Consider the following 1,153,433-nt stretch of genomic DNA (forward strand, 5'->3'; position numbering starts at 1 on the left):
AATTGATCATTAAAGACCTCACAGCTATAAGAGTCAAATAAGATAATGCATGTGCAAGAAATAAGGTGTTAGTATTATCAGAAGAGATTAATCGTAAGGGAAGATAGAAAGTGGATGAGCTGGTGAGACAACAGAAAAGCTAAGAAAATTGATGTAAAATGGAAATGGACAACCAAAAATCAATGAAAAATGGAGATTAAAGATAAAGAAGGAAAGTGAAAAAAAATAAAATATTAAGAGAGGGAAATTATAGTAGAAAAAGCAGGACACAGGTTTCCTAGCTTTGCAGAAATACTATTTTTGTATTGTGTTGGCTTTTTTATAGAGTGACTGATTTCAATGTCAGAATTCCTTTCTCTGTCTCCTTATAAGCTGAACTTTCAACGTATTAGCTACATGACCTTGGAGAAATCATTTACATTCTCAGTTTTACCAACAGAAAAATTGGGAGCTGGACCAAATGAAGTTTAAGTTCTGTTACTGCTTTAAATTCCTATTAGCTACACCTTTGGGTAGTGCAAATTTGTACTCCTTTTTGATTTGAAAACAAATAATCTTTTGATTTCTCTTTATCACACTGATGGATAACCTAGGTGGTGAAATGGATAGAATTCCTGGGCTGGAATCTTTAAGATGAATTTTCCTGAGTTCAAAGTTGGCCTCAGACTTGGTATGTGACTCCAGGCAAGTCACTAACCCTATTTGCCTCCGTTTCCTCATCTGTAAAATGAGCTGGTGAAGGAAATGGTAAACCACTTTAATATCTTTGCCAAAAAAACTTCAAATGGGGTCACAAAGAACCTGACATTTCTGAAACACTGAACAACAAGAAAAGCTACATTTTTGTACTTTTTTAAATCAAAAAGCACCTTTTGATTTCTATCACAGTGACACCAGGCAATCAAGCTCTCTACTCTTGGAGTATGCCTTTAAGATCAGAAGCTCAAAAAAGCTCAGATATTTAAAGTAAGTTCAAGAACCCATCCAAGTATGGCTAAATGAATGACTCTGAACCAACATCCATAAAAAATCAGACACATCCTCTGAGAACCACCCACCCAGATCCTTAGAACACACTATGTTAGTCATCAGTATTTCCTATAATTAAGACAGAAATATCAGATCTCAAAGAAAAACAAGTGAGAATGTAGGTCCATTAATGAATGAAGTTAGTGAAGAATCACAGTGATACTTAATTAGCTCCTGAATTATCATTTTGGGGGGCAGGGGGATGAGAAGGGAAAGAAGCTGGGGAATAGGGGAGATCTGTATTTTCATCAATTTCCTCTCTTCTTTGCCCATGGTCTTAAAGTTGGAGTGTGTCAGAAACAGGTCTTTATCCCAAGTCTCCTTAGCAATTTGCCAGAATTTTTCAGCATCGGAGTAGTGATCTGAAAACATTTATATAATACATAGATTTATGTAACTATAAGATAGGTAAAGTGTGTTGGCTGTCAGGTCAGAAAAAAAATAAAGGTTGGAATATTGACTATGACACTAACTGTATGAACATGAACTGGTCATTTAAACTGTCTGAGCCTGAATTCAGAATTTGAAGTTCATCTTCAAAATAAGACTGGAGGGACTGAAGTTAGAAAAGGACAAAAATTCAGAAGAATGAATTATATTGGATCTTGGTGGTCCTGGATGCCTTTGTATTGTTCAAATTTATCATCACCCAATTTCCTGAGGAAAAGTCTACTGAAAGAAGGCCCCTCCTGTCTTTAAAACAGCAAAATTTGAGTGTGAATAGGAAAAGAATTGTTTAGTTTGAATGGCTTTTTGGAAATGACAATGCAACTGAACAAACAGTTCTCAGTACCTTGATTAGAGTTGTAGCCAGCTAGTTGAATGTTTGGCATGAGAGACGCAGATAGAGAGAGAATGAAAACCAAGGCAAATCCCTGGAATTTTAAGATTGTCCAACAGCTATGGAAGTTGCTGATGTGATCAAAAAGGATGACCAGCTAGGGGCAGTGGAACAAGCCACCAAGGAAATGGCCTAAGTCACAACAGCTGGAATTGCTATTATTAGTTTACAGATGAGGAAGTTGGGGCTCAGAGCAGGTTAAATGATATGTCCAGGGTCACTTAGCTGTTAAGTGGTAGAGCTGGGACTGGAGCTTAGGATTTCTAACTCTCAGGCAGCACTCTTTCCATTGCAGCACATTGTAGTTTCCATTGTTTTACAATATTTACTAGAGAGGAATGGTCTAATATACTTTTCTATGCTTCTCTACTGGAACAACTAGGTGGTGCAGTGGATAGAGCACTGGACCTTAAGTTAGGGAGACCTGAGTTCAATTCCAGCCTCAGACACTTACTAGCTGTGTGACTCTGGACAAGTCACTTACCCCTGTTTGCCTCAGTTTGCTTATCTTTAAAATGAGCTGGAGAAGAAAATGACAAATTACTTCAGTCTCTTTGCCAAGAAAATCCCAAATGGCGGTCACAAAGAGTTAGACGTGACTGAATAACAAACATTCCTCTATATCCTACCACCCATTCTGATGTTATCTGTATCCTTTTATCCTTTCTTATCTACTTTTCTTGTATCTTATCTATATATTTTCTTCCAAATTTCTTTTGCTTCTCATTTTCTTGTCTCTACAATTTCTTCCTTTCCCCACATTCCCTACCCCACTTCTCTTCTGAAGCATAAGGTCCCCCAAAAAGGAAAATGATCATCTCATCATACCTTAACCATGGCAAGAAGCCATCTAGAGTATCTCGCTCAGTCCTGAACACATTGTTTTTGAAAATCATTTACAAACCGGAGCATATACAGAGAAAGGTGCCTGGAATGGCAAGTGGAATATGGAATATCCCAGAGGAGGGTCATTCAATGGAACTATAGATATATATCATAAGGAAGAGAATATTTATGGGAAAGATGATACCTATCCTCAAGTATTTGAAGGGCTGTCATGTGGAAGAAACACAACGGTCCCAGAAGACAAGTCTAGGTAAGCTAAGAATGTGGCTCCTCTGAAAACAGAACATTGCCATTCACTAGTGTAGTGCAGTGTAGTGTAGTGTAGAAGACTGCTTTCTACAAGGTACAGGTGGAGCTAGGTGATCCCTGAGGTCCCTTTCCATTTTTTTCTCTATTTTGTCTGCTTAATGTACTTTTGTCTATTTACATTCTGACCCTCTCTGCCAATGTGCTGCTTATCTACTCCTCAACCATTTTCATTTCTAACAATAAGATCAAACATCTCAGTTCATCTACTTTTTTACATGTATTCAATTTTCTCCTGCCATCCTTTTTCCTGTATGGTTTAATTTCATATTTTCTTTCTGGCCTTTTCCTTTCACACTGTCTTTTTCAACATGCTCTGTTCTCTTATTTCTTTTGGTATGACCTTCATTTTTAGAAAGCAAGGAAAGTAGCGGTGGCCAGGAGGGTTTGCACCTGGTAAAACTGCCAATTCAATGTCCACTACAAAATTCTTTTTTTTTTTGCACATACAAAATTCTTTTATCTCCTAATAAATGGGAAGAAATAGACAGCATAAAACTTGAAGAAAGAAGTGTCAGGGAGAGCAGTACAGATTTTAAAAGATGAAGATAAGGAAGTAGCATAGTAGAGAGGAAAAATAAACAAGCATTTATTAGACCCTGTGTTCCAGGAACTATGTTATGTAATGAGAATTTAAAGAAAGACAAAAAAATCAGTTCCTACCATGAAAGAGCTCACATTGAAAAGAAAAGGTAGGATTGATAGAAAAGAAAGGATAGAGACAGCGAAGGGTCAATAAAACCACTGCCCAGTCTGGTTACTTCAGAGTCCCCAGTGGTGGACCAATCTTATTTCACTCTTCAGATTTCTAGATTCATAAGAGTCTACAGAGTTCTGGGGTTAGAGAAATGATTGCTTAAGGAAATTACAGTGAAGAGAACGCATATGAGAGTGAAAAAAGCATCTGAGTCTTTTAAAGTATTGAACCTGAAGAGATCAGAGGCAAGACAGTGCAGAAACAGAATTTAAAGCTAAAGATAAAAGGAATATTGGTAAAAGTTTATCAATACTGATTAATCTCTGTCATCAGGTAAGTGGATTCTTTTGTAAAGTCACTTATATTTGATAAGACTCTCTGACCAGAGGCTGGGAAGTAGGAAGATTTTATTTTTTTGTGTAACTAACAGATAACTGAGCATATACCTTGTGCTTCTGAAAATAAATTATCCCAAATTTGTTTTGCTAGTACATATCTAGGGTGTTTTTATCTCCATATTCTGTCTTATCCCAAAAAAGAAGCAATGTATATTATGATGACTATTCTTCCAATCCTACATTTCCTCTCTTTTCTCCAATGTTTTCGGAGGTTTTGAATTAAACCCTCTTATAATAAAGTCTATATGATGTCCATGATAGTTAGAAGCAACATGGTATACTAAAAAGAGTGCTAGACTTCTGACTGAGTTCAAGTCATAACAATTTCATTTACTAGCTGTATGATTGTGAGCAAGTCAATTAGCCTATCAAGGCCCCTTTCCAGTAAAATAACATTGGTGCTGCCTATCTCATAGGTTATCATGAGAAAAGCAATATGTTCCATTAATATGAGATATATTTTTTCTAAATTATTTTGTTTCAGTGAGATCTTGTTAAGATGAACATCACTAAAATAATAATATTCAAGACTTGGGGACAGAACAAAACTGACACCAAATTTGTTTCATTTCTGCTAAGAAAGTTAACAAATAAAAGGGAGGAAAGAAGAAAGTGTCAGGTGCGTATCACCTGTAATGCCATTCCACTCTCCTAACTGAAAATTTCTATATTTCTTTGAGTGGCTGGCATAGAAGGTCAGGTGACTTTATTTTCAGCAAATCTTGAGGAAATAAAGAGATTGAAAGCTACTGGCTATTGTCCGGCAAAATGATAATAAAGATACATAAAGCTTCCTATTAAGGACAAAATGAGACAATACAGGTAATGTACTTTTCAAACTTTAAACTACTACAAAAATTCTCTACTATTGTTGTTGTTACAGGTTCCTTTGTCTATTAGTGGGGCCACCACCTTTTGATTCTAACTGCACAGTCCTGAAATAGTGGACAAAATGACAGTAAAGAAGGTAAAAATGGGAAAACCAGCAATACTAAATCAATTATTCACAGAGTAAGTCCTAGCTAGAGGTGACACAATATTAATGCGTCAAGTTTCAAGATAAATGAAAGACAGGAGATATCAAATGCTGGGAGGGGGGTTAGGGGAAACTACTTGACCCTTAGTATTACTAAAAAAAGAGTGTGGCCAAGCCTCCTACCAATTACTACTGGCAGTACTTTTTATTCTCTAGAAAATCTTTGTGAAAATAGTCTACCTACTCATCTAGGGTATCCTTGATGGTCTCAGAAGGAAATAGGCAAAGCATTCAACGATACTTTTATCTAATCCACATCTTTACAGCCAAACACTGACAGCAAATAAAAGATCCCACCATACTTATTTTCTGCTGATCATAAAAATTGTTTCTGTAGAACAGTGATCTTGAAGGTAATTGATAGACATTGGAGTTTGCTGAGAAAGATGGGGAAGGAGAGTGTGACATGGTACTTTGGCAGATATACAGAGGATGGACTGAGATGGGGAGCAATTTGGAGAAAGGTGACCACCCACAAGGACACAGCAATAATTCAGGCAAGAGGTAATGAGGGCTTGAATTCAGGTGGTGAATGTATGAGTTGAGACAAGGAAATGTATACTAAAAGTACTGCAAAAGTAAAAAATCAATGGTGTATATAGAAGGGTTAACATTGGCAAGCAAAAGGGCTGTGTAAAAAGTGGAGATTATGTCAGTGAGATGTCAGATGAGAAGAAGGAGAGGAGTGGGAGTTCTTACCATATGGCCTCAATTTTTTCAGTGACATATGAGGAAAGTGAACGGGTAGAGGTAGGTCCAGGGGGAGCTACGGGAGGCTTGAAGAGAAATGAAAAGGTTTGCAACAGTCACTGTATTCAATGGGATAGACCAGAGAATCAACTGCAGAGGAGTAACCTTGCTGCTGTGAGGCCTCAGTTGACTTAGCATAAATTTGCAGAAAAGTCAATCATCAACGTAGTTGTAATTTTCTCCAGATCTCTTCAGCAGCATATGAACGGGAGTGAAGGAGGTATTTGGTGGGAGTAATTCAGGACTGGGGTTTGGTAAGGCATGATCAGTGATAGGACAGGGGAGAAGGGAATTCAAGGCTAATGACAGCATAGCACTGAACTGGTTACCAAGGGGCTTGAGATCGCAAAGGGATGAGAATGCAGGGGTGATGGCCCGGGAAAGAGCTAGGGTTAGAGGGAATAGAGGTCATAATGGAAACAAGGAACAGGTTTGAGGGAGGGTCAGAAATCATGGGAAAAGACAGAGTAATAAAAAACTATGATCAGATAAAGGAATCCTAGAGTTCGTGAACATGGAAGAGGAACACTTGTGGATGAGAATCATAATATGAGATGTATGACTGGAAAAGACTGGTAGTGAGAGTGATGGATAAGCAACTTCTTGCTTGTTCTTTTGTTTTCAAAAAGGAATAATGACTTCACAGAATGATGTCTTGACTTGTGCAAATGGGATTTAAGTGAGGCAGAGTTGCACAAATTCATCAGCCTCACTCTGTCTTCCAAAGTCACTGAAGTCTAGTGGCAAGGCAAAAGTCAGGATGACTGGCACTGGCCTGGGATGTAGTGGATGGCCTTGGCATATTTGATGTCTGATCAAAACACTCTGTAGCTATCTTCATGGCTGTTGGAACAAATTGTTCTCATCTGCCCATTCTGCTGGTGGAAGTCTTCACAGATTTAGAGCAGACATCCCCTTAACTCACCGTTTGAGGCCTTTTGTTTACCCTCAACATGGTTTAGCTCTTTTATTGAGACAGTTTGCTGAGATGTGGCTACTACGTGTGCTTTAGCTTCTTGGAATTATAGGGTGAATATGGACACCAAAGGTAGATGAGCAGCCGCAAAAAGGATTTGGCGAGTCCTCACCCCAGAGGTGCTAGTTCTCCCTGAGCTCCCTATCATTACATACACTCCTCTCCCTAGAGTGGTGAGAAGTTAAATGATTTGCTCAGGGTCACACAGCCAATATGAAGTCGAACTTGAATTGCTGTCTTCCTTTATGACCTGATCCCTTCCTATGATTCCAGTCTTCTTCCACTGTACTTGTCTCCACATATTCTGCAATCGGACTCCTTATATTGGATTCTTTACACAACCCACTTACTCTGGGCCCTTTCACTGACTGACTGTTGCCTGGAATGCCCTCCTTCCTCCTCTCCAACTCCAGACTTCCCTGGCTTCCTTGAGGTCTCAGCTAAAATCCTATCTTCTGTAATAAGCCTTTCCTAGTCCTTCTTAAGTGCTTTCCCTTTGAGCACATCTCCAGTTTACTCTGTATATATATTGTCTATATATAGTCATGTATATGTTGTCTCTTCCATTAGACCATCTTGAGAGCAGAAAGTATCTTTTGCCTTCCTTTGTGTCCTCGGGGCTTAGAACAGTGACTGGTACATAGTAGGTACTTAGTATATTCCCCCTTTTACCTCTTGCTCATTTTCTCTCCATGATTTTCTAAAGAATTGCTCTTTTAAACATTTTTGGGTTTGAAGTGACATTTCTTTTAATGTGGAATCTCTACTGATAACATTGTAGTATGAAAGATAGCATGGTATAGTGGATGAAGAGCTAGTCTTGGGGCCAGGAAGTTCAATCATAAGCAGCATATATGCTTCATTTGTATTCACACTATAAGAGACCAGTGGGAAGACCATCAACAGGTTACAGGGACCGAATATGGAGAATTGATTGAAGAACATGGACAAGAGTCTCATAGGATGAGAAGTTATGGATGGGTTATGATCTACTCTGTTGGAAGGAGTAACACATGATGAGACTGTTGATCCATCATAACCTTAAAGTAGGCAAAATAAACAAGAATAACAAGTCTATCTTTCCAGTCCACTAACAACATAATTTTAAATTCTTTTCCTTCTTTAGAGAATAGCCAGAAGCATTCTACCACACCACACTGTTTCAAGCTAAGCCTCATCTATGCTTTGGTGGGATCATCATGGGTCCAGTACTCAAGTTTTGTATGCTCAAGAATGTACCCAGGAGAAAGAATTTTTGCAACTAGTATCTGTGATAAAGGCCTCATTTCTAAAATATATAGAGAACTGAGTCAAATTTACAAGAATATCAGTCATTCCTCCAATTGATAAATGGTCAAAAGATATGAATAGGCAGTTTTCAGAGGAAGAAATTAAAACTATCTATAGTCATATGAAAAAGTACTCTAAATCACTATTGATTAGATAGATACAAATCAAAACAACTCTGAGGTACCACATCATACCTATCAGATTGGCTAACATGACAAAACAGGAAGATGATAGATGTTGGAGAACATGTGGGAGAATTGGAACACTAATTCATTGTTGGTGGAGCTGTGAGTTGATCCAACCATTCAGGAGAGCAATTTGGAACTATGCCCAAAGGGCTACAAAAATGTGCATACCCTTTAACCCAGCAATAGCATTTCTAGGACTGTATCCCAAAGAGATCATAAAAATAAAAAAGGGTCCCACATGTACAAAAATATTTATAGCAGCTCTCTTTGTGGTGGCCAAGAGCTGGAAATCAAGGGGATGCCCATCAGTTGGGGAATGGTTGAACAAGATGTGGTATATGAATGTAATGGAAAACTATTGTGCTATAAGAAATGATGAACAGGAAGACTTCAGAGAGGCCTGGAAGGACTTATATGAACTGATGCTGAGTGAAAGGAGCAGAACCAGGAGAACTTTGTACATAGCAACAACCACAGCGTGTGAGGAACTTTTATGGTAGACTTAGTCCTTCATAGCAATGGAAGGACCTAAAAAATTCCCAATGGACTTTTGAGGCAAAATGCCTTCCACATCCAGAGAAAGAACTATGGAATTGGATCGCAGAATGAAGCAGGCCATTTTCTTTTGCTTTAAGTTTTGTTTTGTTTTGTTTTACGATTTCTCCCATTCATTTTAATTCTTCTATGCAACATGACTACGGTGAAAATGTATTTAATAGGAATGTATGTGTAGAACCTATACAAGACTGCACACCATCTCGTGGAGGGAGTGGGGAAGGGGAGGAGATCTAAGATAAAAGAAAGTGATTGTAGAACACTGAAAACAAATCAAATAATTTGAAGAAAAAAAAAAAAAAGAATACACCCAGGAATGGGACTCAACTCTGGGTAACTGATTCACAATCACCAAACGCATGAGTTGAATGATAAGACTATCACTTTATTCATTCAACTCACTCTGCTCCTGCCCAGAACATTGGCAGGGTTTTTTGTTTTGTTTTGTTTTGACATAGGTATTAGGACTCTCTAGAAGTCTTGGGACACCTGGATCTCCTCTACACCCTCCCTTATTAACGCTGATAAAAGTTACTGGGAAGGAATGTGGCCAAATAACTAGTAATCACACAAATGTCTTGCTTCATTTTTCAGCCCCCACAACCATCATAGATCACTGCCCTGACCACCCACCTTGCATGACTGGTCGGATGCCAAAATTCTCAAGGGGTCTTCCTTCCCCAGCCCTAACCCCCATAGTGCCCCCAGGTCAAAATATACTTCAACTCTAATATCCACTCTATAAAAGAGGGGTAAACTTATTTTTCACAACAGAATAAATATATTTGGGTGAAGGACAAATAAGAAAGTAGTAGTCATAGAAACAATTCATGAAGTAGCAGCAAGCAGAAAATTACAGACCAGTTAGAGGAAAAAGAAAACTGATTCTTAAAAGGGTGTGGGAGTAACTGACTACAACTAGGAGGTATCCTCTGAATCAAATTATTAGCTGATAATAAACTTCCTCCTCAGCCTTCATACAGTACTTTGTCTTGGAAATCTTATATAGCATATTAGTTTTTAAGAGTCTCTATGTATGTGTGAATACATAGACAGACATATAAATTAATGGGGCACTTCAAACATACTATACTTGGGCAGCTAGAGGGTACAATGGATATAACATCATGCCTGGAGTCAGAGTTAAAATCTGCTGTGTAACACTGAGCAAATAATTTAACCCAGTTTGCCTCAGTTTCCTCATCTGTAAAATGGAGATAACAGTAGCGTCTACCTCCCAAGGTTGTCACAAGGATCAAAGGAGATAATTATAAAGTGCTTAGCACAGTGGCTGGAATACAGTCAGTGCATATAAATGCTAGCTATTATTATTAATATGTTGGACATCTCAAGTACCATTTCTTGTAACACCTTCAAAAAGACCATGCTCCAGGAAAATGAAAGAATCACTTTTCCATTGTTTAACTCACATACACTTTTGGGTGCTTCATCTCAAATGACTTGATGCTTTCCATTCCACTGTAATTAAAATTTCACTCTTAAACCCTTTCATTTCTACAACTTTTTGTAAATGTACAAAAATGTTTCTACGTTGGCTACCTTCTTCATCCCTAGCTGACTGAATAACCAACCATCCCCCACCAACAGGACACAGACCTTCAATTGCAGGGAAGTGGAATCTAGCCTTCTGTGATGGGCTGATGGCTGTACCACTTCAAATACTTAACATTTTTAATAGAGTTTCTTCCCCAACTTCATAAACCCAGTTGTGAAACGGCAGTATGTAATTTAAAGTATTAATTGGCAGGTTAGTAAAATCACTAGTTGGTGGTTCTGATCTCAGTTATGACAATATAGCTTCTTTACGTGGCAGAACTCCAAAAGGTTATGGATCTTGAGATGATTCACATCTCAGCCATGAAAAATAATAAATGCATGCAAAACCTTTTTTTTCTTTTCACAAGAGTTCATAACTCCCACCCCAGGATTATGACTAATTCTACTTACCTCATCTGATTACCATGAAGAGTAACTTAAAAAAAATAATCACATGTAAAAGAAATAGAGGAGTAGGGCAAACCAAGGCACCACCATTTTAAAAACACCCTCCAAGATGAGACTTCCATTTTAATTTGTACAAAGCCCCACTGACTATCAAGAACAGCAATAACTGGTAATGACTGGTTTGCAACAGGAAGGTGAGTTCTGTAGGAACTCAGGGTATAAACAAAGTGATCAGGGTAAGGTCCGAGCCGCCAGACTGTAATAATGGAAGGGTAAGGCCAAATGAATTTCAAGCTAGGTTTGAAAGACTGCTCTACCTTTGTGAGAGGTTACTAAGGCTCCAGGATTGGGTTTCCCATATATAATGTCAATGATTCAACCTTAAGAGTAGGAAGAAAAACATGTCCTCGAATATTCATTTTACTGCTTGTTGCTCCAACATTATAGTTTTATTCCTTTAGGCCTGTACATTTGCATCTATAATCTTTAAATATTTTTCCTTCCTCTTCAAGAGACTTCTTGCAATTAAATTCTTTTTTTTCCCCTAGACTCTCAAGGACTACCAACCTATTAAAATGCAAATACTACAGAAAGGCTTATCAACTAACACCTTTATCAGCTAACACTTTAGTTGACAGCTAGCTGAGAGCAAAACCCTTGGGAAAATGAGACACAGGATAGGTGTCTGGGAGGTAGGAATTGAAAGGAGGAGAAGGCCTAGGACCCAGGAAGTTGGGAGCATCAAAGACAAACTAGTCAAATTCAGAATTTTGCCTGTGGCTAGCACTGGTCAGCTTACCCAGAGGTGATAACAGAAAACAAGGGGCAACCAGGTGGTGCAGTGGATAGAGCACTAGTGCAGGAGTCAGGAGGACCTGAGTTCAAATCTCACCTCAGATACTTGACACTCACTAGCTGTGTGACCTTGGGCAAGTCACTTAACCCCAACTGTCTCATCTTGGGTCATCTCCAGTCATTCTGATGAATATTTGGTCACTGGATTCAGATGGCCCTGGAGGAGAAGTGAGGCTGGTGACCTACACAGCCCTCCCTCACTCAAACCAGTGGAGTGCAAGTCATGTCATTATTTCTCTGATGGCATGGTCTTCTCCAATAACGAAGAATGAACACACATATAGAACAGAAAACAAGCTCATACCTCTAAATTTGGACCAAATGCCAATTGAATACAAAATTTTGAAATGAAAAAAAGAAAAGATTATTTTGAACTTAATTGGTTAGTCCTGTTCATCCATTAGCTTTTCCAGCAAGAAAAACTGCAGGAGAAATACAATTAGAAGAGAAGGATCAAGGCAAAGGAATTTGGATGATACTGTAAGCTATTTTTCTTACGTGCAGAGTCACATTTTTCCACTACAAGGATACATGAAGATCAAATATTTTTGTCAGGCAGCTAGGGTACCCTTTCCATATTATTTCAACAGCATTATTTTCTTTCCTTTGACCCTATCCTGTCTCACATTACCCCAAGAATTTTCTCTTGTACTTTAGAAAAAACAAACTCTGATTATGAAATATAGAGCATAGAGTTTTGCACCTGGAGCCTGAGGGGGCAGTGGGGAGAGGCGTACTTGGGATGCTTACTTGCTATATTACTTTCCCTTGTACAAACTCTATGATACAGTGACGCTGGACTTCCCGTTCCTCAAACAAGATAGCTCATATCTCAATTACATGGATGTCTCCCTCCTATACCTGGAATTCTTTCCCTCCTCATTTTTACCATGTTGTTTCTTTGGTTTTCTTCAAGTCTCAGCTAAAATTCCACTTTCTGCATTAAACTTTTCCCTTGAATAGTATTGCCTTCCCCCTGAGAATAGCTATAATTCATTCTGGATGTAACTTGTTTCAATAATTGTTTTCATGTTGTCTCCCCCATTAGGCCATGAGCTCCTTGAGAGAAGGGGCTAATTTTTTATATTTTTATATTTTGTTTTTCTTTGTATCCCTGGTACTTCACAAATGCTTGTTGATTTGACTTTGGACAAGTCAATTAAGCTTTGCTTTGTTTCTTTACCTGTATAATCTACAGCACAGTGTTGTTAATACAGACATACACTTTATAATTTTATAATTATATAACTCTCCTTTATACTATACTCTGTGGAGATCACTATCCTTATTTTAGCATTTGAAGTTACCTCTCCCATCTTTTTTTTTTTAGTATGCTCTCATATCAGCTTATGATTCAAAGTATGTAAGTTTTTTGTTGGTTTCACATAAATTTGGTTATTTTTAATGTTATACAATGAAACATACTAATGTTGTTAGCAAAATGTTTCAAAATCTCTGGATTATTTTTGGTAAGTCTTGAATAGAGAATGTAAAAAAACAATAAATAGGTGACATAAAAATGTGAACAAAATTATACACTTTTCTGAAAGGTAGTATGGTATAGTGGAAAGATAGCTAGATTTAGGAGTGCTGGATGGAATTTTGTCTTCTTGGGCAAGTCAGTTAGCTTCTATGAATCTCAGTTTCCTCAGTTGTAAAATGGGAGCATTAGTGTTTACACTACTATCCAAGCTGTTGTAAAGGAAGTGTTTTTCAAACCTTAGAGTGACAAATAAGTATACTTCAAAAAAAATAATTAGTCCTAAGTCCTTCATTTCTCCTTGAAGACTAGGCAGATATCATCTACTTAAACAATTCTGCTTCAAAATGAATTACCTAAAAGAAAGCCACAACATTTTACTGGAATGTTATTGATTGCTAGTAAACTAGAGTTTATTTGGCACTTAGTTAGTAAAAATCACAAAACCTTTTCCCAAAGGGTATCTCCTCTCCTTTCCTTTAAAATCAGAGCTGTCCATTCAAATTAGATCGCGATTTGGAATGGAAGAATCTCTTGGAAAAACCTACTAGAATGATTGCAAATCTTTATCAATTAGCCTTGTCAAATGGTTTCTATCATTTTACTGAAAAGTAAAAGCTCTATACTGCACATTTCTAAGATATTATATCTGAATCAGTAGAAATTAAACAAAATAGAGAACTTCTCTGAGAGATTGAAGGATCACTAAAAATCAGCACCTACTGACTAGACTTTATTCACCAAACAAGAGAGAAGAAAAAAAAATCTTCCTTAAGTGTTCAGGCTATAACTGTAAATGAGATTTTCATTAGTCCATAAGTCAGGAACTAACTTCTGATACTCAAAAACTGCATGACTATGCCCATTATTCGTCTAAATTTCCTTTTTCAAAAAGCAGACCCAAAAAGTCTTATTCTACCAAACTCATGTTGTTGCTGTTAGGATAAAAAGACATGGATATAATCTGTGCCCATGCATTGCTCTTTTATGTACAGTCAGTTATGCTACAATTCAATACGGATATTGCTAAAAATCGTCCCCCAATGTAAAAGTTGAGCAATAAAAACCATAGGGCTTGTGGGGAAAATGGGGCTAGCCATAACTGCTGAAGACTGAGATTCTATCTGTAATCACCTGGATCAGAGGAGAACACACAAAGGGAAATAATATGAAATTTGCCTGGAAAGGAAGGTAGGATACAGATCGTAAAGGGTTTTGAATACCAACCTGAGAATTTGGTGCTATGTCCTAGAAATGGAAAGGAGTCACTTACAATTTTTGAGCGATGGTAAGATCTGTTTTAGAAAAATCAATTGGGCAGCGTTTGAGAAGACAAATGGGAAAGCAGAGATTGGAAGCAGAGAGATCGATTAGGATCTAAATCAAGAATGTCAATTAAGAAAAAAACTAACAAAAACAAAAAAAGTAATATGTTATGACTCAGATTATCTCTAGACATTCTCTTCCTTCTTTGAATTACAATCAACTGGGGAAAAAGTCTTTGTGGCAAGTTTCTCCAAGAAAGTTCTAATTTTCAAGATATATAAGGAACAGATTCAAATTTATAAGAAAAAGATCCATTTCCCAACTGATAAATGGTTTAAGGATATAAACAGACAGTTCTCTTGGGAAGAAACCTAGACTATCAATAGCCTTTTGGAAAAATGCTCCAAATCACCATTAATTAGAGAAATGCAAATTAAAACAATTCTGGGATTCTACCTCACAAGCATCAGTGTGGAACAAATATTGAAGGAACTGTGGGAAAACAGGCTCATTGATGAAATATTGGTGGACCTGTGAATGGATACAGCTATTCTGGAAAGCAATTTGGAATTATACACAAAAAGTGACCATCTGTATCACTGCTAGCTCTATACCCAAAGGGATTAAAGAAAGAGGAAAAGGTCTGCAATGTGTTAATATTAATATTACATTAATTACATAATACATTACATAATACATTAATACAAAAATATTAAAAGCAGATATTTTGGGGAGAAAAAACTGGAAACTGAGAGGATGTCCAACAATTGAGAAATGGCTGAATAAGTTGCGGCATTCCAATGCAATGGAATATCATTGAGCTGTAAGAAATAAGAAAATAGATGATTTCAGAAGACATGGAAAAAAACATGAATGGATACAGAGTGAAGTGAGTAGAATCACAAAAAAACCCTTTTATTCTATAACATCAATATTATCAAAATGAACAATTCTGAAGATGTTTATAAGCCAAGAGAATAATTCATACAATGAAAATGACACTTTAAAAACAAACAGTTTTGAAAGCTCTTAGAATTATGATCAATACAATGACCATTTGTGATTCTAGAGGGCAAGTGGTGAAAATATGTTATCCAACTAGGAAAAAGTGATGAATTTTGGAGGAAGAATGAGACATACGTCTATTTTTGTTTATAACCAGTGGGGCAAACGGGATTGTTTTTCTTGAAAATTCATATTTATTAAAAGATATTTGTTTTCTTCTTTTCCAGTGGAACAGAAGGAAAAATAGGGAGGGAAAGAAAATAGATTTCCATTACTTAAAGAAAAAGGGGGTGGAGTATTATAGATGTGAAATGTTCCATTTCCTTTCAGATGAGGTCACCTCATTATAAGTTTTAGTTAACTGTTTTATGCTATAAGAGACTTCACACAAAGTAGAAATGATCTGTAAATACATGTAATGTAAAAACAATATATATAAATAAAACTGAAAGTGACCTCTCCCCAAAAGGAATTCCTAGCAATTCAAGTTCTGCTTTCTCACTCACTTAAACAGCTACATGGGCCAGGGAGACTTCCATCTTTCACTAATCTGACAGAAGTACTCTCTGTAAAGGGTTTATCAAGAAAGGGTCATATTATTACAAGAAAGAATGGTTTTTCTGTTGGGAATCATAGTAATAAAATAATATTGTTTCAGATCCATGAGCTGGAACTTCCTTTACAAGACAGTATTGCTCCAGATGGGAATATAAAGGTAGAGAAGGGTTAAGTGACAAAGTGAAGGTCAACAGCATTGCCCACTCCCTTCTGTCCATACAAAAGAAGGAAATTCTGTTTTTCTGATATATTTACAACTTTCTGGGTAAGATGTCCACTTAATGGCATTTGCTCTACAAAGGTCTCTGAGCAATTCAGCAAGAGATATAGAAGTCTCTCATTATCTACGGGATCTGAATACCTACTTTAATAAGTTTATTTTAAGACCTTGCCCCCACTAAATTCCAATGAGACATATGTTGGCACAACATCTTTCTTCATCTTTAAATTATCTTAAAAACACGATCCAGTTAAAAATAGGAATCCATTAGTACTGAGATTTCAATAACTCTATGGTAACAATGGCTATGGGAAAAGCATTCAGAGACTTTGCAGATTCTCTCTACACTCTGACTTCAAAGAGTAAAGTATATTCATGGTGCTGTCTGTCTTCTTTCTAAGGAACTTGGTTCAAGTTTAAAGCCTCTGAAGTAGAACCCTGGGCAGTATTCAAGCCTGTACCATCAAAGCTTTAGTGAATCCCACCCCCTGTCTTTAAGTTTGATTCCTCCAGATCACATGGCAACATAACATGTTTCTGCTCAATGACCATGGCACTAGATGTAAGTGATATGTATAAATAGCTCGGTGGCTAAATTATAGAAATCGTCTTATAAACATGTGATTGTAAAAGATACTGTTCAATATGTGGTAAATATATACACATGCACACATATGTATACACACATACATGCATACACATATGTTAGACAAGCATGAACAGGCACAAGTCAATACACATGCACACACTCAAGAATAACATTACATAGGCAGCACATCTAGATTTCCATAGCAGATCCAGCCATATGTTTCTTGTCTAGGCTGCTGCCTAGCAAATTCATGCATGTGGACAACAGTTCGTGGAAACAGGCAGTAAGCCATATAAACAGATAACATAATACATAATGAAATAGGCAAACCAATAGCAAATTATATCATCACAGAACGTTAACTCAACTAACTTTGCCCTTGACAAACAAAGATAGAATGTAATGGAATAAAAATGTTGAAAAAATTAATCAAAAGTTTGATGACAATTTTTTATGAATTCCTATATATGTTACAAGTATAAATGCTATATTTTTCAAATTTTTAAAACATTTTTTTTTAAAGTTTTGAGTTCCAAACTCTACGCCTCCCTGAGATGGTAAGCAATCAGATATACATGTGCAATTATGTAAAACAATTCTTGTATTTTCTAGAGTGTCTATTACACAGTCATTTTAACTATAATCTACTTGAGGGATAATGGTAAGCAGCCTGCCAAAAGAGGGGGTAAACCTCTTCCTTCACCCAGACCAGTTGCCTCTTCCTTTCCCACCCAGCTACACCCTTCTGGGATGGCTCAAGAGGAGGTTGGTGACCTTGCACAACTCTCCCTCTCTGGAAACAAAGTCAAGTGCAAGTCATGTCATCATTTCTCTGATGTCATGGTTTTCTTTGAAAACAAAGGATGAACACAACCTGTGAGTAGACCAGGCTGCCTGAGTGGGGACTTGGCTAGCTGGGTAACTCAGCTCATCCTCTCCCTTCTGTCTCCCTCTCCCCTTCCTTCTCCTCTCCAAATGAAGGTAAATTTAGATGTCCAGAGGCTGCCCAGTTAACTTGGGATTTACTGGCTAGACTTTCTTTCTTTCTTTCTTTCCTTCCTTCCTTTCTCTTTCTTTCTTATCTTTCCCCAAACCTTAAACCCAGTGTACTCTGAAGCCCATAGATTGGACAACAATAAGTCCCTGCCCAAGCTCCACTTAATGGCTCTTCTCTGGACCCTCCTGGCTTAGTGATTATCAATAGTAACTGTTTAACTTTCCCTTCCAGCTTGATTTAGTTATTTTTTCTTCTGTTCATTAAAGGGGCCATTCCCTAACTAATTCTTACAGAGGTCTTCTATTCACTGAATGGGCATTACCTCCCTCTAAGTGAGTAACTGAAAAGGCCTTAGCCAAAAAAGGCCAAGGTCTCACACTGCATCCTGGGTTGTCTCCAGTCATCCCGATGAATATCCAGTCTTTGGATCCAGATGGTTCAGGAGGAGAAAGTGAGGCTGCTGACCTCGCACAACCCTCCCTCACTCAAAATAAAGTCAAGTGTCTCTGATGTCATGGTCTTCTTCAAAAATGAAGGATGAACAAACAACATCCTTCTGGACTTCTTTTTCACACCCCAGGTCAAAAACCTTTCCCTTTCCCCCCTACTTCACTGTCTCATCCCTATCCCTGTTGGGGATCACAAAACACTGTGCACATTTTTAACCTATTTATCATACACTGTTTTTACTGACAGACTGTTTCATGAAGATAGGGAATCATGTCTTTTCGAAACTTTATGACTTCCCTAGTACTGAGAACAGTGCTCTGTAGACACAATATGCTTAATAAAGGTTTTTTATTTTATTAAACCAAATGCATTTGGCAAGAGGTTTCAATAACTCTCCACCCCTACTGAATCCAGTAGAGTATAGAACTGCTAAAATTTTTCCCACTGGTGCATTATAAGAGGAAACAGAAATCTTCAGCTTCAAAGGGGTAAAAAAGAATGGAACTTGAATTCTTTTCCTTTCTCTTTATGTTGTGAATATAGGGTATAAATCATTCTGGAGTGTTTATAACAGTTTGTTTATAGGAGGCAGTATTCTGCATTTTCATCTTCAGAGTAAATCTTGAGTTCCACCTGTTATCTGTTCTTTTCTATTTATAAAATCTTGCCTTCCTACTTAATTCAATGAGGAAACTATTTAATAATTGATGAGGATTTTTGGAGTTGAAATATTGTAAACAAAGTAGTATTTCAATATAGCAGTATAACAAAAACTAAGCAGCTTCCCTCAGTGATATTTACAATTTCTTTAGCACCTATCATCCTAATACCTAGACAGTGCTGTGTTAGATATAGAATAAGAAAAATATCTTCTCATCATTATTCCTCTAACCTCCAAGTGTGGTCTACCATAGTATAGTCTTCACAAACACATAGATTTTTAGAGTTCCTTTCTTTCCTCCAAATGACTGGGGGGTAGAGGGAAGGGCATTAATTATGTAATAAAAAAGGAGGGTCAAGAATTTCCTGATCCTCCTTCTTATGACAGTCTTGATCTGGGACTCCTCTGATGTCCCCCTTTACATTTATACAGAACTATGCAATGTTTAATGTAAAAGAAATAGGTAGGCTATATTTCTTATAGTGATAAATTAAATCAGCATGTTATCTAAGTACAATTAATACATAGTTTCAAAGCAGCTAAAAGGCATATATCCCACTTTTCCTTATTTATAGTCTCATTCTTATCTTGTAAGAGTCCTTCTTGATTCCTCTTTGCTTTAGTCTTGAGTAAAATAGTGGAGAAACTAAGACACATCGTCAGCTGGTGATACTAACAAGCTGCTATAAGCCAAGAGAAGCCATATGGGAATGGTTTATGTTGTAACAGCTAATGACAAATCACATAAAAAGGACACAGTTGTAGCTTATGGGATACAGTGATAGGATAGAGAGTATGAAGTGGGAGGGGAATTGGGGTTTGGAACAGTTTAACTGGTATGCTATTTTTAGGGAAATTTGGAGTTCTTGCTGATAGCTTTTCTTCAGTTTTTTTTTTCTTTTTGAATTCTTTTCCAGGTAGCAGAGTCCTTCTTATATGTTGCATAGAGAGTTCTGCATAGAAAGCAATTTGTGAAAAGGGTGAACAAAAAATACTGTGGGTTCTAACTAGGGCTCTGATGAAGGAGTCATCCTACATACTTATTCCTGTGGTGCCCAGCACCTAGCACAGAGTCTGGTACTTGGGAGATGCTTTAGTGAACACTTGTTGATTGCAAAGTTCACTATTGAGACAGGGAGGAGAAAGCAATTTTTTCTATTAAGTTATCAGCTCTTTATTGATTATATCCCAGTTCTGGTTTTTGTTATTTGCATTTCATGAGTAGTACTCTAAATATGGGGGGAAAAGTCAGTCAAAGGAAAACTATTTAAAAATTGGAATACATTGGATGAGAAAAATAGAATTAATTTTGCTCTTATTTCCTACTACAACACATTATCCTGATGTGCTGAGAACTCCTTAGGTTACTGAGGTTTCGTCAGTGCAGAGTAAGCCTTGACCTATCTTAGCCAGTTTAAAGTACTAAGCTGGTGTTTGCATACATGTTGTCTAATGCCTACCAGTTACATTATGAGGCCTGATATGATGGCAGTTTTTCCCCCTGACAGTAAAGAAGTAGAAGGCCATAGAATCTGAATCTGTAGAGGCAATATCCATCATGATAAAAACAGATCTTTAAGGAACTGAAATATGAAGTTAAGTACCATATAGTACCAGCCTCCTGGCCTGGCTTGGACTTATTACAGAGAAAGGGCAGAAAAGTCATTCCTGATCCCCTCATCTGAGGGTCCTAGTGTCCTGAGGCAGGCTAAACCCACAGGCAGATTTAAACCTACCTGAACTCATGCCCAGATTAACAGACACCCACCCAGTCATACCCTATCCAACCCAATTGGGCTGCCATCATTCAAACCCTTTTCTCAATCTCTCACTGCATGTTTCCTTTACTACCAGGCCCTTCCCCTCCCTCCACCTTTCATATCTCACTTTAAAAGTACCCATCCCTTCCACAATGTTCTGGAATGAATATTCTATCCACAAGTTATAAATTGCTTTCTTCTAAACATCTTTTCCTTTCATCTTTAGCCTCTGATGAGGCCTGATACCCTCTTGATCATGTATTTTTTTTGGTCACCCTTTCCAGCACTGGTTGTACTTCCACTCATTTCCCCTTCCCTCACTCTGCAATTCACTAGTTGAGAAGTAGGGGGGGGGGGGGGGGAAGAGAGAGAGAGAGAGAGAGAGAGAAAGTGTGTGTGTGTGTCTTACTCCTTCGTCCCCTCTAGCACCATTACTCAGTAACCCTCCCCTTTTGAGGTTTATTCAATCCATAGTTACCATTTAATCAAAATTCTGGAAGGTACTCTCTGACCTTCAGGACACTCTTCATTTTTCTTCATTCCATGGTTTGAAGTCTTTCTCTCTTCCCTAATTTTTATCTGCATAGTTGGGGATTTCAACATGAATACTGATACTCTCTCAACTCCCAGTTCCTCAACTTATTCATTTCCCATGACCTACTTCTCCACCCTACCACAGCCACACACAGATGTTCATACCCTTGATTTTGCCACCACCCACAAATACACCACTTCTACATTCAGGAATTCTTAAATCCCCTTACCTCATCGAAATCTGTTATTAAGATTGTTGTCAAAATCTCTGCCTTGCAACCCCCAAACCCTGTTCTTTGTCATCATTGTAGCCTCAAATTCCTAGACCCCAATTCTTTCCCAATCTATTACCCTAGCATTGGTTAAACTCTCCTCCCTTCCCTATCTTTAATTCTTATAGAACCAGTTGAACTCTATTTTTCTCTTGAGTTTCTTGCTTCCTTATTCAATGGATGACCTTGCCCTGCCCATCCCCAGTCCTGGATTACTCCAACCTTTTGCTGTCTTTACTCCTACTCATGTGCTGCTGAAAGAAATTGGAGAAAATGACAAAATTCTACTAACAAGGTAAACTACACATTTATGTTACATGATCTTCATTGGGTTCTCATTGCAAGGTAGTTCTTACATCTCCCTAATTGATTCACAAATGTAAAAGGTGATACTCAGTTTTAAGTAGTCATACCCATGAGACTTTGTTTTTGCAGGACCACGGTTCATTATTTCTAGGTTTATATTATTCATGTGTAGCACCACATCCAAGCTGCTCCCCGAAGCTTGCTGTCCTATTTGAGGATTACAGATTCAGTCCCAAACAGAGGGACTCTTAAGGATAACTGTGTGTCTGTACTACTAACGCCATAGTCTTAGAAACCACCAAGGTTGTGTTTCTTTTAAAAATCAGCCATTAGACACAATTACCTCTCAGTAAAGGTATTTATTGCGATGGTACAGTAAACACAGCATCAACAAAGCACTCCTCACTCTCCCACAAGAAATAAACACAGGAACCATGGGAAAATCAGTATCAAAATTAGAACCCTATTAGGGTGTTTCTTCTGGACAGGTGGACTTCTCTGGACTTGCTTCATGATAGATAGCTGAAAGCTCCACAACCTTCATCTATATCTACAGTATTCCTCTGGTGGAATGTTGTTGTAGTCCTTCAGAGAGACATGGCACCCATAGTCTGCTTAGGACTTGGCAGAAACCTCTCCAGTTAAGGATGTCCACTGTCTACATGGGAGATGAATCAGGGTTTATTATGGATCTACTAAGTCTATCACAGAAGATATAGGAAAAAAATCAAGACAAGCATCTGCTCTCATGGAGCTCACAATCTAAAATTTCACCTACTGCTCAATCCTAATACATATCCTCAACATGGTCTCCCAATATAATTGTGGAAATGGTTAGTTTTCCAGGAATGATGACTATGCCAGTGTTAAAAAGGTAAAGTGACTTGGCAGCAGCATACACAACTTCAAGAGCTATACTTAAGTATCCATGTATACCTTACTATTTCTTTCCTCTCTTTCTCTTCCCTAAAAGATTGAATCTCTTGCAGAAAAGATTCTTGGCTGCAGTATAGGGTATAATTAAGAGTATTATAAATATGACATAACTTGATAGGGTACTTCTATTGATGAATCAATATCACTGGTCAAACATGAAGGGGTTTGTTAAAAAATTCACAGGCAACGCTTTAGATAAACATTTTTAAAATAAGGGGCAAGGTGTTTACTTTCATATCTGATACAGAACATAAATTACTCAGTTTTAATTTAATTATGCTAATTAGCTGAAAATGACTTTTTTGGGGGGCAGTTCAGTTTGTTATTCTTTGGCTATGTTTGGGTGAGTGAAAAGTTGAATGGAACATAGATTTATCTTGATAACTCAAAACATTACATCAAAATAACTTTTATTCTTAAATTCATCACCATCACTTTTTTTCTCAGTACTCAGAATTCAAGTCACTGAAAATGTAAATTAAGAAAGGTAGAGAAATGAAAAAGGTGAGTTGTTTCTACATGCTTTTCTTCAGGGATGGCCCAATGCTTTCCTCAGTTCCTTTGGACTAGAGACCATGACTCTGCATACAATATTTCTGCCACCTGAATTTTTTTCTATAATTTCCCTTCTGATTATATTATGTTAATCTCTGAACACGTAAGATAAAGAAACAAATTCTTACTCTGAGTAAGGACATGTCGAGTTTCACACATGGATTCAGAAAGATATAGATTCAAACTGTCTAAAATAGTTATCAACTGTGTGAGTGACTTTTCACAAGTAACATTTCTGTGCCTCAGTTTCCTTATCTTGAATATAAGGGAGTTGAAGTAGATGGCCTTAAATGTCCCTTCCAACTCTGCTCTAATGCTTCTTTCCTTTCATGTTTTAGTCAACTGTGATAGTCCAAGTAGTAGATGGGTTCATATGAGATGAGGTGGAAATAAGTATGAATTTAAATAATTCCTCCGTATTCTTTCTAATCTCCCTTAGAACACAAAGGAATTAAATCTCCCTTTATTTTCCTCTTTTCTCTCATCACAGGGCACATAAATAGAATATTTTATCACTATCTCAAATCTCTACCATTCTTCTTTCTCAGTTTTCTTCCCTGCCTTTAAATCTAGGGAGTTGCCTTAATTCAATAATTCCATTCTTTCTTATATAGCACCATGATTTTTTAACTGCCAAGAATTCCCCCCCCTTAAATCCCCATGCTCTTCCCTCTCCCATCCTTACCATCCAGACTCCAGATATTAACTTCGACCTCCCTCTAATTCTCTTACCCTCTGGACTAGATTTTTATATTTTATTTTCTGTCTGTCACCATTTTATTAACATGCCCATGTCACTGTAGCCCCTAGCATAGGAATGAAGTGCAGCCTGTTATTCTGGATGCAGAAGCATTTCACGTAAGATACATTTCCAGAACTGTGCACTACACTTCACTGTCTCTGAGGAAAATCTGCTATTAGAAAAAACTGCCTGGTTGGCATAATTTCTTACACAGCCCTACTCCAGCTACCTTTGACTTCTTTCTCCCTGGAGGAGCTGGGGAGAATCTCCTCCCCCAACCCCACTGGACGACCTAAAGCTATTTATTTAGTGCACAAAGTTTTCGCCCTCAGTAGTATGTGGGGCTCTAAAAGTTACATCCTTAATTCTCCTTTCCTTCACTTTGGGATAGAACACATATTATCTGACCCCAAATGAAGAAGGACAGCAGGGGCCAAACCCTCAGCCACCAATATTCATCTCAGAAAGGTGGCAACTCATCCCTATGTGTCTCCTGCCTACTTTTTTCATTCAATGTTCAAGCTCCTCTAGGAATATAAGGGTCTCTCTGTTTTCTTTTTATTAGGTTCAGGCTGCTTGCTTGGAACTCAATGATTTGCTCTTCTGGGGACCCTTACCCTTTAATTCTCACAACCATGTTGCGATGTCCCAGTCTAAATTTAGAGTAGCTAATGAGTTTGCATAGTTAGCAAGTAGGATGTTCAGCTTCTTCACGGTACATCGGTGAATTCCAGTGTTGGAAGGGACCTGGGGGAGGAGGGGAGGGCTTTCTAGCCCAATTCCACACGAGCCAAGGCTCTCCTTCACAACATGGCCAAGTGGTCTTCCAGAGGATCTCCTGAGAAATACGAGGAAGATATTCCTACAGCTAGGCTCCTGGTTTTAATTAATCCGTGTCACACAGATAAAAAGTGTTTAGAACATGCCAAAAAGCTATCTAAATGTCCAACTCGACTTTCATTCATTCAGCCTTCCCCCCTTTCTGCTTTGCTCTCCTGCTTTGTGGGTGAACCCGCGCCCCCACAAAGTGTCTTCTTCTCCCCACCCTGACTTAGGTCACGTTACTGAAATCAACATGAAATGTTCCTCTCGTCCTAGAAAACTTTCGGATGTCTCGCTCCCCGGCGTGTCGGGGAGCTGTCCTACGCGGTGACTTCCAGGAGAGCAGCTCTTGGGCGGCTTTGCGGGGCCGCACGCCAGGCTGGAACGCACGGATTGGAGGCTCAGCTCACCTGGGTCGGGCTAGAAGCGGCCAATACGCTCGGCAACAATCGATGCCTTAGTCCTCTTTTCTGGCCCCCCCCCCCCCCCCAGTCCGCTTCCGCTCCTCTCCCCTCCCCCGGACCCCCAGTCCCCCGCCCCGCGCTGCTCCGAGGACCCGGAGCCCCGGGAGAGGAAGCATCGCTGCGGGGCCACGTTGGCTTCAGCCTCCTCCCTCCCCCGCCCAGAATCCCGCGGACAAACTGCCCGGGGCGCCGAGGGAGGGGGGCCGAGGGAAAGGGGAAGAACACTCTTCTAGGACTCCGCTCGAGGTCCGGGTCCTGCTGCTCCAGGCTGCAAGTCTGGGGTGCCCTCTCCCCCTTCCGTTTGTATTCCCTTCTAAAAGTGCGTCTGGTCTGCTAAATAAGCGGGAGATGAGCCGGTGCACGACGTCCCCTCTCTCCTCTCCATAACAAAGGTTAAATGGGCCGAAGGAGGAAGGAGAGTCGTCTACACCCTCACAGCCGCGGGTTTCGTCTAGGACCCAAACGCTCCTTGCCTTGGCTTTGCCCCCTCCCCCACTGGCACAGATCCGCAGGCCGCCGCTCTTCTGGCTCGGGGCGCCCCGGCCCCAACCCCACGGTGGCCATCTGCAGGCGATGCCCCCCGCCCAGGGGCCGGGTCCCCGAGCGAGGCCGGCTGGGCCACGCAGGCTCCACGCACACCCCGGGGCCGCCGGCTCCGCCCACACCTTTCCAAGTTGGCCCGCTCGTGAGCCGGCCAGCCCCGGGGAACGCAGCCGGCTTAGCTCCCTCCCCCCGCCAGCTCCACCCCGCTCCACCCCTCCCGAGCCCCCCGCCCGGGCGGAATGCTTCAGCTCGCAGCTTTATTTGTTCCTTCCCAAAATCTCGTCCGAACCGCGGGCAGACACAAAAGGGGAGACTTTCTCCGGGCCCGGCCCAAGTCCTGGGCTGGAGCTTGGAGCCCGCGGGGGTGGCACGAAGGTGGCTGCTGCTTTGCTTTGCTTTCTTTCCCCGGGAAGCCCACGGGTCTCCTCCTCGCCACGGGTCCGAACGGACCCCCGTTTAAACACACATACGCCTACATTTCGGCTTCCCCGGGGCTGGTGACCAGGGACAGAGGCTTCAGCCAGACTGGGGAGCGAGGAGCAGGCAGGCTGGGGAGGGCCTCCCCCCAGTCTCGCCGGGCTCGGCTCTGCCTGGCCCAGCCCAGCCCTGCCCTGCCCTGCCCAACCCAGCCCCAGCACCTCGCCCGCAGAAAGCAGGCAGACGTAGCGCGGAGCTGTGGGTGTTTCCTTCTACCTCCGAGGACGGGGAGGGGTTCATTTCCCACAGGGGATTTTAACCATCACACACAGATCCCTCCTCCTAATCCTCCGGTGGAGCGGTTTGGGGGACACATTTTATGGCAATAAAGCGACTTAGCGCCTGCTGATCGAACCCCTCCCATCCTACCTCCCCCGCCCCCAAACCCCACCCCGGGACTCGCCTGCATTGGCTTTGCTTTGTTTCTGGGTTGGAGGAACGGGAGCTCTTTTGTTTGGGGGTTTGGTTCTCTCAGCCCCCTCCACCCCTCCTCCTTTGGCCTCTCCGGTTTCCTGAGCTCAGTGCAGCAAGGGTAGGAGAAGCGCCGTCTTGCAAACCCCCCTCGGCTGGGCCCCAATGTAATTGGATGCGGGCCTGGTAAGACTCCCCACGCTACATTGTGTCCGCTCTGGTTTCGGAAGCCTCCACCCACCGGCCCACCCTACATTTAGCACATCATGTGATCCGGGTAAGTCATTTGCAAGTACAACAGTTCTCTGTGTTGCCCCCCATTCATTTCCTGAGAACTGCATAGAGCAGCTGAGAGAGACTCTGTATGTGTGTGTGTGTGCGTGCGTGTGTGTGTATGTGTGTGTGCGCGTGTGTGAGTGTGTATGTGTGACACTGTGTGTATGTGTGTGTATGAGAAAGGGAGCGAAAGAGGGAGAGAGAGAGAGAGAGAGAGGGGGACTGTATAAGGGAAAGAAAACAATTTCTCCTGCTCTGCAGCTTCTGCTCAGGTCTGTGCCTATTCCGTTTCTTATCAAAATAAACAAACCTTTTTTTTTTTTTTTGCCATCCCAAATCAGACCGTATTCTCTTAACATGTTTTATTTTCCTTCTGTCATCTGCTCAAGTTAAATCATTTTGGTTGGTCTGCCTTCTTAAAAGGGGAAAGTGTTGTTGGGAAACGGGAGGGGGAGAGGGCGAGGGGGATGCTATTGCAAAGCAAGTAGCTCTGGTCAGATTCGCGGAGAAGAAAGAAGAACGTTTGGTTTTTTTTTTTCACTCCCGCAAAACTTATCAAGTAACGTGTATTAAGCAAATGTTTTTTTTTCTACCCAGAGTGGGATTGTTTGGTTTACAACGTTTGTCTGACAGTTGCCATGGATTAAAAATAAAACATTAGCTCTGAATTGGGGGGTCTGGTTGAACAAGTTTCCCCTCGGAAACCTTTTTTTTTAGATGTGTATATGCCAAAATTGGGTTTCTGTGTGTGTGTTTTCGAGAGGGTTTCGGAGGGTAAGGGGTTAAGGTGGAGATGACACTGCTGGCATTAATAGCGGTCCTAGTGCTACATTCATTATTGTCTGTGGTAGTAATGATGTCTAACTGTCACTTGCAACAGTGTATAGTTCATGGAAGTGGCCGGGGGCTGGCCTATGGCTGTTATTTTCAATTAAGGTGGACCTCCGTAGAGTTGACAAGGGAGAACTTTGCATTTCGACCCAGTCGTGAAAAAGCTCTGAGAACCAGTTTGGGAACCACTTCTTGCCTTATAAGCTTGCTGTAAAGTGACGACTGAGTACTGACCTCCGTGACATTAGTTTGTGTGAATGTTAAACACTATTATATGAGAAGAATCAATTCCGCCTTTGTTCGGTGCAGAACTGACTATTAGAACTTTGCAAACTTTTATCTTTGGGGAGAAGGGTGGGGTACAGTCAGCGCTACATTTTAGGTTCAGTGCATTTAAAAGTACCAATTCCTTTGTTATAAGCCCTGCAGCTTTCCCAGCCCCTCTCACCCTGGGCTTTTTGGGTTCTGCATACTTAATAATAATAGCTTTATTTAATTCAGTTGATAAAAGCTGACTTGTGTTGAGTTAGAAGTATTAGTACACCGGAATGTGTAATCTGGATAAACAGTTTGTGTGGTTGGTATTGTCATTCTCCCTAATTTAACTGTGCAGACTGTTAAGGTACGGTTCTGTATAGACGGTTTAAAACAATTCTGCTAATAGAATTCTCTGCAAAGTGGTGAGATAGTTTCTTTTACATCAGCTTTAATATTCCATCAGTTTTACCCTCACACCAGGGAGATGAACAGCTCTATTTACATCTATGTACATGTGCATCTAGTTGCTTCTGTAGACATGTGCCAATCAAATGGACGTCATTCTGTAAATCCACCTAGACTGTTTCATCCCCTTTTCTTACTGGAGGAAGGAGTTGTTTAGATAAGTCAATGGTAAGATATGAATTTGGTGGCTTATGGCTGGCTGAGTGGTGCAGGAGCTTGTGATGTGAATAGGAGTGGTCACTTTTAAAGAGTGGGTGTATTCCATGGAGTGAGGAATGCTTCTTAGAATTGGCATTTAATAATAACAGTGACTTAAAAAAAAAAAAACCAAACCAAACAAAAACGCAGTGGTGAGTGGCATTTGCAAACCTCCTTCTCATGGTGTTTACATTTTCTTAAACCCCACAGAAATTGGTTAAAGTAGAGTGAGATATTTTTAGGTTTTGAAATTAAGAAGCAGAGAGTTAGGAATAGGATGTTAAAGGACAAACATTTCACCTACCTAAGTTATCTCTTTATTTTTGCACGCTGGTCATTCTTGACAACAGGCATGGCAGAGTGAGTATATTTAGTTTTATATGAATTGGGGGATGGATTGATTTGGGCATAAAGGTATTGGCATATAGTTGCAATAAATCTAGTGAATGATTTATTTTTTTTGCACCTTCTCTAAGCTATCAGTATGAAGATGTACTTAATGCACAGACAACTTGATACTCTGAAATATAAAATGTAATAATTGAAATCATGTCATTAACAGTTACGATTGTTTGATATTCACTTCACAACACATTTTAAAAGCAGACAAGTCAGCTAAACTTTACTTAGGTAAGGTTCCTATTACTTTTTAATAATGAAAATAAATGTGTTAATGGTTCCTTGATGGTTCTTGAAAAATTTCCTTTCTAAGAAATTAAATCTCATTTAGGGGAAAACTGGTATTGGTACATCATTTGAGACCTTGACCTTCTCAACTCTTGGCTAGTGGTTGTTTACTACAGCTGCAGTGTGTATGTGTACAGAAGGGGGAAGGACTGAAAACCAAGTACACACACTGACTTTCCCTAGGCTAAGGGAAAAACAAATCAGTAGGCTTGACACTTTCTCCAAGCATCAGGGAAGTAATATCAATACTTATCTGGCAGATTTAAAAATATGTATTCCTGAGGGGTTTCTTTCAGTCTTATGGGAAAAGCATATATGCTCTTTAACAGTTTCAAAAGTGAATTTCAGATGTTACCTCATAAAGCAGTCTGCCATCACAATAATAAAAGAAATCTTCCTTAAAAACAGAGGATTGTATTATCTTAGTAAAGACAACTTACAGTGCCCAGGCTTCTAGGCCTGTACTGAGGAAATTTTAACCCAGGCCAATGTTAGTCAGTCAGTCTAGAGTACTGTGTAATCTAACCCAGTGAGATGATACTGCTAAATAGCTGAACTTATGAAGATACTGTTTTCTCTACTGGATAAAATAGAGAGCTTGTAGTTTTATATTTATGTTGATGAGGAAAAAAAGCGGTCAGTAAAATTGAGATGTCTAAGCTATTAGTCTTTTTTTTTTTATAAATAAAAATTCAATTTATACCTAGTTCAAAATGGTTTCTTTCCAGCATGGTTTGATAGTTCAGGATAGACAGTGGGGCACCTTCATCTACAAGAGGGATTCTTAACCTGAGGTCTGTGATGTTTTTTATTTTTATATATATTTTTTAAATTGATAACTATTTTCAGTATAATCAGTTTCCTTTTGTATTCCTATGTATTTCATTTGATACATTTAAAAACAACATTCTGAGAAGGGGTCCATAAGCTTCGCCAGACTGCCAAAGGGGTCTATGACACAAAAAAGATGTTATGGCCCCCTGATCTGGAGAGGTTTACAGTGTTTTCATAGGTGAGTTTTCGCAGTTATTGTTTGTTCATGGGGAATAAAGATCACACAAAAGTTTTATTGAAGATTTGTAACTTAATTTTTTTTGTCTTTAAGTAAACCATTTTTTTGTCAGTATTCTTTTCAAAAACCAGATTGGCATTCTGAAACTGGTGAGAGGAAAGAGTGTTTTTGTCATTTAACTGTTCATAAAATTTTTGGATTCTCAATGGAAAATTTGCATATATCAGCTTATCTTAAACCTAATGTTTCTCTATTTTTTCTTTTTAAAGCCTTTTCCTTTTTCCCACATGAGAAGTATACAAAACTTTAAGGCTCTTCTGTATTTATAAGAACAAAATAATAATTTAGACCAAATTGTTGGCAACACCCCATAACCACAGCCTTAACTCATCTACCACAGCTACCCCTCCCTAAGGCAAAATACTGAGTAAACAGATGGGCCTTGCACTCTGCCCTGAAGGTCAACAAATTTAGGCTTTGTCAGCCCGAGGGGGAGGACGAATTCTAGATTGTAAGCCTTTCCAAAGAGTGGTCTTGTTTTAGTCCACCAGAGTTTATTGTGTTTAAGAGCAGCCGCACCCCTTCTGATCCCAACTACTGCATTCTTGTGGTAAAGGACCTAGGCTGTGTGATTAAATGGTTACTTTCTGTATACATTTTCAGTAATTATATCACAAAAGGATTTTTCAATGTTTGGTGTCTATTGTCATAAAAGTGGTTGACTTGAGTCGTCATGTCCCTGCTTAAAAATTTGTTTTGGTCTGTCAATAGATTATAGGGTAAGTCATACCAAAGTGTTCCGCTTCGGGTAAGCTTGTCTTAAAGTAGTTTTCTTTTTCAAAAATGGACAATTTTTACTTATTTATAATAACCTCAGAGCAGATTTTGAAGTGATGAGAGGTTTAAGAGTAGCAGCCTAAGTACTCTAATTTTCCTGTTACATAGAGATAGTGAAAGTTTCTATTGGAGAATACAGTGCAGTTGCAAGAGAAGGAGAGAGATGAGAATTTTGCAAGAGACCTGGAAGTAGCATCTTCTCTTGTTCCATACCAGGGCTCACAGAAGTAGGCGGTATGATCATCAGAACAGAACATTCTAGTATTCTGTTAGAATTTAAGGTCCTTGAGAGTTAGGATTGGTTATTCTTTATCTCTGAATTCCTACTTTAGTAGATCACGATTGTATGACTTTGTTTGTATAGAGTACCACCAGATGAGGAAACTCCCTCTACCAAATCAGGTAGAACCTTAGAGTTTTATAGAATTGCTTAGAACATTGAGAGGTTAAATGAAACCTCTCTGTGTCAGAGTTGGGAAATCACACCCAGATCTTTCTTGTTTTAAGTCTAGATCTCTAATCAACATGCCGTGCTGCCTCTTATTTAATTACTTTTAGGAGCAAAACAGAAAGCCATAAACTTCCTACCTATATCACAAAAGAATAACATTAGCAGTACCACTGGCATTCACTTAAAGATCAAACAAACACACACACATATAACCTAGGACAAATAATATTTTAAAAAATGACCCTCAAAAGCCCTTTTCTAATATCATGCCCAGGTGACTTACAAGTACACTCTTCCTTAGGTTTCCTCTAAGTTGTTCATCAGTTTTCTTGAAAAGTTAAGGCCCTGCCTAACCTCTCCTCCTGAACATATATGCTATATTTAGGGAGAAAGAATTTTCTGGGGTGAGTAGAAAACTTTTCTGGCTTTCAGAGGTCATAGATTCCATTTCTGTGTCACTAGCTGTTTGTTCTGTGATCTTGGAAAAGCTTCTGTACTGTAGTTTCTATGCAGTTCTTATAAGGTTTACAATATTATTTTTGTAAAGTATCTGAGCTTCTTGGGAAAAAAGGAATTTAATAATAATGAATGGTGATAGGGTGCAGTAGATAGAGTGCTGGTCTTGGAGTCAGGAAGACTCATCTTCCTGAGTTCAAATCTGGACTCAGACACAGCTGTGTGACCCTGGGCAAGTCACTTAACCCTGCTTGCTTCAGTTTTCTCATCTGTAAAATGAGTTGGAGAAGGAAATGGCAAACTGCTCCAGTATTTTTGCCAAGAAAACCCCAAATGGGGTCACAAAGAGTCGGGCCCAACTGAAAAACTGACTCAACAATAGTAATAAAAATACAAATGAACAGTTCATTCTGCCTCTTCTAATAAATTGGAAGGCATTAATAAACATCAGCAATTTATATAGATAATGACAAGTCTGATTGCAACTTATGTAAATGAGCTGTGAAAAAATGGTGATGTTTCACATGGTACCATTAAAACTTGGGAAAGTGAAATATAGCCCACTGGAACTTACAATATATCAGTGACCTATCAGCAAATTAAGTTTGGCCAAAGATCATATAGATTAAGTTTTGCCTAAATTTTGGTTGAAGTAAAACAAGTTTGATGAGACTTCCGTGTTGGTTATGCTGATTCAGAAAAAGGAAAGTGCCACTAGAAGTCATTAAAAACTATAAAATAAAGGACTCTTTGGTTAATACATGAAGATAGTGGATGATGATTTGTAAAGCTATTGAACACAAACTATTTTTTTTTTTTGGTATATATTCTCTTCCTAGGTATTTTCCTCCACATATATGTTTGAAAAGCTCAAAAAAAAAGTTTTCTTCATAATTTCCCCTACTACTTTCCCTCCTTCCTTCATTTGAAACAGAAACTTCATTGGCAGCAGAGGCACTCTTAAACACTAGGCCCTTGTTAGGGGTAGACAGAAAGTTAAATTGACTAGCCACAGCCCTGCCACTAACTGGAATGATGGGGAGATCTAGTAAGGACTTGCTCTGTTAGCCTTACATCGTTTCCTCCCACTCTAGATCTCTTTCCTTCATACCTTGTATGTATTGTAGTTACACTGGACTTTTGGGGCTTTCCAGTGTATCTTCAAATGTATTAGAAATGACTGTTTGATCTGGGGCTGTACAAGAGGTCTGACCCTTCTCCTAGAATTCTTGGTACTTAAACTGTAAACCTGAATTCTGAGCATTAAAAAATACAGACTATAACCCTTTCTTCCCATTCCCTTTCAATATCTTGCATGCCAGTTTCCATTCATTTTTCCTTCTACCAACTGAGAAAGTAATTTCTGCCAAGTTTAGGCATCAACACTTAACTTTCCATTATGGATTGATAGAGAAATTAGCATAATTCAAAATATTAACATGAAAAAATTTTTTAGCAAATAACTGCTACAAAGATAAGTTGAGATTGAGCCAGTAGACTAGCTCCTCTCTAATTTAATATTACTAATATGAACCCTTCTTTTGGAATTACTGGATCTGGATTCAGATCCTGTCTTTGTTACTTTAAACCCCCTTCTGTCCTTGGGCACGTCACTTATCTTCAGCAGGCCTTAGATTCCTCATCAGTATAATGAAGGGGTTGAACAAGATCAATTCTGAGGTCTTTTCCAATTCTAGATCTATGATTCTTTTATCATAATATAAAGATAGGTCTTGCTTATCTATAAATATATTTGGTCATTGGACAAATAGACATGTACCACATGTATGTAAGACACTGCTGAATTCTTTGGAGTTTACAGAGATGATTAAATCAGGGTTGGCAGTATGGTGTAGTGAAATAAAAACAAAAACAAAATCTGACATGGATCAAGAAAGGAGAGCTGGATTTGAGCCCTGAGCCTGAAATTCCCTTCCTGTAGGATGCTGGCCAATCTTTCTGGGCCTTAGTCTTCTCATCTGTGCCACAGAGACGTTGGACTGCTTCATTCTAAGGTCCTTCTAAAATACTTTGATTCTGTAATTTCTGTCCTCAAGAAACTTAAGGTTTAGTAGAAAAGATTTGTCATTGATACTAATATAAGGCCAAGTGACGAAACAAGGGTCACCAAGAAAGGGTAGTAGAAATTCAGAAGCAGGAGATGGAGGTCATTTTCTCGATGGAGAAATCAGGGAAAGTTGTATAGACATGGTGATATTTAGTAGAAGTTTTATTTTAAAATTGTATAGTAATTAAATGACTATGTTTACTTTCTCCTGCCTCCCACTTTCTCAAGGAAGGATCTTGCAAACTCAAACCTCACTACTTGATGTCATCTCATCGTGTCTCCCTGGCAACTTGTTTAGTCACTCATTCCCTCTCTCCACTTAATTTCAGTCTCTTCCTTTTCACTAACACTTTTCCTATTGTTTAAAACATACCCTGATCTCCTTCATTCTTAAATTTTCACTTGATCCTACCATTCTCTCCAGCAACCATCATATATCAAGCTATCTACACACATTCTTACTACTTCCTGTGCTCTCAACCCTTTGCAGTCTGGCTTCTGACTTTATCACTCAACTGAAATTATCTTTACAAGGTTTTCAGTGATCTCTTAGTTTACAAATCTGATGGCCTTTTCTTATCCCTCATCCTTTTTGACCAGTCTATAGCATTTTATGTTGTTGACTGCCATTGCCTGGATTTCTGTACCTCTGTTTCTCCTAGTTCTTCTACCTGTCTATTTGATTCTGAACCCCATGCCCCATCCTCTATATATGGATTAACCCCAGAGTTCAGTCCTGTACCCTTTTTCCTTCTTTCTTTAGAGACTTTTTCTTAGTGATCTCATCAATTCCTGTGGGGTTAGCAATAATTTCCATGAGATGACCCACCCCACCCCCAACACACATCCAGTCCCTCTATTGAGTTTTAATCCCAGAGTACCAGATATTTATTGTATATATCCAACTGGATCCAACCCATAGCTGTAAAAACTTCTACTCAATATCACCTTGTCTATGAAGCCTTCTCTGATTCCTCTACTATGTTTAAAACAGAGCTTATTATCTTTTCTTCTAAATCATCCCCTCTTCCTAACTTTCTTATTTCCAGTAGGTACTGCAGCGTCCTTCCAGTTGCCCAACTTTGCAGCCTCAGAGTCATACTTTACTCTTTTGTCTCCCTTACTCCATACATCCAGTCACTTGCCAAGCCTTGTTAATTTTGTCTCTATAGTATATTGCACATTTATCTTCACTTATAAGGTCACCACTTTCTCAGACCCTGATCCCTTCTTGCCTAGACTGTTGCAATAGCCACCTGAGAGGTCAGCTTCATCTAGGCTCTCCACTCTTCAGTCTGACACTAGAAGCCAAATAGATACTGCTAAAGCATAGGTGCTGCTCTTGTGCTTAAGAAGCTCCAGTGACTTTTTGCCTCTGGAATAAAATAAAAGCTACTATATAGGTGGTTTTTAAAGCCTTTGGTCAGCCTTTCACATTGTTCTCTTTCACACCCTACACATTTCATCCCAAATAATGTTATTATTGTTCATGATATGTAGTATTCCGCTGTATTGGTACCTTTATACATAATATTCCCCCTGCCTGGGATGCGTGGCCTCATGGCCTCTCTCTCATGAAATTCTTGACCTCATTCAAGACTTACGTCTCATCTCCTGATTGAGGGCTTTCCCAAACCTTCCTTCTTTGTATAGATTTGTTTTCCACCATTAGAGTGTAAGTACCTCGAGGACAGGGACTGATTTTTATTTTCTCTTGTTGCCTAACATATAGCATACATAGTACATAGTTAATAAATGCTTATCGAATTGATTGAGTCTAATGGCTCTTTTCCTGCTGCCAATAAACATGCCCAGATTTCTGTCATCTTAAGAAAAAATCCTTCACTTTACTCAAGCTATGACTGGAGAAAGAAATGGCAAAACACTCCAGTATCTTTGCCAAGAAAACCCTATGGACAGTATTGGGCTGATATGGTCCACGGAGTCATGGGCAGTATTGGGCTGATACGGTCCACGGAGTCATGGACAGTATTGTCCTGATATGGTCCATGGAGTCTTGGACAGTATTGTGCTGATATGGTCCACGGAGTCAGAGTCAGACAGGACTGAAAACTCGACAGCAGCAACAGCAGCAAGCTGTCCTATACCCTATCTTGCCTCTTACAAACTCCTAGACTCATCTATACTCATTGCGACCATTTCCACATTTCCCACTCAGTTTTCAAGATCTTCTAGCCTAACCTGGAACTGCACTTTCTGAGGTTATAAAGCTTTTCTTAATTGCTAAACCATCAAATCAGATGAGGACTTCTTTTATTTTACTTTTTTTGGGGGGGATATTTATTACTTATTCATTGAATTATTTGAGACTGGGACTCCCTATCTTGCCAGACTGGAAGTACAATGACTACTCACAGGCCCGATCCCTAGTTTTTTTTGGTGCAATAACCTTGATCTACTTCATTTTTGACCTGTTCCAGCTCATCTGGTACAGACTACCTGGTATTCCCCTGCCCTTGGAAGCTAGCCACATTGGTGACAGAGTTAGCAGGCTTGTTTGGCTTAGCCGTCTAGTAGCTCAGAGCTCCCAAGTTCAAATGATCCACTACCTCAACCTTTCCAGTAGTAGGGAGTATAAGCATGTGTGGTGAGAACTACTTTTAGTAGTCTCACTGGTCCCTTTTATTTCTTAGATGGTTTCACGTCTCAACTATTATAGCATTGTTTTGCCTTGTGTCTCTTTCTTTTTTGATTCCTTGGTTTGGAAGTAATAAGAGGAACTCTAGCTGTGGAGTCTGTGGACCCAGATTCAGATCTTTTCTCTGGAACTGCTGGCATGACCTTGATGACGTTAATAAACAAACCTCTTTGGGCCTCAGCTTTCTCGACTGTAAAATGAGGGTGTTACATAAGATGAACTGTCTAGCTTTGTTTTTTGTCATTTAGTCATGCCCTTTTCATTTGAGGTTTTCTTGGCAAAGATACTGAAGTGGTTTGTCATTTCTTTCCCCAGATCATTTTGCAGATGAGGAAACTGAGGCAAATAGGGTTAAGTGACTTGTCCAGGGTCACACAGCTAGTAAATGTCTGGTGCTGAATTTGAACTCTGTCTTTCTGACCCCAGGCCCAACCCTCTCTTTGGTGTTCCCCTAGCTGCTCTAACTGCTCTACGTCTAGGTCTATGATCCTTTGGTCATTTTCTATCATTTTCCTCCCCAAACTCTGTTGTATATTACATACTCTCACTTTGGTCTGGGTTCAGCGATCATATATGTGCAGTTCACTGAGGCATCTCCATATACAGTCTTCCTCTCGTAAATTCTGGTCCCACATTATCAACTAATTGCCTGTTGTACATCTGTAAGCAGTTATCCTTTTTATATCTCAATCTTTTTTTGAAAAATAGGTTTTTATTTTTTTTCTTTTACAGTTCTTCACTCTTTCCCCTCCCTGAGAACCATCCTTTATAACAAAGATTTTATTTTTATTTATTTATTTATTTAACTTTTAACATTCATTTTCACAAAATTTTGGGTTCCAAATTTTCTCCCCATTTCTCCTTCCCCCCACCCCAAAATGCCGAGCATTCTAATTGCCCCATCACCGATCTGCCCTGTCTTCTAACATCCCTCCCTTCCCTTGTCCCCATCTTCTCTTTTGTCCTGTAGGGCCAGATAACTTTCTATACCCCATTACTTGTATTTCTTATTTCCTAATAGTAAGAACAGTACTCAACAGTTGTTCCTAAAACTTTGACTTCCAACTTCTCTTCATCCCTCCCTCCCCACCCATTCCCTTTGGGAAGCAAGCAATTCAATATAGGCCATATCTGTGTAGTTTAGCAAATAATTTCCATAATAGTCGTGTTGTGTAAGACTATCTTTATTTCCCTCCATCCTATCCTGCCCCCCATTGCTTCTATTCTCTCTTTTGATCCTGTCCCTCCCCAAGAGTGTTGACTTCAAATTGCTCCCTCCTCCTACTGCCCTCCCTTCCATCATCCCCCCCACCCTGCTTATCCCCTTCTCCCCCACTTTCCTGAATTGTAAGATAGGTTTTCATATCAAAATGAGTGTGCATTTTATTTCTTCCTTTAGTCAAATGTGATGAGAGTAAGCTTCATGTTTTTCTTTCACCTCCCCTCTTTTTCCCTTCACTGAAAAGTCTTTTACTTGCTGCTTTTATGAGAGATAATTTGCCTCATTCCATTTCTCCCTTTCTCCTCCCAATATATTTCTTTCTCACTGCTTAATTTTATTTTTTTAAGATACGATCCCATCCTATTCAGTTCACTCTGTGCTGTGTGTGTGTGTGTGCATGTGTGTGTGTGTGTGTGTGTATGTAATCCCACCCACTACCCAGATACTGAAAAGTTTCAAGAGTTACAAATATCGTCTTTCCATGTAGAAATGTAAACAGTTCAACTTTAGTAAGTCCCTTATGACTTCTCTTTGCTGTTCACCTTTTCTTGCTTCTCTTCATTCTTGTGTTTGAAGGTCAAATTTTCTTTTCAGCTCTGGTCTTTTCATCAAGAATGCTTGAAAGTCCTCTATTTCTTTGAAAGACCATTTTTTCCCCTGAAGTATTATACTCAGTTTTGTTGGGTAGGTGATTCTTGGTTTTAGTCCTAGTTCCTTTGACTTCTGGAATATTCTATTTCACGCCCTTCGATCCCTTAATGTGGAAGCTGCTAGATCTTGTGTTATCCTGCTAGGGTTGGAAGCTCAATTCCATGTGGACAGTCTCGGGCGGGTAAAGGTGGGAACTTCTAAATCTTAGAGTTCTCACGAGACCCCCCAGGAAACGGCTGGGAATCGAGGTGAACCGAGCTATCTCGTGTATTTCCGCCTCTTCCCGTGAGAAACGTGATGGGAGAGAGCTCTCCCCGCCCTCGAGATTGTCCCGGATTGGAGCACACCTAGTTACTTAACAGGCACGGTATTCAGATGCAAACTATGCCGCTGCAGAGCTTAAGTAGGATCAGGAAAGCCTGAAAGCTCTCTTGGGCGGGAGGGGCGCGGAGTGGACAGGACAACAAGGCTCCGCTTTTCCTCTCTCCTCTCTCCCCTCCCCCTCTCTCCCCACTTACACTTCTACTTCCAATCTCTTATTGTAAGATCTTTGCCTCCTTGGGAGATTCTTCGCTCCCGCCTAAGGAAGAATTCCCCTGCACTTGTAACTAGACCCTGAAATAAAGCTCAACCCTTGTTCGACTCTGGGAACGTCCTTTCTCTCATATGAGCATCCGGTTTGGCCAGCCGAAGACCTTGAGAGGTGAGGTAAGCAGACTCGGGTAGCCCTCAGGCCTCTAGGCCTGGCATTATCCTGATTGTATTTCCACAATACTTGAATTGTTTCTTTCTAGCTGCTTGCAATATTTTCTCCTTGACCAGGGAACTCTGGAATTTGGCCACAATGTTCCTAGGAGTTTCTCTTTTTGGATCTCTTTCAGGAGGTGATAGGTGGATTCTTTCAATATTTATTTTGCCCTCTGGTTCTAGAATATCAGGGCAGTTTTTCTTGATAATTTCATGAAAGATGATGTCTAGGCTCTTTTTTTGATCATGGCTTTCAGATAGTCCTATAATTTTTAAATTGTCTCTCCTGGATCTATTTTCCAGGCCAGTTGTTTTTCCAATGAGATATTTCCCATTATCTTCCATTTTTTTATTCTTTTGGTTTTGTTTTGTGATTTCTTGGTTTCTCATAAAGTCATTAGCCTCCATCTGTTCCATTCTAATTTTTAAAGAACTATTTTCTTCAGTGAACTTTTGGACCTCCTTTTCCATTTGGCTAATTCTGCTTTTTAAAGCCTTCTTCTCCTCATTGGCTTTTTGAACCTCTTTTGCCAATTGAGTTAGCCTATTTTTCAAGGTGTTATTTTCTTAAGCATTTTTTTATTTCTCCTTTAACAAGGTGTTGACCTGCTTTTCATGCTTTTCTTGCATCTCTCTTGTTTCTCTTCCCAGTTTTTCCTCCACCTCTCTAACTTGATTTTCAAAATCCTTTTTGAGCTCTTCCATGAACTGAGCCCACTGAATATTTATTTTGGATGTGTAGGATACAGAAGCCTTGACTTTTATGTCTTTCCTTCTTCTTGTTCTTCCTCATCCAAAAGGATGGAAGGAGATATCTGTTCACCAAGAGAATAACCTTCTATAGTCTTATTTTTTTCCCCTTTTTGGGGCAATTTCCCAACCAGTTACTTTACTTTTGGGTCCTTTGTCAAGAGTAGGGTATACTCTGGGAATCTGTGAGATCTCAGTTCCTCCAAGGTGGCACAATCAAGCGTGTACTGGTCTGGACACAGAGAGGGATTTTTGTGCCCAGAATTTTAGCAGATACCTCTCCACAGCCACATGGCCTCCAGTTCCCCCAAGTCAGCACTGGGGGCTGATTTTCAGATAAGGTGGATGGGCAGGGCTGCTATTCAGTGTGAGACAAAGACCAGCTCTCCCAGAGCTTCCACCCAGGGCTGAGGTTAAGACTCAGCTCTTCAATGCCCCCAGGGGTTTTTACGCTCCAACAATGGAGCTTCCTTTTGGGCTGCTGTGCTGCCTCTGTGTCTGCTGCCTGCTGCTGGAGCTATGGGAAAGCCCTTCTCCCTTCCTGGCCTGCTGATAAAACCTCATCACTGACTTTTGGCACCTGTGGGCCGAGGGATCTGAGGACCTGCTGCTGCGACTGGAGATTCTGCCCCTGAGGTGTCCTCCTCCCAGAGTCTTGTCTCGGCAAGGCTGGGCTGGGCTCTGTGCTCAACTCAGCGTTGGGTGCAACCAGTGTTTCCGTGGGCCTTTCAGGTCACCTTGGGCTGGAAATCTCCACTCTGTCGTTCTCCACTTCTGATACTCCAAAATTTGTTGAGAGTCCCTCTCCGCAGGTATTTTATGGGCTGTGGGGAGGACCCTGCACAAGTGTGTCTTTCTAGTCCGCCATCTTGGCTCCGACCCCCAATTTTTTTTTTAAGAGGAAAAAAACCCCAGCAAAATTATTAGAGCATTGAAAAATACGGGATTACATGTAATTTTCTATCCTTATAGTTGTTGTCATCTAGGTAACTCAGTGGATAGAAGGCTGGCATTGAGTCAGGAAGACCTGAGTTCAAATCCAATCTCAAACACTAACTGTGTGACCCTGGGCAAGTTATTAACCTATCTGTCTCAGTTTCCTGAATTGTAAAATGGGGATAATTACAACAGCTACCTCCCAGGATTGTTGTGACGATCAAATGAGGTATTTGTACATAATACATAGTAGACATCTGACATTTCTTCCTTCTCTTCCTCCCTCCATTTCTTTCTGCTCTCCCTCCCTCCCCATCAGTAACAGAGGGATGTCTCTCCTTAAGTCTTTTCTTTGAGGTGAAGCTTGTTCTTTATAATTTTACAACATTCATTTTAGGTTGTTTTGTGGTGGTTGCTCTGTTTACATTGTAGTAGAAATGCTCAATATTTTCCCTCCTGACTTCACTTACTTCGCTTTGTATCAGTTCGTGCCAGTTTTTCCAAGCTTCTTTGGATTAATCATGTGTATCATTGATTACAGTAATATTCCGATACATTCATGTACCACAATTGATAGTTATTGACTTTGTTTACAATCCTTTGTTACCACAAAAAGTGCTGCTATAAATGTTTCGTCAGTGATCTCTCTGGCTACATACTTAGCAGTGGAATCCCAGGATCAAAGCATATGAACATTTTAATCATTTTATTTTCCTCATTCCAAGTTGTTCATGCAGAGTCACAGTTCCACCAACAATGCATTAGTGCACCTTTCCTTCAGCATTGATTATTTCTTTATTTTTGTCATCTTTGAGAATTTTCTGGATGTGAAGTGAGACCTCATGTTTATTTTGATTTGTGTTTATTTTATTACCAGTGATTTGGAGCAGTCTTCCATATGTTATCAATTGTTAACAGCTCTTCTTTTGAAAACATAGTGGAGAATGACTTTCATCTTATAATTTATCATTGTAAAATCTCAATCTTAACATGTTTAAAATGAAACTCATCATCTTTCTTCCTAAACTCATCTGTCTTCCAAGCCACCTTATTTTTTGTTGCAAGCACCACCAACCTTGTAGTCACCCAGATTGAGTTATCCTTTACATTTTTCTCACACTGAGGATCTATGTCCAGCCTCTTTCCAAGCACTGTTAATTTTACTTTTAGAAATCTCTTGCATTATCCTCTCTGTTTATACAGCCAGCATCCTTGTTCAAACCCTTTTTACGTCTTGCCTACACTGTTATAGTTCTGACTTGTTTAGTTTTCTGCTTCTAGGATCACTTTGATAACATTCAGACTTTCCACAGTTGCCCAATTAATAATCCACAAACATAGGACCAACCGTGTAACTTAACTGATCAAAAATTTTCCTTTGCTCACACTTGATCACTTAATTTTCCCTGGCTCACACTTGATCACTTAATTTTCCCTGGCTCACACTTGATCACTTGATTCTGATTAGAAACTCTTTGACCTGGCATTTAAAGTCCTGTATATAATGCCTCCCACCTGCTTTTCTAGAATTAATTCACATCACCCAGTCTATGTATTTATCACTCCAGCCCAGCAGACCATTACCTCTTTCTTAACTCATTCCATCTCTAATGACCATGCCTTTTCAGTGACTTTGCCCCATGCCTAGAGCATACCTCATCCTTATCTATACCTCTGAATTCTCTCTAGCTCCCTTCAGGGCTGAGCTCAGGTGTTAATTTCTAATTGAAACTTTTCTTGGGACGGGCTGAATGTTTAATAAGTACTAATTGATTAACGCTATTGCCTTTCCTCAAATTTTCTTATACTTATTTGTCTGCATCTTTTCTTTCCTACCCGCAATAGACTATAAGATCCTTCAGGGTAGGGTCTGTTTTGTTTTTATCTTTGTATCTTCACCATCTCACACATTGATTGCTTTGTACATAAAAGACAACAGATGAGTTCTGGATTAAGGTATAAAGGCAAAACAATAATTTAATAAAGGAAAAGCCATCTATAGGAGAACATCTCATGAAATCTTTCTTGCCAATGGGTATCTCACACTTATTAACTCTTAATGATCGATATTTCAGCTTGAATTACAAAATATGAAATCTGAGAAATATGCCCACATATACATACATATGTGCATATTTGTGTATAAATTATGCATTCATCTAGGTTAAGGAATTTTAAATTAGGATGAAGTTTATAAAAAATACTAGAATTCATTACAAATTCATTATTAGTAGCATATGCCAACTTTGAAAGACTTGTTTCTGAGAAGGATAATAAAGAAATAAAGGACAGTAAAAGAGAGTAAAGAGCAACTCTTTTGTTCCGAGTGGGCAATACAGTTCAATTTTTCAAATATTTTTTTGAGCCCTTACTCTCCCATACTATGTTTGGTGTTAAGGATGGTGAGTGGCATAACGAAAGATAAAGAACATATGATTTCCAACTTCATCGAGTTTATTAGGAAGGAGAAAGAGAAAGAAGGCTTGTATCCAAATAAATACAAAAGTCAGAATGTCAGCATGCATCAAAAAACAAATTACTGTGAAAATTCACAGAAGGGTAGAATCCTGTTTACCTTAGTGATTAGGAGAATTTTTGATTTAGAGTCATGGGATGATAGATTTATTTTCTTCGTTTTACAGATGAGGAAACAGAGACTGAAGGATAGAAGAATTTCCGCTGGCAGAGATGAGAGACAGGGCATACGAGACATTGGCAATAACATAAGTAAGGGAGGGCACAAAGGTGCAAAAGACAGAATTTGGCAAGGAAAATAGAACAGTGTAAGATGAAACTTGAAAGTGAAATTGGAGCCAGGTTGTGAATGACCTTGAATACTATGCTTTGAATGCCAGATCAAATGTTTGGATTTTATTTATTAGGTAGTAGGGAGCTATTGAAGATTTTCTTATGGAGGGAGAAAGGGAGGGAGGGACAGAGAACTGTCCTTTGGAAAGATTAATATGGCAGCAAGAACACATTTAATAGTAATGCAAACTAAGAGTAGTTCATGTAACAGATACTGTTTGCACTGCTTTGAAGTACAAATGTGGAAAATACAAGTTTTTTCAATTATTTTGGATATTAAGAAGATAGAAATTCCTTAAAATAGTTAAGGCTTTGGTTTGAGAGTTTATTGTGTTCTGATCATACTATGTGCTCCTAAAATATTGCCCACCTTTATTTATGCAGTATCTTATGGGGACAGTCACTTTATGTAGTTTTTAATGTACTTTCCATAGTAAGACTTATTCCTTTGGATGATAAAAATACTTAACTTGACTTTTGCTGAACAAACTGGTGACTAAGACAAGCACTAACTTCATGAAGTTTGTAGTCTGATGTGGTAGTTACAGATGGAAGGTGAGAGGTGAGAAATAGGGTTAGTGGATACAGTGTGTTTGAGACTCTAGAAGTAACTGCAAATTTGGGAGAACTTAGTGAACCCACAGGAAAGAACTGTGTAAGCTGAGATGATCCAATGTTCTCTGGTAGATAATCGAGGAAGGGATTTCATGGAGGCTCAGTGACTTTTTCAGTTCAGTTTGTTCTGTTGAGTTAATTATTAATTTTTCTCTTAGACCTTTAAGCTATTATGTGAAATAGAAATAACCTACTTTCCATTCAAATTTTACAACTTATTCTGAGTACTATTGATTTTAAGAGAAAATTGTTTTTCCTTTAAACCTGTACTTTTAAAAGATTTGCTGTAGTCTAATCTACAGTTTTATTATTTGTAATGGCCTTTTCTCCTCCTCAGAGCAATAGTCAGTGGGAAAATAATATTCATTGTATAGAAATTCACTTTGCAGACAGTATCCAGGAACACATCTCTTTCATAAAATAAAGCAAACCTGTACCCTTAGTATTTCCACATCATTTTGCATTTCCATTACATTTTCATCCATTTCACCCTTATCTTGATTGTCATCCAGTTCACTTTCATTCAGTGTCCTAACACCAACTCAGCTAAAACCAAGGTAAATTGCAAAACTACATGGTCAGGGAACCATATATGATAGGTTTGCAGTTCAAATGCCTTTCTATTCAAAGAGATTTCTGTAAATACTGAGTAGGATGGGTTCAGTCATCTCTGAAGATGAAATCACTTAAGAGTCTCCAAAAAAATAGTTCTTGGCCTATTGTACTCAAATCTTAATGGGATGATATTCTTTTATAGTCGAAGTTGTAGAAAAATTGTATTTTTCAGAAATTTCCGAATTAATAACCAATGATAAGAAAAACTGTTGGAACCAATTTGACTTGATCCACATTTAATTCTAAAATAAGATTATTCAGAATTGAGTGAATAAAAGAGGCCTAGATGCATATAAAGTACTGTCTCTTTTCCCCATATTAAATCTGTCACTTCCCCACTTTCCTCAAAAAAAGAAAAAAGTCATAATGTACAGATTATGACTATAAAAATAACAGTTGCAAAAGATGGTCTCAGGAATGTATGCCTAATAGTTGCCACTTTCATGACTATTTTGTATTGTTACTTTCTCTTCCTAGAATTAAATCAGTATCATGCCCAGTTGCTTCCCATATGTTAGTAGATAGTATAGATTTTAGCTATTTATCAGCAAACTTTTATTGAGCACTGAGATGGTAGGCACTGTACTAAGCCCTGGAAATACCATGCCCCTTCCTTTCCCCTCCAAAAAAGAAAGCCAAAACCAAAAATAAAAATAGACGTTGCACACAAGGGGCTTCTATTTTAATGGAAGGTATCTATTTAGATGGAAGGTAACTTTAGAGGCAGTGGCACCGGGCGTGAGGAATGGCAGGAGGGAGAGAGGGATAAAGAAAAGCCTTCAGGAGAAGGGGCATTTAGGCTGAGTCTTCAAGTCAGAGATTCTAAGACTTGGCATTTGCAAGGGAGAGGGCGTTCAAGTCATGAGGAGTAGCCAGTGCAGAGACACAGAGAAACAAGATACAGTATCCTGGCAAAGGATCAATAAGTAGACTATGGATGAGCTGTAGCATGGGTGGAGGAAAGTACAATGTAAACTGGAAACATCTGAAGAGGCCAGGTTATGACAAACTTTAAGTGGCAAACAAAGGACTAGTTTTGATCTTGAAGGTAACGGGCAGCCACTGGAATTTACTGAGCAAGGGATTGATGTGATAAGAAGAATTATGTTTTATTAAAATCACTTTGGCAGTTGATTGGAGTGGAGAGAAAATTGAGGCAGAGAGATCCATTATAAGGCTATTACAAGAGTCCAGGTAGGTTATGAAGTACTGAAATAGGGTGATGGCTGTGTGAGTGGGGAGGAGACGATGTATGCTAGAGTTGTGGTAGATGTACAACTGATTGGGTGTATGGGGTGGGTGAGGTAGAGATGGCAAGAATGAAACCAACTTTGAAACCTGACAAATGGGAAGGATGCTGGTTCCCTTGTTAGTAGAGGGAACTTCAGAAGCTGAGGTGTTTAGGGTAAAGATAATGAGTTCTGTTTTGGACATGTTGATTTTGAAGTACCTCTAGGCTATCAGTTTTGAAATGTCTAACAGGTAGTTGGTGAGAGAGACAGGGTTTGGATTTATAATAGCTCTAGGGGTCAGATTCATAGAGATGATAGTTGAACCACTGGAGATCACCAAGTGAGAGGATATTAAGAATGGAGAGAGGACCAAGGACAGAGCCTTGAGGGACACTCAGAGTTTGTGACTGTAACATGGATGAAGATCCTGCGAAGGAGTGATCATATAGGCACGAGGAAGGCTAAGAGAAGTAGTCACAAAACCCAGGGAGGCATGAGTATCTATGAGGAGAGGTCAGGAAGGATAAGGATCAGGAAGAGGCTGTTTGATTCAGCAAATAAGAGATCGTAGGTAACTTTGGAGAGAGTAGCCCCAATTGAATGATGAGGTTGGAAGCCAGATGGCATAGAATATCTGGAAAGGGCATGTTAATGCCAAGTGCTTAGAAGCAAATGAGAAGAGGGAGAGTGGAGACACCAATTATGGATGACTTTGTTGGGGAGTTTAGTTGGAAAAGGGGAAGAAAAATATAGGACCGTAACTGGCAGGTTATAGTTGGATCTAATGAGGGTTTAAAAAAATAATAGCTAGCATTTACAGAGTGCTTTGTGGTTGACAAAGGGCTTTTCACATATTATTTCATCTTATCCTTACAACTGTGGGAGAAAGGTGATACGGGAGAGTCTAGGGTATGTTTGTAGGCAGGAAGGGAGGGACCAGTAGATAGAAGAAATAAATGCTGATTTTTCTTCTACTCTTTCAAACCCAAGTGTTGTAGAACATCTTTCTTTATTGCTGGTTCTATGACCTATTTACCCCACTTAGAGCAATCATGTATTCCTGTAAGCTCTAATAATTTCAAAAATGAAAATGAATAATAACATCTATTTAAAAGCATAAAACAGCTACACACTTGGAAACTTCAGCTACTTTCCTTTTATTTCAAAAAGATGAATTAAACCACCAAGTAAACTTACAAAGCAGTTGTCTCTAATTTGATTCAACAGACATTTATTAAGAATCTATTACGTGGAGAGTAGTTTCCCACCAACTGGAGAAAGAGACAGAGTTTACATAAGACAGCCTCGTGGAGCTTATCGTCTAATAGATAGCTTGGTACTGTTATTAATTATCTGATTTGTTCAAAAACAGTTCACTTCTCTGAACAATTAAAAAAAAATACCACAAGACCTGTATTTGAAAAAGAAACCAAGTGATGAAGTAGTCACATCTGTTCTAGATGTGACCTTAGAATGTAGTATGGTAGAAGTGATATGCCCTGCATGCTTGTCTTTGCTATTGAGTTTTTGTACCTTATAATTTCTCTGTGACCTCAGCATGGCATATCTGGAAAGTGTGTATTATTGAAGGTTCTTCAGTGGTAATTAAATAACAGAAGGAGGGGTGTGTGTGTGTGTGTGTGTGTGTGTGTGTGTGTGTGTGCGTGCGTGTGTGCGTGCGTGTGTATAGTGATTGCATAACCCACAATAGATCTCTCTTTTAGTACATCACCCTCTTTGAATTGACCAACATGATAGATCCTTAATCTTGAGTAGAAATAGTTTATAAATACTGATTATAACCCAGATAAGATGGTGGTTGGAAGAGGGCAAGAAAGTGTATTTTCTTACACTCTAAAGTTTTCAACTCTGATTTAGAGATACTCTCCAATGTGTGATCTCTAAAAGGGTAAAAACCCCTTGCCCAAAATCCCATAAGTTACCTTGGAATTACCACTTAGTCAACAAAAACTTTCATCACTGTGATGTCATCAATATCTTGAAACAAAATAGAAGAGTAAACATTTTTACATGGGCATACCTTCTGGGATTTTTAGTGGATTTCAAGAAATCTAGTAAAGGAAGTGAATGTGAAATGAGTCCAGCAAATGAGGTCAGCAAGTCCCAGAACCAAATCATAGATATAATTGATAAATTATTTGAATATCTGGTATCTACATAGAACTGTGCTAAATGACATGTGATATGGAGGAATGAATACTCAGTTTTGAGTAGGAGAGTCTGTGTTCAAATCCTAGCTTTTCTTTAGATAATTATATATTACCACATATCCTCATGTCTTAAAACATCTTTAAAGTGAGGGAGTTGGACTCTTTGATCTCTAAGGTCCTTTCCAACTCTAAATCTATGACCCTATAGATTAGGATATAAGATAGGATATAAAATGTCAATTTAACTGGAATGTAGACCTAGTGAAATAGGTCTACTAGTGAAGTATTATTTACTGTTAGAATAACAGGATCACATAATTTTAGAGACTGAGAGTCAACAGTGTAGTGGATAGAGAGAGCCTGTCTCTAAGTCAAGAAAACCTGAATTGAAGTTCTGTCTCTCATGTTTACTTTCTCTACGACCCTGTGCAAGTCTCTTAACTCCTCAGTTCAGTGTTCCAGGTGATTCTGATTCTCTCAGGCTACAAATTTCTTAATAGTTGCTAATCCACATTTGTGGAAGGAGTTTTGGGTGGAAGAATTCCTTACAATAATGTAATCACAGGTTCACTTCCTCCTCCTGTTTTTAAAATTAAATTTTGTAGTTTTAATCAAGTATTTCTCTTGTTTTGCTCCCTTCTCTCACCTAAAACACAGAGAACTAAACAACCCTTGTAACAAAAATATATGTTAAAGCAAAACAAATTACAACCTTGTCAATTTAATATTTTGTCAGTTTTCTCTTTTTCTTTTCCAACTTTGCCAATCTGATTAGTATGAAGTGGAACCTTGGAGTTGCTTTAATTTGTATTTCTCTAATTGTTGATGCTTTGGAACATTTCTAAATTTCTCTACAGTTAGCTTGGATTTCTTCCTTTAAAACTGCTATTCATATTCCTTTACCATGTATAAATTGGGGAATAACTCTTATTCTTATAAATTTGAATCAGTTCATTATATATCTTGGAAATGAGACCTTTTTCAAGAAAACTTACCAAAAAAAACTTCCCTCAAAATAAATTGAAAATTATAATAGTCTGTATCTGAATTAATTCAACTACACCATCTAATAGGGAGGAAAATCTCATTTGATCCTCCCAACAAGCCTGGGAAGTAGATACTCTTATTATCCACATTTGACTGTTGAGGAAAGTGAAGCAAACAGGTTTTTTGACTTGTTCAGGATTATATAGCTAACAAAGATCTGAAGTCATATTTAGTCTTCCCAATTCCAGGCCCGGTGTAACCTAGCTGCTTGTAATATAGAATAGGAAACGAAACTCAAAAACAACATGGTCCTATGTAGTGGCTGAAGATGGGATACAACCCAGATTCTCTGATGTTTAATCCAGTGCTCTTTCCACTACATCACATTATTAGGTAATCTTCCTGATTTTGTTGTGCATTGGAGATGAAAGTGCCATAAAAGTTTTATAGCTTTGTGTAAAGAAGTGATAAGAATAATAAATGGATACTTCCCTGTGGGATCAGAGAAGCTCCTGGCATCAATACTCTGCTTCCATGATCCTTGGGTTACAGAGAAGGGCCTTGAGCATCGTTCTAATAGCAAAGCAATGGTCTCTAAGGACCTTCAGAAGATACCCTGGAGACAAAATAGTCTGATTATGGTTTAGTGGTTCTTAGCCCAAACTAGAAGTGAACCATGTTTCTGACATGGAAATCAGAGAAAAAGGTAAAAAGTTTCTTTCTATTAACATTCCTGAAGAACAAACTGTTACGTATTGTAGAGCTAGAGGGGGAAAAATGAACAGGTTATTTGATGGTAGTCGTGGTTGGCAGTGGTTGGTGATAAGTATCAAATACAATTTAGTTTAAGGGAGTAAGCCTTTATCATGTAGCAGTTTATTTTCCACTAATAATGAACCCCCCCCCCCCATCCTTCCCTTATTCTTATATAAGGCACATGTCTTCAATAAAGGATCAGCATTCTCTGTAAATTTCATACAACTCCAAATGCCCCTGTGTATATACCTTCTGATAATTGTATATATTAGCTGCATCCCTCCATTTTCAATCTCTCAGGAGCCTGTCAAGTTCATCATCAAGGCTGCAGGTGAAGAATACAGAAAAAATACAGAAAAAATAATACAGAAAACATAGAGAAAAAGGAGGCAAGGGGAGTCTCTCAGATATGGTCAGGATATAGACTTGGAGGCTGGAGAGGGAGAGGTCTATTATTCTACCTACTGAAGGTAGGTAAATTCAAATTAAGTAAATTCAGAAATTCAAACAGTAACTATTTCCAGTATTTGCTGTGTGCCAAGGCCCTGTGTGAGTTACAGCAAAGAAGGTAGAAGAAATTTTTTGCTCATGAGGCATTTATAGTGTAATTAGGACATTTGGAAGGTCAAATAAGAAAAAAAACATAAAATAACATTTAAACAATGACAATTGAAAAAATGTCATGAGTTGCTAAGTAAATGATTACTTGCTAAATTGATTACATAAACATTAAGTGATTTAGAAATTAAAAGGACAGAATTCTTGAAGGAGGTATACATCTAAAAAGTAAGTAGAGAGGAAGAATGAGGGAATTTAATATGAATTACATGGCAGCTAGTTGCTACAGTGGAAAGAGCTCTGGGCCAGAAGTCAGGAAGACCCATCTTCCTGAGTTCAAATCTGGTCTCAGACACTTACTAGCTGTGTGACCCTGGGCAAGTCACTTAACCCTGTTTGCCTCAGTTCCTCATCTATAAAATGAGCTGGAGGGAGAAATGGTGAGCCATTCCAGTACCTTTGCCAAGAAAACCCCAAATGGGATCACATAGAGTTGGACAAAACTGAACACCAAGAGCTGTACAATAATGACAAGATATGACAATAGCAAATAATAACAATACCAAAGAAAATCATAAAGGAAAAATGTAGAGTGGTGCATATGAAAGCCATATTTCTGAGAAGAGTAGTTGAGCCTCCTTTCTCTCCTAGGACAAGGAGTACATTTTCCAAAAGGGAGGAATCATTTTTGGGGTAAAATTATATAGCTTGCAATTTGCCATTGTTATCCACCTGATTCAGTTAACATTTGTTAATATCTGCTATATGGAAAGCATGGTAGTTGATACTGAAAAAGGTCTGAAGAAAATTAAGATAGACCACAACCTTCATAGAACTTATGATTAGCGGGGAGGAGCTGACATAAACAAATATATAATAATTGTGGTGAAAAATAGGACATGGGGAAGTACAAGTTGTACTATAAGGTTTGAAGAAGAAACCATCCAGTCCCACCCCCTTCATTTTACACATGAGGAGACTGAATGCTTTATAATGGGGGAGGCTGTAAGAATAGGCTTCACAGAAGAGGTGATATTTGTACTTGACCTTGAAGGATGGGGTAGGGTTTAAATAGAAGACTGTGGGGCAAAAGCATTCTAGGAATAGGGTATGGGTAATGGCAAAGGAGCAGACCTTGAACGCGAGGAGTTTAATCTTTTAGGAACATTCTTTTCTGTATCTTTCTCCTGCATTCCTGAAGAATAACATGCTTTCATGCTGCTTTCTGGCTGCTGCAAGTTCTCCAATTTTGATGTCCAGTGAAGATCTGCCTTTTTTCTCTACTCCTACCCTGCCTGATGTCTATGCTTCTGAATCACCTCTCACCTTTCCATCCCCCCACCCTGCATCAAAATTACCATTCCCTCTTGGAGATCTCTGATGTTAAGTTGGAAAGTAATTTGATTAAACAAATTCACTTTAAGCATAGTAAGAAATGAGAGAGGTTTCTCTTAGCCCTCCCTGGGGCATTTATTTGCCTTACATGGCTATCCTGGATGGCAACTTCACTGGAGGTTTTTATCTTGGCAGCAGGGTTGGTTGGGATCAGAGAGTTGAACTATTCACATAGCTATTCCCTTCCCTAAGCCACTTATTTAACTGAGTTCGTGTGTAATTTTTCTCGTGATCAGAATTGCCTGGGGCACAGAGAGCCTACCCAAGGTCAACTAAATAGTGTGTACCAGAGACTGGATTGGAACCTAAGATTTCCTCATCTTGCCATGTTCTACCTCATATGCTATCCTACCAGGAGGGTCTGACTTAGAAATGGAATAATTAGTGAAATGAAGACTAAATTCAATGGCCACTGTTTTTTCCCCTTCCTGACCCAGCCCTACCTAGGAAAGTTTAAATAAGGCAAGAGTTGCCAGCACAAAGCAACTGAAAGTGTCCCAGAATCTTTAGCCAGCAAAGCTTAATCTCCTTGTTAAAAAGAGAGATTAGCATAGCCATGGTAGTCAAGGGAGACCAGTTTATAGTACAAGCTCTGTTACAGAATATACAGAGGAGGTGGACAGAATATTATAATCTATATCACCTCACAAAGCAACAAAAAAACAGTTGAAGGGGAATTAAAACCATAGGCTAGGTTGGTGGGACATCCAGCTATGCCAAGCTATTCCACAAGAATTTCCAGAATAAACTAGATTGAGAGCAACAAACAGATATGAAATGGAACAGATCTAATGATTTTTTACAATTACTTGTTCTTGTTTGTAATCATGGCGGAATACCCTTACTTGTTCTCTGCTTCCTCTATAGGAAGCTGCCTTACGATAGAGTAGTGGCAATGGCATTTAAGATGATGAAGCTGTAAAGAGCAGTTGAATGGAAAATAATAAAAAAATGGAAAATAAAATAAAACTTTTATAAAGAATAAAAGAATAAATGTAAGATTCTTGTTGCTTTTAAGAAAACGTTTGATCTTAATACAGTAAAATGCATCCAGTGAAGTCTCTTAATAGATAAAATAGCCCACTTTGTTTTATAAAGCTCCAAACTGGTCAGAAGAATGCTGTAGATACAGTTTACCTAGATTGGGTGAAATTTAAAAAAGTGTAGCATGGTATTTTGGGGGAATAATAGAGATGTGGGCTAATTGATAATACGATTAGATGGACTGGAACTTAAATGTCTGGATTCAAAGAGGTTCAGTTTCATCTTAGAAGGTATTCAGTGGAGTGTCCAAGGGATGTATATGTGTGTGTGTGTGTGTGTGTATGTGTGTGTCCTTTTTACCATTTACCATTTTTATTGGGGACTTGGATAAAGGAATTGCTGCCACCTTTATCAAATATTTAGCTGATTAAAAGATTGGAGGGAGTTCAGTTGTCGACTCTTCATTAATTCTTCCTTGACAATGCTTATTTTCAACTTAATTTCTATCTCGGTGTCTTCCTTTGAATTTTTTTTTTTTTTGCTGTTATTCCATGACTTCTGGGTCATCTTCTGAACTGTCTTTATTATTGGGAATTTTTTGTTCATTTCCTTAATAGTATAATAATTGCTCAATGTTCAATTTTAATTTTAAATTTCTTACTCAATTCTTTTTCTTTGTGAATCTCACTGTTCCTTTATCTGCTAGGCTCATACTTAGACTTTCGCTAGCGGATTTTTTGTCTTACTGCCTTTTTCTTGTAGATGTAGAAACTTGTTTTCTTGTTATTCTTAGTTCTTCTGCTGCCATCTACTTTTTAACACCTTTTAACCTAAACAGACCTTTGAGGTTGGCTATCCTCAGCTTCATTCCCTTTAGTTGAAAGGTGTGATGACGCTTCTGGCTCCTTACTCAAAGTAAATTCATAGAAAATGAACTGATAACCAGGATGGTGTCTAGCCCCCTCTCACCTCAGCACAGAATGGCCTTCCTCTTTAACAGGATTGATGCTGCTGCTTCTCCCACCAACCCTCTCTACTCCCATCCCAGTTGCATTCTCTTTGCTTCATGTGACTGGGCAAAATAGATGTCTTTTTCCTCTTGTGTGGCATATGATATGTTGTGGGGTGTGTGTGTGTGTGTGTGTGTGTGTGTGTGTGTGTGTGTGTGTGTGTGTGTGTTAGATATACACAAAGTCAGAGAGACAAAGAGAAAAAGATATGTATACACATATAAATATATACATATATGTGTACATTTATACATATGTGTGTGTTTATGTGTGTGTGTATGGAAAGAGAAAGAAGGGGGGCAGGGAAGTTAGAGAGAGAGAGAGAGAGAGAGAGAGAGAGAGAGAGAGAAAGAGAGAGAGAGACTTCAAATGCATATGTTGGATTGAACCAGTGCCATGAGGTAAGGGTGCTTGTAATCAGACCTGTAAACAGAAGCTTGCGAACTCAGGCTCCACCCAGCCCACCGATTGAGCTGAGGTAGAAGCAGTGAGTGGGAGTTTTAAGTAAATACTGCTCTGATGTTATGTCATGAGACTTCTGCCTTATGTTATATTCCTGTCGTTTTATATATTTAGCATTGAAACTCAAGATGTGATACATATTTCTTTCTCTTGAGGTTCTTAAGTTGGAAACTTATGTGGAAAATAATTACTCTTTTATCTCTCTTATCATGACCCCATCCATTGACATAAACTTAATAGGGACAAGTAGAAATGTCTTACTCTTGAATTCCTAAAATTGACTTCATAAATGCAGATGGGGGAGGTAGTTTTTCTGGAAAGGCTTTGTGAAGTTTAATGGATAAGCCCAGTGTACTTCAATAATATGTTCTGGCTTCCAGGAAAGCTTCCCCAGTCTTGGGTTCTATTAAATGAGGCGTAGCTACTGGAAACGAAAAAGGTGATAGTTCCATAGTATTATGCCCAGGGCAGAACATATTGGAAGTGTTGTGTTGAGTTCTGGTTTAGGAGGGAAATTGACAAAACACAGAGTATACAGAGGAAAAGGGATGTGTCCAGTAGCCAGGAAAGTTATGGACCTGGAGTCCATGCTGTATAAGGATCAGTTGAAGGAACTGAGAATCTTGTCTGAGGATATGATAACTCTTTTGAAGTATATTTTAAGGCAATCATGAAAAGATATTTTTCTTTTTACTTTTGCCAGTTTTCCATGTGTCTTTGCAGAAGACAATATGTAAATTTCATCAATCCCTTGAAGACTGCAAAAGTAGCTCAAAAGAGATAGGTCTAAAGAACATATCACAGTAGACAAACGAAACTGCTGAAAAATTCTCATTGCCCGGACAGTGAAACTTAAATGTATGGGCAGCACTTTGAACTAGTCAATCAGTATGAATGCTCTGAATAAAGAGTACAGATGGACTATAAGCTAGGTCCAAAATTGTGCTAGAGAAGGCAACTGTGATATTTTGGAATCATGATGTCAGTAGTCAGTGAACATTGAGTGCCTACTGTGTGCCAGATGCTGTGCTAACAACAGCATAATTGTTGTATGAATCAAGTGGTCAAACAACTGACATTACACAATGATTAGGAAGAATGGAATATGATGTATGATACATATTCGGATCTAAACAATGTGTCATATTTCTTTTAAGAGGAGAGCTGTGTATTTGTGCCATAAAACAATTGCAAATAGGTATCAAATCTCAAAAACAGTAAAAGATCTGACTAGAGTTCAAAGGATTGGAATTCATGGCTAACTATTGTTTTTTAAATATAAAAATAGTGGGTGAATTTCCAGATTTGCTCTAACGTTCTTGCCATCTGTAAGAAAACTTGGATGAGTAGTAAATTAAAAAAAAAAAAAGAAAACAAGATTGTTGTCACATTCTAATAACACTTTAAAGGACTTTTTTTATTGGACTCTTTTCATTGGAAGTGAATTGTATTCTATCTAGAATGTTCTGCAGAGAATTTTGAAAGAAACTTAAGTAAAATAGAATTATTTGGAGTGAATTGTATAATTTAATATTTGTTATTCGAGGGAGGAGCCTTGGGTATTAGATCTGAGTCCTGCTTCCCAAAACAAACAATTTATTCCTTTAGGTATTTGCTAATAAATTTAATTAAAATTTTTCTAAATTCCTTTGAGATTTAGTTTTCTTTGGTATTTCCAAGATGATACAACTTTAACAAAGAAAAATTAAAAAAACTGGGCATACATATAAATTGGACCAAGTATCAAATTCAGAAGATTTTTTATCCCCTCTAAAATTCTTTTAATTTGATCCTTTAAAAAAAAAGCTAAAATTGGGAGAAAGGCCTGGGGAAAAGTTATTGAAATAAAATCTTCCACTTTAAAAAAAATCCTTATGAGATGATACTTTCATTATGAGATTATTTGATAAAATGGGACGTTTTACACAGAAGGATAGTCCCCAAGCAGGCTCCTTCAGTTTGATTTCCTATTTTAGTGAAGATAATATTATATATTTTGCTGGCACCACCCAAAGACATATTTTTTCTGTTCCTTCAAAGACATTCTTGGGTCTTATTCAACTCAACCCAACTGTACTAACTCTTGTACTCTGCTAACACTTAGTCACATGCCTACTGCCATGAAAAAAAAACATTGTATTAGGTTCTAAGTCATGGACTTTAATTACTTTTTATTTTTTGACACTATCTTTCTTCTAGCTAGTCAGTTCGCTTTAGTCATCTAATACATAGAGTTCAAATGCACAATTAACATTGATGGCAACTCAAGGGAATTAAGAGGTACAAACTTTGTAACTGAGCTAAATTAAAAACAGTCACATATTAGTTACTTAGCTTGGTAGTGGCATAAAAGATTAAATCGTCTGTCAGGCGACTTCTCCCCACCTCTATCTAACCGTCACCCACTTTTCTCCCGATTGGGTTTTCTCTAGACTTCTGTATCTCTTCACTAGCTATCTTTCTACCCTTCCCCCTCACCATTTTCTAGCTCTTCTTATGTATTGTTGTTTTTTCTTAGAATATAAACTCCTTGAGGGTAGAAACTGTCTTGTTTGTATTTACATACCAAATGCTTAGCACTATATAAATGCTTCATAGATTGTTCTCTAAGTCTCTCTACTCTTGGGATTATGATTCTTTTTTATAGTCCATCCAACTTCCCACTCTCCATTGTGTAATTGGCATTAACCAGCCTACTATCTTAGCTGATGTTCCCTTGAACTCTGTACTTAGAAAATTGATTCTTTTTTTGTCTTCTCTCTCTTTCCCTGACCTCATCAGTCCATCCACTGGGCTATAGTCCTTCCTCTGTGCTCTCTAGTGTCTTCCTACAACTTGTTAAGACTCCATAGAAAGTCTGACTGCTAGTGTTAGAAACCATTTGGCTCAAACTAGGCGTCATTTTCACTCCCCAGTATCCTACTCCCTTTACCAAATTCTCTCTCCCAGATACACAATACCAGGAATATGCTAAATATAATACTCTGGGCCTGGTAAGTCCTTTTATTGTTCTTTTTTTCTTGTTGTCCAGGAGTCTGATGGGAGGTCTCTTTGGGTCTTCATTTCTTTGTCTGTAAGATGAAAGGATGACACCTGAGATCCTTTCCACCTTTGAAATTCTGTGTTTGAGGAGCAATGAGTATCCAGTTTAGCTAAAGTATACTTGTCTCTGTTGGGGAATAATGATAGATAGACTAGGGAAGAAGAGTTGAAACCACACTGTTGTTTGGGTGAAGAGTTTCATCTTAATTTGATAAGTGTTTGGAAGATTTTTGGAAGTGATAGTGGCCTGTGCTTTAGGAATAAAAGATGCGTTTGATTAGAAGAGAGACTGAATGGATGTGGGAAGAACAGTTGAGCCGAATAGTAGTTTAGGGAAGATACAATAATAATAATTGACATTTATAGAATGTTTTATGGTTTGCAGAATGTTTTACATGTTATCTCATTGGATTCCTCATCATAGTTCTATGATCATTAGAATGAATTTTTCCATTTTGCCAGTGAGGACAATGAAGCTTAAAGAGATTAAATAACTTGCCCAGGGACACAGGGATAGTAAGTTCCTGAGGCAGGTTTCAAACCCACAATTTTGTGATTCCATGTTCAGGGCTGTGACCTCTCATTGAGATCCTGAAGTAGTGAAAGGCGAGAATAGGCATGATGAGAGAAACATGTAAGGAGATTATTCTGTAGGACTTGTCCACCTTATATATTGAGGAGAAGGAAAAAGGATGAGTTAAAGATGACTTTAAAGTTTTGAACTTAGCTGAATGGGAGAAGTGTGGTCTTTGATAGAAAGAACTTAGAAAGTTGTAAGGAGATGCTTTCCCTTGGGAGAGGTGGGCAGTGGATTTCAGTTTTTGGCAGGTTGAATTTGAAGAGCAGGCAAGGAAAATACAGGTGGAAATGTCTAGCAAGCAAAGAGAGAATCAAATTGGGGAGAGAAATCTGGCACAAACTATAGTTAGTAAAAAGCTGCTGCACTGGGTAGTTTCCCAGGTAAAAAGTATCACCTGGAGAGAAAAAAGCAGGGTTTGAAACCTTTGGAGAGTCATAGCTATAAATTCTGGTTGCAAATTTAACATGAGAGTGAGAGAAAGCAGTAGAAAGAGGAAGTGTGTTTGTACATTACCTCCTCTCCTCTCCCTTTAAAAAAGGTCCCTGGGAAAAATTGAGTTATATACTGTGCCCTAGATGGTAGCAGCCAGTAGAAGCAAATCCATTTTCTATGAATCTCCTTGAAATTAAACACCAATGTGATCATCAAAAGCTTCTTAACTTTTCTCACCTCTTGCAGAAGAATACTAGAAAAGAAGCATCTGTAAACCATAAGCAATTTCAAAATGAGAAACTAAGCCAACAAAGTCAGAAAAATAATGTTATTAGGTTCATAATTATCCACTTAGGAGCTATAATACCCTGTTGATAACATCACTAAGTAATTAAGTGGCCATCATAAGTAGTAGCAGTCTAATTCACTTTTTTCCTTGTCTCCATACTTCCCCAATCATGCATTTCTGAGGGATTGTTTTTAACAGAACTTTACTGAACTTATTGGAGAAAGAAACTATGTAAATGAAAGTTATCTTTATTATGTAATTAGACAGTTCCCCTTCATGGTGTATGCAAGTATAGAAGCACAAGAAATAGCAGATAATTTGCTAATTAAATTAGACCATGGACACAGTTTTCTAGTAGACTGATTTCATTGCAAATGAATACCCAAACGCATTGACCCAGTATCATGTAACCAAGATATAGACACCCTGAAAAAGAAGAATTCTGATGTTGAGGAAGGCACAGCTCTAACCTAATTGGAAAAGGGTTTTTCAGTCTACTGACGGTTCTGTGTACATGTTATATTGCTTCTAAAATGAAGGGTAAATTCCTCTGCCTAGCTTATAAAGCACTTCACAACCTGGCCTCCATTATTCTTCCTGTCCTCATTGTACATAACAGTTCACTCTCTGTTCCTCACTAGGACCATGCGTCTCCCATCTCTTTGAATTGTCTCCCTTCCCTGGAGTAGTCTCCCTTTGCCTTATCTCAGCCTCATAGTATCCCTGTGTTTGTGATGTAGCTCAAGCATCACCTTCTACAAAAATTCTTCCCTCTTTTCCCCAAATTAGTCATAACTTCCCTCTCAGAATACCCTATTTATTTTCTCTCTCTCTCCCCCACCCTCTCCCTCTTTCTATATATGTTTCCACATATGTATATACTTATTATCTCCCCCATTACAATAATTTTCAGTCACGGATTGCTTCCTTCACTGTAATTGTATCTTCAGTGCCTAACACAGTGCCTGCCACATAGTAGGAACTAATTTTTTAAATTTTATTTTAAAATTAAATTTATCCAAATTTAAAATTTAAATTTTCTCTCCCTCTCCCTCTCCCCCACCATTAAAAAGAAAAAATGAAGAAAATCATTGTAAGAAATATGTATAATCAAAGTGAATTCCCACATTGAACATGCTGAATCCATCATTTTCTCTGCCAGGATGAGGGTAGTATTGATTATTGTCAATCATTTGGAATGATAATTGGTCATAGAATTATTCAGAGTCATCTTAAGTTTATCAAAGTTGTTTCTCTTTAAACTCTTACTGTCATTGCATTAATTGTTCTACTAGTTATCCATTCATATGTCTTCCTATATTTCTCTGAATCCATATGCATCATTTGTTATAGTACAGTAGTATTCCATTCATTCATATACCACAGTTTATTTAACTGTTCCCCAGTTGATGGGTAATTATCTCCAATTTTGTCAATACAAAAAGAAACTATAAATATTTTTTGTTCATATGAGTCATTTTCTTCTTTCTTTGATCTTATTGGGATATGTAAATCTAATGGTGGTTGATACCTCTAGGTCGAAGAGTGTACACAATTTAATGTGACTTTTGGGGCATGGTTTCAGAACATCACAATAGCAGCACCAACTCACAGCTCCATTAAGATGCAGCAAAATGTCTGTTTTGCCCCATCCTCTTCAATATTTTTCATTTTGTCAGCTTTGCCAATCTGATGGATGTTAATAAGAACCTGAGAGTTGCTTTAAACTTATATTTCTCTCATTGTTAGTGATTTAGAGTAGTATTCTTGTGACTTTTGATAGCTTGGATGTCAAACATTTGATAAATGCATGTTGATTTGTTGATTAATAACATTCTATCTCCTGTCTTTGTATCTTTGGCTCTCTCCTGTGTCTAGAAGAGTCTTACTTCTCATCTAAGTCTTGTAGAATCTCTAGCTTCCTTCAAAGAATAACTCTTTTGCTATCTCCTACCTAAGTATTCTCCTAGTTGTTTAGTACTCTCCTTGAAATTACCTAGTATATGCTTAACTATGTATAGGAGGATTCCCTGTCCCCCTTCTCCCTTCCTGTCCATCCCATGTTATTTATAAAAAAGAGAAATCTTTTCCCATAAATTTTCTCTCGTTTCTTAATATCAAACTCCAGCATCATAGGCTTAGACAAGCATCACTATTACTGGTGATATAATTAATTAATAGTAACAGATAATGCAAAGATAAATGTTTCAGCAGAGTTATCCGCTATGACAAAAGCCATCACTTGAATGAACTCTGACCATCCACTACAACCGCTGATTCTTCCACAGAAACCAGAACCACAGTCCAACAATTCAGCTCTGTCAGGATGGGCAATCAAAGTCTCTTAAGAATTCTCCTCAGGATATCTTCTCCACAGCATGTCTTCACCACAGGATGTTTTCTTAAGACTTCTCTTAAGATGACAGTTAACTCCCTCAGTCTCAGCCTCTTTTAGAGAATGAAAGTTAAACTTCCCCAGGTTTGGTCTCTCTGAAGATCCTTCCTAGAATGATGGTTAGTGTCTTTAAAGATCACAGTCAGACTTTTCCCTCACTATTTGGTTCTTTCTTCCTTAAAACTATAGTAACAAACTTTCCATATGATGAGGCAGGGGCATTTAAGCTAGGGCTGTGTGTGTGTGTATCTATGTATCTATATCTACATATATGCTTGTGTATGTGTATGAGTAACTGAACTGATTTGTACCTGTAAATGTCCTTAGATGACACGTGCCAGGAAAGCTTGAAGCTTTACTGTTGTATCAATACAATATAAAGCTGTCAGAAGCAAGAGAGCACTAGATCACTATTGTTGGAAAATAAAATATTAAGTATAAAAAATGTAGATCTTTAATAATACTGCACATAAGAGCCAGCCACTTTCCATTCAATGGAAACTTAAGCATTACCAAAATACTTTATTGATCTGATATATATCCCCAAATTATGTTAACTAACATGACACCTTGTGACTAAACATTGTGGCCTGGCCAAATTATTTAAGCAAATGTTTATTTCCCTTTGTAACCTCAAGAAAAATATAATCATTCACAGCTATCTCTTAACTTACTATGATTCCTGTTTGATTTCTTAAAGCTGGAAACTTGAGGCTAGAGCCCTAGTATTTTTTCTTTTAGTTCTTATCTTTGTAATTCTCTGAACTTTTACCCCGACAGAGCTTTAGTGCATCTACCTACAGGGGACACTGTCAGACTTTTTTGTTCAGCTTTACTTGACTTATGGTATCTTCTTCATGGTTTGTTTTTTTTTAAGTTATTTTGAATTGTTTAAATTGGTACATATACTGGGAGACCTCTGTGATGTGTATTTAAGCAAGTTAAATACATATTGATAAAAAAAGTAAACAGGAAAAGTGACAAAAAAGATTCTTTATAGATAAAAGTGTCCCATTTTAAAATTTATGTTATTCTTTTGTTACATGAGCAGTTATGCAAAACATTTCCATATTAGTCATTTTGCATAAGAAGATTCAAATAAGAGAAAAAAATGAAAGAAAGAAAGTGAAAAATGGCGTGCTTCTGTTTGTATTCAGTCTATGTCAGTTCTTTCTCTGGGGGTGGATAGTATGCTTCATTATGAGTCCTTTGGGATTGTCTTAGATCACTGTGTTGCTGAGAATAGCTAAGTCATTCACAGTTCTTCGTTGAACAGTGTTGCTGTTATTGTCTGCAACATTCTCCTTGTTCTGTTACTTTGTTATGCATCAGTTCATGGAAGTCTTTCCAGGTTTTTCTAAAATTATCCTGCTTGTCATTTCTTATAGCACAACAGTAATCTGTTACAATGATATACCATGGCTTATTTAGCCATTCCCCAATTGATGGACATCCCTTTATTTCCAATTCTTAGTCATCACACAAAGAGCTGCTATACATCCTTTTGTGCAAATAGGTCCTTTGCCCTTTTTTTGGATACCTTTGGAATATAGACCGAGCAGTGGTATTGCTGGATGAAAATGTATGCAGAGTTTTATAGTCGTTTGGGCATAGTTCCAAATTACTCTCCAGAAAGGGTAGATCAGTTCACAGCTCCACTAACAGTGTAGTAGTGTCCCAATTTTCCAATATGCAGTATTTTTCTTTTTTGTAATAATAGCTAAGTATAAGGTGGTACCTCAGAGTTGTTTTAATTTGCATTTCTCTGATCAATAGTGATTTTTAGAGCATTTTTTATTAAAAATAGAGCATTTTTTCATGTGACTTAGATAGCTTTGATTTCTTTGTCTGAAAACTGCCTGTTCAATATGCTTTGACCATTTATCAATTGGGGAATGATTTATATTTTTATGCTTTTAACTCTGTTCTCCAAATATTTGAGAAATGAGGCCTTTATCAGAGTTACTTGTAAATCTCCCCTCCCTCCCTCAGTTTTCTGCTTTCCTTATAATTTTGGTTGTGAGATGGTGGTTTATACCTCATTTTTGCCGTACTGTTTTCCACCTCCTAATGGTTTTTGTCAGATCATGAGGTTTTGTTCCAAAACTTCGAGTCTTTGGGTTTATCATATAATAGATTACTATTGTCATTTACTCTAATGTATTTTGTACCTGTTCTGGACCATTGATCCACCACTCTATTTCTTAGTCCAGTACCAGATGGTTTTGATAATTACTTTTTTTTTTTTAATTTTGTGGTTTTTTTTTAAAATTTATTTATTTAACTTCTAACATTCATTTTCACAAAATTTTGGGTTCCAAATTTTCTCCCCGTTTCTCCCCTCCACCCACTCCAAAATGCCAAGCATTCTAATTGCCCCTATCACCAATCTGCCCTCTCTTCTTAACATCTCTCCCTTCCCTTGTCCCCATCTTCTCTTTTGTCCTGTAGGGCCAGATAACTTTCTATGTCCCATCACCTGTATTTCTTATTTCCTAGTAGCAAGAACAATACTTGACAGTTGTTCCTAAAACTTTGAGTTCCAACTTCTCTTCATCTCTCCCTCCCCTCCCATTCCCTTTGGGAAGGCAAGCAATTCAGTATAGGCCATATCTGTGTAGTTTTGCAAATGATTTCCATAATAGTCATGTTGTGTAAGACTAACTGTATTTCCCTCCATCCTATCCTGCCCCCCATTGCTTCTATTCTCTCTTTTGATCCTGTCCCTCCCCAAGAGTGTTGACTTCAAATTGCTCCCTCCTCCCACTCCCCTCCCTTCCATCATCCCCCCCACCCTGCTTATCTCCTTCTCCCCCACTTTCCTTAATTGTAAGATAGGTTTTCATACCAGAATGAGTGTGCATTTTATTCCTTCCTTTAGTCAAATGTGATGAGAGTAAGCTTCCTGTTTTTCTCTCACCTCCCCTCTTTTTGCCTTCACTGAAAAGTCATTTGCTTGCCTCTTTTATGAGAGATAATTTGCCTTATTCCATTTCTCCCTTTCTCCTCCCAATATATTTCTCTCTCACTGCTTGATTTCATTTTTTTAAGATATGATTCCATCCTCTTCAATTCATTCTGTGCACTCTGTCTCTATGTGTGTGTGCATCTGTGTGTGCATGTGTGTGTGTGTCACCCAGTACCCAGATACTGAATAGTTTCAAGAGTTACAAATATTGCCTTTCCATGTAGGAATGTAAACAGTTCAACTTCAGCAAGTCCCTTAAGACTTCCCTTTGCTGTTTACCTTTTCATGCTTCTCTTCATTCCTGTGTTTGAAAGTCAAATTTTCTTCTCAGCTCTGGTCTTTTCATCAAGAATGCTTGAAAGTCCTCTATTTCATTGAAAGACCAATTTTTCCCCTGAAGTATTATACTCAGTTTTGCTGGGTAGGTGATTCTTTGTTTTAGTCCTAGTTCCTTTGACTTCTGGAATACCCTATTCCACGCCCTTCGATCCCTTAATGTAGAAGCTGCCAGATCTTGTGTTATCCTGATTGTATTTCCACAATACTTGAATTGTTTCTTTCTAGCTGCTTGCAATATTTTCTCCTTGACCAGGGAACTCTGGAATTTGGCCACAATGTTCCTAGAAGTTTCTCCTTTTGGATCTCTTTCAGGCGGTGATCGGTGGATTCTTTGGATACTTAATTTGCTCTCTGGTTCTAGAATCTCAGGGCAGTTTTCCTTGATAATTTCATGAAAGATGATGTCTAGGCTCTTTTTTTGACCATGGCTTTCAGGTAGGCCCATAATTTTTAAATTGTCTCTCCTGGATCTATTTTCTAGGTCAGTTGTTTTTCCAATGAGATATTCCCATTATCTTCCATTTTTTCATCCTTTTGGTTTTGTTTTGTGATTTCTTGGTTTCTCATAAAGTCATTAGCCTCCATCTGTTCCATTCTAATTTTTAAAGAACTGTTTTCTTCAGTGAGCTTTTGGACCTCCTTTTCCATTTGGCTAATTCTGCTTTTGAAAGCATTCTTCTCCTCATTGGCATTTTGAACCTCCTTTGCCAGTTGAGTTACCCTATTTTTCAAGGTGTTATTTTCTTCAGCATTTTTTGGGTCTCCTTTAGCAAGGTGTTGACCTGCTTTTCATGCTTTTCTTGCATCTCTCTCATTTCTCTTCCCAGTTTTTCCTCCACCTCTCTAACTTGATTTTCAAATTCCTTTTTGAGCTCTTCCATGGCCTGAGCCCACTGAATATTTATTTTGGATGTTTGGGATACTGAAGCCTTGACTTCTATGTCTTTCCCTGATGGTAAGCATTGTTCTTCCTCATCTGAAAGGATGGGAGGAGATATCTGTTCACCAAGAAAGTAACCTTCTATGGTCTTGTTTTTTTTTTCCCTTTTTGGGGCATTTTCCCGACCAGTTACTTGACTTTTGGGTTCTTTGGCAAGAGTAGGGTACACTCTGGGAATCCGTGAGATCTCAGTTCCTCCAAGGTGGCACGATCAAGCATGTGCTGGTCTGGACGCAGAGAGGGATTTTTATGCCCAGAATCTTAGCATTTACCTCTCCCCAGCCACGTGGCCTCCAGTTCCACTAAGTCAGCACTGGGGGCTGGTTTTCAGATAAGCTGGATGGGCAGAGCCTCCATTCAGTGTGAGACAAAGACCAGCTCAGCCAGAGCCTCCACCCAGGACTGAGGTAAGATATGAGGTAAGTATATGATCCTTATGATATATTGCTGTAATCTCTTTGCTAGTATTTTATTTAAAATTTTTGCATCAATATTCATTATAGAAATTGGTTTATAATTTTCTTTCTCTGTTTTGATTGTTCCTGATTTTTGGGTCAATACCATCTTTGTGTTACAAAAAGAATTTGGTAGGACTTCTCCTTCATTGTTTTTTCAAATAGTTTATTTAGTATTGGGATTAATTGTTCTTTAAATGTTTGGTAGATTTCACTTCTTAATCTGTCTGTTCCCAGGGATTTTTCTTAGCAAGTTCATTGATGCCTTCTTCAGTTTCTTTTTCTAAAACTGTGTTATTTATCTACTAATTTGGGTAATTTATAGATAGATATTTATATGTATATGGATAGATACTTATATGTAGATATGTATATATATATGTCTATATATTTATAGATATTCATCCATTTCATTTGGATTGTCAAATTTATTGACATTTAATTGGGGAAAATAGCTCATAACAATTTTCTTAATTTCTTCTTCATTCTTGGTGAATTCACTCTTAAATTTTGATACTTGTAACTAGGTTTTCTTCTTTCCTTTTTAAAGTCAAATTACAGTGGTTTATGTATTTTATTGTTTTTCTTATAAAACCAGATTCTAGTTTTATTTATTGTTTCAGTAGTCTTCTTACTTTCAGTTTTATTAGTTTCTCCTTTTATTTTCAGAATTTTCAATTTGATGTTTAATTGGGGATTTTCAATTTTTTTTTTTCTCCTTTTTTTAGTTGCATGTCCAATTCATTGATCTACTTTTTCTCTATTTTTTGATGTAAGCACTTAGAGATGTAAAATTTTCCCTAAGTATCACTTTGGCTATATCCCATAAATTTTGGTATGTTGTCTCATTGTTGTCCTTTAATGAAATTATCAATTTTTTCTATGATTTTTTTCTTTGACCCACTTGTTTTTTAGGATTAGATTATTTAATTTCCAGGTAATTTTTAATTTCTTTTTCCTTGTCCTTTATGATCTGAAAAGGATGAATTTACTATTTCTGGCTTTCTGCATTTGAATGTGAGGTTTTTATGTCATGTTATACCCTAATTTTGTCCTTTGTCTTAATATGTGGTCAGTTTTTGTGTAGGTGCCATGTACTGCAAAGAATAGATACATTCCTTTCTATTTCCATTCAGTTTAATCCAGAGTAACTTTTCCGGAAATGTATTCACTTCCTCAACTTATTTCTTGTTTATATTTTGGTTAGATTTATCCAGTTTTGAGAGGGGAAAGTTGGGGTCCTTTGCTAGTATAGTTTTATTATCTATTTTCTTCTTTAACTTATTCATTTTCTCCTTCAAAAATTCAGATGCTATACCATTTGGTACATATATATTTATTATTTATATGACTTTATTATCTATGGTACCTTTCAGTAAGATACAGTTTTCTTCTTTATCTTTTTAAATTAGATCTGTTTTTGCTTTTGCTTTGTCTGAGGTCATGATTGGCTACCCTGGTTTTCTTTGCTTTGGTTGAAGCATAATAGATTTTACTCTAGCCCCTTATCTTTACCCTATGTGTATCTCTCTGCTTCAGTTGTGTTTCTTGTGAATACTATATTGTACAATTATGGTTTTCAGTCCATTATGCCATCTACTTCCATTTTATGGGTGAATTCATCCCATTCACATTTATAGTTATGATAACTAACTGTATTTCTCTCTATTCTGTTTTTTGCTTGTTTATACCTCTCTCTCTCTCTCTCTTAACCTCTCCCCCTCTACTCTTTCCTTTTCACAATGGTTTTCCCTCTGATTATTGTCCTTCCCAACATACCTTCCCTTTCATCAGTCACTCCTCCCCCTTCTGTTATCCTCATTCTTTTTTATTTCTTTATAGGGTAAGATAGAGTTCTGTATCCAACTGAGTGTATGTTATTTCCTCTTTGAATCAGTTTTGAGGAGAGTATGGTTTTTAAGCTTTGCCTCTCATTCCTCCATTGTAATAGCTCTTTTATGCCTCTTTTATGTGCAATAATTTACCTCATTCAGTCTCCCCCTTCCTTCTTTTTCTTGTGCAGTTTTCTTTTTCACTACTTCATTTTGTTTTTTGGAGGTATCATCCTATCACAGTCAACTTATATTCACATGCTCTGTCTACATATACTCCTTCTAATTGCTCTGAAATAATAAAGTTGTTAAGAGTTACAAATATTTTCTTGCCCAGTAGAAACATAAACAGTTTAACCTTATTGAATTTCTTACGTTTTCTCATTCTTTTTTCTTTTGTACATTTTTATGTTTTCCTTGAGTCTTGTATTTGAAGGTCAGAGGTTTTTTTTTTCAGCTTTAGTCTTTTGATTAGAAATGCTTGAAGGTCTACTATTTAGTTAAATGTCCGTTGCCTCCCTGCCCCCTGAAAAAAAAATTCTATTCACTTTTGTTGAATAGGTGATTCTTGGTTGTAATCCTAACTTTTTTTTTTTGTCTTCTAGTGTATCATATTCAATGCCCTTTGGTTCTTTTATGTGGAAGCTGCCAGATCATGTATAATCCTGACTGTAGTTCCACGATATTTGAATTCTTTTTGGTTACTTGCAGTATTTTCTCCTTGCTTTGTGAGCTCTGGGATTTGGCTATGATTTTCCTGGGAGTTTTCATTTTGGGATATCATTCAGGAGGTAATTGGTGGATTCTTTAAATGTCTGTTTTGCCCTCCAGTTCTAAGATATTAGGGCAGTTTTCACTGATAATTTTTTGAAAGATATTGTCCAGGCCTTTTTTTTTTTTTTTTGATCATGGCTTTCAAGTAGTCCAATAATTCTTACATTATCTCTCCTGAATCTATTTTCTAGGTCAGTTGTTTTTCCACTGAACAATTTCACATTTTTTTCTATTTTTTTTACTTTTTAAACTTTATTTTGTCTTATCTTGATGTCTCACAGAGTCATTAATTTCTCCTTGTTCAAATCTAATTTTTAAGTACTTATTTTCTTCAGTGAGCTTTTGTACTTCCTTTTCCATTTGGCCAATTCTAATTTTTAGGGAGTTATTTTTTTCTGTTTGTGTATGTATTTTTCCTTGCTATTGGCTCTTTTTTCATGATTGTCTTGCATTGCTCTCATTCCTTTTCCCAATTGTTATTCTACTTCTCTAATTTGCTTTTTAAAATCCTTTTTAAGATCTTCCAGGGATTCTTTTTGGGCCTGAGACCAAATTACATTTTTCTTTGAGGCTTCCTGTGTAGCCATTTTGACACTGTTGTCCTCTTCTAAATTTATGCCTTGATATTTCCTATAATAGTAACTTTTTATCCTCAAGCTCTTTTGTTTATTTGTTTTTTTGCTCACTTTTTGACCTTTTTTTGTAAGTTGGAATTTGTTTGTCCTGCCCTATCCCAAGATTTCTGTGCTGGGGCTCGGTCTTACTGCTGGTTTTCGCTGGGCTTTTGGGCCTAGCTGCTTGCTTTCTCCAGAGGATAGTCTTCCCTTCTTGTTTGTCCTGGGGGCTGACCTCCCCCGAGTGTGGGGCTTAGCTGATGTTCTGTGCCAGGGGTGGGGCCTTGCTGGGTTGCTGTGGTAACAGAGTCTTTCTGCTTGCCGGCCCTGGAGAAGGGATCTTGAGGCTGGCCTGCCCCAAGGGTGGGCCTTGCTGCTTGGTTGCTATGGAAACAAGATCTCTCTGCTTGCAGACCCTAGAGGAATAATTTCAGTGCTGATCTTCCCAAGGGATGGGGCCCTGCTGTTAGGTTGCTATGGAAGCCTGGCCTCTCTGCTTGTAGGCCAGGGGTGGGGTCCCCCTGTTGGCCAGCCTGGGGAGGGATAATCAATGGGTCTAGGCCTTGCCTGTGACGTATGCCGGGGGTGGAGTTGCTGGGTTGGGACCTGGCTGCCTTGCACAGATTGTTCATGACTAGGGGACTGCTGGTTTGCAGGAGGGTGAGGGTCTCCTTTGTGGATTGCTCCAGACTTGGAACCTTGCTGCAGGCCCCCATTTCTGAGGAGGACTGCTGCTTTGGACATTTTTTTCCTCCCACCCCAGTGAGAGAGACCTCTCCTTTCAGGCTGGTTAGCTGCTTTCCTGCTCTTAGATAAACTTGGAGACAGTTTTCCAGTTGTTTGAAGGGGAATTTGGAAGGACATCAGAAGCTTCCTTCCTCTCTCTGCTACCTTGGCATTGGAATTCATATTATTCTTTTCCTTCTGCAGAGTTAGATTCTACTTACAATTTTTGGTCAGAGAACTTGGCAATGATTTGCTCATCCAGTGACCCAACCAGGGGTGATACTTCTTATTAGAAACTGATCCCTCCATCTACTGGTAACCCACAGAGAAATCTGTTTTTTTTCCTGTAACCATTTCTGAGCTGGAACTAACTAACTCCTTTGATGGGGACTTTGTGCCATGGTGTGGGAACAATGAAATGACAATCTTGCTTGAATAGCAGTCTGAGCACTTTATGTCTAGAAAAACAAAATTGTGCACAGTGGAAAACTGCATCTGAGTCATTAATAAATTCAACTAGTCATAGATATAGTGGTGGGACTTTATAATACTAGTGTTGAGGAGCAAGGAGACAGAAGTAACATATACCTTTCAGCTCAATCATTTCTATTGGCCTTTTTTCCTAATGTAGTTATGATTTAATACAGGCCTGATAAAACTGTTCATACACCTGAAGAAATTCTTTGAGCACAGCAGATGATGTTAGACCATGATTGTAGAGTAAGAAAAAATACCATGATTCGATCCTATAATTTACCAAAATTAACGGTACTACTAACTTCAAAAACATTTTTTGAAGCTTATGTCTTAAAACATAATTCTAAATAAAAGTCAGTTGGAAAGTACCACAGATTTTTCTTATCATCTTTCAGAAACCATTACCTTTCTCTAGTAGTTAAATATATTGCTGTCATTTGTGATTTTGAAACAATGAATTTAGTTATTAGAATTTTTACTAAAAAGAAATATAACTACTGAAAAACTTTGAGACCTCTCTCTGCCTTGTAGAGGGGCAAGTAAGTTAGAATGTTGGCAGAGATAACACTTGAAATACAAATACAGTCAGAAATGCCAACTTTAGATTGGCATTTATAATATGTAGGTGTTACCTAATTTTAAGTAAACTATCTTGGGATGAAATCCTAAATAACGAGCAGGTATCAGCAGGGTAATTATGGAATATTTGTTAATTGACTGAAGTTGAAAGCTGAAAAATAAAGTATACCTTTGGAAAAGGGAGAAATTAAATGATTGAAAATGATCCCATGTTTCCAACTTAAAAAAAATAATCTCCTTTAAGCAAAATTATGAGTAATCCTAAATTATAGGGTGTTCGTACTGCTTTAATGCTTTGAGTTCTGTGATCTTTCATGTATGAATTAATAACTCATTTATTTAGCATTTTTAAGATTTGTAAAATACTTTTTTTTCTAAACAACTCTGTGACTTAGGTAGTAAAAATGTTTAATTTCTGTTTTATGTGGAAGTTGAAACTCAGGCTTAACAAGGTCAAGTAACTTACATAGGGTCACACAGCTGGTATCTGGGATTTGACTAAATGTGTCTGAGAAAGGAGACCATTAGCACATGGTATCTAATGAAAGAAGAGATGAAGTATTTTATATCCAGGCCATTTCAATTTTTCTGTTTCTTAACTTTGCCACACTACTGTTTGAAAACAATTACTTGTTATCGAATTATTGACTCAAGAAATAAATAGCTTACTAACAGTCATAGTTGTCAAAAATGTTCTGTCTCATGAATAGGTTGTTTAAGAAGACACTGCAGAATGACTTGTTAGGGACAGTTGGAGAGGGGATATCTTTTTAAAGTATGGTTGGATTAGGTAACTCCAAAGGCCCTTTCTGGTTTTAAGAGTGATACAATGGAGAGACCTCTTGCTTTGGAGACAGAGCATTTGTTCTGAAACCCTGATATTTACTATATGTAAGAGCTTGGGCAAGTTATTAAATCTCCCTTGACCTCACTTGGTTTCATCATCTGTAAAATGAAAAATTTCAGTACCAGAGAAACTCAGGAGATGTCATCCAGCTCTAGATAGATGATGTGAGAGTTTGACTTAAGTCAGGAGGACCTGAGTTCAAATCTCACCTCAGACACTTGACACTCACTAGTTGTATGACCTTGGATAAGTCACTTAACTCCAATTGCCTCATCCTGGGTCATCTCCAGTCATCCTGATGGATATCTGGTCACTGGATTCAGATGGCTCTGGAGGAGAAGTGAGGCTGGTGACCTGCACAGCCCTCCCTCACTCAAAACAAAGTCAAGTGCAAGTCATGTCATCATTTCTCTGATGGCATGATCATCTTCGGCAACAAAGGACGAACACACATCATTGATTAGAACTAGTGTACTTTTCTGCTGGAAATCTATTGGATGAACAGTTGAATTTTTGGTTGTTTTGATATTGCCTTTGCCTTCATTGTGATTCCTTTTCAGAAGTGTCGTGCTAGAATAGTTTATATAATGTTTTCTAGTCAGAGCAATGACCCTAAGGTTCTTTCTGGTGCCCATTTTTATATCCACTGTCCTAACATTGGACAATTTTATAACTGTATACTTCTCATTTGCTGGAGGAGAGTATCAGATGTAGACAGTGCTAAAAGATATTCTTTTATTTTCAATACTTGAATATTTCCTTGTTCCAAGACCTTAGTTATCTTTCTCTGGAAAGGTTTTGCTACAGAAGACTCTTCTGAAAATGTAGTGTGCTGTTACCTGACTATTACTACCCCCAGCTAGTCATTAACATCTTGGGGCTACTAGAAGAACTGTCTACCTGTTAGATTAATTTGTCCTTCAGAACAACAACAATCAAACAAATAGTTTTCTCCTTTACTGACCCTGAATTCCTCCTTTTCTTCCTCCTCTTATTCCTTCTTTCTTTTTATATGAAGTTGTCCAGGATGAAAATGATATAATATTAGATAGTAAATTTTTTTCCTCCTCCTGCTTCATTAATTAAACCTTTTAGAAATGAAAATGAATCGCTGTTGAACCTATTTTGAAGAAAAAGGTTTTTTTAATGCCTCTACCTCTGGGAACCACCGCACTTTTGCATCTGTTCTTAAATTACTAAACCAGCAAATATTTGAATGACTGAAATCCCTTCACAATCAACCTTCTAACCTTTTTTTTTTTTTTTTTAACAAACCTTCTTGAAGTGAATAAATATGTCCTCATTTTGCTCAGGAGATTTATAAATGCATCCTATGATCTTTTTTTATTTGCCTTGTAAAGTAGACATTTCTGTGTTTTTTTCCCAAAACCATTCTTTTTCTTAAGGTGTTAGTGTAAGTATCCCCTGTTCCCTAAAAATCATGTAGATTTCATGATGCTCACCCACAACACGCTACTTATCATTGTTGTGACATGTGTTTGACAAGTAGGTAGTCACCAGAGAAGAAAGTCTAGATGTATTCTAGGTGTATTCATGAATACATGCTCTAAGGCCACAAACCAAAAATAGTGTTGACTCATAAAGAAAGTCTTTTAAAGAGGGTGATTTGCAAGTTATATTTTGACAATTCACTATTCAAGGCTACTTTGCAGGTATCTGTTGAGCACCTATTATAAATCTAGGATTGTGTTAGTTGTCATAGGGAACACTAGAGACATGCCAAACCCGATTCCTGTCTTCAAGAAACTTATAATCTAGTTTAGGGGACAAGTTTACACAATCCTTAAATACTTCAAGACTTGTTGATATCACCCATGTGAGTATTTTCTCCAGCAAGGTAGATCATAATCTCTATGATATGGTTCATGGTCTTCAAGAAATGCTTGGCCAAAACTTTGTTATCCTACTGCCAACAAGGTGATGAAACTTTGCAAGTTAGCTATACCAAATTATCCTTCAGATAAGATCTGTACAGTCTATTACTGGGCTCTGCCAAAGCCTGTGTCCCATGTAACCTTCTTATTACAAGGAGTAGGATGTTAGCAGAAGTATGATACAGATATGATTTTTTTATTTTAGAGAGACCTGTAGTTTCATTTGTGTAAGGTACTCTGTGATGCAGAATGACCCCTGTTCTGCAGTATAGACTTAAAAGAGTTGGGTAGGGGACTGTGTTGTTCAGTGATTTACCAAGGGTCATACAGCTGTATGTGAGAGGCATGATTTGATCCTGACTTCAAGGTTTGCACTCTATCCACTATACCACCCTGATGCCTTTTACACATATGATAACCTTAAATAATAAATTTAGTGCCAAGATGATAGGGGCAACCTGTAAGTCAACAGAATTTCAGATAAGGGAGAGATTAATGAATTACAGAACTGGAAAACTTTAGAGTTGGAAGGGACCTCTGAGTCTAGTCTAGCTCTTACATATACCTGAAAAAGAATCCTCTCTACACCAATTTCAAATGGTTATCTAGTTCTTGCTTGAAGTTTTCCAATGCAGGGAGACCCACCAAGTCTTGGAGAGGTCGCCTTGAGTTTTGGATGACTTACATTGTTTGGATTTGGTTTTATTTTACTTAGGTCAAAATTTGCCCTCTTTACAACTCCTTCTCATTGCTCCTAATTGTACTTTTGGGGACAAGCAGAATAGTTTAATCCATATTCCACATGAAACCTCTTCAAATACTTGAAGACGACTGTGTTCTCCCTAAATCTTATCTTTCCTTGGTTAAACATTCCCCATTCCTACCATCGATATCACATGGCATAATCTCAAGGCTGGTTGCCCTCCTTTGGACATTCTCCCTCTTATCAATGTCCATCCTAAAAATGTCATAGCCAGAACTGAACATGAAACTCCACATGTTGCCTGGCCAAGATAAATTGTAATGTGACTATCACTTTCCTGGTCGTGGACATTATTCATTTGTTCTTGTAGCCTAAAACCCCATTAGCTGTAGTAACAGAGCAAGTTTTGTAGGAGTAGGAAGGAAGCAAGGATTGGTAGGACTTGTGTAGACTGAAAGAAGAGGGAGCACATGCATGAAGTGAAATGAGAAGTGTGTTTGTAGGACACTCAGGAGGCTGGTTCCACCATATTAGAGAGTTTGCTTTTGGGGGTGGAGAAGAAGGTTGGATAATTGAGGTGAGTCAGATTATGCATGTCCTTTCTAGACAGGCAGAGGAGTTCGGACTTTATCTTGAAGCAGATGTAATTGTTCTAAGTTTCTGAGCAGAGGGAAAGCATTATTTTAAGAAACGTAAGCAAATGGCAATACACAGTGCTAATTGGATTTTCCAAAAATGCTGGAATCAGAGAGATCTATAAGAGGTTGTTGAAAGTTTTCCAGGTATGTGGTGATAAGGGTTGAACCAGGGTGCTAGCCCAAGGTGTTTCTTTTTATTTTTTCAAATGTAATAATTGTTGTAATCAGCTTATTATACAGATTAATCATTCTTACACATAGAACATAGAAGCTCCAGAGAAGAAATACAGAAATATTTCTTTGAAACTGATCTTTACCTTTATGTCCAGATAGATCTGAGCAGTAAAAAATAAGAAAAATGAAGAGCTATTAGCTATGTATTAACGAAGAAGCAACATGCAGAACAAAAAGTTCTGGGGGGAAGGGAAGTGATGGAGAAGAACTGGAAAAAAATGGATAGGCAACTGAATATGAAGGGTGAAAGAGAAAGAAGAATAAAAATTGGCTTCAAAATTTCAAGCCTGTAAGGCTCAGATAATAATCGTGTGGTTGGCAAAAAGAGAGACTTTCCAAGGGAGAAGTCACTTGGGTATAGAGAGCTACACCGATTTTTAAGTTCAAATGCATTTCCACTTTAATATCTGACATGAGAAGGGCTAATCTAATTTTTCAAACCTTTATCTATTAGTATATACATTTTCAAGAGCTAAAATATAGTAGCATACATTAAAATTAAAACAATGCTGGGCATAATTTAATATTTGATGATTCTGAAGGTACTTCAGGAAGCTATACTATTTGAATAAATGAATTAGCAAATAAGCATTTATTATACTATATGTCAGGCACTGGAGATAGAAATACAGTAAGTGAAACCATCTTCAGCTGCAGGGGTTTACATTTTAGCAGGGGAGTGGGAGGCAGACAACTAAGACTTATGTAAGTAAATGCAGTATGAATATAGACAAAAATTAAAGTAAATGCAAAGTGACTACAAGACGGTTAGTAGAGAGCCCTAGCAGTTGTAAGGCTCAGTAAAGACTTCCTGAAGAAGGTGGTGCTTGAGATGAGGAAGGAATGCATCCACTCTTGGAAGGCAGATGGCAAAATATACAGACACAGGAGATGGACCGTAATGGGTGAAAAACAGAGAAGTAGGTCTTCATCCTGAACCATGATCTGTGTGAATGAATGGGCAAAATTCATATGCCAGTTCACAGACCTAGGTCTGCTTGACAGAGTGCTGGATAATGGAATTTCAGGGAATTCAAACTTCCCTCAACATTCTTCCTCGTTAAAGAGAAACAGTGATGTAACACTCAGCTGCTCTGGAATAAAATACACAGGTGATTTAATGGAGTGTACTAAAAGAATATTCAGGTAAAAAGGAGACTCAAAGTAAAAAAGAAATCAACTTGTCTTTATACCTTAGAGGGCTGTGAAAATCAGGGTATGTTTATCTTTTTTTTTTTTTAAAGGTGCAGTATAAAACAAATTTTATACCGCTCTACTGAAAAGCTAATTACTCCATTGGGAAAATGCTTATCACCTTTCTAAAATTAAATCGACCTTTTTCTGATGTATTACGATACTGACTATTAGCCTATCTCATAGCCTTCTAACAAAATTCCTTTCATTTTGCTGCTGTATGAGGATTTAAGCTCCACGAAATACTCAAACAGGGCCTATGTTGGGATGGGGAGTTCCTGCTATTCATGATCTGTGTGCTTTATAGACTGAGGACTGTATGAAATGGAATGTTTTAGAACTAAACTTTGGTGAATCTAAGGCTTGTCAGCACATTCTCGCTAGTGCTTTTGAAATTGGTCCCTTAGTTATTAATCATTTCAAGGGAAAAAATAGAGAAAGTTCTCTTAATTTCAGTTATTGTTTATTTTTGTTTTCCTATAAAACATGAACAAGATACTACTATAGATATAATAGTGGCTGACTTTATATGGCTTTTTAAGATTCACAAAGCACTTTACATTCTCTCATTTGATCCTTTCAACATCCACATGAGGTTTGTACTAACAATATGATTATTCCTATTTTGAATATGATGAAAGGGAAATTCAGAGATGTTTTGCCTACGGTTAGACAGAGCATGGTGCGGTAGAAAGAGTGCTTGATTTGGAATCCATAGATCTGGCTTCAGATCTTGGCTCTACCTTGGACAAGTTGCTTAACTTCTCTGGTCTTTAGTTTCTGTAACATGAGGGTAAAGACTAGTTGACTGATATCAAACTCAAACAGAAATGGGGCCACTGATCCCTATATACAATCTCTGCAGCCTGTATATTGACTTAGTCTAAAATGTAATGTTCTATGTTTTTTAAAAGTATTTTTTACATATTTTGTTAAATATTTCCCAATTCCATTTTAATCTGGTTGGGCTGCAGTTGGAAGTGTTGTCGGTCCATTGGTTCTGTGTTTGGCATCTCTGAACTAGATTTGTAAGGGTGTTTCCAGCTCTGAATCTTTAATCCTGTGATATAATCTGGGGTTATATAAAGTATCTATATGAATATGTGGCTCTCTAAGTCCTCAAGTGTGGCTCTTTGACTGAATTGAAACTTCACGGAACAAATCCCCTTAATAAAGGGATTAGTTCTGTAAAATTTGGGCTCAGTCAAAAGGTCCCACCCAAGGACTTAAAAGGCCACATATGGCCTCTAGGCCACAGGTTCCCAGCTCCTGATCTGTATGATCCTGCTATGGGCAAGATTTGAACTCAGGCAAGTTCAGCCGCTTTCTAGTAGCATAGTACAAAATCCAGCCATGACCAAATGCCATGCAATTATTGGTACTAACCTTGAGCTATGGAACACTTTTTTGGTTTGGGCCTAGTTAATAGCTGAACTGTTACTACTGTTGTTGAAAGTTGAGTTAATTCACTGTTCTGATGATCCATGGTTAGGAATCTAAACTGAACATATTCTGTAGAAAGCTCTTGGGAAGGTGCTAGGTTTCTGGACCACTCTTGTGTAACAACATTCCAGCTTTAAAAAAAAAAAATCTTTTCATAGTGTACAGCATTTAAAATTTATTCCCTTCTCAGTGGAGAAATACATTTTCAGAGAGAGGAAATCAGGTCTGTTTTATACTGGAAATATGCCACATATAACAAGTGTTTTTGTGATATATATTCAAAAGCCTTACTCTGATGCTTCCTTGTGGTGTGACATTGATCTTAGCTGCTCCAAGGCTATCAATCAGTCAGTCAGTAAATCAACAAGTATTTCTTAAACACCTACCATGTGTCAGGCATTTGGAAGAACAGGCTGTCAGATCCTACCAGGAATTTAGACTTGTTGCTCAAGTACTAGCCTAGCTTTGTTCTAAGAGGGTCATCATTAGAAAACTAGAAGTTTGTGGGGTTTTTTCCCCCAACCATCTCATGAAACTTTATTAGAACAAGCTGGTCTATGATCTGTGTCTGTGTCTTTGGAGAGAAATTAGTGAAATTATGTGCCTTTTTTGACATGAAAAAAGACTAGTCAAGTCATAGAACAATTAATTAATTAGCTGGAAGGCAATATCTTTTGATTGTATTGTGCTATTTTTTTCATCTTTGTATTTGCAGCAACTAACCCAATCTCTTGCAAAAATCAGGGCTTTACTGTCTGTTGAAATGAATTAATTGTTGCTTTTTTGTGTTTTTATATTTGTTATGCTTTGCACAGAGACTGGAAGATAGTGTTTAATAAATGTTTATAGACTATGAACCATTATCTATATCTGTCTTGAAATCTTACCTGTGGTTTGGTAGCTTGAGCATATTGTTTCAAAACATGAATTTTTTAAAAACCAAAAAAATTTCAGATTAGAAAGCAACACTTCTTTGACTCTCCTCAAATATTCTTATCTCTTTAAATTAGAAGATTAACTGCAAGAATTAATTGGCATTTATGGTACATTTTTTTCATGTGTGGCCAGATATAAACTTGGCTGAAAGAATGAATATGAAAATTCCAGAATCTTAGAAAAAATGGAAAAAGAGCTACACTATTCTCTTCCCCAGTCTTTTTTTTTTCTCTTTCCAAGAACCCAGTGTCCTGTTTTGACCCTCTAACATTGTGCCTACCCCCCAGGGTATCTCCACAGCTGTCCATCTTGTCTTGACTTCTCCAAGTCTTCTTGGACTATCCAGTTTCCCTAATTAGTTATTTCTATGGAATGACTTTTTTTTTCTACTAACTCAATAGAGAATTCTTGCAGAATTTTAGATATATTGGTCAGTAAGTGGAATACTAGAATCTGCTCAACTCAAAAACTCTCTAAGTCATGGATTCCCCCAAGGAATTAAAATGTGTTGACTGTTGGCCAAATTGAATAGCTGACATAGTTGTATTTTCTTGTTCTCTCTTACTTACATTCTTTCACCACCAAGTCTTTAAGAAGAAAAGTCTTAGGAAAGAGAAGATGGGAATGTCAAAAAAATTTTCGAACAAGTTTTTAATGTATGTAATTAAAACTAGTCATTTTAATGATTATGTATAGGATATACATGGTGTAAAATATACTACTCTAGTTTCTAATACTGTTTTTTTCTTTTTTCTGTATTAGCTTATAACTAAAGATGAAGATTTAAGAGGTTTTTACTTTTTTAGAGATGTCACTTCATAGAGTACTGTTTAAGCATATTTTACTGAATAACTGATTTTCTAGGTTTTAAAAAATTTTAGTGGCTTTAATTTTATATTTAAAATTCCTTTCTAGGTCAGAGCAGCTAGTTTTGGTTTAACTCTGGATAGGAGAGGTAATATTTCATATTTCTAGGAAAGCCAAAATGCTTATGAGATAGTTTTTGTTATATATGTAGTACCATAAAAGGTTTATGGGCATCTAGGTGGTGCATAAGAGTGCTGGGGTAGAATGTCAGGTCTGAAGTCAATGAGACTCATTTACTGAGTTCAGATACAACCTCATACTAACTAACTGTGTGACCCTGGGCAAGTCACTTAACCATGTTTGTCTCCATTTTCTTCATTTATAGAATAAGCTGGAGGAGGAAATGACAAGCTATTATTTTTGCCAAGAAAACCCCAAATGGGGTCATGGAGTGTTGGAAAGGACTGAAACAACTGAACACCACCAACAAAACAAAAAGTTGATATGCTTATAAGAATGGAGGCCAGGGCCAAAGAATTCTTGCCTGGCTTCTAGAAGAAAGCCAACCAGGAATAATAAGTCTATTAGTAAAGGAAGAGATAACCAAAATTATTCTTTCCTAACCTTCAGAAAACAAACACAGTATAGTAGGGCAATTCTAATTTGTGCCACAGAATACATGCTGCAAAATACATAAGAACATTAGAATATTGAAAAGGTTTAAAGCATTGCATAAAATGAACTTATTTAATTATTTATCTGAATATGTGTTTTTTAAGTGTGAGAATAATTGTTTAGTAATAGTGGAGTATTATAATATTCCAGCAACATATTTACCAAAGCTTCAATATAATTTACTGTGTGAACAAATGTAAAACCGAAAACTTTACATTAAATTTTGGTCTTACTTACTGAGGTGTCATATGGGCAGCTAATAGTGACAAATACTTTTTTTTTTTAACATCTTGTATTTCATATGTTAGCATTTCCTAAACTAGTTTTATTATGGGACACAGTTGGTTATGAAGTATATAAGAAAAATCTATGGTGTGGGAGTATGAAATAGCACTAGGAGAAGGTGGGAGAGGAAGTGTTAAGAAAATTTGGGAGCAAAATAGAGGAAATAAAGTATTTTATGCTGAAAAAGTGACACATATAACAAATATATTTTTCTGAATATGTATTTCACGTTTATTATTTTAGAAGGAAAAATCATTGGATTTTTCTAGTGGAAAACCTTTTTGAGATCATACAGAAAATAGGAAAACATTTTTGTATACATGAAACTTAAAAAATCAGATACTATCGATGATGATACAAAGTCAGTGCCATCAGCTAATATTAAGTGTCCATAATCCAATGAGCTTCAGTGAATATTTATCAAGATCCACTGTGTTCAGAGACCTGTTCTGGGCTAGGGCGAAATAAAATAAAACTGAAATAACAGCGGGTTCCTTGTATTCATGGAACTTACAGTCTAGTAGGGGGGTGTTATGTAATTTCAGTTCATAATAAGGTCACAAGAGAGATGCAGACTTAGTACTTACTGAATGTAGCCAAAGAGAGTTTAGGCAGGGGAATATTAAAAGAATGGGGTGGGATTTATTGAGATTTATAGGTTGGCTTGAATTCAGTAGGTCAGAGTCATGGGACAGGAAATCAAGCTGTTTAGGTGTAAGAAGTAGGGTGAGGAGATTTGGTTAGGGATGAAAGCCCAATCTTGTTTAGAGAGGTGCTGAATATGCTAATATGTATGAATATATACTTTGTCTCTAGTGGAGGGCGTGTAGAAATGGGTAACGTAATGAAGCTATGATGGGAGAATGGTACCAGATTATTTTGGGCAGTCCTGAATTCTAGGCTTAGGAATTGGAATTGTAGGCTATAGGGGGCCGTTGCAGAGTTCCAAGCAGGACAGTGATGTGACCAGGACTCTTTCGACCCAGAGATTAGATATACTTCTGGTTGTACTGATGCTCCACTCAGACCTCCTCGTGATGAACTCACGTTTACTTTTGGGGAAATTTCTCCAAAAATCTCTCTGGCTTATGACCCCATTTAGGGAAAACCTGAGAGCATATATTTGAATTCACCTCTTTGCTGTCTTTTACAAGGCTCACAAAATCTCATCACTTCCCTGTAAAAAGTCAAGCTAACCAGACATTGAATATGTTTTACTTAACCTAAGGTGGATGGTGGGGAAGGAAGAAGAAAAAGAGAGGGAAACAGGACAAACTCATACCTGAGTCCAGTGATCATAAAGAACATTTTCCTCCCTTCTCTGGAGCGTGTCAAGCAACTCTCCCCTTTGGGCAGATCCTTCCTTTCTTCATGATGTGGACTGTACCTATTTTTCCCGTTGTCAAAGAAGGAACTTGTATGAATGACTCTTGGGTGCCCTAGGTTCCTTACAGTTCCTAGTACTAGCAATTATGAGGTCCAAGTGTCCATTTCTTTCCATCATGGCTAAGGGTTCCCTGCATCACCAGTTGCTTTGCTATGAGTAAAGTCAAGATCCAGTTCTGAAGGTTTGTTTCCTCTTTCTTGTAAATTTTCCCTTCTTCAGTGCTTTATTTAGTTCTGGTTTCTTGTTGCATGTGGTTCACATGGGAGTTGTTTGTGTGACAATAATAGTTGAAGTTGTGTGAATGAATGAGGTTTCTAAGGGGGAAAAGATAGAGAGAGAGAGAGGGGAGACAGCAGCCAAGTGTGGTACTCCTCAGGAACACTCATCTTAACTAGTGAGGAGGAAGATCCAGTCATCCATAATAGTTGAAGCATTGTGAAGGAGTATAATAATATTAATAGCACCTTATAATTTGTGTAACTGCAGTTTAGAAAGAGCTTTCACCTGCACTGTCTTCTTGGATCCTTATAATAATACCCTGTTAAGACTGGGTAGTGGGATACTGCGAATTGTTCCTCCAGTTCCTCCAATTTGACCAGGCAAAACCAGCAGATTTTGACACATTTGTTCTTCACAGTGTAGTGACATCATGGGTAATGAATTGAGTACTTGGCTTGTAGTCAGGAGGACCTGGTTTTGAAAACTAGACCTCTGACTCTTACTAGCTTTGTGACTTAAGGAAATGGGAAAGGTGGGATAATGGGTAGTCTTCATGTGCCTCAGGAAATCCCCTGAAATTTATTTAATAAAATCAGAGCCTGGGCTGTAATCTGTAATAGTTAAAAGAGTTCTCATAGGAGGCACTTCTCTGGTTCTTATAGCAAATGATAAAAAAATGAATGAATTAAAATATTTTCAAAGAAGCCACTTTGAAAAATTCTGGTTCCTTCTGGCTTAAATATGCCCATAGTAGGAAGTTCAAGATGGAGGAAACAATTGATTCTCTAGTCTGTCTGTGGATCTTTCATGACAGGTACACATCACTAACAGCTGTATATATCACATGTATTGATAAGTAAGAACTCGGATGGCTCAATGTATTTTCTAGCACACAGACACAATCCTTTCTCTTCATCAGCATGTAGCCCGGTCATCACAGCACATTGTGGTCAATGGTAGCTCTATATGGTAAATTGGAACCAGAGTTGTTTTAAGAAAATTTCTGAAATAGGCTCAGGGCTTCTGGGACTTAATGGGGGAACAAGTATGGTATCCAAGGACTTGTGAACACAGTTGCTGATGTCAGCTACAAGTGGTATGAAAGAACTTTGAGCTTATATGAATGAAGTAAATTGACTGTCTTTACTTCCCGCATCCCTTTTCTCTCAGAAGTTACATGATGATGGAGCATCAGAAATGTTTGGTAGTGGCAGTGGAGACACATTGGCAAGATAAAAGCCAACGATTGTTTTTAAAGCAAAGAAACTGGGTAGAAGAATAGAAAATCACGGTTTTTGAACCATTAGGCTTTTAATAGGACATATTTAAACCACAATAACCAAACTTTTTCAGAGCAGCTTTTTTGGAAATATTTGAATTTATTCTTGTTATCATACTTTGCTATAAGATTTTTATTTCAACTTTGTAATTTTATAAAAGTTGTTGGATCCTACATTTGCATCTTGATAAGCAGTGATGCCCAGGTTGGTTGTTTATTCTGCTACTGCTACTACTATCATTCTACTATACATGTTGTCTTCTTTTAGAATTTAAGTTCCTTAAGGATAGAGACTATTTCAGTCTTGTACTCCTTGAAGGAGTAAGAAAGGCTTTTAAGTGACTACTGTGTACTGTGCTAAGTGCTTTGCAGATACCTCATTTGATGCTTAGTACAACCCTGGGAGGAATGTTATTCCCATTTCACAGCTAAGGAAACAGGAAGACAGAGGTTAAGTCACATAAGCAGTAAGTCTGTGAAGTCAGGTTTTCTTAACTCCAGGTCCAGTGCTTTAATCTGTCATATATATGTATATCTGACATATAGTAGGTGCTTAATGGGGGGTGGGTAAGTGGTACAGTGGAGTGAAGAAGACTCATTTTTGTGAGTTCAAATCTGGCCTCAGACACTTCTAGGTGTGTGGTGCTGGGGTGGTCACTTAACCCTATTTGCCTCAGTTCTTGATCTGTAAAATGAGCTGGAGAAGGAAATGGCAAACCATGCTAATTACCTTTGCCAAGAAAATCCCAAATGGAATCACGAAGAGTAAGATATGGCAGAAACAACTGAATGACAACAAAAGGCACTTAATATTTAATTGTTAGTTAATTTCTCACTTATATGGAGATTTATATACTTCACAAAGTACCATTACAGACATTATATTGTTTGAACTTCACAGTAACCTAGGAAATAGATGCTGTTTTTATTCCCATTTTACAAAGGAAGAAGAAAAGTGGGTTCCATTTGAGGTTGAGTGATTTGCCCCAGGTCCCAAAGCCAGTTAAGTTTCTTAGGTAGGATTTGAACTTGGACCTTCTTTGCCATCAGCCATGATGGTCCACTGCTTCCCATGTAGTGTTCCAGCACAGATTATGACCAAAGGTAAGGTAGTGATAAATTATTTTGCCATGCATAAAATTTTGCAAAACTTGTGAAACTCACAAAATCATGCCATATACCTATGAATAAATTTTATTAATAATGTTTCCTATTTTTCCCTTTGTCTTGTTTGGTAGTTGATGAGAAGAAAGTGGGGCAGACTTGGAAATGTAGGCGTGTTGGTCTGCTGAAGAAGTATACTGGGGAAAAAGTCACAGATTCAGAAAAGAACTGGTCGTGTGCAGAAGCAATCAAGATGGGAGATTAGGAGGAGTTTAATCTAAAAATGCCGTTTTCATGGAAACCCTCCAAAGATGTTTCCAGAAAGAAAACTTATTTATGCTAGGCATAAGGTTCCTCAGAATCTAAATAATGGTTTTATAGTAAAGAGAGTTTTGTAAGATAGTGTAATTAAAATATGTGAATATAATTTTACAACAACATAACATAATATAATATCATGATTATATAGTTAAAGAGTCAGGAACTCCTAGGTTCAGATCTTACTGACATTTACTAGCTGTTCAAGACTGTGTAAATCATGTCAGTTTTCTTTGCCTTAGTTTCTTTATCTGTCAAATGAGGGAATTGGACCGAATGACCTGTAAAATCCCTTCCAGCTCTAAATCTATGATCCTTGGTCTTTTCAACAACAACAACAAAAAAAAAAAGATTTCCAAAGAAAGATTTTGAACTTGGAATGGCATATTATTAAGGCAAGGAATAAAAAGGTGTAAAGATGACAAGTTTCGTTACCAGTCCAGGGTTTAAGCCCTTTTTCCTTTGATTATTCATATCATAAATTGAATTGGACATTACTATTAAGCAAGTCACTGTGGACTGCCCACTATGTGGTCTCCATGGCCCATTAACAATACAAGAGATCCTAAAAATTAGGATTCTTCTCTGTTATCTTGGGATAACACAACTAGCAAATTCCTGGGTCAAGCAAAGGAAATGGGCCCTTGAGTCAGCTTTGTTATTTATGATGTGAAAATAATACAAGAAACCATTAAGACAAGTCCATTTAAGTTGGAGAGGAAGTTAGTCACTATAGCCCAGGGATTCTTAACCTTTTCTTGTGTGATGCATCCCTTTGGTGATTTGTTGAAGCCTATGGACCCCTTCTTAGGATAGCACTTTAAATGCATAGAATTAAAATGCAAAAGGAGACTTATGAAAAAAAATCCATCTTATTTTTGTTTATATATCCACATCCACATCCACACACATTCACACACACACCTATACACATATACACACATGCTTATATACATATACATGCATATATTTATACATGTACACGTGCACACATGTTAATGGACCCCAGGTTGGGAATCCTTGCCTCTAGTGTCTTGTGGAAGGGTGTTATGTACTATGTGTATTATCTGGAAGCTTCCTAATTTAACTAATTATTGTTATTGTTACTAATTAATTTTATATAATATTTGAATGGCAGCTTTTTTCTCTTTTTAATAAGCTATAACCGTGTCCATGAGTCAGGGATAAAAAAGATAATGACACTGGTGGAGTTTCCTTGCAGTAGGCATTACCTACTCGGTTTCCTTGGTAACATGAAACATGACTTACAAATATTGATTTGAAAAGCTGCAGCTTAAGAGAGATCCCAAGTTATTGTTTTAGGCTTTAACTCTGAAGAGTTTCTGGGTAGAGCAAAAGAATCTTGAATGAATTGTTTAGACAACTTTAGATTTGAGAGAGGCATGGTGGTATAGTAGATAGAGAACTGGTTTTGGACTCAGGAAGAACTAGGCTCAAATCTTGCCTCTAAAACCCTGATTGGGTGACCTTTGTCGGATTTCTTAAGATCTTAGGGATGACTCTCTGAGGCTAGAAGGAGCCAGCCTGAATTGGTAGAAGACATTCTTCCCTGGGAGCTCCCTGCACTGCAGATAAAAAATGACAGGTGTGGTAAAAACAAAACCAAAAAAACTTTAGTTTTACTATGAAGTGATTGAATTTAGTTTGGATGATTAAGTTCTGTGAGTAGTAGATGACTTTAACTGGTTCATACATGTAAGAAAACATATGACTTTTTTTTTTCTGTAACTGCATGTTGCTTCTTCTGGTTGAGAGACTCCAAATGAGTAAATCAATAAAGATTTATTAAATACTAATTGTGCTAATTATAATACAAAGGCCTGTGGCAAGTAAAAGAGACATACGGAAGGTAAGACCTTATGCCTGCTCTTGAGCAGCTCAAAGCCTTGGTAGATATGGTTTCCTTCTCTCTCTCTCTCTCTCTCTCTCTCTCTGTTGCTCTCCCTCTCTCTCTCTGTTGCTCTCCCTCTCTCTCTCTGTCCCTCTCCCTCTCCCTCTTGCACACTCTCTCTCTCTCTCTTCATTGCTGCTATAGGTTGAGCCTTTCAATGCTCTACCCTGATTGATAGTCAATCCAGGGCAAGTGGGAGACCATTCTTTGGAAACTTGAGGCTTCCCATTAGCTCAGGACCCAGAAGTAGTTAAAGCAAAGCTCTTTGGTGCTAGAGAAATAGTCTCTGAACGCCCAGCAGTAAGCAGACACAGCTGAGGAGCTGAAGACAGGAAAGATTTCATGTCTTTCCTTGTGATTTATCATTTTACTCCATGAAGGAAAGGCCTGCTTTAGTTGATGAGTAAGGTCCACAAAAAGGCCAACTTATACATGTAATAGTCAAAAAGTATGCGAGAAGCCACAGGTGAACCAAGGAACAAAAATTCAATTCATATGAATTCATCAGATATTTATTTAGCGTTTACATCATCCAAGAAAGCTATTGACTGAAAAAGAAGGTGGACTGGTCATGTTTATTGTGGGTGCCTAGAGCAAAAGAGGTAGAGTGATGGAAGGTTATAGTTAAGCAGTGTAACTTAAAAGTTTTCAATCTTGTAAATGGCATGATTCTGGGGTGTGGTAAAGTCTAAGGTGTGGCTGTGTTGGTATGTGACTGAAGTGGGTTGGATAAGGAGGTCATTGGAGTTGGCAGAATTGAAGAATCATGTGGTCAGGCAGTTAGAGGTGCTCTCAAAATGAAAATTTCCCTCTCATATCACAGCAGGAGAAGGGGTAGAGAAGATTGCCTTATTAAGGTCAAAAAAAGTTGCAGAATGAACTGGAGGGAGAGAGATAACCACAAGAATAGTGATAGGTTGGTCCTAGTAGATTGCATAGTCCTTAATTCCAGAGAGTGAAATGATGGGTGGCATGAGGGAGCTGGTGGCTAGCAAACTCTATATGGCACAGAACAGATGGGGGCCAGCAGAAGAGAGGCAGAAAATGAAACCCTTTGGTACTCTGGGGTGTGTATCCAAATACCCACCTGTACCTCAGCATTTAAGAGTTGGGAGGCAAAAGACTTTACCTCCTCCTTACCTGGAAATGAGGTAGAAAAGAAAAACAGCTCCCTTCACCGCATCTCAGAAATTCTTAAAGGTCTTAATGTACCATGATGAAAGCAAGCCAACCTCCAATTTATAGTACTCTGTAGTCTTGGGAGGAAATTCATCGGAAGTAACAATAGTGGATGTTCGTAAAGACCACTCTGAGCCATTAAGAAGAGGTTTAATCATTTTCAGCATAATTGGAAACAGGGCAGGGGTCTGAATATAGATTAGGGAAACTGCCATAACAAAGAGAATCTGTTGGCACCTAAAAATGTTTTACCTTTCAGCTTTCTGTCTAGAAGAGAATGTCATTTGTAGTGTGTTTGTACCTAAAATAGTATGTGTAATTCTGGCTCTTGTCCCTCAAAGAAAACCATGTACCTAGAGAAGGTAACTAAAGGGTAGAAAATCATTGTGAAGACTGACTTTAAAAGACTGAGCCTCTTTAAAGAGGATGTGATGGAAGTCTATAATACTTTGCACGTAGTAGACTCTTAAGTATTAAACAAGTACGTGAGTGAATGACTTGATCGTAAAGTCCTGAGTCTTATGATAGAATATGGAATATTTGCTTTAGACCTAGAAAGCAGTAAGTTTAGGACAAATAATAGGAAGCACTTCAGTACAGCACTAAAGTGATGCAGTTCATTATGCCAAGAGGTGGTAAAAGCTGAAAATATAAATAGCTTCAAATAAAGCATTTCTGGATGAATTAATGGAAGGATAGCTCTATAGTGGCATGAAAGATGTTTATTGTTAATAAGACTCCATTCACAAAATGAAGTATTTTTTCCCTTAAGGATTTTTTGGGAGGGCTTTTTAAAAGCCAAAGACCTTGATTCACTAGGTGTTTGCTGAGATGTAGACTTGTAGTTCATATGAAAGCCCCTCTGTCCCTTTTGCAGCCAGGAGGAGTCTGTACTATATAGGGTTTATATAAGTAAAGATTCACAGATTTTCATCGTATGAGGAATGGCCTGTATAAAGGGCATTCCTGTGAATTGCAAACCGACTTTGCCTTCCTGAACACATAATTGTATGACTGCAAAGGTAGTAGTTAATATGGAATGCTTTCATTTACCTTAATCCAATTCATGTAAGACTGTGATCTATTGATACATTTTAGTGAGCTTTGAAATGTTTGAATGAAGTAGTTGAAATGGTAGAGGAAGGATTCATTCTAACTTTTTTGGGAATCACTTAAGGTCTGAGTCAGTGTTCATTGTGATCTTATAGGTCACTATCAGAAGACTTTACGTATACTCTTCTGGAATTTCCTTAGATAAACAGCCTAGTTGAAGTATATTGATTTCAACCCTTGCCTTTCAGGCAATATCCTATCAGACATTAGAAACTGGAGGAGGAGGGGTAGAAAAGGGAAACAGCTCTCTTCACTGGAGGTTAAAACTCTTAAAGGTTTTAGTGTGCTGTGATAAACCAACCCAGTATTCTGCAGTCTTGGGAAGAAATTCCCTCTAATCAACAATTCATAAAAGCCACTCTTGAGTCATTTAAGAAGAGGTTTCATCATATTCAGTATACCGTGTTAGAGGGCAAACATTATTAATTAGTACTGCAAAAAAAGTGGCTTAGGGAAATCATTTTTCAGGTTTCAGGTAGTTCCAGAACAAGAAAAAGACTCTACCAACTTAGTGAAGAGTGATGTTCCTTGAGATTCTCCTCACTGTAATATGTTAAGATGTAATTTAAGATTACAGGTCTTAGGTGAGTTTGGACATCCAAAATCAGACTCGGGAATGGGCTTTTGTATATTCATAGAATTTGAAGAGGAAAGGAATTTTATGCGAGATTTTGTTGTAAACCAAAAAATGTTTCTCCTTTTCCCTCTTAAACCGGTCATACTTTAATCAGAAAATCAGATCAATAACCAGAAGAGGTCAGTGTCCAGGGAATTACAGTTTTTATTGGAAAGAGGAAGGAAAGTTTTAAATCAAGGGGAACTTCTGGGAGATGACAGGCCAAGGCAAATTGGATAGGCTGAGGGTATCCTGAGGGCATTGAGTGCCTGGTTACAGGGGACAGGAAGGGAGAGTGGAATTCAGAAAGTGAGGGAAATGGAATCAAAGATAAATTTTTCTGTCTTTGCATTTTTGTGTCCTAAAACCAAGGCAGTGGCAAACATAGTACCCTTCATTCCCCCAAAACATCTCACAGGTCCCTTTGGTACCCATTGCTGCTATCTGAGTTAATAGGACTAATTTGGAAAAATACAAAATTTGACTTAACCCAGTTTAGTCAGATATGCATCTATTTAGGATAGATGGTTGATAGTTGTGTAACATAAATATACTCCTGGCCCATGTGTGACAGGATAAATATATGATCTCGTATCTCATCTAACTTGCGTCTAGTGGAGACTGTGATTTCTGCCTTTGTGAGAGAGGACCAATTGGGTTGCTTGCAACACCAGTAGTCTAGGATGGGAAGGAGCAAGCAGAATCCAAGGCTAACTACTTGGGCAATCTCTCCTACTTTATCTCATCTCCAAGAAGGGTATCAGGATAGAATTAGATCTGTTTGTTTGGACAGTTACATATCTGATACCTGTAGTCTTAGGCATACAGTCAAGGGATTAAGAATAAACTAAAGTGAAGAATAAAAGTCAGTTCCATAGTTGTTTTTAAATAGAAGGTAATGCTTAACTTACTATAAGCAGCATAATGCTCTACCACCAAATACTGGTTTCATAAAAGATCATCACAGAAAGCCAGTACGCAGTAAATAGAAATCAGGGAAGTTATACAGACTATAATAGGCAAATACATAAACACACACATATCACACACAAGAATAAAGAAGGTCTTTGGATGGTAGTGAGAGAAGGTCTTAGCTCATAAGGAGAATGATCACACCTGGAGGAGTCTGCTCTTAGCAGTTTTTAGGGTTAGAGGCACTAAAAGTCAAGGAACATGTTGGATCTGGCCTTCCACATGTCTACAACTCTAGAGAGATGTCCCATTTGTCATTCAAAAGCCCGCACTTACCTGTCTGTCTCATCCTTCTTCATATCTCTTTCCCCTGTGCAGACGTGTGGTGTTTTAGGTTAAGGGAGGTCTCTTGCTCATTTAGGAAGCACATTTCCTTCTGCCTGTACCACACAAAACCTCATAGGACTGTTTCTCAGAGGAACCATCCCAGGATTGAGAGGAATTGGAGTTATATGTTGCATTGAGTTGTTCACCCTTCCCAAATAGTCAAATCTTTCCAGCTTAGTATCTCCAAATTCAGTGTCCCTTTTGCCTCACAGTGAAATATGGAGAAACGAAGAGGCACATAAATAGACCTTCCAGCTGAGGGAAGCAAGTCAGAGTTGACTTCCTTATCCTTCTCTTCATGTGCAGCCATCTTCTTTCCTTTCATCTTAATTATCAGTATAGTATCTAAGTATTTCCTTCTTCTTAGGGACATATAGAACACTAAGGGTTTTGAACACTGAATGTTGGTAAAACTGTTTATAGTGAGCTCTGTGCGTTGCAAAATAGACTAGTGTGTAACTGTCAACCTTTTCACATTGAGTAAAAATGAATTACCTTTTGGTTTATCACTACAAACTGAATATTTGAAAAGTTGCTCATTTAGTAACTTTTGATTATTCATTCAGCAGATATTTGTTGAACCTCAACTATGTATAAAACACTGCATTTTCTAGGTGTTAAGGGGTGAGGGAGCTAAAGAAATGTTAGGGCTCCTGCCATTCAAGAATTGACTAACTACTTTTAAGAAACAAGGAATAACATAAAACACTTCAGTAATAATATAAAATACCAGCATTTATTAAGCACCTATTTGTTGTGCTTAATTCTTTGGATGGGAGTTAGGTCAGCGTTAGGCCCTGTGCAAGTTCTTGGGATACAGTGACAAAAAAGAAACAGTCCCTGATTTCAGGTCAGGAATGAAGGAATAAGGTATTGGATCAGGTGAAAAGTACTGGGAAAGGAGAAAAAGGAGGACATGCAAAAAACTTTGAGGTAAGAATGGATAGTCTTGTTGACTGAAGAATTCGAGGAGAAGGAAAAGTTAAAAATTACAAATGTCCAGGTGTAGGTAACTTGGAATATGTTAGTAAGATGGATTGCGATAGGAGAGCTGGTTTGTGGAAAAAAGCAATGAGTCTTTTTGGATATAGTGAATTTGAGTTGAAGGTGGAGTATCCAAATGGAGCTTTCTTGTGGGCAGTTGGAGTTCGGATTGTGATTAAGATAGTGGTAATATGAAAATCTCCAATTGGATGTCTGACAGTACAGGTAATGTGGTTTGGATAAGTGTTGCTGCTGAAAATTTAGATGTGAAACTTGTAACATAGAAATAATAGTTGAAGCTGGGAGACAGGATCAGTTCACTAAAGGAAACACTGTCACACTATGTTTGCCTTTGCTTGAAAATACTTTCCCTGACGCTGTTAGCTTTCAGTGTGATAGAAATCCTAATATTCTACACTCATGTCATGCAGCTCCAGGCTCTGCTTGGTTGTGTTCTGTTAGCATTTATTCCCTTGTCTCCCAATATGGCTCAACATGTTGCCAGTTGTGTTGATAGCAGGCCTTAAGATATTGAGTGGGAGGAAGTGCCATGCTGGTCGATTGACTAGGTTCTAATGTCTTTTGAGTGAACATCTCTTGTTATTTGATTTATTGGAGGTGACAGTGAGGACTCATGCTGGGTTTAAGAGTTCTAAGACACAGATTCATGTTCTGATGTTCTAGCTCCACCACTTGATCAAATCAATTAAAATCTTGTTTGTCAATACAACTGATGAAAGTACTTGCTCTGGAGACAATATCTCTAGGAAACGTTGTGAATTGGGGATATCTGTTACTATTTTCAAGGAAAGGAGGAAACCACCAAGACAGAAGTGGGTGGAATCATTACTGGAGCATCCAGGAGTTTCTGGCCTAAGCTGCAGAGACTTGATCTGATAATAAAGGAGGAATGAAAAAGTTTAATATATAGTACAGGAATTCTTATACCAAACCCCAGACATATAGAATAAAGCCTAGGAATGAATGGCAAATAACAAAGTTCTGATGTGGAGACGCAAACATAGATCATTGGTACCATGAGTTACGTAGACTATCTAGTTCCAGTGGAAGGGTTTTGGTGCTTGAGGCCCTCCCATTTCTGTACTCGAATACTAGTATGAGTCTGGAACACTTAGGTCTGTAGGTGAGGTGGGACCCACTGAAGAAATGGATTATATGTGACTCCCTAGCAAGATTTAGTTGATTTCTTGGTTGGAGGCGAAGTGTTTAAACTACAGGGTAGTACTATAAATAGTGAGGACATTATGCATTCCTGAGAGAGGTGGGATTCTCTAGAGAGGGAAGGTGAAGTACTTTGACTATTTGTGAACCTATGTTTTGCAGTTTTGTCAGTTTAAATAAAATCTGCCCTGTATTCTTAATGTTGTTAAACTCAGTACTTGCATAGTGGCTAAACACTAAGAATTTTCTTTAGAGAGGTAAACCTAGAATAAGCAAAAATTTATGCTGCCAGGGAGAAACCTTGAATGGGACCACAAGCCAGAGAAGGATTGTCTGAGATTAAATTTGGTTTGTGTAAACTCAAAGCTTTAGAACGAGCCCTCAGGTTATATCTCCAAGAATTTGAGGAAGTTGGCAAAGCTACTTTAGTTCTTTCTTTTAAAATCTGTGTTCTCATGAGGAATGCACTTAGGTAAAACCAACAGGAAATGTCGTCTGTCCATCACATTAGGAATATGTGCATGCTTAGGTCCCTTTACAGCAACACAAACCTAAATACTCCCTTATAGGCATTGGAAAGCATGCCTTAAATTGCACTTTGGTTTCGTTTATCTGAAGGACTCTGAGCTTTCTATCAGTGACCCCGATTCTTCGTGCTTTACCTCTAGTAAGGAATTAACAACACATAGAAGGGAAAAAATACTGTCCTTTTTCCACTTTACTTTTTCTAGCTTGGGTTAGTCCTACCAGAAGAGTTTCATTAATGTTCACTTTGTAGTGGACTTAACAGAGTTCCTATGGAAAGCTCAGTGAGTAGCTGCTGTGCATTGAGCAAAATTGATATTGCAGTGTGAACTAATTCTCCATCTCCAAAACTACTTGGACCACAGACTCATTGATGGCTGCATGTGTGGTTGTAATTCATCAAAGTTGGAAACACCACTTAATGTAATGGCCGTTTTCTAACTCCTATCAATTTCTCAAAAGTATGATGCTTTTTAGAACTTTTTGATTAATGACACCACAAAAAAAAAAAAAGAAATTTATCCAGATATAGGAGAATAGAAAATTTTTCTTGGTTTTTGCCTTGTCATAGACAATTATAAAATACTTCAATGGAAGTGTCATTTCTATACTTATACTGGTCATAAGATTACAGGTTCATAGATTTTGGGCTGGAAGGGACATCAGAAGGTCATCTCATCCCATCTACTCGTTTTTACAAATGGGGAAAATGACAACCAGAAAAGTGAGCTGACTTGCTAATGTTTTCACAGATAATATGTAGCTGAGCTGGTATTAGAACCCAGGTTCCTCTGAAAGAAACCCAGAGTTCTTTCTGCAACATGTGACTTTTCTCATCATTTTTACTAATTATTTTTGAAAGTGGACAAATGACTGTTACAATTTTTTAGTTACTTTTTTAGCTGAAAAAGAAACCCCAAAGAAATCATCTAGTAAGTTTATAATAAATTTGTATTTTCTAAAATTCTAAAGCCAACAAATAAGCATAAAGCACATGAAAAGTGATTTTATAAGGTAGACTATTATAATAGGAACTCACTGCAATTAATTATTTGCCTGAAATATCATTTCAGTAGGCATTCAAAGTTTGACTCTAGTAGAAAACATTTCTCCCATCATACAAATGGCAAAACAGGCAATAGTATTTAGAATTTTGCATCATTAAGTTCAGAGCAGTATTGCGGTATAATTTGAAACATGTGCTAGATTGGGAGTCAGAGGAACCAGGTTCGAGTTTTGGTTTGAGTCCTTACTAGCTCTGTGACCTTGGGAAGGTCCTGTCCTCGTCCCCGTGTCTCAATTTGCTCCTCTGTAAAGTGCGAATAATAATATTTATATTGCTTACCCTACAGAGTTGTTAGGAGTTTTAAATGAGGTAACAAATGTGAAAGTTTCTTTATAATCATGCAAGTACTTTTTTAGTGGACGATGTTATTATTAAATTTCCATGAAAAAAACCTTTGAGTTATTTCCTAAATAACATGCCATACCATAAAGATGTCTTTTTCTAGGACCCCTGCATACATGATTGCTTATAAGAGTGGAGGAGACTGTCAATTGCTGCATGTCAAAAAAGTGAGAGGCGTCCTGGAGTAGTGGACAGAGTTGACCTCATAGACACTGGAGTGGGCAAGTCTTTTACTCTCTCAGTATCCCAGATATCTCTCAGATCCTACCTATAGATGTGGTACCTTTTTTTGAATAATTAGGCAGTTTACATATTGCTCATTACACGAGAACTGCAGATACTATACTGCTAGCCTTCTTACTTCTGGCACTTCCACAACCTAACCCAGGACCTCTACTCTGATGAAAATTTCCTGCCATTACCTCTCCTATTTTACGAGGGGAAATGGAAGTGACCTGGATAGGGGAAGGGTTTTTGAACAGTTTAGTGGGAGAGGAAGGTACGCTGAAGAATTTCACTCTAGGTAGTGGGGAGTACCTTTCAGATTGATAAGAGGAGAAAGGCTCATAAGACTCAGGTGATCTACAATAATTTTCTGTAGTGGCATCTAAGAACTCATTATCCTTCCTCTTCCATCGCCTCTAAATTAAGAAGTAGGAAGGAAACCAGTGACCACAAATTAAAAACACACACATGCATCTTGCATTAAGATAGCACAACAGTAATATAAAGTAAATTGAGTTACTGTTATTTATAATTCATTCAGTATAGCTTGGTCCTTGAAGTGAAGAATAATGCTGTAAGAAAGTATAATCAGTTACTTCTCATAGGGTTTTTTTTTTAAAGATGATGGAATATTATTGACCAAAGAAATTTTATATTGCTCTCCCTTTTTGTGACAAGCAAAATTAATTTGTTTTTTTCACATTGTACTACTTTTGATTTTATCATTATAAATCATGATTTATTCTGTTTTGAAAGCCCCTTTTAGACTTGCTTCTAAGAAACATGTAGTTATTTATCTGCATGACCCTGGGCAAGTTACCTAACTTCTGTTTACCTCAGTTTCCTTATCTACAAAATTTCTTCAACCTCCAAAAATAACACCTACCTCACAGGGTGGTTGTGAGGATCAAATGGGATTAGAATTGTAAAATGCTTAGCATAGTGTCTGGCATGTAGTATGGGCTGTACAATTGTTAACCTTTTTTATTTTAGAAATATATTACAAACTCCCTTCCCAGCTCTAGTGTTAAGATAGGAAACAGGTGCAGAGCTAACCTTTAATTGAATTGCATTAATTCCCTGGAGCAAGTACCAGGACAAGATTCTTTGAGCCTTTATAGTTGCAGAAAAACAGAGGTGCTAAAAGTCTTTGGTCATTATATTCTAAAAGGCCACAGATAGGGAAGCAGATCATCTACATCTGATTTTATTAATCTTTTTCTCTGCCTATGTGCATATATTTGAATCTCTCACTTCCCATGACTTCATTTCCTATTACTACTAATAACAATTTATAATTATATAGCATTTTAAGGTTTGCAAATGTCCTTCCTCTCAACATCACTAGAAAGGAAGTACAGCAATGAATATTATTCCTATTTTAGGTGAAATGACTTGTCTTTTATCACACAGGTACTTTGCAGGGAGCTGAAACGAGGGCTCCCAGTTCTTCTCCCTGTGCTATACAACTTCTCACCCCCATTCTCTCTTTCTTCCCTTTTCTGTCTTCCTTCTCTCTTAATTGGTCAAAATATGAAATTGGAAGATTTCAAAAATTGCATTTACTAAACAGTTCCATGTTTCCCATTCAGAATTCATTTAGTAGATGAGGAATACATTTTATAGTTCTCTCTTTAAAAACCTGTACAGCAGCATTCTGAATTAAATTACTTTTCGGTTCTGTGAAGTTCATGTGATTTTAGCAAAGTTGATTAGTGACCTCTGATAGAGAAAAAGTTCTCCACCCCTGCTTTCCAGTCTCTCTGTGTCGACAGAAGAGGATGCTTTATTGTTTGATGAAATAGATAACATTTCCCTTCTGTTTCCTACTCATTCTAAATTTGGAATACACCTACATGACATTCTTAGGTTTTATTGTTTCCTAAACTATTTATTTAAATGTAAGGCCTAAGTTTAGATGAAACAGTTATTATGGCCAAGAATAATGTGTGTAATTCAGCAGTGCATTAGATTCTCATTGCCAGCTTGATTTCTATCTGAAAGAAACACAAAGCAGAATAAAACAAACAAACAAACCAACCAGGAAGGCTGGGTCTGCCTAAGGCTAGAGTGCAAATATCACAGGGACCTAATTGTTTGTTTTCATGACAAGCTTTTTCCAAGTGAAAAAGGTGTCATGAGGGTTGGTGGTACACAGAGAAAGTGAGTGAGAATGAATGAGAGGGTGGTTGTATTTAGATGTTCCATTATCCCCTTTAATTTGTCATCTGTAACACATAGTACAAGTCAGATTTTTGAAACTGAAGGAGTTTCATTTCTGGCAGTGGCTGTGCTTGTGCAAATTGATAGTCATGGACAGAGTATGCTGCTGCCACGAAAAAGAAAAGTAAAGGGGCGAGTTCTAGTGGTGTCTGATCCGTGGATAAAGCAGTGGAAAGTATTCGCCTTTTCAAATTACTGCAGAATGTGTCTATAACACAGATGTAGGTGACTCTCACATACTTAAAGTGTTTTCTTTTATATCATGGTTATTTCTCCCCTAGTCCTAGTGTACCCAGTAGATTGAGTAAAGCTCTATTAGCATAGCTGAATTCATTTGAAGGAACATTTCTTATGTGTCTGCTATACCTTGGGAGCCCTGAGACAAAAACTAGACTCCTTGTCTGTCCTTAAGGAGTTTTTGTATTTATTCAAATGAAAGGGAATCCCACTGAATTAAGAATAGCTTTTGCAAATCACTCATCTACCTGTTTTGATTACATATTGGACATCTAGAAAGAATGCTAGTTTTTTAAAGAAAATTTCTGTATTATTAATATTCTGAGAAAAGGGCCATTTTCCCCCAAGACAGTCTGATTTGCCCATCCCTTGTAATCACCATTTTCATATGACTAAAGTTTAACTTCCTACTTCAGTATGGCTACACTTTAACGTCTTCATGGAAACTTAATCCTCTTCCTATATTTTATATTTTTTTCTAGTATTCCTTGGAGGTACATGCATATTCATGTATGTACATAAACATGTGCTTATCTATGCCTATGTACATATAAACACATGTAAATATACACATGTACATATCAGTGACTATACATAAGAGAACTGGAAAATAAATTAGGCTGTATAAAAATCAAATAAAGGTGAGGAGGTGTGTTTATGTGTGTGTACATATATACATGTACACACCTGTGGCTGTACATATACATTCACACAATACATCTGTGACACACATGTATCTGTAAATGCACATATGTGTCCAAGTATAAGTCTATGGATGTATCTGTACATCCACAGATGTGCACTACATGCATGCATATATGTACATGTATATTCCTATATGCATAAACATACATGCTTACCTTGTCTTGCTTTTAGTATTGTTTAATTTATTTTCCCCTTTTCCTCTCTTGATTCTTTGAACCAACTTAGCCTAGGGCTGGGTTATATTTTTCTTAACAAATTTGTTTTCCACTTTTATAAAATGCCATCTCTTTTTTATTTTTTTTAACCTTTCAAAAAAAAAAAAATTTCCGCTCCTCCCTTTGAACTTGTTAGCCATAGTTCACACAGTTCTTGCTAAATCACAACAGGATATAAGGTGCATACACATATGCCCATAAACTCCTGGCTACTTCTCAGAAAATATGGTTGTTCATCTATTTCAAAACTAGGCTTGTTTCTTCCAATTGAAAAAATACTGCCTGGTATTCAACCAGTTATCCTGAAAAGACTGAAGGGCTGTGTCCGCATATGGTACAAAGTTAAGGATTGGGTATGGTTCTGATAGAGGCATAATGAAAGGAAGTATATTTTCTGTTCTCTTGTGGTATACTTTTCTGTTTTTCGTGTTCCTGTTCAAATCGTGAAGGCAGCATGAGACTGCAGAAAGCTGTTGAAGGACTTAGGTTTGCATGTCAGTTCTATTACTTACTGACAACCTGTGTTACCTTGGCCAAGTAACTTAACCTCCCTAGACCTCAGCTTCTTTATCTGTAATATGAGAAGACTTTGACTAGAAAGCCACCAAAGTCCCTTTCAGTTCCAAAGCAAGTTTTTTCTTAGCTACTTGTAATATGATATAATTAGCTAAAGGCATCTTTTCATAGATTAAACACTTTTTAATTTTTTATGAAAGAGAGAGAATTGTCTATGTCAAAAGGATTACTTTAAGTTGAACATGTGTGGGAAAACCTCAAAGCATATGCATATTTCATTAATACGAGTTCCGTCATAGAGTTGAGTAAGCAATTGAAGATCATGTTCAGTACAACAGTACCTGAACTGGAAACCCATTTACAATTCATGCTTATTCAGTTTCTGCTTTAAGCCATTAAGTAGTGGTGAATACACTAGCTTCTCAGCCCCTTCATCCAACGATGTAGGCAGCACATTCTCTTTTAGAGTTGGCGAGATGCTGCAGCAGATAGATCCTTGTGTCTGGAGTCAGGAGGAGCTGAGTTCAGATTTGAACTCAGATACTTATGTCTTGGCTCTGTGATCTTTGCAAGTCACTAAACCTTTTATCTACCTTCATTTTCTCAGTTGTAAAATGAGGATAATGATAACGTCCATCTCCCAGGATTGCTGTGAGGATCAAATGATATCCTATTTGTAAAGGAACTTAGCACAATGCCTTGTACGTAATAGGCACTTAATAATTGCCTGTTCCTTTTCCTTTCCTTTTAAATAACTAATTATCAGAGAGATTTTCCTAAAACTGCTCCTCTACCCATTGCTTGTTTCTCCTGCTCTCTGGGATCAAATAAAAGAAGTCTAATCCATCTCTCAGGGTAGTCTTCTCTCCTGTTAAATAAAAAATTCTGAATGCCTTCAATTAATCTGCATGGGTACTGTTTCCTAGTCTCCTCACCCTCCTAGGCCTGTTATTCTGGAAACACTTCAGTTTGGCAATAAACTTCCTAAAACATAGTACTCAGAAGCTGAAGATAATATTCCAGAAGCTGTCTAAATAGAGCAGGATATAGTAGGACTGTCACCTTCCTCTTTCTGAATGTCGTGTCTTTATAGCACTTCATTAAATATCACATTACTTTGGGGGGGGGGTGCTGTTTCACACCAGTGACTCTTATTGTACTTACATGTCACTAAAACTCGAACTTTTTAACATGAGCTGTTATCTAGCCATTCTTCCCCCATCTTACACTTTTGTTATTGAATTTTGGAACTTAAATTCCTAACTTCACATTTATCCCTATCAAATTGCATTTTATTAGATTTCCCTTCTTTCTCTCCCTCTCTATATTCCAAACCTGGATCTTTGCAAATCTCTAAATCCCAGTTTGGTTGCCTAACATTTTAGCCATCTCTCTCAGGTTAGTGTTACACATATGTTAGAAAAAGCCATTTCGCCTTTATTCAAGTCATTAATCAAAACTGTTCCAGGAAGAGAACTATGGACCATTCCAAAAGAAATCTTTTCCCAAGTTGATATTGATCAATTAATGCCTCCTCTTTTGGTCTAGCCATTCAGTGAGTTCCACATCCATTTAACTGTATATAATCTAGGCTATAGTTTATATATCCTTTATACAGTGATAGAATTGCTGCCAAATGTCTTGACAAAATTCAGTTTTATTATGTCTATAATGTTTTTGTGGTCTAGTCTAGGAATTCTGTCAACAAAAGGAAATGGACTAAGTTTGGGATGAATTGTATTCTGGCTCTTAACCTTTCTAACTGCTTGCCAACCATATCTTTAATAATCCATTATACAATTTTGTCAGAATTTTAAGTCCATCTAACTAATATACTGTTTGAATAATATACCTAACTTCCACATTTGGAAAATGTATTCCTCTCTTTTGGTACCTTTTTCCTGTTTAGGAGTTTTCCAGAGATCACCAGCAGTGGTTCTCAGGGTATATCCATAAGTTCTTTGACTTATCTTATCTTCCGTAGTCATTTCACCATAGTGTTTTGAACTTATTTAGGACATCTGGGTGTTCTCTTACTATCGTCTCACTGATTTGAGGTTTTAGTTCCTTGTTGATGTTTTTTTTTTTCTTCTTTTTTTTGTCATAGCATTTCCAGTCGTAAGATCATTCTTCTTGGAAATAGCTAGCTACTACAATGTTTTAAATTTTGAAAAGCACTTTATTATATACAGCGTCTAATAACCTTGCAAAGCAGGTACAATGGGCATTATTATCCTTACTGATGCTACGGATATTGTTATCCTTACTGATAAGGATTTTGAGGCTCAGAGAGATGAAATGACTTGTCAATGGTCACATAGTTAGTATAATGGAGGCAGAATTGAAATCTTAGATCTTCCTTTCTAGAAATTAGTTTTCTTTCCATTCTAATAACCCAGAGAAAACAAAGGCAAACTAAAAGTTGAGTAGTTCTGCCTTCTCTCTTTCATTGTTGTACACTCTGACTAATATTTACTTCCTCTTCTTGAGCTTTTGTCTCCAGCATAGCTAAAAAAAATCATTTTTTATCTTGATAAAAATCAATGATATTATGATTATTAGAATTGTTCTTTTAGTTTTGATAAAATTGATAACATGATTCTGTTAGAATTTTTCTTTTAGTCTTGAGGAAATAATGGTTACAGCATTCTCTTGTAATTTATTCATGAAGTCAATAGGTATATAAACCAGAAGTGGCTTAGTTTGGATGAAGTCAAATGCTTCATTTTTGCAACCTTAATTGTGTGATTTCCATCCATGCAGAACTAAGGTATCTTCTCGACTCTGGAGGGGAGAACATTTGTTGTTGTCATCCTTGTTATTTTACTTCTGGATCTCTTACTTAGCAGAATAAACTACGATAATTGATTATCGTCCTTCATGCTGCCGTTCTCTCCCCCTTCCAATCTAAACTTTACACCACTGCCAAACTAACCTTTTTTTCTGCATAGTTTGGTCCTGCTACTTCTCTGTTTCAAAAGTCTCTAGTGGCTTTCTCCTTTCTTCAATGTACTAAGGGATGTAATGTGAATAAGATCAATAATTAAGAGATATTTTCAAGAGGGTGTAAAGAGCAGTAAGGACTAGGAGCATCAGTAAAAACTTCCTGCAGGAGGTGGTTGGTCCCTGAGCCAGGATTCCACAGCAAGCTGTTCCCTCTAATCCCCAGGTCTCCTTTCCAACTTTCTTTGAATTCTCAGACATTACAGGAGCAAGTCCAGCCATCACATCTGTATATCTTTTCAGTACCCTGGGATGTAATAGATAAGGGCTGGGGTTTTGAACTCATATGCTCTTGAATTCACATGCGACCTGCTCTTTCACATTTCCTCAGTGACCATGATTTGTAGTTAGTTACCTGCTGCTAGGCATTTTTATTCTGTTTTCTGCCCATTCCAAAGATGTTTTTCTTAGTTGAGGCAGCTGAAATAAATTGGAGTTGAGCAGTTCTGCCTTCTCTTTTATGGCCTGTTATTATCCCTCTGTCTGTAAGCAAGGGGTTATTCCCTTGGCTCTCAACCTAGCTAAAAAACCCTATTATTTTACTGTTTATCATTTATTGCAAGCCTCAGATAATTCTAGGCTTTAGCTTTCTTGACATTATTCTTACAGACTATGCCACTGCTTTGCATTTAAACTCAGTTACCTGCCCATTTGCAGGCTTTTGTATATGTGCTTTTTAACTCTGATTTTGTTAAATTTTTTGTGTAGTTGCATTGGTTTCATTGGGCATCTCTGCCTTCTTCCTCAGTGGAATTATTTGTCATTACATTATTATAATTTTGTTTCTAATCCTCATGGGCCAACTTCTTTTTTAGAGTCTTAAACTAGGAGATCCTTCATATCTTTTTTATCAACTTCTTGAAATTGTTCCATTTAAAGTCAGACTATGCTGAGTATTCCCCTCTTTTTTTAATGTTACAAGCTTCAAGATGGCTCAAGGAATTCTACCCAAGCTTTCAGTCGTTCGCATTACCCCAAACAGTTTCTTCTCATCAAGTCCTCAGTAGTGTCCATTGTTACCTCAACCTTCTGAAAGAAGAAGTTATCAACAAAGTAAATCAAGAATTTGTTGACTGTCCTACTTTTAGCAGAGAACTCCGTGTTCAGATACTTGAAGTCTTCAACTGTAGTGCCAATGCAACATTCACAGTGCCTGCAGTGGCCAATATGCTGATGCAGTTCTGAATTGTGCAATACAACAGTCTCTCCACATGAAAGATAGAACCAGAACATTTATTCAGACACCAGAAAAGCCAAATCCATCATAGTAACAAAGAAATCTATACAAAGTAACAATGCAGAGGGTAACACCAACCCTAAGCCTTCCCTCTGTTTGGGTTCCCACAAACCAGTTCCATTAAACAAATCACAAACAGGCTCCCTTAAACAAAATGCCCTTTCACTAACAGCCAGCTGCCTGCTTGGCTACGTCCTTCAGTTCTGACTGCTCTCTGACCAATTTCCCATCAGCTCTGCTCTAGCTCTGCCTCTTCTGGTTCTACCCTGCCTGTTCCACCCATTCAGCAAACTCTTCCCACCATATGTGACTTGGGCTTCTGTGTGATTTAAGCAGGTCACATAGGCCTATTAATGAATGAGAAAGATCTTCTGATTTAAAATACCATTACAACAGTAGAAACTATATGATGCTAACCTTAATAGTACTAAGAATTCATCATCTATTTGCTTCCATTTTTGCCAAGAGCATATTTCTACTTACTTTATATTGACAGTCCTAGTTTTTTCCTTAATTTCATGGTTTTTCATGCAGGCACATCTGAAAGTATGTAGTCTTTTAAAAGATTCACATTTAAGGTTAGAACTAAGTGTGGTGGTACACAGGTGTAATCTGTGCTACCTGAAATTGCTAGATCACTTGAGCTGAAGAGTTCTAAACTGCTGTGGGCTCAGGGGAACAGATGTATGTGCTAATTCCATCACAAATATGGTGTACCTCTGGGAGGAGAGGTTGGGGGTGGGGTGCCCACCAGGGCTACTTAAAGAAGGATGAACCAGTGCAGATTGGAGATAGAGAAGGTCAAGGTCTCTTACCAATCGGTAATGGGATTGGAGCCATAAATAGTTACTACACTTTCAACCTGGGAGAAATAGGGAGGAGCAATTTTTTTAAAAAAAAAACAAAAGACAGAAAAAGTAAGAATTTTAAAATGTTTTTGTTTTTGTTGCACATAAAGATATGAAACTGACTCACGTAAAATTAATTGATGTTGAACCCCTCTTTTGTCAGGATGCCAGATAAATTGGATAATGCATAAAACAGTATTTGTCCTCAAGGAGATTATAATCTATTTAGAGAGATAACAAAAAAGTGTGAAACGTTCAAATAACAATTGCTGCCAACTCACTGACAGTATATTTTTCAGTGAATTACTGTAATTTTTAACCAAGAAAGTTCATAAAAAGTTGGTTAAAACTCTTTCCAGAAAAGACTTTGAACTAGATTTGTTCAGATTAAATTAAAATCTTAATTTCTCATTAGTCTGGTAAATAATTCATAATTTTAATTGGATGAAATTCACTGCAGAATAATAACACAGATGTAAGTGGTCCTTTTAGCAGGAACTGATCGTGAAAATAATAATGCTTTAGAGGTACTGCAAAATGATTTCTAGTATCTAAGTTTTTTATTTTGATTAGAGATGAGAGAAGCTATCAATATGCTGTATATTTTTATCTTTAGTATTAGATTATATTTATTTTGCTTCTGAATACTTTATATTCAGTAACAAAGAGTAAAAGTGTCTCATTAAAAATGGCTGAGATGGGGGTATGTATATGTTACTTATATGTGTATGTGAATAATGTGCTTACATATGTGTCATGATAAAGATAATGTAATATAAACATTTCTCTTAAAAAGAATTGAAGTTTTAATGAATCCTTCAATATTTCATGATTTTGTAATTTCACTGGTATTAGTGATCTTTCCACCAACTCAGATCACAGCAGTTTTACAATTTATTAGATGTTCTAAGAGTTGTCATGACCAAAACATTTGTCACCCTGCCACAAACCTGGTAATGAGTCTTTTTTGATCTTAGCTCAATCCTCTGACAGTATGTACATACATACATACATACATACATACATACATATTTATACACACATATATTTATATATACATGTATATGTATGTGTATGTATGTGTATGTATATGCAATATATATACATACATACATATATCACATGCCTGTTACAAAGTGTTAATGGAATAACAATGTGAAAATCCAAGGGGATTTACTGAGCTTGTTCATCTGCAAAATTAGAGCATTGAAACAGGATTACAAGATCATTGATTTAGAGCCAGAAGTGACCTTAGAGGCCATTGAGTCCAGCACCCTCATTTTATAGATGAGTAATAGATAGTTTCTAATGTCCCTTCTAGTTCTAAATCCTTTGATTTCATGGTTGAGCCTTAGAACAGTTGTAACATGTCAAAAAACAAGTTGTAGAAATGTTAATATTTTCCAGGAACCTTGTATCTTCTATCTCCAGAGAGGAAATATTGCATTTTTTTCTTCCATTATCATTATGATGATATGCTTCTAAGGAAATTACATCTGTATATTGATTTATGGCTACCAAATATGCAGGATTTCACTGCTATAGAACTCATAAAAGAGGAAACACATTTGGCATATGTTAGGTTAAATCCATTGTTGTGGAAGTTTGAATTTGATCTTCCAATGTGCATGTGATATCTCCCTGCTCTACATTTCTATGCACCTCTCTCCCCCTTATAATAATTCACCTTTCTGTCTCCAGTGCTTTTTTTTCTAGTAACCCCCTCTTCCTTCTGACTGTCAGAAACTAAACAAGACATTCAGGCTATTCAGTAAGAAAAAGGAATAGGAAACTTTGTGCCTCCAAAGGGCCAAGAGGCATTTGAAGAAAGCCTGGATACTGGCTTGTTTCCTCAGCTGCCTCAGCATTAACACTCCAAAGCAAAGAAAAGAGACTGACTTTTTTTCGTGTTAGAACTTTTAAAAAGACAAATAAACATTTGCTTCTTCATTTTGGAGATGGAAAAGGATGCCAGTAAGGAAAGATTCAGATGTTTGACTCAGTTCTGCAGAGTTGTGAGGGGGGTACATAAAAAAGGAGGAATCAGACTCTTTTGAAACACTTAAAGACTTAAAGTTTCAAACTCCCTTTCTGAATCATTTGGCAACAGAACCTGAGTGAACAATACATTGATAGAGAATTTTAACATATGTGGACTTTTTTTTTACGTAATCTTATTTAATTCTCCTTGAAAGAAGGGATTTTTTCATCCTTTGCATTTGTTTCCTAGTACCTGTCACAGTGCCTTGTAAGGCACAGTAGGGACTTACTGATTGATTACTGATTGATTAATTGATTCTCAAAACAACCATATGGAATAAGAAGAGAATATGTTAATGGCCTCATTTTGTTGTTATTCAGTCTTTTCCAACTCTTTGTGACTCCATATGGAGTTTTTTTCACAAAGATACTGGAGTGATTTGCCATTTTTTGTCTCTAGCTCATTTTACAGATGAGGAAACTGATGCAAACAGGGTTAAGTGACTTGCCCAGGGTCAAGCAACTGCTAAGTATCTGAACCTAGATTTGAACTCAGGTCTTCTTAACTCTAGGTCTGGCACTCTATCCACTGCACCACCTAGCTGCCCTCATCTTCTTTTACAAAGGAAGAAAATAAGGTTAAGTCATTTGTTTCAGATGAATTCATTCATTCATTGATCAAAAGATTTTATTAAGCACTTACTGTACGCCAGACACTGTATTGACACTGCAGATATAAAGACACAGATGAAAACAAAAACACTCCTTCAGAATATAAATTTTACTGGGGAAAACAGGACATATACAGATAAATAAATTTATAACCTATGCTAAATAAAAACAAAGTAATATCAGTGGGTAGTTTATGGAACAGTGATAGAGTGCTGGGCCTGGAGTCAGAAAGACTTCCTGAGTTTAAATCAGGTACTTAATAGCTGTGTGACCCTAGGCAAGTCAATTAACCCTTGTGCCTCAGTTTCCTCATCTGTAAAATGAGCTGGAGAAGAAATTAGAAGTCACTCTAATATCTTGAAATGAAAATGACCCACTGACTGCAACGATAATATCAGTGGGGAGTGAGGAGTGGCCTGCCAACTTTTTGTAAATGGTAAAATTAGAATTCATTATCTGTGGTATAGCGGAAACCATCAGTCAACAACTCTTTATGAAGCACCTACTGTGTGCCGGATAGTGTGCTAGATGCTGGGGATAGAGATAAAAAAATGAAGCAGCCCCTGTCCTCAAGCAGCTTTTGTACTGTCAAGGGAATATAGAAGTATGCACAAAACCTGTATCCAGTAATTACAAAGTAATTTTGAGGGAGAAAGCTCTAGCAGTTGGGTGGATCAGGAAGGATGGGATTCTAAGGGGAAGAATGCATTCTACACACTAGAGGGAGCGCGGGAGAGACAGCCCATGTAAATCATAGAGAGGAAAGATAGAACATGATGTGTGCAACAGCAAGGAGGCCAGTTTGGAAGGTGTATAATGCATAATATAATAATATATTATTAATGTAATATAAACCAAATATGCATAATATAGAATAGACAATATATTAATAATAGATTTCATTATTATTGTATAATTAATAATCAAATTCATAATAATGTAAAGGTATATAATGCATAATAATTCTGGAAAAAATATATGGAAAAGACTCGACCATTGATCATAATTGGGGGATGAGGAAGAATGAGGAGTTGATAAGAAATTCAAGATTATAAACTCAGGTGGTAGTGGGACCAAAAAATAGGACATTCAAAAGAGGTTAAATGATAATGGTAATGAGTTTGTTTTGGGCACTCTAAGTCTGAGATACATACAGGACATCTGGTCTAATATCACTCTAGGTAGTTGATGCTGCAGGATTGGTGCTCAGCAAAAAGACCAGGGCTGGATGATCCACAGCTAGGAGTCATTTGCATAGAAATAATTGAATTCATGGGTATTGATGAAATCAGAGATGGTAAGCAGAGAAGGGGAAAGGGCCAGAAGAGAGGCTTTAGGTATTTAGGGGCCAGGACATGGATGATTATCTAGTAAAGGAGAAGGAGAGGTAAGAGTAGATACGTGAGTTATCAGCGTCATGAAAACTCTTAGAGGAGAGAGCTTCCAGAGGTGGGTGATCAACAGTGTCAAGTGCTGCAGAGAGGTCAAGAAGGATAAGAAGCTAAGAAGCCATGATATTTCACAATTAAAAAATGACTCATAATTTTGGAGACTAGTTTCAGTGGAATGATGAGGTTAGAAATCAGACTGCAAAGGTTTAAGAAGTGAGAGGAGAAGAATGAACATGGATTCTTTCTAAATCTCCTGTTCTATGACGTTTTTTGAATGCAAATTCATTTTCCACCCACAGTACCATGTTGAGGTCATGGTTTGTAGGGACAGGGGATGCTCTAAATGAGTTTTCTTCTCCTGTATCTAATTAAATCACAGAATTTATGAGTTAGAAAAGTCCTCAACAGGCACATAGGCTAATTTATTACACCAGCAAATGTGGAAAACTCAACAGTGGCCACTAGATTGGAAAAGTTCAGTTTATGTCTCAATCCTGTAGAAGGGCAATGCCAAAGAATGTTCTTATTACCAAACAATTGCATTCATTTCACCTGCCAGGCTATGGTTAAGATTCTGAAAGCTAGCATTCAACTGTTGTTGTTGTTTATCCTTTATTTCCTTTTAAAAAAATTTTATTTATTTGTTTTTAGTGTTCAACATTCACTTCTATAAGATTTTGAGTTCTAAATTTTCTTCCTCTCCCTCTGATCCCCCCCTTTCCAAGACAGCATGCATTCTGATATAGGCTATAAATGTATTATCGTAGTAAACATATTTGTACATTAGCCATGTTGTAAAGAAGAATTAGAATCAAAGGGGAAAAACCATAAGAAAGAAGGAAAAAAAAAAGAGAAAATAGTATGCTTCAATTTACATTCAGACTCCATAGTTCTTTCTGGATATGGATAGTATTTTCCATCATGAGTCTTTTGGAACTGCCTTAGATCCTTGTATTGCTGAGAAGAGTTAAGTCCTTTGGAGTTTCAGTGTTGCTGTTACTGTGTACAGTGTTTTCCTGGTTCTACCTGCTGGACTCTGCATCAGTTCATATAAGTCTTTCCAGGTTTTTCTGATATGTGCCTGCTCATTATTTCTTATGGAACAATAGTATTCCATTACATAAATATATATATATACCACAACTTGTTCAGCCATTCCCCAATTGATAGGCATCCCCTCAATTTCCAGTTCTTTACTACCACAAAAATACCTGCTATAAATATTTTTGTGCATGTGGGTCCTTTTCCCGTTTTTATGATCCCATTGGGATACTGACCTAGAAGAAATGTTGCTGGGTCAAAGGACATACACAACTTTTATAGCCCTTTGGACATAGTTCCAAATTGTTCTCCAGAATGGTTGGATCAGTTCACAGCTCCACCACCAATGCATTAGTGTTCCAATTTTCTTACATCGTCTTCAGTATGTATCATTTTCCTTTTTTTGTCATGTTAGCCAATTTGATAGGTGTGTGTCCTTCATTTTTGAAGAGGACCAGTGACATCACAGGTAATGTCTTGACTGCCAGGCACTTTGGATTTAAGTGAGGTACAGTTGTGAAAAGTTGTCAGTCTTACTCTCTCTTCCAGAGTCATCAAAGTTCAGTGGCAGGGCAAAAGTTAAGATGACTGGCAGTGGCCTAGGATGCAGTGGATGACATTGGTGTCTTTGAGGTCTGACCAAAAAGGGATGAGCAACATTGAAAAGGCCTTCCCCTCATACCAGAGGTGCTAGTCCTCCCTGAACACCCCATGCACCCAGAGTTCAGCAGTATATGAACAGAGAATTACCAGAAGAATTGGCTTATTTTCAGAGAGGAAGAGGAACTAGAGACCAAATTGCCAACATTTGCTCAATTATGAAGAAAAACAAGGGAGTTCCAGAAAAAGTGTCTCCTTTTGCTTCATTGATTACCCTAAAGCCTTTGACAGTGTAGATGAAAACAAAATGTGACAAGCCTTCAAAGAGATGGGAGTATCAGATCATCTTTCTTGTCTCCTGAGGAACTGGTACATGCTCCAAGAAGCGAACATGGAACAACTATTTAGTTTAAGACTGGAAAAGTAGTAGTATGACAAAGCAGATATTGTCTCCTTATTTATTTAATTTATATGAAGAGTATATCATGAGCCATGCTAGGCTGGCTAAATCAAAAGCTGGTATTATAGTTGCTGGGAGAAATATCAACAATCCCAGATACACAGACAATACCATTGTGATGGCAGAAAGTGAAGAAGAATTATGAAACTTCTTAATGGAGGTTTTAAAAGAGGAGCGTGTAAAAGCTGACTTGAATCTTAACATCAAAAAAAAAACCAAACAACAACCCAAAGAGCTTGGCAACTGGTCCCATCAATTCCTGGCCAATAGAAGGAGAAGAAATGGAAGCAGTATCAGATTTTATATTCATGAGCTCAGAGATCATTGCAGATGGTGACTTTAGCCATAAAATGAAAAAAAACCAAAACATTGCTCCTTGGAAGGAAAGCTACATCAGATCTGGGTGGCATGCTGAAAAACAGACATCACCTTGCCGACAAAGAACTGTATGGTGAAAGTTATGGTTTTTGTAGTAGGAATGTATGGCTGCGAGAACTGGTCTATAAGGAAAGCTGAGTGCCACAGAATCAGTGCTTTCAAATTGTGCTGGAAAAGAGTTGCTTGGACAGCAAGGAGATCAAATCAGTCAATACTTAAAGATATTAACTCAGACTATTCACTGAAAGGTCAAATACTGAAGCTGAACCTTAAATATTTTGGCCACATAATGAGAAGATGGGACTCATTAGAAAAGACCCTGATGTTGGGAAAGATTAAGAGCAAAAGGAAAAGGGGACAGCAGAGGTTGAGATGGATAGATAGTGTCATGAACATGAGCATAGAAGGACCTGGAGTACTATGGTCCATGGGATCTTGAAGAGTAGGACACAACTAACTGAGCACCTGCAAAATAATAATTTTTAGAAAAATTAGAATTTTTGATAAAATATAATTTTAAAAGATTTTCTGTATTCTGAAGGGATGAAAATTCTTTCTCTCATTACATACAATAGATGCCAATGGGAAAATAAGATTTGCTGTGTAAATATTTTCTTTTGCAGTCATTTAAGAGGAATTGTCTACTTCATATAGTTATAGATACTTATCATTTTATAGCTGTACATATGAATCTAAGCTCTCAATAGTGCTGTACAGTAGTACAATTGTAATAGAACATAGCAAAATAGTTGACATCCAAATAACAAAATTTTATGTGATTGAGTCATGTTAAATAATAAGAATCATTTTTCTTATAGCTGTTTTGCTACATATGTTAAACCTATATTTCCTAATCAGGGTTAGGACAGATTCTTAAATAAAGAGGATCTGTTTGTTGTGGGATGAACCTAGTCTTCTTCACTCCTCTGCCAGTTTTTAACCATAGAGGTGGAAGGAATGATATCTATTTAAATATATGTACATTTATTTGTTGGATCCAGGGGTTTTGAATATATTTGGCTGAATCACTGAGTAGCTCTAATATGGAATAGTTGCACTCTTGAATATGGGAAGGAAGAGAACGTGTCCTGCCAAGTTCATAAGAGCATCATGGGCTGACCAGATTAAAAAAAAATCAATTTAGCTCAGTTAGTTCAATTAAGGTCACCTAATACTTATTAACATGTAAGACACTGCTAATAGAATGATACTATAAGATAATTCAGTGATGTAAGTTTGTGTCTTGATATGTTTCTTTAGCATTGCCTTCTTGGCAAGAAGAAGGACTCAGATTCCAGTTGACAAAAAAAAAGTCAGTGACTCAGTCAGTGTCTAGTAATGTCAAAGTTGAAAGGGATCTCAGTGGACATCTAGTTCAACTGATAGCTGAACAAGAATCCCTTATTCAGAATGCCCAGGAGATCATTTAATTTTTGTTGAAATACTTCCATTTGGGTGGAACCAACTACCTCCCAAAGGAGCCCATTCTATTTTTGGATAACTCTATTAGGAAATTTTCCCATTTTATCAGGTGGAAATATCTTTCCTTTTGTAGTTCTTACTTTTTGCTCCTAGTTCTGCCCTCCAGGATCAAGCAGAAAAGTCCATTCTCTCTTTAACATCTTAAAAAATGAAATAATGTATGTGTGTATGTATATATATGTATATAGATTGTGTGTATGTACATTATATATATATATATATATATATATATATATCACTTTGCAAAATTTAAGGGGATGTAAATAAGCTAGTTATTTTTAATTCATTATGATAATCAACATGACTGTCCTTCAATTACTTCAGGAGCATTATTTGATTTCTTTTTCATGTCCCTCCCCACAAATTTGTCTTCTCCAGGGTAAATATCCATTCATGTATAGCATGGTTTTGAGGTCCTTGATCATCCTGGTCACTTTCCTCTAAATGCTTTCTAGGTGATTACTATCTTTCTTAAAATCTGACTAGGACAGGTATAATGGGACTCATTGGACATCATGTCCTTAAAAGTATTCTAAGGCTATAAAATGTTTTATAATTGTCGAGAGGCATTTTACAGTCAGGATGAACATGGTTCAGGTCCTGTCTCTGACAAATATTAGAATCTGTGTGACTTTGGGTAAAGTCATTTAAACTTTCAGTATCCCAGGAAACTTTAAGTTACAGATGAGTCTTGAACCTTTATGAATGGAGGGAGTTTCTCTACTGAGATTTCCTTGTACTAATGAGTTCATTGATCCAGATCTCTCCTTCCCCCTTCCCTCACCCCCTCAGCTATAACTTCTACTGAGTTTGTAGTGAAGAGCCAGCCATGTCTGACCATATATATCACTTTCTCCCTGCCCTCAAACATTCCAGTGGCTTCCTGTTTTGTGCAGGATCAGATATAAAATCCTCTTTCTTGATTTTTTTTTTCCCTTTGCAGTTCTTACACTTTACATATTCAGTGATCCAGTGACACTGTCTTCCGTGATCTTGTTCCATCTTCATTCATTTTCTCTGGCTGTCCCCTTTTCTTGGGATTCTTTCCCTCCTCATCTCTACCTTCTGGCTTCCTTGACTTTCTTCCAGGCCCAGCCTTTCCTGGACCCCCTAAATGCTAGTGTCTTTCCTCTGATGTTATTTCCAATTTATCCTGTATATATCTTGTTTGTATATTATTATTTGCATGTTTTCTTCCCCATTTGGCTGTGATCTCCTGATCTCCTTGTGAGCTTGGGCTATTTTTACCTTTCGCTATTTATTACTATAATTGTTTATAGTATGTTAACTCTATAGTATATAATACTATAATTTAGTATATAGTACATATATGAGTAAATATATCACATATATTTGCTATTTATAGTATTAAATAGTATTGAGTAGTTTTTAGTATTGTCTAGATAACAAGTATTTATTGTTTACTGTGTTGCAGGCACTGTGCTAAAGTTCTGTGGGATACATAGGAAGACATAAAACATGATCTCATGAGTTGCTATAGGTTAAAGAACTTCTCTGCTTCTTGGCATACAGTAGGCATTTAATAAACGTTTGTCAACTTGACCTGATTGATCACTTGCTCACTAACCTTTTGTGATGTTCTGTTTTCACAATGTTCATGTTGAAAGGGAAGAAACTTTTTCAGCTTAATAGGACCTGGAGAATATTCGCATTGATTAACATGGTGTGTGAAGCATAACGGGCACTTAAATGTTAGTTTACTGACTAACTGACCTGTCACAACTGGCTCTCTGCTGGAGTGGCTTATATAGAGAGAACTCTGGGTCACCATGATGGGGCACTGGAGGAGGACTTTGGTATAGAAATTATATTATAATGTACATATAAGTCTACATTAGCCATATGACATGTTATTGAGTGCACAGCAATCTTACCTTGAATACATTTTTTCCTCCTGGAAAAAGTTTGATTAAATTAGTCACTGAGAATCTCCTTGCCACTCATACATGTATCTAATCTCTGAGTACCTTTGGCTGACAAAGTATTCATTCACCTGGTTAAAGCATTTCTAGGGTGATTTTCTCTATTCATTTAGACTATGTGGTTATATTTTGCAAGATTTGGTCATTTGTGAACTGCTAAGTATAGTGAGGGAGCTTCTGTGTGGCCACATTTGTAACAAAGCTTTCTAATTTTAGTGCCATTAAGCTAACAGCTAGTTCAACCAAATTCACAGGAACAGATGTATATTTAGACCCTTTCCTCTAAAAACAGTCGAAGAGAAGCAATGTTGGTCATAGGTTGCAACTTTCTATACCTTAAAAAACTTCCCAGAGAGTTTTACAGAAGTACAGATATGAATATTTGTTTTGAAGGCTCTTTTCTTGCTAGTCTAAGGCAAGTTATATCTTAAAAAAAGATCATGGTACTTGAAATAGCAAGTAAAAAAATTCAGAAAATAAAAATATATTTAAAATACATAGCTATAATAGTTGTTCAGACTTAAATAGCAGTTACAAAATTTAGCTTTAATCCTAGATTTCTTGGGGTATTTTTTTGTTTTGTTTTTACATGGAAGCAGCATAGCATAATGTTTAGAATGGTGCACTTGACATGTGGAAAACCTGGTTTCAAATGTTATGTCCCAAACTTGGCAGCACTTCATTACTTTAGTTTTGCCATCTGTAAAATGGGCAGTAATACTTGCATTATTTAATTAACAGAATCGTTGGATGTCTGTTTGGTTTTTGTATAGGTGTCAGCTCTTACAATTTCTGGAGGGAGAAATTGAGATTTGAGCGGATTCAAAATTGGGTTAGTTGATTTAAAAAGCCAAATTAGAGAAATGATTAGGGAATATGGCCTTAGAATATTTTTAAAAATCACAAGTTTAAGTAAAATCTGGGTTGTGATGTTTTGTACATAACCAGGACGTATAGAAAGGTGGTGTATAGGATGGACTTCAATACATGCATACTTTCTTCAGCTTGGTCCATCAGGTGATCTGGGTTACAAAAGTAGATAATACCTCGGAACGTTTGATTCTGATTCTCTCTGTTACCAAAAGTTTCCTTTGCTTAGTAAGGAAAGGGAGCAGGTAAAGAGGGGCTGTGGCCCTGGCCCTGGAGGTGGTAGGAAGGCCTGTGTTCAAATCCAGACTCAGACCTTCTAGCGAAATGACTGGTCAGCTCATTTAAACCTTTTTTTGCCTCAGTTTCCTCATCTGTAAAATGAAGATAATAGCATTGACGTCTTAAAATTATTATAAGGATGAGATGAAGTAAGGTTTGTAAAACCCTTTGCAAACTTTAAGGCATTCCATAGATGCTACGGTGAGGATGAGGATGAGGATGAGGATGGTGATAATGTTGTCTTCTTCCTTTACAGTTACGTAGGCAGGATTTGTGCCGAAGTCCTCAAACTTCTCAGCTGGTGAAGAGCTCCTGCACCACACTGGCCATATCAAATAATTCCCAATAAGAACGTAGAACCAGTGGGCCAATTTTCCTGAGAACACTCACTCATTTAATTGATGTTTATGACCTAATTTAGATGTGAAACAAGATCTTCATTAGTGAAAGGCTAGTGTATTAACCATTAATAGCTATTCTAAACCTCATTTAAAATTTTTACTTCTATCATGGTAAATTGAATCCGAAAGCATTTGTGGTTGAAAGGAAGTTATTTAATTGATTCTTTCAATTCTGTATTTATATAAACTCTACACATAACCCTTTTTTATGGTAAGTCTTTCAAGTATGTGGACCATTGCAATTGCTTTCCACTACTGGTTCTGGTTTTTTTTTTTTCTTTTTTCTTTTTTTTTTAGAATTTTCATTGTAGAGGACTTCATTTCTTGTGTTTATTTTATGCACTCATTCAGTCAGAAGCAATTTTAAGCACTTACAGTGTGCTTATTTGATGTCCTTAGAGTACTGTCATGTGACCGTGATAACTTTGAATATGCACCATGTCAAATTAAGGAACATGTAACAATTTAAAAATAAATGTAGCTTATTGTTTCAGTAACTATCAGTTATTTTGACTATTACCATATGTTCCCTTTAGTCCTGATTTAGACGTTTTATTTTATTTTAAAAATTAATTAATTCTTTTGTTTTCAGTTTTCTACAATCACTTCTATATATCTTAGATTTCTTCCCCCTCCCTCCCTCATCTTCTCCCTTCCTTCTCCCTTCCCTTCCTCCTCCCTCCCTGAGATGGCATGCAGTCTTATATAGATTCTACACATACATTCTTACTAAATACATTTTCACTTCAGTCATGTTGCACAGAAGAATTAAAATGAATGGGAGAAACCATAAAACAAAACATGACACAAGAGAAAATGGTCTGCTTCATTCTGCAATCCAATTCCATAGTTCTTTCTCTGGATGTGGAAGGCATTTTGCCTCATCCATTGGGAATTTTTTAAGTCCTTGCATTTCTATGAAGGCCTGAGTCTGCTAGAAAAAGGCCTCGCACAGTGTGGTTGTTGCTGTGCACACACTTCTCCTGGTTCTGCTCCTTTCGCTCAGCATCAGTTCATATAAGTCTTTCCAGGCCTCTCTGAAGTCTTCCTGTTCATCATTTCTTATGGCACAATAGTATTTCATTACATTTATATCTACAACTTGTTTAGCCATTCCCCAATTGATGGACATCCCCTCAATGTCCAGTTCTTGGCCACCACAAAGAGAGCTGCTATAAATATTTTTGTACATGTGGGACCCTTTCCCATTTTTATGATCTCTTTGGAATACAGTCCTAGAAGCGATATTGCTGGGTTAAAGGGTATGCACATTTTTGTAGCCCTTTGGACATAGTTCCAAATTGCTCTGCAGAATGATTGGATCAGCTCACATCTTCACCAACAATGAATTAGCGTTCCAACTCTCTCATATCTTCTCCAGCATTTATCATCTTCCTGTTAAGTCATGTTAGCCAATCTGATAGGTGTGATGTGGTACCTCAGAGTTGTTTTGATTTGCATCTCTCTAATCAACAGTGATTTAGAGCAGTTTTTCATATGACTATAGATAGCTTTAATTTCTTCCTCTGAAAACTGCCTGTACATATCATTTGGCCATTTATCAATTGGGGATATGTTCCCTTTTCTTAAGGAAAATTGTTGAAGGAAATAAAAATCAAATATAAGTAAATGATTAAGTGCTGGAATAAGTGACACATATAATATTAAATATAAATGATATATTAAATTATAACATAATATTAAAGAAAACTTATATGATCTGTGCTGGTCCCAGAAGGATGAATTGGATTTGGAGGGACAAAAGGTAGAGCCAATTTCCTGCAGTCAAGAAGGATGAGACATAATCAGGGGACAGTAAGGGAATCAGTTTTACTGGCAGATGTATCTTAAAGGGTAAGAGAATTATAACTGTGAAGGGCTTTTAACATGAATTTTGTAACTATAGATAATATGGAGGAGTCATTGCGGTTTTTGATCAAGGACATGTGACCTGATGAATTCATTTCTTAAAGAGTAAATTGAGTGAAAAGACTGTATGTAGGGAGACTTTTTAGGAGGCTGTCTATGAGAAAGTCACTAGCTATTCAGTCAGGGGATCTGGCTCATATATAACTTTTGTGTGACCTTGGACAATTCCTTACCCCTTGCTTAACCTGAATTTACTTATGTATGAAATGATGCATTATACTAGGTGGGCTCCAAGGTCCTTTCCAGCTTGCCTTCCTGTCATTCTACTTTGAGAAGGAATAGTGAGAGTTTGGATTTGAGTTCTGTGATGTGGCTGGAAATGAACAACAGTGGGGGTAGGGGAATTCAGATCATCAGTGGTAAATACAGTATTTAGAACATATTTCTTTCTTTGAATTTAAGACCCAGGTAACTGTTGCCATTGTCCACTTTTCACCTTCATGGCATGCTAACATAGTCCAGTAGAACTAACATAAGGAAGTTTTATTGTAATGGAAAGACAACAGAACTGGAAGTTAGGAGATCATTAATTAGCTGTCTGATTCTGCCACTAAAAAGCCATGAACTTTGGTCACTTTCCTGGATTTTCAGATCTTCTATAAAATAAGGGAATTGGACTAGATTATTCCTCCAGATTCTCAAATTCTGTGCTTTATCAATCAGTCAACAAGTATTTATTTAACACTTAACATATGCCAGGCAATGTGCTAGGCTCTGGGATATGATGCAAAAAAAGAAAAAAGTGCCTACCCTCCAGGGATGTATAATTTATAGGGGGAGATATGTAAACACATGAGAATATAGAATAAAAAATACAAGGGAATTTGACGGTGGAGGTGAGGAGTGGTTCTAGCAGTTGAGTAAACCAGAAAAGGCCTTGTACAACTATGTTTATTTGATTTAAATTCTTTAACGGTTAAGAGAAAATGGAAGTGTAAGAGATACTGGTGGTCTGTCTTAAGTTGACTCTCAGATCATAGCATGGTTTATATGCCTCAGGCTAGTCTCTTTTTTTCTAAATAGCAAGATTCTACTCATTAACGTACTTACGACATAAATTTGCTGTTCTGGATCAAGATTAGATACAGCCAGTATCCTGTCTTTGACCTTGTTATCAAAGGTTGTATTCTGACACAGTAGAGGTGTACCTCACAATCATGCTAGTTTCCCTGAAATAACCAGTCATGGATCTGTCATCCACCTGTTTATTCCCTGCTATCTTGATGAGTTGCGTATTTTTACTATCTGCCATATAAGATCATTGCATCATAGAGCTGGGGCTGGAAGGGGATTCAGAGAACATCTCATCCAAATCTCCCTCGTTTTGGTGATGAAATTGAGTCCTAGGGAGGTTTGGTGATTTGCCAGAGGTCACATAGATTGTGTCAGAGTTGGGTTTGCTAAAGTAGTACATTTTATACTCGATATGTGACAAGAACTAGAATTACATGTTTACCAGTCAGTCATCTAGCATTTATTAAACCGCTACTGTGTGTCTGGGGCAGCTAGGTGATAGGGTGAATTAGAGCTCTCTGAAATCAGGAAGACTCAATCTTCTACCCAAGACACTTACTGACTGTATGACTCTGGACACTTAACCTTGTTTACCTCAGTTTCCTCATCTGTAAAATAAACTGGAGAGGGAAATGGCAAACCACTCCATTATTTTTGCCAAAAAAAACCCCAAATGGGTTACAAAGAGTTGGATATTACTGAAATGATTGGACAACAACATATGCCTAGCACTGTGCTAAGCACTGGATGAGAGCCATTGCTAGTTTTCCTTACTTATATCTTGCCACTGGACTAATGACTATAGGAAAGAGTGAGGTTGATGACTAGACACAGTCCTACCTCCCTTAAATGCAGTTCACTTGCAAGTCAAGCCATCTCCTGATATTGTCGATCCTCTTTGAGAATGAAGGATGAACAACACTAAGGACTGAGTGTCCAATGAAAGGCAAAAGACCAACTTTGATGTCAAGAGCTCATAATTTAATGGGGGAAACAACATGGAAAGAGCTAAACTTAAATAAGAAATATGTGGAATAAATTGGGGATAGTCTCAGAGGGAAGGCACAAAGATCAAGGAGGACTGGGAAAGACTTCTTGCAGAAGATGGAACTTTAGCTGGAACTTCAAGGAAGACAGGAACTGGAGATGAAGATGGGGAGCGTTCCAGGCAATAGTAAAGACCATTAAAAGTGCAGAGAGTCAGGAGATGATGTTATGCTATGTTTTGTTCAAGAAACAGCAGCAGTTCAAGTGTCATTAGATTGGAGAGTATATGGAGAGGAAGTAAGGCATCAGAAGATTGGAAAGGTAGGAAGGGACCAAGTTATGAAGGATTCTAAAAGCCAAAGGGAGAATTTTGTATTTGATATTGAAAGTGACAGGGAGTTGTTGGTCATTATTGAATGTTTGGGGGATGGAGGGCATTTAATACGGTCACAACTGCACTTTAGGAAGATCAGTTGACAGCTTGATTGATCGGAGGACATAGAATGGACTGGAGCGGGGAGAGACGAGGTGGGGAGACCAACCAGCAGACTACTGCAGTAGTCCAGGTGTGAGGCAGAAAGGGTCTATGACAGGGTGATTACAGTGTCAGAGGACAAAAGGGGGGCATATATGAGAATGTTGGAGGGAAAGCCCTCTTTCTTGGTCTATATAATTCTTATTATGGTCATATTATTTTTTATATATTGCCATTTATTTTTGCCATAAGTTCTCCATTGGAAAAAATATTTTCTACATGCTGGAGACTCTTCGTCCTTTTTATATGTTCTAATTTTACCTATTTCTCCCTAGTTTTAGTCTATAAGTATTTGATAAAAGTACATGTTGACACTATTTATTTCCTTTATCCTTTTATAAACTTTCAGACTTGATTAGGCTCATAATCCACTAAAAGTAGACTTGTCTTCTTCAGCATCATCCATTACCTATTCTGATAATTAATTGTGGGTTTTTTTTGGATCTTCTTCAGTTCCTTTTTCATTCTTGAAATACATTTGGAAGCACAATCCCCAACATCTTATTGTGTATATTTTTCTTGCCCTAGAAATATCCATTCATTCCCTCCTTTTGTTTTGTGTCTTTAAGCCAGTTATGCATCCATGGCAAAACAGCTCCCCAACTCAACAACTCCATTTTTGAAAGATAGTTTTTGTCATGAAACTGTTATAGGCTTTTAAGAGTCTAAATATATTTCATCCCTTATCCTTTAAAAAGATTAGACGTTACTTTCTGTTACAAAAACTATGTTATTTTCTCCAAGAAGGTCATTTTTTTAAGTGTTCAGAAAGCTTTTGCCTTATTTTGTACTCCTCACTGATCCAAGGTTCCTGGAATCACTTTGGAAACTTCGTATGGCTGGGCATCATTTTTGAAATCTGCCATTGCTCCAGAAGGATGACCGTTTGTAACATTACATGTTTTCATCAACAATGTCCTTGTTTCTGTTTCCTCAGAAGTCTGGTAAAAATAATAATGGTGGTGTAATACCCATGTCAGGTTCCTGTATGGGAACTCCCTCTAGCAATTGAGACTATAACTCATCGGTAATTCATAATCCTTGAAAGTTGCCTCAGGTGATAATAATCATAATGGTAGCTGGCATTTATATAGAGCACTGTGGTATACAGTGTTAAAATATCAATATCCTCATTTTGTAGATCAGGAAACTAAGGCCTGGAGATGTGAAGGGTCCTATCCAAGGTCACATAGCTTTGGAATTTGAATCCAGGTCACAATTTCTGCTATAGAATAACTATGTTTTTATGCTTTCTTTTCCTGATGATTTATCTATACCTAGTTGATCCTTCAGGCCTAGATGTTTGCTAATACTTTCCAATTACATCTATTATTTCTGCCCTGTCTGCCTCAAAAGATCACTTGGGAGTAGGACTTTTCCTAGCATCGTCCTCAGTAAAGAATGAGGAAAAGCGTTCCTTCACTTTGTTTTTGGGTTTCCTTTTCATCACTGAGCATACCTTTTACATATTGATCATTAATTGGTTCCATAGAATACAGCTTGGCTTTCCCCCTTTGGTGTATTCAAAGAACCTCTTATTAATAGAAAAAAATTTTGGCAGGCCTAATTTTTAGCTGGTACCTGATCTGCTACATTCAGTGGACTTACTCTTTTTCAGCTTTTTGTAGAGCTACCTCCCTATTGCCCCCTTTTAATCTTGCGTGTTTTTCCAGTGAAGCTATGTGTTTTGTTCCCCTTCTCTTTGCCTTCCTAAGGTTTTTTATCCATGACTCACATATACTCTGAGGTATTGATAGGATGTCTTGAGGCTTCATGTAGATAATTTATTTTTTAATCTTTTTCTTTTATCTTTTCTGATTAGTGTTGTTTTAAAAAATCATGCTTCTCACTTTTAAAATTGAAATGCCCTGTGACATAGCTACTCAACTTTCAAGGAGGAAATGATGGTGACATGCGATTCAGCATTTCCTTTCTCAACAGGCTTGGTTTCCTTAGTGTTAAGGGCTGAATTTCGACATATGTTTGTGTATATTTCATTGGCTTTACTGTTCTTATTACACATTAAACACCTCATTATTCACTGAGAAAGGGGGGGGGGAATGTGTATATAGATTCAACATAGAAGAATTACTTGATTTCCTGTGTGTAAAGCATACATTTTAGCAGTTGATAAATTTATAATGAAAATTACGATGCTAGACTATTAAACTCGCAGCTTAAGGTCCTAAAAATTCTAAACATTCACTTCATTTACTTTAAAAGTGTTTTTGAGAGCTCTGCATGCCATGAGGTGTCGTGCACATTTTCATTGTTTCAGTCTTCCCCCTCAGCTCAACAAATCTTCCAGGTAAAGGAGTATATAGATGACCTTAGTCCTAATTTTACCATGAAACCTTAAGATGGTTGCATGTGTTGATGATTCATACTGGAATTCATATTTTCAATATATGTATATTTCACTAACACTTCTAGTTCTAAACAGTGGTTTCAGAGTCATTTATGTTGCTAAGACATGAGACCTAATTCTGCCATTTTGAATTTTTGCTTTGGGATTAGTCTATCAGTAAGTGTTTATTAAATGCTTGCTATGTGTCAGGCACCTAACTGCTGAGGATAAAAATTAAAAAGTAAAAATATTTTCTGTGCTGGAGGAACTTCTATCTTAATACAAATTAGTACATTAACCACACATTTACATATGAGAATATACAGTTTGTTCAAAAAGAATGCTAGGTAGTTTGAGGAAGAGAGCAACCATTAGCATTTGCCCAGAATGGAGAAAATAAAGGGGTTAATGAAGAAGATGGTGCTTGAACTGAGATTCAAAGAGAATTAAGGATCTTAGGCAGTCGACCTGAGAAGGTAGTATGTTTCATGTATGGAGAATGGGCAATGAAAAGATGTCTTTGCAAAGCATAGTGTACCACAGAGTATGAGGGAAGAGTACAAGAAGACTGGAAGGACAAGAAGGGACAAGCTTGTAAAGAACTTTAAATATTCTTATGTGTTCCTTGCTGGAATTTGTTGAATGGGCAGTTGGTTGTGATATGATTAGATGGTCTTCAGTAACCATGAGTAGGAATCATAGAATTAGTCTCAGAAGTAGAAAGCAGATCCCTTAGAGATTGTTTAGTCCAAGGGTGGGGAATTTGTGACCTTGAGGCCACATGTGCCCCTCTAGGTCCTCAGGTACATTCCTTTGATTGAATCCAAACTTGACAAAACAAATCCCCATAATAAAAGGATTTCTTCTGTAAAATTTGGACTTTGTGAAAAGACCACACTTGAGGCCCTAGAGGGCCACATGTGGCCTTGAGGCCTCAAATTGCTCACCCCGATTTAGTTATTGCCACCCCCCATATATATCTGAGTAACCTAAGAACTAAATGATGTTCTCGTCTCAAAGCTTTGCCAGCAGTACTCATGGTTTTTTTATTTCATAATTAAATAGCATTCATTATACCCAGGATATACCATCAAAACCAGTTTTTTCCATTTAGCAGATAAAGCTAACCAACAGGCATTTTGGCAATTCATTTCCAATTTTGATGAAGCCGCTGAGCACTGTACAGAAAGCTTCCACCATGAGAGAGAAGAGATAGGTTTTAAAAGTCTTTGCTTAGTACTTATTCCCTCTCCCATTATCATCACAGGGTCAAGGTGATGGCCAACCAGGGTTGTTTTACGTGCCATCCTTCACCTACTGTCAGATATTGACTGGGTAGGGGGCAGTGATGGGAAAAGAAAGTTAACGTTCCTCTTATCCCCATTCAATCCCCCTAGGAGTCTTCGAAAACCATTGTGCACAGATTTCCTGGAAAGGGGTAGCACCATTTTCGGAGGAACCCTCTTAAACCAGTGGACCAAGTTATTTCATTAGCTCTATGTCCATAGCACCATATGGGAACTTTTTTTCTGGGCATAAATCTTGTGTCCATAGGGCACTGAAGCAGTTAATCTAAATGCTCTCAAATGGAATCAGACTGCACTGCAGACACAGGAGTGAGTTATGATATGAGACCATCAGGAGGTTCAACTTTGCTAGAATAACCTCTGGTAAGCTTGTGGTAAATGCTACTAAAGGGAGTGAAAAACTCTGAAAGAAAAAAATTGTAGACATTAAAAGAAAGCTGGTTAGGCTTGTAGACAAGGCCACTTAAAATATTATAAGTGAGGATCAAATAGTTTTCATTTTATAAATCCATTTGAGCATTAATCACTGAAGTTTGCTGGGATGGCAAAAAAATGTGTTTAAAGGTCTTCTGTCAGCCTTTGCTGATTAGATGTAGTGGTAATTAATTTTTGGTGTGATTCTCTACTTTGTCTCTTCTACTGCTAGAAGGGGAAGAATCTTGAGATGTAGCTTTTTTTTTTTTTTAAATTGGACTGGATGTCACTAAAATATGAGGAGAACTTGTCTTATTCTGATATGAAGCTAAGGTAGCACATGAGCTTAGGTCTCTTAACAGTTCTGATGACCTTGGGATAGTGCTTCAGGAAATTATTTATAACAGTACAGATGGGGTTTTTATGTACTAGTGATGTTTTCAGGTTAGCTCATTTTTGTGTGTGTGTGCAAGCCTTAAGTGCTTTGATATTTCTCCAGTCGGGTTCTGCTTAATTTAATCTCAGAAAGACTTTTTTTTTTCCACACTCAGAATGAAACTAAATATTCATATGGGAGGGGTGGGGGGAACCTTCTACTCAGGAGCAGACTGCATTAGAGTTCTGCCAACTGGCCTGTTTGTGAGAGCTAGTGAAGTCATCAAGCCAATTCTATTTTAATACACAGACACAGTGCTCCAAGGCAGCTGGAGGTGCAGGCACACAGAGAGAACGAGAGAGAGAAAGACAGAGAGAGATGTTTTTCAGAAGCAGAAATTTTCCCTGGTGACTGACAGCATCCCCATTTCAAACCTGCTGGGGTTTTGAAATCTCAAGGAATCATAAGGAGAATTGTGTATTGGTCCCAAGCAGAAAATGTTGAAGAGGAGACCTAGCCATTACAGGTTATCTGAAGCTGTATCTTTGTGCAACATATGGATGGCCCACTGTCAAGCTATGGTGACTCTGTCCATCGAACAGAATAGGTTGCCCTGGGTAAGCAAAATGGTGACTGTAAAGAGCTGTGGATGGAATCTTTTGTTTATATAGCAGGCAGTAACTTTTTTTTGGTTAAAAATGATCAGAAATGCAAAGCCTGCCATTTAATGACACCATCCTATAGAGGATTATGAAAGAAGTATTACTGAGAGAAGTAGGACACACATCCTATATAATTTATGAGCATATTGAAAACAAATTTAATATTATGCTGGGCAATAAATGAATCCATGAGGACAGCAAGAAGGCAAAAAGAAATATACATATGACTAAGATGCAGGTTTCACAGTTTCTACAAAAACAGATCCAGTACCCCTAAATATTTTGGTAATCTAGAATGATGTTTTAGTTTTCTGGGTTAGAAACTTTGGGGGTTTATTCATTAAAGATCCAGGCTTTGGTGAAGAAAAAAATTTGATTAATGAATCATGAACCAGGATCTATTTTCAATACCTCTGAAATGATGCCAAAGTGAACACTAAGCCTCTGTTTTAAAAGACTGACTACGTAAATAAGAATACACCAATCAGTTTTTTAAAGTTAACTTTTGAGCTTAACTTGAAGATGCCTGTTAGCCCAGGATAACTTGAGGAGGGGCAGTTTGATGATTTGAAGAGGGGAAATACTTTAGATATTCTTCTAAAAGCAGAAGGTGGCCTCTAATGGGAAATACTAGCTCTCTGCAATAAGGAGTTAATCAAACTAGAGACTCTTCTAGCCAGAGTGCACTCTGGGGTCACGACTATCAAAGCTGCCATGATTCAACCTGATTTAGCAATGGGAACTCTGAGACAGGAAGTTGCCTTGTTTATAAGAAGCAGGGTAACCACAGTACAATCTCAAGCAACCGAGAAAGATTCCACTGGTGCTTTCATTCTGAATAGCAGGCAGAGGTGCTAGAAAAAAAAGAAACAAAACTTTGAATTTACTTATTATGAAATATTGGTTAAAGAATTAAGATGCCTTTTTGCAAGGTCTGCAGTCAGAAGGGGTCAACTTTGCATGTCTGAAGGGCTTCAAATTGTACACTTGTGACATTCGTCATGTATTTAAATGTGTAAACTTTCTTTGGATATCAAAGAATGGGGGCCCTCGTTTTTTTACAGTAATCTGATTTTAAGGTGGGGTGTGTGTGTGTGTGTGTGTGTGTGTGTGTGTGTGTGTGTGTGTGTATTCCATTGTGGCTTATTATAGAGAGGTAGCCTTGGAATCAGAAGACCTGAATCCTTAACCTCCCCCTGCCCAGACCCCTTCACCCCCAAGACTTGTATGATTGGAAGTTGTCAAGAAAGTGCTGATCTACATTAGTAGAGGGGATTTTCTCACAGTGAGTTCCCCATATTGAATGAAATCTCAAGGGTGCATTTGTGTCTTCATTTTACATGAGTCTTACACATGCAGGTACCTCATTTATAATTATCTAAAATAAATGTTAATCCTTCCCCCTTGACACTGCAGGAGGATAAATGTGAGAATGACACAGAGATTACCAAGGATTCTTCTGTGTAGGAAACCCTTTATTTATCCATAGAGCCATAGGAATTTTAGAGCTGGAAGGGACTATAGAGACCATTAAAATCAACTTCCTTAATTTTCAGATGAGGAAACTGAGACCTAGAATACTTAAGTGACTTTTTCCCAGCTCAACAATCAAGAGTAGTAGGGAACAGAGTATTTTGATTAATTGATTATGCTAATTAATAGAGAGTATTGTATATAACACATGAATTATCAATTTTTTAGGGAATTAAAATTTTGTTTGTATTTACATACCTATATATATAAAATTTCTGAAAGAAAATTTTGAATATAATTTGTTCCTTTTTTTGTCCTGTATGAACTGAAACAATTGGATTAGATCAGTAGGAAATTTTTAGAATTTGTGGTGCTTTAAGATAATCGTTATGAAAGTCATTTACTATTTATATATGGTAGATGGGGAAAGGTATAGAATCAAGGCAGGAGAATTTTTCTTTCTGCTTGTTATCCTCAAGTCCTTGGGGTAATATATGACTCTAGTTACTTATACTATCCTCTGGAGATTATTTTTCCCCAAAACTGTTAGATATTTCATTCAGAAAAAAAGCTTAATAATTAGAGCTAGTGAAGAGATATAGCTCTAGTAATTCAGTTACTTAACATTTCAAAGGGCAGTAGATAAATAATAGATAATAATATTTTGAAGTCTGTAGCCCAGACCATACAGAGAATGGCTCTTTATTTAGTAAATTAAAAAATCTATTGAACATATCTCCTCCCTGTATTTGTCTCCCTTTGCTATTTTCTTTTTTTTATTCTCTTTCCCTCTCTTCTTTCTCTCACTTTTACTTTTTTCTTTCACAGATTCTTGTTCATTTATTGTGTTGTTCTCCTTACTGTTGTTCTACTCCTCTTTACACTGATCTGTTTCTCTACCACTTCCTAACTCCTTTTCTCTGATTCCTCATAATACTTTTTTGGGGAATGAATTTCACATTTCAGAATGATTTCTCTTAAAAAACAAAACAGAAACCTACATTAAATTGCTTTTCTTACATATGGCCATTGTTGGGAATGGAGCAGCAAGGTAGTACAGAAGATAGAATGCCAGGCCTCCAGTTGGGAAGACCCATCTTCTTGAGTTTAGAGCTGAAGTCAGATACTTACTAGCTGTGTGACCCTGGGCAAGTCACTTTATCCTGTTTGCCTCAGTTTCCTCATCTGTGACATGAGCTGGAAAAGGAAATGATAAACCACTCTAGTATCATAGCCAAGGAAACCCCAAATGAGGTCATGAAAAAGCAAAAAACTACTGAACCTAACAAACATTTTGGGGGATCTCACCTGGATATGGGTCGGTGGGCTTTAACCTGAAAAAATAGAAACAAAAACAAAAAACGATTCCTTCGTTCAGCTGTAAGAGGTAGGATTAAATCTCTTTTGACTTCGTAACATATTGTGGAAGCTTTTCATAAATTTGGATACTATTCTGTTTACTGAGTTCATCTCATTTTTCTCTTCTAATACCAGTGTGAAGAATTAAGTCAAAAAACTGTATTCTGGATATTTAAGATTTTGGTTGCTTGGATTCTGAATAATATGGAGTTTCTTCAGCATATTTGTTCTAGTTTCAGTGTAGAGTAAGAAAATAAATATTTCATTTCCACAGGATATTTTGCCAAACTAGAGTACGTGAAATCAAACTTTCACTTTTCTGCGTGCGTGGAGTTGCTCATGTCAAGTAGGATTCCTGTGTATACCTTAAGGAGAGAATGTACCACTATGGTTATATACTCAGTGCCATGGAAGACAACTTTTTTCCCCCATAAAACACCATGTGCAATGTTATTAATCTTTACAGTAAACAAAATGACAAGTGAGCAATTAAAGGCAGGCCTTGAGAAACATTCACACATACACACATACATACACACATGCACACACACACACACACACACACACACACATACACACACACAATTTCCTCCCTCCCTCCCCTTCCCCCCAGCACAGCCCCTAACAGATGCTTGTGGGAAAAGTGCTATGACATAATTTGCATATAGATTTAATGGTTTATATATTCCGACTGTTGTCCTGCGTTTTCACTTCACCTCTTGGCGATTTCTTCCATGTCTATTGGTGTATTTTCCTAGTTTTCTAGCATGGGCTTCAGGCAGTACTGCATTATTTTTGGTTCACAATAATAACTCACTTTTTTATACTAATTTTGCCTTTAAAAGGCATGTTTCTTACCACAGCCCTGGGAGATAAGAAGTACAAAGTTCTAGTATTATGCCCATTTTACAGATGATGACACTGATTCTTGCCCCATCAGTCAGTCATACAAAAGTGTTCAGAGCTAGAGTTCAAACTCTAGCATGCTGACCTGAGATCTAATCTACTTTCCCCTGTGGCTGGCTGCCTTTCTGAGGTAGCTCAAGAGCACGACCCCCAACCTCTCAGCTTCCTTACTCTTGTCAGGTGCCTGGGCATTTTCATGGGGGAAGGAGGATGTCCATTTTCAGTTGTGGGAACATTTTAAGAGCCCAGGTAATTTGTCCAGCTTCCTGTCCCTGAGTGGCTTCTTAAAGCTTCAGCTACCTCCTTTTCTACTCAGCGGCTGACTCTTGGCTTTGACTCCTTCCTGATGTATGTGTTGGCCCTCTTGGCTGCTCATTTCTTTTGTCCCTGGATGTTGTTATAGTCTCCAGGTTTAAGCTCAACCCTGTCTAGCCAAATACTTTGCTAATTTACTGCTTTTTATCATGAATTTTGAAAATTATAAACATGCTATTTTTTTCCAGGCCCTCTTCTATTTGTATGTCAAATGGAGACTTTTTTTTTTCTGGTAGGATTACTTCGTTCCACCCCACAGTTCCCAGCCATGGCAAATGCTACTTGGAGGAAAGGAAGAGGGCTGAGACAGGGAAAGGATGTTCATTTGGCCCTGTGTTTGCAGCCTGCAGTTTGATTTCCCTGTCAAGTCTGTGGCATGAACATCACACATGTAATGTGATACATGGATGGAAACTACTCTGCCATAATGCCCGTTCTTGTACGCAGCCAAGAGAATACAATTTACAAGTATCCTCAGATACCTTTGATCGCAAAGTAAATGCTTCGTATTGATTTGTTATTGTGGCACATCAGCACAGGCTTTATTTTTTCCCTTTAATAAATTGCTTTGCAGCCAAAGGGTTTCCCCCCACTTCTAAATATTTCCAAAGTATTTCTTCCCTTCTAGGTATCTATAAACGAATGGGATGGATTGCTAGCAATAGATGGCCAGATTTTTAACTTGTTCAGCATCCTGTAGACATGAGGAGAGTTCAGAAGGTTGGGTGATAGGGTACAATTTAACTCATAAAAATTCTGTTACTTTTAAATTTTTTCTTTCTTGTTTCTTTTTTAACTGTGATTTAATTTTCTGCTCTCTGTATCTACTACTACTATTACTGCTACTGCTACTGTTACTACTAAGGTTTGCAAAGCACTTTACAGATATTATCTCATTTGATAATATGTGTGTCATATATATGCACAAATATACAACAAATAAGCGTAGTATAAGTACTTACGCTGCATTTAAGGGAATTCATGATTGAGGAAAGCAACAATTTCTAACGATAAGGAGCCCCAGGACTCAACTTATTCAGTTGAGTGAAGATTATACTTTCTAGCCTTTGTTTTACTTTCTTTGTAGTCATAAGGAAAATATATATTTATAGATAGTATGATTCAGTAGGAAATGTACTAGTCATGGGTTCCATTTTCACTTGTAATGTGTACTGACTGCATGATCTTGGACAAGTTACTTCAGCTCTGTACCCTCCTCTGTAAAATGGTGATAATGTTTGGACTGATTACCTCGCAGGAAGACCCTTTTTATATTCCCCAATGATTGGTCTCCCTCACCTCCCTCCATCCTTACAGTACTTTGGATTTAGACTCTACTTCTCTGACTTACTTGTGTACACTTGTTTCCTTTTAGTAGAGTTTAAATTCCTTGAGGACAGAGATTCATTTTTCTTTCCTTTTGTCTTTCTTTTTCTTTGTCTTGGTATATTCTTGCCTATAGTAGCTGTTTTAGTACATGCTGTCTGGATAAATGAATGAATTGTGAATGCAACATATGGTGAAGGTATCTCTGTTACATGTACCTCAACGTACTCCTTTATAATTGGAGTTTAATAGGTTTAAGATAGTAGAAGACGCTGATACACAGCAGCGGGGTTCATGCTTTTGTCTTGGAAGTTGGAACTGCATAGCTCGGTGACTTTCAAGGATGGAAAGGCATATGAGGTGATAGTATACTATTTATATCTCTTGTAAATCTCCTGAAGTTAATATAGTTATTTGAATTCCTAGTTATTTCTAAAGGAGGTCATTATGTAATGATGTCACTAAATTTTAAGTCAGTAAAGGACAACTTTTTAAAATACCATTTAGTCACATGACACTCACAGAGGTACATTCTTCATTCTCACTTGATATCTTGGCGATGGCAAGAGAAAGGCAAGAAAGTTTCCTTCCATCTCCCTCTTCTGTCTCCCACAATACCCTGGAATTATAAGAGGACATGGGAAAGAGTCACCCATGATGGACAGTATGGCTGGATCTGTATTATTTTGGGGAATTTCTAAATTGATGAGGTCACAGATCTGTTGGTATATTGTTGGATCTTAAAATAACAGCATAGCATTTACTAGTTAAAAAAGTAAAACATATCAAACAGTAAACATCTGTTAAGTACAACACTGTGCTCTGGCTCCTAAGGAGGTATGGGTTGCAGCAACAGTATAGGTGCTTTACTGTTGAATCTCCACATAGGTGGCTTGTCTGGACAATGTCTGTAGGGGCTGGGCTGGTAGAAGATTTGATGGTATGGCGGGTACTACTATGGCTGGGGCTCTTGGATTTGGTTGCCATCATTGGCAGTTGGTCAGGAGTTAGTATTGGTTGTGACAGGGTTGGTTTTCCACAACGGTTGCTCCCTTCAATGGTGACTTATGGTCTGGAGTACCTCAATTCCTGTGATTCTTGGGGCTCTGGGCCCTAGGTTGTTTCTACCAGGGTCTGAGAGGAGGTGGTAGACAAGAATATGGTGGTAGTTTGGCACATGCAACCCCATAGCTCTTCCTTATGATATCTTGTTGCTTTAGCTGAATGGTATATTTAGTCTTCCCTACTGATGGTAGTTGGTTTGCGACCTGGTATTGGTAGGGAGGCAGTGGATCCATTCTCCATAGGATATAATGGTTGCAGCACCCAGGCTGGAAAATCTTCACTGAACCCATGACTAATCAAGTCATTAAGTGATAGAGTATAGATAGAAGAAAGAAGAGGACCCAGGACAGAGCCTTGGGCTGTACACCCCATTTGGGGAAGTAGCACAAGGATGATGATCTAGCAAAGGAGACTGATGAATCTCTTTTTCTCAGAAGTTACATACATACCAATACTCCAGTAGATATGTGATCACTATCACAAATTGGCCATTTGTAAACCAAGCATTCCCTGTTAAGCCCCATGCCTTTTCAAGAGCATATTTAAGTATTTTTATGAGGTTTGATGCTGTTTATAGTTTTAGATAAAAGACACAATGGAAGTACACAGTTGCAACAGGATTAGCAGATTCTGTAAATCTCTTCTAGTGATTTACGCTTACTTCAACCTGGTGATTTTCAAACTTTGCATCTTGTGACAGAAACTTTCTATATAGCTTTTTTTAGTGTATTTTGAAATCTTAATGTTTCAATCAACAGGATGTCCAATGGCTTTTCAGGTTGGAGTATTAATAGGGATGAGCAGAATGAGACTTGAAAATTTTCAAATGAATTCCAGTGAAAGAGTACATGGTATAGTGTAAAAAGCCTAAACTTGGAAGTCCTGGGTTCTAATTCTGGTTCTGCTACTTACTACCTGTGTGACCTTTGGGAAGTCACCTAACCTCCCTGGGCCTCAGAATAAAATGGTTCTATCACTAGATAATCTGTAAGGCCCATCGCAATCTTAAATCCTGTGTCTTCTCTTATTCTACTTTATTTTAGGAAATGTATAGATAGCTATTGAGTGACATAGGATTACAGTTTGGAGATCACTCTGCAAATGCCTTTTCTTAAATTGTATATCTTGTTACCGTACTCCATATTGGTCTGTCAACCAAATGAATTCCTTTCATTTTTTTCCAAGATGGCAAATAATAATAACCTGTATTTACCTTGCATGTGAAGGTCTACAAAGCACTTTCCTCAGTGCAACCTTATGGGGTTAGATAATGTAGATATTCACACACTCGTATTACTGATTAGAAAACTCAGATAATCTTCCCTGGGTCATAAGGAAGGATAGGAGTTTTGGACTTTGAGATCACTGTTGGTTGCATTATATCATGATGTCCCTCACCATTACCGTAGGCTATTTTTTTCCTAATTGCAACCACTAGTACCTTTCTGAGACAAAAGTGCTATAGTAAAACAATTTCTTTTTCTCTTATAGTTAATATGTACCTTTTTTTTTACTGGACTGATTCCAACGTTGCAGTCATGGAATTTCCACATTTTGTGAGCCATTTGTGACCCTGTACATTGGGCACCATACAAGACTCTGGGAATATACGGACAAAAATGAAGCAAGGAGTGTCTTCCTCTAAGGACTTTATATTCTACAGGGGGAGACACGATGGATAAATAAGTATATACAAAAATAGGGAATTTTTTTTTTGGATTGCACATGTGATTTCATTGATTCAGCTTCCTGTAACTCCCACTCCTGGTGAGTACAGATCTGCACTGTCTCTGCAACTTAATCTTAAGGAGTTGCCTATGTTGCTGAGAGGTTGTGATAGGGCACTGAAGTAGGGGGAAAGAACATGTAGGAAATCTTGGAGCCAGGAGCGTGGAAATGGGGGAAGTGCAGCAAGGAGGTTTTCTTAGATTATGGCAAATCTGTCTCTCTCTTTTTTTAATTCCACCCTCTTTGGATGCTTGGGATAGGTGGCATGGGTGGAGGGCATTAAAATGGAGAGGAAAGGAACCATGATCATGAATCAAAAGTCGGAAATTATCCTTCCTTCCTCTGACCTAGAATTACACTTTTGTACTTCTCTCATGCTTTGGTTATATTGTATTCTGAATTATAGTTGTTGTACTTTTATTGTATACCATGCAATCTTACTTACAAATTTTTGTATGTTTGACATGCTTTTTACCCTTCTAGACGATAAGTTCCATGAGGGCAGGCAGGTGCCATGCCTGAATTATCTGTGTTTGTTCCCCAGAGCCTACTTAGTTCTAGTGTTTTTCAATAGCAATTGGATAATAAATAGCTTTAATGAAAAGCAATAATAGGTGGCATTTATATTAGGCTTTAAGATTTGGAAAGTGCTTTACAAATATTATCTCATTTGATCCTCACAACAGTACTGGAGGGGAGATAGTCTATTTTTATTATTCTCATTTTACAGACTAAAAAAAAATGAAACTGTGAGAGGTTGTGATTTGTTATGGGTCCCACAGCAAATCAGTGAGTGAGACAGAATTCGCACTTAGGTCTTCTGGATTCCAAATCCAGCACTCTACCCACTATACCACCTCATTTCTTAGCAATGAATGAACAGAATTCTAAGGGGATAGATATCTTCTCTTGGCTTCTTCAAGAAGAGCATGCCAATAAAACAATAGCTAACATTTATGTAGAGCTTACGGGTTTGAAAAGCACTGTATCTGTTTTCTTATTTAATCTTCATACTCTATATGGGGAAGGAAGGAGATAACTTCCATTTTACAAATGAGGAAACTGAGACAGACAGAGGTTAAGTGACTTGCTCAGGGTCACAAAGCTAGTTAGCGTTTGAGGCCAAGCTTGAGTAAGTCTTTACTCCAGGGGGAACCTGCAGCCTTGAGGCCACATGTGACCCTCTAGGTCCTTAAGAGCAGCCCCTGAATCTAAACTGGATTCAGTCAAAGGGCTGCCCAAATGTGAACCTGGATGCAAACGTACAAAGTATAGAAAATTGCTTCAAGGAAATAATTTTTATAATTTCCTAATGATCTGATTCTCTTTGAGGGGACCAGAAGGAAGGAGGGTATAGAGCTTTATCTGAATGGAGAATTTGCTGACTTGACTAAATTCTAAATTATTTTAAATCCTTTAGTTGCAATGCTTCTCCCTCCTCCCCTATCCAGAATTTTGATATGTATTTGTTTATATGTGTATTTTCAGTTGGAGACACAGCATGGCATTGTTGGTCTGGGGTTCAAGATGTTTTAGGTTCAAGTTCTGCTTTTTTGACTTGTACTGGCTGTATTATTGAACCTCACAGTATCTTCTTTGGTAGAGGAAATTCCTCACCTGGAATGAGCTTTCCCTTTGCTAAGGAAGTTACAGAGCTGATTCAAAAGAAATCTAACTGATTCCTTTTTGGACCATCGTATTAATTTCTCAACATGTCATCCTCCTCCCATTCAGTTAGCCTTCTCTTCTCTTTTAACAAAGATTATTAAAGCAGTTCAGCAAAACTAACCAATGTTCCCATAGATCCCCTTAGACTGCATCTGAGAGTATAAGGAATATGGAACTTATTGAGAACATCATCCACAGTAAGAGCCACAGTGTGCAAGGAGTGTATCTGATAAACTTAGCCCTTCACAGCAGTGCAAGGACCTAAAACATTTCCAAAGGACTCATGATGCAAAATACCATCCATATTCAGAGAAAAAAACTGTAGAGTCAGAACACAGAATGAAGCAGACTATTTTCTCTTTTGTAGTGTTTTGTTTAGGTTTTTCTCATGGTTTCTCTCATTCATTTTAATTCTTCTGTGCAACATGACTAATATGAAATTATGTTTCATAAGAATGTATGTGTAATGTATAAGATTGGATGCCATCAGAGGGAGGAGGAGAAAATTTAAAACTTATGAAAGTGATTGTTGAAAATTGAAAACAAATTAATTTATTTAAAAAAGGACTAAAAATATTCTTTTACAAACATGATAGTAGAAGATGAATTAATTATAACTCAGCAGTATTAATTTCAGTCATGGAGGTAAAAATTGTTTCGTGCCTTAAGGGTCTAAATCTGGGCCCACATAATTGAATCCAATTGCTTATTGGTAGCAGTTGAGAGAAGTAGGAAAGACCATAGAACAGGGCTTAATCAGTCTTTTCCCATATAGGAACTCATGCGTTGTGTGCCCTGATAACAGACAAGGGACCCCCTTCAGGACATTTCCTCAGCTGCTGCTCTGATCCCTGTCTCCTTTTGGAGTTAAAATGAGAGTTCACTTTGAAGTTGGTCATTGGCAATAACTGCCTCACTTTGAGGAGCTCTTGCACCTACACCTGTGTTCATGTGCTGAGATTCTTTTCTAGCTTTATTTTCACCGTTTCAATTTTATCTTCAGCGAAATTGGAGATTTAGATGGTTGATGTACTTGACAAAAGCATTGTACTGATTTGTGATATGCTCCACCAGAACTATCATTGTGATGCCACTTCAGGTTTCTTCCTTACTTTCTTTTTACATATTTAAGACAAAAATGACTCCAGGCAAGTTTTCCTTTGGCTGGGTTGTAGTGTGTAGGGGCTCGAAGTAGGGCTTCATTTGCTATCGTGTGCAGAGCCAATACATAAGCCCGTTTCCTGATTTTCCAGATTTGTTTTTGGTAATTACTCTTCTCCAAGGAAACCAACAGAAATAGGAAAGGCAATATGCTGGACGAATAATAGCGGAAATTTGCTTTGTATTTTTCTTTATAAGTACAAGTACCTATCAGAGAATGAACTATAAAGGTGCAGAAAAGAAAATAAATGTACAGTGGTGTGGCAAAGTCAACACATGGTATCCTCTGTCTTTTAAAGTACAGTAATAAGATTATTAAATAAAAACATCTGTAAGTACAGCAGTAGGTCTTAGCCTTGTACGAAATGAAACAACTGTCCTTATAATAATGTCTTTTTTCTAAGTGGATAAAATTTCTTTTCCTGGTAAATGAGGGTATTTTATTATAGTCATCACAGTGCATCTAAAGAAACTCTCTGGAACTGCAGTTTTATAGCTCTTACTCAAGAAGATGGAGTGACTTCACAGTAGGAAAAAAACAAGCATCCTCCTGTAAAAGCTTCTTTATTGGATGGTAAGCCTCTTGAGAGCAGGGCCTTTTGCCTCTTTTTTTGTATCCCCAAAACTTAGAGCAATGCCTGACACATAATAGGCCCTTAACCAACATTCATTGATTGATTGATACTCTTCCATTTCTGCAGTCCTGACTTTGAGCCATCTTTTAATCCCCTGCTGGCCACACCCAGCCAAGTAGTTTACCACAGCTTCCTTTTAAATCTTCTTTTACAGAATCTCAAAGAACCATCCAAAATGCAACATCCTACAGCACTTCCTTTGTAAAGTAAATTTAGACTATTATGGTATTTTTAAAAAAAAGCAAGGTATTTAAGTATTGTGTGTGGTTTGTGGGGTCTGGCTGATTTTTAAAAACTGTTTATCTGTCAGAACTACCCCCTGTCACTGTGATGAGTCATTAATTTATGCAAAGTATAATGGAGTTTTCACTAACGACATGACTAGAGTTTATTCATTGATAGGTTCAGCAAAAAGCTGTGGAAATGGAATATAATCCATTAATGTCTGAAATTCTCGGTATTTATATTTAGAACACATTATCAGACATGAAATTTCCCACTGGGATAGGCTATAAAGATGTATCCCACTTTGAAATGTTCCTCTTACAGTTGTTTAATAGATTGAACTATGTCTTTCTCTCCCCTCTTCATGTAATTGCTTTAGCTGAAGCCTCTGATGTGTGGGAAAGATGCTTTTGCCATACTTCAACTGTGTTATTTTTGAAAAAGTTAATTTTATCTTGGGTAAATGTAGTCAGTAAATGTTTATTAAGTTCCTACTATGTGCCAGGCACTGTGCTGATACGGAGGAATATGTTTGTGGATAATATGTATTATATACTATTCTGCTGATGCCCCAGTGACTTATAACCCATCATCTAAGTAACCTTGGAGTCATCATTAATTCTTCTTCTCCTTTTCCTCACCCCTTATGTAGCTAGTTGCCAAGTCTTGCCAGTCTTACCTTGAGAACACCTGCTGCATTGGTCCCTTTCTCTTTAATCACACTTGCTTCACCCTAGCTCAGCCCCTCATCACTTTGCCAGGACGATTGCAATACCCTTTTAATTGGTCTCTCTGCTGCCAGACGCTGCCCTTTCCAACCTCTTCTTTATGTAGTTCCCAAAACAATCTTTCCAAGGCATGTCTCATCATTTCACTCCGGTGCTCAAAACCCTTCAAGACTCTGCATTATCTCAAGATAAAATAGAAATGCCTTAATTAGGCTTTTATTAAACTCCTCCACAATCTAGCTTTTAGTTATCTGTCATCTACCTTTATCTACACCTCCCATCTACTTCTCACCTTCATCTCAATTTCCACCCAAATGTACTATTAACTTTTCCCAACCTCTGTGTTTGATCTCTTGCCTTTACACAGGCTGACTGACCTCTATTGGTTAAATGCCCTTTCTCAAAAAGCAGGATCCTTGCTGCCTCCTGGACTTTTCTCATCTCCCTCTCTTCATAGCCCTTGGTTGTTAGTGCTCTGTCCAGCCCCAGTTTTCTTCGTACTATCTTAATCTGTATACCTTTTGTATGTTCCCAGTGGGAGAGTAGGTTCTTTGAGGCCAAGGACAATTTGTTTCATTTTTGTGTTGTTTGTACGGTGACTTATAATGCTGTTCAGTATTTTCAGTCATGTCTTGCTCTTTGTGAACCCATTTGAGGTTTTTTTGGCAAAGTGGTGTGACGTTTCTTTCCTAGGTCATTTTATAGCCAAGGAAATTGAGGCAAATGCAGTTAAGTGACTTTCCTAGGGTCACACAGTTAGTAAGTGTGTGAGGTCAGATCTTTTCTTCCTGATTGCAGGCTCAGTGCTCTACCTCGTGACTGCACCCAACTTGCAAAGAAGTAGGTGCGAAATAAATTTTTGTTGAATTTAGTAGATAGAGAGTTCCTACCTTTTGCCATTTCCTAATTTTTTTTTCCTACCAGTCATTTTTAGTGAGGGATTGGATAGGTGAGAAACTCAAATTAAGAAAGGTAATTGAAAGTTGTGATGAAAAGGATGATGCTTTATGTTCTCCTTACTATTTTTTAAAATTAAAATTGTCAGAGAAAATATAGAAACCATGATGAAGTCTAGTATTGGACATTGGTTATAAAGGCTGTTAAGCCCTTGGAGGCAGTTCTCACTGTTGTCCTTTTGTACTCTTCTACCCCTGAAGGCCAGGAAGAAGCCACATTTTTTCTTTTTAAAGTACATATGAAAATAACAGCTCAGTTTGGCAGTGGAAATGTAGCCAGAGAGGCATTAATGGATGAATGAATGATTGAAAAAACATTCATTAAGTACTTACTATGTGAAAAGCACTGTGCTATGCTCTGGGGAGACAAATAAACATTTATGGATACAAATAAACTAAGGCAGTCCCTACCTTTATAATTCTAGTAGGAAGAGGGGTCCCATTCAAGGAAGCTGTGGCCAGGAAATAATAATTTTATTGATATAATAAATAATTATTGTTGATTTATTATTAAATTATTGATATAATAAATAATAAATAATTTTGTTTAGTGATAGTGGGAGGAGCTATAGGGGCGTAGATTAACATACTCTTTTCAGTAGAAATGCCAATATTAACTTAATTATGGTTCCAGAACTGGAAAAGGAAAAATGGGGAGAGGGAAGAGGATGAGAAAAAGAGGCAGAAAGTTATGTGAGTGCTGATAAGATCATAGGCTCATCGATCTAAGAGCTGGAAGAGACCTGAGAGACCATTTACTGCAACCTCCCCTTTTTATAGTTGAAGAAGCTGAAGGAGGCCAGGGTACAAAGTAAAGTGTGGTTGGAGTCACTTAGATGTAGTAAAATGCTAGGACAAGAGACCTAAAACCGGAAAGGTTAAGTCCTTCAAGGCATAGGCTGAGGTCTGTCAAGATGGCAGGCTGAGCAGCATTGTCTTGAGGTGTATTATTCTGGTCTCAATCACAACTGGACACCTCTGTATACTTTCCTCTTTCTTCCAAGCATTGGAATAGACCCGCATTTGATGTTGGAATCAGTGTAATCTGTCACGGATGAGACTGTTGAGTTTATGTCTCCCTTAGATATTCTGACAGGATAAATAGGAAAGTTTAATCATCTGAATCACTGATGGATTCTTTTCTATTCAAAACTGTAGCTCTTCAGATTGACTATAAAACAGTCTAGAAAGGTCATGCCCGTCAGGATGAGTAGCAGGATGCAGTCATATATAGGAACTTTGTGCCTGGGGCAGGCATGTACCACCAGTCATGACAATAGCTTGGAGTATTTTCTCAATTGAGTAGGCATGGAGGTGGAACTCGCTCCAACTCACTGACTGATAGCTTCCTGTTGGCACTAATCATTTTGTAGGTATTAGTTTTTCTAGGGCTGCTGAAGGACAGCAAAAGTTATCCATGCCCTGGGGATAATGCTACATGGCCCCTCATGTGTAATGACTCACTGGCCTCCAGTGGGGAGAGCATTGGATTTTAGAAGTAGAAAGGTCTCTGGTCTAGTCTCAGCTTAAACAACGAGTCAAGGTTGTGTGACCTTGAGTAAGTCACTGAAGTACTCATAGACTCAGTTTCCTCATCTGTAAAATAACACCTTTGACCTAGATGCTCTCCAAGTTTCTAAACTGTTCATTTCTCTCTGTGTGGTTTCTCCCAATTCTAGCCAGCCCTTACTTCTCTGTCATGAAATTTCACTTCCTCTGGCCTTTTTTTTTGACATTTCTGTGGCCTTGAAAAGAAAATAATAACTACCATTTGTTGATGATTGAGTTTTTGCTTCCTAATTGTGCTTACTGTCAATAATTTGGCAAACCATGGCACCCTGCAAGATCCCACTGAACCTTTAGGCTTTGCAGAGTTTGCCTACCAATAATCGCCCAGTGTGCCACCTCAGTTTAGTTTGTGTTAAGAGTTCCTATTTTCTCCCTTTCCTTCCAAATACTTTCTGAGTACCTGCTGTTTTAGTACCTGCTATTGGTTTGATTGAATGACACATTACAGATATTTAATATTACATATTTATGAGGGCCTTCTGAATTACTTTGTCTTCCTATTGGGCATATTTGTTAGGCCTTCCTTAATTGATGTGAAGACTAGGGAAGTCTTTAAAAAAAAAAGTCTTTCAGTCAATCAGAGTACTTACTTTGTGCTCTGCAAGGCTTCTTTTAGTCCAAACTTTAACAATATTTAACACATCTGAATCAAAATAGAGATGTTGGCCTGTGTTTGTTTCTTTTTAACCGTCTGTGGTTCCATCTGGCTTCCTGATATTATGACCGTCTTTCACCAGTTCTTTAAAAATTGAAAACATGGCATTCTGCCTGGTAGCATGGTATGTCTCTGGGTCAGTCACTTTTTCAGGAGTGGTTTCTCATTGAGCTAATTTCACTGGAGACTTTCCGTATTATGAATTAGTCAATGAATTATGGAAAGTCCTATTACAAGGAGGTGATGGTTTTTATTTTTTAAAATCACATTTTCACCTGTCATATTGGAGGCCCCCCCTTCTCCATTTTTATCAAGTTCAGCTGTGCATGTTGGCAATTAAGGAGGGGAGGGTTAATGAGTTTTAAGAAGGAAATGGTCATTGTGGTATATGTCATAGAGACATAGCTTTTTTTTTTCACCCCTGTCTTTTCAACCACATTCAGCCAGTGACTTCCTTTTGTGGTAAAGCCAAGCTTTTTCGATGACAATTCAGGGTTAAAACTATATTTCTACTGCTCCCCAGTCTGTTGTTTTTTTTTTTTTCTGAAGCAAGGGTTATTTTGACATTCTGATATGGACATGTCCTGACTGTGTCAGCTCTTGAAGAACAGACATATTATTTAATAATAGACATTGGGATGGATCTCCAAAAGCATCTCAGAGAAAATAATAAGAGCTGGGATTCGTGGAACACTTGAAAGTTTGCACAGTGCTCTATATACACGATCTCATTTGATACTCCCAATACCACAATGGGGTAATTCCTCTTGATATTATTAAGCCCATTTCTTAAATGAATAAAATGTGGTTTAAGGAGGTTAAGTGACTTGCTGACTACTCATACAGTTCATGTCAGAGCCAGTGTATGAATCCAGTTTTTCTCTGGATTCCACATTCAGTGCCCTTACCCCAAACCAATTAGACCATGTATCTGTGATTATCTAGCTACACAATGCTGTATTTGATTTCCTAAGTTAGCCATGTCAGGTGTTATCCATGAAATCTTTTAAAAAATAAATTTATATTGATATCTTTTGTCTTTATGTCACCTAAATTTCTGCTAGTAAATTCTTTCTTGTCTCCCTTTCCAGGGATCAGTTCCAATGACAATACACATACACACACACACACACACACACACACACACACACACACACACACATATACACATTTATGAAAAGAAAAAATCAACCAACGAAATCAATAAATTAAAGACAAATCAGAAAAATCTATTCAGTGTGTACTTTCACCTGTGCAAATGAGAGGAGGTTCCTTCTTGTATCTCTTCTTTGGGGTCATGACTGCTCTTTATAATGTGTCAGTGTTCACTTTTGATTTTTTTTTTTTTTTTGTGGTTCTTCAGTCCATTTGCATGTTCCTTCATTATTGTTTATATTGTTTCCTTAGCTCTGCTTACTTAATTTTATATCAGGTCACATAAGTCTTGTCATACATAATATTCTTTCTTAAGTAATTTAACATTTCTTACAGCATTGTGCTATTCAGTTACATTCATGTATTATCTAGCCATTCCCCATTTGAATGCATTTATTTTATTTCCAGTTCTTTGCTATCCAGAAAAGTGCCGCTGTAAAGATTTTGGTGTATTTGAACCCTTCTTATTAATGATCTCCATAGAATATATGCCTAGTAGTGGAATCTTTGAGTCAGAGGGTATGGATATTTTAGTCACTTTATTTGCATAATTCCACATTGTTTTCCAGAATGGTTACATTCACAGCTGCATCAACAGTGCGCTCTAGTGGGCCTGTCCTTAACTCTCTCAACGTTGACTAGTCTCATTTTTTTTTTGTTATCTTGGTCAAACATCAGTAGCATTTTGGTTTGCATTTCTTTTGTTACTTAATATTTAAAGCATTATTTTATGTAATTCTTAATAGTTTGCACTTCTTTCAAGAACTGTTTATTCTTTTGAGAACTTTTGACCATTTATCAAGTGGGGAATAGCTTTTGGTTTTATATACATACATATGTACATACATACATGCATACATGCATACTTGCATATGTGTAGGTATATTTTTAGTTCACAGTATATCTTGAATACCAAAACGTTATCTGAAAAGTTTGATACAAAGATTTTTTTTCCTGTTCACCTGCTTCCCGATGCATTAGTTTTGGGTGATAACTTTTCAATTTTATGTAATCAAAATTATCTCTTTTATCTTTTGTAATTGCCTCTGTCCCTTGTTTGGTTAAGAGTACATCTCCTATCCATAATCAGTTAAGTCAGTATCATAGAGAATGGAGATATAAATTTGTTAAAAATAGAAAGGTACAGAACCAAAAGAATGATGTATATAACGATGTAACTATAGTAACATAAAAGAGAGGAAGACTAAAAGAAAGTCAAACTAGGTAGTTGTAACAGTTAATTTGATTCCAGAGAACATAAAGGTAAAAATGGAAATGGTGTCTAGAATGTTTCATACATTGGAGACTGTAGGACTTTTTGCTCAATTATTTTTCTTTGTTTTAGGACCACATCCAGAAATGACTGATATAAAGTTGAAGACAGTCATTGATCAAACGGTTTAAAAATAGGAAGTTACCAAATGGCCTTCACCAAATGGCCTACTCAGCATTTCTTAATCTGTCGGTTGCAACCCATATATATAGATGCCTGTTAACTTTATATTTACACAGTATGTTTTTTATATGTGTTGTCCTCTCTCCCATTAGCATGTAAATGCCTGGAGGAGAGTAGTATTTGTTTCATTCTTTGTAGTTCTACCCCCAATGCTTAAGCACAATGCTTGGTACCTTGTAGGTACTCAATAAATACTTGTTAATTGATTGTAAAGCTTACCTCAGCTGTGAAAAATATTAGTTACAACTCTTTTTTTATGGAATATTGAATACACTAATGAAACTCTCTTGCCGTGGTAGAAGTCATAGGAGATCCTTAAGATTCCTATGAGACTGTGCCAGGATTGTGGGCATTCAGTGAGACCAAGGGTGGCATCCAACTCCCATGGGCATGATGTATAGACTGGCTAAATGGTTCTATGTCCCAAACTCATATAGCAGATTGAATATTTTTGTTTTACGGTATGGCATATGTTAAATCACTTAAAGCTGATTAAAAAAACAACAGCTTCTCATTTAATAACTTAAGTACCTCAAGGAATGTCAAGCATAAAGTTCAAGAGGTAGTGGATTAAATCACTATTTAATGCTTGTGGAGAGAATGACTCCCTTAGTTTACATGCTGAATTTCTATTCATGTGTCATTGGCATTTTTTGCTATTGAGTTAATAGATAGACTTTCTTTTAATAACATCTTCAGTTTCTATAGTCTTCTTCTAATGAGATTTTCCAATATATTATCTCATCTTCATAACATATCTGTGAATAAAGTGGGCATATCGTTTCTCATCCAGATTTTTACAAATGGAGAAACTGAGTTTTCAGAGGGGTAAAGTGAGTTCTGTAGCTTACTGTTTAATCCTCTGCAGTGCGTGGGGCACTTCCAGATAGTCTTCCAGAATTCCAGACCTGTTTTCTTTCCACTTGACAAGTGGATTTCAGCTTATTTTTTTTTTTTGAAGATGGCGAAATTATTTATAGTCTTTTAATGTTCTGGAACTCAAGCCCTTTATTTGGGATCAGAGAGAATCTGACAGACAGAAATTCACTATGTCTGCCTACGCTGGTCACACTTTATTCTAAAGAATCTTTCAAAATTCCTCATGCAGTCTTTCAGTGTTATAACATTTGAAAAATATTGTACTAAAATGCGCCTCTGATTTCCTTGGGTATATCATATGTACTAAATGGTATAGCTATTATGTTCGTCCTTCGTTGCCAAAGAAGGCCATGCCATCAGAGAAATGATGACATGACTTGCACTTGACTTTGTTTTGAGTGAGGGTGGTCTGTGCAGATCACCAGGCTCACTTCTCCTTCAGAGCCATCTGAATTCAGTGACTGGATATTCATCAGGATGACTGGAGATAATCCAGGATGCACTGGGAAACCTTGGGCCCTTTAGACCAAAGTCTTTGCAGGGTGAGACAAAGCCCATTCACTAAATAGGCCTGTTTAAGAAGTAGCCAGGGCATGGCCCTTTTAATGAGGTCAAGAAAAAGAAAGACATCAGGCTGGGTGGGAAACAACAACAGTTTACTATTGATAATCACTCTAAAGCTAGGAGGGTCCAGAGGAGCCCATTGGCACCCCAGTTTTAGAGTGCAGTAGGTTTAAGGTTTTGGGAGAGGACAGGACAGAACAGGAGAATGGGAAAGGAAGGGAAAGGAGGGGAAAGGAAAGGGGCCAGTAAAACCCAAGTCAACTGGGCATCTTTTGGCCATCCAAATTTACCGTCCTTTAGAGTGGACAAGGAAGGGGAGGGGGAAGCAGAAAGGAGAGGTGGAGTTGAGTTACCCAGCTAGCTGGGTCCCCATTCAGCCAGCTGCATCTACCCACAGGATTGTGTTCATCCTTCATTGCCAAAGAAGACCATGCCATCAGAGAAATGATGACATGATTTGCACTTGACTTTGTTTTGAGTGAGGGAGGGCTGTGCAGGTCACCAGCCTCTCTTCTCCTTCAAAGCCATCTGAATACAATGGTATAGGCATATACTTAAAATAAAAGGCATCAGGTGAGAAAAATCCTTAAGGCTTCTAAAATCTAAGCTTTGAGCTAGGTGTAAAAAACTAGAAAATTTAATTAATTAAATTGCAGTGAAAACAATAACAATATTTCTTAATAACATGGACGTTTAAAATATACATATCAACTCATTTTGTAGCTGCTCCTTATTATGTAGCTTATTATGCCAGGGCGGGTGAAGGAGTTTAATCACTTTTTGTTGATTGTTATGTAGGTTGGTTATTATATGTCCTTTATAGGATAGGAAATTGGTTAAGCAGAAATGGATAGATTAGAGTCTAGACTGGAGTCTAGAAATTGATAGATTAGATCCCTTCCAACTGTTAAATTCTGATTCTGTGATATTTCCTGGTGTGCTTTGTACCTGTGGTAGTTCTAGGCATTGTATTTAACTTTCAGTATAAGTTAATGTAGATATGTTCTTTAATTTATAACAGATATATTTAAATGGGTATTCTTGGAATCTACACAGTATTCTTTTTATGGCATTGAGAAATACTCTTTAGTTTGTTTTTTTTTAATTTTTAAAGATACGATCTTAGGCAAGGGATAGTAGGATTCATTGACTTGCCCAGTTTACAGTGAATCACTACTGGAATTGAAAATGTTGTCTTAACTTCTTTTTGCTGTTTTCCATAGAATGAAAACAACAATGCAGTGATCACCAATTAAAACATTTAGGTAGCATACACAATGACCTCCGTAATGGAGTGTAGCTGATAATTAAATATAAAATCTGCCCTCATAGGATCAATACTTAGGGGAACATAATGACTTTTTCATTATAAAGCCTAATTTGCTAGAGGCAGGGAGTAGAAGGGAGGGCAGAGGGAAAGAATGATTATGGATAAATGAAATCTACTGATTACCCCAACTTGGACTTTAGCTTTGCTTTTTGTGCTCTTAGGAGAGCTGTTAACAGCTTGCACAATCTACAAATTTTCCCCTTTCTTTCCTCTTTCTCCTCTTTCTTCTGCTCCTGTGGAGGTGCTAATGAGTAGTGAAATGGTAAAAGGTGGTGAGGATAATGGGAAGAAAAAGGAGAAGCAAAGGTTACCAAAGATTTTAGATTCAAATAATTAGCCTCTAAGTAATAAAGAAAACAGCGTATTTCTTGGTGCACAGTTATTTTTTAAGGCAGTCGTTTTTAACTGTAGGCTGTATTTGAAGGGTTCTTAGAATCATTGAGTATAAGCTCAGCTTCCACCAACTCAGGATGAGATGACTTGCGTTGTTAGAGTTAGGCACTGCCTAGCTTGTTTTAGAGCAGGGACTGGGACCCAGATCTTTGAGTGCTCTTGCCTCCGTCCCACACTGCTCATTTTGTTAAGATGGGGAAGCATTATGTGTGATGTATGTCATGTCAGAAAACCTGGGTTTAAGTCCTGATACTGGCAGTTGTTCAATGTGTGATCTTGGGCCAGTTCCCATATTTTTCTAGGCTGTGTCACTGGCCTCGTCTGTAAAAATGAAGTAGCTAAATGGGGCTGGATGACCCACTTGTTGGATCCGTTATAACGGGCATTCCTTTCATGCATGAGTTGGACTTATAAGGTGACTGAGGTCCCTTCTGACTTGCAGTTTTTGTGATTCTGCTTATAAAGATGATTTCTGTAAAGTTCTAACATTTTTATGATAAAATATTTTTATTTATTATGAATAAAAAATTGTTAAGACAGAAACTCCTAAGGTCCAAGTTAAACAGGTGCAGCAGGTGGCAACCAGGAGTATTTTGTAGGTGCCACAGTAGTTTCTCCTGCCACAGAATATCAAACCTATGCCCATGACCTTTCAGAAATTTTCTGAGGGGAATGTATTTTTAAGATCCAATTTATTCTCTGAAGGGGAGAGAATTTGATGTCAGTCATCATCATTCTTAGTAGTAATTATTAATGATTCATGAGTTGTAGTGTGATAGAGAGCTAGCTTCAAACATAGGAGGGCCTGAGTTTAGATTTCAGCCTCTGACACGTAGTAGCACTGCGATATGGAGAAGGTTACTTAACTTTGTACTGGCTACTGGCACCTCTCCCTAGGACTGTAAGTTATAGAAAGTTGCTGATCTACTAATGCAGAGGGAGTTTGGAGAACTCCTTATAGTGAAGAAATCACAGGTTCTAAGACATTTAAAAAAATAATGACTTGTTACTGATTAAAAAAAAATTATCACCTACTGGTCAAATTTCTTGTGAAAACCTCTCTCTTTGATGCTGAATGGGTAATTCTGTTTAAAGACATGATGTATTGCGCAACATTGGATGAGAAATGTTGAGATGACTTGGAATCTGCCCAGCCCATGGAAACGTTAACATAATTGTTAATGTCCAAATGATATCAGACACAGAAAGCACTTGAATGCACTTGAAGGAAGATGAGAGGACATATGATCCACTGGAAAGCATGCTGTATTTGGAGTCAAAGGTGGTTGGCATTGAATCGTTTCAGTCATGTCTGACTCTCCATGACCACATGAGGGGTTTTCTAGGGCAAAGATACTGGAGTGGTTTGCCATTTCCTTCTCTAGCTCATTTTACAGATAAGGAACTGAGGCAAACAGGGCTAAGTGACTTGCCCAGGGTCACACAGCTAGGTCAGTGTTTGAGGTGAAATTTGAACTGAGGTCCTCCTGCTTCCAGGACTAGTGCCCTGTCACTGTGTCACCTAGCTGTCAGGAATAAAAGGACCCGAGTTCAAATTCTTACCCTGGCATTTACTACTTGTATCACTTCTTCCTTCAGTTTCCTTATATCTAAAAATGTGTGTGTGTGGGGGGGGATTGAAGTAGATGGCCTCCATACTCTCTTCCAGCCCTGAATCCATGGTTCTCTGAAGGGAAAGTTTAATTAGAAGTATAGTGAAAAGGGAAAGGTGGTTTTGGAGCAAGGAAACAATGGCAAACCTGGCTAGGTGGTTGGTGAGGGTTTAATAAGTGATTAAGGAAAGAGGACCCAGGATAGGACAGAGGGATGATAAAGATAGATGGGAACTGCTGCAAAAGTTTTTTTTTGTTTTTTTTTTTTTTTAGTTATCTGCAATTTTTCTTAGAGACTTTGGCACAAGCAGTAAACAATCATACACTCTCTTTGAGATGTGTGCTTTGGGTTATGTGTTTGTATGATGCCTGACCATTCAAATTCTTGTCGTATTTAGGGACTCCTTTTTATTTACCTTTGAAGTGAAGTGTCAGTAGCACTGGATTTGGAGTCAAAGGACCTGAGTTCAAATCCTGTAAGTCATTTAACCTAGAAGCTTCAGTTTTCTAAATTATAAAACGAGAGGGTTGGATTCAGTGGCCACTGAACCACCTTCCAGCATGAATTATATGTTCCTATGACCTGGCAGGCATTGGAATAGCCATTATTGAATGTTGATCCTAATAGGAAATATGTGTGAAGTTGTTCAGAGAGTGACCTTCAGAGGTGTTTTTTTTAGAAATTAGTCAGCCTGGTAAATATTAATTTCTATAGAGCAAGTTATAAATCCTGAAAAAATAACTGATTGCCAAGTTTCCACATAATTACCATATAGTTCTAACCTCATTATATCAAGGAACAAACTTTTAAATGCTAACTGAGTAAAATCTGGAGTCTTTAGTTTATATTTGCTCATTTCCCATGTTATGTAGTGTCATTGTGATTGATGCAAACTCCGTATACCAATTCATTATTCATTATTGACAAAGAACTCCTTATAACAAGTAGGGGATGATTTTTTTTGGTAAATATTTTCTTTGTTTAAAAATAAAAATCATAACACATGCTTCAGTATGAATTCACGTGTATAGTGACAGTATTTTAAAACTCACTTCAATGGTGTTATGACACATGCCTAACCAGTATCATACTACTGATTCAATTCAGTTTAATTCAACAGATATTTGTTAAAATTCTCTTCTGGGTTAGGTTCCATAAAGATCAGTTCCCTAACAACTGGGGCAGGGAACTCTGGCTTGGAGGCCGCATGCAGCACTCTAAGTCTTCAAGTGCAGCCCTGTGACTGAATCCAGACTTCTTAGAACAAATCCCTTTAATAAAAGGATTTGTTTTGTAAAACTTGGACTCAGTCAAAAGGGTGCATCCAAGGACTTAGAAGGCCACATGTGGCCTCGAGGCTGCACACAAGTTCGCCATCCCTGGCTAAGAGTTTAGAGTTGGAATAAAATGAGACGTTGATAGGTCATCGAATAGTTAGCAAAGAGATATATTTAGCTAAAGAAGGATTTTTAAGAAGGATAGGAACTGAGGAAACTTCTAATTGATTCAGCCAGTAAAAGTTGCATGAGTTTGTGATTTGACAACGAAATATCCTGTCGTCTTTGTTTTCAGACGATGATGAAGTGATGTCCACAGTCAGAGTTTATAGTTCCCTGAGCTAACCGAGTCTTAAGGAAGGTCTCAATAACTTTTAAGGGAAAATTAGCCTGACTTGCATGGGGGGAGGAGGAAGGCTATTGTTCCTACCACAAATGCTTCTTACCTGCTAGGCATTTGCTATTCTTTGGGGATGCCAGAATAATACCTACCCTCAAAAAGCTTTTCCACATAAATGGACTGCACCAATAACTGTAATGTGACAGCAGTTAATCTTTTTGAACTTAATTTTGTGAATTACCTTTGTAAAAAAAAAAAATGAATGACCGAGACAGATGATGCTCTGTGAAAATCCTTCACATTGCTGATGTGATTTGTGGACTTTTCTCCTAACCTGTTCCAGTCCTGGCTCCCTCTCCCATCTTGTGCTCACAGCCTTGTCTCCTCTATCCTGCTCTTGTGGCTTCTCATTTACTTTTGTCCCTCTCTGACTCCCACAGTGGTTTATCATATGGGAATGTCTCCAAATGACACAGAAGAAAGTTGTGATTTAAAATATTGTGAGCTTATTTTTTTAAATTAGAAACAATATAGAAATGAAAAGCTTATTTCCCATAAAACAATTTTTCACACCATGAAGATTTACGCACAAAAATATTCATTTAGCGCACATAGATATAAACCTGGGCCATTCACTTCAACTTTTTATGCTCCAGGCAAGATTATACATTTCCATCAACTGATCGATATGAGTTTATTAAGAGCCTATTACATGTCAGGTATTATGTTTCACCCTGGTGATACAAAAGCAGAAGAGAAGAAGTGAACCAGGCAGGCCCTGACCTTAAGGATCTTAAATTCCAATAAGGGAGAAACATTGTGTGTGTGTGTGTGTGTGTGTGTGTGTGTGTGTGTGTGTTTATCTCATATTGATCCTTAAGTGTGACCTTTTGACTGAATTCAAATTTTACAGAACAAATCCTAAACTAATTTTTTTTTTCCTAAGGAGAACACTAGTAGCTGGGACAGGACAATTAGGAAAAGCTTCATGTACATGGTGCTTGATTGTGTGTTTGTCCTTCGTTGCCAAAGAAGACCATGCCATCAGAGAAATAATGACATGACTTGCACTTGGCTTTGTTTTGAGTCAGAGAGGGCTGACTTGATTATAGGATTTAAGAAAACAAGATTTTTTTTTAAGGGAGAGAGGTTATATGAGAGTGCACTTAGGGCAGTGAGAAACCAAGGAGGTGAAGGATGGAATACCACATGTGGAGAACAGTAAGAAGGCCATTTTAACTAGCCCATAGATTTCAGGTGGGAAAGGTACATTGGGACCAGGTTATAAAGGACTTTAAAAGCTAAACAGAGGAGTTTATGTTTGATATTTAGAAACAATAAGGAATTTTTGGTGTTTGTTGAATGGCATGATCATATCTGTGGTTTAGGAAAATCCTTTTGCTAGTTTTATATAAAATGTATTGGAGAAGAAGGGGAGATTGGTGGTAGGGAGACCAGTTACCGGGCTCTTGCCACAGGAATGTGGTATCAGGCAAACATGTTAACTATCTTCAATATTTGAAGAGTTGTCATGATAAAGAACGATTAGACTTGTTCTTGTTACCAAAGGGCAAAATTAGGAATAATAGGTGGAAATTACAGAAAGATAGATTTAGTGTTGAAATAGCAATTAGAGCTGTTTTCCAAAGTAGAATGGACTTATCTAGGCTGTAGTGGATCACCTTTCATTAGAGGTTTTCCAGCAAAGAATGACGGTTGTACGGGTATTCTGGTTCAAGTATTGAAGGAATTGGATGGCTTCTGAGGTCCCTTCCAATGATAAAGATCTAGTTCAGACCATCCTTATGGCTTGCCTTGTCAATTTCAAATCTTTCTTTTTTCATCCTATATATGATCCTTTGAATCGTTTCTTGATAATTCTGTCAGAGCCATCTTCTTTATACATAGATATGGTCATGTTAGTCCTTTACTCAAAAATCTTCATTGACTCCTCATTGAATATTGAATATGATTCAAACTTGTATTCCTAGCATTCAAGGCCATACCCTTAGCACCACCCTACCTTTAACCAGGTAGTCTTCTAAGGAGATTTTGGAATTTTTTTTTGCTCCAACATGGTTGTGATTCTTTTCATCTTTGCCTTTGTTCATGCTGTTTCTTTAGTAGTATTTTTTAGTATTATTTTTTTTATCCAATTACATGTAAAGGTAGTTTTCAACATTCACTTTCATAAAGATTCTGAGTTACAGATTTTTTTCTCCCACCCTTCCTCCCCCAACACAAGCCAGGAGTCTATTATAGGCTATACATGTATGATCTTATTAAACATTTTTCCATGTTCCTCAGATTGTGTAAGAAGAATAGGAACAAAATGGGGAAAGCATGAGAAAGAAAAAAACAACAACAAAAAAAGAGAAAATAGTCTGCTTCCATCTACATTCAGACTCCACAGTTCTTTCTCTGGATGTGGATAGCATTTTTTATCATGAGTCTTTTAGAATTGTCTTAGATCATTTTATTGCTGAGAAGCGTTAAATCTATCAGAGGTGATCATCATACAGTGTTGCTGTTACTACGTACTGTGTTCTTCTGGTTCTGCTCATTTTACTCTGCATCAGTTCATGTAAGTCTTTCCAGGTTTTTCTGAAATCTGCCTACTCATCATTTCTTATGGAACAATAGTATTCCATTACGTTCATATACTGCAGCTTGTTCATCCATTCCCCGATTGATTGGCATCCCTTCAATTTCTAATTCTTTAACCACCATAAAAAAAGCTGCCACAATTATTTTGTACATGTGGGTCCTTTTTCCTTTTTTATGATGTCTTTGGATGTTTTCCCTTTCCCTCTTTGTCCATGGATTTCCTATGCAGCCTTCAAACCCCAAATCAAATGCTACGTCCTCCATAAAACCATCCTTGATTCTTCTACAGTAGGGGTTCTTAATGGGTTCCCATGGACCCCATTGTCAGTCTGGTGATGCCCATTTTTGAAATACATTTATCAAAACATTTTTCAAAAACATGTACAGAGACCAAACATTAAGAACTCCTACTCTAGTTTGTAATAAACTTTTCTTTCTCAGACTGCACATAGAATTTTGTTTCCACCTTGTTAATAATACTTTTATTATGCAATATTTTGCATTACAGTCATCTGTGTATGTCATATCTCTGAAGAATAAGACACATCTTTTCTCAAGTTTGTGTATGACCCGTTACTCTACATGTAGAGATACAGGAACTCTTTGCAATATTGAATATAGGTGACTTGACTGTATTTCTTTAGCCTAAAGAAAGGATGTCTGAGAGGGGATAATAATGGTTTTTATTACATGCAGTCAAAAATGGATAGATTTCATTTGCTTCAACTGACAATTGGATTAAGACAACATAAGTAGAAATCTAAATTATATTTTAGCAGCTAAGTGATGAAGTAGATAGAGCATCAGCCCTGGAGTCAGGAGCACTTGAGTTCAAATCTGGCTTCAGATACTTATTTGCTGTGTGACCCTGGGCAAGTCACTTAACCTCTATTGGCTTCTTCCCCATGCCCCCTCCAAAATAATTCCACAGCAAGTATATGGTGTAAGCAGGATGTGCACCCAGGTCGTCCTTACTCCAAGAACTGCTTTTGATCTACTATGACATATTCCTTTTTAGTCTAAGAATTAGCACCATTTTACAGATGAAATAGCTGAGGGTCAAAGAGGTTAGGTATCTTTCTCCAAATCATATCTCTTAACTGATAGGGCTGGCCCTAGTCTTTTGGTTCGTGTTCCAAGTTGTCTGCTCCACTAGACTTGCACCATATCTCCATGTATGCACAAGCACAGCACTCTTGTAGTGTTTTTATGTTTGTATGTTTCATTGTCAGGATTCAGTTTTTTCATATTAAAGTTCGTTAATTCATTAAAGTCGATGAAGACGTATTATTGTGGAGCAGTTCAGACTTTTTTTAGGGTTAATTATCTATCTGTGTTCACTACTTTTTAACTGAATTGTAAATATTTTCTTAGGACAGAAATTTGGCATAGAAAATTTTTGTAACATTTCCAAAAATCCTGTTTTCAGGAAAGGTTGATCTTTTAAGTTAAATTCCAACCCCTTTCTATTATGAAGACAAACAATTGTGTATTGAATTGACCTGCATTTCTGGACTTTTGTAATGTTAAGAATGAGGTCATTTAAAACCTCTTCTCTCTTCCCTGCAGGACTGAAGTTTAAATCTCATGCTAGTAGAACTGCTTTACATTTTGAGTCATGTTTAAACAGTGAGTTTGTTTCCTGTACAGATCAGTAATTGGCAAGCATATTTATTTTAATGTATAGTTACAGCATGGATCTCCAGAAGCATCAGGCTTTTCCTCAGTAAATAGCACTAAATGACTTTGTTCCCTCTGTTATGCAATATCATAAGAAGTTCAGGGAAGATATCATTTCCTTTCAGCTAAGTATTTATTAAAGTTGCCTTTAAAGCAATATCTTTATCCCTCCTTGTGACATAGAGGGGATACTGGTTTCTCAAAGGTTGTTCCCCAGTGCTACCAAACTGGAAATGATTGAAGTATGGGTTTGGTGATGGAATGTGTGCCTCTTATCCAAGAACAAACCTAGCTAAACTCAGAGACCACCAGCATCATTTTGGCTGTAAGGCAATGTGTTAGCAGTCAAAGGCAGTCAATCAGTAAACATTTATGAAGCGCCTACTATGTGCACTGTGATAATTATTGGAGATACAAAATCAAAATACAGCTTTCTGTATTCTTAAGGAATTTGTCAGGGGAAATGACTCGCATAAAATAAATACAAAGTGTATATGAGTTAAAGACAAAGTATATTTTAAAGAGCATCATGAGCTTAGGGGATGGGATTTGTAAAGGTCCCCCTGTAGGAGATGGCCCTTATGTAGAATTTTGAAGAGAATTAGGGATTCTAAAAGATGGAGGTGAGGCATGACAAAACCATTGAGACAGCAGGTGAATTGTTCGGTAGGAGTTATAGTAAGTCTGCCCGTTTGGATGGACCATTGATTACTTGTAGAGGAGTACAGATAGGCTATACATAGCCTAGAAAATTAAGTTTACACTTGATTGTGATGGGTTTTAAATGCCAACCAGAGGAATTTGTATTTTATCCTGGAGGTAGTTGGGAACCACCAGGGCTTTTTCAGCAGAAGGATGACATGTTTGGAATTGTCCTTTAGGAACATCAGTTAGACACCTGGGTGGATAATGTTTAGAGAGACCAGTAGTTGAAGTGAGAGGCAATAAGGGCCTCGAGTAGGATGGTGTCTGTGTGACTGGAAAGACAGATGTAAATGATGTAGTGAAAGTAGAGTTCTACAAGATTTAGCAGCTATAGGCAAAGATGGAGAGTGATGAGTTAATGAAGACTGAAGTTGTAAACCTGGATGACTGGAATATAATTTTGTTATTGATAGAAATTAGGAAATTAGGAAGAAGGATAAGTATGAGGGGGAAAAGTTGAGTTCTGTGTTGGACATTGAGAAATTTGAGACAAATTTAGCATATTTGTTACATAATGTCCAATAGACAATTGGTGACTGGAACTTGAGAATGAGATTAAGGTGACAGATAGATAGACAGATAGACAGATAGACAGATAGATAGATAGATAGATAGATAGATAGATAGATAGATAGATAGATAGATAGATAGATGATAAATCCTAGAGTCATCTTCATAGGGATGTTAATTGAACCCATGGGAGCTGGTGAGATCTTTGGGGAGGGACAGTGTAGAGAAAGAAGGTCCAGAATAGAGAGTTTGGGTACTTCCACAGTTAGGTGGTGCAATGATCCAGCAAAGGGGACTGAGAAGAAGCAGTCAGGTAGGAGAAAAACCAAGAAAGATCAGTCTCACATAAACCCAGAAATGCGAGAGTATCTTGGAGGAGAAAATGGGGAATGATGACAAGCAGTCTTGGGTGATGTAGAATAAAGGAGAATGGAGAGAGAGGACTTATAAGCATGAGTAGACTCTACTTTCTCAGTAGAATATGAAGCAAGGCCCTCAGTTAAGAGGAAAGAGGAAGAGACAGGTTGGATGGCTTAAGGAGATAAGAGAAGATTTGAAATAGCTCTCATGGGGAATGGGAATGTGTCAGGAAAAAAAAACCCACAGCAACCCAGAATGATTGCTTTTGTTCAAAGAGGCCTCAGTTGAGATTAATAAGTATAAATTTATAATACAATTTTTTGTATTAATTCCTCCTCTTCTTCCAGCACTGTTCAGTAGCTTATGACTATGAGCAGAGGAGGCAGATGTTGGTGAAGAATGTTTTAGGTAGTAGAACACTTGCTATCTTCATTGGTTAAAAGACCAACCAAAGATACGCTTGCTGAGCACCCATTTGGTACCTAACTTTGTGCTGAATGACATGGTGTGTAAAAGAAGTATAAAGCATGCCCTTATGATTATAAGGAGCTTTGGTCTTGGTAAAAAAAAAAATAGCAGGAAGAAAAGCTTAGGATTCTAGTTATTGCCACCCTTTCCAGTCATCAGTAAGATTGCCTTCCTCTAACCTCTGTTCTAGTATGAGCTCCAAGAACCAGTGTAGCAAATTATGTACTAATCAAAATATCATCTCCTTGAGCGCATATCTTTCTGGATTGCTAACTCCAAAAATACAGAAACTGAATCATTTAAAAAATTTTTAAATTAATGTCTATATTTTTACACTACTTTCATTTTTCTGTATGTCCTACCTAATAAAACCTGCATTGTAAAAAAGAAAAAGCCAAGCGAAGCTGATCAGTACCATGAATGCATTACTGTTTGTGTATACATGCCACATTGAAGATATGTAGACATGTGATAGTTGGATACAATATCACTAATGGTATTTATTCACTTGCAACTGAATTCAGTTACCTTTTTGTATAGTTCTTGTTCGCCAGTATTGTAGTTTTAGATATACTCTTCTCCTGATTCTGCTTATTTGCTCTGCATGAATCAGTACAAGTCTTTACATCTTTCTTTGATTTACTTACACTTGTCTTTTCTTATATTTCAACAGTGTTCCAGCACATTCATATACCATAAATTGTTCAACCATTATCCAGTCAATTGATACCCACTCTCTTTCCCGTCTCCAACGTCTATTTTTTGTTGTTGTTGTTGGCTATCACAAAAAATACTGCTGCAGACATCTTGGTGTATATGTGAACTTTTTGTCTTATATTTCTTTGGGTGCATGTTCCCAGTAATGGTGTTGTGTCAGAGGGTATGAAGACACTTTTCATTTCCCCCATTGCGTAGCACACAGAAATTTAACAATGAGCTATAAATAACTGATAACTTACTGACCATATGAAGATGATCCTGGGAGTTGGTTGTGACTGCATATCTGCTATTTGGGGAAATTTATTAGCAAGAACAAAAATTGATCAGATTATCAGCAATTGCAAAATAATAGATGGGAAAATGTAATATATAAAAGGGCTAGGGTGGGAGGCACACGGCAGAAGAAAAAGTCAGTGAGAGTAAGCCCGGCTGTCTGTAGAGGCTTGAAGCTGAAGGGGGAAAAACTAGTTTACTCTTATTTCCTATAACTATGACAATTCTCAAAAAGGCAAAGTTCATCATACCTAGCCTGTAAAACCCTGTTTCTGGCCTAGAAATGACCTTTAAACAGCAGTCCATAAATCCAGGCAGAAGATAAAACAACACTTTGTATTTTCTTCTTATAATTTTTTTGTACTCAGGGAGCTGGGTTCCCTTTCCAATGACACTTATTAGTAGATTAGTCTCTCCCTCCAGAATCTCTAGATCTTTTCTCTAAGAGCAAAAACCTCACTTCCTCTTCCTTAGTTTGGAGTCAAAGTTTACAAAACTCCTAAGACTCATGATTCTCAGCTGACTCTTAAACCTCAAAGTGTTTGCATGTTTGTATATGTAGGTGAGTTTGTATATGTGTAGGGAGTGTGTGTGTGTATGGGGCAGGGGCAGTTTATCAAGGTTATTCTAAAATTAACCTTGCATGTTAAATTGTGTTAGACTAATTTATTTGTTTTGGAGTGGGGAGGGGCAGGGAGGTGGCTGGAGGAGGCCCTATCCTTAGGTAACTTAGTCATTTATTGAGCTTTTACTGTATCTTTTGAGTATTTCACTAAGTCCTTGGTAGAGTGGTCAAGATCTAGAAGTTATAGACCCTGTTCCTGAGGCATTTGCAGTCTAATTGGGGATTTATTAGGAGACACAAACATCGATCATATTTCAACATAAGTGAAGTTATAGACCTTTTAGTACATCAGAAAATAATGAATAAGGTAAGGAGATAAAGTTGGTCTAATTGTAAGCTCTCAGGAGACAGGAACCATGCTTCTTTGTTCTCATCACTTCATCTGTGCATTGCCTAAGAGTAGGTGCTTCCCAAGTGGTTGTCTGATCAGTGAGAAATGTCTTTGGAAGAATTTGACTTCTGGGTATGGTCTTAAAGCAGAGCAGAAATGATTTGTAAATGAGGAAAGGATGAGAGGAATGAAGTGTGAAAAATCAAGAGATGATAGTTAGAAATTAGAGAAATGTAGAAGTTCAGACCTTGGCTCTTAAAGCACTGGAAAAGGGTAGGTATAGCTAGAGTCTTGGAGAAGAGGGTGGGAAATACCAAGAGATGAATAGGATAGCAGAGAAAAAGTCTTCAATGATGTTCTGAGGGCTTTCTGATTTGATAAAAGAGAGAGCCTTGGAAAGACCTTAAGTGAGGGCAACGACATTATGAATCTCTGAGACTTCATTTATTGGGGCAGTTCTCATGAAATGTATTAGAATGGAAAGAGTCTGGAAGTAGAGAAACCACAATTTAGGAAGCCGTTGTAACAATGTGGACAGTGTCAAGGACCTGAACCTACAGTTGTGGAAAGGAGAGGGAAGGAGTGAATCTGAGATTACCAAAGAGGAAAGATTCAGCAGAATTTGGTCAGGAACTCCCATATCATGGTGCTTCCATCAATAGTTTTGGTCAACCATGAATTGTTTGGTATCAGTTGTAGAATGTGTGTTTTCAGCCTAGTCATCCTTCCAGAATCCATAAGAATACCATGTATCATGAATCCACAAATAAACATGTTATAAAACTATAAGAGGGATTCTGATCAACATCAGAATATACCACATGGATATTAATAAAGTATGCTATTTTAATAAGGGTGTTTTATACTGGAAAAACTTTTGTATGTAGTTATAATATTGTCTTAGGTTTTAAGATGAGATCTTTTTTCCTTTTTTTATGTTAACCCATTAAATGTGACACTAAATTGCACAAATTTTACTTTTTTTTGGCTAAAATTAAATTAAGACAGTAACTTCTTGGTACACTTGACAAGGTGTTTTTTTCTATTTTAACTGTAATGGAAGTAGTGAGAAATTTAATGGCTTTGGTGTGCATAAATTTAATAATATCTTTTTTTTAAGGAGTAGATTGTATAGTTTAGAGTAGTTTGTGCTTAACTGAAATGTCATTGTTTAAAACCTCATAATTAAATGAGAAATTGGAACATGACAATCTGCTTTTGCTTATTGAAGTAGTACCATGAATTTTTATAAGGGTACTTAAAGAATGTTCATTTTTTTCTGAACAAGTCAAAGTGCAGATGAATTCTTAAATATCAATTAAAAATAATTAAAAGTTCACACACATATATAAAGATTCAGATATCACAGTTATTATCAACTTAAAAATAATGATTGTAAAACTTTGTGTACCTTATTTTACTGAAAGGTTAAGTTTTAGGATTTTTTTTCCTCCTTTAAGGAGTATTATATACTTATCCTTCCATGCCCTGCAGGGTTAGGGGTACAGTGCCCCAATGATCAGGAAAATCCATGAAAAAATTTTGACCCTCTCTTCATAACCAGAGAAGAAGTCTGAATTTTTTCTTTTAATTTCATGGGATGTTTATAGTACCTAATTTAAAAATTTGTGTTGATATTATATAATACCATACATATATTTTATGCATTTCTGAATTTCTAAACTTTTCCTGTATTGTCAGCTGGTCATTGCGTGTCATCTGTGGCTTCTGTGAAACTCCCAAAACATTCCCATTCAATTTCTTTTAAAATTTTTAAAAATTAAAAAAAAAATTTTCCTCCCTTTGCTTTGTTATGCCGATCTGTGATATGTCAAATGCTCCACAGAGAAAGTTGTGATGTGGAAGGGAAAACTATAATTTTCTAAAATGTCCTAAAATATTGTAGTAACTAATGGTGTAGGGGATAGACCACTCAGCTTGCAATCTGGAAGAAATGAATTCAAATTCTGCTTGTGAGACTTAATAGCTTTATGAACCTGGGCAAATTACTCCCCTTTTCTGGGTCTGATTCCCTCATCTATAAAATCAGAGATTTGGACTTCATGGCCCCTAAAGTCCCTTACGTCTTTAAATCTATGATCCTTGGAGTACCAGGGGGGAATACACACCTTCTTTTTCCATCTAGTCCATGTATTTTATTGTAATATTCCAAACTTTTTTTTAAATCAATAATTATTTGCATTTACTTAAAAATGTATTGAACTCTTAAAATGTTTTGTAATTTTTTTCATTCCCCCCCCCATTTTAAAGCTATCTTATTTAACCAGGATTTCTAAGGACTTAAAATAATATGGAAAAAATGAATCAATCCACAGATAATGTTAAGATAAAATACCTCACTCTTTCCTCCTTTCGTTCTCTCAGAAAAATAATGGGATGGTTTTTTGAGCATGGTTATATTTTCTATTGACTTTTCTCAGAATAGAACTTTCCAAGGGTAAAAATGGTTGCCCCCAAGGAAATATGTTGGAGCAGCCTTCTATTTGACAGAAATATGACTTTTATATTTCCATTAAAACAAAACGCTTACTTTAAATGAGTACCAGAAAGAGTGTCCGTTCCAGGCAGGTATATCGGATGTGCCTGTTTGTACTACTTAGTGCTGGCAGCTTAGATGCTTTATCAACCTTAACACAGTGCTTTGGCTAGGTATTATTCATGGTTCTTTTAGAGAGGCTCAGAAAGCTGCTTCAGGATCACAAATATATATGCTTTTAGTGTTTCATTACGTAAGAAGGTTGATTTGCTGTTGGTTTTACTTAGGGTTAAGTTTGTAATTGTCATATACATAGTGAGTTTCAAAGGTTCAGACATTGCTATTTTTAACTCATGGACAATGTGTGCATAGTTTGACTTGGTTAGAAAAAAGTACACATGAAAACCGTGTGAACTATTTGCATAGAGAGCTGGCAGTTTTAATGGTTCCCGTGAACAGGTTTGTATATTAGACCCTTGGTCAACAACATCTATTGAGCACTTACAGGGGGAGATAAAAATCAGTATTTTCAAGGATGGAAAATGTATTTGTACATTCATAATTTTTTTTCAGCTAAAGCCCTTCTTGTAAAATGAGAAGAGAAACCAAAATCTATTTAAAGAGAGTTTGAATTTAACCACCAGTCAGCCGGCGAGTAGTTTGAGAGAGATGGAAGAAATATAAGATGGAATCTTTATTCTTAAGAAACCATAACCTGGTAGAGTCACTGAAGCTTTCAACTCAACAAAACATTGACAAATGATATAAGATATTTATAATTATATACTCTATTTTGTCCTGTGGGCTCTAAATTCAGTAGGAATTGAAAGGAAGGGAGATAGTTCCATGTAAGATTTGATGGATGTGGGTGTGTCCACACACACACACACACACACACACATGCGCACAAAATATAGTCTGTGGTATAAATTGAACTTGAATATAGTCTATAGTACAACTTGAACTTGAACTCAAATGACCTAGATAGGGAAAGAGCGTTCTAAGCAGTGGAGAAAGCATGAGGAAAAGTATGTAAGTAGGGAATTAGATTGAGAAAACATGCTAGGTCTAACTGAATAGAAGACCTTGGAAGCTAAATGGAGGAAATTTTACCTGATGAAGGGAGACACTGGGTAGTCCTTGGTAGATTCTTAAGCAAGTTGTTACATGATCAAAAAATTTTTTTTAAGTAAAAATATACCTGACATCAGTAGACATGATGAATTAGTCTGGCAGAAATATGCAGAGGTTAGAGTCAAGGGCTCAACAGAGAAAGTACGTGAATATAATTATATAATTTGGGGAGTCAAGGAGGGAGGGAGAGAGAGAGAATGATAGCTTAAGGGTATGACTGGGTAAGGGAAGGACAGGTTGAGAGAAATGATTTATGAAGCAACATCTTGGAGGATGGTGAAGGGATAGAATCTAAGGTCTAAGGGGAAAGAAGGAAACTTAGCCGGAAAGAGGGCTGCCTCTTCCTCTCAGTCTTAAGAGAAGGAGAAGTCCAGACACTAATAGGTTCAGAGAAGTGTGTGTGTGTGTATGTATGTGCATACATACATACACACACACACATACATATTTTTATACCTATATGTGTGCATATATAGGCATATATGTATGTGTACCCACACACAGGTGAATATGTGCATGTGTGTATATATTGTATGTGTGTATATATGCACACATATTGTTTTGTTTCCTTAAGTAAATTCATAGGGGGCATGGACTATTTTCTGAGATTGCAGAATAATATTTCTTTGCATTCCCTATAATCCTGGGGAATACAAAGAAATATTGTTCTGTGATGGGTGCTGGGAATTTAGTAGGTACTCAGCATAAAGGAGAAGAAACATTTTTTGTACATTCTACTTGGAGAGCTCCAATAGCCCATGACTCCAGTGGATGTATTCTTACTTCTGTGACATTTCCTTCCTTGGAGAGCAGTCAGGATAAATTCTTTTGGGGAAGTTAAAGGAAGTGGAAGACAAGCAAGCTGTACTTTGTTCACTTGGCCAGGACTCTTTTCCAGGAAAGATGTGTGTTGATCTGTTAGAAGGAAGAATGATTTTGCTCAATATTATTTTGTATGTTGTTTTCATTCTTAGTTCCAAGTCTCATAGCTAAGTGGCACAGTGGGTAGAGTGCTGGGCTTAGAATAGGAAGACCTCAGTTTAAATCTCATGGCAGATACTGCTAGCTGTGGGACACCTGGGTAAATCATGCAACCTCTGCCTCAGTTTCCTCAACTGCAAAATCGGGTTACTAATATCACCTACCTCACAGAGTTATTGTGAAGATTCAGTAAAATAACATTTCTAAAAACCGCTTAGCACAGTGCTGATCACATAGTAGTTGCTATAAAATACTTTTTCTCTCCCCTTCCCAGTTTGCAGAGACTGTTGAAGTGTGGGTATTTATCATTCCCAGAAAAATATGAAGCTATTATTGGTGCTAAGTAAATGAAAGCCACTACAAGGCAGCATGTTGTATCTTTTTATTTTGATGAATCTGTATACATATCTCTCCAAAAGCCCCTCTGTGATGCCTTACTAGGGGTATGCCAATGGAATACAAGTTCTACCGTCTTTGGAAATGCATTGAGTATCAGTGAGTAACTTAGCATGTCTGTTTTTTGAGGGCCACTTCAGGTAAGTATGGAGAAGCAGATCACTACTATGGAAGTTCCAGTTAGCTAATTAGTCGTGAATTCTTTGTCCTTGGAAACCTGTAGAACTGCATCTTCACAGTAAAATTAAAAAACAAAAAACTAGCTCTGTTTGGTAGACAAATTACCAAGAAATTTTAATCATAAAAAAGACTGTAATAATGGTATTCCAGATTTGTAGATTTATTCACCAAATTATTAAACCAGATTTAAGATGAAACTAATAATTAAAGTATTAGTAATGTTATTAATACCATTTTCATTGTTTACTGACTAATGAACATTTGAAAACTGTTTTGAGTTTTCATTGGACATTTAACAATAGAATTAGGATACATTTTTTCTTGAGTTTTATCTAAAAACTGACTCCAGAATGCACTTCTGAACACTATGGCCACCCGCTTTCTAACTCGACTTCAGACAGAACAGGTTTTAGTTTTCTAAGCCATGATTTGAGCCTCTCCCATTGTGTTCCCTCTACTGAAGACAGAAGCTGAGAATGATAGATGGACAGATGCAAAAAAAGAGGAAATTTCCTGGGGATGTGACATTATGTGATGAAGACAGTGTGGGCAACCCAGAGAAGAACACAAAGCAAAAGGCGGAAGGAGGAAAATGGGAAATCTCAAATTTTGATTGATTCTGGTTCCTATGACCAATTATTTTCCTTATTTTGTAAAAGTGGGTTAGCTTTCTCATGACTTCAGTGTAGCTGTACGTATGATTTGTATTGTGGATGAAACCTGCTTTTCTTCTTTTGGTATACCTGAGTGAGTGAGTGAGTGTGTGTGTGTGTGTGTGTGTATGTGTGTTTAAAAGAAAAGCATTATAAAAGTCTCCAGGACTCTTTTCCTATTTCTACTGCCCAGAAACTTCCCCACTGTGTGATTTCACACTTAAGTGGCAAAGCTTCCTGTTGCTAACTGATGGGCGGCCTGGTTTTCTTTGGTGGGGATTCTCACAGGAAAGGACCTGTAAAGCTGCATTAGATTTTCAGACTTTGGCATACAGCCTTTTAATAAGATAGAAGGTATATTATTTCATAATCATAGAATATTAGAGTTGGAAGGGACTCTGAAAAGTCAGCATACCCACTCACTCAAGTCAGTGAATCCTTTTTCAAAGCAGGGACTCCTACCTTGGAAGGGGGCCTCTGCTTTAGAATAAATCTGTAGCATTGATCTGCTAGTGACTACTGTCTGTGGCCTCTTTCCATTCAAAATACCAAATGTTACAAAATACTAAACCTTAACCCGAAAATGAACAAAAGTTATATATAATCTTGTACTCTTTCAGGTTTCAGAAACGATTGACTTTTGTTACCTTGATTTAAAGTATGATGATTTGAGGAGCTATTGGCTTCAGAAGTGAAATAGAGAACCGATTGCTTTCTATTCTTGGTTCTTGGTCAGTAAGAGAACATGTAACTAAAATAGGGTGAGAGTTTTCTCCTTCCTATCTCCTTTTTTTTCACTACTCAAAATAGCTTCCCTTTCTCTTTCTTTTTCACAAATATATTTTAGTAATTGGAGGGTGCTGAGCTCTTTCAAAAGTATTTTCCTTTTATATGTCTGGGAGTACAAAGGATTTTTTTTCATTAAATAAAAATAGATGATTAACAAGTAATTATTTTTTAATGATGAATACCATACACTCTTTTGTAAACATTCTGATAACTAGGATGAGAAAGAATCTGACAGAATGACTGGCAATCATCAGTAAAGTCAAATTTTTGTTTTAGGGATCCTAACAACTTACCTGCTAGATTGCCACAAACTTAGTAGCTTAAATCATTTACTGAAGTAGTATTTGCATATTTTCTAAATAAAGTTTTTAGGCCTGTTAGGGAAGGGACTCTAGAGGTATGATTGTCTGGCAGTAATCAAGCCCTAGGAAATTTAGATGCATGTAACATGTACCCAGCCTCATCATAAAGCAATATCATCAGTCATTTGATTGTCTCTTGAGATCTGGCTAATGAATTTTCTTTGTCTTATTGTCAGTTGAAACAATTTACATTATACTGTATTTGGATTGACTGTGCTTCTGCTTATGGAAAAGTAGCTTCTTACAGGCCTGAAATTATTGGGCATTTTGGGTACTTAATCAATGTTTATAAATAATCATTTTGATTATGCTGGAGAGACCTAGGATAATGAACAGTGCTAAAACGGCTGCTCTATCTTGACTTCATTTTGATTAAAGAAAAATCTGAGAAAAGGACATTACACTTTAATTTCACAAGTATTCACAATCAATTAATACAACAATTCAAGGTCCTTTATTATGACCTTATAATAGAATAGTAATGTGGGGCTCCAAAGAATCTGGGACCTCCATCTGAGTAGATTAATAACTGAGTTTTCTCTTGTCAGAAAATAGATCTAGTAGGGAAGGAGTGACATTAAAGGCACTTCCTTTTGTCACCCTCAGGTTTTTTTTAGAAGTATGGTTTAATCTTGCTCCTGTGTTAAATTGCTTTCAACTTCTTTTTAAGTATCACAGCCAAATGAAAGGATTTATTTTCCTCCTTGTATTTTAAAACTTTACTGTCATGCAAGATAAGCAACTGACAGGTGATAGAGATGTTTTCCCCCTCTTACTTTGTTTGTTTGATTTTACTCATGCCTTTTTAGGTATCTTAAATCCAAAAAACAAAACAAAACAAGTTGGGTTGCCTTAAAATCTATTTAATATAAATGTTTTCAAGAAAAGGTTGGTCATAGTGAGCATCTTTTCAAAGTGAATAGGATTGATTTTTCCTCCCTTTACTGTAGCATGGATGCGGATTTCTCTTTGCCCAATTGACATTTCTAAGTTCAGCAGATTAGGAAGCATCCCGGTAATATTGCTTTGTTGAAGTTGAGAGGACAACAAAAGTGAAGTATTCTTTAGTAGAGGGTCAAATGTTTGGCTTATGAAATGGCTTAAATTATCAAGTATTAATTGGCTTTGGGCATCTTATTGAAATTCTTTAGAATGTCTTTTTTTTTTTTTCCCCCCTGAAATTCTTCTCAGTTCTGTTGTGGAGTGAGGAGCAGAACAGGACTGGGGAGGGAGAGTGGGAGTGGGTGGAGTTGGAACGTGGAACTCGGACTGGAAGTCCTGTGATAGAGGGGGGGCTTTCAGGGATCCCTGAGCCTTGCCAAAGAAGATCCCTCCCTAAACTGGCATTAGGGGAAGGTAAGAATAAGGAACTTTGATTAGTAAATAGCATCAGGTGGGTCTTAGTGGAGGTGAATTATATCATTTTGAGGGGAGGAGATAGAAATACAAAGCCTCAGAAATATAGAAGGAACCAGAGTTCCCGTTATCCATCCCTAAATGGGAATGACTTTTGTTCAAAAGGGACAAGCATGAGTTTGGTTCACCTGAGCTGGAAGCTGCCATTGTGTGTGTGTGTGTGTGTGTGTGTGTGTGTGAACATATATCTATGCATGATACATGTATATATCCATGTTTATGGAGACATATTCATATAAGTTATGACCAATTACATATTCAAGAAAATTATGCTGAATGTCTTTGTGGCTTTTGGGTTCTGAAATTACTGCTGCAATTGTTGGCGCTATTCATTCACAAAACATTTAATCACTTATAAGACAGTGTCCCCAAAAGACTGATGTTGGAACCGCATCCTAAGCATATGTAAATATTGTCATTTGGTTAGTTCTTATAGCTACAGTTTCACCAAAAGATCTGCTTTTAACTCTGAGTCTTTGCTTCACAAGTGACCAAGTAAATAATGAATACCATACATTCTTTTGTAAACGTTCTGATAACTAGGATGAGAAAAAAGCATCTGACAATCCTCAGTAAATCAAATTTCAAAGACTGACCTTTGTGCAAAATGAGACACCTTGTTTTTGATTACTGGTTATTGGACTGGGTTGATTTTCCAGCAAATCAAAGTTAAATCATACTTCATGGTCACTTTGTAGAGTTTCTTCTGATCATTTGGTTGCTTAGATACTATTTACTTTCTTTTTAAAGCTGTTTGTTGGCCCTGGTGCTCCCTTTTCTATATTCTAGTTCTGTCATCTTATACTAAAGGATGTTAGAATGAAAAGGTCAGATTTACTCAGAAGTAATATAGAGTGGTGGATTGGACATGAGACAAGAGTCAGAAGACTTAGGTTTGAATTCTGCCTCCGACGCTGTATTGTCAGAGGCAAGTCACTTAAATTTTCAGAACATCAGTTTCCTCATATGTGAAGTAAATAATTGTACTTGCTTTAACCACCTACAGAGTGGTCATGAGAATAACATTCATTCTAGTATCAAAGTGCTATCAAAATGGGAATTATGATTGAAGCAGATTTTAGTGTTGTCCCAATTCCATTTAGAATGTAAATGATCTCCACTTTATTGACCTCCATATTGAATTGGAGTTTGATGCCGTGCACTTCATGCATTCACTCAGAAAGAATTTTTTAAGTGCCTATTATTTACTGGACACTTTGCCAGGCACTGGAGATATACAGAGATAAAACAAAATAGTGTTTTCCTTCAGGGAACTTAGATTCTATTGGAAGCTTCTTGGTAGACTTGCTGATATGTTCATGCTTTCTGCTTCACTATTGGGCAGTCTGTGGGCTGCTTTATTGATACCAGAGAATGCAAGAACTACTCAGCATTATTTGTGGAAGGCTTAAGTAGTGCTTAGTGTTTCTTGAATGACCACTGGTGCATGAAATTCATTTACTTCTGGATGGTCCTGCAAAGTGATGATATGTTTGTATGTGGATTTTGGGAGAAGAGCTTATACATAACTATTCTAATTCTGAAAATATTTGTTAATTACCTTGGTTAGTCAATCATCAAGTCAGTAAGCATTTGTTAAGTGCTTACTATGTGCTGGGTACTTAGCTAAGCACAAAGGATACAGAAGCAAAAAAAGGCAAGAACAGTCACTGCTCTTAGAAAGCTTGTATTCTAATGGAGCAGACAGCACAGAAGCAAGCTGGTACCTAATAGAAGAGAACCTTGCAGGCATAGAGCCAGGAGATGGAGCGTCATGCAAGTTGGCCTCTGTTGTAGGGATGGAGAGGAGAGGAGAGAATAACATGTCAGAAGACTCGAAAGAGGGAGTGCAGGCCAGGTTATGAAGAGCGTTTACATCAGTCCCATGGAGAACTGAATGTGTAGTCTAGGACCAGCTTTCAGGGCTCATGTTCCCTTCAGCATGAAAGAGATTAGATTGAGTTCAATTGGACCTATTATGCAATTCTCCTTCACCCCCCCCCCCCAGCCTCTCAATAGGAAATGTGTCAGGAGGCCATCAAGTGAAACAAGTGGCCACTCCATCACTGAGTAGCCTTAGGATCTTAGTGAGCATCTTAGGGCTGACAAATCTCATGTTTACTCCGGGCATGCAAGGCTTATGTGAGTTTAGTTTAGAGTTTTGATAGCTTTCTTGTACATCTCCTTTCTCTGTCTATCATGTAGAGTTGTAGCCTGAAGCTGCCTTGTGATTGGGGTAGTATGTGTTAACATTTGGTGACCAGCTAGCCCGCAAGGCTTCTGAGTATCAATGGAGATCAAATGCCATGGGAGTCACCAACTATTTCTCCTGAAAATTGGAAAGGTTGTGGCAATATTTGAAATTCTGTGCCATCTCCCATGCCTTTCATGTTTTGTGGAAATGTCATGTTTCATTAAGTACATGCCTCATTCCTTCATCCCCACAGATTTCTCTTCTCTTGCCTGTAAATCTCAGGAGGTATGTTAGCCTAGGGAGAGCTCCTTTTTTTCCCCCTTGACTCTGACCACAGCATTAATTTCCTCCATAATGGGAGTGAGCATTGCTGTGTTTCAATTTTGTGGTTTCTTTTTACTCATGATGGACCTCATCCATAAGGTAAAGGAAGCATGTGGTCATAGAATTTTAGCCCTGTGATATTAAAGATTAAACACCATATGGTGATAGAGGAAAAGGCATATTAGTAAGAACTAGAGAACCAGAACTCAGTGCCTAACTCTGCTTAATCGTAACACGCTGGGCCAGTTTCTTAATCTGTATGTCTCATTCTTCTCTTCTGTGAATAGAGGAGAGCCAGCTTTAAGGTTTAATTCTGCTTTAAATCTGTGATCTAGCCCCTAAACTCTTTTGGGGGGATTTGGGGTACCATACTTGTGATTACATTGGCATAGAGATCTCCTCTACCAATTTAAGTAGATACCTATTCTGTGACTGACGGTGTTAGAATTGCCTGAGAGATGCAGAGATTTATTTAGTAACTTGCAGAGTCACCTAGGAAGTATGTGTCGAAAGCAGGATTTTTGACTCTCTTTCTGCTAGTCCATTCTTCCAACCTAGATCTTTTACAGATGACACTGAGACCTAGGTTGGTCAAGTGAGATGCTAAGGTCTCACACAACCTATTAGGAGCAGACCTAGGGTAAGAACTTAGGTCTCCTGAATCCCAAACCAAAGATCCTTCCACTGCACTCTAAATAATAAGCCAATACAATGTTGCTTCCATCTCCTGAGAATCTGCCATTCCTCAATTATATAGAATTGTATGTTCTCTAAGATTATCACCAAATTGATTATTGTTTCTACTTTAAAGCAAGTCTTTGAAATAGTTTCTTATCATGTTTCCATTCTCTCTGTTACATATTAAGCACCTACTGGATGTGAAGGTATTTATTTCAGGGAATATGACTATGGCAGGTAATGTTTCTTTCACATGAAGGCTTATAATAGAGAAGCTTAGAACCAAAGCCAGACTGGATTAATGGCCTCTTCAGCAAGGTTTTTTTTTTTTGGGGGGGGGGGGTGAGGATTGGAGGGAGGAGGGCCCTGGGAGGTGGTGGTGGTGTTTCTTTCCCAGCATGTCAAACCTCTTTAAGACGTGGCAGCAGGCCATGGGATTTCCCACACAAGAGAATGTCGTTTTATATTTGATACCCTAAAGATTCAGGAACTGTCGAGATTTCCTGACTGCTTGACACTTATATTTTAACATGCATGCTGTGACCACTGAGACATGAAAGCAGACGGAAAGAGGCATCAGCAGTCGGAGCTTATGGTTATTGTTACAGGGGTTAGTTGAATGAAAAGACCAAAAGGTTTAAATGTTATTTGTAGTTTAGATGGGGTATTTTCCTTGCTGAGGAAGTAGTTAAACTAGTGCATTTTATTTTATTTTTTTTAAGGACTAAGATTGTGAGAAAATTCTACAGATGGAGAAGAAGTTTCCAAGGTTAAGCTTTTATTCCTTTATGTAACTGCAGCAAGAGATGGCAAAGTGATATTGATCCAGTGTCTAGTTTGTGCTTTGGTATTTGATGTTAAATCTTTGATCCCAAGGGATTAGTAAATTAAAAGGATCCATTATGAGGAATGAGCTTTGTGATAACAAAATCTGATTTTCTAACATGAAAAGCCAAATGTGAACTGTTCTGTTTCTTTTATGCATGTGTATTAATTGTTTTGATTTATTAAGAGAAGTCTTATTATTCAAAGACCTGAGAGAAAAATGAAGTTAAAAAAATTAGATTATAGCCACTAATTGTTTGAGATCTTACTCTTCTCTTTGTATTTACATAATATAGGGGCAGCTAGGTGGTGCAGTGGATAGAGGACCTGAGTTCAAATCTCACCTCAGACACTTGACACTCACTAGCTGTGTGACCTTGCACAAGTCACTTAACCCCAATTGCCTCATCCTGGGTCATCTCCAGTCATCCCGATAAATATCAGGTCACTGGATTCAGATGGCTCTGGAAGAGAAGTGAGGCTGGTGACCTGCACAGCCCTCCTTCATTGAAAACAAAGTCAAGTGCAAGTCATGTCATTATTTCTCTGGTGGCGTGGTCTTCTTTGGCAATGAAGGATGAACACATATAACATAGAACCGAAAAGTGTTTTGTTTCTGGAGATCATAGGGGTGCATAGGCACCCCTCCCCATCAGTGAGGACATGTTACGTTCACTTTATACATGCATGTACACACATGTGTTTATATATGCACACACTCATATATGTTACAACTCACATACATATATATATATCAAATTAAGGTTAAAAAATGTCCTCTTAACAGCTTTATATGGTAAGGTAGTATAAGTTTTATTATCCTCATTTTACAGATGTCTCATTGACACAGTCTCAGGGAGGTGTAGCACTTAGCATGGTTCCTGACACATAGTAGGTGCTTAAAAAACCGTTGGTAAAGTGGTTAAGTGACTTAATCAGGATCACAGAAGTAGTAGGTAAGTATCAGAATTGGCATCTCATCCAAGTTTCTGCCAACTCTAATTATAATAGGCTTTTAAAAAGTCTACGTCATGGTTACCTAGAGTTTTAGAAACATCGTATTTAGACTTGAGAGTTTAGAAATGGCCTAATCTAATCCCACCATTTTACAGATAGAGAGATCTAGAGATGAAGTGACCTTCCCAAGGTCACAGTGGGAGTTAGTTGAAGAGCTGAGATTGGGTTTCTTAACTTCCTCTGGCTACACTGTATTTAGGTATTAAATAAAATAAAGATGGATTTAGTCTACAGCATTTGCATGTACAGGGTCCAGTTCATCACAATAAAACTTTTAGGAAACCCGATCTGTAAGCTTAGGGCTATAGATCCCTTTTGAAAGACATTGGTATCTATACACAGAAATAATTGCGTATTAATTATTAATTAAATTAATTTAAATAAAACTAATTTTTAATTAATTAAAACAGAATGTATTCTGCAAGATTTTAAGAAATGATATTCCTTGTATTAAGTGATTACATGATATAAGATTTTTAAGAAATAGCATCCCTACTGGTAAGTCAGTGATTTGGGTGTGGGGTTTTTTTTGCATATTTTGATACAGACCTGTAATTTATCGAAGGAACTTCCAGTGAATAAACTCTTGTTATTAATGTAGATCAGTACCTGCTCTGAAACTTGCAGGCTTAGTTACCCGAGTCACTGATAGGTGAAATAATTTGCCTGGGGTGTGTCGGAGATAGGAACTGAACCCTGATCTTTTTGACCCAGAGGCCAGCTTTCTAACACCTGTACCTTGCAGTTTCTGGGAGAAGTGGTAGCTGTGATAATACTGGTAATAAAAATAATAATGATAGCTAGACTTTATATAGTGCTTTAAGATTTTTAATTTGTTCTGATCAGGAACTCTGAGAGTCTTCCCCTCCCAGATAGATTCTTTTGTGAAGGCAAAGATGGCCAACTTTTGCCTCTGTTCTTACCTAGCCTCTAATTACTGAGAGGGTGTTGCCTGAGACTCAAGACATCACCCTCCTGATTTCATTGGTCCTCTTCTGGAATGAAGGACGAACAATAACCACACACACACACACACACACACACACACACACACACAACCTTATTTGATTCTCACAATGACTGTGTGTGAAAAGTTGCAATTATTATCTTCAACTTACAAATGAGGAAATTGAGGCACAGAGAGTTGTTTCAGTGACTTGCCAGGTTCATTTCCTACCAGGTCATTTTCCTGGACTTAACAATCTCTAGAAACTCATTCTGCAAGATAAAATTGACTCTTAAACTCATACCTTCACAACACTCTCTGCCTTGGGAGTGGGGACACTCTCTCCTCTTGGTTGGAGAGGGTGTGTGTATGGGGGAATGGTGGGGGTGGACATCTTGGAGTTCTTGATCTCCAGTTTGAAGGGGGGTACCCTGGCTACTTTCCTGAATGTCATGATCTTCAGAAACTCATCATTCTGCAAGGTGAAATCAATTCTGAAACTTTTGCTTCCTCTGATCATTTCCCACCTGGGCTGCAGGTCTTCATCACACCTCAGCACTGAGTAACTTCCTCTTGGCCCCCATGTTTTTCAACTTCTTTTTATGTGTTATCTGAATTTCTTGAGACCAGGGATTGCTTCATGCATTTCTTTGAATCCTTAGTGCTTATAAGGCGCAGTGCCTGGTACTTAGTAGGTGCTTAATAAATGTTAATTGTCTGACTGTTGACAGGGTTATAAAGCTAGTCACACTTGCTGTTTCCCCTTCTGTTCCTAACAGCCGTGAGTCTGTAATGAGTAGGTGTTATCACCTGGTGGAAAGAAACAGAAACTATAATCCAGACTTGCTTTCCTACCACCTGTATGCATACACTATTCTACTTTCAGTTTTCTTGTCCTTATATACTCACAGTTTGAGTTACATTATTTCCCTTGGACTCGTTCTCCTTAAACGTAAAATGAGAGGATCAGACTAGTTGACCCCTTTGCTTTCTGTGATCTTAGATAATTCAACATTAAGCAGTAGCTTTATTTTATATGTTTATATGCATATATATGCATGTGTATATGTATGTATGTGTGCACATATATGTAATCTGATAATAAATAATAATAAGTATCACAACTATGGTACATCTGTCTATGAAAAATGAAGCAATAGTAATTAATTGAAGTTAAACTTTTCAAGAATTAGTTTTATCACCCAGTAAAGGCTATGAAAAAATTTCAATGAGTTTATAGACCTATTTATTGTCTTCTAATTAAGCCACTTTTTTTCAGATACTAGTTTGATAAATCAAAAAAATTCTTTGTAAAATTTTTTGCCTTTGTTTAGTTAGCAGAAATTAATTTTATATTTTTCCTTGACAGTGAACAATATTTAATTTATTCTAGGAACTAGATAGGTTTTTTTTTTCAGTCTAACCTGAGAACCCATTCACCATTAATAACATTATTTCAATGGGGAAATGCTTTTTCAGCTATTTTAAAAAAATTAGAAATTAGACATTTTTAAAAAATTCAAACAGTGTTATACTTGGGAATATTACAGTCTGTATGCTTGCAGTCTATATGCTTCTAATTAATATTCAGATTATAACTCTAATGTAAGTTCCTTCAGGTCAGAAACCATGTCATTGATTTCTTCTGTAATACTCAGCATGTACTTTATATTTAATGAGGGTTCAGTAAATAATTGCTGAATTGAACCAAAACAACTCTTTCTAACTCTTCTTTCTCTGTCTTGAGGGAGAAAACTAACTACAGAAAGACACTGACAAGGTCAGTATGCTCCTTGAAATGAAAGTTAAGGTTTTTCTGTACTTAAAAAAAATTATTATATTCCAGCACTACAATGTTGAATCTATTTTGAGCCTATTTTTTTTTCTCTTGGGAATTCAGCTATGAAATTATAATAGAGGTCAATTGGAAAGCATAATTTAATATATAATATTTTGCTTTACATGAGACTCTTCAGTCATTTATCTAATATGTAACTATACTGAAGTCCTACTCCATGCCTCTTGATGATATGGAGGTGACCCTGGATTCTTGAAAGTTATACTGTAATACAGCAGTTCTGGGAGGTTCCACACATAGAGGAAAGGTTTTGTATATGAGCCAGGATTGTCTGTTACCTATGGGACATCCTGGCTAAGTTTGGAGAGAATCATCCTCAGAAGTCTGATCACCAAGTGTTGAAATTTGGTAGGGGAAGCCCTTTAGCAGCTCATGAAGATTAACTAAAGCATTGACAGGGTACCTCTCCTGATAATTTAACTGAATTATTTCAGAGATTCTTAATTTTAAGTGATATTAGAGTTTTATTTTTGTTTTTTTAGATTATTTCAACCTCTCTCTCAAACCAGAGAACTTGGACATTTATGGTTCCATCTTTATACGGGATAATAATCATCCTTACTTAAAGAGGGAAATGAAGAGCATGATGAAATCAGAACTCACTTTTTTCTGTTTCAAGTAACCCAAAACACCATAGAGTGCAATAATATCAAATAAGATCTGTACAAATTACAGTTCATGATGGATAGAGGCTGACATAGCCTGATATGCACCCCTAGATTTTGGGTGACTGAATTTCAGAGTATTTATAGCAAAGGAGAGAACCCTAAAGTTCTGTAGAGGAAACCATCTCATGAGGCATGAATTATATTCAAGGATGAAATTCTAATAATACAAGGTCAAATGATTAAAATGAGGAAGAAAGGGGACTGTTTAGAAAACAGTATGAATTCATCGGTAACTAAGTGAACAATTTAGTTTCTAAAAAGACCATTCAAGAATATAGAAGCAAGGGCAGGTAACTGAGGATAAATAAAAAGTAGTAGCATGATCTCATCATTCTAAGAATAGTGTTAAGAATGCTAAAAGCCAGAATGAACTAGGACCTGTGAAAAGTACTTCACCAAAAGGACATTTTGAGCTTAACTGGGGACAAAAGAATGATCAAAGAAAGGACAGAATAACTGTACAGATGATGGATGATGAGGAAGAGGCATATGTCAACTCCTCTTTTGCTTCTACTTTCTCTACCAAGGAAAATGATTCTAAGAATTCTGATTCTAAGAATCTGATTCTTATTCCCTGTGTGTTTGGACAAATTGCGTTGTTTCTCACAGCCTCAGTTTCCTCATATGTAAAATGAGGAAGAGATTCTACAAGATGTCTTAAATTCCCTTCCCATTTCTAATCTGTGGTCCTATGAACAAAAATGCCTGTCGGAGAATCACAACCCAAGAAATGTTAAGGTGAGAAGAGAGTACCTGCCTGTCTAAAAGGAATTCTGGCCACCAGACCTAGAAGGTGAGGCAAACTGAAATTCAGAATTTGCTTACACTAGCCCTTCCTTTGTGGTTATTATTTGTCCGTCCTTCTCAAAGAGGACCGTGACATCAGGGTGGTGATGCCATGACTTAGATTTAAGTGAGGGAGGGCTGTGCAAAGTCACCAGCCTCACTCTTTCCTCTAGAGCTGTCTGGGTCCAGTGGCAAGATAGAAGATCAGCATGACTGGAGATGGCCCCAGTGCAGTGGGAGACTTTGGCCTTTTTAATCTAACGTCTTTCCTAGGTCTCAGTTTGACTGAGATAATGCCCATTCAGTGATCAAGGCTAGGTAAGAAATGAGGCAAAAAATGGCCTCCTTTACCTAGTAAAAAAAAAAAAAATCAATCTGGGAAGGGAAGACCCTCTTGTTTTCTGGTCAAAACAGAAATAATTGCTATTTACACTCATTCAGAACCATCAGAGCCCAAACAGTGACCAAATGAGGTTTGGGCTGTGAGAGCCAGAGTGAATTTATTGTGAATACCATTGTCCTACCTCCTGTCTCTGATTCCTTTCCAACATGGGCTCTTTCCAGTCCTTTGAACATTCTTCCTGTTTCCTCATATTGGTATGTTGCACCATACTGGGATATGCATGAGCATATAGCGCTCGTGACGAGAAAAGTAGGGAGTTTGCTTGAATTGCAAGTACAGTTTGAGCCAACTATGTGACATGGTAACCAAAAAAAAGGTAATATGTTATTACTGGATATGATGGAGTCCAAAAGAAGGAAATGATGGTTCCACTGTCGTCTGCCAGTACAGTAGATTGATACGTCTTATTGATGAGTTTTCCAACTTCTCAAGGTTTTACAAGCTATGTTGAATCACTAAAAAAGGAATCATGATTCCAATTTGTGAGATGGTTTGTTGTCATTGAGTTATTTTAGTTGTGTTTGACTCTTCCTGACCCCGTTGGGGGTTTTCTTGGCAAAGATATTACAGTGGTTTTCCATTTTCTTCTGCTCATTTTACATATGAGGAAAGTGAGGCAGACATTATTAAGTATTGTCCAGAATTACACAGCTAGTAAGTGTCTAAAACTGGGTTTGAATTCAGGTCCTCCTGCTTCCAGGCCCAGTACTCTTTCCTCTGCTCCACGTAGCTGCCCTGCTACAGTCAATCAAAAGTACTTACTGAACACAAGTATGGGCAAAGGAGGAAATAAAAGGAAGTAGAAAACCTGATTCAGAAAACCCACTAGATTGTGAACCCCTTGAGGACAGGCACTGTCTTTACTTCTTTGTTTAACACTGTGCCTATCACATAGTAGTCACTTAATACATGTTTATTGATTGATTTTTAATACATAATAATTTGTAATCAGACAAAATAAAGATATCTCCCCTAAATACCTCAAAATTCAGTGGATAGAAATATATATTAGAATAAAAGTGTTGGGTATCATATTGGATGATAATTGTAAGGTTTTTACTACTGTACCTGGGATATGGTATGTGATATATTATTATTTTTATGTTTAAATATAATAGATGTAAATCTTGATTTAAATCATGAATCAAAATGGATAATTTCTTGTCTCCAGAAAATTTCCTGATATAAAAACTCATGACAGTACATATTCTTCATAATTCCAAAACCGTGGCAGTTTTTAGAAGGTGTTTACTATGCATTTTACAGCTATGATTTTTACTAAAGAAATTTTTCAAATTATCTCCACAGCTACATCCAAAACCTGATTGTACTAATTGAAGTAGCTACTTGTGAAGTCATTGGGAGGTGAATAGTTTCCAATTTGCAAAGGCTTAATTACCAAAAATTGGGGAATATTCTTGCCACACTCTATTTAGAAAGACCATATTGGGAGCTGTCAAAGCAGGAAAGCTTTTTCTAAATGGAGCCAAGGGAAGTTATTCAGGATCTTCTTCCTAGACCAGGTGAAAACCTGGACAGTCCTAATGGCAGGAAGGACACAGCTTGACTGGGGACAAAAAGAGAGTATCTGGTAGGGGATGTGGCAGCCTGGGAACTGGAGAAGTCAGACTTCATAGTTTTTGCCTAGCTGAAATGGGATTAGAAGAGAGCATTTGGTAAAAGAGTCTCACAGTTTTTAATCTCATCTTCCACATCTTATCCTTAATTCACACACCCATCCCATTTGAAGTTTCCTAAGGTAATGAGAAACATTTTGAGAATTTAAAGGTTATCTCTTGTCCTGTCCTAAACTTACCCCCCCCCAAAAAGGATGGAAGTTACAAATAGTCCCTAATAGGGTTCTTTCTTCCCTGGGCTAGGTGGTGCAATGGATAGGGTGCTTGACTTGGAGTCAGCAAGAACCGACTTCAAATATTTCCTCAGACAATTACTAGTTGTGTGATCCTGGACAAGTTATTTAACCTATCTTTTCCTCAGCTTCCCCAACTATGTAAAATGGAATAATAATCATAGTATTAACACCTACCTCCTCGGGTGGTTGTGAAGGTAAATTAAGTTCATATTTACAAAATGCTTTGAAAATCTTATTTTTTTAAATTTTATTTTAGTCATTTTTTGTGTTACATTTTAAGTTCCTAACTGCCTTTCTCCCTTCCTTCCTCCCCACCCTGCACCAGAGAAAGCCACCCTTTGACACAGATTTATAAATATCTGTAAAACCATACTATGCATATTTCTATTTATCTGGAGGTGGGAAGCATCTTCCTTCATAGGTCATCCTTTGTAGCTGACTGGAGTATTTATTATACTCAGAATAACTTGGTTGTTCACAGTTCTTCAGACAATATTGCTGTCTCTGTGTATAACATTCTCTTGGTTCTGCCGATTTTGCTTTTCATTATTTCATATAAGTCTTTCCATGTTTTTCTAAAATTAACTAGCTCATCATTTCTTATAGCACAGTAATCGTCTATCACAATCGTATACCACTACATATTTAGTCATTCCCCTCAATTTCCAAAGAGAGCTGCAGGGATGGTTTAACATAAGGAAAACTATGAACATAATTCATTTTATCATTAACAGAAGTAACAAATCATATGATTATATCAATAGATGCAGAAAAAGCTTTTGATATTTAGAAAAGGTTTGGGATACATAGTTTCTGGGTAATTTAATCATTTTATTCATAAGACCAGCAGGTTATTAATAAAAGAAGAGTCATTTGGCTGTCTCTAAACCAAAGACAATCATGGAGGCAGGCTCAAGGTTTATGTATTATTCCACTAGAGACTCCCCACCTTGGACTGTCTAGACAAAAGGATCTGTTTCCACCCAAGTTTGAGTAGAACACAGTTGGACTTCCTCATCTTAGATTAAATTCCTTGCTAGATTGGAGTCTTAACCAGATCTTGGAGAATTAATGCAATTTCATTTTCAGTAATGTCCTTTAAGAAAGATGAACTTTTAAAGGACGTTAGATGAAAGGGAGAGCTCCGAATCTCCCCCTCAAATTATGGTTATTAATAATCATTTCTCACATCGAAAACACTGGAAAGCATAGGTATAAATAGATTTTTTTCCTTAAAATGATAAGAAACATCTTTCTGAAACTATCAGCAATCATTATTTCTAATAGGGATAAGCTAGAAGCCTTCCCGATAAGATCAGGAGTGAAATAAGGATGCCCATTATGACCAGTATTATTCAATATTGTATTGGAAAAAACTAGCAATAGCAATAAAAGAAGAAAAAGAAATTGAAGGAGTCAGAATGGGCAACGAGGTAATAACACTATCTCTTTTTGTAGACGATATAATGATAGACTTGGGAAATCCAAAGATTCAACTAAAAAATTAGTTGAGACAATTAATTTTAGCAGACTTTCAGGATCTAAAATAAGCCTACATAAATCATCAGCATTTTTGTATATCCCCAACAAAACCCTTCAAGAAGAGATACTCCATTCAAAATAACTGTAGATTTTGCTAAAGCACTACGTACATGCCAGATATTATTATTTTAACTTTCACAAAATATTAAATGAAATATTCCTTCACAGGAAAAGAAGATAACTGCATGTTTTATTACAAAGTTAGAGGAAGCATTTCTGGAGTGGGCAGTGGCAATATCTATTGAGTAGACAAAGGTAATTAGATTAACACTGGAAGTGAATTTGTTGTTGTTGAGTTCTAGGTTGGACATAGGGAAGAACAGTGATGAGTGAAAGGGTGAAGCAATCTGCAATCTTTTGTTGCTGGCTATTTAGATTCATCAGTGATTATATTGATCTGACTGTCAACTTTCAAGTTGGAAGGGTCCCAATATGTGATCTGATTCAAACTTTATAGATGAAGAAACAGAGGAGGCTACAAACAGAGTTTGTGATTTGCCTGAATTTCACATAGTGGGGCAGAGCTTTAATTGCAACCAAAGCCATGTGCAATGTCATATCTAACAATTTTTTCATGGCACCCTTGGGCCATTAATATCTCACCTAGAGTAGCCCACGGGGGAAGAAGAATCTGGACCAGAATATAATGGGGAAACTGAGAAGAATTTGTCTCTAGTCCATCAAATTGAGGGGAAACTCACTATAGTGTGAGTGGGGAGAGTGCTGGATTTAGATCGTGAAAGGCTCAGTCCTGCATTCAGAACTTTGCAGCTGTGTGAGCTTAGGTGACTTACTTGACTTTTCTCAAGGTAAATTCCCTTACTTGTAAAATCAGAACAATAATATTTTCAATATCTATGTCACATGGCTGTTGTGAGCAAAGTGTTTCATAAACTCTGAGGTGCTCTGTAAATTCAGATGATTGGAAGCCTTTCCCCTTCTTGTAGTTGGAAATTCTTGGCTGGCTGACTGTACCTTATCTAAATTTTCTATCTTCCTGAAATCTTGACATGGTTCTCTGTGTTGAATAGCACTTCATACGTGTTTGTTGTTGAATATTATAAAGGGGAAGGAAGTGGGGAGCACTGGAGAAGCTGAGGGAAGGGAAAGAAGGGAGGGAAGAGAATTCTCAATCAATGGCCGCACAGTTGGAAGGGAGTTCTTTATTTGGTCACTTGGTTGGCTGGGGTGACTATTCATGTGTAAGGGACATACCTAGGTTGGACATGTGTGAATTAGGTATTGACTGTGTGGCTGATTCCATCTGTCTCTGATAGTTAAGATCATTCTTACACAGTCTTGTCCATTCTACAGAGGACATCGAGTTCTTTCCTTTTTTGCCATGGCTTTTTTTTGCTTCTCATCCTGTCTCTAGCCTAAGAAAACCAAGTCTGCTGATAACAAGTACATTAATAAATGCAGTTGCTGTGAAAAACCTAAAAAAAATTTAATGATAATAGTGAGGCAAGGTCATTCCGTTCCATTTTGACTCCTACCCAAGTTACCAAGATTTGCCCTGATTTGTTTTTATTTGTGCATACATATCTATGTGCAAATTCATCTGATTTGATTAGATACATTTCTGTCCTGAGGCAGGGCGATGCAAAGGGTGGCCCAGAGTGCCTGTCACATCCGTTCTTCTAAGATTTGTTGGTTCAGTGAGAAGAGCCTATAGGGCATTTTGCCCTTAATTATTTTTTTTTCTTGAAAGTTTCAATCTGTTTAATAACATATTGAAATAAATTTTCACTTGCAGAAGGACCTTGTAAAAGTACATCGAGTTTGGGCCTGCAGAAAATTTTAGAATTGAATTGAAGTCACTGAAAATAGAGGCTTATAATTGAAATGTCAGCAAATATAACTTTAACAGTTCCAGAAGGTACTACTCTAATATTAAATTTACCTGTTAAATACATTTTTTTCTTCCCAGTATATAAATTTTCATATGCATTGCATATCTCTACAGCCACATTTCCTATATCAATAGTCCCCTGTGGCAACTTTATCTTTGAATAGAAACTATCCTTGTTCAATATTTGAGTGGTGATAATGGATTTTATTTTTATAAATAACAGCCTTAGTATCCCAAACTGCAGCCAATCTAACCTTACCATTTGTAAGAACTGCAGTGCTTTATATTCCAAATGGCAATCTTAATGTTTTATTCATAAAATGAGAAAACACAGTGAAAATGTAGAAAAGATAGTATTGGGCAGAAAAAACAGTAAAAGAATATAAAACTTGTTGCCCCTAGGGATGCCAAGCCCTACTGTGTGCATACTCGCTGAGTGGCTATGTTTACTGGAGGAGGTATTGGTTCCCTGCTGACAGTGGACTGGCATACTTTCAAATGCCTCATGACTGTCTCTTCAGACCAATTTTAGGATTCTAGCTTGGTGCAGTAGAATCAGAAACCATCCTAGACAGACCTAGGGAACCCACAAAACAGAGGACCTCAGGCAAACAGACGTTGCCCTGTGTTGACTTTAACCATTCCAATATATTCTCCTTAGTGATTCTAGGTGAGCGATCCTTTTTTTTTTTTTAATAATACAATTTCATTGATATCTTTTGTTTTTACATTGCCTAAATTCCCCCTATATTCCTTCTCTTCCTCCCTCCAAGAGAGACATCTCATTTGGCAAAATATATTAATAACAATAAAAGTGAAAAGGAAGAGAAATCAGCAAAATTGATAAATATATCCCCCCCCAATCTAAAAATATATGCAATTTATAACTTCTATCTCTGCAAAGGAGTTGGGAGGGAAAGTGCTTTCTTATATCCTTTTTTGGTGGGGGGGGTATGCTTGTTCTTTTTAATTTTTCAGCATTTCATTTTGATTGTGATGTGTATTTTTTCCATTTGCGTTGTGATAGTCACTGTATATATTGTTTTCTTGGCTCTGCTTACTTCATTCTGCACCAATTCATGTAACTCTTTCCTGGCTTCTCTGTAGTCATCATACTTGGCTTTTTACAGCACAGTAATATTTCATGTACCATAATTTGTTCATCCATTTCCTGGTTAATGGGTATCTACTTGGTTTCTAGTTCTTTGCTGCCATAAGAAAAGTTTGGCTCTTAACATTTTGGCGTATAAGGGGACTTTGCTTTTACCCGTATCCTTCTTGGGGTATATGCCTCATAATGGAATCTGTAGATCAAGGATATGGACATTTCACCATGTGAGGTAAAAGCTCCAATTGTTTTGGTTGACATTCTCTTATAATTTTTGATTGGAGCAGTTCTACATATGGTTTTTAATAGGTTGCAGTTCTTCATTTGAAAACTGTTCACTTCCTTTGACAGCTTGGTGGTTTGGGGTCAGACATATATATATGCATAACATATGTATGCATGTCTGTGTATATACACATGCAGCAGTATGTATATATTATGTGTGTATGTGAGAGAGAGACATGTTAGAATCCAGAATTCTTAATCTGGAATATAAGAACTTTAAACATATCTTTTGATAATTACATTTCAGTATAATTTATTTCTCTTACAATCCTGTGTATTTTATTTCATTCATTTTTACTTTGAAAAGGGATGCGCAGGTTTTATCAGACTGCCAAAGGGACCTATGACACACAAAAATGGTCAAGAACCCCTGGTTTAGACGAGCTTATGACTCTTTATTTGCAGTTTCCAGTTGGCTATCTCTTGGACTTCCAAGGGTTTTCTGGTGTGAAGGTCAGAACGTGGGATTCGAGTACATCTCCAAGAAGTCCTTTTCCCAGCCAGCACCTGTGGGGTGATGTGGAGTATGGGCTCAAAGTGTTGCTTCATTGAAGTGCCACTCCTAAACTGTTGTATTCTGTTCAGCCGTGGAAGGCATCTAAAGAGTCTACTGATTATTTAATGAGGCCAGTGTCTCTGTGAAATCAGAGGCAGACCAAACTATCCTTGACAGTGGTATAGCTTACATCACTTTGTGTCTAAGCATATAGCATAGTTGCTTAGATAACCCTGATTCTCATAGGCACTTAGATGGCAGAGAAAAGTTTAAGTCATTTGCCTAAAGTTACCAAGCTAGTTAGTGGGAGAGCCAAGCCTTGAACCCAGATTCATAGACTTGTAAGTGCAGTGTTCTTTTCATTGTACCATACTTTCCCCAAAATGCCATTAATGACGAATAGGAGCCTTAAAGCCTTAGTAGGAACTTTAAAAGAAGGTAAGATTTCAGGAGAGGGGACATTCCGTGCATGATCGATAGTTTAGAGACAAGAATTAGTATGGCATTTGTGGTACAGAGAGGAGACCTTTTGGACTTAAATGGAGGGGAAGTTCATTATACATTATGAAAATAGGGTTCAGTGCATAAGATGAGAGTAACATGATAAAACTGTTCTTTCCAGACTAGTCCAACAATCAGATATAATATGTTTTAGAGACTGAAAGAAGAAACACCATCAAGCTAAGAGGCTATTGTGGTAATACAAACATGAAATAAGTGATGAATACCTAAAGTGAGAATAGAAATGGAAAATAATAGGTGAATCTGAAAGACATTTTGAAGGAAGAAACAACAGGATATTTTTGTAAATTATCACTGATGATGATGGAGAAAGATGAGATTTGAATCCAAAGATTTCAACCTAGAAAACTAAAAGAGTGGTAACTCCACTTAAAGAAACTAGGGTGTTTGGAAGAGGTATCAGTTTAAAGGAAAATATTGTTTCATATTGGGATGTGGAAGTTTTGGAGACAACAGAAATCCCAATTTAGAAACAGGAGAATGTGGGTGAAAATTCAAGGACAGTGATGTAGATTTGGAAGCTGTTTGTACAGAAGTGTTAGGTGAAGTACCTCTATCCTTTTTTTATTATTAGATTGTGAGCTCCTCAAGGTCATTAGACTGTTTCTTACATTTCTTTATATCCCCAACACGCAACACAGTGGCTGAAATGTAGTAGGCTCTAAATATGTGTTTATTAACTTAATGTTTGAATAAAGTAGAGCAAAGAATTAAAGATAAAGAGCCTGGGTTGGGGGGATGGTACCCACACTTATAAAGTAGGGAAAAAGGAAGAGATCATAGTAAAAGAGATAGAGAGGGAACATTCTGAAAGAGAACCAATAAGAAAGATTGTCTCAAGTTGAAGGAGATGAATTTCAAAGAGTCCTTAGTCTGTGGTCTCAAATTCCACTCTGGTGCTCCAATACTCCACAGATTTGTGATTTTATTAATGTCGATATTCCTTTAGTGATACATAATGCATTTCATCCATACCTGCTCATCCTGTGCACTTTTCATTCATGCACTTAATCCAGTAAATTTGAAGCAAGGGGTACAGAAGTTTAAAAAAGATAACCGAGAAAAGATCATTGTGTTTAATAAAGTGGCCATTTGTAATTTGGGGTTAGCAGTTTCAGGAGAGCATTGAATTCTAAGATGGGAAGCAGATTTACAGGGTTAAAATGGGAAGAATTTGATGGGAGGTGAAGGCAATAGGTGGAGATCACATATCTGAAGAATGTGGCAGAAAAAAAGAAGTAGATTAATTGTCTCATACTGAGAAGGGGTAGCAGCAGGGTGAAGTGAAGACTTTTTTTCCATCAGACTACCTAAATGTATTTGATTTCAGAAGGAAACCAGTCCATCAAGAGAGAAAGTTGAAGATGTCAGGTATAGAAGGGATAGTTGTGGGTTTGAAGTCACAGAATAGTCCAGAAGGTGTACTATCTAGGGTTCAGGTATAGGAATTAGCTTTATAAGTTAAAAAAAAAAGTCTTTTTTTCTGAGATTTTCAGGAAGAGAGGAGAAAATAAATAGAGGCAAAATAAAAGGCTAAAGCAAATACAGAATTCTACCAGGGAGCTAATGCTCAGTAGCTTCATATTCTCTGTGAAGTAGAAGTGACTTCTTTTTCTGAATGTTCACAAATGCAATTAAACATTTAAACATCAGAAATGGCATTTTTCAAATGCGGTTGTATCATAGGATGATTTTAGTTGATTATTAATTAATTTTAGTAACTTCTGTAGATTTAGGGAATAATATTAATTATATGCCTGTTCATAAATTTCAATTGCTATTCATGGTGATACCAGCTTTAGTTTCATCCAAGAGGTTGCATTGCCTTAAAGGAAGTTAAATCTGAAGAGAAGAGCTCGCCATCTCCTTGGCAACCACTAGGCTTGTATAATGTATTAGTGACAAGGGAATTAATTAATAAGCAATTGGAAAATACTTCTATATTTAAAAAGTATTGAAGTTTTATTCATAGTTTTACAGATTATTACAGAAAATTCCACCTTTTTCATGCTGCTAGCTTAAATCTTCCTTGCTTAAAACAGTAATGCCAAAAAAGTTGTATTCTTTCAACAGATTTACTTAATTTCTTTGGATAATTTTTGTTATTGTTGTTGAGTTGTTTTAGTCATGTCTGGCTCTTCCTGACTCTTAGTTGGGGTTTTCTTGGTAAAGATACTGGAACAGTTTGCCATTTCTTTCTCCTGATTTTAGAGATGAGGAAACTGAGGCAAATAGGGTCTAAGGGCTTTACCCAGAGTCACACAAGTGGGAAGTGTCTGTGGGAAGTTCCATTTTTGAACTCAGAAAGAAGAGTCTTCCTGACTTCAGGGTTGGCACTGTATCCACTGGGCCACCCTGACTAAAAATGGGACAATATCAGTCTTTATCTTCCCCTGACTTTACTGAGCTCTTCATGCATTAGCCTTAGTGTTGTTCCCATCATCAAGTTCTCCAAATGACAAGTTAGTGTCATTTCTTTTTGAGATCAGAAGTGTGATTTCAGTGGTAGAGGACACTCCTGATGAGAAAATGCCCTCTCCCAATGCAGCTCTGTCCCTTCTCTGCAGTTATAGTCTTTAAGAGTTCCCTAAAGAATAGAAAGTTATGTATGTGACAGGGTTGCATACCTAGTATGTTTCAAAGGCAGGACATATCTTCTTCTCATTAAGATCATCTCTCTATTATGCCAGGCTGGTTCTCCACAATCATTATGATTATGTTATGTTACATTGTTATTTTATTACCATTAGTAACAATATTAATGAAAACAAACTCTTTCTCTGGAATGTCACTTTTGGCAAATGGCCAACCATTCAGTTTTCAGATACAATCTGAAATCTCACTTGTTCCATAAATTCTTCTTTATGTAAGGTAAAGCAGAATCATTTACCCTGATGCTTTCTGGACACGTTCTGGCTCAATTCCATAAGTAACTAAGGGTACCAGACAATTTCTTGTATATCTAGTGCTGATTTTATGTATGTTATGCAAAAAGACTGCATTTTGCAATTATTTGTTTTAGAGAAGAATACTTAGGACACTTATTGACCTGGGTTCTATTTTAATTCTGAAAAAGATATTTGTTTACTACTTTTAATATTAACTCATATATTGATTAAAGATGTGCTCATAGGAAGATGTTTGAGACTAGGTCTGTTTTCAGATTAAAGGTACTTAAAACAAATTGTAATAAATAATCACTTTCATGGAACCAGATTATTTTTAAAATAAGGACATTATCAGAAGTATAAATAAAAGTTTTTGAAAACTTCCTAATTTTTTCCCATGTGGTAGTCTATATCTTCCCTCCTATTTAGCAGCTCTTTGGCGATGATTTTCAAGTCTGACTTTTCTACCCCAACATCTCAGTTGACCTCTAGTTCTCCTATTTCAGATTTGATAGCTTTTTTAACATTGTGGTAGTGTATAGCTTATATACTTTTTCCCTTTACTTAGAGAAGAACAATTTTCTCCTAAGATTTATGTGCTACTAATTTTATTTATTTGCATAATAATTTTTGGACCTGCAGTTAGGTAGGTGGTATGAATAAAAGACTTCTTTTGAAAGCACATTTCATCTTTTTCCTTTATATTTTGTAATATATTTAATTTGAAATGTAAAAAATACTTTTCTTATTCTTTGGTGAAAATAATAGAACACTTAAACTTGTCTGTTGCCACTTAGATGTTGGTACATGGATGATTATTCAACAAACGAGACTGGAGGAATTGATTAGACATGCTGGCTAGCTAGTTGTATTTCACTTAAAGTCTGACAAAGTGCTACACATAGATATTCTCATTTTATTCTTATCAACACTTGGAGGCAGGTGCCTTTATTATTTCCACTTTACAGATGAGGAAACTGCAGAGATTGAGAGAGAGGGATTAAGTGTACTCCCCAGAGTCACATGGCTACTAAGTATTAGATACAGGATTTGAACTCACAGCTCCTTGACATCAACTCCACAATGGACTCTATCAATTGTGGCACTGAACTGCTTACACACACCGGAAGAAAACTGGGAGAGAGCAATACCATTAAAGCCAGAGACTAGAATGCTTGTTGATTTGATTGACTTTTACCATGCCAGTCTTCACAGAAAACTGGAGAAGCATATGGTGGCTCTCAGCTAATTTCCTGGCTCCACAAATATAGCACCATTGTTATATAGCCCTGCACTGCAATGGAAAGGCTGCATTGAATAGTGACATCATAATTCTGTGCAGGAGGCAATCTGGCCTTGATTCTTTGATCTGCAACCTCATATACCTGAGATCATTGATGCTGCATTTACTATATTCTCTCTCTCTCTCTCTCTCTCTCTCTCTCTCTCTCTCTCTCTCTCTGTGTATATATATATATGTATATATATATGTATATAGACATACGACATAGACATCCAGTTGGTTGCCCCTTACTCACCTTTGAAAACAGTGTGAATAGATGTCTTTCAAAAACAAATGTCTTCTTTTTTCCTTTACATTTTACAGTATACTTAGTTGATTTAAAATGTACAAGTACTTTTCTCATTCTTGGATGAAAATAATGGAACACTTAAACTTGTCCACTGCCAGTAAGTTTTTGACAAGCTTATTTCAAATTTGACAGCTGTTCTACCATTATGGGAGTGTATAGCTTATATATTACTTACAGAAGTAAGAACAATTTTCTCCTAAGATTTATGTGCTGCTACTTTTATTTATTTACAGAATCATTTTTGAGCCCGCAATTAGGCAAATTTTGTTTTGAAACTACTGTTCATGAGTGCCTTTCTAACACTTCATGCCTATTATACTTTTTTTAGAGTAATTTTAACGTTTTGAACAACTTAAAAGGAAAAAAAAACATGACTGGCTGTATCTAACCTACAGAATATGTCACCATTTCTTTGATTTTTCTGTCTATTCAGAATTTTCCATTATTGGAAAATATATAGTCTGTTGTATGACATTTTTCTTCCACTTGCCAGGCACATATGTAATGGCTCTATTAAATTCTTAGCAAGGATTAAAAAATATTTTTGATTGAATTTTATATTCATACTGCTAAAGGTACAGATAGAATCCTTGAAAAATGATATTTCATTGAGGATCTTTCATTTTATAGGTAGAGTTACTCTTTCTATGAGGAGAGATTGCAACTCTCTTCCTGCCATAATTGATCATCTTTATGGATTGCTGTGATTTAAACATTTCATTACTTCATGACCAAATGTCTGGTTATGAGCTAGGCTGGCCTTTAGACAAGTGAGTAAATAAGTAAAAAAAAAACTTCTACTATAAAAAAGACATGAGGGTCTGTCTTTATAAAAATAACATTCTTGAGAATTTCTTTTTGAAAGAAATGTCATATGTTCTGTCAGGTATATAAGAAAGAATCATTCATCACTATAGTCCCCAGTGTCCTTTACTTAGACTATATCATTAAATTTTGAGTCATAGTGTGTCACCAAGACAGTGGAAGAAGTGTCATTAAATATGGATATTAGGACTAGTTTCACTATATATTTCATTTGTAACTTTCATGCTGTAGATAGTACAGTTGTTAGAGTCCTCTGCCTGGAATCAGGAAGACTTGAGTTCAAATTTGACCTCAGACAGTTGCTGGCTGTGTGACCTTGATCAAGTCACTTAACTTTTGTCTGCCTCAGTTTCCTCAACTGTAAAACGGTGGTCATAATAGCACCTATCTTTCAAAGTTGTTATGAAGATCAGATATTTGTAAAGTTCTTAGCACAGTGCCTGGCACATAGTAGGCACTTACTAAATGGTTATTGATTGACTGATAACTTCTTCTGAAGGTCTTTGCTTGTTTTCTGAGGAAAAATTAGGCTATTTTCCTTAATATTTTATGATTTCTTAGCCTTGTTTTTTCATTTTCTACCATACTTTCCTTTGTACTTTGGTATATCTGTGGGTTTAAGTGACATTTGAAACTCTTGATTTCTTTTACCTTAATAACCACTGCAGTTATCTCTAACAGTTATTGATGTGTGCTCTTTAAGAGCTACAACAATTTCATTTTTCCTTGGAGTAGTTACTTATTTTTTAAAATAGCAGAATTTAAAATAACTTTAAAAGAAAAAAATAATGTAACGTACATATAGAACAGAATCTAGGACTCAATTGGAAGAATGCTAACTAAAGGGGAAACCAACACAATCTTGTAATGCATATGTGTGGCATGATTATTGTTGTCACAAAATGAAACAATAACATATGATTGCTTATTACAAGTAATTCACACACTACTGCAGATAGGCCTATTGGTTTAATCCATGGGCACACACATATGCCTTAGATGCACACTGCATATACATTAAGCAGGATTGCATTTGGGAAATTATATAAAATTCAAAATTTATTGTCATCTTTTAATTTTGCATCCTTTTTTATTTCTAACTATATTCTTTCCCTCTCCACCACCCAGTGATCCATTCCATGAAAAAAGAATAAAAAAGAGAGCAAAAAAATAGTTCAGCAGAACTATCCAACAGGTTAAATTTATGTAATTTTCTGCACCCATAGCCTCTTCTTCTGCCAGTTCCTCCACATATTCAAAGAGGAGAGGAACATACATTTCCCCAACTTTTCTCAAAGCCTAAGTTTGGTAATTATAATTTACACAGTAATCTTTAAGAACATTTTTTCCATTTATATTGTTATTCTCATTGCACATGTTGTTTTCCTGGTTCTATTTACAGGTTCACTTTACAGCAGTTCATATAAATCTTACCAGGATTCTCTTATTCATATTCATCTTTCTCATAACGTGGTGGCATTCCGTTATGTTCATGCACCATAGTTTGGCCACTGTATAGTGCTTTCTTTTAAAAAAAATTTGTTTCTCTTAAAAATGTTTCATTGCTACCATTTTTTACATTACCATTATTTCCAAACAATTAACCCCCCCCCATTTCATACCCAGAGTCTGTCTGTTTCTTTGAATATAGACATATATACACACATGCATAGTCTATATATGTCCATATATAGAAACAAAGGCATATATCTATATATACATATGTATTCGAGCTTTGAATATAAAAAAGAAAGAAAAAATTACAAACAAAACTAACCAACATCCTTCCCCTTGTCTTCTCTTTGCAAAAAAGGGAGGGGGAAATGTTTTCTTTGCTCTTCCTCAGGGAAAGATTGGGTCGTTTTAGTTAGTGTTCTGCTGTTGGATTTTCGTAGTTTTAATTTCCATTTCCATTGCTAAAGTTGTATGTATTGTTTTCCTTGTTGTTTACATTGCTGTGTATACATTCTTAGAATTCTTTCCATGGACTTCTCAGTTCTTCAGTATTCATCATTTCAGTGTGATGCTGTGAAAAGGGCAGGGAACCTGGGTTCAAATCTTGTCTTCATCATTTACTGCTTGTGGGTCCTTGGGCAAGTTCTTGAACCTCTCTGGGCTTTGGCTTCGTCATTTATACAATTAGGATTGGACGGGTCAACACAAAAATCCATGATTTATGATTTAATGCTATCGTAGTCCATCACCAGGCCAATATACGAAAGTTTTTCTGTTTCCCCGGTACCATTTTATTCATCACAGGCATAGACTTAATGAGGTCAGAGTCACCTGGGTTCCATGATGAAGGAAATATATGTGTGTGTATACACATATATGTATCTATGTATTTATAGATACATATATACCTATACATGTGTGCGTATGTATAAACACAGATAGATACCATTTTCCTTGTTATTTTTGTCTAGTTATTTTCGGTTGTACCCAACTTTTCATGACTCCATTTGAGGTTTTCTTGGCAGAGATACTTGACTGATTTGCCGTTTCCTTTTCCAGTTCATTTTACATGTGAGGAAACTGAGGCAAATAGGGTTAAGGGACTTACCCAGGGTACATAGGTAGTTAAGTGTCTGAGGTCAGACTTGAATTCAGGTAGATGAGTCTTCCTGACTCCAGTTCTGACATTCTATCTACTGCACCACCTAGCTGTTGCCAAATAAACGTCTATCTGTGTTTATATCAATAGAGGCATCTCATTGGTAAACATAAAACATGAATCCCCTCAGCACCTTATTAGATTATATCTTTTCCCCCACCACTCCCCCCCACCCCCATGATTTGTGATTTTATTTAACTGCTCCTATGAGGGACTCTTAGTTCATTGAAAATGTGCTTAAAAATATACTCCCCAAACAAATGCCATTGGGAACAGAACAATAAACATCATTTATCACTTTGCCAGACTTACCAAATACCTTTTGATTTTCCAAGAACCCTTCATCATGAGGATAACCAATGGTTAAGAGTCATTTCATATTCTGTTAATTTTGCTCATCAAAAGAAAAGAATTGATTGTATTTCTGCCATATCCTTTTGCTTAGAGCAGATTTTGAATTTCACAAATATCAGGGCACTGTTTCCATATGCGGACCTAGGAGTTTGACATTTTAAAGCATTTTACTGATGCCTTTTGTCAGTACATCACAGTTATTTCCCACATTCTCCTCCAGACTGAAAACTCCCTCTTGACAAAGAAAAACAATTAAGTAAGAGCATGTGATATAGAGAAGCCAGAGGACATTGTTTGCAATATTCTCCTCTCACCAGCAGCAAGGGAGGAGAAATATTTTATCATTTCTTCTGTGGGACCTTCATTACTTTTTTTCAGTCTTCGAAACAACTTCAACTTTCAATTAATTTCTATTTTAATTCAAATTCAACTTTTAATTTTAATCAATTTATCTTTTAATTTTCACTGAGGTAGTGATTGTGTGTGGTTCTTTTGGTTCTGCATATTTTAATCTGCATCTGTTCATATGTGTTTTTTAACATTTCTTTGAATAACTTAGAAGATAATTCCTCTCTTCTTATACACCAATATCACATTATATTAAAATACTTTAAATTTTTTTAGCCATTCTCAAATTCTTTGGCACCCTCTTTAGGCCTTTGCCACTATGAATACTTAGGAATCTATTTGACCTTTATTTCTGTTTTCCACTTCATTGGAGTATATGTTCAGCAGTGTAATTGCTGAGTCAGACACGACTGACAGTTGAATTCTGCTAGCAGTGCATCCGTGTGCCTGTTTTCTCCTAGCAACATCCAGCATTGGCTGTTCCCACATTTATCCTGTATTTGCCAGTTTGGATGATGTGATATGTGAAATGTCAGAGTGGATCTGATTTTCATTTTCATTTCTCTTACTATAAGTGATTTGGAACATGCTTTCATTGTGGTTATTTATAGTTTGCAGTTCTTTGATAGACTTCTCCAAATTCTTTAACTCCTTTTTTGGGGGGGGGAGAATGATTTTTGATTTTATATTTGCATTAATCTAACTTTCCAAGGTCATCAGTAAATGGTAAAAATCTGTTTTAAAATGGAAATTCATTTTTAATGTCTAGTTATGGTTAAGATTCTGTGTTTCTGTGTTCTCTAGTTTGTGTAGACCCTAATCTTTTTTAAACAAAGGCTGTTCAGGACTGTATTTTTTCTTAAAAAACATGTATTAATTAAAAAAGTGTATTAACACTTAAATTTTCTAATATTTAGATGAGCATTATGATTACAAATGAAAATTTTTTAAAATAGTTAAAATAAGTAATAGTCTTGAGTGATTATAAAACACAGATCTCTGTATAAATGACAAAGACAGCTAAATATTTAGATCAATTTATGACTCATCATTTTTAGGTGACTTTTTCTTGGACGAACCCTTTCTGTCTTCATTTTGCTACTCTTTACTTTTTGACATTCAAGCATTCCTGGGGCAGTTATGGTCAATTATTTTCCAAGGAATACCATGAAATTCCTATGAGAGAAGGTTTTTGGGTTTTTTCCCCCTAATAAGTATAGAGAGTTTTTTGGGGGGTTGCAGGGGAGGGAGTCAGTCATTTTAATAGATATGTACTGATTGAGGTCTGAGTTTTCCAAGGAAGTACTTTTTCATTTTATGAATCATCTGTGACCATGGCTTTCTGTTTCTTTGATTCTTATATCATCTCATTTTGCTAGATTGTTACTTGTTAATAAGTTAGTCTGATAAAAAGTTTTGCTGGTGGATGAAGTTAGAGTGATGCTGGCTTAGCTTTCTGTAATAAAGTATAGTGGGTGGAATACTTGTTTCAAAATCAGAAGACACTGATTTGAGACCAATCTCTGACATAGACTAGCTATATGACCTTAGAGGAATCATTTACTTTCTGAAGTTCTCTTTTCTCCTGTATGAATTGGGAATATTTGCTTTTTTTTCCAAATAAGAATTTTTCCTTTTTTCAAGGTAAGGTAGAAAGAACACTTTGTAAACTGCTTTGAAGCTAAATTCACATGCATACACTATTATTATAATCATAATTAGTAGTAGTAGTAATTTTATATAGATGTCTAGCCCAAAGTCAAAATCTTGCAGGTTACTTTTTTAAATAGCCTGTTTTATAGCATTTTTCATTTATAAAATGGTTTTTTTAATATGCATTTGCTCATAGAATTTTTTAGAGAGAAAATTTCTTGAGTCCTACAGTGAAAAACCTCTCATCTTCATATGAAGGAACTTAACCGCAGAGAAGTTAAATGACTTTTTTGAGGTAACATAGATATTCACATTTCTGTATTCTCATAGGTAATGTAATTGTATATTGATCCATAACTGTTCTTTCATTGGCATGAGAAATTTCCAGTGTAGCAGTTCTCTCCTCTGATAAATACTATCAACTTAACTGTAATTTCTTTTGATAGAGAATGTGCTGGATTTCCAAAAGATAATGACTTATCCATGATCATACAGCCAATATGTGTCCGAGGCAAGATTTGAATCCGCATTTTCCTGACTCTAACCCTGGATTTCTAATCACAGCTCTGCAGTGTTTTTCAAGTTAAAACAGAACAAAGCACAACGTAAGATTTCATACTGAAAGCATATATCCTCTCACACAACTTACAGTATGAGTAAAGGAGCTTTGTTCTCTTACTCTGAGTAGTTATTACTTCAATCAGACTTTCTGGCAAGACATCGCTTTCAGCCTTCATAGGGCCTGCTTTAGAAAGGCAGTGACATCTGAACACTGTTGCTTTTCCTCAAGGAAAATGCATGTCCAAAGAAAACCTGTCTGTCATCTCTCAGTGTAGGACATGTCATCAGTCTCATACTGCATGAGTTCAGAACACTTACAGTAGGTATCACCTGTTACCTAGCAACAAACATCTTGCTTTGTGTCTTTTAGCTTTTTTCATTTTAAGTCAAAATAGCTGGGAAAACACCACATTTAGGATGGCAAATATCTTCAGGAATATTTAGATTCACCTTGAGATATTTCTGGTTCCCAAAATAGCTCAATGGAATAAAAATAACTTTTTTTTTTGAAAAAAAAAAAAAAGCTTCTTGTGTACCACAACTCTGTCTGAGAACAAGTCCAAACACTCAGCTATTATGTGCCATCTCAGAAATACACACATAAAACATGCCTTCTACATCTCCTGACAGGTTTGAAGATTTATGGTAACTTAATTGACATGTATGCACATATGTACATATATAATAATTCAATGACCATACATTTATATATGGACATTTATTACTTGATGTGTCATTAATACTGATAAATGTTTAAGATCATTGCTAATGGAACAGTCATTTGTAAAGACAGATCTAAACAGTTGGAATCAAAATCAGATTGTCATATTGGCCCAGGTAATTGCTTTACTTGGGTCAGAGACTCGATAGCTGTTTGGGAGGTAGTGGTGGTTGATGGTTAAATGATATGGATTACCTAATTTACCTTTAAAATAAAATGTTTCTCTGCCTTCCTTCAAATACACTAAATGGTAATCCCAGAGGATTGTACAATAAATGTATTTAAGTAGAGGAAAGTGTTGGAGCATGTAATACATTTAAGAATTGATTAAGAATGAATAGCCCTGGAGTAGAGTATGTATTATGATGTCTTAATTCTGAGATGGGATCCCTTAGTAGCAGAAGATTTTCTGTTTACTAGGTCAAGATCGACATCATTGATGATACGAAGTCTTTAAGCCTGAGGAGAGAAAGAGCCTAATACAACATTCTACAGGCCCTTCTACAATATTACCAAAGAAAAAGAGAGGCAGGTATTTTTTTTCTACCTGTTTTGAAGTTCTACCAATATAGGAAGGGTGCTAGGAAGAAATTTTTTTTCTTTAAGTAAATTTTTTATTAAAAATGGTGTATGCTGTTCGCTATTAATGATTTTTTAAAAAAGCAACTGGTGAAATCCAAATGACCAAAGGTTTGATTTTTTTAATCTAGTAAGGATTGGGAACCATTATTTCCCTGTACCAGACAACTTGGCACATCATGGCATATCTGATGAGCTATTTAATAAATGTTTTTTGATGATGACAATGGCCATTAAAACTTGTGTTCTTTGTGGGATTTGCCAGTTCATTCCGGAAGGACTCTCTGTGGAGTAGGGAGAAGTAATCTTATTAGTAAGTGGAGAGGCATCACCTTTTAATAGTATTGTTCTACTTCTCTACACTGTGTTTTTTGGTTCTGAGAGACTGTTGGGACAATTAAAGGCCCTGTTTTACTGTGAGTCTGAATAGGAATAGGTAATACTCATCTTTTGTACCCTATGATTAGTCTCTTTAAGCCAACTGTAGAGGAATCTTCTTTTCCTATTGAATTCCAGAACTGCCAGTTGAAGAGTGACATTTTTCTTGTGCTTCCTGCGTGTGTTCATCCTTCATTGCTGAAGAAGACCATGCCATCATAGAAATAATGACATGACTTGCACTTGATTTTGTTTTGAGTGAGGGAGGGCTGTGCAGGTCACCAGCCTCGCTTCTCCCCCAGAGCCATCTGAATCCAGTGACCAGATACTCATCAGGATGACTGGAGGTGACCCAGAATGAGGCAGTTGGGGTTAAGTGACTTGCCCAAGGTCATGCAGTTAGCTAGTGAGTGGCAAGTGTCTGAGGTGAGATTTGAACTCAGCTCCTCCTGACTCCTGCACTGGTGCTCTATCCACTGAACCACCTAGCTGCCCCTTGTGTTTTCTAACAATCAAAGAAACAAGAAGTAAGTTTCTGCCTTCCTTTCTTGTGGAAGGAAGATTATTTCACACATATGCATGTGTGTTCAAGCAAGATTATTTTACAGAAATGGTACGAAGTGTAAAAGTATCCTCAGTTGTCCCTGTTGGTTTGTTTCTTTAAAGATGACTACTAAATACTAATATCTGGGTCGTTTGTGTCAGTATCTAAATCAGTATCTATTTCATTGCTATAATACGAAGTGCTCAAATGTTTTGTATTATTTTAGTCATTTTCATTAGCAGGTCTGAAGTTGTTTCAGTGTATTCAAAGTGCAAAATTTCTTTAGTGAATTCAGGTTAGAAATTTTTTCTCTCATTTTTATCAAACCTTTTCCTTTTGCATCAATTTGCTTCTGAATACCTTATCCTCCCCCATATAGTAAGCCATCTTTTATAACCAAGATTAAAAAAAGATAGGGAAAAACCCCGTAATTTAGCAAAACAACCAACCCATTCACCATATCTGACAATGTTTCATTCTCACCATGCCCCACCTCTGCAATGAAGAGAAGGAGGTGTTTTGGTTCTATCTATGTACATTGAGCCAGTTTCTATGTGGCTTATTTGATTCTTCTGGTTGCATGCACTCTTTGGTAGTTCATGTGAGTTTCTGTGCTTCTCCGAATTCTTCATATTCCTAGTGTCCTAAAACATGATAAAATGAGAATTCATTGATCAATCAACAAACATTTATTAAATGCTTTGTGTGAGACACTGTGCTTCTAGGCACTTAGAAACAATTCCTACTCTCAGTGGATTTATATTCTAGCAGAAGAGACAACCTAGGAATATGTAAGTATGTACAGAAAAAATGTAATAAGAATAAATATAAAGTATTTGGGGAGGGAAGAATTGGGGAAATCAGGAAGAGCTTCCTATAAAAAGTGGTGCTTGAGCTGTGTCTTGAAGGAATATGAAGGGATATAAAGGAGGCAGAAGTGAGGAGGGATAAGTTTCCATTATTATTGATGGCCAGGGCAAAGGTACAAAGATGGGAGTGTGCCAGATAGAGAAAAGGCAGTTCAGGTTGCATCCTTCCATATGGCAGCAAAAGTAATGTCCTGTGAAACTGGAAATATAGGTTGGGGCAGTTCACCACGGGTTTTAGCAGTTCACCATGGCATTTATGTTATCCTGTATGGTAATAGGGAACCGCTAGAGTTGACTGAATTACAGGAGTGACATTTTATGCTTAAGTCACATTTATGCTTAAGGGAAATCATTTTGGCATCTTTATGGAGGAGAGACTAGAGTAGGGGCAAATCGTGAGATAGGGAAAATGACTAGGAGGCTCTTACAGTAATCTAGTAGAGCAATGATGAAGACTTATATGAAAGTAGTGGCTGTGTAAGAAGAGAGAAGGGAGCAGATGTAATTAATGTGCTACACAGTTAGCTGTATCATCCCCCAAAAAGTGTCGTCATAAATATTTTTATGTAGATGGGACCTTGCTTTTTTTTCTTTGACCTCCTTGAGAGAAAGACTAACAGTGAGATCTGTGGGTCAAAGGGTGTGGGTACATTAGTAATTTAAAAAAAAAAAAAAACATTGCAAAATACTCTTTTGAAGGTTGGACCAATTCAGAGCTCCAACAGCAGTTTATTAGTGTTCCTGAATCCCTGTAGCCTCTCAAACATTGCCTGTTTCATTTAGATCAGTTAAATGTATCTGAGTGGAAGCTTTGGAGTTGCTTTGATTTGCTTAACAGACTCTTGATTGACCTTTGTCTCTCTCTGCTCCATTCCATTCTACACATTGGCCAGAGTAGTTTTCTTCACGCACAGTTTTGACCATATGACTCCCCTATTCATTTAATTCCAGTGGCTCTCTATTACTTCTAGGGTAAAATATAAATTGTAAAGCCCTTTTTGATCTGGCTTTAATTTGTCCTTCTGGTATCATCGGACCTTTTTCGCTTCTCCCAATCTGGGATGCAGCCAAATTGGTGTTTGTATCTATATCCCAGGAAACTCCATTTCCCATCTCCATGACTTCGCACTTGACATTCTACATGCATTTCAGGTATTCCTTCCTTACTCCTGCTTGTAGAGTCCCTGTCTTCTGTTAAGATTCAATTCAAAGACTATCTTCTGTTTGAAGCCTTTATGCCTCTCTCTTACCCCTCCCCAAACCCACAGATTCTGTTGTATTTAAATTAACACTATTTTGTTTGTTTATTTTAGATTTTTGCTAGACAAACTCACATGTACTTGTCTGCTTCATATCAACTTCTTGTGAGTGAGGCTTGTGTACCTGTATCCTTAGCATAGTATGTGACACATTCATAAATGTTTGTTGATGGATCGATTTAGAAAAATCTTTTATATGGCTGTTAATAGTTTGAAGTTCTTTTGAGAACTGTCCCCTCCCCAGCCCCACCCCCATTGGGGAACCTAAGAAATTACTGAGGTAAGAAAAGTCTAGTTCTACAAGGAGACAAAGATATGTATGTTGTATGTATGTAGGCATGTATATGTGTACACACACACTTTGATGTGTAAATTTTTCACCATTTTAACCTCTATATATCATGATTGGATTCAGTGTGTTGTGAAAATTGGAAAGGAAGAAACAGATATGGTGAAATATCACATACATAATACCTGTCTGTCCAAGTTAGTCATTTGATGAAAACATAGTAGCAGGGCTACTATACTTAGTTTAAAAACTCTGATTGATAGGCTGCTTATATCTTGACCACTTGAAACAATTCCTACTGTAATCTCTCATCATAGTATGGTTGTGACCCTGAGTTCAGGAAAACTATACTAGAGGAACACATAGCAGGATCTCACGTAGATAGATACATAAATATACATAGAAATAAACTTATTTGTACATGTATGCATATATCTTATTTAATATGATTTCCAGTATTTAATCATTAGATGATATAATGTAAAATGTAATTTGGAAAATAATTGAAAAAATATTGAAAACTGACAACAGTTGTAGGTCAAAGGAGCTTTTGAATGTTGCTGCATTTTATTTCGTGGTCCTATGAGTGAGCTCTTTCTCAGTTATTTCAGATGTGTGCCATGGAAGCACATATTTTTTTACACACACACACACACACACACACACACACACACACACACACACACACACACACACACAGGAAACCTGGCCCAATTCTACAGTATATAGACATTGGCACAGGATGGGTGCTGCTAAGAACTGGAAGGCGTATCCCCTCCTGAGTGCAATTCCAAAAAGAAAAAAAAAAAATCAACGGTGTCTAATATGCTGGCTTAACTGGATGCCAAAGAAAATTTGCCTCATGAAATGGAAATTTTGAAGCAATTCGAATAATGCCAAGAAAGATTAAACAAAAAGGCTGTCTCCAAGATACATCAAAGATGGAGCAAATAGTCTACAGTAGTTAGGATGTGCCAATGTAGCAATATTTAATTGCACTCAATGAAGCCAGTGTTTCTGGGGAATTTTCAGCTTTTTATGAATCACACAAAATTTCATTTTAAATTATTTCAGCGTTTAAGAGACTGAATCAGAGTCATAGATGTGGTTTGTCAAAATTAAAGTATTTGTCAGTCTGTTACTAGCAATTAATATTCATATTAACTAAATCATACATTTTTGTTGCCTTCCTTCAGAGCAAAAAGAAGCATTTGCCCTGAAAAGCAGGAACCATTTAGAAATTTCTTCATTTTTTGACAGTTATATAAGTCATCTAATGCTCCAGCTGGTACTATTTGAGAAGTTGCTAACTTCTCTGTTTTATGCTCTGCATTCAATCATCAACTGTTCCTGCCAGTTTTTTCCTCTTCTTTGTCATATGTGTGTGTGTGTGTGTGTATAGAAGTGTGTATATATGTGTATATTTAATGCATGTATATGTGTATGCACATGCATGTGTACATACATACACACATACATATACACTTATATCCCTTCCTTTCTAATTTCCAGCCATCACCAAGATTATACTTTGATCATCTTTAATTCTGGACGACTATAGCAACCTTCTTTCTAATTGATTCCCTACTCTCTAGTTTGGCAGAGGGGATATTTTGTGGTTGACTTTTTCTCAGATATTTTTCATTGTGGCACTCTGCTATTGAAAAACCTACCACTACTCCTTATTCCATCAAGTCTAGATAAATCTTAGACTGGTTCTCAGAGTACTTCATCCTTTCATTGCTCGTTCTTCCTTTCAACAATTTGAATTTAACATTGCCACTCTTACGTGGGAGAGGTACCAAACCATCAGGCATTGTTATATGCAAATACAAAGAATGAAACAAAACTTACTCTCAAGTTCGAACAAAGCCATGACATCCACATGGTTCATTCATTCCTATCACCTCTCCTTCCTGAATCATTCTTGAGAAACTGCTCCTAAGTACTTATTCATTTATTCATTCAACAGATATTTATTGCAATATGTTATGTGCCTAGCTTGTTGCTGAGCATGACTGTGTCCTCTGGGAGGGCTCTTGTATATCTACTTAAGAAGAGTTAGTTTTCCATTAGGTGGTGTGCTTCTTGAAGGCAATCGACTTTGTTTGTAAACTTTCTTTGTGTCCCTATGACTTAGAACAATGTGGCACATAGTAAGCATTTAATAAATGCTTGGGGACATCCAGACAACCCACAATCCAGGTGAGCTTCTAGTTCATTTATTGAACAGAATCAGCCTTCGGCCTTTCTTGGAGCCCTTTAGATTATTAGACTAGACTGGACTGGACCTACATGAAATTATTTTATGCTAGAGTGTATTCCTGGACCTTTATCTAGACTCATGAGCTTAGGTGGGTCCTAGAGATTCTTGATTCTTTAGTATGTACCTTTATGACCTAAAGGGAGATATGAGATTAAGCAGATAGAATTATTCTCCTGAACACTTTAGTCTTGATTCACCTAAATATGGAAACTGAGCAATAATATCTTAGATTGTAAAGGTGCATTGTTATAATAAAGGGGTTTATTCTTGTGAATGCCACTCTCATCATTTTCTTTTTATGCATTTTTTCGGGCAGGATTGATGTGACTCCAGAAACAAATGGATGAATGAATATCTACATGAAGAGAAAAACAATAAAGGTTAGTTTGTAAAATCTATCAAAGGTACTAAACTACTGAGTGATACGTATTTGCTGTGATTCTCATAGGCACAAATTGCCTCATTCAGAACAAATCCGAATTTTATTCCTTACTATTGGCCAACTCTTTTTGAATAAAGCTTGGCAAGTTAAATAAAGACTAACTCATTTTTCTTTATGAATTTGCCTGTCTGAATACGGAATCAAAGGTCAATAAGAATCAATCCATGAAATACAATTCTCATTGTAACTGCTTAAATATAATTCTTGACAAAGGCAAAAAACGTTCTATGAAAATCAGTCAGCCGTTAGTGTCTAGTGTAGAAGTCAGCAATTGTTGCCTGTGTGCAGCAGCATTGTTTGTAAAAATGAGAACTCCAGTAAATCTTTGGGGGTGGGGAATTGGGAACACTTGCTACAACTGATCATTGGGAAAAAAAAGGCAGACTGTGTTTAACATACTCCAGCTTCTACTAGCGTGGTTCCAATATCAGCACCATATGGTGCGTGATTGCTGTCAAATGCGATCTTCTTACACCTGTAGTCAGTAATCCTAAGAGATCTGAGATGATTTGGAAATGCTTCTTTTATGCAAGTAGCAACTGAAACCAAAAAAAGCGTGAATTTCCAACTGTGTGAGCAAAATTCTGGGCATTTCTTCATTGTTGTTGTGGAATTCATCTGAATTTATACAATGTAAAAGATAGTAGTTTAATTATCCTGTGCATTGTCCAAGGATAGATACCATGTTCAGAAGTCAGGAATTCGATGAAATGCTTTTCACATTGGTAATGATCTGAATCCTGCTGCATTACTGCTTCCCATCTGAGCATCTCATTTGTCCCTTTTCTTCTCCTGCTTCCTATCTTGTCCCCTTTACCCTTCCCAAGCAAATCACCTTGTGTCCTTTTCATCCCTTTGTCCAGTTTATGCCATCTGCATGGAGTTCCCCTACCTCATACAGCCCTAGTCTTTCCTGTATTTGAGTATATGCAGAAATTTTATTTTGTCCCTGAAGCTTTCCTGACAAATACTGGGAACTCTCCTGGGATGCAAATTTTATGTTCTTCATTTTATGCATAATTTTAATATAAATTTTCTTCGGTGTTTTAATAGTATGTTCATTTGTCACCATGGTCTTATATATTTGTCTGCATCAATGGTTTGTTTCTGAGGTTCCGTATATTTCTGGGTAGGGAATATGTCTCTGACTTCCTTGATAATGACAATGACGGGAAGATAAAGGCAGAGAACATTCTTGTGTCATTGCCATTTTGTGAGAATATAGTTATGGGTAGTTTTTTATAGATTACAATGAAGGATTCCTTAATAGGTTGCCTGATGAATTTAAATTAATTACTTTAATAACTCTTCCTTTTCATGGAAGGAGAAGGGAGATTCTCCTTAATCTTTATCTCCCGCAATCACACCCGTGATTCCTCTGCTTTTTGCTGTTCTTTTTTCCATAATGTATACTCTACAAATTTAGTTCAGAACAGATAATACTTCGATTGCTGTTTATTTTTATTTGGAACTTAAATTTTGTTCATAGAATTAGTTTAGTATAGTATGGGGCCATAATAGATACTTCATAGATGCTTATTGATTAAATGTTGTTGACTAGAATGTAAGAGTTGAAAGAAACTTTATTACCCAATAATGTGAAAATTCTCCTCCTCGTTATTTGTGTTCTGAATGTGAAAGTATATTTAGAAACTGAATAATACTAGATACTCTCAACAAAACTCACTAACTAAGTGCTTAAATGAGCATTATATCACGGAGACATTAAACAAGCTAGAATTAGAATTCATATTTTGTAGTTTTAGAATTTCCCCATCTAAAGTTTGGCATTGATGCTTATATGGCTACATTGAGATCACAGTCCGTGAACTTGTTAATGTTCCTTGATGGTAAGAGAACCAGTGGATTGATTATATTTGCATCAGATGTAGTTAATTTGAGGGTTCATTTGTATTTGAGGAGAAAACTTCAGGGTTAATTTTCAAATCTGTTTACAATATAGAGAGGATATTTAAAGTATTTCCACAGAGTTAAGGAAAAGTGGAAGACCTGAAGTCATCAGGAAGGTTAGTTGGTATTATCACCTTCTCTATAAATGAAAGGGGCTGAGAATATCACTTTTAGTTCTTTTCTTAAGTGCTCATTAATCAGGAGTGTGATAAGGCCTTGCTGTATATCCCTATAATGCTCTACTGTGCCTTTCCACACAGGCACTGATGCTTTAGCTTCATTCTGGGGATTTATAAAATTTCAGTTATAGCTGCTGAGAAAACCTCATATTTAGCAGCCTCACTCCTGCCCCCAATTCATCATTTCACTGTACCTCGATGGAGCCTTAAAAATGTTTCCATTAAACTGCGTACTTCATCCAGCTTTAATGCATTTAACCTTCGTCCTTTTCCATCTGCCATTATAAAATAACAAATAAATTCTAAGAAAGTTTCAGCCATCCTGTTTGCCTTCTCCCAACCATCAGAATAAAACCTGGTCTATACCACTCTTCAGAAGTAGCTCTGCCATGGCTTTCATAGCCTAAATGGTTTCTTGTTTATGGGTCTGGATGTTGGCTTCACTCCATTTCCTTTTCAACTATTTCAGTGTGTTTACCCAGTTGCTCCTGTTCCTCAGCAGCTGGCTTAGGGCAGATATCCAAGACATACATATGCATGTACATTAACACAACTTATCAGAATCCATACTGAAAGTCTCACTTGATGATTATTACCGATGAGCTACAGCCTAAGCCAGGTGGATTTGTAGTTAGGTAATTTTCCCTTTTGGATTTGAAAACCAAAATGACAATTGCTACTCTTTCTAAGAAAGTTGTGCTGGTGTTTTTGTTTTTATTTCTAAATCATGTTCTGTTTTGTAGTGGTAAAGAATTTGCTGGCGTTAGACATCTTCTCCTTCATGATGGTGTTTCAGCACCAGGAAGGGCACCAGTCCAGGCATAACTTTTGATTGAACAAATCAGCCATAGTCCTTCATGATGACATGGCTTATGTAAATGAAATGTATGGACAGAATAGTCTGCGGCCTTAAGTGTTCATGTCAGTTAGCATGTATGTAATCTACTTAGTAGAATATCATTCTGGATCACTTTACATTTGTGTCAAGTCACTTAACCTTTGAATGTCTCACTTTTCTCTTCTGGCAAATAAGAAAAAAAGAACATTCTGACCTGGCACACAGGAATTTGGTGGTGGTTTAAGTCATTACTGAATACATTTATAAGGCACACCATTTCGTGTAGTATTTTAGGCTGTACTAGCTGTGGGTGGCAAGGGGAGCTAATTTCATCTGAGGGAAATTATCCTAGAGTATGGGCTGGCAGGATTTTAAAAATGATGTGCCAAAATTGTAATTTCCCCCTTCTTTATGAGATGTGGTGGGTGGGGTGTAAAGCATTGAAAAGGAAGAGAGAGCTGACTGTATCCCAGGCTCTGATACCATGAGAACAGGGAACTGAGGTGCTGCACATCCTCCTGAGTAAGGAAGGGAGAAGGAGCATTCTGGAATTCAGCTGCTGCTTTCATAGTGGGAGAGATGGGGGTGGGGTGTAGTATTGGCAGAGTTAGAGCTCCCTATAATATATGTTATAAGGCACAGGAGTAGTAGGTTGCCAGCCCTTGTCTTAAGACCTAACATTGTTCCAGGGAAGATACCAGCCACTAACAAAAGACAGTGCGTATCGTAGTTTGTTATTTTGTTATGTTTGTCCTTGACCATGACGTTAGGGAAATGATGACATGACTTGCAGTTGACTTTATTTGAGTGAGGGAGGGCTGTGCAAGGTCACCAGCCTCACTTTCTCCTTCAGAGCCATCTGGGTCCAGTGGCCAGATACTCATCAGGTTGACTGGAGATTGCCATTTTGTTATTTAAAGACAAAGGAGGAAAGCTTTTATGACTGAGAAACAAGGCTGCACAGCAAAATTGCCTTTTGAAATTAAAGGTGTGAGTAATCACAACATTTTGGCCAGCATCTATTGAAACTTATTTGTAATTGGAGAAAATGCTATATATTTTTTTTCACTAGCTGTTTATAGTTGTTCTTCACCTGAGCTTTTGTATGTTTTTCATTCATTTTACATTTCAGGCACAGTATCAGTGTAGCATAAATAATCCTTTGGGTGAAAAATATCAAGTGTCATAAAAATAATGCAAATATGCTCTAAACATGATATTAAATAATTTTGATGTAATGAAAAAATTTGAACAGGGACAAAATAGTAATTGATTATTAAGAGCTTTTACTGAGGTCTAGTAGCAGCCTGGTTTTATTGAATGTAGAACTGTAAAATCCCTGTTAAAATAAACTCTTTTTTTGTAGGTGCCATTGCTAGCAGAGAATTATTTTTAATGCTAATAATTTCCTACTGCTCTCTAAAGAGAACTTTGTGCTAATGAAAACATGAATAATTATTGACACAATTAAGTGCCCAACTTCTCAATCTCACACATTATTCAACACTTCTTTGCTATCTCTTTAAGTCTTACAGAAGGTTAATAAATATTTCTTATTTAAATGTCAGTTGATTATTAATGTCCAACACTATTTCAACTAAATGTGTCTCTATAACAAAAAAGTGAACTTATTCTTCTGTGGTGTATTAGAAGAATATTCACAACTCAGTGAAGTCATTAAAAGGAATACTCAGTATAAAATTGGAGGTTTTGGGAGAGTTTTATCTTCCTTTTTTTCCTTAACTTTCTTTAAAATTTGCTTCCGTATGTCAGGCTAAATCTAGTTAACCTTACCAAGAGGCAGTTCAGAAGGAGAACGAAGTCAGTTATTTTGAGGTGGAAACAAGTAAATGAGGTAAGTGAATAAATGTAACAATTTATGACATTAAAATCTAGGTCTTAAAGAAGAGTGATTCCCTTTTTGTATTATATACAATTTCAGTTTCTACTTGTTGCTTCTAGGGGAGGAGGAGCATGAGAGAGGAGACAAGGGCTTCAATTGAATAAAAAAGAAATAAATTGGGGTGATTTTGATGAAGAAGATCAAAGATTGAGTCCAGTGGGGGAATTGGGAACATTCTGAAGATATGCTGAAGTAGAAAAATGTGAATTGTAGACTCAGTCTGGAGGAAAAAGAGGAGGACTGAATAGGAAGGATGCCTAAGGAACCTCTCATAGATAAGGAAAAGGCAACTTCCATAATGGAGAGAAGGCTGCATTTAGAATGAGGAAGACATACTAATTTGTCCTGTGCCATTTGGTACATTTGTGACCTTAGGCAAGAACATTAGACTTTGAGCTTTACTTCCCTCAACTGTAAAATGTAGGTGCTAGATTAGGTGGCTTCTAAGGTCCTTTCCAGTACTTAATCCATGATCCTGTGATCCTAAAGTAATTGGCCAGGCAAGTTAAGTAGCAAATGGTAAATAAAACAAATTAGTAAAGTAAAGTAAATGGGTGTAACAGCAGGCACCCTGACACTTCCAGGATGTCCTGCTAGCACAAGTCCTTAATCTGCTTTTCTAAAAGGAAAGCAACTTTTGAGGGGTCAGCAATCTTCTTTCATCACATATACCAACAGAGAAAATACAAGCAGAGAAATAAAGAGCAACAGACAGGGCTGCTAACTGTCTGACCCTAAGCAATACATATGCCACAGATCAACAGACAGATCCAACTGTCTGACCATTACACACATACATAGTTACCAGAGAGAGGGAAGCACCAATATCTGGGTTTTCAGAGTGGGGGTAGGGGTCCTTAACAGCTACCCAGAGTCTCATCTGGCACATAAACCTTCTTCCAAAGAGAAAGCCCCCAAAGCAAAACCTCACTTCAGAGTATATACATATATATTTACATATATGTATGTGTGTGTATCTGCATATACACGCACACACACAGATATACACTTTTCAGAGCCAGAGGGCATCAGGACCCTCATGACCCAGTGTTTCATTCATAATTAACAAAAGGTGTGGGCTTTCCTACCAAACACACCTCCCCTAAACAAGCTTCCCTTAATGTCCACCTGAGACCTATTAATGGATGAGTGGGATAAAGGGGGGAGATTTTTAACTCTAATTAACATTACACTGCCTAAACCAAATAAAAAGTTAATGAGAAAAAGAAAAGGAAGTAGAGTTATGACTGTAAAGTTATTGCTGAAACACAGAAAAGGAACCTGGCTATGACTGTCAGCTTGATATGAGGTAATAGAAGGTTATACTTCTTTACTAAGTATTTAGACGGTGATGAGTAAATAACCACAGATTTTTAAAAATAAATCTGAGACTTTCAATTAGGAGAGAGAAGAAGATGAACTTTGTAGTGACTTTCATTACTTGTTCAATATTTGTATTTCTGTCCTTGCCAAGTAGCAGCTCACTATGTACTTTTCCAGTCTTGGCTGGTCTTCCTTTGAGACCAGAAAATGAAGGGCTTTGAGGAATCCCTGTCCAAACTTCAAGTTATCAGGGACAATGAAATGTAACTTTAAAAAATGGAATTGTAATGGAGTGCATCTAACAGATGCTTGTAAGAATTCATTCACTGAATGTCTTGCAAATTTAATCAAAAGAGCTAAAGGCTGAACATGTTGGGGGAAGAAGAAAAGTGGCTGTATATCTCCACTTAATCCAGTACCGTAGACAATAGCTACAATGAAGGAAGACTAGCAATTGAAATGCCTAGAATGTTAGAGGAAATAATATTCAAGAAAAGAGCCAATAGTAAAGCCCATGGCTTCAAACTTGCACATACCAATGCCAAGCAAGAGTATCCATAGGTCCCACTGCAAAATAACCAGTTTGACTCCACGACTGTCACTGAAACTAGGTAGGATAGAATGTTTGACCTGGTCATGGACTGTGGATGGAAGTATCATGGACTGTGGATGGAAGTATATTATGCAAAAACAATAGGTAAAAGGGAGGAAGGGAACATTAAGGAGGTAGTCTTACAGGAGGAAAACTAAGAACTAGAGGGGATATTGTTGGTGGATGATTTTTGTATGAAGATTCATGTAAGGAGAAACAGAAGCAATTTTATTACTACCATTTCTCTTCAGACTACCAGGACAGAAAGAAGAAATAAATAAGAAATTCAGGAAGCGGATGAGCCTAGCACTGAGGTATGGTGGTTTCCTATCATAGTGCTGATGGGGAACGCAAGTTACCTTAACATGTACTAAAGTATTAATTTTACCAAAAATAGGACAGCCAACAGTTTCCTAATTTGTCCCAGTGATAATTTCATTTTTTAAAAAGGTCATAAGGACCAGAAAGAGGGGAACGTTTCCTTCTGCTCAGATTCTCAGTAACCTAGAACTCCTTGAAGGGTTAGAAACATAGAACTTGTTGAAGTCAGGGGCAACAATGGAATTGGGGGAGGAAGTAGATTCCCTCCGAGTGTTTGTGATAGAGAGAGTGTGTGTATGTGTTCATCCTTCATTGCCAAAGAAGACCATGCCATCAGAGAAATAATGACATGACTTGCACTTGACTTTGTTTTGAGTGAGGGAGGGCTGTGCAGGTCACCAGCCTCACTTCTCCTCCAGAGCCATCTGAATCCAGTGACCAGATATTTATCAGGATGACTGGAGATGACCCAGGATGAGGCAACTGGGGTTAAGTGACTACTTGCCCAAGGTCACACAACTAGTGAGTGCCAAGTGTCTGAGGTAAGATTTGAACTCAGGTCCTCCTGACTCCTGCATTGGTGCTTCTATCCACTGCACCACCCAGCTGCCCTTGTGATAGAGGAGAGAAAAGCTGGGTTTAGTTTTATATGTAGTCTAGAATTTAGGAAAGTAGCTTTCAGAGTCACAGAAGAATTATTCTATCACATACAGGATATGCTTCTGCCTCCTCTGGACTGCCATCACTTTAGCTGGGATAATCTCTAGTTGTCCTTGTCACTGGACCCAAGTGGCTTTGGAGGAGAAAGTGAGGCTGGTGACCTTCCAGATAGAACATTTTGCTCTGTCGACTGCTCTAGCTACATCCCAGAGATTGTAGTATATTGTCTTATCGTTTTAATTCTCTTTCAGATATTAAGTATCTATTTAGGTATGTAAATCTTAGTTTTGTTTCTTCTATTAAATACTACTTTTATTGAATTATGGTCTGCAAAAGGCAGCTAATATTTTTCCTTTTTTAAAAAATATTCTAGTGTCTTCCATGGTGTTTCAGGTCTATATTTTATTTTTGTGTTTCATTTTTTCTTAAATTTGTCAAACTCTAAGAGATCTTTAAAGGCTTTTATAATTATTGTTTAATTATGTTTTTGTAATATAAATAGCTTTTCCTTTCTGAATTTAGATGCTATGCCAATTGATGTACTTTAATATTGATATTCATTACCTATAGTTCCATTAATCATAATGTAGTTACCTTGTTTCTTGATATTATGAATATTTATTTTTGCTTTTCTGGTAGCATAATTATAAACCTCTCTTTTTTTGATTCACCTGATGCAAAGTAAATTTTGTTTCAGCCTCTAATTTCCATTACGTATGTGACTATTTCTAATATGTTTCTTGTGTATAGTGGAAAATTGGATTTTGCTTTCTTATCTGTTTTGTCACTCTGTATTTTATTGGATTGTTTAATCCATTCACATTTAAAGTTATGATTGTTAGGTATGTTCTTCATTGATTTCTTTTATATTGCCTTTTTTGGTCCTTTTCCCCCTTTTAAGGGAGTATTTTTTCTGTGATATTTTGCTTATGTTAGTTATATTAGTCTGTTCCCACATCAGGTTCTTTGAATTACTTAAATTATTTGTTTCTTTTATGTAGTCATCCATTTCTCTCCCTTTTATTTCTTCTCTTGTCTCACCACTCAAGTTAGTAGTTCAGAGTCTTCTTTTTCTTCTTCCCCTACACATCCCTTATTTTTAATAACTTTAATTTGCTGCACCCTTTTCTAAGAAGTTTTGCTTTGCCTTTACCTTATTTTTTTCTTCACCTAAGTCTGTCCTGAATTATATCTTCTGATTTATGGAATGTTCCCTTACTTGGTCTGTCTTTATGCTGTCCATGACCTTCATTGGGAAAAAGCTTTTGAAGTACTAGAAGGCAGATTCCCATTACACAAATTGCCTTTAGATTACAAAGTGTGCCTCTTCCACCTCAGATGCATCCTTCCTTTCCCATGTTTTCCAGTATTATCAGTCCCTGGTGAAACTCCTCTGGTTCCAATCCCCTCCCCTCTTCTTCCAGCATTTTGTGATATTGTCAAGAATGAAAGTCTAAAGACAGAAAGGTAGTCAATTCTACTGAATGGGAATTTTCTGAAGAGATCAGTGTATATGTGCAGGGATTCACTCAAGCAACTTAAGATTTTAAGAAAATGTGCAAATGGTGAAAACAGGAACAGAAAACAGTAAGAATACAGGAGGATGATGTATTCCTATAAAAATATTGTTAGGGGTGCTTGTTATATTTAGAATTAAAAAAAAAGACTGGTCAAGAAACCTAAGAAAAACAAGAAAGTTTATTTTCTTTCCGTTTTGGATTAAAAAAAAAAGTTATTCTGGGAGGGAAAGGAAGATCAAAGGACAGAACCAAATTTTGAAATGGATAAGGTGATGATAACCAGCAGTGGAGAGAAGGCAGAACTGCTTGGTTTTTTGTTTTGCTTCTGTTTCCTCTGTCAAGGAAAGTAAGAGAACACTAAAGATGCCTTTGATGAGTTGGTCACCTCCATCGGATGTGTTACTTCCTAGGGTACTGACAGAACTGGTTGATATAATTCCTGAGTTCAAAATCATATCCTGATTTCCAAAAAGAGGAAAGAAGAAAATTGGCAAACTATAGACCCATGAGCTTGACTTCTCTTCTGGGGAAAATTCTAGCATGGATCATTAAAGAAATGGTTAGGGACCATAGAGAAGAGGAAATAGTGTTTGCAAAATTAGGATTCTGAAAGAGGCTGAAAGCTTTGGAACTTACTCCAAAAGAGATGATATTCAATAGGGATAAATAGTATAAAGAAGTAGATTAGGGTTTTAAAAAACAACAACAAACCAAGCAGTTTCACAAGTGCAGGCCAGTGCAAATGTGGTCAAACAGCAATTTGTCTGAAAAATAACAGTTTTGTTTGGGACTACTAGCTCAATGTGAAGGAGCTAGCGTGATGAGGCAGCCTGAAAAGGTAATGTAATTTGGGGATGCGTGAAGAAGGCTTCTTTGAAAAAGATGGTGATAATACTTCTCTACTGTGCTTTCATCAGAACTTATCTGGAATATTGTGTTTGTTGACAATCTGAAAGGCACTCGGACAAGGGCCTTAAGTCTGTTTTGTAGTGGGATTGTTTAAAGAACTGAGCATGTTTGTCCTGCAGAAAAGATGAGAAGATAAATGTTCTCGAGTAGTGGAAAAGAAATGATACTTATCTGATTTGACTTCAGAAGGAAGGACCACAGCAGTGGGTAGAAGTTAGTAAGGGGGCAAACCTAGACTTGAAATAAAGCAGAACATACTCACTTACTACTTCTGTTTAAATGGGATTTATAGATGCTTCTGCCCTCCCCCAGAATCAACATTTATATACCCATTTCTTGCTTCCTTAGATTTTTCTGTATATTGAAAACTTTGTCGCCTGACAGATTTCCATTTGATGGTGCAGTGAATTGAGTGATAGACTTGGAGTTAGAAAGACCTGAATTCAAATACAGCCTCAGATACTTACTAGGTTTGTGACCCTGGGCAAGTCACTTCACCTCTATGTACCCCAGTTTTCCCATCTGTAAAACTGAGATAATAATAATAATACCTACTTCTCAGAGTTGTTGTGAAGATCAAATACGATATTTGTAAAGCACTTTGCAAACCTTAAAGTATTATGTAAATCCTGTTTTTGTTTAATTAGAGAGTTCTGGTCAAAATATGGTGATTAAACTGAGGGTTTGATCACATTGATAAATATTAGTGAGAAAGATACAAAATTGTACCCAGGTATTTATTTCTTTAAAAAACGTTTCACTCCCCCCCCCCCCCCCGCCCCCAAAGATTACAGTTTGCTTTCTGTGTTAGTCTGTTTTTCTCACACATGAGAGTGAGCCTCCAAGATTCTGTGAAGATGAGTACCAGGTTTATGATATTGACCTCATTCTCAGGGAAAATTCATTCCTTGCACTTTGGACCACAGACCTACTCTTACCAGGTAGCACGCTCAGATTGCAGGGTTAGTTCTTTGGAATTTTTGAATAAACGTCTTAAAGATTAAGTTGACAAATTCAAAGTTGTAAAATGATGCAAATGTAATATGAAATATTTACTTTCAGAATGTCCCTTCCCTCTGGCCATCAATACCCTTCATGTAAATTCAGTATAAAATTGAGACAGGGGAGAAGCACAGGAACATCAGACGCTTATTGCCATCTGTGAAAATTCCCAGCTCTGTTTAGTGAACTCTGTACTTGGTGTCAAAGTTAATTAGAATATAGTTCTTCCAACATTTCTCCCTTCCATTGTCCCAGTCAAATGCTACAATAATTGAAAATAATTGAAAAATGACACATAGAGTGAAAATGAATAGATTGAGATGTTCTAATAAAGGCTTCATGAGCAAAGATGCCTGAGTATTTCAGTTCCTGTGTTTAGAGGCAAAAGTAAGTGGGATAAGGAAGGGAATAGGAGGGAGGGGGAGTGGAGGTCAGCGAAGAGCAGGAAAGGAAATTTACAAATTAATTTAAGCAAGTGTTTATATTTAGGACTTCTTTGAAGTTAGACATTGTGATTAAAATACCCACCTTTGTATGCAGTGGGTGAAATATCAGTCAGTTATGATAGTCATTAAGCAGTAATTCTTACAAAGTTTAAAGAGACCACAAGATACCCACAGGAGTCATTACTCTTCTTGTCTGTTAAAGGAAGTTCCTTGCTGTCTAAGTTTAGTGCCGATAATTCAGTGGAGAGGTCAGAAAGAGGCAAGATGTTTAAGTGGGAATAATACAGTCAGTGTTGACTTGTCCAGCTCCAGCTTCTACCAACGTTGTTGCTTTCTCTAGCTTACTTAATCATTTGTTGATCCTGCTGTGGACAAGATACCTTGAAATTAGTGCTTATTCATGGAAGAACTTAAGTAGAGTGAAAAATATCATAGAAATGCTTTGAGCAAATAATTGCTAGGCTCTTAGAGCATTATTTTTATACCTGTGGAACTGATTAATTTCCTTAAAGACCCACCAGTCATCAGTGGCAGCTGTGATTACATTTTCTAGTGGGAAAAATGTGCACATATATATTATTAAATCATGTGGAGAGAATATTTTTTTCTTATTATTTTTCTAAGATGTGGCAGATGCTGATAGTATTAGGTAGAAGAAAGATTACGTATAAAGGAGAGAAATACACAAGGAGTTTGGGTAATTTACTCTTGATATGAGGCTGATTTTGGTGAAGTATGTTGTGTAAAGAATGTGGTACATCGCATAGAGGCACCCAGTTTTTTAAAAAGCTCCCAATATTAATATTTGGATATAATTTGAATAAAAATAATAACTAAAAAGTCAAAATAGGTGGAATAAGATTGGAAAAAGCAAACTAATCCAGTTTTCTTTAAGATGATTTTAACCCAAGAATGATATAACACATAGGGAACATGACTGTTCAATCCAGTCTCCTTTTTCTCTTCTACAAAACCCAGGTGCTGACTTCCTAATTCCTTTAGTTGCTTTTATTGGTGTCAGGAACATTAGAACTCAGTAAATTTACTTCCTGATTTTTTAAGCAGCAAACTCCTCACTTCTGTATGTAGGTGGGAAAGGACAGATATATGACATGATAAATTAAATCCACAGGTAATATTTTTTTTAAAAATGTGGCAGAACTAGATGATCCCATCTCTCCCCTTTAACTCTTAACTTCAACATTTCTATGTAGGAAAAAAATAAACTCCCAAATTTTCTGTAAACAGAATTATCTCATAGATTTTTATAAAAACGCGCATGACAATGAGTACATTCAAAATTTTGAATGCTGAAACTTTTCATTTATTTTTTGTTATTTCCAGTTATTTAGGCACTCTGTTTTTCTAAATAAAATATTCTTTTCCTTTGGCTTTTTTTTGTTTTAGCATTCTAGTGTAGTACCCTCTTAGCTCTTTATTTTACATCATCATCTTAATAGCTGGATAGTGTAATAGAAGAGAGAGCTGGTTTTAGTGTCAGGAAGAGCTGACATTTTTTATTGTTGGTGTTGTTTACTCATGTCCAATGCTTCATGATCTCATTTGGTGTTTTCTTGGCAAAGATGTTGAAGTGGTTTGCCATTTCCTTTTCCAGCTCATTTTACAGGTGAGGAAACTGAGGCAAATGGGGTTAATTGACTTGCCCAGGGTCATATAGCTAGTAAATGTTTGAGGCTGGATTGAACTCAGGTCTTCCTGACTACAGGTCTTTCCTCTGTGCCACCTAGTTTTCCTGTATATACATGTAAACAAGTCACTTAACCTTTCCATGCCTCAGTTTCCTCATGTAAGACAGGTGAACATAGCACACAGGAGGGTTGCTAGCACAAGTTCACTCTTGATCTGATCAGAATCACAGGAAAGACAGTAAGACAGCTTCAAAGGGGTTAATAATCTTAATTTATTCTAGTCTAGTTTTCTCAGAAGAAGATTGCTGATAATAGGAGCACAACTCCTACCGCATTCCCTAATCACCCTTCTCTTAGGGGCCAACGAGAAGGGGGGACAATTACCCCTACATCCCGATGGGGTCAGTCGAGCTTGTGCATTCCCCTAAATCCCGTCAATCCTCAATGGGGGCCAGTTGAGGCACACACAGATTCCCTCCAAGCCTTGATGGAGGCTGATCGAGGCACTCACAGCTTTCCAGCTTGTACATTCAACCCTAAGGTTCCCCATTCACTGACCAATGACCACCTGCTTTATAGGGCAGCAGACAAAGAAGGCATATGGCCAGCTATAACCACACAAGATTACATCACCTCATCCCTGTATCTGTGAAGCCTCAGTGGATGTTTGTATTATTTATCATTATATAACGCTGCATAAGCGTAGTGAAGATATTTTGAACCATGAACCTGGGAAACTGAGATTGTTATGGACTTGGATCCTGGAAAACTGAACTCTAAGAAATAATAACAAAAATCTACTTTACACACACTAAAATCCACTTACACTAAAATCCACCTTATTTGCACCTCATTTACAAATGAGTTTGGACTCTGTGGCTTTTAAGGCCCATTCTAGGAATCTTATGAACCTGAGATCTATCTAGATTCATTGTTTATAGTCCTTTTTTTCCCACTTCTCCCCGAGACCAACAAAACCTACATATAAATTCAGAATAGATTATAATCAATGAAACAGAATGTGACTTGAAGTACAAGGAATTACTAACCTTGATTCCATTAACTACTCTTTTCCCCTATTATAGCAGGAGGAGAATATCAGAAATAAAAGCACCTAGGAACACTAGCTACAGTTCTTGGGTTGGGCTGGACTTCTCTGAACTTGCTGTAGATAAACCTGTACACCTCACCAGCTCTGTACACCTTGCTTATTACTAAAGCTGCTTTCTCCTAGACTTTTACCAAGCCCGCTCCTTTCCTTCCCTCAGCTGCTTACCTACATGTTGCTCTTTTCAAGACTTTCCCCAGCCTTTTAAAATCTAACATTTGGAATTCACACATAGCCTTACTGAAAATGTAATTTAAAAGAGAACTTGATATCAGTGCAATAGGTACCTAGATGTCATGTCCTCTTACAATAGTGTTTTATTATAAAAAGTACATTCTATAAGCACTTCGGTTAGAATAAGGGATCGGAAATATCCTTGAATGTGGCATCAAGCTAGTCTTTTCTTTCACTATAGAAGCTTTTTTCTTTTATGTTTCTTCTTGTCCATAACATAAGGTGAGGAGGGAAGTAGAATGATATGACATACCTTATAAAATATAATGCTGTCTTATGGTATAAAAGGCAATAACAGAAATGGAGTAAAAAGATGAGCTCATAAACCCATTAAATAAAAATGCATATCATTTAAATTTGCACATCATGATTTTAGAGAGATTCACTTTATTTCTAGCCTTTGGTTTTGCTTTGATATCACCAGAAAAGTAGCAATAACTTTTGACACTCCCTCCCCCCAAAACAAAACACAGGCTATTAATACTCTTTCTTAGGAAGAAGTCGTACCCAATCTTCTCGCCCAGTAGTTTCAAGTCTTTCAAAGACAGTAAGAGAACAAAATAGCTAACATAATGCCATTAGCAGAACTTCCCTTAAAATGCCTGACTTTCCTATCCTTAATTCACTTTAGAGCTAGAAGTAATAGCTGGTAGTATGGTTTCCCTCCCTCCTCCTTTTTTCTCATTTTTTTTATTATTTATTTTTAACACAGTTTATAACAGATAAAGCAATTGTAACTTTTGGTCAGGTGATACATCTTTTTAAAGCATTTACAATATGGACCACAAAAGAATTTTTTTTTTAAACATTGACCAGCTGAGACACAGATAATATTTATGCTGCTAACTTCACAAGCTCTTGACCTAATTGTCTCCATAGTATTACTAAGAATTAAAGGACCCTAGCTTATTGTTGTTGGTCTATAGTCCTATGCCTAATAGTGTGATATTAAACAACCTTGGATGTTCCCCTACCCATAATCTATAATTGAATAGATCTGGTATTAAGCTTACAAACCTTTTGACTATAGGAAATTGCCACCAATAGTAAGGACATTGGAGGGATACAATATCTCCCCAACTTCATGTCAATTCCAGGCAGGATTAGATTGTCCACTTGCATTCAGTCAGGCTTAAAGTCTGCCAGGTGTCAGTGGGGAAATTGAGTCAGGAGAATGCCACCTCAGCCCATGCTGAACAGCCACTGTCCTACCCTTCCCTTGAGATCACCTATGCAGTTCATACCAGCATCTCATCAGCTTACTGGCATCATGTATTGGAGGCTTCATTTTGTTTTTCTTAACCTGATTGTATAAGCCTTTGAAATACTGCTGAAAACCTGGATTTCTTTAGAAAGAAATTTTCAGGAAGTTTTATATGAAAATCATTACCAAATGCAATAGAATTAACTTCTGTGACTTTATTTGCTCTCTTAAAGCACTTAAACATGAATTACAGTTAGGTCTTGATTAATGCAAATCACAAATCTTGTGAAGTGGCCCCAGTTATTCACATTCACACTGTATATTTCCATTAGACTGGAGCCAGTTGCCATATTTTACATATCTTCAAATAGTGCAGATTCAGATAGATGCAACCACTTCATGGAAAGGCTGGTTTGCACTGATAGGTTGCTGTTCTGTGATTCCCAGCTCTTTTGTGACCTTGTGAACCATACTGTCAATGGGATTTTCTTGGCAAAGATGCTGGTGTGATTTTACCATTTCTTACTTCATTGGGTTGTCATACAGAGGGTCACACAGCCAGTAAATGTCTGAGGTCAGATCGGAACTTGAGTCTTTCTGATTCCAGGCTTAGCATTCTATCCACTGAGCTATCTAGCTTCTCCACCTGGTCTTCCTGATTCCAGGCTCAGCATTCTGTCCACTGAGCTATCTAGCTTCTCCACCTGGTCTTCCTGATTCCAGGCTCAGCATTCTATCCACTGAGCTATCTAGCTGGTCTTCCTGATTCCAGGCTCCGCATTCTGTCCACTGAGCTATCTAGCTCCTCCACCTGGTCTTCCTGATTCCAGGCTCCGCATTCTGTCCACTGAGCTATCTAGCTCCTCCACCTGGTCTTCCTGATTCCAGGCTCAGCATTCTATCCACTGAGCTGTCTAGCTTCTCCACCTGGTCTTCCTGATTCCAGGCTCAGCATTCTGTCCACTGAGCTGTCTAGCTTCTCCACCTGGTCTTCCTGATTCCAGGCTCAGCATTCTATCCACTGAGCTGTCTAGCTTCTCCACCTGGTCTTCCTGATTCCAGGCTCAGATTCTGTCCACTGAGCTGTCTAGCTTCTCCACCTGGTCTTCCTGATTCCAGGCTCAGCATTCTGTCCACTGAGCTGTCTAGCTTCTCCACCTGGTCTTCCTGATTCCAGGCTCAGCATTCTATCCACTGAGCTGTCTAGCTTCTCCACCTGGTCTTCCTGATTCCAGGCTCGGCATTCTATCCACTGAGCTGTCTAGCTGCTTCACTTAGTAAGTACCTGACTGTAATTATTATACTACTAATATAATTTAGGAAAAAGGAATAGATGAATATATGAAAAGACGTTGAAGATAATCATGAGTACATTTTAAGAGACACATTATTTCACCAAACACATTCTAAAAACTAAAGTGCTTCAGCAGAAACCAGATCTCATTTATGTAGTTACTCCCGTCACTAGCATTCACAGCATACCTGCAATAGCTTCTGTGGTGAATGGTGTAGTCCAGGGGTGGGGAACTTTGCGGTCTGGTGACCTCTGAGTCCTCAAGTGTGGCCCTTTGGCTGAATTCAAGCTTCACAGAACAGATCTCCTTAATGAAAGGATTTGACTACACTATAATCACTCAGTTAGAGACATATCAAAAGATTGCCTTCCTGAGATCACATAACACAGTTTCATAGTGCACCCTGTCAGCAGCAGCAACATTGTCATCCTCCTCCTCCTCCTTTGTGCTTTACGTTTTGTAAAGTACTTTACAAATGGTATCTAATTTTATCCTTGCAAAAACCCTGGGATGTAGCTGTGTGGTTTCTTCCTTTTCTCCAGCTCATGTCAATGCTGTGAATATTCACGGGAATAGGGGCAAAGACAGTGGGCAGCAGAGGTCAGGCTGGGACTTGACAAAGTGTGATTTGCAGTAGATTCTTGTGTTGAAGATATAGAATTGAGCTCATTCACCAAGGGATAGGGAATGGAGGGGGCATAACAGTGCAGGGGTGATGGCTTGGGAAAGAACCATGGAGGTCACCATGAGGACAGCAAATAGAGTGTGGGGTCATAAGGCAGAGGGAAATATAAAGTGGTAAAAGATTATTACTGGACAATAGATATTTCAGAGTTGATGAGCATGGAAGTGGAACTCTTGTGATTCATGGTGGCCATCTCTCTGTAACTGAAGTGAAGTAGAAGGTTAGGTCTTGGTAAATGAGTAGATTGAGGAATGCGAAAGTTAAGTTGTTTGAAGGAGTGTCAATGTATATGTTGAAATCTGTTATTGTAGTGGATAGATAGCATTTACATAGGGCCTGCTATGTACCTGGCCATCAAGTTATTGAGTGCTTTACAAATGCTATCTCATTTCATCCTTACTACAACTCTGGGAGGGAGATGCTGTTATTTTTCTCACCCTGCCATTGAATCTGAGGCCAGCAGAGGTCCAGGGACTTGCCTCCTGTCTGTTACTCAGCTATTAAGTGTCTGAGGCTAGATTTGAACTCTGATTTTTCTAATTGCTGGCCCACCGTTCCATCTATTCCCGACTCAGTTGGAGTTGATGTAAAGAGAAAGACCATGAGCCACACTGAACTCACTGAACGAGGAAGAAGAAATGGCCTGGCTCAGTAGATAACAGCTACCAGAATCTAGATTAGGTGATAAATTTGTATCTCATGATCAGTGATAGTGATCCTCGGCTGAGTCTGGAAGTGGCGGGGGGGGGAACAAGGAGTATTCCTCCTGTGATTAGAGGGGAGTGACTTAAAATACAATGAGTTATGAGAATGGATGAAGGATGCTCTATTGTGAGGAGAAAGAGAGAGCTTTCACAAAGTACAAGAAGTTGAAAGGAATGAGAAAGAAAAAGGTTTAAGATCAAAGTAAATTTGTTCCCTATAGAGCAGGCATTCCAGAGAGCGTTGTGAAAGGGCTGGATAGATCTCTAGTGGGACGTTTAGGTGGTTTAGTTAAGGAGGATGGGGTATAGGGTTTGTATGCAGAGGTACTTAGATTCACTGAGATGGTAAGAATCTGATTGGGTGGGAGTATGCTAACCACTGAGGAATGAGTCTAGAGGGAATATTAGAGGTCTATTAAAGGAAGCAGGTGATCAGACTATTCAAGACCTTCCCTTAATGCCTAGTCTTATGCTAAGTGTTGACTTTGTGCCCTGCTAGGCCCAGGAGACTGAACCTCCTAGTGATGAAGAGCATGGAAAGCTAGGACTTGGGAGAGTCCAGTCTGGTGTCAGGAATTAGCAGGAGGTGTGTCTGATGTGGGTAGGGTCTCCAGGGGAATGGCTAAAGCCCTTGCGAGGAAGGCAGAGGCCCAACACTTGAGGCCTGGATCTGAGGTCAATGGTAGGGCCCCCTGGGAAATCTTAAGGGTGAGGAGAACACAGGCAAAGAGTCTAGATCTGGGACTCATATGAATTTATTAACTTACTTTGAACCAGACTCTGATTTCTTTGATATAGGGAACTCCCAAATGAGGAAATTCCCTCAATCAATGTACATCACTGCTCTACAATTTTCAGTTATCATCCAGAGGCAGAGGCAAAGATATGTATATTTGGATCAACTGAAAAGCAAGTGCAGAAACAGAAGTATAAGGTGAGATAACATTAACAGTACAAGAACTGTAACAAAAAGTCTGAAGGAAAGTGGAGTAAAGGGGATTCCTTCATTAAAGGCTTCTTAAGGGAATAGGTTTTGAGCCAAACTTGGCATGAAGCAGTGGACATAGATTAATTTAAATAGGGATGAAGGATGCTCCAGATGGGGGAATCACATTACAGAATTGGAAACAAACAAAGCGTGCACAGAATGAAATCATTAGCACTAAATTAAAATTACGTAGAATCATAAAGTTATCCACTGTATCTGAGACCAGGATATTTATAAATCTGAATATTAGCTTACCTATTCTATGGCAGTGTAGCTGTAATTAATTTACTGTTTCATTTTTAAAAGCCAGATAAATTAGTTAGCTGTTAAAATTAGACTTTTCTGAGTTCCCCTACTGAGCATCAAAATAATTTCTAACATGTACTTTATTCTTTTTTGTCTCATAGTAGGAGGCATTGCCCATGTTAACTGTATTTCATTACTGATAAGTTCCTTTAGAATTAAAACAGGTTAATTAACAATTGTCTTCCCTCAATATTATGGGTAAACTAATTTTGTGATTCTGCGCTTTCAGCTTAAAATAGATACAGAGTATTTAAGATTATATTTCTGTGTACTCAAGAATATTTTCATAGTATTAATCACATCACATAAAATATTTCATAGAAATATGCAATTCTATAGTATGTTTTAATGAGACTCAGACCATTTCAACATTCTGTACTCAGCCAATAAAAGAGAGCTGTAATCTACAGTATTTGAGAGGTAAAAAAACAAACAAAACCCTTCCATTCTGATTCTTACTAGCTTTGAAATCTTAAGAGAATTTACTGTATCTCTCTTGGACCTTGGTCTTCTCATCTGTAAATTGGGATTTTTTATTTATACTACTTATATTTATACTACATATACATTTACACTACTTTTTTTAAAGGGTGATTGTAAGAAAAACATTTTGTAAACCTAAAACCTGATTTCTGTTATTTGAGTCAGTGACGCACGGTTTAGTGATAAATGTTTAACAGTTAGCTTTCTGAGGGGGAAAAATGTATGCATGGCATGCTTTTAAGTTTAGCTCACATTCTGGACATACTCTTGATCACTTTTTAAAGTTTAGCAGTCAAAAAAATACTAAATCAAAACCTTATGTGACAATATTTAACAGTCAGCTCTTGCCACCCCTTTTGAGCTGGTTCCAGTGCATCCGTGACTCAGCCCTACCTCCATAAAATCTCTCACTTCTTAAGTCTTTACTTGAGTTCAGGCACTTGTCACCTCTCACTGGGAACATTGCAGTGTTACTATTTGTGTTCAATTCTTCATGACCCCATTTGGGGTTTTCTTGGCAAAGACACTAAAGTGGTTTGCCATTTCTTTCTCCAGCTCCTTTTACAGATGAGGAAACTGAGTCACACAGGGCTCAGGGACTTGTCCAAGGTCGCACAGCTAGTAAAGTGTCTGAGACCAGATTTGAACTCAGAAAGTGAGTCTTCCTGACTCCAAGGTGGGTGCTCCATCCACTGTGCCACCTAGCTGTGGGAATATTTCAATAGACTCTTAAAAAAAGTATCTATTCCTCTAATCTAGGCGTAGGGAACCTGTGGTCTCAAGGCCACATATGGTCTTCTAGGTCCTCAAGTGAAGTCCTTTGACTGAATCCAAACATCACAGAACAAAACCTAATCTATAGGGCAGCTAGGTGGTGCAGGTGACAGAGTGCTGTGCTTCAAATCAGGAATACCTGAGTTTAAATCTGACCTCAGATACTTGCTGGGTGTATGATCTTGAGTAAATCACTTACCCCTCTGTGCCTCAGTTTCCTCATCTGTAAAATGAGCTGGAGAAAGAAATGGCAAATCACTCTAGTATCTTTGCCAAGAAAACCCTAAAAGAGGTCATAACAGTTGGACATGACTAAAATGGTGGAATAACAACAAATCTATTCTTCACATAGCTACCAAATTTATATTCTTAAAAAAGAGGCCCTTATCTATGCACCATTGAAAAAATGCTAATGACTCCTTATGGTCTCTAGGATAAAATGCAAATTCCTCCTGTCCTGGCATTTAAATCTATCTGCAAACTGGTTCCTGTGGACCTTTCTAGTCCTGCTTCATATTGCTCTCTTGCGAACTATTTATCCCGATCATATTGTACCCATGAACTAGCTGGACTCGTTGGATTTTGCAGAATAGTCCCCCATGTATGGAATGTACTTCATTTTCCTTTCTGATTTGCAGAATCCCTAGCTTCCCCCAAACATGGTTCTGGTGCCATCTCCTATGTTGTCTTATCTCCCTAATTTTTACCACTCTTTGCTTCTTGAAGTCACCCTGCAGACACTTTGTATTTCCTGTCTTGTGATACATTGTAACTCCCTGGAGACCGGTCTTTGCCGGCAGAGACTTATTTTTCCCTGTGTACTCTCAGAGGCTAGCAGAATGCCTTGCATACACATAATGGGCACTTTGATGTTTATTGAATGAAGTTGAATCCTATTTAAAATTGTTTCATTAATTGTCGCACAAACAACCTGTGCAGTAAAGTGCTGTATAGTCATAATACACATTTGCATAGCATTTTAAGACTTAACTAATACATTATCATGCCCGTTTTGCAGATGTGGAAACTGAGACTCTGACAGGTTAAGTGACTTACTTCTGAAGGGGAAAGAGAAGGCAACAAACATTTATTAAGCACCTGTGAGCCAGACATTGTATTAAATGCTTTACATGTATTACGTCATTTGATCCTCATAGCAGCCCTTAGAGGTAGAATATCATAACCCCCATTTTACAAGCAGATAGCTGTTAAGTGATTTGCCCACATGGCTTGTAAGCTTCCAAGGTTAGATCTGAACTCAGGTCATCCTCACTTCAGGCCAAGTGCTCTAACCACAGCTCTGCCTAGTTGCTCCTTTAGTATTGAACAGGAAATACCGTAAGTGAACTTCAAATCCGACTCTAATTCTAGCATTCTGTCCACCAAACAAAACTACCTTTGCAAATTTGCACCTACCAGAAAGACTTTGAAGGGATGTCAGGAATTTTTTTCTTCCTCAGAGACTCTCTCTGTGTGGAATGAACAGGTTGTCTTCATTAAGTGATGCCAGGTACATCTCATTCTTGATTGCTGATTGTTCTCACAACGTTTGGCTTTGTAGCATAGAAGTGACATATTCCTTTGGTATTTCTGTCCTTGGTCTTGTTAGACTCCTCCTGCATCACATTCAATATTTTATTTTAAATGATTATATGGTAAGTGGAATTTTTTCTAAATGAAAGAATCATATCTAAAACTGTTTAGAATCCCAGACTCATATTTCTCGCCACATGTATCTCATAAAAAGAGGACACTCTTCTCAGACGTGAGATACATACAGGTTGAAAATACACAATTTTCAGTGTGCTCCTGATGATTCATTAAGTCCTCAGTGTGCGCAGGGCTGAGCGCAGGTTTTCTGCTGAAAGGCTGTCACCTTGTATTGATTTGTCAGCAGTTTGTTTCATTTCTGGTTGACGGCCTTGCACCATTGCCACGATTGCTTCAGTAAGCCCTTTAATACCATCTGAAACTGACTTACCGGGAGGGAGACATAACCCTAAACTCATCAACTTTAGATGGAAACAAGAAAGTCGACTTGGTGGCCTGTCACAATCACAAATGTAATAAAACGCTATCGATGATGTGTAATCACTGTTGTATTTAAACCCCCAAAATAAAGATAAAGCAGCCTTTAAGAAATGCTTTCCGGGGCCGCAGCTGGTTTCCCTTCACCTTCCATCTCCCGGGTACTTCCATTGGAACTCGCAGCTGGGACCTGAGCCACACCTATGGCTGGGTCGTTCTTCTACCAGGTGCATTTGACCTTCACTGTGGGAGCGGTAGTCTGGGCCTGTTCCCTCCAGCTTTGGGATCAGCCCTAGGGGAGGGAGAGATCTCAACTTGTGGATCTCCACCACCTCGCCTCCCTCCCAGCCAGCAGCCCACTTTCCTGGTCTCCAGCACCCGACGACTAAGACTTTTAAAACTGGGAAACCTCTAATCCTAGGCACCTTGAGGAGAGAAAAGCCCCACAGCTGAGGGAAAGGGGAAAACAGCTACTTAGATGTGGCAAGACCTGCCTGAGACCCACCAGTCCCTTAAGTTGGAGACCAGTTCTTACCTTAAAAGTGTGTGTGTATGTATTATACATTGCCTTGCACAGATATAAAGCTTGAAGAATTATAATAATTGTTGAATAAATGTAACTTTATCCATTTGGCATTATAGGGATATTCTATTTCACCCAAGGAAGTAAATTTATCTTTGGAGGTCAAAAAAAAATGCTTCCCCTTGTGGATGGGAATTACAGTGATGTTTTTAAAATAACTAACTTGATTAGATTGATAATCTATCTCATTTTTAGGTTTATTTTTAATAGTTTGTCATTTTTTATTTTTTCAATGAACAAGTAGTTTTTTTTTTATTAATCTGTCTCTACTTCTACTCTACTTTAGAAAAACTTAAGGAAAAAATACCTTAATAACTACCTAGCCTCGCAAAAGAAATTCCCAGAGTACTGTGTCTGAAAATATGTCTCTTTATGCATTTTAAGTTCTTCACTTCTCTGTCAGGAGTGAGTGGCATGTTCTTCATTCTTTTGGAGGTATGCTTTTTCATCACCTTATCAGAGTTCTAAAGACTTTCAGATTTGTTTTTCTTCATAGTGCTGTTAGCATATATTTTTTTCTATTTCTGGTGATTTCATTTTGCGTCATTTTGCAAAGGTCTTCCTAGTTTCCTCTGAAATTGTCCCTTTCATCATTTCTTATGGTACAGTCATGTTCTATTACATTCATATAGTAGAGGCCCTCCCCCTCCTTCTCATTAAATAGCTCCTTCATTTCCAATTGGGGACTGCCATGACAATAAAAAAGAGAGCTGCTTTAAATATTTTTGTACTTTGAGATAATTTCCCATATTCTTTCATTTCTTTGAAGTGTTATCCTAATAGTGACATAGTTGGATAAAAGCATATAGATATTTTGATAATATTCTCAGTTTAGTTCCAAATTGCATTCCTGAATGACTGGACACATTCACTACTCTACCATCAGCATACTAGTATACCTGTTTTCTTCTCTGTGATTCATTCATTCATTCCATTTACTTATATTTATACGTATTATTCTTTTTAAATTTTGAGTTCTGCCTTCTCTTCTTTCATTTCTCCCTCACTCACTGAGAAGGCAAACAAGGTATCAGTTATACATATGAAATTATGTAAAACATATTTCCATGTTAGATGTATTACCGAAAAAAACTCCCAAGGAATTTATATCTTAATTTGCACTCAGATTTCATCAGTTCTTTCTCTTGAGAGAGATTGCATTTTTTCATTATGGATCATTTAGAATTATCTTGGAACATTGTATTGATCAGAGTAGCTGAGTCTTTAACAGTCAGTTGTCATCATCACAACATTGTTCTTACTGTGTACAATCATCTCCCAGTTCTTCTCACTTCGCTTTGCATCAGTTCATATAGGTCTTGCCATGTTTTTTTCTGAAACCATCCCCCTACCTCCACCCTTGTCATTTCTTATAGCACAATAATACTCCCTTACTATAATATGCCAAAACTTGTTTGGCCATTCCCAATTGATGGGCATCCCCACAATTTCTAATTCTTTGCCACTAAGGTCCCTTGCTCTCCTGCAGCTGAAAGTACTAGTGCTCTTCTTGGCTCTGGAAATATGATGAGGGTCTCTCATCCCTTGTAGCAAATCACAGGAGTTCCTCTCTGCCCTGAGGCTGAGATCTAGAACTGCTTATGGGCAGTAGAGTTACCAATCAATGTGAGCTATACCCAGTGCTAGCAAAGGTCCCTTGTAATCTCTTTCTGACCAGTTGTTCGACCTCCTTCCTGTGTCTGGGCTGAGAGTCACTGAAGCTACTGCTGCTATTGCGGTTGCCTCCAAGGTCTGTTCTGGGCCTGCACCCACCCCACTGTTACAGATCTCTCCTGTGGACCTCCTAAAGTGTTTTAGGCCTGAAAAATGTCTGCTTTTGATCTTTTTGCTGGTTCTGCTGCTCCAAAATCTGATTTGGGGCATTATTTTCAAGTTGTTTGAAGGGGAGTGTAGGGAAAGGTCAGCTGTACTCTGGTCTGTGTTTTGCCATCTTGGCTTCAGGTTTACCTGTTTTCCTGCAGCTCTTCCAACATTTGTCATTTTCTATTTTTCTCAATTATTGCCAGTCTGATAGGTGTGAGTTGTAAACTCAGACTTGATTTCATTTGAATTTCTATAATTATTAGTAATATAGAGCATTTTAAAATGTGCATCTTCATAGTTTAGATTTCTTCCTTTGAAAATTGACTAGTCCTATGTTCTGAACATTTATTGGGGGATGACTCTTAGTTATATAAATTTAAATCTATTTCTTGTATATGTTGGATATGAGACTTTGTTCAGAGAATCTTGTTGCAATTTCCCCCCTAAATTACCTGTTTCCTTTTGGTTTTTGTTATATTAGATTTGTTTGCACAAAAACTTTTAAATTTCTCGTAATCAACTTCTTTATTTTATGCTCTGTGAGCCTCTTTCACTTAGTCATGAACTTTTCTGTACCCATAGATCTGATAGGTAATTTCTTCCTTGCACCTCTGATTTATTTTGATGTTATCTTTTATATAGAGATTACATAGCCATTTGAATAAAGAGTAGCTAGGTGGTACAGTGGCTACAGCTCTGGGCCTGGAATCCGGAAGACCAGAGTTCTAATCCAGCCTCAGATCCTTAATAGCTGCATGGCTTTGGGCAAGATACTTCACCTATATTTGCTTCAGTTTTCTTATTTGCAAAATGGGAATAATAATTGCACCCACCTTGCATGGTTGCTATGAGCATCAAATAAGATAATAATTGCAAATAGTATGCTTTGATCTGCCCAATCATTTTAAAGATGACGACTTTGTAGTACAGTTTGAAATCTGTTACTGATATATTCCCTTCCTTCCCATTCTTTTTTTCATTTTTCTACTTGAGATTCTTGACCTTTTTTGTTCCTTTATATGAATTTTATTTATAAATAAAATGTCCTCACCCTATAAAATATTATTTTGGGAGTTTGTTACAGCACTGAATAAATAAGGTTAGATATTATTGTCATTTTTATTATAGTGCTATTCCGATCCCCGCTTTACACTTGAGAAAACTGAGGCAGAGATGAAGTGACTTGCCCAGACTCACATTGTTAGTGTCTGAGGCTGATTTTGATTTCAGGTCTTCCTGACTTGCAGCCCATCAGTCACTCTGCCATCTAGCCTAATCCATTGTCACAGAACAGCAAATATCAGAAGTGGATTGTATTGGTTTAACCTGCTCATGAGCAGTATCTCTAATTATTTATGGCTATCTTTATTTCTGCAAATAATATTTTATAATTAACTATACAGAGTCCCTTTGATGAATAATGGTATATATACTCTAAAATCTATTTATAGCTTCTGAAGTTATTTTGATAGGAATTTTTCTTCCTAATTTTTTTTCTGCTGGATATTATTGGTTACATATAAGAATACTGATAGTTTATGCAAATTTATCTTATTATGCTGCAGTTTTCTTGAATTTATTTCAGTTTTTTTTTAGGGTTCTCAAAATACACCATGATATTTGAAGGAAGAGATAATTTTGTTTCCTTTTGCTTATAGTTATCGTCTCAGTTTTTTTTCTTATCTTATGCTATAGCTAGCTTTTCTAGCACTATGTTAAATAGTAATAGTGATAATAGGCATCGTTGATTTACCCCTGATCTTAATGGAAGGGCCTGTAACTTCTCTCCATTTCATATAATGTTTGCTCTTAAATTTAGACAAATATTAAAAAAGGTCCAATTATTCCTAAAATTCTGGAGTTTTTAGTATGCTTACATTATTAGCACAATTTGTTATATTTATGGCCTTTCTTATGTGAAATCAAACCTGCATTCTTCTAATAAACCAAATTTGGTCACGCTACAGAATGTTTCTAATATTTTGTTGTAGTCTACTCTTTGAAACTTAAAAAAAAATCTGAATGTGACCATGTGTACTTGGATAAGAATATCTGCCGACATGATGGTAACATATCAGAATTACCTCAAAAGTTTATTTAATTGCCCTTGAACTTTGGTGGTCCAATGTCTGATGAACCAGAATGGATATACTTAGTGATAAAGCTATCTCTAGTGAAATAAGATAATTATCTTTTCTTGATTTTCAAGTATTATATACAGCAGTGCTTAAATACTGGTATGGGTTTTCTCCCCCTACCCACTTTGGGGGTTTTATACTCTGTGAATTGAAAGGTTTTTCAACTTTGGAACTTTTTAACTTATTTACCTAAGTATATTTTGTCTCTGTTTATGCAGCACCAAGACAATCATTTGATTTTATTAGTTCATAGTACTAACTAGCCATTTTGATGTAAAGAAATCAATAACAGTAGATGTTGGGCCAAACTAAGTATCTAATTCAAACCGAGTGGAGCCGATGAACTGTTTAGGGACAACACAAGATATGGAATTCTCAATGACATCCACAAAATCTCTTGGAGAATGAATGACTGTCAAACTGTTTTGCCTACTATTAATTAAGTCGCTTGTTTGCTTACACTAAGCCTCTAGAGAAAAGTTCAACATGTGTTTTTAAAATGAGGAACAATAACTAAGATTTAAAATTTGTAATCTAGTCATATTTGTTAGATGTGGAAAAGGTATTATGACAAATTCTAGTTTAAATAAAGTAGATGAATAAAGATGATGTATTCCATAGAAACTCTGTGTGCTGTCTTATTGGAGTAGGAACCAATAGACCTTCAATTTCTATAATCTGTGATAATAGCCATTTTAGAATTTGTCAGGTTGTTAGAGACTAAGTTTGACATTTGATTTCTTAAGTATATGGTGTTTAAATAGGCATGAGTTTGAATTGCATTATGACTTCTCTGAAATTTATATAACTCGGTAGAAAAGTTCTCAAATGTGTTTTTGATGGGTCATATATTAGAACTGTCTAGCCAGTGGTAGGGGGGGAAGGTTTAATTTACAATATCTGCCTTTTCCCTATGGTGCATCTGTTTTTAATGATGCAGTAAATAAATATACTTTAAGAGCACAGCTATTTCATTTTTTTGCCAGTGTCTCTAGTGACTTACTCCTTGCTTTCTTGTTCATGGTTTTTTATTTTTATTTTTTTTAGCATTTACATATATTTTAAAAATGCAACTTTTTGTCTCCCTAATTCTGACTTTTTCTGTTTTCCTTCAAAACTGCCCACAATCCCAGTAACTGTCTTTTGCTGTTTGTTCAATTTGCATCTTTTAAGGAAATTCGAATTATTCATCCTTCTGCTGCTTCTAGCCCTCAATTTAACCCTCTGGAAATGGGAGCTTTTGACAGCATCTGCACTGGGAAATGGTTTCCAAATAAAACATTTGTTTCAACACACAAACGTTTTATTTGGGTGCATCCTAAGAGCCTAAACATTTGCTTCAGCTGCCAGCATGTGTTCTGTTGGCTAATGTTTCTAAAATGTTTCCACATTTCCACAGGCCAGCTGCCAGGTTATACAATATTCTGGTGCCTCTTTAAGGGGGGGCAGGAGAAAAGAGAGTGCTACAACGTACCAGTATAGAGCAAATTGGCACATGATGGGAGCAGAAGCTAACTCCATAATCCTGGACCTGGCTTGATTCTGAATGATTCTTACAGTTCCAGAATTCTTTCCCTCCCTACTCTCAACACATCGATCCAGGCATATCAGAATACTCTAGTCAGACATAGAACCAACTTGTTCATTTGACCCTAACTAAACAGCCCTTCTGGAAATATGGAGAACATTTGATTGATAGACCAAGGCTAAAAGGTGAGTCTGCATTGTTACTGTCCAAACATATCCTGATTGATACCTTAGAAGATCCAGATAACCAACATAGCCTTTGGCTATTGACAGATAGTGTGACACTTAAGTGGTATCAACTGTAAAGAGGGGTGGTAATATCTTAAACTCATATCATAAATAACAAACCAACAAACCATTGAGTGCTATGGGATTTAGGATATTTTGCTTAGATGTGGTATTTTACCTCAAGGTACTCACAGTCTAATGGGGAATGCCACGGGTTAGCAAACAATAAGATTAACATAGGGTGCTACTGGGCTGCCTTTTTTTTTTTGCCTGTTAGATAGCTTCTTAGTAGGACCATTAATAGCCTCCACACCATGCAAGACAGAAAATGGCATAATCATAGAATTTTGTAAGAATTTTTCAATCCATTTTAAAGAAAAAAAACTTCTTTAGTTAACATGGATTTGTTTTCTCCATCCTGCCCTTCCACACTGGGAAGGAAAAGGGGGAGAGAACTGTCACCTTTGTAATTAATATGCATAATCAAGCAAAAGAAATTCCCACGTTGGCCATGTCTAAAAAATGTGTCTTATTCTGCATATTTAGTTCTTCAACTGTGTTAGAAAATGGATTGATTTCATTATTAGCCTCTGGAATCATGGTTGGTCACTGAACACTGCTCATGAAACTTAACGATGGGGGAAAATATCAAAGGTGTCCAGCCCCATCATTTTAGAAATGAGAGAACTGAGGTACATATTAGGGTAGGGATATACACAAATTCTCATACCCAGCAAAGGCAGGATTAGCACTCAGACCTTCCTATCCCATAGGCGTTTTTTCTGCTATATTGCTGTGTCCCTCATTCAGGGCATACTTTGGTTTGTTGGTATCTTTCCCACAGCAGAATTCCCAGAACTGAACATTATAATCTTTTTAAAAATGCCTGCTCAGAGCAGAAAACAGTGGGGTTTGTCATCTTCTGCGCTTTTGAAATTCTACCCCTCTTCCTACAATTGAATTTCATATTTAGTCTTTTGACCATCATATTGCCCCATTGACTCTTCTTGACCTTGTCCTGTTCTCTAGCCATATTTTCCATTTCTTTTTTCTTGCATAGTTTATGATTTGGACTTTCATATGGGACTTTACATTTGTCTCAACTAACAGAGATAGAAAATAGAACAGTGATTTTTATTAAGGTAGGGAACTCTCAAGACAGGAAGCTTTTGCTACCAATGTAGGTTAGCCCATTTTCTGCAATTTAGGGTGCTAGAGTTTCTTAGAGTGCTAAGACGGTGCTGGAACATAGCTTCTTGACTGTAGCCCAAGGATCATGTAACTAGTCTGTCAAAGGCAAAACTTGGACCCAGGTCTTCCTGGTTCTGATGCTTTATCCATTAGTACATGCTGCCTCCCATCTATGTTAAGTTTCATCTTGTAATAGTCTAAAAGGTATTGTTATTGTGACTCTAAGGCTTAGTCTTTGCTACTGAAGAGTTCATAAGTCTTGTTGGGGAAATAAGACTTCTTATATGAAGTAGTGAATAATATCTAACATTATATTATTTATTCAATAAATACATTTTGCAGTGACAGTTTATTTGCTGAGGAGTTCAGGAAAGGGAGAGATTATTCTAGGATAAAGTAGAATAAATTATTTAATGGCAATGTTGAATCACATCTCTAAAAATGTGCCTAACTATAGACGTGAGAGTTAGCTATAGCTTCTGAAGAAACCATAGCAACCAATAAACATACCAGTCAGGCGCAAATATTGGATTGTTCTTTTTGAGCAAAGGCACTTAAGAGGCAAAGCATTTAAGAGAGGCACTCTCAAATAAACCTCAGCTCTTGATACAGGGTGTCCCAAAAGTCATATGCACTTTTAGGCCTTTAATAGCTTAAAACTGCATGCAACTTTTGGGATACTTTATGTAAGAACAGCTACTATAATTCAATAGACCTTGCCTCCAGGCAGTGTAGCTAATAGTCACTGGCTTCAGTTACCTATTTAAATAATACGTGTGTAGAACATTGGGGGCACTTTGTTGGGGCACTCCATCCCTTGGATGGAGCACTGGGCCTGGAGTTAAGAGGACTTATCTTCATGAGTTCAGATGTTACCTCAGATACTTACCAACTTGGCTGCTTTAGACAAGTCATTTAACTCTGTTTTCCTCAGTTTCTCCAGCTAAAATGAGCTGGAGAAGGAAGTGGCAAACCACTTGAGTATCTCTGCCAAGAAAACCTCGTGAAGAATCAGGAGTGACTGAAATGACTCAACAGCAATGTAGAACCTTAAGTCTACACTACCATCATTGATTTCTCAGCATGTTTAAGGAGTATTAAAGGAATTTGAATTACCATTGTTTTTTACCTAGAAAAGTCATCTGGATAGGCTACCAATGGTACAATGTAGCCAGCAACTAATAGACTTAATTAAAAAAAAAATAGTAGCAATGAGGCCTAAACATTCCAAGTTCATTGGATTTCAGTTAGGGTGTTCTTATTTCCTTTTCTTGAATAAAGTGCAACATTTTGACCACTTTACATGTCTGTGGAAGGCTTTTCACCCTTAGTTTTTAAAGATGGAACGTCTGGGATTGCTTGTGGACAACAGGAAGGAACCTGTGCATAAAGAAAGTGAAGATTAGAAACTCTCATTATAAGATCTAAAATACTTTTTGAGGAAGTGAGAAGGGATAAGATTGAGTGTAAGTGTGAGAATTGACCTTGGAAGGGAGAATGACTACTTCTTTCTCTGAGACTAAAGCAGAGTAAGATAGAATGGGAAATGACACTGAAGGGATTATAGCTATAACGTTGGGAAGAATAGGGAGCTTCTGGGTTTTTAGTCAGCAAACATTTATGAACCACACACTGTGGTGCCAGGCATTGTGCCAGACCCTTAGGCTAAAAATACAGCAACGACAACAAAAAAGCAAACAGTTGCAACTAATCTGGAAGTTGTATTGGGGAATATGAGGAAGATAACACATACACAGAATAAATACAAAGAAAATAAATAGAAAGTAGTTAGCTACAAAGCACTTTGGGAAAACAGGTACATGAGACTGAAGGAACCAGGAAAGGCTTCCTGTGGAATGTGATGCTTGGTGTGCGTCTTGAAGGAAGAGAAGAGCTCCTGGGAGGTGGAGGTAAAGATTGAGTGTACTCCAAGAATGCATGGTGGATGGTGGATGGTGGATGGTGGATGGCCAGTGTGAAAGAATGGAATGGGAAATGGATTGTATATGAGGAATAGTGACAAGGCCAGTTTTACTTGGATTTCAGAGGAGGGGAGGGGGAATAATGTTTGTTGAGACTAGAAAGATAGATTGGGACTAGGTTGTAGAGGTCTTTAAAAACTAAAGATAAAAACATTTTATCTTTGAGGCAATAGGAAACCATCAGAGTTTATTGAGTAGCTGAGTGATATGGTCAGATCTGTGTTTAAGGAAAATCATTTTGATGTTAGATTGTAGGCTGGATTGTAGAAGGGAGAGATTTGAGGGAAGGAAGCCAACGAGGAGGAGGATGCAGTCATCCAGGCAAGCAAGGTAATGAGTTAATGGAAAATGCTGCCCACATCCAGAAAAAGAACTATGGAGTCTGAATAGATTGAAGCATATTATTTGTACTCTCTCTCTCATTTTTGATTCTTTCTTGTAGTTCTGATTCTTCTTTGCAATATGACTAATGTGAAAATGTTTAATATTAATGTATATCTAGAGACTATATTAGATTGCGTGCTGTCTTGGGGTGGGAGAAAAGGGAGGGGAGAAAATTTGGAACTCAAAATCTTATGGAGGTGAATGGTGACAACTAAAAATAAATTAAAATAATATTATATTATTATGTTATATATAATGAAATAATATATTATATGTTATAATAATAAAAAATAAGAGAAATACATACATGCATATATATATATAAAGGTAATGAGAACTTGAACTAAAGTTATAGTTCTAAGTGAGTGGAGAAGAAGGTATCAGAAACAAGAGATTTTGTTGAAATGGAAATGGCAAAATTTTTTAACTTATTGGATGTGTAGGGTGAATGAGATAGATAAGTCAAAGATAATACCAAGATTTTCTTGGTAATATATGAAGTGAGGGCCTCATCAGATCAGGGATAGGGAAAAGTTGATGAAGTTGACTTGATGAAAGAAGAAAAATTTGGGAGATACTATGGATATTGGAATAAGAAGTTATTCAGATTGATGGGCAGCAGTCAGGACTGAGAATTGAGATTCGACCACGTACATTTGTAGTAGATATAGGTATTACGAATGTATGGCTTCCTCCAGTGGCATTCAACAGAAATGAGTAGAAGCCCAGAAAGCAAATTGTGTGATTAATTTAGCCTTGAGATTCGAAAAGCTGAGCAAGTATACAATTCAAGGGAGCTAATAAGGTTTCAGTGCTAGAGTATGGGGTAAAGTTAAAACAGTTACTCATAGAATCAGGAATTCTGAAGGAGAAAAAAGTGACTACTGAAGCCAGAGCAGTGTTCATGGACTAGAATGCCTCCCTGCTTGAGAGAGACCAAAAGCTGCTGTGTGGAGGAAGGATACGTTATGAGTGATGCGGCACAGGGAGAGAGAGTAGAGTAGAAGGTGTGAGTCCGGTTAGAGAGGTTTCCAAGTGCTGAATTGTGAAACAGTAACTCCTTCGTTGAATCTTCATCTAGCTCACACGTTTGTGTCTTTCAAGGGTCTGACCATAGATAGCCCTCTTCTCCCTCTGTAGTTTCTGTCTTGGTGATCTCATCAGCTCCTATATATTCAAATATCATTTCTACAAGAATAATTCTTAGATATTCTTATTCAATCAGTCTTAACCTCTTTGTTGACCTTTAGTCTTGCACCACTACCTGCTGATTGGACATCTCAAATTGGATGTCCTATAGATACCTTAAATTCAATATACCCAAAACAGAACTAATTAATTATCTTTCCCCCAATCCTCCCCTCATTTGAGCTTTTCTCTTTTGGAAGAGAGCACCATTCTCCTAGTGCCTTCTCTCTGATATTCCTTTGCATTTGCCCTGTATATCTATCTATCTATCTATCTATCTATCTATCTATCTCTCTCTCTCTCTCTCTCTCTCTCTCTCTCTCTCTCTCTCTCTATCTATCTATCTATCTATCTATCTATCTATCTAGATATGTATATATATCTAGACTATGAGGACAAGGAGTGGGTATATGTAGTGGGGTGGGAAATTAACTTTCTTCCTATCTCTAGCACTTAGCACAGTGCCTGATACATATTAAATCATAAATGTTTGTTGACTGACTTACTGTGGGTGAGGATGACCATCTCTGAAAGTGTGGCGGGGTAGACTGAAGGTGCAGGTCATGGATATTGATGAACTAGGAAGCTGGATTATTTGGGGTGGTGATGGGGGGGATATCAGCCTGAAGTTCCCATGTATAAGTTCAGGAATTGGGGTAGAGAAGATAATTGTGATCCAGGTAGTGAACTCTTTGAAAAACAAGAATGTCCTGGGGGCTGGGAGATAGCTGTTCTGGGATGTTAGTAGAGTGATGACACTGTATGATGTGAACCTAAAAGGAGTAGATGTTGCTGAGTGATGGAATGCTCTTTTTCTTTATCTCAGCCTCTGGGCTTTCTTCAAGTCCCAGCTAAATCCTACACCTTCTTTAAAAAGAAACTTTTGCTAACCTCTCTCCCCTTAATACAAGTGCCTTCATTCTTTGGATTATTTCAAATATATACTCTCTGTAGCTTGCTTATATGTAGTTATTTGTATGATATCTCCCCCATTAGACCGAGCTCTTTGAGATCACGGACTGTTTTGGTCTTTCTTTGTATCCTCAACACAGTGCCTGGCACATAGTAGGCACTTATTAAATGTTTGCTGAGTGACTGAGCTGGCTGAAGACAACTGGAGTCAGTTCAATAAGAGGCAGTGACAAGTAGGGGCTATGCTCCTTTTTTTTTAGTCATATGTGTATTTTTGCGAGGTCAGAGTAAGAGACCCACAAGAGAAAGTGCATTTGATCCTGTAGAACATGGTGAGGGATGTAGTGTCTTCTGTGGGGAACCATTTCCATTTGTGTCAGAAGACAGAAGACTGCGAGAGGAAGAATTTAAGACGGACAGTTTGAATGAGGTTTCAGAGAACACATTAGAAAGGGAAGGCAGAGTGGGATATGTGCATGGTGTAAAGTGAAGGTAAATGGCATTGAGGACAGTTGGTGGTTGGTAGGGAAAGGGAATCATGATTTAGATAGTCTTAGGGGTCATGAATCACAGAGATCCAGAGTTTGCCAGCCATAGATTGTTATCTACTTTCCCGTAGCAAGGGGAAATGTTCCTTGAGCTGTGGCCAGGATCTTAATTGGATTTTAGAAAAAAGCACCTAAACTCTGGACCTGATCTGGACTCGGTGGCCAGAAGAGCTGGTGTTGAGTAAATGGTGAGAAGCCTGGTGTCTGGGCCTCTCCTGGCTTTGGGGCAGTTGATTTGTTCAACATGCATAGTGAGCAAGGATGACCCTATTCAGCTGTTCTTTTGATTGTCACTTGTCTTGGGCAAGAGAGGAAATGGGCTGAAATCCAGTGGTTCTGGGCCTAAGTTAGGAAGGTTTTTTGTTGTTGGGGACCAACAAAAGCTAGACCCTCCTAAAGCCTTCTCACTAAGACCTTTTTCTAAGACTCAGAAACACAAATGAGGAGAATCAGTCATCTTGATTTGTCAGGGAGCCAGGCCAAAAACCGGAGCTTGTCATTTTAGGTGTTTTGTCATGCTCTGGCTAAAGATGATGAAGGAAATTTTGGCAGCTCGCTGACTCTGCCATCATGATGTGTAAAACTTTTTGTTTTTACAATTAAAAAAAAATTCTATTCAAGTTGAAGAAAGTAGTGGAAAATTGGATTAGGATACCTTAACTTAAAATGGTTCTGCATAGATCCTTATAGTATAACCTGATTACATAGACATGTAAGCTGAAAGCTTTTCTGATACATTAGTTGTTTTTATTGTCAATTTATATGAAAGCACAGATGGTTCATTTTACCTAATTTGTGGATGTTATGCCAAAAGCAGTGGTGGGTAATACGTTGGGTGGCAGAATGAGAATCCTGAACCATCTTGATAGGATGGACTGATGGACTGAAACCTACAGGATAAAATATAATAAAAATAAATATAAAAATAGCAAAAACATCAAACATTTTGATCATATTTTGATTAATAGCGAAAATATCAAATCTGCACAATTACCAACTGTGTGTGATTTTAGTGTGTGAAACATGGCTGGAAAGACTTGTGTTTCACTGGAAAGTTGCAAGAGTCAGTGCAATAATGAGGCTTCCAAAAAAAGAAAAAAGCTAACCTAATTTAGGCCTCATTAATTTAGAGAGTTTGCTAGCTATAGATTATTACACACTTTCTGGTAGAAAGGGGAAATGTTTCCTAGGCCCCAGCCAGGATCTTGATTGGATTTTGGGAGTAGATTACTGGAACCTGGACCTAGTCTGCGCTTGCCAAGAGGCCTTGAGTTGAGAGTCTCCAGTAGATGTGAGGGGTCTGGTGTTTGGTCTTCTCTGGACAGTGGGGGTAGGGTGATTTACTGGGCATGTAATGTTAAGAACAAAAGAAAAATATTTTAAGAAAAAACGTTGAGGAGATGAAACATATCCAAAAGTTGACAACCAAAATAGCAAGGAAACTGGAAACCATGTCGCATGAAGAAATGAAGGATGTGTAGCTTAGGGAAGAGAACACTCAGGAGAGGAAGGAATAGTATCTGTTTTTGGACATTTAAACATTACTCAATGTGACTCTAAAGGACAGAATAATGAGTAAAACTTATAAGGTGGAAGATTTTGGCTCAGCAGAAAACTTTCTAGTGACTTAAGGCTATCTGAAGATGGAATGGGGCTGCTTCATGTGGATCATTTTTAGAGGTGATCAAGAGGAAGCTGGATAAACATTTATCACAGTGGTATTTTAGACAAGATTAATGTTTGAAGTAAGGATTCTGATCCTGGATGACACTTGGCAAGTCACTTAACCACTGCCTGCTTCGGTGTCCTCCCCTGTGATATGGGGATAATCATAGCCCCTGCCTTCCAGAGTTTTTGTGAGAATACGAGATTATATTTTAAAAAATTATTTATAAACCTTAAAGCACGATGCAAGTGCTTATTGTTATTATGACATCTGAGACTTTTATCTAGTCTGAGATCTTATAGGTTGGTGTTGAGATTTCATGTCCACATCTCTTAGTTATAGCAGGGAGAAATGGCAGGAATTAATTCCAGACCCATGGAGTTGCATAGCTGAAACTGCTCATTGTTAAGTTATTTTGTTCCTTGGGGGTTGTTAGGCAATGTTGATGTGTATGTTGAAAAACCAGGATTTCCCAGTTATTTTGGACTAAATAGAGTTGCATCTCATATCCATTAAATGAGTAAGATAAGCTGTAGTACCTAAGAACTTTTAAAAAAATTTTCTATTTAAAAAAATTAAGTGATTGAATAAATTTAAAGGCAGCATTTGATGTCCCATGGTGACTTTGAGGTAAATTTATTAACATTTCAGTTCATATTTGATGACTTAGTTTTTTTGTGTGTCACAATATCAAGAACTGTTTAATCTAGAACGATAAAGTAGACAATTTTTACATTGCTGATTTTATCTTCATGCTAAATATTGACCCAATTTATCTTTTAAAAATTGAATTATCTTGACTTTCATATACATAAAAAGTAAATTATTTTATAGAATTCCTTTTAGCAAAAGAAATGAATGATGGCAGTCAGATTCCTAGAAGTGCTCGCAAAAACTGATTTATTATTCTATGATAGAGAAGCAAAGATAAATAGAAGCTCTCATTTCTGTGATTTAAAAGCTTGCTCCAATCATTAAAGAATTTCCATAAAATGTCTGAAAGGAGATTGAGAAATGGAACATAGTCTCATGCCTAGGAAAGCAGCTCATACAGCGGACACCTCCAACCAAATTGATTACATTAAAGTGCTGGGAGCTACAAGAGAAGGCCAGCTTTTTATTTTACAGATGAGGAAACTGAGGTCCAGAGAGTTGAAATGACTGAAGTTAGGTAGTATTCTCTTTCGCTGGATATTGCTCTTTTGAAATTCAAATCATAGACTCAGAAATATATGCACTCTTAAAATGCCTTGTATTAAATTATTTAGGACAGAAAATTGATGGCTTCTGGAGAGTGGTTGGTGTGGTAAAGCGGAAGAAAATTCCATCTAGAGTCAGAAGAAATGGAATCCAGTCCAGACTCTTCCGCTTACTACTCATGACTTTGGGCCCAAGCTTCTTTATCTGTAAAATAAGTAAATTAGACTAGTTGGCCACTACTAAAGATTCTTCTTGCTCTAAATAAAGGATTCTATGATATCTTGCTTTGAAAAATAGTTTAATGTTAGTTAATATTTCCACTTGGTTCAGTAAAATTCATTAAGTTCTAGGTGCTGGTATACATACATACATACATACATACATATATATATATGTATATATAGTCAGCAGTTCCTGCCCTGAAGACAGTGGCACCAGACTGAAATAGAAAGAGATCTCTGCCCACATATTAAACTGAAAAGTCACAAATGAGCATTTTGTAGGGGTTTTTTTGCTTTATTTATTTTGCTAAACATTTTTCTAGTTACATTGTAATCTGGTTGAACTATGCTCCTGAGCTATAAGTTTGATACACAGTTAATGCAAGGTAGAATGTCAGTGAATAAATAGAGGTGGTTATTTTGGACAAGAATTTTGAGAAGGAAGAGCTTATTTTTTATCTGATATGTGCCAATTAAGGAATTTTGAAGAAGGTAGCATCTCATCTAGAACTGGAAATCAGGGAATATTTTTTTTACATTTAAACAATTGCTTTTATTCTGCATTTAAACAGTAACAAAAAAGATCATTTCCATATACTTCGTAGAACACAAAAGAGGTTCTCTATGAATCTATAAATATCCATTTCATGCCACTTGTTTTTTCAATAAAGTATATATTAAATGTTGTGGATACGTTCAACATTGCTGTGCTCTGTGCTTCCTTCTCTGCTGGGTGTTTTTTTGTTTTTTCGGTTTTTTTGCCATGACCCTCATTTTTTTGACATCTCTATTTCTAGCTCTACGAGCTTTCTCCTCCTTCAATTAAAAACATAAAAATGTAGGGATAACATGGCAGAACATCGTAGCAAATGAGCCACGCAAGTGGCTGTGTCCAAAAGTGTGTGTTTCTGCATCACGTACCCATTACCTCTCTGTCAGTAGGTGAGTAACATCCTTCATCGTAGGCCTTCTAGAGACATGATTGATCACTGCACTTACCATAGTTCCAAGTCATGCTTTTTAGGTTGGTTTTCTTTACAGTGTTACTGTCTGGTTTAAATTATTCCCCTGGTTCTACTCATTTTACTCTGCATAGTATTCAGGATTCCATAAAATCAGCTCTTACATAATTTCTTATGGCATGATAATATTATTTTACATTCACGAAGCACAATTTGTTTAGGCATTCCCCAGTTGTCTAATTCCCTTTGAGACAGATTGCACTTGTTAGAGTTACCCTCCCCTTGATTTTTGGAGATCTGTAGAATTACAATAATTTTTGATATTGATCAGTTTTTTTTTGGTTTACTGATCTCTTCTGATTTGTTTCCTCAACTAGACTTTTGTACTAGGAACAGGCTACATCTTCTGCAATTCTTTGGATAGGGTGATCAGCCTTATGTGTTGTCCCCTTGGGTTCCCTGAGTAGTTGCTCTGACCTCTCCCTCCTGGGTTTAAGTCCCAGTGGATCTCTATTTTCCATCAGGAATTTTACTTGCTTTCTATTATGTGGGGACCCTGAACATTTCCTTCTAAAGAATAAGCTGATCACCTGAAATCTTATCACTTTGCAGATAGACTCAGGTTTGATACTTATCATCTTCTCAATTCTAGCCTCAGTTGCTTCTTATCTCTGATTGGAGGGCTGAACAGTTAAGTATCTATGAAAGTCTTCATTTATAGAGAGCTCACAACCTTCCCACTAACTCCATTTCTCCATCATCACTTCTATTGTTGTTGTGTAATTCTGTTGGACTCTTTATGACCCCCTTGAGAATTTTCTTGGCAAAGACATTCAGCTGGTTTGCCCTTTCTTTCTTTAACTCATTTTATAGATGAGGAAACTGAGGAAAACAGAATTAAGTGACCTGCCCAGGGTCACACAGCTAGTAAGTGTCTGAGACCAGATTTAAACTGAGGAAGATGAGTTTTCCTGATTGTAGGTCTGACACTCTACCCACCATAGCACCCAAAAGCCCATCAGCACATTTGCTAGCTTTTAATTCTGTGGAACCACAGACCCCTGTGCCTTCTCCAGGTGTTCCCTGGTGCCTTCACCTACCTTTCAGCTTCCTTCTGTGTGTTATTTTCCTCTATTAGATTATAAACTCCTTGAGGGTAGGGATTGTCTCTTTGTTTCTTATTTGTATTCCCAGCTCTTAGCCCAGTGCCTGTTACATAGAAGACACCAAATAAATGGTTATTGAATTTCAGAGTGCTAGGGCTTCAGGATCCCTTCTGGTACCTTTAGTCTGCTGATAAGTTCAAAGTTTTGTTGGAGTAGGCATATTGGAGCTGGGCAGTCATCTTGGTTAGAATTCTCTTTATTATTGAATTGTTTTCAGTTGTGTCTGACTCCTTGTGATACCATTTGAGGTTTTCTTTGTAAAGATACTGGAGTCGTTAGCCATTTCTTTCTACAGCTCAATTTACAGATGATAAACTGAGACATATAGGATTAAGTGATTTGCCCAGCAAGTAAGAGTCTAAGGTTGGATTTGAGCTTACGAAGATGAGTCTTCCTGACTTCCCAACTCCCGGCCTGGTATTCTATCCATTTTGTCACTAACTGCCCCTTCTGGGTGTCTCAGAAGAATTTAAATGGGCACAGATGTATCTAGAACCTGTTCCAGGTATGGAAAGTGACTGGACTTGGATTCAGAAGACCATGGATTGAATCCTGGCTTTTCTGCTTGCTCTCTATGGAACTTTCCAAGTTACTTTTACCTCATTGCAAATAAGGAGGCTAGACTAGGCGATTGCTGAGATCTTTACAGGTCTATATTCTATGATCTTAGTTGTATGAATACATTGAGGTGGATAAGTTCATCTTTGGGGGGAAAATTCATTGGTTAAAATGTAGTAGGTATGAAGGAAATGTATGGTTTCTCTTTTATTTCTAAAAAAATTTTAATTTATATCTTTGTTTTGATACCATCTATATTTACCCATCTATTTCCCCTCCCTTCCCTTGCCCAGAGAACCATCAAGGAATAAAAAAGGGGAAAAAATTTCACAGAACTAGCCAACATGTCAAACATGCTTGACGTTATCCATGTGCAAACTGATTGTCCCCCACTTCTGCAAAGAAGAGACGCTTTTATTCCTAACAAGAACTGTTGGAGGTCATTTTATTTACTGGCAGTAGAGGATGATTAAGTCACCAAAGTATGTATTGCCCCTTTTATACTGATCATGTCTTTTCTTGATCTTGACAGGATACTTGTAATCTTGTGATAATGGAATAACATTTTAAGCATCTGTGAAAAGTGTATCTGTGGAAAAGAAAATCAAAATGGGAGTATTCTGCATTTCAGATTCCAAAGTAGGGAATGAAACTGTTGCCTCTTTTTAGTACTTTTTGGTACTCATACTTAATAATAGTAGTTACTTTTAGGGTCAAGTCTATGTTTTGATTTCCAGTAACCTTTGTACAAAGAAATACATGTCTGAGTTGTCCAGATTTTTTTCAGTTTGACTGATTACTTGGTAATTCTATACAGAATATCCATTTTTCATTTTTTAATAGAAAAAGGAATTTGTGGTTGAACTTGGAATAGAGAATATCTTAAATTCTTCCAAAATGCATTGTTTATTAGAGGGCAGTTTTCTTCCTGTGTAACTCTCTAGGAATTCTCTTGAATAATATTTTCCTATACTAGTGCATAATATGAATTTATGTCCCTTAATAAGTAAAAGTATGAAGGGAGTTTGATATGAAAAAAGGATATAAATTGAGATCTCATAATAATTTTAGAGTTCTCATAATAATTTCAGGGCAGTTAGTTGGCATGATGGATAGTGATAACATACTGGGCATGGAGTCAGGAAGACTCATTTTCCTGAGTTCAAATCTGACCTCTGACACTTGCTAGCTGTGTGACCCTGAGGAAGCCACTTAAATTTATTTGGCTCAGTTTCCTTACCTGTAAAAAGAGCTGGAAAAGGAAATGACAAACCTCTCCAGTGTCTTTGCTAAGAAATCCCCAAACGGGGTCACAAAAAGTCAGACATGACTGAATGACTGGGCAACAAAAAAAAAAATTTAGGAAAATATTTTCTAAAAAAGGATTAATGCTTCTTAGTATACATTTTTAGTCAGAAATAAAAAGCAAAGTTGATTTTGAGTGGAAAACAAAACCCTTGTCTTTATGTATCTCAGGCAGCAGATATGACATGAGATAAGAAAAACCAGAAGAAGCATTTGGCATATGAGTTTTCATATAATACTTAAATGCCCATTTGTTACTGCTTAACCACTTTAGTTTTGTAGTTTGTTCGTGAAAGCCCACAACTGTATTTACGGTTTATTAAACTTACACTAGGAGGTGTCCCTATTCCTAGTATGATAATCAAGGTAAAAATTTATAGGTTAGACTAGCAGATAAAATAAAAAGTCTACAAGAAGCATAATTATTAGAACAGATACATGACTAAAATATGTAATTATCCCTAGTATATTGATTATTTCTCTTTTCTTTTTAAATTAAAAAATTTTTAGCTTTCATATTTTTATAAATTTTGAGTTTTGGCTTCTTTTTCTGTCTTCACCCCTCTCTCATCCATTGTGAATGCAAGAAATATAATATTAATTAAAAATGTAAAATTATGCAAAACATATTACCATATTAGTCATATTACAAAAAAAAAAAACAAACCCAAAACCAAGAAAAATATAGTGGAAAAAATTTTCTTCCAAAACATTCAGACTTCAGCAGTGCTTTCTCTGGAGGTGAATATCATTTTAGGATTGTCTTGGATCATTGCATGGATCCGATTAGCTAAATTGTTAGATCGTTGTACAATATTGCTGTTACTGTGTTCTGGTGCTGCTCACTTCACTCAGCATCAGTTCATGTAAGTCTTCTGGGTTTTTCTGAAACCATCCTGCTTATCCTTTCTTAAAGCTCAGCAGTATTCCCTTACAATCATATACCACAACTTGTTTAGCCATTCCCTAGATGATGAACATACCCTCATTTTCTAGCTCTTTACCACCAAAAAAAGAGCTACTATAAACATTTTTGTATACATAGATCCTTTTCCTTTTCCTTTGATCTCTTTGGAATATAGACCTAGTAGTGGTATTATTGAATCAAAGAGTATACACAGTTTTACAGCCCTTTGGACATAGTTCCCAATGGCTCTCCATAATGGTTGAATCACTTCACAACTCCATCAACAATGTATTAGTGTTCCAATTTTTCGACAACCCCTCCAGCATTTGTCATTTCCCTTTTTTTGTCATAGTAGCCAATCTGATAGGTGTGAGATGGTACCTCAGAGTTGTTTTATTTTCATTTCTCTAAGCAGTAGCGATTTAGATTGTTTTTTAATGTGACTATAGATATAGCTTTGATTTCTTCTTCTGAAAACTGCCTGATCAGATTCTTTGAGCATTTATAAATCAGTTGGGGAATGACTGGTTTCCTTATAAATTTGACTCAGTTCTTTATGTATTTGAGAAATTACCTTTTTTGGAGAAACCTGCTGTGTTTTTTTTTTCTTCTTAGTTTCCTACTCTTCATCTAATTTTGGTTGCATTGGTTTCTTTGTGCAAAATCTTTTAAATTTAATGTTATCAGAATTATTCATTTTACTTCCCATGATCCTGTCTGTCCCTTTTTTGGTCATAAATTCTCTTATCCACATATCTGACAGGTAAACATGCTTCCATAATTTTCTTATTATATCAACCTTTATTTCTAAGTCATATACCCATTTTGATCATTCATTGGTTTATGGTATATGATACTGGTCTGTACCCAGTTTCTGCCAGACTGATTTCCATTTTCCCAGCAATTTTTATCACATAGTTACTTCTCATCCCAAAAGCTTGGATTTGGGGGTTTATCAAACACTGGATTGCTACAGTCATTTATTTCTGTGTATTGTGTACTTAATCTATTCTCCCATTCCACCAGTCTCTTTCCTAGTAGCCAATTTCAGATGTTATCATGATTACCACTTTGTAATACAGTTTGAGATCTGTTACTGCTATGCTATCTTCCTTCACTCTTTTTTTCATTGGTTCCCTTGATATCCTTGATCTTTTGTTCTTACAGTTGAATTTTTTTCTATCTGTATAAAATAGTTTTTTGATCATTTGATTCATATGGCACTGAATTAGTAAATTAATTTAGGTGGAATTGTCATTTTTATTATATTGGCTTGGCCTGCTTATGAGCAATTAATATTTATTTGGTTGTTTAGATTTGTTTTTAATTGCATAAAAATATTTTATAATTGTGTTTATATAATTCCTGGACTTGTCTTGGCATGTAAACTCCCAACTATTTTGTATTACCTATAATTATTTTAAATAGAAATTCCATCCCTTGCTCCTTCACATTGTTGATAATATATAGAAATGCTGATGATTTTTTGGGTTTATTTTACATCTTGCAAGTTTGCTAAAATTATTAATTGTTTCTACTTTTTTTTAGTTGATTCTCTCGGATGCTGTAAATGTACCATTAAAGAATAATAGCTTTGTTTCCTCATTGCCTATTTTGTGCCTTCAGTTTCTTTGTCTTATTGCTATAGGTAGCATCTCTAGTACAATGTTGAATGAAGGGCATCCTTATTTCACCTTTGATCTTATTAGGAAAGCTTCTAGCTTATCCCCATTACAGATAGTGTTTGCTGATGGCTTTAGATAGATATTACTTATCATTTTCAGAAAAGTTCCATTCACTTCTGTGCTTTCTAGAGTTTTTAATAGGAATGATTGTTGTATTTTGTCAAAAGCTTTTTTCTGTTGAAATAATCATAAGTTTTTTGTTGTTTTTGTTATTGATTTAGTCTGTTACACTAATAATTTTCCTAATGTTGAACCTGTTCTGCATTCCTGGAATAAATCATGCCTGCTAATTGTCTGTGATCTTTGTGATGTTTTGCTGTACCATTCTTGCTGGTACCTTATTTTAAATTTTTGCATCATTACTCATTAGGGAAATTGGTTTATCGTTTTCTTTCTTTACTTTTGCTCTCCCTGGTTTAGGTATCAGCACCATATTTGTGTTGTCAAAGGAATTTGTTAGGTCTCCTTCTTTGCCTGTTTTTCCACATAGTATGTAGGAAATATTTTCTTCAGTGAGCACCCATGCTTCCTTTTCCATTTGTCCAATTCTGGTTTTTGAAGGCATTCTCTTCACTCAATTTTTGCGCCTCTTTTATCAGACCTTGACTCTTCTTTCATAATTTTCTTGCATCACTTTCATTTCTTTTCCCATTTTTTCTTCTGCTACTATTATTTGATTTAAAAAATCTTTTTTTGAATTCTTTCAGGAATTCTTGGTGTGCTTGTTTCTAATTCATTTTTTCCCTTTGAGTCTTTGCTTGTAGCTATTTTGACAGTGTTCCTTCTTCTGGGTTATATCTTGATCTTACCTGGCCCCATGGTAGTTTTATTTGGTCAGAGTGCTTTTTTATTGAGGGTTTTTGGTCATTTGCTTCATTTATCTAGCCTATTTCTTGACTTAACTTTATATTAAAGTTGGGCTTCCAAGGTGGGGGCACTGTCCTAAGCTTCAGGTTTTTTGGTGCTGCTCTTTTCAGAGTTTTGGGGCTTTGTGATTTTTGATGCTTCCAAGGTGGTATGATCTAAGGAGTGCTGTGGTCCTTGCTTTCTTGGCTTGTGCTTCAGTTTTTACCCAGGATGAGTTTTTCCTCCTCTGTAGCCACAAGTATTAGTGTTCCTTTTGGCCTGGAACCCTGACCCACAACAGTGTACAGGCAGTACAACAAGTTCCCACAAAGGATCCAATGCCAGCAAAGGATCCGTTGTAATCTCTTTCTGACCAGTTGTCTGACCTACTTTCTGCCTCTGTGCTGAGAACTCCCATACCTTTTGCCACCGCTGTTGCAGATAACTTCAAGGCCTGCTACTAGTATTGACCTGGTGTATACTGAACTATGGGCTGACTTCCACTTCAGTGTCACACACCTTGCTGGCTGATTCTCCTAAGTTGTGAGACTTAGGTTGTGTAGTATAAGACATTTTGCCTGGAAAAATGTCTCGCCCTGGTTCCACGCCTCCAGATTTCAACTTGAGGTGTTATTTTGAAGTTGTTTGGAGGGACATGTTGGGAAAGCTCAGCTGAATTGCTGCCTGTACTCTGCCATCTTGGCTCCATCTTCCCATTTTTCTCTTCCAAATGTAATTTACCTTTTCTTGGCATTTTCATAAGTTGATACATCACTTGGTATCCCAGTTCAAGAAGCAGTCTCCAGCATTGGCCGTAGTCTGTCTAGATCTTAGGCAGGGTTACATTTCGTTACACTAACTAAGCAATGGGAAGGTACTAGTTCTACTTTTCTGACTTGTTACTAATCAGTTAAAATGCTTTTCTTCTTTCCCTTACTGTAGAAGCAGAAGAAAAAGCAAAAGAGAGAAAAAAGTCACCCAGGGTTCTGTGCTTGACTGTGTATCAGTCAACATTTTTGTCCTTGACTTGGAAAAGGTTAGTTGTCAATAAGTCAGGTGTACAGAAGATACCATGTTGGGAGAGACTGCCCACACCTGTATCTCTGCAGACTAAATTCTTTGCCCAAATCTAATAAATCAATGGAACTTAAGAAAGAAGTTGAAAATTTTATACTTTGAGAAGCTGATTTTTTAAAGCAAAATACACGATGTAAGAGACATGACTAGATAGCAAATAATCTAAAAACTGGTCTTGGGCTTCTAGATGACTGAGCTCACTTTTGAAATGGCAATCAGAAATGCTAATGCAATTTTAGGTTACGTTAAGTGACCCAGAATAACTAGGACTGGAGTTCTTAACCTGCCTTCCATGCACTTGTTTAAAAAAAATTGTTAAATATATTTAATAAAATTAATTTCCTTTGTAACATTACTTATTTTATCCATTTATAAGCATCATGCTGAAACAGGGTCCATAGGGCTTACCAGATTTCGGTAAGGGTCCATGACATAAAAATAAAGTGACGAAGAATCCATGATTTAGGACTAGGGGGGGATTATCCCTGCTGCATTCTTGTCCTATTTAATTACCTTCAGTATTATGTTCAGTTGTTAGTACTACAGTTTAGAAAGGACATTGATAAGCTTTAGAAGAACCAGAAGAGGGTAACAAGGATGCTGAAGGGCTTTGAGATCATGACTTAGATGAAAAATGATTAAAAGTATCTTTCATCATACTGGAATGATCTTGTCTTAAGAGACTGAGAGGTAGAAGCAGTGTAATGTAGTCAGCAGAGAGCTGGCTTTGACCTCAGGCACACCTGGTTTCTAACATTTCTTCAGATATTTACTTGCTCTGTGAACTCAGCCAAATTGCTTAAAATCTCTTTCCTTCAGTTTCCTTATCAGCAAAAATAGTGATAATAGTAGAACTCATCTCACAGCGTTGTTAGGAAGATCCAGTGAGATTAGCTACTCAGATCACTTGGCCAGACATTAAAAATCCATGTAATTGATACCTCACCTTCCTTCCTTTTTCCTCTTTCCATCCTTTGTAACACTTAAAAGTGATAAAACTTACTCCTTTTAGCCCCAGAAGGCGGAATTAGGAGCCCCAAGTTAAAGTTTAAAAAGAATCAAATAGAAGCTTCATATAAGGAGGAACTTCCTGACAATTAGAAATAACAGCATGTGATGAGTCACCTCTCAGATCATAGTGTCCCTCTCACTGGGTCTTGTTGCAAAGGCTGGATGATGACTTCTCAGGGCTGATGAATAGGAGGTGGATATGCAGGTCTTGGTTGGCCTCCGAGGTCCCTTCTAAGTCTTAGATTCCACAAGTGCTGTTTCCAAGTATACGGATCTTAGAAACTTGCTGCCCACTGTTAGGGGCAAGTATTCATGCTGTTGCCCACATTCACAATATAAAAAGAAAAAAGAACTCAGCAATCTCCTTTGCTAGTTTATTAGACTGGCTGTGGCTTAGTTAATGTATAACAGATTAGAGAGATGTCTCCTCAAAGCTAACCTCCAGTTAAATGTCTCAACTGTTTGGTTTCTACTGTGTCCCAGAAACTGACTTCCATCCTGCCCTTGAATAGCCAGGAACATTTCTTTATGTTATAATATCCCTAGTGTTAGAATAGGGAGTGGATTGTGTATATCAGCCAAATCGCCACACCCTATTTAAAATGTGTCCATATGCTAAATTCTGATACATTTATCAGATGAGAATACCTCTCAACCGCTTAGGACTGATAACAACTATCAGGTGAAAACACATGTCAGTTGTTGTCTAAGTATGACAGGAAACCTGTTTGGATTGGCTGAGGGATTTGGTCACACTCTCTGGGACATGTATAAAACCCCATGATTTGGGGTTTTGTGTGCTTGGCAAATGAAAAGAGAGAGGGTCCTCCAGCTAAACCTCAGAGACGGAATCTATTGTGGCATAAAAAGCAAAGCTCAAGGCTTCAGCCTCAGTCTTGGGCTCTCGTCTCTCCCCTTGGTTGCACTGGCTTCATGAAGGGTTGCAAAAATTTTTCCTATTAATGTCTGTATCTGTAGCCAAGAGCAGACTAGATGAAGATTTAAGGTTCTACCAAGAGCCTTGGAGAGAAATTACATCATATGTAAGGGAAACATCTTGAGGACTATGGTAAGAGGACTTCCTAGGGCTTTGAGATACCTCTTTGTCACATGCACTTTCTAAACCAGATCCTACTTCTCCTTTAACTTCGTATATGTTGATATGACAACATATCACATACTTATCAATAAGGTTTTTTTTGTGCCGAATATTCTTGCTCTGTAACCTTAATAAATACTAAGAACTAATTATCAATTTAGAAAGTACACTGGTGGGGGCTTATGAACTACAGAATTAATAAAGATACCCTATAATCTCACAGGTTACCCCAAAATCCCAAGGATTCATAGCTAAACTCTGGGGGCCTGGCTCATTAGGTCTGTTTCAACTGGTGATTTGTTGTTCAGTCATTTTCAGTCTTGTTTGACTCTCTGTGACCCCATTTGAGGTTTTCTTGGTAAACCTCCTGGAATGGTTTGCTGTTTCCTTCTCCAGCTCCTTTTATAGATGAAGACCTGAGGCAAACAGGGTTAAGTGACTTGCTCAGGGTCACAGAGCCAGAAAGTATCTGAAGTCAGATTGAAAGTCAGGAAGATGAATCTTCTTGATTTCAGACCCAGCACTCTATCTGCTATTCCAGCTAGCTGCCCATTTCAAATTGAGCTGGTAGTTTCAAAGTATATGCTGTGCTTAAAACAGAAAAATATTGAACAAAAATAAGTAAAATCTGTAAACTTGTTTCATTATACATAGTATTCAAGAGTTAAATATTTTTAATAACAGAAAAATCCAAAAGATTCATATTGAGATATATTCCACTTTCATAACACAGGTATCATGTCATGACAGTTAGCTGAAGGAAAGGCAATGTATAAAAGCTTGTTAGTGGAGCCAAGAACAAAAACTATAGCTCAGTTTCTAGTCTAATGCTTAACTATCAACCATGTAGCCTTATATCAGTTATTACAACTCAGTTCTCACATGGAACAGATTTTTTAAATTATCTATTCATTTGTTTTTGCTTCGGGGATTGTAGTCTAAAATTTTAAGCTCTTACTCCCTGGACCAGAAGCAGGGACATTGCTTTGTTCTGAATTTTTATTTTTATATTTAAAACCCTTGGGGATAAGCTTAATTTTCAGAAGGGGAATTTGTTGAGCCAAGGTGAAATTGGGCAGTATTCCAGATCCTCTAAAGGGTCTTTAAACAAAATAGCAAAGCTATTCTGTAAAACGTGGCATATATCCAGATCAAAATTCAAATACATTCCAAAATTAAATAGGACTGATTAAAAAAAAATTATGCCTTATTTTCTTCCGATGTGATTTAACATTTGTGTTTGCCTCTTTGCTAGTATGATTTGTTCTAAAATATAGTGTAAAAGCAAGGTTTCTCCCTAACTAGTTCAAGGATGAATTATATGTAAGTAATGTTTTGGTTACAGGCATACATTGGAGATATTGTGTGTTTGGTTTCAAGGCTACCGCAATAAAGCATATATTGCAATAAAGCAAGTTATTTGAATTATTTCATTTCCCAAAGCATTTAAAAGTTTGAATTATTTCATTTCCCAAAGCATTTAAAAGTTATGCTTACATTATACTGTAGTCTATTAAGTGTACCATAGTATTATGTCTAAAAAACCAATATACATACCTTAATTTAAAAATATTTTATTGCTAAAAATGCTATTCTAAGCCTTTAGCAAGTTGTAATCATTTTGCTGGTAGAGACTCTTGCCTCAATATTAATGGCTGCTGACTGATCGGAGTGGTTATGTGGTTTGTTCTTCATGCTTGAAGAGGATCATGACATCAGAAAGATGACATCATGAATTGGATTTAAGTGAGGGAGGGCTGTGCAAAGTCACCAGCCTCACTTTGTCCTCCAGAGTCATCTGGGGCTAGTGGCCAGATACAGATCAGAGTAGTGGTTGCTGTAGGTTGGGGTAGCTGTGGCAGTTTCTTAAAATAAGACATCAATGAAGTTTGCCATACAGATGGACTCTTCCTTTCACTTGAACACTTAGAGGCCATTGTAGAGTTATTAATTGGCCTAATTTCAATATCGTGACTCAGGGAATAGGAAGATTGAGGAGAGCAGAACTGCTGGTAGGTGGAGCAGTCAGAACATATACAATATTTTTCGATTAAGTTCACTGTCTTCCATGAGTGTGGTTTATGGCACTGCAAAACAATTAAAATGGAAACATCAATGATCACTGATCACAGATCACCATATCAGATATAATAATAATGATGGAGTTTGAAATACTATGAGAATTTCCAAAATGTGACACAGAGATATGATGTAATTACATGCTATTGGAAATATGCCCGCCAATAGACTTGCTTGACTTAGTATTGCCACAAACTGTCTTGTAAAAAAACCAAACCCAACAATATTTGTAAAGCACAATAAAATGAGGATGCCTGTATATTACTCGACTAGACATGAACAGCAGTCTCTGGGATTTTGGGCTTATGCCAGCAAGACATTTTGCCTACGTTAAGTGAGAAATCATCTCACTTTCTGTGTTTTCTTAAGTACAACAATATAGAAAATAAAGAAACTTTGAAGCCTAGAGATAATTTATTCCAACCCCTCCATTCTGTAGGTGATGGAAATGAAGCTCAGAGAGATGAGGGGACTTGATGATGGTCCAGAGCTAGTTAGTAGCTGAGCTGTGATTAAAATGCAGGTTCCCTGATTCCTAGATCAGAGCTCATTGCAGTGCATTGTGTTAAAGCTGGGTTATCCATACATCCATCCATCCATCCATCCATCCATCCATCTATTTTATTCTTTCATTGGTTTATTTACTTATTTACGTATTCATTCATTCATTTATTTATATGGGGAGTACGTATGTTTTTTGTTTTCAAATAGGCTAGACTTAATGTGATAATTGAAAATAGCAGGATGCCTAAACAAATGTTGTACAGCTGTCACTTGTTAGTTGATACAAATGATTTGAAAATTTTATTCAAGGAAGTCTATTCCTATTTACTCTGAGTATAAAATTATAAACAGAGTCCACTAAAGAGAATTTTAGCTTCTAAATGTAATAAAATTACATATAGAAATGCAGCTTACCTTATAAAATGATACATTCAAAGAAAAAATAACTCTGCTCAAGCATAATACTGTATTCTTAATCTTTTTTGGTAATTATTATAATGTCCAGTACTCAAAATAATAACTTCTGTGATATTTCAATATGTCATTGGACTTGTGATTTCTACCCTGCATAGGTAGAAGGGAAACCCATCCACACTTTCTTATTCTGTACACTTTTTTCCATGTTCTGCTACAGATTTTCCATAGTAGTTGCTTTATAAGCCCTAAATCTTTCTCTAAGTGTTTTTATATTCTTTTTTGTATAGGTAATAGTGCAGTAGCCTATAGAAAGGTCATTTATTATTTTTTGCTCATGATTAAACACTTCTTTTCCCTATCATACATTTCCTAGATGACATGACACAAAGCTTATCATTCGAAAATATACCTCACTATACTCATACCCTCCATTTGTCTCTCCATTTGCTATTTAATCAGATTCAACTTTGATTTATCAGAAATTGTGTAATTCAGTAATTTTTCAGACATCTAGCATCAGCATGAGAACATTTGTGTTCAAAATAAAGATTTTTTTTGTCGAGGAACAGTCTAGATTTTTGTATTGAGAGGTAAGATAGTATAGTGGATGGACAATTGGATTTCCAGTCTGAAGAGATCTGGTTTGAATGTTTCCTTGGATACTTATTAGCTGTGTGACTATGCACAAGTCAAATTCTTTCAGTTTTAACCCCCTGTCCATAAAAGGCAAATACTTATGTTATATTGAATTCCATGTGAATATTTGAATAGGACTGGAAGCCTAAAATTATATTGGAAAATATGATTAATGTTTAGGAAATTAAAGAGACCAAAGTCTGCTTGGAAATCTCATAGGACTACTATAAAACTCGAATGAGATACTAAATGAAAATTGCTTTGCAAACTTTATAAATATGAACTTTTATTATTTTTAAAGCACAATGTAACTCCTCAAATTCAGCCCAGCTTGCTCCTTTTCTCCTGTTCCCGTAGAGACCCAGCTCACTGTCTGTCTATAGTGTGTGTCCTAGAAAGAGATTCTGATGGACCAGTTCAGTTATCTGGTTGTTATAATCAGGGCAATAGAAATTCATCCAGTTGATTTTCCCCACATGAATGGTTAGAGCATTCTTTTTTGAGAAATCATGGATTTAATTAAAAAAAGTCTTCTGAGATGCTAGGATTTGATGCTTTTAGCAGCACAATACCATCTATAAACAGCAGCATGTGTCTTAAAGGTGACCTCACCTTAAGTAGGAAATCCTTCATCCATTTGGAGTCTGTGCAGCACATTTCAAAGGTAAAAAACAATGACTTTTGCAAACACGACTTGCTTGATAGTAAGAAGAGGCTTGGAACAGTCAGCTCTGTGGCCATACTTATCAAGGAATTTTTGATCCTAACATTTGCATTAAAAGTTCCATTTTGGATCACAGTCTTTAAGGCTGCATTTTTCTGAGCTGCTATTGTTTGTTTGTTTGTTTTGTTTTTTTTGGAAGGGTGGGGAAATTAACAAAAAATAACCATAGTGGAATCTTTTATTCTTTCTGCTGTTTTACTAACTGTGTGCCTAAAAAGATAGAGTTTAATGTCTGATATTTTCATTAGGAATATGTTTGTAATATTCATAGATTATTCTCATAAAGATTTTATAAAGATGAAGAAGAAGGCTTACAGACCTTTGTGCCATAATACCATTGCCTTATGGTTGTGTGGAAGGGATTTGGGGTTCTAAAAATCTCTGCTGGTATAGTATAAGTTCTGGTAGGGTGTACCAAGCTAAAAAGACTTCAAATATATAGTTCAGAAAACATAATATCTGCCATTCAAAACCAGTCTTCTTAGTTGTGGAGATGCCTATGACCTACCTATTGGGTCTAGATTTGCCATTTTGTCAACTTTTTGACCACTGGCAGGTTAAGAAACAAATAAAACATCGTAACATGACTATTATGGATATGTGCTACATGACTACATATGTATAGCCTATATCAAATTGCTTACCTTCTCAAGGAAGGGGAGTGGGGGGGGGGGAGGGAGAGAATTTGGAACTCAAAGTTTTAAAAACAAATGTTAAAAATTGTTTTTACATGTAACTAGGGAAAATAAAATACTAAATAAGTACAAAAAATATGCAAGGACCAAGTGTTACCATTTGGTTAAAATAATAAATATTAAAGTTAAAAAATATGCATAAACAAAAAAGAAAGAAGCAAATACAGCATTTTAAAAGTCCTTTAGTCTCATGGGACCACCTTCTGTTTCCACAGTGAAGTAACAGAAAGCAACAAAAGTAGAGGTGTACAATTATATCATTTTTACATTAGCAAGAAACAATAAATTGATCCCTCATGTCCCAAATATAAAATCTTTTCCCATTAACCAATAAATTGACATACTCTTTGAAGAATAGAGAAATATAAATGTTGTTACATCCAACTAAATGAAAACAGAAGACAAAGGAAGTTGAGGCAAACTAGACCTTTTTATAGCTTCCTCTTTAAGAGAAATAAACAAAGGAGTTGGTTTTTTTCATATACCCAAAGATAATAAAGGAACATTTCATGAGATATTTAGTCATTTCATTTGTGATGCTTATGATAACCAAATTAAAAAAAATACTATAAAAAATTGAAGTTGATGACCCAGCATCTGCTATAAAAGATGAAGAGTCAGAGAAATTGGAGAAATTGATAAGATGTCCAAATTAAGTCAACAGACACAGTAATTTTCAGTAACTTCATTGTAAATATGGATCCAGGTCTGGATGCTTACAATTATATTGGAAAATACGATTCAAACTTAGGCATCAAAAAAGGCCCAAGACTACTTGGAAGCCAAATGCCTATGTATTAGGAACTCCTCATTGACAGAGAATCAGGTAACCTTTCCCCCGCATGTGAGCTTCTTTCTACTTGCTACATATTCTACTTGTCACAGTATCCATTCAGAAACAGCTAGGGCCACTTTACTTCTGTTTGCCTTAGTTTCCTAAATTGAAAAATGTGGGTGGTAACAGTATTTGTAAAGGACTTAGCACATTGCATATGAGCATTTTATAAATCCTTCCTCCTTTCTTCCTTCCTTCCTTCCTTCCTTCCTTCCTTCCTTCCTTCCTTCCTTCCTTCCTTCCTTCCTTCCTTCCTTCCTTCTTTCCTTCCTTCCTTCTTTCCCTCCCTTCCTCCCTCCTTCTTTCCCTCTTATCTAGACTTTTGTAGTGGTTTACTTATAGGTCTCCTGGACTCTATTGTCATTCCTTTCCAATCTGTCCTACACATTACCACCATATTAATCTTCCTAATATGCTCATCTGATTATGTCACTATGCTGCTTAATCTTTTTCTGGTGGTTTCACATTGCCTAGTGCTGCTCCTTAGCCTGGCATTTGAAGACTCTCACATTCTGACTTTACTCTGTCTCTCCATCTTAAACTCACATTTCATCTGAGGTGGTTTTTGTGTCATAGCAGAATGTCTATTTTGTACAAACCTGTATGGAAGATGACAAACGTGAATCTTCTAGAAGTTAAAAAAACCCCAAAGTATCAGTTAATCAACAATCATTTATTGTGTTTGCTGTGCTAGGGACTGAGAAAAGAGCTGGGGATCCAAAGAAAAGACAAAAGCAGTCCCAGCTGAAAGGAGATTACAGTCTAGAAAATTGATGAGGAAGAATAAATGGGTTTGGCGTTTGATATAAGTTAATGGTTTAAAGGTATTGGGAATAAAACCTATTAAACTGAGCATGCTCTTTGACCTATCAGTGCTACTACTAAGGATCCATCCATACAAAAATAGTTCTCTCAGTGATAGCAAAGAATTGGAAACTGAGAGGATACCTCTCATGAATTTGGGAATGACTGAACAAGTTATGTTCTATGTGTGTGATAGAACGCTATTGTCCTGGAAGAAACAATAGAGAGAATGGTTCTGGAAAAACCTGGGAAAACTTGTATGAAGTGATACAGAGTGAAGTTAGCAGAACCAGGAGAACAATTAATACCCTAACAACAATACTGCAAAGACAAACAACTTTGAAGGACTTAGGATCTGATTAATACAATGGAACCAAGTACAATTCAGAGCACTTACGCAACATTGACTCAGAGTGCAATTAAAGGATGTCTGTCTCTCTCTCTGTCTCTCTCTCTCTCTGTCTCTCTGTCTCTCTCTCTCTATATATGTATACATATATATGTATACATATATACACACATAGACATATATATGTGTGTATGTCTATATGTAAAATGCCTGATTGTACATATTTCTAATAGGTTCTGTTTTTGTTGCTTTCTCAGTGTTAGTGGGAGGGGGAAGCTAGCAGGAGAAAATTCAGAATGATAAATTAAAGTGAATTTTAAAAAAAAGTATTTAGAGTGAGACAATTTCAAATTAATGCATGAGTTATATTTTAGGTAAATATGTTCTTACCATTTCAGCTAAAGATAGTCGATATTAGAGGAATTGGTAAAAGTAAAAATTGAAGGCACATGTATGTGTCCCTAAGATGGCCCTACTTTTTAGATTAGTGTAATTTTCTAGAATGTCCTTTTACTAATGCAAATGGTACATATGGACCTTGCCTGCCACTTGGTGCCAACCTATCTTCTTCCAGTGTCCTGTCCTCCAAATGCCACACAGGAAGGCAAGTGAGAACAGTGATGGCTCTTCTGGTGGTATGTGGCTGACTGCCCAGACAACTGAGAGCAATTTTATTCACACTGTTGTTGATTTAACCTTTGCAATACTACTCACGTAATTGTAGGATATATATATATATGTATATATGTATATATTTAAAACATGAAGGACTACATTTTATAACACTTTAACATGTTCTAATAACACTTTATAAACTGAGTAAACACAAAACGTCGTATGCATCAAGGTTTGATTTTCAAAATGCTTTTTTGAGAAGTAGTTTCATGCTGAAGGATGCAAAGGACATAAAAGTAAATGAGATCCTGCTTGGTGTGTGCATTTAACCAGGATCACGGACTTTGAAGTTGGAAGAGAACTTAGAAGTCATTTAGCCAATCTCTGTCATTTTATAGATGAGGAAAGGTCCAGAAAGATGAAATCACAACATCCCACACATGCAGGTGCCTCTAAAGCCATTTAGTCCAGCTAGGACCGGCAGGGAAATTTCCATTGCAATCATACCAGACAAATGATTGTTCAGCCCTTGATTGAAGAATTCTTGTGAGGTCTGCACAGAAGTTATCTTCTGAGGCAGTTCATTCTAGTTTTGTACTAGACTATGTGTTAAGAATTGTTTCCCTTTATATCAAGTCTAAATATGCCTCTTTGCAACTTCACTGGAATGCTTCTCGTTCTGCCCCTGGGGTCCAAGTAGAACAAGGTTAATCTCTCTTCCGTCTGTGATGCCTCTCCCAATGGCAGCTAGGTGGGACAGTGAGAAGAGAGCTCAGGAAGACCTGAGTTCATGTCTGGCCATAGACATTCACTAGCTGTTAAGTCACTTAACCTCTATCTGCCTGTTTCCTATTCCCTCTCTCTCTCTCTCTCTCTCTCTCTCTCTCTCTCTCTCTCTCTCTCTCTCTCTCTCCACACACACACACACATACACACACACACACCACACACCACAAACACACACACACGAAAGGTTGTTGTGAGGATCCAATGAAATATTTGCAAGGCAGTTAACACAGCACCTGGCACATAGTAGGTGCTCAATAAATATTGTCTCCTTCCTTCTTTGTACAAGATAATTCTTCAGATTCTCTTGAAGGTAGCAGTCAAGTTGTCTTTAAATCTTCTTTCCCCCAGGCTAAGCATCCCTGGTATTTTTCATCTGATCCTCACATAGCATGAACTCCAGGACATTCGCCATCCTCATTGCTGTTTGAATACTTTCCACCTTACTAGTGCCTTTCCTAAAATGTCATACCCAGAACAGACCACAGTACTGTTAAGGTGGTCTGACTAAGGTAGAGAAGACTCTCTAGATTTGGACAATATTCATCTTTTCAACCCCTGTAAGATGGCATTAGTATTCTTGGCATCTGTTTTGTGCTGTTAACTCATTTTGAGCTTTCAGTCAACTAAAAACCCCAGATATTTTTCAGTCAAATAGCAATCTGGCCACATCTCCATTTTATATTTGGGAGGTTGATTTTTTTTTAAACACAGTTGTAGGAGTACCTGTATACATGCGTATAGATATACACATACAGATAGATATAGGTATATAGATATTTATAGAGATATATCTGTTAGCATTCATCTTGTATGGATTTGGGCCAGTGTTTGATCTGTTAAGATCTTTTTCAATCTTGTCTATGTCACCTGGGTTAATAATCCCTCTTAGGTTTGTGTCATCTGACACTTGTTAAGGTAAGAGTGCCATCCTTGGCATTTTTTGAACCATGAAAGTAAAGGCTGGATTTTAATCCAGGTCTATTGCTCTCATATTATGGTTGAACCATGGACAGTATAAAGGCAAAGAAAGAACTGTATTGTAAAAAATAACAAAGCAATACTGTTTAACAGTTTTGAATTTTTCTTGTTCCTTTAAGACCCTTAAAATCTTAATATGATTTGAACATCAGAAGAAGAAAACAATTAAATGTCATTTTCTTTATGCCCTAAATTTTTACAATTACTTTCCATCTCACAGTGGCTATCTTTTCTTAAGGTGTTGCAATAAACAGAAACTAGACAGCCACCATTTCAAGATGGTAAATGACATTCAGGATTTGGTAAGGAACCACTTGACAAAAATTGTGGACTAGGAAAGGTAGAAATATAGATCAGTCATCATTTCCTTTGTTTCTTACCCAAAATGACTTAACACTTGATAGTAATCTTCATCTTTTCAAGCCGCAAAAGGCCTATAGTTGATTTATTTCATTTTTATATTCCATAAAATGTTATGGATGTTTTCCACTAAACTCCAACTGACTTTTCAGAAAGATTGATGACTAGATGGATATATTAAAGTACTTTCAAACTTGCACTTTGCCAACTATTTGTTCCTTTTATTAAGTTTTGATAACCATGATTGACTGTAGAACAGATAAAACTCAGGGGGAAAAAAGTAGTAAAAACAGAGCTTAGTGTTTTGTGATATTCAGTTAATGTTAGTGATCTTTCATTGAATCATCTCTTGACTCAGCTTTAGCCAAACATTTATTTCCAACTTTGTACAGATGCCACTTTGCATCTATCTCATGGTTTGCATATATTTTCAGTTGAACAGAATTTCCCACATGAAAATTGGCTAGATTGTTTAAAAGACCATACAGAAAAGTTTTTAAAAAATTACACAACATGCTTTGGTGAAAAAAAAAAAGTGCTAGATTTTCCCTAGCTCTGCAACAAATACGATGACATGCATCAAGTCACTCCTTCTCTCTGGGTGTCAGTTTCTTCATCTGTAAAATAAGGGGTTGAGTGAATATACTTCCCTATTAGATTGACATGTTGAATCAGAATGAAGTTTGATGTAAAAGATGTAATTTTTAAAATTTGTTTTAAATTAGAGGTTAGACTCCATGATCTCTGAGACCTTATGCTAAGCTCCCCTAAATGCTAGGGGAACTTACACTCAGCACCTTTATTCCTGCAATTTCATTTTTTATTATCATCATCTTTCTGTGTTAGGCATTTGATGTTGTAGTTAGTGTTGATAGCAAGGGGTCAGAATTGCTCGACCTTCCTTACTACAGTGTGTTCAAATAAAAATTGATGAAAACAGGTAGTTCGCCATGAAGAGCTTTTATTTCCTAGATGAAGTTGAGAAGTAAAATACATTTTGAAAATGATAGAATAAATGTATATGTTTTCATTTACACACACACACACATGCACACATGCACATGCACATATCATGGCCAAGAAGAATTCATTTAATGCCTACTGTGTGTAAAGTACTGGGCTGAGTACTTGCTTAGAGAAATTTAAAAAAAAACAACAATCCGTAATCCTGATCCTCAGGAAACTGATGATCAGTATGGGGTGGTGGGGATGCAAACAAAATACAAACAGTACAAGGTAGGGGATGATAAAGATGTAAAAGAAGGACAAAGTATTAGGAGAATTCTAAGGAAGGAAGGATCACTTGAAATGAATATCAACAAAAGCTTTCTGAAGGAAGTAATCTGAGTTGATTTTTACAGATTGTATCGCATTTTAAACAGGCAAAGATGGGGTAAATGAGGGCATTTTCTGAAAAGCTAAGTGTGTGTTTGGGGCAGCTAGGTGACTCATTGGATGGAGCACTGGACTTGAAGTGAGGAAGACTCATCTGCTTGAGTTCAAATCTGGCCTGAGACACTTACTAGCTGTGTGATCCTGGGCAAGTTGCTTAAACTTGTTTACCTCAATTTCCTCATCTGTAAAATGAGCTGGAGAAGGAAATGGCAAACCATTCTCTTTGCCAAGAAAATCCCAAATGGAGTCATGAGAAAATTCCCAAATGGAGTCATGGATAGTCCTACACAATTGAAAAACAAGTAAACGACAACAGTATGGGTTTAAAAAAACTAATGAGAAAGGGAAATCTGGAGAAGGAGGTTAGAGCCAGATTGTGGAAAGTCTTGAAAGCCAGGCTAAAGTAGACAATAATGAAGCATTAAAGAGTCCGGAGCAGAGGAGTGAAATAATCAGAACTTAATACAAGAAAGATTATGCTGGATGTAGAAAAGAATCAGTATGAAATTTACCAATGACCCACCCAGATGATAATGAAGTCATGAAGTAGAGAGAGGACAACACAACAGAGGTATTATGGAATTTAGAATTGATGTGATCAGTGGTCACATGATCAATTTGGAATCAATGATGATTCCAAATTTTGAAGCGTAAATGAGTCAAAAATAGGGGAGTAACAGAGAAGGGTGGGTCTTCAGTGAAAGATTTTGGACTGGTTAGTTTTAGGGTGGTGGGATCAGGTCAAGGTGGAGACATCTAATAGACAACAGAGATGATCAGTAGGCAGACCTGGGCTTCAGGATGGAAGTGAGGGCCAGAGATATAAATTTATAAGTAATTTCTGTAAAGATGAGAGTTGCAGCCACAATAGTAAATGAGATCAGAAAGGTCAAACGCATCAACCTTGCTGCTGCTGCTCCACCTTCTAATAGCATTATAATAGCATTTTTAAAGTGCCTTCTATATGCCAGTCCCTGCTAAGTTTTACAGGTATTATCTCACTTGATCCTCATTACAATACTGGGGGGAAAGTTGCTACGATTAACCCCATTTTATGGTTGAGTAAGCAGAATCCAAAGAGGTTAAATGACGTGCCCAACCTCACACAACTGGTAAATATTGGAGGCTAGATTTGAACTCAGGTTTTTCTGACTCCAGGTTTAAAGCTCTATCAATTTTGTTATCTAGCTATCTACATGGTTGCTGATCTGCTTCTGTTTCCTGCTTTGTATCTGTTTTGTTTGTATGCTGTGGTTCCCACCCAGTGTTGTCTCCGCTCAGAGCCTCTGCCTAAGTCAAAGTCACCAGCTTCACTTTCTCCTTTGGAGCCTTCTGGGTCCAGTGGCAAGATATAGATCAGGATGACTGGAAATAGTCCTAGATGCTTGACTGGACATTTTCGCTGGCTGTCCTCCATACTTGGAACGCCCTTTCTCCCTACTTCTGCCCCCTGATTTCCTTCAAGTTAGGTCCCAACTAAAATTCTACCTTGTACATGAAGCTCTCCTGATCCCTGAGATTCTAGTGTCTTCCATCTGTTAATTATTTATTTCCAATTTGTCTTGTATATAGATCCTCTGTGTGTATTTAATCTACATAGCCCTCCCTCACTCAAAAAAAAAAAGCAAAGTCAAGTGCAAGTCATGTCATTATTTCTCTGATGGCATGGTCTTCTTCAGCAACAAAGGATGAACACACTGGTATTTGATTATACGTTTTCACCTTTAGATTGTGATGCCCTTCAAAATGATATTTTGCCATTTTTTTGTATCATTGGTTCTTAGCACACGGTAGGCATTTAATAAATGCTTATTGATCTGTCTGTGTAATTTATCTACCTATCTATTCTAGGCAAACACTGCAAATGGGCCATTGAATTGGGTCCAGATATAAACAGGAAGAAGAAAGCTGTCTTAAATTGCCTTTGGGGAATTGAAAAGTTCCTTTAATCACCTCAAACTTTTCCCAGAAACAGACACCCATAAATTTAAAATCTGTATTCTACCATTGGTGTTATATGACTTGGATCATCAAATGCTAGTTTTCTAAGAATTAAAAATAAGTACCATTCAAGGTGAAGTGGAGAGGTTCTTGGGAACAGGCTGTACCACGCAACAAATAAGAAAGTACAAAGAAAAGAAAATGTAATTAAATAGGATCCTGAGCTTTCTACTTTCATGTGAACAAGGATAGCTTGGCTACATGGCTTCCAGTGAAGAGGAACTTTCAGATGGCACTTGAAAATTCCTCCCAGACTTTGTGAGCATAGTTCCTTGAAATGAAGTTTGCTGGGATTTGATTGATGAATGATAAAGTTTACAATGTCTTAGGGTAAAAAGGTGTGTATTATTAAACTGTAGGTATTCTTAATAAAAGTAAATTTTTGCTGATAATTTTATTTTGTGTATTTAAATTTTTTTAATTCATATTTTCCTTTTTGTTTGTTAGTTTATCCTTGTTCTTTTCCTCCTCTCCTTCAGTAAGCTTTTTACTCCTCTAGTGTTTTGGTACATTTGCTTTCTTATCATTTATACAAACACTTTTTTTTGCAAACTGTATTACTCTTAATATTTTAAAAATATTTTGGGTGTTTGGAAACATTTTTTATATTTTTGCATTCAACTTCTCCCAACTCGTTGCCCCCCAAAACAGCGAGGTAAAACTACATTTATTGCAAACACTGACTGAAAGGGAATTTTCCATTTCTTGCATTTGTATCCTCCAGGGTGAGTAGGATCATTTTATTTTTCTTTTGGTGTGTAGGATTTTGGTTGCACCTTTCTAGTTATTCAGTATCTGATGCCAGTCTACAGCCACCACTGTAGTAGCAACTTTATCATCACTGTGACAGGGCATACAGAAAATGTTCCAAACTCACTTTTAAAATACATATTTGTAACTTAATGATATCTGGTGTTTTCAATTTGTACAGAGTACTTAGTCTATTAAAGTTGTGAAACATGAAAAAAATGCCTGGCACATAGATAGCATTTAAGAAATACTTGTTGATTGCTTGATTGATCCCAGGCTAGTAGCAGAGCTTTTTCACAGCAAAGGGTATCATAGCTGTCTCTTTAATCCTGATTTAGATTTCAGCCTAGGAGACATCTTTAAAGGTATTAAGAACTCACTAACAACTTGAATAGTATGAACCCTCTCTGTGAAACTGCTATAGGGGAATGTGCTAATGAATACATTTACCAAGAATGGCCAGTCCGTGGCATGAAGGGTACATTTGACATCTCAACAGTTTTCCCATACAGTCCTAGAAACAAATGTGAAGAAAAACAAATTACTTTGCACATTTTATCAAAGTTGATATGTGAAGCAGTGATAGGACTTTTTGTAGGAATAAAAAACTCTTAACAAGATTGGGAGGCAAAAGGGCGTTTTAACTAACCAACAAACAAAAGGAGGGTTGGGGAGGTGGCATTTCCTTCATGTAGGGCTGTTTGCTAATGATAATGTTGAGTATCAGCTTCGACCATTAGGGTTAGTTACCCTTGTACTGAGCATTCATTATGATTTGAACAAGAATTTCCAAAAGATTTGTTTTATGGATACTTTTGTGGGAAACAATGATTGTAGCCTTTCCACCCCTTATTTGATTCTACAGTCTTATGAGTTTCTGTGGCCAAAAGAAAAGTTCTAGGTGCCTTATGATTGTGGAATTGAATTGGTGATGTGCCTGTCCACACTTGGCTAGCCTGATCTCCATCACTGGGTTTGCACTAAGTTTTTTAGCATACGCTAGCCTTCACTCCTCTTTGTCATAGCCTTGAGTACCCAGGGTCACCATTACAGCACCATAGATGACCCTACGAGTCAAAAACCAACATGGAACTTGTGCATGAAAAAATTCTGAAAATCTAGCTTATCATCTAAATTGGGTGAAGCTTCCAGTAGCAGTGTAAGAAGTTAATGAATCCTGGAGTAGAAGTGTAAATTGCAAGAGCATGTAAATTTCTGTAATGTAAACATGAGATTTTACTGGTTAAGCACATACGGTTGGCATTATAAATCTCACACATTTTGACAGAAGAATCTCTGTTTGAAGCTGCTATGTTGGAGACTTTTGGAAAGGGTTTCAGAATATATTATATGGAACATTTTAACACTAAAAGGGCATAAGAATAGAGCCTTATAGATCTCCTTTCTGGTACTTATTCCTCCTAGGAAGTGATTGCTTTTCTCCCTGCAAAAACTAGATGAAAACTCCAAAAAAATGAAAAAGAATTTTGAATTTTTTTTCTCATTTGAAAGCATTTTTATTAATACTTTTTGTTTATATCACCTTCATTTCTGAATATAGAGTGCTGGACCTGGAGTCAGAAAGACATGAATTCAAATCCAGACTTACACCCTTTATGGTAGTGTGACCTTAGTTGACTCACGTAACCTATGTCTGTTTGTTTTCATTTCCTAATAAAATATGAACATAAACACAAAATGAAGATAATAAATAAAACCACCTCTCAAGATTATTGAGGATAAAAACATTTGTGAATAATTTACAGAATTTAAAGTGCTGTATAGTTACTAGATATTATAGATTAACATAACATTTTCCCTACTCATATACCCAACAAGCCATGCCTTATAACAAAGATTAAAAAGCAAAGAGGAAAAACAACATTTCATCAAAATCTCAACCACATCTGACACTATCTTTTATTATATGATATCCTTGGGCCCCCAACCCTTCAAAGAAGGGAGAGAGAAATTTTCTCACTTATACTGTGGGAACTGCTATGGTTATTATATGGAATATATTTTTGAATCACTGTATGTCATTTTAAAAAATCATTACTAAATTCCTTCTCAGTCCTCAGTAAGAACTGGATACCGAAGTGAAGCTATGTATTTAACTTGGATGCTGCAGGCACCATCCATCAAGGATGCAAATCTCAACCCTTTTCACACCTTGCTTGATGGTTTTGATGAGTTACTGTGCCTGAAAAAGCAATAAGCACCAGCAGCTGGCCAAGTATCTTGTGATAAGCTTCTCTAATTTTCTTCGGCTGAACCTTTGGATAATGGAGATATCATCTATTGCTGAGTCCGTACTCCAACTAGGGATGGGCAAGCTGGCCTCGAGGCCATATGTGGTCCTCTAGTGCGACCCTTTGACTGAATCCAAACTTCACAGAACAGATACCCTTAATAAAAGGATTTGTTCTGTAAAACTTGGACTCATGCAAAAGGCTTCACCCAAGGACCTACGAGGCCACATGTACCTCGAGGTCCCAGGTTCCCCATCCCTGCATCCAAGTCTTTCCAGATTGGCATAGATCCTGTAAGAATCTGGGCCCCATTCTTCATACCCCTTGAGAATTCAGGGTCTCTTCTATCCTGGAGGAACTTCAGTAGGCACTTCTGTTTTAGCAGAAGAAAATTAAAAGGAAAAGCTGTATGTAAAGGGAGAAAATGCATTTCTGTTCTTTGTCTAAGTAACTGTAAAGTAAATATGAAGTCAAATTTATGTTTGTTAAGTTTTACATATATGTGTATACATATATTCCTTTCCTAAATACACAGATCGCTACATACCTAAAATTGCTAATTGGCATGGGGTATGAACTTACACTTTGGACAAAAGGCATACATACTAAGACCATTTTAAGGTTTGCAAAACACTTGACGTTGGATCTTCTTGGATCTCTCACTGAATCTTCACAACAACCTTGTATGGGATTATGCAATTATTATCCCATTTTACAGGTGAAGAAAACTGAGGCTTAGAGGAGTTAATTGACTTGCCCAGGGTCATACAGCTGGTAAATGACTGAGGTAGGATTTGAACTCAGGCTTTCCTGACACTAAGTGCTGCAGCCTACCTACTCTGCCACCTAGTTATCACTTATAATTAGCATTTATGTAACAATTTAAGGTTTGCAAAGAACTTTACAAATATTAACTCGTTTGGTCCTCACAACCCAAGAGGTAAGTGCTGGGATCATTCCCATTTTACAGATAAGTAAGTTGAAGGAGATAGGTAAAATGACTTGGCCAAAGTAATACAGCTAATACTTGTCTCAGGCAGGACTGAACTTCTGGATTCCAGGTCCAAGGCTCTATCTACTACAGTATCTGCCTCCTTTACACACTGACACATATACTCACACACCCACAGAAAGAAATGTATTGGAGAGAATTCAGATCTTTGATTTCATGATCAATGTGGAATGACAATTTGTCTGGGAATTAACGTCTTAGAAAAGTTTCCTGGTATTTGCTAGGTGACTTGATCATAGTTACACAGTATGTATCAGAGTTACAGCTTGAACTCCCTTGTTCTCATGATTCCACTTTGACACATCTCCTTTATACATATATTTTATATTTATATGTGTGTGTGTGTGTGTGTGTGTGTGTGTAACATTTACAAATATAACTTTTGTCAAGTTGGATTACCTTAAATCTGAAGTTAGGTGTCATCCCAGTAAGAAAACGCAGAATTTAGAGTTGAAATGACCTTATAGATTATGTTGTTCAGCCACATCAGTTATAAGGAAACTGAATCAAAAATAGGACAAATAATTTTCACAAGGCCATGTAGGTTAGAAGTGGCAAAGTCACAATTCTTACTGGGGCCTTTTAACTCCAGAAGTCCAGTGTTCTTTCCAGCATATTATAAAGGCTCTGTAATCACATAGTTGTTATTATAGGGGAGAAAAAGGGAACCATCAAGGATATGAAAATGTTCAAAGCTCATAGAGCAGATAAAATAGCCATGGCTTTCAGTCTGAGAATGACTTATTAAGTTAATTGCAAGATATTCCAGGAGAGAGGTGTACAGTCCCATCAAGTTAGAAAAAATATGAGAACTTGGCCATTTAAGAAGTCAACCATCTTAGAGACTAAAGAAGAAATTTATCATTACAAAGGAATGACCAAAAAGGTAGCACTTTCTCAATTGTAGTAACTGCTGCTCTGTATCCAAAATCCATATTTAAGGCCTCGGTATGGCTGACTGGTAAAGTCTCTTTTGCTTACGGCCAAAGGACTCTTGGTATTGACTCAGGCTTCAGGGCCTTCTCCATATACTCTGGGAGAGCAAGCTCTTGACTAATTATCTCCAATTTGTTCTGTGCAAATATTGTTTATACATAATTGTCCTCATATTGACTTCCGCATTAGATTCTAAGCTCCTTGAGAGCAGGACATGAAGTGGCTATCTGTGTTGTATCACACAAGGCATGTGCACACCCACTCTTGAGTTGCTGGTCTGACTCACTCGTCCCAACCTACCATCACAGATCTAGGTTCCCAGAGAAGGCCCACCACTATCCAGATATACTCAAAACTCTCTGGGTCTAAGGGGTACGCCTGCTTTGGAAAGAATACACTACCCTTTCTCAGCACTATAGCTTTGGAGCCCTATGTTGGAATTCCATTCAGTCCCTCACAGTGGTGACAAGATTTTAAACATGATCATTTACTTAATAATGAGACAGAATTAATAATAATGACACCACAGGTGCTATTGTATTAAAGAAAATGCAGGAATCATAAATATATCATTATCTACACGTAAACTTGGGTCACTGACACAGCCCTACCAATCAAATCTGAGTCAGTGGTGAAGAGTAGAAAAGGACTTACAGATACCTGTGAGGGAAATACATGATTGAGGAAACTCCATGTGCTTGGGGGAATTCTCAGCTTTGTATTAAAGGCTTTGGTATCATTGATCCATTTAGAAACACTTTGTACCTCCCAGAATTGCTTCTCTAACTACTCCTCTTCTGATTGACTCCACTTTCCAACTGGCCAGATTCTCTTTTACTCTAGGACATTTAAATATATTAGCTCTTTTCACTTAGTCACCCTTAAAATGACAACTGAGAATCAGTCTTAATTGGGGTGGCAGTTCTCCTCAAGCCAGAGAACTGCAAAACTCCTCACCTTGGCTTTTTTCTGGACAATTCAGAGAAGCCTAGTATGGTGGTGTTCACTCACCAGGGTGCCAATTTAACTCATCAAGTTGTAACAAACATAGCTCACTGCAAAACAGCCAAGGTTGACTCTCTGGGCTAGGCAGATAAACCTTCCCTCGGTGAAGTTTTGTCTCCCTTGAGTCCCAGGTGGCAGTTGTTGGTGAAACTCTCATCCAATGATATGGAACCTCTTTCGAAACAATCATCAATTTCACAGATGAAGCCTCTGTCAACTGATTGCCCTGGGTACCACTTCTTACTCAGCTCTTACAGAGCCAACCTTTCTAACCCTTCCTGTTTCCTCGATCTTTATTTTCACTTGCTGTGGTCTTCATCTCCTCTTCACGGCTTTCATGGGTCTGCATCAGAGCCATCTAGTATTCAGACTTACTTTGCACTTATGAGACATTAAAAACTCACCATATCTCACCTATAAAATCAATAGTTCTTATTTAATCATCTGCTGGTCTACAAACAATTACTTGATTTTTAAAGTTTTCTGTATTTTGCCTTCTTAAGCCTTAAAAATAGTTACATGCAAATGAGCTGAGGGACCACAATTCCCTGTAGTTTCAACCATTTCAGACTTCAAAGAGGTCTAATTTAACAGTCTATGTCTCTGACAACTGTTTCTTTACACTTACATTCTAGCAGTTTTTAACAAATAACCATTCTTTATCTGCTTGTTTAAACTATCAATCTGTTCACATTCAAAAGAGGTGTCACCCTACAACCTTTCAAGGTAATTTGAGCTCCTCTATTTATACCATAATTCTTTCTCTGCTCCCTTTTGCCAACCACGCTTGCTTGCAGCCTATGTGAAAACTAGGTTTTTTGGTACACATCTTAGCAATTTTATTAAACCAGAGTTTTTTCATACTCTTCACAGGCATGAAATGTTTCATCCATGAAAGAAGAATACCTTAAATCCTTTATTACTAGAGTTAGCATTTTTGAAAAATTCATTTAGAATGTCTCTGCTTGTGTTTGTTTTCCTCACACTCAGCACAGTGCTTGTCCCATAAATAGTTTTAGACTGACCAATACCAAAAAACTTTTTCTACCCCTTCAGAATTAAACTGCTCTATTTGAACCTTAAAGGGAAAGTACTTTACATTAATATTACCAATTGTAGCCAGACTTGAAAACTTGGGAGAATGGAGAGTCACAGCCATCAGGAGATATTTAAAGGACCGTTAAGTGAATTATGATTGTGTCTTTATAGCATTAAGCCAAGCTGAGAGGAATAGATAGAAGATAGAACAGAAAAGATTTGAGGGCGTATGAGGGAAGCCCCATTTTTCTTTTGGAATGAGCAGATTTTAGTGATCCACATCTGGTATTCAGAGACTCGCTTCTCACATATGAGATTAAAAAACTCACCAAATCCCACCTATGAAATCAATAGTTGTTATTTAATCATCTCTTTGTCCACACAGAATTTTTTGATTTTTCATTTAGTGTGTTTTACTTTCTTAAGCCTTAAACACAGTTACATGCAAATGAGTTGAGGGATTACAGTCCCTCCCCATCACTAGACACATTCAAGAAGAGTCCAGATAGACAACCTCTTAGAAATGTGATACAGGAGATAATTTTATTGGAGATGAGTAGATAGGAGGTTGAGCCAAGTAACCTTTGAGGATCTCTTGTAGATTTAACTATGTTTTATGAGGTGTATGAGATCTGCTATTCCAAATGAAGAGTAATTTTTCTTTTTAGTTGCTATATATATTCTCAGTACATTTTGCTGAACAGGTACTGTTTGACCTCTATTTCATAGAGACACTGTAGACCACACTGATATGTTGCACAGGCTGTGGAAAATGCTTCTTTGGCAAATGGTAGTATCTAGATGTGCCACACCCCAGTTGTGAACATGGAATTAGTCATCACTTAGCTGCTCAGATCATGTCCTGCTGGACCCAGATTTGCTGGGAAAATGATCTCTCAGTGATCAACATCATAGCTTATGAAATGAGTAACACACATTTTCTCTCTCTTTCTCTCTCTCTCTCTCTCTCCCTTTCTCTCTCTTTTTCTCTCTCTCTCACTGAGATAGAAACAGAGACAGAATGCAAATGCCAGAATATATTTTGACTGTGGTGTTTCATAAAGATTTTTACAATCTAAGTACCAGATAATCAGTACTGAGAGACTAAAATTGATGGCCCTGTGTAATTTCTATTTATCTCTTGAGGATCAATTGGATTATTGATTGAACTCCAAACATGTTTTGATTAAGTGCATGACAAGATGGGTTTGACAACACTCCCCTTTTATTGGACTACACTATATATTTAAATTCACATTTTCTGGGACTGTGTGTATCTAATCTTGACTTGCCTGGATACGTCTGTCAATGTTGTGTTCTAATGACCACCTCTTCAGAGCTCTGTAATTATATATGCTTCTGTGGATGGTTTCCATCATGCTGTACAGCTCAGTGCTTAAATTGATGCAAAACAGGGTTAAAAAGATGAAACTGAAGATTAATTTTTTTCCTTCACAAATGTTCAACCCAAAGACAGCTCAGCTCTTTCAAAATGTATACAAATGGGAACTGCACTTCAGGAAACAGTTCAGCTGTCAAGGTCTAGACCTCCAATGGTGCCCATTGTTATTAATGGAAGTGATTATGGTATGGCAGGGAGATTCTGGAAAACTCTGCTTTTGTGAGTAGTATCAAGAGAGGCTTGGTATCTTGGAAACAATGCCATACATCGTTTTGCTTTGTTCATGTCTATATTTGAGCTGGAAAGGTACATCATCATGCCTTTAGGATATGCAAATTTAAGCAACAAAAGAGAAAAAAAAGAAAGACCTCACCATGAAAATATAGTTAGATTTAAATGTGTTAAATGGTACATGAACCAGTCAGGTTTTCATGATTTATCAGTTTTTAACTTCAAAGACTCTGGTTAGCTTGCATTTTTTAAACTAATGAGTTTATCACAGCCAGTGGGAAAATGGTTAAAGTATATCAGCTGTAAATTGGTACAAAGTACTAAAAGGGACATTAGCCTCTAATCAGATTCTAACAGTTCATTAAACCTGCCTTTCTAGAATCGTTCTTTGTCTATTTCTTCCCCTGCTTCTGCGTGTGCCTTCTTTCCTTTTTCATCTGAGTAAGACCTCCTCAGGGATGTGAAGCAATATCAGCTCATCCTTCTTTGTCTACAAACTAAACAGCCTCCGGGATGCTTTATTATGGTAGATTCCTGATTTTGCTGTATAACCTAACTGTTCTTCTTATTAATCACAAAGGCAAGGGACTTCGTAGGTGGCTGGAGAGAGGCTTTCCAGAGCCTGGATGGTGGAATGCCAAGCTAGCTGAGATTGCAGCTCCACCCACTTCCAGCATCCAAACCACAGAAGTCATTGACGCCCTAGGACATGAGATCCATCCTTGATATGTAAACAAGAAACTGGCCTGGTGGGAAAGAGAAATTTCAAATTTGGAGCACAGTAACTTAGCTGGCCTGTATGACTATAATTTCTCATGCTCTAGGCTAAACATCAGGTGCAGAAACTTGGATAAACTAGAAAAGTCAAGAGTAAAGGCTTTTGAATGTTTCTTCCATGTCTTGCTTTTTAATTACTCTAGTTTTTATATCTCAGGTACATCTCCTAGGATCAAAACCAAATATGAGTTTTTGTTTGTTTCTAAAGGACAACAGACTCTGAGGCTGATTGAAGAAGCAGCCTCTACTTTTTAACTGTGCAGTGTGACATCACCAGAGTATCAAAGACAGGGGTCCCAAAGTGGCCATTAGAGAAGAGGTCCTTGTAAATGTCATTTTTCAAAGTTTCTTGAAAATTACCATGGTTTTTACAAAGAAATGTTCAAAACTGACATAGCAGCTTAGCTTAACTCTGTCTTGCCACATTCTCTGTTATTAATTGATGATAAACATGATGAAACAAGGACTTTCTATAACAAAAGTAAAAAAGAATTCTGTTAATCAGTTTAATTCAGTAAATATGTACTATGTGTTTGCTAAGTTTATCAGCTCTGTGCCCAGTGACTGACAGAAATAAAAAGTAAATAAAACAGGTACATGACTTCAAGACACTACCACGCTAATAGGAAAGTTAAGACCTGATGTGAATAATTATAATATGATATGTAATGTGATATGTTTAAGAGAAGTACAAAGTGATTTGAAAGTTCAGAGGAGGGAGAAATTTCTTCTGTCTATGAGAAGGGCTTCATAGAGAAGGTGATATTTGATTTGAGCCTTAATGGAGTTAGATTTTCCAAAGATAATGGCCAGGAAAGGAAGGCATTCTGGGCCTAAGAGTGAAGGTATAAGGGAACCAATGCCTTGGGTGGTTGTTGTCTTTGTCCTTCGTTTTCAAGGAACACTATGACATCAGAGAAATGATATAGTGAATTCCTCAATATCACACTGCTATGTGATGAAGAAATAACCCCAGGTAAAGCGGGGGTGGTCATTTGAAGCCAGGTGGTGGAGGATTTTGACCATGAGACTAAATAATTCAGTGCAACAAATACACATTGATTCAAATGTAATATTTTATTATTATAGCGAGAGCCAGCATGGCATAGTAAATATGGAGTCAGGAAGACTTGAGTAAAAGTCCTGTCTTTTACACATGGCTAGTTGGGTAATTATGGGCTGATCATTCTGTTATAAGCAACTCTCAAAGGCTCCTGAGTTGCAGATGTGTTTATTAAGTATTAGCATAGGGCATTTCCACACTGGGACACCAATCCAAATCATATAGACCTGTATCAATACCTCCCCCAAACACCAGCAACACTAACAGTAATAGTAGCATTAATTGTTTACTATGTACAAGGCAGAAGCTAAGGACTTTGGACAAGGCACAGTAAGGCTGAGGAGTGTGGAGGTTATTTTGTGGGGAATACACAACCATTGAGAATGTAGCACAATGGAGTGAGTTGATTAGTACTATACATTATGAAAATTATTTTAATCATTCAATTCTAGAATAGATTTAGGCCAAAGGAAGACTGGAGACTGGAGCCCTGGTTAGGAAGCTATTGCCATAGGGGTAGTGGTTTCACCTAAAGTGGTATTAGTGGGAGTGGAAAGTAAATGGGAGATATCTTGCAGAGGATAATTCAGTTCAATTCAGTAAATATACTACAAAAAGTGCCTACTGTGTGCTCGGGGGAATACAAAGGGAGACAAAAGGTATTGCCTGCTCTTAAGGATCTTACGATCCAGGGAAGAAAGAACATGCAATCCAGTATATACAAAGCAAGCTATATACTGGAGAAACAGGAAATTATTAACAGAAGGAAGGCACTAGAATTAAGAGAGTTTGGGAAGGCTTTGCTTTTTTTTTTTTTTTAGTTGGGACTTAAAGGGAGCCTGTGAGGTCAGTAATTTGAGCAGAGGAGGGAGAGCATTCCAGGCACCGGGGATAGCCAGAGAAACTACCTGGAGCTGAGAGATGAAGGGTTTTGTTCTTGGAACACCAGCAAGAGGCCAGTGTCATTGGAGTTAGCGGTACGTGGCAGGGAATAAAGTGTAAGAAGACTGGAAAGGTAGGAGGGAGCTAGGTTATGAAGGCTTTGAATGCCAAACAGTACATTTTGTATTTGCCCCTGGAGGCAACAGGAAGCTACTGGAATTTATTGAGGAGGTAGAGTTGGGAGTGATATGATCAGACCTTTAGTGGCTGGATGGAAAGTGGGAAGAGAGACTTGAGACAGGCACTTTCTAGCTGGTCATTGCAGTAATCAGGGTGTGAGGTGATAAAAGCCTGCCCTATAGTGGGGGCAGTGTCAGAGGAAAGAAGGGAGCATGATCCAGAGCCAGACCTTGGTGACAGCTTGGGATGGTAAGAGATAATAAGGAATCCAGGATGGCTTGTAGGGTGTGAGCCTGAGGGACTGGGAGCATGGGGGCTCCCTCTGCAGTAATAGGGAAGATAGGAGGGGGCATAAAAGACAGGATTTGGTCATCAATGGAATGTGAGTTGGTAATGGAAAGAGAACATTCAAAAATGATTGTAATGTTTGGATCATGGGTGGCAGGAAGATAGGGGTGCCTTTATTTAAAAAAATAGGGAATTTGCGAGTAAGAAACCTGCTAGAAGTCATGGACAATGATGAACTTGTACTGGGGAGGCATATTCTGGAACTCAGGAGAGAAGGTGGGGATGAAGATGAAGATTTTCTTAGTAGAAATTTGCGATAATCCAAGAAAAAAATACATCTAAAATTAGATTAAATTTTTTATAGACATGGATGTTTTATTTTCATATGTACTTTAATTCAGATTTTAATAATCAACATGCCATAGATGGCATGTTTTTCAAAATGCAAATGACACGAAGCTCAGAATAGGTAACATTTTAGATAAATGGCAGAATCTGAAAAGATCTCTCAACAGACTAGACTAAAGGGCCAAATCTAAATTTAAAAGGAATAAAAATAAAGGCCTATATATGAGTTCATAAAATAAACTTCGCAAAAATAATATAGGAGAGACAGGACTAGACATTTCATTAAAAAATATCTGAAGACCGTCGTAGGCTGCAATCTCAATATGAATCAACACAGTGATGGTTGGAAAAACTAATAAACTAAGGCTACATTAAGAGAAATATAAGGATCCCAAAAGAGGAGTTTGATAGCTACCTGATATTCTGTCCTAGTGAGACCACATTTGGAATACTGTGTTTAATTCTGGGTGATATCATGTAGAAAGGACATTGATGATGGAGACTACCTAGAGGAGAGCTAAAAGGATGACTAGAGAAGGATCCAGAAGGAGAGAAAAGGAAAGAGGAAAAAGAAAAGAAGGAAAAGGGGAAAACTTACAGAAGAGATAAGAGGAGTGTGATAGTTGACATATGGAAGAAATCCTAATCTTCTTCTTCACCTTAGAGGGGAGGAGAAAGAGCTATAGTACAAGCTAGAAAGAACTGGATTTTGGCTTGATAGAAGGGAAAAAACAAACCTAGTGACTACAAGAGGCATCCAAAAGTGAAAAGGGCATCCTCAGGAAGGACCAGGTTCTTCCTTATTGGAGTTTTTCAGACAGAGGCTGGATTCTTGCTAGCTACAGATTTTGTTTGTTAGAGGGAATTCCTATTCAAATACAGATTAGATCATATGAGTATCTTCCAGCTCTGAAATTCTATGATTAAAAAAAAAATCTCCTGTAACATTCAAAGGACTATACTAGGCTTTGGGGAGATACAAAGGTAAACATGACCCAGTCCTTGACTTTGAAGGGCATGCAGTCTAGCTGGAGATATAAGATATATATACAAATAATTAATATCATATAAAACCTAAATGCCTAAGAGAGATACAAAGAAAGTACTACCTTGATATACTGAGTGGATTTACCTCAATCATATTTGCATTTTTTTAAAAATCCTTGTCTGGTGAGGGAAGAAATATGTGAATATTCTTTGACTTTTTACAGCTTAATTATTTTTTCAACATATCAAGTACATTTGGGTAAAGGCTGCAATGAAAATGTGTGCCTATTGGAGGCAAATATTAGGAATTCTGGTAAAACAGAAACATGATCTCTTATGGCCATGCAACCCCTCAACATCTAACTTCCTTAAGAAAATGTAGAGATTGTAAGTATTAATAGAAAACAAATTTGGTTGATTTGATTCTTAAAAAGGAAAAAAAAACAGATGCCTGTTCTTAAATGATTTTTGTAAAGTGAAATTAACAATCATAAAAAATTAATTCAGAAAGGAAAATTTTGTTTCTAGGACCATGCCCTCATACTACTTAGCAATCCATTCTTACTTAGTCTTCTGAGACGTGTGCCATGAGATATGTTGGTAGGGTGTTTAAATTGTCAATAAACAAATGTTGGGGGACTTGTTTGAAGGAAGTTTGAATATGTTTAGAATTTATCATTATCAAAGTTATTTTATGCCTGGAATTTTGTACTCTGTGTTTTAAAATAATTTATACATTTCAGATAACTGATTATCATTTAGGTGTGATTTAGACCACCCGATTTTCCCTCTTATGCACTTTCCAGCTGAGGAATGGAAAAATCTTACTGACCCCTCCCTCTCCCACTCTTGCAGGAGTGAGATGAATTGTTCCAGCCCTACATAAATTGAGGGAGGGCTTCCCTACTCCGGTTTATTACAGCCTGACCTCCAACCAGAGGTCAGAAAATCAGACTGATTAATTCAACTTCCTGGTCATCATTTCAAATGAAATTTCAGATTAGGGAGGGATAATTGGTTATGCTGATATTCTCATTTAATTATACCTCATTGCTTTTAAAAAGTAGTTTAGCAGTGTGAGATGTACAGCATGGAAGGCACATGCCAGAAATATTCTTTCGTGTTTCCTAGTTTATTTCCTTTGCTCTTCTTTTTCTCTTTCCAGAAAATCAGCACCTTTGAGAACAGAATGTTAATGCTTGATGGGATGCCGGCAGTCAGAGTCAAAACCGAACTGTTGGAATCTGAACAAGGGGTAAGTTGAGGTTTCTAAACACCCTTCCCCCAACCCTTTTCCTGATAGAGATAATCATTTCCAGACCTAAGCCAAGGTCTCTAGCAGACACATATGTAACACTCCAGTATGCTGAATAATACCTACCCGTCTCTCCCTTCTAACACTACCCATTTGTGAGTGCAGGCAATCTGGCCTTTAGGAAGGTGTATTCATTCACCTCGTGGGAACCATATGGTCACTACTTAGATGTAGCTTGGTAAATGTTTTGAAAAGCCTAATAAAAATCCAAAACAAAGAAGAAAGAATTAAGTACCAAGAAAGGTAAGACTAGTCTCTCAATGTAGCGTCGGTCTTTAAAAATGGGAAATGGCAGAGGACAGGTAGAGGTATAGGGTAGTTCATGTTTGCAGGATGAATTTTCCTATTGACATTTCAATTTATCCTGTTTCACACCATAAGAAGAAGGGGATACTTGATCAAATTGAAGGTCAGTATATTTGAAGTGTCTGTGAAAGCAAGTGGAAATACTACTTTTAAACACATCTCCTAACTGTTGAATTAATTCATGGCTACTGAAAAATTTAAAGTCTGAGATTGCTGCTGGATTTTTTAAAAGGGCATGGATAATTTCACAACTGTTAACATTTATAGATCTGCTAGTTAAAATAATGATAAGGGAAGTGGGATTGCATCATCTTATAAGCTGATCACTTCATTGAGAAAGGAAGGAAATAACACCTTGTTTGCAGGGCTGTATATTGGCTATCTGAATTATGGAACAGTTATTTTTAAGTTAGTAGGGAAACAAAGAAATAGACAGATGATTTGATACTTGCATGGGGTTATCGCTTCTTCCAAAACCTGAATAAAATATTACGTACTGGACATTGGACAATCATAACAATTTTCAAAATAATACTCTGGAATCTCACCCTTTGTTACAAAACAAATACTTTTATTATAAAGCAATCAAACCTGCTATTAGCATGGTCTGCTACATAGAACAGATATGGTGGAGATGATAAAAATAATACTTCGAGTAAGAGGTGTGGGGGCAGATCCAGGGCTTAGCACAGTGTCTGGCATGTAGTTGGTACTTAATAAATGTTTATCGATTGATTCCAGTTCAGATGTTTACTATCCATGTGGCCATAGACAAGTAACTTCAACTTTCAGGGCTGTAGTTTCCTCCCCTAAAAATTAGGATAATGGTGTTTGCATTATTTACTTCTCTGGTTTGCTGTTTCTAAAACTTGAGATACTATGTAAGTAAAAGTGATTGTTTTTATGGTTGCCAGGACTTTGGTGAGGCTCTAGACCTTAGCCTTGTTTCTGAGACTTGCGTGTAAGGATTTATACCTATATTTAGAATTCACTTCTTTTCTAACTAAAACCACTGACAAAGTTGACTGCCTTGATTGAGGTTGCAGTGTGGGGCAGTGAGGGAGAAAAAACCGAAAACAATAATAAAGTCACTGATGATGAAGTAGGAGGGGCCAGGGACTCTGGGTTCACGTCTGCTCCCTGTTACTATCAGTGTGTTCTTGTTCAGTCGTTTTCAGCTGTGTTCGACTCATCGTGACCTCATTTGGGATTTTCTTTGCAGAGATATTGCAGTGCTTTGCCATTTCTTTCTCCAATTCATTTTATGGATGAAGATCATCAAACAGGGTTAAGTGACTTGCCCAAGGTCGCATAGCTAGTGTCTGACACCAGATTTAAACTTCCTGACTCCAGGCTCAGTGCTCCACCTAGCTGTCCCACTCTCAGTGTGACCCATAGGCAAACTTCCTCAGCCTTCAGTTCCTTCATACTTAAAATGAGGGAGATGCAACCTCTGACCTCTAGCTCTAATGAATCAACAGTCCTATTTATATAGTGCTCTAAAGTTTGCAAAGTGCATTATAAGTATTATTTGAACTTTATAACAAAATCTGGGAGATAAGTGCTGTCCTTAAATCCCATTTTACTGATAAGGAAACAGGCCAATGGAAGTTAAGTGACTTGCCTAGGTTCACACTGCCCATAAGTGTCATAGGCTGACCTTGAATGGAGATCTTCCTGACTCCAGGTCCAGTGGTCACCTACCACCCCTGATTTTCCTGGATGTTATTTATTATCCTGGTCATCTACATCAGAATGTCCATATTTCTATAAAGCATATGTCACCATTAGGGCAGTTTCCTACCACTTATAACTGCATATCAATGAGGAATACATCATGATCATCAAGTGAATCTGATCAACATTGATGTAAAATCCAGATTAAATAATACTAGAGAATGGAAATAGTTCAAAAGCAGAGATTATCTTGCTTTTTCATTTGCATACTTAGTATCTAGTTTAGTGACTTGAACACAATAGGTCCTTAATGAATACTTCTGCATTCCTTGATTGAATAAAGTGACTTTTCTGATCTGACTAGACTTATTATCCCATCCAAATTAATCAGATAACTGTCCACTCCCCCTCATTACTTTTTGCTGCATTTTTTTTCCTCTGGAGCATCTTTTGTTGGTTTATTCTGTGGTGCAAGGATCCTTTACATAAATATATAAAAATTATTTATAGCATATATATTTTGATCATAGATAAGTGAATATAGTCTAATATTTAATTTCCATTATGATTGTGTTTTTCCTTGTTGATGAAAAGGAAATGAAAAATCCACTTACATTTCATACCCTTAACTACGGAGTGACTCAGCACTTCCTTCGGCTCAAAAAGCAGTAAATGTATTCATTTGTGTATATGCCTATGTGCGAGCATGTGTATGAACGTGTGTGCATATGTGTGTGATGAAAAAGGTAATGGAAAAACTATTAAAAACAAGCCAGAGAATATTTGAACTACCAATGAAAAGCAGAAAGTATTGTGCCATCCTCAGGCATCATCTTCATCATTCTTATCCAATTTTGCAAGTGGAATTTTGATTAAGGTTTGAAGTTCAGAAAAGGCTAAGAACTCAAATGTATATAGCATGTTCAACCCAGCAAACCTGGGAGGGAAGTCATAGAAATATTGTTAATCTCCATCTTGCAGATGAGAAAACAGAGGCTTGAAAGTGACGAAATGAATTATCCTTCCACTAGAAGTTATCAAGGCAGAGTTGGAAGCCAGATTTGACTGAGTGCAGGGTTCTTACCATGACAGCACATTGTAAAAAGCCATCTTTTCATTGCTTTCATGGATTAAATAGAAACTCCATCTCATCTTTCCCCAGTAATTACTTTTTAATTTTTTAACTGGCAGAAACAGAATATTATCCTGAAAGTTTGACCAAATGTTGCTTTATTAAAAAGAATTATCCACTTAATATCCATGTGAAAATGGTCACTGCTTATATCTTGATATCATTTATTTTAAATTTGATTATGGATATTTGAAAGAAATTACTTATTTGATTATTTCTCAATTCCTTTTGTAATATATTTTACATACCTCTAACATAGCTGAAAAATTATGCCATTTTCATCCTCCTATTGAGTGAGATTTGAAAAACACTCTTATTATTTGAAGTTAACTTTTTTGTACATTCCTTTTAGTTTATAGATTTGTTCAAGTTATTCTTTTGTTCAGAAATCTTTATGGGTTCCCTGGTGACCACTGGGTAAAGTTTGAACTCCTTCATCTGCCATTCAGGTCTCTACAATTTGGTAGCACCCTGCTTGTCCAGTAATCAGCAATTTAATAGAAAACAGGGTTGGGGACCCGTTAAAGCAATCATAGTTAACATTTTCAGAACATTGCTTTTTCATACCTTTACATTTACTCTTATGAGTAAAACTTGAATAAACCTAAGGTGTCTCTGGTGATATGTAACACTGAACTATAATTTTAAGAGTCATTGGATTTTTACTCTTAGCAGCATCATCACTGTGTATCAAAAAAAAACCAAACCTTTTTAATCCATTGAATAGTAGAAACCATTGAAAACAAAGCTGATGGGTTTTATCATAGAGGGGTTACAGGACTTTGCACAAGGAAAGCAATATCTCTAAAATCTCAAAAGGGGCAGACTTAGAAATATGTTTGCTGTTATTTTATCTGACACTCAGCATATCTGTTGTTGTTCAGTCATTTCAGTTGTGTCCAACTCTTTGTGACCTCATTTTGGGTTTTCTTGGCAAAGATACTAAGAGTGGTTTGCCATTTCCTTCTTCAGCTCATTTTACAGATGAGGAAACTGAGGCAAACAAGGTTAATTGACTGTCTAGGGTCACACACAGTAAGTATCTGAGGGTGGATTTGAACTCAGGTCTTCCTGACTCTAGGCCTGGTACTCTATCTACTGTGCCACCTAGCTGCCCAATTCCTAGTCTTCGATGATGAAATTTTCATGATGAAAACAGTCAATTTTTGAAGGAGATACAAATTGATGTTAACCATATGGGGAAAAATGCTAAGAATCACTAATAATCAAGAGACTATCAATCAAGGCCATATTAAATACCCACATTATTATTCCCACTAAAGTTGTTAAAAATGACCAAAATCCATTATTAATTGAGTTATTGAGAAACAAGGATCATAAAGACATTGTTGGTAGTACTTTAAATTGTTGAAAATAGAACATTTTGAAGAACATTATGGAATACCACAAAATTGCTTATAATTTTGTACTCAACAATTCTGTTGTTGAGACTTTATTCCAAGATATTTTTATAGGCAAAAAAGATATTATCTATGCAAAAATATTCATAGCTGCTACATTTGTAATAGAAGGAAATGGGGGAAAAACCCTGTTGGTTCAGCATTTGGAGAATGACTGAATCAATTGTGGTATGTTAATATAATAGAGTATTATAGTGTTATAAAATGACAAATGTGAAGCATACAAGGAAATGTAGAAATAACACAGAGTAAAATCAATGGGACCAGGACTGTATATACATTGTTTACATTTGCATATGGATTTATTTAAACAGTCAAGTTAACAAGAATTTATTAAGTACCTACTCTGTGCTAGGCTTTCCTAAGCTCTGGGGATACTGAGAAGGGGAAATGACAGTTCTTATTCTTAAGAACCCAACAATCTGAATGAGAAAGCAACATGCAATTTTTTTGTATATTTAAAAGGAATAACAAGTTGAACATAATATATTAATACTTTCAAGTGCAATCATCTTTTTTATTTTATAATGTTATGGAAATGTTTGTTTTATTCCATAATTTAAAAATAAAACAATTATATACAAATAAGATGTATAAAAACAAATTGGAGATAATCTCCAAGGGAACATACTAAGATAAAGGAGGATTGTGAAGGACTTCTTGTAGAAGGCAGGACATTAGTTAAGATTTGAAGCAAGCCAGAGAAGCCAAGAGGTAGATATGATGAAGGGAGAGTGTTCTAGGCATGGAGGATAGCCAGTGAAAATGCACAAAGATGGAGGATGGTGTTTTTGTTCAAGGAATTGCCAAGCAGCCAGTGTCACTGGATTGCAGATTCATGGGGATGGGGAGGAGAATAAGGTCTAAAGAGATTAGAAAGGTAGAACAGGTTATGAAGGGCTTTAAACACTAAAGAGAACCACTGAAGTTTATTGAATAGGGGGTTGCTGGGTCAGACCTGTGCTTTAGGGAGATCAGTTTGACAGCTGGGGAGAGGTTGAACTAGAGTGGGGAGGGGAGAGAGACCAACCAGTGGCTAATACAGTAGCCTGTGCTTGAGGTGGTAAGGGTGGTGGCAGTTTTAGAGCAGAAAGGGAAACATAAGTGAGTGATGTTAGGAAGGTAGAAAGGACATGACTTGGAGACTGATTAGATACGTAGGATAAGAGAGAATGACAGTTACACCAATGGTGAGAGCCTGGTTGATTGGGAAGATGGTATTACTTAAACTGTAAGTTGTGTTGTTCAGAAGAAAGGAGGTTTTTGTCATGAAAGATGATGCACATATTTTAGACATGGTCAATTTGTGTGTGGTTTGTCCTTTGTTCTCAGAATCAGGGAGATGATGACATGACTTGCAATTAAATTTGATTTGAGGGAGGGAGGGCTTTGCAAAGCCATCAGCCTCACCTTTTCCTCTAGAGCCATCTGGGTCCAGTGGCCAGATATTGATCAGGAAGACTAGAGATGGCCCAGGATGCATTTAAGATGTGAATTTATGATTTATATGTAACATACAATTCCAGATATTTGGACAGAGATGTGAAAGTGAAAGCATAATTATATATGACAGATGTTTTAGATACCATGGAAAGACAAATATGGAAGCCTGATCTGTTCTTTGTAGGAAGTTTACAATTGCTTTTACTAACCATTGTACCTAGCTTAGTGCCTAGCCCAGTACCACGCTGTAAGTAGTGGTACTTCATAAAAATTTGCTGAATTAAATTGACTTGAATGTATAAGATGGTACAGACAAAAACAAAGAAATTTTAAGCCACCTAGATTATAAACTCTTAAAATATAGGTTCCTTGTTTTATGTCCCTTCCTCTTAGTCCAACACCATGCGTAGTAAATGTTCTTCATCTGAAGATATTTTGTGGAATTCCAGTCATAGATTTTCAGAGTTGGGCAGAGCCTCAGCAACCATCTACTGCTACCCATACCTGTGTTAAGGAATGTTAAGGGGTCCCCTGAACTTTTCTTTTTGAGTTGCCATATTTTCCACTTGAAAAAAGAATCCCTGACACAGCATGCCTCTAAGATGTCAAATACCTTCCAAAGCTTTTCAATCCACTCTTAGAAAACTCTTATTTAATGATAGAGCATTAATCTGGAATCTTAGGAATTGAGACAGATGAGGTATTGGGGTTCCAGACATATTGATATTTTTTTAAATAGTACTTCTGACAGGTAGATGACACACCTCTGTGCTAATCCTGGGTGAAATTGATGGAGTAAGTGGATGCCAGTGGCATATGCATGTTTTCCATCCTGTCCTCAATATAATTGTTGCCGGTATTTTGCCTCTGCTGTCCTGATTGTTGAGAGCCTACTATATCCAACTGGCTCCAAACCAACATAGTATTTCATTGTGGCCATCTTCCTTCCATGCCTCTGGAAATACCTCCCTCCTGCTTTAAATCTTTCACTCTGGTAAGAGTAAGCAATTGCATATGATCACTGTTTTTAAAAAGGGCTTGTCAGTGGATGGGTAGATGACTCCAGTCACCATCCTTGTGACTTCTCAGACTAAAACACTTCTCTAGCCAATATCAACCACCATGTTTTTTTTTTTTCTTCCTTTACTAGAATGTAAGTTTCCTGAGGAAAAGGATTATTTCTCTTTAGTATTGCAACTGCAGTACCAGGTTCAGCACCTGACTCATAGGGTTTAACAGATCCTTAGTCATTCACTCATTCATTCATTCATTCACGAAAACTCAAAAGATTAAAAGGAAGATAATTAATGTCTAATAGTCCAGGTGAGCCTTGAGATGTGTTGGGAAGTGGGCTTTTTAAAACTCTTTCTTGATTGTCATTGCATTAAAATACTTCGGTAGCAAACACTAAAAGATACTATTTTTTTTTTGCAGTGAACCGTTGTATTTAATTTTGCATGAAAGGTTTAGTGTAAATTCTTATGCAGAGTTTCAAGAAGACAGTGGAGTTTTAATGACTTTATCACAAGTGAAGAAATGGCATTATGAAAAAGCTACTTGAGGTGCCCTTTAACAAAGCTTCATTATTACTTCCCCTGCTGTGGAACAGGAGCTGGCATTGCTAATAAATTGGTAGAATTACCTTAGAAATATGAATTTGCTTATGATTTGATATTCTCTGGTGACCTACTGCTAGAAATCTTTTGATCTGCAGTGAAATCTTCATGTGTCAATACCTTGGCTTCAAAGAAAAACACTTAGCAGAGCTGTGTTCCTTCTTGTACGGGCAGAGCAAGGATTGTGGGGCAGGACCAGTATCTCTACTTGTAAAAGTCATATTGTGGGGGGAGGAGAAAGGGATTGCTTTGCATGAAAGTAAAATAGGAACTATGCTGATTTTAATAATGTCAGGATGGCCAATAAATGTATTAACAGAAAGAATTGGAAAGCAATGAGCTGTGTTAGGAATTTCAGATGGCCCCCAAGGGAAATAGAGCAGCAGACAAATGCTCCCCCAGGGGCCAGTCCCAGGCAAAGCTTTGTCCTTAGCTTCCTGTCTCCCCTTTCATCCTTTGCCTCCTCTCTATCTCTTCTACCCCTCCCCAAATCAGGTTCCTGTTACCCTCCTGCCGGGTCCTGATGCTGTGGGACGCTGACTACTACACTCTGCCTTTACAAATGTGCTTTCTCCAGCTCTTTGATGTTGTTTTTCTACCTGTACCTTCCTTCTAAAAATCTAGCTCTATTATTCCTGCTGGGGCCTGCTTAAGTCAGAAAGGAGCTAATAAGCTAATTCTCATTTTGGAGTTAACGACTGATAATAACTTATTGTGTCACCACTCCGAGATCTGTTTGCATTTTAACCTAGATGTGGATGACAACTCAGAGGATCCAGCTGAAGAATTTCAGGTCCTTTGCCTTTCTGTGAGAGTGATATTTTTGGGAGACTAAAAAGTGTTGGCAGGGATTTCTTCTGAGCCCCTGATTTGTTTGGTTTTACCAGAATGGAGAGCTGAGTGTCTGGGCTGGATTCAGAAATAGTCCTAGCACAGTGTTGAGGATATCTGAGCTTTGTACTGGACTGAAAAAACTCACTAAATTTACGCATGAATTTTACGGACAATGATTTGTCTGCATTCACAGTGCATATCTCTAACTCTCCCCTAATTTCTTTAATTGAAACTTCTAAAGTCATAGAAAGCAAAGAGCCAGCAAATATTGTTAATCTTTAAGTAAATGCTCAGCATAACTCAGTTTCTGTGTTCAGTCAATGAAACAGTCAGTCAGTCATTCAAAAACCATACATTAAGCATTTTACTAGAAGGTGTAGGCACTGTGGTAGGATCTGGAGATACCAATAAAGAGAACTAAACAACCCCTACTCATGAGAAGATTACAGTTCACAGTTTAGCAGCTGAGACAGAGCTGTCCTTTCACATCCAGGTCCAAAAATTAGCATGTATTCTGGCTGAGGACCTCAATATCCCCTCCCCCCATTTCCTTCATTTTCCTCTTCCCCTGTCAGACACCTCCCTGGGGTGGCTTTTCATAGCCTGAGACTTGTGAAGTGATTGTTAAGGGAAGGCTACCAAGAGGTGCTAGATCTTTGCTGGAGTCTGAGAGTTATGCTAGGTGTAATGTACCCAGCTGCAGATCAGACAGTGTGAACAGTTTAACAGATGACTGAATCAAACATAAGGTAAGCCGACATGTAAATGGTGCCTTACAACTTACAAAAGTTCCTAGTCCATAATCACTTTAGAAGGTAGTGAGTACAGGTGGTCATCACACCCATCTTAAAGATGAGAAAAACTGAGATTCAGAAAGATAAGTGGTTTTCCCCACAGTGACACACACAACGTGATCGAGGACTTGAAGGTAGGTAGGTCTTCTAGTACCCAGTATGGTGTTCTTTCTACTAAATCTTCCTCTCACCCCTAGTAACTTGAATCATTCCTTATAAAGATAAATGTGTGGGGGGACCTTGCTCTTCTCATGTTGCTCAGGCTGTCAGCATGACCAGGTTTGTAAAATAGAAATAAATGACATGTTGCCAAACTTAGAGGATCACAACTAATGTTCTAAAAACAGAATAGTATTCAGAAATAGAATATTAGGTCATTCTTACCCTGAGGTGGTTTACCCAAAGTGTATAATTTTCAAAATTGGATGAATAATGAAATGCCCATGTTGAGTCAAGTATTAAACAGAGCATAAAGAGAGACGCCATTTTACCCCTAAAAGATTGTGATCTAAAGGATATAGCATACCAGTCCAGATTGCAGCATGGTGTTGATTCACTATGCTTTACAAGCTCTTAATTTTCTTCTTTTTCTTGTCTTGTCTTTCTTTTTTGCCTATCAGACTTAGAATTCTTTTCTCCTAATAAAAATAAAACATGGTGAAGTAGAATGGTTGAACGGTGTAAAAGCTGATTGCAAAGAAGGAACACAGGAGAAATTATGGTTTCTGGGTGTGGGGTGATGGAGGTGTTGATTACACGTATTTTTCAAGGTTCTGTCCTGATTTTAGGAGTGTTCTTTTAGTGAGTGGATATGGAAAAATATTAGTAATTAACACATATTTATATCTTCTTTGTATCCATTGTGTATGAAAGAATAACAAAGGAAAAACTGGGAAGAAGTAGGGAGAGAGGAGATTTGGTATTCTTGGAGCATAAATCAAAGTATTCAGAATTGGGATAGTCCCTTAGAAAGGTGACATCTGGCTGTCCCCATGATGTACTAGCTCCATATGCTTACGAAAGACTTTTAATCACTCTGGCTTTCAGTCTAACCTTTTTTCCATAAGAACACTGCATTCTATTACCATTCGGAGATAATGGGTAGGACCATGGAGCCTCAGAAAGAAGGGTTAAAGTAACATAAAGGGGCAGATGAAAATGTATTTAATGTTCATTGAAATTTTAAAAAAAGCTGAAGAGATTAGGAACAGGAGTTCTGTGAAGGTAGAATCTCTGGTCCTATTCAACACTAATTGAACTCATCCCAGAAGCAAAATTGGACTTTATTTTGATGTTTGGCATAGGTCCACCGTAATCTAATTTATTATACTATCATAAACATGCATCTTAGCAAAAGCCTCTAAAATATATCTGTTTATCCAAAAAACAAAAACCAAATATGTTATCTGAACAAAGCAATCGTTCTAGCCAAGATGTTTTATTCTGAACCTCTTTTGGAGCTTGTATGTTAAATTTTATATTATTTAGACAAAGTTGTATTAGTTTTCATCTTTACACTTGCTTTTGACTTTGTCATCTTTTGGGTAAATCTCTTGTGGTGTTATTTCGTGGTAACCTTTTTATTTGTAATTTTCAGTGTGACCCAAAGAAGGACGAGGGAGCAGGGAGCCCAAGTGCCCTCTGTAGAGCAAGATTGGTTGGGAAGGGGGTGTAACTGCCATGTGTGGAAGAGGCAGGAACATGTCAGAACTATCAGAGTGGGGGCCTTCATGGTTAAAGACAGCCAGAGGTCAACCAGCATCTGTACATTTTGTGGGAAGAGAAGCTGGTCCATAGACATCAGAGAAATTTGAAAAAAGAAAGAAACATTTAAAACTGTTACTGGATTTATTTTTCCCTACATTTCTGTATGGAGGAAAGCTTATATAAATAATGTAAGGGATTTGGCTAGCCCTTCTTTTCTGCTGTTAGGATAAGCATTTAAATAAACTGTTATGTAGACTTCTGCTCTCTAGCTCTTTGCTCTCAGTGTCTTGTTACTTTTTGAATGTATAACTTGGAATTGTAATGGAATCATAGAAATTAAATGTGGAAAAGACTTATTAGCTCATTTTGACGGGATGGTCCCCAGTAGTGTATTCCTAATGCTTAAAGCCCGTTTAATCAGCCTTGTCAGTTCTGAGCCCAAGGGATTACTGTCCTATTTCTTGAAATGAAAAAGAAAGGATCTTGATGATCAGTCCTTTGCACGAGCTACTATTTTATTCCAAGAATCCCTTCTTATATTCATCAGCTCTTGTATTTTCATTGTTCAACCTGTGAAGTCTTTGTTCTTTAAAACAAAGAAACAAAAATTCTGACCCAATCCCCTCTGTCTTTTCTTTTATCTTCTTCTGTTCTTGTTCCAGTGTTTTCTGTGCCATGATATTTCCCAATTGTCCTTTCTTACCTGAGGCTGAGGTTCCCTAGATAAAGGGCCCTGATTGATCTTCATGGTAGAAAAAGAAAGGAATGAGTGAGCAGAGTGACTTCTTCTGGTCACTGGGGGCAAAGTTGAGTGCTTGTCAACAGTACCAAAAAGGCAAGGTGATTGTCATTTCATGGGACCACGGGTCAAAAGAACCAAAGATCAGAGGGCCATAATTGAGGGCAGGAGTCTGCCACCAAGGTTGGAGAAAGGCTTGGGCTAAAATTAGAGTCTCAGTTTAAAGTAACAGGGCAAGAATGACAAGATAAGGTGAATGTTGGGTCAAAGTCAAGGAATTTCTGAACTCATTGCGTCTAGTGGTTTGAGTTAAATCAGAGTTATGGCACTATAAGTTCAGGAAATTTGTGTAGTGTATAATTCATGTAAATGCTTGACTGTTTTCATGAAGGAAAAAAGGAGTTTATTCTTCTTTGTTTTATACATCTGGATATTCATGCTCTTTTATACATGTAATTTTTTGTGACTGGACGTCATTCTCTTTCTAAGCCTAACTTCACTGACTTCAGTGATTATTTTTGCCCAATCTACTTTGAATTTTTTTCCTTTTAGAATTTTAAGGCCATTTTTGTTGTGTTGTGGAGACCCCTCCAACCCAAATGGAAATTAGTAGTTCAAATGGATAAGACACAATGTGGCATATTAGTCAACCAACAAATCTTGGTGAATTGAATGCTATATGCTAGGAACAATTTGGGTAACACAGATACAAAAATGAAACTTCCTTTCCTCAAGGAGCTTACATTCTAATGGGGAAAATATACCATTTCGCATATATACATGTCAAGGGGAGTAATGTGGAATTAACTTTGAAAGAGACTGAGCCAGATTGCCAAGGACTTTAGATACTAAATGGAAGAGTTTATATTTCATTCCCCAACCAAGAGGAAACCACTGAACTTCTTGATTAAGGGGAAATTACATGTGTATTATGAATACCAGCTGTGTGAAAGAGTGATTAAGGAAGAGAAAGATAAGATTCAGGGATCTACCCCAGGAGACCATTGCAGTAGTCCAAATGAGAGATGATAATAGCATGAACTAGAGTTGTTATGGAATGAGTGTAGAGAAAGGGGAGGGAGGCTGAAAATATAGCACCTGTAAGACATAGCTACTGACATGGAGGAAGGGGGAGGTAAAGGAGTTGCTAAGTGAAAGGGAAGAATAGTTAGGTTATGATCCTGAGAGAATGAAAGATTGGTGGGGCCCTTGAGGAAAACAAAGAAGTTAAGAGAAGGGATAGATTTTTGGGGAAAAGATAATGAGTTTATAAGTTTAATGGCATAATGGATTTATCTTGTAAATGGGATCTCTGGTAGAGATATACAACAAGAGATGTTAAGGTAGAGTTCATGAGAGAGATAAAGACTGGATAACAAAATTTAAGGAGACATCTGCATGAAGACAGTAGTTAATGCCATAGTAGAAAGAGCCCTCAATTTGTAGTCAGAGCACTATACTTTGGATTGAAGCTCTGCACTATCACTAACTCCCTGAATGACCTTGAGTAATTCAGTTCTTTTCTCTGGGACTTATTTTCCTCATCTTTAAAATTCAGGGAGTTTAGACTAGACAATTTCTAAGGTTCCTTCTAGCTCTAAATCCTGGGCTCCTATATGAAACATTTTACCTTACCTTTATATTAGTCAGTATTTATTATGCACCTACTGTGTGCCATACACTGTGCTAAGTTCTGGGAATACAAAAAAAGTCAAAAGACAATCCCTGTCCTCAAGGAGCTTACAATCCAACAAGAGAGACCACAAGCAAACAGATATGTATAAACAAGTTATATACAGGACAGAAAAGAAGTAAATAAAAGAGGGAAGACACTAGAATTAGGTGTTGGGAAAGGCTTCCTATAGAAAATGAGATTTTAGTAGGCGGTAGAGAAGCATCCAGAAGAGAGAAAAGGATTGAAATTAAGTGGAAGAGTAGGAATGACAGAGGGTGCTATTTGCTGGAGGAGATGGGATGGAATGGGATCCCTTGAACAAATGGATGTGTTAGTATTGGGTAAGGAGAAAGACTACCTTAGTCATGTAGTCCAGGGGTGAAGGAGGAGAGAGGGAAGAAGGCATCTGAATGAGATGGGATAAGGAAGAAAGGAGAAAAGGGTGCTCATGGAGAATGACTTCAGTTTTTTTCTGTTACATATGAGGCAAGATTCTCAGCTGAAACTGGGGAGGGGAGCCACGGGAGGTTTATAAGGAAGGATAAAAAGGTTTAGAAGAACCATAAGCATAAAACATGCCAACAAACTAAATGGCTTCATGTGTTTTCTTTCTTTTACAAATCTGCAGAAATTTTGCATTCTCTATTTAAAAGCCATGTCTGGCCATTTACATAAGTATTGATAAAATGCTTAACATGAATGTCACCCTGCCGTTTCTAGCATTTACAGAGACCAGATTTCCAGAAGAAAAAAAAGGTCCTACATTGTCAGTCTTATACATGTGCAAATGAAGAGTAAGGGAGTGTTGGTATTGTGAATTATTCCTTTCTTGCTTTGTACCAATAATTGACATTTTAAAATAGGTGTCTGTAGTGCGGGGTCTTGGACTGCTGCCCAACACTCATGTTGAAATACTATGGTTAATCATGTGTAGACATCTTTCTTTAAATATGAAGCACATTGGGCAATTGCTACTAGAGAAAGCATTTGAAATGTTATTCATAAATATATATAGTAGTGACAGCTAAATGAGCACTGATTTTTAAAAAAATACACAAAAGAATACTTTTCCTTTCCCTATCCTTAAAAGCTATATTGCAGTATTCTAGTGAACATTCAAAATTTTATTTAAAATGTCCATTTCTGTGAAAATAAAATCATATTACTGCCATATAAATACATCACCATTGTCTCATAGGAAATGATCCTTACAAATGTAAAGGGGAACTAAGAGAGGCAGGAATAGTACTTGAAATATAATGTGGCCAGTCTCCTAAATTAATAGCTTTTGGTTTTATTTGTAGTGGAATAAAAAAATGGCTTCTAATCTCCCTTTCAGTTGGTTAAAAAATAATGCAATAATGTCCTAAAATTTAGTATTGCCCCAAACTGACAGACCAAAGAACAGCCATACTTTATTTTCACGTATGTTTACATTCTGATTCTTTCCTTACATCTAAAAAAGATTGGATATATCATGGTGTTTATTAGGGTATCTGCATTAAAAATTTATGGTTCTCCAAGTCTCTGTTGGAGAAGGTATAGTTTTGCCTTTTGATTTGCTGCTGGACATCTATATAGATAAGATTCATGATTTTTTTAGGAGGTTGGACTGGATTTCTACAGAGACGTCATCATTCGGAGTCTAGAATTAAATTTATGCAGTATCACCTGTTATGGCAATCTGGCCTCATTTCACGGCTCTGACATTACTGCCCATTTCTTTGCAGCCCATAACTTCTCCTGCAGTTGGGCAGATTTACTCACCATTCTAGAACACATGTTGTGTTCATTTCTTCCTCTGATTTCTACCTTTGATCATGTTTGCCCATCATCCTCTCCCTTCCTCACCCAGTGCTGAATGCCTTCCTTTTTTCTGCTTATACAGACTATATTCATCCCTCACGGTCATCTGAAGGTCTCTATCCTCCATGGAGCTTTCCCTGACTACTTGAACCCTCTGACTTCTTCTTTGTTTGACCTTCTTCCCTGGTGCAATATCAGTCACTGCTTAGCATAGTATCTCTCTCATTATTTCATATGTGTTCTATCTAGGCAGCTCTTAACCTCTTGGAAGACAGAAACTGTGAGAACTCCTTGAGAAAAGAAATAGTCTTGCTTTTCCTTTGTTATCCCTGAAAATTAGTACAGTGCTTTGCACATTGTAAGCACTCAATAAATGCTCTTTTTCACTCATTCTTTCATCCATTCTTTTTTTTTTTTTTGACCATAGTGTATTTGACACTTCTAGGCATATTCACCATTATTTTAAGCTGCTGAAATAGATTTTCTACATGGGATATGCAATTATTCTCATTATCTTATAGTTATACTTCATAGTAGGAAATATAATCAACATATAATTATTCCTTGGTTATGAATGCGTGTGATATTCCTGTTAGGACATCATTGTGTGGTTATGATTGCAGAGAGGATATTTCTGAGTATGTCTCTGACTTTGTTTTTACTGTTTAATTAATACTATCGGTTTACAGGTGCATAGCATATTACACTTTTCAAAGCACTTTCATATATAATATTCCATTTGATATTCATAAGTGCCATAATAGACCTTCAGGATGGGGCAAGATCATTAAGGGCTGCAGTCAAGGAAGACTACTTAGCTAGATGGAATTTGAGGTGATCTTTGAAGGCTGTGTAGTGTTTGGATACCAGGAGGGATGACATTTTAGCAACAGGAAGATCGTGAGCAAAATACACAAGGGTAAGAGCCAGCCACCATCAGGCAGACTGGATGTATAAAGAGTGAGAGTTCATTATCTATTTTAATTGGGTAACAGGTTTGTAGTGAACATGTGCATAAAGATGTACCTAGGCTCTTTGTAGGGAGCCTGAAAACCAATCGTGGTGTAAGGCCTTCTCCAACTTTGTAGGCAGCCCCTTCCCCTTGCTGGTTCTGTGGTGTCCCTACCTCATCTGTTAAAAAAAACACCGTATCTATGGCTATATCTGTATCTATATCTATATGTAGATATATAGGTATAGATAGATATACACACACATACATACATGCATATATATACATATACATACATACATCATACATACATACACACATCATTCATACATACATACATATATATATATATACACATATGCATGCCCTCTGGGAGCAGGGACTGCCTTGCTTCAGTTGTTTTCACCAACGCCTTGCTTGTTGTAGAATAGAAGCTCATTTTGGCAGGAGTCATTGCAAATTAATGAAAAGTCAGGAAGTGCTCTTTACATTTAATATTACGCTGCTGACATTTACGGATGTATCTGACCATTTTTCTATTCTTATGGACTTCATCGACATTGTGGTCTCTGTGTTTAGTGTTGTTTTTGTTTATTTCCATATATATGTATGTTTTCATTCATTTACTCAGTACTTGTGGCCATAGGTTTCTCCATGTTTTTCTCAAATCTACTTCTGCTTAATGTACAGTTATATTCCATTATGTTTATATAGCAAAGTTTGCTCTACTGTTCCCACGTTGGTCACATGTTATGGTTCCTGTTGTTACTATTACCCGTAGTGCCTACTAACCAGTGGTTGCCTCATCAGTTGGTTTGCGTTGCTTGTAGGGTACAGTCTTAGAGACACTCCACTAAAGCAAGTGGTCTATTGGAAAAATGCATGTAAGCTGTCATCATGCTCTCAGAATTGCCTGAGTAGTCTAAGAAGGGGAATACCTTTTGACTGCAATGCAGCTACCTTGGCTTACAAATCAGGACTCGATTACCACCCTGACTAGTTTTGCACAGTAAGAATTCTGCCTCCTCCAACTCCTTATCTTCAAAAAACAGGCAATGCCAGTGAACAGAGAGGTGATGAAGAAAGCACCTTCCAAATGTGCGGAAGTTATTTACAATTACAAATAGAAATGGTATATTACACCACGAAGCGGAGACTGGCAGCATTTCTACTGAGTGGCTGAAAATGCTGCAGTATCTTCCAGGGTTGTTGACTGTGCCAGGAGAGAGATCAAGAGGCAAATGGTAATGCCAGGTTGGAGTTGAAGAGCAGAACTGCCACCCTTAGGGTGGTGATATCTTTAGCATGTAGGGGGAGGCAGTTTTGACCTGTAAGTGATCCCATCACTTTATTTTTTTCCAATTTTTAAAAACAATTTTATTTAAAGTTTTGAGTTCCAATTATCTCCATCTCTCTCTCCTTCCTATCTACCTGTGACGATAAGCAATCAGAGATAGGTTATATGTGTGCAGATATGTAAAACATTCAATCAATATCAATTCTTTCTCTGAAAGCGATAGTATGCTTCAGCATTAGTCCTTGGGGATTGTTGTCTTGAATCATTGTATGGTCGAAAGTAGCTAAGTCATTCACAGTTGTTCATCGAACAGTATTGCTGTTACCATGTGCAGCATTCTCCTGGTTCTGTTCACTTTCCTGTGCATCAGTTCATGTAAGTCTTTTGAGGTTTTCTTGTGTAATGCTAATCAGAGACTTAAAGTTCTTCCCCACCCATTAATGGGCCTGCTCATTAAGGAAAGCTTGATTAGGGGAGGCCCACATCTTTTGTTAATTTCTAATGTGCTGGCTCTCAAGAGTTCTGATACTGTCTGGTTCTAAAAAATGTATAGATATTCTGAGGTAACGTTTTAGTTTGGGGTTTACTCACTGGACACATTTGTTTGTCCAGATGAAACTCTGGGCAGCCACCAAAGAGCCTCCCTGGCTTTACAAACCCAGATGTTGGGGCTTCTTACTCTGGTATAACTGTGTATGTATGGTCAGTTATCTGTCTGTTGATCTGTCAGGCAACTGGAAATTCTGTCTGTTGGTTTTGATTTCTCTGAAGTTCGGGGTGCTGACTTTTTCTCCTGAACTAAGTGAATGAATATGTGCTTCATTAAAGTGATTGCTAATCCCTCAAAAGTTGCTTTCCTTTTAGAAAAGGATCAGAGAAGCAGATCAAAGAACCTGTGATAGCAGGCCCTCCTGTGTATGTCAGGGTGCTTGCTTTTTACATCCTGAAATCATCCTGCTTGTCATTTTTTATAGCACAATAATATTTCATTACAATCATATAGCACAGCCTATTTGTCCATTCCCCAATTGATGGGCATCCCTTTGATTTCCAAGTCTTAGCCACCACAAAAATAGCTACTATAAATATTTTTGTACAAATAGGTCCTTTTCCCTTTTTTTAGAGGTCTTTGGGATATATACCTAGAAGTGGTATTATTGGATCAAAGGGTAAGCACAGTTTTATATCCGTTTGGGCATAGTTCCAGATTGCTCTCCAGAATGGTTGGATCAGTTCACAACTCCATCAGTAATGCATTAGTGTTCTAGTTTTTCCACATTCCTTCCAACATTTGCTTTTTTGTCATATTAACCAATATGATAGGTATGAGGTACTTCAGAGCTGTTTTAATTTGCATTTCTCAGATCAATAGTGATTTAGAGCATTTTTTTTATATAGGACTATAGATAACTTTGATTTCTCTCTCTGAAAACTGCTTATTCATATCCTTTGACCATTTATCATTTGGGGAATAACATGTATTTTATAAATTTGACTCAATTCTCTATATATTTGAGAAATGAAGTCTTTATCAGAGATACTAGGTACAAAAAAACTTCCCCCAGTTTTCTACTTTCCTTATAATTTGGTCTGCATTGGTTTTGTTTGTGCAGAAACTTTTCAAATTGTTTAAATAATCAAAGTGATCTGTTTAATTTTGTAATGTTCTCTATATCTTCTTTAGTTCTAAATTCTTCCCTTATACATAAGTCTGACGGATAAACTATTCCATGCCCTCTTACTTTGCTTATGGTTTTACCCTTTATGGTAAATCATCTGCCTGTTTTGACTTTATCTTGGTATATGATGTGAGATGTTGGTTTATACCTCATTTCTGCCCTGTTTTCCAGTTTTCCTAGGAGTTTTTGTTAAATAATGAGTTCTTGTTCCAAAATCTTGGATCTTTGTATTTATCATATAGTAAATTACTATGGTCATTTACTATAATGTAATTTGTTCCTGATCTATTGCACTGATCCACCACTGTTTCTTAGTAGAATTTAAGTAGAATTGTCATTTTGTTACATTTATTACATTGGTTTGGCCTACCCATGAGCAGTTGATATTTTTCCAATTGTTTAGATTTCACTTTACTTGTATGAAAAGCATTTTGTAATTTCTGTCTTTGTCTTGGCAGGCAGGTTTCCAACTATTTTATATTGTATACAATTACTTTAAATGGAATCTCTCTTTCTGTCTCTTGCTGCTGGACTTTTTTTGTAATATATAGAAATGCTGATGATTTAGGTGGGTTTATTTTGTATCCTGCAACTTTGCTAAAGTGGTTAATAATTTCAGGTAGTTTTTAAGTTGATTCTCTAGGATTTTCTAGATATACACTCATGTCATCTAAAAAGAGTGATAGTTTTGTTTCTTCTCTGCATATTCTAATTCTTTCAATTAATTTTTCTTCTCTTTTTGCTATAGCAAACATTTCTAGTACTGTATTAAATAGTAGAGGTGATATTAGCATCCTTGGATTGTATTGGGAAGGCTTCTAGCTTATCCCCATTATGGATAATGCTTGATGATGGTTTTAGATAAATATTCCTTATCATTTTAAGGTAAACTCCATTTACTCCTGTGCTCTCTAGGGTTTTTAATAGGAATGGGTGCTAAATTTTGTCAAAGGCTTTTTTCTGCATCTATTGATATAATCATATTATTCCTGTTGGTTTTGTTGTTTATTTGGTCAATTATACTGATAGTTTTCTTAATATTGAATCAGTCCTGGATTCCTGGTATAAATCCCACCTGGTAATAGTGTATGATGTTATGACATGTTGCTGTAATCTCTTCTTTAGCCTTTTACTTATAATTTTTGCATTGATATTCATTAGGGAAGTTTGTAATTTTCTCTGTTTTGATTCTTCGTGGTTTAGGTATAAACACAATATTTGTGTTTTAAAAGGAATTTGGTAGGACTCCTCCTTCCCCTCTTTTCCCAAATAGTTTATATAGCACTGGGATTAATTGTTTTTTAAATGTTTAGTAGAATTTGCTTGTGCATTCATCTAGTCCTGGAGATTTTTTTCTCAGGAAGTTCATTTGTTCAATATTCTGTTCTAAGATTGGGTTAGTTAAGTATTTTATTTCTTTTTCTGTTCTGGGTAATTTATATTTTTGTAGATACTCATCTATTTTACTTAGATTGTCAAATTTATTGACATATAATTGGGCAAAATAGTTCGTAACAATTGTCTTAATTTCCTCTTCATTGGTGGTGAACTCATCCCTTTCGTTTTTGGTAGTAGTAATTTGCTTTTCTTCTTCCCTTTTTTTAAAAATCAGGTTAACTAATGAGTGATCTTTTTTGTTCGTTTTTTCATGAAACCAGATTCTAGTTTTATTTATTACTTCAAAGCTTTTATTACTTTCACTTTTATTAATCTCTCCTTTGATTTGAAGGATTTTCAATTTGGTGTTTAGTTGGGGATTTTAAACTTCTTTTTTTCATTTTTTTAGTTCTATGCCCAAATCTTTGATCTGCTTTTTCTCTGTTTTATTGATATAAACAATTAGAGATAGGCATTTTACCCTAAGTACTGCTTTGACTACATCCCCTAAATTTTGGTATGTTGTCTCATTGTTGTTCTTTTCTTTAATGAAATTTTTGATTGTTTCTATGATTTATTCTTTCAGCCTCTTTTTGGAGGGGATTTGATTATGTAATAATTGGAAATTACCAAGTGATTTTTAATCTCCCTTTCCATTGTCCATTATTGAATGTAGCATTCATTTCATTATGATATGAAAAGGATGAGTTTACTATTTCTGCTTTTCAGCATTTGATTGTTAGGTTCTGATATCTTAATATATGGTCAGTTTTTGTGTATGTGCTATGTATTGCTGATAAAAGATATCTGCCTTTCTTTTCGCATTTAGTTTTCTCCAGAGAGCTATCATATCTAGCCTTTCCAGAATTGTAGTCACTTCCTTAACTTCCCACATTCCTCCTTCACTTCTTTCTTATATTATCTCACCTGGCTCTATTTTCTACGTCACTTGTTTTTCAAATGAGAAATTTCACATTTTCTTCCATATTTACTTTTTTGATTTTGTCTTATTGTATCTTGATGTCTGATAGAGTCATTATTTCCACTTGTTCGATTCAAATTTTTAAGGAATTATTTTTTTTCAGTGAACTTTTATACTTCCTTTCTCATTTGACCAATTCTATTTTTTAGGGAGTTATTTTCCTTGGTAAATTTTTGTGTGCTATTGACTCTTTTTTCATGATTCTCTTGCATTATTTTCTATTTCTTTTTCTAATTTTTTATATCTTGATGTCTCATACAGCCATTAATTTCCACTTGTTCAATTCTGATTTTTAAGTAATTATTTTCTTCAGTGAGCTTTTGTACTTCCATTTCCATTCGGCCAATTCTATTTTTCATGAAGTTATTTTCTTCTGTAAATTTTTGTATGTCTTTTCCCATGCTATTGACCCTTTTTTCATGATTGTCTTGCATTACTCTCATTTCTTTTCCCAGTTTTTCTTCTAGTTTCTAATTTGCTTTTTAAATTCCTTTTTAAGCTTTTCCAGGAATTGTTTTTGGGTCTATAACTAAATTACAGTTTTCTTTGAGGCTTCACATGTAGCCATTTTGACATTATTGCCCTCTTTTAAGTCTATGCCTTGATCCTCCCTATCACCATAGTAATTTTCTGTATTCAAGCTTTTTTTTTTGCTGTTTTTCTCTGCCTTTTTTTGTGACTTAGTATTTTTATATGAGAGTTGGTTTTATAAGTACCAAATTTTTTTGTGCTGGGCCTCTGGGTTTTACTGGTTGCTTTCACTGGGGTTTCAGGCTTAGCTGCTTGCTTTCTCTGGAGGGTAGGCTTTCCTTCTGGCTTATACTGGGGGGGAGAGGCTACCTGTTCACCCGGTGTGGGATTTAGCTGCTAGCCTGCTCCAGGGGTGGGACCTTGATGCTGGGTTGCTATGGAAACAGAGTCTTTCTGGTAGCTGTCTCTGGAGAAGGGATTTTGTTGCTGGCCTGCTCCAGGGGTGGGGCCCTGCTGCTAGGTTGCTATGGAAACAGGTCCTCTCTGTTAGCAGACCCTGAAGGAGTAATTTTTTTTTTTTTTTTTTGCTGATGTGCCCAAGCCCTGGGACCATGCTGTTGGGTTACTATGGAAACAGATAGTCCCCAGTGATAGTCTGGCTGTTGACCAGCCCCACAGAGAGGCTTCACTGCTAGGCAGCCATGGGGTCAAGGCTTTGCTGGTGACCTGTGCTAGGGGTGGGGTCACTGGGGTGGGGCCTTGCTGTCCTGCACAGACTGCTCAGTTAGTTTCCTAGGAGGCTGATGCTTGCAGGAGGGCAGAGACTTATTGGTGGATTGCCACAGGCTTGGAGCCTTGCTGCAAGCCCCTTGCTGTGATGCTAGCTACTGCTACTGCTCTTCTGCCTTGCTCCCCTCCCATGCCATTGAGACAGACCTTTCCTCCCATGCTGGTAAGAGGCTTCCCTGCTCCTAGATCAATTCTGGGGAGCAAGTCTACTTCTTTGGAGGGGAATTTGGGAAGCTTAGAGAGCATTCCTTCCTCACTCCAACATCTTGGCACCAGAAGTCTCAGTCCCATCACTTTAAAGGAGTAATCATTTGAAACTCAGAACCCCCCAAAACAGTTACTGAGTGCAGATGTGGTGATATTGCTTAAGAATAGATGGGTAGGATGGGTAAAGGTGGCTCATGGACTAATGGTAAGGGACCAGAGGACATTGGAGCTTACCAAACCAAGAGCCTGTGTTTCTCCCCTGGAATTACTGATGCATGAGATGACCTATCCATTTCCATGTAAATTCTGAGTGTTGTCATAACTCCTGTCAGAGTCAGTGGGAATTGTGAGGAAACCACGCATGAGAAAAAAGGTTCAAATTCACTGTAAGGGAGACACCAGTTGTACCAAGGGAGATGCTGGTAGCATGAAGGACACCTACTGCTCTAACCCGAGATATTCCCAGATGTATTTCTGGTAGCGTAGACAGTATTGTGCTTTTACGTCTTGAGCTCATTACTAAAAATGGTGAGCTAAGTGTTGTTGGAGAAGTAGTTCACGTTTCAGTCCATTAAAGTTTGATTTTTCATTTCTACTACAAGGAAGTTGAATGACTTGTTTGGAAAATGAAAAAGGACTTGAACTATTTAAACTAGTGCGATGATAAATGACAGTAACTTAAAACAGAAAGCACTTAAAGTGTATCTGTAGGTTTCATTTATACATAATGAGATAATTCAAAGTCCTCCAGGCTGTTTAAGAAAATTCTGCTAATTGGTTTCTACGTACCCTGGGATTTTGGACCCAGAGGTGACCTGACCAGGGTGTTATTCCTCTCCCCCATAACATGCACACATCCCTCATAGCCTTCAGTTATCTGATAGAAATAGCATGGGAGACTGAAGGCATCAATGAGTGGGTACTGGATCGGGGAGCTCTCTCTCTCTCCTTTAGGAAAGTGGTGGCAAATACAGTTTTTTCCTCCATACATGTGCCTTCTGCTCCATGGGGAAGAAATGGGCGTACTAAATGAAATAGGTAAGAAAATGGCTGCTTTGCTCAAAGTACTAGCGGAAATAATTCAATCAATTTTCTAATTTTTTGGGTTTTTTCTCTGCGCTATTCATGATAATGTTTTCCCTCAAACTCTGGCATGTTACCTCTGATTCCTGTAAGCCAGTGCACTTTTATTTGTAGCCATCACTTCCTTTGCAATCAGAGTTGACGATTGTTACATAAAAGTTGATTGTTAGCATAAAAGTCAGTTGATACTCTCTGGTTTAGTGGCCAAGACTACCAGTGATTGGTATGATGAATATAATTACTTGTCTCGCAAATACAAATTAATATGTCTTCTGTTATAGAGAGTGCACAGATACATAGGATGGTTCACCCAAAGGGAGGCAGAGAAATATGGTAACTATCCAGACAGTTCAGGGAAAAAAATGTGTTTTTGACTGAATGACCCTGCAAGTACCATTATGAGTAGCATATTGTGATTACTGAAAAATAATTCACGTGTAATCTCTACAAAAAGGTGTAATGCCTGGGGGAAAAATCCTTGCCAAAATTATGTAGTTATTAGAGGAAATCATGATTTAGGGAAATGTAAGGGTTTTGTGTTAAATACTTCAATTCTCCTTAAAAGTATTTATTAATCCCCTATTAAATTCAAGACCCTGCTGTGGGTGCTGAGGAGGCAGAGATGAAAAATGGTTACTAGCCCTAAGATGTTATAGTCAATTAAAAAAATGGAAGCAAAGAAGTAAATAGGATACCTGGTAGAATGTGGTAAAGGCCAAAGGAGAGATTCCCTAAAAGTTTCATAAGACAGTTTTAGGAGGGGGGAGATTATTTTAATTGGAGGATGGAGTAGATCAGGGAAAACTTCATGAAAGAGGCGGCATCTAAGTTGCCCTTTAAAGGTGTAAATGTTTCATTAGTTAGAGGTGTGGAGTCACTATGTTCTGGCCATGTGAGTCAGCGTGCAAGCTTATGTTGGATCAGAATTTCTTTTTTAAAGACAAGGTGAAATATTGAGTAGTCCAGTTTGTCTGATTTTAGTCCATAATATAAAGGTAGTAATGTGAAATAAGGTTAGAAAGGTAGGTTAGAGCCAGAGTATAGAAAGCCTTAAATGCCAAGATAATGTGTTTTTTGTTATTTTTTCTAGGACTACCTTGGAGCTAGGAGAAACTACATTCACATCTCTCTGGAGGGTGAATTGGAGAGGGGAGACATTAGAGGCCTGGAGACCCATTAGGAGGCTGCAAGCGTAATAATAGTGAGCCAATAGGAAAGATATTGTGGAGGCAGGAGAGGACTTGATAAGTGGGATACCAAGAGAGAAAAAGAAGAAAAATGAACCGTAAGGTTCTGAAGTTTGGAGTATACCTGCTAGTGCCAGCAACAAAAATAGGTAGATTGAGAAGAATGGTAATTTGGGGGATGATGATGATGATGGTGATGATGAGGATGATGATGAGGAGGAGGAGGAGGAGGAGGATGATGATGGTGATGATGAAGAATTCTCTTTTGAGAATTTTGAGTTGTTTTCCTTCAAGGATGCATTTAGAAATGCAGGACAGGAGCTCAGAAGGAGAGATCAGGGCTACATATATGTAGATCTTAGAGTCATCTACATAGAAGTGATAATTGGAACCATGAGAATGGATGAACTCACCAAGCACAGGGTGAGGAAGGGGAGAGAGGAAAGAGGGGAGGAAGAAAGAGAGAAGGAAGGGAGAGAGAGAGGTGAAGGGGGAGAGGAAAGAAAAAGGGGTGAAGGGGGAGAGGAGAGAAAAAGGGGTGAGGAGAGAGAAAAAAAGAGGAGGAAAAGAGAATGAGAGAATTGATCGAAGCATAGGACAATGTATTGTATTGGTGAACAGCTGCACATATGAGGGGAAGAAAGAAGACAAACCAATTAACCAGTGAAGTAATGACCACAAAAATAGGGTGAGCCCCCGAAGAGGGAGGCATCTTGGAATGCATGAGGAGAGATGGAGTATGGATAAGGCTGGAGTGGCCTACAGTGGTGAAATTCAAGCTTTTAAAACCACAGTAGCATCGAAAACTTTCCCCAATGTATGTACATTTAGTTATAAATTACGTGTATGTATGACTGCACCTAATACAGTAGTATATGCTGTACTAATATATATATATATATATATATCATAAAGCATGTGTAAAACAAAAGAAAGTTAAAGATCTAATAACAGGTATTTTAAAATAATATATATTAACATTTTTTAAAAACCACCTTTTTCTTTTCTTTTTCTGACTAGTGAACTAGCTAGGTGTTTTCTGTTTCTGGCTAGGTGTTATTATGAAGGAGCTAAGGGGAGGGAAAACAGGGTGAGACCGGAACTAGGCAAGGAATGCCTGTCCTTCTGCTTGTGGACTTGGGCTGAGGCAGGGGCCATGAGGACCAGGCAGAGTGGCTTATGTTGGAGCCAGGCAGGGAGTGGCTGTCTGCTTGATTTCCTGCCTGGGAAGGAGCAGTGTATGTACATGCAGGCAGAGAACAGCCCTGGAAGGTGAAAGCTGCAAGCACCCTGAACAGCTGTCCTGTTCTCAGTTCTACACTTTTCTTTTCATACCCCAGTGGACTGTTTCATATACTCTCAGGCATGTGTGTACCCACCTGGGCGACTGCTGGTCTAGGGTATACAAAACTGAGTCAAGCTTGAGGAGGAGGAGGAGGGGAATTAAAGAAAGGCAGTTAACAAGTTATTGGTGACCTGAGAGAGAACATCTTAAGGAGGGTGATGATGATGGAAGCCAGGTTGTCAGTGGTGGGGTGCAGAAGGTTGAGAGGCACAGGGTGAGGAGAGGTAGTGGACAGTGAAGCAGTAGAAAGAAGGAATGTAGACTATTGTTTTTTAGAAGTTTAGTAATGGAGGAGAGAATCTAAAGCCAATAGGGAGATCATCTTGGAACGGAAGAGACAAGCATCTTTGTAAGAAGAGGGGAAGGACAGAGTATAGCTGGTATAACTAATGATGAGAGAATTAGAGTAATGGGGAAAGTAAAGATTTGGGGAAGATGAAAGGGGATGCTATTAAGGACCAACATGTGAACCAAATGTGTGAATGAACCAGCGTCTTACATTTCAGAAATTTCAGTGTCTTACATTCAGAGAAACCAAGTTTCTCAACCGACAATTATATATCCAGTCTTTAGGCATTCTCTTTTGTTTACTGGAGAAACAAAATCATTCTCTGCCAGAGCTACACATTAAAGTACTTCAATAATCCATTTCTTTAATTTGAAACTTCTCAGGATAGTTTATTTAGGATACTGTAGCCAAACCAAAAACATCCTAAAGTGCCATTCTGATAAAAAATGTTACGCTAAACCATGACGACAATTTTCTCTAGTCCATTTTAGGTCTTATTGGAGAAGAGCCTTTAAGAGTTAGCATTTTGTTTTATTGAATCCAGTTTTTAATAATCAGAAACAATATGCACAGTGGAATTTGGGGAAGGAGGGGAGGAGAGGGGAGAAAAGAGGAGAGGTGGGGAGAGGAGAGAAGAGCTTTCAGTCACTTGTGTTATGCTAAAGATTTATTTTTAAATAAAGGAAGATAATTTTCAAAGCCTTTAAGAACCCATTGGCACTGAGATTAGATAATATATTCATTATTTCAATTATTTTTGAACAGTTTCAAGCAGAAGTTTGTAGAAATAGATTTTTGTGGTGGTTCAGTTGTTTCAGTCAGGTCTGACCCTTCGTGATCCCCTTTGGGGTTTTCTTGACAAAGATGCTGGATGCTTGCCATTTCCTTCTCCAGTGGAGAGTGAGAAGTTAAATGACTTGCGTAGGGTTCCATAGCTAGGAAGAGGCTTGATTTGAACTCCTGTCTTCTTGATTCCAAACCCACTTTTCTATCCTCTGAGCGACCAGCTGCCTCTGAAATAGACTAGTTCATATTTTAATGAATATTAGTTGAAAATGATAAATTAATCATAAAAAGTTCTGATAATCCGGACACGAATTGCACAAACATGTATAACCCAGCCTCTCAATTCTAGTACCTTTCCTCTTAATTATTTCCTATTTATTCTGTACACAGATTGCTTTGTATATATTTGTCTCCATTAGATTGTAAGATTTTTAGAGGAGAGACTGTCTTTTGCCTCTTTTTCTGTCCCCAAAGCTTAGCACAGTGCCTGCCATGTAGTAGGCTCTTAATAAATATTTCTTGATTGTTGGATTAAATTCACCTTGTGAAAATATTCAGCTGAACAAGCCAGTCACAGTGCCAGCAAGTATATATAGCTCACAAAAGGGTACCCGAACTTTTTAAGAAACCATTTTTCGTTTTCCTGAAAGCATTGGTAAAACTGAGAATTTGGTGGAGAAGAAAAGCAATTTCATCCAAGTCTCCAGATTGATGCAGCATAAAGGGGGAGTATCTGTCAGGTGGGTTTGATTCTTTCAATAAAGTCATATGGGAACCTATAGCACTGACCTGGAACTATCAGGTGTAAAACTTGAAGATCTAACAGTCTACTTAGCAGAACATTTTCCATTTCAGAAAGCATGTAATTCTAAACTTGGCTGATCCATAGTTTGTTATTTTTACATAGGTTTTCAGCAATCACATCCCTAAATTCATCTTTAGTACTTCCAATGTTTGTTTCCAAGGTTAAACTGTTATCATCCTAACGATGAGGCGTAGAGGGAGGGATGAATAAAAATCCAGGAATATTAATGTGTAAAGGTCCAGACCAGCTTAGCAACATGGAGTTTGTTTGACAGGTTGAGGAAATTTGTATTTATTTCTGATGCATGGATGCATTTATTTATTTAATGTTTATTATTTAGGCAGGTTGATACTCAAGTATTCATGGTTTGGAATTAGAATAAAAGAATTCCCTTTTTACAGTGGCTCTGGAGCTAGATAGAGGGTCTGAGTTCAAATGCCACCTCTGGCAGTTCTTACCTGTGGAACCTTGAGCAAGGTCATGTACTGTGTGCAGGACTCAGTTTCTTTACCTGTTGAAAAAAAAATAATGAGTGACTTCTGAGGTCCCTTTCAGGTCTAGATACCTGATCCTATGAAAGGGAAAGGAAGGTGGTCTTGTGAGGATCAGGGTGATTTTTGTGAGGTCAAGAGAGGCAAGGAAAACTGTGTCACAGTGGTGTGGCTAAGGTCAGGTTTTATGGCAGTCAAACTGTTTCACACAGGAATTGGCAGGCTTTGTCAACTCTGGATGAGGCCAAGGTTTCACTTAATCACTCCCAAGGGTTTGGGAAGAAACTGTGACTTTCCTTCACCAAAGGCACAAGGTATTGGCCACTTGTTGAGGAGTTTTCTTCTGTTCCCTTCCCCACCCACCCAGCCCACTAAACCATGATGCTTTTTTTCTTCAAAAAAATAAGACAAAGGATAGCCAAGACTTGAGAAAGAGTGGGGTGAGGGAAGAAGGACCAGGAGGCAGGCAAGGGTGAGTTCATAAAGGAATTGAAAGGAAGGAAGGAAACGAGCATTTATTAAGTACCCTCTGTGTACCTGGCACTGGGATGAGCATTTTATAAATACTGAGAGGTAGGTGCTGTTATTTGCATTTTACAGTTGAGGAAACTGAGGCAGACAGAGGTTAAGTGACTTAAAGAGGATCATGACAGAGGTAGAAAGTTTCTGAAGCCAGATTTGAACTTCGATCTTTCTTTTCCAGGCTGTCAGCACTTTATAACTCTGTAACCTAACTGTCTCTGGTGGGCACCAAAGTTAGTTAACCTACTTTGTTTTTCGTTGTTGTGTTATTTCAGTTGTATCCAACTCAGTGACCCCATTTGTGTTTTGTTTTGGCAAAAATACTGGAGTGGTTTGCCATTTCATTCTGCAGCTCCTTTAACAGATTGGGAAACTAAGGCAAGCAGGGTTAAGTGACCTATCCAGGGTCACACAGCTAATAAGAGTGTGAGGCCATATTTGAACTCAGAAGATGGGTCTTTCTGAGTCCAGGCATGGTACTCTATCCACTGTACCACCGAGTTGCCCCAAACTACTTTGTAGATACACCCAAGGTCAGCCCTCACTGTGCTGCTCACAAACTTCTCCCAGTGCCATATGATCCTGAATTGGGTTGCCTCTAGAGTATGCCAGGTTCTTGAGGGCAGGGTGTGGTTTATTTATTTTTTCACTTGGTTTACTTTTGTTCTATTTGGTTGGGTTTTGGCTCTTTTCCCCACCATCAAGAACAGTGCTTTGCTTACGGAAGACATTTAATAAATATGTTGACTTTGCTGAATAAATGCTTGACTATGTGTCCCATGAGGTTAGTGACTGTAATTAATCTTTGCATTGCCCTGGGGCTACATCCATAGTAAGTGTTTAACAGATATGGGCTGAAACTGAAAGTAGGTCTGCCTCACAATCCAACATATTTAAGGTAAATTGTATTTCAGGGTCTCATCTCTTTTCATTTGTTCTGTAGTACAGAGAAATACATCTAGACTTAATCAGACAAATGCAATGACTACTCAGGCTCCATGTCTTTCCTGTGTCCTTGAAACTAAAACATTACTACCTAAGTGAATCAGAGAAGGGAGGACAGGTGAATATGCCGTGGATTCTGAGGAGGCTGTTGGAGTTACCATCATTTGGGTTGGATATGGGTCTCCCAGGATTGGATGGTTCTTCACTGGGAATTCAGAAGTGAGTTCCATCCTGGGATATTTAGTTTACTTAGGAACTTTAAGAAGGCACTTGAGTTAACTATCACTCCTTTTCATTTGGCACAAATCAGAACATCTGAGAGATCTCCCAAACTGACCCTTTAATGCCTCAGCCCCTAGAGACAACCATCCTGTTCCCATATCTCTGATGAGTTTTAAGTTCAATAATCTTAAATACGCTACCACTATAAGGGGAATGAGAGAAGTGTTATCACATAATGGATAGTGAATTGGTCTTGAAGACAGGAAAATATGGCCCCACCTTTGACATAGGCTGTATGACCATGGGCCAGTTTTTTAACTTCTCAGTAGTCTAGGCTAAATCTCCCTGTTGCAGAGAAAATTCTGACTCTCCTTTGTAGAGACAGTTTCTTTACCTGAGATTTCCTTATTGTAAGTGAAATCCCAAGTCTAGTTCTTATCACTAACCCTATATTGAAGAATCATGGGATAGGCTTGGGGGGGCTGAGGGAATATTACAAAGATTAAGTAAGATGTAGTTCTTTCCGTCTTGCAGTTACTATGAGAACAAGTCTGTGATACTTCCAGGTCAGCTGCTGTATCCCTTGACAGAGGCTGCCTTGGTCTTACGTGGTAGCTAACTCTTGTTTTCTACAAAGTAAAATTGTAGTCTTCTTAGAAATAGTGGGCAGGTATAGCACCTTCAATAAAAATTTAAGGAGGTGAATCAAAACTTCAGGTTGTAGGAAATGATGAATTAATATTCTCACAAATATTGGAACTTTGAGACAATTTTCTTTTAATTATAATCCACTCTAAATACTAATCTCTGAGTTGAGTCTAAATGAGTGGAAAAAATAATCTATAGCTTACGAAAGAGAAGTGAGAGTCCATAGAATTGTTTTTTGATATAACTGTTAGATCCGTGTTATCCACAGCTAACTGAATGGACTTCAAAGTGGTGTCTCTTAGATATTTTGCACCAGTGCAGTAAGATAAGATCCCTCAGGTTTCTAAGCATATTTAAAATTCAGTTGTACTCTGGTATAAAAAAAAATGAATTTTGCCAGTGGTCATATGAAAAGGGAGTGGCAGTAGTCTTCTGAAACTGAAAGGAAAAGCCAAGATGATAGAATGTCAGGGTGAGAAAATGTTGCCATGGAAACAAAGTATTGACCAGGGGAAAAGCAGAAGTGAAAGAAAAAATAATTCACTTGTAAGTGAGAAAGCAAGACTAAATGTTGATGTACTTCTCAGTTTAGATTGAGATGACATTTCCTGTCTTGAGAGCACTTCGTCGGCATTCCTTACTGCCTTGTGCCATTAGATTTCTTTTCAAATCTCCTTTATTAGATTGTAAGTTCCCTGAGGGAAGAGTCCTGTCTTTTACTTTTCCAGTACATACCCTGCACATAGCAAACACACCATGAATATTTGATTATTTAATGTTTTCAGCATCATTGTATCAAGTACTAACAGTAATTTTTAAGTTCTAACCTGTCTTGCTTGATTACCTCTTAGAAATAGAGAATTTATATTCATTATTTTAAAGAACAGTTAGTTTTAAACTTTCCATTTCTATAGCAAGTGAACTGGGAGTACAGAAGGACTTGCCAAAATTAGGCCAAAAAAAAGCATTTCAAGCTGACCGTTGAGCATCATCATTGTAGGCAATGCTTGCTCTAAACTGGTCAGTAGTTAGCTTGAGATTAGAATTTACTTGAGAGCCATCAGCTTTGATCATTGAATCTTAAACATGGCCAGGGCAGCACCAGGATGTACTGGGATATATGCGATTTAAATGTTTCAAAACCACCTTGTATAGTTTGGGTCTATCTAGATCAGGTTAATGGCAATTAAAAAATTATTTGGCGTAAAAAATGTTAGATGCTAGCCATTGCTCCTTGGTATTGAGTAATGATTTCAGAATATAGATGTTCTGAGTCTCCATTTTCCATTTCTTGGTTGAATATTAATTTTTAATTTATGTTATCAGAATCCCTGGCTGAAACTTCGGTATCTCAACCCTGTGCATCAAAAATTAAGAGACAATACTTAAGCTTTTCATCTACAAAGTAACTTAGAGATTTCAGCTAATTCATCATCATACTTCTCTTGGAGATCTTATTTAAATATTATTACTTCTACTTCATTGATATTCTCCACTAAAATCTGCCCTTGGTGCTTCACTATGTATAGTGGTAACCTCTGAAATTTTGGGGGCTCTGTCATCAGAGTCCAAGCTGTCAAGTGTTACCTCACTGGAAAGGTCCAATGAGAGATTTGATGCGTGTCATCTGTGAAGCAGCCTAGCTGTACTGATCAGAGGAAGCCTAGGTTTACCAGAAGGTTGGCACATAGATGGTTACAGCAACACTCAGTAATACAGCTAGCAACAGTAGTGCAGTGGATGAGAGTGTTGCATTTGGAATCAGGAAGATCTGACTCTTGCTCCCTGTGTGACTTTCATGACGAATCACACAACTTCTCCTGCTCCTAGTTTCCTCATCTTCAAAGTGGTAGTAACACCTACATCACAGTTTTATTTTTTATAGCTGTACATAATTTGCATGCTTTAAAGAAATGTATATTATTCCTGCTCCTACCAACACCACCACTACCAGCACTACTACCACTACCACCACCACCACCACCACCACCACCACCACCACCACCATCACCACCATCACCACCATCACCACCATCACCACCACCACCACCACCACTACTACTACTACTACTACTACTATTACTACTACTACTACAGTTACTAACATGGAGTGTTTTCCACCTGCCTCAATAGAGAGAATAATATTGGTGAAATTGTAGACCCTTTAAGAATTTAGAAAAAAATTTGGTCAATATATATTGAAGCTGAGGCACAAAAGTAAACTGTTTGCATGTACCAAATAAAAAGTTAGAACAAATAAGGAAGGAAACAAATTTTTTTTAAGTTCCTACTGTGTGCCAGGCACTGTGCTAAGTGCTTTACAAATATTACCTTATTTTACCCTCATGTCTACTCTGCAAGGTAGTTGCCAATATTATTTCCGTTTTACTGATGAGGAAACTGGAGCAAACCAAGATTAAGTGACTTATGTAGGCTCACACAGCTTGTAAAGTTCTGAGGATGGATTTGAACTGAGGATTAGACCAATGGCTCTATCCCCTATGCCACTTAGCTTGAAAGTCTCACTTTCATGGAAGAATCATCAGTTCCATTGGCTCTTTTCTTTATTGTCTAGAATTTGCCAAGTTTACCTTTCAGCACAGTAGAGGAGGTAACTCTACTGTTAAAATTCCTCTTTTTAACCCAAGTGCAAGTCCAGTCGGGGCAGAATAACTCCCTCCATATTAGAATTTTGAATCAAATGTTTTCCTATGTTGCTTTAAAATTGGCATAGAAAATTGTTACTGTAGTAAGGCAGAAACTGCACCACCAGCAGATGGCCCATTCTTGTCTGTAAAATGCAAGAATCTTTTGAGGAGTCAAAATTGGTTATGCCTTTGTTTCAGTAGCACTGGGGACAGTAGCTTGTAGTTCATAAAATGTTTGTTGAGTGGAAGATTGGTCCATGGTCATGCCTGAGGCACATCCCCATGAAGTATATCACTTAGAGACTTTATAAGGACCAAAGGCAATGCTATTTAGACCCAAGAGACACATGAAAGGTACATATTCACTCTGTTCTCAGAGTTTGTAGGACTCTTTTCCCTGTGAAGTTTATAAAAGAACAGAAATCTTTTTGAAAGCTAAAGCTATAAGACTAGGGCTGTTATCAGAAAAGAGGAAAATAATTCCACCTTATTTGTATGTGTGTTGTATAATGATTTTCACTTCAGAAATATTTTTCTATGTTGTCTCCCTCTTTCCTTCCATAACAAGTAAAACACTCATAACTTAATTCAAGTGCAGCTGTAACTAGTTTACATTTCCATGTCTAGAAGTGAGAAATGTATTCCTTGCTCACTGTACAGTAGCATACTATTCTAGACCATTCTAGTTAATAAGCAGAGAGCTAAAAATATGTAGGAAATTATGTTAAAATATACATATACGTGCTTCTTACTCAGTAATTTTTAAAATTTGATCTTGTATTATGAAGCTATAAGAAGATTTTGACTACGTTCAAATCTTTTTTTTCTTTGGTCACTCAGCCAACATAAATTATTTTATGGATTATTTGCTTAAACTGCTTTCTGTTTTTTTTTGGTGTGTTTATGTTAACATATGCAGCCCAAGTTCTCCTTTTCTCATTTTTTTAACAATACCAAGCTATATTCTGGAACCTTTGAGGTATGAGAACCAAGCTCCCCACCACCCCCTGACATTCACATACAGAAAAGGAAATGAATTGTTATTTCCATCCATATTTTGTTTTGTTTTGTTTTGTTTTTTTCTCCCAAATTTATTGTTTGTTTCATTTTCAACAATCACTTTCATAAGTACCAAATTTTCTCCCCCTCCCATCTCCCTCCTTCCCCAAGATGGCATGCAATCTTTTTTTTTTAATTTTAATTTATTTATTTGACATTCATTTTAACTAAATTTTGGGTTCCAAATTTTCTCCCCTTTTGTCCCCTCCCCCCCCCAAACACCAAGCATTCTAATTGCCCCTCTCACCAATCTACTCTGTCTTCTATCATCCCTCTCTGCCCTGTCTCCATCTTCTCTTTTGTCCTGTAGGGCCAGATAGCTTTCTATACCCCTTTACCTGTGTTTCTTATTTCCTAGTGGCAAGAACATTACTCGACAGTTGTTCCTAACACTTTGAGTTCCAACTTCTTTACCTCCCTCCCTCCCCACCCCTTCCCTTTGGAAGGCAAGCAATTCAATATAGGCCAAATCTGTGTAATTTTGCAAATGACTTCCATAATAGTTGTGTTGTATAAGACTGACTATATTTCCCTCCATCCTATCCTGTCCCCCATTACTTCTATTCTCTTTTGATCCTGTCCCTCCCCATAAGTGTCGACCTCAAATTGCTCCCTCCTCCCCATGCCCTCCCTTCCATCATCCCCCCCACCCTGCTTATCCCCTTATCCCCCACTTTCCTGTATTGTAAGATAGGTTTTCATACCAAAATGAGTGTGCATTTTATTCCTTCCTTTAGTGGGATGTGATGAGAGTAAACTTCATGTTTTTCTCTCACCTCCCCTCTTTATCCCTCCACTAATAAGTCTTTTGCTTGCCTCTTTTATGAGAGATAATTTGCCCCATATAACTTCTCCCTTTCTCCTCCCAATATTTCTCTCTCACTGCTTGATTTCATTTTTTTTTTTTAATATATGATCCCATCCTCTTCAATTCACTCTGTGCACTCTGTCTCTATGTATGTATGCGTGTGTGCCTGTGTGTGTGTGTGTACTCCTACCCAGTGCCCAGATACTGAAAAGTTTCAAGAGTTACAAATATTGCCTTTCCATGTAGGAATGTAAACAGTTCAACTTTAGTAAGTCCCTTATGACTTCTCTTTGCTGTTCACCTTTTCATGCTTCTCTTCATTCTTGTGTTTGAAAGTCAAATTTTCTTTTCAGCTCTGGTCTTTTCATCAAGAATGCTTGAAAGTCCTCAATTTCATTGAAATACCATTTTTTCCCCTGAAGTACTATACTCAGTTTTGCTGGGTAGGTGATTCTTGGTTTTAGTCCTAGTTCCTTTGACTTCTGGAATATCCTATTCCATGCCCTTCAATCCCTTAATGTAGAAGCTGCTAGATCTTGTGTTATCCTGATTGTATTTCCATAATACTTGAATTGTTTCTTTCTAGCTGCTTGCAATATTTTCTCCTTGACCTGGGAACTCTGGAATTTGGCCAGAATGTTCCTAAGAGTTTCTCTTTTTGGATCTCTTTCAGGCGGTGTTCTGTGGATTCCTTGAATATTTATTTTGCCCTCTGGTTCTAGAATGTCAGGGCAGTTTTTCTTGATAATTTCATGAAAGATGATGTCTAAGCTCTTTTTTTTGATCGTGCCTTTCAGGTAGTCCCATAATTTTTAAATTGTCTCTCCTGGATCTATTTTCCAGGCCAGTTGTTTTTCCAATGAGATATTTCACATTATCTCCCATTTTTTCATTCTTTTGGTTTTGTTTTGTGATTTCTTGGTTTCTCATAAAGTCATTAGCCTCCATCTGTTCCATTCTAATTTTGAAAGAACTATTTTCTTCAGTGAGCTTTTGAATCTCCTTTTCCATTTGGCTAATTCTGCTTTTGAAAGCATTCTTCTCCTCATTGGCTTTTTGAACCTCTTTTACCAATTGAGTTAGCCTGTTTTTCAAGTTGTTATTTTCTTCAGCGTCTTTTTGGGTCTCCTTTAGCAGGGTGCTGACCTGCTGTTCATGCTTTTCTTGCATATCTCTCATTTCTCTTCCCAGCTTTTCATCCACCTCTCTAAGTTGATTTTCAAAATCCTTTTGGAGCTCTTCCATAGCCTGAGCCCACAGAATATTTAGTCTGGATGTTTGGGATACAGAGGCCTTGACTTCTGTATCTTTGCCTGATGGTAAGCATTGTTCTTCCTCATCAGAAGGGAAGGGAGGAGATGCATGTTCACCAAGAAAGTAACCTTCTATAGTCTTATTTCTTTTCCCTTTTCTGGGCATTTTCCCAGCCAGTGACTTGACCTCTGAATATTCTCCTCACACCCACCTCGCCTCCTGATCCTCCCAGCCAGAGCTTGGGGTCTGAGATTCAAATGCTGCTTCCCAGCCTCATGGCTTCCGCAGGGGCGGGGCTGCTATTCAGTGTGAGATTAAGTTCAGGTACTCAGGTCAAGGCAGGGCCGCCTCTCAGGCTCAGTTCCCTCAGGGGGTTTATGCAGAGACCTTCAACAATGGATCCAGGCTCCTGCCTGCTTGGGGAGCCCTGGTCTGCCACTGCGTCAGCTACTGCCTCCTGAGGGGACCTGAGTTACGGGGGTACCCCACTCCCCTCTCTACCTGCCAAGAAGACCCTCTCACTGATCCCCATCACCTGTGGGTGGAGGGACCCGTGCTGCCGCTGGAGATCCCGTCCCTGAAGCCCGCTCAGATCTGCTCCTCTCCGTGCTGCGGCCGCAGCGGGGCTGGGCTGGGCTCCGCATCCACAGCGCGACGGACCTTTTGCGAGAGGTTTGCAGGTCCCTCTGGAACAGAAATCTCCTTTGCTCCACTGTGCTGTGGCCTCTACTACTCCAGAATTCGCCGTGAGTTCCTTTTTACTGATGTTCTATGGGTTGTGGGTTCGGAGCTATGTGTATATGTGTCTTTCTACTCCGCCATCTTGGCTCCGCCCCCCTCCATCCATATTTAAACTCTCAAAAGCTTCTCCTGGCAATGAGTCTCCCAAATTCCTTTGTAGCTAATTAGACTGAATGAAATGATACTTAAAATTATAGGCAGTGAATAAAATCATTAAAAAAATGAGAATGAATGTCCTAAAGATGATATTCTGTCTATCCTGAGTCAGAAGGTAGAGATGACAGGTGCTAAGATTATGAACTGGCTGGCCTTTCTCAGAGCTAGTACTATAGCAGGTAAGACCTAAAGGAAAGAAGACCACGATCTCTCCCAGTCCTCAATTTAATATTGAGCAAGGTATAGTTTGGGGGTGGGGGAGTTAATGAGAAAAGAAAAATGAAAATATCAATTAAAAAAGAAAAATAAGACAGGAAGAATAATATAGATCCAAAAGGAAGATTTGTTTTTTCCCCCAAAGAAATAGAAATGGTAGATGAGAAGGTGATTGAAAAAGTATTTATTCAGGCATGCCTTGCTTAAAGAAAATTCACTTTGTGGAAATTGATTATTGAAGTAAGTCCTTCTAAGGATCCCCTTAATAGATTCTGGAGGAAATTAAACTTACCTTCACAATAAAAGTAACTTTACAAACAGCACTAAACATTCATAGTCCAGGTATCCGTTGGCCAATAAGCAATTGATAACATGTAAAGTTTACCAAATATTTTACATTCATGATCTCATTTAACCGTGACAACAACCTTGTGAGGTGTAGATACTGTAAATAGGGTCTTTTCTTGTTATAGTTGAAACTCAGTAAAGGTGAGGTGACTTTCCCCAGAGGCATATGCGAAGTGACTATGGGAATTAGGATTCCAGCCTTCATTTTCCAGACTCCAGTTGAAACAGTCATTCCACTCTATCATACTGCTTAGCTTTTTTTACAAGCTTTTGAGAAAACTCCGTAGAAAGAACAGCTAAAAGGTAGAGTTGTAAAAGGTGATATTTTCTTGTAACAGAAGGAGAAAAAAGAAGTATTTGAAAGGCCAAGAATTAGGTAGAGCTTTCTCCTATGGATCAAACACAAAAGAAATGCTGTTTTCAGTATGATATTTGTATTCTGTGGTTTATTTTGAATATTATTGTCATCATTATCATTGTTATTGTGTTCTCGTCTTTTTCGATAGAGTTCATTGAGGATCCAATGAGATAATATTTCTAAAGTGTTTAGCACAATACCTGGAATGTAGCAGGTATTTTATAAATGTTGTTCGTCATCAAGCATCTCCTTATTAATGGGACAAGTTGCCATCCTTGTAGCATTATTTTATATTAATGTTCTACAGACTATTTCCCAAGTGGATAAAATATCTGCCTATGACAATTGAATAAACAAGTATTAGGATATAACTTCACCTTCTGTAGGTTCATTGAAAACATCATCAGTAAAACTTGAAAATAGGTGTCAAGGATGATATCAATCTTATTTTTCTTCCTATAGGATTTTTCTTTCTCTTGTTAGCTCACTATATTTTGGAAGTTTTGGTTCCCTGTAGCTTGGAGGTGATGTGTATTCGGTATGGTGACGTTTATCAAAAATAGTAAAATGTAGGAAAACAGAAATATTTCATTTTTATTATCACTTGCTTATCACAGAAAGGAAACCTATGCTATTAATGTTTATTATCCTTTGGAAGGAGCAGTTAGGTGGCACAGTAGATAGACCACAAGATCTTGAGTAGAGAAAACCTGAGGTCAAATTCAGCCTTAGACACTAGCAGTGTCACCCTGGGCAAGTCACTTAACCTTGTTTGTCTCAGTTTGTTCATCTGTAACATGAGCTGGAGAAGGAAGAAAATTCCACGAAAGCACACAAAGAGTCAGTCAGACTTAACTAAACAAGAACAATATCCTTTGGAAGACATTTATTTTGAAGGCAAGTCCAATATTTCCCCCAGAATCTATTAAGAGGATCCTTAGAATGATTTAGGTCAAGAATTATAGATTCCCACACAGTGAATTTCCTTTAAGCAGGATATGCCTGCATGTTACTTAGGTTTATAAATAAATATTTCTTCAGATATCTACAAATATCATATATACTTCTTTGAAAAAAATCTTCCTTTTATATCTATATTATTCCCCAATCTTATTTTTCCTTTTATTGATATTTGCATTATCTATTTATTATTAAGATTATGCATATACATAATTATATATATATATTACATATATATAGGGATATTAGGAAGATTTCAGTTTTATTTTTATGGATCATTATTGTATCTGTGCATTTGTCCATAACACTTCAATGTGTAATATATTTTTGATTCCCAAAGAGTTCTCAAGGTTATTTTGAGGTTTGGATTTGTAGTATGGAATTTGTCTTCTCTAAGTCTCCAATTGTGTCTACCAGGTCATGTCTTAATAGATATGATGGCCTTCATTGCTGCGTTGCGTGATTTCTACCTTTTTTTTTGTTGCATATTCTGCTTTAGTCACCAAACTCAGACCAATAAGGATAAATCCCAGAAAGATTCCTCTGTAATTTTTGATGGTGGCACCTTGGTCCCAAATTGCCATCATAACCCATACCCCTTTCATGGGAAAAAAAAAAAGACAGCCCTATGTTTGATGCAGAATTCATGCAGATGTCACCCATGTAGGGCCTTTTGATTCCAGTGTTGGATTTTAGTTATTCCTCAGACTGCATAGAGAGAGAAGTCACTTTTGGTCACATTTGACAAATCCGATGGCACGTATCTTTTATTAACCTGTACTGTTGATTGATAAAGTGATATCTCCTCATTCTCACTATTTCTGTAGATCCTTGATTTGCTAATCATGTGCTTTGAGAATGTGCATTAATAGAGTTCCCCTTTGTCCAAGGAAATATTCTTTATAATTGCCTGTGTTTCAGTAACATCGTACAGGTTTTTTTTAATTAAACTACTTTACCAATATATAATGGTCCCTGTTAGATTGGTTGTGCGTAAGTGTCAGTTGCTTTAAAGATATTCTTCACATTGAATTTGGATTTCAAGCATCATTAAATCTTTCCACAAATTCAGCCATGGCTTTCTCCTGGATTGCTTTGTGTGTGATGTTTGATGCCTGGTAGAGACTGAAGTTTTTTTTTAAATGTCTCCTTCATCCATTATTTCAACTGGATCTCCAGATTCCAACTTCAAGCTTTTCGTCTTTACCTTTCCTTGGAGTACATTAAGAATTTCACATTTATTGAGACAAAATGAAGTGACATTTTGGTATCATTGGAGAAAGGTTTTACAAGATGAGGAAATAGTTTCATGTGGTTTTTCAAGCCCTCCTTCATATATAAAGTGATTAATTGTTTTTATTCAAAACCTTCTTTAACTTACAAAGCATAGTTAGTTTTATGTAAGAAAGATTATAGTGAATTTAAAGCTAGGCTGAATGGTAAAAGACTTAAAGTATCTCCCTGAGAAAATTCACATTTTATAGCAGTTTAGCATTGTTAAGTTGGTGTCATATCAAATATTCTGTCATTTTCATAATAATAGCATCTTTTATGTTTATTTTTAGTGCATAAACAAAGAGTTCACAACTGAGTCAAAGGCTTTATGATAATAAAGGCACTGTAACTGTTATGGCAAGGCAGCGAGGTGGCTCACTGGATAGAGTGCTGGGCCTGGAGTCAAAACCTGCCTTCAGATCTGGCCTCAGACATTTACTTGCTGGGCGGATCGCTTATCCTCTGTTTGCCTTAATCCGCTGGAGAAGTAAATAACAAACCACTCCATTGTCTTTGCTGAGAAAACCCCAAGGACAGCATTGGCATGATGTGGTCCTCAGGGTCGTGAAGACTCAGGCGCAACAATAATAGTACCAATGGTTATGGCACTTGCAGTCACCATGTTCATTGATTATCAAATTGATAATGAGTTCTGTAGATTCTGGATATTTTTGTTCCTCAGCCAAGAAATTCTTTGCTTATTAGTGTTTATAGATTTTTTTGTGAAACAAGCTGTAAATTCTTTAAGTAATGTACATTTGTTATTACCATTATTTTTATTGAAAAATGTACTTTAAAAAATTCAGTTCCATTTTAAGCAGGGATTTTAGTATATATCAGGACCATTCAAAATAGGATGTAATTCCAGTTCTATAATATGGAAAAATAGAAATATGGTTCATTCAATCAACAAATATTATTAAATGCCTACCGTGTGCTAGGCATTCTGCTATGTTCTAGGGTTTCAGGTGCAAAAATTTTAAAAATTCCTACTGACAAGGAGATTACACAAATCTTTTTTAGTCATCTTTTCAGGAATTCTTCTCTTCTGTGAACTAAGTTACACATTTTATAAACTATTCTGTGCCTATGCCTATGGCAGTGTCCATAGGCTATGTATATATGGATGACATAACAAAGAAGAAAGTGGTCAGTCTTCTGAAACCATCAGTTACCAATATTCTAAAAAATGATGATGGCCAACTCAAGAATGTGGAGTACAAAGACCAAGAAGGGAATACAGCTCTGTTAAAATTTATAGCCTCATTATCTGATACTCAGTAGTAAAGTCAGTCTGGCATGAATGAGTAAAAACAAAGGCTTGGAAACCCCATTATTTATACTAATCCCCAGCTGATTATCCTTTGAAATTTCCATAAGCGCAGACTAATAGATAGAATTTTTCATCTGCCTACAAACCTTATTTGGACAGCTTGAAGTAAAGTTGAAATTCATATCCTATAGTTTTTATCTCCTTAAAATTAGTGGATAAACATTGATTGTAGGAGCTGAATAGTTGGGAAATAATTTTTTTTTTTACTTCCATGCTTTTTGATGTCTCTTCCTTGTTTTAAACCAGGTAATCCCTCTGTCTTAACTTCTGTGTCCCTAGTTATATGCCTCTTTTGCAGTTAATTACAAGGCCATGTTATGCTTTTATCAGTTCCTTAGACAATGTAACCAATCCACTATTTGCAATGTGTTAAAAGACCATTGCATGTCATGTTTTTAAAAGAAATATACAATTGACTTCAAAATATGCTTATCCAGTATTTTATATCCTGTTACTGTGTATGCTGGCAAATTCCTGAGTTTGGTTGGTTTTGAATTTTTGCTTTTTCATTTTTGAGAAATAATGAAAAGCAAAAAAGATATAGAAGACTAGAACTAGGCAAATGTTCTCATTTTCAAAACAGAGGGAAGTGTGGATTCCAGAAACTATGGACTAATAAATATGACAGTGATTCCTTTCAAAATTTTACAATCCATTCTTAAGTAGTTGATGAATTAAGTAGTTAGTGAAGCAAATCAGTGCAAATAAGATGGCAGGGGTTCACATGTTTGTTGGATGAATGAATGAATGAATGAGCCTCAGTTTGTTTATCTAAACTTCAGGATAATAATTCTATATTCTTCCCAAGATTTTCCTCTTTATTCATAGCTCTTCAGCAGTCAACCGTTAAGTATTTTTGAGTACCTGGTAGGCACTCTGGGAGGTATACAGAAGTGTCATGGTCCTTATCTTAATGTTATGTACACTCTGGTTTGGGTGCCAAAAATAAAACGTGTGGAAACCATAATATAGTTCATATTATACAAAAAAGGTCATATATACATATATGTATGTATGTATGTATGTATGTATTTATGGTCTATCAGTAATGAAAAAATTTATTAAGTGCTTGGTATGTATAAGACACTATACTAAATACTGAAGATATAAGTAAAGGCAAAAAACAACCTCTACCTTTAAGGAGCCTACATTCTAATGGAGGAGATAACTTGTAACTTGCAAAATATATTCTCTCTATATATATATTCTATATATTCTTGCAAAATAAATACAGATTAGATGGAAGGAACTCTGAAAGGGCAGGCATTAGCAGCTACAGAAGAACTGGAAACCTTCCTACAGAAAGTAGGTTTTGAACTGAGTCTTGAGGAAAGTTAAGAGATGGTGAGGAGATAGCCATGGGAGACAACCAATACAAAGGTATAGAGACAGGAGATAGAATGTGGTGTTTGAGAAAATGCAAGTAAGGAAATAAAGCTGAATCGTAGACTTTTTCAGTGAATAAAGTATAAGATGATCGGAATAGGAGGGAGAAGCCAGGTTATGAAGAGCTTTAAAAACCAAATAGAGGATTTTATAACTGACCAATGAAAGCGTAGGAAGCCACTGGAGTGGGAGAATGTCATGGTCATATGTACACTTTCAAAAGTCATCTTGGGAAATGAGTGGACTGTAGACTGGAGTGGGCCTGGTCAGCTTGAATTCTTAATTTCCTGCAGCTCTTTTCGTAATAGGATCAAAAGAGGTAAACAGTGAGAATAATCTAATATTTAAGTTTATCAAGGTGTGATTGGCAATAGGGCAAGGGGCAAGAGATTCTAGGGTTGAGGATGGTATGAAGTTGAAGGTCAAGATAGAAAAGGGAAGAAAGTGTGCCCAGTTTAAGAGCGATGGACTGCACATTGAACACAGTGGAGTCAAAGTGAAAACAAAGAACAGATTTAGGCATTTGTAAGGCCAAGGTCAAGATGGAAAGATAAAATATTACGATTAAAGAAATTTCTGAGTTCATAAGCATGGAAGCAGAACATGTGGGAGTGATGTCAAAGGTGAAAGGTGACCTGTGTATTTCAGGTGGAGTAGCAAATAAGTTAAAGGAATTGGGTAGATTGAGAAACTAGGAAGTTAGGTATTTGAGGGGGATATCAATATGTATGTTGAAGTCTCCGTATATGAGGGCAGGAGATGAAGAGGAGAAATATTCTGGTGTTTGAGTGATTACAGCTACTAGGATCTGGATCAAATGATGAACTTGGATTGTGGGAGGCTGGCAAAAGCACTGGGCACAGGACAGGATGATTGAAGTTAAAATCTAACCTCAGACATTACTAGCATTTAACCCTGGGCAAGTCACTTAACCACCCTCTGCCTTAGTTTCTTCATTTGTATAATGAGGATAATAATAGCAGGCAGATGAGGATGTTATGAGATGATATTTGTAAAGCACTTAGCGCAGTGCCTGGCACATAGTAGGTCCTTAGTAAATTCTTATTCCTCTTCCACTCTCAAAGGAGCAGAAGTTATTTAAGAAATATGGTAAAAGGGAAGTCTGGAAGTAGTATTGGGAATCAAGAAGTATCCCTACTCCCTCTACCATGACCAGTGAGTTGAGGGATATGAAAGTGAAGTGATTTTGTCAGGAGGAAACTGTCTCAGTGACTGCCAGAAGATGGAAGGAGTGAGAAAGAAAAAAGGTTTAAGACAAAGGAAAATTTGGTAATTGCGGAGTGGGCATTCCAAGAGGTAGAGTGAAGAGATGGGTATACCTGGAATGAGGTCTGGAGGGGCTAGGGTTGAGGTGGACTCAGATGAGGGAGCAGCAGTTTATAGATGAGGAATAGGGTTTGACCTGCCAGAGGTTCAGAATCACCTGTATCAGGTGAATATAAGGGAATGAGGGTATGCTGACCATTAAACAGAGAGTGTCAGGGGTTAGAGGGTGGTTTGTATAGCGTGACACAGGATTACAGTATTCCAGATCTTCCATTGAAGTTCAATCTCCAGGAAGCTGGAGACGTGTCTTTTGAAGGAGCCCTACCTAACACCATACAAAAACAGATAGAGATATGGGAGCCAGGTTGGGAGGTTTAAATGTCTTGTTTTGGGGAGGGGTTAATACCTGGAGAAAGGGGAAGATATGGAAGAGATCATATCAGGAGAGCACAACTTGGTTTAGGAGATGTTCCTCAGGTAGGGCCCCATCAAACTGATAGGTAGTTGCTTGAGGTGGTTCTGCATGAGTGAGGGCCAGTAGGAAAGAAGTCAGATGCGCTAAACTGTGGGCTTTTTTCCTTACCTCCCTGTGGCCTAGAGGTGGCCCTGATATTTCAATGGTAATGTGAATATGGAACTTGAGATATTAAGTATGGTTGGATAATGAGGACTACTCTGCTTGATTAAATTTTATGGTTAGTTGAGGCTTAACTCATTTATTCAATGAAACTGATCCAGGTAGGTTGCTTTGCTTCCAAAATTCACCTTAAGAATGGTCACAATGACATTGCTTAGTCTTTCAGTTATGAATTGTTTGGAAAACGGAAAACAGTACTTCTCACTTTACCAAGCTGAGATTGTGGATCTAGTAGTCAGACAATTAACAGGAGTATCAAATACTCTTTATAAGAGGCATCATAAAAATACTAGGATAAAATTATTTCTTTTGACTATAACTAAACAGAGTCAATTTAGAGGAAACAATTAAAATCTCTATGCAAAATGGTATAAGAAAATCTCAGAATCCCATAATAAGTGACAAGCTGTTTAAAAAGAGTGCAATTTTAAAATAAAAAAATTAAGTTAAATTTTAAAAAGCTAAAGGTAAAAGATGGAAACTCAGAAACGATGAATAAAAGTAATCTTTGTTAACTAACATAGATAAAGATCTTAAGAGGAAAGTATTCTTGAACCTCTAAACTAAATGAGGAAACTTAAACCAGAGGCAAAATCATTTTCCCCTTAAACCAGGAATTCTTAACCTAGGGTCTGTAAACTTTGATGGAGGAAAAAAATTACATATTTCTTTATACTGACTTCTAACTTCAATTTAGCCTTTCTTTGTAAGCAACAAGCATATTTTTATAGAAGGGATACAAAGATTGCTAGACTGCCAAGAGTCTGTGACACACACACAAAAGGTTCTGAACTCCTACCTTAGATCAAAACTTGTTTCTGTGGTTTAAAAGTACACAGGCAGCAAACAGAAAGCTTTGGAAAATTCCTTGGAAATGACAGGTGAAAAGTTAAGTTTTTGTGTAGTTAATTGTGCAGTTAATACACAATGGCTTTCATGTTGACTGAGGTTTTCTTTTGTCTGAATGCTTTAGAAATGCTGTGTTGGGGGGCTGATTTTAGGACTGAGTACACAGCTTCTTTCCAGGGTGGTTGCTCCAGCTTTTTGCCAATGAGTGATTTACTCTGGTTAAACGTAACGGTTGTGGTTTCCCAGTTTCTGGTTAACCAAGGTATAGCTGTAATTATAACTATTTGGGTTTGTAGGCATTCTTTTACATGAATGACAAGTGTCAGTTACCTTATCATAGTCAGAACTAAAGAAAAATGGAAATCCTCAAAATTTCTGAGTTAGAGATTGCCCACAGAATAAATAGGTGAAGCTCAGGCCAGTTCTCTTGTATTGAAGATATTAGTTGTTTTTGAGGATAGTCACAAATTTGCCTATAATGAGAATGTCTGTATTTTGGTTGGGCAGTCATACAGACCCTGTGAATCATAGTCTGTGAACTTAACGCATTGGGTAAAAATGAAAGTTTGGGGGTTTTTTGGTGTACGTTTTTTTTTTTATTATTATTCTTAGTATTTTGAAAGGTATGTAAAATTCAGTGAGTGATTTTATTTTCTCCATCATTATTTTACTTTTTAATTTGAAAGTATTTGTCTTCTGATTGTTGTTTTAACATCATAGCCTTGCCTTGATATTCTCTCTACCACCTTTGAATCCTTGTAACTGAAAAATAGTGAAGTAAAACTGTTTGACAAATCACCTAAGTCTGATATTCTGCACCAATGCAGGAGTCTCCTCCATAGAAGTATCACTCCTATAATTAGATGGGGATGTGTATTTCATCAGATGATTCATTATTATTAACCTAAGTTCACCTGACCTTCGTATTATTTCCATTTATGTTATTGTAATTATTTTAATATCTCTCCGTCATGCATTCTTTGCTCCACATTACTTTATAAAGGTCTCACTTCATAAAGGTTTCTCTGAATTCTCCATAGTCATATTTTGTTATAGTCTAATAATGTTCCCTTTTATTTTCATACCATAATTTACTCAGACATTTCCCAGTCAGTGGTAGCCAAAGAATCCTAGGATCATAGAGATTCAGAGCTGAAAGAAACTTTAGGGATCATCTAATCCAGTCCTCCCCTTTTATTTTGATCAAAGTGAGTCCTAAAGGAGTGAAATGACTTGCCCGGAGTCACAGAGGTACTGAGTGAATTTTATGTTTTTACGAAGAGTACTGCTCTAGATATCTTGTTATGTATGAGACCCTTTATTTTTGATATTTATCTCCTTTGGATATGTATTTTGTCCAGTCGTAGGAACTCTGAATCAAAAGGCATGAATATTTTAGGGACTTTTCCTGGCATAATTCCAAGTTGTTTTCCATAAAAATTGCCCCAATCCACAAGTCTTTCATCAGTATGTTGTGTGCCTCAGCTCTTTCAGCATTGTTGTTTCCATTTCTTATCAACTTTCTCTACCTTCCTGGTGATCAAATAATCTCCTTTGTGCCACGGAGTAGAAAGGATGAGAGATTCGTTTGGTTAATTTTTGTGAATTATTCTTCATACCATGAATGTGTTGTTCACGCCATCATTTTCTCAGCCTGCCCTGGTTTGGATTGCCACACATGGACTACATGAGAAGAATTGAGTGGTCCTGCCTTTAAAATTAATGCAAAATTATCATCTGTAGATGAACTGAGTGGATATATTCTCTGGGATTCTATCACATAGCGTTTCTTCTTACGATTGGCAAAGAAATGTAGTCTTGATTTGGAAGAGGGGTGAGTTAAAGAGTTTCTCTCCCAAATACAGCAAATCATAAAACTTATTTATCATTTTAACATGCAGAGGAACCTGTCTTAGTAATAAGTAGCAGTGGCAACCTTTTAAGATAAATTAATGAAGACCATACAGATGGTTTCCATGGGGTACTTAAAAGGAGTAGGGTAAAGAACTTGAATCATTTCATATAATAGCATGTATTCTTAGAGCTCTCTTTTTCACCAGCACTGGCTATTTATTATATTCCAAATAGAGTTATCCCTTTGACATTGAGGGACTTACTGGGGTGTTTCTGTTATCTGGAAAATCCATGTAAATCTTTTTAACCCTCCCTTCATACCAGAGAAAAGAAGTCTGGATTCTTTTCCTTTTTCTGTGTATAGTACCTTATTGTAAAATTTGGACTAAGTATGTGGTCATGGGCTCCATGTCATTTGCTGGCCTTCACATGTCATCTGTGGTTTCTGCAAAACTCCTCCCCCCAAAATTCCATTTAATTTCTTATGCTGACCCATGATAGATCAGAACCACTGTGGGGAAAGTTGTGACGTGGCAGGGATAGCTGTAATGTGGAAAGGATACCCAAGAAGATAGACATGAAACAGGATGAAGCAGACACAAAAGTGCCTTTTGAGGAAATCTGTGTCTGAGCATGTCCTTGCTTCACAGAAGCTGTGGATTCAAATTCTCTCTCTGACACATATTTACTGGCTTGCTGTGGGCAAATCTCTTAATCTCTCAATGCTCCCAGGAAACTCTCTAAGAATCTTTTATTGATAAGTTGCCAAACTACATAAAAAAAACATTTTATAAAGTAGAATTATGAACATGCTGAATAAAAATGGCTCTAATGATTCTTCTCTTGGAGGCTGGCCATCATAACTGAGTGCTGACATCAAGGTTAAATATCATTGAATCTGACCTGTTTCCACTGGACCTCTTTCTTTCAACGACTGGCCTTAGAGAGGCATTACCATAATTTTGACTCCAGACCACCCCTTTGGGAAAACTCATACAACCACATTTCCATGAATTCTTTTTTTTTCCTTTGGGAGGCAGTAAACTATAGTAGAGAGAAGTCTGGCCTTAGAGACAGGGAAACTTGGATCCTTCATCAGACACTTACTAGTTTTGTGACCACAGTCAAATAATAGCTACCATGTTTATAGCACTTTGAGGCTTTGTCCAGTATTTTATGTTATCCTGCTTGATCCTTATAACAACTCTGTAAAGTAAATAATATAATCCATATCAGATGAGGAATCTGAGACTGGGAGAAATTGCTGTACTTGCCTTGGATACCTAAGGTAATAAGTAGCTGGGACAGGATTTGAACTCAGATCTTTCTGATTCTTAGTCTACCATTCCATCATATTACCTGGCTGTCTCACTCAGCATTTATGAGCCTGAGACCACAGACTAGTTACGCAGGGTTGGGGAACCTGCAGCCTCATCCTTTTGACTGAGTCTGAGTTTTACAGAATAAATCCTTTTAATAAGAGGAGTTGTTCCGTGAAAGTGAAGCTGCACTTGAGGACCTAGAGGGCCACATGTAGCCTCAAAGCCCCAGGTTTCCCACCTCTGACTAATACTTACTTATAGACAAGTTGCTGCTGATCTCTAGTAGTGAAAGGCATTTCCATAGTGGGAGTTCCCCATAGTCACAAATTCATTGGCCCAAGTGAAAAAACAACCCCTGCCCCCTTATGGAGTTGTTGTTAAAACTAAGTATGTGAAGTTGTTTGCAAGTATTAAAGCATAGGACCCTTAGTGCAATTTTCAATTTCATTTCTTTTACTCTGTTTTATTTCTAGTTAGGGCTATATATTCTTGACTCTTTTGAAAAATGTATCTACTTCATCGAAGACAACTTACAATAGTATAAAATAATAATAATATTACAGTTTCATGAAGTAGATCAAGACTGTATTGCTTTGGATTTTCCCCCAAAGGTATCTATTTCAGTATTAAAGTTATGAGTTGAGATTTAAAAAACGGAAATGATGAATCTCATTCTAAAAGGCGAGAATTTTTTTTAAACCGTTGTTAGTTTAACTACCCTGTGCTAAAGTACTTTTAACGTTGAAGTTGACACAGTAGAGATTTGGGCTACTGTTTTAGAGCAGCAAGTGATGTCTTTTACGACAGGAAGCTTCCTACTTCCAGAGTTTAGAATGAAGAAGAGACAGATGGAGAACTCCATGCTAATCTTTATTGCTTTGCTGCATTAAGGAAGTTTTCAACTGAGCCAGAGAAGGGAAGACCCATTAGTCAGTGGCTGCTGTCACCCATGAGATTTGTGGTCCCCATTTTGGAGAATGTTGTAGAATTAGGGACCATATATCATTTATAATCATCAGCTTGAGGTGAGTTATCCTGTAATTTGTACTAATATCCCCCCCAAAAGAAACCCTTAATAGCAGGTTAATGTGAAGGTAATGTTTAGAGCTAAGGACAGGGTGGCCTGAAGATATTTCCATGGCAACAGAAGGGTCCCTACAGATGTCTGTCTTCTAAAGTTGATGCTGTTTATTGAAGTCTGCCTGTTCTACAATCTGTAATTATCATTAGGTAGGGAAAGGTTGTGAACGTGGGTGGACTGCTTGGCTGATGCTTTCTGACTGATTTGGTTTAGCACAGCTTGGAAAAGCAATTTCAAAGGAATATGAAGAAGCTGAGATCACGGTGCAGCTCATCTCCATAGGTGAATTACAGGATGTTTGCTGGATAAGATTGTAGTACCTGAACAAACAACAGCTAGAACAACAACAAAAACAAGGTGAAGGGAAAATTGGCCATTTTCTCCAGTTTGGGTGTGTGTGCAGGTGTGCTTGTTAGAGAAGCCCCCTTTTTATTTTGGAGGAAAAGGAAACTTTTATTGTAGAACCTCTGGATTCAGCCAGTTTACAACTGGAACTCAGAACTTGGCCTGTGGCAGCAGATTTAGAACAGATGTGCACACAAAAATCACGCCATTTAGACTATGAGTCTATATGTGTACGTACATATGTGCACACTCCTAAGCAGCATATTTGGTGAGCCAACACTGTTTCTTCAGTGAAAGAAGAAATTCAAGTTATTTTGCAGCATTAGTGAGTTAGGCAGTCATGAATTTTCACCACTTGCTGCCCCCCAAGAAAAAAAAACTGGCATTTTAAGTTGTATAGTAAAAACATATGTCTAACATTAATGGTTCACTTTCCCTATAAGTTAGAAACTTTAGTGGTTTCAGAACTTAGAATTAACTTTGGAAAACAGGTAAGACTTGAGGGAAAATGTGGCAAGCTACTGGAAAGTACTCCTTAATGAGATTTTAGTTGTGTGATAATATAATTATATAAGATCTTATTTGGAACTTGTGTGATTTGCCCTTTTAAGATTAGAGGCATAATGAAATTCTGCTCAGGCATTGGAGATCTTGGTACCTAGTATTACTGCAAAATGTCTAGGAAGGGGTGGGTTATGAAGGGATATTCAGGTTTTGGAGACACCTGTTTCCATCGTAGTGATGAACCAGCACACTGATCAGTTCTTTAACTTGTTTGGGGGTGGGGATGGGGAAACATCTTACTGGTAGCAGAAAAAAAAAAGAATCACAGATATTTTTTGCAGTATTTGCGTCACTAATGCAGTTTAAGTTAATTCTCCCTTTAATCTTTTGTAGATTAATTATGATGCCTAGTCTTCATTTTCCTACCTGATATGTCACTTAGTTTCACTTTCAGATGTCTACTCCCTAGTCACAATCATACCATTTATTTCTGTGATCTGATGATGGTTGTCTATGTTGTGATTATGGCTGAAAAATGTGTCTTCATGACCAACCACTCTTTCCAAAATGTACATCTATAAAGATTATACTTAGCCACTCTTTGAGAACATTGATATTGCTTGAGGCTTTACCTTCAGCAGTTTCCAAAATGCCTGAAATACCTGCTCAAAAAGTCACCTCATTCCTGATTTCTGCATACGAGGCTGCTTTTCCTGCTGCAGACAATCTCTTGGTACCCCACAGTTTTGTCATGTTATTTGAAGCTGTTCTGTCATATCCTGAAAGTGTTTCTGATGCCCTCCCTGTTGGCATGCAGCCTTTGATTAGTTTACTATAGAGCAACTGTTTGAGTATACCATTGGCATGTATTCTGAATTTATTCTCAGCATCTTCCATTCCACCATCCATTTCTAACACCTGTTCAGCCCAGCTGACCTACAATGCTAGTGAGCATCATTTCAGTGCTGGCATACTGGCTAAATCACAGGAACTAATTTTGAGTGATTTATAATGCTCTCTAGTCTGTCTAGAGCTTTTAAAGGCTTATGGGTGAAGACCCTCGAATTACTCTGTGTGTGTGTCTGTGGTTAGTAATGAAATGAAGAGTGACACCTTATATTTGTGCGGTGTGGTACACTTTCACATTATTTCAGCTAATTCTAACAATAACCCTGTGAATTAGATAGGGCAAGCATCAGGATCTCCATTTTATCTATGAGAGTTAAAGGTTTGTTGAAGAGCACACAATTTAGCAGTATTGGAACAAGGACTAGAAGCCAGGCAGACTAGAAAATCCTGGCTCCTGTACCATGCTACTACCTCATGCTTGAGGTATATTTGTACCTTGGAGCCATATAGGTGTCATGTATTCCCAGTTTTCGCTGACCGTTCCCCTTTGTGGGATTGTTCTCCATCCTTATCTCTGCCTCTTGACTTTCCTGACTCCTTTCAAGAAGTAGCTGAAATCTCTTCTGTGAGAAGCCTTTCTTGACCTCCTTCATGCTAACACTTTCCTTCAACTGGTTATCTCTAAGTTATCCTTTATGTATTTTTTCCATAGTTATTTTTATGTCTTCCCTCGTTAGACTGTTAGCTCCTTGGGAGCAAGGACTGTCTTTTGCCATTCTTTGTATCTCCAGTACTTAACACCATGCCTGACAATAATGTATACTTAATAAATGCTTATTGACCAGATTCTCTAGACTTTTGGTTTGTACCATTGTACTTTTTCTGCCAGCCCCCCAAAAAGAATGGCAGCATCTTTGGTTTATTTTTTCTACTATTTCCTTTTCCCTCCACATCCCTTCATCTGTCCCTGGTCTTTAGAAAATAGAATTTAGTAACAACTTTTAGTTCTGGACACTGCTGAATAGTTTTGTTTCTGTTTAAAGCTTGTCATGTAAGTATCAGTCTTCCTTGGGTTACTGAAATTTTATTTAAAATTAGTCGAGGAAAGATTAGGAAACTTATTTCATTTTCTACAAGTCAGCTATAAATGTGTAATGATATTGTGATAATTAGCAGGAGAAAGTTTGAACTAGAGACTATTTCAGATATTCCTGAGTTTCTTTGTGAAATAAACTAATAGCAGCAAATCTCTTTGCTTATTGGTGGTGGTAATTAAACAGAAAAGAAGTAAATATCCATAGTGAGTGGCTTGTCAGTGTTGGATCCAGTGTCATTGGGTGGGTGGTTTGGGGTGAATATATTTGTTTGTGATCCATGCTTTTCACTGACTTCGGATAGCCCAAATCCCCCATCTGTCACACAGATAAGTCAGTGGTACAGTACTATTCTCTTACAAAGACTTTTGATCCCACCATCTCAGTTTGATCCTATCATGTTACAATGGCAACATTTTCTGTTTTACTGAAGTATTGTGTAACTATTAATTATTTCTTACAACATGAGTATAAGATAGGAAAGAAGTACAATTCTTTCTTTTTTTCTTTTTGGTCAAAACATTAGAAAAGGATAACCAATAAATCATATTAATGTATATTTATATAACAGAACCCTTAGAATTAAGAATTTCTGTATCCAGTTATCAAGTGTTCCTGTTGCCAGTATTAAATACATTTTTTGCACTTGTCTACAAGAATGTAAACTGGTTCATTAGGCATTTATCTGTTTATCCTAATTATGTCCCCCCTCCTCTCCAAACTGGAACTATTTCTAATATAGGCACAGTATGTTCTTAAGTAAACTTTGAACAAAGTAATTGATAAATTAGAGAACTCATAATTAGCTTAAATATTTAAGTCATTTTCAGGCTACAGTATATTTTTTTATTTCATAATAATAATTGACACTTTATGGCCCATTAAGGCAAAGTACTTCCCTCACAATATCCTGTTAGGGTAAGTTATTCTCATATTATGGGTAAAGAAATAGCCTCTGAGAGTATACGTGATTTGCTTAGGATCACACAGTAAATGTCTGAAGTGAAATTCAGTTCTGGTCTCCTAATTTCAAGTCTATTGCTTAATTCACTCTGGCATTCTAGAATAATGCTACAGGTCATCTTTGTTAAAAATTGTGAACGTTCAGATAAAAGAAAAATCCAGGGTCCTGGAAGTTATGTGTTTGGAGTTTGGTGAAAGAAGAAAACTCCCTGTTTTTGAAAGGGAGGGGCACAATGAAAAGAGAATAGGTGCCTGATGCAGGACTAGAATGAATGAATGATCAAATGAGATTACATCTATGAAGAGCTTTGCAAACTTTTCAAGTTTTATATGAACATCAGTTATTATTACATAAATGTACCTGCTGTTATAATTATTTATCATTATTACTGTTGGCACTATCATGATTACCAATCTTGACTGGTAATTTCATTGCTATAAGCAACTTTCAATCTGAAAACTCCCCACACTGTAGATTACCATCTCTGATTTATGACCTTAGAAAATTGTCTAGACCAGTGAGAGATTAAATTACTTGTCTTGCTTACGGTTAGTATTTGCCAGAAGGAGGACTTGAATTCAGTACCATTGTTGGCCCTGAATCCACTATCCAGGGGTGGGGAATCTGTGGTCCTCTAGGTCCTCAAGTGCAGTCCTTTGATGGAATTCAAACTTCACACAACAGATCCGCTTAGGATAAGGATTTGTTCTGTAAAACTTGGACTCAGTCAAAAGGCTGCACCCAAGGACCTAGAAGGCCACATGTGGCCTTGAGCAGCAGCTGCCGCACTACCACCTATGGGCTGTAATAGTCATCTTCATAATCACACTGCTACAAACATCTACTCTTCAAGCACAGTGTATCTTCCAACCTCAGAAGAGTATACTAATAGTCTCGGTGTGTTTTTCTACACATTTTCCTAACCAGTTATTATCAGAGAGAGCTAGCTTGCTAGCAGAACTCAGCAACAGCTTTCAGCTCTGTGTTGCTGATGAAAATGTACAAAATCCTGTGGGATACGGAATTTGCCATCACCTTAAGTGGCTTCTCCCCAATGCTTTTCACTCAGTATGTTGAGATATTTTATTCTCCTGTTGGAACCCATTCCAGACTTTTTAATGGATGTCAAGGAGGGTGGAGAAATAATTTACTTTGAACAGTTCATTTTACATTCAATTTTGAAGCAGTAATTCTATTCCATTATTTTAGATATCTTGCTTGAAGTCTAAACAAAATAAAAATTTCCTAGAGCTGATGATTTCACAGCTCCTTTTCACAGATGACGTTGCACTTAAAACACAGTAATGTAAAAATGATCTTTTCTAACTATTCAAACTGAAATAACACTATGGAGGAAATACGTACATTTACCAGATTATGTGTGCAGTTGAACTAGCAGCCTGTTACCTTAGTCCATCAATACTTGTGTCTTAGACAAAGAGCAACAAAATGAAACCAGGTCGTACTCTGCTTCTTTCTAACCTACACCTCTTAGAATTATTTTCTTCTTCCAAGGCTCAACTCAGATGCCACCTTCTACAGGAAACTCCCAGTTGTTAATGTATTCTCATTCCTATAGTTCTGCTTACTCACCTGCGTAAAAGTGATATCATGCTGGATGTAAGCTTCTTGAGGCCAGAGACTGTTTTAAATTTTGTCTTTTTATCTTTAGCAGCTCTTTCTTTAGCTTTAGACCTGCCGTATTTTTAACAAATGCTAGTTAAATGAACAAGTTGGGATGAATTGTACAGTACTTTTAAGTACTTACAGATAACTAAATATAATAGGACTACATATTCTCAGGAGAATTAAAATTATGGATAACTGAAGACAATGGGAAGATATGTGGAAGGCATAAATAGATTGTGGTATGTTATTACTCATGAAATGCATTATGTAAATTATTGAAGAAAAAAAGGGTGAACTAGTTATAGGAAGAGACAACAGATACCTAATGACCACCCCTATTACAATCCCTTTGCCCAAGACAAGAGGAAAGCCTATACCAATCTGCAGCAGAATATACATAGGAAAACATGAATAAGAAATAAACAGAATGGAAAGGCACAAAAAACTTGTACTGTGTGGTGGTAGAAAGAGTACCCACAACAAAGAAATCATGTATAATCTGTTCAGTTTTTAAAAACAAGAGTTTTTGGTGTTTTTAAAAATCTGTTCCCCCTTCCTCCTTCAATCAATTCTACCTTCTCTGCAGTTTCCCTGTTAGTTTATTGGCATGAGATACTCAGACTTTCCTAGTACCTCTGTCATGGATGAGCCTTTATCTTTCTTCCTCACTAAGTTTGCTGTTACTGTACTCAGTCTTGGAAGCTGGAATGCTTAGGCATATTTGCAAATAGTCCGTAAGGGCTGGAGTTCATTCAGAGGATATTTTGAGCTGGACCCTGCCAGCCCCACTGGCTTGGGAGAAAATTAATCAGGTTAAGCTTTTTTTTTTTTTTAAATATCTTGCTCAGTTTAAAACTCTAGCATTGGGGGCCTCCTGCTTGTTCCATTTGACTTTGTAGGGAAGCTAAAGGGATCTGAGGGAGAGAAGGATTTGTATAATGTGAAGCAGTTTATTGTTTTGTCTCATTTTTCTTCATTTGTAAATAATGTTTTTTCGCCAAACTAAACTTCCATCTTTCTGTAACTGTCAAAACCATCTGGGGGTTTTAGCTATAACATTTGGAAAAGGAATAAATGCCAAGCCCTATTCAAAACTACAACACACACCTTTAAAAATCTTGTGAGTGGCCCTAAGGAACCCTTCTCAGAATGATGTTTTTAAATGCACAAAATAAGATGTATATGATTACAATGGAAACCAGTTATATTAAAATACAGTTATGGGGAAAAATTGTTAAAGTTTATGGACTCCAGGATAAGAAAAAACTCCTACTTTAAAATGAGACATATTTGGAATATGTTCAATCAGTAGTTATTTTGCATGATTACCACCTTGCTTAGAGAATAATAACTCTCATTTATATATTACTTTCTTCATAACCTTCTGGACTTGGTAGTAAAATATTATTATGGCCATTTTTCAGATGAGGAATTTTTTTGCGTGTGCTTGATCATTTAGCTGGCAGATATCTGAGTTGAGATTGAGGCACTATTATCCTAACTTAATCCAGCTCTCTAGTCACACTGTAGTATTTAAAATACTTCTGATGGGTGGTGGTAGCAGAGAAATCAGGAACAAATTGATAGGAAAGATTATATGGGGCAAGAAGGTAGAGAGGACAGAGTTAAGACTAGAAAGGTGGCCTGAGGTCAGATTATAGAGCAGTGTAAATTGTCAGTGGAAGGAGTTTGAACTACGTTGTATTGCTCTCTAATAGGGAAATACCTTTGTAGACTTTAGATTCCCATTGCTTTGTCCACTAGAATCAAATTCCTGGCTATGGGAAGCAAAGTGTTCCATCACCTTTTTATATTAGAATGCTACCTTTTTTATTGTTTCTATTCTACTTACTTTTCATTCCTTTTTAATATGTCCCTGACCTTTTCCCCATGTTTTAATGCACTTTTACTTGACCCGTCCCTCAGTTCATATTGAAAGTCTTTTCTTTTTTTTCAGGATTAACTTTTTAATATTTTTTTATTAATTTGTTTTCAGTTTTCAACAATCATATTCCATAAGTCTTAAATTTTCCCCCATCCCTTCCTCCTTCCCCTCCTGCCCCAAGACAGCATGAAATCTTATATGGGTTCTACACATACATTCATGTTGCATAGAATTAAAATGAATGGGAGAAACCATGAGAAAAACAAAACATAACACAGGAGAAAATATTCTACTTCATTCTGTGTTCTGATTCTATAGTTCTTTCTCTGGACTTTGTCTCGAGTCCTTTGGGAATGTTTTAGGTCCTTGCATTGCTGTGAAGAGTTAAGTCTATCAGAAACAGTCCTAGCACACTGTGGCTGTTACTGGGTACAAAGTTCTCCTGGTTCTGCTCCTTTCACTCAGCATCAGTTCATAGAAGGCCTTCCAGGCCTCTCTGAAGTCTTCCTGTTCATCATTTCTTAAAGCATAATACCACAACTTGTTCAGCCATTCACCAATTGATGGGCATCCCCTTAATTTCCAGTTCTTGGCCACCACAAAGAGAGCTGCTGTAAATATTTTTGTACGTGTGGGTCCTTTTCCCATTTTTATGATCTCTTTTCATTTGAATGCCACCAGTATTCCTTGCCCCTTACCATAAATACAGGAACAGCTATCATGTAGGTAGAAGTCACTTGTTTTTGCTATTAACTTTTCCTTATGCTTAGAAATGAGTATTTCATACATGGGGAGAGATCCACCATCTCCTGAATCAAGTACTAAAAAGTAGAGTACCTCTCAGTTATGTTAGGGTTTGACTTCTGGTAACTTGCAGCCCCAGGAACAGTTACAGGGAAGGAAGAATGTATGTCATAGTTAAATAACTCAGCAACGGTTACAATGTCCATGAGAGCTGAAGATCTGACACCTGACATTTTGGGATTGCTTGGTTCAAAAACCAGAAACAAAACTGGTTAGTGAAAACTTGAACAGTAAGATACTTGTCAAAAAAAAAGTCAGGAAGAATGTGTAATGCCAGTGCGATAGAGCAGCAGCTGTGGATATGCATGCATATTTCCAGGGTAAATTCACAAAATATAAACTGTCTTCTTCAAAGTCAAACCAAGATATTTATTCAGATGCAAGAAAGCTAATTCCACCATGGTAACAATGAAGTCTGTACACATTACCAATAAAGGAAGCACCACCATTCCCAAGTCTTCCCTCTGTTATGCCTCCCCACAAACAAACTCCCCAGGCAAAATCCTCCTTATCTCACTCCCACTAGCTGCTCTGCCCCAGCTCTATCTCACTCTCAGCTCTGTGGTTCCTGCTCCACCTTTTCAGCAAGCTCCTCTCATCTTCAGCTTCATGTGACTCAACCTGTGGGCTGGACCAAAGCTCAAAGCTGGTCTTATGGGCCGGTTAAGGGGCAGGGAAGATCTTCAAATTCTCTTACCATTACAGCATGAGAGAAACAGTAACAAAAAACATGTAAATGTGAGAGAAAAGAACATTGGAGAAGGGTAGCAGTGTTAAAAGTATCGAGCAACAGAAACTCTGAGAGCAAGGAAAAGATAACCAGTGACAGAAACAAAGTGGAATTATTTTTTTGTCTTGGCAGAGGGTGGGGTGGTAAAATGAGTAAACACTCACAGGGTCATAACATTATTGGGTCTAACCTCCTCATTTTACAGATGAGCAAACTGAGCCCCACCCCCAAAAGAGGGCAAGTGACCTGCCCAGGCTCAGGATTTGAACCATTTCTATTTTAGTGGCCCTGAGGCCCTCTTTATGCCAGGCTATCTTGCAGTTGGGAAGACTCCAAGAATGCAAATCTTGTTTTCGACTCCATACTGGTTCTCTGGCCCTTGGGCAAGCTCCAGGCAACTTGAATGCTAAATTGTAAGATAAGTGCTGATCTACTGTGATAGACAAGAGTTTCCTCATTAGGAGTGAAGGAACACTGAAATCACGTGGCTTGACCACATAGAATAAATACATCAGATTTGTGTTCCTGAGGGTAGGGTTTGGAAATGGACATATTTATTAAGAGAATAAGCTAAGTCCCATTCACTTTAGTAGGCTCTCAAGGCATTCCTGGATTGAACTATGCCTTCCTGAATCCATGTCAATGAATACAGTTCATTCAAATGGGGAGAAAATCCATTCTAGTACATTGTCAAGCTAAGCCATAATATGGAAGAGGTTAATCGTATTTGTGTGATTGTGAAAACTTTGTTATAGATCCTATGATATGAATTCCTTATTTCTTCTGGGAAAAGAGAAAGGGAAAAGTATGAGACAGTCATGATATTCTTAAAGGAAAAAGATTCATATCCAGTTTAAAAAGAGCACTGTGAAAAATGTTAGTAGATCTCAGGGGTGTTGGCTGTACATCATGAGACATCAAGGCATATAGGGCAGATTCTCTTGTTTAGACTGAATTATGTAGAACTGATAGGGCAGCTAGGTGGCACAGTGGATAGAGCCCTGGGCTTGGAGTCAGGAAGACCTCCTCAAATCTAGCCTCAGACACTTACAAGCTATGTGACTTGGGGCAAATGATTTAACCCTGTTTGCTTTAGTTTCCTTATCTATAAAATGAGCTGGAGAAGGAAATGGCGGACCACTCCAGTATTTCTGTTTGAAGAAAACTCCAAATGGAGTCACAAAGAGTTGTATACAACTGAAAGAAGACAACAACAGCGTGTAGAACATTCCCTTATGCGGAAGGTGTTGTTAACTTACCTATTCCTATGTTCCCCATCCCAGACTCATTCTTGAGGGCAAAGTCAAATTTCCACAATTTTGCAGTAAAACAAATATATGCCAAATGTTACCATCTGATGTAAAGAATTACCTATAAGCAGAATTATGCCGTCTTCCTTGCAGACAAAGAGGAATCCCAGCGTACGGATTATTTGTGGTATAAAATTGTTTCCTACTTTAAATATAAACTTGAACATAAAATATCAGGTCATTATGATTTATGTTTTTTCAAAATTTCTCCAAAAAAGCAGTATCATGGAAATTACAAAGTTTAATTTGATGTCTTATTATGACCTAGTGATGCTTCCTGTAGCATCAGCATCTATTAATGGGAAACATTCCTTGTCTTCCCCAGAGGATAGTAACAGTAACCTATGGAAATGCTTCCTTAGTTTGACGTTTCAACTAAAAGTGGCAAATGGTCCTGCCTGGTATGTTTATAAAATCTTTGAGTAATTCAAGCAATCATCCAGCTCAAGTGCTTATGCTTTAGGAACCTTGCCTTTAAAAATCAAACTTGATATCTGTAGTTCTGTTCTTAGCATAAAGACAGAAGGGTGTCCTGTCAGTTTCCTTAAATACTTCCAAGGGAACGATTGCTTCTTTTCCTACCCAAGATTGTTGCTAAGATCAGACTAAAAACGATTCAATTCACAGAGGAAGGGGAGCGATTAAAAAAGGGATTCTCCTTTGTGAGGAAATTCTGCTATCAAATTTAATCTCCTCCTGCTGTTTCTGTGGAAAGATTGCTTGGTGTTTCTGGGCAGAAAGTCAAAGCAAGTGCTGGACAGGAGTCATACATTCTATTAAATCATAACGTGGAAACTGTATAAGGGTAACTTCTCTTCTGCCCGATGGGAGGGGGCATTTTTGTGTTGTTCTTTTGATGTATGGTCCAAAGAAAGGCTTACAAAGGCCATAGCCCCATGACCTCCAAAGGAGGAAAAAGATTAGAAATAAAGTTTGATATGTGGAAATGGTCCAAAGGGACTTTAGCCTTATCCGCCTATCTGATATGAAAGCAAAAGTACAATTAGATGCAACCCTGCTAAGAACCTTTGTACAGATACCATCTTTGTGTTAACGAGCTTCAAACACATGTTAAGATCAAAATGAGTCTGTTAAATCAAATTATCTCCATTTATTCTTATTTTAATAATGCAAAGGCCTACTCAAAGCAAATGCCTTGAGGGTTGAAAGCAATGTTATGGAGCTTGTTCTTTTTCTCATACCTTCCTTGTATATGAAATATATGTATATATGAAAACTTTTTAACTATAAAGATGCATGTGTAGCATAATGTTGAGGCTGCATGAAGATTGTTCAGTTTGTATTAGTTTTGATTAATCTATACCATCATAATGTTTGTTTTGAACAGTTTTTAGACTTTCTATTCCTCGTGCTATTGTCATTCCCTGAGAGCTTGCCCACTGAAGCTTCTCTTGCGTAACACAGAATAACAGTTCATCCAACCCTACTGACAGAATGACCTCTTTCAGCAGTGTATGACACTTTTGGCTCCCATAGTCCCTACCAAGTGGAGGGAAATGTTTCTCATCATCCATCAAATATTTTTAAAATATGTTGACCCTGGACATCATTTCTCCATTTTTTTGATTACTAAGTTCCAGTTTCCTATCACATTTAAAATTTTTGTGCTAGTTTTCCAGAATGCAGAATTCTCAGATTTCAAATAATTCAATTAGATCTTTATGAAATTAAGTTTTGGATTTATCATTCAAGGGCAGTTTTCAAAGGTTCTTTTAAATTTGTCCCCCATACAATTGCCAGTTTCTTTTGGGCCCTTAGGTAGTATTGTAGATAAAATGCTAAAGTCAGACTGATTTCTGACTCAAATCCTTTGTCATACACTTGTTAGCCCTTTGAACCTGGTCAAGTCACTTAAGCTCTTTCATCCTCAGGTTCCTCATCTGCAAAATGGGGATAGTAGTTGCACCTACCTCACAGGGTTGTTATAAAGATTAAATTAAATAACATAGGTAAAGCACTCTACAAAACTCAAATGGCCATAAATGCTAGTTTTTATTAGTACTGTTACTATGTTGTTGTTTAGTTGTTTTCAATCAAGTCTGACTCTGTGATCCACTTTGAGGTTTTCTTGGCAAAGATAGCAGAGTGGTTTGTTTTTCTTTCTCCACTTCATTTTACAGATGAGGAAATTGAGGGTTAAGTGACTTGCCCAGCGTCACATAGCTAATGAGTGTCTGAGACTGGATTTGAACTCCAGTCTTCCTGACTCTAGGCTGGGCACTCTATCCACTGTGCCATCTAGCTTCCCCTGTTATGCTCATCTTTAATCCTAATATATAATCTAATCTTCAATCTGTAATACATAATCTATGTTTTCATTATCATTCAGGTACTTGGACTTTTTTCTATTGTCCCTATACTATGTTATTAGAAATGCATATTTACTTGAAAAAAAATTATACATGGAGAAGTTAAAATTAGGTTCCAATCAGAAATCGTAGGTTTTTCTTTTCCTTTTTCTTAGTTTTTCTCAGTGGGTTCAGAGGGTTACACACACACACACACACACACACACACACACACACACACACACACACACACACACACACACACACACACACACACACACACACACCCCTATAGTTAATTGGAGAAATCAGAAGGAAAAGAGAAAATTGACAAATCTCTAGTAATACCAGAATAATTATGTAGTTGTTTATCTTTAAAGGATATATGATGTGTCTAAGTGAAAGGAAGGGTGTGTGTCCATTTTTCTTTTTGCAGCTGTCAGTCGTTTTAGTGGGATACCTGCATGTCTGGCGTTAGAAGCACCCATACTGTAGTGATTTAGATATGTGTATGTGACAGTGTTGTTTCCATTTAATATTGCTTGAGTTCACACAGTCACTGAAAATCAAATTATCCCATCTCTATATAAAAATGGGGAGAATGGGTCATTATATTGGCTTGAAGGTGCAGGGCCATGGGTTTCTGGTGCCAAGATGGTACATGGCTCCTGGCTCCTGGACCTCAGGCTGGAACACCATGGCATTTGCTTCAGTTGAGCAATTCTTAATAAGAACTAAGATCAGGACTGTGATAAGTCGTTAACTCTTGTCCACTTCTGAGACTTTGGAAGGAAGAGCACAATGCCTCCATGTCCAAGAGGACCCCGCCAGAAACAACTTTGCACAAAAGAGGAAATTTCATTGCCAAGTAAACCAAGGTAAATCCAAGATAAACTGTATTTTACCAGTTTCCAATCCCCAAAAGACCATGAAAAATAGAGTTTTATATAATGGGTAGAGAAATGGCTTCCGAGACGGAGACCAATGTCCAAGATCCATCTTTAGCGCATACTAAATGCATAATTAGAGAAGACACCACATTTCAGTTCCTTAGAAAAGTCTAGGATTGTAAATTGTAAAACAGTTGCAGATCAGTATTTGTTGAGAATGTTTATTTATTGAGAACTCTGTATACCAATGAAATCATGGAGGAGGATAGGAGGATAGAAAGGGGAACCAAGACAGACAGACAGACAACTTAGACAACTAACAAAACATGTCGTTTATATTCTTAAGCTGGACTGAAAGAAAGCAAAATATCAGAGAATTTCATCCAGACTCATACTTTTCTAAATCATTTTTTCCCAGAAAGAAGTAGACACTTGAGTTTGCTGAAGATAAGGAAAGAGTAGAGAGTATGTGGAAGGAAAGTCAAGGAAATGAAATCTGTAATTCCTGAAACGTAATAAGCTTTCATATTCTTAAAGCCTATGATATAAGTTATGTTTTAGTAGGAGAAATATACAAAAGTTCAAAGTTTTTTTTTTTTAAATTTACTGGTTGGTCCAAATTTATCATTTTTATTAGATATGTACTTTTTTTTTTCCTTTTTCACAATAGCCTACAGTACAGTATTTTAAAAAGAGACAGAATGACCTTCCTTTTTTAACTGATACCAGGGAGAAAAAAAGAATCTACTCTTCTTCTATCAAAAATTTTTTCTGAAAGTAGGAACTACAGAATTATGTATAATAATGGTAGTGCTTTGATTCATAATAGCTGAGGCCAAGTTTCAATGTTAATAGTTTTTTTTTTAATTATTAGCCTAACGAAAAGAGGAACTCAAGCTAACCTAGGAGAGAGTCATTACTGGATAAAGTAATCAAAAGTGAATTTGAACACTTTTTAAAATAGTTTAGCCTCAAGTCAAAAGACATTCTCATCAAGTAAGATTAAAGCACTATTCATTTGCTCATAAATTTCAAAATAAACAAAGAATCTGGAAATAGTTTCGTTAATTAAGTACTCTGCTTGATATGCTGTGTTCCTTAAGACTGAAATGCTTCTGGCCAGCCCATTAGCAGTTTGACAGGTGGGAATCTCTGAGGATATCTTATTTTGGGTCTTGGAAGAATGAAGTCAATTAATTTGAAAAGATTGAATATAATTAAGTCCTTAATTGTCTGTATGATCCTACAACAACACAGGATCGTAGGAGCCCAGTTAAGTTGCTTGAGATTATATATGAAGTCTGTGTTGTGGTGGTTCAGTTGTTTTCAGTCATGTCCAATTCTTTATGACCCCCTTTGAGGTTTTCTTGGCAAAGATACTGGAAATGGTTTGCCATTTCCTTCCCCCTGAAAGTATCAGTAATAACTTCAAAGGAGAAATGGGACTTGGGCTGAATCTTAGTGGTTCTTGCAGAGATGGAGTGGACAACTCAAAGGAGAAATGGGACTTGGGCTGAATCTTAGTGGTTCTTGCAGAGATGGAGTGGACAAAATGTGGAAACAAAGGACAGCTATGGCATTGAAAATAATAGAATCTTTGAAGTATATGTCCATTAAAGGCTGTTAGACTCCCCATCGACTTCAGGCATATATTAAGTGGTTCTGGTTTTTGGTGGTGCCTTTTCCTGAACTGAAGGTTACTTATCTATGAATAACTACAGTAGAAGAGAGTGTTTTTATTTGGTCTTTTCTAACAAAGTAGATTTTATTTAATATATTTAATAGAAATGGATTTATTTAATAGCAATGTGAACATTTGATTAATATTTTGTGCAGCAGTTAATCAAAAGATGTGTTAGGATCCACGACTATTAATAAGAGTAAAATATTATATACATATATAATGTACAATGTTAACATAATGTATATGACATAAATCAGCTTAAGTTTCTTAAATACTGTGTAGAGGTTGTTATAAAAAGAGTTGGGAGCTCCTGAAACAAGCAGTCTCTAGAAAAAAATGCATTTCATACACATACATAAGATTTTCAAAATGCCTTAATATATTCATTATCTCATTTGGTCTATGTATGTAACTATGTAATTGTTAAGAAGAGTTAGCAGCACACCTAACGGTCTTTAACTTCTAGACAGAAGTACATATGTATGTGTGTGTGCACATATGTGTACATACATACACGTAGATTGCAGATGAAGCAATGGTAAAAGATAATTTGGTTTCTCTCTTATGTCAGAATTAGTTATGAATTACTAGTTTACAAATCTGTAAAAAATCATGTCGAATGGAAGGCATTGAGACTCATTTGAAGTAAGTGAGGGTAATTAAAGAAGAAAATTGGGACATTACCTCAGCAATGGAATTATTATCTCAAATAATACGATTATGTTAGTAAATCTGACCACATAAAGTTAGATTTCTTTTTAAAAAGGATTTTAGTACTTTCCATTTCTAATAATTATGAATAAATATAACTATTTCATTGCCTCCTTGTCAGCACTGGGCTTAATTGTTTTTAATTAATTTTGTCAATTTGATGGCTATGATGGACAGTTTCAGAGTTGTTTTAAATGAGTTATTTTTTACAATTCTGAGAGCATTTCTCAGTAATCTTGTTTCCTTTTTTCTAACTCTCCAGGTTGTTTAAATACTTTTGAAGTGTGGTGATTGGAATTGGGATAGAATACCTCAGTAGAAATGTCTAGTCTAGGGGTGGGGAACCTGTGGTCTCAAGGTCACATGTGACCTTCTAGGTCCTTGGGTGCAGCCTTTTGACTGAGTCCAGGCATTATAGAACATAATAAGGGATTTTGTTCCGTGAAGTTTGGATTCAGCCAAAGGGTCGTACTTTAGGCCTCTCGGCCACAGTTTCCCCACCCCTGGTTCTAGTCAATTAAGACAATAGCAAAAGGTGTATTATCTGACATCTGGCATCTCCTCCTTTAGATATGTATTCAATATCATATTGGTTTTTCCATAACAGTATTAAATTGCTGGCTCACGTTTGCCTTTTGGTCAGCTGTAGTTCTCAATTCTTTCTCCATTCTATGTTTTATTTTTTATTTTTTGACTACATACAGCAACATGTACTTGTCCATATTTAGTATTTCCTTTTTAGATAGGGAAATTACTTCAGTTTTCAATGTCATTTAAAAATTTTAATACCATTTTCCAGAACATATCACATTTTCATAGTTTCTTTGTAAGTTTTTTCAATTAAAAAAATCATTCAAATTTCTTTGTACAAAGAGTTAGAAGGGTCAGTCCGAAGAGTTCATCACATACAACCTTTTCCCCTCGTCTTGGCTAATGATCCTGTTACATCTTCAGTATTCTTCAGAAGTGCTTTTTTTAACTTCCATTTGAAGACTTCTAGTGAAGGATGAGAAAGCTAGGTGGTGCAGGGGAGAGGCTGGCTTGGAGTCAGGAGGACTCCTCTTCTTGAATTCAGATTAGACACTTTGTAGCTATGTGACCCTGGGCAAATTATTTGACCCTGTTTGCCTCAGTTTCCTCTTCTATAAAATGAGCTGGAGAAGGAAATGGCAAATCACTGCATTAGATTTGCCAAGAACACCCCAAATGGGATTATCGTCTAAGCAGAGTGAAGGAAGACCCATCAACTCCCTGTGGAAGCCTCTTCTAGTTTTGGTTACTTTTAAATAGTAGGAAGCATTTCTTTATGCTGAACAGAAAGATGTTCGATTCCTTGTAATTCCTACTTAATGATCCTAAGTTCTGTCATCTGGACCTATTCAGAGCACATTTAATATACTTTCAAAGTCATTATTTTTGTTAATAATATTGTTTCCATTTTCGTTGAAGTTGCATAGTTAAAATGGATGATTTTATTCTAGTTTTAAGGAGTGGATGAAAGTGAGTGTTGAATCCGTCTGTACAGATGATTAGTGAATTAATATTCTTAATTTGTCAGTCATTCTAAAACAAATGATGCCAGGAATTTTGAACCTGGGGATTTTTGTTCTCATCATAGACTAATGTAGCATGTTAAGAGTGTTAATACAAATAAAAATAAATATTACAAAACAGAAATGAATGAATCTTCCACAAAAATTCCTTTAGCATGTGGTCATTTGCCAAGTCAGTATTTACTACATATCAGACTGATATTTGCCTTTCACTGTCTAAAACACCAGGGATTTACTATGGTAGTGTAACCTTCCCGTAGTCACCAGCACTTCTGGCACATTTAGAAATCTGAAGAAAATATTTTCAGCTCCTTATTAATTGTTTTAAAATAATGTATCTACAAACAATATACTGAGCATTAATGTTGGGGCTTCTGAATGACTGTTAATGTTTCACAATAGGGTAATTTTCATTTTAATGAAGGCTTCATCTTCTAATAATAAAATGTGGCTAGAAAATGGAATATTGATTTTTTTAAGATCTTTTGTCAGTAAGTAATAGGGCTTTATTCAAGCAGTTACTTGCAAAATGAAATACAGCACTTAACATTTCTTATTTAGACTGTATCTTCAAATCAAAGATCTTATGTATTAGTTAATGCTAAAGAATATTGAAGTCCCCACTTAACTTGGGAATGCATTATTCACTCCTTTAGAAAACAAACTCTTTAAGGCATCTGCTAGTGAATTTAAGATTATCACTTAGAATTTAAGAATTTTCCACAAGTAGTTGGTTGATACAGAAAACTGGAATTTAATTTTTTTTTCCAATTCCAATAATATATGACCACTGCATATTATCTTTCTTTGTGTAGATGATTAGTTATTGTTTAGGTCTAAAAATAACCAAAATGAAAAACATGGTCAGTTGTTATCTAGAGAACTCAAAAACATGTTTTACTCATTAAAGGGCAGAAATTTTAAAACTCGGTGACTGTCCATGCAAAGTGTTTAAACAAATCATCCAGTAAAATCTCTCCCTCAAAGGTTGTTATTTTGGTCATGAGTATCAGCAAGTGTTATTCGACACTATGATTCTCTTGCTCATGAGTTCCATTACTGATGTTGCTATACAATCAGAAATCTCAGTTACCAATAAATTTGGCATTTTTTTAGGTCATGATCAAGTCAAAGGTAAGTCAAGTGTGTAGGATATAGAGGAATAACCTGAGTTAAGATGCTGCCTCAGACTGTAAGTAATATAAATAAATATGTAATTTATATGTGTGTGTGTGTGTGTGTGTGTGTGTGTGTATGTAATAAAACTAGCTGTTTTATTCCGGTGAAATCACTTAACTATCCATTGATTCAGTTTCTTCATCTGTAAAATGGATATCATAATAGCACCTACTCCATAGTATTATTACAGAGATAAAATAAGGTAGTATATAAAGCGTTTTGGTAACCTCTAAAACAGTTTTATTGTCATTATTGTTGTTGGTTATCATTAGGATTTTTGTATGTTGTGAGGAGAAGGATGCCTGATTTATGAATGTATTTTAAAAATAGGATAGTATCAGACTCATGATAATTTTTTAAAGTATGCTTCCTAGATTATTCAGAAATGATAAGTATATAGTGTAAATTTGTCTCAGTAAATAGAAGAATAAATCACAGTTTAATAAAAAAAGACCATCTTAGTAAGCTTTATACTCAAAACTATAAATGTCCTTTATGCTGCAACATCTACCTCATGGTTTTAGGATACCTGTATCTCTTCATATATTAGTATTTTATAAATCAAATTTGTGTACTCAAAATCATATTTCCCAGTGGTTTATGTGTTTGTAATTGGCAAAATGATTTATAAAAGTCAACTATTGTTATTGTATTGACAGAGATGATTTATGTTCATTTCTCCTTATAACTGAGTAGATGTTTTCCCAGTGTCCATGGAATTGAATTGAGTTCAATGGAATTGAATTTCTGAATGTTCCTCACTTGGCACTTGTTCTAGCCCTTACATTTACGTATATCCAGGAGTTAACTATCTGTAAATATTTAAATGGGTCAAAGAAATCTTGCTTTTAAAAGACCTTGGTAAATTCAGGTTTTTCACTTAGGCTGTTCTTTAAGTGGATTACATCTTAAAATACTCAGTATTTCAAATATGTTTCAGAAAGCTTGGATGACTAACTGCATGTGTTACCTGTTTACCTTCTGTTATTATCATCCTTGTTCATTATTCCCATATACTTCATCACTTGCTTTCCTGGTCAAAAGACCTATAATTGTATTCCATTATATGAATGGATTAAAAATAAATGGGAGGTTGGCAGAGTTAGCTATTCCAGAACACTTAGTTCTTTCTATACCCGGTTTGAAAAAAAGATGGCTGCATTTTAAAAAAATCAAACACCATTGCCCATTTAGAGAATTTTTTTGAAAAATATATTTATTTTAATTTATGAAAACTTAGATAATAAGCACAACTGATTACATTTGGAAAATTATTTTTATTTCATCAAAATACTATTTTTGTTTTATATTTTTGTATGAATCATCTGTACTTTTCATTTTAATTCTTTAGTAGACTAAATTATCAATCATATTCATAAAAATCTATTAACAAATTAATGATTGTAATGTCCTCTCAACTACCAAAGGCAATTTTATTCAAGCACCCTCTAAATCAAAGTGACTGTTCCAAGCTCTATTATTTTTCATTAATCTCTTTGCCCTTTATGACCTCTTTTTCCAAAACTCTTTCCAATGACAGTGTCACTGTGTTGCTTATAAGTATGAGAACATACAGTCACTTATTGCCGTTCCACTCATTCCCTCTTGCATGTTTGTGATTATACCTAAACGGTAATCTCTGTAAGTATTTTAAAATGAAGTCCATCAACCTGCAACTCAATTACGTCAACCCAAACTGGGCCTATTTTTATTATTTTTTAAATGAGTCAAGTGCATCAGTGTGGTTTGACATGAAGTGGGCAGTTATGCAAAACTTTTTTGTCATTTTTGCTATGAGCTCAGCTGTCCTTTGCCACTGATTTTGGTAAAACTTTATCTGTAGCTGAATCTCTCGGATTTCTACTTCTGACTAAAAAAATCAAGCTAAGAATAGTAATATCCTTCTGTTTTATGTTTTCCAGTGAAAAAGAACACCTGCATAGCAACAGGTAAAATTCCTTTGAAAATTCATCCTGAAGTAATCATTAGGATAGGGGCAAACAGCACAGATTTCAGTTGAAACATTCATTAATTCAACAAATATCTCTTGTTGCCTTGTATGAGCGAAGCACTGTAGAAAGATAATTTTGAAATGTTATCTGCCCCTTTGAATTGTAACATCTAGTAAGACATGCAGTACACAAAAATATGTACATTTAAAATATTAGTTATTATACAGACTAGAATAATCATAAAACACAAAATCCTTTGAGAGTTCAGAGATGCCATTCAATGACATAGTCAATGACATTGATATCAGAAATGTGGAGTAATTTCCTTTCTTACAGGGATGAAGAAAAACATCCATTTGGACTTGGGTTTTAAGGCATATATGGAATTTCAAAAGCAAAAGTTGGCAAAGAAAAATTCTAAAAAGAAGGAAAAGTGTGAGGAAAGATAAAGAGACAGAATGATACTTGATATCTACAAGGAACAGTGATTGGTCTAATTTGGCTAGGCTATAATAACACATATGCAAGAAAGTAGTGTCTGATAAGATTATAAACCAAGGAGGTAGTGAGTTGTGAAGGGTTTGGGATGCTAGGCTAAGTTAAGTAGTTAGGACTTAATTCAGTAGGCTCTAGGGACTGAAGAGTTTTGAGTAGAGAAGTAACATGATTAAATTTTTTGCATCAGAAAGTTGTGCAGTGTAAGAGATCAACGGAAGGTCACAGAGACTACAACTAGGCTTGTCACCATCTATATGGTACAGTGGATAGAGCACTGAATCTGGAGTGAGGAAGACCTGAGTTCTAAAGTGCCTCAGATAACTTTTTAGCCTTTTGACTGTGGGAAAATCATTTAACCTCTGTTTTCCTCAGTTTCCTTTACTGTAAAAATGGAGATAACAGTAGCTCATGCCTCACAGTGTGGTTGTGAGGATCCGATGAGATAATGCATAAAAAGCACTTAGTACAGTATCTGACACATGCATCTGAGTAGCATACTCAGTCTGGCATTCATTACATTCTTTAAATAAAATTAAACTCATTGGCCAAAAAAAATTCTTTAAGAAAAAGGCATAACAAAAGACAAGATGTAGTTCTGAAATATCCACTTCACTTAATGAATTCTTATATCAGCACCTATTCGTAAGTGAAATTACTCAGGAATTCTGAATCCCGAACAGAAGACCAAAATTGCCTCAGTACATCAAAAGAAGCTTGCTTGCGTGGGTGCTAGTATTCTCTGCCAGCAGATTTGAATTCTCCCCACTTAGTATGTGAGTGAGATAGCAGAGCCCCCCAAAAGTTGTGAATCTAGTGTCTTCTCCACACTTAGGTAGGCTGATACTCAGAGAAAGATGTTGTTTAGTCATTTCAGTCATTCTGACCCTTTGTGACCCACATTTGGGGTTTTCTTGGGAAAGATACTGGAATGGTTTGCCATTTCCTTCCCCAACTCTTTTTTATAGGAAACTGAGGTAAACAGAGTTAAAAGTGACTTGCCTGGATCAGTGTCTGAAGCTGAATTTGAACTTGGGTTTTCCTGACTCCAGGTCTAGTGCTCTATTTACTATGCCACCTAATTTCCTAGAGAAATACAGCCTAGCATTAGGCCAGTTCTTGAAACCTTTCCATTTCAGTAGGCACTGATAGAGCTTATCCCCTCCTGGTTTAGCTTTTTAAAAATCGGAATCACCTTCACACTGTGATGAGTCATCAGAGTAGGACCTCAGTGCAGGCGAGATTGGAGAGTGGTATGCAAAAAGAAAAAGACATCTTGACTCACAACTATAATCTATGAATAATGGATTACATATTTCATTTTCTAGTAGCATTATTAAAATTTGGGCATCAGCAAGTGTTTACTCTTGCTGCTTACCATTGCAAGGGAATACCAAAAAAAGCTTAATGGAGGATCCCTATAAATAAGAGCGTACAGTGCACACAAATCAAGGCATATTAAATAAAGAATGACCAACACAGGATTTAATGTGACCTTTCTCATAAAGTAAATTTAGGCTTTAGAAAATAAGACACATTTGCAGAGAAGGTACAGAAATTTGTGTGTGTGTGTGTGTGTGTGTGTGTGTGTGTGTGTGTGTGTGTGTAAGCTTAAATATTGCTAGTGTGGTGCAGTAGAAAGGATGCTTGATTTGGAGACAGAGGCTTGGGGTTCCAATTTTAACTCTGTCACTCACAGCTTTTGTGATAATGGATCATTTACTCAACCTCTCAGATCTTGAGCTAAAGAAGGAACTCCAGGTTTCTTTTCCAGGTTCAAATCTCTCATCCTTCCTAAGAGAATTTGCCATGCCTGTCCTCTTGTCGTCTGGTTGTCATCATGTAATTAGTTGGATGAATCTTACTGGCTATATTCCTACCGACAGTCTTTGTGTTTGCCTTGTATTTTTGTGATCCACATAAGCAAATGTATTTATGTTAGAAGCATCACAGAAAAATGTTGGGGTTTTTTGTTATAACAAAACCTGTGTGTTTTTCTGATATCTCTGTTATGTCCTTTGAATAAGTACAATTTCATTGCCTTCATTATCATCATCATCATCATCACCATAAGATTTTTATTAATAACCAGTTTTAGCCCAGATCAGGACACACTGAATTTGAAGTCAAGAATATGAGTGACCAGTTGGGTTCCCATGTTCAAAACACTTCATGTCTTGTCTGTTAAACAAGATAATGCTATTTTTCTATCTACCTCTCAGGGTTCTTGTGAGGAAATCATTTTGTAAATTCAAAGGAAATAACTAATAAATTAATGGAAAGTATTTATTGAATGCTTCTTATGTGCCTAGGACTGTGTTAAGTGCTAGGGGATGCAAAAATACATGGGATCTCTTATTATCACAGTATCCTTTTTGTCTTTATAGAATATGCCAAGTGGAGAACTGAGTTTTAATAAACTTGAACACTGTAAATTGACAATTACTTCTTTGTTTAAGAAAAGGTTTTTTTTTTTTTAATCAGACCTAGAGGTTCTGGCCTGATCATTGTGTGTACTTACTTCAGTTCTCCGCTTTTCCTGTATGACCAGTTTTATAACTTCCAAAAAAGAATAACATAATCTTATATAAGGGACAGTGGATTTTTGAAGCTAGATACTTTTCTATCCACTAAGCAGAATGGTTGTGAAGAAAACATCTTTTTGTTTCCTTGTATTGGCCTCTGATAAAAAAAACTGGGGAATATTCAGCACATAGACACCTTCCTTTCCCATTGTGGAATGAGGTGAAAGACCAGGTGCTTTAATTGAATTTATATAGAGTGCTTGTTTTCTACAAACCTGGTACAAAGTCAGCAGAACTGTTATGACCCATTAACCGGTTTCAGGTTTATCAGAGACATCCATTAACACCATTTCAGATTTGAAGGTCAAGAGAAAATGCCAGGGGAGCTATTAGTATTTTATTACGATGTCATTTGTGACAGCTAAAATACTGTGAAAAGTAGAAACTGTACTCCATATAATAATTATCTGTTCCCCAGATAATTGACTCCTCTCCAATAAAGTCCAAGCCCAGGTAAGGATGGACCAAACAACCAGTTTATTATCTTAAGTAAATTACTAACATCTCATTCACAAGCTCCTCCATTCCTTTATTGGGGAATGGCCCCACGTATGCCAAACCATTCTGTAACCTGTTTCAACTTGAAAACCCTGTTCTACTCTATGTTAGTTGTGAGGAGGTTTCCGTACTTAAGCATCCCTGCCCTCAGATAAATTCATTACAGATATATTGAATGCTTACTACGTGCAAGACGCTGTGCTGTGCTAGCCTCAGGGTTGAGGAGAGTTTTGGGGATGGGGTAGCATGCTTTGTAAACCTGTAAGGTTTAAAAGTGCTGTTCCACTGCTGGCTATTATTATCATTCCTGGCTTAATCTTTATTCATTCTAAGGACTGTTTTGCTGGGGAGTAATGCGACAGAATATTTCTAAGTATAAAGCAGTATTCCACTGTTTGTTTTTTACTAAGATTACATCATAATGACTTTAGAAAACTGGATGTGGGAGCAAAAGGTTCGACTAATGTTTGTCAACATCTTTCCAGTGTTTTTGGTATCTCCATAGATCATGTAGATGAGACAAAACTTAGTCATTGAAATTATGGTTAGAATGTAATTCATCCTCAGTATATGGAAATCACCTTAAAGTTGAGAGGAAATGTGTTGGTTCTTGCACCATTTGGAAACAACTTCCTTATAGAGGAATGGAGCAGACTTTTTTTTTTTGGCAGAAAGGGGAGTGATTTGTCCTTTAAAAAACACCATGCTATTCACAATTTCCAAACATCAAATTGTCAGTTTCCTTCTTAATTTGGCAGTCTGTTTCATTCTTTCTTCCCAAAGCGTCTTGCAGATGGCACTTGGGAAGACATCAAGATATTCTTCATCACTAAATATCAGTGATAAATTATTAGCAACGGACAAGAGGTTAGAGGGAAATAACATTGGCCTCTATAGCTTGTTAGGATCTCTGCAGTCTTATTTTTGGATAAATAATTAGAATATTAGACTTACCGATAGCATGAGGTGATGGATAGCAGGCCAGCCTTGGAATGAAGGAGACCAAAGTTCAGATCTTGCCTCTGACACATAACTAGTTCTGTGAATGGAGGTAAGTCATTTAACCTTCAAGGGGCTGAGTCAGCTCTTTAAGGCTTTAAGTTGCAGAGCACTTGCTGATGTACATCCCTTATCAGGAGCTCTCTCTATCAAGTCAAAGCTCTGGATGTCCTCATATCCCATTCACCCCAGGCCCTCAGAAAAATCTATGAGGAAGCAAGATATTTCCTATTCATCAGTATAAAGTGGTATAGCTGTGGGTCTTCTACATATCATTTAGGGCAGGAATTCTTGACCTAGGGTCCATGAAAAGTTATAAGGTTTGGATTTGGGGAAAAAACATTTCATCTTTATTTTCACTAGACTCTAACTGAAAGTTAGCATTTTCTTCAGTTATTTAAAAGCATTATTATCAGAAGTGTTCCATAGGTTTTACCAGATTGCTTAAGGGTGTCTGTGACACACAAGAAAGTCGTCAACCTGTAGTTTAGGACTTTGCTAACACAAGAAGGCTTTTTATGGGTCATGTCCATTGTGTAGACGGTTCCCTGTCATCTCCAGAAGATACCAGAATCCTAGAAGTACCACATCACTTGATACTTTAGGAAATGATGATTTAGCATCCTAGTGGGGGGGGGGGGGAGGGTGCAGTACCAGTCTTTGATGTTGTTCTTACTTTTTGTAGTGTGAGCTGATGTGTATTAAAAGTTATACCCATTGGTGATTTATTCATCTGTTTGTTTAAACTACAGGATATGTTATTTTCCCCACTCTCGCCACCTGTGACTTTTAGAGTTTATCAGCTTTTGGGTCCAAGCCACTGTGCTATATAAATAAAGAGGCGTGATGAGGCAAGTTGTATTTCAGACTAGGTTCGTATGTCAGCAGTTAATTTCTTCAAAATCACTTCAAAATCACAATATCATGCAGAAGTTCATGACAGAAAGAGCATGGTGTCATTTATTTTGTACGGATGTAAAGTTTATAGGGAGATTGGCTAATTGATTTGGGATCTGTTCTAATTTATTGCAGGGCATAATTGCAAATGCCTATTGAACAGGCCTGAAATGTTCTGCACAGGAAGGAATTTTTCTAGCTTTCTTTTTTGATAATCTGAATGATTTACCTTTATAGAACTGCCTGTTTTCCCCATAAAAGATAATATATCTAGTGTCCATAAAGTAATACCAAGGTCAGAGATGCAGACAATCCATAAATACCTTATCTGAAATCATCACAGTAAAGCTCTGTAATAAAAATATGATGCTGCTACTTCTTTAATAAGTAATTCACAACATAAAAAAACATTTGACCTCATCAAAATTCTCCCCAATAAATTGTTCTCAACCTTGCCTTTTCTCATTGCCACAGTAGCCTTTGCTTCTCTTCCCTTCCTTGCCTAACAATGTTCTCTTGGATTCATTTGCATATTTAATGAATTATTTGCTTCAGTGCATTTTTGTTGAGTTGAGCCATATGTTTACTATTCAAATTGCAATTTCCTGGTACATTCCTAATTTAAACCCTTGATCTTAGAGCTTTTCGATTCTTTTTGGAATGATCTTAAGACACTTTATCAAACCTCTTAACCTAATATTACATACCCTTGTTTTATGACCTTGTATATTTCTCTTCTTTTATAAGAGATCTTTTATTTTGCATTAGTTTTTTTCCTGCTCATAATCTTTAATACATTAAACATCACAATGACCCCAGAAGTAATAAATCCATCCATTAGTTATTTGAACAGAACAGGTACACTGATTAGTTAGTTCTGTGTTCTATTACATAGTGTTCTATGTTGATAAAATAAATGTAGTGATAATAGAGGTATTTGGAGATAACTGACAAACCAGGACTTTTGATTGTCAAGTGCTCGTTAGTGGTCAGTGCCCTTCTATAAAATTGAATATTTATATATTTAAGGCCTGTCATGTATAAAGTGCAAGTGATTTCTACTACTAACATTCAAGAGAGTGAATTTCATTGAGAAACAAAATTAGAACTTGGTTTTGAAAATTAGTACCTTTTGAAAAACAGTTTAAATATAAAATGATAGAAACTCAAGGGCCTTCTTTGTATAGAGCTGCTTTGTTAAGAAGCCACTTCCCAGTCTCTGTTGTAGGTGATGGTCATGGAAATGCACTAGTGTGTTCTCTATTGTTTCGCCTTTATGATTAAATACACTAAAATGATGGCTCTGATCCTGTGTTAAAGCCATCACTTTAACGAGAGAATAAGGGTGAGGAAGATCTGGTCACATTGTTTGCCTCCCCTAATGGGCCATTATCAGGTGGTCAGAGGGAATAAAATCACTTATTTTCATCAGAGGTTAAAATCAGAAGGCAGGCATAATCATTTGGGTCATTCAGTTGTTCCACAGTAAAATTATTTGACCACCATATTGTTGTTTTACTTTCTCCTCTTCATCCCCTTAAATGTTTGTTTGGCATCATGAAGATACCGTCTCAGACCGAAGTCCATATGCTGGGGCAATAAAGTGGTTGAGAATATAACTCGTGATTACATGTTCTACTCCTAAACCTCTTAATTAGATTTCCTCCTAATAAATATGTAAACGTACAAATTAAACTCTGAAAGAACAAGTCTGTGAAGAATGATTTTGTGTTGTTTCACTTGTTTGGGGATTGAAGGAAGGAGTAAAGTATAGGTCATTGATCATTACTTATAATAGAATATTAATATCTGAAAATAAAACGTGCCTGACAAAACCATTTTTCTTGGTCTTGGTGAGAGGAGAGGACACAGGGCATGGGGAGGACATGCACTGCCTTACATTGTCTCTCATTTGTTGTTCAGTTGTTTGTTAATGTCCAACCCCATTTGGGTCTATTTTGGCAAAGGTATTGGAGTAGTCTGCCATTTGCTTCTCCAACTCATTTTACAAATAAGGAAACTGCAGCAAAAAGGGTCAGGTGACTTGCCCAGGGTCACACAGCTAGCACGTATCTGAGGGCAAGAAGATGTTTCTTGCTGACTCCAGCTTTATCATTCTATTCACCGCACCACCTAGCTTCAGTAACCTTCCTTCAGATACGTGTGATGAATAGAAAAACAGAAATAAACCCTATGTGTTACTGAAATACTGAATATAAGGGAAAGTTATTTATTAGCTAAGGTGAATTTTTGTTGTTTTCATAATTGTTACTAATCTATCATCTGTGCATGAGCACAAAACCTTTTTACCTTGCCTGCATATTTAATACTTAAAGTCTTTGTTGTGTGAAATTGTCAAACATTTTTGCTCGGTTTTCTGAAAGGAAATATTTTGAAAATAGGTTTAGATCTGCCTTTTTTTTTGCTAGAAAACAAACAAATTAAGGAAGGATAAGTGGAGAAAAGAAGTGAGAGAGGATGGGAGAGAGTGAGTCCTTGTTGTGATGGTTTCAGTGTTGAAGGGGGGTTATTACAGAGCAAGTTGATAGATAGAAGAGACATTTTACCTTATGTATTAAATTATAAACATAAATGGTGAAAAACAAAAGGTAGGATTCAGGGATAGGAAGAAGAAGAAAGACATTTAGACTCATATTGTGGCACATAGTAGGATCATAGAATGTGTTGTTATTATTTTCATTTTACAGTAGAGGAAACTGAGGCAGGCAGAGGGTAAGTGACTTGCCCAAGGTCACAGAGTAAATGTCTGCGGTCTTCATGACCTCCAGGACCTGGTGTTCTATGCACTACACCATTTAGCTAGCTGAAAGACAGTCAGCAAGCAGGACAGAACCGGAAGATCCTAGGTAAGTGGTAGAGGGAGGAAATAGAACCTGAGGCAGGTCTTGAAGTATGATGAATATGATTCAGACTGAAGAAAGGATATGAAAGAATGATAAAAGTAATAAATAATGGTGTGAGCCAAGGCATGTTGATTTTGGGAAACAATGAATAGACTAGTTTATTTCTTAACTCTCACTGCTTCTTACTTGATTTGCATTTTCTAATCACTTGCAACCAGAATTAATGAGGTGACATGCACAACACCAAAGGTCTGTGGTTGAGAGCCACCAGTTGTCATGTCATTGATAGGGACCAGAGAAGGACTGCTAGGCAGAAGCTGCCCTGGCAGTCAGGAACAGCTGTTGGCAACATGGGGGAGGGAAGTAGGCATCGGAATTGGGGAAAAAAGTGAACAGAAGAACAGAGATACAGTAATTCAGGTCCTAAGAGTCAAAGAGAAAGATTTATCATGACAAAGGGGATGTGCCAAACCTGGGAACAAAGAAAGGTACAGGCCCCAGGTTTGGGACTGGCATAAACTGTCACAACAGCAAGATCAAGGAAGCTTCCTAGAATGAATGTACCAACTTAGCATGCTTATAATTGATGGCAGCCTTGCTACCCTTCTCTTCCTGAATAGGTAGTCATCTCAGAAGCTCAGATCTGTATGTCACTACCTCAATATAGAATCACCTTGTTCAGAGTGAGCCTTTCTTAATTCCATTCATGTTGAAGACTACTTTCTACTGCCTGAACCAAACCAGCTCCAGGCACTTTTTGGCCATGAGAGACCAGGATGGACTTGCCAATTGAAATTCACAGATTTTTCCTATTCTAGAAAACGTTTTTATGTGTGCTGCTAGCAGGTACAGAAACTGTCTCTCTTATTTTCCCAGACTACTCCTTAGCAGAAGTGCTACTCGGCCTAGAGATGACCAATGGCAACAAGCAGCCAGTGAAAGAGTGTAGGAACTTAATAAGCCATAAGCTAGGTAACAAAACCAGCAGCTGTAGTGCTGGGTGCTGTGCAAGACTTGACACGTTGATTCTTGGGTTCCGATTCAAGGATCTAGGCATGTGATGCATGTTGAAGGGAGTTTAAAAATTTAAGCTTGCAACATTTTCCACTAAATCAGTAATTCAGAGTTAAGATAGGATGGTATTGTGGTACCTGTGTGTAGATTAAACTTTGAAATACATCTTAGTGTGTCTGGTCAGACATGGATGAAAACGAGGACTGAAAGTTAGGTCGCTCACAATGAATAATACATGCAGAATTGCTTATCTTCATATTAGAGGGCAGGAAGGGTAAAGACAGACTTGGTCAGTGTGTAGGAAATAGTCCACAGGTAGTATAACTGTGGATGATTACTCCCATAAGTTTTACATTATCGCTGGCTTTATTCCAATATTTTAAATTCCTTATCTTATGTTATTTCTCCTCATTCTCTCTTCATGATTCTACCCTACCACAGTGTCACAGCTTCTACCATATTAAATGTGGAAAATACCAAACTACGAGTTAATCCCAATGAAAAAGAGGGAAAGAACATGGGCACTAAAAAGAGAGTAAAGTAACTTAGGAGAGAGCTATATCATCTCACCCTGTCACATACATCCTTTCCATTTATAAGGGCATTAAAGTTAATATGTACTTACGTATTATTCTAAGGAGAACAGTTCTTCTATTGATTTACAACAGCTACTACAATCTCTGAATATAGAGATGAAGCTTGAGGAAGTATCGTGCAAATTATTATTGCACTGATTAGCTGCATCGGTTTTCTTGGGATGAAACAATCAATTTATAACCTTTTAAAGTATATAAATCTTTTTGATTGAAATAATCAATTTTTAAATAACTTTTTCTTATAGCAATAGTCACATTTGTACCTTGTTATTCATCTTTTGTATTTTATCTTCAAAATTTGTTAAACTGTTCTACTTCAGTTATTTTGTAGTTGTTCTATCTGTGTAAAATATAAATGGAAGAGAATTTAATAGAATGCTGGATTTGATTCCATCATCAGCCTGTTCTGATTTGTGCTTTTATGGTCATGGAGACTAAAAAAAGGCATTAAGGAGAGAGGGAGTGGGGGGGGCTGGGGATTCCGTAGGACTCAGAGGTAAGTTATTATGATAATTAATTTTAAATTGGGCCATGTTGTTGGTTCCTTTTCTTCATCCAAATCCCCCATTCTGATTTCTCAAATATCTTTTTTTATTTCTTTACCTATTAAATTCCTCTGCATCCTTTTAGTTCTCCTCAAGTTATATGTCCTTTTTTAAGCCTTCCTAGATTTCTTCTGACAAGAATAGCCTTTTCACTATATAGAGGTTCATGTAACACTTTGTTATATACCTCTAATATACTCAACATGCATTATGATTATCTGGGGGGAGATAAACATCAAGCCTAGAGTCAGAATGGGTGAGTCCAAAAATGGCAGATACTTCTAGGTATGGGATCCTTGTTTGCTTCATTTTCCTCATCTATAAAAAGGGAATCATAATAGCACCCATGTCCCAGGGTTGTTGTGAGGATCAAATGAGGTGGTATTTGTCAAGCACTTAGCACAGTCCCTAGTACATGGTAGGTCCTATATAAATATTATCTGGGCATACATGTCATTCTCTGTTAGATCCTAAGTTTTATGAGCAGGAGTTATGTCTTACTTATGCTTAGCAGAACATCCCTGCACACAGTAGGCACTTGGGAAATATTTGTTGAAGTTGCTGGAATTCCTCAGAGCTCTGAACAGAACTATTCTTGCAATAAGAATTTTATGAAAGAGGTCTCTAGATGACTCTGTTATCTAGGACACACAACTGTTTGCTTAAGGAATGTGTTTGGGAAAGCCGATATAACTTATCAGGTGGTTCTATTGAAGCATCTTCCAGAATATTCTGTCTCTGCCACGGATTCAATCACTTCCTACTGAGAGAAGAGCAGTAGAGGGGTGACTGCAATAAAAGTGAACCAAATAGATCTTGCCACTGACTCCACAGGGCTGTGGTGAAGGTCAGTAAGTTAGGGTTCTTGAAACATTGAGAATCACTCTAATGGAAGAAACAATTAAACTATTACTGTTAAAAACACAGAAGCAGAACAATCAATCACTTCTTGATTTACCTCGCTGACAGTTTCATCACTCTTAGGGTAGGGGGAGTAATGATAGATTCTACTATTCTGGATTTAATTTTGACCAGCAAGCAAGATGTGGTTGGTGAGCAGGACTTTGTCAGAAAGTGAGTATGTCAGGAATGCAAAGGATAGAAAAACATGTCTGGACCAAGATTCAAGTCTTATCTCTTGTACTTAATGTCTTTGTGACCTTGTGGGAGTTATTGAAACTTTTGGCCCAATTTTATCAACATCACATGTTATCAAATTTTTATGTTATTGTACATATCTCCAACTTCTACATGATTCACTCTCCTCCCTTCCCTCCTGTGTCCCTTTCTTATAGTCAGCCACTACTCTTCCCCTCCCTGCCTTTTCCGCTGCTCCCTTCCCCTTCTCCTAATCCTTTCCTTTTTTGTTGACCTAAACTCATGCTACGTACCATTATTTTATATAGATCTATGGTGTCCAGTCCCAGACCTAAATAGAGATGTCTGAGTGTTGGAATGGATGGAATGTGAGCTAGAGTTTCCAGTCATCATTGCTTCCCTTCTTATTCTCCTCCCAGAAATCTACAGAGTTATCTGTGGCCTACTAGGAATTTATCCAAATTCCCTTTCAACTAATCCTTCGATGCTAATGGCTAAGGACATTTAGGTTGTTCCTGAACCGAGAGCTAAACAAACAGGCAAATCATTTAAACTTTTACAGCCTATTTCCCTCACCTGGGAGATAAAGACATTAGACCCAGTAATGTATAAGGTACCTTCCAACTCTAAATGTATGACTCTGTGATACTGTAAGATAGATCCCAGTGAACACAAAGTTTATGGATCTGGGACTACATCCATCCAGAAGATGTGGCAACGGTCCACACCTTATCATGCTGTGTTGTTGGTGCAGAAGATTATTGATGTTCAGCTCCCAATGGGCACTAGAATATTTAGATACACACACACACACACACACACACATTGCTGAGTAAACACGTTCTGGGAATACTCATGCTTACTATAGACACCTGCAAAAGCCTGATTCCCTTTCTCACTAAGCCTGATGATATTATCCTTGGTTTTGTAAAGACTAAGAAAATCTACAGACAGGTGTCACATACTATAAGCTGTCATTTGGCTCTTCTCCCATTTCCCACCAGTTTTTTATGGTTCTTTGTCACTTACTATTCCATGAAGCGTTGATAGGATTTAGCGGCACATTTATAACCAAACATATGCTTCTGAAGACTATGAAAGTACTATTTTGCTCACAGAGTAGGAAAAACTTCAGTCAGTTAACATTTACTAAGTGCCAGCCATCATGCTAAGTGCTGATTAATTCCAAATTTATCTAAAAGCTGAAATTAATTCCAAACAGAAGAGCAAAAAGAAAATTGTATTGATATCCATAGATCTACTTTCTAATATTAAAGATATTAAATATATCCTACATAGGAAAATTCATATAATTATTATTTATCTAATAAATTTTTGTTTACACATTGAGTTCATTTAACTTTTTCCCAGTAACATCCATTATGAATTAAAAGAAGCATTCCAATTGCTAAATTTCAGTTGGTTTTTTGATAAGATGATGCTCTCACCACCACCAACAAACATTGGAGTTTATGTGAACTCTGAATCATGGATAGTTCAAGTTGGAATGATCTGTTTGAAATAAGGAATGATGACCACCTTTATATCTCCCAAAGTGCCTGATGCATAACAAGTACCTAATAAATGTTGTTTAATTTCTTTCAGTTCAATTACATTAATATTCAAGTCGAACCTTCAGGGCAGAAACCTTCCGTCCATAGCATCCCTTACCTGCTACTTTACTTTAATCTTCTGGTTGATATACTTATAACTGAATTGCCAATCTGTCAGACCTTTTCAAAACCACCTACTGAAATGGAATATGATCATATTGTCACATGTGATTGTACAGTGTGTGGTATAGTTTATTTTATAACATACGATCTCTGTCATTTTATCTAAATTAAAGTAATAGCAAGCATCTTTTTTGGTACTTAACCCAGATTGGGTGTCATGGCACAGATAAATTACAGTCAGCTCTTACCCACTCATTCTAAGATTTAAGAGCAGAGTTAATCTAAGAAGCACAGGTAACTTAAAACAGCAGAAAAGTCACAGCCCCTGTGTATTAGAAATCAGGAAGCTGAAACAAATTCAGCTATATCTAATCTATATATACATATGTATGTGTGCATATATACGTATATATACACGTATATATACGTATATACGTATATATATGCATATATACGCATATATATGCATATATACGTGTGTATATATATATATACTGAAACGCTAATAGTCACTCCCTCCATTGTTCATATTTGATACTGGCCCAAGCAAATGATCCCAATATGGATCTAGGCTTGGTTCTCTTGGTAACCTTCCAGAACCGGACTAGCTGTCAGAGTTAACAAGTCTATGAGTCATAGAGGATAATTCTCAAAATGAATAATCTCCTCAAATTTAATAAAGCGTTGATCATAAAGGTATCTCTGGATATATTGCTATGTGCTCCTGACACCAGGATCAAGAGAGAAAAGTTACACAGGTTAACTTTGACTTAATGTCAGGGGAAAGAATTCCTAACAATTAGAGAGGTGGAAAAGTTTAATGGGCTACTTTGGGAGATGATATATTCTCCCTCTTTGGAAGTCTTCAAGTAGAGACTAGATGACCATTTGTCAGATTTATTATGGGGCAGCCAGGTAGTGCAGTGGATAGAGCACTGGATTTAGAATCAGGAAGACTTGTCTTCATGAGTTCAAATCCAGCCTCAGACACTTACCAGCCATGTGACCCTGGGCTAGTCGCTTAATCCTGTTTGCCACAGTTCTTCATATGTAAAAGCTAGAGAAGGAAATAGCAAACCAGTTCAGTTGTCTTTGCCAAGAAAAACCCAGCTGGGGTCATGATTGATATGACTCAACAGCAACAATTATAACAGGATTCCTTTTGTGTGGAGGTGACTAGATGGCCACTAAGGTCCATTCCAACAATCAAGTATCTTAAAAAAAAAATATGTTCACTTAGTTCCTTTTTTAAAGTCACTGTTTTGTTATTGGTTAAAGAAAGAAATTCTTCCATACCACCATAAAATTACAATGATTCCTAGTTTTAAATTAACCACATATGATTTTCAACAACAATTATATGCAATATTACAGTCAACTCCTTGCTTATCTACATGTCAATTATATATTTTATGGTTTATCTACAGCAGTTTATCAGTTTTCATCTGTCACCCTGAATATATTTGGGATACCTCACTCTACATAAGTTTTGTCTAAGGAACAGAAATGAATGCTGATATTAACTGAGAAAAATACAGTTTTGATGATAAATCTGCCAAAATCATATAAAGTATTTCAAAACCAAGTGCAAAAAAGATTTACATTATCTGTGACTTGATACTGCCTATGCTGTCAGTCTTCTTCATTAGCATAGGTAATTGAAAATTAACTGTATGTTGAGTGAAAGTAGAGATACTGATGTTAAAAAGAAAAGTATTCAGATAAACTAGGTTCTCTTATTTTATAGCAAATTCAGTTTTTCAATTCATATCAAATGAGGAGTTGTATCTCATGGGAACCAAGTTTATGTCTCTGGTCACAGAAGTATTTGTTGTGCAAGATCTGGGTTTGTTCCTTGCCCTTAAACCTCTGCTTCCACCTTTATCTCACTAGTAATAACAAAAGTTATTAAATCATTCTCTTTCTTGGGAGGAAATATTATGCTAATGAAAATGAAGGAAGTTAAAGAACTCTGGTGATACAAGAAAGCTAGAAAAGATACACAGAGTAGTAGAAAGGTCCAGCCTTGGCGTCAGAGAGCTGTGGGGTAAGGACCTAACTCTGGCAGATTTTGGGCAAGTAAACAGGGCCAACTGAGGGCCCCAGGAAACTTTTTGTGATTATCAGTTACGGAGGTAGATGAAGTTTCTACAAATTAATGAAATCACATCTCTGGACCAAATAAAAAGAAACTGATAGGAGTAACTCTGATTCTTGGGCCTGTTTATTCTCAACTCCTGTTTATTTTTTAGCTCATTTTTTATTATTATTATTTTATTTGTCTTCAGTGTTATACAATCACTTCCATATACCTTAGATGTTTCCCTCCCTCCTCCTCTTTTCCCCCTCACTCCCCCCTCCCTTCCCAAGATGGCATACAATTTTATATAGGTTCTACACATGCATTCCTGTTAAATACATTTTCACCTTAATCATGTTGCATAGAAGAATTAAAATGAATGGGAGAAATCATAAACCAAAACATAATACAAAAGAAAATGATCTGCTACATTCTGCGATTAAATTCCATAGTTCTTTCCTGGGATATGAAAGGCATTTTGCCTTAACAGACTTTGGGGAATTTTTTAAGTCCTTGCATTGCAATGAAGTTCTAAGTCTATCAGCAAAAATCCTCACACACTGTAGTTGTTGCTGTGTATAAAGTTCTCCTGGTTCTCCTCCTTTCACTCAGCGTCAGTTCATATAAGTCTTTCCAGGTCTCTCTGAAGTCTTCCTGTTCATCATTTCTTACAGCACAATAGTATTCCATTACATTCATATGCCACAATTTATTCAGCCATTCCCCAGTGGATGGGCATCCCCTTGATTTACAGTTTTTGGCCACCACAAAGAGTGCTGCTATAAATATTTTTGTACATGTGGGAGCCTTTCCCATTTTCACGATCTCTTGGGAATACAGTCCTAGAAGCAATGTTGCTGGGTCAAAGGGTATGCACATTTTTGTAGCCCTTAGGGCATAACAACTCCCTTTTAAAAATATTAATTGCTTTCCATTTCAAAAAAGAATAATTAGTATTTGATATGAATGATTCCTGTGGTTCTAATATGGTGTTGCTAAACAATAAAAAAAAAATTTTAGCTTCATTTGGTAATGTAAAAGTAAGTAGAAATACATAACACCCTCTTGGGCTGACCTTAGCTTTATGCGCATTTGGAAACTCAAATATTAATTATGACAGCTAAGTTCTATGGTTGTGCTTTAACATTTATGATGCAGATGTTATTTGCTTGGACACGTGGTTCACTTTGGGGTTTGCTGCAGTTTCTATGAGAAATTTTATATTGTCACTCAGGCATGAAAATTTGGTAATTTAAACAATCAGTGATTCCTTTTACATTCTTCTTTTCTGCATTTCTTTGTGACCGAAGCTTCTAACTTTCAGACTTGTCTATTTGAAGTTAGAAATTTATAAAGAAATTAAGAGGTTCTCTATCCAACTGTTCATCTCCTAAAGAAGCCTCAGTCATATCATGCCTATCTCTCTCTGACTGGAAGCTAGCTGAGAATTTGATTCATTATCCTTTTTCACAACAGAGCCTGGTAAAGCCAGGAGAATATTCCCTACTCACCTCAATCCTTCCTCCAATCCCAGACATCATAAGAGTTTTGGAGCTTAACTACTAATGGTATCTTAGTTGAATTTCCACTCTTGGAAGACAAACCTTTCTTTGTAGTTTGAAGGAGGGAATCATTTTAGAGAGAATGGACAAACCTTAGCATCCCCTCCACCCAGTATTAGAGAAAGCACTTTGCCTGGCTAGTTTCTGTCTAGACCCAGGACCTGGACAACCTGCAGGAGCTGTTATTCAAGCCTCAGCCTGAAGCTCATCATGGACAAAATCATTGGTTAAAGTTATTTAGGACCATCCATCTTTGGATCTCTGGGTTTTTCAGTTTTTATAGACCTTCATAATTATATCAAGAAGAAATTAACATTTCAAGTTGGGTTGGGATCAGTTGAGCACTCAGATCCATCTTGACTCTAAAATGTTATGAATATGCATACATCATCCATTTATGCATAGAAATCCATCCATACACGCTCTTCCAAGTTGAACTCCAAGTCTTAAAGGTCATTTTTTTGCATTCTCAGAGCTTTTCACCTCTTCCATCTGCAGTGACAGTTCAATATATATGAGCTTATTAGCTAACACGTAAGGCCATCATTAATCACCTTTCTCTTACACATACTCATATCACCCACACCTGCACACCCATGGGTAAACATCTAAATGTCTGTTCAGTCTGTTGCACAAAAATTTGGAGAAATACCCATGAGAAGCAAAATGTAAAAATGAAAACCCACCTCCATCCCCCACAGAAAGATCAGGCTTATAACTGCACTCATGATTTTATTGGTGTAGCAAACTCTATTTACAAAAAACTTGCTATAACAGGGAGGATAAGCACAATCTCTTAAACTTATGGTTTTATAGTTTCATGGAACACTGCGAGATTAAATGACTGAGCCTGTGTCACACAAACAGAATTTATTAGAGGCACGTTTTAAACATAGGCTTTCTCTGGTTCTGAGGCCATTTTTTTTTATCCTCCACATCACAGTGCTTCTCTGACCAACTAAACAGGGGAAATGACATCAGAGAAGCTGGAGGAAAGAACAGAAGGAAATGCCACAAAAGGATAGCATATGGAAAACAAGAAATTAAAAGAATTTTGGAAAAGTTAGGCAGAGAGATAAGTTGGAGGGAATAAGGTCAGTGAGACAAAAAAGAAAAGAGTGCTCAAATACAAAAAATTCAATTTCATGGAATAGCATTGACAGCTGTTATATGAAGGAAAATGTGAATGTTTAAAGAAAATTAAAAAAAGATAACTGAGTAAAAGAACAAGAAATGTGACCTTAGGAAAAAAAGGCAAAAAAAAAAAAAAAGAAAAGACGGGCAGGGGAATAGTGAGTGTGTAAAAAAAAAAGCAGGGAAGAAAATCGATTAATGGAGGGAGAGTTAAAGAAGAGGTTATGAAGAAAACAAAAGGACAAAGAGAAGAGGAAGAAAAAAGACAAAAGGGGTGAGGCAGATATGGGGTAGAGGAGCTAATGAATAGAAATACAAAGGTTATATTGGTGGCCACTGGCCACAAGGGCCATTAACAATTTGACTTGTTTTGTTTTGGGTTGTTACCATGGGATTGAAAATTAACTTTTCTGCTGGGAATCACAGAAATTCATTTATCTTAATATCCAATAATGTGAACTTTTAATCTGCCTTCTATGTATTACCCTCTGGGTGATAGGGAAAAATGATAATGAATCATAAATTAATTTAGGGAATGTGATTGACATTAGAAATGAGTAGTAGATCAGATTGACCTAGTAGAGCAAAAGCTTTTGCAATTCTGGTGCAATGCGGCAGTTATGGAGGGTCTTAGGAGTGATTTTTTAGTATGTTAAAAATAGTTGGATGCTGGCCTTCGAAGGAATATGTACAATGGTAGCCATCCTGGCTTTGCTGACAGAACAGTAGATTTTGAATCAGAGGATCTCAGTTTAAATCCTGACTCTGCCACTTATTATCTATATGACTTTGCATGACTTTTGCTACTTATTATCTATATGCCCATGACTTTCTTCTTCCTAGGCCTCAGTTTTCTCCATCTATTAAATGATGCCAGTTAGCAAAGGGATCTCTAAGGTCTCTAGTAGCTCTAAATTTTATGCAAACCCTATATTTTAGGCTTAAGTACAGTGACGGTTGAGTGGATCTTGGATTTCATCAGTGTACATACCTAGTAAGAAACACTCTTCCAGTGTTCTTTGCCAACTTTTTTACTACTTAGAGCTTCAGAGAGTTGCGCACAATATTGAAAAATTAAATGGATTTCCCAGGGTCACCACTCCAGGATACATCAGAGATAGGATTTGGAGTTAATGTCTTCCTGACCCCAAGGTTAGCTCTCTATCCACTGACCCACATGGCCTCACTAGTCCGTAATTTCTCATGTAGTATGGCTAATCCATTAAATGTCTATGTGATAGTAAGTTTTTCCAGGATTTGAACTAAAGGATGTTCTTTACTAATTGATATTCATAAAACCCAAAGAGAAATAAAAATCGGATATGAAATGCAATCTATAATATGTCAGTAATATTTTGTTCATTTTGCAAATGCTGTTGTATAAGATTTAGAATGTGAAAGTAGAAGAGGCCAAGGATAAACCCTGCACTCACCTCCATCACTCTTCTGAGAGCTTCTTTTGTTTCCAAATGTTATTCTCATGAAATCCGTAAGAGGGATGTCATACTTGCAAGCATGAGATTATAAAATGTTATTTCCTCAGTTCTAAGATAACAACTTTTTCACTAGTACAACTTTTAAATGTATAAAATAAGTACCCCAAATTCTAGGTATATTCATTTTAGTGTTTGGATATACTGTAATTGCCCTATGAAGAAGTTGGCAGATAAAAAAGCAATCAAACAAATAAATACTCAGAATCACCAAATGCACTCAATCATTTTTACTTAAAATTTTATTATATTTTGGTGGTGGTGTTTAGTTTGGTGTTTCCTTTTCTTTTTCTAGACCTTCTATTGAAACCTATTCTTTACCATTTTTTACATCCCTTGAGTGTCTGAGAAAAATTACTAAGGAGACAGACGGAATTCTGTGACTGGCTTTGTGTTAATTTAAAGCTACTTTGGGTGTTCTTTAAACTACCTAAGACTGTGTACAATCGTCACTCAGTGTTTATTACGGAACCTAGAATAGGACCAGATAATCAGACCTATCAAAAAACCTGCTAGCAAAAATATTGGTTATTCCTTCCTTCTTTGTCTTCAGCCTCTACAAAGACAGAACCACATTTCTTTCAGGAATAGAATCATTATATGATCATGGAATCAAAACTGAAAGAATTCCCCAATTGATAAATGGTCAAAGGATATGAACAGGCAGTTTTCAGAGGAAGAAATTAAAGCTATCTATAGTCATATGAAAAAATGCTCTAAATCAAAACAACTCTGAGGTTCCACATCACACCTATCAGATTGGCTAACATGGCAAAGCAGGAAGATGATAAATGTTGGAGAAGATGTGGGAGAGGTGGAACACTAATTCACTGTTGGTGGAGCTGTGAGCTGATCCAACCATTCTGGAAATCAAGGGGATGCCCATCAATTGGGGAATGGCTGAATAAATTGTGGCATATGAATGTAATGGAATACTATTGTGCTATAAGAAATGATGAACAGGAAGACTTCAGAGAGGCCTGGAAAGACTTATATGAACTGATGCTGAGCGAAAGGAGCAGAACCAGGAGAACTTTGTACACAGTGACAACCACAGTGTGTGACGGGAATTTTTCTGGTAGACTTAGTACTTTGTTGCAATGCAAGGACTTAAAAAATTCCCAATGGACTCTGGAGGCACAATGCCTTCCACATACCAAAAAAGGACTATGGAATTTGATCGCAGAATGAAGAAGACCATTTTCTTTTGCTTTATGCTTTGTTTTGTTTTGTTTTATGGTCTTTCCCATTCATTTTAATTCCTCTGTGCAACATGACTGAGGTGAAAATGTGAAAAATAAAAAAAACTGAAAGAAAACTTAGAGAACATTTACTTTAGTCCCTTCTTTTTATACCTGAAGAAACTAAGGCTCAGAGAAATGAATTAACTGCATAAGGGCATACAGGTAACATGTAATAACAGCATTAGGGCCATCTTGGCCATGAAAGCTGCCATGACTTCCCATCACCTTCCTTTCAAGACCCATAGCACTTCTTCTACTTGCCTGTTCCTATCCTGATTCTTATTCCTGTTTTAACTTCCTTAACAGTAGATTATAAATTCTTTGAGAACTGAAACTGTATCATACTCTTCTTTATATCCAGAGTATTTTTCACATAGGAGAACTGCAGACTAGTAGGTTATATTATAAAATGTTTGTGAAATTTGTTTAACTGAACCCTTTTAAATATCTGTGGCTACTTAACAATGGATAACTACATTCCCTGAAAAAAGGGCCCCTTATCTAGGTGGTGCCATGGATTTACCACTGGACCTGCAAAGATCTCAGATACTTACTAGCTGTGTGACCCTGGGCAAGAGTCACTGAATCCATCTGTCTCAGTTTCCTTATATGTAAAGTAGGGATAATAACAGCACCTACCTCCCAGGTTGTCATGAGGATCAAAGGAGATCATATTTGTAATGCACTTTAGAAACCTTTCGGGACTCTATATAGCATCTATAGCTAGCTATTGTTATTATTTAATTCAGGAAACATTTATTGAGTGCTCACTGTGTACATGACCCAGTTCTAGGTACTTAAGAAATAAAGATACATAAAAATACGCTTTCTAAATTCTAAAAGAGACTACAAACAGTTGAGAGAGAGATAAGATACTTCATCTCTCAGTTGCAAGCATTTTTTCTGGTTCTCACTCATGCCTAGAATGTTCTCCACACTGCCATGCTCTGAGCACTGACCTTCCTGGCATCCTTTAAGTCCCTCCTAAAATCCCATCTTCTACAGGAAGCTGTAAGAACAAGCAATGCAACATCCACAGGAGGGCCTGCTGCACAGATTTTTAGATATGCTTTTCTAAAAGGAAAGCAGCTTTTATGGGGTCAACAATCTGTTGACCCCATATACCATCAGAGAAAATACAAGCAGAGATATAAAGACCAACAGACAGGGCTTCTAACCCTTTGACCATAAGCAATACATACATCACAGATCAAGGACAGATCTAGCTATCTGACCATTACGTACATACCAGAGAGAGAGAAAGAGAGAGAGAGAGAGAGAGAGAGAGAGAGAGAGAGAGAGAGAGAGAGAGAGAGAGAGAGAGAGAGAGAGAGAGAGAGAGAGAGAACCAGAGCCAAAAAAGTAGAAAGGAATAAAAGTTACCTGGGGCCTATTAATGGGGAAGATCTTTAATTAACATTACAGAAGCCTTTCCTAAGCCCTCTAATTCCAGTGCTTTCCCCCTTTTAATTAGTTTCTGATTATCCTATATACATACTTCGTATATATTTGTTTGAAAGTTGTCTCCTTCATTCCATGATAAATTCCTTGAGAATAGGTACTGTTTTATCATTTTTTTATGTGCTGGGTACCTACCTAAGAAGGTGCTTAATAAATGTTTATAGAATAAATGAAGAAATGAATGAATGAATGAATTTGAATGGGGTAAATGCACCAGAGATATAGAGCACGCATTGGCCCTTAGTGTATAGTAGATGCTCAGCAACTTGCTGATCAGTTAGTAACTAATCACTGAAATCTGAAGATTCTGTTCCCATTGGTCTGACTGCTACAGGATGTATGTAGCATTTGACTTTAGCTGTAGATTCATAGACTTAGACCCAGAAGGGGCGTCAGACAGAAGTCATCGACTCCAATCCCCTCATTTTATAGATAGAGAAACCGACACCTGGCCAAGTTCAATGACTCGCCTGTGCTCACACAGGCGGTAAGTGACAGAGGTATTATTTAAAGCTCACGTCCTTTGAATCCAAAATCAGTGTTCTTTTCACCATCCCAATCTGCCTTTAGTTAAAGTGGTGTGGCCCAGCTAGTTTACTCTGGCAGCTAGTAATTTTACCTGTGGCTGAGCATATGCCCAGGGTAATACAGTTGTTTGGCATAATGGGAATCTTGTAATTGCATTATAATTTTACAATGAAACCTTTGGTTATCAGACATGCCCTGCTCTCGTCTCTTTGTTTAGTCGCAAATTGTAAGTGAGCATGTTAATGCCATGGAAATACCATATCTCAGTTGGCATTTAACACTACCTCTTTGTTCATAATAGTAAGGGTCACCGTTGGCAAACTGTGCTTTTGATAGAATGTCTATGTCATTATTTACTTCTACTAGAAGGCTGTTCTCATTTTTAATACAAAAGTTCAAAGGTCTGTGCAACCCTATATTAGTATTCCTTACTTCCTGCAGATAAGATGATGGAAGTCCAGGCTTTGACCCTAAGATTTTTTTCATAGAGGCTTTCTTATTATCATTGGTACACTGCCTACTGCCTATAACTCAGTCCCAGCCAGAATTAGTTCTTGTTAAGGCAGCTGAGATGGTTTATCCATCTGAGACCATCCCCCTGTCACTGTGACTGCCACCTGATTGGCCAGAACCTTGGCTATCAGCCATGTTTCCCTCAAGCCTTCTTTCACCTCCTGTCCCACTTCACTGCTCGCTGGCCCACTTTCTGCCTTTCTGTATTAACTCCCCCTGTATGCTGTGATGCTCTTGTAAATTCTGTTCTATTCCCTTTTCATTCATCTAATTTTCCTGTTACATGACCAGGAAAAAAGATCTAACCTCAGTGATTCATTTATGTATTATTCCAACAATCATTATGAAATGTTCTGATATATGCCTAGCACTGTTCTAGGCACCATGGGGAATACAAAAGAATAATGAGATATATTCCTTGTCTGTGTTCACACAGCCTTGAGCAGGAGCTAGCCCAGGCTGCAAATCCTTAATACCATGTGGAAAAAAAAATCTGAAGGCAAAATTGTAGGTCATGTATGAGGATATTTATAGGATGTTATGAAGGCAATATGTCACCTGTGAGCTTGCAGCCATTCAGAAGAATTTTAAAAACTGAAAAGATGAAAATACCACTTTCCATGAAATTGAGAGAGTTTTCACTAGAATAATTTTTCTTACTCATATATTTATAAGTGGAAGGGACCTCAGAGGTCATGTAGTCCAAATCTCTAATTTTCCAAATAAAGAAACTAAGAGTTTCTTCATTAGTTAAGTGAGTATCCCAAGTTCACAGAGGCAGGATTTGAACACAGATCTTCTGATTCCAGAGTCAGTACTGTGTCCATCATATTGTGCTTGTCATACTATATTCCTCAGAAACCTTCAGTGCATCACTGTTACCTTTTGAGGAAAGTTTTTACCCCTTGGTCAGCAATTCAGAGCTGATAATTTTCCATCCTTATCTCATATTACTGCACTTCTTTCCCTTTATGCTCTGGTGAAACCAGGTTGTTCCCTGGCCCCCGAATGTCTTGTGCCCTTTCAGTTCTGTACCTTTGTTCACACTGTTTTCCCTCTCCCTCTTCACCCTGTAAGTACTTACCTATCTTTAAAGGCCAGTTCAAGGGGCTACTCCTCCAAATAGCCAATTAGACATTCACTTTATAATAGCCTTCTCCCACTGACCTCTTCTTAGCACTTGTTTTTGTAATTCTCTAACAAACCAAACGTGTAATGTGTATGTTACAGTTATTTTTGCTGTCTTCCCCTTTTTTCCCAGTAGGATTACATGTTCTATGAAAGCAAGGTCTATATGTTTTCCAAATGTTGCATCATACCCCTCCTCCACTACCTGGTTGACTTGTTATGCATACAGTAAGTTTATTGAAAAAATTAAGAAAGCTTTTATTAATTTCACTTAATTTTTGATGTCACTTATTTCTAAGGGTCTTTGTCTTCTCATTTATAAAGTGAAAAGTTTAGACCTTGAAAGCATCTTTCAAACCTCACAGCCTATGATTCTAGAATATACTTCTTGTCCTGTTGAGAAAATCAAGATTTCCTTAAATTGCATACATTCTCAACAAGTCACAAAGTCACTTGTGCACAGAGAGTGGTGGGGACAAAGTACTGTATAACCAGGTAATTAACAATTATTTTACAATTATTATTTGCCAGACTCCGTGCTTGAGGGCTAGATATAAGGAGAAAAAAGGAAAACAGTTACTACCTTCAGACGGGTTACAAGTTCTCTACTGGGTAAGACAACATACACCTATGTAGTAAGGGTATATGTAAAGTGAGTAGAAGGTCATTGGGATTAGGCAAGGCTTTAACCCTGAAAAGATCAGGGAAAACATCCCACAGAAATTGACATCTTGAGTTGAATTTTGATGGATACTAGGGATTCTAAGAGGCAGAAGGGAGGAAAGAGCATCCCATGCACGAGGGACATCATGTAAAGGCATTGGTAGAGAGACATCAAGTGTCCCATGAAGGAACAGTCAAAGCAGACATGATTAGACAGAAAAGAAGTAATATGTAATAAGGCTGACAGGGTAGGTTGAGAACTAAGAGCCTTTAAAGGGTGAAGTATATTAAATGCCTAACAGAGTTACAGTTTATATTTGCTTCTAGAATTAACATAGAACCACTGGAATCCATTGAGTAAGGGAGTGACATGGCAGAAATGTTCTTTAGGAAAATCATTTTGGCTGCTGAGTGGCTGTTGCATTGGAAAGGACAGAGATCAGTTAGTAGGTTATAGCAGTAGTTCAGGTGAGAGGTGCTAAAAGCTTAAGTCAGGGTCATGATAATTCATTAGAGAGAAGGGGAAGGATGTCAAAAAATGTTAAGGTTGTACAATCAACGAGATTGGGCATGTGCAGGGTGAGAGAGAGTGAGAAGTTAAGGATGATACCAAAATTAGAAACTTGGATTGATTGGAAAGTACTAGTGCCCTGGGCAATAATAACAGGGTGCAGGAAAAGAGCTGGATTTGGAGAAAAGCAAACGAGTTCAGTTTGGGTTATGTTTAGTTGGAGATGCTTATAGGACATCGATTTGGAACTGTCCAGTAGATAGCTGGTAAATTGGATCTCAAGCAGGAAACAAAGACTGAGTGAATAGATGGAGCTGGGATTCATCTGCACGGAGGTGATCATTAAATCCAAGAGAACTGATGAAGTAAGAGAATATGTGGAAGGAAAAGTGGAGGGCTCAGGAAAGTGACTTGTGGTACACTTAGAACACGTTGTACATATTTAACAACTAACTCTCTGTGGTGTTTGTGGGGGGAACAAAAAATATCCTGCATCCATTATACACTTTTAAGTTTAATTTGCATTTTTAACATTTCCTCCATCATTTATGTAAGTTTAGGCAATCAGCAAAGCAATAAATCAAACTCTGATTTGTAACATTTGCTAATTCCATGGTGAAAATGCCAACTGAAAATCTAACAGTTGACTCTCACGAGCTGGTTCAAGCACACCCCTAGAGTATAGCTACCGTTTAGAGATGTGGTGATGGATGATGAATCAGTAACAGACGCTAAGAAGGAACAGTTAGACATGAAGGGGAGAATCAACTGAGTTCAGGTCATAAAAGTTCACAGAGGAGAAGAATATCCAGGAGGGGTGGGTGGTCAACTGGATAAAGTGCCTCAAAGAGGTCAAGAGCTATGAGGATCAAGAAAAGTCCATCCAATTTGGCAGCTAAACGATCTTCAGGCAATTCAGAGAGAGTAGTTGTAGTTGTCTGAGGTCAGAAGTTTGATTATAAAGAGTTGAAGAGTGATTTGGCTTTTGTAAAGAAGTTTGACTGTGAAAACTGAGATAAAGGATGATGGCTTGGAACCATCCAGGAGCATTAGGAGAAAGGACAACAAGAAACATGGTTTGGCTGCTGCTGGAGGACTTATACATCCCCAAAATAATATGTGAGACCTAGTGGTCTGAACACCACACAGAGAAAGCAACCAAATCATATTAGTGTCTCTTCTCCTATGATTACTCTCCCTCTACCCTCTCCCTCTCTCACGTTCATGTATGTATACACCTTTTTCCTGTCTCTCACATACATTTGCACACATACTCCATCCATGATGTCTGGTTATAAATCTTGTATCTCCCATAATACCCAGCATGCTGCTTTGTATATATAATAGATAGTAAATCAATATTTAGGGCAGTATGGATAGAGTAATGGGCCTGGGGTCAGGAATATTCATCTTCCTGAGTTTAAATCTGGCTTCAAACACTTACTAGCTGTGTGACTTTGGGCAAATCACTTAACCCTATTTGCCTCAGTTTCTTCACCTGTAAAATGAGGTGGAGAAGGAAATGGCAAACCACTCCAGTATCTTTGCCAACAAAATCTCAAATAGTGTCACAAAAAGTCAGATACAATTGAAATTTCTGAACAGAAATGGAAATTTGTTGAATGAAGGGACAAATGAATGAGTACAAATCAGGCAATTGAAAATATAAAAGGTACTTTAAAATAAAAGGTCACTAATCAGTTTTTATTTTTCAAATAAGCCTAGTTCCCAGATGCTGGCACTGATGTAGAAAGATTACTAGCAAATCCATCATGGGATGATATCAATGACCTAATTTTTCCATCATCTAAACAGATAATACTCATTGCCAATAGAAGAAAAAGGCTTCCCCCTCCAGACCCAGCCTCCCAACACACACACACACACACACACACACACACACACACACACACACACACACACACACACACACACACACACACACACACACGTTGATATACTCTGTCATGTCTACCTGATAAAGAACTCTGTCACTGAAGTGTGCTATTTGTGGTTTTGACTTTTGAATTCCTTGGAAGTGAATTGACCTAGTAAACCTGTGAAAGAGACCAAATTTGCATTTTTCTGCCCTCTCTCACAGCACTTTTTCCAATACCTTGACAGACACCCCTTTCCAATATCCCTTTAGTTGTCTCTTAGCTATCAGCCAATTTTTACTAAACTGTTAACTGAACATTAAGGTTTTAGCATCTGTAATAGTTTTACGGATGACTTGAAAAAATAAAAACAGAATTCAGATTGTGGTAGCAGTAAAGATGTTTCTACCATATCTTTTCTCTGCCATCCTTTGGATTCCACCCCCAGGTGACTATGGATTTAGGGAGCTTATTTCTCCAGAATGTCCATAGGCTACCAAGCAATATCTCAAGAACATGTGTTTATACTTGGGACGGTGATTAAGTGTAGGGGTGGGGAGGGGAAAAATTTCCATAGGGAAGTAGTTTAAGAATAGCCATCAAAACCAGCCTTTCACTCTTCAGTCCAAATTGGGGAGGCAGTGAATAAATGAAAATCTGGCACCCCATATCTGAAGGATATACCTTACAATGCAAGCATCAACTCTAAATATAGAATATATTAAGGTCATCATTAAATCTATGCTTGTTACTTATGTATGTCTAGATTGTATCTCCTTCCCTTCTTTCCTCTCTTCTCAGAAGAATTTAAACTCCTTCAAGAGAGAATACTTTATTTTTATCTGTGTGTACCCCTTGCCTAGAACAGTGCTTTGTATGTAGAAATAAGGATTGGAGCTGTGATTTTGTTGGTTCAGGGAGGAATTCCCTCTCCCCCTGCAGATGAGCCACCTTTCTGCATCTTACTATCTTAGAAGGCTGCATAGAGCAATGAGAACTTCAGTGACTTGCCTTTATATGTCAGAGGTGAGGTTGGAACCCAAGTCTTCCTGACTCTAAGGCCAATGCTCAGTTATTCCATGTGGCCTTGTAAATAATAGGCATTGAATAAATATTTGTGTAATTGAACGATATGATCTCAGAAGTCTCTTTTAGCTCTATAATAAGCTATGATTTTATAACTTAGTATTACAAAATCCAGAATCCTCTTTACACATCCTCTAATTTTGCAGACATGCAGCTATTGATACTGCCCCGTTAGCAGTCCTGGTATTTTAACTGGAAAATAACTACTACTTTTGGGGATAGAGATCATTCAAGTGGCAGCCATCAGGCATCTACTACATACTAGGCACTGTGATAGAGAGAAAAGGAATGTGAAAAAAGGAAGAGTGAAATGGAGAGAAAGGGAATATTGGTTTCCCAGGAAGAAACACTTTGGAGAGTTTGAAAGCAATGATAAGAGTGTTTGCCCTGAAAAGCAAAGCGAGACTATGAACTAAGAAAAAGATCTCAACGAATCTTGGATTTCAGAATGCTTGTGAGAAATCCCTGCCTCTCCTATCATTTAAGAGTCTTGGTTAATAAATATATATTTTAATGATCCACTCAATAAGGCTATCTAATAATATATTATTGATATAATTTTAATACCAAAAGAACAAGAACAACAAAAGAAAATTCCACTTCTAATCATTAGTTCGTTTCTATTTGTGAAATGAGTCGAGCACACCGCTGTTTACCTGATTTATTTTACCTACAAATACCTTGATAATAGGCTTAGATCATTAATTTGTAAAGAACCATAGGTAAAATAACAAGATCTCATCGACATCATTAATATTGAACTCAATTTATTTTTATTAAAACATTTTGGCATACCTTTTGAGATTTAATTGGAGAATTAATCTTTCTCTGAAAATAATTATAGAGAATAAAGTACATAGCGATCTACCCATTTTTCCTTTGTTTGCTAGTGTTTGGGGGGCTGTACTCATCCATATGGTGTGGGAATGTGAATAGACTGTAAGTGGTCCCTTTACCCAAAGCAGTTTGGAGACAGTATTCTTATTCAAGAAAGAAGAATTCTCATTGAATATATTACATGGCAAAGCAAAGTATTATTTGTTGTCTCAATATTTATATATTGAAATACGACATTTTTAAATTGCTGTCCAAAAGTACACTGAAGTTTTTTTCAATTCTCAAGATTGTCTCTTGAATAAAAGAATTCTACATATAAAAGAAAGTCCCCCCCCCGCAACGTCCATATATTTCTCCCTTCCTCTACCTCCCTCCAAAGAAAAAGTTTCTGGTTGCCTTTTCTGGTTAATAAGAATAGGCACTGATGAATCGGGGCTAATAGGATGACTTATTAAACTCTGCCAAATTGTTGAGTGGGGATGACTTAAGAAGCATGAAGATAATTTCTAAGTTAACAAAACTTGGAGGTGCTTCTGTGATGCATTTATAGCCCTTCACAATTGGCCTCTTTTTCCCTTAACAATGTTTTTACTCATTATTCCCCTCTGCCCACTCTATGTATGAATCAGGCACATTTACCTACTTGCTGTTCACATAGAACATTCCATCTCCTACCTCCGGCTTTTGCACTGGCTATCCTCCATCCCTTCTGAGCTTTCTTTTCCAACTTTTAGAGTCTCAGTCTTCTCACTGGACTGAGCTTAAGCCTTACCATCTGCAACAGTGCTTTCCTGGTCTGTCTAGCTGCCCCACTAAAGTTACTTTGTATCCATGTATATTGTAGGTAGATTGCATGTGTTTATGCATGTTGCCTCATTAAAATGTAAGCTTCTTGAGGGGAGGGACAGTTTTTGCCTTTTCTTTATACACTAGCATTTAGCACAGTGCCTGGCACATGCCTATAATAAATGTTTAATCAAGTCCTAGACTTCCTAAGACTTGAGGCATGGACAGTGTGGCGCATTACTGAGGGTTTTCTTTCATTCTGTCATCTATTCCCTTTGAAGGAGTGCTTATTTCTTATTTCTTTATTATCATCTTCCTTGGCTTCTTGTCAGTTTGTGTAAATTTGTACTTTTATAGCTCTTATTCTTAAGAGTTCACCTTTAAATACCTAGAGTAAAGAAGAAAAATCACCATTTTCACGAGGTTGAAAGCTAAGTAAAATATATCCCCCAGTATACAGGCAAGGCCAATCTTGAAAAATGGGCATTTCTTTTCAGAGAAATAAAACATTTCTAATGCAAGTAAAAGCTAGCCCATTCTTGAATGGGCATATTGGGCAACTTTCTTCCCATAGTGTTCTGAACCCAAACGACTAATTATCATAGGAATTTGCCTACTCTCAGCATGGCACTCCCCTCCAAAATATTCACTTTTACTTACTGAAATATTTTAAGGCTGGAATAGTTTATTTAAAATCTTGGAATTAATTCATTTAACTAGATGCTAGTAGTAGCGAGTTAATGTTTTGTTGTAAGGTCTGACTGGGTGGGGAAAGGGAGCTGGGAGGTGTTGCTTTCTTTCCTTCCCGATGCCAAGACACTATAATGGGGTTGTCAACAGTTATGGATTTAAGAGTTGGAGAACTCATTTTGAATCAATAGATGTTACACAGGTGAGATCAACAGGCTTTGACAACATTTTGGATATGGGGGAGGGGGGGGGGGTTTGAGAGCAGGGAATCTAGGAGGACTCCTAGATCGAGACCCTGAGGGATTGAGAGGATAGTGTTGTTCTCTACAATAAGTAGGTAGGAGAAGAGGAGGACTTAGGAGGACAGATAATGAAGTCTGTTTTAGACACATTAAATTTAAAACATTTACTGGACATCCAGTTCAGGATGTCTGAAAGGCAGTTGGAAAAGTGAGATTGGAGATGAACAGAAAGATTGAGATAGGTAGATTTGAGAATCGTCAGCATAAAGGTGGCATTAAATCAGTGGAAGCTAATGAGATCACCAAGTGAAGTAGTATAGCGGAGGAAGAGAACCCAGGACAGAACCCTGGGGGATTTTTAGGGTAGGAGAGAATGATCTGGAGGAGAAGCCAACAAAGGAGACATAGGAGTGGCCAGACAGAGAGGAGGAAAACCAGGAGAGAGTGACATCCTGAAAACTCATAGAAAAGAGAGTATCAAGGAGGAGAAAGTCATCAGTAATGTCGGAGTCTGCAGAAAAGTCAAAGAGAATGAGGATTGAGAAAAGACCGTTAAATTTTGCAACTAAGAGAGCATTAGTAACTTTGGAGAGAGCAGTTTTGGTGGAATGGTAAGGTCATACCCTAAGAGGACAAATTATAAGATGTTAAGACAAGAGTGAGGAGAGAGAAAATGGTGGCACCAGTATAGACAGACTTTTTGAGGAGTTTAGCTATGAAAAGCAGAAAAGAAATAGAATGGTAGTTAATGGGAATGGAAGGATCAAGTGAGGGTTTCTTTTTTCTGTATAGGGAAGACAGTAGAACCAGTACTGAGAGAGAGAGATTGAAAATATTTAAGAGAGTGGGTGTGACAGGGGGGCAGTCTGTTGGAGGATGGAATGGGATTACTTAGAACAAGTAGAAGGGTTTTCCTTGGTAAGGAGTAAGACCGCCTTATCATGCAAAACAGAGGTGAAGGAGGTAATAGTGGCAGAAAGCATATAAGCGATAGGAAATGAGGAAGAGGAGAAAAGAGGGAGTTCATGGCAAATAACCTCAATTTTTCCTGTAAAATATGTGGCAAAGTTCTCAGCTGAGAGAGTGGACATAGAGGGAGTCAGAGGAGGTTTGAGGAGGGTTGGAAAGATCTGTAAAAGCCATTGTGGAGAGTGGAATAGGGAGATGATGAGGCAGGTGTAAAATGATTGCCTAGCAGCATTGAGGGCCCAGTTGAAGTTGCATTGCACTACATTTGTAGTGGTTGCAGTCAGAATGGTCACATGACTTTCTCCATCTTCATTCAACAGCACATGTGTAGGCACAAAGGAAGAAGTTTTTGGAATAAATCTATAGTTGCTAGACTAGTAAGAGTAGAAAAAAAGAGGTAACAGTTGTGGAAGATGGAAGAATTGTCAGATCTTAGTAGCTGACTGAACAGGAGAGGATAGGAGAAAAGAAGGGAAAAATAAAACACAAGAGAGTGGAAGATTGGATCTTCTCTATCCCTCCCCTCTCCTTTTCCTTTCCCTTTCTACCCTCTCCTCTCTGTCCCTCTCTTCCTTTCTTATTCCCCTCTCTCCCCTTCCCCCCATGCCTGTAGGATCATAAAATTAGGTACATCTTGATATGGAAACTCCCTTCCCTAGCTGATGGTTTGCAAGTAAATTATGTTAGAAAGTTGCCTGGAGTCACCAAGACATTGGGTGATTTACTCATGTTCACACAGATGGTATGATTTAGAAACAGACCTTGAACCCATCCTTCAAATTTCATAGTTAGTAGTCTGTGTACTATACCACAATAAATGGCTAGAAGTAACTTTAAGGGTTATTAAGTGATGCTGTCCTTGACAGAAATTGTAGAATCAGAAAGACAACAGTTTTGGGGGGGAAGAGGATGGGAGAAATCATATATTAGTTATTGTAAGTATTGCTTTTGATGTATCAGTGGGGTTATAGGAAATTAGAAATGTGGACTTGGAACTTATAAGAAGAGTTATAACTGAAGATACAGATTTGAAAATCTTAGGCAAAGAGCAGAAAGTTAAAGTCATGAGAGGCAATGGAAATTCCTGAGGTAAGAGTGTAAAGAAAGAAGAGGATGAGGCCCAGAACAGAATCTTGGAAGGCATGTACTAAGGAGAACAAGAAGAGGATAAGGAACCTGCAAAGAGAGGGGACTAGTTAGAGAATTTGGAGAACCAGATGCATATGTTGACTCAGAAACTAAGGGAAAAAAGAGCATTCAGAAATATGGAATTGAATTAAGCATTCCAGACAATACATTTCGTAGTCCTTAAGGCTGCAGAGAATTTCATTAAATGTAGTGATCAGTTTCAATGACCACCAAGAGATCAGATTCAGCAGAGTATTTGGAAAGGAAACCAAATTGTAAAGGATTGACAAGCGTAGGTGATGAAGTGGATTCATGAAGTTTAGGTAACTAATTTCAAGAAGGGGGAAGAGACAAGACAGGACAATAATTGAACAGGGTGAAATGGTTTAGAAATGGGTAGATCTGAATATGTAGGCAAGTACAAAGGTGTCAGTAGAGAAGGAAAGTCTGAAGAAGAAGAGGGGACGGATGACTGCTGATGCAAAGTTGTGGAGTATCTGCAAGAGAGATCAGGATAAGATCAAGGACCCAGACAGATTATCCTTAGCAAAAAGTAAGGATGCTACTTCCAATGGATAGATGAAATAATAGTAGATGATGATGCCAACAAGTGTTCAGGAGTAGAAGAGGTTGAGCTAATTTTCACATAAGATATCCTAAATATTTTCAGGGAAGTAGGGGGCTGTCATATGCTCTAAGTGCATATAGGTTAATGGTGTCATAGGGGATTTGAAAGAAGAGAAGTTTTAAAATAGCTGTGGGGAGTTAGTAAAGTAGAAGGAAACTAAACAACCCCTTAACGAGCATAATTTTATGAGCATCATAAATTTATAGTTGGTGGAATCAGCTTGATTTTGTGACTTTTCCAGTGATCCCCAAAAGACCAGGGAGGAGGAGGAGCAGAGAAGTTAGATAGTGAGAGGTAAAAATGATGACTATAGTGTGGCAAATAGTAATTGTTAAAATGATAGACAGTGGGGTCAGGGCTGACTCTGAAGGCAAGTGAAGACAGAATGAGGAGATGAACTGGGAGAACAGGAAAGTGTGGAAGGACTAATGAGTGAAATCAAGGTTTAGTCGAAGTGAAAGAGTATGAGAGGTAGATGGATAGGAGATTGTGGATAGAGAATTAAATTAAAAGTTCAGTGCTTTGAACATAATAGGCAATTAACTCTTGTATTAAATACTCCTTAGAAGAAGAGACTGAGTGGCCCAGTGGACAGAACAGTAGGCCTAGAGTCAGGAAAATCTGAGTTAAAATCTGGCCTCAGATACTTACTAGCTATGTGGTCTTGAACAAGTCACTTAACATTTATTTTTAAGCCTCAGTTTCCTAAACTGTAAAATGGGAATAATTATTGTGAGGATCAAATGTGATATTTGTAAAGCCCAGTGTCTGGTACATAATAGGCACTAATGCTAGACATTATTATTGTTATAGAGATGATGTTGTTTGTGAGAGGTTAAAATTTAAGATATATTCTGATATGTAGGATCATGCAAAGTGGGAAAGTTGAGCTATATGTTTGAAGAGGTTGGAAAAATTTGTGATTAGAATGTTAGTATGGTTTTCAGAATGCTTATCCAAGATGAAGGGACCAAAAAGATCTCAAAAGATATGTGCTAAAATCATTCAGGAAGTTGGAAGAGTGACTTGGATATTGGGAGATGACTGCAGAATGGATGTGTAGGATGTGGTATAAATGGATCTTGATGACTTGGAATGCGAAAGGACCAACAAGCTTGGTGAAAGAATAGTTACAAGGAGCAGAGATGCCAATCCTTTCCTGTGGTCCTGTAAGAGAGGGAGATTGGGAGCACAAATTGCTGCCTCCATTGGAGAATGTTGTAAGGGATATGGTATCCAATGGGGGTTTACTTAAAGCAAATAGTCAGAAGGAATATTATTTGAAAAGTTCAGTGATATAGGCAGATTTATTGAGAAGAGAACTTGGATTCTAAAAGGCACAGTAGAATGGAATTAAAACCAGAAGAGAAGGACTGATAGATAGCAGCTGGTATTGAAGACTAGGTGATTGAGAATGGCGAAACAGTATAATGGAAGACAGATTTGAATGTGTGGGCAGCAGGGGAGGGGGACTGCTTAGTCAGCAGTACTTAGACAACAGAATAAAGTAAGGAGTTAACTAACGCACCCCTGTGTTCCAAATGGAATGTGAAATGCTGGTACTAGGTTTTTAGTGTATCTCATCCCCACCTTCTAGGTGTTCTGTTCTACCTGTTGATGGTGCTTAGAAATATAATCTATCAAATATATACACCTCATGTGCGCACACACGTGTGTGCACACACAACACACACACCAGGTAGTATGGGGGTGAATCTGGGTTTAGGGAAGGACCATTTGGATTGTAATTGGGGATGCATGTTAAGCAGTAAATTGATTGAGATTCAGCTGTTTAGTTTGTTTACAATTACCCAGATGGAAGCAAGTGATCCCAGTGAAACATAGGGCTGAACCTAATTTTGCATTTTTCCTAGTGAAAAAATGATTCATATAACAACATCATAATCAATAAATTTACTTTTGAATATGTTCATAAATAAACAATATGAGATAAAACACCAACTGTTTGTCATACTTGTTGCATTAGCAATGCATAATTGAGTATGGAATTGAAATCTCTGAAGTGGCTATGTTTATTTAATTCTCCATCAGAGTTAGTAGGATGTGGAATTCAAGTCAGGACTCCTGCACTAAGGAAGGGGGAGGGGGAAGGGCCTCTCTTCGTTATGTCTTTTTCATATACACTCCAGTTGTGAGAGTAGTGGCTGGGAAAGAAGGCAGTCTGATTGAACTGGCATCTTTTGCTTCCCTCTGGTGTATAGTTCTGGTCTTTTTCTGTTTATTTATGTTAGTTCTCTCTCTCGTTCCCCTTTCCCTAAGTATATCTGTTTATGTACACTTATTGGAAAATAGAAGGCAGGGAAGGAGTATTTCCCAGGAGATTTACTGGGCTTCAGGGAGTGCATGACTTCTGCCTTGCTTGAGCACAGATTCACTTATTGATTGATTCATTCCTTCATTCAAGAAACATTTATTGATCACCTACTCTGTGCAAGGTGCAATGGAGGATACCTAGATTTATGTGACAGTCTCTGCCCTCAAGGAATCTATAATCTGGTAAGGGAGATAAGACATGTACTCAGATACTGAAATATGAGGCTGGATATGATAAGTGCTGTAGAAATAATGCTGAGCAGAGTTCAGAGAAGGTAGGGGGCACTTCCCACTTGGTTCACAAGATCGTGGAAGCTGTTATAGGGAAGGTGAGGTTTTGAGCTACTTAGGAGATGATGACAAAGGTTTTGAAAGCAGGTATGGAATAAAATGGAGCCCATTTTAGTTGAAAGGAATATTATAAGCAAAGGTATGAAGGGAGGATACTACAAGGTGTCCTCTTTATACTTAATTTGACCAGTATCTAAGAAACTTACATGAACAGACTCCTTGAGTCGTATATTAGGGTAAAAAGTTATCCCCCTACTTAGCAGTGGCACTTTGAGATACAATCAGTTTTCTGTTACTTGCATGCAGATTTCTCCCATTCGGGTTCAAACACATGCATTTAAGAGTTATTGGCCACGATCTGGCTGTTGCAATATGGAACTGCATCAGTGTTATAGCCCTGTTACTCAGAGCAGGAAACTGTCAAGGCACACTGTAGTGGTGTGCCTCAGTCGTGGACAACTTATCCATAATTATATTTGCAATATATCAGCAGTTATTCTCACTTTCATTCATGTGGAAAGTTGAAAATAGCTTTAGATCTATGTATATAGCATGTAAACATAATGGAATTGGAAGAAATATAATCTTATCTTCTAGCACATCTGGAAATTTTCTGCAGACTTTATCATATTAGTTAGTGGAGGTTATAGATGTGAGCATGGTTCAAGTATATATGCCTTTAAGAACTAACTTTTTCTATGAAATGCCCAAGTGCTTTTTTTAGGAGAATGTTACCCATTAATTTAATGAGTGCTTACAACAGTGGCATGACCTTCTTCAACATTATTTACTCCATTTGAGCAAAATTAATTGACCCTGTCATTTAATAAAGAATAATAGTATTCTTGTTTACTTTTGTCTTTTTTAAAATTATTCTAATCTAGTTCACTTTAAACACTTTTCTCTGTCATTGACGTCTCATTTGAGATCCAGCCCTGTGTTTTCCAGCACCTTCCAGTCTTCTCCACTTGAGCATAATATATCCTAAACTAAATCCATTATCTCTGTTCCTCTAACTGATTTTCCCTTGTCAACTTTGAAATTTTTTCTATAGTACCTCAAACATCTCCTGAACCCCAGTTTGTAAGGCTAGAAATCTTGGAGGCATTGTTGACATCCTTTAGTCTATATTTCCCATGTTTAATCAGTTGCCAAACTATGTTGATTCATCCTTCATATTATATGTTAGGTTCACACCACCACCTACTGAGGAACCTCATCACATCCCATTTGATTTTATACACAGACATGCACACCCATTACCACACTAAATTAAATCTCTTGACAATGCCGTTTTTCTTATTTCACTCTCCTGCTCAAAAAATTATACTAGATTCCTACTACTAATGAGATCGAAGTCAAACTTCTTAGACATTCAAAGCCCTCCATAATCTACTTCAACAACTATATTTTATTTCCCATTAATATCCAGTCCCTTAATATGTAACACAAATTCTTTGTTTCTGTTAGAATGGGCCTTTTATCCCCATTCCCAATCCCATGTCTAATGTTCATTGTGCTTCTTTCCCTACATGATGCAGCAGAAATAATAGGAGTTTGGAGTCACTTACCTTGTTCTTACACGTGCTACCTGTGTTACAAATCACTTAACCTCTTGGGCTTCAGTTCCATCCTTTACCAACTGAGGTAGGGGAATTAGACAACCTCCAAGGTCCCCTGATCCTCTCATCTTCCTTTTCTCCACCTCTGCTGACTTCCCTTCTTCTTCAAGGTCCTGTTCAAATGGTACTTCCTCCACAAAGCCTTTAACCCCAAATAACATTGTTTTCTCTATTTTATGCAGCATTTATTAATCTATACACTTTGTATTTACCTGTCTCTATACACAGTGCATCTCCCCCTGTAAGATCTTAGAAATTACATATTCTTTCATTTTAGTTTTTGTGTGCCCACTAGCAGCGACTTGCACATAGGAAATGCTAAACAAATACTAGTTAAATTAAATTATATCATATTAGGATGTATGACTATATCAAATCAAATAAACAAATATTTATTGAGTTTAATTTTGTGGGAAAGACTGTGTTAGACATGATGAATAAAACAAAGGAACCTTTAAGCCTCCTTCCCTATCTTCAGTGAATTTGTAATCTATATGGAAAGAGAGAACATAAATATGTGAAAAGTTAAATAATAAGAAAAGATTTAAATAGTGGTGGAAGACAGCAATAGAAAAATTACTGGAAGGTATTAGTACATGATTAATTTCTGAGTGCTCTCAGCCAGTACTATTCAATATTTTTTTTTACTAACAACTTAATGGAAACACAGACAGCATCTGAACCTAATTTGAGGGAAAAATAAAGCTTGGAGGGAAAACTATTACACTGGATAACATAACCAGCCCTACTGAGCACGAACTCTGTCTCATTAACTTTGTGTTTCTCTCTGCACTCATCACAGTGCATTTATATAAGGTAAGTATTTAATAAATGTTTGTCAAATTGAATTGCTGAATTGAATAGGACTTTGAAGAGTTTGAACAATAGGCCAAATCAAAGCAGATGAAATTTAATTGGGATAAATGTCTGTGAGAGAGACTGGTCTGGATCCAGGCAGAAATGAGAGACAGAGAGATAGAGGCAGACAGAGACAGAGAGATACCTAAGGACTGTGGGTAAATGGACCGTCAAGCAGACCACAGTATAACTTCAGTAAGAGACTGACCACAGTGGAACTAAAACTCTGACCGTGGTGACACTGAAACAGAATTATGACTTTAAACATTCGACTTATCTGCCTTCTTTACCAAAGTTGCTCCCATTTTTACTTTGCTCCAGTAGTTAGCAAACTCCAGGACTGTCTTGTCCTTCTAGTGATTCCCCCATTGTTTAAGAGTAATCCATGGCCCTTCTGAACTCCACTTCCTATTCTCTCATCCCCATTCAGCTCTCTAGTATCCTATGTCAGGTCTTTCTACCCCTTCTACTGCCCCCTCTGGACTTTTTGCTCCATAATTAACAAACTTGCCTTCATTTTAGGCCCAGGTTCCTTCTTTTCATACCCCTTTAGTCTTTTGGCAGAGACTTGACTCTCACCAAATAGATAATGTATCTCTGCTTGGCCATCCTTCCTGATGCTGGTTTCATGTCTCATATGCATTTATCCCTTGACTCAGTGGTCCCATTAAGGAAATCAGAATATTCTTGTTCCTTATTACCACTTTGAGATTCTCCATCTATCACTATCACTCAGTGGTGACAACTGTCACTCACTTTATCCAAATTCTTCACCCAATCTATATCCTGGTGACTCTTTTCTACTATCTCTCAACCTGGATTTCTCGATCAATGAATTTAGTGTATGTCTTATAATCTCTCTCTCTCTAACTCAACTTGTATGCCCTACATGAGGGGACTTTAACATAAGTGTTGATATTTTCCTGAACACTTTGACCTTCCAATCCCTTATTCTACTCAACTCCATGACCTACACCTTCATTTCAGCATTTTACCTCCGCTGCACGAAGTATACCCACAATTGGCCCACTTCCTTGGGAGCCCTGAAATTGAAATGCCTTTATCTGACCATAACCTGTCATTCTTTTTTCACTCTGCATCTTTCTTCTCTTAAAACCATTCTTTATTGTCATGGTGACCAACAGTTCTTCCAGCCTCAGTACTTCCCCAGACCATGTTCTCCTCTCTCCAGTCTTGAGCCTTAGTTAACCAATTCAATCCTGAAATATTCTCTACTGTTAAATCCCTTGCTCCTTTATCTTCTCCCCAGTCATCACTTGCCAACCACTGATCCTCAGTGATTTCCACATCTTCTTTCTCCACTCTTATTCACATGCAGCTGAATTAAACTACCCTGTCAGTCTGCTATTTCTGTTCACAGTGATGATGCACGGATCTGTAAAATATGTTGTGTTATCACTAACCGCTGTTGAGTCCTTCCTGTCAGAGTAGCAAGAGTTCTAGAGTTCGAGTCAGGAAGCCTGCGTTCAAATCCCAGTTCTGACAGTTTTTAGCTATGTGATCTTGGTAAAAATCACTTTCTTCCTCTGAGCCTCAGTTGCATCCTCTACAAAACATCAGTGCCTGCCTCTCAGGGTTATTATGAGGAAAATATTTTGGGCATCTTTCAGTGCTATAGAAATAAGTTATTGTTATGATGTCACAGATACTGTAGAATTCCTTTCTCTCCTATAATACTAGGGCCTTTCTCATCAGAACTTATATTCTCATTACTACCAGCCTCTCCTGTACTCATTTCAGTAACTACAGGGGTAGATTTGGTTTGTATAGGATTAGTATTTTTTCATAGCATTTTTAAACAAAAAGAGACAAAACAGAGAGCTTCAATAATTCACTCTAAAGACTGAGAGAACCCTTTCATTTCAAGTACTGAATTCTGACGGATGAATGATTAATTATTCATGTCTAGAAAATCAAATATCTTATATTAAACAAAGGCTTTTGAGTATGCACTGTGGAAAAAAAACAACAGCAACCTGACCTAATAAAATGATTTGCTGGGTTACATGGACGTCTCTAGCCAAAAAAGAACTTAGAGAGTACAATTCAATTCAATCAGCGTTTTTTGAGTACTTGTTATGCGCAAAGTACTGCCCAGTTCAATGCATCTCTACAACCTGGTCTACCTTTCTTCAAATTGGAAACTCCATAATGTCCTTATTCTAATGTCTTAAAAGCATTCCAGTTAGGAGAAGTGTCAGCATACTTTAGCCAAAATACCGTGGGCAGGTTCTCAGAAGAACTGGATTTAATATCCAACTTCTCCCCTTACTAGATATGAGATTTTGGATAACTCATTTAATGTCTCTGAATCCAAATTTCTTCATCTGTAAGCTAAAGGTAATAATACCTTGTCTGCTGTACCACACAGATTCATTGTAAGAACCAAATGGAATCCCATAAACGGAGGCTCAGTTTGAAAAATTTCAAAGTGCTTTATATTGTTGATTTACTAAATCTAAGTTAATCTCTTAGCAGCTAGTGCAGTTACATCTTGTTGCAGTTTAAACAAATTATTCCTTATGATCACTCATTAAGGCTGTAGGACTTGGGGTATAGTAGAAAGATCCACAACCTTGAAATCAGAAGGCTTGAGTCCAAATTCCTGAAGCAAAACTTACTAGCTTTGTGACTTGAAACAATTGCTTATACCAGTTCTAGCAGCAGCTTCCATATCTGTAAAATCATGAAAATAATCCTTAAACTACACACTGCTAATTGATCCTCAAGGTTACACAACTGTGCTAATTGGGTTCACTACAAATTGATGTTATCTAGTTTCTACTGGCCCTTCATGGTTTATTCTCTAGAATGCTCTTCATAACAACCCTTTCGCCTTACTTCCTACGTCCTTTTATACTGCCTCTTTCCCCACTCCTTCTCAGAAGAGGAACTAGCTTCCTACTTTACTGTGAAAGTAGAGACCATCCACCATGAATCTTCGCTCATTTTCTCTTTGGTCCAGTCCCCGATGAAGGGAGGGAGGCCTTGTTGCCAAGGCTAACTCTACCACTTCTTTCCATCTCATCCCTTCCTATCTCCTGTACCAAACTACCCCTTTGCTTTTTTTAGTCTCACCTTATTCTTCTGTGGTATCTACAAACATGTCTAAGTTTCCTGCATCCTTTAAAAAAAACAAACAAAAACCCTTCACTTGACCCTGCCAATCCCTTAAGCTATCATTCTATATCATTTTTCCTTTGGTTTACATGCTGCTGCTCTATCAACCAGTTGACCAGTCCTGTGTTGCCTATTCAGGTATAGATATCCAACTCAGTGCCTCCAAAGCAGAGCTCTTTACATTTCCCCCCAAATTCTTTTTTCCTTCAAACATTCCCATTTCTGTTTATATTACCATCATCATTCCATTCATTGGGGTTTATAATAGTGGAGTCAGCCTTCATTCTTCTATCTTTCTAAGCCCCATATTTAATCCCAAGATTTAACACTCTTACCTCTATAACATCTCTTCCATTCTCTCCATTCATATTTTCTACCTTGATTCAAGTAATAAAATCATATAGATTTTGAGCCAGAAGGGACCTTAGAAACCTAGGGACCTAAGCAGCTAGGTAGTACCACGGATAGAGGCCAAGTCCTGAAGTCAGGAAGAGTTCAAATATGACCTCAGACACTTACTAGCTCTTGGACCCTGGGCAAGTCAGTTAACCTCTGTCTTTCTCAAGTTCTGCAGTTGTAAAGTGGAGATACTAACAGCAACTATCTCACAAAGTTGTGAGGATCAGAGGAGATACTACTTATAAAGCACTCAGCACAGTGCCTGGTACATGATATTCCTAATAATACCCCTTCCCTCCTGCCTCTTCCCATGTAAAAAAAAAAAAAACAAACAAACAAAAACTCTTGTTTTATAGATGAGGAACTTGAGACCCAAAAAGGTTACATCACCTGTCCAAGGTCAAACAAGTAGTAGGTATCAGAGGCAAGATTTGAACCCAGGCCCTCTGATTCCAAAGCTAGAGTTCTTTCCACTGTACCACACTATCTCTTTCTCACGTAAACTGTTTCTAGACAGATTGCTAATTGTTTTCCCAGCCTACATTTTTTCCATATTAAAATTCAGCCATAATATAGCTGTAAAATATTCCTAAAACACAGATTCTGAGTAGAATATCATCTCCCACCCTATCTCAAAAATCTTTAATGACTATTTTTATGAAATACAAGTTCCTGAGCTTTTACATGTCTGACTTCTTTCTATCTTTCCTTCTCTATCTTGTATTAATCAACCTCATTCACTCTATGTACCAGTCAAACACTCCTGCTAGCTGTTTCCTATACAAGCCTTTCCATTTCCCACCTCCATACTTTTGCTCAACTGGTTTCCCACATCTGAAATACCCTCACCTAATTAAATTCCTAGCTTCATTCAAGGCACAAGTGAGGTACCACCTTTTATAAGATCTTCCTGTCCCTCTACATCCCCCAATTATTAGAGCTCTGTCTTTCCTATATTATTTGGTGTTATTTTGGTTATACTTTTTCATGCACATACCAGTGGAAACCGACCTAGGAAGGTGCCATTTTGTTTTAGCTTTTGTATCCCAAGGGCCTAGCATGATGCTTCCCATATGACAAGACTTTAGTAAATGATTGTAGAAATGAACTAAACTTATAAACAGGAGTTATGTTTAATTTCCTTCTAAGATCTATAATCTAAGGTAAAATAAATCAACAAGTACTAATTGTCTTAGGGCACTGTGCCCATTCCTAGGACTCCTGTTTTTAGGGAGCTTAACTATTGACTAAGATGACATGACATGAAAAGAGAACTCACACTAGTAACAGTGGCATTTGTACCAAACACATGATACACAAATGCTACAAGAATTGAGAAGAGGGAGCCATTGATTAATTTTAGTCTTTCCTCCAGGAGTGTGTTTCCCAAGGCTCTATCCACTTTTTTCTTTGCTCTTTCTAAAAATTATTTTTGTAATTTCCAATCCCTAAAAATAACTTACCCATATCCAGTTTTAGTTGTGGGACCCCAAGTTGAAGTACTCTAAAGGGACACTGAGTAATGAGTCAAGAGGAAAATTATTCTGCTTACCACAGTCCTACTATTTATATTTCAGTGTATAATACTTAAAAAAACACACACAAACCAGCACAGCATCACAGAAGTGACTCATATAATGTCACATACTTTGTAGAAGTTTATTACCAAGTTTGCACATTGGCAAACTTCTCTCCAGAATATTGTAGTTAACAGTATATCAGAATGCCAACTGGCAAGGTCATACTCAAGCTTCAAATGTTATAACTATGGAAAGATGTGTCCTAGTCAGACTCCCAGCTCTTAAATGAGTCATTCCTTTATTGCCTTCGAATTTGTCTCCTTTATTACAGGAAGAGTAGGAGGAATGTTTGCAAAACTATGAGGCCACTCTATGTACTGCTGATAAAAGGGAAGAAAGATATTTTGCTCAGTGCCCCCAGCATTTTCCTAGATGAAGGAAGTTGTTGGTTTTTTAATGGAATGTTACAATAATTAGTTGTAAAAATTCATGTAAGTTTATACAGTGCATTTTTTGTTCTTACCAAAACAATTTGTTTTATGGTTTTAAATGATGCAGATTAAAATTGATTTATGGTTCTATGTGGTATTTCCAGAATGTAACTTCTTTTCTATTACTCATTTCTAGAATATATCTTCTCCATGCTTTATAATGATAAAGCATGTAGATGGCATAGCTTAAACTATATGTTGTTATCCATAGCTCCCATATTAAGAATTTCATTTCAGGTGGGTCTGAAATGTGACCTTTAATAGATTCAGTTTATGGTCCAAGAAGATGGAAACCATATACGGAAATGACTGATCTCAATGGAGCTGTTCAGGGTCAAAACAGTGAACAGTAGTGCAAAGTAGTGACTCTGTTCCAAAAACAAACTGTTTTTGTCTTTTAGTTTTTTGAATAGATTTTATAAAGAAGTTTTAATGAACACATTTGGGCTAATTCTTATTCATCTTTCTTTCCTCTCCTAAACATGAACTGGAAACTTTGAGTACTTATTGCCAGGCAGTAACTTTGCATTGATTCTACATGTAGTGGGAAAGAATAAGACTCATTTAAAAATAGGCACAATATGATAATCCATAACCAGTTGCTCTCCACTAACAACAGGGAGCGTGGAAGAACTAGCTCTTGAGATAATCGTAAATGAGGCAAACCTTTCAAGGGGTCTGATTCAGTTATAATGTATATGAACTTTTCCTTTTACTATTTGCAAAGATATAACTATGAGAATATCTCAAAATTTTCATGGAATTTTGTTGAACTTACACACAAGCTCCTTGAGTACATGAACTCTTTTTTCTTTATCTTTGTATCTCTTCGTATTCTGCACAACAGAAGTTTGATGAATGCTTTTTGAATTTTGTTGAATAAGTATACTTGGATTCCATGCTTTATAATGGCAAAGCATATATATTGTATGACTTAATCCATATGACATTATCAATATCTTCCTTTTTAGTAAGCTTTATTCATACAGAGGTTTAGCGCATTTAGAACATCTCTATGTATTTAATTAATTGATCTTAACAACTACCCTGAGAGGTGAACAGGTACTCCAAGCACTATTATTTCCATTTCAAAGATAAGTGTAGTGTAACAACATGAATTATTTTGCATCTGTGACATTTAAACTACATAATTGGTTAAGTTTGAATAAGAAAAAAGATAGGCCTTATGCTTTTTGAGAATACCTCCACAGTGTCTCATCATGGCATGGAAATGACCCATTTCTTCAATACTATGCAAGAGGAACTAGTTGACTTTGAAAGTTCTGCCCTGTTAGAATGCCTTCAAGTATTACTGTTGTTGTTGAGTTGTTACAGGCATTTTTGAATCTCTGTGACCCCCATCTAAGGTTTTCTTGGCAAAGAGACTACCATTTCCTTCTCCAGCTCATTTTACAGAGGAGGAACTGAGATAAACAGGGTCAAATGATTTGCCCAGGGTCATGCAGCTTATAAGTGTCTGAGCAAAAGATTATGTTTGCTTTCTAAGGACCAGCTTCGTTAAGCATGATTGGCCTCTTGGTAATGAATTCTTTAGCCATAGCAATTTATGAAACAAAGAAAAATATAAAATGCCCACAGTCCCATCTGGCACTTTCTCATCTTGTAATAATGTGGCCAGAAAGTACACAAAAGGGAACAGAACAACGAGATCAAAAGCGCCTAAAAACCATCTTAGTCAGGAAATTCTTGACTTATTTGCCATCAGAGAAATATGGGAGAAAGGAAATCACCAGGTTAGAATATATAGTCATATGTAAAATCCTGTGGTGAAGGATACGGAAATAGGGTGATCTGTTACGCATCGTAAAACAAAGAGAAGCAATGAGAAATAAACCAACTTAAAGAAGTCTTCCTAAAAAACACAACTAAGGAAAGTAATCCTGAGGACACTTTATGATGAGCAAGCAAAATATGGAAAACATCTGCCAAGCAAGATCTTTGTTAAAAAAAACAAACCAAGTCTTTTCACCATCATGAACAAGAAAGCTGCCACATTTGAATTCTCACATCAGTCTCAGATGTCTTTCCAGAGCAAAAGTTTTTTTTTTTTTTACTGAGAATCATGAGTTTCTTTTTTGAATGTTTAGAAAACTGTATTTCAGTCTACTTGACTTCCTTTGTAATCCTATGTGTATTTTTCTCCGCATTTAAAAATATCATTCTGAGAATGAATTCATAGGTTTCACTAGCCATGACACAGAAAAGGGGTTAAGAGCTCCTCTTCTAGATGACTTGGAAATGCCACAGAAGAAAACAAAGCTAGGCTAAGCGGCAGAACTCTACACAATGTGCACAGAAGAGGGTCCATGGTGGAGATGACAAAATTTTGAGGGGGTTGAGGGATCAATCCACAATATATCTGGAGAAGGGGAAAGATAGCAAAAAGCATGGACAAAATCTAATGGCTCATTACCCAAGAAAAGTGGCTGAAAGAACATTCTCAACTTTTGTTCCATATACTTCCTTTACTATTTTTGTGAAAATAATATACATACATTTTGTGGTCACTTTTGATGAGGGCAGTAGAAAGGCAGGCTTTTGCAAGTGAAATTCCCAAGTTGACTATATCTTTACCATCTCACAGTTGATTGAAAGATGTATGGAACATGAAATCCCACTGTGCTCATTTTTGTTGACTATTAAAAAACCATTTGATTCATTAGAGGAAGAAGCCAGTTTAAAATGTGTTCTGCAGCAGTGTGTCTCCCACTTATTTGTGAAAATTGTGTGAAATAATATGAAGTACATAACGACAAAGATAACCTTGTGTGATGATCCTGTGATCATTAATACAAGATGTGGCATCAATTAAAAAGACATTTGTTCACTGAAGTACTTTGCCACTATCATGGATGAAATATAGATCAGAGTTTAAATTTTGTAAGAATTTCTTATAAATGTTGAGGACCTTATAATGTTGCTATTTGTGAACAACTATCATATAAAGCCCTGAAAAATTTCATGGTCTCATCAGTGAAAACTATAATTACTATGTAGTGATTATCTAGCATATAACACACAGTTGAATGGACAACCCATATATAACTTACCCTTTTAGCGTATGCACTGACATATATAAATATCCAAACATAGGTACATACTGTACATAGTAAACTGTGCATGTGTGTATGTATATATATATATGTGTGTATATATATCCATGTATATATACATACAAACACATATTTATATATATTTATGTATGCAGACTATATAGATTATCTTTTCAACTGCCTTTTACAGGAGAGAGAGAATCATACTGAACCGAAGGAAGACCGGGAGTACCTTTGGAAAATTACTTAGTTCAGTTTACAAGATCATAAGATCACATATTTAAAGCTATAAGAAACTTCAAGGCAACAATACAGTTGAAGCCATCTAGTCCAACCCCCTACTTATAAATGAGGAAACTGAGATAGCTAGTAAGTATTTGAGTCAGGATTTGAATTAAGAAAGTTTTGCTTATTCTAAGTACAATACTCTTGTTTATAGCATCATCTACATGAATTATTGAGAATTTATTATGTGCCAGAGACTAAGAATACAAACATGAAAACAATTATTTTCCTTATCCTCAAGGTGGTCTTAATGATCCCAAGTTTATTCCTGAAACAAAGGCACTTTTTAAAAAATATCCTTATTCTTCCATACTTGGTGTATGTCATGTAACACTTCAAGTTCCAGAGAATTAAAAGGGAGGAGCACCCAGATGCCGGTGGGGTGGTACACTGCAAATAAGAAACTATAAAGGAAAGGTAGCATAAACGATACCATCAAAGGGATGTATGAGTGGAAAAGATGAGCTGATTGTGTGCCAAGAATGAAGACTAATCAATGGAATAACCAGTTGCTATTCCATTACCATTCTCATGCTTTTTAGGAGAAACAGATGGATCCCCCTCCCTCACCCCAGTACTGTTGGATGGATTCTCAATGGCACACTTAGAAGACATGGATAAGAGCTGAATAGGAAGGGTGGGCATGAATGGATTGTGTTATTACTGATAGTGCCCAGATCGTTAAGATCACAGATTTATTTGTTTGTATGTACAAGTAAGCAAATGTGCTCATCGTGACTGTAACAACTGCAGACCATAAGTTCAGGAAGTGACAAAGCTAAGGCTAGAACTCAGGTCTTTGCAATTGTAAAACATCGTATTTTAGAAGGTAATTTTTTTAGAACTTTAATTTCCATCTCTGATTTTATGCTACATGAGTGTCTCCAGGCATGTCCCAGGGTGTTTGTCAAAGTCTATAAAAATTATCAAAACAAAAGAAATTTTCATTCATTTCAGTTATAAATTCCTTGTGTCATACAAAACTTTTAGGAGCAAATTGTGAAACATATAATGAAAGTGTCGCAGCTCCCCAAAGGTTAAGAAGTGAATTTAACTTTGGTTGATCAAACATTATTAAATCTTTATCACATATGAAGCCCCTCCTTTTTAAGTCATTTTGGTAGTTTTTCTGTGTAGAAGACAAAACAAAAGAGAATCTGACGTCAAAAAGTTTGTGTATTTTCTATATGGGTTACCTGTTTAAAGAATGACACCTAACGCCAGGAGGTTTGATTTTCTTTTGGGGGCTAGGGGATAAGGGAACAACAAAATAATGGGGAAATAATAAATTGTTCATGGTATAAACATTTGGTGTTCAACAGGGAGCAAATGTGTATGAAGTAATAAATAAAAACAGGATTACAAGCAGATGATAAATTCTCAATAAATATTAATATTAAATTCTTTAATTTATTTTAAAAATAATTCATTCATAATAAAAGGGTCATATTTTGTTTCTCTAAAATACAGGAATGTTACGTTAAAAATCAGTCACTAAGCAAATTAAGAGTCAATGTATATTAAGATAGAGATGCAGTAATATTACTCTGTTTAATATTTAGTTAAAATAATTTAATTATTTTTTCAAGTAGCTCTTACAATCTGACTTAAAACTTGCTTTCAAAACTTACTTTCAGAACTATGGAGAAAGTATACTTAATAGAAGTATACTTGTACTTTTAGTTATATTTGGATTTACCATCAGGTTTCATTTAACCCTCCTCTGTCACCCAAGGTCCTGCTCCCTAGTCAAGATGTTGCTTTCTTATATATTTAGAATTTCTTTGTATGGTTTTCTCATAAAATCTTTAAGCTTTATTGGCTCTTTTAAGGTTACTTTACTATATCATTTATTTAAAAGTGAGTCTAATTTTGCTCATTCCAGTTGGCTCAGTTCCAGTTCTTGCCAGTATCATTGCTACTAAAATAGTACTGTTTTCAATATGATTTGGAGGTAATATATAATAATCTAGCATTCCTTTAATAATATATGATAATTTCAGCATTAAGGTTACAGGTTTATTTTCTTACACACACGCAGGAAAGTTGGTGGTACAAGTGTTATTATTACCATTTTATAAACAAGTAAAGTGAAACTCAGAATAGTTAAGGTCCTTGGACAAGATCAGGTAGCTATTAGACTCAAGTCTTTTGACTCCAAAGCTGTTTCTCTTTCTCACGTACCACTGTACTGATTGGCTTCTTGAAGTGTTGGCAATGAGGATGTCATTTACAAAAACAGGATTTGGTATGGCGCATGACCTCTAAGATTTCCTTCCAGTTCTAAATCTGTGAACTGTAGAAACATCTTGGATTCTGAGACCAAACTGTTCCCTGCTTTAAGATGTCTACTACCTATCGCTTCCCTGGTTGCTTGATAGCAGATGTTTGGGGAATGCTGCTTAACCAGAACATAAACTTTAGAAAGAAGTAATTCTGTCTTTCATCCGTACCACTTTTCTTCACTTCTTTACATTTTTTTTAACTCCTTTGTTAGAGACTCAGTTCTTTTGATGATATTCCAGACTTTTCTCTCACTTTATCTAATGTGTATGACTCATTCAGCTTCAAGGCATTCTTCTAACCATTTCTCATTCTGTGGTCTAAACTTTCCTTTCTGTATATCTATTATTTCTGCCTTGATTTCCCCTTTTTGCATCTGCTATAGCTTCCTGTGTAGAATATGTATTTAGGACCCTATCAGTAATTATTTAGGGCACACTTCCCACTCAAAAAAGAAGGAAAAGGAGTATAATAAAAATAACCATGCAGTGCTTTTTATTTCAATGACTAAGGATCTGCTATAAGTTTCCTTGAACCGCCTCTTATGTCATTATATAGGATGTATAAATGTATATACTTTGCTTCAAGTTAGAGTTAACAGATTTTGCTGACCATATTATCACAGTGTAGGAGATTAGTATGGGCCGCCAAGATATAATACTATATCCACTGTGCAAAAGGAGGGCTAATATAATAAGACCTTTGTGCCTGTTTTCTGTAGAAATGTTATTCTTGAACATTCTGGCCGCATTTCAACCCTGTTTGAAAAAAGAACCAGCATGTGTCTTTTTCATGTTTGTGGTTAGGGATCCATGCATAATCTGCCCAAGATACCAAATGAGGCACTTTTTTTAGTCCAGAGGTTATATTCATCCCTCCTTGTGTATATAATTGTCTTCTATCTTTGGTCCTGAGCCCATACAAAAGCAACCCAGTTCTCTAAGATTTCAAAAATGCTTTTAAAAGGGACACACCCACCCACTCTCTTGTTGAGAAACTACATAACAAAGAGAAAATGTCTACCAGTAAGGTTCTTGGTGCTATTTCCAGAGAGCACGTTCTTGTTCAGTAAGGAGGGGAATCGTTTTCTTAAGGAGTATAATCCTCTCCATCAAATACAATAGGCAGAGAGTCCGTCTAAATAGACTCGAGTTTAATATTTGCTAGCCCATCTCGACCTTGCATTGTTGTGGTCTCTTAAGGCCATTTCCCTTTCCCCTCCCCTCATGTATGACCCAGTGTTGATGGGATGAAAAATCAAACCATGCTCATTTGTTTGTAAACAAATATAAAGATGTGGCTTCTAGGTGTTAGGGACGTAAACTTGGGGAGGAAGCAAAAGAAAAATTTTGGTGGAAACTACCATTTTGTTTTATATTAAGGTTTTTGGTCATGTCTATTGCCAAGCAAACATAAAAAAGCACAATCGGAGTTATAAAGTCAAAGTATATTCAATTGAGTGATATTATTTAGAAATCTGAACAAGTTGTTAAGCACGTGTAAGCAGACTCGCTGGAGATTTTTCCAGATGTGTTGAAATTCATGAACTAAAAATGGATTTTTAAAAGTTATTCTGAAAATACATTAATATATTTATTAACTGCCTATTACATGTCAGGAACTGTGCTAGACATTGAGAATACAAAAGACTAAAAACAAAAACCCAGTCTTCGCCTCATGGAGCCCACATTCTATAGGGGGAGAAGACATATATACAGTTAAATGTATTCAAAACATTTATGAAACGAATGCAGAGTAAATTTGACGGAGACAGGCAGGCAGACAACATATAGTGGGGAGATCAAGAAAGACCTAATAAGGTGCAAAAAGAGAGGACTGTTTTGATTAGAAAACCCTGGGCAAGATTATTTATTTGTAAAGGAAAAACATCTTACTTGTGTGATATATTTGTGATATTTGGTTTTCTTTTTAAGTGCTTTTAAAAAGATTCTAAAACACTTGGTTTTTTATATTTCAAGAATAAAACTAGAAACATTATTTAGAACATTTCTTCAATATATCTTCTTTTAGATAGTTCATTTTGATGGCATCTTGCATATATATAAGGTTGCAGAAGTAATCATGCTAGCTTGGAAGAAAAAAATAAAAATAATAAACCACCAACACATTTCCATTTTTAGTTGATCTGTTACCATTGTCAACTTCATAATTTTCTTCTTTTATTTTTAATTTTGGGAAGTTGAATTCTATGTTATATTGTACTTGTAACTATTGTGTTTTGAGCTCCTGTGTTTTTATAGAAACAAAGAATCTCATATTTTACAGAAATATATTCTATCACTGTTAAGGTATCCCAGTTTTAGAGGAATAGTACTTCTTATTAAAAACAAATTTCATCTCCTTTGAACGTTGTCGCTTTGCTATCATAATGGAGGCTGAGGTTCTATTTTGTTCATAATTCAATGGAAGATATCAGAAGCCAAGTATATATGATCATGACCAAAATGAATACCATTAAAACCTTTGACCTCATATAATCCATTAGAACAAATTGTGTGGCCCCTCTATGTGTGAGTGTCCTGGAAATGACCGATTTGTGAGTCATTTACTTAGCCTTGGGCAAATTAGGATAAATTTTAGATCCACATCCAATTTCTGTGTGCTAGATAGCCTTACCTAAGACTTTAGGAGATACGTTAAGGGACTAACCTTTAATCGGTGAATCTGATCTTCGTTGCTGTTTTACAAAGAAAATTAATTCATTTACTCTTGAAAAACTATACCAATTAAAATAAACTTGGAAATCAAGATAGTTTTCTTTTTCTTTATGGTTAAGGGGACATTGTTACGGATTACCAGACACTTTAAGACAACTTTCCTCTTCCTCCTCTTCAGAATTAGAGCAGTAGTCTTATTTGTCACAAGAATTACTAAAACAAGGGTCTCCCTTATCTCCTCATGGTCAGAATCCCTGATTCCATTTGTATAGTTTCTCCCTTAACCAGTTCAGATCTAAGCTATCTGACTTAGTCCATGATCTCTGGGGGTTTCTGTGGCCAAAACATTCATTAAAGAGTTCCTGCCAATGAAGCCAATTTGGTCCTCAAATGACAGACTTCAAGACTCTCTCATTGGGTTTGAACTAGAAACCTTTTCAGTTTAATAGAACCTGCCAGAACTTAAGCTCCACTGGTATAACCCAGGAGAACCCATGGTCACATGTATACTACAATGAAGCATCAGGGTTAAGACTTAATTGGAAGCTCTTTTCCTTTTATTGCATGTAAACAATTGGTACTTTCACTATTGTGAAATCTTTTCTAAAAATGTTGTTAACAATACTTTGTGATGATTTCCATTTCTGAGTTTAGCTCCGCCCTGTTGTTTTCTGCATAAGCTATAATCTAGAATTAGGTTAGACACCTTTCAGAGTATTTAATAATTTGTATTTCCCTGGCATTCAGTAGTACTCGTGGGACTTGAAAGAGTTATTGCACTTTCCTAATTGCCTTATTTATTTCCAGGTAGTAACTTAGATCCTGGCAGTATCTTGCAGAATATAAAATAGAAACATCTTAGAGATTTTTCTCTGCTATATCTTCAATTTCTATTTTTTGCTCCATATGGTGATATGTGAGTTGAGAGAACCAAGAAAATCTTGTTTAAAATCAGGTAAGTATTTATACATGAAGTTTGATTGAAATATATCATCCTCTTGTTACTTTTGAGGAGATTACACATTATCCTGCCCTTTTCTTACAGGCTGTGTAAAATGTTAGATTTCTCTTATAAATATGAAGGAAAGGTAAACATTCACATATTCTTATCATATCCCTATGAAAAGTTACAGGCAAAAAAAGAGAAATTAATACTTCATTTTTCCCTCCACAGTCTCCAAACGTCCACAACTACCCGGATATGGAAGCTGTTCCCCTCTTGTTAAATAACATGAAAACGGAGCCCCCGGAGGACTCATTATCCACAGATCACTTCCAAACACAAACTGAGCCAGTGGACTTGTCAATAAACAAAGCCAGGACATCCCCTACTGCAGTTTCATCCTCCCCAGTTTCCATGACAGCCTCTGCCTCCTCTCCTTCCTCTACTTCAACTTCATCATCCTCGTCTTCTAGTCGTCCAGCCTCATCCCCAACTGTTATCACATCAGTATCTTCAGCATCATCTGCGCCAACAGTATTAACTCCAGGTCCTCTTGTGGCCTCTGCATCTGGTGTGGGCGGCCAGCAGTTTTTGCACATTATCCATCCAGTACCACCTTCAAGCCCCATGAATTTACAGTCTAACAAACTGAGTCATGTTCACCGCATCCCAGTGGTGGTACAGTCGGTGCCTGTTGTCTATACAGCTGTGCGGTCACCTGGAAATATGAACAACACTATAGTAGTGCCGTTGCTGGAGGATGGGAGAAGCCATGTCAAAGGTAAGATAAAGAAAGAGGTCAAGTTTTATTTTAGGTCCAAGGGTAGTAAATTAATTTTAAAATTAATTGCAGTAAAGTCCACTTGGAGCCTACAGCCCTTTTCTTTGGTGAAGTTTCCATTCCAACATAATTCTGTTTTAATGTAAATAAGAAAAGTGTGCATCTAAGCTAGGAAACATTCTACTTGAGACTATGATGAGTGTTAAAACGCAAACAGATACATATATGTGTGTTATTTACTATACGTATGTTATATATTACTATCCATATATGTGTTGTTTACTATACAATCAAGTGAATACACATGTATACTCTATATACTGTATATAGATACACACACATATATACTATATATATACACACATATACATATGAGTATGTATGTTGTGTGTATACACACATATACATACATATGCACACACATACATAATATTCCAAGTTTGGCTTAAAATAATGAGGGTACCACTTTATTTTTACTGTAGAATGCAGACATTTTAAGTTTTAGGACATGAGACATTGATTAATATCTGTTATGATGCTTACCTTTGTAAGCAATAGATGGATGGTTGGTTCAGTTATTGGTGAAGCATGCAGATGTAAATACTTTCTTGTTGAAGTTAGTCATCATGAAGATATTCCTTCTAAATCGGTCTTCCTTCTAGGTGTTCATCCTGAAACATTTTTTTTTTAAATGACAGGTAAACTGCCATGGGACTACAATGTGTGGGCTTTGGTTGTTTCAAGTTTGAGTCACTTGCAGGTTGTTAACATGTCAGTGAAATAACGCATCCAACAGTTGAACATTTGGCTATAAAAATAACATAACTTTGGCTCACTCCTTCCACCTCCTCTTTTCGCTAAATGAGGTGATATCTCCGATGGGTGGGAGCATTTTAAGATGCAGTCAGAATCCTTTAGGGATAAGGGCTAAGGAAGATAGTTGACTGCATATGAAATGCCCTGATGAGCCCTAGTTGCTTAATTAAGACCTTGGTAATTATTCAGCAATTCTTGAAGATGTCCCTTTGGCTTTTTATCCTTTCTTAGTCCTGAAGTAATTTTCAATTTTTTATTTCATTTTTTTTTTTGCCAGGTTGCTATACAATAATGGCCTCATGATTTCCCTTCTTCTCCTCCTTTTTGTGAATCTGTATATAAAATCATATAAGTCATCTTTCAGCAGAAATAGACCATGGCCATTTTCATAGGTTCATCTTTGTCAAAGTATTTCTAAGCATATGGTAATTTAAGATCTTTTAGTATACCTTTTAAGGGCAGGTAGGTAGTACAATGGATAGAGTGCTAGGCCCGGAGACAGGAAGACCTGAGTTTAAATTTGACCTCAGACACTTATTAGCTGTGTGACCCTGGACAAGTCACGCAACCTAGTTTGCCTCAGTTTCCTCATCTGTAAAATAAGCTGGGGAATGAAATGGCAAAATGCTCCAGTATCTTTGCCAGGAAAGCCCCAGAAAGGGTCATGAAGAGTCAGAAAACTGCCACAGAAAACTACTGAGTAATACCTACTGAACTGTCAACATATTGGTACTTCATTCCTAGCTTGATCCCTCAGTAAGCACATATTTATCTTCTAAGTGCCAGACGCTATGCTAGGAATTGGGAATACAGTGAAAAATCCTTTTTTTTCCTTCTCCCAGAGAGCTTCCATTCTATCAGGGGAAACAGTATATACACATAGAAGTCAATTCTCACACCAATTTGACCAGAACAATCTCTGAATTGATAACACTGTGCAAGGACTTTAACTTACAAAAGCAACATGCAGCCACTTTCACTACTGGTATGATAAACTCACCCTTGGGGATGCCATTGCCATTGACCGGTAACTACCATTGTTGTACCTCTCCATAGAGCTAGAGAGGAAGAACAGGAATTGTTATCTTTTTAATGGATTTCACTACGGCCAAACTCTCTTATTTAACTTGTATTTTTGATTACGATGAGTAGGTCAGTTTTATTATTGATAATAGTAATGCATGATGGCAAAGTGATTCGTTCTTTTAAAGATAGATTTGTTATTTCTATTTTTTAGAAAAGTTTCATTGCTTAAACACCAAAATCAACAGATTGTGTCATCCTTTTGTTCCTCTATGATTGATTCCCTTTCTCATTCTCCAAAGAAACAATCCCGCTGGGGACCTTGCCTTTTAATTTGCTGAGAAACTTAAGTTCATTCTTTTCACCCCAAACGTCTTGACATCATCTTTATTTCCCTCAGTCTCTGAGAAAGAGATGACTCATTTTCTGCCAAGACAAACTCCTCCATGTGTGTCTGATCCCATCCTCTCCTGTCTTTTCCAGCTGATTCCAGCCTTCATCGTCCCCTTCTCTCCAGTATTAAACCTCTCCTTCTCTACTGGTTCTTTACCTCCAACTTTAAACAAGCTCATGTCCCTCCCATCCTTTAAAAGAAACCCAAAAACCTTCACTTGATGTTATCTTCCTCTCAAACTAGTGTCTTATATATTTCCTCCCTCTCTCAGCCAAGCTTCTTGAAAAACCTGTATTCCCTTGCTAACCTCTACTTCCTCTCCTCTCATTCATTCCTCAGCCCTTTGCAACCTGACCTTCAGACTCATCACTCGAATGAAACTACCCTTTCCAAAGTTATTAACAGTCTTTCACTAACAAATGTGCTAGTCTTCTTTTCATCTCCCTTCTTCTTGGCCTCTATACTATACTTCTGAATGATCCTTTCTAGCATTCAGGGCATCACTCTCCCTGTTTCTTCTCCTCGCACCTGTCTAATGGCTCTCTGTTCCTTCTCTGTCTCTTTCGTTATATTTTTATCCACACCATACTCCAGAACTGTGACTATTTCCATATGTCTATCCTTGGCCCTTTTCTCTATTTACACACTTTTTATTGGTGGCTTAATTAACTCTCAAGAGTGTAATAATTGTCACCATGCAGATGGCATCAAGCTTCATATATACAACCCAGTCTCTCTGCTGAACTTAAGTCTTATATCACCAGTGACTAATGGACATTTCGAACTAGATATTCTAGAAATATCACCAACGTGGCACGTTCAAACTGGAAGTTATTATCTATCTATCCAATCTTATCACTTTTTCAAACTTCCCTAATTCTGTTGATGCCACTCCATACACCTAGTTAATAATCAGTAAACATTTATTAAGTACCTACTATGTACCAGGCATTGTGCTAAGTATTGGGGATACAAAAAGAGGCAAAACATAATCTGTCTTCACAGAACTCACAGTTGAATGGGGGAAACAAATATGTACAAATAAGCTATATACAGGATAAACAGAAATAATTAAAATAGAGATTAAAATAGGATTAAATACACTTGAGAAAGGTTTCCTGTAGAAGATGGGATTTTAGTTAGGCCTTAAAGGAAACCAGGGAAGCAAATAATTAGAGATGAGGAAGAAGAATGTTCCAGACATGGAAGACGTCTTAACCAAAAAAAAATGGCCAGGAGCTTAAAAATGGAGTTCCTGTTTATGGAGCAAGTGGGCAAGTGTGACAGGATCAAAGAGTATATCCTGGAGGAGTAAAGTCTAAGAAGACTAGAAAGGTTTGAGGGCACTCGCTTATGAAGGGTTTTGAATGCTAAGGGGGTTTTATGTTTGATCCTGAGGGTGATTGGGAGTCAGTATTTATTGAGTAGCGCACTGACATGGTTGGATCTATGTTTTAGGGAGAATCACTTTGGTATCTGATTGGAGGATGGATTGGAATGGGGAAAAGCTGGAGGAAGGCAGACCCATCAACAAACTATTATAATAGTAGTAGTCGTAGTAGAAGTAATAATAGTAGTAATGGTAGTTATTGTGGTAGTAGAAGTTGTAGCAGTAGTAATAGTAGTAATAGTAGTGGTGGTGGTGGTAGTCATAATAGGCATAGTCCAGGTGTAAGGTGAGGAGAGCCTATACCAGAGAGGTGGCAGTTTCAGAGTAGAGAAGGAAATGCGTTTGATAAATGCTGTAAGGTAAAATTGACAACCCTTGACAACAGAATGGGCATGGGGGTTTGAGAGATAGTGAGGAGTCCAGGATAATGCCTAGGTTGGTAGCCTGAGAGTCTGGGAAAATGGTTTGCTCTATGCAATGATAAGGAAGGTAGGAGTAGGGGATGGTTTAAGAGGAAAGATAATGTCTCCAAATTTCAAAATTCTTCTCTTTCTCTCAACACACATATCCACTCAGTTGCCAAATCTTACTACTTCTACCTCCACAGCGTATCTTGAATCTGGCAAATCTTGCTATTTCCACCTCCACAATGTCTTCTTGCATCTAATTCCTTTTTTTTCACTGTCCAAGTCAGTGCCCTCAGGCCCTGAACCACTCTTGTCTACCATGGATCTCCTGAACGTTTTTGCTCATATCTCTCTCCATTGCCATCATCTTCCACACAGTGGCCAAAATGATTTTCTGCAAGTGAAGATCCCTTCATGTCACTCCTCTAATCTGAATGGCTTCCTGTTGCTTCTAGGACAAAATAAAATCTCCCCTATTGAGTTTTTAAGTACTTCTATAACTTAACCCCAACCTATCTTTCCAAGCTCACTGTACGTTCTCCTCCTCCTGCATATTGCAATCCAGCCAGACTAGTCTTCTCTCTCTTCCTCACAGAAGACATTCCATTACTTGTACTTGTGTCTTTGCACTGGTCATCCCCCGTAGCTGCAATGCACCCAGTCTTTACCTAGAGACTCTCTCTTTTTTTCAGATGCAACTCAAGCACCAGCTTCTTCTACATGAAGCCTTTCCTGATTCTCCCCCAACTTTTAATGTCATCCCTTCCAAGTTAACTCATAAACAATGTTGCATTTATTCTGTATGTAACTAACTATATGTGTACTTGTCTACCTCATTAAAATGTAAGCTCATTGGTAGTAGAGATTATTTCATTGTATTTGTATGGCCTGCATGGTGCGTGGCATAGAGCATATCAGTCAGTGTTTATTGATTATCATTAAAGCACTTTATAAATAACCATCTAAATACAATAAACTACCATTTTTATATGTTGCTATTTAATGGAAATGCCACTTTTATAATGTGATACTGATTGGTAAAGAAGATTTTAATGGTGCCTTTTATGTCATTTTATTGAGTTTTCAAAAAAAATTCACTTTTAGGGGGAAAAAGAAGATCACTGACATCTGTTATCTGCCATCACTCAAATAGAAAAAAATTCTGTAAATTGTTAGGGTAAATTACCAAATTTCATATTTTTAGGAAATCATTTTTGTTGAATGACCTCGATCTCAACCAGTTCTCTCATTTTTCAGTGTATGTGAATATAAATAAGTAACTTTCACATGTTATTTTTTCAAGGTTTTTTTTTTTTGTCTTCATAATGACATTTGTTTTTGAATCATGAAACTATTGAATAGCCTGAAACACCTTTCAGGATTTAAGGCTTTCGGTACCTGAAACTGAAAAAGACTGGGAAATAAGGGAAAGACCTGAATAAAAGAGAAAAAACCCTATTCAAAAAGCTGAAATATCTCCCCAAGTGAAAGCTGGGTCAGATTTCTAAGGAGTGGAACGTAACTTTAATTAGCCTAGCAGCACGATTGAGGGCAGAAAAGCTGGAGGTGTATCAGAAGGGTGGAATGCTATGGGGCTGAGACATAGAGTGATTACAGGTGTGACCGTAGTGTGGAGCAGTGGAATGTGCAGAAGTTTCTTTTAGATTATCTAATGGTATCAAAGGGATGAGAGCTGTGGTATGTGTCTGGTTGAGTGGATAGAGACTGACCCAGCAGGGAAGGGGAAGAAATATAGAGGTAACAGAGAATTTGGAGAGAGTCAATGGATCTTAAGGAAAGATGAGGAAGTACTTGAGTTATAGGGGAAAACCTTGGTATAGATTGGGAGGCTGATGGTGTGAGTACCTGTAGTGTTCGTCTAGATTCTCATCCCTTTTTCACTCTTGTGATAGTGATGGTGGAGTCAGATATTTCTTTCTTGAACCAAATTCATGGCTTGGTTGCTCTAGTATTTCCAAATTGTACGTATAGCTATAGGGATGCTGTAAAATTTCAAGTTCAACAATCAATAAGCATTAAGTGGCTACTATGTATTATACACAATCCTTTTGAAATCCTTTTCATTTGTAATATCTGGTATCCTTGAGCTGCTAGTGTGAGAGCAGGTTGGAATTGACAGGAAAATCCAGAGAAGAGTAGATTTTGACATGCCTAGGTGAGAGCTGTGAGGCCCTTACAGAATGTGTGGTAGTGTGTATACAGCACAGGGGGGGAACCTGTGACTTGCTAGGTGCTTGGGTACAGCCTTTTGATTTGGTTCAAGTTTTACAGAACAGATCCTTTTATTAAGGGAATTTGTTTTGTGAAGTTTGGGCTCAGTCAAAGGATGGCACCTCAGGACCTGGAGGAGGAAATGAACATACATCACACAGTTGTTGGAGGGAATTTCCAGGCCCATTTGAATATCCTGTGTTGGACTAGGTCACCTGTTTCATATCTAAATCTATATTCAGATTCTTAAAGTGAGTATTGATGTTTATACCTCCTCTTTCCCCCTCTTCTAATTCATTTTTCTTATACCGCTGTCTAACCACATAAGCTTCCATGTGCATAGATCATGTCGTGTTAATGATCCTGCTCAGAAATCTTCAGGGACTAACTATTGCCTGCTACGCAGAGTTCAGTCTTAGCATTCAAGTCCCTCTGTTGCTTGTTGGATCACTTTTTTCAGCCGCAACTCACATACAATCCCCTCCCTACCTCCATCAGGCATTCTGTATTCCAACCAAACTGAACTGCTCTTTGTCCTTTAAAAACCTTTTTCATTTTCCTACTTCTCTGCTTTTTCCTCACTAAAATCCCTTACATTTAGAGTAGTCTCATTCCTTTTGCATGTTTTGGATTCTTTTCCAACGTCCAAAGCCTAGTTCAAATATCACCTCCTCCAAAAAGACTCCCATGATCTGCCCGGTGAATAGTGACTTTTTCTCCTTCAAAACATATGTAACACTTTGCTGTGCATCTCCCTGTCATGCACATGTATTAGTTATCATCATGATTTTCTGCATATATGTAGTATCACCCTACTAAACTCTATAAGGGCAAAGGCCATTTCTTATTTAAACTCGGTGTCTCTTCAACTAATACAGTTTTCTGCACAGAGTAGTTACTTTAATATTTGTTGCATTTAATTTAATTTAATTTAATTAGCTAAGTGGCAATTACAGTTTTATTGAATCCTAAGAAAGCATTAGAACATGTATTTTGGCTACAGGTTAAAATGAAGAAGCATTCTTTCTTCATAGTAATGTATAAATTCTTTATGTCTGAGAATGGTCTTTAAAATCACTTTTCAGTTTGTGAAATATTTTCTGATCTAATTTTCCAATCAATATTTTCTAATAATATACATCTAGAATGATATGAAGCTGCTGTTGCTTGATCACTTGATTGGCTGATGTGAAAAAAAACTGATGAAGAAGACCTAACTGCTTGTAAGGAGAGAACGAATAGACACACATTTTGTTGTTATTCAGTTGTGTTTGACTCTTTGTGACCCCATTTGGAGTTTTCTTGGCAAAGATACTGAAGTGGTTTGACATTTCCCTTTCCAGCTCATTTTACAGATGAGGAAGCTGAGGTAAACAGGGTTAAGTGGCTTGCCCAGAGTCTCACAGCTGATAAGTATCTGAGGCTGGATTTGAACTTATGAAAAGAAGCCTTATTGACTGTAGGCCCAGCACTTTATCCATTACGCCACCGAGCTGTCCTGCCTATACAGATCACATATAGTAAAGTGTAAAAGCTTAAGAACTCTGTCTTAACTCCATATTCATCTTGCCATATTTGGTGCAACACTAAGCCAGCGATATGTCATCAAATAACTGTTAAAATCCTCCCCTTCTGCATCATCATGATTCATTCACATAATATGCAAATAAGGATGTCATGGAAAGTTGGTCAGTGATAAAAAGAGTGAAGTGTTCATGTTAAGTAATAAATAACTTCTGTAAAACACTGTTTTACTCGCCTAATTTGCCTCATTTCCTCCAGAGAATAGAAATTCAGGGTCAACTGTGGTGAACTGGTTATATCTAGGACACTAGTGTGAGGAACTACTGGGAAAGCTAGATTGCCTTCCTCATAAAGAGTTAGAAGAATAATCAGGTTAGGGCTAGGCATATGTTGTTCTTTAATTCTCATGTTAAAGCTGTGGAGGAGAGAAGCTTTAAAGAGGGAAACCCAGAGGAAGCTACATGCATCAACCTGTTTACATGACCCCAAGACCTTCCTTTTGTATTAATTTGGATATGAATGTAGAATAAGTTGTTTGAAGGACACTCCTTTGAGATCTTGTGTTTTAATTAAGGTGAGAGAAGCAGGTAATGATAATAAGAGGACAGTAAGAGAGGACACCCACTTAGAAAAGATGTCAAGGAAAAAAATGTTTATGGACATCCAAAAGTTCACCAGGTTTTCATGATGGTTACACATGGAGGAGCCTTAAGTAACCTGGAGAAATACTCAGCCTAGCATCCCTTGGGCATATGGTTCCAACAAGTTACTTGCGATTTTTTTTTCTAAACAAAATGTGCCTTTGAGATGTGACACCTAGTAGAGGGTGTTGGTAGCAGCTTTATGAGTTGTCAAATGGAGACATTTTTCCTGAGTTTCTGGGCATTATCATCTTCAATGATATGAAATCTGGAGGAAATGAACACAAGAGAATATATAAATCCCAAATAACTTTATATTTGGCTTTGAAAGGAATTTTATACCTCTTTGTGAATAGGGTATATGTGAAAGTTTTGAGAATTTAAATTAGTAGAAATAACTAAGCAGTATTGTAAAGTTCTCAAGAAAATTGAAAAGTCAAATTGATTAGGCTTTACTAAGTGATTACTATTTGTTGGGCACTATTCTAAGCACTGGGAATACATAGAAAGGCAAAGAAACAGTTCCTGCTCTCAAGGAGCTCACAATCTAATTAGTGAGACAACATGCAAACAGCAAGATATATAAAATATAAATTAACAGTCATCTCAGAGATAAGGCACCGTGGCTAACGAAGGTCGTCCTTGAGAAGGTGAGGCTTAAACTAAGTTTTGAAGGAAACCACGGCAGTCAGGAGGCAGCCATGAAAAGAGAATGAAAGGCATGGTGGATAGACAGTGAAAATGCTTGGAGTAAAGAGATGGAGTGCAGTATATGAAGACCAAGAAAGAAGTCAGTGTCCCTGGATTCCCGAGTATATGGGAGGAAAGTAAGGTATAATAAGACTGGAAAGGTAGAAAAGATTCACAATTATCAAGAGTTTTAAAAGCCAAACAGAACTGTCAGAATATATGACTGTCACTCTAGGGCTAATGCAGCTAAGGTCAGAAAGACTCATCACCAGAAGGTTGATCACCTGGTGACAATTTGGGGATTTTTTGCATTGTGGATGTTGGTTTTGTTTATTGTTTGGGGAGTTTTTTGTTTGTTTCTATTTTGTTGGAGGAGGATGGTGGAACACATCAACTCGTGAAGCTCTATTTCTAGTAGAGCATAAAGAGCTTAATCAGCATCCATGGTAAACGTGTCCACACAGAACATTCATGATCCTATAAAAGTATAGAAGTGTATGACCGAGGCAGTCCTGCTCTACTGCCAAGAAATCATTTTCTGTGTTTTAATTAAGTACAAGGCATGGCACCATGTGCTACCGGATGTGCCCAAAATACCTGTAGTCACCCCTTTCTGAAACAGTGCTGCCTTCATATTTAGACACAGGAAGAGAGTGGAAAATGTTTCAGAAATATGCCATATTTTTCATAGCAGCCGTTCCTACTTTGAAGGAGATGTAGCCTTGGGCATGGTTGAATTAAGCAAACCCCATTTCCCTCCTGCAGGCTATTGCTTTTTTCAACAGCCCACAATAACAAACCACACATGTATTTTTAGCGTCTGCATAATTTATGTTTGTGGAGGGAAACTATGGACATCATACAACCCCAGTAGTGCAGTGAATACTACAGGGTGAAGGCCTGGTTACAAGCTTTATAGTCAACCCTGACTTTTTGCCCTCATGGAACCCCCCCCTTGGATCACTTCTTTCCACGGTGGCCACTGTTGATATTAATGTTTCCTAGCTGCTTCAGATTGTCAGCTTGTCCTTGAAGTGTTTCTTCTCTCCACCTTACACAGGAATGACCTCATTTAGCTTGTCATCCAGCAACCCGTTTGGAATGCTGGTGTCATCTGTCCACACCTCCAGAATAGTCCAGTGCAGCTGACCTAGTGTAAGGTCAATTAGTTTGCTCGTGGAGTCAGTGAGTAAACCTTGCTTTGGGTAATTTTTAACCTTCAGTTCACTGTTGGAGACTGTAGTTTACATTTTTCCAAGCACTAAACCAGACAGTTTCATGCTGACACATTCTTTGATGAACAATAAAAATACTTTAGATTTCGGTTTCTTTTGTTGTTGTTTTGAAGTTTTATGGTTCATCAACATGAAAGTGATTGCTACTAGATCCAGTGGCCATTTGAAGGTTTGAAGTTTAAGGGTTTGGGGTTTTTGTGGGGGTTTTTTTGTTGTTTATTTATTTTTTCTGATTCCTTCTCTTAGTTTCCCAAATTCATATAGGCCAAGTCTCCAGGTACCTGTCATTTCATTCCTTGTACTCCTCTGTCCACACCTGACGTTAACACCCCATAATCACTTCTTCCCTTTTTTCTTTTTTGGAACCATAATCAACTTTTTCATTATTGCTCGAAAAGATGTGTCATTCCATTCATTTTCTTAGTAACTTTCTGAACCCAAACATCTCCCTTTTCTGGCCTTTACTACCATCTGTGTGTTATCTCCAGTCCTATAAGCTCTTTGAGGGCAAGTCCTGACTTTGCTTTTTTATTTTTATCTGAGGGCTTAACATAGTACTTGACACACTGAGTGTTTAATAAATGTTTTTTCATCTATTCATTGTCTTTAAGTCTAAAGTTTGACAGAACAAGAATGTTTCATTGAATTATAATTCATCATGTATGGATCGTGTGAAGAGACTGTATAGCATACTAAAGAACCAGCTCAGAAACACAAAATCCATGTTCAGGTCCTGACTCTGACACTGAGGTCACAACTGTATGACCCCAGACAAGTCTATTAACTTTTCAGTGCTGTAGTCAACTGAGATTATCAGCTGTAAAGATGTTACCAATCTGCATTGGTAGAGTTTGCTCATCCTTGAGTTCTCTACACCAGTGAAATCACAAGCCCAAATTCATCTCTCAGTTTTACAAATCTACAGTTTAATTAATTTAATGTAAAATTTACAAATTGAAACTTTGCAAAGAAAAAGGATAGTAATAGTGTCTTGAGTCCATTGGAACAGGTATTACATATCTGTGAATTTTAAGGAAATAAGTTTGGATTTGCACATGGCGGGAAAGCAATAAATGATTTATGGTAGAATTGAATTGTATTTAGTTTATGAAACCTGGTTTTTTCACTTATTTGTGTCTCTACATCTCTTTATTTTCCTAATTTTATTCCCACATTGTAATTTTTTCCACTAGAAACTTAGTCTCTTATTTTTTTCTTTTGGAAATGCACAAGAATCATCAAGACTGAACCTGCCCCATGAAAGATTTGACTTCTTCTGTCCTTGTCACTGTTTATCTGAAATGTCTGCAATCTGTCCGTCCCTCTGCTTCCTCTGGCAGAAACTAGACTGACTTTTAGAAGGAAACAAGTGGATGATAACTTGTGTCAGGAACGAGCCAGGAGGAGAGCGACAGAGGATGCGTCTATACAATGCCAACCAAACCAGCTGAAAAGTTTAAAACCCAGACATGCTCATTGCTCATATATGAAAAGCTGTTCTAGCTCTACAGACTATTTTTTGCCCACTGAGCTGACCAGTTGTTTGGACATCTTGTGGATAATATTAGAAAGTAAGGAGGGGATAGGAAAATGGAAATCCATGTAGTATAAAGTGAGCCCAAATGATGGTGGATGGTGGAAGCAAAAATAAATAAATAGCTCCATCAGTTAGTTGAAATAGCTAAAGCCAGACTTGAAAAAAGTGATTTGGTTTTCATTCTGCTGTGGAATCGTTGAGTAAAACAGCCTAGCACACTCTTAATTTTTATAAATTGGGAGGCCTCCTTCAGGAAGAAGTCTTAATTTATGTTCAAATAGATGTGAAAGCCTAGTCATATTTCACTAACATTATTTCTTCACGCATCTTCACATATTTGTATTTGTGCTGTAGTTTTCTGTAGCAGCATTTAAAATATGTAATGTTAAACCCTGAATTTTTAAATATAAGGCAACTTTGTCTCATTTTTGAATACTTTTTTTAAAAGTAGGCTTTTTTTTCTGCTTGGTCCAAATATTGCCTTGAAAGAATATAGCGTTTCTAATTTCACTCCAGCTCCACAAGTGCAATTATTTCCTACAGAGAAATTCTTGGTTTTTATGTTAAAATGTGCATATTCCTGATATGTCTGGTATGATATTTAAATTTTGTGGCTGTTACATAAGACCTTATTTTACAGACATTTGGCAACTTAACTGCTTACTCTTGCTCTAAGTCTTGGCAAGGGCAAAGAAAGAAGGGGAACATATATGATTAAAAATTATTCTCTCAGAATCATTCATAGTTATTTTGAAATGTTTATTGGGAGTGGCTCTTTTAAGTGTTTTTTTCCAAATAGGCCCTCTTCGCCCTATAAAATTATTTTTTCTAATCCTAGGCATTTACTTGATTCTACCAGTCTTCTTTGGTTAATGGGTACTTTGATTCAATTTGATTTAATTAATTAGTATAAACTGTTTGGGGCTCTTTGGAGAACAGATATAATATCAAACTAATAGTTGTTAGAGTTTGTCTCCTAATAAATAATAATAGGATGATTAAAAATAATTACCAAGTTCTAGCCTTGGCTGCTAATCTTAGTTGTTATATATAACAGTTGAGTTTGTTTATGTGGTGCAGGAGACCATTTGGGATTCAAATCTGATCTTTGATGCTTTTACTTCATTTAACCTTGGGCGAGCCTTGAGTTCCTCAGCTGTTAAGTAAGAGGTTTGGACCAGATTATTTATATAGTCCTCTGTGTGTGGGTCTCTGTGCATGTGTGTGTCTCTGTCTCTTTGTCTCTCTGTCTCTGTCTCTCTGTCTCTCTCTCTGTCTCTCTCTGTCTCTCTCTCTCTCTCTGTCTCTCTCTTTCTGTATATATACATATATATGTGTGTGTGTGTGTCTGTCTGTCTGTATAAATTTATGTCTTAGGTATACTATCTCTTTTCTTTTTGTATACAGGATTATACTGCATTACCAGCTTCTTGAATATGAAGGGGAGGTGATAGTCTTACTCTACTGTGTGCTGATCAGATTGTATCTTTAGTGTTATGTTCAGTTCTGAGCACTGCATTTTAAGGGGAAAAAATGAAAATGAGCGTGTTCCAGAAAGGGCATCCAGCATAATGAGGGGAGTGAAGACCATGCTATTTGAATAAAGAAACCGAGAATGTTTAGCCTAGAGAATATAAGTTGAAGTGGTCTTGTAGAGCATGGCATATTCCTTCTCTAAAATCAGCATCTGAGTATAAGAGCGGAGTGCCCTGTGATTGAGGAGGTGCTTAATCAATGTGTTTTTTTAATTCTGGATCTGGAATTTCATCCATGTAGAGGATTGCCTTTGTGGAAACTTTCTCTAATAATGCAGACTGACAACTGGCTGGAAACTTTAATAGTCTTAGAGAGTAACCTTGAGCACTGTGAAGTTGTGCCTGTGCCTGTGGTCGTATAAAAAACCAATATGTGTCTGAGTTGACTTTTCCTGACTTCAGGAATTGCCTTTTATATGTTACTCTGCATATGCTTCCTCACTGTATTATATCTTATTATATATTCAAGTCAACCATATCTACCACAAACTGTTTCATACTTGGGCGGGGGGAAGAGGGATGAAGAAGCCATTTTCTCTCTACCACCCCAACCTTCCAAAAATTTAATGTTTTCTTAGACATCTCTTTCATGAGAATAGCATGTTGAAATATGTTTATTTGTACTTAGCTGTATGAAATGATTATATGTATAGAAATTCACTTCTAAATCAAAAACAAGCTAGACACTGTGAAGAGTAGTAATTTGTAATAAGGTTAAAAAAAAATAGGCTGAGGCCAGCTTATAAAGGAAGGCAGCTAGGTGGCACAATGAATAGAGAGCTTATTTTCCTGAGTTCAAATCTAGTCTCAGACAGTTACTAGCTGTGTAACCCTGGGTGAGTCATTTAACCCTTTTTGCCTCTGTTTCCATCTGTAAAATGAGCTGGAAATGACAAACCACTTCAATATCTTTGCCCACCAAAAAAATCCAAATGGGGTCGTAAAGAGTCAGACACTACTGAAAACAACTGAGCAATAACAAAATAAATTTTGTTTTCAAGAACAAAAGCTTATCAGAGATTTTAAATGTGAAATACTACTTTGTCCTGATTGCTGACTTCATAACTCGTACTTGGGAGATACATAATTAATATTTACAAAATTGAATTAAGTGGGAGAGAGAATTATGTACAGGTTGGATTGTTTAGAGGTTTAAGGGAGCTTAACTGTATCTCAGCTTCCTTGCATGGCCAGGAATAGGAAACACTCTATAGAAACAGATTGAAATTTGGAAGAGAATACAGATGACTCAGGTAAGACCCGGAGAGAAGAAACTGGCAGGTCTTGGGTGACTAGATAGAGGTTTCTACAATGAAGTAGTCTCTAAGGGAGACCTATCACTGAAGCTGGATGAAGTTGGAGACTGTAATTACTCTATTTATCTGTAACTGCTTAAATTTATATAGTGTGTCCCCTTATAAATTCTCTCACTCCCAGTAAAGTAGGTTTTATTTGCACTCAACATCCCTGGGCTGAAAGAGTATTGCTGTCAGTGACCTGCAACTGAGGAAGGATGTGGAGGATAAGAAAGGACTATCTTTCAGAGGCCATAACCTGAGAAAATCCATTCCCAGACTCCTTGAGTGGCAACAGCACCATCAAAAAACCTATTTCTGTTTTATAGTTCTTGAGCCATATGTTGTCCCTTCATGTTCTTGAATATATTCTGCCTCAGTTGTCGCCCCAAGTTTGCTTTATTTCATAGTGTTTAATATTTAAATCTAATGTCTGGTAGTATATTATGGATGCTTGATATGATTTAAGTCTTAATAGTTTCAGGAGTCGAATTCCTGAGGGCGAGGAATATTTTTATGGCTTTCAAACCATCTTAATGAAAAGATATCGCTGCAAGAAAATTACAGTCAGCTGTTATTTATTCTGTGACTCTTAGGTGAAATATTTTACCTGTGAAACTGTGATAAATAATGGCTCTGATTGGGCCCTAGCAATTAATAGACTGTTGGATTTGTTATATAATAGTTACGTCAATTCCATTTTCCATTTATGATGAGCCAGAATTATACCTGCTCTACCTACTGCCGTTAACTGCGTCAGCATCATGCTCTCATAAAATCTCAATAAAATTTGAAAACTGTGGAGTATGGGTAATCCCACTATAAATTGTAATAAAAATTACCCCTCCAGACTCTATATTCTCTCCATTAAGTTCATGGATACTGTCGCTTTGTACATAAAGTTTTATGAAATAAATCGACCACTTCTGCTGTCCTTACCAGATAGCAAGCTGTTTTGATTTAAAAGCTGATAAAGGTACGGATCAGTTTTTTGGTGTTTGCAGTACATTTTAAAAGCATAAATTTCATCTAACAAACCTTAAGTAGAAGGGAAATTTTACTTTATTTGCACTGTGCAATGAATATCTCTTTGTGAGAAAGAACAAATGACATATTTACCACAGTGGACCCATTTGTTATATCCATAAAGCAAAGATTTGGTTTCCCACCACAGCTCCCCAATCATAAAGGTGTATTAAGCAAACCTGAGTGCAATACCATATCCAAAATAGCCTTGTTGGAATCATTTCCAGATCTTCTGTGTTTGGAAGGAAATGCGGATTTCTACCTTTAATTTGTCTCTGCTGTACTCCCTGAGTTCCTAGATCTGCTGTACAGCTGGTTTATTCACTAATGGTAAGACTCAACAGTTAATCCATTAAGCTGGAAAGCTAGGCTGTGTTTATAATCAGAATCACCGAATTCAAAAGGACCTCAAACCCATCTGTTTTAACTTATACCTGAACAAGAATCCCTTCTATAATATGCCCAAGAAGTGGTCATCTAGATTCCCACATCCTCCTGAGGAGTCCATTCCACTTTTGGTTAACTCTCAATTATTAGGAAATTTTGTTTTTGTTTGTGTTTTCCTAATGTCAAACTTAAACCTACTTCTCTGTAACTTCTTATTCCTACTTCTCTTTCTAAGGTCAAGAAGAAGTCCAATCCCTATTCTTTCTGATAGCTTTTCAAAATCTCAAAGACAGGTAACATATCTCTTCTGGAGTCTTATTTTCTCCCAGCTAAACATCCACAATTCTTTCAGCCATATAACAGCCATTGAACACAAAGGTATACGGCTAAACTGGCTATTTAAATGATCTGGGCAAAAGAGAAGAATAAAGTGCTATATGAGGTCCAGTGCAGATATTCTTGATACCATGGAGATGCAGTTACAAGTAAGATTCCTGCCTCTTCCCAAGGAATTTATAATCTAATAGTTCTTGAGAGCATGTTTACTTACTCATTCTGCACTTTGTTCTGTCATACCTGTGGTGATTACATTTTCCAAACCAAAAATCAGGTATGATCAAGGATATTAATAAAATTTCACAGGGAGAAGAGTTCTCACAGACTATCTATTACAAACCTGTATCTGAATAAAGAATCTTCCTCTACATCATACCAAGAGCATAGTCAGCCTTTTCTTGAAGACTTCCAAAGAAGGAGAAACCGCTGCATCCAAAGGCAACCCATTCGAATTTGGGATAGCTGTCATTGTTGGGAAATATTTTTCATCAATCCTGCTTTTGCCATTTGGCACCTTCCACCTGTGGTTTCTACAGTTATCCCTTCCACATTTGGGGGGTTAGGAGTGTGGCAACCCTGTAGTCTGGAAAATCCATGTAAAATGTTGTGGCCCTCCCTTTGTACCAGAGAAAAAGTCTGAATTGTTATGGTATGAGAAGATAGAATATGTTGATATTATACAATACTATCCTGATATTTCATGCATTTTTAAATTTTTTCTGTGTCAGTTGTTGGTTTTTGTGTCTCATCTGAAGCTCCTGCAAAAATCCCACCAAATTCGCATTTTAGTGTCTTATGTCGACTCGTGATACATTGAAACCATAATGGGGGAAAGTCGGGATGTGGAAGGGCTAACTGTAGCTCTGCCTGCTGGGGCTGAACAGAGCAAGTCTAACCCCTTATCCATATAACAGTCCTGATACTTAAAGACAACTATCACCTTCTTCTCCCACCAACCCTCCACAATGCTTCTTTTCTGATTAAGTTAAACATCCAAATTCCTCCAGTTAGTCTGTATCTGACAGTATACTTAGACCATACTCTCCATCTTGTCACCATCTTTGCTTAAAATATGGTGCCTGGAACTAAACTCCAGATGTGACCTTAGAAGGGAAAATTACAACTAAACCTATAACATTCCTTGGCCTAGACACTGTGTCTCTCTTAATGTCGCCTAAGATTGAATTAGCTTTCTTCATCACAATACTAGGGTGTAGACCCAGTCTGCTAAAACTCTCAAATGCTTTTCAGTAAAACTTGTCTAGCCATGCATCCCCTGCTGTATGCTTATGAAGTCATTTTTTTATCCAAATGTAATACTTTGTACTTATCTCTATTAAATTTCATTTTATTAGCTTCAAACCAATATTCTAGTGTGTCAAGTTCTCTTTGTATCCTGACTTTTTCATCAGAAGTGTTAGCTGTTCCTCTTAGCCTCGTGTCATCTGTAAATCTAATAAAGCATTTCTTTCACAGCTTTTCTTTTAGGTCATTCTTGAAAATATTAAATGGTAAAAGAACAAACACAGATTCTTGTGGTTAAACTGAAGTCCTTCCAAATTAACATTGAACCATTAATGGCTAATCTTTGGACCACAAATTCAGCTCATTCCAAATCTCTATAACTGTACTATAATCTGTCTCACATTTTCCCCCTCTTTTTGTAAAATAATAACATTAGACACTTTTGTCAGATGTTTGCGAAAATCTCGGTAAATTATATCTACAGAATTCTCCTTATGTGCTACTCTAGTATTCTTATCAAAAAGGGAGATGATATTAGTCTGGCCTGACCAGTTCTTGATGAAACATCATGGGCTTTGGGAACATTACATCCTTTTCTAGATGTTTGTCACTCATCCCCATATTTCTGTGTTCTAAAAGATTTCCAGGCACTGAAGTCAAGCACACCAGTCTATAATTTGCACACTTTATTTTCTTTTACCCCTAACACTGCTCTTATCGCTTCTTGCATTCTGCATGTGGATCTTGGGAGAAGGTGGAGTCTTCAGGTCCCTAGTCCTTAGTTTTCCTTTAGCATTCATGACACTATGCTTCTAGAATTGTCCCACATTTCTATAATCATCCTGTTATCTGTCCTCGATGCCATCTTCTCTATGTGTCTTTGTAATACCCAAGTTGGTTAGGGAATTCCTTCTACATCCACATTGGTCAATTTAACAACTCCTTTTCTTCCTCAGTGGAAGTGTTTCTCTTTGCACCCTCAGAATATCATTCTTGAGAGTTCCCCATCTTATCTGAGCTGTTTCCCTGTGGAATTTTATGAGGTCCTACCTAACTTTTCTCTGAATTCAATTAATCAGTAAACATTTATTAAGCACTTACTATGTGCCAAGCACTGTAATAAGCCCTTGGGATGCCAAAAGAGGCAAAAGATAGTCACTTTTTTAGTTTACAATCTAATTGGCATCTATCCACCAAAAAAATCTAAGATGCACGAGACTGTGCCCAAATTTTGTCTTCTACTCTACCATTAATCTCGATGATCAGTTTCCCTCAAGCTTCCCTTTTTTGTTTTTGCCCTCATTGATGAGAATTACATCAAGACTAAAATAGCCTATTCTCAGGGTTCTCAGGTTTTTGAAGAATGAAATAACTTGGAAAACATGCCAAGAAATTATTAGCCATTCTGGAGAGAGAAAGAGAGATGGGGAGAGAGAGAGAGACAGAGAGATCCAGATCCAGCAAATTTCCAGATAATTGAACTCTCTCATCACTATTGTATAAGATCTCTGTGCCAGGCTCTCCCCAGTCCATTCTTCATCCATTTCATCCTCCTGTCTAGGTGATCTGTAGTAAACGTGGATAACGATATCTCTTGTTCCCACCAGTTTTGTTCTTTCCTCAGTGATTCTGCGTCATCCTTCCTCCTTCTGGCTCTTGGATTTCCTCACAGAAGTTGATCTTTCATTTTGAAAAGGATGGATATCCTTCCAGAGCCATACTCCTTTCAAGGATCTCCTCTCACCAAGTCTCTGTGATACCTATGAAGCTAAAGTTTTTGTTTTTATTTTCTCATGTGAAAATCTAGTTTATATTTTTTGTCCCCCATAACTTAGTGAATTTACATACAGACTTTGAAACAATGACTTTTATTACTGAATCCTTTCTTTGATTGTTTCTCCCTTAAGAAATTCTAGTGTATGTCCTGTTATTCTTCATCCTACATTTAACTATTCTGTGTAGTATCTAGCTTGATATATATACATACATACAGGCAATTTTCCTTCTTTCTTATACTTTTCAGTTTAAAGGCCTTTGGATTAGATTTACAAGACTACAGGCAAGTGTGTCCTCTTGTTATTCAGTTACATCCAACTCTTTGTGACCCGATGGACCATATCATGCCGCTACTCTCCATGGGTTTTTCTTGGCAAAGATACTGGAGTGGTTTACCACTTACTTCTCTACTGGATTATGGCAAACAGAGATGAGGTGACTTGCCTAGGGTTATACAGCTAGTAAGTGTCTGAGGCCATATTGGACCTGACTCCAGGCCCAGAGCGACATCAAGCAAGTGAACCGGTTGCCTCCACAGATTGCATTCTTATAAAGCCCTCCTAAGGGCCCTATCCTTTTACAAAATTTCATTACAGCCTTCCTTTTTTTCTGGAGACTGAGACTTTCTAGGAAATTTCAGGACGTGGTTGCTATTCTATATTCTTTGTCAGTCACATCTAAACAGAAAAAATTGCCTAATCAGAAATGCCATTCTTAGTTCTGAAATGCAAGAAGATGTCATCTGAGGTCAAAAGAATATCTTCCACCTTGAATCACAGATCCAACTTCCAGAAACTCCCAGATAATGCTAGTTTCAGTCAGTGTATTTCATGGTTCTGAAGCTGACTGTCTTCCATGATAGATCTCCTATTAATATATTCATTCTCATTCTGGCAGTGGTTGGTTATATAAAAAACATGAAAAATTACTTTTAAAAATAGCATTTATTATTGCTATTTTCATTTAAATTTTTTCCAGATTAATTCAATAAATGTTGAGAATTATACAAATATGTTATCATTATCCATCCTTAGGATTTTTTTAATCTCTTGGTTATATGGCAGATGTTCCATGTTCTTGGTATTGGTTTTACCTACAACGACAGTAGCATACAATGAATTCCGAAGAGAAAACTGTCTTTGACGGTAACTTGCTGCTTTACATTCAGTGAAGTCCTTTGAGAAAAAGAAATACACTGGCTAACTCAGTGGGAAGATGGAAAATTTTCTGCCATAAAAATGAAAACAAATCTCTCCCCTCCTTATCCCCCAAATCATGACCCAAATATTTTCCTGATATAGATACCTATCTTTATGTGACCTAGCTAAACTGAATTTATTTTCATTTGCAGTATTCTCTTTTTGTCTTGGCCATCTTCCTTAAATCACTTATTTTACCTCACATTAAATATTCTTGTGAAAATTAGCTGGCAATAATAATAGTAATAGCCAACATTTTTATAACACTTATGATGTGCCAGGCACTGTGCTAAGCACTTTACAGTTATTACCTCATTGGATCCTCACAACAGCTCTGAGAGGTAAGTGTAATTTTATACCCATTTTACAGATAAGGAAACAAACAGAGATAAAGTGATTTGCCTAGGGTCCCATAGCTGCCAAGTGTCTGAGGACGGATTTGAACCAAGGTCTTCCTGACTCCAGGTCTGGTGCTCTATCTTATTATTAGAATTTAATATGATATGGTTATTCAAACTTGTGCAACATCAAGAAACTTTTTTTTCTAAGCATAACATCAAACAGGGAATGACTGGTTTATAGTTTGTTGTTCATTTATTTGTTATTGTTCCAAGTAAACTCCTAGAGGATAAGGACCCTTCCATGTTTGTCTTTATACCAACATCAGCCAAGGCCAGAGATTTTCACACATGATAAATGCTTATTGATTCATTGAGTTTCTGACTAAATAAGATTAAGAGTAAAATGTTATTGCCATGTATAGCAACACTGGTAGAATCTTAGGACTTAGATGGGTATGTAAATACATACATTTCTTGTGCATGTATGTGACTGTGTGTATGTGTACAGATAAGCTGTGTCTGTAGGGTACCCATCCAAATGCCTATGGAAATCTGCACTATAGACATTCTTTATCCTCCTGTGTGGAGAGATAAGCTTAACTCCCTTAAATAATCTCAGGTCTCTTACCAGAAGCCCTTCAGTAATCTGAGGCAATGAGCACAATGTCGTTTTCAAATGGGAGCATGTAGAAGCCCTCACTTATCTTGGGATTCCCTCTTAGACCTGGACATTGTCCTGGATCTTTTCTATCACCATGGCAAATATTTTTGACTGAAATACATTGCTCTTTGTTATACCTTAACAGATATTTGGTATTAGAGGGTCATTGTAATAATGTCAGGTTTTCCAGAGAATCTTGAATGATTTTGACAAAAGAGTACGAATCCCCCTGTTGTAAAGAACGTTGTGGTAACTATTTTGTTCTACTGAAATAAATGCTTTTTAGTAACTGAAAAACAATAAGCATGATGAAATCTTATCTTCTTTATATCTTTAACTTAATTATGAAGTGGTAATAGTTATTGAATATTAAGTACAGAAGTCTGCATATTCCTTAACCATACTTTCATTGTGGGTATCCTTAATTCACATGTAGATGACTTTAGCTGACTCTAAGATTATCTACGGGGTAAAATCAGTTTAAAGAAAGTTTGGCAAAGGTAGCCAACCAAGAACTGCCATTCCACTGGCATAAAAGGATTATAAACAGAAGAAAAAAGGAAAAGACTTGCAACAATCGTTATAACAGCTTTTTTCTTCATCAAGGACATCATACCTAGAACCACAGACATATGTTTGCTTATAGAAAAGGTACTATAGAAGTGACACTATAGGGAATAAAGATGGGGAAAAGTAGCTTGATTTGACCAAAGGTGCATAGAAGATGGCAGATTGATGATGCAGTGAATGGAGTCCTGGACCTGGATTCAAGAAGTTGTTCATTTGTTTCATTCTTGTCTAACTCTTCATGACTCCATTTGAGGTTTTCTTGGCAAAGACACTGGGATGGTTTGACATTTCCTTCACCAGATCATTTTACGGATGAGGAAACTGAGGCAAACAGGGTTAAGTGACTTGCTCAGAGTCACACACTAGTAGGTATCTGAGGCCAGATTTGAACTTAGGTAACTGAAGCCAGAAAGGAAATGGCAAACCATACCAGCGTCTTTGCCAAGAAAAGCCCAAATGGGATCACAAAAAGTCAGACGTGACTGAAACAACTAAACAACAACAACAGAAAGCATTTACGTGGTTAGATAATATTTGTAAAATACGTAGCTCAGTGCCTATCACTTTAAGCTTTATAAAGTACTGTACACAAGCTATCTTATTTGATTTGTTCTTTAACCCTGTAAGGTCATTCCTGTTGTTATCCTTCTTTTACACATGAGGAAACTGAGTCAGAAAGAAGTTCAGTGACTTGCCTGGTGTCATGCAGTCAATTAGTGTCAGAGGGAGGATTGGACCTCATTTCCTTCTGACTCCAAGTCTAGTGCTGTGTCCTTTATGCCGCCTACCTGCCTCTATTTCAGCATTTAAGTAATCAGGTTTCCTACTTCTTTTACTGTCATGAAATTTGCTCTTTGATTACAAGAGTACTAGATTCCTGACTTTGTTTCATCATCGGAGGTTTCCTTTTTCTTCTTCTAGAAAATGACCTCTCACCCTACCAAGGATAAACCAGTAATTTTTTGTCTCCAAGAGCTTATGAATATGAGAGCGCAGGTTCCCATCCAGGTTAATTTTCCCTTCTTTGCATATCCAGATTGTTTCTACCCAGCACAGGTGAAACATGAATACCTTGGCTACTAAAGATCTTTCTCTATATCCCTAATTAATTCAGTATACCCTTTCAGTGTGTACAAATTCCAGCACAAAATTTCATATAATATTCTGGGACCCTACTTGACACCAATTCACAAAGATTTTTTTTTCAGCAATAGGTCATCATAAATATGCTTCTCCTCCAGCTGTTAACTATTAAGATCGGATTCATTTGACCTGTAATCATCTGCACATGTGTAGTTTGTTTTATCTTTTTTGAGATTTTTGCAACTTGTAACTTATCCTTGCAACAGTACCATGAATTAAGAAAATCCTGCTTATTCCATTTTATAAATGTTATGTTTTATGTAAATATAAATTTAATATTTCATAGATAAATAAATGGAAACATAGAGATTTGCAGTGGTTTTTTCAAACTCAAATGCCGTGTTTGTACTGGAACCCAGTTAACTGGGTCTTCTATTATGTGTCCTTAAAAAAGGAAGGAAGGATTATGTTAGAGGTGTTGTAACAAAACAGTTGCCGTATCTTGGTGATATATTGGTTTGAATGGAAAAAGATGAGTCTGAAATAAAGATGGTTTGAGATAAATAACACTGTCATTATTTGTAACATCCCTAGTCTAGTTTAGTGACATAACGGGCAAACTTGAGAAACTTTCCCACTCCTATGAACAGGGATTCCGGTGTGTATTTGAATTGACCTATATATCCCACATTATTGGTTGGCCTGGAGAGATATAGATAAACTAAGCTAAAGCTGAAGCATGGTAATTATTAAGCAAGGGGTCATATAACATCAAATTATAGGACCGTAGGTAGAGAACCATAAGGGACCAAGAAGTCATCTGGTTCAGTATTTTTATTTGAAAAATAAGGAAACTGATACCCAGAGATATTTAATTGTCTAAGGTCACACAGGAATAAACAGCAAATCCAGAATTTGAATTTGTTATCTCTAATTCCCAGTTTAGTGTCCTTTCCATGATTCTACACGGCCTTACCTTGAGCAGCAACAGCATCTCAAACATTTATATAATGCTTATAATGTGCCAGATGCTCTGCTAATCACTTTACAACTATTATCACATTTGATCTTTTACAACAACCCCAGAAGTGGGAGCCATTATTATCCCCATTTTACAAGTGAGGAAATTGAGGCAAACAGAAGTTTAGTGACGTGCCCAGCTAGTAAGTGGTTCAGACTGGGTTTGAGTTCATTCTTCCTTGCATTCCAGGCCTGGCAGTCTCTTCACTTCATCACCTGCCTAACATAACAGTGCTGTATCATTAGCAAACATAAGTGCCATTGGCTAAAAGAATAATTAATTCATTTAAAATTTTTAGTGCATGTTGCTCTAGAGGAAGCGCCATAATAGTTCTCCTGTTTAACTCCCAAGTTAGGCACAGGGCCTTTCCTGCTCCACAGCCACCAGACATTTGTCTGGGAAATGCCCTGGACCTCTTCCTGGCTAGAGACTCTCATTTTCCTCAGGAATGGCCCAGCAATTAGAAACAAAGCGCTTTTTAATTGAATATGTGCATCCTTGAGTTGAAGTAAGTCAAGAGTGAGTGGTCACAGGAGGTACTATCCTCCCTTTACCTTAGCTCAAATTATAAGGGTTCTACCATAGGAATTAAGCATTTACACTACCTGGACATGAATGTGTCATCCTCCAGGGACTCAGTTCAACTCCTGACCAAGTGGGTTCTCTGTCCTCTTTCCTGTAAGTCATTTCTGGACAGCCCCACCTGTCTGCTGCATCAGCTTGTTTTCTAAGCACATGAACAAGTCTGAGTCAGTTGGACAAGGGAAGATTCTGACCAAGCAAATCTCAGCAGAGTAGGGTAAGACAGAAGAAAACTCTTCCCACTAGACAATGAATAATATTGCTAGAGACCCTAGACCTCACCCATTGCTGCAAAAGAACAGGCAAGCTGTAAGGTATCTGATAGTGCTTTCAATGAAACATAAAAATAACTATAGGAAGAAAATACCATATGTTGATTATAAATCAGTGACTTGTCATACTTGACCCAGAAGGGCAAAATTAGGAGCAATAGCTACTTAGTTGGTTAAGAACAATTTCCTAGCAATTTGAGCTGCCCCAAATTCTTCCTGAGTTCAGGTGTTGCTTTCCACACTTCACATGCCACATGACCCAAATCTCGTCTGAGTCAGGAAGAACCACCTTCAAGTGTTGCTTTCCACATTTACTTGCCATAGGACAATGGGCAAGTCACTTAACCTTTTCTTAATCTGTAAAATGAAGGTAGTAATAGCTGCAGTACTTATATCACATGGCAATTATGAGATTCAAACATAACTGTGTATATAAAGTGCCTTGCAAACTTTAACATGCCATATAAATGTCCGTTGTAATTATAATCACTCATCAGATATGTTATAAAAGGGATTCTTGCTCAAATGTGTATTAAACCAGATGGGCTCTGAGGTCCCTGCCAACCCCTGAGACTCTGTGAAAGGTACAGAATTATCACTTTCATAAATCATATAGTATATACTGAATTTGACATGAAAGAATTGTACAGTGAGGTGATGGAATGCAATCATGAAGGGGTTGAGACACTTCAGATGAATGCATTCCTTTTTGGAAATAACAATGATGTTGTTGAGAGATTTAATCCCTATGATGAGGAAATCCTTCAAGTCAATGAAATCATTGAAGTTTGGGATGGAAAATTTGATTAAACTAATCCCTTTTTGGTCTTAAGGCAGAAGAAAAGACTTTCCACCCAATTATCAGAGGACACACAGATGGATATTTATGTGCTCCTGATGTAGTGTGAGGATTTTTGACTTGGAAGATTCCTTTTAGGTCCAAATCTATGGTCTTATGATTATATTCTCTAGCTTGTTTTTTTTCTTCACTCCTCTGCTTTCCTTCTCCAGTCCCTGCTACAGGAAAGATGCCAGAAACCTACACAATACATACATGGAAGAAGAATTTGATTCTGAGCATAGAGCCAAGAGAGGCCTGAGTAATGCAGTTGTACTGATTCTTCAGTCCCACCCTACACTCTGCATCTCAAACTTAGAAATTTTATAGGCCAAACTCAAAATGCTAGGGTGAAACTTCTCTTACCAGGTGTAAGTCTGAGCCCTTCAAACCTTCGGAGCACAGATGAACAAGCACTAAAGTGCATAGTCGCTGATTCTGGAGTAAGAGGGGATAGTCACAATTGATGAAAACAATATTATCACCTTCAATCAGGATCCAACATTACACCAAGCTATGTGGAGATGGTCAGCTCCTGAGAATATGTGAGTAGGATGAGGAGAGATACCTATAGATCTGTCTGTTACCTTTCCTGCTTCCTCATCCAGAAACCAGCCTGTGTGGGAAATCTCTCTTAAAGATTTACCCAGGCCATAATCTAATCAAACAATAAAAGAAATTGCAACTTTGGACTAATGAGTATATTCTGGCTTACTGTGTTTGCTCAGACAGGTCTGAGAAAATCTTGATTCTCCCTATTATCAAGACAGGTGATGTGGAAATTGATGTCTCTTTTTTTAATTTTATTATTATTTTTTAATGTTTAACAATCACTGCCATACAATTGAGATTTTATCCCCCCCACACCTACCCCCCACTACTCCCCTCCCTCCCCACAACTGCATACAATTCTGTATAGGTTCTACACATACTTTCCTATTGAGTACATTTTCGCTATAGTCATGCTATGTAGTCGGACTAAAATAAATGGAAGAAATAATATAACAAGTCAAAACATGATACACAAAAACACATACACACACAAGCATGATCTGCTACATTCTGCGAATGACTTCCATATTTCTTTCTCTGAGTGTGGAAGGCATTTTGCCTTAGATAACCACCACTGGGATTTTTTTTTTAAGAAGTTCTTGCGTTATTACGAAATTCCAAGTCTACCAGAAAAAACTCTCGCACATTGTGGTCATTGCTGTGCAATTGATGTCTCTTTGACCAAGATTTGAGGGACCTACATCACATACCCCAAGATAGCCCACTTCCCATTATGTTAAACAATCAGAGGTGATTAGGCACCCCTTTGGGAAGACCTACTCTTCAAAGGGCATATAAATTATGAGCCCACCTCACCGCTTCCTCTTCTGTCTGCCTCCCCATCCCTTTCCTTCTCCTCTCCAAAGGAAGGTAAATTTGGATGGCCAAAAATTGCCCAGTTGACTTCAGTTTTACTGGCTTCTTTCCCCTTTCCTCTCCTCTCCTCTTCCCTCCCCTTCCCTCTCCTCTCCCAAAACCCTAAATCTACTGCACTCTGAAACTGGGACCCCAATGGGCCCCTGCCAAAGACCCCTGGACCCTCCTAGCTTTACAGTCATTATCAACAGTAACTCTTGCTGTTTCCCACCCAGCTTGATGTCTTTGTTTTTCTGGTCCTCCTTAAAGGGACCATGCCCTGAGGATTTCTTAAACAGGCCTATTCAGTAAGTGGGCGTTGCCTCACCCTAGGTGAGTACCTGCAAAGACCTTGGCCTAAAGGGCCCAAGGTCTCCCACTGCATCCTGGGCCATTTCCAGTCATCCTGAGGAATATCAGGTCACTATATTCAGATGACTCTGGAGGAAAAGTGAGGCTGGTGACCTGCACAGCCCTCCCTCACTCAACACAAAGTCAAGTGCAAGTCATGTCATCATTTCCCTGATGGCATGGTCTTCTTCGGCAACGAAGGACAAACACCAAATTATGAGCCCACCTCCATGAGGGGTTTTTGGTCTAAGAGAGACAGCCAAACGACCATCCTTTTATTAATAAGCTTCTGGTCTTATTAACAAAATGATCAAATTACCCGGAAATTATGTCTCTTGAACTTTTTTAATCGCCATAATTTTTAGTGAACACCTTCAACCTGCTTTTTCCTCCAGAAGGTGGACTTAGGTTTTGTGATTTTAATACTTCTAAGAAGAAAATGAAAACCATTTGTTTTTTACCAGGGAACTTTAATGTTACCTCATTTGGTTATTGTGTGCATTTCCTATGATGAGACTTTTTTAGGGTGGGAGAGTGGAAAGAGAAGCAGTGCTGGGTGGAATGGGGTGCCTTGGGAAGTAATAGGAGTCCTTCAAATGAAGTGTGGACAGCCACTTGTCAGGTATGTTGTGGAGGAAATTTTTTTTCATTTTTGAGTTGGTCTGGATGAGATTGCCAGTCTGAGATTCTCTAATTCTGAGGGGAAATATGCAACTGTCACAGTATTTCAGAATAAAAACATCTTATTTTACATCTTAATTTTCAAACCAACAAACACACCTTAGTGGATCATTTACATGTCAGCTAACCATATATAGCTTATCTGTTTAAAGAAGGAATGTTATTGAGTTGGAACTACTGTGTTTAACCTTGTCATTTTTCTTCTGAGTTTTGAATATTACATTTACCCAGATATAACATAGTGTTTCTCTTTCAATCTGAAATGTTTAAAATCTCTTCTAGGAGCTCAAAACTTACCTAGTGAAGAAAACAGTTTTGATCCAGCCTGCTTTTGTTGGGGGGTGGGGTGGGTGGGGTGATACTGTTGGAAAATGTGTAGGGGAAGAAACAGTACATATAATAGGCATCCACCAGACGAAAAAAGCAATGCCCTTCCTCCTGTAGTCACCCCATTATCCTGCTTTACACATGAAAGTGAATTTAGTACTATCATTCTTCCCCATATACAACGTACTTTATAGTAAAGCATTAGAAATCAACTTTGCTTGGAAGTGGTGGCAGGTGTAATGGGGGTGGGGGGAGCGGGGCATTGGAGCTGAAAAGATTTCAGGAAGATAATTGCATCTCTGCCCAGAGCTGTGCTGGTTGAGTTTATTCTTTGACTTAAGTATATTCAGAATTCATAGAAAATTGGGCAAAATGAATAGGAAATAATGGTTTGGTGATCTGGTATAGAGGGCCACTGAATTTCAGGTACTGCCACTAGTAAGTAACACGAAGAGTTTGATTAGATTTATCAGGGCAGTTAAGCTAGATGAAAATCTTAGCATCAAGTAAATGCATAGTTATTTATTAATAGAAAATTTTCTGATCTTGTTTTAAACACAAAGGCCCTTTGTACTTACAAAGTGAATACAGACGATTGTAAATTTGTAGAGGCTTTCTTTTCCACAAATGAGGAAAGTAGCTGTATTTATAATTCTTTATGAAAATGAAACGCTAATAGCTATTATTATAATCTCAACAAACATATTAATTTTTAAACTATATTTTTAAAGACTTAATTACATCATTGGCTTTCCAAGCAATAAGTGGTACGAGAGAGCCGATAGTGTGTTGCACTGTTAAAAATATTGCTCCTTGAGGAGAAAACCTTTTTTTTGCATGTCATTTAGCTGAAAAGTGTAGGAACACTCCTTGAAAACCTTTGAGTCTCCATACAAAGAAAAGGTGAGATATTGTTCTAGTTTATTCTTATTAACCATCAAAACTACCACTGTCTATTACCGGTTTGGGGAACCTGCTGCCTTGAGGCTACTTGTGGTCTTCTGGGTCCTTGGGTGCAGCCCTTTGACTGAGTCCAAGTTTTATAGAACAAATCTTTTATTAAGGGGATTGGTCTGTGAAGTTTGGGTTCAGTCAGAGGGCACACTGAGGACCTGGGGGGCCACATGTGGCCCTGAAGCCACAGATTCCCCACCCCTGCAAGATTCCATGGAACAATATAGATTCAACGATAAGGACACTGTTGTCTCTGCTTATTATAGCCGGTGGTGTGGAATTCCAGCTTCTTCAATGTAAAGAGAAAAGAGACATTTTCCTCATAGGATCATCGTTTTTGAAGGGAGAGGAAGAGGCGATTATATAGCTCCTAAGCACTTTTTACAATTATTTAATTTGATTTTTATAACAACTCTGTGAGGCAGATGCTATTATCTCCATTTGACAGTTAATGCAAATTGGGGTTAAATAAGTTGATAAGTGAGAGGTTGAATTTGAACTCCGGTCTTCCTGACCTTAGGCCCAGACATCTAACCACGATGCCACCTTAGAACTCATCTCATATAACCCAATCATTATTTGCCTAAGGTGACACACAGTGAATCAGTAGCACAAACTGGGATTCACACTCAGGTCTTATGTCTCCAAATTCAACATTCTTTCAGTAGAAAGCTGTATATAGCCTTTATTGGATAATTCTTATCAAGAGAAGTGCTACTGTTTTCAATTTGGATAGAAGACTGAACACCAAAGGATTTACCACAAAAAGAGATTGTTGAAGACCATCTCACACCCTCATTTTATAAACCAGACAGAGGAGGCTCAGAAAGGTTGAGTGTCCAGGGTCACACTGGTGATGGAAAGCCGCCTAAGAATCAAACCCAGATCTCCAATAGTTAGCTTGTTGTATAGAATCAGAATAGCTGGATTCAAATCCTAAATGACATGCAAAAGTTTTTTCTCCTCAAGGAGTAATATTGACAACATTGCAACACAATATCAATTTCCTCACTTGGCTTACTGATTGGAAAGCTCTTTCATGGTAGGAACTATGTTTTTATTTTTGCCATCCTAGGTTTCAGCATGATTCTTGTCCCATAGTAGATGTTTCTGTGTCTGAGTGGTTTTTAAAATATATTTTATTTGATGTCTTTTGTTTTAACATTGCCTAAATTTCACCCTGTATCTTTTCCCTTTCCCTCCCAGAAATTAAAAAAAGTCTTTATTAAATGTTTCTTGTTTGATTCTAAAGGTTCTTATAGCTGTAATCTGTGATCCTCCAAGCCAAAAGCCAGAATTCATCCATATGCTACACTGGTTCTCAGAAATTGACCTGTGGGCAGTGGTTAGCTGCCGAGTCCCCAAAGAGACCAAGGACCTTTTGAGTAGATTACAGAGAGCTAGATTTCAGCTAAATATTGTTGGGGGGAAAACACCAATCTTCCTTGTATTTAGGATGATTCAGTAGTGGAACTAACTTCCTTATGAAGTGGTGAGAATCCTGTACCCGGAAGTGTTCACTTAGAAGCTGGATGCTCATTTCTGAAGGACCTTATTGAAGAAATTCCTCTACTGATTGAGAATTTGATCTACATAGCCTTTAATTTCCCATTCACTTCTTAGATTCTGTGATTTTCTTCTATTGTCTTTTTTTTCACCACGTACTTATTCAGTGGAAGAGGGAAATTTTTATGTTTAAGTGTGTGTACATATTTATATATGTATACAGATATGTATATGTCCTTCATAAATGAGTATCTAGACCTTTTCTTTAATCTCTGGAAAGGGGACAGAAAAAGATACAGAGTAAAATTTAGGCAATGTTAAAATGAAAGATAATCATAAAATTTACTTTTAAAAACACAGACACAGAACATTTATTATGTATACATACATATATACATAAGAAAATTTCCCCCCTCAAATAATTATATTTAATATATATTAAATAAGATATATTTAACACACATATATTTTTCTCTCCCCATATGGTTGCAGGTACATTGAGGGATTGTCTGTCAGACTATTCCACCTGTCATGGAATTATTTTTTATTAAAAACACCTACACCTACAGCTGCACCCAAACATTGCCACATCTTGACTTTCTCTCTCTCTCTCTGTACAGTCTCCCTCACATTTCTTCACCCTATCCCACCCCCACTGCTATTTTTTCCTTGCCTCAAAACGGCAGTCATTCTGCCAAAACAGGCTTCTCAAAGTGGAAAGTACTTTGTCCTTGACAGGGCAGAGAGTTAGAGAATCAGCACGAGGCAGCCAGCTTGTCACTAACTGGAGTGGGGAGCCAGGAGAGCCTATTGGCACCATTCTGCTCTCTCCTGCTCATTGCTTTTCTCCTTATTTTGTTTTGTCACTACCTCACCTGGGCTGAGTATGTTATAAAATATCTTCCTTCTTACCCTATTAATATTTACTTGCCTATAAGCCTTGAAAATCTTCTCTGGTTAAAATTATAACTGGATAACCAAGAAAAGTGTCCCCTACCATGAAAAGCCAAGGAGAAGTGGTTGGGTGTCTTAACATAAGTTATAAGCAACACCTAACTCAAAGGGGAAATGATGCTCATTGTTGCAGCTGGAACCTGGTAGTCATTTTCTTTGTAAATGAAAACAGACAGAAACCAACAAGTAGTAGCTGATAGAAAAATAAAATTTAGTGAAAAGTTTGAAGGAAGCCCACATTTTAAAACCATAAAAGAGGTAGTGTTATCTTCTGTGTTAAAGAGAACATCCCCAAGAACACACAGAGGAGCTCTAGAGATATCATTGGGAGAAGGAGGTGACAAAATGGCGACTACCATCTGGTCTAAGTATGATTTAAGTGAAGAATCTTAATCCCCTTAAATAATAATATCAACCTGATACCTGGATAGTGACATGGTAAGGCAGCAACAACCCTGTGAATTAGATAGAACAAGAATTGTTATCAACATTTTATGGAAGAGGGAATGAGGGAAGCAGAGAGGTCAAAGAACTACTTAAAGTCACATACTAGTAAGAGTCACTTTGTGAATTGAAACCCAGGCCTCTTGATTGCAAATTCAGCATATTCCTAAGGAAAAGATGGAAACTCCAGATGGAGCAGTGTTCTACAGTGGTCCTCCAGGACTGTGCTAGTGAGACACCTGTAGCATGAACTTCAGATCAGTTGATATTAGAGCCTAGAGAGGGCCTTCTACTCTCCAAGCTTTTCCTTTACATACTGTTGTTAGATTCATTTTCCTTTAGTTCCTCAAGAAAAAAGTTCTTTTAAACTATAATGTTTGATCAACAGTCAGTGTTGACAGAATACCTCCTCCCGGCTAAAGGTGACAGCACCATCAGTTTGCTATTAGAAAATATAGCTGGGAGACAGAAGTAAAGATCTGAGGAAGAAAGTGTTTGTATGCTGCTATCAGTGTTGGTGTTTTTAAATAGAGTCAATTCCATTATAGGTGTGAGACTGACAGTCTCAATGCACCTACTACTATATGAGGAGAGAATTTCAGGGAATGGTGTAACCACCTCTCCCCATTTCCAAGGCAAAAAAAAATTCACAGAATTGGCACCCTTCAGTCAATGGCATATCATCTCCCACTCCCCTTCTGTCTCTTCCAGGTAAAGAAAAGGAGACATTTTAGGAGATTCCAATTAACTTTCCCCCAGTTGTATCTGGATGAGTCATTCTTTAGTAAATGGCGGGGAGGGGTGAGAATTTCGGAGATGATTGAGGTTTGACAGGAGTATATCGTGAATATTTTCCTCAGAAAGGGAGACAGGCATTGAAAGCATGAGTATTAAACATATCAAATCCCAAATTGGATTGTATCTCAACTAATAGAAGTTCCTGGGCCAAAACTTGAAAACTCCTCAAGCTCCCTTTTTAAAATTAAAATAGTAGTTCATTATGCAAGTACCATGAATGTGATTGTATCCATCATGCCAATTTTTAAAACAGTCTTTCCAAATTTTTCCTGATGAAAAGAGATCTCCTATATATTGGTAGCAGATGTGATGCACAGTATTTATCGCACCATTAGAAAAACTTGATTTTTGTGTGCCCCAAAAAAGTATATTAGAAATATAGCACACTTTAAGTTCTTATTCAGGAAAAAAAAAAACATACGCAATTAAAAATAACAACTATCCCATTAATTAGATGCCAAATATCTTCTGTAATGATATATGGCTCTTTATTCAACTTTTTAGAATTTTACAATATAGTTTCACCATATAGAAAGAAGGAATTCACAGAGTCTGAGAAGAGAAAAGTATCTCGGAGAACACCATTCCTTCCTGAACAGGAATTCTTTTCATGACATTAATCAATGAATTTATTTATTAAGTACCTACTCTGTCCCAAGCACTCTGCTAGGTGCTGAGAATATGAAGAAGAATAAAAACTTCCCCACTCTCAAGGGGCTTGCGTTCTTTAAGGAAAATTATATGTACAAATACCAGGATAAATATAAAGAAAATATATACAAAGTAAGCATAAGGTAGTTTTAAGGGGAAGGCTCTAGCAGCCTGGGAGGGGTAAATCAGGTCAATCCTCAGGGAGGAAATGTTACTGCAGCACAGAGGCAGAAATGAGGAGGGAGAGCATTCTAGGAATCAGAGCCCGAATGGGCAAAGACACAAAAAATAAAAGAGGGACCATCCTTTGTCAGGAAGAGCAAGAAGGCTAGTTTGACTGGATTGTGGAATTCATTAAAGAGTAATGCGTACTTAACCTTGAGAGTTGGACTGTAGCCTGGTTTTTAAACAGCTTTAAATCTCAAATAGAAGAATTTGTATTTGATCCTACAGGTAACAGGGAGATATAGGAGAATATGGAAGAGGGGATAGATGTGGTCAGACATGCAATAGGGGTATCTGTTGGAGGCTGTGTGAAGGATGGATTGGAGAAAAGAAAGACTTAGGCAGGCGGACGAGATAGAAAGCTCTTACAGTAATTTGGGTAAAAAGTGTTGAGGGCCTGAAATTAAGTGGTAGCCAAGGGAGTAAAGGGAAGAAAATAGATTTGAGATATGCTGTGGAGGTTTTTTAAAAATAAAATATACAATTTTACAACTGACTGGACCTAGAGAAGGTAAGGAACAGTCAAAAATTACTGTGGATGTAAGCTTGGAGACTAGAAATGTGGTAGTACCATTGATAGAAATTAAGAAATTTTGAGGAGGGGAGATTTTTAGGAGGAGAATTCAGTTCAACAAGCATTGCTTAAATAATAATAACTGGGACAATTAGGGAATCAATAAAAGGTGCTTGTAGGAAGTAAGATTTGAGCCTAGCCCTGAAAACAAGGGATTCCAGGAAAGTGAGGAAGGAGGACAATCCAGGTATGAAGGGACAGCATCCAAGGAGCAGTATGCAAATAGAAAATAGAATGTCATGGACACAGAACAGCTAATTGCCCAGCTTGGCCGAAATGGAGAGGGCTTGAGGAGAAGGAGGAGTAATAGAAGATCAGTCTGGAAAGGTAAGTTGGAGCCAGACTGTAATGGGCTCTGAATGCCAAATTGAGTAGTGGTATTCTATCCTAGAGGCACTAGGGAGCCCCCGAATCTTATTGAACAGTGGTGTGACATGGTCAGACCTGTGCTTTTGGAATATCAATTTGGAAATCAGTGTGAAGGCTGGATTGGAGAGGGGAGAGATTGGATACATGAAGACCAATTAGAGGTCATCACAATAGTCCACACAAGAAGTGTATAGTAGGGTGGTAATGGTATAACCTGAGAGAAGCGGATAGATGTAAACGATATTATTGAGTTGTTTGTTTTGTTTTAAAAACCCAGTTATTATAGAATCAGCAATTATATCTTTCCATTTTTTAATACTCTAAGATATAGCTCATCTAGTCATCCTGACTTATAAATTTCATCCTCTCTTATCATCTGTGCATTTATTTGCATGTCACCTCCCTATTAACTATTTTTATTCTGTCTTTATGTCCAAAGATCATTCTTCATGACAAAGAAAATAGAAGTCAAATAAGAGCTGAAGAGTTTTGCCTTCTCACCGCTATAATCATCCATCCATTTCAAACAGCAGGTCCTATCCCCTTTCTGATACTCCTCTTTTCCCAAATCTTCTAAAGCAAATGCATTTTATGATCTTTAGCATTCATCACTTAGCCTTACCTCATTCTGAATTCTAGGGCTCTTGACAAGCTTCTTATAGGAATGTGTCACTCCTATATTTATTCTACATATCTTCCTTTGTTTCCATTTTATGACCATGTCCTTAAAAGTATAAGTAGTTTGGTTGATGAGACCCCTTTACCTTATTCCCTTCATATAGCTTGGTCTGTCTGTCAGTCTGTCTGTCTCTCTTTTTCTCTCTCCTCTTCCTCACGGGAATTATTTCTTTTCATGTTTTCAGAATATCAGAATTCTTTAGTTCTTTCTATCCATCTTTGCCTGAGTCTTCCTATTGAATTTTACACCTTGGAATCTTACTTATTTCTCTAAAGTCTTTTGAAATCTGCTCTCCCAAAATCTAAGCTGGATGTCAGACTCTACCTAAATTTTTCTCACCTCTGTCACATATTCTAAAATAGACTAGTCACTTCCTATCAAGATTCTCGTAACTTCTGATCTTTGCAACAAGTTCTTTCTTCTAGACCAGAATTACTTCCAAGAAATCAGCTTCTCTCATTACAAGCTATCCTGTTGAGTAAATCATGATTGGTAATATGCGACTTTCTGCTTATATTCACCTGGTCACTCATAATTCTGACATTCAGAATATTAGTATGAGAAAAGTATCTGGGTTACTCATTCTACATTATGCCTTCTTCTAAAAATTCTAATGAGAAGGTTACAGATATGAAATCATACACTCTAAAGTGATGAAGCAGAATGAAGCAAAAAACACCTAGACATCATAGGAGCAAAAATCCTAGAAATGAGGATGACTTGATAATTTTCTAAAGTTTTATCTGTGAAAGCATTGCACTAAGTCTTCTAGAATGTGACTTCCTGCCTCCCTCCATCTTTATAGGCCATAGAATGGAATGACTGGAAGGCTTGACCAATGACTGAACGTTAGATTGGAGACCTTGAGTTTTAATTTGTAGAAGTTTATGTTTCAATATAGTTATTATGTAAATGTTGTTCTCTGCAACAGACAAATCTCCTTGGGGGCATTTTTGTCCCCGGTGCCTACCACAGTGATTGGATCGTAACAGATTCCTCATAAATGTTTGTTGATTTATTGATTTATATACCTTTTGGAAAAATTAAGTTGTCATTAGCAAGTAGACAAATTATTAAGCACTCTGTTATTGATAGAAGGAAAGAATACTGGCGGCTGTCCAGATTGTGAAACCACCCCTCACTGTGACACCATATTTTTGTGATAGTTTTATGATGTTTCCCAAACTTTTCATCTGTTTCCTCCTCCTTTCCAGGTAGTCTGTAGTATACTCCCTTTGCAGGGTATTTTCTGCTACCCTCTCCCATTAATGTTTACCCAAATATTCTTCATCATGCTCCCTATTTTGATATTTGGATTTCTGCAGTTTGTATTTCTTAAGATATTTCTTTTTTCTCTCCCCTCTTTAGCTATTTTTTTCCTTTTAGATGCCAGAGCTTTCTAGAGCCATAAGGCCATAAACATGTCTAGTTCAATTTGTCTTAGTAATGTTTGTAATGTAGAATTTGTAATACTTGCTTATTAGACACTTGGCATTTGTGAATATATTTGTGGTCATGGGTTTTACTGGTAGCTCATTTCTAGGATTTTTGCTCCTATGATGTCTAGGTGTCTTTTGCTTCATTCTGCTTCATCACTTTAGAGTGTATGATTTCATATCTGTGAGTACTCTCCTTACCAATACAGAGAGCAATTTGCTCCACATTTTAGTAGGTGGTTTTATGCATTTTTCTGACCTCACCTGGTGTTCAAACCTCTGATAATGATCCTTTATAAACAGCGTGGCTGATCCCCAGATGATAAACGTTCAGACCATCATTCATCCCTACAAAGAATCTTTTTCTGCTTGGTAGGGCTTACTAGAGGGTATGCTCCACTGGCCTCAAGTTAGAGAACCAAGCCATTGATATTTCAGAATTAAGATCAGCTATATGAGTGGAACTTCAGTGGAAAGCTTGGTTTGAGCCTGAGACATTTTCTTAATGAAAGGAGCATAGAGCATGATTATTGAGGAGCTATTGAATGATTCATGCTTATATTTGTACTTATATAAAAGCACTGTGTTGTTCAATCCTGTCTGACTCTTTGTGACCTTATTTAGCATACTGGAATGAGTTGCCATTTGCTTCCACAGCTCATTTTACAGACAAAGAAACTGAGGCAAACAAGGTTAAGTGACTTGCCAAGGTCACGCACGCAGCTAGTAAATTTCTGTGACTGGCATTAAACTCACAAAAAATCAGTTTTTCTGATTCCAGGCCCAGTGCTCTATCCACTAGCTCTCCATAGAAAAGCAAAAGGCATGTAACTGAAAAAATCTACATAGATAAGCTGCCCATCTTGGGAACTTGAAGAATTTTGAATGTTTGTTGAATATGTTTGCATGGTAGATGGATATGACTGGATGCAAACATTTCATTAAAAATTTTCATTTGGACATTTCCTTTATAACAATACTCAGTATTTTCAATTCAGTAAACATTTATTGAGGAGCTACTCTATGAAAGTCATCAAGTCATTTTCAATTCTCCTCATAACCCTTTTCAAGAATTCAGAGAATGAGGTTCAGTATTGCTTGAACTCTCACATGAAAGTTTGTTCTATGGAAAGCCAATTTAATATGTCTATAACCTCTTAGAATCTCATGTTTTAAAGTTCAATAATAACACATAACCTTAAAATAAAGGAAAGGATTAAACATTAAACTACAGACATAACTATGGTTGCATGATCTTTTAAAAGACAGCTCTGTAGTCAGAGCATGGACTAATAAAAACATATTTACATTGTAAATTTACTGTTTGTGATTTGTGTTTTGGAATGGGCCAGTAGTGGTTTGGGAGAGTGATTACGATGATGTTTCAAATTTTCTATCCCCTCCAATCTCACATTTTTCTGACTAGTTTGAAAAGTCTGCGAAGATATTCTTGGTCTGCAGTGACATCTAAAGAGTGAGTTGTTTGGAGGATGGAGTACTAGGAAGGTAGGAAAATTGGTTTGCTAAATTAAGGGCCAGGAAGACTTAAGTTTTTAATCACCTTAGTCACTTTTAGTCACATTTAGTTAGAAATCATGGTGAGCAAGATATATGATATGTATCAGACTGGCCTTTTCTCTGTTTCTAACACATTACATATTTTAAATTCATGTCTTCGAACTGGTAATCTTCCCATTGACCCCTCCCAATTCCTTAAATATACCTCAACGTTACTTCTGCAACTTGGGGTCTTACTCTTTCACTCAGACGGACCTCTCACACAAAACCTTTCTTAATTTTTCTAATTGTTAGTGCCCTCCATCCAAAACTATCTTCTGTTAACTATTTTGTATACATATAAATATATGGAGTGACTGGTTGGCACATTGTATAAGAATATTGGACCTAAAGTCACAAGATCTAAGTTTGAATCCTGCCTCAAACACTAACTGTGTGACCCTGGGTTGGTCACTTAACCTCTCTCAATTTCAGTTACCTCATTGGTAAAATGGGGATAGCAGTAGTACCTACCTCACAGACTTGTTTGTAAGCAGCAAAGGAGATCATATATGCAAAACTTTTTTAAGTCTAAAGAACTACATAAACTTTTATTAACTTTATGCTGCATTTCTTTTTATATATACTTGGTTTCCCTCATTAGAATATAAGCTCAATGTGAGTGGTTTCATTCTTGGTATGTGTAATATTGCTGATATCCAGTACAGTATTGGTATGGTGATGTATTTGTTGATTGATTTGTGTATAGATCAACTTCACCCTTCCCACTAGATTTAAATGGCCATGAGAATAACATAATTTTGCCTGAGAACTCTTTGTACAAGAGACTTATGGCCTTGTGGTTAGAATTATGTAAAAATGTTACTCTCTAACTCTGCTTTTTTAAAACGAGCTTTTTTTTTAAATCGACTCAAAGGAAAGTATTTTTTGAACTTTTTACAATAGCTATAAAATACTAAGATAAGAACACTTCTCCCCTAAAGGGCTGTAAAGGTGGCTGAGTAAAAAAGTATATTCATAATTGTATATGTCTTTTCCAAGGAACTGATAAGTTAAAAGTGGTGGTAGTTAAATTGAAGTTTAAAGTAGAAAAGTTAAATTCTGGAAATGGCAATGTAAGATGTCTCCTTGAAAAGGATGTGCTTGCTTTGGGCATCAAGGTTTTCAACAGTAAGTGGATGCTTTAGTGCCTGTTGACAGGATATTCATATAACGCAGGATGTTTGCTTCCCCTGTTCACCCTAGAATCATAGAATTTCATAATGAGAAGACAACTTAGAAAGAATCTGTTATATTCCCTTTATTTTCTAGGTAAGCAAACTGATTTTCAGAGAGGGAAAGCTCAGTTACATCAAGCTTGATGACAAATTTGGGTCAAGAAACCAGGTTTCCTGATTATCCGTTCACAGCTCTACAATTTCTTCACCAGACAGTCAGTAGGCATGTATTAAGCATCTATTCTGTACCCTGTGCTAAGTTCTGGAGATACAAAAAAGTAGGGAAAAGACAGTCCTTCCTCTTAGAGGATAGTCTCATGGGCTAGTTAATATTGCAAGCAACTATGTACAAACAAACCATAAACAGGGTATATGGGAAATAACCAAGATAAAAGGCACTAGAATTAAGACGGATTGGGAAGGGCTTCTTGTAGATGATGGGATTTTTAGCTAGAACTTGAAGGAATCCAGGGAATCCAGGAGGTGGAGGTGAAGAGAAAGAGTATTCCAGGCTTGGGGGACAGCCAGAGAAAATGCCCTGAGCTGACAGACGGAATGTCTTGTTTGAGGAACAGCTAAGGAGGTCGGTGCCACAGGTTCCAAATGTACATGCAGGGGATATAAAGTGGAAGAAGACTAGAAAGGTGTGTTGGGGATGGGACTAGTTTACTGGCAGAGGACTTCGTATTTAATCCTAGAGGTGACGTGGAGCCACTGGAGTTTATTAAGTGTTGGAGAGAGAGAGAAAGAGAGAGTGACCCACGCTCAGTCACTTTGGTAGCTGAGTAGATAGACTAGAGTAAAGAGAGATTTGTGGCAGGCATACCAACCTATAGACTATTGCAGTAGTCCAGGTGTGAGGAAATAAAGGACCTACACCACTATGATGACAGTATCAGAGGAGACAAGGGCGGTGGGATACTTGAGAGATGTGGCAGAGGTAAAATCTACAGATCTTGGCTACAGACTGGATATAGGGGTGGGGTGGGAGGAGAGGAGAGGTAGTTAAGAGTTGGGAGAATAAAGGCTATTATGCACAGCCTTTTCAAGAATGATAAATTTGATTCATCAGACCGTCACATAGTGTTTATGCAAGATGTCGTGTGAGTTTCAAGGAGCTGACATCATCTGCCAAGACTAGAAAAGAGAGGGTGCTTCCAAAGCCATCACTGGGTCATAGTAAACTGGGTTGATAATTCAACCCCAAACTAATTTTAGCCCTAGTGAAAAGAGTGAGGACTTTATTCTGACTTATTTAAATAGCTGTTTTGCATGCTTGATTCTTGTGTGTTTTTATCATTACATTCAACCTTCAACTTTCACGACCAGTGGGGAAATAGAATATATTTATGTATGTTCAATATCTAAAAAGTGTAATTGTAGACAGTTAACTTCTGTTTTCTTTATTGTTAAACCTATTGTTGGAATAGAAAACAATTAGCAAAATGGCCAAGTTTGGATTTTGTGTTCTCCCCCTCCCCCTATCCATGTTCCAGGGGAGGTACTAATAAACAGTAAAATGGCTTGAAAGTGGGCAAGAAGCATTGGATGGTATCTTAGCAATAAGCCATGAAATAATTGCGTTGGAAATAGATTGGTTTTAAAAAAGATTTAGCCTATAGTCACGCCCACACCTTATACAAACTTTGTCAAGTTGGGACTGTCATGCACAACAGAATGTATACTCCTGGATTTTACTTGTTCCACCGATTTGTGGGTAACTGTTCATTACACCTGCATGGAAGACAGAAGTTTGTGCTTCTTGTGAACCTGAGAAAAATTCATTTCCACATACTAACTTGATTCCCTCTATGCCCCCCTCTTTTTTTTTCCTAGCACAAATGGACCCCCGAGGCCTATCTCCCAGACAAATTAAAAGCGACAGTGATGATGATGACCTGCCAAATGTGACCTTAGATAGCGTTAATGAAACTGGATCTACAGCTCTTTCCATAGCCAGAGCAGTACAAGAGTAAGTATCACCTCACAACAGGATGAAGTAAGAATTGTCAAGGTGGTCATTAGATAATGGAAACCACTGTCTTCAGCTGGTGTGCAGATAGGTTGCTTTGACTTGGGGGTGGCACACATGTCTATACCTCTGCGTTCTGGAAGACGATTATGAAAAAGAAAAGATGAGTTTGTTTGTTTCAGTGGTAGTAAATATGTCAGGATGGTTAAAAAAATCAAATATAATTCTCTGAGGAATGTGATCTATACATATCCTTTTTACAGTATCTCCCACTCCCTTGTCTTCAGCTCTGAGATTTTTTTTACAAAGTTTTCTGAATGTTATCAGTATCCTTTCAGTCTGTTTTAAGAACTATCTCAAGTATAATAAGTTGGACATTTGTCATGTAGATGAAAGTGTGTGAGAAAGCATTTGGAAAATTAAAAAATGGGCCATCCATGAAAGTGAAGTTCTTTCATTTTCTTTTTCCAAGTTCTCAGTGGCCTTAAAGGTTCTTCATGACCTTTTATTAGTATTGTCTGCAGATATCTACAAAGAAATCCTTTGACAAGCAGTATGCATATATGTACATGTTGTTCTGAATCTAATAGCTTTGTAAAATTGTCTTCGCTGGGACAGTAGATAGTATTTGTAATTAGAGAACCTGATTAATCAAAGAGCCAGGCACTCACAATTTGCAGGTTTACAAATGTGTACTTTTGTGTTTTCATTCTTACTCCATGCTTGTCTGACACATGAGCAGGAGAGCTAATCAGTTCTTAGACTTCATTAAAAGAAGCACGAATGGTGGTCGTGTACTCTCATGCCAATTCTGTATGCTGCATTTCAGAAGAAACAGAGGCAAAGTGGAGCATTAGCAGGGGATGATGAGCAGGAAAGTCCTGAGAAGACTAGGAAATGTGCCATACTAAGCCCAGTTGGGCATTCCTACCAAAAATTTTACTATTTGTTTTTAGAATTAATTTTTTAAAAAATTTTGAGTTGCAAATTGTCTTCCTCCTTAGTACCCCTCCCTGACTCATTAATAAGGTAAGAACAATGGCATCGATTTTATATATATTAATTTATTTAACTTTTAACATTTCATTTTCACAAAATTTTGGGTTCCACATTTTCTCCCCTTTTGTCCCCTCCCCCACCCCAAAACACCAAGCGTTCTAATTGCCCCTGTCTGCCAATCTGCCCTCCCTCCCTCCCCACCCCTTCCCTTTGGAAGGCAAGCAATTCAATATAGGCCAGATCTGTGTAGTTTTGCAAATGACTTCCATAATAGTAGTGTTGTATAAGACTAACTATATTTCCCTCCATCCTATCATGTCCCCCATTACTTCTATTCTCTGTTTTGATCCTGTCCCTCCCCATGAGTGCTGACCTCAAATTGCTCCCTCCTCCCATTGCCCTCCCTTCCATCATCCCCCCCACCCTGCTTATCCCCTTATCCCCCACTTTCCTGTATTGTAAGATAGATTTTCATACCAAAATGACTGTGCATTTTATTCCTTCCTTTAGTGGAATGTGATGAGAGTAAACTTCATGTTTTTCTCTCACCTCCCCTCTTTTTCCCTTCACTAAAAAGTCTTTTGCTTGCCTCTTTTATGAGAGATAATTTGCCCCATTCCATTTCTCCCTTTCTCCTCCCAATATATTTCTCTCTCTCTGCTTGATTTCATTTTTTTTTTAAGATATGATCCCCTCCTCTTCAGTTCACTCTGTGCACTCTGTCTCTATGTGTGTGTGTGTGTGCGTGTGCATGTGTATGTGTGTTATCCCACCCTGTACCCAGATGCTGAATAGTTTCAAGAGTTACAAATATTGTCTTTCCATGTAGGATGTAAACAGTTCAACTTTTGTAAAGTCCCTTATGACTTCTCTTTGCTATTTACTTTTTCATGCTTCTCTTCATTCTTGTGTTTGAAAGTCAGATTTTCTTTTCAGCTCTGGTCTTTTCATCAAGAATGCTTGAAAGTCCTCTATTTCACTGAAAGAACAATTTTTCCCCTGAAGTATTATATTGAGTTTTGCTGGGTAGGTGATTCTTGGTTTTAGTCCTAGTTCCTTTGACTTCTGGAATATCCTGTTTCACGCCCTTCGATCCCTTAATGTGGAAGCTGCTAGATCTTGTGTTATCCTGATTGTATTTCCACAATACTTGAATTGTTTCTTTCTAGCTGCTTGCAATATTTTCTCCTTGATCTGGGAACTCTGGAATTTGGCCACAATGTTCCTAGGAGTTTCTCTTTTTGGATCTCTTTCAGGCGGTGATCTGTGGATTCCTTGAATACTTATTTTGCCCTCTGGTTCTAGAATCTCAGGGCAGTTTTCCTTGATAATTTCATGAAAGATGATGTCTAGGCTCTTTTTTTGATCCTGGCTTTCAGGTAGGCCCAAAATTTTTAAATTGTCTCTCCTGGATCTATTTTCCAGGTCAGTTGTTTTTCCAGTGAGATATTTCACATTATCTTCCTTTTTTTCATTCTTTTGGTTTTGTTTTGTGATTTCTTGGTTTCTCATAAAGTCATTGGCCTCCATCTGTTCCATTCTAATTTTGAAAGAATTATTTTCTTCAGTGAGCTTTTGAATCTCCTTTTCCATTTGGCTAATTCTGCTTTTGAAAGCATTCTTCTCCTCCTTGGCTTCTTGAACCTCCTTTGCCAATTGAGTTAGCCTATTTTTCAAGGTGTTATTTTCTTCCGCATTTTTTTGGGTCTCCTTTAGCAGGGTGCTGATCTGTTGTTCATACTTTGCTTGCAAGTCTTTTATTGCTCTTCCCAGTTTTTCCTCCACCTCTCTATCATGATTTTGAAAATTGTTTGGGCTCTTTAAGACCTTTTCCCAGAACTGATCCCATTGAGTGGGCTGGGATTTAGAAGCACTGACTTCCTTGTCTTCCCCTGATGGTGAGCACCACTCTTCCTCATCAGAAGGGAGGGGAGGAGAAACCTGCTCACCAAGAAAGTAACCCTCAATAGTCTTGGTTTTTTTCCCTTTTCTGGGCATTTTCCCAGCCAGTGACTTGAGCTCTGAATATTCTCCTCACACCCACCTCGCCTCCAGATCCTCCCAGCCCGCACTTGGGGTCTGAGAATCAAATGCTGCTTCCCAGCCTCAGTGCTTTGGGCGGGGGCAGGGCTGCTATTCAGTGTGAGATTAAGTTCAGGTGCTGAGGTTGGGGCAGGGCCGCCTCACGGGCTTAGTTCCCTCAAGGGGTTTATGCAGAGACCTTCAACAATGGATCCGGGCTCCTGCCTGCTTGGGGAGCCGCGGTCTGCTCCCGCCTCCGCTGTTGCCTCCCGGGGGGCCTGAGTTATGGGGGCACCCCACTCCCCTCTCGACCCGCCAAAGAGACCCTCTCACTGACCTCTTGTCACCTGTGGGTGGAGGGACCCGTGTGGCCGTTGGAGATCCCGTCCCTGAAGCCTGCTCGGATCTTTTCCTCTCGGTGCTGCGGCCACGGCAGGGCTGTACTCAGCTCCCAGTCCCGGCGCCCAGTCCGCGGCGCGAAGGACCTTTTGCGAGAGGTTTGCAGGTCTCTCCGGAACAGAAATCTCCCTTGCTCCAATGTTCTGTGGCCTCTGGGTGCAGAATTCACCGTGAGTTACTTCTTTGTAGATGTTCTATGGGTTGTGGGTTCGGAGCTATGTGTATGTGCGTCTTTCTACTCCGCCATCTTGGCTCCGCGCCCCCCCCCCCCCCCCCCCCCCCCCGGCATCGATTATATGTGTAAAATCATATAAAACATATCTCCATGTTTCAAAAAAAAAAAAGAGCAAGTACAGTAAAGAAATTTTTAAAAGTTGTGCTTCATTCTGCATTCCTACTCCATCAGTTCTTTTTCTGGAGGTGGAAAGCATTTTTCATATTAAGCCTTTGGCATGGGCGTGATCCTTGTATGATCAGGGTAGTTAAACATTCACAATGGTTCATCATACAGTATTGTTGTTAGGGTGCATGTTGTTCTCTTTGGTTCTACTTACTTCACTTTGTATCAATCCATATAAGTGTTTCCATCCTGTTCATCAATTTTTTTATAGCACAATAACATTCCATCACAATCATAAACCACCATGTGTTCAGATATTCCCTGATGGATAGGCATCCCCTCAGTTTCCAATTCTTTGCCACCTCTAAAAGAACTCCTGTAAATACTTCTGTATATATAGGTCCTTTTCCTTTGATCTCTTTGTGATACAGATCTTGTAGTAGTAGTAGTAGTAGTGGTAGTAGTAGTAGTAGTAGCAGCATTAGCTGCCATTGTGACTTTAGGCAAGTCACATATCATTTCTTTTACCCTGTTTTTTCACCTGTAAAATTAGAAGATTCAAAGGTTCCTCTGACTAAAATTGGAAATTCTGTGAATTGTGTGACTGTGATTAGTGAAATCCGAATTACCATAGTGATCCCTCATCCTCACCTTTTGTTTTCAGCTTGTAGAATACATTGTGTTGAGTTCCTCTCAGAGCAATTTTTTTTGAAAAATCAGATGGACAAGTAGTGCACTGAAGAGGGACGGGATTGGATAGTCTTCAGATGTGAGTTATTATTTGTAAGACACCATGTTAGTAAATATCTGGGGGAAAAAATGAATGGGGAAGTTGCCAACCTTGTCTCTATCTGTGCTCCCACATATGATATCTTTCCAGTACTATAATATGGTTTCACTACAACAAAAATTGTGTGTGTATATGCTTGTGCCTTGGGAAATGCCTGATTCATTATTCATAGAGCTGTTTTCATTAAACCATTTGGAAAGTGTACACCAGTCTGTCACCTGGGAAGCCCTACAGCTAGAGGCAACATAAAGAGTTAATTAGCCATTATTTAAGAAAGAAAGGAGATGGCAGTAAATGCTGAGAAGTGCTGAGATGGTTTTAGGTGATTTTTTTTTTTTTTATGAAGGATTATTTGACCAAGAGAATTAAAATTTAGGTGTCTTGGAAAATACAGCTGTGCCACATCACGGAAGCCCTTTCTTGTAAATCATTTGAGTCAGGGCAACTACTTCACTTAAATGAAGTTAAATTTAGAATTTTCTCTTTCCCCATATACAATCCCTGGTCTCTCTCAGAGTTGTTCTCTTACTGTACCACTATGTTAATCTACCTCTTCATTTTGCTTATTTAGACTGCCTGAAAGGAATGAAACACTCCGTGTCAATTAATAGCTTTTAAAACAAAACTTTTAAAATTGATTTTACTACAAGAAAGTAAAAATAAAATAAGCCAAATTGAAAACTTTCTAACTCTATATGATTATAAAGTTTTCAGGAAAAATTGTGTTTGGCAAAATGTTTGTCTGGTTTTCTTTAAAAATTAGTAGAGCGGCTATTGAATCCAAACCATAATTGAGTTTTCCCTCAATTGAAATGGATATTCTTCTTTGTATTTTCTAAGAGTGACTGTAAACAAGACATGAAAATCGTAACACAGTGAAACACAGCCATATCATGTTAACATACCTTTTTATCAGTGCATTTGGGAATGTTATGCTCTTTTTCTCTCATCTCCAGGTTTATGCTACCCTGAAGGGGTAGAGATAGTAGGAAGGTACAGTGGAGAAATCTCAGTTCACTTACACAGCCCAGTGACCTCATCAAACCTCATATGAAATCATTTTCACCTCCATTATGCCCGTTTTATTTTCACCCAAGAAAAGTGAAATCTTAAATTGCAAGGTACAACAGGTTATTTTCCCATTCAGTTATATACAGGAAGCTGATATGAACAGTGTTTCTTGATATTTTCTTTAGAAAGTAGACTTAGCACTACTGTAAGGGTTAAAAAATAATAGGTATTGGCATTCTTGGTAAATGAATATCATTAACCATCTTGCCTATGGAGAGACAAACACCTGATATGTTTCTGTTCATGCTGGCAGAGCTCAATAAATGGTGTTGGCTCAGTGACTGACAGATGGAGATAGAGACCTAGCAACTAGAGCTGGCTCTGTCAGCAGCATTTCAAAGCTTGGAATAATGTAGAACATTTTCAGTATCTCAGCCTGCCATATTTACAAGCAAGGTGAGGGCCGAAGTGCTACCACACACATCACGCTACCGTAAGAGATGGATCTGTTCTGTGGGTTTGGGGGCTGCTGGTAGGCAATGTACACACATGCCCCCGTTTTCAAAATCAGAAATCCAGCTTCAAGCCCCGCTGGAGAACAAGTGTCTGTGTTGTGTCCAGCTCAATTCAACAAACATTTTGAAAACACCTACCATTTATGTAAACAGAGAATTTGTGTAAATGCACGGGAAAGAGGAGATTTACAGATAAAAGCCTTCATCATCAAGAGTATAAAGGATTCAGATGAAGGGAATTCCAAAGTATATCAGATGCTCTCATTTTACAAGCTTTCTTTTGTGTGTCTACATATAAGGTATTATGGTAGGGAGGAGAGGCAGGGGAGAACTAAGAATGATATAAAGTAGAAGATGAGGAACTTCTTAAAAAGTGAGGGCTACCAGGGAAGGTTTCCCTAAGGAAAAGGAAGGATGGAGTTGGCTAGCACCAAGGGAGCAGGATAGTATCATTTGACAGCTATGACTTCTCTGTAACCTGAGAACAAGGACTCTTTATCGACTTCCCCATGGTCTGTCTGTCTGCCTGTTGTGTCCTTGGGTGGAATGCACCAACATGTATACATGATATCACCATTCAGAAGGGCAAATGATATAGTTCTCTTGAATTGTGCCGAAGGCTAGAATGCAAAACCAAAAATTCATTGACCTTTATGGCTACAGGGTTTGTTGCATTACTAGATGTTGAAAAGCATTAATAGCAGAGTGTCTAGAGAGCTGGTGTGAGAGTCAGGTGGTCCTGGGTTCCCATCCTCCCTCTGACACACACCAGCTTTGTGACCTGGGGCAGGTCACTTGACTTTTCTATTCCAGAACAAATGTCTGTCTGCATTGATAGAGAGAGTCATTTCATCAGGAATTCCCCCAGGAATTCTACACCTCCCCCAACTTGCCCTTAAACCCTCTAATGTTAAAATAATTGTTTTTCAGAGAATCTGTTCTCTAAATCAAACATAAGAAAATAGAGCAAAATATATTCTCTGCCGCTTCCTGTGTGACCTTCCGTAAATCACTTTACTTTTCTGAGGGTCAGTTTCTTTAGCTATAATATTAATAAAAGATTATTTTCAGTGCTTCTCTTGTGTAATTGTTTGAGGAATCAAATCAGTTCATAACGTCAAAATACTTTGTAAAATGATATCAACCATACTCATCTAGGAATTTTATACAAGGCATGATTGTTTATCAGTTGGAATTCCAAGTTTAATTTTTTTAATGGTATTGTTTTGTGAACCCATCAAGCAAATAATTGCACTGGCCTAAATTAGTGTAAACATATAAAGCAACTTATTTTAAAATTTATTTTTATTTCAATTATTTTAATTGACCAAGCTTTAGAAAGTTCGTTTTGGACCTGGAAAAAGCGTGTCTCCTAAGTAATATTTGTAATGTTTCTAAAGTGATTTCCTCTAGGGAGAAGAATATTACTGGAATCAGCAATATGATTGATTATTTTTGTCAGCAGAAATACTGTGTATCTGCAGAAGTTTTTGTTTCACTTTTCTCCCAGTCACATTCACGTATGGATAGTGGAATGAGAACTGACTTTGAATGCTGGTGCCTACACTTACTGTGTATAAACCACAAATGCTAGGGGTCTTTTAATGGCAACTCACAGCTTTCATGTCTCTGATGCTTCCTCATAGGTTGTCTATATAATGAGGGGTGTTGGGGAAGGGACGAAGCATTTATACAGCACCTGCTGTTTGCTAAGCACTTTACAAATAATCCTTCATTTGCTCCTTACAACAACCAGCAAGGTTGATGCTTTTATCATCCCCACTGTACAGCTGAGAAAACTGAGGCAAATAAAGGTTAAATGACTTGCCCAGAGTCATAGAGCTAGTAAGTGCCCAAAGCCAGATATGAACTTACGTCTTCCTAATTCCTGGCTTACTGCATCATCTGGTTTCCTCTAATGCTAAATAACCTATAATTGACTTTATTTTGCATGCTGATCTGAATAAATTGACTTGGTTTTTGTTATAAAATTAATGTTTTGAAACCACTCTGATAATTCAAAGCTGAATTTCTTACTTTCTGGTGATCGTGTAAGCAAAGGTAAATAAACATTAAATTTGTTTCCAAAAGAAAGGTTATTCATCATCGTAGGATTGCTAAATTATAAAAGGGAGAGAATGTACATACTGTATTTGTGGTGAGCACTGTGTATAATTCTCTGTGGTTTTTTAGATGAAATATAAAGACATGTTAGACAAGTTGAACCTATTCCAGATACATTTCAAAACATATGACTCCAAATTTTTAAGTACTGTGATGTTCTGGTTTAGTTAAATATCTATATACATACGCAATATATATATGCAACAACTGACCACAAGTCTCAAAAATTATTAGTATCTAATTGAAGGGTAAACCTTTTCCGCACACGACCTTTTTTTCTCTTTTCGTACTTACGCCTTAGCTATAATTACTTTGTGTATTTATCTCATTTGTATTTCTTGGCATTTGTTCTTAATAGATGTATCCTGAGTATCTCTGTAGCTCACACATTTGTGATATATGGATGATATAGATACCGTGTGATAATGTAAACCTATTAATATGCTTTACTACAAGTTCTCCTAGTCATTCATCACAGTTTCGTTTATTAATGCCATCAGTGACATTATCCATGATCTGTGCTATCTTTGAAATTAACCCAATTCACTAGTACATGGCCTCCTCCATTATCAATCAAATGGCAGAGACGCTCTTCTTGTCAACCGTAAAATATAACCATTGTACCATTACTTACCTGTGCTTTATATTATCTTTCTGCTCCCTTAAATCTCATTTAAATATATGTGCCCACGTTCATCAAATGAAAGTCAAAAATGTAAGTCTTTATCTGCATGGATTAAATAGAGATTCCTCTTTCTAGTGTTCAGGGACTTCCTTAGTCTGCCTCTAATCGACCTTTTCTAGCCTTATTTTCCAGAATTCTCTGCATGTTTATTGTAACAGTGAGACTGGACTCTTAAACTGTTGCTAAAACTCCTCATTCCGTCTCATGCATGCATTTACAAAGCCTTCCCCAATTCAGAAATGCATGCATTTACAAAGCCTTCCCCAATTCAGAAATGCATCATGTCCTTGTCTCTGACCAGATTTTTTATTTTGCATTCTTGGTTTTATGATGTCCCTAATTACCTCTGCAGATTACCTTGTAAGGGATAGAGCATTGAATTTGGAATAAAGATCTGGGTTCAGCGTCTGTCTCCGAAACCTACTAGCTGAATGACCAGGGACAAGTGACCTAATTTCTCAAAGCCTCAGTTTCCTTGTCTGGAAAGTGGGGATAGTAGTTCCTATTGGACTTGCCATAGATTGTTATTATAAGGCTCAGCTGAGAGAATTCAGTCTGGGCGCTTTTGCAAACTTCAAAATGCTTTATAAATACCAGGTGTTATTATTTACCTATAATATTGTACATGTTACATGTCCTCAGTATAAAATAAACTTCCTGAGGATTGAGACTTGAATTTTTTTCTTGTGTTTACAGTTTCTAGCACAATGTCTTGCACATAGTAATCACTAAATGATTGTTTGAATTGAGCTGAATGGAGAATATTATAAATAAATACAACGTAGCTCATACACTATGAAATCACAGACATTTGAGAGTCGGTGTTATGTATTGGAAAGACTATTAGATTTGGAGGAGGACTAAGATTTTAATTCTGCTTATGCCACATTTGACTATGTAAATCATTCAAACTGTCTTAGTTTTAATGTCTTCATCTGTAAAATGGTGATAACCTATAACATGGTATATGGATAGATTACTAGACTTGGAACCACCCAAGTACAACTCTTACCCTTATTAGCTGCATGAGCCAAGATGAGTCGCTTAACATCTCTGTACTTCCTTCTTCATCTGTGAAATGAGTGGATTAAAGTTAGTGCCCCCTGAGATTTCTTCTGGCTCTTAATGTGTCAGTCTATGGCATACCTAGAGAGATTGTTGTGTGCATCAGATAACATAATGCATTCTGAGTATTTTGTAAACCTTAAAGAGCTATACAAGGGTGTCCCAGAAGTCTTAGTCCTGTTTTAAGCTTTCATAGCTTTAAATTGGACTAAGACTTTTGGCTAAAATTTCATTCCGACTCTACACACTTAAAATTTCACTGAAATTTTTAGACTTGAGATACCCTGTATAACTAGATCTCATTCCCCAAAAGAGGGGAAAAAAAAACAAACCTTAGCAATCTACATAATAGGGAAGGCAGTTTTTACTTCTTTGTTTACAAAAGAGTTAAAAAATGACACATAAATAAAAATTATCATATTTTCCTGACTGCTGGGGGAGGAGGGTTAATGGAAATCAGTCAAGTAACATGGCTAGTTAAAATATAAAATTTCCTTGAAAAATTTTATTCTTTCTTAATTTAAGTTCAATTCTACCTTGCCTGGATATTTGGAGACTTGCTTCAAAATTATAATTTTATAATTACAGAAGTTAGTATTTAAGAGAAATTTTCTTGCCTGTGGAAGAAGTTAAATTGGACTGATTGTTTCAAGTTTGTCCTATGATATTCTCTAAGTATTTACATTTTTAAAAATAAATGTAGGCATATATTTTCTAGAAGGTTCTGTTGGGTTTTATGAACTCTTCTCCCTAGACTCACTAAATTCATTTAGCACACTGTTTAATGGTTATATGAAAAAAAAAATCAATAGTAAGAGGTATGGTAATCACATTTATTGAGCTCTTGATTTCTAAGTTTCACCATGTAAACTCCTCTCCAGGGCTTACACTCTCACAAATGTTTGTTTTCTTTTGCCGAGAATAGGGGAAAATGGAGCTGAAAAAAAAGATTCATTTCAGCGGAACAAGCCAAGTAACAAACAAATATGGCGATACATGGTTGTGTTCAGCTTGTAAACTCAAATTAGCATTGATTGCTTCTAGTAAACAGGATGGCCAAGTGAAACTGCAGTTTTTTTTTTCATTTCTATTCCTATCTTCCCAGTCGTTGTATCCATCGTTTATTCATTCTTTGTTGAAACAAACATTTAGTGCCCACTGTAAACAGAACGCTCTTCCTTCAAGTTTAGATCAGACACCATCTGTGCCCTTCATGATGCTTATAATCTAGTGTGACCTGCAAAGTAGGTGCAAGCATGAGGATGTTGTTCTGATAACTAAGGCAAAAGAAAAGTTTAGCTATATATTTCAGGTAGCACTTTTGTCTTTAATTATATATAACTCAGTTATAATTGTATGTAATTTGCTTATTTCTTCACATCAATTAATTGTACATGTGTATGGACAATGATAATGATGTAAGAAATATTTTATTACCACTGGAGTAAAGTAGATACACGTATCTTCCATTATGGAAAGAAAGCCAAGAAAAAATAAGCATTGTATTTTCATTATTACAAGAATAAGTGAATATGAAAAGGGAGGATGCCTTTAGAATGAAACTGCTTGTGTGTAAGGACTGTTTGTTTCATCCTTTGACTTTCTATCCTCAGAGACTCCCAAATATCTGGTATGTAATACGTACTTAATCACTGTGTGTTGATTGATTGATACAAGAAATACATTTCATTCTCTGGCAGATTCTTTGGAAAGAAAGGCGTCACAATAATATAGCAATTTTTTTCATTATGTTGTATATATTTTGTATTTAGTGGGTTACTTATATGTCATCTGTCAAATTTATTCTCTGGTAGTCCAAAAGGGCTTTGCGAAAGCTTTAAGAAGAGTCCCACAGAGCACATATCAGAATATAGTTTCAGCACTTGGCAAGTCCTGAGTAATCAAGAAAGTTGATTTGGTAAGGAAATGACTAGAAGTTTAGAGGTTTTCACCAAAGGACATCTTCATTTTCATTTTGGATTGGACAGTCTACATTGTGGATTTAAAGTACTCATTCATTATTCATCCCAATGGACTTTTAAAACTTTACTATTCTGACTTGGTGTGTAGTTTATTTAACAAGCGAAACCAAACACTTCAAGTCAGAAAGCGAAGAGCAGTTTTTAAAATGTAAGAACACAGAAACCAATAGCGATAGTCTCAGATACCCCCCCAAAAATCAACCCCTCAATATAGCTATCAACTTCAAAAGTAATCCCTTATATCCTTAAGTTTATCTAAATTATTTGTATTTAGATTACTTAGATTTTTGTCTCACAAATTTTCTTACCCCCTTGATATCTTGAAAAGTTAAGATTACAAAGGTGCACTAAAAATAATTGCATTAAAAATTGCCAGATGTGAACTTAAGCAATGAGTCATTCATGTATTCAAATAAATCAGGTTGAAATTAAAGAAAAAAAATAAAGGTATCTTTTATCTACTTTTATTTCCAGTTTTGTTTCGTTTTTATCTCACATTGTTTATGAGGGCTGTCTTCCTTTATAACTTCAAGAGATAACCAATGTTATGCGTTCTGCTGGGTATGTGTGCCTCCTGGTTAATTGGGATTGGATAGACCCTCAGAACCCTCACAGGAAATGTAGATTATATGCAACTTATCCTTTATATCAATGTCAGAATTCAAATTCATCTAGTCATCAAAAATATAATATTAATTTTATTTATGCAGTGTTGCTGAAAACTGTAATAAATCTGATATTCCTTTTTATTATTATGGATTAGACACTAAACGATGTGAAATGTATTTTATATTGATGTTTTGGCCTATTTTTAGATGTTGCTTCCCTTTTTTGAAAGTTTAATATCACAGAGAGTTGTGACTTTTAACCAAACCAAGTGGAATAGTGCAGTATCCCTGCCTGAGATTAAAGAGGTTTTATGGTTCTTGTGTTTGTAGATATTTGTTGATATTCATTTACATTTAATTGGCGTTTCTGTGAAAACTGGATAGGACACAAAAGAAATGGAAGACATTGCCAGTGTTCTCCGGAGTTGACAAGATAATTGAGAGACAGACTCGCTGATGGGAACATACAACCGTGAGCCTGAGCATGTGTGCACAACACAACAGTTGAGTAGCAAAAAAGAGAGCGTGTGATTAGGTGCTGAAATGAGGGATGCAGAAAAATGTCTGGGAGCTCAGAGAAGATCGATCTGGATTTCAGAGGTCAGCAAAGGCCTCAAGTCAGAGGCAAAAATTGAGCTGGACCCGGAAGGATGATTTGGATCTACATAGAAAGAGGTGACAGTCAGTTTTCGGTGGTAAGGACACAGCTTGAGCAAAGCCTTAGCATTAGGAACAAGTCTGTGGTACTGAGGAGGACGTATAATCAGCTTGCCAGCATCCCTTTCTGGTACCAACCAGCTTTTTCAGACTGTTGCTGCATTCCTGCCACTCTAGGCAAAAATGGCTCTCTATTCCCCAGCCCCCACCCCTGTTACACACTTTTCCCTATTTCCTCATGTCCTTCAGTCTTCCTGCAGTCTCCCTCCTTGTTCATCACAGAAGCTCAGAGTTAAGACACGTCAAAGCTCATCTAGCCCTCTTCTCTGGTTCAAGTGAGGCAATATTTGTAAATCAAAATGAGATAATATTTGTGCCATTCCTGACACATCGTAGACGCTATATAAATGCTTATTCCTTTTTTCCTTCCCTTCTCTCACCAATCAAAATCCAACCTGTTCTTCGAGTCTCCTTTCCAATGCCCCTTCTCTAGAAACTCTTCCTTTTCTATGCTGTCCTGAAGTGACTTCTCCCTCCTGGGAAGTTGTTTGTGCGTTTTTTGTTTGGATAACTCACCTTACAATCATTACTCTCTGACCATCTTCACCGTGTTGAAAATGAGGACTGCACTCCCGGATGCACCTACCCTGCTTTGAGTGGTGAGGCTTTTGTTTTATCTGGTCCAGAACCAGGCCTCCATGTTTCCTTCTCTTCCTCCCCAATTTTCAATCCCCCTAGATATGCTGTTTTCTCTCATTAGAATGTAAGGTCATTGAAGGCATCTGCTGTCTTGTTAGCTTGTATATGTATCTCCAGGCCTGACACATCATGAACACCTAATGCTTTATCTTTCTGCCTATCTGTCTGTCTGTCTATCTGTTTGTCTGTCTGCCTGTCAGCCTATCTACCTATCTACCTACTTATATAATCTGTCTTGAACTGACATGTAAATAATGTATTCATTTATTTTTGGTTATCCCATTCAATTTTAACCACTTTTGGAATTATATCTTATGCTTTTTGGATGTTCTTCAGCGTCTGGAATCTTATACAGAATAGATAACCCATAAATAAATATTGATTTGATAAGATATTATGTAATACTAAAATTTAAGGTGTGATCTATCGGTGGAAGGTAGTTTATAAAGAATGTTGAACACAAGGCTAAGGATTCTGGATTTTTTCACTTAGGCTTTAATTCTTTTTAGCTAGGATAATAAAGAGTAGTTGTACTTTAATTTCAGTATATATGCTAGCTTGGGGAGGGGGGTAATAATTGTAGACTGGCAAGAGCTCTGAGACAGAATTGCTGTGGAGAGCTAAGGACCTAAAGGTCTCGCTGATGCCAGCAGAGGGCAGCAGCAACCTTGCTCAGGTCTAGTGTTGAGCCAGGTGCTCCAAGTGAGGAATGGGGCAGATCTGGTATGTAGCTTATCGACCTAGGTTTTGTGCTTGGGAATCTTACCAAAGCAAGGAGAAGGGAGCAAGAAACCGTGACAGAATCAACAGAGGGAACAAGCAGTAGGAAACAGAGATCGAGGCAGGTAAGCAAAGTATAGATGATACAAAACAGAGCAAAAGTAAGCAGGTTGACACCAAAAAGCAAGTGACCAGAGACTGGAACCAGAGAAGCTAAATGTACAATAGTGGCCAGCTAACATGGCCAAGGTTAAATTCTGATTGTCAGGCACCCGTGGGGACTGAATGATTTGAGATTCCCTCTGGCCTTGTCAGTTGCACTTTCTGAGTTTTTTAAAGGATTGGTACCCCCCTTGCCCTACAGCAAGACAGAAGGTGCTTAAGAAACCATTTCAGTTATCAAGGTACTAGGTGCTGGGCTGAAAGTGGGGGAAAGATGAATTAGAGACACTTCAAAGGAAAGGGCTACAGGAATTGGTGAGGAACTGCAGATAAAGGAATGTTAGAGATTGAAAAGTCAGAGAGTATTCCTAGTGTCAGATGAGAAGGTGGGGAATCACATGTCTGTGATTAAGGCTCATTGGGACTGATTGCAAAAGTTTTGCAATCCAACGCTTCCTGTCTAATCACTTTCAATGAGAGTCTGGCATAAATTTCTCGTTCTACTTCGTCTGAATTTGCCTTTGCTCCCTACCTTGTATCAGAGTGATTTGTATCTATATCTTATCTCCTCCTCTAGACTTGAAGCATCTTGAGGGCAGAAACTTTATATAATGTATATCTTCTGTGACCAGTTTGGTGCCTGGCATATTGCCTTACAGTCCAACACATGTTTATCAAGTACTTAGCGATGTTCCTAACATTTTGCTAGGCACTGGTAGGTTTACAAAGATACAGAATAATAGTCACAACCCTGAAGGGGCTTAATGGTATGTTAGTGCAGTGATAGGGTGGTAGGGCAGGAGTGTGGAGCCAGGTGGATTCAAGCTGCTTCTGACACATGCTGTCTGGGGGGACCCTGGGTGAATTATTTAATTTCTTCTTGGCAAGATCTTCATTAGTAAGGGAAGCTTCCTCATCAAAGAACTCCCTACCTAGAACAAGTTTTAGATCTAGTCCAAAGAGCTTACATTGTGCTAGGATAAGACACATAAACAGGTGAATGCATCATTTAAGGAGGGAGAGAGACAAAACGTTTGTTAAGCACCTCAAGCACATAATTAATCTCCTTGAATAAGAAAGCACTAAGAGTGAATGAAAGAGTTTTCTTCCAAATTTATTTTGCTCAGCTATTGAGTGTTCAACTACACTGATCACCTTGGGAGGCAAGAGAGAAATACGGAGTTGTAGTTCTTTTGTCTTTGGTGCTTATAGGTGTTCTTATATTAATTCAGAGCAATTTTTCCACATGTTCAAAATTCTCATATCATGTGTTCTTATGCATTATCCTCACTGTTTACTAGTTAGCCAATTTATACAAGGGACTAAGAAGCAATAGACCAGGACTTAGCCTTGACTTGTTATCTCACAAATGCCTGCTGTTGCTCACAAGGGAGGATGAATGGAAGAGTACGGATGGTTCCGTGTAAGCCTGTTATTAATATTGGGAAAACAAAGAAAACAAAAACAGACCTCAAGTTTGTGTATTTTGCTGGGTCCTGGCATGAAGGGGAGACAATATTAGGTTACTATATACCATCTGTTTAATGATGTGTTTGTTTTACATTGAAAAATTATATTACATAAAATAACTTGTGGAGAAAAGGGAGAAAAAAATCAGTACTTAATTGAAAAATAAAATAAGGTTTCGTAAAAAACACTCTTCTAATGAATGAAGAATGAGTCTTAAGATTAGGGAGCTCCAGGAAATAGACTCGGGACAGCTATCCAGTGTTTATTGGTTCCAGGGGTAGATATTATCTCAGCTTTGTTACCAGCAAGGGACAAAGGTCAGAGTTAGAGCAGAAGCTCATTTTAGGAAGACCCATGTTGGCAGTAGTATAATGAATCTAGGCTTAGAGAAAGGGTTAGATCTCAATGGTGCCATGGCTTTCAGTAGAGGAGGCTGAGCCAGAAGCTAGTCCAGAGAAGTAAGTGGAAGAATCAGCTTCACTTAGAAGAACAGAGCCAACTAACTGCTGATTAGCAGTTAAGGGGTATCAAAGGCAAGGAAAGGAGATAGGAAGAGAGTGCTTCCTTGGTTAGAGCCCTGAGCTTCCTGTGAGATCACTTTGGAACTTAAAGCCTGTAGTCCAGGTGTGATCACTTGTTAGGACCAGATAGGAAGGGTATTTCCCACTCATGAGAAAAAAAAAACCCAACTATTTCTCAGAGTGCATGCCTAGAGAGTCTGGTGTGAGATGGTTACAACCAAGTTGTGATGGAAGGACTTGACTGGAAAAAATGTACCTGATTCTCATACCCATTTGTTTGGAAAAACAATTTCTACAGTATAAAATATAAGACATGAATGAATCAAGGAATGAATGAATGTACTTGGTATGTAGTGAGTACTTAAATCTTTTTCATGCCTTCATTCAAATCTGCCAGCTACAGGGCTAGAATAGATCCAGTCCAAACAAGAGTAGGCGCACTGATTCCTTGGGCAAGGATTGGCTGAAAATCAGTTATAAGGTGCTACTTTACATGTGGAGCTAGAAATCTTCTAAAATGAAGCACAAGACTTGTACAACTTTTAAGTTTTACTCTTTAGCATAATATTATGTGTGTGTATGTACATGTATATACACACACATATATATTAGAAAATACTTAAATAGGAGAACAAAACCTTAAACTTGAGAGAGAGAGAGAGAGAAAGATTATGTGTATGTTTTCTTTCATAAGGGAGAAATGAAGTGGTATATATCTTTTCCCATGGCCTATACCATGTAGAGACAAGATGGTGAAAGAAACCAACATTATTTTTAAAATACGATGGTGAGGAGTTAAGTCCTGGGTTTATTGGTAGAAGAAAAAGGGAAATTATCACTTAGGGACGTGTATAGCCAAGTAGCCTTCTAGTATATACACCCATTCTTTGTAGAGTAGACTTTCTGCACACACAGAGGATAGGATAGGACTTCATTAGCACAATGCTAGGCACCAATAAGTAGACAATTAACACTTAGTGATCTGATCTGCTTCTTGATATGTCAGTGGATGAGTTACAAATTAAGTGACCAGCTACATTATGAAAATTAATCTAAAACTGACAGATCTAGCAAAACCTTATAAGAAATTGCCCTTAATCTTACCTCTTTATAAAAATACTGTGTCGACTTTGGAACTCCAAATCTTATAGAAGAATTTGGGAAATTGAAAAGGAGCCAACACACAAAAAAGCAAATGATTATAAATAGTCTTTTTAGGAAAATGTAAGCACATTGTATCTGTTTAGTCTGAATAAGGTGGGAAAAGGATGAGGTTAAAATAGCTTTTTACTATTTTGAGAGCAGCTGGATAGCACAATGGCTAGAGTCCAGGGTCTAGAGTCAGGAAGACCTGAGTTCAAATATGGCCTCACTTTCCAGCTTTGTGACCTTGGACAGATCACTTAACCCTGTTTGCCTCATTTCCTCATCTATAAAAATAATCTAGAGAAGAAAATGGCAAACCACTCAAATATCTTTGTCAGGAAAACCCCAAATGAGTTCACAAAGAGTCGAACACTACTGAAAAGACTGAACAACATGTTGAGAGCATTTTAAGTGATCTAACTGCATAACTACCAGGTCTTGAATAGAAAGGGGCTACAAAAATAGAAAGGAAAAAAGCAATTACAAAAATATAATTTAAGTTCATGGGAACTATCCACATTTTTCTATTATCAAATACAGAAAGAGTGTAGTGCCTGTTTTCAGTGCCTGTTCTCTGTGGTCCTGGGCTAGTCATTTAGCCACTGATTGTCCACAGGCCTACAACTATTATTTATAGAATATTTACTGATCTTCATTAGTAAAAGTTCCTAAACCAGTGATACCATAGGACTATACATACATACATGCTTACAAATATGTATATGTATGCATATGCATGTATATTTACATATAATATATATATATACTTATGTTCTTTAGAGATCCGAATGCTATGAAATCAGTTTTAAGATCTTCACTACCCAGCTTCCATGTATCTCTTACAGAGTAATGCCATTACCATGCCCATGTGCTGCTGTGATTCCCAATGAGATGGGAAAAGCCTTGTGGACTTAGAGTCAGAAACCTCCAGTTTGAACTACAGATTTGATATTAGTTTTGTGACTGTGTGGACTAATCACTAACTTAATTGCACAATAAACTATGTTTAAATTAAATTGAATAAAAACTAGCTATCCCACATTCTTCATGAAAAAGCACTTCCAGTATGGTACAATATACCCAAAGTTGTGTTTTCACCTTACTCAGATTAAGTGATACTGTCTCTGAGTGGTTAGTGATATTCCAGTCTGATGAGTTGAATAAAAGCTTTTGGATTTTTGCTTCACTGAGGGATGATAAATAAGATTTAGTTTCAGTAATATGCATATGTTTTATTGAAGAAGCTATAAAATATAGAACTTTAGGTTGAAAAAATATCAAAAATAACTTCCCCCAAAATGATGATCAAAAAATATGCTGCTGAAAAGGCACTCAAACTTCCTAAGTTTATTGGATATTTGATATGGTTAATAAAGAAGGTTGTAGATTTTAAACTATTTGTCTGACGTTAAATAGAGTTATAGTTATAGAAAGATCGGTGGTTCCTATCTCAAACCTTGCTTAGCACTAGTTTAAAAAAAAAATCTAAATTCTCCACCTTGTACCTCCCTAGCCTCGCTAGGGAGGGTAAGAGAAAGGAGACAAAGGAAGAAAGATGAGTCTTTTTTTTTTTTTTTTTACAATTCTATAGGTTTTAAGAATGATGTATGCTAGCAAAAAGTTTTCTAGTAAGGCAAAAAATGCAGCTAGGTGGTACAATGGACAGCGTGCTAGGCCTGGAGTCAGGAAGACTCATCTTCCTGAGTTCAAATGTGACCTCACATACTTCACCCTGAGCAAGTCACTTAACCCTGTTTGCCTCAGTTTCCTCAACTGGGAGAGGAAATGGCAAACCACTCCAGCATATTTTCCAAGAAAACCCTATAAGGTGTCACAAAGAGTCAGACATGTCTGAAACACTGAACAATAACAACTATAAAAAAATACTTCAAACTGCTTGGAAAGGACTGGTCTAAGAGGTCTCTGTGATTCTCTAGCTCTAAAAATTATGTAAGCTTTTGAGGTACATAAAGATCCTTTCTCTAAGATAAGAATGACTATCCTGGATAAAACAGTGACTTTTTATGTAGGTAGATGTTTTTGGAGTACATGAACATCTTAGTATGTCAAAAAAAAAAAGAAGGCTTCTAGCATGAAGCTGTATAACATCACTTTGAAATACAGTTGCTTAATTATTGACAATTAAAGAAAATGTTTTCATTTCAACTATACTCATTAGACTGTAGCAATGAAAAAACAAATAGCAGTTTTTATACACACATGAAAATTAGTTTGCATAACTTAAAACCTACAAGTAAATTTCATGCCACTTTTCTCCAAAATTCCAGGTATTTATGACTTTGTCAGACACACACAGACTCTCTCTGAAGTTCCCAAAAAAATGCTAAAAGCCCAATGTTCACCTCATTGTATTTGTGTCATTAGTCAGATGCCTTAATAACTTTCAAGGATCAAAGTGGGAAAAAAATGTTAAGAAGACATCGAAGGGGATGAGCCAAATCATTAGTGAACTGATTTTCCAAAAGAATTAAGCTATTTCTGTTGTAAACCATTTTATTGAAAAAGACTGTCTTTCTAAAAATCAAAATGGAAAAACATTCTGATTTGTATAATATTTTTATGACCTGTGAAGGCAGGATAAACTTGAAAGAGGGGGGAATATGATTTAGTAGAAGAAAAAAATGGGTAGACCATAAATATATTTAAATTCCAGATTGCTGTGTCCCACTGCATTCACTAGTGATCCAAGTTTAATTCCTCTATCTGTAAAAGAGAGATAACAATGCCTCCAAAGAAAAGGACAATAAGGAAAAAGATTCTGCTAGATAATCAAACCTAATCCAAGGATTACCTGTAAAAGACAAACCCAATTAATAGCATTTCAAACCCTAGTTGTAAGTGAATGTGGATTAATAAATGAATGAAGATGAAGTGCTTTGAGTTTAAAAAATGAAAGATGAGTACCATAGTCCTTCTGAATGCTTCATTATAATTTTGGGACAAATATGGATTAAGTCCAAGGAAAGGTTAATAATATTTTCAGGCCTCATTCTAGTTCTTAGCATAGATACTTAATTATATGACTTCTGCATAAAACAACTTAGCATATCAGCTTCAAAGCTACAAAAAATTTTACATTGTGAATAAAACAGAAGGTTGAGAAGACCAAATTTAAAATAGATGTCTATTATAAATATATGCCATACAAAAATGTGTGTTGTGAGTGTGTTCAGACAGAGCAACCATTCCCAACACAAAGTTGTGTCTCTCTTTTCAGAACTCTATCCACTGAAAATTCTGTACCAAAAAACGCATGAAAGCCTACTTTTAATAAAATGGGAATATTTCCCATAATGAAATATATGATGAAGCTATAATATGCAGCCTTTGATACACTTAAATCCTCATCATTCCACAAGTAAAATTCATCCTTTCTAAACAGTTATTTGTGATTTGGACTTACAATTTCAGGAAAATTTTCAGAAATAGGAAAGCAGAAAAAATAGAAAAGTCCCAAAATGTTGGGACTGGTTGATGCTTTGGATTCAGTGCATTTAGGAAAAATATGTAGGAGATTATGGCAAGGCTCAGAATTAGTCAGTTTTCTTTATGTTATGATTTTATTGGGTTCTTTACTCACAAGAAGTGGAGGTGGACATTTCATGATTCATAAGAAAATTAAATGTAGGGAATTTCCATGTATATCCCCTTTCTAGTGCATTACTTAATTTGGAATTTCAGAGAGAAAATTGAGATGTTTTTCAGCAACAGTAAAAAGCAAAGATAGACAAGAGGAATAGAACACAAATGGCACAGTATTAAAGAAATTGGAAGCAGACAATAGGAAAAAGTGAACATGATCTTGTCGCTGTGTCATCAAGTTAAAATCGGTGCCTCTTTATCACTTTTCCTTGCATAGTGCGGCACCGTTACTGAGCCATGTTTACCCACCTGCCAGTCACCCTTCAACCTATGAATTTGCCATGATGGGAGCATACGGATTAAATTTTAGCAACCTTGAGAGGTAGAAAGGAAGGAAATGAGGGGCTCATTTCACAAAGATACTGGAACAGGGAATTAAGTTTGTTTCTTGTTGACAGTACTTTTTCCAAGGTTCTCAGCCTTTCATTTTCCAGATCTCTTTTATTTAAATCCTTTTCAGGGATTTATTTGATTGTGTTCTTGTTCTAACCTGCCTGCTTTGAGACTAATTAGTGAAAGTAGATCTAAAAGTCAGGTCCATGGAACTGATATGTCCCAGGACCATACAGAGGAAAATGATAATCAGATGTGCTTATAAAAAAAGAAAATCAGTTCATGTAGATATGAGGAGGGAAGCAGGGATGAAGACATTGTATCAGGTACATGAGCATGTGATTAATGAATTAAGCTGCACTTCATTGAATAGGACAGCTTAGGGATGTCACGTAGCTATCACGTAGATGTAGTCCTGGACCAGACCATGTCCCAGGTCCTGGGGGGAGCTAAGAAATCAGAGTATGGAGCAGGGAAGAATCTAGAAGCTAGATTGTCAAACTGGCAATTTGAGCAATTCAGCCCCATGCCATTGGAGATGTGAACTTATCCCAACAAAGGTGCATTAGTTCTTTGCCTTCCCCATTATCTCTTGATGGGCAGCAGCTTTCACGGATTTCTTTTTCCACATATTCCCATTTGCATCTTTCATTGCTTTGGTGGATCTCCAACATTACCCATGCAGTAGTTTCTCCATTAATACTCCCATAAATCCTCCAAAGAGCAGTTATGTGATGCCTTCCTCTAGATCAAGTGTTCTTAACCTTTTTTTGTGTGTCATAGACATCTTCAACATTCTGGTAAGAGCTACAGACCCCTTCTCAGAATCATGTTTTTTAAATACATGAAATAAAACACGTGATTGAAATGGAAATCAATTTTATTGAAATACAGTTATCAAAATATCTTTTCCATCCAATTTCGCAGTTTTCCTTGTTCTGTGGACCGCATGTTAAAAACGTTTGCAATCCTGAGGTTATTAGTGCAGAACAAGGCAATCTGTGTGTTAACCCTTGATCTGTTTGTCTGACCCATCTCCTTTCTTATCATATGTTTCCTGGATATTATTGTTCATGGCACTTCTTGTACATGAGTCATCAGAAGTAATATGGATGCTACATGCTTCCTATGTTCACTTGAGAACCAGACTTTATTTTATAGGCAGTGGGAAGCCATTTAAGACTTTGAGAAAGGACATGATATGTTAAAAGTATTATTTTTAGAAGATTAACCTGTCAGACCTATATGCCAGATTGATTGGATGTGGTGGCAAAACTAAAGCTTGGCAGAATGGTTAGGAGAATGTTGTAATAATCTAGACACAAAGGTGTCAAGGATTTAAAGTAAGGTGGTGGCAGTAAGAATGGAAATAAAGGGATGGTGTTATGAATATTATTTTGAGAAGAAATGCCTTTCACAGCTAGCAATAACTGGTAACTTCAGTATTTAACCAAGAGAATAGTCTGAAACTCACTCAATAGAAGTCATGTGCCTTTCCTTAAGAGAGAAATCAGGAAACAGATGCATTTAATGAGAACTCAAAAGCATGTTGACTTTGGTGAAGGTTTTTATAGAATCTTCTTAAAAGCTCCTGTACTTCCAGTGAACACTAAATCTTACATGAAGCTGGTACTGCATGAGTGGGGATGGGGGGATAGTAGAGACAGAAGCCAGGTGGTTTCAGCAGTGGAGACCAAAGTCAAGGCTGGGATTATGGGCAAGGCCAGGCTACGGCTGAGGGAGCTGGGAGAAAAGATTGAAGACGTGGAGTAGGCTCTTTCACTGAACTGGTCCGTCTAGTTAGGGACATGAAAATCAAGTCCTTGGGATTTATCTTTTGTCCTTTCCCATTCCTCCTGGAACTTTCCCTGAACAATGAGGTTCTGAAAATCGTTCTAGTTGGGAAATAAGACTAGAGTTGATCACTGTACCAGACTCAAGCTTTTATGACCATTGGCAACCACATCAGCTTTCCAGTCCTCCAACAAAGTGGCTACACCTGTCTGTCATGCTCCAATTCTGGTCAAGCTGTCCAACATTACTTCGAGGTGTGAGTACTGGTACAACAAGATTAGCACATGGCACAAAGTGGCCTGCCAGATTACTGGGTATTATGGATCAGTTCTGATGCACCTGATAGATTCATCTCCCAAGACATATTGTCATTGCCTCAGCTTCTGCACCTCTAATGTCTGAATTTGATGACTGCTAGAGGCTATACTACTACTGTGGCCAACTTTGCTAATGCCAACTTTGATTCTGTCCTCAAAATCTAAAGTTACCTAACCCCAGACCTTTGGAAAGAGACTGTATTTACTGAATGTTATCAAGAATTCACCAACCATACTTATGATTCATCCTTAAATGTCTGTTTGAAGAACTCAGGCAGCTGCTGTGGCTACCACATAAGTGTTTCATTTAAACAAAGAATAAAGTAAATTATTCCTTACAGAAAACAAAAAGAATCTTCCTGATATACAATCATTCCTGCAAAAAAACAATTGAATTTTTAACAAATTAATCCTTTCTTCGGGCTCTGTTGAACTGTTTTGACATCAGATCCTGTGGCCTTCCCGCTGCAAAGATGAAAAGAGAAAAAGATATTGAGATGCTGCAGGGTCACAATCCTAGAAGAAAGAGAAATAAACTCATATAGATACATAGTTTGCTCTGACAGATGGCCTGATATGAGGAGTCAATAATATATATACCCTGGCCTACACTGGCCTGGTTTTGAAAGAGCAAAATGGTACCTGGTCTCCTAGGGTGTTAGTTTCAGCAAGAATAGTATAACCCTTGGCTCAGACATAAGGGAGAAAACAGCAGAAAGTTTGTTTGGTTATATACCCTTCTCACTATTTCTAGGCTAGTAACATTACATGTAAGAACCCGGTAAAAATTAATTTCTCTTTTTCTTATGATTGATTCTTCATCACCTTCCCTTAAGGTTAGAAAAATGCTTCTTCTGCATCCCAAGACCTTTGCTGAATCTCTTGACTCTTATAAAATTTGGAATCAAGAACTATAGAATTATATCCTTTTATTCCACACATGATCCATTGATGTTCCCTTTTCCAAGACCCCTTGTTATGACTAGGGAGATATGGGCAGAATTAGGAAGGAGGTATTCATTCCAAATAGCTAGGCTGTATTCATTTTCAGTTGGTATCTCTTAAAGAAAAACATGTGAGAAATTGACTCCTCCTCCCCCCAAAAAATCAGCTAAACTTAGTGATTAGATGTGAAGGAAAAGAAGTCAGAGAAGACTCAAAGTTTTGAATGCCAAGTGGTACTGTTACCAAAACTAAGAAGTTAAAAAGGTAGCTATTTGGGGAAAGATAATGATGGTTCAGTTTTAGACATGTGGAATATAAGTTGATGGCAGAACAAATGAGTAGAAATGCCTCATAGATGACTGGAAGCATGAGTCCAGAACTGGGGGTCAATGCTACAGATAGCGATGTGAGCATGTACTGAATAGACCGAAGAGCCAAATGAATTATCTGTACAAAAAAATGTAGAAAAGGAAGATGACAACATGGAAGATATGCAGTCTGCCAAAGGAAGAGGAGAAGACAATTGCATGCTAGAATAGAGGTAAAGGGGGAAAAAAGGATTTTAAGGTCCACAGGGTCAGATTCTGCAGAGTTCATAGATAATAAGGTTAAATTGGACTTCTTTGGAAGCCTAACCATGATCATCATCTTCATTTTATTTTCTGTAGAGTGATGGGGGCTGAAGTCCTGTTTTAGATAAGATAGATGGGAAGTGGAGAGCAAAAGATATCTAACCTCTTATTGGAGAATTTAATCAGTAAGAGGGAAAAAAAAAGAAATTAGACATTAGTCAGAGGAAATACCAGTCAAATAAGGATCTTTTTGACCTGTAGTAAACCATGAAGGTTGGGGCAATGAGATGGTGAAGTGGATAGAGTGTCAGATCTGGAGTCAGGAAGCCTTATCTTTCTGAGTTCAAATCTGGCCTCAGACACTTCCTAGCTGTGTTTCTCTGGGCAAGTCACTTAACTCTTTTTGCTTCACTTTCCTCATCTGAGCTGAAGAAAGGAAATGGCAGATCACTCCATAATCTTTGCCTAGAAAACCCAAAATGGAGTCATGTAGAGTCGGACACAACTGAAATGATTCAACATGTTGCAAGTCAAATAGAATTATCAAAAAAGTCAAATTGAAAAAGGAGAAATTGAAAGAGGCAGATACTACTGAAAATAGGGTATTGCTGTCCTATGACATCACCTTTGTATCTCCTTCTGAATTCAGTCACATTCATGTAATTTAACTTGAAGTCACTTGGGATTCACAGTGAGTTTTATATTTGTACACGCACATAACCAAAATTTTAGCCAGAGTGAACTCTATGCTAAAATAATAGGCATACTATTTTTATGTATCATTTTAGAAGCACAGCTCTTTAAGTGTAAGGAAAATAAATTTCTTGTCAATTTTAAGAGATAGTAGAGAAGTAATAATAGGAATACTAAAGGGTAATTGAATTTAAAATATGAAAAAACAGCCTCATGGACTGCAGCTGGACAAAAGTTCAGATTCATTTTTATGAAAAAAATTGAATAACTGCAAATTAAGGTGATCAAAATACAGTATTCTCATATATATAAATGTTCCACATATTTAATTGGCATTTCTGTAAGCAACTCAAAGAAGTAGCAGAAAACATCCTTAATTTCTTGGTGTTTATACAGAGAGTACAATTCACCTTGCTGTTCAAATTCTACCACCACCAGAACAAAGTACTGTAGCTGACATTCATAAAACGCAAAAAAAAAGGGTTGAAAACCATATTTCATTTGATCCTAAAAATAACCCTCTTAGGTAATCTCTATTATTAACCCCATTTTACAGATTAAGGTTCAGAGAATGAATAGCTTGCTTGTGATTCCGTAGCTTGTAAGTCTTGGAGATGGGATTTGAGTCCAGGCCTCTCCTGACTCCATATCTAGAATTCTTTCCACTAGACCACACTGCCTTGTGACTACAGTTTGATTCTACCCTGAAAGCTCTCTAGTTCAGATGAATTGTAAGATGTTTGGTTCCTCCAGTTCCCCAGGGGTTACAGCAGCCATGTGCAAACAGCAGAATTGATGTTTCCAGGCCCCTAAATTGAGCTGGTAAATCAGACCAACTAAGTGTTTGTCTTGCCCAGTTTGACTAGCTCTGTAGCTGCAAGTTGAACTAAACAATAACTGAGAAAAATTAGTTCCCTTACTTATTATAGCCAATATCTTCCCACTTGACTGCTATGTCTATATCATTTCTGTAATCTAGAATTAATAGCAAATGGAAATGTATTAACATCTGCAAAGACTCAGAAATATTCAAAAGGTCAGAATCCTTAGAACATCTAGTTCATTTCTCAAGCCACTGGTTCACATTTCCTACCTAGAAGATAGATAATCTGTGTCGATTTTTCCACGTTTAATTTCAATGATAATTGGTTAAGCTTCCAGAGATAAGTGCATCTCCTCTGTGACTTCAGGATTTTTATAGAACTCAATCAGTTACAGTTACAAAGATGTGAATCTGTCTGACTATTTAACTGCCTACCACTTGGGCTTTATCTCCTTTCCAGATTGTGCTTTTAGATATTCTTGTTTCATAACTCAATTCCAGGTATGTGCAAATTAATTGTTTCACTATTTTAAAAAGGTCTTGACTGCAGACTCTCAACAGTTAGCCTGTCAGCACTGATACTGAGAGACATAACTCTTGCTAGTTGTCAGTCTCCCATGAAGAGCAAGGCTTGGAGCTGTGCTGTGTAAACTGTTGGAACTGTGAGCAGAGTTGCTGAGAACAGTGCCATAATTTGGATAGCACTTTACAGTTTACAGAACACTTTTACCTCTCTTAAACCCTGATGAGTTGTTGAATAAAGGAAAAAAATTCCATAGGCCAGATAGATGAGAGGGACCCTACAGTTCATCTGGTCCAATCCCATTAATAAAATGTGATCTTTATTTAGAAATAAACATGCTACTAGTATCTCATTCACATCTCTGCTTCTCAGGAGTACTGAATCTCCAGTAAGAAGATGAAAGGCATATGAATTGGGTTGATGTTAATTTAATCATTTCTGGTCATAGACTGTCTTTGATTACTTAAAGTAACACTCCATAGTCCCTAGTGTGGTTTGTTCCCAACACCCTAGAGGAGTTCAGTGAATCTATTGATGTAATTGGATTTGATTCTGTCGTGATGCTCCTTCCTTCTTCAGGCATGCACAAGAGATTCCTGAGATCTCTTACTTGCTTCAAGCCCAATGATAAAACTAAATCATCTGTGGGCAGTGGTAGAGCTCAGTCTATTTTGCATAACATCTGTATTTAATCAGAGATGGAAAATTTAAGCAAAGTGCTCTAATCACATTTCATAAATTCAGTTTGTCTCCATTATTTAAAAGGTAATTCCTCAATTGGTGGGTTTAAAATGTGGTTAATTTTATTTTATAGCCCTCCATCCATTTACATTTACAATACAAGTATGAGTTAGTGATGACTGAGGAGGAAATTTCCAACAGGAAATTTGTGGAATGTTAAAAAGATGGCATAATTTTCAGATCTGGAAACTAGTAAGATGACTTATTGATAACAGTCATCTATAGCATATGCCCATGTTGTGGCAGGCTGTGAAAGAAGATAAAGGAAGCTGTATTACATCATCTCCAAATAAATGTATTTGAATGGGCAAAAAGTGTATCTCTTTCAAATACATGTAACTGCATGTACATTTACATATATGCACATATGTGTATATATAATACAGGCATTGTGTGTTTATGTGTGTATATAATACAGGCATTTATCTGTCATGAACTTCATTTTAATTCTCACAAAATTCCTATCAGAGAGCAAGGTAGAAAGACTGCTGCATTTGGAGCCAGAAGACTGGAGTTTTAATGTCAATTCTGATACTTACTGCCTGTATGATCTTAGAAAGTTACTTAATCTCTCCAGGCCTCAGTTTCCCTATCTGTAAAAAGAGGAGGGTTGGTCTAGATGACTTCTAAGACTTCCTACAGTTCTAAATTTTTTATTTATGTTTATTACTGTTCCTTTTTTTAGATCAATATTTTAGAATTTTTAAAAAAATTGTAGCCTTGGTATGTATTCCCTGCCACACTTCTAGAATCTAGACAGACTGTCCTTGCTGCTCCTCTGTGGTGCTCCATCCCTGACCATATGCCTTTTGTATAGCACCCCTTCCTCAGAATGCACAAACTCCTTACCTTCAGCTCTTATAATCCCTAGATTTCTTCAAAGCTCAGCTCAGGTAATACCTTCTATATGGAGACATCCCTGTTTCACCCCAGTTTCTACTGACTCCTCCCTCCCACAGAAAAGTGCCTCATTTTTATTTTGTTTTCATTTACTAGTTGTCTCTGCTGATAGAATATAAGTTCCTTAAGGACAGGGATGTGTTACCTGCTTATCTGGGAGCAGTTTCAGTGTTTGCTATAGGCCCAAGCAAGTGTACACATAGACTCATGATCTGTAAAAACCAATGTAGTTGGCTTTAAGGGAGAATTAGGAAGAGGGTTAAATATGGATGGGGGTATCCAATGTAGATCTTTGATATGGATCTTTGAAAATTGTTTGCAACTCTGGTGTGAATATTCCTTTATGTGGCACACATGGATACTTAATGAGCATTGTCTGTGTTCCATTGGTTTGACCAGTTTATGACACCACTTGACCCTTTAACCTTTTCCCATGTGCTCTCCTTTCATCAGGGTAGAGCATACCTTTGTTTTGTGTCTGTCCTTCGTTGCCGAAGAAGACCATGCCATCAGACAAATGATGACATGACTTGCACTTGACTTTGTTTTGAGTGAGGAAGGGCTGTGCAAGGTCACCAACCTCACTTCTCCTCCAGAGCCATCTGATTCCAGTGACCAGATACTCATCAGGATGACTGAAGATGACCCAGGATGCACTGGGAGACCTTGGGCCCTTTAGGCAGAGGTCTTTGCAGATACTCACTTAGGGTGAGGCAACGCCCATTCTTTGAATAGGCCTGTTTACCTTTGTACAGATGGGATAAATTTAGCAAACTCTCAGATTCAGATGCTAAGTCTGAAATATATCTGCTCTGCATATCCGTATGGGTTTGTTGCTAAGTCCCTAGCTTCTTAGCTAATGCAGGAATTGGCAGCTACCATGATACCTCTGGAGGTAGTTTAGGGTCAGAGTGCTTCAAGAGATCCACAGTCTTCATGACTAAATTAGCCTGCTGAACATGATTTACCCTTGACTTGTTTTGAATCTACTTGAAGCAGTATGGTATGCAAAAGTTTTCAGGATTTTTTAAATCTTCATTTATTGGGGTTAAATACACTTTCCAAAATGATTAGAAACAGTGGTTACAAATGATTATCAGATTGTGGTTTATCTGGAACCTGAAATTTCATTATAAATGAAGTATTCCCCTCATTCTTGCCTTAAAGATGGTTAATTCATATGCAAGACCAGGTTGTGAAATTGTGTCCCACTGAAAGGAAAATGAAGCAGGCTGGAGACCTGAAAGGTACTTAGTAACACCTTCTTGAGAGGATGCTAAACTGTAATAGATCCAATTTGAGGTGACAAAAAGCCCATATTACATACTTTTGCTTTGTCTCATTTTTTAGCCTAAATGAGGCAATGCAAAATTAATGCAGCCAGAGACAGCAAAAGCATCTGAAGCAATTCCTCAAACGCCTGTTTCTCTCTGTGCAGCTTAGCAAATAAACCTTACTGCTAGTAGAACTCACAGAAGCACCACCAATCAGGGATTCTTGTCAATTCACAAGACTACCTCCACCTCGATTCAGGCTAATCAAAGCCAACAAAATCAGATTATTTTTGTCAGTGGAAGATACATGGTTTGCTACACTGCATGCATTGTAAAATACTTCAGTCCCCTTCACACACACAAAGTAAAGTGGGGAATTGAGGCAATTACTTGCATGTCTCAGACAAAAATGTTTTCTGTATTTTTTTGTTTGCTGGGCTATAAATTCCCTGCATAATTACTGATGTTCTCCACTTTACTCTGCATTGGAAGGTAGCTGTGATGTAAATAGTTTTTTTCCAAGAATTCTCCATTTTATCAAGAATTTATCATCATTCCTCCTTTTTTCACTTGTTCCTCATTTAAGGCAGGGGAAAGGGCAGGAATGAGTGGTAGTAGTCTAGTTGTGTGACTTCATTAGAGGAAGAAGCTCTCGCTGTGGACACTGCCCCTCCCCCTCCACATTTCCCATACACACCTGTGAAGTTCAGCCTTCCATCTATAATTTTTAGTCTCAAAAAGATTCCTGGTATGCTGAGAGGTTCAGTGAATTATTTGCTTCTGTTTAAATGGCGAATATGTTTCGGAGGCAGGACCTGAATATTAGTCTTTACAACTCCAAGACGAGTAGTGTTTTATCCATTCCATCACACTACTTCTCTTGTTTTTTAAAATTAGAATGATTGTGTCAATATTACTATATTTCAGCTTCAAAACTTTGTGTGATTCATGATTTCATGAAAGGCGGGCTTCTCGGCTGGTCACACCCTTTTATGCCTCCTCATGCTGTACGATTAGTAGATTCTTCATTCTGCTGGTGCTTATCCAGAGGAGATCTACCCAATGTACAGGGAATATTTTCACTTCTAAGTCTTTGGATGAAGTTAATAATTATGATGATGTAAGTAGTGATTCTGAACCCCCTCTGTGGAGCTCCCAGGAAGATACAAGGTATGGTCTCTGATATTAAAGAGTCCCATCTCTGAAGAGAAAAAAATAAAATATGGCAAGAAAATACAGTATTACCATTTACCAAATGTAACTTTTCTACTACCCTTATTCAGAGATGGACTAAATCAGCACCAGGGTTTTTGCTCAGCCAACCTAGTTCTGAGGAGCCAGATAAAACAGTATATGCATATTTTGTCCAAATGATCATCCAGCCAATGGTGGCATTTGCAACTGCAAATAAGATGTGTCACTTAGTTTACAAACTTTTTTTTTTTTTTTTACTGGTTCATATGAATTTCTTTTGACATAAACTAATGTGGCCGTTGTGGCCTGTAGGGTGTACTATAGTGAAAAAAATCAGAGTGATGCCAGTTATTTCAAGATCATGTCCCATGTGAATTTGTATAAGGATAGTAAGTTTTTTTTTTTTTTTTTTTTTTAAGAATTCTGGTCACTACTAGATTATGCCTGACTTCCATACCTGCAGTAAACTATATACTAAGATGTCAGCTAAGATGATCAGTTTCCCTTTTTTAGTTGTGGATTTTCTGAGCAGTTGCCAGATAAATTCCACAGCTAATGGAATCCTTAAATGAAATAGAAAAAAAAAATGTGATCTTAGGAAGATAAAATTACTTTATATACTGCCAGTCAAATTAAGGGATAATTTTCATTCACAAGTGACCCTGATTTGATGATCAAGATCTCATGAGAAAAAAAATGAGTGGATTGTGAAAGAATATCATCAAAAATGTGCTTGGTACCAAAGAGCCTCTCTCACTTCCTGTGCTATTTTTTCACCACATGATAAAGAGAAGACTTTTGTGAATGAATGAATTGCGGCATTTTGTCACAATTAAATGTTTTAAATCTATTGATTTCAGTGCTAAGGATTAATGATGCTGGAACATTATGGGGAAATATGGTTACATGCCTGATTAAAAGAATTTAGGGAAAGACCAGTGAAGTCCTTGGTTGAATAGAAATGAGATTATGGAATTAGAGGACTAATCATATAATTTATATTAGGTGGAAAATGCCAACTGAGCTTGTTTGGATGGAAGAAATCTTCAGAGGAAGTACATTAGCTCACCTTTTTCTTTCTGAATGTCTACTTCACACATTTTTTCCTCTAGAACAAAATACCAAGATTAAAGCAGCAAAACTTCATTAATTTAGAAAAAAATTGGAAGAAAGCAATGAAATGTCTAAATTACAGAATATCTTAAAGAGATCCCTCTTCTACATGACCGCCCTCAAAACACTTGAAGATAGCTGTCATATTCCATCTGAGTTTGCTCTCCTTTGTCCCCAGTGCCTTTAACAGATCTTCACATGCCATGTTCTCCAGCTCTTCCATTATCCTGGATACTCTTCTCTTGGATGCCCTGCTTAATGTTTCTGCCTATTTATGTTCTTTGTAAAATGAGAGGACTGGACCTAAATGAATGCAGTGTTCCAGATGTTGTCTCACAAGGGCAAAATAGAGAGGAGCCATTGCCTCCTGTAATTATTATTGTTATTATCTATTAATGAAGCTTTGCTCAAATTAAATAAATCATCTAAGAAAATAGATTAACTCTATTATTCTGGATGCTTAGCTCATGTACCTATTTGTCCCATTAGAATATCCTACCACAATGCACATATCAACAAATGTTCATTTAGATAAATGAGCTTTTTTGGTTGTGATATCAGGCTGTTGACTTATATCAAACTTTAAGTGCACACGCAACTACAGGGCATTCTCACAGAAATTATTTTGTACCTGTGCCTCCCAGATCTTGTACTTGGGAAGTTAATTTATTGACCAAATTATAGAATTTTGCATAGATACCCATTATTAAATTTCCTCCTTTTCAAAGTATCATTCCCAGAACAAGGCGGATTATGCTACAAGGCTCACTTCTGGTCTGACCACATGTGGAGTACTAAGTTCGGTTTTGGTGGCTATAATATAGGAACAATATTTGACAAGATGGAGGAATCCAGATAAAAAAACCTGACTGGTTGAGGTGTGGTGAGGGGACTTGAAATCATACGTTCTAAGGACTCATGGAAAGGACTTAAGGTATTTACTTTGGAGGCTGGAGGTGAGGGACTGGGGGATGGCAGTGGAATTGGCTATTCTAATCATGTATTTGTGTGCATTCATGAGTAAAAAGGAATTAGTTTCATTTTGGTTCAGTCCAAGAGTAGAATTAGGGATGAACGCACCTAGTTTACATAGAGACAGATATTGTGTCAGCATAAGGAAAAGGTTCCTAACAGTTTTGTTGTGGTGGAGTCATTTTTCAGTTGTGTCCAATGCTTCATGACCCCATTTGGGGTTTTTCTGGTAGAGATAATGGAGTGGTTTACCATTTCCCTCTCTAGCTCATTTTATGGATGAGGAATCTGAGGCAAACAGGGTTAAATGACTTGACCAGGGTCACACTGCTAGTAAGTATCTAAAGCCAAATTTGAACTCAAGAATGTGAGTCTTCCTGACTGCAGGCCTGGCACTATGTGCCACCTAGCTGCCCAGTTATCCAAAAGTGGAATGGAATGCCTCAGAAACAGTTAAGCTCTTCATTAGTAGAAGATTTTCAAGCAGAGCCTGGATGACCACTTGTAGAATCAGTGAGTCAACAACACTTTGTGAAACTCTTGCTGTGTTCCAAGCACTGTGCTAAGCTGTAGGAATACAAAGGCAAAAATAGTACCCTCAATGAGTTTACAGTCTAATGGAGATCATGTATGCATTACTAGTTACATACAGCATATATTCAAAGTAGATGGAAGGTAATCTCAGAGTGGCAGACACTAGTGTCTGGGAAGAATTGGCAGAAACCTCTAGCAGAAGATGGTCTTTGAGCTGAATGAAAGACAGGAATGAGGGGGCAGGCCAGAGAGCCTGCCGATACAGAGACATAGAATTTGGAGACAGAGTCATCTATTTGAGTAACAAGCAAACTGAAAAGCTGGATTGTTGCGTATGTGGAAAACAGTGAAGTGAAAGAAGGCTGAAAAGATAAGAAGGGACTAGATTATGAAGAATTTTAAATGACAAAGAAGTTTTTATCTGATCATACGGGTAGGGGATTGACATGATGTGATCTGTGCTTTAGAGAAATCACTTTGGAAGGTGAGTGAAGTAGGGGGAGACCTGTTACAAGGCGATTGTAGTTGTCCAGGCAATAGGTAATGAGGGTCTGAACTAAGGAGACAACTGGGTTCGTGGATGTTGTGATGTTGTGAGATGTTGTGAAGGTTGAAACAATGAGATTTGGCCAGTTTGGATATGTGAGATGAGTGCAGGTAAGGGACTGAGGACAGCACCAAAGTTGGGAACCTGAAAAACCTGGAGGAGGAGGATGACCCCAGTAGTAATAGGAATGTTCCAAAGAGGGGTGTGTTTGGGGAGGGGGGAAGATAATAAGTTCTGTCTTAGACATGCTAAGTTTAAATACACACAGGATCCAGTTTGAAGTATCTAAAAGGCATCTGTGAAATGGGACTATCATACAGAAGAGAGGTCATGTTGGATATTTCACTCTAATAGTTATCTACATAGAGGGGATAGCTGAACCCACAGAAGCGAATGAGATTTGCCATGTACACACTGGCAAAAAGAAGAGAAGGGAGGATGGAGCCTTTGGAGCTAGCCACAGTTAATAGGTATGACATAGCAAAGGAGACCAAGGAAGAGCAGGCAGGCTTATGAACAGGGAGCCTGGAGAGCAGAGTACCCAGGAGAAAGTGATCCTTGGCATCAAAAGCTGCAGAGACATTCAGAAGGATGAAGATGGAAACAAGCCATTAGATTTAGCAACTGAGATCTTGTTAACTTTTGAGAGAGCAGGTGCAGTTAAAGAACAAGGTCAGAAGCCAGATTGCAAAGGGTTTAGAAAAGAATGCGAAGACAGAACATGGAGACATACAAAACTTTCCCTTCATTCAGTGGTCATGTCAAACTGATTCCCTATCCCCACTAAATAAACTTCCATAGTTCCCTATCCCCTTCAGAATCAAATAAAAAATCTCCATTTGCCATTCTCAAAATCCTTCATAACATGTCCCCCAAAACCTTTCCAGTCTTCTTACACCCTACATCCCCAAGCCTCCCACCCCAACCATGATGCAGTGATACTTGTCTCCTTGGTGTTACTCAAACAAGAGACACCGTCCCCCAACTCTGGTCCATACATGGCTGTCCCCCATGCCTGGAGTGCTCTCCTTCCTCATCTCCACATCGTGACTTCCTTGTCTTCCTTCAAGTCCTAGCTAAAACCCTCCCTTCTACGGAAACCCTTCCTTGAGTCCCCTTAAATATAATGGAAACTCTCTGGATTATTTCCCATTTTGTTTGTCCATCGTTTGTTTACACATTCTTCACTTGTCCATTGTTTGTAAATTATCTCCCTCATTAGACTGTGAACTCCTTAGCTCATGGGACTGTCTTGTTACCTCTGTTTGTATCCTCAATGCTTACCATACTGCCTGAACTTTAATAAATGTTTTTTGATTGACTAACTTTCTCAAGAATTTTAGTGCCCAAGAGGAGAGTAAGTATCTAGGATAATAGTTAGCTGAAATGGAGGTAGTATCAGATGAAAGTTTTTGTAGAGGGTGCAATTTGTAATTTTGTAAACACTATTAATTTTAGTATTACTCCTCCTCCTCCTTCTGTTACTACTACTACTACTACCACTACCAATACTACTACTGCCACCACCACCACCACCACCACTACCACTACTACTACATTTATGTAGCACTTTCAGGCTTACAAAGTACTTTCCTGACAACTTCTAGTGGAGTAGATAATATAAGTATTATTATCCCCATTTTACAGATAGGAAGCCTGAGTGAATTTTCTGTGATTATACATATAGTAAGTAGAAAAACTAGAATTTTAACCGAAATCTGCTAACTCTAAGCCCAGAGTTTGCTGTAATCTAACTTTTCTATAGACTAAAAAGGGACTTCAACCTAGGTTGTCTAAAGGATCACACATCCTACTGTATTTAAAGTGCAGATGCTTTATTTAACTTCTGTGCCTGAAGCTGGATTGTAACTTCTTTTATAAATCAGGAAAATTCCCATGATGCTATATAGAGAGTTCCCATAGTTTTCAGAGATGACTGTTACTCTATCCTACCCTCCTGCCAAAATAAATACAATTCCCACTACTAATGTCTAGTTTTTTTCTGCAGTATTACTAATTAGATCTGGAATTGATAAACCTCATTTTTAAAGATTGTATTTGAAATCTGAAGAACCAGCCAAAAATATGCATGAATATATTCTTTAAAGACTAGAAGCTCTCTCCATTGTAGAAAAGCCAAGTCCAATTCTCTCCTTTGTTTGGCTGATGTCCCTACCCTAGTTTCACTGCAACTGATCTTTCCTGTGGTCTTACCACATCTAAAGTATTATATGTAGTTCTGGGGGCAGCAATTTAGGATGGAAGGATGGTGTTTTTCACAATACCCCATGTGGCCAACTGGATGTGAAAAAGCAATATGAAAATAGACCAATAAATAGCCCTATCTTAGAAAAAGAAATCGAACAAGCCATAAGTGAACTCCCTAGGAAAAAAATCCTCAGGACTAGATAGACTCATAGGTGAATTCTATAACATATTTAAAGAACAATTAATTCCAGTATTATATAAACTATTTGGGGAAATAGGTGAAGGAATTCTACCAAATTCCTTTTTTGACAAAATATGGTGTTGATACCTAAACCAAGAAGAGCAAGAACAGAGGTAGAAAACTTGGACCAATTTCCCTAATGAATGTTGATGCAATGATTTTAAATAAAATTCTAGCAAGGAGATTACAGAAATATATCACAAAGATCATACACTATGACCATGTGGGATTTGTACCAGGAATGCAGGGCTGGTTCAATATCAAGAAAACGATCATCATAATTCATCCTATAAAAAACCCCACAAAAACAAAACCCAAGAATATCATATGATTATCTCAACAGATGCAGAAAAAGCTTTTGACAAAATATAACATTCATTTCTATTAAAAATACTGGAGAACTAGGAATAACTGGAAGTTTCCCTAGAATGATAAGTAGTTTCTATCTAAAACCATCAGCCAGCATTGTCTGTGGTGTGGATAAACTAGAAGGCTTCCCAGTGAGATCGTGGTGAAACAAGGATGCCCTTTATCACCGTGGTTATTCAATATTGTACTAGAAATGCTAGCTATAGCAAAAAGAGAAGAAAAAGAAATATAAGGAATTAGAATAAGCATAGAAGAAACTTAAGTTATCACTCTTTGCAGATAATATGATGATATACTTAGAGAAATAAACGTATTATTCTTTGAAGACAATATGATTGTACAATTAGAGAATCCTACAGAATCACCTATAAAATTGGCTGAAATAATTAGCAACTTCAACAAAACTACAGGATATAAAATAAACTCACATAAATCATTAGCATTTCTGTATATTACCAAGAAAGTCCAGCGGGAAGATGTAGAAAGAGAAATGCTAGTAAATAACTTCAGACAATATAAAATAGTTGGGCATGTACCTGCCAAGAGAAACCCAGGAACTATATGCATACAATTAAAAAAATATTTTCCACAGAAATAACGTTAGATCTAAACAATCAGAGAAATATTCATTGCTCTGGGTAAGCCAATTCAATATAATAAAAATGACCATCGTTTCTAAATGGATTTATTTTTTCAGTGCTATACTAGTCAAGCCACCAAAAGTTATTTTATAGAGCTAGAAAAAATAATAACAAAAAGGTCAAGAATATCAGAGGACACAATGAAAAAGAAATGTGAAGGAAAGTAGCCTAGCAGTACTAGATCTCAAAATGTATTGCAAATGTTCACCATCCACTGCATCACCGAGCTGCCTGATGTAGTGGGCACTTGGGTGCTAATAAGCCACCATTGAGAACAGTACTTTTTAGCCTTCTTTCATCCAGCATTTATAGCAGGGTACATGGCACATAGTAAATGTTTAATAAATGTTTTAATTATCTATCTGGTGTTAAAACTAAAGATGGCAACTGGCGCCAATATTGACCCCATTGAAATGGTAGTTTTACAAGTCTCCTCAATAACCTGATACAACAGGAGAGTATTAGGAGGCTTTTGTGAATTAGGAGCTCAGTGTTTCAAGACTGTATGCATTTCATCTTCTACGGACACAGATCATAACTTCTCATAATTTGATAGTCACTAAGAGTTGTTGTGACCAAAATACTCACCTCCTTGTAGTAATCCTCATGACAAGCCTTTCCAGATTTAGCTCGCCTGGTTGTTAGATGGCATATAAATCTAGGGCATCGCTGGACTCATATTCTCTTAATAGGACTTGCTAGAGGTTCTACTCTGCTGGCATAATCATACTGAACTTGATACCACCTCCATGCCATGATGAAGCAGTTGAGGAATCAAGTGTTTTCAGTATGTTAAGACGTTCAAGTAAATTAACTCTGCAAAACTCTCTGAGAGGTAGAGTGGAAATATAATGGACTCGAGTTAGAAAACCTTGATTTCAACCCCACTTCTGATCCTCCCTGCGTAACCTTGGACAAGTTACTTAATCCAGACCTTGTTTTCCTCAACTAGAAAAGGAGAGAGTTGAGCCTTTCCACCTCTGGATCTGTGATTCTATAAGTTAAGGCAACTTGCTTGTTTGCATAATGGAGGGGATTTCCTCATTGAGAGTTTCCAAAACCACTGAAAGCTCTAGTCCTTCCCTCTGTAAATAAATAAATGAATGGATACACACACAGAAAAAGATAGACATATCTCTATCTAGATAGAGATATCTAGATATCTAGATAGAGATATGTCTATCAAACACATACACACACTTATAATAAATGAATTGATACTCACAAAGATAGATATACAAATATTCATTAATTACATATGTTTGTCTTACTGTTTATATAGGATAATATATAATTAGATAATATATAATAAATGAATGGATACACATGTAGGTAGAGATGAAGATCTTCAGCTATGGATATATACATAGATATACATGTAACTATAGAGAGAGATCTGTATCTAGCTAGATTTATCTGTATATATTTTTCTGTGTGTCCATTCACTTATTAAATACACCTGCTTATTCTATACACTCAGATACAAACACACATAAACATAGAGATATATTCATTTATTATATGTGTGTTTGTATCTGTATACATACATGCACATGGATATGAAAAAAAGTCATGATTTTGTTAAAGCATCAAATACTTTCACTCATGGCCCTTTTTATATCGAAATACCAGCATAGGTCAAGTTAAAGAAACAGATTTAAAGAATATGAATTGAAGAGCTATGTTCTGTCATTGTGAGAGTATTTCTTGTAAGCAGCTCCGTGGTCTTACTTTATTCAAGTGCCAGTTTTAGGAGAGACCTGTTCCTCTGTATTTTTTCCCATCTTTACATTAAACTAGGCTATGTTATGATAACTTTTAAGATACTTCATCCATGTCCTTGGCTCTTAACAAGTAATAAGTAAATGTTGCACCATCAACATCAAATTGATGCCTGTTGAAACTTCAATAATTGAGTGCACCTTAGTCCCTAGGAGGAATATTCCTCCTCACTACATCCCTAGTGTGCCCAGCTAGTATTCCGTATGAGTATAAAAACATCAAGGCCTTGAGGTTACATCTCAGAAGGAGGGAATTTGAGGGAGCTTTAGTATCAGGTGATCTTAGGGGCTTGGTGGGATTGGCTAAGAACCCTTTTCTACCTCTTCTCTGCTTGAGGATCCTTTGGAAAATTCATCAGACAATGAGTGGGTATAGACTGCTGATGTAAAGAGCCTTGATGTCTCTTTAGATGCCTTGGGAGTATCAGGGTGTTATCACTGTAACCTGTACTTTTTCAGAGCCAGCCAGCCAGTATTGCTGGTGACCATCCTGTCTCCACTGAAGACTACAGGAGTGGGATAGGAGTCTCTGAAGCACCTTTACAAACTCTGGAGAACATGGAAATGAGAACATTTTTCAAAATTCCTCCTTTCTGCTGTTCCCTGGTGTGTGGCAATTTGTAGTGCATTCTTGGGTTATCTCATCCCCAGGGAACATTTAGATGGTCTAAGCAATCAAAATGATCATATCCTCTACCACAAAATAATTCCAATGTGGAGGTTGGGTTTTTGTTATTCTTATGTCCACTGGCATGGGCGAGAGAGAGAGGGGGTGGGGAGAGAGAGAGAGAGAGAGAGAGAGAGAGAGAGAGAGAGAGAGTGTGTGTGTGTGTGTGTGTGTGTGTGTGTGTGTGTGTGTGTGTGTAATAGGGGTGTTTTCTGAAGTTCCCACATGCTTAGCAGAAAAAAGCTAAATTAAAAATATAAACATGCTGTCTGATCCCAATGAGTAAAAGAATATAAACAGAGCAGATGATATACATGGTCTTTATGGTCTAACTTCTATTTCCTTTTTCTGCCGTGTAATGTAAATTAGCAAGATGTGAGCATTACCATCTGACATAATTTGTTTGTCTCAGAGCAGCACATTGTAGGCTCTCAATAAATATTAAACAACAACAGAGATTGCCCTTTTCCTTGGTCCTGTGAGATTTTTTTTTCTTTCCACATCCAGTGGTTACTGTAAGACCTGAAACCCTTAGTTACAGAAACAGAGTGGCTTAGCAGTAACTGAGCCTGCGTGAAGCAAAAAGAATGATGAACATTCCTTGCAAGCTTCCTGCCTTGATGCAGGTGCAGGAATCAGGAGATCATGAATAATGCATGGAATGCAGATTAGGTGGTGGTTGCTCCAACTGGGCTTTATACTTTGCTACCTACCTAACTGCTAAAAACACAGGAAGCTAGATATATATGAAAATGAAGTACATGATGGTAAAGAGACAATCTAAAGTCCAATCTCCCTCCTTCTTTCTCTCTCTCTCTCTCTCTCTCTCTCACTCTCTCTTTCTTTCTCTCTCTCCCCCCCCTCCCTTTTCTTCTCCCTCCCCCTCCCCTCTTTCTCCCCCACCTCCACATACCCTGTTGAGGAATCAGTTCTTATTGGGAGATTGAAATACACATCAATTATTCATGTAGTGTTTTCTCTAAAGAAATATACTCCAAGGCTCCCTTCCCTTACTTGGGGGAGGGGAGAGAATCTTCCCTTAATTATTATCCATTTCACTTCTAAAAATTTTAAACTATTAGAAATACCAGACCATAATCCCCTTCTCATCTCCTTGAAGACATTGTGCCATTCGTTTATGATATCATTTGTGAAATAGCATTCATTTGCAAAACCATTCATTTATAATATTTAAACTGTGGGTCAACGGAATTGTCACACCATACAAATGCCTTTATGAATATCGTTGTCCTCAAAAGGCACAGGCTGTAGCCAATGCAAGAGCTTATTTGAAAAACCTGGGGGTCTCCCAATAGATAATCCCACATGCAACGTTTGGTGTCATGTAATTATTAGTAAGAGAGCGTTTTTATCATTAAACTTCACTGAGAGAGTAAATGTAATGAAATGGAATGTGGTTTCTTTGTGTCACTGGGGACAGAGGAGAGAGGAGGCAATAAAAGAGAAATGTAAAGGTTGTGGATTGAGTGAAAGGAAGGGCTTGATTGTTTGGGAGCCATGACATAACCATGTTACAGAGGGGATATCCAGGAGGAACGATTGTTGCTACTGAAGCCTTGGCTTTTTCCTGCAATTGCTTTGCTTAGGCAGAATGAATCCAGCATCTTAGAGGAAGCGTGTGCTGAGAAAAGACAAACCTGACCTCTCTGAAGGTAATCAGCATTTAGTGTAGAGAGAAACTCTTAGCTGAAAACTATGGGACATCTTTGTTAAGTCTGAAGGAAAACAGACCCCAAAACAGAGAAACAAATGAAAGCTGCCAACATTCTGTACAACTTTGGTAAATGTTTCTGGTTGTGTTTTTACATTCCATTTTTGTCCCTCCCTTCTGAGGGAGACAACTAGATCGCATCGCTGTCATCTGTTTTTCTCCTTCCCCCATTTGGGGAGCTGGGATGTGAGCTAGGTTTCATTTCTAGCCGAGTCTGTCATATCCGCTAGGCCCCAGTCTGGGTGGATGCCAAGACCAACAGGTGATCCTTGTAGCTGCAGAACAGCAGGAAGTGGGCTGTCCTTGTATGAGACAGTTCACCAGAGGGGCTGTCTGGCCTGTCTCCATCTTTCTGCATAATTAACACCCCCCTCCCCCCATACTGTGCAGAAAATCTGTGCTGAACAACTCAGCTGCAGCAGTCATTGAGAAGTATGGTGAGGGAAAGAATGTTAAGAAGGGATCTTGGAAGAAACTAAGCCGGCCCAGAGTGCAAAGGTACACCCTGCTTTCAAAATAGAGGCTATATTTGGCTCTCTTAAAGAGCTATGATAAAATACTGTCTCTTATAAAATGATGTACCTTTAATGATTGTGGAGGAATAGGGCTTTTAATGAATCCTAGGCCATCCTTTCTGTCTTCTTTTAAAAACCAGTTGAAAACAACTGTGGTTTTAATTTGGTTTCACTTTTTCTTTTTTCCTTTTAAGTGAGGAACTTATCTGTAGCAATAAAGGGTGAGAAATTAAGCATACTAAAAAGCTTCTGGTTCTCACAGATCCTGGAAAAGATAGGCCAAGTCAGAATGCTAGCAAAAAGGAAGCATGAAGTTCTATTATTTTAATAGTTAACTGATCCACCAAGAGGCTGAACTTCATAACATCTTAGATATAGAGCTATAAAAGACTTCCAAGGTTATTTAGTCTAAAGTCCTCCTTTTACAGATGGAGAAACGGAGTTCCAGAAAGGTTAAGTAAGGTCACACAGAAAGTAACAGAGACATTTCAAAACTAGGTCCTCTATATCGAAATCTAGCCTTCTTTTCCTCTGTGTTAAAAATAAATAAATAAATAATTTGGGAAGATCAGATATTATAGAAACCCTCAAGATATTTCCAACATATAACTCGAACATAGAAAGTTCAGAAAAGATATTTTTATGCTACTTCTCTTAAACCCAGCTTCATCCCCAAGTGCCTCCAGGTAGTATTTTCTGATAGAAGTCCTATGCCCCATTCCACACTTCCCTATCAGGTGTGCCTACCAAACTGTAGGTGCCCTGTATACTCATTAATTGTTTCTCACTTTTTAGTTTCTCTGTTCCACCACAAAAGGGTTTGCATTAGAAACAAGCGAAAAAATAAATGCTGACTCTAAAAATGCCCATTATCTTGTTTTGGGGGTCATCACAGTATTCAGTGTGATGCAACTGCATTACTGATGCAGGAATTTATACCATTTTATTTGAAACCAGATTAAAAAAAAAAAAGAAATTTGGCCCAAAATAATGATTCATTCAATGGCCTCACATGTATATAACCTTAAAGAGAAACTATACCACATAAAATCTTCATGTGTGAAGTATATGGGCAAATTACTACTAGCCTAAAGCTTAACCATCTTACTTCCCCAAAAAGAACCTTCAAACAAAGTAAATACTAGTGCTTAAGAGAAATCACCCACTCTCCATTACTGAGAAATGATGAAAATTTACACATGTACTTGCCCGTTGGCTGAATTGTGCCTAAAAAGTGATTTTGATAGGAAGATATGGGTTTTTTTTTTAGGCATGAGAAAATAAAAAATATTTTCATTTCATTTTACAAAAATCCAAATTAACTAGGTACTTTTGTCGGGATTTTTTAAAAAAAGAAAATAGTGACATTTTGATTTTGAATAGATTCTAATCAATTCAGTTTGGGGGGGCTCTCTTCCTCCCCCCTTGTAATCAAGTTGATCTTCCTAATACCTCTGTTATATCCTTAAGTATGATCCTTTTTTCACAGAGGGGAAAAGGAAGCACCATTCGCTGGCAGCCTGCTTACACAGTGTGTAAGAGCTGGGAGAGAGTCACAGTTGCCTGACTCACAAGATTATGCTAGCTCTTGTTAAACATGGATCTTTGTGGGTTTTCTGATGAGAGTGATTATGGAGCTGGAGAGAGGGGGAGAAGAATGGCTACTCCAAATATGGAACCATTCTTCGAACTGTATTTGTTCTCCTGCTTAAAACAAGCAGAAATAAATGACATATCAAATTTGCTTCATTACACATAGCAAATTGAATCTTCTATGTGAGAAAACAACATGAGGAATAATGCAGTGTAAAAATCAGGAGACACGGAGTCTGCTCTGGGCATAGTGTGGAACGTGTATCAGTAATTCAAACTCTCTCTGCCTCAGTTTCCCCCTCTGTAATCTAGGGGGCTAATGATACCCTTTTCTGTTCACAAAACATTAGATAATGAGTATAAATGGCTCACAAAATTTTAAAAGGGCTCCATTACAAATTGTTTTATCATCATCTCTGACGCTTTGCGACCCTACTTGGGGTTTTCTTGACAAAGATACCAGAGTGGTTTGCCATTTCCTTCTCCAACTCAATTTACAGATGAAGAAACTGACTCAAATAAGGGTTAAGTGACTTACCCAGGGTCACATAGCTGGATTTGAAATCAGGAAGAAGAATCTTCTTAACTCCAGGCTGGCATTCTATACACTGTGCTGCCTCGCTGCCCTACAAATGTGTAAGAAGACATTAGATACACTGATGAATTATTACCACTTTTAACAAGTTCCACTTTGCAGATTGATCCATATTGTATTCCACAAAAAAATGCAAAAGGAAATGTTCAGTAAAGAAGATCAGTCTGCTTGGTTATGCCTTTAGAGGAAAGCCTCAAGAAACAAAGGGGAGGAGACTTTCATTCTTTTGTAGATTAAGATGCTAGGTGGTACAATGGGTAGAGCACTGGGCTTGGATTCAGGAAGACTCATCTTCATGATTTCAAATCTGGCCTCAAATGCTTATTGGCTGTGTGACCCTGGACAATTCACTTAGCCCTGTTTGCCTCAGTTTCTTCATCTGTAAAATGAGCTGGAAAGAGAAATGGCAAACCACTCCAGAACCTTTCCCAAGACAACCCCAAATGGGATCATGGAGAGTCAGACAGGACTGAAATGATTCAGCAACAGCATATTAAGATACCGTAGCATTATTGAGAGATCCTAGATTGCTTATATTTACGTACTGTAATCCTGATTCTTCCATTAAATAAGGCCTAGGAGCACAGGTGTTCACATAGCAGGGAATAGGACAAATAAAGAGAACTCTGATCTGGCCTCCCAGGGACACAAGCCTTGGGAACTTTTGCGGTCAGTGAAGGCATCAAAGATCCCCCAAGGCTATATGAGAATCCTGAAGACCAATACTGTGCTATTAAATGACCTGTATTAGCATTCTCCTCCTACCAAATGTTTTTTTGGTTTTGGGGGGTTTTTTGCCATCAGGTGGACCACCAGAAAGGTCAGGTTCAACTGTTTTGGGACAATATAGGAGAGAATGATTTTTTACCCCATCTATATTTTAGCATGAGTAAATAGACTTTCGTGGATAAAATAGTAAATTGTCCCTTGGCAGTGCTGCCAGGCTCTATCTTTGCATTTCACAGCTGAATGTATAAATGGACTTCATCACAAAATATTTTGAGATTTTATGTAATGACCACATATATGTTTTAAAGGAAAAACCATTACACCTTAAAAAAAAAAACAAAACCATGATGCAAATACTCTGGGAAGATACATGCACACGTATTCTTTTCTAAAAGTGGTGGATAATATTATGAAAGTATGGCAGAATAGAGGACTAGCTTCTAAGTCAGAAAGTGCAAAGTTCAGATATCACCTGTGATGTATGGTAGATGTGACCCTGAGCAAGTTATTTAATTTCCTTGGACTCTAGTCAACTGTTTAAGACTATATAAGTTGCAAAAAAAAGAGATGCTGTCCTGCATTAGCAGAAGGAGATTCCTCATTCGGGAGCCCCGCTTTACAAATGAAATCACAGATTCATTCCATATCCTTACATAATACTGTGTTTCATGGTCTTAAAATATATACCAGGTAGTTGTGGATGATAGAAATTAGCTTTATGTGGCATCTTATGAAGTCAGTATAATGAGATATGTACACACGACTAGTGTTAGTCTTAGAAGTGTACAAGTGTCCTTCTTAGTCCTTAGTTCTACTTTCAGGAGATGCACAAATGTCATTGTTTTGGGATATCATCCTGAAAGCCATGACCAACAAACCTAGGCTGGGTCTTTAGAATGCTAACATTTCTAATTTTAGACTAAAAGCATTATAAGCACCATATTGTCTATTTTAAAAAAAATATTGGACCTCTTATTTCTTTGGTTCACAGAATGCCTGGAACATAACTCACTTTTTCATGAACCTCAGCACCTGTTTTACACCTTGTAAAGTTACATGGGGCACTTTACCAGTGGTCATATGGCTAGTATATGTCAGATATGGGTCTTGAACCTACATATTTATGTTCAGAATAATGCTAAGTGAGTGATGTATTATTCTAAGTCAATCAGAAAGCTCTTATCTGGAAAATTCTTTTTAGGACTGCAGAAAAGCTACTGGTGGTGTTGGTTCTTATTCTTTCCTTTTCCTTCTCCCTTTTCCTTTCCCTCTCTCCCAGGGGAAGTGAGTCCTGTTCCTTTGGCGAGGGGTTGGGATTTCAGTGGGAGTAAGGAGACTCTCCTTCAATAACCATCCACCACTATTCAGCAACATATACTTAGAGAATTACTTAGGCCTCTAAGGTTGCTCTGGGTCACAGAGCCAGTAAAGAGCACTGGGGTTTGTGGGTTCAGACCCTGTTTCCATCTTTTGCTACATCTGTGAAGTCACTCCATTTTTGTAGACCTCAGGTCCATAATACATAAAATGATAAGTCGGGAGAAGGAAAGAAACTAGAGGAGATGGCCTCTGGGGCACCTTCCAACTCAAGATCTATGATTCCTGATCCTGTAGGTAGAATCTGAACCCTGGTCTGGATCTCAATCCCCTCACTAGACCATACTGTCTCTTATCTAACAGTTTATCATGCACTGTACAGTAAACCATTGCCTACGTATGAACTGATTTCTTAATCTTTTAATGAGCAAAGCACTGATCTATTACTTGTTTTTCTAAAGAGGCATCAAAATATAATGGTGGGATCTTCAGTTGGGGAAACATTTGGATCCATACATTTGCATTGAAGTATATAGTTTGCCAAATGACAAGAAATACCAAGAAACCATTTATCATCTTCGATATGTTTGTAAAGATGTTTTCGTCCAATGCTGGAGAACTGGCGACTCGGAGAATCTGTGTGAATGTCACCATAAGCCAGTTTGGCTGTATTGTATTTACGGAGTGAATCCCAATGAAAAGAATGCCTTTGGAAGCCACGTACTCTTAAATCCTAAGCTCAACCATCTTCCCCTGTTTTAATGTACCTTCTGCTGTTACTTCCCTAATTACTCCAGCTTTGAATCTAGCTTTTGTGAGTGAACAAATTTGCCTTTTCCCTTTTTTACAGACACAGTACTATCCTTCAACTTCCCATCAGATATCATCATTAGAGTTAAAATATTAGTAATGATGATAAATTATTTCAGAGGTGTTTAGGTTTTTTTTGCATATTCCTTTGTATATCCTCTGTTCTACCCAGGGATTGTCATATGTCAGCAACAAATTCCTTTCATACTAGGGACAGGCAGTTGCTTGGCAGTATCATTTTAATCATCATAATAACAGTGATTTTTTTAAAGATACAAATAGGATGATTTTCTGCAATGAATTGCTTAATTATAACAGATGCGGGATGATAAAATCATGCTGAGGCATAAAGGTCAACACTTCTGTGAAAAGTTTCTCTATTAATAGTCTGTAAGTATTTTATTTCTGCCAAGCTACTGCTTAAAACAAAATCAGTCCCTTTTTACAAGTTTGGTGTGTTAAAATGCAGAGCATACCAACCTGTCCTTTGTTTTCCCTTGATAGCTGTTGTCATCGGAACTATGGTACTGTGATCTGTAAATATAAAACAAAATGTCTGTATTATTCAGTAGAAGTTTAGAATTACAGAAAAGAATTGGTTGTATATTCAGAATGACAACTTTTTAGAAATTATGTGGCTTGATGCATCTCTCATATTTAAAGTCTTCTCTCTTTTCCCTTTTTTTATGCAGTTAAAGATCATTTAACTGGGAATTGACAATATACCCAGGGAAAACCTCCCATGCTACAACCTGGAATATTACTTTAAATCACATAGTAATGGTTCATTTTTTCCCCAGTGAGCTTGACCATTTTTTGAGCTTTGAAAAAAAATTGTGATATTGTAAGGGGATTTGAGAAAAGTAAAGCAGTTTTTAGGACACATTAAATATGTCTACTTTCAGTGTTCCAAACAGCCCCCAGAGCATGTTAGACACTTAGAAAGCCCTTTCTCAAATTTGGTGGGTTCTTTTTGATAGTATAAAATAAGTTTTAATTTGAAAATGCATTTTAAAACGTAGCTATATGTCATAATTAACATTTCATCATCTTAAAATGGACAAAATCTTCTTTCCTGGCCTTTCACAGTAGTTTTCAAATTATATAATAGAGTTTGTTCCCAAGAAGTATTAGTGGGATATAAATCGTAGACTGTGGGGTTTTTACAACTGTAGATTTGAAAAGATAATGACTAAAATTAGGAATATATAAAATCTTAATATAGTTTCAAGAACACTGGGAATTCTCTCTGGAATCACATAACTTAAAAAGTTTTCCTTGGCAGAATGATTCGTGTGCCAGCAGTTTGTTTTTATATCTAAAGTATGTTGCCTGCAGAGCCATCTAGCTGGTAGAAAACAATTATGTACACTCACATGCAACAAACTAACCAGTAGAAAATTCAGTAATCAGTCTCTTCACTAAACTTGTCTGTTGTCCTTCAGATTTTTACAGTAATCCTCATTAATTCCCTTAAAATTGAAAAGTGTCTAATGAGTGCATTTCCTAAAGCATCGTGTCCCCAAGAAAATTCTTACAATTTCAAAAAATTCAAATATTTCTGCTAAACAGCTTTAAAAAGAAATTAAAACTCTTGTAATAAGGATAGTAGCATATATTCATATGGTACTTTAAGTTGTAAGTTAAACGAAAGTCTGCCTATGATCATCACCATTTTTGTTTCAAGCGCATTATTCACCAAATAACTATCGTTGGCAATCAAATGATGCAGGTTGGTTGGGGGGCAAAATTTTTATTTTGTGCTTCTTGAAGAGATTCCTGTCTCTAGATGCTTGTGACCATTTCATTAATTCACTCAACCAACAAAGGTTAATTAATTCCCTGTTATGTAGCCTGACCGCTACATACATGACCACTCTATATAATCAAATAATTCAACAAGTATTGATTTAATCACTAAGTGCTAGAAATACAAAGACAAAATGAAAGCAGTTGTCTTTGCCCTCCAGAAGCTTGTGTTTTACTAGGATGTGGATGGATTAAAGCTGGTAGAGTACATGAAATCTTTATTGGTTAGATAAAGGTAAAATAACTCATTATAAATTTATTCAGTTATACATTCAACTTATCACGTGCATTTCATTGCTGTGGAAATTGTTTCATTCAAGTATTCTACGTGGCCATTGGCAGAATTCCACCCAAGCTTTTACTTTCCTGTCTCAAATGTAGTGGCTAGGTAGGGCCTGCCACTACAGGCAGCTGACTCACAGGCATTACTCTCATCAAGATATTCTACAAGGGCAAGTTGACTTGTGGGAGTAGGTGGATAAACCACAATATTTGAAAAGACCAGTTGGGTGTTGCCATTTCCTCAAGGAAAGGTGTGACAGATATAATTCTTCAGTAGCTAGGTGGAGCTATTCAGTCTGTGTGATGCCCACCCATCTGAAGCTGGCCCTATCTCCAAAAACAGGCAACCAGAGACCAGGAAGTTGTCTAAGAATTCTTAGCTATGGGACAAAAGGGAAGAAGAAAGACAGTCTGGATGCAGGAAGCATTAACCATTTAAGTAGCATCTTTTCAACACAGCATAGGTTGTACACTTGTCTTGATGTTGCCCATATCTACAGAACTAACATGTGGTGTATTGGGAAAATTATGGAATTTGGGGCCAGAAAACCTGATTTTGTGATATGGTGTCCATGTGGCCAGCCCTTAGTCGCAGAAATTCTTTGGGCGTCGGTCATCTCATCTATAAAACGAGGTTATGCTAGATGACTTTTAAAGTCCTGTCCAGCTTTAAATCTTAAGATTTTTATGATAAATTGGAGGAATTCATAGAAACATCAGAAGATACATATACATATGTGTATATATAAAGCAGTGCAAAGCAAATTAAGCAAAACTAAAAGAAAAATAGACACAAGAACAATGTACATTTCACTACAAGGAAGTCATTTTTAAAAATTCGGTCATGTTTCTTAGAAAAAAATCAGTGAGATCCATCTATCTCCCTTCTCAGTAGAATGCCACCTAATGTTGTTAGATGTGTTCACTGTACTGGAAATTTTAAACTGTGTTCTTTGTCAGAAGGGAAGGTTCAATTTAGAGGGGGAAAAGAGAGGTCTGGAAATGACTGTAAAATGAAAACAGAAGCCTCTGTGGTCATCACTTTAGATCATCCAGTCTAATTCCTTCATTTTTTAGATAAGGAAGATGGGGCCCAGAGATTTTAAGTGACTTGTCCAAGGTGACAAATTTACTACGAGGCAAAGCCAAGATTTGATTTCCAGACCTCTGACTTCACATTTACACCCTTCTTTCTACTGCACCATCCTTTATTTTCAGCCACCACTATTATTTCTTTATTCCTTCAGGACGTTCCTACACCACACATTTGGTAGAATTACCCAACTATTGAGTCCCCACTTTGTTTTCAGTACTTTCCTCCCCCCAGGAAGGTGCTACTATGAATATTTTACTATCTGCTCAACTTTTGTGTTTGTCTGTCATCTCCTTGAAATGTGGAAAATAGCCCATTTTGTGTATTATCATCACTTCCGTCCCTTGTTTATATAAGAATTTTTCACCCAACCCAAAGTAACTCTTGTTACTTTCAATATCAGAAATATAGAGTTAATGAACCAAGACAATGCAAATGAGGAGTGTATTTTTAGACTTAGTTTTGCCTTCAAAATATCCCTTTTACCAGTGCCTTCATTCTGTGCTTTATATTTGAAAGTTGTACTTCTAGAACAATGAAGTTCTAGACGCCCCCCTTTTTTTTTGGAAACCACAGTTTATGGTGATAATTGTCATAATTTAAATACTCAGTAACTAATGTAAACAGCTATTTCTGAATCCTGTGTTAGGATATTTAAAAGATATGTCATGATAAATGATTTCAGTCAATGCAAAGTTTTTTTAAGACTTATGTTTAGTATGGTTTTTGTTTGTTTTTTGAATAGCAATTCATTCATTTGCCTTGGGGGTCTACAAGTATTCTTGAAGATAGGAATTGTCCTTTGTCTTTGTATTGCCAGCACTGAAAGCAGTGCTTTGAACATAGTAGGGGTAAGTTTTTAATTAAATTTGGAGTCATAGAATCTGTGTCCGAACTTTGGAAGACTTGGAAGAAGTCTCTTAGGCTCTCTGAAATGGTTTCCTTTTCTGTAAAATTGACCCAAGATGATCTTAAAGTCCCTTCCTACTTTTATTTATGAACCTATGAACACATGGCAAGAAAGACAAAATTTGGAGCCAAATGCCCAACTTTTGTAAAGATTGCTTAATATATGGAGAAGTAGCTACATAAGCTGTACAGAATACAGGATCTGGAAGCAGAGGGACTGGAGATGGGACTTGGTCATTTATTTTCAGTAGTGTTCAAGGGTGGAAGTAATGTAGGTTCCTGGGCTTCATTTTCCCCGTTTGTAAATAGAAGATCAAAAAATACCTGCCCATGTGAAGTATAAAAAACCTAGCACTTGGAAGGAAAAGTAACATGTCAAAAGTCTTATCATTTCTATCTAAGATGTTGCATCTAATGTGACAGAAGATGATGTCACATAGACTCCTATCACCATGGACAGTAGGCGTTACTGCTTAAATCTTTTAGTGATATAGTTACATGAGCTGTTGACACCTAGCTAGCCAAAGGCTAATGAAGTAGCTTAAATCCCTGTCAGGTACCAGTTCAAAGATTACAGAGATCATGAATTAATAGACTCAGCGTTTCTTAGCTTGGTAACATCATGAAAGACTACAGGCTCATCACCTTTAGCCGGAACAACGAGATGGCCTTTGTTTGCCTCCCTTCCAAAACTGTCCTTCATAGAGTGGCCAGAGACCTCAAGTATACCTCTGACCATGTAGCATCTCCGCTTAATAAACTCCAATGGCTCCCTATAACTTCTAGGATCAAAAAGTGAACTATGGATGGATGGATGGATGGGTAGATCGATGGGTAGATGGAGATGAAGAGATAGACAGACAAATATTGTATAAATCTATGTATTTACGTGTTGTCTCTTCCAGCAGTACTGTGAACTCAAGAACGTAGACTTGATAGCTTTTTGGGGGGTATTCTTAGGTTTAGTAGAGTACCTGACAGGTAATAGGTACTTAGTAAATGTTAATTACTTGACAATTAGACTGACATTAAATTTATCTTTTCAAAATGTTAGGGGAAAACAGTGTTACATGCGTAGTTAGTGTCCCCTTTTTGGATCCAGAGCTATAATTTCTTTTTTTTAATTTTATTTTTAATTTGTGGAATAAAACAAGCATTCCCGTAACATAGTAGAGTAAAAAGATGATTGCACATGAAACTGCAGATCTGTTATGTACAATTTGTTACTCCTTTTAAATATATAATAAAGTTATCATCTAAAATTTTTTCCCTTTTTCTCTCTCCCCCATAGAGATACACAAATAGCTGTGTGTGTATACACATGTATGTAAAATCATTTCATACGTGCTTCTGTTTATGAGTTTTTTCAGGATACAGATGGCATCTTTCTTCATATGTCCTTTGTAGTTAATTTGGGTATTTATAATAGTCAAAATGACTTAATTGTTCAAAGTTGTTCTTAAAACAATATTGCTGGTACTGTATACAATATTCTCTTGGTTCTCCTCATTTCACTCTTCATTATTTCATGTTTTTCTGAGATCATTGAACTCATCATTTCTTATAATGCAGTAATATACCACCACAATCATATACCACAACTCATTCAGTCATTTTCCAATTGATGGGCAGCCCTGAAATTTCTAGTTTTTTGCCACCACAAAGAGAGTGCTACAAACATTTTAGGACATGTAAGTTCTTTTCCTTTTACCTTAATCTTCTTTGGAAATAGATCTAGTAATGGTATTGCTGGGTCAAACGGTATAGGTAGTTCAGACTTACTATGTCATTGATACAGGGGAACTCCTAGTATTGAATCTTCCTCCACCAGTGCATATTAGCAAGTCTCTGTAACTTACATCTTAGAAGACTGATTAAGGAGGCATCTAGGTGGAGCACTGACGCTGGAGCTAGGAGGTTCAAAGCCTGCCTCTGATACTTACCAGCTTTGTGACCTTGGGTAAGATAGAGAGTCTCTCAGAACCTCCATTTTCTCATCTATAAAATGAGGGATTTGGAAAATGACTTCTCAGGTCCCTTCTATCTATGATCCTATGAGCCAATGTTTGTTGAGGGTCCCTTATAACAAGTATGACCGACTGCATACTAAATCCAGGTAGAAAAGGTAATATTCAAATGAAACCTCTTTAAACTGCAGATAAAACACTCATGGTAAATGAAATCTGTATGTTCTCAGTTTGTGAGCTCATCAAATCTTCCCTCTTGTGTTGTGTTTGCAAGGGCTTCATAAATGGACCTAATCTATCCTGGGTGAATTTCAGTCACTCCAGTGAATGCCCTTCTTGAAAATAGACATCTCCTTTCCAGTTCCATTTATTTCCCCATCTCTATGTTTTCTTGTCTTCTTTGCCCTCCTCCCCCTGCCCCAGGGTTCTATAAAAGAAAAGAAATACTGTTTTTCTTAGCCTTTCAACTGACAAATGTGAAGAAGGGGGAAAAATATTTTTCTATTATTTTTTACTTTAGACCTCAATTATTTTGTACTCCTTGAAGAACCCTGTAGCTTAACTGCAGGAATGGACTAGTTTCTTAGAGTGAATAGGCCTTACGGTAATCTCCCCCAGACTGCACAGGGCAATGAAGTATTTATTTTGGGGGAGACAGAAGGAAGTAGGGAATTATGTGGAGGAAAAGGAACAAAGACCTGAAAGCCAGAAGGCAATGGTGTGGAGATTGGAAGAAAGTTGCTGCCACCTAGAGGTAAAAAATTGAAAACCTGGCTGTGTCGTCTAAAATTCAGTAAAGTCACCTTTGGAATAGACATAAATGAGACTTCAGAGTAGTGGGATAGATTGAGATATTTGGCACGCTGCCTCTAGGTAAGACCATACTCACTCCATCCCATAAAGGTTACAGTAACTGTCTTTTCTCACAATCTCTTTTAGTAATAATATAACTATTCTCCATAACATTGTATTGACCTGTCCGGGTTTTCTCCTATCATGGTAGACAGTAGGCTTTGTTATTCTGTGAACCTTTGGTGATACAGTTCCTAGACCTGTTGACAGCTATCCAGCCAAAGGCTGGTTAAGCAAATAATATGAATTTCTCCTCTCTATATGCTAGCTTCCCTAACTTCCCTTAGCTTCCCTAAGTTTTGCATTCACAATTGGTCACCCTTTCCAGACTCTCCAAATACAAGAAAGCTTCTGTTTTGCTACTTTCCCTGATGCTGCCCAAGAAGGGCCAGGGCTAGAAATGCTGGAGAGCAATAATTTAGGGATATCCTAGACAAGTAAAGGGGCCCCAGGACCAAGCTGGCTCATAGGAAAACAGCTTTTCAGAGGTAAATGTGGCCCCACAGTGAAAACACAACCTGATTAAACAACACAGTATTGCAGTGAGGAGTTGACCATATATACGTATGTATGTATGTTCAGAACTCTTACGCTGATTATCTCCAAAGCTCGTTTAAGAAATGCTTTTTCCCCAAAGGAAAAGCCTCCAAGATGCAGCAGAAATTTACATGATTCAAGTTTATTTTTTTAATGTCATAGACTTTTTATTTTTTAATTCAGTTTTATTTTATTTTTAGGTGTGCATTCTCTCCTTCCCACCTATCCCTGCCCTTGAAAAAAATAATAAAAACAAACCCAATTACAAACATGTGTAGTCAAACAAACAAATACTCAAATTGACCATATCAAAAATAAATATTCCTCAGTCTTCACTATTGAGTCCATCTGGAGATGGGCAGTGTGTTCCATCACGATTATTACCCAGGTTTTGGTACTGCTACAATTGGCTAACCATTCTCCCCTTTACACTGGCATGAAAACTGGAGCGAGGTAAGACTGTCAGCAGTGAGGATTCAGAAACAGAGATACAGTCATAAGAAGAGATCTAGAAACCAAAGAAAGAAAGCATGACAGAACTACATCCCAACGGGAAATAAAGAAGAATTCAGGGAACAGATCACAAGCTTAGCACCAAGGCTTGATATAGTAAAGGCAGCAAACCTCAATTGTCCATACATTTATTAGAACTCTCTCTCTCTGTGTCTATCTTTCTCTTCTCCTCTCTCTCTGTGTCAGATGCAGAGCAACTATTAATTTCTTGATCTACCTTAGTGATAATTTCCTCTTTAAAAAGGTGAGGAACCAACATGAGGAAATTCTGCTCTGGTTCTGACTCTAACAGGAAGAAACTGCTTGTTGGGAGGTAGAAATGATGAACACTTTAAAGAAAGTGACCATTCTCTCCTATTAGAGTTCATGATAGGAAGAGAAAATCGAGGTACCCTAAATTTTGGGAAAGCATATTTTGAAAAGTGCAGGGAAAGATATCTAGGGTTCCATGGACTAAAAGCTTTAGGAGATGTCAGTTCAGAAGGAATGGGAGATGCTCAAGAATGAAATTCTAAATACACAATGGGAACCCATTCCAATGAAAAGGGAAAATAGGATTTGTCAGAAGAGACCCTGTGTGGATGCACAGGGAACTCAACAGCCAATTTACATTTTTTTAAAATAATGGTACAAAAGATGGATGAAAGGAAGGGTGGGTAACTAGGATGAATATAAGAATATAGCACAATCCTGTAAAAATATAAGGTATTAAAGTTTAGAGTGAATTGAAACTGGTGAAGGAGGGTAAGGACAACAGAAAGGTGATTTTAAAAATCTATATTGAGAGGAAAAAGAACAGAGAAAAGATAGGGCAATGTAAGAGAGCACCATGTTGTCATTGATGGATTCAAGTTGCCCAGCCCAAATGAACTGTATCCTTAGTTACGGAAAGAATTGTCAGGTGTGATTGCTGAGCCACTGTCAGTGATATTTAAAGATTGTGGGAAACAAAATTGGAGAAGGGCAAATGTTGTCCCAATTTTACAAAAAGGGCAGAGAACCGAGTCTGTGAGCCACTGAGCTTGGCTTTAATTCCTGGGAAAATTCTAGGACAAATCAATAAAGAAATGATTGGTGAACATTCAGAAAGGAAATTGATGATTATAAAGAACCAGCATGCCTTCATTGAGAATAGGTTGTACAGTTGTACAGTATCACTTCTTTCTTTCTTTTATCCTTTCTTACTTTCTTCCTTTTTTGATAAAATTACTAAAGAGAGGAATTCTGGGGCTATAATTTACCTAGATTTTAGCAAACCATTTGTTAAATATTTCATACCATTTTTGTGAAGAACATGGACAGCTGTGGACTAGACAGTAATACAGTCAAAGGGGTTGATAACTTATTGGCTTACTGAATTCCGAGTGGAATCGTTAATTGCTCCATGTCAATTTCCAGGGGTATCCTTCAGGGATCTGTGCTTGGCCCTATGTTGTTAAACACTTTTTGGTCAATGATGTGGACAAAGGCATCCTCACAAAATTTTCAGATGACACAAAGCTAGAAGGGACAAATAACTGACTAGATGATAAAATCAAATTTCTCAAGTTATCTTGGCAATTTTTGACATTGTGCTAAATGTAATAAGATGCAATTCAGTAAGGAAAAATTAGCATCTTTCACTTAAATAGAGAAAGTTACCTTCACAATAAAAGATAGTGGAGACATGGTAGATGGTTCCTTTGATTTTCTGGATTAAGCAATGTAAGAAGCACATTGATAAGCTACACAGTGTCCATAGCAGGACAAGCTGGAGGCAAAAAGGGCTTACATCTATGTCATATGAAATAGCAGTTAAAGCAGCATGTGCATCCTGAAGAAGAGGAGATTCAGGCAAAACATGATTGGTGTGTTACAGTATTTTAAGGGCTGTTATGTGAAGAAGGAATTAGATTTGTTCTAGTTGAACTAGGAACAATGGGTAGATGTTACAAAAAAATGAATTTAGACTTGGTATCAGGGAAGATTTTGTGGGAAATGAGTCTGAGTCTCTTGATCCACCACTTGCATATCCCCCATCTGTTGATGCCTTTTCCTCTAAGATTGCTGTTATGTATTCTGTATTTATCCTTTATCTACCTAGTGCTTTTCTTTGCACTGTTAAAATGATCATTAAAATGATCTTCATGGTTTTTGTCCCTTTTTTGTATCCCTGATTCTTAGCACAGTGTCTGGTACAGACTAAAGACTCAGTCAATACTTTTCATTATTGTTGAAGTTTACAAATGTTAATTTAGACCAGAAAAGAAATGTTGAAAAACGGTGAGAATGCACTGACCTAGGATTCAGAGGACATGGGTTTTAGTCACTACTCTCTTACTGACCAATGCTATGTTATTGACAAATGTAGACTCCTTTTGCCCCCAGTTTCCATTTTCTATACCTTAGGGAAGGTGTAAAAATCAATAATATAGTATATTTTAAGATGTTGGTATTATCAGAAGATGAGACTTATATATAGATAATAGGTGGTATTATTTGACACTGTTCAGTTTTCTTCTGTAAAGTCCACTAGGAATCTTGAAAATAATGCTCCGTAGCTTTGTTTTTCTCTTTTCCTTGCCATGAACCAGATAGTATTATAAAGGATTAAGATTCAGATTCTCCCCTCTACCTGACTGTTCCTGAGCTTTCTTCCCTTTGATTCACGTTATCCTCAATTTAATTATCCAGCCTGAATGAATGCCCTGTGTTCTCCTTTGCCTTCTCTGCCTCCTATAGCTTACCATGGCTGAGTGAAAAGGGTTTGAGTAATAAATCCTTTTCTATTTCTTGCTAATTTTGCCAATAAAAAGGATTGACCTTCCATATGGGAATTTAGGCTGGTCAATTTTTCCCCCCACAATCATTGCCTTTTGGACAAGCTACTCCCCATCACTATTTTGCTTCTCATCTGTCAATGAATTTGACACTGAACTTATGGCTTTTCATTGACACATGCATGTTTAGAGATACCAGCACTACTCTGGAAATAAAATGGTGCACATAGCAGATACTTCATAAATGCTTATTGAGTGACTGACATAGGTTTTGGAGCCTGACTGACTTAGGTGCTGGTTTGACAAAATTAAGACGTATCACAAGCTCTCACTTGAACAGGAAAATAAATGTCTTAGCTCTGTTACCATTAGATAATTTAGAAAGACACGATTTAAGAGATCAAATACAGACTGAAAGACAAAAGATTTTGTTTTCTGGTTTATTTCTTAAAAGCTTCAGGTGTCTGCCCAGTCAAACTATTTATTTAGCTATTTTTAATCATTCAGATGATCTTTATTAGAGCCTTAGAGATTACCGCCTTAGAGACGCATGAAACTATTTAGAGATCTTCTAATTCAAATTCTTCACTTTATAGAAGAGGAAACTAAGGCCCAGAGAAGGTAAGTAGTGGGTCAAGAGTCATGGAGCAAATATGTTGATGAGCTGGAAGTAAAACCAAAGTCTTCAGTTTCTAGTTGGGCATTTCTTTCCCTACACTATGTTGCCCCATGACTGCATGTACTGTACTGAGGGCTCTGTGGAATTCAAAGAGGCATTAGACATGATCCTCTGTTACCAAGTAATTGACGCTCTCTTGGGGGAAGGATTAGGGTGGGGAGGAAGATGAAAACAGCAAATTTGAAACAGTTACAGAACCATCATGAAGGTGGAACAGTGAGCTCCTGGTCATGGTGCATTTGTAGGAAAGACACTAGGTAGAATGTGAGATGGGCCTTAAAGTGTGAAAAAATAACGAGAGCAGAGATTATTCCAGGTAGAAGCAAAATCATCGCAAGAAAAACGTGTAAACAGAAGGGCAACAGGGCTACCAGAATGAAACTTTCTACCTTTCCTTCTGGTGGCCTTGTTCTCATCCTACTTCTGCTGAATCTTGATGTAGGTTATAGGTGAAATATGCTTTATATAATATCTTCATAAATCCAAGTTATGCCAAATTCATAAAACTCGTAAAGCCAAATATACCAAATGACCTTCTCCCAGCCATTCCCACAGGGAGTTAGTAGGAAACCCTAGGGTTTCCCTACCCCCATCAAAACCTCCGAAGTATTGTATATAGTAAGAGGTGGTGACTCAGGAACTGGGAGTTCTGAGACTAGTATCTATATCCTCCCAAAAAGTAGGATCCTATCTGTTTCTGCTGAGGCCCAACTCTGTGTGTCGTCAGTTAGTTTTATTTCTATTCTCTTGCCAAAAAATAAAAGGCGAACAATTTACTAGAGCATGAGTAACTCTCATTTCCCACTCCCCTGCAAATGCCCAAAGGGAACAGAAGTTCTTCCTGATTGTGTGACCTTGGTCAAGTCATTCATCTCTCTGGATCTTAGTTTCCTCATCTGTAAAAAGTGAGGTGAAAAGACAGATGTGTGACAAGATCACCTGTGAAGTCCATTCTAGCTCTAAATCTCCTTCCATCCTGGAACTTGGGTTTGAATCCTGGCTCTGACACTCCCTAGTTGTGAGATGCTCAGTAAGTTAATTAGTCTCACTGACCCTTAGTTTTTTTTGTTTGTAAAATGAGCAGATTTGTCATGAACCTTCTAGGGCTTTAAAAAACCTAAAAGCCCTATGTAGTTATGAACTAGCATTGTGTCTTTATTATAAGTGAAAAATAATTCCAAGGCTTTAAATTTCATTTAAAGTGATAAATGCAGGAGGAATGTTGGTACAACAGGAACTAGAAAAATAAAAGCTGCCCAAGCTCAAAAGGGTCTCATTACCACTTCTTTAGTCCAGAGGGGTTAAATAATTAGGAATGTATCTTTCTCATCTTAAACTCAGTATGTCCAAAATGGAACTCATTATCTTTCCTCCTAAACTGTCCCTCCTTTCTACCTTCCCTGTTACTGTAGAGGGCAACACCATCCTCCCATCCTTTCAGTCCCTGAAGCTCACCACCTAGGACTCCTCCCTATCTCTTGCTCCCAGTAGCCAATCTGTTCCCAAGACCTGACAATTTCACATTTCTTAAACATGCTCCCTTTTCTCCTCTGACCCTGCTACCATTCTAGTCCCCCTCACACCTGGACTATCATAATAGCCTGATGGTAGGCCTCTCTGCTTCATCCAATGCAAGTCCAACCATGTTGACCCCCTTGATAAATTCCAGTGACTCCCTCTCACCTCCAGGATCAAATACAAAATGCTCTGTTTTGCATTCAAAACCTTTTATGACCTAGCCCCTTTCTCACTTTCCAGCATTCTTATACCTTACCCCTTGACTTGTACTTTTTAATCAGGTGATACTGGCCTCCCAGATGTTCTGGGAATTAGACAGTTCATCTCTCAGTTTCTGGCATTTTCTCTGACTGTCCCCCATGCCTCAGCTATGACCACTGACATAACCTGGCCTCCTTTAAGTCACACCCAAACTCTCACCTACACAAACCCTCCCCCAACCCCTCTTAAGTCCAGTGCCTTCTGTCTGTTATTTCTTAGTGTGTGTGTGTGTGTGTGTGTGTGTGTATAATATGTATGTGTATATGTATATAAATGTATGTGTATGAATATACGTGTATATATGTATGTACACATACATGTATTATGCTGTATGCACACACGTAAATGTATGCATGTACATGTATATTGTGTGTGCACATGTTGTCTATCTACATGCATATACATGTATGTGTATATATACTGTTCCCCCCCCCTTAGATTGTGAGTTCCTTGAGGTCAGGAACTGTCTTTTGCCCCTTTTTGTATCCCCCCCAGTGCCTGGCACATAGTAGGCACTTAATGAATGCTTATTGAATGCATGATCGAGTAAAAATTCAGAAACTGGGTCTCCAAAAGAAAATAGCTGGCAGTGGATCATCCAGACATAGTCTGTCTACAGAAAGATACTGTCTCCAGTCCCTGTCTCCTATCTATCTTGGATTCTCTTCAGTGACCTTGAACAATTCACCTGAACTCTGCCTTGTACAAAATAATCTTATGTTTTCTGTTCAACTCTGGGTAGTGAGTGAAAGTTAAGATACTGGACTAAAGAAGAGACTTGGATGTACTTGTAGCTGATGTTGAAATTTCATGACCAAAACAGTGAATGTAAAATGAAGATGGTTTTGATTACCTTTTAATATATGCTCATACCTAAATATTATGATTATACTAATTTTGCATTAATGTAGCTTTAATCATTATAATACTTAGGCTAGCTAAGAGACACTCTTAACTTGTTCTGTATTCAGGTTTTTACTTCTGTCATAACAATTTTCAGCGTGATGATAGATCTAAAGATTTTAACAGTTTTGCACTACTAGTTTTAAAGTGATATATACAAAAGTCTGTAGGAAGACAGTAACTTGTTACCATACTTTGAAAAAATTGTCATTCTCATGGTTTGCTGGATTTTTTTAATGGAAAAATCCTTTAGAAACATAGTCGTAAAGCACTGTAAAAACCTGGGAGGCTAAACAGCTATACTCAATTAATTGCTTCACAAACATTCTCTTTCTGGTCTTGCCAAAGGTAACTTTCAGCCTAGGCCAGTGCAGGTTGTTAAAAATTTGAATCCCCTAGAATCTGAATTAATGATATTTTACTATAAAAGAACCTACAGGCATAATTGGCCACTAAGGGAGATACAGTCTCTTAAGTCCTGAAAGCAGATTTTTTTTTTCCTCTCCTCTAGTTCGTGTTTTGAAAGTCTTTGAAACTAGTCTGGTGGTGAATCAGTTTAACCAGGGTGAGGTGGCCTGTGAAGTAAGGAGCTGACTCTTGACTGGAAGCAGAGAAGTGATCCATGAGAACAAATAGTCTGAAAACCATTTCTGTTCAGCTTTGCAAGGATTCTGTGGTAGCATATTTACTTCTTATTCCCAGAGTACACACCAATTTATAATTGAGGAAGGTGACTTCTTCCCAAAGGGAATTAAGTAGGGATAGTGGTAGTCGTGTTTTAAATAACAAATAAGGGGATGTGTGGGATTCTGGAGGTTTCAAGTTCTGACTCTGTGACCCTGGGTAAGTCACTTAATGTCTCAGTGCCTCTGGCATCTGTCTGAAACTGAAAGTTGGAGGAAATTCCCTACCTAGAGGAAATCACAAGTCTGGTATTATTCAGCATTATTCTCCATCACTACAATCATCTTAATGAATAGAAAAATATTCATTTGAATCATAAATCCTTTGAGTACTTGTTATAGAAATGAGTGAATCACATGTATATAACTCTTCAAGTACTTTCCTCCTAGCAAGCTTGTTAGATATACAACTATCTCCATTTTACGGGTGAGAAAACTGAGTCTCAGAAGTCAAGTGACTTTCCCAGAGTCACAGAATTAGTGACAGTCAGATCCAGGATTAAAAATATCCCTTGAATAATCTACAGACAAATTACCAAGAATTGCCTATATTTCTGACAACTCAATTCCAGTAATTAAATATTAATTATTTTCTTGGGAACTCTGACTGTATTGCTGATAAATAATGTATGTTCTGGTGGGTTCAGGATGTCCCAGAACTGTATTCATAAGGCCCTCATTTTTACTACTTCCTACATTTTTTTTTTAATGCTTTCCTTTAGGGAAAAGAGAGTCTGATTTCAGAAAGCAGTGGGCAGCCTACTGTGTCTTAAGCCATTCTAATAACAATATTTCATAGAATTTTAACAATACTTTACATTTTTGTAGTGCTTTACCATTTTCAAAATTATTTCAAGTATATTGTGACATTTCATTCTCATGAGAACCCTCTAAGGTAAGTGTTATTAAACCCATTTTATAGAGAAGTTAAGAGTAAGAATATGTCTTTAGACTCTAAGACCAATGTATCCCCACACACATACATATTACATCCTGCCTTGAGGAATTTTCTCCCCAATATTTCAGCCCTTTCCTTCATTTAAAATTACTTCTTGCACATTAATTGAAACTGGTTTTGAGTATTCTTTACCAAGATTATATTGGGAGTGTGTGGGAAGGGAGGTAATCTGAACCTGTGATATCAGGAACTCCCAGCAGCAAAACTCCCTTTACTAGTGAAAATAAGCAATTCTCCTCTAATTTAAAATCTTAGAGAGTGGTCTGGGTAACATGGTGAGGGCCACCCAAAAAATATGTATCCAAGGTTTGACTCAAACCCATGTCTTTCTAACCATGGGGCCAGCTTTCTCCTATTTTTCGTATGTATTAATAGATAACTAAGCTTTTCTGGAGGTGTTATTAACTTTCTTAATCCCTACCATGGGTCTTTGAGTGTGCCTCCCTCACCACTCTGTGCATCATATCATGATTTGGTGACTGAGTTTCGGTATTAATTGACAATCACAATCCTCAAGTATGAGATATCTTGAGTTTTCATTTTACCTCAGTAATTCTTGATTGAGAATAAGTGGCTGTCTCCATTGCTTTGATCTCTTCAATATTTTCTCCACTACAAATTGCTTAGATTGAAATAGAAAAGTAATTGAACTAATACAGCACCATTATTATTTATTTGAGTATACACCTACACACTGTGAATGTCCTTAATTGTGATAGTGCAGTGTTTTCCCATTTGCAGTTATATCTGGAGATCTTCATTAACATAGCTCTTCTCCATGTGAAATATCATTAGAATACTTAATTCTTTATCAACTACTCATTTTAAAGGTGTCAGACCTTCGGTAACACTCTTCAGTCTGGTGAAGAGATCATATTCTGTCTATTTAATGGGATATTACTATCCTTGAAATGTAAAAGATAACATCAATTATTATGTGACCACTAATGTTTTTTTCCAGCCCATTTTGATTTAAATGAGATATGATCTTTTTTTGACATGTTGTACTGGGCTTTTAAATTCAGTAGCTATCTGGATAATAGCACTGAGTGTCATATAAATCATGACGCTACCTTTTCTTGGCAGATTATAAAGCAGAAACCTTGCTGTTACTAATTTTCACTTGATTCGTCTTTGGAAGGTTATAGTCCTAGAGAGCATTACATTTTTGCAATGGAATAGCCATTTTCTTCTTATCATTTTGATTGATTTGATACGAAGTTTTGTATCATAAGAAAAAATTTTGTTTTCTTTGATATGGAGCTATTGGTTTCTATTGGAATATGACATGAGGTACATTAAGTGCCTGTTGGGGACACTAGTTAATTTCATTAATGAAACCAACTTCATCCTTCCTTGGGCCCATTAGCCTAAGTTGAGAGAAAGTCTATCTCATAGCCACTGACAAGCCCAGCTCTTCGTCAGCTCTCTCATAAGTGCTGCGTGGATTGGGTCGCATGTGTAACTAACTGGACGAGTATGGACAGTTAAATTCAGCCCATTACTTGGAAGAACATGTAACCACCACAATGTGGATATTCCCTCCAGTGATGCAGTCCATCCTTCCCTGCCCATCCCATATGACTCTTTTTCATGTCTTCCTATAAGTTTGCATCAGGACTTCCACCTGAAGCCCCAGAGGGCCTTCCTTGATTTCTCTTGACATTTGATGGATACTCATGTATCCATAAGCGGTACCCCCTGCTCACTCAATAATACTATCAACTAGAGAAAAAACAACTCAAAATGCTTGTTCTACGAGGCCTGTAGTATTATACCTTTCTTACCTAAAGTATACACTTTGAATTAATGTTGAATGCAATATATTTTATAGATATTTGCATAGAACTATACATATATATGTATATAAATGCAGAGAGATTGTTGTTGAGGGCATTTTTATTTATTTTTTCTTTAGGGATGGGACTGGATCTCTGTGGGTAACTGAATATGGAAACTCCCTCCACTAATACAGTAGATACAGTCATTCCTTTATAATTTAGGGTCTTGAGTTGCTGATTAGAACCCTGAGGAAAGTTAAGTGACTTATCTGTAGTAATATAGATGCTGTATGTCAGGGAAAGAAGATGAACCTAGCTTTTCCTATACCCACCAAGACTGATCTTCTATGAATTATTTCATAGTACCTCTCCTAGACTCACATAGGTATGTGCATGTGTACACATGCATATTAATAACATTTTGTTCCTAACACTTTATTTGGGTACCCAATGTGCATACTAGTAGTACAAACATATCCACCAGATGTTTTATAAGTGGTCCATGTTAGGGATAATGCAGTATTCTGCACACAGTAAACAATAAATGCTCACTAAATTCAATTCAGTTACACATATATTCACTAAAAACATGCCAAGGAAACAGTCAAATTTGAGTTCTTACTACATAGAAAGAAAAGTTTTGCAGTGTCAAATGCTAGAGAGCTTAGTAAAGTAGGATGTAGATCCTTCTCTTAAAGGGCTTTAAAATTATACTTTAAACTCTAGACTACATTTCTGTTGTCTGGAATAGGTGAAGTGTAAGTTTGCCTGGAGGTTTTGGAACAGACCAGGTGACCTCTCAAAGTCCCTTCTAGTCATGTGATTCTCCGACTCTCCTGGAAGCCAATCTGTAACTCTGGTTTATCTCAGTTACACAGCAGGACATTGAATGTAGTGTACTTAGAAAAAGATTATAGACACTCCTGAAGTATGCAGATATCAAAACAGATGACAGTCTGTTTCTTGGAGAAGGTTGTTCCCTCTGTGATCCTCCAAAATAAAAAAATGGCAGTGCACATAGAACAGACAATTCTACGAACACATATATACTTATGGTCCATTTTGATACCTTTTGAAAGAATTTCTATTCAACTTAAAGAACATATTTATTTATTTGGCATCCCTAAGTGCTTTCAGTGTGCTAGATATTCACATAGAGAGAGAATCTTGAGGCTAAACTGTACTTAATCTTTATAGAATTTTTCAGTATCATACAAACAGTTCTCCTTTATCTTTCCTCCAAGCATACACAGGGTAATATTGGCAGAATGACTTGTGACTTATTTCTGAAGAATTATCTGTTAAGAAGTAAAGCAGGGATTCAGATGATTTGCCATCTACCAGATGACTCAAGTGTGGTAATTACAGGTCGATAAAGAGTTAGGTTTTCAAAAATACTATGAAATTATGTTCCATCTTAACATTAGGGACAATTTCTAACTCTTTTTTTATCAATATCTGGATGTTTCATCTTCAATGATGATGGTGATGGTGGTGATAGTGGGGGTAGAGGCAGCGGCAGTGGTAATTTACATATTGCATTTAGGGTTTACAAAGCTCTTTCCTTAAAAATGCACCGAGAAATAAGTCACAGAGTATTGTTTTCCCCTTTTAACAGGTGAGCTAAGTGAAGGATAAAAGGTTAGTTAATTTCTCCAGGGCTACACTGCTAGGAACCAAAAACACCCATTCTGCTACCTTCACATCTAATACTCTTTCCATTTCATCACATCATTTTTAGAGCTTAGCCAGGGTTTTTATACAGTAGAGTGAAAGAGGTTTGCCAGTCAAGGTGTGAAATGCTGAAGATACATATAGATGTTTTGGGATGATACAAAGGATCTGGACCTAATTTTTTAGGTTTTTAGGTGTGGGGAACTTCTACTCCAGAATGGCCACCAGGAACATTGAGACACACCCCTACTCACACAGCTAGTTTGGGTCTACTGCATTGTGTCATATATGTATGTCTACATATGTGTACATCTATAGAAAAGAAGCAATACAGTCTTTCTTCTTTAATTCTTAATTACGATTCTGATGGTCAAAGTGATAAGTGGTCACTTTCACATTCCTGAAGTATTTATTAGGGACATGAGATATACAGTTTGTCCCAAAAATCTTAGTGCAGTTTTAAGCTTTACTAGCTTTAGGACACATAAACACACATGTGTTTATATGATAAACATACTTGTGTATATGTACATGTGTACACATGTATTGAATAGAGCAACAAATATATTAATTGTGTGTTTTAAGAAAAAGAAATTGTACCAAAAAGATGGATTAAAAGCCTATTTGGAGATATATCATATGGAAGGATACCACTCATGTTGCTTTGTAAGGTGGTTGCTTTCACATCCAAGCTCAAGATATCTTACTCTATTAACTGATCTTCAGCTGAAGAATTTCTTCGCAACTCTTCCAGACTGAAGCGTGGTCTTCTCTGGAGACACAGTCAACTTTGTATTGGTGGAGGTTTGAAACTCAACATCATCAAGGCAAGGGATCAGTAGCTAACTACCTCCACCAGCTCCTACAAGGCTGATTTTTTAATAGTTATCCTAGAGATCATGGCAACACTCACTTGGTCCATTTAGACTTCTTACTCAGTTCATCTTGTAGATACAGGACCCTTAATTACTAGGGTAACAATACAAGCTGTTGAGTGAACTCTTGGTGGATAGACCCTTGCCATAGGAAATGGAGTAGAAAAAGAGATAGAGGTAGCTGGGTGGAATTTCCCCACTGGCCAAAATGTGACACTTGAAGGTTCCAAGTACTGCAGCAGTAGAATATATGGGGAAAGCACTGAATTCCACCAATTCGGGTTGAATTTCTTCCATTTCTTAGCAAATAGTGTTCATGACCCCCCAAAATTAATAACCTAATGTGTGCTTCAACATCTGGTAAGGTTATTTAGTCTGATCTTTGGTCCAAAAGAAGTATAAATTATCACTGGGCTCATATTTGAAAACTTTGTGACTTGGTAGGGCATGCCAGTATATAGCTTTCAGGAAATTGGTATCATCACTATGGCATTATGACTTTAGTGGAATAAAAGATATATGGGTGTGAATATATACACATTTATAGACATATATCATAGACGTATACTCTGTATAATACATTGTACATGTTCATAATATATACATCTATATATGCCCTGTATATATTAATTATATACCTGCATGGTACGTTATACGTATTATGTAATATACACATAATGTAAATATGCATATGCACTGTGAGGGAAGAGATGTATATGCAAACATGATCATATATATTATATATACACATGTATCCATGTATACACATGTGTGTAATATATCCATTTATACATGTTGTATGAACACATAAGGAAAGAAGGTAGAACATGAAACGAGAGCAGAAAAGCAACTACTTTATTATTTTTGATGCCTAAAATAGGCATTGAAATTTGGATATACTTAATTAGGGATTCTTAATCTGAGGTCAGAGGATAAATTTCAGGGGGAAGGAGGATCTATGAACTTGGAATGGGAAAAAAAATCACATTTTTATTATCACTAACTTTTGACTGAAATGTAGCGTTGCCTTCAAATTTTTAAAAATATGACGGGGCAGAGCCAAGATGGCAATATAGATGCAGAGACCTGCTAGAGCTCTCTCCCAAACCCCTAAAAAGAAACCCTGTAAATAATGACTCTAAACAAATTCTAGAGCAGCAGAAGTCACAAAATGACAGACTGTGTAAATTTCCAGCCCAAGACAATCTGGGAGATTGATAGAAAGGGTCTATCAGACTGGGCTGGGAGTGCAGTGCAGTTCAGTGTGGACCATGCCAGATGTGGACAGAGCTAGAGCAGGCCCTTGGAGACTGAATCACTGGTGCCTGTTGCACTTTCTAGACTTCTCAACCCACAAACACCAGGGACAACTTTGAAGATCAATGGGAAGGGTCTCTCAGTCCCAGGGTGGCAGCAGCTATTGCTGAAGCAGAGGCTGCTTCTGGAGCCCTACACTTAACTCAGAGCTCAAAAGTCAAATAATTGGCTGGGAAAATGAGTGAATGAGGGATAAAGAAACAGATTATAGATTCTTATTTTCTCAGCAAAGAGGTATTTTCTTACATCATAAGTGATGAGAAAGATCAAAACATACAACCAGAAGAAGATAACAAGGCCAAAGCTCCTGTATCCAGAGCCTCCAAGAAAAATATGAATTGGTCTCAGGCCATGGAAGAGCTCAAAAAGGATTTAGAAAAACAAGTAAGAGAAGTAGAGGAAAAATTGGGAAGAGAAATGAGTGATACAAGAAAATCATGAAAAAGAAGTCAACAGCTTGCTAAAGAAAATCTCCAAAAAAAGCTGAAGAAAATAATACCTTTAAAATTAGACTAACTCAAATGGCAAATGAGGTCCAAAAAGCCAATGAGGAGAAGAATGCCTTTAAAAGCAGAATGGGCCAAATGGAAGAAGAGGTCAAAAAGCTCACTGAAGAAAATAATTCCTTCAAAATTAGAATGGAACAAATGGAAGGTAATGACTTTATGAGAAATCAAGAAACTATTTTAAAAAACAAAGTAATGAAAAATAGAAGACATTGTGAAGTATCTCATTGGAGAAATAACTGACTTGGAAAATAGATCCAGGAGAGATAATTTTAAATTATTTGAACTACCTGAGAGCCTAGACATTATTTTTCAAGAAATTATCAAAGAAAATTATCCTGATATTCTCGAATCAGAGGGTGAAATGGAAATGGAAAGAATTCACTGATTACCTTCTGAAAGAGATCCCAAAAGGAAAACTCCTAGGAATATTGTACCCAAATTTCAGAGTTCCCAGGTCAAGAAGAAAATATTACAAGTGGCCAGAAAGAGACAATTCAAGTATTGTAGAAACATAATCAGGATAATATAAGATTTGGCAGCAACACTAAGGGATGGGAGAAGTTGGAATATGATATTCTGAATATGATATTCTAGAGGTCAAAGGAGCTAGGATTAAAACCAAGAATCACCTACCCAGCAAAACTGAGCATCATACTTCAGGGAGAAAAGTGGAGCTTCCATTAAATAGAGGACTTTTAAGTATTCTTGCTGAAAAAAACAGAGCTGAATAGAAAAATTTGACTTTTAAAAACAAGAATCAAAAGAAGCACAAAAAAGGTAAATAGGAAAAAGAAACCATTAGGGATTTATTAAACTTGAACTGCTCATATTCCTACATGGAAAGATGATGTTTGTAACTTATGAGACCTTTCTCAGTATTAGGATAGTTGGAGAGAATATATGTATGTGTGGGTGTGTATATATCCGTGTGTGTGTGTATGTGTATGTGTATGTGTATGTATATGTATGGAGAGAGAGAGAGAGATGCACAGGGTGAGCTGAATATGAAGGGATGATATCTAAAAAAGAAAATTAAGTGTTGTGAGGAAGGTACTAGGAGAAAGAGAAAGGGAGAGGAGGAATGTAGTAAATCATCTCACATAAGAGGCAAGAAAGAGCTTTTACAGTGTAGGGGAAGAAGAGGAAGATGAGAGGGAATAAGTGAGCCTTCCTTTCATCAGATTTGGCTTCAGGAGGGAATAACACACATACTCAGTTGGGTATGGAAATTTGTCTTACCCTGCAGGAAAGTAGGGGGAAGGGAATTAGAGAGGGGGGATAATAGAAGGAACGACAGATTGGGAGAAGGGGTAATCAGAAGCAAACATTTTGGTAGAGGGACAGGTCAAAGGAGAGAATAGAATAAATAGAGGGCAGGATAGGATAGAGAGAAATATAGTTAGTCTTTCACAACATGACTGTTATGGAAGTGTTTTGCAGGACTACACATGTATAACCTATATAGAATTGCTTGCCTTCTCAATGAGGGTAGATGGGGAGGGGGGATGGGAGAGAATGTGGAGCTCAAAACTTTAGTAATACATGTTAGAAATTGTTTTTATATGCAACTAGGAAATAAGATATATAGGCAATGGGATATAGAAATCTATTTTTCCCTATAGGAAAATAGAAGGGAAGGGGATTGGGTGGGGGGAGGTGATAGATGGGAGGACAGGTTAGAGAAAAGGGTAATCAGAATACATGCTGTCCTGATTTAGGAGAATGGGGGAGATGAGGAGAAAATTTGAAATTCAAAATTTTGTGGAAGTGAATGTTGAAAACTGAAAATAAGTAAATTTTTTAAAAAATAAAGATAATTTAAAAATATTACTGGGCTCCACCAGACTACCCAAAAGTTCCATGATAAAAAAATAGGTTAAGAACTCCTATACTAGATTTTTTTTTAATGTATAAGCACATGTTTACATTTTCCTGTTCATATTTTGTTTATAAAATCAGTATTGTTCACTTTAATATTAATATAGAAATATATATTTAGTAGAAAATATACATATAATATGTATACTTATGTCTATATGACCCCTAGTGGCAGGTTCCCCTCCCCTGGACTATTCCATTTCTATGTTTTTATCTCCGGGACCTGGCACCTAATAGACAGTCAACACATTCTTATTGAATTGAATTCTCAATAATGTACTAAATTAAAAAAAAAAATTCACCCATTTTAATTGAAAACTTAAGCTAACAGTTTAACAAATTGGTCACCTTGTTCTGTCATAAAGAGTATATATGCCACATTAAAAATCACAGTCTTGCATTGCTCCCTGAAGGTTTAGAGTTTTGTTGAACTGAACCATGACAGGCAGACAATTCCAGAAGCTAAAAGCTATTCCATATAACCTTGCTTTCCCAAGTGAAAATTTGGTAATATTCCAATAAAAATTACAATAAAACCATTAGTGTTAATGGATCTTCTCTACAGTTACCGATTGTTACTTGTGTATTTTATTGTACTATGATTTACTGAGGAGTTCTGTCCTACAGTAATAGCAAAAAGGCCTTAAGAGATGAGCCTCATGACACGTGATTGAATTAATTAAATGATTATTAAGCACCAAATTCTTGGAAGGCCCAGTGCTAGGCACAGTTAATGCAAAGCAGATCGTGAAACAATCTCTGCTGTTAGGGAGGTAATATTCTGTTAGGGACATAAAACGTGGATGCAGATGAAAAGCGATATGGTATGGTGCAAAGGCACGAAGCATGTGGCCTGCAGACCTCACGCAGCCTGCAACGTTCCTGAGTGTGGAATTAGGCCCAAACCTAATTAAAATGTAATTGGAGAATATTTAACAAAATAAGTAAACTTACAATAAAGCATAGATATTACATTTTAAAACTAAGTACATATGTGACCCCCAGGGATCCTCATTATGGAAAAGTTGCCTCTGTTTCTGTTTGGGTTTGGTATCACTGGTGTACTGAAGAGAATTCTGGACTTGAGAGTCATGAAGACCTGGAACAATTACTAGTTATTTGACCTTGAGTAATTCATGAGCAGGTAGGTGGATAAAATACTGGACCCAGAGTCAGGAAGACTCATCTTCCTGAGTTCAAATCTGGTCTTGTATTTGTGTGACCCTAGCAAGTCACTTAAACTCTGTTTACCTCAGTGTCCTATATGTGAAAGGAGCTGGAGAAGGAAATGGCAAATCACCCCAGTACTTTGTGAAGAAAACCCTAAGTGGGATTTTGAAGAGTTAGACAAACAGAAAACACTCAACAAGTCACTCAGTGTCTCTGGAACTGTTTCCTCACCTGAATTCCTCCCTTCCAGCTCTAAGTCTTAGGAGCCTATAAAAATAGAAGGTAATTTGTGAAGGAATACGATTGTTATTAGTAAGGAAGTCTTTGTGGGAAAGGTGGCCCTTGAGCTGAGACTTGAAGGAAGATGAGGAAGAAGGTAGTGAATTCAAGTTACTTACAGATGTGTAGAGGCAGGTGACAGAATGTCAGGTTTGGAGAAAATAGCTAATGGTGCAGTTTGGTTGGAACATAAAGGAAAAGAAATATTGAGAGAGAAAAAAAGCTAGAAAAGTAGGTTGCAACCAGATTATGGAAAGCATTAAATGACAAGCTGGAGAGTTTATATTTGATCCTAAAAGAAATAAAACCCTTGAATGTCCTGGAGCACAGTCAGACCTGTGCCTGAGAGAGATTATTTTGGTAGCTGTTTGAAAGACAAGCCAGGTAGTGAAGAGACTATAAGCAGGGAAATCACTTGGGTTGCTAATCCAGGAGACCATTTGAAATATGATGAGGACTTAAACTGGGATGGTGTTCATGTGGTTGAAGGAAAGAAATTGGGTGCCCAAGATATTGTAGCATTAGCATCTCCAGGATTTTGTGATCGATTACCTGTGGGGTAGGGTGAGGGAGAAGAGTGAGTCATTGAGGATTCTGAGGTTATCAACCTGATTATTGAATTAAATTGAACTGGCCACTCCTCCAAACTAAAGATCTCTTCAGAAACCCTTACGTATAGAAAATACACTCTCCTTTATTATGTTGTTCCAAGGTTTATATGAATATCTCAGAGAGCTTGTGGTAAGACTTTTTTGCAGTACAGAGAAAAGATAAAAGATAATGAACCTTGGGAGTAAATTGGGATGTTTGTTGATAATGGTTGACTTGATAATTTTTTAAGAAGTAGTTTTTTAAAAAAGATTTAGCTGGGGTCTGTAAGAATTTCTGGTGGTAGAATGAGAGAATAAAAGGGATTTAATGGAGGCATAGCCTTGACTGGTCATTAATGCTTCTGGATGATAGCGTCTTAAAGTTATCCACCACCAAGAAAGTGATTTTACTTCCCTGTGAAAGTACTTGAATATGTTTTAAGGTGACAGTAGCACTTTGTCAAATAGCCTTTCTGCCAAAGGAATTGCCTACAAGTTGTGATCTATACATTGCCTTTTATGAAATTGTACTATAAGTTGTTTTGAACATAGAACATAAAATTTGTGAAAATGCCACTGAGATTATGTCCAGTTTTGCACTTTATACTTTGCCCCCAAACATGGGATTTTTAAGTATCCTTTACGGATGTATAAATCCCATTAGCTTCCTTGGTGATAGTTTTCCTCCATAAATTTCGGTGTCTGTCACATCATACTGTTCTGCTTTCTCTGTGTACTTTCCTAAAAGACCACCCACACACCAATATGCTTCAGGGACTTTTGCACTTTCACCATATGTTAGAGCAAAAATGTGTTAAATGATGAGGACAGCTTTTCTCGGGATTCTTAGAGTGTTGTTGTTTTTTTAAGATTCCCAATTCCCCTCTACTACCACCACCCATCCAACCCCCCTGCCAAATTGTTATTTCCTAATAATGAAAGAACATTTGACAGAAGGAATAGAAATAGTTGTTTTGAAAAACAATTTAAGAATTAAACATGCTTAAGAAGTCAAAATGTATTGGAAACTGAAAGTATATGATGGTTATTCTTGTACAGGATTTTTTTTAGCAGTGTTAAGACTGAGTCTACACAAATTCTCAAAACTTCCCTCTCTGTCTCTTCCCTATAAACACCTCCTAGTTTTATTACCTCTTTACATATTCAGAGCATGCAAACATTTCCAAAGGTCTGTCATGTATACATGGTCCATGAAAATGCGATACATTTCATAATTGGTTTAGTCTCTCGTAGCTTACCAGACCATTTACAAATAGGCAGCTAACAATGCTTGCCTTATCATACACATCGCTGTTAGTTTTGATTTGCAGACAAAAATGCATCTGTTAACATACCCCTGAAGGTAGATTGTTGGGAGGAATCTGCCTGTGTTAAAAAGCTCATACCTCACACTTGTAAATTACATTAGATAGCTTGTTGTGTGAAAAAATAATAATCCATCTTGTCCAAAAAAGTGCCAGCTTCAGATAATTTTACTAGTGCTACAGTAATGGGATGATTTAATAAGTTCTCTGATCATTATATTACCCACATGTAAATCCTAGAAATATTCAAACTGGCAGAGTGATAGGAAGTAGTACAACAGAGTGCAGCGTGCTTTACAGATGCTTATTGAAAATAAAAGGCTCTCAAATGAGGTATTCATGTGGCTAATGATTTCCAGTCTCCAGTAGCTTTGGCCTCACAGTCTATCTAATATTGTTCATTTGATTCTGCAGAGTAGGACCTTAGAAAATGGACTAAATAAAAATTGAATTTGTTTGGAAAATATTTTGAGAATTTGAAATAACTGAAGAAACCATGAGGTGTCCCTCAAATTATGGTTGGACATTCTAGGTGGCTCTTAAACATGATAATGCAAGTAATTAAGAATTCTGAAAGACAGAAACCTTCCACTGAAAAATGACAAAAGGTATATTCTGTTTTTCTCAACACCCTTGTCTTTCATAATTGTTTTCCTCTGTGTACTTTCTTTTTTAAAAAGTTTTTATTTATTTTGAACTTACAGAGAGGGAAAAATCCCTTATACCCAGCACCAGCATAAAAAGAGGAATGATATAAAACTATGAATTTCCATATCGCACTGTTTATTTAAAAAAAAAACCTATGTAATAAATACTCCACATTATTTTCCACCTTGCTTTTCTGTGCTTCCTTCTAAGTTTTCTTTTGTTCTCTACTTTACATTTTTAATTTTTTTCTCCCCCTCTCCCCATCCCACCTTACAGAAGGCTACCATTAGACACAAATATGTACATACCATATATATATATATGTACATATATATATAATATGTAACATTATGACATGTTATATATTATGATACATTTTATACATTATAACATGTAATGTGTAACATATAATAATATATAGAGCCATACCCTACGTACTTCCCTTTATCAGTTCTTTCTCTGGATGTGGACAGCCTCTTCCTTCATAGGTCCTTTATTAGTTGATTTGAGTATTTATAATATTCAAAATGACTTGGTTATCCAAAGCTGTTCTTAGAACAATATTGCTATTACTGTGTACAGTGTTCTCATGGTGGTGCTCATTTCACACTTCATTGTTTCATGTAAGTCCTTCCATGTTTTTCTAAAGCCAACCAGCTCATTATTTCTTAAAGCACAGTAGTTTTCCAGCACTATTGTATACCACAACTTGATAGCCATTCCCCAACTGATAGGTATTCCCTCAATTTCCAGTTCTTTGCCACCACAACAAGAGCTGCTATAACTATTTTTGAACAGATAGGTCCTTTTCCTCTTTCCCTGATCACCTTGGGAAACAGACCTAATAGTGGTATTACTGGGTCAAACACAGATTAATAACACTTTGGCCATAATTCCAGTTTGCTCTCCAAAATGGTTGGATCAGTTCACAATTCACAGCAGTGAATTAGTGTCCCAGTTTTCCCGATACAACCCTTCCAACATTTGTTGCCACTCCTTTCTGTCATTTTAGCCAATCTGATAGATTTTTGATGCTATCTCAAAATTGTTTTCATTTTCATTTCTCTAATCAGTAGTGATTTAGATTTAGTCATATGACTATAGATAGCTTTGAGTTCTTTGTCTGAAAACTGCCTGTTCATATTTTTTGGTCATTTGTCAATTGGGGAATGATTTGTGTTTTTTTTAATTTAATTCAGTTCTCCTACCAGATAGTTTTGATAATTACTGATTTATAGTAGAGTTTAAGATCTGGTACTGCTAAACCTCTTTCCTTTACATTTCTGTTTTCATTCATTCTTTTGATATTATTGGCCTTTTTTCTTCCAAAAAAATTTTGCTGTTTTTTCCAGCTCAGTAAAATAAATTTTTGATATTTTAATTGGGATGGCATTGAATAGATTCATGTAGACTAAATTTTCATTTTTACCATATTGCCTCTGCTTACCCACGAAAAATTAATATTTATCAATTATTTAAATCTGAGTGTATTTGTATAAAAAGTGTTTTATAATTATGTCCATGGGTTCCTGAGGGGGGTTTCTTTTTTAGTTCCTGGGTTTGTTCTGATAGGCATACTTCCAGGTAAACAGTCTACAGTTATTACTACAGAGATCTGTTCTTGCATGGTTTTGTTGATCATATATAGAAATGTTAGAGATTGATGTGGGTTGATTTTCTATCCTGCTGCTTTCCTAAAATCATTTCCACTAACTTTTTTTAGCTTAATCTTTAGGATTTTCCAAGGACACTATTATGTTGTATACAAAAAGAGAGAGTTTTATTATCTCATTGCCTCTTCTGATTCCTTCAATTTCTTTTTCTTCTCTTATTGATAGCATTTCTAATACAATACTGAAAAATACTGGTGACACTGGGTATCCAGATTTCATTCCTGATCTTATTGGAAAGGTTTCCATCTTATCCCCTTTATAAATAATGCTTCTTATCATTGTAAGGAAGAATCCCTTTGTACATATTCCTTCAAGTGTTTTTATGTTTGTTGTCTTGATTTTTGTTTTATTTTGTGTTTTGAGAGGCAGTTGGTGTTAAGTGACAGGGCCACACAGCTAGTAGGTGTCAAGTGTCTGAAGCCAAATTTGAACTTAGGTCCTCCCCACTCCAGGGCTGGTACTCTATCCGCTATGCCACCTAGCTACCCCAGCTATTTTTTAATGGGAATGAGTGTTGTGTTTTGCCAAAAGCTTTTCCTGCATCTATTGACATAATCATATGATTTTTGTTACTTTTTTATTGATATAATCAATCGTTAATAGTTTTCTCCATGTTAAACTATCCCTGTATTCCTGGCATCAATACCGCTTGTTCAAAATGTATAATCTTTGTAACATATTATTGTAGTCTCCTAACTAGTATTTTATTTAGATTTTGGTATTTATCTTCATTAATGAAATTCTCTATTTTTGCTCTCTGTGGCTTAGGTATCAGTGCCATATTTGTTTCATAAAGGTAGTTTGGAAGGATTCCTTTTTCCACCTTTTTCATTTTCATTAGTGGCATATTGACCCTTATCATTTATAATACTAGTGATTTGGTTTTCTTCTCTCTTTTTCAAATCATTTTAACAAGCGCTTTATTTTACTGGATTTTTTTCATAAAACTAACTCCTAGTTTCATTTATTAATTCAATGATTCTAACAATGCATTTTATTAATTTTGTCCTTAGTTTTTAAGATTTCCAATTTAGTATTTAATTGGGGATTTTTAATTTGTTCCTTTTCAAGTTTTTTTAATTGCATACCCAATTCATTGGTCTGCTCTTTCTCTATTTTATTGATATAAGCATTTAGAAATAGAAATTTTCCTCTGATTTCTGCTTTTGTTGCATCCCATAAGTTTTGATATATTGTCTTATTACTAGCATTCTCTTTAATGAAATTACTGATTGTTTCTATCATTTGTTCTTTAACCCAATCATTCTTTAAAATTAGGTTGTTTAGTCTCCAATTAGTTTTTAATCTAACTTTTCATGATGCCTTTTTGAGTATAATTTTGTTGCATTATGATCTGAAAAGGAAGCATTTAATATTTCTGCTTTTCTGCATTCAAATATTAAGTTTTATGCTTTAATATGTAGTCAGTTTTTGTAAAGGTACCATGTACCACTGAGATAAAGGTGTTTTATTTCCATTCACTTCTCTCCAGTTATCATATCTAGTTTATCCAAGATTCTATTCACCTCCTTAGCTTCTTTCTTATTTATGTTTTAGTTAGATTTATCTAAGTCCTCCACTATTATAGTATTACTATCTATTTCCACCTCAATTCATTTGATTTTTCCTTTAATAATTTAGATGCTATAGCATTTAGTACATATGTTTAGTATCGATATTGATAGTATTGATATCATTTTTCTGGTACATTATTAAAGAATAGGTACATGTGTATGACTGTGGTATTCCTGTGAGTTTTCATCTTGGGATTTCTTTCAGGTGGTAAATGATGTTTTGTTTTGTTTTTTTTCCTATTTCTATTTTACATCCTCATTCTAGAACTTCAGGACAAGTTTCCTTAATTATTTCTTACAATTCTGTATCTAGACTCTTCTTTATCATAACTTTCAGAGAGACTCGATGGGGTTTGGAGTTGCTGGGAGCTCCAAAGATGCAGGTTGAGGTTGCTTGGAGCCCTGATAATGCAGTTTGGGCTTGACTCCTGGTTTCACTACCCAAAATGCTAGGGTACAAGGCGAGTCTGCTTGGATGAAGTTAAGGAGTGGTAAGTGATATAGCATGGACCAAGAACTGACTGTGAAAGGAAAGTCAAGTAGGCCAATTAGGTGATCTAGGTGGGATGGGGTGGGCCACTTGCCTTGGACAAAGGCACCAGTGATCTAGGCTGCTGAAATGTCTGTGAAAATTCTGGAAATAGGTTCCTTTCAAGGACCTGTTCTTTTCCTTCCAGGGGTCTGGGTCTCATCACCCCATCAGTCCAACAATTCTTACACCTTGATTCTTATCTCCTGGATCTATTCTCTAGATCACTTGTTTTTCTAAGAGATGTTTCACATTCTCTTCTATTTTTTCATTCTTTTGATTGTTTTATTATTTCTTAGTGTCTTGCAGCATTAGCTTCCCCTTACTCAATTCTAGTTTTTAAGGAGTTATTTTCTTCCTTAAGGTTTTGAATTTCTTTTTCCAACTGGTTGATTTTCTTTTCATAATTTTCTTGGATTGCTTTTTCTTCCCTAGTTTTTCCTCAACCTCTCTTACTTGATTTCTAAACTCCTGTTTGAAGAACTCTTTTTGGGTTTGTTACTAGCTGACATTTTTCTTCGAAGTAGGAGTGGCTTTATAAATTTTACTGTTTTCTTCTGAGTATGAACCCAGATCTTTCCTATAACTGTCTATGGTCATGTTCTTTGTCCTTTGCCTACTCATTTTTTTTAAACTGGCTTATTATTGTAGTCAGATTTTAGTCCTGAGTTGTGGGGGATAATGATCCTCAGGCTACATATTTTTTGTGCTGTTGCTTTCTGAATGCTGTGATCTCAGGCACTCCTCTCTGCTTTTGAGCTATGGCTAAGACCCCCAAGCCATGCTGTCACCAAAAATGTTCTTCTCCTGGCAGTTCCTCTTAGGGCTGCAAACCACCTCTCCCCTCTACCTTGGAACTGAAACTGGGGACTCTGTTTTCCTGCCAGTACTCACAGCCAGCCAAGTCCCTACCTGTCTGCTACCCCATCCACTGGACACATGCTCCCTCCTCCTTGCCCTCAGCCACAATGGCCCAGGACCAGGTTTGGTGGGCACAGCTGGGTCTGGAATTCAACAACAGTAGCAGGTCCTTCAATCTTTTGCTACTCGGCTATCCAACCCCCTGCCTGTTTGTGAGGTGAAAGGTCTTGAAACTAGATCCCACATACCCCCAGGGCTTGTTGTTTGTTGATTCAGTGGAGTCTGCCTGGATGTGGTTGCACTTGAATAGGACCAAACCTCTACCCTGGAAGTTGGGTCTTTCCTAAGGTCCTTCCAAGTTGTCTTAGTAGGACAACTGCTTTACCTGATTTCTAATTATTTCTGTCTCTCAAACTTCACTGATATTTTATTTTATTTGTGAGAGAAATTTGGAGAGCTTGGTATTTTCCTGCTTTATTCCTCCATCTTGCCAGAAACCTCTCCCTTCATAATTTTTCAGTTAAATAGTTTTGTTTTAGAGACATTTGTTTTTGCTATTTCCTTCCTGATACCTTTCTGATACTTCCAGTGGCTAATTAGTTTCCCTTTCTGCCAAATCAGATTTTCCAGTAATTTAAAGAACTATTTCCATATTCACCTTTTCCATAAAGCCTTCCTAAGGTGATCTTTACCTAGTGTTATCCTTTTGCTCTGTCACACTGATTTTATGTACATGGAAAGTAGCCCAGGAAATGGGAGTCAAAAGCTTGACTCCTGGTTTCACTACTTAGCTGTGTCATTTGCTTCTCTGATCTCAGTTTACTCTTGTGTAAAATGGGGATGATAATATTTACAGTTCCTTCCTTCATGAAGTTGTTGTGATACTCAAACGAATGTGTGTGTATACACATACCCTTTGCAACTCTAAGCCTTTATATAGAAATACTACCCCTTATTGGTACCATTTTCCATACTGTCACATGCTTGTTTTTAAACATTTTTTAAAAATGAAATTTATATCCCTTGTTTCTTTAACTAGGCTGTAAGCGCCTCAGAGAAAGGAATTAAATCCCCTGCTTTTGTATCTCCCCACATTACCTAATGCTACGTCAGGCACTTAGTAGGCATTTAATTAATGCATGATTAATGATTCAACTGCTTTATGAAATTTAGACTGCGTTTGCTCTAGTGATTAAAATATTTTTCATATTGTGAATATGTGATGAACTCAGATGTAGGTTTCAGCTCCTTCAGAGTCACAGGAAATGGTTGTCAGTTATGTCCCTTAACACACAGAGTATGATGACTGATACAATGATCTTCTGAGAAGCTCTATGAGAAACCATTAAGAAAAAGAAGCTTAATTAGTGCTCATCAAAATTGTACAAGTGACTTCTAATCAATCTGCTGTGGAAAAGCAATGTTTTAGGTAGAATGCCATTTTGTCATGTGTTTTGATATGTTTATTATATACACGCACATAGAAAGAAAGAGTCAAAACCATATTAGGTGTCCAGATAGACATAATTTGCATTGCCCTATTAAAAAAAAGTAAAATTAGATTAGAATGGTTCTTACCACCAATTCATAGTAGCTAGGTTTTCATACTTCACATAGTAAATACAGTCCTGACTCTGGAGTCAGGAGAATCTGAGTTCAAATCCAAGCTCAGATAATTACATGTGATCCTGGACAGGTCACTTAACCCTGTCTGCCTCAGTTTCCTCATCTGCAAAATGAGCTGGAGAAGGAAATGACAAAATCACTCCAGTATCTTTGCCAAGAAAACCCCAAATGGGGTCACGAAGAGTTGGACAGGACTGAACGACAACAAACAAGCATCCTTAAAGATTCTCATAGAATGGCTCTAATTGGTAAAAACTAAGTTTCCATGATGGAAAACTATAGTATTTTAAGTTTTGAAAAGATCTTCAGAATCATTTCTGTTTGAAAGCCCTCATTTTATAGAACAAGACACAAATGGGTAGAGGGGTTGTGAATGAGTCATGATTACAAAGCTTTTTAGTGACACATGGAATTAGAGCCCACATCTTCTGATTCCAGGTTTATACCACACTGTAAATTGTTATAGTAACAAACTCTCTAAAGGACCTAGAAGAAGTCAAGGAATACTCTGTTCTAACAAGCATCACCTTAAGCAACTTCTCTAAATTAACATATGTATTCTCATGATCAAGAAAGAAGGAAGTTAATATAATGGATGGGATACAAATAAACTGTTTTAGATTGTGACTTCATATAGTCAGCAACTTTTATTAAGCACCTACCATGTCCTAAGGGACAGGCATGTATAGGCCTGAGTTAGAGGCAGCTAACTAAATGGTATAGTGGATAAAGTGCTGGACCTGAATTCAGGAAGAATCTGAATTCAAATCCATTCTTAAATATTTCCTGGCAGTGTAGACAAGTCACATAACTTCTTTATGCCTTAATTTCCTCATCTCTAAAATAAGGATAACAACAGCATCTCCCTCCCAATGATATAGTTTGGGTCCTGGGAACCCTAAAATGTAAGGGTACAGGGAGAGTCTGCCTGGAAAGAATTCAAGCACTCAAGCCTTCTTTCAGTCAGAGTAGCAATGGTTATTGTAAAGCCAGTAGTGCAGGTAAGATTCCTAAAGAATCTGCACCTTGATGGGGGTGAGATTGATACTTATGTACAAAAAAGGAACAGTGAAAAGATCTGAATGGGATTAAGGAGTGGGCTAGTGTGTGCTACTGTGCTAGTGGTAGGAATTAAGTAGTCTGGGGTGGGTCAAGAGGACTGTGAAAGGAATATTAAGTGGTCTGGGGTGGGTCAAAAGCCACTGATAGAACTGTTGAGTACCTAGGTGGACTGGAATGAGTCACATCCCTCTAGGAGAGACACCAGTGATCTGGGCTGCTGAAATGTATGAGAAAATTCAGGAACTGGACAGCATTCAAAGACATGGGCTTTTCTTTTTTAGGGGTTCAGATCCCATCACTCCATCACCAAGGCTATTGTGAGAATGATGAGATATTTGTAAAGGACTAGTTATCTTTAAAGCACTATAATTGAGGAACTTTTGTTATCTGTATTTACTAGCCATCATTATTATTAGATAAGACATATCTATTGAAAATTTGGATCTTACAGGCTATTTTTGGATAAGAAACACTGTTAACTATATTGTGAACTTTTTTTTAGGACATGAGAGAGATATAAAAAATTAATGGTAGGTGAGGTCCAAGGAGAAAGCTCCTTTTGGCAGGTTAGGGAAGGCTTCCTGAAGGAAGTAGCATTTGAATTGGGAATTAAAGGATGAAGTAGAGGACAAGAAGGAAGACTACAATTATACTTAAAAAACTAACCACATATGAAACCTACCTTACTTATGCTAATAAAATATATTGGGTTCCTCAATGGCTACTTTTGTGAGCCCATCAACCTTAGAAAGTGTTCTACATAAGTCTTATACTTTACCTTAAAGTTCAGTGGAAAATAAGCAAAAAGAATATAAATGGGGCTTCATTGATTAAAAAAAAAAAAACAGAAGGAAAGGAAAAGCTCAGCAATCAGTTATATACTATTCCCCCTCCCACCCGCACAACTGACCATCAGTTTATTTTACTCAAATGCTTTGAAAAATCTGTGGTTTTGCTGGTGTGAATTAGACCAGCAGAGGAAGGATCCAGTGGCACAGTATTATGTCGTTGAAGTAGGTTGTTGGTGCAGGCATTTTATTATAAGAATATAGAATTTTAAAAAAATGAATCCGTAAGATCTTTAATGTACTGGGTAAATCCTCTCTGGAAGATTTATAGAAAGATATGAATAAAAATCACACAGAATGAGGAGGTGGGGATGAGTTTTGATTTCTACCTGCAGAAAGAAGCCATACCAATGAGATAAGTGATTTATTGAAGAGAAATGATTCATTCATTTTCATTCATAGAATAAAAAGAACCTTAAATCAAACAAGTAACATTTCTCTCCTAGAATAAATAATAGAATCCAGAGACTCTAGAAATATTAATAATAGCATTTTTATAGTGCTTTAAGGTTTCCAAAGTATTTTACATATGTTCACTTATATGATGAAGATAATGATCATAGATTTGATCAGAGATTCAGTGGTGAAAGGAATAGATCTTAGCTGTCATCTAGGCCAACTTCCAGATATTACAGGTGAGGGAGCTGAAGGCCAAGGAAGTCAAGTGCCTTGACCAGGGTCCCACGGATATTAAATGACAATGCTAGTATTCACACCTAGATCTACTCTTTCCAAATACACTGTTCTTTCCACCATACCCTTTTATATATTTGTATATATACAAAGGTTTCCTCATACAGGTCATCATTCACTGTTTTCCTCTTTTGCTTCTCATTCTTCATGCCCTATACTTCTGTTGTTTTGTTTAGTTTTGTGTTTTTGCTGACACCCTCCTATTCCCTCCCTCCTCCCCATTTATTGGAATATTTGTATCAGTTAATACTTTGGTGCTTAGGAGAAACAGCACAAATCTGGAAATTGGAAGACCTGTCTGTGCAACTAAGTAGATGTGTGACCTTGGCCATTTCTTTGGTTATCAGCTTCTCCATCTGTAAAAAGAAATGTCTGGACCGGATAATGCCCAAGGTCCTTTCTAGAGCTAACATTTCAAAAATCTACAGCATTACATACTCAGTGTGCCTTACAGGGATCCAAGATGAGTTTCCATGAAATATATTGCATAGTAATATAATTCTCTTTCTCTTCCTCTCCCTTTTTCTCTCTTCATCTCTCTCATCTCCCTCTCCCTCTCTGTCTCATCTCATCTCTTTTTCTCTTCTTCCCTCCCCCTTCTCTTTCTCCCCATTTATATAACAACACATCTTTGTTTACATATATAGGAGAATTTGCATATTAAATAAAGCAAGTCACAGAATATTAATGGTTCTTGTATATGACTCCTGCTCAATATATAAATTACCTACTTGGGAATTGGAGGTGTTTTTGGTTTTTTTTTTTTTTTTAACATGTACATATAGATAACTCTTTTCAGTGTGGAGACCTGTAATAACTCTGATATGTCCTATGGGTAATCTCATATGAATTTTAGAGAAAAATATATACTCACGTTTGAACTACCATAAAATGTTGAGTCTTCTAGCATAAAAACCTATAAATGACTCCAAGAGTGGGACAGATGGCCATTATTTTACATCATCAGCTAGGGCCATCAAATATTTAATGTATTGATTATAATTTCTCTGAGAAGGGAAAAGGTAATTACACAAACTCTGGGCTTTGTAAAGACAGTATTTTTGATTAATGTTGCTGGCCAAATAAACTATTTGCAAATTATTTTATCATTTTCCATAAAAATGATTGAAGTTATGGTTGATCTTCTGGGGACAAGAAAGGAGGATTAGGCAAGTCTAACCTTGCCAGATGTCCAAAGACAACCATGTGTATACTGGGGAAAGCAGTCCAATAGAAGCATAGATGAAAACAGTCTGTTTTAGCATTGTAGAACAATGCTTAGCATTGGAAGGGACTTAATAAATGCCTGTTGACTTGACTTGGTATGATCTGAAGCCTACGGCCATTCCAGTGATTCTCCTTTGGACTCAAAATCATTTGTCTAGAACTTTCCTAAAAATGTAGTGTCCAGGAGTGATTATGGTACTCTGGATCGTGATCTGTCAGGTTGAGTACAGTGGAACAATCACCTCATTCTATATCTGTGTGAAGTACAAACCAGTGCACACAAAGTAAAGTCCTGACTTCTTATTTGTACACTCTAGACTCTGCCCATTCTGATCATAGTATGTTGTCGTTTCTTCTTATTTCCTAGAAGGAATCTTCCGAACAGTTTGCTGTGTTCATTTTTTCCCTGCATCACCCTCACTAATTCCCACATTCTTGCCTTGGTTTGGTCTGTTTTCAGTTCTTGGAATACTTATGCCCCATCCGTTTGTTGTTTAGTACTTCTTTTCTGTTGTAGAGACCCCATTTGGGGGTTTCCTGACAAAGATACTAGAGTGGTTTGCCATTTCCTTCTCCAGCTCATTTTACAGATGAGGAAACTGAGGCAAACAGGGTTAAGTGACTTGCCCAGGGTCACACAGCTAGCAAACGTCTGAGATTGAATTGGATCTCAGTCTTCCTGATTCCAGGCCCAGAGCTCTATTCACTAGAACATCTAGCTGTCCTATCCTTGACAAGGAATTAATTTGTACTTGACCTTTAAGGACCAATATAAGTCCCACCTTTGAGAAGCTTTCCCAGAACACCCTCTCCCAGAGTGATTTCTCTCTCTCTCTTTTGAACCCCTATATATTTATAAAATATCCTACAATTGTAATTTATGAAATATTTATGAGTTTATAAAATATTCAACTACAATTTTGTCACAGTGGCACAGAGTAGATAACTAGTATTTTAATAGACTTACTGTATTAGATTTAGATTAGCAATGTATTTCAAGTATTTTTTACATTTTCATTTTGTTATTAAAACATATTATTTTAAAAAAGCCAGAAGCCAAGGGAAACATTTAAATATGAAAAAACCATCAGTGTTTAAAATATGTTCCCTTTTATTATTTACTTATTTTTTAGAATAATAATAGCTAGACTTTCTATATAGTACATTAAGGTTTTAAAAATACTTTATAAATAATGTTATCTCATGTAATCCTCACAACAATCCTGTGAGGTGAATGCTACTATAATCCCCGTTTTAGAGATGAGGAAATGGAGACACAGGAGAGTAACTTTTCACATAGGAAATGTCATAAAGCTAGGTTTCAACGCAGATCTTCCTTACTTCAGGTTCTGCATCCACTGCACCACCTGGCTTCCTGATTATTTGTATGAATGTCATGTCTGCTAAAGTAGATTATCAGCTCCTTAAGGTTAGATACTGTTCTATGCAAATTCTCTCCAGGAGACATTTTTGGCTGCATTATTGCAGAGTCCACCTAATGAAGTAAAAGGAGATTTCCCAAAAAATTATGTCACTTGCATCACCGGAAAGTTATGGGCCATTTCAAGTGTTAAGGAAACTAAGGACTACAAATCAGTGAAGATTATGCACCACAAAAAAAAAAAAAAATTAAGCCTTTGTAAATAAGTTAACGTGCATCTGTATGGGAAGTGAAATGTATGAAACAATTTCAGAATACCATTCTAATTAAGAATTCAGTTGGTCTCTTTTATACTCTGAAAAGTCAAGTCCTGGACATATAACTAATCAGGAATGCAGTACACTGGGTCATCAAGAGTGGAAGTTGCTAACTCAGTAAGCCTTGTAGAGTGACCTGAAAGAACTCAATAAATGTTAATTGACTGCATAAGCAAAAGTTATGTTTTTGGGGTTTCATTTTCTCTATGAGGTACCTGGCCTTTAGAATTATGGCTTGGACTGTATTTAATGAAATTCAATTTCCATTAAAGTGTGTTGATTTTATGAGCTTTTTTTTCTAAACTGCTTACTCCTTATCTGTGAAAATAGGTTGCAGGGTTTTTTTCCCCCTAAAAAGGTCTCTGCTTTTACTTCTAGTTCAAAGTTTCACTTGTCTAGCTAAGGAAGGAAGGCATCACTCCATGCCCTTTAGAACTTAAATGTTTTGTATAATAGAACTTCACTTAAATCCAATGTATATTTATTGAGCTCCTACTCTACACTCAGAAACTCTTACATACTTGGCTCTAGGAGTACTGTTAATATGAGAAACTTGGTGAACTTCTCAAGAGAAAGAAAAAGCCAAGGTATCATAATCGTGTCAAATATAATTTTCTAGTTGATGAACTGAGCAGAGGAATTCCTACTGTCATCAGAAAGAGCACTCACCTGGTAATCAGATGTGTGTGTTCGTCCTTCATTGCCAAAGAAGACCATGCCATCAGAGAAATAATGACGTGACTTGCACTTGACTTTGTTTTGAGTGAGGGAGGGCTATGCAGGTCACCAGCCTCACTTCTCCTCCAGGGCCATCTGAATCCAGTGACCAGATATTCATCAGGATGACTGGAGATGACTCAGGATGAGGCAATTGGGGTTAAGTGACTTGCCCAAGGTCACATAGCTAGTGAGTATCAAGTGTCTGAGGTGAGATTTGAACTCAGGTCTTTCTGACTCCTGCTGTATCCACTGCACCACCTAGCTTCCCCTTGGGTATCAGAAGACCCCAACTCAATCCCTAGTTTGACCACTGAACATCTTTAAGGAATTAAGCTCACAGAACTAATTTCTTCATCTACAAAATGAGAAAAATAACAACCTTCCATCCTCTCTCAAACACCTCACATTTACCTGCCCATCTCCAACCATTCCTCTGAGGATCAAGTGAGGTAACGTATCAGGATGCAACATAAATTATAGTCATAGAATATCGTGATGTTATCTTTCAGTTGTTTCAATCATATCTGGCCCTTCATGATCCCATGACATAGATACTGGAGTGGTTTGCCATTTCTTTCTTCAGTTCATTTTACAGATGAGGAAATTGAGGCAAACAGGGTTAAGTGACTTGCCCAGGGTGATCTAACTAATAAGTGTCTGAGACTGGATTTGAACCCCTGAAGATTAGTCTTTCTGATTCTAAGCCCAGTGCTCTCTCCACTCTCCCACCTACCTTCCCAGAATATTATGATTAGATGGTTATTAACTTTGGGCACTGGCTGGCCCAGAGTTCTGTTCAGAGTTACTGCCGATGAGGAACCAATGTTAAAATGCTATTATAATAATAATGGCTCACACTACTGCCCCAATTCACTGCCTATGAGGCTCATTTGCATTAATAAAAAAAGTTTCTCATCAGCACTTTCCTGCTCCAGTAAAATTATAGGACCGGTCCACTAACCTCAAATAATTCTTTAAGGGTTACAAAGTCCTTCCCTTACAACAATCCAGGGAGGTAAGTAGGATGAATAGTAGTATTCCCATTTTCCACATGAGAAAACTGAGACTCAAAAGAGTTTTAGTTACCTGCTCAGGGTCACAGAGGTAACAAATTTCAGAGACAGAAATCAAACCCGGGAATCCTGGCTCTGATTCCACTCTAATGTGTCATTTTAGAAAGAATCAAGTTTATTGCCAATCTTCTCCAAGGTGATTAGACGATAGTGCCTAAACTGTGTTATAGACCATCATCTTATGAGGTAGTTTCAATATTTTAATTCAGGTGTTATTATTATTTTTGTTGCTCAGTTGTGTCTAACCCTTTGGACCCCATTTGGGGTTTTCTTGGCAAAATACTGGAGTGGTTTGCCATTTCCTTCTCCCATGGATTCATTTCATCAGGCAGTGACTTGCCCAGGGTCACACAGCTAGGTAGTGTGACCAAGTATGAGTCTGGATTTGAACTCAGGTCTTCCTGGCTCCAAGTCCAGAAGTGTTCTGTTCACTGAGCCAGCAACATTCAGGTATACATGAGTTAATATCCCACATTCAGATGACAGATTGGATTTTGTTGTTTTTTGTTCATTGTTAATGAGAAGCAGCATATTTTTAGAAAGCACATTGAATTCAGTTTTAGGAGACAGGTGATCAAAGGACCAGATTTAGAACTCCCTCAAAGAGACATTAGAGGTCGCCTAATCCATTGCCTGATTTCAACATATTTTGATGTCATCCTTAGCCTGAAAGGGCCAGGGTCTCACATTGCATGCCGGGCCACCTCCAGTCATCCTGATGAATACCTGGCCATTGAACCCAGATGGCTTAGGAGAAGAAAGTGAGGTTGGTGACATTACACAGCCCTCCCTCACTCAAATCAAAGTCAACTGCAAGTCATGTCATCATCTTGATGTCATGGTCCTCTTCGAGAATGAAGGGCAAACACAACAACAACCTGTTGTGAACTCCCAGGGTAATGTAATAGACTATTAACAGTATTATTTATAATCATTTACTAATAAAAGCACCATTAAATAATTTTTAATACAAATTCACTAGCCCATCATTGGAAACCTCTAAGGGGTTCAGAAAATGCTAAATAGGAACCTCCATTCTAATGTTAACCTCTCATTTTACAGAGGAGGAAACTGAGAGCCAGGGAGATTAAATTCTATGCATAGCGGAAGTGGTAAAGTCAGAATTTGAACCTAGTCCTTTCTCAATCTAACTTTCTTTTTACCATATTACAATATCTTACAATGATAAAACCTACTTCTTGCCCCTCAGTAAAGAAGTGATAGACTACACATATGGAATATTGCAGACATGATCAAACACAATTTCTGGGTTGTATGGTTTTTTTCGTAGTTGTTTGTCTTAGTTATAAGGAAGTATTCCACAGAGTATTAGGTCAGGAGTTAAGATGCTTGAGTTCTAGGCTTAACATCTGCCCTAAGGAACTGTGGGCTTAGGGCAAATTATTTAGACTCTTTGGGTCTCATTTTTTCTCATCTATGACAGTTTGAAACTAGCCTATGATTTTATCATAACTGCTTTCCACCATGTTCCCCAAAGGCAAAGTAAGCAAACTTGGAAGACAGTTACCTGTGTGAAAGAGGAGAAGTAGGCAGATGTTTCATCTTCAGCTGCATAATTTTTCTAAATTTAAATACAAGGTCCCCCAAGGTGACCTACAATGTGCTTCTTCATGGGAGAAGAAAACACAAGTCTGTTGGTGATTGAAGACAGGCATTTCATTTCACTCCTACCAAAAAAAAATCAAGGAGAAACTGCCAATAGGTTCTGCTCAGTCTTATTATTTATATTTCCCTGTGCCAGTCATAAAAGTGTTTCAATAATTTATGTAAGTCTTAAGTACGACATAGCTAACTGATATCATTCAATGCTCTTTAATAAAATAAACCTCTGGTGTAAAATTGTCCTTGCTAATGCTCGGCATAAAATAGATGGAGGCATGTTTTTTACTTAACTTTTAAGTTGATTATGTAATTGAGTTTAGAGGAAGCATTTCATTAGACTTGTTGCATTCAGAGCATTTTGTATGTTTCTTGTATTTTAAACAGTAAGTAAGCTGGATCCTCATCATGATATTGTCCCTATTTGTGGCTCGTGTCAGGCTGTACCTCGTAGCTATATTTTTACCTTATTCTTTTGTTATTCTGGAATTTTGGAATTTGGATTCTTTTGATATTTCAGAAACAAGGTACTTTGGACCATTTCCAAGAAAGATCCACCTTAAACCAAAGGCTGCTTTATAATAAATGGCATTCTAGCAAGGTCTGATTGTGGGCATATTGGATGCCCTTCCTACTGTGATGACAGAGATAACTTTGTTTCACATCCTTCAAATTACTAATATCAAGTGACACATAAAACAGAGAGATGGATACTTACCAAAAATCACTTTGCTACTGTCATGGACAATATCCTATGCTGACTTCAGCTGCTAGAAAGATTTCCTCCTAGAAAGTAAGATCTTCATCATGATTCTTTGTGCAGATGATTTTACTTGCCTTTCCCTGAAAATGCTGTGTACATTCTCACCTTCTGTCATACCATCCTACCTACACAGCACGGCCAACACCTCCAAATCTCAAATCCACTGTGGATACGCTGTCTTTCAAGTCCCGGTATTATATACCAGCTCTTCCACAAACTTCCCTGATGTCCTCTCACCCTGGTCCAAATTGATTGCCCAACATTTCATTTATTCTCTCATGTTTTCCTCCACTCTACTTTGTACTATGCACGTTTGTTTTTTGTTTTTTTTTTTTTTGCTTCCCTCAAATTTACAGTAAATCAAGAAAGGCCTGGTCCACTGGAGGAAGAGCTGAGGAGCTGAGAACTGGGGCACACAGTCTGCAGAGTGGAGGAAGGGGTAGCTTGAATTGGACCTTAGAGGGAGGGAAATCAGCATCACAATCACATGGGAGAGAGAGGAGTGAGCCATTCTTGTGCAGTCTTGTCCCAGCTCTGCATGTAAGGGAGTCGCGCAGTTTTTGGCTTGGATGATGTCCAGGAATTCAGGCTTTAAGGAAATTCCACCCACCAGGAAGCCATCCACATCAGGCTGGGCTGCTAGATCCTTACAGTTGGCCCTTGTCACAGATCCTGCATAAATGATCATGGTAGATGGTGGTACAGGTTCTGAGATGTAGGTCTTTTGCCAGCATCGAAGCTTCTCATGTACCTCTTGAGCTTGCTGGGGTGTAGCTGTCTTGTCAGTACCAATAGCCCAGACTGGTTCATAGGCTAGGATGACTTTGCACCAGTCCTTTACGTTATCTGCAATGGCCTTGGTCTGGTCAAAAACATCCCTCTCATCCAATGTCTCACCAATACAGGCAATCACTCCTAGTCCTTCTGACAGAGCATAGACTACCTTCTGCCCAATGAGCTCATCTGACTCTCCAAAGACATATCTCCTTTCAGAGTGTCCGACGATCACCCTGCTGGCCCCTTAGTCCTTAATCATGGCAGGGTTGATCTCCCCAGTAAATACACCCTTGGCTACTTTGTAGCAGTTCTGAGCAGCTACACCAATTTTTGCATCCAATTTCTGACAAGCAAAGTCAAGGTAGATAGCAGGGACTCCACATACCACCTCGGTGTTGGTGGGCACCTTGGGTCCGTTGATGGAGGTGATGAGCTCCCTCAGACTCTTCTTGTCCCCATTCATCTTCCAGTTGCCCTTGACAAAGAATTTCTGCATCACCATGGCTCTTCAGTAACAGCCAGTGACTCCGCAGGAGATTGAAGGTCCGTAGTAGAGCACCTACTATGCACATTTGTGTAGATAACTTTCTTGTCTTCCCAATGTGATTTCCATCTCCTTTGAATTTCAGCTTTTCAATCATTTTTCAGTTATGTCTGACTCTTCGTGACCCCCTTTGGGGTTTTCTTGGCAAAGATGCTAGAGTGGTTTGCCATTTCCTTCTCTAGCTCATTTTTTAACAGATGAGGAAACTGAGGCAAACAGACTTAAGTGTCTGAAGCTGAATTTGAACTTATGAAGATGAGTCTTCCTAACTCAAGGCTCAACACTATCCACTGCCACATGTAACTGCCCTTATTAAGGGTTGGGACCATCTTTATAATACCCATAGTGTCTGGCACCTTTTCTGACAGTCGGTTCTAGTCAAGTAAATGAATGCAGGATTGTTCTGGCGGTGAATCACTTTAGAACATAATCCATCAGAAAATTCAAGTACATATTTTCTACATAATATGTATATGAGAAAGTCAGTCCAAAAGCCATCACTCATCCACCAGTTCCTTTGTTTCACTATTATGAATGTGGTGGTGACAAGATTCTTTATAAAGAATGTGGTATCTTATGTGGAGTGCATATTTTAATAGATGCATTATTGTATTTGATCCATGGAGATGTAGATATCTTCTTATCTGTTAGCAAACAATAATCTCAGTTAACTCCTAGTCTAAATTCAATATAAAAGTTTGCTAATAAACCCAATCATGGCTAATGGTGTAAATAATGTACATTTTCCTCCTATGATGATCTTGAAACTCCATTGCTTAACTCAGTCTGTGATCTTATATGAGGAATATCTTATAAGCCAAACAGGAAGCTTAATGCTTGGCACTTGATAAAAGGTTGTTTTTGTTTAAGAAAGAAAGAAAATGAAAAATAATATTGTGACATGCTTAATGGCAGGTACTCGGTTTAAATAAAGGCCTGATATTTCACAAGTCTACCCAGATTCCAGAACATGGTGTGTGTGTATATATATGTGTGTGTGTGTGTGTGTGTGTGTGTGTGTGTGTGTATAATATTTACCCTACTCATGGCTCAGTAGTCAAGGTAAATTGGCATTCAGTTTTTTAAAAAAAGTTCTTGGAAAGAGCAAAATGTATTATCTTTACATATATTGTTTTATTTGAGGAGTGTTTAATTTATATGCAAAGAAATCACAGGAAAATTAGAGTTGGAATATGTTCTAGAATTGTGCTATTGACATTATACTAAATGTATTCTTTTTGATTATGATTAGAGGCAAAGTAGAGCAATGCATATAATTCTGGACTTAAGTCAGGAAGATCTAGGCTCCAACTCTGCCTGCTACACTAATTAGCTATGTTACCCAGAATAAGTCAAATAACTCTTATGTCCATCCAAGGCAACTCCCTACCTCTGATCTACTAGGTTACAGAGAGGTCAATGGGGAGTGATGTTAGTGGAGAGAATTTCAGCGCTGGAAATTCTCCCCTACAGACCGATTTTGTATCCTTTATGATTTTATCCTTTTAAAAACCATTTTCAATGAATCTGAATGCAAATATGAAAATAATATAAGGTTTTGGTCACTCCTTCTGTGAAGGTAGGCGGTTACAGCTCCTTGTAATTCTAATCAATTTATTCTTCAGTTTTCCTTATGGGTTCCAAAAAAGAAACTTAAAATGGCCAACTTTATCATTATCACTCCATTCTCTTTCAGGGGATATAGACATTTGGGATTACACCGTTGGTACATCTGAACATTCCCTCTACAGCCTTCTAGCGAAATTCCTTAGAGAGGAAAAAAGTATGTTTGATAGAAGAATTTGATGCATGGTTAGGCTGGCCTGCTTTTGACAGTAGGCTAATACAGATATTACTTTTTATCTGAAAAAACATGAGAGCCACCTGGTGGTTGAATGAAATCATGTAAATGCCAAAAGTCATGTATATACCAGGGTCGGTACAAGTGACTTAGCATGTAAAAAAGTATGTATACCAACACTAACATTCATTTAAAACTAAACTAGGCTTATTTTTTTAAACTAATATAGACCTTATTTCATTACATAGTAAAGGTTTGATTTATTAACATGTAAGTAACTTCACCTTCACATGTATATGTGGGGCTATTTTCAGAATATTTGGAATGCCACCGTTGGAACAAGTTTTGTATTTAGAGGACAGGGTGTCAAATCTCACCTCTGACATTGAATGCCAGTCTGACCTTGGTAAAAGTCACTTGATCTCCCTGGGGTTCAGCATCTCATTCAGCAAATGAGGGGGTTGGGGGTTTGACTCAGTGACTTCTGAGTACCCTTCCAGCGCTAGATCCATGATCCTATGACCCTAGGGTCACCTAGTCCAGTTCTTTTGTTTTTTGGTTGTTTTTTTTTTTTCAAATAAGTATGCTTATTCCCAAAGCTGCCATTTGGACTATTAGACAATTCTATCCATTTCTAACTCAGCATACCCTCCCATGGAATCCCTAAAATGTTACTAAAGGGTTGAGGCATTTGACAGTTTTTGTTGACTACAGTAAGTGAATTGGGTCTTCCAGCTTTGAAAGTTATGTTTTGTTACCTGATAAAAGCTTTTTATAAATAAAATTGGAAACATGTGCCTTAAGCTTTGAAAATTATATTCTCTAATCTTTCCTTAGCCCAAATAGAGTCCTTACCATGGGTGGGAAACCTGTGGCCTCAAGGCCACATGTGACCCTCTAGGTCCTCAGGTACAGCCCTTTGACTGAATCCAAACTGCACAGAGCAAATCACCTTAATAAAAGGATTTCTTCTATAAAAGTGAGGACTAGAAGAAAAGGCTGCTGCACCCAAGGACCTGGAAGGCCACACGTGGCCTCAGGCTGCAGGTTCCCCACCCCTGCGCCCTTAGTCTGTTTTGGGGTTTGTTTGGCACCAATGAGATACTGGATTGTAGGGCAGCATAGCTTAACTCAAATACTTCAGCTCTAGAAGGAACTTTTCTGCAACAGATCAATACTTAGCTCTTACTGCCCTCTCTGATCACTGTTAAGAGAATCAATCAGTTGATCAATAAGCACTTATTAAATGCCCACTAGAGGCCATACACTGTGTTAGGTGCTAAATTTACAAATACAATGGCATAAAGCAATCCCCACTCTCAAGGAGCTCTTGTTTTCATGGGAAAGACAAGTGCACAAATCTGTTTATGCAGAATGAGCACAGAGTATTTAACTAGGAGCTGATTTTAAGCTCTTATTATATGCCAGGAAAATTCACTTTATCTTTCTCAAGGAAAGAGAAAAATTGTCTTACTCCTATATATCACATCTAAAAAATTTTAATGTGCAGCTAATTGTTTTAAATAAGAAGAGTTATGACAAAAGCTGTTGTTTTCTTCGGTTCTGTTATTTGTGTGAAATGAAAAATACCCATGTTAAATAGCTTTGTGTTCGGTCCCAATTGTCTTGACCTGAAGCACAGCCCTACTATCACTGCAAGTATGGCTTCTTGAGATATAGGCACATGTGATTTACTAATAATGGAGAACATGTCAGACCCTGCTATTCTCTTGCTCTCTAGCTCCCATTCTTAGTTAGGGGGATGTCTCTGTCTGCTCTCCAGTCTCAAAATAATGCCTTGACTTTTTCTCCTCCTATAAAAATTCCAATTTCAGTGAAGGGCATCCTATCACATTGAGGTCACTCTCCTCCACATGACAAATGATCTTTTGTTAGCAGCTGATTACTGTTAACCCTAATTTCTTTCATGGGAGCGTTGCTGTACATTTCTCCTTAAACAGCTCTTGGATGTGACTTTCCCAGCCTCTCTGGGTTTAATTCTAATATAACTCTTCCGTCCAATTGGGACTTTGGTGCCACTGAAGTCATGATTCACTCATTTGTTCTCTTGAAATCTGATTATTACAACCCAGTGCTTAGGAGGCTCCCTCAGGCATTCATTCGTAAATGGTGCAACCTCCTTCATGAGGGGTGGACCCACAGTTATTGTACCTTTACAATTTACGAATGCCTGTGGTTCCAGGAAGAGAGCTCTTCTTTTGCCTTGCTCAGCTTGTTTCTAAGAATGCACATGATTGAGAGGATGATTAAATGAATGAATGAGAGAAAAGGCATTTGTTAAATGGTTACTCTTGTACCAAACATAGTGCTAAGCAGCAAGATAATCCTTGTTCTTAAGGGACACTCTAATGCATATCGGAACTCAGTGACCTCTCACAGAGTGTGTTTTATTTAATGTATTTTATTCTTTTCCCCCAATCACATGTTAAAACACTTTTTTAAACTTTTTTTCTAAGTTTTGAGTTCCAAATTCTGTCCATCTTTCCCTGAGATGGTAAACAGTCAGGTAGAGGCTATACAAATGCAATCAGGTAAAACAGTTCAATATTAGTCATTTTCACAGAGTTTTAAGAAAACTTTGAGACTGTAGATAAGCATCAAATTCTTCTGCACTCCAAAGGAATAATTTGTATATTTTAATTCAGTTCAAAAAACATTTATCTATCTTGTACCAGGTGCTGAGAATATAAAAGTCAAAATGAAAAGGTCCCTATTCTCTACTACCTTCCATTCTCCTGGAAGAAGAAAGGCCAAAGAGAAAGTGACCAATCAGGAAGTGAGATGAATGAAAAGCTTGAGACACAGAGTTTCTGGGTAATTAGTAATCAGTTTATTAATTAGGCTAGCTCAGGCCTGCACAACCTGCAGCGGGCATGCCAAGGGATTTTGGGCGGCCCACAAAAAATACAGAGGAAATCTTGCTTTTGGCTCCCTGGTGCATGGGATAGTATACTGTATATGAAGTATGCATAGTTTATTAAGTACATGTACTAGGCACGTAATAAAATGAAGTTATGAACAGCTGAATGAAAGAATAAAAGTTCTTCATTATGTATAACAACTCGTCACATAAAGGATATCTTCTACATTTTTTGTGGGCTACTCAAAATCTTTTGGTGGGCTGCAGGTTATGTAGGCCTGGGCTAGCTGATAATCAATTTATTGGTTGCCAGTGGTTTCTCTGAGTGATCAAAGACACCTAATGGAGATACTAAATGCCCTAATGTAGTTTTAGAAAAGTGGGTGCTGCTGACCAGTGAAAAATCAGCGTTGATGGGTGAACAGTTAATAAGAGGATAGACTTTCAAATGAGGAGATGGGCTGAAAGCCCTCAGACCCTGGTGCTGAGAACATGGCTTGATCATGATACTAAGTCACTTCCAGGAGTCTGGATAAAGCAATCCATCTCTCCCCAGACCACTTGCCTTGCTTTCTTCCTTCATGAGCTGGGTTACTCTAAACTCCAGTGGAGGGGTGCAAGGACATGGGCTTAATGCTTTAGAATTCACTTGATTAGATTCTGTTTACATTCAAAACAGAAGTCTCCTAGGTTATTGTGGAGAAATCTCACCTATCAACAGTGCCCTTCAGAGATGGACTAACCTACAGGGACTGGTCCTCAAATGAGGAAATAAAAGGAAAAAAGGGGGAAAAAAAGGGAAAAACCTTCATCTTAATTGAATAATTGATTATTAATATAATAGAAAAATAATAATTTCAGAAGCTATTGCAGTAATAGAGTCAAGAAGTTGATGATGCCCAAATTGTGGTAGCTGTAGTGTGAGTGGAGAAAAGGGGACAGATGGGAGAAGTGTTATGGAAGCAGATTAGACAGGATCTAGCGATTTTTTGCATCTAGAAGGGCTAGTAAATACAGTTATTCCTTCAACATCATGACTTTCCCCATTGAGGTTTTGCTCTGTCTATCACAGGGAGGCATAAGAAATTAAATGGAAATTTGGGGGGAGTTTTACAGAAGTCACAGACAATACACAAAGGCCAGCAGACAACAGAGAAAGAGTTTAGAAACTCAGAAATGCATAAAATATATGTATAGTATTATGTAATATCAACCCAAATTTTGCAATAAGGTACTGTAAACATCCCACAAAAGAAAAAGAAAAACTTCAGACTTCTGTGGTGCAGAGAGGGCCAAAAATTTTTATGCAGATTTTTCAGATCACAGGAGGGAGTGGTGACAGGGGCAGGCACATCCCCTTAACACCCTCTGTGTGGAAGGAGATGACTGTTAGCTCCTAGGCTGTAAACCTGGGTGATTGAAAAGAGTGGTAATGTCATTAACAAAATTAAGCAAGTATTTGCTTACTTATGTCAGACCCTCATTATCTTTCTTCAGTTAATAGCCTCCTAGATGATCTCCTCATTTCTGGTCTTCTTTCTTTTCCACATGGCTAACAATTTGATATTATTCCTAAAGAATTCGGACCGTCTCTGCTCAAAAAGCCCAGGTATCTACCTCTTTCTTCTAGGACAAAATACAAATACAAATTCCTCTGTTTGGAATTGATACAGTACAAATAGCACAGAAAAACTGAGTTCAAACCCTGCTTCTCTCGCTTGTATGACCTTGATCAAGTCATTTAACTTCTTTCTGCCTCAGTTTCCTCATCTCTAAAATGATAGAGTTGGAGTACTCAGCCTTCAAGGGCCCTTTAGCTTTAAATCTGTAAATACTTAGAATCTGACTCTAGCCTGTGTTTCCAGGCGTATTCGACATTACTTTCCTTTACACATTCTTTATTCCAATCAAGCTAACTCACCTGGAGCTCCTCAGATGCAGCATTCCATCCCTGTTCTCCCAAAATTTTATCTCCATTTCCTAGAATGCACTTCCTTCTTCACTCTGCCTCATAGGATCCTTAGCTTCCTTCAAGAATCCTGTCAGGTGCAGTCTCTTGATACCCTCCCAGTTTCTGGTGCCCTCCTCTGCCCAAAATTTAACTACTTTATATAGAGTTGTTTTTTTTTTTAACCTATGTATATCTTGTTTCCACCCAAAAAAGACTGTAAGTCGCTTGAGACCAGGGATTTTTTTCTTTTTTGCTTTTGACTCTCTTATGCCTGAAACAACATACTGTATATTAAGCATATTAATTATTAAATATATTAAGTATGCACAGTTTATTAGGTGCATATATTAGGCGCTCAATAAAATGAATTTATGAAAAAGTGAACGAATGAATGAAAGTTCTTCATTTTACATATAAAACAACTTATCAGGTTGATTTCAAACTTAGGGAATTGATGAAAACAGACCACAAAGTACACTTCATCTGAAGCACTTAGGGACTTCAGAATGCCTCATTTCACTATTTTCACCACATTAGAACATACACAGCCTCAATAAAACGTAGCAGAAACATTTTAATGGTGTATGTGCTGTGCCCAGAGAATCACTAGTAAAACCATGGCTGAAACTGTGGCTCTGGTACTTGGGGTTACCCCTATGTGTGCCTGACATATGCTGGCATATAGAGCTGAGTCAAGGAAGCCAAGGATGAGTACAGATAGCTACATTATTTGGAATAGGGATTGCCTTTTTACATCCTTTCTATTCCAACCTAGTCTAATGTCCTCTTGATATCGCTGCCTGTCTCTTCCTGCAGAGATGAGAAATGTGTCTGTGAGCGATAGAAAAACAGGACAAAAAAAGAAACACTGAATACTTCTTGATAGGATTTTTCTCACATTTAAAATTGGGATTTAGGGAGCATGTAATAGGCACTAAGTGAATGCTGGATTTGTTCAACTGAAGATGGAGTGTATAATTTTAATGAAAATCTATTTCATGCATTAAAGAAGTCATTTCCATAGGAGTCATACAAGTTGTATATAATTTTTGGGCTGTGATCTCATTATTGGAAGGAAAACATATTCCAGTCATATCATAGACCCATTGAATGGATTTTCGTAAGTCGTCCATATTAAAAAAAAAAAAAAACAGTTTATAACCTATGTAAATTGAAGCTCATTCATTCCTCTTGTCTTCCTCTAACATTATGTAGATGCCAAATGTTTAGTGAAATAATCTTTAAAGCATCCTCTTACTAAAGGGAGTTGTCTCTATCCCCACCACGTAGTTAGGTGGTTGAACAGTTTCAGCCATTCTGGTATCTCTTGGGGACTATATTCTTGCTACCTGGTTTTGGTTTCATCCTTTTTTTTGCAATTCTTCTCATTTTGCACAAATACACTGGAAGATAACTATCAAAAATGGACTGCAGGCAGAAATATCCTGATTTCCAGTAATATATATTCATACACACATACGTGTGTATGTAGGTATGTGTGTGTATGTGTGTGTAAATGTGGTATGAGAGATGTAGTAATGTATAGAATCGCTTTGAGGATCAGTTTAGAACTCAACATTAACTAAACATAGCCAAAGTTTTGGGACATTTCTGAGATAGCTATAGAGTTTAGAGATTTTCGTTTTGGACAGTAACTAAAATTTTATGACTGTAACACATATTTGGGAAAAAAGCAAGTTATTTCCATTTTAGTTATAATTTTATTACCTGAGGACCTCAACACATCATGCAAAAATAACTCCATAGTCACATAATCAATGCTGAAGAAACAAGCAAGATAATAGAATTCCCTCTACTTTTAAGGTGGCAAAACTGAGACAAGATAAAAACTTTCATTTCTTTTTAGCACCAGAGCATGTGGCCCATACATTTTTATGGCTGAAAACAAAAATAATGAATTCATTTCTGTTATATTAGATGCATAATAAGTGGTAGTTAAATGGGTAAATGAATTACATTATACTGTAATGTAGAAATGCCAAGGAAAACTTGAAGATTTCAGTTTGTACATGTCTGGTGTGCATTCCTTCTTTACCTCCTAACCTCTCAATCTTTCTCCAAAGCCTAACTCAGGGGTCTCTTCCTATCAGAGACTTTCTTACCCCACCAGCCAACACTCACTCTCTCTTTCTTGGAATGACTTTTATAGTCATTTATATTTCCTTCCTTGTATACGAGGTGTCTCTGTCACCTTGGGTGAGTTCCCTCTAGATGAGCTGCTTTGTTTTTGTGACTCCATCATATAGCACATTGTGGTACAGTGGAAAGGGAGTTGGATTTGTAGCCAGAAGACAAGTTTGAAACTGCGCCCGTCCCCTGTTACCTCTATGTCTTTACACAAAGTCATGTTTTGTTTTGGGGTTTTAGGGGGGGCATTCATTTTTTTTATCCATAAAATGAGGAAATTGGACAAGATAGCCATTCCAACTCGATTCTAAATCTTTGACTCTTTGGTTTGAATTAATTTATATTTTACCTCTATAGCTACTCTTGAATTCTGGTGGCTTCCCTCTGTTATTTAGTGTGTGTGTGTGTGTGTGTGTGTGTGTGTGTGTGTGTAAAGAGTGTGTGCATGTGTATGTATGTATATATATGTGTGTGTGTGTGTGTGTGTGTGTGTGTGTGGAAAGAGTGTGTGCATGTGTATGTATGTATATATATATATGTGTGTGTGTGTGTGTGTGTGTGTGTGTGTATATATATATATATATATACACAAAGGTAGATAAATAGACAGCTTGTTTGTACCTAGTTGTTTACATGTTAGACTCGCGAGTTTCTTGAAAGTAGGAATTGTCTTTGACCTTCCTCTGTATACCCAGCACATAGTGCCTGGTATACAGTATGCACTTAATAAATGTTTATTGACTGACTGATTTACTTCCCTGTGCTGAAATGTGTTATCGGGAAAGCCTGAAGTGATACAAGATGGAGCTGGCAAACTGAACTACCTATGTAGATCTTATAACAGAAGCCCATTATCGGTATCTGAATCACCTGTATAGCAATCCCAAGTTAAAATGAATGAGTTGGTCATGACATGGTCCTTTCATTTTACAGGCAAAGCCTTGACATGAACTGAACAGAGAGAAGTTAAATAAATGGGGTTTTTGGTTTTCTTTTCCTCTTTTCTTCCTTCTAATACAAAAAAAAAAAATGCCTACTGCTTTTTTTTTCATTTCCTAATGCAAAACAGAAGCATGAAAATCTTAGTTGACAGTGTATATATTGAGTGTGACTTTGTATATAATGTGATATTACTGAGAGAGCCCTTAAGAACAAAGTTTGACTAAGCACAGTTTGAACAGAGGATGAAATACCGCTCCCAAATCCTCAAGGTAAATGCTAAGCTTTCATCACCCTTCTTTTTAAAACAACTGCATAGCTGCTCCTAAATCATAGGGCAAATATTTCTTCTCCACTCCAACTATTCTGTCAGTTTTCCCAACAGTCTAGTAGGCTGAATTTATGGAATGTCAGTTCTGTTTTTCAACCCTTTAAAGATAACAATCATAAAATTGGGGGGGGGGGGAGAGACAGAGAGGGAGGGAGGGAAGGAAGGAGAGAGAGAGAGAGAGAGAGAGAGAGAGAGAGAGAGAGAGAGAAGAAGGCATCTTCCACATATACATCTCAATCATATCAGCCTAGGATTTGGAAGAGTACATGTTAATCAATTATTTGGCATTACAACCTAATCCTGTTTTTCTACTGATGCATTAAAATTAAACAGCCTTCAATTCAGGCTTGTCGTTCCTAGTTTTAGCTGTTTCTCCCCCCTCCTCCACCCCCCAGAAGATAGTACAGCTAATCTTTAAACAAAATGTACTGTACTCCTCACCACTGATTTGAAAAGTTAAATGTCAAGGAGTTTGGTTTGCTTTTTTTTCATAGAAATAACTTGTCATGAGTCACAATGTGAATGTCCCAAGGGCGTTTCCTACAGACTGACCTAACTTGCTTTGAAGTTCGCATTTATATTTAAGCTTGTTCATACATTTTCTTTACCTCTGTCTCCGTTAACCCCTGCTTTGCCCTACGTAGATCTTGTGTGTACAAAATTGTTTGCATGTTGCCTTGCAGTTAAAATGTGAGTTCCCTGGGGCAGGGTGTGTTCTTACCTTTCCCTTTATCCTCAGCAATTAGCACATAGTGAACTCTTAATAAAAGCTTGTTGACTTGACTCATCACATGTATTTCACATCTGCATGCTGTCTGTATATCTATATGCAGCCCTGTTGTTATCTTCTCCAGCATGTCTAAAGCAAAAAAGTTTTTTGGAAACATGTTAAAATGATCAAAACCACAAATGTGTAAATCGAATAGCCACAAAACTTTTTTATCCCTGTAATTAATATTTATCCAGTTCACTCTCCTACCTACTAGACTTTATGAAGATAATGTACAACAGTGGTGTCAAACCCAGATAGAAAGAGGGGCCACTCATCCATCCATAAGTATCCCTGCTGAACGTCTGCTGACTATGTTTCATTGTGTTTTTATTTATTTTGCTAAGCGTTTCCCAATTATATACTAATCTGGTTTAGGCTCCACTTGGATTGTTGTGGGCTGCATATTTTATATCTGATTATAGAGGATTGAGTCAATATTGGGACATACTGGATCATAGTTCTAGAACTGGAAGGGATTGAGACCATCAAATGCAACTTTTTCAGATAAGGAAACTGAGACCTGGGAAGGTTACATAATTTGACCAAGGTCACATAGGTAAGGAAGCATCAGAGGGAAGCTCCTGGGTCAGTGTGCTTTTTCTCTCACCATACCACCTTTCTGATGATAATATGTTTAGCATATGACTTTCTCCTTTGGAGAGTTCCTTTTTACAAAGTAGATCTTATGACATATCTTTTAAGAAGAAGAATGGAAGACTGTGCCATCCACTGGCCTTGGAAATGAAAGGAACTCAGACCTCTAGTCTATAGTGCCACCCTCACAGATGATGAACTTAAAGATTATGCAGTGTTAGAATGCTGTGATGCTTTTTCACAATTTTTCACTACCTCATTTCTATCTTCCAGTTCAATTTCACCCTTCAGTATTGAGAGCACAAGACGCCAGAGACGGTCTGAGTCTCCAGACTCCAGGAAACGGCGTATCCACAGATGTGATTTTGAGGGATGCAACAAAGTATATACGAAGAGTTCTCACTTGAAGGCCCATCGGAGGACGCACACAGGTCAGAATATAATGGGAGTCACACACAGGAATTTGTTTTTGGAATTAGCACAAACAAGGACAGGTGTGGCAGAATCTGACATTTGAAAGTTTGTATGCAATGATACAAGATATTCACACTAATACTCCCACTATGCAGTTAAATCTGTTTTAATCATTTCTTTTGTGTTGAGAAAATGCTTCTGATTTTAAGCAGAATTGGAGAACTACTGAAGCATTTCTTAAAAACATTTAGAGCTAAACTCAAGAAATGATCCGAATTTCTTTTTTTTGCTAATTAATTATTATGAAGTTTATCAGGATTCTATCAGCATTAATCAACATATATTGAAAATAAATTATCCTTAAGCATTTTCCTCACTGAACCACCCTTTTCTCTCCTCCCAATTAAAAAAAAAAGACCACCTTACATTATTACTGGTTTAAATGTACCTTCATGTGAGACCCTCACAGTAGCTCTGCCAAACAGGCGGACAGGGACAAGGAACCTCATTTCAGAGCCTAAGAAAATGATACATTATGAATACAGTGAATTAGCAACAGTCACAAAGGCTATCATTTTTCTTTATATTTTTCCAAAATTCTGCTTATTGACATTGTTTTCCTTTTCCTCACTTTTTTCTTGCTCTTTTATGTTTTTAGGTCCTTATCTTTGTGTTTACATAGTCCCTGTTAGATTGACTGCTAAAGTCTGTCCTTTACTTTATCCTTCCCTGCCATACCTGTTGTATGCATTTCTATTTTGCTTTTATGTGGTGGAATAAAGAGTGTTGGATTTGACTTAATGGACCTGGATTTGAATCCTACCTGTGCCGATACAAAGCTCTGTCATCTTGGACAAATCACTTAACCTTTTGGGGCCCCAGTTCCTTCCTATCTGAAAAGCAGAGATTATATTAAATGACTTCTAATGTAGCTTCTCCTTCTAAATCTATGATCCACTAAAGGAATACTCTGTGAATCTAGGCATATGGTAATGAAGAGATTATATTCTAAAGTTGCTGATTAGTTCAATCTTAGTCATTGGTTTTGGAGCCAAGAGATAGTAGTTGCCTCTTTAGTTATTATCCCAGACTCTGAACAGATCAAATGTATCCTTAGATGCTATTTACTGTTCCCACATGTACAAGGTATATAACATTAGGGAAAACAAACAGGTGGTATTCCTTCCCCATCCCCCAGAATCTGTTTTATAAGCTGAAACAGATCATGTCACTTTACATAAATGTCACTGGCCAGGCAGATGGAGAAATGAGAAGCAAAGGGAGGGCTCTGTCTAGTCAAGGAAAAGATTCACAAGTCAGTGAATTCATACTTTCTAGAGAGAAAAGTTTTCATATTTTACTTTTTTTCCCCCACACATACATTTTGTACGGAGCTTAATACCAAATGGACTCATGCATGAGAAAAGGAAATAATTAATTCATTTCTACTCAGTTTGAAAAGGTTTTGTTGAGGTCTGTAGCGGTTTGGGTCTATAAATCTGACATATAGAAATTGTTTTGGATTGCATTTTTGTCATCCAGAATATTACTTATCTATCCAAGTTTTATATCACCAGCAGATTTGACAATCACACCTTCTACGTCTTCATCTAAACTGTTAATAAAAATGTTATTTAGGAAAGTGTCAAGGGCCAACCTCAGCAGCAAGTAGGCATCCACTTTAGGATTGGTGTCTTTAGCAATAACAATGTCTCCGATATATTCAGTGCTGTAATAGATAGAAAGTGTTTTATACACTATCTAATTTAATCCTTACCACTCTTAGTAGTGTTTAATATAATTCAGCAAGAACTTACTGATAGTTCCTGTGTACCAGGTATTAGCCTAGGGTCTGGAGATATAAAAATAAAAATGAGAGCCTGCTGTCCCCAGTGAGCTTAACTACTTGAGGGGAAATAAAATCTATACAGATAATTAAATATAACACATTTGCATAGTAATTTTGGAGCCATCAGGAGAGTCCTTATGTGGCAGATGAGCTGAGTTTTGAACAAAGTTACATATTTTATGAGAAATAAAAGAAGAGGGTGAATATCCTGGGAATAAGGGACCATTTGTACAGAAAGTTGGGGCTGAAACGTCATATGTAAGAGAAGCAAATAGGCCAATTTGTCTAGAACCTAGAGGGTAAAAGAAGGAACCATTAGAAATCAACCTGAAAACATAGTACAAATGTTATTTCTGATCAGTTTACAAGCATTTATTCACCACCTGCTATGTCTCTGGCACTGGACCTGGGAGGATACAAGAACAAAAATGAAACAGTGCATCCCCACAAGAAGCTTCAATGCCTGTATGTCACGTTCTTTCCTCCGTTTTGCTTTGGACTTAGTCTTTGTGGAGTCAAACTTTGCAGCTTGTTTGGTTAAATGTGAAAAAGAAAGAGAAGGGTACTCATTCCTTCGTCAGGTCCCATTCTTGGAAAGTGGGCATTACTAGCGTGGTCCAGACACTTTTTTTCTCCTCCCACTGGGCATGACCTTCTCTCTGGTCACTACCCACTACTCCACTCTCACATAATGATTTGTCTATGCATTGCCTACAGGATTTTCTTTGCATTGTAGGAAATAATAGAACCCACCCTCCTCCCAGTCAGCAATGACAGTGACTCCAACGATTCACTTTCACCAAGGACAAAAAGCCCTGGGCTCTGTTTTACCCATTTCAGGAATCACTCAATATCTTCACCATATCTTGATGTCCCTGGACCTGACAGCTACAGTCACAAGGCTCCATTCCAGCCATAAAACTTCAATTCCCAGCATATAATTAATTTCCACTGCTTAATTTCCAAATGAGAAAACTGAGAATTAAAGAAATTTAAGAGAAATATTTGGAGGCATTGTAGGATAGCATTTTAGGTACTGGTGCCCAGAATAAGGAAACCTTGATTGACATACTGTCTATATAACCCTGGGGAATTCACTTATCCTCTCAAGGGCCTCTAACAACATTTTAAGACTCTCAGTTGTGAAACAATTCGTCATTTCTACATTGGTGGAGAGAGTTTCATCATCTAGAATTCCTTTTACCAGTAAATCACAGGTCAACTAAAATAAAAATACAAAGCTGACATAATTGATCTTGTCAGAGATAGAACTTAAATCCAGGTGTCTAATTTAATTTTTGCCCACTATCCCCCAAAATATTCTTTAGGTAGAGTGTTTCAGTCAGTTAAAAATTTACCTAACTGTATCATTATGCACCAGTATATCTCTCTTTTGTAAAAATATACAAGACTTTGTAAAATGCCTTGCTAAAATCAAGGAATGCTTCATTGTTTCTTCCTTCTTTCTCTCATTAAGTGAATATCTATTGAATACATAATCAGTAATGTACATTCTTCTGATCTCAATTCAGTGACCTTATAAAGAATGGAAATGAAATGAGATTAATATGACTTACCCTTAGGGAACCCATGAGAGCTCCCTAGGATTAAGTACAAAGTTTCAGGGCGTAGCAGTCATTCAGTTTCAGTTCTGTCAGACTAAAGCTAATTTAGTAAAGTCTCTGGGTTGAAATATTCTAGATATTGGTGACATCATTAGCTATTTATTTGTATAAGTGCTAGTTTATATTAAATTTATTAAATATCTTCCTAGGCCTTACCTTTGCTTCAGGCAGTATGAACAAATTACTTATCTATGATCAATAGTAATTAATGGCCTAGTTTCAGATTATGTTGAAATGAATTATGAAAGGCATGCATGCTTTTAATAGAAGCCTTTCTTTTTTTTAAAATCACATTTTCCAACAACTCAACATTTCAGCACTTGGTCTCATTGTATTTTATCAGTGCCTCATCAGTCTCCCTGTTTATTTGGGCAGGCTTTCAAATTTATGGTGAATCAAACATGTTGGTAGGAATGTGAAAAGGAAGCTTTTTAAAAATAGATGTTTGCTGAGGAATTTTGAATTAACCAAAAATGTTAAAACCAGACTGTAGTTCCTTTATATTTACAAACAATAAATCATGTTTCATAGACATGGGGTGTATAGCAAGTAGTGTTATGGTTTGAAAGCCAGGTTGTTTTGAACTCCTTTAATTGTCCCTGGTGTCTTTATACAGTGGGAAATGCCCTGTATATTTTCTGCAGCTGGTACATTAACCTTATTTTGTAGTCTGGATTAGCACATATTTCACCTTTTTAGAAGGAAAAAATTTTTAGAACATTTAAAACCTTTCCTATACTCAGTGTATGCTACCAGTTTTCGTGCTCTTAAAACCTATGGAAACCTAAGTGGTTGAACTAAAGATTGCTCGAGATTTTTTTAATTTTAAGAGGAAAAACTTCTAGGAGTTCTCCGTGGTCAGTAATGTGTTTTATTGGTAAGAAGGTGTGCCACCATAATTATTGGTTTTAATACCTTTCCAAAGAAATCACATTCAGCCTTCAGTAGCTACTAAACCCACTAGATGGTGTACAAGAACAAGAAATTCTAGAAAGCTGAGGATGAGGTTAGAAGAACAGTGAAGCAGGGACCTCTGGTGGTTAAAATAGTATGGCATGAAAACACATCTGGAGTCATAGGAGATTATTGGAGCGTAAGGATAAGAAAATAAAAGGCAAGAAATAAAATAGTGAAATAGCACTTGGAAAACATGAAAATATAACGTCTTCAAAGATATTGAATCATTGCATAGTACAAATTATCATTGCCGTCTTATTAAGAATCCGTAATAAATTAGCATTTGGAACTCCTCAGGCTGCTTTAACCAGTACAATCTGACTTTTGTGAGATTTCCTTAATTGAAAACTGCACACCTGTAGATTTTTGAAATAATTATCCTTTCAACACTGCAGACTAGGAGTGCCACATTGAGCTGATATTGTCAATCGCTAGCTGACCCTGAAATGTGATGGATTTGAAACGTAAGTGGACTGGTCGAGGGTTCACAAGTTCTGGCTTTGAGGCCTGAGTCAGAAACTAGCTTTGGAACCGTACACAAATCACGGATCTCTGAGCCTTGGTTCTTTCATCTGTACAACGGAGATAATAATACCTGTGCTATATATGACAGAATGGTTAGTGTAAGGAAAAGCTTGGCCATCATAAAGAGCTACAAGTAACACAAGCTGAGCTGCTCATGGACCAGTTGTAATTTTAAAATATTTTTTTCTTTCTCTTATACTCTCAAAATCAAATATAAAATCCCTAGTTTGTCATTTTAAAGCCTTTAAAAATTTGGCCTCAGCTTACTTTTCTAGTTTCAATACACATTATACTTCCCTTGATACACTCTACATTGTAGCCAATATGACTTTCTGGTTCTTCCTCATGAATGACACTCTGCTTCCTGCTTTCAAGTCTTTATACCAACATCCTCCATACCTTGAATGCACTGCTTTCTCAGATGTATTTCTCAAAATCACTGTTCTCTTTCAAGATGTAAGTTCATCTCCTCCATGAGAGCTTTTCTAATCCCTCCAGCTACTACTTTTTTGCCCCCATATTTTCTCCTCTTTTTTCTCTTTTGTTACATAGATACCTATTGATAATCTACTTTTTTCCTTTTATATGCCTACATAAATAAATCTCTCCCTGGCTAAAATATAAGTTCTGTGACATCAAGAGCTATTTTCACCCTTTTCTTTGTATCCCCAGAACATAGCACAGTACCTGGCATATTAATAAAATACTTGTTGATGGGTTGGTTAAAATGTAGTGTGTACTACCCTGATTTCTTAAACAGAGAGCAATGAACATAATTTTAACTATTCTTGATGAATCAAGATCACCATAATGAATGTAAAATGTTTTAATATGAAATTATTTCAAGGTCTATAATAATTTCTCCCAGTACACTATTAGTTTTATAAAGGCTTGTTGGAGGTGTTTTTTTTTTTTTTATGCATATCATGCTTAACAAATATCTAGCGACCTGTCGACTTTTCTGTCTACTTTTCAGAATTCTTCTGTTTCCGTCTTTTTTTTGTCACTCTTCATTATTCTATATAGTTCTCCAAGTAAAGTCCCTACTTGTCTCTCCCACTTAGTCAAATGCATTTGATTTGTGAGAGTAGAGTTGCTTGGAAGCCATTTTTGTATTCTTCGGTATGTTCCAGATGCGTAAAGTTGCTAAAAGTTTGGTTTCCACCTAAGAGAAGCCAAATCATTTCACACGTGTCCATAGTTAGCTGGACTCAGTTTGTGTCTGTCTATCAGAGCTCATGTCTGGGCCATTTCAGTAGACAGAGCATGATGTCAAGGTCATGCATTTGATTTCTGTGAGGGCTAATTTACATTGCACAGGGAAAAAGGTATGTCCCACAGCCACTGACTACACCCTTAAAGCCTGGACAGCAATCTCATAACTGTGAGCCATTAATAGCAAGGTGCTCTGGGCAAGAATTTGGATGGTATAGAATAAATCTGTCATGACTGTATTCAACCAGCATTGATTTTTAAAATCCCACAAAGTCAGAATCTGTTGATTTAGAATTGCTGCTCATTCAGACAACTGAAGTTTACCTTTCTTTAGCAATCAAACTATAAACCAGTAGCATATGAAAAATTCCAGAAAGAAAATTCAAATGCTTAAGACCATAAACTATTTTTAAGTAACTAAGGATCCATTTATATTTAAATAAATCAAATATTACTACTTATCATATTGATCTGTTTATTAAGAAAGTTTTTCTTAGAATTTCTGCCATTTAACACTTGATTAGCATCACTGTGGTTATGACAGGTGGTTTAAGATGTAGACTTGTATATATCTATAAAGATTCTGTCATACAGCCTACAAGAATTCAGTCTGTCCTTTAGACCCAGGTACTTCAAATTACTTGAATTTTACTATAGTAGAAAAACCAATCCAAAGAACAAAATTTCTTCATTGTGAGAGAGCAGTCGCATCATCTTGATATGGAAGGAAGCACTTTTTATGGCAATTCCTAACATCTTTTATCATTAACTCTTTCTTACTTTAGAAAGACATTTAATATAAAATTATCTTAGTAGAGGTGACAAGATAGTCACTTTTATGAAAATAGTTATCAGAGAGCTTAAGTGTGGTTAAATCATTTGTAAAAATAAATCATGTTTGTTTGGTTTTGGGTTTTTTTTTCTTCAAATATTTAGCCACCATATGGAAGAAGACAATCTTGTAAAAAAGCAGAGTAATTATTACCTGAGTCAAATAAATGAATAACTAAATTTGGTTTAGAAAGCTTTTGTGTCAACCCATAAATCTTCCATGACAGTGAAAAGGTTTTTAAGAAGTGCTTTCATGTGATACCATGAACATTCTTTCCCCTTTACCTTCGTTTGCTTGTGGCTCTATTTTTGCTATAAAACTCAAAAATCCACGGTCTTCAGGGCGATAGAAAGAAGGTAGCAGTATCTTTAACCTTCGTGCCCTTTTATTCTCTGAGCATTAGTATTACTTAAACCTAAAACTGTTAGAAAACCAACTCTAAGTTATTGATGTAAATTATCACTGTATTCCGTGAATCATGAAATGTAGTGAAGGATCTTTCTATGTTTGAACAAAGATGTTATAATCTTTCTTGGCGTACAGATAAAATGAAGATGCATTTACAATTTGAAGTACTTTAGGTCATGTAAAAAAGTCAGCCACAAGTCTTTGTAACTCAGAAATAAAGGCGAATTATCATTATAAGGGTTTTCTTTAAATCACTTGATAATTCATATTCATCTAAGTAACGAGAAAATGAATCATTTTTAAAATTCACTTGGAAAAAAACAAATGAGCTCAAAATGAAATATTTGTGTTCATATGAGAAATTTAAATAGCACCAACTTTAAATAAATCTCCCATGGTAACATTTAAAAGAAAACAATCTATTATAATTATAGAGTTGTAGAAAGGTTCGAACAGAAGTACATGCCTTTTTTCCACCTCATAAAATGGAAATGTTACTTTTTTTGTTGATTTTCAACAGAAACATTGCTAATGTCACAGTACTTTCAGATAGAAAGCTGGAAAAAATGAGTCTAAAAGTATGTTCCTTGAATATCATACTTATTTTAACCTGACTTCCATATGAAATCAGTTAACTTCTTTAGGCAGGTCACTTAATGTCTCAGAGCTTCAGTTCACTTATCTGTGAAGTGATGGAATTATTCTTGCAGATGTTCTCTAAGGCCTCCTTCTAATCTAGCATTCTCTATTCAATACCTCTGGTTCTCTGGCTTAGCCAGTCTTCAAAATGGCGTCCGTGTGAGTGAGACAAGCACTCACCATTCTTACTGATTGTATTGTAGATGTGAAGATATGTCTGAAAAAGAAATATTGATGAAGTCAAGCTATTTTAAGACCAAAAGTAATTTGACCAGACATCTTGGCTTATTAAGGCAGTGATGCTAGCTACTAAAGTGTATGGAGAAAGGAAGAGAGGAAAAAAGGAAGGAAGGAAGGAAAGCAAGGGAGAGAAAGAGATGGAAAGAAAGAAAGAGAGAGAGAAAGAGAAAGGAAGAAAAGAAACATAATTATAGTGGATGTTTGGGCCATGTCTATATTTGCTGTTTAAAAAAAGAAAAAACAAACCCTGTCAAATTGTTTATTTGACCAAATTACCTCATCACTTGATAGAACATACTGTGAAGCTGGATCAGAAAGGTCAATTCAGTAACACTCTGTTGACATGACCTTAAGTCAGAATTGGCTTTTGGTCTCCTGAAAATTATAATAAGGAAAGAATCCATTATTAACTTTCTATTTTTTTTATATGCTTCTCTAGCATAAACAGAAAAACATCTTCTTGTTAATATAACAAAAAGTAGGAGACCAGATAAAAATCTCCATACAGGTTTTTCCCCATATGCAGATGCATTACTCAGGTGAAATAGATTGTCACAGCAAATACCTCAAACCTCCACTGTAATGAAGCTCATTTGTCAGTGTCCCGAGCTCTGTAACTTTATGAAAGTTAAACAGGGACAACTGTGCATTTCAAAAATGTCCTTCTGAACCCAAGAAAATGCCTGTATTTCCTGTTGCCAAAGGCGCTCCTTTTCATTTGCTTGAGAGCACAATAAAAAGAGGTTGGTGAGAATGGGGGTGTTTTGTTTAGCACAAGCTTGTCTCCAACTCCACATTCCTCTTCTGTGTGTTGTTCCATACATTATTTTAATATGAAAGGGCACCTGTCATTAGACTCTGTACAAATTTGCCTTTCAGCATTTCAGATGCTGAAATTGGAGGTACCTGAAAAGTTATTTTTGCTTGCTGGATTTTGGAAATCCATTCAATACCTGGTGTTTTCTTTAGACTTTATTATACCTTCTGCTCAGTAAATGTCATGGAAGTACATTTACTGGCTCTTAATCCTTTTCTTTAACCAAGATTGAAAGACAGTCACTCTGGTGATAAATCTGTTTGTTTATTAACTATTTTAAGTAAAAACCTGACTTCAGTATCATTTTCCCAGGGCATGGTTTGTTGGGATTGCATTTAAATGATACATATGTATATGTACACACTCAGATACAGAAATAGTATGAACCCTAACTGTAGAATACAAAAAAAAAAAATGGCTAGATCTTCTGAAAAATAATGCTTTTCTTTTACTGCTTTTTCTTGGTAAGTCTTTAAAGGAATTTAAAATTCAGAAATGTTAAAAATTCTTGCTGTTACATTTTTGAAAGCATATTTTCCTGTTAAGATGTTGCAGGCTTGCTAAAATCAAGTTTTGACCAGTTTTATTAAATTGAGCAGCATTTTAAAAATTACTTATGCATGTAACAAAGGATAGGAAGGTTCTCATTTCAAAAACTGCTAACTTAACTGTAGAGAGTAATCATGGCCTAAGAGACAGAAGACTGGCCTTGACATCAAGACCTATATTCAAGACAAACTAGTCATTCAACCATTGACAAGTGAGTCATTTCTGAGCCCTTGGGTCACTGTCCAACACTGTGTTGAACGCACTTCCTAGCAGTGTCTAGTGAAAGCTCACTGTATTGAAACTGAACTGTATTGGTGGAGGGAGTTTCCTCACCAAGAGTTTGATACATCAGTGACATTATAGTTCAGAATAACCTTCCCCCTGCCAAAAGAAGACTCCAGATATAACTTCAATTGGAAATTCTATATATTTCAATCCCATCTTCAGACCGTAAATTGCTTTTTTAAAAATCACACAATTAATGCTTTGGGGGCTATTTTTAAAAGATTCAGTAGTAGCTAAATTTGTTTCTTACCTTTAAAGCTGTTGTCTCTAGAGATATTGGTAGTATAACTTACTTTTTCATTCACCATAGTATTTTCATAAACAGAAAGAAAGAAAATGATAGATAATCTTCTGATAGTGGCATAATTTTAAATCATTTTTTTAGTATCACATATAACCCTGGATTTGGCAAATGTGTGCATCTGTGGTTGTGTGTGTGTGTGTGTGTGTGTGTGTGTGTGTGTGTGTGTGTGTGTGTGTGTACATGGGAATGGATGGGATAGCAAGAAAGGACGGATATTCTGGGTTTTGTTTGTAGTGTACAGATTTCCTTAAAAGAAGCGTTACTTAAAAAAAAATACCACATTTTAAAAGCTATTTTAAATGCACTGGGGAGGTAGGCTACACCTCCCCCTTCAAAACTGACTGGAAATGGTGTTTAATATATCCATTGTTTAGCCCAACGCATAACAGCTGCAGGCATTAGAAACTGTCCCTGATGAGGCATCTGACGACTTTTACTGTCCAGCCAGCTCTTTCCATAGGAAAAAAATTCATGGAAAATCCACCTACCACTTGGTTAAATCAAATTTGGGCTACAGTTTTCTGATGTGCTTTCCTTTTTTTTTTGGTTGAAATAATGTCTGTTCTTCATTATATCTCTTTGCTGGTCATCGTTAGATATGGCTCTTTATCTCATACAAATTACATTATTAGTTTTTATTCACATTAACCTCATGAGCTAAATTAAAATTATTGCCTTCATTTTATTTATTTATAATACTGTACCCCTTGTGATTAAATTGCTTCAGATCACAAGCACAAATTTTAACCTGACGTTAAAAAGCATAAAATAAATTATAGTACCTAACACATTTAAAAAAAAAAATCTTACCTTGTCCAAGAATTGACTGTTTCAAAAGATATGTACTATTGGTTTAGAACTGTAGGCAGGATTTTATTAGGTCAAAAGAAAATACAAATTCCATCAAGAAAAATATGTCAGGGGAGGAGCCAAGATGGCAGAGTATAAAGATACACATATGCTAGCTCCTAACCCATAGCCCATAAAATACCTGTAAAGAAGAACTCCCAACAAATTCTGGAGCAGCAGAAGCCACAGAACAACGCAGTGGAGGAGATTTCTGTTCCAGAGAGACCTGAAAAACTGACACGAAAGGTCTGTCACACACTGGACCCGGAGCAGAACCCAGCCCTGCCTCGGCCACACGGCACCGAGAGGAACAGATCCCAGCAGGCTTCAGGGACAGAATCTCCAGCAGCTGCGCAGATCCCTCCACCCACAGGCACCAAAGGTCAGTGAGGGGAGCGGGGTGTCCCCATGACTCAGGCCCCCTCAGGAGGCTGCAGCGGAGGCAGCAGCAGACAAGGGCTCCCAAAGCAGGCAGGAGCTCAGATCCATTGTTGAAGGTCTCCCCATAAACCCCCTGAGGGAACTGAGCCCCGTATGGTGGCCCTGCCTCCACCTGAGCACCAGATCTTAATCTCACACTGAATAGCAGTCGTGTCCCCGCTGAAGCCCTAAGGCTGGGAAGCAGCATTTGAATCTCAGACCCCAAACACTAGCTGCGTGGATCTGGAGGCAAGGTGGGTGTGGAGAGGAAACTCAGAAGTCAAGCCACTGGCTGGGAAAATGCCCAGAAAAGGGAAAAAAAAAATAAGACCATAGAAGGTTACTTTCTTGGTGAACAGATATCCCCTCCCATCCTTTCTGATGAGGAAAAACAATGCTTATCATCAGGGAAAGACATAGAAGTCAAGGCTTCTGTATCCCAAACATCCAAAATAAATGTTCAGTGGGCTCAGGCCATGGAAGAGCTCAAAAAGGATTTTGAAAATCAAGTTAGAGAGGTGGAGGAAAAACTGGGAAGAGAAATGAAAGAGGTGCAAGAAAAGCATGAACAGCAGATCAGCTCCCTGCTAAAGGAGACCCCAAAAAATGCTGAAGAAAATAACACCCTGAAAAATAGGCTAACTCAATTGGTAAAAGAGGTTCAAAAAGCCAGTGAGGAGAAGAATGCTTTCAAAAGCAGAATTAGCTAAATGGAAAAGGAGGTTCAAAAGCTCACTGAAGAAAATAGTCCTTTCAAAATTAGAATGGAACAGATGGAGGCTAATGACTTTATGAGAAACCAAGAAATCACAAAACAAAACCAAAAGAATGAAAAAATGGAAGATAATGTGAAATATCTCATTGGAAAAACAACTGAGCTGGAAAATAGATCCAGGAGAGACAATTTAAAAATTATGGGACTACATGAAAGCCATGATCAAAAAAAGAGCCCAGACATCATCTTTCATGAAATTATCAAGGAAAACTTCCCTGACATTCTAGAACCAGAGGGCAAAATAAATATTCAAGGAATCCACCAATCACCACCTGAAAGAGATCCCAAAAGAGAAACTCCTAGGAACATTGTGGCCAAATTCCAGAGTTCCCTGGTCAAGGAGAAAATATTGCAAGCAGCTAGAAAGAAACAATTCAAGTATTGTGGAAATACAATCAGGATAACACAAGATCTAGCAGCTTCTACATTAAGGGATAGAAGGGCCTGGAATGTGATATTCCAGAAGTCAAAGGAACTAGGACTAAAACCAAGAATCACCTACCCAGCAAAACTGAGTATAATACTTCAGGGGAAAAAAATGGTCTCTCAATGAAATAGAGGACTTTCAAGCATTCTTGATGAAAAGACCAGAGCTGAAAAGAAAATTTGACTTTTAAACACAAGAATCAAGAGAAGCATGAAAAGGTAAACAGCAAAGAAAAGTCATAAGGGACTTACTAAAGTTGAACTGTTTACGTTCCTACATGGAAAGACAATATTTGTAACTCTTGAAACTTTTCAGTATCTGGGTAGTTGGTGGGATTACATACACACACACACAGATGTGCACGCATGCACGCACACACAGAGACAGAGAGCACAGAGTGAATTGAATAGGATGGGATCGTATCTTTAAAAAAATGAAATCAAGCAGTGAGAGAGAAATATATTGGGAGGAGAAAGGGAGAAATGGAATGGGGCAAATTATCTCTCATGAAAGGGGCAGGCAAAAGACTTTAGTGGAGGGAAAAAGAGGGGAGGGGAGAGAAAAACATGAAGTTTACTCTCATCACACTTGACTCAAGGAAGGAATAAAACACACACTCATTTTGGTATGAAAACGTATCTTACAATACAGGAAAGTGGGGGAGAAGGGGATAAGCAGGGTGGGGGGGATAAGGGAAGGGAGGGCAATGGGAGGAGGGAGCAATCTGAAGTCAACACTCTTGGGGAGGGACAGGATCAAAAGAGAGAATAGAAGCAATGGGGGGCAGGATAGGATGGAGGGAAATATAATTAGTCTTACACAACACAACTATTATGGAAGTCACTTGCAAAACTACACAGATATGGCCTATATTGAATTGTTTGCCTTCCCAAAGGGAATGGGTGGGGAGGGAGGGATGAAGACAAGTTGGAACTCAAAGTTTTAGAAACAACTGTCAAGTACTGTTCTTGCTACTAGGAAATTAGAAATACAGGTAATGGGATATAGAAAGTTATCTGGGCCTACAGGACAAAAGAGAAGATGGGGACAAGGGAAGGGAGGGATGATAGAACAGAGGGCAGATTGGTGATGGGGCAATTAGAATGTTCGGTGTTTTGGGGTGGGGGGAGGGGACAAATGGGGAGAAAATTTGGAACCCAAAATTTTGTGAAAATGAATGTTAAAAGTTAAATTAAATTAAAAGTTAAAAGTTAAATTAAAAAAAATATGTCAGAACCCATTCTAGGTGGAACTTAGAATCATGGTCTCACCTTACTTTAACTTAATTCATTAGATCCATGGGTCTCATTCATGAAAATATGTACCTCCTCTGGTATAGATTGTAACCAGTTTACATCTTATAATCAATTGTAATTCTTAGCCATATTTTCCCATAAAACTTCCATAGAAGATTCACCCTACACAGTGGAAGTATAACTCTGAATCTTTTCATGTTTAATGGATGTTAGTAAAAAATTAGGTCTTTCCATCTCTTATCCCTCACTTAAGGTGAACCTGCTACAGTTTCATGTCCTTGATTTTATAATGTGTGGCATTTCCACAATACAAGTCATTTATTGGTAACGTATACCTTCAAAGTTTCTCTTCATTTCCTTTTGAGTCACTTACAGTTTGGATTGTCTTGAGGTTATGGTATTCTAAGATTTTCATGAAATAGCTAAGTGGTGCAATGGATAGAGCACTGGGCTTCGAATCAGAGACTCATCATCATGAATTGGACATCAGACACTTAATAATCACTTAACCCTGGTTTGCCTAAGTTCTTCACCCTTAAAATTAGCTGGAGAAGGAAATGGCAATCAGCTCCAGTATCTTTACCAAAAGAACCCCAAATGGGTTCATGCAGAGTAGAACATGACTGACAACAAGAATTTCAGCTGAAATACTGATATTAAAAAGATGGACTTTCCTAGTACCAAGAAGCATAATTTCATTGAAAACACTATGGAATATAATTTCCCTAATGCCATCCAGCTTGATGTCCTCCTCCTAATCAGTTCCAAGCCTAACTTACTATCCATCTGCAGTGCTTGTCCAAGGTATATGAACTTCTAGACTAAATGAATGGCCCTATAGTTATGTATCATAAGATGGACCATAACCGTCATCCATTTGTAGTTGACTAAATGGAATCACAGAGCCAAAGAATTTGAGAGTTGGAAAAGACTTCAGTGGCCATATAGTTCCAACTCCAGAAAGAATCTCCACCCTAACATGCCCAACAGGTTATCTTGTAACTTCTGCATGAAGAGCTCCAAAGGTCCTAAGATCATAGATTTAGAATGGAAAGGATGCTTTGAAGCTATCAAGTCCAACTCTTTCATTTTACAATTCAGGAAATAAGCACAGAGAGTTTAAATAACTTGCGCAGTCTCACAGCTTGCAGATGTCTGAAGTAGCATTTCAGGTCAGGTCTTCTCCAAGCCCAACGTTCTCTCCACCGTTCACCACCATCTCTCATGGAAGGTTTTCCCACTTTTGTATTGCTCTAATGATTAAAAAATTTCTCCTGACATCAAACCTCCATTTCAATGTCCATTTTTTTGAGTCTGGTTTAGCCTTTTGTGTATGAATAAAATAAGTCTAATCCCTACAAATGCCTTTAAAATCTTTGGCCCGAAGTATCACATCCCCACTAAGCCTTCTTTCCTCCAGGCTCAATATGCCTTGTTCCATTAGGCGATTCTCATATGCCGTGGACTCCAAACTCTTCACCATCCTATTTGCCCTATGCTGGACACCCTCTACTTTATCAACATCCTTCTTGAAATGTAATACCTAAAACTGACCACAGTACTGTAAATGAGGGCAGAGTACAGTGGAGACTATCTCCTCCAGGTTCCTGGAAACTCTACTCCTCCTAATGCAGTCCCAAATGGCATTTCCTTTTTGTCTGCCACATCACCCATCACACTTATGCCCTTTACTACATTTCCTTCAGAATTTTTACTGATACTGTCCTGCAATGTCCCTTATCCTTCTAAGTACCCACTTTTTGACTCCTCCTCCTCCTGGAAGTATCTCCTTTCTCTGCACAGCCCTTCCTTACTCAAAACAAAGTCAAGTGCAAGTCCTGTCATCATTTCTCTGATGGCACAGTCTTCTTCAGCAACAAAGGATGAACGCAATACAACATCTCCTTCCTCTGAAGAAGTAAGCCATAAGCAAATCCTAGATATCATAATGTCCTTATTTGTTATCATCTCTACTAATAATAAGCTTTATTAATATCCTTTATTTTGCATAACCTTTATTTCTGAATATATCACTTTCACCTTCCCTACCCAATGAGTCGTTCCTTCTAACAGCTAAAAATATAAAGAAAAAAATCCATTTAAGCACAACTCACCAATTTATTTCCTGAGTCAGACAGTGTGTGCAGTGTCCCAAACTCAGAGCATCCACCTCTGTAAAGAAAGGAGTAAAGAGTAAATTTTAATTCCAAGATCTTTGGGGTTTTGTTTTGTTTGGGGAACTTTTGTTGGCTACTGCTCTTACAGATGAATTACTGAGTCATACAATGAGACCTGCACTGGTGGAACAAGTATACACTCCAGTGACATCATAGATCCTCGACATCTTAGAATTAGTATAGTTCCTCCTCCTCCTCCTCCTTATTCTTTTTCTTCTCCTCTTCCTCACCATCACCACCATCGTCTTCCTTCTGCTCCTGCCACTGCTGGTTCTCCCCACATTCCCTTGGAGCAGACTATGCTGGTGCCTCTTTTGCGAAGTGGCCACTGAGGAGACTCCCAGACTCGCCGTGGCCAATGAAAAGCTGAAGGAAAAAGTCAAGACTGAAAACACCAACCACATTAATTTGAAGGTGGCAGGGCCTGATTTGATGGGCAACCAATCAATAAAACAGACATATCTGCACAGTTGGAAATGGAGGATGAAGATAAAATTGAAGTATTCCAGCAGCAGACAGGAGGTGCTTACTAAAAAGAGAATCTACAACTCTGCTCCAGAACTGTGCTCCCAAGGGAAACAATACATTCACAGTTAGAAAACCAAGATTTGGTTCATCCATATCCTGACTACTGCAGTATAGTTTTCTCTCTTCTTTGATACTCTTCCCCCATTTTTTTATTATACATAAAGTAACTGGCATATGTGCACAGGGGGAAAAAAAGGAATTAGTACAGCCTGTTGAAACCCAGGAATCACTGTTGATTTCCCCCCGCATCCAGTATTGTGATGAGAATCTGACCTTAGCAAGGCTGCACCTTCAACAGTGGATATAAATGGTCTGTCACAAAGCCAATATTTGAATCCTTCATCATTATCCTTGATAGGCCTACCAGAGGTTACACTGGGCTGGAATTCCCTGAGTGCTGCATAAGGTCTCTTGACTCCTACGGGTAAAAGAGAGAGAGAGAGAGAGAGAGGGAGAGGGAGAGGGAGAGGGAGAGGGAGAGGGAGAGGGAGAGGGAGAGAGAGAGACAGAAAAAGAGCTATCCTCTCTTGGGGAATAACCAGGTAAGAGGAAAATGAGAAAGCCATGCGACTTGGGCAGTCCTAGTACCCGAGGTTTTATTGCCCTATGGCAGTGGTTCTTAAACTTTGCCATGGTGGTAGAAGCCTTCTGTTTAGACAGAATTTTGGCAGAATCCTTGTTGCTTTCCAGATTGTACTGGACTTGCCCCAGGAAGCTCATTCCACTCCTAGCCTTTATACATTGGAAGTACCTATGTCCTCCCCTCTGACTGGCTGGTTCCTCCCTGTGCTTCCATTTTAAGAAGGATGCCCAGACCAGCCATGCTCACTCCTTCCTACCTCTCCTGGCTTCACTCCTGATTCTCTGGATTTCTTCATCGTACATTACCCCAGCCCTCCTCTTTAGCTCACCTTTATGCATTGTGTACTGCTATTGAAACTTTAGCCTATGAAGGCAGGGATTGTCTTTCTGCTTGTGTATATATTCCCAGACCTCAAGACAGTGTCTAGAAAAACTGTAAGTGTTCAATAAATGCTTCCTGACTTGTAGTAAAATCCTCTAGAATTATTTTAATACTTTTTATCAAACAATATAATACATGTATTTCATATTTATATATATTTATCTATTATACTATATATAATATAATTTATATATTTTAAATATATGTAATATAAAATATATAATTAATATAATACAAAATAAATACACACACACATACATACATATATATCTATGTATAGGTAAAATGTGGGGTGTTTTCCTCACAACACATTTTGAGAAACACTACCCCATAAGAAGCCTAATTAAGAAACCTACTCTCTTTCAACCTACCTGCCTCAGTGAGCTAACTCTTTATTAAGAATTATAGAAACTTGTAGAATGTTTCTTCAGGACAAACCTAGAACTTCTTTACCAAAAAAATCAGCTGTGCAAGTGCAAGATGAGTTGGGGGTAGGAGGAAGAAGTGAAAAATGAAAAAGAGACTTAGCTAATCTACTAGACTGAAAAACAAAGTATGAATGACCACTTTGATATCAAAAGCAGGCAAAAAGAATTCCATCTTGTTTTACTAAATCTATGATTTTATCAAAAAAAATTTCTTGGGGCAGAGCCAAGATGGTGGAGTAGAAAGACGTATATACTCTAGTGCTTCCCCCATAGCCCACAAAATACCTGTAAAAAATGACTCTCAACAAATTCTAGAGCAGCAGAAGCCACAGAACAACAAAGTGAAAGAAATTTTCAGCCAAAAGTAACCTGGAAAGCCGACAGGAAAGGTCTATCCCATGGGACACTGAGCAGAGCAGAGCCCAGCCCTGGCCGCGCAGCATGGGGAGCAACAGAACCTAGAGAGGCCTCCAGGGCAAAATCCCCAGCAGGGAGGGTCTCAGATCCCTCAACCCACAAGCGCCAATGAAAGCTTCAAAGGTCAGTGAGAGGGCTTTCCCAACTGGGTGAGAGGGGAGCAGGGTCCCCCCCAGCACTGGCCCCAGGTGGCAGTGCCAGCAGGCAGCCAGGCAGCTGCAGTGGCTATGGAAGCAGCCTGAGTCCATTGTCCAGGCAGCTCAGCTTAAAGCCTCTGGGGGAATTGAGCAGGTGATCTGAACCTCAGCCCTGAACATCGTGGTGGAGGGAGAAGGAGCACTAGGACCCTCCTCTTGACAAAGGATTCAGAAGTCAAGTAACTGGCTGGGAAAATGACCCAAAAAGGGAAAAAAATAAGATCATAGAAGCCCTGTTCACCTTTCTTGGTGAACAGGTATCTCCTTCCATCCTTTCAGATGAGGAAGAACAATGCATACTATCATAGGAAGTCAAAGCTTCTGCCTCCAGCACTTCCAAAATGAATATGAAATGAGCTCAGGTCATAGAAGAGCTTGAAAAGTGAGTCAGCAGCTTGCTAAAGGAGAACCAAAACAATGCTGAGGAAAATAACACCTTTAAAAGTAGACTAACTCAATTGGAAAAAGAGGTCCAAAAAGCCAATGAGGAGAAGGTTTTAAAAAGCAGAATTAGCCAAATGGGAAAAGAGGTTCAAAAGCTCATTGAACAGAATAGTTCTTTAAAGATGAGAGTGGAGTTCAAGAAAGCTAATGACTATACAATAAACCAAGTTAGAAAACAAAACCAAAAGATTGAAAGAATAGAAGATAATGTGAAACATGTCACTGGAAAAACAATTGACTTGGAAAATAGATCTAGGAGAGACAATTTAAAAATTATGGGACTACCTGAAAGCCTTGATCAAAAAAGAGCCTAGACATTATCTTTCAGGAAATTATCAAGTAAAACTGCCCTGATATTCTAGAACCAGAGGACAAAATAAATATTGAAAGAATCCACTGATCACCTCCTGAAAGAGACCTGAAAAGAGAAACTCCTGGGAATATTGTGGCCAAATTTCAGAATTCCCAGGTCAAGGAAAAAATATTGCAAGCAGCTAGAAAGAAACAATTTGAGTATTGTGGAGATACAATCAGGATAACACAGGATCTGGTAGCTTCTACATTAAGAGATGGGAGGGCTTGGAATAGGATATTCCAGAAATCAGAGGAACTGGGATTAAAACCAAGAATCACCTACCCAGCAAAACTGAGTATAATACTTCAAGGGAAAAAATGGTCATTCAGTGATATAGAGGACTTTCAAGTATTCATGATGAAAAGACCAGAACTGAAGAGAAAATTTGACTTTCAAACACAAGAATCAAGAGAAGCATGAAAAGTTAAACAGGAAAGAGAAATCATAAAGAATTTTCTAAAGCTGAACTGTTTGTATTTCTACATGGAAAGATAATATTTGTAACTCTTGAGACTTTTCTGAGTATTTAGGTAGGTGGAGAGATTATACACATACACACACACACACACACATATAGACAGAGAGTACAGGTTGAGTTGAATCAGAAGAAATGACATCCATAAAAAAATAAAATTAAGGGGTCAGAGGAAAATATTGGGAGGAGAAAGAGAGATATGAAATGGGGCAGACTATCACACATAAAAGAGATAAGAAAAATCTTTTTCAATGGAGGAGAAAAGGGAGGAGGTGAGAGGGGAAAAGTGAAGTTTACTCTCTTCACATATGGCTTAAGGAGGGAATAACATGCACACTCAATTTGGTATGAAAATCTATCTTACGCTACAGGAAAGTAGGGGAGAAGGGAACAGGTGGGTGAGGGAGATGATAGAAGGGAGGGCAAATGGGAGAAGGGAGTAACTGGAAGTAAACACTTTTGGGAAGGGACAAGGTCAAATGAGAGAATAGAAAAAAAGAGGGGGAAACAGGGTAGGATGGAGGGCAATGTAGTTAGTCTTAGATAACATGACCATTATGGAAGTCTTTTGCAAAATGACACATATATAGCCTGTTTTGAATTGCTTGCCTTCTCAGTGGGAATGGGTGGGTGGGGAGGGAGGGAGGGAAGTTGGAATTCAAAGTATTAGAAACGAATGTTGAGAATTGTTATTGCATATAACTGGGAAATAAGAAATACAGGTAATGGGGTATAGACATTTATCTTACCCTACAAGAAAAGAGAGAAGATGAGGATAAGGCAAGGGTGGGGTGTGATAGAAGGGAGGTCACATTGAGGGAAGGGGTGATCAGAATGCAAGCTGTTATGGGGTGGGGGGAGGGGAGAGATGGGGCGAAAAATTGGAACTCAAAATTTTGTGAAAATGAATGTCAAAATCTAAAAATAAATAAAATTATTAAAAGAAAAAGAAAATTTCTTTCCTGGTACAGGTCCAACAAGTCATAAGAAGGGAGGAAATAAACATTTATTGAATACCTACTGTGTGCCAGTCACTGTGATAAGTAAGAACTTTACAAATATTACCTCATTTGCTCCTTACCACAGCCCTAGGATGTAAGTGCTATTACTATCCCCATTTTATATTTGAAGAAACCGAGATAAATGATGTTAAATGACTTGCCCAAGGTCCACATCTAGTAAGTGTCTGAGGTCAAATTTGAATTAACATCTTTCTGACTCCAGGACCAGTTCTCTGTCCATACTGATTTTTTTATAGTATTTGAGTTTTGTGGGACCACCAAGAGGTTAAACGATTTGTCCCTAGAGACAGTATTGGAAACCAGATGTTGTCAGTGCTGAGATCAGAGATCTTTCCACAATCTCATGCTGCGCATGTTAGAAGTGATATTGACAAACTGGAGTATTTTCAAAGGAACTGAACTAAAGTAAAGAGGTAACTCACAGCTATGTGAAGATTGATTGAAGGAAATGGAGAATTGTTGCCCAAAGAAGAAACATACTAGTATCTTCAGTTACATGAAGGGCTATCTCATGGAAGACAGTTTAGACTTGTTCTCCTTAGCTTTATATAGCAGAACTACAGGCAGTAGTTGAAAATTACAGGGCAGCAGATTTTGGTTCAGAATAAAGCAAAAGTTTATAACAATTAAAACCTAGCTAATAATGATATGAGCCACCTTAGGGGAATCAGGTTTCCTATCATTAAAGGTATTTCCATGGAGGCTGGGTGAAAACTTGATAGACATGTTAGAGATGGTATTCGTGATGTGGATACAAGTTAGATCAGATAAAACTCTAAGATCCTTTTCAGCTTAACTCCTTGAAACAAGTGAGGGAGACAGTAGATGATGGATAATGGCAATTAGGACCAAAAGGGACTTATATAAATGGACAGAAGGAAAATAGAAATTAACAGAAGTTTCCAAGCTCATTATTTATTATTCCCCTTCCTATATTCCAAGACTTGCCAAACTGGACCTCCTTCTGTTCCATATGGACAACACTCCTATCTCCTGTCTCTATGCTTTTGTATTAATCATCCCCCATTCCTGGAATGCACTTTCTCCCCACTTCCATCTCTGATGATCCCTTACTTCCTTCTGAGATTTGCTCAGATAAGCCATTTCACAAGCTTCTACTTATTAATGCCCTCCCTCCCAGTGTCATGTGCATACTAATACACAGAAACATTGCTTCTCCTGCTAGAATGTAAACTCCTTGAGGCCAGGAACTGTTTAATTTTTGTCTTTGTGTCTTCAGTGCTTCACAAAGTGCCTGGTACATAGTAAGGGCTTATTGATGGATTGAGATCACCAGAAGAAAGTAAAGAGAGAAAAGAAAAAGGAACTCAAGTCATTCTTGGGGAATAGCCACACTTACTGGATGGATGGTTTTTAATCCAGCAAATTTGGTAAGGAATAGTCGGGCAGAATAGGAGAACCAAGACAAAACAGTGTTTTGGAAGAGAGAATAATCAAGAGATGGGGGCTGATAAGAGCCACTGAGGGATGTGATGGAAGAAAAGAAAACACTCATTGGGTTAAATAGTTAAGAAATCTTTGGTAACCTTGGAGAGAGCAGTTTTGGGTAGAGTGATGGAGTAAAAGCCAGATTCCAAGAGGTTGAGAAGTGAGTGGGTGATTAGGAAGCAGAGCCAACAAGTTTAAACAACTCTGGCTAGAAGCTTGGCATTGAAAAGACGAGTAAATATAGGACAGTAGCTTGAGGGGATAGGGATAATCTAGGGAAGGTGATGTAGAAGACAGCTGAGCATGTTAGACAGAAAGTTGGGAGGCTAGAGATAAGAGATAAGGAATAAATAACCCATGGGGGGCAAATGTAAGAGGACCTGGGATCTAGAACAAGATAACCTACAAATGGGTGTGACCCAACTAAGGTGCCTCTCACTAAGGGAGGTGTAGAGCTTAGGAGAGACAACTATAGTCATGTTGAGGATCAGGGTGGGGTGGTGGATAAAGTGTTAAACTTGGAGTCAGAAACATCTGGGTTTGGATGCTGCCACATCTGACATTAACTGTATGATCTTGGGCAAGTCATTCCATTGCCTCATCTGTAAAATTGGGATAATGACATTTACAGTACCTACTTCCCAATGTTGCTGTAAGGACCAAATCAGATAATATACAGATAGTGCTTTGAAAACCTTGAACTGTTGTAGAAATTTCTGTTATTATTATGTGGTTGGTCCACTAATTATTCAGTTGCTGGATGATCATTAACTTGGCCATGTCTGGTCTGTGGCATTCCTTTTTGGCATCAGCACTGACGACATTGGGTGACTGTTAGAACCTGATATTTTCTTCCAATTAACCTGGACTCTCTGTATGGGGTCATCACACAATTATATCAGAATTTTACTTCATGTATGAAATGTTTTTGTCAGCAGTCTATCCATGCTCTTCATTCATTCAATAGCTTATGATCTAATACCTCCAGTTTCAACAATTTGCACCCTTCTTTGGTAGCAAAACGTTTTTTCTAGATAAGGTGGTAGTTGTTATTGATGATGATGGTGGTGGTAGTGGTGGTTTTCAGTTATTTCAATCATGTCTAACTCTTTGTGACCCCATTTGGGGTTTTCTTGGCAAAGCTACTGGAGTGGTATGCCATTTCCTTCTCCAGCTCATTGTACAGATGAGGAAACTGAGGCAAATAGGGTTAAGTGACTTGCCTAGAGTCACACACCTAGTAAATGTCTGAGGGTGGATTTGAACTCATGAAGATGAGTTTTCCAATTCCAAGTCCAGTGTTCTATCCTCTGCACTACCTAAGCTGCTCATTTAGTGGTATTCACAAGTTTGGTTTTCTGTGTAGTCCAGTGGTCTCATTGAGGCACAGTATATGTATCTGATACACAATGTTCAGAAATTTCTCAGTTCAGCCAAGGGAGTGTGGAAAAGGAATAATCCCTTCATTCCCATATTTGTGCTGCGTAATGCCTGGGTGGCATATCAGCTGTCAGGCATTTTGTTATTAATGTTTAAAGATCTTGATGCTAGAAATCAGAAGGAGGAGAAAAAAAAAACAAGTCTGGGGTTGGATGGGGACAGTGCTTCCACTCTGAATGACAAGCAGGCAAACAACACACCTGGGTCAGCTTTTGTCCCATTCCCCTGGGAGCTCACTCGAACTCTGGAAAGCAGATCTATTTCCTGACAAAGCTTTTGCATATTTTACTGTCCTTGCAAGTTCACTGAAATAGGAGGTCAGATTACTTCTTTAAAATTATACCATGACTTATAGGACTTGACCCTGATTAAGAAAATTTCTCAAGACTTGTCCTAATTCATGGATTGCATCTTAATATCACTGTTGTATCAAGGATTTTTTCCCCCTCTACCGGCATTCCAGGGGAGGAAAAAAAACTACCCAAAGTACTCAAAAGGTACTTTTTATTCTAATGCTTGGAAAAGGGGGACTTATCTTTTCCTGAATCTGGCTGCTTTTTTCAGACTTGACCTTGGAGATCAGGATGGTCTTTTGTTGTTCTGAAACATCCTTAAGCTACCCAAACATTGTATATCTTGGTAACAGAGCCCCAGAATCTGACTTACTGCCACTTGCCTTACAGAGTTTTTAAGGAAAAACAATTTGTAAGCTATGAAGTGATATATAAATGTGACTCATTTTTGTTGTTATCATGTCAGGATAACACCGAGTGGTGACTCAAGTCCTATGTCCACTTCTCTTTAGGGTGTGTGTGTGTGTGTGTGTGTGTGCGTGTGTGTGTGTGTGTGTGTGTGTGTGTACTCTCATTTTCCTTCTGGCTTTCCATTTTTTCAGTGAGAAATGGTAAATCCAAATGGCAGTAATTCTGTACTCTTGGACATTTTGACTAGAAGATGTATCATGTACCTATGACTTACAAAATATTGATAAGTACCTCTGCAACTCCTTAATGAATTAATATATATGTACATATTTTTAAGAAGGGGTACAGTGTAGTGAGAGGGTAAAGAGATGCCCAACAACCTTGCCTAAATTTAATTTCCTGTTATTGTGCATGTTATATACATGCTCAATATGGCGGGCAAGATGCCCCTTTCAGCAGCTCTCAGAGCCATATTTCCCCTTGCTATTTGTGTTAAAGGGCAAAAATGGCTTAGAATATGTCATTATGTCTAGCTTAGCTCCCATATATTCTTCCGTTAGTTTATTTAGTAAACATTTATTAAATGTCTACTGTGTCAAAAGCAGCATGCTAGGCTAAGCTTTGGGTGAACTGGTAGGTAAGACGTGGTCTCCACCTCCATTTAACCTACCATCTGGTTTGGAGGAAAATCTCAAACATAGATTAATTAGAATACACAAGATTATAGATTTGCATCGGAGGTGCAAAACAAAGTGTCTGGGCACTGGGAGAGGGGAGGAGTCATTACTAACTTGGGAGCATCACAGAACCTTTGTGGAAAAAGATTTTATTTTTAATGACAGCAATGTGATATTATAGTGATAAAAACAATATAATACATTTTATTATATATTGTATATAATCACATTACAATATATAACTATATAATTATATAATAATATGTAACAATATAATAATAATAGCTAACATGTATATAATACTTATTATGTGCTAGGCACTGTGCTCCTTACAACAGCCATGGGAGATGGATGCTCTTATTATCCCCATTTTACAGATAAGGAAACTGAGGTTAAGTGACTTGTTAATAAGTGTCAGAGGTCAAATATGAACTCTGGTCTTCCTAACTCCAGGCCCAACCGTCTGGCCACAGCACCACGGTACAGTGGCTGTATCCACAACTACCCCCTATAGTGGGAGTTAAAAAGATCTGAGTTTGTATCCTAGATATGTTGCTCAGCTCTGTGGACTAAGGCAAATCAGTTAAATTTTTTAAGTAACAATTTCATCCGCTAAAAAAGTTAGGATAACAAATCTGACTTATCAACCTTCCTAGGTTTGCTTTGGAGAAGGTGTTTTGTGCATTAGAAAGGTGCATTGGGAAATGAATGAATATAAGCTATTATTATTTAGGTTGATAGATATTTTAAGTTTACTTAATTTTTCATACTTTGGAAAATTTGGTTTTATATACTTTTCAATACTTTAAAGTCTATTTGGAACCTAAGCTTGTTTTTTGTTTGTTTATGTGGTCACTCTCTACAAACATGGTCTAAGCTCATTTTAGATACTGTGCTTCTGATCAGGGCAAGTTCCATTACTTGAACCAAGTCGCATGTTTGCTTTTTTCCAGAACTTTTTAAAAGGTGTTTCTGTACCGCTGGTACAGATGTTGTGTGTTGCCCCCCATCCTAGAGGTGGGAAATAAACAATCCGATGGCAATGGTGGTCCACTCATGAATTGCTAGTTGAATTATTACTTAGCTTTTATTGAGTACCAATTGAGTGTTGTTCTTTCTTCCCGCAGGAGAAAAACCATACAAATGTACCTGGGAAGGCTGTACCTGGAAGTTTGCTCGTTCGGACGAACTGACAAGGCATTACCGCAAACACACGGGAGTGAAGCCATTCAAGTGCGCAGACTGTGATCGAAGTTTTTCCCGGTCAGATCACTTGGCACTGCACCGTCGGAGACACATGCTGGTTTGAGGCATGTGACCTGTCCAGCGGAGCGGAGCGTAAGAGCTGGGTCTCTTAGCTACACCCCATTCAGCAGGGCTGAATCCCCATCACAGTGTTAACACAAAAAGGGCATCATCCTCCCACGATGTCTGAAACCAGAGCAGGAAAACGAAATGGTACTTTTCTCCTCTCTATCTGAAGGTAACCCCATCATGGCTACACAAGCAGCGTTCTCATGCTGGCCCGGGAGATGAGTGACTCAGATGCTTGAAGAGACAGGCATTGTTTTTCCATGCGGTGTCCTCTACTGTTCAAAGATGTTTGTAGCGTAAACATTTTCTCAGCTGTCAGACATTTTCTTATTGATATTTTAAAAATCAGTTACCACAAATTGATGGCAAAGAGCAAGACCTTTTTAACTTGGATTATTATCCCCAATTCTCCCTAACCCCCCCCCCCCTTTTTTTTTGGATTACCATCTAAGTAATATAGAAAACATGCCCACTTTATGTTACCGGCAAGCTGCATGAAAATAGATGCGAAGAATCTATTGGAGAGGTTCCATTACCTGAAATCAAGGGGCACTCCAGCAGACTTTTGCAGTCGTGATGGTGGCACTTAGAGATCACCCACAACTTGTTATTATGCCATGCCCTTAAGGAAACCCACATTTAATCTCTCATTTGTTTGTTGTCGTTTGTTGTTCGTTTCATTTTGATTCTGTTTTGTCCATCTGCTAAAACAAAAAGGGGACAAACCATGTTTCATTTGAGGTCCAGTCCAAGTGTCTTCTCTGACATGGACTCATATAGAAATGGTTTGGGGTTGTGTAGGAAGAGCCTTTCTTTAAAAAAACAAAAACAAAACCAAAAAAACTACTGCCCCATTTCAAAGCGAAGTTTTCTGTCACCTAGACATCATCTCTTCCAGCCCCTAGTATTTGATTACAATGAATCAGGAAAAGAAACTTTCTTAGACACACTGGCACCAAGGTAAGAGGTGTGGCTGTCCAAGCGAAGTCAGTGAACATGAAAAATCAGACAAAGAAGAGAAGGAAATAATGCGCCTCTTGAGGAGAAAAGCAATAATGAATAAAAGGTCTTTCCTACAATAACTTCACTGAGGACTCACATTACCAGTTTTCATACTTACTAAAGGAATTGTTTGAACACACACACACACACAAACACAGAGCTTTTTCGATGTCTTGGTTACTTTTACAATATCAAGGTAATCTTTCTGTCATTGGCGGTGGGGTAACACAGTTTAACATTGAACTCCCCTTTTCATGTTTTACAATTCATTTGGTGGCTAGAAAGCCAAGGCAGGTCAGTGGGGAAGGAACCCCTTAACTTACCAGGTCAGCTCTCCTTGGAATAAATGAGTGGAAAGAGGATGCTCCCAGAGGAAAGACTGAAATGGTGCTAGTTTCTACTGTTGGAAAGCAGAGAAGAGGAGAATGGCCCATGGGCTCTTCTTGACAGGTTTTTGTTTCTTAAACTCTATGTAGGTGCCTCACTGGCTTCTGTAGGTATGCTCAATCCAGACTTCCTGCATCAAGGATAAGAAAAAAATGATTACTTCTCCAGCTCTCCCTACTCCCTAAAAAAGTGTGAGCTTATCTGTAGTGAATCAAGTCTATGATAAATAAAGCAATATGTTACCAACAAACATCCTTTTGAAACGAATAATTTCCTCTCATTCCTTAAGAGCTGGAGTTTTCCTCCCCCATCTCAATATGGTAAAAGGAGTTTGGTGAGTTATTTTTGTTTGTTCAAGCTTTTTTATAGCTTAGCTATAAAGGGTCTCCAGAAAGACCTTTGCAATATATTTTAATTATGAAAACTTGGATTCGGGAAAGGCACAAATGAACCTCACAATGCTCCTAGCTCATTTTTAAGTGTTTGAAAGTCTGAAATAACTTTGGTTACTGAAGTAGCCTTGTTTGGGATTATCTTTAAATCTCTATAATCTTGTTCTGAGAAGTGACTTGAAGCAGGAACTAGGGACATTGAAAGAAACAAGTGAGATTTGTCTCTGATAGTATTAAAAGTATTTGAAATAACATTGAAATAATAGTGTAACAGTTTTCAGGTTAAAAGCTTAGCATAAATCTGTGCTCTACATTGTCTGCCAATTTTTCCAGTAGAAAAATTGAGCAATTCCAAACCACCTCAGACTAGGGCTGCAGCCTTGCACTGGGTGTTACCTCCTAGAAAGCTTTTCTATCCATTACTGGTGTGTGACTCCCCAACCCCCAACCCCTACTGTCCAACTTCTCCAAGTCTCTGTCTATTCTCAATAGGAAATAATTGGCAATTTGGATGAATAGCTACTAACCAAGAAAACAGAAGATAACGAAACATACATCCACACCTCCCTTGTTGCCACCATCCCTCATCCCCACCTCACAAAATTTCAATTGATTTCATGATGGCAGTTCTTCTCCAAAAGGCCCATCTATTTAATCTTCTCCAAGCACATTCCTCAGTGGTTATAGGTAGTCTTGGGTTTAAGATATATAAAAGCAATAAGCCTAGTAGTTAGGAGTCCCTTGAGGTGTATAGCTAGATTTAGATTCAGCACAGATCTAAATGACTTTTTCTTCTCTTATAAAATTGGAAAGGAGTGAAAGGAAATTATTCCTTCACCCCCAGCAAATGAAAGCCCAGACCTGAACAGTAACCTAAAAGATAAGACCTGTCGCTGTTCCCCCTTCTCTCTTTTTGACATATCATTACATCCAGTAGTTAAAAAAAATGGAATCAAGCACAAATAATGAAATGAGTCACTTTAACAATAAAAAATGTTTAGCTCAAAACTTAGGAATTGGAATTTATTTTGAGCAAGCTAGGTGCATAGCAACTTATTTAACCTTAGTGAGCTTTCTGAATTCATTATGGGTATTTTGTTGCCCCAGAAATGGACGGCAGAGTGATTTGAAATGAAAGATTTTTTTCCCCCACACACAGGTATTTGCGGGAATGGAAAGGCCTCCATTTTCTCTCAGTACCCATTTTGCACTTCAGTTATAAGCACAGTATATAGAGAATAACAGAGGAAAGGTGGAACCCTAGAAAATTTCATGGTCTTCCTCCCTGAAGCATTTTTTTACTTTAAAAGTTGAAGCTGTGGGATGTAGGTGACTTTTCCCACTCTTTCTTGAATTGTTTTTAAATCTAAGATGGATGCCGAATATCTGAGTCTCTGTCCCTTTGCATGCCTGTAGATCTCCAGAACTTCAGTGGGAATTAGAGTTAGTGTCAAGGTTAAGGAGTTCAGTGGTTTACATTTTAATAGACTCTCCTCTCATGTTCTATTCTTATTTGAGAAATGGTTTCCTTTTTTGTCTTGTTTTATTTTCATCCCCCATCAGTAGCGCATAAACCTTGGATCCTCCTTATGTAACTTGCTACAAGTTCTCTGAAAGCTGTTAAGACAGAAATCTCCAAAGTCTTACAGCCTAAAGCTTAGGCAGCCATATCTGGCATGGGTTTTAGGAAACACTATAGAATAGTTGTTTTCAAAAGCTGTTGAATAACAATAAGGTAAACCACACCATTTTTTTTTGTTAAACAAGGGCACTTTTTTACTCACTTTAAAGTTTAAGTAAGAGGTAGATAGGAAGATGATTGTCTACAAAAGAACTTAGGAAATGCCACAGTGTTTACAAGTGCCAGCTTCCAGATGATTAAAAAGATCATTTCACTTGGTTGAAAACGTCTAAGAGTCAATAGCTTTTGGGGAGAAAAACACACTCACACAATAACTTAGTGTTCTGTTTTTGAATAGAAGAATTAAAAAAAACCTTTGAATTGCCATTTCTTTTATAAATCAAAGCTATTCTGCACTTTGAAATCAACTCATTACAATGACAATTTCGACAGGGATAAAGATGCAGTACTCCTTATTCTGTGCTTTTTTATACTTACCAAAGGTGCAATTGAATAAATCTGGTAAGTAGAGGCCTTCGATTGTATTATATGCTCCTATTAATCATGGTTTCAGCTGCTTAGAAATGTGGCTGCCATATTGGTGTTTAAGGTAGCTTACCATTTAAAGTAAGAAAGTGGCAGAGTTAACCAGTGTTAAGACTACCAGCATTCGTATTGTACGATGTGTTAAATTCTGATAGCAGAGGACTAAAAATGAGGTGATTTATGAATATGAATGGGCATCAAAAGCCTAATAGCTGTTTCTCATGGTCCAATTTCAGAATTTACCCCCATAACAATTCTTGTAAGTTTAGCATGTAAGGTGTACTTTCTTACTAAATCTTTAGTGAGAAGCAAACCAGTCTCCCTTAGTTTCCTGGGGGTTAGTGCGTACAATTGGAAAACATCCCTTTCCAACATGATTTGTTTATTTTTGTGTATGAAGAGACCAATGAGCTACATCTCCTCATTCTGTTATTGGTATCACCATGCTTGCCTCTCTATAGAAGTACCCCTCTTAAATGCACATGAATATACTTTTCTATACATGTAACCAGCAGCATATCCATATGTTCATGGATACATATTCTTACATGAAAAGCTAACCAAGAAAAAAAATTTTTAAAGGAAGATTTTGTAATACTCCATGCTGTCTGGAAAAATAAATTATTTACCTTACTAGGAAATCAGCTTCTATTGCTATATATGACTTTGCCTGCATTTTATAGCTTAAAAATGTACATAACAAATTAAAACTGCTATATTTTCACAGTTTCATTATAGAATAATGTGTATGTTTAGCAGCTCATGCCCACTGGTACTTTACATGTTAAATACTGAACAATTTCAATAGACTTTCAATTTTTAGTAAGAAAATTAAATATAAGGATACTGCATCTTTTAAAAATAGAATGAAGGTATTTTACTGTACTTGTAGCAATCTGAATATTCTGTAATATATGTGATAGTAGAAAAGTATTTTCAAACTCACAATTTTACACAGGTTGTAAATAGTTTAATGAAGTATGTTGGAGGGGAAGCTTCTAGTTTTCATCACGCACACACACATACACACACATACACACACTGTTCAGATATGCCTTGTACATCTTCCACACAATTAGCCATATTACTATAGGGTCTCAGTTGTTCTACTTTGTCAGAACATGTTGAGCATGTACACCCGAGAATGGCCACTTGTTTTGGTTTGTCTAGGACAGCCTCGGATACAATGAAGTCATTTGAAGTCTCTGGAAACTGATTCCAAACTCAAAATGCCTTTGTCTGAATAGGGAAAAACAGCTGCATGGGAGCGTATTCTAGTGTTTAAAATGCGCTCGAGAGAGAAGTAGACAATTGTTGTATTTTTTCAGTTATCTCACTCCCTCTGCCAAAATGTTACGTGGACAAAAGATTCCGCAGTTCCAACAGGTGGTCACTCTTGGGTAATTCCAAAGGGAGTTTTTGTTCTGTTAGGTATAGCTGCATGTTAACAGAAGCTATGTGATGGTAGTAGCAGTGAGAATCCCCATTTGCTGGTGACAGAGATAAACTAATACCCGTTTTTCAGAAATGAATTAAAACCTGAAAGTGCCTGTCCACATACATATATTATAACTGATGGAATGTTCTGCTATGCTTTTCATACAGCAATAATAATGCTGCTTCATTAGACTAGCACTTATCCCCCCCCCCAGATAATTGAAAAAGATGAATTGCAGTAAATCTATTTGCTTCTTTGACTCCCCCACCAAAAACCAACACCACCACCATTATTTTATCCTTACCATGTTATTGTCTCTTACGTGTCATTTACCTTAAGTAAAATGTTGTTATTCATGCAAAGGGAGAATGCAGATTTAATCAAGAAATCCCACAATGTGCAGTGGCAATTCCAAACTATAGCCTCTTGTGGGTTTTTTGACTGAGCTCATAAAGGATTTCCAATGAATCATACCCGGTATTCTCTGAGAGGAAGACCCGATAGAGAGCCAATAAAAATAAACAAACATTACTAGACACTTCAGCTGATAGGACACATTATTAAATGTAAAGTTTTGCGTTTCGTTTCTTTTCTGATTTCCCCTGTTGTTTTCCCATTTCAGTAGTATCTTTAGGTGAACAAAGTCTATATCATTTCTATTGGAAGACTAGTTGAGTAGTTAGACTTTGAGGATATCAGCCCATCCCTCAACCAAGGTTTGTAGAACAGCCTGAATATGATCATATTTACTTGCATCATTTTCCCCCCATTTCCCCATTCCAGGATAATTTCAGTGCTAAAACATGGAGTTGTGTTTGGAATTAGAGAATGATGTGGTTTGGACAATGTGAGCCCTGTTAACACCTCTGCTCCACATTGTAAGTGATTGCAAAGCATTGTTCTTGTCAGTTAAAATTATGTTCTTCGGAGCTGAAGAAACTCTGAGCTTTGATAAAAGAGGTTGATGAAGTGTGAACAGGGGTTAAACACTCTTGCATTTACTTTCTACAAATCAAGATGTAAGTAAACCCAGGTCATGTATTTAACTCTTTTCAGAGTCTTAGGAGGTATGGAACTGGAGTGATGAACACCAGAAGGAAGTCTTGATGAGGAAAGGATCTTGCATTTCCTTCACAAAATTCTTACTCTTTTTAAAGAAAGATCTTTTGGATGTGTTTATTTCTATACAGCGCTAAGCAGTATTGAGCAAAGAGTGAAAAATGCAGTCAGTTGTTTGGATATCTAGTCAGCCTCTTTCACCAGAAGGTTTGGCGTTGTTTCAATAAACTTGTGTCTCCATAGACACAAAATTGATGACATGAGTGCAATCATTCAGGCCAAAATAAGATATTTACTTGACTTTCTGTTGGCATTTGGTCCTGCACAATCTAGCAACTTGCTCAAATTTTCTTCTTCACTTTTCATTCAAATAGCCTTTTATATCAATTCAGATCAGTCTTTTTTTCAAAAATAGAGTTATGCTTCTGAATGTTCACCTCACTATAGATCATAACCTCCCAGGAATTACTTGTCCAATGGTGAATGGAGAGGTAGAAACCATCATACTTATATAATGAATATGAATTCAAAAGTGAGCGTTCTTTTTCAGCATTCCCACTTTACAGCAGAGTCACTTAAGATGTTCAATGGTTTTGATTATGAATTGTTGTTTATGCTAACAATCATGATGCAGTTGAATTTTGTATATGGAATTAAGACAAACAAATTCTATCTTTCCCCAATTCCCTAACTTAGGAAATTCTGACAGTGTCAGTTCACTGATGTACTAATAGACTTTGAAAACATTCAGAACAGTCATTTCTCTTTCTGTTTTGGTAATAGAATTTCTGAAATTATGATCTTTCTCCTCGTTACACTTGGGGTGGGAAGACAGAGAGCGAGAGAGCGATGGGGGGAGGGAGAGAGGGAGAGAGAGGGAGAGAGAGAGAGGGAGAGAGAGAGAGAGAGAGAGAGAGAGAGAGAGAGAGAGAGAGAGAGAGAGAGAGAGAGAGAAAGACACAGACCTGCACAATAAACAAATTCCCTTCTGTGTTGAAAGGCAACATTCTAAGTACAGACTCTAATGTAGGTGGTCATCGTTCACCATTAGTTAGGTTTCACAAGCAGTAATTTTTCAAAACACCAAAACCACAAACCTAAATGAGCTGAAAAATGATGAGTTGTGGAAAGAACCTCATCAGAACTTTCTCATTCTGGTTTTCATCACCAGATGTTTAAATGTGCGTGAAGACAACAGACTTTGCACTAAGTGTGAGGATGTAGAACAAGTGATTTCCTATGTGAACTGATTAGCTACTTTTACCAATGACCAGTCTAAGACTTTTGTGGGGAGAGGCACATTTTACATCTAGGTAAAAAGAGTGCCCAGTAATTGTATGAAGAAGGATTTTATGAACGTGAGAATACAAAATCTTTCATTCCCTCTTATTCCATGCTCCAAAAGAGATAGCCTAAAACACAGAGGAAAATTTTGCATCCTGGATTATTTGGTTTCCATAGCAGAATTTGTATACTCCTCTATTTGTAACGATGCTCATACAACTTTCTTAAATTGTGATACATTGCATAGGTATTGTTGAACTGGGGCACACTGGTGTCTATATTCAAAGCTCTTCCCAGTGACTCGTTTGTTTGCAGCTTGTCACATTTAAAACAAAGAAAAAAAAATCACCATCCAATGGGGAGGTGACTGTGAAGAAAATCCTTTGTATTTCTTTTTTCACATCTGTGTGGAATGTATTACATCATGTCACAAAAGCAGCTCACTGAAGGAAGTGAGAAGTATTTATAAAACCAGCTTGAAAAACATTGTGTTATCTATTATATCACTTTGGATCATAATGCAATTATATGTATTATAATGTCCATTTGGGGGGGAAAAAGGAACCAACCAGCAGATTCATGTTTGTCCTTAGCCAAAAGCCTACTCCGAACTTTCTGTGTTGTGAAGAGATCAGACGAGACCACCTTTAAGATACCCACCTGCCACTTAAAGACAACTTAGTTATAATTAGTAGTAGTCTAGACACTGCTCTTTGTGGGGGGGAGGGGGATCAATTCAAAAGTCTTATTCCTTTGAACAATTCTCAGCTGTATTTGAAGAAACATGAGAATAAAGAAAAACATGATCATTGGCCAAATCAAGCAGGCATTCCCTCCCCCCCATCCCTTATCAATTAGCTCATTACTTTAATACATATGGTAATTGGGTCATAGGATCTTTCTGTGTAAAAATTTTTTAAAAATCCACCCCTTAGTTTGAAATTTTTCCATCTAGGATTGGAGCCTCTGAACAAGGAATTGAATAAGATGCACAGCACCTGATTCACTTTGCTGAGATGTAGGGGAAAGAAGAGTTTTTCTCAAAGCCCATAGAAAGATGGCCCCATATTTCAAAGGATAAAACTCCCCTGTGAGACTAGAAAGCAAATGTATTAATTCTTCAAATCTTCTTTTGTTTTCTGTTCAGAGGGTTTTTAATTGCAAAGAAATTTATTTCTTCAAATCTCATCTAAAGATCTAATTTCCCAATAGTTTCCTCTGCATTTATATACTATGTAGTGTTTAGACAACACCTGTTATAAGTTTATTAATATTATGTAAGTGTTGTTCTTGTATTTATGTATAGTGTATGTATTGTAAATATACTCAGAGCTTTTTTTTCTTTTACTGTAAAATGGTGATTTTGCCCTATGATGATGTAAAGGGAGACCCTCCTAATGAAATTCTGTCAGAGGATGATTATTCCAGTCTATTCGCAGAGATTTAAATGAACAAGTGTTATCGTTTTTAATGGTGTCTCAGACATATTCTGTTGGTGCATTGCTTTTCTGTATTCAACTTTCCTATGAATTGAGCTGTGAACTGAAATAGAATTTAACCCTTTAAATGTATGCATTTGTATAATTATCTGAATGAAGGCATGAAGGTTAAATAAAGCATTTTGTATGGAACAAAACTCCCTAATTATTACTGTGGGTGACTCAGACACTCTGGAAAGCATAGTTATTAACTATTCTAATTAAACCTTTGTTATGAAACCCTTGACCATTTGTGTATGTAGCAATTGAAGAAAAAGAAAAACAAAGCAGGATTTACCCCAGAAAATGAACTGCTCTTTTATTTCTGAATGAAAAATACACAGAAAATCCTTTTTTATGCCCTTTTACATTTTCCATAATAATTGGAACTAAAAAAATTAGTCTCAGAATGCTAGAAAGCTCATTTTTTTAGGGTTCTATAAATGGATCCAAGTGAAAGGTACTCTCCGGTTTGATATACTCATCGTACATAGGATTGATAAATACAAAACCTGGTCCCTTAATATACCTAGGAATGAGACCTTGGAGGGACATGTTCAATATGGTAATTAAAAACCAATCTGTTGTCTAAATTATTTAAATTTATCTAAATTATATATTCTAAATAGTGCCTAAATAATTGCTTTAAAAAGCTCTTGAGAAAGTTTCAGAATTTTCAACTCTTTTATTCATGTGACTAAAATAAATTGTGCCTACTGTGTAAGGAGCCAAGTTAAGCTCTGGGGGAGAAATATACAGAGAGAAATCACAATCCCTGCCCTCAAGGAACTTACTTCTAAGAGGGGGAGATAGAAACAGATGCAAAAATAATTATAACATTCAGAATCCATCAGAGGAGCATAAACATTGAAGACATGAGAGGTTACAGGAGCCAGTGCCAGAAAAGAGTAACAAGTACTACTACTACAACCACTACTGCTACTACTACTACCACCGCTACTACTGCTACTACTGCTACTACTTCTTCATATAATGTGCATCTAAATTTATGTATGGAATAATGAATGAGCAAAGTACTATAGAAGTACCAGGGAAGCAAACAGAAAAGCAAGGCAATTTCTGTTCTTGAGGAGCTCACATTCTAATGAGGTAGACAAAAATCTATAGGAAATTTTACCTGCAAGTCAGACAAAAAGACCCAGTGGTTCTTGAAGTACAGCAACAAAGCAGCTAGTAATACATATTCCTTAATAAAACTATACTCTCTTTTTATTAATCATGTATTACTATATATATAATATGTTATATATTTCTATATAATAAATTATATTTAGATATGTTAATATTTTATCAATATCCATTAATAAAATTATATTCTGTTTCTGATGTTGAACTCTGACAGTAACAAGGTGGCAGGCACTTCCTTTTCTGAACCTTCAGTAGCTATAGCTACTGAGGAAGAAGGAGCTACAGCACCCACAGAAGTATTGGTCAGGTCCATCTCTACAATGGCTGATTCTTGATGATGATGTGTTTGGAAAAATGGCCAATTGTTTGCGCAGTGCTACCCTTCCATGGGCACTTAGGTTCCTGGGCTATATCCATGTCTTAGGAAAAGCAGTGAGGGTGGTTTGACTTACCCTGTATGTGCTTTCTCCTGTCTTTTCCTCACCGTATCTTGTAAAGAATGGCTGGCCCCTTCTTCACAAGGATTTTTCCCCTAGATGGTAATTGTTGGGACTGAGCTACACTCAGAAGCAGCAAATGGTTGCTACCCCCAAGAATCCTGTGCTTACTTGCAAATGTCATTTGATGACACTGATTAATGTAGGTGGTGGTGATGATACAGATGGTCAGTGACTGAGCTTGGTGTTGGTGAGAATGGCAAGTCCATTCGCCATAGTGGTTGCTCTCTCACAATCAAGGGCAGACTGGAAATGGGGCATTGCTCTTCTCAGGGCTTAATATTCTGGGCTTTCTCCACTGGGGCATGAGAGGAGGTGGTAATTAAAGTGGTGGCAGTGGCATTGGGTTGACTCAGTTGACATAGTTTTTTATGTGTCAGAAACCGTTTGTCTCTCTTAGAGTACATTACTGCTTCCTACATAAGAACAATGTGATAATTTAGCACCAGGTAGAAGATGCTCTTAATTAATAACTAGTAGAATGCTGGACTTGGAGTCAGGATGACCTAGGTTCAATCTTGCCTCAGACACTGTTGTTTGAAACTGGGCAAGTCACTTAATCTCACTCAACCTCATTGAGGATTATAATAGCACCTACCTCACAGGATTGTTGTGAGGGCTAAAAGTGAGACCATATTTAAAGCTCTTTGTAAACACTCTACGTACATTTAGCTATTAGGATTGTTGTTAGGTATTTTCAATAAATCCAGAGCCACTTATTATCTCCATTTCACACATAACAAACCAGGTACACACAGGTATAAATACATGTAAGTGTAGATCAGAACATGGCCTCTTCAATTGCTGATTTTTACTGTCCAGAATGAACCTAGAAGCTTGTAAAAAAAATTGGTTCAGATACATTGAAAATGGATTTCTATGAACTGCTCTTTAGCAATTTTTTACTTAAGAGAGAGAAGACTCCCTTCCTGCCAAAACAAAGTCAATATGTCAGGCAGGACTGCCCAATAGACTATTCTTTGGGTTGTCAGAAATCCAAAGCCCTATTTGAGTTCTGCAAGTGAACCTCAAAATGTCAATCACCCATTGGGTAACAGTTCTCTTACAATGACAACAGATATAATGAAACCAACATGTTCAACCAGGGATCACTGGTGCTGTTACTAGTTTGAAGTTTGTAAGATTTATATAAATGTCAACTATTATTGTAGTAAAGTACTATAAAAATGCAGGAAAAAAGGTAGTAGTTCCTTCTTTCTTTTAACTTTTCTTTCCAATCATATTACTCTAGAAAGTGATAGTTAGAAAAATTCCCATCAAACCAGGGGCCAAGAGATCATGTTTAGCAGGAAACCAGTAAATATTGTTTGAATTGAGTGGACCCCAATTCTGATCACTTTTATTCTTGCTGTGGCATTGACTATACCACATTGGTATTGGGTGCTAAGCTAAAAAATGGTGGGTTCAACCCACTGAGAGTTATATTAATGTCCCCCTAAGGAGTTCTTTAAATCAGTGGAAATTCATTAAGTTCCTGCTATATGCCAAGCACTGAGAATACAAAATCCCTGCTTTCACCAGTTCATTAGGAGGGTCTTAGATAGGCCATCTAGGCAAACAAATCTTAAGAGTAAATAAGGTAAGGCTGATCTCTCCCATCTCTATTACATTTTATAGTTTACACAGTACTTTCCTTTTCAGAAACCTGAGGTCATTACTCAGTAGGTGAGACAACTGTAGCCCTAAGAGATTCAGTGACCTTTTGAGGTCACAGGGAAGGTGAAACACACTAATTCAACATATAATGGGTTCTCCATCACTGGCAACCTTCAAGTAGAGGCTCTCTGGGATCACTTGTTAAGAATATTTGAGATGGAATTTCTGTTACTGCTGGTACAGATGACCACTGAAGGCATTTCCAACTTTCAAGTTATGTCTCAGTAACAGTAAGTGAGGAATCCAGGTTGGGTGGGGAACACAATGCTTGAGATTTCCCATTCTGCCTGCCTTCAGAGGCCCAGCTCAGTTAATGTTCAATATATTTAAACAATCTCCACAAAATTAAGGAGTTAATTATATAACATACACATATTCCAAATCCATTTTTGGACCAAAGAAAGATGGAAAAAGACAACATTTATAACTAGGAAGTTCAAGGAAGGCTTCATGGTATACTTGATATCTGAGCCAACTAAGAAAATCCAAATATACACTTATACAAATATATACTTACCCAAATGGACCTTGGGTTGGGCCCAGAATTAAACAGAAAGAGGGAAGCAGACTAAAATACCCTTGGAAAATTGCAAAGATTCTTCGACAACCCTAAACATCTTACTGAAACAAATGCTTTACAGAACTTAATAAATGTTTGTTGATTGAGCAATCTATGGCATACAACAAATAAGGAACTATGAAGGAGATTAGGGGATAGTGTGTTGACTGACTGTCAAATAAGGAGTTATGAAAGAAGATAGGGGATTGAGAGTGGTTCTGGGATTTCATTGGAATGAGGAACTGCTACGCATGGAAACTCCCCTTGTGTAAAAGACATGATCAGAGAAATAAGCAAAACATTATGTAAGCAAAAAAATTGAGTTGGTCACAAGTCATGAGCAAGGAATAACCAATGAATAAGCTTTATGTTTCACTAGTTTATTCACAATATCAGGAAAAAGCAAAAAGGGGCCCTAACATGTTAAGTAGACCACTTCTGATGAACATAAAGGAAAAGATGAAAGAGAATCATACGTGATGGGCAGATGAATAGTTGTGTCCTGCACCGTAGGAGGGAATCTCCACATCACTGAAGTCACAAATCTACTCAATTATTGAATTTGATGGAAAAAATATAATTAATGCTGTGCAAAAGTAGAATGGGTTGCTTCAGGGGGTAACAAGTTCCTTATCATTGTAGAGGATGGGATAAGAGAAGGTGGTTGTTTAGTAGATTTCCTCTTCAGGTATGAGTGGACCAAATGACCTCTAAGATCCCTTCCAACTCTGAGGTTATATGATATTTTGACCTGGATATTTCAGCAATAGATGGAGTTATGATTTCTCTAAATTCTTTGGGTTATCCTTTTTCACTCTTTCACTTTTCATTTTAAGAGTTTCAGCTCTTCACTTAAAGGCAGCAAGACATAACAGTTAGAGGTCTTGTACTTAGAGTCAAGCAACTGAGGTTTGACTTATGACTTGAACACTTACTAGCTTGTGTGGTCCTGGGCAAGTCATTTAAAGTTTCAGAGCCTCAGTTTCTTCAGGGTATGCATGTAGAGTGGGGGGAGGTGTTTATCACCATATCTATTCTACATACTTCACAAGGCTGTGGTGAGAAAAATGCATTATAAATGTAAAATCAATATGTAAATCCAAGTTATGATCACTTTAAACAACCACCACTTCATTGCTAGCTATTCTTTCCTATAAATAAGATTTATGAAATGACAGTCTGCAATGTTTAAACTACAGAAACAACAATGTGCTTTTGGTTTGAATACACTGGGGATTTATCAAGCAAACTATATACAATATAGGGCTAGAATAAAGTCATGCTCCTTAAAAAAAATGACTTGTGTCCCAAATGACCGTTGGTGGTTTTCTTACCATATAATGTATTGTCCTCCCACCAAAGATGCTACCATTCTCTTCCACACAATAAACCACTTATTCTTTCTCGGTGTTGTATCTGGATTTAATATTTTCTCTCCCAATGGTGCAATAAACATATCTTTCATCACTTCCTGTTTAGACTAAGTTCTCCAATGAACACCTACACAACACGTACTCTTGACCTATTGTCTATTTTTCAAAACTTACATTTTTCTGTGCATCAGCAATTTTTAATGTTCTTTTTTCCCTTAGTAAGTCTCAATATGTTAAATATCAATCAATACAATTTTAGAACTAACAAAATCCACTTATATTGAGTTTTTCATAAACCAATTGGAAGCCAATACTTTTATCAACTAGATGAAATGAAATCTGGAGCTTTGGGTGTTGCTGCATAGAAGAAAATGTACCAAAGATACTCAAGAAATGACTTAGTAGATAATGTCCCACTTCTGTTTGTTGCTGTAGATTAATTTCCCCAACACTTGTTTCTTCATGTTGCCCAATCAATAATGTAAAGACGTCTGATGTGATACACACTTGGTCTGAATTCCTGAGAGCAACTACAGGACTGGTAGCATGTCCATGGTCTAGAAGGACCTAGAAAAAAAATTTTTTTGTCCACTTTGAAGCACTCATGGTCTTCCCACTTTTTCTTGGTTCTGCTATATTCTGAGCTCATTCACAAACTGGACCCCTTGCCTTGGTTGTAGGTTTCATGAGCTACATTTTATTGGTCATCCTTGGGGTCTCTAAAACTGTTAAGGATTATGTCTTGTATGAGGTTTGGTTGGAAGAACAAGGGTTGTTTGTCTTGGACAAGAAAAGACTCAATGAGAACATGATAGCTGTGTTCCAGTTTGAAGGACTATGATGTGGAAGAGAGATCTGACATGTTCTTCTTTGCCCCAAAGAATAAAACTAGGAACTTAGGATGAAGCTGAAATAAAACAGATTTTGGCTTCATTTAAGGAAAATCTTAATAAGCTGTTGTTCAGTCATTTCAGTCATTTTGTGACCCCATTTGGGGTTTTCTTGGCAAATATACTGGGGTAGTGTGCCATTTTCTTCTCCAGCTCATTTTACAAATGAGTAACGGAGACAAACAAGGTTAAGGGACTTACCCAGGGTCACATGGTTAGTAAGTCGCTGAGGCCTGATCTGAACTCCAGTCTTCCCGATTCCAGGCCCAGAACTCTATCTACTGTAACACCTTGCTCTCCTATCTTAATAAGAAGAGTTATCTGTAAATGTAAAGGACTACCTCAGGAAACAGTGAATTTCCCCTCGTTAAGCCAATCCATTGGTAATAAGCATTTATTAAATACCTGCTATTTACCAGGCATTGTTCTAGTTGCTGGGAATACAAAGGCAAAAAGCCAAAACAGTCCTTGCCTTCAAGGATCTGGGAGACAACACGTGCATACATACATATGTATATGTGTGTGGGGGGTATAAATATATATATATATAATGTTTATACTTATATATATATATCTATAATCAATTCAAAATAACATAGGCAGAAGGGCACTAGCAACATGGAAGATCAGGAAAGGCCTTATATAAAAGGTAGTCCTTAAGATAGCCTTGGAGAAACTCAAGAGTCTAAGAGAGAGCGAGAGAGCTGAGGGGCAAGTGCATCCCAGAAATAAGGGACAGACAGCTAGTACAAAGACAGACAGGCAGAACATGGAAGTGTATGAAGAGGGACAAGGCCAGTATGGCTGGACAACAATATACAGGGAGGAGTGCTATGTACATTAATACTAGAGTGTAGGTTAAAACTAGGTTAGTAAGTGCTTAAAATGCCAAACCTAAGAGTTTACATCTAATACTTTAGGTGACAGAGAGCCTGAGTTTCTTCAGGAGGGGAGTGATATGGTCAGATTTTCAAGTTAAAAAAAAAACATTTTAGTATCTGTGTGAAGAATGAATTAGAGAAGGGAGATTTGAAGCAGGAGGATCAATTAGGAAGCTAATGCAACAAACTAGATGAGGTGTGATGAGAGCCTAAGCTAGGACTGTGGCTGGGTAAAGGGGAAAGAGATGAATGTGAGATATAGTGTAGAACTGGAAACAAGAAAATGTGGTAATTGAGTGGATAAATGGAATGAAAGAAAGGGAGGAAGTTTAGGGAGACAATGATGCCGCAAACCCGGAACCTGTTGCAAAAAATATTGGTACCTTGAACAGAAATGGGAAACCTTGGAAGAGGCCAGGATGGGGGGAGAAAGATAAAGAATTCAGCTATGAGATAGCAGTAGGACATCCAATTTGAATGTCCATTAGACGTTTGGTGATGTGAGACTAGACTGAGGAGAGAGTCACGGTTAGAATTTTCAATCTGGAAATCATCAACCTAGAGCCTGTCCAGAGAAACTGATGATGGTGCCAATGATGAGGTTTAGGGGTGCTGGGGACCCCCAAAATACCAACACGCTTGGTCTTGCTCGAATGAATTTGACTCAAGCCTTCTTAAAGCCAAAGAAAGACAAAGTTTATTAAAGATTCACCATCTTGGGTTGGCACTTAAGGAGTCTAAGCATTTGTAATGCTTGTATTCACAAGCGGGACAGATAGAATCCCAGCTAGACAGTCTGAGCTGGACTGAATCTGAGCACCTTCATGGAGCTGAGATGGAACTAAATACAGAAAAGACTATAGGAGGGATCTGGGGGTGGTCTGATAGTCTAGGGTGATGGGAGAAGGGTTTAGGGAGGGTCTTGAGGAGAAGTCCAAGGAAGGGTTGACTGATCAAGGGCTGGAAACAGCTGGAGGAAATCAGGAGATATTGGACAATGGAGGGTTTGAGTGGGAAGCAGGTGGGACAATCAAAAGGTAACAGATAATGACCACAAATTTGAGTATGAAAAACCAGGTTAAGAGGGGAGATTCAAGGAGAATTCAAGGAAGTTCCCAGAGTCTGAACCCCATCACCAAGAATGAATACGGAGAGAGGAGGTCTTCAAGCAAAGGCAAAAGGGAAGAATCATAATGATAAATAATAACATAGTACTTATATGGTGCTTTAGGGTTTACAAAACACTTATCTCATTTGATCCTCACAACCTTGGCAGGTAGGTGCTATTATTATCCTCATTTTATAGATGAGGAAACTGAGGCAATCAGGGCAAAGTGACTTGCCCAAGGTCACACAGCTAATAAGTGTCTAAGACTGGATCTGAACTCAGCTCTTCTTGACTCTAGATCTGCATGTCAGAGTTGTTGTTTAGCAGGTTTTTTTTTTTAAGTATAGGTTGGGAGAGATTGGCCAGTAGTCTAAAATTCCTTGATTCTGTGATTCAGTTTAATCTTACAAAAGCTAGTATCGATGGGAATTTCTATAACTATAAATTCTTCTCATCTTGCAGTTAAAAAAAAATCGCTTTTGGAAAGACTCAGATTGTTCACTGATGTCATATCCAAGCTCACCATTTTAGAAACTACTTTCATCAAACCACTCATTTGTTAGTGAAGCAGAACATATGTGATCCAAAAGATTGCTGTGCAAACAGCATTCTCTCTGATCTGAGTTTTGCTATATTCTCTTTTAGTTTACATCATGGATTGTGTGCATTTTTGACTCCTGCTGACTGGGTGGAACCTTAGAAGAGAAAAAATTTTAATCCTCCTCTTTGAAATACTGGGTTTTTCCCCATACCAGGGAAACGACTTAGAACACAATCAAGAGCTTGCTGTCCCTTCCCCTCAAACTGAATAGGTTGAAACAGATCACCAATTCAACAAAAATTAATGACTTTTCCTCCCCACTAACATTTGCATTGCCATTTCTTCCCACATTATTATTTCCTTTCTTTTGTGTAAAATGCCATGGAATATTGGAATTGCAAAGGATAAATGCAGCTTAAAAGAAACAGACATTTTTGTATTTGCTCCCTGGCCTTCTTTTCCACACTGATAAGAATATTTTCCCTCATTGTAGCCACTACTACAAGCATATGTCTTTGAAAGTATTTGTAAAATTCACACCAATGAATACATTTGATAGGATGATAAAATCAAATCAACAAGTCAACAAGCATTATTAAGCACCTGTGCACCATGCTAAACTCTGGAGATTAAAAAGAAAAAAAAGTAAAACGTTTCCTGCCCTCAAGTGGCTCACATTCCAATATGAGAGACAAAATGCAAATACCTATGTACAAACAAAAAATAAACTGGGTAAACTGGAGATGAACTCAGAGTGAAGGCATTAGGATTAAGAGGGACTGGGAGAAGCATCTCGAAAAAGGTAGACTTTTAGCTGAGATGTGAAGGAAGCCAGAAAAGTCAGGAGGCAGAGAAAAGGAGGAAGATCATTCTAAGCATGGCTATTGCTTTAGTTATCTGGTCATGTCTCACTCTTCATGACCCCATTTTGGGGTTTTCTCAGCAAAGATAATCAAGTGGTCAGCCATTTTCTTCTCCAGCTCATTTTATAGATGAAGAACTAAGGCAAAAGGGTTAAATGACTTTCCCAGAGAGTCAAGTGTCTGAGGCTGGATTTGAACTCATGAAGCTGAGTTTTCCTGATTCCAAGCACAGTGCTCTATATCTATCATGCCAACTAGCTGCTGACAAGCATGGCTGACGTGTGAAAATGAACTGAGTTGGGAGTGTCTTGTGCTATGAACAGTGAGGAGATCAGTGCCACTGGACCATAGAGTATGCAGAAGGGAGTAGTGTATAAGACTGAAACAGATTATAAAGGGCTTTAAAAACCAAACAGACGATTTTACATTTGAGCCTGGAGGCTACAGGAAGACATTGAAGTTTATTGAGGTAGGGGATGGGGAAGTGGTGGGAGGAGGGGAAGGTGATATGGTCAAACTTGGACTTTAGTAAGATAAACTTTTAAATATTGCTGCCTTCCTGCCCCACTTTCCTCCTGATCCTCTTATTTATTTATTAGCAACAAATGAGTGAAATCACTGTCCAGCTATACTTCATAGTGATACTAGGGCATTGATTACATATTGACTTGGTGTTATCTCTTGGGAATGTGTTTTTCTTAGTTCGTTTCACTAAATAGATATGTCTCCTGAGGTTCTGCTTAGGGATCTAGAAGAATGCATGAAACAGTCTCTTTTTCCCTTGTAAAAACTGTTGAGTGACAATAGAAACTCTTTTGATGTTTTTTCCCTGTATTTAAACTTGGCTTTCTGTGTAGGAACAGAATATCACTGGACGAAAACATATCATAAAGTCCCACAGTAGATATAAATGCAAATACTAAGATCTATGTATTTGTAAAGGCTCTATAAATCTAAGTTAACCATAAATTTCTGTTTAATCTTTACATACAGGTGAGTCTCAAGGTTAACTACCTCCATAAGACTTACCATAGGCTTTTGTTATTTGTCATTGGCAAAGGTTTTTATCAGTTGAAGACAGGGTCCCTGAGAAACATTCAATATAACCCGTCCTTAGCATGCCTTGTGAGAGTACCATTAGTGAGAGATTCATCTGCCTTGAATATGAAAAACCATCTCATTCCCATCTGTCTCTTGGAGAAACAACTCATAAATATGACATGTTCTATTTAAATGTATGTAAGACTGACAAGGAGCCTCCATTGGTTGTTGACAAAGTATGCCATTATGGTATTTTCATTTCAATGATGTAAAAAGATTTGCCACAAAGAAGGGAAATCTGTTCTTGGCCTTCTAGGCCAAAATGGATAAGGAAATATAAAGAAAGTTACACATAGTAAAGGACTGAAGGAAAAGAGAGATATTACAATAAAATATGCTTTTTAAATTGTAAAAGTTTAGGCACTCTTGACAGTATTCATTCCACCTATGGAAAGAACTATACAGAATATGAGGAATACAAAAATGAAAAAGGACACCATCTTGAAGTCTAAAATCTTTATGGGGTAGGACATGGATCAAAAAAGTGTCCAAGTGGGATGAACAAAAGAATGATTCAGAGACCTATGGGAATTTTTGAGGAAGGAAAACTTACTTTTATTCGGGGGATAATGGAAGGCTTCATGGAGAATCTGACAGCTAAACTGGGTTTTAAAAGAAAGGAAAGAGGAAGAGCAGTGTTTAAGACAGAATTAGCATTTGAAAATCTTTAATTGTCTTCCAAATTTTTCCATTGACTAAATTATAACTTTGGTTATAACACATTCGGGATTCTCTTGTAAAACAGAGGTGAACATTTGTATTTGTGAGGTTTCATTTGGTAGCGTTTGGATAAAGGGGACTAACCAGAAGGAACAAGGATGACATAGTCATGGGCAGAATGGTTTCAGGGACACTGAGAAAGTTGAGCTCCCCCACCAAACTACCTCGTCCATGTTCTTTCCTTGTGATTTCTGAAATTCTCCAATCAAGCTGCATTTTTTTTTTTATTTAAAGATACTGTCATGGGGGGGTATTTTATTTTATCCTTTGAAAAGGATTATTTTTTTTCTTCAGTGGCAGTGGCAGGCAATAAAGAAGGAAACTTTTACAATAAGATACTGCTAAGCATGAAAAAAAGCAGCAGGAAATTGATGTGAAAAGAAAACACAAACCTAGATCATGAGTCTGATAGTTACAAAGAATTGCATGATTTAGGTCCTAGCCTCTGATAGATAGGTAGATAGATAGATAGATAGATAGATAGATAGATAGATAGATAGATAGATAGATGGATAAATATATAGATATACAATACATCCATGCATGCATGTAGTACTTATTAAGCACCTTCTGTGTGCTGGGTACTGTGCTAAGTGTTGGGGATACAAATGAAAATAAAGAAAGTTGTTCTTGCCCCCAAGGTGCTTATCTTTTAATAGGAAAAGATAGCACATAAAGGAGTGCTCGGAGTAAGACAGTAGGGAGAAAAGAGCTGACTAGTAGTCAGACAAGAACTGACAAAAACTTGATGTAGAGATTCCTGGAGGGTTGGTTCCAGGTAAGCTAAGACCAAAGCTCAACTACCAGATCTAGAGGTAGAGTCCAAGATTGTGGTGGTAGGGAGATTAGAATGGTGACCCAGAGTGTAGGCAGCATGGTGCAGTCATAGTTAAAAAGGACTGAAATCTACTCTACCCCTACCCCCAATGAAAAGCATTTTGTCCTATTAAAATGAAAACATGCACTGGAGGGATAAACCAGTATGCCTTATCAGTAATTTACACCTTAATATGAATGAGTTCACAAGGCTCTTCAAGAATCATACAATTTGAAAATTGGAAGGGACCATAGCAGTCATTCAGTACAACCCATATACAGAAAGAATCCCCACAATAACATACCTGATACAGGGTTATCAGCTTCTGCTTGATGACTTCAGAGAGGAAACCATCACTGTCCAGGTAACCTGCTCCTCTTTTGAACAGATTTAATTATTAGGAATTTTTTGGTGACATCTAGTTGATATTTTTTGCCTCTGATTCTTCCACCCATGGTTCCTGGTTCTGTCCTCTGGGGTCTAGGGTCAAATTGACCAAATCTAATCCTTTTTCTATATTACAAATATTCAGTACTTGAAAACAAGTATTAGATCTCTCATCCTGAGTCTTCTTCAAGACAAACATTTCCAGATCTTTCTCTAGCATAGACTAAGGATCTTATACCATTATGGTTATAATACTCTGAATTCTCTCCAGCTTATCAGTATCTTTCCTAAACCAGGACACCCAAAACTGAACACAGTACTCCAAATGTGGTCTAAGCAGGGCAGAAACAGCTTAAATAAGAAGAGAGAGAACCTATTAGGAAGCTAATGGGATAATACAACAAACACCAGACTGATAGCAATAGGAATGAAGATGAGGTAATGGATGTGAGAGATATGAGGGGTGGTAGAAATGATAGGATTGAGCAACTAAAAACATGAGACCTGGAAGTTATAGACAAGGAAATGCCAAAGGAGAATGGGTGAAGAGAAGAGAGGGTAGTAGGAAAGGCTGACAGAAGACAAATTTTGCCTACTTTTATAAGTCTGTTTAAGCCAGCTCTGCCTAAGAGCAAAGGTTGTTAAAATAAAGAAAACTCAGTTGTGGTTTAAAAACACTTTCCCACAATCAGTCAATCAACAAGAATTTATTAAGCATCTATTCAATGCAAAGCAATGTGCCAGGCACTGGAGATACAAAGAACAAAAATAATCATTACTCAAAAAAAGATTGAGAAGAACTTCCAAGAGTTTCTAATACAAGTAATATTAGGTGAATTCTAAGTGAGAAGCGATTTGCTCCAGGCCCCATAGCTCCTAATTATTAGAAACAAAATTCAAACCTAGATATTCTAATTTCCAGAATACCTAGAGGCAGTGTATCTTAGTAGAGAAAGTTTTGCACTTGGAGTCAAGAAGACCTGAATTTAGATCCTGTCTCTGACCCTTAAGAATTATGTAACCATGTGCAAGATACTTGCTCTCTTACTAAATCTCTTACTTACCAAGAGATACTTGATCTCTTACTAAGTCTCAATTTTCTTATTTGACAACAAAAAGGTTAGACTAGATAGCCTCTAACATTTTTTGCAGCTCTAAATCTATGGTCTGTTATGTAGAATGGAACTCTTTCCATCACAGAAGCTGGATGCTAAATGGAATTAAATGTAAAATACTTATTTAAGTTTATACTCCACACTCTTACTCAAGTGAACTAATGAGCCACAGCATGCCCGCCAGATGAAAGCTATTCTAATGGAGAGCAGTTCTTTACTGCTGTACCACCCTCATTTGAGACCTCTATACTATTCAAATCTAGTTCTGCTCCACTCTAAAGAAGGCAGAATGCTAACGTGAGAATCTAAGAGAATCTCAAAGTCAAACCCTTTTTTACAACTAGGAAGAGAGTAGGGAGATGTATTTGTAAGTGGAAAAGTCAGGAAGGAACTTCAGAGTAAAGGAGAGAACTAAAGGTTATACCCAAAGTTCAGATTAACATTGATGAAAATTGTACCTTCACATGGTTTTAGGTTGAGAGTCAAGGGAGACAGATCATTCCTTCTCTGGATCTGTGATCTCACAAAGGTGGGCATTTCCTCCCCAGTTGTATAGGTCACAATGCTTCCTTGTTTGCTTATCCTGTGCAATTCTTACCCCATTGATTTTGGGGACTAGGGCTAGTCTTGTAATTTTATCAACATGGTACACTCTTATTTTGGAGACCCTCCACTGATTCAGTTTGGCACCATATTTGCAACAATATATATGTATATATTTGTATCTATATATCTAAATTTACATAGATATATACGTATATATATAGATATAGCCTTAGAGTGTTGCCTGAGGCACTGAGAAGTTAGAGACTTATTTTTTCACAAAACTAGTATGTTTGAGATGCAAAATTTGAACCCAGGCCTTTCAGAACCCAAGGCTGGCCCCTTTATCTGTCATGTCATACATACTTTCTCCCTTATCCATGACTTCCCATGTATCTTTCTTTTTTTTAAATGTTTTTATTAATTGATTTTAAACTTAAATGCACAATAAAAGAAAAGAAGCATATTATAAACTTATATACAAAATAAGAAAAGAAAAAAGCATCGCCATGTGCACAGCAGAATGTAAGAGAGGATTCAAAATATACAGCAAAAAATTTCCATTTTAAGAAAGCTTATATAAAAAATACTGTACATTGTGTTCAGAGCTGTACATGTTTTATTTCTTCCTTGTAAATTTTCTTTTGTTCTCTGCTGTATACTTTTTATTGTTCTTTTTTTCTCTTCCTCCTCCACTCACCCAAGAAGGCAACAATTAAGCACCAATATATGTGTATGTACACACACATACCTACATACATATTCACATACTTTTACATATACATATATTTAGATATCTATAATCATGCTCATATATAGACATATGTATTCATGTACATCTATGTAAGACCATATTTTACTTTGTCCTCCATTTCTCTGAGAGTGTATGTCTTCCTTCATAGGTCTGAGTCTTTCCATATTTTTCAAAGTCCTCATAATTTGCTATACCACAGCACTATTCCTACCTTCTATTGTCTAGTCCCGTATATCTGTGATGGGAGTCGGACCCACACAGAGGGGGCCTTTCTCTAGATCTCTTCACATTGATGGGTCCCAATGAAGTACAGGTGTCGTTTCAGTTATCTCCCAAGTGACTGGTCGTTTCCCCTTCCAGTCATATATTTCTTTGATAATATACTTTATTCCACTTCTCCTGTACAATTTGTTGTTGGCAGCAAGATCATGTTCACCATGAATCACCATTAGATGGCCTGAAAGTCTAAATCTTCAAAGACTTATGGCCCTACAACATCACTAGAAGAATATTGGTGCTTTGGAAGAAATGAAATTAAGAGAAAAAACCAACAACTAGAAAAAAAAAATGTTGATATCGTAAATGCTACATCTTGAAACTCAACTCATATATTTAAGTTGAAGATACATATTTTTGGGTCTATTTCAACTTATTGTGTCTCTCACTTTGATTCCTGGAAGGGCTTGTTCCATGCCTGCACAGAGAGATACAATATATGGTCCTTTGTAAGTGCTTTGAATTCTTTAGAAATGGGTTTTGTGAACTCTCCACTAAATAATAATGAATCTTTTTTCTTCCAGGAATAATAATTAAATTAGTGCTGAAATGTGATTCAAATTTAGGTCTTCCTGTCCAAAAGGACAACACTCTGTCCAATCCCTTTAAATCCTTGAAGACAGCTATAGTGCCCCACCCCTCCAATATACTTTCTTCAAGCTACCCATCCACATGCTTAAAATGATCTTATGGTATGAACACCAGACCTTTCAAAGTCCTCTTTGCTCATTTCATCCAGGTCCATGTTGCCTGTGCAAAAGTCTTTATTCATTCAATTTTTCAATGTTTTTTGAGATATCCCATAATGGCCTGTAAGCTTGAGAAGGAAAATAGAAAGACACACGCACACACACACACACAAGTGAAATAACAGTGGAAAGAATTCTGGCTCTGGAATCAAAGGTTGTTGTTGTTCAGTTGTTTCAATAATGTCCCATTCTTTCTGACCCCATTTGGGGCTTTCTTAGCAAAGATACTAAAGTGGTTTGTCATTTCCTTCTCTAGCTCATTTTATAGATGAGGAAACTGAGACAAAGAGGTTAAGTGACTTACACAGGGTCACCCAGCTAGAAAGGATCCAAAGCCAAATCTGAACTTAGGTCTTCCTGATTCCAGGCTCAGCACTCTATCCACTCTGCCACCTAGTTGCCCCTGGAGTCAGAAGACCTGGACTCAAACCTAGTCTCTGATGCTTTCCTAACTATGGAAAAGTGTAACTATGGGACAGTCACTTAAACTCAGTTTTCTCATCTGTAAAATGTAAAGGTCAGCCTCTGAGGTCCATTCTACCCCTTGATGTATGTTCCTACAATCCCAAGAGGGCACTTATAAGATGAAAGATAAAGCCCCACCATGAATAATAAAAACAGCAACAGAAAAGACAACAGCGATCACAACACAGATGTGTTGTTCATTGCCCACAAAGTCAGTTGAATGAAGTTCAATAAGACAAGGAGAGTGATGAAGTTTGGGAGATAATTATCACATTCCTGAGAATGTGATGGATGCAGAGGACATAAAGCATTGAAGTCAATTGTACTGAGTTCAACAATTCAGTGAAATAAGCGCTTATCCTAAGCATCATTCACTTTATAGAGAACTGGGCAAACCAAGAAAAAATGAAAGCAATACCTGACCTTGAGAATCTTACAACATACTCAGGCTAAGAGTGAGCAGCACCAATACAGAGAAGTAAATGCAAAATATATATATGAAGTTATTTGAGGTGGAGGGAGTGCCAACATTTATTTAGTGAATGAGTTCTTCAGGTACTAGCTAGAACACAGGAAATCTTTTCATTGAAGAAAACATAGCAAGGAAATTCCACTAATAAAGGGACCATATTTTCACACATCAGCAGCCACGGAAACTTTCTACTCTAGAAAAGTTTGATCTTTAATTTTCGATAGAAGAAATCATTTCTTGTTTCTGGAAAATGGAGTTTTTAAGGAGGAAAAAAATGCAGTTTACTCACTACAAAGGTCTTTCAGTGTCTTCCTTATGGAAAATTGCTTCCTGAATTTCACCAATGACCTTTTATACCTGGTTATTCAGTTTAACAGTGAATAAACCCTAGGCTTTCCTAGATTAGGAATGCATATAAACCTAGGAGCAACCATGACAAAAGAGCACAGTGTCAGTATCATAAATTAGAGAAGTCACCCGGTTACATGCAATGACTATAACAGGGCCTTAACAGGAATTAGCTGTTCTTGGCCATGCCCCATCCTGTTCACACAGGGCAGGCTTTTTACTTTATTAGATGCCTGCAAATAAATATGCTCTGCCTCTGTTGCAGCCCAATATAGCATTCAACACTGAGAGGGGTATTTTTAGAGCCATGAGTTCCACAATGTCTGGTACATAGTAAGTCCTTAATATGTGCTCCCTCCCTCCCTCTCACTCTGGCTCTTTCTCTCTCTGTCTTTCTATCATCTATTTGAAAAGTCATTCTCTCTCTCTCTCTTCCAACAAACAAAAGTCACTATCACTATTATATAGCTAAGTCTTTGGAGGAAATGGCATGATAGTGCTACTCATCTTTTCATTATCTATTGGCCAATTATTCAGAAATTAACCCTTCTGTTGTTCTGCATGTTTTTTAGATCATCTCCGTTCTTCTTGAAAACCAACTGATGTCTAAAAAGAGAGAGAGAGTTGTGTGTATCTGTGATCCCCTTACAATCATGAACAAGCAAGAACTGGTTCCAGAATGCGCTCTCTGTCTGGGGAAGTACATATACACTCATAAAATACCTTTCATGCAAATAGCAGCAAAGCAAAATGTCAGTAGACTCCAAAATAATGTGCAGTAATCTCAATAAAATCTGTGAGTGTTAAAGAGACACAAAGCAGAAAAGTTATCACAGTCAGATAATCAAGGACTCTTTCTAGAATCGCTGTGGAAAGTTTGCCCTCTTCTGAGGCACTCTTTCTTTCATCTATGATAAAGAAATGCCATGAAAATAATCTTATGTAGTCATTTTTCCCGGAGAGACTTTTTATCTTTAGCATGCCTTCCTTTCTACTTTCAAGTGTAACCTCAGCAGTAAGGCCTACAAGGATCCTGATTCTAAGTGCCTCTGCCACTTGCTGACTGACTTATTTGAGGTAAGTCAAATAATTTCACTTCTTGAGGACCTCAGTTTCCTTATCTGTACAATGAGAGAATTGGATTTAATGATGGCAAATATGCCCTCCATTTCCACAATCTTATGGTCATCTATGAACAACTAATTATAAGATGGTACCTGCCCAAATTAAGAGGAAAGTTTGATGCAAAACTTTTGAAAAAATGAAATGAATCCCAAAACACTTTTGTGAATTGAAAAATCTATAAATTCAATTCAATTCAACATGTTGTTGTTGTCTGTCCTTCATTTTTGAAGTGGACCAATGATATCACAGGGTGATGTCGCATGAATTTTTTCACATGAATTGGATTTAAGTGAGGCAGAGTTGCACAGAATGATCAGCCTCACTCTCTGGGAATCATCAAAGTCCAGTGACAGGACAAAAGTCAAGATGACTGGGGTGATGGGTAGGATGACCTTGGTGTCCTCAGTATCTGACCAAGTTCTAAGTACTCCACAGCACCTGCTTCAGCCACCTTCATGCCCATTGGAGCAAACTGTTCTCATTCACCCATTCTGCCAGGGGAGTCTTCATATGCTTGGGGTAGACATCTCCCTAACTCACCAATGGGTTTGAGGTCTGTCAACTACTCTCAACCTGGTTTAGTTCATCTGCTGAGACTGCCCGGGGGTGGCTGCTGCACATGCTACACCTTCTTGGAGCCACAAGAGAGACTGGATGAATCAGATGGACACGAAAGGTGTATGGGCAGCCCTGAGAAGGGCTTGCCAAAACCTTTTACCAGAGGCTCTGGTCCTCCTGAGCACCCACCCCATGCCCTCCAATCCAATGAGTATTTACTGAGTATCTGCCATGTGTCCAGCACTATGAAAGGAACTGTGAAGACTCCAAAAAACCCACCCATATCAAGCCCCCAAGGAGGTAATAAATCATGTACCTTGATAAAATTGTCATACTGTTTATAAAACTTGATCAATCAACAAACATTTATTAAATGCCAATTGTGGACAATTTTAAAAAAAACCTGTTAGTTATTCATTTCATTAATTTGCAACCTACAGTGGTCAGTCTAATAGTTTGACATTTAAAATAATTAAATCAGCAAGCCATAAGCCCACTGAGGGCAGGGAGTGTTCCTAGTTTTTTTTGTTTCCACAGAGTAGTTCACATATAGCCAGTACATAAAGAGTGTTTATTGAATTGATTTGAAGTTTTTTTCCTGTCTTTGGGCAGATAAGATAGCATTTACCAAATTATAGAGAAGTTGGTTCACTGGCAAATAAATCCATCTCTGCTTATCTGGCACAATGCAAGGAGGCATCCTTTCACAAAGGAATCCCTTTGTGAATTTCAGTATTGTTAGAAAGAATTCAAAATACTTCACAGACAGCAAAATTATTTTCACCATACTTTCATACCTTTTTCCTACATCCCCTCCAATATTTGTCGCAATCCTTGTCAACTTCACCAATCTGATGAATGTAAATCGTATTATTACCTATGTTTTGTATTTCATATGCATATACCTCTGCCTCTTAAGATCCCCTAGTTTCTTTCAAAGTTCAGCTCAAACACAAGGCTTTTCATGATTCCTACAGATGCTAGTTGTTTTTTCCCCTAAAAAACAACCACAAGAAACCCCTTCACCTTCCTTTAAAAATTTTTATTTATGCATTGTGTTATTGTAATTTTATATGTTATGTGTGGTTTCCCCAAATTAAATGTAAGCCCCCTGGAGGGTAGGAAGTGTTTCATCTTGGTCACTGTACCTCTGTTCCTAGCATAGGGCTTGACATATAACAAACACTAAACAAATCCTTGTTGATTTGAGAAACTGAGGTGCTCACTTGTCCTTGAGAAACTGAGGTATCACATGCCTTCAGACAGATCCACTGAAAGGTGTGTGTGTGGGGGGGAATTTGCCACAGATTCTTGACTCTCCTGACTGAGCTGTGTTCTCTGGGTAATGCTCCTCCTCTCTTGAGCCGCCATAGAGTTTGAACTCACAGAACAAGCTAGCCCTCTGGTGCATTGATGGTATGTGTTAAGTGGAAGCACCAGGGACATGTCAGCAGTTTCTGAAAGCCCAAACAAAGCAATTGAGTTCATTTTGGCAGCAGCTTTTTTTACTAGAAAGAAACCATGAGAAAAGAGAGTTTCAAAAATTTTCTTTCACTAGAGACCTATTATCAGTTGTATGGATGGTTATAGAGGTTGTTCATACACTCTACACCTGCAGCATTGTGGGTGAGGGAATTATTTTACTCACTGATCGTCAGAGCAAACAGACCTCCCTAGTAGTAATGTACATTCTTATGCAAAACTGCATTTATGAATTCAAAGCCTCAAGATCTAAATTTTCGGTGGTAACTCATAGAAACTGAGGTTCATCCAGAGATTGAGAGTCTGATCATCCTGAGTCAAGTCTCCTAATGTCCAAGAAAATGGACTTAATTTAATCCAGGTGACTGACTGCCCATCAGATGAATTAAATTCTTAATTGGTGTTACTTTGACCTTTACTTGTGAAGTCTATTTCAGCGACTCTATTTCCACCAACAGAGTGACCACATTTTCTCTTAGGGCTTCCCATAATTTTTAATTATGGCAATAAATCCACAAAGAGGAGTTCTATCAGTCAGGCAAAAAAAAAAAATCACTCAATGATATGTGAAAGTTAGCTTCCTTCAAAGCTTAGCTCAAGCTCCATTGACATTAAGCCTATCCAAATCTCCCCAGATACTTCTTTTTTTATGTACTATACAAGTTGTTCCCCCAAACTCTTTTAAAATATCACCTTCTTGAGGGTGGAAATTGTCAAGTACTTTAAAAAAATGTGCAATAAAGAGTACTAGGCTTGGAGTCAGAGGACCAGAGTTCAACTCCTGCCTCTGTCACTTACTAATGTATGACACTGACCAAGTCAGTTTTCCAGACCTTCTCTGTGAATGAGAGAGTTGGAATAGCTAGACTCTAAGGCTCCTTCCAGCTCTAAATCTGAGATATTATAAATTGAACTGACATAGGAAACCTCCGACAGGATGGACAGGATGTCAGTTTTATGTAGGTATCTTCCTCATCCCCAAAATGACAATTCTCAAACTCTAAGTATGTGAATCACAAATAATAGATAAGTCATTTGCACTATAAAAATAGGGTATCATTTTACTTCTTAAATTCAGAAAATTATTTCATAAGGCTGTTCATTTCAGAGATTTAATCTTTTATTAAAATAAATCTATTCAGGATAACTGAGGTTACATAGACATAGACATAGACATTGTCACATAGACATTGTCGAGCTGTTCTTTCCCATTTCTGGTAGTGAAGCAAAATAAGCTAGAATAACCCTAAAGAAAGTTCTAAGGTTCGGAAATGCTGTGGCAATTATTTTGGCCAACATAGCTTTTACTTGGTGTCTTTAAATGTTTGAGGGAATAAGAATCAATTCAATAATTTAATTTAATCAGTGTCTTCTATGTACCACATACTCTACTAGGGCACTAAGAATACAAAGGCAAAAAATGAAGCAGTTCCTGACCTCAAGGAAATTTTAGTTTACGTTTACTTGTTAAAAAGACCAAAGCCAAGATAGCAAGATGGCAGTAAATCAGGGAGAGGTAGTAACAATATGTGTGCCTCCCACCTGATGGGGAAACATCTCTTTTGGGAATTTGTTCTTGATAATTATGACACTGACTGTGGTAACTATTTTAGCTGGACCCCTGTAACCAGCTGGATAATCTTTTATTGCTGACCTCCATGGCACAGAGGACTGGCAGTAGAATATTTGGGTCAAAGGATATGGATATTTTATCACTTTATTTGCATTATTCCAAATTCCTCATTTTCAATAACATTAAACATTTAATTAATTAAACAAAACATTAAATATAGAGAAACAGGTACAGAATTACCTTGTCAGCTGGTGCAGAAATCCTATTTGTATGAGACTGGCATAATGACTGCCATAGAACAAACCTGGTGCTCTAAGCTATATAACGAGACTGTTATTGCTCAGTCATTTTCAATTGTGTCTAATTCTTCATGACCCCACTGAGGTTTTCTTGGAAAGATGCTGAATTAGTCTGCTATTTCCTTATCCAGTTTATTTTACAGATGAAGAAAGTGAGGCAACCAGGGGCATACAGCTAGTAAGAATCTGAGAACAGATTTGAACTTATCTCATCCTGCCTCCAAGCCCAGCACGCTGTCTGCTGTGTCACCTACTCTCTGTGCTAATGATAACTTTTAAATCCCCTAAATTTGTTTTCTGCTTCTTTTCTTTTCCTTTTTTTCATTTTGTTCCCAAAGTGTACAAAGAACCATCCCTGGCCCGTTTCCCCCATTCCCTTTCCCTCCTATTTTTGATGGCTTTCTTTTGCTGACTCTTTCTCCAGGTTCTCTGACAAACTCTTTATGTATTTTAAACACCCATGCCTTTTCTTCTGTTATTGCCCATGATGTCATCTGAATAAGCTATAACTGGCCTTAGCCTGCGCAATACCATCCCCATTTTATCTTTGCACTTCATTTCTCTCCAACATACTATGTGTTTTCCTGGGAAAAAGGCCTAAAAACCACACATGGAGAGAGGGGCTTGCCCACATGGCCAAACTTGTTTTAAGTCCTTGTTGCTTTTTATTTCTTTTTTCCCCACCCACTCCTTGAGTACTGGAATCCTGGTCTTGGGATTTAATGTCCCTCCAGATGTCAGCAGTTTATCTGGAATACTCTGTCTTTGCATGGTCCTGAAGAGAAAATCACAGCTTGACTGATCCAAAGCTTTTTCTCTCACTCCAAACATAATACATATTCTTCTCACTTCCCTCCTTTGGCAAGCTCTGTGACTTCTCAAGTTCTAATAGAGTCAATATAGCTAAAAAGAATCTGTATACATAATATTCTATTCCCAGAGAGCCATAGGAGGAAAGAACCCTTAACCACCATTAGGATTCATCACTCATTCTGTATGTATATGTTTATTTTAACATTGTGTGTGCATGTGTGTAAGGCAACAACTGATGAAAGACAGGAAAGATAAAATGAAGAATTTTAAAATTACTGTTGACAAAGCAAAAATCAACTGTTTCTGCCCTTATTTCTGCTCCACAGATGGGGAATCTGTAACTTCAAGACCACTTGTGGCCCTCTAGGTCCTCAAGAGTGGCCCTTTGACTGAATCCAGACTTCACAGAACAAATTCCTTTAAAAAAGTATTTGTTCTGTAAAACTTGAGCTGGGTCAGAAGACCACACCCAAGGATGTAGAAGGCCACATGTGGCTTTGAGGCCTCAGGTTTCCCACTCCTTGATTCCCTTTAATGTTTTTTATCAATGTCCTGGAAAGTTTACTTGCCAAAGAAAGAACACTAATCAAATTTCTGTATGATAAAAATTAAAAGGGATAACTAATAGACTGGATGTCAGACTAAGGATTAAGGGAAAAGGATCTTACTAAAGGAGCTATGGGGATGATAGTAATGGGATTATATTTTATAAGGATAAAAATAAAATCTTTTACTTGGATTTTTAAAAAAATCTCATTCAGAATTATAAGTCGGTAGAAATATGTTTAGCATGCAATTATATGGAAAAGACTGCATGGTCCTAGAGGACTCCACAATGGATGAATCAGTAATGTGACATAGTAACCAAAAGAGCTGAGATGGTCTTAGACTGCGCAAAGGAAACGCTAGCCCTGGGGCCCTCTTCAGGCCACACATGGAGTCCTGTGTCCAGTTTTGGGACAACCTGGGGCAATTAGAGCTGCCTGATATTGAATTGTTTCCTGCCTCCAGAAGTCTTCCCCAGATGGCCGCTTGTCATGGAGGTTATGAATAGGATTTGTGATGTAGGTAGCGGTGACCCTTGAAGGCCCTTCCAGTCCTAAAATTGTGTGTTTCTACAGATGAAATTTGAAAAGTTCAATCAAAAGATTTTCCTTGGCATGATGTAAGCCATCTTCTCCCACAACACAGCTACAGTGCACATATACACAAAGATAAAATGTTTCACTGAATTCAACTTTTTACAAAATGGAATTTAAAAAAACCAACTTGGTTGTATACACATTGTTTTCAAATAATACTTCAGATACATGTAGCTCTTTCCTGGTTAATGGGAAACAGTTTCATATTGTAATTTATCTGATTGAATTTAAACAGAATAATGAAAAACTTGTGTTGGTATTAAATTTTGGATATGAAGAATAAATCAGCCCCCATACATTCCCTTCTCATATCCTGTATTTGGAGTATGCCAGAAACTTCTGTAGTTAATGTCCCTAGAGAAGTTTCCTCTGGGACTCTCCTTCATAGTTGAAATAGGCTTTGCTGTCAAGAAGCCAGATTTTTATTCTCCTAATTTCATCTCACTATTCCTTCACGCTTCACGTCCTCATTATTTGCACTGTCTAGATGTTGTCTTAACAGAGCTTTCATCTTTGAAAATAATCCATACACATAGAAGTCACAGAATCTAATCAAGAATCTGAAGTCTGGAACTGACCTCAAAGGGTATCTCTCTAGCCCAATGTATACCTGACCAAGAAACTATCAGTAACATAATGATGACAGCTGGCATTTTAAAAGTGCTTTGATGTTTACAAACCTCTTTACAAATATAATCTCACTTGACTTTCATAACAAACCTGTGAGGTAACTGTGTAACCATTATTTATCTCCCTTTTACAGGTGATCCTGGATATGTGAATGTATTATTAACTCCGTGATGAAATCATGCCTTTATGATGGTGATTTCTTGTAACAGGATTAAGAAAGGAAGATAAATGAGTAGAGATTATAGTGTCTTAGACTGAATGCAGTCTTTTATACGTAGTCCATAGTCATTTCAAGCAGTCCAATTGATTTCTTGTGAGAAAACCCAAGCCCACAGAGGTTGTGACTTGCCCACAGTCAGTCTGCTTCTAAGTGTAAGAGATGGCTTTTAAATGTGTCTGTCTGACATTCAGTCAAGTGCTATCACATGAGGCTGCGCTGCTAAGAGGATGGACTCTCCAGTACTAGTAACTCACTACCTCCTCAGATAACCCAGTCTACTTTGCATGATAACTGTTGGATGTTTTTCTTTGTGTCATGTCTCTGTGCAACTTATTTACATTGCCTCTCATTCTGACCTTTGGGTCCAAATAAAACAAATAAAATGCCTTTTCCATAGGGTGGTCTTTCAAATACCTGGAGACAGCAGATGTCATGTGTCCACTAAGTATCTATGTGGTCTTGTCTCCAATCTTCTCTTGATCCTGTTTGCCATCTTTTTTACCATTTACTTCAAATTGCTGTCTTTCCTAAAATGCATTGTGCAAAACAAAAAATAGCATTCCAGATTTTATCCAACTATGTAATAATACCTTACTGTACCCTTCTGAATATTGTGTCTCTTAATGCAAGCTAGAATAGCATTAGTTTTTTCTTTGCTTCCCTTCCCTCCTTTACTTCCTCCCTTCCTTTCTTCTTTCTTCCTTTTCTTTCTTTCTCCTTCCTTTTTGCCCTCCCTCCTTTCCTTCTTCACTTCTCCTGTCCTCCTTTCCTCCCTCTTTCATGCTTTTCCTCTCTCCTTCCTTCTTTCCCTCCCTTCTTTCCTTCTTCTCTTTCCCTCTCCTTCCCTCTCTCTTTTCCCATCTTCCCTTCCTCCTTTTCTTCTTCTCTCATTGCTTCACCTTTTCCTTCCTTCCTTTTCCCTTTTCTCTCTCCTTCATTTGTATTGTCTTTTCTTTCTCCTTTCCATCTTTCCTTCTTTCCTCTTTTTCTTTCCACTTTCTTGCCAATAAATCTCCTTCCTTTCTACCTGCTGCCATGTCTCACAGTTTATCTTATTTATCTTGGAGCTTCCAGACTATTAAAGCTTTCTGATCTTTTTCAACAGAAAAATTTTCTATCCATATTTCTCCCATATATATCCCCATTATTTTCAATAGTATTTGAGGGACCCATGGATATTATTATGAACCACCTCTTCTTTACTTCCTAAAACAGAATGGACCTGCAGGCTGAAATTAAAACACAATGAATTCTCGCTTTTCAAGAGTATGGGACATCTCCTAGAATACACTTACAAGCCATTCTGTCTTATGCTATTTTATAGTACCCCAGCCTTGAGCTCAGAAACCTTCAGGAGAAAAAGGAGTCACAGGTAACTCACTATCTTTCCTTGTAACACCAGTCCTGCCATCCATTTATCCCTCTGCAAAATCCTCTTGATCCAGATTGCTTATTTAGAGACTTATTTGCAGTCCATAGGATAACTTTCATACTAAATCAGTTGAAATTGACTACTCAAAATTACCACAGACTATGTATTAAAGGCTGCATTCAAATTAGGATATTATAAGCTCTGCTATAGGCATCCATCTTCCTTTATTGATCCTATTAAAAGAAATCAGCATCATTAAGACATAATTTCACCATGGAGTTAATAATACATACATATAACCAGTACCATCTGGACATTTGCATATGTTTATGGGGTTTTTTTCCCCACAGCTTTGTTACTGATTTTTATCCCCAATTTATATGTTCACAGGGTTAGATACTCAAGGTATCTACTCCTGACTTAAGGGGTAACTGCACTCAAATCATTCTGAGAAAAAAGAACTAATATGTCCTTCATTCTGGACACTCTGTACTATAAGGTGGTAGGGGCTGATTCCAATGGATTTGTGACATTGATCATGGCGGTATTTCCTTCCATAATGTACATTACCATCTATCTATGCATCCATTTCCCTTTAGTCACTTGTCCTTGTTCTTAAATAAATCTACCACAAGAAGTTTTCCTCTCATGTTGGGGTTGTTTTCTAGTTCTCTTAACGTTGTACAAATACCAATAGAATATAAAGTCTTTTTGTTGGTTATCCTGTCTTTCATTACATGAGCAGAGTTCTCTGGTCCTTTTCACTTGGGCAAGTCACTAAGCTAACTCTGGCGTGCAGCGTCCTCCTCCTATAAAGCAAGTATAATAACATATACCCTGTTTCCTTCATCAGGCATTAGTGAGGATCATATGGGACAGAGGAGGGGGAGGATGAGGAGGTCCTCTTTTTTTGGGTCTTCCATTTATTCCCCCAATGACATGGCTTGTCCCATAGATTTCCTCATGTATAACGCATTGAACCCAGTTCATATCCACCAAGCACTTTGCTACTGCTTTTTAATGTATCTTCCCCTTCAGTTCTTTAGACTGTAGGAGTCCATGATTTGTAACTACATGGCATCACTAGAAGATTATCAGTGCTAAAAAGATGGCCTGTAGTTTAAGGGCAAGTTCAAGAAATCAATCTAGCCCACTTTCTTCCTCCTTTTCAATTCTGGGACCAGCTCCTTCTTGATTTGGGGTGTCTCTGTAAAATATATGTATATATGAGATCATTGCAATCTAGGGGTGCTAAGAACACTGTAATGACAGGACAAAGGACACCGGTCTGTCTTGAAAGAATTTGACCACTCAAGCCTTCTTTCAGTTCAAGTAACAAGGTTTATTGTATCACCAACTGAAGTGGAGTGGGATTTAAAGAATTTTTGCATTTGGTAGGGACAAGACTGATCTTTTTTATAGAGTAAAAGATTGTGGAAAAATTTGAATGGGACCAAGAAGTGGTCAATAGCCTGAGGTGACCCAGAGGAAGCACAGAAGGGTGTCTAGATGCAATTAAGGGTGGGAAGTAGCCTGGGGTGGTCCAGAGGCAACCAACAATGAAGGGTTAGGCTGGGACAGAGGTAACAAAGATTAGAAAGTTGGGCTGCGTCAGAGCCACAAGGAAAGGACAGTTGAAAGGATTATTGAGTATCAAGGTGGGGCTGTGTGGGTTCAGTACCCAGTTTGCTTTTTTGGGGTCCAGGGCCCTTACCCCATCAGGATGAGTTTTATGCATTGCTAATCTATTTGCATAGCATGAGATGAGTTGCAGGCGTTAGTCATCCAACTGATTTTTCCTTTGTGAATGAGTAAGTCAAACTCTTTTGAATGATTATCTCAACCTTTGAGGAAGTCCTTCAATATTCTAGGACTGAAGCAATCAAAGAAATGCCATACACAAACAAGGGATCTTGAAGAACTTTCCTTCTTCCTGCATGGTATCCCTTTCTTGACAGCAGGAAATACCTTTGACAACCATACATCTTCCTTCTTTATGCCTCACTTGACAATAGCTGCTTAGTGCTTTGAAGGTGCCATTGATCAATGAGATATTAAGAATCATAGCTTTTTAAACCTTCTGTAAACATTAGATGCTTAGAGTTAGATATTCTAAGTATGAGACCCTGATCCAATGACCAATGATTGTACCTATTACTAGGGCAGAACTTTTAACCTGGGGTCTGTAAACTTGGTTACATAGATTAGATAGGTAGACAGAGAGGGAGAGAGAGAGAGAGGGAGAGAGACAGAGAGGAGAGAGAGAGAGAGAGAGAGAGAGAGAGAGAGAGAGAGAGAGAGAGAGAGAGAGAGAGAGAGAGAGAGAGAGAGAGAGATCAGTATAACTGACTTCCTTTGCAATCCTACGTATTTTATCTTGTGTATTTAAAAACATTATTCTGAGCAAAGTTTCTTAAACCTCACCAAACTGCCAAAGGGGTCTGTGATACTAAAAAACATTAAGAATCCTGTGTCTAGAAATTAAACTTCTATGAATACGGCCTAAGAGGCAGCCAGGTGGTTCAGTGGATAAAGCATTGGGTCTAGAGTCAGGAAGACCTGAACTCAAATCTGACTTCAGACACTTGTGTCCTTGGGCAAGGCAATTCGCCTCTGTTTGCCTTAATTCACTGAAGAAGGAAATGGCAAACTACTCCCTTATCTTTCCCAGAAAACCCCATGGACAGGGTGGTGACCACAAAGAGTTGGGCATGACTGAATGATTGAACAACAACAGAACACACTCTTGATTTCTACAAAATTAGTAGTCATGGGATAGCAATAATATCTGTTCATTCATATAATGCTTTAAGGCTTTTGAAAAGACTTTATTTGCATGACATACATTATTAAGGAAGGTCTGTACTATTTCCCCCATTTTATAGATGAATAAGCTGAGTCACAAAAGACTTGAAGTGACTTGCCCTGGGTCGAATGACTGATAAGTAACTAAGGAAAGATTCAAACCTAGTTCTTTCTTCCCAGGTCCTACCCTCTATCCACTTTAAATCAAGCCACAATATTAAAATAATATATAATATTATATTATAAATATATTTAATATAAAATATTAAAATAATAACCATAATATTTGGGATTACCTTGCATGATTAGATAGATTTGCTCACCAAAAAGATTATATGGGTTGATGTCACCATCCTATGAACACAAAGAAGACGAGAAGTAGGAGAGAAAAGAGAGACCAAATGTGGCTGAGCCAACACTCTGGCAGAGAGAGAGAAGTTCCCAATGAGACTGCCATAAAGCCTTTGACTTGGCAATGAGTCAGACCCAGAGCCAGGGAGCCATCCCACAAGATAAGTGCTGCTATAGTCTTGGCAAAGAATAAAACCAGAGAAATGCAAAGAAATCTATAGACACAGGACCACAGATGCAGACAGAGCCAACAATTCTGGTCAAGAGACAGAGAGACTGAGATTGGAGATCTTCTATGCACCTTTCCTGTATTCTTCAAGCCCTCTTCAAGGCCTATTCTATAGTTTTCTCCGTGAGATGAGGGGAAAAAAAATCACATCTTTTTAGGCTCTATGCCATACCTGATGGTCCAAAGATTTTACTTCTGATGATATTACCCTATTTTAAAGTACTCCAAAAATCCCTGCTTTTACACAGTAGAAAATTGCCTCCTCAATCATCCATACATTCAATCCACCACCTTTATTAAAACAACACTGTGAGCTTGCTCTTCAACCCAGTTCCATGGCCTTTTGCTATACCTCTCTCTAAGACCTTGAGTTTTGGTCGTATCAGAAAGGAGGAAGGGAAGGTCCTCTTCCAACACTGCGGAAGATGTCCTCTGATTATCATATCAGAGTTTCCTACTCAGGGAAGGGGGCGGTAATACTGGTATGTGTTTAACAACTAGTTCTCCAGGAAAATAAAATGTATTCATAATACACTTTTAAGTTTAAGCTGCTCTACTAATATTTTCTCCTTTACTTTCTTAAATCTGGAAATCAACAAAACAATAGAGTCCTAATCTGTAACATTTACTCATTTCTAATGCTTACAATGAAAATTTAACAATCAACTTTCATAAGCTTGAATATGCCAACTCCAGCATACCACTGCTCCTACTGCAGTCAGTCAATTCTATGTTTTGGATAGATTACTTCACAGTTTTGACATGTTACTTATTTCTATATCCCACAATCTTATTTACCTTTTTAGTTACAAGCACTTCATGGCTGACTCACATTTACCTTGCGGTTGGGCCACTATGGCTTGGAAAATGTCGATTATTATCTAAAGTGGGTTTTGTGAGAATCTTTTTAGGTATCACTTTGAATGAGAATCTTTTTTTTTTTTTTATTAAGCACATGAATGAGTCCTCAAAGATCAGTATCGCTAACTCTTTAAATGTTACATGTATCACCTATTTTGTGGTACATCCTTAGTCAATTCCCAGTTTCAGTTTTAGAATCCCAGGGTGATTACTTTTACCATCCAAAATGCTTCTCAGACATCTTCCTCTCCAGATGTTTATGTAAAAGCAGGTAATTCAGACTAATTTCAAAGTTAGTCAAGGCAACATAAGATTAGCTATGTAAATCTACTAAAAAATATCATGTAAAGTATTACAATCTATAGGCAATGTTCCCTTGTCAAGGGACAAAAATACTACTTTAGATTCCACGATTTAATGATGGCATTTTAAGTTATCAGTATGCCACCCATTTCACACAAAGCTTACATTTAGACTTCACTCCTCTCACGAAGTTGTTCTATTCTGTCATTTTCCAGTCACTTCTATCTCTTTGTGACCCCATTTGGGGCTTTCTTGGCAATGATACTGGAATGATTTGCTATCTCCTTCTCCAGCTCATTTTTCAGATGAGGAAATTGAGGTAGAGAGGGTTAAGTGACTTGCCCAGGCTCACATAGCTAGAAAGTGTCTGAGGCCAGATTTGATCTCATGAGGGTGAGTCTTCCTGACTCCAGACTTGGCACTGTCTCACTGTGGTACCTAGTCGCTCCCTATGACAAAGTACAGCTAAGCACAACAAACTGACATATTGATCATTTCAAAAGCATATGCCTCAATGGAGGTAGGAGGGAGGGAAAATAAATGCTTGTTAATTTTTAAAAAATAATTTTAAAAGTAATTGTATTGTAGGGGGAAATTACAAACCTTATTCTACACTTGTAGTCTTCCTTCTCTTTAGTAATCATCAAACTTCTTGGAGTCAATATTGTACATTTCCTTGATCTCAGTTTTATTATGTGTTAGTGTTGTTTTCCTTTACATTATTATTGTCATTGTACAATTTTTTTTTCTCTTCATATTGCTTACTTTCCTCTACATCAATTCATACAAGTCTTCCCTAGTTTCTCCAAATTCCCACAGAGGTAGGTAAATGGCTCAGTGGACAGAGCACTGGGATGGAATCATTAAAACACGAATTTAAATCCAGCTTTCAGCATTTAATGCCTCTATGATCCTGGGCAAGTCACTTAACCTGCTTGATGAAATTTCCTCAATTATATCAATGGGCATAATAGTAGTACCTACTTCCCAAGATTTCTGTGAGGATCCAATGAGATAATATTTGTAAAGTCCTTAGCACAGTGTCTAGCATACAGTAGATTCTTTTAAAAAATCCTTATTTCCTTTGTTCTTCATGTTCATATGTTCTTTTGGTGAAATACTAAAGTTATGATTTTTTAAATAGTGCTTTTTTTCCCCAGAGAAGCTGGTGAAACTTCTGGACACATTTTGCAAGTAGACTGTCTTTGAATGCCTTAGCTAAAGTACTGAATCTCTTTTAATATGTCCAGTTATGTGAGGTCATTCTGGATCCAGTTCTTTTATCTTCTGTCTCTAAATAACACTCTGATATTGACCTTGTAGTGACCGCTCTTTTCACAAGAGCAATCAAGGATTATGCCAATTGAATTTGATAAACATGTTTTGATCACTCATGTTATGCAGTGCCAAAAGTATTGTGTCATCATCTAGGAGGTGAAAACTCCATGCATTTGTTTCTACAATGTCTTAGATAAAGAAATGGGTAATTGTATCACCCTTCCTACACCCCCCCCCCATCCAATTTACAGTATTAGTATTTGCTATTGTTCATGTCTTACTTATTTCCCTTACTTGACAGGACCTTGACATACCTCTGAGGGTATGGTCTGTGTCTGATAATGTTTTGCATTGCCCCTTCACCGCTACCCCTGTCCTCACACCTAGCATGTTGCCTTGTATAGTAGAACCTCAGTAAGTGTCTGTTTTATGAATGATGTTGAGCTAGATAACCTCTGAGGTACTTTGTAACTCTGAGATGCTATGATTCTGTGAATTACTATTACTATCTCTATGTTATTGTTGTTAAAAAGTGGTTCTTGGATTAGCCTTGCTCAGTGTCTCTGGAATCTTGCCTTGCTCCCTCCAAGGGACACAACGATTCCTGCCTTGAAGGAAGCAGAAAAGGGGTCATGAGGTTGATTGGTTTGTTCTCTCCTGAGAAAAGGGGGAATAGATTAGAATTATAAATTTCTGTCCCCATAAATATTACTGGTCTAGAGAGCATTATTTTTAGGCTTAAAAGCAAAAAAGCCATTAGCTACCTTGGTGACTCTCCTTAAAAGGGGAGGAGCATAACCCAAGGCATGGATTTTCAGTGAATGAGTTGGAAGTGTAACCCTGGGGACGTCATTTAAATCAAAAGTATTCATGGATCGAGATGGAGGCATATAAATGTGTAAATGAATTTGGAATTATACCTTTTAGATCTGGGGTGTCAAATATGCAGCCCATGACCATCAGCCCTCCAGAGCATGGCCCAAACAAGATTAAAATGTAATTGGGAAATATTTAATGAAACAAATAAAAATACAAAATAAATAAAAAAATATTTTAAAATTAAGTCAATATGTGGGTCACAGGATCCTCATGTAGGGTTTGATGGCTCCATTTCTATTTGAATTGGACATCATGGTTTGAGATAATCCATGCTCCCTTGACCCATTCCTGGTCAAGACACCAACCTTTATATGTTTTCTATGGAGTCTTTCTTCCAATATTTCTTTATATTTGTTCTCCTTGAAAATGATTGATTCTTTCCCTCTATTTTTGAATAAGCTCTGCTTGGGACTTGTATTGTTGCACAATTTCTACTGCTTATTTTAGCTCATGCCAAAACTGACATATTTATTTAAACATCTTCAATCCTGGTAGTCCTAATCTGGAACAGTTCTTCCTATTAAAAAGTACCCAACAGGGAAATCTAATTTCATTTTAAACAAAATCATCTTTTTCAAAATGATGTTCTTGTCCATTGGGTGCATAACATTTGTGAGCACTCTTTCTCTCCCCACTGTGTGGGTGGTGTCTTTATAAACATATGCAGAACGATGGTCCTCAGCTTTCCTCGACCTTCCATGCTAAGGAGACAAGATAGATGAATGCGGTATAGATAGAGATACACAATGAAAGTCCTCTGGGCAGCATTTCAGCATATCCTTGGTCTCATGCCAAATCATTACTAGCTGACATTCCTTTTCTTTGTAGTCTCACTTAGCAGAAGGCTGTCAAATGAAGGGACAGCCATTTAAATTGAATAGAAGAAGCAATAGTAAATTAGGAAAATTGAGTAAGGTGAAGAAGAATGTTGCCCTGAATGACTTTCATAAGCCAATCACAGTCTTCCTTACTAAATATTAATTGATTTTTTTTTTTAAGTTGGACTTTTTTAGGAATCAATTCTTGTTCCTAATATGAGCCTACCTACTGAGGCTTACCTCTGATTCTCATTTAAATCTAATGTTTATTCATTCAAACATTAATATTTATTAAGCACCTACCTATGCTGAGTATTATATTCTTTAAGCCTTCTGTGGGGTCTCTCCTCATAGGTGCAGATCATAGTCTTTTCATATCTTCTCATCTTTTGTGATTCTGATCCACCCTTTTATAAATGCCCCACAGGCATTTGGTCCAGTGGGCCATTTACACTGGAGAGGATAACAGTTTAGGGTTTGGGTCATGCACTCTACCTATATTTTTATAGCCTCCCAAACTTTTAATGTCTTTAATGCCACTTTGCACACCAAGTAATACTGGTAATATAGTATATTATATCTACCCCCTTTTGGGTGAGCTGCAATTTTGATTCCTCTGAGATCATGGTGTTCCACGATGAACAATTAAGCACATTACAAAGATGGGCACATTTGTCCTTCTTATTTCTCCTTTATTTTTGAATAAGATCAATGACATCATAGGTGCTATCTTGACTTGTACGTGAATTGTATTTAACTGTGTAAAACCATCAGCTGCACTCTCTTCCTGATTCATTGAAGTCCAGTTGTAGGACAGAGGTGAAGGAGAGCAATGGCCCAGGTTGCAGTGTATGATCTTGGTGTCTCTGATATCTGACCAAGTTCTAAATGCTCCATAGCCCCTGCTTCAGCCATCTTTATGGTTGTTGGAACAAAGTGTTCTCATCCACTCATTCCTCCAGGGGAAGTCCTTGCATACTTGGGGCAGACCTCCCCCAAACTCAGGTTGGGGCACTTTGGTTACCCTCAACCTGGATGAGCCCATCTGCCAAGATGGTTTTACTGGGGTGTTGCTGCTGCATATGCTACAGTTTCTTGGAGCTATAGATGAAAATTTGGTGATAGGTGGACACCCAAGGTGGATGAACAGCCCTGAAAAGGGCTTGGCAAGCCCTTACACCAGAGGTACTAGTCCTCCCTAAATACCCCATACACCCTAGTGCATTTATAGAGTGACAGTGAAGGTAACAGTTGATACCTGGTACATCTTTGGACTAAAGACTAAAAGGTATTTGCTTCTGAGCTGAGTGAATGTCCTAGAGGCCAACACCATATCTAAAGCAAATTCTCCTATAACACTTCAGTTACAGGAAGATTCTCTGTAGAGGGATATAATAATGCCCAGAGGGACACAATTTCCCAGAGTACGCCTCATGCTATGAATTCATTAACTCAATGCAACAATCAAAATAACCTCAATGTGTTAGCATTCATGCAAGAGAGGACCTAGCCTCAGAATCAGGAAAGCCTGGGTTCAAATCCAGCCTCTGATACTTACTTTACTGTATGACCCAGGGCAAATCACTTAACCTCTCAAAGGCACCAGGCAAATATCTAAGTCTGAGTTTCTCAATCTTTTTTGTGTGTATTGAAGACCCCTCTGGATGTCTGGTGAAGCCTATGGCTCCCTTCTCCAAATAATGTTTTTAAATCAACAAAATATAATCCATAGTATTACAAAAGTGTTGAGTCTGGGCTTAAAGACAACATTCCATTAATTCAAGTTCAATGTTGGGATGAAGTGAGGCATTGGAAAATCATTGAACAGTTAACAATCAAAATTTACTTTGCAAAAAAAACAATAAATAAATTTACTTCGCTCTAACAGAGCAAAAATATATAGCAAGGATATGATGGTACTTAGCATCTCTGGACACAATCCAACCCCACCCCCCCCCAACACTATCTCCAACAAAAATGTATTAGTAGGGCAAGATATGGTCACTGCACAGTCTTCAAAAATCCGAATGAAAAGACACCCGATTCATGTGGGTGGTAATTTCATTCCCAGGAAGCTAGGTCAAGAGAGGAAGGGACCAATCAAATCCTTAGAACAACTTTGTTACCTTTTAAAAGAAACTACCCTATCAAGGAGAAATGGGGAACCTAATAAAGATTCCTAATAAAAGAATCTAATATGCTGAAATACAGCAAAAAAAAAAAAAGTCATTTTTTTTCAAGTTTCCAGACCTTAAGTTAAAAGCCCTTACTCTTAAAATTATAAATAATGTAAGTGATAATCTGCACTGGAAAAGAGTTTCCTTATCTACAAGCTTCTTATACCAAAGAAATCACAGATCTTGTCTAAAAAACAAACAAAATCTAATCCTTACTAAGATAGCAAGCTCAATTATATAGCCAAACTGTAAATTTTTGATACAGGAGTAATCAACAAACTTGCACATGAAGAGCAGTTTAGAACTCTGATGCTTAGATCACATATATTCAAGTTAGAGAGAAGTCTGTGTGCTCCAATATGGCCAAAAGCTGGCCAAAGAATCTTGGAAAATTTTGTATACCAATAGGAAAGAGGAAAAAACCTTCTCTTTGTCAAAAATTGTATATAGCTAGGGGGAAGCAGAAGTTGCCTCCATTTTCTAGATCAGTAGCCTGAAGGTAGATGATGACAAAACTCCATCTCCATTGTGCTCCAGGGCAGCTGTAGATGTTAACCTACAGTAGAATTTAATGCATCACATGCATCTAGGTATTCATATACAAAACAAGATTCCTGTGATTTTACAGCAATTACTCTCAAGTAAGGTTTAAAATAGTTCACTCTGGAAGAAAATAAATAGAAAACATCATCTGTCAAAAGTCAAAACCTGCCAGGTAAAATATTATTCTTCCTGATTCTGTTATATTAAACAGTGTGATGTGGAAACATTTACATGATTGTAATTTCCAAAGTAAAATATAAAGGGAAAAAGAAAAAGTAAATATTTTTCACAAAAACCAACTTTCTGTAAAGGTTCATCAGGGCAAAGGATGAATAAGGTCCAACAGCTCCATCAACCATTATAAAGCCTAGTTGGAGATTTTAAGTAATTATCCAGAAGGTTCAAGTCCAGACTCCATTTTGTTTGTTTTAAATCATCTCTTTTAATTTGATCACTTGATTTTGCCACAATGATCTGGGTAGGGAATAGTGGCCTTGGTTCTTCAGTCCAGTCCATACCAATCTCTATCATCAACAATCATCAAGTTGTTTTTTTTTTTTAATTATGTAGCTGTAATTTACTTGGATTCTAGTTAAGGACCCAACTCGAGTAGTTTCTAGGAGTGGTTTTTTGTTTATTTTTTGAGAAAAGAATTCTTAGTTGTGTTGTTTGTCTTTCTGGAAAGGTATAAAGAAGTACATCCAGTCATTGTAAGCAAATTCTCAACAGAACAACTAATATAATTCAGAAGCAAACAAAAACAGCAAAACTGATCTCATTGAAAGTCTTTGTGCTCCTTTATTATCCTGAACAACTTGTTCCATGGTCTCAAACATTGCTAGGTACAGCAAAACAGGGCATCCATACAATCTTGAAAGGGTTGAAAATTCCCCAATTGGCAATACCATGAAAATGAGGCTATTTCTACAGTGATGTCAAAATGGTGAACACTGAGGATCTTATGAGATAGTTCTTTCAGGGCAGTAAAGCCTGGAAGTTTCTGTGCAAAGAAAAACATTGAGCATTCTCCTTACACAGATCTTTCTTGGACATAACAGAGGTTTATTCTGTTTTAAGGTCTAAAAGCTGCTGGTATGGTTGAGATCTTCCATACATCAGTCAGTAACTTCAACATAAACTCTAGACATTTTTCCTCAGGTTACAAAATACATTAAAACATGTAGGGGGGTGGAGGGAAGGGAAGCAGAGAGAAAAATTCCACTGTATAGTGGGTTCACTTGTGTGGTTCTAACAATAGTGACATTGAGTAGATTCTCTCCTTTGGGAAAGTTGCAGGGGATGAAATTCTTGCCTCTGTGGTAAAGGCTGACTTCCACATCTCTATTTTGGGAATAAATACTCTTTGAGAAATCCTTGAGGTGAATGATTAATGTAAACAACCCCCCACCCCCCAAAAAAATCCAAGTGAGAAGATTTTCAGGTCTATATGTTGGAGCCTTTCTTTTCCATTCTCTATAATCAGCTTTTATGCCTTCTGAAGGTTCCCAGATGAAGTCACTTGCAATTTCCCCTATCTAGCAGAAAATAATACTGCTTACCATTTCAGAATCCTGAGCTTTTAGAACTGGAAGGAATCTTAAAGATCACGTAGGCAACTCTCTCATTTATTTGTTTGTTTTTATTCAACCTGGGTCTTCTATCACCCTGACTGGAAATGAAGAGGTCACTCACTGATCCCACTGATAACTGGCAAGGAAACTTTTCTAACCTGGTCTGCTTTGCCCTGTTCTCCTCCTTAGGTAATCTGGTGGGCTCCCACTGCAAAGGGGCTCATTATAGTGTTGCCAGGCAGTGTTGCTACCCAAAAACAGCTTCAGTCCTAGTAGAACTCAGAACTCCGGAGCCTAAGAGATCCACCAGCTTTAGCTTCCCCAGTAGGGGGAATTATAGGTGTAGCTTGGGCTGTCCCCTGTATGTAGCATGAGGATGTCATGTGGCTCAAAGAGAGAAAGAATAGGCATCTCTACCTTTTGTCTTCCACTCCTCCACTTCTCAAAGAGTGAATTGAATTTCTGTCCAAAGGGGAAGCAGGAGGTTGGGCCAAGAAACTTGGCCACTCTGTTCTCCTCAGAGATGGGGTACCAGGCTAGAATTATATTGATCTGCTTCCTTAAACATTGTTAACCTAGGGGATGAAATGTTCAGGTTAAATCTAAGTTCTGATCACTTTTTTGTCATCGGGGGAAAAGATGATCTCGATTTTTATATCAAAGACTTGACCTCTTTCTGACCAAATATAGCTCCACAATGAATATATAGCAGGTAGCCAAGAAAACTATTTGCACAAATCAAGAGTAAAACAGAAATCTGAGAAATCATATATAAGAGGATATATACCAAACAATACATAGTTGACGGTGAGGTTACTCAGCTCAAAGAAAAGACAGAATAGCAGATCTCACCCAAAAGGAAATTTCCCAAAGTCCCCAGCATAGCAAGCTGGGAATAGGGGTATGATGGAGGCTACTATCTCTCTCATATCAACTTCTTCTCAGAGTCTTTTCCTTTAGCAACTTGAAGTGGGGTTGGCATCTTTCATCTTCTCTCTTGAAACTGAAATCCAGAAGTGCTCAAAGTGCTCAAAGCTAACGTGAACCCTGAAGAAACTGAAGATTCTTAAAGACACTGGAACCCTCCTTTCTCCCACTCTCACCAACTCCACCTACTCCAACCCCCCAACACATATGCACATAGTCTCTGGGCATTGATCTCCACTAATGAGGAGAGAATCCCAAACCAAAGGTCTTGAGGATTTGGTTTACCCCTCTATTCCTGGCCCCAACCCTCTCATTTTCCTAATGAGACTTATAAAGGGGAAGTAATATGCTTGATCAATTAATTAATCAAAAGCATTTGTTAAACACCTACTTTGTGCCAGGTGCTGGGACTACAGATACAAAAGTGAGGCAGTCACTGGCTTCAAGGAGCTTATATCTCACTCCAAGATACAAACCAGAATGGGAAGTAGAAACCAGGAATTGGAGCTTTTGGTAGGCTGTCACAGTGGCTGTGAGGTTATAGGGCAGTAGTTTGTCTTCAAATATTGGAAGTATTTTCATGTGGAAAAAAGATTAGACTTGTCCATTTTTAGACAAACATCACAGCAGGGAGTAGAAGTTATGGGAGGGCAATTTTCTGCTTAACTACATTAATCTTTTTTTTAATTTTTGAAAATTTATTTATTTATTTTTAGTTTTCAACACTCATTTCCACAAGATTTTGAGTTCCAAATTCTCTCCCCATCTTTCCCCTCCCCAAACAATCCAAGATAGCATGCGTTCTGATTACCCCTTACCCCAGTCTGCCATTTCTTCTGTCACCTTTCCACCTTATCCCCTTTCCCCTTACTTGTTTGTAGGGCAAGATAGATTTCTATACAACATTGTCTGTATGTCTTATTTCCCAGTTGCGTGGAAAAACAATTTTTTAGTATTTGTTTTTAGAACTTTGAGTTCCAAATTGTCTGTCTTCTCTCCCCAGCCATCTTCATTGAGAAGGCAAGCAGTTCAACATAGGTTATACATGTGTAGTTATGCAAAGCACTTCCATAATAGTCATGTTGTAAAAGACTAACTATAGTTCCCTCCATTCTATCCCACCTTCCAATTATTCTGTTTTCTCCTTTGCCCTATCCCTTTTCAAAAGTATCTCTTTCTGAATACACCCTCCCCCAATCTACTTTCTCTTCTATGATCCCCATCTTCCCTGTCCTTCCCCCTTTACTTTCCTGTAGGGTAAGATACCCAGCTGAGTGACACATTAATTTTCTTAAAAAACTTCTTAAGAATTGGAGCTGTTAAAAACCCAGAAGGGATTGGGTCAAGAGGCAATGAATTTCCTACCATTTGAAATAAGACTGAATGATCTCTTGTTGGAAATGTTGTAGATAAGTTATGATTTGTGTAGGAATTGGTTCAGGTAATAATAGCTCACATTAATAGAGTACTTTAAGATTTATAAAGCTTTTCCCCACAATAGACCTGTAAAGTAGGTATTATTATGCCCATCATACAGATTATGAAACTGAGACTCAGAGAAATTAAATAACTTGCCTATGATTACACAGCCAGTAAGTACTGGAACAGGGATATAAACAAAACAAGATCCAGAACTTTTTCTATGACACATGCTGCTTCTCAAAGGTCAAGATGCCCTGTGATGAGACCCTTCTAATTCTAATAGTCTGTTAGATGATTCTTTGAATAATGAAAACCTGGTAACTTGTTTTGTCCAGTATCTTCAAAGATATGTTTCATGGCCTCCTTTTTTACTATCCTTCCAGCCTGGTCACTTCCTTGAGGTATAAGCTAATAGCTTGAATGAGGTTCTTGTATACAAAGCCCTTAAACTCACCTGGAAGTAATACACCCTCTGAGCTATAGTCAATCCTGGATCGTTGCTATGACAGACACAGAATAGACCTAAGACAGTCATAAGAACATCTTTAGACATTCTAAAGATTCTATAATAATCAAGAAATTCTTTCCTTTTCAGTGGTTCTAAAAGTCAGTTTAGATCGTAATCCATCAATTTCACATTGAAAAGAATCCAGTTGATTGGATTCTTAGTCACTCCCTACATAGAAAAATTGATGTCCCTGGGACTTTATACCAAATGGTGTTACATTTACTTGTTCTTATATAGTTTTGACTATATCCTAATCACTTCTACGTTATCATATATAACTTCTAACCAAGTCTTTTAGATGAACAATTCCCTGATATAGAGCACATAGCTTGTCAAAACCATGAGATGACCATCTTCTGGCTACATAATGCTGGGCTTTTGGCCAGGAAGAAAGTACATGTAAGGTCTTATAAAAAAAATAAACTTTCCTGAAGGCTTATAAATGTGACCAGAAGAGTTCAAAACTGAACATAAAAGAGAGAAATGGAGTAAATTGACCACATATATCTTCCAAACCTGGACCACAAAAAGTAATTTGTATAACTCATAAAGGATGTCAGTAGAGAGGACAAATAGTTCAAAGAGAAAATATTCAAGAAGTTATCCAGAATTAAACTCATGGCCTCAGATATCGATACATAAATGCACAAAATATAAGTAACAAAGCAGGTGCCAATTCTTAATATAAGGAAGCAAATCCAACATTAAGGACCACTGAGATTTGGTATGAGACTGACTCATGATAGGAATATGACATAATATATTGTATGGAATATTATATGGATGATTATGAATCCTTCAAAAGAAACACAAGAATTAAAAGAAGTTGTTGGGCAGGTCTGTATATTAAAAAGAAATACCCATGTAAAGACATCCAGAAACTCTAGTGGGTAGCATGGTGAGGAGTTTTGGGAACTAAACTTTTAATAGAAATTAAACAGAAGGACTATTGTCGTACAAGCAACCCTCTATTCATATTACCTTGACAAGAGGTGAAACTAAACAAGAAATCTGGGAAATGGAATATGCTTCTGGCACAGAGGCACAATATCATAGTGATGGAAGATGTCATCTATTTGGACATGTGCTAGAGCTCTCTCTCGCTCTCTCTCTGCCAAAAGCAAAAAGAGTTGATAAATTTTTGCCTTGCCTTAATGATAATTTCCTTCTTTAAAAAGATGAAGAAAGCAATGAGGGAAATTGCTTCTCTGGACCTGATTCTGACCAATAGGGAAAAACTGCTTGATTAAGCAGAAATAATGGGAACTACGCCATCTTAGAATTTATGATGGAAGAGAGGAGAATTGGGCATGGACTCCCACACACATTATATTTAGGGAGATTAGATTTCAAAAAGCTCAAGGAAATTGTAAGTAAGATCCAATGACCTAAAATTGTAGAAGGAGAATTGGCCCAAAATGTATTAGATTCTCTCAAGAATGTAATATTAATGATAAACTCATTAAGAAACTCATAAATCAACTTGGATTTTAACAAGACATGTTTTGGAAAATAGAAGCAAGGGAAGTAAATGAAGACAAGTAAAATAATGGCACATTTCTGCAATTACAACAATAATAAATTGCCATTTTAAAATTTAAGAATGGGATGCAACTGGAAAGGAATACTAAAGACAACAAAAAAAGACTTTTAAAAGATAAGTTTTAGGAAAAAAAAGATCCAAGAAGGGAGAGAATTGATTCTTATGGCATATAGGGTTATGATAATAATAGAAAAAATCAGGTCTATTTTTCTCTTAGTTTTTTTTCTCCATCCTGCCACAATGAAGCTTGGATTGGTCAGGTCCAAACAAAAATGAGAACAGGCAATGAAAAATTAAGGTAATTAAGGAGCTGATGAAAAAAACATTTAGCTCTTCTCAGTGAGCTCAAGTTTTCAGATCTCAATGAACTACATCTAAGAGCCTTAAAGAGCTGATATGTGGCCTAGCCACTGTGAAAGATCTATGACAACCATGGCAAGGCAGAGGTATCTTAGAAGACAGGTAAACATCTTGATTTTCACATAATGGAAGGGATGAAATCTTACACTTCAGATCAGTCATCTTGACTCCAATTTTTAGAAAATTTCATGAATATATAATCAAAGGGATGACTCATGAACATCTAGGAAGCAAAGTGGTCATCACTAAAATTCAGAAATCACTAAATCTGTTCATCAAGAACAGATCATGCTCAAGCTCATTTATCTTTTTTCACTAGATTAATAGATGAAATAAATATTGTAAGGATAGAATTCTAGAATATAGTACAACATTTAACAAGTAACTCATGAGAAACTTGCAAGCAAAAGCAAGAGACTTGGGCTACTTAAGAAAACATTGAAGTAGGTTGAGAGTTTGTTGAATGACTAGCTTTAGCTTACTAACAGGTTGATATCAACATGGATGTCCCTAATGAAGGGGCTTAGAGTTCTATTCTGGATCCTGTATTGTATATCATTTTTGTCAATGACTTTGATAAAAGCAATCTTGGAGGATTAGCTAACATATTGGATAAAGCAGTTTAGGATACAAAGTTCTTGATAGTTTAGAGTGATGAGCTGATTTTAGTAAGAAGAAATTCAATAGTCATAAATGTTTGATATGGCACAAAAATCAACCTCATAAAAGATGGGAAAGATGTGAATAGACTACAGTTTTATGAAATACATCTAAGTATTTTAATAGAATTGAAGTTCAATATGACTGCATAGTATGATGTGGGAGCTAAAATCACTTATGGGATCTTAGGGTGGATTGAGAATCCAGAATGATGGAATCTGTAATGCTGCTGAATTCTCCTTTGGTAAGTATATGACTGGAATAATGGATTAAGTTTTGGACTTGATATTTTATGAGAGAACTAGAGACTAGAGACCTTACCATATGAGAACCAATTGAAGGAGCTGGGATAGTTAACCATGAAAAAAAAAGACATGGTGGGGTGGGGAGGATGGGAAGAGAGAAAACATGGTGGTGGTCTTCAACTATTTGAGGTGTTCTCCTCTGGAAAAAGGATCAGTCTTGTAACCCTTGGCCCCAGGAGTTAGAAGGGCAAGAGTTGAAGCTGAAGAGTAGACATTGCAGGCTAGAAGATAACATTTCCTAATAATTAGCATTACCTAAAAGTAGGATGGGTTGCCTCAGGGTTTGGTGGGTTTTCTCTCACAGAGGTCCTCAAATGAAGACTGCATGAGCACTAGTCAGGAATATTGTGAGGGAGTTTCCATTCCAGTAAAAATTGAAGATGATTCTGAGGTTCTTTCCATTTCTGAGATTGTATGCTATTGTGGAATAACAACACAATTTTCCTGTTAATGAGACTCTTTCTGGGAGAAGGACTCAGGTGAACTGTTTGTAAATGGCTTGAATTCTGCAGGCAATTTCTTTATTGACTCTCCTCCATCTCCCTGCAGAAGAGTCATGTTAAGATTGCTTACAGCTAATCTTTGAATTGGATCAACCTGATGGTCTCCTCATATCAAATCTTCCTTTGGACCGTTAGGACACAATACAAGGTCTGTGTTAGCAGACTGTTCTGGGCATCAGCTTTTGTTTTGCTTTCTAGGCTTCTTGACAAGCTCATAGTAATGAACACTGAGCAAAACATTCCAGTGTTGCATCCATGATGTCATAATTAATGAGGTAGACTCAGCTTTAGATAGGAGTCCCACAAAAGACTTGTAATCAGTAACAATTATAAATGTGTGGCCTGAAAAATAGTTGTAAAACTTGATTTCCCCAATAACAACAACGGCTTTGTCCAGCTTACGCACTGTTCCATTCTACCAACAAGCTCGTTCTTGAGGGGTCAGCAACCTATGTCTCATTTCCATTTGACGTTTTGTGAGCGTGAACCTTGTCAGCATCTTCAAAGGAAGCATCAGTGGTTAGAAACAATTGCTTATTTCGAGTAACTCTCCTTCACACACTTCGAATTCTAGTCAAACTGGTTTACTTGTTTTCCCAAATATCATCTCCTGCCTCTGGCCCTCTGTACAGGTGTCTTGAAAGTAACCACTCCTCACCTTTACCAGTAAGAATCCCTTAGCTTCCTTGTAAGCTCAGTTCAGGTTCTAGAGATAACACTGAATGCTTTTTGTCAACTTTTCCTTTATAGCATTATTTCCCCAAACATTCATTATTGTAAGTATAACACAAATCAGAAAGCCATATGCAGAGATCTTCCGAATAAAATTAAGTGAAAAGTATATAATAAGAACATAATTTTTAACAGTATACCAGAAATGTCAGTAGTAAAAAGAGTAAGGGAACTTGGATTTAGCCGTGAACCTTGTGTTGATCTGAAGATATTACAGTAAGAAAGCTGGGACACAGGTGTGAAGAGATGTATGCCACTAACCAAGGGTCATCTGCTCATGATTATACTTGGTTGGGTGTGGTGATCTTTACAGGCAATAAATATAAGGTAGTGTTGGCAATCCATTAATGTTGTTGATCCTGACCAGATGAATCAGGGTCCTAGGGTGCTTATTTGTCTTTTCCACAACCTAACAGCAAACTTGCCGAATGAGAGTCTTTTGTGGGAAGTTGACAACCCCATCAAACAAAGTAGAACAGAAAAAAGCATCAGCCACATGCAGAGCTTACACATCAGAGGCTACATTTATGGAGATGAAATTTGGGGACACAGGGCACGGTTTGTTGGTTCCTGAGCACTTCCATTTGGGGCATATTCCTTCAAATCTGGCTCTGACTTTGAGGTAATATTGACAAATGAGATAATCATTGTAAAGTGCTTGGCACATAATGGGCACTTCATAAATGCTAATTCCTTTCCCTTTGGCAGGATGTTGTTTCCTGCCAGTGTGAGAACTAAGAGATGGGATGCAGGAGCTCGAAGTTCTTAAAAGCCCAAGTCAACCTAGGCAAGTCACTTAACCTCTCTGTAATTCAGCTTCCTCATTTGTAATATGATGGGTTATACTCAATGGCCCCTAAGGCACTTTCCAACCCCAAATCTATTATTCTAAGAAATAATAAAGCATATACATGATATATAGTATATATGCTTCATATACATACACATGCACGTGCACACACACACACATACACACACACACACACACATATATATGTGTGTGTATATATATATATATATATATATATATATATATATAGAGAGAGAGAGAGAGAGAGAGAGAGAGAGAGAGAGAGAGAGAGAGAGAGAGAGAGAGAGAGAGAGAACACAAATAACAAAAGAGGAATACTGAAAACTTGGAAAATCAGTAAAGACCTCTCATGACAGGTAGAATGCAAATAGTGCTTTGAAAAGAACAAGGAGCAGAGGTGAGGAGGGAGTGAACTCCAGACAGGGAGCTAGCTCAGCCAGGCAAAGTGCAAGATGGAAGGATGTGTGAGGAACAACTAGCAGTCCAGTTCGACCAGAAGAAGAATGAGAAATTGGAGTCCTGTGAAATAAGACTGATGGAAATTATATTGTGGTGATTAATTTGACAGATGAGTGGAGGATAGGAAAGTTGTCACATCGCTCCCCACTCCATTCCATCTTTCGTTCATCTGTCAAATTAATCTTAAAGCACACATCTGGCTGTGTCACCCCTCTCCCCCAACTCCTATCCCCTTTGATAAATCCCAATAGCTCCTTATCACCTTCAGGATCAAATATAAAACCTTTTTTGGCATCCAAAGCTGCACTTTCCAGTCTTCTAACACTTTAAAAACCCCATCCCCCACCCTCCACATACTCTGTAATTCAGTGACATCAGTCTCTTTGCAGTTCCTCAAACAAGACACCATCTCCTGCCTCTGGGCTTTTTTCACTAGTTGTCCCACATACCTAGAATTCTCTTTCCTCCTCTCTGTCTCCTATCTCTTACCTGGCTTTCTTTAAGACCCAGCTAAAAATCTTACCTTCTACAGGAAGCCTTTCCCTATCACCTTTTATGTTAGTTCCTTCTGTTTATTGGTAAACCCTAATTCATCCTGTATATATCTTGTTTGTACATAATTGTTTGCATGGTGACTCCCCCTTTAGATGATAAACCCATTGAGAGCAAGGACTCTTTTTTTGTCTTTCTTTGTATCCCTAGTGCTTAGTGTAATGCCTAGCACATAGCAGCACATAGTGCTTGACTTGACTGGAGAGAGTATCATGGTTAATTTTTTCTTAGGAATATGTCACTTTGGGAGCTGTATGGAGGGTAGTTTAGAGAGAAATAGAGAGATTGTGTTGCAATAGTCCAGTAAAGAAGTAAGGAGGTCCTAAACTTGGTTTTTGTGAGTACAGAACAGCAGAGGTAAAGGTATGTGATACTGTGAAGAAACAGTAAGGCTTGGCAACTGTCTAAATGTGTCTAACAAACTGAGTGATTTAACACTTCATTGTTAGCCAGTACAAACAGTGCTAGACACGAAATCCATAGAACACTGAGTTCAAATCTTATCTTCAGCACTTTCTGTTCTACCCTGGGCAAGTCACTTTACCTTGATGAAGGTCAATTTACTGATCTGTAAAACTGAAATGATTGTACTTGCACTACTAACCTCAGAGATTTGTCATAAGTAAAGCATTTTGTAAGCCTGAAAGTGTCATATAAGTAGGAATTATTGTTTCACGTTTATGAGTTTTGTCTCCCTGACTGTGCTGTGGCTTTGGGTGGATAGGTACTGCATCGCATATTCATTTAACTCCCCAACAGGGCTGAACATTGCAATAGGAGCTGAATAAATATTTTCCAGTTGATTGATGAAAAAAAAAAAGCAAACTCAAACAAAGGTCCATTTGGATGATCCCATACTGAATAAAAATGGCCAAGAAATACAGTAATGACAAAAACTCAAACACAAATAATCTCATTATACACTTTTAAAATTGGACTCAGTCTGCTATAGATAAAAACAAGAAACACAAAACAATGACCTACATATCACCCTCTTCATATTTCATAATAACTGTAAAAATTCCAATGAAGTGTGTGTCTATTTCTTTTTCTCTCTCCAAAGTCATCTCAAGTTCATTCTTAGAACATTTCTGTAACACAGAAAAATATGCACCATCAGTCCCATCTATAATGAATAAAATAAAGTACTTCCTTGCATAGTTTCTGAGCACTAAATATTGTTTTGGTATAAGGAAGATGCCTAGTACTTGGAGTATGCTTCAGGAAAGCAGACCTTCCCTGGATCAAAGTCTTATTTGGGCCTTTGGTTTATCATAATCCAAAGTTTTCATTATCTGCCAAAGCAACAGTAAATCTCTTTTGTTCTGAAAAGGGATCTGCTTAAATGAAGACAGACAAGTTGCTCCACCTAAGCAGGTACTGTAAGTATGCTTATTTACTTAAGGGATGTGTGCATCTATATTAAGACAAACAGTCCCAGAAATACCCTCTCAGGAAATTTCACAATTATAAAGATTCAGCATCTAGAAGAATCAGCCAACCATACCTACTTTATGTCTCATCTAATCTTTCCCAATTTTCATCCAAATTTCCCACCCCAAAGATTGTTGAATTATCTTTCCTTTGAGTGGGGATATAATCCTTGATGCATCCATGTGGACCTAAACATGAATATATTGCTGATTATGTATAAATATTCAACGAAGGCAGTCAAGGCACAATGGATAGAGTATCAGCCTCAGAGTCAGGAAGACTCAGACTCAACACAGACATTTGACACCTCTTGGTAGTGTGACCATGGCAAGTGACTTAATTTCTCAGTGCCCCAGGTAACTTCCTGAGACTCCAAATTTTAGAACTGTTGCCAGTCAGTAGAGAGAATTTTCTCACCAGGAGTTCACTGCATAGATGACATCATAGACCTGGTCCACCAATAATAATAATAAAGATGATCCAGAGCCATAAGTGAGAAACCAATCTATGATTCTCCCCTCGGCCCCCCTCCCCACTGAGTCTGCAGCAGAGACAAGAGAAATTTTTTTCAGGTCATTAAAGAGAAAGAAATCAGTTTTACAGCATGTACTCTACAAGTCTTTGTCTGATTATACATACATACATACATACATACATACATATATATATACATATATATATACATGTATATGTATATATCTTTGACCATTGATCCCTATATCTGCCTGTCATCTACTCTTACCAATCAGGACACTGTGTTCTAAATTCAGGACTAAGTTGCAAAGAAAGGAAAATAATAAGCAAAAAAAATGAGTCAGGGCAAAGCAAAATGAAAGCTCCTACATTCTTCTTGTTTACACGCCAACAAAATGAGTCCTATTTTTCTCCAGCCTTACCTCTTATCTTCCCATGAGTCCAGACCTGTCTGTTCCTTGATAACTTTTGCGTGGTTCTTTTAGGGCCCAAATGACAGGGAGTAAATCATCTCTTTGGAGAACTGACATCTATGAAATAATTGATTCTTTCAAGTTACCAGGGCTATAATTCACCACATCCTCCCTGAATGCCTGAAATCATTCATTTATCTTACATGGGCAAGTGTGTGAATCAGAGGTGGAGATTTCCATCTGTGATTTTTGACTCTAGCATTATCTTCATATTAAGAGACATTATATGAAGCTATAGAGGAGAAACTGGTTCTTGATGTCCAAAGACTTAGAGTTCAGCCAAACCAGTGGCAACAGGAAATAAGTAAAAATCAAAGTGGGGGAGGAAAGAGGCTTTACTACCAAAGAATGAAGCAAAATAAAGTGAAATAAAATAATCACAAATTCTATTTCCTCCCTATACAAAGATGACCCCTCTGGAAATATTAAGGGAGAGTTATTAATAGTTTCTCAAGCCAACACAATTATTAAAATTTATGAACCTTTTATAACAAATGACTCACAGTGAAGTGTTTATATGAAGCATGTCAGAAAAATATAATTCAGTGGCAAAGAGAATCAGAAAAAAAATCTGGCACTTTCCTTTCACAAACCCAAAGAGATCTGTAATCAGAAATAAAAAAACCTAAAAAGGACACATGATAAATTTTGTTCAATTTCAGTGAAGGGCATGTAGGTGGAACACATTCAGATGAATGAGAAGGCTTAAAAATTCTTTCACAGTTTAACCTTGAATAAATCTAGTGACAGGACCAAACCTGTTCTTTAACCGGTCAAGTAAGTCAGAAAAAGTGATAGATATTGTAAAGAGAATATCTGATCCATGAATTCTGGTACTGTGCCTCCCTTCTGACAATAAGAGCTTCAGGAGTATAATTGACAGATTTATTCCCATAGCTCTGAGTTATTTGGGCACCAGAGAAGAGGCAGCTCTTTGATCTGTGATTTGTCACTTTCCTTGACTTCATTTAGAACCTCTTGAAGGCTAGGGCCCTAAGCAGCACCTCATATGCTCCACCACTGCCCATCCTCCCCAGTTCTACAATGCTGATAGATGGTAATGCTGAGTCAGTGTCCAGATGGACATGTTTTTCCAAGTAGCGATAGGCAGTTTGTGAAGATACATTGCCTCGGAGACCACTAGAATACTGCTTAAGATACTGCATCTATCATATAATTAGGGGCTCCCTTGAGCTCAAAATTTTAAATTCATTGTCCCAATTGCTTAATTAATGTACACACAGGAAAAATTTCCCTTTCCTGACTATCTGGGGATCAGACAAGTGCTGAAATATCAGAATGCTGTTGTAAGCTGCCTTCATTCAAAGTCAGTAATCCAGACAATTTGCCTCTTTAGAGAGGACATTAACTCTTTCATACCACAAAGGGACTATGTGGTCCTTGGCAAGTGACTTCATCTAAAGCTCAGTTTTCTAATATGTGAAATGGAGATGATAATACTTGTATGGCAAACTGCAAAGAATAGTCAAAAGCAAAGTAAATGAACTTATCCCTGAGAAAAAATGACAAAGAATCTGTTCTCTGCCCATCAAAGGATGAAGTCTATTACTGTGTTAATTTTGTTCACATGCCTTTGAAGTGAGTGAGTGGAAAACATTATAATGTGCCCTTTTTAAAACCTATCTATAATTAACATTCAGCTCACTTCTCTAATGCAAATCAAAGAAGATCACTTCCTTAAGGGTAAGGATTGTCTCACTTTCATATTTGTTTTGCTACCACCTAGAGCAAGGTACATAGTAGGTGTTTAATAAATACTTTTTGATTGATTGAAAGGTCAACTTTATCATAAGCTTATTGATCAGGGTGGGGTTAGAGGTGGGAGCAAAAGAAAAGAATAAAGAAAAATGACCTTGGAAATTCTTGGAGATATCTTGGGTATAGAAAAGGGCTATTGATGGTCCCCTTCCTTAGAAATTCCCAGAAGTGGAAAGATGTCCTTGATGAGTTCTCTGATAAAATATGTAATCTGGATGTGGGAATAAACCCATCGACCAATCAACAATCAGGAAGTACTTGAGTTCTTACTATGGAGCAAGCATTATGTCAGAGATACAAAATACAAAAATGAAGTATCACCTGACAAATGCCAGAGGAGATGTGAAAAAATTGGGACACTAATGCACTTTCAGTGGAGTTGTGAATTGATTCAGCCATTCTGGAGAACAATTTGGAACTATACCCAAAGGACTATAAAACTGTGCATACCCTTTGACAGAGTAATCCCATTACTAGATATGTATCCTAAAGAGATCAAAGAAAAGGGAAAAGGACCCATATGTACAAAAATATTTATAGCAGCTCTTTTTGTTGTGGCAAAGAAATGGAAATCAAGGGGATGTCCATCAATTGGGGTATGGATGAATAAGTTGTGGTATACGATTGTGATGGAATATTACTGTGCTATAAGAAGTAATGAGCTGATTTTAGAAAAACCTGAGATGTCTTATAGGAACTGATACAAAGTGAAGTGAGTAGAAGCAAGAGAACACTGTCCACAGTAACAATATCATACTATGATCAAATGTGAATGACAGTTATTCTCAGAAACACAATAATCCAAGACAATTCTGAAGAACTTATGAAAAATGTTATCCATCATCAGAGAAAGAACTGATAGAGTCTGAATGCAGAATGAGGCATATTTTTAAAATTTCCTTTATTTTTCTTGTTTTTGTATGTGTGTGTTTTCTTTTGTAACATGTATAACACGGAAATATGTTTTTCATGACACATATAATCTATATCAAATTGCTTGCCTTCTCAAAGAGGGGAGAAGGGAAGGAGAGAATTTGGAACTTAAAATTTTTAAAAAAAGAATGTAAATTTTTTTACATGTAATTGAGAAAAAAATAAGAAGAAGAAAAATGAACCCATCCACCCCCCTTCTCCTTGGGTAGTTTAAATTCTACCCCCTCTGTACTAAACTAGCCATGTGACTTTGGTCAGTAAGTTAACATCACTGAATTACAAGATCCCTCACTTGGCAAAATGGATTGTGCTTCCTATCTTTTATTGAACTTTCTGTGGTGTATCAATGTGGGTCCTTATGACCTGTAGGAAAGTCTCGAAGACTGTCAATCAATAAGCATTTAGCTTATTTAAAAAAAATAAATAGCCAAATAAATAAATAACGTTTTAAATAAATAGCCTTTTACTGAGGTGCTAGACCCTGAAGTAAGAGCTGAAGATTCAAAGAAAGGGGGAAAAGACACTCACCATTCTAATGGGGACTCTCACAATGAGGCAGAGGGAAGGCACTACTGACTATGGGGAACAGTGTCAAGGACAAGCTGTTTCCCTCTCTATGATCATGTATAAACCAGTCCACTCTGCAGTCTGCAGTCTTGCTCTTTTCCCCACTCCACCAGCTGGTATACCCTAGGGAGAAATAAGCTCTCTAAAAGGAATTTGACCCAGGGTAGGGAGGGCTCCTTTTGGAGGCCAGGTTTTCGTATGGAGGAGTTTTCTGAGGCAGGAATCTACAAGCCAAGGTGTACTTCTCTCCCCCTTACCCCCTACCCCCCAAGACCCAGAAGGGCTTTAGAGACAGTAATCAGACCAGGACAGAGCTGAAGAAGCTGTTGACATTCTGTGTAATTACTCTAAGTTTACCCTGGGTAGCCTGCATTATTTTAAACAGCATTTCCAACATTGTATAGTACAAAAATGCAGCTCAGCTCTATCCATTAGCAAAGCTGAACTGGGACTCATAGAAAATGTCAAGGAGATCTTAATTGTGCTTTATATAATGGCCTCCTAGGCTAATGAGATATGATCTAAAACCATTAGGTATGAGAAGGTAAACATTTTAAGAGCACTATTTTTGCCAAAAGGCCCTTCATCTGTATTTGACAACTCTTTCTATGTGTCCTAATGTAAAGCCTTGCAGGGTTCTGAAATAACAGATATTGTTTGTGACAGTCAATGGGGCCCTTTGGGGGAAAAGGGGTGGGGAGTTTTCAAAGATAAACCATGAGCACAGCAAGTAAAGATGTTCATAAATCTGAATCCTCCCCCCCTTCCCTGACCTGCTCTGAATGTTCTGGAAGCTACCTACTCTCCTGTCACGTAGCATTCTGTTTGAAAATACTGGGAAACACCCATTATTTTGACAACCTACAGAACACATAAATCTATTAAACCTTATAAGTGACTAAGATTCATTTTCAGGAAAGTAAGACTCAATGCAGCAGGGAGGCATAGGTTTTGTTACATCCAACATATCCAGAGCTGAGATGCCAGAGCCTTGAAGCCTAGAAGGTGATGGTGCTGAGAGAGAGAGACAGAGACAGAGAGATGCAGAGACATAGAAACAGAGACAACCAGAAAGAGAGACAGACAGAGACAGAAATAGAGAGAGAGAGGAAAGAAAGACTGAGACAGAGAGGAGGGAGGGGAGAGAGAGACAGAGGGAGACAGGGAGACAGAGACAGAAAAAGAGACAGAGAGACAGAAAGGAAAGAGAGACAAAGAAGGGAAGGATGGAAGGAGGGAGAGACAGAGAGACAGACAGAGACAAAGAGGAAAGAGAGACAGAGGGAAGGAGGAGGAAGGGAAAGAGACAGACACAAAGACGGAAAGAGAGCCTGTTCTCATATTCAGACAGAAGAAACAGAAATATAACTCCACAGATGCAGTGTGGCCTAGGAGTTATAATTCTGGCTTCAGAGTCAGTGAGATCTGGGTTTAAATCCCATCTCTTTTACTTCCTAGCTGTGTGAGACTGGCAAGTAATTTAACTTCCTTAGGACCTCAGTTTCTTTATCACTTTGGAGGCAGCTAAGGTGGTGCAATACATAGATGGTTGGACCTGGGATCAGGAAGTCTTGAGCTCAATTCTATCTCAGACACATACTGGCTTGTAACCCTGAGTCAGTCACTTAAACTCAGTGTGCTCAACTGTAGAATGGGGATGAGAATAGCCACTAATTTACAGGCTTGTTATAAAGATCAAACAATCAAATGAGATAATATTTGAAAAAAAGAGTGCTTGCCATGGTGCCTGGCATCTAGTAGGCCTTATGTATACACTTATTCCCTTCCCTTATCTGAAGAATTAGGGTGTTTGATACATGGCCTCTGAGGCCATGATCTTAAATCCATTCCTGATCTAGCCTGGGCGTTTTACCCTGAGCAAGTCCCTTAAACTCTAAATGTAACTGATGAAAATAATGAATTGTGGAGCTTTGGTGAAGGGACTTTCCTCTGAGGGTCCTTATATACACAGGTCCCTAAAAAAAGAAAGGGGGAATTAGTCTTCATCCTCTTCGTGTCCATAGCCTATTCCCCACTTAGGCTTATGGTAAGACAAAAGAATCTGTTCCTGGGAGATGCGCTAACAGTAGTTTACAAAATGCTTTCCTGTTTTTCTCCTTTGATCGCTACCATCACCTGAGTAAGTAGGGCATTTTAGAGAAGAAGAACTTCGAGGTTCAAAGCGGAGACTTTGCTCAAGGTCATGCAACTGGTCAATGGTGAAATCAACCTCTGAACACAGGACTTTAATAAATCTGGTCACAGGCTAGATTTTTCTTTTCCGATAAATTATATCTGAATTTCATAAGTCACTTTAATTTTTCACAAGACTTAAATTTCATACTAGGAAACAAAATGCTTTGAATTATTATAGTCATTTGAGGGCAACTAGGTGGCATGATGGATAGAAGACCTGGCCTGGAGTCAGGAAGACCTGAGTTCAAATTCAGCCTCATACTTACTAGAAGTATGACCACGGCCAAATTTGTTTGCCTTAGTTTCCTTATCTGTAAAATGAGCTGGAGAAGGCAATGGCAAACCATTCTGGTATCTTTGCCAAGAAAACCCCAAATGGGATCACAGACACAACTGAAAATGACTGAACAACAAGTAACTGAAAGCTTTAATCAAATCAATAGTTGATGTAAGGCTAGAAGTAGAAACATGAGCACAATTTAGAAATCTATTCTTCCTGATTATAAGCTATCATATTGATCTTTAGCCAGAACAGGTTTCTGTCTTTTTTGGTGGGACAGTGTTTTCCTTTGTGCAGGCAAGACAGCTTGCAGTTTCCATTTTGTATTGTGTTAATAGCACTGAAACTTTCAGTAGGTAATCTAAATTGGAGTCCTTCATGCAATGTCTCGATTTTGTGCTCTCTAGCAAGTATCTATCACCACCCAGCCCATGCATGTGCCAATACACACACTGAATAAAGTGAATGATCCTTACTACATGTAATTGCATGTACTTCCTCCCCCCTGTAAACTCCCCAGGTAAACAGACAGGGTCTTTTAATATCTTCTGTGCACAGTGTTTTGCACAAAGTAGGTGCTTAACAAATGCTTCTATTTGTTGGAAAGAAGCACTAAGGTGGTCTTTCTTTTTTCTCAATTAGTGGTAGAGGATCAAACTAAGTAACCCATGAGGCTGAATTCGACTGGTGAGGCAACCTCTTTTTTAGTAGATTTCATGGTTACGGTATATTTGTCCACTTTACCTTAATACAGGGTCTTCATGAAGAGTAACGGAAGAAAAAAATAATTCATAATTAGTGGCGAGTTTCCCAGTGTTGAGTGTCTCCAGACTCAGCTAGGCCCATGCTCAAAAGAGAAAGCTTGCCATGAAAACTTACCAGTTCAACTGGCTATGTGACCCTTCCAGACTCCAGAGTCTGCTCCCCCTTCCATCTCCGTGGTAAACCATCCAAAAGAACTTTAGAGGAATGATGAGGAAACACTTAAAAAAAAACACACAACTCCTGTTATGTTCAGTATGCTTAAAATGTTCGGTATGTAGAAAGTATAGCCCATTTAAGAAAAGTTCCCAGAAAAACAGACTGAAAAGTATTGCAGGAACAGTCAAGGGGTTGGAAAATGCAGAATTTAGGTTTTTAAAAGCCATGTAATGTTAATTAGCTATGTAACAGAAAGTTTAGAGGAGAGTGAAAGGTTTAGTATCTTCAGCCTTAGGATAGGGAAAAAAATGAATTTTGTAACCCCTCTCAGAAACTATGGCCAGAAGAGCCCTTTTTCTAATTGGAATAGAAATAGTCATGGACCTGACTTTGTGGTATCTAAATGTCATGTCCTCTTTTGGGTTTTAGTCTGATTTGACTCAGGTGAATTCAAAGGTTTTCCTGCTGTGATTGTAAATGGAAGATCAGCAGCTTGAACCAGAGTAAAAACAGCCCAGGAAACTTGGGAGAGATAAGGCTTTGACTAAGAGTAATTGGAATACGCTACTCATTAAATCATGACTGCGTAGTCCAGCCAAGTTCTAAGATGGGAAGTGGCTAGCAAAATAGAGAAGCAGGCAGCAGCAGAAAACTTTGAGACATCAACACAAATCGTTATTATCTGTATGAACTATTAAAATCGTATTTACTTAATCTTCAGGAAAGTCAGTGCTTCTTAAGCTAAAAATGCTACAGCTGAGAGTAAGTTAAAGTTTTCCTTGGGGCAGAATAGGGTAAACTCAAGCTTATTTAATTAGCAATTAAAAATCATTGACTATATTTAACGAACAGAAGCCTATTACCCGGTATTTTATTTCTTTTAAGTAGAGTTTCCAGGAGTATTTTTATATTGTTCTCCCTTTTGTAGAAATTAGTGACATAATTCATGTTGTTTTGTTAAAGAATTAGACTTTTATCAAAAAAAAAGTTTTCAAATGTGAAAATACTTTTTTAATATCCCCTCTTGAATTAAGTTTAAACTAGATCTAACGTAGATTAGTTGAGACCACTGCTACCTGGTATCCACTATAACAGAATTGAAGACATAAGTGCCCATGAGAAAATAACCATTTCCTGGGATTTACTGTTTGTTTTACATGAGCTTAAATGAGTTCCAAATATCACAGGCCAACTGATGTTCAAATATCATAAGTGTATGAGGTAGGATTTGATCTCAGGTTTTCCTGAAAAGGTTCGGTGTCTCTCCTATACTAAGGGTAGGGGAGTTTCATAGTTTGATAGGTCTAGAGTTCCAGTAATCTCTGGACTTCATTTATTCATGTTGGTCATCTTTCCACAAAGCAGAAATAACGAAAACTCCTATACTGAGTCACTTGGAATCATATCTTGCATTTCTTTAACCCTTTTAACTTTTCAAAGTTATTAAACATCCATTATCTTACCTTTTTCTCCCATTAGCACTATGAGATGAAGTAAGTAGAATAAGCATTATTTTCCCCATTTTACAGATTAGCAATTAAGCAAAGAGATGTTAAGTGGGCTGTCTAAGGCTATGCTGCTAGTTAGAGCTGAGGACCAGCCTGAAGTGAGGTTTACTGTCTATTAGTTGCAGGTGGACTCACAAGCTACTTGAACTAGTTCTTTTGGGTATTAATAATCTGAGCTATGATCTGATGACAATCTCAAGTTGGTCACTTTTAACAGAAAGAAAAACATCTATATACATCCCCCCACTCCCCTCCTCAATTCTTCAATGACTGTGACTTTCAGATGTAATCACAGAATTCAGAACTGGAAGGATTTTAGAAATCATTCCTATTTAACATATGGAGAAAATGAATCCCCAGTTAACAACAAGAACTGGCCTTCTAGCTCCCAATTCAGTGCTCTTGTCCCTATGCCACATTGCCACTGATGAACTCACCTCTATAACCAATTTTCTAGTACTATGAGCTAACTTCATATAATATTATAAGTCATATCATCCAAGATGGCCCTAGAGATTGTCCAAGCCCAAAGTTTCATTTTTATAGATGAGGAAATGGAGGCCCAGAGAGGTTATGCTACACCCTAAGTGTCAGTGCTGGGACTGGAACCTGGATCTACCATAATATCATAGGTTTAGAGATGTAAAGTATCTTAGAGGCCATCTAGCCCACCCCAGTCATTTTACGGTTGAGGCCCAAAAGGTTTAAATGTCACACAGGTAAAAGTGATAGAGCCAAGATTTGAACCCCTTGTTGGTTGACTCTAAATTTAGCCCTGTTTATATCGTACCTCGCTGCCTCCTGACTCAGGGACCAAGCACTTGAAGCATATAAGTCTTACAGGGCAAACATTTCTCCCTGTAGGACACTGCTTTGCACAGCTGTAAGTTAATATGAAATGGCATTGCTACCACAATTTCTACAAACAATGGGGCTAATTATGCGTCACTATTTTAAAACCGGATATTCCTGCTCTTCTAGAGGCAACATTCTTTTTTTCTTCTTCTTCTTGTGTTACCTATGCCATGAGAGAGTGGAAATCTACCCTAAGTGTTCCTTTTTTTTGGCGTGTTTTTCATGCAATGATTTACTCACTCTCATGGTGTATGGAGTGTATATTTTTTTATGGATCTGGTTATTGACATTTTTTGGGGTTTCATAACTTCTCTTGCTGGTTGATTTGTACCTTCCTGATGGTGGCTTTTTTTCTTGGTGTATCATATTGTTTTGTGGGATGTTTATTGAGTCCCCATGAGTGCTAAGGTGGGAGTTGGGGTGGGCATGAGGTGAATTGGAGAGACTGAGCTAGCCTTCAAGCTCCCTTAACTTCTCTGAGATGCTACCTTTTATTCAAAACTCTTCCTGATCTCTCAAGTTGCTAGTCTTCTCCCAGCCCCCCATTATAATATAGGTTTGTGTGTGTGTATGCGTGCATGTGTGTATATGTGTATATATATACATATAAAATATATATTTTGTATGTATTCCTATATGTACATGCTATCTTTCCTGACAGAAATAAGCTGAGAGCTTTCATTCTGTTTTTTTTATCCCCAGCATCTAGCAGAAAGTCTGGCATTCAGCAGGTACTTTACAAATGATTTGTTGGACCAGTTCCCCACCTTTTTCATTTAACTTCTCCATCATAGCCTTCCACTTTCTCCTCACAAATGTCTTTTTCCTTTTTGTTTTTCTCCTTTCCCATGTCCCTCCAAAGTTAGTGAAGGTAGAAGGTGGCTAGTGGGAAAAGACTGTTAGATTTGGAGTGCAAAATCAAGGTGAACTGTGAGTTCGTGGGGTGGTGAGATCTCTTCTATTTTTGATTGCCTGTCCTTCTCCAACTCTGGCCCTCCTCTCAGTGTGTTAGCTGAATACCAGAACTTTGTGGTATGAATGGGAAGGAAATACTTGGTATGGCAGAAAGAATACGATACTGGAGTTTGAGTCCTAGCCTTGTTTACCAGTCAAATCATATGACTTCTCCAACCTGTTTTATCATCTTTAAAATGGGGGCAAAAATATTTGCATACTTATTTCATAATATCCTTATGAGGAAAGTTGCTTTGTAAAGTACCTGGAAATGGAGCATTGCCAGATGTCACATATGTACAGTTTCTGCATACAAATTCTATACCGACGTCACTTTTTAAGTTTCAATTTCTTTTTTTATTATGGAATTTACAATGATGAACAAGCATAAACACTTCAGAAAAACACATAAAAGACCGTGAAAGTGTGAATTGTCAGCTAGTTTGTTTTTAAGTTATATATTGGATTTACCATAATCCAATCACTTTAATAAGCTTAATATTGTATGTTTGATTTCAGTTTTGCAACCAATCCTTTACTTAATGTTTTTGAGAAGACAGGACACATGTCTTGCTTGAAAATACATGCAAGTAGTTAATATTGGAGTGGTCAATTGCCTTGAATATAGTAGGCATTGAATAATTTTTGAAAATTGAATAATACAGATTGTTTTCTCATAACCTTCCTCAAAAGGAATTATCCCATCTAAATCCTGCTAAGTAAAAGAATAAATAAAAATAACAAGACTTTGCGTGTATATGACACTTTATACTTTCCAAATGGAGCTTGAACACATTACCACGATGATCCTCACCATATCACTATCAAAATGTCATCGAGGGGCAGCTAGGTGACACAGTGGATAGAGCACCGGTCCAAAATCAGGAGGACCTCAGACACTTGATACTTACTGGCTGTGTGATGCTAGACAAGTCACTTGAACCCATTGCCTCACAAAACAAAAAATAACACTAAAAATGTCACTGAGCTGAGGAAAGGAAGTTTCCAAGAAGTTGATTGACTTGCCCCAAATTCATATGATAAATGAATGCCAAAGCCAGGAATAAAACTGGTCTTTTGCTCACAATGCCTCCATTATTATCAGATCATGAAACAAGACATTTTAAAGTATTTTTGATTAGTATAGTTAATTTAAAGAAGATTTTTGTCATGTTTTCTCAAAGTTAAAACCAAATGTTTCCCAGGTATTATCCAATGACAACAAACATTTATACCTATTATGTATCAGGAATCTCAATATCTGTTGAGGATACAAAAGTTAAAAAACAGCAACTCGATAATCCCTACCCTCAAGGAGTTTACAGATACATAGGGAAGTTAAGACAAGGATGGAAACATCTATAATATAAATTGAATTTTGATAATAATAGTGAAGATCAAGAAATAAAATGCAGAGAAATCTGAGGAAGGTGAGATCACTTTTGGTTGAGGAGATTCAGAAAAGCTTTCCAGAGGAGTTAGTACATGTCCATAAGGGGATCATTAACGGTCTTGCAAAGGGCAGCATCAGTGTAGTAGTACTATTGGAAATCATTCTATAATAGATTGAGGAGTGAGGAAATAAAGGTATATGCTACGCCTTCTAGAAGGTTAAAAGTGAAGGAGATGAAAGTGATTGGAAAATACTTTGAGTGGGGAAGCAAATTTCAGGAAAGAATTCATATGCAAATATGTGTATATCTACATATAAATGTAGATATATATACAAACCCATACATATGTATATATTTGTATTTGTGCGTGTATGGAGAGACAGAGAGAGAGAAAAAGAGAAAGAGAAATAGATGGAGAGGAAAAGAGAGAGATAGAAAGAGAGAGAGAGAGAGAGAGAGAGAGAGAGAGAGAGAGAGAGAGAGAGAGAAAAGCAAGTGGCATAGTGGATTAAGTCTTCTTTTTCTTCTTCCTTTAAGTGGGGGTGGGGTGGGGTGGGTAGAGAAATTAATATAAGGAAATGACTAAAGATGCAGTTGAAAGGTCAAAAGGGCTCATTCATGGAATAAAGTTTCAAGGGACAGGGATGGGATCAAGGTCAGAGTAGAAAAGATAGCCTTGTATTTCATCTGCACCTACAAAATGGGGTAAAAATCTGTCTTTCCAAATGAAAAGAACTTTTGGTAGTTAAAGATATTAGGTAACTCATATTCACATTACAACCTCCTATAGAACCACTTTAATTCATTAACTTTTTTAACTCCTTCATAGTTTTTAATTAATTTAAATAAATATTTGATAATCTCTAATTTCACTGAAGGCTTTGTATGATTAAATTCAGACACATGAATTTTAGGTTATCTTTTAGAAATATATATATGTATACATGCATACATATATATATATATATATATCCATTAACTTTATATCCATGTCCTAGTATATACACATGTCCTGGTATTTAGCATCACTAGTATTATTTCTGATTAATAGTACCTGGGATGATGTTTTTTCCCTTCAGTCACATATGTCATGAAATTTAGCTCATCATATTATAAATCTGTTTAAAAATGAATTAAATTTTTTCCAGTTCATCCTTCACCCACATGTGTAAAAATCTCCCAATTCCATCCCTAATCCCCTCATCTCTAAATTTATCAGAATTTTCAATCTTATCTCATGCTTATACAACAATGACACATTCTCTCTGTCTCTCTCTGTCTCTGTCTCTCTCTCCCTCTCTCATGCACACATGCTTACACAGACACATACTCATAATGGCATATGGAGAGTGATTCAGATGGTATTAACAAATATACAGTAATTCAAGAAATGATTCATTTTATTGGAATATTTAAGTCCATATTTTGTAAAGACTCAGAATTGTGTTTTGACTATATTGGGGCAATGAATAGTTTTTGGTTAATGGTAAAAATAAAATGAAGAAATGAAGTGTCTCAATAAAGACAAAAATAGGATATATGAAAGCAGTCAAAGTTATGTACTTATGTACAAACTTAGGTACTACAGTATAAGAGTGGGAATCCCATTTTGACAAATAACATTTTAATGGAGGGGGTCGTATTGTTTTCTGTTCTTAGTACACTGTCAACACTGATTGTGTTCAGAAGACTATGCCAAGTTCTGGAGATATAACGATAGATGTAAGTCGTGATCTCCTGTAGTTGGTTATCTTGAAATCTAAGTTAGGAGAAGGGAAATATGCCTGAAACAGAAGAGAGTAGATAGACTTCCCAGTTCTTGATAACAAAGCAGAGCCAGGAAAAAGACAAGCCTATTCGCCAAAAAAAAAAAAAAAATTGGAGAATGAATGCAAATAAGAACTTCATTATAATTTTCCTCAAGTACCATTGTTTCAGGGTACTGAACTGTGCTATCTCAATGTTCAGTAGAGAATCCAATAGATGTTAAATAAATGTGGCAATCACAACAATTTATCCTTGTTTTTCCTCTCAGCTTTTCCATAATTAAGAATATGGCCTAAAGGAGATTTGTTTTAAAGCACAACTAAACTCCTTTTAATTGGGGTTTGAAATGTTCCTAACTTTAATTCTACTATTAGGATTTAGAAAATCTTTAAGTCTATGGCCTAGTTTGAAAAACTTAGTACCCTCTCTTTTATAGTTAATGTGGTATATCTATCTATATCTATAGGTAGATAGCATATAGATACCACACACACACACACACACACACACACACACACACACTAGATTATTGTTTAATTTAAATCTACTTCTTTTTTGACACTGTTCTGTAGCCTTTTTTTCCCCTTATAATTTCAATAGCTCTAACCTCATAGGGTTTTATTTCTAAGTAAGTCTTGACCAAAGGCAGAAGTTCTTAAAAGAAAGCCCTTGAAAAGCTGTCTTACACATACTCATGAGGTAATACAGCAGAATGATACTAAATGAAACTTGGAACACAATAGATCAAATTTCTGAGTATAGTGGGGATAATCAGGGTGGGGAATTTATTGTGGGGGCGATTAAAACTTGCATTAGAGAAATAATGATCAGCCCTTTAATTACTCTCCTTTGTAGTGAGCTTAGATCAATATCAACTGTTTGTTTTTTTCCAGCTCTTTTCTTTCTTTTTTACCCCCCTTTTGAAAAAAGACATTGCGTGACTGTGCAGGTACAGGAACTGGGAGAAACTTCTGAGCCCTTGGCAAGAAAGGCCAAGAACCCTGTGAAAGTGACATCCAGCTGAGCTCTGCCAAGGGAGACTTGAGTGGTGGCAGAATCCTGATCTGACCAGTGGAGTAAGATTCAGAATAACATCATTCCCAGTGACTCAATATTCACTACAGAATGATGTCCTCAGACTAAATCTAGGGGAATGGAAGCTTTTGAGAACTGAAGACCCAACCAAAGGATTTTCGAAAAGTTCCTACTGCCTTTCTCTAAATGCATATGTTGATCTTACTAATCTCCCTTTGATTCCATGGTGAAACGTATTGTTAGTGCCAAGCATTATTGATATAATGATGGTATTATTTTCTGCCAAATGAAATTAAGGAAAGAATAACAACTTTTAAAAACAGATGATGATCCAGAAACAAATTCAGCATTAACACTTGCCAACTGATGACTCTTGTTTGGAGGTGGAAGAAACCATCCTTTGAGACAGGCATATGACAATTTAGTTCAATAAACATCAAGCATGTGTTAAGGGATCATAGTTGGTTTGGGGGATCCAAGGATCGAAAAAAAAAATACTACAGTCCTTTCCCTAAGGAGTTTATAGCATTCTCTAATGGAATCTTCGGTTTTCTAAGTAGTCTGCTGGTGAAATACCTCTTAGCACCTAAAACTGAGGTCACAAAGGAACAGGATACCACATTCCTAAAAGGAGTCCTTTGAAAAGTAGATTCCTCCAGTAGAGAAGACACATGAGGACTCAGCAGCAGCCTTGGTGTTACTAGTATGTAGAATGGGTTCCATTGTTCCCTGATGGTTGGAGAACCCAGGGAAGTGTCCAATCAGATTTGGGGGGAACGGGCAAACTCTGCTCTTGGGAAGCTACCGTTTCTCCCCATTTCCCATAGTCTTAAAGAAAGAAAAGGATCAGTGCTGGGAGAGATTCCGTTCATCCTATCTTGGTCAGTACACAAGCATTTCAATAAGCCAAGACAAAAACAACTTGTTTCTTAGGTTTGTGACAATCCATGAGTCAGAGAAGGTTATAGAAAATGTTTAGTAAATTCTTGAGCGACTGAAAGACTCAAGGAATTAAGTTACTCTCATGTGAGATAAGAGCTGGGGAAAAGGATAGAGAGCAGATTTGTGACTTCAGTCATATAGTGGGGTTCTAGGCGCTGGAATTCCATCTATCAGTGTAGGTCAGTGCTTTCTCTCCATTTTGGAATCTCGAATTATTACCTAGAAAAGAGAAAAGTTAAATAATTTGCCCAGGGTTATATATGTGTCTGAGGTGGGTCGCACAGCCAGTATGTGTCTGAGGTGGGTCACACAGCCAGTATGTATCAGTGGTGGGACAATTCTGGTTTTAACTGAGGGTTAAATAGAAACTCTTTCTTTGTTTTGTTTAAATTCTCCAAAAGGTACTTGTAAACTTTGGTTTGACCTTTCTAAGTATACTTTGGCAAATAATGTCTGATTCTTTTTTGATACGTTGATATTTTGATATGCCTTCTTTCTCTGGTTATCGTTCCAAAACTTAGTAACGTAATCACTGTAGATTTATTCATCTATGTGCGTATCTACCAATAGAATGTAAACACCGTTTATCTGAATGTATCCCAGATCATAACCTGGAAATTTCTTTTCAACAGACACCTCATATGAAATGATTTTTTCCTTAACACAGACCTCTAAAATTAGCATAGAAATGGGGGTGGGGTGGGCAGGAAAGGGTCTCTAATTTGTTGTTTTTCTGGTTAACTGAGATTTCGTATTTCAAAACTGCATATATTTCTTTATATAATCATAACCTATGAGAATGTGCTTGTAGGCAAATTCTCTTGTTTACCTATGACTATTCTAAAATATCCTTTTTTTCAGGTGTTGACTATTTATATGACAAATAAATGGTATAAGAACAACCAGGAATTTGAAGGAATATATATGTATATGTGTACATGTACATATATATAATTTACAGTATATGTATTTATGAGTATATATGTACACATATATCTACATATATGTATGTATATGTGTATATATACATATATGTGTGTATATATATATATATATATATATATATAAAATTTGTTATCAGAACAGCAACATTCTTAATTTTCCTAACCATAGACTCAGTATATAGAGAAGCTGAAATCTTTGGGGAGAGAGACAGGAATGAAACTGACTTTATTCTCTCGAACTTCAGTCTGATACTAGAACATTTGTGAACATGTCTTAAGGGAAAAAAAAGGTAAAAAGATGCACGGATAGAGATATGACTGAATTCTCAGCCCTGTGTTCTCCTGAAAAGACCGTAAGTCTGGGGAAAAAAGTGTCTCCTAAACAAGAGACCCTCAAGGACAACAACTCTGGGATTTAATCTTAACCAAAGAATGGATTTTACCAAATAAAAAAGACTTACTGATGGTAACAATTTCTGCAATTCTCAGGCAAAGCATAGGTGTCAGTGCTTCTGAGGATCTTAGTAAATATAACTGAAGCAATCTTCCACATTCCACAAATTAGGGTTATTGTTCATGATGCAAGCAGGGCTAATTTAAAAGGGGTCATGTTGTTCAAAGACATAAACAAAGCTGTAACTAGGACAGGGTGACCGGGGTTTTGCCCAAATAAAGGAAAATTAGAGGATGAAAAGAGTACTGTTCCAGTGGCTGGGGTAGCCTCATCTTGGGGATGCTTCCTTTTCCTTCTGCAGCATAAAAGTCCCATGAGGTCCTGGTGCATGCTTCCTGGTGGCTACCCTCAATCTATCACTCTCCGCTGCTGTCACTTGCCCCAGATATAAAAATTTATTAGTTTTGTCTCTGGATATAAGGAAAATAAAATAGTAGCTTAATCAATAACTGCAGCATGGTAACTGATCGACTAGATTGCTAATTGCCACAGGCAAAAAGACTAGTGAAATTTCTAAAAAGGAAAAAGAGAAAGAGAAAAAAGAAAGAAAAAAGATAGATTAACCAGCAAAGGAAGGTTAGTCTGTCTAGGGCAAGGATATAAATAATTGCCTAAATTATTGCTAAAGCAAGGGGATGTTATGTGTTCAGCTACATGGGAAAATAATAATTATGAACTTGCAAAATTATTTTTAGTTTATTGTTTCCACATTTTCAAAGTGATGAGGACTACAGATAGTGAAATGGATGATTTGGAGAACATAGCTGAAGGAAACCTGAGAGTGGTGGCAATACCTGGGAATACAGGGAATGCCTCTGGCATACAAATCTCATAGCTATTTAACATTTGAGCAGTTGAACTGTGTCTCTGATTTCAGCCAAGAGATGCCCCAGAAAGTAGGTAGGATCTAACAGATTGCTTGTGGTCTTTTAATGGCATGGAGATTTATTCGTCTTATTACTTTGAGAGATACCTGGGGGATGCACTAAGAGGGGATGCCCATGGTTATATGACCCTTGTGGGTAGAGGCAGGATTTGAACCCAGGGCTCCCTGATTCTAAGACCAGTTCTCTATTCACTGATGTGTTGTTGTTTGGCTGTTTCAGTCTTGTCCAATTTTTCATGACCTCATTTGAGGTTTCTTGGCAAAGATATTGGAGTGATTTGCCATTTGCTTCTCTTGCTCATTTTGCACATGAAGAAACTGAGGAAAACGGGATTAAGTGACTTGCCCAGGGTCACACAACTAACAAGTGTCTGCAGCCCCATGAGTCTTCATGACTCCAGGCCAAGCATTCTATCTACTGCAACATCTCACTGCCCTTCTCTACCCAGTATTTCACCTTGAATTTTACATAGAGATACAAAAATAATCACCTTTAATTATTTTCCTACATCCTTCTGTTCAGACTATGGAAAATTCCATCAATTTAGCACAAAGTTTATGCTAGAGGCCTGGGGCAAAAAGAAAACTTGTTGAACAGTGGAGAAGAGAGAGCCATAGAAATAGAAAGGATCTTGTATACTACTCAGTCCAACTCCATTTTAAATATGAGGAAATAGAGGTGGGGGGTGGGAGTGGTGATAATTAACTTACCCTCACAAGATCATAAGTATCCCAGGTGGAATTTGAACTTGGGTGCTCTGACTTCCATGTTTCCTCCAATGTGTGAGTTCTTCCCAGAACCTCCACTGGGAGGAAGTGCCCAGGCAATCATTCCTACTTCTTCCTTTCCAGTTCTGCTCTGATTCTTCTGACTTCTCCATTTCCCTGGAAGATGCTTCTGGCTGTATGGCCCTTCCTCTGATAAGTGAGTTCCTTATGCTCATTCTTTAATCCTCCTTCCTCTCCCTCTCCCCTTTGTGCCTTCTTTTAAGTATTGTATTTCCCTACCAGAATCTTAAATTCTTCTGGGCAAGAAATATCTTTTTTTTTTGGGGGGGGGGGGATTTGTATTCCCAATACTAAGTGTAGAACCTAGCACATAGTAAGCATTTAACAAATGCTTCTCAACTTGACTTGGGTAATAGCAATTGGGGATTCTAGTCCAGTGACTTTGGAGATTTCATCTAATATACTAATGCCTCTGTTTCCTCTTCCATAAAATGGGAATGATAACTTTCATTCTTCACAAGGATGTTTAAAAGGTAAAAATAGAATGTGCCATGGTCATTAGAAGGGCAGCTAGGTGGCATAGTAGATAGAGTGCCAGGCCTGAAATCAGGAAGACTCCTCTTTCTGAGTTCAAATCTGGCCTCAAACACTAACTATATGACCCTGGAGAAGTCAGTTAACTTCATTTGCCTCAGTTTCCTTATCCTTAAAACGAGCTGGAGAAGGAAATGGTGAATCATTCCATTATCTTTGCCAAGAAAACCCCAAATGGGGTCACGAAGAGTCAGACATGACTGAAATGACTCAACAACAGTATAGCCATTAGACTGTTAAACACACCAAAATTCTGGTATGAAAGGTTTTTGGAGAAGGTCTGTTTAAAATCTGGACTGATCCAAAAAAAGAAAACTAGCAGGCCATTCTCGTCACTCTTCCAGACAGTTTGCTGAGAAGTTTGGCAAGTTGCCTTGGCAGTCATGGAATATTTCTGGCACACCAAGGATTTCGTGACACAATAGTGGTTGTTGGGGCACAGGTTTTTGTATTTGATTTCTTCCTCTGCCACCATCACTCTGAACACCCTGGAACAATAGCCTCCCTGTTACTGGTTCCCTTAGAAAACAGAAAAATGAGACTGGAACTATGAGATAAATGAAAACAATGATGATATAACAAAGTATATTTATAGAATAACTAGCATGTATATGGATGTATGTATATGTATATATTCACATATGTGTGTATGTATACAGACACACACATACATACAGTGCTTTTAAGATGTTTGACATGATTTCCTTCTAACAATCCTGTGAAATTTCTGTTTCTAGTACTAGTATTTCATACACATTTTCCAGATAAGGAAACGATTATTCCAAGAAGTTGTGACCCATCTATGGTCACAAAGCTAATAAGAATCAGAGGAGGATTTATACCCAGATCTCCCAGCCAGTACTATTTCCTCTAAACAATTTTTACTGATTTTTTCCTCTTTGTAAATTGGGGGGAGCCAAAATGGCAGATAAGGGGCAGTTACTCAGCTGAACTCTCCCAACATTCACCTCCTTATAACTTTAAAATAATTCCTAGAATCAAATCTTGGAGTGGCAGAGCCAACACAAATTGGGTGAGATATTTTTCCAGCCTAAGAAAACTTAAGAGGTAGACAGGAGAAGTGTGTAACACCAGGGTGGAGGTCTGATGGAAGGCTCTTTGGAGCCTCCTCAGCAGCTTCTATTCTCAGCCAGAGACATTATTGTTGAAAGGGGACCAATGACATCACAGGTGATGTCTTAACTTATGTATAAATTGAATTGCAGGGAGGCAGAGTTGCACAAAGTTCTCAGCCCAGTCTCTCTTCCTGAGAAGGTTGTACAACTGCTCATTTGGCACTGATTGGCAGCTCCATTGCTCATATGCAGTTTTTGGTCACAATTTCAGAACACAAGAGAGCGCTGGTGGTGGGTCACAAGGGAGCAGGGGCCCTGGTCACAGTACCAAAGGAGAGAAGAACACTAGCGATTCTTGTGTACAGTCGCAACAATGTTGTAATGATGACCAAGTATGAAAGACTTGGCTATTCTGATCAATACAACTAACCAAGACAATTCCAAAGGACTCATCGTGAAAGAATGTAATCCACGTCCAGAGAGGGAACTGAGGAAGTCCGAGTGCAAATTAAAGTATATGTTATTTTTCTTGCTTTTTAAAAAAAATATGGCTAATATAGAAATGTGCTTTGCATGATCTCACACACTGCTTGCCTTCTCAGTGGGTTGGGGAGGGGGTAGGAGGGAGAAAGAGAATTTGGAATTCAAAATTTAAAAAGAAAAAAAGCGCTAAAAATAAATAGTAAATTGAGACATCATAAATAAATAATAAATTATCGTCAAACAAAATAAAAAAGAAAATAGGTACACGTTCTAATTCACATAAATATGATATTGTCAACAATGAAAACACTATGCAAATAAAATTATTAGGTAAATGGAATATTTTACTAATATAATTATTTGATAATATTATTATTTGATACAAGGTAAAAATATTTAAAATCTGACACTGTATGTAAGAGGAGATCTGGGACTAGGATATCAGCTAGAAGGCAGACTCCAATATCTGAGTACTATCTCCATTTGACATAGCAATTGGCCTACTTTGATATCAACTTACTCTAATTCTAGTTAGGAAAGAGGGAGAGACAAAGAGACACAGAGAGAGAATTTTATTAAGTGCTTGTTATATGCCAGGGAGGGTAGCTAGATGGCCCTGTGGGTAGAGAGCCAGATCTGGAATCAGAAAGACCTGAGTTCAAATGTAGCCTCAGACACTTAGTAACTCTGTGATCCTGAGCAAGTTGCTTAATCGTGTTTGCCTCAGTTTCCTCATTTGTAAAATGAGGAGAAAGAAATGGCAAACTCCTCCAGTATCTTTGCCCAGAAAACCTCCAATGAGGTCATGAAGAATTGAACATGATTGAAGTGACTGAACAATGACAAATGTGCCAGGCAGTATATATACTGAGCACTGAGAATACAAATGTAGACAAATAGTCCTTACTGTAAGGAAAATTTATATTCTAATGAAAGAAGGCAAGATAGAAAGGGGAACTGGAAGGTGGGAAATAGGAGAGCCTACCCAGGTAGGAACAAGCCTATTGTTGTGGAGGTGGAAAAGTATGGAGAACAGAAATGAGCCAGAAGTGAAAAGAATACTTCTGAAGTCCCTCATGATATGGTGACTTGGGCTGGGGATTCACTAATCTGGAAAGCAGCCTTCTTGGGTAACTTTTCATTACTAACTAGTGTGGCCAAGTCAAATCAAGTCAACGATCATTTATCAGTCACCTACTATGTGCCTAGCACTGAGCTAACCACAACCCTTGTAGACCAGTTTTCAGCTTTTTTCATTACATAGGTAGAGTGGGACCTATTATTCACTGCAATGCCATGTGAACAACACCCAGCTAAAGTGCGCGCATGTATTTCAAGCCTTGATTTTCTGTCAACAGAGACAGATTCTAAATCCAATGGAATAACATTCAGAACTATTTGTAACATATTATTTTAAAATATAGAGGTGTTGGTGAGCATTTTTAGATTTTCTTTTATGGAAATAGTGAAAAATATTTCTCTAGCATTTTTTGGATTTTATTTTATTTCCAATTAAAGTACTATTGGTTTGATTTTTGACTTAGTGTCAGATTGGGTGAGCACCCCTATTTTTATCAGTATATAAAAGGTCTAAGTATATTAATAAACACCATATATGTGCTTTTAACTTTGCAAAAAATAGAACACACACACACACACACACACACACACACATACATGCAACCTTTATAGGCATTCCCTCAAAAGGCATAATGCATAATGACTAGAGAAGTGACATTTGAGTAAGGAAAACTCAGGTTTGAGTCCCACCCCTGACACACATTGCCTTTACCCTTAGAAAATCAAATTAATTTCTCAATGTCCCCACACAGCTTCTATAAGTTGCAGAGCAGGTGTTGATTTGCATTGGTAGAAATAGTTTCCACAGTCAGATTCTTCACCTGGAATCACAAGTCTAGTCCAAAAAAAAATTCACTCAGTTGATTCTCATGGCAACCTTGGAAAGAAGGGTTGTTTTAAATGAACATCTTCAATTTTCCTAAAGAGATGAGACGTGAAGATTATGGTGGGGTGGCAGATAATGTAGAGAAGAGGACATTGGGTTATTTTAAGTGAACATCTTCAATTTTCCTAAAGAGATGAGACGTGAAGATTATGGGGGGTGGGAGAGAATGTAGAGAAGAGGACACTGAAGACAGAATTAGGAGAACTCAGTTTTTACTTGTGAGCCTAGCACTGGATGACTTGTTACCTTGAGCAGGTTTCTTAACCCTCTATTCCTTAATTATTTACTATCTGTTAAATGAGGAAACTTCCTTCAGGGTTTTGTAAAGATTAGATAATAACTATAAAGCAATTTGGAGAGAAAAAGCTCTTGGCAGGGATCTCTGACAAATAGATAATAGTTTATTATTAACAGGAAAAATGAAATAAGTTATCAGTCATGTGAATCAGTGTAGACCTTAGGTCCAGAATATGAAAAACAAAACAAAACAGGTTATAACTAATAGTAAGCATTTAGTTTAAAAAAAAAAAGATTTGTTTTGGTTGTGTGTGTTTTTTGTCTGTTTTATTTTGTTTTTGTTTTGGTGGAAACCTGTGATTTTGTCAGCGCAAGAAATTCCTGGGATAGAAATGCTTTCCATTAATTCAGATTGTCAACTCATCTGTATCTCATAGTCTTAAAAAGTTTTCTCAGGGCACTGAACAGTCAAGTGACTTGGGCACACACCTATTAGGTATCAATAGCAGAACTAGAAGCCAAGTCATTCTTGACTTTAAGATTGGTTATCTATCCACTGCACTACAATATCTTTTATTTGTCCAAAAATAAAAAGGTAACCCAAACATTGGCACCAAACTTTTTGTGGACACCAAAATTATGAGTTCAGAAGCATCTTTTATGTGATCTTCCAAAAATAGGGGAAGACCTGGAAAAAATATCTTTTGGCTTGACCTCCTTTTCCCCAACTTCTTTAGAAAGCAGATTAATTAAATATGTCCATAGGAAAGTCTTTAGAAAAGACGTGCTTACTTAATCTTTTGGCTACAATCAAGTCCAAGATCAATCAATAGTCCAGGAAAGAGAAACAACCTTAACAGGGGAATAATATATTTAAGAAATGGAAAAAAACTAAACCTTAGTAGCAAATGCCCAATAGCAGCTCTTTGAAGGAAGTGTTTGAAGGCTCCCTTGAAGGCAATGAAATCATCATTTCCAGAATAAACTAGGAACATCTGACCTGAAAGTGAACTTAGATTAGGGAGTGAGACTATAGATTAGATCACCTCTATTAGAGCCAACCAGGAAGTCTCCATTGGAAAGATGAGGAGAATGTATTATTCTAAAGCTATCTTTTTAATTGGACTTTTGGTTCACTCCAAGAAGAGAATCCTAGGAAAATCATTGTGACATTCCTGGAATCAAAAGCTCCAAGAAAACTGGTCATCATAGGTGGGTACAAAAGACATATTCTGTAATAATTCCATGTCGATTTATTTTTTATAAATAGAAACATATTTTAAAGGCATTAGGAGAGCTCATTGTTTAAAATAATTCTACTATGAAACATTTTTTGGAAGATTTCTTTTAGCAGAGATAATAGGAATGCCCTGATTTGTCTTCCAGTCCAATCCAACAAGCATTTATTACGTGCTTACTATATGTGTGTGTATGTATGTGTGTGTATATTTTATATATATATATGTATATATATATGTATGTGTGGTGCTCTGATGAGCCTTGGGAACACAAAGTATACGTGTAAATCTGAATGGTCATATTAAGTTTTGTTCATTTTGCTTGACCCCAGAAGATGGGCCTAGTCCATCCTAGTCTGCAGGTAGGAGCTGCAGAAAGACAGGTTTAGTTCAATAAAAGAAAAATATCCTAACAATAAGGGTTATCTGAAAGCATAATGGGCTGCTTCAGGAGATAACCAGTTTCCCCTTATTAGATATCTTTTAAAAATTTTACCCCTTACCCCAACCAAAAGTCACTTTTTGGATTATATTCTGTTTAGTTATTTAGAATTGGTGAATGATACATGCAGCTCTGGTCTGTTGATATATATATGTATATACTTTTTAACCATAAGTAGTCTTCTAATGAACATATCTGTTCTTCCATACAGCTTGCCAAGCAGGAGTATGAATTTCTGGATCTATTAAACCAAAATAATCTGGTGACTCTTCCTTCTTGGGGAACCTCCAGGATTGCATCCAGGACAAAGCAACATTGAGTCCTGTGATGTTGGCCAATGGTTACTGTCTGAAATGTCCCTTCTCCCCATGACCACCTCATACAAATTGAAAGTAATGTTATTATCCTCTAATTCTAGGCACTATCCTTAATTACAAACAGGGGCTCCCCAGTCAATCCAACTCAGGAAAACAGAATTACTCTCAATTCAAATAATTCCAGAGGTATCTGTTTTAGCAGAAACATCTGTAAACCATTCTGCAGCCCTTCAATAACAGAATCACATGCTATCTGACCAGTAACCATAACAGGACTGAAAGCCAAATTGTGTTTCTCATTGGAAAATGAACTTTAGGTCACATCTTTAACCTATAGACTTTTAGAGAGAAAAAATATAAGAAAATAAAACTTTAAAAGTCTGATTTATAGAGTTTAAATACAAGTTTCTTTATTTTTCTCTCTTCCAACAATGCTGCCACCTTAGTCCATGCCCTCATCTCTTCACACCTGGACTATTGCAGTAGCCCCCGATTGGTCTGTCTCCCTGCTTCAAGTCTTTACTTACTCCAGTCCACATTCTTGCCTTCTGGATCAAATATAAAATCCTATTTGATCTTTAAAGCTTTTCATAACCTGGCTTCTTCTTTCCAGTCTTCTTCCACTTAATTATGCTCCAGATAACCCCCTGATTCAGTAAAAGTGACCTAAGATACCCCATTTCCCACCTCCATGTGTTTTTATTGGATCTTTCCCCTTCTCTGCTCCTGTCTCCCTTCAGTTTTCAGCTAAAGCATCACCTTTTATAAGAACATTTTCCAGACCTTCTTAATGTTAATACCTCCCCTCAAGGACGCTCCCCAATTTATTCCGCATCAATGTTATTTACCCAGTTATTTGCATGCCATCTCCCTAGTTAGATTTCCTTGAAAACAGGAACTGTTTTTTCTTTTCTTTGCATCCTCCATAAACACCTTTTCCCCCTCTTTTTTATTTTTATCTTATTTTTAATTTATGGAATAAAATAAGCAGTTCCATAACATAGTAATAATAGAAAAAGATTACACATGAAACTGCAAATCTATTATGTACAATTTGCTCTTCCTTTAAGAATATATAATAAAGTTGTCATGTCAATTTTTCCTTCTCCCACCCTAAAGATGGCTACTATTAGACATAGATATGTGTATATATGAGTATATGTGTGCATGCATGTGTGTGTATATGTGCAAAATCAGTCTATACATACTTCTGTTTATCAGTTCTTTCTCTGAATTCAGATAACATCACAAATACTTGTTGACTTAAGAGTCCAAAATAAGGAACTGTGAATTGTTACAAGGACACCTTTGAACTCACAAGTCCAATGCCCAGATGTGACCAACTCAGAAGTATGTAAGATACCATTGTTAAGATGGTCTCTGTGTTAGGCATCTATTATATCTGGCTCAAAGTTGCTTGGCTGAGGTCTGTGGAGCCATAAAGGAGAAGCTCTGCAGGCTTATCAGGTGAGTTGGTTTGGTTGCTGTCTCTCAAATAAAACATGAAATCAGGATTCCTCAGGCTAATTTGGTAAGTTGAGATTCTAAAAGAACTCCAGCTAATGCATACTTAATTCTGCTTGGCACACAATTCAACACCTAAGCCTCTGCAGAGTGGAGCTGTTGAGAAAACCTAGAAAAATTAAAATCACAGTATGTATCTCATCCATTGATAATGAAAACTAGCTGTGAAGGGGAAAAAAAAGATAACCTGGAAACAGTGCTGTGGCTAGAGTATAGAAAATTGGACTGATTAGATGGATTCCAAACAGTGAGTCAGGGAGGCAGTTGGTGGGGAAAGGGGCTCCTTCAGTTGGAGTTAAGACAAAATAAACAAACCCTGAACCTGTGAGACTCTTAAATGTGTGTAAAACCAGACCCTGTCCCCTGTTTCACTAAGGGAAAGCAGAAGGAACTACCTCTTCCTCCTTCTAAACACCCTTCTCAAGACCTTCATGTTTGTTTTAACCTGATTGCAGCTATATAAGAATGTTAGGGAAGTGGGCCACACACAGTATAATATGACCTAGAACCTTTACTTCCCCAGGGAGGACCTTGGGCTCTCACCCTCCCTAGAGATAGCTCTGTCTGGGATGCAAGAAAGGTCAAGGAACAAAACATTAAACTGGAAGTCAGGAGAACAAGGTTTTTTCCAGCTCCACCCAGGATTTTTATATATGACCTTTGGCTGGTCCACACTGCTTGAGCTTGGCTCTCACTAATCTCTTCCTTAGAATTTGATGGTACTTTGAAAAAGGAGTCAATTTAGGGACCAAAACTAAAACATTTTCTTACCCTTCCATGTTGACAAGTTTAGATTTTAGTTACCACAATTGTTCTGTAATCATAAAAATGGATATCTGGTTGAATTATATGTTCCACATTGTGAAATGGTAATGTGAAATTAAACCCAAAGGACATATTAAAATAAAAATTAAAAACTGAGCCACTATACAAAAAGACAAATAATCTCCTGAAAATAAAATCTTATGGTAAATTCTCTATTTAAAATCAGAGAACAAAGAAACTCAGAGCAGGAGAAATCACATAATCTACACTCTACTTTTTAGATATGATTTAGGGAGAGGAAATGACTTGTCCAGAGTCTCACAGTGATTTTTCCTATATCCATATAGAACATTTCAGCATTTCTAAATGTCCATTTTCTTTAGAATCCAGAGGTAAGCTGTGTTTATCAAGGAATGGAAGCCTCGTGGGTATGCCATGGAAAGGAAAGCACTAGTCTCTAAAGTCACCACCCATGAATTATAATAAAATTTCAGAACTGGAAGAGACTTCAAAGGTCAGCTAGTCCAATCCATGCCTAATTAGGAATATCCTTAAAAATACCTCTAAAAATTGTGTTTTATTATTACACATATATAACCTATACCAAATTGCTTATCGTATTAGGAAGAAGGGAGGGACCAAGGGAGAAAAATTTGGAACTGACAATTTCATAAAAATGAATGTTAAAAATTGTCTTTACATATAATTGTAAAAAATAAAATATTATTAAAAATAAAATACCTCCAAAATAGTGAACATCTCTCCTCAGCTTAATGAGCTCCAATTATGGAAATTCACCACTCTGTGTTTAGCTCATTCCATTTTTTGACATCTCAAATTGGTAAGAAGCTTTTCCTTGTACTTAACTGAAATCAACTTCTCTGTGGTTTCCACCAATTGTTCTCACGTGACGTTGCAGGGTCCAAACAAATAAGATTAATCCCTTCCCCACATGACAACTTTTTAAGTACTTGAGAAGAGATTATATTTTCCATAAGTCTTTTCTTCTCCAGAAAAATAAAAGCCATAACCAGTTCAACAAATGCTCAAATGATGCAAGTCATTGACTATTCATATTCACCATCTTTGTCATCGTCATTTGGATTCTTTCTACCTTATCAAGCTCTTTTCTCAAATGTGGCTCCCACAACTGAAAGTAATACTCTAGAAGTGGTCTGCCTAGGACAGAGTCTCCAGAGAACAATATATACCTTGTTTTATACAATTAGTTTCTCATAATGAAGCCAAAAGATCTCAGCTCTTTTTTTGTTGTTGTCTTGTCAAACTATTGACTTATTGTATATGTGTTCACTAAAACTCTCAGAATTTTTTCCACTGTAATTGTCTAGCCAAACTTTTCCCACTCTAATAATCCAGCTGATTTTTTTTAGCCTGAACATAAAACTTAAAATTAATCTTTATTATATTTCATCTCATTAAGATAGTCTGTTGAGACCTCTTTGGATCCTGATTCTATTATCTTGCCGTCCCTGAAACTGTTGATGCACCAAAACTAACTCTTCCTTCTTCTCATCCCTATGTCTAATTCCTTCGATCACAGTATGGTTTCACTATGTTTGGAAAAAAAAGAAAATATCTCAAAATGACCTTGTCCTTTGTTAGGAAGAAATTACAACCAAAAAGTATAAAGAATGCATGACTCTACTAGGTTTATTATTTGTTGATCGCAAAAAAGAATTTGTTGAAATGTTGGAGGGGATAGGGGAAACTTGTGACACTAATGTGCTGTTAGTGGAGTTGCAAACTGAGTCAACTATACTGGAAAGCTATTTGGAATTATGCCCAAACCACTATAAAACTGTGCATACCCTTTGACCCAGCAATACCACTACTAGGTCTGTATCCCAAAGAGATTAAAAAAATGAACAAACAAACAAAAAGGAAAAGGACTTATATGTACAAAAATATTTATAGCAGCTCTTTTTTGGTGGTAAAGAATTAGAAATTGAGGAGATGCCCATCAAGTAGGCAGTAGTTGAACAAGCTGTGGTATATGATTGTGATGAAATACTATTGTACTATAACATTGTATTATAAGAAGTGACAGCAGGATGTTTTCAGAAAACCCCAAAAGACTGAGACAGTACTGAAGGAGTTATGATGAAAAATGTTACTCATCTCCAGAGGAAGAATGGAGACTGAATGCAGATTGAAAAATACTTTTTTAAAAAAGAACTGTATTTTTCTTATTTTTGGGGGGAGGGGATCTGTGCTTTCTTGTACAACATGACTAATATGGAAGTATGTTTTATAGGACTGCACATGTGTAACCTATATAAAATTGCTTGCCATCTCATTGAGGTGGGGGGAGGAAGGGAGGGACAGAATTTGAAACTCAAAATTTAAAAAAAATGTAAAAATTGTTTTTACATGTAATTGGAAAAAATAAAATATCAAATTTCAAATAATTTCTAAAAAACATTTGTTGAAATAAATGTAGTCTTAAATTCTCTCTTCAGGTAAAATGTCTTTCTCTTTAAGAAAGAAGATATAAGTAATATGTTATATATAAGGATGATACAAAATTTCATGACAGTTACAGCCTCAGTGATAACTTTGCTCAATAATATGATAATTCAATATTAAATGATACAAAAAATATTTTCCCTCTTTTGTTATTATGATACTCTCTGTAATATTTTCCATTCTTTTCCATCCTTCTCTTAAAGTATTTAAGTGTTTTCCATTGTCATAGAGGATGTCCTTGGTAAAGGCCAAATAGAAGCAGAATGGTCTGCAAATGATGAGGTTTTTTTCAATCAGCTTGTAGATTATATTGTGCTAGTTTTATAGAATCTGCAAATACTGCAGGACCTCCTAAATTACATTCCGGTCACTCAGACTAATCTACCACATCCACTGGAAAAACCAAGTGAATGAAGAATCCACATTGTCCAAACTATGGCATGCACTTCTCTGGGCAGCCTATTGAATTATTCCAATCAGCTGAGCCTAGAACTGAATAACAATGTCCTGATTGGATCATATTTGGGATATCATGAAATGTCTTCAATGGCCCCCCAAATCATCTCTGTTATAAGAGATAAATTTTAAAATTTCAACATTATTCTCCTAGTGTTGCTAGTTGGCTACAAAATAGGCAATATTGCATCAGAATAATCAACAATGCAAGCTGACCAAAGAGTAATGGACTTATGTGGGTGACAGTAGGCATCCTCTACCAGTGATGACTTACTACATGAAAGACACTGTTTAGTGCCTATAAAAGGAGGCAGGGGAGTCAACTAGGAAAATCAAAGGATAACATTTTGTATTGACAAAATTTGAGTAATAATCAATTAACAAATATTTTTTTAAGTACCTACTATATGACAGACTCTATGCTTGGCTTAATGGAACCAAGGGAAGACTTCGAGGTCATTGGATAGATTTTCCGTTATGGGTTTTTAGAAGACAGATCAGAATAGCAAAAGATAATACTTCACAAATGTGTTGTTACTAGTGAGATTACTTGTATCAGAGATCATATATCCACTGATAAATCAAAATCTTTTCTTCAATTGTCCCATAATCATTTTCCTGTTAATTCAAATGAATCTCTAACTCAGTGGTGTCAGTGATAATTTCATAGACCCTGGAGCCTTTCTCTGCCAAAGCAAGGTGCCTCCAACTGCTTCACTTTCCTCTTTCTGCCTTTCCTTCCAGCCTAGAAGTGGGAGACCTATATCACCATAGTCTGATCTTTTCCGTCACTGAATCAGAGCAAATCGACCAGGAAAAAAGAGCTACTTCTATGGCAAAATAAGTGTAGGTGCAGAATTCCAACATCCCCATTGTCTCAATTTCCAAGGCAAGGTCTCTCAAGGCAGATGGCTTCCAGACCATCCTTGTTGACCCCTGTTGAAAAGGTAAGACCACACAAATGATCCCGTTACTGATTTAGGAGTTGTCTAAATGACTTCCTACCCTAAACAGTTATCACTTTACTTCTCCATCTGATTTCCAAAGTGTCTATCTGCTTACCTTTGAAAGCCCAGTCCTAAACTATTATTTTGTTTTCTTTATAGTTGAGCTGTGACTTAATGGATGCCCTTGGGCCTGAGTTTCTTTTCTCCCAAGCTATTGCTCAGTATGAGCCAGATTAAGCTCTGGAAAAACTCAGCTCCACACTAAGACCCATTAGACCAGGGATTTTGCCCCCTTGGAGAATGAGATGGGTTTAATGAACTAGGTGTAGGCATAAAAGTGAAGTGATTGATGTTTGTATTTGAAAATTAACATCTCCCTTACCCTCTAGGACCTAATTATGATATAATGTATAATAATTATGTATATTATTGAATGTGTTGTTTTTGTTCTGTTGTTTTAGTCATACCTGACTATTTATGACCCCATTTGGGGTTTTCTTGGCAGAGATACTGGAGTGGTTTTCCTTCTCCAACTCATTTTATGTATGATGATACTGAGGCAAACAGGGGTAAGTGACTTGCCCGGTGTCACACAGCTAGTAAGTGTCTGAGGCCAGATTTGAAATCAGAAGGTAAGTCTTCCTGACTCCAGGAATACTACTCTATCCACTATGCCACCTAACTGCCCCATTGTGTTACATTTAATTTTGTTTTGTTTAATTTGATTACAATACATACTTGGTAATTTCTTATGTTCAGATCTGATCACAACTTTAAAAAAATTTGGAAGATTGATGAGAAATAAATTTGTATGACATTGAACTTCTGAGTCAGATTAATTCAGAGGAAACTATCAAGAAATATTGTGAAACTGAGTGACTTTGTTGAGACTGGAGTGGCCCCTGTTTCTTAGTACTGATAATGTCCCTCAGTTTTTTTCTTCACTCAAAAAAAAGTAGTGCTTTGGGATTATATTTACCATGATGGATAATTTCATTGTTCTTTATTTTGGACTAAAGAAAAATTTCTAGAAGATATGATTTTCATTCCCTCAGCACTCGTTTTTGATTAACGAATTGAGAGTGAATTTCACTTCTCTGGATAACATAATGGGTTATGAAATTGTAAAGGTGATTGTAAGATGGTTTACAATTAGAAGCTGCTATTCAAAAACTAAGAAATAGCTTCAGGGTTTTTTTTAGCTTTTTAACTGAAAAATTTATCACTGAAATGGAAATAAAAATCTCTTCTAGTCAACAAGACATTTTTTTTATCCTGAAATGACAACCAATCATTTGCTTAAAAAAAAAATCAGACAAAAGACACTAAATGTGTTTTTCTCATGAAAACATGAATTGTAGGTCATTTTACTTTTTAATGGCTTTGTTTGTGAAGAAATTATTTAGACATAGAACTCCTGTTAGAGCTTTTGGATTTGGGGTTAAACCAATATTTAAGTATAAAACCATAACGAAAGCATGTAAGTAAATATTAAATTAAATTAAATCACATAAATACAGTCCTGGAGTAAGTTCCTGTCCTGTACCAGCCCACAAAAATGAAAGCAGCCACCATGGTGGGGAGGAAGGATTTAAGGTGCTAGAAGTGGTGACACCCTTGACTTTCCCTGTTATTTATAGTGAACATTTATCTTAGAAGAATTCTTATTTCATAGTGTGGAGATGAAGCTCTAGAGAATGTGTGGGAATGACCAACAGAAGTGGAATACAAGTGGTTGGGTAGAGGAAAGTATAGTAAAAGGACTTATGGAAGAATGAGGGTTTAGAAAAATGTAGAGAGATTGATAGTAGCAAATAGCAAAGGGTATACACTAGGAAATGGAAGAAAGCAAAACATAGGAAATGGAAGGAGAATTAAAAGAAAAAGTAAAAAAGGAGAGTAGACAAAGATGAACTTTTTAATATGTCAGAGAGAGGGATATAAAGGGAAAGGAAAGACTGAAGAAAAACAGAGAAAAAAATAGATAAAACATTGATAGCCAGAAAACAAAGCTTTAAGGTTGAGATATCGGCAGCCCTTTTCCTAAAACAGAATTTCAAGATTACATGAGTGGGCTCTCTGCCCCAGTTACATAAAAATGGAGAAAAAAGGAGACACCCCAAATGGCCTCATTGTCTCTTGTCAGTAATCATAAGAAGGGAATGCTGCCTTTCAGTTATCTGCTGAATGGAAGAGTTAGGCGTTGTCTTCTGCCTTGGAAGAGACTCTGTCAGAGAAGGCAGGGCAGGAGAATCAGAGCTGAAGTTATTAAAGCTAAGGGAAACTAGTGCTCAGAAAGCAAATTCTTCTGTTTCATACCTGGCAGATTTTTTAGTCCCATCAAAAGCAAATGAGAAACTTCTAATTTCCATGACTGCAATTTAGCTCGTTGCTCCTTGCTGAGACCCTGAAAAACAGATGCAGGATGAATGAATAGATGCAGATTGGATCATAAGAGTAGGAAAAAAAAAATACATTTGTGATCCTATTTATGTACCAAGCAAATAGATCCCTGACTTAAAAAAAATTCCAACATACACACTCACTTAAATTTTTATTTATATGATATGTCTATGTAATTAAAGCTATATGTCTACATCTTGGTTTTCATTAGTCACTAAATGTCTACCTTTTTTCTTAGTATATTTTAAAGAGGGCAGTTGGTTTTTTAAAAGCCTCTATGCCTTTGACAATGTTTTAAAAATAAATTTCAAAGACTTGTCACTTGATTTGTAGGTAACGAAGGATCTGGTAAATAAATAGTATTTTCAAAAATAAAATGGAACCACTTAAGTGCTTTGGCATACAGAATGTTTGTAATAGAATGCACCAGGTAATGGATAATGTCCTACACAATGGTTTGAGGGCATTATTCATAGGAGAAAATACATTCTTCGTCATGAATTTGGATTATTGAGGCCATAGGACTATTTTATGCTAGTCATTTTTCCTCCTTTCTAGATCATCCTTCTCATCTTTAAACTTTCATTCTCCCTCTTTCTGCCCAACTTATGACTGCAGATGCTGGATGACAACACCCCACAGCCTAAGGAAAGGACAATACCACAGATGAGCTAGGACAATGACAGTGCTCTATCATCCTGTGCTTTGGAGGTGCTCAGAACCGGGAGAGCACCTCTGTCCATGAAGTGACACCCTCCCACCTTCACCCAATTGGCTGAATAAGTGTTCATCCATCTCCAGGCTATTTTTCCTTTTTAAAGAAGGTGAACAGATGTTTATATTCATATCTTCAACTAAAAGACTTTTCCAAAGGGACTAATTAAAATTATTTTTTATTTATCACTTTAATATTCAAACAATACATAGCTCATGGCAAAGATCTTGGTTAGATGCTCTTATAAGATTTAAATATATTTCTATTATTTGAGCTTTCAAGGACTTTCATTTGTATTGACTATTTTTCTCCCATAACACTGGGAACTCTTAAGACCAGGGATTATTCCTTTTTTTCCCCCACAATATTTCACATATACTGGATAATCAGTAAATGTACTTTCACTAAGAACTGATGTAACACAATGAAGTATACTGAAATAAAATTTTATGGTTTATATAATATATTCCTCATGACAAATCTGTGAAGAAGGTAATATAAGAATTATAACCCTTGTGTGAGAGACATTTTCATGAAATAAAGGACCAGGGTATATTTTACAGGATTTTTCCTCATCCTCTTGTCTTGAAATTCCCACCAAGGATCCTTGGGACCAATTAAGTGCTTATAAGTGTGTATGTTTTTTTAAAAAAGCAAATCAACAAAACCAGCAATCTCTAGTGAGCAACCATTGGTCTTTCATATTTTAATAAATCCCCAGAGTCACTTATCAGGCTCAGTATGCAGACTTAATCAGTTCTCAGTATGTGGACTTCTCTAATACCATCCCACATTCTTGGGCATGTCTTTCTTAGGATGCTCAGGAAAAGATCTGCTAAATAAGGTGGAAACATTTCCCTTAGGCTGTCCATGTATTATCTCTGCTCACTATATAACCACACCACTTCTGGACAACATTTCCTTTATGATATATTTTGTGTTACTTATCATATGTAAGTCACTGATGACACTGAAGACTATTTACAAATGTTTGTGCTGCTTTTTATGTTACTTATGTAACAGTTTAGGGATACCCTTTGTCAGAGTGTATAGCAAACAATACAGACACATTTAAATATTTCAACAATATGTCAACCCAGTAAGACCACCTCTAATTATCACCTACAACTACTGGAACCTTAGGATGACAGTTGAAGTGTCTCAAGGATAAGAGTTAAACTCAATTCTCTTAAGATTTTTCAGTTTCTCTTAAAGATGATGATTAACTCATTCCATTTCTCAGGAAATAAGTTCCTGTGCCTCACAGAGTATCTCATAATAATGCTAATTAAATCTCTCCAGATGACAGTTAAGCTGCTTCTCCCCTAAATTCTATTTCCTCTCTTTTGCATTGTGGGCCATCTCCAGTCATCTTGACGAATATCAGGCCACTGGACCCAGATGGCTCAGGAGAAGAAACTGAGGCTGGTGACCTTGCACAGCCCTCCCTCACTCAAATATTAGTCAACTGCAAGTCATGTCATCATCTCGATGTCATGGTCCTCTTCCAGAATGAAGGATAAACCCAACAACAACAATTCCTCTCTTAAAGATATGGTAGAAATATCCAAAGTCTCTGTAGAGGTGATTTAAACTAATGTTCCATATGTAATCTTGATTATTTCAAGCTTGTGTTGTTATGTATGTATGTATTTGCAATCATACACCCCCAGGAGATTAGTACTAAAAAGATGTACAGTTTGTGAACTACTAAAAGCACTGTACTGTTTCTGAAAGTACCTCTAATCTAGTCTTCTCTTCGTACTCAATTCTGAGCCTAGCTTATTCTATACCTGCATCTTTTATTCAAAGTATATACATATATGTATATGTATATGCATGGATACATGCATAGACACACATGTTTGTGTATGTGTATATATACACATGTGAATATGTATGGGTGTATATGTGTATACATACACACATACTGATGGAATAAGTAGACAAGAAGTCTGCATAGTTACATGTGAAAGGCTGAGAAGCATGCTCTTTCAATTACTTGGCTTTCGAGTGTAGTAGTTAAGAACAAACTCACATCGATGTGTGTTTCATTAAGGATGATTTATAGTGCTCTGAAGTTTGATGCAGTTAGTAAAATATACAGTTGGTTTATGGCAAGGTACTAAAAGAGCTACAAGAGGATTAAAGAGACATTGTCAATGATTTCTGAAGGATCATGGATTACTGGAAAGGTGCAGCAAGACTGGTTCTCCTCCTTTCCATCTGACCACTTCTTCTGAATCTCCTTCCCTATCTCATTATCCATATCACATAATTCCGGGCATGTCTTTCCATGTATTCTCAGTAGAAGATCTGCTAAATAAGCTAGAGATATTAGTCTTAGTCTCTCTATATGTTATCTATTCTTACTATATAACCACCCCATATTTTCTTGGCAATAATATTTTCTTTTTACCATTTATACCTTTCTCACTGTGGATATACCTCAAAGGTACAATACAAAAATACAATACGATATATGGCATTATATATAATGAATCTAATATAATATCCTAGGCACTCTTCTTTTTTCTCTACACACTTTGGCACACCTAAAATATTACAAACCTGGGGAGAAAATTAAGATTACTAGGTAACCTTAGTCTAAATCAGCTCCCATAAGTTTAAATATAATCTCTAAGCACCTGACTTGGAAATCTATATATTTACTCCAGTCTCTCACTTAATCTTCAGCACCTTATCATTAACTGTCCACTGGATATTTCATGTTGTCTGCCATGATTAAATATAAGCTTGTTTAGAACTAGAACCTGATAAATACTTATTGCTTGATTGACTCGAGTAGGTAGATTTTATGCCCATTTTTTTTTAGAGGAAGACAATAGAATCTGAGAACTACAGACCAATGAGTTGACTTTGATTCCTGGAAAATTTTTAAATGTATTTTTAAAAGAATTTTTTAAAAATTTAAAATCTATAACTTTTTTCATATTGCCCAAATTTCACTCAGCATTTTTCAATATCCCGTCCTCTTCCCAATATCATATAACAAATAATATTTACAAAATAAAGAAGTAGAAGAGGAACAGAACCAGCAGACCTTATCAATATATAAGAAGTATGAAAACATATGCAATGCTCCACACTCATGGACCTCCTAGCCGTGTGTGTGTGTGAGAGAGACAGACAGAGAGAGAGAGAGAGAGAGAGAGAGAGAGAGATTTTCTCATATCTCTTCTTTGGGATCACGCATTTCTCTTTCCATTTACGTTGCTATAATCATTATGTGTATTGTTTTCTTGGCTCTACTTCATTCCATATCAGCTCATATAAGTCTTTTCATGTTTCTCTATATTCACAGTATATACCATTATATTTGCATACCACAATTTGTCATTCCTCAATGAATGGAGTTCTACTTTGTTTACAATTCTTTATTAACACAAAAATTGCTGCTATAAATATTTTGGTGAATAGGAAGGCTTTCTTCTAATCTGTGGGAGACAAAAAAGGGTTAAAACTCCTCCCTGCTTTAAGGGATAGCAGTTAATCAGAGTTGTGACTTAGCAGGGTCAGGTAAAAGCTCAGAAATTTGTGTGCAGGCTTGACGAGCTGTTTGAGGGGAAGCCCATCAGAGAGGAAAACATGAAGTGAGGTGTTCAGGAGGCTCTTCTAGCCAATAGATGGTGAGGCAGGAGATTCCCATTTGGAACAGTATAAAGGGGCTTGCCTTGGTCTGAACAAACTGTAGCACTCCCCTAGGAGTTACTCGTTCATTCAGGGGGAATAAGCATAACAATTAATAAAAGCTTTCCTGACTTCACAACAGTTATTGTTCTCTGTTTAAGGTGACCACTTCTGTCATTGTGCGGAATGTGCCTTCTTCTTGCAAGAACTGTAATTAAAGATTCTTCTTGCATCTGGATTTTAGTTTTGTTATTGAACCTAGATGTGAGCCGTTCTCTAGATGGGGAGGAGGCTTGGGGAGGGGCCCGATTTATAACATTATGCATAATTTCCTTGACATATACATATATGCCTAGTAGTGAAATCTCTGTGTCAAAGAATATGAAAATCTTAGTCAATTTATTTTTAGAGTGTATTATTTAAGAAGTTAGTAAACAGTGAATACAGAGTTATAATGATTTCATTGAGAATATCTTGTTAAACTAAACTCATTTCTTTCTCTGACAGTTATTTATACTTGCAGAATATAGGAATGTTTAGATGTCATCTACCTAGATTTTAGAAAAACATTTGACAATTTCATGCTATTGTGTGGACAAGAGTCTCATGCTTTGTATAGACAAGATGGAGAAATTGGGCTAGTTGGTGGTATAATTGGATGGATTCATCATTTATCTAATGTCCAGACTCAAAGAGAAATTATTCATTGCAATATCAACTTGGGAAAAGGTCTCAAGTGGGGTACTCCAAAGATCTGTCCTTGATCTGCACTATTTATAATAATTATCAATTTCCTAGATAAAATTATATATAATATCTTTCTTGAATTTGGAAATGATGTGAAGTTAGAGGGGACAACTAATGTGTCAGCTGAAAATGTCAAGATTCAAAAATATCTTCACAGGTTAGAACATTGAACTGTCTAATAAAATTACATTTAATAGCAATAAATATAAAGTCACATGAATTCAAAAATCAGTTTTAAGTTACAATATGGGGGCAAGGAAGGTCTATATACAACAGAGATCTGGGGATGTTAATGAACTGTAATGTCAATTTAAGCCAACAATATAATATGATAAACACAAAATGATGAGATCTTGGACTGTATTAACTGAGGCATATCTTCCAAGAATAAAATGATAAATTCTGTCCTGGTCAAACCATGCCTGGCGCATTTTGTTTAGTTTAAGAGGACCACATTTTAGGGAGAATAGTGATAAGCTGAAGAAGATTCAGAGGAAGGCAATCATAACTCAGAAGAACCTTGCCATAGTGTTATATGAGAATTAGGTGGGCAACTGAAGTGGGTTGCCATTAACTTGGAGATGAGAAGACAATGCTGTAACTGGGACAATGCTATAACTGACTTCAAGTATTTGAAAGACTAGAATGGAAATTGAAGGGATGCCCATCAATTGGGAAATGAATGAATACATTGTGGTGATGAGAATATTATTGTGCTATAAGAAATGAGGAGGATGATCCTTTCAGAAATATTTGGTAAAACTTACGTGAATTGATGCAAAGTGAAATGAGCAGATCCAAAAGAACGCTGCACAGTAATAGCAATATTGTATGGTGGTCAACTGTGAATGTCTTAGCTATTCTTGGTAAAACATAATCTAAGGCAATTCCAAAAGACTAATGATGAAAAATCTTATCCATTTGCAGAGAAAGAACTGATGGAATCTGAAAGCAGATTGAAGTATACTTTAAAAAAAGTTTTCTTCATTATTCTGGGAGATTTTTTTAGGTCTGTGTTTTCTTTTGCAACATGGCTAATATAGAAAATGTTCTGAGTCACTGCACATCTATAATCTATATCAGATGGCATATCTTCTCAAGGTGGGGGGAATGGCAGGAGGGAGGTAGACAATTTGGAACTCAAAACTTTGAAAAAATGAATGTTAAAAAGTTTTGTTTACATGTAATTGAGAAAAAAAATAAAATGAAAATTAAATGCAAAACAAAAAACAAGACTAGAATGTGAAAGGAATGACAGACTTATTTTGTTTGACCATAAACAGTAGAACCTTGAACCCTAGTGGGAAGTTGCAAATTAACTAATTGAGGCTTGATATTAGGAAAAGCTTCTAACAATTTGAACTATCCAGAAGTAAAATGGGCTACTTGGGACATAATAGGTTCTCTTTCACTGAAGTATTCAATAAAAAACTGGATGAGCATTTAGGAATATGGTAGAGTGAATGCTTGTTCAAATTTGGGTTAGACTAAATGACCTTTGAGCTTCTTCCTAACTCTGAGATTACCTTTACCATCGATTGGGATTTCTGTCTGAATTCAGTAGTGCACCTCAGGTGACAATGATGAATACTTCAGGTGAGTAAAATCACCCTAATATAGGCTTGCTTTGATATGTATCTTCAGGGGATCTTTGAACAAAGATATATCTGTAATTTTACTAGTCCTAAAATCTAATATGCTTTTAATAGACATAAGAAATATCTTGTTTTAGGAGAGTCTTTAAGGATAAATTTTCTCTTTCTGATTAAAAATAAGTAAACAATAGACACAAAAATTCTCCTAGTCTATATCTCTCAGTCTGCAGAGGTATAGTCTATTTGGAGAACTGTCTGCAAAAGTCTGCCTGCTCTCTTTTTAAATGTTCACTTATAATAACCTCAATGCATGCACTGATATTTCCTATGAGACTTTTGTAGAGATAAGAAAGCAGTTGTACTGAATAGGAGTTGATGTCTTCCCATGCATCTTCTTACCTTTTTTCTTTTTTTTAATAGGAAGGGTTTTTTTTTTTAAATGAAGCATTATCTTGGATTTTTTCATTCTTTTTTAAAATTAATTAATTAATTAATTTTTTATTTAACTTTTAACATTCATTTTCACAAAATTTTGGGTTCCAAATTATCTCCCCTTTTGTCCGCTCCTCTCCCAAACACCAAGCATTCTAATTGCCCCTATCACCAATCTGCCCTCTCTTCTATCATCCCTCTCTGCCCTTGTCTCCATCTTCTCTTTTGTCCTATAGGCCAAATAACTTTCTATACCCCTTTACCTGTATTTCTTGTTTCCTAGTAGCAAGAACAGTACTCGACAGTTGTTCCTAAAACTTTGAGTTCCAACTTCTCTTCCTTACTCCCTCCCCACCCCTTCCCTTTGGAAGGCAAGCAATTCAATATAGGCCAAATCTGTGTAGTTTTGAAAATGACTTCCATAATAGTCTTGTTGTATAAGACTAACTATATTTCCCTTCATCCTATCCTGTCCCCCATTACTTCTATTCTCTCTTTTGATCCTGTCCCTCCCCGTGAGTGTAGACCTCAAATTGCTCCCTCCTCCCCATGCCCTCCCTTCCATCATCCCCCCCACCCTGCTTATCCCCTTATACCCCACTTTCCTGTATTGTAAGATAGGTTTTCATACCAAAATGAGTGTGCATTTTATTGCTTCCTTTAGTGGAATGTGATGAGAGTAAACTTCATGTTATTCTCTCACCTCCCTTCTTTTTCCCTCCACTAAAAAGTCTTTTTCTTGCCTCTTTTGTGAGAGATAATTTGCCCCATTCCATTTCTCCCTTTCTCCTCCCAATATATTTCTCTCTCACTGCTTGATTTCATTTTTTTAAGATATGATTCCATCCTCTTCAATTCACTCTGTGCTCTCTGTCTCTATGTGTGTGTGCGTGTGCATGTGTGTGTGTGTGTAATCCCACCCAGTACCCAGATACTGAAAAGTTTCAAGAGTTACAAATATTGTCTTTCCATGTAGGAATATAAACAGTTCAACTTCAGCAAGTCCCTTAAGACTTCCCTTTGCTGTTTACCTTTTCATACTTCTCTTCATTCTTGTGTTTGAAAGTCAAATTTTCTTTTCAGCTCTGGTCTTTTCATCAAGAATGCTTGAAAGTCCTCTATTTCATTGAGAGACCAATTTTTCCCCTGAAGTATTATACTCAGTTTTGCTGGGTAGGTAATTCTTTGTTTTAGTCCTAGTTCCTTTGACTTCTGGAATATCATATTCCATGCCCTTTGATCCCTTAATGTAGAAGCTGCTGGATCTTGTGTTATCCTGTATTTCCACAATATTTCCACAATACTTGAATTGTTTCTTTCTAGCTGCTTGCAATATTTTCTCCTTGACCTGGGAACTCTGGAATTTGGCCACAATGTTCCTAGGAGTTTCTCTTTTTGGATCTTTTTCAGGCGGTGATCTGTGGATTCCTCGAATACTTATTTTGCCCTCTGGTTCTAAAATCTCAGGGCAGTTTTCCTTGATAATTTCATGAAAGATGATGTCTAGGCTCTTTTTTTGATCATGGCTTTCAGGTAGGCCCATAATTTTTAAGTTGTCTCTCCTGGATCTATTTTCCAGGTCAGTTGTTTTTCCAATGAGATATTTCACATTATCTTCCATTTTTTCATTCTTTTGGTTTTGTTTTGTGATTTCTTGGTTTCTCATAAAGTCATTGGCCTCCATCTGTTCCATTTTAATTTTGAAAGAACTATTTTCTTCAGTGAGCTTTTGAACCTCCTTTTCCATTTGTCTAATTCTGCTTTTGAAAGCATTCTTCTCCTCATTGGCTTTTTGAACTTCTTTTGCCAGTTGAGTTAGCCTATTTTTCAAGGTGTTATTTTCTTCAGCGTTTTTTTGGGTCTCCTTTAGCAAGGTGTGGACCTGCTTTTCATGCTTTTCTTTCATCTCTCTCATTTCTCTTCCCAGTTTTTCTTCCACCTCTCTAACTTGATTTTCAAAATCCTTTTTGAGCTCTTCCATGGCCTGAGCCCATTGGGTGAGCTGGGATACAGAAGCTTTGACTGCTGTGTCTTTCCCTGATGGTAAGCATTGTTCTTCCTCATCAGAAAGGAAGGGAGGAAATACCTGTTCACCAAGAAAGTAACCTTCTATTGTCTTATTTTTTTTCCCTTTTCTGGGCATTTTCCCAGTCAGTGACTTGACTTCTGAGTATTCTCTTCACACCCACTTTGCCTCCAGATCCGCCCAGCCAGAGCTTGGGGTCTGAGATTCAAATGCTGCTTCCCAGCCTCAGGGCTTTTGGCGGGGGCAGGGCTGCTATTCAGTGTGAGATTAAGTTCAGGTGCTCAGGTCAGGGCAGGGCCACCTCATGGGCTCAGTTCCCTCAGGGGGTTTATGTGGAGACTTTCAGCAATGGATCCAAGCTCCTGCCTGCTTGGGGAGCCCCAGTCTGCTGCCACCTCCACTGCTGCCTCCCAAGGGGGCCTGAGTTATGGGGGGACCCCACTCCCCTCTCGGCAAGCCGAGAAGACCCTCTCACCAACCTTTGGGGCCCGTGGGTGGAGGGACCTGCTCTGCTGCTGGAGATTCTGTCCCTGAAGCCTGCTCGGATCTGCTCCTCTCGGTGCCCCATGGCCAAGGCAGGGCTGGGCTCGGCTCCGGGTCGGGGCTCGAAGGACCTTTTGCAAGAGGTTTTCAGGGCTCTCTGGAACAGAAATCTCATCTGCTCCGTTGTTCTGTGGCTTCTGCTGCTCCAGAATTTGTTGGGAGTTCTTCTTTACAGATATTTTATGGGCTATGGGTTCAGAGCTAGCATATGTGTGTCTTTCTACTATGCCATCTTGCCTCCGCCCCCCCCATTTTTTTCATTCTTATGGACACTTCACCTAAATATTGATAATTAATTTGGAATTACAGTCTCACTAAATACTGCATGCTCTTTGACAAGTTATATCACTGCTAAACCTATGTTCAAAAAGATCCAAGAAAGAGGAAAAATTCCTTTATATATAAAAGTATTTATAACAATTTTGTGGTGGCAAAAACCCAGAAATTATGGAAGATGTCCATCAATTAAGGAATATATGGATAAGTTGTGGTTTATGAATGTGATGGAGTGTTATTGTACTATAAGAAATGAGGAAATAGATGAATTCAAAAATACATAGAAAATCTTATGTGAACTGATGTAAAGTAAGTATAATCAGAAGAACAATTTATACTATAATATTAAATGAACAATTTTGAGAACTTTTATAAATTAATAAAGAATGAAATAAGCAGAGGCAGGAGAACAATTTATGCAATAACAACAATGTAAAAACAAACAACTTTGAAAACCATAAGAACTGTGTCTAATACCATGATTATTCATGATTCCAGAGGGCTGATAATGCTATCCATTACAGAGAGGTGATGGATTTCGGTGCAGGATGATACATATGTGTGTAGATAGATAGATAGATAGATAGATAGATAGATAGGTAGATAGAAAGATGATGGATGCATGGATGCATGGATGGATGGATGGATGGATGGACAGATAATGTACGTATGCATATATTTGTATTAAGCTGTTTATTGACAGACTTTGTTTTGCTTGACTGTGCACATTTCTTATAAGAAATTTATTTTTCTTTTCTGATTTTTCAATGGGTTAAAAGGGAAAGTAAAATACATTTCTGTTAACTTACAAACAGAGAGGTGGAGGGTGTGCTCCAGATGTGAAAGATGGTTGTGCCCTTTCAGAAGAGATCACGGGCTTATTAGTTTTACTTATCTACTTAACTTTCTTACAAGAGACCTTTCTTGAAGTGGGAGTAGTCTATAAATATTTGTAATATAAAAGCAAAACACATTAATGAAACTTTTTTTTTAATGATTGTAGAGTACTTTTTAAATGATGTCATCTGCAGCAGAGACTTCTCTTACATGGATTTGACCTGATTCAGTATATCTTCCCTACATCATCTTCTTAAGGGCTTACTTCCACATATACTGTTGGATGAGAGACCTCTGATTGTGGATCCTGTATTGCTATTCAAGATTTAATTAATGATTTGGGTCAGCATCTACTCCAAATTCCAACCTGCCAAGATCTCTTTTACTGATGTAATCAATAAGACATATTAATTCAAAGCAACAGGTATTTAGAAATCAAGGTAAACAATGAAGGGTTAACTTATGTAGGTATGTTCCCAGCACCCATTGCAACGTGTCTCACTCCTCTCCACACTGAGACTTTGGGAGGAGAAGCACTTGTCCTGAGAACTGCCTTCACATCGTAGCTGAAGCAGTAGACACGACACTAACAACAGGGGGTCAGATAAGTGTCTGTAGTAGCATTGTTGAGAATGCTGAGTTGCTGTATTATCCCCCAAGGAAATTTCATGCTGACTACATACATACAAATTCAGAGAAGGACACCTGCAGTTAACTAATAAGTGGGTGTTGCTAATCTCTTGCTGAGGTGCTTCCTGTCCTGTCTCACATGGCTTTCCCAGGGAATTTAAGTATGTAAGCAGGCACAGGCATTTTTGCTGTGCCATTCACTCCCTAGCCTCAGGTCAGTTTTGTGTTTTCATCCTTTTCTAACCCAGCAACCAGTCTTATTCCTCTTTTTATTTCTCACAGTCTCCTTTTGGCTCCCAGCTTCTTTCCAACATTTTCTGTGCCCAATCATCTTTTTGCAATGTGCCTTCTCATAGCGCCTTGGGACTTACTGTTCTGGATCTTGTCCCAGTTAGTGAAGTACTATCCCAAAGCATCATGATGAATATAATCCAGAGAAACTACAAAGACTGTGCCTAACTAGACATATCTCATACAATGATATAAATACATTGAGTACTGAGATGGCAGAGGCCATGTGGTGGTTGTATTATTTTCACCATTAAAAAATAGTTCATTATAAAAACATTGGCAAATCTGTTCCATTTTGCATCTGTTTTTGGTCATCCTTCTGGTTTTATCTACAAACGTTCTCGGGATTAACTGGCTTAGCTGTACCCTTACAAAAAAGCTCTCTGCAGATTTGCTTTCTCCTCATGGCTCTTTGCTGTTTCATAAAGTGATACTGCTGTTAAACTTTCGTAAGCCCCATTTGTAATGCTTTGCAAATAAGTTTTCAGAAACTAGAATAATTTTAGGGGAAAACAACAATCTATATCTTAGTTACCAAATTTATTCTAAACTACTGTTGGTTTTGGCTACGAAGAAAATTCTAGGAAATTAACTGTTTTCTGCCTGAGACAATTTCTAGACTCCTTTTGTCTCCTTGTTGTGGCAATTGTTTTGCATTAGTCAGACATTTCTTTTAAAAAATCGTGATTAAAAAAGGCATTCCTTTGTCCATTTCCATTTTTTGGCATTGAATATTAATTTAAATACATCAGATTTGAACTGTTTCAATCATTACATCTCCTCAGCTTTTGCCTTATAAAAAATTTTGTCTTTACTGTCAATGATCTGTCTGCACCTATTCTAATGATTCTGAAGTGACTGCTTTGCCCAAAATGCATCATTTTCTCTGTGTTATGATAGAGATAATTTTATTTTTTATGATACTGCCATTCACCATGTCCAGTGTTTTCCAGCTCTATCTAGAAAATATGCATGAAATACACACACGATACTTCTGAGTATCCTTTGACCCTTTCATTTCTGTCCTGCACCATATTTTTCCAACAGAATTTTTACTGCCTTCCTTGAGTCCATTAGAGAATTTAAAGTTAAAAAATATTAATGCTTAATTTTGGAGACCCTAGTAGAGTCCTTCATAGAATTTCTCAATATGTTCATCATCTGGAACATATGTGTATAACTAAACTACAACCTTCCTGGTGGTCTGTTTGCTTGGGCTTACCATGAACACTGCAAAACAAGATGACCAAGTGTCTTGGGAACTGATGTTTCTTGTAAACTTTGGGTATACACTGAAACCAATGAAGCCAACTCTATTATTTTCTTTTCTCAAGAGAACCAAATGAGGAAAACCTTTGAACTATTCTTCCACTTAGCTGCACATTCCTTAAATCTTCTGGTTTCATTTATCATAGAAATGTCATTATGAATGGAGTTTAGTTTCTTCATTAGTGTGTCAAATTGTTGATGGCTAAAGATCATGCATTAAGAGTTACACAAGTTAAGTTAATATGTTTCATTAATTTCACTCCTTCACAAATGCTTCTCCACTAAGTGTTATATTAAACTAGTTAAGCAAATGTGGGAGCTATCAGTCTAAGACAGTTATTACAGAAGAAAAGTTAAGGATATACTGAATTGCTTCATAAATTAAATATTTCATAAGAAAATTGAAGAGACAATGTCAAAGTCCTCATTTTTAAGAGATTACATTGTAAAATGAGGTACTCAAAACTTAAAGCACTATTAAACTTAAAGCACTGTTATTAAAGGTTTCTAAAAGAGACATTCGCTTAGAAAGGGCAATGAATAAGCTACTCAGGTTCTCACTAGGGGATAGTCTTTGCCCTGCTGTTGTCTGATCACATGCATGCAATGACTTACCTGGCCCTATGAGAATTGTGAAGTAATTATTTCTTGCTGTATTGAAACACTGAAATAGCCTAGTATAGGGGTGGGGAACCTGTGACCTCAAAGTCACATGTGGCCTTTTAGGTCCTCAGGTGCAGCTTTTTGACTGATTCCAAGTTTTACAGAAAAAATCCTTTTATTAAGGCAATTTGTTCAGTCACAGGGCAACACTTAAGGACCTAGAGGGCCACATGTGGCCTTGAAGTGGCAGGTTCTCTACCTCTGGACTTGTATATGTCATGAGAGGGCTGGACAAAGGATATTGTAACTGATTAGTCTGTGTGCTAGGGATGTTTATGCCTATTAGACTTTATCATATTCCAGGATCTCCTCTAGACTGAATTGAGCCTGACATTATACTGGGAGGCCCAGCTGGCTCCAGATCAGACATTATAGATTAGTTCAGAACAGCCCCGGGACATCTGGCTCAATGTGGTTCTGACCTAGTGAAATCTGAGGAAGTCAGAAACCTGCTGCAAGTACAGGGTCCTGGTTTGGTAAAGAACATGAAAACTTAATCTCCTGGTCAAATCCTAGAAAGGACTAGAAATTCCAATATGGCTTGAGAAGAAATGAGTCTACCAGAAATTCTAAGAGCAAAGATTCAGAATATACCTCAATGTTAGCTGAGCAAATTTTGCAATGTTCTGCCAATATAACTCAATATATGTCAATGCTAGTTGCAATATGTACCAGCACTTTAGGCATCAAAAACTTTGAGAAAAGAATCAGATAGACAAACTATGTATAAAAAAATAGGCCTTTCTAAGAACTATTTTAAGTTGTAAAGGAAAGCCCTAAATCCAGAGAGGTAGGGACACCTAGAGTACAAAGTAAATAAAGGAAAAGTCACTTAGAGCAAAAGTTACCACCAGATCTCACTTAATGAAGGAGGTAGTAAAAACAGTCACCAAATGGGTCAGTCATTGGAACCTTGAGTGCAATGACCTTCAGGATAAAAATGAAAAACAATAGGGATGAGGGATGGTCCTTTGGAAAGACTACTCATAAATTCATCCACTTTTGAGATATTCTCTGCCTCTTTCTTAGTTGATGTTTAAAATGTATGAATCTTATCACATCCATAAGAGGGCATCTTTGTAAGTTGGTTGAAGATTCTGCATTTTACAAAGAAGGGGTCAAATTCTTATTCTATTGTACCTGGTAGATATCTCATCTCTGTTGTCACAAGCATGGAGATTAGAATTGGGCAAATTCTAATGACTCCATGGAACATCAAGAAACAATAAAACAAAGTCAAAAGAGTGAAAGAATAGAAAAAAATGTCAACTCTCTCATCAGAAAAAAACAACTGATCTTGAAAATAGATTGAGAAGAGATAGTTGAACTTAACTGGTGCCTCAAATGGAAAAAGCAAGAATGGGATATGGAAGTTTCTAGAAAAGACATGAAAGTGGAGAGGAGGTATGTGCAGAGCAGCATGGATGACTTGGGTCAGTCAAGTAACCTCTATGAGCCTTATAAAATGAAGTGACTGGACTAGATGGTGCCTAAGTTCCTTTCCATCTATAAATATATGATCCTATCATGTTCTATCTAAAAGTAACTCTTATGAGTCTCAAGCACAAAAACACTCAGTCAATAAGTATTTATTAAGTATACACTGTATGCCAGGCATTGTGCTAAACACTGAGGATACAAAGAAAGGCAAATAAGAATGAAACAAAACACAATAATCAGAGAGGGTTTTTGGATTATTACTCTTGACAACATTCAATACTCACCCCAATGACTTGTGCTGGTATATCCTAGAGACCTTTTCATGCTACAAGACTACTCAAGTATTACTATTCTTCTTCCGTATTTTTTTATTTTTCTTTATAATATATTCTTGATATATTTTGTTTTTACATCACCTTCATTTCAAACTATACTATTCTAGTCAAAGAACCATTTGTTAGCCCACTTTTCAAAACATTAATATCAGGAGGCAGAGCCAAGATGGTAGATTCTGGGAAGCCACTCAGATGAACTTTTCCAACATGCCCCTACAAGCAACTTTAAAAGAACATCTCAAATCAAATTCTGGAGTGATAGAACCAACAAAAGGTCAGGGTGAGACATTTTTCTATCCTAAGAAAGCTTCAGAAATCTGAATGAAAAGTCTATGTCCCTTAGTCAGAGGCCTATCCAACATGTACACACTTGGAAACAGTGAATGCTGCAATAGTGGCCATAGCAGCAACTTCTGGAGCTCTCAGCCCAGATACACTAAGGAGGTCAGAAAATTGGTCAGAAAACATTATAAGGGACATTTTGATGGTACTGGGTACAACTGGTGCTGTTGGCAACTCTTTTGTCCATATACAGTTCTGGGTCATAGTTCCAGGGCACAGAGGAGGACTGGGAGTTGGTCACAGGATAAAAGGGCCTCTGGTCACAGTTTCAAGGCAAAAAAGGAGTGCTAGTACTTGTGACTGCAGGGGACCAGTGGCCCTTCCTGAGTGAAGACCAGACTGCAGATGAGGATAACAGTTACCATAACTTCCGGGATTACACTACTTTGGAAGCACCAAAAACTTGCAGACCCCCAGAACCAGCTCTGAAAACAGCAGCACAAAAAAGTCTAAAGCTTAGGTCAGTGTTTCCCAACTTCCATATGATCAGAACCCAACTTTAACATAAAATTCAAAGTCAAGAAATAAACTGGGAAAAATGAACAAACAGCAATAAAAATAAATTGTCCATAAAAAGCCATGATGGTATCAGGGAAGATCAAGAAATAAATATAGAAAAAGATAACAATGTGAAAATATATAAGAAAAAAGCTTCAAAGAATAATGCTGATTGGATCAAAATTCAACAAGAATTCCTGGAAGAGTTAAAGAAAAAGATAAAAGTGGCAAAGGAAAAACTGGGAAAAGAAATCAGTGATGCAAGAAAATTATGAAAAGAGAATTAACAGGTTGGTAAAAGAAACACAAAAAAGACTGAAGAAAACAATACCTTAAAAAAAACCAGAACTGGATGAATGGTAAGAGAGGCACAAAAGAAGAAGAAGAATTCTTAAAAAGCAGAATTGGCTAAATGGAAGCAGCACAAAAATCGCACTGAAGAAAATAATTCCTTAAAAATTAGAATTGAGCAAATGGAAGCTAATGACTCCATGAAACATCAAGAAACAACAGAACAAAGTCCAAAGAATGAAAAAATAGAAGAAAACGTGAACTATCTCATCAGAAAAATCAACTGATATTGAACATAAATTCAGTAGAGATATTTTAAGAATTATTGGACTACCTGAAAGCCATGATCAAAGAAAGAACCCAGACATCATATTTTAAGAAATTATAAAGTATAACTGCCCTGATATCTTAGCACCAGAGAGTAAAATAGACATTGAAAGAATCTACTAATCTCCTCCTAAAAGACATCCCAAAATTAAAACTGCCAGGAATATTACAGTCAAATTCCAGAGCTGCCAGGTCAAAGAGAAAATACTCCTCCTCCTCCTCCTCTCCCTCCTCCTCCTCCTCCTCCTCCTCCTCCTCCTCCTCCTCCTCCTCCTCCTCCCCCTCCTCCTCCTCCTCCTCCTCCTCCTCCTCCTCCCCCTCCTCCTCCTCCTCCTCCTCCTCCTCCTCCTCTTCTTCCTCCTCCTCCTCCTCCTCCTCCCCCTTCTCCTCCTTCTCCTCCTCCTCCTCCTTCTCCTCCTCCTCCTCCTCCTCCTCCTCCTCCTCCTCCTCCTCCTCCTCCTCCTCCTCCTCCTCCTCCTCCTTCTTCTTCTTCTTCTTCTTCTTCTTCTTCTTCTTCTTCTTCTTCTTCTTCTTCTTCTTCTTCTTCCTTAATAAAGCTCATTGTGATTTGTATGGAGCTATTTAACTAAGCCTTTAAGCCCAAATCATTCTGGTTTTCATTGAATGGCCAATAATAGCCCAAGCCTCTGCTGGTCATTGTTTAGGCTTTGATGGTTTAGATTGAGTGTGTATATAATGATTGTTTTCTGTTCTGGCCAGAAACTCTAAGGGTCTTCCCCTTCTCCATTAATATTTTTCTGATAGTAAACTAGAGCATCTTTTGTCTCAATTTTACCTAACCCTTAGTTATTAAAAGGGTGTTGCCTCACACAAACTGAGAGCTGGGAAAGATTTTAATTTAGAAGGTTCAAGGTCACACACTGAATCCTGGGCCATTGCCAGTCATCTTGACTTTTGTTTTGCCACTAGACTCTTGTGACTCTGGAGAAGAGAGTGAAGCTGATGACTGGGGAACTCTGCCTCACTTAAATTCAATTCATGAGCAAGTCAAGACATCATTCTTGTGATGTCATTGGTCTTTTTTTGAGAATGAAGGATGAACAACAACAACAAAAACTTTGTCATTTGACTGTTAAAGGGAGGTTACAGAAGGGTATGGGCATTTGTTAATTTTGTTGGAATAATCTCAAAAAAATGAAGGAGAGAGAAAGAGGATACACTGGGAGAAGGGAGGAGGGAGAGGTACAATGGGGAAATTTTTCTCACATAAAACAGACACACAAGGTAAAGCTTTTACAATGGAGGGGAAAATGGAGAAGGGAGATAAGAAGAAAATGGGATAGAGGAAAATAGACAATTAGTAATCATATCTGTGAATGTGAATGAAATGAGCTCACCCGTAAAGTGGAAGTAGATTGAAGCCAGCTATTCAACAATAGATTAGAAACTAGCATCCAACAATATGTTGTTTACAAGAGACACACTTGAAACAGAAAAACACGCACAGAGTTAAAATGAAGGCATAGACCAGAATCTAATATGCTTCAGATGAATTAAAAAAGGCACAGTTAGAAATCATAATCTCAGGCAAAGCAAAAGCAAAAATAGACCTAACTAAAAGATAATCAGAAAATGCATTCTGCTAAAAGGTACCATAAACTATAAAGTAATATTAAAAAATTTTACAAAGTTTCTTTGATAAAGTCCTTGTCTCTCAAATATATATTAAATAAGGAACTTAATCAAATTTATAAAAATAAGACCCATTCCCCAATTGATAAATGGTCAGAGGATATGAACAGGTAGTTTTCAGAAGAAATCAGTCATACAAAAAAATGCTCTAAGTCACTGCTGATTAAAGAAATGTACATTAAAGCAACTTTGAGGTAGCACTTCACACCTCTCAGAAATTACAAATGCCAGAGAGCATGAGGGAATAATAAGTACACTAATGAACTGCTGGTGAAGTAGTGAATCGGTCCAACCATTGTGGAAAATAATTTAGAACTGGGTCCAAAAGGCTATAAAGCTGTATAACTTTAACTCATCAACACCACTACCAGGTCTATATCCCAAAGAGATAAGAGACAAAGGAAAAGAAATTATGCATATGAAAATATTTATAGCATCTCTTTTGTGATGGCCAAGAATTGGAAATCAATGGGATGCTCATCAATTGGGGAATGTCTAAACAAGTTGTAGCATATGATAGTGAGTAAGTGCTATTATGCTATAAGAAATGATGATGGGGATGGTTTCAGAAAAATGTGACAAAAACTCTATGAACTGATGCAAAGTCAAATGAAAAGAATCAGGAAATCATTGTGCATAATAATAACAATGCTGTAATGATGATCAACTGTGAAAGGCTTGTTTACTTTGATCAACGTAATGATCCAAGGCAATTCTAAAGAATTTCAGATTAAAAAAATGCTGTCCACCTCCAAAGAAAGACTATTGAACTCTGAATGCAAATTAAAGTATAAATTTTTCATTTTATTTTTCCTGCTTTCTTTTGAAATATTTTCAACATGGAAATATGTTTTGCATGATTTCATGTGTATAATTAATATCATATTCTTATCTTCTCATTGGGTGTGGAAAAAAGGTGAGAGGGGAGGGGAGAATTTGGAACTCAAAATTTTAAAAGAAAAGAATGTTAAAAATAAATAATAAATTGGAATTAAAAAAAATTAAAGTCTATTGATTTCATTGGGAGATTATTACATTAGTAGAAATATCTACTCCTCACTTGGGTAGGAAGAAAACGGTGGGGATAGAAGAGAAAGATTCCTTTAGGCCATTTTCAGGTAAGTAATTTCAAATGGAAAATATCTGAATAGCCAAACCAGTTCCTATATGTTTAATTTTAACAAGGTTCATTAGAATACTGATAGGGCAAACAGTAATACTATATTTGTTTTAACTACAGAATTAAAGAGCTAAAGGTAAGTTTCAGTTTTATCATATATTTTCTTTAAATAGTTTATCTTATGGTCCCTTTTCCATATCTATAAGTTTACTTAATATAATGAGGACATGCCTAGTATTTTGATGTTTCCATCACCCAAAAGATGGAAAAACTGTATGAAATTTTCTTTCTAGTTAGAGAGAGAAAAAGAAAGAGACAGAGAGAGAGAGAGAGAAAGAGAGACAGAGAGAGAGAGGAGAGAGACAGAGAGAGATACAGAGAGAGAGAGGAGAGAGACAGAGAGAGATACAGAGAGAGAGAGACAGAAAGAGACAGAGAGAGAGAGAGACAGAGAGAGAGAGGAGAGAGAGACAGAGAGAGAGACAGAGACAGAGAGAGAGAGAGATGAGAGAGAGAGACAGAGAGAGAGAGAGAGAGAGAGAGAGAGAGAGAGAGAGAGAGAGAGAGAGAGAGAGAAGAACGCCTTAGAAACTAGTAATGGCTTGGAGTTGCTTTTAGCTCTTCATAATTGCTTATGATTCATTGTAATTTTCTTTTTGCATGCGATTTGCTTCACTCACCTCCAGTCACTGGGAACATATAATTCCTTACAATTTGGAAGAAGCTGAAGAAATAGCTATTAATTCTCAATTTGGTTTTCACCCGAAGCTTTTAAGATTTGCGGGTTTCCTGAAGGGCAAGATGAATACTTTATATTCTTCTAGAGAATGGTGACTTGAAAAATTTCCCTAAGCAGGAGTCTGACCATGTCATACTCCCTTGCTCAAGAAACCTCAACTATCTATTGCCTCTAGGTTAAAAAAACAAACTCCTCTAGATGGCACTTAAAACCTTAGACAATCTAGCTCCAGCCTGCCTTTCCAGGCACAATGTACATTACTACTTTTCATATATTCTACATTTCAGCCAAACTGGCCTATTTGCTTTAAAATGACCACTTCACCTTCCACCTCCATGTTTTTGAAAGGTTCTCCCTCTGCCTGGAATGTAATCCCTATTCTCCTTCAACTCTCAGTATCCCATCCTTCGTGGCTCAGTTCTTACAATATCTCTTGTGGTTCTGGCTTATTCTGTCTTCCACAAATGATCATGTCTGTACTCAGCTATTTACATATAATTTCCACTAATAGAATATGAGCTGCCTGGGGACAAGGGCTGTTTTAATTGTAGCATAGTACCTCACCTATAGTAGATACTTAACAAATATTTGTTGGATAACAAATTTGCTTTTTAAAAGCTTGCCTGAATGAACTTTTTCTCATATATTCAGCCCAGAAGGGTGGAGAACATTTTTATAAGATCCTGTTGTCACTGAGTCCTTTGTTCATCACAGTTATTCTTTAACTACTGTGCCATTTGTCACATTTTCCAATTCCACATGTATGTGCTGGCTTTCACATTCTCCATGGCCACAGTGCATTCCTCCCCTAGCAGATGACAATATTAGTGACTTCTTAAGTGCCAGACAGAGAAAATCTTTCCCCTCCCTGCCCCCAACACACACACTCCAGGAAACATTCTAAACCTTATAACCAAAAAAGAATATCAAATTAAAATTTTCTTTTTATGTATGCTTTTTATAAAAGGTTCTAACCAGAGTTCTTATTTCTTCCCCATAGCTAAAACTTTAGTTAGTAAATACTCTGATCAGCTATAAAACTTGGAAAAGAACTCTGAATCTTGAATAAGAGTAGGAGGTGGAAATTTCCCTCGCTCTTAGATTATCAAAGGCTGGAATTAATGACGTGTTATTGCTAGAGAATCTCTTCATTCCTGGCCATGCAGCACTGCTAGATGTTTCCATTTCTGTTAGAACACAAAACAAGCTTCTTTGCATCTGTGGGAAACGTAAAATACAGCATAAGATTCACTCACAGGTACTAAAGGCACTCCAAGAAAAAGGCAAACATGACAGAAGTCAATAATTAGATGAATCACAGTAGTGTATACTAATCTCTCAGGCAGTAGGTGAAGTCTTCTTTCTAACCATGACTGACCAACACCATTTATTCAGACAGATCAACTGCCCGGGTGTCGCCTGCCTGTGATAGCCTTCTCATTGCCTTCATGGTAGGGTACTTACTGCTTTATAGCTAAAGGGCTATTACAAGATTGTATTTGACATCTCCTTCCATGCTGACCTTTAAGACTGATTATTTTGTTATGGTTGTCAACATTTATTGGAGTCCAAAAGTACTAGTACCATCATTTGTGATAAATAAGGGGATTTCCTTTGGGAGGTCTTTAGACACCAGATAGTTTAGGAGAAAACACTAACCATGATAATTGCATTCTGTTTTTAGCTCCACCAATTAATCAATAAGAATTTATTACATGACAGGCACTGTGCTAAACGCTAAGAGAAACAAAAAAAAAGGCAAAATATATCATGCCTGCCCTAAAGAGATCTATTTTCTAAAGGGAACGACCACTAATTGTGTGACTGGAACAATTAATTTCACCTCTTAGACCATCCACCTTTAAAATTGAATGTCTGTGATATTATCAGTGTTTAGGGCTATGTTTGCTATCAGTAGACTATAAATGGACTATCTCATATTAGTCTTTGTATCTCCAATGCCTTGCATAGAATATGGGAAAATGCTTATTAACCGATAATTGATTACCCAGGACATGGTCATGATATCGGAAAGGACAGAGTACCTTAAAGAAAGATTTTTAGTTTGTTTCCAGGATCAAAAAAAGCACATGAAAGGAAGTTGTAGGTAGATATCAGATTGGATGTGAGTATTTTTTGAGCAGTTATGATGGCTGAGACAAGTCCTAGGATTTATCCATCCTGGGGATGGATACTCTTGACATTCAAAAGTGACTAAAAGGTAGATTCTAGAAACTACAATCAATAAGACTGATTTTGACATTTGTCAAAATTCTAGAATGCACTAAAAACAGATTTTAATCATTTAAAACAGAATGGGGGTATTAGAATACCACACAGATTCACTAAGTCATGTTCAATTAAACTAATTTTTTTGTTTTCTTTCCTTTCCATTTCTTTTCTTTTGGGGTAAGGACTACTAGGTTGGATAAAAAGGAAGCTGTAGACCTAGTATAGCCCAGCTTCAGCAAAACACTTGTCAGCCTCCCAGGACATCCTTATGGATACAATGGAGAAAGGTGGGCTAGATTGTCATCTTATTAGGTGACAATATCTGCTTGAACAACTGTACCAAAAGACTGTCAATTAATGCCTCTATCTCACCTTGAAGGAAGGAGCCTTTTCTCATAACCGGTCCGAATGACTGTTTTATCAATGACTTAGATAAAAATAGAGAAGGCCTATGGGTTTATCATATTTGTGTGATTCATGAAGCAGGGAGGAGACTGGCTAATATGATAGATGATAGAATTAAGATTTGAAATTAATGTGACATTCTATAATATGCAGGTGAAACCACGAAGATTAAATTTAATGAAGGTAAATGACTTTCAGTTCAAAAAAGGTGAAAGAGAACTGAACCAAAAATTTGAGAAAAAAAATAAAACCTAACATCTAAGGGTTTTAATTGACCATGGTTTAATATGTCAGTATATGTGATGATTAGGGATTGAAACTAGATATATGATTTCACCAATGTGTAGGGGACTCCCCGATGAAGAAACTCCTTCTACTAAAATAGGTCAGCACTTTCTCAGCAACTTTTGGCCCTGGAGAGTTGCCTCCAGCAATGTTGTCAAACATGCTGTTGCATGATGGCCTTTGCAGCCAACCTTCTCTTGAATATAGTGAGAATAAGAATAAAATGTAATTGGGACATATTTTAACAAAATAAATAAAAATACAATAGAATATAGATAATGTGAAGTGTGGTTTTCTAAGTCAATATGCTGATCCTCATGTATGATCTAATGGCTCCTGTTTCTATTTGGATTTGCCAAGGGTCAAATAGACAGTATATGTCAGAGACAGTTTTGTCTCCTTCTGAAATGAAATCTCTGTCTACTACACCAGTGCATCTCTATAATGTGATATAATTACTTACTGTTTGTTGGAATTTTTAGATTGTTGTGCCCAGAGCATGGGAAATGTACTTGTCAGACAACATCTGGAGTATTGTGACTAATTCTGGATGCCATAATTCAAGAGGAATAGCGACAAAGTATAATATATTTAGAGGAATATGAGGGGTATGGAAATCATGATATGCAAGAAAGAGTTAAAGAAATTGAACCAATATAGTGACAGACAAGGAGTCTGAGGGGAGATATGGGAGCTGTCTTCAGATATTTGAAGATCTGTCTAATCAAACATGGACTGGACTTGTTCTAATCTGCTTCAGAGATTGGATCAATGACTTAAATATCAGTGGGGGAAAGAATAAAAAATTGGGGAAAACAATTTGACTTAATGTCAGAAAAAGCTTTTTAACCCCTAGACCTGCCCAACACTAGAATGGACTGCCTCATAGGGCAGCGAGATATGTAATATTAGAAATATTTGTGTAGAGGTTGGAAAGCCATCTGTTAGAGACAATGTAGAAGACAGTTATGTGTTGGGTAAAAGATTGGAATAGATGATCTACAAGGTCTCTTTCAGCTATAACGTCTATAATTTTGCCTACTTACCTCACAGGGATGTAGGAAGAAGAAAGGGGTACAGTAGGTGTCCAAGTGTTATAAAACAAAGTAGTGTATGTACAATCAAGATCAAATTACTTACCTTCTCAAGGAGGGGGGGGATAGGAGGGAGAGAGAAAATTTGGAACTCAGAATTTTAAAAAATGAATGTTAAAATTTTTACATGTAATTAGGAAACGTTTAATGAAAAATATATATGCTATATATTTTAAAGTATGAACCTGCTTGGGACAAAGTAATAGACTAGACCAAAGGGAGAAAATTCTGGGACTGATGCTTCTGAATAGCACAGATTGGCTGAGGGTGGGGCAGGAGTTAGAAAGGGGTGGGAAGTTAAGAAGGTATAGTTCCTACTACACACACCAATCAATTCAATCTTGTTCTTTCTGTCTCTAAATGTATTCAGCATGCTACCTCAAATCTACCTACTCTCAGGTCTTTTTTTCTTTTACCCTCCTTTTCTCACTCTCCTTTTCTCTTTAGACCATGCCTTGGGTCCACCAGTGTGTCACTCTCAGACATTGCAGTCTGATGAGTGCCACTCAGTCTCGAAGGACTAGCTGAATTCTATGTGATGTCTCAACTCCCTTGAGAGTTATGATTCTTTTTATATCTCTCACATACCCACTATGTGCCAGGAACTTTGTTAAGCAGAGGAGATACAAAGAAAGGCTAAAAAAAAGCTGTCCCCACCCAAAAAACCCCCAAACAATCCTTATTCTCAAGGAACTCACATTCTAATGGGAGAGGCAACATGCAAGTAGCTATGTACAAACCAGATATATTGGGTTATTGTACATAATCTCCTAGGGAAGATACTAAGACTAAGGGAGACTGGGAAAAGCATTTTGCAGAAAGTGGGACTTCTGTAGAGCCTTGAAGAGAAACTACAAGGTAGAAACAGAGAAGAAGTTCTAAGAATGGGAGAGAGTTAATGAAAATTTCTGGCCTTGGGAGATAGAGTATTGTATACTAGGATGAATTTTATTCTATTTGGCTTTTCTAAGACTGATGTAAGAATTTGATAGCTTCTTACTGAACATAGATTTAGAAACAGGTCATGCCACCAATACTCTCCTTTTCACTGCTCTGCCTTTTCCTATTCCACCTATATCACCACCCTCCTTCCTTGAGATTCTTACTCAATCCATAATAGCACCAGCAAATTGGGTCTCCTGATGGGTGGCTGCCATGACTCTCAGAGTTCTAGCTCTACTCCTAACACTGATCTCCTACCACTTAATAATCAGCCAGCAGACTCAGTGGAGGCATTTACTCAAATTACACAGCAAGAACAATAGTTACAAAGCATCCTCCCCCCCCCCCAAAAAAACCCACCACCAGAAATTCACAGAGTCCATTGGAAAGAACGAAATTAAAGTAGAATTGTGTTGAGGTGTATGTGTAAGGAACATGTAGGCAACTTAACTCAGAACTATGGATTTACAGGGACTTAATGTTCTTTCTGACTCTTGAAGGTCTCATAAAGTTTTCTGTGGTGCTTGGCACCAGTAATGGACAAGTCACTTCTCTCCTCATCTAGGCTTGTTTCTAACAGGATGAAACATTCTACTAGGCAGCCGAATTTGTGCTAGGTTGGGGCAAGAAGATATTTCAGATGCAGAGCTCGAAATTGAGCTTTTAACTCTGCTTCATTGGGAGCTATTGGGTTGGACTAGAAAGGAGGCTCAATTGCCTAAAGCATGGCTGCTTCTAGGATGGGCTTAGCCACTAGATTTCCACTAGTCTGAGCCAGGGTGGGACCCTCAGCTGCTGGCCTGGATGGTGGGCCCTCTTTGTTTGCTCTTCAGTAATCAGTTGTCTTTTACTACCTTCAGCCATGGGCTTGACTTTGCTAATACTGCACTCTTTCAAATAGGACATTCATCTGAAATAACAACTCTTGGCCTAGGTTTATTAGAAACTGCTTCCTTTTGACCTCCTCCAGTATTCTTGGCACTGAGATTTACCACCTCCAGTCAGGGAGTGGGAGAGATCTAAGAATTGTCTATTTCACAATCCTTTACAGTTCAGAGGTGGCTTCCCTCCATAAGGGCTTCCTCTTGTACTTATGGTGCTCAGTCTAATAATGCTTCCCAGACTCCAGTTGGATCTCATGCAGATAACGTGAGTGGCTAGTGTCAAAAGTATTGAAGAAATTTGTGCCCTAGGACAAGTTCATTTTCTCCCTGGCCTCCTCATAACAAGTAGAGTTTTCTAAGCCTCCAACTCTTTTAAAATTGTAGAATGCTTCCTTTGCATCTGAAAGGTCTTCTCCAATGTCTCTGCCTCTTAGGAACTTCAACCTTGGTAAAGTCTAAATGGTGCACACTAATCTCATGGCATTTAACTCTCTACCAAAAAAAAATGTGTCAACTGGAACAATTAACTTTATTTTTCATACCCATAAAGGAACCATTGCAAAAATATCAGTATCATTTGTTTCCATATTCTCCACCCAGAAAATGATCATCATACTGGAAAGGGTGGAGTTTAATACTCAAGAACCAAAGTACATCCCACTTCCTTGAAAGTAGTTTAGGTGTGATGTCAACATGGAAGAATTCTCAGTATTTTTGATGCTGCCTAATAATAACTTGTATTTTACTTCTCATAGTCTTTATCCACTCACTCAGTGGTTCAAACCATGGTCCAAACCAAAGAAGGGAACAGAGCTTTTCCAGTCAGGGCTTTGACTTAGGTCAATTTACTTTAAGGACAATCCTCAGAAGTTCCACTACATCTCACAGAGGGAACCACCTGAATAGAAAAAGTCTCTCTGTGGGGATGACACAATACACAATATGCAATACACAAGTTAATTCATTGCCTTGGAGCTTTGGATCGTCTGCTTTTCACTGCTAGCCCTTTGGATGGTTGGCTATTTACTTTCTATTTAATAGCACTTATCAAGTACCCACAGAACCCATCACATTTCATTTTAGACATAAAGAAAGCTAAACATTCTATGGGGTTATTTGTTTCCCTTATCTCATAGCAACTCTTCTCAGAGATGTCAGGTACATCTTATCTCTTCACCCGTAAAACTTCTGTATAGTTCATGGTCTTTCCTGTGGGTTTCTCTCCTATCTGGGTGTAGCTGAGAATCTTAGTTTGTTACATCGAGTCCTTAACTGCTATTTCCCCCCCTCACCTCTAATACAACACCCTAAGTCATATAAACTCATCAGTTAGACCCAGGACACAATTCAGAGTTTGTTTATGGAATCATGTGCAATAGAACCAGAGGAATTCACAGGAATAAAATTTGAAACAAATAGAATCAGGGGCCAGTACTTGTCCATAACATGAACTTTACCCCCTTGCCTTCCATGAGCCCTGCAACCTCCACCTGCTGACATGAATCCCTTTTATTTTTAGGAGACCAGATGTTCTTTACCCCATGTCCTCAAAATTCTTACACTTGAGCCCAGGAAAGCTGAAAAAGGAATATTCTTCGGTGTCCATTGCCAAGGGCCCTCCACCAGGAATTCAGAAGCCTGGGAATTCTACCCTGGGGAGAGAAAGGAAGAGTTTTCCAGCCAGATTCAACTCCCACTATGGGCAGTTGTTTTTTAATTGTTCTTTGAAGAGTTTTTTCCAAGTTTTCTGAAAAACTTATCCTCCGATTAATCTTTTGGTCCTCCCACTCCTTGCAGGTTTGATGGACTCTGTAAGGAGGCTTCCTCCTCCTTTTTTCCACTCTCCTTTCCAGAAGAGGCATGCTGAGGAATGTTCCCAAATCTGCCACATCGGAAACATGTGTTTATATATGAGAACTTTCCTAAAGCAGCTGGGGCTGAGGTGACAAGTTGTTCATTAAAACCCTTGATTTTAGCTATAATTAATTTTCCATTTTCAAAAAATGTTCCTTGGGATTGTACTGAAACATGAATTCCTTTTTTGATTCCCAGTGAATTGCTTTAATCAATGTTTGAATGAAGATATCTATTAGATTGGTATGAGGTAGAAGCCAGTGGTAAAGAAACTGCCTGCATGGTGTTTCCTGAAAGCCCAAAAAACTACCCAGTCCTATTCATTTCTCTATGCTGTTTTATTTCAGAATGATGATGCCCCTTCTGGCTCTACATCTGGGCAACCAGTGGTACAATGATAGAGCAAGAAGAAATGAATTCACATCTGATCTTAGATATGTAGTAGCTGTATAACTCTAAGCAAGTCACTTAATCTGTTTGCCTCACTTTCCTCATCTATAAAATGGGGATAATAATAGCACCTATCTCTCAGGGTTGTTGTAAGGATCAAATGAGAATATGTACTTGTAAAGCACTTAGCATAACATGGTAACTGTTATATAAATGTCAGCTACTATCCGCTATTTTCTATATGATGAATTCATACAGGCTGCTCAATTCAAATGGAAGCTCATTTTAATGAAAGGTATTGATATTTGTGGAGTAAAGAAATCATTTAATTTTTAGTGAATAATCAGCAAGAGAATTGAAGAGCCTTCCACAACCTTGACCTAACCTCTTTCCAGCTCCATTGGACGTTACTCTCCTTCCTACACTCCGCGGTCTAGCTCAACTGGTTTTCTAGCGGTTCCTCAAGCAAATTCTTCTATTATGCACCTCCCTGCCTTTGAATTGGCTGTCCCTCAAGCCTGGAATGCACTCTCTCCTCACTTCAATTTTGTAGAATTCTTTTCTTCCTTCAAGAACCACATTCTACGTGAAGCTCTTCTTGATCTCTTCCTACCTCTTAAACTACATTATATTTAACTACTTTGTATTTATTCTCTTCCTATTTGTTTTGTCTTGGTTTCATCCATATTCCCTCCTCCATTAGAACACCAGCTCCTTGGGAATCACTTGCTCATTGTTTGGGTTTTGATGACTTAGGTTGAGTATAAATAGCAATTATTTCTATTCTGACCAGAAACTCTGAGGGTCTTCCCCTCCCATATTGATTCTTTTGTGAAGGCAAACTAGGCCACCATTTTGCGTCAATTTTTACCTAGCCTTTAACAACTGAACGTGTGTCACCTCAGACAAACTGGGACATAGGAAAGACTTTAGTTTAAAAAGGCCATGAACTCCCACTGCATTCAGGTCCATCGCCAGTGGTCCTGATCTCTGTCTTACCACTGGACCCAGATGACTGTGGAAGAGAAAGTGAGGCTGATGACTTTGTAAAGCTCTATCTCATTTAAATCCAATTCACTTGCATGTCAAGACATCACCCTCCTCATGTCACTGGTCTCATCAAGAATGAAGGATGAACAAGCTCCCTGGGAGTAGATATTGTTTTGTTCCTTTTACCTAACCCAGTGCCCAGCTCTTAAGAAATACTTGTTGATTAAGTAATAGAGATAATCTTGGGTTTTGAATTCTGGACAAATTCCCATAGTAGATAAAGATAGGCTTAAATGTGGGAGAAAGAAGTTTCTTTTTTAGCATTTATACTCCAGATTATTTGTATTTTTTTTTCCTTCTGGTTTAGCCTTCTTTTTGTGATTGTCTCTGTTGTCCATTTGGTCATACCATCTTCCTCTAGTTAAAGTTGAAAAAGGCAAATCTGGTTCTCTTGGTACAGACCTTCTAAATATCATAGGTTGCTGGATTTGGAGCTGGAGGACCTCTTCCATTTACTACCATTTGCAACATCAGACAAGTCATTACACTTCTCTGAGGTTCAGTTTCCTTATCTGCAAAATGAAGAAGTTAGACAAGATGACCTCTAAAATCTCTTCCTTTGAAACCATAACCTTATAACTCTATGATCCTGAAATCCCATAATTCTAGTATCCCCTGGGGGACACTGGACTTCACTGTATGGCCAACTAGAGCACATGCTAAGGCCACATTTTTCCTGGACACTCAGCAATTAGTTATGTCATTGGGTGTAACTAACATGTACTCACTGACCCTAAACTATCAATCAGCCAGCATTTATTAAGCACCTATATATATGCCAGGCTCTATGCTAAGTTCTAGGAATACAGAAAGAAACAAAAGACAATCCCAGTCCTTAAGGAATTCACAATCCAATGGGGGAGACAACAAGTAAACAAATATATGCAAATATACTATATAGGGGATAAGCAGGAAATAAAGGGAGAAGGTAACTAGAATTAAGAGGGATTGAGAAAGGCTTCCTGAAGAAGAAGGGATTTTGGCTGGGACTTGAAAGAAGCCAGGAAAGCCACGAAGTAAAGATGAGTAGAAAGAGCATTTCAAGAATGGGAAATGGGCATATGGTTGGGGGTTGGGGGTGGGACAACCATTCAAAATGCCTAGAACTGAAAAATAGCATGTCTTGCTCCTAAAATAGCAAGGAGGCCAGTGTCACTGGACAAAAAAGTATGTGGTGGGAAGATATAAAAAGACTGGAAAGGTAACGGTGGGAGAATAGGTTATGAAGATCTTTAAATACCAAATAGATTTTGATCCTGGGGGTAATAGAGAGCTATTATAGGTTATTGAGTGGTCCAACCTGAGCTTTAAGAAAATCACTTTGGTGGCTGAATGGAGGATGGAAGTGTCCTTGACAGTAACAGGAAAGTTTGAAGAGTTTAGGGAGAAAGACAAGGAGTTCAATTTTGGATGTATAGAGTTTCATACATCTACTGGACAACAAGTTTGAGAAGTCTGATTATAGATTAGTAGAGAGATTAGGTCTACAAAGGGCAAGTTGAGAATCATTAGCATGGAGATGATAATTAAATCCATGGGAGCTCATGAGATCACCAAATAAAGTAGCATGAAGAAAGAAGACAAGAGGACTTAACACAGAAACTTGTGGGACACCTATGGACAGAATAAGTGACCACTAAAGAGTGATATGATTCCCATGAACTCCAAGAGTTTAACCCACTCTACATCTGAGTGTTAACTTCATGTTGCCTCTGTATGTTGAAAGCTTTCCACTGTTGTACTCCATCCAAATCTGCTGCTCCCAGATGGTAACCTTTGATAATGTTAATGACAACTAACATTTATATAGAACTTGCACTGTGCCAAGCACCTCACATTTGTCATCTCATTTATCTTCACAACAACCATGGGAGGTGGGGGCAATTATTATCCCTATTTTACAGATGAGAAAACCAGAACCATCAGGGTCTAGGTGATACAGACCAATCTTTTTACTTTAAAAAAAAAAACATTTCAATTCAACAAATATGTTTAAATTTCCTCTGTTTTTGAGAAATCAAACTAGGTTCTGAAGATACAAAGATGATAAATAATAGAATACCATTCTCGGTGAACCCATGATCCAGTTCTTAGTGTATAAGGCACACATAAAAATAATTAAGATACAAGTTAGAATGAGCTCAGAAGGTATGAAAGAGTGACATGAGCAATTTAGGGAGTTTCTCTCTAGCTGGGGGGAATCAAGCAAAGCCGAAGGAGGAGATAATCCTTGAGCTGGACTTCAAACGAAGAGGAGAATCATCACTTGTCAAACATGTTGCAGAATAGGTCCTGTTACAGGGATAGCCTGGGCAAGATGACCTTTGAGGATGTCCCTTCTAAATCTGAAATTTGATGATTCTAAAATTCATTATTACAATTGTCCAAGTGAAAAATCTTTAGGGCCTTCCCATGAGAAATTCTAGAAAGACCTAGAAATTCCATGGGGGTTCTCTAGCCTGGAAACTCCCCTTCTCCCCCAGTGTGATTATGTGCAGACTCCTTTTGGTCCTGTCTTGCCTTGTTGGAATATGGAGCCTATGGAGCTGGAAGACTCTCTAATGTCTCATGGTGTGGGCTGAAGACATCTACAACTTAGTGGTACCTTTGATCAAGATTAAGGATGTTCTCATTTCCCCACTATGATTAGTCTCCTAGTGAAGCAACATTGGGAGGCCATACTTTTGTTACTTCAATGGCAGGTGAGTCCTTTAGCCAGGAAAATTTACATATCTAGAGAAAATAGGTCAAGTCTTGAGAAAGGAGGGAGGATGGGATACAAAACAACTACAGAAATTTGGTATCTTGGGAGGAACGACTATCTGTGAACTCTTTGAGGACAGTTGCATTTGATCTGTCTTGTAGTTTTCTTTTATGTGACTATCAGTTGTCTGAGAGCATTAAAATACTTTGAAAAGTAGCCTATTTCAATCTAATTCATAACAGTGGATCAGTGCTATTTTATCCCCTTGATATTTTCAGCCTAGAGCAATCAGTTTAATAAATACTGTGTTCTAGGTAGTTAAGACTACTCATTTCACCCCCATATACTCACACATACACACACACAAACACACACATTTTTTGGCTTCCACACTAAGGAGAAAAGTAAAACATTCTATACACATTTCCAGTGATGAATAAAACAGAGTTGAGGGTGAGTTCCTGGGCAATTCACTAGAAAATTGCCTTCAGGTTAACTCTAATATTTTGATGAATCTCTGAGCCCATCCACATGGGCACTACAATGATGCAGATCACAACCTTCTAATGCTTTCTCAATCTATATAACCCTTGTTCCTGTCCTCCTATAAATTTCTCATTGGGGATCTGCCTCACATTCTGAGTGTCTTCCTCTAGATCTAGAGATTTCTTGACATTGCATGGATACAAAAAGAACTCACAGGATGCTGGACAGTTATTGGTCTTACTATAGCTGCTTGACATTGATCCATTAATGATCAGTTGTGGACTACCACTATTCAAACAGTTCAAAACCCATCTAGTGGTGCCTTCATTGAACTCACAGGTCTCCACTTTCTCCACACAGATATTATGAAACATTGTCAAAGGCCTGGCTGAAATAGTTATACATGTCTTCAGAATTTTTCTCAGCTGCCTGGCTAGAAATTTTCTCAAAAATTAAGGAAGTGAAATTAGCTTGGTATGGATAGTTACTGATGAACCCATGGTGGCTTTTAATGGTCTCTGCTTCCCTTTGTCTATTCACAAATCATTCATTTTGTGGCATCTTCTCTAGGCTATGTCCTTGATTTGACACTCATAAGTTTGCAGGTTAGATTCCCTGAGGAGTGACTATCATTCTCTTTCACTGGGATGTACTGAAGGTCCATACTCCTAAACTATAACTCATGAGCCCCCACCAGTGAGTAGTTGCCAGAATACACAGTTAACTCAAAGCAAAGGTATTTATTGATATGGCTTAGTAAGATCAGTAGTTATAAAACATCTGCTCCTAAGCCCCATACATTGGAGTACACAGGAGGTCTACTCTCCTGCTGATACATGCAGTGACTGGGAAGAGAGAAAGTAAGGACACTGGTAGTGACCCACATGCAGACATTGGTAACTCATCTTATGGTGCTGCAGGGCCCTAATATCGTTCTCCTATAGCCCTAATATTGCTTCCCTTTGGGTGCAGCATCTCTGAGGACAGGGTCATTCATCTGGACTCCATGGATTTATTCCTTTCCATAAGCCGGCTTCCAAATGCCAGAGTTAGGTCCCTGTATTCATGGTGGACTTTTTTCTCTGTTGCCAGGGGTCACACTCCGTGAAGCATTTTCCTTCCTTGAAAGCTGCCTTTCTGTGTCTAGTCCTGTGTCTGTACCAGGAGAATGTGTGTATCAGCTCCCAGGCTCCAAAGTGCACCTGCTCTTATGTAGTGTCTCCTGCAGTCCACCATGACTACACGAACAGCAATGGCTGAAGTGGAGAACATCCTCTCCCTGCTCTGTAGAGATCTGTAGAGGTGTTGAGGTCACACTCCACAAAACTGCTCGCTAGTTTGAACTCTTGATCTATCTCAAGGGCAGGCTTTGCTTTTAAGGGTCACCTGGGGTGTAGCCAATCTTCACCTAGTCAATGACCAGATCCCCTTCCTATTTAATCTGAGAACTTTTCCCATTTTGTAAAGTAATGGCAAGGCATGGATATGCTTTGAAATTAATGAGCGTAGTGTTTTTGTTCAGTTGCATTTGACTCTTCATGATCCCATTTAGGGTTTTATTGGCAAAGATACTGGAGTCGTTTTCTATTTCTTTCTCCAGCTCACTTTACAGATGAGGGGTTGTGAAGAAGGAAATAAATCTTCCTGAATTATATTTAATAAGTCAATCCAAAATTTTGCCAGGAATCAAAACTAAACTCACTATACTAAAAATGGTTTCCCTTCTTTCCCTTTTTGAAAATTGGAAGAAAAAAATCTCTGCCTTTTGCCAGTCCTGTGGTCACTCTCCTCTTTTCCGCAGCTTTTCAAAGATTATCAACAAGGGCTGAGTAATTACACAGCTGAAAAGTTCTTTTTCTATCCCAGGATGGAGTTTATCAGGATCCAGTGAACCGAGCCTAAGATACACAGTCAAGGACATGCACAACACTGAGGGAGACTGGAGGGGTAGCCCTGGGAAAACACGGTTGAACAGCTAAAAGCTTCTTAGAGCATTACCTGCCTTCACTTCCCTACTGCTACACAGATTGTCCTATGACTCCTGCCAAGAATCTGCTGCTCCCACCAACATGCACCAACACCAAAGGAAATGCCAAGTTAATTTCTACATATGCTTTTTTCCTAAACTAAATATGTATAGAGCTTCTGATGACCATCTTTAGTGTTGAGGTCCACGCGGGTGACTTCTCTTTTGCAATCATTGTTTATGTAGGGGAATCCCCTAGCTGCATGTATTCCAAGACCATATGAAAGAACAGTGGTTTCCAGCCCTTTTCCTATTTCCATGTACTAGACTCCACTGCCCACAGGAAAAGAGTAATTTTTTTTCTGACCAAGTTTCGTGAGATAAAAAAAGAGAAAGACCTAGGTGAAATTCTGGAACTGAACAGGTCTGTGAACCTAGAGCTGCATGGCTAGATTCTTGGAAAAAGGCAGTGCTGGGACAAAGAATACTGGGAACCCCACTAGACAAGGCACTAGAGTGATTTCTGGTCAGTGAACAGAAACTGGAAGCAGCTGGAGCTGCTGCAGCAGCAACTCCTGAACGCTCCCTTTACAAGGGCAGTATAGTCCTGTTCAGGGCAGTATAGTCAGGTGGGCTGGACAGAACCATGGGGAAGGGAAAGCACATGAAAGAGACAGGGGGTCTCTTAACTGTCTATGGGCTTGGGTACAAGCCCTTTCTGTCCTTTATTGGGTAATTTTATTGGTAAAGGGAGTTCTCAATTTCACCCTGTGGTAAATTTCCCAAACTCTCTAGGTGGTAAGCTGGGGATAGAAACATGATTAAGTTACTAGCTCCTCTATGTGACAGTTTCTTCCTGAATTCCTTTACTAGGGCCAGGGACCTCAACCTGAAAGGTACCTGGTACCTCATGTGTCCTCTCTCAGTAATGGAAACCAGAAGAACAAAGATCTCTCTTCTCCCAACCTCTCAACAACTCTGATCTTCATGCAAGCATGAAGCGTGGAGTAACCATTCTCCACCGCTAAGGAGAATTGTATACAAAACAGTCTTGAATCCCAGGTTTTCCACATAAGACGATTTTATTCCCAAAAGCTCCTTGAGGGTATGAACAATTTCATTTTTGTGTCTATATACTGAATGCTTAATAAGAAAATGCTTAAGTGCCTGTGAATGGAAACATCACCTCTCTAAGGATGGCCATAGCTCCTGAGTATTATCTAGAGGCACAGATCCTCCAGTCATTTACTCTCACCCTCAGCCCACGCAACTGTTTCCTTTGCCCAGGAGTATATGAACATTTTTAGGTATTACACATTGAGTATCTCAAAAAAAAAAAAGGGGGGGGGGGTCTTTGAGAAATTGTTCCATAGAGGGAGAGGAAATCAGTTCTTCTCTAGCCCGAATGATGACTGAGTGTTTTAGACATGAAGCTGCTGGGTAGAAAGTTTTCTCATCATTAAATCTCTTCAGTGTGAAATCAGAGCTCCTTTTTTTCTTCACAGAGGAAAAAAAAAAGTATGACAGTTATAAATAGACAGGCAAATGAACTTCCTTTTGCACAGATTTTCCAAAGAAAGTTTCAGTTTTCTCAAACAATAGGTTAGCTCCTTGATTCTCAATATACAGGAACTTGTGGTCTTTGGTAAATATTAGCAGAACAGTATTATTCACAAAGGTTGCATACCTGACCACTCTGATCCCAGACGTCATGTACTCCCATCACTTCTGGGAAAGACCAGTTTGAATGTTTTCTCATTTTTTTTTTTTAGCAGATAGGAAATAATTACCATGAACACCAGGTTCCCCTTATAATTGCCCATATTTCAACAAGCTGGCTAGTCTAACCAATCTATTCATTATCACAACATGAGAGGAAGTTAATAAGAAAAAAGAATTTAAATTCTTTTAATTTTGATAGGTATTGTATCAGTTTATTTTCTAACTTGTACAGAAATAGTAATTAACTCTTCAACTGTAGGAACACATATTGTCACCAGGGTTCAAAGACTTCTTTCTTTCTTAGGGGCTCTCACCACAAACATGCCTTCTCTCCCTGTGTGCTAGTGCCCAAACGTACCAGCTCTAAGGTGTTTCCTAATATATTAGCTGGCTGTGAGGTTTATGCGCATGTGCATGCGCGCACGCACACATATACACCCACGTGCCCTTGACAAGAAAGAACTTGAATAAGTGTTATATTTCCCCTTAGAAAGGGAGTGTCAATATAATTGAAAACTGAGTCATAAAACCCAGACTCAGATTATAGACTCTTTAGTCTAGAAGAGACTTTAAAATAATCGAATCCACTACCCTCATTTTGAAACTGAGAAAACTGAGACCCCAGGGAGGTTAAAATCTCCAAAGTCATATAACGAGTGAGTCCAAAGTAGAACCTAGGTCACCTGTTTCTCAGTTTAGTAATCTTTCTAGACAAAGCATGGTGGAAAGAATGTGGGGCTTGGACTTAGAACACCAGGGCTCCTAGGCTGAGTCTGCCACTCTGCCCTGGCTCAATTTCCTTGTCTCTAAGATAGTAATAATAATACCTGCTTACCTGTCTCTGTTGAGTTGTTGAGAGGATCATATGAGCTAACAGAAATGAAAACAGGTATGCGTTTAAGGAAGATGGAAAGTGTTTGCTCAATTCAACTAACCTTTCCTAAGTACTTCCAAGGCGTAGTACATAGGATAAGGAAGAAACAAGACACTGTCCCTGACTTCAGGCCAGAATATAAAGGGGCAGTGGTGAGGAAGGAATAAGCTAAAATGCACAGATAACTCAATGTAAGATGTGACACAGTAAGTGTACAAGAGGTCCAAATAGAATGTATAGGTTTGATAGTTACAGCTACCAAGAAAGTCTTGAAGGAAAAGGTGGTGCCTGAGCTTGGCTTTGAAAGAAAGGGAAAAATTTCCATAAGTTTCTTGTTTGGGAAACTGAAGTCATAAAGGTGGGAAATGATTGGAAAATACTGGAAAATGGCAAGTAGCCTGGTTTTCCATAGATTGTAGAATGAATGAAGTCCTTATTACTACATGAGAAAGCTGTCAAGTTAAGTTGGGACCAAAATGTAGAGGGTATGCTAGGTTAATTTGATATACCACCTGGTGCTACCCTCCCCTCAGATCACATGTGCAATAATCTATCAGCAGACTGCTACCAGGTTCAATGCACTCTCTGGGTCTGTACACTTAAAGCTATGACCCTCCATCACTGTTCACTTTAAATAGTAAGAACAGAAATTGTTCAAAGAAAAGTAATATAACAAAATAGCATAGTATGAAAGACAGCAACAAGATATTTTTTCCTGGGGTACTCCTTCATCAGCATTAGTGCACAGAGGGAAAAAAAACAAAACAAAATAACAAATATATTTATTTAGTTTTACATTTTGAAGGCTTGTGAGACATTATTTTATTCATTAAAGATCCCAAAGGACTGAAAGAGATAAATGAGAATGGGAAAGAAGAGACATAGTAGAGTAATAAATACTGTCATTAAAAGATGAAAAATGAAAAGTAGCCTACATTGAGGTCATCATAACATAATAGTAGACATTTCTAGTGCACTTTCAGGTTTGCAAAACATTAGAACTTTCATTATCTCACTTGATCCTCACAGCAACCACTGAGGTAGCTAATATTTTTCTAAGTTCACAAATCAGGAAACTGAGGCTGAGAGAGCTTAAGTGAATTACCCATAAACAGCTAGTAAGTGTTTGAAATGAGATTTGAAACTAGGGCCCAGACAATATCCACTATTTAGTAAAACAGAGCATTGATTGGGACACAAAGTTCCAGAGGAAATCAAGATGGAAGTCAATACGCATTAAGTAACCCTAATAGCTAAGGAGTAGCTAGGTGGTGCAGTAGATAGAGCAACAGACTAGACTCATTTTCCTGAATTCAAATATGGCCTCAGATATTTCCCAACTGGGTGACCCTATTGGACTGACTGAAAAATGACTGAACAAAACCTACAAGTTAAAGTATATAAAGCAAAGACTGAGGCCTCATCAAAGCATTCTGGAGAGCAATTTAGCATCATGCCCAAAGGGGTATAAAACCTGCACACCCTTTGATTCAGCAATACCCCTTCTGGGGCTGTATCCCAAAGAGATCGTAGAAAGGGAAAAGGACCCACATGTACAAAAATATTTATAGCAGATCTTTTTGTGGTGGCCAAGAATTGGAAATTGAGGGGATGCCCATCAATTGGGGAGCGGCTAAACAAGTTGTAGTATCTGAATGCAATGGAATATTGTTGTGCTATAAGAAATATGAGGTGATGGATTTCAGAAAAACCTGGAAAGACTTACATGAACTGATTCTGAGTGAAGTAAGCAGAACCAGAGGAATATTGTACAAAGTAACAGCAACATTGTGCAATGATCAACTTTAATAGACTTCGCTCTTCTCAGAAATGCAGTGATCCAAGACCACAACAAAAGACCCATGATAGAAAAGACTGCTCATATCCAGACTCCATATGGAGTCTGAATGCAGATCAAAGCATACTATGTTCTCTCTCTCTTTTTTCTTTCTCATGGTTTTTCCCTTTTGTTCCAATTCTTCTTTCACAACATGACTAATGTGAAAATATGGTTAAAATGATTCTACATGTATAGGATATATTAGATTGCATGCTGTCTTGGGGAGAGGGAAAGAGAGGAAGGGGGGGGAAATTTGGAACTCAAAATCTTGTAGAAGTGAATATTGAAATTTAAAATAAATGAATAGGTTTTCAGCATGGAGGACAGGAGGGTTGGTGGTATCCTTGATATTATGAGGAAATGAATGTTGAAACCTAAAAATAAATGAATGAATGAATGAATGGATAAAGAGATCTTTCTGAAAAGAAAAAAGACTGTGGCCTCATTTTCAGAAGATGGTAAGATCATGAATCAGAAGCTAAAGTTGTAGATCTCAATCCCTAGTGATGAAAATTCTGCAGCCATATGTAATACCTACAAGAAGAAATTACATTTCAGCTGTAAAAGTAGAACATTGCCTACCAGCACATCTTAATATCCTTCAGTATCCCAATTCATAGCATATAGATATAAAACCAAGGTCACAGAGCTTTTAGACTTTCTTTTAGAAGATCTTTTAGACTTCTCAAGTCAGTCACCATGGTTTAGGATTGCAAACGAATTTCTAAAAATAATTGTTATGAGCAACTTGATGATGTAGTGGAATGAGTATGAAAACCAGAGACCTGGGTTCAGTTTCTGACTCTGATACAAATCGTGTGAATCCAGTGAATCTAGTAGCTACTAGAGTAGCCACTTAAACTGCTCCTGAACTTGTTTTCCTCATTTCTAAAATTGGAACAATGATATTACTCAACTCTTAGACAGTGTTGTAAAAGAAGAACTATTATCATGTCATCTGCAGGACAGTCCAGAACGTTAATGTCAATCAGTGAATAAGCATTGATTAAATACCTACTGTGTGACAGGTATAATGCTAAGCCCAGGGGATACAAAGAAAGGAAAGAAATAGTCCCTACCCTCAAGAAGCTCACAGTTTAATGGGGAAACAATACTCGAACAACTACGTACAAACAAAATATTTAAAAGATAACTAGGAAATAATCTGTGGAAAGAAGGCACTGGAATTAAGAAGGATTGGGAAAGGCTTCCTGTGGAAAGTGAGATTTTAGATGGGACTTGAAAGAAGTCAAGTAAGCCAGGAAATAGAACATTCCAGACATGGAAGGCAGTCAGTGAAAATTCCTGGAGCCAAGACATGGAGTCTTACTGAAGGAAATCTTGTTCAGTGTCATTGGATTGATGAGTCCATAGTGGGATGCAAGGTGTAAGGACTAGAAAGATAGTTGGGGGGAGAGAGTTGGATTATGAAGAATTTTGAGTTGCAAGCAGAAGATTTAACATTTGATCCTGAACGTGATATGGAACCATTGTAGTTTATTGAGGGGAGATGGAGGTGACATGATCAAACCTGAGCTCTAGGAAAATCACCTTGGCAGCTAGAGATAGGTAGAGACTTGAGATTAGACCAATCACCAGCCTATCATAACAGTACATGTGTGATGAGGTGAGAGCCAGTACCAGGATGGTAGTAATGTCAGAGGAGAGAAGGGGGCATATTGGAGAGATGTTGCAAAAGTGAAATCCATAGATCTTGGCAACAGGTTGGATATGGGGAGATGAGACATACTGAGGAGTTAGGAAGATACTTAGGTTTTCAGCCTGAAGAACAGGAAGGTTGGTGGTACCCTTGATATTTTTAGGAAAGTTTGGAACAGGGTAGGGTAGATAGAGTGCTGGGCTTAAAGTTAGGAAGATAATGGCTCAAATTCCACTTCTGGCACCTACTAGCTGTATGTGACCCATGGATAAATCATTTGACCTCTATGTACTACAATTAGTTCCTTAGGATTTATTTCTACTAAGTTGACCTTGGTTGGTGGAGGACAATCTCACAAAGACAACCCTTCTGCATACTCTAGTAAGTATTTCAAAGTGTTGATTAAAAAAATGGATCTCAAATTAGATCTTGGATTTCTCCATGTTTTGGCAGAGCTTATGGTAGAAGCTAGGGTGCCTAAAAGGCTCATGACTGAACTTTTCCATAAGGATTCAGAGTAATTCCAAGAAGGATTTAAGACAGATATATTAAAGGATTTATCATTAGTCAGCCTCTATGAATACTTTCCTATTTCTCCTATCAAGTTACATTTAAGTGTTTCACTGAGTTTGGATAGGGATGGTAGGAAAGATATGGGACATTCAGCTTATTTGTTAAATCTGCCAGAATTTTTGGTGCTACAAACTGGGTTGCAAGATGTGGTATTTAATTTGCCAGTTTAACCATAACTATAAGGTCCACATTCCATCCAAAGGGAGATCTGAAATCATATGACACCCACATTTAGGAGGTGGTAAGAAGAGTAGCATATAAGCTTCTTTGAGGTAGGGACCATGTGTCTTTGAATTCCCAGTAACTAGCATCTTTCTTTTTCTATTAGACCTTTCAGTCCTATGGTGTAGGGAAATCCCAGTGAGGAAACTTCATCTACCAGTTTAGATCAGCAACTCACAGCCTTAGAGAGTTGCCTGGAATATGGAGACTTTAAGTGATTTGCCCTTGGTTACATATCCAATATGTATCAAAAGCAGGATAGACCCCAGATCTTTCTGGCTTTAGGTCTAGCTCTCTATTCTCTACATCAGGACACATAATAGGGAGCCAATAAATATTTCTTGATGAGGAGAGTGGGGTTAAGAGAAAGTGGACATCATGCCTAGTTTACTAAAAAGTAACATTGTTGGGGAGGTGAGTCCCAGGGGAGCTGCCTATCTCCTCTCTTCTAATATGTATCCCTCCTCTATCAGAGTCCCTGAGGGAAGTTGGGAGGGTTAAGGGAAGGCGGTCCAGCTGAGGCGGTGGGGAGAAGCGTGGTCCCAGAGTGTCAGGGTCCTCAACTCTGTTTTCTTATTTGTAGTTTGGTTGTTGGTCAGTCATTTTCAGTCATGTCCTACTCGTTGTTATCCAATTTGGGGTTTTCTTGGCAAAGATACTGGAGTGATTTGCCATTTCCTTCTCCAGCTCATTTTGCAGATGATGAAACTAAGGCAAACAGTATTAAGCCCAGGGTCACACAGCTCGTCAGTATCTGATCTCAGGCCTTCCTGCCTCCAGGCCTGGTGGTCTACCCATTGTGCTACTTAGTTTCCCCTTTTTGTAGTTACTTGAATAAAAATAAATTCCTTTTTTTCTGGGGAAAAAAAATTGTGAGATTGAAGATGTGTCTGAGGAAACTGAAAAGGAATGATCACAGAGGTAAATGAATCAAAGGAGTCTGGTCACAGTGGCCAAGACCTTTCCAGTCTTCTTATACTAGTCCCATCTCATACTTAACAATGCAACTACATTGACTTGTTTGCTATTCCTTCCACATGATACTCTGTCTCCTGAGACCACTTTCACTGTCTTTTCGCTGACTCTTTCCTATACCCAGAACTGTCCCATCACTCCCATGTCTTCCTTGCAGAAGGAAGCTCAAATTCTAACTTCTGCACTGAGGCCTTTGTCTTTCCCCAAACTACTAATGCTTTTTTTTTTCTGAAACTACCTCCCATTTTTTCTATATGTATCTTGTCTGAACACACTAATTTATTGTGTCATCTCCCATTGGAATAGTAGGTCCTTGGAGTCAGGAACTGTCTTTGGCCTTTCTTTGTATCCCTAGAGCTTAGCATAATTCTAAGGCACACAATAGGCATTTAATAGATGTTTTTTGACACGCTAAGGAAACAGGATAGAAAAGGAGAAAATGGTTAACTCTGTCAAAAGTATCAAATACAATAGAGAGAATGTCAACCAAAAAAGAAGTGGAGGTCATTAGTGACTTTGCAAGGAAGATTTTCAGTATGCTGAATTGGTAAACACTGACTTCCTCTAAGTTTGGTCAACCATTGAAGATGTCAAGGTCATCCGGTATGGCATCTTGGGCCTTTGTCAGTCATCTTGCCTTTTGTCTTGCCACTGAACTTCAATGACTCTGGAAGAGAGTCTGATAGCTTTGCACAACTGTACCTCACTTAAATCCAGTTTGCATGCAAGTCAAGATATCATCTGTAATGTCTGTCATTGGTCCTCTTGGAAAAAGAAGGACAAATAATGATGAGGGGCAGGGGAGAGTTGAGATCATAGCATACAGTACAGTACTAGGGAGCTCAAGGGTGGGTTTGTTTAGGATAAAGGTGACCTTGACCAGTGGAGGTAGTCAGATGGAATATGACAGAGAAGAACAGGATTCTTTAAAGATCAAAATTTGTAGGAGACAGAAAGGGATAGGATTGGTGGCCTGGGCTCCCATCTCAATTTTTAGATCTTTGCATCAATTTAGAATAGAGAGAAAGTGAGACTGATGCCAAGGTTTGAGAAAAGTGAAAAGGTTTGGTGAATGTGATAAAGAAAAACTAGGAGATGAGTAAAAGAATTGCTATATAACAATATAACAAGGCCAAAAAACCTAAGTTTGTTGTGGACTCAGCACAGAAGCTCATGGAAAAGTCACTCGTGGTATTCTAAAGTGATTTGATTGTTTTTTTGGTAATTACTTCCACAGTTGCTGATCTCATTATTGTTAGGAAGTCATAGAAGGAGTATGATCTAATAAATGAAATAAAATAAGTCAGACTTGTGGTCAAGACAATTGGTGCTCAAGAGCAAATCTTGCCTCCGATTCTAGCTATGTAACCCTCAACGAATCACTTGAATTTTCCGAACTTCATTTTCCTTGTCTGTAAAACACAGATAATAATGGAACATATCTAAAATGCCACCTCCTAACGGAAACTTTCCCCAGTTTCCCTTATTCTAGTGCCTTCCTTTGGTTGATCATTTCTAATATATTCTGTATATCAGTCTTTGTTTGCTCCTTGTTGTTTGCCTGCTGACTGGCCCATTATACCATAAGCTATTTGGTCACCAGGGACTATCTTTGGTCTTCCTTCTACCCTTAGCAAGGTTCCTGGCACATAGTAGGTACTTACTAAATGTTTATTGACTTCATAGAATTATTGTATCAAATGGATATAAAATATTTTGTGAACCATAAAGTATTTGATAAATACCTATTATTTTTGCTTAATATGTTCATTGATTTGTTTATTTTATCTTCCTTTTCAAAGTATCCCTCCTCCCTTTCCCACTCTTTGAACCACACCTGTCAACAAAGAAGAAAAAAGAAAGTAGAAAAACCTGCAGCAAAAACGACAAATGTATTGACTGTATTGGACAGCATACGCAACATTCCACCTTCATGGTTCCCTACTTCTGCAAAGGGAAAGAAGTACATTTTCTCCACTCTTTTTTGATGCCATATTTGGTCATTATAATTAACAGCGTTCTTTTTTGTTTTTGTGATCTTTCCTTTTACATTGTTGTAATCGATGGGTATATTATTTAATCAGTTTTGCTTATTTCATTCCACACAAATTTATGGTTTCTTCTACTTGTCTGGATTCTTCATATCCATTTTATACTATTGTTCAGTTAGAATATATATTCCATTATGCTTATGTAACACAATTTAGTCGTTCCCAAACTGATGAGTACCTACTTTGTTTTCAATTCTTTACTGTTAGAAAATGTGCTTATGCGAATATTTTAGTGCATATGGGACATTACTTTTGAATTTTGACATCCTTGGCATATATATATATATTTGCCTAGCAATGGGCTCTCTGAGTCAAAGACATTTTTTAAAAAGTGTAATTCCTATTGCTTTACAAAATAATTGAACAAATTCATAAAATATTAATGTCTGTCTTTCCACAGCCCCTCTACTATTGACTTTTTTCCGTCTTTGCCAATTTGCTAGGTTTGAAATAAAGCCTCAGATTTATTTTGATTTGCATTCCTTAGTCATTTGGAACAATCCTTCACAGAACTAGGAATTTGACATTTAATTTCATTGGTACAGGGAAGTCCAAGAATAGGTAACTCAGAGAGTACCTTCTCTGAAACGTATAGTGTTAGATAGTTGTCTGCATCACTGAGTGGCACACCCAGGACCATATAGACAGTATGTATTAGAGATGGGGCTGAAACCTAGTTCTTCTTGCTTTAAGACCAGCTCTCTGTCCATTATGTCACATTGCTTTTCATATGATTGAACATAATTTATAATTCTTACAAAGTTTATTCATATCCTTTGATAACTATATTCATGAAGGTGATGGTAATACTAGTAGGACTTATTAAACATGACAGAGGGTATAGTACCATGAGAAACATATAAAAAGACCTTGTCTCTATATGCTGGAGGAGCTATGATGAAATAGGTATGTTAAATCCACTGTTTGTGGAACCATGAACTTGTCTGGCAATTTTAGAAAGCGATTTGGACTTCGGCTCCAAAAGCCATTATACAACTCATACCCAATGATACCACTGCTAGGTATATAAACTCAAAAGATCAAAGAAGAGAAAAAGATCTATCTATGTAAAAATATTTAAGCACTAATTTTTGTGATGACAAAGAATTGGAAATCAAGGGAGTGTCTAACAATTGGGGAATAGCTGAAAAAGCTATATTATATGAATGTGATGGAATACTTTTGTGCTGTAAGAAATGATGAGGAAGATACCCTCAAAGAAACCTGGAAGACTTGCATGAACTGACACAGAGTAAAGGGAGAAGAATCAAAAAGATAATTGATGAATTTATATAATAACCACAATATTATAAAAACAAACAACCTTGAAACACTGAGGAACAACTTACTGAACAGCAAGCCACAATTCAGGAGGACTTATGAGGAAACATGCTATCTATCTCCTCATAGAGAGGTGATAAACTTAAAATGCAGATTGAAATATACTTAATAAAACATGGTCAGTGCAGGAATGTATTTTGCTTAGTTATTCATGTCTGTAAGAGGGTTTTTGTTCTTGCTTTCTAAATGGCAGGAATGTGTAAAGAGTGTATTTTTGTTTGAAAAAAAATTCATTCAAATAAAAGTCCTGCCTTACAGGTACACTTACATTCTTCATATCTGTTGTTGATCAGTCATTTCACTTGTGGCTGACTTCATTTTGGGGAGTTTTCTTGGCAAAGATCCTGGAGTGGTTTGCTATTTTCTTCTTTGGCTCATTTTACAGATAAAGAAACTGAGACAGAGTTATGTGACTTGCCCAGGGTCACAAAACTAGTCAGTGTCTGAAGCCCAATTTGAACTTACATCTTCCTGATTCCAGATCTGGTGCTTTATCTACTGTGCCCCCTAACAGCCCATTCTTTATATTTTATTATTTATCATAACATCCTGTATCTTATACTTCTCACACACCAAAAGATCCTTTTCTAAACAGAAGTCATTTCAATATGGATAGTCTCTAGTAATCATTCTCTGGCAGAAAACTTACCCTGTTGATTGGTGATTGGCAAGTTCATCAGCTGAACCCAATATTTCCTTCACAGAACAGAGTTTATAGTAGAGGGCACTTTTAAAAGCCTGACAGCAGCCTTTTGGATGGCTTTTCTTTGGATTGTTTCAATAGGAAAACTATTCTGTGACTCAGAGCCTGTAAATACTGGATGGATGCTTCATTTAGAGCCATGAGGCAATTGAGGAAACATCACAAAATCCATAGTGAAAATGAGCAACTTTACCTTTGCAAATGACAGCTATTTCTTGGGAAATTATTTTGACTGCAGTTTGGTTCCTATTAGACAGAATGATGTGGTTACAAATTAAATCCAACTAAAAGCATATTGCCACACCTACAACAGGAATTAGAAAGGTTAAACTAACCCTAGAAGTGGCAGTACTCTGAGAATCAGAAACAAGAAATCAAAGAAAACTAATGTGTTCCTTTAGAAAAATGTACTTATAAAATTAATGCCCCATCATACCCCCATTCCCCACTTGATCATAGCATGTTGTGCTATGTAGAATGATATAGATAATCCTGGCCCCGAGACTTTTAGGGAGTCATCATTTCCCAGAATGGGCACTGGTTGCTTCAACTGGAGGCAGCATACTAAGGTAGATTATTGGATATATTGTTGGACATATATTGGTGAATGTTGGATATAGAAGTCCTGAATGATAATGACATTAAGTGAAATATGGAAAATTGTTCCTATTTTATATGTAATGTATGTATATGTATGTACATATGTGTATATATATACATACATGTATAGAAAAATTTTAAACCTTGTCAAAAGATGATATTAAGAACTCACATCTACAGAGCTGATAAAGGTTTGCAGGGGACTTGCTTCACAATAACCAAATGAGACCTATTTTTTAGATAAAGAAATTGAACCTCTGAGTGGGTAAGTTATTCCTCTATGATCATACAGTTAGTTAAGTATCCAGGTGAGGATGTGAGCCTAGCTCTCCAGACTCCAAGTCCCATTATGCCATGCTGTCTCTCACTAATATCCCATAACTTTCTGGATGAAAGGCAGTTTATTTTAAACCACACTTGACTCTAAATTACATGACACTCTACACAAAGTACACTCTGTGTTTCTAAGTTACTTGCTAAGTTACCATAGTAATAAAACCTTTACTTACCAGGGTACATTTGGTCCATTTGTTCTCGGGTAGTCTAAGTAGATTTTGACTCAACACAAGGAAAGCTTCCTAATAATTAGACCTACCCTAAAGTGGAATGGGCCACTTGGGGAGGCAATGAATTCCCTGTTATTGGAAGGCTTTAAACAGAGACTGGATGGCCCCTAGATATCTCTAAGTATCAGAAATAACAGGATAAGGGAGGGACTGATTGATTGATTCAAGTTCAAAATGCTGGAAATCTGACAGCTAAGGGTTAGCTTAAGTATACCTAATCAAATATTCTGAAGAAAGAAAAACTCAAAACAACTCACTGATCCAGGATTACAAGCAAAAAAAGCCCTTTGCTGATTTATTAAAGTAAATTTTTCATGCTGTGCTTTGAAAATTTCGCATAAATGATGATCAAATGCCTTATATCTAGAACATGAGAACAAAGTCTCCTGGCCCTCTGTCTTTTAATCAATCAATCAATCAATGAATCAATCAGCAAGCCTTTATTAAGCATCAGCTCAGTGCAAGGCAGTGTTGCTAGGCAATGGGAATACAACCATTAAGTAAACAGTAATGACCTTGAGGAGATTATCCAGGAGAGACAACATGTATAAATGTTGTCTATAATTTTCCATAGGTATATGGAAAATAGATATAAGGTAATTTGGAGGGAAGGCAGGTGGGAGGGCAGTAAAGCATTCATGTAGAAGGTGATATTTGTGCTAAGTCTAGAAGAACAGGAATTCTAAGAAACTGAGGTAATGAGAGAGTCCACTCTGAGCACAGAAGACACCTACCACAGAGGTGGGGAAATGGAAGGCCATATGTAAGAAGGCCGGTTTGAGTGGACTGCTGAAATTGTGATAGGGAGTAATGGAAAATAAAGCTGTAAAGGTAAAAATGGGGTCAGGTCGTTAAGGTCCTTAAATAGAAAACAGAGAAATTTATATTCCCTGGGGCAAAGGAGAGCCACTGGAGTTTCTTGAGTAGGGGAGAGATATGAGCAAATCTGTGCTTTCAGGAATATTGTTTTAGCAGGTAGATGGAAGATGATTTGGAGTGGGAGAGAGAATTGAAGTAGAGATACCAGTTAGAGTATTGAAATAGTGTTGGCAAGAGGGCATGAGGGCCTGAAGGAGGATGGCAGCTGTATAAGTACAGAGAAAAGTACAGAGGAGAGAGAGATTTAGGAATCGATTAGACATGCAAAAAGAGAGAAAGGGAGAAGGTGAGAATGATGTCAAGATTTTGAATCCAAGTTACTGGAAGAATGATGATGCCCGTGATAGAAAGAGGGAATTTTAGGAGGTGATTAGAGAAAAAGACAGAGTTTTGTTTTGCATACATTAGGTTTGAGATGCTAATGAAATATCCTGCTCCAAATATTCATTAGGAAGTTGGTAGTTCAGGAGAAAGACTATATATGGATACATACATCTGTGAGTCATTAATATAAACATAGTTATTTATAATAATTATATTATAATGTATTGTATCATTATAAGAATTATATGTATAATACATAATTACACATAATATATAAAAATAATTATATTAAACTGTGAACTGATGATGTCTCTAAGAGAAATAATGCAGGAAAAGAAGAGAAGAGGGTCCAGGACAGATCTTTGAGGAATACCCACAATTAAAGGATATGATAAAAGGGTTACTTTTAATGACCTACTTGCTATACTTTACATTTGAGATACCATCACCCATCTCTATGTTTTTGCACAGTTTTCTCATTTTTTAAAAATTAATTTGTTTTCAGTTTTCTACAATCACTTCCATAAATCTTAGATTTTCTCCCCCTCCCTCCCCTCTTTTTCTCCCCTCCTTCCCTTGTTCAGCCATTCTCCAATTGATGGATATCCCCTCAGTTTCCAGTTTTTGGCCACCACAAAGAGAGCTGCTATAAATATTTTTGTACATATGGGACCCTTTCCCATTTTTATGATCTCTTGGGGATACAGTCCTAGAAGCAATATTGCTGGGTCAAAGGGTATGCATACTTTTGTAACCCTTTGGGCACAGTTCCAAATTGCTCTCTGAAATGGTTGGATCAGCTCACAGCTCCACCAACAATGAATTAGTGTTCCAACTCTCCCACATCTTCTCCAACATTTATCATCTTCATGTTTTGTCATGTTAGCCAGTCTGATAGGTGTGGTACCTCAGAGTTGTTTTAACTTGCATCTCTCTAATCAATAGTTATTTAGGGCATTTTATTTTCATGTAGCTATAGATAGCTTTAATTTCTTCCTCTGAAAACTGCCTGATCATATCCTTTGACCATTTATCAATTGGGGAATAACTTGTATTTTTGAACATTTGACTCAGTTCTCCATGTATTTTAGAAATGAGGCCTTCGTCACAAACACTAGTTGCAAAAATTCCCAGTTTTTGACTTCCCTCCTAATCTTGGTTGCATTGGGTTTGTTTGTGGAAAAACTCTGCAATTTAATATAATCAAAATTATCCATTTTGCGCTTCATAATGTTCTCTATGTCTTGTTTGGTCAAAAATGTCTCCATTCTCCATAAATCTGACTCCATAATCTTGCTCCCCTAATATATTTATAGTATCAATCTTTATACCTAGATCATGTATCTATTTGAACTTTATTCTTGTACATGGTGTCCAGCATTGGTCTTAGTCCAGTTTTCACTACATTGTTATCCAATTTTTCCGGCAGTTTTTGTCAAATAGTAAGTTTTTATCCCAGAAACTGGAGTCCTTGGGTTTATCAAATGGTAGATTACTATATTCATTGACTACTGTGTCTTGAGTACCTAACCTATTGCACTGGTCTACTCCTCTACTTCTTAGTCGGTACAAAGTGGTTTTGATGATTGCTGCTTTGTAATACAATTTGAGATCTGGTAGGGTTAGATCACCTTCTCTAGAATTTCTTTTCATTAGTTCCCTTGACATCCTGGGTATTTTGTTCTTCCAGATGAATTTTGATATTATTTTTTCTAGCTCTAGAAAATAATTATCTTGTAGTTTGATTGGTATTGCACTGAATAAATAAATTAACTTAGGTACAATTGTCATTTTTATTATATTAGTTCAGCCTACCCATGAACAACTGATGTTTTTCATTTACTTAGATCTGACTTTATTTGTGCAAAAAGTGTTTTGTAATTGTGTTCATATAGTCCCTGGGTTTGTTTTAGCAGGTAGATTCCCAGATATTTTATAGTGTCTATGTAGCTTTAAGTGGGATTTCTCTATCTCTTGCTTTGTTAGTAATATATTGAAATGCAGATGATTTATGTGGGTTTATTTTGTAACCTGCAACTTTGCCAAAGTTGTTTATTATTTCAAGTAGTTTTTTTACCTGATTCTCTGGGATTCTTTAAGTATATCATCATATCATCTGCAAAGAGTGATAATTTAGTTTCTTCTTTGCCTATTCTAATTACTTCAATTACTTTTTCTTCTCTTTTTGCTAGAGCTAAACTTTCTAGTACCATATTGAATAACAGTGGTGATAATGGACATCCTTGTTTTACCCTTGATCTTATTGCAAATGCATCTAGCTTATAATGCTTGTTGATGGTTTTAGGTAGATACTGCTTATTTTATGAAAGACTCATTCTTATGCTCTCCAGTGTTTTCAATAGGAATAAGTGTTGTATTTTGTCAAAAGCTTTTTCTGCACCTATTGAGATAATCATATGGTTTCTGTTAGTTTTGTTGTTGATATGATGAATAATGCTGATAGTTTTCCTAATACTGAACCAGCCCTGCATTCCTGGCATAAATCCTACCTAATCATAATGTATTATTCTCATGAAAAGTTGCTGTATTCTCTTTGCTAATATCTTATTTGAAATTTTTGATCCATATTCAATAGAGAAATTGGTCTATAATTTTCTTTCTCTGTTTTGCCTCTTCTTGGTTTAGGTATCAAAACCATATTTGTATTATAAAAAGAATTTTGTGGGACTCCTTCTTTGGCAATTTCCCCAAATAGTCTATATATATGGGGTTATTTAAGTATTCAACTTCCTCTGCTATTAATGTTGACAATTTATATTTTTAAAAAATATTCATCCACCTCACTTAGACTGTCAAACTTATGGGCATATATTGGGCAAAGTAATTTCTAATTATTCTTTTAATTTACTCCTCATTGGAGGTGAGTTCAACCTTGTCATTTTTGAAATTGGTAATTTGGTTTTCTTCTTTCTTTTTTTAAATCAAATTGATCAAAGCTTTATCAATTTTATTGGTTTTTTTCATAAAAACAACTCTTAATTTTATTTATTAGTTCAATAGTTTTCTTAATTTCAATTTTGTTACTCTCTCCTTTGGTTTTCAGTATTTCTAATTTGGTAGTTACTTGGGGATTTTCAATTTGTTCTTTTTCTAACTTTTTTAGCAGCATGCCCAATTCTTTGATCTCCTCTTTCACTATTTTATTCATGTAGGTGTTCAATGCTATAAAACTTCCCCTAAAAACTGCTTTTGCAGTATCCTATAAGTTTTTGTAGGTTGTCTCATTATTGTCATTCTCTTGAACGAAGTTTTTGATTGCTTCTATAATTGGTTGTTTAACCCATTCATTCTTTAGGATTAGATTATTTAGTTTCCATTTAATTTTTGGTATAACTTTCCATGGCCTTTTATTACATGTATTTTTTATTGCATTGTGATCTGAGAAGGATGCATTGACTATCTCTGCCTTTCTGCACTGGATTGTGAGGTTTTTGTGACCTAGCACAGGATCAGTTTTTGTATATGTGCCATGGACTGCTGAGAAAAGTTATCTTCCTTTCTATCCCCATTCAATTTTCTCCAGAGATCTGTCATGTCTACCTTATCCAGACTTTTATTCACCTCCTTAGCTTCTTTCTTGTTTATTTTGAGGTTAGATTTATCAAGTTCAGAGGGGGGGAGGTTGAGGTCCCCCACTAGTATAGTTTTGCTCTCTATTTCTTCCTGTACCTCCCTTAACTTCTCCTCTAAGAATTTGGATGCTATATCACTTGGAGCATATATGTATCGTAATGATATTGCTTCGTTGTAAATAGTGCCTTTTAGAAGTTTCCCTCTTTATCTCTTTTCATTAGCTCTATTTCTGCTTTTGCTTTTTTCTGAGATTAGTATTGCTACCTTTGCTTTTTTTACATCACCTGAAGCATAATATATTCTGCTCCAATCTTTTACCTTTACCCTGTGTGTCACCCTGTTTCATATGTGTTTCTTGTAAGCAACATGTTGTTGGATTATGGTTTTTAATCTATTCTGCTGTCTCCGTTTTATGGGAAAGTTCATCCTATTAACATTCACAGTTATGAATACCATCAGTATCTTTCCTTCCATTCTATTTCCCCCCATTTATGCTTTTAGTTCTCCATTCTCCCTTCCCCTCCACAAGAGTTTTAATTTTTGACCACCTCCTCCCTCAGTCTTCCCTCCCTTCTTTCAGTCCCCCTCCCTTCTACTCCCCTTTTTCCTTACTGTCTATAGAACTAGTTGGATTTCTATACTTAACTGAGTTTGTTTTTCCCTCCTTGAATCAAATCAGATAAGAGTAAATCTCAAACAATGCTCATTTCCCACCCCTTTTCCCCTGTACTATAATATATTTTTGTGCCTCTTCCTGTGATGTAATTTCCATTTTCTGCTTCCTCCTTTTCACATCTCCCATTACAATGTCTTTGCACCCTTAAATCACATTTTATCATAACATCATTTACTTTATATGCACTCCCTCTAGCTATGTATATCCCTTTCATATATCATAATAAATACACAATTCTCAAGATTAACAAGTATCACCCTCCCTTATAAAGATGTAAACAGTTTGCCCATATTGAATAACAAGTTTTGGGTTCCCCCCCCGCCCCGTTTACCTTTTTATGCCTCTCTTGAGACTTGTATTTGAAGGCTGAATTTCCTATTGAACACTGACCTTTTTATCAGGAAGGTTTTGAAATCCCTTATTTCATTGAATGTCTGTCTACTTGCCTGAAATATTATGCTCAATTTTGCTGGGTAATTGATCCTTGGTTGTAGTCCCAGCTCCTTTGCCTTATGGAATATCATATTCCAATCTCTCTGATCTTTTAATGTAGAAGCTGCAAGGTCCTATATGATCCTGACTGTTGTTCTTCAATATTTGAATTGCTTCTTTCTGGCTGCCTGCAGTATTTTCTCCTTCACTTGTTAGTTCTGGAATTTGGCAACAATATTCCTTGGTGATTTCAGTTTGGGATCTCTTTCAGGAGGAGATCAGAGGATTCTATTGATGATTATTTTGCCCTCTGAATCTAGGACCTCTGGGCAGTTTTCTTTGATGATTTCTAGGAAGATATTGTCCAGGCTTTTTTATTCATCATGGCTTTCCAGTAGATCAATATTTCTTAGATTTTCTCTACTGGATCCATTTTCCAGGACAGTTGTTTTTCCAATGAGATATTTTACATTTTCTTCTATTTTTTCATTCTTTAGATTCTGTTTGACTGATTCTTGATGTCTCATAGAGTCATTAGCTTCTATTTGCCCAATTCTAATTTTTAATAGATTATTTTCTTCACTTAACTTTTGCATCTCCTTTTCCCTTTGCCCAATTGTTCCTTTTAAGGGGTTATTTTCTCCAGTTAGGTTTTGTACTTTCTTTCAGTGAATTCTTTTTTCATATTTTTAAAAATCATTGGCCAGTTTTTCTTCTATTTCTCTAATTTGGCTTTTAAAATCCTTCTTGAGCTCTTTCAAGAATGTTCTTTGAGCTTGAGACCAGTTCATATTCCTTTCTGTTTCAGATGAGAGTACAGTTTCAATTCTGACCTCTTTGGTATTTGTGTTTTGGTCTTTGTCCCCATGTAAGATTCTATGGTCTTTTCTTTTCTAGTTTGCTTTGTGTGCGGGATGATTGCTTTTTTCTTGACTTTTAAAGTAGAACTCTGCTTCTGAGGCACGGGGGCTCTGTCCCATGGTTCTTGTGCTTAGAACTTGAGGCTCTGTGTATTGTGGCCTCTGGTTCTTTCAGCTAGAAGCTAAAATGCTGCAGCTTATCTGGTGCTGAGTTGGCTGGTGTGCCAAAGCAGAGGCCAGGTGAAGTCTTTCCAAGTTTTGCTGAGTTAAATGAGTGAGGTGTGAGGAGAGGGGTGATCTGGCTGCAGAAAGTCTCCTCTCTTGAGGCAGGGCATAGGCAAGCTCAGCGGTTGGTGAACCCCATCTGCAATGTGTCTTCCTAATTCCCCTGGCTGTACTGAGGCACATGAGGGGTCCTGATGTTGGTGCTTATGGGCTCCACACCCCATGGGCCTCGGGATTTCCTCCTGGTTTGCTGTGGTGGGGCTGTCTAGGAGAACTCCAGTCCTGCACTGGTCTCCTTCAGTCACAGCAAGAGGGACCCCCCTTTGTGATTTTCCTAGCCTCACAGGCTAAGAGACTGTTTACCCCTTTGGTTGATCCCACTGGGAGATATTTTTCCTGGGGAAATATTCTCTGGATTTTTCAAGGTCAATAAGGAGAGGGGGAGAGCATTTACTGATCACTCTGCCATCTTGGCTCCTGGAAGTTCAAGTAGATGACTTACAGATATTTAATCTGTGGGCTGATAGTCTCAGGAGTGGCTGCTGCAGTTATCTGGGGTCCTGTGCTTCTCTATCACTCAGTTCCACCGGAATTCCATCCTGGGCTGATGTGTTTGAGAATCCACACTGCTTCAGACCACCAGGTGGTTCTTGCTTGACTTTGCTATGATGTGGTCTTCCCTGATACAGTCCATGCGATCTGCACTTCTCCAGCCCCATCAACTTTCCAAGCTGTCCTGGGCTGGAAATCTGCCATATTCTGTCTCCTAGTGAATTTGGCCACTCTAAAATTTGTTCAAATTATCTTTTTAGAGATATCTGAAGGAGTTTGTCTTAGATCTCAGGTGAGTACTTGCTCTCACTCTGCCATCTCAGCTCTGCCCCCATCCCCTCCACAGACTCTTCTCCATGCTTGGAATATTTTCCCTCTCCTTTTCCAACTCTTTCATCTCCTGGCTTCCTTTAAGACTCATTACAAACACTATGTCCTTTGGGAAGCCTTTCCTGGTCTACAATATCTAGTGTCATCTCCTCGATTTTATATATCGATTCTGTTTTTACCTTGCATGCTCTGACTTTGAAATGTTGTCTACATCAATGTAAGCTCCCAGAGGCAGGAAGGTTGCTTTTTGCTTTTTCACTGGCTCTCCTTGCCTGGCGCATATTAAATACTATACAGAATATGTTGTAGAGGCTTTGGCCACATGCATCATAATGCATTTTATAATAGTTATTCAATTAGTCAGCAAGTATTGATGAAGTTCTTATGGTGGCTCAGGCTCTGTACTAGGTGCTGAAGTGAAAATGAACAAGCAAACAATCCCTGCCTTCAAAGAGCCTACATTCAAATGAGGGAGACAATATATAAATAACTAGATATGGACATAGAGGATGCAAATTGAGTGGATAAATCTAATCTGAAAACAGCTGAAGAGAGCAGCTGAAGAGAGAGGGGTGTGGCAGGGGGGACTGGAAAAGGCCTCCTCAGATGTTGGAATTTGAGATGGATCTTGAAGAAAGCAAGGGAAACTAAGAGACTAAGGTGAGGGGGCAGAGCATTCCAGGCAGAGAGGACTGGAAGTACAAAGACATTGAGATGGGAGATGGAAGGTCCTGTTCTAAGAACTACAAGTAGAGCTGGGTGATTCAGTTTTTGACTTTAAAGTGTGTGAAGGAAACCAATAGCTTAGTAATAGTGCTAGACATGGTATTAAAACTCCCTTGATTCTATGTCTTAATTAATTTCATTTTTAATTTCTGTTGTCTATTTAACCTACATACATAGTTGTATGTATATCTATCTATCTATCTATCTGCATATATATATACACATATATACATACACACATATAAATATATGTATACACATTTGTGCATTTATACATTCATGCACACACATGCAAGTGTGTAGGTTAAACAGACCATAGAAATTAAGAATTAAATTAATGCATAGAACCAAGGGAGTTTTTATATTTTATGTGTGTGTACATATATGAATGGCAGGTAGGTGGTGCAGTGGATAGAGTGCTGGACCTGGAATCAGGAAGACCTGGGTTCAAATCTGGCCTTAGATTATACTAGCTATGTGACCCTGGAATAGTCACTTAATCCACTTTGCCTCAGTTTCCTTATCTGTAAAATTAGCTGGAGAAGGAAATGGTAAACCACTCTAGTATCTTTACAAAGAAAATTCCATACAGAATCATGAAGAGTTGGATAGGACCGAAATGACTAAACAACAACAGATATACATACATATGTATGTGTATACACACACACACACACACACACACATATTGATATTGTCCATGGGAACATAGGTTTGGGGTTGGAAGACTTTTGAATCCATCTAGTTCATTTTATACATATGCAAATTAAAACTCAGTCTTTAAATGTTTTGTCTGAGGTCACACAGGTGGTAAATGTAAGAAGTAGGATTTAAACCCATTTCCTCTAATTCCAAATACAATGCATCTTGAACTGTAAGATTCAACATATTAGAGATAATATATATGCAGTTATCTTTGTACAGCAACATATGCAGTATTAAATATAATTAGGAACAAATGGTTTTAGCTAATGATCTTGAGCTCGGTGATGTCTTGTCAATTCTACTTTGATTAACTGACTAGCAAGTTAATTGCATGTACTTTAGAATCTGCTTCTAGAATGGCTCCAATATGCATTTATTTATTTGACAGTCTTCAAAGAGCAAAATAAGGTCCCTATTCTCAGGGAGCTCCCTGTATAGCCAGAGATCATAATACACAAGCATGAGAAATAAGAAGAAAACAAGTGCGAAATCAAAAGTGAATAATTCTGAAATCATTTAGTAAACATTGTGTACTTAAGTGATAAAAAGGAAATAAATAGTGATCAATATAAGATAGAATATGTGAGGTTCAACTTGAATAGAGATGAGATAGACCAAATTTCTCTCTGCTTCCCCCAGGTATCCCACCACCCTAAGCATGCTGCTTACATATCTGTAATTCATCCTGTCGGTTATCAACTAAATTAACTGAAAAAATAATCCAGTGAATGAAAAGGATTTTTTTAACATTTGGATTGAGGTTTAAATTACAACTTGTCAATGGATGCCTATTTTGCATACCTGTGGAAATTATTCTGAGGCTAGTCAGCAGAGATCCCTTAGAAAGAAAGAGATAAATCCCAGAAACATTACCCTAGAAGGACTGTCAGGACTTGGTGAGTGATAGATTATGCTGGGCAATGAAGAATGTATATGCATACACACACACATACATACATACATATATACACACATATGCATATATATACATACATATAAATGTACATACATATATTTCATATCTGTATCTATACCTATCTATATAGCTATCCCTGAGCTTACAAATTTGAAGAATTAAGAGAATGGTAATGTCCTTGTCAGTTTCTCCTCCAATAGAATATACGTTCCCTGAGGGTAGAAAATGTTTCCTTTTCTTTCTTTGTATCCTTTGTCTTGTGTCTAGCACAGTACTCGGAACTATGTCAGTTGATGAGCTCCCAGAAAGCAGCACAGAAGTCTGAAGGCCATGAAATTCTGGCTCTCAATGGGAAAGCCTTTTCTGAATGATGGCCTTGTTGTGCCACTAACATGTTACCACTTCTAATGCACAGCAAAGGACTGAAATAATAAATTCACTTTGAAGGGGGGCAATTTGAAAGCAGATCAGGTCAAATATGCATTGTAAACCTGGACAAACCATAAATTAAACAGAATACAATTTGTTGTCGATATGTTACCTCCTTGATTAAACCACCTAGCTTTTTCTCAAGCCCTCTGAAAGTCATGTGAGCTGATCAGTCCCATTCTTACTGCCTTTAGTGTATTATTAACTAATCTCCCCCAAGCCAAGGAGTGAGAATATTGTATTATAGTTTAGCATTTGTCAAGTAATGTATTGACAAGAAGGATATCCCAATACCATGGCTGTTTGTAAGGACTGCCTTATTCAGAGGTAGAATAAGTAACTGCATAAGTTTAAAAAAGTTAGATTGTAAAAGCAAGCACTCTGACACATCCAGGATGATCTGCTATACAGGTTCTTAGATCTGCTTTTCTGAAAGGAAGGCAATTTTTGAGGGATCAACCATCACTTTAATCAAGCACGTATATCATTCACTTAGTTCAGGGAAAAAGTCAGCACCCTGAATTTCAGAGAAAATACAAACAGAGAAACAAAGATCAATCAACAGACAGGGCTTCCAACTCTCTGACCATAAGCAATACATACATCATAGATCAGCAGACAGGTAACTGTTGACCATATATACATAGTTAGCAGAGAGAGAAGCAGCAACATACGGGTTTTCAAAGCTGGGGTAGCTCATTAGCCATGTCCAGAGTCTCATCTGGCCAAGCAAACACTTCCAATGAGTAAACCCCAAAGTAAAACCTTACCTCAGAGTATTTATACCCTTTTCAGAGTCAGAGGGCATCACAATCCTTGAGAATCAGTGCCTCATTGGAAAATTAACAAAAGGTGTGGGCCTCCCCCAATCAAGCTTCTCTTCATGGCATGCCCATTAATGGGTGGTGAAAATCTTTAACTCTCATAATTACCATTGCAGAGGTTCACTAAAGCCCCTCATCAAAAATAATACCCTGTCATATCCTGTAATTCTTACCATTAGAGCATAAAATCTTTTTCATGCCATTTAAAACTTTTTATTCTACTTTTAATTTATGAAATAAAACAAGCATTTTTATAACAGTATAAAAAAGTTCTTCATGGTTTTTGAACTGTGCGACCCTTTGGCCATCTGGTAAAACTCATGGGTCCCTTCTTTGACTAATGTTTTTAAATTAATAAAACAAAATACATAGAATTATAAAGGAAGTTAATTATGTTGAAATACAGTTATCAAAATAACAATTTAAAAAAAAAATCAAGTTCATGGGCCCCAGATTAAGAACCCCAGTAGAGTATCAACTAATGAGTCAGAGATCTTTTGTACTACTATTGACTAATCTAAGTAATTGATAGCAGGTTAAAGTGTTACCTTTCCCAAGAAGGGACTGTTGGGTTTTTTTCTTCAAAAAAAAACCTAAGGATCTAAGTTTTAAATGAAAGAAATGGAATGTTTTTTTAAAATGTGAGAGCTAGTGGAGGAGACAAATGTATTTTATTGTATTTTTTTAACTGTTTGTTGTGGGGTGTGCGGAGAGCAGGTTCTGAAAAGATATCATGTCAATCCTTGTCCTCCCTCTGGGTCAGGTTAATCCTGTTAAAATTGTTTTGTCCTGATTCATCCTCCTTTGCTGCCTCACTTTAGCTTTGCTGAAGGATCCTGCAGCCATTCCTTCTTCTGCTCCCTGCTAGGATGCTTGTAAGGAGGACTGCTTCAGGCAGGCCTGCTAACCTGACTCAGTTCCAGGTTTTCATTTTTAGTGAGGTTGTCTTACTATCTGATGGCAAACAGGGCTTGGAAATACCCAGGGAACTAGACATCCTTGTTAGGACAGAGACCAGTGTTTCAATCATATGGAAAGTAAGACACAATCACTGTGTTCTAGACCTTTGCTTATGGCCCAGAGTGTCATAGCTGCCTGGCCTTGAATTCTCTCAGCCTCCTAAGGACACACTGGCCTTCTACTTCCTTCTGGGAAATTAGAAACTGGGAAGCCTCCATTGCTGCAAGAAATAGGGGAAAGAACATCTAGCTACATGGAATTGGAGGGTACACAACTGGCAATTAACATGTGATGTCTATAGTTAGCCCACATCCCAATTTCCCCTTTCTACCGTGCAGTTCAAAGTGCTCATGGTGAAGACTTTCTTGTGCTGTTGTATTTTTTTTTTAATTTGACCCTGAGGTTCCTTCTCTTTGTAAAATGAGAAGCAGTATGGCACGTAGATAAAGGACTAACCTTGGATTCCAGAAGACCTCAGTTCAAATCCTACTTCTGAGATATACTAGTTGAAAGACCATGGGGAAGTCATTTGATTTTCAGTGCCCCTAGACAACTTTTTAACACTATTGACTACAGCCAAGTTAACGACCTACCTCAGTTGAATTCATCTTCAGGGATGAACTCAGATCCAAGTCTGCCCACCCCCACCAAAGACTAAAAAGATTTTCAACCCCAGATTGACATTATATAAGTGAAAATTATCAGGTCACTTGACCAAAATGAAACTGAAGTCACTTAGCAATTTCTTTGAAAATTCATATTTTTTAAATGACCATTCCTTGGATTTCTCCTTAATTTTGTAGGGGAAAGTGACTCATTCCTGAGAGCAATAACTCATCTGGCTGCGTCTGATATGATCTGCTTGCTGAATGATGCCAGTGTTCCTGACTGTCTGATGGGAGAGTTGTTTTTCTCTCATCTGCTCTGAGTTGCATGATTGGTGACTTACAAAGGCTTAGAAAATGAATCTGACACCTTGTTCAAGGACTGAATTGAGAGAATGGCTGAAACGGGTAACAACCATGTGCCCTGGACCCCTGACACAGAGTCCAGGCAAGGAAAATTCATCTCAGTGTTACAGAAAATATCACAGAGGGGAAGAAAGGCCTGGATAGGAAAGTCTCCAGAACATTTCCATTTCAGAGCACGATCATACTTGTTGACTGAGGTATCTGCGTTATCTAGGTCATGCATTCGACAATCTGGCACAGGTGACTAAGCTGACGAACACAAACAAACGGGCACAACAAGATCTGCAAATTGGTTGTGATTGAATACTTCATGTCATCGAGGGGGAGAGAGGCAATGAAAGAAAAGCCTTATTTCTCTACAAAGAAAAGCATTTCTATTGGAGAGAGTTTGAAAAATAAAGGAGGAAAAAATGTGTTAAGAGAGATCACTATGCATTCAGCCGAGTGCAGAGTGTAAAAGGAGGAGGAAAAAGAAGCTTGATTCTGAAACTCTATTCAGTGTAATTTGGTGTAAGCTATTTTCTAAGTAGAGAGTCTGAACTTTAATCAACCAGCATGTTTTCCCAGATGGCTTTAAATGTGAAAAGTCTTAATCTGCTTTTTTAAGAGAAGAGTAAGGATATTCCTTTCATCCCAAGAAAGAAGCATATTAAGAATTTATTCAGTACATTTAATTTATCAATATATTTTCTTAAAAAGTACGTTATATAATTTGGGGGTTGTGTGTGCATGTGTGTGTGTGTGTGTGCATGTGTGTGTGTGTGTCCTTTTGTGTCTCTTTTCTTGTGCTCAAACACTGATTGGTCTATGATTACTAAGAAAATGGACAGGCTTGAATTGAACTCTGCTATCCACAAAGCTTAGAGTAGTGTTATTTCTCCAGTAGGTGCTTAGCAATCATTTTCTGAATGAATGAGTATACAGGCAAAAAGTCATCAATAAGGTGCCAGCTGTCAAAAGCAGAAAGTTGAATCGAGAAAATTCACTCATGAATTTCATGGTGGGCATAGAGACATAGAGTATTGCATACGTGTTCCATCCACCTCTAGACTGAACCAAAAGTGGCCAGGTAAACAGTAGATGGCAAACTTTGATCTTCCTTGAAGGGTCACTTCCAACTTCTTGGGCAATTTTGTCAATTTCACCTATGAAACATACTCAAGATGAAATATTGATAAACATGAAGGTCTAGAGATAAAAGGGACCTTACAGTCTGTCTAGTCCAATTTTATCATTTTACAGAGGGGGAACTGAGGCTGGGAAAAGTTATGACTAGCCTAGGGTCTCATAGAAAGAAATTGTGTGAGGAAGGATTGATCTTCCAGACCCTAACTCCAGCACTCTGTGCATATTACCAGCCTGCTTCTTCCATTTGTACCAAAGTCCTGGGTGCTGCAACAAGGGTAGTGTCAGGACTATTTATCATCCCACAACTGATTTTTGCAAACATACTTCCACATCTGGGTTCAGGAAAGGATTCATTAGTAGGGCATATTTGAATACAAAGGATCGGCATAAAGAAAAGACTCAAAGGAGCTGTCATTTCTTTTAGACCTCCCTAATGAAAATACCTTCCTTCAGTTGTGATATGTTTGGGGGTGTGTATGTGTTATGTGTGTGCATGTGTGTATGTGTGTGTGTGTGTGTGTGAGAGAGAGAGAGTTCCTAAATTCACTGCATTCCATCAGCATTAAGAAATACTAAAGACATAGAAAGAAACTGAAGATCGAAAGATCTCTTATAGAGTTTCAAGAATCTTAAGAGGAGGGTGGTACCAAGGTGGAATAAAATTGCAACCTAATGCTTTGTGATGCAAGAGCAGGTGGCACCCAAAGAACCTAGAGAAAGGATACACCTAAAAGCAGCTATTAGATCTCCTTTCCTTGGGAAAAGATTGGAAATTTTGAATGTTACTTTATATGAGAACAGTTTGATAAGGTAATGAAAGGGCATCCCCTGTTTTTTTTCTTAAGAAGTAATTCTGATCAGTAGAAGTGATGCTACTAGAACTTCACCCCATCCCCCATGCCCCACCCTGCATGGTAAGAAGATTTAAAAAAAATTTAGAGATATTTAAAGATAGGTATTCTTTCAAAAATATCATAGCTACTTATTTGAGTACATCAAAGAATAACATGTAGCACCAAGCAAGAAAACTAGTGATGTTAAGTAAGATTTTCTTTAGAGTGGTTTTTTTTTACTAGTTTATGAAACCATTTCCCAATTCTACATAGGAGAAGCAGGGTAGTGTGGTCTGGTAGAGAGAAAGATGATTAATGACCTTGCTTCATCAACTGAGGCAATGTGATGTGGTGGAAAGAGTACTGGACTTTGAGGCAGAAAACCTGGATCCAATCCCCAGCTCTGCCACTTTAGAGCTCTGTGACACTGGGGAAGTCATTTACTCTTTCTGAGCTGAGTTCCTTCATCTTTAATGTGGGGATAGGAGGTACATGTATATCACCTTTAATACAACGGCTCTGAGTCTCAAGTGAGATCACAGAATCATAGATGTAGAACTGGAATGGACCTCTGGGGCAATCAAACCTATCACTTTGGAATGAGGAAACGGAGCTTCATGGAAGGCTCAAGGTCATACAAGTAGCGAGTGAAGTTAGATTTTAATACATTTTCTCTCATTTCAAATTCAGTGCTCTTTCCCTGCACTTTTAATGTATTTGAAGCAATTTGCACATTTGAAAGCTTATTTTTAATATAAAGCAGTAGAAAGAAAAAAATCTCTTTGGTGTTTCGGAATTTTCACCCCAAAGCCAATAGCTTGAACAGTCCTAGGACATTAGTAGACATCACCTCTTGGGCACAGAGAGTGAATATAGCCTAGTAAGACTCAATAAAGCCTCTCTTGCACTTTACATGATATAATTTAATTTGGATTAGCTGTTCCTACAAATGAGAAATAGGACTGATTTGATGTTCTCTACAGAAAATGTGATAAGTTGTTTAATGTAACCTTGCAAATAGTTTGGGGATATAATTAAGTTCAACAGAATCTTGGCTGGCCTTTGAGATTTGAATGCACACTGCCTGTCCCTATACAACTGAACTTAAGCAAAAGTTGTTGATAAAGTAAGTAAACACATTTGAAAGAACTTGGTTTTGTTATAAGGCAAATAATTACTAGACACTTTTTTTAAAGAGCATTGCATTGACTCTTTGCTATTTAACCATCAAACTAATTCCAATACTTGCCTTTATGTAGGGTAGACTTTTTGGTGTTCATTGACCAGTTTTAACTAGTTTTTTGATATGTTTTTGCAATAGGCACTCATTCTTCGGTTCCTTCCAGAAACAATGCACACTACTTTCATATCCTTTGTCTAGAAAAAACAATCTTCTCTGTAAACTTCGACAGATTGGCAATCAATGAGGTGGATGCATTTTTTTCTTTTGAATTCAAAAAAATTAATCTGAATTTTAAAAAATTAAAAATTCAATCATGGTATGAGTTTTGTCTGGAGACCACGTCCAGAAGAAGCTAAGTCAACATTACAGCTTGCATATTTTAACAAAAAAAGTGTTCATACAATTTATTTTGACATGACACAACCTTCTAAATCAAAACTCATCTTCCCCTCCCCACCAAATTATATGAATTATATTTTCATAAAACAATTGAGCGAAGTGGATTAAATAGCATGAATATGACTGAGCGAATGTATTCTTTAGCTTTGATAATATATTGAGCAACTTTAGTGTTGCTATACCTACCCAACTAAATATTGCACCCACAGCTAAATGATCATATTTCTCAATGTTTAATGTACCAGCAATTAATCTGTAAGAATATTTATTTTATAACAGTCTTCATACAAAGAGTGATGCTCACCCATCTCCCCTTTACCCATCCCTAAGACATCAGGACAGATATCTTTAAAAAAAATCTTCTTTGTCTCCAGAAATATTTTGCTTGGAGTTTGTGGAATAAAATCTAATTTAAAGCTGCAGGCAAACTTGTGGTTTTCCAAATATAGTTCAGAGATCACCATAACCAAATCAGCTGGTGGCCAGCTTTCTGGTGTTGAACCTCTCTGTACTCCATCAGCAGAACCCCTCTGTAGCTAGACCCATACTTGAATCTTTCCAGTGAGGAAGATCATTTTCACAACTGGCCTGGAGCTTCCATATCCACTTTGGTTGAAGAATCAGTCCTACTATGACTATACTAAAAAAGGGAGATTAATTTATGTGAGTATTAACTGTTAGTAAGAATATTAACTAAAGTGCATATTATACCTATTAGAGGCAGGCATGATAATGACACTGAGACTCTAAAATGGTTTTGAATTAGGTTCAAAAGATCAGTTGAAATACCTTCAGTTCTGGGTACTTTAGACAGATGTTTATACTCTCATCTCAAACTTTAACATTCATATTTCCAAGATTTCCTTGTTTTCATTTAAAGTGACAGGATAGGAACTTCCTTTCGTTTCAGATAGAAACTGAACCTATGATTTCATTGGTACAGCCATATTGTGAATTAAGAAGCTCTCTCTCACCAGTGCAAGTTGGCATCTTCTCTGCAGTGAAGATATTTCTTCTATCTTAAAAGAGGTGTCCAAACCACTTAGAAATTAATTGATTTGTTCAGGAGCACATCACCAGGATCAGTCAGAGACAGAGCAGCTCTCTATCTGCTACATCATACTGCCATTCATTCCTTTGACAAGTTTGCTCTTTATCTTGGTTGGTACACTTGCTTTAAGTGCTTCTGTGAATAGGAGAGCCCTTGGCTATCTCAACGACATTTAAGCATAGCATCCTAAGTATAGATTAAAGCGTGAATACGCCAAAAATGCAAGTAGCTATTAGATTTCATTAAGACATTAGATCACATCAAATGAGGCAGAAAAGAAATGTATTTAGTATAGTCAATTTTCTATCATAAAGGAAAAGCAAATAATAAAATTTGGACCGCATGGTTGCAAGAAGCAAAACAATTTAAGAGCTCTCCTGTACTGTCTAGTTGATAAAGTAAAATCTGGACCCCTGGGTTCATTTCCATTTGGATGTTTGCCTCCTGGTCTAGCTTTTTAAGGCAATTGGATGAGAATGAATCAAAATATCCTTCAATGTTCTGTGGTTTAAGAGCAGATATATAGCTGCCATTATTGAGCGAGCAAGCCATCTAAGCGAGTCATTATAGTTTAAGTACTTCTTAATTCAGAAATTCAGGAACTAAATGTAGGCATGTGATTTAAAAGTTCATAATGACATAGGCTTAAATGAGGCATCCAAAGTTATGTTTCAAAATTTTCAATATTGTGATATTCAATTAGTTGTAAAACATCTGCTCAGAAAATCCTGGTCTATGGAGGAAAACAGAAAGGACTGTTTGCTATTGGTCTGAACTCACTGCAGATGACCTCATTTGCAGACCAACCTTCATTATATTAATCCTCACTAGAAATGGAACAGGCCACAAATTGTTCCTTTTTACTCTGGTCTCAAAAGTGCTACATCTAAATAGGACTTTCTTTTTCTCCTGAGTTATCAGATTCAGTAGAAAAACACTTGATCATTTATATTTGCCCTATAGCCCCAAAAGATCACTAGTATCCTCATTGATCTGTGAGTTTCTCCCCACATTTCAACCATGAAACATTAGAGCAGTAAATTTGGATAATTTCAAAGCCACCAAGGTCATCCAGATGGGACCTGAGTAAAGGAAAAATGAGTAATTCTCAGATTTCAGCCTAAACCCAGTATTAGACCATTGGATGCTCTCAATTTCTAGTCTGCTCCCCCCCACCTCCATTACGTCATATTCATTTTATATATACTCACATGTATGCATGTTAACCTCAAGTAGAATGTCAAATTCTTGAGGTCAGGAAAGGCTTAGAGTTGTTTTTTTTTTTTTTTCTGTATACCCAACACCTAGCACATTGCTTGGCCCATAGGAAGTACTAAATAAATGCTTGTTGATTGATTGATTCATAATTGATTGAAATGAAAGAATTCCAAGAAAGTGAGTTTCTTTAGTCATTTCCAAGAGATTCAAGTGTAAGGTGGGAAACCTGGAAGTACCTTAGAATTGACCTACTTACTAGAAATCCTTAGACATCTGGGGCCATCCTGAAATAGGAATTTAAACCACCCTAGGATGTTGTTGCAAGGACTGGAACTGTACCCAAATCTTAATCCACAACCTTTGGTACTGTAGAAAGAACTTTGGGTTTTAAATGAGAAGGCCTAGGTTCAAATCTTTGCTTTGCCATTTAATTCCTATATGACCTTGGCAAGGCTTTTTTTACTTCTCCAGGTCTCAATTCTTAATTTATAAAATAAGAAGGTTGGAGTAGATGACCTCTAAGGTCACTTGGAATTCTAAATCTATGAGCCTATAACCCGGGACTAGTCTGGGATTCTTGGAATCCCCTAGAAGGCTTAGATGACTTTATAATGCAGCAGCATATAAACTATAGTTTCCAACCTCTTCTACAGTTCTTAGATAACTGGATACAAAATGAATTAACTTTGAACCCAAAGTTCTCTTGAGATCACTGTATGGGAACTGGAGGGCCACGATGTTATTCTGACCACGGTTTCTCTTCACAAGGATGGGGACAAATATCTGGATGTTTTTGGCAGTATAACTTGACCAGTGGATAGAAGAACTAAATCCAGGAAGTCTCCCTTAATCCTGGAGCCAGTGATTGGAAATTCACATCTACACATGTGCTACTCATTCAGAAGAGGCACTCTGGGCCAATTTCTGATCCCAAGACATTTGTAACATCCTAGACGAAGTCATCCAAACATCATCATGACTTGATCCACTCCTTTCTTCACCCTGACAACAGAAAAAGTAAAGAATAATCTCCCTGGCAACTCTCTTCAGCTTTGCAGAAAACTTGTCTTAAAAGACTGAAGTGGGGGAAGTAAGGAAAAGGGCAGCATGGTCCTGTAGTCTTAATATAGATTCAGTTGTAGCACAGACTGACTGATAAAGGAGTTAAGGAACATAGTGATCCTACAGAGAGAGCAGTATTTACCCAGAGTGGGCAAGAACACAGGAAGACCTCCTACAAAAATGTATGTCCTAGCCATCAGAGATTAATTTGGGTTAACAAATTCCTACTCCAAAATTTAAATGTCCCCTAGGAAAGCTAAGTTTCATTCATATTGTACCATTAAATATTTAATGAGATAACCATGGATTATAAAAGGCCAGGAAGTCAGACTCCTCCTATTTTTCCTCCTTATTTAATCTCTATTTCCTTTGGTTCTCAGAAAGGTGCTTTACATGCAGTAGGTATGTACCTCTTTAAAGTCAGATCAACACTGAGCCAAGTGTGTTCAAAGGTTGGGAATTTTGATTGAATCTAGTAAGAAGGGGAATTTGGGGATAGACAAGAGGCCTGAGTCCAGTAAGGGATTTTGTACAAACATCACAAGGATGTCTGGGACTTGTAGGTCCAGAAAAAAATGATAACATCTTAGTTCAACTTCTTTAAAATTTGTAATAAATAAGCTTGATAGTAGCAGACAAGGGAGCAAATCTGGAAGGTTTCTGAATATTTCACTACTTGGAGGTAAGGAAGCCCTATTTGAAGTAAGATAAAAAAGTGACAGACAATATTTGCCTACTTTGAGATTGTGCCTTGGGTACCGGCAGCAGGTGGTCTCCCACTGAACATTTCTGGCATGAATTCCTCGGCTGAGTGAAGATTGATATCACAAAGTCTCATTTGGAAAGCTGGAAACCTTACCTTCTAGTTCAGTCCATCTTCCCTGGTCCAGACGAGTTCAATTCTGCCTCGCTAGTTGAGTCTATATCCCCTGTACGGCCTTCCTTGGGGGGTTAAAGATTATAGAACTGGTAAGAAAAGAAAGAGAAAGATGAGGGGATGGGGGGAAATGATACACAAACTTGCACCTGTACCTTCTACCATCTCATCCCTCTTCACTATTGTTGGTAGGAAACAATTCAATATTCATGGGATTTTCCATTAGGGACATTTTTATACCTTGAGAGATCAAGGTCTGCTTTGTTATACTCTGGGAACTTTAACTGAAAGGCTATTCCTATGGAACAGTCTTCTTTTCCCTTTCTTCCTTCCTTTTTTCTGTCTTCCTTTCTTTCTCTTTCTTCCTTTCTTTTTTTCTTTCTTTCCTCCTTTTTTCTTTCTTTCTGAAAAAGAAAGTATAATACACACATGTAGATATCTAGACATCTATATCTAGATATCTTGTTGTTCAGATAGGGTTAGCCCTTGAAATTTTCAAATATCAGCTCTTTGCAGAAATAGAATGCTTTAGAATGTTCACCGTATTACATACTCTGGCAAATAAACATAAAAGCAACTATTTAAGAATGAGCAGTAGGGACTTCACTGGGTAGAAAGCCTGGCATTCTAGGATTACAATTATAATTCTACTTTTACAAAATTGAACCGTCTAGCATTGTTAGTCCTAAGTGGCTTTCCCTTAGAGGTTATATAAAAGAATGACGGTATATTGAATGACCTTTAATTATTCAGTTTCCTTCTAAGGATAGTGATCTGTATTCTAGCTCCAACTGTCAGAGACCAAAGAAGAGAAACTCTAAAAGAATAGTAGCCCAAGAATGAACAAATTAGAAGAGGGGGGAAAAAACAAAAGAAACAAAAACAAAACCCTTGACCTGTTTCCTTCAGACAGTTTCTCTGAGCTCTTTCAGCATAGTTTTAAAAAATAATTTTTCTTTTGAAGTAAATAGGTTTGATAATCCCCTGATGTGAATTTGATGGAGGCATATTTAAATTTTACCCTTACATTAGCACTGAGCAGTACAGCCAGCAAGAAACGAGTGAGCAGTCACCAGAGAGCAGGCAGGATACTTCATTGTCAGGACTCAACCTCCCTCTGACAATCCTAGCCTTAACCTCTAGGCCTTCACAGTGTTAGGCCAGCAGTATGGTATTAGGTCAGGTCACCTAACGTGTATCATGTTATCTTTACTGTACAATGAGCAAACATTGTAAGGGTAAAAAAGTCCCAAGTGACCTATTGAATTAAACATAGCAAATGGGCTTGATTCTACCCTCTTTTCATTTAGGTGCCCTGGACATTCAGCCCCCAACTAGGGTCTCCAAGGACCCTGAGCTGGTCAAGGGGGTTCAAGAGAATTGGTCAGCAATCAGTGCACCCCAAGTCCCACTCCCATATCCCCATCCTCAGCCACTTCTGTCTAATGTCACTAAGCCACTTCAGGTATCACTCAGAAAAATGATTCTCCTTAGCACACGTTTGATGTTGGTAGGCTGGCGAGTACATTCCAATCTCATACTGAAAATACTTATAACTAAATGTCCTTCCCTACTCTACCTCCCCACCCCTGAAAAAAGTCATGTTATTCTTTTTAGGTGAAAGATAGTGCTTGAAACTGATGTTTGTTGAGCAGAGACAGATGGGAAATAAAGAGAAGTTTGGGAGTTACCTAGGTCCTAATGGGGCAATGTTGAGAGGTTCAAACTAAGGTCAAGAGAGTTTGTTGGACATGTGAAACATGGAAACCTTTTCTTCTCTTTTCCAAGTCATTTGGATGGAATAGCCTGCTCCAGGAAAGCACTTCCTTATGCTTTAAAGGATGAAAAGAAGCTTCCTACTTATGTAGCATCCAAATGTCCTGGTGAGGAGTGAAGCTTGTTTGTCAAACACCAGGGCCTACCCACCCATATTGACTCATCAACTGCTGTTTCTGGTGCTCTTGTTTAAAACAGGATTCTCAAAAGAATTGTCACATATTTTAATTGCATTTCTTCCCAGATATGACCTCATCTGACTTCTATATGTTTGTGTTCTTTTCTTCCTTCAGTGGGTTTCTTTAAAAAGTGTTGTCGTTTATGGCTAATTTCCTTCTCTTTTCAGACTCTCCTGAAGAGCACAGAATGTGTATTGGCCTGTAGCTTTAGAATTGTACTTATGGGCCTGCTGCAGTTCAAATGGTGTTCTGCTTTTGCTTGTTCTATTTTTGCCTGGGCTTGATATGTTTTATGAGTTTTTTTCCCTATAGTACTGGCATTCATATCTGGCATAACTAGGATTGTGCTTCTTTGTTAATATTCTATCTGAGTTGTAAGCAGTAATATTTTCTTGTTCTTTGTATGATATTGGAGCTTGTTGTGATTTTTCTTTTAAATAATTGGAAATGATCATTTGCACACCAAAGAGTAAAGATTGCAATGAGTCCTCTTGGGAATCTTTTAATATATATTTGGAGAGTGGAATGAGGAGAAACTGCCAGTCCTTGTCCTCTGAGATCCTAGGCACTATGGGTATGATAGCTATAGGGGTTTCTCATCCTCACCCTCTTAATTGCTACTTGCCAGTTTCCTCTCTGTGCTGACTTAGAACATGGGGAAGGAATCCATCTTGTGGGGAAACTTCCTTCATGGATCCAATCCATCATGTTCCTCCCCTCCAAAGCAGTGTGACTCTAGTTGTGGGGACTCTAGAATGGATCTTCCTAGAAGATCAAAGAGAACAAGGAAAGATAAGGGAATCAATAAGTCAACAGAATGGCAAGATTCGCAATTGAGGATTATCAGATTAGCCCATGGACAAACACTTGTAATATGCCCACCTTCCCCAGACAAAGCTTGTGGTGACATCACAAGCTGGAAAGAAGCAGAGTCCTGGATTCAAGTTTCAGGATTGCCACTGACCAGCTCCCATAAGTCATATTCTTGGGGAGGGGAGGAAGAAGGTCTCAGATTCTTCATCTACAAAACAAAGAAGTTGGATTAGGTGACTTCTGGCATCCCATTTATGATTCTCTGACTCAGTAACAAATTCTCACAAGTGGTATCACTTGCTTCAGTCTACTACTTTCCTTTAATTTACTGTATTTATATCTATCCCAGCACCAATAACATCATTTCCTTCTGTCGCCCTTCCTCTACTATCCTTCGAGGTTCTGATATGTAAGAATATGGGCTATCTTAAAGACACACAACTTAGTATAAGAGCTAGACAATGATACTAAAATCAGGAAGGTCCCATCTGAAATACATTCTCTGACAAATACCTTCTGGGCAAGTCAAATAACCTCTCAGTGCCCCCAGGTAATTCTCTGGGACTGCAACGTGCAGAACACAGTTGCTGATCTGGTTTGGTTGAGGGAAATTCCTTATGGTTCTCTATATGACAGGTCACAGGTCCCAAATTACCTCTTTGGAGGAAAGATATTTTATTAACTTGATGTTACTTTGCTGGATCCATGATTTTAAAAATCTGAGTCACAGCGCCCATTCCTTTCAAAGGAAGCTATGTTCTTGGGCTTGAGGAAGTGTGATTGGGAGAAAATGTTTCCCACTTTTTATTTACTGAGGTAGAAAATTGTACATTTATCCCTTCCACATTGCAACTTTCCTCATTGTGGGGTTTTGATGAATTGCAGGTTGGCATAAAAAAAATTAAATGGGAATTTTAGAGGAGTTTTGTGGGAGTAACAGTTAACACTTGAAGGCCAGCAGACAGCATAGAACCAATGACCAAATACTTAACCCAAATTTTACAATAAGATACTGTAAACATCCCTTTAAAGAAAGAAAAACTTCAGACTTCTTCTCTGGTATGAAGGGAGGACCAAAAATATTTTACTTGGATTTTCTAGACCACAGGGGTGCTACTCCTCTAACACCTAGGATGTGGACTCTTCCACATTTACTTACTTAATTTTAATTATTTTAATAATGTTTTATTATGATAATAATGTATTTAATGTAATTGTTTAAACAGTCTGGAAGCCATGACTGGTCAAATCTGGTCACTACTTCAGGTGTTTTTGCTTGTTTATCTGTTGCTTCCATAATAGAAGGGAGGCTCAATCTAGAGGGGGTGAGATGACTTTGGCATAAAGGCGACAATACATGTGTTTTTAAAATTGTAATTATTTTGAACACATTTGTTTAAAAGCAACAGGAAAGGCAATAACACCAAACACAAAAGTTAGCTGGCTCTCTTAGTATTTGAAAATGGAATACACACTCAATAGCTCTTTGGGAGGAAGTCTGACTCAGAGAGAGTACTTTCTATACTGGTGGGACCAAGATGAATGGCACCTAAATGGCTTTTATTTGCATTCCAGATCCTGGTAAGTGTTTTTTCTGCATTTGTCACTGTTATTAATGTAATCACATAAAAACTTCTCCAATTCTAAAATGCTTTCAAGGGGGGCTGCTCAGGCCTCTGATAGCATCTCCTTCTATACATTTTCCTTCTCTTTCAAAATGAGCAGAAATGATAAACAGGCCCTGGAACTTATTATGGAATAGTAGAAGGAAAGAAAAAGAATATGCCAATTACTAAGGCAAACCAATAATGGTCTACTTTATAGGGATTTCCATAAAACTAATCCTTTTTGAACTTATTAGTGATTTCATTAATAAAAACATAAGCTGGTTTGAAAAGTGCTTTACAAATATTATCTCACTGGATCATCGCAACAATTCTAGGAAGGAGGTGGGTACTATCATCATTATCTTCATCTTATAGAGGAAAAAGTAGAAACGGTTGTTTAAGCAACTGGCCTAGAGTTACACAGTTGTGTCTGAGATGAGATTTGAATTCAGATGTTTCTGACTCCAGGTCTCATGCTCTATGTGCTGGGTTACCTAGCTGCCCTGGGGGACTCTCTCAACCAATACAGATCAGAAGCGCTTTTGTAATTTACAATTGCAATTTACAATCTTACAGGGTAGCTGGAGTAGTGATGAGGTGGATGTAGTGATCTATGCAGATTCTTAAAATTGATGTCAGAGAGAGGCTAGAATCCTGGTCTTCCTGACTCTGAATATTCACTAGACTAGGGGTGAGGAACCTGTGGCCTCAAAAAATATTAAATAAAACTTTGCAGAACAAATCCCCCTTAATAAAAGAATTTGTTCTGTAAAACTTGGACTCAGTCAAAAGGCTGCATGTAAGGACCTAGAAGGCCACATGTGGACTCTAGGCCATAGATTCCCCACCTCTGCATTATACTATGTTATCTTTCATTTTATGTGTGTATATATACATATATATGTATCTAAATATATGTACACATACACACATATATATATATGGATGGGTGTATATATAGAAGTGTTATGTAGATGCAATTTCAAGTTATTAAAATTTTAATTAAGTTAATAAAGCTTAAAACTGCAATAAAATTTTTGGGATATTCTGCATATAAAATATTAATGTCCCTCTACTGAAGTCCTACCCCAAAGCTTCATATGAATTGACATTGAATTTTAAAAGCCTGTGCTAAAGGAATGCAGGTCCTAGCACATCCAAGCTATTTGAAAAGGACTTGAATAGAGATTGTATGTATTGTATTGTATTTGTCATCCAAGGGATAGTCAAACTAAGTTTGGAGAGGCACATCATAAAAAGTCTGGTCAAGAGGTGATGACTTTTTATTTTGTCATAATAATTCATGGAGGTCATAGGATCATATATTTAGAGTTGGAAAAGACAGTAGAGGTCATATTGTCCAACTTCTCATTTTACAGAGGAGAAAACTGAGGCCCAGAGAGAATAGATGATTTGAGCAAGATCGTACAATAATAAGGAAAATAACTGAAATTTGAACCCAGAGTCCTTTGACGTCTAATATAGCCCCTATTCCACTATTCACTCTGAGCCAGGAAGGCCCCATAATAGCCATTAAGTGGTGCTTGGGCAGGGACCTATTGTTGTCCAATCCATGACATTCAGAGTGAATTAGATTTAAGAGGAGAGCAGGGAGAGGAGAGGAGAGGAAAGGAGAAGAGAAGAGAGGGAAGGAGAGGAGGAGCTGAGTTGCCCAAATGGAACTGGCCATCTGGGGCCTCATTCAGGCAGCTTGGACTTCTCACATGTTATAGTTTGTCCTTCATTCTCAAAGAGGACCATGACATCAGGGAAATGATGACATGACTTGTAATTTAAATAGTAACTATTTCTCTTTTGGCAAGCAACCCTGAGGGTCTTCCCCTCCTAGTTTGATTTTGACTAAAGGAGCCATCCCTCCACTCACTTTTTAAAGAGGCCTGTGCACTGAATGGGCATTGCTTCACACAAAGTGAGAACCTGAAAAGATCTTAGCTAAAAAAGGCCAAGGTCTTCCACTGCATCCTGGGCCATCTCAAGTTGTCCTGATGGCTCTCTGGCCACTGGGCCCAAATGGCTCTGGAGGAGACAGTGAAGCTGGTGACCTGCACAGCCCTCCTTCACTCATGTCAAAGTCATCATCTCCCTGATGTCATGGCCGTCTTTGAGAATGAAGGACAAACCACACTATTTATTCCACTGTATAACCTACGTCCCTCCTTTTGAAGAACTGAAATGATATTGATGTTAGATCCCTTCTCATTTCTCCCCATTTTATTTTTCTATAATTTAGGATCACATATTTGTTTCAAGGAGAGTCATCTTCTTTCAGTCACCAAGAACCAAGGTGCTTAAATGGCATTGGAGATAACAGGAAAAGGGAAACCATATGGTCCTCCTGGGCAAGCAATATCTTAACTGATTTCTGTAGGTGACACAATCTTTTGGGATTGTGTTTCAGGGAGAGCAGCACATCCCAGAGCACTGGTCTTTCTTCCATCTTGTCTGCCATAGCTGTCATTGAGGAAAGGAACCACCTTGGAGAAGGGGCCAACCATTCTTGTTACTACCAATACTACCACCTACGGTCAGATAAGCCCAGGAACCCTGGGCACAGGAATATTCCTCCAGAGCACAGGCCCTGCATCTAACCTACCCTTTGCAGACATCATTAAGGGTGATAAACTTTGTGTTTGTGAAATAAGACCTGGTACCACAGACCCTAACTCCTCAATATCATAATATGAGGCAGCTAGGTGACATAACGGATAGAGCACTGGGTCTGGAGTCAGGAAGATTTGTCTGCCTGAGTTAAAATCTGGCCTCACACAGTTACTAGCTCTGTGACCCTGGACAAGTCACTTAACCCTGTTTGTTTCAGTTTCCTCATCTGTAGAATAAGCTGGAGAAGGAAATGGAAATCCACTCTAATATCTTTGCCAAGAAAAGCCCAAATGGGGTCATGAAGAGTTGGATACAAATGAAAAACAACTGAAAAAAAATAACCTCTTTAATATCCACAGCTATTGAAGACCTAGAAAACAAAGTTCTCACTATCAAAGTCTTCTCACAATCGAATGCCTCGGCAGATGTGGTGAAAATAACATTAAATTCTTCTTTACAACATGACTAATGTAGAAAATGTTTAATATGATTGTAATGTATGGCCTATATTAGATTGTGTGCTGTCTTGGAGTGGGGAGAGGGGAAGGAGGGGAAATCTAAAATCAAAATCTTATAAAAGTGAACTAAAAATAAATATTTTTTAAAAAAAGAAAATAACATTAAGAATCTTCCGAGCTGCCTTGAAGACTCCCTATATATGTTTTCTCTCTCATGAGATTATAAGGTCCTTGAGAGCAGAGACTGTCTTATTTGACCTTTTGTAGTCTCAGTACTTACTTAGGGTGGTGCTTTGCATAGAGTGATTTCTTGATAGACAGATGAAGCATTTATTTAATGTTTACTATGTGCCAGAAACAGTGCGAAGTATTGAGGATACCGATACAAGTGAGTAAAACATTCCCTACAACAAAAAGTTGAGCTGGGAGTATTGTTTTGTTTTGTTTTATCCAGTTATTCGTTGGGAGCATAACTAGAACATAACTGGAGGCTTATTCTTCTTAATTACAAGGTAGGATCCATGACTCTGTCCATGGCCTGCTGTTTGCACCATAGGTCAATTCAGGGCATATTCGTAGACAATCATGACTGACCATAAGGGAGAGGCAATTCTCCCACCTTCCTAAAATAGAGCAAATAGCTGTTTTAAGTGTCCTTGAGAGCCTTGAAAACATTCTGACCCCATCACTGGGAGGATCAAAATCAATTTTGGTAAAATGATGGAAATTCTTTGGATAAAAAGAAACATTATTTATAAAGTTAAAAAAAACCCATTACAATTCTAAATATTTTGATTGCATCCAAAAGTTAGGATTATTATTTTTTTATAAACAACTCAAACAAACCTACATTCCAAAGTTCCCTACATCTGAAAGTTATTTTTCCACATAATAAAGATTATAATGATCCACTTGGGAAGGGATTTATTGCAGGCATTATAAGAACAAAATGGCATAAAAGTGGTTGCTGTGTCATCTTTGAACTTGAGGTAAATGAACTACATTTGCAAAAAACAGAAACAAAAGGGGGGGAGGTCATTTGCAAGATCTGAGGACAGCTAAGCCCCAACCAAAAAAAAGAAAGTATTTGAAAAGAAAGGCTACTCCCATGTGTGACAGTCAGTTTAAGGAATAATTTTAAAAGAAATCTAGATGTTTGTTGGAGGTCATAGAGTAGGAGTTATATTTTGCCTTGATTTATTTTAAGGGATATCTTTTACACATTTTAGCTGCATCCTACCGTTTCAACAGAATTCTAGAATTAGAAAGGGATCTTAAAGAACCCTTCATCTTCCATTTTAAAGACCATGAAATAGAGGCCTATTGGTTTTAAGTGATTTGCCCCTTTTCTTAGTAGCAAAGAATTCAAAGCAAAGTAGGGGATGAACTGATGACTAATGGGCAAGCAAATGATAAGGGCTTTCATCTAATAGAATACTACTGTGTTATAAGAAATGATAAATAAGAAAAATAGAGACAAGGCCAGGAGAGGACATATAAATGGAAAAAAAAGTGAAGAACCAATCTGAAAGATAATAATGATTAATAATCATAGTAATTAACATTTACATAGCGCTTACTATGTGCCAGGCACTGTGTTAACTAAGCACTTTTTGATTATGATCTCGTTTGATCCTCAACAACCCAGGAAGGTAGGTGCTATTATTATCCTCATTTTACAGATGAGGAAACAAAGGTTATGTGACTTTTCCAGTGTCACATTCCTAGTGAGCATCTAAGGTCAAATTTGAATTTAGTTCTTCTTCCTGATGCCAGACTTGGCATTTCATGCATTGAGGCACCTAGCTGCCATGTTTGGAAAGACTATGGAAGTACAGAAGCACTTTGTTGGCAGAGTTGGGAACTCTGTTGGTCTGACTATCGTAAAATTCAGTTTAGAATTATGCTAAGGGAATAACTAAAATGTCTATACTCACTGAGATCCCACTACTAGGAAAATGTCCTAACGACAAAAAGAAAGGTCTCCTATAGATCAAAATATGTATAAAAGTACTGGAAATAAAGTAGATCCCCACTGAATTGGGAAGGACTAAATGCAACATGGTATGTGAATGTAATGGAATATTAGTATTCCCTAAGGAATGATGAACATAAAGAATGAAGATAAGCAAGACAACTTATATGAACTGATGCAAAATAAAATAAGCAAAACCAGAAAAAAATAGACAATGATCATATTCATAACAAAATAAAAAAATCTGTGTTGTGTAATTGTAATAGCCAAAACCTTTTCTTTCTTTGGAGAGGAGGGGGATCATATATGTAGAACAATGTATATAATATAGGTCTTGGTTGATGAATTGATTAGTTTTGCTACACTTTCCCCCTCTGTCTTTTAAGTGAGTCTATCTAGATGGGTAGAAGGAGGAGTACATTTTAAAATGGTGGTGTAAAAACAAACAAAAATAATCAATAATAATAATAAAAAAGATTTGCTCAAGGTCACTTTACTAGTTAATGCAGAATTTGGGTATCCAAGTCCAAATCCTAGCCCATGGCAATGTCCATTATGCTGCATTGCCTCTCTTTAAAGTGTACCACGGAACAAGGAGTGTGGCACACTTTACAAAGTGTTTGATCCTTGTTCTTCTTAAAGTGTAATATCACTCATTTTTTGTGACTTCTTTTCAATAAAAATATGGAAATTTTACCCTGAGCAGGGTATGAGGCTCATGAAATGGGGGAGTAGGAAAGAATTCCCAAGGATGTTCAAAAGGGAGACAAAGGGAGATCAGGCTAGAACAAAGACCATTTTAAATTTGAACCATATATTACAATAGACCCTACTGTATCTGCATTCATGTAATTTCATTCATTCGTAACTATCTATATTCATATAACTTAGTCAGTATGGGTGATGGTGGTTGGATGAAGAAATGGCTGAAGCTATGCTCTCTCAAATAAACTTTTAAGGAGGCCAGAACAAGATCAAAAGCACGGAATGGGAAGACTCATGACCACAACAGGGGCATAGTGAGTATATTGCCATGGGAACATTACTGCTGTTCCTGCTGTCAGGCCTTCCCTGTCTCTGTGGTGATCAACGTTAGTATCATCTCTATTTACATATATAGTGTGTTAGGGTTTGCCAACTGCTTTACATTACCTTATCTGATTTGATTCTCATAATCACTCTCCAGGGTAGGCAGTCTTCTTAAACCGATTTTACAGATGGAGAAACTCTGACTTAAAAAAAGTTAAATGATTTGCCTGCGCCCACACAACTCTCAGAAGAGACAGGGGTGAGATTCAAACCCAGGTTCCTACTTCCCCCAAATCCAACACCTTTCCTACTATACCCAGTTCTAGATTTGCAGTCTATCTCTGATAGTACATGACCTGGCTAAAGTACATGACCAATGGCAAATTGGTCTCTCAGAACTTTAGTTTCCTCATTTGCAAAGCTAGATGATAATGCAATATAGTCCCTTTTTCACAGGGTTGTGGTGAGACACAAATGAGATGAGATATGTAAATGCTAGAATTTATTATTCTTAGCCTTCCCTCCCTAGGTTGTGACAGGGAAGTAAAGTCTTTGCCCCAATCTAATCCCAGCCACTAATCCAAGGATTTTGGGGGCCCAGCCCTTGGAAGAACTGATTGGTGGAGGAATTGAGCAAAACCGAGGTTGTTGAATAAAAACAAGTCTGGGCAGAGAGAAGCAAAGACGAAAAGTCAGAAGAGGAGTTGGGGAGCTCAGGGATTGGGAGCAAAGAAGGAAAACCTGGAAAACTGGTTAGATGAAGTAACCTAATTTCGATTTTTTTATTAGAAATTTGATGTGGTTTTTATACTATAAATGTGGGACTTCGACTCTGAAGATCAACTTTCTCTTTGTATTTTATCTTCTTCATTGTTGGTATTTGTCATTGAACTGTAACTTTTCACCCTTTCTTATGAGGTAATGTTTTCAGGTAGTTAAGGGAGAATAGGAATCATGTGGGTCCTGTTCCCAGCTTCGGGAACTTGGCAGTTTCTTCTGAGTTTCATTTGGAGTTCTCAGGTCAAAGAAATCAAGTAAGAGAGGTATTCATGCAAACACCCTGTGTTTTTCTGTGGATAGAAAGCCTCCTCCATTTATTTATTTTAGATTTACAAAAATGTTCCCGTCTCGGGAGCCTAAGGGCATGTTAACAATACAAAAATTCAAGACTCATTAAAAGCAAAACAAAACAAAAAACCCACCTTTCAGAACACTTCATCATCCTTGTGCAATAGGACTCTCCTTAACAATCTGGAAAAGTTAAGATAAGCAGGAAAGGTAGACATGGTTCCCATTATTCCCTGCAGGCCACTGAATAGAAAACCTCAGGGCAAACCAAAAAGCAAAGGCTAGTCTCACTGGAAATGGGACTGACCCATGTTTATCTTATCAAATAAAAAAAAAAAAAGGATAATGGCTGCCATATTTAGTTGTAGAACTCAATGGAGGGGTTTTCTTCTCTGTTTTCTTAGATCATTTTTAAACTAGGTCAGAACTGCCTTGTTACCATGACATCTGTGGTTTTTCTTTGATGATTTTCAACGCTTCCTACAAAGTTTGTACCTTATTGTCAAAATGGCATCAGCGATTAAACTACTTAGCAACAACACTGCTGCTAAAATTTGGTTGTCATTTGAATTGAAAGACCAATAAAATATTGACTTGACTTTGCTGGGAAGGAGGAGCTGACTTTATTAACAATGGAGATTAACATTCAGCTTTTCATCTTAATATTCTAGTATGAATATAAGGTTTTAAGTACAGACAGAATTATAATTAGCAATTTTTGTGCCTAGGTTAATTGTTGGGAGTGGGGCACAGCTAGTTAACTGTTAGCGGGAGGATAGAGTGCCAGACCCAGAGTCAGGAAGACTCATCATCCTGAGTTCAAATCTGGCCTCAGACATTTACTAGCTGGGTGACTCGGGGATAGTCACTTAATCCTATTTGCCTCAGTTTACTCATCTGTAAAATGAACTGGTGAAAGAAATGGTAAACTGCTCCACTATCTTTGTCAAGAAAACCCCAAATGGGGCCATGAAGAGTCAGACAAGACTGAAAATGACTCAACAAAAGTAATAATTGTGGCATTGAAAGAGGAGAAGGGAAAGGTGAGATACAAAATCCCTCCAGGATAACATGAGATCTTTGTGAAACTAAGAGACTTCACTGATACTGGAGAATAGAGTGGGTGGATAGAATCTGGGAAAAGGGAATTTGGGGGTATAATAACAAAAATGAAGGGGAAGCAGTCAGTAAGAGGCAGGGGATTGGACTCAGATTTCAGCTATTGGAAGAGAAAGCATAATTCCTCTTCTATAGTAGCCACAGATTGGGATGGGCAGGGGAAGAAGCATATTTCTGGAAGCAGAAAGTACTATCTCCTCATTGGGTAGTACTAAGCAGAGAAAAAAAATCCTCCAGAAGAAAGCTTCCTTTGCTTCCCCTGAGGAACCTAGTGGGTAAGGAATGAAATGCATCTAGCAAGAGTTGTTGGCATCCTCTAAATGTCTTGCCTTGGAGGAAAGCCTTATGGTCCCATCATATTACTGATCACCATAATCAACAATCCCATACTTGCTGATTTCTTCACTGTCCAATGAACTTGGCCATTTGCTTGTGTTATAGTTTTCAGCCTCCAAATCAGCTGTTTGCCATTGTATCCAAGATAGAGTGTTGTAATCCTGTGGGATCCTGATAGCCCATATATTGTCTGTGCTCTGAGAAGTACATATAGGATCAACGATTGCTCTCCAAATCACAGTTAAACTGTCAGATCGGGTCTCTAGAGCAAGACTGCTCTCCCTCAGCACATATGAATAACACCTAATATCATTTTGGCCTGGTAAAATCTCTTCAACATTATTAATAACAAATTAATGTTTTACATATTAATTTTTACAAAATGATTTTTTAAATATATACTAAAAAGGTATACCAAGAACTGAAATACAAAAATGTGGCCTGTGAATTAGACCACAATTTACCCTCTATATGCTGGTCCCTGGGGATAGTGAACTGAAACTTTAAGTGGTTGCTATAAAACATTCTTCCTATTAAGTTCACATTGGGATGGAACATAGCTAATAAATGAGTCACTTTCTCACTTGCAGAATAGAATATCTCAGCTGCTCAGTTGATTCACAGATGGAGTGGGCCAAACTAGTTCTCTATCCATGTTGGATCCTCATTGAGTTTGGCTTATGGCAAATATTTCAGTCCTCTAAAATTTCTCTCTCTGAAACCTTCATTCATTGCTTCTAATTTTTCCCTCTGAGGAAGACATTGCTACATGATACATCCCTTTATGTGACTGATAAATTGTCTCAAAAACAGGTGTGCTTGTGTAAAGTTGTTCTAATCAACTTTGTTTTCAATTCAATGAGTGTTGATTGAGTTCCCTGGTGGAAGGCCATTGAAGAGGCTTCCCAGAGCAGTTGAGTTTTTAGCTAGATTTTTACAGATTAGATACACCAATGCACCCCTGTGAAGGAGGAAAAGATGGAAGAGAGGTGATCTAGCCAGTTATGATCATATCAGGTCATTTTAGTTTGTGAAAGGGCTTGTGTGTGATGGGAACAGTGGGAAAAAATCCTGCTGATGATCTATTAAATCTGAATTTGACACCCAATGTGCCTTTTTAAGATGTAGGTAGCCATGTGTGTGTGTGGTATGTGTGTGTGTGGTGTGTGTGTGTGGTGTATGTGTGTGTGGTATGTGTATGTATATGTGTGGTATGTGTGTGTGTGGTGTGTGGTGTGTGTGTGTGTGTGGTGTGTGTGTTGCATGTGTGTGTGGTATGTGTGTACGTAGTGTGCGTGTATATGTATGCGTGGGGTGTGTGTGTGTGTGTGTGTGTGTGTGTGTGTGTGTGTGTGTGTGTGTGTGTAGAGGGTTGGGGCTGCGGATAGGAGTGGAATCAGACTATGGCACAAGTTATCTAATATTTGAGGTTGTTTGGAGGGGATAAATTAATTAAATTGGTGAATAAACAGGGAAATCAGTTACTTCACATGAATTATGAGAATTATCAGCAGGCTGTCCCATGGTTCATGTTTCTTCCTGGACATAATGGGAAATAACAGTGCCCAATAAAAACAGCTGATCTTTATCGTTGTTTCAAATCCGGTAGCTTTCTCTCAGTTCTAACCCTTTTAGACCTCAGTGTAGACTTTGACATTGTTGACCACCTTCTCCTCATGGATATTCTCTCCTCCCTGGGTTTTCACGGCAGGTCTCCCACTTGGCCTCCTACTTGTCTATCCATGTCATCCCAATCTGCTTTGCTATGGCAGAATCTGTGTCTTGGCCCTTAGCTGTGGTTGTATGTTCTCCAGGGTTCTGTCTCAGGCTTTTTTTTTCATTCTTTGCCCCAGAGGTGTCAAGACCCAGTATTTTCTAGTGCATTCTGAACTAGAGAAAAATGTAATTGGGAAATATTTAACAAAATAATTACAACTGTAATAGAACATAGAGAATATCATTTTGTTATTTTTGAAGTCATTATGAGACCCAATTTGATACCACTGTTCTACATTCTCTCTGGTGGCAAACTTACCAGCTCCAAAAAATGTTCATGCTGATGACTCCCAAATCTATATATTCTACTCTAATTTTTCTCCTGTGTTGTAGTCACCATCACTAACTGCCTGCTGGATGATGGGTGAAACATAGTATAGTAGAAAGATATTTGAGTCAGAGGACCTGGTTTCCAATCTAGTTCTAAAACTTCTGGTTTTTAAGGAGTTATTGTCTTCATTTTTTGGACCTCTTTAATGTTTTTTTCATAGCTTTCTGGCATAGTTCTCATTTCTTTTCTCAATTTTTCTTCTACTACTCTTATTTGATTTTTAAAATCATTTTTTGCTCTTTAAAAAAACTCTTTAGCTCTTTTAGGAATTCTTGTTGGACTTGCGTCCTCTGCATTTTTCTTTGAGGCTTTGGTTATAGATGCTTTCAAATCGTTGTCTTCTTTTGAGTTTGTGCCTTGAGCTTTCCTGTCACCATGATAGCTTTTGGTGGTCAGGTTATTGTTTGCTCATTTTTTTCCAAACATATTTCTTGACTTTGAACTTAATTATAATTGGTCTATGCTCACCTCTCTGGACTTTCTAACTTATATGTGTTTTGCTATTCATAGTTCAGTCTAGGGACCTATAAATTTTTGTTCTTCTGTAGTGATATGATTCAGAGAGAAATCTGGTCACTGCTCTCCTAGTCTGCATTCTGGCCATCACCCAGGACTGTAATCACTCTCCTCTCTACCCTGGAACTATGATCTGGAACTGGGCAGTAAGTGACAGAGATGCCAAATTTTTCCTAACCCTGTACCCAGGACTGTTACATAGATCCCTTGGGATCTCTTTCTGTCCAGGTATTACCTGGTCCCCTTACCATCACTGGGTACTGGGCCACTCCTTGTGTCACTGCTGCAGCCACAGCCCACAGCCATTGCTGCTTCCACCGTGCCACACTCTGGCTAGTCCCCACCCTGTGTCTACTGACCTCTCTTTCTGTCTTTCTAAGCTGCTGTGGGCTGGAAAAATGACTTATTGTGACTTTTTGTTGGCTTTTTTGCTTAGAATTCAGTTTAGCACTTCTAAAAAGTCATTATAGAGGGGATGTGTCAGGAGAATTTGACAAAAATGCTTGTGTCACTTTGTCAACTTGTCTCTAGCTCTAAAACTTACTGTTTTGTTTTTTCACCTTGCTAAAAAAGCTTAAGTTCTCTGGGCACTTTTCCTCATCTGTAAAATAAGGGGGGCTAGACTAGACAGAATTTGAGTGATCTTATAGTCTCAATGGGAGCAGCTAAGTGGTACAGTAGGTAAAGTGCCAGACCTGGAGTTAGGAAGATCTGAGTTCAAATTTGACCTTAGACACTTACTAGCTATGTGATTCTCGGCAAGTCAATTAATCCTGTTGACTTCAGTTTCCTCATCTGTAAAATGAGTTGGAGAAGGAAATAGCAAACCACCCTAGTATCTTTGCCAAGAAAACCCCAAATGGGGTCATAAAGAACTGGAAACATCTGAAATGAAGGAACAAAAAAAAAAATCTTACCCTCTTCTTTTCTGGTTCCCTTCATTACTAATGCCTTCCCACTGAGGGTATCTCTAATTTTGTCCCACATACATCTCGTTTGTACATAGTTTGTATGTTGTCTCCACCATTAGATTGTGAGTTCCCAGAGGGCTGATATTATTTTTGCCTTGTTTTGTTTGCACTTTTGGTGCTTAGCATATGGCCCAGCACATAGTAGGTACTTAAAAAATGCTTGTTGATTTCACTTGACTTATCTCTCTCCCCACCCCCATCCATTTATCCACCACAATTCCCAGTTTCAGTTGAAAACATTTCCAACCTTCTGGTCACCCAGGTTCTAAATCTTAGGGTTATTCTTAACTCTTCTCTCTCCCTCATGCTACCATATCTAATCAGTTTCTAATTCTTATTAATTCTGTTTTCATAGTATGTCACATCCATAGATGTAAATCATGGTATTTTGAATACACGTTGAGGATAAATGGGGTCTTAGAGATGATATGGGCAGCTAGATGGCATAGTGGATAGTACTGGAAGTCAGGGAGACTCATATTCCTGAGTTCGAATCTGTCCTCAGATACTTACAAGCTGTATGACCCTGGGCAAGTAACTTAACCCTGTTAACCTCAGTTTCTTTATCTGTAAAATGAGCTGTAGAAGAAAATGATAAATGATTCCAGTGTCAATGCCATGAAAACCCCCAATGGGATCACAAAGAGTCAGACACAACTGAAAACGGGACAACAATTGAAACAACAACAATAAAAGAGGTGATATAATCCATCTCTGTTAGTATCCTTATCTATTAAGGAAATAAACACAGGGTAGTTAAATTAATATAGGTATTAATCATACTTGGAAAAATCTTTTAAAATATTTCCCATAGATAACTTCGTTTGGTGTTTTCTGACTTGGGCATAGAGCAGACACTACTAATTTTGTATTTTTAAAAATCATATTTTGACAGAAAAAACATGAAATGCTGTTCCTTATTCTGACAAATCCCACGCTCATTATAGTGTAACACTTGTGGAATGTCTATACTTAACACCAAAGCACCTCACACTTCACACATGGATGTGTGGATACCTACACAGTTTCTGAGCTGAATTGCTTTCTCTAATCTGCTCTTACATTGGTAGACCTACTTTCCCAGGGGATAATCTTATGTACTTATGCTCAGATACTTTCAGTATCTTTAAGATAATACTATTCTGGGAGGAAAAACTTCCCTTACTCACCTTGTTAGCTCTTGAGCCCCCACCAGTGTGCTCCCATTTACACAAAATCAACTACTGCAAATGAACACACTTTTATATCTTAAACCTGGGTATTTACTTAACAATAAGACAAAAGTAATAATAAATAATAATATCATTACAGGTACTCATATATGTAACATAAATGTAGGAACAACAAACATATCAAAATCCACACCTAAACTTAGGTTACACTGTCTCACCAATTTACTGAGTATTTGTGGGGGGAATGGGAAAATATAGAAACTTGGTAGGGAAGTGTATGAGGGAGTAAAACCCATGTGCTTTTGATAACTCTCAATTCTAAACAGTAGGCTTTTCTGTCATTGTTCCATTCAGGAACATCTGCACTACACAAAGATGCTTCTTGGTTAAGTGCTCCCCTTTTGTTCCTCACTATTTGCCAGCTAGGCAAATCCTTTTCCCTTCTGCTCTCACACTGAAATTGATGAAGCATTTATAAACTCTTTCAACATACAATCACCCTTAAGAAGGCACTGAGAATGTGCTATGTTCCTAATTTATTTAGCAGTTCTCTTTAAGACAGAGAACTGCAAAGCTCATCAGGCTGACACTCTGGATAATACAGACGTGCCCAGGCAGCTATTCACCCACTAATATGCTGCATCAACCAATCAGAGCAAATAGAGCTCTTGGCAAAGCAGCTGCAAAGCCTGTCATCCCCCTCTACTTTTCGCTCTCAAACTGGAGGTTGCATTGCAGACTAATGTAAATGTTTGAGAGGTTTAACTTCTTTCAAACTTGAAGTACATTGAAGGAAATAACTGACACTAAAGCTCTTGTCCAATGAGCTTGAGTTGCTCTTCAACCAATCAGGAACTACCTGCTGAATCCTTTTTGTTATCTGACTGCTTCAATTTAATTTCTTCACTTATCTCCAACAAAGCTAGCCTTTGAACCCCTACTTTTTATTCAGTTTTTAATATTCACTTTCAAGGTTCTTCACTTTTCTCATATTCTTAATAGCTTAAGTCAAAATCTCCTGGTCTTCATGGACTCACCCTTTACCCTTCACCTCTTTTCCAGTGAGGTCCAATCCAAACAATTTGTGCCTCTGATAGTTCTACTTCCTTATACTCATTTTATCAATTTTTAATTGATAAAGCTCTTTCTCTCCCCCTTCAAACTATCATGCTGTTCACATACAGAAGAGTCATCACTTTACATACGTTACAAGATAATTTAAGCATTTATATTTATGCCAAAGCTCATTTTTTGTTCTTTTTTTGCAAGTAAAAGGCTTACAGCATATCTGAAAGCTACTTCTTTAGATAGAGATTTTTAGCAATTTTTATTAAAGTTCTTTTCCTGCTTCTTTAAAATACTAAACTTTTCACCTCTGAAAGAGGCAATAACCCATAACCTCAAGCAATAGATTTAATTCCTTTTCTTATGCAAAAGTACTTTTTCTTTTTTTAAAATTAATTTATTTATTTTCAGTTTTATACAATCACTTCCTTAAGTCTTAGATTTTCTCCCCTTCCTCCCCTCTCCCTCCCCGAGACAGCACGAAATCTTATGTGGGTTCTACACGTACATTCTTATTAACCACATTTTCACATTAGTCATGTTGCATAGAAGAATTAAAATAAATGGGACAAACCATGAAAAAAACAAAACAAAACATAACAAAAGAGAAAATATTCTGCTTTATTCTGCATTCTGATTCCATAGTTCTTTCTCTGGATGTGGATGGCATTTTGCCTCAAGAGTCCTTTGGGAATGTTTTAGGCTCTTGGATTTCTGTGAATGTCTAAGTCTATCGGAAACAGTCCTTGCACACTGTGGCTGTTACTGTGTACAATGTTCTCCTGGTTTTGCTCATTTCACTTGGCATCAGTTCATATTAGTTCTTCCAGGCCTCTCTGAAGTTCTCCTGTTCATCATTTCTTACAGCACAATAGTATTCCATTACATTCATATACCACAACTTGTTCAACCATTCCTCAAAAGTATTTTTTCACACATACACCTGCACTTCCTTACTCTCCCTCCTCCCTCCACTGCCTTGTCATAGGAGAGGGGCTTGTGTAGCTCAATGAAACTATTAGCTATATTATGCAGGGTTACCAAGATGGACAGGTCTGACAAAAGGTGATCCACTGGAAAAGGAAATGGCAAACCACTCCAGTATCTTTGCCAAGAAAACCACATGGACAGCACTAAAATGCTAAAAGAGATAACAAGAAGATAAGCCCTTTAGGTAAGAAGACAGGAAAGAGGACAATTACAAGTAACTCTGGTACTAATGAAGCACCTGGGCCAAAGCCAAAAGAAAGCTCAGTTACAAATATGTCTGATGATGACATGGGTCTGATGCTATGTATGTCACAGAAACATATCTGATACATAGGAACATATTATCACTTTATTTAACTTATATGTGGAATACATCATACAAAATGCCAGGCTAGACAAATCAAAAGCCAGAACTAAGGTTTCCAGGGGCATTATCAACAATCTCTGATATGCAGATGATACCACACTGGTGGCAGAAAATAAAAAGGAATTAAAAAGACTCTTGATAAATAAGTGTACAAACTGGCTTGAAGTTCAACATTAAAAAATTAAGATCTTGGCAACTGGTCCCATCATTTCTAGACAAATAAAGGGTGAAGAACTGGAAGCAGTGCCAGATTTTATATTCTTAGGCTCAAAGATCACTGCAGATGATGACTGTAGCCATTAAATTAAAGGATGCTTGCTCTTTGGAGGGAAAGCTATGACAAATCTGGACAGCATACTAAAAAGCAGAGACATCCCCTTGCCAACAAAATTCCATATAGTCAAAAGTATAGTTTTTTCCTTATAACAATGTATGGCTGTGAAAGTTGGATTATAAGGGAAACTGAGGACCACAGAATTGATACTTTCAAATTAGGCTGCTGGAAAAGACTTTTGAGAGACTCTTGGACAGCAAGGAGATCTAATCAATCAGTGCTCAAAGAAATTAATTCAGGCTATTCACTGGAAGGTCAAATACTGAAGCTGAAGTTTAATACGTTGACCCCCATAACAAAAAGACAGGACTCATGGAAAAGACCCTGATGTTGGGAAAGATTGAAAATAAAAGGAGAAGGGGACAACAGATGACGAGATGAATAGATAGTGTCATGGAAACAATGAACAAATCAATGTGGGCAGACTTCAGGAAATAGTAGAGGATAGAAGGACCTGATATGTTACGGTCCATGGAGTCATGAATAGTCAGATCCAACTGAATAACTGAACAGCAATAAAACTTTTTGTCTTTTTCAGCACCAGACTGTTCTATATGAAAAGGCAGAACCTTAAAAGGACAATCTCTTACATTAAAATGTTGGTATTCATGTGATTGGTATCACTAGGATTACATTGTTGTGGTATCTGGACAAAGCTAAGAGAGCTGTATCTAGGGTTCCCCTTTGTTTTGGAAACCCCTTAGTCATTAGTAACAGGAAATTCATTGAGTTGGATCAATTGTGTGGCTTATCATTGAACAGTGCAATAACTCATTTGCTCAATATACCCTGAAGGCCACTTGGACAGATATCGAAACATTTAGGATTATGTATATTGGCACATTCTGCCAAAGGCCAAACTTCACTCTCTTAACTAAGCTAGCAATGGAACCCTCAAGCCATAAGTCATCCTGCCATGCTTTTGCCAAATAGATGGTTGGCTCTTGACTAAATCTTGCCTCCACTTATATAGTCTATACATATGTCACAATTTGCATAATCAAAGGACTGTTAGCTATTTCTAGTGCTAGATCCTTTTTAATCTTTCTTAACATCTTATTGTAACAAACAAAACCAATCCAACCTCAAGAAGTAAATGAACTCTTTTCATGTCAAAAACACATCATATTAATATCGCTTATGTCTTCTTCTTATTGAAATAATATAATAATGAAGTTGTATAGGGAAGGGATAGCTATGTGCTTCTATCAAAGGAAAGAAAAATGCATGAGATGAAAAAAATCCCTAAAAAAATCATCTGATTATTCATTAAAAGTCAAATGTACACAGAACATTTGACCAGATTTTCATAGGGTGGCTAGAACTGATTTAAGAAGGAATCTAGTCCAACCCCCTCATTTTATGGATGAGAATATGAAGCTCCAGACAAGTGCCATGAGCTTCTCAAGGTGATAGAAATAGTAAATGCTAGGTCTATGGCTCAAGCCCAGCTTCTCTGCTACTACATTTACCCCTTGTTTTACTGTGCCAAGATGTCCCTCCATTTCATTAAAAAAGGACTCATGTCTTGTAGAAGCCAAAAAGAAATATGGCTTTAGTTAATTTACTGACCTGATTGTCAGTGTTATTTTCACAGTTATTGCTGGTTATTTCAATAAGCTATTTTTAAGACTGTCTTTCTATCTTAGGAGGAAATGAAGGCTGTGCTCCCGACTGATCCCACAACTGATGGAAATGGGAGCATAAGGTAAGGGACAAAGAAGACGAAGAGTTTTAGGAATATTTGAAAGAAAGAGCACTAATTCCCGTGGGGGATAAGGGCAGGCTTCATGGTAGACATAACATCTGAGTTGAATCTTGAAGTAAGATAAGGATACCAAAAGAAGACAGTGCAATCTAGGCAGGAGAGATGGCCTATGTGAATACTTGGAGGCTGGTGAAAGGGAAACAGCAAGTAGTGTGACTGAAATGTAGAGTACATGAAAGAAAACAAGGCAAAGCAAGACTGGAAATCACTTGCTGAGGACCTTAATTGCTACAGTGCATACATAGTTCATTCTAGTGTTAATATTTTAGAAGTAGGAGCCACCAAAGCTTTTGTTCAAAAGGGTGTCACAGTCATATCTCTGCTTTAAGAATATTATTTTGATAGTTGTGTGAAGAATTTATTACCACCTATTAGGAGACTATTAGAATAGCCCTAGAAAGAGATGATGAAGACCTGAACAAGAGTGATGGCCAAGTAAATGGAAAGCAGGGTACACATGCCAGGCATGGTGGAGGTAGGATTTATGGGACTTGGATATGCAGTTTGAGAATCTTTTCCTATAAGCAATTGAAGTGTTACAAATGATAGCTAATATCTATGCAATGCTCTATAGTTGGCAAAGTGCTTTACAAATATTAACTCTGTCTTCACAATAACCCTGGTAGGTAAGTACTATTATTATTCCCATTTAATAGATGAGAAAAATGAGGAAGAGAAATTAAATGAGTTACCCAGGTCCCAGAGCAAGTAAGTGTCTGAGGTCAGATTTGAACTCAGGTCCTCCTGACTTCAGGACCAGTGCTCTGTCCCCTGTGCTACCACACTGTCCCTGCTGCCTCATTTTAAGCATAAAAGAAGAAACACAAATACTACTTTATCACTGCTTGACTTGCATAGCATTGTGGCACTGCCAAGGGTATTGTGATAAATTCTTTGGCCATAGCAACCCTTGAAACAAAGAGGAATAAATAATAGCACCCATCTGCTTCTACAGTGAAAGCCATGGAGTGGCATGAGGGAACAGAGACTGGTAAGAATCACATGGTTTGGGTATCATCTAACAATATTACCTTAGCTCTTGGTACTCTAAATTGACCAACATACTGTTACGCTGGGGGAGGAAATGAAATACTTAAATATTCATTTTCTTGTTATAAATGAAACCAGCAGATAAAAGGAAGCTGTAGCCACATGAAAAAATGGCTTGTACATTCTCAGAGAGGGTAACAAAGAATTTGGTTTGCCCAGAGGTAAAAAGAAACATTTGGTCACCTAATCTTCCCATGATTATGTTGAGCATAAGTAAAATTAGACCACCAAGAAGATAACTGTAAGATATGTACCAATAAGAGGCACCTTGGAATGGTGGATAGAATTAGTCTTGGAGACTGGAAGATGTGGATTCAAATCCTGCCTCTCATGAATGATCCTGGTTAATAATTTAAGTTCTCAGGGCCTAGAGAATTCTCTAAAACTATTAAGTTTTAACTAAGCAGTTGTCAATCTACATTGATAGAGGGGTTGCTTATATCAGATAAAACCACAGATTTAGACCAAAAAGAAAAAGAAAGGTAATATCTATAGCAGAGAAAGTCCATGAATATTTCACAAACTCTTCTAAACCATATAGAGCGATATTTAGTGCCATAAAGGTGAAGCAGAAGCCAGGAAAAAAAAAAGTCCCCCAAAGTTAGAAAATATGGTTCTGATATAAGACATTGAAAAAACACCCCCAAACGAAGTCTCATCTATATATCATGAGCATTTTCTTCAAGAACAAGAGTAGGGATGCTCTAGACATTTCAAGCCCCAAAAGACATGAAATGAAATTGACTATATCTTAACAGGAAGAAAACAACTGACTTCTTTTATGGAAGTCATATTAGAATCAACTGTCTATGTGCACTAGGACCATTGATTGAATGCACAAAAAGCTACCATCAAATTTAAAAAAGAATGAAGACCAGATGACCTCACATAAAGTACTTCAGGAAAAGGGAAATAAATAACACAGACATTTCTGGTTGAGAGGAAAATCAATCAGTCAATCAATCAGTATTTTTTATGTTCTTCCTCCTTCTAATAGCATTTCCATAATGCTTTAAGGTTTGCAAATTGGTTGACATATGTTATCTCATTTGATCTTACATTCCAAGCATTGTGCTGGACATTGGGGATACAAATGCAAGCACCCAAACACTCCTAACTCTGAAGGAGATTATATTGTAACTGCTGAATATGTGGATACAAGTTCGACCTCTGACACATATTGGCTGTATCAGATTGAAACAGTCGTTTGATTTCTCAGTACTTAAGGCAACTCCCTAAAGACTATAAATTTCAGAAATTTCTGATCTGTGCTGGTAGAGGGAGTTTTGCTATTAGGGATTCCCTACAGCATTGAAACCACAGGTCCAAAACTACCCCATTCCCCTACAAATTTCTCATTGAGATGATCAAAGCAAACAAAACAAAATAGAACACAAACCAAACGAACCTAGTCCTGAACATTTGTTTCACCAACATTTATCTCATTCCTCACTTGGATAGAGTATGGGTTATAGCCTTTAAGCATAGGTCACGCAAAAAGGACAGTCAAATCATGGAGGTAGGAATGAGGTTGGCAATGATGATACAATGCAAAGTCAACCAAAGGGTAGAGTCCCTCTTTGAACTATCCACAATGGAGTAAAAAAAAGAGATTAAGGTTTGGTGTCCTTGTGTCATAAAAGATGACTCTCAGATGCCAAAAGATGAAAGTTCAAGAAAACTGGCAGTTAAATGAGGAGGAGACTCACAAAATGGAAATGGTTTTATGTCTACCTTTATATAGTCTGAGAGTTTTTATTTGCTTGATTGATTTCTTATTTTGGGGGGATGGGGGATATATATTTTTGTAGTTGAGGCTCAGTAATTATCAAAAGCAGAAACTTTCTTATTCATTGTAGAGGCTCATCAGCCACCTTCCTGGTTATAACAGCTGCAAAGAATCCATGAGTATAAAATATTCAAATTCCATTACTGTGAATAAATAGATTGTTTGTCTCAAATATCACCTTCTTTTTGGCAAGCTATACTTCATGCTAAAGAGTGCAATTTCTGAATCCCTACTTCTAAGGCTTCAAAACCTGGCTCTCTTCTTAGCTTGTAAGGCTATCCACGGACTGCCTCCCACCCCACTGAAACATTTCCTACAGCATCCTCTATTTCCATCAGACCCTTGGATATCCTTACTGTCACGTACGGGGGTCATTCACCTGGATGCCTTTGCTTCTGCTGTTGGGCCTCTGGGCTAAATTATACTCCACCACCTCATCTCTGTCTTTACAAATCATAGGATTATAGAACTTTGACAAATGAGGAAACTGAGGCCTAGAAATGATCAATGATTTGCAGAAGGTTATAGAGGTCATAAGGCAGCAGAACCAGGATCCTCTGACTACAAACACATTCTCCTTTCTACCGTATCATGCTGCTTACTTCAGTTTCCAATCCAAGCCCCAGCTTGTCCCCTAATCTTTCTCTGACCACCCCAACCTATGCTCATTTCTCTTTGTTCTAAACTATTATATTTAGGGTCAGCAGCACAATTTGTCCACTAAGGAATCATCATAGTGCAATGATGCCCAAGAGTCAGAGGAGCTGGGCTTTCAATCTTTCTTGGGCTTTTATATCATTGTGACATTAGGTAAATTGCTGAACCCCTCTGGGCCTCATTCTCACATCTAGGAAATAAAGGTGTTGAACTAGAAAACTTCTAAAGTCTCTTCTAAATCCACCGTTCGCTATTAATTTGAAATGTGTTCATTTTGTCTTCCCAATAAGATTGTAAGCTTATTTAGGGCAAAGGCTATAGCTTATTTCTTTTCCCCTCCCTTCCCTTCCTTTCTTTCCCCTATTTTTTCCTTTCTTTTCCCCCTTCCCTTTCCCTTTCTCCCTTCCCTTTCTTCCCCTCCCATTTCTATTTCCTCTTTTTTTTTTCTCAGTACCATTGGGCAAACATTTGTTAAAGACCTCCTGTGTACATTCAAGGAACTGTGCTAAGCCCTGGGGACGCAGACATCCACACGCAGTGCCTAGCACACTGTTTATCACCGCACATAGTGCCTAGCACTGCAGACACTCAATAAAAAACATTTGATGACTGATTCTTTCAGCCCCTGGGCGTAGGAACCCGTGTTTATGATAATGGCTATATCAACAGAGAGCTACCTTCTCAGATTTAGGACTACGGAGTAGGTCATGTGATCCCCATTCTGCTGAAGCTACAGTACTGGAGAGAAGGATGTGGAGATCAAACTGTCTTGGTCTTTCTAGTATCGGCTCTTGCTCCCAAATTTCCCAAGCTGTTTTCTTCTTCCTTTGCTTTGTTCACAGCATAGCCAGAGGTCTCTTGGTCACAATGGGTCAGGACTACAAGTTTTAGCATTCAGTTTATGAACTTGACAATGAGTTTTCCAGAAACAACATCTGGCTATAGGGAAGGGTGCACGGTTAGCTGGAGGGGTAGCCCTGGAAGCGATAGCAGGTTATCAGGAGTTCAGACTGCTGTAGGCCTGTTCCCTCTGCAGTATTCTTTTCTTATTTCTTAGCATTCTGGCAAACGCTCCCCTGTCTCCCCCTTGCCTCCTACAACGTAAAGCTGCATTATTTACGCCACCTCATCCGAGAGACATTCTTGAACTGTATCAAGGGCAGCTCTGAACGGTGAAGCATGCAGAGCAAAAAAAGCTTCTCTATCAGGGGATTGTATTTCTGTATACAAACTACAAGTGTTTCAGCTAAGCTTGAGAAGAAAGAAAAAAATACTCTTTCCTCTAGTTTGATGGAAGACATCTGTTTCAAAAAGGATTGAATCGAGAACCAGAAATATTTATTTTGAATACCATCAGACACTCAAGAATCCATCTCTCTGCCCTCCTATCCCAGTTTTGTTATGGCAGCGCATTTTCTTTACTCTAAAAAAATCCCCTGAGCAGTGCATCTTCCCGTCTGAACAATGCTATTAGTTATTTAGGGTCTTTAGGGATGAATTCAGCTGACTCCCACTGGCTTTGTGCAAGAAGGTTTGGACCTCTTTCCATGACATTGATCCGTCATATGACCCAATTACTTTCTTGTCATTTTGATAGGTTTTTATGATTACTTCTCTAGTAACTACTATATTTCTGAGCAGTATTAAAAAGCATCAAGAAAGGTTCAAGATAATTTGCCATTCAGAGATAAAGAAAAATGTGAATCTGCAGACAGTTGTTTGATAGAGTGAAAAATATACTCTGGGGAGTCAGAGGCCTGGGTTTTTTCATGTCACTTTTGCTTAAAACTAGCTATGTGTCTGTATTCACAATAGCTAACATTTACACAGCACTTTAAGATTTGCAAAGCATCATGTATATTATTTTATTCTCACAAAACACCCTGGGAAGTAGTACTATTCTCATTTTATAGACAGAAAACTTGGATTGAGAGAGGTTGTGTCTTGCCCAGGATCACACAGTTAATAAGTGTCTGAGGCAAGTTTTAAACTCATGTCTTCCTGACTCCAAGTCTCTATCCTTTACCCTACCTAGTATTTTAGGTAAGTCACTTAAACTTCAGTTTCCTTATCTGTAGAGCGAAGGAGATAGTTTATATGGTCTCCAAAGTCCCTTCGAACTCTGACAATATATGAATCTACTGAAATATTGAAGGTGGTAGATTCACTGCTCAAATGGTAAAATCACTCCCAGTATTCATTGTCTGAAGCTAAAAATGCCTGTTTTTTTCAGCAGTCAAGACAGAAAGTGATTGGCCTATCATAAGGATCACTAAAGTGCTCAAAAGTGTTAAATGTTTCAAGATGTTGAAAAGCAGTACATTAAATATTAAAAAATGCCAACTTTGATATATGTTCTTACATGTAATGATAGTTATATAGTTACAGTTAACCATGATATTGTATCCCAATCTCATTTGATAAAGTAAGCAGGGTAATACATATCAAAAGGGTGTGGGGATAAAGTCAATAACACTTTTTTAAAAAATAATATTTTTCCCAATTACATGAAAAAACAATTTTAATATTCATTTTTTTAAAAAATTTAACTTCCAAATTCTCTCTCTCTCCTTCCCTCCCCTTCTCTTAAGATGGTAAGGTTATATATGTACATTCATAACATACATTTTTAATAAGACAAGATTAATTAGAATAGCCTCTGACAAAGAGAAATGACTTGAACAAATAACCACGGGATGTTGGAAGTCAAGTCTTCCACTTTTTTCCCCTATTTCTATTAGGATGAACCCAGGATATATGTAGTTTCTAGTTGTATCTCGCTTTGAAAACGCTTTTTCCTCCAAGACACTTTTCTGTCCTTTTTCACTTGAACTTTTTCCCACGGAAGAACTCCTGGTGGGAGAAAACAGGTGTTTCAGCACAAACCCTTGGGGGCATCACTGAGGCTTAATGGTATTTGTCTAAAGAATTGAGCAAGATACAGAAACCTTGCTTTGGTGACACAGGTTAGCAAAAATTTTTATTTAAATAAATGATGATTTGTCATAAAAAAATACTCCTGACTCCCCCAATCTGTTTCAACTTGCTAACTATTTGAAATCACTAGTGATGTCAAACTTTATGCTTTGAGGTCTAAGGGTTCTGATAATATTGGAGACAACCTAAAAGAAGTAAGTCTTAGTTCTCGAGCCAAACCTTTGGGTAATTTTGGGGGTTGAGGGAAGTAGTTTGTTTTCCAGATGTTAATAAATAGCAAATGCCAAGGAGTTTCTGAAAATTGGGGTACAGGGAGAGTACAATAAGAACTAATGATAAAGTGGGGCTTTATTTTCCTTCCCACCTCCCTTCCAAAACCCCAGAATTCCTTTTGTAGCACATGGATCCGCAAGGATGGAGATGATCAAAAAGGCTTTTGAAACTTCTTTTCGGTCCTGAGTGTGTATTTCAGCGAGAACCCTAAATTAACAGGAATCCTATTTTGCGAGTGTGTAAATAAACACCTTGTCTAGATTAAAGTTAAAATGCGGAGTTGTTTTACAATGCAGATACCAGGGGATCTGGCAGACGGATAATTAAGAGTTTAGGCTGCTTAAGGCTCGCACCTGTGGGGGAGGTCTGAGCTTGTCCCTCATTAGCTTCCTAGTAGAAGTGAAGGTGTGAAGCTTATCTATAAATCCTGAGGATTTTAAGGCTCAGTTTCCTCCCACTGTATTTTCAGGGACTTTGAGGGCAGCCTAGATGCTGTCCCAACCCCCTTCATGCCCCTTCTCCTTGCTCTTCTCAGTTGCAGCTTTAAGGAACTTCTAGAGAAACAACCCTGCTTTGAAATGCCTTCATCTCTGATAAAGATTACGGACCTTCAGGGCATAGCTATTATTTTTCCAACTCACTATCAAGCTTGCCCCTAGTTGAGATTGGATTTTTTTTTTTTAACTTAAAGCTGAGGTCTTAAAAAATTTGCTCAGGTGCCCAGAAATCTTTTAAGGACTTGGACACACCTTGCAAACCCAAAGATTGATGATGATGATTATTAATGATAATAATGATAGGTCTGCAGAGAGAAATGGGCAGGTAACTTTTATTTGTCCTGTGTAGAAGTCTCTGATGTTCAGGTCTGGCATTTCTTTCTGAGAAATCCTCTTTTGGGGAATAGACTCTAGTGCCAGAAAAAAGTATTGGTAAACTAGAGCCTCATCTGATAAAATTCCTTGGAGAGAGGTTTTCTTTTTTTTTAAAAAAAAACCACTATCCTTGAGAGTTTTATCTGATGATGGACTAATTAATCTTAAGGAACATTCCATAATCTTCCTATTGTGATGGGTTAGTTTCCAAGCTGATTACTTCATTTAGTAAATTCCCCTGTCTCTGGCACCCAGTTTGGGTGTTGAGAGATGGGGCTAGTCAGTCCCACCAAGCCCATGCTCTCCAGGTGAGCCATCCTCCTACTTTTCTACCCTCAGCAAGTGCAACAGCTGCTCTCCATACAAAAGCTGTCCTCAGTCAGGCTTCATGCTTAACTACTGCTGCGTACAACATGACATATTGTTGGCTCCAGGGTAGAACATGTGACCTGACCGTACACTTGCTGTAACAAAGGAGAGATTTATTTCTGAAGCACTGGGACTTAAGTTTTATGGTGGATTGCTACTTATTTAAACTCATGATGACTTGACTCAAACTCCAGGGTGGGGGGGGGGGGGGGACAGTAAATCTCAATAGATAGAGTGCCAGCCTATCACACAGTTATTTGTGATAAAGAGCAAAGGGGCTTTTGGTGACAGGAGTTTCAGGTAGTTGCTTTCCCTTTGCAACCCAAGATGAGAGGTGTTGGCTGAAATGACTTTCAAAAGCTTTGGAAGCTCTTCAAGGAATGCTTTCCACTTTCCATTACTCAGATTTACACCCCTATATCTGGTCTGGGCAGAAGGGGCCAAAGCTTTCAGCACTCTGAATGGTTCTCCCCTGAGAGTGGAAACACACTATTCTTCATGAATTTTCTTAAGGAAGGCACTTGACTGTTTTGATCAGGTCAGGATTCACATTTCTTCCATATGGAGTATAAACAAGAGGAGAGCTAATAAAATTGCAAGTTGTGTGCTAAAGCATAGGGAAGAAAAAGAAAGGGCATCAGTTCTTCCTCCTACTTTCCTGCCAGTTGGAAAAATGCCTGTCTTGGCTTTGTTGATTTCTTAATTTGTAAACCTTTAGAGGTCAGGGATTGAGCCTCCTGAGTTTATAGGTGGTTATAGCAGCATTCTCTCTCTAGGGGTGGCCATTCATTCATTCAAAAAAAAAAAAAAAAAAGGTTGATTAAATACACATTATAGTAAATAAAAGGTTCTTTGCTGCAAGGGACACAAATACAAAAACAACCTGATAGTAATATAGCAATCAAGAGTATTTAATGAATAATGTTCTATGCTTACAGCCTTCAAGCTTTTATCCCAGTACCAATCCTCCACATGATATTAAATCTGAGGTCATAGGATCATAGATTTAGAAGCTGGTGGGCCCTTTCAGGTTATCTAGTCCACCATCCCCATGTTCTGCTGGAGGAAACTGAGGTTCAAAGAGGTTAGGTCACTCACCCAAGGTCATACAGGTAAAAAGGTGACAGAGTCAGGAGATTCAAAGATCTCCTGACTCAGACCCTAGCACTCTTTCTAAGGCATCAAGATATCACCTTGACTTTCACTGAAATCTTTTATAGAAAAATGCTAATTGAAACAATTTAGCTACAGTAGACTATTGTATGGACTATCTGCAAAAGAGAATTAAGTTTTCAGAAAGGATTATTCATTAAGTGAACTTCATGAAGAGACTAAAACAACTCTTTACTGACAATATCTTTTAGTAGTGAACATTTTGGTATTTCTAGGTAGGCCAGCAAATAGAGTAACAGCATACATCTTTAGTAAAGCAAATGGTATCTAAAAGGGATCATTTTGTCACTACATGAACTTCACTTTCAGCCATGCTATTTGGTAAATTGGGGCAGCTAGTTGGGCACAGTGAAGACACCACTGGGCCTGGAGTCAGGAAGACCTGAATTCAAATCCATCCTCAGATACTTACTATCTGTGTGTCCCTGGGCAAGTCCCTTAACCCTATTTGCCTCAGTTTCCTCATCTATAAAATGAGCTGGAGAAGAAAACCCCAAATAGGGTCATCAAGAGTTGGACATGACTGAACAACAATAACATTTGGCAAATTAACAGCACTTTTATTCCCTGAGTAAAATTTTATTCCATAAATTGGGACTTGTTTTTGTGTATACTCTAATCTAGCAGGATAAATTATCCTGAAGTCATTCAACAAATTCATTCATTCACACAAACATTTATTAACATCTTAGGTGTGTAGAAGACAGTTCCAGTAACTGGGGGAGAGACACTGTTTCCTACCCTAAATGACCTTATAGTTTGTGATTAATTTACTAAAATATTTCACATTAAGATGTGGCTAAGTTCTCAACTTCTCAGAGGAAATTTGTATTGCCAAGAACAGTGTGAGGGGGAACTGTGTGATGAGAAATAAATTGTTTAATAGACTAATAGACCCCAATTTTGCTGAAGAAAAGATGGGTTCCAATATACTTCAGAACACAAGTGCACACAATTCAATGCAATACAGCTGGCATTCTTGGCTAAGCAGTGCTTCTGGGATGGAACAGCAGGTGTGTTCCAGGTCAGTGTTGATGGAAACTGGCACAGCTGTAGTTGGAATTTTTTAGCGACTTGTCCGCATTATGCCCACATCTCAGTTCTTCGATAAGAACGGATTAAGACACACCATCAAAAACAAAACCACTGAGACCGGCTTCATTAGTGGAGTTATCATCACCCTGTGTAATCAATGACATTGTGTTTATGCTCATCTGGATGTCATTAACACTCTTGAGACTTGTGAAGTTCCACTAACAGTTTCCACTGTAATCAAGGAGCCTGTTACTGCATGCTACCTAAGTAGGGTTTGGAAAGGAATTGCTGGTGAGGCTGTAGGATTAAATAGACAAAACTCTGGAAGATGGCAGTTCGGCTGGATCCCAAGTCAGATAGTCACACTGAGAGATTAAACAGGGCAGGGCCACAATCTGTTTTAGGAAAGCTTATTTCCTGTCTGTCATAACCTCCAATAATACTGTGGGTGAATGATTAAATAATTGCAATCCAAACAGTCACTGTCATTGGCTGCAAGGCTATAAATTCATTGGCAAAGCAGATTTGGTGGTGAAAATTCTCTGGGAGGATTCATAATACAATATTAGTTATTGGGCAAAGCACATAAAACTTTACATTAATTACAGGTCTTTCTAGCCATCTCAAAGATAATCAGAAATTTTTTTCCAGGTTAACTTTTATTCTTCTTTCAATTACCTTGTTCCATTACTTGTAGTCTATTATTATTATCTATTTGCTATATACCAAACACTTCATAACTGGGCTAAAGGCTTACTTGCAGTTTTTACCCCTTTGGTACTACAAAAATCTATAAATTTGTATGATTGGATAGTTCCTCCTCGTATACAGATCACAACCTCCCTGCTGCCCCATTCTCCCAAATTCTTAGTAGATTGTCTTTGAGACAATGATGAAAGACCCTCATTCTGCAGTTGAAGTAGTGATGAGCCCTTCTGAGCTGAGCTAGGTGAATCTTCATGCAAGAATCCACTACAACAGCCCTGTCAAAGAAACATATGTAAGAATCCCTGCAGACACATATTGACTTAGAAAACCACATATTAATACTATCTGTGTTCTACTGTATTTTTATGTATTTTGTTGAATATCTCCCATTTTAATCTGGTTCCAGCATCCTAGAAGTGTTGATGGCCAAATGTATCACCCTTCTGCATCACAGGGCGGTTATCCGCAGCCTATTTAAGCTCACTTGGACTTGCCAAAGTTTGTACTCCAAAAGCCTGGCCAAAGGTCACCTCCTAACAACAATGAGTTAGGGGAATAGAATTTCAGGAGGTGAGACTCTGGTTTAACAGACATTAAAAGACAAACAAATATGTCAACATTAGCTGAATAGAAATCTTCCAAACAAAGGTAATTATACTTTTTTTTTTTTAAAGCAAAGCTGCTACTCCCTCCATTCTTCCAAAAAAAAAAAAAAAACCAGACAAACAAACCCCTAAAAGGTCAGTTGGCTTTTGCTTGTTTGTTTTAACAAACAGAAGGAGAACACTGAATCAACATGAGGATGTCAGATAAAAGAATGAGGAAGGATTATTTTTTTATTCATTCAACAAGTAAGTGCTTGCAATGTAAGCGATTCAGTGTTCCATATATATATATATATATATATATATATACATATATGTAAATATATGTATATATATCTATATCATTGCCTCTTGCCTAGATGCTTGTAGCAACCTCGTAATCAGTCTGCCTGCCTCGAGCCTTCCTCTGCTCCAATCTATCCACACAGCTGCCAAAGTGATTTTCCTAAGAATTGGGGATGACCATATCACTCCCCTGCTCAATAAACTCAGATGGTTCCTTATTATTTCTAGCATCAAATATAAAACCCACCAAATCTACTTGACCAATAAATTTACAGCCTTGCAGCCAATGACAAGCTGTCAATGATTGCTTGCATTGCAATTATTTAATCATTCCCTCACAATATTATTGGAGATTGTGACAAACAGGAAATAAGCTTTTCCTAAAACAATTTACAAACAACTATATAGATGCTAAATATGTACAGTGTCAAAGGAAACTAATCTCAGAGGGAAGGCACTAGAAGCGTGTGTACACGGGGGTTGGGCAGACAGAACTAGAAAAGGCCTTCTGCAGAAGATGGGATTTGAGTTTAATAGAATTCTACCCAATTTTGTTAGGAATATTTCTCCTACTTTGAGATTTATTGGCTTTCTAAAGATGTCTTCCAAAATGAGCTTTCTCAGGAAGAGTTAACTCTCAGTTATGACAGCATTCCTACCGCCTGCTGTATAGCCTTCCTATAAAGCAGTTTACACTAGGATTTTCTTGAGAACCCCAGCCAGCTGCATTGAAATAAGAGGACCACAAGAATATTTGCTAATAATCTGTATCAAGTTTGCACATAGCTACCTAACCTGTATAATGTACTCTCAAGAGATTTCCAGCTTAGCATTTTCTCGTTGGCCCAGATCCCCTACACCTGCAGTATAAAGACAATGCCACACAGAGACAGGGGCAGAATACTGGGGTTATTGAAGATTTTTGCCAGGTCACTAGAGGCCACCACAACTTGGGAAATACTAACACGGAACATTGTGTTCTTGGATATTGGGAAGAAGCTTTTGTCATGGACAAATAGGAATACTAGTTGTCTACCTAAATGGTTGAAGAAATGCTATTTATTTTGTTGTTGTTCAGTTGTTTCAGACTCTTCGTGACCCTATTTGGGGTTTTCTTGGCAAAGATACAGGAGTGGTTTACCACTTCCTTCTCCAGCTCATTTTACAGATTATGAAACTGAGGCAAGCAGGGTTAAGTGACTTGCCCAGGGTCACACAGCTAGTGTGTGAAGCTGGATTTGAATGCAGATCTTCCTGACTCCAGGCTCATATATATCCACTGTACTGTGTAGCTGCCCATGGTTTTTATGGCTTAATGGTAATCCTCAATCTCCTTTACCCTGGTTGTTGTCTGGTCTCGAAGAGGACCAAAATGACATCAGCATGATAAAGCCAAGTTTCAATGCATGTGACTGTGGCTGCTCAGCCCAATATGAGCTCGGGATGCGCTACCACAGATTGGGCATAGAGAGGCCCATGTCACACAATCAGATCCAAAGTTCTTGAGAAAGACCTTGAGAGTGTCCTTGTATCGCTTCTTCTGACCACCATGTTATCACCTGTCCCATGTGAGTTCTCCATAAAATAGTCTTTTTGGCAAGTGTATATTTTGCATTCCAACCACGTGGCCAGCCCATCAGAGTTGTGCTCTCTGAAGCATAGTTTGAATGTTTGGCAGTTTAATTCGAGGAAGGACCTCAGTGTCTTGTACCTTATCCTGCCAGGTGATTTTCAAAATCTTCCTAAGGCAGTTAAAATGGAAGCAATTCAGTTTCCTGACATGGCACTTATAGACTGTCCATATTTTACAGGCATACAACAACGAGGTCAGTACAATGGCTCTGTAGACCTTCAGTTTGGTAGTCAGTCTAATACCTCCTCTCTCCCAAACTTTTCTCTGGAACCTCCCAAACACTGAGCTAGCTCTGGCATTAACCTCATTGTCAACGTGTACATCCCTGGAAAGTACACTACCAAGGTAAGTGAACTTATCCACAGCATTCAAAACTTCTCCATTTGTTGCAACCAATGATTTCACCCATGGATGATGTGGTGGTGGCTGATGGAACACCTGTGTTTTCTTGGTGTTAATTATTAGGCCAAAAGTATCGCAGGCAGCAGAGAATTGATCCATACTTTGTTGCATCTCAGCTTCAGAGGTTGCACTGAGTGTACAATCATCTGCAAACAGAAAATCATGCACTAGCACTCCGTCCACATTGGTCTTGGCTTGTTGCCTTTTCAAATTGAAGAACTTACCATCAGTACAGTAGCTGACCTTGATGCTGTGTTCATCCTCATTGAAAGCATTTGACAACATGGCTGAAAACATCATGCTAAAAAACATGGGAGCAAGCACACAGCCCTGTTTCACTCCACTAGTGACTGAGAGAGCTTTGTCCATTATGCAGAACCTGGGCAAACATGCCATCATAAAATTGACATACAATGCTGATGAGCTTCTCTGAACAACCAAATTTTGACATAATTTTCCATAAGCCCTCCAGACTTATAGTGTCAAAGGCCTTGGTCAGATCTACAAACATTGTGTGCAGACCTCTGTTCTGCTCCCGGCATTTCTCCTGGAGTTGTTGGGCAGCAAACACCATAACGACTGTTCCTCAGCCCTTTTTGAAGCCACACTGGCTCTCAGGTATATGCCTGTCTTTCAGGTGAAGGATCAATCTATTAAGGAGAACTCTAGCAAAAATTTTGCCAGCAATGACTAAGAGAGAGACCCTCCTGTGATTGTCGCGGGACAGTCTATTCCCTTTACCTTTATAGAGATGGACAATGGAGGCATCCTTGAACTCCTGGGGGATAACCTCCTCTTGCCATATAACCTGTAAAATTTCAATCGGTTTTTGTATGAGCAATGGTCCCCCCTACCTCGTAAATCTCAGCTGGAATGGAATCAGCACCAGGTGCTTTGCCACATGAAAGGAGCCTAATGGCCCTCAAAACCTCTTCTTAAGTTGGAGCTTGAGCTAAGGAGGGATTGACTTCAACCTGAGGTAAATGAACAATGGCCTCAGCATTGAATGATGTTGGTCTGTTGAGAACACTATTAAGTGTTCAGCTCATCTCTCTAGGATCATGTCCTTATCACTAATCAATATGGCTCCATCAGCACTGACTAGTTGTGATGTACCATAGGTTTTTGGTTCATAAATAGCTTTCAGGGAATCATAAAAGAACTTTGGATTGTTACTATAAGCATAAAGCTGAATTTCATCTGCCTTCTTACTGAGCCAGGAATGTTGCATCTCTCTAAGCTTTGCCTGCATTTTGCTTTTGATGGAATTAAATGCTGCCTTCTTGGTTGAACTATCCTGCTGGTAAATCCTGTAGAGTTCTCGTATTTCGTTTAGCAGCTTCTGAATTTCCCCATTATTTTCATCAAATCAGTTTTAGTGTTTGTGACTGTTCTGACCCAGATAAACTAATGCACCAAATCTCTGAAAACTGCCCACTCCTTTTATTGCTCCACTGTTGCCAACTGTGTGTTGGCTCAACTTTCCCTCCAAGCTAGCAACAAACTGTTCACGCTCAGAGAAGAGCTCTAATTTGTTGCAATTAATTCTTCTGGCAGTCATTTTACCTTGGGGGCAGCACTTATGATAAATGCGAATATTTAGCTTGGAAAGGATAGGTCTATGATCAGTCCAGCACTCTGCACCACTCATTGCCTTTGTCATTCTCACTTCTTGTCTGTCTCTTCTCCTTACAATCATGTAGTCTATTAGATGCCAATGTTTGCTGCGAGAATGCATCCATGAAGTTTTATTGTGTTTAGGTAAATGGAAGACAGTGTTGGTGATGAGAAAATCATGTGATACACAAGTCTTCAGCAGTAAATGACCATCTCTGTTGCTGTTTCCAACTCCATTCCTCCCTAGGACTCCCTAGTAAGTCTGGTAGTCTGAGCTACTCTAGCATTAAAGTCACCCAGAATTATAAGCTTGTCCTCTTTTGGCACATTGATGTTAAAGGTCTCTAGGTCTTCATAAAATTTTTCTTTTTACCACCAGGGTCTATCATGGTGGGAGCATAGGCACTGATGATGGTGGCATGGTGTTTCCCTGCAAGTGGTAACTGCATTGTCATGAGCCTGTCATTCACTCCTTTTGACAGTGTAGGGTATGTTTTTTTACCCTTCACAGCCAGTGAATTGCTAGTCTTGTCCTTTTTATTTCCTGAGTCTCTCACATCCCACTTGGACACATCCTTCTCTAGACCCTCATTGTCTCTTGCCTAGCTTCCTAATTGGTCTCCCTAGACCAAGTCTCCTCCTACTCCACTCTGTCTACACAGATGCCAAAGTGATTTTTCCTAAGTCATAGGTAGGACCATGTCACTCACCTACTTAATAAACTCCAGTGGTTCCTTATTACTTCTTTTTTGGGGGGACGGGGGGAGACGAGGCAACGAAATTAAGTGATTTGCCCAAGGTCACATAGCTAGTAAGTGTCAAATGTCTGAGGCCAGATTTGAAATCAGGTGCTCCTGATTTCAGGGCTGGTACTCTATGAACTGCAGCACCTAGCTGCCCCTTCTTATTACTTCCAGGATCAAATATAAACTCTATTTGGCATTTTAAACCATTAAAATCTGGGTCCCAACCTACTCTGCCAGGCTTATTTATTCATTATTCCATTCCAAACATTCTATGGTCTATCCAAACTGGCTTTCTTACTATTCTTCACATACAGCAATCTATCTCTGGTCTATATTTCTTTGCACCATTCGTCCTTAATTCCAGAATGTGATCCTCTCTTACCTCTGCTTCTTACAATCTCTACTTTTCTTCAAAATTCTGCTGAAATATCACCTGAACAAAGCTGTCTCTGATCCTTGAAGCACCTCCCTCATCAGTTACCCTGCATTTATTTGAAATATGTATGTATATATTTACATATTCATACATATAGTTGTCTTCTTCAATCAGACATAAGCTTTTAATGGGAGAGGATTGTTTCCTTTTTGCTTGTGTATCTCTGTTTCCTAACATTGCACCTACCACAGAGTAGATGCTTAATAAATGTTTATTGATTGATAATTGGGATATTGAAGAAAATATGCTATATATTTTGGAGAAGACTTTTTTCATCTCTCAGTCCAGAATATTTCATGCCTTCTATTTGGGGAGACCTTCCTTCTCCTTCAAACACTGATATGAAAAGATAAGAAAAATATTCTGTGTTTGGAAGAATGTATTACTCCTCTCCCCTTCTGATTTCTTCTCAGAGTACCTGTAAGATGTATACTATGTTTAAGGAAGGAGCAGAGATGCATTCTTCTTTCTACTTCGTAAGAACAGAATAAAATTTCTGGCTTAACTCAAGCTTGTCAGGAAGCTCAAGCTCCTCATCTTAAATAAAATAACATTTACAGAATTTTTTAGGATTCTTTTTTTTTTTTCAAATCACACTAGGAAATAAATTTCCCACACTATTATATTTTGCGTGTCTCCTGTGACAAACAGGAACCTGGTTTAAAGTGGATTGTGTTTCCTTTCCTGTTAGGCAGATTCTCTTATAGTCCTGATAAATGTACTAAGGTTAGTGAAGATATTAATTCAATGTATTAAGTAGATTTTATCTTATTGAGTTTTTATTCATGTAATATTACTTGAAAATACAGCCTGCTCATCATCATTATTGATCCTAATAACTGACCTATTATATGTTACTGTTTGCAAATTGCTTTCTGTGAAAAATATATATTAGCAAAGTTATCTCCATTTTACAAAAAATGAAACAGAGTCAGAAACATTAGTGGCACAGCTAGGATCTCACACACAGATTTGCTGCGTCCTAATCTAGTTTTTTTTTCCCATTATAACATATTACACCCCAAGGTCAACATTATTATTCTATCCATTGAAAGAATACGAAGGTGGATATGTTCGGACATCTTGGCATAGAAAACATAAAAAATGCAAGGAAGAGTCTTTAGAAATGGAAAGCAGATTTTTGCTATAAATTGCATGAATGCCATAAAACTACAACCCTAAAATAGCTCATTGATAATCACAGGAACGTTTTCTTTTTTTTATCTTTCATTGACTAGACATAATTTTGGTACTACAAATAAAAAAAAAGCTGAACATATAGCCTTAATGGTGTGAACAATTTATAAAACAATAGCATTTTAAAAACCATTGTTTCTTTAGATTATGTGTAGTTAAACAAAGATGAAGTGGAACCCTTTTTGGAACTGTATACTATGTCATTAATTTTTAGATTACTGAAAAAGCAAATATGTTTAAGTACATTTAATAGCCTTTAAAAAAATAAATGGTTGAATTTTGACTTCATTTTTCCTCTTTTCTCTCTTCCTTTTTTGTTTCTGTTTCTTATTCTCTTTTTTCCTCTTATTTTTCTCTTCCCTCTCTTTCTCCCTTTTGCCATCTATTGATTTCTCTTCTTTCTTCATTCCTTTGTCCTTTACTGACACAATTCTAGTCACATTGCAATGGAAAACCAAACAAGGAAAGTATCAACTTTGTCTGTAGACCTCAATCCTTATATGAACTAGTAGATTCAGGTGCTGTTGCATAAAATGCTTGTGTGCCTCTACAGATTAGGAAGTCTATTCAATCTGCATGATTCTTGTCCCCAAAGTTGATATTTCTTCCTATTTCTTTTATTTGTTTCTTCTCACCCACACTAATTAAATAGCTCCCAGTAACAAGAAGGATAAGTAGAGAGGGTTGGGAGAGAGAAGGAGACAGAGACATGGTGACAGCCTCCAGGAACTTTTGCCAGGCCACATTTTGGAGAACAATGACTTACAGGCCATAAATTTGGGGCTAATTTTATCCAAGAAAAAAAGTCCCAAATATGAGCCCAAACACCTTCCCTCCCACCCCTCACACAAATATTTGTCAAAGTTTAGCCCAGAGGAAAAAAAACAACCATAAAAGTCTATGCTGCTGGCTGAGAATCCTCTACAAAGGGGGCCTTCACTGTTTCTACTGAGTACAAGAACATGACTCCTGGCTCTTCTACTAAAATGATTCATGAAAAAAGAAGTTAAATATGTTTTCTTAAGAAGCAAGTCAATGTGTCAGAAAAATATGATTCTCTTAATCCAGTTTAACTTTTAACCTCAATAAATAAGCAAGAAGAGTTTGCAACCTGAACCTTTCTTAGCTTCGAACATGTTTCTCTTCCTTCCTGCTCCTGAAAAGTTTTTCTTTTTTCTTCCAGGGAGAAAGCGATGTTATTGAATCTCAAGATTTCACCCCCTACAGGGGAGCTAGTCTCTAAAAATGGGTTAATTAAGAAATTAAGATTGTAAATCTTCTTCCCCCAGAGATGTTTTAATTGAGATATGCAACAATCTAAAATATAAGATGAAAGAAATGACTAGAATCCAAGAATCATAGATCCTTTCATTTTGCAACTAAAGAAACCAAGGTCCAGAAAGTTTAGCTGACTTGCCTAAGGTGATATAGGTAGAAAATGGCAGGGTTGGCTTAATTCAACAATTAAGAACTAACTTATAATATCATGAGAGAGTAATTTCAGGGTGGTAGTAATATGGAAGTTATATTGCAAAGGACTGAAAAGTACCAAGGAAGTGGAGACAGCGAACATAGGTTACTTTTTCTAAAAGTTTAAAAGTGAAATGTTAGAGGGAGAGGATGTCACTGAGCAATTTTCAAAAAATATGGGAAGTCCAAGTGTGTTTGTTGACAGAAAGATGGGAGATGACTAAAGACACAAAGAAGGAATGACTGATGGTGCAAGGCTTAAGAGGAGATGAGTGAAAAGGTTACTCTTGGCAGAGGGAACTGTCTGATTTTCTAAGACCAGAGGGAAGGAGGGGAGAATGAATGCTGGAAGAAGGAACGTAAGGTGAACCACTGTTGGAGATTAACAGGATTTGAGCAGAAGCAGAGACAAGGGTAGAAGATGATGAGTACAATGATGAACTTTCTGACCTTTGGGTCAAGTCTATGAAGGGAAAGAACTAAAACCAGAGCAGGAGCATTGGAATGGGAGAATAGGAAGGAATCAAAGGACCAGGCATCCCAGTGGGAGAAAAAAATAAGTTCGAGGGAGTGAGGCTCTAGAAGGGTTTAGTTTTTTTTAATCTACAAAACAACAGAAAAAAACAACCACACTGGAAAACCAAAGCTTTAAATTACTTTATATTTCTTTGTATAAGCTTTACATTTACTTGTTTTTGAGAATATTTCCATCTAATCAAAGTACAGGGATGACATATTTTTTTTTACAAACATAAAATACACCTAGCAATGACTAGTAAGAATAGATTTGCCAATTGTCTTGCAAACCTAACCAAAAGAGGCTTTAAACTTAAAAGGATAGGAGGAGAATACCTGTACACAGCTGTGTGCAAATTATTTGGGATAAGTAGTAATTTTTGGTATCATATTTATTATTTACTATGTTCTGGCATGATAAATAGATAGATAGATAGATAGATAGATAGATAGATAGATAGATAGATAGATAGATAGATGATAGATAGCTAGAGTCCTGCCCTCAAGGAGCTCATATTCTAACAAGGGAGATAATACGAAAATAACTAGATATAATGTGTGTGTGTTCCCATGCCCAGATGTGAGCTCCTTCCTTCTGACGCTATCTTCCATAGTGAATGGAAGAGGTCTCTTGCAAAAGGTGAGAGTTGAGCCAGGGAAATGAAGAAGTGGTAGCGATGGGAAAAGCAATGGACATACATATGTGTTTCTATTAACAGTAGGCTAACTTGACACTAGCTTTGACCTTGACCAGACAAGACTGTATTGAACTGGTTTCCTCATTATTCATTGCTCTCTTTCATTTGGGGGCTTGATTTCATGCCATATACATTTGTTTCATTGATAATTTTTGTTGTGTTTTTAATTCTGTAGGTTTTTTTTTAAAGGGATATCACTTCGAGGAAATAGGTAAAAATTGCAACTCTTGAAGACAGTTTCAATGACGTTTAGAGATATTACAAAATGTTGATATAGGGAAGTCTAACATTTCAAAAATCATTCAAACCCACAATTCAATATAATCAGTTGCACCACAGTACAAAAGCAAGTGTGGTCAAAAATAATACTAAGAATTGACAAAATATTGCTGTGAAACAGCTTGAGTAATCCTCAGAAAATAAGAAAAGCCCTTCAGTGAGACCTGCCTAGTAGAGGAACTGTTGTTGATTTGTCTATAGTATAGCATAGATTTCTTGAAGTTTTTGAAGGAAGAACAGAGAGAAGACAGGTTTTTAAAATGCCATTATTCAACAAGTATTTATTAAGTACATGATATGAACTAGACACTATGCTAGGTACAAGGGATACAAGTCTCAAGAATGAAGCAATTCCCAAACCCAATGGGAAGAAAAAAAAATTTGTTATGTGAAAGACAATACAAAGACTGGAGTACTGAGATTGAAAGAGATTTTTTTTTTTAAATGGAACTAACTTTTTCATTCAAGCCTATAGGAAACTGAATAGCGTGATGGATTTGGATTCAGTAAGATCTGAATTCAAATCCCATTTTAGATACTTCTACCTGTATAACCCTGGGAAAATCACTTAGCCTGTTTACTTCAGTTCCTTCCTCTTCAAAATAGGGATTATTGTGAGGATATCATAAATCGTACTATCATATGTAAGAACTGTAAAGCACCATATAAATGTCAGCTATTATTTCTACTACATCCATTTTGAAATTGAATAAGGGATTTAGTTTGAAGAACTCAGTTCCTGGTATGCTAAAAGAAAACGAGAATCATCATTCTTTCCCATCTTACCCTGCAGTGCTAATGATTAGCATAAGCAAACAGGCCAAGAAGTAATTGGATTTCTTGTGCCAATATCTGTGGCCGAGGTGAAATAAAGAAAACTGAGGGGGTGTCGGGGGGTGGGGGGTGGGGGTGCACTGATGTTGGAAGTTACAATTTAGGACAAAGAAAAGCATAAGTTATTTCCAGGGTTTTGCTGCTGCAGTGAAGAGGCAACATGATGCAATGGAGAAGAAGTTGGCCTAGGAGTCAGGACTTCATATGACTCTGTGGTGCTGGGTGAGGTATTTAATCTCTCAGAGCCCAATACGATCCTCTAAGACAATAAATTGAAAAGAAAATGCTGACCTAGATTGGTAGAGGGAGTTTCCTCATCTGGGAATTCCCTATGCCAAGACAATCACGAATTCATTTCCTATTGCTATCACTATTAAAAATAAAGCTGCTATGAGTATTTTTGTACAAATTACCCCCCCTTTCCTCCTTTTTGATTATATCTTTAGGATTTAGCCTTAGGAGTTGGTTCACTGGGTCGAAGAGTAGGATATGTTTTATAGCTCTTAGCGTGTATTGTCCGCTAGACTGCTCAAAAGATTGAATCAATTCCCAATTCTGCTAACAATTATATATGCTAGGACTGGACTTTAAATATATCACCAAAAAGCAAAAGAGGATCTGTACAAAAATATCCACAGGTATAGCAATGAATGTTTAATAATCTGGAGGATGTCAGTCTCAAACAAGATACCAAACAAGAAGACTGATATACCATCCAAAATGTTCACCAGTGTTATGGTGGAGGTTCTATACAAGAATCTAAATGGAAGAGGAATTTCCCGCTATTGGAAAATTACATTCTGCATTGGATTTTATTTACAAGTGGCATTATAATGATTGCCTTTAAGCTACTGATCACTACGGGAGTTTCTCCGAGAGTTCCATAGCCACTCAAAAGAGAGCAACCAAGCAACCACAGAGAAGAAACAAAGATGAACATAACTTGCCCAGATTATAACATGTCACTTAAATACTAACCTGTTGAGATAGTATATTAGTGCATGTGTCTTGGACATTTTCTTCTGATAGAAAATTACCTGGGCTCAGAATTGAATAGGAGAGAGAACTAGAACACATTTAAGAAATGGAGCAGTTTTTTCAATCAACTCAATTTACTACAACAAAATTCATCTTTTTGAGACTCATATTCTGCTAGTTATTATATAAGCCTCTTCAATCTTGTCACACCTTGATCCCAGGGGAATCTCCATTGCAAGGGATCCAAATGGTAATGGGAAGGGACATGGTGGCTTACTGCCCCAATATGAACCAAAATTATTTGCTCGTGGACAGTGTACTCTGGAACAGGCTCATAAAAAATGTTTGTTGAATTGAATGAATGAATGAAATAGTGTAAAAGGCATCATAAATTTCTTTTGTGGTCAGAAAAGAAGGTTGATGAGTCATGAACGGAGAGTGAGGGATAAAATAGCCAAAGTGTTTTGATGACATTGTTGACATATTCAGAGTAGCAGAAGGAAGCTTCCAGTACAGGAGAGGAGGCTTTATAGGAAAGAATTCATAGAGAGGATTTATAAGAAAATATAAACAGAAAACATATGTAGAACAGGGAAACTGAAGGCTAACGGAACTCAACTGGTTGCTTGATACACTAGCGTACTACTCAAGAATGACAGTGTTGCAAACCACAAGTCCTCAGGGTTATCTTTGGAACTCCAAAGGGAATAGCATTGGCCCCCCAGTTGTATCCCCATAATGGTTAAACTTCATTTTCATTTAGAAAATGTATTTACTGAGATGGTATAGCAAGAACAGTTGGCATAACACCCTCTCCACCCAAAATGGAGATACTCTTTCCCCTGGCACACTCAAGGTCCCTGGGGAGAGAGGGTTCAAACTTCAGCATAGTGGTGCTAAGGTAAATGTGTAGAGAACACATATAGTAAAATATGTAAATTTATGTAAATTTATAAATTTTCTACATTTGGAACATGAAAAAATAGTAAAGAGCTGATGATGCTTTTGGAGAGTCATCAGGAAGTTCTACCTAGGTGTAGCTCTCTGGAAGCTTCTGCGGACTGGCACCTTTCTAGAGTCCATAGTGAGAATTTCTTTCCATGATGAGTAGTTACAATCTCAGAAACTGTTCCTGTTCTTGGGACAGTGTCTCTCCTCATCTGCCATATAGATGCCACATAGATGCTTTCTTTGACATTGGCCACTGATATTTGGAAGGCCACTGCTACTGGCTTTGGTGGACTCTTCTAGGGAACCCTGGTCATCAGTTGGACCTCTGATGGAACCTCTTGATTTCCTGAATTTGCCAGATCCCTTGGGTACTCCCACGTCAAAAAAACTCATTCAGCTAAAACCAGGAAAGACTAAAATACAAAAGAAGTACAAGTGTTTTATGTTCATGGATACATCTCAGCCAGATGGGAAATAAGACAGTCACCCTTCCCCCTATCCATCAGGTCAAAACAATCCTCCTCACCTGAAGTAAAACATCCAAGAGCTAGAGACGTAGATATGTTTTATCTTTGGTATGAACGCTCAGTTCTGGCTTATCATTTCCTCAGCCATTGGCTTTTCAAGCTACCAGTTTTGAGATGTTTCGGCATCATAGCGCTGCTGTTCAGTTCTTTCCATCATGTCTGATTCTTCATGACCCCACTTGGGGTTTTCTACTAGTGCACACTTTGCACTGTACATTTCATCATGCCACCCAATGCCAATGAACTAAGGCAAACAGGGTTAAATGACTTACACAGAATCGCACAGCTAGTATCTGAGGCCAGTTTTGAACTCAGATCTTCCTGACACGGCATTCAGCACTGTATCCTCTGCACCACCTAGCTACACATTAGCAGCCCCATAGCCACTCATGTAAGCTCACCAGAGATTCTACATGATTACTTGGACTACAACCAGGTATCCATTGAGTACTGAAACCAGGTGGAGAATATGTAGGCATGCTTCAAGGACTGGCCCTCAAAAGACTTTCTGCCCATGTTACCCATACAATGAAATGACATGAATAAACTGAGAACTCTTCTAGTGGTGAGAGCACTTATGCAGAAGAGCTTCTAGATTCTTAGAAGTTTTGTACTAGAGCAAGGCTTCTTAAATTTTTTCCACTTGGAACCCCTTTTCACCAGAGAAATTTTTGAGCAACCCCAGGCATATCCATATATAAAATAGGTATACAAATCAAACATTTACTAATAATAAATCATAAAATTATTTTAAAACATTTCTTGGGTATACATATAATTTTACCATTTATTAAAGGTGAAAGCAAATTTGCATACTAATGAGATGGATGTACTTATTTATTTTTACTTAAAGAATTAAATCTTGGAGGAATATTTGATACTGAAGGAGGCAGAGCATCTTCAACATTTTTCAGAGTTGATCAATATTCTGATTTTATAATCATCAATGCCAAGCACACTACTTTGCATAAATATGTAATACAAAATGGCAGAAGTATGTTTAGAGCCATTTCATAAATCACTGGAAATTCTGTTCTAATCCCAAGCCAAAAATCATTTAAAGATTTTATATGTACAGTAAAAACACTGATATTCATAACGTACAGTAGTCTTGATTCTGAGTGGAGGTGTTTCTGGCAGTGTTCATTGGTGTTAGGTGGCATGATGGCATGTGCAGGGTTTTGTGTTCAGAACCAAGGCTGCCGTGAACTTGTGTGATGCAACATGGGCAAACCAGAAACACCTCGGATTCATTGTGCATTTGATTTTGAATTAATTTTTGGTTGCTGCACATTCAGAAATTTTTGGAGACCCCCATATTCAGTTACTCAATCCCATGCAGGGTTGAGACCCACAATTTAAAAATTGCTGTAGTAGAGTATTAACTTGCTTGTCTGATAACCTCATCTATCTGTAATAAAACTTCAAAAAGAGAGGAAAAGACAAGGTTGCTACTAAAATAGTTGTCACAAAGCCTCTGAACTAAATTTTATTCAGTTTACTCTAGAGAGACTACCTCAGCACTTGCTTGGAACTTACTTCCTTTTAGATAGAAAACAGCAAATAGTAAGAAGACAAAATATTGCAGTAGAAAATGTACTGGATTGGAGCCCAATGACCTGAGTTTGAATCCTGACTTACAGCCTGTTTGAGTTTAGCCAAGCCAGCTCCCCTTTCCAGGTTCTAGTTTCACCCGCTACAAATTAAAGTTGACTAGATTGGTAGCACCAAACTCAACTTGAAATAGGAACCACAAGTCTTTACATAAGGATATGGGAGGGCCCTATATTGACTTAGTTTCAAAATGTGATACTATGTTTTATCGCACTTTTGTTTATTTTCTTAAACATTTCCCAATGACATTTTAATCTGCTTGGGGCTACTTGGGAACACTACCTGTCGTGTTTGACTTCTCTGAATTAGATAATTTCAGAGGTTCAGTCCTTAGTCATGGGGATGATAAAGATGTCATCAGTTAGAGGTAGAGATACTGAAAGTCGAAGGAAACGACAGCTGATAGCCTAATGGGATTGATGGAAGAGAAAATAACTCAAATCTGTAGATACCAGAACTCAAATTGTATTAGCTTTTGGGGAGCAAACAGCCCTACAGCCCTTAATAGTTGAGGGAAGCATTATTGTGATACAGTGAAGTATGATCATCAATATTCAGAGTGATCTATCCATCAGCCATCAGTTTCAATTGCTTTCATCAACTGTAGAGAGGAACATTTTTATCAATCAAATAGAAGAAAGTAGTGGAGACAAAAACAATAAATTTGATTACACACAAATAAATTTTGTATAGCAAAAAAGTAACAACTATAAAATAAAAATATAAGAGGGATTAGGAGAAGATTCTTGTTTGAACAGATAAAGGTCTGACACCCAGAATTTATATAATGTTTACTTTCCACTGGAGAAATGGTCCAAGAACATAAAGACTATTTTTAAATGAAGCACTGCAAATTTTTAGCAACCCCATGAAAAAAGGTTCAAATTCTTTAATGATGGGAGAAATACACATTAAGACAACCTTAAGACAACATTTTGTACCCAACAAATTGGCAAATATTGTCACATGTGTGTATGCATATATACGTAAATGTAGAGAGATTATTCATATGTATATGTGAACATACATGCAAATATAGATGTATGTATAAGTGTATATACATATGTATGTGCATTTGTATATGCCTTCTGTGTGAATAGACACATGTGTATATCTGTACATACATGCATACATACATGTTATTCAAGGTCACACAGTCAGTATATACCAGGGGAAGGATTTCAACTTAAACTCAGGTCTTCCTGACTCTAAGACCAGCTCTTTACCCCCTACACCAGTGGCGTCAAACTCAGATAGGAACACAGCACAGCTAATCTGTACGTAAGGAATACAGACTGTTATTCTCAGGATAATTAAAAAAAAATAAAATGTTGACATGCATGCCATACAGTTTCCTCAACTGTAACATGGAAATAACAATAGTACCTACCTCCCTGTGAGGATCAAATGATATAATATTTGTAAAGCACTTAACACAGAGCTTGACACATACTAGATGCTATCTAAATACTCTTAATATTATTATCTGAACAGAATTTCCGTATAAAGAAGGGAAAGTTAAAAAGAAAAGTTTCATCACTTAAAGGGGTAAGGTTCAGTTATCTGGAAAACTCACTTCTTTTGAATTCCTGGCTCCCCAGAGATCCCAGATGAACAAGGTTTTGCTCTAATGAGAAAGGTCTTTGAAGTGTTCTGCTGTCACCTTCTTGTTTTAATCAAAATGTTGGCAGCTGCTCATGAATGTATTCCATTATTACTTGTTTCTTTGTGGACCAGGAGGTGACTGTTTGGTCACTTTGTGGACTGTGACATGAGTGTTCTGCTCTCCTCCAGGCAGAGGGGAAGCAAGACATAAAAACAACCGTTAATTCACATGCATGCCGTTCATGGTCCCAAAGCAGCCAGAAGACAAACAGTCCTAGGTTTGTTCCTCACTTGTTTTGTGACTTTGGACAAGTCATTTCACCTCTAGATCTTAGCTTCTATATCTATAAAATGAGAAGACTGAATTAGATGCTCTCTTAGCTCTTTCCAGTTCTAAAGTCTGCCAACTCTGTGACTCAGAGACACCACCATTTTTAAATAGAGGTTTCCGAGTAAGGCATTTGCTACATAGACCCAGAAAGTGGTATGATTTGAGACCCTAAGAGGCCTGTCAATTAACCCTACCCTAAAAAATAATACTGGGAGCTGCCAGATGGTACAGTGGATAAAGCATTGGCCCTAGAGTCAGAAAGAACTGAGTTCATATCCAGCCTCAGGTACTTCCTAGCTATGTGACCCTGAACAGACTACTTAACCTTTTTTACCTCAGTTTCCTCATCTGTCAAATAGGCTGGAGAAAGAAATGGCAAACCACTCTAGTACCTTTGCCAAGAAAACCCCAAATGGAGTCATGAAGAGGCAAACATAACTGAAAGGATTCAACAGCAACCGTAATAAACAGCTACTATTTATATAAGGCTTTAAGATTTGCAAAGTGCTTTACATTTATTCTTAAAGAAATTCATTCAGACTATGTCTTGGAAAGACAGATACTGAAACTGAAGCTTAAACGCTTCAGCCACATGATGAGAGATAGGACTCAGTGGAAAGACCCTGATGCTGGGAAAGATTGATGATAAAAGGAAAAGGGGGTGGCAGAAGATGAGGTGGATGGATAGTGTCATGGAAGCAACAGACACGAGTTTGGACAGACTTTGGGAGATAATGGAGGTAGGAGGACCTGTGTGCTATGGCCCAGGGGGTCACAACAACTCCACAACAACGAAAGTTACATATATCATCTCATCAGAATGACTAAAGGGTTAAACCACAAAAGTGTGGTCTCTACTTCCGGAACTTTAAGTGTGAATGCCACTGAGCTGATACAGGAGGATGGGAGCTGGGGCACGTAGATGGACCATAGATTTAAAACTTGAAGGCATATTGAGGAACCATGAAAAGTGATTAGGTGAGAGATTGGAAGAAGATATTCCAGCAGAAAATCTAAAAGGGTTTTGATAAGAGGAAGGAGAGAAAGAGTGCTAAGAGCTATTAAAAAATATGATTTCATTTTACCATCACAACAACTCTGGGAGGTAATTGCTACTATTATTTGCATTTTACAGTTGAGGAAACTGATGCAGACAGAGATTAAGTGACTTGCCCAGGGTCACACAGTGTCTGAGGACAGATTTTAACTGTTCTTCCTGACTCCAGCATCAATGCTCTACCTAGTGAACTACTTACCTGTTTGACAAGTAGGTAACACAGTATTGAGGTACTTGGTGGGTGCAGGAATTTTGGGGTTGATTTTATTTTCTTCTGTCTCTGATTCAGAGGTAAATGTTTCAGATTTGAGGTTTGAGTTTGAGGACTGAGTACAAGAGAAGAAAGAGGATTTGAGATAGAAGAGGAAATTTATAGAGCTTAGACAAACTGCCAGGGTTGAACAGAGATGAAGAGGTCTCTTACAGGGAAAGAACTAAGCCATGTAGAGGAGGAAAAGGGGGGTTGAAAGACTAGAAAAACTCAATCAGAAAGCATGTAAGTGATTACTATGTGCCAGGCACTGTGTTAAGGACTAGGGATATAAGAAAGGGCAAAAACTGAACCCTTGCCCTAAAAGGAGTCTGTACTATGGGGGAGCCATGTAAATAGATAGATACATAGAAGAAGATACAGACAGAGTAAATGGAAAATAATCCCAAAGGAAAGGGATGCGCTCTAGGGAGTATTGGGCAAGACCTCCTGAAGGTAGGATTTGAGCTGAGTCTGGAAGAAAGTTATGGAAGTTAGAGTTGGACTGAGAAGGAAGAACATTTGAGTATTAGTGGACAATAAATGCAAATACATCAAGTCAGAAGACCCAGTGTCAGGTGTGACAAACAGCAAGTTAGTCAATGTAGTTAGATTATAGAGTGTACAGAGGAAAATAAAGAGTAAGAAGACAAGATTGACAGGAAGGGAGCAGGTGGTGAAAGACTTTAAATGCCAAACAGAGAGGGCTTTGCATTTTATCCTGGAGTTAACAGGGAGAAGTGACTGAAGCTTATGGAGAGGGAGAAACAGAGGCGAGGCACGCCATGGTCAGACCCATGCTTTAGGAAAATCACTTGGGTGCAATGAAAAGTGGGTTGTAAGAGCTCAGCTTGCACTGCTCCAGTTATTCCAGATACTGGAAACAAATGCAGCTAAATCCCTCAAGCACTCAAATAAATAGGTTTTGCTCACATACCATCGATGATATCTAGCAGTAGGCAGCAAAATACATCTCCCTACATATAGCGCTGAGCTCAGTCTCATTTAGCTTGTGTTTAAATGCAAGTCTACTTTTGGGGGGCATTACTCCCCTGAGATGCCAAATCTAGTTTGAAGACGAGTGAAGACAATGCTTCTGGAGGCCCCCAAACATCCCCCCTGCAGACTTAAGTGATTTTTTTTCCAGTAAATTTAGTTATTTCATTTCTAACTTCCCTTTAGCCTCTGGATGGCTATTTCACCAAGCACAATCATTTTAGCTTTTTTCCGCATTCGTGATTAAATATGTCCTTCCCAAGAGATGCTCCCTTGAACGATATCTTGACTCTTAACCTTTGTTTTACATTACCTAATTGCAAAATAAATATTGTTACCTCCAGAGTGGGTAGGTGCATATATTATGTTAGAGAGTAATGCTGAGCTGATCCATGAGCTTACCTCAGGGCTGATTGGTGCCACTTAAAGTAATCCAGCATGTGCCTTAGTAATTGAAATCTTTCCATTACCACCATTCTGACCCTTTTAAAGATTTCTCTTGCAGATGCAATCATGTCAAGAGGTGAGTCAAATGGTTTGGGAAAGATATAGGGGTATTTCCAAACAGAAGGATTTTGGCTAGTAACCAAAAACCTGGCATTCATAATTCCCAGTCCAAATCTCTTATCTGCAAGGCTCCCATTCATAGAGACCTGTCAGTCCTTTCCTTCATTCCTGGAGAAGGCTCAATCCTTGTGTTGATGGATATGCACTGTGACAACCATTCTACAAAGGCTAATCTTAGATCTCTTCTTTACTTTTGTTACTTTTTCAAATATGCAATAAATTCCTTTATACCCTTTCTCTTCAATAAACTGAGGAGAGGCTGAATATATTGGAAAGACCTTGAGACAGAGTTAGGAGACCTGGGTTTGAACTCCACCTCTGTCATGCATTATCCGTTTAACTTACTTATGGGAAAATCACTTTACCATGAAACCACTTAAATGTAACCCCTCACAGACTCAGTTTCCTCTTCTGTAAAATGAAGGTAAGTACTTATTACCTATTTCTTTGGAATGCTGTGAGGATCACATTAAGGTTTTAAAGAGAAAGACGAACTATCATCTTTAAAGAATAATTTAACCTTGAAATCTTTTTATCTGTCTAATGGAACACATAGCCTTTGAGTGTAAGATACAGTCACCAAATGCCCCCAGCACAAGTTAGGGAAGATTTTGAAAATTAATGAACACAACAATTTGGGGCCATATCATCAATAATGCCTTTTAAAATGTGGTTAGAGAGACATTTATTCTATATTTATTTATGAGAAAGCTGCTGGACTATGGTATGTGTGCTAAATAATGCAGGACGAATGATACTATGGTCTAATAAGTTTTTTTTGAAAGATTTTCATTTGACTCCCCAAACGGACTAATAAATCCACATTTGGATAATGCAATGAAATTATATTTAACTCTAGGATGATATCCCTATGCCAATTTTGGCTCTGTTTCTAAATAAAATCTTCATTTTTAGATTTATAATGACTCCTCTCTTTCCAGAGAAAACTTTATGGATATTAATTTCCTTTCTTTTCTGGACTCTTGTCTGTCTGTTTCATACCTCTTCCAATTCTTGTTACCCCTGGATAGGTGGTCCAATGCGACAGCCAGGGATATGAAGATTGCACCTGATGAATGATGCCAGAGAATGCTCTGCAAATGTTTTCTTTGTAGAATCCACTAAGAAACATGGTCCCAAACTGAGGATGAGGTTTATAATGGACTACTGGGCTTTTAATCAATGCCATGGACTAAATTCTAATGCAAATTGAAAGAAATTATAAGTTATTACTGTCTCTAGGCTGGCCTATGAAAAAAGATCTTATTAAAGGAATTATTCCAGAACATACTCCAATTATGCACCCGGGTACAATTCCACAACCAACTCAAAGATTCAAGACAATAGATATGAGGTCATGTTGGATTTATCAATACTGTTGCAAAATTTAAATCTATCTGTATAGCAAGCAGGCTTGCCATATGTAGAGCTATTGCTGCATTGGTCATCATGTCTCCCCTCTCGCTTATGACCTGGTTCATGATGCTACTATAAATTAACTGCTAAATCTAGTTCCTGAACGGATAGAAAATTCACTGACGCTATTGTTATACCACTGATACCTATATGCCAAAGAGATCAAAGAAAAAGGAACAGGACTCATATGTTACAAAAACATTTATAGACCTCTGTTCTCAGTGGCAAAGAATTGGAAACTAAGGAAGACTGGGATTACTCTCTAACATAATTGGGCAATGGATGAACAAATTATCATATATGAAGACAATAGAATACTATTGTGTTATAAGAAATAATGGAGGGATGGTTTCAGAAAATCTAAGAAGACACATATAGACTTATGCAAAGTAAAGTGAGAAGAACCAGGAAAGCAATTTACACAATTACTTTGAAAAATTTAGGAACTCTAATTAACACAATGACAATCCTAAAAGAATCATGAGGAAACATAGCATCATCAGATAGGGAAAAGTGATGGACTTAATGGGTATAGACACACACACACATGCATACATCATAGGGATTTACTTTTCTTGTCTTCATAGTGAAAGGGGAATGGGGTGGTAGGAGGGAGAGATTTCAGAACTGAAAAAAAATGAAATTGAATTTTAAAATATAATCCTACCAAAATATAAACTCTTCTTAACAGTGAGGGAGCCAAATAACCTGAGCACAACTGTCCTGTGTCTCTATCAGGAATCCCACTCAATCAATCTATAAGCATTTATTAAGCACTTATTGGGTGCTAGGTGAAAATGAAACAGTCCATGACCTCCAGGACTATATATCCTATGCGGAGGAGGTAAGTCATGTTGGTAAAAGGAAACTGAATAGCTCATGTTGCTACCATTTGTAAAAATGTGGAAATAAGTATGAAGGGGGAAAATGGCACCAAATTCATCATTCTGATACCTTTCATTGATGTTAATGAATATGTTTTTAAAATCTCCATCAGTCTTTAAAGAAAATGGAAACTGAAATGCAGTAACTATGGGTTTCACATTACCTTGGTCCATGACATTTAAAGGCATGAAGCTAATGTATTTTGTATAATGATGGATAACAAAAATATATCCTTTTGAGTAAAACATAGTATACAGCTTCAGGTTCTTGGTAGACCCTGCCTATGTCCTTGAATGCTGATTACTGATTCTGGTAGACTGATAGACATAATAAGGTTCTGAATGGCAGGAATTATACATTTTTGCCTTTATTTCCCTAATACCTTACATTGTGTCTTACTCATAAGGGGTGATAAATAAATATATGTTGAATCACTTTACTGAATTTTCTTCTTAATCCAGAAAGGGACAAGGACTGGTTACAGGTGGGAGCAAAGAAAGTGATAAATAGAAAGACAGAAACTGGGAAAAGAAAGGGAAGAAGATTGTACAATAAAAGAAGAAATTGGAGGAATCACCTGATAAACTAACAGATGCAATAGATAGAGTGTTAGGCTTGAAGTCAAGGAAATGAGTTCAAACCTGACCTCAGATGCTTACTAGACTGTGACCACGGGCAAGTCACTTAACATCTGTCTGCCTCAGCTTCCTAATCTATAGACAAAATGGCGATAATAATAGCCCCTGTTTCTCAGGGTTGTTGTGAGGGTAAAATGAGATATTCATAGAACACTTTGCAATCCTTAAAGCATTATATCAGTACTACTTAGTTATTATTAGAGTCTCCTGCTTATATAACTAAGCAATAGGCAAGGAGAGTAGAAAAGTATTCCTCTTGAGTTCATTTTTACTATGAGTATATTTTGACAGAAGCAGGCAGTCATCTACGGGCTTTATCTACGGGCTGATCTTTCTGTTTATTTGTAAGTCCACAAAGCATGGAGATGGACCAGAAGCCCTAAGGTCCAACCCTGTGACATTATTTTTTGCTCTTAGCTTGGGGAAATGCTTTACTTTTTCCTTGGCTCATCTGCAAAAAGGAATGCTAAAATTGCTCTTGCCAAAAGATTGAGGGTTTTCTAATGAATGATTATGAAGCCTTTCTGAAATATAGAATATGATTGAAATGACACTATCAAAAATGCATGAGTTTATGAAAAGCAGAAAGAAGCTAATACTTTGGCCTGAGAGTATGATTGGAGGCTCTCAGTGAACAAAATTTTCATTAAATTCAAAATTGTGTATGAGTACCTAGTAATAAGAGTTGTTCCCTGCCTCCTTAAGATTTGTAAAGTCTTTCCTATGAATTATTTCATTTCATCCTTAGAATACTCTAGGGAGGTAGGTACTAAGGTATTATTATTTCTATTTTACAGATGAGGAAACTGAGTCTCATAGCCTTTATTTTATTTACTCATAAACAGAGTTAGTAAGTGTCAAGATGTGATTTGAAATTGGATTTTCTTGACTCTAAGCCCATCCCACAAGCTCATAACTCTCTACCTCTTAGCAGTGGTCTAAGAGTCAAAGCAAGTAACGTAAAAGAATAAAACCATTTCCAATGAACTATAACATGAAAAAGTAATAAAAAAAGAAAGTCAAAGGGGACTTCAGACTGATGGTTTCATATATTCTGAAACACAAGCCTCTGCTACGATTATTTGGAAAGATGATTATGGAGCTGCCATTTGAAGACCCCAAATGAGTGGAAACTCACTGCCTGTCAATGCAGCTCCTTCCACTTGTAGACAGATCTAATAGTGAGGAAGTTTTTCTTTATATCAAGCTGAAATATGACTTTTTGAGACTTCTCTCCATTGTTTTCAATCTATTTGGGGGGGGGAAGGTCAAACAAGACAAATATAATCTCTGTTCACAGCTAATGGGGATCCTGCTGATAGATGAAGACAACTGTCGATGATGTGAACATGAGTAGCATAAAAGATACCAATATATGTAGGTATTTGTGTATATATTACATGTATGTATATTTGTCTGTCTGTTTGTATGTGTGTGTGCATGTGTGTGCATAACCAGGGTCTGCTCATGTATTGAAAGTTAAAGATAATAAGAGAATAATTTGAATATTTCACTAATAGCCACAGAGTTCTGAAATATCTTAACAAAGTTTTCTCATGACATTGAATAGTTCCCCTATGAAAGATTTATGGAAAGATGTGACTGAAAATTACATAGTAGAAAAAGGAATGGATGTCTTGTGATCTGTTCTAATAGGAAGGAATACCCCCACACAGATGAGATCATGGGTTCATTGGAGTATACCCTTCCATTGTAACATTTCAGCAGTGAGTCGCATCCCACCAAGTCTCAGTGTTACCTATATGGTTGAATTTACCTGGGTCATAAATATCCCCAGATGATTGAGTTAAAGGGGAGGGAATCATATTATTGTAGATTTAAATCAAAAAGAAACCTTAGAGATTGTCTTATCCGATCCCCTCATTTTACAGGTAAGGAAATTGAATCTCAGAAAGGCTAGTATCTTATTCAAGGTCACACAAGTACTAAGTGTCAATGCCAGGAATAAAAGCCAGTTCTTCCAACTCCAGACTCATTATCTTTCCCATTTTGTTTATTGTATGTATTCTGCACATTTGTTTATAGAGACCTGAGACTATGCTGCTCAGTCACTGCCTTCCATGAACTATCGATCTTTTCCCTTTCTATTCTGTGTACTGTCTTATACCTCCTACTCTAAATAGTGTTCCTCCCCTTCATTTGAAGTTTAAAGGTCTCCAGCAGATTCCCAAATCTAGATAGATATATCCTTTCTCCTCCTTGTTAGAGCTATTCCATCCCTGGCAATAGATTCATCATTATTCTATCCAAAGCCCTCATTCAGAAATCCAAATTCCTTTTTTTCTAACATCATCTATTAAATCAGATGTTGATTTCTAATATACACCTTTACCTTCCTTGAATTAATAGCCATGATAAAAACACCTCTTGTGCCATTCCCTCCCCTCAGAAAAAGCAGGGTTTTGGCATCTTCTGGTTGTTGTCATTGTTTCAGTTGTGTCTGACTCACTGTGGCCCCATCTGGGGTTTTCTTGGCAAAGATGCTGTATTGGTTTGCCATTTCCTTCTCCAGTTCTTTTAATAGATGAGAAAAGTGAGGTGAATGGGGTTAAATGACTTGTTCAAGGTCATATAGCTAGTAAATGTGTGAGACTGGATTTGAACTCATGATTTGAACTATCTGATTGCAAGCCAATTACTCTATCCAATTGTACCAATTACTCTATCCTTTGCACCACCTCATTGCTCCATATTTATGAAGCGCCTACCACATGCTAAACAGGGAGCTGTTCAGTCATTTCAGTCATGTCAAACTCTTTGTAACCTCATTTGGGTTTTTGTTTTGTTTTGTTTTGGTTTTTTTGGCAAGTATACTGAAGTGATTTGCCAATTCTTTCTCCAAGTAGTTTTACAGATGAGAAAACTGAGGCAAATAGGGTTTTGTGACTTGGCCAACATCACAGCTAGTGTGTGTATGTCTGAGACTGGATTTGAACTCAGGTCTTCCTGAATCCAGACCTGGTGCTACGGTACCACCTAACTGCACTTGTGGTAGTATCATTGAATCCCACATGAATCACGGGAAGTAGGTAATGCTCATGAGCTTTAACAAATCTTGGGAGGCTTTTTGAGCTTTCCCAGATAAGTGATTTGGAAGAAAAAAACCCAGTAAATCTCCCAATTTTTAAAATCAGCTAGACATGTGGTAATCTCAGTAACCCTAACATGATCTCTTCTTCCTGTGATTCATACTAGATATCTTCGCTCTTGCTAATCAATACCATCCTCATTATTACATGGAGCACAGGGAACTGCCTCTTTCTCAGGATGGGAGGAGCTTTGAACCTACTCCATAAATCTAATGATACCTTTTCTCCTCTCTTTGTGTAACATCCTTCCATCTTCCAAATTTCTGATATAAATTTGGATTCCCTTCTGTTTCTTTGGACTCCTTGGTTTTTGTCTTCCATTCTTTCAATGAATACTTTGTTCTCTTTGATAACCTAGAGGTTAGGGAGTCTGTTTCATTTGCTTTTTGCCTTCTCTACCAAGGTACCAACCTTCATTTTGCTTGCATATAGATGTTACTGTTAATCATACTGGAAGAAATACAAAGTGCAATCTCCATAATACTGGAATGTTCTCTTTACCCTTTACGCTAGCTAAAATAAAATCTTGGGTGCAAAATGGAGCTTTGGTTGCAGGCTATTCTAACACACCTTCTCGTTTGTGTGTCTGTTTGCTAGACCGGGAGCCCAGTTTCTGGGGGTCCCTGAGCAACATTTGTTTATTTATAGAATTTTTCCATGTTTTTCTCAGTGTTCTTCAGCTTTTGTCTTCAGGATCATTTGCTCATTCCTGTCAAATCCATAATACAAAAAATAACTGCCATTTGATATTATCAACAAGAAGGTCTTTTGAAGAAACCCAATGCCAACCAGTTTTCACTTCTTCCTAAATCTTTCCATCCTCTCTCCACTGATTAGACCTGACTCTTGCCTATTTATTATCCCCAATATTCTTTGTTTATAAAATTATATGGCATAATATATCATCAAAACCACATAAATTTCCATTTGAGATTAATTCATATTCACAACCATTCATTCTAGGACTCTTTAAAAATTATTCCTGCCTTTAGATACATATTTTCCCTTTCAAATATGTCAATCACTTCAATCTCCTGGGTTCCCAGGATTTAAAGCTACCCTGCCTTGTCTTCTGGAAGCTTTAGGTTCAGAATGTTTCTGTGTTTGATTATTACATCTAAGAATTCCTTATGTCAAAAAATACCACAAGGTTGATATCTTTCATTTCTCCTGTCTTCTCAGTTCAGGACTGAGCTCCAATGGTGAGGCGAGGGTCTCATTATTTCCCATCACAGAATGATAGTCAAGGAAACTGGGTCTTTCTCAGAAAACTGAAATAAAATTAAATGAGAAAGAAAAAAACATTCTGGTGAGAGGCATTTGGGAGTAATTTTTCAGAGGATTTTTAGCACTGAGAAACTGGCAAAAGCATGTCCATGAGGTGCACATGAGTACCTGAATCAAATAGGAACTCAGTCAATAGCTGATTTTTAAGGTTGGGTCTGCATGAGGCAGATGTTTTCAGTTTGTGCTGGTTCCCATCTTCCACCACTGTTAGAGCTAGAATGTTTGCGTAGCAGAAAGGTTCCAACTTTGGAGACCCTGTTCACCTCTGTACTTCCCTTCCATTGAGCCCTCTGGAACTCCCATCTTATTTTTAACAAGGTCATCTTCAAGTTGTAACTCTTGCTTTCATACTCCTTCTGTTCTTTTGCATTCACTAAAATTGGATCCTCCCCAAAAGACTGCAACCCTGGCCACTCTCTGCACTACTAAGAATATCTCCTCTAATTCCCCTTGGTACACCAAGACAGGAAGAGTAGGCATACAGATCTCTCTCCATTGTCACTTCCAAAGCATCCCCCTGCCACCATTACTCAGTAACCTCTTCTCCTTTCATATTTGCAGCATCCATTCATATAACCTTATTCAGATCCAAGCTGCAATGAGGACAGTGAGACGGCACAGTGGATAAAGTCCTGGGCTTGGAATCAGGAAGATTCATCTTCGTGAGCTCAAATCTGGCTTCAGATACTTACTAGCTTAGAGACCCTGGGCAAGTCACTTAACCCTTTTTGCCTCAGTTCCTCATTTGTAAAATGGGCTGGAGAAGAAATGTACCCTTGCCAAATGGAATTAGGAAGAGTCAGAAATGACTGAAAAGACTCAACTATAGAAATAAGATGCAATGAATTCCAAGCCTCCAAACCATTCATTCTTTTGCCTTATTTCAAGGAATTTCATACCTGACTCCCAGTCTTTGTGGAATTACAAGACTACAGATTTAGAACATGAAAAGGGAATAAATAGGCATCATGTTGTACAACTGACCAAAAATTTGTAGTTACTTCTCCTACTTGCTGCTTTGAGATCTTGGGTAAGTCACTCACTCACTATGAGTTTAGGTTTCCTCATCTACAAAACAGGAATTTTAATTGATATTAAAATTGATACCACTAGGATTGTCATGAAGCTCAAATAATATAATGTATAACATTTTGCAAGATTTAATTAACTATAAATATTAGTGTAATGACTTTGACATATGCCCAGATCGCTTAAGATTGAAGCACCCACATGGGAGATACTAGAGACATGCTTCTGGGAGAAGATTTAGCATTCTCCTACCACGAGTAGAAGTTTCTTTCCATTTCCTGTGTAGCCAGAGTTGACTGTGTCTTTAAATTCACCTGAGACACAGTCACTCTCTCTGGCAGCATCCAGGGGTGACAACTGAGGTACTGTGCACTAAGTGGGGCTGGGGGAAGAATCATCTTTATTCTTAGACCTTGTGGCTCCAAGAAACAGGTTGAAGGTTTTGATCTATTTGTTCTTTTTCAGTTTTTAGACCAAAATAATTTTTTAAAAAAAGAAAGAGAAAAAAGCAGATTAGCAGAACTAGCCAACACATAATTTGAATCTGACAGTATATGAAATGTTTCAATGTCCCCCACCTTTTCAAAAAAAAAAAGGAAGTCTATGTACAGTATTTCAATAAGAGACAAGCCAAAATAATGTAGTGAGACTTGGTTCTTTAGTTCTATTTGAAGCAGAATATACATATGTGTGTACGTGTATGTGTGTGTATATATGTGTATACATACATATATACGTACACAAATATCTATATTTATACCTGTATATGAAAGAAGCAATAAGGGAGCCCTTATTAGTTTGGGACTATAATTGGACAGGAGCTATTGGTGATTCATAGGATGAGCCAATATATCATATAATAAAATACTTAGAATTGCCAGAAAAAAAGAATCCCTCCCTCAATTTTAGTTTGCTAATGGAATGGAAAACAAAGAGGGTGATTCATGTAGAGTAATCCATATTAAAATTTAATCTGCATTAAAATTAAATAAAGGGCATACTTCAAGAGCACATATAATTTACATCTGGGTAATGAGAAAATAGATACTTCCTTTTCAGAATTTTCCCTCTCTGTGCTATGAGCTATGTCAGCTATCAATGCTTTCTATTTACAAGGAGAATGCAGCCATAGAATGTAAAAGCCCGCTGTCTGACCCCTTTTCCTCACATGTAAAAATGTTTCTGTTTGGGCTGAGATTGGTGGTTGTTGTTGTATCTGTGTGTCTGTGTGTATGTTTGGGGAAGAGATTCACTGATGTTTGAAGTATTCCCTTCCCACATAATAAAACACTTGATCTCTTACATCAAAGCAAGGCTTTGGCATTGGGATATGGTGAATGTACCCTCCAAGGTCAGACAGATCATCTCCAAAAATGAAATTCAATAAAAAAACGTTGGCTTTGGAATCATGAAGATGTGCATTCAGTTCCTGCTTCTAATACCAGCTGTATGACCAAGGGAAAATCTTTTCACCTCTTTGTTATCTGCATATGTAAAAATTAGGATGACAACAGCTGAGTCTCCACCTTGCCAAACTGTTACAAGGAACAAGCAAGACAGGTAACAGAAGCTGCTTTGTAGATTTTAAAGTGCAATTTCAGCATTAGCTGTTATTATACAGAAATGTCTGCTTCTCATACCTGTAGCCTGGAAAATGGAGGGTCATTTTACAGGATTTTTAGTGCATGGTATTTGTCCAGACACCATAATGACATGGCCAGCCCAACTCAGAGGTGCTCCTAGAAGCACCAGTGGGAGCTGCTGTCACCACAGTGTTCTTGAGGCCTTGACCCAAAGTTGAAGTGTGCAATGGGGCAAGCTCATTCCTCCCCTTGTGGGGATCTAGAGTCTGTCCTTATAATTTCTCAGCAGGTATGGGAGCAAGTAAGACAAGCCTGGAGAACAGTTGAACATTAATCCTATGTATGGGCATGGATCACTTGAGCTTGGGAGTTTGGAGTTGCAGTGTACCAAGCCAATGGAATATTGATACCAAGTCCGGTACCAGCATGGTAGGATTGTACCACTAGTATGCACTGGTATCAAGATGAGGAGGCCACCAAGCTGCCTAAATATAGGCAAACCAACTTAGGGCAGAAAAAGAGCAGGACAAAGTTCCTTTGCCAAAAGGCAGTAGGATCAGACTTATGAGTGGCCATTGTATTTCCAGCCTGGGTGAGATAGAAAAATCCAATCTCAATAAATAGATAGATACATACGTAGATAGAAGACTCTGTGTGTATACATACAGACATATATAGATATGTGTAAATATGTATATGTATATATAACATATACATGTATATATTATACATATACATAGATACATGGAAGACTCATGCTGTAGATTTCTATATCTATGCATCTATATATATCTCTATCTATCTATCTATCTATCATCTATTAATGAATAAAAACAATAGCACCTACCTCACAAGGATCTTGTAAGGCTTAAAGGAGACGGTACGTGTAAAGTCCTTTGCAAACCTTAAAATGCTATCTAAATGTTAGCTATCATAACCCTGTGAAGTAGACCCTGTCTCAAACCACTGTCATCTCTGGCTGGCCTGCATATCCCTCTGTCTGGGAGCAATCATTAAGAGCTCCACACTGAACAGAGACATACCAATTTAAATGATGAGTATTATTCTCCCATTAAATAACGTGGTCAAAGGAGTGTGATTAAAAAAAAATTCAAACGACGTCTGAAATTTTTTGCCGTATGTTTACAAAATTCCATTAAAATGAGATCTGCTGATTATAAGCCTTACTGATTATTTCCCTGGCTTTCCCATTTATGTATCCTGTCTGCTTCATACACTGTCATCACCAAGGATATAAGCAGATGTGGTGATAAACCCTCAATTTAAGATGACTATTGCACTGGCTTATCTTTAAGACAGGTTAGAAGATTTATCCCATTGTTTTTAATCTGTTTTCAGAACAGCCTAGAGTTGTTTTGCATTACAATACATCTCAGCTCTAAGCTTCCTATTATTAAAGATATATGAAGAAAGAGTACTTAATGTATTTTTACATATTTCTAGAGACTTTTCTTTAAGGGATATGATATAGAATAATCCCTTTTATACACTGGGGTTATAGGAGTTAAAAAAGTTACTTAGCAGACACCATTTGTGAGACCTTGGGCAAGTCATTTAAACTCCCTGAGGTGAAGCTTCCTCATCTTTAAAATGAAGGAGTTAAAGTGGATGAGGACATCATATAGTTGCTCCTTTTTGTCAACATCTCACCTTACCCAGCAGCCTCAGCTCTCTTCTCTGTAGGAATATTCACTGTCCTTTGCTCAGTGAGTCCACTGATAAAAACTTTGTGGGATATTGAATGTAAAGTCTTTTGCCAATCTAATATGCAAATGCACTATAAATATTAGATATCATTACCCATAGAAACAGCCCTTGAATCAAACCCCTCCCATTCTCAGTAGGCCTTAAATTGGATGGAGGTGTCTTGCTTTCCTGTAAACAGAGGTATAGAGGTGAAGAGGACGTAGCAACAGGAACCTGGGAAATGGACCTGCCCTCAACATCATGGTGACTCATTTTTCCAAAAATGAAAGGAAGGTTCTCTAGTCTCTTGTTGATGGGAAGGAGGATTTTTGAGAGATGGAAAAGAGTAGGGATGAGTGAATGATATGATTGGTGTCTCCATATTTAATCCTGATCAATTGAAAACAATTTGGAAAACCATGACCATATCCTTCCCGGACCTACTTTCACCCCAAAAGCCCAGGCACTCCTACTTTGGGGAAAGGCCCTGACGTTGACATTCAATTAATGCCCATAGTGGTGGAAACCTCTCTACGATACTTGACAAATTCCCCAATGGATTATTTTTCTTATATATATTTTTAGACACCATGGAGATGCATATAATCACATGTGCCTAACTACATAAGCATATCCTGACAGGTTCTTTTAATTAATAGCTATTTAATTTACAAAGAATGTTGCTATTATTAAGGACATGTTGATTCCAATGGATTAAGCCAGATAATCGCATTTTATAAACGGCCAACATGTAATGACACTTTCCTCTTTTTATGACGAGTCTCTTCACATGAAGTGCTGGTTGGGGTTTATAATTCAATCCATTTTAGTGACTCACAAAGGGTGGAGTAAAATGACAAAGTCCTTTGGTCCTTCAGTCAGAACGTTTCCATATTACTGGGTGATTATGTATTTATCATCTCACCACATGAGGTGCTCTGTGAGACTAAGGTCAGTAATTACCACCCTGGAACTGGCTTTTACGTACAATAGAACTGCCCTCACATAAGAAGGCATATAAATATGTTGGATCAGAAGAAACAAATAAAACATAAGACTGTCATTAAAATGAGGGGAAAAGAAAGAAAAGATATATCAAGGCTTTGCCTGCTCTATTTGCCAGCAACTGCTCTGCCTCTGGGCACATTACATACTGCTTGTCATAAAGGGATGCAAAACAACCACCAGACACAGCACGATAAAGCTTACATTGTAAGTACAAGCACATGGGAGTATAAATACTTAAAAGAGAATTCTATTATGGTGGAGAGGAGATATTAACCCTGTTGAGCTGGCAAACTTCTGAGCCCAGTAACTGGATTCAGGTGCCAAACACACCCCCATCAATTTTAGCTGGACCTGAAAGCACCCCCTCTCCTTCTGCCCAAATTTACTTCCACCATCACTGTGGTAAAAAACAATAGCCATTTTGTTTATACCATGGTCACTAGTGTCCTTTATAATGTACTGTCTCATTATTGGTCATTCTTTAACTCAGTTACAAGCCCTGACTGGTCATAATAGCATTGTGACTCACATCTAGGACACCTCATTTAAGATAAGAAATACAGAAAAACAAAGAATGTTGTATAAAGGTTATTTTCCTCTACTTAAGTCCTACCAACACTCATCATGTCAGGAGGTAATCTTGAGTTCTCAAAGCTATGCCAGCTGAATACAGGCTCTGGCAGGCCCCACCAAGTTGGAAAGGTTTGGGGAATGGGCAGGGCAGTGGACCATTGTTTGAGGATGAGTCTGGCTAAGTTTAGAGAAATACCTTGCCGTAAGGTTGGCTACTAGGTGATGAAATTTTGGCCAGAGTAACTCATTAAACCATTCCCTAACAAACAGAGTGGGATGTGATTTGTGCTCATGGAGGGAGTTTCAATGAACTTCAAGATTTGGGAGGTTTAATGGATTGCCACAAGCTCAGTTGAGTCATCAGTGTGATGGGGCAGAAAAGAAGGTGATCGTTACTTTGCCCTCTGTTTTAGTTAGAATACATTTGAAGTGTGGTATTCAATTCTGGTGCTACAGTTTAAGGAAGACACTCATCTCTTGGTGAGGATTAGAGGCAGTAAAGATGAGGTAGTAACAGAGTATGACAAGGATGGCAATGAAGAATTGGTTGAAGAAACTAGAGATGTGTGACCTGGAAAAAAGAAGATAAGGAAGGAATAAGGGGGTCCCAATGGTTGCATTCAAGTATTTTAGGGACTTTCCTATGGGAAAAAGATATATTTTTTTCTGCTTGGCCCCAGAGGGCAGGCTAAGAGCAAAGGTGGAAACTATGAGGAGACAGATTTAGGCTCAATATTAAGAAAAGATTCTAAACAATAATATTATCCAAAAGAAGAATGAACAACAGAGGTTCCCCTTCCCGGAGGTCTTCAAACAGATGCCAGATGATTACTTAGTTGAAACACTATAATGGGGATTAATTCTTCTATATGGTCTCAAAGGTCCCCTCTCATTCTCAGATTTTGTTATTCTAATTCTCGCCACATGAATTGATGAAGCCTGAGATCTCCTGTAGCTTTGAAGCTAAGTCTTGTCTTAACTTTTGTAGACACATCTGTAAAGTGAACTGTTGATTATACACACTAATGGAGTTGAGCAACAGTGTGAATAATTCAAAGTGGTAGGTAATCCAAAAATCATATGTATTTGGCTCCACTGTGTGCTTCTGTGTTTACATTTGAATGTAGGTACGTCTGATTTGCTTGGAATTTCTATCACTTCAAAGCAAAGAGAAGACTGAGTCAGCAGGAGGTGAAAAGCCTTCTCAGCTCCACCACAAAATTTCTAGCTTGTCAGTGGCATTATTAAATTTAATCGCTGTGTGTATCGAGCTATGGTGTTCAGGTTTCTTGACTTCTCAAGTTCTTCTAGAAGACCTCTAATACTCAGGTTTTCTCTCTGCCTCCTGCCTTTAAGACTGCTGTGTTTTTCTTGTATAAAGATCATTCTTTAAAAAGTATTGCCTCTTGCTTCTCTTCAGTCAAATTACCCTTCACTGCGGTATAATGGCATTCCCAATCAGCTGACCTGTTTTGTTTCTTTGAAGAGAGTTTGCCATTGTGAATTTAAATTTATTTTTTGCTAATTATTTCTGCTTTGCAGGTGATATTTTTGTCATTTGTTCCCTTTTAGCTTCTTTCAAGATTATCATTTTTCTCTTGATTCATTTGAGAACTTCTTACTGTAGTTCCAACCATTCTTTGGAATCCATAGAGTCCACTGTGTCATCAGTTGGTTTTTGCCTTGCAATTTTTATTTAGAGACGTTTGTGGGGGTTTAGATGACTCAGTAGACATCTTCTCTTCTGTTTTTAAACATCTTTCCTGTGCATGTATCTACTTGTGATTTAAATTTTTGACTGAGTTTTTTGTCCTCCTGAGATCTTTGGTGGTTTTGGTTCTTCATCCTTAAATTCCTTGATTCTTTCTGACTCTTCTTCAATGACAGTCTTCTTGAGGTTGGACCTCAAAGCTTTATTGTACATAAAAGGCAGTATCTCAGTCTCTTCTGATACTGAGGAATTCCCTATTCACCAGACAATCCCTGCCCCAGAATGTTTTTGGGAGATTAAGACTGTTCCCAGTTGGATACCAGTTCTTTCTCCTTTAAGCTTGGTATAACCCCAGCTAGGTGGTACAGTGGATAAAGCACCAGCACAAGAATCAGGAGGACCTGAGTTCAAATCTCACCTCAGACACTTGACACTCACTAGCTGTGTGACCTTGGGCAAGTCACTTAACACCAATTGCCTCATCCTGGGTCATCTCCAGTCATCCTGATGAATATCTGGTCATGAATATCTGGTCACTGGATCCAGATGGTTCTGGAGGAAAAGTGAGGCTGGTGACCTGCACAGCCCTCCCTCACTCAAAACAAAGTCAAGTGCAAGTGATGTCAGTGATGGTATAGCCCCCATAGATGTACTCTGGTGCACTCCCCCAATTCCTTCTGTTCTCTAGTTCTTTGACTGAGCACTGAAACCCCAGGCAGTGTATGCCAGCAGATACTGCAGTAATAGAATAGAAATTGCTGAATAAATTCCAGAGGACAAGCTGATGGTTCAAGTTGTGTACCCTGCCAGAATGGGGTCTGGTGGTGGGGGTACTGCATGAATATCTTAGGGATTCACCTTTTCTGCTATTAATGTATAAGGCTGTTACCCTGTTAAGTTTCTTGATGTCTTTCTTTGAAGAGATAGATAACATTTTCCCTCTCTGGGAAATTCTTCTTTGGAGAGAGTTTTTGAGTGTTAGTGAAGACTAGAGAAAATGTCTAGTCCTTTATGTTGATCTCACAACCTAAAATCTCTGCAACCAGTAAAAATGCAAAGTATCAGTCTATGCAAAGCCAGATTTTATTGGTAGTAAAACCAGTTCTGTGAACTGAGAAATAACATTATTCAATCATATATAATAATTATTATGAACAATAATTATAACATATAGTATTTCTGCAGTACCATAAGGATTCCAAAGTGCATTATACATATTATCTCATTTTATCCTGTAACAGCCATAAGAGATAGGTTCTATTATTATCCCCATTTTTACAAGAATAGGCAACTGAGGCAGACAGAGATTAAATGGCTTACCAAAAATCACACACTTTATAAGTGTCAAATTTGAACTCAGATCTTCCTAGATTATCTGTATTCACATACCAAGAAACAGTAATGCAACTAAGGCAACATGTTCCTAAAATTATTTCTTTTATAAGACAGAAAGGAAGGAACAATACCTATTTTTACATATAATCCTTTTCCTTTGATCTCTTTGGAATTCAGACCTAGCAGTAGTACTTCTTGGTCAAAGAGTATGCACAGCTGTTTAGCCCTTTGGGCTAAAAGTTCCAAATTGTTCTCTAGAATCCTACCCTTATCTTTTAAGGTTTCTTAATTCTGTCCCCTCTTCTCACTAGATACACAGAGACTGTAGGCACAACTCTGTCACTGCTCCCTGTCCCTGGGATCATATAAATATGGCGGGTGCTGCTTGAAGATTGCATTCTGTGCTTAGGAGTAGCATCCCATGAGAAAGAGCCCCATTTCCCACTTTTAGATTTTGGGTGAAATAGAATAAGTCATATAGGTTGACGACTTATGATGAATTGTGGTGAAAGAGGTAAGATTGTAATATCTTTCCCTCTCAAAACCAACCCATCCACCAAACTTATTTATCACTCCCAAGGGTACCACCAACCTTCCAGACGCCTAGGTTCTTTCTCACAACCTTCACCTTTCCACACCCCACATATTTAATCAGCTGACAAATCGGCCAGTTCTCCTTCTGCACTTCTCACATTCATTCCCTCTTGTCCATTCACTCAGCCACCATACTGATTAAGACTCTCAGCAGTTCTTACCTGGATTATTGCAACAGCCTCATAATTGGCTCTATTTATCTCAAGTATCTTCACCTTCCAAGCCATCCTCCACATAACTGCCAAAGTGATTTTCCAGAAGCATAGATCTGATCATGCAAACTCTTCCAAAACCCTGTTCAGGCAACTCCAGTGTTTCCCTGTTGAGTTAAATACTATTTTACCTTTAGCAGAGGTTTTATAATGTACATAATTATTATTGCTTATAAGTCAATAGCTTATATGTTATACTTATGCACATTGCCCATATATCAGTACATAAATGTGCACATGTATTGGGTATGTATGCTCAAAATATTTTTATTGGCACAGGTACATGATCAAAAAAAATAAAGATCTATAGATCAGATGAAGAATTTTTAAAAATCTATTCATCTTATTAAATGATATTAATGTTATAGTGGGAGGGAGGCCCATTTTCTGCATAAATCTAAAAATTCAGAAATGTACTCTTTAATATTACATGAATATTTAATAATATTTTGATTTTTTTATTGAAAGAAAATTGTTATGCAGACAATGTGAGGCTGAAATCTGCAGACAGGCAGTGGATTCAGAAGGCAATACTCAAAATCCCTCATCAGGCACTGAAACAAAATGGGGATTAATATTAAATATAAATGTGTTTTCTTGCATAAAAGATTTTTCATAACTTATTTTTCTTGGGTTGCTATTTGCTCTTCTGTTTGGGCTGAAGTAATGGATTTGTTTTATTGTCCTTTCATCAGCTGGATTTCCCATATTGAACGTGAACTGCACTTTGTGAAATTAAGATAATGCAATGCTGGATATAATTTGCAGAGCTAGGAGTGATCAATGAAGCCCAGTCTTGACAGTGTCATTTTTTTTCTTCTTTTCTTTTCCACTTAATGCCCTGCTATTGCTATTCACAAGGAATAGGGTGCTTTTTCTAAAAACGCTAAGGGTTGAATTCTGTATCTTATCCCTACTTTCCTAATGTCCTCATCTACCCTCTACAACCAGCCTACCTTTCCAATCTTAATGCATATTGTGTTTCCTAGTTACCTGTAATCATACTTCATTTCCCAAGTAGATTTTAACTTCTATAAGTGCACATCACCTTATATCTAGTACCCAGCACTGTGCTTATATGGGAATGAGTTAATTCATCTCTGCCGCTCTTTCCATTCCCCCATACCATACTAGTTCAGGTTTTCATTATGTTTTGTCCACACTATTGATAAGATCCTTGGGGCAGGAGTCAGGACCTAGGTTTGGAATTTGACATGGTACAACCTATTTGATATCTATGTCTTATTTGACCTTGACCAAGGCACTTAACCTTTTTAGGGTCTTAGTTTTTTCATTGGTAAAATGGGGTATCTGAATTAGATGACCTGTAAGGTCCCTTCTAGCCCTAAATCTATGATTCTCTAATTTCCTTTTTAAAATTTTCCTTGCTTTAAATTTCTACCTCCCTCTAATCCATCCTGCACATTTCTACTAGATAAGTCATTCTCTTGAAATATGGATCTAAATATGTTAGTTAAGAGCCTTCAACTGTTATCTACTAACTACAAAGGAAAGGCCCTATGTCTTAGCCTTGCATTCGAGGTTCTTCGTATTATTGCCCCAACCTGTTTCTCCAGATTTCTGTGCCGTGATTCCCCTTCATGTACATTATTCTTCCTCCAAAATGGTCTCCTCCCCGTTCCCCAACCAAGCCTTGTCCTTTCTTTCCCACCTCAGTGTTCTTGCTAATGTCCTTACTCCAATGCCATGGATCCTTTGAGGCTCTACTCAAAGGTCACGTTACTTATGAATCACCTTCTCTAAACTATTCTCTCCAATAGGATGTGACTTGTCCTTCCTTCAAACCTACCCAAATTTTACAGTTTTGCTATAATTTTCTTTATGCTAGTTAACATTTATATAACACTTAAAAGTTTCAAGTTCTTTACCAATATTATCTAATTTAATCCTTACAGCAACCATGAAAAGCAGGTGCTATTATTATCTCATTGTACAGTTGAGGAAACTGAGACAAGCAGAGATTAAGTAATTTGCAAAGAGTCACATGTCTAGTAGGGATCTGAGGCCATTTTTCAACTCAGGTCTTCCTGGCTCCAGATCTAACATTCTATCTATTGGATCACCTAGTTTGAAGCTCTGGATTTGGGTCATGATGTTCTGGGAGTTTTCATTTGTGGGTTTGTAGCAGACTACTTTCACATTGCCTTCTGGTTCTCAGAATTATGGGCAGTTTTCTTTCCTGATATCTTAAGATACAATATCCAAGCTTTTGGGGAGGTCATGGCCTTTAGGCAGATTGATTCTTAAATTATCTGTCTTTGATCTGTTTTCCAGTTCAATTGTTTTTCGATAAGCAATAGCTCACATATTCTTTTTTTTTTTTCAATTCCATTCAAGTCAAGAAACATTTATTAAGTGTTTACTATGTGCCAGGCACTGGGCTAAGATCTGGGCATACAAAAAAAAGCAGAAAGAAAGTCGGTTCTGTTCCTCAAGGAATTTACATTCAAATGAGAGAAAATAATACATAAAAGGAAAACTGAAAAGGGGAGGGAAGTAGAGAAGAGATAAAATAGAAGGAACATAGTAGAGAAAGTCTAGAGAGTCAGGAATGCATGAGGCCTCGAAAAGAACGAAAACATGCTTAGCTTGGACATCTTTTTTTTTTTTTTTAATGGAGATTCTAAGAATAATCAACCAATCAGAGGGAAAGACTCATGGATGGTGGGTACTTCAAATATGTGGCATAGTGAGCTTCCAAAATGAAGAGTTTTCTCTAACAAGGGTGAAAAACTCCAAAGAGTCACAAACACAACTTGCAGAGGAATGACTTTGTTCCAGTATTTCTTGTTTTCTCCTGGAGACTAACTTCTGTTTGGTCCATTCTCAACTTCAAGGAGTCTATTGCTTGGGTAAGGTTTTGAGTCTACATTCCTGCAATGTGGACTTAGTTGATCTGAGCCCAAGGTGCAAGTCTAAGATCAGCTCTATTGTTAAAGTGACTGCATTGCTGCGTTTGTCCTGGCCTGAGCCATGGATCCAAGATATATCACCATCATCAGTGACTCTACTGCTCTGATAAATAGTTCTTGCCCTGGTCTCTTGCCTGCGAGTTGAATTTGGAAAACTGGCCTGAAAAAATGGTCCACTGTGATTTCTCTTTAGACTTCTCAATCACTACTTGGTCTGTCAGCAGTTATAAATCTTTGCAGGCTTTCCTCTGAAAAGCCCATGACTTTGCATACACAGCAGTAATGGTTCACCAATCTCCAAGGGTTGCAGAATAGTCACTTAGGGTGTCATACCTGTGCAAGCCACCAGGAGATGCTCAAAATTCAAGTTCCATTAGCTTACTCCCATCACAGGTGGGTCAACAAGACTTAACATCTCAACCTGTAGCCACCAGCTCCATATCTGCTAAGCATGCACAACTGCCTTTCCTAGACCTTTACCTAGATTTAAATATAAATTAATTTCTTAAAAATTCTTAACTAGTTTCACTGCTAAGTAGCACAGTGGATAGAGTACCAGTCCTGTAGTGAGGAAGACCTGAGTTCAAATCTAGTCTCAGACACTAGCTTTGTGACCCTGGACAAGTCACTCAAGCCTATTTGCCTCAGTTTTCTTATTTGTATAATGAGCTGGAGAAGAAAATGACAAACTGCTCCAGTGTCTTTGCCATAGAAATAAGACATTACCCTTTAGAATATATTTGGGGTTGGTGGTAGGTAACTGAATGGGATCATGAAGAGTTGAACATGACTAATTAACCAAACAGCTGTAGCAACATTATCCCTTTCTCATTCAATTCTCCTTTCTCTTTCCCTCATAAATATGTGTGTGTGTGTATATATATATATATATATATACATATGTGTATATATATATATATATGTGTGTATATATATATATATATATATATGCATATATACCAAATTCATCAATATCTATGTATCTGTCTAGATATAGATATATAGACATAGATATGGAGAGAGAGACACACAGAGAGAGAGACAGAGAGAGAGAGATGGAGAGACAGAGACAAAGACAAAAAGAGAAATTAAGTACTTCCACTGAAGTACAACTGAAAAGAAGTACAACAGTGGGACTGCCCCTGATCATGGTATGAAATCTTAACTTCCCCCATTCTTTTATTCAGCACTCTACCTCTCACTATTATTACAAAGACAAAGTCTTGTGCTTGTGCTAAGGTTGCTTGGTCTCATAATCTCAAGAGAACAAGAAAAGACAAGTCATATGATCAGCTCTGTCTTCCCTGATTCTCTGTCCATGGTCACAGAGCTAGATGAACAATCTCTTCCTCCTGATGGGCAGGACATGAATTCTAGTGTCTGCATAATTGTTCTTCATCCTTCCATCTGTCTTCTCCTAGAGTTACCTTCTCTTGGAGTTTTTTCTGGGGCTCCAAGGCCTCAAGCTGGAAGGGCAGAGATTCTCAATTGACATAAGAGAAGAATGATCTGCTGAAATCACCCAGTCAGGTCAACCCTTAAGTAATATCACTTCCTTTTAAAATTCCTGCCTGAGGTTGTGACCTCTCATTGGTTCCATGGCTTTGTCTTTTAAGTTAGCTGAGTGGTTTCCTTCCCCCACCCCTCCACCTCCCTCTTTTCTTACTACCTAATATAAAATGAAGGAGAAAACAATAGTTTCCAGGTAAGGCAGAAGTTGCTTTGGGCAAAGGACATGCTTATATTCCTCTGGTCTAGTCAGTTCATGTGTAAATTTACCTTTCTTCTTGCTAGTATGGCAAGCTATGCCTGTTAATATCTTGAGAGATCCTCAACTTCCCCTGAGGGTTGGGAGCAAAATTATATTTTCTATATTCCAACTTCTTTTTCACATTCCTACGGGATACTAGAGGTGCTGTCTCTTTTTTAGGAGATAGTCCAGTTTTGAATTAAAGATGTACTACTTTTGAATTAAAGATGTTAACAATAGGAAGTCAATTCTTTGATATTCCTCTCTTCTGACACTTACTGTTCTTGCTGGAGCACCATACCCCAATATTACTTCTTGATAGAGGATAAGGAGATGACAACATGCAGCAAGGATAACTAGCCTCCTAATAGAGTAGCTAGTATTATAAGAGAAAGAAATATGGACTCCTGCTCATCTCCTCCTTCCATCCTATTGAGTAACTAGCTAGTGATTGCAAGAGAGCCTTCATGTTTATCTCACACCCCAATCACAAGTGCTTCGCCTCTGACAATCATTTTCATTTATCTTATACTATATATCCCTTGTATGTGCAGTTGTTTGCACGTGATCTACCCCTCTTAGATTGTTAGTTCCTGGGAGGAGGGAACTGTTTGTGTCTTTCTTTATATCCTTATGTTCCACACAGTGACTGGCGCGGTGGCTAACAATTGATTAATTATTACTTATTAATGATGATTGCTGTATTCCATAGCCAATCTCCCTTCAGGAGCAACCTCTCATTGAATACTTGTCTACCATTTAATTCAGTTCCTTCAAGCTTTGTTCTCACTTTTTTTCCCCTAAAGAATCACTCAGGGGAGGGAACTGAATTGAGTCCCCCTTTATCCAAAAATCTTCTGATGACTCCCACTAGGCTTCATATCAACTGAATAGGTACAAAGTTTCCCATTATGGCTTTCCCCACTCAACAGATCCATATAGTCCCAACCTCTACATCACAGCTTTGCATATGTCAACTTAAAATTGACCGATCTACAAAGTTCTCCTACCTACAAGAAACTAACAGATAGCAAAATGGATTTTTCACTATAGGATTCAGGCAGAATAATTTCTCTCTTTGCGGTAGGGACCTACAAAAGTTGACATTAGGCTTTTCTCCTTACCTTCTGTTTTCTCTTAGGTGTGCATAAAATGACTTTGGAATGCTTACAGGGAGGAACTCCATGTGACTTTTATTTGACTTTTAATAATGAGATGCAATCATTTTCTGTTGATATTTATGTAAGTAGTCTTAATTAGTATGCTATCTTTCTTTAATCAGAAAGCAGTGTTTTCACAAAGACAGAATTTCTGAGATTGAACGATCCCCAAATATTGGGGCTCTGTTGTCATGCTGATAGTTTGGCATGGCCTGCAAGGCTGAAGGGTATGTATATGAATGAGATTGTTTTATGTGGTCTGTTCACCGTTAAAGCAGAATGGCAGGGACTGTCATTTGTCTATTACACTTGTAAATGCAACCAGAGACCACTGAGCAATGGGGCATCCAATAAATAAAGAAAAGTTTTCCAAGCTGTGCCAGAGTAGCTCACTAAGATCAAAAGATTTTAGGAGTTGTTTTTTGCTCTGTTTTTGTGTTTTCCATTTCAGAGGCTTGCTGCCTCATTGATTATTTTGATGGGCCTTTCAGTCTATCCAATATGAGCCAAGAACTCTATGTCCATGATGGAAAAACAACCGAGGGACACGTGAAAAATGTCCTCAAACAATTGGTTATGTTCTCATTACACCAACCATCAGTGTGACTGACACTTTCTCCCATTAAATTATCTAGTTATGGTTTTTGTTGACCCGGCAGGGACCATCTGTATTTGAGACAATTAACTTCATCTATATCTTAGTAGCCCTGGGTCAAATATGATAAAATCACGTACTCTCCTACTAGTCCCTTCTAATGGCATACAGACAGTAGGCATTGATGACTTTACTTAAGAAATATTTGAGGATCATGCAATGGTTCCCTTTGAGTAATAGACAAGTGAAAAAAAATCTATTGCCTTCTATCATATTAGAAATGGCTAATTGGATTTTATTCCTCTCCTAAGTACTTTCATTGTACAATTGAACTTGCTCTTTAGATTATTTTTAATAACTCACAACATGGCCTTCGCAAGATAGTTCACTGGAACTCATTGTTTAGGGTCTTATTGACTTTACACTCATTAAGAGGCTTGTAAAAAACGTACTTCCTGCATGTTCTGGGCATAGTGTTTAAGTTGTAAATACGGCGATATGGGTGTAAATATTGGCTTAAAATTCTTCTTTGAGTCATTTATTTCCTTTTATCTTATTACCTCCAAATAACTATTTGGCTTTGTTTAGCCTGGCTTCTTCCCAGTCTCCCAATGTGCTCTCTAAATTCCCAAGAGTCATTTTTTTGGGATTCTTCCTGAAAGAGTCAGGGGGCATGGAACTCGGGTAATTTTTGTTCTCACTCTGTTCCAGACACTCCGTAGCGGTTATTCACGGAGACAGGCACTCCACTGTGATGACCTTTGAGTCTTGGCAAAGGATAACCACTTCACTGAGGTACACCAGAGAATTCATCCTGGCTGATGAGCCTCTAGTATTTCTCAGGATCTCTGTGGAAACAAACATCCAGGAAGCCTTTGTGTGAAAGCCCAAAAGTACAGAAGCAGATCACATGAAGTTATTCTTATTCTACCTTAAAATGCATTATTTATTTACTTATTCCCTGTTACTGTTGGTCTGGGTGCTTTTTCCTATTGGGTCCCCTTAATGGTTCCTTACAGGTAACAATTTTTTTAAAATTTCTGAAAATTAAACAGAATAGAAGAAAAAGAAGGCCACATAATTCCATCTGGGAAGCAAATTCATTTTATTTTTATGCTGAATTCATTCTTCATTTAGTTGTTTGGAAAGTCATACAACATAGCATGATGGTCATCAGAGAGCAATAAACACACCCAGGTACTTGGTGAGTGTCTCAGCTTCAGTCTGAGGTGGCTCAAGGAGACCACCTGTATTTCTTGGTGCAAACCCAGCAGAACTTCAAACTTGGTAGAACTGATTTGAATCCAAAGACCTGGCGGCATTCTTGGATCTCTTATTCAACATGAGGCATCAAGAGGCCTGGAAATTTTTTAGCAAAAACATCAACAATGGAAAAGCCAGTTAGCTTATGGTTTGACCCCCAGTCTGCACACCCTCACAATCAACAGTATTCCTACTCTCTGGGGAGAAGAGTTTGACTTTTAGGGCAAGAGGAGGGGGAACCAGGGGGCACATCTGCTTAGTCCCCCATAGGGGTTGAAAAATCCACAATCCATCCCAGACCACGCAAGTTTATAGCTGCCACTTTTTCATCTCCTTTTCCCTTGGCTGAGCTGCCCCATGCATAATAAACTTCACAGAATCAAAGGGACAGGGGTACACTGGGCACCGTTCTCTGATCCAAGCCAATCAAAGGAACAGGCCTCAGAGTCATTTCAGAAGCAATTAATAAATTGCTTTGCTGAAGGACCTCCTGAAGGAAGCATGGCTTCCTGGACCAGCCATCTAAGATACAGCCTGGAAATGAGAGGGACTGTTTGGTATGTTTTAAAGTGGTTTGAACTTCCTCTGAAGTAGGCATGTTAGATACTGGAGTCCAGATTTCAGGATGGACTCGTTCAGTTGTCTGGATCTCAAGGTAGATGTGAAACTGACTTTCTCAACTGGACTGGAATCATAAAGGCAACACCGCTGATTGCAAAAAACCAACCAGACAAACAAACAAACAAAACCCATTGGCTTTAATGTAAAGAGTCTGGGTTCTGGTCCTGGTTCTGCCATTAACAAGAGAGACCATTGAGCAAATGTCTTAACCCAGTCTGTATCTTAGTGGTCTGTATCTATTGATTTAGAAAGAACCTCAGAGGCCATATAGTTCACATCCGATTTCTCCAATTCTAGATAAAATGCTCTCTCCCCACCTCCACCCCTATCCCCAGACCTGGTTATCTCTACTATGGGAGTGTTTTCCTTTTCTTTTCATTTATGTCATGATCAGGGGCCTTTCTTTCACATGTTTACATGGATATGATGATCATGGATATAAAACCACAGATTTGCTCTATCATAGAGTTACACGTTTGTATGTTGAATATGCTCATTTTCCTGTCCTACTTTGGATCCTCTAGCCTTTAGGTAACATAAGGCCTTAGCAGTGACCCTATGTGAAAATCATGCTCAATTATTCCAGGAAGTGTTTTATTGCAGTCCACTCCCAGCCTGGGAGGAAGATTAGGACCAGGCCCTGTGTTTTCCTAGGCTGTGAAGTACTTTTAAATGTGAGGAATTGCAGCAATCCAGGCCCAGACCTGATAAGGATGATAATTTCCAGTAGTTGCTTGGTGTTTAGCTTACAGTAAGTGCTTAAGATGGGCAGCTAGGTGGCACAGTGAATAGAGCTCCCCAAGTCTAGAGGCAGGAAAACTCACCATCTTGAGTTCAAATTTGGCCTCAGATACTTATTAGACACTTATTGGGCTAGCTACTTAACCCTGTTTGCCTTCGTTTCCCCTTCTGTAAAATGAGCTGTAGAAGGAAAGGGCAACCTACTCCAGGATCTTTGCCAAGAAAACCCCAAATGGGATGGGAACACAAAGAGTTGGACAAAACTGAAAAATGGCTGAACAACAAAGTGCTTAATACATGTTTATTGACTCCCTGACTGGATGTGGATGAAGACTTAGATTCAAATTCATTCTGACACAGAGCAGTTTTGTAATCCTGGGAAAATCACTCAGCCTCTCAGTGCTCTAGGAAACTTCCTAAAACTATAAGTTGCAGAAGTGGGGCTGACTTGCAGTGGGAGAAAGAATATCTTCACTAGGAGTTTCCTCTATAAGTAAAATTATGTCTATTTCCCATCCCCATTTAAAATCTTCAACTATATAAATTAAGAATATTTCACTTGATTCCTAAAAATATTTAGAAAGTACATAAAACCATTTAAAAATTTGAGCATCAGTTTCATTTTGTGGCACCTTTGGAAAAAGATCTGCTGTCAGCAAAGATGTACATGGAGGATACATAGCAATACTGAGGAGCAACTCAACCTTGGGATGCTGGTAAAAGCATATCTTGTTGAGAAGTTGTAAGAATCTGGCCAGAGATAGCAAAGGAATTTTGTGTGGGCATGTGCATTAGTTTACTTTCCAAAATAATCCCATCTGGATGCATGAGAATTGTCCTATCTGTTTCTTCTCATTAGCCGGCTGGGATCAAGTAAACATACTCATTGATTTAACACACTGAATGTGCTAGAAATGACTCACCAATTTCAATTTGTTATACTAAGTTCCGAGACGAGGGATGGCCCACAAACTCTTTCTGAGTAGCTATGATGTGAGGATTAATTTAGAACTTAGGAAACCAGAAAGACCTATAAAATATCTCTAAACCGCACTGTCAAATCATGAATCTAGAAACCTGGGAGATAGGAGAGAATGACAAAACTGTTTGAAGCTCAAAGCTACATTTTTTTAATGGTTCTTTCATTCATTAGACATTAGTGTGACAATTCAGTCTTCAACTAAGAGAGCGCTAACAAGAGGTCCTTAGAGAAAGAGTTTGACTGGTGAACATCCACCTTGGACTTCTGCTTTGATATGCAGATTTCAGCTTAAAAACAGATATTTTCTAAAGCTCAACTTTATAGATCACTTGTTTGGAACTGAGAACACAATTTACAAAAAGAAAAACAATCTCATAAATTGTCATTAAGCTACCAGACTAGCCCACAAAAGTCAATAAATGAAATAAGAGATGATCAGCTTTCTCATATATGTAAGAAGATTTGGATTAGAGCTCTATAAGGGTATAACCAAAATCTTAGAGCATTTTAAAACTTTGCTTAACTAAGCTATTTCATTTCCTTTCACTATATTTTGTTTATCCATGCTATTTATAGTTTATTCATTTAATAGTCTAGCTATTAAAGTTTAAAACTGCACAAAAAACTTTTGAGACGTGATGGTTTTTTTATTTGTTCATTTCTAGCTGTGGGGAAAGGAACTGAACCTATGGTTTCACTGATGGAGGGAACTCCCAGGTAAGGAAATTCCTTCTACTAATCTTCTCTGTCTTAGAGCAAAAATTCTTAATTTTTTGTGTGTCATAGATTCCTTTGGCAGTCTGATGAAACCTATGGACCTCTTCTCAGAATCATATTATTTAAATACATTAAATAAAATGCATAGGTTTATAAAGGAAACTAATTATATTGAAATGTAGCTGTCAATTAAAAACAAGAGAACCATGTTCATGAAAGCAGCTTAAGAATCCTTGTCTTAGAAAATTGCCTACTCAGGGCTTCTTACACTTTTTCCGCTGGGGACCCCTTTTACATTTAGGCAACATTAGTTGGGTTGGGTGACCTGAGGGCATGCCCAGTGCAAAGTGCACATGCTTTGTGTTCATATCCCAGGCTGCTGTAACTGCCTGGTGCAACTGCCAGGAGCACCTCAGATTCATCACATGTTTGATTTTTAATTAATTAAATTAAATGTATTTAATTTATTAATTGATTTAATTTAATTAATTTTTGGTCCTTGCACATTTCTTTTACTGTTACCAATTTTTTTGAGACCCTACATGGGTTTTTGACCCACAGTTTAAGAACTGTTGGACTAAAGCAATGAGATCTTAAAGGGTCATAAAGACAACAAGTAAGAAAGACAGACCTTAGACTCAGGCCCATCTGATTTGATGGCTGGCTCTGCTAGGTTTGCTCATTTCAGTTGGATTACTCATATAAATAGGTTTCAACGGGTTAGCTTGAAAACCCAACTACCACTTATACAATTGTTTCTTGGGGGAAAATGTGTGCTCTGTTAGAACCTACCACCTAGGCCCATCCAGACAAGCTTCCCCACCATAGGACCCACACTTCTACTTCCTTCTCTGCTACATCTCCCCTCTTCCTTCTCATCCCTCATGATCCCTGGATTCCCAGACAGTAGGAAATGCAATAGATGAAACACTTCTGGCTTTCCTGTCCAATGTTTAACAGGAGTTCCCTTTATCCTAGTCATTTATATGTATGAGGTATCAATAGGTTAGATGTCATTTATTTCAAGCCTCATAAGGTGGTTCCAGTAATTGTCATGTGTAGATGATCAAAAAATTTAGAACTTAGAAAAAAACATTGAGTTCATCCAGTCCAATACCCTCATTTTATATAGGTGGGAAAACTGAGGCCTAAAGACTTGTGGAAGGTAATGTGGGTAGTTACAAAGCCTGGTGTATGTAAGGTGAATTTTAGTGTAAGTAAAATGAATTGTAATGTGTATAAAGTGAATTTTTGCTATTATTTCTTGGAGTTTAGTTGTCCAGGATCCATAGCTATAACAATCTCTTGTCCCCGGGTGTTAGATATGTGTTCCCACAGCTATGGTTTAAAACATCTCCACCATGCTTGCACAGAGTTATACAATGGTAAATAATACAAACAGCCACTGTGACTGTGCAGTGAGACACAGGGATGAGACGATGTAAACTTGTGAGGATATTGCTGGCAATATATCTTCTTTGTCTGATGCGCTATAAAGCAAGGAATCACTGGTCAGTGAATGGAGACCCTTAGGGTTGAATGCACAAATGCTGTGTGTGCCTCAACTGGCCCCCACTGAGGCTTGAGCGGATGTAAGGGAAGCGCAAGTTGCGCCTGTCTGAATTGACTCCATAGAGATGTAGGGATAATTCCACCCCCCCCCCCCCCCCTTCTCAACAGCCCCTTCAAGAGGGATTAGGGAATGCAGTAGGAGCTGTGCTCCCATTATCAGCCATCCTCTCCTGAGAAAACTAGAGTAAAACAAAGTAAGATTATTAACCCCTTCTTAGTGTCTTTCCTGTCTGACTAGATCAAGAGTGAGCTTTGCTAGCAGCCCTCCTGGGTGCTGCGTTTATCTGTCTTACACCAGGATTGGTCTGTTTTTTCACCAAATTCGGTGCTTTGCACTTTACTACAGCATTCCGTCTTGTCAGAGCACTGTCCTAGAAGCTATAAGTAGTTACAAAGGAATTCGAAGGTATCAGTCTCTCACTGAGGAATTTACTATTGTCACTGGCCTTTGCCTCCAGACCGCCTAAGATGGCAGCACTTATACAGAAGACACAAGGGAAGGACTGTTTCTGGGAAAGATGCTGCTTTGGTCTGCAATCGTGGGTGGGAACAACTTCTTTCCATTGGCTACTTACCTGGAACTGGCCGTGTCTTTAAATCTACCTGAATCTGCCAGTCAAGGCACAGCTGCTCCCTTTGTCCTGGCTTCCAGGAGTAAAGGACTGATATATTCACAGTAGGGACACCAGGCAGTAGTGGGGACGGAAGGAGAGGGAAGGGGGAGAGTTCCACCTTTCCATTACTTTTTGCTCCTTTGCCCCCCAAGAAATAGGGTTAGAGTATAGGTCTTGTTTTGTTTGTTTCGGTTCCAGATGTGGAGAGTGGCATCCCTGACCTGAGAGCTCAAGCCTTGGAAATGATGGAGCCCAGGATTCTAGGCTAGATGTTTCCACCAGCCTAGCAAAGAAGCCCTGAAAAGCCCAGGGTCCCAGGAAGCAAGCTGATGGAGGCTTTGGATTTGGAATGTGGTAGGATTTGGAGCTCAGTTAAGCTGTAAATCTAATACCCACTTTCTTCCTTCCCCAGAAACCAGAAGATATAGGGGAGATTGTGAACCTCAGGTGTGGATAGGAAATATTTGTGTGTCTGTTCTTTTTATACCTTTGGAGTAAATATTTTTTTGTAAAAGAGTGATTAAATGAAACTGTGGTTCATGACTCCTAAAACTGGAAGAACATAATCGTTGGGGGCTTGAACTGATGGTAGAGTTGAGAGATACCTACCACCCCTCAAAGGTGTACTGAGAGAAGGAAGGTGCACTAACCAAGGAAATGGGATAAATGAAAAAAAAATTGGATAAAATGAAATGTATTAGTGGGGCAACATAGTATACTGTATAGAATCAGCCTCAGGAAGAACTACATTCAGGTCTAGATTTGGAGACACTCTGTGTGACCCAGGGCAATTAGAGTAGCTTCTCAATATTCCAGGCAGCCCTCTAAGACTCTATGTTGCACAGCAACTGTTGTTTTTGGGTCATCTCAGTCATGTCTGACTCTTTGAGACCCTGTTTGAGGTTTTGTTGGCCAAGATAATGTAGTGATTTCCGTTTTCTTCTTCAGCTGCCTATGTCTATATAGCTTTCGACAAGTAGAATCGTTGAACCTTAGAATCGAAAGGAGTTTGGTATCCTATATATCAGTCATACCTGAACACGACTCCCTTTTATGTCATCTCCATCAAACAGCTCTCTAACCTTCAAAGTCCTTGGAGACTTTCAGTGAAGGAGAAGTCACTACTTATAGATATAGCCCATTTCATTTTCTACTTTTTATTGGCTTTATGAAGTTCTTATAACTCCTGGGAATCTTTATCCCCACTCACATTCTCCTGGATGACTCTGGTCTCCCAGAGGAATGCTAACTATATCTATAGCTCAGGGATATTCCCAGGGGCTGGAGATATCTTTTTTTTTTAATGCAATTGGGCATTCCCCCAATTCTGGTGTGTTCTCCCAAAGTTAACCACCAGTATTCCAGTATCATTTAATTGCTTTTACAATAGGCCATTAGGTGGTGCAATGGCCCATAGTGCTATATCCTCTGACCTTTACTAGCTGTGTGACCCTGGGCAAGTCACTTAAACTTATTTGCCTCAGTTTCTTCATCTGTAAAATGATCTGGAAAAGGAAATGGAAAACCACTCCAGTATCTTTGCCAAGAAAACCCCAGATGGGGTCACAGAGAGTTAAACATGACTGAAACATGACATAACAAACATAGTCAGGGTTGAGCCAGACTTTTGAGATAGAAAATTTCTAGATGCAATAAAGCTAGACTTAAACAGTATGATGATTAAAGCTGTTTTCAACCATATCAATCTAGTTCTTTAAGCTTTATAAAAACTTTTTTCTTTAAAACCCTGTGAAAAAGGTGTCATAAACACCACCTGCATTTTATGGATGAAGACAATGAGACTCACAGAGTTTCCTCCTCCAGGAAGTCAGTAAACATTTACGAAGCAACAATTGTGTTCCAAGTACTGTGCCAGGTGCTAAAGCAGGGCTGGGGAATCTGTGGACTCAAGGCCACATGTGACACTCTAGGTCCTCAGGTGCAGCCCTTTGACTGAATCCAAACTTCACAGGGCCTCACTTGAGGACCTAGAGGGCCACATGTGACCTTGAGGTCAAAAGTTCCCCTCCCTGGGCTAGAGATATAAAGAAAAGTAAAAGACAGTCCCTGGCCTCAAGGAGCTCAAAATCTAATGGGACACACCACAGGCAAACAACTATATACAAATGTCCTACTTTCTGTTCCCCAAACTTAGCGTACCATCTCCTCTCTCTATGCCTTTGCTTGGGCTGTGCCCTCATGCCTGGATTACATTTCCTCCTCTCCTCCTCTCCCCTCTTCTCTCCTCTCCTCTTTCTCTACCTCCACCTCCACCTCTAAACTCTATCTTAGAAGCTCCTCGGTGAACTCCTGTGTGACCACCACCCAGATCCACCTAGTTGTCAGTTCTTTCCCTACTTATATGGTAGAGTATACACTTACCTGTGTATATGTATAAACACAGAGACACATACACACATGTATACACAACCCATGGAGAATGTAAGCTGCTCAAGAACAGGGTGTATTTTACATTTTGCCTGAGTATTTCTAGTTCTTATGTCTATGCCTCTTATCCCCCCCCCACCTCCTCTTTTGTTACAGGGACCTGACCTCCAGTAGGTTTAAAAAATTACAGAATTACAAGTATTCATTAAATATTAAGAATGAGATCTATTTGTGAAGCCAGGTCTGCCACATGTGCATGCAATTAGTTTGAGAATTCTAAGTTAAGGTCACTACAGGGATTGTTCTCAATGCTTAGAATCTTTTCCCTACCTTAAAAAAAAGGAAAAAACCTAAGGAATTAAATCTCAAGGAAATGTTATGTATGAGCCAAGTTATATTTACCAATGCAAAGTTTAAAAAATTAAAAATTGAGAAATTTCAGGTTGGGTTGAACACACTGATTTGGCATGGACATGACCATTTGATTTTCTACATTGTCAGCTATCTTATACATACTATAATATGTGTGTGTGTGTGTGTGTGTGTGTGTGTGTGTGTGTGTGTGTGTGTGTGTGTGTGTGTGTGTGTGTAGTTCTCTACATTGTCAAATAAAGTTGAATGTTAATCTTTCTAAGCAAAATGCTCTGAAGTTTGCTAGGGAAGAATGTTTTTGAGGGGTGGGTTTAAAGTTTTCCTTGTGCTGAATATCACTGCTGATAGGGTTCTTGTTCGTGCTGGTATATTGATTCTAGTAACTGTATTTTAAATCAGGTGTGTGGGACAAGCCCTTAAGCAAAAATGCTTGAAATAGCGTGGGAAGATATAAAAGATGCAGTTAATCTTGAGTTATATGATTGATGGATCCAGGGAGCTCTATTATACTGTCAGAACCAAGTGACTCAGTATCACTTCTGTTTCTATTTATTTTCCTCTTGACAGGAACGGGGTTAACTTATCTGTTTACACCCAAGCCCGATGGGGTAAGCTGAGGACAAAAGCAGGGCCTTAACTTCCTGGCTCCTACCAGCTGCCAACTTAAATTGCCCCTTAAGTTTGGGTTGGATAAGTTATTATTAGCTTTCTGTCTTCAACTATTGAATTGATATTTTTGTTATACGAAGTTAAAATCATCCTGTCTCATTTAAAAGAGGGATGCACTTTGGTGGAAGAAGCCTATTATTCAGTTCAAGTACTTCAACATCATTTGGAATTTTTTAAAGCTTATGAATCTGACATTTTATTATGTCAGGGCTTTCAGTGATATGCTCAATGGAGCTGTCTTTTGACAGACTCCATGGATGGGTTTTTTTGTGTTGTTTTGGTTTGTTTTTCTTTTTTTCGATTCAATTTTATTTTATTTTCAGTTCCAATCTTTCCCTCTCCTCCCCACCCATTGAGAAGGCAAGAAATACAAAACCCATTACAAATATGAAGTCATGCAAAACAAATTTCTGTATTAGCTTTGGGGGAAAAAAAACAAGAAAAAGAAAGAGGGAAAAAATATGCTTCAATCTTCACTCTGCGCCATCAGTTCTCTATCTGGAGGTAAAAAGCATTTTTCATCACGAGTCCTTTGGAATTATTTTGTGTTGATCAGTTACTAAGTCTTTCACAATTGATTAACTTTATAATATTGTTGTCACTGTAAACAGATGGTTTAGAAAACTATGTGAGGATTATCCAGTGCTGGGGCCTGTCTGAGAATCTCAAATTAAAACTGGGTTGTATGAGCATTCACAATAGCTTTCCTTTTACTTTTTTCTGACCCATTACATCCTTATACCTCTTTTTGAAAAAGAGAGGTATGTGGGGGTAGGGGAAGGTTGTGCAATAAATTTTTTTGCAAAATAATTAATAGACAAAAAGGAGAAAGAAAGAACTAGGTTTATCCCCCTAGTAGAATATAAGCTCTTTGAGGGCAGGTCTGTTCCACTTTTGTCTTTGTATGGCTAGCTCCCCGCACAGTACTTAGAATATAGTATTTGTTTAGTAATGGTTTTTTTTGGGGGGGAGGGGGATGATTGATTCTACTGTGGATTTTTATTGGATGTTTCATATATTTCTTAACAATGGCCTGCAACTCACTCTAAGCATGTTTTGTAACATCTCTGAGGGTGCTCCATTGACTTCAAGGAGACTATTGAATATATTAGGGAAAAATAGAGCCTTTAATACCAATTTGGCCTTTTTCATTTGGGTCAGTCTCTTCCCTTACATTCTTACCTCCAAACCTTTGCCTATGCCAATCCTCTTCCCTGGAATGGTGTCTTCATTCCTCTCTGCTCCTCTAACTCTGACCCATCCTTCAGTGTCCCACTCAGGTAGACCCTCATGTCATAGAAATATTTTCTCTGTCCCTCATTTGGTACATTTCATTTCTGGTCTTATGTCATTAGTCATCCTTTCATGTGCATATGCCCTTTTATCCAAATAAATCACAAACGTTTTGTTGGCTAGAAATATACTTTAAACTTCTTTGCATGTCTATACAAGTTATACGCTCAATGCATAGTGACTGATTTCATCTAGATACTTAAAATCTACTACTAGCAATGCATCTAGTTGTTCTTGTTTGTCTGTTGTTTTAGAAGACCAATGGCATCACAATGTTGGAGTCAGGACAAGATGTGTTCAGCTATGGCTGACCAGACTAATAAAAGTTCACAACAAGGTACTACCACAGATCAGGCACAAGTGGTCCGTTAAAACATCTAGAATGGAAGTAGTACTAGCACCATTCTTATGAAGTAGACTTCTAAGCACAATTCACAAATGGGTAAATGGGATTTGGGGCTGGCCTGGTGGTGGTGGTGGGATGTTAGGGCAGAATAATCTAGACATAGAGTGGCTTATTCATCACTCCCCTCCAAATCCAAGAAAAATAACAATAATTATTAGTTAATTATCTCCCCTCTCAAGTAGGTATTTTCAAATCATACTGGGGTTTGGTTTGGTTTTCTCTCAGTCATGTGTTTATTTTTCTTCTGTGTTGTTTTTCTCTTATACACACACACACACACAGACACACACACAGAGACACACAGACATGCACACAGACACACACACAGATACACAGACACACAGACACAGACAGACAGACAGACACACACACACACACACACACACACACACACACATACTGACAACTTTGAAGTTAAGACAGAGTAGGACTCTACCTGGGCATAGTCTGTTGTCAGCCAATCATAATAATACACTATGGAGGAGCAGCCTGGTAGAATGAATGGTTCAGCTGTCTCTTTTGTGTCCATCTCTTAAAGACCCCATGCCACCTAGCTGTCCATGGAACCTGGGTTCAAATCCTGCCTCATTAATCTTTCTTAGTCTCAGTTTCCTTCTGTAAAATGAGGAAGATATCTATATTACTTACAATAGAATGGTTGTGAGGATTAAGTGGGAAAACAGATATAAGGAAGTTGGTCAAACTATCACCTGCCTTCCAAAAAGGCTGAGCAGCTATGCTTTTCACCTCCCTGTCATCAGAGCTATAAAAGGCACCTGTCCATTCAAGGTAAAGTTTGAAACTAGCACCTCCTGCCCAGAAGAGGATTGAAGTCTTTACTCTAACAAGTGGATTTGACTCATCATAAAAATGTACTTTTATGTGCTACGATAAGTTAAGATTTCTGGCTCTATGACGAGGTACAAAAACATTAAAATATGTTCTTTGATGTACTCCTGAGTGTGCTGTATATCAGGCAACTGCCTACCTTGCCTATACCTACTCCTGGATTTGCCTGCTATGACCAATATTGTGTCAGATTTATTCATCTCAAAGTGGAATTATGGAAGGGTCTGGAGTAAGAGGATCTGAGTTCCAATTCTTCCTATGTGATCTTATGAGTCATTTAATCTCTCCTGGACTTGCTTCCCTTATCTGGTTGGACTATATGGTCTCTGAGATCCCTTCCAGCTGTATAATCCTCTAAATTAGCCAAAGGCTACATTAATGGTAAGGTCCAAAATGTGTACATTAGCAAATAAAATGAGAAATTTTCTTTTTTGTCCTATCCTTATTGAATATTTCAAAGTAACTGGGGCCGGTGTAGTCTCCATTTTAAAAGACTGTTTTGCTTTTCTGTGAATTCCAATATGCAAACAACAGCGTATCAACTGCAAGGGCATAATTTTCTCTATTAGGTGCATAGAAAGGTCCACTAATGAAATGTTATAAAAAGTACCTCAATCTAATTTTTGCCTCTGTGTACAATAATGTCTTGAATGTCTCATGATGGCATTGAAAACAGAAAATAACATCCTCTATTTTCAAAAGTCACATCACCAACGTACTAGGCCTTGCTGATCCTACCACACTCTTTCTAGGATGGTGTAGGTATGAAGTACAGACTTAGTAACAGAATGCATGTCTATCATCAAAGGAATCATCATATATTGGATATAGTATGGGACTTAAAGCCAGTAATTTCTGGGTTTGAATCCAACCTTAGATAACTTTCTAGTTGTGTGACCTTGAGCAAGTCATGGAACCTATCTTATGTTCAGTTCCTTTATCTGTAAAATGAGGACATTGAAGTGGAAGGCCTCTAAGGCCCCTTTCTGGCCCTAAATCTATGATCCTATGACGAGCCTACATAAATTTGAAGACATTTTTCGATAGAAGTTTGATTTCTGGTTGGTGATCTTGTACAATCACACAATCCACCAAATCATCTCTTAAAGCATAAAGAGAATTGCAATCTGCACTCATGCTAATGAAATCATGGATCCCTGAAGGACTGAAGTATGTAGTAAAGTTTGTTTCAAAGCACAATACCTAGCACTACCTTGTAGAGCACATACTTAAGAGTTTGGTTGAACTTAACACACAATGTTCTGATCTGTCTTCCCTCAGACTTAGGAACACCTTTTTCTTCTTTTCTGATCTTTTCACATACTTTGTTTCAGTTTTCTTCATTTTTATTCGTGTAGATATACTATTCTATTATTTTACTATGTGCTACATGAAGGCAGGAGCCATGGTAGCCTTAATATTATCATATCTTCCCAGGTCTAAGACAGTACATCATAGATTGTTGGTGCTTCTTAAAAAGTTACTGGATTAAGTTGTTTGCTAGTGCTTTTATTGTTGTGTCTGTACTAGAAACAGCCAAGAATGTTAAAATGAAGGTGCTGATTCATTTGGGGAGAAGGCCAAGTGCTAATTTCTTAGGGAGAAGGACAGGTATACTTTCCTGAGTGCAGGCTTCTAGTTCTAGCATTCCTCAGGAGTACCAGTAAGAAAGTAAATATAAAAACTTTCACTTCAGCTGAAGAAATTTGTAGAAACTTTACCAGAGAGGGAAAAAAATCCACTTTGCTATGAAATCCTTTCATTTCTGCAGCCCAGATATACGAAATGATTTCAGGAACTAAAGTACTGGAGTCTTCCTTGATGAAAGTTGGAAGACTTGAGAAATAAATAGTACCTGGTTAAAGACAAACACGTTGAAGGCACTGAGTGGTTTTCCATGGCCCCTAGCCAGTCAAGGTAAGGAACACAAGGCAGTGGTCAAAGAAATAATAGGTGCTTGCTTTGGTATAGCATTTTGTAAATTACAAAGCATTTTACATATATTATCTCATTTGATCATCTCAAGAATCTTGTAAGTAGTCCTTTCTTTTTGTGTCTTCCTCCAAAAAAGACAGAAATCCTGCTGGGTATAAAAGAAGTAGAAATCTTATTGAACCTTGGACTGGTATGAGTAGTCTCAGTCTTGCCATCCTCTTTTTAGGAACAATTGTGTGTCTTTATATCAAGTCTTTGAGAATTGTATTCACATTATGTAGGAATTATTTTTGTTTAGTTCTAGATGACATATTTTAGGAAGGGCATCCACAAGCTAGAGAAAATCCAGAATACTACCAGGCTAAGGGCATCAAGTTTATGCCAGTATGAGAAATAGTTGAAGGAAATGGAATTGGGGATGTTTAGCCTGGATGAGAGAACACTTTGAGCAGTGAAGCATAATAGTTATTTTCACACACCTTGACTGGGTGGGAATTAGATTCCAACATGCAAAACTGATAGATAGCAAAGAATCAGTGAAAGAAGGTAATGATTTTTTAAAATTTTTATCAATGTTCTAGAGATATTAGAGAGAATGGTAAATAATATTAAGACATAGGATAAAAATTTGAAATCATCCCAACAAAAATAAGACAGTGAATAACTGGAAGTATTTATATATACATATATGTCTGAATTTATATACCTTATAGATAATCTTTAGAATTTAGCATTATTTTAAAAGTAATAGATCTAAAGAACATGATTCAATTAGGAAGAGAGAGATGATTGCTAAAGAGTAAGACAAATTTGCCCTATTATTAGATCAAAGGATTGTCTTTATAGGAAAACAACGTGAAGTATCATAGGAACCTTGAAAACACAACTGGAAATTGTTGTAATGGGCATTTCAAAAGGGAAATATGACACTGACAGAGGAAAAGCCAGAGGACTCATTAGCTCTCTCCCATTTGTGATTTCAATGATTTTATGCTATAGGAGTCGCATTCACTCCTATATTAATTAATTGATTAACTCAAGGCAGAAGATTCTGAGATTCAAGGAACTGCCATCCACATTCATTCAACAGTAGATAAATGTTTATCAAGTTCCTACTGTGTGCAATGCACTTTGCTAAGTACAAGCAAAATAAAATTGACTCCAATATCTCAGGTCAAATTAACAAATTATGATGAAATATCTCTGGACATTAGTGGCTAATTACATTTCTTATTCTCTTAAGTGCCTAATGCATTTTAAATCATTCAGTGCTACTTATATTGATATTATGCTGTGGCCATGAATTTTGTAGTATAATTTTATACATAAATAGAATTTATACATAGACAAAACGTATATATTTGTGTCTTTATATACACATGTATACACATTTAACACATGTATGTACATGCACACACATAATTTATGTTTCTTCCTTATTCAGTCTTTTAAATGAATCTTTCCTTTAAATATGTAAAATGAAGAGTCTTGATCAGTCTCATTAGAATGACTGCTGTCTTTATTTGCCAAACTGTTATATTTTCCTGAATTGTCCATTCCATGTAGTTCCTTGTGCCTGGAATAATCTTCCATTCCACACCCATCAAGTTGAATCACTGCCAGGGTTGGGCTGTCCCAGACAAAGCTGTGATACAGGAGAAGCTTGGTCTCTCTGTTCCTTTGTCAGTGACCAACCTTTTTCCCGTGGCACACCCCCAAGCCTACTCTAGGTCTCCAACTCACAAAGAATTCTTTTCTAGTGTTCATTCTGTTCTTTTGGCTTGTCTGGTTTGTGTGTCATTGAAAAGCGTTTAGAAAATACTCATACAGCAAGCTAAATGAATGTAGTCTCTGCCCTTTGAATGAAGTAGAAGTCCATAAAGGAAAGACATTCTTATGAAGGGAAGTCTCTCCACAGAGTTCAGTCCTATTTTAGAGGGGAAGTAAAAGGAAGCTATTGTAGTAATAACAGCAGGAATGGAAGAATACGGAGAAAAAAATTGTCATTCTGGACCTCACTGACCTATATGGTTAAGACTGGAATTGTTCATTGGAATCCATTAATATAAAATGATAATACTAACTCTGCCCCCTTTTTCTCCCCTCTACTGCTTCAGACTTTGAACTCAAGACTGAAAGTCCAATTTGGCAGAAGAAGCATCATTCACAATTATGGTGGGAGAGAAAATTCATAATCAAACAAGGAACAAAGAAAATAATAATTAAAAAATAGATTATTTTGATAATATGAAATATAAGAAACTTTTTCATGAACAAAATACAACTTGAATAATTTGTTTTCCAGTGTTAAAAAACCTTGGCACTAAATACCGCTAATAAAAGTCTGACTGACAAGCTATATAGGGAATTTATACAAATAGAGGACTAAGATCTTATTGTGGTTTCATGGTGTGCCATGGGGTTGTCTCCAAAGAATTCACAAACTCAGACCATCTCCAACCCAAGCTGAGCTATAAGAAGGAACTGGATGCTTCAGTAAGACAAAATAGGTAATCTTATAGTGTAATGATATTGATAATAAAATAGAAATTATGAATACTAAAAAGGCAGGAGGGGTTTGTCAAGGGATTAGGTAAGAGGGGAGGAGACCCAGGCTTGGTACAACTGCATATGCAATTACCCACAATGCATACAGAAAAACCCTTTGGGGGACATTAATATATGATAATGATATTATAATAAGTCTATGTCATAAGTTCATCTAAAGGACAGCCTTTGCTATTACTGAGCAGGTGCTTATGCATTAGGGAAAATCTTCTATTGTTTTGGGATCCACATCATGCTCAGGCTTTCTGGTGGTGCTGTTTCTGATTGGCTGGCTCTTGTGGACCTGTCTGACAGATATGGTTGTGGTTGAGTGCAGGGACATCCCTGCTGTTTCTGTGAGGAATATGAGGAATGGGTCTGGGAGCAGGGGCCAGCCAGAGGCAGTGACTGGGATTCCATCACATGAGTCAAACAGAGTTAACTGACTTTTCCAAGATTATACAGTTATTAAGTGAGGCCAGATTTGAACTCAGGAAAATGAGTCTTTTTTGATTCCAGGCCCAGCACTCTATCCACCGTGCCCCCTAGCTGCCCTGGTTTTACTTACTTATTATTAACAGTGCTAGGAGTGCCTGGAATTATCCAAATCACCTGGGATTCTCCTAGTAAAGAATGTCTATTTGGAAATAGAAACCCAGAAGTGAGCCCATTTAAGTTATGCTAAATAGATTCTGACCTTATAACTCTCAACATTGCTTGATCTGTGCAGGTATAAGCTGTGTTGTTGTATTTGTCCTTCATTCTTGAAGAGGACCATGACATAAAGGTGATGGCATGACTTGATGTTGACTTTGATTTAAATGAGGAAGGACTTTGTACGGTCACCAACCTCACTTTCTCCTCTATAAGCTGTGCAGACACAACAAAACCATAAACCCTGAATAAGACAGAGCAATTATCCCCATTCATCAAAAAGCTCCCAACTCAGGTCAGACTACATGTTATAGCAGCAGTTTGGACCCAGGGCACTAACATGGATGGGGTTTCCAAGAGGCAGAGGAACAACCATCTTGATCATCGGCTCCTTCTCCTTGCCCTCTCGCCATCCCTATCCTCAATAAATTTGTGCTGAGAATAGTTTTGACTAGTTGGTGTTCTGAGCAGTACTCAGACTCTGAAGGAAAGAGATGATGGCTTACATAAAAAAGATTGGAAGAGTGTAGGATAATTAAGCACTGACAAGTGATACCACAGCCTTTCCTTATATTCAGCAGAAGATGGTAAATCAACAGCTGTCTCATCTCCCCAAGAAGGGATCCTTATGAGTGCCAGGTAATTTCCTTTCTGGGGTGGTGTGATACAGTACAAATAACACTGATTCTGAAGCCAGAGGACCTGCTCCAAATCTTACCTCTGGCATTTACTTGTGTGATCTTGGAAAAAATCACTTAACCTAAGTCTGACTTTCTTCATCTGCAAGATAAAGAGGAGGATTAGATGGCCTGAGCTCCCTTCTGGATCCTAAGAGTCAGACATTCTGAGAAGCAGAGATACTCACCCATTCCCCCTCACTGGGAAAAAAGAAAAGGGAACAATAAGTTAAAGGGGGATGCTGTCAGGAGACTAAGACACTTAAGAGGCGATATTCTCCTTTCTCTAAGAGATCTATCCCACCTGGGCAGAAGATACATGAATTTATAGCTACTGATGAACAAATTTCTTCTAGACGATAGAGGCACTAGTAGACCTTACACCCCTTCCACTTTCTTTGTGACACAAAGAATGTTGGTTGGCTTTTTCCATGCTGAAGCTTTTCTTTACCATTTTTTATCTGCCCCCTTAGTAGCTCTGGAGCCAATCCATTGCTATTGTGAATGAATCATGGGGCGAGTCTCAAGTCTATCCCCTCAGAGCCAGGTCTAAAGAGAAAACATTACTCAGTGTTCCCATTGAGGGTAGGTAGGTGACTTGGTCTGTACTATCAACTTAGATGATCCTCTTAGGGTATAACTCCCTTTAAGGTCTTTTTCTCCTGGTTTAGTGGCCAAAACTCTGACAAAGCTTGAACACAGCCAACTCCTACTACAATTCCTTTCAGACATCAAAATGTGAAGAAAAAAGAGACCACCAGAGTTTTCTGCAAATGACCTTACATCACTGAGTGACAAGTTTCCACAGAAGTATTCAGTGCACAGGATTAACACTCCATTCTGTGGGATATATTCTAGCCAATGCAGACCAAGGGGGCCTGCCGTTCACCTACAACTTGTATATAGCTGCATATATGTAAAGTTCAAATGAGACAATGATATAAAGCAATGTCCAAATCTTAAAATGCTACATAAATGCTAGTTTTAATAACAATAACAATTATTAAAATATAATATTCATGACAACAGTATTATAATATTATAATAATAATAACTGTTGTTGTTGTTAGCCTATAGTAACCCCAGTCTAATGACTTAATACCCAGAACCTTCTACTGTGATCCTGCTGAGCTCAAGCAATGTTTATAGACCAGTATGGGATGTGCTGGCAGATGTTTAACAACTGGACTTTCCTCTCCTCCTAAAAAATGCATGTAGACAGTCTTTTAAGTTACTTGTATTATTGACACTTTTTTGTATGTAGGTCAAAAACAAAAGAATAAATCAGGTCCTGATTTGTAGCAATTGCCAATTTCTGAGGTATAAAATGAAATAAATTCTGAGGTGTACATTGAAAATATGACAATTATAAGCCACTTAGAATTGGCTCTACCATACCCTGTATACATACATACACACATACACATGTATACATGCTCACATACATATGTGCATATAAAATATACCTATATTTATATGTGTATATACGCATACATACATTTATGCACATCTCTATAAGTACATACACAAATGTACCTGTATATATAGATATTTATGTATTATAATGTAATATAATGCAATGTTTGTGTGCATGCATGTGTATGTGTGCATATATCTACATATATATTAACCAAAATCGAGTTGCTTCATGTCTGACCCTCAGTTCCCTCATTTCTAAGATGAAGATAACAATATGTCTGTAGCATCAGCTTTTCTGGACTGTTATGAGGCTTAAAGATATTAATGTATATAAAATCCTTTGGAAACTTTAATGTGCTGTATAAGTGTCAACTATTACCAGTACAATAATGCAATAAATATTTATTAAACACATTGTGCCAGGCATTATGATGGGGTTACAAATAAGGAAAAAAAATAGTTCCCATCCTTGAGGATCTTATAATCTAACGGGAGAAGACAATACACAATACACTAAAGAAAGCTGGGAAACTTTTTGGGGGAGGGTGGAGGGCACCTGGTGGGAGCATGATGATGGTGGTAGGGTCAAAACTGAGTGGAAAAGCTGGTGGGAAAGGAAGAGACATGATTCTGAGCTCTCTGTGAAGGGAGGGTTTGGGAGGAGGTTTTTTTTGTGTTAGTTTGGTTTTTCCTTCTGCTTCTACCCCTTTAATCAGAGAAGCAGAGGTGACTTTGATTCCTGATGAGGTATGAGTAGGAAAGCTGAAGTAATCTCCATGATGATGATGGAGAAGTGAAGCCTTTCTCCTCAGTGGGAAGGAGGAAAGAGTGCCTACCTTGCACAGAGTAGGCACTTTAAAATACTTGTTGGACTGGATTGAGTGAGCAGGGAGCAACTTATGCAGAGGGTAATCTTGCAGGGCAGTGAGTCAAATGAGCCATGCATGCCTATAAATGGTGAAGGTCTGCCTGCATCACTTCTCTCCCTAATCTAAAGTACAGATATAAAACCTTAACTGGACTGGATTTCCCACCTACAATCAATCAGTCAACCAATCAATAATGTTTTTTAAGTATCTTCTATGTGTCAGGCACTGTGCTAGGGATACAAAAGACAGTCCTTTCCCTCAAGGAGCTTACAATGTTATGGGAAAGACAATGTGTAAATGAATATATCCAAAGCAACTTATACATGGGAATGAAAATAATTAACAAAAAGAAGGTACTAGAATTAAGAGAAGTTAGGAACTAGAAATTTGGAAGTCTTTGAGAAACAGTGAAAGAGATAAATATACAGCGGGTGTCCACAACACAACATGCCAATGTTCAATGGACATGCTGAATAAGGCAATGAATAGATATTTGTAGTAGGTAAAAGTGTGAGGCAAGAAGCTCTTTTGTGTGGTGAAGAGTGACTCAAAAATGCTGCATGTTTAGACATAGTGGAGTTGGAAGGGGAAACCACCTACTTCCAGTTAGTCAGGACTCAAGAAATACTTTGGGGAGGAGACGAAAATAATAGAAAGAAAGGAGCAAGACAATTTGGGAGGAGGAGGGCCTTCCAGGAAAAAGGTGTGGGGCAAGTAGAATTTGAAGTGAATAGAGGTGAGTAAAATCCACAGCAAAGAGAAAGGTACAAGAGTTATAGGTAGAAGGAGTTCAAGGATACCTGGAATCTAAGACTGACTTTGTCATTAACTAGCTGTGTGATCTTGGGAAAGTTGGAAAATCTCCAGGGTCTTGATTTTCTCATCCTCAACATTATCTTACTGCTCTCAAATTGCATGATTCTGTAACTGTGAATAAAAAAACTCCAGAGTAAGCTGGTGATATGCCTTATAATGGAATAAGGACTACATCCCTCTTTTTAAACAGAACTTTGATCATCTAAAAATGGTAGCCGTGGTTATTATTTCAGTAAATATGGACAGATATGTCAATGCAGCCTTAAGTATACATGCTCCTTTCTTGCTTAGGAGTGCCTATAAATGCCTTGAATTTAAGTGGAAGCCACTGGGAAATTATGAGACTAAAACGATTTATTAAAAAATAAAATCACAGAATGCATTAAATACACATTTCTTCTTTTGCCTGATCACAATGCTAAAAAAAAATTCTTTTGCAGAAACTAATTTTTAAAATTTAATTTCTTTCCAAAGGCTAATTTTTCTTGAAGGTATGGGGGAAAATATCCTTTCCTTATTTCCCAATTATAAGAACAATGAATTACTATGATTTTTTTTAATTCTCAAGTAATTCAAAACTGGCTGAATGTTTAAAAATTCAAGTATATCCCTCCAGTTGTGTTTTGAGTTACCTGTCTCAGATGTATTAGTCACATACCTGAAGGCTGAATATCATTTTATTAATTTTTGACAATTTCTCTGAGTCTAAGGGGTAACCTGAGTTCTCCCAGTGCCTTTAAACAAGATAGGTCTGTCTGTTCTTAACTCAACAAATTGTGCATTCTTCTATGTGGGGATGTTACTTCTCCATTCAGAGTCAGAAAGCATGAAAGTTAAACTGAGTCACTGTTTTTGTATACACTGATGAAGAGGGTTTACCTACACAGCCCCTTAAATCGTACTAGGATTGAACTAGATCATGTTGGTGTGGAAGTAACTATTAGAAATAGGAGCTTTTTCATATGGGATGCACCCTTTGATAAAATAATGCTTCAGCACACTAAGCTATATCATTATGGAACCAAAGGTATAGAAGGATCCTCTATGGGGCACATTATTACAACCACCAACTAATTAAGTCAATGCCTAAAACCATCTGAACCAGATGGTTTACTAACAAAATGTTTCCATAATATTTACTGTTGGGGAAATATTGGGTTCTAAAGACTACAATGTCATGTTCTAATCAAAAAGTAAGTTTGGTAGACAATATAAAATACTTGGGAGTCTACCTGCCAAGACAAAGCCAGGAACTATTTGAACACAACTAAAAAACACTTTTCACACAAAGAAAGTCAGATCTAAACAATTGGAAAGAAATATTAATTGCTTGTAGGTAAGCTTAGCCAATATAAAAATGACAACTCTACCTAATTTTATTTATTTAATACATAACCAATCAAACTATCAAAAATGATTTTATACTAGAAAAAATAATAACAAAATTCATCTGGAAGAACAAAAGCTCAAGGATATCAAGGGAATCAATGAAAAAGATGAGAATGAAGGTGGTGTAGCCATACCAAATCTCAAAGTGGTAATTATTAAAACAATCTGGTACCAGCTAAGAAACAGAGTCATAGATCAGTGGAATAGGTTAGGTACAAATTATATTATAGTAAATTACTATAGAAAGAGAGTATATGATAAACCCAAGATCCAAGCTTTTGGAACAAAAACTCATTATTTGACAAAAACTGCTGGCAAAACTGGAAGACCATAGAGCAGAAACTAGGTGACACTGTAAACCAAGATAAGGTTAAAATAGGTACATGATTTACAGATACAAGGGTACACCATAAGCAAATTAAGAGAACATGTAATAGTTTATGTCAGATATATGGATAAGAATTTAGGACCAAAGAGGATATAGAAACACTACAAAATGTAAAAATAGATTATTTTGATTATGTAAAATTAAAAAGGTTTTGCACAAACACAATGCAACCAAAATTATAAAGGAAGCAGAAAACTATGGGAAAAAATTTGCAACAAGTATCTCTGATAAAGGCCTCATTTCTCAAATATGTAGAAAACTGAGTCAAATTTATAAAAACACAAGTCATTTTCCAGTTGGTAAAGATGAACATGCAGTTTTCAGACAAAGAAAGCAAAACCGTCTATAGTCATATAAAAATGCTCTAAATCACTATTGATCAGAGAAATGCAAATTCAAACTACTCTGAGGTTCCACCTTACAACCTAACAGATTGGCTAATATGACAAAAAAAGAAAATATTGGATGTTGGAGGGGATGTAGGGACAACTGGGACAAACTATGCTTCGGAGAGCACAGCTCCAATGGGGCTGACTACATTGTTCGAATGCAAAATGTATGCTTGCCAAAAAGACTATTTTATGGAGAACTCTGATGGGGCAGGTAATCACTTGGTGGTCAGAAGAAGTGATCCAAGGACACTCTCAAGGTCTCTCTCAAGAACTTTAGATTTGACTGTGCAACATGGGAGGCACTGGTACAGGACCACTCAGCATGATGTACCCACATCAGAAAGGTGCTGTGCTCCTTGAGCAAAGCAGAATTGAAACATCACAAAGGAAATGTAAGATGTGCACATTTGAAATAACCATCTCAAATATTCACATGGGCTATCTGTGCCCAATCTGTGGTAGTGAATTCCGAGCTCATGTTGGTCTGATCAGCCACAGTCATATACATTGAAAGTTCACTTTATCATGGCAATGTCATTTTGGTCTTCTTCAAGAGTGAAGGACAACAACTAACCAATATACTGGTGGTAGAGTTGTGAACTGATTCAACCATGCTGGAGAGCCATTGGGAACTATGTCCAGAGGGCTATAAAACTGTACATATTCTTTGACCCAGCAATATCACTGCTAGGTCTATATCACAAAGATATCCAAAATAAGGTAAAAGGACCTATTTGTACAAAAATATTTATAGCAGCTCTTTTTGTGGAAGCTAAGAATTGAAAAGGGATGTCGATCCATTGGGGAATGGTTAAAAAAGCTGTGGTATATGATTGTCATGGAATATTATTGTGCTATGAGAAATGATAAACAGGATGCTTTCAGAAAAACCTGGAAAGACTAACATGAACTGGTGCATATAGACATGAACAGAACCAGGACAACATTGTACACAGTAATAGCAATATTGTTCGATGAACGATGAATGACTTAGCTATTCTCCACACAAAATCCAAGACAATCCCAAAGGACTAGTGATGAAGCATACGATCTTCCTCCAGAGAAGGAACTGATTGTTGATTGAATACAGACTGAAGCATACTATTTTACACTTTCTTTCATTTTCTTCCTTTTATTTGAGTATTCTTGTACAAAATAACTAACATGGAAATGTCATGCATGATTGCACATGTATAACCTATATCTGATTGCTTGCTGTCGCAGAGAGGGGGGAGGGAAGGAAAGCAGGGATAGAATTTAGAACTCAAAACTTTAAATAAAACTGTTTTAAAAATTTGAAAAAAAATGGTAAGTTTGAATATGAAAGGTCTTTAAGCCAAAGCTGATTGACAACTTGTTGGATATCTTATAATGGGAATTTTTATTGGGGGCTGGACTGTAAACCTGACCATGTCTGGAAGATACTTGTGAAAGGTTTCACCCAAAACACTGCTGTTTTTCTTATTAAAACTGCTAACATTTCCCCTCAGATATGTTTCAGCTTGTATAAAGAGCTGTAGTCAGTATGGTAAAGTGGAAAGTTCACTCACTCAGGAGGCAGGAGAACTGGGGTTAAGTCCTGATTGTGATACTTATCAACTGCATGACCTTGAGAAAATCACTTAACCCCCATACGCCTCAGTTACCTCAACTGAAATATTGGGCAGTTGGACAAGATGTCCCTGACATCCCTTCCAGCTCTGTGTATGTGACTCACGGTTATTTCCCTTTAGCCTCTGATAGAAGTACTAAGGATCAGCATTCCTATTTAGCTTTTTAAAAAATTGCACATCTGTTAAAGTAAGTACAATGAATATTTTATATCCTCAGTAGCAAATATGTGGTCTCTGTAAAGTAAGCTTCATGGATGAAGACAGCTTCAAAATAACCTGGCCTCTTCCTACCTTTCCATTTTTCTTATACTTTGCTCCCCTTCCACATATTCTGCTCTGTGCTGGACCTGTTTCTCTTTTCTCTCTATACCATTTCGCATGGTCATCTTATCAGCTCCCAAATATTCAATTATTATCTCTATGCTGATGATTCTCAAATATGTATCCCTAACCTTTCTGCTGATCTGTAATTTTACATCTCCACCTGACTATTGAACTTCTCAAACTGAATATTCCACAGATACTCAGTGTGTCCAAAACTGAACTCATTATATTTCTTCCCCAATTCTCCCTTCTTCCTGACTTCCATATGTCAAGGGTACTACCATCCTCCCAAGTTCTCCATGCTCAACTCCTAACTGTCTCTTACACTCCGTGTGCAATCTGTTGCTAAAACGTATCCATTTTACCTTTGTAACATCTCTCAAGTATGCTCCCTCATCTCTTCTGACACTGCCACTATCATCTCATCCCTGGTCTAGTATAATAGTCTGCTGGTACATCTCCCTGACTCAAAATTCTTCCCATTCTAGGCCATTCTGCCTTCAGCTGATCATCCTAAAGTGCTGGTCTGACCATGTCATCTTACTCTTGATAACCTGCAGTAGCTCTAAGTCATCTCTAAGATCAAATACAAGACCTGCTTGGTGTTTCATGCCCTTTATAACCTGCTCCTCCCCACACCCTTCTAGTGTTCTTACATCTTATATTGCCAAAACTACATATTCTGCAATCTAGTAACACTAATCTCTTGTTATTTCTGGCCCACACACTCTGCCTCCCAACTCCAAGCATTTTTACTGGCTGTCCCCCATGCCTAATCTCCTTCCTCATCTCCCACCTCCTAGCTTCCCTGTCTTCCTTCAAATTCCACCCTCTGCAAAAAGCCTTTCCTGGCTCTCCATAATCTTATTGCCTTCTTTCTCATGATTGTTTCCAATTTGTCTTGCATATATGTTGTTTAAACGTAGTTGTTTACATATTGTCTCCTTTATTACACCATGAGCTTCTTGAGAGCAAGGACAGTTTTTTAACTTTCTTTTTATCTTCAGTCCTTAGTACAATGCCTGACAGAAAGTAGACAGCTACATCAAGAAGACACCATCAGATGATTCTTGGACATCCTAGGTCAGAGAATACCATCTAGGGGTTAACAGAACTAGAAATGGGGTCACTATGTAGTAATTATTGCTGCCTTGTGGAGAGTTCTGCAATTTTCTGATCAAGTTTACCATTGGTAGGAGTATTTACCACAGCACCAGCACCTGATGCTATAGAGAAGATAGGAAATGAGGACAACAGGAGCTCTGGGTTACAAGTCGAGGTAGGAACAGGTCATTGGTCCCTCTCTCACTCTTGCCAGGAAGCAGGTAAAGATTCAAAAGGAAGCCCTCACTAGTGATAACACTGGGGTATGGCTCAAGTGTTAGGCCAGAAGCAAAGGTACCTACAACAGGAAGAGCTTAAGAGAAAACAGGCATGAAAAAAATCACATATAACTATATATCACAGGAAAAATGAAAAAAGGAGAAGAACCAAAAAGAAAGACAAAGGTGAAAATAATGGAAGGACGACCAAGAGTAGTAGATGATGGAAGAGGAACAGAATGGGTAAAAGAAAAAAATAAGAAAATCAGAAATCAATGTGACACACACTAATAATAACAGTTTATACTGACATGTTACTTTACAGTTTACAATATTCTTTCCTCACAACAACCCTTTCAGGCCAGTGCTATAAATAATATTTTCCCCATTTTAGAGAAGAGAAGCCTGAAGCTTACAGTGGGTGAGTGACTTGTACAAGGTCAAATATATTGGGACAATGGGATAATACTTGTAAATTGGCTAATATGGAAATGTTTTACATGACTTCACATTTATAATTGTTAGCATATCACTTACCTTCTTGGTGGGTGGGGGAGGAGAAGGAGGGAAGAAGAAAATTTGAAACTGGAAATTTCATTCCAGAAAAGAATATGAAAAATTACTGAATGAAAGAATGAATAAACACATAAAAGATAACACATAAATTGTTTTGCAAATCTTAAAGCAATGTAAATGAAATCTATTGGTGGTGGTAAATGTGTCTCAAAGGCAATGCAAATGTAGGCCAGAAATTTTGGACTTGATATAGGATACTTGAAGCAGATGCTAAATGCCACATGGAGCTAGTGAGGGAGCTTGGAAAGACATCAAACCCAACTATGACTGCCCACTTCTTATGATTCATGTGTTGTCAGAAGAAACCTAGAAAGATTTTCTAAGCATAGTGAAGTCCTGAGCAGAAAAAAAGATAAGTACTTGAGGCACAAGTGATGTTTTCATCACAAGTTCTCATTGAAGGTGGGAACTTTAGAAGAGAAATGACGATATTAAAAATGAGAGAGTGGCTAGCAAGATGGTGACAGAGAGCAAGATGGATAAATGATGTATTTTTGGCCAGGAGTGGGGAATGAGATCAAATAAATATCAGGAAAAATATATTTGCATTTGCTAAGGGTATTGTTGCTTTCATAAAGGCTAGCTTAAATCTGAAAATAGAAGAGGAAAGAAAAAATAACTTATTATGGTTATAAATACTAAAGAAATACTAAATCATATATTGAATGACTGATCCTATAGAGAGGGGAGCCCTTGCCCTATTCATGCCATTGATAAATGGCAATTAAAATGACTACATGGAGAGTACATGCCTGGAAGGAAGCGACATGGTCCAAGTCCTCATAATAAGAGTAACTACTCTCTGCAAAGGATCAAGCCAAAGTTCATTGAAGTCGACATACCCTTGGTGCTAGGCAAGAGCCCTAAATGAGAGGTCATAGAAAAAAATAAACAAAGGACTAGAGGAATGGAAAGGGGTAGAAATCAACAGTTATTCAAATTAAATTATGGGAAATATAACACAAAACTTTCATAAATAACAATGAGAGTTAGTATTTATATAGCACCTACTCTGCACAACAACCTCTGAAGTAAGTGCTATTATTGGTAAAAAAAAAAAAAAAAAGTTAAGTAACTTGCTCAGGGTTACATAGCTGGTAAGTATCTGAGGTCCCACAAGACCTGGTTCTGTGGGTCCTTTGGATAGGATACAGGCCAGCAGGGGTGTGGTCAGAAGGGTGTATGTGGGGAGGGGCGGTAAGTTGTTATAGAAAAGCAGAGATAGAAGGGATACTTCTCAGTGATGTCACTAGAGCTTTCTTGCGTCAGTTCAGGGTTGGACTAAAGGACTTCTTCTCAACCTTCTTCCAATGCTGGGATTCTATGAGCAATATGATTCATGTTTATTTTTAACAAAAGTGAAGTAGGAAAGAGGCAAGTGGACCCAAGAGAAAGGATACTAACTGACCCAAATAAATGAATAAGGAAGTATCAAGGCGTTAGCTAGGAGGTAAAGAAAAGAATAAAAATGTTCCTGGGATGGGAGGAAGCAGGAAAGGAGCAGCAGTTTGATGATCGCAGCCTGAAAATTGGGAGGAAAGGAGAGGGAAGTGCCAAACATAATGTCACTATTTCAGACTTGAAGAGTGGGGAGGATAACAGTGTTTCCATGAATGCCAGGAAAAGGAGGAAATGAAGAGAGCTGAAGAGTAAATTCAAGGAACTTCGTCTTTGCCATGTTGATTTTGGCATGTTGATGATATATCCAGGAGGCGGAGCTAGAAGGTCAGACCTCAGTCGGCCTTTTAATCCCATCAAATTGGCCCATTCCTACTGGTTATAATTTCTCATTTGAAAAGCCAGAAACAGTTAAACAATGTCTTTTTAATCCTGTAATTAAGGAGGAAAATATGTTAGAACAAAGAGAAGCCTGAAACATAGGAACCAAATTTTAAGGGAAATTCCTCAGGAAAACTACCTTGGTCCAGAAAAGATAATGGTGAAATTTTCCATTAATCTTAGATCAACACACAGTATATGTAATTTTCAAGTCCTTGTCAGTTTTTTTTTTAAGAGAGATATTAAAATGAAAGGGAATTTGGAGAAGATGCTCTGATGGGAGATACCATCATGGCTAACTTGGTGCCTTTCCTTGTAAGAGATACCCTCAAGAAGTAGAGCCATGCTTCCAACTCTGCTTTAGTTCTTTCCCAAAATAATGGGTAGAAATGAAAAAAAACCACCACCATCATCATCTGTCTAGAACCATAAGAATCCTCAGAGACTATCTTTTCTCCATTTTGCAAATAAGGAAAGCAAGACCTAGGGTAGGGGTGGGGAACTGGCAGCCTCAAGGTCACATGTGGCCCTCTAGGTCCTCAAGTGTGGGGCCTAGACCTAGAGGGTCATATGTGACCTTGAGGCTACAAGTTCCTCCCCCCTGGCCTTTGGGAATGAGATTACATTTGTAAAGTGCTTCATAGTGCCTGGCACATATTAGGTGCTACATAAAGTTTTCTCCCTTCCCTTGCCCCTTCCAGGTGATTGTCGCACAGGTAATAAACATCAATGACATAATTTGAACCCTGGCCCTCTGCTTCTATAGCCTGGGTTCATTCCAGTGTACTAATTGTTCTGTACACATGAGAGATGAGATTCTCCAGATGCATACTCCACCCACCATTCTGTATCAATTTTGAGTCTGTTCAAATGCCTAGAGAACATATCTTGCCCAGAGCAGCTTTGGTTTCAATCAAATTTCTCTTTTTATGGCAGATCCAAGTTTTATTTTAAATTTGAAAGTATTTGTGTCCATGACAATAATTCAGGGTTCAGTCCCTTTAAGGAATTAAAATATTGGGCATTTTACATATAATCAGTAGTCCCTTACCAAAAATCTGAACTCATAAAAAAAGAAAAATTTATGTCTTAGATGATATTTAATAATCATACTCTTTGGTTCATGATTTTAGTTGGGGTTTATCTGAGGAAAAAACATAATCTCATTTTTAGGTCTCCCACAATGGAGTTCACTTCCATCTTGGTGTATTCCATCAAATGTTTGTGGATGGATTATATTCAGAGTAGAATATGATTATTCATCCAACTGGAAATTTCCAAAAGAACATAAGCTTACTAAGGATATTTCTCCTTGCTTTGTATCCCCAGTGGCTAGAACAAAGGAAGGTGCTTAATAAAGACTTGTTGGATTGAATCATGTTAGATTGACTAAGCTTGGAAAGAGTCATTCTCTTGCAAATTCTTTAGATAACAAAAGTGATTGATACTTCCATTCTATTTCACATTCAAAAGAACCACCAAGTGCCCACTCATAATGATTAGCTATTGGGTCAGCTCTGATTCATAAGGAAGAATACACCTGCCTGAATCATCAATTCCATTTCCTGCAGCACCTGGGTTTTCCTTGGATAGCTGCCATTTTCAAAGTGTCCTGACCAAAACCTGTTAAGTTTATGAAATCTGATAAGGTCACAGCCTGAGGTAGAATGATTTTAAGTTTCAGTCTAGTACTGTTGCAAGGGTAAAGGAAATCCACTACCATCCAATACCAATACTTACCAGGTTTTATGGTGTGTGACACCATAGCCCCTAGTCATATAGACAAAATTAGTATTGGAATAGAAATGGAGGAAAACATCCTTAGCCACTGGCTAGTATGGTTATGATATGACCATAACAGGTTGCTTCTTTTCAAAGTGGCTGAAATGCAAGGTGTTTGGCCAAGCTAGATGTTGAGTCATCAGTTCTCCAAATCACTCTGGCAATGGAATTGCAGCTACAAGCAAGCATCAGCTATCCATTACTTTCTGATGTCTTTGGGGAATATGACAAATAATCTTATTCTTTCTGGCCCTTCACCACTTCCTTAGGAAGCCAACCGACTAGGGACAATGACAGTCATCTGTCTTCAATGGTTAGAGAACATGAGCTTCCTTGATGAAAATGTTATTTTGTATAGCATTTCATATTTGTTTTTAAATTAGTTGCAATAAGGAAGTTATAGAGTTAGACAACACTATGTTGGTAGATACAGGGTGGAACTGGGTCATGGACGGGGATAAATAGCTAATATGATTCAGTTGGCACAAGCTGATGGAGAGCTGCCCCTAAGTGGATGCTTTGGGGCAAAGGTCCAGGCCCTTGCATGGAAGACATCTGGAAAGAAGAGTTCCTTGAAGGAGATCTCACCCCTCAGGACCTCCTTGAGATCCAGAAAAATGGCCATGTAAACCACTTTTACCTGGGGTTACTTAGAGGACCACAGCCATCATCATTTTTTTTTAAATCCATATAATTTGAATATGGCCCAAAGAGATCTATTAGTGTTACATCAGAAATACAACATTTATGTAACACTTTTAACACTTGCAAAGAACTTCATGATCCTCATAACAACCCTTTAAGGTAGTGCTATTATTTTCCCTAATTTACATATGAGGAAACTGAAGACAAGTGATTTGCCCAAGGTTACAGATATAATAAGTGGCTCAGGCAGGATTTGAATTCAGGTCTTGCTAAATTCAGGTCTAGCTTCTCTAGCTGTTATACCACCCTGCTGCCTCCACCAGTGGAAATCTATTCTACACGTTTCCCTGTATTTTTCAGCAAAACTTTTCCATTTAAATTTAAAATTCAAAAAATTTTTATCATCAATCAGTATGGGTATCCGCCACTCTGGACACAGAATAGAACCCCTTCATAACTTAGTGATTTTGATGAGTCACTGTGGCCAAAACAGCTCATATCCTGGTGGTCAGTCTTCTCGTGATGAATACATGTATGCACAGAGGACAGTCCAGGTGCCTGGCAGGCCCCCATTAAATATGCATCACACTGATCCTCTCTGAATTTACCTAGATTGATTCTCAGAAGACAGACACACAGTCGGTCATTGAAACTATTCCTGAAGTCTTTCCAGATTACTAGAACCTTTCAGAATTTCAGCTCGACTAGCAAAGCCTTCCATTGCCAAAGGTCACTTCTGCATCATGATGTGACATCACACACTATGGTGTGTGGGGAGAGCTTCTTAAATATTCCACAACAGTGTAATCAGTCACTGATTTCCCGATTCATGGAAAGATGTGCCATTGTCTTTTGTTACTGAAATAGTCACTGACTGGGGGTAGCCACCTGAACAGTCGGCTCTTTCATAGGTCACAAATGGAAAACATTTTCTTTCTTTGTGGCTACTGACATGGATTGACGATCCTAGTGCTGACTGGAGTGCTTCCAACTTGAACTCATGGTTTACCACACACTTTTTGCAGGAATAGCAACCCAACACTTATTTTATTGTTCCATTTTAGGTGGTTCTACCTGCTGGTGCTCTTTATTCATGGAGCTTGTGTATATAATGAAGAATCTCCAGGCTAAGAATGACTCTGTGGTGTTCTTTTTTTTTTTTTTAATGCAACATTAAATCCAATCTACTTAGTATTGACCTGACCTTATCCATCCCAACTTAACAGATTTCCTAGGACATAGAGTCATATATTCAAAGGTTTTATGGGTGGAGCCAGAGAGCTTGGGTTCAAATTTGGCCTTGTTTTTTACTACTCATGTAACTTAACCTCTCTGGTCCTCAGTAAAATGAAGGATTTAGACTTTCTAGGCATAGAAAGAGAAGAAGAAGGAAAAGAAGGAGAATAAGGAGGAGGAGAAAAAGGGAAAGGAGAAGGAGAAGAAGAATGAGAAGGAAAAGGAGAAGGAGAAGGAGGAGAAGAAGGAGGAAGAAGAGAAGGAGAAGGAGAGGAAGAAGCCTTTCTGGTCCTCTAGTTCTGATCTCTATGAATATAGAGAATGGATGGTTGGTACTCTTTTAAAATAATTACAAATTTGAAGATAATTAAGTCATCACTCAGTTTTTTCCACATTCAATACCTCTGGGTCCTTTAATTTTCTTTGTGTTTTCTCCCCTCACTGGGCACTTTTTTACATCTTCTATAAATCTCAGTCTCTTTTCTCCCATTTCTGAGCTCTAAGAGAAAAGAAGGTATAGGACAGAGGAAAGAGGAAGACCTGAAAAAGAGTCTGAATCTTGGCCCTGGCACTTACTAGCTGGGAGACTGGGCTGATCAATTGCTCTCTCTGACTCTCAGTTTCCTTACTTGTAAAAGGAGGTTAATAACCCTTATACGACAGACCTTGCAGGGTTGTTACAAGGAAAATGTTTCGTAAACCTCAAGGAGCTATATAAATGTGATCTATTATTAGTCCTTGCACTAACAACAGATTGCTTTTCATCTCAGGTATATCATATTCCTGTATAAGCATATCCTTCCAAAGCTTATTCATTGGTTTAGTGAAAATAGGGCTTTAGGCAAAACAGTATTATAAGGAGTAGTTAGTAACATAGGAGAAGATCTAAGTGAAGTGGGGTGAGGGAAAGTTATTGGAAGAAAAAACAGAAACTAGAATCCTCAGGACCAGGGACACTCTAGTGGGGGGTGGTTATAATTTCTTAACATTATTGCAAATTGACTTTTGCTGTCGGTGATATTATATGAGGTATAACTTACTAGATCCTACATGCATGTTTGCTTTTTTTTTTTATCAAAAATACTGAATGTAACCTGCTGTGACATATTCAACTTGTGACTTATTCCCAGGTCTTTTCTCAACATGTTTCAATTCTTTTTAGACCATCTCAGTGTGTTCTCAGACAATAGTCATGAGAGGAGCTGATGTGCCAGTTTAAAGCATTTCAGCTATTATTTGATATCAACAGGTGTAGTGTCCACAGCGTCATTTGATTCCACTCTATTAGCATTTATTAAGCAGCTATTATATAACAGGCGTTGTGCTGAGTGATGAGCATTAGGAGGCAGACGTAACAAAGTTCAGAGATTCACTGAAGTTTCTTTAGCAGGGGAATTGTGTGTTCACCCCATGCTTTAGGAACATTGGTTTGGTAACTCTGTAGAAGGTAAATGGGACTAGGGGCAGGAAGACCATTTAGGAGACCATTGCAATGGCCCAGATGAGAATTGAGGAAGGCTTTAACTAGAGTGATAGCCATGTGAGCTGAGAGATGGGTATAGACACTAGGGATGTCACAGAAGTAGAATTAACAAAACTTGGCAATTCACTGGATAAAAAAAATCAAGGGAGAATGAAAAGATGATAAGTTTGAGGTTACAAACCTGGAAGGGTAGAAGGATGACAACATATATTCTTGACAAAAATAAATGTCAGGAGTAGTGATAATTTTTTTGAGGGGGGGTGGAATATAAGTTTTGTTTTGGACATGTTAAATTTGAAATGTCTACTAGACCTATAGTTAGAGATGTCCAGTTGATGACAGACTAGGAAATTCAAATTCTCTGGGCAATAGTTCTTTATTTATAAAACAAGGTTGGACTATGTAACTTCTAAGACTCCTTCCAGATATATGATCCTATGATCTTCATATTTTGAAAAGATCATCACCTCCATGAAAAAACCCAACACAGTCAAATTCTAAAAGCGTATTTCTTACTTCATAGTCCTTTGCCATTTATCCTACCAGCATGAATGTCTTTAGCACAGATGTTGAGAAGAAATGAGAGAAACAACTTCTTGAATTCTCTCAGATTATGAATGGAATAGTAATTTTAAGCTCAACAAACAAACCAAGACAAAACTTTGAAATGAGAGCTCCAAAAAGGAGAAAGGAGCTGGGTGAGCCCTTCACAGTCATCTGTAGAGATAAGCTCCCAATATGGAAAAATAAAAGATGTCAAGCAGCCTCTAAGCACCACAGACTGGCCAACAACACTGCTATTTTTCATGAAAATACTTGAAGAAATCCCAATATGAGGAAATTCTCTTATATAAGCTATGTGGATTCGAGATTGATATGCAAGAGAGGCAAAAATGATAATCACATTTCATACAAATCCTAAATTAACATGGGACCCATAAAACAGGGAGTCAGCTTCAGTTTTCTTTAGCAACAATATGCTTAAACTGAACAGAAATATCACCTAAGGAGCAGACCTGAGCCTGATCCTCAGTGCACCTGGCTGACTTCCAAGGGTGTGGTTGGAAGTGGATTTACTTATCAGTAGGTGGTGCTCTTCCCTTTGATTACAATATTTACCCCATGCCCAGTCTTTTGTGAGACCAGCAGGGTAATGCCAGAGGTGCCAGATGTTAACCCTAGGCCCTGTCCACTAACCATCATGAAAGAGCCTTCTGTATTTTTTCTAAGGGATGGGGAGTTGCCCGATCAAATTCCATTCCATATAACTCTGCTTGGCCAGACCTTGAATTTCCTTTGCCCTATTATTTGCATAATGTATTCTTTCCTTCCAGCCCCATACTACTATGTAAGGTTTCTGGCTTATATATTATATTATATAGCATTGAGACAGAATGTAGACATTGGTTTGGTGGGGCTTGTTAGGAAAAGAAAAATATTAATTGCAAGATAAAGTAATTTGTAGTTGGAGGATCAAGAAGGTACATTGAGAATTCCTTTCTGTAAAAAGTGCTGAGTTATCACATGAATGCATGTCATTAACCCAACAATTAGTACCTTAGACTGACTTTGCCTTTATGTTTCAAAGGCCTTTTAACTCTTAATCTGATTTGGCCTCCCAAGAGCTCTGCAGAGTCCTTGGGGGCAAAGAGAGCTATTCCCATTTTATAGATGAGGAAAGTGAACTCAAGTTTAAGTGATTTGCCTCAGATCACACGATTTGTTGGGGCAGGAACAGCATGAGAAGCCAAGTGACCCTTGGTCTAATGTTCCTTTCATTATACTGGCAACGTGCCCCTAAACACACTGTTTGGATAGTGGTAGAACCAAGAAGGTGAATAGAGAACCAAAGCTATTTTTACAGCTGTTCAGTGCCCTTTCCTCCAACTCCCAATATTTAAGTGATAGACCCTTAGATTTAGAGATGGAAGATTTCTGGTGATAACTAAATCTAATCCCTCAGGGTTAACTGACTTGCTCTAGGGTCACAAAGCGAGTATGTGTCAGCACCAAGTTTTGTATCGAAGTTTTCCTGAATCTAAGTCCTCTGTCCCAATAGTGTGCTGTACTATCTGAAATTTCTGTTCTAAAGGCAAAATAGAAAAGCAGCATGGTATAGTGGATAGGAAACTGACCTTCAAATAGTGACTGAGTTCAAGCCCTACTTCTAACACAAATTGACTATGTGACCTTGATTATGTCACTTAACTTCTCAGGGAACTATTTATTGTTGTTGGGAACCATGTCTGACTCTGTGACCCCATTTGGAATTTTCTTGGCAAAGATACTAGAGTGGTTTGCCATTTCCTTCTCCAACTCATTTTACAATTGAGAAAACTGAGGCAAACAGGAAAAGTGATTTGCCCAGGGTCACATAGCTAGAAGTGTTTAAGGCCAAATTTGAACTCAGGAAGAAGAGTCTTCCTAACTCCAGGCCCTGAGCTCTCCTGTTTCACTTTTAGCTGTCCTCTTGAGAAACTAGGAAACTCTTAAAGATTCCAAGTTGCAGGGAAGTGATAACCTGTATAGGTAGACCACTGAAATCATAGATCCAGGCCCTGCCTTGTGTCAGTTCTTTTAAAGGTCCTATCGTCTCCCTTTAGTTTGCTAGATTAAAGAGTTGTAAGCAGGAGTTCTTCTACTTGCTCTGATCTTGACCTCGAACAAATCACTTAGCCCCTTTTTAACCTCAGTTTGTCATCTATAAAGTGGGGATAATAATAGCCATCAGCCCTTCCCTTCACAAGGATACAGTAGGATAAAATGAAATAATAAATAGGAAAGTGCTTTGAATTGAATTGAAAGTGAGGGATCATATAAATCTAAGCTATTATTATATGTCTTGAGCAATACACAAAAACTGTTCGAGCCTAAATAAAACATATTGCTCTACAGCAAAAGGATGATATAAGGTACAAGCTCGGCTTGGTGTTGTACTTTTTTTAAGGGCTTCTCTTGCTCTCATGTTGCCCTTAGTATGGGGCTCCAAATGGAGAAGAATCTCAGTAAATGTTGTTGACTGTTAGCAAACAAGATTAAAGGAGTTTTAGAAGGATTTGATCCAAAAACATGGATTATTTTTCCAGTGTAGTAATAGGTCCAAAGACTTAATATATTAACAACTATTTACTATCATAGAATTTCAAAGATGGAAGGGGACTTGCCAGTCATCTACAGTCCAATATATCCATCCATAGTCCAACAAGCAGTCAGTCAGCCTTTCCTTGAAGGGCCAGGGGAGAGCCTTGAAGGATCCTCCTGAGGCAATTCATTCCATTTTTAGATAGCTCTAATTGTTCAATAAATCCTAATATGGCATAGACTCAAGACTCTTCACTTTTCTTGTAGCCCTCCTCTAAACATTCTCTAGCTCATCAAAGTCTTTCTTAAATTGTAGCATCCAGAACTAAGCCCAATAATAGACATGTAATGTGACTAATGCAAAATACAATGAGACTATTGCCTCCTTATTCCTGGAAGCTATGCCTTTTAACATAGGTGATCTTTTAATGTATCGTAAGACTGTCTTAGCATTAGCTGTTAACTCACATGAAGTCCACTTTAAAAAAAAAAAGATCTTTTTCAAACAAACTACTCATTTGCCATCTTGTACTTGTGAAGTCAATTCCTTGATCACAAGGATAAGTTTTTGAATTTATCCAGATTCATTTTCACCCAACTAGATTTATTCCAATTTTCTAGCCTGTCAAGACTGTGTCACATCCTTTCTCTGTCTTCCCTTGTATTAACTAGCAAGATTTGTGTTTGCGCTTATTCTACATTTGATATTCGATAGAAAATTGAAGGTTGTGTTGGTTTTTTTAATTCAAGAAACAGAATTTATTTAGTAGCAAATAATTCTAATTAAAAAAAAAAGTTTTATCCTTGCTTTCAACAGCTCCCTAGACACATGTTGAACAACATGTATTTTTATTAACTAGCGCTTCTTCTTCCTCCCTGAAGCAAATTGGCCCCCTGAACCAACATCCGTCCCAGATTCCCTTACTCTAACCCAGCCCAGCCCAGACATACCAGTGTTTACTTTATTCTTAGCTTATGCTTCCAGGGTAGCTCTGAGGACCTAAGCTCTAATGCACTTTGAATTTTTGGAAGTCCAAATAAGGTGCATTAAGACCTTTAGGATGTGAACTTAGAATCAAATTTTTATTTATCAGTTACACTAAAAATGTGTTTGGTTTGAGGAAAACCATGTTAACTTCTCTTCATCCGTTTCAGAAATGAGCTAGTAAGCCTTGCAACCCATTTAATTTTCAGAGGAGTGTTATGGGGATTAAATTTAAACCAATATCAGACATTTGATCCTAAGATCAAAGAGCTGTTCAAGCCAAGTATGGTTATTATTACGAGGAAATAATAATAACTGTCAGTTATATAGCACTTTGCCTACATTATCTATTTGATCCTCACATCAACCCTAGGAGGTAAGTACTAAAGGTATTATTATCTCCAGAATAAAGAAACTGAGTCTCACAAAGGTAAAAGGACTTGCCCATGGTCGTCCAACTAATCTCAAAGGTGAAAGTCAAAGTCAGATCTCTCCTGACTCCCAATGCAGAGCTCTTTCACCATTGGTTTTTTGTATTTAAATATTTTCCTTAGTTTCCCAACAGCCTCATTAGAAAAAAAATTCCTAATCTTAATTGTGATTTATTTGTAAACCAAAAGGACATATATGAAGTGTCTGTACATACAAATTGTCCTGCTTCAAAGCTACTGACACCTTTGGGACATAAGAACTTTGCAAAGCCTGGATGGAAAAGGGAGCGGCAAAGAAGGAAGGAGTGGGAAAAACCTACTGTAAACATATACCTATAAACCCATAAAAGTTAAGATTAAGTAGGAGAGAAAAAGATACAAGCCACCTATACTTTTTTACAAGGAGAATAAAATGCTTTTCCTTCTGTGAAGAAACACTACTGAACATACCACTCGACCATATCTCTATGAGATAAGTAAAAATGAGGGTCAAATGTAAAATGGCAGTGTCCATGAATCAAAAATCTTCCAAAAGCAGAAAGGACATGCTGGTCTCTAGGCCATGGGGAGGATAACAGAGAGCAGCCATTTTATTGTGAATAGGAGGTACGAGGGGAAATAGTGATGGGGTTTTTTTATGGTTAAAGAACTTTCTATCCTATACTACTTCCTGTGTTCTCTGTAGGCAGAGTGCCAATGTGAAAACTCGTTATTTTGTGTGGGGCCCTAAAGAAAATTCTTTCCTCCTCTTCTTATCTTATTAATGTACAACTTACAGGACAAATTCCACTTGCAACCTTTCAAAAACTCTAGTATAAATGAACAGATAAACAGAGTAATAGGGAGCTGTATAATCACAGGCTTGTGCAAACAGTAAGAGGGGATTTGGGCACTGAATTATCTGAATGGTGCTGGAAGAAACTGAAAGAAGTTAAAAAGAGTTAATATTTATCATCCTCATATACCTATGATTATGATATGATAAATAATCATATACATGATGAACATGGTGCAACATTTTCAAAAGTGACACCAGACATACAGGAACATCTCTGTTGCCCTTGAAAGATTTCCCAAAGGAAAAAATATAGTAGAGACAGAAGGTTCTCTGGCTAAACTTGTTGAGAAAGTAGTCTACAGGTGGTGCCTTCGTTTTTTCTCTTCTTACTCTACACCAGGGGTGGGGAACCTTCCACTTAAGACACCATGTGGCCTTGTAGGTCCTTAAGTGCAGCCTTTTGACTGAATCCAAATTTTACAGAACAAATCTTTTTGGATTCAGTCAAAAGGCTATATTTAAGGACCTAGAAGGCCACATGAGGCCTGAAGGTGGCAGGTTCCCCACTCCTGTTAGACCTGCTGTAATCTGTCTTATCTCAGCATGATACTCTATGCAAGGCACTGTGGATGGAATGCTGATCCCAGAATCGAAGATCTAAGTTCAAATTTAGCATCAGACACTTACTAACTATGCGATCCTGGACAAGTCACTTAATCTGTTCACCTCCGTCTCATCAAATGAAAATAGGAGTAAAAATAAAAGCACCGGCCTCCCAATGTTGTTGTGAGGATCAATGAGATACTTGTTAAGCACTTAATTAGCCTAGTACCTGTCACGTAGTAGGTATTTAATGTTCCTTCCCCTGCTCCCTCAACCGCACTCTGTATCAGAATTAGGTTTTGTATAAGGCAAAGCACTGGGTGTTAGGAGAGCAGGTGGCTAGTCATTCTAGCACCTTCCCTCTGTTGTTTATTTCCAGTTTATCCAGTATATACCTTCTTTGCAGTGTGCATGTTGTTTCGCCCATTAAGACTGTGAACTCATTGAGAGCAGGGCCTGGTCTAGTTTTGATTTCTCTTTCCGTATATCCTCACAGCTTAGCACAGTGCCTGGGATGTGGTAGATGCTTAATAAACATTTTCTGACTAACTAATTGACTTTGTCTCTACGGTCTTTATCAGATCACTTAACCACTCCGAAAATGCTTCTTCTTCTGTAACAGGAAGGGATATGGCCAGGTCATCTCTAAGGTCTCTTATAATTTGAACATTCTATCTCCCCTTCAAAATGTTTAGGCCAATTTTATTTGGCACATCAGCTAAACTGCTGTGCTAGTTAATTTTTTTTTTTAACGAAACCAGTTATCATAAGACTGGAAGAGCATAATTCTGGATCAATTGCCAAAGGCTAGTTGATCCATTCAGCATGCATCTGATGTGTTTCTCAAAAATTATTATGATCCATATGTTTTCATCAGCCTTTTCTCCTGCTCTGATTGGTTGTTCATAATCTGGTGGATTTTATAACAACCCACCAGCCAGTAACGGTAAAACATGCCATTATCCTTTTCGGTTTTTATGCGGCTGTTCTGTCATTTTCCCACAGTGTCCTTAGAAGATCACTCCATTTTAGATATGATTAAATCCATACCAAAGTATACCACCCCTTCCCCTGCCTCTGCCCCCAAGCACTGAAACAAACATACCTATACTCTCTGACAAAAGAACCACAAGGGCTTGATATGGTTCCAAAGTATCAATGAAAAATGCTTTATTACAAAAGCAGTCATCCAAGCCAAATTTTATTATAACCAGCTCTTTTATCAACCTGACCTCTGTCCCCACTACTGTATTAAAATACTCTCTCCAAGGTTACTGGTAACTTTATTGCCTTATTCAACTGGCCCTTTCTCAGCTTTCATCCACCTGACATTTCTGCAGCACCGTAACACTGTCAATCAATCCCCTCCTCTCTCTTGGTCTTTCCTTCCTTGACTTCCTGCCTATCAGACGACTTCTCTTAATTCCATTCGCATGTTCATCTTTTCCCTTTCTGGTCTCAAATGTGGGCATATCCCCAGGCTCTTTCTTCAGTCCTTTTCTCTGTTTCATGCTCTCCCTTGGCAATATCATCCTTTTTGTGGACTTAGTTATCACTTCTATGCAAATAAAGTCCAAATGTGCATCTCCAGAATCCTCTCTTTATAGAGTTCCAGTCCAGCATTCCCACTGCAAGATGGACATCTCTATCTGCATATACTTCTAATAACTTAAACTCAGCATTTCTAAAACTAAATTCGTAGTCTTCCTCCTGTCCCCCAAATAATCCCTTTTCCTAACTTTCCTATTTTTGTTGACTATCCCAGTCACCAGGCTCCTAACCTTAGAGACATCTTTAACTCTCCTCCTCTTTCCTTCCTTCATACAGTCAATTATTTGTAAAGTACTCAGCACACCTTAAATCATGTTTATTCACTTCCACTTCCCTTAAGCCTTCCTACGCCTTTGGTAATGTGTTACTCTTTATTTATACTCACCATGCATATTTCCATTACCCTTTGGGTGTCCTACTAGTAGGATTCTTCTGAAGCTATGCTTTCTAGGATTTGTAGCCATGTGACATGACTGGAAGAAGACTAGTGTTTAAAAAAGACGAAGTTTTGTAGCCACAAACAAAATCATTGGGATCATTAAATGTACTGCACAAGTGGTTCTCAAACTTTTTGGTCTCAGAATCCCTTTGTATTCTTAAAAGTTATTGAGGATCCCTCAAAGGATGTTTGTTTACATAGGTTATATCTATTGATACCATATTAGATGTTAAAACATATTAGTATTATTATGATATCTTATTTCTGTAGATCTCATAGAGGAAGTCATAGTATTCTGTGGCTAGGTGCAAGCAGCATAATATCATCTGCAATTTGGAGTATATGGAGAACTTTTTCCACTGACAGGAAATTTCTCTTATTTAAGATTTTTTTTAGCCCTCAGTCATCCAGAAAAGGAATAATTCAATTAAATCACAAAACGATTTTGCTGTTACAACAATTCAACGTGTAAACAATCTGTGAGTTGTCAGGGGTCAACAATAATTTATAAATTTTCTAAGGGATAAATAGATATCCATAGAGATCTTTCTATTATTCTATCCTGAGTATTTTCTTGAGCTTTTTTGAGCCCATGAAGTAACTTTACGTCCACTGAAAAAATACTTTCCAGGCCAACCAAGTCCTGGAAATGTATCTTTTAAAATTTTTTTTTTCATTTTAAAAGAATGTAAAGGAAATGGATCTTTTTAAAATTTAAAATTTTAAAATCCCTAGCATCCAGGAATGTTGCCTCCCATGTTCAGTCCGATGGAGAGTGTACTATGAGGACTGTTACTTGGGGCCTTCCAAAGCTCTTGCTATCTCTTTGCCCCAACTCTCTCTGGCTACCCTGGGGACAGGTGCCTAAACTAAAGGTTGCTCCTCTCTTGCCTGTGTTCCCCACTTGACCCTCCTCACCATGCTTCCTCCCAAACACTGTGTGTTTACAGTCCTTAACTTCCTCCTACATTTTGAAACTTATTTAGTGTTCCATCTTGTCTCTGTAGGACCCAGTACTTCATACTCTCCAAAGTGATAATTAGCCAACCCAGTAAACAAATTTGTATTCAATAAGGTGTTCCCTAGGGCTCTGTCCTGGGTTCTCTTCTCCCTCTATATTATTCTGCTTGATGATCTCATCAGCTCCCATGGATTCAATTATCATCTCTATGTTGATGATTCTCTGATCTCCTCTCTCCTAAACTGTAGACTTGGATTTCTAACCACCTGTTAGCCATCTCAAACTGGATATCCTACAGGCCTCTTAGGTATGTCCAAACTGAACATGCTGTCTTTTCTTTCAAACTCTGCCCCCTTCTAAACTTCCCTATTGCTGTCAAAGGTACTACAATCCTCCCAATCACCCAAGTTCACAGTCTAGGTTTCATTCTCAATTTTTCACTCTCTCTCACTCCCCCATGATCAATCTGTTGACAATTCCTGTCAATTTTACCTTCATAACATCTCTCTTATATGCCCCTTCTCTTCTTTAACACTGGCACTATTCTAGGGCAAGACCTCATCATCTCATGTCTAGATTATTGTAATAGGCTGCTGGTTGGTCTCTCTACCCTAAATCTTCCCACATTAGCAGGGAGAAATACAGATCTAACTATGTCACCCTCCTATTCAATGAACACCAGTTGCTCTCTATCACCTACTGGATCAAATATAATTTCCTATTTGACATTGAAATCCATGTACAACTGGGCCCCTTCCTACCATTCCTTACTCCTACCTATTCCATGTAATTTGATCCAATAACACTGACTTCGTGTGTTCCTTGAAGAAGATGCTCCATCTCCAGATTCTGGGCATTTTCTCAGGTTGTCCCCCCTGTCTAGAATACTCTCCCTCCTCATCCCTACCTCCTGGTTTCCCAGGCTTCCTTCAGGCCCCAGCTATGATCCCACCTTCTGCAAGAAGCCTTTCCCAATCCCCCTTAAAGCTAGAAACTCCAGGGTGTCTATTTAAAGAAGGGGCACAGCATGGTTTTCCTCCATTTCGCATCCAGTGCACTACTCTTGGATTTTGGAGGAACTTTTCAACATGCCCTGGCACCAGATATCTTCCTCTCCCCAATTGTCTACTCCCTTTTGTGTGTCATTTTCCCCTTATATAGTAAGCTCTTTGTGGGCAGGGACCTTCTTATTTTAAAATTTGTATCCCCAGTGCTTTGCACATAGTAGGTGCTCTTCATATCCTTTTTGACTGACTAAAAAGAAAAGGTTCAAGGAGATTCTCTCCCTCTCTATGTAATAAATGTGCATTTTCAATTCAGTCAAAAAATATAAGACCTTACAGTTAGGGGGAGGAGCCAAGATGGCAGAGTAGAAAGACACATATACACTAGCTCCAAACCCACAGCCCATAAATTACCTGTAAAGAAGAACTCCCAACAAATTCAGGAGCAGCAGAAGCCATAGAACAATGGAGTGAAGGAGATTTCTGTTCCAGAGAGCCCTGAAAAATGGACCCGAAGGGTCTGTCGCGCACTGGACCTGGAGAGGAGTCCAGCCCTGCCTTTGCCACATGGCACTGAAAGGAGCAGATCCAAACAGGCTTCAGGGACAGAATCTCTGGCAGCCATGCAGGTCCCTCCACCCATAGCTGACAAGGGTCGGTGAGAGAGTCTTTTTGGGTGGCCGAGAGGGGAGTGGGGTGTCCCCATGGCTTGGGCCCCCCCGGGAGGCAGCAGCAGGGGCAGTAGCAGACAAGGGCTCCCAAAGCAGGCAGGAGCTCGGATCCATAGTTGAAGGTCTTCACATAAACCCCCTGAGGGAACTGAGCCCTGTGTGGTGGCTCTGCCCCCACCTGAGCACCTGAACTTAATCTCACACTGAATAGCAGCCCTGCCTCCACAGAAAGCCCTGAGGCTGGGAAGCAGCATTTGAATCTCAGACCCCAAGCACTACCTGGGTGGATCTGGAGGCGTGGTGGGTATGGAGAGGACACTCAGAAGTCAAGTCACTGGCTGGGAAAATGCCCAGAAAAGGGAAAAAAAATAAGACCATAGAAGGTTACTTTCTTGGTGAACAGATATCTCCTCCCTTCCTTTCTGATGAGGAAGAACAATCAATGCTTACCATCAGGGAAAGATGTAGAAATCAAGACTTCTGTATCCCAAACATCCAAAAGAAATATTCCATGGGCTCAGGCCATGGAAGAGCTCAAAAAGGATTTTGAAAATCAAGTTAGAGAGGTGGAGGAAAAACTGGGAAGAGAAATGAGAGAAATGCAAGAAAAGCATGAAAAGCAGGTCAACACCTTGCTAAAGGAGACCCCAAAAAATGCTGAAGAAAATAACACCTTGAAAAATAGACTAACTCAATTGGCAAAAGAGGTTCAAAAAGACAATTAGGAGAAGAATGCTTTCAAAAGCAGAATTAGCCAAATGGAAAAGGAGGTTCAAAAGCTCACTGAAGAAAATAGTTCTTTCAAAATTAGAATGGAACAGATGAAGGCTAATGACTTTATGAGAAACCAAGAAATCACAAAACAAAACCAAAAGAATGAAAAAATGGAAGATAATGTGAAATATCTCATTGGAAAAACAACTGACCTGGAAAATAGATCCAGGAGAGACAATTAAAAAATTATGGGACTACCTGAAAGCCATGATCAAAAACAGAGCCTAGACATCGTCTTTCATGAAATTATCAAGGAAAACTGCCCTGAGATTCTAGAACCAGAGGGCAAAATAAATATTGAAAGAATCCACTGATCACCACCTGAAAAAGATCCAAAAAGAGAAACTCCTAGGAATATTGTGGCCAAATTCCAGAATTCCCAGGTCAAGGAGAAAATATTGCAAGCTGCTAGAAAGAAACAATTCAAGTATTGTGGAAATACAATCAGGATAACACAAGATCTAGCAGCTTCTACATTAAGGGATCGGAGGGCATGGAATAGGATATTCCAGAAGTCAAAGGAACTAGGACTAAAACCAAGAATTACCTACCCAGCAAAACTGAGTATAATACTTCAGGGGAAAAATTGGTCTTTCAATGAAATTGAGGACTTTCAAGCATTCTTGATGAAAAGACCAGAGCTAAAAAGAAAATTTGACTTTCAAACACAAGAATGAAGAGAAGCATGAAAAGGTAAACAGCAAAGAGAAGTCATAAGGGACTTATAAAAGTTGAACTGTTTACATCCCTACATGGAAAGACAATATTAGTAACTGTTGAAACTATTCAGTATCTGGGTACTGGGTGGGATTACACACACTCACATGCACACACACACACACACACACATAGAGACAGAGTGCACAGAGTGAATTGAATAGGATGGGATCATATCTTAAAAAAAAATGAAATCAAGCAGTGAGAGAGAAATATATTGGGAGGAGAAAGGGAGAAATGGTATGGGGCAAATTATCTCTCATAAAAGGCAAGTAAAAAACTCTTCAGTGGAGGGAAAAAGAGGGGAGGGGAGAGAAAAACATGAAGTTTACTCTCATCACATTCGACTAAAGGAAGGAATAAAATGCACACTCATTTTGGTATGAAAACCTATCTTACAATACAGGAAAGTGGGGGAGAAAGGGATAAGCAGGGTGGGGGGGATGATGGAAGGGAGGGCAATGGGGAGGAGGGAGCAATTTGAGGTCTACACTCACAGGGAGGGACAGGATCCAAAGAGAGAATAGAAGCAATGTGGGGCAGGATAGGATGGAGGGAAATATAGTTAGTCTCACAGAACACGACTATTATGGAAGTCATTTGCAAAACTACACAGATATGGCCTGTATTGAATTGCTTGCTTTCCAAAGGGAATGGATGGGGAGAGAGGTATGAAGAGAAGTTGGAACTCAAAGTTTGAGGAACAACTGTTGAGTATTGTTCTTGCATACAACTAGGAAATAAGAAATACAGGCAATGGGGTATAGAAAGTTACCTGGCCCTACAGGACAAAAGAAAAGATGGGGACAAGGGAAGGGAGGGATGATAGATGAGAAGGCAGATTAGTGATAGGGGCAATTAGAATGCTCGGTGCTCTGGGGTGGGGGGAGGGGACACATGGGGAGAAAATTTGGAACCCAAAATTTTGTGAAAATGAATGTTAAAAGTTAAATTAAAAAAAAAAAAAGACCTTACAGTTAGCAGAGCTCTCTGCTAGGTATATACAAGTAATTATAATATGTAATAGCATATCATAAAGGTCATTAACTACAAAGGGAAATACAGAAGGTTTCCTCAAGGAAATAATATCAGATAGATTTTTAAAGGAGGGGTAAGGATTGAACAGGTTGAGGGGGGGGAATTGATTCTAGGCAGAGGGAAAAGCATAGATCCCAAGAATATGTGCCTGGGACTTTGACTAAGCCAGGTTAACTGGAGTAAAGTGCACATGAAGGGAAGTGGGATGAAATAACACAATAAATATAGGGTAGTGTCATGGTATGGATGGCCTTGAATGCTAGACAAAGGAAATTTTCCCTCAAATACTTACTTGCCGAGGGACTCTGGGCAAGTGACTTAATCTAACAATAATAGCACCTCATGAGGTTTTTGTGTAGATCAAATGAGATAGCATGTGTAAAGTGTTTGGCAAATTATGCAAATGTTAATGAGGAGGAGGAGGAAGAGGAAGAAGAAGAGGAGGAGGAGCATATCTAGTATTGAGCCCAAATAGTTTCCCTCTAGGTAGCTAGATCTGATTTCAGATGACATTTTGCTGATTCATCAAGCCCCAGAATACTGCAGAGCTTCCTACATGAGATCCATAAACACAAAAAAGCATTCATTGTAACTATCCATGAAAGAAAAGGCAAGTAGATGAAGAATGCCCATTGTCCACATTATTATATCCAATTATGAGAACATCCTGTAGAACTTGTCCATCAGTATGTGTGTATATATACACATATATACTATTCTCTTACTCTCTCTCTCATTTACTGATACTAATATATATATGCATACATGCACATGAATGCATATATACATGTATGCATGTGTATATACTATATCTTGGACATACATATGCATATATCCTTATGCAAATATGTATTCCAAGATATAGTATATTTATATACATGTATATATGTGTCAGCACATATGTGTACTATAGCTTGGGCATACACACATGTATATCTATATATGCATATGTGTCCAAGACATAGTACATATACATGTCTGCATGTATATCTTGGACATACACATGTGCATATAGATATTTACACATTTTTTTTTATCTTGGACATGGACAAGCCATCTACAATCAGTGCCTCCTCTTTCTCTCCTTTCACTCTCTTGTTATCCGCTTACAATCCAGTTTCCCAGAATCTCAATATTCAACAGAAATCACTCTCTCCAAAGTTATCAATGAGCTCTTATCAGCCAGACTCAATGCCTTTTTAAAAAACTCACTTCTCTTCTCTCTTGACTTCTCTGTAGTTTTTGACAGATGCTCTCTCCTTTCCCGATTTAATGGCATTACTCTCTCCAGGTTCCCTTCTGTCCTACCCACTAATTGTGGTTATTTCCCCATGGCTATGTCCTAGCCTTCTTCTTTTCTCTCTCTATTCTCTCTCACTTGTGTGTTATTAATTTAATGGGTTAAATGATCACATCTAAGCAAATGATTCTCAGATCTCTTTACCCAGCTCTAACCTCTCTCAACCACATGTCTGGCATCACCAACAGATGCCTATAGGACATCTCAGATTGAATGTCCCAGAAATATCTCAAACTCAATATGCCTCAAACAGAACTTATTTTATTTACTCTGAAACCCTACTGAGTCAGTATGCCACAAATCTCTCCCCACTTCAATCCATTTTTCATTTAGTTGCCAAAGTGATCTTCCTATAGTACAAGTTTAATCATGTCAGCTACCTACTGAATAAACTCCAGTGGTTCGCTGGATCAAATATAAGATGCTCTGTTTGGCAATTAAAGGTCTTTATAATTCAGCCCTTTCTTAACCTTCTAGTTTTGTTATATTTTACTTCCCTCCACCTATACTCTCTAATCTACCAACACTGACCCTTACTCATGGTACTCCATCTCCTACTCTGTGCCTTTTTCTTTCTTTGCTTTGCTTTACTTTCCTTTTTTCTTTCTTTTCTTTTTTTCTTCTCCTGTCCTATCCTGTCCTGTCCTGTGCTCTCCTCTCCTCACCTCTCTTCTCCTCTCCCTCTTCTTTCCAAGACCAGATCACTCTATCTCACCCAGTCTAGAAGTGCAGTGACCATTTGAAGGTCCAACAGTACCATTAATTGACATGAGAATTAATTGACTGTTACTTCCTCAATTTTCCATGTGGGATGGTTCTCTCTTTAGAAGCCCTGGTATCCCACCCCTAGTCCTGGAGGGCTTGCCATATTTGTGTGAGACTTTGTATGGATGACTAACTGCTTTAGCCCTCCTGTATATCAGAATTTTCAGCATTGAACAATCCACAGTCCAAACAATTTTAGCCTCCTCAGTAGCATGGATTATAGGTGTGGCCCTCTAGGCCTTTACACTGACTGTATTCCATGCCTAGAATACTCTGCCTCCTTCTTCCTCCAGGCTTTCCCAACTTCCTTCAAGACTCAGCTCAAATTCCATCTTTTGCAAGAGACCTATCTGAGATTATTACCTCCCATTTACAATCTATACATGTTACACATACATAGTTGTTTGCACATTGTCTCCCTCATTAGAATATGATCTTCTTCAGGGTGGAGAACATTGTTTTTCTATTGATTGATTCTATCCTAAGCACTTAGCACAATGCCTGGCACATTGTAAACACCCAATAAATCCTTGTTGGCTTGGCTTGAGCTATGAGCTGGGCCCAGAATTCAATAAGTGGAGAGCAGATGGGATTGTCTTTGGGAAATTATACAGTGTTTTTATTGATCTCAGCCTTGTTTCTGAATCGAAGACCCATCTTTTAAGCATCAATATTCTTCTGGTGATGTGATATGACTATGAGTTATGAAAGAATTAAAATCGAGGCTTGCCTGAAGGACACAGGAGAAAATTGTGGCTGTTAGTGGGCTACAACACATTGAAAATGAGGAATTTTTCAGGAGAAACAGCATGAAGTATGTTATCAGAGAGATTTATGACTAGAAAACTCTCCAATTGAGGAGAAAGTCCAGGACAACCATCTCCTCATTTCCCTCCTCCTACTCTGCACTTGTTTGGGGCTCCTTTGGATGTTCCCATCTTGCACCCTGCCCCAGGTATCTCCTCCCACCCACCACCCACACTTCAGACTCTCTTTGTGTGTCGTCTTCTCCCATTAGGTTGCAAGGCAGAGACTGTCTTTCCTTTTCATATTTATATCCCAGCTTTTAGTACAGTACATAAAACATAGTAGGTGCTTAATGTTTATTGGCTAAGACAAATATCTTATTTCACTGATGTTGGCTGGTTCACAGAACTTCACCGGGCTGGGGCTTTGAGCATAGAGGGAGGCAGCCCTGAAAGAAACACTGGTGACCAACATTTTTTCATAATGATGGCCACAAGGAGTAGCCATTTAGGGAATATCCTGGAACAAGGTCATAAAATACCTCTCAAAATTAGTGGTTAGTCATTGGTTGGTTGTTGTCCATTCTCCAAGAGGACCAAAATGACATCAGCATGATTAAGTGAAGTTTCAGTGTGTCCTGCTGTGGCTGATCAGACCAATACAAGCTCGAAAGCTCTACCACAGACTGGGCCCAGATAGTCCTTGTGAGTATTTGGGGTGGTTACTCCAAATTTGCACATTCTACATTTCTTTTGTGCTATCTCAGTTCTGCTTTGCTCATAGAGCATAGCACCTTTTCTGATGTGGGCATGCCATGCTGAGTGGTCCTGTGTCGGTGTCTCTCATGTCACACAGTCAAATCCAAAGTTCTTGAGACCTTGAGAGTGTCCTTGTATCACTTTTGATTTCCATGTGATCACCTGCTCCATGTGAGTTCTCCATAAAATAGTCTTTTGAAGCTTTATGAAATACTCAGTGTGTCTAAAGTTAGAAGTATCTAGGGCTATCCATTACTGGTTCTCACCAACTCAGCATCCAGGACCTGCCTAAGACAAATCTATAGGAATAGGGGACTTGACCTATGGTATTTTTAGGGAACTCCTGAGGGAGGAAACTCCATCATACAGCACAGTTAGGCATCTTCTCTATCACTTAGTTACCTAGAGCAGAGGTATCCAATTCAGCCAAAAACAAACCAGATTAAAATGTAATTGGAAAACAATTAACAAATTCAATAAAAATACAATAAAACGTAGATAATATTACATTGGAAAACTAAGGCTATTTGCTGCCCTCAGGGATCCTTATGTATGGATTAGATTTTTATTTGAGTTTAACACCACTGGCCTATAGCACTAAGAAGTTAATGTTCACCCAGAGTCACAAAAGTAGTATGTATCAGAGTGGGGAACTTGAATTTAAGTCTTCTTGGGTTGAAGGCCAGCTTGATACACACTACAAAATACTACAAAACTATAAGATAACTAAAGTTTGTCTTTGGGTATCTTCTTATTTGTGTACTACCATTATCCCAGTAGAATATCAGCCCCTTGAGGTCAGGGACTCTTTTGTTTTTATCTTTGTAGCCTGGGTGCCTTGCACATCACAGTCCTTACTGAATGTTTGTCAGATTTTAAAAATCACACTCTATGTAGTCCCATCCTGGGAAGCAATGGATTTATTTTATTCCCTCTATGCTCTTTCCTTCCCGCCATGTCACCTTCTTAGCCAACATTGCATGGTATATTTCTCCATTAAAGTTCACTGTCTGTCATTTTCTCAGGTTCTAATCTTCCTAAGAGAAAATAAGGAAATCAGATAACATGTCATAGATTTCACATCAGGCACATTAGGCCCCTGGCAACCTTCTCCCAGGGTTGACTTTAGAAGATCAATTAGAATTTACCACTGGGCCCTGGAGAGATAATGTACAATCAACATGTTAATACCTTCTGCTCTGTAATAGGAGAGCCTTCCAGTAGACAAATTGTCACCTCCCAGGTCACTATGCTCTCTAGTCACACTCACCTAAGTATGACTGCATGGAATCCTCCAATGGACATGCTTTGAAGTGAATTACTAGAGTTACTTAACAAGGGACTACCAAATTGTGTCAGGTATTGACAAGATAAATATACCACAAGATCCTGTTCAAACTTCAGAGGAAACTTTGGAAAGGCATAATGTAATTAGCTGTTTTGGGATTTTGGCCAAGAAACCAATGGAATCCCTCCAATTCTAAAGAAAAGGCACCCAGAAATTAATGTGGATCCTTTGTTTTAAGAGGCACCAAGAAATATCACTCCTACACTCCGTCCTGAGTACTGTGCCAGAATACTACTTCATTACTTGTCCAGAGGAGGGGGGAGGGGCAGGTGAGCAAATCCAGCCCTGTTGAAACCCTGAATCTCAATGGTACCACTTAGATGTGTTCATCTTATGAGCTAATCATTCAGCAAATATATTGAGCCATGCTACCTAGAAGCATTAATGTGCTATTTCAAAAGAACCCTTTGAATTCACTGAAGTATCTTCCTATTGCAAACTACAAGCCTGGCCAACCGCAGAACTCAGACAACAATGACATTTCTAACGTCTTCCCAGCTCAGTCTAGTCAAAAGCGTGGAGGCTTCACCAGATTCAGAAATGGTGGGAAATGAGTGAAAGGAGGTGATGAAAAATGGAAACTCCCAGTGAACAGGAAGTAGATTCCTTGATCTTCTATAAATATTTCCAAAGTAATAAAAGAGAGAGAGAGAAAATACACAGTGACAATGTACGTCAAAACATTGTCACTTGAAGCTTATGTTTTAAAAGGTTAAGAGGAAGAAAGGGCAGATAGTGTATATAGAAAACTTCAGTAATGTTTTCCAATCACTCATGGGATTTAGGTGCTGAAAGGCATGTAGGACTGGGATTTATGCATAATCGGATCATTCAAAAACACAGAAATGGCTGCCAGGGCAAAGTACAATGTTCACTTTTGAAATCACAAAAAACCTTTGTTTTAAAGGGACTGAATTAACTAAAGTTTAGTTTCAGTGAAGCATGTTTTTGCTTTGGCTGTCATTATTTAGTTTGGCCTCCTTGCCAGGGAAACCTTTTACTTAATGCAGCTCCTTCACTGTTGTTTTTCTTCGGCTGCTGCTGCTGCAGCAACTGGGAAAGTCAAGGCTGGATCTCCAAGCTGCATATTTAAATGAGAACTGGCTCCATGTTTACCTTTAATTTTGATGAAGGGAGTAGGGGAGCAGGGGTCTTGATAGCCTGCCAGGGCTTGTAAAGCTGATAGATGTGTGCCTTGTCTCTGAGTAATCTGGAAAATCAAGTTTAGCTGGTTGGATCAAAGAGCTTGCTAGTCAGTGGAGAACATTTGCATGCAATAGCTATAGATACTGTATACATCCACCAGCCAAAGGCCAGAAAGCTAATAGCTTTGCCAAAGATAAAGGATTATGTATGCTATGTTGCTGAAGACCGAAGCCAGGAATGCTCCACTTTAGTATGGATGGCTTAGGTTTCTACAACTAAGACTTTCAAACAAACAAAATGCTCTAAAGCTGTGGACTTAAGTCCCGACAAATAACTTAAAAAAAAAATCCTGCTACTATCCATGAATTTAAACCCTGTGAAGGATAAGGGAATGAAGTCTGTACTTTCTACAACATTTTCACCCAGGTGCTGAAAAGAATTACTAAAGTGCGGCAAGATGACATAGCTCCTCTCTTTTCTCCTCACTACTCCCCTCCGTTTTCTTCCCTTCCCCTCTCCTTTTTTTCTCTTCATCTCTCCTCCCAACCCCTTTCCTACCCCCTTTCTCCTCCATTCTCCCCCTCTATTTCTCTTTCCTCCCCTTTTGTCTCTCCTTCTCCTTTTCTTTCTTTTCTTTTCCCCTTTCTGCTTCTCTCCTCCCTCCACTTTCCCCTCTTCCTTTCTGTCTTTTCTCTCCTCTCTTTACCCTCCCTGCTTTCCCTTCGACTTTCCTTTCCCTTTTCATCTCCTCTTCCCTCTTTTCCTCTTCCATTTTTCTCCCTTCCATTTTCTCCCTTCCCTTCTCCAGTTCCCTGTCCTCCTTTCTCTTTTCCTCTCTCCTCCCCATCCTTTTCTCTTCCCCTCACCTCTCTATTGTCTTCTTTCTCTCCTCTTCCTTACCCTCATTTCCCTTCTCTTTCCTCCCTTCCTTTTCGCTCCTCTTTCTCTTTTCTCTCCCTTCCCCCCCCCCCACCCTTTCCTCTTTCATTTGAGAGTTTTTTCCCTCTTCACCTGTAGACAATATTGCTTATTATTGGGAGGTGAGGAGGGATGGTTTCCAATTGTAAAGGCTAGTCACATGCTTTTCTGCTGGGAAAGAATAATCCTGCTGATAAAGAACATTATGTATCTTTTTTTTTGAACATTATGTATCTTACAGAGAAGAATTGGAGAAATGAGAAAATGACACGACACTTGGACCATTCATCTCTCCTCTGCTGTGGTGCTGAGTTTCACTGGCTCCTTTCTAGGGCTACATTTCTTTTGACTGTAACTTAATTCTCTCCAAGGGGTCAGGGTACTGGGACACCTGCCTTGGAAAGGAGTCTACTACCTCAACCATCCTGCCCTTTTCTTGAATCCCCAAATTCCCATTGGGAACTGTTTAAATAACTTCCAAAGAAATTACTCCCATGAGCCACTCTGTGGGTGATGAGCAAAATAGAGGCAATTCTTGGGACATTCTCTTTGTCTAGTGGTAATTTCCTAATAAGGAAAGTGCTAAATTCCAAGGTGGAATTAATACTGTACAGAGAGGTCCTATGAAATGACTGTTGGGAAAAGCTTTAAATTAAAAAAAAAACTTGGCACATCGAACTGGCAATAAAGTAAATTACAGGTACAGGGGTGACATATGTAAGCGAATCTGCCAGTACAAGTAACTGACGATTGTGTGCTGTGTACAATGCTAGGTAATGCATTATTCAAGTTTTGTACTAATTAAAGAACTACTTTGTTGCTAAGAATCAGTGTATTAAAAACATACGTTCTTGTTAACTGCGTTCCCAAGAGTTAGAAAGAGGAGAGGTGGATCTCAGTTTTCAGGGGCCTATTATTTGGTGTTCAAGGTATTTTTTTTAATCACAGGTTTTTTACTTTAGAGGGAAAACTGAGTTTGTATCCCATAAAGACGTTTTGATTGTGGGGTTTGTCAATGGTATCTCAGGATTTTCCTCTTCCTTCTGGAAAATCCTCCTTCCCCCACCAAGTCTTCTCAGATCAGGATCTGAACAAAAGTTAAACACCATAAAGCAGTGTGCTCAGTCAAAAAGGACTTTTATTGACTGAAAAGCATTTTTACAGTGTAATATGAGGTGTTTTTTTTAAAGGGAGAAAAAGTCCTTTGTGAAACAACCCTCTGGTTGGGTAGTACTTGAGTACTTAAAAGCAGATATTGCTTGTGAAACTCTCAAGAGCTTCAAATAAGAACGAACCCCCTCAACACATATGCTCACCCCCCTCCACTCCTGCTCCCAATTTTTTAAAAAATGTCTTGGATTATAGCTAATCCACCTTTCTATCCTGATCCACATTGCCAGCGACAGAAACAGGACAAAAGTGAGACTCACCCATCACCAAGTACAGCCTTTGCCCCTGGAGAACAGCTTAACCCCAGTCACTTTGTTAGACATGTGTCAGGTATAGCCAGAGTAATACAATGGCTACCAGGGAGAAAAGATGGCTGGGCAGTCTTCTTTCTACCCCCATTCTTCCCCCAAGCTGTGGGCAAATGTGACTATCTGTGGGACTTTGGACCTGTCTTTGGGCTTGTTTCTTCATGTATAAAATGGGGAGAGGGCAAAGCATTGTTCAAAGTGAATAGGGATTTGAACTTAAAATCAAGAAGACCTGAAGTCAAAGTCTGTTTTAGGATTTTTGAGGCACATCATTGTGCCTCAGTTTCCTCATGTGTAAAATGAAGAAGTTGAACTGAATGACCTCTAATATTCTTTCTTGCTATAAATATATGATCCTAGGGGCAGCTAGGTGGTGCTGTGGATAGAGCACCAGTGCAAGAGTCAGGAGGACCTGAGTTCAAATCTCACCTCAGACACTTGACACTCACTAGCTGTGTGACCTTGGGCAAGTCACTTAACCCCAATTACTTCATCCTGGGTCATCTCTAGTCATCCTGATGTATGTTTGATCCCTGCTTCAGATGGCTCTGGAGGAGAAGTGAGGCTAGTGACATGAACAGCCCTCCCTCACTCAAAACAAAGTCAAGTACAAGTCATGTCATTATTTCTCTGATGGCATGGTCTTCTTTGGCAATGAAGGATGAACACATACATATGATCCTATGATCTTAAGACAAGATGACCTCTGATCCTTCTAGCTCTTACTTAGATTGGAAGTCTGGTACCTGTGGATATCCCTGGGAAGAATGCAGTTGGCCAATAGATAGATATGATTCCACTTTGCAAACTTAAATTACATAAAAAATATCAGTTACTCCCTTCAAGCTCTGAATCTATGGTGTCTTCTCAATGGAAAGTAAGCACCTTGTCAGTAGATATTGGTTTGTTAATTGAATTTATATATCCAGATCAGAAAACACTGCTGAGCGCGTAGTAGGTGTTTAATAAATACTTGTTGATGGATTGATACTACGAAGATATCCTCACTCATTGTTGGGGAAGCTACAGAAGGGATTCTTTCATTGGGGTAAAGAATTTAAAGTACATAACTCTAAGATTCCATGGTTCTATCAGCTCCTTAGAGTCCTCTCTTTTTCTCCTTTCAAACTTTTTCTCTCATCATTTTCCCTTTAAGACACCCTCAGTCTCTAATGGATCCAAACTCAGCTATCTCTAAAAGCTTTAGGTTTTCTTGGCTTCCTATTCCCCTTCCTCCTTTTTCTTGGATTGGCTTTTAATTCCCTCATCTGTAAAATGAGAGTAACTTGAACCTAGAGGTGGATTTAGAGGCTAATTCTTTATCCATTATGCCATGCAGTTGCTTCTCAACCTGTAGCAAATACACTGGGCACTGAATATATTTTCCTGAAATTCTCATATTCACCATTTCTCATGAAGCAGTCTATTAATCAACCATAATTCATTTAGCTAGTTCCCAATCTTACAATCACAAATTCTAAGTCTTGAGCTGGAAGATACTTTGGGGGCAATCCAATCCAATGCTACTTCATTGGACAGTTGTGGGAGATGTAGTTTGAGTGACCTGTCCAAAATCACATAAGTAGTAAGCATCAGAGGGTAGACTGGAACTCGGGTCTTCTACCTGCAGAAGCAATCCTCTTTCTGCTCAACTTAAGAACACTTTTTACATTTGAAAAGCTGAACTAAGCTGCGTTGGAGAAGAGAAAACTCTCTTTCTCCATCTTTTTACCTCTCCCCTTAAACTCCAGAAGTGCTCCCATGTTTTTTGAGCTAACATGTTCTCTTAACATAGGCTGGAACAGAATTAGAAGTGGGATAATGTTTCCAGTAAGCCATCTGCAGACTGTGGGGCCTTTCAGAACCTTAAATAGGCCCTTAAACAGGTTTGACTTGTTTGCACACAATTGAAGGTAAACAGGGCTATAGTCCAGGAAACCAAGGGATTGCGAGGGTCCTCATCAGAAACTATGCCCTCTAGCTCCTGCATATTCCATTTTCTACACCAGGTGGGGCCCAAGGAATTAAGAGTAGTTTCTAGCTGATGTTATGGCTATAGTAAACTTTGGGGGGGACATCAGCTAGAGGGCAGGGTTTCTGACCCTAAAGAGTGACTGAAGCTGAGTGCTATTGAATCCATTCCACCCCACCACCTTCATTTAGCCTCAGGGTCTTCTTCCAAAAGGAAACTTATGTAAGGGTCTATTTAAGGTCCTGAAAGACTCTATACTCTGTAGAAGGCTTCCAGGAAACATTTCACTTCTAATTCTGTTCTAGCCTACGTTAAGAGAACACGTTCGCTCCGAAACCTCAAAAGGATCTTCTTGTAGACCTAGTTTAACTGACACAATTTCCCTCACCCACCTTCTACCCTCATTCATTTCTGACTTTGCTCAGTAGGACTCGTCTCAAGAACAAGTGAGTTGGACATTCTGAAAGAAATAATTGACGGGTTCACTCTGTCAGTAAGAAACAATTCATTTTCAGTGATGGTTCCCTCCATTTTTCTACTCCTCATATCCTTTTCAGGTGCTGATAATTTCTTCAGTACCTTCAGATCAAAGACTGAGCAAATATCACTGATAGTCATACAACAGGAGTGTTATATCCCCCACTACACACATATAGGCACGTGCACACCCACACCCACATACACACACACGCACACTCTACAACCAGAGACCTATTCCCTGGAGCCAAATAAAAATCTTCTTGTGGCTAAAAAATTGTGCCTAGGTTGTGAATAGAGTGCTAAACTTGGTGCTAGAAAGAACCGAACTACAATTCCACCTTGACTAGTGAGTTCATTTGTCTCAGTCTTTTCACTGGTAAAATGAGGCTATAGTACCTAACACTCAGAATTATTGTGAGACTTAAAGGAGGAAATACATGTAAATTCCTTTGAAAATTGTAAAAGTGTTATAGAAATGTCATGTTTTTTGTTATTTTCTTTTTATTGCTGTAATATAGTAGGGGTGATAAGGAGAGCCCTCATAGCTGGACTATTCTTCATGGTGAATGTATAGTTAGGCTACGGAATATCTATATTTACATAGGTTGAACTAGGAACTTAGCTACAGTTTATAATATATGAGGGGGGAGGGGAATGTTCTTTGTTTAGAACAATTCACTTAATCAAGCTTTGAAATACATTGAGATGCTGAGGGCTGCTCTATGAGCATAATTATATATTATGTTGATGTGCACTGTTTTCATTAAATTTCTTTGCTGTCCATTAAATTGTAGCTCCTAGAACTTATGATTGATAGGGATAGCCAAGTGTCTCTGTGGCTAGAGTGATAGGCCTCTAGAGTCAGCAATACCTGAGTTCAGATCTGATTTCAGATGCTTACCTAGCACTGTAACACTTGAGCAAGTCACTTAACTTCAGTCTACCTCAGTTTCTTCAACTCTAAAATGGGGAAAATAAAAGAACCTATTTCTCAGGGTTGTGGTGAAGCTCAAGCTTGATCATATCTGTGAAGTGCTTAGAATAGTGCCTAGTATATAGTAGGTACTTAATAAATGGTTTTTTCCTTCTTTCCTAGAGGGAAGGAACTTCTAAGGATTTATTTTAATGCTTTCTAAGGATTATTTCAATACTTTGATGAATATGTGATTTCCTCAATGTGAGTCGTCCCTCCAGTGGTGCAGATGTCTCCATGTTTACACCTTATCATCTTGGGGGACTCTTATCCATGTCTTTCAATAAATCTACCATGAGAGGCCAATTCACTGGGTCCAAGACCTTCCTCTAATCTCTTGGCATTGCATGATTAGTAATAACACTCTTGTACTGTTGATCAGTTATCTCTTGAGTACTTGGTTGTACATTTCTCTTAGGTCTATCTAATGTTTATTCAAGTTATATGTATGATGGACTAGTTCTTTGGGTTGTCCATAAAACTGCATTTTATAGGCTCAACAATAATCACTCTTCATCCACTTGGTATTTCCTGTGTGAATAGGAATTAGGCTAAATTCTTTTGACTAATTATGGGCCTCATTTAAGAGAGTATGAATTTTTCCTAGAAGTTGATACAATGAACAAAATGTTATTGGCAAAGAGGAAGATCTGGGGGATCTTACCATCTATAAATCAATTAGTGGGTGGGTTGGTTGCTCTCTCATATGACATGTATGTGGACACCTATTCTCTGGTCTGGTTCACTCACTTCAACCTACCAGCAGGCTTCAGTTTCCAGAAAAAAAAAATCAACACCATAGTTATGTTCAAATACTCTTGGGGTCCTAAGGATTAATTGTGGAGGACTCTGTACCTTCTGCCTTCTTTTCTGTTATTGTGCCATAATCTTAACAAATGCAGAAATGGGTTACAAAGGTTTTTGTATCGTTATTTGGTGTTTGGGTTGTCATGGTCAAAGAATATATAATCACATGCCCAGACTGCTAACAGTAATCTTCTCTATACTTGGCTGGGTTAGTCCTTAGAAAGCAGACATAGTCTGCTGTCTAGATTGTGAAAGTTTTCTATAGCTATATAGTAAATAATTATAGTTTAGGATGATGGTAATGACCAACAGTATTAGAGGTCTGGATGAAAGTCACTCCAAATATTTATCATTTTCTTACTATTTCATTGGAATGACAAAACTCTAAACAATGTAATTTTGGCCTCCAACTCTATCAGCCTTCTTGCTTAAATAGAATAGGACTGCAGAGGAGGACAAACTCCATTTAGAAGTAGCATGGTAGAGAAAAAAAGAACATTAGATTGGGAGCCAAGAGATCTTGGTTCTAATTCTGGTTGTTTGACTAACTGTAACTGTAGACAAGTCACTTTATTTATCTAAGCCTCAGTTCCTTTATATGACAAAAGTTAGCCTAAATCATAAATGAGGAACCATCTTTCTTTAGAAGTCCAAAGGAAAGTCATCCTAAGGAACCTCTATCAGGCCATAGATTATCCCTGATAATAGAAACTATATGTGACATGTGTCTATCTCTATCTATCTATCTATCTATCTATCTATCTATCTATCTATCTATCTATCTATCTATCAGACTGTCTGTCTATGTATACACACACATATATGCACACCAGGGGGAAAGACAGTTTTATATATAAAAGCAAGCAGAAGAAAAAAGTTGCATTCCTTCACGAAACTTACCAACATTTTTTAAATGATGAAGAATTAGAATGACTCTTAAGAAAACTGTTGCATTCCTTCCCAATTACTGAAGTTGTAAATGAATTGCAGAAAAACAGACACATGGCCAAGTTAGCTGCAAAGCATTTAAATGGAAACAGGTTAGGTAAGTCTTTCTTTGAGTGACTGTAACACAGCCCCTGCCATTGTGATTAAGAAAAAGAAAACAGTTATTGGTTTCCCCCAGAAAAATCTTAACAGTCATACACTGTTATAGGCCTGTAGTACTTGTTATCAAAATTACTTTCCAGTTTGTAATGATTTAAACAAGTATGCAAAAAAACTACACCTAAGTCTCATAAAAGAGAGTATTGCTACTTTCTGCACCTCTAAAATATAGATAAACTTTCAGGCTCCTTCCAGCTCTAAAATGTCAGTTCTGTGATAATAAATATACATATCCATAATAAAGTCCATAAAGAACACCTTTGTTTATGAAAATATGACTGCTCAACTTCCTGGCATAAAATATGAGCCCCAAATGGTATGGCCATTCTGGAAACTCTCATTTATGGAATCCATCCATGCCGTTGTTTTTCTGCCTTCCCTAGGGTTTTGTCAGCTGGTATATTTTGCCAATAGCTCTCTCAGACCTGACTTCGTTGTTATTTAGTCATTTCAGTTATGTCTGATCTTTGTAACTCCATTTTGGGGTTTTTTTGGCAAAGATACTGAAGTGGTTTGCCATTTTCTTTTTCAGCTTATTTTTACAGAGGAGGAACTAAGGCAAACAGGGTTAAGTGACTTGCCCAGAGTCACTAAGCTAGTCATTTTAAGCCATATTTGAACTCAGGAATATAAATCTTCCTAATTCCAAGTCCAGTGATCTATCTATTTCAAACCATCTCGTGACCTTATCAGATTGCCTACATTAGACAAAACAAATCTAATCAATTCAATCAATTATGAGGATAAAAATCCAGATTTGGACAACATATAGATAAAACCTCAGTGTATATTATAAGAATTGTATTTGTTCACTGTGAAGTTCAGATCTACAAAAGAAAAAAATGATAAAAGCAAGTTAAGTGAGATTAGTTTAGGAAAAATAATATCTGAAGTTTTGATACATAAGTTTATGGAGTTCATTTCATAAAAATGATCCAGTCTACCACTATCTCCTTCTTTCTCACATGATGAGATGGCCTTTCTCCTTACCCAGGTTAAACTTCTACCTCCTCAAGTGACCTCATTCCAGCCTGTCTCTGCCAATAGATTTCTTCCTCTGTCATCCCTTCTCTTGACACTTATTTTCAGTCTCTCCTTGTCTACTGACTGTTCCCCTAATTCCTTCAAACATGTCTTTTCTAACCTGAAAAAACTCTAACTTGATCTTTCCATCCGCACTTACTGTTGTCCTATATCTCTTCAGCCCTTTGAAAAAAGGCCATCTACAATAGTTGCCTCCACTTTCCTTCCTCTCACAGTTTTATTAACTCCTCATAGTCAAGCTTCTGACCTTATTCCATCTAAACTGCTGTTTTCAAAGTTACCAGTGACTTCTTAATTGCCAGATTCAATGCCTTCTCTCAGTCTTCATTCCCTTTGACGTTTCTGCAATCTTGACACTGTCGATTACACTTTCTCCCTCCATACTGTCTTTTCTCTATGTTTCTCTCCTGGCTCTCCTCCTACCCATCTGACCACTAGCTTTCAGTCTCTTATGGTCTATCCTCATCCATATCATGCCCCTTAACTGTAGATGTCATATAAGGTTCTAGCCTGAGCCCCACTTTTTTTCTTCCTCTCAACTACTTTACATGGTGATTTCCATGTCCCATAGATTTAGTTGTCATCTCTATGCTAATGATTCTCCAGTCTACTTATGTAGTCCAATCTCTCTGCTGACCTCTGGTTTTTTATCTTCAGCCCCTTAATAGAAATCTCAAACTGAATAGTCTGTAAACATGACCAAAACAGAACTCATTATTTGTCACCCTAAACCTTCTCCCCCTCCTGTCTTCCCTATTATTGTAGAGGGAAACATCATCCCCCCAATATTCTCAGGCTCACAACCTAGGAATCGAATCATCTTCAGCTCCTCACTATCTGTCACCCTGCTCTTGTATCATTTCTCTTGCCAAGGTCTATCTATTTTACCTTTGTAACTTTTCTCAAATATATCCCCTTCTATCCTTTAACACTGGCACCATCTCATCACCTCATACCTGTGTTATTGCAAAAGCCTGCTTCTAGATCTGCCTGCCTTAAGCCTTCCCCCACTCCAGCCCACCTTTCATTCAGCCTCTAAAGGGATTTTCCTCTCTACACAATATACTCCAGTGACTCCCTATTGCTGCCAGGATCAAATACAAAAGGTCGTTTGACATTCAAAGTCTTTCATAACCTAGCCCCCTCCTACCATTCCAATCTTCTTCCACCTTACTCCCCAACAGGTGCTCTTCTATCCAGTGATGTTGACCTCCATGCTACTCATCAAACAAGACACAGCAAACAAGACATTCTCTCTGACTCTTTCTCTTGCCTGGAATGCTTTTCCTTTTTCAACTTTACCTGTTGGCATCTGTGTCTTCCCTTAAGTCCCAAGTGAAATTCCATCTTTTACAGGAAGTCCTTCTTATCTAGTGCTTCCTCTCTCTTATTTTCTATTTATCCTCTATACAGGTTGTTTTTATATATTTGTCTATAAATTGTCTCCCTCCTTAGATTGGAGCTCCTTGAGGACAGGGACTGTCTTCTTGCCTCTTTTTTATCCCCAGTAATTAGCACAGTGCCCAGCACATAGGAGGTGCTTAGTAAATGTTTATTGATTGCTCCTCCTTCATTCTGATACCAGCCATGCTTATAAGAAATGCTATTAATAAAGATCAAGAAACTAGTTAGACCTACACTGAGCAATCCTGCTGAAAGTAATCACCTTTCCCAGGAACATGTTTTGTCAGGTTCTCTTAAAAGATCCTTAACAATCATTTGGGTCCCTTTTTAGACCTTGAGAGGACAGACTGTGTCCATGTCCAAGAGCAAACGCACCTGTATAGTCAACTATGTAGATGTTTTAGAACGTGCACTGAGGCACCAACCACCATAGCTACCTGGCCAATGTGGAGCTGAGAAGTAATTAGTTCAAAAATTCAAGAGGGCACAGTGAGTAGGACATTGGGCTTGGAGTCAGGAAGACCTGAGTTCAAATCTGACCTCAGACATTCATTAACTATGTGACCCTAGGCAAGTCACTTAACCTTTGTTTGCCTCAGTTTCCTGATTTATAAAATGGGGATAATAATAGTACCTATCTGGTAGGTTTTTGTGTGAGGATAAAATGAGATTATATTTGTAGTACACTTAGCATCCACAGTGTCTGGTACCTATTAGGTGCTATTAGCTATTATTGTGATTATCTCAGATCTATGAATAAAAAATAATATTTACTGATATTCTCTTGGCTTCATAAAATTGCTTCTACTCTTATATTAGAATATTAATCAGCCAGCCATCTCCTCCTCAGGCAAAGGTATGAGACACCCATTATTTGAAAGGGAGGAACACAAAGATAAACTGAAGCACTTTTATTTTCAATTTCACAAGGAAGGTAAGACAGATACACAAATCATCATAACAGGAGTATGACCCTTGCATCTGAGCCTTTCACATGACATGAAGGGTCCAGGAACACTAGGGGATTTTTTTTTTAACATCACTGACTCTTTGCCTACATTGAAAAAATCTGGGAACTTCACAATATGACACACCTAGAGCCTTGTTACCAATTTCCCTTGCAAGCACACAGTTCACAATGCTCAAAAAAGAAAAAAAAATTAAGTTCTTTACAGGCTGACATAAACAAATAGAATTCTCAGAGCTCTTGCAAAATAGCAATACTCTCAAATGAAAATCTCCTCCCCAGAGACTTGAATAGCATTCCCAGCTCTCATATTTGTCAATGTGTGGTACTTTCTACATCTTTCCATGACTCCAGAAGGTAACATTACTAGCATTTTTTCCTCAGAGGAAAAGCCTTTTTTTTCAGCCTCCTCCCACCTCAGTATGGTAGAGAGAGTTTTTCAGAGTTCTCTGTTGTGGCAGCATTATGGTTCAAACATCAATCCAAGGAAAGAGTTCCTACATTTGGAGACCTCTTCCTTGAGCATTGTAGTCATGATAACAACACTAACACTAATATTAGCTAATGTTTCTTTAGTGCTTTAAAGTTTTCAATCTGTAATTTCAAAGCTGTAAACTGAAAGAATTTAAATGGTTTGCATAGGGTCACATAGCTAAGAAGTGTTTGTGTGATTTGAATTCAGGTCTTCCTTACTCCAAGTGAAGCATTCTGTACTCTATACCACTTAACATCCCATGTAGTGTCTACAGACCTCTGGCCTCACACAAAAGCTTGCTGAGTAGGTGGAATTACTGTCCTTTCATTCTTAAAGAGGACCAATGTCTTCAGGAGGGTGATGTCTTGATTTGCAAGTGAATTGGATTTAAACAAGGCAGAACTTCTCAAAGTCATTAACCTCACACTCTCTTCCGAAGTCATCAGAATCCAATGGCAAGACATAGGTCAGAAGGGGAAAACTGCGCACAGGAACAATATTATAAGTTGATCAATTGTGAATAACTTAGCTATAGTCAGCAATACAATAATTCAACACAATGCTGAAGGACTTATGATGAAAAATGCTATCCACCCCTATAGAAGAACTGATGGAGTCTGAATACAGATTGAAGCATACTTTTTTTTTCTTGGGTATTTTATTTTGGTTTATGTTTTCTTTTACAACATGACTAATATGGAAATATGTTTTGCATGATTACACATGTATAACCTATATCAAATTGCTAGCCTACTCAATGAGGGGGTTGAGGAGGGAGGGAGAGAATTTGGAACTCAGTTTTTAAAATGAAGGTTGAAAATTGTTTTTATATGTAATTGGGGAAAAATAAAATACTAAATAAATGAATGTTAAATAAATAAAGAGACCTTGAGCATAAAGGCACATAATCCTCAAAAAAAGACGTAGGTCAGGACAACTGAAAAATGGCCCCACATGCAGTGGGTCTTTTTAAGCTAAGGTCTTTCCCAGGTCTCAGTTTGTCTGAGGCAATACCTGTTCATAATTAAAGGCTGGGCAAATTAATCTTGGAGGAGAAGACCCCCAAAGTTTCTGGTCGGAATAGAAATAATTGCTATTTACACTCATGAGAGAGAAGGAAGATATTCAAACTGACCATCAATTTTATTGATTCTACATGAAATATCTGCAGTACTGTCCTCCCTACTCACCCAGCTACCACCTTGGTTGAACTTCTCCTCATCTTTTGCTTAGACTATTGTAGCAGCCTCCCAATTTGTGTCCCTGTCTTAGGTCTCTTCCTACTCTATGCCATGCTCCACATAGCTACCAAAATAATTTTTCTTAAGCAAATCTGTCTCCCCTATTCGACAAGCCCAAGTTTTCCCTATTGTTTTTAAGTTAAATTTACCTCCTCAATTTAGATAATCACAGTCTGGCCTCAATGTATTTTCCTAATCTTATTATACATTTCTCCTATTCTTGTACTCTATCGTCTAACCATACCGGTGTTCTCTCTGTTCTTCACATGCTACCATCTTCAGTTCCTATCTCTGTGACCTTGCACTGCCCATCGCCCATCGCTAGAAGGTACCTCTTCCTCATCTCTGCCTCCTGTAATCCCTCTCTTCCTTCAAGACATAGTTCGAGCATCACTTACTATGTGAAGTTTTTCCTGATCCCTTCAAATTCTAATGTCTTCTCCCTAACTTCCTTGTACTTATTGTGGATATCTTTCTTCTCTGTATCTTTAAATAGGTAGTTGTCTCTCCTGTTCGAATATAAACTACTTCAGTAGGCAATGTTTGTATTCCTAGTGTTTTCCACAGTACCTGAAACATAGGAGGTACTTAAAAATGCTTGTGATAGATTCAATCATTTCTTTTATTTTCTTATACTAAACCAAATTTGAGTTCAACACTTTCAATGGAGGAAAAACTGTTATGTTAAATATATTTGGAAAGAGATACTTTAGATTATTTTAAGTATTTGTTTCATTCAGATTAAATTATGCAGGAACTATGATAGGAACTAAGATATAAGAGCATTTGAAGCAGCATTCAAACCAAGTATATATTAAGAAATGATTCTGCAAACAGAGTATATTATCCCTAAATTCATGTCTTTTGAAAGCAAAATTTGATATTGATTTTATTTGGGCATGTTTACAAGAACAAACAATCATCCACCAAATTTATTTTTAAAATAGCTATCAATTTCTAACATTTGATATAATTTTAATTCATATAAGCACTTTATTATTTGGTAAAAATTATTTTTTTACCTTAAAAAATAAAAGGTAATAAAAGGCTTGGATTTATGATTTTGAAGATCCTTTTGAATTCTAAATCTTGTGATATGAAAACCCTTTAAGACCTTGAAAACAGATATCATGACACCCTCCACAAAGTCAACAGTGGACAAAAAACTCCAAGTTTAGCACTCTATCCACCATACAACCTAACATTCCATGCAGTATCCATAGACCTCTGACCTCACCAATTATATCTTCATATATACCAATTGTATCTGCATATATACCAATTATATTTATGTTATATACATATATAAATCATATATATGCATATACATATATCAATTATAGTATGGTTTTAAGTCTCCTTACAATTTTGGTCACCTTCCTCTGGGCAAGCTTCTGTGTTGCCAAAGTCCTTTCAAAATCTAACTTCCATATCCCTAAATACTGTGGATCTCAATTATAATGGATTTGGGGAACTTGTGGGAACATTTGAACTTGGTGCTGGCAAACAATGTGAATACCCCCAGAGAGCCCATGACATCCTGGAACAGCTGAAATAATCAAAAAGTGCCCATTTTCATCCATATTAGTAACTCAAGAAACCTTGCCAGTCCAAGTAGGGAAATATCTATAGATATCAGTTTAAGCATTTCCCACAATACTCTTTTTTCTGAGGAATACTAGCAATTGTTTGGCAGACCCTAAACAATACAACCATCATGTAGAAGAAAGGTCATCAAAGAAGGTCATCTTTTGCTCCCAATAAATACAGACAAATCACTTAACACAGTTATACACTATGTTGAGCTACAGACCCAGAGAGATTATGTGTGAGATCCAGTTTGACACCCCCCAGTACTGAAGCTGCAGATGCACATAAGTTGGTTAAGACATAGAAGTTACTTCCACATATGTTTTCAATTTTACCCTCAACCTGGTTCCCAAAAAGCCAAAGCTGACCAGGTCAAAGACAGTAGCACAACTAAAGTCTTCAGAAAAGACCCAAAATGTGCTTGAACAGCTCTGTGCTTCTCTTATCAGGGCACCAATACTCATCACAAAGAAGGAAACAAGAGAACTTAGCCTCTGCCATGACTGTATAGAAGAAACAACATTAATAGCCCATTTTTATCCACAAAGATTGCCACCAGGAGAACAAATGATGCCCATAATGAAACCAGAAGGTTAGTCAGGATTATGGAGACTTTGGGGCTGAAGTCTTTTGTTTTTTCATGGCTTTTATTTTTGTTTTTACTACTGTCAATTGAAGATAGAGAATTCAAAAGAAAAAAGTAGACCTGGAAAGTAAACATCTGGCTAAGAATATACTACCTGAGAACAGACTTCAGATTTCTTCACCATGGCTTAAAATAAAGGGATGATGAGCTCTGAGCAGGCATGGAGTTTATTTAGCAAAGGCTGGTAAAAACATATTAACTTGGTGTCTTGTAAATTCAATCAATAGGGCTTTAAACAGATAGGGTGAAGGAGACAGCAGATTATATAGATGTCATAGGCCTGGTACCAAAGAAAGTAGCAGATGCATCATTGGAGGAAGAAGGGCAGAAGAGAAGACCAATAATTTGCTAGAAAAAGAAATCTACAAAGACAGCAATAAAGCCCATAACTCCAGGTGTCTACATACAAATTATGGTGAACAGTCAATGAGAGTTTCCAATTCATAGAGGTAAATAAGTACTACTGAAACTGGTGATATGGGAGTCATGGTTGGAATATGGCTCTGGAGGGCTATGCCTTATTCAAAAGGAAAAGAAAATGTAACAGGTGGGCATAACTATGTTGTATTAAGAAGATATAATTGTATAAGTAAATTAAAAAACCTAATTGGGGGAAGAGAAGCTTACATGGAGAAAAATATTTAGGTTAGGAAAATGAAACAGCAGCAGTATAGCTTTTAGAGGAGACTATATAGAGTACTTGGTCAGAAAGATATTAGATCAAGAAATTGAGAAACGGATCACAAATTTGGCATGGAAACATGATACTGAATTGATGGAAGACTGTTCCTGTCCACAAAACTTCTGGCATACTCCCTCTCTATGAAAAGCAGAGTACCTGATAAATCTGAGACTTACCTTAAAGATTATTCCAATCATTGAAAGGTAGAGAAGATGATATTGAAAACTCCTCTTCTGAACCTGAATCCTCCTAGCAAAGAGGAACTGGTTGCTGAAGTTGAAAAGATGGAGCATAAAGTTTGTAAGAGAAGAGGAGAGGAATGCAAGACATAGTTTGACACGCACCCTAAATTTTTGGAGAGCAAAGAAAAGAGAAGTAGGATTGACTTTTAAAGGTAGAGTGTGCCTCAAATGGGTAAGAAACTCTTAACAATGAAATCTTTAAGACATAAATAATTCTAATAAAAAGATGGGGAAGTTGCCTAAAGAGGATGACATGGAGGTCCCAGGAACTCAGGCACAAACTTAGATCTTAAAAAGGTACTTTAAAGGATGAAAGAAAGCATATCACTAAAGATGATAAAAAAGGAAGGCACAGTAATGTAAGAATGATGTCAAAAATCACTAAAGACTAAGAAGAGCGATGGACAATAACAACGGCTAAGGATAAAAAAGTGCTTGTGCTTTGCCATTGTTTTCTTTGCTATTTTTAAGCTATGTTGGGTAAAAAGGATAGAAGGAGGTCTAAAAAAAGGACTTGAGGTGATGATGATAGCGGATTGTAAGAAGGCTGAAAAACTCAAATTTTGATTGTCTTGAGTTCTAAAGAGAAAGATATTTGGACTACAAAAAACAGTACCAAAAAGATTAGCAAGGAATGGAAAGCCAAGACAAATGAGATGGTCGTGCAGCCTCTATTTACACTCGGCGAGTTCAAGTCACTGGGCTGAAACTAAATAATGCCTATAGTACTGAAGGAACTGACTGATGTGACTACTGAGCCATACTGAGTAATCTTTGATCGATCTTGGAGAGTGGGACAGCTGCCATAGGATTGAGGAAAGGCAAATGAACCAATTTTCAGAAGAAGGGAATAGAGGTGACACTGAAGACTATAGACAAGTGAATGTGGTTACTATTCTTAGCAAAATTCTAGAACACATTGTAATGAAAAGAAGTAGGGGCAGGAAGGGATTAATAGGGCTTAATCAAGAATAAATCATACCAGGTCAAGCTCATTTCCTTTTTGGTAGGTCAGAGGCATAGTGTAGATACAACATACTTAAATTTCAGCAAACGTTTTGCAAAATCTCCCATATCACCCTTGTGAACAAGATGGAGAGGTGTGTTAGAAAAGAGTACATTTAGGGATATTTGGATGCAGTTGAATGGCTGAGACAAAAAAGTCATTAATGGGTTAATGTCCCTGTTAAAGTCTCCTAAGATGACTCGGTCTTGTGCAGTTAAAATTTTTTTTTAAATTAGTTTTTTGAAGACGTAAATGGCATCCTTGATAAATTTATGGATGATATAATTGGGGGAAAGTATTCAGTATATCTTCAGCTCATGGCAGTGATGGGGCCATGTGTATAATAGTTAGCAGACTGTAAAGGGACATGATCCCAAGGAGAGGATGCGGAAGACAGAACACAATGGGTGCTTATAATAATTGGTAGAGGATTGTTTTCAATGACATGTCATTAGTCCTGGTCCTGAGTTCTGAGAAAGAATTCCAGAGAATACATATGCCCAGTAAGGCAGCAGGGATGGCTGAGTCAGAAGGAGACTTAGCAGTCTTGATTTAACAGCATGACTTAGCCAATTTAATAGGAGGAAACCTATCAGCATGACCATGCCAGCACATCAATACTGAGTAAAAAAAAGGCAATCGTAAGCAACAAAAAAGTATGAAACTTTGGGGAATCAGGTTGAGTCATATAAATCATAAACTCCCTAGCACAGCCTGCATTTTAAAAACGGTAAACTAGTATGGACTTGTTGATTCTGAATCCTTGTTCTGGCAACCAATCTTCTCATTCACTTCAACCTGTTGGATTTCAGTGCTACATAAATATCCTAGTATCAATTCACCTTGATTCTTTGATTTATATTTACTCTTATCCTCACTCAGACCCCACCTTTTCTACCCAGAGCAAGAGCTGTCCCTATTTCAGAGTTCCCATGGATTTGTCTAATTATTGGCCTACATCAACCCTGATTCTGGAGAGATGTTGTATTGGACTTTTCCCATTCTGTATGTCTTCAGTTGGTTTTTAGAACCCATGTTTTTGGATTTTATTTTTTTCCCTATTGAATTTCAAATTATCTAATTTAGTACAGCATTCTACATTAACAATACCTTTTTGGATAATAATTATTTCATCCAACAGGAACTATTCTTCCCAGCTTTGTGACATTCAAAAAGCTATTTGTGTCTTCATTCAAGTCACTGATTAAAAAAAAGTTAACAGAACAGGGTCAATGATTAAAAACCATGGCATTCCACTAGAGTCCTACACCAAATGTACTATACAACACAAGATGCACAAATGTAGAGACACGGGCTATTTGTGTCCAAACTGTGGTAGAGCCTTTGGAGCTCATATTAGTCTGATCAAGTATAGTCAGACACAATTAACTTGACTGCAACATAGCAATATCATTTTCGTCCTCTTCAAGAATGAACAACAAATACCACCACCACCATCATACGCATAGAGGTGTCTTGGAAGATTTTGTCAACTGACTAGCCAAAATCCAGGTACCCTTGATCTACAAACCCAGCAATTCCTTCATGAAAGGAAAAGTGGTCAGTTTGACGTGACTTGGTTTTGTTGAACACATGATCATTGGTTCCCTTATCTAAAGGCTAACAAATCATATCTTTAATGTATTCTAAATTTAATGTATTCTAAAGCTCTTTTCTCCAAACTGTTTTGATTGCACACTCTCATTAGTAAACAACTTTTTGAGAAAATCATACATGTTTATACATTTATTTATTCTTAAATTATATCTGTGTATTATTGTAACAATAATTATGTACAATATAAAACTTACATATTATTGTGACAATAATTATGTACAATATACAACTTACATAAAATACAAATTTAAAAGGGATGAAATAATATTTTGAAAATTGCATGTTTGTTCCTTAATAGTACCAAAAATCCTTTTTCTTTCATTAAAAACATTAATGATGAAATTTTTAGAGAGAACAATGTAATTGAATATACTTCATTATTTTTTAAAGTCTTTATCTAACATTTTGTAATACAATAATTCAATGGCTGACCCTGAGTTCAGTTTTTTTAGTTCTTAGTTTTAAGGCCTGCTATAGGTAAAAAAAAAAAATAATGATACCTCAGGGAACTGTAAAGATCAAGATGGAAAAAAGATTCTCATCAGGATTTTCATTCTCCAATTCCTATTCACCAATCCTGCAAAAGTTTTGTTGAAATTTGGTCAGTAAATTTCTGTCTTTCCTGGAGTCAATTTTTTTTAAAACTAATCAGAAGGTGTTGTATTTTTTAATATTTTTAACAAATCAGTTTTAAAAACTTACTGAAACTCTTCATTTTAAAGATTTTAAAAACAAGAAGAAAAGTCTACTTCCAATTTTTTTAAGCTTGACTAAATAAATGAGAGGTTTTATATGTGACAGTTATCATTTTCAGCCAACCACAGAGGTCAGGAAAAGATGGCTGAAGACAGAGAAACCTACATCAGATTTGCTATTTAAGAGACCACTAGTAACTTTAAAGAAAGTTGAGTTAGGTAGCAGGTGGAGGTGGGGGCGTGGAGACTTGACCAAGATGAGGAGGAGGTTGAGAAACTGGGAGACAAGAAGAATGTGCTGCACTCAATAGAAACAGGAAAGTTTGGAGGGAGGGAGAGAGTTGTTTCACCAGAAAGATAATGAAATGAGATCAGTGGTGTACATTGCAACCTATCTATGTCTGCTTATCTTTTGCTTATCACTGTTTCCCACTCCCCAAAGGAAAAGTAGGGTGATTTTACTCACCAGTAATTGCCCTGAATTGCAGGGCTTATCTATTAAAGGGCTACCTGTGGCAGCCATGATATCAACCAGACTGGGGGTGGGAGGTATCTGAGTTTGCAGACATGTGGGGGGGAAGGGGAGTAGAAGTGGGGACCCTCCTGTTACGTTGCCTTTCTGTCACATTATAAGCTAAGGACAAAGGAGGCCAATAGTGAGAAGGAACAGAATAGGGGAAGATTGAGATTTGATTGGTGAAGCAGGTATTATGGCTTTGGTGGAGATCAGCCTACCATTGATTGAGATGTGACTCATTTTCCCACTTTCCACTTGGTTGATCATATATACCCATTGAGATTAGTAGTCTTTGGAGGGAAAAGAGAAAAGGACCAAAGACTTAATCTTAGGGACCCCTATGGTTAGTAGACATGATCTGAAGGAAGATTCAGCAAAAGAGACTGAGAAACAGTGGACCAATAAATAGGAAAAGAGCTAAGATATGGTAGTGCCATGGAAAGCTGGACAAGAGAGAAAGAAGAAAAATATCCATAGCAGCATAACAATTAATCAACTATTCCACAAGTTCTTTCAATACCCACAAAAGTTGTTATTGTAGGGTTGGTGACTTGAACTCACTGTGGACAACTAGGATGTCTCATCACGTCCTCACTTTTTTTTAATCCCCTGGTAGGCATTCTTCGTTTCTCCTAAAATGAAAATCATTATCCAAAATAGAGAAAAAAGAAACAAAAGTGTCTATTTGGACCTCTTGCTCTTGCTGTGTATTTGTCAGATTTTTGAAGCTGTTTCTTTTTTTTAATGAACTTGTAGTCATAATAGGTTGTTTTGGTTCTGCTTTTTTCACTCTGCATCACTTCATATTAATGTAACATCTATTCTCAAACAACTTCCCCTGTATCTTTTTACTTTCCCCTACAATCAACTCCGTGGAAACTTTACACAGAAAATATCACATCTCTTTCAAGGTCTTTCATTGGAAGGTACTTCCCCTCGCCCCATGCTTCATGACTCACAGGGTCAGAAAAAGAGGTTCATACTCCCTATATCCCCCATTATTTTTAGAACATTCCCTCTCTACCTCTATTCCTCACAACTTTCTTCATTTTAAATCCTTGCAATAACATGACTTCTTCATCTTTGTTGTTCTTCTGGCTTCAAGGTCACTTTCTTGAGGGAGGGGTAGCAATCCAATTTTTTCAATGACTTGAGTTCACATTTTTCCTCTTTACTTCATCCTTTACTTCATGTTCAAATTACCAAATGATTGCCCTCATTTCATGTGCTAGTAAGGTTATACTTAAGATTCTGCAAGCTAAGCTTCAGCAGTATGAGAACTGAGGATTACCAGAAGAGCAGGCTGATTTTCAAAGAGGCAGAGGAACTAGAGACCAAATTGCCAACATTCATTGGATTATAAAGAAAGTAAGGGAGTTCCAGAAAAGCATTTCCTTCTGCTTCATTGACTACGCCAAAGCCTTTGACCATGGATCACAACAAAATGTGTCAAGTTCTCAAAGAGATAAGAGTACCAGATCCTCTTATTCATCTCTGAGGAACTTGTATGTGGGCCAAGAAGCAACAGTTAGAACTGATCATAGAACAACTGATTGGTTTGGGATTGAAAAAGGAGAATAACAAGGCTGTATGTTGTCACCTTATTTATTTAAATTATGTAAAGTGTATATCATGCCAAATGCTAGGCTGAATGAATCAAAAGCCAGAATTAAGGTTGCAGGAGAAATACCAACAATCTCAGATATGCAGATGATACCACTATGATAGCAAAAAGTGAAGAAGAATTAAAAAGCCTCTTGATGCTGGTGAAAGATGAGGGTGAAAAGCTGACTTGAAGCTTAACATCAAAAAAGACTAAGATCTTTGCAACTGAGTGATCCTATCACTTTCTGGAAAATGGAGGAGGAAGAAATAGAAGCAGTGTCAGATTTTATATATACATATATACACATATGTACACATATATACACATACACATACACACGCAGTCTTCTATTTTCTTCCGATATATTTAGCCACTCTTCTGTCTCATTTACTGGATGACCCTTTTTTAGACACTGTAGGGTGAATTTTCCCAAAGTTCCATCTTTGATCCTATTCCTCACTATAATCTCTCTCCTTAAAATCTCAACTATTATCATATTTTCACAAATTGCTTCTAGCCACATGCCTCCAAAGTCTATACTTCTATCTTTCATTTCTCTCTTAAGCTCAACATCTACATTTCCAGCTAGCTGCCTACAGTATACTTCTGACTTGTTGTCCTACTAACATTTAACCTCATCAGGTCTAAAACCTAACTTATTATCTTTCTCCTAAAATAGGAGTGTGCTGGAATATACTGATTCTTGAGAACTCATTATTAAATTTTCCATGTAAACATTTACAAGTTGGAAATAGGCAAACACTACCAATCAGGGCTCTACTTATTGTTTTATTTATTGTTAAGACTTAAGAAAGTGATGGAGAAAATGTTAACAATTCACACTAAATTTAAAATTATATCATGCATTGGGGAGCTGCTTGTAAAATATCTGCCAGCATACTACTGCCCTGAAACCTTTTTTTTTTTTAACTTTGATATTTCTGGCAGTCAAACTTCCAGTCACCTAGCTTCCCAACTTTATATTTTCATGCTTTCCTCTTCTTTTTTGCTCACCTCATTTATCTACTAAGTTACAGAGTCCTGTTGAGCTCAGTTCAAATAGCAGGTGTTTAATATTATTGACTGATTATTGATAATATTATTGATTGATTCTCCCTTTGCAATCTATTCCTCCACTATCCCCACTTCCACCATTCAAATACCAGTCCTCATTATTATTGGCCTAGACATCACATTTCAATAACTCTGTAAGAGATCATCCCATCATTACTCCCTCCACAATCCATCCTTCATAGTATGAGTAGATGTTAACATTTTTATGAATGGATCTGCTTATGTCATTCCTTTGCTCTGAAATCTTCAGTGGCTCCCTGTTACCCACTAAGCAGCTTTCAAACTCTTTGGCCTGGCATTACATTCTCTCCACAACAGATGAAAGTATATTTCTGGAGTGATCTTAAAATACTCCTATATATTCTATGCTTTAGCCAATTTGTAACAATTATGGGGTAAACACAAATATATTTTATGATTTTGCACCTCCGTGATTTTGCTCATGTTGTTCCCTTTTTCATTCTCTCCCTCTTCACTATTGAATTTTTACCTCCCTATCAAAGACCAACCCAAATACCACCTCCCTCTCCATACAACCTCCTGATCACCCTGCCTTGGTGATAACCTCATCCTCATGTTTTATATAGCGTGTCATTTATGTATCTCTGATACACTTGTATTGTTCTGTATTATAATTTCCACTTATGTGTCATATCATGTTGGATGATAATATCCACTAGAACTTAGTGCCTAGTACAGTTCTTTGTACATAATATGCCTTTCAATAAATGCTTGTTGAATGGAATTAAAAGTGAATTACTGTTTAGTAGGAGAGAGAAAATGTATACATAAACAATTAATAGAAAGTAGAATTACAAAATACACAACTCTGAAATTTAGAAAGCGATTTCAAGTTGACTGGGGAACGACTAAGCAAATGGTAGTATGTGGAATGCATTAGAATATTGTCATACTGTATAGAGTGATGGATTTCAGAAATCCAGAGAAACATAAAATCTGTCTTAACTGATAGAGTGAAATACGTTGGACCAGAGCAATGTAAACTGAAAATCATTAAAGTGATAGTTCCCATTTACGTCTCACTTTAGAGTCTGCAAAATGCCTTCCATATTTTCACTAATTTGATTAAAAGGAAACCGATTAAAAAGAAACTGATACAATAAATGAAATATCAATAACGGTTCAATGGAACCTACCTTCCCCTTCTGGCCAGAAGGTTCAAGGCCTACTAAGGCAGAATATTGTACATTTTTTCAGTGTATAGGGTTAACTAGTTTTCTTTTTTATTAAGAAAAATTCAGTTCTGGTGTTTACTAGGAAAATAGGGAAGAGAAAACAAATATTTTCATTAATGACTGTGATATAAAAACAAAAACATCAATAAAACATTTTTAATACCAATGACAAACATCACAACATGTTTCTACTCAGTTGAACATTTAATGTCAACAAACTATTGTGTTTTATTAAATATATTGAAGAGATTAAAAAGCTAGTCTTTTGATCAGAGTTTCTTATTCTTTTATCATGGTTCTGTCACCAATATAATTCCGTTTGTTCTGCCTACATGACACCAGACCATCTGGCCAAATCAGTCAATTATCAGAATGTTTTCATGACACACCATCAAAAACTATTAGGTTGCCTGAAATTTCTGCAGTGCCTGGATATTTTGGCATTATGTGAACATAATCAGCAGGTCTGTTTTACAACATATATCTAAATTTCTATTTATAATAGGCAATAGATCCATTCACTAACTCATTTGAAAGCTAGTTGGAATTTTTTGAATATCCATATTAGCACAATTATTCTGTCTTTAGTTATCCACAGAAGCCAAGTCAATACATGCTCCAATTATGCATTCTGTTGTCTCGTTAATCACCATGCATTGATGTCTATCATCACATTTTTCCCTTCATTATGCATTTGAGATAGTGTCAATCACCCCCTTCTAGAGTGTCACAATAAACTCTCTGGTTTCGTCAAACAGCCTGTCTGATTTGGGCCATTTCTAGACTCTCACCTTTTCAATGGCACAATCCATGCCTTTATCTACAATCATCCTGTGTTTGGAACGCAGTAGGTACTCACTCAGTCCTTACCTAATGAAAACCTTCTGCATTGTTTAATCTGCATAATTATAGCTAAACTGATACAGGTGGGTAGGATGCCTTTTTTTGTTTGTTTCCAAGTTTAAACTTGCAGTTGAATCACTTGTAGATTTCCTGACAGATTACATCTTATATGACTAGGTTTTGGTGGTATAAAAAAGTGATCATACAGTTGTACATATAGCAAAGAAAGTTTCTCAGTTTTGCAATCTAGGAGTAGTACAGGTTATAGCTGTTAATTACTCTTTTGCCTTCTTTGTGTAGTAGAATAATCCTTTCAATTTAAGTTTTAGGGGAATACTTTGTCATTAAAACTTTGATGCCCCTAGGCCTAGAATGGACCATTTTATGCTTGTCTAAAGTGACAGAAGCTGTCCTGCCCGTGGATTTCACATTGGCTTAATCCTCTTACTGACTGTGAAGAACATTTTTAATATTTTTCCATGCATGAAATGAATGATTCTTCACATTTATTGATATGTGGTTAAAGGCCTACTTGCTTTTCTATTTGATGTTGTACATAGCATTCCATTCCTGTGTCTTGCCTCCCTGACCTCATTCAGGTTGTGTGCTAGTGTCTTCTTTGTCTCTCTGTCTGTCTCTGTCTGTCACTCTTTGTCTCTTTTCTCTCTCTCTCCTCTATCTTATTCCTTCTCTCTCTCTTTTTTCTCTTTCCTCCTTCTCTCTTTCTCCGTTTTTGTCTTTCTCTTTTCTCTCTCCTCTTTTTGTCTGTCTCTGTCTCTTTCTGTCTCAGTTTCTGTCTCTCTCTATCTCTCTGTCTTTATATTTCTCTGTTTCTCTTTATCTCTCTCCATCTCTCTGTCTCTCTGTGTCTCTCTCCTATTCCTTTCACCTCTTGGAATTTCTAGCTTCTCCTGAGATTCAGCTCAGATGGTACTTTCTACATTTCCTGATCACCCTCGTTGTTAGAGCTCCCCTCCCTTCAAAATGCCTTATTCGCCTTTTACTTATATTTTATTTGCTCCTCTCTGCAAAGACCGCTTCATTTTTCTTTCTGTCCCCAGTTCCTAATGCAGTACCTGGCACATGGTAAGTGTTTAATAAAGGCTTATCTTTAATAAATGCCTATCTTTATAGCAACATGAGAGGTAGCTTTGCACAGTGGATAGAGGGTAGGCCTTGGAGTTAGAAAGAACCAAACTGGACTCTTGCTTGTGACACATGCTGGCTAGAAACCCTGATAGTGTCACATTTTCTCACTGTAGCCAGCAACTCTTTAAGACTATAAGTTACAGTTTAGTTGACGATCTGCATTGTTTAAAGGAACTTCCTCTCCAAGATCTCCCTTGATTGTTGTATTACTGCTGGACTGCAATGACTTTGGAAGAGAGTGAAACTGATGTCTTCATGCAACTCTGTCTCACTTACATCTTATTCATGAGAAATTCTAGACATCACCCTCAAGCTGTCATTGGTCCTCTGAAAGCAAAGGACAAACGTCTGTCTATCTGTCTATCTATTTATCTATCTATCTAATCTATCTACCTTACCATCTATCTATTCTGTCATATATTTAAATATGTTTTTATTTATACGTGTGCATGTATATCGTGTGCTTGTGTATATACTCACATATGTGTACATGTATACATTAATATCTGTTTATGCAGTCAGTAAAGATCAAACCTCTTTCATATATATTTCTTCATGTGTCTGTATTTACATTGTATATATCTTGATATATATGTATGTGTCTGTATATATATCTATATATATGTTTATATTGAGATATTATGTCCAATGTTTGTGCATATATGTCTATATGTGTCTAAATCTAAATTCCTGACATGCTGCTAACTATATACGTACATACATGCATGCATTATATGAATATGATGTGTATGTATCCATATATGTATTTGTATTTGTGATTGTTTATTGCATGTTTACATGATACATACACTTATGGAAATGCATATGCACAAAAACTAACTACATGCTGGGGACTTATTCTGAGATCTAGACATCTGTGTCTGTATCTATATTGCATATCTAAATAGACATAGACTACACATATAATATATATGTATAGTCCATAATATATATTATATATTCAGGTTTCATATACGTATATATATACATATGTGGGCAGCTAGGTGGTGCAGTGGATAGAGCACCAGTGCAGGAGTCAGGAGGGCCTGAACTCAAATCTCATCTCAGTTACTTGACACTCACTAGCTGTGTGACCTTGGGCAAGTCACTTAACCCCAATTGCCTCATCCTGAGTTATCTCCAGTCATCCTGATGAATATCTGGTCACTGGACTCAGATGGCTCTGGAGGAGAAGTGAGGCTGGTGACCTGCACAGCCCTCCCTCACTCAAAACAAAGTCAAGTGCAAGTCATGTCATTATTTCTCTGATGGCATGGTCTTCTTCGGCAATGGAGGACGAACACACATACGTATAATCAACTCACCCAGGGTTCTAACAGTGAGGTAGGACTTGAACCCAGGTTCTCTGATCCCTAGATCAGCTCCCTTTCCATTGTATCATAATGAATCTCTTCTCTGTCATGCTACCTGAACTTTCTATCTGCTGGCATAGCCTTTAAAAATATAGGGCCACCTTCATGGAACATTGAATTATTGATTGGAGATTTATTGAAAGTTTGCATTAACAAATTTCTTTATAGATTAGTATTACATCTGGGTAAGATGTTTCCATTAGTCTTATTTAATTCAGGTTGATGATGTGGCTTGGAGGTGACCCTGAGTCCTTGAAAGCTTAAGCATGTTGGTCCAAGCTAGAAAGACTTGGAGTAAGACTTGGATGGTGGATTGCATGGATGCCATCCAAGGATCAGCCAGGGGAGGTGTATAGAAGCTAGCTCATTATTAAAAGGTTAGATACCAGGTGATAATGTTGTTTGGACTCAGCAGCTTACAAACACCATCTGCTAAGTTCTTTCTCTCATCACTTCCTCAGAGGTGTGCTGGAGCCAGCTCCAACCGGCCGCTGACGGCTGATGTTACATTTCCCAAGTGAACATTTACCCCAGAAATCAGCAACTGCTACAAATCCTGGCTTAATGTATTATTTTCTCGATTGTGCAGATTCTACAGAATGTGATGGAGAAAATATTTACTCAGATTAAGTGTGTTGTGTGTCCTTTTTTTCTTTTGAAAGCCAGTTATTAAACATTTCCCAGCACTCTTTTCCTCTTAAATATTTGCAGTCTGGCTCCCAGACTCAACTGAAACCGTTCTCTTTTTAAGCAAAGGTTCTCAATCTTTTGTTTGTTTGTTTCATAGACCCCTCTGGTAAAGCCCCTAAACCCTTTTCAGAATAATTTTTAAATGCATAGGATAAAACTTTATGATTATGACAGAAACCAATTGTATTGAAATACAATTATCAAAACACTACAGAAAATAAATGTCCCAAGTTCTGCTAATGCTTACTATAGCTTGTTCCCTACATTTATAGTGAAAGAAAATGCTTAATTTCAATTACAGGTTAGTGAAAAATAAAGATGTTCTTTTTTCCCCTTCCAAGTTCACAAATCCCCTAAAATCTACCTATGAGCTCTTTGGGGTTCTATGGAACCCCAGCTCTAAATTTACTGATGGTTCCTTAATTGCCAAATCTAATAGTCCTTTCTTGGTCCTCAGTTTTCTTGAACTCTGCTGTATTTGCCATTGTTGACTATCTGTTCAACCTGGAAACATTATCTCTCCGGGTTTTTGTGACACTGCTCTCTTTTATATCATTATTCCTCCTTCTCTTTTGCTACCCTTCATCCACGTAATGATCCCTGTCATTGAGCCTCTTTGAGAAGGAAGGACTGACAACAAGGGGTCCCTAACTGTAGCTGTTCCCCAAGGAACACCTAAACCTTCTTCTCTCTTTATATGCTGTCTCTTCATTGCCTTCATCAACTCCCACATGACCATTTCAATGAAAATGACTCACAGATTTATATATCCAACCCCAGAATCTCACCCTGAGCTACTGGTAACCCATCATCTCCTACCTTGGATTGGCATTTCAAACTGAATATCCTTGAGAAATTTCAAACCTTACATTTCCAAAACAGAACTCACTGTCTTTCTTCCCCAACTCACCCCTCTTTTAAAATTCTTTATTTCTGCTAAAGGCACCACCATTCTCCCCTTCTCCCTGGTTCATAAATTCAGCATTACCCTCAACTCTGTTCTCTATTATTCCACATAATTTCTACCGCCACAACTTTTTATCTCTGCTCACATAGCCACCACTTTAGTTTAAGCCTTTATCATCTCTTGCTTAGATTATTGCAATGGATTCCTAGATGGTCTCCCTGCCTCAAGTCACTACCTACTCCAATCCATCCTGACACGGTTGCCAAAGTGACTTTCCTCAAACATTGATATGACCAGCCACTCCCCTACTCAATAACTATTGTGCCTTTAGGATAAATTTTAAATCACTCTGTTTCATATTTTAAAGCCCTTTACAATCTAGCACTAACCTATCTTTCAAGTCTTATTACATTCAATTTCCCTTCATGGACTCTATGATCCAGCTAAACTGGCTTTCTCTGTTCCTCACACACAACCCTTCAGACTTCATCTCTGTTTTGCAATGGTTGATGCCCATACCTAGCAAGCACTTTCTCCTCATCTTTTCCTCATTGAATCCCTCTCTTTCATTAAGACACAATTCAAGCATTACCTCCTACATGACGCCTTTTCTCATCCCCCACCTAACTGCTAGTGCTTTATTTGTATTTGCTCTATATACACTTAAACAAACTATCTTGTTGTTTCTCCTGGTTGGCTTTTAAAGCCTTTCACAGTGAGGTATAGTGGATAGTATACTTACATTAAAGCCAGGAAAACCTGGGTGCAAAATCCTACTTCTGACACATACTGGCTAGTGACTCAGCTTCTCAGTGCTGTTGGCAACTCGCTATGGCTATTAGTTACAGAGAAGATGCTGACCTGTACTGTTAGAGGGGATTTCCTTAGCTGGGAATTCCCTATACAAATGGAATTACAGATCCAATCCTCCCTTTATCATAATTTGGCCTCAACCTCTCCTGCCAGCTTCATTGTTACATTTTTTTCTCACACCTTACCGTCCAGTCAAACTGGCCTCTGTTTTCCCCGTAGATGACTCATCTCCCAAATCCCTGTCTTTGTGCAAGTGGGCCCCCAATGCATGGAATGTACTCTTTTATTTCTGGCTCATAAACTCCCTATCTTCTTCAAGATGCTACTCAGGTACCTCCTTATACACAAGACCTTTCCCTGTCACCCCAACTGCTAGACCCTCTCCTTAACTACTTGGTAGCTATCAGTATGTTTTTATATTTGCATGTGTATATGTGAATGTCATGTTCCCCAATACAATGTAGGCTTTTTTTGTCATTATTTGTGTAAGTATCTCCAGTGCCTAACACAATGCCCAGTCCATATCTGTTGATTGATTGGTTGAAGAGTTGCGATCTGTGTCAGTGGAAGGAGTACCCAGACGGATAACATCATAGCTCCTTGAGGTGTCACTTTTTTATAGGCTTGACTAATATTTTTTGGTCTCTAAATATGTGGTCTAAAACCACATGCAACCAAACAATCTTGAACAGACTCCTAATGAACTGATAAGGAAGTCCTGAACTAGTTTTGGCTTTGTAACACGGCCCTCAATTTGGCAGTCCTTTCTGTAGCTGGAAGATGTAAGACAATCCTTTTGACCATTAAATGCTGCCAAAAAGAACAATGGAAAGGTCGGTTTTATGAACCTGAAAAACCCAATACTGTAAGCTCCAGTGGGTGACTGCGTCATAGGCTTTAAAAATATCCATATATCATGCTCAGATTTTGTTCATTCTTGATTATTTCATCCATTACTGGGTTTATAAATGACCTGGCCTTTACATGCCCGTGATAGTCTTGAATTCTTTCTCTCTGAATCATGGTGTTCTTTTCCTCTCACTACATAAGTAAATTTGTTCTTCTCCAAGGTATGTCATTCAGTCATAGATAGGAGGTACGTCTATTACTGATCCCTAGAGAAGTGGATCAGATTTGAAGTAAATTGTCTTTTTTGGCAGATGTCATCCACCAAGAATATAACTTCTGACTCATAGACTATTGCAGTAATTGCTTCATGTGAGAACTTACCAGGAAATCTGGAAATGAGTCCCACTGTGACTATTTCAGGGTCTCTTGTTCAGTTTACAGGAAAAGCTGATGTTTCTAAGAATCCACCTATCCAAGTTGTTATTGTTTTCTTTTTTCCTCTGGAATCACGTCACCATATTGCTACATCCCTTCCTTCTTTCCCAAAGTTTACTGAACTGTGATAGGTCATCAGTGAAATGGTCCTAGGCCTCCAGGAGTTTATAATCTTATTAAAGAGATAATATATACAAACATGATGTAACTCCCCTTTGAAAGTCATATGATCAAGAAAAACTGGACTACTGGCTGTTCTCTGGGTTCAGGATCTATTTCCCACCTCCACACATTTGCAAAGGTGGTCTCCTAGGACTGTATATACCCTCTCCTCATCTCTACCTCTCAGAATCTTCATCATCTTTCAAAGCTCAGTTCAGGTGCTATCTTCTCTATGCATCCTTCTCTGCTATACCTCCTCAAATTACTTTTTATTCATTTGTCTCTGTAGATGTTGTATCACCCCCAGCAGAAGGTGTCTTTGTATCCCTAGCATTACATTTTTGGAGTCGTAACCTCTGGATTTATTGTTATGGGGACTGTCTTGCACTTAGTAGGTACCTAATACATATTTGTTTAAAAGAAATTAAATAACGATGCAAGGTAATATATGATCACGTATCAAGGGTCAAAATAAGTGACACATAATAATGGTGAGAGCTATGGTTTGTATATTTGAAGGTAAGGGCTACAGGAGTTTAAAGAAAGGGAAACTTAGCTCACTGGGAATGATCTCATGTGAAAGGTAGGACTTGTGGATGTTGTTAAGAGTTGGATGGATGGAGAGGAGCAAAAGGCATCTGAGATGTGGCAAACTGGATGATAGCATTGGCAAATGGTTAAAGTTGAGGAGGAGTATGGTATTTTTTAGGGACAACCAGTAGACTGGCAATAGACTTTCTACAATGAGGATTAGTGGAAGGTAAGGTGGGATAGTTAAGGTGGGGAAGATTACGGAGGGCAGCTAGGTTGCAAAGTACAGGGCTTTGAGTTAGGAAGAAGAGTTCAAATCTGTCCTCAGGCACTTATTAGCTGTGTGACCCTGGAGAAATCACTCAACCTTGTTTGCCTCAGTATCCTCATCTGTAAGATGAGCCAGAGAAGGAAATGGCAAACCACTCTAGTATCTTTGTCAAGAAAACCCCAAATGGGGTCATAGAGTCAGATAGTACTGAACAGCAATGACAACTAGACTATGGAGGGTCTTGGGACACCTAGGAGGTCTGTATTTTATTCCAAAGGCAATAGGAAGTTTTTGAGTACAGGAATAACTTTGACAAAATGAAGGTTGTAGAAGAATCTGGTAATAACAAGTCAGGTGGATTAGAACAAGGACTGACAGGAAGGAGACCTGAAAGAAGAATTCTGTATTAACTCAGACTTACAGTGAGAACAATCTGAGCTAGGGTAGAAGTAGTGAGAAAGGAAAGAAAATGTCCTCCCAAGCTTTCCAGTTTCCATTCTCTTTCCTCTTCAGTCCATTCTTTTCCTAGCTGCCCAAATGGCATTCTTAAAACACACCTGGGCATATCACTCCCCTACTCCAGCATCTTGAATGGCTCCCTTTTGATTTTAGGATGGTTTGCTTGCTTGTTTTTAAGATTTGGCAGAGAAGGTTCAGGACCTATGATTTTTTTGCTGTAGGGATTCCCTGATTAGGAGATGCCCAAAGTGGCCTCTGTTGGGCAACGTAGAGCATTAAAGCTGCCTGGGGTGGCTATCACTGTGTCATTTATTTTGGCCCTAGGCATGTAATGGTATCTTGGCTTGCATTATTACTTCAATTCATTTCACAAACATGTATTATGGGCTTTCTGCACGTGCAAGGCAATCAGAACAACAATGAAATTAGAACCAAAAAAAAAAAATGCAATTTTCTTTGGAAGGCATTAGTGATAGAATACAAAGGCAAAAGTGGGAAAGTGCCTGCCCTCAAGGAGAGCACATTCTAGTGAGGGTGAAAAATCTTGTATACTGGTAAGTGAATCACAAAATAAATTTGAGGAGAAAAAGGAAAGGAAAGACAGTCAGAGATACAGAGACAGAAAGATGAGAGAAACAGTGACACAGAGAGAAAAACATACAGAGAGAGAGAGACAGAGAGACAAAGGGACACACAGAAAGAGACAGAGAGAGAGAGAACTAGAGTTTTCAGGAAAGGATTCACTAAGGCGGGGGGGGGGGTGGCACATGAACTAAACTTTGAAAGATGATAAGTATTGTTAGAGGTGAGGATAAGAAAGGAGAGCATCTGGACATGGGGGAACTGCCTGCCTAAATAAGGGATATGGGAGTGAGAAACAGATTTGCCCAGGATCAAACAGTCAGTATCCAATTAAATCAATATTTATTAGGTACCTACTATGTGCCAGGCACTGTGCTAAGCTCTAGGGATACAATTAATGAAAAGAAAGACAGTCCTTGACTTCAAAGCATTTACAATCTAAAGGGAGAGACACCTCACAAAAGGAGGCAGGAAAGCAACAGGATAAATGGGACGATGGGACACTATGGAGTATCGGGCATGGAGCATTCTATTCCATGGAGTTAAAACCAGGCAGGGCAGCAGATGCAAAATGGAGTGAATTAAGTCTAGTTTCTGCCCTCTAAGCTTCACCAATGGAACCTGACTCAAGGTGTTCTTGACTCCAAAACTAACTTTCTATGTATTATTCCAATATGCCATGCTACCTATTTCAAGTATGAAATACAAAATTCTCAGCATGGAACTTTAGTCCACCAGAATATGGCTCCCTTTCCATCCTTATTTCGTATTATTGTTCTGCACCTTCTTTCCATCCTTGACTGATTGAACTAACTAAAGGTTCTCCATGTACATCATTCCATCTCTTATGTCCATACCTTTGCACAAGTGATGTCTCATGTCCAATGTGTATCTCCTCTTCACCTCCACCCCTGTAGAATTCCTAGTTTACTCTGACATACAGGTGGAGGCTCATCTTCTATGTGAAATATTTCCTCCTCCCTGACTCCCCCAGTTGGTTATGTTACTTTAGCCCTTATTACAGCTATTGGCTTACCTTTTGTATGTTTCCATACTAGGTTATAATGTCCTAAAGGGCAGGGACTGTATGATATTTCATCTATGAATTTCCAGAACCTAACACAGTGTTACAAACACTTTGGAAGTGTTTTATAAAGGTCTATGGAATTGAATTACTATTATATCCTGTTAGAGTCATATGGCATGGAGATGACCTTGGGTTCTCAAAGTATAAAAAAGTCAAATGTAAGCTATGGAAGCTCATACAAAATATATAATATTAGTCAAGTTCAGAATTTTAAGAAACAAAGACAAAATCTCATACTCAGCTGTCCTAACTACTGAGTTTATTTAATAATACACAAACCATATGGATAAACTCAAATAGGATGGGCATGAAAAGGCGCTTGTGTTCTACTCCATCTATTGTCCATTGCTTTGTCATCTCTGACTGACCTGTGGAAATTAACTTGCACCTGTCATTGCTCCCAGAAAGTTCTGTCTAGGCAATAGCTAGATTGACCAAAATGGCCCAGAGATGTGAGGGGCTGTTCAGTTTTATAGTGGGATAGACAAAGAGGGCTGGCACCTTTTGGAAATCCATGAGTCAGGGTACTTTTGAACATGCAAATCATGAACTGGTAAGACAAAGCTAAACACAGAGGTGGGAAAGATTCCTTTGGAGTCAGGGACTGAACTCACAGATAGTCATCTATCATTGTAGCTGTCTTTATCTTCAGGACTTCCCTCCCCAACCCCCACCTCTTCTCTACAGGAAGGAACCTGATCTACTGGCCTGAATCATAAAGTTGGAAAAGGTCAAGTATGGATTCTGTGAGAACCAACCTAGCTAAATTTGGAACGGCCTATTACCAGGAGGATGACCACGAAATGATTAAATGTTTTGTCTAGGGCAACTCAATAAGCACGTTCTATTGAGACATGAAGGAGTCATTATTTGCATTGATACAGCCAGTCCATGTTGATTAAATCACAGACCTTTTGCAGTTTAAGTTGAAGAATAATCTCTTTCTTTATATTCTTTTGGAACAAATAGTCAGATAGTATATTTCTGTATAGGTATCCCAATGATTTCTATGCACCAATTTTTATTCAAGTTGCTCAGGTTTATGTCTCTACTACACCAAATAGGACAATTCTGTCAGTTCAGCTACAAATCCAGTCCGTTGTGTGGGAGAAAGGGTTTAAGAGGTTCAATGGAAAATGAGAAATCAGTTACCCCAATTATTTGACTGGCTTGAGAAGATGATAAACTGAATTGTTAATTTGTCCAAAATTGGCAATCTGTTCTTTCTCCATAGTTTATCTGCAAAATGATTTATCATCTATTCAGCTTCCTTGCTTGGTGTGATTGATCTGTTATTTCTGTCTATAGAGCAAGTATTCCCAGGTCTTTCTAAGTTTAGTGATTTTTTTCCTGTCTTGCTTTTCTTTTGTAACCTCATATATAACTGCTATGTAATAAATCATATCCTGTCACTTGTCACAGCCAGCCCTAAGCAAAATGGACAAGCAGGGTAAATTTTTCTTTGGTGCCTTCTCACCATTAGCAATCCTTTCCAAACATGCAGTAGCCCCGGATCCAGGTATGCAACACCTTCTTCTGCTGCTAACTGAAGAGTCTTTTCCTGAAGTTTGCTACATAGACCTGTCTTCCCTTTTCCCCTTCTTCTTGTTAAAGCTTACCTAGTCCTTGGTCCTTTCCCTCTCAGTTAGTTATCTTATTCCAAAGCAATCTTATGTGTGCAGAGATCAGGGAAGTGATCAAGATATGAATGTTGCTTGGAGAACACAGGATAAAGTTCAACTGCCCTTTCAAAATTTTCACAAGACAGACATTTATATTTTGCATAAAATGGAAGGACATCTGGGGTTAGATTAAAATAGTTTATTTACCATAGTATCTTTCAATTCCTTTTCTGATTGAGAAAATAGAGATCTGGGGGTATTTGTCTCAGCTAGGGGGATAGAATAAGGCTTATAACCATTTGAGCTTACAGTTGAGGTGAGAGAGGTAAGACAGTAGAGTTTAACAGTTAACAAATAAGTTCAGAAGAAGAAAATGGTTAATAGAAGAATTCCATGAAGATATCAAAGAGTAGACTTGATTTTTAGTATAGGACTCTGTATCTTCTGGTACAGCCTGACGCGGGAAGAGGTTGCTAGCCATTGGCTGAAAGAGCTGAACGGGAAAGTTGTTGAGAGCTTCAAACATATTGGCTAAAGGTTATGTCAGGAAGAATAGAAGAAAGTTTCATAGCTATTGGCTATGAATGCTAATTAAAAATAGCTATGGCCTTCTCCACAGAGGAAATGTTTAATTATCGCATTGCTTCCAGTAAATAGAGTTTCAAGTGTCTCTGAATATGGTACCTCATCTAAGAACCATAGCCAAAGAACAGAAAGAGGCTGAAAATAGCAGCCTGAAGGAACTGTTGTCTCTGTAGGGTAGAGGCTTATTAACCACAGCAGCTGTCCCACCCCAGGTGATAGTAGAGGTGGTTAACAGAACTGATGGAAAAGCAACAATAATGACAATAGTTATCATTTATATAGGGCTTTAAGGTTTGCAAAGAGCTTTATCACTATTATCTCATATCATATCATCCTGTGGATGTTGAAGAAAATCCAGAATGGATGACAAAGAGAAGTAGCAGTCCCTACTAGGGACAAGAGAAATGTAACACTTGGAGGGCAGTAATGAAGAAGTATGCCTGGCAGAAAGCAACAGAGGGTCATTCTTAGAGAACAGTAGGTCCATCAGAGAGTGCCATGATGTGTGTTTGTCCTTCGTTGTCAAAGAAGTTCATGTCATCAGAGAAATAATGACATGACTTGCACTTGACTTTGTTTTGAGTGAGGGAGGGCTGTGCAGGTCACCAGCCTCACTTCTCCCCCAGAGCCATCTGAATCCAGTGACCAGATATTCATCAGGATGACTGGAGATGACCCAGGATGAGGCAATTGGGGTTAAGTGACTTGCCCAAGGTCACACAGCTAGTGAGTGTCAAGTGTGTGAGGTGAGATCTGAACTCAGGTCCTCCTGACTTCTGCACTGGTGCTCTATCCGCTGTACCACCTAGCTAACATCAGTAAGAGACATCAACTTGGCAATGTTAGAACTGAGTTGTGAGTTGCTCTTCCACACACATATGCACTTGGGTCATATGTGTTTTCTGTGTGTACACCAGCTCATGTGTGGATGACCAGACGTTCCATGGGTGTGACTATCTCATATATATGCGCATGCATGCATACATACATACAAATATACACATGAATACACCTCATATAAAGAAATCTATTCTCCCATTCTTAGGTAAACGAGCTCAAGGTTGATAGGAAAGCATTATATTATTATTCTACTTATATTTTTATTTAATTATAATACCTTTCTTATTAATTCTATGTTCTATGGCTTACGAGTAAAAATGAAACACCTCAGTGGAAGTTTTTGAATTATGGTTTGGAGAGGATTCTAACCCAAAAAATAACAGAAATCTAGGTGGTACTTGGGAAGCTCAAAATGAGAAGTGGTCTGTGGGCTACATATAAGTGAATTCCCAATGAGATGTTAATGAGCAACAAGAACTAAACGTCTGCCTTTTTCAGGGGTGGTATATTAGAAGCAATGGGGACCTTAAAGCCAAGTTCAGCGCCTTCCTCTGACACAATAGCTGTGAGCACTGACAAGTGAACTCACTTAACCTCTGATTCTTATCTGTAAAATGGGTTCTAATAGCACTTTTAACACCTACTTTATACAGTTTTAGTGAAGTTCAAAAGAGATGATGTACATAAAGTATTTTTCAAATGTTAAAGCACTATACAAATTATGTTGTTTTTTTTTAATTTAAGAGAATATTCCTGGAAACTTTTACTTCTAATGAATAAATCCCTAATGGAATTTCAGGAATCAGACTGTTGATACTTGAAAGCTGATAGGAAAGACTTTCTGGAGTGATTAGGATTTTCTGGCCCTCCTCAAATTCAGCCAACCTGAGCACCACCAACTTTACTAATGAACTTGACGAGCCTTTTATACTCCATATTCATTCATTCAACAGATATTTATAGTTCAACTTATATGAGCAAAATACTGGATTGTAAGAGCAAGGGCACAAAAACATTAAAAATATGACTTCTTTCAAGAAGCTTATAGTTTAGTACAATAATCTCAAACTCAAAGCTTATATCTAAGTTATTGTACTGATGATTCGTTTTTATCTTTTCATCTCCAGTGCCTAGCATAGTGCATGCTTTTGGGGCAAATTATCTCCTCTGTTATTATCTAAATCTTTTTCTCACTTCACAAAGATTTGTCAATCCTGTTATATATTCATCTGACCAAAAGGACATGATGGAGGGAGGTGAAGGGACTGTCTTGGTGTCCAAGGTTGTCTTGGGCCAGTCCAAGGATTTGAAATCCCAAGACTGATGGATTTCAAGTTTATTTTCATATTTAGGTACCAAGACAGCTTCCAATTAATCAGTCAGTAATGTTACTCCACTTTTATAGATGTGGACTTTCAGGTGAATGTGTCATGGTGGAAGCAGAAGAAATATTCAGTGCCTAATTCATTTCCTGATAGGTCCTTCTTGAATATAGTTAACCGCCTTTTTTTTCCAATCTTTATTTTCCTTCTTTTGGCTTTCTTCATAATCCCAAGCCTAGCTCTGTGTTCTTCATTAACAATCAAGCTTTCTTCACTGATTTGTCTTTGGAAACCATTTGGACACATCACATGGGATGGTATTTATTTTGGCTTCAATGAGATGGTTGCCCTAAAGGACTTGTCTGCAGCTTATATCATTTTGTGTGAGTCTGGTTGACATCTTGGGATGTTTGCTGATAAAATACTGACATGTTACTTGTTTATCTGCTGTAATGCTCTTGTTTGTTTCTAATGGTGGCTTCAGTTCTATGATGGGGTGATGCCACTGGTGACTGAGTGATGTTACACATTTGAAACTGTCACAGCTCCACGATCTTGATTACTCTTTAAATTTCTTATCCTTTCAGGATCCTACCAAAGTGTCATTTGTTCCAAGATGTGAGGTGATCTATTGGCGAAATCTCTAAAGATGCTTCAGTCTCCATTTTTCCTTGTTCCTTATCACTGTAATTTAAAATTCCCTGATGATCTATGAACTTACTCATGAACTGCTATTAGTTTCTAGAGAAAAGGATATGAGGCTGCATTTTCAAATTTTTCTTCTTATTTTTATAATTAACCAACATTCATACTCTTCTTAGGAGAAGAGCAAATCATTCCTCTCCAGGAACCAGAGGCATATCATAGCTATTCGTCAAGAGCACCTGCTCACATTTACTTGGATTCTGATTATTGAGGAAGTTTTATCCCTCCATTTTCCCGGAGATAGCAAATGTTTTTCCTCTCCTAACAGAAAGTGGATTTCTTGAGAGCAGGGATTATTTGTATGTCTATGTATCCCCATCACCAATCATAGTGTTTGGCCTGCAGTATGTGTTTAATAAATAATCATTGATCACTTGCTTCCCAGAATCCATCTCTGGACCATTTCTTCTTCTTTTTCCCCTTTCTCAGAAGAGATGTTCTTCCTTTTCAGTCTAACCCTTCCAAATGTTTTCTCCATTCTTTCCTGTCTACCTTTCTTGTCCGAATGCTCTATGCAGACAGAGTAGTTAGCACAGTGCCTTAAATGTAGTGAAAAAAATTGATGAGTTAAGTCAAGGCAAGAAGCATTTATTAAGTACTTACTGTGTGCTAAACACTGTGATAAATGCTGAGAATACAACCAGCAGCAAAAAAGAAAGATCATCCCTTTCCTAAGGGAGTTTTTATTCTCTTGGGAGAATACAACACATAAAAAGAAGTTGAAAAGCCGGGAAGGTGGAAAAGGCATTTGCTTTGGAGTATGGAAGAGAAAGAAGTCTGAAGAATCAGGATAGAACCCAGATAGGAAGAAAGGATGGAATATGACTGCAGTGGCCATGTTCTGAGGGATTCAAGGGAACCAATCAGAGGAGGGCCAGAGAGATCTTCCAAGGGGTGAAAGGCTACTGGGGGTGAAGGTCTCTTCTTTCAAGGTGACATGATGAGGAAAGAAGTCTGAAGAACCAGAAGCAGAGACCAGGGAAGCCTGAAAGAAGGCTTATTGAAGGTCTAAGTCTTTGGTCAGGTCCTAAAGGATGGGTAGGATTTCAACAGGAGAGAGGGGGAGGAAGAGAACATTCTAAAGAATGGAGTGAGCAAGGGCAAAAAGACAGAAGATAAGTACCAGACAGCAGAACTAGAGGCAATGGGTAGTAATTAAAGACATTTTTCCTCAATGTAAGGAAAAACTTTCTAACAATTAGAACTATTAAAAGTGGAATATGCTGACTTGGGAGGTCATCATTTCCCCCCTTACCTGAGGTCTTTAAGCAAACGCTGGGTAACAATTTGTTGGAAATGAGGCAGAGGGGCACTCTAATTTAAGGAATAGGTGATCACATAAAATTCTAATTCTGAGATTCCAGGTGAACACAGCATGTGTTCAGCAGGCAGAAAATGGTACGTTTTAACTGGGCAATAAAGTACAATATAAGGAAAGGAAGAATAGGAGATAAAAATGGAAAGCCAAAGTGAATCCATCTTGCAAAGATCTCAAATTCTAAGAAGAGGATTTTGAACTTTCCTGAGGAGACAATGGAAAGCCACTGGAGTTTGTTGAGTGGAGGAATAAATGACACAGATCTAAGTGTAAAAATGATTATTCTGGCAGCAGGATGAGACGCAAATTATAGAGGATGACAGGAGAGGATCATTTAAAGACTTTATGTTGTTTTATACTGCACTGGGTCCCCTTCAATATCTTGAACATAATAGAGGCACAAATTCTTCAATGCTTCCAAGATCTGTGATTGTTCATGAGAAAGCATAATTCCTACCCATCTTTTAGTCCTTTCTCTCCAGGAAGAGAATTTTGCAGTGGTAAAAAAAATAATAAATTTGGGTTCAGAGGAATCAGATTCAAATACCTGTATGATCTTGGTTGAATCAACACCTTTGGGTCTCAATTTCTCCATTTGTAAAATGAGAATTTTGATTAGGTGACCTTCTACGGTCCCTGCTACTTGTAGCTCTGTCTGCTTATGACCACTTAGTTAATTGTCTTTAAACATTTTTTAAAGATGGCTAATAGGGTGATAATGTTTGGCCAACAAAGTTGGCTAAGTTGGTCCTTGGAAAGTGAGCATCTAGCACCTGCAGGTCCATGATTAAAGTCTTTACACCTTGATAGGACTTTTATTGCCATAGCCTTCAAGAAGCCAGCATCAATCACCTTCACTCCACACTGAGGCATCAGAGCAAAATTTTTCTAGAGGACCCAGAAAAATATTCATTGAGTCATTGATCCTATTATTGGTTTCATTTATTCATTGTTTCATTCAACAAGGATTTAATAAGTTTTTATTATGTGCTATAAAAAGTCTCGAAAGACAAAATAGCTTTTGTCTTTGAGGAGCTTACAAGTCAGCAGGAAAAAGAAGAAAATACCAGAAGATAAGCACCAGAGAGGAGAAGACAGTAGTATGAAGGAAATTTTAAAGCTTCCTGAAAGGTGGCAGGACAGAAAATAGCCATTGTGTCTAATTCTTCCCAGAGCACAATACACAATGCACTTTGGTGTTCCTTCAATGTTTATTACTAATAGAATCACTTGTGACCATAGTGTTCCTCAATTTAAATTTCCTTCATTGCCTAAGGTTTCATAGCTTACATGACTAACCATAACACAGACCCAACAACAAAGCCAGAACTAAAAGAAATCATGGGGAAACAACAGAAAATCAGGCCAAGATGCAAAATATTCTGCCTTTCTTGGAGTGTTTCCCATTTCCTAGTTTTTAAGTACACTCTGGTGGAAGGGACCTTTTAGACCATTTTAAATGATGACAAATGGTGCATCGTGTTGATATTTAAAGGCTTGGGCTACAGTTCTTTGACATCCAAAAATAGCCTCCCTCTTGAGATGCCAAATGAAAATGGTTCTCTCCAAAGAGTGTTGTGTATTGGTCTAAGGGCATTTTATGTTGAGGAGTCATCGTCTTTGGGATTGCCATCATTGTGACTGCTTGACACCATGTGATTGTCATGCTTTTTCCACACTGTTAGACAGCATTGTAGGACGTGAAATAACCTTCAAAACAGAATGGCCACAGTAGGGGAACAAACAGCATCCTTGGAGTGAGAATACTTGAGTCTGAGTTTTAGCTCTAGTATTTATAAAGACAAACAAGTAATTTAATTTTTCTCATTTTTCTTATCTGCAAAATTGAGGTAATAATTCTGATATTCTTTACCTCAGAAAATTGTGAGAAAAACCCTTGGCAAGCCTTAAAATGTAAGAAAGTTGATAGTCAGCCTCAGTGCCAGGAAGACATGGGTTCCAGTCCCACCAACGACACAAACTTGCTATATGATAGTAACCAGTCATTCAACTTCTCTCTGCACGACTATACACAGACAGTTCAGACAAGGTACCGATCTGCTTTGGTATAGAATTTCCTCATCCAGGAGTTCCCTGTACTACTGAAATCACATCCTTATCCTTACTATTATTCTGGGACTCCACCTTTTTCTCAGTCAGACAGATGACTGGGAAAGGGCTGCCCCAAAACAATATTACATGTATGAAAAAGTAAATGTCCTTGGCATGCTGGCAGCCCTGTCTAGGGATGCTGCGTAATCTTTTCTCTTTTACATTCTCTGTGGAAATGGCTTCTAGGATTCAGGCTGAGGGCCAGAAGGAAGGAAAATTCCCAAAATGGAATAGCTAGAATCCATGAGAACTGAATATAATTCAACAAGCATTTATGAAGCTACTACATTATATGCCACATGCCATGCTAGGTGCCAGAGACACTAAGACAAAAATGAAATAGAGAGGTCAAGGACTATTTCATGTCTCTCTTAGATAAAATTCATGTTGACTCCAAGTGTCCTAAAGTTCACTTTCTTAAAGAAGTACTTGGAAATTGCAAATTAAAGCAATTCTGAAGTTCTACCATGTACCCACCAGACTGGCAAAGTTGACAAAATAGCATAATGACAAATGTTGAAGGGACTGTGGGAAAACAGGTACATGAATGCATTGTTGGTGGAGTTGTGAGTTGGTTCAGTGATTCTAGAAAGCAACTTTGGAATGATACCTCAAAAGTTATTAAATTAGGGCAAACCCTTTGATCCACAGAGATCAAAGAAGAAAAATACTCATAGGTAGAAAAATATTTTTATGGTGGCAGCAAACTGGAAATTAAAACAGGGTCCCCATCAATTGGGAAATGACTGAAAAAATTAAAATATATGATTACAATGGCATATTATAGTCCCCTAAGAAATAATGCAGGGGGTAGTTTAAGAGAAACCTAAAAAGACTTGCATGGACTGATGCACAGCGAACTGAGCAGACCAAGAGAACAAATTATGCTATTATAAATACAAATAACATAGAAATTTTGCTGGCATCCTTCCTACTCTCCTCTGATCAAGGCAGTGACCCACCATGATCATCTCCTTAGAGGGAGGGGTTGGTGGTGAAAGGGAGGGAAAGGAAAACAGAGTAAGCATTTTGGATTAAGCACCTACTGTGTGTCAGATACTATGCTAAGAGCTTTATGAATATTATCTACCTGGGAGGTAGGTGTTATTATTATTCCCATTTTACAATTGAGGCAACTAAAACACACAGTGGTTGAGTGACTTACCCAGGATGACACAGTCTAAAAGTATCTGAGTCTAGATTTGATCTCAGGTCTTCCTGACTCCATCTATAGGCACTATAGCCACTGCCCCACTCGGGTACCTCAGAGAGGTGATAGACTAAATATGGAGAATGATACGTATATTTTTTTGGATGTACTCCATGTGGGAGTTTGTTTTTCTTTACTATGTGTATTTGTTTTAAAAAAAGGATTTTTTTCCCCAGTCTGGGGAGAGATAGTACAGAAAGAAAACATATACTTGTAAATTTAAAAAATTCAAACTGTCATTTAAAAAAAAAATCTAAAGAACAACTCAAATGGTTGGAGGAATAATCAGGGTTCATGACTGGGCCATGCAAATAAAAGAAAAATGGAAATGCTAAGAAAATAAAATTTTAAAAGCTAAAGTATCCAAAACAGCTAGAATCAAGGTATCTAGGTGGCAAGTAGTGCTGCTGCAAAAATTATACCTGTCATTTTTCAGTCCCAGCTAAGGTCCCATAAGCTCACTAGGATGTTTCCACTTAGTTTGTTTTGTCAGCCAGACAAGTGAAAAGGACCAGGAAAAAAAATTAGGGTCAAATGAATAGAGCAGATTGTGAAACACTTGCCTTAGGTAAGCACAAACATTAGGTATTGGTTATAAACACATAAACATTTTTCTTACTCCAACAGAGAGCAGTAGAAAGGGGAGAAAATGATTATTATCATAGTATCCCAGCCTTAGAGATAGAGAAGACATATAAGGTCATTTAGACCAACTCCTTCATTTTATGGTAGAGGAAACTGAGGTCCAGAGTAATTGAATGACTTGCTCGGTTTCACACATGTAAGAAGCAGAGCTGGGATTGGAATCCAGGTCTTTTGACTCTATATTCAAACACTTCCTGCTGCAAAGTCAGCAATAAGGGGAGAGACAATGAACATTTTGTAGCCCTGCAGAATTCTTTCCAGCTGAAGGCATTTTGAAAAATATTGTTAAAGCAACTCAGAGCATGTCGTTATTTGGAAAGAATCACATTAGTCCTACCCTTTCTATGCCATCATTTCTGGAGATCCAGGAAGAGAGACATTCCCTTGACTCACCTAGGAGATGGGTCTTCACCCTACAATGGCCAAACAAAGGGACTGATCCCAGCCTAGACCCTGGCATCTACCCACTTTCCTGACTTCTGTGGCTGGCACTCTAGCCCTCTCTCTCTCTCTTCCTCTCCCTCTTTCTCCCTCCCTCTCTCTCTCTCTTTTTCTCTCTCGGTCTGACTGTCTGTCTGTCTCTGTATGTCTCTGCCTCTGTATGTCTCTGTCTGTCTGTCTGTCAGTCTGCTCTCTCTCTCTCTCTCTCTCTCTCTCTCTCTGTCTATCTATCTATCTCCCTTTTCCCTGACCCTTCTAGGCATCACTTTCTTCTCTATAACCTCTCCCCCATCCGTCATCTGGGGTAGGGGGTAAGAAGTCCCCCTCAGGCTCTTGTCAAAAGGAAACTTTTATGGGGAGACCTTAGACCAGGCCATGTGAAGATATTCTATGATGCAGTCACTGTCTCCTTAACTAAAAAAAAAGCGTCCCTGCCAGGCAATGTCCTCATTCTACTCTATAAGGAAAGACCACTTCAGAGACAAAACTCCCACTTTATACCAACACTCCGCCAGCCATGTAGAAGGTTGTCCCAACCAAGATTTCACAATTCTTTCTGGAGTTTAGGTTCACCCAAGATACTTTACCCCATGTCTTTATTCCCCTAAATGAATGTCTTCCCATGGAAAGGGAAAGTACCTTCCTTTGAGCAAAGCTGTTAATGGGAGCTGAACAAGCTCTTTCCCTGTTTTGCCAATCTGTGTAGTTAGAGAACAAATTCCTACTGTTTGTCAAGTTTCTGTGAATTTAAAAAAAACAGGCTTCCCAGACTTTCAGGTACAAACCTCAGAAGTCGGTGTAGAAAAACATCCCAGCACAAAAAGGCATTCAATTCTCTTAGAAACACTGCTCTTATTAAAAGCATAAACACTAGGTACAGAAAGTTCGGTAATCCTTTTCCTAAGGGCAATGATTGGGATGTTTTTTTTTTCTTCTGCATTACAGAATTAAATGGTGAAGCTTTTATTTGAGACTGAAAATAACATCCTGCTATTTCAGAGATGCAAGAAACCCCAAGCCAAGGCTGTCGACTGGCCTTTTATGAGGCACTCCAGTCAAAGGGCTCATGTGTACATTTGATATGTGTGTTTCTCAGGCCTCAGTTGCTCTGATCTATACAACAAGATCAGCTTCGACTCTCAGTTCTAGTGAAACTCTGCTGGTGTCCTACGCGCTGCCTTCACATTATCTCTTTCCTGACACCACAGTTACCTCCAGTTTACCCAGTATGGATTTTGTATGGACATGCTTACTTACATTTTTTCTCCTCCATTAAAAGGTTACTTCCTTGAGGGTAGGGATTGTTTTTTATTTATTTGTATCTCTACTGCTTAGCACAGGACCTAACACAGGACAAAGATACTGGAATGGTTTGCCATTTCCTTCTCAAGTTCATTTTACAGATGAGGAAGCTGAGGCAAACAGGGTTAAGTGACTTGCCCAGGGTCACACAGCTAGTAAGTATATGAGGCCAGATTTGAACTCCGATCTTCCTGACTCCAGGCCTAGCACTCTATCACTGTGCCACCTATTAGCCTCAACACATAAGAAGGGTTTAATAAATATTTGTAGACTTGACTTGACATGTCTAGTGATCAGTCTAGGCACCCTTGAAGCTTTTCAAGGAAAGTAGAAGCCTTTCCCCAATTCCTAACTCAGTGGAATGGCCTTTCTGTGTCAGGGAGCACATCACTCCTACGTGTTCCATACAGAATAGATACTCTTTGGAGTAAGACAGAGAAATATGTGGTTTTTGCCAGGCACTTTGGTTACTAAGAGTGCAATCAATACATGGGACACTTATTGGCTGCATTATTCCCTCACAAGCTATTGAGATGGGGAGTAGGAAAGGGATAGAAAACCATTCAAATGTGGAAAATTAGTCATAAAAAGCTAAGGGACATGTGCTGGGTCAGTGAGTCAGAGTGGTACATGGACCAGACCACACATCTAGTTCTTGGTTTCTATTTCTCTCCACTCCAGAGGATCCAGCAAAACCAGTCTGGTTGCCGTTCCCCAAGCACATCACGTACTTTTCCGTCTCCATCCTTTGGCTCTCACTATTCCCCACACCTGGAAGACCAGCCCTTTCCTTCCTTCTCCCCATTCCATGAAGTCTCTACCAGTTGAAATTCTTCTTTATTCAGTCTTCCCTCCTCATTCCCTCTCCCCTTCCCTGTTTCCCTCTTGGAGATAACCCTTCTTTCACAGTCTCATAGTGCTCAAACAACCCTTCTTTGGCAGCTAGGTGGTACAGTGCTTAGATTTCTGGGGCTGAAGCATGGAAGATTCCTCTTCCTGAGTTCAAATCTGACCTCAGATACTTATCAGTTGTGTAACCCTGGGCAAGTCACTTAGCTTTTATTACCTCAGTTTCTCATCTATAAAATGATCTGAAGAAGGAAAAGGCAAAGGACTCTGGTGTCTGCCAAGAAAACCCCAAATGGGGTCACAAAGAATTGGAAATGACTGAAAAAAATGAAGAAAAACCTTTTGCCACCTTTGTATTATAATTATTTGTATATGGTCCTTTTAATATTAATGGACTCCCCTTGAAGATTAAATGGACAGCAGAATGGAAGGGTAGGGAGTGAGGAACTTACTTGCCTGTGAGGACTGGCCTCCTAAAGCTGACAGAGGAAACACTTTCGGAGAAGGATGGATTTTAATGAATGATTGGATTAGTAAAGCTGTTCTCTCTCCTCTCAGAAAGAGAAGCAGATCAGCTGTTGCAGACTTTACTGTTAGCAATAATAATCGTTCTAGTTAACATTTCTATAGGGCTAACATTTGTATATGTGCCATGCTCTGTGCTAAGTACTTTACACATGTTATCTCATCTGATCCTCACGATAACCCTGGAAGATAGGCACTATTATTATCTTATTTTATAATTGAGAAAACTGAGGTAAATAGAGGTTCCGTGACTTACCCAGGGTCACACGGCTGGGAAGGCTCTAGGGTCACACTAGAACTCAGGTCTTCCTGACTCCAGGTCACTGTGTCACCTACCTGCCCTAATAGAATGTCATCCCAATCCCTCCCTGATATATTTTCTTTTTTTTGTTTCTTTTTCTATACATAATATTCACATTTGGCATTTATTATTGTTTCCTAGAATGTAAACCCTTTGAGAACAAGGATTATCTCATTTTTGTGTTAGAAACCCAAAACTAAGCTAGCTAGGCAGATGGTGGGGATTGATTGATAATACCTATTTTATTTTCCCTTATCGGGCTAGAAGTGCCTGAAGGGCAGGGATCATTTCTTTCTTATTTATCTTTATATTCCCCCTAAGAGACTGCTAATGTGTGCTAAAGGTAGTAAAACCTAAAAAAAAAGTGCGGAATTGAAATGAATTGCTTTATTTCTCTTGTCTCCCAATAATTTGGATTCATCCCTTCCCCTTTGATAGTTTAGCTTCAGGAAGAAGTGCTTTCTCTTGAGTGTGAAGGGAGAAGGTAGGAGCAGAGCAGCACCTGTGTAGAGGAACCCACTCCCCTTCCCCTCTTCAGCTCCAACCAATGTACAATCTTTCAACTTTCACAAGGAACTACAACTCTCTTTATATATCTTTGTGATGAAGCTGTCAGCGCACAGGTAGTACCCAGCATCTGATCAATTTTCCATATTTGCCAGAGATCTTAATTACCAAGCAATGTAAAATGGATTATAACATGGCAAGTAAGGTCAATTTGTTATTCAAAACCCATACCACTGAGACAAGTACTGTTTGGCTGCTTATTTATCCATTTAACACATTGAATTTATTGAATGGCAAAGATACCGTGGAGTAATGGAAAGAGTGTTCAGGCTATTCCCAGGTCACCCTACACATCTCAATGCTCACCTAAAGTCTGTAAAATTGTAAGTTTCAGAAGTTGCTCTGAATCAGTGGAGGGCATTTCCACATTAGGAGTTCTCTGTGCTGATGAAATCACAGTTTCATCACGAAAGGTTGAATGTCTACTGATGTGCTCAAAACGGCACTTACCATGGTATGGGAGGCAAAAAAAAAAAAATCTGACAGCAAGGAATATAGTGTGTGTATGTACATACATATTTATGTAGATATGAATATCTGCTGTTGCTATTATATCATTTTAGTTGTATCCAACTCTTCATGTTCTTGGTAAAGATACTGAAGTAGTTTGTCATTTCCTTCTCCAGCTCATTTTGTGGATAAGGAAACTGAGAGAAACATGGTTAAGTGACTTGCTCAGAGTCACACAGCTAGTAAATATTTGAGGCCAGATTTGAGCTCAGAAAGATTGAGTCTCCCTTACTCTATGCCTGGTGCTAGTCATTGGGCCACCCAGCTGCCACCTGGATAGGAATATCTACATATGCATAAAGTTTATAGATATAATTAATATGAATAAAACATTTGTATGTGACAATAGGTTCAATCATAATGCAAAGCAATAATACAATATCTGAATAAATGACCAAGTATAGAAAATAAGTTTTCTGAATTTAGAGGAGGGAAAGACCAGTGTCAGTGAGCATTTTCATTGAGGAGTTTGGATGGTAGGTAATATTTGGATAGAAATAGGGAAATAAAGGGGTCAACCAGACAGCAGAAACAGCCCAAGAAATGATGCAGAAATAATGTGGTTGATTCAGTATTTTATTTGAGACTTCTTTCTAAAAAAACAAAAATTGTCAAGTGTGTGTCATATTTGGAGCAATGAAATGACAAATCTTTTAATGGCAAATCTTTTCCCTGTAACGTCATATCACCAAAGCAGAAATATAAGAACAAATGGCGAGTAAGGAAGTGATTAAGGTAGTTTATGAAGTAATGAGTAGATGGGCTAAGTATGCGGCAACATTATGATAAACTGGCTTTCTTGCCCAGGAGGTTGAACCACCTGTCAAAAAAAAAAAAATCCATTCTCTTAGCAGATCAACAATTCAATGGGTATACTCTCTAAAGAAACTCTCCAATATATATTGAACCCAACTTTCTGATGACAAAGAGGGCTGGTAATATCAATTTAAACTTATCCCTAGGAAATTCACAAGAGGATGAAGACAAGTTGGTGTTTGAACACGGAAAATTATTTTCTCCTAAAGATCAGTGGGTCTGTGGAGAGAGTGTTTTAGTGACTATTTAGATAATTAACGACAGAAGCCATTTTTTGAAACTAAGTTTGGGAATTAAGAAGAAAGACTAGGAGAAAGAGATGAAAACCGAAAAAACAACGAAAGGAAGGGTGGGGAAGAGGAAGCAAAGACAAATCTGGATAGAGATAAGTAAATGGTCATAGGGTTCAGCCTCAATCCCTATTTCATGAAGTACTTAAAATGATGATAACTCCCATCTGGTTTCATTTTCCCAGCTGATAATCAGAGTAGTATAGGGAGGGGACACATCGCAGTAGTTTAAAAATCATACATTTAACACACAAAAAAATAGCAGAGTTGTTCTTAGTATTTTTTTAATAGAACTAAATTATTAGTTTTTTGAATGTAGCTCTGTTCAATATAGTTGCAAGATATTGATAACTAAAAAGATAGTCAATTGGCAAAGCTTTATAACTTGAACTTGTGTCTAGATGCTGGAAGGATTTTCCTTTCCTAGAGTTTCTGAAGGAACATTGGAAGGTAGGTGCAAAGCTATTTTGATTATATTATAAAAAGTGATGTGCAGAAAGGAATTTTTATAATTGGCATCATTTTGACCTGAGAAATTCTTTGCTCTTTGTGTACCATACTTTCCTGTAAAACCCAAGAATTAAAGAGAGGTCATTCTTGAAGCCAAAAGATCACAGGCTACTTCTGTGAGATGTTGGCCTTCTACCCTCAAACCCTTAGGAAACACATTAGACTTGAAATTAGCCCTCCCACGTTGAAAAGAATGATTCAAATCTCACCAGCTGCAACCAAACTTTCCTTCATCTCGACTTTTGTATCTTTCATGACAATTAAAGTCTAAAATTTTGGAAATAGAGTGTCAGTATGGGGAATGTCAATGTTCTTAAGTTTTACCTCACTTTCTCTCCCAGGTACAAGACTAGGTAGTGGCACTTTGTAATCTTTGAGCTCATTGGGATTGCTTGGAAAAGAAGAGAAGCCCCTATCTAGATGTAAAAAACTATTCGCCCTCAAAAATAGAAATGTATGCAGGATATTAGTTGTCAAGGAAGGTTCTCTTAAAGACCATGTTGCTAGGTGGTTGATAAATAAAAACAAAGCCAACTGACTGCAGAATGAACCAAGTTTGAACATGACTTTTTTGGACTGGGAAATAAATAAAATACCAGTTAGTGAGGTAAGAGGAAAGAGATTAAACATGTGAGGTTTATTTGCATTTTTTTTGAGAAGTAATTACACAAAGACAGGTGCAGTAAGAACTCACTGGTCTAGAAAATAGAAGACCAGGAAGAAGAAAGGAAGTTTGTTTTTAGGTGGGGCTGAATGATGGTGTTAACCCTGTGACACAACTAAGCATGCACTCATTCATCTGCAAAGATTATTGCTTGGATGAGCCTTAAAGATACAGCTTTTTTGTAAGAACATTGTGCTTTGGGAGGAGAACTGGATTTTTTACTGTGGTCTACATGGTGCCAAAAATGTGGATTTTTAACAAATCACTGCTTGAGTAACGATGCATTAAAAGCTGAGAATATTTACACTATGAGAATATTACACTACTGCTACTACCTTCAATCACTCAATCTAACTTTCCAGCCTTGTTTCTTATTCCTTCCCTACTCAAACTCTTTGCTTCAATCCACTGTTCTAACTACAGTCTTCCAATCATGTTTTCCCTCTTTTCACCTTTGCTTGGACTCTTCATCATCTCCTCCTTTTCCTTCTTTCTTCATGAAGCAAACTAATCCTTCATGACCCAACTCGAGTCCAAACTCTTCCATGAAGTCTTTCCTCTTAACCTCAGTGCACTATATTTCTTCACAAAACTCCTAGAACACTGTTGTCTGGAACACTTTTTTTGGCACTTGTACTATGCTACCTTGTTTTGTTCTGCCTAAATGTTTTATTTTTTTTGCCTCATCAATCATATTATACAATCTTTGAAGGCAGGAGCCTTGATATTACTTTTATTTTACTTTTACTATGATTTTATCTGTCACAAAGCCTAGAGTAGACCTGGATATAATAAACATTTAGGTCAACAAACAATAATTTTTGTACAGTCTATTAAGTGCCTATAGGGTTAGGTACTTGTTGATATAAAAAGATAAATATGAAATTATATTTGCCCTAAAGTGTATAATTTAATAAAAGACATGACATGCTATCCACATGCTATGACTATAATTCTAATTAGAAGCTAAGTGCCTCAAAGAGATATAAAATACTACTAGAATTTTAAAATAGAAAACTTTGTTTCTTGCTGCAGGTATTTGAAAAGGTTTCATAGAAGATGTGATATTTCATTTGGATCTTGAAGGTTGAGTGTGATGAGTGGAATTTCAGCAGGCAGCACTGGGAGGATGTCCATCTTCCCACCATTTACCCTCTTGATCACAGATAGTCAGAGTCCATACTCTGGGGCACTTAATCCTCCCAACTTTGGACCTCTTGGCATGGGGTCCATGCTGAGCTGATTAGAAAGGATATCCTGTGGTTCACTATGCCTATCCAGTCCTTCATCCTCCACATTCCAACTAGGCATCTCTTGCCATTTGTCTTGCCAGGATCAGCTCTTTTCCAACTGTAATCAAATCATTACTACCATTGCTACTAGAAAGTGTGTGTCAATTAACTCCTGCTGACTTCACTCACCATCCCTGTGACTTCTCAAACCAAAATGCCCCTCCCCATAGGTGTGCTTCCACATTTAAATCCAATCCCTCAAATCTTGGCATCATCTTTCTGATGTGATGGTCCTCTTCACAAACGAAGGACAAAGAGCAACAACATCTATCCCATTAGAATATAAGCTCTTTGAAGACAGATATTGTCTAACTTTTATATTTGTATTCCTAATGCCTAGCAGAGTGCTTGGTATAGAATAAGTTTGTAATGAATGTTTTTTCATTCATTTATTCCAAGAGCAGGGAACATCATGAGCAAATTGCAAAAGTGGAAAAGCATGAGGTATATTTGCAAAATGGTGGATGGTTCAGTTTAGATAGAAAACAGGGTCTAAAATGGGAACAGTATGAAATATGGCTGAGGAGTTCACACTGAAATCAGATTCTCCATGTCCTTGAATCCCAAACTAAGAGGGGAAGAGGAAAGGAAAGGAATAAGCATAAATATTATTACTCTGCCTCCAAATTAGTGATTAGGAACCACTTAGCAGAAGTCTCCACATGGCACTATACTAGGCACTTTTTACAAATATTTTCTCATTTGATCCTTACAATAACCCTGAGAAGTCGGTGCTATTAATTTCCTTGTTTTATGGTAGAATAATCTGAGGCAAACAGAGGTTAAATGACTTGCCCAAAGTCACATAGCTAGTATATATTTGAGGCCAGATTTCTTTACTCCAGGCTCTATTCCACCAGGCTACCAGCTGACTCATTGCCATTTTCATTGGGTAGACAATATATGTACCCATTAAAAAATTTTGAGTAATGGAATGGGATGATCAGAGGTTTGCATTAGGAAGAGTCATCTGACAACAAAGTATGGGATGAACTGGAGCAGGGAAAGGCAGAAGACAAAAAGTGGTTATTGTAACAGTACAGATGACAGTTAAAAAGGGACTGAGCTATAAATAGTGGCTGTGGTTGTGTGTGGTTTGTCCTTGTTCTCAAAGAGGACCACGACATCAGGATGATGATGCCATAACTTGCAATTGAGTTGGATTTAAGTGAGGGAGGGCTGTACAAAGTCACTGGCCTCACTTTCTCCTCCAGAGCCATCTGGTTCCAATGGATATAGAGCAGGACAACTGGAGATGACCCAAGATGCAGTGGGAGACCTTGGCTTTTCTAAGCTAAGGTCTTTCTGAGTTCTCTCTTTGAGTGACACAATGCCCCTTCAGTGATTAGGCCTGTTTAAGAACTGAATCATGAGATGGTCCCTTTAATAAAACAAACAAAGAAAGAAAAAGATCAATCTGGGAAGGGAACACCCTCAGGGTTGTAGTAGAAATATAAGGAAGGGGAAAGAGGAGAAAGATACTATAGAAGTAAAATCAGCAGCACTTGGTAACTGATTGGATTTAAGAGTGATTTGGGAGAGTGTATATATGTATTTATATCTACTGCTAACAAGCCCAAGTTATGGAGAAGGCTCTCGTCATCTATCCCTGTCCTGTCACTGTGTCCAACGTTATAACTGGTAGATGTGTACAGGACAGGGTTTCCCAGCTGTAATGTAGTTGTTTCCTGGTTTGATTAACTGTCCAACAATCAATTAGTAATACCTTCCATGGTAAAAATGAAACTTTAGTCAAAGTCAAAGACTACATCTCTTATCTAATGCCATTTAGTATTTTAATAATTCCCTTTATTTTTAGTAATTCCTTTTAAAAGCTCTAAACTTCATTCCCACTCAATCATTATTTTTCTAGGAAAAGTTTCAAATGTAGATTACCCACAAAAATCCTATTTGATGGTAACTATATGAATGTGCTCCTTGTACTTCACGCAAGTTATTAAATGAACCTATTAAATGAAATAATTGACCTTTCCCTGTTAAGCTTCCACTTGTACTGTACCAAACACCAAAGGAGAAGTCAACCTCAGAGCTAGCTACTCATTTCTGGATCAGTATAATTGATCCCAGTATAGTCACATGAGGTAGACTATCCCTTTGAATGAGAGCTTCCTTTACTAATTAAAGTAATGAGGATTTCGTAGAACTAAAAAGCAAGCCAGTTTAAAGATAAACTAATGATAAAACAAAACCTTCCTCCTATATAGTCTCTTTTGAAGACATCAAGGGACCAGCAATTAAACTGTAAACAATCTCTGTACTCCATTCCATGACCTTAACTCTGACCCAGGAACCACTTACTCTCTCTAGAAATGACCCACCTTGCTTTGGAAGCCTGGATGACTCCTTTAATTTTAAGCTGTCACCATTTAGCTACCGTGTGTGTTTCAAGTTGTTCAGGTAAACTACCTGGTTCCTTTATTAAGAAATGGTAATAACACAAAAGTGGGAAGGGGGAGAGTAGAGGTGGGTGGAAAAAGAGGAAAAAAAAGTATGGTTTCCATGTTATAAAAAACGTTTTGAACTCTACAAATAGAGTTACAATATATATATATATGATAATACCCTAATACAAATGAGACATTGTTGGTTGCTTTATCAAAACGCTGTACTTTTCGATTGCTTAGGAGAATTTTGCCAAAACAAATCACATAAATTCTTCTAGAGAAACTGGAAGAGTGAATTAAGCTCATATCGCTCAAAAGGAGCTGAATATGTCTGAAACTGAAGAACACTGTCAACCACCTCCACTCGCTCCGGGCACTGATGCCATGAGTAGGTATGCAAGATGCTACCTGCTATTTTAGAATTATATGAAATTGCCTCAGGGCATCTACAAGCTTCTCACGCACAAGATACTGCCTTTTTTTTTTTTCCCTTTTTCTTCTTGGCTTCAAATCCAGTTGTTGCTACATCCAAGCAAGTACTATATCATAGATTGTTATTGCACAAGCTGTCATTAAGGAAGCTTGCCTTCTCACAGAAGAATTAGCCTGCAAACAATAATGGTTTGTTCCAACCCCCTCCCCCCCCTCCCCAAGACTTCAAGACCACTCACATTTTTTCAGGTAGTAACTATTGCTCTAAAAGATTAAAGAACCTGAGATTTCATTTCTAAGAAAGATTTTTATATGAAATAAAAATAATAGGGAAGAGGTTCATTTTTTCCTTTTGAAAATAAATGACATTCAATCTTAAAATAGTAACTAAATTTATAGGAACAAAAGAATAACTCGCTTGATAGGTATCTAACCCAGGCTGCTGCCAGTTTACACAGTATTACAGGTAGTTTGGAGTTCAACATGTTTCTACCTGAGGTACATAGATTTTGTTTTGATACCAGACTTCTTAAAAACATTTTAAGATAAAAATGTGATCATAAAAGTGAGCAACTGGCAACTTAGTCTTGAAAAGGTAGACTTGGTAAAAGCAGATATTTTGTGTGTTTTTCCCACATAAATATAGTGATGCAGTTCATTATTGACCTATAATACCCCTGCTCATTCAGTCATAAGCTTCTCCTGAGAGTGGCATAATGATCATTCCAGATTGAATCCTCTGTGCCAGATGAAGTGGAGAATAGACAAGCACTATAGTTTGAACTGAAAACACCGTAAATCTTCACCTTCCATCTCAAATTGGAAGAGAATAACTATCAGATCCTCCTCTTAGAGGACTTAGGCTTAACTTGTTTCAGAAGAGTTTATTAGTGGACTTGGGAAGGTTAGAGTTAAGTTTTGACTAGAAAAAAAGAGAGAAATGGGAAGGAAGGAAGGAAGGAAGGAAGGAAGGAAGGAAGGAAGGAAGGAAGGAAGGAAGGAAGGAAGGAAGGAAGGAAAGAAGGGAAGGAAGGAGGGAAGGAAGAAAGAAGGAAAGGAAAGGAAAGGAAAGGAAAGGAAAGGAAAGGAAAGGAAAGGAAAGGAAAGGAAAGGAAAGGAAAGGAAAGGAAAGGAAAGGAAAGGGAAAGGAACCATTAGATTCCATTGCTATCAAATTAAATGCAGAGACATTTTCTAGCCCAATCTCCTTATATCAAATCATGAAAAGATTCATACTAAACTGGAGAGTTTGTCTAACTTAAACCCAGATTGTAAACATCTATACAGTACTTTTTACTGATGTTGGCATGCAATTGTCTATAAACTAAATCATACCAAAGTCATAATAAGGCTTCCTTTCCTTAATATGAAACATAATAGAATTATTAAGGCTGAAATTTATGTTTGCAGGTGCCTATTGTCTTCTTCCTAGAGCTGTATTGTACTTCTACCAACCATATCTTCTTTGAATTACCCTGTTTCAATCAATAACACCTGAGACTGTGCTCATGCTACCACCATTAGATGGACCAAGATTAGAAAAGATGCCTAGCCTAGTTGTATGTGGCTCATCACAACTGTGTAGCTATAAGTGTGGATAAGAGATCCCAGAAGCATCATTCCAGTAGCATTGGCAGGGTGGGGGGTGGTAGGATAGTGTAATGAAAAAGGAAATTGAGCTTGAAAAACTGGAGAAAAAAATTAGAGCAATCGTGGGTAATTCAATGTGGAATCAATAAAAGCTGAATAAAATTATTGTGTAGCATTAAAGGTCCAGTTGAAGTCCAATACCATAAATTTTCGCAGATCAAATAATGTCTAATTCATTACTTTCTCTAGACATCAGTGCCAGTTACAAAATGGAGAAAGTGGACCACTGGAGTTACCTAGGATCTCTATGGTATAAGCATCAGAAAGTCAAAGTGACAAAGAATTCTAAAGTGATGTGAAGGCATAGTTGAAATAGCTGACTATGGATTCAGTAAGAAAGTAAGGAAAACCAGAAAAGACTGTATTAGGGGAAGGTGGAAGGAATAGTCACCATGAAGACAAAGATTATTCTTGGAATAGAAATGGGAATAAATTTCATAGGAATGAAGTAGTAGGAATGCAATAAATGTAATCTAGGCTTAAAGTCCATTTAAAGTCCTCTTCATTGGGGGAGATTCAATGTTCCACATCTACATGTGAGGTGGAATTGCTGGGAGCTTGGGAGAGAAGAGAAATCTTGGTCATCTGGCTTTCAACTTTGAGAAGGAAGACAATACATGGTTCCAGAGTCTCTCCAGTTTCCTGAAAGGAGAAAAAGACTTAAGGAAGAAGCTGATATTTATGGTCACACAGATGGAAATTTCAGAGATCAGAATTTTGAAAGTAGAGAATGTGTCAAGGACATAGAAAGAGATGTTAAGACTGGCAAAGATGAGAACCCCCTCTTCTTCTAAGGTAGGAAGGAGTATGGGTAAAGACACAAAGAAGGATATTCTCTACTAAATCCTTTTGACAGCTTACATCAACAGCACAATGAGTGATCCTCTTTTTTTCTCATAGAATCATTTCACCTGATACAGCAATGTATAAAATCTTGAAAATCCATTGAAATGTATGGTTATATTATATGTGTGAAGAAGATAATGAGTTGGAGAAGAGCAAAGAGAATTCCAAAAAGATACAAAGTACAATTGATCCTATAAGTCATGTTGTGCAACTAGAAATTATTTCACAATTTATTCATATTTCTCTAAAGATAGGATAATTTCTCTAATCCTGTGCTTTTTAGGTGTACTTTGTGGCAGTGTGGTCTCTTTCACCACTCACAATTCAGATAATTCCACCTCAGGCAATCTTTTTCTCACACATGTACATATCTTTAATCATCTTTCTTCTCCTCTTTAATCATCCTTCTCCTTCTCTTTTTTCCTCCATTATTTTCCTAGCTTTTGCCTAGTTACCTCAACTCAAACTCAACTGATTTCTACTATCTGCAAAACAGGAAAGTTCTCCTCTCTCCCTATTCCTGTGAAAGTTGTTCATAAAGAAAACTAGACAGAGTTTAGTCTGTCTAAACAGACTAAAAACAGAGCAATAAATCTGTAAAGTCCCCGTTAGAATTTGCACAAATATATATCATCCAAATTCATTGTTCTTTTTCAAGTAGTGAGTAGCAACATTCAAGAAAAAGTAAATTCCATTTTCATTTTTGTCATAATTACTACTATTAAAAGAGTCTTGCTTTCTACTTTTTTAAAATTACAAATACAGGCTGTTTCATCAGAGTGATGGTCTAACTTTACTATTACAGCCTTAGGTGATGCAGAGGATAGTGTACCAGGGCTGGAATGAAGAAGACTCATCTTCCTAAGTTCAAATCTGACCTCAGATACTTGCTGTGTGACCCTCGGTAAATCAATTAACCCTGCTTGTCTCAGTTTTCTCATCTGTAAAATGAACTGGAGAAGAAAGTGGCAAAGCATCTTTTGTCAAGAAAACCAAAACAAGGCTGTACAACATGAACACTGCTGGTGGAGATGGCCCTGGCCCTGAATTCTTAATGGCTATGCTAGCTCTACGAGGTCTTACTGAGAAGGAAAAATTCTGGATATGTTGGTTGGAGGCAGGCTTTATCTATTATTCAAAGACAAGTAGGTGGGGAGTTCCATCATCAGAAAAATAGTCACCAGGTGATAAATTTGTTAGCCCCATGGCAACTCAGCAAAAGCTATTTATTTAGGCATGGAAGGATTTTAATCAGGCTCAGTATTAGAACCACCCCTAAATTGATAAAAATCATCGAATCCTTGAAATAATGAGTTGTGGTTTAAATAGACTTCTGTAACCAGCATGGGAACCTAACCCCTACTTATTATTTCAATATGCACATGTGTTCTAAGTTCCAAAAAAACTGACTTAAAACCCAGTCTTGGAACTTACACCACTTGTAATTTCAGGACTAACTTAGCTTGAATTTCAGATTGCAGAATGTCAGAGAGACCTTAGAAAAGTTCTCCTTTTAACACCCTCATGAACACACTGACCATCCAAAGAAATTAAAATGGTTCCGCCACGATCACACAGGTAATTCATGGCAGAATTAAGACTTGAGACAAGGGTTTATGAACAAAAGTCTTGGGCTCTTTCTTCTACCCCCCCAGTCATGTTGCTTTGCTTTCCAAGGTAACCCCCTGCCAAATTGATAATGATCAGCAAAATTGCACTTAAATACTGCTAGAAGAAGACAGAAAGCCCACTTGAATGTTTTCCTTGTGGTCTTTCTAGACATAGACTGAGGTTATGTTTTAAAATGAGTTGTAACCACTTTTTTTTTTTTAATTTTCTTGTTCAGGTGTAAAATTGGCATGTATAACAAGCCCCTCCTCTTTATCCCCCAGGAATGTAAAGAGTGACATTGTACATCTGATTGGTAGTATTTTATTACAGAATCGACAGCCAATAATTATCTGGGTGACTAAATGTAAGTTGTATTTTAGTTCTCATAATACCTAAAGAGGAAGGAAAGTTAATTAAAGTCTGTGTAAATGGATACAAATCTGACAGCCTGGCTGGGTTTCTCAAAAATCACCTAATTTGATGAGGTAAAACCCCTTAAAATCTGATTCTCATCAACTCTTTGTGAACACACAGCTAAATTAGTCATGTGAAGAGGAGCGGATTGGTTTACAAGATGGGAACCTTGCCATTCTTTTCTGTTTACTACAGACCAAAAGGTATAGGGTTACAATGTGTTTATTATTTCTGAAGATGTGCTATCACATAAACACTTGAGTGAAATTCTCAGAGTGTACACTCTGTTTAAAAACAAGTCCATAAGGCTCAACAATTGTGGGGGAACCCTGACCCATCAGTTAAGGTGAAATGCCTCATTCCCCCCCTACTGTCAACCTCTAGTTTAAGATGTCACTTCCTTAGCTCAAACTGAATGGGAGTGTCTATTGGCCAAGGAGAAAATAAAGGGTCATTAGGAGAACACATGCGAGCAGAAGGCCTTTCTAAAATGGATCAAATATCTTTAATCCTGTGTTCTGGCCTCCAGATGATTTATACTTATTTTCTTTTCTCTCTTTCCTTGTAAAGCTTGCCAAAGTAGACTTTAACTCCTGCCTTGAAACGTGCAAACACAGGGTTGTGTCTTCCCCAACGAACAGAATGTGTGCCAGGTGAACATTTTCACAACAAACCTAGTCTGTGAAAGAAAGGACAAAGACGCATGTATTCTGGGCTAAAAGAAAGTACACTGAGTGGTTCCCTCAGCTCAGGGTTTCTGAAGTTATTTTGAACCCTCCCTGGGTTCAAGGGGAAGTCCCAAGGCTATTCAGAGTGACCCCCTCAGGTATATGGCAGGGAAACAAGGACTGCCAAAATAAAATCCCTCTGATTGGTCCATGGTCCTGCCTCATTTTCAAGTGACAGGGGACTCTGTCAGTTTTCACCCTCCAATCTTGACTGCAAATATGGCAGTCAAGGTTGACTATGTAGTCAATTGCTAAATAGATAAAAATTGTCTTTAGTACCCCTATACCTTTCCTCTTGCCCCCCTTTCAGAGCTCCCCTCTTGTGACTTTCCAGCTTCCTAAGCTTTCTTGGCTATCTTGTGGATCTGATTTTTTTCACCTCAGGAAAGAAAGTGATCTGATCAATTTATTGCCGCAAGGGTATTAAGGACTTTTCATGGTACCACTCCCAGTGGTATTTGTGTAATAATCAATGTGAAAGCAAAGTTTAATTCAAATGAATTAATCTCTAATGGTGAAATTTCAGACCTTATGGTGCCTGATTAGGGCAAATCTATGGGGGAGGGGGAATTTCCTAGAGTCCTTCAAATCTTGGCCCATGGCTGGTCTTAACTTCAGTCCTCTCCTTTCATCTAAAGAAGAGGAGCTGAAGCAATTAACCAGACTGCTTACTCACTCTCTCTGTCTGTTCTAAGTGTTATGGGGTCTCCTCAACCTCTCCTATCAAATGAAAAATCCTTCTGCCTCACAAGTATGGTACTTGATCCCAAAGCCTCTTGGATTTAATTTGATTTCATTTTAATTTTATTTTATTTCATTGTACTCTCAACCACAACCTAGACACTCATTTGATTTCCTTGGGCTTTCACTCAATCATTTGTAAAATGGGAATAATTACACATTTCCTGTTTTCAGCAGGAGAAAGAGCACTTGACATAAAGACTAGGACCCCATTCCATCTCCCATTGTTCCATTTTACAAACTCTGTGATTATGGACCAGTCAAGTAACTACTCTCTCTTCATCTGTAAAATGGGGACATTAATACTTGTATGAGCTATCTCCCAGGTTGTTGCATGTTAAAATGCTTTACAACCACAAAAATCCGTAGAAAAATGAGACATTTTTATTATTTGTACTCTAGATGGCCTTTATGTCTTTTCTCTCATCTCATTTGTTCTTTTTAACATAATTTATTTTTCATTTTCAACATTCACTTTCATAAGATTTTGAGTGTTAAGTTTTCTATCTCATTTGTTCTTGTTGTTCTAAAGTTCCATCTTCTTCATGAATGTTTTTTGGACTCCTCCACTGGCACCCTCCTTGTCAAATTACCATGTATGTAACTACTTTGTATATATTTGCATTTATTCACTTAATAAATGTATATATGTATATGTATATACATGTCTCATATATACTTAATGTTTCCCTCCATTAAAATATAAGCTACTTGTGAGTAGGTATTTTTTCATTCTTTGTACTTGAATTTCTAGCACCTAGCACAATGCCTGACACATAGTAGGTGCTTAATAAATCCTTGGTGATTGATTGTTGATTGATGGTCTCCATTATGGCTAGGATCATCATAAAACTCTAGTTATTTGAAATCCAGTATATCAGAACCCTTAATTACTGAGAATGTTTTCATCATACATCACTTCTAGGAAGTATGGAAAAGCATGAGGAAATAAGCTCATGTTAGATTCAGTTGAACAAAACAGACAAACAAAGAATCCCTAGGCTGTGTTCTATGGTCCACATGCATTCAATTCTGTCTCTTGCTTCCCTGATTTCTTCTTGTTAGAGAAGAAAATGATCCCTCTTTTTATCTCTCTATTTATCTACATGTATAGGATGGCCCAAAGATAAGTCATGTTCAAAACCTGATCATGAGTCACTGCAGGATCCTCAATCATCAGAAAAAAATTAGATCAATGTAAGAATGAAGCTCCCTATGCTGTACTTAGAACCATAAACTGTTAGAGCCAGATGGGATTTTAAGAGGTCATTTAGTCTAACTCTCATTTTACCAGATGAATATATACTAAAACCCAGAAAGATTGAGCAATTTGCCCAAGGACAAACAGATAATTGCAGATCCAGCATTAGACCCCATCTCCTTAATAGTTCAATGTTCCTTCCCCTAGATCACATAGTTGGTCCAAGACAAGAAATCAGATCAATGAAAATATTTTGGAAAAATCATCAGTCATAAAGCTCATTCTAACGAAAAAAGGATTTTCTGGTAAAGCCTCAGTTTACTGAAAAGAATCCATTAAGTAGAACTATTCCCTAAAATTTTCAGTTAATCTAGGTTATATAGTAGACTTGGTTGTTTAACCTTCCTCCTTGCCTAGGATGGTATAAATATCTTGACACCTCTTACAAAAAAAAGCTCACTACCAGGGCTAATTATTCCAATAATGAAACCAGGCAACTGCTCCACAGCAAAGTTACGGAAATCCTTTATCATCATCATGTGAAATAATAATAATTCGTATTTACAGTGTGATTTTAGGTGTTCACCTTCCTTTGTGCTTATCTGAGCTTTATAACAGTCCTAAGGACCTATCAGGACTACAGTTTATTTTATTTTACAAATAAGGAAGCTGAATCTCAGAGTGGTTTAGTGATCTGCCCAGAATCATACACCAAGCAAGTGACAGATTCAATTCAGTAAGAATTTTTAAATGGCGTATGCTAGCCACTGAGGATGCCACAAGAAGAATGAAACAATCCCCATCTTCAAGGAATTTATATTCTACTGGGGAAGAAAGGTACAAAAAATAAATAAGAACTTTTTTTTTTTTATCTAGACCTGTGATTGTATTGATTGGTTGACCTCCCAGTATGGAAAGTCCATGCTAAACAAAAATCCAATCAACCATTTTTGTTTGACCAGCAAAAATCAGCAATTTTTCTACCACTTAGAATCTTTGAGAGTTGCCTAGAGCAGTGGTGTCAAGTTCACATAGAAATGCATCCCTAAGGGCCTCACATTAACTTAAAAAACTACTAATTAACAATAGCTCTATTGTATTGTACTTTACATATTTTGTTAAGCATTTCCCAATTACTGGGTTTCTTAGATGCTTGAAGCCTATGGCCAGCAAGTTTGATGCCTCGAGTCTTAGATACTAAATGGTTAAGTGACTTGCTCAGAGTCACACACTTGAATCCAGAACTTAGTCACACCAAAGCCAACTATCCCCCATGCCAGGGCAAGATACTTCCCAAATATAAACTATGTGCAAAACACACATACACACGCACATTAGGAAGCTAGCACAAAAAACTGGGAGATGGTACTTCAGCTGAAACTTGGAAACTGCTAGTGATTCCAAGAAGTAAAGGTGAGGAGAGACAGCAGTACAGACACGAGGGACAGTCTGTACATATAAACCTGTGCAACCTGTGCATATAAAGAGGTGGCTGTGTACAGGAAACAGGAAGTTGGACACAGAGTTTGGCTAGTACATAGATAGCAGAAATAGAGTAATGTTCAATTGATCTAGAAAGATAGGTAAGCTGGAGGAAGACTGTGAATACCAAACACAGAAATGTGTAATTTATTCTAGAGAAAATAGGGAACAGCTGAAGTTTGGGGGTGGGGCAGATGGAGGAGGTGGGGAAAGGGACATGGTCAGACCTGGGCTTCAGTAATATGCCTCAATGTGGCAGCTTGGTGGAAGAGGGGATTTGGAGAGGTCCAGGAGACCTATTATGTAACTATTGCAATGGTCCTAATGAGAGGCGATGAGGCCTTGAACAAGGACGGCTACCCTCTGAAGGGGAGAGATGGGAATGGAGGTGAGATGTGTGCAAATGGAAGCTAAGACTTCTGTGAAGCCAAGACCAAAAGCGTCACTCATGTAGCCAAAACCATCGACACTCCTCAGTAAGGCCCAAATTAGATTCGAATATAATTGGGAAATAGTTAACAAAATAAACAACGTTAATATGTTATTTTCTAAGTCAATCTATGTCCCGCAAAGATCCTCACATACGGTTTAGTGGCTTCCATTTCTATCTGAGTTTGACACCACTGTTTCAATCCTATCGTGTTGTTTCTCATGCAAAGGGAATGTACTCATTTGGAAGTCTTTCAATATAAAGGCTGAGTATATCCAGCCATAGGTAACCAACCTAGGAACGCAAAATAGAGTCCAGCTTGCAAGGACTGGAAGGTACTTTATAAATAATGTGGTCGATGGATTGCTTTCACATATTGAGGAAAATGAAACCCAATGTGAAGGAAAAGCGGCAAGTCTAGACAGTTGGAACTTGAACCCAGATCTTGTGATTCTAGAGCCTGTTCTCCTTCTATGATCCGTTCCAGGAGAATGTAAACTCCTTGCAGGTAGGGAGGGTTTCAGATGTTTTCCTTTATATTTCTAGCACAGTACCTAGCATGTAGAAGGTGCTTAGTACGCTAACATTTAAGGCTTGCAAAGCACTTTGTTTGCTCATTTGATTTTTCACAAGTCTGTGATACAGGTGCCTTTATCAGTTGAGTTCAATCAGTTGAGATTGAGAGAGATTAAGTGATTTCCTCAGGGTCTCATGGTAAGTAAGTGACTGAGGCAAGATTTGAATTCGAATCTTCCTAACCTCAAGTCCTCTGAGATGCAATGTTGCCTAAATCATCTCTTAATAAATGCTCATTGAACTGAGTTGGATTGAATTGAACCGATACCGTCAAGGTTTTATATACGGTTTATTCACATGGCAGGAGATCAGGAGTGCTGTACTTAGTTTCACTCTCCCACAGTATTTAATATGAGTAAACTGGGCCAACTGTGTTTTGTAGTCACAAATCTGCCTCACCCTATGTAAAAAGAGAAGCCTCTTAAGAAGTTTAGCAACTAATAGTAAAATGTGACAAGATAGCACAAATTACCAAAGGGAAATCTTCATTTTGTGTTCCCTATTAAATGTGCTAATATATGTGAACACACACCATAAAGTGTAAAGTGCCAGTAAATGCAAGTCATTACGCTGCTGACGTTGATCAAATGAGATATATGGAAAGTGCTTTGAAAACACCAAGGACTACATAAATGTTAGCTAAAAGTTATTACTATTATTATTGCTGTGGTATTTAATTTGCGTAAAGAAATTAAATTCAGGACTCAGAAATGAATGCCTGAAAAAAATGGAAAATTACCAGAAGTGGAGCATGAGCAATTATGAGTCTGGGAAATAGACCCAGATGAATCCTAGACCTTTAGGCATGATTGTACAGTGGCAATGGATGGCTATCCAAATAACCAAAGGTGGGAAAGGAGGATATATGGATGATAATGGCTATCAAGTGACCCAGGTCCCGTTGAACAGGAAGAGAGAGGCCACTGACTGCTCTAGGAGACCATGAGTAGAAGGATCCTTTTGATTAATGGATCAAATGAATCACCCGAAATTCTGCTGTTATGAATCAGTGATCTTTCTCATGGAAGTGGCTGCCAGCAAAACAGCACTAAGTCAAATCAGTACATGCCTAATAAAAATAAACACACGTGTAAATCTCAACACCATTAGGAAAAATTATCCAAGCAAAATGTTTCATCTTCAAGGCAAAAAAATAATCATCCTCACCATTCATATAGCTAAAGCTGACTCTAGGATGCCAATCAGATGACCATACCATTTACTTTTTCCTAGCAGAAGAACTTCAGTCAAGTTCTAAGGGCTACCTAGAGTATTTACTGTAGGGCCATTGTTTCTGTAACTCTTCATGGTCCTGGGTTCATAGTACATTATTTATCTGGGCATAACTATCTTTATAGGTTGTTATTAAGGGCAGAAGAGCAAGCATGGGCATTTGCTCATCTCCTCTGTGGCAGCAAATGAAATGCTCTCTCTCCTCATCTTTCCTTCCTGGTTTTCTTGTCTTCCTTCAAGTCCCAGCTAAAATTTGACCTGCTGTAGGAAGCTTTCTCCATCCCCCTTAATTCAATTGCCTTTCCTCTGTTGATTATTTCCCATTTCCCCTTTCTATACCTTTTTTGTCCATAGTTGTTTTCTCAATGTCTCGCCTGTTAAGCTGTGAGCTCCATGAGAACAGAGACTTTTACCTTTCTTTGTATCCCCAGTACTTTGCACATAGTAGATGCTTAATAAACACTTATTGAATGCCTAATTGACAATACCGGGTCTCTTCATTTCTTTTACAGGGGAATTTACGTGTGTGGGGGGGAATATAGTTTTAAAACTTGATATTTTTTTTTGTTCACTTCGAAGCTGTCAAACAGAAATAATTTTAAATAAAGCAAAACAAGATGCAAAAATGTTCAAATACTAGAGGTACAAGGTTATCTTTGATGGGCATCATTGTTGTGGGTAATTAGGTTCAAAGGTCTATGAAATCAGAAGAAGTGTTTGTAGATGGAGAAGTATGTTTCTGGACTGTGGTATTCTTAGCACACTTATGTAAAGAACTGCAATAATGGACACAGAACAATGCAAAGCTATTCACTTGGCTTAGTGTTCTCCCTTTAAAGAAGAAGGAACATCAACCCCTCTTCTGGTCCTCCTCCTTTGTCTTATTACTCTTACCATAGGGGCAGCTAGGTGGTGCAGTGGATAGAACACCAGTGGGGGAGTCAGGAGTACCTGAGTTCAAATCTCACCTCAGACACTTGACACACTAGCTGTGTGACCTTGGGCAAGTCGCTTAACTCCAATTGCCTCATCCTGCGTTATCTCCAGTTATCCTGATGAATATCTGGTCGCTGGATTCAGATGGCTCTGGAGGAGAAGTGAGATTGGTGACCTGCACAGCCCTCCCATGTCATTACTTCTCTGGTGGCATGGTCTTCTTCGGCAATGAAGGACGAACACACACTCTTACCATCTGCCTCTTTCACTCATGTGCTGAATGAATGAAGCTGGAGAAAATCTCAACACCATGCTGAGTCCAGTACAAATTTGGCTCACCTAATCCCAACTAGAATCTCACTGTGGCAAGACTGTCATCTTAGACCTCCCTAATCATTTCACTATCTCCCTTATCATAGCATCTTTTTCAAACTTTCTTATCCTTCTTCAAGCCTCCCACAGCACCCATTCTGCCCACTCTGTCATCTGAGAACCTTAATTCATACTTCACCAAAAAATAATTCAGATTACTTGCTTGGAGCTTCCTTTTCATGTCACCTCACATAAACATCTTTTCCCATTATCTCTTCCTTCATCCCTGTCTCACATACAGAGATTGCCTTTCTCCTTATCAAGACAAATTCTTCTACATGTACATTTAATCCCCTCCTTTCCTGTCTTCTCTAGTAGATTATGTCCACCATCATCTCCAGTCTCTAATCTTCCCTCCCTCCCTATTTGCTTTCTGCCTCCCTGCTACCTACAAACATACCTACATTTTTCCCATCCTTTAAAAAAAAATCAACCCTCTGCTTTTGGAAGATGGAACTTGAGCTGTCTTGGAAGCTAGGAAGCAAGACTGATGAGGGAGAGCATTGTATCCATTGGATTTATCCAGTTAAAAGTCATGGAGTTGGGATATGGAGTGTTGTGTGTGAGAAAAGCAAGACCAGTGTAGCTAGATCATAGAATGTGTGGAGGGTAGTAAAGCTTCAAAATATCAATCAACAACTTGCTATGATCATTGCTAGCTATCACCCTGTATCTAGGCTCCCTTTTGTGGCTAAACTCCTGAGAAAGTCATCAACACTAGGGACCTTTATGTCTTCTTTCTTGCTTCTACACCCTCTGAAACATTACCTGAACAGTTAGCTAAAACCAATCTCTCTGAAGTTAACAATAATTTCTTAATTGCAGAATTAATGGTCTTTTATCAGTTCTCATCCTTCTTTACCTTTCTGCCACTTTTAACATTATTGTCCACTGTCTTCTGGTTACTCTTTCCTTTCTAGATTTTCATGGCTTTGCTCTCTCCTGGTTTTCTCCTACCTGTCGGACCACTTCTCCATCTTCTTTGCTGGATCTTCATCCATGTCATGCTCACTAATTATGGATATCCCCTAGACTCTTTCCTGAGCCCTCTTCTTTTTTCTCTCCATGGTATCTCACTTGGTGATGTCATCATCTTCAATTATCATTTCTATGAAGACCAATGTATCTAGCCCTAATGTTTCTGCTAAGCTCTGGTCCTGTATCACCAATTGCTTTTAGGACATGTCAAATTGGATGTCTCATAGGCTCCTCAAATTCAACATGTACAGAACAGAACTCTTTTTTCCCTCTAAATCCTTCTATTTTTCAAATTTCCCTATTACTGTCTGAATACCACTGTCTCCGTCACCTAGGCTTGTAAACTTATCATCCTCAACTCTTCTGTCACACTCATCCCACATAACCAATCTGTTGTCAGGTCTAGCCATTTCTAACTTTGCAACTTTTTTAGATGACATCGCTTCCTCTCCACTCATATAGATGTCACCACAAAGTAAGCTGTCATTATTTCATACCTATGCTGTTAACAATAGCTTTCTGCTTGGTCTCCAGACTTGTCTCTTCCCACTATAATCCCTCCTCTGTTCAGTTGCTTAAGTGATTTTCCTAAAGTGGAAGTCTGACAATGTCATACTCTATACTCAAGAAACTCTAGTTCCTCCCGATTCCCTTAATAATCAAACACAAAACTTTCTCTTTGGCATTTAAAGTTCTTCATAACCTGACCCTTTCTTATCTTTCTGGTATTCTTAGAGTTTCCTACATTCCACATACTCTATCATCCAGCTATAATGGTCATGCTGTCTTTCACACACAGCATTCCATGTCCCAAATCCATGCCATTTTATTGGATTAAACCCAATGCCTGCAATGCTCTCTCCCTCCTCATCTCTTCCCTACCCCACCCCCTTCCCTGGCTTCATAAAAGACAGCTGAAGTTCCATCTTCTGCAGAAGCTCTTTCACAGCCCAACCCTTCTCCCTCCCCAGTGCCTTCACTCTGAAATTCCATTCCTCTTACACAGTATATTTTTTATGTGCATAATTCTTTGTATGTTATCTCCCCATTTGGATGTGAGCTCCTTGGGGAGGACTGCATTTTTTCTCTTCTTTTAAATCTTCAGGTGTTAGCAAGGTAGCTGGCACATAGTAAGCATTTAATAAATGTTCATTGACTGACTATCTGACTTCTTAAGGACCTCCATAGAATTCAAACATTAATTAAAGAAAAAGGGAAACAGAGAAATGATCTTACCATTTCACTTTTGATACTTTTAAATACAAACTAGTTTTCAAATTTAATCATGACTCCTCCCCCTTTCTTGAAGGAAGATGTATAACAATGAATATTAAAATTGGCATGAATTTCATGAAAGTCAAGGTGATTTGAGACATCAACATGTTATACCCTATTTCTTGCTCCTCTAAAGTGAAATTACGTCCCTAGCAGTTCACTAAGTCATTGTTTTTGAGCCAGAGAAATCTGATACACATTATCTGGACATACCACAGGAAAACATACCCAACTGTAGATGATTCAAATGACACCACAGAGGTCAACTCAGTTTCCCATTTACTACCATAGCCAAATGGAAACTATTTGCCCTCCCCTTTACAGTGTTGAATGAGTAAGCTTTACCCATCTGTCTCACCCATCTGCTTCTCTAACAACTTCATTCCAGAACCCCAGAATGCAAATGGATGCTGCAGTGCTCATTAACTCCCTTCTCAATTGTTCCTGAGATGGGGATATTGCAATGTCTAAGCCAGTCCAGCTAGAGGATCACTAGGCTATGCTGGGGAAGAAGGGAAAATAAAGGAAAAGTCTGGCCCAATGACTGTCTTTCTGTAACATTTCTTCACATGAAGACTGTGATCAATGTGACTTCCTTCTCTTGGCTAAAATTTTGGTAAATCCATTCTGATGAGCGTGCCACCCACCCCTCCCCTGTCTAATCAATGTTGGTATTGGCAAAGAGAAGATGGAGGAGAAATCAGTCCTCCTCCAAAAAGGATAATTGAAGTGCTCAACTTAGATTGACTGATCTGTGACTGTACAGTGAGAGGCATTATACTTCATATGCAGATGGAAAGATACAGAAGGAGATAGAGAGATAATTATAAGATTTGTTCCAGCTCCCTCTGATACATGTGGATTCTGCCTGCCTGTTTTTGTTCTTTTCTGTTTTATCTGGTTTTGACAAATATGCGCTCATAGGCAAAACTGAATTTATGATCAATGTGATTTCTTTCATATGGAAATAGTTCAAATCATACTTCTGTTGAAATCTATCCATCCCTGGGAAAGTAGGTCAACTCTCAAATTCTAGTTGGTTCCTCCCACACTAATTATTTTGTAGTAGCTTGATTAACTTTTTATTGGCATTTAAAAAGTATTGTCCTTTTAATTTAAAACATGCAAGCTAATCTAAAAAACTTCACCTAACAACCTGGCATATTCACCTCTTTACAATGAGACTATGAATACACATTAATATGAAACCTTTCATTCAATGAACTTAAGTATTGCCATCATATTATTTCACCTGGAGGTGTTTTAACCTCTAATATTAAAGAATTAAATGGAATATATATCTGCCATTGGAGCAAAAATCTGAGGCAATTAATCTAAATATTACAGGCTCTGGAAAACTGTTGAGAAAAGAGTTTCTGTGGTTTCAACATAATCGTAATCTTCTCTAAGAAGGATTTATGGAGCAAAATGAACATAGACTTAAGCTTAGGTGTTAGATCCAATAATTGGCCATGGAACTTAGACTAATGTTCTTCCTGAAATCCACAACAATGAGCCACACCCACTTTCGGTTCTGCTGAAGACAGAATGTTTGTGATTTTATCTTCTGTGTTTGGTTAAAATCCCCACGTTGATATACTTTTTAAAAACTACTTGTCCAAACTCATGAAATCTTAGGACTTTAGAACAATTAAAGACCTAGGAAATCATCTAGTCCATATTTTTTCATCACGCAGATGAGAAGGTGAGACCAAGAAAAGCTAAGTGACCTACCCAAGGTCACACAGAAGAAGTATAACAAGAACCTAGATCTCCTTACTCTCCATGCAAGCAGTCTATCCACTATAGTGTGACATATACTCTGCCACTCTTTCAAAACTGTTATTTTTGTAAAAATTGTTCTTGTACTTACTTTACTCTGCATCATTTTCCCCGGGTTTCACTGAAATGCCCTCTTTCATCATTTCTTATAGCCCTATAGTTTTCCATTATATTTAGAAACCATACGTTGTTTAACCATTTTCCACTTGATGGACAGCCCTTTGCTACTAATAAAAGATAACATGATAAATATTTGTGTGCCTATGAGTCCTTTTCATCTTTTTTTTTTCATTTCTTTGGGATATAGACCATGTAGTGGTATTGCTGGGTTAAAGGTTATGTGAAGTTTAATGACTTTTATAGCATAGTTCCAAATTGCTCTCCACAATGGTAGGACCAAATTCATAGTCCCACTAATACTGAATTAATGTGTCTATTTTCCCCACAACCCCTCTGACAATTGTCATTTTCCTTTTTTGTCAACATGACCAAACTGATGGGTAGAAGGTAGAATCATAGAGCAGCTTCAGTTTTTATTTCTCTAATCATTAGTTATTTGGAACATTTTTTTAAAATATGACTTTTAACAGTATGGGTCATTTCCTTTGAAAATTGCTTCTTCATATCCATTGATTATCAATTTAGGGGATGGTTCTTCTTATAAATTTGAATCCGTTTCTTATCTATCTTGGAAAAGTTTCTTATCAAAGAAACTTGGGGCAAAGATTTTCCCCCCAGTTACCTGCTTCTCTTTTAATTCTATCCTAATGTAGTCATTAACTTTTTGTATCTTTTGTGCTAAGCTATTAATTTTCTTTCCAAATCTTACTTCCAAAGCCCTTACTTCCTTTCTAATTATTTTCTTAATTGTTCTGACTCTATTTTTATTTTAACTGTATTTTTAAAAAAAAACAAACTTCGATTTATTGTTTAGTCATTCTAATTGATCTTGTGGCCAAGTCATGTTTTTGTTTCCAAATTTAGGTTTTGTTTATAAATGTCTGGGGGTTATTTTCTTCTGATTTTATGTCTTCAATATCCCTATGGTTTTTCAAGTATCAATGGATGGCTGTGAGAATTGGATTGTAAGGAAAGCTGACCACTATAGAATCAGCACTTTAGTATTGTGATACTGGAGAAGACTTCTGAGAGTCTTTTGGACAGCAGAGAGATCAAATCAGTCAATCCTTAAAGAAATTAATTCCAGCTATTCATTGAAAGATCAAATACTGAAGGCAAAGCTTAAATTGGCTGCATAATGAGGAGATGGGACTCATTGGAAATGACCCTAATATTGGGGAAAATGGAAGGCAAAAGAAGGGGATGGGAGAGGATGAGATAGATAGTATCATGGAAACAATGAATATGGAGCTGGAGAAACTTTGAGAGATAGTGGAGGTTAGAAGGGCCTGGTGTGCTATGGTCTACTGGGTCATGAAGAGTCTGACACAACTGAATGACTGACAAACAACAAACAACAACAATCAAAATTCCCTGCTTAGTTTTTGTCTCTGTTTATTTACTTATTCCTCTAGTCTTACTTCCAGGATTGGACTTTTTGGTTAGTGTCATGCTTTGCCTTCTTCTGCAAGGGCTTTTGTGACCGTGTGTGGTCATCAGTCAGTAAGTATTTATTAAATATCTGTTTAACACAGATATTATGCTAAGTACTAGGGATACAAAAAAAGAGTCACACAAAAAAATAATCCTTGCTTTCAAGGAGTTTACAGCCTAATGGGAGAGACAACATGAAAACACTTATGTATAAACAAGATTATGTAAAGAAGAAATTTTAGATAATGAAAGGGGGGAAAGAACCAACATGAAGGGGAATCAGGAAAAAGGTTCTTGTAGAAGATGAGATTTTAGCTGGGACCTGAAGGAAGCCAGGGAGTCCAGGAAACAGAAATGAGGATGTGTGTGTGTGGGGAGAGAGAGAGAGAGACAGAGAGAGAGAGAGAGAGAGAGAGAGAGAGAGAGAGAGAGAGAGAGAGAGAGAGAGAGAGACAGAGAGAGAGAGACAGAGAGAGAGAGAGAGACAGAGACAGAGAGACAGAGACAGAGACAGAGAGGGAGGGAGGGAGAGAGAGAGAAAGAGAGGCAGAGAGAGAGAGACAGAGAGAGAGAGACAGACAGACAGAGAGAGAGAGAGAGACAGACAGACAGAGAGAGAGAGAGAAGGAGGGAGGGAGGGAGAGAGAGAATTCTAGATATGGAGGACAGCCAGTGAAAATGCTTCATTTGGAAGATGGAGCATCTTTTGCAAGGAACAGCAAGGAGGCCAGTGTCACTAGATGACGGAATATGTATGTGTGGCCATTGGAGTTGGTGTGGGCAGGAGGAGTAATATTTAAGAAGATTGGGAAGGTTTAGGAGGCCAGGTTGTGAAGGACTTTGAATGCCAAGCTGAAGATTTCATATTTGATCCTGAATGTGATAGGAAACCACTGGCATTTATTGATGATGGAAGTGACATGATCCTATCTACCCTATACTTCAGGAAGATCAATTTAGCAGTGGAGAGAGGGATGTGCTGAAGTGGAGAGGGACTTGAGGCAAGGTAAGCCAATTAGAAGGCTCTTGAAATAGTAGAGGCATGAGGTAATGAGACTTAGAACAGGAGGTGGTAATGTCAGAGGAGAGGAGGGGGCATACATCAGAAATATAGGACATGGCAACACATTGGATATGGAGGGAGGAGGGAAAGTGAGGAACCAAGGATGACAATTGGGTTGAGTACCTGGAGAAGAAGAAGGGAATAAGGATTTATATAGCATTTGGCATGTGCTAAGCACCTTACAAATATTATCTCATTTCATTCTCACAACAGCCCTGGGAAAGGGATGCTATTATTATCCCCATTTTCCAGTGGATGAAATCGAGACAGAGGTGAAGCTATTTGCCCACACAGCTGTTAAATGTCTGAACCGAATTTTAATTCAGGTCTTCCTGATTCTAGGCCCAGTGCTCTACCCACCATGCCATTTAGCTGCCTGGCTAAGTGAAAGGTATCCAACTTTGGTGATAATCTTGACAATCATAGAAAAATTAGGAAGAAGGAGGATGAGGATGGGGGTGGGGGTAGGGAGAAGAATTGAGTTCAGTTTTGGACATGTTAAGTGCTATATTATTCAAGGCTCAAAGGGACACCTGGATCCTGGAAGCCACAAACGTCTAGTGGCCCCTTTGTGTTCAATTCCAGAGCGTGGACTGATTGCTGCCTTACTGGACTTTGTAGCCACTGGATCTCAGGGAGACCTGCAGACTTGGTCCTAGATAATGCTGCAATGGACCATAGCCCTGTCATCTATCTGGAAGGCTCAGAATTTTCTGAAAAACATGCTGTCTGCGTCTGTCTGGGCCCTGGGGATGAGTCCACCATCTGCATTTTAAAGAGCCCTGTTCTAGATACAGGGCTAAGTCTCAGGTCCATTCTGGGCAACCCAGAGTTGCTGACTTATTTTTATCAGGAGCTCTTGAGACTGAATCTGAGCTGAAGGCCCAACTGTTAGACTCTGCCACTCCTACTCAGTCTTGAGCTGAGATTTCAATTGCATTGTCCCCCATGCCTAGAATTCTCTCTGTCTTTATCCCTGTCTTCCAGCCTCCTTGGCTTCCTTCAGGTCCCAGCTAAAATCTGGGCCTTGGGCTACAATCCTTTCTGGGATACCTGAACCATTGCTCTGGCTCCAGGGACTGAGTCCTCAATCTTGGCCCATGCCTCTTCTACAGCTCTTATACTACATGAGTCAAATTTTGATCTTATGATACAAAGATAAACCACTGTGTTTTCTCCTTAGATTTCCTGGTCTTTACTCAGCCTGATACTCTTTTTAGATTTTTGTGGATTAGTGGAACAAACTAGACAGCACTGCTATGTTCTAGTCTGCCATATCAACTAATCTGGAGGTAAAGCCAATCCTAAAATATTGGAAAGAGAAATAGAATTAGCAAAATTGGTAGCAGCATGGGCTAAGCTTTCCTACAGACCAACAAGTGGATTCTGGGTACTTTAAAGAATAATAAGAGCTCATTCCAGCTTCTAGGGGCAAGGTCACAACCCTAATCAAGGTAGGGGCCAGAGAATTTCATCCTGGGCAATAAAATCCCAGTCCTTAGTTATTCTCAGCAACACAAAGATCCAAAACAGTTCTGAAGGACCTACAATGAAAAATGCTATCCATGTCCAGAGAAAAAACTGATGGAATCTAAATGCAGATGAAAGCATTCTTTTTAAAAATTTTTCTTTATTTTTCTTGGGGGGTTTTGTCTGTGTTTTCTTTCACAACATGACTAATGTGAAAATATGGGGAAAAAAAGCTAGGTGAGGAATGGCTGAGCAAATTGTGGTATGTGAATTGATGGAATATTATTTGTGCTGGAAGAAACCAGGAAATAAATTATTTCAGAGGCAAGGAAAGACTTATATGAATTGATGTAAAATGCAGTGGGAGCAGAACCCAAAGGACAATTTATAACAGTGTCATCATAAGAATGAACAATTTTAAGGACATTTATAAACTAAGGAATGAAATGAGCAAGATTCGAAGAATCATATATAAAGTATCAATGACATTGTAAATACAATCAAGCTGAAGAACTATGAACACGGAAATGACCATCTATGATTCTAGATGTCTTCCATCTCCTGACTAAAAGATGATGGATTTCAGGTGAAGGTGCACAAAGAGACATACATTTTTTGAGCACAGATCATGAGAGATTTTTTTGCTTGACTATGCATATTTGTTATAGGGAATTTGTTTTTCTTTCTCTCCCCCCACCCCCCAATTAGGTGAGAGTGGGAGGGGAAGAAAATAGATTAATGTTATTGTTTTTAATTTCCATTTTACCAAAGGCCATTAAATAGCTGTCGAACTCACTCAAGTTAAACATAATAGACAACACAATGGCACTTCCTTATTAAGGTTAAACTTCAATCTTTCTTTCTTTTAACAAACATTTGCATGCACCATCAATTGGAGCTGTTCTCTAGAGCTGTTTTGCTTAATTCTTTTCAGGAAGCATGCCTTGTACATTTTGCCCGCTATGTTAAATCAACATTTATCAATAAAATAAAGATAAACCTTTGAAAAAAGAACCTTCAAAAACGAAAAAGAAAACTAGGTGGACAATACAGAATGATTCCTATAGACACAGAGTTAATCCAGGACTTATATTTTATTTCACATGGCAGAAAATAATATTATGGTCACACAATAGACTGAAGGTTTCGGAGACTATAAGGTTCTTGTGTATTTGTTGTTCACTGACTTTTTTTTTAAGTTTGATTCAATAAAATGAATTGTAGTGTTGAAGGCTCTCCTCTGACAAGGTGTGGTTGAAAAAAGCACTCCAGTTCTAGATCTCAAGAATTAGAAATGAAGTTCATGCAACTTAAATCTAACTCTAGAGGTTTTATTGATTATGTAAAAATCATCATTGGTGCACCCAAAGATGCAAGGATACAAGTGCCAATCAGTCCTGCTGACCACTCAACTCTCTGTCATTTTTGAGCCCAGTAAAATGTAAACCATTTGAGGGCAGGAATTGTTTCATTTCTGTCTTTGCATCCCCTGGCATATAGGTGTTTCTTGAATTGGTCCTTGAAAAGCAGAGTTGTACACAATGATAGTTCCAAGAAAACCTAGAATTCTCTAGAATTATACAAGGTCCAAGTGTCAGTAGAAGTAGTGCCATTGTCAAAAGCATAAAGCAAGTTAAAGGTTTTTGTTTGTTTTGGTTTTCCAAATGTATTAACAGATCCCTAACATCTTTTGATTATACTAGTCAAGAGTAATCTACATAAGAATGCACAAAGCTGTAGAAATGTTTCCTTTAGTATTATCCATAATTATTAATGTTTCTTTCTCCCTGTCATTCTCCATGCAAGGAAGGAGAAAGTCTCATGAGATGGCTTTATTTCTCTCCTGGACTGAGGACACTAATCATTCCTTCCACTGAGGCTCATTCTAGCTATATGGTATTGGTTCTTACAAAATCTCCCTAAGTAACAAAAAAATCATAAAACCACACTAACACAAGAGTTGCTAATAAGATGCAAACTGAAGGAGTAGATAGATATGCCTGAGGCATTAGTGGGATCATTGTCTTTGACTTTTCCCTGGAAGGATTTCTACAAGGGAGAGTAAGTGCAGAGGAGTCCAGTCATCATTGTAGAGTCTCCTTGGCTACTACTATCCTTAGTTTTTGCCTCTGGCTGAAGGAACTGTCCCATGTCATCAGTAGGTAATAGTAATGTTGTCATGGGCAGTCAGAGACTGGCCAACAGATGCTGAGTTATCTAGTCTTTTTTTTCATCTGGGCACACCTCCACTGGTATTATGCAAAGGCAACCCATCATGGGTGCTAAGATGTAGTTCCTTTCATGATCCCTGGACCTACTATTTCCCTATAGATAATGCATGGCTACAATTGTTGCCAAGCCTACACCTTAAGATGAGGATGACTGTTCCCCACCCCTAATATATCTGGAGGAGGGTTCAGTATCTTTTTTTTGTTTGTTTGTTTAATTTAACTAAATTTTCTGTCACATTTTTAAGTTTTTGTCTCCTTCCTTACTTCCCTTCCTCCCCATTCCAAACCAGAGAAAGCCACTCTCAATATTCCTCTCCCTCTCTCTCTCTCTCTTTCTCTCTCTCTGTCTCTTTCTCTTTTTCTCTCTCTCTCCTCTCTCTCTCTTTCTCTCTCTCTCTGCCCCCCCCCCCACACACTCATATACAGGTAAAGCCATACTATGCATCCTTCATTTTATCAGGGCTTTCTCTGGAGGTGGATTGCATCTTCTTCATTGGTCCTTTGTAGTTGATTTGAGTATTCATAATATTCAAAATAACTTAGTCATTCACAGTTGTTCTTTGACCAATATTACTGTTCCTGTACACAACATTCTCTTGATTCTGCTCATTTCACCCTTCATTACTTTGTGGAAGTCCTACTATGTTTTTCTAAGATCATTGAGCTCATCATTTCTTATGGCATAGTAGTATTCCGTAACAATCCTGTACCACAACTTGGTCAGCCGTTCCCCAATTGATGGGCATCCCCTCAATTTCCAGTTCTTTGTAACCACAGAGAGAGCTGCTATAAATACTTTAGGACATACGGGTTATTTTTCTTTTTTCCTTGATCATCTTGGGAAACATATAATAGTGACATTGCTGGCTCAAAGGGTACATGTATGTGTGTGCCTATGTGTATATACATACATATACATATATACATATACACACATGCAGAAAGAGTTAAGTAGAGCAATTAGAATTCAAGAATTCATATTCTGATTTTAAATCCAGAGCTCTTTTACCTCTTCCTCACCTAATTCCTCACTCACTCTCTTTTACCTCGTAGCCAGCTAATGGGCTAAAGTCATAAAGGGGCCAGCTGTCCCAGTGATAGGCTGTGCTGACATTGTTATGCCTGAAAATGAAAGACTAACTCTGAGAGTTAATCCTGTCCTGATCCTGGATAGTTTTACATGCAGAATCATTAGTTCATGCAATATGTCTGCCCATTAGTATAACCATCCATCCAAATGGAATAAGAGGCAGGACTGTGGTCAAGCAGATGGAGGCTACCTCTTTCAAGAGAGGAGCACAATGACAGGATTTAGAAAAGTCTAGCCAATATCTTTATGAAACTGCTTCTCCAATCCTACTTGCTACTTTGCTTCAGCTACTCAAGACTGATTCAGTAGACAGATGTACCATTTAGTCATTATTGTGGCTGTTATGTAGCACTCAACAAGCAGATTGGAGACAATCTTGGCTTGTTGGTGGGTTGCTGATTCATCAGCATCCCTGTCTCAATAATAATACTTTCTAGCTCCAAGTTGATCTTCTAACCAATATACAGGAAGGAAAATCAAAATAAGTTTACAAGCAAATAGTAAGTTGTACATACACACCTAAAGGGTTCCACCCTACCCAGTGAGTTCCACAGTTTACAGCTATAGTGAGACATCAATATTCAACACAACAAATTAACATCAGCAAGGAGTAAAATGATAGCACCGAAGGGTACTCCAATACTGAGTAGGGAGAAAAACCTGAACCTTAACTATTAAGCAAACAGGGGATTCCCCCACACATTCCCATGATCTTGATATATGTATATATATGTATATATATACATATATATATATATACATATCCTGCCTTTGGTTCACAATCTAAGTCCACTGTCTTGTTTATTGTCCAAATACCAGACTCTTTCAGGACTGTAATAGTTTATAGATCCTCTGTGTGTCAATTAATGGCAGTTATCTTAAACCTACAATTTTGCTCCAATTAATAAACCAATCACAGTGCTCAATGCAGAGAATACTACTCCCTAAGGCATATATAGTTATCGCAATCTAGGTATCACAAATACTGTTAAAAAACAAACAAACAGAAACCTGTCCTAATCATTAATAGAGGTAGCTAGGTAATAAAGTAAGTAAAAGTATAAGACTTAGCATCCAGAAGACATGAATTTTAATCCTTCCTTAGATCTTTGCTAGCTATATGACTGTAGGCAAAGTACTTCACCTTTGTCAGATTGTTTTCTTATCTATAAAACAGGAATAATAAAAGAATCTTGCCTCAAAGAGTTATTTTTTAAAATCAAATTAGACAGTATTTGCAAAGTTATTTGTAAATTTCATAGTATTATATAAATGCTATGTAATATTACTAATAGCACATCTTTACAGTGTTTCCCAGAACTTACAACTGTATTCTAATCAAATGCAAGTGAGCACCTGAACAATTTGAATATAAACTATTAAAATAAAATCTTATTTATACTACCAAAAATAATAATAATCCAGAATAATGTATGTCATGATTATCTGCATAGATAAAAAATATTATGTGTATCTGCCTCCCAGCATTTGGCATTCCATGTTAGTTACATTCCAAAAAACATAGTTATCAGTATTAATGTCACTGTTTCAATGGCGTGGCCACATTGGCCATCAATTAACAGCCATAGCTATGTCATGAATAATAATTATGCCCACTTAGTTCTATCAAATAGATTCATTTTCAAATAACAGAGTAAATCTAATTAGATATATTGCAACTAATTTTCATTCCATCAGGGATTTGGGGCCATTCATAGAATTTAATAGGTATTAGGGAGTTCCTGGTGAGGAAACTCCCTCTACCAGTGCAGGATGGTATTTTCTCCGAAATTTAAAGTCTTAAAAGAGTTACCCAGAGCCAAGATATCAAACAAGCAGCCTTCAAGTGACATGTGGCCTACTATACTCCCAATTGAAATGAAATCAGATTAGAATGTAATTATAAAATATTTAACAAAATAAATTAAAATACAATAAAATATAAATAAGGTTAATATGTGGTTAATATGTGGAGTCAGTAAGTGGCTGCAGGGATCCTTAAGCACAGTTTAGAGGTCCCCTTTCCCATCTGAGTTTGGCACCACTGGCCAAGAGTATTTGCCTATGGTCACATGGCCTCTATATATCATGACAGCCTTGCCCTCTACTTCATACTGCCAAATATAATACTAGATATTAAATAATCATGGAATTAAATTACTCAGACAAATGAGAGGTATGGGGTTGGTAGGGGCGAGACGGGATTATTCTCCAATCTATAGAGATTGTCTTCATTATCCTTTTAATTTGGGGGTTGGCAAGCTACAACCAAATTGACCTCCCTCTTCTTTTTGTGTAGCTGGCGATTAAGCTAAGAATGATTTTTCCGTTTTTAAGTAATGTCCAGCTTTCAGGTTGTCATTTGCTGACTCCTGGTAGCTCCTTATCATTGATCATTGTTTTGATCACACCATATTCCTAGTAGGCATTTCCTTGCAAAAGTTCATGACTCATACTGATGACAGTCCCTGAGTGTTGATATTTCTTTTCCTCATTTATTTTTCCTCCTCAAATTATTTTAAAACATCTTTAAATGTCTATTTCCATTTCTGTCACTTGGATATTCTAGGCTCTTATCTTTTCTCAGTTCCTATTGAAGATCCTTCTGTTCAACAGTTTAATTAGCAGAAAATGGAGCATCATTGATAAGTAGGCACACTTTTGTGATCCTTGTTGAATTGGTCCTCCGGGGCTGGGGTTTGGATCAGACAGGGGCTCTTCTATTGTTACTTGTCTTCTTAAATGTCTTGTTTCTACCTTACATTTATTATGCTTCTGTTACAGTGCACGAAACATTGACTTTCCTCTTGTTGTTGTTGGTCAGTCATATCCTACTCTCTGTGACCCCAGTGGGGGTTTTCTTAGTGAAGATACTCAAGTGATTTGGCATTTCTTTCCCCAGCTCATTTTACAAATGAAGAACTGGGGCAAATAAGGGTAAATGACTTACCTAGGATCACAAAGTAAGTGTCTGAGACCAGATTTGAACTCATAAAGAGCAGTATTCCTGACTCCAGGCCCAGTGCTCTATCAACTGGGCCACCTAATTGCCCTGACATTCCTCAATGGTATTTCATTGAGCTCCATGTACTTACTAGGCAGCTTTAAATTTCTATTTAACCCCTTTCTCATCCCATCAATAGATCTGTCATAGACTTGATTACATAAATAAGTGAAAAATGGCTATCTGAAATTCTTTGTTTTAGCTAGGAACAATAGACCTTCTGGAAACATGACCATTCCTCCAGCCTCCCTGATTCCAGAGAAACAATGGGAAACTCCATGAGATGTTTTTAGCCCAGATGTGATTTGACCTTTAACTCTACTGACTCTCATCTTATAAGATTGGGCCTACATTTGAAACTTTTCAAAAGCTTTGGAATCCTGACTTGGCCCCTGAGTATTTTAGCAGTCCTTCCTAGCTTTGTATCATCTGCAAATTTAACAAATATGCCACCTATGCCTTTAGTGAAGCTATTGATTAAAAAATGCTAAATAGCACAGATTCAAACCCAGATACTGCTCTGTTGAGATAACATTCCAAGATGATATTCAGCCATTAATGAATGACTACACTTTGAATCTGGACAATCAACCAGTTCCAAATATACCCTAGACCAAGGACATCTATATTTCCTATAAGACCAGCATAAAAGACTTGATCAAATATTTTGCTATACTTAGACACATCTAGGTCAGCAAGTCATTTCATCTGTGTTTGCCTTAATCCACTACAGAAGGAAATGGCAAACCAGTCACTTTGCCAAGAAAACTCCACAGATAGCATTGGCATGGATTATAAAGAGTTGGACATGACTAATCAACTAAACAACAACAAACAGTTGCTATCATTATACTGGGTAAACTATAGCTAAAGTGCTGTCCTGATGTAATACATTATTTACTCTGACACAAAAGGAAATAAAGCTAATCTGATATGACCTTTTCTTGATGGTGCCATCTTGGCTCTTTATTATCATTGCTTCCCTTTCTAGATGCTCATAAACATTCCTTCAACAATAATAATACTCTTCAGAATTTTGCCAGGAATGTTAGTCAAGCTCATTGTCCTGTAGTTTGCAGCTTTATTATCATTTTTTTAATTGAGAAATCAGGATACTTGGCCTTCTTTAGCTCTGTAGTACTTCTCCCATTGTCCACAAACATCCATAGATGGTTGACAATATATCTGTAACTACACCTGCCAGTTCATTGAATACTTTGCATGCAGTTCATTTGGTCTTGTTGATTTGAAATCATCTAGAGCAGCTAGGTGTTCTCTTATTTTCTCCCCTCTTAGCTTATGTATCAGTGCATTAATTACCCTTTTAACCAGTTTTGTTCCTTTGCTTCTAGGTCAAAGATCATTTTCTTTAGCAAAAAAAAAAAAAAGGAAGGAAAATAAAAGTTGAAGAGTTCTACCTTTTCTCCATTGTCAACCCTCATCTCATCCAATACAATCACCAGGTCTATCTCTTCTTTCATCTTCCTGTTTCCCTTAAGATAACTAAAAGCAGAGAATTCGTCCGTAGTTTTCCTCTGCAACCTAAGCTCATTCTGAACTTTAGTATTCTGTGTCTCTTCATACTCCATTACTACTCTTGTGTAGGACTATTTTTAAAAAATCTTAGTTGTTTGGTAGATTTCCACATTCCCTGTGCGTTCTTATCAGTTTCTTTAAACAACTCCTTTTTTTTTCATCTTACTCTTTATGTCCTCAGAACTTTACTCTTAGTAGCTTTCCATTCATCACACACTAATTTCTCTTATAGAATTTTAGCCAATGCAACCTTATCTTTACCCAGAATCCTCTGAAATTGGCTCTCCCAAAATCTAGGATACATGCCAGTCTATTCATGTATTTCCTTTCTTTTATTCAAAATCCTAAAACCAATAAGTCAGGTCAACAAGCATTTATTAAGCACTTAATATGCGCAAGGCAATCCCACAAGGCTCTCACTATTTCGACCTCCTCCTTTTTTTTATTGGTCAGAATTAGAAAAGGACGAGAATTTTTCTTTGCTGATTCTTCCCCCTTTTGGAAGGATGATATTGTTGTTAGGATGAGCCAAGAAGTTATCCTCTCTTTTGTTTTTATACAGAGACCTCCAGGATATGTTCGGTTAATGAAAGTAGCAAACTAGATCACATCTGAAAAGCTGAGCAATGTTTTTATTAATGCCAAACTGTTCTCCGACATAAAATCCCATCAACAATTTGGTGATACTACTCTCTACACACTCTAGTAGGGTAATATTCCAAGATGATATTCACCCATTAATGACTCATCTTTAAGTCTAAAGAATCAACCAAACTGAACTTCTTGCTGTTCCTAACTCATGACACACCATCTCCTGCCTCTATGTCTTTGTTCAGGTTAAACCCCAATGCCAAGAATGCCCACCTTCCTCACCTATGCCTCTTAGCGTCCCTAGTTTCTTTCAAAATTCAGTTCAAATGCCACTTTTTGCATGAGGCCTTTCCAAAATCACCTTGTATTCATTTTCTCTATATTTAACAAACATATATATACACATCTACATATCATCTCCTTCACCAGAATTTACGCTCCTTGAGGGAAAAGTCTGCTTCATTTTTAATATTCTATCTCCAGGACCTAGCATTATGATAGCAGGTATTTGATAAATGTTTATTGATTGCTTAAATAAACTCCTTGAGATTAAGGATTATTTCATTCTTTGTAATTGTATTCCTTAGCATAGTGCCTAGTATATAATAGTCACTGAATAAATGTATGTTGGGGCAGGTAAGAGGCACAATGGATAGAGTACTAGATCTGGAGTCAGAAATACCTGAGTTCAAATCCAGCCTCAGATATTTACTAGCTGAGTGATTTACTAGCAAGTCACATAACCCTATTTGCCTCAGTTTCCTCATCTGTAAAATGAACTGAAGAGGGAAATGGCAGACCACTCCAGTATCTTTGCCAAAAAAACTGGAGTTACAGAGTCAGACACAACTGAAACAAACAAAAATGGACAATATCACAGAAAGGCTTTGAGGTTTTTGAAAAAAGAAGTCAGACATGCCATCAACAAAAGTTTGTCCCAGAAAATTACACACCTAAGCTGCAATTAAAATACACACTCATAGAGAACCCTCTAATTTTCTGATGATCCATTACCAATTATTTTAGAACACAGCTGTTTCTAATGTGACTATCTTCAACAGGAAAATACGAACAATAATAAAGTTCTTTGGGTTCCCTGTCCTTTCTGAAGTGCCTATACCATGTTACAATGATTTATACCACAGGTGTAGAGTGACTGATATGTTGCTGGGTGTGTGTGACAGATACCCACCCAATACCCTCCAGCTGGATTCATAGTTTGACTTTGAAATCAATACCATTGGCTATGTGGGTGACTGAAAAATAGTGGGGTATTATTCAAACAGATGATTGAGTATCTAGGACCCTTCCCCTACCAAAAAGTCTAGATAGACAGGGGATGGTTCTTTTAAGTTCTCTTTACCTGAGTTTCTCTTTCCATATCATTTTATTTGCTCCTTACCCTCCTCAGATGAATACAACAAGAGATTAATGACATGACGTTGGCAGGTACACAGAGTTCATTGGAAAAAAGACCCTAAATAAAAGGCAAAGGGTTATTACATGACTTTCCATTCTAAGCCAACAGAACAATGGTTCTTGAAAGTATGGAAGAACAAGCAAATATTTATATAAGCTGTGAAAGTCAGATCTTGACCTTAAGCCTGCTGCTATGTACATGCTGTAAATGGAGAAGGCAGGCAGTGGTGATGATGAAAACCATTTTGGCTGCCCATGTACAGTCCTTCCCCAGATGCTAGGAGAGTATGATCATATGGTTTGGGTTTGAGAGATTTAGGAGGAAGGGCCTTCTCTGGTCACCAGTTCCCTTCCACTTTCTTCCTCATAGCAAACTTCATTATAGATAATAGTAAGTATTTATACGGTATTTTAATTTTTGCAGAACGGTCTTAGACACTTTATCTCATTTGAGCCTCACAATTCTATAAGGTAGGTGCAATTATTACTGCTGACTAAGTATGCCCTGGGTCAAACAACAAGTAAGTGTCTAAGGTAGGAACTCAAGTCTTCCTGACTACAAAGGCAGCACTCTATGAGCTATGGCACATAACTGCTCCTATATACCTTTATATCACTCCCTACCCAGCCTTTGGGGCAGGGAGCGCAAGGTTGTCTGAGACAGAAGTCATGGGTTAACATCTAGCAAATCTCTATTTGGGAGGCATCATAATATAGTGAAAATCTCATTGGACATAGAGCCAGAAGACTTTAATTCACATCCTGGCATCTGAATTAAATAACCAATTAATAAACATTTATTGTGCACCTACTAAATATCAAGCACTGTACTAAGTGTTGGCAAATGACAGTCCCTGTCCTATAGAATCTTATAATCTAATAGGGAGAAAACATGCAAACAAATGTATACTAAGCAAATTATATACAGGATAAATAGGAAATGATTAACAGAGAGAAGGCACTAGAAATAAGAAGTCTTCCTCTACAAGATGAGATTTTACTTGGGACTTAATCAGTAGTAGAAGAGGGAGAGCATTCCAGGCCTGAGAGACAGCCAAAGCAAATACCTGGAGACAAGAGATAGTGTCTGTTCATGGAACAACTAGGAGGCCAGTGTCACAGGACTGAAGAATATATGGTGGGAAGTAAAGTTTCAGTTGACTGGAAAGGTAGGAAGAGACTAGGTTATGAAGATCTTCAGACATAATCATATAATCTCAGATTTGGAAGGAACATTGGAATTGATCTAGTCCAACCCATACTTCAAGAATCCATTCTATAGGATTGATTCTCAGCCTTTGCTTGAAGACCAGTTATGATAGGGAGCCCACCACCTCTGAAGATGATGCATTGCACTTTCAGTTGGATCTAATTGTTAGGAATAGTTTCCTAATATCAAACCCAATTCTCTCTCTCTGCAATTCCTCCCTATTGCTTCTAATATTTCCCTCTGTGGCCACACAGAACAAGACATCTTTCAGATGTCAGCCCTTCAATCATTTTATATAGATAGAAAGATATAAATATTTATGGGTGTAAATATGTTTATACACACTTTGTACTAACCTACACACGCATATATATATATAAAGATCCAGTCTTTATGTTCTGTGAAAAATTCATTTATTATTTCTTCATAATGAATGTCTTATTTTTACTGAACCAAACCAGAAGTTAATGGAATATCTTTACTGGGATCATGGAATACAGAAGGACATCTTGAGGATATTTTCAGTGAAGACAAAGATACTTGGTAGTTTAAAAAAAAACTTGCTAGCTGCGTAGGCAAGTCACTTAAGATCTCTGGGTTTTAATATCCTTGTCTGTAAAATAGGCAAAAATAATATTTTTACTACCTACCTCACAAGATTTATTATGAGAATACCTTGTGAATTATAAAGTCCTATATAAATGTGATCTGTTACTATTAGTTGAGATACCTCTAAAATATATGAGCAAATAAATGGTATCCTTGTTCTGTAGCTTCAATGTTTTGCCAAAATAAATAAATAAATAAACAATCTCATGATTTAAAACAATGGTGCTATTATACTGTTCTTACTAAGGTAAAATGAAATGTTTCAGAAAGATCAGTGTTTTGATGAATCATAGTAACCTACTTAAATTAATATTTAACCAAAAATGATTTAATAGCCAGAAAAGGAGGTAGACTGGTCAGAGAGAAAGAATGAGGGGGGAGGGGCAACTGATGGACAGCCTGTGGGTTCCATCGATATTCATGAACCATCAAGGTATTTAAAAGGAGGCTTTTGGTATGTTGGGTTGACCCCCTGAAGAGAAGTAACATCACCCCTATCCAGTCTTTAGGACAAGGAGGGCTAGGATACCTGGACAGGAGTCATAGGTCAACACCCACCAAATCATTGTTAGGGAGTTTCTAGGATTTAGTGGAAATCTCATTGGACCTAGAGTCAGGAAACCATGAACAAGAATTTCACAGGATAAGAAGATATATTTGGTCTGTGGATTTGACTCATTGAACTGAATTCCCACATGAATGAGACAAAAAAAAAATCTGTCCAAGTATTGAGGTATAATATCTTAGGGTTGAAAGGTACCATAGGTATCACGGACATAAATCTTTGTACAACGGGAATAGCCTCTATAATATTCCTGACAGGTGGTCATGCAGGTTCTCTTTGAACATTTCCAGAGATTAAGATTTACCCTTAGTGGTTTTTCCTCCCCCCATTTTAGTTATTAAAAAACCTAGTTTTTGTTATATCAGGGACATCCTCATAGGACTTGATTTCCTACAGTGCTTGGACAGTATGTGAGCCCAGTGCATAGCAATGTGACCAGTGTCACAAGATCAAAGAATACATGGTAGGAAGAAAAGTTTAAGGAGACTGAAAAGGTAGGAGAAGGCTAGGTTATATAGAGCTATAAATATTATAATCATGTAACTCAGTTTTGGAAGGGACATCAGAGTCCATCAGATCTAACCTATACTGCAACAGGAATCCATTCCACAATATTAATATAGAGCAGCAGTCATTGTATCTCTGACCCTGTCATCCCATCAGGATAATGATGATAACAGAGCCAAGGTAAAAGCTGTCCCTGGGAGAGATTCCTAGGAACGATACCAAATCAAACGACATCATATACTAAACATTCCCTTTTGGACTGTAAGTAAAAAATGACTGCACTTTTGCTGTGCCAGAGAGTTAACAGATTGAAAGGATATTACAACTCCTCTTAACTTGTACGATATTTGCATCCTTTTGTGCATGGCTACAAAGAATGGTTTTGCACTTGATGTATTTCCCTTCATATCTTAGTTAAAGATTTTCATTATTAAATGTATATGCATCTGGTACATCTGGCAATAGAATGGGGTGGGGAGGGTTGGGCCATGGTTTGAATAATTATCACTACCAAGCAGTCACACTGAACCTAGGAGAAGCAAATGAGGATGTTTCAGTGACTTTTAGTATAAAATGATACTTTCCCCAAGCGTTAGTTGAACAATTTGGATAAATAGCCTTGCAAACATTAACAATGAAAATTAGATTTGGGGAACTCTACAGTTCTTTTTGAGAAACAATTTTGTAGCGATGATCCAGAACAGTTTTGTATGACTTCCTAAAATTGATTTCTGATAATAATTACAATTTGTGGGTATATACTTCCTTGGATTTGTCTCCAAAAGGCTGACCTCTCTTTCCTATTCCCAGATTATATCTGGAGAAAAGAGAAGTACCAACTTCCTCTTCATACATCTAGCCTTTATTACCTCATTCCATGTCTAGAGTTGCCAGCTCTTCGTGATGACAGTTGGCGTTCTTTTCCCTGTGTTTATATTCAATGATGAATTCTGTTACTAATTGCTTCCATGTATGTGCTATATCTGCAACGTGTTTGGAGTAAACGAAAAGGAAAATTCAAGGCACTACGTCTATGTCTGTCTTTCTTCTGAAGTAGCAGAATTTTTTTACCAAGAGTCTAGGTTCTTTTGCAGCATAGATATGATTGGGGTATGTATTTATTTGTATATATCCTATGAATGTATGCTTCATGCCTGATTTTCAAAAATTTTAGGGACTGAAAGTAGTTTACCATAAAACTGTGGCAGAGTGTCACCTGTACGCTTCAGGGAAATAGACTGGTAGTTGAATCCACCTACTTACCACATCTAGACAGAGTAGTCCTTTTCCAGAGTAGGAAATATTTGTACCACTGGGAATTCTTTTAGAAATAGGATAAAAGCCCCTAACTTTCTCCAGAGGAACATAATAAATAAAAGAGGAATTAGATCACATAAATCAAATGGGTGTTCTAACATATGTAGGTGGCATCCTACTCTTGAAGCAATATATGATATTTGCTATAGCAGCAGTGGCTGACAAAATGCTACGAGGTTCATTAGGAGTGAATGAAAGCATGCTCCACATGGGGGGAAAGAAGGCAAACAGATCCCTTGATGTATCACACGAAGAGCAAGTAATGTACTAATATAAGGGGGTTTGCTAGGACCTGGTATGCTTCTTCTACATTCAGAAAAATGTTCAACTGGAGTCTGTGAGAGAAACTGCCCCTATGGTGACCACAATCTAAAATTGTACCCATCCACAAGAGACAAAGTCCAGTTTGGTCAACACATCATTCATCATTAAACCAGCTGTTTAGTAAGATGTAAAATAATATATATGTATATATGTATGTATGCATGTGTATATGTATTCATATATATTTGTCTACACACACACACACACACACACACACACACACACACACACACACACACACACACACACACATACTTGGCCTAAAACAAAGACCTCTAAGCTCTTGGGTTTTATTGCGCAACTTTGTGCCTTAACTGGGCAAGAAGAATTCTAGCAGGGATAATTTCCCCTGTTTAACCTCAGGTTCCTTCCCAGTTACCCATGCCTGCTTGCCTATTGCTGAATATCGTTGTAGACATTTATAAAACCAGGCTGCATGCTTCCACTACAGACTCTTACCCTAATAGACCACATTTCTGGGATGCTTTGGAGTTTCTTCACAGCAGCCTTGTGAAACGGGCAGTATAGGTGTTATTATTCCTATTGTGGGACTCTGGGGATCAAATAGGTGAAGGGACTTCAACAAGTCACACAGCCAGAATGTTGCAAAGGCTGCACTTGAACCCAGGTCTCCTGACTACAATTCAGGACTCTTTCCATTCTACCACCCTGCACACCTGGTGTGAACTCTCAGTACTGATGGACCATCCTTTACTCTTCTTGAAGAACTTTCATTTTCAACAGTAGTTTTGTCAGATCCTTTCCATTGTCCTCAAGCTCCCAACCCCTTCTCCACCTCTACTCTGAGGATGAGCCCATAGACAATTTTATGGAGGAGATTAGGCAAGCTCCTTAAACCTCCCTCCTACTCACCTAGAAATGTCTTTGAGTCATCACCCATTCTCTGAGGAAGAATGGCTAACCTTTTCAATCAGGTCCTCATTTCCACATCTCCTTCCTGCCACAGTGCTCCATTAATCATACCTCTCTCAAACGTCTTTGAATCCTCTCTCTTTCAGTGATCTGCCTAAAAACATACTGAGATGTCTTCTGTCTTTATAAACAACAGTAACTTCCCATAATCCTGCTTTTTCCCCCTTCCTTCACCACCAACTCTTGTAAGATTGGATTTGGATTTGTAAGATTTATATTTGTAATATTGGCTTGTATATTTATATATTGGATTTACATCCCTAGAGCTAAACCCTGGGCCTACCACCTACCATGTGGGTAGGTGCTTAATACATATGTATTAACTGTTGACTAGACAGTTCACTCAAAATTGAAAATACTTTCAACTTTCACTTCTCCAGCATTTCTATACTACTTAACTATTTATAGATAATTTTTTATTCCCTTAAAACTGTCCTGAAACTACTTTCTCAGAGGTCACCAGTGGCCACACAGTTGTCATTTCAGAGGGTCCTTGTTTGGTCTTACTCCTTCTCCTTGACTGCTTTGCTACATCTGATACTGCAACACTTCGTTCTTCAAACTTTCTCTTCCCTTGGCTTCCATACTGAACTCTCCTGGGTCCCTTCCTACCTGGTTCTCTTCTGACAACTCCTTTCTTCTCTTCCTTCTCTGTCTCTACTTGCTAACATTCTCAAGAATTTTCTTAACTCTTTTTTTCTCTTACTACTCTCCTTTCTTGGACAATCTCACTCATTCCCACAGTATCCATCACTTATTCCCAACACAATTATCATCTCTATGTAGATGATTTTCAAATCCCTAGCTTTGATTTTTTTCTTCTGAGCTCTGGGGAAGTGTGGGGGGGAAATGTCCAATTCTCTCTTGGATGCCTTCACCCAAAAGTCTTCCCAGTACCCCAAATTCATAAATTCACAGAATTTGGAAATTGGGCAAAATCTCAACAGCTCTTTAGGCGAAGCTCTAAGATATAGATGTTCAAATTCAAAATCATTTCCTCCTCACTAAAACCTGCTCCTTTACTGTTCCAGTCTCCCAGGATCAAAATTGTGGAGTCATTTTTGACTCATCCCTTTCCCTCACCACCCACATCTAATCAGTCACTAAGTCTTGTACTCTCCATCTAAGCAATATCTTCATATCTTTTCCCTTTTCTCAATTCCCACTCCTACCATCTTCATTTAAGGCTTTATTATCTCTCACCCGGGCTATTATAATAGCTTTTCAACAGTTTTTCATACCACTAGTCATTCTTCTCTAACTCCAATCTATCCTACACACTCTTGGCAGATATACTTTTCTAATGAGCAGCTCTGATCATCCTATCATATTATTCTAAAACTTTTGTGACTATCCATTACTAAATAAAATCTAAGCCCTTTTTTCCTAGTACTCTAGGCCAAAGGTATCAAATACCAGAACTGGGCAGATTGAAACATAATTTGGAAATATTTAACAAAATAAATAAAAATATATTAGAACATAGATGACATTAATATGTGGTTTTCTCAGTCAACATGATACCAGCAGGGATCCTTACGTCTAGGTTAATGGTCCCATTTGTATTTGTTTGATGCTACTGCTTTAGACCCTATCCTTACTTTCTTTCTTCTCTTTAATCCCCTTCATGTACCTTAAACTTCATCCAAATGGGATTTCTTGCTGTTCTCTCAATATATCTTAGGACTTCCTACCTGTGAGCTTTTGTTATAGCTAGGCTTTGTCTATGATAAGAGACATGTTCTTCCCAAGGCTCCTATACTTTCAATCTAGCTCAAATGTCATTTTTATAGTCCAGCCCAATTGCCATCTCCTTCATTAAAATTTCTCTCACATCCTCAACCAGAAGTAATCTGTTTCTCCTCTGAAGTAACATAACTTTGTTCTTTCACATTTTGCCTTTTATTAAAATTATTTGTATACATTTGTTACCTCCAAAAGATCATAAGTTCCATGAGGGCAGGCACCAAAACTTGTACAAATATATAATTTATCTATACCTAACTCTAACAAATAATTATGCTTTCCCAGAAATGATGAACTCAAAAAAATAATTTGGGAGGGTTGCTTTCTCCAGGAAGTTTTTTGACAATCTGAAAAATAAAAGTTATTAGAACGTTGACTAAACAACCAAAACAAAATGGAAGGTGGAATTCATACAGATCCCCAACATTCAGAGGTCTTGTTCTAGTCAGTAGAGGCCTTTACGCAAAATGGGTGTGGAGGGCTTACAAGATTGGGCCTGAAATTAACCAGAGTACTCAGATACACTACATGATGCCCTAATTCTAAAATAATCAATGTGAAAATCAACAAAATGACACCCATAAAATACACAGACAAGACGATACAAGAGAATCCACCTATAATTGGATAATAACCCGCCAGAGCCATGTATAGCAAGCAACTGTGAATCACAAAACATTTGTTTGCTATGGTTTCTATTTTTTCTTTGTCCCTTTGAAAAAATAAAAAGTCTTGTTTTTCTTTAAAAGAAAATACAGCGGGTTGGGATTTTGAATTTGTTGTGACTGCTTAAAAAAAATATCAGAGAAGGTACTCGTATGAAATGGTGATCATTTCCAGCATTGGTCTTTGGATTTTTTCAGACAAGGAAAAATCAAGACCATGAAATACCATGAAATAGAAAATAAAAAGAGTTATAATTTATGCCTCCCCAATGAATTTCACTCATTTTAGAATTGGTATTGCAGGAGACTCAAAGGAAGCTGTTTCTTTCCCTAACACTTACCTCTTTTGTTTAAACAAGAAAGGAAAAACCCACCTCCCTCCACCCCCCAAAAAAGAAGCAGAAATGTAAATGATCAGTTGGATTGATTTATAGTGAGTTAGTTAAACTCTAATAGCTCTCAAATTTAGATTATATGAAAATCAGAGTTGCATAATCTCAATGATAACATCGGCACTGCCAAAGCACAATATTTTGCTCAGAGCCATGGCAATGCCATATCCATCACCCATGAAAAGAGAACTGCCAGACCTTCGGGTCATATTTACCTCATCAGGTAAAAGTTGGGAAGGAAGACCGTAGATCATTATGTGTTATTGTGGTTAATGAATTTATTTTTTAACCCCATTCTTATTCCTGTAAATAGTAGATGTGGACCTGACCTCTACATGACACAACTTTAATAATTTGAGTTTCTAAATGTATTTCCAATGATGGATCACATCAGGGCCGTGAGAAAACCAACTCATTCTTAAGTTAGGTGAAAGACTTCATTCCTGTCTGACTTAGATTGGAATCTCTGAGGAACTTTCATGTCATTACTCTACATGTCTTTTTCAGAGTTCTGAGTGTCGTTTGAATTCACCTGGTGGCTGATCAATAAATATTAAATGGTAATTTCTACTTAAATCAAAAAGTTCACTTATGTGACATCAGATTAGGCAACATCCTTTCAGTGAATGAAACAGTAAATCTTTTCAGATGGCAGCTTCTGAAAAAGAGCTCTTAAATCAAACTCTCTCAGTCTTCAAGCTAATCCTTTGTTCTCTTGCTAATGGAGGGAGAAAAGTATTCAGAACTTTATGCCTGTCAGAGGTGGTTTTTAAAAACAACACCATATAACAGTTCAAAGTCTGAACAAGAAGTTATTGTTGGGTTGGGGGGGAGGGTGTTCTTTTTCTTTTCTTTTTTTTTTTTTTTTTAACACAGTGATTATACTAGTGGTTCCATGCTTCTGGGGAAACAGAGGAATTACTGACTACCAGGTTCAGCAAAAAGCCTGGAACAAATTCTCAGATAATTTTAATCCTCCACTAAAAAGCTCTTCAAATCCCTTATCATAGTATGGAGGTGACCTTAGGTTTTTAAAGATTAGGTCAGGAGAACACAAGTTTTGGCAAGGTTTGACTAGACCAGTGACTCTAAGTATGAAGCCAGTGACTCTGGTTCTATTATCTGAGGACAACCCTAAGTCAATCATCATTCTGGTTGAAGGACCTTTCAGAAAGGTTTACATTCTAGAACATTCAACCCAGTCAGAGAAACCATAAACCCAGCAATGGACTGTTTATTTATATCATCCAATGACCAGCCTAGCCAAGTTCACAGTTTCTCATTATCAAAAGATTTGCCACCAGTTAATGATTTTTTAACAACTTCTAGCCATTCATGAAGGTCATAGATGGCCTAGCCACCATGATGAGATCAAGGATTTTTTAAAAATGAAATAAAACAACAACAATGCCAATAATAAATCTAGAGGAAATCCTGCAGCACATTGTGTATATCCTTTAATGTGCATTTATGGCAAGACATGGGCAAGAGGCCCACAGGATGAAAACAGATGGTGGAATTTCAATCTGTACAACTGGAGGAAGTTTGCACATCAGATTTTTAGATCCAGTAAATTATTGAAACAATATCTTTTCACTGGCTGTCCAATAAGCCCTCTTCTGCCTCTGAACTTCCCTGTCTCCTTTAATACTCAGATCAAATCCCATCTTCTATAGGAGGACTTTCTTGGGGGTCCTCTCCACCATTACTCCATTTGCCAGTGATTACAACTTCAATTTACACTGTAAAAATCTTTTATGCATAATTTCTCAAATGTCATCTCCCCTGATAGAACATGAGCTCCTTCAAGTCAGGAATTATGTCTTTGTATTTCTTTGCCTACTTAGTTCTTTAGCATAAATGCTTGGCATAGAGTAAGAGTTTAATAAATGCTTATTAAACAACTGACCAGTACTTTATATTTCTACCAGTAGAAGGGGGTACAACAATGATGAGGACCTAGGATAGTAGATTTAGAGCTAGAGGAGATGTCCTAAGTCAACGGCTCAACTGCCACATTTTATAGATGAGAATACTAAGGTCTAGAGAGATATAACGACTCAACAAAGGTTAGATAGTAACTGGTCAAGCTGATATTTCAAGCCAAGTTCCTGGGCTCCTAGCTCCTATCCATTCCACCATACTGATTGTATCTATTATAGTCAGCTTGTTTCAAAAACACTTTAGAGTTTTACAGCATTATCTAATGGCATTGTAATAATTTTGCTGTTGTTGGTGTTCAGTTGTTTCCAACTCTTCATGATCCCATTGGGGGTTTTCTTGGCAAAGATATAGAAGTGGTTTGCCATTTCCTTCTCTTGCTCATTTTACAGATAAGGAAACTGAGTAGATAGGGTTAAGTGACTTACCCAGGGTCATAAAGCTAGTAAGTATATGAGGCCAGAGTTGGACTCAGGAAGATGAGTCTCTCTGACTCCAGACCCGGCACTATATTTTCTGTGCCACCTAGCTGCCCATGGTAATAACTGCTGCTTTTAATGACACTTTAATGTTTGCAAAGAATTTTCAAATATTATTTCATTTGGGTCTCACAGAAACTGGAGAAAGTAGGTAATGCAAGATGTTATTACCCCCATTTTATAGCTAAGGACATTGGGTCTTTGAAATGCTGGTAGTTACCCAAGGTCAGTCAGTAAATGCAAGAGTCTTAGTACGAACCCAGGTCTTGGTATCAATTCCAAAATTCTTTCCAATGTGCTCATACCTTCCAGAGAATAACTTTCTCTTCCTCTTGGTACGTACAGATTGTATGGTAATGTCAGCCTAGCTAGATTATAGGACACAGTGTAATATTTCACTATAATAATAGTTAGTAGGGGTTGGGGGGTTAATGCCCTACAATTGGCTCATGCTTAGGGAGCGCTTTTTTTTAATCAGAATTGTCAGGCAATTTGTAGTACTTATCTACAGAAACCTGGGACTGAGGGGATCGCTAATGGTCAACCTTGACCTAAATTATACCAGAAAAATTGATACCAGTCTTCTTGGCATCTTCTGGAAAGGAGGGTCTCTAACATTCCTCAGTAATCTGTTACAGTAATTCAGAATGTTTAAGTGTTTTTCTTGGGAAATTCTTCCTTAAAACTAATTTAAGTCCTACTGCTGTAACATAAATTCACAGTTAATCCAAATTTCTTCCTGCTATATTATAAGCTTATTGTTTTTTTTCTTTATCTGTAGGAAAGGTAGAATACTTCTGGCCACCACACTTTGTATGAAAAAGTCTGACTAAAGTAGAAACCAATCATAATGTGGTGGACTTCAATGAAATTGTGGTTGTCATCCACAAGTAGAATATTGATAATGTGGTTGAAAATTCTTTGCAAAATTCTTTTGGGGAAAGAGTCTCTTGCATGAGAAAGAAAGAAAATGCCAGTTTGGTCTGAGTGTGAAATATGAAAAAGGAAAAAAGATGTGGGTAAGATAGTCTAGGTAGGGCCAAGTTTTGGAAGACTTTAAAAGTTAAACAGTGTTTTTGTTTTATCCTAGAAGCAATAAGGAGCCACTGGAATTCATTGAATTGGGCAGTAATATATTCATAATAAAAAAAATCACTTTGGCAGCTTTGAGAAGGATGGGTTAGAACAGAGAGAATTTAAGGCAGAGAGCCCAAGTATAAGACTGGTCATTCTGATTAATTAAAGGGAATTTCCAATTTGACTTTCAATAGGCCCTCAAAGCCTGAATTAGCCTTGTTTTACTCAGCTTCATTCTATCATTCCCATTTGGTCTAGCAGACAGCTAGGTGATGCAAGAGACAGAGTGCAGGACTTAGAATCTGGAAAACCTGAGTACAAATTCTGCTTCAGACACTTCCTAACTATGTATCCCTGCACAACTCATTTAAATATTGCCTGCTTCAGCTTTCTTCTCTGAAAATGAGGATTACAACAACACTTATCTCCCAGGGTTGCAGCAAGAATAAAATGACATGATATTTGTAAAATGCTTTGAAGACTTAAATCGCTATATAAAGTCTGACTATTATTATAACATCATGGTTCTGCTAACTTCCTTCCTTTATATTTTTATTTCATGTTGTTCCCTTTCACATTTACTCTAGTCAATGTGGTCATGTTCCCCAAACATAACAGTCTATCCTTGGTCTCCATTTGCCTCTTGGGTCATCTCTAGTCATCCTGATGAATATCTGGTCACTGGATTCAGATGGTTCTGGAGGAGAAGTGAGGCTGGTGACCTGCACAGCGCTCCCTCACTCAAAACAAAGTCAAGTGCAAGTCATGTCATCATTTCTCTGATGGCAAGGTCTTCTTTGGCAATGAAGGACGAACACAACAAACAGAGAGGGTGCCCTATGACTACCTAGTTTTCTCAGACTTACTGTCAACCTTGTAAGGAATATCATTCCCTCAGAAGCCTCTCAAAGCATTTCCTTTTGTAATTACCATGTTATCATGCATATTTAAATTTTTTGTGTTTGTGTCTCATTTCCCTAGTAAACAGAAAGTTTCATAAAGGAAAGGACCATGTCTTATTGAAAGTTCACATCTCCTGCAAAATGCCACCCACATCTAGAGAAAGAACTATGGAATCAGAACACAGAATGAAACACACTATTTTCTCATGTTATGTTTTGTTTTGGTTTTTCTCACAATTTCTCCCATTCATTTTAATTCTTCTATGCGTGTGAAATATGAAAATGTGTTTATTAAAAATGCATGTGTAGAACCCATGTAACATTGCATGCCATCTCGGGGAGGGAGGGGGGAAGGAAAGGGAGAAAATTTAAAACTTATGGAAGTGATTGTTGAAAACTGAAAACAAATAAATTAATAAAAAAAATTTTTAAAAAAGAAAGTTCATATCTCCTCTAGCATAGTGTTTTACACATATTGGACACAATATTGTTGAATGAATGAGTGAGTCAATGAATGAATGAATGAATGAATTCCTTAGTTTACTCTTTGTAAAGTGAATTTAGGGATTGCACAAATTCTACACATTTGCACAGAAAGTATATACAATATGGATACACAGAAAATAATTAAGACAGTTCTCATCAACAACAATCATGGTTAGCAATTATATAGCATTTTAAGGTTTGCAAAGAGCTTTACATATGTTATCTCATTTGACCTTCACAACAACCTCTAGGAGGTAGATGTTACTATCATCCCCATTTATAGATGACTAAACTGAGTCTGAAAGAAGAAGGGTGATTTGCCGAATGTGATCCTTCTAGAAAATTTGATTTGAACTCAGCTTGGATTTGATTTCCTTTTGTAACTACAAAGTTTGATTTGAACAGTTGAACTGTGAGTCCAACATTTTACGCATGATTCTACCTAGCAAGGTGCCTTTCATGAAATTTCCTATGTAACATTTCAACCTATCTCCAAGCTCTGAATCAACATCAGACTCAATTTAGTCATATTTTTTTTCAACCCTATCATTTGGTCTAAAATCATGGTTATACTTCCCACCTACTTTTTCCATTCTTATTCTGAACTACTCTTTCATATGTTCTCCATTCAGTCAAGGTGACCTGTTAACTAATCACTAGACATTATATTCCATCTTTGGCTTTGTACAGTTGGTCCTCCATGACTGGATTGCATTTCTTTCTTACCACCACTTCTTAGAATTCCAAGTTTCCTTCAAAATCTGGTTTTTGTACTATCTCCTACATGAAGCCCTTCCTGACATATTTATTAATGCCCTTCCTTGAAATCCCTTTATATATCTACGTATACAGTTTGTATTTAATTATCTATGCATCATACGTCACCTTCCTCTCCTACTCCTCCTTCCACCCCTCCCCCAAGAATGTAAGCTCTGTCAAGGCCAGAACTTGATCATTTTTGTTTTTTTATATCTAGGATCTAGCCCCTGGCACAGTACCTTGCACATAGTAGGTGTTCAATAAATAAACTGGATCAAATTTAATCACAATGGGTATGTCATTGAATTCCTTTCTTGCTTCTGTTTCCTCGTCTATAAAATCAAGTTTGTACTATTTACTCCAAGTGAACTTTGTGAAATGTAAATGTTAGCTGTCCTCCCCAGCTATTGTTAGTTTACAATGGAGCCAGTGTTGAAAATGAAATCCCACATGAAACTCCGTTGTGTGAAATCTATAAAGGAAAAACAATGAAAAACATTTGGAGAAGTTTCTACCAACAGAAATGGTTATTTCCCCCTCTCCATTGTCCCTGGACATAGGATTTGTCAGTGGTTTAGGAATCAGTCAATGAACATTTATAATGCATCCACTATGAACATAGAAGTGAATTTACTGATATAATGAGTCAGAAAAAAAGAGTTTCACCTATTGAATCATTAACCTCGTTTCCTGTACTGTGCCTTTTCTCGGGAGGTTCTCATGTGATCAAGTCCCACACTTCTTGGCTTACAAAATCCAGCCTGAATCATAACCCTGGGTAGTCTAGTAGCAAGTCAAAAAGTAGAATCTCTCTAAGTGGGGTTTGCAGAAGCCTTGGGGCACATTTAAGGTTCACATGAGGATCCTCAGAACCAGAAGACAAAGGAATAAGGAAAAAGAGTTGCAACCTGAGCGGAATATTCTGATGAGAAAGGGACAAAGACTGAAAGTTATTGGTTGAGGATTGGGTGGAGCTATAGATATTATGAAAGACTGGGTGTGGTGCCTGAGAACAGGGTAAACAGAGATCATCATAGTTTCATCAAATGCCACAAAAGGAAAAAAAATCAGGACCCCTTTCTTGTGACAAAAGAAGTTTAAGGAATACAGATGAAGAGTAGAAAAGAGGAGCCAGGTTCTCATTATGACCTACTCTTGTCAGAAGAGCAACGCACTAAACAAGTTCTAACTCATCTTAGTATATTAAATGGCCCCATCGTTAAGATGCCCTATTGAAATTAAGGCCTTGAAATGTGGCTTTGTTTGAGGTTTATTGTTGTTTTAAAAACTGAGTCAATATCTGGGTCCATAGGAAAGACCAAGTAATCTTGAACTTTTTCTCAGTAAACATCCCCTGACAAAAAGCGTTGAGTCATTCGGATAGTCAGGATGGATGTATCAGCTCTTAAAAAGACAGAGAAAGCAATATTTTTCTGTTGTACAGGGGCAGAGTACAACAGCTCCAAGCAGTGAATGTTCAATCTCATTTTTTTCCTGTTATTACTACATATGCACAAGCAAGAGTTGATGATGAAAGGATAAAGTTAATCTATCTCAGCAATATCATTAGTCATTTCCTTAGATTTTTGGAGCTCCTGTAAGCAAAAAGAGAATGGAAATTTCAAAGTATGAAATTAGCACTCACTTTTACAGATATCAAGTTCGTACAGGCACATAAACAGGAATCCATTTAAAGTAAAGAACAGATGTTTATTATTGCAAAAGGGTACAATTTTCTTTTCTCACACACTGTGCACACCCACTGGTTTTAAAGAGGACTCCAAGGATGTGAAAAATGTAAAGAAACTCAGAAGTCAACTTTTAAGTCATGGACATACAATATGAGACTTTTCAATAACAAAAAAAGATTTATTAAGTGCCTACCATGGGCCAGGTATTGTTCTGCATGCTAAAGATTAAAGGACAAAAATGAAACGGTCCCTGCCTTCAAAGAGCTTATGTTATTTTGAGGAGAGACAAAAACTGGACTCCAGTATGGATTCAACTCCACAAAAGCAAAAAAAAAAAAAAAAGTGGCAAAAGCCAAATACATCTTATCAAATATAGCAGCACATCAAGGGGAGAAAAAGTGAAAAGGACCCTGAAAAGGTTTAGTTGAGAAAATGGATATTTTTGTTCTATTAATTTTTTAACTTATTTTTCAGCTGCCACATAAGATTTATGTCCTGTCTATTCCTGAGAGAAAAGGAGGTTGGTTGTGGGTGAACACTGGGTACCAGCCACAAGGAGACATTCAAACATTATATCAAACTAAGTCTTGTAAAAAGGAAGCAAATCATGGAGCTGAATCCTGGAGTTGGAAGGGACCTCAAAGTCTTCCAGGACAACATTTTTGAATGCTCTCTACAACAGCTTTGAGAAGAGATGGTTCAATTTCTCCTTGAACCACTATAGAGCGGAAAACATTGCCTCACAAGACAGCTCATTCCATTTTAAAATACAAGACTAATTGGTAAGAAGTTCTTCCTTGTTAAACTAAAATCTGCCTTACTTCTCACCCGTTAGTTCCACTTTTGCTACTACAACTACACAGTTCTATCTAAACCCTATTCCAGATGATAACCCTGTAGATATTTGAAGATAGCTCCATTGACCTCACCCCAATATGCTCTCCCCACTAAGTCTTCTTTTGTTTAAGACTAGATATAACCAATGCTTTTGACTGTTTCTCTATCCTTTACTGGCACCATCTGTATTCCCGCTAGTGCTCCAGTTTATCATTATCCAAGGTGAAAGGTGAAACTCATCACTGACTAGGATAAGAGCTCAACAAACAGAAGAAAAAACACAGATTTAATGATGACCTATTTATTCTCTTCGGTCTGAACCACCACAGTGAGATTCTACCACCTTGTATGCTATACATCATTTGAGAAAGTACTATTGGCAGCTTAAATAAGTTGAAGTCAGAAAGAAAACACTGTATTTGACCAAGTATATACAAAAGAAATATTTTAGGGTGAGAAACATAATTTCAAAGGCCCAGTTTTCCAGAAATTAGTTTTCAGTAGGGGTAGTTTTCAAAATAATAGAATCACTTCAGTAATTTTTTTGAAAATAAAGTTGACAGTACAGTAACTACAAACTCCTATCTCACATCTCTATAAAATCTTTGTGAGAATAGTCTATGCACAGATCAAGCATATTCCTGATGAAAATATGAGAAGACAATAGAGAAGCTTTTGTATTTTTTTGAGCAGGCCATAAATTGGACAGAAATCTAAAGATTAATTATTTATAATTTATGACACATAAATTATATGTCATGATGCCTATTATTTTTTGGTTTGAGAAACTTACTACAACAAAATTCAGCTTTAAAATATACCCTTAAACAAGATGTTTCCCACAAATATGTTTGAGAAATCTTGGCAGATGAGACTATTATGATAACTATAATCACTAGTCCATTAAATGGGTTGAAAATACGTTCATGTAAGGCCATATGGAGTGTCATGGAGTGTCTTGTGCATAGTCCACCATAAGGATAAATTCCCTAACGATGTTTAGGTTATCTAGATGTTTCCTATTCATATATGACATTGTGCTTATCCCACCAAACCCCAGAATACAACAAAGACTTCTCTGGAACTTCAACCATGAAGGGCAAAAGAAATGTATCCAAAAAAAGCTTAGAACTGTTGCCTTCAGTAAAGGGGAAACAAGGCACCATAGGAGACAGAGCTTCAGATCTGGAGTCAGGAAGACCTGAGTTCAAATCCAACCCCAGACAATTACCAACTGTGTGATTCTGGGCAAGTCACTTAACCCTGCCTCAGTTTCCTCATCTATAAAATGAGCTTGAGAAGGAAATAACAAATCACTCCAGTGTCTTTGCCAAGAAAATCCTAAATGGGTTAATGAAGAATTGGACACAACTGAACAACAACATTTGGGGTAAAGGAATGGTTATAACTGATAACAGAAAAAAAAGCAAAGCTAATAATGCCTTATTTTGCTCCAGTTTTCTCTACCAAAAAGAACTATCTTTGATCTAGAAAGTAAAGAACAAAAATAGCTAATAGGAAGTCAATATAAGCAAGGTGATAGAATCAAGCTGCTTTTGATAATTATAATATCTAGCATTTATATAATTTTTTAAGGTTTATAAAGTTTTTTACAGATATTATTTTATATTCTCACCACAAACGTGGGAGGCAGGTGTTATCACTATCCCCATTCATAGATGAGGAAACTGAGTCAGGTAGGAGTTAAATGACTCATCTGGGGTCACACAGCTAGCATGATCATCAATTAATTCATTTCACCAGGCTAAGATTATCTGTCTTCTAGAGTACTGAAAGAACTAGGAGATATGATTACTGAAACAATGAATTTTCATGAATAATGGGGAAAGGTGCTATAGAACTGAAAAAGAAACACATTGTCCCAGTTTAAAAAAAAAATAGTGTCTGTAAGTTATAGTCTGGTAAACAGATTCCTGACAAATCTCTAGAACAGGAGTTCTTGACCTAGAGATAGATTTAAGGAATTTTGTGAACTCAGGTGGGAAAAAAATATACTTTTATTTGTCCTAAAATTTAATTTTCTTTTAAATTCTGTGTATTTTATTTTATGCATCTAAACACATTCTGAAAGAGGCTGCAGAGGTTGCAGCCTAACAAAGGGCTGGATGATACAAAAAAGGTAAAGAGCCCTTGAGCCAGGACATATTATAAAGAGATCATTTATGAGCAATTAGAAAAGAAAGTGGCAATCACTAAGAGCCACTATGGCTTAATCAAGAGTATACACCTACCTTATTTTCTTTCATGACAAAGTTACCAGTATTGTAGGTCAAGAGAAGATCAATGTTTCAAAAAACTGTTTAACAAAGTCCCCTATGTTGTCTTATTTGGAACAAGATGAAGAGATGTAAGCTAGAGGATAGTAGAGTTAAAAATGGTTCAGAACTAGTTGAATTTGACCTAAAGAATCTTAATGGGCTAATATCAATGTGGAAATAGATATGGCCAAAATATCAAAAGAACTAGAGGAAGTCCTCCCATGGGTTACAGTTGAATCCTCCATGAATGATTTCCTGAAAGACATGAGCTAGAATCACCTAAGATGAGAAGGCCTGAAGGAGCAAAGATTGGGGTGGGGGAAGGGAGTTGATGGGTGGAGGGGTTGTGCAGGGAGATGTACCTAGGATTATAGGATCATAGATTCTTGGTCTGAATGGAACATAGAGATCATCTAGGTCAACCTTCTAATTTTATAGATGAGGAATCTAAGACCAAGGGGTATGAAATGACTTGTCCAAGATCCTATAGGCAATAAGTAGTAATGCAGAGATTTGAACTCAGGTCCTCTGACTCAAAATCACCTGACTTCAGTGAGCTCATTGATCCATCTAAGTATCTACAATAATACTTTTGCGTATAGAATAAATAATGTTGAACAAGGAGGCAGGGATCTTGAGCATGTAGTATGAACTGTCCTACTAGCTAGCTTCTGATCTTCAGGAAATCATGTCACCTCTATGGGCCTCGGTTTTCCCATTTATACAATGTGGCATTAGTTATATGGTCTCTCACATAGCTTTCATTTCAGAAGTTTATGGCCTATGACCTTGTGATCATTTTGACATTGAAACTATTTTAGTAGCCTCAGCCTCCTGTAGATGGAGGAAATAGTGGTACTTGAAAGATAAGCTTGGTTTACTTTAGGTTAATAGCTATGTTTCTATGTTCATTACTTTCCTTTACAGCAAGCTACATCCAGTAGAGTTTTGTCACGCTTACCTGTTACTTCCTAAAACTATTCAACTAACCATCTCTGATGTTTTGTGATGGAATGTCTTACATGACCTTAATGTCCTTGAGGCAATCCAGTAACCACACACATATATTCTATTGAACTGCTTTGGTGTATATTTTACTTATGGGTTTATTGGTGTGCCTATTGTATCCCTCTTGGAGAACATAAATTCCTTGAAGACACTTAGCAGGGGTGCATTACTAAATGTTTAATGTCTCCCCCCTCAAACACTTTTAAGTTTAATCTATATTATTAACATTCTCTCCATCACTTTCTGAAGTCTAGACATTCAAGAAAGCAATAAATCTAGCCCTGTTGTGCTTGCTGAATTCCAAAGTGTAAATGTTCATACTGAAAATTTGTGGCTCTCAACTTTAAGCTGTCTCTGATGCAACCCTGGCAAGTACTCTCATTTTTTTTTCCCTTTGAATTCCCAGTGCTTAGCAGGATGCCTGGAACATAGTAGGCACTTAATGAATAATCACTCAGATTAATTGGATTGAATATATCACTGGGCCAAAACCAAATTCAGCTGCTCACCAATTTTCTAGTTATATCTCAACCTATTTTGAAACTGGTCTTCGGACAAACTCAATGCTACTGGATTTTTAGTGAAGCTACAGTAGCGTCTGTATTAGAGATATGAGCCAAAAAATGTTTTTTACCAAAATGTTTGAGGCATCTGATGTGTGTAGATATGGGTATGCCCAAGCTCTGAGTGATTCCTCAGTCTGACCCTTTCAACAGTATTTCCTTTAACAAGATGAAAATATTCCACATGGAGAACTGGGGAAATGATTCATGATTGTGCAGCTTTACCTAGAGAATATGAGTAAGAAGCAGTATGAGACCATAATGGCGATGACAGAATTAGAAAAAGACTCATTTGAAAAAGAATGTTTATCCTGTAGCTCAATGGTTAAATTACTTTCACAAGCTAATGAAGTCAGCACATGGTAGAATTATGAGGCAGTCACATGACTCACTATCAAAATGTGCTTTCCTCTTAATGCAGCATTGGGCTGGGAAGCAGGAGACTTAGAGTCTATACTCAAGCGGAGCCACTTCCTAGATATATGACCTTGAACAAGGCCCTAAGGCCCAGTTTCACAATCTTTACAGTGAGAGAATTGAATTGATCTGTAAGCTCTTTTCCAGTGCTTACATTCTACAAGTCTAGTTTTAAGAAAGCATTATTTATACACAGTCCCTGAAGGATCCATGAAGAGCATGGAGATAGAAGATAGTGCTACCCACCCATAGAATCTTTCTCGCACTCATAGCTTTGGAACTTATAAGTGAACATCTACAGATACAGCAAAGATGATCAGTGTTTACTTACCTTTACTTTCTACTCTTATTTTTATTATTAAGTGCTGTTACATTTCTGAAGCTTGATTCAGCACGTAATTGCAATCCTCCTCTCTGGGTCACTGGTCAAATTTATTGCAAAAGAAAAATGTGAATCATTATTCAAAAGCAAATTCCACATATTTTCCACTTTCTAAACCTTTCAAGCCCTCTCATTTGGTACTGGGCCGATTCATTCCAAGGAACAGCACATTCCCCAGAGGTAATCAGATTGATGCAGTAGAGGAACTAGACCCGAATCCTCAGCAGCAAGGTTTCCAAACTTGTTTGTAGTTTTCTATTTCTAGCATTCAATTCCATTTCCTAAGCATCATTAAATCTTTTAAGAAAAAAAGACTGTGGTGCAATTGGTTGAAATCATCCTAAAGTACTGCTACTCAGAGAAATAAGATTCTTTCTCCTCCCCCTTTAATCCAAGGGACAAACAAGATGTTATTTTCCTTACTTATCCCCTTTTCTCTGCACCAAGAAAAAACATAAATAAAAGAAAGCTGGAAAGAATGGTTCCCATCATTAACTTCAAGTACCTACTACCAGAAGGGACTCTACAATTCACCAAGTAATGAAGAGCCTCTAGTCTGTATGTAGAGAGACTTCTGGTTTGCAAATAATGCGCTATAGCATCAGTCTCTTCTTCTCTAGTTTTCTTTCCTTTCTCTCTCTCTTTCTTTTTTTTTCTCCATCAGGCCATTGTACAACATAGATTACTTGTGGTAATTATATTTCCTGAACTGCTTGCTAAGATCATTTTGAAAGCTCAAAAGAAGAGGAGGCATTTAAAGTCCAGAAAAAAACCAATGGTCAAGCCGATGTTATTAAATGAATAGGACAACAGCATCCTTTAGTAATTGGAAATCACCTGTTTGCTGGAAACGTTGGTGAGTCATCAATTGATAGATGAGAGCAGCATTTGGAGATGCCTCTTGGATTGTTTCTATGCCATTTTTTTCCTCATTGACATTGCCTGATTGGCTACAGTGATAAATAAATAAAATGATGAACCTGAGAAATGACAAAAATAAATGTCTTTGAGCATACAGTCAGAGGTTTTTAGAATGGGAGAGGAACTTAGAAATCATCTAGATCAAATCCTTCACTTTATAGATGAAAAAAAACTGAGGAGCCTAGAGGACAAGTACTTTGCCTACTGTCATATAGATAGTAAGTAAAGGCAATATTAGAACCCAGGTTTTCTAATGGTAAATCCAGTTCTTTTTCCACAAAACCACTTCAACATGATGATAATATCCTAATCTCTCCGTTTTTGTCTGTCTGTCTGTCTCTCTCTCACACACACATACACACACACACACACACACACACACACACACGCTGTTTAGTCATTTCAGTTGTGTCAGACTCTTTGTGACCGCATTTGAAGTTTTCTTGGCAAAGATACTGGAGTGGTTTGCCACTTCCTTCTCCAGTTCATTTTATAGATAAGGAAATTGAGGCAAACAGGGTTGAATGACTTGCTTAGGGTCACACAGTTAACAAGTCTCTGAGGCTGGATTTGAACTCAGGAAGGTGAGGTTTCCTGACTTCAGGCCTGACAGTCCTTCTACTGGACTACCTAGCTGTTCCTCCTGTACTCTTAGATATGTTTATTTGTTTATTGAAACTGGACTTATAATTTCATCTGTTTAAGAACTCCATGGTGAGGAATTTCCTTCTAGCAATGCAGATAATCACCTGCTATTTAATTTATAGTCTTAGAGAGTTGCCTAGGGCATTGAAAGGTCAACTTACACAGCTAATATGTATGAAGAATACAATTTGAACCCAGCTCTTCTTGACTTACAGGTTGGGTTGGCTCTCTATCCATTGCTTCTTTTTACCAATGCCAAAGTTAAGTTGCTAAGATCAGTATTGTTTTGAATCCAATTGTTAGTCATTTATGAAGCAAATAAGCCAAGGCAAATGCATTCTGGGAAATGCATGAGGTTCACCAAGGTCTGAAATTAGCCTGGAGAAATATAGGAGCAAAATGGACACATGAGCTCAGCTAAAGAAAGAGGTGATAATATTATGACCCTCCCGGATGGGTCTTGGTTTCCTTTCTGCTCTTTCCTAGACAATATACCTTCATACTAAGCATTTATTTTATTATGTTCTTGCTATGTGCCAGGCACCCTGCTAAGTACCAGGGTTACATATATAAGCAAAAAGACAGTTCCTACCTTCCAAGGTCTTGCCTTCTAATAGGGAAAGTACCCTAAAAGGGTGTTAAAAAGGGAGGAAAGTACCCATGGGTAGGCATGGTGATTAAGTCTGGAGAGTCAGTCTGATTAGAGAGAACTTTTAAATGCCAAATGGAGGAGTTTGTATTTTTAACCTGGAAGCAAGAGGTAATCAGAGAAGACTTTTGAATAGTTAGATGACATAATCCAGACAAGTTTATAATCTGAACCGGGTTCTAGGAGGTAGGTCACAGAGAATGATTCTACAAAAGAAATTGAGGAATTGTTAGAAAGGCAGAAAAATCTAAAGAGAGTAGTATCAGAAAACCTGAGGGTGGAGAGTATACTAGAGGAAGGAAGTCATCAACAGATCCTAAGGCTACCATTAAGATCGAGGTGATCACCTTGGAGAGAGCTTTTTCAGTTGTAATGGAAGCCAGATTGTAGAAAGCTAATGAATGTGTGGGAGGTAAGGAAGTACATGTAAATAATCCTTTCTAGGAAGGATTAAAAGAGAAAAGTTAGTTACTGTTAAAAGAGAACAGTAGCTTCCTATTTTAACCAATTCTTCTTACTGAGTGAGCTGTGCATGACCTATCTGGGCTGCCCAAAACACTGAATTTGGGAAGAGAGATTAAGCTAGCAACCTTTGCTCCTCCAAAAACTCCATCCTCTGTCCAGAAATAGCCACCCCCACCTGCATACTGGTGATAAGTGAGGTCTGAACCAAGTAAGCCAGATAAATGACATGATGGTCTTACGTCCCCTTGTAAGAACATGGAAACCTAACGTATGCAGACTTGTGCTCTTGCCTTGTGTGTTGGGGGGTGCAAAACAGGGTAGAGAGAGGTGGTGATAGCAAGGAATACATAATTTTTAGATATCCCCATATCCCCATACACCCCATACATGTACATTTCCAGATATCCCCATACACCCATAGTTGAAGAAGACCCATCCATGAAGAGAAAGACCTGAAATGAGAGCTAGAAAGGAAAGAGGTGGTTAGGGATAATGCTTGCAGCTCCATGCCAATCAGGTGTGCCCTCCAGTCCTCCCCAATGACAACAGGATGCTGCTAGCCCAGGGTCCTCTGATATTACCCCTCCACTCTCTACCCTACCCTTATATCTGGATCATCCCCTTGTACTTCGTTAGCTTAAATGATTTGGAGGTGGCCACCTGTTATTTCCATCATCATGACTCACCTGCTACCAGTCTAGGCATGGATGGTAAGTACTCTGTATAATGGAGCCAGGAGTCAGTCTGCTCAAGAAGAGTGGGTACATGGCCCTGAATTACCCTGATGGACAGTAGTCCTCTATAGGCCCACAGCTAATTCATGGCATTTGTTGGAACAGACAATACAGTTTCTAGTTTTTCCTAACCATCCACATCCCACATGTGGACTGCGCTTCTTTACCTACAGGCAATTGGTGCTTCCTAATTTCTCCTGGCACGGAGGGAAAGCTCCAACACCACCACTCTCAAGCTGGTTATGGTACTGAAGATACCAATAGATGTTGGGATTATCCATAGGTTCCTGTTTATGAGTAACATAGTATTCATAGCATCAAACCCCAGCACACATTCCACCTTTAAGTTATAAACTGCCAACTAACATCTATAGTCACAATCCACAGGAGACAGCAAACTCGTGGATGAACAATGTACCTACTTCTCAGGACAGCACCTACCTGACAGAGTCATTGTGATAATCAAATGAGACAACGTGTATGTAGGGCGTCTAGGTGGCCCAGGGACTAGAATGTTACACTTAGAATCAGGAAGACCTGAGTTTGAATCTTATCTCTGACACTCACTACGTCACCCTGGGCAGGTCTCTTAGCCTGTTTCCTCATCTGAAAAATGGGGATTATAATGGCACCTTCCTTACAGGGTTGTTGTATCCAAGAAGATAATATACAAACATTTTGGATCTTTGAAGCACTACAAAAATGCTGGCTATCATTATTACAGTAATGGAATTTGGTATATGCTCAATCCACCTACGACGGAGCAACCATGTGGGAGAGACACCAGGGATCTCCTTCTGGGAGACTGGAGGACTAGTACATGAGTGGCTATTATGTGTTGATCTGTTATGTGGTTGGGAGCAGGTTCTTTTCATTGACTTTATAGATGGAAGTGGCCACATCTACCCAATTGGAATACACTCTTTCTTCCTTTACAGTGGTGACCAGGGGTGAAGTACTAATTCACAGTAGGCAACTCCATATAGTAAGCTAGGAAAGGTCTAAGAACCACCTCCTTTTCCCCTCTCCCCAAGCCATGTGGCCCTGAAAACCAAACTTGAGGTTTGAGGCATGTTCCTTTTGTCCTTTTGAGTTCTAGGGATGGGAGTGGAGTACCATGGGAACTTTGAGACCCAGAATTCCACCCCAAATATAGTAGTCAGACCAATATGAAAGCCCTGAGAAGCTAGAGTTCCAGAAAGCTGATCTCACTACTAAGTGTTTAGATGAAACTGGGTGCTTGGGTTCCTAAAATTATGAGAATATAATCAGTAGCAGAGAGGACAGACTTCTCCCAGTCCCTTTAGGGTAATAGAGAACCCTGAAGGAAGGGTGAAACATAATAGGCATGACCCTCACTCACCATGGGGACCAGAATCAAATCATTATTATTCGCCAGATTATGACAGGCAATTGGATGGCAAGTCCATTGAGTTGGTATGTCAGTACCAATATATCTAGGACACATCATACAGATGGACAATGAGCTGGGCCCGGTATTAAACAGGAGGATGAGGGAGATTTAAGAAACTGTATAGTGTTTTCAATGTTCCCCAGCTGCTGCATGAAATAAAAAATCATTTTTAAACATCAATACTCTCTCAGAGTTGCTCTATGACAATAAAAGGTGGAATAAAAGTCTCCAAAAATTTTAAAATGACTGTCACCCAGAGAGTAATGAATAAACTGTGATGATAAGTGGCAGTAAAAGATATCAAGGAAATGTATGAGATGATAAGATGGACTGGTCGTGTGGCAAGGGCAAAGGATGACAGCTGGATAGCCAGTGTTCTATTAGTGACCTTGAGATGTCAGGAAACAGTAGGAGGAGCTCCAGCAAATCGGGTGAAACCGTACTGGCAAAATCATGGAAGGGCCTGGATGTGAGTCACACAGGATGAGCAAACGAGGATGGTCAGAGCTGTGATTTGCATTGTTGATGGGAAGTACCAAACCAAGGAGATCACATATCTATTGGAGTATTTCCTCGAAAATGCTTTATGCTTGGAAATTGTGGAACACTAACATTTGATCAGAAGTGAAATTGCCAATGACCCAAAGAACAATGAAAAGATACATAATGAGTAAAAGCAGGCTTCAGTATTATTAACAATGACACTTAACATTTAAGAGATGGGTTTAAAGATAACAATGAGAGTGAAAGACATCAGAGCGAGTGTTGCATTGGTGTGCATCAAATGCTAAAAAGCTTGAAAGACAAACTCCCGTGCAATGCTGAGGGATTGTGATCTTCCAGGCAGAGAAAATGTCCACATCAATTAACTCATGAATCTATTGAAGTGTTGGCATAAAATGCATAGATTAGTCAAATTTAAAATGGAGACAGGGCAGATTGTTTGGATATGAAGTGGAAGCACTGTACCTGGTGGTTAGAGACCTGAGCTCAAACTGTCACTTGGCGGCTTACTGCATATGTAACACTGAACAAAAACTGAAACTTTCCAAGCCTCAGTTTCCTCATTTGGATAATAATGTGACTAAAATAGTTGGCCTCAAAAAGCACTTCCAGTTCTAAATCTATAACCCATTAGGACAGAGCTTTCTGATTCCTTTCAAAGGGAAATTTGTATAAACCTAATTATTTTCTCAATTGTCTTTTAAATTTCTGTGAAAAGTCATTTGTACATTTGGTTTGGTTTTGGTGACCAAACAAGGTAGATAGTCTTATGTAACTGATTGCTAAATAAGTTCTAAATCTGAAAGCTTTGATTACATTTCCAAAAATTACCCATCATTAAATATGAAATGATCATGCTTTTTTCTTGTGTGCCTCCTCCTCCCTCCAAAAAATGAGAAAAATTTACCTTCAAGCAATGAAACAACATCAATGTCAATAACTGAACAATTACATCAACCAACATTCTGTGCTGGCACACCGTTATCTTATATCAGAGCTCTTTGTTCAAAGAAAAATATCATGCCAAGAGGCTGAGTCAAGTGCACAAACATCAACACATCCTGCAGGCAGCAATGTCTGTCAATTTCAAAGAATTAATCAAACGTATGAGCCTTCCAAGACAACTCGGCCGACCGTGGGTGCAATGCTTCTGAGGTTGTACTAACACCACAAAAACTGCTAATCCAGTCTTTGCTTACTGTAATCAGGTGAATGCCTTTTTCTCTGTGTCGATAAGCTAAATATATATTTTAAGTATTTTTACAGGAATTCGTTTGATATTGAAGGAACCAAAAGTTTATAAAATGGACTTTGGTAATCTTCAGAAGGAAAAGGTTCTTGCACATTTCTAAATGCTTAAACAGCATGAATCCATATTCCTTACCCTTTCTTCACCAATGCTATTTAAGTTGGCATGTTATTTACTAAATAAGAGAGAAATATATGTAAAATAAGTGACTAGGAAAATGAAATGCTATCTATTTATGCAGCATCAATTATTATTGACTCAGAGACATAGCTTGTATGGTGTTACTGGGATTTTGTTCAAAGTGATGATATCTGGGAGAAGGAGAACGTGGATTTTCCTTGGGGATGTGCTTTTCCCTCACAGTGATCACCATCCTGATTCTGCTTGTCATGGTCATATCTCTCCCACAAAAGATTTCCTTTTAGAGCACAACTTCCTCTTTAGTTTAACCATCATCTGCTATTTGCTTTCACCACTGGCCCACCCCATCCACTTGGCCGTCTTGGTCCAAAAGGAAAAAGTTCTTATTGCCTTTGAGGTTCTAATGCCCTTGAGGGAGAGACCATGTGCAAATCTGAACAAACAGAGAGCCTTTGGATTTCAATCTCTTCCTTGGTCAATAAGTTGTGAAAAGTAACTGAGATAAGCTGCCTCCATAGCTGTACACATTCACCACTGATTTTCACGTGAGCCACTGAATCCCACACCACAACCCAGTCAGATCCTAGCCTGAGTCTCTGGGAGAAATGAAATACAAGCAAAGATGCTGAAAAGTTTTGTGTCACTTTACAAATCCTCCTATCTCTCTGGTTTCATCAGGGAACTATTAAATAAATCACTCTTTACTTCAGAACGGAATTCTGGTGAATTCATTTTTTTTTTTCAGTGTTTGAAGAACTCAGTTTCCATAATAATAACAATGGCTTCGTTAGGCCTGGTGTCCTGCTTGACATATTGGCTGCTAAGTTTATGACTTCTTAACCACATAAAATGTTGATATTTACTCTAAGAACCACAGTATAAAGAAGTGAAATGAGTTGGGGGTTTTTTAACGCAACAGTTCATGCTTGCAAATATTTTCACCTTCTGATAGAACTGTTATCCGAGTATAGTGTGCCCTTAGTCAGCCCATTCCGTTCTTCGACTGCTTTGCCTAGCTAGCTGGACGTGGTAAGAAGAGCACCGGGCCTGAAGGCAGGAAGACATGAGTTCAGATCTAGGGAACTTCTACTTACTTGCTGTGTGAACTTGGGCAAATCATTCAATCTCTGTCTCAGTTTCCTCAACTATAAAATGAGGGTAATAACAGCACCTACCTCACAGGGCTATTTTGAATATCAATTGCAATAATATTTGTAAAAGCACTTAGCACAGTGCCTGGCACATAGTAACACCATGTAAATACTTCTTCCCTACCCTTCATCTCCACAACAACCTATATCTCTTCTGTTCTCTCAAACTGTACTCCCCTTCCCTGAAGTTGATGATTCTGTCAGAACTCACTATGTTTCATAAATTCCAATTTTTGCATATCAAAGTTTGTAAAGTAAGGGATACAAAAATAGGTCTCATTTTCTTCTTCTTTCAATGAAAAAAATATTAAGTAGTGTTTGGATTTAATAACAATAATTCTAATAATAGCTTTAATGTTTGTAAAACATTTCATACATATTATCACTTTTAAACCTCACAATAACCCCATGATGCTATTTCTATTTCTAGCTTACGGATGGCAAAACTGAGGTTCAGGAAGTTACATAACTTGCCAACGGTCACATAGCTAGTATGCTTCTGAAATGGCATTCAAGGCCAGGTCTCCCTGACTCTCAGTCCAGCATTCTCTCCACAATACCACGCAACCTCTGAAGGATGATAAATGGACCATCTCAGAGCTTCCTTCCATTGATAAACCACAGAACTACTTTTGTGTATACATGAGAAGTGTATATAGATCAAGGAACATAATGATAATAATTACAGAAAGCATTTCTAAAGAAATGTATAGTTTACAAAACACTTTGCACATATTATCTCATTAGATCCTCACAAAAACTCCAAAATGTAAGTTATTATCATTCTCATTTTACATGAGGAAACTGAGGTAAAATGACAGGGTCAAGTGGAATTTTCCAGGTGGAATTTGGATTCAAATATTTCTGACTCTGGGCACAGAGTTCTGTTCACTAGAAGAATATCTACATGTGTGAGAAGTCCTTTGTAATTTGAAAACCACTCCATTGTTGTTATCGTTCAGTTGTCCAGTCATGTCTAACTCTTCATGACCCCATGCACACTAGGCCCTTCTACCCTCCACTGTCTCCCAAACACCGTTCAAGTTCATGTTCATTATTTCCATGACACTATCTATCCATCTCACCCTCTGATGTCCCCTTCTCCTTCTGCCTTCAATCTTTCCCAATTTCAGGGTCTTTTCCAATAAGTCCTGTCCTCTCATCATGTGACCAAAGTATTTAAGCTTCAGCTTTAGTATTTGTTCTTCCAATGAGTAGTCTGAATTATTTTCATTAAGTAGTGACTGATTTGATGTCCTTGATGTCCACAGAACTCTCAGAAGTCTTCTCCAGCACCACAATTCAAAAGTATCAATTCTGTGGTGCTCAATTTTACTTACAGTTCAACTCTCAACCATGCATTACTACTGGAAAAATCATAGTTTTGATTATACTGACTTTTATCAGCAAGATAATGTCTCTTCTTTTTAGTATCCAGATTTATCATAACTTTCCTGCCAAGGAACAAGCATCTTGTAATTTCATTGTTGTAATCATCATCATGATCTTTGAGCCCAAAAATATAAATTCTTTCACTGTTTCCATTTCTTTTCCCTCCATTTGCCAGGAAGTGGTGGGACTAGTTGCATGAGCTTGGCTTTTTTAACATTAAGCTTCAAGTCAGCTTTTGTATTTTCCTCTTTCACCTTCATTAAGAGGCTTTTTAATTCTTCACTTTTTGCCATCAGTATTACTATCAAGATATTTGAGACTGTTGATATTTCTCCCAGAAATCTTAATTCCAGCTTTTGATTCTCTTACTCTGGAATTTCACATGATATACTCTGCACATAAGTTACAGAAGTAAAATAACAATATACAGCCTTTTCATTCTTCTTTTCCAATATTAAACCAATCCGTTGTTTCATGTTTGGTTCTAACTGTTGCTTCTTGGCCTGAATACTGGTTCCTCAGGAGACAAGTAAGATGATCTGGTACTCCCATTTCTTTGAGGACCTGCCACATTTTGTTGTAATCCAAATAGTCAAAGGTTTTATTGTAGTCAATGAAATAGAAGTTGATTTTTTTTCTGGAGCTCCCTTGTTTTCTCCATAATCCAGTGAATGTTGGCAATTTGGTCTCTAGTTCCTCTGCCTCTTTGAAAACTAACCTGAACCTCTGGCAATTCTCACTTTCCATATTACTGAAACCTAGATTGCCAAATCTTAAGCATACCCTTGTTGACATGTGAAATGAGAACAATTATCTGAAAATTTGAACATTCTCTGACATTGACCTTCTTTAGGATTGAAACATAAACTGATCTTCTCTAATCCAGTGGCCACTATTTCTGAATTTGCTGGTATATGGAGTACAGTTCTTTAACAGCAACATCTTCTAGGATTTTAAATAGCTCAGCTGGAATTCCAATAGCTCCACCAGTCTTACTGCTAGCAGTGCTTTCTAGGATCCACTTGCCTTTATTCTCCAGGATGAATGGCTATATCTTTTACATGTAATGTTATTTTAATATTGTCCATGGGGTTTTCTTGGCAAATATATTGGACTGGTTTGCCATTCCCATCTCTCCATTATATCATCTCCACTATGACCTGTGCATCTTGGGTAACCCCGAATGATATAGTTCATAGTTTCATTGGACTACACAAGCTCCTCTGCCACAACAACGCACTGATCCAGGAGGGGGAAACTGCTCTAGTCTTCAATATTATTTTATATATGTGATACAACCAAAAACCTTAAGGTAAAAGAGAGGACATCTATTTCATCATTTTGTTTCCACCCCTGAAACATATTTGTCCATCAACTGTCAATCAGCCATCTCCAAAGAATATATATATATATATGTATGTATGTATGTATGTATGTATGTATGTATATGTATATATATTATAATGCCTTTGATGGGCATTATTTAAGGCTTTACACTCATTTGTTGGAAAGTTTTTCTCCAAGTCTAACTCAAATCTCTCCCACTGCTATGTCAACTCATTCTAGTGTCTAACTTAAATTGTCAGTCTTGTTTAAAGCTAGAACAAGAGCGTGGCAATGGGAACTGCAAATGGACTCACAGTGGGCATCTTCCAGTTAGCTCACTCTCAGGCATTTGAGGAGTTTGGATGTATTCATTAGCATACTAAAAGGCATCATAAATGATAAAGTGATTGTGTTAGAGGAAAAGATCATTATGATTATTAGTCTGGTTTCAAATAAAGTTGATAAGCAGCCTGGGAATAATTTGTGGCGTTGTCCCAGGCAAACACATTACTGAAACTATAAAAATGATATAGTGCTATTTTAATTGCCCATGTATGTGTCCTTTGAGAAAAGTTACCAAATTCTGACAGTCCACCTACCTTTAGATGGAATTTATTAGCAAGTATAACATAAATTCTTCTGCAGAAAGGGTAACAGAGGAAGGGCACAGAGGATAAGAAGGAACACATATTGAAAGTCCTTCCATGGATGCAAGATTTTAAATATCTATTAGAGAACTCTTACAAAGACTTTAACTTTAGTTTTTACTCCAAAACCTGCTTCTCTTCCTCATTTTACTTTTTCCCCAGAATGACACCATTTCTCTCCTGATCATCCATGTTTGAAACCTCAAAAGTGGTGTGGCACAGTGAAAAGAGCACTGTATTTGGAATTTGAGGAGCTGGATTTAAATCTCATCTGGGGTGGTTTAACCAAAACCATGGGATCTTTTTCTAGCTATTTAAATATCTCTTAGGTACCAGCACAACACTCATCTCTCCTTGATACATGACCATCTTTTTCTGTTCATACATGTCCTCAAAAAAACCCCAAAAACCTTTTATGTCACGTCTTGTACATAAGTCCAGATTCAGTATATACTGAATCTAGCTTATATTCACTATGTATTTTCCATTGCTACCTCACTTACTTGTAACTGTAATTCTTCAGACAATGTGGTACTCCTTAATTCACAACTATGTAGAAATCTTGAAGAAATATTGATAATAAAGGGATGGGCTTTTGCAGTATAGAACATGAGATCACCAAAAGTTCTTGGCAGTTTCTCAAGTGTGATTCAGTCTAATATTTTCTTCCTCCTACTCTATCAAGGTATTGGTCATTACCCATCTATGGCACTTGTCCAATATACAAACTGAATGAACTGTCCATCCAAATGTGCATACTAATCTGGGTAAAAAAATATTTTTCATCTCCTGCTTTTGTCCCTTGTAGATGATTAGGTAAATCACATGGCCAATACTGGATATTTTACTGAAAAGGCTTTATAGCATTTCAAGATTTGATGAATTGAGAAATCATCATTGGTGAATAGAAGGAAACATTCTTTTTTCTTCATGATTCTTGTAAATATCTTTAGTAAGCAATTGGTTTCATACTTAGCATATTAAAGAATGATATATATCACCTTGTTTAAATGACATAGAACATAAATATTATGATAAACTGGTTGGGATTTACGTTTAACCTCAAATTATAGATTGTTTGACTGTTTATGGAGAAAATTGCTTTTAAAATATTCCTCAAGAGAATGAGGTGAAAATAGTGACATAAACCCTTGAATATAGTCATTCAGGAAAAGAACATAGTAAAAGTGAGTCAAGGAGAAAGTCTTCTGTGAGCCTAGAGAGGTTGCAGCAATAGTGGGAAAACTGAAGGTAATTTCAGGATGCTGGACATATGCTTAAGCATCACAAAAACCTGTACATGAAGAGATAAAATCCAAATAAATACTACATAATTCATGGCAGCCAGTTTCATTTGTAACATGCTATACACATGGGGACAGCAGACTTTATCATGGAAGAGCAAAATATTTTAATGTGTCAAAAATTCTTGATGTATTTACTATAAACTTAGAGGGGGGAAATTCATTGTATTAAGGATAAAACACTGTATCCACAAATGTGGTTTTTGGAAAGGGAAAATCTGAAGAAAAAGTAACAAGATAAGCATTTTAATGATCCTTTTACTCTAATCCTCACATGTGAAGGCAGGAGAGAATTTTGAAAGGTCTTCAAATATATCCTATTTTCAAATAGTATCACATTACATCCATCTCAGATAGATGGCAATGTCTTCAATTTAAAGCTCCCTAAAGGAGATTTCACAACTTGATTTGGGAATCCCTTCCCATATTCAAAGCTCACAATCAAAACATTTTCCCCTCTTCCATCTTTGCTCCATTGCTCATAGCCATCAAGTTCAAGGTGCAATCAGAAAGAGAACTCAGGTACCACTTCTGATTCGTTTTTTCACTATCCTAATCTGACGGAGTGAATTTCCTTCCCTCAACATCATTTATGAACATTGAATCATCTCCATCAGGAGTTCAGCCATCAGAGCTGAAATGGATTTGGGGATTTAGACATGGTAATAGTGATACTGAATATTGATGTCAAATAAAGATGATTCTAGAGGCTGAATACCCAAAAAAGCTTACTTAAACTGGGATAAAGAGAATCCAGAGGGTAGACTGGGAAATGAGGGAAACCACTGAATTTTTAAGGGACTCAAAGACTTTTCAAAAACTTGTGGAATCAGGAAAAAGAAATGTTGATAACTCTAAAACCAAGGGACCCCACAGGAAGTGGCAAAGAGCTGAGATTTTAGGGAAGGGGGGAATCTGATTCAGGGAACTTTTATAAGCAGACAGGAGAGATTTAACCTTTAGGTAACTATGAGAAGAACCATTTTTAGAAAGTGTGTGGGGGAGGAGCCAAGATGGCAGAGTAGAAAGATACACATACTCTAGCTCTGAACCCACAGCCCATAAATTACCTGTAAAGAAGAACTCCCAAAAAATTCTGGAGCAGCAGAAGCCACAGAACAACGGAGCAGATGAGATTTCTGTTCCAGAGAGACCTGAAAACCTGACCCAAAGGGTCTGTCGCACCCTGGACCTGGAGCAGAGCCCAGCCCTGCCTTGGCCACGCAGCACCAAGAGGAGCAGATCCCAGCAGGCTTCAGGGACAGAATCTCCAGCAGCCAAGCAGGATCCTCCACCCACAGGTTCCAAAGGTCGATGGGAGGGTCTTTTCAGCTCCTCTAGAGGGAAGCGGGGGTCCCCATGACTCAGGCCCCCTCAGGAGGCAGCAGGGGAGGCGGCAGCAGACAGGGCCTCCCAAAGCAGGCTGAAGCCTGGATCCATTGTTGAAGGTCTCCACATAAACCCCCTGAGGGAACTGAGCCCAGTGACACAGCACTGCCCCCACCTGAGCACCTAAACTTAATCTCACACTGAATAGCAATCCCGCCCCTGCCCAAAGCCCTGAGGCTGGGAAGCAGTATTTGAATCTCAGACCCCAAGTGCTGGCTGGGTGGATCTGGAGGCGAGGTGAGTGTGAAGAGGAAGCTCAGAAGTCAAGTCACTGGCTGGGAAAATGCCCAGAAAACGGAAAAAAAAAAAATAAGACCATAGAAGGTTACTTTCTTGGTGAACAGATATTTCCTCCCTTCCTTTTGGGTGAGGAAGAACAATGCTTACCATCAGGGAAAGACACGGAAATCAAGGCTTCTGTATCCCACCCCATCCAATGGGCTCAGGCCATGGAAGAGCTCAAAAAGGATTTTGAAAATCAAGTTAGAAAGGTGGAGGAAAAACTGGGAAGAGAAATGAGAGAGATGCAAGAAAAGCATGAGAAGCAGGTCAACACCTTGCTAAAGGAGACCCAAAAAAATGCTGAAGAAAATAACACCTTGAAAAATAGGCTAACTCAATTGGAAAAAGAGGTTCAAAAAGCCAATAAGGAGAAGAATGCTTTAAAAAACAGAATTAGCCAAATGGAAAAGGAGGTTCAAAAGCTCACTGAAGAAAATAGTTCTTTCAAAATTAGAATGGAACAAATAGAAGCTAATGACTTTATGAGAAACCAAGAAATCACAAAACAAAACCAAAAGAATGAAAAAATGGAAGATAATGTGAAATATCTCATTGGAAAAACAACTGACCTGGAAAATAGATCCAGGAGAGGCAATTTAAAAATTATGGGCCTACCTGAAAGCCATGATCAAAAAAAGAGCCTAGACATCATCTTTCATGAAATTATTAAGGAAAACTGCCCTGAGATTCTAGAACCAGAGGGCAAAATAAGTATTCAAGGAATCCACAGATCACCATCTGAAAGAGATCCAAAAAGAGAAACTCCTAGGAACATTGTGGCCAAATTCCAGAGTTCCCTGGTCAAGGAGAAAATATTGCAAGCAGCTAGGAAGAAACAATTCAAGTATTGTGGAAATGCAATCAGGATAACACAAGATCTAGCAGCTTCTACATTAAGGGATTGAAAGGCATGGAATATGATATTCCAGAAGTCAAAGGAACTAGGACTTAAACCAAGAATCACCTACCCAGCAAAACTGAGTATAATACTTCAGGGGAAAAAATGGTCTTTCAATGAAATCAAGGACTTTCAAGCATTCTTGATGAAAAGACCAGAGCTGAAAAGAAAATATGACTTTCAACACAAGAATGAAGAGAAGCATGAAAAGGTAAACATCAAAGAGGAGTCATAAGGGACTTTACTAAAGTTGAACTGTTTACATTCCTACATGGAAAGACAATATTTGTAACTCTTGAAACTTTTCAGTATCTGGGTAGTGGGTGGGATTACACACACACACACACACACACACACACACACACACATGCACACACACATAGAGACAGAGAGCACAGAGTGAATGGATAGGATGGGATCATATCTTAAAAAAATGAAATTAAGCGGTGAGAGAGAAATATATTGGGAGGAGAAAGGGAGAAATGGAATGGGGCAAATTATCTCTCATAAAAGAGGCAAGCAAAAGACTTTTTAGTGGAGGGAAAAAGAAGGGAGGTGAGAGAAAAACATGAAGCTTACTCTCATCACATTCCACTAAAGGAAGGAATAAAATGCACACTCATTTTGGTATGAAAACCTATCTTACAATACAGGAAAGTGGGGGAGAAGGGGATAAGCAGGGTGGGAGGGATGAGGGAAGGGAGGGCAGTGGGAAGAGGGAGCAATTTGAAGTCAACACTCTTGGGGAGGGACAGCATCAAAAGAGAGAATAGAAGCAATGGGGGGCAGGATAGGATGGAGGGAAATATAGTTAGTCTTACACAACATGACTCTTATGGAAGTCATTTGCAAAACTACACAGATATGACCTGTATTGAATTGCTTGCCTTCCAAAGGGAATGGGTGGGGAGGGAAGTTGGAACTCAAAGTTTTAGGAACAACTGTAGAGTACTGTTCTTACTACTAGGAAATAAGAAATACAGGTAAAGGGGTATAGAAAGTTACCTGGCCCTACAGGACAAAAGAGAAGATGGGGACAAGGGAAGGGAGGGATGATAGAAGAGAGATAGGTGATAGGGGCAATTAGAATGCTTGGTGTTTTGGGGTGGGGGAAGGGGACAAATGGGGAGAAAATTTGGAACCCAAAATTTTGTGAAAATGAATGTTAAAAGTTAAATAAATTAATTTTAAAAAATGTGTTATATGGAAGAAAATAATACTAAATTTGGAGTGAGGCAGATCCTGGTTTGAATTTGGTGTCTTCTCCATAACTATCTTTATGACCTGGAGTAAGTCAACTTACCTTCCATAAGCCTTAGATTCTTTAGCTATCAAATGAGGAGGTTAGACTAAATAGTCTCTAAGTGCATTTTCAGTTTTAAATATTGTGAGCCTGTGACCCAGCTTTGAGGAGGTGTGCCTGCACTCAGACACAAAAGATACTTATTTCCTTAATTCATAAGAAAAGGATAGTACTTGTCTTGAACTGAGAGTAAAAAAGAGGAGAAAAGAAACAGGATACACAATGGAAAATAACTCTAACAGCTGGATCTGTGTTTGAACCTGTTCCAAGCTAAATTTAGTAACATGAGACTACATTCAGGTATTAGTTGAAATAGATTACTTCTGAGGTCACTTCCAGTACTAAAATTGTTTAATCTCATGATTCTAAATCTCAAAGATCATTATCATCTCTATAACTCTACATGCAACTTATCTAACTTGGGTAGAGTCTTTACTACCAGCCCTCTCTCCAATTTTACAATGTAATTGTCTAACTAAGAATGTAGTTCTAGAAAGGATGTGATGCAGAGAAAATCCATGGTCCCAGAGGGTGGAGGTGAAATCCCTGGTCCCCTGGATGTAAAAAACACAATACGACCCTATCGGTAGTGAAAGTTGCCATGGAATTATCTGTTTGTGAACTGTCTTCAGTCACATTTTAAAATTTTTTAATTTATTTCATTTTAATTTATGGAACAAAACAAGCATTTCCATAGCACAGTATAATAATAATGATTGCACACAAAATTGCAAATCTATTCTTTGCTATTCCTTTTAAATATATAATATATATTTATATTATATACACAAATGTATATAATGTACTTATATAATGTGTATATATGTATATAATATACCACTTCCATTTCCTTTTAAATATATAATAAAGTGATCATGTAAATTTCTTTTTTACTTTTTTTCTTCCCTTTCTCCCTCTCTACTTCTGTTCACCCTAGAGATGGCTACCATTAAATACATATATGTGAAATCATTCTGTACACACTTCTATTTATCAATTCATCTCCATCTACAGATATTAAACTATCAGCAGCTCTAGCCCTGCCTGGCCTTTGGGCAGGGATATATTGATTATTATTCAACAACTGGCCCTCTGTATACTCAGAACACACTTTTAAGCTTAACCTGCATTATTAATTTTTTTCGCTGTTCTCTTGAATCTATTAAAGAAGCAAAAAACCAAGTCCTGGTACTGTAGCATTTGCTGATTTCTGAGGTATAAATAATCACTCTGAAAATCTGACAATTGGCTCTCCCTAGCCAATTCAGTCTGACTCCAGAACACCACTAATTTTAGGTATCTAATGCTCAAAATATCTTTTTGCTTTTCTTTTTGTACTTTCTTAAACTAGAGAGCACAAAAGCAGCTGAGAGCTAGGTACTAGAACTTACCTGAGATTTTGAGGGACAGGAGATTCTAGTCTTTGACTGTAAAAGCCCAAGTTATTACAATTGGGCAAATGAGAAAATCCTTTAAAACATCAGGAAAGAGTGTGGAACATAGTCTTGCACTCAGTATTATGTGAGGAATTTGCCATCTAGAGGCACATTTTCTAAAGCATGTGTCCTTAACTATTTTTGTGTAATGGGCCCCTTTGGCAATCTGGTGAAGTTTATGGACTCCTAATATCATATTTTTAAAAGCATAAAAAAAATACTTGAGATTAGAAAGAAAACAAATTATATTGAAATACAGTTACCATTGAGTTCCAAGTTCATGAAAGTTCTGAAATCTATCCATGAACTCCTTGATGATCCCAAAGATTAACCTGTTGATGGTATCCCCCCACAGATTTATGGATGCTTGAATCTGAATTTGTAGATTGCATATTTCTTTTGGTTAAGATATCATATGGGCAATGCAAGACAGAAAGGAAAACATGATTAAGGAGCCTTCTTCCTTCAGTTCACCATACTCTGAAATGTCCTTCCTAGGCACACTGATGGGCATTTTCCCTCCTGATCATGTTGCCCAAGCAAAAGGTGTGTGTGTTTGTCCTTCATTGCCAAAGAAGACCATGCTATCAGAGAAATAATGATATGACTTACACTTGACTTTGTTTTTTGAGTGAGGGAGTGTTGTATAGGACACCAGCCTCACTTCTCCTCCAGTGTCATCTGAATCCAGTGACCAGATATTCATCAGGATGACTGGAGATGACCCAGGATGAGGCAATTGGGGTTAAGTGACTTGCCCAGAGTCACACAGCTAGTGAGTATCAAGTGTTTGAGATGAGATTTGAACTCAGGTCCTCCTGATTCCTGTAGTGGTGCTCTATCCACTGTACCACCTAGCTGCCTATAGTCACTTACCCCATGTTTACCCTGTTTTCCTCATCTGTAAAATGAGCTGGAGAAGGAAATGGCAAAAAAGCAAAATGTACCTATTTGGGCAAAGTGAACATCAAAATGAAGTCATTCAAATCATCAAAGTTGCTTCCCACCTGACCTCTAGATGAAAGAGAACTGGAAGGAGAATAGCATTTATTCAAAAACTCTGCACAACAGACAAATCTGTCAAAAATGCTGGACAGAGAACTATCTTCATGACTACCACTGATCAGAAAATGAGTCATGTACAATGGTGTGAGAATTACTTGGAACAAGGTTTCATTTTGCAACAGCAATAGTCATCCATGTGTGGATCTGTTGAAACAAGGCCAAATCAGAAGATCTGACTTTGCAACTGAATGTTAGATTTTGTGCCACATATTTATGTTTCATTTATCTCTTTTGCTGTGTTTTATACTCTATTGTTTTTAAGGATGAATATTACTCTGAACAAATATGCAGAAGTTTTAAGGAGTTTACTTCAGAGAGAGAAATATCAGCCTCTGTTGGTGGGGGTAAAGAGAATATGAGTGTTTTCAAGGATTATTCAAGCCCACAATGAATCAGTTGCACCAAAGGACAATGTAAAATGCATATGAAAATGAAAGCAATGCTAAGAACTGAAAAATTATTGTTGCAAAATAGCATAATTAGCAAAAAAATAAACTTTTAGAGAGACCTTATAACTAGAGCAGTTGTTATTAATTTCTGCACAATGTAGAGTAAGATTCTTGATATTGGAAGAATAATGAAAATACCAATTTAAAAAAAAGCCAACCCATGCTATGAAAATAAAATACTTGTTATGAGAAAGAAATTTTAAAGACTAGAGTACTGAAGATTGAAAGAAAGCAATCTCTGTTTATGAAACTAACCTTTTCATGTAAACCATTATCAGAAGAAATCCAAGTGAGCCTGTAAATCTGGGCATCTTTGGCCATTAAAACATAGACCTAAAACTATCATGGGAATTTTTAACTTTTTATCATCCTGGAAGTTCTATTCCTATTGAATGAATTAGAATATACTAATAAACTGAGAAGCAGTAGAATTCTAGAATTACAGAAATTCCTAAATGGAGATGAAGTATTACAACATGAACTTGAATCATACCACACATTTTGAAAAGTTAAGAAATTTATCCAAGAGATGGAGATAAACACACTTAAATGGCCAGGGAACCCTTCTGATTAAACCCACTGGAAAAGTATGGGCTATAATCAAGACTAGTCCAGGAAAAATGCATTGCTTGTCAAAGGTACTCTTAACATCCAATGTGATACGTGGTTTCATGATGAAGAATTAAAGAATGCATGTTGAAATTCTGTGAACTCAATTCCAATTTCTATTGTAAAAAAAAAAAAGTAGTTGTAGCAAAGAGGATAACATGTTGCACAGTAAAGTGTTGTTTAATATCAAAAGTTAAAATGTTTATTGTTTGTCAATAAATTTATTTTATTATCAGATAATTTGTATATCTCTGTACTTACCCCATCACCACCACTACAAACCATCACAAAAATGAAACAGAAAATCTGTTCTTTAGTGCAGATATAAAAATATTTTTGTAGTTAGAATATATTTTTTAGTCATTATGTAGGACACATTCCAGCACCACCACTACTGTATCTATCTTGTATACAAGTTTGCTTTAGTTAATAATACTCAGATTGCTTCTGTGACCTCATCAATAAGGAAACTCCCTCCAATAATTCAGATTTCAATCCTTACCTGCTCATCCTGGATGACTTATTTCTATGTCCTCCAAAAAAGTAGCTAAATAGGGTCTACCCAATATACTTGAGGCTTTCCTTGATTTCTTTTGATATTACAAGGATAATAGATTACCTCATCTGAGCCCCCAATAACTCTGTGAAGTAGATTGTAAAGGTATTTTTATCTGTAAAGATTAAGTGAATGCCCATGATCACACTACAAGTGTTAGAGGTAGGATCTGAGTCCACATCCTCCTGATTCTATCCATTATGTATGATGATTTTTGTAAAGTTATTTTTTGGTGCTTATGTTTTGTCTCTTGGAAATACAAATTCACCAACTTGTAGCAAGTACCTACCATTCCAAAAAGCAGCCATGGCTAGTGGACTGAGAAATCATCTCCAAGTCCAGAGGACAGATGTTCAAAATCTACCTTGGACACATTTTGACTGCGTGACCCTTGGCAAGTGGCTAAATATTTCCGTGCCCCAGGAACATTTCTAAATGCATAAATTTCAGAGGTTGCCCCATATATATTGTTAGAGGAAGTACTTCATTGGGAATTCCCTACAATAATGAAATCACAGAACAAGTAAAAATGAAAGTGTGAAGCATTTTGCTTGGTGCTGGGGGTACAAAAAGAAAAACAAAAAGTCCTGTCCTCAAAGATATACTAGGGTCAAAGCCAAAGCCATATATCTGGGCTAATAGGATAATTGCTCAGGCTCTTCTTCATTGAGAGTGTTCAGGTTAAATCCGGATGACTCCCTAAATCTTCCTAGGGGGGAAACATGAAGGGTCTTCAAGCATGTGAAGGGCTATTGCACTGAAAAAGAATTGGACTGATTCTAATTGGTTTCCAAAGTCAGAATGAGAAGCAATGGGCAGAATTGCAGAAGAGTAGATTTTGGCTTAATGTGAGGAAATATTTCTTAATATTTAGATGTGTCCAAAAGCAGAACAGGCTTCCTGGAAATCTGTGATTTCCCCATCTCTGGAGGTGACTTGACAGGAATGTTGTATGTAGTGAGGAGCCCATAATAAGTATAGATTAGACTAGGTGACTTCTAGTCTACCTTCCAACTCTGAGAGTATTTCACAGAGAAAATTTTGCTGGGGTAGGAAAATGCACTAGATGATCTTGAAGGTTCCTTTTTGCCCTAAAATCTATGAAAATCTTGCAATAATCCAGGCAAGAAATAATGTGAGCCTGGATCTGGGTGGCAAAAATATCAGAAGAGAGAAAAAAGGCATGTAGAAAAACTGTCCAAAAGATGTGTAACCTTTGTGTAAAAGGTTCTTCCATGACAGAAAGGACTCTGACACATTTAGGGGGGAGAGGAGACGGGCAGGAGAGGGAAGGGTTAGTTTCTTAGGATTGTTCCTCCCACTAAAAAAATCTGAGGAATCACCCAACAAGGATTTATTAAGTACCTCTTATAATCGAGACATTGTGTTGGGTACTAGAGATATAAAGACGAAAAAAAAAAGTATCTTCCTTCAAGGATCTTACATTCTGTCAGAGAAGACAACATGCTCATATATATAAGAATAAACTCAGTATATACAAAATAAAAACATAAATACATGATAAACTGAGGTAGAAAGGGAAGCATAAACTACTGAGAGAACGAGAAAAGGCTTCACACAGAAGAATTAGCTACATGGCACCACTCCATGTAATGCCACATATTTACATGTAGATACAGTTAAAAATTCAAAGAATATAAATTTATAGGTCAAATAAAATATAAAGAGCTAATAATTAGTCAATCAACAAGTATTTAAATGCCTGCTATGTGCCAAGAAATATGTTAGGTAAAGACAAATGAAAGAATTCCTACCCTCAAGAAGTTATACTCTGTGAGAGGAAACATGTGCATGAATACACATATGTGAATGTATAACATATATGTATACATACATATTTATACAAAATGAATACAAAGCAATTTCAATGGGAAGGCACTATCAACTGGGCGTACAAGGAAAGCTTTCAGGGAAGTGATAGCCCTTGAGCTAAACTTTGAAAGAAGGCAGTGATCCCAAGAAGAGATGAGGTGCCTTATCAGAAAAAGAATGCTGACAGATGCACTTCCTTATGAAGCAAAATGCAAATTAGTCATTCATGGTTTCTGCTGATTTTATTGGAATCACCTCTACTTAGAAATTTAAAAAAAAACCCAAAGCTTAAGAAAATGTTATTGGCCGCTCTCCACATAGAAAATTTAAATGTGAAGGTGAGTGAAAAACAGCTTTTAGCAGCAGGTCCTTCTTTATCACTAGCCATTTCCTCTAAGTGAATAGTCATTCTGGCATTACCCAGGAATTAAACTTTGCTGCTACTTGTTGCCTGATTGCATGGGGAAAGAATGCCCCAGACCATGCACAAAGTTTTGACTCAGTTCAGAAAGAACATGACAGTGCAGCCTCCCATGATTCACAAAGAGAGACGTTTGGTCAGCCCACCTGGTTCTGGGGCACGTTACCCTTTCCCTTAACATGCAAATCAGGAAATTCAGGCTGATGGGAAGGAAATGGAAAAAAAATATCACTTTGCCCTGAAATGCTCTTGGGCCTATTTTGATAACACATTTATCAAAATGACATAATGTGGTTTTGATTCTTTGAGCTTTTAGCAGATGAATGCTATGCCAGAGCATTAGATCTGGAGTCAGAGGACCTGGGTTTGAATCTCAGCTTTGACCCTTATTGCCTGAAACTCTGTAAGTCATGTAGGTTCTCTGAGCCTCAGTTTCCTTACCTATAAAACAAAGGGGTTGGATTGGATGAAACTTAACTTTCCTTCAAAGTTCCAAATCTATGATCCCATAAGCCCATGAATGTTCAGGAAGCAGTGTAGTCAAATGACCAAAAAAGCTGTGGGATTACAAGGAGGAAACTGATTTCTCTGACTTCATCAGTGATTTTTCAGTGACCCTCCCATCCAATCTCTTTATTTTCTGTCCATTCAATTAACCTAGTCCAAAGCAAGGAGCATTTATTAAGCACTTACTACATGCTAGGGGATGAGATATAAAGACAACAAAGGAAGCAATGCCTGCCTTCAAGGCACTTACAGTATCTTGGGAGTGAGGGGGAGACTGGAGAGATGGAAAGTCATACTCCCATAAGTAAACATAAGATCATTTGAGAAAGGAGAAAGTACTAATAACTGGAGGGTGTTAGGAAGGATTTCCCAAAGGAGATGACATCTGAACTTGAAAGCCATCAAGGAACTAAAGATTCTAAGAAATGAGAAAGGAGTGGAACCCAAGGTTGGGGAGCTCAGCCTGTGCAAAAGCATGGAGATAAGAGGTGACTTGTGAAGCCCAGAAAAGTCTCTACTGGGCCAGTTTGGCTAAAATAAAAAAAAAAAACATGAGAAGGAGAATAATATGAAATATGTCTGGAAAAGGAGGGTGGAGAGCATGACTTTAAATTATAGTCTACAGAATTTGCATTTTATCATCAGGAAAGTAAAGAGCCACTGAATGTTCTTTTTGTTTGGGGGTTGGGTTTTTTTTTTTAAATTCAGAACATCACATGCAGACCTATGTCTTAGGATTATTAATTTGCTAGCTATGTAAAGAATGGATTAGAGAGGAAAGAGTTTGGAAGCAGAGACACTAACGAGGAGGCTATTGTTCTTGGTGGTGGTGGTGGTGGGGATAGGGATCGTGGTAGTGGTAGTGCCGGTGGTGGTGGTGGTTGTGGTGATGGGGATGGGGGTGGTGGTAGTGGTGGTGAACCTTCATTCTTAAAGAGGACCAATGACATCAGGAGGGTGATGTCTTGACTTGCAAGTGAATTTTGTTTAAGTGAGACAGGGCTGTGCAAAGGTATCAGCCTTACTCCCTCCTCCAGATTCATCTGAGTCCAATGGCAAGACATAGGTCAAGATGACTGGTAATGGCCCTAGATACAGTGGGAGACATTGGTCTTTTTTTTATTTTTAAACAACAGACAAGGCAAGAGTTGAGAACCTGAATATAGGTAGTGTCAGTATGAGTAAAGAGATGAAAAATAAAAGGACACATGACATGATGTACCAACTTATGTTGTTTTACTGTGGAGTGCTTGAGTGTGTGTGTGCATGTGTATGTGTGTGCTTTTTTGCTCATTAAATGAAAACACTTTAACTTTGGTAGAGAGAAATCAATGCAACTACAAAATGCTTTTAGCTATTTTTGTATGTATTTATATTTATAGATACTTGTAATTATTTATACCAGTGACAGCATGGCATGGTGGGTAGAGAGCTGGCCTCAAAGCTAGGAACATACGGACTCAATTTTTAAATATGAGTCACACATAGGCACATAATACTCAAAGGAACATGTTATTTCTGTTGTTAAATCTTCCAAGAAATCCTGAGTGATCATGATGTATGAATGAAAGGCACTTTGTTGTAGATTGCTAGATGACCAGATCAAACAGTGTTTCTGTGTGTCTGTGTGTCTGTGTACACAATGGTATCTTATATTTTCTACTTCTTTCAGTTAATTATGAGAGGTACAGATATAACATATTGCTGAATATAGTTTACAGAAGGCTGTTTGTTCCCTATTGATGTCCTCATGTCCAGGATGATTTCATATAGGATCTGTTTATTGATGACTGTCATAAAAATTTTGGATGAGTGGAAGAGATGGTATATAGTTCAATAACATTTGATCTATATAGGCACATAAATATTCAAAAAATATTCATTTGTGCTTGAAATATGAATGACACTGTTAATAATAATGAGTGTGATATATGGTAGGAATTACTTTTCAAAATTTGCATTCAAATAAGTGGGGTAAAGGAGGTATTGAATCGGTCAGTGAACATCTATTAAGCATCTGTGGTGGGCAAAATAACATTGTAATAAATGACCATGAAGAGACAGCAATAGCAACTCACATTTATATAGAGCTTCAGTGTTTACAAAATTGTTCTTTACAACGTCTCTGAGGCAGGCAGGAAGTAAGAAGTATAGCAATGTTTTGCTCTACTTTGGCAGTGATATTGACAAAATTTCTTTTCAATGCTCCCAGATCCTCCATCATTCATTTAACCATAAGGCTCCTCAAGCATATACTTTGTCCTTGTTCAAAATTTACTTTCCAGACTTCATTCACACATATGTAAATGGTATAAATTAATAGTTCAGCATTTGATTTTTCGGAGTTTTGTATTTAAAGAGAGTTTGAAGCCTTAAGTGAAAGGGACAAAGCTCTGGCTGCTCTATTTTGGGCATCAACTACTGGATAGGCAATACAATGGTGGACACTAGCACCACAGAATCATACAAGTTTTGAGTTCCACAAACTTTAAAGCTCATCTGATTCAATCTCCTCATTTTACAAGCAAAGAAAGTGAGACATAGGAAAGTTGCATCTTGTCTAAGTTTAAAGGAGATTTCAAGATCATAGTGGTGTACATAATAGGAACTATTTAATAAAGATGGATGGAGCTGAATTGAATTGATTTGTGATGAATCTGATCTGAACTAACCCAATTCCCTTTAATAAATTGCTATCTGGTCCCAGAAAGAAATTGTAGCACTCGTTTTCATGGTTCCCCCAGAATGGTAAGAAATGACTGACCCTGGATTCTTTCTCTCCCATTTTGGAGTTTAATTGATCATGGAGGAGGATATATTTTGTTCTATTGGGCATGGTGGAGTTAGAGAAAAAGAATATGCTGTCAAGGAGTTTATGATTTCAAGGAAAAGGCAGAACAAATGTACCTGAAAAATTCACAAAGTCATAATCAAAAGAATTTCATGAGTAAATTCATGAAACACAATTACTGAAGGGACTAAGAGTCATAGCTCAAGTACAGGGTGAATCTCCAGGTCTATAAATGATTCATTGTAAGTTGCTTAATTAACTTCTCACACTTTGTTGGCCTGTCTCTCTCTATGTTAGCATCCATGCTTCTTATACTTTCTAAAAGGTTTTGAACAAAGCTGGACTTAAAAGTAAATTTTGACTACTTGGTACAATTTCTCAGGGTATATGAAAACTCACCTATCCTTCACCAGCCTCATTTTCAATGCATAATAATTCTTTGACTTGGTCCACAGATGTTTGAAATTCTACAATTGGAGTTTCACTGAGTGATTTGTTCAGAGACAAAGGAGGAATTTGGCATCTATTAACTTGCAAACCATTCTAGACTAGCACAGTAAGCCACATTGGTCACTTACATTTTAGTATGAATGAATTTACAAAATCATTCATTCAACAACAAATAGATCTTAGGGTTAGAAGTGATCTCAGAGGTCAACTAATCACTACCTGAAACATAAGTACTTTCTATTACATATTTTTTAAAAATGATCATCCTCTGTTCTCCTGAAGATCTTCCATGATCTTTACTACTTCCTAAAACTTCACACAATTTTGAACAACTGTAATTTCATTACACTGAGAGGCATTTTACTTCTCTGCAACTTTTACTCATTATTCCTAGTTCTTCCCTCTTCAGTCACACAGTACAAATCTAATCCATCTTCCACATGACAAGCTTTCAAATACATCAAGACAGCTACCAGATCCTGGCCACCTGAGTCTTCTCATCTGATTGAATGTACCCCATTCCTCACTGATCCTCTTGGAATGTTCTCTGAAACCTCTCACCATCCCAGACACCTTCCTCTGAACATACTACAGTTCATCAATATGCTTCCTAATATGTGACACCTAAACTGGACACAATTATCCAGATGTTATACAAGCAGGGTGAAATAAAATGGGAACATTACCTCTTTATTATAGGTGTTATATTTCTACACTGAACATATTGAAAGGATCATGGGTAGTTCATCTAGAGAATACTGGGGGTTAGGGAGAGACATGATTTAAAAAAAAGTCTACCCCTAAAGGTAAGAGAAAGGTTGTCTTCAAATATTTAAAGGCCTAAAATATAGGAAAAATACGAAATCTTTTCCTCTTGGCTAGCAAGAAGAGAACTAGACTGGGTGGAAATTGCTGAGAGATAGATTTGGGCTGAATGTAAGGATAAACTTCCTTAATGATTATAATTACCCCAAAATGGAATGGGCTACCACAGGAGGTAACAAGTTTTTACTATCATTGGAAGATTTCAAGCAGAGAGTAGAAGATTACTTCTCAGGTATCTGGAATAAAGAACCACTGTTCATGCATGGGTTGGAATAGCTAACCTCTAGGATTCTACGACTTATTAATGCAGCCTAAATTGGCATTAGTTTTTATTGCCACACTGGCTCATATTGAACTTGCAGTCCATGAAATCCCAAGTCTTTTTCATGTGATGTCAAGTCTAGTCTCATCACCCCCACTTTCTACCTTTAGCATTATTTTTTTTGGACCCATGTAATGGATTTTTGCATTTATTCCCCAAAAATTCACCTAATTTTTCCTTTCCTATGTAGATTACTTTGGATCCCAATTATTTTGTTATCCAACATGTTAGCTGCCTCTTCACCCCCAGCTTCATGTCATCTATAAATATTAACAGCAGGACACATTTGTCTTCATCCAAGTTGATGATAAGAACATGTATATTGAAGTCACCAAGTATAACAGCAGGTATAAGGTGAAAGTGAAGAAAGAGAAACTTTGAGAAGATTTTTTTGGAGGCCAGGAGATTATTGCCTCCAGGACTTAGTCTGGGTGACATAGACAGAGCAAACCTCAAAAGAGGAAAAGTTGTAAAGTACTGATAACACACAAAGAGAATTTGGAAGTGGCAGTCAAGATCCCTACTCCTCCTCCTCTCCTGGTGTACCAAGAAGCAAGAGAGAAGAATGAATCACCAGAGAGGACAACCAAAGACTGGGGTCCCCTTTATAGAAAGTTGGGTTTCTGTGAGAGCCAAGTACAAGATGGAGGAAGAACCAGGTGAATGTAGCAGAAGACAAAAAACTAGAAGCTTTCTTTTCTGGTGTCAGTGTGTCTAGTCCAGGGGTCAGCAAACCAAATGCCATGGACCTTTACATTTTTTAGTCCCCAATAAATACTTAAGGGAAAAATCCTGTTGACCTAATTCTATTCCTAATTTCCTCAGGCTTTATTACAGCAAGTGTTGCTTGATATACCAGAGACTGTCATTCAAAGGAAGCTGAACCAATGCAAGGGAAAACAAACCTTTCTAATTTCCCACACAGATGTTATTTGATTGACACTCCCATCTTCTTCCCCTCTCCTATTGGGAACAGTCTGTTTGAGTTCTAGCAACTAAGAACTTTCATCACCCAAAACAAAACACTATTTCAATGACCAAAATTGATTTTGTTTTCCAAATTATAAGCCCTTATCTTTTTGAGGGCTTTTTCCATCACCAAAATATCTTCCTAGCTATGATTTAATACAGGTCACAGCAAACCTATGAGGCAAGAATTGCTGTTCCTCATTTTATAGTCGAGGATATCAGTAATGAGAGAAGTCAGCTGACTTGCCCAAGGTCACAGGGCAAGTCAGGGGTAAAAGAGAACTTGGAATATAGGTCTCCATCCTCCTAAACCAGTGGGAAGAATGCTAAATTGGAGTTGAGAGACCTAGCCGTGACACTAGCTGTAAAACTATGAATAAGTTAATTCACACCTCTGAACCTCAATTCCTCCTTTATATAAAAGTGCTAATATTGCCTACAGCTTCTGTATCACACTGATTTCAAGGATCACATAAGATTATGTATGCAAAGTACTTGATATACTTTTAAGTAAGAAATTGATGAAAGAGAGATAAAAATCATATGTACAAAATATTTATTCCAGTTCTTTTTGTAGTGGTAAAGAACTGGAAACTATATGAATTCAATGAAATATTATTGAGATGATAAAGGATGAAAGGAATGAGTTCAGAGAGACATGCGAAGATTTGTATGAACTGATGCAGGGTGAAATGAGCAGAACCAGGAGAACAGTTTATATTAAAACAACTTTGAAAGACTTAAGAACTCCAACAATGCAATGATAATTCATACTATAACAAACAACTTTGAAAGATGCAATAATCAACTATAATTCCAGAGAACTACTGATGAATCATGATGATCACCTCTTGAAAAAAGGGGAATGGAATCACAACGCAGGATGAATAATAATTTTGGATCCAATTTACCTTTCCATTGTGGATGCTTAGACTAATATCTTTTGCATTACTGTGAAACTCATTGAGTAAACTTGGTTGGGTTGTAGGACCTGATGCAATTGGTATAGTGTCCTCTATGACTAGGTACATTTAGATAACCCCCCTGTCAATAGGGAAGCTTTCTGTTTGGATTTGGAATCTTTTACTTGGTATTAGCAAACACCTTTGGCAAATGTTTCTCTCTCTATTGATGTCAACACTCAGCAGATTATTAACAATATCTCTGTAGTGATGTCCATCATAGAATCTTGTATGATTTTGATGCATGTGTGGGAAACATCTTGCCTGAGGAGTGGCTCTAAGGCTGAATTTGGCCATTTTTGTCTAATGCTTTCTTGAAATCAGTGAACAATAAACGCAACAGGATTGCATATTCACTAATTCTCCGTCAATTCTGAACCTTGATGAGATAATCAATGTAGAAAATCATCTTCATAAATCTATTTCCTTCTCATATTCTCCTAAAAGAAACCTGTTTCATGTAGCCGTAGACCACTCATAAAGATATTGTACAGATGAGAAAATAGGCAACCAGTTCAATAATTGATCATATCTTCTTGGTCTTTGTGTGATAAAATGTCTTATCTGTAATTTTTCCATTCTTTTAGAACCTTCCTCTTTTGACCTATCTTAAGAGGCACTCCTTAAGTAACTTTAAATTATGTCTTCTAGAGCGTAGATATCTTCTGCGTGTATTTGGTCACTTTATCTTTTTTGAAGACCATTGTGAGTTTTTCACATAAGACATTAAGTGCAGAAGTTGTAAAGTTTAAGTACGATGGTTTTTCACCATTGTTGCCTCTTATAACACAAGCTGTAGAGCTATTCTTCCACTACCCACTTGTACTGATAGGTTACATTCTCCAGAGGGCAACTGCTACTACTTTTCTCAGGTTCAAGGGGAGTGGAAGGGTGGAAGGGTTGTTTTTCTAATACTTATAAGGCCCTACTTGTTTACTCCTCAACATGGGTTGCCTATTGATATCAACCAGTCAGCCAAACTTAATTAGCTTTTAGAAATGGGTATTTGCTGGTATAAAAGACTCCCCCCCTCCCAAAAAAATTACTGGTCATACACTACTTTATCAGTTGGACTGTTCTTACATGATCAGGCTAATTTATTTATTCATCTATACTTATTTACATCTCCTGCACATTTCTTATTTAATTAGAAGCTCATTAATGTGCTCCCATTATTCAGTCCCATTAGTCCATTTAGACATCCTCCTGTTCTCATTCTCATTGTAATAACCTATGTTCTGGCACTGTAATTTTATTCTTGGTGGTCTTCCATCACTCCTGGACCAACTTCCATTGTAGAGTCTCAGGCCATAGGATCCTACCTCTTTAGGTCTTTGAAATCTCTTCTAAGGTCTATGTCAGTGATGTCAAACTCAAATAGAAATAGGTCCCTACCACTACAGATTGATTAAGAAACCACAGATTAATCAATAGTAGGCACCTATAAATATTGATTGATTGTATTTTTATTTTATTAAACATTTTCCAATTATATTTCAATATGGTTGGGCCATACTGGGGGATTTTTCTGACACTTGGGACCTGTGAGTTTGACACCTCTAGATTACATTGCTTGCCAAACCGTACCTCTCCTACCATATATATGCATTGTTTTAGGTCTGGAGGAGTTTTAAAGATAAATGAAAAAATCAATCCTTTCTCTTAAGGAAATTATAATCCAATAAGGTAGATGAAACTCTTATGCAAATAGTGATAATACAAAGTAAACACATTTTGTGAAGCTATTAGGTGATGTAAACAAAGTATTTAGTTTAGAAGTAGCGTCCATCAATTCCAACTGAGAGGATTACGAAAGGCTTTGCAGGGGAAGAATTTGAACTGGATATTGAAATAGAATTTCAATAGGTAAAGATGGACTTGGAACATTCCACATAGATGGAATAGTTTGAGCTGAGGGCAAGACTAGAATGCAATGAATATGTTCCCGAAATTGTGCATTTATTGGTTCAAGATGAATGGATAGCTATCAAGAATAAAATTCTGAAGGCATAGATATGAAACTGGGGAATGCCATGAATAAAGCTGGTTTCCATTCAGTAGAGAGAAATTGAGCATGTGTAATCCATAAAGGTCACATCTGAACTCAGGTCTTCCTGATTCTAGGCATCATACCCAATACTGTATATACTGTGCCACTAGCCATCACTGCAGTCTCCTACAAATATATTTCTTTATCATCTCTCACCTCAGCCTCCGCCACCATTTATGGCCATAGACATGTTCCCGGCTATTCAAGGAGTGTTGCACATATATAAATTAATACAATTAAACTCCAGTCCAGTTTGGCTAGACGATATATCTACCTAGTGTAGATAAGATGATATAAGCTTACAAAAGTAGCATCATTCTAGACTATGGAAGATCCTTCCTGGGGGCAGATTATTATATAGTGAAAAGAAGAAAAACTGTACAGTGCAGAGGCAAGGGGAAGAGGCCTGGGCTTGGGCTGAGAAAATCTATGCTTAAGACTCAATTCTGATATTTATTAACTGTGTATTTTGGAGCAAGTTGCTTCTTTTCTCAGTTTGCCCCATGCTGGAGTCCCATGTAAGGAGTATGGAGGAAAGGATTATATAAGCACTAAGATAATCATGACAAAGGATTCTTTATTGTTCTAAAGAACACACAAAAACAACATAAAGAATTCACAATAGTCCATATACAATTGTTAGGATTCCACTTCCCTCTCAAGTGAGCTCTACTTTCTTCCCAATACTCATGTCCTCTAGACTCCTAGCACTACCTTGTGGCTTGGATTCTCCTCAGAAGGCAGCCATCCAACATTCCAGTAAATTCTTTTGTCACCCTAGGAATTCATAGAGGCCTCCAATGCTAGAAGACTACCCGAAGGACTTGAATTCTCCCTAGAAGGAAAAACACACCTGGGGTTCCTAGACAGGCAACCTTCCAACACTGGGGGGGGTCTCACTTTTATCCCAGAGTCTCCTATGGTACCTCAGTGTTTTGTCATCCTGGTAAGGAGAACACAGTTAAGGTTGCTGGAGAAACCCTTTGCAATCAGAATTTAACTGTCCAATATCTTACAAAATCAGGGAAGAAGCAAAGTCCAGGGTAATTGCTCCTCCATGTGATGACCTTGATCCCTTACTGAGTTGGGAGTGTCATATGAGACACAGTGTCTTCTCTCTCTCTAGGGATGTTATGGACCCTTTGAACTTAGGGTGGCTAGTGAGACAATTCAAAGACTAGCATTTCCCAAGAATTTCCCCTTCTGAGTCGAAAAAGCTGGGCACCTAAACTTGGGAACCAGGAGTTTTCCCTTTGAAGTATACGAATAAGAGGTAGAGTGGTGCAGTGGGAAAAGATCTGTTGCCTCTGGAGTTCAAAGGCCAGCGTTCAAATTCTGCCTCTGGTGCTCACTTTCTGTGACTTCTTGGATAAGTCACAACCTTTTGGTGTCAGTTTACTCCTCTGTAAAATGAGAAAATTGGATCAGAGGTCAATTCTGTGTATATTTCCCATGAGTTCCCATGGGCCTCTACCCCAAGACATCTATTAACAGTTTCCTAGGGCACAGATCCACTCCACTCTGCTCCTCCCTGGTGCATTTAAATTAAAAAAGAAGAAGAAGAAGAGAGACTGACTACAATTCACTGCCACCTCAACCCTTTACAATCCTGAAAAAAAGTGGTGACTCAGACCCACCCAACCCAAACCAATCCATTAATCCCCAATTGATTAAATATTATCAAAGTCTCAAACAAAGGAGCATTATACTGTAAGCTTAAGTCAATCAAGATTCTCCCTTAATCAAGATCAAGATTTAGAAAGGAACTGAGCAGTCAGCTAATCCAACCACCCCATTTTTAGATGAAGGAACTGAGGCCAGGGGAGGTGAGGTGATTTTCCCAAGGTTACGCTGCTAGTAAGTGCCAGAGTCAAAGCCTGAATACACAGGTGCTCTAAGTTCAGATCCAGTACTCTTAAAATGAGAGGTTTGCTTGAGATGAGCTCAGTGGCACCTTATAGCCCTAGGGATGTATGGTTTTCACATGAGAATACTGGCAAGGTAGGGAAGAGGTGAGGGAGTAGGGAAGATCCTCATGGAATGTTTGGGAGTGGGGGTGGGAGAGAAGAGGGGTGTCAGTGTCTTTAAAAAGGAAGACAGAGGAATTTTTTTTAAAAAAAAAAAGCAAACAAACCCTTCTTTGACTTTAGTTTCTTCACGGTTTTGCCGCAATCTGGCCGGGTTGTGATTCTTAATGAATATGGGTACAGTGATTTCATATATTTGGGTAGAAAATGGTCTGAGCATGCCAAGCGTCAATATTGTGTTTTAAGTGAGATTCCCTGCTCCTTCCCTCCTGCCCCACCTCTCAGACTGTGGCAATAGAAACAATAACAAGATTGAGCTATTTAGTTTCACAGGAGGGTTTTTTTAAATGTCTTCTTGAAAGTATGTTTTTATCTTCACTCCAATTTAAATTCATAAACATAATGTGACTAAAGATCCATCCTGTGAAAATAGGCGGTGGAGAGATTGCCGCTTTGGATTTCTTGCTAGATTCCCCCTCAACTACAAATACATACATAATATGGGATAGACAGATTGAATGTTTCTAAAGTGGTTTTCCTCACAATAAACCTGTGAAATAGCTAATGGAAATATTATTTTCTTCCCATGTCTTCCAATGTGTCACCCAGGAACTTCTCTCAGAATCTGGTGCTTCCTCTCCCTGGAACATCTTTATCCATTCCTGCAGCCTTCTCACACAGGAACATCCCTCAGACATGTCAGGCCCCCTCCTCCCTTTGGCAAGTTCCTCTTGGGGCCTTGATTTTTTGAGGGGTGGGGGAGAGGTGCCAGGCCAGCCAAGCTTCATAGCCCTTCTGGCTCTGGTTCTGACTTTCTTGACTTTAACATTGTACCAGAGCATGGGTACCTTCCCTTCTTCCCTCCTTTCATTTCCCTTTCTTGTCTTGTCTTCCCCCATCAGAGGCAGGTTCCTTGTCATTCTGTTGTATCTGTATCCCCAGTACATAGCACTGTTGCTGGTGCTTTATTCTGGAAGAGGACCAGGACATCAGGGAGATGATGCCATGACATGCAAGTGAATTGGATTTAAGTGAGAGAGGGCTGTGCCAAATTGCCAGCCTCATTTTCTCCTCCAGAATTTGCCTAACAGATAGTAAGCAATTAATAAGTGCTAGCTGACTTGCTCTTTTATAATAAGAAAACTGATTTTCAGTGACTTGCCAATGCTCACACAGCTATGAAATGCAGAGAGGGGACTTGATATCACAGAATTGCAGATTTTGAAGGCTCTAGGTATAAACCATACCTGAACAATGCTCTGTAACTGTGCCCAAGGGATTGTGTAGATTCTGAAGACCTCTGGCGAAGGAGAATCCAGTCCCTCCCAAGCCAGTTCTAAATTATCTATCAGCAGGTGTTTATTAAGCACTTAGAGTGGATCAAACAAGCATAATAAGTCTCATTACTCTTCCACATCTATCATGTCTCACCAGAGTCTTGTCCTTTGCAGGCTAAACTCTCCCACTTTCTTCCACCAATACTTAAATGGTATACGCTCAAGCCTTCACTATTCTGATCACCCTCCTCTGGACCATCTCCATTTTATCAATGGCCTCCCAAATACGGTACCCAGAATTAAACACAATATGATACTCTAGATGTGATATGTTCCAATATTAGCTAACATTTGCATAGAGCTTTAAGGAGAGGCAATAAAGAAATGTTCACAGATGTAATAAACATCCCTGAGCTACACTGTTTCCTGCTGAGGTGGGGAGGTGGGGAGTATCTCTTTGCTCATGACATTTTTATACTTTAGGGTATGAAGATGACGGTCACATTTTGACTGCATACAGCCCTCTATGAATATGACATGCCACCCCTAAATTTTTTACACTTTGATGTAGTGGTGTTTTTGGCAACCCTTTGAGGCTGACACATAGTAGGTGTTTAAATATTGCTTCTTGACTTTATCCCTTCAATGCTAGAAAGCAGAAACATCAGAATCCTCTCAGATTTACCAATCCCATGCAACAAGCAATAGTGTTCCTGGCATTAAGTGTTCCCCTGATCATCCTAGAGTAAGCACTGGAAGCTTTCACTTCTAATAGCAAGAAGGAGTTTGTATGTTTGTTTTGGGGAGTGGTAATAATATTTTCTGTATTTTATAATTTTCTTATAATTTGATAACATTCTACTGTTATTCTTTCCGCGTTGCTCAGCCTCCCATGATCTGGAAAATCCACATGAAATTTTTTTGGCCTTCTCTTCACACCAGAGAAGTGTGAATTATTGTGGTATTAAAAGATAAAATACGTTGACATTATACAATATTATACATATATTTTATGCATTTCTGAGTTTCCAGACTTTTTCTGTGTCATCTGCTAGCCTTTACATGTCATCTGCAACTTCCACAAAACTCCCCAAATATTCCCATTTTATTTTCTATGCCAACCCATGATACATCAAAATAGCAGTGGGGAAAGTCACATTGTGGTAGGGGTCTCTGTAGTAAAAATCCTCTTGTAAAGTTTTATGTATATAATTCATAGGGGGAAATGGGGGCTCATAAGGAATAAAATATAGACCCAAAGAGGCCCTAGATGTCTGCAGATAACATCAGGAGTGCTATACATATTAGAGGCAACATCTTCTAAATGAACTGATTCTGACAGATAAAGATAGATAAATAGATGATAGATAGCATTTCTTATGAGCTCACTATGTGCCAAGCACTGTGCTGGTAGCTGGGGATATATATGCAAGCAAGCTAGACAGTGTCTGTCCTCGAGGAACTTACATTTTGATAAGAAAAGACAAAACAGAGGGGTGCTGGAAAAGGTGGATGGGGGAGCTGGCCCATGGTGAGTAAAGAGCTGAGGAATGGCCCCGGTAACATTCAGCAAATTCTCACCTATGATGGACAGTAGATGCAAAGGTAGAGTCTAGTTTCCAGGAAGGAGGGGATAAGGATGGCATTATGAGAACCCTGCCAAGAAACGGCATGGAATTCTGCACCCTATCAAGATTAGGAGAAAGATTGCTGTTAGTTCCAAGTCACTACTACCATTCCTTCTAGAAAGGGAAGATCATTAGTTGGTTGTATGGCTTCACTTACCATTCCTGTGATTTCTTTCTTTTCAGGCAACCACTGCTCTTTGTGTGCTATCTACTCCATTAAAATATAAGCTCCTTGAGGGGGGACTGTTACTTTTGTATTTGTACCTCTAGCATTTGGTCACATAGTAAATGCCTAAAAAAAAATTTATCTTTCATTCATCTATCCATCCGTTCGTCCATCCATTCATTCCTTTGGTTTCTATGCTTGAAAACAAGTGCAAAACATTATTCTTTATCCTTTGGTAGGACTACAGTTTGTTTAGGATAAAGTTTCAGAGACTACTCAGAACTTGTTCCATGATCTGATCAAAGAGTTTTTAAAGGAAGTTATGTTTTCAAGCATCATTCTTTAGTTGTGAATGGGAGTTGAAATGTCTTGGGACTTGAGAATCAATGCTTTAAATTTAACTGGGTGAAGTTCAGTGATCCCTAGTGTTAGTACTTCCCAGCTCTGCATCACGTCAGAAGAAGAGCTAGAAAAATGAACATATGTTCTGGACATTGTCTTGTTAGAGATTTTTTTAATAAACAAAAGAGAGGATCCTCATACTGGAAACCTAGTTCCAAGATATACAATTGAAGAGAAATTTGGGAAAGGATTCATTTTCATCCAGAATACTTTCCTTCCTTATCTTTGTTCTAAATGGTCGTTGCTTTCTTTTCTCTGACAGAATAATAAGCTCTTATTTCCAAAAAAATAAACTGTGCTAGCAATCATAAAATACTTCCTTAATGGAAGAAATATTGAAAGAAAGGAAGAAACCACTCCCTAGCAAGTACAAAGAATATTTCCATGATATTGCAAGTCAGATTCAAGTGGAAGAAAATGAAGTGATATTTCTTAATAATGTTTTTACTAACTGCTTAGACACTACTAGCTGTATTTTCAATTTCTAATTATATGCCAAGTTTATTCCAGGTGGAGTAGATGTACCATGAGTAGCACAAGAGAATTGATTCATGTGGCATTCATTCTAATTGTGTGCCATGGATATTAGGCTTGGGGTTTTTTTCTGTGTTTCTTTGAATAAGAAGAATTAGAATTTTGGAGAGCAAGACTCATGACTGGGTCTCACTTCCAACAGGTGATGAGAGGGCACAAGTAGAGTTAACTATAAGCAGAGCCAGGAAAAGGCGTTTTGGCCCCCTAGGCAAGATTTGAAGATTGTACCCCATGCACTCCTTTCTACCAGAGACTTCAAGCCTACTTTGTCACATATACAATGAGATTTATCACCAAAGAAATCACTCCATGCCAAACATTTCTGGCATTAAATATGTTTTGCCTTATGGTTGCATATTTTGATGATCCCTAGTTTGTCTCTGATCTGAGTCAAAATTGTTAAAGAATCTCTCTCTGTCTTCTGTTCTCTTTCTCTCTGTCTCTCTGTCTGTCTCTGTCTCTGTCTCTCTCTGTGTCTCTGTCTCTGTCTGTCTCTGTCTGTCTGTCTGTCTGTCTGTTTGTCTGTCTGTCTGTTTGTGTGTGTGTGTGTCTCTCTCTCTCTCTCTCTCTCTCTCTCTCTCCATTCCCTCCCTATGTCATCTAAATCTTCCCATTGTACCTATAACTATACCCACATCTCCCCATCCTTGAAACAAAATAAAATTATCCGATGGCTTTTTCTCAGTCCTTGAGATCTCTACTGCTTTGGACACTTTTGACTGCTCTCTCTTCCTACATACCCCTCTCTCATCCTTTGGTTGATGTGATACTACTTTCTCCTGCTTCTTCTTTTCTAATGGCTCTTTCTGATCTCCTTTATTGTATCCTCAGACTTTTCTTGATCTGCAGGCCTGGATATCTCAGAAGCCTCTTCCATGGGTCCTTCTTTTTCTCCAGTGGCAATCAGCTCAGCTCCCATGATTTCAATGATCATCTCTATATAGATTCATCCTAAATATATATTTCTAGGCCTAAACTCCCTCTTAGATTGTATTCTACCTACTTAGGATCTTCTGTTGAAATTTTAAACTCAAAATGTCCAATTGTCAAAGTTGATTAAAAAAAAAAGATAAATGACAAATTCTGGAGGGGCTATGGGAAAACGGACACATTAAAGGACTGTTAGTGGAACTGTGAATTGGTGCAGCCATTCTAGAAGGCGATTTGGAACTGTGTGTCGAAAGCTATTAAACTGTGCCTATCCTTTGACCCAAGCAATGCCACTGCTTAGTCTATACCCCAAAGAGATCAAAGAAAGAAGGGAAAAACTCATATGTACCAAAATATTTATAGAAGCTCTATTTGTGGTAGCAAAGTATTGGAAACTGAAAGGGTATGCATCTATTGAATGACTGAATAAGTTGCGGTATATGAATGTGATGGGATACAATTGTGCTGGAATGAATGATGGGGGGAAACCTGAGAAGACGTGTAGATTGCTGCAGAGTGAAGTAAACACAACCAGGAGTCACTCAATAAACATTAATTAAATACCTGCTGCGTGCCAGGAATTATGCTAAGCAATAGTGATACAAAGAGAGGCAAAAGTCAGTTCTTACCCTTGAGAAGCTTACAATCAAATAGTGAAAACAACATGAAAAACAATCATGTAAAAACAAATTATATACAGGATAAATATGAAATAATCAGTAGAGGGAAGACACTAAAATTAACAGGAATTTTAAAAGGCTTCCTATAGAAGATTGGATTTTTGCTGGGATTCAAAGGAAGTCAGAGAGCCCCAGGCAATGATAAGGGACAGCATTGCAGACATGAGGGAAAGCCAATGAAAATGTCCAGATTTCAGAGGAATGTCTTGTTTGAGGAATAGCGAAGAGGCCATTGTTACTTGATCATCATTATTATTGTTCATTTTAATTTTTGAAGAGAATCCATGATCATCAAAGGTGACATCTTGATTTGGCCATGAGTTGGATTTAGGTGAGGCAGAGTCACACAAAGTCATCAGCCTCACTCTCTCTTCCAGAGTCATAGAAGTCCAGTGGCAAGACAGAAAGGACAGGACCACTGGTGATGGCCCAGGATGCAGTGGATGACCTTGGCATCTTTGATGTCCAACCAAGCTCTAATCGCTCCCCAGTGCCTGCTTCAGCTGCTTTCATGGTCGTTGGAACCAATTGTTTTCATCTGTCTGTTCTTCCAAGAGAAGTTTTCACATGCTTGGGGTGGACATCCCACCAATTCACTGATGGGTTTGAGGCTGGTGGTTACCCTCAATCTCATTTGGCTCATCTGTCAAGATGCGGGTGTGGCCACTGCATATACTATGACTTCTTTGAGCCACAGGTGAGAGTTAGATGCTATCATTACTGCATAACATTAAAGAGTATGGAGGAGAGGAGAGGGAAGTGAGATAGAAAGTATAAGGAGACTAGAAAGGTAGAGGGGATTATTACCTCAAACACCAAATGGAGGATTTCATATTTGATCCTAGATCAGGTGATAAGGAGTCACTGGAATTTATTGGGTAGGGAAAGGTAGGGATGGGGGTGGGGAGTGAGAAGTTGGTTGGACTTATGTATTAGTAAAATAATTTTGACACATGAGTAGAAGATGGATTCGAATGAGGAAATATTTATGAAAGGCAGAACAACCAACAGGTTATTGCAAGGTTCAGAGGAGATGAGAGCCTGCATCAGAGTGGTGGCAGTATAATTTGAGAAAAGGAGACACATTCAAAATACATTACAAAGGTAAAAATCAACTACCCTTGGCAACAGATTAGATATGTGTAGGAGAGTAGAGAAAAGTAAGGAATCAAGGATGACACCTGGGTACTAATCCCAGGAGACTGGAAAGACAGTGTTGTCCTTAACAGTAATAGAAAAATTTAGAAAGGTTGTGAATTTGGGGGAAAGGATAATGATCTTAGCTTTGGAACTGTTAAGCCTAAAATGTCTAAAGTCTATCTCATTCATAAAAGTATCAAGAAGAAGATGATGGATAGTGTCAAAAGGTGCAGAAAGGTCAAGAAGGATGATTTTTGAGAAAAGACCGGTAGATTTGACAATTAAGAGATCATCAACAACTTTGGGGAGAATAGTTTCAGCTGATCTTTAATTCAAGATATCTAATAGGTCACTTGAGAGATCAGACTGAAAGCCGATAGGTTAGGGCTAGGTATGCAGATTTAATAATTATCGGCAGAGAGATGATGATTGAATACATGGGAGCTGATAAGATCACCAAATGAGAAAGGGAGAGAGGAATAAGATCACACAAAGTAGAAGAAGAAGAGGACCCAAGACAGAGTGCTAGGGGACACACACGGTTAGGAAGCGTAACCTAAACGGAGATCCAGCAAAAGAGACTGAGAAAGAGGGCTCAGATAGGTAGGAAGAGAAGTAGGAGAGGATAGTGTCACAAAAACTTAGAAAGGCAGTATAAAATGATTGCCTTGAAGCAATGAGAGACCAGTTGAGGCCAGTAACATAAATTGGTAGTGGACTCAGTATGGTCTTGTGACTTTCCCCTCTTTCATTCAGCAGCATGTGTGGAACAGCGAAAGCAGCAGAGGGAGGGAGAGATGGAAGTAAAGTGTATTGAAAAGCTGTGTTAACTATTTAAGCATTCAAAAATACTGTTTAACAAATTACTTTGTTTTGGTTATAAATTTTACCGTACTGGTTTTAAAACATATTGCAGGTATTCAAATTAAGTAGCTTCCCCAAAGAGGAATATAAGCCCTGGGAGAAGCGTGTTGGGCCTGGAGTCTGAAAGATCTGAACTCAAATCCCATTTCAAATACTGATTATCTATGTGACCCTGGGCTAGTCACTTAACCTCTGTCTGCCTCAGTTTCTTCATCTGTAAAATGTGGACAATGATAGTACCTTTTTTCCAGGGTTTTTGTGAGGATCAAATGAGATATTCGTGAAGTGCTGAACATAGAGTCTAGCACATTAATAGATGCTATTTTCTCAGAAAAGCCCTTCACAGACTTATAGTCACCTCCCATGTCTCCATAAAGCAATCTGTTTTCCAAGTTAAATATCCATAGTTACTTCAATCAGTACATGTGTGAGCCATGAGCATACAATCTGAGGTGCTAAAGGATGGATTCCAGAGTGATGAAGGATTTGCCTTTTTGACTGCAAAATCATATTCTTCTCTCCTTACCTGGAATGTGATTGGCTGACATTTTTTATTTGTATGATACATAAACATGAAAGGTATACATTAGCCCCTTAAAATCTTCAGCCATCTAATTTAATCCCCTTCACTACTTTTTCTTTATATGGAATAGCTATTAGCACCTACATGCCTCCTTCAGAGAGAAAGGGCAAGAAGGAACAAGACTTTAGAAAGATATAAACGTATTTTATCTCCTTATCTTTTTTTTTAAAGCACCATAAAGGAAGTTTCCTTCTCTCCAGCAATATTTCTGAAACTATAGGTCATAACTCCTGTTTCAGAGAGGGAGGAGAAAGGGTCATGGGGTTTTCCAAGCATTTCCATACATGTTCTGAGTACCAGAGCTACCCTTGGTTGCAGTTGTTTTTTTTTTAATGAGTGAGAAGAGGTCAAGGAAAGGCAATATATCCAACCTTAGTGGGAAGGAGAGAGATATGTTCAAAGAGCAGAACAAGTTTCCTGCTTACTTATCTCCATTTCATAATCTCTACACAGTTCATTTTGAGGAAAAGGGGGTTGAATCTCACTACTGTCACCACTGCCCTGACTCAACTCAGGCCCCTGAGTCCTTTATGAGGAAGACATTTACTCAGCAAGTTTCTGAGAAGGAACTGTTTGCTAGAAAAAGAGAGAAATTGGTGAAAAGTTGCTACACAAATTCATATGTGGACATTCTTACCCATCTATACAGCATAAAAATGCATGCTTGCAGTGGGTTTGGTTCTATTATAAACATTTCCACAGAATAAGTCTCTGTTTAAGGATCTAAAAAAGTCCAGTGAGTACGCCAATCATCACCCGCACAATCTCTTGGCTCACTTTTCTGAACTCCTTTTTTCCCCTCTGTCAGTCTCTGTGATGCTGGTGCTGACGCTAATGACATTATAATAAAGTCCTTTAAGGTTTGCAAAGGGTTTAAAGCATATTCTTTCCCTTGACCCTCAGATCCATCCTGACAGCCAGGTACTATTATTATCAAATAATGAAATGGAAGCTGAGAGAGGATAAATGACTTACCCAGAGTCTCAGAGTCATGAAGTACCTAAGGCAGAATTGAACTCTGCTTTCATGAGTCATCTGGGTAGTGCACTGGATAGAGCACTGAATCTGAAATCAGATAGTGACTTCAAGTCTGGTCTGAGAGACTGACTAGCTCTGTGACCCTGGACAAGACACTCAGCTATTGTCTGACTTAGTTTCCTCAACCATAAAATGAGGATAATTGTGCCACCTCTTAAGACTGTTGTGAGCATCAAATGGGATATTTGCAAAATACTTATCATGGCGTTTGGGACATAGTAAATGCTTAGAAAAAGCTTGTTTCCTTCCTAACTCCAAGTCCAATAGTCTGGTCACTATGCCATTTAGCTGCCTTGATAGTCCTTAACTCACACAGAAGTTCCCAAAGTGTGTGATACCAACCCTTGGGGGGTGGGGGTGCCAGTCACTGAAACAATGGGGGTGGCAGTAGTAGCCTTGGGCATAATTGGAGGGAGTTGAATAAAAATAAGGGAGTGGTAGAAGTATAAAGAAAGAAGAGAAGAATATTTTGAAAAACCATTTGTACATGTTTCATCTGTTGTGTAACAGAGTTAAAGTTATAGTGCTTACATTATTTTCCAAATAAACACACAAAATACAAGTTATAACTGATCAGCAGTCAAGTCAGACAGCAGGTCTTAACAAGCAAGTGTTAGCAGATGAGCATGTAGTGCATTGTTGAGAAGTACAGCATGCATGGGCAGGAATATGTGTGTGTAATGACTTGCTTACAATGCAATACTAGAAGGTTACATGATGCAATATTGCATCATCAAAATTTCAGGGCAGGAAAAAACTCAACAAATTTATAATAAATAATTAAATTTAAAATGCATTATTTTAAAAAATATTTCATATATTTTTGAAATGGTACAAATTTCCAAAAAATCATTGAAGTGTTAAAGAAAGTAGATTTCCAGAGGGTGCTGAGTAATTGTTTGTTTGGTTTTTTTTGACAAAGGGGCAGTAGGGCAAATATGTTTGGGAAACTCTTATAAAGGATGGTTCCCTTGCTGGGTTAGGGATAATATGTTTGGAAATGAAAGCAATTTAAAAACAAAAGAAAATGCAATTTTTTAAAAGAAAAAAGTAACTTTTTAAAAAAGGATCACAACCTGGTGTGATGGTGGCACATGCCTGTGTTTTCATCTGTCAGTAAACACTATAAACAATGATTATGTGCCAGGTACTGTGCTGAGCACTGAGAATACAAAGGAAAGCAAAGTTAGTCCCTTCCCTTGAAGAGCTAAAACTCTAACTGAAGAGATAACAAGCAAACAAATAAGTACAAGCAAGCCATACACAAGACAAATTGGAAATAATCTACAAAGGAAAGGCACCAGAAAGACTGCGACTAAGATTGGAAAAGGCTTCTTGTAGAAGGAGAGTTTTTAACTGGAACTTGAAAGAAATCTAAGAAGCCAGGAGGTGGAGAGAGGAGGAGAGCATTCCAGGCGTGGGGGACATCCAGAGAAAATGCCCAGAGCAGAGAGCTTGAGTGACTTGGCTGAGGAACAGCAAGGAGACCAGTGTCACTGGATCAAAGAACATGTGGTGCTAAGTAAAGTGCGTGCGTGTGTGTGTGTGTGTGTGTGTGTGTGTGTGTGTTCGTCCCTCATTGCCAAAGAAGCCCATGCCATCAGAGAAGTGATGACATGACTTGCACTTGACTTTGTTTTGAGTGAGGGAGGGCTGTGCAGGTCACCAGCCTCCCTTCTCCTCCAGAGCCATCTGAATCCAGTGACCAGATATTCATCAGGATGACTAGAGGTGACCCAGGATGAAGAAACTGAGGGTAAGTGACTTGCCCAAGCTCACACAGCTAGTGTGTGTTAAGTGTCTGAGGTGAGATTTGAACTCAGGTCCTCCTGACTTCTGCCCTGGTGCTCTATCCACTGCACCACCTAGCTGGCCCCATGTAAAGTGTAAGAAGATTGAAAAGATAGTAAGATAGATAAGAAAGATGGTAAGCTAGGTTGTGGAGGGCTTTGAACACCCAACTCAGAATTTTATACTTAATCTTGGAAGTGACGGAGCCCCTAGGGTTTATTTAACAGGGAGTGATGTGGTCAGAGTCACACTTTACATGAAACAGAGATCCATTTCTTTATAGCTTGGACATTGCTCCTAGTTCTGTCTTCTGGGGAAGGCTAAACCCCTTTCCATAAGTTCTTCATGGTAAATAACCCAAGTTCCTTCAAGTGACCCTTATGCAGCATAGTCACTAGGATCCTTACAATCCTAGATACTCTTCGCCTGCTAGAGATCCTTCCTAAAACAGGGCGCTCAGAACTGAACATAATGTTTAAGATGTGGTCTGAGGAGGGCAGGCTATAGTGGAACTAATATCCTTCCTTCCTCTGGATAGTCTGCTATTAGCATAGCCTAAGAGCTCATCAACTCCTTCTGGCTTCCACGTTCCTCTCTGACTCCTTTCATTCATTCCTCTCCTAGCTTTGCTTCTGAATTTCTGGACTGTTCCAATCAGTGTGCCTCAGGCTCAATCTCTCCCTGGAATTTTGTAAAAGCAAGCACCCTGACGTACACAGGAGGACCTGCTGTACAGGTTGCTAGATCTACTTTTCTAAAAGGAAAGCAACTTTTGAGGAGACAACAATCAGTTTAATCAAGCATATATATCATTCACTTAGTTCAGGGGGAAAAGTCAGCATCCTGAACTTCAGAGAAAATAAAGAGAAATAAAGACCAACAGTCAGGTCTTCCAACTGTCTGACCATAAGCAATACATACATCACAGATCAACAGACAGATCCAACTATCTGCCCATTACATACATATAAGCACCAACATCTGGGTTTTCAAAGCTGGTGGGGGAGTCGTGGGAGGAAGGCTCCTTAGTGACAGCCCAGAGTCTCATCTGGCCAAACAAACACTTCTAATGAGTAAGCCCCAAAGTGAAACCTCACGTCAGAGGATTTATACATTTTTGAGAGCCGGAGGGCATCACAACCCTTGAGAACCAGTGCATTAGATATTAATAAAAGGTGTGGAACTCCTCCAATCAAGCCTTCCTTAATGGACAGGACCATTAATGGGTGGTGAAGATCTTTAACTCTTTGATTAGCAGGACAAACTTAGATCAGCCCCTGGAACCTCCTCATGCTGCAACATCTATCTACTCACTGTGGCACTCAAGAACATCCCTCCAACTTGCCAGCCCCTTTCTTTTATTGGTGAGTTCCTCCTGAGTCACTGTTTTGGTGCCCAATTTTCATACCCCTCCCAGCTCTGCTTCTGACTTTCTAGACCATATCCCTACATCACCACTTTTTCTCCCCTCCTGTTTGAGGGTTGTCTTTCCTCACATAGAATGTAAGCTCCTGAGGACAGGGATTGTCTTTGTTTTTGTTTGTATCTATATCCCTAACACTTACCATGGTGTCTGACATATAATAAGTGCTTCATAAATGCTTCTTGCCTGTCTGTTTGCTTGTCTGCCTTCAGCTTGGAATTCACACTAAAAAAAATTTTTTCCTAAAATGATAAAGTAAATATAGTGACTAATATATTGAGCTGCCCCAAACTCTCTCCAGTAGGGGACAATGGACTTACTCTGCAATAATAATCTTTCTGATCAAAGAATTTTGAGATAGATGGAATAATGTTCAGCACCTAAGAAGACTTCCATTTTTCTTTTGCTGTCCTTACCTAAGAATTTGCCTTCCTCAAATTAATAATTGTTCTGAAAAGGAACTTGTAAGTGTATTGAAGACTATAGAAAGATAAGTTTTCTTGTCTCTTAGGTGGTATTAAAACATTGTCCTACTTCTCTTGCTTGGATTCTACACAGGACATCTATCACTGATGATCATATAGCTCCCTATTTTATGCATCAGTACTCAGGGGATGATCAGAGAGATAGACTTCCACAGTTGCACCCATCATGGAACCATCTAATTTTCTTGTATATCATGGAAATACGTTGTTTGAGGAGAACCATCAGAACTATATTTTATTCTGTTTAGTCAAATACTTTTAAAGACAAAACTTGTTCCCCTCTAGACCTCTCAGTTATGGAACCAGAAAGACAATGTTTTGCTGTATAAAATTGTGTACAAAAACCTGTCTATTTCTTAATATGTTTTCATCAAGGATACCCATGATATAGACCACTCCTATAAAGATTTCACTATGTGAAAATATCTTCTCAGCTGTGAATTTTTGGTAGAAGAAATCTTTGTGACTTTTTTCATCTTTATGAGTTATTTCTTCTTTGAGATCCCTTAAAAAATTCCTTGTGGATACCTTTAAAATTGTATCAAACCAATACAGACTCCTCAAATATGTATCTGGTCAGGTACAGCTACACTTCCTGATATCGATTTCTTAAGGCACTTGATAAATCCTTGTTGGTTAATTGATAGACATTTCCTCATACAGTGCATAGGGTGCTGAGGTGACTGAGTACAAATGTAACAATCCCATTATTCCCATCAAGAAAAATGGGTTGCAATAAAATTTTGGAAGATATGTTCCATTTTCATGTCTACTGCTAATGCCCTCAGTTCCATCTATATTTTAAACATTCTCAGGGTAAACTGGCTTGCAAGATGATCAAACCTGCCACAGCATCATGTTTATCATTGCCTTTGGGCATACAATGAAACCAATTGAGCCAACACTTTTATTTGCCTTCACGGGAAGAACTTTCAAACTGTCCTTCAATTTAGTAGTCTAGCCATTCAGCAGATATCTATATTTTTTACTTCATTCAAAATCTTCAAAATGATGTGGTCCATTTCTTTCATTAATTTGTCAAATGACTGGTCATATTATGGACTATATTAAGAATATCCACAGTTGGATTAATGTTTAATTACATAATATAAATCTGTGTTAGTTTTAAAACTGCATGACTCCTAGAGCCCAACCCTTTTTCTCCCATTCTACCACCATTATTGCAAAAGCATAAAGGTTCTAAGCTGCAAGAACTCTCATATATTTTTGTCCATTTCATTGTCCAGTCACTGTCTTTGAATAGCTTCCTAGAAACAGTCACCCATTTTGTTTAGATTAGCATTGCATGAGAGTTCCAAAATCAAAATTAAAATAATTTTCTTCTTCTACAGCCATTTCATCACAGTATATCAAATTGTACTCTATCAGTCAATATGGAAATTACTCTCTTGGTTTTATAGTACAATCAAACAATAACAAGAAAAAGCAAAAGAGGAAAATTACCTTAAAAATATGATCTACGTAAGATAGCTAATAATGTTTATCTTCCTTTGGGCTATTGCAATGATTAATAAGATAATGTTCACAAAGGACTTTGAAGGAGTAAAAGCACTGTATACTTAAAAACATTAACATTCTTGCTGATGAGGTTTGGTCCTGACAGCTGTGTACTGCACTGCACTAGTAGTCAACCTTTGATTATCCTAGGAAAGGAAGAGAGGTGTAATATTCAGGTGCAGATATTTCTGGACAGCAATTCAATAACTCAAGAAACATTTATTAAGGGCCCACCATCCATATAGATTTGTTCTGTGAAGTCTGGATTCAGTCAAAGGGTTGCACTTGAGGACCTAGAGGGCTACATGTGACCTTGAGGCTGCAGGTTCCCCACTCTTGCAGTAAGGGTTCTATGATCTCAGAGAGGTGAGTATTCTTTCAAATGATGCAGATCATAACCTATCTATGTCTATTCTTCCTGTAGGACTTTGATCTATTCTTCCCATATGTTTAGCACAACTTGTCTACCCAACATACTAGTGTATTTCTCCTGTTTTCTTACCATCATGTGGATACCGGTGAAGCATATGGGCTTTCCATCAGTTATCTTTATTCTTGCCACATGACCACCTAATCTCCTTTTATGTCATACATTTCCTTAATGACATTCTGCTCATTGCTTCATGTGCATAATTTCTTTTTGATCATGTATTTCAGACTCTTCATACCACCATATGCTTCTCCATCATCCATAGCCAAGTCATTCTAAGTGCACCCAACTTTATCAGGAACAGATCTGATAAGTACCAAGAGGTATATCACCTAGAAAAACTAGGAACTATCTACAGGCTTGAAAAGAAAAGTTTCCACAAAGCCCTACTCTATATACCTCATTATGATATAGAGGTCACCTTAGGTTCTCCAAAGCTATTCCAAGGTTTAAAGGCAATTTGAATATGGTCCCAGAAGAAGACTGTGTCTGCTTTACAAAGACCAAACAACTAAATTTAGAAGGAAGTTTAGTCATCCAGTGTTCAATTCTTTGATATTAGCAAACCAAGAAATAAAGAAATATGAAAAGTAGCCCTCAGTTCAGTGTGACATGCTTTTGCAGTAAGGGTGACAGATTGGCAGAAAAGGGAGCAGAAGGTAATAAGGATCACACAGTTTTTAGTTCATATACAATACTAACTTAGATGTTACTACTCAAAATATGAGATCCATGTCCAATGACCAATAAATTTACTAATAAATTGGGGCAACTGAATCACACCAATTTTGACATTCTCACTAAAAGATAAAAGAAAGTTGCAGTTAAATGGAAATTTTAGTCAGGAGGAAAGTGAGTGAGTGGAGAGGGAGAGAGAGACTCACAGAGACAAAGACAGAGACAGAGAATTTATGGTCTTAATCTAGCTATGCATCCAAAAGCCATAAGCGCTTTCTGTTAAACATTGGGTCATCTTGCCTTTCAGGGCTTACAATAAGTGTTTGCAAAAAAGACCATCATGAAATTAATTTCCTCTAATGCACCAACTTCTCTTGCAAAAGATAAAGAAGTAAAAACATTTTCTAAAGAATTCAATAGGACCCTGCAAGTTAAATTAATTTATCCATTACTATTTAGCCACTTCAGTAGAAATATAGGTGAAAAATATGTTGGAAAATATGGTTTAGGAGTAAGAAAGGGAGAGATCAAAGGCTATGAGAGATTACATAGAAACCTCAGGCTATACATCGTGTATATTTTCATTGAGAAAATTGTAAGGAGGCACTGATAAATATCAAATAATACAATTAAAATGAAATTTAGTAAATTAATAGGGACAACAAATGACTCATCATTGATGTGAAAGTCATTACTGAATTAGCTATCTGTGTACAGTTAGACTATCAACCTGTTACTATGAAGATCCAAATTAATACAAAACTAGAAAAATAAAAATGAGAAACAGTTATGGTAAGCAATTAAAACAATTCCAATCTGACTTATTTGAACAAGTTATTGACATTGAAGAGTGGGAAATCAATGAAGAAAAGGACTTTGCTCCTGATTATAACAATTTCATAAAGAAGTTTAACCAACGTAAATCAATAACCATAACAAGGAACTTAGAAACTGACTCAGACAGGAAACACTTATCTCCATGCCAAGCAGAGAGATATGGCACTGAAGGGCAATATCAGTTTAGAATACAAACTCCTTGTAAAAAACTTATGGTGAAGGATGGTAGAGGGTTATAATATACAACAGAGGGAAGAAAACTTGACAAGAGACCTAACTAAGCAGAGTCATCCCAAAATCAGGTAAGGATAAGAGCAAAAAGAAAACAACAAACATAAAAAAAAATGAACAGATCTGTGAAGAGTTTCATAACAAACTTCTCACAGTCAAGGACAACAGAACTGCCACATTTACCTTCTATCATATTCCTAGATGTGGTTCTTGAGGAAGTAGAAATAGCACTGAAGAAAACAAGGATGGGAAAGCACCTTGTCTATACAGTCAATTATGTATTCAACATTGAAATATATAATAAATACTTCTTACAAACTTTAAATGGAATACTTTATCTCTGATGAGTTTACGTCAGATATAAAGATAATAGTAGCTATAGGCTACATTCAAGCAATTTTTGATTTATTCTTTTGATCTTTTTTTCAAAATCTTTCCTGCAAGTCTTTCCTGTAATCTCTGGCCTTAAGAAGAAACATTGTCTTGTTTTTCATCTCTTTATCCCCTCTAGCTACCATGATGTTTTGCACATAGTAGGCACTTATTAAATGTTCTTGAATTGAATTGAAGTTCTTTGCTTTCCTCATCAGTAATATGCTCAGGTCTTACTCTTGCCAGTGAATGTTTCCAAATGTGTCAAAAGGAACAAGGAAGGAAGGAAGGAAGGAAGGAAGGAAGGAAGGAAGGAAGGAAGGAAGGAAGGAAGGAAGGAAGGAAGGAAGGAAGGAAGGAAGGAAGGAAGGAAGGAAGGAAGATAAAGTCAGACCTAAGATGTTAGTGGATATCGACCTGGGTCATGATGAAAAACGTAGGCAAAGTGAATCTAGACCACACAAATGCAATCTCTCTGTCTCTCTGTCTCTCTCTCTGTCTCTCTCTGTCTCTGTCTCTGTCTCTCTGTCTCTCTCTGTCTCTCTGTCTCTCTCTGTCTCTCTGTCTCTCTCTGTGTCTCTCTGTTTCTCTCTCTGTCTCTGTCTTTCTGTCTCTCTCTGTCTCTCTGTGTCTCCCTCTGTCTCTCTGTCTCTCTATATCTCTCTGTCTCTGTCTCTTTCTGTCTCTGTCTCTGTCTCTCTCTGTCTCTGTCTCTCTGTCTCTCTCCCTGTCTCTCTGTCTCTCTGTGTCTCTCTCTGTCTCTGTCTCTCCCTCCCTCCCTCTCTCCCTCTCTCTCCCTCTCTCTCCCTCTCTCTCTCTCTCTCCCTCCCTGTCTCTCTCTCTCTCTTTCTCTCTCTCCCTCTCTCTCCCTCTCTCTCCCTCTCTCTCCCTCTCTCTCTCTCTCTCTCTCTCTCTCTCTCTCTCTCTCTCTCTCTCTCTCTCTCTCTCTCTCTCTCTCTCTCTCTCTCAGCAGCCAGCTCATTCAGGCACTCAAGTCACTTCTTACATTTTTTTTGTCAGTACTCTTACCTCAGAAATTGGCAAACAATGCAAATCAGGACTTGATTTATTGTTTTGTTGATTTCTAGACTTAAGAAAGTGAAGGAGAAAAATGTTAATAATGCAAATTAAACTTAAAACTTTAAAATGTGTCTGGCTCTTTTTTCCCAGAGAATCTGTTGTTAAACATTTACCAGCACGCTCCCGAATCTAGTTCCCCCTATCTTGCCACATCTGTAAGTACAGCAACCACTCATTCATATCAGCTCAAGAGCTTGGACTTGTATCATTTTTCTGCCCTATGTCTGCTTACTCCTCCTTGGTGATCTGGTAGGCCTCTGCTCTGACCTTATTGGTGCCAGATTAAGTGTAGACATCCAATTCACTTTAGCCTTATTGAGGCCTAGAACTCTCAAATATTATAGATCCACTAGCCTCAACATCCCCAGTGTCAGGGATTGTAAGCATTCCCTACCAAGCCTGACCACACAAATGCAGTCTCAGGGAAACCAGAGTTGGTGGCATTAGCAAGTTCATTGCATTTAACAATACATTCACATACTCCTCACTAAAAACATTTAAATGAATTCTTCTGCTCACTTTGGCTGGGGTTATTGGCAATCTGTCAGGGTATTAAATTCTACATGGAAGTCTTGATAAAAATGAGATGCAACTGATTGGTCTAGTAAGTGGCACTTCTCACAATAAGTTTTGGTAAGTCCCAGACAGAAAGAGGACAGGAAAAGATTCAGATGGTCCCTCTGTCCTCCTTAATGCTGTTGCTACTACTCTTGCTTTTTCTATGAATGACTTGACCAAACTGTCCCAAGGAGATTAGTGAAAAATGGTCCACCTTAGTACTAATCTTACCCATTTCTGGTATTGGAATAAATATGGCTATGCCATTTCCCATAATACCTGATCACTCCAGTCATTCAATAAATATTTATTATGTGCTTAATATGTGCTAAGCCAAGCACTGGAGATGAAAAGAAAGGTCCTGACTTCAAGGAGCTCACATTCTAGTATTTGGACTAACAAAATGAATACAAGAGATCACATTCTAAAAAGGGAAAACACACACATATACATACACAATACATATATACATATATATGTACATACACATTGTGTGTATGTATATGTATACATGCATATACACATGTGTATATATGTAAATCCCATGGCTCAAAGGGTCAGTTGTATGAAACTCTCTCTTCATTGAGAGGAGAGTCAATGCCTTGCCCTTTTGTGAGAAGTAGACAGAGTTAGTGAGAGCTAGAGAAAGACTTATGGCTTCCAGAATTAAGAGCGAAGATGGATCATTCCAACCTCTCTTCAGGTCCCTAAAGGGAAAGACTGGGAAGAAACTGCCATATAGAGGAGTTGGCGATCTCTATCATGTCTCTATCTTCAGCTTGTTCCACTAGAGACTTCGGGGAATTTCTCCTTTGGGACTCTCTCTCTTGATTGAGCTAAGTTATTTCACTCCCAATGAGAGAGTTCATTTATTTCATATACTACTACATATATATTCACTTGCATATATTTTCTCTTATTTCTGTTCTGCTATCAACTTGAATAAATGGATTTATTTGCTACTTGCAATGTGTGTTCATTGTAGAACTGGAATCTGGTGGGAAGGTAGTCAAACTTTGGTTACATAACTTGGGGCAGTCCTTTCCTATTATAGAATAACGATCTGGAGTATAGATTTCACCTAAAAATTACTTCCTCTAGACTAACAATACTTAAGGCAGCAGGTAGATGCTAGGTTGGTACCCCTGCTCTCTGGGGAGAGCCAAACTGGCCCCAATCTTCTGCTTTCACTCCTGGTGGGAGTCAAAATCTTCCTTAGAGAGGGCTGAAGGGAGAAGTTGTTAGAAATATCTATTCTGTCTCCTTGTGAGCTACATCTTGATAGATTTACATGGGCACACGTAGCCTAGAGGCAAAAACAAACAAACCAAAAAACCATACCACCCCTGACATATAAACAACTAGGCACATCCAAAATACATATAGGCTAGATTGAAGTTAATGCCAGAGGAAAGAGAACACCAAAAAAGGTGACTGGAAAAGTCTATTATATTAGATAGTGGGATTGGAGCTGAACCTTGAAGGAAATTAGGGAAGCTAGACTACGGAGGTGAGGAAGGAGAACTTTCTAGACTTTCAAGATAGTACAAATACTCTGAGTCAAGAGGTAAAGTGTGACAGATAAGGAACAACAAATAGTCTGGTGAAGCTGAGCCACAGACTGCAGATTGCAGTGAAGTAGAAGATTGGAATGGCAGAAAGGGGCCAGGTTGTCAAAGGCTTTAAAAGTCACATATGGCACTTGATATTTGACCCTATAGTTAATAGAAGCCACTGGAGTTCATTGAACAGAGAGATGAAATACTCAGATCTGTGGTTTAGGAAAATAACTTTTCTAATTGAATGAAGGTCAGATTGGAATGGGGAGACTTGAAACAAGAAAAGCAATTTGAAGACTATTGCCACAATCAGGGTGAAAGATGATGTGGGTCTGTTCTAAGGTATTTATTGTATGAGTGAAAAGAAGTGCTATTGTGAAGGTAGAAACAAAAAATTTGGACTGATCTCAGATTGAATATGTGAGGTGAGTTCAATTAAGGAGTCTAGAATGACACCGAGGTTACAAGCCCAGGTGACTGAGAGGATAGTTGTAACTTTTATGGTACTAGGAAAGGTAGGAAGAGTGGTTAGGGAAGAAAGATAATGAGTTCTATTTTAGACATGTTGATTTTGAGACAAGAGTCAGCAAACTATGACCTGTGGGCCAAATCCTGACTTCCATCTGTTTTCATATGGTCAGAGAACTAAGAAAAATTCTTATACTTTTAAAAACAATACAATTTTATTTAGAAATGTGAAAAACCATTCTTAGCTCACAGAGCCATATGAAAACAGTGTGCCAAATTTGGCCAACGTTACATAGTTAGCCAACCCTGGCTGTAATATGTCTGATTCAAGATGTCCCAAAGATATTTTGCAAAGAGGGACTGGAGCTCAGGAGAGAATTTGGGGCTAAGATATATAGATCTGGGAATCACCTGCATAGAAGTGATAACCGAAGCTATTGAAGCTGATGAGAACACCAAGTAAGATAGTTTGGAGAGAGAAGAAAAGAGAGTCCATGCCAGAGCCTTGGGGAATACCAGTATTTATTTAGTGTGACCAGGATGAAGATCCAGCAAAAGAGAAGGTGAAGGAACAGTGTGATGGGTAGGAGGAGAACTAAGAAAAAGCAGTATGAAAATCCGGAAAGGAAAGAACACAGAGGAGGAGGTGGCGATCAGCAATGTCGATGCAGAACACTTAAGAAGCAGGAGGATTCTTTGAAAGGTCATTAGATCCAGCAATTAAGAGATTATTGGTAATAGGGTAGTTTATGAGACTGGAAGTCAGGTTGCCAAGGGTCTAGAAGTGAGAGGGTAGAGGTGGAGGCAGCAATTGTAGACTGCTTTCTCAAGAAGCAAGAAGAGGAGAGATATCAGACATTATCTAGCAGGGATAGATGGATGGATAAAGTAAGTGCTTTTTTAAGGGTGGCAGGGTAAATGATCATGTTTATAGGCATCCAGGAAGTAAGGTAGGTAGTGAGAGACTGAAGATTAGTGAAAGAATGGGGATATAACTGTTGGTGAACATGGGATGTGTGGGATGGGATGGGATGGGATGGGATGGGATGGGATGGGATGGGATGGGATGGGGAATGGAATGGGATGGGACAGAACAGGATGGGATGGGATGGGATGAAATGAGGTAGGATGGGCTCATAGGTGCATGTGGATGGGTTGGTATTGGCAAGAAGACCCACTTCATCATGTGAGACAGGACTGAAAGAAGACACCATAGGGGAAGGCATGTAAGTAATATGAGATGAGAAAGAGGGGAGGAGAGGGCTATCTCAGTGAATGACCTCAAGCTTTTCAGTTTTATTGGGCTCTGCTACTTTCAAGTTTTGTAGAAAAGGTAGAGTTTCCATTTCCTTTCCTGATGGAACTGCTCTGTCTTTCATTATACTAACAATGGACAGACTTTCTATTACTCATTTGATCCAACTTGCCTTTTTATGGTGAGAAATTGCTTGTAGCCATATAAGGAACCAAATATTTTTCATATCCTCCTTCTTTGGACCTTTTCACATCTGATTTCTTTACTTAAACGTTTGATATTAATTTTTTGTTTTGTTCTTTATGCTGTGTTCACTTCTTATATCATTAGCCTTGACTTTTGCTTTCAATTACTGATATATTTTTGTTTTCTAGGTTCCTTTCTGAACATTTTGTTTTTATGGTTCTTCACTAGACAATACACCGTTCAAGCTTTCTATTGCTTGTACCAACTAAATAATGATGTAATCTGTTTCCCAAAAGTCATTTCAGTCATGATGGTGTCTAACTCCTATCCTTATGGGTATTTGTTGATAGCTCCTTCCCTTTTCTTTTATAGCTCTTATCATGGCAACAATTACCATACATATTATGTAATGTCTTGAAGAATTTTTATACTTTGTTGTCAAGTACTGTGGGAAAATATAATTATTAATGACAGTTATATTAGTTCTTCCCTATTACTTTATTTTGGCATGATATTTAGTCTGATTTATGGAACTCAACTCAAAAAGAGCTTTTGGAGATTCCAGTCTAAGTACTCCCATCTCCTTCTCAAAAATCTTTTGAAATGTCAGTGGCATTTTTGTCACACATTTTGTTTACTGATTATAATTTGTGGAGTTTGCATCAAGTGAGGATTTTCAATCACCTCGGGTCTGCAACTTTTCCCTCATCATATTTCTGTAGCTCCCTAACTTCATCTCTTGCTTTTATTTTAGGCTTTAGGATAAGTTTGTTGTGATTGTTGCTTGTTTGTTTTATTGCTTTGAATTGGTCAGCAATATATTATTGTGTGACTTAGGATGAAAAGTAACTGTTGACAAAAATCTCTTAAACTCTTGACTATAACTGTTGCGGTCGGTTCTTGACTTAGTTATAATATCGTGCTGGAATATAATACAAATATTTACGTCTTCGTTCCATTTCATATACACTTGTTGCCTGACTGACTTGTTTATCAGCACCATTTGCACTCATGCTTTTCCATTAGATGCGACATCTGTATTTCAGATTTGTTCCAATATATCTTACATCTTCATGGCCCCAGAATACAAAAAAGAGTCACTCAATCAGCTTTCCACAGTGCCAGGCAAGGACCCTGGCATACGCAGAAGGATCTTCTGTACATGTTTCTAAAAGGAAAGTAACTTTTGAGGGGCCAACAATCTACTTTAATCAAGCCCGTATATCATATATAAGTATTTACTTAGTTCAGGGGAAAAATTCAGCACCCTGAACTTCAGAGAAAATATAGGGGAAATAGAGACCAACAGATAGGGCTTCCAACTGTCTGACCATAAACAATACATACATCAAAGATCAACAGACAGATCCAACTGTCTGAACATTATATACATACATAGTTACCAGAGAGAAAGATGAAGGAACATCTGTGTTTTCAAAGGTGTGGGGGGCTCCTGAGCAGCTACGCAGAGTGTCATCTGGCCAAACAAACACTTCCAATAAGTAAGCTCCAAAACACAACCTCACCTCAGAGTATATATACAATTTTCAGAGCCAGAGGTCATCACAACCCTTGAAAACCAGTGCCTCATTAGAAATTAACAAAAGTATGGGCCTTTCTACAGAACAAATCTTCCCTAATCAAGCTTCCCCTAATTGGCAGGCCCATAAATGGGTAGGGAAGATTTTTAACTCTCATTAACATAATTAAAATTACATTGGGTCTCAAGATATTTCACATCCATCACATGGGTAACCTGTATCTGAATAAGCATTAATATTTCTTAAGTAAATACAACATAATTCCCACAAACACATCATGAATTTTACATTTGCAGAACACATAACATAACATCACTCTTTGGGGGTCAGTATTTCAGGAGTGAGCAACCAGCTCCTCCTTCCTCAATCCAAAACAAAATGTCCAAATGAAGTCCTCTTGGGAGGGTGTCCTCCCCACACTGATATTGCAGGTACTCTAAGGTGCAGGCTTTAATGAGCCAAGTTCCAGTCTTAACAATGCTCCAGCCCCACTTCCAAGGCCTGAGGGGAAACAAAGCCATCACAGTGGGGTCCTTGGGGGTTACATGGCACTTCCCCCCAACTATCATAGGCAATTCCACCCCCTGTGTCCCAAACTGTCCCAGGAGAACACTGCAAAAAAACACACTCAGGGCTTTGCCCCCAGGCTGAGCTCTTAGCTCTGGGGTTCCTCCTCCTACAGCTTGAGCCAGCCACTCCCAGCTTCCACCTGGGTCTGTGCACAGGCAGCTCCCAGCTCCCATTCCATGGCTCATCTCTCCAAGGTTGGCACACTGGCAGTTTTCTGCTCCTGCTGCAGGGCTCCATTCCAAGCTCTTGCTGTTCTGGTCTAGATTCTGAATACTGAAGAATTGGGTTCTACTGACAGAATAAAATTGGGAGCTAAAATGTGGGTAAAACAGAAGCCAGACAATGTTCCAAAGGCTGTGGAAACTATGGCACATGGAAAAGATAACACATAGCTGTTATGTATTTAGGAGAGGATGATTACCAAATTCTACAGAACAAAATCTTACCTCGTAGTATATACATATATATAATTTATATATACATATGTCCATATGTATGTGTGTATATATACATACATATACATATATATACATACACACAAATATATATATATATATATATACACTTTTCAGAGCCAGAGGCCATCACAGTCCTTGAGAACCAGTGCCTCATTAGAAATTAACAAAAGGTGTGGGCCTTCCTACAAAACAATTTACCCCTTCATGGGTGGGGAAGATCTTTAACTCTCATTAAGGTAATTAACATTACACAAGCTGATCATGACTGTCTCATATAAGGACACTATACCAATCCATCTATTTCTTAGACTCATAGTACTTTCATCACATTGACTGGGATGCTAGCTCAATCAGTGGTATCACCAGACCCAAACTGAACAGAATTTCAGTGTTCCTGCCAAATCTTTATAACTCTCATGGCGACATCCAGAATTCCAATTGTATTCCACCCTGGGCAACATTCTCCTACTTTATCATTGGTCTTCCCTCACTATATGGACACCTGGTTGGTCATCATCCTTATTATTCTGCCATTCTCAACCTTTTCAGTGGTGCTCAGATAAATAATGCAGGGACAAGTCACTATGCTACTATTATTCTTTTATAGTCAATATTCTATGGACTGTTGTATAAGTGGATAAAACAGTTGCTTTGCATGTGTGGGGGCTGGGCGATATGGGGGGTGTAGTAATATTAGAATGTAACCTCATTCTCTGTAGGCTCATTGAAAGCAACTTCAGTACAATTCCAGAAGCAGGATGAAAAGGTTGATGCATACCTCATCCTATTCTCCATCCTTTCGATCTCCTTTTGACCTACGCTTTGAAAGTTTTTCATTCCATGTAGTTTGGAGATAATAATTATTTGTGATATGACACCTACTTAAGGAGTTCTTACTTTTTTATGAATCAAAAATATATCTGTGATTGAGAAGTACAATTTAACTCATGATTAATGATTGATTATCAGTACTTAGAATATTTTGTGGTCTGTATTTGTGGTATAGTTAGCTTTCATCTGTTAGTTCATGAAAGATAGGGAGTTTCTAACGTATAATTCTGACCACCAAGTCATGTGTTGTTAGGTATTTGGTAAGCATCAAATTTTTACAGCCTTTAGTGATGAACTTTCTCCACCATTTTCTTATATAATCTACATTGAACACTAAGTCTGGGCTCCTTAAGGATAACCAGAAATTTCTGGTGGCAGTGGCCTGATTCTGAATAGTCACAATAAGCCACACATCTGTCCCACAAGCCTATCTGTGTGATAGTCATTTTTTGCACATTTCTTTGTTGACATATTGTAGGCTGAGCTCCAGGATATCACCCATGGAGGACATTTTGATTCTTGTCTTGAATGTTAACCATCAGGCTCCATCTCCAGGCAATGTCTTTTGGTTACATTCCATAAATCCAATGGTGGGTAACTGTTTTCAGCCTTTATTACTCAAGTAATATCTGCTTATTATTACAATGGTGCTTTTTATGATTATTATCATTTAAAATTTTGGATTCATGATCGTAATTATAGTCTACTAAAACAAGAGAATGCTATATATCATATGCTTCCAGTCCTGTAAATGATTGCTCCAAAAAATTATTTTCTCCACAAAACTCTCAGGGAAGTTGTGAGTACTATATTGTCCTAAAACAAGTATTAATAGGGTTAAATAATTTTAAGAAATAGGTTTTTCAAAATTATTTTAAATAGATTCCTTGGAGCCTTGGACTTGGTAGCCATTCAATAAATGTTTGTTGAATTGAGTTGAATTGAATTCCTTAAGGGCAAGTTTAAGTGAAAATAAAAGTTCAAAAAAAGTTCAGGGCCCCTTGAAGGACTTTTTAATGTTAGAACATTCAGTGTTAAGGGCTGTTGTTTTGTTTCATCTGTTACACATTAACCTGAACTTGGTAAGAAGGACACCTTTCGAAAGCTGCTGTTTATGTTTCCTAATTGTAACAAATAAGTAGTACTTTAAACATTTCCTGAGGTAATAACTGTATTTCAACAACATGAGTTTTAGCCCATTTAGAAATATTATTATACAATTAGTAGTCAGCAAGCTATGAAGTACAGGTGTGCCTCACTTTGGGAAAATGTCACATAACAGATCTGTAGTTTAGGAAGCCAGTAGAGGAGAATTTACTTCAAGGTCCCTTCAAAAACTGAATTCAACCATACTACAGGGGACTTAAATCATGATGCAATTTTCTAAAATGTAATGATATATAGTATATATGTTATATACGCATTTGACTTTTCAGTACAGTGGAAACTACTGTATAGCTTTGTTTAAAGACCAACTTCTGTTTAATTGTGTTTTTAAATGTTCAGATTTTTTAAAATGCCTTTTTAAAAAGACATTTATGGAGGTAATATTTTTATAGGATAGATAGATAGATGGCACAGTAGATAGGGACAGCTAGATGGTGCAGTGGATAGAGCAGGAGTGAGGAGGACATGAGTTCAAATCTCACCTCAGACACTTGACCCTCACTAGCTGCGTGACCTTAGGCAAGTCACTTACCCCCAGTTGCCTCCATCTTGGGTCACCTCCAGTCATCCTGATGAATATCTGGTCATTGGATTCATATGGCTCTGGAGGCCAAGTGAGGCTGGTGACCTGCACAGCCCTCCCTCATTCAAAACAAAATCAAGTGCAAGTCATGTCATCATTTCTCTGATGGCATGGTCTTCTTTGGCAATGAAGGGCGAACACATTTTTATAACTAGCAGTGACTTCTAAACTGCTGAAGTCATAGATATTAATAAAGAAACTCAAATTTATCTGTTGGGATAAATGAATAAATAACAATAAAAATAGCTCAAATTATCATAGTGCTTACAAAGCTCTTTGCAATAACATTGTAGGTAGAGTAATACATTATTTTCCCCATTTTTCTTTGAAAAAACTGAGGCTTAGGAAAGCTAAACCAACTGGTGCAGTGAATAGAGCAGTAGATTTGAAGTCAGGAAGCTCAAATCCAGGCTCAGACACTGATGAGCTATATGAGTTTGGGTAAGTCACTCAATCTATTTGCCTCAATTTCTTCATTTGTAAAATGGGGACCACAATAGCACCTACGTCCCAGGGTTGTTGAGAGGATCAAAAGAAATCGTAAAAGCATCTAGCACAGAGCCTAGCACATAGAAAGTGCTGTATAAATGTTAGCTAGCATTACTATCATTATTATCATTACTTAACTGCTGCCTGCCTCAGTCTCCTCATTTGTAAAATGAGAATAATATTAGTACCTACCTCTTGGGGTTGCTATGAGGATAAAATGAGATAATATTTGCAAAGCATTTTGCAAAGCTTAAAATGCTATATAATATGAACTATAATTATTATTTATCCCAAATGCTTTCTGACTTTTAAGTTGTAGAACAAGGACTAAATTTGAGGTCTTCTCATACGTAGTCCATTGTTTTTTCCACTCTAACAGATTTTCTGTGGTTACCAGGATCGTTGTAAGAATCAAAAGAGATAATGTACTTAAAGTGGCTTTTAAACTGCAAAGTGCTACATAAATATAAGCTATGGTTATCATTATTATTCATTATTAAATTCTTCCTGATTGGAATTAGAATTTTTTTTTGCTCTTTCAGTTGGCCAAAGAACCTCAGAGCATAACCAAGCCATATGGCAGAAGGAAAAATGTTTCCTCTGTACAAAAAGCAAATAGAGTACAGTCAAGATAAGCTTGGAGTGAGTACTTAGAGAAAAATAATGATGTTTGAGGCAGCTGGGTGGTGTGGTGAAGGGAGCTCTGTACCTGGAGTCAGGAAGAAATGATTTCAAATATGACCTCAGATACCTACTAGTTGTATGACCCTGACCAAGTCATTTATTTTCTTGCTGCTTCAGTTTCTCCATCTGTAAAATAAGGACAATAATAACCTCTACCTGCTAGCATTGTTGTGTGGATAAAATGAGATGAGTCTGTAAAGTACTTTGCCAACCTTTAACATTATTATTAAACAAGTAATTAATTTTTCTGACAATCTAAAAGCAGCTATTATTTTTTTTAAAAAATCAATGCCTGTCTTGAAGAACTACCTGCCTCAGAAACCTTGTTGCAAAAAGCATGAAAGAATGAGTATAGACTGTAAGGATTTTGAAAGGAAATTGATTCAGTGTAGGTGACAGGTATCTGGTTCACTTACTGAATAAAACGAATGAGCTTTGTGATGACTTGTGGCCACTCAGAGGCCTTTTCACTTATTTCCATATTAACAGCAATATTCTGGATGGTTGAGGTTGTAAAAAAATGAACTCTGGCTAAAAGGGGCATTAATGTATTTTTTAAACTTTTCTAAGAGACTAGAGAGGGATCATTAATTAGACTGTTGACTGTGAAAACTACCTAGAGTCGTGGGAGTTTATTTCTTAGGGAATTTTGTGAACGTATTTTTCTTCTTATATCTGGTAAAGAAGACCAGTATTAAACTATGATTGATGGAGGGAGAGGTAAGGAACAGTTATTTAGTGCCCACTATGTGCAGGTACAATCTTACATGTTTTATAAATATCTAACCTGAACCTTGCTTATAATCAAACCCTACAACTCCTTAAAATTTGCATTTTGAATCTACCAAAGTCCTATTCCAAAATGTTTCCATGGCATGGAGGGGAGCCTTTTTGTCATTGCTGCTGCTTTATTTCATTCATTCATTCATCCACCCATTCATTCATTCATATTGTTATGATTCCCATCAAACTGAAAAGGCTTTGAGTTTATTTGTCTTAATAATATTTTGTTTTTTCACCCATTACATGGAAAGAAAAATTTTAGCACTCATTTTTTTAAAATTTTGAGTTCTAAATTTCTTTCTCCCTTCCTTACCTATCCTCTTGCTGAGATAGTAAGCAAGTTGATACAGGTGAAATATGTTCAGTCATACAAAACATATTACCATATTAATCATGTTGTGAAAGAAGACACAGACCCCCCCCAAAAATGAAAAAAATACAGAAAGTGAAAAATAGTAGACTTCAATCTGAACTCAGACTGCATCAGTTCTTTTTCTGGATGCGGATAGCACTTTTCATCATGAGTCCTTTGGAACTGTCTTTTATCATGTTGCTGAAAATAGCCAAGTTATTCACACTTGATCATCATACAGTAACTGTTGTTACTGTCAACAGTGTTCTCTTGGTTCAGCTCATTTCACTTTGCATCAGTTCATACATAGCTTTCCTGGTTTTTCTGAAATCTGCCTGCTCATCATTTCTTACAGCACAGTAATTCCATTACAATAATATAACACAATTTGTTCAATCATTCTCCAATTAATGGTCAACCTCTCAATTTCCAATTCTTTGCCACTACAAAAAGAGCTGTTATAAATGTTTTTGTACAAATAGATCCTTTCTCCTCCCTTTTTAAAATCTCTCTGATATACAGACTTAGTAATGGTATTTATTACTATATCAAATGGTATGTTTGGTTTTATTTTCTTAAAAAAGGCTTCGAGTTTGGGTCTAGTGATGTACTTATTGTGTCTGTTACCTAAAAACAAGAGTAAGAAAGTTCAGAGAAGCTTATGACTAAATACCACCAAGTGATAAGTTGTTTTGGCCACAACTCTTATAGAAGGATTAAGCTCTTTAATGATGGAGGAAATGCCCACCCAGCTGAAATTGATGATATTTTACAATGCTGTATCTTGGGCTAAGTTGGTAATGCAATCATACTAATTAGGGACTTTTACCCAAACAATTATAATAGTAGAAGAATAAGAGCTGATAGTGTGGTGTAGAAACAGAAAAATAAAAAAGGCAACCAGAATAATAAAAGTAAAAGCATAATTTGAGACTTTTTAGTAACAGGGTAAAGAATAATATCTGTGTGGACTTCAAATGAGTCTGAGTAGTCTTTGAAAGCACTGCTGCATATTACATTATATATTATGTTTACTATATTAATTATATTATATTATATTATGTTATGTATTATACTATACTATATTATATTATATCATATAATCATATTATATATTACATTACGTTACATTACATTATAGTATACTATATATATTATATTTATTATATTACAGAGTGTGGAAACTAATATTCCATCTCCCACCACCATGAATTTGTACAAGTTGTTTTCAAGAATACTCTCCCACCTTACTTCTACCTCTTAAAGCCCCTATCTCCCCTCTATACTCTGCTGAAGTGCTACCTCCTTCAAGAGACATTTCTAGATCATCCCAATTATTAATGCCCACTCCCAATAAATATTTGATTTTATTTGATTTATTATAAATAAATTGAATAAATATGTACATATATTAATTTATAAGTAAATTTTAAATAAATATTATATTAAATTATTATTAATGATTAAATTAAATATATTAATTTATAATTAAATTATAAATAAATATTTTCTTATTTTGTCCTCAAATTATCCTCTCTGAGAATGTTTTGTATTGTCCCAGGAGAATGTAACTTCCTTGAGAACAGGGGTATATATTTTTTAAAAAACCATTTTAGTAGGGTTTTTTTTATTAAAGAATTTAGAAGAGGTTTCAGTATTATAAAGGGTGACCTTCAAGCAATCTGGAACATTCTCTTATGTGAGACAACTTCATTTCTAATATGATCCCATAGATAAGCAAATATGCATTCTATTGGAAGTATTTGATTCTCATAGAATATTAGCTTATTGAGGTAAGGGCCTGTTTCAGTTTGGCCTTTATATCACCCACAATGCTTGGCATACAGCAGGCACTTTATAAATGCTTGTTGAGTGATGGATTCCTCACCTACTGATCACTTTTTAAGTAGTATGTAACCGTACTTAGGACCAACTGCAATCATACAGAAACTAGGTCAATATCATGTAGTGTTAAGCCTAATATACACAAGTCTAAAACCACTAAAATAAAAATAATAAATTTTTATTGGTAAAAGACATTTTTAGACACCTAATTGTATATGGTACTTCACTAGAGGATACACGAAGACAACTTCTTGTGATGGTTTGTTTTGTGTGATTCATTAAGTACACAAGTTATATGCAAAGCACATAACTGTTTGTTGACCTGATCTGAATCGAATTTGGCTCAAGCCCCCATTCATAGTACCCAGGAAACCTTTATTCTATACAACCTAGAAAACAGGCACCAACTCCCCTCTTGGCAATACAAAGTAAACATTTATGGAATTTTTCAACAGAAGAAACAACGAACAAGTAATTCCTAGCCCCAAAGAACCCCATATCAAAACGTTCCCCATTGTCATTTACAAACCCCAGTAGGAGAATAGCTCTAGCCGAAGCTCCCCACAGGCTTCATGATCCCCTCCTGTTCACTGCCCTTTTCCACTGGTTCTTTCTTCTCAGTATTCCCACCATAGCTCCCAAGAGTTTCCAGGCACACAGAAAATAAGTTCAAAGCAGGATTTTAGAAATGCAATCTAATGTCTCTATCACAAACTCCATTTTCTTTCAAGTAGGGTAAATAAAAATGTCCTGTCCAATGTCCTGTGACTAGTTTGGCAACAAAAATTTAACCCAAAGCACCAGAAGCCATCTTTCCTTGGCTGCTGATGCCCACTAAGTGTCGCCCCAATCTCTTCTCCACCAACACTTGAGTAGGATTGTTCCAATCACTTTAATGGGGCTGATGGAGGAGAAATCCTAGCATAGGCTATGAAAAGAAAAATTAAAACAAGGGAATGGAGTAGGACTTATTACCCCTGCCCTCTGGGAGCTTGTAATCAGATTCATTTGGTTTACAAAGCACTAAGAAGAAATAATTTTCCATTAATAACCTACCTAAAATGGCAAAAATCAAATTTTAGAACACAAAGAAAAATAATTCCCTGGCTTCTGCAGCTGCAAAGTTTTTATTTCACCGTTTAATATTTGTTTTACTAATTCTTAGATGTCTCTGTTGCTTGTGTTTACTGCTTAATTACTAACACAGTTTTAGGTAGCTAAAACTTTTAACCTTTAATCGTCACAATTTTAAATGGATTTCAATAATCCTTTTCATTTACCTGGTATCTAGAATGAGATCTTCCGTCAAAAACTCTTTTAAATAGGGATCTTCCTTTCAGAGGTAATCAGTAAGGCCTGTGTACATAGCCTGTGCAGTATTCATTTTACAGGGCAGAGAAAGTGGATGCACTTAGAGAAATAGGAGAATAGCTGATTTTAAGAAGTCACAGTCTTTTGAGGAATGTAAGAATTTACATCTAATATCTTTTTTGGGGGAGGGATATGGAATAAATTTGGTCCTCATGCCTTCCTCCCACTCCCATTGCTTTATCCTTTCTCTTTCAGAGGAAAGACTTTTACTTTTTCTCTTTATATCCTAGCATAGTGCTGGGCATATGTCAGATTCTTAATAAATGCCACTTGACTGACTGATTGATTTTACACTTTTGGAGACTGCAAGGAAGCAAAAATATCACACCACTTGGGGTCTTGTCTGTGAGTAATTAAGTGAGAGAGAATTTCTGGAGCATCTAAATGATGAGGATCAGAGTGAGAGAAGCCCAAAGACAGAAAACATGGTCCCTACCCATGAGCCACTTAGAGACTACAAAAGCCCTAGGGATAATCCCCAACCAATTTGCACCCCTAAGGAGATCTTGGTAGTTTCGTGTGTAAAACTGAGGAATAGATCTGGAAGAAGGCTCAAAAGTCATTCTAGTTCATCCTCAGCCTCTCATTTTACAGATGAGAAACTAACACCAAGAAAATTATTAAAACTTGCTGAAGGCCACACAAGTATTAAGTCACAGGACCAAGGTCTATCACTGCCTTTTCAGTACTCTTTCCCCTTCACCATGTTGTCTCTGTTTACTTCCAGCACTAAATTCTCTGATCCTAACTCCTGGCTTTTCTAATAGCCTTGCACATTTCTGAATCACTGGCAGAAACGAGGCTCTGAGTGGCATGCAGTTGTTACAGCTCATTTCATTGGCTTAATTATTCCTATAGCTTACCAAATACTGAGAGGTAGCATTTTAGACTGAATACAATTTAAATTCCTGGGGGTGGTATTCAATGACGCAAAAATACAAGCTCATTCCCAATGACATAGCAACCAGAGTAGCTCCATTCATTCCATGCTATCCACTTTTAAAAAGTCAAAATGAATCAAAAGAACCTTTGGAGGGGATCTTGCATCAGGTTTGCACCATTATAGCATCCTCGGGTGTTTCTCAGTATTAATTATATCAATCAGGTTATAAAAAGATTTTGAGGTAAGGCTTTGCACATTCCATTCACGCACTGCAGTGATTAATTTCTATTGCTGCTCAGTCACTTGTTACTTTATTTTTAGGGGCAAATTTATAGCAAGCTCCTGGATCACATGTACAATGGTATTTGAAATATCTGCAGCTGCTTACATAGCAGAAGTTCCAAGCCACATTCCTGTTGTGAATCATAGGTTTCTGAGGACAGTGCCACAAGCTTGGGGGTGGGGGGTGGGGCGGGTTGAGGGAAGGTGGCTTCTACTTATGGAACTGCAGAAAAACATCTTTAGAAGATTCCTAGTGTCCCCTAATTGGGACGCATTAAATTTGGGTTACCTTGTTGTTAGCTAGGTAGAGCTACTGGCAAAATCTAGTACAATGAAGGATACTAATTATCTCAATTTATCTCAATTATCTCAATATCTAATCATCATGACCATTTTTTTTTTAAATTCAGTGAGTCTAAGCTAATCTCAAAAGTCTCTTCTAGTACTAAAATTCTGAGACTCAGTATTCCCCACTGTAGATCTTCATATTCATCCTTTCCAAATCTGCCAAGACTCAGTCAGTTCAGCAGCCATACCCTGTTTCTTAATCGTTTGGCCCCAAGTGCCACTGTCTTATCACATCCAGACATTTTGGAGTTACTATCTTAAAAGAGGAGTGCAGGCAATTGGACTCAGGTGTTGTTGACCAACTTCTCAGTTAAAGGGAAAGGCATTTGAAGGAACAGGTGCATTGGGGTCTGTTCTAGTGATGTCAGAGAAGACACTTCAAATACCTTTAAAACTGTCATGATCTTTAGAATTAGAACCTCAAGCTAAGATGGAATCCATCTCAAGGAGAAAGGGGAAAGTGTCTTCAGAAATAGAATGGCTAAAACAACAAGGAAGGCATGAATCTAGTTTCCCTAAGAATAAATCAGTCAGTCAAAACAACTGCATTATTTGGTCTTTGTTGAATAGCATTTATTGAATGTCCATTGTGTGCAGAGGAAATAGAAGAAAGAGTCCCTGCTCTCAAGGAAGTGTTGATTTGACTAGGAAAGTAGAATATACCAAAATTTACTAGAAAATATATGTAGGGAAGCAAATGACTATAGTACATATGGATTATATAAGTCCTGAGAAAATACAAAATTGAGCAACCCTAAGAATCAATATGGAAGACTTCCTAGAGAAGGTTACCGTTATAGGAAATACTGCAGGCAAAGCAGAGACAGCAAGGTGGGAGGGGGGAAGAACATATATTTCAAGTAAGATGAGCAGCTCAGTAACTTTGGGCAAGTCACTTCACCATTATCTCCAGGCCTCAGTTTTCTCATCTGCAAAATGAGGGAGCTGTATTAAATGACCTCTCAGGTCCTTTGGAATTCTAAATCCTTCAAGCCTATGTACAGAGGCACAAAGGTAGAATAAGCAGTGCTTTTCACAAAAGTAGAAGAAAAGCTTCATTGGGTAGATATAGTCCTGTCCAATTATTTCTTTAGAATAATACGTTGTCATTGGAAGCATAATTGTTTCTTCAACTCCATTAGCTAAATTGTCTATTTCATTACAAGCCGGAGGAGTAATAAAGCTTTTGTCTTTGCTCTACCCTTGGAAGAAAAAGGGGATCGGAGGACATAGAAAGAGACAAAGCTCCAAAATTGAAAAACAAGGTCTTGGGACATGTTTTCCAAGAGAAGGACTGAAAACAAAGGGGAAGAAGGAAGCCTTAAGAGAGCCTCTAAGTTACACCAGGCAAAGGAATGTATGATGGCTCATTATATTATTGTCCCAAAATTGTACTTAGAAATATGCATATTAGAAAGGCATATGGTGAGTGAACAGGCCAAAACACTTTACAAATTAGTTATTACGCAGGAAATATAATATAAAAGTATTATTAGAGAAGAGTAGGACTAGGATTTTAAAAGGTGGGTAAATTATATAAGGGAGAACCCATTTATTCTACTGATGACTACTCAATGCAGAGAAGAAGAGGAATGCCCCCAATTTATTATGTTGACATCTGGTGGTAGATTTAGGAGAAGACATAGATAAGAGTCTCTCAAGTCAGACAAGGTTGAATAGGCTGCCATCTCTGCAACTTTGGAAGAACTTGCCATATATGAAAGGAATAATATTGAGCAAGATGTTCCCCTTCTTGTCCCCCACCAACATGGGTTTTAGGCCAGGACTTGATGATTAATGGAGCAAGACTCAAATGGTGTCTCCCTTAATGCAGCTTCCTGGTGACTTCTAGCTACTTTGACATGGCTTCTTCATCACCTAGGAGCATAAAACATCCTGCTGACAAGGGGTTTGGGTCATCCCAATTGGTGTATGTCTGAAGATCATGGTAGTTACCAGTGCCTGGCTGAATTGATGCATTTCCACATGGAGATCAGAAGAAGACCATTGATAGTTTAGTGTTGTATCCTTGCTATGTAACGTTCCTTTTGTTAACTGTTCAGTGACCTACAAGTGCTTCATTTCATCATCAAATCTGAACTAACATAATATAGCACAGGCATCAGGTCCAACCCAAGTACCTTATCAGTGAGAACAGAGCTCTATTCCATTATTAGAATACATATATATAAGACATTTTTTGTGAAGTCTTTTGTAAATCTTAAAATATATATATGTATATGAATTATATATATAAATATAATACATTTATAAATATATGTAACAAATTCATACATATATATATATTGAATTTTAAGGTTTACAAAAAGACTTCACATGCATTGTCATATTTGATACTGATTGCCTGATTCTTAGTCATTTGTACCCAAAAACATTTGGGTTAATCCACTGAAAAATCCCCAAGTTGCTCTATCTCAGACTAGGAACATGGGAAGTTAGACCCAAGCACTGCTATTGATCAACTTCACAATGAAAGGAAAAGGCACTAACTGTAAAGGTGAACTATGTCTCATTAAATGGCATCATTTTATACCTGCCAAGTGAGTAATGAAAGCATTATTATTATTTCCCATTTTACAGGTGGGGAAGCTGAGACTTCAAAAGGTGGAACTTGCTCAAGGTCACATTGTTTTATACAATATACCACAGCTATACTTGGCAGGGCAAGAGAAAAATTTTTTTTAATTCCTTTTGAAAAATACCAACTTTGTCTTCCTGAACTATGAGAAAGGGGGAGTTTTCACACCTAGTGCCATGATAGAAAAGAGGAATGGTGTCCTCTAAGAACCAGGTTGAGGTGATAGAAAGTGGTAGCAAATTTAAGGGGGAGACGTGGTGACACTTCAGCCCCTTCTTGCCTAGAAAGTCCATCATACAGGTTAGTTTGACTACAGAAATGGTAATAATATTAACTTATTATGCTGGTGGCCCTTTAAAAACTCTATATCATACATTATATTTATAAAATTATTGTTCATTTTTAAAATGTTTTCATATATACTCTCATAGGATCTTTACAACAAACTTATAAGGTCAGGAGAACTGGTTTATTAGCCCCATTTTGCAAATAAAGGATCTGAGGTGTTAAAAAAATTAAATAGTTTTCTTAGGGTCACAAAACATGACTGGAGTAGGAGTTCAGCGTAGGAGGATGCAGAGTTTGGGGAGGTATAGTTTGGGGTTAGGGAGGCAGTTCTACAAAGCTGGTCTGGCAAAAGAGAATTAAGTAGTAATTCAATGCCTAATTTCCAGAGTTTTGAGGAGTGCTATGTAAGTCCTTTTAAAATATGAAGTAATGTTGCAGAAATCTTGATGAATGAATGTTTTCCTATCCAGAGCAATGGTACCCTCAATGCCTAGAGACTGGATCTGTTTTGGGTTGTGGGTCTGAACTAGGGCAACTCTGAGAGTTCTAAACTTAATACTTGGCTGGGAAGTAGCTTAGGCCATATCAGTATCTTAGCTACTTTAGGACCCGCAGTAGTGTAAGCTGCTGCTGGTTTCTAATAGCTATGGACGGAGCTGTCAATCATCAGGTCTTATCCATGATATTTGTTGAATGGCTCTTTTATTGCAAGGTTAATCCAGTCCTGGAACTGTAGCATTGCCTGCAGATGTCACACCAGAACTGGTCATTGCTTTGTGCTTTCCTCCCCCGGTTACTCATGTCTTTCTTTTCCATTTTCTTTTTTTATTTATTAATGCCTTTTTGTTTTTACATCACATTCATTTCCTAATATCATCCCCATCTTCTACTCAGTGAGACTTCTTTGGAATGAAGATTGAAAAAGAAAATAAAGCAACTTAAAAAAAAAAACCCACACAGCTACAATGTCTGAGAGTATATGCAGAATTCCATAACCCATAGAATCTGCACCTCCCCCCCGCCCCGCTGCCCCCTGCCCCAATTAGATATGAAGGTTGAAAGAGAAGGAGAGCACACATTTTCTCAATTCTTCTCTGAAGCCAAGCTTGGTCATTATAATTACTCAACACAGTTTCATTTTATTATTCTTTCATTCCATGTGGTTATTGTCATTGTTTATACTGGTTCCCTCATTCTGTTTACTTCACTTTACGTCAGTTCATATAAATCTTCCCATCTTTCTCTGAATTCTTTATCTTTGTTATTTCTTATGATGCTGTGATATCCCATTACTTCCATATACAATTGTTTTAGCTATTCCAATAGATAGGCTTTGTGTCCAATAGGCCTACCACAAAAAATGTGGTGCTATAATATATGTGTGTGTATGTGTGTGTCTGTGTGTGTGTGTTTGTTTTTTTAAAATACTGTTGCCTGGCTGGCTACATTTTATATACAAAATATTTCTTCCTGGTTTTCACCTCTTTAGGTTTTATGCCCTAGCATTAGGATTTCTGGGTCAGAAGGCATAGATATTTTTAATTATTTTCATGACACAATTGTAAATAGCTTTATAGAAAAATAAACCAATTCAGAACTCTACCAACAAGCTCTCCTCTTTTGAAAAGATAGCCTTCTACATCGTTTGATTTTTTTAAAAAAGTTCTGCTTCTGAGAAAATGGTGTCTAGTAATACGTGTACATATGCACATATGTGTGGAATGTATATGTGTATGTACACATTTCCCTCCCTTTCCTCTCCAATCGCCTCTAACGTAGTTTGGTCTCTCAATAATTCAAGCCTGTAATATTGCCATAGCTTGTCAGCTTCTCCCATTCCAATTCATCCTTCATATCCTAGCCAGATGAATCTTTCTAGAACACTACTCAGATTGTTTCACTTTCCTGATCAAAATAGTCATTGGCTACCCATTGTTGACAGGATAAAATCTTGAAAGTAAAGGCTTTCTGCAAACTAAATAAAAAGCCAGAAGACCTGGATTCAAATCCTACCATCAATATCTATGTCACTTTGGGCAAGTCACTAAACCCATATGACCTCTTAGCTTCAGTTTCATCCCTAGTTAAGTGACAGAGCTGAACCACATGGTCTTCAAAGTCCCTTCCACCTTCAAATTCTGTGATCCTCCAAGTTTCCCTTCCTTTCTCCATGACCCTCCAGCCTGTAAGCATGACCTTTCCTGATCCATCCTTCAAAGCTCATGTTAAATCTGCCCCCTCTCCTCTGAGTACCCAGGCTCACAGCGAGCTCTTTTTCCTTCCTTACACATAATAAAACACTTATTAAATGCTTTTCCATTCATTTATCCCACCCTCCTAGAGCCCCTTGGGCTACTTTGTATTGCTAGGATTATTTATTTTTTAACATACTATTGCCCCGCCAGCTACATTTTACACTACTTGACATTGAGCATTGTATCCTTTCTTCAGGGACATGTGGTACAAGCCGAAGAGCCCTGGAGTTAAAATTCAAAGATCTGGATTTTACTAGCTGTGGGAACCTGGTAAATCACTTCCTTCCTCTGAGGTTTCTCATCTCTAAGGTCAAGATAACAACACCTGAATGACCTACTTCACTGGTTTCTTAGGAGAAAAGTGTTTTGTAAGTCTCAAAGAGCTCTAGAAATGTGGTCTGTTGTAATGCCTCCTTTTGGTAGGTGCCCACAGATGTTAGTTGATTGACTGTTCGCACACTATAAGGCCCATATACTTATTCAAGCTTTGGTTTCTGAAGATGATTCTACTAATGGAGGCTACCATTTGTATCTGTGGGTGGAGGTTAGAAGGGGGAGGTGAAGGAGGAGAGTGGCTGAAAATAAAATACACAGAGAACCGAAAGTCTTTTCCACGCTGTGCACATGTGAGGGTTTTTCCTTTGATTAGCTGTAGTTGTTATTCGAAGAGTCTGTTGCAGTCTGCAACCCTGCCTCCAACAGACTCGATTGACTGGAAGCCCCTGCTAAAAGAGAGGAACTCTTTCTCAAAGCTGTATGCCGGGCCAGGCCTAACAGCTGCAGTTGTTTTGTAGCTATCCACAGAGATGCTTAAGGGCTGCTCCTTCCCCCACCCCTTCCACCTTAAGTGCATCATCAGAGTGTTTCTTCTGTCCTCTCTGCTTGCCTTCCCACCACTGCAATTCAGGCAACAGCTGTAGGGAAATCTTCCTGTTGTTTGTTCTTCAAACAAGTCCAGCCCAGCAGAGAGAGCTCTGTTATGATGCCTAGCACACAACTGGACACTTGGCAGATGCTGCTCTCTGGAGAAAAAAAAAGAACATGAATATAGAGGAAAGGGGGAAGGAGGGAGTCTGGCCTTAGAAAGTACAGGTGGCATAAGCCTCATGCAGATAGTATGGGTAACATTATGTTTTAAGGGCACTAACAATTTTTAGAACAAATTACAAGGTTAATTTATATGTGGATAGGAATAATATCTACACTGACACACCCAGATGTGTGCTTGTATGTATAACCCTGACTACACTGGCCCCTCCCCCAGAAGGTGCCAGGGCACCCTCTTCAGTACACTTAGGGGAGGCTGGGTTATCTAGGTTCTCTGCCATTGACTCCAGACCCCACCTTTCCCAGTTGTAGGGATAGTTGGGTCACCTGCACCCCAGTTCCATTTAATCACTAACCAATCAAGGTAGTTTTTACAAAAGAATGTTTACTTCAAAGACAAGCTCACTCCCCAACATGTGGGCCTATAGTCTAACTTAGATTTTAGATACAACTTCCTATATCATGTACCCCAAGTTCCAAGTCCCAAAGCATCTTTGCACTTCTCCAGGCATTCCCCACCAGTGGGTGTAGTAGAGGTTATTGCCTCCACCTGAAACTGAGAAGACCAAATAGAACTGGAGAAACAGAAACACCCCAATCCAAGGGGCCTAAAAGGTATCTCCACCTCTCAGTTCAGTTCATGGCACCCACCCTGTGGGGGAATTCTGTTCTTCAACCTCAGGAAAGAGCACACAAAAAGAAAGCTTCCCTGTCTCATCATTCTTAAAGATGCAGCCTCCTTTGGCTACCATTCTAGGGGGCTACTCCAAATCACAATGGTAGGGAAATACAGAAAAACAGTGCTCTCCAAGTTAGGTAATCTGGACATTCTCCAAGGTCCCATTACACATATACAAAATGAAAAGTGCCACCTATTCTCCAGGGTCAGGAAAGGCCTGGGACTGAATTCTAACTCTACTATTTCTTGTATGACCAGAAAAACATTGACTGATAATGTCACTGTGCTTCTGTCGGGCTAAAATAATGTATATGACTGGGATATATTTTTCGCATAATCTCAAAATTAAAAAGTGGTTTGCTTTTTTTAAGGGGTGAGGAGGTAAACACAGAAATAGTGTGTGGCTCAGTGGAAAGGGCACTAGATTTGTAATATAAAAGCCCAAAGTTCAAATTCCCACTCTGCTATTTACTATGTCATGCTGGGTAAATAATTTCACCTTTCTAAGTTTCAGTTCCTTAATATGCAAGAAGAAGGGTTGATGATGGCCTCTTAGTTCCAGTCCAACTCTAAATTTATGATCTTTTACTCCTAAGTCACATCACCTCAATTTCTTTGCTTGAAAATTGTGGTTTGGGGAGGAGCCAAGATGGCGGAGTAGAAAGATACACATATGCTAGCTCCAAACCCACAGCCCATAAAATACCTGTAAAGAAGAACTCCCAACAAATTCTGGAGCAGCAGAAGCCACAGAACAATGAAGGAGAGGAGATTTCTGTTCCAGAGAGCCCTGAAAAACTGACACAATAGGTCCCTCACGCACCAGACACAGAGCAGAGCCCAGCCCTGCCTTGGTCCCGTGGCACCAAGAGGGGCAGATCCGAGCAGGATTCAGGGACAGAATCTCCAGCAGCCAAGCGGGTCCCTCCCCCCACAGGCATCAAAGATCAGTGAGAGAGTCTCTTTGCCTCCCCGAGAGGGGAGCAGGATGTCCTCATAACTCAGGCCCCCTCGGGAGGCAGCAGCAGAGGTGGCAGCAGACAAGGGCTCTCAAAGCAGGCAGGAGCTTGGATCCATTGTTGAAGGTCTCCACATAAACCTCCTGAGGGAACTGAGCCCCTTGTGGCAGCCCTGCCCCAACCTGAGCACCTGAACTTAATCTCACACTGAATAGCAGCCCTGCCCCCACCCAAAGCCCTGAGGCTGGGAAGCAGCATTTGAATTTCAGACCCCAGGCACTAGCTGGGCAGATCTGGAGGCATGGTGGGTGTGGAGAGGAAACTCAGAAGTCAAGTAACTGGCTGGGAAAATGCCCAGAAAGGGGGGGAAAAAATAAGACCATAGAAGGTTACTTTCTTGGTGAACAGATATCTCCTCCCTTCCTTTCTGATGAGGAAGAACAATGCTTACCATCAGAGAAAGACATAGAAATCAAGGCTTATGTATCCCAAACATCCAAATAAATATTCAATGGGCTCAGGCCATGGAAGAGCTCAAAAAGGATTTTGAAAATCAAGTTAGAAAGGTGGAGGAAAAACTGGGAAGAGAAATGAGAGAGATGAAAGAAAAGCATGAAAAGCAGGTCAACACCTTGCTAAAGGTGACCCAAAAAATGCTGAAGAAAATAACACCTTGAAAAATAGGCTAACTCAATTGGCAAAAGAGGTTCAAAAAGCCAATGAAGAGAAGAATGCTTTCAAAAGCAGAATTAGCCAAATGGAAAAGGAGGTTCAAAAGCTCACTGAAGAAAATAGTTCTTTCAAAATTAGAATGGAACAGATGGAGGCTAATGACTTTATGAGAAACCAAGAAATCACAAAACAAAACCAAAAGAATGAAAAAATGGAAGATAATGTGAAATAGCTCATAAGAAAAACAACTGACCTGGAGAATAGATCCAGGAGAGACAATTTAAAAATTATGGGCCTACCTGAAAGCCATGATCAAAAAAAGAGCCTAGACATCATCTTTCATGAAATTATCAAGGAAAACTGCCCTGAGATTCTAGAACCAGAGGGCAAAATAAGTATTCAAGGAATCCACAGGTCACCGTCTGAAAGAGATCCAAAAAGAGAAACTCCTAGGAACATTGTGGCCAAATTCCAGAATTCCCAGGTCAAGGAGAAAATATTGCAAGCAGCTAGGAAGAAACAATTCAAGTATTGTGGGAATACAATCAGGATAACACAAGATCTAGCAGCTTCTACATTAAGGGATCAGAGGGCATGGAATATGATATTCCAGAAGTCAAAGGAACTAGGACTTAAACCAAGAATCACCTACCCAGCAAAACTGAGTATAATACTTCAGGGGAAAAAAATGGTCTTTCAATGAAATTGGGGACTTTCAAGCATTCTTAATGAAAAACCAGAGCTGAAAAGAAAATTTGACTTTTAAACAAAAGAATGAAGAGAAGCGTGAAAAGGTAAACAGCAAAGAGAAGTCATAAGGGACTTACTAAAGTTGAACTGTTTACATTCCTACATGGAAAGACAATATTTGTAACTCTTGAAACTTTTCAGTATCTGGGTAGTTGGTGGAATTACATACACACACACACACACACACACACACACACACACACACACATGCATGCTCACGCACACACACAGAGACAGAGAGCACAGAGTGAATGGAATAGGATGGGATCATATCTTTAAAAAAAATGAAATTAAGCAGTGAGAAAGAAATATATTGGGAGGAGAAAGGGAGAAATGGAATGGGGCAAATTATCTCTCATAAAAGAGGCAGGCAAAAGACTTTTTAGTGGAGGGAAAAAGAGGGGAGGTGAGAGAAAAACATGAAGTTTACTCTCATCACACTTGACTCAAGGAAGGAACAAAATACACACTCATTTTGGTATGAGAACCTATCTTACAATATAGGAAAGTGGGGGAGAAGGGGATAAGCAGGATGGGGGGGGATGATGGAAGGGAGAGCAATGGAAGGAGGGAGCAATTTGAAGTCAACACTCTTGGGGAGGGACAGCATCAAAAGAGAGAATAGAAGCAATGGGGGGGCAGGATAGGATGGAGGGAAATATAGTTAGTCTTACACAACATGACTATTATGGAAGTCATTTGCAAAACTATACAGATATGGCCTATGTTGAATTGCTTGCCTTCCAAAGGGAGTAGGTGGGGAGGGAGGGATGAAGAGAAGTTGGAACTCAAAGTTTTAGGAACAACTGTCGAGTTCTGTTCTTGCTACTAGGAAATAAGCAATACAGGTAAACGGGTATAGAAAGTTATCTGGCCCTACAGGACAACAGAGAAGATGGGGACAAGGGAAGGGAGGGAAGATAGAAGAGAGGGCAGACTGGTGATAGGGGCAATTAGAATGCTGGTGTTTTGGGGTGGGGGGAGGGGACAAATGGGGAGAAAATTTGGAACCCAAAATTTTGTGAAAATGAATGTTAAAAGTTAAATAAATAAATAAAAAATAAATAAATAAAATAAAATTGTGGTTTATCCTTCATTTTTTTTTTTCAGATCAGGTGGTAATGTCCTGACTTATGCATGAATTGGATTGAAGTGAGGCAGAGTTGCACAAAGTTGTCATCCTCACTCTCTTTCAGACTCATTGAAGTCTAATGACAGAACACAAGTCAGGATGACTAGCAACGATCCAGGCTGCAATGGATGACCTTGAGGTTTTCCATGTCTGACCAAATTCTAAACTCTCCACAGAGCCCACTTCAGCCACCTTCCTGACCATTGGAACAAATTATTTTCATCTAACCATTTCACCTAGGGGGAAGTCTTGACATGCTTGAGGTAGATATCCTCCTAACTGGCCAGCTGTTTGAGGCCTGTTGATTACCCTCAACCTGGTTTAGCCTGTCTGGTGAGAGCGTTTTACCAGGGTATGGCTGCTGTGCATGCTACAGATTCTTGGAGTCACAGATGAAAGTTTAAAATATGAAAAGGTTGGACTAAATGACCTCCAAAGTCTCTTCTAACCCAAAAACTGTGTGCTAAAACAAAAGAATAATGAGGAAATCTCAGAATTGCTCTTTTTGTTTACCCTTCAGATCTACATGCTGGTGACTGAGTACGATAAGTGTCTCCTCCTTTATTTTAGGCCATTGGAAGATGTCAATAAATGAAACCAGATTTTATAAGAATGTGTGAATTTTACAAAACCTTAAACTTTGCAAGAAACAAAGCCCACCCAAACTTTCATACATTGAGACCACTGATAAAGGACTAAGACCTTGATTAAATCAATCCACAACTAGTTTTCATAGGTCTAAGGTAAGTAGAAGGATTCTTTAATTCACTTGTCTCTCTGTGTTGCACAATTAGATTTGTATATTTAAATATAACACATTTATAAAATCCCTTAGAATTTGCAGATAGAAATAGCTCTCTAAATGATGAAGACATACAGAAAACATTGCTGGATTGTCTCCATTTTCCAAAAGCAACAAATTGTTTACCTTACCAGCAAAGATTTATGATTTTGTGATAAAAGAATATCTGTCCTTAAAATTGGCTCTTTTAAAATATTCTTGAATTACTGAAACCCAAACAATGTGCATTTATTATCCAAGATCAATGAGACTGGTAGAAGATTGTAATAACTTGGGAGAATAAGAGTTTGTTCCCTTTATACTTTATAGCTTCTTCACTCAGCCCTAATTCATTTGAAATTTTAACGACTTGGAGAAATATAGATTAGAGAGTCTTGGCTGAGACAGCAAATGTTTTCTCAGCTAACCCACTGAGAATCATGCCATTTAATATTAGTGTATAGGAAAGAAAATGATGAATTTATGGGGATGTTATCTCAAAGGTGTAAAGTCCTCTATAGATGAGAAAGTATACAATTCACAGAGATTACAAAGTGATCAAGAAAGAATAAATCTCAAATTCTGAAGATACTGGAAACCATTCTATCTCTGACCTTTCTGGGAAGTCAGGAAAGCCAAGTATGCTTAAATTCCCATTTTAAACATTGTGTTTTAAGTCATTAATCAGTTAACGTCAACGCTGACTGAAATCTGATCAAGAAAACAAATTATTCCAGGGATTTGGTCAAAGGTTACTTGTTAGTTACACTGAACGTCCACGTTAAATATTATTGATCTAATTATGGGAAACAACTTAATCTCTGTTTATTGTACATGAATTATCATAATCAAGGAGAACAGGCATAAAATACCAAGGCCAAAATCATGCTGAGTGAATTGGCATAGTAACCTATTACTTTGATAGACTTGGTAGCCAAATACAATAAAACCCAAATATAAATTTGCATATAGCTCCTTTCATGGGACTAGCAAGGCCACCAGGGAATGTATGGGTGGAACCAATGACCACTGTTCACTAATTCTCCACTTAAAATATATAGCATGCATTTCTTTCTTTAGTAAATCCACCCTAAAGCCCAAGATTATATAATCTTTTTATGTTACTTTACAGATGAAGAAACAGACCCACCCAAGTTCAGCTGTGACCATAGTTGAGTTTAGAGTTTAGGATGCCTGACTTTCCTGCCAACATTCAGTTGCCCTGCAAAAAAAAACTGATCAAAGATTCACGGCCCAAACAGGAGAGCCTTTCCCATTTTGTTTAATCAGTTTTGCCTCTATTGCTTATAAATGACCTCAAGGAAGTGATCTTTTTTTAAGGAAAACTCTTTTTTCTTACATGATATTAGAATCATTTAAAAGTTAGCTGCATATATGAGGTCTCAGGATAGCTTTATAATCCTAAAAACCCCAGGTTTCTGCTCCAAAACTCTAGGGAAATTCAGAAACCAGGTTTAACTTTTCTCAAGGGCAATGTCTGGGACAGAAACTTCCCTTTCCTTCTCCCTCGCCATATATGTAACATGCAGATTTTTTTTTAGAAGTGAATATGCCTTTAATTTTCCCACTGATGCACAATAACATTGTAAAACAATCTTCATGATCATTAAGCATTCATATAACACTTTATATCGTCAAAGTGTTTTGCAATAATTTATTTTATAGGGAACATAGTTCTATAATTCAAGTTTTATCTCACCCTACGTTAGCCTAACAATCATGGTCTATGGCATCAGATGAACAGATGGTATATCTGTTAGAGAAGCAAAGGTTGAACCTTATTAAAGCTTTTATCCTTTAATTGTTCATTGGTTTTTGACCTTTGTGCAGTTGAAACATGTTGTCTTTATCTTACGAGAAGTTAGCAAAGGCACCAGAAGAAGGCATTAGACAGGAAGAAGCAGGGTGCCCTAATACAAGTGTATTGACCCCTAAGTCCATCGCCAATGGCGACAGAACTTGAGACAAACTTAATACTTGTCTCCTCGTCACCTCTTCGACAATCAACTTATGGAATCTTATAGAAGTGGAATATTCCTCACCTATGATTGGAGAGAATTAAGCTAGAGCATGGGGTTTTAACCTTTATTTTGTATCATGGGCCCCTTTGGCCATCTGGTGAAGTTCATGAAATCCTTCTGAGAATAATTACAAATAACAGAAAATAGAAACTATGAATGCATGAAATAAAATAGAGGCACATAAAGAAAATCAATTATGATGAAATGCAGTTATTAAAGTGTTATTTTCTTTTTTAAAAAGAAAGAACCCATCGACTAGACCATGCAGCCCTTCACAAAAGATTTCTGAACACACAGCCATCAAAAATTCATTAAAAATCAAGCGCATAATGAATCCGAGGTGTTTCTGACAGAGGCTTGCCTATGTTGCATAGCGCAACTTCACTGCAGCCTTGGTTCTGACCACACAGTGTAGGCACTCTGTCTTGTGCATGCCCTCCAAAAATGCAAAAAGGGGTCACAAGTGAAAAAAGTTTAAGAAGCTATGAACTAGAAGATCTCTCAGTTGCTTCTAGCTCTATAATTTCAATTTCTGCAACAGTGAGGGTGTGGATGGGCAGGTGCCCACTCACTCATGTTAAAGATCAAATGAAGGGAGAGGGGCTACAAGGCAAGGAAAATGAGGCAAGTCATTTGTCCTGGTTCTGAATACTATCAAGTGTCAAGTATCACCATTCTCTACTGTTCTCACCTGGAATAAAAGCGAACTTCTCATTTAAGGACAATAAGCATGAGAAAGTTCAGAGGGCTAATATTCCCAACTTTCAACTTGGAGAACAAAATATAAAGACTTCACCGTTTTCCCACAAAATGCCACTATCACCTTGTTTTTAAAGTACTTATTGAGCAACTGCTGCACATAGGCCATTATATGGAGCTATGAAAGGATCTAAAAAACCAGTAGATAAAAAAGAAAGAGAATTCACAGGCCCTGCCTCCAAGGAACTTCCTCTCTAGTTGGAGAGGGTAAATGCAACTGAGAAAAGACACAAGACTCATTAGAAAGCAAAAATCACCAAAGACAGAGTATCAGGATAAAATGAATAGGGAAGCATTAAGGGGCTAATCAGATCCAGGGATCTGTGATTGGGATCCAAATTATAGGAAATCGGACTTGCCCTTTTAAATTGTCCATATTCTGCCGTGGAAAAGCTCCCAGATATTAACAACAGTCCTGGAAAGAACACTAGACTTGGAGTCAGTTCAAGTCCAGGCTTTGTCATTTATTAGCAGGGAAAGTCATTTAACTTTTGAACAAAGCTTCACTTTACTCAAAATAAAATGGGGATGATAAAAATGGAACTACATAGCTCACAAGGCACTATGAAGAAAGTGTTTTACAGACTATTAAGTAGTGCATAAATGTGAACAGGAATTCCTTACAATTTACAATTTAACTTGTCCCTCTACTATCCTGCATAAAACATAGGCCAGGTGTACCGACACACCCTGGGAAAGCATTCCCACTGACCCTTCCCACAATATAAAATCCAATGGGAATTATTTTCTCTTGACACTTATCCCACTCCCACCCCCCCAGATTATGTTCCAGGACACCTCTATGACCAAAATATAGATCTGCAAAGTATGATCACAGCCACCAGTGTAGGCATTGCTCAGTACTGTCATAGCAGCAAAGGATAGTTTGAAAGGGACCATACTTCACCACTGCTATCACTTTCCCAATCCTACCTTTACACTAAAAACAAGGGTTCTCAATCTTTTTCGCATCATGGACCCCTCTGGCATTCTGGTAAAGACTATGAACCTTTCTCAATACAGTGTTTTTAAATGCATAAAATAAAATACATAGAATTACAAAGGAGACCAATGGTGGTGAAAAGTTCTCAAAATATTTTTTAAAAACAACCCTCGGGTTACAAAACCCTATGCTACAGAAACATCCCTTGAAGGGAATAAGAATAGTAAAGGAAATAGGATGAAATGAAGCTTCCTATCATATCCAGCCTCTGCAAGCCAGAAGCCAGAGTATAGTACTGGCCATAGCAACAACCCTTTTTTCTCCAGCAGCCAAAGGGTGACAGCAATGGTGAGAAGGGTGTCCAGTAGAATAGTGTGATACTCACTAGTGGATGTAGATGCTGGAGACACATTCCAGGTAGTTTCAGGTATCCAAATGAAAAGTCATGAAAATTAGTTATTGGTAAATAGTCCAAAAGAAAATGCATCATAGGGTCATCATTCTAGTTCAGGAGTCACTTAGTGCAACCCTGTCATTTTAGAGTTGACAAAACTGAGATCTAGGAATGTGAAATGATTTCCTCAAGTGACTTATGCAAGGTCACACAGGTAATAAGTAGCAGAAGTGAAATTTGAATCCACTGCAGCTCTTCAGAAACTAGATTTATTATATCATGTATCACATATATCATGTATATCCACATATCACGAATAATACCACCTAAAAATGATGACAGGTGAGATTCTCCAAACAACTGTGACATTCAGATTAACGTCTTCCCATATACCCTGCATATGTCAAGAGGATATTGGGAGAACAGAAACAAGACCTGTACCCACACTATGAGACTGAAAATGAGAAATCCAAGGCTCTCTCCACTGTACCACTGTGCTTTGGACAAAGATTACTTCTGCCATTAAATAGATTCCCTCCAGTGCAGCTCGTAACTGTGACAGAGGTGATGTGCATTGGAGAAAGATCCCAAAGTGTCTTGTACCTGGGCACAAGATTACATCAGGTGGGCCCATGTTAAGAAGAAACTAATAGTAGAATGGGATAAAGAGAACAGCTATATGACAAGGAAAAACAGGTAATATGAATGTGGAAGAAGTACAGAAAATACATGTGGATTAGTGGTTAGAGATCAAGTGTGCTCGTCCTTTGTTGCCGAAGAAGATCATGCCATCAGAGAAATAATGACATGACTTGAACTTGACTTTGTTTTTTTTGAGTGAGGGAGAGATCAAGTAGAGAAAATAAGAAGAAAGAGATAAGAAAACTAGAGCTCAACAGCATGAGAGTCATGAATTCTAGCAAATAGGAGAGACATCAGTGGGCTAGAGAACTGCTGGGAACATGGAAGCATGTTACATGGCATAGCCTGGATATGGCAGGATAATTCCAAGACTCAAAAAGAGATTCATTATTCCTCATACTTCCCCCAATGTATTAGCATACTTTAGCCTGCCCAGCTCAGACTACAGGGAAAGAAACTGAAGAGATACATTACTTTGGACCCTAATCTTCAGCATACAGAGCCATGAATTTGAAATGTCTATGTCTTCTTGCTTAGGTAGGAAAGCAGAGGGATTAATTAGAATTTGATTTATTGCCCTCCTAGAAGCAAAAGTGATAGTAGCCATTTTTACTCTGTGAGTCACTCCCATTTATTTAACTTCCTATTCAGTCTTAATTAAATGCCTTATTGCCTTGGAATTCATGTATCTTTCTATGGTCTGATACAGAGACACTATTGGTTTAGGATATGATGCAAAATTGAGCATCATCTACATAGAGGTGGTAAGTAGAGAATGAAAAGTGAGATAATGTAAGGAAAGAAGAGAGGAGGATCAGGGAAATCCTTGAGAGTTACCTACCTTCAAGGATGAGGAAAATAATGAATGTTCTCTATTTCTTCAAATCTTGGTTAGAATATTTCCTCTCCAGAAGGAGAATCTTCACCCAAGACACCAAACTCTGTAAAACAGAGCCACTCCCAGCTAACTAGTTCCTTAAGGCTTAAGACAATTTTTTTTTAACAACCATTTTCTAATCACAACAGGCAAAGTCTATGTCAGAGACTTTATTTACTCCAACTTAAGGTTTGAATTTTGACTCACTACTTAATTTCTAATTAGTAAACTACACCCCATCAGCAGCCTTTTAGAAGCTTTCCTTCCAGTCATCTGCCCATTTTCTCAGGGTTTGGCATCCCTTCCCAGTTTCTCAGCCCCCAAATTCTTGGACTCCCATAACAATGAGCAGAAGAGGGTATGGGCAACAAAACTCATCCCAGGATGATTAGATATTAGGTAACATTCCTGCCTTTAATACGTATATTTGTCTATCAAAGAGTTAACACAGAATTGATATACATCTTTGTCCCTCTGCTAACACTATGCTAAAAGTAGGCTATTTCTCATTTAGACTATATTCTCTGGCAGATGTCCTACTGACACAGAAAATATTGGGTGTTGGAAGCATCGTATAGTCCAACTGCCTTCTGAAGCCCTAATAGTGTATATAACTAACAACTTCCTAAACAAAAAGAAAATAGAAGCTATTTAGAAATTGTCTTGTGCATTTAGTTCTCCTCAATGATTTTTCTCCCTTTTCCCCCCAAATAAAACAAGGTTTCTTTGGGCCCCAGGAGTTCTCTACCCATTTCTGTAATAAACCCAATAGTAGGATGGAAATACCAAAGCATAAAGGAAAAATAGGCATCTCTGAGGCCTGAAAGAAATGAAAAATCCAAAATAGAAAGCAGATGCTTCTTCAGTGGCTCTAAATACCTTGTTCCAAAATTGTCTGAAAATTAAATTCAGCAAGCAAAGTCCTTTTCAAGTTAGGAGACCCCTTTCCATCATCCAATGTGAGAGTACAGCTCCCCTGGGAAAGGTGAGTCACTTCATTTTTCATGTATGTGCTACATGTGGGTGTTTGGTGTGGGAAAGGAAGGAAGGGAAACCTTTTCAATAGAGAGAGTATGCTGGTTTCTGACACTGATGGATCCATCCGAAGAACAACCAGAGAAATGTTAGTTGCTTTGAAAGTTTTCCAGAACAAGGTTAATGTCCTACTTGGCCAATTTCCAGAAAGCCACACATTCAAAGAGCATTTGGATTGTTAATGGCTTCTCCTTTTACTCACAAAGATGAGAGAGGCAATGCTGCTTTTCAGTGCTTTCCTAAATCCCATCTGATAGTCTACAACAGTGTCCAGTCACCATAGAAGTGAGAAACGGAAACTGGTCACAGCTACAGATAAGGGGTGGACTTTGTTGAGACTAGTAATCCAAAACTCATATCCCGCTTTCATATAATACAAAACCTGCAGGAAGGAATACAACGCAATTATTTAATGTTAATTAATTCTTAATTCTGTCAGGTGGATTTTTACATGATTGATAAACCCACCATTCTGTCCCACCCACCATCACTACTGCTACCAACAAAGAGAACCTAATTATTTTTCATCATGGACTCATAATTCTGAAAAAGATCCTTGAAAGAACTCATCCAGGGGGCGGAGCCAAGATGGCGGAGTAGAAAGACGCATATACACCTAGCTCCGAACCACAACCCATAGAACATCGGTAAAAAGGAACTCACGGTGAATTCTGGAGTAGTAGAGGCCACAGCACAGTGGAGCAAAGGAGATTTCTGTTAAAGAGAGACCTGCAAACCTCTCACAAAAGGTCCGTCACGCTGCGGACGCGGAGCCCAGCCCAGCCCTGCCCCGGCCTGGCACCGAGAGGAGAAGATCTGAGCGGACTTCAGGGACAGGATCTCCAGTGGCCGCGCGGGTCCCTCCACCCACAGGTGACAGGGGTGAGTGAGAGGGTCTTGGCAGGTCGAGAGGGGAGTGGGGTGCCCCCATAACTCAGGCCCCCTCGGGAGGCAGTAGCTGACACAGCGGCAGACCAGGGCTCCCCAAGCAGACAGGAGCCTGGATCCGTTGTTGAAGGTCTCTACATAAACCCCCTGAGGGAACTGAGCCCGAGAGGTGGCCCTGCCCTGACCTGAGTACCTGAACTTAATCTCACACTGAATAGCAGCCCCGCCCCTGCGGAAGCCCTGAGACTGGGAAGCAGCATTTGAATCTCAGACCCCAAGCTCTGGCTGGGAGGATCAGGAGGCGAAGTGGGTGTGAAGAGAATACTCAGAGGTCAAGTCACTGGCTGGGAAAATGCCCAGAAAAGGGAAAAAACCCAAGACTATAGAGGGTTACTTTCTTGGTGAACAGGCATCTCCTCCCTTCCCTTCTGATGAGGAAGAACAATGCTTACCATCAGGCAAAGACATAGAAGTCAAGGCCTCTGTATCCCAAACATCCAGACTAAATATTCTGTGGGCTCAGGCTATGGAAGAGCTCAAAAAGGATTTTGAAAATCAACTTAGAGAGGTGGAGGAAAAGCTGGGAAGAGAAATGAGAAATATGCAGTCAAAGCATGAACAGCAGGCCAGCACCCTGCTAAAGGAGACCCAAAAAAATGCTGAAGAAAATAACACCTTGAAAAATAGGCTAACTCAATTGGCAAAAGAGGTTCAAAAAGCCAATGAGGAGAAGAATGCTTTCAAAAGTAGAATTACCCAAATGGAAAAGGAGATTCAAAAGCTCACTGAAGAAAATAGTTCTTTCAAAATTAAAATGGAACAGATGGAGGCTAATGACTTTATGAGAAACCAAGAAATCACAAAACAAAACCAAAAGAATGAAAAAATGGAAGATAATGTGAAATAGCTCATTGGAAAAACAACTGACCTGGAAAATAGATCCAGGAGAGACAATTTAAAAATTATGGGCCTACCTGAAAGCCATGATCAAAAAAAGAGCCTAGACATCATCTTTCATGAAATTATCAAGGAAAACTGTTGGGGGTATAAGCTCAGTTCCATGTGGACAGTCTTGGGCAGGTAAAGGTGAGGACTTCTAAACCTTAGAGTTCTCATGAGGCCCCCCAGGGAACAGCAGGGAATTGAGGTGTGAGACCGGGCTATCTCGTGCATTTCCGCCTCTTCCCATGGGAAACGTGCTGGGAGAGAGCATCCCTGCCCTCGAGATTGGCCCAGGGTCTAAGCACACCTATTGTTGTCTAACAGGCACGGTATTCAGGTGCAAACTATGCAGCCAGAGAGCTTAAGTAGGGTCAGGAAAGCCTGAAGGCGCTCTTAGTGCTGAGGGGCCCTTAGAGGACAGAAGGCCCCTCTTCCTTCTCTCCTCTCTTCTCTCTCCCCTTTCCCCTCTCTACCTCTTCCACTTCCACTTCCACTTCCATTCTTTTACTGTAAGATCTTTGCCTCCTTGGGAGATTTCTCTCTCCTCAGGAAGAATTGCCCCTGCACATGTAACCAAGACCCTGAATAAAGCCTAACCCTTGTTCGACTCTGGAAAGTCTCTTCTCTCATACATCTATCCGTTTTGGCCAGCCGAAGACCTGCGATAGGTAAGGTAAGACTCGGGTACCCCTTAGGCCTCTAGGCCTGACAGAAAACTGCCCTGAGATTCTAGAACCAGAGGACAAAATAAATATTCAGGGAATCCACAGAACACCGCCTGAAAGAGATCCAAAAAGAGAAACTCCTAGGAACATTGTGGCCAAATTCCAGAGTTCCCAGGTCAAGGAGAAAATATTGCAAGCAGCTAGAAAAAACAATTCAAGTATTATGGAAATACAATCAGGATAACACAAGATCTAGCAGCTTCTACATTAAGGGATCGAAGGGCATGGAATATGATATTCCAGAAGTCAAAGCAACTAGGACTTAAACCAAGAATCACCTACCCAGCAAAACTGAGTATAGTACTTAAGGGGAAAAAATGGTCTTTCAATGAAATTGAGGATTTTCAAGCATTCTTGATGAAAAGACCAGAGCTGAAAAGAAAATTTGACTTTCAAACACAAGAATGAAGAGAAGCATGAAAAGGTGAACAGCAAAGAGAAGTCATAAAGGACTTACTAAAGTTGAACGGTTTACATTCCTACATGGAAAGACAATATTTGTAACCCTTGAAACTTTTCAGTATCTGGGTAGTGGGTGGGATTACACATGCACACATGCACACACACACACACACACACACACACACATAGAGACAGAGTGCACAGAGTGAATTGAAGAGGATGGGATCATATCTTAAAAAAATGAAATCAAGCAGTGAGAGAGAAATATATTGGGAGGAGAAAGGGAGAAATGGAATGGGGCAAATTATCTCTCATAAAAGAGGCAAGCAAAAGACTTATTAGTGGAGGGATAAAGAGGGGAGGTGAGAGAAAAACATGAAGTTTACTCTCATCACATCCCACTAAAGGAAGGAATAAAATGCACACTCATTTTGGTATGAAAACCTATCTTACAATATAGGAAAGTGGGGGATAAGGGGATAAGCAGGGTGGGGGGGATGATGGAAGGGAGGGCATGGGGAGGAGGGAGCAATTTGAGGTCGACATTTATGGGGAGGGACAGGATCAAAAGTGAATAGAAGTAATGGGGGACAGGATAGGATGGAGGGAAATATAGTCAGTCTTATACAACACAACTATTATGGAAGTCATTTGCAAAACTACACAGATTTGGCCTATATTGAATTGCTTGCCTTCCAAAGGGAAGGGGTGGGGAGGGAGGGAGGTAAAGAAGTTGGAACTCAAAGTTTTAGGAACAACTGTCGAGTAATGTTCTTGCCACTAGGAAATAAGAAATACAGGTAAAGGGGTATAGAAAGTTATCTGGCCCTACAGGACAAAAGAGAAGATGGAGACAAGGGCAGAGAGGGATGATAGAAGAGAGAGCAGATTGGTGATAGGGGCAATTAGAATGCTCGGTGTTTGGGGGGGAGGGGACAAAAGGGGAGAAAATTTGGAACCCAAAATTTTGTTAAAATGAATATCAAATAAATAAATTTAAAAAAAAAGAACTCATCTATTTCCTAAGTTATAGTAAAAACCACATTAAAATCATTCTAACTAAATTCAGATATAATTTTTAAGACTTCTAAAGGAAGAAATTTCTTTGCCCTCCATAAATGGTTCCAATGTTCAATAATCCTCAGTAACTTTATTCTTAGGAAAATATAACCCAACATTTTTATGTTGAAACTTAAACTCCTCTCTTATTCTATCCTCTGTGAGAAAAGAGAGGAACCAGTCAACATCATGGGTGTCACTTACCATTTCCCATTTACTACTTACATCATTTCTTGAACATGTCGAGTATTTTGAGATACGGTGTGTTGAGCACAATGTACAAAAAGAAAAAAAACACAGAATTTGAGATTTTAAAGTGTTCTCAGCAGCCACTTTGTCCAACCCATATACATTACCACTTAAAAAATCTGTCTAGTGTCATCCAGTCTCTGCAATGAGACCTCCAGAGAGGGAGAACACTCCAGCTTTATAGAAAGCACATTCTACTCTTGGAAAACTCTAATTTTCAGGATGTTTTTGCTGACATCAAGCCTAGATTGGACTCTGCCAACTCTGTTCTGATTCCCTGCCTTTTGAAGCCAAATAGAAAAAATGAATTCCTTTTTCCAGGTGACAGATTTTCAAATACTTGAAGATAGCTACCATATCTCCCCTTCCCCTGAGTCTTTCCTTCTCCGGGTTAAACATGGCCAGACCTTTCAACTAATCTGAATGTAACATAGACCTAAGGACTTCACCAGCCTGGTTGCCCTCCTCTGGATATTTTCCAGCTTATCAGTATCCATCTAAAACTTTAGCACCCAGAACTCCAGACAATACTCTAAATGAGTGCTGATGAGGTCAAAGTCGCATCATATTAGAGAGTAGAATATTTTACAAACTGTACCTAATCACACAGTGTTCGGTTCTCGTACAAGTGCTGTTCCCAGATTCTTAAGGACTCTGCACTAGGCAGCTACTTTCCCACCATATCCCATATGTTTCATATGGTAGCTAATTGAAGTAATCTCTTTTGTGAATAGATGTGGTCATTTAACTTTTCTACCAAAAAGAAAATCTTCTATGGCTATTTTTTGCCTACCAAGCAAAGTTTAAGCCCTTACATTAAACATTTAAAGTCCTCCAGAATATGGCACTGCTCTATCTTGCTAGACTCATACCGTACCTGTCTACTTATCTAAACCTCATCCTTCCCTCATTTGCCATACACTTTATGCTCCAGCCACACTTTCACAGTTCCATGACTTTGCCCCTGCATTTTCCTTTGCCTAGAATGACCTCTCTTTCTCTGAGACACTTTTAACTATATTTTAAAGCCCAACCCATATGCTACTTCCTCCATGAAGCCGTTGGTTGATCTTTGCCTTTCCTACAGCATTAATAAGTAGTACAGAGGTAATAGTGTTGTGTACCCAATGGGCATTTAATAATTGCCTTTTGAATTAAAGAACAAAATAATGAAACGAATTTTATCTTCCACTAGTTCCTCTATATTAACCTTCATCTCTAACCAGACTAGGCCCCTCATAGTCACCAAACACTCCAGAGTCATTCCTGGCTCTAAGATTTTGTCTGTGCTGATAACTTTGCTCCTCTCTTTCCTCTTCCTTCCACCTATCCTTCAACACATCCTTCAACATGCTCCGTAACATCTTTGCCAACCACTCTATCATAAAGCAATGTTTCATTTTTATATACTTCTGCAGCAGTTAGTATCTATATCATTTATAGAACAGAATTATAGATACTATCAACCATTAGCCTATATAAACACTGAACGGACTTGACCTCACCCTAAGTGAGTACCTTCATAGACCTTGGCCTAAAGGGGCCAAGGTCTCCCATTGCATCCTGAGCCATCTCCAGTCATCCTGATGAATACCTGGTCACTGGATTCAGATGGCTCTGGAGGAGAAGTGAGGCTGGTGACCTGCACAGCCCTTCCTCACTCAAAACAAAATCAAGTGCAAGTCATGTCATCATTTCTCTGATGGCATGGTCTTCTTCTGCACAAAGGATGAACACAACAACAACTTGAGAGCAAGGGGTTTTGGGTTTTTTTTGCCTTTCTTTGTACCTCTCTCAGTGCCCCCCCAACCTCCCACCCACCCACAAAGCTTAGCACATTGCCTAGAATGTAGTAGATGCTTAACAAATGTTTGTTGACCAACTAGAGGAAAATTCATATTGAACTTGCCACAATGTACATCTTTTGTCTTTACAAAAGTTCATGCTTTTTAACACAAGAGAATAATAGGTACTTATATTTGTATTACATAGCATAAAAATTGTATTTGATCCTCACAACAGTCCTAGGAATTAGGTCAGGTAGGAATTCTTATTTTCCAGATGAGAAAACTGAGGCTCAAAGAAGTTAACTGATCCACCCAACTTCATATAATAAGAACCCAGGATCTGAATTTGGTCTTCTATCAGACCAATCTTCTTTTCTTTATGTCAACTGACATCTTGTGCCACTAGTGAAAATTTATTTGAAATGTTTAAAATATACATATATGTATATATATTTATACTATGTTGAAGTAACAAGTATTAAGGCAATAAGATTACTATAGATCCTATTCCAAAGGGAAAATTTTTCTTAGGATATTCATTGGCTAATAGTAAATTTGTCTTATCATCAGATACTAGAAAAGTAAAATAAGGTAAAACCTGGAATGTCATGATTTTCTGTGCTGAAAGCATTTCATTAAATCTTTTTTGTAGACAGAAGAAAATTGCAACTTAAAATTACTAACATGAAAATATCCAAAGAACAAACTTAAAATTAAATATGGGAAGAAAGCAAAAAAAAAAAAAGATAGAAATTAGTAACATGAAACCACCATTTTTATGCGTTTGACTTAGTTTTGTGTATAGAAATATTACTGAATGAAGTTAGAGCCCTTGGGTTCAGAGCCCACTTCTGACTATTATTGTGCCTTGGGAAAGTTACTTAATTTCTCTGAACCTTAGTTTCTTCATCTGTAAGATGAGCTTGACTAGATGTTCTCTGAAGTTTCTTCCAGCTCTATGAATCTCCAATAGAAGAAAATATCCTTAATGCTAATAAATCAAAATATGATAACAAAACATATGCATATTTTACAAGTGTGGTTATTAGCAAAAGTCTATATAAAGCAACAATCTTTTTAAAAATCTACTGAATTTGTAAAACAGTTCAACCCCAGGAATCATAACTGGTGGCTCAATATCCTAGGATAATTTGCTACTTGTAATCCTTACAAGTATAAGAGAAAACAATATGTTAAAAGAATAGAAAGCACTAGATGATGAAAAATGATTTTTGAATGTGAACCAGTTGGGGAGGAAGAAGAGACCAGGAAGGACCAGTATCTAGTCTTTCTGAAGTTAGAAGGGGTGGGCAGTCTGCTGAAGAGTCTTAAGCCACAAAATGAATAAGGAGGGAACAAAAAAAGAAAAAGATAGAGGGGAAAACAGAGAAGGAATGCTTTTTTCCCAAAATGTCCACTGATGATTATTAATTACCCCACCTGTTGTTGCCTGGCTCTCCAGGGTGTAGCAATAAGCCCACTGGAACTGCCAAAGAGAGAAGTTTCTTCACATTGCTCCTGTAATGCTTAACTATATGGATGGACCTGTGATATCTCCAGTATGGACTGTCCATTCACTAATGCAAATGGAAACCTTTCTATAGCTTCTAAATCTATATACTTGTCCACACTTTTCTAGAAATTTTCTAAATGATCATACATGACCACGATGGTGTCATGCAGAGACAGAAGAAAATTTCTCATAACCCCACATAAATCTACAGATGCTTTCATGCCTTAATGACAGAATAACCTCAAATCCATAAGTAAGAAAGTTAGGATGTTTGTTTATCTAGACTTTGAACCTTAGGATCCAGTCCTACTTCCCCCATGACTTCTTTAAGAATTGTGCCTAAGACCCAATATATATAGTGGTCAATGAATGTGAACAAAGAGTCTTCAAAGGGAAAATTGCAAAGTACCAACAGAAATATGATTTGTTTTGAGTCACTAATAATAGAAAGAAACACAAACAACTCTGAGGTTTCACCCCATTCATAGAAAACTGGTACAGATGACAAAATATAAAAATAATAAATACTGAAGGGACTAGACAAATACTGGCACAAAAATTGTTGGTAGAACTGTGAATTGATCCAACCACTCTGGACAACAATTTGGAGTTGTGTGAGAAAAGTCACTGCTTGACACAAAGACACCACTATGGGTCATATATTCAAAGAAACTCAGCGATAGAAATAAAAGTCTCATACATACCAAAATATTCATGTCAGCATTTTTGTGATAGAAAAAAGCTGGAAATAAAATAGCTATTCATGTATTAGAAAATAACAAATGTGATATACAAATTAATGACATTATTAAACTCAAAGAAACACTGAATACAAAGAATTCAGAGGGATATGGAAGATCATATGCATTGGGACAGAGTAAAATAAGCAGAATCAAGAAATGAATGCATAATACAAAGAAAAGACACTAAAACAAAGACCAACTGAGTAACTCAAAGACCAGTTTTGGACCTAGAGAGGAGATGACCGAGCACCTGGAGGGAGGCACACCAGATCAGGAGCAATGATTTATTGTATTTTACTTAACTTTCTGTTACAATGGCAAACTCAGGTCAGATTCTAGCGATGGGGTGGGGAGAGGTGTGGGGAGATATCTAGAAATGATTGTGGTATAAGAAAAAGGCATCAGCAACAGTTATTTCAAAAAAAATAAAATAAGATCAAGGAGATAAGATAGAAGGGGAAAAGATTTCTTGTAAAAACTACTCAATGCTCAAGAATTCATTCAAAAAACATTTAAGGGTCTTCTGTATACAAATCATTGTTCTAGATCAGGTTTGGGGAACCTGCAACCTCAAGGCCATGTGTGGGTATAGCCTTTTGACTGATTCCAAGTTTTAAAGAATAAATCCTTTCATTAAGGGGATTTGCTCTGTGAAGTTTAGATTCAGTTAAAGGGCCACATGTGGCCTCGAGGTTGCAGGTTCTCCACTCCTGTTAAAATCTAGACACTAAGGGATAATATAGAAAGTAATAACATAGTCTCAACTCTCTACTCTTGAGTAGTGACATACATCACTATTCTCAAGGAATATAAAAAATTAACAGGAAAATAAGACATGTTCACAAAAATAGTGTGTGACTGATGTACCACAGTTTTATAGGTGTTCAGAGGGAGGAGAAGTAACCCAGAGCTACCAAAATCACACACAAAAAATTTATGAAGGAGGTGGCATTTGCCCTGGGTCTTAAAGAGGGGTAAAATTTCAATATTCAGAGATGAGAGTGGGGGAATAGTGGATGTGTGCACTCCACTCATAAAGGCAAAAGCATGTGCACAGAGACAAAAAAAGAAATCATGGGACATTTTCAGGGATCAGCAAGTAGGTTGGAACTAGGTCATGGACAGTCTGGAATTCAAAGCTAAAGAATCTGAACTTTTTCAGCTGGCATGGGGAGCCAATGAAGATTTTGAACAGTGGAATGCTTAAATCAGAGCTCTGAATTAGGAAGATTAGCCAGACAACAATGTAGAGTATGTTTTTGAGGAGAGACTAACTGGAGATGGAGAAATCAGTTAGTTGCTATGACAGACCAGGAGAGGGATAATGAGGACATAAACTAGGGTAATGGCAATGAGAATGGAAAGGAGATAATAAATGCCAGAGATTTCAGAAGACTCATTAGGGCTTGGTGACTGGCTTGATACCAAGGGTTATTGTTGTACTTTGTCCTTCATTCTCCCACCATACACCAGGAAGATGGTGCCACGGCTTGCAAATGAATTGGATTTAAGTGAGGGAAGGCTGTGCAAAGTCACCAGCCTCACTTTCTCCTCAGGGTCCAGTGGCAAGGTATAAATCAGGATGAATGTTGATGGCCCCAATACCAAGAGTAAAGCAGAAGAAGAAGAAGGAATCCAAGATGCCATCAAGATTGCTGAGCAGAGGTGTGTGGCGTATCTCTGAATTCTTATTGCATTTATTATCTATAGCATTTCTTTTGGTACTGAATACTAGGGCCCTCACACTGTCTCATATTCATTTGCATTTACTCTCTTTATATTAAATTTGTATATAATCATATTGCTTTTGTAATCCCACCACTTAGAATGTAAGTTCTCTACAAGAATTTCTTCATTTATTGCATCTGTATCCCCAGTGCCTAAAACAGCACTTGGCATATAGTAGACACTTAATAAATGTTTATTGATTTATTGACTGGAAACCTCAATTGGTCCACTTTGTGATTAGATAGCAGCTATGACCAAGGTTTGGTTTGGATAATGTTTTTAAATTAAGTGCCTACCTGGACAAAGGGGTATACAAAGGAAGAAGACCATATGTGTCAAAAACTACGTGGTGTCAGACTTTTTTTTTCTATGTGTTAGTTAATTTTGCTGATGAAAGTTTGCTGAACAAATGTTCCTATTTAACAGATGAGGAAACTGAAGACCAAGTAGGTTTAATGACCTGCCCACCATGACATGGTTAGTCACTGATAGGTATAAGATTTGAACCGTAGATCTGTTGGTTCCATTTCCAGAGCTGTATGAATCAATCACATTGCTATCCTTGCCTCCAAGGTGCTAGGAGGGAACACAAGTTCTCTAGCACATCCAAGTAGAGTGCAATAAGTGCCTAAATGTTTAATTGAAAACTGGCCTCAGCTGGGTCAATGATTTATTCCCAAGACTAATGGCTTATTAATTGTGGATCTGGACATAAGACTGGAAGCTACACAGTTTATGATGTCAGGTCAATAGTTGACAATGCTGGGCTGCCCTCCTGTTTGGTTATAATGAAACTTTTCCTGGTTGCCTCTAATTGCTCCCACTGGACACCTAATGGCCCATTAAAATTGAAGATGGTCAGACTACCGTGACAGGAGCATTCCTAATTATAAAATAGCTTTGTGCAAGGTAGGGATTTGGATTTTTGATTTCTTTTCTCATTCATGCTCTGCCATCTCTAACTTAAACAAAAAAAACCTTGCAGTGGCTGACCATCATTATACATTATAACCATGGTTCCTTGGTGACACTTGGGACATTGTGTCTTATAACTCAGTCATTGATATGCATTTGATGATTTTGTATTGTGAGAACTGAATAAAATACCATGTCTAAAGACGTTGGAATGTCAGCACAATAGATAGGCTTGTGTAGAGAATGTATCAGATGCTCAGCAAATGTGATCACTTCCTTTCAAACTAGGATACAGTGATTGCCTCTATTCCTTATGCTAAAGCCTGATGTCATTTTTTTCTTGTCAGTGTGCTGTGCAATGTTGCTCAGGACAGTAAAACTTTATATGTACCACAAGAGGATGGTAAGACCTGCTGTGGCAGCCAAACTCAGAACTCAAACTTCTTGGACAGTCCTAAAATGGCTCCATCTCACAGCTAATCGAATCAAGTTTTGCTATCCAGTTAATTATTTCTAATGCACCTTTAGTCTAAAGTCTTTTTTTTGTTGCCCAGTTTATAACAAGCTTTTGATTTGTAGGCTACTCTTACTTTTAACAAAACCATTACTCTATTTGAGAACTATTTGCAGTAAAACAAATAAGTGTTTCATCATGCTTTTGTTGTCTAAAATCTTAAATGTCTACTCCACAGTTCCCATTATTCAGACCCTTGGAATAAGTGACTGCAATCAGACCACATAGGAAGAAAACTTAGCTTCTGATTACCAAAGAAATTGGTCCAAGAAGCAGAGGCTGAGTTAATGTTCGCTTTTCAACATTCCCATTCTCCTCATTAGAAGTGCATGCTTCCCATTAGGCCAAGTTAAAACATCATTGTCATCAGTCATATTATTATTCTATCACTGGTTTCTGCTGAAACCTAGGGTCATATGCCATCAGGTAAGCGGTTAACCTTATACCAATCTCAAGTGTGCCCTGGCTGGCTCAATCTGGCAATGACAATTTATCATTGTCAAGCTCTCAGGCACTTGGCTGTAAGCCTATTTTCCCTGCAGGTGTCAAAAGATGCAAAACCGTAATTTATAAAACCTAGGATGACAGAATCCCATTTGCACTCTGCTTTTGGATGCCAAGAGGTAACTTTATTTCAAATACTGTGACTTTCTCCCAGGACTTGTTGCATTCTTTCCAGGGTGGTCTGAAAAGTTGATTCAGAAAATAAATGCCGCAACAGCAACTTGCAGTTCCTAAGGCCAGATATCCAGATGTGTCAATAATCAGTGTGAATTAGAAGCAGATGTGGATCCTTGTTGAATAATAAATGTAATGAAATTATTTCCTTTTGCCTCCTTATGCTTTCACACACTTGAATTTATTCCATCCATTGGGGTGGGGAGATGGGGTTGTTTAGTTGGTTTACTGTCTGTTTTGGAAAACAAAAATGATTTCAATTTTTCACACTGAGGTGGGTCTATTTATAATGATCTTTTAAATAAAATAACAATAATGTCTACTTCTTGCCTTATTTCATACCCATTGGAGTATATCCAAGCAGAGAGTCTCTTTTGAGTGCCATGATATGAGTAACTCCGCTGGGCTCTCAAAGATTCTTGTTGCTGTGTAATGCAGCAGTCATTCCTAGACTTCATTCTTCCTAGGATAACTTTTATAAAGAGATGAAAGAAACAGGGCTCATAGACAGAGGTAGATACCTTCGTGTGTCTATTTGTTGTCAGTGAATGCCAAAAATGATGTTATTCTTTGGAAGTTAGGAAAAGTCTTTCTTTTTTCTTACCACATACTTCAAATTGTAATGTCCATTAGTTATGGCCATATGTGAGTGACCTGTGCATATATCTATTAATGTGAGAGATTGATAAGAGAGGAAAGAAATGAATGGTTGATGCTAAAGAGAGAAAGGAATCTGACTTGCAATATTTACAAATATCAAAAGGTTATTTTTTTTTTTTTTTTTTGGAGCACATAGGTAATGCGCTGTTGTACAATTTTTTTTTTAACCACACTATTGAAGTCTGTTGAAAAGGTCTTAATGTCTTGGAAAACCCGGTATTTTAACAACCCTCTATGTGCCAGTTTTCATTATAGAGTAGCTCCCAATGAGGTAAGTTGGGAAGTGTTGGTGCCCTTCATAGATTGGTAAAAAAAAAAAAATCATTAATGCCATCTGAGTATAGCTCTCTTTGACTTCTTATTCTCCTTCCCCTAAAACTGCCCTGAAAAAAACATAAAGTCAATATTCCTTATTTACTAGACATGTGATCCAGGACTAGTTTAAGGCTAGGTAACTCTCAATTACCGTTGACCTGTGTGGTGATCCAGCCACTGTACACAGTTATTGGCCCAGAAAACTTGGCACCCTCTAGAGTTACCAAACCATTATATTATTGTTTAAAGGGTGCCCAGGGACAGCCCAGTACTTTAAAGAAGAAAGGGGGGAAAGGGAGTTTATTGGCTCATGGACAAGACTGGCTTTGGCCAAAATTATCTTTAGCACCATCACCCTCCCATTATGCCCTTTTTATTCTGATGTCTTGGTTCTCCTTCAGCAGCTCCCACTTTGGCATCTCCCATCCACAAGTATTTATACCACACAGCCCCATCAATCACCCTGGGGTTGTCTTCTACGGTCCAACACAGGTCCCATGTAGCATCTTGGTCCCTCTCCCCTGTCAAGCTCCCTTGCCAAGTTCCAAAGATATATTGAAATATATCAGTCCCTCAAGCTTAATTTTTCATCTTTCCAAAGTGTTAATTTGCTAATGTGAGCAACTAAATTGTGTTGATGTGATAATGGAAGGAAGATGCAGTCTTGAGATCCAGTCAAGAAAGCAGGAATACAGTGACAACATCAGTCGGAAAGAAAACCCTAAGCAAAAGTCCAAGCCATTCAAGTGCACCTGAACAGATACTAACGCAATTTGGTGAAAATGATTAAAACAATAAAGAACACATTTTTAGAGCTTAAATTATGGGAAGATGAAATTTCTACAAGCAAACGAAAAAAGTTAAAATCAGGGGCTTCCTACAGGCTGAGTCTCCCTTTAGCCATTCCATTCACTGTTGATCCAACTTTCTCATTCGCTCTGTTTATTGTCATCAGACTAACATCATGTCTGGACAGAGGCACTTATCAACATGTGCAGTTGTCTGGGTTAAACCACAGCTGCACAGTGGCTGTTCACACTGACCCCATCTGGAAAGGTTGGCTACTGGAGCCACTGTCATTCACAAATCATTTTTCCACTTACTTCTTTTCGGAAATGATCCATACACATCTTTTCACATCTAACCAAGCAAAGAGGAAGAGTACAGGGAAAAGTACTTTCTGAGCCCCTCCCCTCTCACTCAAGTTGTTCACAGCTTGTCCTCTTGGCCTTATTAACACTTAAACCATCCTGAGGAATGAGTTCCACATGTTCCTTTTATGTTTCCCTTAGAACTCTGTAACCTGGGACTCTGCCTTTTACAACCTGTAAATGCACCCCTTGCTTCTCCTATTAAAAAACGGATATGCTGGAAAGGAAACCTAAGGAGAATTTAAAAAAAAAAAAAAAAGAGCCATGCCTGAAAAACAAATTTGTTGCTGGAGAAGCAGATGAATAGCCTCTCCCAGTGATGAATCACTACAGTGGAAGATGGCATCTTACCCAATAGGTAAAGTAAGGCAGGTAGCCAAATACTCACCTGCCCACAGGTAGGGAATTATTCCCAGGTCCACAGGTATCATGAACTTGATGTGTCTCCCTACAGCTTTGATTTTTCACGCCTTCATAGTAATGTTCACAAATGGACTCCTCCCTGATGCATATCAGGCCATTACTACACCCTAGCCCTGACTTTATACAGTACTGATTACCTACTCCACCTTCCCTCAGTCATTTCTCAAAGGGTTGTGAGGAAATTGGGCAAAAATTTTGCTCAAGAAAATTAACAGCCCATGGTCCTCAAAATTCCAGTCTCTTATCTAAAACCTTTCCTCACTGACTTGATTGGCAGCCCTATGTTTCTGATGTCTTGGGTTTCGTTTTGTTTTGAATTCTAAACTGATGTGTAATGGTTTGTCCAGGAGTTCTGAGGCAGGGAAATGAGACCAGACTGAAGCAGTCAGACCTAGAAGCTGTGATTAGAAAGGTAGCACATCAGGTGCTGAACTTCGAGGTTCAAAGCAATAATACTAATGAGTATTTACATGAGACTTCGAGGTTTGGGAAGCATTTTACAAATATATCATTTGCTCTTCTTTTCAACCCCAGGAGGTAGGGGCTATTGTGATTATTATAATTCCCATTTTACAGATGAGGAAAATGAACAATTAAATGACTGAATATGAACTTGGGTTTTCTCACTCCAGTATTCTAACCACCATGCCACCTAGCTGCCTCATAGACCCATAGATCCCTGGGCAAGGACAGAAGAGGCAATTTAGTCCAAAAACTTTATTTTATAGATGCAGAACATGCCTGTTTTCAAATCCTGCCTCTGTGTACAGTATGATTCACCATCTCCAAACACTCGGTTATTTCCAGATTCCCCTCTTGTCTGTTAGTCAATTTCTTTCTCCATGAAATAGATAAAGCAATATACATAATACCTACTTTGTGGGATTATTATGAGCTTCATATGAGTTAATACATTAAATACACATGTAATTATTATAATGTATCTGTTAAATATATAAATAAATGATAAAATATATGTAAAACTCTTCACAATCCTTAAAATATCAGTATTATCTAAATAAGATTTGTTTCTCATCATCACAAATCAACTAATGGTTGTATATATCAATACTATACTTATCATTAATATAAAACTAACCCCATATTGATACAGTTGTAAAGACCTTAAAGGCAGCATTAAACACTAGAGTCTATTTTCCACAATATCTCAAAGATGTGTTACAACAGTTTGGAGCAACCCAAGCCAATAGAACATTCACACTATGACGTTGATGTAGGATTTGTTGAGAACAGACATGACATGTTTGCCATGACAATGAAAGCAAAATGTATCCTTAGCCTAGCATGAATACACCATTGGCTCAAAGTTAGCAGCCAACTATTTCGACCCATTCCTCAACATTCCCCACATTCAGGTCATCTATCCTCAGCTTGAAGAATTCTAGTAGGGTAAACCCACCACTTTTTGAAGCAGTCCATTCCAATTACGTATACTGCTCATGGTTTGGAAGGGATTTGTCTTTTTGCATTTTCTACCCATTGTTACTGGTTTTGCTCTCTGGGTCCAAACAGAGAGCACCTCTAGTCTCTCATCTGCTTTGACAGGCCTTGAATGCTTGAAGATAGCTATCAAAATAAGGTAATTCTCAAGTACCACCTCCAAATATTTTGTTGTTCAGTCATCTCAGTGATTTCACTCTTTTTGACCCCATTTGGGGTTTTCTTGGCAAAGATACTGGAGTGCTTTTGCCATTTCTTTCTTCAGCTCACTTTATAGATGAGAAAACTGAGGCAAAACAGGGTTAAGTAATTTGCCCAGGTCACACATCTAGTAAGTGTCTGAGGCCAGATTTGAAATCTGGAAGATGAGATTTTCTGGCCTCTGGCCTGGCACTCTATCTACTGTGCCATCTAGCTGCCCCTTGGATAGTTTCAGATATCTACCACCACCCCTGCTTCCCCCTCACATACTCTTTCTCTCTCTCTCTCTCTCTCTCTCTCTCTCTCTCTCTCTCTCTCTCTCTCTCTCTCTCTGTCTCTCTCTCTGTCTCTCTGTCTCTGTCTCTGTCTCTCTCTCTCTCTGTTTCTCTCCCTCCCTCTCTCTGTCTCTCTGTTTCTCTGTCTCTGTCTCTGTGTCTCTGTCTCTGTGTCTCTCTCTGTCTCTGTCTTTCTCTGTCTCTGCCTCTCTCTCTGTCTCTGTCTCTGTCTCTCTGTCTCTGTCTGTCTGTCTGTCTGTCTGTCTGTCTCTCTCTCTCAGGGTCACAGGGCCATCCTAAGATATGGTTTGAATAAAGAAAGTTCAAGGAAGATTATTTGAGTCCTTGCTGCCTTGGGAAATTAGATAAAGAACACAAATGGCTACAGAAGTATGGACATCTCAAAGTCAGTAAGTCTGTTCATGAGTCGCTATAGGAATTTGGCATTGACTCCAAGCTGAATTCCAAATTCAGGGAACCCAGTATCCACTGGATTCCCAAGAGCTCCCAGTTTCCCAGAAATTCCACATACATAGTGGGGGTTAGAAGCACACCACCCCATGATCTGGAAAATCCACATAAAATTTTTTTGCCTTCCCTTGGTACCAGAGAAGTCTGAATTTTTTCTTTTTCTTTTATGGGATATTTACAGTACCTTATTGTAAAGCTTGGGTTGATATTATATAATACTATATATATATAATGCATTTTTGAGTTTCTGTGTGCCTGTTGGCCTCTGCATGTCATCTGCAGTTTCTGCAAAACTCACAAAAAATTTCCATTTAATTTCTTGTGCTGACTTTCAATATATAAAAATCATGATGGGGAAAGTTGGGATTTATGAGGGATAACTATATGTCCTAGTAAGTTGAATCATGACTCCTGCTCACCCATCAAAGATGAATTTCCATCTTCACCAGGTAACTCAATGTGTTCTGACTGAACAATAGATGATGCTGCTGAAAACACAGAGTTTCAGGGCCTGGACTATTCTTTTGTTTCTGTCATGTGATGGCTTTACCATCTCTAGTCCACTCATATAAACAAAGCCTTAGGAGCATAATATCATGGTAAGTTTAGATAGAACTTTAAAGTTTACAATTATACTATGAGGAGGGTAGAGCACATATTATTAAAGCCACTTAACAGGTGATAAAACTGTGACTCAGTGGTTGTGACTTGCCCACAAGTTTTTTATGGGCTATCTCCTCCATTTAGAATGTGAATCCTTTTGAAATCTGTGACCTGTCTTGCTTTTCTATTTGCATCTCCAACACTTAACAGTGTTCAGCAAATAGGAAGGCTTCATAAACATCTTTTCATTTCATTCACTCATGGTCAAACAACTACTAAGCTGTTTGCAATCCAGGGAAATGCAGTCCTGGTCTCCTGACTCAAGTCTAGCATTTGGTCACACTCTATAGAGTATGTCTCTAATATGCCAGCCATACTTCCTAACTCAAAGCTATTTTACCTGTATTTTAAAGGCACTAGTGTGAACCCCAGCTTCCCAATTTGGTGGTCACATAATATCACATTAGCAGGTCTTTGGATATTGGTTCATACCATATATTTGTTTGGTTCCATTTTCTCCTTCCCATTCAGGAACATGGTAACATGATCTCTCCAAATTACAATGAACAAGCTTGGTCTCAAAGAACAAATATGAAAATATACCTCCTTGCCTTCTTGGCAGAGTTGAGGAAGTATTTATATGAAACATTGCATATAAATCAAACTCAGTTGATACTCTGGTTGGTTTTACTGAACCCCTTCTTTTTCTTTCTTTATTAATTTATTTGTAGGAGTAGGAGAGGGGGAGAAATAAGAAATGACATGTACAGGGTATCCCCAAAGTCTTAGCTTTAATAGTTTAAATCTAGACTGGGACATCTTGTATTAGGAATGCAGGGAACATGGGAAGACTTATATGAGCTGAAGCAGAGTGAAGTAGGCAGAACTGCAAACTCAGGATATATAATAACTATAATAATGCACATAAAAGTAACCCTAAAAGGAAGCCATACTCTGATCAATTATGATACTCAATCCTGGTCCCTGAGAATAGACAATGAGATTTTCACAAGGTGCTCCCTCTTCCTTTTGTCTTCCCTTTGCTATCTTTCCTGACTATAGGTCACCTAGATCCCTGATCCTTCTGTCAAGTCAATTTTTTTTTTATTCAGTCCTAGAGGGAATAAGGAACCTACCAAATAGGGAGGTGATATGGTCAGAATTGCATTTGAGGAAGATAAATGTTATAGCTAAGTGGAAGATGGACTGGAGTGGGAAGAGACTTGAGCAAGACCAGTCAGCAGGCTATTGCAATAGTCTGGTCATGAGTCGATGCCATGAAGACAAAGTCAAGAAGCTTTATTAACCAATTGGATATGATAGGTTAAAGAAAATGAAGAGTCAAGGATGATCCCACCTACATTATAAACTTGGTTGGCTGAGAAGATGATAGCAGCCTAGACAGTACCAAGGAAATTAGAAAAGTGACGGGGGGGGGGGGGGGGGAGGGGAGTATTTGATGAGAAAAATAATGAGTGCAATTGGAATATCTGGAATATTAGATGTCCAGTGAAGTTAGTGATATAAGACTAGGGATTAGGAGAGAAAATGGGGCTAGAGAAGTAGATCCCAGAATCATCAACATAGAGCTGATAAATGAATCTATGGAAGCTGATGAAATTACTTTGTATCGGGATGAGGTCGAAAACCAGACTACCAAGAGTTCAGAAAAAAATGAGAGGAAAGGAAGGCAAAGAACCAATTTTAGACAGCCTGCTCAAGGGGGGAAAGAGAGATATGCAATGATGGGTACTGGGCATGGACAAATCAAGGGAGGATTTTTCAAGGATGAGCGAGACATACAGGTACTTATAAGTAGTAGGGGAAAAGTCAATAGACCACGAGAAATTGAAGATAAGTAAGAGAGTGGGAATGATAGAGAGGGAAATCTGTTGGCTGAGACAGGATAGAATGGGATCACTTGTAGAGGCAGAAGGATTTGCTTTGATGAGGAAAAAGATGACCTCTTCAAGTGAGATAGGAGTAAAGCAGGAGATAATGGTATGAGCCTATCATGAGAACTGCCTTCTTTGCCCTGCTAATGCCTCCTAATTTATTCCTTGGCTTTACCATCCATCTATCCTTCCTCTGCATTCCCTGTACCCAAGGGAATTGCCATTGTGGATGAGGATGTACCTTAAGAAGCCCTGGGCCTTGCCATTTATCCTATAGCTCTACCATTGGGACCTCTGTATCTTTCCATCCCCTTGAAAGCTGAACTTTCTTTTGTGTATTTTCTCCCCTAATTAGACTACTAGAAAGCAGAGACTGCCTAGTTGCTGCTGTTGCTGCTGAAGTCTTATCCCCAATGATTAACATAGGTCTTAAGTTACAGTAAGAAGATACTAAAATCCTTCTCATTCCTTCATCCATTTCCATTTTCACAGTGGCAAAGTGGGAAACTAGAGGTATGTTGCCCTGGATATCAAATTTTCCTGTATTTTGCTTAACTGTCTTTCCTCGTCAAAGGAGAGGTAAATGTGGGGGTAGATGTGGGAAAGGGGTACAATAGGAAATGACTGTGATGCAACAACCAAAGGAATTCATAAAACTTTTAGAAGAAAAAGAGAGGGGCAAAATAAAGCCACAGAGCAACTAAGACTTTGACTCTCTTCTGTCCCAGACCCTCACTACAAATGCCATGGCAATGAGAGTTTCCTGTTCTGTGAGATAACATGTTTATTTGGAATTATCTAAATAAAGTCCAATTAAATTTTGATCATTCATGTAAAGATCAGTTCTTCTTCTCAACAGTTATGCTCTTGCCTTCCCTTTCATAGAAAGGACAATCACTTTGGTAAACAAACCTCCTCCATAAGCCCCTCAGGGAAGAGTATCTTTTTTTCTCAAATACTGACACAAACCCTGTATACAAGGATGTGAAAAATGGTTATTGTTTTCATTCTAATCCTAAGACAACAAGTTTTACTACCACCACCACCCCTCCACTATTTTAGAAGGCAAACATTGTCAAAAAGAGGTTAAGAATAAAAACTGCACATGTGGTAATAGTAAACAGGGGACAAAGCTGATTTTATGCTTTATGGACAAATCCCAGAGCAGTCCTGTATTCCCTGAAACCAATTGCTTCTTAAATGACTGGCACTTGATGGGAATTGCAAACTGCATATTAAGCACTTTCATAGACTTTCAGCAAAATCCCAGAAAACTCCCCAGTTAAGAGCCATTTTAATACCATAACAAAAGTATTGTCCCAGCAAAGTCCATTTGCTCCTAAGTACTAGGATTTTCCTTTGTCCCAGAGAAGAAGCACAAATTGTCCTAAATACTAAACACATCATTTTCTCAGAAGTTCCCAGAATACATTTGCAGTTGCTTAACCCTTCAGCACAAGACCTCTATGATATACACAAGAGTTGATCTTGGAGGGCATTCTTGGAGGTCCAAGAAGAAGTGCTCATATGTTCAAAGGATCAAGGAAAATGTGTGCAGATAACAATAGATAAGCAGAGAAAATAGGATGGGGTATTGGAGTAGAATAAGCAGAAATTATGCCTGGTATCCAAAAGAATCACAAGGACAGAAAAGGCAGAAGACTTCTCGGCACTGACTTATGGAAGACAGGATTAGCATGTCCCATAGAGTGGATTATCTCTGATGTTTTAGTAATGGCTTTTCATTACGGCCATACGTTACATTTCATGTCTCAGAATCATATGCTAGGAAGATATCATTACACTGAAGCCTCTTTATAATGACATCCTCTAGTTCCTTCTATACCATGAAAATTCATTATAGGTAAAAACAAAGTTTGCCTGGTACTTTCAGCAATGAACTCTGCTGTGGGATCTAAGATGGATCCATTTTCTATCGAATTCCAAACTACAGTAGGTTGTATTAAGTGAGGCTTAAGTGTACTGTGGAATTTCTATGAGGTTTCAGAGAAGGCAGAGGAAGAAGAAGGGATGTTTTTGTTCTAGATGATGTTGAACCAGATTTTTATAGTAACCAAGTTATTCCCCAATGACAAGAAAATCATTGCCTTTGGAAGTCAGAGTAAATCTTTTAGACCCCTACAATTGGAGTTAGTCATTGAATCTATTAAAGATGCTTATTCAGCTTACTCTTAGGATATAGGTTACTCTTTGGAAATATCCAGGATATCTAATTTTTTTAATAGCCCCAAATATACAAAAAAATAGCCATAGCAGCTTATCTGTAGTAACCTGAAAACAGAAGTAAAGTAGATTCCATTGATTGGGGATAGCTGAGCAAATTATTGTACTTTAATGTGATATTATCGTACCGTAAAAAAATTATGAAAGTCAAGAATTCAAAGAAATTTGGAAGAGATGCTGAGCAAAGTAAGCAGAACAAAGAGAAGAATCTATGTAATGACTAAAGTAACATAAGGAAAATATCAAAAGACATAAGAACTCTCATCAATGGAGTGACTAGTCTTGACTCCACAAGACTGATGGTGAAGTATGGCATTCTTTTTTAAATAAAAAGTGGTAGATGAAAGCTGCAAAACTAGGACTATCTTGCTAGCATAAGTCAATGTAATGACTAATTTTGTTAAGTGAAAAAAGGATTCTTTGTGAAAAAGAAAGATTCTCCTATTGGAAGAGTTGTAAAATTATCTGGCCATTCTGGAAAGCAATTTTGAATTATGCTTTCAAAAAAGTGACCAAAATGAATGGAAAGAAAGAGAAAAATTTGGAGTTGAAAATAAATATGAAATTTTAAAAAATTTTTTGAAGTGATTAAAATGTCCATAACCTTTAATCTACAGATCATATTACTAAACATATACACTAAGGAGGTAAAAGACAGAAATATTTATTGACTGAAAGAATAGATAAACCTGTGGTACATGACCATAATAGAATGGAGAATGCTTTAAGAAATGACTAATAAAAAAAATTCAAAGAAATATGTGATTTCTATAAATTGATGCAGAAAGAAGAAAGCACAACCAGGAGAACGAAATACATTATTATAATAGTATAAATAAAAAATTAAACAATAAAATTATATATAATTAATAGTGAGCACCTCAGACCCAGGAAAAAAGCTAAGAAAATGTACCTGCATACTTTCACTGCAGCAGTAAGGAATCATATGTGTGGAAAATTGCATTTACCATCACATGTGGTCAAGGAATTTATTGTATTTGCTGACCTGCTTTTTTTCTGTCTTTTTATCTGTCTCAAGACAGGACTTGTTTGATAGGGGAGTGAGGAGGGGCATATTTTCAATTAATGTGATATAAAACCAAAAGTCATTTTTAAAATCTTAACAAAATTAAAGGTGGGAGGAGGGCAAGTGTTAGGATATGATAGTGATAGAGAGAAATAAGCATCAGTAAAATATCTGCTTTTAAAAATCAGAATGAATTCTCTCCATTGAAATTGGAGATATATATGTGTGTGTGTGTGTGTGTGTGTGTGTGTGTGTGTGTGTGTGTACAGAGAAATATATACCAAGAAATAGAGAGATCTTACCCAAAATGATTCATAATTTATGCTAAAATTAATGTCCTATTTGGTGTGACAGGAAAAATGAGCCTTTTCCGAACAAATTAACAACAGATTTATCATTAAGGCCTATAATTAAATTAAGTCATACCTGTGTCTCAAACTAATCAATTCTCTCTCCGACAAATAAACAACAAAGACCTGAAGCTTTCCTAGACAAAGAGACCTAGTTAGTATTTACTGCATAAACTAGTAAACATTCATTATGACATTTTCAAGATTAGAGAGGAAAGATTGGTTTTCACAAATATAAAAATCAGGTGAGTCAGGGGAAGCAGGCATATTTTATGTTGCTATGCAAGCCTAAAATTAGCCAAAGTTACCAGTAAATAGCAATGATGTCTGTTTAAATTCTGAGCCATTGGGGAAAAATAAAGAAAATTTCCACTTTCTTTTGTTAATTCTAAAAAAAAAATTTTTGTTAATTTTGAAGGATGTCAAGTAACTAAGATGTCTACTTCTGAAATGACCCCTCTAGAATTCACGGGGTTCACGGACAGTACTGATATGACAGTCTCTTTGGGTTATACCCACAACTGACACTTGAATTCATGGTCTTGGGTCCTCAGAGGGTGGCTAACTAATGTTTCTACCTTCTCAGGATTCTAGGGACAGACAACCAGGAGGGGATATGCTTCTAGCATTGTCGCTTCTGAGCCCACTCTGATGTGCTTTCCAATAACAAGTAACCAGGCAGATTTAACTAGCTTCTTTAACAAAGGTATTAATTGAGATTGTAGCTAGGACACAATCTTCTACAAATGAATTCACAGATACCACGAGTGTAAATTTAGAAGACAATGGAAGGCACATGTGTGGAGAAGATGCCTAGAAAAGCGATACCTCACAGCTCTCTCAATGAAAGTCATTTTCCAGTCCTCATGAAGTTCTTCGTTGGTATAGCTCTCTCTTAGGAACCAAAGGCCAGTGACTTTCTAGAGCCCCTGCACAACATCTGCTGTAAATAGGGCGTTATATTTCTTCAAGCTATCTTTCCTCAAGTGACTATGATTCCAAATCTGTTTTCCTCAGGGCCTCTCTCTTCTTCTGTTGCTTTTGTTTACATCTATTCTAGTAGACAGGAGAAAGCTAGCTTGCTCAGTGGATAGAGCACTGGGCCTGGAGTCAGGAAGACCTGAGTTCAAATCTGACCTTAGATACTCACTAGCTGCATGACCCTGGGCAAGTCACTTAATCTTTGCCTTAATCCACTGAAGAAGGAAATGGCAACCCATTCCAGTATCTTTGTCAAGAAAACCTCATGAGATCAGGAAGTCAGACGTGACTAAACAACACTCCAGTAGATACTACAGCTTCCACCACCATTCAGCTCCAACTGCCAGTGGGATCTCTGATGGGACCTGTAGATCTGCACTAACAAGATCTTCTGGATTCTTGTGTCTTAGAAGACTTTTGTCCAAATCAGGACATAACAAACACAAAGAGAAAAAAGGGAGTCATATACTCAAAGTTGAGTCACATGCTCAAAGCTGAGTTCCCTCATAGCCAGGTAGGAGAAATGGAAATCACCCATCCAGCTCTTAGGAAGGCACTCAAGGTAGCCCACATTTAAAGAAATAAGCTTCATTAATTTCAAAATTTTTACTTATAAAGAACCTGTTTTTTGCAATAATGTTGGGTAAATGCAACATTACTGTGTTTAGGATGCTATGATACTATCTAGAGTAGTTTAGAAGTGAAAAGGGACTCAGAGGTCACTTTGTCCAACTCCCTCATTTATGGATAAGGAAACTGAGGATCTCTCATTTTATAGATGAGGAAATTTGTCCAAGAATACTCAGTAAACAGCAAAACCCAGGACTGTCTTTTCAAACCATAATCATATATTTAGATCTAGAAGAACTTCAGAGGCCATCTACTCCTTGTTTTACAGATAACCCCACACAGAAAGGGGTTAAGTGAATTGCCCATGGTCCAATGCCCTTTCTATTACACTTCTATTTATAATAGCAATAGAGGGTTTTATTCCTCATAAAGAATGGAACAAAAGATAAAAAAGAATCCCCTTTAGGTTACATATTTAAGAAGTATTGGCCAAATGACACCCGCAATTGCCATGCTGGCACACAGTTCACTTTTAATAGCAGGGTGCCAAAGCTTGCACAGGGCTATAGACAGGCACCTGTCTTGGCTGTTGACATTTGATCCTTATCTCTTGTAATTGTATAAAAGAGTTCTTATAGATTTAGGAGTAAACTTCACAAAGTGGTCCAACAAGCAGCCCTGGATGAGCATGAGGAATCTCTTTTCTGGGCAATCCAGAAGATGACCGAGAGTTGCAAGTTTAATGTAGTGAATTTGTCATCTTACTTAGGACTTGCTGAGATAAACGTAAGTAATAATTGCACCGGATACTTACATAGCACTGGATAGCTTTCAGTGCACTTTCTCCACGACAATCCCATGCAATCGGTCATAAAAATACCATTATCACCATTTTACAAATGAATACAATGAAACTCATTTGTTAATTAATAGTTAAATTACTTGGTCCTGGTCATAAAACTAGCAAGTAACAGAGCCAGGACTAAACCCCATTATAAGACCCTACTATGTGGTGGGCACTAGACCAGAAGACACAAAGACAAAAGCGAAAATATTTCCTGCACTCAAGGTGCTTAGAGGCTACTAATAATTGCTGACAGGAGGAACACAAATAAATTCAAAGGATAAAGATTGCACCTTTTATATCAATAGTACACAGATGGTCCAGGCAAAAAAAAAATCCCTCAATTAATACAGCTTTGCAGCTTCTGATTAGCTTTTAGCTTTAGAGAGTTTCCTAGATCACTTGCCCAGGGTCACAGAACCATTTTGCAATGGAGCCAGGGATTAAACCCAGGTCCTCCTAATTTTGGAGTAACTAGGGGGTAGAGAACATCAAAGATCAGATTTTAAACCCAGCCTCAGACACTTTCTAGCTGTGTGACCCTGGGCAAGTCTCATAAGCCCATTTGCCTTAGTTTCTTCATTTGTAAAATGAACTGGAGAAGGAAGTCAAAGCACTCTAGTATCTTTGCCAAGAAAACCTCCAGTGGGGTCACAAAGAGTTGGATGCGACTGGAAATGACCCAACAAAAAAGAGACTTCCAGCCAAGATAACTGCTGCAGTTCAGCTCCAACATGCCTACTCCAGCAAAACCCTGAAGTTATCAGTAGGCCAAAGATGCCAGAAAGGGCCAGAAGACCCAGCCCTCTGAAATTCATTTCAATTTAATAAATATTTATTAAGTGCTGACTCTATATCAGGCACTGGGCTAACAGCTAGGGGATAAAACCAAGAAATAAAGAGACAATCCCTGCCCTCAAGGAGCTTAAAGTCTAAGAGAAGGAGACACACAAAAGGAAGCAGAAAGGCAGGTGGGGACACTAGGAGTACCTGGGGCAAAGGCAAGAGGGTGTGGTTCCTTGGAGTTTAAAGCTGCCATATATCCAGAGAAATAACTATGGAATGGAACACAGAATGAAGCAGACAATTTTCTCTTGTGTTGTTTTGGTTTGGTTTGGTTTTTCTCATCGTTTCTCCCATTCGTCTTAATTCTTCTATGCAACATGACTAATATGAAAATGTGTTTAATAAGAATGTATGTGTAGAAGTCCTATATGATTGCATGCCATCTCAGGGAGGAAGAGGGGAGAAAGGGGGAGAAAATTTAAAACGTATGGAAGTGATTGTTGAAAACTTAAAACAAATAAATTAATTTTTTTTAAAAAAAAGCTACCATAGAGTTAAAAGCTACTGATGGGCAGCTAGGTGGTTCAATGGATAGAGAGCTGGGTCTGAAGAGAGGAAGACTCACCTTCCTGAGTTCAAATAAAGCCTTAGACACTTACTAGCTATATGACTCTAGAGAAGTCGCTTAACCCTGTTTGCCTCAGTTTCCTCATTTGCAAAATAAGCTGGAGAAGAAAATAGCAAACCACTCAGTATCTCTGCCAAGAAAACCTCAAATGGAATCAAAAGAGTCAGACACAACTGAAACAATTAGACAACAGTCTCTCAGTTTTAAGGCAGACTTGTACAGCTTGGCAGTAGGTAAGGGCCAAAATTAAAATAAGTTAAACTTCTTCAGTCACAGATAGGTTAGACTGGAGACAGACTGACTATGGTTAGTGGCCACACGTGACAAACAGGAGAGTGTGCACTGGGAATCCTACATTTTTCATTGGCTGCCGACAATCCTTTGCCTGGCTATGTGTTGTGCAGGCCTGTTTTAAGGCCAGTTCTCTAGCTACTAAGCCATGCTTTCCTAGGTAAATACAAAAAAAATATGTGAAGTCAATACAAAGGAATTCTGTATTCTGAATTCTGAAGCCCTAACATCTAGAGCACCAGGAAAGGTCTTCTATAGGATGTGTTAGACTTTTAGAGAACTAGGAGTCCAGAGAGGTGGACATGGGAGACAGATAGCCTATACAAAGGCATAAAGGAAGGAGCTGGGACTGTGATAGGAAATGCTAAACAATTTGTTCTCCAGAAGAAAAAAAATTTTATATAATACACATTTAAGTTTAATCTTCATTATTAATATTTTCTCCATCACTTTTGTAAACCTAGACAATCAATAAAATAATAAATCGAGTCCTGATTTACATCATTTGCTGATTTCACTGAAAACTTAATTGGCTCTCTCCAGTCGTATTTCTAGCTGGCTCCAGCACACCCTTGAATGTAAGACATGGAGAAATATAAGTAGGCAGGAAGCCCACCATATCTGGCATTTCTTGAGCACACACCAATTGGTGACAGAGAACTACTAGCCTAAAGGATGTTAACTCACAGAGAGAAAGTCACGTTAAGTGGAAACTTTGCCACTGAATATACATCAAATGACTTATACAGAAACCTTCAGAGATGCTTGCATTCCTCCTTCTAAGACCCCTTAGGATGGGGAGCTAGGAGCACAGCACATAGAGAACTGGATTTATCACCAAGAAAACCTGAGTTCTAATCCTGCCTCTGTAACTAGCTATATAAACAAGTCACCTGGTATCTCTAAGCATTTGTTTATGGTAAAATAGAGAAAATAAAAACACATCACAGAGTTATGGTGAGGATCAAGTAAGATAATAAGCATGAAGCACTTGGCAAACCTTAAAGTGCTATACCATTGCTAGTATTATTATTTAATATATTAATTAATCAATAACTAATTAATTATAATAATTAACTGTTGAGCAATTCTACAGATTAAATCTCCTCTGTTTGGCATTTAAAGCTTCTTATAACCTGACCCTTTCCTCATTTTGAGTTTTCTTGCGTTATCACTCCCTTTCCGGCATACTACTGGGTGTCTCACACATGACTGTCCATCTCTCATCTCCATGCCTTTGAACTGGCTGCCTCTCATGCCAGGAAGGCACTCCCTCCTCGCCTCTGCCTCTTGGAATCCCTGGCTTCCTTCAAAATTCAGACTTTTAAGTACTGACTTTTAAAAGAGGTCTTTCCTACCCCAGCATGTGCTGCCCCCCACCCCAGCTACCTTGTATATATTTGGTATATACTCTATACACATTTACCTAAATTCAAGATATCTCCGCCTTTAGAATTTAAGCCCCTTGAGGTCAGAAGTTACTTTGGTTTTGTCTGTATCCCTAGGGCTAGCACAGTATCTGACACATAGAAGGTGCTTTAATTGATAGATCTGTGTCTGACACAAAGCTCCTTACAAAGTTCTTGATCTTTCGTTTCCCAAGGCTGTTGTCTAACTCCAACTTTGGTTTTTTATTACAAAATGGTATCCTTCAAGAATCAGTCAATTCTGGAATTTGAAAGGTCTCAACATAGTCAGAGTTTGGAATCATAAAAACAGCTAGCATTTTTTTTATGTTTTTAGATTTGCGAAGAGTTTTATACATGCTATTTCATCTCAACGCAGTCCTGGAAGGGAGGTGCTATTATTATCCTCATTTTACAGATAAAGAAACTGAGGTTAAAAAAAATTTAAAAAAATTTAAAATAATAAAAGGAAATAAAAAAAAGAAATTGAGACTGAGTGGTCAAGCGATTTGTCCAGGGTCACAGTTAGTAAATATCTGAGACAGAATTTCAGTCTGTCTTCTTGACTCCCATAGCTAAGCTCAGCTTCCTCTTGATATCACTTTGATAAGCGGCCATATCTTTCTCACTGAGTAGGGAAGACTCAAGGTGCCTCCATATATTGTGGCAAATGAGACCTCAAAAGGAAACTACAGAAAGAATTTCGGATGACATTCACTACTGAGTCATCACAGAGATAGGCCTAAGCCAAGAATAATTGACAAGACCTGGAAACCAAGCTAAAGAAGATACCATCAAGGTATCAAAGCACAGAGAAGTATGTGTGTTGGAGTGTCTCTTGGATTATTTCATTAAAGTGCTGGGAAAATTTGAAAAATACCTTTAGCCCCACCCAATACCTCTCCCCCCACCCATAAGTCTCTGTGAATTTTATTTTTCTTTGTTTAATAAACACCTTTGAACTAAAGCCTGTGAGAGTTTCTTTGTTTGGTTGCTCTGATTTGTGGGCTACCAGTGGCTCGGGGCAGCTAGGTTACTGCTGGCAAGGTTACAGATAATAGTTAGTTTTGGGAATGGAGAGAGGGGTTAAACATCTCTACAAGTCAGACAATTAAAACCACACACAGACATGGTAAAGTAGGTGGTTTTCCAGGACACAGACAGAAAGAGGTCAGGTAAATTAAGTTGGTGGGGAGGGGGTGAAGTGAGAGGAAAATAAAAATAATTATTTGTTTTTATTTCAGTTCACAAGAAAAAAACATATTATTTTCATGACCTGTGAAAAAATACTCTGAAAAGATGTCAAATCTATAACAGAGAAAAACATAGAGAGGTGAATTCTCCTCAAATAACACTTAATAAATGAAATTGTTTCCATGATTCTGAGTGACTGGGATTCCAAACTCCAGCTTCTCAGGCTAGAAGTGTTTGTCCTGGTTTATAAATGTGTTTTGACCTTACAAGTGTACATACTGTGATTTATTGTTGGGTTTTGTGTTTTGTTTCACATTCACATTCAACTTTTGTCTTGTTTTGTTTTTTTCACATTCAGCTACAAAAATATCAGCTGGGCTATCTCTTCCTGATGAGGGTTGTTGGAGTTTGACATGGTGGAAAGAAGGCTAGGGGTGAGAAGGGCCAGTAGAATGGCCTCCCACCTTGAAGCTAAGTAGCCAGAAGACACAGAGCAAATCATGTGATCTCTCTCTGGATCCTTTGAGGAAAATGAGTCTTCTCAGGAGATGAATAAATCAATGGGGGGAGAGAGCGGGAAGCATTTATTAAGAGTTCATTCTGCACAAAGCCCTGTGCTGTGCTGGGGATAACAATTACAAAAGCAAAGATCTTGCCTTTAAGAAATATATATTCTAATAGGTGATAGTAGCAAAGGTGGGGCACTTGGGTCAACAAAGTTCCTGGAATGGTGATATCTACACATAGGTCTGTTTGGCTCACACATAAAGATATTTCTAGTATCCTTCCCTCCACCCTTCTCCAAGGGAATTTTGATTACTGTAAGAGAATTAAGAGATTGAGACCAGAGGCTGGCCCCTCTGCTCTCCTCAGAGAGAAGAATGGACTAGGCTAGAATTAGTCTGGGGGAAATAATTTTTGGTTCAAGTCGTGCTCCTGATTGCTATCCCTTAAAATAAGTATCCAACTCGACTCTGTTCCTAGCAAATTCCAGTTCTATTATGAATGTATATAGAGCAAGTAGTAAATAAATATTTATCTATATCAAAAGCAAAACAGAAATCAGAGAAGGTATACACATATGAAAATATATCAGCCTATACAGAGTAAATGAGCTGTCACTTTGGGAGGGAGAGAACTCAGCTCAACTAAGAGAGCCTCAGATGTCACCCAAGGAGAAATTCTTTACTTTCTAATGTAGTAAGCAGATCAAGGTGCCAGCTTCTCTATGTCAGCTTCTTCCCAGAATCTTTCTTTCACTTCAGGAGCCTAAAAAGAGTCTGGAACTATGTTTTCTCTCCAAGCTGGAAGTCAGAAGACCAGGATTTCTCTTCTCCCAGACTCTGACCAACTCCACCCTTTATGAAAGCCCGGAATATTGAACCATCAGTCTCAACTATTGAGAAGAATATTATGCAAATGGTCTCTGAGACATTGACAAGACAGTTGATGAAAATAATGGAGGAGACAGTCAGAGAATATCAATTCTCTCTAGTTCCAAAATTCTAAGTGACCATTTGTGGCTTTCCTGAAGACTTGGTTTTAAGAACTAATAAATCTCAAATCTAAAAGGAATAATGCAAACCAATCATCACTTTATAGATGATTCTCAGAGAGGTTAAGTTACTTCCCTAAGATCAGGCATGTTACAAAGTAATTTAAATGTGAATTGATGCCCAGATGTTACTGTACCAGAATCCTCACAGCATCTATCTGTTCATGTAAAAATAGCAACGTAAGCACTATTTCTTGCAGCCTTAGTTGCCTTTCATGCCATATTTGTCACTTTGTGTCCCATATTTATTACTTTCACTATACAAGCTTCTGAATTATTCGTTATTCATGAATGGTCATTTATGAATCTCTGGAAGCAAAACCAGATTCAACTTTACCCTGGTGTTTTATTTTTGCATAACAAAAAGCAAAGAGAAGACTCTTGATCATCCAGGGTACAATGAAAAGAAATAAAAGATAGTTAATAAAAGGAAATAAATAAAAGGGAAGGAAAATAAAAAGAAAGGAAAATTCTGGCTGAATAATATGATGTAAAAAAGAATTTCAAGAAATTTGAGGATGTAGGTTATTGGAGGCAGCTTAAAAGTCAAAGAGATGATTGTTATTAACATAGCATAGAGGACAACTACTACCCTAGTTCAGGTCCTAATTACATTTCTCAGGCTACTGCAATGGCCTCCTAATTAGTCTGACTGTCTCGAATATCTCCTCACTCCAATCATTCTCCACACAATCATCAAACTTATCTACCATTTAGCATAGTGCCTTGACCAGTAACTAGTCCTAAAATACCAAGCTTGAGTGAATAGTGAGGCAAGAGAAAAAGAAGAAATTTCCTCCTCCTAGTGTAATAGATGTGAGTGGTCAGTTTATAAAATCTCTTCTGTTCTTTCCTGAGTATTAAAGTCCCCAAAACTGATATATGAGTTTTAAAACTTCAGAACCCTTGAATATCGATGTATTGAAATAACAAACACTGTTCTTTCTGTTCCTCAAACAAAACTCGCCATTTCCTAACTGGCTGAATTTTTAGTGGATGCCCCCATGCCTAGTATACTCCCTCCTCATCCCCACTTGACTCCCCTTTAGCATCCCCTTTTCCAATCCTTAATTCTAATGCCTTCTCTCTGTTGATAATCTCCAATTTAGCTTGTATATAGTTTTTTTTTAATACAGAGTTATTTTCATATTGTCTCACCTCATTAGACCATGAGCTCCGTGAGAGTAGGGATTGTCTTTTGCTTATTTTTGTATCTCCAGCTCTTAGCACAGTGCCTGACAAGTAGTAGGTATTTAATAAATGACTTGATTATTACTAAAACATCTTTTTGATCATCTCTTTTCTACATTTCAAAGTCTGGTTAAATTAGACAACAAATCAAAGAAGATATACAGCATATCACATAATATCCTTCCCCAGAAAAACCTATTCTTAAAAGTAATAGTTTTGACCTTTAAGAAAGTGCACTGAATACTGCCCCAGGGAGGGGCAAGAGGAGCCCAGAGGATGCAGACTTAGACTTAGGAAAGCAACAGAATACACAAAGAAGGCAATGGGTGAAAGGCAAAGGTTCTGTGTGATCTGAATGGCACTGCCTAAAGTTTCCTTTCACCCAAATAGCTTGTCCTAACAATAATGAAATTCTAATAGTCGTTCCTTTGGCTTAAGTCTTCAGGAATTGCTATTAAAAAGTAAATCTTACTGGGAAGAGGTACAATCACTAATACCTTAGTATGAATTTGTTGCCAAGGCCTGGGGAAAAAGGGTACAGAGCTAGGTACTTTTTAACTTGAGTGCATCACCTCAGGGAAGGGTCCTGAGACACAGTAGGAGGGTCCACGACATCTGACTGGGAACAAGTAAATAAAAATAGAGGGGTGGGCACTAAAAGTGAATGGGAGAGGGCCGGGCCCTGAAGAGAAATCCAAATGTTGCCTTGAGTGAGGCTGGGGATGGAGGTGATCTCATTCAGGAGAAAACTGTTTAGCCAAGGGAAGGTAGCCAAGTTGTCAGTCCAGGCTCTACCCAGATAGCCTAATAACAGGCCTGCTGTTCAGGTCCCCTACCAGTGAAAGAAAATTGTCCCTGGTCTCCTCTGAACAGTTTAAAAACCAAATCACTTCCCATAACATAACTTTATATTTCCCTAGCAGGGTGACCTACCTACCTACAAGCACCATACATGAATTCCAGAAGAAAACTGTGTGTCTGCCTCACTGTAACATAACTTTCTCAAACCATGTACACATACATTTATAGCAACCCTGGGCTGCCATGCAAAAGGTTGCATTGTGTTCGGTGGCATTACTTCTAATTTAAGGAGGATTTCTGTTGAAGACCTTTGAAGTGGGAGCTTGAATCATGCATCTGTAAATTCCTCATTTTCCACAGTTATTAAAAAGCACGCCAGTGCCAGGGTATCCCATTGTTCATTCACTGCTTTGGCATGCCAGTATGGGGGTGGATGCCAACCACACAACAGCCTGAGAGACACAGGCAAATAGTAGGTGAGGCTGGTCAGGCGTCATAAAGGCTAGAGATCTCATGCCAGAGGGACACATGTTGGGTACCAACCATAAGCAAGTCTCCAAAGCAGTTTTAAAAATGAGCTCCTTGTGTGTCTTGGAAGATATTCCAGAATTATGTGGGAAAACAGTGGAATGAACTAAGTTCCTCAATCAGTGATGCTATTCTGGATTCAGGCAAGATTGTGTTTAAAACTGAAAAAAAGGAAATAAAAACCCTCAAGCTGGGACACTGAGTCATACATTGTTTGAAAGCTGCTATCAGTTTCTTATTTCTTATTGTTCAGCTGCCAGTGTTTGGGCCTTCTATGGCTGCAAGGAAGCTGTATGGTGGGGTCTCCCAAATCACAATGGGAGGGTACAGCTACAGTAGGGAGCCTTACCTCATGTCACCAAAACAGTAAGGGGGGGTTGGGTTTTTTTATTCATTTAATGTAATTTTTCTGAATAGAAAACAGTGCCTATATAAAATACGTGGCTTCCACATTCTCCCTATCACCAACACTAAAAATTAATCAAGATAAGATAAGCAAAGAGAGGAGCAGCTAATCCAGAAAGCAAACCATGTGTGAATACCATGAAGAAAAAACAAGGTAAAAGTTCATGAAATGTCTGGAGCTCCTTGAGGGACAGGAAAAGGCCTTAAGGTGTTATAAGCACATGTTATATGGTCCTCACTAGATGGTATGAATGGAATAGAGAACTGGAATTGATTTCCTTGGTAAGGAAAGCTTCTATTGAGGAACCTTCTTTACCTACTACAGGTCTGCATCTTCTGGTCTAGGAGTATTGCTTAGAACACTGAGCTGGTTAAGTGGCTTGCCCAGACTACACAGACAGTACGTGTCAGGGGTAGAAATTGGAACCAGATCTTTCCGGCTTCGAGGCCAGCTTCCTATTTATTACATTGTGTTGCTTCTGGTAAGGAAAATATACTTTTAAAATATCATTTTAATAAGAATATCATTACTTCACATTCTACTTTCTCCTCACCCACCAGCCAAAAACACCTTACATTGATCTAACACTGAAAGAAAGTATGTTTACTGAGAAATAATAGGAAAGAAAATTGAATAAGTAGAATTGGGGGAGGAGGAGGGATGAGGATTATAAGTGGAATTGAATGTCAGGCAAAGAGCTCAGAATTAATTCATTAGGCCATAGAGAGTCTTTAGAGGTTCCTGACCAGAGGGGAGACATAAGAGTTTTTAAGGCTATCAGCCTGGCAGCTGTATACAGAATGTTCTGGAGAGACTAGAGCAGAGGAAAAAAAAAAGGGATAAGCCATGCGATACAGACCTGGATGCAAAATGTATCCCCAAAAAGTTTGGCAGATTATAAAGTGCATTTAATAGTCACTTAAGATTGTGGAATTCCTTTTCCTGGATCTTGATTTGTTGCAACATAATCGAGAGAAGATCAAGCGATCTTTGGGCAAGTCCTTTATTCTTTGATGCTATGGCTACCATCTTTGATTATATTGGATATGTGATACTGAATATATTATTAATATAATACATATTCAATAGAATAATTTGAATTTATAGTATATATTAGAAGGAAGACTGGAAAACATGAGGTATAGGTATTTAGAAAGGTATATCTAATAGATATGAAATCTCAAAATCTGCCCATTGTTAGTGTTGGGTAAAGGAGAGAAAAGGAGGCATAGATCTAGAAAATAGAACTCATGATTATGGAAAGTGGCTACAAACTACTGTCCATATAACCTTTTGAAATGCTCCACTTGAGTTTTATATTAAAAGTTTTCCTAACCTGTCTTGTTTTCATTGGCAGCCTTGTATAACCAATTTCAGCCCCCACCAAAGCCATCTAGTAAATCTATGGCCTTTCCCTTACCAGACACTGTTCATACACTCACCTCTGGGGAGTGCAACACAATCCCATGAGCTGCTGCTGCTGACTAACGTGAGAATATAAGCTACAAGCTCTATAGTGGAGAAATATCATGTGTCCTCCCTCAAGCCTCATTTCATGTGGTTTTCCAACATGTGTCAGCTAAATTGGTGCTGCAACAAGTATCATGAAAGTTTTTTTAAAATCAACATCTTAGGATGGTTGAAACAATGAAATGAATGACTCATCATTCCCCCAATGCCCATAGATGGAGGTCAGTGCCAGAAAAGTCTGGTCTTGGAAATGAAGATTCAAGCTCTTTTGCCCATCCTCCTTGGCAAAGCAGCCCCAGGAAGAGAGAAAAAGCAAGATGTGTAGGGTAGACCACCACCTCCCCTCCAAAACTTAAAAAAAAAAAAAAGGCAGTTTAGGACCTTGAACCCATAATCTCTTGGAATAACAGCGTTCCCCTTAGAATACTGACTCTTCTTCCAGTGCTATCCCTGCAACCATCATTGAGGGTTACAGTCTCTGGGGAGAAAGGGCCACCATCTTTGCCATGAGCAACACCAACTGTTGACCAACTGCTACCAATACAAAAGCAAGCCCAAGGGCCCCAAGGATATCAGTGCCCCTCTCCCATACCATGGACCTTGTTTCCAGTTCAGCCTCCACAACCATCTAACTGAAACTCATAGGCAATGAGTTTCTCACCACTACTGGTAGCTTCCCATTAACACTGGAGACTGCTAGAGATGCATGTAACCTTCAAGGCTCTGTGTCTCAAGAAAGCAAGAGTGGACACTTCTCAGAGAAAGCCTTAGTACAGAAAGGAAGCTTCAGGACAGGGACCTGTATTCCAGACCCAAGAACTCCAAAGATTCAGTTCTGTGAACCTCAAAGTTCCAAAGGACTTAACCCTAGGAGGCAAAGGAGAATACAGGAATCCAAGTGCCTCATCTCTGAGCATGTGGGTGTCCAGAAGTGGCTAGAGCTCAGGCTCAGTATCTCATGGAAAATGCTCTAACCAGGACACATGTGTCATCAGAAGTGGCCATGGCCCAGGTCTATCCCAACACATATTCCATGGAATAGTCACTGTTACAGTGTTTGCCTTTATCCTGCTAGAGTTTATACACGGAAAAAACTGGGACCAGGCACAAAGTCAGATCTTTCTCACAAGATCTTAGGATTATAGTACCCTTTAGCACTAGAGAGCTAGCTAAGTTTAAATAACAAATCCAATTTAAAATAAGAATGCAACAAATTGGTCTCTTGGTGTGGTATAGACAAATATGAAATATTAAAAATTGAATTAACTGAATAGTTTGGCACTGTGTAGACATAGTTGTATTATCAGATTTTAACAAATAACATACTCAGCCAAACCAACTGTTCTGTGCTGGATCTGATTCTGTCTAGTCCCCTGGTACTTTTGTTTTGATACTAGAATGAAATGAAACACTAATGGGTCATTCAACAGCTAACAAAAAGATGTATTTAGCCATAGCAAGATATTGACATCAGCAAGGATGCGCACTGAGGATGCCTCAGGCTAATTCAACTGAGTGAGGCTCTCCTGTTGCCAATCATTTTCCACCAAACAGCATCGGAATGAGCCTGGAACTACCCATGGCTGTCCTACTCTCAGGCTACCAATAATGTCAACAACTTGATCCTTTAATCCCCTGAGACAACTGAATCTCCTGGATGGCTTCAATACCTTTTTTTCATCAAATTTTTATTCATTTACTTTTAACATTTTTTTAAAAAATTTTGAGTCCCAATTTCTCTCACTTCCACACCCATTAAGAAAGCAAAAATATGATACTGATTACACATGTGAGGTCATGCAAGATATATTTACATATTAGTTATCTGGCAAGAAATTAATTAGAAGACAATAAAAAGAAACAAAGTAAAAAAATACTTCAATCTGCATCTTCAAATCAGAACTCTCTGAAGATGGATAGCAATTTTCAATGTAGATTCTTTGGAATTGTCTTAGGTTATTATATTGATCAGAATAGCTAAGTTATTCACAGTTGATCATCGTACAGTATTGCTATATACAATATTCCCCTGGTTCTGCTCACTTCACTCTGCTTCAGTTCATATAAGACTTCCCAGGTTTTTCTGAAACCATCATACTCATCATTTCTTATAGCACATCACATCTTATTCCATTACAATCATATACCACAACTTGTTCAGTCATTCCTTAGTACCTTTTAGGGAAAAACTGATCTAGCTTGCAGAAGGGCAGAGGTTAGGATATTGCTCCTATAAAAGCAATCATATATTCAGTAACACCTAAAAAATTTAGGGAAAGGTGCTCTTCAAACATATATCCCCAGTCTGTTGGACATTATGTCCCCAACATTGAGGATATCAGAAAAATGACCAATCTTCTGCTCTCTTGGGATTATTTAATTATTTAAATTCTTTCCAAGTAATTGTCTTACATTATATTGCAATATATATTATATTATTGATGAATTGATCATGGGAAGTGACATAAGAGGTATCATTAAAGACGTAAGTGACCAGAAAAGGAGGCAGGCTTGTCATATAATGAGAATCAAAAATAATAGAAGTAACTTTAAATGAACTAGAAACATACCTCCATCAAATTGTTATTTGTTATAGAAGGGGTAGCTAGGTGGTACAGTGGATAGAGCACCAGTGCAGGAGTCAGGAGGACCTGAGTTCAAATCTTACCTCAGACACTTGACACTCACTAGCTGTGTGACCTTGGGCAAGTCACTTAACCCCAATTGCCTCATCCTGGGTCATCTCCAGTCATTCTAATGAATATCTGGTCACTGGATTCAGATGGCTCTGGAGGAAAAGTGAGGCTAGTGACCTGCACAGCTCTCCCTCACTCAAAACAAAGTCAAGTGCAAGTCATGTCATTATTTCTCTGATGGCATGGTCTTCTTCAACAATGAAGGACGAACACACACATTTGTTATAGAGAACTTAAAGAAAGATATGGATAAAAATTGCACAGGATGAGAATACAGAGAGGAGCTATGATCTTCATTGATATATGTAGGACCCACAACAATGATATTACATGTTCCTCTAAGTATTTCATTATTTATTCTTTCAACTCTATTAACTTGAATAAATTAAGTCAATCAATAAGCATTTATTAAGATACTACTATGTGCCAGGCAGTGTGCTAAGCACTGGAAATACAAAGAAAGTTAAAAAACAGTCCTTACTCTTGTGTAACTCACACTGCAAAGAGGGAAACAACATACAAACAGCAATGTACAGATAAAATAGAGAGAGAGATGATGGATGAATGGATAGATAGATAAATAGATAGATAGATAGATAGATAGATAGATAGATAGATAGATAGATAGATAGATAGACAGACAGATAGATAAACAGATAGATAGATGGACAGATGTATGAGTATGTGGGGCATATAAGGTATAAGATTAGAAGGGGAAAACGTGTTATGAAGAGCTTTGAATGCTAAGCAGAGAATTTTATATTTGATCCTGGAGGTGACAGGCAGCCACTGGAGTTTACTGAGTAGGGGCATGGCATGATCAGACCCATGCTTTAGGAAAATCACTTTGACAGCAGAGAGAAGGGAAGATGGACTGAGACTTGTGGCAGGCCTACCAAACAGCAGTAAAATATGTGGCAAAGTTCCCAGTTGAAAGAATGAGGGGAGAGGGAACCACAAGAGATTTAAGGGGGGATGAAAAGGTTTGAGAGAAACACTCTGGTGAGTGGGATAGTGAACTGACTAACAAGTTGTAGAAGGATTGTTTCCCATCAAAAAAAAAGCTCCAGTAGCGGACTCAGTCCTCCACATCTAATGAATGAATTTTCTCTTATGTTTAGGACAGAAAAAAAGAAAATAGCTCACTAGATGAACCAAAGTGTCAGAGAGAACTGACAATGGGAAGAAAAGTCCCTGGCCCTCTCTCTCAAATAGAAATTTGTCCAACCATTCCTAAACAGTCTTAATTGTACAACTTCCCTAACAATTGCCATTGACGTTGAGCAAAGTGACTTCAGAAGTCAAAACTTCAGGTTATGTGTTCTGACTAAATAGTGTTCCTCAAAGTCTCCCACTACATCCAGGTGTCATAATCCTTATTCCTCATCCAACTGAAGTTAGCCACATCCTGGCAGGTCGCTAATGGAAACGTCAAACAAACATGATTTCTCCAGATCTCAACTCCAGGCTCCTTCCCGTCTTCCTGAAAAGGAGACTTAGTCACCTTATTGGCAACTGTTCAAAATCGACCCTTTCAGATTTTCTCATTGATCCATTTCCCAACCACAATCATTGCCAAAGAGAGATATGATTGTGCTCTACTTAAGTATGAGTCAAAGGCTACAAACTCAACACCTAACTTCCTGAAAAGAAAGGAGAGGAAAGAGTAAAAGAAAACACAAAAAGGGATTTTAGGATGAAGGGGAAAAGAGAAAGCTTATGGTGAGTGGAATCAATTTTCTACTTAAAGTAAGGGGTCTGAACACCATGTCTGTCTAAATACAGCCTAAGATGGCATGAGCTTTGTTGGTTACCATCTCACATTGTTGGGCAGATGTTGTAGAGTAGTGGATAAAAAGAGCTAACTAGTTTCAAATCCTTCCCTCAACACCTATTAACAAGTAGCTACCTTTATTTAAGCTATAGGACCAGGAAATCCCTTCCTGGGGAAAAAAAGAACCCAGCTTTTGTCTTTTAGAGAGAGACCTATTCATTTCTCGTATCTCGGCTAGAAGTCATTTTATCCCTAGCAGAAATCTTTGTTCCAGGCACCCAACTCATTAAACCACAGAGCAGGGTCTTCCCAACTAAGTAACTCATGTTCTCAGGTTTAAACCATTCTGTGAATTCAACTCTCTAGCCTAGGAATTTGGGGTTTTGTTGATGGAAATCTCATTCTAATTTGTGTTGAGTCTTCTCTATCTTCATGATTTTAATCTCTGAAGGCTAGACTACATTTGACCTGTCAAGTATATAGAAGTTACTCAGTCAATACTACCCAAACACTCTAAAGTTCTGTACACTTAGGTGGCACAGTATATAGAGCACCAGCCTGGGCTCAGGCGAATCTGAGTTCAAAGTCAGTTTCAGATGCTTCCTAGCTGTGTGACCCTGGACAAGCCACTTACTCCTGTTTGCCAGCATAGTTACTGCCTATGTTTAGCTATGAGTTTCTGATAAGGATCTGCAGTACAATTAAATAAAATTTAATACAATTAAATACAATTAAATAAAATTACAATTAAATAATACAATTATTTATATACAATTAAATAAAATTTACCTTAACCAAGTTATTCACACTGAATAACATGCATCATATTAGAGTAAAAAATCAAAGGTTATTCTGGCTGAGGATAAGAGGCAGTAAGTAGTTAATAAAAACGATTTGATTTAACAAACATTTATTTCACAATATGCCAGGCCCAGGACTGATTATACAAAGACAAAAATGAGACAGAACCTGTGTTCAAGGAGTATCCTCTACACAGGGGAAACAACATGTACACATAAAAGTAATAAAATTTGACATTTTTTAAGCTTAAAGTTGGTTTTCAATTTTGTTCATTTATATATTCTATCAAATGAGTCAGAAGTCAAAACCTTGAAATTTGAGCTAAGAACCATATTACATTGAGGAAAGGAAGGTAAACTATAATATGGTGTGATATAATAGTGCCTAATAGCACCCTTCTTTTCTAAATTGTTTTTAATTATTGTTTCAAAATAATATTTTTCCCAATCACATGTCAAAACAATTTTTAACATTTGTGTTTTTTTAAGTTTTGAGTTACAAATTCTATCCTTCTTTTCCTCCTTTCTCTCCTCCTTGAGATATTAAGCAATCTGATATAGGCTATACGTGTGCAGTCACGTAAAACATATTTCTATATTAGTCATAAAATTTAACATTTTTAAGGTAAAAGTCATAAAATAAGTATTTTATTTAGTTTAAAAAGATCAATAGTAACAGGCAGAATAATGGATTTGTTTAAATTCCCCCTTTTATATTTTCTATCTTGCATAACCATAGGCAAGTCACATAATGTCTCTAAGTCTCAGTTTCCTGAACTGGAAAATTCAGGCAATAATATCTATACCTGTTCTACCTTCCTCGTAGACATGACATGAGGCTTAAATGAGATAACGAATATAATGCACTTTACAAACCTTAAAGAGTCATATAAATATCAGCTATTAACTATATTAAAATTTGGCATACTAAAAACATTCAATCAGAATGTAAGCTACTTGAGGGCAAAAATAAAGCTTGAGATACAGTAAATATTTAATAAATGCTTTTTTATTCATTCATTCATAAGATACCTACACATTTTTAGGGGGGAAATAATGTTTGAACAACCCTACAGATAACCTGAGGGGGGAAAAAATGTTCAAAATATTCACCTTAGCTTTCATGCATTTCTAAAGATGACTACAGACAGATACATGTATATACTTCCCTAGCACTGAGTCTGTGTAATGTAAGTCAGCACAGCACCTTATAACATCATAGCTTGAGAGATGAAAGATATACGAGAAGCTGTCCAGTCCAATCCCCCAAACGCATTTTACAAATAAAGAAATTGAGACCCAGAGATTGAAGTGATTTATCCATGGTTATACAGGTACTAAGTGTCAGAACCAGAGTTCAAACACAGGTCCCCTGATTCCAAATCCAATAATCTTTATATTCGATTCCTTCTGCCTTTCTTAAAGGTTTGTCAGCATACTAAGCTTTTCAGACTCACATCCCCAAAGCAAAAGCCAAAGGTTGTGAGATCAAGTGAATTGGGAAAACGTTCTGCCCTGTGCATCCTGTTCATCTTCCGGATAAATAAGAATCCAGATATTGGGGTAAATATGGAACGTAAAGGACACCACTTTCTTGGAGGTAAAACTACATGCTGATTTTGGAGATGTCAGTCTCATAGTAAAACTATTTCCTGCCTATTTTCACAGATTCCTAGAGCTGAAAGAGGCAATGGAAATCAGCTAATTTGGTCCTTTATCTTATCATTTAACCCTCTCCACAATATTCCTATCTTTGTTTCAGTCCCTTCAAAGACAAGAAACTCATTACTCAATAGTAAATCCATTTAATTTTTGACAACTCTAACTCTAGGAAATTCTTGATATTAAGGCAAAATCTGACCCTGCTATTCCTACCCATTGGTTCTAGTTTTTCCTTCTGGAGTCAAGTAAAACAAGACTAATTCTTGCTTCATATGACAGCTCTATAAATACTTAAAGACAATTTATCATATTTTCCACATACATATAAATGTAGTCTTTTCTTCTCCAATATTAAAATTCTCAGTTCCTTTTTGGTGACTGCTAAAACTTGCACCAAAGTGTCAGTATTTCCTTTCTTTGTTAGTAAATATGTGGTTAGAGATTCAAAGAATCTGAGATTCAGATCTTGAATAGACCTTAAAAGGTCACCTCCTCCAACTGGCTCATTCTAAAGATGAGGAAATTAAGATTTGGAGAGGTTGAGGTAACTTTCTCATCATCACAGAAGTCATGAGTGAATAAGGCTCTGAATTCTGCACTCTTGCCCCAGCACCAAGTTGAGATATACCAGTCAGGTCTAATGCGTATCTTATGTGGTATAATCTACCCTAAAGGTGGTATATAAGCTCAAAATTAACATATGCATAAGGGTTACCATTTCTGATTCACTTCTCCAATGAGAATTGACAGTCAAGGGCAACACTGGTTTATGACATATATTCATTTGTAAAACAATTTGAAAAAGGATGACAGACTACATATAAGTGGTATTATCTCATAAAAGAGCAAAGAAGCAACGGAAGTCAAAAACCTACACAAAGCTGGGCATAAATATCACTGAGCCACATCATCTCAAGAGCTACTAGAGATGAAACTGGCAGAAAGACAACCCATAGACGCACAGTGGAACAAATTCGTCAATGTTTCTTATACAAGAATGACAGGCTTGGGAAACCTGGACTTCTCAGCCCAGGAACCAAACAATTATGGAAATCTCCAAGTAATTTGAGAGTGAGGACTTCTTCGTTTGGGAATATGTGTTATATCTATTCCAATTAAAATAATAACTAGTTGGCCCTCATCAAAAATACATCAAAGAAATTTATACTGAAAATGATCCAAAAGAGAAAGCATTGAAGGATCATCTTTATAAGATATTTAAAGGAGGGGAACAAGAATGGGTAAAAATGACAAATTATATCAATACTAAAAAAAAAGACATTTGATCAGTCAATAACTACCAGTCCTATGCCTTCTTTCTCATATTTATAATATCTTTATGACAAATGTCAACTAAAGGTATCTTTGATGAAAATGAGAGAAGAAAATAAGCAGACTTTGAAAAGAATTCTCTACAGGAAAAAACAACTTCAGAGACACAGAACTGAGTGAAAGACATAAATAGGTACCTTTTTGTCTTTATTGTTTGTTGATTGAAAATACAAATTGACTCATTAGACTTCAAAGGTCTCCCCTTAATAAGGGTCTCTTATGTATATGAGATCTCATAGGCTATCTTAATAAAGCTGCTGGCATCATGGTGGACAGAAAGCTGGGTACAGAGACAAGAAGAATTTCATTCAAACCCTGCCTCAGAAGCCATTTCTATGACCCTGGGCAAGACACTTAACTTCTGCCTCAGTTTCTTCATCTGTAAAATAAGGATAATTATAGTACTTACTTCCCAGGACTGTTGTATAAAATGAGGATAATAATTGCATCTGCTTCCCATGGGTTGTTGTGAGAATCATATGAGATTACATTTGTAAATACAATCACAAAGAAAATTCTTTTCTGTTTTATTTATTTAGCCATTTTTCAGTCATAGCTGATGTTTTCTGACTCCATTGGGTTTTTTTTTTTAGTAAAGATATTGTAGCAGCCTGCCAGTTCTTTCTCTAGCTCATTTTGCAGATGAGGAAACTGAGGCAAGCAGGGTTAAGTGACTTGTCCAGGGTCACACAGCTAATAAGTGTATGAGGCCAGAGGTGGATTCAGGAAAATAAGTCTTCCTGACTTCGGGCCTGGTACTGTGCCACCTACCTGCCACTCCTTTCAAAGACCTTTTCTTTATTAACATTGAACAAAGTAAAAAATAATGAAAATACCCTATTCTAAAGAACCTCTATGGAAATGATGATGACAGTAATACTAATAAATGACATTTCTGTGATACCTTAAGATTTACAAAGCCCTTCACATATACATATATATATGTCAGCATTTATGTAAAATTTTATTTGATTCTCAGCTGAGTCCCCTGAATATTACACAACCTCCTCAAAGAAATCCATGATTATTCAAGAGAGATTGCTGGTCTAAGAAGTCATGCACAGAAAGCAAAAGCATTGGAAACTACCTACTGTGCAGGGTATGGCATGTAGTTAGAAACCCACAGAGTGATCATACAGTGTTGCATGTCAACTAGTAGTCTTATTACACATTAGGATAAATGATCAAATCTCTTGCAACATTTGTAAATATCTTTTTAACATTCAAACTATGTCTATGGTTTTAAGGAAACACTGTCGGTTGTCTTTCTGGATATGAATGCATAGCTACACAGCATGCAGAATTTTGTCTGGTACTCACTATCGTGCATGATAGAGACAAATGTATTCTGATAATAAGACTTTGTTTGGATGAAATGACTGCTTTGCATAACAAGATTATATTACCTTTCCAGCTTGGATAAAGTGATATTTCAAAATATAAACTTAGTATATTGTTAAATTGGGTGTGGGAGAAACCTTTCGTCTCTGTAGGATATTTGTTGTGAATTTAAACAGATAATATTTTTATGGGAAGAGCAATAAAGAAAACTTAAGAGTTATGCAATTTTTATAATCATTTTTAAACGAATCAATATTTTTGGTTAAGTGGAACACTCTTCTAACTTGAGGTGTCAAAGTTCCAAAAAATATCTTTTGAATTGAAAATTATTGCATCATGTGTAACCACCCTTTTCCAATAACAAAGTTCTTACTATGCCAGTTGCATGCAAGTGATAGACCTGCTTTCTCAAGCATTTACTTCACTGTCTAAAAAAATATGTCCAAGAGTTTAAAACAATCCCTTTCTAAATACCTACACAGGCACATTTGATTAAAAAGAATGTTAAATTTGGAGTCAGAGGATCTGGGTTCTAACATTTGTGTTCCTCTAATCCCCACCCCAGCCACACACACACACACACACACACACACACACACACACACACACACACACACACACACACACTTTACTTGGTATATAACTTTGGGCAAGTCATTCAAACAATTGGACTCGATGACCTCTAAAGCCCCTTCCAAGTCTCAATCTGTGATACTGTAATCTATGATTCCATGATCATGCCAGGTGACATACCATGGTCCTTACATTGGGCAGATTACCAATGAATTGGTGAATTTCTGTCTCTCATAAAGAGAAGTATATTACTTCTTTTGAACACATTTTCAGGAAGTGAGGTAATGCTTGATTTTCCCCCAGGAAAGCTGGCCTGGGGCATGCTCAGAACTGGTAAGATGGGGCCATTGTTTTGAGGCAGAGAGTGGTTGTGGGTGGCATGATGAAACCAAGATAAGATTAAACTCAAGGTTGATTGCTTTGCATGTTTAAAATTATTGACGTCAATAAGAATTTTGCCCAGAGACTGACTATAGTATATGGCCCTGGGGATGAACAAGTCATTTTAGATTTCTGCTTACCTCTCCTTCTGCATGCCCCTCCCCGTGCGTGTACACAAAGAAAGAAATGGGAGGTCCATACTTTAGTGCTTCCCTATACAGATTACAAAATACCTTTATTACCAGTTTCTTATAGGTGACTAGAGGATCATTAAATATACTAAGAGGAAGTTCTTATCAATGCCTAGATTTTATGTTTATTTGTTGTGGTAACCAAATAAAACCAAAACTGGACATCTCATTCTCTGCTCTACCTTAAAGTGAGATAGAGAGAATGATCTCTCAGAGTCCAGGCTCTTTCCATTTGTCAAGTAGGCATCATCACCATCAACCACAACAAAAATAATATAAGCACAACCATCTGATGTTAACTGTTTCCATTAAACATGACTTTGGATGACACAAAATTATAGAAGGCAGCCAGTTTGTTTCATGGAAATAGACCTGTGAGGAAATGGAGCTGGACCAGACCTGTTGGGGAATACAACATTCCATTGTATGGATAGGATGATGTCAAAATGGTACTGAAAAACAACTTAAGTGTGATGGTATAATACCACGGTGGATGGCATGATGGGTAGAGTACTGGGGTTGAAGTTAGGAAAACTCCTCTTCCTGAGTTCAAATCTGGCCTCAGACATTCACTAGTTGTGTGACCCTGGGCAAGTCACTTAACCTTGTTTGTCTCAAAATGATCTGGAGAAGGAACTGGCAAACTACTACACTATCTTTACCAAGAAAATCCCCAATGCGGTCACAGAGAATTGAACATGGCTGAAATGACTAAACAGCAACAACTGGTACCTATCCACCATGAATACTCAAACAGGTTCAAGGGCATGTTTTGACAAACCACTCCACGATCTAAGAAGGAAATAAGATAAATATAATAACAATATATAATGCTTTAAGGTTGAGTGACTACTTTCCTCACAACAACCTTGTTAGGTAATTAATATGAATGTCATTATCTTCATTTTATAGATGAGTTAACTGAGGCTCAGAGAGGTTGAGGGACTTGCCCAGGAGTTAGAAAATGTTGTATATAGGATTCACATCCACATATCCTTGTTCCAAGTCCAGCAACTTTTCTCTTGTAACATATTATTCTTACAGAGGCAGAGATGTGAAAGGAGTACATTCCTGGCATGGGAGATTTGCTCAGAGGCAGAAAAATGTAGGATTAGATTAACAAACCACTATTACTCCCGCTTGGCTGGACTTCTAGATTACACGAAGGGTAGTATTATGAAATAAGGCTGGAAAGGTGTATTGGAACCAGGTCGTAGAACATATTGAGGCTAAGGAGATTGCAGTTTACTGCATAGACAGTAGGGAGTCTCATTTGGTTCTAAAAGTTAGACAGGGTTCATCATCCTCATCATCAATCATCATTATTTCACAGATGAAGAAACAAAGTCCTAGAGAGCTTAAGTAATTTGCCTAAGGTCATGTAGGTGGTATTAATTATACTAACAGTAATAATACTTGACAACTATATAGCACTTTAAAGTTTGGAGATAATTTTGCATATATTATCTCATTTGAGGGAACAGCAACCCTGTGATTAAATACTACAAGTTTGAGAATGATTATCTCCATTTTATAGGTCAGAAAACAGAAAACTTGCCTACAGCTTGTCCTAGAAGTATCAAAAGTGGAATCTGCCTCCAAATTCATCACCCTACCCAAGTTTGCCACATGACCTCCAGGTGTCCCTGGCCCAAAGTTCTATCCCCTATACAACAATGCCATCGCTACATTAACTCTTGAAGCTCGATCATTAAGAAATCACTCTTCTACGGCATCTTTCTTCAGACCCCCTAGTTGTTGGAAAGAGTTAATGTACTTTGCAAGAGCATCTGACTTATAAGCATGGATGGCATAGTGTAGGAGCCCTGGGAGAATCTGGTTTAATGAATTTCACTTCAGCGCTTGCCAGTGAAGCACTGGAAAGTATTTCATCAGTGCTATCACTTACATAATAGTTTGCCAAGCATTTGATAATTACTAATTAGGCTATCATCTCAATGTTGCTTCTTACCAGTCTAAGTTAGCTTGCTGTTACTAACTGCATTTTGCATGCAGGGAAACTGAGATTCAGAAAAGTCCAATTAACTCTCCGTTGTTACAGCATATATTAGAAAAGTTCACTGTTAACAACTGTTTTGAGTCTTCTTCAAATTGTCTTCCTACATGACCAGGCTATGAATTTTAAGAGTATTGGACAGAATTGGGCTTACCTATAAAAACAACAGGTGGTTGCTTCCATGGAATCAAAAGGCCAGTCTGCCTAAAGATATTTCTTCCATTGGCCTCCCATCATGAGAAATTCCTGTCACTAGCATAACTCCTTTGAGTTAAGGCATTGTTCCCTAGAACAGGGGCTAGCAAGCTATAGCCCAAGGACCAAATCGAGCCCACCTCCCAGCTTTGGGATAACCCAGAAGCCAAGGATAATTTTTATATTTTGAAGTATAATTATTAAAAATGTAAAAACTGTACTGGAAGTACTCTGATTTGGAGAATTAGGGTGCAGGATTGGGGAGTGGAAAAAGAGAGAAAAAAGGGAAAGAAAAGCCCTAAACTTGCAGCACCATATAGGAAAGCTACTCTCAAGTGAGACACCATAGTGACCAATGGAAAGTCGGGAGCATCATGATAGCAGTGAATAACTGGGGGGTGGTACTAGAGGCCTGCTAAGAGAATAAGGGAGGGAGAAGTGTGGAGAGGGACTAGAACAAAAATGAAGGTTGATGACTTTGCTTATCTTTTGACCAAAGCTATGATTCCCAACCATTTAAAATTTCATTACCCCAAGTTGTTTGGGGATTTCACAGGACAATCCTTTTTTTCCTAAAAACGCTGCATGGCAACGTTCTTTTTAAGAATCAATTTTGGTTTGAGGGAAGGGTAGAACCAAGATGGTGGAATAGAAGGGAGAAATACAGCAAACTCTCCTCCCGATTGATCTAGAAATGGCACTAATCAAAAATCCAAGAAAACGTCATAGAGAGTCATTTTTCTAGCCCAGATAGAAGTAGAGAGATAGAGGAGTTTGTGAACATTAGGGAGAGGATTTAGTTGGGAGCACAGGGCCATTCCAGGGAGGGAAAGGCTATACACCGGGGCAAGAAGGGCTTCCAGAACCAGCACAGAAGGGCCTAAACCTTCTAGGATATAGGAACAGCTCTGTCAGTACTACCCAGTTCTGGGGCATGGCTCTAGAGCAGACTGAGTGTCCTTTGTTCTGGAGTCAGGAGTCACTGTGGGCCCTGAGCTGTGTACTCAAGAGGAGAAAGTTCAGAAGCAAGCCGTGGTGTAGTGTAGAAGCAGAGCAGGAGCACCAGCTGGTTTCAGCTTCTAATCCAATTTGAAACCTAAAGAAATCCCAGACCAAAGGAAAGTTTCCCAGGTGGCTGAGTTTAGCCACAGTCTACTGCTACTTAGATCCCAACCCAGGTCAGGAACTTTGTCCCGCATCTCACTTTGGGATAACCAAAAATCCACAGACTACAGCTTGAGCAATCTCTGAGAACCTGGAATAGCATAACATTCAATGCCTCAAGAAAGTAGCAGCAGGATCAGCTCAGATATTTCCTGCAGAGGAGCACAGATCATGGCCCTAACATAAAGTCCAAAGTCAGGAAGAATGAGCCAATTAAAAAAAAAAAAAAGAATCCCACCAATAAAAAAAAAAGCTTTAACAGTAATAGGAATGCTCAAGGCTCAAATTCAGAAGAGCAAAGTCTCAAAGAAAAACACAGCATGGACACAAATTCAGCTAGAATTCCTGGAAGAGATAAAGAGTTAAAAAAATAATCTCATTAATGATGTGAGAGTACTGTAAGAAAAAAATAGAAAAGAAATCAGGGGTCACAGAGGAAGTCTAATTAGACAAGGCCTGGGAATTGTTCTTTTATGTCTTAATGAACTTAAAAGAAAATAGAAAAGGGAGATAAAAGGAATACACAGAGGTGGAAGGGAAAGGAAGGTTAGGAAAAATTAGCTCACATATTCCAAGTGTGCAAATAGAAGTCTATACAAATAATGTGAACTAGTTGAAGGAGTGGAGAATATACACACAGGTATAGAAATACATTTCACTCAGTAGGACTGAATTAAGAGGTAAAGGGAAGAAGCGGGGAAAGAGAATTAGAGATAGAGTTGATTAGTTTTAGAGACACATTAGTTTTAAAATAAACAGTAAAGGTATACTATTTAAAAATCACCTATTTAATTAAATTTACTAATTTAATTAATTAAAATTAATTAATTACATTATTTAAAAATATTTATAGCTCTATTTGAAGTGGCAAAGAAATGGAAACTGAGGGAGTGTACATCAATTGGGGAAAGGCTAAACAAGATATACAATTACACTTTAAGACATGATGAAGGGCATTGTTTCAGAGAAACCTGAGAAGATTCAAATGAATTGATACAGAGTTAAATGGACAGAATCAGGAGAACAATGTATACAATGAGAATATTGTAAAATAACTGAAAGACTTAGGAACTCAGTATAATCACCAACCACAATTCTGAACTAAATAATAAGTTTATTATTAAATACTAAAGATAGAACATACTACCTCAGGTTAGATGGGTAAAAGACTCAGTGCAAAATAAGATGTGTATATAAGTGTGTTATACATATAAATACATATGTATGTTTGTATGTCTGCGAATGTGTACGTCATGGCCAATTAGGAAATTTCTTTTATTTGATTATACATGTTTGTGACAAGGTTTTACTTTTCTTTCATTCTCAATTCCAGTGAAGTGGGAAGGAAAAGTAGGTTTTTGCTGATTGAAAAAAAAATTTAACATATTTGGTAAAATTTTGTCTTGGAGGTTCTTAGAGCTCATAGACCACTGAGTTCCAAGAAAATCTCCATGGTGTATTATTTCTCTTTGTTGAATCAATTTATAGAATTTACCAATTAGTAACCTTCAAACTTCTCAAATAGCGAATTTGGCCAATTAGACAACTGACCCCAAGCACAGGCTACCCATAGCCCAAATCTATCTTCTATAAAACCTGAGTTTGTCCTGTCATAAGTTCTATTTTTTAGAATATACCTATGAATTTAGCCATTTTTTCAAATCCAAAACAGACACAGAGGAGAGCAAGGTGTTATGTATAGAGGCAACAAATTGTGAATATTTTCAAAAACTTTGCTACTGTATTTCTTCTAAATATTTTTATTAATGCAGGTAAATGATCATCTAAGGAGCACCATCCTCTCCTCTACAGCTGTCTTATCTTGCCACCTCCTTTACTATATCTTCACCCACAATGCATCATTTAATACAACATTCTCCTTTCTATACTGAAATAACCCAACCTTCCTTAGTATTGTGCAAAATTTAACTCTTTCTAAGTACCATCCAAAGAAATGCTATCTCTCCCCTCCTTTCCCTCTTTTCTCCCCTTTCTCTCTCCTTTTCTTCATCTCTCTCCCTCCCCCTTTTTCTCTCTGTCTCATAACTTCTCAGTAGCATAGCTTTGGCCTAGGGCTCTATCTTGTTCTAACTTAACTTGGCTGTATTTGAATCACCTGAGAAGATGTGTAATCTAATAATCTGCTTTTTTTTTTTTTTTTTGCTACTTACTGCTTTTAGAATCACCCCCTTTATCTAATTGAACAGAAAAGAAACAGTAATAGTTGAAGAATTAACAAAATTGACTCCATTATCTTGCCCAATTAACTCTTCCTGTTACAGCACCAGAAAAAGAAGGCCTCGAGGGTTTTGTCAATCAACTTCAAATCCCTCAGGTAAATCCAAATTCTCATTCAACGTATTCAAAAGAACATTAAGCCCCCAAACGTCCTCTTGCCTGTCCTGCTGGGAGGACTAGTGTTCTTGGATTTCAATTTCTCACTCTCTTTTCATGAAAAGTATTTTCAGATCTCTGGGTAATATTATCTTTTGTGATTAGAGAGATCACAGTTTCTAAAAAGGTTACTCTTCAACTTCACTGAGATTTCCAAGTGATGCCAAAAGTACCATGGCAGCACACTTCAACAGGCCTTCACTCTACTCCCCCTCAGTGCAGCCTCCTTTGGATCACTTGACCCTCGCACAATTCAACAAACTGAACCTTTGCTTAAATTCATCACAGCATTTTGTGCTAATATTAAACGATGAGAGTTAGTCATTCCCTTACATCAGGACACAGTTTTATCTTCAATGGAATAGGAAGAGAAATATTATAAGCTAGGACTTTAGAATGGCCTGGTTTGGGTCCTCTCCACTTACTAGCCATGTGGCACTGGGAATCCAAACAATTAATCAACAAGCAAGTATTAGGTGCCAGACAGTGGAGATATAAGGACAAAATTCAAATAGTGTCTGTCCCCAAGGACTTTACTTTCCATCAGGAGGCATAATGTATATCTAAAAATATATAGAAAATAAATGAGGTATTTTTGAGGGAAATGCAAGGAGAGGTTCAGGAAGGACATTAAAAAAGATGGCACTTGAGCTGAGCCTCAGTACCTTCATTAGTAAAATGTGAATTAGACATATGTACTGCTTACCCTTTATCTCCCCAATAGGATAGTTCTGAGGGAAAATCTTAAAACTTAAACAAATATGAGTTAATATTGTTAGGAACATCAAATGAGATAACGTAAAAGTATTTTGAAAAACTTTAGAGCACTATACAATATAAGGAATTTATTAAATATCTATTATACTTAGAGCATTGTGCTAGACACTGGGAGAGGCCAAAATTATAAAGGCTTGGTCCCTAACCTCAAGGAGTTTCCAATCTAAGAAGGGAAAGATGTCAACCCAGCTATAATATGCAAATACACAGCATGTGTGTATATATTCATATATGAGTGTATGTGTGTGTGTGCGTGAGTGTGTACACATATATATAATTTTCATTATTCATGATGATGATTGGCATTTTGTAAATTGACTTCTTTAAGACTTCCCTCAGCAACTTAAAATTTATTATTTAATTATTATTTATTTTTCAATTATTTATATTTGAATTTATTGCAAGTAAAATCAACAAATATCGAGTAAGCATGTAGTATGTGTCACACACAGTGCTAAGGGCTAGAGATACAAAAAAGGCAAAAAAGGTCCCATGTCTCAAGGAGCTCACAGTCTAGTGAGGAAGATCACATACAAACATACATCTATAAACAAGATGCATGCAGGATAATTCACACACACACACACACACACACACACACACACAGAATAAATTGAATATAATCTCAGAGAGAAGGCACTGAGATTAAAGAGAACTGGGAAAAGTCTCTTGCAGAAGCTGACCTTTCTTTGAGACTTGAAGGAAACCAGGAGGAAGAGATGAGACTTGAGAGAGTTCCTGGCATGAGAAAAAGCCAGTAAAAACACATGAAGTGAGGATTTGTAGGTTCATGTATAAAGAACAGTGAGGACAGTATTGCTGTATTGCAGAATATATGCTGCACAATAAAGTATACAAAGACTTGAAAGATAGGAAGAGGTCAGGTTATGAAGGGTTTTAACAGCAGAAGATTTAACCTTTAATCTTTGAGGTAACGGAGAAACTGCAATTTATTAAATGGGGAGTGGAAGAGGAAATGATTTGACACTCTGGCTGTTGCTTGTGTGCTTAAAGAGGACCAAAATGACACTGCTATGTCAGGATCAAGGTACAGTGTGTCCAACTGTAGCTGATCAGACCAATATGAATTCGGAAGGCTATATCACAGATTGGGCACAGATAGGTCATATGAATACTTAAAGTGCAGATGTCTTTAAATCTGCACATCTCACATTTCTTTTGAGTACTGCAGTTCTGCTTGGTTCATGGAGTACCACACCTTCTTTGATGCGGGCACACCACATTGAGTGGCCCTGTGCCCATGTCTCACAACAGACTCCAAAATTCTTCAGAGATACCTTGATATCATTATTTCACTTCTTCTGTCTTCCATGTGAATGTTTGTCTTATGGGGGTTCTCCGTAAAACAGTCTTTTGGTCAAACGAAGACTTGGTGTGTCAGGAACTATGATAGATGTGTCTGTAGAGATAACAATGATTAAGACTTATTGCCAAGCATTCAAACTCTGCTTCAGAGAGCACAACTCCAATGCACCAGTTACAATGTTCAAATGCAAAATGTATGCTTGCCAAAAAGACTATTTTATGTAGAACTCAGAGGAGTTCGGGAGAAGCAATCAATGGAAGTCAGAAGAAGCAATACAAGGATACTCTCAAGGTCTCTCTCAAGAACTCTGGAATTAATTGAGTGACATGGAAGACACTGGCACAGGACTGCTCAACACGGTATGCTCACATCAGAGAAGACGTGCTGTATGAGCAAAGGAGAACTGAAACAACTCAAAGGAAAATGCAGGATGTGCAAATTAAGAGTACCCACCCCAAATGTTCATGAGGATTATTTATGCCTGACCTGTGGAAGAGCATTCTGAGCTTGTATCGATCTGATCAGCCACAGCTGGACACACTGAAACTTCACTTAGCATAGTGATGTCATTTTGATCCTCTTTGAGAATGAAGGACAACAATCAACCAACCATTGTGAAAATCAAATTAAATAAAATTTATAAAGTGCTTATCACAATGCCTGGCACATAGCAGGGTGCTTAATAAATGTTTGTTTTCTCCTGTACCCCTACCCACCAATAGAACATTCATAATAGAGGGAAAGCACAGGCAAAGGCCCGAAACAGAACATTGAAGAGTTTGTTACAGAAATAGTGAGTTAAGCAGTTTGACTTCAGCAAAGGACAGTTGTAGCTTGCTGGTAAATATTTAACAACCAACTCTCCAGGGGGAAAAGAGAATATCAGGATACACTTGTAAGTTTAATCTGCATTATTAACATTAATTTCATCATTTTTCTAAGTCTTGATAATCAATAAAACAACAAAACAAACTGTATTTGTAGCATTTACCAAGCTTTGAGTGAATCTTCTGCTTACACTGAAAATTTAATAATCAGCTATCCTGAGCCAATTTGAGTCAGCTCCGGCACATTCTTGGTTGTAGGGGAAAAGTCAGAGGTTAGGCAAAAAAGTAGTTGCAGTCTAGAGCATGGAGAGCCTTGTGTACCAATGGACTTCTGAGCAAAGGAATGAAATAGTGGTGCTTTAAACACTGAATAATTAGAATACTCACATTCAGCGACTTTTACTGTAGTATTCACTAATGTTAAAATTCATATGTTTACTTTATTAGATGCATGACTTCATCGGTGGGGGTATTTTCTCCATCAATGTAGATACAATCCCTCTGTACTTTTTCATACTGTGTAATTAATTATCCCATTAATCTTCCACAGAAGAGTCCAACAAATGCTGAAAGCCTTTCACTCCTTTAAAATATACAGTCCTTAGCTTGGAATTTGAGGACCACCACAGTCTGCTTCCAACCTAACTTCTTTGCCTTGTTTCATATTATTTTCTTTCAAGTCAATATGTTAACAGGAATTGAGAAAGCATTCAATATATAGGAGGTATTGTGCTAAGCACTTGAGATACAAAGAAAGAGAAAAAGATGCGCTCAAAAGCTTAAATTTCTAAAGGAAAAGACAACAAATAAATAAGTAGGTACCTAATATGCATATACAGTGTGTGCGTGTGTATAGAATATAGGTTTAGAACTGAAAAAAATCTTAGAGATCATGAAGGCCAATCTCATACAAAGGAAGGGAGAGAAAGGAATAAGCATTTATATAGTGCCTATTATGTGCCAGACACCAGGCTAAGTAAAGACTTTACAAGGATTATTTCATTTGCTTCTCACAACCATCAATGCTAGTATTATTCTCATTTTCCAGTTTAGGAAACAGAGGTGAACAGAGGTTAAGTGATTTGCATAAAATTAAATAGCTGGTCAGTTTCTGAGGCCAGATTTAAGCTCAGGTCTTCCTGATCTCAGACCCCACTGGGCCATCTAGTTTTCTCAAAAAGAGAAACTGAGGCCCAGAGAGAAAAAATAACTTGCATAACTGGTAAATAGCTGAGGTGAGATTTGAATTTAGGAAGGCCTGGAATTGAGGAATATTCTGCCTACTATATCAATTAAAAGGGTAGTGCAAGGGGTGATAAGATCCAGGTCTAAAATCATGTCTGAGTGAGTGAAGGAATGAAATCATGTACAAGAGGTGCCCAGATATCAGAAATAGTAAGAGTTGGCAATCGGTTAAATATGTAAGGTGAGAGAGAATGAAAAATCAAAGGATGTCACTGAGATAGCAAACCTGGGTAACCAGGTAAATGGTGCTACTTCTGACAATAATAGAGAAATTGGGAAGCAGGGATTTTTTTTTTTGGCAGGGGAAAGATAATGAATTTTGTTTTCAACAGGTTGAGTTGCTTATGTTTCTGAGACATTCAGTTTAAAATGTTCAAGGGTTAGTTGGCAAAGCATGGTTGAAATTCAGGAGATGAAGTTAAGGCTGAATATAGAGATATGGGAATCACCTGCAAAAACACGATAATGGAACCCGTGCAAACCAATGGGATCACTGAGTGGATAGTACATTGGGAAAATAAAAGAGGGTGTAGCATAGAGTTAAGGGGGATATACATGATTAAGTGGTGTAACAAAGATGAAAATCAAGCAAAGGAGACCAAAAAGGAGCAATCAGACAAGCTGGGAAAAAAAAACAGGAGACTGGTATCAAGATTATAACAGAGAGTATATTGAGGAGGAATAAGGGATCTATAGTATCAAAGGCTACAAAGGACTCAAGAAGGATGAGGGTGTTAGATTTGGCAATCAAGCAATCATTGGCAAGTTTAAGGAGGGTAATTTCAGTTAAATAATGAGGTTGGAAGCAAGATTACAGAGGGCTTAGAAGTGAATGACAAGAGAGGAAGTGGAGGTACTAGTATAGAAGACTTTCTTAAGGAATTTAGCCAAGAAGGAGAGGAAAAATATTGGATGCCCAGATTAAGTGAAAGCTGTTTGGGGGTTTGTTTATTTTTGGTTTTTTAAGCATGGGAAGACATAGATGTTTTTGTAGGCAGCAGGGAAGAATCCTATGGGTAGAGATACATTGAAGACTGGGAGGCTGGGGATCATAGTAGGGATAAAGTCACAGCAATCTTTCTGCTGGAGAAAACAGGAGATGGCACCAAGGATGCATGTAGATGGATTTACTTTTGAAGGAAAAAAACCACCTCTTGAGCTGGTGGAAATGAAAGGAGAATTGAGAAGCTATGTAAGTGATGTGAGATGAGCAAGAAGGGAAAAGAGGAAACTTTCTGGGAAGGACTTCAACTTTTTCCTTGAGGCAGAAAACTACATCTTCCACTGAGAGGGAAGGGTATCTGTGAAAGGCTTGAGGGGATACAAAAAAGAGTCAGTTATGGGAATTGAGTAGATTGAGGAACTGGGATGCTAAGCTATTTAGGAGATTATGAATATATATGTTTAAATTCCCTAATATAAGGACAGAGGTTGAGCTGTAGAGAAAGACTGCAAATTTGGCACTGAACTCACTGAGAGAAGAAGGGAAATATAAAGACCTCTACATTGTAGATTGGGTAATGTCCTTTAAATTCCAGCTGAACTAGACTATTAGCTATTACTTGAACTTGTAGTATCATTGTCCGCAAATTTGAGCAGGCTATTTTCCTTGTCTGAAATGATCCCTCTCCTCACCTCTGCCTGTCAGAATCCTTATCTTCCTTCAAGGATTAACTCAACTGCATCCTTCTATATGGTGCCTTCTGTGATCCCTACCAGTTAAAAGTATTCTCCAGGGAGAAGCCAAAATGGCGGAGTAACAGCATGGACATTCTAGAGAATTGCCCCCAAGCCCAGACAAGTACCTGTAAAAAATGGCTCTAAACCAGTTCTGGAGCTGCAGAACCCACAGAATGACAGAGTGAAGCAAATCTCCAGCCCAAGACAGCCTGGAAGGTCACAGAGAAGTGTCTATTGGGCCATGCTGAGAACAGAGTGCAGTCCAGTATGGGCCACACGTACACAGAGGGGACCTGAGCAGGCCTTGGGGAGACTGAATATCTTACACCTATGCTGGTTTCCAGACTTCAGGACCCCAAAACTTCAAGGATAAATTGGAAGGTCAGTGGAAAAATCCTGTGGGACCAGTGCAGGAGAGTAGAGTGGTCCAGATGGAGTCCCAGGGGGCCGGAGGGAGGGGGTGGAAGAACCTGCAGCAGACGCAGCAGCAACAGGGGCAGCTGCAGCCACTGTTTCTGGAGCTCTAAGTCCACAGATTGTGGGGGGATCGAGCAGCTAACAGTACACCCCCCACCCCTACTGGAAGCAGAGAACTACCTTGACAAAGAGCTCAAAAGTAAAGGAAATGGCTGGGGAAGTGAGCAAAAACCAGAAAAAGACTCGGACTATAGAATCTTACTTTGGTGACAAGGAAGCCCAAAGCATGCAAACAGAAGAAAACAATGTCAAAGCTCCTCCATCCAAAGCCTCCAAGAAAAATATGAATTGGTCTCAGACCATGGAAGAGCTCAAAAAGGATTTTGAAAATCAAGTAAGAGTAGTAGAGCAAAAATTGGGAATAGAAATAAAAATAATGCAAGAAAACCATGAAAAATGAGTCAACTGCTTACTAAAGGAGACCCAAAAAAATGCTGAAGAAAATAACAGTTTAAAAAAGACTAACCCAAATGGCAAAAGAGATTCAAAAGGCCAATGAGGAAAAGAATTCCCCAAAAGCAGAACTGGCCTGATGGAAAAGGAGATCCAAAAGTTGACTGAAAAAAATAATTTCTTAAGGATTAGAATGGAGCAGATGGAAGCTCATTAGCTTAATGAAAAAATCAAGAAATTATAAAACAAAACCAAAGGAATGAAAAAATAGGAGACAATGTGAGATATCTCACTGGAAAAACAACTGACCTGGAAAATAGATCCAGAAGAGACAATTTTAAAATTATGGGACTATCTGAAAGCCATGATCACAAAAAGAGGCTAGAGACAATATAAGAAAAATGACAAGTCCAGCTAAATTAATTTACTTATTTAGTGCCATACCAATCAAACTATCTGATAACTATGTTCTAGAGCTGGAAAAAATAATATCAAAATTCATCTGAAAGAACACAAGGTCCAAAATAGCAAGGGAACCAATGAAAAGAAATGCTAGGGAAGGTGGCCTAGTTCTACCAGATCTCAAATTGTATTATAAAGCAGCAATTATCAAAACCACTTGATACTGGCTAAGAAACAGAAGGGTAGACCAGTGGAATATGCTAGGTACTCAAGACACAGTAGGCAATGAATATAGCAATCTACTGTTTGATAAACCCAAAGACCCCAGCTTCTGGGATAAGAACTCACTGTTTGACAAAAATTTCTGGGAAAACTGAATAAAGGTGTGGCAGAAACTAGGCATAGACCAACGTCTAACACTGTACACCAGAATAAAGTCCAAATGATATATGATCTAGGTATAAAGATTGATACTATAAATAAATTAGTGGATGAAGGAAAAGTGTATTTATCAGATTTACGGAAAAGGGAAGAATTTTTGACTAAAGAAGAGATAGAAAGCATTATGCAGTGCAAAATGGATAATTTTTATTACATTAAACTGAAAAGTTTTTGCACAGCCAAATCCAATGCAACCAAGATTAAGAGGGAAGCAAAAAACTGAGAATTTTTGCAACCAGCGTCTGTGATAAAGGCCTCATTTCTAAAATATATAGAGAACTGATTCAAATGTACAAGAATACAAGTCATTCCCCAATTGATAAATGGTCAAAGGATATGAACAGGCAATTTTCAGAGGAAGAAATTAAAGATATCTATAGTCATATAAAAAATGCTCTAAATCACTATTGGTTAGAGAGTTACAAATCAAAACGACTCCGAGATACCACATCACACCTATCAGATTGGCTAACATGACAAAACAGGAAGATGATAAATGTTGGAGAAAGTGTGGGAGAGTTGAAACACTAATTCATTGTTGGTGGAGCTGTGAGCTGATCCAACCATTCAGGAGAGCAATTTGGAACTATGCCCAAAGGGCTACAAAAATATGCATACCCTTTGATCCAGAAATATTGCTTCTAGGTCTGTATTTCCAAGAGCTTCTAAAAATGGGAAAAGGTCCCATATGTACAAAAACATTTATAGCGGTACTCTATGTGGTGGTCAAGAACTGGAAATCAAGGGGATGCCCACCAATTGGAGAATGACTGAATAAATTATGGTATATGCATGTAATGGAATACTATTGTGCTATAAGAAATGATAAACAAGAAGACTTCAGAGAGGCCTGGAAAGACTTATATGATCTGATGCTGAGTGAAAGGAGCAGAACCAGGAGAATTTTATACACAGCAACAACCACAGTATGTGAGGAATTTTTCTGGTAGACTTAGTACTTCATTGCAATGCAAGGACTTTAAAAATTCTCAATGGTCTTTTAAGGCAAAATGCCTTTCACATCCAGAGAAAGAACTATGGAATTCAATCACAGATTGTAGCACATCATTTTCTTTTGTATTATGTTTTGGTTTGAAATATGATTTCTCACATTCATTCTAATTCTTCTATACAACATGACTATGGGGAAAATGTACTTAATAAGAATGTATGTGTAGAACTTATATAAAATTGTATGCCATCTCAGGGAGGGAAGGAAAGAAAAGATCAAGGTTGTATAAGCAGTGATTGTGGAACCCTGAAAATTAATTAATTAATTAATTTTTTTTAAAAAGAGCCTAAACATCATCTTTCAAGAAATTATCGAGGAAAACTGCCTTGTTATTCTAGAATCAAAGGGTAAAATAAATATTGAAAGAATCCACTGATCACCTCCTGAAAGAGATCCCAAAAGGAAAAGTCCTAGGAATATTGTAGCCAAATTCCAGAGTTCCCAAGTCAAGTAGAAAATAACTGCAAGCAGCCAGAAAAAAACAATTCAAGTATTGTGGAAATATAATCAGGACAACACAAGATCTAGGAGCTTCTATATTAGGGGATTGAAGAGCTTGGAATATGATATTCCAGAAGTCAAAGGAGCTAGGATTAAAACCAAAAATCACCTACCCAGCAAAACTGAGTAGAATACTTGAGGGGGAGAAATGGTCATTCAATGAAATAGAGAATTTTCAAGCATTCTTGATGAAAAGACCAGAGCTGAATAGAAAATCTGACTTTCAAACACAAGAATCAAGAAAAGCCTGAAAAGGTAAACAGGAAAGAAAAATCATAAGGAACTTACTAAAATTGAACTGTTTACATTCCTACATGGAAACATAATATTTGTAACTCTTGAGACTTTTCTCAGTATTTGGGTAGTTGGAAGGATTATATACATATAGACAGAGGGTACAGGGTTAGTTGAATAGGAAGGGATAATATCTAAAAAAATAAAATTAAGGGGTGAAAGAGGAATATATTGGGAGGAGAAAGGGAGAAATGGAATGCAGTAAATTGTCTCTCATAAAAAAGGCAAGAAAAAGCATTTTTCAATGGAGGGGGAAAGGGAGGGAGGTGAGAAGGAAAATGTGAAGTTTAGTCTCATCACATTTGACTTAAGGAAGGAATAACATGCACACTCAATTTGGCATGAGAATCTGTCTTACACTAGAGGAAAGTAAGGGAGAAGGTGATAAGTGGAATGTGGTGGGGGGAGATGATAGAAGGGAGGGCAAATGGGAGGAGGGACAATTAGAAGTAAATACTTTTGGGGAGGGACAAGGTCAAAAAAGAGAATAGAATAAATGGGGGAAGGATAGGATGGAGGGAAACAGTTAGTCTTTCACAACATCACTTTTATGGAAGTCTTTTGCATAACTAGACATGTATAACCTATATTGAATTGCTTTCCTTCTTAGTAGGGATGGATGGGGAGGAAAAAAGGGAGAGAAGGTGGAACTCAAAGTTTTAAGAACTAATGATGAGAATTGTTTTTGCATGCAAGTGGGAAATAAGAAATACAGGTAATGGGGTATAGAAATCTATCTTGTCCTACAAGAAAATAGAAGAGATGGGGATAAGGGAAGGGAGTGATGTGTTAGAAGGGAGGGCATATTGAGGGAAGGGGTAATCAGAATGCATGGTGTCTTGGGGTGGGGGCAGGGGAGAGATGGGGAAAAAATTTGGAACTCAAAATCTTGTGGTAATGAATGCTGAAAACTAAAAATAAATAAATAAAGTATTCTCTCCCTCCTCCAATACTGCTTCAGTCCTTTGTCTAGATCTCTCCTTTGCCTTCATCACTTTGGAGTGAGGATAACAAACAGACAAAAGGTGGAAAAGATCTGTAAATATTTATTTTGAGCTCTAACATCACAGTCACAGACCTTATGCAGGAAGCAGAAAATGCACTAATAAAAAAAAGAGGAAAACAGCTGGACCCTATGAGTAATATACAGATAAGATCCTTTGTAAAAGACAATATAATTTTATTCATTCTCAAGATTTCTGAGGGAGAGAAAGATAACAAAGGTATGAAAATAATGGACCATATTATTACCCCCAAAAGGTGACCAAGATACAATAAGAAATACTAACCCAAATGTCTACTTTTCCAGGTATATTAAGTTTTTATAAGAATAATCTACACTGGAGGCAGAGCCAATGAAGAGTGGTAAGAAGTAGTTCGTATAGCTCCCCTCTACAAAACTCCTCTCAACAGATCTAGAAAATGAACCAGAGTTCATTGTGATGGGGAAATAGAAAAAAAAGTCACAGTGAATCATTTGTCCAGTCCAGGTTGGGATAGGGAGGAAGATAGAAAATTCTGTGAGTACTTGTGATGGGATAGGACCAGGAGTAAGCTGGGAAGAAAACTCTAGCACTCAGGGAGAAGGTGCACACCAGGGCAAGAGGAGAGATAGACTCATGTGAGGGTACCACCAGACCTAATCAGGGAACTACAAAAGGAATATGTGAAATGGCAATTTGGTTGCCTATTACCCAGTTCTGTGTCACAGTACCAGAGCAAACTGAGAAGGGCACCTGTGCACAGTGATGATGTTCCCAAGTAGGGAGCCCCTGTATCATGTACTAAGAAAGGATGTTCAGAGCCCTTCTGAGCTATGTAACTAAGATCCCAGTAAAAAGTAGGGTCTTATTTCTAGTATCTAGCCTGGTCTGAAGAAGAGTAGCCAGGGCAGATATCCCAAACCAAAGGGGAGTCTAAAATTCTGCTGCTCTGAAATGACAGAGATTTCAAGCTGATAGAGTTTGAATCCACCAGCAATCTACTCTTACTCAGACTCAAACCCAGATCAGAAACTTACAGAGCTCAGACTAAACAATTTGATTATGCCCTAAGTCAGACCATTTTGGGAACACTAAAATCTTGCCCTGAGATCCTAGAATAACATAACACCTGATACCCAAAGAAAACAGCAACAAGACCAACCCATACCTTCTCTCCCCAAGTACTGAAAAGCCTAGCTCTAATATTAAGTCTGAAGTCAGGAAGTAAACTAGAAGAATGAGCAAAAAAAATAAAAATTAAAAAAAAGAACCCTACCATAAAGAATTATTGTAGTGACAGCAATGTTCAAGGCACAGACTCAGAAGAAAATGACTCCAAAACATCCAGAGCAAAGTCTCAAAGAAAAACATTGCATGGATAGAAATTCACCTAAAATTTCTGTAAGAAGTGAAGCAAGAGTTCAAAATTATTTTATCCTTGAAATGTGAATACTACAGAAAAAAATGGAAAAGAAATGAAAGCTATGGAAGAAAGAATTGATAAGGGAATTAATAACTTGGGACAAGAGTCACAAAACCTTGCCCAAACAACAAACTCCCTGAAAAGTAAAATGGACTAAATAAAAGCTAATGATTTCATGAGACAATAAGAAATGTTAAAACAAAACCGAAAGACTGGAAAAAAATTGATGTTGTTCACCCTTTGTTCTCACAGAAGAATAAAAGAAATTAGTACTGTTCCTGGTTCACAGTAAGAACATAATAAATGCTCATTGAATTACTGACCAATTATTAACTAGATCACTATATATGATTAATCCATTGAGTCAATCAGTACATATAACTAGGATTGGTCCTGCAAATGGACAATAGTCTAGGCTTAGATCAGAAGAAATAGAGCCACCTGGATTTCATTTGGGAAACCATGCAGCACTTTCAGTAGCCTTAGTCTATACACAAATACTTTATTTTTTGGAACACAAATATGCTCCTGGTGATGCCGAAGGGTCATAAATCAAAGAGTATCACACCTGCTGAAGAATCAAAATGTGTGGTACCTCAAATAAAAAGTTGTAAAGTGACTGTATATCACCTTCAAGGCATTACCCATAATGACTTATGAAAAAGAAGCAGCATAAGGTCTGTTATCCAGGAAAGGTATGATCAGAAAAGGAGATGGGCTACTCACATAATTAGAACAAGAAAGGATTGATGGATAGGCTGAGAGCTTCTCTGGCACTCATGAAATATAAAAGTACCTGGAGGAAGACCTACAGTATGTGAGACCTCTGTGGAGGATAGAGGGAAGGACTTGGACAAATCAGGAAGGCTAAGGTATACAAAGTTGTGATCACCCTGCACCAACGAAGGGGGTTCCTTCCATCTTCGTCAATTCATGGATTCACTAAAGAATTAGAGTTGTAATTCAGTCATTTTTCAGTCATGTCCAACTCTTTGTGATCCATTTGGGATTTTCTTGTCAAAGATACTAGCTTGGCATTTCCTTCTCCAGCTCACTTTATAGATAAGGAAACTGAGGCAAAGAGAGTTAAGTGACACAGTCACTAAGTATCTGAAGCCAAATTTGAGCTCAGATCTTCCTGACTTCAAGCCTGGCACTCTTTCTGCTGTACCACCTAATGGCCCATAAAGAAGGAAAGTATAGAAGATGAATTTGAATTTTATAGTAGAGCACACACTTATAGTCACACAACTAATATGCATAAACTATAAATTCCCACTGTGTCTATAGTTTATTTTAAAAAGCTTTTGACTTGACAGGACAAGGTATAGTTTTGAAGGATCTCCTCAGGAAAGTATTTCTCATTCATATGTAAAAATTAAACAAAGTTCTATATCCACAGAATCAACTTTGTTCAGTTTCACTGAATATTGACATGAAGTGAAGTAGATACAAGACATATATGCATACCAAAAGTATTCTCCAGTCATGGAACATGTGTTGTGTAGATAACCTGAAGCTCAAAAAAGAAAATTATTGGAAAAAGATGAAAAAAAAAAGAATCATTCCAATCATCCAAAAGAAGATTAGATTCTGTCTAGGTCCTTTCCCAAGGAGTAGAACAGACTTACTTTGGCGTATAGGGATACAAATATGTCTAACTAGGCCAAAGAGTTTATTGTATAATCCTAGGCAAGTCACCTAATGTCTGTCTCAGTTATCTCATCTGTAAGATGGGGAATTATAGCTGTATTCTTTTTCACTCTTCTCCTCTCTAGTCATGCAGCTAACACCCTAATGAGGCCCTGATCAGTTATCTCCTGGATTATTACAATGACTTCCTACTGGTCACCCTGCATCTATTTTCTCCCCATGTTAATCTGTGCGTCATTCGAGTATGGAAGTAATTTTCCTGAAGTATGCCTTTGACTATGTCACTGCACTACTCAGTAAATTCCAGTGGCTCCCTATTGCATCTAGAATCAAATATAAGTTATTCTGGTTAGTATTTAAAACCCTTCGCAACCTGACTCCAACATTTCCAATCTTATTATACTTTACTCCTCTTCCTTATTTCTGTGGTTCAGTCAAAATGGCCTTATTGCTGGTCATTATTCGTGACAGACCATCTCCTGTCTCCTCATCTTCACACTGGTTTTCACTAGAATCAAACATTCAGCAAGTATTAATTAAGTCCCTAATATGTGCCAGGCACTGGAGCTTGAAACTGGAACTCCAATTGTAATAAATAAACAATCTTTGTATACAAGGAGCTCGTGTTCATACAAACAAATATAAAGTAATTTAACATAAAGTAGTTGGAGAGAGAGAGAGCACTAGCAGTTGGAGGGAATCAGGAAAGGGTCATGCAGAAGATGATGCTGGAGCTGTGACTTAAAAGAGAGAAAAACTCTGTGAGACAGAGACAAAGAAGGAGGGCAGTCTAGGCCTAGGGGAAGCCCAGTGGATAGATGGGGAGACAGGAGATGGCATATTATAAGTGAGGAATGGAAAGAAGGGAAGTTTCACTAGGCTGAAAAGTCAGTGAAACTTGAAAATGTCCCATGAGGCTGAAAAGATAATTTGGGGGACAAACTGCAAAGAGATAAATAGAGAAGTTTATATTTTGCCCTAGAAGTAATAGGAAGCCATTGGAGTTGATTGCAGAGGAAAATGACATGATCAGCTCTGCACTTAAGGAAACTCAATTTGGTAGCAGTTTAAAGGACAGAGGGGCAAGAAGATCAATTTGGAATCCATTGCAATAACTTAGTTGGGAGGTAATAAGGGTCTGTGTTAAAATTATAACTATGTAGAAAAGAGTCAGATACAAGAGATCTTGCAAAGACAGAAGTGTCAAGATTTGGCAACTGACTGGATGTATGGTGTGAAGGAGAGCAAGGAGCCCAGGATAATTTTTTAGTCACTAATCTGGGATTTAGAAAGGATGGCAGTAGCTTTGACAGAAACAGAAGTCAAAACAAGAGAAGGTCTGAGGCAAAGTTTATGAGAATTCAGTTCTGAGAGTTCTGAAATTGAGATGTCCCTGACACATCCAATGTCAAACACCCAACAGGCAACTGGCAGTGAGGGACCAAAGTTCAAAGAAGAGACTCCAGCCAGATATATAGATCTTAGGCCGTCTGAATAGTTGCAATAATTAATCCATGGAAACTTATGATGTTACCAAGAGATAAAATGTAGAGGAAAAGGAGAAGGGTCTCCAGAACAGAATGTTAGTGAGGTGTGATTTATCACCTATAGGTGATTAACCAGCAAAGGAAAATGAAATAGAATTGTCAGACATATAGAAAGGGAATAAAGAGGAAGCAATGTCATGAAAAACCAGATAGCTGAGAGTATCCAGGAGAAGGTGACCCAAAGGATCACATGGAAAAAATAGGTCAAGCAGGATGATGACCAAGAAAAGACCATAAGATTTTCAGTTAAGAGATGGTTCGTAACTTCCGAAAGAGAGAACAGTTTCAGTTGAGCGATGAGGTTGGAAGAAAGATTGCAAAGGTTGGAGAGTGCATGTGAGAGGAGAAAATGCAAGCAGAGTATAGACAACTTTTTCAGAGTCTGGTTAAGAAAGAAAGAAGAAATATAAAATGGTAGCCTAAGGGTCAGGTGAAGTTTTTTTTTGTTTTTCTTTTTAAGGATGGTAGAATCTTGGGTATGTTTGAAGATAGAAGGGAAGGAACCAGTATATAAGGAGAAGTTGATGATTCAAGAGAGAATGGGCCTTATTGAGGATATAACCCTCTAGAATAGCCAGGGGATAGGACCAAATGTACATGTGAAGGGGATAGCTGACCTTGACAACCTGGGGAAATTCTAGGTCAGAGAGTGGGGGAAAAGAGGGAAAAGTGAGAGACCATATCCAGGTATTTGAGGATGAAGATAACAGAAGAGAGAAAGCTCACATCCAATGGTCTCAGTAGAATAAGAGGCAAGGTCCTCCACTGTGAGGGAAAAGCATGGGATTGTGGATGACAAAGAATGGCTTATTTGGAGAGTGAGCTAGGAATCAGTCATGGAAGAATAAAAAAAGTCTTGCTGCAACAATTCCCAAGTTGGGATTAGAATTCATTCCCAACTTCCTCCTTTTCAGAATTCTTTGTTTTCTTCAAAATTCCACTTAATTAACAGCTTCTACGTGTGATTTTTCTGCTCAGCAAAATTACTATTGCCCCATCAAAAGAACAATTTATAGATAAGTATTTAGGTACCTGTTGTCTCCCTCAGTAGGATGTAAGCACATGATAGCAGACACTCAATAAATGCTTACTGACTGACTGACTGATTGATTGATGGATGGATTGGGTGATTGCAAAGTTTTAGTTCATCTCTCCTTGATTGGCCAGACTAATGGAAAAGAATTGAGATGTAGATCATTCCAAGCACTGAATAAGAAAAAATTGTATTTGGCTTTGAACACATTTTTGGATAGTACTTACATTTGAATATGGGTGGGTGTGCCCAATGTTCTGAAAATTCACTACAAACAAAATAATAAAACCAAGTTTTGAAGACTTGACCTCAGAGGAGCTAGAAATGTGCCATTTCTCAGTTCCTTCCTATTATATTCCATTCTAAGGGGAAAAAGTAACTCACCCTCAGGGATATTTTGTAAAAAAAAAAAAAAAAATACCCAAGATTGTTCCTTCTCAGATTTTCCTAGGAGAAAGTTAAATTTTGTGTTCAGATGCAAAGCAAAAGAGACAATGTTAGAGACCAACAGTGCCAGCTGAAATCACAGGTCAGATTAAAAAACAACCCAACTAACTTATCAACAAACCTAAAATTAAAATTTGTTCCAAGTAATTCATAGATTAAAATATTAGTGGACAGTTTCAATCCTGTCACAATAACTTCTAGGTCAATTTTTGTCCTTCCTTGACCTTCTCAATTAAAAGAAGTTTCATTTTTATGTTGGGTTTAGGGTTTGTTTTTGGTTTTTTGCTGTTTGTTTAAATCCATATCACTTCCCATTGACTCCTCACATACAATAGAACCTCCCTCCTGACAGAGAAGTACAATTAAGCGAAACAAGCCAATATATAGGTTATATCTGATAATTGTATGCTACATGCTTCCTCTATTGTCCGCCACTCCTCTGTTGAGAGGAGAGAGAGAAAGAGAGATATGTTTCACAATTAGTTCTCTGAATTGACTTTCTCTTTTGGTCCAATACTTTACCTGCCTTGACCCTTGATAGAACAGAATATTAATCTTTATATGATTCACTGACTGTAAACTAAAGTTGGGGGAGGCCAAGTTACTTTGGCCTATGTCACCTCACTGTGCTATTGTGAGGAGAGAGATTTGTAAAGAGCAAAGCACTCCATAAAGGTACCTTATTATCGTTCTTGTATTCCCTAGAATTCCAGAACTTTCCAACATTTTAGCCTCCTCCCAACACAGGACAGTCATGGAGTCTGCATCTCAGAAATCAGGCTGCTACCACTTCAATACCCATGCCACTTTTTTTTCCCCAACAAACAAACCTAGTACTTTGCTCACTGGTATACCTTCCTGATTTCTAATTACGACTTCCTCCTCTAAATTTCTGCCAAATGCTAACTCACCTTTAGGGAAGGGCAGAGGCTCTTTTTTTTTTCTTTTCTGACACTCTAAAACCAACACACAATTCATCTTTTAAAAGTAATTTTAAAGGAGTTTCTTTATAGATTTTTTTTTTGTTTTTTTTTACACCACTATTATTTCTAATTGTATCCTCCTACCTTCATAGCCAGAGAGGCTTCTCTTGTTATAAAGTTTTAAAAATAAAGGGGGGGAAGATCAACTAAACAGGGTTAAGTGATTTTCCCAGGGTCATACAGCTAATAAATGTCTGAGGTGGGATTTGAATTCCTGAAGATAAATCTTTCTGATTCTAAGTCCAGCATTCCATCTACTGCACCACTTAGCTGCCCATATTACTGACATAGGGGACAGCTAGAGTAAAGGCACAGAGATGGGTGTCAGTCAGTAAGTCAAGAAACATTTTTTTAAGTTCCTATTATGCACCAGGCACTATGTTTAGCTCTAGGAATATGGGGGGGCGGGGGGGGAGGAGGGGAAGGCACAAACTGACCATGCGCTCAAAGAACTCACATTCTGATATGGTAGACAACTTGGAAATAACCAGGTATATACAAGAAATATAAAAAAGTAGATTGAAGGTAATCTCAGAGAAGACCCCAGCAATTAGGAGAGGGGAAGACCAGACAGGGAGCAGAAAAAAACTTCTCACAAAAGTTAAGTTTGAAAGAAGCCAGAGAAACTGAGAGACAGAAATGAGGAGGGAGAGCATTCCAAGGATGAGAATCAACCAGAAAAAAATGGCAGAAGCCAAGAGAGACATAGCCAAGTGTCTTGCTTGTGGAACAGCAAGGAGGCCAATGTCATTGGATTGAAGGGTACCTGTGTAGGGAAGAGTCAAGGTGTAAGATGACTGGACATGTAAGGAAAGTCTGGGTTATGAAGGGCTTTGAATGCCAAAGGTTTGGGTATTTTGTCCTCAGAGAGACAGGGAGCCAATGGAATTTAATAAGTATGATAATCTCAGAGAAGAAGGTCTTAGCAATTGAAGGAGACATGGTCAGAGCTGCACTTTAGGAAAATCACTTTGGCAGCTGAGTGAAGAATAGACTAGAATGAGTGACTAGAGTGACTTATGGAAGCAGACCAACCAATAGGTTATTGCACTTAGGTCAGGCATGAGGCTTTAAGGGTCTGAAATAGGGCAGTGGCAGAGAAGAAGGAAGCATATCTAAGAGATGAGGCAAAGGTGTAATTAACAGACCTTTGCAATATATTGGATACAATAGGGGAGAAAAGGAGTTGTAACATAGCAAAGAGTTTTGAGGATGATACCTAGATTACAGACTTGAGAGATTGGGAGGGCAATGCTGCCTCTACAGTAATAAAGAATTGTTGGAAAAGGATAGTATTTAGGAAGAAAGATAATGAGTTCACTTTTGGACATGTTGAGTTTAAGATGTCTTCTGTACATCCATTTCAAGATGTCTGAAAGGCAGTTGAAGATAAGAGACTAGAGGTCAATAGAGAATTTAGGGATGGATAGGTAGTTTTGAAAATCATCAGCATAGAGATGAGTTGAATCCATGACAGCTGAAGAGATCACCAAGTAAAATAGCATAGTAGAGGAGAAGAGGGCCCAGGACAGAGCCCTAAAGGACACCTACAGTGGGTGGGCATGACCCTGATGAGGATCCAGTAAAGGAGAATGAGAAGGAATAGTCAGATAGATAGGAGGAGAACTAGGAGGGAATGGTGTCATAAAGACCTAGAGAGAGGAGTATGGAAAAAAGAAAAAGGTGATTGACATTGTCAGACTTCTAGGAACTCAAGAAGGGTGAGGATTGAAGTAAAGTCATTGGGTTTGGTAATTAAAAGTGGAATGATGAGATTGGAAGCCAGATTGTTGAGGGTTAAGAAGACAGTGAGAGGAGAGAAAGTGGAGGAATCTATTGTAGATGACTTTCTCAAGGAATTTAACCACGCAAGGCAGATGGGATGTGGAACAGTAATTAGCTGGGATAGAAGGATCAAGAGAAGGTTTCTTAAGAATACAGAAGACATAAAAGAAGCATTCAGTAGACAGAGAGAGATGAAGATAAATGAGAAAGTGGGGATGGAGAGGGTGCAATCTGCTGAGGGAGACAGGATGGAATAGGATTGTTTGTGCTGATAAAGGGCTGTGCTTTGACAATGAGTTGGGGCCGTTTTTCATGTGAGAAAGAGGTGAAGGAGAAAATAGTAGCAGAAGATATGGTTGATACGAGATGAAGAAGAGTGGAGAAGGGGAAGTTCTCAGCAAATGGCCTCAATTTTTTTCTGTAAAATATGAGTCAAGATTCTCAGCTGAAAGGGTGGGTGGAGGGGGAGCCATGGGAAGTTTTAGGAGAGATGAAAAGATTTGAAAGAACCACTGTGAAGGAGACAGTGAGTTGATAGTAGTTTATGGAAAGGAGTAAAGTGTAAGAAAGACTGAAGTAGAAAAGGATTTGATTATGAAAACTTTAAATGGCAGAGTACCTTATATTTGATTTGGGGGGTAATAGGCTGTCACTTGAGCCTAATGGGGGAAAAGGGGAAGGAGTAACAAGGTCAGATCTGTTCTTTAGGAAAATCACCTTGGCAGCTATATGGAGGATGCATTGGAAAGGGTTGAGACTTGAGGCTGGCCCAATTAGAAGGCTATTGAAATAGTCATATCCAAGAAACAGAGGCCAGTTTTTCTCTGTACCAGCTACCTCCCTACTCACTGTCTGGCCAAGTCCCCAGAAGAAGAACTGATTACTTTCATTCCAGGGTTTTCAGAATAACCCTGAGAGGCTAGGGGATTTCAAGTACTGTCACTCATAAGTCCCCATCTAGTGGACTTCCCACTAATTATTAGCTGGATGTAGTTATCTTTTAGAAATGAGAATTTACTCAGCAAGTGCAGTTCTAAATGCTTGTTGAATGGAAATGTATTGAAGTCAGCTTTTAATTCTTCCTACCTTATCTGCTGTGACTTATCTATCACCAAATTCTATCATTTTTACATCTAAAATGTCGTTTGAATCTTCTCTTTCCTCTCAAGTCTTAACTGACATTTACCCCAGTCTATACCTCCTTCACTTCATGCCCTGATAATTGCAATAGCCTTATATCTCTCCCCACTGTCCCCAGTATCTCCTTCCCCCAATCTATCCTGAATGTGACTGTGAGACCTCCTCTGCTCAAGAAACTGAAATAGCTCATTATTGCCTATTACACCAAGTCAAAATTTTCTGCCTGACCTTTGACACTTGCTTCATAATCTAGCCTCATTCTACCTATCCAATTATTTTCTCTCTATTCCCCCAACATACATTCTCCAACCATTTCAAGGTAGTTCTCATTGTACCCTAAACATACTACTCGTTATTCTATACACATCTTCAGTTTTTGTCCATGGTATTTCCCAAGTCTCAGAACCTTTGTTCCTGCCTTCTATCTTCTAGCAAAATTCTCCTAAGTCCAACTCAAGTCATAACTTCTCTAAGAAGTTTTCTCTAATTAGTCCAGCCCACACTGATGTCTTATTATACTTAAGAGTCAATCCCAGACGGTTCGGCTTTAATTGTTCTTTCATTACTTCATATATATGTTGGTTTTGGACCATGTCTTATACTCCTTCTCCCTCACCCCCAGTGTGGTGGGCAGCACAGTGCTGGGAATATGGTAGGTGCTCCGTAAATAGATGCTGATTGATTTGGTTGATGAGCAATCAACCACTACTGCTCAGTCAAACACACCTTCTAAATATTGCCTTCATCTCTTTCTCCCACTCCATAGGTTAAGTCAGATCTTTCCTTTTGTCTGGAGCAACCTTCAAGGCCTTATCTGCCAAACTATCTCTTACTATTTTTTCTTAGGATTCCATGAACTATTTTCTCTAATGAAGAGAAAGAAACACCACCCCACTGCTTTACCTCCTACCCCTAAACTGTGACCTCTCTCCCCAACACACACACACACACACACACACACACACACACACACAGTCCTAAAACCAAAGGGTTTTTTGTAAATAGCAAATTATGTGTTTTCTTCATTAAAAACTGAGTTCAGAAACCCTGTTTTCTCTATGTTCTCTCCGAAACAAGGAAGGTAGGAAAATTCAATAAATATTCATAGATGTCAGTTCAACAATTTAGTTTAACAAACATATTAAGTGGCTACTATGTGCAAAGTACTGTATTAGGCACTCAAGATAAATAAGAACTTTACAGTCCAATAGTGGAGATAAGGCACATACCAGAAAAATTACATAAAACAGAACAGGTCCCAAAGTTTAAGTATCTAAGAATAATTCCAAATAAAATGCTAAGAGTGTTCATAAGAAGAAAAGATTGCTTCTGACTGGACTGGGGGGAGAGAGGAGACCAAGGAAGACTTCTTGGAGGTTTTATGTTTGAGGTGGACTTTGGAATAAGGGATAGAATTTCAACAGAGAGAGAGAGATAGGAGTTGGGGCAGGACATTACATGCAGCAGTAACTGTATGAGCTAAGGCATAAAGATGGAGAAATGCCAGGTGTTTTATGGAAATAATGACAAGTTCAGTTTGATTGGCTCAGGAAATATGTGAAGGGGAGTAATATGAGATAAGGCTGGTTAGTGCCAGATTGTATAGGACCTTGAATGCCAAACTTGGGAGTTTGATCTTTATTGGGGAGACAATAAGGAACTATTGAAGAGTTTTGAGTAGTGAAGCAATGGTTAACATGAAAGAGACAAAGAAATAGATGCTTGAATCATTTTTTTCTCAAGAAAAAAATAAGAGTATTAGTCATTCAATGCAACTCAACAAGCATATATTAACTTCCTATTGTACTAGAGATAAAAAAAAAATCAAACAAAAGAAGCCCTGCCCAGTGGTGATAGTGGAGGAGGGGGAAAATGGGAAGGGAAGAAGCTTGAAGAATATAGCATATATGCAAGAAAGTATTTGCAAGATAATTTGAGGACAAAAAGAATACTACTGAGAACTTGGGGAATGAATATGACTTCCCATCTGATATGATTCAAGTTGAGTCATGAAGGAAACTGAGGATTTGGTGACATTGGGGTGAAGAGGAAGTGTACCATGGAACAGAGCTTGGACAAAAGCATGGAGGAAGGATATGGACTAGCAAGCTTGGGGAATAACAAGTAAACCAGTGTGCCTAGAACATACAGTGTGTTGAGGGGAATAATGCAAAAGAAGCAGAGAAACATAGCGTGGAGCCTGACTGAATCAACCACAAAAATATATGAATAGATAGGTAGGTAGGTAGATAGACAGATAGATAGATAGATAGATAGATAGATAGATAGATAGATAGATAGATAGATAGATAGATAGATAGATAGATAGATAGATAGATAGATAGGTAGGTAGGTAGGTAGGTAGGTAGGTAGGTAGGTAGGTAGGTAGGTAGGTAGGTAGGTAGATAGACAAATAGACAGATGGATAGATAAACATCCACAGAGGACTTTGCCTGTCCTTTAATGTCTTTATGGCATCCCCTTATGTTCGTGTACCACAATTTATTCAATGATTCCCCAGTTGTCAGACATTGAGACTTTGACATACTTCGTCATTCTCTCAATATAGTTCTTTATGACACAAAACTCCAAAAAGAATATCAAAAATGTAAAGAATATCATAAAAAATATCAAAGAGGGAAACATTTGGAGGCAGTGTATATATGGAAAGAACACTAAATTTGGAGTCATAGGATTTTATTGTTCATTCATTTTGGACATCAAGTGGTGATGTCTTGACTTAAGCATGAATTGGATTTAAGGGAGGCAGAGTTGCACAAAGCCCCGTGTTCTTTCTTCTTGAATCATTGTCAGGACAACAAGAGCTGACCCAGAATTGGCAATGGATGACCTTGATGTCTTCCATGCCTGACCAAACTTTTCACATTCCATAGAACCCTGCTTTAGCCACCTTCATGGCCATTGGAACAAATTGTTCTGACAATTCCACTGAGGGAAGTCTTCACACTTCCGGGGTTAACATCCCCCTCACTCACTGACAGGTGTGAGGCCTGTCAGTTACCCTCAATCTAGTTTAGACTGCCAAAAAGAGTTTTACCAGCATGTGTCCACTGCTGTGCTACAGCTTCTTGGAGCCACAGGTGAGTGTTGGGCAGGACATAGATACAAATGGTCTTGGACAAACTAGTTGGTTTGCTCATCTGAAAATTTAGGGGATTGGATTCCATGACCTCAAAGATCCCTCTAAAACTCTGATCCTATGGTTCTATGATCCTTTGTACTATATAGGACCTGCATTGAGATATAGCTCCTAAAAAAAGGAGCTCTTGGTGTGAAGATTATGATACTTAGAAAGATGAGTGGTATGGAATAGTGAGCAAGGATGGGGCAATAAATCAGGATAAGGAGGGAAATAAGAACTTTGGGCTCTAGCATTACCCTCTCAAGATCTTCTACAGATATTTTGTTCATATTGCCATGAAAATAATAAAAATAACAGACCTATCATACCTTTTAGTTTTAAAACTATCTCTATGTCTTATAACAAGCACCATGTAAATTCAGTTTGCCTTGAATTGTATGTACCAGGGGAGAGAAGGTAAAAAGAGAAGTAAGAACAGGGAGAGATAATGTTAGAATACAGCCAGACCTACAGCACCAAATACAGTGGCTGCTTAATAGATGTTCCAATCAGTATAATAAAGAGATCCTAATTAGCCTTAATATTAGAGATTTGCAGTTTTCATAACATCTTGATTATATCAGTGTATTTAAGTAGTATATGCTTGTAAAGTCCACATGCACTGTTGTTTAAGATGTCATCTTTAAAAAAAATTATATATCTTCCAAGGTTGAGAATTTTTTTAATCCTTTTTTTTTAATGTTACATTTTCATGAGCTATTCCAATTTGGCTCTGGTGCAACATTTTTCCACCCACATGGGAAAGCCTGCCAAACCTTCAAGGTTTTGCAATATTCTTTTGTAGTATTCCTTTTATCAAGGAATCAAGCAAATATTAATTTTTTTTCCAAAGAAAAAAGTAATCTCCCTTGCCAAATGCCCAAGTTATAGCGTGATAATGTGAAATATCAACACATGCTGTGTGTTCTCCAACAACTCCAATTGAGATACCACTGAAGCTGTTAACTCTGAGAAGAGGTGTATAAGGGGAATCAAGAAGCATAATTTGGCCTTTTAAGTCTTTTTAAGAATAAGTTCAGAATGTAAAGATTTTTGCCATTTTCACTGCCAAATTCTGCTATCAGTTACTTAGACGTCATTGTCCTCATGGTGGCTGAGAGTCAATGAATATTTATACAGAGTGTAGTTGGATTTCCTTTGAAGTAGAATTCTTTTACAGTGTAGAATTTCTTAGGAGGCTCCAAAGAACAGTCTTCTATCAGGAGCACCCAGGTATTTCATCGGTATTTCATCAGTTTCAAGCCCACCAACAAAAGAAGTGTCTGCTAGTTAGAAGTTTCCAGGTGGTTTAGTGGATACAGTCCTGGACCTCTAATCAGGAAGACCTGAGTTCGAATTTGACTGCGCACACTTGTTAGCTGTTTGACCCTTGGCAAATCATAACTTCTGTCTGCTTCAGTGTTGGCATCTAAAAAAATGAGGATAATCCTAACACCTTCCTCCCAGGGTTGTTGTGAGGACCAAAGGACATATTTGTAAACTACTTTGCAAATCTTAAAACATTATATAAATGCTAGCTATTATTAGACCTATTATTAATGATGGTGGTTGTTTGAAGTTAAAGAGACAAGGAGAGTGTGAAGGGAAGAAACAAGGAGAAAAAAGAAGGGAGAGCAGGGGGTGGGACAAATTTTTAAAATATATTTTAAAGCATTTCATCTCTGGTGCTCTCTTAAAGTTTGCATTATCACAACCTATTTGGTTCCTGTCAGAAATTCCTGGACAATACTATATTTGTAGAAGCCCTGGGCCAGGTGGGACCTCCTCATGGGCAATATGACTTAAATACCTTACTCCTGAAATTCTTTATGTGGGATTTAGAATCACTTATGTCTGAAATATCAACGACACCAAAGAAAACCAGAAATTAGACAAAAGGAAATAAGATTCAGTGCTGAAAACCACAATTAACACCATGTGTAACCCAGTTTAATTCTCAAACTCACAGAGGAAAGAAGATTCACCCACAGTTTATGCAGAAAAATCATATTCTTAAAGGTTCTCAGGGTTCTCATTTAAAAATAGCCCACTTGTGTAACAAAAAATAGGACAATTCATTGCAAGTCTTTCTATTGTATATCATTTAATTTGTCATCAAATTAAGTCATACAGGATCTGAAATACACCAACAGTCAAAGGAGTCAGGCCTGCTATCAGTAGTTGTGTGTTTCCCACCCAAGAACTTGTTAATGATGATGAGACTATATTTATCATTCATTCTGGGAGGCCTCTGCTCAGCTGAGCCGCTATGGGTCTTCCTTTTAACCAATGAGGAAATCTAGATAATTCATTAAAGTTATGTGGCTTTCTCAGGACCACACAGAAACAATACTTAAAACCCTTGCAATAGCAAAGACCATCCCTGAATTGGAAGAAGCGCTCTGAATTTCTTCTTGAAAGGCACTCATTGTAACCTAAGTGAATTGATGGCAAAAAAGTAATCAATCCATTACGAGATTTGTGCTTGGCCCTATGCTGTTTAAAATTATTATCAATGAAGTAACTAAAGGTGTACATGGTATGCTCATCAAATTTATTAGATAGTGAATTCCTAGAATGCAGGCACTGTCTTTTGCCTCTTTTTGTATCGCCAACACTTAGCATAGCACCTGGCACATAGTAGGCACTTCATCTTTTAAAGCTTTTTCTTTAATTTGTTATTTATTTATGCTATTTATTATTGATTGATTGCTATTGATTGATTGATTGATTGAAAACTGATTAATGCCAAAAAAATTTGGAGGGATAATTAAATGCACTGGGTGACAGACTTAGGATGCACAAAGGTTCTGACAGGCTAAAGCATTGTGCTGAATGTGGTACAATGAAATTAAGGAGGGATAAATGGAAAGTTTTAGATTTGGGTCCAAAAAATCAGCTTCATAAGTATAGGATAGAAGAGGCAGGATAAGGTTAGAACTTTTTTTTTCTAAAAAGGATATGTGCTGAGTAACCGCAAGCTTAATATGAGTCAGCCTTATTATGTGGCAACCAAAAAAACAACAAAGCAATCTTAGGCTATCTACAGAGAGACCCAGATTACTAGAATAAGGAGATTCCTCTGTCCTGGTCAGAACACATCTGTAATGTTATGTCCATCCTTTAAGAACAACATTAATAAGCTGGAGAGCATCCAGAGAATCACCAGGATGGTGAAGGAGCTTTGGCTGATGAAACTGTGATATTTTGTCTAAAAAAGAAAAGATAGTGGGGGAGGGTGAGGCAGTCTTTGAGCATTTACAATGCTGTTGTGTGCAAGAGGGATTAGAGTTGCCCTGTTTGACTCCAGAGTTCAGAACCTGGAATAAGTGGGTTAAAAAGTCAGTTTGATATCAGTGGCAGCAGGAAAACTGCCTAAGGATTGGGGCTGTCCTAGAGTAGAATGGGAGCCATTCACTCCTACTGAAAATCTTTAAGCAGAGGATGGATGAATATTTGTGGCTGTACTATAGTGGGGATTACTTTTGGCTATATGTTGGACTACATGGATGCTAAGGTACCTCCCACTTCCAAAATTCTCTAATTCTATGATATTCGGGCCTGCTTCTTCTATATAAAACATAAGTAGACCATCTGCTTCTAGAAGCTAGGGGAAAACAGATCTAACACTGTCTATAACAGAACTGTAATGGCAGCATGTCTGTATGGCTGGTTCTGTGTACCTCTGGCAGCTTTAAGAATTAAAGTTTAAGAATTAAATCCAAACACTTCTGAGTTTAAAAATCCACTTAACTCTCTTTACTTCAAAGGTCATGGACTTAGAACTGAAAGGGATCTTAGAGGTCAAGCAATTCGACACTCATTTTACAGATGAGAAAACTGAGACCCAGAAAAGGTGCTATGCAACTGAACTGGTCCTCAAACCTAGTTCCCTTGACTGTAATTTTTGTCACTAAAATACATTTTTCCTTTACTTTGATTTTATGGTTCTGTCCTAACAGATATTCTTCAGAAAGAAAAAAGACTATTTTTATTACCAACCCCAAATAAACTATTCTTTCCAAGGAGTGGATACCAATATTAAAATACTCATTAAAAAAAAAAAAAGAAATATTCAGAATATTTCTCACCAAGCTTAGACTTACCTACTCCAGAAAATATTTTCTGAGACTATGAGTCATTTAGTTACTTAAAGAATAAATCTGGGGAGAATCAAGATTACATTGTGTGTCAGTGACCATGAAGATTAAATTCATTTCCCTAAGCACAGTTTCTGTTGACTTAAATATACTTTAAGTAGACGCATATAATTGCTCAGTAAAAATAGCGTAGATTGTTCATGGGAAATGTTCATAGTGAATCACACATTAAGATGGATTTTTTTCCTTAGTACATTTCTTGGCAGTTTCTGGTTCTCCAATTCAAATATTCATCAAAGCCCTACATTTATGACTTATGTTCTTTACCTGAATTCATGTCCCCACCTGTAAGCTATCTGTGTCTCATTTGTTTTGTACAGTTTTTGTACTATATTTTGATGTTTTCCATGAAAAAAAACTTGGAATGAAAACAACCATTTAGCATTACTCTGTAACATGTTTTACTCAGAGTAGACAGAAGGGTGACCTTACGTTTACAGAATCACAGAATTTCAGAGTAGGAAGGCACGTACATGGCCATTTGGTACTATCTTTATATGAAAGGAATCCTCACCAAGAGACGCATGACAAGTGTATCAGAGATACCCCAAAGAACGGGAAGCCACCACTTCTCAAAGCAGTCCATTCCACTCAGACAGCTCTAAATTGTCAGGAAGTTTTCCATGATCTCAAACTTAGATTATTTTATCCATAGCTCCTGGTTCTTCCCTCTAGGCCCAGAATGCTGTTGCAGTTAAGTCATTTCAGTCATGCCAGACTCCTCCTGACCCCATTTGGGATTTCCTTGGGAAAGATACTGGAGTGGTTTGTTATTTCCTTCTCCAGCTCATTTTACAAGTGAAAAAACTAGAGCAAAAAAGGTTAAATGACTTGCCCAGGGTCACACAGCTAATATGTGTCTGAGACTGGATTTGAACTCAGGTCTTTCTGACTTCAGGCCCAATACTCTATCCACTTCACAATCTAGCTTCTAGCTGCCTCCTTGGGGGCAGATAGAAACAATCTAATCCTTCCTCCATGTTCTGGAAGCCCTTTCTGACTCTGACACATAATAGCTGGTGACTGTGGACAAGTCATCCAAGAAAATTCTCTATGTAATATTGTAAGTTACTAATCTGCATGAATGGAGGGAGTTTCCACACCAGTGATGAAATCCCTGGTCCAAGGAATCCTAATTTAAAACAAAACAGCTTTAGCTGGGAAACATTTTTAAAAATATTTTATTGATAATTTCTTTGTTCTCACATGGCTTAAATTTTCAATCCCACCCCATTCACCCCTTTCCTTGTCCATTTCATATAAGCAAGATTTTTTTTTTAAACAAAAAGAGAAGGGTCAGCTAGGTAGTACAGCGCAAATGTGGTGTCAGATACTCAGTAGCTGTGAGACCCTGGAGAGAGAGAGAGAGAGAGAGAGAGAGAGAGAGAGAGAGAGAGAGAGAGAGAGAGAGAGAGAGAGAGAGAGAGAAAGAGAGAGAGAGAGAGAGAGAGAGAGAAATCAGGATGATTAATTAAAAAAATATCTGCCAGCATATGTACTTTTTCACCCTAATGGACACCCAGTGCTGCAAAGGGGTAGAGGAAAGTAATTTTTCATATCTCTTCTTTTAGAATCAATAACAAAAACTTCCAGAGTGAAATGGTTAAACAAAAAAAAAAAGTATCCCATGATTTAACAAAATAAGTGGCATAGATCACAAGAGCTGAGAATGTTTGGTGGAAGGACTCATTGATATGGGCTGAATTGGTGGGAGATGACCTCATGAAGGAGCCCAGGCCTTGACAAATGGGTAGGAAGGTTTTGGAAAGGTAAAGAAAAGAAGAGAGGGCACACTCTGGATTATGAAATCCATAATTCCAGGCTGAGAAGTCTGAACAGATGAATTGTCATTTGGGAAAAAAACAAGAGCAAGGAAAAGTTTTGAAAATTAAAGGCAAATAATTCTATCTTCATATTGAAAATTTTATCTGCATTTTAAATATGTGCATATGAGTATGTATGGATTTATTATTCTTAGACAGGTAGGTGGCACAATGAACAGAACACAGGACCTGAAGTCAGGAAGATTGAAGTCAAAACCACAAAACCATGTTTGCCTCAGTTTTCACATATGTAAAAATGAGCTGGAGAAAGAAATGGCAAGCTACTCCAGCATTTTTGCCACAAAAACCCCAAATGGCGTCACAAAGAATGAGTCACAACTGAAAAGACTGAACACCAACTGGCATACAGTAGGTACTGTATAAATGCTTATTCTTATCCCCTTCCCCCAAGTGAAAACTGTCACCAACTTTGAAGTTTTGGCAGAATTATTATTAATATTGTGGAGGATTTCACAGAACCAAGTCTGGAAAATAAGGTAACCCCTAAGGTAAGACATGTGGGTGATTGAGGAGAAGAGCTGACATAATGAAAGGTGTACTTTGAGAAGATTCATCCAGTAACATTGCAAGATGAATTGGAGGGGTCTGAAATGTGAGACAATCCAGTTAGGAGTTTATTAGCTTATTCAGGCCTGAGGTGATGAGAGCCTGGATTAGACCATTAGAAATGGGAGAGATGGAGTACTTAATCATCTCCTGCCTTTATTATTAGTTATCTCTTCCTGTGATAGCTTTCATTTTCCCAATGAGGTAGTGAACTCAAAAAAGTCTTTGCTTACCCTTCCCTCACCCCAGCCTACTATATAAATACATATTCATAATAACTTCTAAATATCTTATTAACCAGAATTCAATACTATCAACGAAAGCAGAATTTCTGAAACTGAAATGAAATTGAAAGTGAAACCTTCTAAATTGTAATAAGCAACAGTAACTAAATTTTTTTAATGAATATTAAAAAAATTTTACATGTAAGTGAGAAATATTTAATGAAATAAATAAAAATAATTTTCAATGGCCTATTGATTGAATGAGTCAATTTCTTGATCCCTCCATCTGCTTGGATTGTAAATTCTAAGACACGAAGGACAACTTCTGTTGATGCTGCTCAAGTACCTAACACAGGCTGAACACAGAGATGGAGAAGCTCATAGTTAAAGAAAGAATTTTGAACCATTTAATAATAAAATAAGCTGAAAAACAAAAGCTTCAAAAGTGTATTAGGTATGAAATCTTTGGCAAATCTCTGGGTCTCAGTATTCTCATCAGTCAAATAAGCCAGTTAAACTAGATGACCCCTGATTCCCCTTCCAGCTCAAAATCTCTGATCCTATGGAAAAATACAGATATTTCAACTGTGTCACACTGAACCCCTATTTTAATGAAAGCTATCCCATCCTGTTCGGTGCCTTGCACATTCATTCCAACAAATATCTATGGTAGACACATAGCAGAAACGCTTTGTTGAATGAAAGAGTAAGAAAGCATTAAAAAATAATTTTTGCTCCCATTCATATTTCACATCACAATCAAATCTGTGTATCTACAAGCCTGATTGCGTATGTACACTGTGGTTATCTGCAGCCAATCCTGTTTTCACCTTTTTTTCTGATATTATTACTCTTATTTATCCATAGTAAATCTAGCTATCGACTTCCTTATGACTTTATCACCTCTTCCACTTGAGTAACTCCTTTGTTAATATTATCAGCGTCTCTGTTTACAGCTCTGCTGGAGACTGGAGTTTCCATCCTTTAACCAAAATGTGTTGCTATTTCTTATTCCAAAGGAAATGTGTGAGCTGGACGGAAAACAGGATTAGAAAGGGGAAGGAGGAGAGAGAGAAGTGTTTTTGCTTAGGCTGTTGCATTACATCATTGGAGAGGTAACATCAAGTCTCCCCCTTCTCCCCTCACCATCACCCCAGCATGGAGTCTGATGAACAAGGAGGGACCTGAATAGTGAAACGAGGTAGGAAAGTAGACAGATTTTCAATTCTTCCTGAAATGGTGCTCCTGAATTGAGTTTCATTACTGGGTTTGGAATGCTGGGAATTCCCAAAACATCCGACACACCTATATTCAAATATAAGCATTGAAAACATTTTACAAAGACAAATAAACATGAGTTTTGTTCCACTGATGGGATTATGCTTTGCTCCTCTCTCCCAGCACAAACAATGAGGAGTGCAGAGTATTAACTTAGGAACTGAGAAAAGGCAGAAATGAAAACTGCAGTGATAAAGGGGTTCATGAAGTGGAGCAAGTCATGGCAGGCCACTCTGGACTAGCGGCTAGAACGCCCATCTGAGAACATTTTCTCTGCTGCACCTCTGACTTTGTCCTCAGGAAAGGCCACAAGTTCCTGTGTACCTCCATTTCACTGTCTGTCAGATGAGAACAGCATGTTCTTCTTTCTTCATAGCATGTTATGAAGGCTAATAAGATAACATCTTAGAAACGCTGAACTTGGGGAAAAAAAAGGACACTCTATAAACATGATAACACCACTAGGCATATACTCCACATAAAATCATTCCAAAACATCCTTCATTGTTCATTCCAAACATCTGGAAAATCAAGAAAATGTGATGTGTGTTATGAGTAATGCTCTTATCAACAAGTTTGCCCGAATCACAGACTCTACCCTCACATGAATTCATTGGATTTCAGCTGGAGCTGCTAACACCAGGGGAGAGAAGACTATGGTTTAAGTTTTGACTCGGAATTCTCAAAGATCAGTATTCACATAAGATTTTACAAATGAGTACAGGGTTAAGATTGGAAAGAAATAGAATAATATAATTTGAGGGGCTTCTGAGCCCTCTCCATCTTCATTCACCTCTACCTTTTAGGATCCCTCACCTCTCTAAGGCTAAATTCAGGGGCCACCGGCTTTACGTAGACCTCTTGATTCTACCCAGTTGTTAACAATCTTCCCGGAACAAAATTACTTGATATGTGTTCATCTGCGTACACATTACATTCTCCCTAACCCATCCTCCCCAATGTATCTCCTAGTATAATGTAGACTCCTTAAGAAGTAACATCCTCCTTTTGTCTTGTAACCCTGGTACCTCCAATGGCATGCTGCACATAGTAGGCACTTTACAAATGTTTGTTGGATTAGATTGAATTGAATCCCAACTTCATGCAAGTTACAAAATCATGTACACCTTAAATTAAAGCATTTCAAAATGCATCTAAAGGGGCAAATACGACCTCCTGGTATGTGTTTCATGAGATAGCAGAGCTTTAATGGCTGAAAGAATCATAGAAGGATAATTGAAAACTTAATGTAGAAAGGAGGGAGAGGGGATTGTTACCTCCATGATTTTTAAAAAAATTTTCAATTCAAAAGCGTTTACTTTTTCTCCCTCTCTCCTCTGCCCCCCTCCAAAGTTTTTTTTAAAAGAAAAACAAAAATTTAGGTACAAATAAACTGCCACTTCCAAGCAACCCACTCTCACGATTAATACCTTACAGGCATTTGAGAACAGGCTGGGGAGGGAAGCTACCTTTATTTTAAATAATTCTGATACTATAAGGATTTACAGGGTAATTTAACATTCCAGTAAGTGGAACTGAGAGGCCCAGGGTAAAGTTTCCCCTGCTGTATTTGCCTGTGGAGAGAAAATGTTCAGGTCTATTTGGATGAAATCTTTCTTTGTTTCAAAGTTTAATGGACCTTGCTCCTTTAATTATCCCCTCTCTCTTTTCTACTCAACCAGCTCTTTCTCCTCTGTTTATGAATGTACATAGATCTCCCTTTAAAAAAAGAGACTAGAATCTTCCCTTGTTCTTGCTGTCCCTTCCAGTCATCATCCAATATCTGTCAGTTAAACTTCACCAGTGGATAATCTGCACTTACTGCCTCTACTTCCTCCTTACACGCTCTCACCTGAATACCCTGTAAATATGACTTCTACTCCCTCAACTCTACTAAACTCAACTCTACTAAAAAACTGTTATCTCAAAAGTGCCCAATGACCTTTGTAATCGTCTGGTTGAATGGATTTTTCTTCTTCCATATTCTCTGAATAATTTACCACTGTTGGCTATCCTTACTGAATCTTTCTTTGGTCTTGGCTTCCATGACACCTATCCCAAGTCTCTGATTAATCTTTTTCTATCACCTAATGGCTCCTTTGTCAATTTCAATTACATAAAATTGAAATACTTTTACAAAAGCAATACAGTTAGGATGAGAAAGGAAGCTGATTTGAGGAGGGGAGGAATCTTTGCATCAAATACTACTGATAAAGGTCAGATATTCAAGATCTGGGAGGAACTAACAAAAAATTTAAACCAAAGGGCCATTCAGCGGTAAGTCAAAGTATATGAAAAATGTTTTCAAGTGAGAATTACAAACTATCAACCACCATATGAAAAATTTCTCTCTTAATAATAAAAGAAATGCAAACTAAACAACACTTAGATTGCACCACAAAGCAAGAAAACTGGTAGATACAAAAAATGAACAGAGTTGATGCTAGAGGCTGATAGGTGTAGCAATGAACTGGTCATACTGTCCTGGAAAAGAATTTTGAATTACTCAAGAAAAGTCATGAAGCTATCCATACCCTTTGACCCAGAAATTCTACTACTGAGCAAGAAATGTCTTTAAAAAAAAAAAAAGACACTATTGGTTGACAAATTTGTTTTATTTTCAGGTTTCTGAAAGGAATGTTTTTTACTCTCTCTTTAAAAAAAAAAAATAGAAAACCAAGTTGGGAAACCTTTTTGTTCTAGTCTTTGTGAGACACATGTTGGAACATTGCAAAAATATCCAACATGGAGAAATAAAAAGTGTTAGACTATAGTTAGAGAACCTGGGTTCAAATTCTATCTCTGTTTTTTACAACTTCTACGGCCTAGGGCAAATTGCTTAACCTTTCTGGCTCTCAGTGTCCTTATCTTTGGAATGAGAAGGTTATAGTAGATGAACTTAGCTTTCCTCTCTAACCTCAACTCATTAAAAAAAAAAAAAAGCAACTTTAGCAGTCCAGACATTCTCACAGGACCCTATAAAGCTGCTGTTTTTCCCTTCATTCTCTATCCCCCACCCTTGCTTTCATCTTTAGTATATGTCTTTTTAAACCCTAAATTGCTTAAAGAGTTTACTATGCATCTTTAACCATTGTTTTAGTCAATTCCACCCTTTCCTCCTTATCAGAATGACTTCTCTTTCTGTCTCCAAAATTTTATTCTGGAAAGCCTCCCATTTCTGCCGGGCTGACTTTCCAAGTAGTATCTTAGTCCAATGGATCCAACTTATTTTTTGACTAAATCCTCTGAAATCTTCTCTCCAAACATCTAAGGTTCATGTCAGACTATGCCTGGATTTCCTCTCTTTTATCATTTGCTCTCAGAATTTACACCACAATGTTTGGGGAAGTGTCAAGTAAATGCCAGCTCACTTCATTTTCTTCTTGTTCAATATTGTGACTTGAAAGGACTGAAAAGAGCCCTAAGCTTGAGTTTTAAAATGATTACTACTAGAATATCTTATTATAATTCATAATAGCTGTAGTAAAAGGCAAAAGCCCATAAAACCAATCCAACAAGCCTTAGCATCTCCACACTCCAAAAGCCTACTCAAAAATGTCCAAATAAAAGGAGTTTTTTTCCCCTCTTTTTCAGAGACCACTTAGGTCTCAAAGCCTTGTATTATATGCTTGGTAGGGACTTAATAAATGTTTATTGACTGGAAATTGGTTTCTTATGCAGTGTGCAAAGATAACATCCTCCCATCCCCCTTCCAGAAATACACGCACTCCAATTTCTTCAGTTTGACATTCAAAGCCCTTCGGGACTTTGCATTCTGTTAGGCTCTGGTCTGTATTCCCAGACTGACTTCCCATTACTTTTCATTAGGCACACTACCACTACGTGCCATCCTAACCATCTTACTTGCTACTTCCCATACATGAGATTTCATCTCCTGACCCCAAGCCTTTGCATAGAATGCTCCCCATGCCTGGAATGTTTTTCCTTTTTCATCTTCACCCTTTAAAATCTCCAGCTTCTGTCAAGGCTCTCCTCAAATACTTCTTTCTACATACTGCTTTTCCGAACCCCTGCCCCTTTTCACTTCCGCTAGTTAATTTACTTTGTACTTACTTTGCATACAGAGCTCTGGTCCTGGAATCAGGAAGACCTGAATTCAAATCTGTCCTCAGACTCTTAGTAGTTATGCGACCCTGGGCATGTCATTTAACTCTCTTTGCCTCAGTTTCCTCATCTGTAAAATAATCTAGAGAAGGAAATGGCAAACCACTGCAGTATCTAGCAACAACCAACAACAAAAAAAGCCTTCCTCTCTGAGAGTAGGAGCTATTTCATTTCTGTCTTATGTATGTGCAGGGACCTAGATCCTTACTTCTTGGCGGCAAGTAAGCACTTAATAAACGTTCACTGGATTGAACTGAGTAGTAGTTCACATATGTGTGTCACTTTCAGGTTAACCTGTTTGAACATCAACAACAGTGGGAATTGTGGTTCAGTTGCTGTTCAGTCATGGCCCACTCTTTGTGACCCCATTTGGGATTTTCTTGTCAGAGATACTGGAGTAATTTGTCATTTCATTCTCCAACTTATTTTATAAATGAAGAAACTGAGGCAAACAGGATTAAGTGACTTTCCCAGGTTCACACAGCTAGTAAGTGCCTGAAGCCAGATTTAAACTTAGGAAGAGGAGTCTTTCTCAATTCAGACCCAGTGCTCTATCCATTGTACCATCTAGCTGTCCTAGTTAACTTTGGGAATTAGGTACTACTATTACGCCATTTTACAGATGGGGAAATCGAGGCAGAGATGAGTTAGATGACTTGCACACAACTAGGGAGTGTCTGAGGTAAGATTCAAACTTGGGTTTTCCTGACTCCAAGTCTATCTCCTGGGCCACCTAGGTGAATAATGGCCAACAATCAGTCAGTCAGGCTATTCAGCCGTACTTTCCCTTAATCTCTTATTAGGCAGGTAGGTGGCTTAATGGTTAAACTATGGGCCTAAAGTGAGAAAGACCTACATTCATATTTAGATACTCAGATACTCCCTAGCTATGCGGCCCTGGGCAAGTCACTTAACAGTTCTTAGTCCTTCATATCCTCATTTGTATAATGCGGATAACAATGTCACCAGCTTCCCAAGGCTGCTCTGAGGATCAAATGCAATTATATAAATACACGATAAAAAGTGCTTTGCAAATCTTATGATGCTTTATAAATGCTGACATTATTATTATTTATTATTATTGTAAACAGATGCACACATTTGCAAGGGGGAAGGAACCAAATCTGTGGCCACAGAACAGGCCCACATTTGACCTTGACCTGCTTTGCCCTTGCCCTCATCAACTGAGCTAACTAGTCATGAATCAAAATGATTTCTAACTAAGATTACATACTGAATGACTAATTTCCCTTAGTAACGCTTTTGATGTCCTATCCAAGTGACAGATTTCTTTCAAAGAAAACCACTGTGAGTACAGATCTTGGGTTCTTTTTTTGAAGCACTCCCAAGTGCTAAATCAGTTCACCAGGTCACCACATGCTTGCCTAAAGTTCAATCAAGTCATGACATGTGCTGGTTTAGTTTAATAGCAGAACCTCTACAAAAATGCACATGCCATAGAATGTGCTGACAAAGTAGCATTATAGCTGTCCTCTGGAAGCAAATGCTATTGACTCTCTTGAATAACCCTCATTGGAGTTTTTATTATATCACTTCTAGCCTAAAAATAATAAATGTTGTCATAAGTCTAAGAAAACTCTTTAAGAGAATCAATTCATCATTTTGATGCTTGACAGAAACATTGGTCAACAAGTTTTACAGGAAATAACAGGAGGTTACAATATGGAGCTACGCTAACTAACTCCTTGGGTTATTTTCAGGCCCCGTACAGATCTTCTCATTTTTCTTCAGAATGGAGGGGAACTTGGAATAAATGTCAGAGCTAAGAACCTTAGGGTACACTAGCATTTGGGCAATAATTTGTTTTTGTTGTTCAGTCTTTTCGGTCATGTCTGACTCCTCATGATCCCAGTTGGGGTTTTCTTGGCAAAGATACTAGCAACTTACATTTCCATCTCCAGCTCATTTTACAGATGAGGAAACTGAGGCAAACCAGGCTAAGTGACTTGCCTAGGGTCACACAAGTAGTAAGTGTCAGAGATCAGATTTGAACTCAGGAAGATGAGTCTTCCTGACTTCAGGCTCAGCACTCTATCCACTTAAGCAACAATAATTATGCCAGGAGACTGAATTGTCTCCATTTGAACTGTCTTAGGAAAATTCTGAAGATCACCTGGCAGGGTAAGATGCCAGACACTGAAGTCCTTTCTTGAAATAAACTTCCAAGCTTTCAAATTCTACTGCAGAGAGCCCAACTACATTGGGCTGGTCACATTGTTCAAATGCCAAATGTATGCTTGCCTAAAAGACTATTTTATGGAGAACTCACATAGGGCAAGTGCTCATATGGTGGTCAGAAGAAGCCATACAAGGACACTCTCAAGGTCTCTCTCTCAAGAACTTTGGAATTGATTGTGTGACATGGGAGACTGGCACAGGACCACTCAGCATAGCATGCCCTCATTAGAGAAGGTGCTGTGCTCTATGAGCAAAGCAGAATTGAAACAGTTCAAAGGAAATGCAGGATGTGCAAATTTAGAGTATCCACTCCAAATGTTCACATGGACTATTTGTGCCCAACCTGTGGTAGAGCACTCCGAGCTCATACTGGTCTGATCAACCACAGGTAGACGTACTGTAACTTTACTCTAACATGCTGGTGTCGTTTTGATCCTCTTAGACAACAAAGAATGACCAGCCAATAATTACTCACATTTCTATAGCGCTTAAAAGTTTGCAAAGTTTGCTTTCCTCACAACAAGACTGCAAAGAAAATTAGTACAAATGTTAGTAATCCCATTTTACAGATGAGAAAACAGTCAGAGAAAGTGACTTGGCCAAGGGTACATAGTTAACTGTTGGAAGTGGAATTTGAAACCAAGCCTCTATTTTTCCTAGGACTTCGTGCTATAAAGGAATCATCATTATTAATTCATTAATAGAAATATTAATTCATTAATTAGAATATTCTATCTAATTCTCATAGAATGCTATGACTGTCTTAATTAGAACTTATCTTCCAGGCCAACATTTCATGAATAAATGAGAAAACAGACCAAGAGAGGAAAGGGAACTTGCCCCAGGTCACAGAGGGAGTTACTAAAAGATTCAGGCGTGGAAACCAGTGGCCCTTTCATCACCCCTCACTGCTTTCTAAAGCCCTTTAGCTTGTTTTAACTACTGTGACTGAGGTTTGTTTAGGCCCTTAGTGCCTATTACAAAATAATGCCTTTATTTCAGAAGTCTTGTAGACTTGTAGGGACCCTGCTTCAGTTCTAAAATGTTCTTATACTGAGGCCTGTGATGAAGACAGAGAGTTTTACTTAAGCTGGCAAATTGAAGAGGTAATGTGGCATTGTGGATAGGGAACTAAATCTTAGTCAAGAATGAGTTCAAGCCTAGCCTCTGACAAAAACTGGCTGTGTAACCCTGGGCAAATCAATGATTTTCTCAGTGCTCCCATCCCACCAAACCCTTCAAAATTTTAAATGGCAGAGAAGGTGTCACGGAAGACATTCCTCACCAAGAGTACCTTCCGCTGATGGCAATTATGAGGGTACAAAGAAAAAAGGGGAACCATTCTCTCCCTGAGAGAACTTATG

General features: G+C 37.6%; 1 protein-coding gene, 3 long non-coding RNA genes and 1 pseudogene across 7 annotated transcripts; 2 read left to right on the forward strand and 3 right to left on the reverse strand.

Annotated features, from left to right (window-relative positions):
• Nucleotides 1-22,169: 22,169 nt before the first annotated feature.
• LOC140512889 (uncharacterized) lies at nucleotides 22,170-26,870 on the reverse strand. Its single transcript, XR_011969959.1, has 2 exons — nucleotides 26,773-26,870; nucleotides 22,170-24,901 (listed from the first exon to the last, which is right to left on the reverse strand). It is a non-coding gene; the product is annotated as an uncharacterized lncRNA (long non-coding RNA).
• A 62-nt stretch (nucleotides 26,871-26,932) lies between these two features.
• On the forward strand, nucleotides 26,933-588,508 carry KLF12 (KLF transcription factor 12). Of its 4 annotated transcripts, none has more exons than XM_072622304.1 (7): nucleotides 26,933-27,057; nucleotides 202,676-202,739; nucleotides 279,569-279,658; nucleotides 404,887-405,436; nucleotides 447,420-447,555; nucleotides 552,354-552,511; nucleotides 578,871-588,508. In XM_072622304.1, the coding sequence occupies exons 2-7, from the start codon at nucleotides 202,707-202,709 to the stop codon at nucleotides 579,050-579,052; spliced, it is 1,149 nt and encodes a 382-aa protein (XP_072478405.1). In that variant the 5' UTR covers nucleotides 26,933-27,057; nucleotides 202,676-202,706; the 3' UTR covers nucleotides 579,053-588,508. The 4 variants fall into 4 exon arrangements, with proteins under 4 accessions (XP_072478405.1, XP_072478404.1, XP_072478406.1 ...); XM_072622303.1 differs by lacking the exon at nucleotides 26,933-27,057 and adding an exon at nucleotides 27,064-27,328; XM_072622305.1 differs by lacking the exon at nucleotides 26,933-27,057 and adding an exon at nucleotides 112,935-125,733.
• Nucleotides 538,479-541,367, reverse strand: LOC140512887 (triosephosphate isomerase pseudogene; annotated as a pseudogene).
• Nucleotides 550,015-590,161, reverse strand: LOC140512890 (uncharacterized). Its single transcript, XR_011969960.1, has 7 exons — nucleotides 589,866-590,161; nucleotides 579,594-580,576; nucleotides 568,581-568,638; nucleotides 563,731-563,822; nucleotides 561,061-561,159; nucleotides 552,943-560,761; nucleotides 550,015-551,573 (listed from the first exon to the last, which is right to left on the reverse strand). It is a non-coding gene; the product is annotated as an uncharacterized lncRNA (long non-coding RNA).
• A 62,437-nt stretch (nucleotides 590,162-652,598) lies between these two features.
• On the forward strand, nucleotides 652,599-672,095 carry LOC140512891 (uncharacterized). Its single transcript, XR_011969961.1, has 5 exons — nucleotides 652,599-652,811; nucleotides 656,009-656,081; nucleotides 668,215-668,417; nucleotides 668,923-669,049; nucleotides 671,439-672,095. It is a non-coding gene; the product is annotated as an uncharacterized lncRNA (long non-coding RNA).
• Nucleotides 672,096-1,153,433: the final 481,338 nt, after the last annotated feature.

This window comes from Notamacropus eugenii, chromosome 6 (assembly GCF_028372415.1).
Source record: "Notamacropus eugenii isolate mMacEug1 chromosome 6, mMacEug1.pri_v2, whole genome shotgun sequence".
Classification (NCBI taxonomy): domain Eukaryota; kingdom Metazoa; phylum Chordata; class Mammalia; order Diprotodontia; family Macropodidae; genus Notamacropus; species Notamacropus eugenii.

Bases quoted from the DNA above. Each gene is read 5' to 3' on its own strand.
- KLF12 (XM_072622304.1), top strand. From the start codon at position 202,707: ATGAATATCTACATGAAGAGAAAAACAATAAAG. The intron at 279,659-404,886 runs GTAAGTTGAGGT...TTCCCTCCACAG, and splicing joins TGTTGGAATCTGAACAAGGG to TCTCCAAACGTCCACAACTA. The intron at 552,512-578,870 runs GTCAGAATATAA...TTCTTCCCGCAG, and splicing joins CCATCGGAGGACGCACACAG to GAGAAAAACCATACAAATGT.